The 1,153,433-nt window shown below is 39.9% G+C and overlaps 4 protein-coding genes, 6 long non-coding RNA genes, 1 other non-coding gene and 3 pseudogenes across 24 annotated transcripts in view; 6 read left to right on the forward strand and 8 right to left on the reverse strand.

Moving 5' to 3' along the window:
- TYR (tyrosinase) overlaps positions 1-70,436 on the reverse strand; it is a 163,154-nt gene extending 92,718 nt beyond the window's left edge. Inside the window, exons 1-3 of one of the 2 annotated variants that reach the window (XM_070457145.1) lie at positions 69,552-70,436; positions 59,838-60,054; positions 24,393-24,540 (exon numbers count right to left, since the gene is read on the reverse strand). In XM_070457145.1, the coding sequence (XP_070313246.1) occupies positions 24,393-24,540; positions 59,838-60,054; positions 69,552-70,370 (1,184 nt within the window). In that variant the 5' untranslated portion in view covers positions 70,371-70,436. The remainder of the gene's footprint in view (positions 1-24,392; positions 24,541-59,837; positions 60,055-69,551) is intronic. The other variant, XM_020883023.2, reaches the window with a different exon arrangement.
- LOC110130802 (uncharacterized) lies at positions 41,392-96,514 on the forward strand. Of its 3 annotated transcripts, none has more exons than XR_002311973.2 (5): positions 41,392-42,035; positions 59,174-59,254; positions 64,973-65,061; positions 92,840-93,020; positions 94,164-96,514. It is a non-coding gene; the product is annotated as an uncharacterized lncRNA (long non-coding RNA). The 3 variants fall into 3 exon arrangements; XR_002311975.2 differs by having other exon boundaries at positions 92,880-93,020; XR_011484270.1 differs by lacking the exon at positions 41,392-42,035 and adding an exon at positions 43,098-43,167.
- Positions 96,515-100,559: 4,045 nt separating this feature from the next.
- Positions 100,560-100,666, reverse strand: LOC139031938 (U6 spliceosomal RNA). The gene has a single exon (XR_011484488.1). It is a non-coding gene; the product is annotated as a U6 spliceosomal RNA (small nuclear RNA).
- Positions 100,667-163,586: 62,920 nt separating this feature from the next.
- On the forward strand, positions 163,587-759,746 carry GRM5 (glutamate metabotropic receptor 5). Of its 4 annotated transcripts, none has more exons than XM_070457147.1 (10): positions 163,587-164,015; positions 181,666-182,527; positions 394,962-395,211; positions 590,752-590,987; positions 652,067-652,313; positions 656,593-656,761; positions 661,207-661,333; positions 689,486-690,425; positions 740,860-740,955; positions 758,837-759,746. In XM_070457147.1, exons 2-10 carry the CDS (start codon positions 181,867-181,869, stop codon positions 759,654-759,656), a joined length of 3,546 nt encoding a protein of 1,181 aa, XP_070313248.1. In that variant the 5' UTR covers positions 163,587-164,015; positions 181,666-181,866; the 3' UTR covers positions 759,657-759,746. The 4 variants fall into 4 exon arrangements, with proteins under 4 accessions (XP_070313248.1, XP_070313247.1, XP_070313250.1 ...); XM_070457146.1 differs by lacking the exon at positions 163,587-164,015 and adding an exon at positions 165,884-166,099; XM_070457148.1 differs by lacking the exon at positions 163,587-164,015 and adding an exon at positions 166,113-166,161.
- On the reverse strand, positions 329,730-330,861 carry LOC110130806 (BAG family molecular chaperone regulator 1 pseudogene; annotated as a pseudogene).
- Positions 563,658-564,962, reverse strand: LOC110129015 (polyglutamylase complex subunit TTLL1-like; annotated as a pseudogene).
- Positions 601,607-661,245, reverse strand: LOC139031771 (uncharacterized). 2 transcript variants are annotated; one of them, XR_011484272.1, is made up of 5 exons: positions 661,161-661,245; positions 659,961-660,021; positions 633,637-633,733; positions 609,566-609,681; positions 601,607-608,169 (listed from the first exon to the last, which is right to left on the reverse strand). It is a non-coding gene; the product is annotated as an uncharacterized lncRNA (long non-coding RNA). The 2 variants fall into 2 exon arrangements; XR_011484271.1 differs by lacking the exons at positions 601,607-608,169; positions 609,566-609,681 and adding an exon at positions 623,858-624,389.
- A 97,952-nt stretch (positions 759,747-857,698) lies between the features above and the next one.
- On the reverse strand, positions 857,699-870,656 carry LOC139031773 (uncharacterized). 4 transcript variants are annotated; one of them, XR_011484275.1, is made up of 6 exons: positions 870,272-870,656; positions 862,120-867,664; positions 861,188-861,278; positions 859,785-860,585; positions 858,932-859,033; positions 857,699-858,488 (listed from the first exon to the last, which is right to left on the reverse strand). It is a non-coding gene; the product is annotated as an uncharacterized lncRNA (long non-coding RNA). The 4 variants fall into 4 exon arrangements; XR_011484276.1 differs by lacking the exon at positions 870,272-870,656 and having other exon boundaries at positions 859,785-860,303; positions 862,120-870,261; XR_011484274.1 differs by lacking the exon at positions 870,272-870,656 and having other exon boundaries at positions 859,785-860,552; positions 862,120-870,261.
- Positions 870,657-883,013: 12,357 nt separating this feature from the next.
- LOC110129022 (uncharacterized) lies at positions 883,014-890,658 on the reverse strand. Its single transcript, XR_011484280.1, has 5 exons — positions 890,576-890,658; positions 886,834-886,987; positions 886,532-886,653; positions 885,425-885,514; positions 883,014-884,637 (listed from the first exon to the last, which is right to left on the reverse strand). It is a non-coding gene; the product is annotated as an uncharacterized lncRNA (long non-coding RNA).
- LOC110129021 (uncharacterized) lies at positions 890,655-901,256 on the forward strand. The gene is made up of 2 exons (XR_002311357.2): positions 890,655-890,896; positions 900,423-901,256. It is a non-coding gene; the product is annotated as an uncharacterized lncRNA (long non-coding RNA).
- Positions 901,257-917,954: 16,698 nt separating this feature from the next.
- On the forward strand, positions 917,955-918,410 carry LOC110136864 (large ribosomal subunit protein eL33 pseudogene; annotated as a pseudogene).
- A 1,206-nt stretch (positions 918,411-919,616) lies between these two features.
- Positions 919,617-945,036, reverse strand: LOC110129019 (uncharacterized). 3 transcript variants are annotated; one of them, XR_011484278.1, is made up of 5 exons: positions 944,952-945,036; positions 932,745-932,856; positions 927,073-927,200; positions 925,825-926,718; positions 919,617-921,289 (listed from the first exon to the last, which is right to left on the reverse strand). It is a non-coding gene; the product is annotated as an uncharacterized lncRNA (long non-coding RNA). The 3 variants fall into 3 exon arrangements; XR_011484279.1 differs by lacking the exon at positions 919,617-921,289 and having other exon boundaries at positions 923,468-926,543; XR_011484277.1 differs by lacking the exon at positions 919,617-921,289 and having other exon boundaries at positions 923,468-926,718.
- Positions 945,037-945,127: 91 nt separating this feature from the next.
- Positions 945,128-985,768, forward strand: CTSC (cathepsin C). 2 transcript variants are annotated; one of them, XM_070457150.1, is made up of 7 exons: positions 945,197-945,419; positions 947,523-947,668; positions 967,410-967,576; positions 972,491-972,646; positions 976,222-976,337; positions 982,766-982,897; positions 984,870-985,768. In XM_070457150.1, exons 1-7 carry the CDS (start codon positions 945,251-945,253, stop codon positions 985,370-985,372), a joined length of 1,389 nt encoding a protein of 462 aa, XP_070313251.1. In that variant the 5' UTR covers positions 945,197-945,250; the 3' UTR covers positions 985,373-985,768. The 2 variants fall into 2 exon arrangements, with proteins under 2 accessions (XP_070313252.1, XP_070313251.1); XM_070457151.1 differs by lacking the exons at positions 967,410-967,576; positions 972,491-972,646; positions 976,222-976,337; positions 982,766-982,897; positions 984,870-985,768 and adding exons at positions 952,552-952,636; positions 954,290-956,774 and having other exon boundaries at positions 945,128-945,419.
- Positions 985,769-1,011,854: 26,086 nt separating this feature from the next.
- On the forward strand, positions 1,011,855-1,122,879 carry RAB38 (RAB38, member RAS oncogene family). Its single transcript, XM_020880142.2, has 6 exons — positions 1,011,855-1,012,541; positions 1,013,201-1,013,297; positions 1,017,232-1,017,373; positions 1,061,686-1,062,284; positions 1,086,886-1,087,166; positions 1,121,991-1,122,879. Exons 4-6 carry the CDS (start codon positions 1,062,083-1,062,085, stop codon positions 1,122,141-1,122,143), a joined length of 636 nt encoding a protein of 211 aa, XP_020735801.2. The 5' UTR covers positions 1,011,855-1,012,541; positions 1,013,201-1,013,297; positions 1,017,232-1,017,373; positions 1,061,686-1,062,082; the 3' UTR covers positions 1,122,144-1,122,879.
- Positions 1,122,880-1,153,433: the final 30,554 nt, after the last annotated feature.

The following is a 1,153,433-nucleotide window of genomic DNA, read 5'->3' on the forward strand; positions in this document are numbered from 1 at the left end:
AAGGTATCTACATTGCAGAGGCTGGTCTTGGGGGCTTCCAGGAGGCTCAGCATTAAAGAATCCGCCTGCATTGCAACACCTCAGGAGACTCGGTTTGATCCCTGAGTCAGGAAGATCCCCTGGAGGAGGGTATAGCAACCCACACCAGTATTCCTGTCTGCAGAATCCCATGGACAGAGGATCCTGGCAGGCTACAGTCCATAGCATAGCAAAGAGTCAGATAAGACTGAAGCAGATTAGCACGCATGCATGCAGTCTTCTCTTGGGTAGCTGCAAGATGAGTACATCTCTGCATCTGCTCAGCAGAATCTTAAAAGTTTACAGAGAGGCATTTAAAAAATTATTTTTATTGGCATATAGTTAATTTACAATGTAGTGTTAGTTTCTGGTGTATAGCAAAGTAAATCAGTGATATCTGTTATATACTATATAAATATAGTAGTAGTTTAGTCTCTAAGTCTTGTCCAACTCTTGCGACCCCATAGACTGTAGCCTGTCAGGCTCCTCTGTCCATTGGTTTCTCCAGGCAAGAATACTGGAGTAGGTTGCCATTTCCTTCTCCTGGGGATCTTTCCAACCCAGGAATAGAACCTGGGCCTCCTGCATTGCAGGCAGATTCTTTACCGACTGAGCTACAAGGGAAGATCAAAAAATACAATATTTCCAACCACTATACATACTGTATGAGAAAGTCACTCAGTTGTGTCCAACTCTTTGCAACCCCATGGACTATATAATCCATGGAATTCTCCAGGCCAGAATACTGGAGTGGGTAACCTTTTCCTTCTCCAGGGTTTCTTCCAAACTCAGGGATCAAACCCAGGTCTCTAGCATTGCAGGTGGATTCTTTATCAGCTGAGACACAAGGGAATCCCCTGTGTGTGTGTGTGTGTGTGTGTGTGTGTGTGTATACACACACACACACATACATGTATAAACACATAGTAAAATAGTGAAATACTCTTCTATAGATTCTTTTCCTATATAGGTCATTACAGAGTATTCAGCAGAGCTCCCTGTGCTATACAGGAGGTCCTTATTGGTTATCTATGTTATATATGGTAGTGTAACTGGACAACTGAATTCAGTCACGTATGTTGTTCAGATGTCCTCAGTAGCACCTCACTATCTCAACCTTTATGCATTTCTTTTTCTTGGGGTTGGTCTTGATCAATGCCTCCTGTACAATGTCATGAACCTCCATCCATAGCTCATCAGGTACTCTGTCTATCAGATCTAATCCCTTGAATCTATTTCTCACTCCCACTGTATAATTGTAAGGGACTAGACTATATCGAACGGTATAGTGGTTTTCCCCCACTTTCTTCAATTTAAGTCTGAATTTTGGCAATAAGAAGTTCATGATCTGAGCCACAGTCAGTTCCCGGTCTTGTTTTTGCTGACTGTATAGAACTTCTCCATCTTTGGCTGCAAAGAATATAATCAATCTGATTTCGGTGTTGACCATCTGGTGATGTCCATGTGTAGAGTCTTCTCTTGTGTTGTAGGAAGAGGGTATTTGCTATGATCAGTGCAATCTCTAGGCAAAACTCTATTAGCCTTTGCCCTGCTTTATTCTGTACTCCAAGGGAAAATTTGCCTGTTACTCCAGGTGTTTCTTGACTTCCTACTTTTGCATTCCAGTCTCCTATGATGAAAAGGACATCTTTTTTGGGTGTTAGTTCTAGAAGGTCTTGTAGGTCTTCATAGAACCATTCAATTTCAGCTTCTTCAGCATTAGTGGTTGGGGCATAGACTTGGATTAATATGATATTGAATGGTTTGCCTTGGAAACTAACAGAGATCATTCTGTTGTTTTTGAGATTGCATTCAATTACTGCATTTCAGACTTTTTTTTTTTTACTATAATGGCTACTTGATTTCTTCTAAGGGATTCTTAGCCACAGTAGTAGATATAATGGTCATCTGAGTTAAATTCACCCATTCCAGTACATTTTAGTTCACTGATTCCTAAAATGTCAATGTTGACTCTTGCCGTCTCCTGTTTGACCACTTCCAATTTGCCTTGATTCATGGAGCTAACATTCCAGGTTCCTATGCAATATTGCTCTTTACAGCATCAGACTTTACTTCCATCACCCGTCACATCCACAGCTGGGTGTTGTTTCTGCTTTGGCTCCGTCTCCTCATTCTTTCTAGAGCTATTTCTCCACTCTTCTCCACTAGCACATTGGGCACCTATTGACCTGCGGAGTTCATCATTCAGTGTCATACCTTTTTTCCTTTTCATACTGTTCATGGGGTTCTCAAGGCAAGAATACTAAAGTGGTTTGCCATTCCCTTCTCCAGTGGACCATGTTTTGTCAGAACTCTCTGCCATGATCCGTCCATCTTGGGTGGCCCTACAAGGCATGGCTCATAGTTTCATTGAATTAGACAAGGCCGTAGTCCACGTGATTAGATTGGTTAGTTTTCTGTGATTGTGGTTTTCAGTCTGTCTACCCTCTGATGGAAAAGGATAAGAGGCTAACTGAAGCTTCCTGACTGGAGAGACTGAGGGGGGAAAATGGGTCTTGTTCTGATGGGCGGGGCCATGCTCAGTAAATTTTTAATACAATTTTCTGTTGAAGGGTGGGGCTGTGTTTCCTCCCTGTGACTTGACCTGAGGCCAAACTCTGGTGGAGATAATGAAGAGCCTGATAGCTCTCCTTTGTATTTGCTCAATCCTTTGTTCTGTGAGCAGGCCAGGCTGTGCATTAGGTTATTAGGTTAGAGTCTTTCACTGCAAAGTTCTTTTTTCTGCAGTTGCGGTTAGGCCTGAGTGCTGTAGGTTTTTTCTTTTTTTTCTCTCCTGGTTATGTTGCCCTCTGAGATTCCAAAACTCTCCACAGACTCGCCTGTGAGAGGGTTTCCTACTGTGTGGAAATTTCTCTTCCCTCACAACTCCCTCCCCGTGACATGTCTCTATCCCTAACTCTTTTGTCTTTCTTTTTGTCTTCTATATTTTGTCCTACCTCCTTTCGAAGAGAATGGGCTGCCTTTCTGGATGCTTGGTGTCCTCTGCCAGCATTCAGAAGTTGTTTTGTGGAAGTTGCTCAGCATTGAAATGAGCATTACAAATAGCTGAGAAAAGAAGAGAAGCAAAAGGCAAAGGAGAAAAGAAAAGATATACTCATTTGAAAGCAGCGTTCCAGAGAATAGCAAGGAGAGATAAGAAATCCTCCCTCAGTGATCAATGCAAGGAAAAAAAGGAAAGGAATAGAACGGGAAAGACTAGAGATCTTTTCAAGAAAATTAGAGATAACAAGGGAATATTTCATGCAAAGATGAGCACAATAAAGGACGGAAATGGTATGGACCTAACAGAAGCAGAAGATATTAAGAAGACGTGGCAAGAATACAGAGAAGAACTATGAAAAAGATCTTCAGGACCCAGATAACCATGATAGTGTGATCATTCACCTAAAGCCAGACATCTTGGAATGCAAAGTCAAGTGGGTCTTAGGAATCATCACTTCAAACAAAGCTACTGGAGGTGATGGAATTCCAGTTGAACTATTTCAAATCCTAAAAGATGATGCTGTGAAAGTGCTGCACTCAATATGCCAGAAAATCTGGAAAAGTCAGCAGTGGCCACAGGACTGGAAAAGATTGGTTTTCATTCCAATCCCAAAGAAAGGCAATGCCAAAGAATGTTCAAACTACCACACAATTGCACTCATCTCACACACTAGCAAAGTAATGCTCAAAATTCTCCAAGCCAGGCTTCAACAGTACCTGAACCGTGAACTTCCAGATGTTCAAGCTAGATTTAGAAAAGTTAGAGGAACCAGAGATCAAATTGCCAACATCCATTGATCATCGAAAAAGCAAGAGAGTTCCAGGAAAACATCTACTTCTGCTTTATTGACTATGCCAAATCTTTTGACTGTGTGGATCACAACAAACTGTGGAAAATTCTTAAAGAGATGAGAATACCTCACCACCTGACCTGCCTCTTGAGAAACCTGTTATCAGGTATCTCAGGAAGCAAGTTAGAACTGGACATGGAACAGACTAGTTCCAAATAGGGAAAGGAGTACGTCAAGACTATATATTGTCACCTTGCTTATTTAACTTATATGCAGAATACCTCATGAGAAATGCCAGACTGGATGAAGCACAAGCTGGAATCAAGATTGCAGGAGAAATATCAATAATCTCAGATATGCAGATGACACCACCCTTATGGCAGAAAGCAAAGAAGAACTAAAGAGCCTCTTTATGAAAGAGGAGAGTGAAAAAGTTGACTTAAAATTCAATTTTCAGAAAGCTAAGATCAATCATGGCATCCTGTCCCATCATTTCATGGCAAATAGGTGAGGAAACAATGGAAACAGTGAAAGGCTTTATTTTTTGGAGCTCCAAAATCACTGCAGATGGTGAGTGCAGCCATGAAATTTATCTTGCTCCTTGGAAGAAAAGCTATGACCAACCTAGACAGCATTTTCAGAAGCAGAGACATTGCATTACCAGCAAAGACCATCTAGTCAAAGCTATGGTTTTTCCAGTAGTCATGTATGGATGGGAGAGTTGGGTTATAAAGAAAGCTGAGCAATGAAGAATTGATGCTTTTGAACTGTGGTGCTGGAGAAGACTCTTGAGAGTCCATTGGACTGCAAGGAGATCCAACCAGTCCATCCTAAAGGAAATCAGTCGTGAATATACACTGGAAGGACTGATGCTGAAGCTGAAACTGCAATACTTTGGCCACCTGATGTGAAGGACTAACTCATTTGAAAAGACCCTGATGCTGGGAAAGATTGAAGGCAGGAGGAGAAGGGGCTGACTGAGGATGATGGTTAGATGGCATCACCGACTCAATGGACATGCATTTGAGTAAACTCTGGGAGCTGGCGATGGACAGGGAGGCCTGGTGTACTGTAGTCCTTGGGGTCACAAAGACTCAGACAAGACTGAGCGACTGAAGTATCTCAAGCCTAGGTCTTCGGCATAGCTCCCACTGTCAATGAATGGTAGGCAGACTGTCCATTCCTAATATGGGCAAGTAGATTAGGAGCCTCTGATTGCCCAGTTTCAGCTCTAAAGAAGACCACAATAGTCACATCTTCTTGATGACCTCCTTCAGCAGGGGGAAGCATTTCACCTCCACTACTGTCATCAGACAAAAATTAGCTGTCTGTGGGAGAGGGCTAAGAATTCTGCCACCAGACTTCATGCTGTAACTGACACCAGCACACTCCCACAACACAAATCTGGTAACTTGTTCCGATTTCTCTTTCCCCCTGAAATTAAAGGGGCTCTGCTGCTCCCATTTTTGAGGAAAGGAGCCTTTTTTTTAAGAAATGATTTTTCTTTCGGTAAATATTTCTCTTTCTCCAGATAAATTCCTCTGTTTAAGGATACAGCTACTCTTTTCTTTACTGCCATTTTTGACACTGTGAGTCTAGTAACATGTCTTTCCTGAGATTCCAACAGATTCTCATCCTCACTGCTATTTCTAGACTATTGTGACATTTTGTGCTTGACAATAGTTATCTTGGGCCTTGTTGACTTCAGGATGGAAATAACATTTGTATCGTATATCCTTGGTTTTTTCTGTTCTCTGCATTGCCAATCCTACATGCAAAAACTTTGCTCTGATATTTCCAGAAATCTTCATATCATCTAAATTTCCTTAATAAAACAAATGCATATGGTAAAAAGACATTTTATGAATAATTTGACAAATGAGGTTCTGAATATAGCATTTCTTATGGATTGTTTGCATATTAGTTATCATTCTTTGATTAATTTTTTCTTTGGGAAAAACATGGCATAATCTCCCCTAGATGATTATCTTTTAGAACTGAAACCATCTATCTTTCTTCCTTGTTTATTTTTTAAAGCATTTCAATGTGCTTCATTTCATTGTTTTTTTTTCCTTATTTCCTTAGCAATATTTCCCTTAAATTATAAATTCAGGCATGTATCTCTTACTGTTTATTAAAGGAAAGAAAAGCCATTTCAAAAAGATCTTTTTCTTAATTCTTCTCCTCAAAAAATTTGTTGTCCTTTCTGTTTTAGTTTGTTACCACATTTAAAAAACTTTGACCCAATTTGACATTTTCAATTCCTTTTCTGTTTTCATTCTACTTTCAGCCTCACCACTTGTTATGATTCAAATTTATGCTCCCCAATCCAAATTCATATGTGAAAGTTCACATCTACAGAACCTTCAGTTTAGTTCAGTCAAGTTGCTCAGTTGTGTCCAACTCTTTGCGACCCCATGGACTGCAGCACGCCAGGCTTTCCTGTCCATCACCAACTCCCAGAGCTTACCCAAACTCATGTCCATCGAGTCAGTGATGCCATCCTGCATCTCATCCTCTGTTGTCCCCTTCTCCTCCTGCCTTCAGTCTTCCCCAGTATCAGGGTCTTTTCAAATGTGTCATTTCTTCACATCAGGTGGTCAAAGTACTGGAACTTCAGCTTCAGCATCAGTCCTTGCAAGGAATATTCAGTGTTGATTTCCTTTAGGATGGACTGGTTGGATCACATTGCAGTCCAAGGGACTCTCAAGTGTCTTCTCCAACACCATAGTTTGAAAGCATCAGTTCTTTGGCACTCAGCTTTCTTTATAGTCCAACTCTCACATCCATACATGACTACTGGAGAGAACCATAGCTTTCACTAGATGGACCTTTGTTGGTAAAGCAATGTCTCTGCTTTTTAAAATGCTGTCTAGGTTGTCTTCCAAGGAGCAAGTGTCTTTTTATTTCATGGCTGCACTCACCATCTGCAGTGATTTTGGAACCCTAAAAATAGCCTTTCACTGTTTCCATTGTTTCCTCATCTATTTGCCATGAAGTGATGGGAGCAGATGCCATAATCTTAGTTTCCTGAATGTTGAGCCTTAAGCCAACTTTTTCACTCTCCTCTTTCACTTTCATAAAGAGGCTCTTTAGTTCTTCTTCACTTTCTGCCATAAGGGTGGTGTCATCTGCATATCTGAGGTTATTGATATTTCTCCCAGCAATCTTGATTCCAGCTTGTGCTTCATCCAGTCTGGCATTTCTCATGATGTACTCTGCATATAAGCTAAATAAGCAGGGTGACAACATACAGCCATGACATACTCCTTTCCTACTTAGAACCAGTCTGTTGTTCCATGTCCAGTTCTAACTCTTGCTTCTCAATCTGCATACAGATTTCTCAAGAGGCAGGTCAGGTGGTCTGGTGTTCCCATCTCTTTATGAATTTTCCAGTTTATTGTTATCTACACAGTTAAAGGCTTTGGAATAGTCAGTGAAACAGAAGTAGATGTTCTTGAACTCTCTTGCTTTTTCAATGATCCTACGGATGTTGGCAATTTGATCTCTGGTTCCTCTGCCTTTTCTAAATCCAGCTTGGACATCTGGAAGTTCATGGTTCAGATACTGTTGAAGCCTCGGTTGGAGAATTTTGAGTATTACTTTGCTAGCGTGTGAGATGACTGCAATTGTGTGGTAGTTTGAGCATTCTTTGGCAGAACCATAGAATGTAACTATGTAGAGATAGGGTCTTTGGAGAAGTAATTAAGTTAAAATGAGGCCATTAGAGTGGTCCTCTACCCAATCTGACTTACTTCCTTGTAAGAAGAAGAAATTAGGACATGGACATGGACAGAGAGAAGACCCTGTGGAAATATTGAGAGAAAACAGACATATACAAGCCAAGGAGAAAGAAACTAAATCTGCCAGTAAGGTGATCTCAAACTTCTAGCCTCCAGAATTGTGAGAAAATTAAAATTTAAGCATTTTAGTGTCAAAGACCTTGTCTATTTTGTAATTGTGTGCTAGCAACTTGAATATGCATTTATAAAAAATATAATATTAACTATTAAAGCTACAACTTCAGATTGCTACCAATATTAGCAGAATTTAATGACTGAGGAAAGTAAGACTTAGAGGAGAATAAATAGCTTGTCAGAGATCACATAGCTAGATGTAGCAGCCTTGGGATTCAAAATGACACATATCTGATGCTAAAATCTGTGACCTTAATCACATGATTTCCTGCCTCTGAGTCTCCTGATTTCTGACCTTTTGATAAATTTTACAGTCTTGTTCATCCCTTAAATCTGATATTTGGTGCTATTTTAGCAGGCCTAAGGTTTGGATCTCTATATGATTATGGTGAGGACCTTCCTATAGTCACTACTTCTGCCTTCTTTAATCTCTGTCATGTTAGATATTCCATTCTTACTCTGCCCCACAAGATCTTGAAATACTCTTCTCTCTACTTTGCAAAAAAGTGTGTCCTTGGGTAAATTACACTCTCTGGGTCTCAATTTCTTAAAACTCTCTTTCAGATTTAAAAGTTCAGCAATAATAGTCACAACTCATGTTTCTTTATTGTCTTTCATTTGGGACTTTTGAGTTATCATGATTTTAACCTCAACAGTTTAATGTCCCTACTACTAAGACATACTAATCTTGCAAAGAGTTGGGAGATTCCCCACATTGTAGGAGGGCCATTCTTTATGGATTTAGTTATAGCCCATGGCCTCTTCATCAATTAATCAAGTACAACAATGCTTTAATAAGTATTTCATGAATGTCTCCTATGTGCTAGGGTCTTTGCTAGGTGTTTGGTATGTGCTGAGATGCTACAAATGATCAATACATAGATGTGGCCATGTGTGTGTGTGCTCAGGCACTTCATTCATGTCCAAGTCTTTGTGACTCCATGGACTGTAGCCTGCCAGGCTTCTCTGTCCATGAGATTCTCCAGGCAAGAACACTGAAGTCGCTTGCCACGCCCTCCTCCAGGGGATCTTCCTGAACCAGGAATTGAACCCACATCTCCTGCATTGCAGGTGGATTCTTTACCACTGAGCCAGTGGGGAAGCCCAGATGTGGCCTTAAAGGAGTTCAAAATTGAGTGGGAGATACAGACAAACCTATGCTATGTCCAGTCAAAGCAACTGATACCAGAGTTAAATCCAATGATACTGACAACAACAAAATCAGTTGTGGAAATATGGATAAGCATGACTAGAATGGTATAACTGCTATTTGTTCTAGGGATTTAAGTCCAGGGAGCATCTTTAAAGCTGGTAGAATCTAAAGTATGAAAAGAAACCAAGAAACAGGGAGGTCCTCCTCTACCATCTGATCTGATTCCTAGAGCAGAATTTCAGACACTCCTCTGGTTTCTGAGTTCACCTCCTTCACGAACCCTGGGATTTCGGTCTTTCTAAGCAAGCTTCAGGCTTGCAATCACCACCAGGCAGGCAATCTGCTGTTCATTCCTGAAGCTCCAGGGGCCTGCCTTCTGCCTGGACTATTTCTGAGCTGCCAAGTTGGCAAGGCATTTGGTTTGCAGGCATGTGGGTCGGGGCAGCCTTCTTAGCAAGATGACCCAGGGGAGGCTTGAGGAATAGAATGTAAAGGAAGCCTCATCAGCAATCACAGCCAAGAAGTCACTCCAAAAGACATAGTTAATCTGTAGATGAGGAGTGAGGCAGGCTTGGCATCCCTGGAATGTTTTATTTCAGGTTAGTACCTAGCTGGGATTCCCATGCCCTCAGAGACAGACTACAGGAGAACTGAGGAAGTGTTGTTGATCCTAGAGAGCACTTGAAAATAAAGAACAAAAGTATTACATATGCTTCATAAAAGTGCCTTATACTCTTCTCTCTTTACAAGAACTAGTTGTCATATGTGTGTGCTCAGTCGCTTCAGTTGTATCTGACTCTCTGTGACCCCATGGACTTTAGCCCACCAGGCTCTGTCCATGAGATTCTCCAGGCAAGAATACTGGAGCGAGTTGCTATGCCCTCCCTTCAGAGGATCTTCCCAACCCAGGGATTGAACCTGAGTCTCCTGTGTCTCTTGCATTGCAGGCAGATTCTTCACCGCTGAGCCACCGGGGAAGCCCTAGTTCTCGTATAATGCATTATAAACTGTAAAGTCACTTTCCTGTGAGAAAAGTAGTAATATCACCACACCGTGAGTGAGGAAACGGAGGTGGGGAGAGGTTCAGCAACCTACCCAGGGTCGTACATGTATCTCAAAGCAGAGCCAGGATGCGCTCACAGGCCTTCTGCTCCCAGGTCCTATGGTTCTTCCTCTAGAGGACTTCTCATCCACGCTTAGAGTCTGTGCTGTGAGACTGTAGAGGTTGGACGTCCCTTTTTGCCTTCTCTAACTTTGCCACACTTAATTCCTGAGTAAGTGCCTGCTCAGCAAAGAGGAGCCCTACCCACATGGAGGAGGGTTTAAGATAAATGTGTAAAGAAGATGCATTAACATATATATATATATATATATATATATGTATGAATATATATATATATACATGACATATGACATATAAAATGACATCTTAGATGCATGGAATATCATCAAACTATATTACATGATATGCCACAGGGTATGTTCAAAGGATGTTTGAATAATTTGGAGTCTACATTGGAAACCTTTGCAAAGTTAATGATGTTATTCTATTTCGGGCAAAAACTAATGTGGTTGCAGACTTCTGTACTATACATCCGTGTGTGTGTGTGTGTGTGTGTGTGTGTGTGTGTGTGTGTGTGTAGTATGGGCTTTCCTGGTGGCTCAGTGGTAAAGAATCATCTGCCGTTGCAGGAGACCTGGGTTCAATCCCTGGGTTGGGAACATCCCCTGGAGAAGGAAATGCAACCCACTCCAGTGTGCTGGCCTGAGATCCCATGAACAGAGGGGCCTAGCAGGCTACAGTCCATGGAGTCACAAAAGAGTTGGATACACTTAGCAACTGAACAAAATGTGTAGTATACACACAATGGAATATTACTCAGCCATAAAAGAATGAGATAATGTCATTTGCAGCAACATGGATGGAACAAGAGATTCTCATACTACACGAACTAAGTGATAAATATATGATATAGCTTACATGTGGAATCTAAAAAAAAAGATACAAATGAATTTATTTACAAAATAAACTCACAGACATAAAAAATGAACTTATGATTATCTAAGGACAAAGGAGATGAGGAATAAATTAGGAGTTGGATTTAAAATATACATACTACCATATATAAAATAAACAAGAATCTATTGTATAGCACAAGGAACTACACTCCACATCTTGTAATAACTATAATGAAGAAGAATGTAAAGATAATATATACATATATTTTTCAGTTATATATATATATGTATAAAACTAAATCACTTTGCTGTGCATCTAAACTTAACATTGTAAATCAATTATATTTCAATACAATTTTTAAAAAGAGAGAATCAGTTAAAACTGCAGGCTTAAACTTCTGGGCACTCTAAACTGCAACCTTTATTCCAAATATTTGGCCTGGTTTTTGTTACCCTTCACATCTCCCATTCCTCACTGTCTAGCCTTCACTTGCCCTGCATCCTTCCCCCACCCTCACACTCCCCCTGTTACCCCACACCCTGTCCAGTTTGAGGTTGCTAAATTTTTCACCATCTAATTCTGCTTAGTTGACTGGCCTCCTGCTGCAGTAACCATGCTGCTTGACTAGGCTCAAGATAACCACCTGTGCTGTTAGCTCCTGTTCTTATGTTGGGGTAAGATTAGATTCTTTCTATATATCGACATATACTTCTGTTCTCCAAACACTGTATGAAGCAGTAAATAGCACAGGATGAGAACATGGGTTCATATCCTGACAGGTTACTTAACCTTTCTGTACTTCAGTCCCATCGTCCCTAAGATGGGGAGGATAATGGCACTTAACTGGTAGGATTGCTGTAACTATTAAATGGGTCAGGCCATGGATGCCCTGAGCATTTGGTGCACAGTATGCACTCACATCCTAAATCCTAAAAGATGATGCTGTTAAAGTGCTGCACTCAATATGCAGCAAATTAAACTGGAAAAGCTCAGTTTTCTTTCTAATTCCTAAGAAACGCAATGCCAAAGATTTTTTAAACTACCACACAATTGAGATCATCTAACACACTAGCAAGGTAATGCTCAAAATTCTCCAAGTCAGTCTTCAACAGCATGTGAACCATGAACGTTCAGATGTTCAAGCTGGATTTTAAAAAGGCAGAGGAACCAGAGATCAAACTGCCAAAATCTGTTGGATCATCGAAAAAGCAAGAGAGTGCCAGAAAAACATCTACTTCTGCTTTACTGACTACACCAAAGCTTTGACTGTGTGGATCAAAATAAACTGTGGAAAATTCTGAAAGAGATGGGAATACCAGACCACCTGACCTGCCTCCTGACAAATCTGTATGCAGGTCAAGAGGCAACAGTTAGAACTGGACATGGAACAAAAGACTGGTTCCAAACAGGAAAAGGAGTACATCAAGGCTGTATATTGTCACCCTGATTATTTAACTTATATGCAGAGTACATCATGCAATATGTTGGACTGGATGAAGCACAAGCTGGAATCAAGATTGCTGGGAGAAATATCAATAACTTCAGATATGCAGATGATACCACCCTTATGGCAGAAAGCAAAGAAGAGCTAAAGAGCCTTCTGATGAAAGTGAAAGAGGAGAGTGAAAAAGTTGGCTTAAAACTCAACACTCAGAAAACTAAGATTATGGCATCTGGTCCCATCTCTTCATGGCAAATAGATAGGGAAACAGTGGAAAGAAACAGTGACAGACTTTATGTTTTTGGGCTCATAAATCACTGCAGATAGTGAGTGTAGCCATGAAAAAAGACGCTTGCTCCTTGGAAGAAAAGCTATGACCAACCTAGACAGCATATTAAAAAGCAGAGACATTACTTTGCCAACAAAGGTCCATCTAGTCAAGGCTATGGTTTTTCCAGCAGTCATGTACAGATGTGAGAGTCGGACTATAAATAATGCTGAGTGCTGAAGAATTGATGCTTTTGAACTGTGGTGTTGGAGAAGACTCTTGAGAGTCTCTTGGACTGCTAGGAGATCCAACCAGTCCATCCTAAAGGAAATCTCCTTGGAAGGACTGACGCTGAAGCTGAAACTCCAATGCTTTGGCCACCTGGTGAGAAGAGACTCATTGGAAAAGACTGGGAATGATTGAAGGCGGGAAGAGAAGAGGACGGCAGAGAATGAGATGGTTGGATGGCATCATCAACTCGATGGACAACAAGTTTAAGCATGGAGTTTAAGCAAGCTCCGTGAGTTGGTGATGAACAGGAAAGCCTGGAGTGCTGCAGTCCATGGGGTCACAGAGTTGGACACGACTGAGCAACTGAGGAGAACTGAACTGAAGCACTCACATTGCGCTTTCCTAGTGTCTCAAATGGTAAAGAGATAGCCTGCGATGCAGAAGACTCGAGTTCAGCTGTGGTTTCAGTACTTTATTTGGGTTTTAACAATGACCTATTTTCTGAAGTTTCTGAGTTTTTGTAGTTTTGTTTCTCATGAATTGAAATGTTTCACTACCAAACTTCACAAGTCAAAATCTTACCCATTCTTCATAAAGTCACCAGTCATAAGAGAATTCCAAACAGTAGAATCTAACAACCACTCATTGACTCTCCGCTCTGTGCCTGGTAGGCTGCTAGGCTCTGCAGACGAGGGGTTGAGGAGGACCATCTTGTGGCCCCTACTTCCTTGATGCTCTTCTTTTTGCTCTCATGTACTCTGGCCTATTAAACCATGACCCCTGCAGAACTTACATTTTCTTTTATGTTACTCAGTTTTTACATATCTGGATCCGTGGCATTAGGTGGGGAGGAATAGTATTAGTGACTGCTGCGTCCCACTGGCCTAATATATAATACAGCACACAATGCAGAGAGAGGACTTATTGTTTGCTGAATTAACAGCTGAATGAATGCATGCATGCAGAGATATGCCTGCTTTTGTCCACTTGAGCCCTCCTGAGCAATGAGGTATTAAGGAAAAGGAAGTATTTCTAAAGCTCTCCCTCTGTTTCTCTGACAGTTATCCATAGAGTACCCTCAGGCACCAATGTTCATCTTCCTTCCAGAGGAATTTTTGAGCATTGATGTTCCAGATTCCATAGCTAAAATATCAGCTTGGCTTGATGGGTGCTATAGTCTCAGGTTGCTTTAAAGTTTCGAGTCTTTGTCTTTAGCCTACCCAAAATCTGATCTTAGAGAAAAAGAATAAACAACATTCCAAACTATTCACTTTTTTTAGGGAATCACTCTTCAATCCTTTCTTCTTTTGAGAAAGTTTTTTACAGATCTGAGATAGCATAGAGTTCCTTGTCAGACCTTAATCTTTACAGCAGAGAAAAATAATTTATACTATAAATTGGACTTATCTATTTGCCAGTTACCTATTAATCATAACTAAAAGCATGATTACAATGTCACTAAGAAAACCGCTAAAGCTCTGTAATTGTTCTAATGCATTCTACTATCATCTCATCAAAAGCACATTATCCAGAGGACTGTAAAGTCCACAAAGAACGAAGGAGTTTTAGAACAGTCTGTTCTTTTGACAAAGAAGAAAACTGAAGAACAAAGAGTTTAAGACTCTGAAGCTGTAAACAATGAATATGAAAAACTATATAAAAGGTCATATATTAACTTCTGAATACCAAGAAACATACCATTAATATTTAAATGACAATTAACAACTGCAGAAAATATCCATAAGGTTAATGACAAAAAAGATCACCTAAGAAATTATGAGGAGCCTGTACAATTCAATAATAAAATGACAAGTTAACCTAATATAACATAGCAAAGAATGTAAATAGACACGCATAGGAAACAGAAAATACAGATAAATATTTTTCCACTTTTTGGAGTCAAAAGATTAATAAGTTTGAGAGCAGCTAGTGCAAATGAGAGTACAGATTGGCCAACACACTTTCTGTTTGTGAAAATGTGTAAATCATTTGCACAACCAGTTTTGGATGGCAATTTGAAAATATTGACAAATTTTAAATGTATTTAACCTCTTACCTTTCAATTCCAATATGCAAAATCTATTCTTTAGCTATACTCACAAATGTCCAAAATCATACATATATATGATTTAAATTTTTATAAATATATATTAAACAATATATGTATATTATTTTACCAGAAAAAGATAGAAAAAAAGAAACAATCAAAATGCCTGTTAATAAGTGATTGTTGTTGTGTTTAGTTACTAAGTCATGTCTGACTTATTTGCAACCTCATGGGCTGTAGCCCGCCAGGATTCTCTGTCCAGATTTCCCAGGAGTTCCCAGGCAAGAACACTGGAGTGGGTTGTCATTTCCTTCTCCAGGGGATCTTCCTGACCCCGGGATTGAATCTGATTACTAAAGAATGTTGCATCCAATACAATGGAATTCTATTTTTTTTTTAATATTTTATTGAATCACTTAAAGATAAACAGTGACTAGATTAACACTGCATGTTAATAACATCTTTTTAGAAATTAATTTATTTATTTTAATTGGAGGCTAATTACTTTACAATATTATAGTGGTTTTTGCCATACATTGACATGAATCAGCCATGACTTCTTAATATCATAATGAAATTAGTGCTGACCTTGTGGTCCCTAGAATCTGTCTTAAAGTGCCATTGTGTTCCAGGATATGAAGGATTTAATGAAGGATAAAATTTGGAAAGTGAATTTTATTTATAATGCCTAAGTTTAAAAAATAACTTATAAAATTTTTTAAAACCTTAAAATGGTCTCAATTTTGACAGACTTATTTACTTATTTATTTATTTACTCACTGGTTTATTGCTTACAATCTTTGCCTACAATATAAAGGATTATTTATTTATTTTATATCAGATTTTTAAAAAAAACTTTCTAGATAGCAGATATTTTGTGTCTAACTAGAAGAATTTCCTGAGATTTATGTAGCCTTTACTATAATCTTGACTGTTTAAGAGAGAAAAAAAGCAAAGGTTTCTTGTTCCTCACTTATAAAAGAATGAAGATTCTTTACAATCCTGCTACCTTATTTTTAAAATTTTAAAATGTTTTATTGACACTCTGATTAAAAATATAATGAAATGTTATTTCTCAGCCATTCATAATCCTACTTACTCGTGCCCTGCCTTGCTCAAATCAGATCCTGCATATAGAAAATGTGAAATAAATCTTGTAGAATATCTTTTGAATTACCTTCGTGATTTCTTAGAGGGTTCTCAGAAAATAACAAAGTTTTGTTGCTTCACCTTACAAGAAGAGAGACGCTAGAAATACTTAGGCTCGTTCATTAGTTATGTTTGATGAGTTACAGGAGAAACATTCTCAAATAAGGAGCTGAGTAGGCGGCTGCTGCTGCTGCCGCTAAGTCACTTCAGTCGTGTCCGACTCTGTGCGACCCCATAGGCGGCAGCCCAGCAGGCTCCTCCGTTCCTGGGATTCTCCAGGCAAGAACACTGGAGTGGGTTGTCATTTCCTTCTCTGACTCAGGCTACCTAGGTTAAATTGGTCTAAGTCAATGCCATTCACTTTTGCGAACTTCTGGGCTTTATGACAGTTCCCTAGAGATTCATCAATGCCTCACTGTCCATGTCACATTTCTGATTATCAGAGTCTTGATGGTGTATTGCTTGATATTAGGCAACAACAGTATATTGTGACCAGTCATAATTTCAGTTATTTAAAGTGTTAGGAAGGCTACAACCATATTTACCTCTTTTTAAAAACTTTTTTGAAAGAGAAGTTTTAGGTTTACAATAAAATTAAAGGGAGACAGATTTCCTGATACCCCTCCCTCCACCACAGACATATAACCTCTCCCTCATCAACATCCCCCACCGAAGCGGTGCATTTGTATAACTGATGAACCTACAATGTCATGCCGCAGTCAAGGAAAGTCCGTAGGTGTCCTTAGGGGTCACTCTTGGCCTCGGACGTTCTACGGGTTTGGACAAACGTATAATGACATAAGCATCATTATGCTATCATGCACCATTTTCACCGCTCTAAAAATCCTGTGTGCTACTTGTGTTCATTCCAGCTGCTCTCAGCCCTGACAACAACTGATCATTTCATAATCTCCATTGTATTGCTTTTTTGGGAATATTCTATAGTTGGAATCATACAATACATAGCCTTTGCAGGTTGGCTTCTTTTGCTTAGCAATATGCATTTAGGTTTCTTCATTTCTTTTCATACCTTGATAGCTCATTTCTTTTTAACACTGAATAATATATTATTGTCTGCATTTATTTATCCATTCACCTATTGAAAGCCTCCAAATTTGGAAGTTGGAAGTTGCTATACACATCTATGTTCAGGATTTTATATGCACATAGGTATTCAACTCCTTCATGTAAATACCAAGAAGTGTGTTTATTAGATCCTATGGTAAGAGTATTTTTAATTTATTAGAAGCTGCCAAACTGTCTTCCAAAGTGGCTTGCATAATTTTGCATTTCCACCAGCAATGACTGAGAGTTCTCACAGCTCCATATCCTAACCAGCATTTGATGTTGTCAGATGCTCCCAGTTCTTATAAGCGTATAGCAGTATCTCTGTGTTATAATTTGCATTTCTCCAATGACATATGACATGGAACATTTTTTTATGTGTTTGTGTGCCATTGTATATCTTCTTTGGTGAAGTGTCTGCTAAGACTTTGACCCATTTTTTACTTGGGATCATTTTCTTATTGTTGAGGTCTAAGAATTCTTTGTGCATTTTAGATAACTGTATTTTACCATATGTGTGTTTTACAAATATTTTCTTCCAATCTGTGGCTTACAATGAAATTCTATGAAGCCTTTAAAAGGAAAGAGATAGATCTGTATGTACTGATATAGAAATATACCTATTACAGATTATTAAATAGAGGGAAAAGTACAGAATCAAGACAACTTTGTGCATATAAGACAAACATTTTTCTTTCTGGAAATACCAAAGAAAAATGGTGATGTGAAACTTCTCTTACTTTGCTAATTTGTTCCTTTCTCTACTTTTTAAAATTTTCTAAACATTTAAAATTTATTTATTCTACTTAGATGGTAGTATAGACTTTAGGCAATTTTCCTCAATTTGCTTATTCCTCAGGTTGTGAGTGTGGTTTAATTTAAAATTAAAGAAAAACTAACATATTTTAATAGAGTTTTAAAGGAAGTCCTTCAAGGAAATCAAGAACATGCCAGTTTCCCCAAATTTGACCCTAGCTTTCTCAATTTTTGCTTATGGAAAACTATTCTTCAGCCAGCCAGGCCAAATACCTGTTTGCTTTCCTCTATCTTACAATTTATCTATTTTGTTTCCTTAATATGACATACATTTCCTTACCTTTCTGTCATGTCTGTAATTTCTCCTTATCTTTAAGAATCAATCTAAGCATAGTTTTATTTAGAAAGCATTTAATTTTTAGGACAAAGTTAAGTTCTTCCTTCTCTGGATTCACATACCTCTTACATTTCTTTCATGGGCTTCCTGGGCAGTTCAACCAAAAAGAATTTGCCTGCAATGAAGGAGATTCAGGTGATAGTGTTATATTGCTATGTGTTTTTGTCTCCTGTCTTTTTGAAGGATTATAAAGAAGGTTGAGAGCCAAAGAACTGATGCTTTCAAACTGTGGTACTGAAGAAGAGTCTTGAGAGTCTCTTGGTCTGCAAGGAGATCAAACCAGTCAATCTTAAAAAAATCAACCCTGAGTATTCATTGAAAGGACTTATGGTGAAGCTGAAGCTCCAATATTTTGGCCACCTGATGCAAAGAGCCAATTCACTGGAAAAGATCTGATGATGGGAATGATTGAGGGAAGAAGGAGAAGGGGGCGACAGAGGATGAGATAGTTGGATAGCATCACTGACATGAGTTCGAGTAAACTCCAGGAGACAGTGAAGGACAAGGAAGCCTGGTGTGCTGCAGTCCATGGGGTTGCAAGGAGTTGGAACAACTTGGCTACTAAACAACAACAAAGTATCTGGAGGTCAGGCCTTTTTATCTGTACCAATAGATAAAAAGGAACAGTTACTGGCATAGTATCTAGAATATAGTAAAAACTTAAAATGCTTGATGAATGAGTGAATTTTTAATGAAAATGATTTATCCTCAATCTAAGAGTAGTCAAGTCAAGTCAAGTCTAGTCAAGGCTATGGCTTTTCCAATACTTATATATGGATGTGAGAGTTGGACTATAAAGAAAGCTGAGCACTGAAGAATTGATGCTTTTGAACTGTGGTGTTGGAGAAGACTCTTGAGAGTCCCCTGGACTGCAAGGAGATCCAACCAGTTTATCCTAAAGGAAATCAATTCTGAATATTCATTGGAAGGACTGATGCTGAAGCTGAAACTCCAATACTTTGGCCACCTGATGCAAAGAACTGAGTCATTGGAAAAGACCCTGATGCTGGGAAAGATTGAATGCAGGAGTAGAAGGGGATGACAGAGGATCAGATTGTTGGATAGCATCACTGACTCAATGGACATGAGTCTGAATAAACTCTGGGAGTTGGTGATGGATAGAGAGGCCTGGCGTGCTGCAGTCCATGGGGTCGCAAAGAGTCAGACAGGACTGAGCGATTGAAGTGAACTGAACTGAACTGATATCTTTATTTGCCCAATAATGGTACATTTTGGTGGTAAGCTAATTGGTCACTGGAATCTTCTCACTTTCTCTACACATGTGCCTTGAGGCATATTTCCTTGTTTTTGGCCCCTAAGTTTCCATTTTTTTCTTCAGTTCCTATTTCAAACTTGTGCCTGGTTTTAGTGAGTAAGAGTTATTCTCCCAATCCTGAATACCCTTCTTGTCTTGTAGGCCTCCTGCTCTTCAGAGCGCCATTCATATATCATCCTGTAATGAATTATAAAATACTATAGTTGTTTACTTGCTTGTATTCCCCACTAGACTAAGCTTTTTTAAGCCAGTGATCTTGTCTCATTATCCTATTTAGCCAATGTCAAGAACAAGGTCTAATGGTCTAGAAACATGCTAAATCTTGAAGCAAGTTTATAGCTTTGAATGATTTGTGCTTTACCAGACTTGACTTCTCTGTAGTTTCCTTTGTAGCTATGATGAAAGTAACTTGCTAAGATTTTTTTCATTTATTTATTTATTTGATACAGATTTATTACAGATCTTCTAATTACAAAGTAGACAAAATGTTGTGGGGAATAAAAACAGATATAATTCAAGATGTGGGTCCTGCCATAGTAGCTCAGAGATTAGTGGTAGAGACAAAGCACGATCAATAAGAAAAGCACACAATCAATAAGAATGATATAAATGATGTGTTCAAAATAAGAAGTAGAGAAAGTGATGTGAGTTAACAGATAGGAGCAGGATTATGCTGGCCATTATTTTAACAACCAGCTCTCTCAGAGTGAAAGTCTTGATTTGTAGCATTTGCCAGTTTCTTGATGTAAATACTCCTACCAATACTGGTTTCTAGCTACGCTTGAGATCACCGAATGCAAAGTTGTGAAAATATGTACATAATTCAACCTTGCTAGTGATTTGGGGCTGGCTCCAACATGCTTTTGGATGGGAGAAATGGTTTTAGACAGTCATGGTCTGGTCATTCATCATGGAAGAGCTAAAAATTGAAAATGGTCTTGAAGATTGTGTAGAAATTAGATTAGTCATGGAAAATACATTCCTGATTTGAAAACTGGTAAAAGCAATGCATAGCAGCAGTAATGAGTGTGGAACACTCAGGCAAATGTACTCAGCACACAGTAGGTATTAAACAAATATGTTTGTGAATAATTGAACAGTAGTAAATAGACCATCTGATTGGAAAACACATCTCTGTACTCCGAGAACTAAGAGGACGGCTCAGATGTTGCAGCAATCCACAGGTCTCTGTCTGTCTTCATAAAGATGCTTTTCAGAGGAGATGATTGGATGACATCACTGATTCAATGGACATGAGTTTGAGCAAATTGTAGGAGATGGGGAAGGACAAGGAAGCCTGGCATGCTGCAGTCCATGGGGTCATAAAGAGTTGGATACAACTGAGCAGCCATAAGATAGGATTAACAAATAATTCTAAGAAAGAAGAAAATTTTAATTTTCAAAGGTGGGAGAGGCTTATAAACATTGTATATCTTCATAATAGCTTTACCTCCATTAAAAATGCCTCCAAACATTGAATTAAATTATAACATTTTCTATAAATACAGATCAAGGTGAACTAGATAAAGATCAACCATTTTATCTCAACTGGCTTATAAATATGGAATTTGGTGGTTGGCAGGAGTCAAGAAATGTTTTTTATAAAGGAACAGAAACTAGATTTTTTCTATTTTGTGGGCCATATGGTCTTGTTTCAACTCTGCCATTTTAGCATGAAAACAGCCATAGACAACATGTAGATGAATGACTGTGGTTGTGTTCCAATTACATCTTATTTACAAATAAGATAAGGGACAGATATGGCCTAAATGCCATAGTTTGCGTATTTCTTGCCTGGGGCATCAAGAGATCTAGGAAATTTAGGTTTCTTTAAAGTTCACGGGATGGCACAAAAGATCAAAAAAATGCCCAAGATTCACAAAGATAATATGACATAAAAATGACTCAGTAAACAGGATGAGATGGGGGGGAAGCATCACTGACTCAATGGACATGAGTTTGAGCAAACTCCTGGAGACAGTGAAGGAGAAGAAAGCCTGGCATGCTGCAGTCCATGGGGTCGCAGAGTCAGACAAGACTGAGCGACTGAACAGCAACAGCAAAGAGTCCAATCTGTGCTGGTAGGGTATTTTCCCCAACATTCTTCCTTCTGCCTTGATGTCTAGGTTTGCTGGTTTTGATGTTATCTGCTATCATACTTTTGGTGCTTATACACTTTCTTGAAAACTGATTTCTGAATAAAACTTGATATGGGTTATTACTTAATTCTTATAACATTAAAGTTGCCAAGAAAGCAATAAAATCTGCTTCATAATCTTCCAGGCAAATATTCACTTACTTATTTGATACTGTATCCATGTTCTTGGGAACGTGAGTGAGGTGGAGATGGTGACAGCTTCTTCAACCACTCATCCACTGATGGACCCTTATGTTGTTTCCACATCCTGGTTATTGTAAATAATGCTGCTATGAATGTAGGGGTGCCCTATTCAAGTTAAGTGTTTTGTTTTCTTTGGATACATTCCCAGAGTTGGGACTGCTGGATCATATGGTGGTTGCATTTTTAATTTTTTGAGGCTCTTCCATAGCATTTTCCATAATGGCTATATCAGTTTACAAATTTCACCAACACTGCACAAGGATTCCCCTTTCTCCACATCCAGCCCAGCATTTATCTCTCGTCTTTTTGGTGATGGCCATTCTAACAAGCAAGAAGTACTATTTCATTTTGGTTTTAATTTGCATTTCTCTAACAACTAGTGATGCTGAGCATCTTTTTATGGACTTGTTGGCTTTTTGTACATCTTCTTGACATCCACTACATTTATTTTTTTTTCTTTTTTTTTTTCCATTTATTTTTATTAGTTGGAGGCTAATTACTTTACAACATTGCAGTGGTTTTTGTCATACATTGAAATGAATTAGCCATGGATTTACATGTATTCCCCATCCTGGTCCCCCCTCCCACCTCCCTCTCCACCCCATCCCTCTGGGTCTTCCCTGTGCACCAGGCCTGAGCACTTGTCTCATGCATCCAACCTGGGCTGGTGATCTGTTTCACCCTAGATGTACATGTTTCGATGCTGTTCTCTTGAAACATCCCACCCTCGCCTTCTCCCACAGAGTCCACAAGTCTGTTCTATACATCTGAGTCTCTTTTTCTTTTTTTGCATATAGGGTTATCGTAACCATCTTTCTAAATTCCATATATATGTGTTAGTATACTGTAATGGTCTTTATCTTTCTGGCTTACTTCGCTCTGTATAATGGGCTCCAGTTTCACCCATCTCATTAGAACTGATTCAAATGAATTCTTTTTAATGGCTGAGTAATATTCCATGGTGTATATGTACCACAGCTTCCTCATCCATTCGTCTGCTGAAGGGCATCTAGGTTGCTTCCATGTCCTGGCTATTATAAACAGTGCTGCGATGAACATTGGGGTGCACGTCTCTTTCGGATCTGGTTTCCTCAGTGTGTATGCCTAGAAGTGGTATTGCTGGGTCATATGGCAGTTCTATTTCCAGTTTTTTAAGAAATCTCCACACTGTTTTCCATAGCGGCTGTACTAATTTGCATTCCCACCAACAGTGTAAGAGGGTTCCCTTTTCTCCACACCCTCTCCAGCATTTATTTCTTGTAGACTTTTGGATAGCAGCCATCCTGACTGGCGTGTAATGGTACCTCATTGTGGTTTTGATTTGCATTTCTCTGATAATGAGTGATGTTGAGCATCTTTTCATGTGTTTTTTTGCCATCCGTATGTCTTCCTTGGAGAAATGTCTGTTTAGTTCTTTGGCCCATTTTTTGATTGGATCATTTATTTTTCTGGAGTTGAGCTGGAGGAGTTGCTTGTATATTTTTGAGATTAATCCTTTGTCTGTTGCTTCGTTTGCTATTATTTTCTCCCAATCTGAGGGCTGTCTTTTCACCTTGCTTATAGTTTCCTTTGTTGTGCAAAAGCTTTTAAGTTTCATTAGGTCCCATTTGTTTATTTTTGCTTTTATTTCTAAAATTCTGGGATGTGGGTCATAGAGGATCCTGCTGTGATTTATGTCGGAGAGTGTTTTGCCTATGTTCTCCTCTAGGAGTTTTATAGTTTCTGGTCTTACATTTAGATCTTTAATCCATTTTGAGTTTATTTTTGTGTATGGTGTTAGAAAGTGTTCTAGTTTCATTCTTTTACAGGTGGTTGACCAGTTTTCCCAGCACCACTTGTTAAAGAGGTTGTCTTTTTTCCATTGTATATCCTTGCCTCCTTTGTCGAAGATAAGGTGACCATAGGTTTGTGGATTTATCTCTGGGCTTTCTATTCTGTTCCATTGATCTATATTTCTGTCTTTGTGCCAGTACCATACTGTCTTGATGACTGTGGCTTTGTAGTATAGCCTGAAGTCAGGCAGGTTGATTCCTCCAGTTCCATTCTTCTTTCTCAAGGTTACTTTGGCTATTCGAGGTTTTTTGTATTTCTATACAAATTGTGAAATTATTTGTTCTAGTTCTGTGAAAAATACCGTTGGTAGTTTGATAGGGATTGCATTGAATCTATAGACTGCTTTGGGTAGTATAGCCATTTTGACAATATTGATTCTTCCAATCCATGAACACGGTATATTTCTCCATCTGTTTGTGTCCTCTTTGATTTCTTTCATCAGTGTTTTATAGTTTTCTATGTATAGGTCTTTTGTTTCTTTAGGTAGATATACTCCTAAGTATTTTATTCTTTTTGTTGCAATGGTGAATGGTATCACGTCCAACCCCACCCACTGGGTGAAACCTCCACAATAAAAAGGAACCACAGACCACAAGAATATAGAAAGCCCACTCCAGACAGAGCAATCTAAACAAGATGAAAAAGCAGAGAAATACCCAACAGGTAAAGGAACATGGAAAAAGCCCACCAAGTCATCCACTACATTTAAAACCAATAATCACATAATTTATGAAGTGCCAACCAACCTGTCAACAAACGCATGATGAAGAAGGAAGATGGGATCATTGGCAGATCCTGGTACCTGGGACATCGTTCCGTTCATGTAGATGTGCAAGGCATTGTGCATACTGCTTTGAGAGGCATCTGCTATCCCAGTGAGTGGATTAGCAAATCCTGTTGGCAAAAAGAAAATTGGGGAAAAAAAAAAGTTTGTTTTAATGATTGAAAATCTAAGTGAGTTTCTCATTTGGATTACAACTGCACTTGAAAAATAATTGTCTGATTCAAAACAATAAAGTCAATCATAAAATGCATTCTACATTGGGGTTGTTCATATTCCAGACACCCAGTGAGCATTTAATAAATCTTTGTAGAGTTGAATGGTGCTAATCTGCTCACAATGGACTGATTAGCCAGATGGAATTGGCTAAGCCAATCTGTGGTCCATCCCGTTGCTTCTGCCTAGGATTCCTCCTTTAGATCCTAAAAAGTAATAAGACCTTTTTGCGATAATCAGCACAGTCACTCTCACTTCAGTCAGCACTTAAAAACATCTTTCCAGCTGTGACATGTCCTCTTGCTTTCCAGTTCCGGTGGATACTTTCAATTTTTATTTCTGATTCCAGAGGAAAATTAAAACCTGTGACCACTGACATTACAATTCATCTTTGACAGTCTGGAGGACTTCGGGTAATGTGTTTCATTTTGCAAAATATTTAAAAGTTAATCAGGACTCTATTAAATGGCTCTATTCATTGCACCAGGAATAATAATTATGATAAGAGTTATTTTTTTCTGTATGTTAATTGAGTTAAATGCTTTCTGTGACATAAGTCCTTCAGTCTTTGCAGCAGCTCTGCTGATTAGAAATTATCCCCACTGGAAAGAAGAGAAAAATGAAGCTCAGAAAAGTCCTGAGTTTCCCAAGCTTGCACAGGTAGTAGCCGAGTCGGTATTTTAACCCATATCAGTTAGACGGCAACATCTGAGCTCTTGATATTGTATTCTCTCCCATACATTACCAGGGAATAGGTGAAGTATGATATCATTTCAGTGTCCATTCAGGGAAACCACACACAAAAAAGTAGAACTCAGATATAAAATCAAACAAAGTGGGAGGAACACAGTTAAACTGTAAATCAGAACCAAGCTGAAGGAAAATGCCAAGGACTTATTGAATTTCAAAATTTAGCATTATCAGGAAAACAGAAACTGTGAGGTTATAATTTTATTTTAAAAGGTAGGATAGAAACAGTGCAGACAATAGGAGGCAGAGGGAAACTAGCTTCCTTTCAAACAGTTAGGATATTTTGTTGTCAGCTTCATTTTTAAAGTGCAGCTCTTGACTTCTGAGTTCAGTGGTTTGTCTTCTCCTACCGTTGTGGCTGACAGCATCTCTGCCCCCTCAGCTGATGTTTTCGTCTCCTCCTTTTGAGCTTTTATACTCATTCTCAGATACAATATCAAGCCCAGCTACCTCCAGAAGCTTAGCCCAAGACCACACACTTCTCTCTCCCCTCTGACATTGCTTGTGTATGACAACTTTTATGATTGTGTCTGTGTGTGTGAGTTCAGTTGCTCAGTCATGTCTGACTCTTTGCAACCCATGGACTATAGCCCACCAGGCTCCTCTGTCCATGGGATTTTCCAGGAAAGAATACTGGAGTGGGTTGCCGTTTCTTCTCCAGGGGATCTTCCTGACCCAGGGATCAAATCCACATTTCTTGCTTCTCCTGCATTGGCAGGTGGATTCTTTACCACGAGCACCACCCGAGAAGCCCAAGATTGTATATACATGGTTCTTAATATGTACAGGGATTTTCCTAAAAGCTTAACATGATTATTTTCATGTAACCTTCAGAATGGTTCTACAAATTAGATATCTTCATAATCTCTGTTATGTAAATTTGGATAAAGCAGTTTAGAGAGTTTAAGCAAATTGTCTAAGATTAAAAAGCAAATAAGAGAAGCTAAGGTTGGAACACAAACCTGTTTTATTCCAGAACTTAAGCTGTTAAATGCATTGGTTAATTGCTTTTCCTATTAGTAATAAGTCATATATCATGGGGGAACTTCTGCAGCGCAATAGTCTTTAAGCTTCTATCTTTGAGTAGAACAAAATGAAAGCTTTAAAACCATCTTTTAGGTATGCTCTCACATATTTTAAGTACTTTCTAAATTTCTTTACTTATAATTGCAAATAGTTTTAGAGGAAAAAATTCAGGGGTAGATATTGCAAATAGTATAAATTTTAAAATAAAAATTTTATAAAAGTGTATCCAGTGTAATGGTTTGATATTTGCCATCATCCATAATCAAAGTTCCCAAACTCTTCTATTATAGTCTGAAATTTTATAGGATTTCCTTTTTTTCCCACTAGATCTCATGTTCTTATTCTGTTTTCCCACAGGAGTATGCAAAAATGTTATATATTATGCTTAAAATTTTTTTAAAAAATTCATCAGCCTGTCATACTTTTCTGCAACAAAACTAGGTATAGATGTTAAAATTACCTTTTAAAAACTTCATGTGACAATATAATCTAGATTGTCACTAAAAATTTTAGTAATACATATTTTATTAGAATGATGTAACACTAAATATTTTACAAAAGAAGTTATTAAATATAAAAAGTAAAGTTTTATTGAAAATTCATTTCTTAACAATATGTATGAAAGATTGTTATTTAAAAGGGCTTCCTGGTGGCTCGGACAGTAAAGAATCTGCCCGCAATGCAGGAGACCAGGCTCGACTCCTGGGTAGGGAAGATCCTCTGGAGAAGGGATGGCTACCCACTCCAGTATACTTGCCTGGACAATCCCATGGACAGAGGAGCCTGGTGGGGTGCAGTCCATGGGGTCATAAAGAGTAAGACACGACTGAGTGACTAACATCTGTTAGTTAAAAATTATTGCAGATATCTATAATACCCTGCAATAGTTGTTGCTAGAAAGAATAAGGCTCACCATATTTTCAATTCTAAATTAAAAAAAAATCATTAGTCTTGCAAACTTTATTCTCATAAAAAACTAGATGGTAATAAAAAGATTTTTATAGGAGTTTCACTTAATTACTTAAAGTCTTTTTTTAGTATATGCCAAAAATGACATAGCTGATTCAGCATCAAAATAATCTAATCCATCAGTGACAACTCAAACAAAAATTCTTTGATGAAAGTAGCTATAAGTGCTTTTATTTACAAAGCACTTAACTTTCAAGATACTCGCTACTTTTCGTTGGAGCCATTCATTCCAGCAACACTGGCACCAATATTCTGAGTTCTCTGCTGGTTTAGTACCTCGTATGATTTTACCTCTTCTGGGAGTGTACTGTGATTAAGTATGGATATAGGCTGGAGGTACACCTTTCTTCTGAAAAGTTGAAGGGAGATTAAGCAAGGGTAGGCGGTAAAGAAGAATCTCAGGAGATTTCTCATTCAGAATGATTTTAATAAAATATATTTGGGAGAAAGATCAAAATAAATTTTCTTAAAACTCTCTGTGCCATGTACCTTTTAAAGTGTCTTAGTGAACCTGTAGTGGTGTTGTTTTTTTTTTTTTAGCAATTTGAAGATACTGTTTGTAAAGAAAAAAATTTTAGAGAAGAGCAAACTGGGTTTAAATTCTACATTTTTTATTTTTAAAAAAGTATTATTTTTCTCAAGTTATGTTTTGTGAGCCTTGTTTTCTTCATTGGTAAAAGAGGGAATAATTAATACCCCTCTTTCATATCTTCAGTCAGGCAGTTCAGTTACTAAGTCGTGTCTGATTCTTTGCGACCCCATGGACTGCAAGCATGCCAGGCCTCCCTGTCCATCAGCAACTCCCGGAGTTTACTCGAACTCATGTCCATTGAGTCAGTGATGCCATCCAACCATCTCATCCCCTGTCATCCCCTTCTCCTCCTGCCTTCAATCTTTCCCAGCATCAGGGTCTTTTCCAATCAGTCAGTTCTTTGCATCAGGTGGCCAAAGTATTGGAGTTTCAGCTTCAACATCAGTCCTTCCAATGAATATTCAGGACTGATTTCTTTTAGGACAGACTGGTTGGATCTCCTTGCAGTCCAAGGGACTCTCAATAGTCTTCAATACCACAGTTCAAAAGCATCAGTTGTTTGGTGCTCAGCTTTCTTTATATTCCAAATCACACAGTCATACATGACTACTGGAAAAGCCATAGCTTTGCCTAGATGGACCTTTGTCGGCAAAGTAATATCTCTGCTTTTGAATATGCTGTCTGGGTTGATCATAGCTTTTCTTCCAAGGAGCAAGCGTTTTTTAATTTCATGGCTGCAGTCACCATCTGCAGTGATTTTGGAGCCCCCCAAAGAAAGTCTCTCACTGTTTCCATTGTTTCCCCATCTATTTGTCTATTTATCAAACAATTTCTCTCACTTTTACAGCAAGTGTAATGCAATTAGTATAGAATCTAGCACAAGACAAATGCTTCCTGAATAGTACCTATCATTTCTGTAAATTTGTTGCATCTGATAAATTGGTGCCTATTCAGAGAGCTGCTAACCAAGAATATGGGCCACTCCAACCACAGAAAAACTGCTTTTGCCACAAATTTCCACCTTAAGGATCCATCCCAGCACCAGACACTTCTTGACTCATGACTCCATGCACTGTAGCCCGCCACGCTCCTCTGTCCCTGGGATTTACCAGGCAAGAGGACTGGAGTGGCTTGCCATTTCCTTCTCCAGAGGATCGTCCAGACCCAGGGATGAGACCCATGTCTCTTCTGCCTCCTGCATCGGCCACAGATTCTTTACCACTAGCACCACTCAGGAAACTCCTCCTAAATTCCATTTCTCTACAAAAGCCTGCCTGCTTGCCCTTAGCCAACAATAGATGCGTCAGGGTGATCCTGAAAACTAGATTGCTATTCTAAGCATGTTTTCAGACAGGCTAGAGCTTCTTTACTCATTTTTTTGCTAACTTGCCATATGATGCATCTAGGAAAGTCTCCAATGTTCTTATGAAGGGTATTTGAATGAGAAGCACATGGGGTTTGTCAGAATACATTGTGTTATGTGCTCAGAAATAGTTCAAAGGTACAGGTTGGACAAACACCCAACATCTTTGTGATAAGTACCAAATTGTTAATACAGACAATCTGATTATAGTAACAATTTTAAATGGACTGTGTGTATCTAATCTCTTAAAATAGGACTGGAGAGTCCTCAGAAACAGAGACCAAAGACTTTGCTTTGATTTTCCATAGTCAGAAGCAGAACCTTGCACATCTTTGTATTTAAAAGAAAATATAAAATATTTCTCAACAGAGTGTATATATATATATATATATACATATGCAGATATGTACAATGTATATATGTGTGTGTTTACATATACACAATGGAATACTATTCCAGCCCTAAAAATGAGAGAACTTTTGCCATTTGCAGCAACATGCGTGGACTTGGAGAGCATTACGCTAAGTGAAAAAGTCAGATAGAGACAGCCAAATACTGTATAATATCACCTATATGTGGAATCTAAAAAATATACCAAACTAGTGAATATAACAAAAAAGGAACAGACTCACATATATTTGAAGAATTTAAAAACTGTCAGTGAGGAGAGGAGGAGGCAGGGCCAGTATAGGGATAGGTCAATAAGTGTGAACTATTAGGTGTAAAATAAGCTATAAGGATATATTGTACAAGACACAGAATATAGCCCATATTTTATAATAACTATAAATGAAAGATAACCTCTGAAAATCGTGAATCAGTATGTTGTACACCCATAACTTATACAATATTATACAGTAACTATACATCAATATTTTTAAAGGCCTTAAAAAATACTCCTCAATTCCTCACTGATACCATCCTGTAAAGATTGGGAGGAAGAAAAATAACATTTCTCTCCATAAAATCTACAAGTGACCTTTAAAGAGCTCTATGCTCCTACTTGTTAAGTCACCAAATTAAGAGAATGTCATGGACGTAAATAATATAAAATGTGAATAAACTATTTTCTATTTTACTTCTTCACATAATTCATTTTTTGGCTGGTGAATCACCTTGAAAAAATAGAAAAGATAATACCAACATCAGTAGTTTCTCATGCCAAGATTTTATTCCCTTGTGGAAGAGTGAGTCCAAGAGGAATTCTAAGCACAAATAATAATAATTTATAGATCAAATTTTTCAAATGTCTTTCATGTACATGATCTCATTTGAATCCCAGGGTTGAATATTATCACTGTCCCAAGTTTTCAGATGAGAAGACTTAAGAGAAGTTAAAAAACACATTTAAATTCAAGCTAGAAACCGAGGCAATCAAGGAATTGACTATGGCTCTGACTGACTTCAAATCCCGTGCTCTTTTCTGCACACTAAAGTGTGGTAGTGTCATACTGACTTGCTGACACACCTTGAAAACGTTTTATCATGCACTAAGAGATGAATTTAGTGACTTGCTATTTTCACCCATTGACCATCATCAGCAAGGTGCAGAATGCATTATTGCCTCTCTCTTGTCCAAGGGGTCCCCACGGATGGAAAGTCTAACAAGCCAGCAGGGACCTTGTTAGCAGTCACAAATGCCAAAACGGCTCAAAGTTCTTTGTGAAGGGCAGTGACAGTTGTCCAAATTACTCTGTGTTATGCCTTCAAGTCTGCGTGCTACATTCCTATGGGAAATTAATAAACACAGTTTCAGGCTGATGATAACAATAGGAAATTTCAGCTTGTCACTCCATCTATCTTTCTCTTTCGTTTCTTCCCCAATAGCACTCTGGAGAGTTTTTGTGTTTGTTCGCTTGTTTTTTTTAATATTGATGCCTATCTCTGAGCCCTGGAGATTCAGATTTAATTGGTACGAGTGGGACTCAGGCACTTGGAGTTTTAAAAACACCCCAGGTGGTTCTAATGTGCAAACAGGGTCGAAATTCAATGATTTAGGCAAAATTGCTTTCTAACCTCTAAACCTGAACTCGCACTTCAAAGACTTTACCTATGAATGTATTATTTCCTTCACCTAAAATATTTTCCTCCTATATTGTGACAGTCTAAAAATGCTTCTGCCTTTAAAATTCCACATCAGGAACTTCTACCTTGAAATTTTTTCATATTGATAACTGCTCCAATGTGTACCCATGAAAACGATGTTTTAAAAAATTGAGCAACTACTACAAGCAGGCACTAGGTAAGCGCTTTCACATATATTATCTAATTCAGGATACTCCTTTCTAGGAAGCTGGGCTATAAATGTTACATTTTATCATGCCTGTTGGAGTCTAAAATGTGAAAAAATACACAGTTAAATTTTTGGAACAGAGTACATTGAATTTATTTTATTTAATTTTAAATGCTTCTCTAACCTATTTTAACATTTCATAGAGTTTCAGGGATATAACTGGAGGAAAAAAAAACAGAAGATAGAAAAATATACATTGATGCATGTAAAGATCAAAGAGAAGGGACAGTTGACAGCATCTCTCCCCCCTCCCCCACCCCCCGCCCCAGCTATATTCCAATTCACTCTCCTGGTGCAGCTGTCTTCTGGAACTATGAAGTACATAGCTTCACAGGGTTACACACAATGATTTTATGAGGTTGTATTTCATGGTTGAGTACTTTTTAAAAGTTTATAATTTAGATGACTTGCAGCAGAAATATAATACTGTAGATCAAAAGGATCCTTGGATCTATGCAAGTCCCTAGTTACAACGAAGCATTAACTTTCATTCCAACTTCAAGGTTTCTTACACAAAGTACTAGCTCTACAGTCATAGATAAAATTAATTAGCATTTATGTTTATTAGAAAATATTTTTAATTTGATTCAGGAAGTCTCTTCAACTATGGGAACAAAGCAATCAAGCAAACATGGTTGTGGGTGATTGTTTACCGTATAATTATTAGATGGCAGTTAAAAGGTCACAGTTCAGATGGTGAAGAATCCGCCTGCAATGCGGGAGAGCCTGGTTTATTTCCTGGGTCAGAAAGTTCCCCTGGAGAAAGGTGAGGCTACCCACTCCAGTATTCTTGGGTTTCCCTGGTGGCTCAATCACTATAGAATCCGCCTGCAGTGGGGAGCCCCGGATTCGATCGGTGCATTGGGAAGATCACCCAGAGGAGGGCATGGCAACCCACTCCAGTATTCTTGCCTGGAGAATGCCCGTGGACAGAGGAGCCTGGAGGGCTACATACAGTCCATGGGGTCTCAGAGAGTTGGAGACAACTGAACGACACAGCGCGCACAGTACAGAAGGTCTCAAATGATCCACAAATTATGTAAATTCCTTAGAAACGCAAACACTCAAACCCTACCAAAAACTGTGAATCGGAAAGTCACTGGGGTTCACCATTTGTGCTTAAAAGTCTTTCTGGTGATTCTAATGTACACCAATGTCTGCATTAGAGAAGCGCTGCTCTAATTTTCATTATTTGCCCAAAGACAATGGTGAAACCAGTCAAAATTATAGTCATCTCCATGAACTCAGTAAAGAAAGTAGAATTATTTCCTGTATTATCACTTGAAATTGTTTATTGTTTTAAACATCAGACTAATTGCTCCTCTTGGCAACACCAGTGTTCATGTGTGTATATGTATACTTGTGTGTGTGTGTGTATGTAAAGAAAATGACATGTAATCCTTTTCTTTATATACATATTTACACAGTATACATGTGATTTACATTATCCAGTGATTTTTTCAACATTTTTTAGATCTTATCTCCAGTTTATAAACATATCTATAAAGTTTTCTTACACATTAATCATAATAGCTCATTATTCATTTACAATTTGTCTGAAATTTGTTTTAAGGTAAAATTTTAAATGGCATTCCATATTCTTAGACTTGTGCATTCAGGAAAACTCGGGAGTCACAGTAGAATCATTTAGTTCACTAAATGGCACAGACTGAATCAAGCAAAGGTCTTATAGGTAAAGTGTTATTCAAGCTGCCTTCTCTTCCTTGTTCTTACTTATGACTGAATTGATAGTACCACCTATAGTTGGTGTATTTCATTATGTGTGATAAGTCTTTGATAATACATTAATATTAATTCTAACTATTTTTAAAGCAAAGGTAGAGTCACAACCATCTTAGTCTCTGTTTGCCCCAGTCTATTTTGATTTTAGCTCTGAAAGTCCTGGGTCCTAGGTATAGCCAGCTTTATAGGCATGCAACTGAGTGTTCCTCACCCAAAGCTATCCATACTTGGTTTAATGCTTTGCCATTCCTGTCTTGAAATTTTTAATAATTTTTGAATGAACTGCTTCATGTTTTCATTTTGTGATATATTCTGGAAATTATATAGTTCATCTTAATTCTGGAAAACCCCATAGTCCTGGGCAAACAAGGATGGTTAGTCACACTGCAAAATTTCTATATATAATATTCCTTCATCAGCTTGATTTGATAGAGCATTTCTATCATACACAAGTCTATTAAATCATTTAAATGTATCCTACAAGCTCATTTATGTCTTTGCTTTTTAATCAGAGAAGATCATTTAATGATCTTTCATATGCAAGTCACAGATTGTCTCCATATTTATAATTTTCTGTAATGGATATTATAACATATTTTGCATAACATGTTAGAGTCCATAAACCATATTTTTTTCTTTCATTTGACATTCCGAATAATGTACTAGATAAATATTAACCAGATCTCAGAGGGAAAATGAGGGTGGTAGTGGAGAATACGTCAACTTGTACTGTCTGTCAATTTCCATAATGTAAATAATCTCATGATTGTTTCTTTCAAAGTACCAAATGGCTCTCATTGAGTAAAGGGTTGGGAAAAGATATTGTCAACTCTCAAAGCAGGTATGAATTAGCACACCCTTGTACGTTCCTCACATAAAGCAGATAGAGTAAAGCTCAGCATGCTTATGCTACAAATAAACTTAGTGAGATTGAAAATCTAGATGACACATTAAAAGTCACATGTCTTCTGAATGGCTAATTCCAAAATTGTATCAATCATCTCATTTCAAATCCCGTATTTCCCCCTTATATCATTCTATTTTTCTTCTCTTTCATATCTATAAACTTGTATAAAAGAGTTATTGCTATGAATGTGTAAGAACATACATATGCATGGATAAAAAAATTAACATCAAATAAAGTTAGGTGGTGCTAGTGGTAAAGAACCCACCTGCCAATGGAGACATAAGAGGCAGGACGTGGGTTCAATTTCTAGGTTGGAAAATACCCTGGAGAAGGAAATGGCAACCCACTCCAGTATTCTTGCCTGGAGAATCCCATGGACAGAAGAGCCTGCCCATGAGGTTGTGCAAGAGTCAGACATGACTGAAGCAACTTAGCACACAAAGTTAGCCACAGGGAAGTATAATTAGTAAAGATTATATTTATATTAAGGGTAATTATTTTTAAGATGTTTGATTAAAATCACTTGAAAATACATTTGAATTTTTTCATAGGTGTGCTTGCATTCATCAACCTTCAATTTAAAATAGTCTTCCCTATGCTAACAAATTACAAAGCCTCATCTTCATAGTTTAACTATAAATGGAAATATAATTCATATCTTTGTTATGTCTTAATTACCACTTGGCAACAGAGATTACTGCTTTTACTATGCTCTCAACTCCTCTGTAGTAGGCTGTTTTATTATATACTTATGAAACAATCCTCACAGTAACTCTGTAAAGAGGATACAGTTGGAGCAACTTTCAGGTGGTGAAACTGAAAGGTTTCTGAATGCTTAGAAAGGTTCAATGGTTTATCCAAGGTCATTCAACTGGTAAGTGGTGGAGCCAGAATTTGGGCTAGTTGTCTATCAGATTTCTGGTCTCAATCATTGTTACACTCCCTTACTTGGTGTAGAACTATTAATTATACTGAAATATAAATACATTAGGATGACAACAGATTTTCTTTTCTAGTTATAACAATACCCGTAATTCTTTATAAGGAATTCCCTTACTTCTTTTTGTGAAAAAAACAAAACAAAACAACCAAACCTAAAGCATCAAGGACTTCCCTGGTGGTCCAGTGGCTTTGGATATCACCTTCCAATGCAGGTGTTGCGTGTTCGATCCCTCGTCAGGGAGCTAAGACCCCACAAGCCTTGCAGCCAAAAAACCAAAACATAAAACAGAAGAAGTATTGTAACAAGTTCAATAAAGACTTTAAAAATGGTCCACTTTAAAAAAAATCTTAAAAAACAAATAAACAAAAACAAACAAACAAGCAAGCACAAGGCATTGCATCCAGCCCAGTTTTCTATAATACACTTCTTCAGCATAGAGAAGGCCCTTGATATTATGGACACTCCCATCCTCTTCTTTAAGATGAGTACCTTAAAACCTTCCTGTCATAGGACTTCAAAGGCATGTAGTCAGTTGAATCAACCAGATTCTTATCACAAAACACCAAGAAGTTTGGAATTGTTTGGTAATGCCACCAATATACAAGGTCAGATGTTTATACAGTGTTTGTCTCTGTCAAATGCAACTCCCTTACTGAATGTCAATGTTTGTAGACTATATTTTTCTTCCTTTTCCCTTGATATTCATTGTCACTTGCTGCTGTTGTCAATTCCTCTTCCATCACCACCACCCCATCCATCAGCTTCCTAGGCATTTACTCTTTTCCATTCTGCTTTTTTTTTTTTAGCCACAGAGGATCCTAGTTCCTATTTTAGAGGACTATTTACTAGCACCAATACCATGCAAAGCCATATCAGAGTGCAAGGTGAAAAGAAAAATCAGTAACACTGACTCTGTCTTTATTGAAGTTTTTGATATTTCATTTTTTAAAAGTTTCTAGAATAGAGATATAACTCCATCTCAAAGATTGCTTTTATGAGTCTTTCTAAGTAGAAAGTACTATCATTTCGCTACAATTTGGATATCAACTCAACTTAGAAATAATGTTTTTCTGAAACATTTTTTGTCCACTGGAGGTCTCAAATACTGATCAATTCCATTGTTTAGAATTTACTTTCTAAATGAAGTTAGAAAATAGACTCTGCATCAACATACAAGACAGTGACTTTATCACTTAATGAAATTTTTCCATTAATAGATAAGCATTTACAGGTATCTGTAAAGATGATGTAAATTTTACAATGATGTCTGAGGCAGGTATTGTGCTTTTCCTTATTTTATAAATGAAGGAATTCAAGTCAAGACAGTGACCAAAGGTCAACTAATTAGTAAGTAACAGTATCAGGATTTTAACCCGGGTAATCTGTTAACCGGGCTTCCCCAGTGGTTCAGCGGTAAAGAATTTGCCTGCCAATGCAGGAAATGGCAACCCACTCCAGTATTCTTGCCTGGGATATCCCATGGACAGAGGAGCCTGGTCCTCTAAATGTTGGACACAACTTGGTGACTAGACAACAACAACAAATCTGTTAACCACAACTTTATGTTTCCTATAAAACTCTATTTGGAAGACTTAGGGATATGACCTACCCTGGTGATGGTCTAACTTTACTACCTATTAGCTGGGTAACCTTGTCAAGTTAAATTCTCTGAATCTCAGTCCTTCATCTATGAGTGTAATATGGTATTAGTCATTTGAAATGAGTAATTAAGATAACGGATGTGAAAGGCTGTTAGGAACTGAAAATGTAGGGTTATATTGATGTCAGCAGTGGCTTTTAGCTACAAGGGACTCTGGGTATTCACAAGACTATTTTTTAGCAGACTGAAAAAATTTGTTTTTTCCTTTTTTTTCTATGGACCTTACCTGACATATTCCAGCTCATCTTTGAGGATATCAGATCCTCAGAGTTTCTCTGACAATAAACAATTGTTTAGGTCCCCTCCATTTAATAGCACTTAATTATAGCATAGCATTAATTATATTCCTCCCTTTTAGTCATTTATTTCCTTTAGATTACAGTTATTCATGGCCTAGTTCTTAATTAGACTGTAAATTCCAAGACAGAAACATCTGCATCATATTTGCTAGTTATTCCTAGTGTCATATCCTTTTGCCTTTTCATCTTGTTCATGAGGTTCTCAAGGCAAGACTGCTGAAGTTGTTTGCCATTCCCTTCTCCAGTGGACCATGTTTTGTCAGAACTCTCCACAATAAACCATCTGTTTTGGGTGCCCCTACATGGGCCATAGTTTCATTGAGTTAGACAAGGCTGTGATCCCTGTGGTCAGTTTGATTAGTTTTCTGTGCTTGTGGTTTTCATTCTGTTTGCCCTCTGATGGATGAGGTCAAAGCTGTGGTTTTTCCAGTAATCATGTATGGATGTGAGAGTTGGACCATAAAGAAGGCTGAGTGCTGAAGAATTGATGCTTTTGAACTATGCTGTTGGAGAAGACTCTTGAGAGTCCCTTGGACTGCGAGATTAAACCAGTCCATCCTAAAAGAAATCAACCTTGACCATTCATTGGAAGGACTGATGCTGAAGCTGAAGCTCCAATACTTTGGCCACCTGATGCAAAGAGCCAGCTCATTAGAAAATACCCTGATGCTGGGACAGATTGAAGGCAGGAGAAGCGGCAACAGAGGATGAGATGGTTGGATGGCATCCTTGACTCAATGGACATGAGTTTGAACAAGCTCCAGGAGATGGTAAAGGACAGGGAAGCCTTGCATGCTGTAGTCCATGAGGTCACAGAGTCAGACACGACTGAGCAACCAAATGACAATAATTCCTAGTGTATAGCAAAGTGCCCGCACAGAGTGGATACTCTATAAAAGTTTGTTGAATAAATAAATATGGAATATTTATTTTTCTTTCCAAAACCATGTAACTCCAGTTGCTGGCATAATTTTATTTGACCTTATTTTATTTTAAAGTTCTTTATTTATTTTTAAGAACAATTTTCAAGTACAATAGCATAATTATAAAATGACTTAAGCTGCAAGTTTTGGTATATGCCCTTAATATTCCAAGGTTTATGATTGAGTAAAATGGATCTTGGCCCTGAATTGGCTCTTATGCTTTTATTTAATAGGTGATCGTATCAATATTCTCCTGATGGAATAATTAATTATATATAGAGAACACCCTGAGCTGGTGTGAAAAATAGGTACGGTGTTGCTCAGCATGTAGATGATAATAGATGTTAGGAGAGAAAAGATAGGCAATTCTTTTTTCAAACAAACCATATTAATAGAAATAATTATTCATCCATAAATAATCAAATATATTTTGGGAAGTTCCATTGGAAAAAAGGACATGGAATGGCTAAGGAAAACAGAATTTCATGGCCTTTTTATACTTGTTGAAAAATGAGCTTAAGTGTGAAAATTTTATAGAAAATGGAGAAAAGTAAATAATGACATGTGAGAGAAAATCATTTACTTTTTTTCTCAGCCAAGAATTGAGGCTTCAACATAAGTGAGGCATCCTAGACCAAAACTAAAATTCTGAGCAATTACTAGATCCTAAAGGGTAAAAAGTTATGACCAACCTAGATAGCATATTAAAAAGCAGAGACATTACTTTGCCAACAAAGGTCCATCTAGTCAAGGCTGTGGTTTTCTCAGTGGTCATGTATGGATGTGAGATTTGGACCATAAAGAAAGCTGAGCACTGAAGAATTGATGCTTTTGAACTGTGGTGTTGGAGAAGACTCTTGAGAGTCCCTTGGACTACAAGGAGATCCAAACAGTCCATCCTAGAGGAGATCAGTCCTGGGTGTTCACTGGAAGAACTAATGCTGAAGCTGAAACTCCAATACTTTGGCCACCTCATGTGAAGAGTTGACTCATTGGAAAAGACCCCGATCCTGGGAGGGATTGGGGGCAGGAGAAGGGGACGATGGGGGATGAGATGGCTGGATGCATCACCGACTCGATGGACATGAGTTTGAGTAAACTCTGGGAGTTGGTGATGGACAGGAGGCCTGGCGTGCTGTGATTCATGGGGTCACAAAGAGTCGGACACAACTGAGTGACTGAACTGAACTGAACTGAAAGGGTAAAAAATTGAAAAGGCTCAAACTGAAAGACCTAACACACATCTGTTAATATGTTCACTAAACCCATTTCCTCAAACTCCTGTATGCACAACCAAACTCATACTCAGTTGTGGCCTTATCAATGAACTGTGGACAGCAGAATGTAGGACTTGGTGGGTAGATCACTTCTAGGATTGGCCCACATATTCCTCCTCTAGGACCTCCAAACACGCTCTTCCCTTATCTCCCAGAAGATGCAGAAGATCATCAGGGAGATGGGGTTTAGAGAAGCCATTAAAATGGTCATGTGAAAGACTGTTTACCAACCATTAACATCCAAACTGGACTTGGCGTGAGCAAGAAATCAACCAATTTTTATTAGGTTAGGCCACTGGGTTTGTTTGTTACAGCTTCTACGACTTGTCAGTTTGGACTACCATAACAAAGTACTGAGTGTTATAAATAACAGAAATTTACTTCTCAGAGTTCTGGAGGCTGAGAGTCTGAGATTAGGGTGCTGGCATGATCAAGTTTTGATGAGAGCACTCTTCCAGGTTGCAAACTGCTATGTTCTGGTATACCCTCACATGGTAGAGAGCAGAAAGGGGAAGCAAACTGTGTTGTCACTTACAGTGGCACTAATCCTATTCATGAACGTTCCACCCACATGACCTCAACTAATCCCAATTAAATCCCAAAGGTCCAACTTCTAATACCATTACATTGGGGAGGAGATAGAGTTTCAAACACAAGAATTTGGAGAGAACACAAACATTCAGTCTGTAATATCCTGGCATGTTTCTCTTATACATTCTAATTTCCTGTTGTAAAACAAATGCTCTTAAGTTTAATAACTTGAAAAGTCTGGAGTAAAAGAATATTTTGACACATCATTTACCACTAGAGAATTAGTGCTGTTTTAAATGAAACCCAGACATAATACTGTGGTAAAGGTATATGATTTTAATTTTATGCACTTCAATGAACACTAGGAAAACGCACTGTGACAGAAGCTGCTACTTTTTTTTTTTTTTAAACAATACTAATTCCTTTCTTTTCCAAATAATGACTATACTAAATGTGGGGCACATGGCTACTGGCTGGAGGTTTTATTTTCCAGTTTTCCTTTAGAGTTAAGTGTGGCCCTGTTTGTGTGACCATAGGTATAAAATAGAATTGATAAGAAACTCTTCAACGTAGGTCTTTAAAGAGGAATGGACATGCACTCCTTCCCCCATTTTGTGTGCTTCCTACTGATTAGGGTGAAGGCATTAGAATGCCTTCTAGAGGTGGAAATTGGGAATCAAGGACCATAGAATTGTACTACCAGCTCTGGATCATCTACCTCCACATTGTTTCATCAGCGCAAAATAAACAACCACTTTTTCAGAGTCACATTATTTTGTTTTTTTTTTTTCTTACAATACTTTAACTGAGGAAAAATAGACTAATTCAGCAACATCCTATTAAACTCATGGCATATGGAAGGAATCTCAGGAGGGATACTTAAAATCACAGCTGCTTTTGGTATATATACAAGTGGAGCTTCTTATCTTGATTAATTACCATACTTCAAGTATTTATTACAACTGATTCTTTTTATCAGCACATTCTTTTCTACCTTTTTAAACACCAAAGTTATAATTTCAAGTTCACAAGCTTTCAAAGCCTTTATTGTCAAGTTACCTACTGTGAAGTCACTGTCACAAGATTCTGAATTTATTCTAGTATGGAAAAGAAAAATACAGTTAGGGTTAAAATTAATGACCAAAAGTAACAGAATTCTAATACTGTGAATAAATCCTAAACAGTGCTTTCTTCATTGTAATATTTAACATTTAACAAACATTATCTTATTTGATTGGAGGAAGAAATGGCAACCCACTCCAGTATTCTTGACTGGGAAATCCCATGGACAGAAGAGCCTGTCAAGCAACAGTCCAAGGGGGTCACAAAAGAATTGTACACAACTTACTGACTAAATAGAAATAATCTTATTTGATATATGGACATTCAGAGATAATACAGAAAGATTATCTCCATTGTATAAATGAAAAAGAGGTGCGCTGTGAATTTCAGTGACTTACACAAGGTCTCAAGTCTTGAGCTCAAGAGAGCATGTAACAGGAGCAGCGGTTAGCATGAGACTGTTATCGCGAGACTGGCCGTTAGCGCGCTGTCGTTAGGCGTCCTCTCCACCAACGGTTAGAATCACGGTGGTCCCCACGGCAGCAGTCTCCCAGGGTGGCAGTCTGTGGGACCTGGCCCATTTGCTTGCCGGCGCGGACACCGGGCAGGGCAGGGGCCCTTTGTTTGGCTTGTAAAAGCTCCGAAACAGCGGCGCCCTCAGTGACTGCCAGGCAGCCCCAAGCGGAAGTGGAGACCTGTGGGCTACTGTGAGGAGCGTCGATGGCGGAGGTGACCTGCCTGAGGAGCCTGTTCTGACATCTGAGGGAGGCTCCGTGAGCCCCTTCTCTGGTTGTTAAACTTGAAGAGTATTATACTTTCAGATAAAATTTTGCAGAACAGATAATAGTATTGGTTGTTTGGAGGTTACAGGAACATCGTGACCTGACCCACATGGTCAGCTGCAAGAACAAGAAGTATGCAACAATTAACCACATCCCTCCATCACCTTGCCTTTAAAAGGATTTTGCTGCAAGGCTTCTGGGAGTTTGGTGTGTTCTGTTCTTTTTTTTTTTTTAAGGCGCGAACCACCCCTCTTCTGCAATAAACCTCTGTCTGCCCCCAAAATGTTTTGGTATCATTTGGCCTCACTGTGCATTGGGCACAGGGACTTGAGGTGATTAACAGTCATTCTTCAAGGATCATAGTATCCTTATGATATTTCTGAACATTTCCCAATGAGATTATGAGCTCAGAATTCGGTATTTGTATTCAAGGTTTTATGATCTACGTTTGGATTTCAGCTCTTATGATTTATGTGCTGCAAGCCGAGGGCTTCCAACATACTTTTTTTAATCTATGAAATGGGGATAATAAATAGAAATCAAGGCTGATACCAGGCAGATAAATTGTATACTAAAATACCTTACGTAGTAGTAACCTCTCAAAACTTTTTGAGTTTTAATTTTTGAGACAATAGATTTATAGTACAATAAAAATACACAACCCTAGGGAGTACCATTTATGTTGTATTTTATGATAATTTCATTCCCTAGCACAATACACTAAAATTTGGATGTTGCCCCTAGAGTTGTACAATGTAGTAACCTTAATGAATTTTTTAAAAAACAATTGAATAGCTTTTATCTTGAGGAAAGTGGTATCCCATCACACACTCAGCATTGAAGATAAGCTGCTGTTTCACATGTATTCTCTTGGATCCAGCTAAAGCTGTAATATAAATTTCTGTTGAAATTGACCTAGATAAATAATCACTTTCATCCTCTTAAATTTCATTTTTAAACAGAAAGGATAATTATTCATAGTCTCTGGCATTAAATTGATTGGCTCTAAAAAGATGGAGACTAAAGTTAACCCTTGGCTTTTGTAGCTGTGATATTTTAAAAGACCAGATTTTCCTAAGTAAGTTTCTTGAGATTTAAAAGTCAAAAGTTTATTTTTAAAATATTTTTGAAGTAACACTGGTTTGTGATGTTATATGTTTCATGTGTTCAACATTATATTCAACTTCTGTACACACTATAGCAAAAGTTTAGTTCCATCTGTCATCATACAGTTGACTCCATTTACCCTTTCTGCTCTCTCTCAACCCCTTCCCTTCTGGTAACCATTTTTCTGTTCACTGTATCTATTTATTTTCCTTTTGTTTTGTTTATTTATTTGGTTTTTGTTTGCTTTTTTAGTAAAATAATAGGATATCTTTCTTTGTCTGACTTATTTCATGTAGCATAATACCCTCAAGGTCCATCCGTGTTTTTGTAAATGGCAAAATTTTCTATGTTTTAAGGGTAAGTTATATACCATTGTGTGTGTGTGTTTATCTGATCTTTACTTCTCATCCACTGATGGTCATTTAGGCTGTTTTCATATCTTATAAATAATGCTGTAATGAATATATGAACAGAAGTAGTGTTAGTTGCTCAGTCACGTCTGACTCTGCAACCCCATGGACTGTAGCCTGTCAGGCTCCTCTGTCCATAGAATTCTCCAGGCCAGAATACTGGAGTGGGTTGCCATTTCCTTCTCCAGGGGATCTTCCCAACCCAGCAATTGAACCTGGGTCCCCAACACTGAAGGCAGATTCAGGGAATATATTTTTTCAAATTGATATTTTCTTTTGATAAAAGCCATTCTAACAGGTATTAGGTGATATCTCATTTTGGTTTTGATTTGCATTTCCCTAATAATTACTGATGTTGAACATCTTTTCTTCTGCCTGTTGACCATCTTTGAAAAAATGTCTATCCAACTCCTCAGTCCATTTATAAATTAGGTTCTGTCTTTTTTGTTTTCTTTTTGCTGTTGAGTTGTATGAATTTTGTATAATTTGGATATTAACCCCTTATCAGATATGTGATTTGCAAGTATCTTCTTCCATTCAGTAGGTTGTCATTTCATTTTGTCACTTTTATTAACCGTGAAGAAGATTTTTAGCTTGAGATAGTTTCATTTTTTATTTCTGCTTTTCTTTCCTTTAACTGAGGAGACACATTCAGAAATATATTGCTAAGACTCATGTCAAAGAACAAAGAGGAATAGGGAAAAGTATATCTAATCTACTTTCTCAGAAGTGGAAATCTGTGTACTTTTATTAGTGTATTGACTATGATTCTTCTATATTTTGACCATCTAAAATGTCCACAGTTTTCACAAAAGAATTTCTTCTAAGATTCCCACACAGAGTAGAGTGATTAGTGCTCGACCATAAAAACAGATGCAGGTTAGAAGTGTATCAGAGCTCTAAGTTCTGCTCTGGCAACTTAGGGAAGCCAGAATGGGATACACATGTAATATTTTATATATGTAATATTTCTGCTACATTTTGAAATATGATGGTTATCTAGAGAAAAAGCACTTGTGCTTCTGCTGAGAACTGAAGTAACCATATACAGTACTTTCCAAGGGATGCCATTTTTACCTGAAGGCCCAATTGAGAAATTAACTATGATTATTCAGAATTAGGCAGTTTGGTAGACAATTTATTCAAAGTAAGTATGTCACTTAACACAACTGATGATATTTTCTGCCAATGAGAAAATTTTAGCTTTAAGCAAAAATTAGAATTTTGGAATGTTTTATTCCATCACTATAATTTTGCCAGATTCTCAGTATTTAAAGACATTCCTCATGAGATTGTTGGTGATATTAATAAATTTGACATTTAGTATTGTACAATGAGAAATGTCAGCATCTGAAAGATCTACATATTGCAGTGAACCTGTATTTTGCAAATGATCCATGTGTGATATTACAAACTAATTATGATAAAAATCATAATATAAGATAGATCAACAAATTTTAATGTAACAAACACAAAAAGCTTGTTGATCTGCTTTCAGCTTTGACAGTACAACTGAATATTTAAGAAATTACACTAAAGTTTTGGTAGAGAAAGATAAAGAAGATCCAGAATTATCAAAAAATATTTTTAAAACACTGTTCCTATTCCAATTTTATATGTGTGAAGATGGATTTTCTTCAAGGTCTTCAATTAAATATCTTGTCATAATATGTTGAGTATGGAAGCAGACATAGAATCCAGATGTCTTTTTTTTGGCAAATATATAAATCAGTGTCTTGCCACTGACTACTTTTTTGAAAATACATTGCAATTATGTTATTTGTACTCACATGGAATGACTAATATTATTATATAAATATTTTCAAATCTTATATTTTAGTTTAAAAATGGCAAGTAGCTATCAACATAACCCACATTTTAAAAAAAGCTTTTTGGAGTTCTCCATACATTATAAAATTTGTAAGTAGGTACTTAAACCAAAATACAGTATTTTAGATCAATTGCTGTAGAAGATTATAAAGCAGTCGTACAAATACATGAGGCATAGCCAAATTGTATTTGGTTCCTCAAGTCTCCTAACTCATAATTTTTAAGTGAACAAATGCGTAAAATAGAATTCTGGTTTTTCTTTGCAGTGTTTTTATTGCTAATGAGTGGTGGCATTTTCCTCAAAATTTATCCCAAGGAAGTGAAATCTCCACAGACCAAATGCCTGACTCTACATTTAGAAAAGATACATTGTTAACTTTCTCCTTAAAGATCTTCTAGGCCCTTAAGTTGAGATATTTATTGGAAAAAAAATATTATCCTGTGGAAAATGGCTGTTTGCTATTTTTTACCTTCAAAAGGTAAAAAAAAACTAAATGAAAACTGTCTATTATTAGTGACTATATATCATTAAACTAGTAACCTATGCCTAATTATAAGGGAAGTTGGGATGTCTAATGAGATTGTAAAGAAGACAGGTGTAGGGGGAAAAGGAAACATTTCTTGCATACACAGTCAGAGGTACTGATGTGTACATCCTTGCAATAGCCTCGATATGTAATTATTAAATACATTTTTAAATGAGGGAGAAAATGCTCATAATGTTAGAATTGATGCTCAAGTATATTGCTACATGCCTTCAAAATGAGTATTTCAATCCCTTTTATTTTTTAAGATCACCTGGTTTATTGAGAAAAGTTCATAATAAAACTGCAACTGCTATTTTTACAACTTACGAAATAATTTGTTATATAAAATGAATTGGTTTTCATTATGTAAGTACAAATAGTAAAAAAATAATAATATTCCATGTGATATTTTTGCAAGTCAGAGAAATCCCACATTCCTGACTTCTGTTAAACATTTTACATCAGATATTTTTAATCTGTTTACCAAGGGAAACCAGGTTTTTAACCATATTTAAGTTTTTGCTTACAGTTGCAATCTATCAGAAGCTATGTCTACATGATTAGACCCGATCAAGCCAAAGATGAAAAATTCAAGCCATGTCTTCTCTTTAGGCTATTTAATGTTACTTTTGTGATGGCAATGGCCCTCCTAATGCTTTACTGAGCAACCTAATACTACTTAAAGGTCATAATGAATTAGACCAGTCCATTTTTTAATCCAGTCTACTCTGGTCTAGAGCATATAGACACCAAAGAGCACAGAATTACTAGTAGCTTTCTACTACACCCCCACCCTATAAACCACTTTAAAAGAGAAAATTTCATCTTAAGATTTCACTGCTTAAGGAGGCCTTACAGGTTTTGGCAATGAAAGAATACTTTCCTAGATGTCATATTAAGTTAATGGAAAGCTTAGCCCCAAATCAATTATTCATGATATTCATTAGAAATTCTCAAAAAAAAAAGAAATTCTCACAAATGACATGCATTTAGGAACCAATTTTGCTTCTTTGAATAGCCAAAGGCTTTTAAATTGTTTTGCATTTCTTTTAGAATATTTATTCACTGACAATTTTTACCAGTATCATCGTCTTCTCCTTAGTCCTTAATAGACCCAACCCATTCCATCTGGGAAATACAGAAATCTAACCAGACTACTCAAATCTTTGAAGCCTTCTCATTTTTACCTTATAAGTTATGAGGTTACTTTTATACTCATATTCTTTTACAAATGCAATATCAATGGTATTGTTAGATATAAGGAAACATTGGCATATTAGTATTGAGTTGGCCAAAAAGTGAGTTCAGGTTTTCCCATCAATCTTATGGACAAGCCTGAATGAACTTTTTAGCCAACTTAATAATTAAGTAATTAATTAAAAGAAGTAAGTCTTACTTAACACTACAAAACATATATAAAAGATGAATATGAAACTATAACACCATTTAAGAAACACTTTCCCCAGATTATTTTAGCATTTTGACCATAGTTTAATGATATGAACACTGCCCCCAAAACAGGTTCAAAGTGTTCTGGTGAAAACAGTTTCTTTCTCAGGAATCTATCTCAGCAGCAGTGATGTTCTGCTCATTCCCCACCTTAGGCAGATGTGTAGAAGTACCTGGGCTTGGCATTGCCCAGCAGGTCATCTTCATAGTTGGGGAGGCAACAGAAGAAGGCACAGTCAATCAGGATAATAGTGCCCACCCAAAGCCATAGGCCCACTTATAGATGTCAGTGACAGCAGGGTTGAGGTGAAGGTTAAATGGCCCTGTCCCAATACGAGATATTTTTCTCTCTGGACTTCCCAGGTGGCGCTAGTGGTAAAGAACTCACCTACCAATGCAGGAGACATGGATTCGATCCCTGGGTCAGGGAGACCCCCTGGAGAAAGACATGGCAACTCACTCCAGTATTCTTGCCTGGAGAATCCCATGAACAGAGGTGCCTGGTAGGCTGCAGTCCATGGGGTTGCAAACAGTTGGACACAACTGAAGTGACTTAGTACTTTCTCGAATGTAGTTTTCTAAAATGGTGTTTGCCAGTATATGATACCAGAACCTCTTAATTCATAGCACAGATTACATGTGTCTTAAATAAATTACTTTTTCAACATTAATATTTGGCAAGAATAATTTACATGCCTGGACAACCAGTAGAAGAGGAAAGAATCAGAAGTCATTTAAAAATATATAAATACATAGGGACTGACATTCCATTTTTTTTTTCTTTTTTATAATGAGAGCTCCAGGCTGTATCATTACCACATTTGTTGCTAAAAGTTTCCTGAGTATCAAGCAATAATATCCCCAGACTTTAAACTGCTTGTTCTGCTTTTAAGAGTTTTGTTTTGTTTTTTTCTGAGAAAAATATAAAACTGTTATTTTTCTACCTTCTAGATATCTGAACAGCATCACAGGTCTAGAAAAAAAATTCTCTCTGCAAAAATTCAAATGCTCCCTAATGCTCTAACAACCATAGTTTCAGCAGGCTCTCACTGCACCCTGACTAGACAGCTTCTAATGACCAGATAAAATGAACATAGCCTGGTCTTGCCACCCTTCAGCCTTGGGGAGCAAAGCACTAATCAAGAATTTAAAAGACAGATACATATACATACACACATATACATACATATGAATTATGTTTGATTTGTTTTTCTGTGAATGTAATACATAAGTATTAACTCTTTCCATGAGCAGCTTCTGCCCTAGAAATCTTAAAAACATGCTTGCATATCCACAAAACCTTCTCCATAATATAGCACTCCATATTATTTCAGGCTTTTTAAAAATGTAACATTATCTCCTAATAAAAGAATCCCAGTTCAAAGCAAACTCACTCAGACAATAATATCCAGGATACTTATTTAAATTTCTTACATATAATAGAAAGGATCCTATGTGCACTGAGAGTTTGAAGGAAAGAGAAAAAAGAATATTCTTCGAGTCAAAGTAGTTGAATCAGCTCATTCAACTAGAAGGAGACAGGATCTAAACTCATTGGAATAACTACTTCACTGAAGATGGTGCTTCAGCTTAATTTGTGAATATTAAATATTGCAATCGTGTTGCAAGGATTAAGTGATAGAGCATGTGGGAAAAGAGAAGTCTGGCACAAAGGGGATTTTATTATTATTAGGATCATTGCCTATTCAGAATATCAACAAGGTTGGCAAGGTGATAATTCTGGGGAGTTAAGTAATCCAGGCAAAGAAAGATTTTTCTGGTCTGCATGAACTCTTTCTCAGAAACTTCCACCTTATTCTAAGTCAGAGTACACCAATCTATACCAACCTACTTAGTTTTCTGATTTTCTCAGCACTGGTAAAGAAGATGGGTAAGGAAGAGCTTGAGCCTTCCCATCACTAGAATGTCTTATTGCACGTAAACAGTCTCCTTAGCATTCTGGTTTACACAGTAGTTCTCAGTTTAATTTATATTTTGAGGTTGTGTGACCATTTCTGGATATACTAAGAAAGTCCATTTCTCAGTCAGGGAGACTGGAAACTAGAACATCTTTTGAGACGTCATTGTGGCCTGTCACTGACCTTTCTCTTCTGGTGTGAACACTGTTACCTTAAGACTTTATTCAAAATTTAAAAATTCCCATTATCTTTCCTGAAAACCCAGAACTGACTTACCATTTCCTAGACTGGCTTCCCTGGTGGCTCAGTGGTAGAGAATCCACCTGTAATGCAGGAGGCCGCTTGCAACACAGGAGACTCAGGTTTGATCCCTGGCTCAAGAAGATCCTCTGGAGAAGGAAATGGCAACCCACTCTAGTATGCTTGCTTGGGAAATCCCATGGACAGAGGAGCCTGGTGAACTACAGTCCCTGGGGTCACAAGAGTTGGACATGACTGAGCAACTAAACTACCACCAGACTGCTCCTCAAAAAATTCTGGCAAATGAAAAGGTAAGATACTTTCCAGGGTGTCACAATAAAATAGAAAGAGTGGATAGACTGCATGAAGAAAAGATTCCAGAGAAGCATAATAGAAGGAATTTTTTTAGAAGAGCTGCTACATAAACTAGATGTTTTAGTGTTATACAGCTTAAGAGGACAAAACAAGGACCAATTATTAGAAGTCAATGGCTTTTAAGTTTCATTAGGTCCCATTTGTTTATTTTTGCTTTTGTTTCTAAAATTCTGGGATGTGGGTCATAGAGGATCCTGCTGTGATTTATGTCAGAGAGTGTTTTGCCTCTGTTCTCCTCTAGGAGTTTTATAGTTTCTGGTCTTACATTTAGATCTTTAATCCATTTTGAGTTTATTTTTGTGTATGGTGTTAGAAAGTGTTCTAGTTTCATTCTTTTACAGGTGGTTGACCAGTTTTCCCAGTACCACTTGTTAAAGAGGTTGTCTTTTTTCCATTGTATATCCTTGCCTCCTTTGTCGAAGATAAGGTGACCATAGGTTCGTGGATTTATCTCTGGGCTTTCTATTCTGTTCCATTGATCTATATTTCTGTCTTTGTGCCAGTACCATACTGTCTTGATGACTGTGGCTTTGTAGTATAACCTGAAGTCAGGCAGGTTGATTCCGCCAGTTCCATTCTTCTTTCTCAAGGTTACTTTGGCTATTCGAGGTTTTTTTGTATTTCCATACAAATTGTGAAATTATTTGTTCTAGTTCTGTGAAAAATACCATTGGTAGTTTGATAGGGATTGCATTGAATCTATAGATTGCTTTGGGTAGTATAGCCATTTTGACAATATTGATTCTTCCAATCCATGAACACGGTATATTTCTCCATCTGTTTGTGTCCTCTTTGATTTCTTTCATCAGTGTTTTATAGTTTTCTATATATAGGTCTTTTGTTTCATTAGGTAGATATACTCCTAAGTATAAGCAAGGTGAAAAGACAGCCCTCAGATTGGGAGAAAATAATAGCAAATGAAGCAACAGACAAAGGATTAATCTCAAAAATATACAAGCAACTCCTCCAGAAAAATAAATGACCCAATCAAAAAATGGGCCAAAGAACTAAACAGACATTTCTCCAAGGAAGACGTACGGATCGCTAACAAACACATGAAAAGATGCTCAACATCTCTCATTATCAGAGAAATGCAAATCAAAACCACAATGAGGTACCATTACACGCCAGTCAGGATGGCTGCTATCCAAAAGTCTACAAGCAATAAATGCTGGAAAGGGTGTGGAGAAAAGGGAACCCTCTTACACTGTTGGTGGGAATGCAAATTAGTACAGCCACTATGGAAAACAGTGTGGAGATTCCTTAAAAAGCTGGAAATAGATCTGCCATATGACCCAGCAATACTACTTCTAGGCATACACACTGAGGAAACCAGATCTGAAAGAGATACGTGCACCCCAATGTTCATCGCAACACTGTTTATAATAGCCAGGACATGGAAGCAACCTAGATGCCCATCAGCAGACGAATGGATGAGGAAGCTGTGGTACATATTCACCATGGAATATTACTCAGCCATTAAAAAGAATTCATTTGAATCAGTTCTAATGAGATGGATGAAACTGGAGCCCATTATACAGAGCAAAGTAAGCCAGAAAGATAAAGACCATTACAGTATACTAGCACATATATATGGAATTTAGAAAGATGGTAACGATAACCCTATATGCAAAAAAAGAAAAAGAGACTCAGATGTATAGAACAGACTTGTGGACTCTGTGGGAGAAGGAGAGGGTGGGATGTTTCAAGAGAACAGCATCGAACCATGTATATCTAGGGTGAAACAGATCACCAGCCCAGGTTGGATGCATGAGACAAGTGCTCGGGCCTGGTGCACTGGGAAGACCCAGAGGGATGGGGTGGAGTTGGAGGTGGGAGGGGGGACCGGGATGGGGAATACATGTAAATCCATGGCTAGTTCATTTCAATGTATGACAAAAACCACTGCAATGTTGTAAAGTAATTAGCCTCCAACTAATAAAAATAAATGGGGGAAAAAAAATAGAAGTCAATGGCAGAAGCTTCATAATTCTCAATCTGATGTTTACCTTTCTGCCTCCTAAATGGTCACCAATTGTTTATGATACTCTGTACTTAGAGTCTACAAGAGTTTCTATACTCCAACCAACTCATCTTCATCTCCTTCATCCTACCTTGGATAAAGTCCTCACCATTCATCATCCTCCCACAGCTTATTGATTAGTATATTCTACACCTTCTATTGTTGTTTTTGTTCAGTCGCTAAGTCGTGTCCAATGCTTTGCTACCCCATGGACTGCAGCACATCAGGCTTCTCTGTCCTTCACTATCTCCCTGAGTTTGCTCAAACTCATGTCCATTGAGTTAGTGATGCCATTCAAACATTCATCCTCTATCACCCCTTTCTCCTCTTGCCCTCAGTCTTTCCCAGCATTAGGGTCTTTTCAAATGAGTCAACTCTTCACATTAGGTGGCCAGAGTATTGGAGCTTCAACTTCAACATTAGTCCTTTCAATGAATATTCAAGGTTGATTTTCTTTAGGATTGACTGATCTGATCTCCTTGCTGTCCAAGGGACTCTCAAGAGTCTTCTCCAACACCACAGTTCGAAAGCATCAATTCTTCAGTGCTCAGCTTTCTTTATGGTCCAAATCTCACATCCATCCATGACTACTGGAAAAACCATAGCTTTGACTATATGGGCCTTTGCCAGCAAAGCGATATCTCTGCTTTTTAATACACTGTCGAGGTTTGTCATAGCTTTTCTTCAAAGGAGCAAGCATCTTTTAATTTCATGGCTGCAGTCACCATCTGCAGTGATTTTGGAGCCCAAGAAAATGAATCTGACACTGTTTCCATATTTTTCCTGTCAATTTGCCATGAAGTGATAGGACTGGATGCCATGATTCTTAGTTTTTTGAATGCTGAGTTTTAAGCCAGCTTTTTCACTCTCCTCTTTCACATTCATCTAGAGGCTCTTTAGTTCTCATCACTTTTTGCCAATAAAATGGTGTTATCTGCATATCTGAGGTTGATATTTCTTCCAGCAATCTTGATTCCAACTTGTGCTTCATTCAGCCTAGCATTTTGCATGATGTTCTCTGCATATAAGTTAAATAAGCAGGGTGACAATATATAGCCTTGATGTACTCCCTTCCTAATTTTGAACCAGTCCTGTATTCCATGTCCAGTTGTAACTGTTGCTTCTTGTCCTGCATACAGGTTTCTCAGGAGGCAGGTAATGTGGTCTGGTATTCTCATCTCATTAAGAATATTCCATAGTTTTTTTGTGATCCACACAGTCAAGGGCTTTAGCATAGTCAATGAAGCAGATTTTTTTGGAATTCCCTTGCTTTTTCTGTGATCCACCTTCTATACATCTTTGCTATTTCTCACTATAAACATGGGCTTCCATCATAGCTCAGTTGATAAAGAATCCATCCACAATGCAGGAGACTCCAGTTCGATTCCTGGTTTGGGAAGATCCACTGGAGAAGAGAAGATAAGATACCAGCTGCAGTATCCTTCGGCTTCCGTTATGGCTCATCTGGTAAAGAATTCACCTGCAATGTGGGATATCTGGGTTCAGTCTCTGGATTGGGAAGATCCCCTGGAGAAGGGAAAGGCTACCACACTCCAGTATTCTGGCCTGGAGAATTCCAGGGACTGTATAGTCCATGGTGTTGCAAAGAACTGGACACGACTGAGTGAATTTCACTTTCACTATAAACAATATTCTAGCCATATATATTTTCTCCTTTTGTTCTATCTACAGTTATGTTTTCATACTTCTATTCCAATGCATAAGTTGTTTCCTGTACTAGAAATGCTTTTCCTTCCCTTCTTTTCTTGGTGAGAAGTTACTGATATTTCAACTTTCAGTTCCAGTTTCACCAGCTTGGGCGATAGTTCTGGTTTAGCTCTGGGTTCCTATCTCATTTTATATTGACCATCATATTGTGTTTTCCTTGTGGATTTGTGTGATGTTTTCTCACTAGATGGTGAGCTTCTCAAGGTCACAAAGTGTGTAAGAGTCGTCTTTGTATGTCTTTGAACTTTCATAATTTCCCATAGTACTAGGATCATGCAATTTACATTTCATCCTAACCTAAAGAACTTCCTTTTTTTTCCTAATGAGATAGGTTGATCTGTATCCTTAAATGGCCTCATAGACATACCATTTTGCTGACATACCATGTCATGTCAGCAAAATGCGAGACGTTGAAATGAATACATTGGGAAGAGTCTTCCAACTATAAGTCCCATGGTTCTATGTTGCAATGTGCTTGAGGCTGAAACATACCATTCAGTTAAAGTTGTTCCTTGTTCCTGCACCTTCTACTGTTTTAGGTAATGGAAGCTGCTTTTGCTCTTTTCTCCTTGATTCTGGGAATTCACCCTGAAAAGCAATAGCTTTTATCTCCAGAAATGGTCCTTCCCTGAGTCTATCTCAAGAAATTTTTTTTCTATCTTTGCTCCTCCCTATGTTTTTCTCTATACCTAGCACATCATAATCTGTTTTCTCAGGACTCAGTCTATACTTTGCTTCTAAGCTAATTGTCAAAAAAATTAATGACTGATAACCAAGTTGTCAAAAACTAATTCCAGTTTAACATAATAATAGCTTCCATTTATTGAAGAAATCTTGTATGTTCCTTACATGTATTATATTGTTAAATCCTTACATGAACACTGTAAATTATTATCCTTATCTACATTTTCCAGATGATGACATTAAGGCCCTGAGAAGTTAAATAGCTTACTCAAGGTAACAGATGTAGGAAGTGGTAGAATTTAAATCAAATCCCAGTTACCTTGATTGCCTTTAACTACTTTGCTAAACTGCCAACCCATACCCATCTTCCAATATACACTCCAGTATGAATTTTGCATTAACATTATAAAGTGTGCAACGCAACACACCATGGGTATCACAGATTTGCACATGAGAAGATTCTTCTTTGAATCCATAGTCCATACTCCACAGGGACCACCTAATCAGAAGGCTACCTTTTATAATGCATGTTAATTTTTCTTTGCTTTCTGGGGATCTTTTATGCCATTCATAAATCGCACATCTTCAATCTCTACTTCAGCATTTAAATCTAAGAGGAAAGCTGCAGTTCCTCCATCCCAGGATTAACTGTGAGAATCTGTTTTATGGGGAGTATATTATATACCTCTAACAAGACCCAAAAGAAAAGAAAAAGGCAGCAATAACTGTGAGGCTCAATCAAAACCCACAGTTCAGCTCCACCTGCATTAACCGAGGGAGCACAGAGCAAGGTCTGGCTGTGCTCCCGCTTCTCCAGTCTTGTCCTCCCGGCAGCTGTACCCACTTGAGCACTCCCTGAAGCCCAAGACACCCTGCATCCTTAGCTCCTATCCTGGTTTTGAGATGAACTGTGTCTCTCCAGTGAGCAAACTATTCTCTCGATCTAGATCTTTGTCTTTGTCCTTCCCCACTGAAAGGAACCAATGTTTCTTGGAGATATGGCTGATTCCAGGCTTTGGGCAGTGTAGGCACAAGAAGAATCTAGACTACTTTTTTGCACCAGAAAAAAAAGAAAGAAATGCTAAAAATGACAGGGTCATGAAACAGAGACACAGAGTCACAAGAATCAGCTTAAAGGTGTGCTCAGTGTAACATCGCCAAAGTGAGACAGATGTTCACCATGTGCCTTCAGATGTTATACTCTCTTAGAAAGACACAAAACACTTCTATAAAATTCTGGCTAAGAATACACTATCTGGATTCATTCTATTAAAAATTCTATTTAAAATGTGTTGTGTGCATGCTCGGTCATGTCCAACTCTTTGCAACTTCATGGACTACAACCCACCAGGCTCCTCTGTCCATGGAGTTTTTCAGGCAAGAATACTGGAGTGGTTGCCACTTCCTACTCCAGGGGATCTTCCCAATCCAGGAACTGAACCCGCATCTCCAGGGTCTCCTGCATTGGCAGGTAGGCTTTTTACCACTGAGTCACCTGGGAGGCCCACCCACCAAAAGTAGGAACATTTTATTTAAAATTGGGAGACTATATTCTCTAAAAATTGTGAATGTCATTTAAGAATAGGTTGTGGAAATATTTCAGATTAAAAGAAGCTCAAAGAGACAGAACAACTAAATGCCACCTTACCCTAAACTAGACCCTGTTACAGAGAAGAAAAAATGATATAAAGGATTTTATTAGTGAATTAAAAATATTGCAATATAAACAGCAGATTAGATTAAAGCATTACACCTATATAGAATTTACTGAAGTTGTTAACTGTCTCTGTGTAAGATACACTGAAATATCCAAGGGTAAAGTATTCTTTACCCTGGCAATTTATCTATGCAATTTATTCTCAGATGGTTCAGAATAAGAGAGAAAGGAAGAAAAAATATATAGAATGTAAACAGTAAGCAAATCTGAGTAGAAAGTATATGTATGAATGAAAGAAAAAAATTTTAAATGTAAACAGTAAGTGAATCTGAATATAAAGCATATGTATGGCTTTTTATAGATTTTATTGTTGTAATTTTTCTGTAAGCTTAACATTATTTCTTAGTAAAAGTTTAAAGATAAGAATAAAGAAATGTGTCCCTTATAAGGAAAAGCTCTTGCTGGTGACTGAGATCAATGTTTTTTGACATCTTGCTACCAGCAAATAGGCTTCATACAATCGGTATAGATAAACTAAGTGTTGGGTTAGGTGCAATTGGAAGAGTTTTAGATAATATTTATGTTTTCATCATCAAACACACATTGAATACTATTAATATTATGTTCTATAATGTCTTTTCTCTCCTTCTCAAGAAAAAATACTAGATTGTGTGTACATAAGAGTGCTTTATATGAAAAAAAAATTATTTACAAACATAACTTATTAGTATTAACAAATTATTTACAATAAGCATGATATCCTCTACTAATTCTGTATATTAGAAACTTATTTGAAAGCCACTGGCTCTGTTGACATTACTCAAGCCAGTTTTCCTTTTTGACTTGAGAGCCGGAGAAATGAGGCTCCCTATGTTATTTTTAAGATCAGCCTAATTTCCCAGATAACAAAGTTCATGCTTTCTCACTGTTATAAAATATGTCTGAATAACCTGTAATGGTCTTTATCCCTGCCTCCTGTACAATGTCGCGGACCTCCATCCATAGTTCTTCAGGCACTCTGTCTAGCAGATCTAATCCCTTGAATCTATTTGTCACTTGCACTGTATAATTGTAAAGGATTTGATTTAGGTCATACCTGAATGGGCTAGTGGTTTTCCCGACTTTCTTCAATTTAAGTCTGAATTTGGCAATAAGGAGTTCATGGTCTGTGCCACAGTCAGCTCCCAGTCTTGTTCTTGCTGACTGTATAGAACTTCTCCATTTTTGGCTGCAAAGAATATAATCAATCTGATTTCAGTATTGACCATCTGGTGATGTCCATGTGTAGAGTCTTCTCTTGTGTTGTTGGAAGAGGGTGTTTGCTATGACCAGTGCGTTCTCTTGGCAAAACTCTGTTAGCCTTTGCCCTGCTTCATTCCATACTCCAAGGCCAAATTTGCCTGTTACTCTAGGTATTTCTTGACTTCCTACTTTTGCAGTCCACTCCCGTATAGTGAAAAGGACATCTTTTTGGGGTGTTAGTTCTAGAAGGTCTTGTAGGTCTTCATAGAACCATTCAAGTTCAGCTTCTTCAGCATTACTGGTTGGGGCATAGATTTCGATTACTGTGATGTTGAATGGTTTGCCTTGGAAATGAAGAGAGATCATTCTGTTGTTTTTGAGATTGCATCCAAGTACTGCATTTTAGACTGGACATGGAACAACAGACTGGTTCCAAATAGGCAAAGGAGTACATCAAGGCTGTATATTGTCACCCTGCTTATATAACTTATATGCAGAGTACATCATGAGAGACGCTGGGCTGGAGGAAGCACAAGCTGGAATCAAGATTGCTGGGAGAAATATCAATAACCTCAGATATGCAGATGACACCACCCGTATGGCAGAAAGCAAAGAAGAGCTAAAGAGCCTCTTGAAGAACATGAAAGAGGAGAGTGAAAAAGTTGGATTAAAACTCAACATTCAGAAAACTAAGATCATGGCATTTGGTCCCATCACTTCATGGCAAATAGATGGGGAAACAGTAACAGACTGTTTTTCTGGGCTCCAAAATCACTGCAGATGGTGAGTGCAGCCATGAAATTAAAAGACGCTTGCTCCTTGGAAGGGAGGTTATGACCAACCTAGACAGCATGTTAAAAAGCAGAGACATTACTTTGCCAACAAAAGTCCGTCTAGTCGAGGCTATGGTTTTCCTAGTAGTCATGTATGGACGTGAGAGTTGAACTATAAGAAAGCTGAGCACTGAAGAATTGATGCTTTGGAACTGTGGTGTTGGAGAAGACTCTTGAGAGTCCCTTGGACTACAAGGAGACCCAACCAGTCCATTGTAAAGGAAATCAGTCCTGAATATTCATTGGAAGGACTGATGCTGAAGCTGAAACTCCAATACTTCGGCCACCTGATGCAAAGAACTGACTCATTTGAAAAGACTCTTATGCTGGGAAAGATTGAAGGCAGGAGAAGGGGACGACAGGATGAGATAGCTGGACTCATCACCATCAACTGACTCAATGGACTCGAGTTTGGGTAAACTCTGGGTGTTGGCGATGGACAGGGAGGCCTAGCGTGCTGCAGTCCATGGGGTCGCAGAGAGTTGGACACAACTGAGCGACTGGACTGACTGAACCTGTAATGGATTATAATTACCTTAAGAATCGAGCCCTGCTTTATAATGTCTTTAATTCCACATCTGGAATCTAGCTATTAACCGCTGCAAAATCCAACAGTGTGCCCAGTCCTCCCATGCGGTGACCACCAACTTGTCTGTGTGCCTTTCTCTTAGCTTGTAGGTTCAGACTCTTGGACACCATTCATTCCCTTCTCATGTTATATTATTGTAGGACCAGCTTGATATTCAACCTTCAAAAAATGTTCAACTCATTCAGGGTCATCAGAATATAATAAAAAGGACTCTTGGATTTTGGCACTTGGCAAATCTAGGAACATATTTAGCTCTGCCACTTACCAAATGGATGGTAGCCAAATTACTTAATATCTCTGATCTTGTTTCCTCTCTTTAAATTGGAAATAACAATGCAACTTCCTCAGAGAATGGTTGTAAGAACCGAGACAGTGCTACACAGTATCTTTGGCATGGTGCCTTGCATATGCTGACTATTAGAAAACATTAATTACTAATACTATTTAAGGAAAATAAACAAAATTCTTATTTTAATAGCTGCACCATGTTTCCTCTTTAGGGTAATACTCTCCTTATTTAAATTTTTCTGGGAAAAAGCAAGGCTCTAAGGTGTTCGGGATTAGAAGAATACAGGAAAATGAAAGAGACAATGAAACTATTCTGCATACTCAGCAACGGAAGTTAGAGGACACAGCAGCAACCACTATAACGAGAATCAAGCAAAAAGTTAAGGAGGTTAGGGGAAGGAAATAGGAAAAGAGAAACTTTCATCCCCATGGTAAGATGCCAAAGAGATAAAATATCTAGTGGTAAATTTTAAGTATCTGCCTTACCACAAATTGGCAGCCTCTGTTTTCCTGGAACTCAAATTAACTTGTAACTTGAGTGAATGTTCCTGTTTTCTCTTTGTTTGTAGGTTTGTTTCCACAATGAAAATTGAGGTTGCGGAGTTGGGTTCTCATGATTGAGATGGTGTTGAGCAGAGAAGGATGAACAGGTACTTAAGGGAAGGTGCAAGCAAGGTTGAGAGCTTTGCAGGAGAAATAAGTAGGCCTTAGAAGAGGCTGTGAGAGGGAATCTCTGATAAAGCGCAGAAAACTTGAGGGATAACAGGATGGGACCTTAACCTGACCTGTGGATTTTATCCTTATTATGGTTAAGAACATGGACTTGTCTCAAAGAATCTTGTGTTCAGAATATTTTAAACTAGAGAAAAATACTAAAAGTTAGAAAAATATGATAGGTCCACAGTCCTATATCTATGATTCCAAAATACAAAAATTCTAAAAATGTGTTATTTTGTTTGGCACCCATATATTTTAGTGGCAAAACCAGACTTTATTCTCCATTAGGTCACCTATTATTTCTATTTATTGCCACAGTAGGTATAGTCATACATTTTCCTGAAGAGTTATTCATGTTTTGGAATATGTGTGCCACCCACATTCTGCTAGAGTGATTGGTTATATTTATATTATCATATTCACAAACACTTCTAGGCCCAGGGTTTGGATAAGAGTTTGTAAACATAAATTTAGAAAAAAAGGAAATTTAAATGAGTGAGGGGAAAAAGCATTTACCTTCCAGTGTATTTCTAAAGCTGAAGTTGGCAGCTTTATCCATGGAACCTGATTCATACTGGGTCAAACTCAAGCAAAACTCCACATCAGCCGAGGAGGGGAGCCTCGGGGTCCTGGCTTTGTCGTGGTTTCCAGGATTGCGCAGTAATGGTCCCTCAGACGTCCCGTTGCATAAAGCCTGGCGACTGTTGTACTCCTCCAGTCTGCTGCAGACGATCTGCACAGAACGCCTTTGTGTTAAATGAGTGTTGTAAAAGGGGGAAGGTAGAGAGGTTGGGATTCTTTATTTGGATTTTGGATATTTGGATGTCTAATCATGAGATTCATGTCTTAAATTGTTGAAGGAAGCAGCTTTCTGAGGGTTGTAGAGTAACTGTAACCCATGAAAGTTACAGTTCAGACCACAGTTCTAGTCTTGCATCTACCACTTAAGAAAATAAATTCCATAGGTCTCATCTAGCAAATGAGGATAATAATAATTACTTCATATAATTGTTGTCAAATATTTGTTAGGAAAATTAATTTGACAAACATTTGCTAAACATCCATTGTGTGACTTCATTGGGCATATGCTTGTGAAGCTAGCCATGGCCCAGAGTTTAGGTCTATACCCTTTTTTTAAATTCTTTCTCTATCTGCCTCCTTGGCTATAATAACCAGTTTCATGGCATACATGCCACTGCATGATAAGAACTTTCTAATTCCTATCTCAAGTTCAAAAGCTCTCCTCTGAGCTCTAACCCTGTATATCCATCTCTGACTTCATATTTCAGTGTTATCTCACAGGCATCTCAAATGTAGTATTTAAAAATAAAAAAAAATTGTTCCTTTGTAATAGCTAATAAGGGGAAAAATCTGAAAAAAGATATATATGCATGTATAACTGAATCACTTTGGGGTACACCTGAAACTAGCACAGCATTTAAATCAACTATGTTGTTATTATTGTTTAGTTACTAAGTTGTGTTTGAATCTTATGACCCCATGGACTTTAGCCCACCAGGCTCCTCTGTCCATGGGATTTCCCACCAAAGGATACTGGAGTGGGTTGTCATTTCCTTCTTTCAGGCGATCTTCCTGACCTAGGGATCAAACCTGTATCTCCTGCACTGGCAAGTGTGTTCTTTACCACCGAGCCACTTTACTATAAAAATTATTTAAAAAGAAGTTTAAAAATGGAAAAAACTTGAAATTAAAATAAGGTTAAAAAATTGTATTCCTCTCCCTATACGTCCAGTTAAATCAACTGTCCTGAAACTTAAACCATAAGTCCATAAATCTTCATTTTATAGCCAAAGACTGTTATCATTTGTATTTTGTTCCCCTTTACTTTTCACATTGAAATCATCAGCCAAACTTGTCAATTCTATCTCCAGAATACATCTTGAATCTCTGTTTACAAACTCTGTGATCCAGCTGCGGAAGTCGGACTGGCTACTCTTCTCTGTGCATCACCTGTGCAGCTACATCCCAGGCCTTTGTTTCTGCCTAAGCACATCCATTCCTTACCATTTATCTGATATTCTACTTAGTCTTCAAGGTTAAACCAGTATTTTGAAAAAAAAGTCAACTGTGACTTAAAAAGTAATTCAAAATTGTCCGACTCTAAAATCTGAAGAAGTTTGAGATCCTTCGCCAAATTATTTTGCTTACAATTTCGCTTACATGTGAAAGTCACTCAGTTGTCTCTGACTCTTTGTGACCCCATGGGCTGTAGCCTGCCAGGCTCCTCTGTCCATGGAATTCTCCAGGCCAGAGTACTGGAGTGGGTAGCTGTTCCTTTCTCCAGGGGATCTTCCCAACCCGGGGACTGAACCCAGGCTCCAACATTGCAGGAAGATTCTTTACTCTCTGAGCCACCAAGGAAGCCCCAAAATACTGGAGCGGGTAGCCTATCCCTTCTCCAGGGTATCTTCCTGACCCGGGAATTGAACTGAGGTCTTCTGCATTGCAGGTGGATTCTTTACCAGCTGAGCTACCAGGGAAGCCCTCACTTATATGCTGGCAGAAGAATAAACTATGATCAAAAAATTTGACAAGTCAAAAGGAGTTCTTTCAATAAATACAAAATAAAAATGCTAAGTGATTAAAAATATCACATTATAATGTAATTAGCATATATTTTTTTCTCAGTGGTATGTAAGTTAATTCCTCAACTTAAAATCATTGATGCCTTAAATTCCATGAGGGCAATTAAACAGGTAGCAAGATAAGAAGCTTAAACCGAAGCATAAAGTACAGGAGAGCTCACCTTGCGATTTGTGGCTATTCACAACGGCACTTAATCCATAAGAGGCCTGTGCCCACTGAGTAGATAATAGGGTTGTTTGTCAAACTCAGACTTGGCTCATTTTAATCTCCCTTGATAGTCAGTAGCACCTCCTTTTAAAAAAAACTAATATCTCCATGAAGATAACTTTCTTTTTTTTTTTTCATTTTTGTTCATCCCCAGAATTTCGAGTAGAGACTCTATAAATATTTGATGGAATAATAAAAAAAAATATCAATGGAAGAATCAGTGACTCTTCAACTACCAACATGTGTTGAACACCATTTTTTCCTAGTTCTGTTACTGGTAACAACATCGGCCCTAAAAGATATTTTCAAAATGTATCATTTGTATTAAACATATATTGAGTCCCCAATCTCAACAGGAAAGCCATCTCTGTGTACACTTTCTAAAATTCACAAATGACCTTGTAGGTTTATATCATTTTATTCCTATTTTAATGATAAGGAAACTGAGTGTGGAAGAGTATATAAAGCTGGTAGGATCTAAAGCCCTGTGTCATGATTAATAATTTTATGGGCAACAGGCAAGGTACATGGAACAATATTTTTAAAGTGAGTCTTCTTGCTTAACTGTTTATGTCACTGTTAAGAATAATCGAGGCAATCCTATCAGTGTCCGACTCCAGTGAGTTGGCAATCTATGAGAATGTAAAATCAAGTTATGGTGTTGTGCTCAGTCACTTCAGGCATGTCCAACTCTGCGATCTCATGGACTGCAGCTCCTCTGTCCATGGGATTCTCCAGGCAAGAATATAGGAGTGGGTTGCCATGCCCTCCTCCAGGGACTCTTCCTGACCTAGGGATCATACCTGCATCTTATGTCTCCTGCATTGGCAGGCAGGTTCTTCACCACAAATGCCACCAAGTTAAATCACTATCAAATAGAACTGAATGAGCCTTGTTCCCCGGGAATAGCTGCTACTGTGTTACACGACAGACACTTGGAGAAGCTTTTAATTTCCAGTCACAAAGATATCACTTATTAATTCAAGGGTTGTGTGTTAGAAAAAAATTAGGTTCCAGATTCACATTGGTGTGGGCTTCAATTCTGGTTCAGCTACTTACTAGCAATGTGTCAATGAATATATTATTTAGGCTTGCTGAATCTCAATTTCTTCAACTGTAATATGAAATAATATAATGTTAATATATATCATATTTACATGTGTTTATTTTTAAATTATGCTTAAACACATTATTTATATATAAATATACATTAAATATATATAACAGACTGGTTCAAAATTGGGAAAGGAGTGCATCAAGGCTATATATTGTCATCTTGCTTATTTAACTTATATCAGAGTACATCATGCGAAACATCAATAACCTCAGATATGCAAATGATACCACCATTATGGCAGAAAGTGAACTAAAGAGCTTCTTGATGAAGGTGAAAGAAGAGAGTGAAAAAGCTTACTTAAGAGTCAACATTCAGAAAACCAAGATCATGGCATCCAGTCCCATCACTTCATGGCAAAACAGTGGAAACAGTGACAGACTTTATTTTCTTGGGCTCTAAAATCATTGCAGACAGTGACTGCAGCCATGAAGTTAAAAGACACTTGCTCCTTGGAAGAAAAGCTATGACAAACCTAGACAGCATATTGAAAAGCAGAAACATTTCTTTGCTTTGGGGGATACTGAAGGACAGGGAAGCCTGGTGTATGCAGTCCATGGGGTAGCAAATAGTCAGACACAGCTTAAGGATGGAACAACAACAACAATTTTTACATTAAAGTAATATATTGGATCCCTTAATACTGTTAATTAACTACCCATCACAGCATGTATATAGATGGAAGCATTTTCATTCTTGTTTGAATAATAAATCATATCCAGATATTTTCAAAAGATCTAAAAATTCCTTCTGCTTAGAAGACTCCTGCAGTAGACTCAGTTAACTCAGAGCGGTCTGAATGAAACTATTTTGCTTAAGTTACAACTGCCAAGTGACTAAACGTTCAGATGGCTAAAGGTATTAGTAACAAGGAGGAAATCTGCCCCAGTTCCAGAAATAATTTGAAATAAATCTCAAATTATTGTTCTTATATCTGATACAGACAGGGAGGCAGGGTAGGAGAAAGTATTAGCACTAGCTATCATCATGGAGATTGCAATCAGACATGGTTTCCAAACTGAGCAAATTACATAATCTCTTAATATCAAGGTTTTTCACCTGTAAATGGGGACTATAACAACTTTTTATGAAGGATCAAATAATTTTACCTATGAAAAGCACTTAGTATATAATGCCAAGTAGAGAGTGTTTAATAATGACAGCTATTATATTATTACTGCATACAAGACTATTGGGCAGGCCACCAAATTGTTAACCCTGACTCTATTACACATGATGAATAATAATTATAATAGCTATCATCAATATATCATATGATGAGGATATATTGTGATAATCCCATACTTAAAATTCAAAAAATATGTCAGATACTAAACTAGTCATTTTACATTAACAGTTTTCATTGAATCCCTTCAGAATAATGCTTTAAAATATATTATTCTAATTTTTCAGGGGAAAAAGATCTCAGATAATTAAGTGACTTCTCCAGGATCTTGTAACTAAGTGAGTTACAAAAGTCATGTTTTTATGGCTCAAAAGACTATCCCCTTCCACTTCATTAATCTGCTTTCCATTCAGCTTAGTATTTTCATTAGCACAGAAAGCACACATATATCTTAATTGCACCCCATTTTTTCTGTTGAGAAAAGAAGCCAAAGGTCAAAGATTACAAATGACTTGTCCAGTATCATCTGTGACAGAGGTAGAATGTGGTAAGTGACAAAAGTCTTCTGATGAGGAATTTGTTCTTTTTCTGTTTCAGCAAAGGTGACTTATATAATGTGGGGAAAAATCAAGTGTCCCAAATCAAATGAAAAAGAGAAAGAAGAAACAGATGTATTAATGGAGAAGGTGAGCTTAGTATTCTCTTAAATATAAAGAAACAGCAAGAAAAAAAGCCCAGTTATTAAAAGCTTTAGGAGCAAAAATTTTATTATGGCATTAGAGGTTTGTCTAAAAGAATGTAAAACATATGACATTCCACAGAATCTTTTTCATAAAGAAAAAAAGAGAAGCTGTTATTTCACCGAGCTGTTGCCATGGTTACCTAAAACCCATGACTCTCTGCTGAAATGTAACTTTTTTTCTTCCTACTGTTTGCTTCCATGTGATGTGCTTTTCACCTGATGAGTGAATTCCCTGGCCATACTTCACTCATGTCCATCATCTTGGAAATGTTTTTTTTCTCTTTATTTTGATCCATCATAACAGCTATTCTTGAAATACCTTTTCTTCTTACAGCTAGCTCATCTGCTGCTTGCATAATATTGGATCTAACTGTGTTGAGCATAGTTCGCCACCCCCCACCTCCAAAATCAGTGAACTGCTTTAATTCAGGAGCACTTTAATGCTTCTAGTTTAAAAGCTCTTGGAATTAAACAAACCAAAAAAATAAATGAACAAATATACAAAAGAGATATGAATACTGAAAATACGCTTTCTATAAAAAGTAACATTTATTAATTAAGTAATGCTTTTTAACATATTACTTTATTTAGTAATAAACCTTGTCAGTAAATATTATTAGTCTCACTTAAAACTCAGATTGGGTTATAACATGCTTGATCTTCTCTATGTGTGCTTTCTTTTTTTGCACACACACACCTAGAGAAAGCTACCAAAAATGTTTTATTCCAGATTATAAATTGCTGCTTATTTTGGCATCATTGTTTTCTTGGCCTTGGTTATCCAGTGCTATAAAGTATGGTTTAAGGTTCTAGAAATCTAGCTATGTGTATACAGAGTTTAGTTTTTCATGTGTGTTAGCAATGGGGCTAATGTTTCTGTGATTTTCAATTTTGTTCAATATAGCATATACTGATAAAGCCCATTCTATGTGTATATTATGTTCCTGGGTTCTGTGGATATAAAGATAAATTAGAAATGGTTTCCACATTGGAACAGCTGGCAGTCTGTTAGATAAAGACAGGTCTGAAAACCTGAAGAATTATAGGTACCATGTTATAAAATCTGTACAAAGTGTAATGATAGTACACAAGGGTGAAGGTCAATTCTACCTGAATAAGGGTTGTGAATAAACACCTAATGGAATATTTTCACTATAATGTGAATGAAAAGGACTACTTCAGAATATCTGCCGCAGTTGTCTGTACAACTGAACTTTAAGGGAGTTAAAGTGACTACAAGACAGAATTTACAGAATTAGTGGCTTGTTTGATGCTTTCTCAGCCTAAATGGCCCTTTATAAATAGGAAACTGCATGGTTGACTTGAAATAGCACTGGAGTCAGAGGCACTGGGTTTTTTTGTCCTCAGCTGTGTTACCTTAGACAAATTATTGTACCTTTGGGGCCCTCACTATCTTTTACAAAATGTAGGTACAACACTACACACCAATGGTGGTCTCTTAGCTAAGAGTTAATAAATTCTATGAATTTCTGAAAACTCCATTTTTGTGTGTGTGAAATAAGAGATGTCTGAAAATAAGAAAAAGCAGGAGGCTTTTTTTTTTTTTTAACCAAAGGGGCTGAGTATAGCTACTTAGGAAGATATTAATGAACTCACCAAGTGTGGAAGCTATTTAGTCTCACCATCTCACACAGTCTAGTTTTTTATTTGAGTGTTTGATTCAGGCAAAAGCATTGAAATTAGTGATATGTTTATTATAGAACCTAAGTTTGTAAAGTGAAAGAGATACCAAAACAATTTCCATATTAATTAAATCAGTCATTCTTAGGGGCTGGCTCTGCATTAGAATTACAGTAGAAGATTTTATAAATATAGATGCTTGAACTTCACAGTGGACCTCCTGAGCATTTTTTCTGGCAGAAGGTAGATGGTGCAGCACATGCAAATCTTTAAGTTCTTAGTTGGGTGATTTAGAAGATACCGAGAACCGCTGCATTGCTCTTGTTCAGTTGCAGAGTCATGCCCCACTCTTTGCGACCCCGTGGGCTGTAGCATGCCAGGCTTCCCTATCTCTCGGAGTTAGGTCAGTTGCATTGATTTAATTGCATTAAATCAATATAAATAACTGACCTTCATTTTTAAAGGACTTTAACCAGAAATGTGGAAGGAATGGAAATAGCCAGCTAGAACTGAGTTTGACTGTAAGCACACACAGCGACACTGCTCACAACAGGTGGACATAAATGTTCACTCATTTCACCTTCCTTACTTAAATTATTGTTTGCTCACTTTTCTTCAGTGGTCTTTGTCCCCTGTATTTCCTATTATTTTTAACACCAGTTATTACACAGTGGTTTAATCATAGAATGATATTAAATCTACTGCTGCAACTATTTTAACCTAGTGTTTACATACTAGACACAAAAAAACTATTTAGAAGTAAAATTGGATACAATCATAAAGAAAAAAGAGAAACATTCCACTCAATAATCAATAAATGAATAGAAAAAGTTAACATAATTTGGTACTTCTCATGTAATTAAGTGGCTTCCCAGGTGGCTCAGTGGTAAAGAATCTGCCAGCCAACACAGGAGATGCAGGAGACATGGGTTCAATCCCTGGGTCAGGAAGATCTCCTGAAGGAGGCAATGACAACCCACTCCAGTATTTTTGCCTCAAAAATTCCATGGACAGAGGATACTGGCAAGCTACAGTCCGTGGAGTCACAAAGAGGTGTACACAACTGAGCGCGCGCACGCGCATTCACGCGCGCGCGCACACACACACACACACACACACACACACACACACGTAATTAAATATCAATTAGTATTTGCCTATGAAGCTTCAGTGGATGTTTTAACTTTGGTAATTTAGATAATCCACTGGTTTTTCTAGGTCAAGAAAACCTATACAGTTAAGGAAAGCATTATAGCTAACTGAAAAATCCCATGTTAAAGCTTAACAGTATTTTAAGCAGTAACAGAGGATGTGAGAGTTAGATGAGTTTTGCACTATATAGATTAAGGTAGGAGGTCTGAAGGCTTATTGAAATAGATTTTTTTGAAGCACATTTTCCGAGCCTTTCCTGCACAAATACACTCCTTACTCTTGGTAAATAGCTGACATTAGTGACACCAGATATTACAGTGACCATTTTCAATGAGTTTCAATAGGTCCATTTGGAAGTCCTAGGAACTTAGTGTGGGGGAGGGGGAGTATTTGGGAAGCAGTTCACATTTCAAAATTGCAGAGTTCCAGGAGAGAAAGCAAGATTCTTCCCATCTTATTTAAATATTGAGCTTATTTCCATAAAGCACAGCTAGTCAAAACTGCTGTGTTAGAAATGGTTGAAACACAGGCAGACAAGCATTCCTTCTACCTTATAGTTTTAAAATAATGAATAATTAAAAGCATATTTCTTTGGCTACCTTTTGCCCCAATCCAAAGTGAAAAAATAGGAAAAATAGATATTAAATTTCAAAATAGCGATCTCTTATCCTATACCTCAAAAGTTTACACATGTTTAGGAAAAGTGCTCATTTCTTCTGCATCCTATTGAAAAAAGTAAGTCAGGATGGGCCAGATCCTTTGGCTAAAGACATCATCCCAGATATGTCCTTGGAAATATTATAGGGTGGTCATGCAACCAGGCTACCTGGGAACAAATTTGGTCTCTGCTGCTTACTAGCTTTGATATCCTGTACAAGTTACATAATATCTCTATGCCTCAGGTTTTCTAAAAAAGAAATCTTTAACATGGGGAAGGTTAGTAAGATTATTAAATGAATTAATGCACAAAACCACTCAGAACAGGGCCTCACACTTGCTGATCGATCAGTGAATATTAGCTATTTTCATTATTTATCTGTTAAGCCTGAGTGTTCATATTTTTTTAAAGAAGATTTAATCTAAGTAATATTCCCCTAAACTCCTAATGGTAATAATCACTATAGACATTTAATAAATGGTATCTTCCCAGGACCCTCCTTTGAATATTCTCATCAATGGGATTCCTGGGATATGGCCAGAGATTTGTATTTTCAATTTATGCACTGAATTTTATTGGGAATAAAATTTCAGAAATATTGACCTAAATCATTTTTTTTTACTTAATCATCTAAATACTCATTCATCCACTGGTTCAACAAATACTTCATGAGCTCTTACGATTTGCCTGGCATCTTATTATGTGCTAGGAGATAGAGTGATGAACCAAGTACTTTTTATTCATTAGATTTTAGGACCTAAGTACAGGATATTGGACACAGAACCACACAAATCTCTACGGAACTGCAATTGTGAAGTGTGCTATAAAGGAAAATTATGAAGTATGCTGAGAGCTCTTGACAGAGGACATTTTCTAGGCTTGGCAGGAGAAGAACAGATGGGAAAGGAGGTTTATGAAGACCTGCCAGAAGTGATGGCTAAGGTTCTTTTAAGCGTTGATATGGTATGTCCTGCACACCTTACCTGCCAAGAGGAGAAGAAGGATGCTGGGCTGAGTAGATTAGGGTTTGCAGGGTTGCGCCCTCCCATGTACTCATCTGTGCAAACGTCACAGTTTTCTGCATCTCTCCAGTCCCAGTATGGAATGGTGAAGTTCTCATCTCCGGTCAGCTTCTGGATTTCCTGTTCCCACAGCAGCAGAAAGAGTCTATGCCAAGGCAGAAAACCCGGGGCTTCATGAGCAAAGTCAATGTCTCTCCAGACTTCAGAGTCCCCAAGCAGTGTGTCCCTTGACACATAATAATGCATCCAGACAAAGAGGTCATAAACACTGACGTCATTAAACAGGGGTGTTGCTCCATGATTCATTTGGGCAGAGGTGCCCGTGGGGATGACGTAGTCTGGGCTGGTGGTATGTTTTGCCAAAGTGAGATAGGCAAGAAATTTGTTCTTCTCCGGTACACTCAAATCAAAGATGTTTCTTCTCACCAAAAGTCGCCGTTCTGTGCAGTCGGGTCCCCGAAATCCAAACTTACAACTTCCACAATTGAATCCCATGAAGTTGCCAAAGCACTGGCAGGTTCTGTTATAAAAGATGGAAGGCCAAGACTCGCGGTCGTCCACCCCCGTGAAGGGAAACTGAGGTCCGAGTGGCGCCGTGGACAGAACGACGTCCTGGCAGGAGCCCCTGCCCGAGAGCCGGCCGCAGGGGCTCCCGTCGCCCGCCCAGGGCGGGCAGCACTCCTTCTCCATCAGGCTCTTGGAGGAGGCACAGGCTCGAGGGAAGTGGCCGGCGGAGCTCCGGAAACTCCACAGCAGGCAGGACAGGGCAGCCAGGAGCATTCTTCCTCCGGTCCTCACACGGTCTGCCTGAGCTGGCTAATGGAGCCACACTCCCCTTTCCAGCTACCGAGTCAGTGACTATCACATGTTTTGGCTAAGATCTATATAATACCACTCCCACCTCCAGCATTAAACCCTCTCAGCCTTTATCTAAGCTTTCATCTTCTGAAAACCACATGACTAACTTTTCTCTGGAGTTGGCATTTATCCCATCAGTGGGATAAGCCTATGTTAAAGTGAGAAACACTATTCACCATTAATAGTTTAAATCTTATGGTTAGAATAATACTAATAAGACCATCTGAAGTACGTAAACCCAGTTAACTGACTATATAATCAGTGAAGTCATGTCAGGAATAGAGCTTCTTTATTAAGACAAGTCAGGATTTTGGACATAAGATGGTTTGTTTCTCAAAAACCATAAATAATAAATAAGCCAAGGCATTGGTAGGATTTGGCTTTGCAGGAAGAGACATTTTTCAGAGCCTGGAGATTGTTTCTTATATCTGAAGCTTATTTATTTTATACAAAGTATCAGAAGATTAAAACTTTTTTCTTCCTGATTATCTTGATGCCAGCTGCTGCCTGCTGTCTAATTGCTCATTTTCTGAATATTGCTAAGGATAGGTCACTTTGATAGCTGGGTCGTCAGCTTTACTTTGGAAATGTTTTCTGATGAATATTTGAAAGAAATCTTCCCAGGTGGCTCAGTGGTAAAGAATCTATCTGCCAATGCAGGAGAATCAAGAGACACAGGTTCAATCCTTGGGTTGGGAAGATCCTCTGGAGGAGGAAATGGCAACCCATTCCATTATTCTTGCCTGGAAAATCCTATGGGCAGAGGAGCTGGTGGGCTATAGTCCACGGGGTCACAAAGAGTCAGACATGACTGAGCAATTGAGAACCCAGCACACATTCAAAAGGAAACTTTTTTATTGAAGTGTAGGTGGTTGTCAATATTTTATTAGTTTCAGGTATACAACGTAGTGATTCAATATTTTAGTGTTATACTAGAGTTATTATAAAATATTGGCTATATTACCTGTGCTGCACAATGTGTATTTCTGCTTATTTATATATAGTATTATATACATAATAGCTTGTACTTTTCTTATTTTAATGCTTTCACCACCTAGTTTCACCCAGAAGTTCTAGAAATCAGTAATTCATCTGAAGTTTTGTTTGCAATTTGGTCTTACAAAGGAGTTCTCATTGTACTGAGTGAGTAAATAAGGTCTGATACATTTATTCAACAAATTTTTATTGATCATGCAAATTCTTTCAAGATTTTTTTTTTTTGGTCTCTGTGTGTATAGTGAGCTAGATAAACTGAAATGCATGGATAGAAATATCATTTTACCACTACACTAGTTTTTAAATGAGTAGTATAGAAAATAAGAGCATCAGACTTTTAATGGAGAGACATCTCTGAGAACTGAGGATATAGAAAAGATTAAATCATTTGAAATAATAATGCATGAGTTTTTAATAGGAGTATCCTCTGAGTCAAGTTTTGAAGGATGGGCATAAGTTGGAAAGACAAATGAGAACGGACACAATACTTCAGGCAGGGGAAACTGTAGAGAGATGAGAGCTGTGTTTTTCATCTCTGAGCTGCAGCATGATCTTCACACGTGGACCCAGGCCATAAGGAATTAAACCTGGGCCCCGTCCATGTGCTGTGCTATGATTAGTCGCTTGGTCCTGTCCGAGACTCTTTGTGACCCCAGGCTCCTCTGTCCATGGGGAGTCTCCAAGCAAGAATACTGGAGTGGGTTGCCATGCCCTCCTCCAGGGGATCTTCCCAACCCAGGAATCAAACCCAGGTCTCCTGCATTGCAGGTGGATTCTTTACCATCTGAGGCACCAGGGACCTAATCCATGGAGGGGCTTAAAAACTAAGTGGTTTGAACTAAAGTGAGTAGAAGAGCTAGAAGATAAGAGCAGTCAAGTCAAAGTTGTCCCTGTGAGGGCTTTTTTCCTTATCCTGTTCCATACTTAAAGCTAGTAGCCACTTGAACTTGCAGAATAAGGCAAGAAGGTGAAAACTGGAAAAGCAGCAGGAATGCAATCACTACATGTGATGCCAGAATGTCAGCCTTTCTGTTCTCTTCCCATTCTACTTGAGTTTGTTTTGCTATTTAGAAAAACTATTGAGGCCGCCCTACAGCTCTCTTGAGACGCTAGCGGTTCTAGGTGGAAGGAAGCAGTGTGTGCATAAGAGGAAGATAAGAGAAGTTTCCATGGAAATGCTGCCTCTGGCTGGATCAGGAAGTCATCACATGATCTCCACAAGGAGGCTTAATCTTTTTTCTTCTTGCTTTCCAAGCCACAGAGACTAACACAAGGCTTCTTGTCCCTGGAAGTCTTGGTTCTATGTTACTATAAGCATATGTGACCTTTTGTAATTCTGTTGAATCTACTTACAGACAGAGCTTAGCTTCTCATGTTCAATTTAATTAGAAATTTTGCTTTATATCCCCTACCCCTCACCGCCCCTGCATCAGGCTTCCCAGTGAGTAACTGAGAATGCCTCCATCACACCACTGGGCATCTGTGTCTATTCTCCCGAGTCTCTTTTTCAGAGCATGCTCAGAGGAACTCCTGATGTACTCAGTCCTCTTTATTTCATTTGCAAAACTGATAACCTTAAATCAGTAGACTTCTTTATTAGTTTCAAATATAGGACATTATCTCCTCTGGCCTATCTGTAAAACAGTCTTATTGCTATTACAAAATTCTTTAGAGAAATGTCTATTGGTACAGCCACTATGGAGAACAGCATGTAGGTTGCTTAAAAAACTGAAAATAGATCTACCATATGACTTAGCAAGTCCACTCCTGGGCATATATTAACAGAAAATCATAATTCGAAAAGATGCATGCATCCCCATGTTCACTGCAGCACAATTCACTATAGCCAAGACATGGGAGCAATATAAAAATCTGTCATAAATGGATAAGGAAGAAGTGCTTCATACGTACAATGGACTAGTATTCAGTCATAAAAGAGAATGAAATAATGCCTTTTGCAGCAACGTGGATGGACCTAGAGACTGTCATACTAAGACAGAGAAAGACAAATACTTGATATCATTTGTATGTAGAATCTAAAATTTAAAAAATGATACAAATGAACTTACATTTAAAAAAAAGAAATAAACTCACAGACATAGAAAACAAAGAGGTGATTACCAAAGGGGAAAAGAGGTGGAGGGATAAATTAGGAGCTCAGGATTAACATATACACATTACTATACATGAAATAGACAACAAAGGATCTGCTGTATAGTACAGAGAAAATAATATTTTGTTATAACTTATAAGGGAAAAGAATCTGAAGATTATACATATATGTATATATACATATCTGAATCACTTTGCTATGTGCCTGAAACTAACACAACGTCACTAATCAACTATATTTCAATTTTTAAAAAGTACGAACTTTTTGTCAAACCCCTTCTAGATTGGTTCCTCCTTGAACTCTAGATATACATTTACTAACTGTCTCCAGTTTACAGAATTTGAAAGTGTTCTGTCCTATCCTGGGAGATTATTGTATGAGTTAACACCTTAGCTAATGTGAGACTGTATTAGTCAGAATTAGGGCCTCTAAATATTCTGTAATTACTTATGAAGCATCAATTACCAAGCATACTATGAGAGGAAGGGATACTATGGGAAGCACAGTGAAAGGTTTGGTTTCTCATATGAGAGGTTTATACCCTCATGTAACATATACCCTATTAAAATAATGTCTTAATTTTAGCAAATTTAATAATATTTATTGGAGAAGGGAATGGCAACCCACTCCAACATTCTTGCCTGGAGAATCCCAAGGATGGAGGAGCCTGGAGGGCTGCAGTCCATAGGGTTGCAAAGAGTCAGACTCTTTGCATGACTGAGAGACCAAGAACAGCACAGCACAGCATATTTCAAGAGACATCAAAAGATTAGTAGAAGTCTGTTTGGTGAAGAGAATAATAGGAGTGTAAGCTTTCTAGACCAAGGAAACACAATATGCGGAAGTTCCAACTTGGAAACGGCATGACATGTTCAAGGATCCTAAGCAGTTAAAGTGGCTATAACCCCCAAATAGATGGGATATATGTATAGAAGGTATGTGTGGCTGGGGTCATAGTACTTGAAGGATTTGAAACAGAGGTTTGATGTAATCATGTGCACGTTTAAAACATTTCACTCAAACTGTTGACATGACAACAGATGTAGGGTGGAAGCAAGAGTAAATGTAGAAATGATTCTTAGGAGATTATTGGAGTAACCCAGACAATAGATTTTGTGGCTTGGACCGGAGTGGTGGTCCCTATGATAAAGAGAAGTGAAGGAATTTAAGACACACACAAGTGATGAATTCGAGAGGTGCGAGAGGTGACGAGAAAGAGGTTCTGGAGTTGACTTCTAGGTTTCTGGTTTGTAGAGGGTAAAATGTTTGTGGGAATTGAGGATGGTTTCAATTTTAGACATTGAATTGGAGTGTTTAAGTTTAGTCTAGCCACAAACAACTGTCCTCTCTTTTCTGCTGTTTGCACTGGTAATTCAGCTACTCACAGGTTGTGACCTAGCCAATGTTGATCTTTTCCTTCAACTTTGACCACTTACTTGCCTTTGCTTCTTTATTTGATGATGACCTGCACCTTCTTCTCCAGCATTTTTAGACCCCTCCTTGAAATTTTAAAAATAGCTACCATTTATTGAATATAAGTAGCATAATTAGTTCAGTTTGAGTAACCATTTTTAAAATAAATGTAACTGTGCATATTAAAAAGCAGAGACATTACTTTGCCAACAAAGGTCCGTCTAGTCAAGGCTATGATTTTTCCAGTGATCATATATGGATGTGAGAGTTGGACTATAAAGACAGCTGAGCACTGAAGAATTGATGCTTTTGAACTGTGGTGTTGGAGAAGACTCTTGAGAGTCCCTTGGACTGCAAGGAGATCCAATCAGTCCATCCTAAAGGAGATCAGTCCTGAGTGTTCATTGGAAGGACTGATGCCGAACCTGAAACTCCAATACTTTGGCCACCTGATGTGAAGAACTGACTCATTTGAAAAGGCCCTGATGTTGGGAAGGATTGAGGGCAGGAGGAGAAGGGGACGACTGGATGAGATGGCTGGATGGCATCACCAACTCAATGGACATGAGTTTGAGTAAGCTCCAGGAGTTGGTGATGGACAGGGAGGCCTGGCGTGCTGCAATCCATGGGGTTGCAGAGTTGGCCGCGATTGAGCAACTGAACTGAACTGAACTGAACTGATGCAAATAGTTAAATAAACTCAAGTTAGGAAAAATAATGTAACAAATTAGCATGTACCCATCATCAAGCTTCTTCAACCATCATCTTTCTCTAGGTACTGTTTCTTGAGTCCTACCCACAAAAAAAGCAAAAAATTCTTTACTATTTTAAAACAACTCTCAGATAGCATATCTTGCCTGTAATATCTCAGTGAAGATAGTTGGCAATTAAGGACTTGAAAACACAAACAGAGAAGCAGTACAACATCTCAGACAAAAAGACAGCACAATAACTCCTTAGTATCATCTGATTTTAAGTTTATGCTCAACTTAATTATCTTAAAAGTATTTTTTCCCAAGATCCAAATAAGGCCTATACATTGCTTTTGGTTGATATATTTCTTAGGTTTTCTTTTAAATCAAAGCTTCTCTTCTTTTTTTCTTCCAAATAAAATACTTAAGAAAGAAATTAGATTCTCTTCTATAGAATTCTCCACATTTTGAGGTTGACTAATTTTATCCTTGTGGCTTCATTTAATGTTTCTTTATCCCATATTTCCTATCACTTCATGAATATTCACTGATAATATATTTTCTATAATTAGAGAATTAGAAACAGATTTTATTAGATTCAAATGCAATTTTGCTTTTATTTTATTTAGAATGACTTCATATGTGTTTCTGCGTACTGTTTATTTAAAAACATCAGAAGAAACTGTTGTCTTATTTTTGCGCTGTTAGTTTTTAAATTGATCCATGGTTTGAGGTGATGTCAGATGGTCTTCTCTATTATATAGTTTTTAAAAGCAAAGACATTACTTTGCCAATGAAGATCCATCTGATCAAAGCTATGGTTTTTCCAGTAGTCATGTATGGGCATGAGAGTTGGACTATAAAGAAAGCTGAGTGCTGAAGAATGGATGCTTTTGAACTGTGGTGTTGGAGAAGACTCTTGAGTGTCCCTTGGACTGCAAGGAGATCCAACCAGTCCATCCTAAAGGAAATAAGTCCTGAGTATTCATTGGAAGGACTGATGCTGAAGCTGAAACTCCAATACTTTGGCCACTTGATGTGAAGAGCTGACTCATTTGAAAAGATCCTGATGCTGGGAAAGATTGAAGGCAGGAGGAGAAGGGGACGACAGAGGGTGAGATGGTTGGATGGCATCATTGACTCAATGGACATGAGTTTGAGTAAGCTCCAGGAGTTGGTGATGGACAGGGAAGCCTGGCGTGCTGCAGTTATTGGGGTTGCAAAGAGTCAGACATGGCTGGGGGACTGAACTGAACTAACAAACTTTTACCTCATGGCTTCATCATTCACTAATTGTTTCTTAAATCCAGAATTTCAACTAAAGATTACAAGGATAGATAATTTTGCAATTCTACTTCTCCACTTGTATTTAATAAATGTGATTCTTTTGTAAAATACAACTTTTCCTCACCAACTATCTGGCTACTCTGAAATATGCTCAGTACAAGAAAGGGGGGGATCAGTTCTTACCCCCGAATTTACTGATTTTTAGAATAATGATTTGATGCCCTAACAACCTCTAAACAGAACCTATATTTTTGTTTTAACCCTCATGAAGACTTCTGGAGTTTTATGTATTTGATGTGTTTCCTTTAGATGTAAGCCTACTTCTTGTGACTCGGATGGTAAAGTGTCTGTCTGCAAAGCAGGAGACCCGGGTTAGATCCCTGGGTTGGGAAGATTCCCTGGAGAAGGAAATGGCAGCCTACTCCAGTATTGATGCAAATTTGATCCAAAATTGATGCATCTTTGCTCAATACTCAGTTTATTAGTGGCCACTAGCCAAACAACATTATGATATGTTAGACATTGATTATTATGATTGTGTTTAGGTCTATGCTAGTGTAGAACTGAAGGGGGAAAATTGTAACCACTAACCTTCTACATTCTAAGTTTAAACTCTTTACATTTATTCAGTAAATATTGAGCATCTACCATGCCTGAGACCCTGTACTAAATACTGAAGAAATGCAAAGCTGTATAAGTCACAGGCCTCAGCTGCCCCTGGATTTGATGCCCTGAAGTCAGACTTTTTTTTTAATCTAAGGTCTATCAATTATCAATTCATGGGCCCCATGGAAAGAGAAAAAGGGAGGAGGGAATAAGCATATACTTACATCTTGTTCAGTAATATCATTTGTTGCAGCTTCAGGGTATTCAGCCATACCAAATAGGGCTCTCTTGAGTCTTAAATGGTATAATACATGTTAAACACTCAACACAAGGTCTGACACCTATTAAGGACTCAATAAATGTTGAAACTGTTATTATTAAAGACCACAAATTGGGTATGGATTGTGTTCATCGGTACAGGGTTCTCATTAGTAAGGAGCTAGGAAATAGCCATTTTATTAGACATAATTAAATACCATTATTATAAATTGGCCCCCTTTCCTCTTTCCAGCAACCTCACTTGCCCTTTCCCTCCAATTAAATCCTTATTTTCTAAGATACAAAACTTTTATCATTATACTGAGAAATCATGCTTCCTCAGGACTCTGAGCTTAGCACAGGCTCCTTCCCCAATAAGAATCCTTCCTTTTTTATTTCACTTCCACAGTTTGTTACAATGAAAGATTCAGCTCGGATATTAAGGAAGACTGCTAACATACAAACCTCCTTCAAGGATGCATTGTGGGACTTTCCTCTATTCTCTCACTGAACCATGGGATCACCTTTGTCATTGCACTCATTCAGCAATGGATTAGAAGAGTCATCGTGATAAGGTAGAAAGCAATGGGACTCAGAATAGTTCAAATTAACTTTGGTGCTGCCATGTTCTGTGTGACTTTGGGCAAAGCACCTAAACTCTCTGATTTTAAACTTCTTCAGTTAAAAGTCATAGTGCCTGCCTTTGTTGTTGTTCAGTTGCTAGTCATGTAAGACTCTTTGCGGTGCCATGGACTGCAGCACACCAGGCTTCCCTGTCCTTCACTATCTCCCAGAATTTGCTTAAACTCGTGTCCTTTGAGTTAGTGATGCCATTCAACCATCTCCTCCTCTGTTGATCCCTTCTCCTCCTGCCCTCAATCTTTCCCAGCATCAGGGTCTTTTCCAAGAGGACAGATCTTCATATCAGGTGGCCAAAGTATTGACGTTTCAGCTTCAGCATCAGTTCTTCAGGGTTGATTTCTTTTAGGATTGAATGGTTTGATCTCCTTGCTGTCCAAGGGACTCTCAGGAGTCTTTTCCAGCACCAAAGTTCAAAAGTATCAATTCTTCAGCGCTCAGTCTTCTTTATGATCCAACTCTCACATCCGTGTGTGAGTACTGGAAAAGCCATAGCTTTGACTATATGGACCTCTGTTGACAAAGTGATGCCAACAAAGTTTACTTTTTAATATGCTCGTTAGGTTTGTCATAGCTTTTCTTCCAAGGAGCAAATGTCTTTTAATTTCATGGCTGCAGTCACCATCTGAAGAGATTATGGAGCCCAAGAAAATGAGACCTTCTACTGTTTCCATTTTTTCTCCATCTATTTGCCATGAAATGATGGGACTAGATGCCATGATTTAGTTTTTTTCAGTGCTGAGTTTTAGGCCAGCTTTTCCACCCTCCTCTTCACCTTCATCAGGAGGCTCTTTAGTTCCTCTTTACTTTCTGCTATTAGGGTGGTATCATCTGCATGTCTGAGATTATTTCTCCCAGCAATCTTGATTCCAGCTTGAGCTTCATCCAGCCCGGAATTTCGCATGATGTACTCTGCATATAAATTAAATAAGCAGAGTGACAATATACAGCCTTGATGTACTCATTTCTGAATTTTGAACCAGTCTGTTTTTAACTGTTGCTTCTTGACCTGCATACAAATTTCTCAGGAGGCAGGTCAGGTGGTCTGGAATTCCCATCTCTTTAAGAATTTTCCATAGTATGTTGTGATCCACAGAGACAAAGGCTTTAGCATAGTCAATGAAGCAGAAGTAGATATTTTTCTGGAATTCCCTTGCTTTGGGAATCACAGGATCCAACGGACTTGACAATTTAATCTCTGGTTCCTCTCTATACCTTTTCTAAATCCAGCTTGTACTCTGAAAGTTCCTGGTTTACATACTAGCATAGTACTAGCATAGGTTCAAGCATAGCTTGAAGGATTTTGAGCATTACCATGCTAGTTTATGAAATGAGTGCAATTGTGCAGTAGTTTGAACATTCATTGGCATTGCCCTCCTTTGAGATTAGGATGAAAACTGACATTTTCCAATCCTGTGACCACTGCTAAATTTTCCAAATTTTGTGGTATATTGAGTGTAGTACTTTCACAGCATCATCTTTTAGGATTTGAAATAGCTCAACTGGAGTTCCATCACCTCCACTAGCTTTGTTCATAACATTGCTTCCTATGGTCCACTAGACCTCATACTCCAGGATATCTGACTCCAGGTGAGTGGTCACAGCATTGTGGTTATCTAGGTCATTAAGACCTTTTTCTGTATAGCTCTTCTGTGTTTTCTTTATACCTCTTCTCAATCTCTTCTGCTTCTGTTGGGTCCTTGCAGTTTCTGTCCTTTATTGTATCCATGTTTGCATGAAATATTCCTTGGTATCTCCAATTGTCTTAAAGATATCTTTAGTCTTTCCCATTCTATTGTTTTCCTCTATTTCTTTGCACTGTTCACTTAAGAAGGCTTTCTTGTCTCTTCTTGCTATTCTTTGAATCTCTATATTCAGTTGGGAATATCTTTTCTCTTTCTCCTTTGCTTTTTGCTTCTTTTCTTTTTTTCCAGCTATTTGTTAGGCCTTCTCAGAAAACCATTTTTTCTTCTTGCCTTTCTTTTTCTTTGGAATGGTTTTGGTTACCACCTCCTGTACAAAGTTATGAATCTCTGTCCATAGTTTTTCCAGCACTCTGTTTATCTGTTCTAATCCCTTGACTCTATTTGCCATTTCTACTGTGTAATCATAGGGCATTTGATTTAGGTCATACCTGAATGGCCTAGTGGTTTTCCCTACTTTGTCCAATTTAAGTCTGAATTTGACAATAAGGAGTTCATGATCTGAGCCACAGTCAATTCCAGATCTTGTTTTTTCTGACTGTATAGAGCTGTGGCAGGAGGAGAAGGGGACAACAGAGGACAAGATGGTTGGGTAGCATCACTGATTCGATGGACTTGAGTTTGAGCAGGCGCTGGGAGTTGGTGATGGGCAGGAAAGCCTGGCGTGCTGCAGTCCATGGAGTCGCAAAGAATCAGACATGACTGAGCAATTAAACTGAACAGAGCTTCTCCATCTTCAACTGCAAAGAATATAATCAGTCTGATTTTAGTGTTAACCATCTGGTGATATCTATGTGTAGAGTCATCTCTTGTGTTGTTGCTAGAGGGTGTTTGCCATTACCAATGTGTTCTCTTGGCAAAATTCTGTTAGCCTTTGACCTGTTTCATTTTGTACTCCAAGGCCAAACTTGCCCATTATTCCAGGTATCTCTTGACTTTCTACTTTTGTATTCCAATCCCCTATGATGAAAAGGACATCTGGGTTTTTTTGGGGGATGGGTTTGGCATTAGTTCTGGAAGATCTTATAGGTCTTCATAGAAGAACCATTCAACTTCATCTTCTTCAGCATTAGTAGTTGGGGCATAGACTTGGATTACTGTGATGTTGAATGTTTTGCTTTGGAAATGAACTGAGATCATTCTGTCATTTTTGAGATTGCCCCCAACTACTGCATTTTGGATTCTTTTGTTGAATATAAGCACCACTGCATTTCTTCTAAGGGATTCTTGCCCACAGTAGTAGATATAATGGTCGTCTGAATTAAATTTGCCTATTTCCGTCCATTTTAGTTTACTGATTCCTAAAATGTCGCTATCACTCTTGTCATCTGTTTGACCACATCCAATTTACCTTGATTCATGGACCTAACATTCCAGGTTCCTATGCAATACTGCATTGGACTTTACTTTCACCAACAGACACATCCACAATGGGGTGTTGTTTCTGCTTTGCCTCTTCATTCTTTCTGGAGCTATATTTTCACTCTTCCTCAATAGTCTATTTGACACCTTCTGACCTGTGTTGGGGGGGGCTCATCTTCCAGTGTCATATCTTTTTACCTTTTCCTACTTTTCATGGGGTTCTCAAGCCAAGAATATTAAATAAGTGGTTTGCCATTCCCTTCTCCAGTGGGCCACATTTTGTCAGAATTCTCTACCATGACCCATCAGTCTCGCGTGGCACTGTATGGCATGGCTCATAGCTTCACTGAGTTACACAAGACTGTGATCGATGTGATAATTTTGGTTCATTTTCTGTGATTGTGTTTTTCATTCTGGAGGCCATGGGATTGTAGTTTTTTCTTTCTTCTTCTGTCTGCCCTCTATGGATGAGGCTGAGACTTCTGCCTTGATGGGAGGGAATTGCTGTGGGGAAAACTGAGTCCTGCTCTGGTGGGCAGGGTCATGCTCAATAAATCTTTAATCCAATTTTCTGCTAATGGGTGATACTGTGCTCCCTCTCTGTTAGTTGTTTGGCCTAATGCAGCCCTGTCCTGGAGTCTGCAGTCTCTATTGTACGGCTATAGGCTCTATGGTAAGGTAAACGGTGTCCTCCTTCAAGAGGACTTATGCCAACACACAATGCCTTCCAGGACTGCTGCTACCAATGCCCCTGACCCCACCTCAGGCCACTGTAGACCCATGCCTCTGCAGAAGACCCCCCAGACACTCACATGAAGGTCTGGCTCAGTCTCTTGTGGGGTCACTGTTCATTTCCCCTGGGACCTGGTGCACCCAAGGTTTTGTTTGTGCCTGCCAGGTTTCTCTGCTTCCCCCAGTCCTGTGGAAGTTCTGTCCTTCAATGTCAGATTCCCTGGGGATTCCAATATTTGTCGAGGTGCCTATTTAGGGTAAACCCCTTGATTATTGTAGTTTTGTAGTCAGTTTTGAAATCAGGAGGAATGATTGCTTCAACTCTTTTTTTCCCCAGGATTCTTGTGGCTATTCTGAGTCCCTTGCCCTGCTGTATGAATTTTAAGGTCTGCTTGTCAATTTATACTGCCTCACATTAATGGTAGACACCTCTAACTAGGAAACCTGCCTGCCCTTTGACACCACAAACTGGGGCACCCAGTGCAAGCCTGCCTGCTGCCTATGAGGACTGGGACGGCCATCGAGACGAACCGCAGACAGACCCGGGGTGGGGGGGTTCTCCGGGCCATGCAGGCATCCCAGGGCCCTCGGCAGGAAGTCCACTGGCCCAGGTGCACATGACTGGCTAGCTAAGGCAGTGGTGGGGACCTGTCTTATGTGCTTCCAAAGGTTGCTAATGTGCTGCTGCTTTTTCTTCTTCTTTTTTTATATATAGCTTTAGATAACAAAAACTCAGTTTCTTGTCTCTTAAAGTTTAAACTGTTTCATCCAAAACCTGAGCCCTCATTACAACTCACAATTTCTGATTGGCCATTTTAAATCAATTGTGTTTTCCTGAGCGGCTCCTCTTGCTCCTGAGTATCCTGTAATCCGTTCGATAAATAAAAAATGTAGTTCCCAGCATAGGTCTTACCAAGCCAAGGTAACATCATTAGCATATCTTTTATGGTGAATGGAAAAAATTAACCTAGTGATTATCCTTGAGGTGATATCTTTCCAAATGGATGCAGCAGAATAATATTCTATGCAAGATGACAGTTGAAAAAATGTTACCTAAATAATGTACAGAAGTTTTTCTTTCCCACTTCACTTTTCTCCAAATAGCTGCATAAATTACTAAAGTGTGGGTTTATGAACATATTCACCTAATCTCAACTTTTCTGCCCTCTCTATAGCATTTAGTGAGTCCTGACTATCCTTTTAAGCTAATTTTTTATGACACTTAACCTGATAGCCTTTTGACTGTTCCCAAGATCAATTTGCCTAGAAACATTCCTTTTAATCATATTATGCTCTTATTTCTGGGCAAATTCACACTGCAGCAAATATTTATTTATATTATTCACTGTGAAGTTTATACTCAGAAGAATAAAGGGCAGTGCCATATTTTTTTTCATTTAATCAACCAACATACATTTATTAAGGCTTGTATTTTGCCCAGCAATATATGCGACAATGGAAGATAACAGTGACTAATGAGCCATGGTCCCTGCTCTGAAGTAGTTCACAGTTTGGCAAGGGATTTAGAGAAATCAAGAGACAATTATGGAACAGTTTGTTAAATGCATATTGTTAATAATAGTGAATGTGGTATCTGTCAGGGCCCTTGCAGGAAACAGCTGACACACTCAAGTTGACTTTTTGAGGAGAGTTTAATAAAGGAACTATTTACAATTTTGGCAGCAGGGTTAAAGGAAAGGAACATGGGATAATGCTGTACCCTGGGCATGAAGGGCAAGGGGAGGGAACAATTACTGGAAGACAGAGAAGGTTACTGTATTGACTGAACCAGCTGGCAGGAGCTGTGGCCTTGTAGAAAGATGTAGGCAACCCCTTGCTACATGGCAAAGAAGGATTGTGAGATTAAATACACTGACCCCTCTCTCCACTTGCTTTCTGCTTTCTGATTTTTCTGTCTGTACACCTCTATGGATGAAGCCAAGCTTAAGCCAGAGGAGCAAGGAGCCCGTTAATCCAGATCTTATAAGTCGGTTACGTATTACTTGGGGCCCAGAACAGGGTGGAGAAGGCAAAAAATGGGCCTGGGAGACCAAAGGAATGATATTCAGCACAAATGCTGGTTCTGTGCTTTTCACATAGTGTAATGCATCGTTCCAAAAAACCTGAATGAAGTGGTTATTCTAATTCTGCAGATTAAAAAATGAGGTTCAGAAATTATAGATGACTTATCTGAGAGTATGCAACTAATAACTGGTGAATCCAGGGCTTAATACACTGTCTGTGTCCTTTTCCCCAAGTCTGTCTGTTGGGATTTATGTGCAGGGACTCATGAGACCACAATGGAGACACATAACCCATACTGTCCTGTGATAAGGCCTGCAGAGACAAGATTGTCAGGATTGGCTTCCTGGGGAACGATGATGCCTGAACTGAACTTTGAAGGAAGACTGGTCTCAGTGAACAGATGAAGGGAAGAAAGTGCATTGTAGATAGAGGGAGCAGCAAAATTCAGAGGTCACAGATGTATTTAATTGATTATGGTTGAAACAGACAAAGCAGAAACAAAAATATGATTTCTATTCAATCAGTGTGAAAAACTGATAGGATGTAGTATTTAGGGCATTTTAGGTGAGTTAAGCTCTGGATGCTTTAATATATGTGGGAAAATGGTGCAGATGAACCTATTTGCAGACCACAAATAGGGACGCAAAAGGAGAGAATGGATGGATGCATGGACATGGCTGAGGGTAGGGCGAATTGGTAGTTTAGGATTGACATATGTACACTACCGTGTTTTAAACAGATAGCCAGTGGGAACCGGCTGTAGCGCTCAGGGAGCCCAGCTTGGTGTCTTTGGTGACCTAGAAGGGTAGGATGAGGGAGGGGCTCCAGGAGGGAGGGTAGATAAGCAGGTGTGTGGCTCATTCATTTTGTTGTGCAGTGGAAGCTAACACAACATTGTGGAGCAACTATACTCCAATAAATTAAAGAAAAAAAGTGAACACTATCACTTCATGGCATATAGACATTGGAGTTCATCTCGACAAATGCGTAGGATTATTTTCAATGGAAATAAGAGCAAAGGAGATGTATAAAAAGTTCAGCATCAGAACCAATGACACAACATGCTTCCTCATTACTGAAACCCAACTCTCTGACCATTCCTCAATTCATCACCCTCAAGGATAAGGCCATCATTTTCTAGAAGTCTCATCGATAAAATTTATAATTTTTACTACTTCCCAGAGTATAATAATTTGTGCTAAAAAAAAAATTGTGCTATTAATGTGACTGACAGACCTAATCCCATTAAAATATTACATATGTGAAAAAATCAATCAATAATGCTAGGTCTGTGAGGAGATTAATGAAACTTTTGGTTCCAAAGTTCTATAATAGCACATTTGTTATAGATTGGTGCCCACACCACTTAGATATAAACTGTATTATTTTTGTCAAACATTGCCCTTTTATCCAGTGGCTAATGATATAGCCTTCTATGTAGAGTCAATCATGATATATATTAGTATCCAACATGTAAACAAAAATACACTTTGAAACAAGTGAGTCCATCACACAAGACCAAAGTTTTGTCTCATACAATATTTGCCTCATTTTGAGCCCTGGTTTATTTGTTTATGGTAAAATAAGGGTAATAAAATCAGTTCACAAGATTACTGTGAGAACTAAATTAGACAGTGTTTTTAAAACAGAAGACTTCAATCCCTCAGCCCTAAAACATTCCATAACTTTTCCTCTTATATTCTATACATTTCTTTTCTGGAGCACATGCCATTGTTTGACTTTTAAAAAGACAGGTACTGTTTTAAAATGTAGAAACCATGTACATTCAGTTTGTTCCTTTAATTAAGCAATTCTAAAAGATTGTTAGGCAATGAACATGAAAGAATTATACAGAATTTTAAATTATCAACTTCTCTTTCATCTCACATTATCTGAATTTATTAATAACTGAGCTTAATGATAAATATATCTTTATATTACTAAGATTGTACCTCACACCATTCATATTTTATAAGCTAGAGAATCAGACAGCCTAAGATATCAAGAAACTTTTCTCTGATCCTCTGCATATTTCATAGTTGTAACTAAATTCCCAGGCATAGAATTCCTCATTCTTTCTGATCACTTTACTCCTCAAGGATCTGATATTTTTAAATCCCTTTGATAGCATCATATGAAAATCACTACTGTACACAAAGGCATATTTACATCATATGATCAAAGGAGTGAAATAGAAAGCATTCTTTATGCTACAGGCAAGCAATTCTGATGCAGCCTCAACTTTTTTGGCTTTAACTTAGCCTGGAATAAACTGGAAATGAGGCAAATGCCTCACACTCAGTTCATGTTATAAACTATTTCTGAGGAAAGAGAAACTCCAGGAAAATCTGTAAGCTTTCCATAAAAATCAGGAACTTTCACCTACACTTCAATTCAAGTGTGTCTTCCCACTGGCTTGACTGTAAAACCAGCCTACTTCCTTTCACCCTGTAGAGATGATAGTTTATTATCAATTAGGAACATACAGAGCACTGACAGCTTTCAGACAAACTTTCAGGCCAACTATATGACACAGTTTCACTTCACTGAGGAATAATGGTTAAATGCAGAGCCCAAAGGCCACACTCTACAAAGGCCAAGTGAGAGACATCCAAACTGTGCAGAATGACTGAAGAAAAGGTGATTTTCCTTTGATCTGACAGCCTAGGCCCTACCTCAGACTCAGTTACCTTGTCCACAGTGCTATTTAGTGGCTTAGAATCTTTCCAGCCAAGAGATGGCCTAATAGACTTATCTCCCTGATGAAAGTCACATGATTTTCAGTATATCAGGTAAAGAAATAAGAGACTATGTCAGACATAGGCTTTTTGTTATTAAAATCCTTGGGATACATGTGATTATTTATTTCATTTTTTTCCAGCTTATACATATATTTTTATAGAAACATGAAGTAAAATACTGATGCACTCAGCTGCTTTAAAAGAAATGTCAATTTTGAAAAAAAAAATTGAAAAATATATTACATGAGCGTTAGTCACTCATGTGTGTCCGAATCTTTGCAACCCCATTGCCACTCTTTGCAACCCCTTTGCAACTCTTTGCCAGGCTTGTCTGTCCATGATATATCCCAGGCAAGAATACTGGAGTGGGTTGCCATTCTCTTCTCTAGGGGATCTTCTTGACTCAGGGATTGAACCTGGGTCTCCTGCATTGCAGGCAGATTCTTTACCATCTGAGCCACCAGGGAAGCCCTACAAGGTTGAAGTCAAAAAAGAAAGAAACAAAAAGAACAAAAGAAGATGGAAAGAGGGAGGAAGGAAAAAGGAAGGATGGAAGGGAAGGAGGGTGGGGGAAAGAAAGAAATGTAGGATAGGAAAACATTTCCCATCTTTCTTTCTAGTTTCTTCAGTTCAGTTCAGTTCAGTTCAGTCACTCAGTTGTGTCAGACTATTTGTGACCCCATGGACTGCAGCACGCCGGGCCTCCCTGTCCATCACCTACTCCCAGAGTTTGCTCAAGCTCATGTCCATCGAGTCAGTGATGCCATCCAACCATGTCATCTTCTGTCCCCTTTCCTTCTTGCCCTCAATCTTTCTCAGCATCAGGGTCTTTTCCCGGGAGTCTAGTTTCTTAGGCTGGTCTAATAAACTGAGACAGATTAACAGGAGAAAAACAAGTTCACTGTTGTAAATACAGAAGGTAATAAAAATATGAGCCTCAAAGAAGTGACCAAAGCAGGCAGCTTTCATGCATTTTAGAAAAAGAATCAATTATTTGTGAAGATTTGACAAAAGGATTGAGGCTTGGAGTAGCAAATTAATGAAGTAACAAAGTTCTTTTGTACAGTGTTCTTGTCCTTGGATTTCCTGTCTCTGGTGATAAGCTGTAGACAGAATACCTTCACATGGGAGATTTATTTCATGCTTTCAAAGGATAAAGGAAGGTTGGAATGTCCTTCCTGCATTGGCTATTTCTTAAGCAACTTTAATTCAAAATAGTCAACATGCCAAAGTGGCATATTTGGGGGTAGTGCATTTTGCTCCCCCTCAGAAAGAAAGAAAGGCAAAGAGGAAGGAAGGATGGATGGAGAGAATGCAGAAAGGGAAATACTTGGTTAATAATATAGATATGGACTTAATGGTAGGAGGTAGGGTTTCAACACCCAAGTAGGACATGAAATTTGGTCTCTGACCTATAAAAGAGGAGAAATGAAATGAAAATCCTTGCACAAAGTTGGCAGTGGGAAAAGGTAAGTGTGGACAGGACATCACACTTACCAGCACACGGAAATTGCAAAGATGACTAACAATTACAAATGACTGAAACTTTTACAGAATTGTAGAATGTGAGTCCTCAACTTAAAGAAGCACATTGAACTGAAAACTGAATAAATAAAATAGACTTCAATAAATGTTATAATAAAGTAAAAGAAAATCAAAGCAAAACAAATTCTGGAAAAAAAATTTATAAAAAGACATTACTTTTAACAAAAGAATACTGAGACAATTATAAAGTACAGAAAATAATAAAAAAGATATATCCAAAGTACTAAGAGAAAATAGTCTCACAACATAGAATTTCAGAGTTTAACTTACTATAAGAAGAAAATCAAATAAAGCCATTTGGGGGGAAATTCTGAGAATATTTGCCATCCCAGCTTTTCAGTGAAAGAATGAGTAGAAAAATGAATGGATGTCACTTGAAGGGAAAATTACAGAAAGATGCAATGGTTTCTACCTGGGTGAAATATGTGGGAAGTTATAAATACACTGACCATGAAATCAATCACAATAATAAATAATATGAGTGATTTAAAAATGAGGTAGAACTCTAAGATTAAATAACAAACAATACAGACTTTAAGCAAAAAGCTTTATTAAGGATAAATAGTCATTTTTTAAAATGCCAGAATCAATATATTTACCAGAAAAGTAAAAATTTTCTCAATTTGAATATACCTGTTTATTGCTGAAACCCAAATCCCAAAAGTGTAGTTACCAAAAGGTTGAAATATAGAGAAAAGAAGAAGAAACTATGAAATTATTAACCAAAATAAATCTGTGGTAGTTTTATCAGATAATATAGATAAAAGATTTATTAAGGATAAAGAAAGCTATTGTTGACAATAAAAGAAACAATTTCTTACCATATAGATTCAAAATTATTAATTTACATTTAATAGTATCTACTGTGTATAATAAACATTTAATTCTATTTTTTTGTATAATTTAAAATATTTTATAGTTTTGCATCAGCAATACACAAATTCTCTGTAGTTTTATATTTCCCCAGATTTATAGAGTGAACACTGACCAAATTGAACATTGATATTGAAATGTTTAAAATCATAGCAGAGATCTATCAGAAACTATTACACCAAAGTTCATTATTTTAGTAAAATATTAAACATTTCAATAATTGACCATCAACCAGGCCAAAAATTAAATCTCAAAAATACTGAGTAAATAAAATCACAGAGATGACTTTTCTGACCATATTACAATAGAAGTAATTAGATACAAAAAAGGCAAAGCTATAGAACATATATTTATAAATGTGCAAATTATAGAAGAAATTAAAATAGATGTTAACATATATTTAGGAGTTAACACAAGTCTTGTGTAACAAAACCTGGGGGATGCAGGAAAAAAATGTTTCTTAGAAAGAAATTTATAGTTCAAAATGCATATATTTCAATACAGGTCCCACTGAGAATTAGTGATTTAAGTGTTCAGTTGAAGAAATTAAAGGAAAAAAGAAAGAAATCAAAGAAAGTAGAACAAAATAAATACAATTAAATTAGTGATTTTTAAGACAATGGAAAAAATTGTTTTTCTTGAGAACTAGTAATATAGTTAAATTTCTAAGACCAATAAGAAACTCCAGTGAAATCATAAGTTAACCCTATTAAATTGTAAAGAAAGCATAACTATAAATCCAGAGAGCATTAAACAAAATCATAAGAATTTTATAAGCATTTATGATCAAAATTCTTAAGTTTAAATGTTTATGATCAAAATGGAGTGTGTACATCTAGGGGAAAATACAATAAACAAAACTGACTTGATAAGAAATAGAAAATATAAATATACTCTAAGACCATTAAATAAATGTAGCCAGTAATAATATATCTATGTATTTTCAAAAAAAGCAACTTTTTTTTCCAGTTGGTCTTATAATTGTTCAATTAAAACATCCAGAACACATACCCCTATATTATATTACAAATAATAAAAATGGGAAATGATGCTATAACTTTATGAGTCTAGTTCAGTTTATTTCAAAACTAAACCAAGATAATATGAGACAGGAAGACAGTAGGGGATTAGCATTTATGGATTTCATGAAAAAAGTTCAATTTTAGCAAAGAAAATTAGCAAAGTAATCAAAAAGCAATATGTTATGACAAACTAGGACTTAGTAATTAGAAGATAATTTCAAACTATAAATTCATTACTAGGTTTGAGTAAAGCATACTTAATTTCACTTACTGCTAACATTAAACACAAAGACATGATAAAAGGGATTCTTAAATGAAGAAATTCACAAGGACATGACTCAAAGGAGAGACAGTGACACATCATGGACAGGAGAGCTGTGAAGGATGAACACAGATGTCTACGAAACTGAACCCGAGCCAGAAGAAAGGAAATCAACAAAGCTACGGAATATGGACTGTAGAAATTCCGGAGTCACTCCCTGTCTGACTCTTTGCGACCCCACGGACTACACAGTCCATGGAATTCTCCAGGCCAGAATACTGGAGTGGGTAGCCTTTCCCTTCTCAGGGGATCTTCCCCAGCCGGGGATGGAACCCAGGTCTCCTGCATTGCAGGCGGATTCTTCACCAGCTGAGACACCAGGGAAGCCCGTAGAAATTCCAAAGGGCTCAGCAAGGACAGCACAGTGCAGGCCTGGAAGTGGGTTTGGAGGGTAACCGGGAAACAGCTTGATTATTGGAAAGTCTTCTGAAGATGCAGTTAAATTCTAAGATCTTTAACCCCAATTCTGAGAAACGGTCTCCTGTACTCTGCTGTCTTGCCAGCAGAAGTCAGAAGATTCTTCTCTGAGAAGGGCAGGAAGTGCCCAGTTGAGGGTGGAGTATTGTGTTAAAAACAGAGGAAATGGGAAAAAGCCCATCCAGTTTTTGAAAAGGAGCCCCCAAACGTCAATCCTCATCCTCTCCTTGGCTTGTAGATTTTGAACGGTATTTTTTTTTTTTAAACTTCTAGAGCAGAGATTGGAAATATTATTTGAAAAACCTTACCAGCCCTAGAACTCAGTGTTTCTGAAAAGCTTTCTGAAAAGCTACTTCAGACTCCCTGTGATTAATCTTACAGGCTACAAGCCCCTCCTCCCAGTGGCTCATGTTTTCCAATTAGCTTTTTTTTTTTTTAATTCAAGTTGAAGTGTGAGCAAAGATCACACAATAACCAAAGAAATCTTTAATGTGAAAGAGACAAAAGCAAAGAGGTGACAGTAACTGTGACCCTAAACTAACTGATACAAGATTTTATTTTGTCCTCCAGAAGCACCTAATGTCAGATTTCTCCATCAGAATATAAAGATGAATAACCATGAACTTCAGACATTAGCTTTTACAGAGAAGTATGAGGCCAACCTCATTTTTATTTCTTTACAGATAACTTGTTTTAACTGTTTGGTTTCTTATAAAAGTCTTTTCATCTTCATAGAAAAGATCAGAATTTTGTAAAGATTTTATAGAGAGGAAAAGAAGAAATATCTCTGGGTACCTGCTAAAAGGTCTTCAGGAAATTTTTGGTAAAGAAGGTTATTATGAAGTCTTGATATGTAATTTCCCTTTTGTTGCCTCTTTAAAATACTTCACTAAATATGCATGATTTTTTGACAGTTTGACATCAATGTTTAGTTCTTTTTAATGGCATACCATGTCTCTAAGACTGTCCACAAACTGTCCCAGTTATATTTGGGTAACAGGGTAAGTGCCAACCATTTCTTTAATGTTTCCTTAGAATTGTTAAATCTTTATGGATATTTTCACATCTGGGGGCATGGGGAGAAGAATGACAATCTTGCATATCAGACATAGCATTTAGTAAGAGATAGCTGCTCATTGTCCTCTGACAAAAACCTGGGGTTCTAAATGGGAGAATTTTAAATCAACAGGAGTGAGACAGAAATTACCTACCTAACTTCTTCAGATGTGTAGGATTGTCCTTCAAGAGATGATTCAGGAATAGGACCCAATGATATTTGTTTGTGAATTGGTTTATCTTACCCAGTTATATCAATTTTATAAATACTGGAAATTCTTAACCTTTAAGCTAAAAGCGTCCATTAAATGATGGTATGCATATTTTTCTTTGTCTGTGTCCCTAAAAGTGCTTTGATGTAAGTTTAAGAGGCTGCATGTGGAGTTTGCTAGTTAAGTATCACTTTAAAGAAGTCAAAGTCGTCATTTAAATGAATAGGCAGTTCCGTATTAAACATTCTAAGTTAAACATCTAGCTTCTTTACTAAAACTCTCTGACTCTCCAGTGAGAAAAAAATGATTTGCAGTATTCATCCATTGAAGATGTTTATTTTTTATCACTATGTACTGAACTCTGTGTTTGATCCTAGGGAAGTGATTACTAATACGGTATTACTTCACCTCCCAAAGTGATAACAATCTAATGTGAAGACAGCCATGAAACCATGAAATTCAGTGCAAGTGGAAAGAGCTATGATAACTGTCAGCACAGAGGAGCGTCATGCACACCAACCTAGGCAATCAGGGAGGATTCTTGGAAGAAATAACCAGGTAGAGGGTTCTGAACCAATGGAGGGTTCCCAAAAGGCTCCCACATAATTTTTTTTAGTTTGATGAAAATATGCTTTCCCATTAATTTTTAATATCTTTATTGAGATATAATTCATATACCATAAATTCACTTAGAGTATACAATGTGTTGGTTTTGGGTTTTTTTTGTTGTTGTTGTTGTTTGTATTTAGTTTCTTTTATGATTGATGTTTCCTTTTTTAATTGGAATATAATTGCTTTTCAATGTTGTGTTAATTTCTGCTGTACAATGAAGGGAATCAATCATACCTATGCATGTATTCCCCTCCCTCTTGGGTGTCCCTCCCACCCCAACCCCATCCAGCCCCTTTAGGTCATCACAGAGCCCTGAGCTGAGCTTCTTATGTTATACAGCAGGTTCCCAATAGCTATCTAGTTTACATGGGTATTGATTTTTAATATATTCAAAGACATGTGTAGCCATTAGCACAGTCAGTTTTAGAACGTTTTCATCACTTCAGCAAGAAACCCCACACTCTTTAGCCTTTATCCCCTATATTCTCCTCTCTACTTTCAGCCTTATGCCATCATTACTATACTTTCTGTCTAAAGATTTCTTTATTTTGTACTTTCGAATGAGTGAAATCATATAGTATGTAGTCTTTGTTACTGGCTGCTTCCACTTTGCATAATGTTTTCACTAAACATGAAGTTACCATATGACCCAGCAATTTTAATCCTAGGTTTATATGCCAGAGAAATGAAAACATATGTTCACATAGAAATGTGTATATGAATGTTTATGGTAGCATTATCCAAAACAGCCAGAATAGTGGAAACATACCGAGTGTCTATTAATGAATGAATGAATGGGTAAACAAAATGCAGTGCACATTTATAGTGGAATGTTACCCAGTCATAAAAAGGAATAACCCACGTCCATGCTTCTATACCTGTGTTCTGAGACAGCAAGGATGACGGGTCTAAAACAAATTAGAACTGCAAGCATCACCAATTCCTATTAACCTGAATTGCATTGTCCACAAGGCGTATTCTCTCTCAGTCTCTGTCTAAAATCTTCATCCAGGTCTCTAAGATCATAGGCTTTCTGAGAAAATTGAAGACTATGCAACTGGATTTGACTCAGATTATTTTGTCATTCAGAAATTTACCAGATTGAAGAGAAATATGAGGAAAAACTAAAAAAAAAGAAAGGTTAAAGGAAAGAAATAAGCAGCTCTAAAAAGACAGCAACATTTGATGTAATAGAGGAAAAGAAGAAGTCTCTTTGTTTGAACTTGCTGAACACCAATCCTGCCCCCCCAGATTGTGAGAGCCACTATGAGGATCGCTGGAGGAGGTCATGGAGAGGGCAAGACCGTTGATTGACCCTTGAGCCAGCCCCAGGCAATCAGAGGGTCCTCACCCCTCCCCTGTCCTTGGAATGCACATCTGCCCACCGTTCCCACAATAGGAGCCATTTTCAAGGCTCTGAGAGAACAATGTGTTTTTGAGACCTTCTGGATGATATATATGATTAATTATTCACGTTAAGGCCTCTATATAAACTTATGTGTGTATATGAGACTCTGTCAGGTAGGTATGGAAAAATGTACTTATCTCAAACTCACCAAGGCAAGCTTCATATGTAAGTTTCCTTGCTTATTAAATCAGCCTCCTACCAGTCTGGAGTGGTCTGCCTCTTTCTTTGATATCTCTTTGACCTCCGGGTACAGGTCCCAATATGCAAGCTAAAAGAGATACGGAAAAGGGAATAAATACATCAGTCAGTGCAGCGTGAACAGCAATAAATTCCTCCTTCTTGTTCAACTGTCTGCCTCAGTTTTCAAGCTTCTCAAAGTTTACCTTATACTATGTCTTTCTTGGTGCCACAGTACAGATTATCGCTACCATGATGCCATCAGTGTTATGGTAGATCGTTTTTGGCACACGATCCAGAGTTGAATTTTGTCTCCCTTGGCCTCTTTCTCTCCGGGGCTCTGTCCTCTCTCTTGCCTTCTCCCTTCACCCCTTTTGTGCCCTTCTGTGTCTTGCTGTGTATTCTCTCTATTTCTCTCTCTCTCTCCTTCCCTCCCTCTCAGTAACGTTTATACTTATTGAAGTTAAAAGAATTCCTTAAGGATTTGGTGTCCATTTTCTAAAGCTCAGTGACAAATTTCTTATTCACCTGAATCTGTTTCATGTACCACGCATTCAGTATGAATACCAAAATTTTTTGAAGCATAGGTTTTTTTTGCGTGTGGGGGGGGCGCGAAATAAAGGAACTTAAAGATGATATGTTAATAATTCCATTCATTCTCTGGAGCAGGAAAATAAGGGGAAAAGCGATAAAATCAAATAGTCAAAATTAGATAGCAGCAGAACAAGGAAGAGAGGCAAGTTTTCTTGACCCTTTTTTAATGCCCTTTAAACCCTTCATCCCTACCTGTTGTGAGAAACTTGAAAGAATTCAAGATATGAAGCATTTGAAAATTGCCCATCAACTGAAAGCAGATTGCCCATGTGTGTTTTCTTATGAGGCCCCTTCAGAGCCCATTCCATTGTGAATTCCATTTTCTCCCACTCCCATTTATTCTTCCCTCAAACCATTAATGATGATTAACTCGGTGAGACTGCTATGCATGCAGTCTTTTACCTCTTCCCAGACACCTCTCTACTCATCACCAGAGGCTGGGCTGGTAACAGTCTGATTCTATGCACAGTAGCTTTCACGTTGCCACTCCCAACAAGTTTGTGAGACTCGGATTCCAAAGTATAATTTTAGCATGATAAAAAGTAGAGCACTATTGAAAACCAAGATCTTCCAAATACCTTCTTAGTTCCTACCCTTTCACTGGTTCTTACTGTGAAAACATTCTATTCAAATCAATATTTATTTATTGGATAAAGGTATCTGCTAGATGCTTTGGAGAATAAGAAGCATATTGAAAAGGTACTTCATGGGAAGAAAGAGGAAGTAAAAGCCTCTTTCAAACTAGTAGAAAAAATAACTTCACTTTAGTTTAGAAATGTACCTGAATGCAGTACCTGAATACAGACCTGAATACAGGAGAATCACCTGCAAACTCTGGCAAAATGAGGATTCCCAGGCTCCATTGTTAAAGATTTTCATTTAAGAAAACCAGGCAAAAGTCAGGAAACTTTAATTTTGAAGTTAAGATTAAAGTTTTAACATCCCCAGAAGATGCTAATATGAAGCCAGATTAAGCTCAACAATATTTTGCAGTTTGAGGCATACAAATTTTACACATTGTCACACATATTCTATTGGGTTTATCCATGAGAATTTTATATATTTTGATACAATTGTAAATGGCACTATTTATCTAATTTCATTTTTTTTCAAATAGTCATTGCTACTATATAAATATTCAACAAATATCTTGCTTTTATCATATGTGTGCACTTTAATATTTCTCTCATAAACATTATTTCATAAGAGTTTCAAAATAACCCTGTGGAGGAGTATTTTTTCATTTTTCAGATAAAGTAGCTGAAATTTGAGAAAAGGTGATATAAACTCAATTGCTTACAATTTATTAATTTCATTAGTAATTAGGGGACTGCACTCTAATATAGCTAGTATTTGGAATATAGCATTTCTAAATTTGAATCAGTGTTAGCATTCTCCCTACGTTCTTACTAACACTTTGGCTAGTTAATTGTGATTGCTGCCGGCTATAAAGTATTGGAAGTTCTTAATATCATTATAGAACTAAAATTTAAATGTTGCAGTCATAATAGATTTTAACCTTTTGTGTTTTCTCCATGTTTTCCAAATACATTTTAAAGAATATTAAAGAAACACAAGATCAGTCCTGAGTGTTCATTGGAAGGACTGATGTTGAAGCTGAAACTCCATCTTTGGCCACCTGATGTGAAGAACTGACTCATTTGAAAAGACCCTGATGCTGGGAGAGATTGAAGGTGGGAGGAGAAGGGGACAACAGAGGATGAGATGGCTGGATGGCATCACCGACTCAATGGACATGAGTTTGAGTAAACTCTAGGCATTGGTGATGGACCGGGAGGCCTGGCGAACTGCAGTCCATGGGGTTGCAAACAGTCAAACATGACTGAGCGACTGAATTGAACTGAGTTGGAGTAAGTCTTGGAAAGATGAGAGGAGGCCATTGGAAAAGTTAAGATTGCAAATCTTTGCTCATAATCCTTTGCATTATATGGATTTCCATAATAATGAGACGACGAAAGAATTGGAGAGGGGGATTCTGGTGGTATTCTTTAGCTATTTTAACATACAAAATCTTTGTACCTGAATCTCCTGGATTGCAGACAGATTCTTTACCTGAGCCACCAGGGAAGCCCTTGTAAAATCCCCTCTTTCTCAATTAGGCTTAGCCTAATTAAGCAAGGCCACATATCAGGAAAAATCCCTAAGATCTGCCAGGCAAATGACTTTCATTTCTTTCTAGATTATTTTCCCATTTTAGAATGTCACCTTCCCCTCAAAAGGGCTATATCTACTAAAAAAGGGAACAGATGGAGTGGATACTTGTAACAGAACACTCTTGGTTCCTAGTTAGTGGAAAAAACAGGTGATTATTTCTGTAACCACTCTAAGGTCACTATAGGCATCAATATTCTTATGAAAGCAACTTTAATTCTTCTTCTTATTTTTAGTAAAGCCTCATCGGGTGAAAGAGGTAAGCATTGGAATGGAAGCTTCTGAAGATTTCAGAATGAAATCTCTGAGAGTTTAAAGACTGATGTGCCCCAAATCTGTCAGAGAGGACCCTGTGTATGTTTTTTTTTCTCATTTACTGTGATGCTCTTAGTGACACTACTTTTTGAACTTCTATTCAAGCATGCTATAGCAGTAGGCCCTGGAGCAATGAGAAATAAATTTTGCCATATTTGTAGTTAACTCCCCCCTTCCTGATTTTCTCTCTCCCTGACCATGAAACCTCAAGAGCCCCGCTTATCTTCTACAGATCAGATTGACATTGAGTAAGGTGTATCCAGAGTTTGAGCCTGAATCTGTTATGACAGATAATAAATCACTTGGAATACTTACTGTATTTGAGGAGGTGTCAAAATTACTTTTATAGAAAGTTGATGACAGGGATTATTTCTCCCCTGAGATGAGAACTTTCACACTCACACCAATTTTAGAATGGTTACTGAACTAATGATCCAATTCCAATCAAGTGCTTATGATTATTTCTTGCCATCTGATTTGTGATCATGAAGAAGGTGGAATGCTGAAAGCACTGATGTTGTGATTTTTTTTCATATCTTTTAACACATAGAGAAAGCATTCTTATTAATCTCCTAAGTACTTCCTCCCTATCTTTTTCTACTCAAAATCCAGTAAGTTTCATTAATAATGTTTTCTCCTAGATTCTGAGAGTGACATCACTAGGGAAAAAAATCACAGTTCTGTGACTCTCTAGTCAAATACAAATTAAATTTATTTAACTTCAACTGGACCTTGAGTGCACCTTTTCATCTTTCCTACAAACACTCCAAACTTTAAACACACACACACACACACACACACACACACACACACACACACACTTCTTGGCAGAGGACCTGATCTTTTATCTTAGCTAGAAAATCTCTCCCTTTTTCAGAGGAAGAAGCGTCTGTACACTTCATTCCTTTATTTTATTTCTTCTTTTTTTCTTTTTTCAATGTTTATTTGGTTGTGTTGAGTCTTGGTTGTGGCATGCATGATTATTGTGTCATGTGGGATCTTTCCTGCGGTGCAGACTCTCTGGTTGTGGGCTCAGTAGTTATGGCATGAGAGCTTAGTTGTTCCACAACATGTAGGACATGTAGGATCTTAATTCACTGACTTGGGATCAAACCTGCATCCCCCACATTGCAAGGCAGATTCTTAACCACTGGACCACCAAGGAAGTCCCATCCCATCCTTTCATTTCTCTTGCACCATGTGCTTTTGCTCTTTTGTACCTCTTCTCAAGTCCTGCCCCCATGCCCATATTGTACGCTGTGACAGTCTTTGATTTCTGCCCTGAAATTCATCAAATCTTTCTTCCTTCAGTTGTAGAAGAAGAAGCTTGATGAGTTTCAAAGAAAAACTTTCTCTTGACTCTCTCAGGATGGCTTTTCCCTGCCTTCATTTCACTGCCCACTTCCCTTCATCTTCTAATCTGACTATAATTTCCTTCTAGGTACTAAACACCTCTTTCCCAGGTCAGTGGCAGATCCCTAGAGCTGCAGCGATGAGTTGCCCTTAGTTCTTATTCTTTGATGTCTCTCTGCACACTGATTCTGTTATCTTCCTCCTCTCTACTGAAAATCTCTCCACTTTGGTTATCCATTGTTTCTTCCTTCCCTGATCATTCTACCTTCTCCTTCACTTGCATTTCTTCCTATTATTGTCACTTATGAATAGATTTCTCAAGGTTCTATTCTCAATCTCTTCCTTTAATATACTTATTTTCTTTCCCTGAGAGGATATCTAAACTTGAATAGTTTTAAATATTCCTTAAAAAGTATTTCCAAATCTATAACTCCTAAATTGTTTCTCTTGAATTTTAACTTCCTAAGCAGAAAAATCTAGGAGCTATTTGTAGAATTTTTTGATATTTCCAGTTAGACCAATAAGCCATGAAGGGGAGCAGAACTTGTGACCCCCAAAATATGCCTCTCTTCATAAAGATTGTCAAGCTGGTTATTATTTTTTTTTGCAATAGCAGACACAGAAAAGCTCTGAAAACCAAGTAGAAGTTATCCTTTTGTAAAAGACACATATTATAAGGGAAATCTCCATCTTAAGGATGACTGTCTCTGGAGGGAGGAGGCTGACAAATTATCTAAAAGCTCTTATCAATGGTGATGGGGAAGGGAGGAATTAAACCTACATTAACAACCGTACCCTTGTTAACTGGATTTTCCTGACAGCCCTCCATAACTCACTCTTCCCAACCCCTCAAAATCCCTTTTTGTATTTAACTGGAGATTGTGTTTAAGGTGGTGACTTGGGCCATTTCATACTGTTCATGGGGTTCTCAAGGCAAGAATACTGAAGTGGTTTGCCATTCCCTTCTGCAGTGGACCACGTTTTATCAGAACCCTCCACCATGACCCATCTGTCTTAGGTGGCCCTACATGGCATGGCTCATAGTTTCATTGAGTTAGACAAGGCTGTGATCCATGTGATCAGATTGGTTAGTTTTCTGTGATTGTGGTTTTCAGTCTGTCTGCCCTCTGATGGAAAAGGGATAAGAGGCTCATGCAAACTTTCTGATGGGAGAGCATTTGGCCACCTGATGCAAAGAACTGACTCATTGGAAAAGATCCTGATGCTGGGAAAGATTGAAGGCAGAAGGAGAAGGGGATGACAGAGGATGAGATGGCTGGATGGCATCACCAACTCAATGGACATGAGTTGTTGTTGTTGTTTTTTTCCATTTATTTTTATTAGTTGGAGGCTAATTACTTTACAAAATTGTAGTGGTTTTTGCCACACATTGACACGAATCAGCCCTGGATTTATATATATTCCCCATCCTAATCCCCCCTCCCACCTCCCTCTCCACCCGATCCAAAAATATGGAATGCTTCACGAATTTACATGTCATCCTTGCGCAGGGGCCATGCTAATCTTCTCTGTATCATTCCAATTTTAGTATATGTGCTGCCGAAGTGAGCACTGGACATGAGTTTGAGTAAACTCCAGGAGCTGGTGATGGACAGGGAAGCCTGGCGCACTGCAGTCCATGGGGTCACAGAGTCGGACACGACTGAGTGACTGAACTGAACAGAATTGAACTGGGCCATTTCAGATACTCAATTTTCCTGGGTATCTCTCACGCATACAGGAGACATTCATGTTATGAAACTGCTACTCATTTTTATTTTCTTGTTAATTTTTTTATCAAGGGGAGTGGAGGAAGAAATGTTCTTATTCAAGAACTAGAAGGGAAGGCTACTTTTCCTCCCTTACAACATCTAATCAAGACGCTACCTCAAAAATACTATTCCCTGACTCATTTCCTTCATCCTGAGTGCACTGCTTCCTCTTTAAAAAGTCATCATCTCTTGTCTGGACATGTGAAACCATCACTCAACTCTTCTCCACGTCTCTACTCTCTGATCCTGCATCTGTTTCTCTAACCGATACTTTGCTAGAGTATTCTCTCTAAAAATATGCCTAAACCTGTCTTTCTTTTACTTGTAGAGTTTTGGCAGTGGCTCTTCAAAGTATGCTCCAGCAAACAAATGTAAGGTTTATTTCTCTTTCCATTATTTTCATAATGTAATAAATCAGTGCCTGCTTATTTTGTCATTTCTCCAATGGGAAAAATGAAAATCAACAGATACAAGCCTGAGGTTGCTCTGAGATCTGAAATAGATCAGAAAATATAATTGATCTTGAATGGCCTCAACCTGAAATCAGTTGGAGTGCGGGTTGTGTTCCCAGCCGGAGATTGAGATTGGATCTCGGCAGTGAGAACACCAGATCTTAAACACTAGACCAGTGGTCAATGACAAGTGCCCTGGCTCTTTGGCTTTGCAGAAAAGAATTCCCACAAAGACAGAAGGTAGTACACAAGCAAGGTATTTTTTAAGAGGAAAAAAGTACAATGCGTGTGGATAGACACTTGGGCAGACTCAGGGAGAGAGAGGGTCACTGAGTCATGCCCTCATGGTAGTTTGAATTACTTTTGTGGGGTATTTGTTCCAGGTTTCCTTTGGCCAGTCATTTTGATTTGCCTGGTTCACAGTCCATATTTAGTGTACCTCAGTACCGCCCATGTGTGCACACACACCTCTTAGCCAAGAAGGATTTTACCAAAAAGGCATATGGATAGAGAAAATCCCTTGACATAGCTTGCTCTTTGACCTCCAAGGAGCCTTTTCAGCACATGTGTGGTCAGGGAGGTCTCCTGACTTCGAGAACAAGAAATATGTGGTCTGCACAGGGCCCAGGCTTCTCTCTTAATTGTCCTGCTATTCTTGTCTTAGAATTTTGGTCCATAGGGAATGAATCTCCAGTTGCTTTACCCTGGGGGGCCCACCTACTTCCTGCCTCATGATTATAATACAAATTTCAATTTTTTAGTCTAACATGCTGATCAGTTATACTTATTCAAACTCAGACAGCTTCTAAATAAATAAACATATGCAAAAAAATGCATAAATCCCATTGGCATTTGTCATGATATTATAAGTGGGCTACTCATTAAATAAGAAGCAGTAATCATTTAAAAAAATGGACATCCATCTGGCTGGATATTAAAATCACCTAGGAAGTTTGTTTGTTTTCTTACTGTTGATTCATAAGCCTCACCAGAATCTTCAGAGGTGGGGAGTGTACGTGTGCTCACACACACACACACATGTATTTCAAGACTCCCAGTTGATTCTAATAACAGACAAGGTTGAGAATCAGCAGTATCCTTTGCTAGATAAAGTGATTCTTCCACCAGTAGTAATGTTACCAAATGCAAGTTCCTTTGTCCAATGCCCAGTGAGGCCAAGCAAACCAAAATGTTGGAATTTAGAGCAAAGAAAGATTTATTAGAGGGTCAAGCAAAGAGAATGGGTGGCTCAAACTTCCAATAGTTGGGGAGAGAAGTTTTTAGAGGCAAAATTTGGGATAAGGGCTTCAGGATGTGTAACTTTCTTTGGATAGATTAGTGGTGGGATAAGGAGACTGCTCCAGAAATCTTGTGCTCAACTTGAAGTTACCATCCTCCACCTGGGTGGGGGCCTTAGTTCTGCAGAAGAACTCACAAGGTTTTGAATGCATATTTTGTCAGAAGGAACCAGGACTTTGCACCATTGTTGCACTATTGTTTACCGACTGCTCCTCTTTTGTGTCTTCATTCCCTCACTCCCTTGGTTAGCACCTGTTTGAATCTGCCCTTTGGAGCTCAGGGAAGGTCTAGGAGGCTGAGCCAAGACTGTGCATGCATGCTAAGTCACTCAGTCTTGTCCACCTCTTTGCAATCCCATGGATTGGAACCCACCAGAGGACTTAACCCACCAAACTCCCCTATCCATGGAATTTTCCAGGCAGGAATACTGGAGTGGTTTGCCATTTCTTACTCAAGGGGACTTTCCTGACCCAGAGATTGTACCTGTGGCTCCTGAGTCTCCTGAATTGAAAGGCAGAGTCTTTACCACCATGTCACTTTATCCTACAAATAAAAAATGGGGACATGGATAGAATTTGTAGGAGGCCCCCACAGGGTCCTGCTTGGTTTCAGTTACCCTCAGAGCTAGTTAGGGATGCAAAATATGGACTATGGTCTGTGACTGAAGCAATTTCTGAAAGTAGTCAGGGGATGTTACAGAGAAATATATTTGAATATTGAATTATACAAAGTTAAACACAAGAATTGATGCTTTTGAACTGTGGTGTTGGAGAAGACTCTTGAGAGTTCCTTGGACTGCAGGGAGATCCAACCAGTCCATCCTAAAGGAGATCAGTCCTGAGTGTTCATTGGAAGGACTGATGCTGAAACTGAAACTCCAATACTTTGGCCAACTCATGCGAGGAGCTGACTCATTGGAAAAGACCCTGATGCTGGGAGGGATTGGGGGCAGGAGGAGAAGGGGACAACAGAGGATAAGATGGCTGGATGGCATCACCAACTCGATGAACATGAGTTTGAGTAAACTCCGGGAGTTGGTGATGGATAGGGAGGCCTGGCATGCTGCGATTCCTGGGGTCAAAAGGAGTCGGACATGAATGAGCAACTGAGCTGATCTGAACTGAAACAGAACCGTTTAGTACTCTTAATAGGCAAATATAAGAAATGCGTCTTTAAGAAATGGTATGTTATTTAGAACTAAACAAACTCACTTATTACAGAGCACTATTATTTTGTTTTTTGCTTTGTTGGTTTGTTTTTCATAGAGTTTCCTCAGACCAAAAGGTTCCAAAGAAGACACTTTGTTGTTGTTGTTGTTGTTGTTTACTTGCTAAGTCATGTACGACTCTTTGTGACCCGGTGAACTGCAGCAGGCCAGGCGTCCTTGTCCTTCACCATCTTCCAAAGTTTGCTCAGACACATGTCCATTGAGTTGGTGATGCCATCCAACCATCTCAAACCATCTCATCCTCTGTCTTCCCCTTTTCCTTCTGCCCTCAATCTTTCCCAGCCTCAAAGTCTTTTTTAAAGAGTCGGTTCTTTGTATCAGGGGGTCAAAGTTTTGGAGTTTCAGCTTCGGCATCAGTCCTTCCAATGAATATTCAGGGTTGATTTCCTTTAGGATTGACAGGTTTGATCCATTTGCTGTCCCAGGGACTCTCAAGAGTCTTCTCCAGCACCACAATTATAAAGCATCAGTTCGTTGGCACTCAGCCTTCTTTATGGTCCAACTCTCACATCCATACATGACTACTGGAAAAACCATAGCTCTGACTATAGGAACCTTTGTTGGCAAAGTGATATCTGTTTTTTTAGTAGGCTGCCTAGATTTATCATAGCTTTTCTTCCAAGGAGCAAGCATCTTTTAATTTCATGGGTGCAGTTACATCTGTGGTGATTTTGGAGCCCAAGACACTTTAGCAAATATTGGTATAGCAATGCTTCTGATGGAGAACTAGGTGGTATAGTTACAATGGCAATTATTATTAAAGGCCTGTCCCACATATTCAGGAAATTTGCCTCCCTGAGCCCCGTTTCCCCCCATACCCTCTGCTTTAGCTCCTCTCTGAAGTACATAGATAATAGGATTTGATCCACATTTCCTGAATTGTTTGGCAGATATGAAGACCTCAATCCCCCACCAAATGAAAGTGTTAATTACTTGATGACCCTCAACACATAGCCCCAGGCCTCTTGGAGCCTAAGGACTGATAAAGTTACCCCCTATGACACCACCCTGTTCCCTCATCATCAGTCAGAGAACTGTACATATTCTATAAGGGCAACGGCCCATATAGTCAAAGCTATGGTTTTTCCATTAGTCACGTATGGTTGTGAGAGTTGGACCTTAAGAAGGCTGAGTGATGAAGAATTGATGCTTTTGAACTATGGTATTGGAGAAGACTCTTGAGAGTCCCTTAGACTGGAAGGAGATCAAATCAGTCAATTCTAAAGGAAATCAACCCTGAATATTTACTGGAAAGACTGATGCTGAAGCTGAAACTCCAATACTTTGGCCACCTGATGTGAAGAACGGACTCATTGGAAGAGACTCTGATGCAGGGAAAGATTGAGGGCAGGAGGAGAAGCGGACGACAGAGGATGAGATGGTTGGATGGCATCACCGACTCCATGGATATGGGTTTGAGCAAGCTCCAGGAGATATGAAGGACAAAGAAGCCTGGTGTGCTTCTATTCAGTGGTCCCAGAGTTAAGCGGGACTTAGAGACTGAACAACAACAATATGATCTGATCACATACCCTCTGACACCCTCTCCCTTATCTGGCTTTTGAAAATGCTTTGCTGAAACCCATCAGGGAACTTGAGGATTTGAGAGATGTGTGCCACCTCATCAACTTGCATGATCCTTTCTCTGCTCCAAACTTCTGTGTTTCAGATTGTTTGGCCTCACTGTGCATAGGGCACATGAGCTTGCATTAACATGTTCACTAACAACAGCATGCCCTAGTGATTTTGGTAATTTAAAATATCTCAAAAAATTGCCACTCACTATCAGGGAGGTGGTGTTACCCCAAGTTTAGAGCTATCATATAGCTAGTTGGTCATTAGTCCCAAAGAATAGGGGAGATTAAGTCTACCAGTCGGGAGTAATTCTCACTGCAAATCTCTGAATCTTATTAGCATTGGTTTATATCTTTCTTGTTGTCTTTGCTTTGACTCATTATGTAAACTACTGATCCCTGCTAGCACCATATGTAGATTTATTGAGTCCTTCAGAGTATTCCCAAAAGCTATCGAGGCTCAAATTTCTCAGAGAGGTTTTGCCCTATGAAAAGATCACAAAACTTCATAGCCGAAGGGGAACATTACAACAACAATACCAGTGGGATTACCTGGGCCTGATCAGAGTTATGCTGTGATCACATCATCTTTAGCCATCCACCCTTAACTTCCAAATGTCTACCAGAGATATATTTTTTCCCCTAAATCACTAATCAGATTATGTCATTCCTCTACTAAAAGATACTTTATTGGTTTCCCTTTGCTAAAGATTAAAATCTAGATCTTTAGTGTGACATTTAAGAAAGAGCCATAATATAGAATAAGTTGCCTTTTTCACACATATTCATACACACTCATACACCCACACACTCTCTCTCTCCACTTTTCTGTCAATTCCAGTGTGCTCATGCTCATTCGCTAAGTTGCATCTGACTCTGCAAATCCATGGATGGTAGCCCCCCAGTCCCCTCTGTCTGTGGGATTTTCCAGGCAAGAATACTGGAGTGGGTTGCCATTTCCTATTACAAAGGATCTTCCTGACCCATGTATTGAAACTGTATCTCCCATGGCTCCTGCACTGGGCCAATTCCAGTAACTTGAGCCTTTTCTGACTGAATTTTAACTATTTGCCAAATGACATATACTCCACATCTCTAAGTTTTTGCTCCTGTGACTTGGAATGCCTTTTTCAACTTGACGGTCTAATAAAAATCTTATGTAACTTTCAAAGCATCTTTGAAATGTCAAATGTCAGATTGCACCTCCTCAGCAAAAAAAATCTCCGACATTGATATATGCCAGTCACTTCTTTCTGCTCATGGCTTCAGACTCATACCACTCATGGCAGCGATCCACATGAAATTATAATACATGGTGGATATTGCAGTGTTGCCAGAAGGCGGACCCATTTCAGGGCCCAAGAGTGAGGTCTTGTCTAACACTCAGAAAAGAAATTTCCTGAGGAGACACAGGCACTGACAAAGCAAAGGACTTCATTGGGAAGGGGCACTCTAGCAGAGTGCAGCAGCCTAAGGGAACCCCGAAGAACATCTTTGCCATGTGACTCATGGCCAGGTTTTATGGCAATGAGGTTAGTTTTCCAGGTTGGCTCTGTCCCTTCAACTTGCTTGCGCCCATCTCTGGTCTGACTCAGAGTCCTTCCTAATGGTATGTGCATCCCCCAGCCAAGATGGATTCCAGCCTGAATATTTCTGAGAGGTTGGCAGGGCATATTATGGGCTGGTGGCCCCTCGTTGCTTGTGGCCCCTCCTGAATTCTCCACGTTAGTTTTCCACAGCAGCGCAGGGTTTCTTATCGCAACTTCCTGTTGTGAGACAACTCAAGCAAGCCCTTATTATCATGCATGGCAGAAGTGGGCAGGTGGTTTAGGTCAGCAGTTCCCCAAAAGTAGGAAATATCTTTTTTTCCTTCCCCTTATTCCAGTCTGGGCTGTTAGAGGAGGGCACTCCTGTGTGTCCTCTGACATCACGCTGAGATGGCAGCCTCCATCATCTGTGAATGGACCTACTCATCCCGCTGAGAAGAGGAAGAGTAGTTAACCTACTATGTGAGACTCTGGCATGTAATGAGCAATGCTGTTCTACTAGCTGTTAGGAGTCCTTTGCCTAAATATTAGGAAAGACCATTTGCTTTCCCTTGCACTGCCTGTCTCTAGATGAGAAGGAAGGTCTGTGGAAGAAGTTTCCTCCATGTGGTAACAATCTAGGGTCAGAGTCTTAAAACTGCCTTCTAAAGGAGTAGCCTTAGTCTCTCTTTGTCTCTGTCTCTCTTCATCTGTGTGTGTGTGTGTGTGTGTTTGTGTGTGTGTGTGTGATTCTCATTACCTCCTCTTTCTCCTTGCCTGTTTTTGTATATTCTCTGTCTCTATGTCTTCCTCCCTCTTTTCCCTGACTCTTAATTGTGAAAGGCCTGAATTATTTGAAGCTGGTAAAGTGAAATCCTTGCCATAGTTGTGTGTGTGTGTGTGTGTGTGTGTGTGCGCGCTTGTGTGTGAATGTACCTCCACAGTCGTGTCTGACTGCAACTCCCCTAGACTGTAGCCGGCCAGGTTCATCTGTCCATGGAATTCTTCAGGCAAGAACACTGGAGTGGGTTGCCATTTCCCTCTCCAGGAGATCTTCCCAACCCAGAGATCAAATCAGCATCTCTTGCATCTCCTGCTTTGGCAGGTGGATTCTTTACCACTGAGACACCTGGGAAGCCCATAACACAGGTGGGTGTTCCAGGCTATTAATATGGGTAGATTAGAAAAGGCCCAATTTGATTTATACCTAAGCCACTTTCTTTAGTATACTTTTGAGAGACTTGTTCTCTGGAGCTATCAGAGACATTGCTTGATTGATTAAAAGGTTTTCACTTGGTATGATTTTCTTGAGTCTTGTTTCAATTTTCCTGATAGAACTTGTGGAGAACCCCCAACCCCACTTGATCTCCAGCATGTTGGTGTATTGGTCAGAGGGAGCACTGGGGAAGAGGGTGGCAGTTGCTCTATTATGGCTAAATTGATCCTGATTCTTTGAAATTGCATAATAAATAAGAAAAGTTGGGTTTTCAGAAGGTAACTATTATAAAGGAAACCATGTTTAAATAAGACCTGCCTCAGATAAGACTAGAAAAACCAAGATATTGATGCTGGAAGACATTTGGACTTGATGTAGGAAGACACCATAGGGTTGATTCAGTAAGATGATGTCTAAATATGACACTATTGCAACATTTTCTAAGTTTTGAAAGAGTGCAAGAGCATTAAGATTCCTCAAATGGTTTTTCTTTCAAATTTGCAGCTCCCCAAATATCATCTATATATCTTTGTTATTTTTTTTTTTTGTAATGACAGTCTAAACTGTTCTTAGTCATAGTTGCTAGAAGCAAAATTTTGCTCAGCACAAGTACTATATTGTTTTTGCAATGTTTTAGAGAGAAAATGCATGTCTAGTTGTAGAGCTGATTATGTGATATTCTTTGAGTCCTATTGACTTTTTTCAAGTTTTTAGAAAAGTGGAACTTACAAGAGACTTAGAGTAGGATTAATATAATTCCAAAGGTGCTAGAGGAGTTACAGCTATGCTGAGGAGCCCAGATATTATTTGAGAGAAATTCTTTGAATTGAGACTGAATGTATTAAGATATCAGGTTGTTGAAAAGTTCTAATTTGAATTTCTTTAAGCCAGAAAGCGTGGGTAGTTTCATTTTTGGGACTTAAGTTTTCTTACTAAAAGGAAAGAATTAATAATCTTTAGACATGAATTTTTTAAATGGCAACAACTCTATTATTTCAAATATGCTGGCTCACAGCACTCACTGTTCTACATGTCCTGTGAGACCCCACTTGACTACATGACAAGGAAAACTTAAGATCGAAATTAGATTGGAATAAAATGTAATTAATATACATTTTTTCATCCATTTCAGATTCGTCTGAATATGTAAACACTGAATCACAGGCAACTTGATCCAGGAGAGCAGAGATTAGAGAGCAACATGAGGAAGGTGAGTGTGGACCAAGTGTGATTTATCACTGGGCTTTATTCTTGATGGCTTACAAATACTACTGGTTGACCATAGATATCACTATTGACTATCTGGATAAAAGAACAAAATCTGAAGAATGTGAAGGGAAACCTTCTTTCTTTCTATGATATTCTACTTCAGCCTCACTGGAGAAGTGCTGTAGGGAAATTTCTGTTTTATATCCCCACCTCCTTTCTTTCACACTCATTCTTACCTGTATCAATAAGAAAAAATAAATGGACTAGTGAGAATTTTTCCTTCCATAAGCTATATTCTCCTCTATAAGTTGGTGCTCTGCATTCAAATTCACTTCTCGTGTAAGCAATGGTCTGTTATTTGGTGGGCACTTGTATTTATTCTCTTTTCTTCTCAAATAAACACTGTTTCCACTCAATAAACACACCATCAGACAAAGGCAGATCAATCTCCTGATTTTAATATTTGTCCCTTAGAATTGGCCAGCCATTCTTTCGCTTTCTGTTTTTGCAGGAAATTTGATACAAGAGCAAATGCCACACAAAGTGGATAAAGCTTGCGCTACAAATCTGATTCCCTTCAATGTGCCCCAAGGTTTAATTTTCAGGAGGCAGTGAGCTGCCCCTTTATAATACCAATTTAAATCTATACACTCTGACCCAGTATTCCAGAAATCCTACATTTGAGAATAATTGAACATTAACATCTCTGCTGGGAATCAAGATTGACGGAAGAAATATCAATAACCTCAGATATGAAGATGACACCACCCTTATGGCAGAAAGTGAAGAGGAACTAAAGAGCCTCTTGATGAAAGTGCAAGAGGAGAGTGAAAATGCTGGCTTAAAGCTCAACATTCAAAAACAGACCATGGGCTCCAGTACCATCACTTCATGGCAAATAGATGAGGAAACAATGGAAACACTGACACATTTTATTTTCTTGAGCTCCAAAATCACTGCAGATGGTGACTGCAGCCATGAGGTTAAAAGACACTTGCTCCTTGGGAAAAAAGTTATGACAAACCTAGACAGCATATTAAAAAGCAGAGACTACTTTGCCAACAAAGGTCTGTATGGTCAGAGTTATGGTTTTTCCAGTAGTCATGTATGGATGTGAGAGTTGTACCAAAAAGAAAGCTGAGCACCGAAGAATTGATGCTTTTGAACTGTGGTATTGGAGATGATTCTTGAGTGTCTCTTGGACTGCAATGAGATCTAACCAGTCTATCCTAAAGGAAATCAGTCCTGAATATTCATTGGAAGGACTGATGCTGAAGCTGAAACTCCAACACTTTGGCCACCTGATGTGAGGAACTGACTCTTTGGAAAAGACCCTGATGCTAAGAAAGATTGAAGGCAAGAGGAAAAGGGGACAACAGAGGATGAGATGGTTGGATGGCATCACCGACTCAATGGACATGACTTTGAGCAAGGTCTAAGAGTTGGTGACAGACAAGGAAGCCTGGCGTGCTGCAGTCCATGGGGTCACAAGGGTTGGATACACTGAGCGACTGAACTGAACTGACTGAACTCTGTTAATAAATGTGTTCTTTGATTTTCATTTAGACTGCCTCTGTGTTTATTATTTCTATCATTCCTCTATTACTTGAAATTTGGATAAAAGGAGGACTGAAGACAGGCTCTTGTTCCCTCTCTCTGAAATGCTTGTGTCCTACTCAACTTACTCAATTTTTTCATTCTGTTCTCTGTTCAAAGGTCCCCTTTTCAGAATACCTTCATCTGACAATCCTTTCTCAATTCATGTTTGTCTTGCTTTGGCCTCTTCTTTTGTTCTAACTTTCTAACTGATTAATTAGTCAATTTTGTATAGCCATGTTGTGACATTTTCCTGAATTTTTGTTGCACATTTAACTCTATAAAACATTGTATAAGTAAACTTATACAAAAGGTATATAATTATGTAATATGTAATACCTGAAAAGAAATTATCATATACATACATTGTTGTTGTTTAGTCACTAAGTAGTATCCTACTCTCTGTGACCCCATGGACCGCATACGCCAGTCCTCCTGTCCTTCCACTATGTCCCGGAGTTTGCTCAAACTCATGTGCATTGAGTTGGTGATGCCATCCAACCATCTCATCCCCTCGTTCCCTTCTTCTCCTGCTCTCAGTCTTTACCAGCAGCAGGGTCTTTCCCAGTGAACTAGTTCTTCACATCAGGCTGCCAAAGTATTGGAGCTTCAGCTTCAGCATTAGTATTTTCAATGAATACTCAGGGTTGATTTCCTTTACATACACATGTATAAACACAAATGCACGCATGCACATGTAATCAATCAGGTTTGAATTGAGAATATGTACAAAGGCCTTAAATAGAAAATGCTGAGTTTGAATTGCTAGTAATTACTGACAGCAGTATCTCTAACTTTCATGAGATTTTATAATGTGTGTGTGCATATATATATATGTGTGTATATATATATATATATATATATATATATATATAAAATCAGATTATAGTTTGGGAGGTGGCTCACAGTATAAGTCATATGCTATTTAGAGACTTTGTGCATTGTTTTCAAATCAAACATAATTGATAGAGTACTTATCTGTATGTGTATGTGCAGTGAGTGTTTCTATGTGTTTAAGTGTACATATATATATACATTTTTATTTTCAGGTATTGTATATAGATAATATATTATACTATATATACTATATACATCTCATCTTGTTATAGGATGATTTATTATGAAACATATGTAATCTAAATTATACTTTAAATCAACCTTCATCATAAGAGCACTTTAAAAAAATAGTATCGAGTATTTTAAAACTTTGTTATTTGGTGTGTATGGATTGCTGGGTCATATGGCAGTTCTATTTCCTGTTTTTTAAGAAATCTCACTGTTCTCCATAGCAGCTGTACTAGTTTGCCACCAAGGAAACCAGGTCTGAAAGAGACACGTGCACCCCAATGTTCATTGCAGCACTGTTTATAATAGCCAGGACATGGAAGCAACCCAGATGTCCATCAGCAGATGAATGGATAAGGAAGCTGTGGTACATATACACCATGGAATATTACTCAGCCATTAAAAAGAATTCATTTGAATCAGTTCTAATGAGATGGATGAAACTGGAGCCCATTATACAGAGTGAAGTAAGCCAGAAAGATAAAGACCAATACAGTAAACTAACCCTCATATATGGAATTTAAAAAGATGTAATGATAACCCTATATGCAAAACAGAAAAAGAGACACAGATGTATAGAACAGACTTTTGCACTCTGTGGGAGAAGGCGAGGGTGGGATGTTTTGAGAGAACAGCATTGAAATATGTATATTATCAAGGGTGAAACAGATCACCAGCCCAGGTTGGATGCATGAGACAAGTACTCGGGGCTGGTGCACTGGGAAGACCCAGAGGGATGGGGTGGGGAGAGAGGTGAGAAGGGGATCGGGATGGGGAACACATGTAACTCCATGGCTGATTAACGTGAATGTATGACAAAAACTACTATAATGTTGTAAAGTAATTAGCCTCCAACTAATAAAAATAAATGGGAAAAGAAAAAAAAATTAAAAAAAAAAAAAACTTTGTTATTCTCATGGATTTTCACTTTTTATTTCTCATTTTACTCTGAGTCTTCGATTGGAATCTTTTTGATTGGTTTGACTTTAACCTTTGGTTTTATGAAAGAATTATAGAATTTCAGAGCTGAAAGCCTTGCTGAACATCAAAGGGCCAGAGCATCTTATCTTTGAAGCAGTCAGATATTCTCTGACTTGGCCACAGGCTCTGTCCACCCACCCTGAGTTGTCTGGCCTGACAGGGAAGGTTTTAATTCACTTTTCTGCCCCACTGCCCTCAGAGAACTGTTACTTTTTCTATATTCTGCATTAAGAAAACAGACGGAAAAGGAAGGGAAGTAGAATTCAGACTTCCACTATGCCAAGAATTCATATTACTCCTACCAACTTGTCTTTGCTTTGATAAATTTTACCAGGCCGTCCCTAGCAGCAGCTCAAAATTCCCACACAGTTTGGTTTTTGGACCAGTAATACAGGGGAAGCGTGGACCAAGGTGGTCTTAAATCTCCATGTACATGGAATGCACAAAGTTTTATTTACAAATATTATTTGTATAAATATTGTATTCAGTTCAGTTCAGTCGCTCAGTCGTGTCCGCCTCTTTGTGACCCCATGAACCACAGCACACCAGGCCTCCCTGTCCATCACCAACTCCTGGAGTCCATCCAAACCCATGTCCATTGAGTTGGTATGCCATCCAACCATCTCATGCTCTGTCGTCCCCTTTTCCTCCTGCCCTCAATCTTTCCCAGCATCAGGGTCTTTTCAAATGAGTCAGATCTTCGCATCAGGTGGCCAGAATATATATACAAATAAACAAAAAGGGCACATATACTTTCTAAAAATGATGTTTTTCAGTTTTACATAAAGTGAGGAAGTATCCACTGTCTTTATAAATTAGTTTTTGGTGTTGTGATTTGGGTGTTCCTGGAGATTATTTAGGTGTGAATACTAAAGCCCTCCAAAAAATATTTTTGGCACCATCACTCACAAAGCAATTTAATTAATTTATTTGAAAACGGTTTGTTTTAATGACCTACTTCTTGCAGTATCAACTATCAAGTCTTGAAAGCTAAGGGTAGTCAGGATTATTTTTTTCAGGAAATATTTGGTTAATAGGAAATTCATCCATCATCCCAATAATCCATAACCTGAGATCCAAGTGCAGATGGACAGACTTCAGCTTATCCAAGAATACCTAAAATCTGAGCAAAATTCACATGGATATGCACTTTTCTGTAGAGATAGTCTATAGTTCCATAGAAGCATGCTAGATTATACTGGTTCATAGGATGTTTGTAAGGCTGAATATGAGAAAAAAAGAATGTTTTGAAATCTTAACATGACAGAAATGTATTTCTTCCTCACTTAAAATTCCAGGCTGATAAGGTGACATTAAATTCTGAAATGGTCAAAAACGCAGAATAATTTCATCCTTTGTTCCACCATTCTGTGATATTTATTTCCAGATGGATCATACATAGATCAGAGTTTGAGCCAATAAAGAGACCTCTTCCCTTTAAAAGTAAACCTGAAAATTGTACCATGTTTTCAATAAATACCTTATTAATTAAAACTTAAAGTCCTCATTTTGGGTTGCATGTATCTAGGCAAATATCAAACGTTCTGTTACCTTAAAGGAGGAAGAGGAGTGGATACTAGGTAGAATCAATGGTCTCTGACATAAACCTACACTGTTAGTGCTTAGAACGATACTTGGTACATAACAAATGTGTAATAAATAAATATAGCTCTTTTAACCATGGATTCTTTTAAAGAGCTCTATCTTATCCGGGGTGGAAAGAAAGTAGACACAGAAGAGTCAAGATAATATGATTTCTAAATTATTCCACATAGTATTGCCTTTTTCATCTTATACATAATTTATTGAATTCTGCCTTAGTGAGAACGATCTACTACAGTGGGATCCAAAACTGTTCCTGCCACAGTGCTAGGGATGCACTAAACAACTTAATAGCTGACACAATTCCAGAGTGCTAACTTCAGTTTGTGGTGATTGAAAAGCATTCTGTTGGGTGTGAGGCTTCAGCTCTAGATATTCTTTATCTTCTGCTACATGGGAATAGATATTCTAGACTTGCACTAAAGAAATAATGGCTCTACAGGATTATTTTATGCCAACCACATTGTTCTTTTTGATGCAAAACGTAGGGTTAATATTTTTTTAAAATTTCTCCAGACCAAAAAAATACCACTTTGTATATCTCAAAGAAGAGATATGGCATATATATGTCAATATTTCTAAACTATCTTAGAAAATTATTATGTAAGTATTATTACCATCATCATTATTGATATTAAAATTATTTCTCCATGAGGAGCTTGATGATTATCTAATCAAGAAGATGGCACATCTTTGGAGATTCTGAATGTCATAAAATCTAAGTCCCATAACTAATCAGATCCATTACTTTATAAACTATAATACCATATGTTTGACAAAAATAACATTACTATTTCCCTTATTTAGTATTTGTTGTTGTTGTCCAGTTGCTCAGTTGTGTCCGACTCTTTGTGACCCCATGGCCTGCAACACACCAGGCTTCCCTGTCCATCACCAACTCTCAGAGCTTGCTCAAACTCATGTCCATTGAGTCAGTGATGCCATCCAACCATCTCATCCTCTGTTGTCCCCTTCTCCTCCTGCCTTCAATCTTTCCGAGTATCATGGTCTTTTCTAATGAGTTGGCTCTTCACATCAAGTGGCCAAAGTATTGGAGCTTCAATTTCAGCATCAGTCCTTCCAATGAATGTTCAGGGTTGATTTCCTTTAGGGTTGACTGGTTTGATCTCCTTGCTGTCCATGGGACTTGCAAGAGTCTTCTCCAAAACCACATTTCAAAAGCATCAATTTTTTGGCATTCAGCCTTATTTATGGTCCAACTCTCACATACATATATGACTACTGAAAAAACCATAGCTTTGAATAGACAGTCCTTTGTTGGCAAAGTAATGTCTCTGCTTTTTAATACACTGTCTAGGTTTATCCTAGCTTTTCTTCCAAGGAGCAAGCGTCTTTTAATTTCATGGCTGAAGTCACCATCTGCAGTGATTTTGGAGCCCAAGAAAATAAAGTCTGTCACTGTTTCCATTGTTTCCCCATCTCTTTACCATGAAGTGGTGGGATTGGATGCCATGATCTTAGTTTTTTGGATGTTGAATTATTTAGTATACTGAGAATTAAATATGATTTATTATTCTCAATAATTATGAAAAACAATTCACAATGACTATAATTTGATATTTGTTAGGGATTTTATCAAAGGCATTCAAGTATTACATTGGGAATTAGAATAGGTGAATTTTACTGCTCTTTTCAGCTCCAAAAGCTCATTGTTATTTTATCAATTATGAGACCTAGATTTCAATTCCTCTCCTAACTGTGCAATTATAGGTAAGTCATCCAGATTTCCAATTCCATAAGGCCAAATGATCCACTTCAAAAAATCTAAGATGTATAATCTAAATTTAGCCATTAAGAGTATTAATTTGGGGGAAAAATCTTTAAAAGAACATACTGATGGAAACTTTGTAATTTTTGTTGCAAATAAAGAAATATATTTTAAAATAAATTAATAAAATAGGTGGCAGGAAGATTTCTTAGGAAGCAATGGAAGTATTTATCTTTGAAAATATTTCATGACCAGGTTCAGGGGATAATATAACTGGTAACCCTTGGCATATGTCCACCTTTGTGCTTGCAATAGAGTTGCTGTTCTATAACCAGAGAAGAAGAGAGAGTATTAGATGCTTTGGCCTGTAGGTGGCCTTCATATTCACATGGAATTCTCTCTATATACATGTTTATGTCCCAATATTTCCTTTTTATAACACCAGTTATATTGGATTAAGCTTCAACCAAATGACCTAACTTCATCATCTCTTTAAAGATCCTATCTCCAAATTATTATCCTATCTCCAAAAAAAAAAAAAAATCCTATCTCCAAATTATTGGGGGTTAAGTCTTCAACAAAAGACTTTCTGAGAGTTATGATTCAACACATAACTAGAATAGGTCCATATTTAGAACTTTATTTAAAGATACATAAAGATCACATCTCTTCAGTAATTCATTTTGCTTTTACCTTCCCTATGTTAGTAGAAAATATACGATCTCTTTTAATGTAGCTTCCTCCCTTGAGTTACATTGTTTAATAATCCCACAATTTATTCAGTCATGGGAGCCAGTCTGCTGGAAAATATTCAGTGCAAGGAACTTAAAGGTTTTGATCAGTGTAGCAGCACTTTTTGCCCTGCTGCCTTTGTTCTTTCACTGACAGCTGATGTCACTGTTGTAAGACCCCAGATGGTAAGGATGTTCTCAGTCACCCACTGCTCCAGGGGCTCCTCCACTGGTCAGACAGGAGTGTCTAAAGTTATAAGATGGGAAAGAAAGGGTTTCTACAACATATTATGCTTGGCAGTCATGGCCGTATGGACAGCTGGGGCTGTCAAGCTGACTGTACTTGAACAACCCAGGCGGATGTAGATCCCTTCACAGTCTGTAGTGACTCTTGGTTGGAGAACAGCCAGAATCAGTCTGCCTTGTGGCCTCCAGAATTGCTGGTTTTTATTTGACCTGCTATGCTGAGTGACCATTCCCAGAGTACTCCCTCTGGACCAAAGTAGTTGGGATGTCAGGGGTGGGAGTAGAAGGTTTTCAGCCTTATGCACACATTGTTTTCTTTCTGACACCCCTTTTTCTCCATAGACACTCAGTCTTGGAAGTGAGCCTGATTCACTTGCCTGGACAATTTCCGAGTGAGTAGCCCTTGGATGACCTTGATTTCCTTTCCGCCAGCATGCCCAACGTGGCTGATTTCAAGCCATGAGACTAGAGAAATTTTAATAAAACTGAGCCTAAGAAGCAGAGGGATTGAGTATAAGCTCTAGCTTATGTTTTTCTCTCTGAGGCTCCCTGCCTCTATGTAGATATATTTTGACCCATTTACCAGTGATATGAAGTAGATGTTATCAGGTAAACCACAACTTACCAGGAATGGTTTAGTCCACCTTTTTTAGCTAGAGTGATTTTCCCTTTTGTGATCTTAGCTAGAAGAGAAATTTTAAGCAATTATTCCTATAGCAACAATGACATCAGAAAGGTCCACTCTGTCAAAATAAATTTTTTTAAGTTAAAAAATAGTGATTCTTTTACAAGTATCTATCTATCTCTATATATATATCAAAATATATATCATTGCACATATAACATGTACTTTATATGTATACATATATGTTCATTTTATGTATAATGCAAAAATAATCATGATTAGAAGTCAAGTGGTGGCTATTATTTTGTATGTAAACTGTTTGTAGGGGCTTCTCCGATGATTGCCGCAGTCTGCATCCTGATTTGAGTGCTGGTTACGTTGGGTGAGTTCAATTTTTGAAAATTAATTGAACTGACACTTATTCTTAACATCCCTCCCCCCCAAAAAAAACAAAGAAAATTTGTGGGACACATTTATTTATTAAGCTATAAGATAAATGTGTGAATGCATTTGCTAAGTTAGATTAAAAAAAACTGGCTGATATCCTACATGTAAATAATACTATAATGTTTAGGGTCATCTTTTCTATTGGACAACAGTTATTTTATATTTACACGGACTAAAATGTTTTCAATTTAGGAAATTTCTGAAGGTTAAAAAGTTTGCAACTCTATTTTACAGTATTTTACAGAATCTATGAACAGATCCCTGGGTGCCCAGTCACCCAGTCATGTCCTTTGTACTTTGCGATCCTTTGTACTATAGCCCTCCAGGCTCCTCTGTCCATGGGATTTCCCAGGCAAGCCTGGGAAAGTAGAATACTTGCCAAGGAAATGGAGTGGATTGCCATTTCATTTTCCATAACAGTTCCCTAATCAATAGTAAATAGTAAGTCAAATATACATTCACTTAGGAAATAAGATAATCATGGGTTTTGTGTCTAATTTAGCAAACTTATTTCTGCATTCTTTTCCTTACTGACTATACATCTTTACTTCTCAAATACTCTTTGAATTCTTGGCTCTGTCTGTTAGACAATGTGACATTTAAAAATATGAAATAATATTTTTGTGCTATTTCCATATTTTGAATAATTTTATCTTAATTACTCTAAAGTTTTATTCTGCATAAATAATAGCTTTTGGAAGGAAATTGATGTTTAAAATGGCAAATTCTCTCACTTAAATATAATTTTAAAAATTTTATATTACCAGTCACCCAGATATATGTTAATTATTATTAATAAAATAAATCAAGGCCTTAAACTTTCTCAGTATCTACAAGTTTAATGAACAACAAAAAATTAACAGATTCCTTGAAAACATTTGTTGAACATAAAAAATATGCCTATTTATCATGAGAGGAGATTAATCCTCAAAACAGTTTGGCAAGGTTGGTATTAATTTGTCACTAATTCACCAAAATATGTAAGTAATTGGTCCAAGATCACTTGACTTATAAGTAGTGGATTGAAATCATAAGCCCTCAATCTTTTTCCAATATCATCTCAGAGATGACTTCTCAACAATTTGCAAGGGGCTTGTTGGAAGAGTGAAATTTAATGAGGTGATTATCAAGAGTTTAGCCTAAAAGCTCTAATAGGATAAAAGCAATTTTGTTTGAAATGGCTAAGTGAGCATTAAAGAATGTCAACTATTCTAATTCCACATAATGAAAAACCAATGTCAACTTCTTTTCTGTCTCACACTGGATGTCAGATATGATAAATGTGGAAAAAGGAGGGCAGAAGGTGATGTCGTTAGCGTTAGAACTAAACTCATTGCTACTGGCTTGAACTGATGATTTTTAAAAACCCAGGAAAGAGACTGTTAGCAAGAGGAATACAACATGAAAGTGTAGACTGAGTCTGGAGTTCTAGATTCTAATTGTACCCTACCACCAAATCTCTGTGGCCTGATGAGCTTGATGGTCCTCTCTGAGTTCAGTTCCTTTCTGTGTAAATTAAAATAGTTGAGCTAGGTGGTCTCCAAGGCCCATTTTCACTTTAATATCCCTTGAACCCATTAAGGAGTCAATAATAGAAGACAAACAATATTTACATAGAAGCATCATTTTCTTGCTTAAAAGTTTTCAATGACTCCCCATTACAATATAGCATTGTAGTTTAAAAATTCTTTAATTTGTTTCTATCCCAATTTTCTTACTTGGGTTGTTGTGAGGATTTAACTAAGATTCAATTCGGTTCAGTTCAGTCATATCCAACTCTTTGCAACCCCATGGACTGCAGCATGCCAGGCTTCCCTGTCTATCACCAACCCCCAGAGTTTGCTCAAACTCATATCCATTGAGTTGGTGATGCCATCCAGCCATCTTATCTTCTGTCGTCCCCTTCTCCTCCTGCCTTCAATCTTTCCCAGCATCAGGGTCTTTTCCAGTGGGTCAGTTCTTTGCATCAGGTGGCCAAAGTATTGGAGCTTCAGCTTCAGCATCAGTCCTTCCAATCAATATTGAGGGTTGATCTCCTTTAGGATTGATTAGTTTGATCTCCTTGCTGTCTGAGGGACTCTCAAGAGGTTTCTCCAATACCACATTTCAAAAGCATCAATTTGTTGGCGCTCAGCTTTCTTTATGGTCCAACTCTCACATCCATAAATGACTACTCTAGAAAACATAGCTCTGACTGCACAGACCTTTGTTGGCAAAGTAATGTCTTTACTTTTTAACATGTTGTGTCAATTTGTCATAGCTTTTCTTCCAAGGAGCAAGTGTCTTTTAATCTCATGGCTGCAGTTCCCATCTGCAGTGATTTTGGAGCCCACGAAAATAAAATCTGTCACTGTTTCCACTGTTTCCCCAACTATTTGCCATGAAGGATGGGGCTGGATGCTATGATCATAGTTTTTTGAAAGTTGAGTTTTAAGTCATCTGCATATCTGAGGTTATTTATATTTCTCCTGGAAATCTTGATTCCAACTTGTGTTTCATCCAACCCAGTATTTTGCATTATGTACTCTGCATATAAGTTAAATAAGCAAGGTGACAATATACAGCCTTGACGTACTCCTTTCCCAATTTGGAAACAGTCCATTGTTCCATGTCTGGTTCTAAACTTGCTTCTTGACTTGTGTACAGGTTTCTCAGGAGGCAGGTAAGGTGGTGTGGTATTCCCATCTCTTTAAGAATTTTTCAGTTTGTTGTGATCCACACAGTGAAAGGCTTTAGCATAGTCAATTAAGTATGTTAAAAATACCACAGTGTTCAGAAAATGGTAAACATTCAATAAATACTGGCTACTACTCTTGACTATAGGCTTAATTAATTTTTTCACCTGACTCACCTAACAGCCTTTAATCTGCATTTTATCCACCTCATTAGCATTGTCTCTCACCATTCTCTGTCTTACTCATCATGCTGAAAGAAGGAAGAGTCTATTTTTCAAGGATCATTTGCAGGATAAAGAGTTCTAAATGAGTAATTTTTGTCCCTCAACACTTTATTCACTCTATTTTCTTCTTGCTTGCTTAGTTTCTGAGAAGTTGGATATAATTGTCTTTTTTTTCTGGCTTCTTTAGGGATTTCTTTTCATCTGTGATTTTTCTGCAATTTAAATATGACATGTAGAGATGAATTTTTTCAGCATTTATCCTACTTTATGTTCTCTGAGTTCCTGGATCTGTGATTTGATGTCTGATATTAGACTGGGGAAATTCTCAGTCATTATTGCCTCAAATATTTTTAATATTCCTCTTTAGCTTTCTTCTCTTTCTGATATTCCCCATTACAGGTATGTTGCACCTTTATTTATTTGGCTGAGCTGGATCTTAACTGTAAGACGTGGGATCTAGTTCCATTAGGAGTTGAACCTGGGTCCCCTGCATTGGGGGCACAGAGTCTTAGCCCCTGGACCACCAGCGAGGTCTCTGTTGCATCTTTTATAAATGCCCCACATTTCTGGTTATTCTGGGTTTGTTTCTTTTTTCAGCCTTCTTTTCTCTTTGCTTTTCAGTTTGGGCAATTTCTGTTTAGATGTCCTCAGACTCAGAGATTCTTTCTTCAGGGGTCCACTGTGTTAGTCCGCCCATTAAAGACGTTATTCCGTCCATTTCCATCTCTAGCATGTCTTTTTTATTATTACTTAGAATTTCCATCTCTCTGCTTACATTACCCCACCTATTCTTTTCTTTAAAATTTAATTGGAGGATAACTGCTTCGCAGTGTCATGTTGGTTTCTGCCTTCAACAACATGAATCAGCCATAAGGATACATATGTTCTCTCCCTCTGAAACCTCCCTCCCACTTCCCACCCCATCCCACCCCTCTAGGTTATCACAGAGGACCAGGTTGAGCTCCCTGTGAAATATAGCAATTTCCCATTAGCTATCTATTTCACAAACCCCATCTCTTCTTGTACACTGTCTACTTTATTGGAGTTCTTATATTAATCATAGTTGTTTTGAGTTTTCACAGTCTGATAATTCTAACATACCAGCTGTATCAGAATCTGGCTGTGTTGCTTACTTGGTCTCTTAAAATTAAAACTGTATTTTCCACCCTTTTGTATGTTTTCTAATTTTTTCTGCGTACCTGGATGCAATGTATTGGGCTGCTGCTGCTGCTGCTGCTGAGTCACTTCAGTCGTGTCTGACTCTGTGCGACCCCATAGACGACAGCCCACCAGGCTCCCCCGTCCCTGGGATTCTCCAGGCAAGAACACTGGAGTGGGTTGCCATTTCCTTCTCCAATGCATGAAAGTGAAAAGTGAAAGTGAAGTCGCTCAGTCGTCTCCGACTCGTAGCGGCCCCATGGACTGCAGCCCACCAGGCTCCTCCGTCCATGGGATTTTCCAGGCAAGAGTACTGGCGTGGGGTGCCGTTGCCTTCTCCCGTGTAGTGATGTGGTGATAGACTGAATGGACATGAATTTGAGCAAACTCTGCTAGGTAGTGAAGGACAGAGGAGCTTGGCGTGCTTCAGTCCATGGGGTCCCAAAGAATCGGACATGACTTAGTGCCTGAACAACAACAATGTGGGGATGAGGTGTCAGGGATGGGAGTCATTCTAGGGCCCTATGACCAGATCTTGATCTTTTCATGAGTCTGGGCCTCTGGAGTGTTGACTTTACAAGCGCTTCTGAGTTCCCCCTGCCCTCAGGTGGAAAAAGATTGCCAAAGTGGGTCGAAAGTGGGTATTTCCTGTCTCCCACATGGAAGACTAGAATGTCCTTCCTGTGGAAGCTAGAACTGGCTGGAGTTGGATATTTCTTTTTTTTCCAGGTCTGTTAGGCTCGGCTCTGGGGAAAACCCCAGCATGTTAGTCTTTAGTTAAATAGGTTCTCTTAGGGGAGAAGGGGACGACAGAGGATGAGATGGTTGGATGGCATCACTGACTCAATGGACATGAGTTTGGGTGAACTCCAGGAGTTGGTGATGGACAGGGAGGTCTGGTGTGCTGCAGTCCATGGGGTCGCAAAGAGTCAGACACAACTGAGCAACTGAACTGAACTGAACTGAGAGCAGAATATGTTAAGAAAAAGAGTAGTGCTCTTTGATCTTTTAAAATGGCACTTGTTCCCCTTCCTCTCCAGAAAGGGGGAGGGGATTTTTCTCCCATATTTACTGTGAAAACCTGGTTGAGCTCCTGAGTTTATAAAAGAGTAGCCCCCCACCCACCTTTCTCCATGGCTGGAGCTCCTGGAGTTTTCAGCCCTCAAATTCACTCACACTGAGACTCTGATAATTCACCAATGACAGTAGGTTTTCCTACCCCAGGGCTTGTTCCCTCAGAGGTTCCTGCTCTTAGGTTTCTGCTCTGGTAAGTTGTGATTGTCTGTATCTGCCTGTCTGTCTCTCCAGGTTTGGGGACAGCAGTTTTCCCTATGACCTCACTTTTCTTATGGATGTAAAAGGAGTTATAGGTTTTCAGTTTGTTCAGCTTTTTATATGTTGTTATGATGAAGTGACGACTTCCAAGCTCCTTATACGCCAGACCAGAAACTGGAAGTTGCCTTAGTGAAATTTGATGGCTTTGCTTTGTATGCAAGTGAAGCTATCCATCAGACAACTAAAAGTTGGTATTGATAGTTCACAAAAATGTGAAGGCTAAAGATATCTATTTGGAAGATAAGATAAACATAATATTAAGTGTATGAGCTTTCCCAAGTAAAGGGCATAGAGAAAAAGATATGTGATGCTAGAATCTTGGAGTTTTTCCCCCCTGTTTTTGACAGGGTAGTGTAACATTTCTTAAAGTGATCATCTTCTCTGTTTTAAACTTTTAATCCTGAAGTCATCTAGCATACTGAGAATGTAAACATGAATGTGGTTATATGTGGCAATTACATATGTCATTTTTAAGACACCATTTACATGGAAAATCAACTCTCAGGTAATAATTTCATCACATGAGAGTTTGAAATCTCAATTTCATTGACATTTTAATTATCAAGTGACATATCTAGTCCTAAAGTAGCAAGTCTATATAATCACTCACTTGAGTTCATGTGCTTTTAATAATCTTCATACAGTATGCAACAATCTAAAAAATCTGTCCTCTGCTATGTGGGGAGCACAGACAAAAAATTTAATATACTTCTCATTTAATATTTTGACTAATTCTTTTCCAGTGTATTCAAAACCTAGAGCAAGTTTGTTTAATGAGAAAACTTTTCTTACACAGTGATGTTGGCTTTTAGATATGTTTGACTTTTGTCTTATCTGAATAATCAATTTGTTTAATTTTACCTTTCATGATCTCTTTAATTTTCTCTTGGAAGATATCTGTCCTTAATCTGCTACCATTCTACTCCCCTCAGTGATTATTGTTAAATAAGGAAGTACTTTCCTATTTCCATATAGCATATGAATATGTATTTATCTATTTGGTTTGTTGTTTTATATGGCATACTCCCTGCTCCCCACCCCTCCAAAAACTTTTGATATAGCCTGTGAAGTAATCTCTTTATATATAATGCATCTAGTCTTGGAAAGAACAAATATTTTTCCTGACATTGAATTAATGTGTGGGTTCTTAGACACTGAATAACGAAATAAAAAATACTTAGCACCTTATCTAAACAACCTATATATCTTCCATGGCACTTATGAGGCCAACCAAGAATGCAGAAGGGAATGCACATCTAGATTTTCTCTGTTGCTTTAATGTCTTGCTAAACTGGCTACTCCCTTTTTGCTTGCTAACAACTGAAGAAGCAGTTGCATCACCTATCAAAGAATAAGTGAAAAAAAGTCATTTTGAGTTATGCGTCCAGGTTTTCAGACCTTTTACATTTGTATAACTCAAAAGAGAAAATTGATGAGGTCACCACTCCAAATTTCATTTCAGCATCAAACCACTAGCCCTGAATATCATGTGTTAGAAATTCTTGCTGGATAAAGGATGAACCACCGAGAGCTATGCAATGATGCTGAGAAGAGAACAGTATCCAGGAGACACTTAAATAATAACAAGACCACCTCACCTGAGAAAAGAATTCCTCTGTGTTAAGTGGTTTTACTGTAAAGTAGTGAAATTATTGGATTGCTATTTTTTTTTAGTATTTCAGTGACTCACTTGGAAAAGAAAGGGAACAAGTGAAATGTTAAATTTGGGATTTAATTTTATAGCAGTAAACTCAGGAAAGACATTTTCATAGATCAGGGGGAAAAAGGTCAATTTGTTCATATATGAGGCATAAAATCATGTGTTAATGTGAACTGACAGAATGTATGGCATTGGAACAAGATTAGAGAGGACTGTGAAATATAACAAAAGGAAAAGTTGAGCCTGAATAACATGGAATGATAAAAGTGGCATCTCAAATTACTGTGTCACAGATAAGCTTATTAATAAATGAGTAAATGGTGTTGGAGCAACTGGTTAACCATTTGAAAAAAATTATACACTTTGACCAATCCTTTACCCTACACACAAAAATGTCTGAATGAGTTAAACAGTGTTATAGCAAACATCAAACCAAGCTAGTACTAGAAGAATAAATCTTTTTACCTCTTGTAAAAAATTAACTCAAAATGGATTACAGGCCTGAAATTTAAGAGCTAAAAACCAATATCTAAAAGAAAACATAGAAGGTCTTGAATTCAGCAAAGATACTTTAATAGTACAAAAGGAAATGAGATATCAAAGGATGAATTCAGCTTTATCAAAATTTAGAAGTTTTACTCTTTAGAAGACTCATTAACAAATAGTGAAAAAAATTAAGCTATGGCTGGGAGAAAATATTTTCAAAACATGGATTTGACAAAAGAAATATATATCTAGAAAATGTAAAGCACATTTCAAGTCAATAATAAACAAACCAATTTAAAAATAGGCAAAAGATTTGAATAGACACTTCATAAAAGATGGAAAATAGAAAAATGGTCCTGAAGAACCTACTGGCAGGGCAGCAGTGGAGATGCAGATGGAGAGAACAGACTTTTGGACACAGTGGCGGAAGGAGAGGGTGGGACGAGCTGAGAGAATAGCATGGAAACGTGTGAATTACCACGTGTAAAACAGATAGCAAGTGGGAATTTGCTGTTTGACACGGGAAGCTCAACCTAGTGCCCTGTGACCCCCTAGAGGGGTGGGATGGGGGGGAGATGAGCGGGGAGGTTCACGAAGGAGGGGGCGTGTGTAAACTTGGGGCTGAACCGTGTTGATATATGGCAGAGAGCAGCACAGTATTATAAAGCAATTACCTTCCAACTAAAAAATTTAAAACAAGATCCTTAATATCAGTCGTAAGGAAAATGCAAATTTAAACCACAATGAGTCAACACTACAGAACCGCTGCAATGCTTACAGCTTTAAAGACGAACAGGCCAAGTGTAGGTGGGCAACCGGAACTCCAAGATTCTGCTGATGGAAATGTAAAATGGTCCAATCAATTACTGTCTATTTCCTTTCCTCTGTTTATCTTGGATTTGATTTGCTCGACCTTTCCAAGCGTCTTAAAGTGAAAGTTAAAGTCGTTATCTGAGACCTTCCTTCTTATCTAACATGGGATTTTATGCTCTAATTTTACTCTGATTACTGCGTTAGGTGCATCCAGAAATTATAATATACCATGTTGTCACTTCCATTCAGTTTAAAATGTTTTCTATTTTGATGTCTTCTTTGAACCATTTTCAGTGTGATATTTAGTTTCCAAATATTTGGTGATTTTCTAGATATCTTTCCACTATTGATTCTATTAAAATTTAGTTGTGATCAAACACTATTTATAAGACTTGTTTTAAGAACCAGAAGATAGTCTATCTTAGTAATATTTCATGTGCACTTATAAAATATATATTTTTGGATGGGATGTTATGTAAATCTCAAACAGGTCATGTTAGTTGATAATGAAGTGAAAATCTCCTATATCTCTACTTACTTTCTGGCTCCTTGTTCTATAAAATATTGAGACATCCTCAACTATATTTGTGGACTTCTTTATTTGTATAAGTCTATGCTTCGTGTGTTTTGAAGTTTTATTATTCAGTGCAGAAGTATTTAAAACTGTTATGTCTTCTTGATGATTTAACCCCTTTATTATTATAAAATGACTATTTTATTCATGGTTATAATCTTTACTCTGAAATACACATTTTCTGATATTAAATTTGCCATTCTACCTTCCTTTTGATAATGTTAACCTGACCTGTCTTTTTTCATCCTTTCATCTGATGTATATTCTTACAATTAAAGTGAATTTCTTTTAGTCAGCATATAGCTGGACCTTTCTATAAAATTCAGTATGCCTTTTATACTTTGTGAATGCTTGTTTACATAATTTACGTTCAGCATAATTATTGATATGGTTTGGAGTAAATCTCCCATCTTGTTATTTTTCAATTGATCCTCTTTGTGGTTATCACAATTTCCCTTAATTTCTTTATTTTGGATTAACTGAATATTTTTAGTCATTATTCCATTTTATCTTCTTTGCTAACTTACTAGTTTTACCTATTTATTTGAATATTCAGTGGTTCTTTTAGTGTTGATATTATGTATCTTTATCTTCCTTGAACCGCTTTAGTCTTGTAAGTATGTAAAGTGAGAAGGCCAAAGCACTTGGCTTCACCTTTTGGTTAAATTTTGGATTGTTTCCTCACTGTGCCTCAAGTCACTAATATTCTGCCCCACCCCAACTGTGTATTCTTCTCTTAAGCAAATATAATGTAGCATAGTTTTCACTTCAGACAACACTTATTTTTTTATCTCTAGAAATTCAGTTTTGTGTATTTCTGTTTTTAATGTCTCTCCTTAACATGGTCATGGATTTCCCTACTGTCTTGAACATATGAGATATACTCTCTGTTATGTCCTTATTTACTTATGCTGTTATCCGTGCCTTTTTCATTTCCATTACTCAATTTTTCTTCTTCTTAAAGGTTATATTTTCCTGCTTCTTGTATACTTGCTAAATTTTTTATTAAGTGGCAGACATGGTGGATTTTACCTTGTTGAGTACTGAATAATAGATTCTTTAAATATTCCTGACTTTTTATCTGTGGTGCAGTTTATTTTCTTAAGATCAGTTTCACCCTCTGAGGCTTGCTTTTTAGCTTTGTGAAGTTGGTCTAGAGCAAGGTCAGGTTTTTCCATAATATTCAGGTAACATTAATTACCTGAGTCCTCGACCTGATGCTTCTTAACACACAATGTTTTCCACTCTGGCTAGTGGGAAGGAAAACTGTTCCTGGCCAGAGGCTTCTGTGTACCCCCGTATGGCGGTCCTTGCCATGGCCCTGAGTAATATCTCACACTCAAGCACAGTTTTGTACTCAGCGGAAGATTCGGAGGAAGGCCTCTGCAAAGGGTTTTTTTTTTTTTTTTGCTCTCTATGTAGTTTCTTTCACTCTGGGCAGCTTTCTTTGTTCTGGTAGCTGCCTCCAAAATTGCAGCTGCAGGTATAAAATGATGGATGTTATCATTACCTGACTGGGTTTTTGTGATGATCAAATTAGATTGACCATGATATAGATAAGGTATAATATCCCTACCCATCAAGGGGTTACCAAATGTTACTTCCTGTCCTCTATTCTTTCTCCTTACTCAAGAATAAATGAGGCTAGTTTGAGTTTGCACTTTAGTCAATGGGGTAACAGTATTTTTAGAAGGAAGGACTAGAAGACAATTCACTTGCTTACAAGCTTTTTCTTAAAAGTACAGCAGTAAGACATACTTTTCACTGTGCTTTGCTGGATTCGACTCACAGCTTCCACCCTTCTCCGCAAGCTGCACAGAGATTAAACAGAATGAAAGTGGCTAATTGCTTATCTATGCTCTATACATCAGAAGTAAGTGGGCTCCCTTCACATAGGCAGCTTTGAAAATAGACTGTGACTATGTAGTATGTGTGTGTGCCCAGTTGTGTCTGACTCTTTGTGACCCCGTGGATTGTAGCCTGCCAGGCTCCTCTGTCCATGGGATTTCCCAGGCACGAATGCTGGAGCGGGTTGCCTTTTCCTACTCCAAGGGATCTCTCCAACCCAGGGATGGAACCCGTGTCTACTGCATCTCCTGCATGGCAGGCAGGTTCTTTACCACTGAGCCACCTGGGAAGCCTTGACCGTGTAGCAGCCAGTCTCTAAGATGGACCCCAAGGATCCTCCCTCCCGATGCTGAAAACCTTGCTTACTCGCCTCCAGCAATGTATCAGGTACAGTCTGCATGCCCGATAGAATACAACAGAAATAAAGAAATGACAGCTTCTGACTCTGAAGACCATGGATCATAAAAGACACTGAGGTTTCCCACTTGCTTGCCCACTCTCTCCTTCTCAAATTATTCACTCTGGGGGAAAGTCAGCTACAATTGTTTGAGAAGTCTTGTGGAGAGGTCCCTGTCACAGGGAACTGAGGGCTCCTGCCAACAGCTGTACCAGTGACTTGGACGTGAAGCCTTCTGCCCCAGTCAGGTTTCCAAACGACTGCAGCTCCAGCAAAAACGTGATTGAAACCTCACAAGTGCTCCTAAACTAGAAGCACCCAGCTAGCCGGCTCCTGGAGTCCTCATCTTCAGAAACTGTGCTAGATATTTAATGTTTAGTGTTTTAAATGGCCAAGTTTTGGAGTAATTTTTTCTACAGACTGGATAACTAATATTGATGTTGGTATTTGGATGTGGGAATGCTATAACAAATACCTAAAAAATTGGTAGTGGCTTTGGAACCAGGAAGTGTTAGACGCTGGAATGATATGAAGAGTTGTAGTGAGGAAAATGTCTGCCACACATCATGGATTCTGAGAAGGCTTCCTGTGATGGGATAAAGGGGCACGAAGATAATACTGGAAAACAGGAAGGAAGATCCTAGTTATGTGGTAGCTAAAAGTTTAGCAAAATTTTCATTTACAATAATGTCGTGAATATTCATTGGAAGGACTGATGCTGAAGCTGAAACTCCAATACTTTGGCCACCTAATGCAAAGAACTGACTCATTGGAAAAGACCCTGATGCTCGGAAAGATTGAAGGCAAGAAGAGAAGCGGATGACAGAGGATGAGATGGTTGGATGGCATCACCGACTCAATGGACATGGGTTCGAGTAAGCTCCAGGAGTTGGTGATAGACAGGGAAGCCTGGCATGCTGCAGTCCACGGGGTCGCAAGGAGTCACACATGACTGAGTGACTGAACTGAACCAAACTGAAAGTTACAAGTAGGAAACATGCTTTTTGAACTAAATGACTCAGTAGGCAGATTCTTGGACAGAATGTTTTTCTCCTTGTTGCTTATAGTAAATGAAAAAGAAAAGTGGTAAACAAAAGCAAAAGCTGTTATATGTGAAAAGGCTAGGATTTGATTGTTTTAAAATTATTAAGCTTCTGAAGATAGCAAAGGATTTTAAAATTAAGAAGTTATTTCTAAATTAAAAAATTAAACATTCCTTGGGATTTCCCTTGGGGTCCATTGGTTGGGACTTCACCTTCCAATGCAGGGGGTACAGGGTCCATCTTTGGTCAAAGAGCTGAGATCCCACATGCCTGGCAGCCAACAAACCAAAACATAAAACAAAAACACATTCAATAATAAAGACTTTAAAAATGGTCCACATGAAAAAAAAATCTTTAAAAAATATTGAGCAATCCAGGCTACTTCCAGGAACACTAAAGATGTAACAAACACTGTAACTGAAAAATATTTTGATAAGATTCCAGATAGATTGAAGGTGATGCCTCCCTGTACCTCCGGAGGCAGAAAACCCCCCACAGAGATGGGGTTTCTGGGATAATTAAGGGTGCTGTACATAAGCATCACCCAGCATTGGACAGAGACCCACAGAAGAGAAAGGCTTATTACAAAGGCATTTGTTAGTGTAGATTTTGTCTAATGAACTCCAAGAAGATTCACAGGGGACCCAGAACATTTTTAAGAGGATTATATCAGTAGAAACAATGTCAGCTTGGAGCAAAAGGGACAGAAAGAAGACAAAGTGAAAGACCTTCGTACAACTAGGAGGAAATAGGCTGATAAGACAGCTTACCTGTAAATACTCACTGTTTCTCATGGAAAAGGAAGAGTGGCTTTGTATAGCCAAGAGCCTAGAAGGCAAACTCAAAAGCTATGGAACATCACTCCTGAAGAGGAGTAGGACTGACAGATTTAGAATAATAATTTAAAAAAAAACTTTCAACATTTTCTTAGCAGGATCCGAGAGCTTCCAGGAACTGTGATACCTATGCGCCTCTCACGTCTTCCATTTTGAAAAAGGATGTAAGTATACGTAGATATTCTTGTATGTTTATGTTGGATGTATGAGGGCAGGTAACTAGTTTCATTAGTTTATGACTCCAAATTGAAAGGAGCTTAACTTCAGGATTTCAACATGAAATTATATCCAAGGATCCTATTGACAACTGGACTTTAGTTAGGTGACCAGATTATGTACTTCAAGCAGACACTATAATGGAATGAAGCTTTGAGGGGCCTTGAATGTGTTTTGTTGTTTTTGATACAGGAGTGATATGAATCACTGGATCCAGACAGAAACATATTGATAACATAGGCTTTACTGATCCTCACCTCCTAGTATTCATGTCCTTGTATATTCCCTGCCTACTTTATGTTGTGGATACTCTGTGTGTACAATAGAATACAACAGAAGAGGCATTGTGAAACTTTGGACACTGTAGGTCAGAAAAATTGAATATATATTCTCTCTCTTCCTTCTCTCTCTTTCTCTTTTTCCACTATGGGAAACCACCTACAATGTTATGAGCAGAGCTATGGAATCGACATTTGAATGAGATTCTCTAGTCCATGTCAAGCCTCTACATGATAGCAGTCCTACCTGATAGCTTGACTGAAATCTCATGACACATCATGGATCAAAAATATTCACTTAACCTGCTCCAGGATCTGTGCTCCTCAGAAACTGTGGGTAAAAAAATGTTGATTTAGGTGGATAAGTTGGGAGTAATAATTAATACATCACTTATGCAAAGCAGTGATGTGCAGGACAGCTGGTCTGAGCATCAGGTTGTCTTATTATCTCACCAGATAAAAAAATAAAGCAGAAGATGGTAGGTTCCATGATAACCACTGAGCAACAGTAGCATCTAAACGTGGCTTTTCTGATGGTTTGTACTCAGTTATTCCTGATAGCATTGCAGGAACCTTAACAGGGTAAGTGAGATGTACTGTGATTTATTGCCCACTTGCTAAGTCAGCTCTGTCTCCATCACTCTTGTATTATAGCCCATACTTCACCCACATAGAATTACTTATATTTCCCCAGTGGGTCATATTTTTTATATGCTTGTATCAGATTTTCCCTTTGTCCTATTGTCTTCTTGTCCAGCTAACAAACTCCTTCTCATCCTTCCTCAAATATTTCCTCTTCTGTAATGCCTTCCATAATGCTTTCAAGAAAATTGGCTTATTCTTTTGCCTGCTAATGCACCTTGAATATAATTCTTCCTGATGTCTATAATACTACAATATCTCTTTATTCCCAATGATTCCTAGAGTGCCATACATAGAATAGGTGTTATTAATAAATATTCTCTGGCTTAAGGAAAGAATGAAAAGATGAGAAAGCACTCTCAGGAGACCTGTTGAATAGGGAATACAAAATAAAAAATAAACTTAAGTTCTAGAATAAAGAGATGTAATATGCAATTAAAAAGTGACAATTTTATTGTAGTGTTCCTAAATGTATTGTTACTTTAAAATAGAAATAGCTAACATATCACCAAGACAGATTCCTTGATTTAATATAAAAGCGAATTTTAATTTTTGTAGGGAAGAAAGCTGTGTTTTCTACTTTGGAGATGAATGACTGGACTAGTTGAATGTGATAGTTATAAAACTCTATGTGTGTGCACACAGGCTTATAGTCATGTCCTACTCTTTGCAACCCCATGGACTATAGCCCATCAAGCTCCTCTGTTCATGGAATTTTCCAGGTGCAAATACTGGAATGGGTTGCCATTTCCTTCTCCAAGGGGATCTTCCCAACCCAGGGATCCAACCCGAGTCTCTTGTGTCTCCTGTATTGGCAGGCAGGAGATTCTTTACCACTGAACCAGCTGGGAAGCCCATAAAACTGCTATATCCCACTTATATTCCCAGAGATCATAAATTATGTTTCAAGACTGGTACATCTAGCAATGGTAAAAGAGATCCCAACCAGCTGGATTCGGCCAAACTGAACCTCAGATTCCATCACCCTTTATAAAACATCAGGCCGCAGGGTCTTAGAGTTTCCATTGACTTAGGGACACGTTTCTAAACACCTAGCACATGCTTGAGCTTAACAGTGGGCATGAACCCTGCCCATTAACTTCTTACAACAGAATACAAAAAATAAGGAAATGTGGCAAATGACTCATAGAATGATGGATAAGACACCATAAGAGATGTAACAAACAGAAATTGAAAAGAGGGAGCTAGGAAAGTTGAAAGAATGAAAGAATGGTGGATCTTAAAGGGCATGATGGAGAATGTGGATCTGAAAGAGGTTTTGAAGTATAGTTATACACCAGTATATTCGATCAGTTATTCAGTGATTCTAAGAAACAGTACAACAAAAGACTGAGAGCATCACAGTGAGAGCCAGAGAGAGCAGATCTGAAATTGTGCTTTTCCTTCTTGCTAATTATATGACCTTGGATATATGAAGTTACCTTTCTGGGTCTCAACTTCACTGTATGTAAAATGAGGGTACAAATAACTGTACCTGGAAGAGTCAGAAAGAGTATGTAAGACAATCTATAGAAAAAAATATTATACAACCTAGCATATGTGCAGTTACAGTCGCACTGAAATAATTATTACTGCTCTTATTATAGCTATTAATATTAATTTTATTAGTTTTGTAGCTACCTGGAGAACCACAGAGGTGAACTTGTCCTTTTCTCCTACATACTGCTGTGATGGATGCCGATATGATGCTTGAAGTTGGAGCAGTCTCCATGTGATGATGAGAAAAGTCAAGAGCATAATACAGCGGTAGAGATGTTGAGACTGTTTTCATTGGGCCTGGGATTACGCCATCAGTATCTTCATTTTATTTATTTATTTCTGGCCATGCTGGGCCTTGGTTGTTGCACGAGCTTTCCTCTGGTTGTGGAGAGCGGGGCTGCTCTCTAGCTGCGGGGTGTCTGCTTCTCACTGCGGTGGCCTCTCTCATCGTGCAGCAGGGCTCCAGGCACGCGGGCTTCAGTCCTCGTGGCTCCTGGGCTCCAGAGCACAGGCTCAGAAGCTGTGGCACACAGGCTTAGCTCCTCTGCGGCGTATGGGATCCTCCCAACCAGGGGATCGAACCCGTATCTTCTACACTGGCAGATGGATTCTTTACCACCAAGCCAGCAGAGAAGCCCCGACATCAGCATCTTATTGTAAGATGCTTGTTATAGGAGAGTCATAATTTAGGTATTTTAAGTCACTAGTAAACAAATTTTATTTGTATCCCCAAACACTGCTGGCTAATCTATTAACCATCCAGCAAAGAAAGCCCTTCTAGAATGATTAAGATATTGGAGACACTACATGGCATGATGATGTTGGTAGGTTAAAGTAGACCCCTTTGTTCTAGAAGGTAATACTATCATACAAAGTCTCACCAGATTCCAGTTTGGGAGTAACAAGGACCACTTCCTCCCGGAATCAGACTGCAAGCCCTTCCTTCCCCTTCCCATTATCTCCGTGCCCATGTCAGAATCTGAGTTTCCTCATTGGCAGAATGGAAACAAATAATGAAGACTTTATAAAGCTGTCATGAGGAATAGATACAATAAAATATGAAAATTTTCTTCCATAGTGCCTGGTAATAGAAATCATCATCAATTTGTAGTTATTTATGTTTTTATAGCATCATATTATAATTTCCTAATGGATTTTCTTGAAAAATTCCCCAAGTATGTAATATGTAAGCAACTAGGCTCCTAATTTGAAGTATCATTATAAATTCCTCCTGGTCCAAGACCCAAGTATTCTTATTTTTGATCTGTTTCTCTTATCCTCAATCCTACCTGCCAACCAGTCAGAGCCCAGTTTAAAGGCCAGTTTATTGAATTGAACATTTCTAAAGTACCTTTAGGTATATGGTAAAGAATCTGTCTGCAGTGCAGGAGACCCAGGTTCAATCCCTAGGTTGAGGAGATGCCTGTAGAAGGAAAGGCTACCCGCTCCACTCTTCTTGCTTGGATAATTTCATGGATGGAGTGGCCTAGTAGGCTACAGTCCATGGGGTCACAAAGAGACATGACTATCGCTTTTTCTTTCATAAAAGCATCACTATTCCTTTACATATTTGAGGCTGCTCTGATGATATAAATGCAAGACTCCTGAGAGTTTTTGTTAAATGATTATATCATACTAATTATCCTTGGAGGTTAAAATTTCTAAAAGTTAAATAGGAACTTAAGATTTTCCTTGAAATATACATTTACTTCCTGGGCATAATAAAGAGAAGTTTGCAAACTGTGTGAGAGTTTCATTAGAATAGCTCATTTTGATTATGTTTTAAATGGTGATAATAAGGAAGCATCCTAACTAATGGCTCTATTAGCATATTTCTTGGAAGTCATGTTAGCGCTATGTGACAGGGTTGAATCTAAATTAGTGAATAATTTAGAGATAAAAAGTTTCTTCTCTAACTACAATTATATTTGCAAGTTCTTGAAATTACGGAATAGAATAGTTTTTAAGGTCACAGACACCTTAAAAACTTCAGGTGACCCATCTGATCCTATACTGATTCTATTTCCCATGGGATTTTTGAGAAAAATTAAGTAGTATCTCCAAGCCCCACTGTTCATTTGTAAAATGCTAATGATCATTATATTCACTGAATAGAGTTGTTTCCAAACTATGTATGGAAAAATGCACTGAAAGTCATCCATGGGTTACAGGCATAATCTAGACATCAGATTCTCCTTTCTTCTCGATACCTGGGTTGGATCAGCTTGAGTCCCCCTGTTGCATACCATATTTTCTCTCCAGTATTTCTGAAATCCCAAGGGAGGTCAGTTCTCACAGTCACATTTCATCTTGGCCTTCATTGCTGTTCAATACTGTTTTCTGTGTGAATTTCAGGATTTTTCTCTTTGTTGCTGTTCCGTGTCAATTCAAACAAAGCAAAGCACATCCTCCTGACTTTCTTCTCTAAAAATACAGTTCTTATGAGACCCCACTGCCACACTCTGCTCTGCATTTCGGGTTTGTATGATCACGTCATTAAAGACCCACTGATGCACTCCGCCACACCGCTGCACCGCCTCACCCCTTGGTTTCCGATTCCCACTTTCCCATCTGAGAGCATGTATGTCCCTGCCACTTACCTCCCCATCCTCTCCACACACGGCACGGCTTTGTATTTGTTTTTATGTCTTTCCAGCATTTTGAGTAAAGGAAATGTAGTTCTGTATGTTTTTAATTACCTAATGAATGGGCAAGTTGAGTTGCTTTTAAGAATCCATCTAAGACTGAAAGGACACATCTTATCTTGACTGCCTGGTTGATCTTAGTTATAAGCTGAACAGCCTGACCTACTTTACAAGGGCAGGTCATTTGTTTAAGGAAGATAAGATTTTCAAAATGTATATGCTCTCATTCTGGCCTTAATATCCTCATCTGTTTTAAGAGAGAACTAGTATTTTATCTGTCCAATATGGTGCTTGTGATGAGTAAATTGGAAAATCAGTATTGATATATTTTGCAAAATTTAAAATCTAATACATGGGCAAAATTGAATTGAAACATGGCACAAGAAACAAAACATGGATTAACATTAATAAGCCTGTAAACTGACCTTAAATGAGTCTTTTCACCTGCCTTTATTTCACTGACTCTTAAAAACATTGTTGTTGTTTAGTTGCTAAGTCCTGTATGACTCTTTGGGACCCCATAGACTATAGCATGCCAGGCTCCTCTGTCCTCCCCTATCTCCCTGAGTCTGCTCAGATTCATGTCCATTGAGTTGGTGATGACATCCAACCATCTCCTCTTCTGTCGTTCCCTTCTCCTCCTGCCCTCAATCTTTCCCAGCGTCAGGATCTTTCCCAATGAGTCAGCTCTTCATATCAGGTGGCCAAAGTACTGGAACTTCAGCTTCAGCAACAGTCCTTCCAATGAATATCCAGGGTTGATTTCCTTTAGGATTGACTGGTTTGACCTCCTTGCAGTCCAAGGGACTCTCAAGAGTTTTCTCCAACAGCACAGTTCGAAAGCATCAATTCTTCGGTGCTCAGCCTTCTTTATGGTCCAATTCCCACATCCATACATGACTACTGGAAAAACCATGGCTTTGACTGTACAGATCTTTGTCTGTAAAGTGATGTCTCTGCTTTTTGATACACATCTAGGTTTTTCATTTTTCCTGAAAAAGAAGAAAATAATAATGCTTTTCTACAGATCTGTTATAAAAATTAAGAGAAACAATGCTTTGAATTAGTTTTTTGTTTTTTTTACAGCATGAAAAGAATAGACTCAATGAATTCTATTCATATTCCTTTCTCATATATTTGGCTCTGGGAGTCAAGAATATTATCTTTCTTCTTGCCCAGAATTCTGTTAGCTCTGGTTGTGGCAGCCAGGATGGTAAATGTGCTGTAGCTGACAGGCAGCAGGATCCTGTCCATGAGAAGCACAGAAAAGGATACAGATCTTAGGCCTTGTTTGGACCACGGGTCGGGGGATGATCATTTTAAGGACATTCTGCTTTCCTTTAATGTAGTTTAGCTTCATTGATTCAGTGTCACTGTCAGCTTGCTGCCCTAAGAGATAAGGAGGTGAGAGGCTTCTTTCTTGGTGCTGCTGACAAAGGAAGAGTTATGTCTGGTTCCTGCTGAGCATAAGATAGAAATGAAATTCGTCACACCACTGCCCCTTTCTAGGAAGACAAACTTGAAAAATTACCATCTGGGTTAATTGCTTTTTGTAATAATATGAAGTCTTACAATAAATAGCAATGAGTATCTATAAGGTACCAGGCACCAGGCTAGTTGCTGGGATTGCAGAGAAAAATCCCACATGGTGATCTTGTTCCTGCCTTCATGTAGTTCTCAAATTAGGGGAGGCTCTGAGACTCAAGTTTTAATTCTATATAGGCTCAGCTTAAGCTGGGGACTCAAGATGAACAAATGTTTACCAGAGAAGAAAAAAAAAAAAAAAGGTTTGGGTCTTAAGGTCTCTCAGAACACTCAGAAGCCATCCTGTTGCTAATGGAGTGGAATTTAACAGGGATAGAGTAAAGAGGGGCCACGTGGGGATACGGTAATGTTATTTGGCAAGAAATGGAATGCTTGTTAACAGGTAAGGGAGCTTCTTGGGGCTTCTCAGGTGCTCAGTGGTGAAGGATCCATTTGCAGTGGAGGAGAGAGGGTTCAATCCCCGAGTAAGGAGGATCCCCTAGAGAAGCAATGGCAACCGATGACAGTGTTCTTGACTGGGACATCCCATGGACAGAGGAGTCTGGCTGGCTCTAGTCCATGGGTTCGCAAAAGAGACAGACATGACTTAGCAACTAAACAACCAGAGTTTATTAGTGCTCTAATTGTCACTTCAATATGCTACACTCTCCCTTCCTTCCAGCGCATGCCAATTCCATACGAGTCCCAGCTCTTATAAAAGATGTTGCCGAGGCCAGCGCTTTCCCCAGTGGACTCACCTCTTGGACTTCCTTAATGCTCTGTTTGAACTGATCTCCTTGGGGGAAGACCTACGCCCGCAGCGGCTTTTACTCTGCAACCCTCTGCTACCCTCTTCTGGTGAGAGTCTATCACTGCAACTAGCCCTCAAATCCGGGCCAATCTGTCACCTCTAGGTATGGTTGGTAAAGGCCAAATTGGGAAAAATGACAAAGGGCAGGACTTCACAGCCAGATCCAGCTCCTGGGTTTAGGAAAACAAGCCCAACTCAAGAATTTGACATCTGAAGGCGATGGTGAGAGACTTCAGATGGTGGGCTCAGACAATCATATCAGGCAGTGACCAATTCAGTTACTGGCATGCTCCCCTGAGAAGGGTAGACAGTACATGAGTAACAGAAAGATCATTTTCCATTAGATCATGTTAGGCAGCAGGTAGATCAGCATCTTCCATGATACCTTTCCTGGTCATCTAGTTTAAAGTGATAATCTTCCCACTTCTATTTCTTTTCGTGTTTCATTTTTCTCTATAACATTTAGTTATCTAACAGACTATATTTAATTGCTTAATATTATTGTCTGTATATGCTGCTAGAAAAGGAGATCATGGTGTTTTTTTTTTTTGTCACAGTTCTAAAACTTAGATTGGGGCCCAACCCCTATTATTTGCTCCATAAACACTTTCAGAATAAAGAAATAACCACTAGGAATCAGAATCTTATCACTAGATTATAGGTTGGGACCAGAATCTTCCATTACAAATGCAATGAAATCCTTCATTCCTGCTACTTAGAAGTGCGAACCAGGTATAGGACTGTAGATATGAATTGAATTATCAAAATTAGGCCCAAGATTGGTCTCACTTTTAGTTAGTTTGATTGCTGGGTTTGGCTATCATTTGCAAAGTTTATAAGAATTACCCAGGAGGCTTGTTTAAATGCAGATTCCTGAATCCCAACCCTAGAAATTATAATTCAGAGGGAAAGGATTGTGGTTCAAGCATCTGGATTTTAAACAAGCACCCACAAAATATTTTAATGCAGGAAGTCCATTCATGACATAAAAATGGGGGGGGGACCATAAAAGCTAGTCATTCATGATTCAAGATTAAAATCATTCTTAGAGATTGAGGTGGAGAAGGCAATGGCAGCCCACTCCAGTACTCTTGCCTGGAAAATCCCATGGACGAAGGAGCCTGGTAGGCTGCAGTCCATCCGGTCGCGAGGAGTCAGACAGGACTGAGCGACTTCACTTTCACTTTTTACTTTCACGCATTGGAGAAGGAAATGGCAACCCACTCCAGTGTTCTTGCCTGGAGAATCCCAGGGATGGGGGAGCCTGGTGGGCTGCCGTCTATGGGGTCGCACAGAGTCAGACACGACTGAAGCGACTTAGCAGCAGCAGCAGTAGACATTGAGGAAGACCATTCAAGTGGGCATTTTGCTGATGGAATAAAATGGTGGTGGAGACTGGGGACCAGTGAAGCCTGAGTGTATCAGAGCATCACTGCAAGCTTGATTTTAGCACTTGCCAAAATGTACTTTCTGCAATCTTATTCTCAAGAGTTGCATTTTAATATTCAACCGTGATTTTGATGCTAGGAGTCTGAAAGTCATACTTCGAAAAACACTGGCATGAAAGGAATAGAAGGGAAATTTGGGAAAAAAAAATGTGCTGATGTCAAGTACTGTTCCAAAAGAGCTTTACACAGTGGAAAATATTACGACCATTCTTTTACAGGTGAGAAAAATTAGAACGACACATGATATAAGACCCTGTGGTCACATTGATAGGAAAGAGGTGAGCTCAGACTTGGATAAAAGAATTCTTAAATTCACCAGATATGGCCCTTTTGCTACGGTTAGATTTATCTAGTATTCACAGTGATCATCTTGTAACACTTATATAGTTTGGCCAACTGTATACAGTCATGTAGGCTTCCCAGGTGGTGCTAGTGGTAAAGTGCTCACCTACCAATGCAGGAAATGTCAGAGATGCAGGTTTGATCCCTGGGTCAGGAAGATCCCCTAGAGAAGGGCATGGCAACCCACTCCAGTATCCTCGCCTGGAGACTCCCATGGACATAGGAGCCTGGCAGGCTACACACGGTCCATAGGGTCCCACAGAGGAGGACATGGTTGAAGCAACTTAGCACACAAGCACACATGTAGTTGTGTAAACCCGGCTACAATCAAAATATAGAATCTTACCACCACCCCAAAGATTCCTGGAACATTTTGCAATTATTCCCCTTCTCCCATCACTGGCAACCACCCTTCTATTTTCTCTTCTGAGTTTGACTAATTTAGATACCTCATATAATGGAATCATGAAATTTTTGTCTTTTAGCCATGGGATTATGTAACTCACCATAATGTCCTTAAGGTTCATCTGTGTTGTGCTATATGACAGGATTTCCTTTTTGAAAGTTGAATAGGATTCCATTGTGTCTGTGTGTGTGCATAGATATATATGTATGTGTATATATACATATATATATTTATTACATCATATTTTCTTTATCCATTCATCCATTGATAGACACTTAGGCTGTTTCCATGTCTTGGCTATTTTAAATAATGCTGCAACAAACATGGATATGCAAATATCTGTTTGAGAATTTGTTTTATTCTTATTCTTCTGGATAAATGCCCAGAAGTGGGATTGCTGAATTATATGGTTATTTTTAATTTTTAAAGAACTGTATATAGTGGTTTCTAGACCATCTGCACCGTTTTACACTCCCATCAACAGCGCACAAGGGTTCTGATTCCTCCATATCTTTACCAACATTTGTTATTTTATGTTTTTGTTTTTGCTTTTTTTTGTAGTGGCTAACCAAATTGTCGTTAGGTGATATTTAATTATGGTTTTGATTTGCATTTCTCTGATGATTAGTGATATTGAGCGTTTAAAAATGCTTGCAATGTCTTTCAGCCTACTGGGGGTCCACCACTCAGTTGGAACCACAGACTGAATCCTGACTCTGGTGCTGCTTCTGTGACTGCCTTCACCCCAGCTCCTCTTGGTCTCTTTAATATATTTAATGGCCATTTTTATATCTTCTTTAAAGAAATAGCCACTTCAGTCTTTCTTACCTTCTCCTGGTAACTTGAAGGGATGTTCTTGTCCAGTCGATCACTCAAAAAATTCTTAGACAAAATTTCTTCTTTGGAGACCGCAAGGTAGCAACGCCCTTATTGTCTTGCTGGCTTCATGAATATCAGCGTTCGTGCTGTGTGCAGACTGATTCAGAGCTTTTAGACACCTACAGTTCTATGCCAAAAATAAGATGAAATCAGTTTCCTAGGCAACACTTTCATGGAAAATACATAGTTTTCCTCCAAAAGTGTCTTAAATGGTAAAATTTACTATTTACTATTCTAATGTGTTCACTTTTTAAAGGAACAATTGACAACCAAATGCTTTAGTAGGCATGGATTATTAAGTTAGGCAGCTAAACTCTGATCAAGTTGTAACTCGCGCACAAAGGCTGGATGTCCTTTTCTGTGTGAACACTGCATGGCAGATACCAATGGCGCAGAGTGTAAGGATAGAAGGAAGAACAGGGAAAAGGAGAGAGGAGGACAAGGAGTGGGGGAGGGACGAAGAATTCACTAGTGCATAACTATGGGATTGTTCTGAAGATTAAAGCAAAAGGCTCTTCATGGGACTAGGTGCTTACTATATGCTCAGTAAATGGTGACATTGTTATTTTTTATCTTGTTAAACTCCAAGCCAAAAACTTAGGCAAGCACTCAAGTATTAAAAGTATCCAGAAACATGGTCTGCATTGTATCTGAGATGCTGTGGTATGTTTGGGTCTAGGCATTGATAGACTGGCACAAACAAATCTGTCCTTTTTGGCTTAAATTGACATTAAGATATAAAGATGTGGAGTCTGGATGAATTTCATCCCAATTCTTCCAACTATTTAGACCTCCTATCTAGAAGGCTTTACAAGAAATATTTTATATGCATTAACTCTTTAAACTCTGACACTCCTAGAGAAGAAACATATCATTGTTAATACTTTAAAGGCATGAAAGAGATGCTTAGAGATTTTAAGTGATCAGATCAAGCTTGCAAGATCTGTTTAAGTCTAGTTTCTAGATTTCCACCTCAGGTCAGCTCCTTGATGTCCAGCTGCACACTAACCTACAGGTTCTTTCTTTTGTCCTTTTTCTAGGGAAATTGATAAGGCATTTTCATAAATCAGATCTAGCTAAATAATATTTAACAAAATGGTCCTAGACAAATCATGTACGCCTCATCTAGTAGAGTAATGAGTCAGTACACACTACCTAATACTCCAGGCTATGAGTAGGACACAAATCAAAATTATAGATTATTTTGGTAGTGCTTTCCCACCAGAGAACTTCTTTAGAACTAGGTTAATTGCACAATAGTAAGTATATTTCCTAGTAACTCACAGTGTTATTATATCAAAACTGAAACCTCTCTGGGTTCATACAGATGCCTCAGAAACACAACTGCTATAGAATAGGTTAATGGCAAACTCTGGAATAGACACACATCCTGTCCCTTTTTATTCCCTCATCTTAAGTCACTTCAAAAATAAACCTCAGAAAAGAGTGCATTGAAATAAGACACAAATGAACCCATTCAATGAACTGGCACTCAACTTTCAGCTAGTTTTATAAACTACAAAACAATTATTTCATTTAGTTTGTATTCAGTTCGGTTCAGTCGCTCAGTCGTGTCCAACTCTTTGCAACTCCATGGACTGCAGCATGCCAGGTTTCCCTGTTTATCACCAACTTCTGGAACTTGCTCAAACTCATGTCCATTGAGTTGGTGATGCCATCCAACCACCTCATTCTCTGTCATAGATTTTCTTATTTTGACACACATTTTAGAGGCAATAGCTTACAACAAATTTCAGGGAAGTCTTCTTGGTATATTTTTCAAACAAACAAAACATAAATGTTCTCATCAGTTAAAAACATATTTTCCTCTGTCTTTTCCAGAGTTGAGTGCAATCCTCCTGTAGGCTGATGACATTGCATTTGTTTTCATTTAAGGGCTGGCTTGGATGGAGACGTTCAGCTGGTTCCATGTTTCCAGCTCCCTCCCTTGGCTCACAGATGAGGATGTTTTTGTTTCCTTTGTCAGTTTGGATCCAGACTATTAGCTCAATATTGACAATACGATGCTCTGAGAGGTATCAGCTGATTAGGCTCTGAAACAGAATATGCTTTTGTTGAAAATGGATCAAACATTTATATACCCTTTTAACAGTGTTTTAACCACATTACTGTGGGCGAGGTATAGGGAGGTCAGCCACCAATCAAGAGAGAGAAACCAGAACGTGGTTTACAATTCCGTCACTCGCAGTCCCCTAGGAGGAACACAGTGCCGTTCAGAGGAAGCCGCTGGGTCGGTCGTGAGGCAGGAGAGCGGGGAGCTGTGCTTGCTGTCTTGGCTGTGGTTTCCATGGGTAAGCAAGTTTAGGATTAGCTACTTCGAATAATTTCAGCTGACTTTCAGACACAGGCGCTGCCCCTGGTTGTCTGATATCTGGCCTTGGGACAATCAGGGCAGGTACACAGTGACCCGGGGCTCCCCCGGTGGCTCAGCGGTAAAGAGCCCATCTGCAATGCGGGGACGCGGGGTCAGTCCCTGGGTCAGGAAGATCCCCTGGAGAAGGAAATGCAACCCACTCCAGGATATCTTGCCTGGGAAATCCCGCAGACAGAGGAGCCTGCTGGGCTGCAGTCCACGGGGTCGCAAAGAATCAAACACGACTTAGCGACTAAACAATAACAACAAACAGTGGCCCAGAGTGTGAGAACCTGATATGGTAGCTGGTTCGGAGTGTGAACTTAATGGTCCATTGAAAGGAAACTGACTGGCCTCTCATCGGGGCTTCAAAATGAGATCAAGTCAGTATTTATTTATTTATTTATTTATTCATTCATTCATTCATTCAAGACAGCATTAAAAAAAAAATCGGAGACAAAGGAAAAAATGTAAGCTGTATACCTTGTTTCTATGTTTTGTTATTGCCTCTCAGAAACTTTGGACTTTCCTAGTGGCTCAGTGGTAAAGAATTTGCCTGACAGTGCAGGAGATGCAGGTTCAGTCCTTGGGTGGGGAAGATCCCCTGGGGAAGGAAATGGTAACACACCCTGGGAAATCCCATGGGCAGAGGAGCCCGGGGTCGCTAAGAGTCGGACATGACTTAGTGACTGAGCATGCATGCCCACTCAGATCCTTCACTTTTCTTAAGGGTTAGATAGAGATTCCCTGCCAGATGTTCAACCATTCATTTCATTGTCCTCCTGGGTATAAAGGAGGAAACTCCAAATTGCCTTATAATTAATTCAGTCCATTTGACTTAATTCTGGTGAACAAAATGAAGGTTATTTGTGAGTATTGGATAATGCAATTGGACAAAGAATGGAAAAAGAGTTATACACATTAGGAACTATATAGAATTATTCATTCTTTGTACTTCATGTAATTATTTACTATAAACAGTAATCACTTTTCCAGAAATTTTTAAAGTCAAATAAAGGTACTCACAAGGGTTCTATCCCTGGGTTGGGAATATCCCCTGGAAGAGGAAATGGTAACCCACTGCAGTATTCTTGCCTGGAAAATCCCATAGACAGAGGAGCCCGGCAGGCACAACTGAGTACATTAAACTCTAATGCTGTCTAAAAAGGTACTTACAAAGGATAAGTGAATGTATTAAGTTGAAAGTTAATTTGCCAAAACCAATTAGTTTAAAACAAAGTACACAAAGAAAATATAACGAAATATCCCCATTTCACATAAAAATCAAAAGAAAGTAAATTTTATATTTTATTTACTTATTGAAGAATAGTTGATTTACAATATTGTCCTAGTTTCAGGTGTATAGTAAATATATATATATATATATATATATACACACATAAATATCTATATATACACATATGTATTTATGTATAAATACTTTTTAGTTGTTTCCATTATAGATTACTACAACATATTGAATATAGTTCCCTGTGCTATAACAGTTCAGTTCAGTTCAGTTGCTCAGTCAAGTCTGACACTTTGAGATCCCATGAATTGCAGCATGCCAGGCTTCCCTGTCCATTGGCAGCTCCCAGAGTTTACTCAAACTCATGTCCATTAAGTCGGTCATGCCATCCAACCATCTCATCCTCTGTTGTTCCCTTCTCCTGCCTTCAATCTTTCCCAGCATCAGGGTCTTTTCCAATGAGTCAGTTCTTTGCATCAGGTGGTCAAAGTATTGGAGTTTCAGCTTCAACATCAGTCCTTCCAAGGAATATTCAGGACTGATTTCCTTTAGGTTGGACTGGTTGGAACCCCTTTCAGTCTAAGGGACTCTCAAGAGTCTTCTCCAACACCACAGTTCAAAAGCATCAATTCTTCGGCACTCAGGTTTCTTTATAGTCCAACTCTCACATCCATACATGACTACTGGAAAAACCATAACCTTGACTAGATGGACCTTTGTTGGCAAAGTAATGTCTCTGCTTTTTAATATGCTGTCTAGGTTGGTCATAACTTTCCTTCCAAGGAGCAATCTTTTTTTTTTTAATTTCAAGGCTGCAGTCACCATCTGCAGTGATTTTGGAGCCAAAAATAAATAAATAAAATCTGTCACTGTTTCCACTGTTTACCCATCTATTTGCCATGAAGTGATGGGACCAGATGCCATGATCTTAGTTTTCTGAATGTTGAGCTTTAAGCCAACTATTTCACTCTACTCTTTCACTTTCATCAAGAGGTTCTTTAGTTCTTCTTCACTTTCTATAAGGGTGGTGCCATCTGCATTTCTGAGGTTACTGATATTTCTCCCCGCAATCTTGATTCCAGCTTGTGCTATACAGTAAATAGGAAGTCCTTGGTTTTCTAATCTATTTTGTATATGGTAGTATGTATCTGTTAGTCCCATACTCCTAATTAATCCCTCCCCTGCCCTTCCATTTGATAACCAGAAATTTTCATTCTGTGTCTGTGAGTTTCTTTCTCCTTTATAAATAAATTCATTTGTACTATTTTTTAGATCTACATAGAAATGATATCATATAATCTTTGTCTTTGTCTGACTTACTTCATTTAGTATGGTATTCTTTAGGTCCATCCATGTTGCTACAAATAGCAATATTTCATTCTTTTATGAATAATATTCCATTGTATATATATATTCCACATCATATTGTGCATATTTTCTCCTAGTTCGTAGGTTGTCTTTTTGTTTTGTTTGTGGTTTCCTTTGCTGAACAGAAGCTTGTAAGTTTGATTAGGTTCCATTTGTTTATTTTTTCTTTTCTTTCTTTCATCTTGAGAGACTGACTTAAGAAAATATTGCTACAATTTATGTCAGAGAGTGTTTTGCCTATGTTGTCTTCTAGCAGTTTTATGGTGTTGTATCTTACATCTAAGCCTTTAAGCCATTTTGTGTTGATTTTTGTATATGGTGTGAGGGAGTGTTCTAAATTAATTTGACTTACATGCAGCTGTCCAGCTTTTCCAACACCACTTGCTGAAGAGATTATCTCTATTATATATTCTTGCCTCCTTTGTTGAAGACTATTTGACTACAGGTGTGTGCTTTTATCTCTGGGCTTTCTCTTCTGTTCCTTTGATCTGTATGTCTGTTTTTGTACCAATACCACACTGTTTTGATTGCTCTAGCCTTGTGGTATAAAATGATTTTATATTTTATACTTGCTATTTAAAATAAATATTGAGGCAGACATCACGGGGATATATAAGAACTATGTAGGACTTTTTGAACTGTTTTAGCAGATATTTACAAGTTTTGAGTTTTATATGAGTGTGTTCCTTAATAATTTGATTCTTTCAGTTTCAGTTCAGTTCAGTCACTCAGTCATGTCTGACTCTTTGTGACCCCATGAACCGCAGCATGCCAGGCCTCCCTGTCCATCACCAACTCCCAGAGTTTACTCAGACTCATGTCCATTGAGTCGGTGATGCCATCCAGCCATCGCATCCTCTGTCGTCCCCTTCTCCTCCTGCCCCCCATCCCTCCCAGCATCAGGGTCTTTTCCAATGAGTCAACTCTTCGCATCAGGTGGCCAAAGTATTGGAGTTTCAGCTTTAGCATCAGTCCTACCAATGAACACCCAGGGCTGATCTCCTTTAGGATGGACTGATTGGATCTCCTTGCAGTCCAAGGGACTCTCAAGAGTCTTCTCCAACACCACAGTTCAAAAGAATCAATTTTTCGGCACTCAGCCTTCTTCACAGTCCAACTCTCACATCCATACATGACCAGTGGGAAAACCATAGCCTTGACCAGACGGACCTTTGTTGACAAATGTCTCTGCTTTTTAATATGCTATCTAGGTTGGGTACAACTTTCCTTCCAAGGAGAAAGCGTCTTTTAATTTCATGGCTACAATCACCATCTGCAGTGATTTGATTATTTAGAGGACTCTTAATTCATCCTGGAATAAATCTGCGTCTAATACCTCTGAATGACACTCTTTCCCTCTACCTTTATGTTGTATTAGCCACATGGTATCCACATTGAAGTATCTTCCTAGGGTTGGATCTAAAGAAACCCAGCACATCTATCTTAAAATGAAAACTATATGACCTTAACCTGACCATTTCCACTGGAGGCGTACAGGATATTTCCTTCTCTTGGAGCCCCAGCAGATCAACGGGAACTAGCTGCCTCTGTCTACCTGACTCAAGGGTCATCAGGCACTTCAGCACCTCTGTGCATATACTTCTGTACATATATCAGACTGCTTCCTCCCGATGGTAAAGCACACTCAAACCCAGAGCAACTTTCCCACCCTCTTTGGTCATTGTAGACAGAGATTCTAGTCATAAGTACTTCTTGAGGAAAATTTTACAACACGGCCATTTTCCATAGAATCTGTGAGTTTGCTTCCTGGCTGAGAATCCCAGTTAATGTGAAAAAAGAACCAAGAAATAGACAAAGCAGAGAGGATATACAGAATCTACAGGAGGCATTCATTCATTTATCCTAAAAATTTTTTTTTGATTGTTCAATGTAAGGCAGTGTGCTATGTCAGAAACACTGAGAGGAGGAAAGCCTGGTTGCTGTTCTCTAGAATTCAGTTATTATTAAAGGACCTTTCATCAAAATTATTTCCAAATTTTCATAGAAAGTGCCACAGGCTTCATAACTGATGCTTTCATGCATTTTAAAAAGCTTATCAATGGCTATGTTGTATTAGTCTGGGTGCTGCTCTTTGATGATACCTCTTTGATATCAACTTTGATACAATGTACTGCAGGTCTGTGAGGCAGCTTATAAAAGAGAAAGGGTCATTTCAAAATTCCTGAAAGCATTTGGTTATGACCCTCTCCTGTGATACTGCTTTTGCTTTCCACTTTTATGTATTTAAATTTTAGTATAAGTAATTATGTGTAACCACAGCTTTCTGACATTTGATCACAAGATCTTAAATTTGTTTCTTCTGGATGCTTTCAAAGTGTAACCTGCCTGTGGGCGGCTACTTTGCTCTATCCTGGCACTCGTCTCACCATATTGTCACAGTTTTCTCCTCATTTGCCTTCTAGACTGTGAGGTTCCCAGAACAAAAGGTAGTTTGAATATACAGATTAAAATTGCCAGATTTATTAAGTAAAAATATAGGACACCCAGTTAAACTTGAATTTCAGAAAAAAAAAATATAGTTTAAGTACGTACCATGACATGTTTGGGACATACTTAGATTAGAAAAATGACTCATTAATCTGAAATTGAAATTTAGCTCAGCTTTCACTGTTTTTTTCTGGAAACTCTAAAAAATGTCTTAAAACCTGAAGACCCTGTAATTCTGTTTTTAAATATTATTTAATGATAAAGGACATGATATAATCAGTAGCAATGGAAAGTTTAAAAATTATGTCAGTCCTTTTATCAAATACTGTATTATGGGTTATGTGTGCATGCTCAGTTGTTCAGTCATGTCCAACTTTTTTGCAGCCCCATGACACTGTAGCCTGCCAGGCTCCTCAGTTCTTGGGATTTTCTAGGCAAAAATACTAAAGTGGGTTGCCATTCCCTTCTCTAGGGAATATTGCCAACCCAGAGATCAAACCTGTGTCTCCTGTGTCTCCTGCAGGGGTAGGCAGATTTTTTACCACTGAGCCACTTGGGAAGCCCCATTAAGGGACACACACACACACACACACACACACACACGTATAAAACATGGGAATAAGTCTTTACGTGTAGATGGGTAGGCTTTCACATCTGGGCTTACTGCAGCATAAAGTAAACTGCAGTACTGGTCTTATTGCAGCATGAAGTAAACAGTAGAAACCCTAACGTTATAGGTCTGTTAAACAATTCAAAATGTATCACACCTTGGGTATAAGTCCATTCACTGAAAGAGCACTGTGACCAAATTTTATTTCATATATCTATAGATTTTATAAGATCTGTTTTTTTTTAACCATAGTCTTAATAAGTATTAATTTCAGTTTTTTCATGAATTTGTGGTTTATCAAAGAAAATGAAAATTAGTGCATGCATTCATTCAGTAAAGATTTGTTTAGATCCTAAAATGTGCCAGTCCTAACCTAAGCAAAAACCTAAACAAAGATGGTGACGTAACAGTGAGAAGAAAATGAGCATTCATAGAAATAAAATTGGCACTATGTTCTTAGAAATGACATCGGATGATCCAAACAATAAGCAGTTAGTGCCTATATTGTGGAGGTCTGTGATTATAAAAATTTGCAGAACTTTGGGAACAAAATAGGAGATCTGCTAAATACTTCAAAGTAGCAAAGTAGTCAAGTAATATGAGTGAGGTAGAGATATCAAGGTTACACAAGAAAAGTCTTTAGTTTTTCCTGTTACTTATAGCTAGATTTAGTGTATTATTTACCTGATTTCAGTTGGTAATTGATTATTTATAATAAAATATATAGAATTATCAAATAGAAAAGAATTGGAGCCAACAATTATGGATCCAAAAAGATTAAGGGCTTAAGTTTAGATAGGACATGTTTATACGAGAGAATGCCAAGGTATCTAGGAAACTTTCTTAATTGTATTTTGAGTATTATTTGATGTAGGAGAGCCATCTTCAGCATGTTTTAAATTTTAAAAAAGTCTAAAAAGTTGGTTATAGGTTATTAACTTTATCCCCCTAAAGCACAGCTTATTCCCTCAAAACAGTTCTGTTTCCTTACTGACTCTTTACTGGTTATAGTTCCTATGTTTCCATGGAAAAAGGAAATCTAAGCTTATATGCATTTCGTCAGAGAATTAATTACAAGGCTATTTTCCTCCATCTAACTATCATATATTTATCTAGAATTTTAACTTGTCAAGCTCCATACCTCTTTACTTCTCTTTCTCACACGTTTTTATTGAGATGATAATTTATTACCTAAGCTAAGGGCATTTAAGTCAAACACAACCTTCCTTGGGATGCCAGGAAGGCAGGAAGGGTTCCTCCTAAGATTCTGATAATAAATGATAAGATAGATTTTTCTTATTGTTTAAAAGACTCATGAAAGTGCTCACCATGGAAACCAGACATGAGTCTCTGGAACATCAAGAAATCAGAAGACAGGTCTTGAGCTGAGACTTTGAGTCTTAATTTTGGAACGCTGACATAGATTTTAACCCTCATCTGAGGATAACTTCTTTATAAATTGGATGATTTATTTTAGATTACAGTCTTGGGATCTGATTCTTTTTTTTTTTTTGTAAAATTCTACTCTGAGCTATTTTCTTTCTCTTTTAGTTCTCCTCCCCCTTCTCTTCCTCCCTTCTTCTGTTTCTCTTTATCTCAAATTTTCCTTTTCCTTTCTTTCTTCTTTCATTCTTTTTTCTGCTCGTTCCCCTCCTCCTCCTCCCGTTTCTTCTTTTCTTCATTTTTTGATGAACGATTGATGGTGGCACGTGTGAGAAGAAAGAAGACAGGAGAAGCCTCCCTTGGCTTTTCTATACCTGGGCTATTGCTAAGAGGGCTTCCCTGGTGGTGCAGTGGGTGAAAACCCGCCTGCCAGTGCAGGGGACCCAGGTTCAGATCCTAGTCCGGGAGGATTCCACATGCTGTGCGGCAGCGAAGCCCGTGAGCCACAACTGCTGAGCCTGCACGCTAGAGCCCGCGAGCCGCAGCTAGGGAGCCCGCGAGCCGCAGCTACCGAAGCCTGTGGGCCCAGAGCCCGTGCTCCGCAACGAGGGACACGCCGTGGCGAGAAACCGGTGACAGGGAGGACGAAGAGTGCCTCTTCCCCAGCTAGAGGAAACCTGCGAGCAGCAGCGCAGACCCAGCACAGCCAAGCATTAATAGAGAATATTGCCAAGAACTGTGGAAAAGAGTACAGCATATTAAAATCTAAAGTGAAAGCAACGCTTGGAAAACATATCACTTAAATATTCTGACCGAGGGAATATTCTAGCTAGATCAGACTTAACTCATAATTGTTAAAAATGATGATTTTTTCCCCCCCAGGATCTCCTTGTATAATTATATATGATTTAAGTAGAATGATATGTAGTAAAAGTAATCAATCATATATATAAATGTATTTATAACATATAAATACATTTATATAACAACATATAATATAACATATACATAACTTATATAAATATATATAACTATATAAATACATTTATAAATATAGGAAATCATTTAGAAAACAATTTCAAGTAAAACAATTAAAATACAATTCATATTCATGTACAATATAAAGGTAACTAGACTTTGAGGATGTGAGGTTATCGCACTTTGTAACCTTAGCTCAAGGGCTGCTCAATTAATATTTGCTTAAGAAGTCTACAGATCCATCAGAATACACACATATGTGCACACAAACACACACACATATAATTTTAAGGAATTGAAAATGAAATGCCAGTCACTTTCTTTCAAAGTTTCTGAATAACAAATATTTTTTCTTCATTTCTTTGCTTTCACTTAGGACATTGAATCAAAGCTCTTGCAATATTTTGAACCATTATTCCTGAATATATTTTCATAAAATGAATTGCTTATATGATTTTATTTCACTTTCCTAGAAATAAAATAATATTTATTTAGTAAAGTTTATAATAAAAATATTTTATTCCTGATTATGTGAATATAGTATGTTAATATTTAAAATTTATACAACTTATGTGTCAAAATGTAGGGATGTTTACAGGAAAAAGAGGTGGCATAAAATATTAGAAATAACATGTTTTGGGTTTCTGGATATTATTTTACTTCTTGGAGTTACTATTTCAAACTTGTGAGATAGGGCAAACTACTTTACTATTACAAACTTTAAGTAGTTTTACCATCTACTTCTGATAATTGATATGAAGAATATTTGGAGTTGATATGTGTCCTTCTGACTTAAAGTGCCCCTTAAAGTGTTTATAAATGTGAAATGTGGGAGTTCATTTTAAAAGATTCCTGTACTCAGAAGATGCTAAAAGGACATTGATCTCATAAAAGTTATCTTATTTTCTTGTGGTCAAATTATGCTTTGCCTAATAACATGGTACCTATACTCTTATTTGATATAATTTATGTCAAGTAAGTTAAAAAGAAATACAGAGGGTTTTAATGGACTGGCAGTTGTTCTGAATATTGACTGCATGTTAGAATCATCTGTGAAGCTCTCTAAAAATCGAATTCCGTGGCTCTCACTCTCCACCTGATACCAACTAAGTCAGTGATTTTTTTTTTTAAGCTACAGATGATTCTAATGTGTTTCCAAAGTTCAGGACCCCAAAACTAGAAAGTCCACAGATCTGACCTCATTTTAGGTTGCTCGGGAATCTAGTTTATGAGAATCTGTATTGATCAATAAAATGTATTCATAGAATGTATTCATTAATTTGGGCTTCTCTGGTGTCTCTGCAGTAAAGAATCTGCCTGCCAATGCAGGAGATATAAGAAATGGAGGTTCTATCCCTGGGTTGGGAAGATCTCCTGGAGTAGGAAATGGCAACCTACTCCAGTATTCTTTCCTGAAGAATCCCATGGACAGAGGAGCCTGGTGGGCTACAGTCCGTGGGGTCGCAGAGTCAGGCACGACTAAGCATGCACATGCATGCACACCTGCTAAGCAGCACAGTCAGGCATCAGTCCCTGCAGACTGACTTCAGAGAGTGTGCTCTTAGGTGGTACACAGCATCTCATCTACAGTAACTGTAACTAGCAAGGTTTCAAATGCTTACCATGTACCAGGTTCTGTGTTTTACAAGTATAACTTGTTTAATCTTCACAATTAACTTACGGAACTGGATTTCACCCATTTTATAGATAAAGAGAGTAAGGAACAGAATTAAATGCTTTATATTACTTCAACTAGCACGTGGGCTCTCAGTCTATCAGAGTTCTTGATGGATCCATATGTCTGTGTTTATCTAGAACAGCTCGACATCCCTACTAAATCTTAAAGAAGTGGAAAAAACAAGTATTTAGTACCATAAAAGAAGGTATCAGTTCATCAGTCTCCAAGTTTCTGGCACTGTTCTGATTACTACATAACTTTAAATCATTTAGCTCAATAAGCTACTTCTAAGAAAATGAAACATTGAAAACAATAGACATCTCCTAAATTACTGCAATGAATTAGATACAATGTTAAATTTCAGGTGGTTAAGACTCTTTATAATTAAACACATTATAATAGTTGCAACAGCTGTATGTATACCATTGCCAGCATAATTGTCTCTTATGCATACAATACAAAGTTTCCAGGAATTCTATTAAGCAATGATTCCAAGGCTCTGTTTTGAAGAAAAAAAAAACCCTCTGTATAACTTTACTTGGTCATTTAAATGCAAAACAGAATGCTGCTGCCATAAAGTTTAATCTTTGATAGTAGACGAAAAAAATCACTGTCTTTGCCAAAAGTACTAACTGAGAATACCACAAGACTTTACCCAATTTAAATGCATTAACAGAGATGAACTAGTTGACTGGAAGGTGTTTTTCAAATTCCCAAGTGTCTCAAAGAGTAGACCTCAAGTTCCAAGCTACATGTCTAGCACCATGTCCATTCTATGTATAGATGTAACTAACTGAAAATTAAAATAAACTAGTCCTCATTCCCATCATTATCATCACCAAATATCATTTACTTACCACATTCAGGGACTGTACAATTGCTTCACACCCATTGTTGCATATCTACAGCAACCTCACTATTACTTATGTTTTAGAGAAGGAAAATAAGACATCTCTGACCAATTTGAAAACAAAATTGAGAGGAATTTTCTTTTGTTATTTACGATCCTAATAATCCAACAGTATTATCAAAATTCTTGCCTCCACACAGTATTGTACTGGAACAATGGAGCCAGATTGTGAGAGATTGTGAGAAAAAACCACCATGATGTGCCCGAGATCACTATAATAATTCTTAGTTTATAAAATGACTTTATATGTAACCAAGAGAATTAGTTTCTAAATTATATTTTCCACTTTCCCCATTTCCAGATAAGGAAATGAGGTTCTGAAATTCAATAGCTTGTCTGAGTTCCCTTGTCAAGTAAGAGCCAGATAAACCATTTGGATTGGGACTCAAAATCTGAGTGGATCTGGGTATTCATTCTGGGCTATCACAGAAGCACATTGCCTATAGTAACGACAGTTTACATAGGGCCGGCCAAGGATTGTAGAGTGAAGATAAGGGTCTGTGTTTGCCACATGTGTGTCAAGAGCACTGCCTGGACACGGGCTTTATCCTAGAGAACACTGACTGAAGAACTTCTGGTTTCCCATGTACTGAGGGAAAAAAAGCTCTTTTATTATTGTATTTTTACCTAGTATCAAGACAAATTTAAAAATTCCCAGGGTGATATTCTCCATTTGTCCTGCTTCAGTTCAGTTTGGTTCAGTCTCTCAGTCATATCTGACTCTTTGCGACCCCATGAATTGCAGCATGCCAGGCCTCCCTGTCCATCACCAACTCCTGGAGTTTACTCAAACTCGTGTCCATTGAGTCGGTGATGCCATCTAGCCTTCTCATCCTCGGTCGTCCCCTTCTCCTCCTGCCCCCCATCCCTCCCAGCATCAGGGTCTTTTCCAATGAGTCAACTCTTTGCATGAGTTGGCCAAAGTATTGGAGTTTCAGCTTCAGCATCAGTCCTTCCAATGAACACCCAGGACTGATCTCCTTTAGGATGGACTGATTGGATCTCATTGCAGTCCAAGGGACTCTCAAGAGTCTTCTCCAACACCATGGTTCAAAAGCATCAATTTTTCAGCACTCAGCTTTCTTCACAGTCCAAATTTCACATCCATACATGACCACTGGAAAAACCATAGCCTTGACTAGATGGACCTTTGTTGGCAAAGTAATGCCTCTGCTTTTTAATATGCTATCTAGGTTGGTCATAACTTTCCTTCCAAGGAGAAAGTGTCTTTTAATTTCATGGCTGCAATCACCATCTGCAGTGATCTTGGAGCCCAAAAAAATGAAGTCTGACACTGCTTCCACTGTTTCCCCATCTATTTCCCATGAAGCGATGAGACCAGATGCCATGATCTTAGTTTTCTGAATGTTGAGCTTTAAGCCAAATTTTTCACTCTCCTCCTTCACTTTCGTCAAGAGGCTATTTAGTTCCTCTTCACTGTCTGCCATAAGGGTGGTGTCATCTGCATATCTGAGGTTATGGATATTTCTCCCGGCAATCTTGATTCCAGCTTGTGCTTCTTCCAGCCCAGCATTTCTCATGATGTACTCTGCATATAAGTTAAATAAGCAGGTGACAACATACAGCCTTGACATACTCCTTTTCCAATTTGGAACCAGTCTGTTGCTCCATGTCCAGTTCTGCTTAGACTTGACTAAGTGTCACATAAGTGACACTTGACTCATAAGTAACAATTTCTTTGAGTTAAATTTCCAAGTTATGCCTAGAACTTAGATTGGAATTATAAACAACAATGTAAAGTGAAAAAGGTGACTATTTTCACTGTAAAAATCCCCATTGAAAGCATCAAATTTTTAAGGGTATTTAAATAACGGTCTATGTAATAATAATAGCATTCAGAAATAGCAAGAACAACAAAACTCTTTTTCTAAGAACAGACTACTTTTCTTATGCTAATTATAAGAAGTTTATAAGAAATTTATTATAAGAAATTTTAAGAAATTTTCAAGAAATCTTATACTAATTATAAGAAATATACAATTTATATCCTTAAATACTTATTCGTTAAGACATTTTCCCTTTTCTCTTTCTTTTGCTAGTGAACTCATCACTAAACATTTTTCATAAACCACTGATACAACATTAATAGAAAACTACTTGGGTGTTTGTCACCTCCTCTTTCTACACAGTTTTCGTTTTATGTTTCTTTCTTATTTTTTTCATCTATTTTTATTAGTTGGAGGCTAGTTACTTTACAATATTGTAGTGGGTTTTGCCATACATTGACATGAATCAGCCATGGATTTACATGTGTTCCCCATCCCAATCCCCCCTCCCGCATCCCTCTCCATCCCATCCCTCTGGGTCTTCCCAGTGCACCAGCCCTGAGCACCTGTCTCATGCATCCAACCTGGGCTGGCAATCTGTTTCACACTTGATAGTATACTTGTTTCAATGCTATTCTCTCAGATCATCCCACCCACACCTTCTCCCACAGAGTCCAAAAGTCTGTTCTATACATCTGTCTCTCTTTTTCTGTTTTGCATATAGGGTTATTGTTACCATCTTTTAAAAATTCCATATATATACATTAGTATACTGTATTGGTGTATATCTTTCTGGTTTACTTCACTCTGTATAATGTGCTCCAGTTTCATACATCTTATTAGAACTGATTCAAATGAATTCTTTTTAATGACTGAGTAATATTCCATGGTGTATATGTACCACAGCTTCCTTATCCATTTGTCTGCTGATGGGCATCTAGGTTGCTTCCATCCTGGCTATTATAAACAGTGCTGTGATGAACATTGGGGTACATGTGTCTCTTTCAGATCTGGTTTCCTTGGTGTGTATGCCCAGGAGTGGGATTGCTGGGTCATATGGCAGTTCTATTTCCACTTTTTTAAGGAATCTCTACACTGTTCCCATAGTGGCTGTACTAGTTTGCATTCCCACCAACAGTGTAAGAGGGTTCCCTTTTCTCCACACTCTCTCCAGCATTTATTGCTTGTAGACTTTTGGATAGCAGCCATCCTAACTGGCATGTAATGTTACCTCATTGTGGTTTTGATTTGCATTTCTCTGATAATGAGTGATATTGAGCATCTTTTCATGTGTTTGTTAGCCATCTGTATGTCTTCCTTGGAGAAATGTCTGTTTAGTTCTTTGGCCCATTTTTTGATTGGGTCATTTATTTTTCTGGAGTTGAGCTGGAGGAGTTGCTTGTATATTTTTGAGATTAATCCTTTGTCTGTTGCTTCGTTTGCTATTATTTTCTCCCATTCTGAGGGCTGTCTTTTCACCTTGCTTATAGTTTCCTTTGTTGTGCAAAAGTTTTTAATTTTAGTTAGGTTCCATTTGTTTATTTTTGCTTTTATTTCCAGTATTCTGGGAGGTGGGTCATAGAGGATCCTGCTGTGATTTATGTTGGAGAGTGTTTCGCCTATGTTCTCCTCTAGGAGTTTTATAGTTTCTGGTGTTATGTTTAGATCTTTAATCCATTTTGAGTTTATTTTTGTGTATGGTGTTAGAAAGTGTTCTAGTTTCATTATTTTACTAGTGGTTGGCCAGTTTTCCCTCACCACTTGTTTAAAGAGGTTGTCTTTTCTCCATTGCATATCCTTCCCTCCTTTGTTGAAGATAAGGTGTCCATAGGTACATGGATTTATCTCTAGGCTTTCTATTCTGTTCCATTGATCTACATTTCTGTCTTTGTGCCAGTATACTATCTTGATGACTGTGGCTTTGTAGTATAGTCTGAAGTCAGGCAGGTTGATTCTTCCAGTTCCATTCTTCTTTCTCAAGATTGCTTTGGCTATTCGAGGTTTTTTGTATTTCCATACAAATTGTGAAACTATTTGTTCTAGTTCTGTGAAAAAGAATGTTGGTAGCTTGATAGGGATTGCATTGAATCTATCGATTGCTTTCGGTAGTATACTCATTTTCACAATATTGATTCTTCCAATTCATGAACACTGTATATTTCTCCATCTATTTGTGTCCTCTTTGATTTCTTTCATCAGTGTTTTATAGTTTTCTATATATAGGTCTTTTGTTTCTTTAGGTAGATATGCTCCTAAGTATTTTATTCTTTTTGTTGCAATGGTGAATGGTATTGTTTCCTTAATTTCTCTTTCTGTTTTCTCATTGTTAGTGTATAGGAATGCAAGGGATTTCTGTGTGTTAATTTTATATCCTGCAACTTTACTATATTCATTGATTAGCTCTAGTAATTTTCTGGTATAGTCTTTAGGGTTTTCTATGTATAGGATCATGTCGTCTGCAAATAGTGAGAGTTTCACTTCTTCTTTTCCTATCTGGATTCCTTTTATTTCTTTTTCTACTCTGATTGCTGTGGCCAACATTTCCTTCATTTTATATTTCTAGTGACTTTTATATATCACTCACAGTTAGAAACTTGGCAGACTAAATGCATTGAATAAAATCATATAAAATAACAAACTCTGTTTTGCAATAAAGCAAACTGAGATATGCTGAAAGATTTTCCAAGCTCTACTTCACTGACACCAATGTCTTTTTGGTTCTCAAAATATAGCAAGTATTCTATTACTTCAGTGGTTATATTTGTTGTTCCCTATGCCTGTAAAAACCCTTCCTTTCTTCCTTCTCTCTGGTAAACCATACCTCACCACCACCAACACACAAACACAAGCACACAGAGAACCTTTTCTGCATAGTTGATTGGAATGGATCCTTACCTGTTAGTAATGCCTCAGAGATAATTTATTTTTTTAATGTTCTATACAAACAAGACACCAAGATCCCTCCTCATGCCATGCTATTCTTTATAACTTACCTTGTCCAATTCTTCTTTGCCTCCAATCTACAAGTTGAGAGACAAATTAGTTAAGTTTATGTGTTCCTTAGTTGACTGTAAGCTCCATGAGGACAGGGACTAATTCTACTTCATTCATCACTGAACCCCAATATCGAGCTATGATTGACACACAGTAGTTTAAAAATACCTAATCAATGGCATGAACAAATCAATAAACATATAAACATTCATATATTCATACCTAATAGCTATTGGCTCTTTAAAGCTAAGCCAGTATTTACTTTTCTTTTTTTTATCATTCTTCTTGCTGTCCCTCATATAGTAACTGACAAAAAGAAAAGAAAAAGCCTTGATAAGTTTTCATTAAATGAATGAAAATAAAATTTCCTGAAATAAATTATTTTGTAAAGCCACTTATAATCTGTTAACTGGTGGGCTCAAAGAAACATAGTTGCAAAACCTTTAGAATTGCAATAACCCCTTTGGAGTCTAGAAGTGAGCAGGTAAAGTCTATGAAGCACAGATGTAAAAACAGAATGAAAAAGGTGGGTACGAGTGCCCAGGTTGGAAAAAGCCGCTGTCGGTAAGCTTGCATATCTCTTACAAACCTAACTGTCAGTGATGTTAGCTGAGAAAATGAGTGGCATGTACCGTGTATACCTTTATTTTCATAAATATTCATTTAAACATTCAAACATATTTATTGAGTTGCTTTTAGGCTCTAGAATTGTTTTCTAAGAATCTGAATACATCAAACAAACAAAGATTCCTTCCTTGAGGAGCCCGCATTCTAATGGAAGGGAAGGGAAGACACACACAATAAACAATAATCACAACAAACAAATGGGTACCTTATATGGTACCTGGGACAGTATTAGATACAGGGGAAAACAGATTTGGGAGGAGGGGATCAAGAGTACTGAGACTGTAAGGGAGAAGAGGTTACAGTATCAAATATGCTAGTCTGGGAAGGCTTCACTAAGGAGACATAGGGAAAGAGCAAATTAGCCAAGATGGTGTGGGGAGGCTCTCTCGCCCCTCATCCTCTCAGCCCTCCCCCCACGTTCTGTGAATAAAGATTATGTTAACAACTGAGACCACGTCTAGTACTGCGAAGCGCGGCATGAAGTTTGCTCTTGGCCACAGACTAGTTTTGTTCTGCAAACACATACAAGCTCCACCCGATACGCCCTTGGTGAAGGAGTCGTGTCTGCGGCTGCGGCTCTTGCACTGGCCAGGAGAGACCAGGTCTGCAGTTCCTAGGCTCCCTGAATTTTCTTTCAGCCTCTTGGCTCATGCCTTGCCTACTCTGGGTTCATGGAATGGTGAGATACAGCAAGGCCGGAGGTAAGATTTTAGCAAAGATTTGAAGGAGAAGAGAGGGCCCAATGATGACTTGAGAAAGAGCATTTCATGAGGAAGAAACAGCTAATGCAGAGGCCATCAGTGTTGGAGCATGCCAGACTTGTTTTAAGAAACATCAGAGGGGTCCTGATGGCTGCGGTAGAGTGAGTAAAGAGGAGGAATACTAGGAAACGAAGTCAGAAAGGTAATGAAGTGGGAACAGACTCTATAGAGATTCCATCTGACTCTGTTTCAAATGGAAAATTACTGGAGAATTTTTGAGTCAAGCTATCTTCTTAAAAAGAAAAGTCTGGCTGCTTTGTTGAATATTAGATTGTAGTGAAAAAGTGAAGAAGCTGAAAGACCAGTTTGGATGCTACTGCTGCACCCAGATAAAAGATGATGGTGGCTTGAATCAACGTGGTATCTGTGAAGGCGGTTAGAAGTGGTAGGATTCTGGATAGATTTTGAAGGTAGAGCCAAAAGGATTTCCTGCCATGGTCATGTGTGAGAGAAAGAAAAGAACCAAGGGAAATTTCAAGTTTTAAACCTAGTATACCTTTATACTTTTTCACTCTTTTTCACTATTCTACATAAGAATTCCAATATTTTGATTATTAATAGCTCATGCATGGATGCTACGTCACTTCCGTGTGTCTGACTCTTTGTGACCCTATGGACTGCAGCCGGAGAAGCGCCTCTGTCCATGGGGTTCTCTAGGAAAGAATACTGGAGCGGGTTGCCATGCCCTCCTCCAGGGGATCTTCCAGACCCAGGGACCGAACCCAAATCTCACTGTGTTTCCTGCATTGGCAGGAGGGTTCTTTACCAGTAGTGCCACCTGAGAAGCCCTATTAATTGCTAATCCTAAGGTAAAAGTCTTACCCTTGAGCAATTTGCAATGTGAATTTGCTTTGGGGACTTAAAACAACGCTCCTTATTTTAACTTTTACCTAATTCATCACTTTACAACTGTGAGGTTAAAGCTGCATTGTAAAATATCACTGAGCAATTTAAGATTATATAATACTCTTCTCCTTTCTCAACTGAAAGTATCACTGTTGCTCAACATGAGGAATGTCTTTTAGTTCTAGCTTTTACAGCATGGAAGTCGCTATGTCCTGATAAACTATATGATGCATTTATGGAGTGCTTTATCATTTCTGACATGCTTTGAGATGTCCTGTTGTGTCCCATCCTCTCCATAACCCTGGGAGACAGCAAGAAAGATGTGCAGGAAATTGAAGAATTTAAGTGACTGAGTAGTCACTGAGAGCCCCTTCTTACACAGGTTCAGGCCACTTGTGTGCTAGTTCCCCACAATGAAAATAGACGGAACCTGTTGTGTTCCATGCTCATTCAAAGCTAAGTGCCCCACACAAGGATCAAATCTATGACCATGTCTTCATCACCAATGCCTCAGTCAACTGGGCTTGCAAATCATTTTCTTCATCAGACGTAATCACACTTCCAGAATCATCTAGTCATTAGTTTCCCTTTATTTTCCTCACTATTTTTGTATTGTCTCATCTATACTACCTTATCTTTTTTATTCAGGAAGGTCCACCAGAGCTTTGCTGGCCTCTCTACAAAGTACTAAAGCTTGCTTTGCAGATTTAATCAAAGAATTTCAAAAACAAAGAATGCCACCATCAGTACACAGGAAAAATGGGAGAAGAAAGATGCCATTGTAAAGACCAACAGGGTGTGAGATACATATCTTTTTTTCTTGTTGAATCCGGAAGGGAAGCTATGAAAGAACAACTTGCCAAAAGAGTCTTGTGTGAAACCTGCATTAGTAGTGTCTACCTTATAACCAACTGCCTGACTTCAGGGTCCTCATCTTTTAACCTTTCACCCAATTGCTGCAAGCACATGACTAGGGAAACATAAGGGGACACAATAATCATAAAATTGTAATGTCTTTCTTTTAAGCCGTGCAATTAATTTATACTAATTTCTTTTTCTCAGAAGCAGAAATGAAGTCTGATTTGGGAATTTAAAGATAACCTCAGTATTTCTTTACAATATTGGTCAGTTAAGGGTAGTCAAGGGAAAAGGAAGTTAAGTCATTTAAGGAAGTAAAAGATACTTAATTGCTACAGAGGAAGAAATTTTAATGGACATAGAATCCTTTGCAAGAAGTGCAGGCAAATACAAAATGCAAAATGGTATTATTAAGTAATGCTATTAAAGAGCCCATTCTTTCTAATCATTCGCACCTCTGAATCCTCTTGGGGTTCCCCGAATTCCCGGTCCTCTGCACCCTCCCGCAGTGACACCCCTTCTCCCAATCCCGGTCGGGGTTTGAAGTGCCATCGTCAGGGAGAAGCTTATGATCTACCTGCTCCCCCAGCCTCTCTCTGAATGACGAGCCACCCACGCCTCCCCGCACAGCTCTGCTCCTCCCGCGGCTCCGGAGGGAAGCCGAGGCGCCGCAGAGGGAGCCCGAGGCGACCCTGGATCGAACCCCAAGCCTCCGAGGCTCCAAGACCCCGGTCCCCCGGCGTCTGCGCGCCCGCTCGCTCCCCCGGCCCCGCCGCGCGCCACAGGAGCCGGGCCGGCTGGCGCTGTGCTTCCAGCCGCGTCTGCCCGAGCGCGGCACGTGCTCCCGGCGCGGGCCCGAGAGCGCGAGCGCCCAGGCCGCCGCGCCGCCTGCCGCCGCCGCCTCCCGCACCGCCTCCGCTAGCGCCCCAGCCGCAGCCCAGGCCGCTCGGCGAGCGCGGGCCGCCGGCCAGGAGCGGCCGGCCGGGGGACGCCGGGCTCCGGGCGCGCACCCGGTAAGCGCAGCGCGTTTCTCCTTCTTTGGGCTCGGGGGTCGCGGTGGTGGTGGCGGTGGGAGCCCGCCGGGCCCCCTCCCCCAGCGCAGGGACGGAGGGCCGCCCGGCAAGGGGTGGGAGCCGGGGCGATGGACCCGGGAGGGCGGGCGGTGGGCAGGTGGAGAGCCGGGGGAGCCAGGGACGCTGCGAGGTCCTGCAAGTTTGGAGAAGTCACCCGCCAAGGACATGTGCTGGGTGAATCAGACAGGAATCTCGAGTCCGGAGCCCAGGCTACCGCGGCGTCTCTCCAATGAGAGCTTTATGAAGATCGCTTTGCTCGTATTTGCATAAGTGAGGAATTTAAGTGGGCTCGTTTCCATAGAAAATGAACTAAAAAAAAATCAGAGGAGAAAAAAAAAAAAAAGAGGTCTGAGCCAAAGGGAGGGTTTGGACATCTCTCTTTCTGTCTCTTCATGCATACCGATACATGTGCACAAAGGGGCGCATTTAGCAAAGGACGGGATTCTCTATTTTTGAAGCCATTAGGTGTTGGGAGCTCAGCTGGTGCTTCACCCTGAAAAAGAGATAGCAAAAGAGGAATCTCGTTGAGTGTAAATGCCAGTGTTCCATTTCTAAAATGACACTTCCATGACTACATATCCGAGAAGGAGCGGTTTTCTAGAACAGGGGCCATTTTAAGGGGGTACACCTGCAACTCTGGACCTTTAAGCTCAAGTTTATGTACTCCCCCTGGGGTCAGGAAAACATCCTTACTCCAAGTTCCTTTATGGGACTTTGCAAAAGATGGGGTCAGAAAGAGGGTGATGGAGAGAGAGGAAAGAGAGGAGAGCTAAACATGACTGAATGGGCTGTGTACGGTGCCAGAAGGAGCAGGAGCCTGGGAGTCAGGTTTACCATCACTGTGTTTCTTTGGTATCACCCTGGGTCAGTAGTCTCTGGGCTGGTCTAGGAAAATGTGTGACCTTGAACATGTAGAAATGTAGAGGCTCTTCTGTGTTTTGGGTCACTAAGGTCCCATGTAACAGCAGTGTCTGCCTAGGATCAACTGGGTTTGAGGATCTGGACTCAAGGAAGGAAGACCACCCAGAAAATCTGGATCAAGGGAGCTTCAGGGTAAAGGATCAAAGGCATTTGCAAGCTCTTGGCTGTGCTATTGGTGTAATGCATACAGAGAGGTCTGTAGAAATGGCTGAGAAGGACAATCAGACACGTTGCCTATAGCCAAGAGAATCTGGAGTTCTGAATGTGATTTGGAGAGGTTCAGATCCACAGAGTCTAAAGTCACATGCTTTCTTAAAGGGAGCAGTTAAAGAAGAAAGTTGGGTGGCAACCTGTGATGTTCTTTGAATGAGGGTTGGGAAATACTCTGGAATTGATTCTAGTGCAAAGAAAATGAATGGCATCCTACTTTAAAGGCTGGGCACTCAGGTGATGGCAGAACAGTTTTAGAGTGATATTTGAGAATACAGTAATCTGGGCAGAAGGGTTGGCAGAGAGAAGGGTTCCTAGACTCCTAGGAGGCTACTGGCACCTGCCTGGTGTCCTTGACACCTCTGCCACTTGTGTGCAGAGGGCACAGGTGCCCGTTCCCCCTCAACACAAGCTCATCCTTAGAATTTAAGGATCTGAGTCCCAGGCATTGAGATGAGAAAGTGCACATGGGGAAACTCAAGTCCTCGGGGTGTGCCCCAGCCCTCCGACCCTGGGAGCATCTGGCTGTGGAGCTGGCTTACCCATCCAGATTCGATCCGAAGTCTGCGTTCCTAAAGGAACTCACTGTGCCACTTGGTGGCACCAAAAAGTTGCGCTGAGAACTCTCTCTCTCTAAACACAAACTACCACCCCTCCCTCCTCCGCGCTTCCCCCTTCCCCCCTTTCTCAGTAGCAGGGAGAATCGCTGCACACGCCGCCCTCAGCTCTGCTGTTCTGCGCGCACCGAGCGCAGGAGATGAGCTTAAGATCATCTTGGGGCGGGGGGAGCCCGGGACCGGAGAGGCTGACTCTGCCCCGCTGATCCGCGCGGCCCAACTTTCCGGGGGGCTGGCTAGACCGCGACTCCCTGCTTGCTGCGCCGCCAACAGGGGGTAAGCTTGCTAAGTGTCTGCGTGCCTAGAGGGTCCCCGGGCCCGCCGAGGACGCAGGAGCTGTAAGCTTGCGGGGCGCTACCAGTTGGGTTTGGGGGAGGGGGTCGCGGGTGGAGCGGCGGGGGTGGCCAGAACCTCGAGGTCGAAGCCCGCTCCATTCGCGGATGGCTTCGGTTAAACCTGTTGGCGAGACAGGGCGAGAGCAACGGGGGAAAGGAGGGAATGGCCGCAGGGGCTGGCGAGGAATTCTGCATGCCTTCGGGGGCGAGGTCCCGCGCCCCAAGGCCAGGGGCGGGCGTTCAGAATTCGGACTGGGCTCCACCGACCCACCCGAGGTCTCAGAATTCAGAGATGCGGAGGCGGCGGGGAAGAGCGGGGAGAACCACTGCCCGGTGGATCGCTTGGCGGAGGTGACCGCGGCTCCTGCGGCGGGAGCTCGGAGGACAGCGGGTGGTGCTGAAAGCTCTCTCTCCGCTCCCGGTCCCGGCCCTCCGGCTCGTGGCTCTCCCCTGGAGGTAGCTTGCCCTTCGGACACAGAGCCCGCTAGTTACCCCCAAGCGGCATTGCCTCGGCTCCAGCCACTTGGGAAAGAACCCGGGGCAGGCCGACGAGCCAGCCAGGTGCCCAGAGCCTCGGCTGCACCTGGGACCTCACAGAGGGAAGGGAGGAGTCCACCTGCAGGGCTCAGGTGCTGGTGCTAGGTCTCCCTCCGGAGCAGGTGCTGTGGGGAAGGGAAATTGAGGAGCGGGTAACAAGTGCCCGTGCTCACTCAGGCACCATCTCGGTGCTGCCTAAGCGGAAGCGAAAGCTCTCGAGTGAGCAGGCGGATAGACTCTCCCACAGTTTACTCTCCGCCGAGAAGCTGACACAGGCCGGTCGGAAGGCAGTGGCTTCTTGCCGCCGTCTTGATACCCTACATGTTTCATTGTTCTGAGTCCCGTGAGGCTGAGGTAGAGCTCATCTGTATCCTTGATGCTCACTGCTGGCCTTTTGAGACAGCCGAGAAATGATTGTCGTGGGTTCTGTGCAGCCCCCCACCACACCCCGTGGGGCTCAGCTTAGGTATTCTGCAGAATCCTCTTGGCGCTGCAACATTCTAGACAGTCTTGAGTTTCGGAATGTTCAGGCATGCCGCCTCTTGTTAGATGTGCTTCGTGTGCCTCGTTCCTCTCGTGGAGCACAGGGCGTCTCCTCCTTCAATTTCTCTCATATCCATGCAGTTACACGTTTGAAATTTAGTTGTGACTGTTTTTGTCCTTTATGGACGTCAGTTTCTGTTTAAAAGGATCTTTGGTTGGGACTTGAAAATCCTGCTTGGTGAACTCATCAGTTACTTGGTCTCCCAGACTCCAGCCTTCTCCAGCGGAAACCTTTTCAGCACTCCGGACAGATCCTACAAGGTTCGGGGGTATTTTGGTTTGTTTTTGAAGAGTGTGAATAGAACGTAGTACTTCCTACATAACTGCTGGACTGCTTCTTTAAGAGAAAAGCTTTCCCTGATCATTTAAACTCCAAATATATTATTTAGGTAGTTTCATTACACTCCCAAGACTGTTGCTATCCCAAGGAAACGTTTTGGCTGTAGGTTACGCTCAAAAAGAAACCAAAGTCTTTAATGTTAATTTATTAAAGGGCATATTGAGATTCTTTGGAGGAGAAGGATGGTATTTGAATATTCAAGTATTTGCCCAGTTCTTCACTTTCCTTTCATAGGGAGACCAGCCTTTGCCATCACATCATGGTACACAGTTTTTTATGGACATGATGACAAATGTCAAGTTGAAAACTGAAAAATTTACTCATAGGTGAATTTTTGATATGTCCAACCAGTACAGAATATGCAAACTTTGAGAATATTGAAGTAACTACATAATATTTTCAGTTTTTACTCTGCTCGTTGGCCTTGTTATATTACCTATTCAATGATTTATCTCATTAAACATGTTTACTTTCATGTCTAAAGGATTTTAGTAATTCTAATTTTTTTTTACATTTCTTCAAAACATGTTGATGGTTTTATGAGTTGTATTATATTGTCTCTTATGGGATTTTTCAGAGCATTTTATAGAGAAAAACTAAATTAAATGCCAATGAAAGTAGAAAAATATGAAATAAAGTTAATGGTGAAAAATGTTACACTTATTTGTGTACCATTTTTTCCCAGGATTTCTGTCCTCATGAGATGAAGAGACACACTTATTCCTCCTTATACTTTTTGCTGTGTTATTTTAGTAGATAGCTTAAACTAACTTCATAAAACAGTGAAGACTGTTCTTTGATATATGATGACATATGCTGAAGTTGATCAGTTTGGAGTTTGGATCAATTGAAGATGTATTAATACAAAGCAGAAACCTTACAATTTAGAAATATGTGTCACTTTTAATATTCACAGAAATGTTGATACTAGTACCAATGTATCATTTAGTTATCATTTTCATTGAGTAGAGTTTGGAGAATATAAGAATATAGGAACATCAAAAGAAATATTTTTAGCATATGATATGATTGTATAATGTAAGAAAATTTAAATTTGATTTTGCATTTTCACTATTTGAAACTAAGAAAATATTTTCTTGATATTTCTTTCTCTCAGTTAAAATGTAATTCTATAACACAGTTCTAAAAAACATTACATCTTAAGCTTACGTTCATTTCCTTTAAATTCTCAAACAGGAGGAAAAATATTTAGATTTTACCAACTTTAATCTCATTTGAATTGTATGTACCTTTAGTCAGAAGGGAAACCAAGCAAAGGTCTTGATGCACGCTTATCTCTGCTCTTATAACTATCATTTATTGAGCATAAAAACCATGCCAAGTACTAAATATGTTAGTTAATACATATAATAATCATACAAGGCAGTGATTTTTCTGTATTTAAAACTGAGGGTTTTTTCCCTCCATTGTCATGTAGTGGAGAAGTGGAAAAAATAAAATTATACATTTATATAATTTTATACACATACATTCATACATAACTCTCTCTCCACGCATACACACTTACACATTTACATACATATGTCTGATTTGTTTGAAACTCAGACTTATCCTTTTTCCATTATATTGTTTTTGTTGTTTTGTTGCAAAGTCGTGTCCGACTCTCTGAGACCCCTTGGACTGTAGCCCACCAGGCTCCTCTGTCCATGGGATTTCCAGGCAGAAATACTGGAGTGGATTGCCATTTCCTTCTACAGGGATCTTCCTGACCCAGGGATCGAACCTGGGTCTCCTGCATTGGCAGGTGGATTCCTTACTGCTGAGCCATTAGGTAACTTTTTCTGTGGCGTGGCTAAACACCATGGAATGATTTCATTGTTGTTTCCAGTGACTTCTGATATAATTGGGAGTACTGCTGCGGCTTCTGCTGCTAAGTCGTTTCAGTCGTGTCCGACTCTGTGCGACCCCTTAGACGGCAGCCCACGAGGCTCCACCGTCCCTGGGATTCTCCAGGCAAGAGTACTGGAGTGGGTTGACATTGCCTTCTCCAAATTGGGAGTACAGACCCTTGCGAAAGATTGCTTGAGTTTGAATCCCAGCTTTGTGGCTTATCAGCTATGTGACCTTGGGCAAGTTACTTAGCTCTGCCCCTCCTTCATTTTTGAAATGAGGAACAGGTTGTAACACTATTAACCTCATTGAGTAATTATGGTGAATTGATTACACAAATAGGCTTCTCTGATGACCCAGCGGTAAAGGATCCACCTGCCAGTGCAGGATACAAGGGATTGATCCCTGGGCCAGGAGAATCTCCTGGAGAAGGAAGTGGCAACCCACGCCTGTATTCTTGCCTGGAGAATCCCACGGACAGAGGAGTCTGGCGGGCTACAGTCCATGGGGTCATAAGAATCAGACACGACTGAGCGACTAAACCACCACCACCAATGCCATCTTTGACAGTTCACTCTGTATTTCTCAGATTGATATTCCAAGTTTCAAAACAAGAAATGTAGCCAGAAACAAGTTACAGTGTAAAGAAGGAGAAAGGCAAGTCTATTCCAAACTACTCTCCTTAGAGTTATTAGAACATTTCAGAAAAAGGCTTTGTGGGACTGACACATCCAGATGGCTCTTACTTGTCTTCTTTTTTTTGATTATGTAGACCTTGACAGGATGAGTTTCAAGTAAATCAGCAGTTTTCAGTTGAGAATGGCTTTGACCTGCAAGGCACATTTGACAGCATCTAGAGACATTTTTATTCATCACAAGGATGAGGAGGTGTGTGCTGTTGGCATCTTTAGATCAGGGATGCTCTAAACATCCTGCAATGTGTAGGATGGCAGCCTGCCAAAACCCCCAAAATTACCTAGTCCAAAATGGCAACAGGTGTAAGGTCAAGAAACCCTAATCTAAATGATTCTATGCAACAGAGTTAGCTATATTTATTAGGTTTGTTTGTATGGCTTCTGAATGTAGCTGATTCACATTACATAAGAATTTAGTGGAAAGTCGAATTTCCAAAATGTTTTGTAGCCAATGCGTAAGGTTTAACTAACCATCCCATTTGGTCAGATGGGAAGCAGTAGCATCTGATTATGTTGAGTGTGGGTTTTGGAGCCAGAGAGAATTGGATTCATGTCCTGACTCTGCCGTTCATTATATGTGTGAGACCTCTGGCAAGACTTTTCATCTCTAAACCTCAATTTCAAGAGAGATTTAATGTAGGTAGTAATCATACCTACCCTACAAGGTCATCGTGAGGCTTACATTAAATTATGCTTATATATTATTTAGCACAAAGTAGGCACTCAATAAATATTAGCTATTAATAAGTAACTAGAGATTGAGTTAGAAATGCAAAACCACATTTTCAAGCACCTGATGCTAGGTGATATAATATGCAAAATAATGCTTTACAGTCTTTCGAGGTATGCCATAAATAACAAGAAAGCAGCTAAAGGCTGCAAAATGGGAAGAAGTTTAGAATCCCTGCTTGATAATTAAGTTGAGACTAGTTAACAGTCGATCACATCATTTTTATTGCTTTGCTGTAGAAGGCTGTTTTAGGTCTTCATGGACTACTAAACCAGTTGTGTAATGATTTAAGATGATTTAGTGAGCTTTATTCACTGCCAGCACCTTTTAATTAACACGTAAAATTACAGACTTCACTTTTGCACAATGTTATTTTATGCCCCCTTTTTGCTTTAAGGGGATTTCAGTTTAACTATGGCATATTTTTCGTCCTGGGCTAAATGGAGGGGGTGCTGGACTCTCCTATTTACAAGGTCACAGATGTGTGCTTGAGATAGCTACAACAATGGAGATTTCCCCAGACTGCGGTGCTCTCAGTATCGTTATACCCCAGAGTCTCTTATCTATGGGATGCACTTGTTTTCAGGAAAATGTATCCGAGGCATCCATGACATATGCAGTATTGACACCCCTGTCTGTGAGGAGGCTGTTGCTCAGGCAGAAGGAATCATTTTAGTGCTGATGTCTTGAGCTGTGTGATTTGCTTGTGTGGGGATTAAGTTATATAAGAGACATCTGTGCCAGAAAGATGGTCAGCATTTGAGAAAATTGTTGAGAATAAGACAATGCGACTGTGAATCTGATTACTATCTAAGTTGCCATTTATACTAAATTCTAGTCACCAATAATTTCTTCTCCATCCTCACTTAGGATACAATATGAGACTGTATGGTTCCCTGAGGCACAGTACTTTTATGCATATTAAATATATGTCTATTTTCTATAATGGGATAGTGATTGATCTTATTATGGTATGAACCTAGAATACTGAATAAAGCAGCCTAGTACTTCTGAAAATAGGACCCTGAATCAAAATATCATGTAAATTATAGTATTTATGTAAACTCTTATCATTTACTACTTTTGATTAAATTATAAAGTACTCCATATTTTTAGATCACAGGTTTATAATATCTTGAAAGCTTTTAAAATTACTGTGTTAATTAATTTCTTCCCATTATCTATAGCAAGAAAATACATATAGAATATACATTCACACATGTATGAATTTAAAAATATATATCTACCCCTACCACATCAGAGTTATAATTTAAAGCAAATAATTTGTTCTCTTGGGGATTCTGTTTTCTGATATATGAAATGGCAATAATCAGACCTTCTTAGTGTTAATTTTGTTTAGTCTAAAATGGGATTAAAAGGGAAAAGGCTCTGTATGTTGAAAATAAAATAATATGATTTTACTATTTTTTTTTTCCCTATAAGACCCTTGCTAAATGAATGAGTGGACCTCCTGATGCAATAGCTAGGGAGAAAGGGCCTCACTCATTAACTGGTATAGAAGCAAGGGAGAGCAGGTTCTAATGGGAAGAACACTGTGTGGTACACAGAATTAATAAGCTTAAGGAGAAAGGACTGAGAGTGACACTAATGCCTCCTTTTACAGTCTAAGTTCATAGATTGTAAACCGTGGAAAGATTTATGCCAGCAACATCATGCCCTTGTCCTACAGAAATACATTGAAAAGTAATTAAAGTGCAACACTGTTTAGGATAGTAGTAAAATCTATGAGGAATCTAAATATTCAAAAATAGGGAGTAATTAAATTTTTGGACATTCATATAATTGAATATGATGCAGCTGTTTGAAAGAAATAGGAGTTCTAAGTGTGGATCTTGACTCTGCTATTCACTTGCCTTAGAATCTTAACCAAACCATCCTCTCTCTCTGAGTCCTAGATATGTCAAGTGAAAATATGCATAAAATGATCTATCTTGCAGTTTTTTTTAATGATATTTAAATGACATTTCATGTGAAGTGCTAAGCATAGTACCTAGAACATAGTAAGCTGTTGTGGATTATAATCTTATCATTATCCCCATCTTCAAAATGAACTAATCTCAAAAGATACTTATAATACATTATATAGAGAAGAATAAAATATATTGCATTGTAGATTTCATACTGATATTACATTTAAATAAAAAAAATCTGTGTGTTAAAGATTATATGCCTAGAGAATTATATAGGTGCAGAACCAAGTTTCAGGACATGATTAAATATCAGTTTTGAGATGATATTTTGCTGGGTTCTAGTCCCAGTCAATGGACATGAGTTTGAGTAAGCTCTGAGAGTTGGTGTTGGACAGAGAGGCCTGGCGCACTGCAGTCCATGGAGTCGCAAAGAGTTGGACAGGACTGAGCGGCTGAACTGAGTCCTAGTTCTGCTAAAAAGCATTATGCTTCATGAGTCTCAGTTAAACTATATCATATAAGACTCTTCCTAGTTCAGTGTTGCTGTTTTTCTTCATGTATCTAGAAGCCATGTGGAGCACCAGAGGTTTCTCCCTCCTACTTTGGTTAGACTGTACTTCTCTTTTTGATGTTTTCTGTTGCCTGGACCCATTGGACAGGAGGATTTTCATGATCTATTTTTTAATTTTCCATAGTGGGATGGGGTCACTTCCTTAAATCTCAGTCAAGTAGCTGACCAAAAAGCCTGGTGGAGGCAGTTCCCTTTATTCGTTCATTTAGCAGAATTTATTGAATATCCATTTGGTGTAAGGATTATATCAGCTGTTGTGTATGGCACAAATTTAACCTTTAAAGGGTCTGAAGTCTGTTTGAAGACAAAACTTTTATATAAATAGTGATAGTGTTGTTGCGGTTTAGTCACTCAGTTGTGTCCAACTCTTTGTGACCCTCAGGACTGTAGCCCACCAGGCTTCTCTGTCCATGGGATTCTCCAGGCAAGAATGCAGGAGTGGGTAGCCGTTCCGTTCTCTAGGAGATCTTCCCAATCTGGGGATCGAACCTGGGTCTCCTACATTGCAGGCAGATTCTTTCCCATCTGAGCTACTAGGGAAGCCTATAAATAGCCATACTATTAGCTGCTTAATAAATCATATGAAAAAGTATGGATGAAAATGCCTCTTGAATGGAGTGAATAAAGTACATCCTGCAAGGTGAGAGACCTGGGGAGATTTTACAAAGAGACTGTTTACAAATATTACTTCATTCAGTCCTCATTAACGCTCTTTTTTTTTTTTTTTTAAAGATACCAACCAGTTCTTTTTATTTTTTTTTCCATTATTCTTTTTTTTTTAATTTTTTTTTCCATTTATTTTTATTAGTTGGAGGCTAACTACTCCACATCATTACAGTAGTTTTTGTCACACATTGAAATGAACCCGCCATGGATCCACATGTATTCCCCATCCCGGTCCCCCCTCCCACCTCCCTCCCTACCCGATCCCTCCGGGTCTTCTCAGTGCACCAGGTAGGTACTGTTCTCATTCCAGTTAGGCTCAGAGAGACTAAGTAATCAAGGGTGCACAGCAGCCCATGGCAGAACCAGGATTCAAACCCAGGTCTGCTTGACTCCAAGCTGATGCTCTTAAAAAACTCCACCTTAAAGGCCATGAAACAAGAGTATGTCAGGGCTAAGAACCAGTGTGAACAGAACCACTGGGGCAAAGGGATATACACCCAGAAGAGAAAAAAATTTAACTTGACCAGCAGATGCCCTGGGCTTCCCTCAGCTCAGTTGGTAAAGAATCCACCTGCAATGCAGGAGACCCTGGTTCAATTCCTGGGTTGAGAAGATCCCCTGGAGAAGGGAAAGGCTACCCATTCCAGTATTCTGGCCTGGAGAATTCCATGGACTGGATAGCCCACGTGGTTGCAAAGGGTTGGACACGACTGAGCGACTTTCACTTTCAGCAGACACCCAATTGGGGGGCAGTTTTAGGAGTGATCAGGGCACAAGGTAGACCGGGACGGAAATTTGGAAAGCAGATCGCTCAGCCCAGGACTTAAAAAATACTACAAATAATGGGTAGTCTTAATAGCAGAAATTCAGAAAATTACAAAGCAAAGGGAAAAAGCAAAGAAGAAATTAAAAATTATTCATATTCCCACCACCCAGTGGACTCATTATAACAGTTCAAACTGCAAGGAGATCAAACCAGTCCATCCTAAAGTAAATCAACCCTGAGTATTGATTGGAAGGACTGATGCTGAAGCTACAACACTTTAACCACCTGATGTGAGGAGCTGACTCATTGGAAAAGACCCTGATGATGGGAAAGATTGAAGACAGGAGGAGAAGGGGCCAATAGAGAACAAGATGATTGGATGGTATCACTGACTCAATGGACATGAGTTTGGGCAAACTCGGGGAGATAGTAAAGGTCAGGGAAGCCTGGCGTGCTGCAGTTCATGGGTTCACAAAGAGTTGGACACAACTTAGCGACCAAACAGCAACATTTCCAGACCATGTGTGCATACACCCACACTCATAATATTTCTTGTGAAAACACAGCCATATCTGTTTTTTAATTTTTCTCAATATAATGTGTGTAGTTCACATTTCATCTCCCCTTCCTGCCCACCACACATACACTTTACAAGATAAGCTTTCTATTCAATTTTTTTTTTTCAGTCTCTTTTACTAATTTCTCCTTGTCTCTGTTTCTTCTGGAGTTTAAACATTGGAATTCCTTGGGGGCTTAGTCTCAGAACTAGTTTCCTTTCTCTAATTCCTAGGTCATTTCATCCAGTTTTGTGGTCTACCAAAAAAAAAAAAAAATCATACTGATGCCCCCTCCGTTTATATCTCCTATGAAGACCTCTCTATAGAACTTCAATATCAGATGCTTATTAAATATCTCTTTTTGAATTTCTACCAAGTATTAAGGTGGCGCTGGTGGTAAAGAACAGGCCTGCTGATTCAGGTAGATGAAAAGATGTAGGCTTGATCCCTAGGTAGATAAGATCCTTTGGAGAAGGAAATGGCAACCCACTCCAGTATTCTTGCCTGGAGAATCTCATGGACAGAGGAACCTGGTGGGCTACAGTCCACGGGGTCACAAGCAGTCACATGCATTAAAAATTGATGTAGTAAAAAACTGAATTTTGGTTATCTCCACCCAAGTCTGTTCTTCAACAGTTTTCTGTCAACATGACACCATGAACCTGAAACCTTAGTGTCTTCATTGATTCTTCTATTTCCTTTGTAGCCCCAGTCAGATCTGAGAGCAAACACTTCCACTCTATGGTTGAGTTAGAGTCAGAATCCTATCAGTTCTCAACCATCCATACTACCATCTCCCTGAGCCACTGTCATCTTTCCCGCCTGAATCACTGCAGCAGTTTCCTGAGTGCTTTCTTGGTTCTGCCTCTGTGCCCGTATTCTTGTTGAAGGCTTGGTCATCTGTGTCCCTCCTCTGTTAAAAACTCCTTGAACAGTTGGTCATGGTCTGTCCCTCCTCCATTGAAAATTCTTCCAGAAAGTCACTCTCACACAGTTTTACAGCCAACGTCTTTTAAAGTCCAAGAAGGCTTTGATCATCACTCTAGCTCCCAGACATCCCTTCTTCCTCTCTCCCCAGTTTCACTTCACTTCAGTCACCCTGGCCTTCTTGCTGTCTCTCAGCACACTAAGTATAAACCTGCCTCAGGGGCTTAGCCTTTACTTTTTTTTTTTTAAACCTGGAATTTTTGTTCCCTCGATATTTGCATGACTCATTCTCTTTCACAAGTTTTACAGTTTAAACTTCTTTGGCTACACTAAAAAATTTTCTTTTTCATAACTCTTGACCCTTTCTATCTTCCTTTCCTGCCTACTGTTTCTCTGTAATCTTCATTACTGTGTAGCATACAATATTTTACCTCCTTACCTGGTTACAGGCTCCAGTGAGGGTGTGAATTTGTGTCTTCTTTGTCTACAATTGAATCCTCTGCAACTAGAAGAGTGCTTATTACAGAACAGTTACTTAATAAAGACTTACTAGACAAATGAGTGATGCTGTCAGAGTTAGGATATAATCTACTGATCTATTTGGAATTTATGCTCTATTAATTTCTTGTATTTTGGAGGCACATGGGATGACTTGTTGCCTAACTATATAATATACTGAGTCATAGCACAGTTCTGTCAAATTTCTAAGTCATAATTTATTTCAAAGTATATTGCATGGGCCAAAAAGTTTGTTTGGATTTTTCCATAAGGTGTAATAGAAGAACCTGAACGAACTTTTTCCCAACCCAATACTTTCCAGGTATCTGAGGTTCATAGCTAGTATCAGTAACATACAGTCCCTGTGTGTCTTCAAGGCAGATGATGAAGCAATCATCGATTTATCATCTGGCAAGTCACAATCTAGTAGTTGATGCCAGGTCAATAAAAATACATTTGTGCTAGATAGTCATACACTTCTGTACCTTCTATGAGCTGAGTGGAATATGGAATATTTTCATCACTCTCTAGTTTTTAAGCAAACTCATGTTAGATTCTATGTCCCTTGAAAGTTCAAACTGTGTTGGGTGGCCCCTCTTTATTTTCATGGACTTTGGAAATAACCTGTTTTGAAAGAAGGGTCAGTAATGTGACCAGGGATGATACAGAGAGTGTGTTATAGAGTTACTAGGTGTAGACATGAATTCTCGCTCCACCATTGTTTAAGTGATTCGCTTGCTTTTAAGTTACCAAAACCCATTATGTCATTAGGAAGATAGAGATAATTAAAATAATACCTATGTCTCTGGGTTGTTCTAAGGATTTTTGATATACACACAACACATACAAAGGCATACCCACATACAGATCTAGATATATAGTGCACATATTACATAATCTGTGGGAATGAGAAAAAGAGAGCCTTGTATATGTCTGCCCTTATAAAGTGCTCAGGACAGTGTCTTTTGTCTTCTCTGGCATCATATGTTCTTACTTCTCTCCTTACTTCCTGAGCTGCCTGTTTTACCACAGCCTTGCCTCTTTGTGGGACTGACTTTTCAGCTGCACTTTTTCTTTATTTATACTTGGTGTTCCCTGATAGCTCAGATGGTAAAGTGTCTGCTTACAATGCGGGAGACCTGGGTTCAATCCCTGGGTTGGGAAGATCCCCTGGAGAAGGAAATGGCAACCCTCTCCAGTACTCTTACCTGGGAAATCCCATGGATGGGGGAGCCTGGTGGGCTACAGTCCATGGGGTCACAAAAAGTCGGACAAGACTGAGTGACTTCACTTTCAGTTTCACACTTGCTCTTCAGGTAATATTATTCATTCCAAAGGATTTATATATTGGCCACCCTCAATTTACATCTCTAACCCAAGATACTTCTCTCGGTCCAGCCTTACATATCTACGTTCTTCTTTGACAGCTATACCTGGGTGCTTCTGAAGCATCTCAAATTTAACATGTTCAAAAGAAAAATCATTGTTTTCCTTGGCTTTCATCTGTTTCTGTTCCATTCAATCCTATCTTTCTTAATAGTATCCCAAATATACCAGTTTTATAGACTCAAAACCTGGGAGTAGACCCTAATTCCCCTCTACCTTACCCAGATCCAATCCATCTGCAAATCCAGTTAATTCTACTTGCAAAAGATATCTGATTGTGTCCACTTTTCTCCATATCCATTGTCACCAGTCACAGCCAAAGCATTATCATCTTTTACCTAGAGTATCATGTCTCCTTATCAAGCCCACTATCCAGAACAATGTGGAGAACGAAATGGCATCCCACTCCAGCAGTCTTGCCTGGAAAATCCTGTCTGGATGGAGGAGCCTGGTAGGCTGCAGTCCATGGGGTCACTAAGAGTCGGACATGACTGAGCGACTTTACTTTCACTTTTCACTTTCATGCATTGGAGAAGGAAATGGCAGCCCACTCCAGTGTTCTTGCCTGGAGAACCCCAGGGACGGGGGAGCCTGGTGGGCTGCCGTCTTTGGGGTTGCACAGTTGGAGATGACTGAAGTGACTTAGCAGCAGCAGCATCCAGAACAATGAGCAGCTCCGACAGTCTTTTCTAAGACTTCATTGTGCCAGTCCATTCGTGGACACCTCCTCAATGGCTTTCTGCTACACTTATGCTCCAAATTCCTTTTAAGAGCCTACCAGACCCTACATGGTCTGGCCCCTTCTTATCTTTCCAATCTCATCTTGTACCACAGTTGTACTCACGCTTTACGTTCTAGCCACGGTTTTCACCTGACTGACTTAGTTTCATTCTTCATTTTATTGTTTGCATTCATCAGGTTCCAGCTAAAGTCAGGTTTTAGTATCCTCATCTATAATCTCCATGTGTGGTAAGCATGTACTCCCTTGAATATCTACACCTTGAATATGTACACACCTTGAATATGTACACCTAAGAATATCTCTCTTGAATATTTGATTCCCAGGAGAGAGTCATATCATGGGCCATAAATATATGTTCACTGAGTTAATGAATAAATGCCTGGTGTAGGATGAGTGCTCGAAGAAAGATGATAAGGGTAATCATCAGTGTACTTCACTGTACTTTGTTATATTAGTCTCTCCCATGCCATAGTTAATAGATATTCATTGAATGAGTTAAATAATTCAGCCTATCATAAGAAGATTTTATATATATACATGTATATTCTCAGTACCTGGGGCTGGCTGGAAATAACTAATGAATACATGAGACTGGTATTTTAAATTCGTCAGTTTGATGGGCCTCTTCCAGTCTCACATCACTTTGATGTTCTTACATAATAAAAATGAGTCTTGTTTCCTTACTAGATTTGCTAACATTCTGGATTTAATGAGAGATTGTGATTGCTTTTACTTCAGATTTTTTCTGTCTGCAGTAGAATTCACATGACCAGGAGAATAAGCATTGGTCCCCAAGTCTTTGCTAAGTAAAGTGAAGGGAAAGCTTGAGAATATTCAGATAATTTCCCAGTGACAAAATGTCTTTGCTTCCTTCTCCCTTGCCAACTTCCATACCAAAGCTGATTTTTCCCCTAAATATTGCTAAAAATCTAGTTGTTCTGGAACATCTAGCTATTTTGATGAGAGGTTTGTGTGTGTGTTTGGCAATATACAGAGGAAGCTTTCTCTGTTGCCATAGGAGCCAGTGGAAGGAAATGGTGAAAATGAAGGTGAGAGTGATTAGAAATATGATTCAGGTTATATTCATTTTGTGTCTGGATTAGAATTTTTGCAGATCTGATGACTTTTGAAAACCATTAGTATTCTTGAAGAAGCATCATAATTACATAAATTCCTGAAGCAACATCACCTGTCTTTGAAAAGTGATGATTGGGAGTTAGTCACTTTAAAACAATTTGAGATGCTTGGCTGGAGGAGTGGATATCTTACAGAATAAGTCTCTTAAACAATCCTTTAAATAAACCAAATCACCAATCTGTCCATTCTTTTTTTTACAAATCATGCTAGAATTTGCTGTAGGCAACTTGGGACAATTTTTTCTTCTTCCCAGGAGTTTAAACTGAATTAGATGACTATATTCATAGCTGTCTTAAGTTTTGACTTGGAAGTGTAGTTCTATGTACTCCTCCTTTCAGCCCTTTGACTCTTCATGATGTGGAAATTTTTCCTGAATCAGGAGTAAAGAATTGATTACTGTCAATTTTATTACAAGACTTTGTAATTACTTTGAAGACTCTGGAGAACTGAGTGGGTTGCCAGAGAATTTTCTGTCCTCACCACCTAGCCACTGAATGCCCTTGGAAATTTAATAATAGAAAAAAAAATCTCTTGAATTTATATAGCCTTTTTCAATATATAAAACATTTGCATAGCTGGTATCTTATATCAGTTCCCTTAAGGGCAGCATACCACATATTATCCCCCTTTTTCAGATGACAAAATTCTTATGCTGAGAGGTTAAAACAATTTAGTAACAGTTCTTAGTAGCAGAACTGGAATTTGAATATTATTTTCTGCCAAAGTTGGTACCCATTTCACTATGCTTATGTACTTGGGGTTGATTTACTTTATAAATCTTCCAAACCTTTTCCTTCTATCCTACAGTTCATTTAACATGCAAATATCAATCTGGCCTCATTTGTTATTTTCTGTATTATATGGAAACTAAACTTAATACTTTCTTGTTGGGAACATTATTCAACTTGCTTTATATTGCATTTGAAAGGGAGGATGTAGGCTTTTTTTGAAGTAACTGTTTTTAACTTGCATACTCAATACGTGTTCAATGCTGGAAATTTGGAAGGAAACAACATTTCTAAAATGCAAAAAAAACCCCATCATTTTTAATTGAATATCACCAGTGTCTAACATTTTGGGAATTTTTGGGGGGAAGATTTTTGTTCATGACATACTTCTTATTTTAGGATGCATTCTGTTGCCTCTGTGTCATAATATAGGTTGACCTCCCACACATAATTTTTGGTTTTGTGTCCTCCATATAGGGATTCTGTGGTGGTTCAGATGGTAAAGAACTTGCTTGTAATGAAGGTGACTCAGGTTTGATCCTTGGGTCGCGCAGATCCCCTGGAGAAGGAAATGGCAACCCACTCCAGAATTCTTGCCTGGAGAATTCCATGGACACAAGAGCCTGGCGGGTTACAGTCCATGGGGTCGAAGAGAGTTGAATACAACTGAGCAACTTATTCCATACAAACAAACAAACAAAAATTAACCTAAGCAATGTAGGATCAAGATACTTAAAGAAGCTGCTTTTATTGAATCATGAAATCATAAAGGAGACAAGAAAAAGATTTGGGGATTCTTTTTTTCAAGTTACATCATAAGTACTCTCTCCGCGACCATAAACAGAACTTCCCAAACTGGTTATACTTCTGTTGTTGAGTCCCCTTTCTGTTTACTTTTCCAGGTGTTGAAGATCATGATCACCTGGATGCGTCTAACCACATGGTCCCTGGAGACATGATGGTCTTTTAGCTAGCGCATCTAAAGTACTGGCTGACGTTTGGGGTTGCCACTCACCATCCGACATCGTTGGATTCCATCTGTCAGAACCCTCCTAGATTTTCCCCACCATGCTGTCTTTATTAGCTTGAACCCCTTCCCTAAAATGGTCCTTCTGTTGATCCTGTCAGTCCTGCTTTTGAAAGAAAATGTCCGTGGGAGCGCACAGTCCAGCGAGCGGAGGGTGGTGGCGCACATGCCGGGCGACATCATCATCGGGGCTCTGTTTTCCGTCCACCACCAGCCCACGGTGGACAAGGTTCACGAGCGCAAGTGTGGGGCGGTGCGGGAGCAGTACGGCATCCAGCGGGTGGAGGCCATGCTGCACACCCTGGAGCGGATCAACTCGGACCCCACGCTGCTGCCCAACATCACGCTGGGCTGCGAGATCCGGGACTCCTGCTGGCACTCGGCCGTGGCCCTGGAGCAGAGCATCGAGTTCATAAGGGACTCGCTCATCTCCTCGGAGGAGGAGGAAGGCCTGGTGCGCTGCGTGGACGGCGCCTCGTCGTCCTTCCGCTCCAAGAAGCCCATCGTGGGCGTCATCGGGCCCGGCTCCAGTTCGGTGGCCATTCAGGTCCAGAACCTGCTCCAGCTTTTCAACATACCTCAAATCGCCTACTCGGCCACAAGCATGGATCTGAGCGACAAAACTCTGTTCAAGTACTTCATGAGGGTCGTGCCTTCCGATGCCCAGCAGGCACGCGCCATGGTGGACATCGTGAAGAGGTACAACTGGACCTACGTGTCTGCTGTGCACACAGAAGGTGAGTCTCTGTCACGCTGACATGTCTCTGCCCTCTAGCTTCCTAGTTAACATTTCGAGGTTCGGAGGGCTGAAACTGTCCTAATCATTTGAGATTCTTTGGGTGTCTCGGTTATACCAGTTATATAAGAAGGGACAGGATAGCAGATGTCTGGCGCAACATAGATTTAAGCTAAGGCGATTGGATATGTGGCCATTAGTTGGCAAAATGTATATATATATACACATATATATATGTATATACATATATATACACACACATATATGTATATACATATATATATACATGTATAGTATACACATATAGGTATATATATATATATATTTGGCTTACTATTGCATTATTTGTACCTCTTCTATAATGATGCTAGGAACTTTTAAGTTCTAAATCTGCTCTGAACTCCTGACATTTCTAACAGTTGCTCTGAGTACCCTCTGAGAGGCTCTGAGTTAAAGGGAGGTACACTTAAGTACACATCAGGCCTCAAGGCAGCCAGATCTGGCCCAGGTATGTTGTAAGAGAAAATGACCGAACAGTTTACTCTAACAACTATCTTTCAATAGTGTGTCTGGTTAAATCTGAAATGGAAAGGTGTATGAGTGAGTTCTATCCTTGTATGAGACGTTCTCTGGAAGTGCAAGTTTTAATAATTTAATGTTAGTTGGCTTTGAAATTTATTGCTGCTTTATGCTGAAAGCATCATGACGGAGGAAAATATGACTGAGGTAATATTAGCCAGATAATTTTATTTTATTAACCAGATAATTTTAGCCTTATTTATTGTTGATAGTCCTTTTAAAGTTCTTTTGTATAATTTATTAATTCTCACCAAGACTGTTTGAACAATAGGTTTGATTGGACCTACAGAGGTTAAGACACCCAAATAGTGAAGTTTGCTCATTATGTAACACTCTTTCTAAGAAAGCATGCTGCCTATGCTAAACCCTGAGGTATACCAAAGAAGATGCACAATACTTTGTTAGGATTAGCTGAGATTTAAAAATTCTGCAATAACACTGTCAGTATGTTCCAAACAATCTCGTCTTGTAAACTGTGAGATTAAGTTATTAGGAAATTAATGAAATGGCCAGAATAAGACTACTTCATAGGTTGGGAGCCAGTCATCAGTTAGATTTAGCAAACCTTTCAAGTGGCATAATATGGATTGCACTGTGTGGCCACTCGATAATGTTCAGAGTTGCACAAACATAAAACAATAAGCTTCTGCACTGGATTAAGACTTATATGCCTCTGGAAATTTTCATACATAATTTTATGGATTACTTACAGAGATGTTGATGTATAGAAGTTTTGCACAACGGCTAGGTGATTGGATTAGGAGACCTTTGAAATTTCTTTCCCATAATGCTGAGATTTTTCCTACATAAACACTATTTCATTTGATTCTCACAACAAGCAGTGATACAGACAATCAAGATATTTTGTTTCTACTTTAAAATACAAGTGTTTCAAGAATTTAAATAATTCATCCAGCAAATATGTGATAGCAACTTCAGAGGCAGAAGGGGGCTCATAGCTACAAATTTCTAACTCAGTAACCTGTTAGAATTTAGTAGAATCCAATAGAAATACACCCACAGGATATATTTATGCAGCACATATTTATTAAGTCCCAATATGCAAACAATGCACTAATATTCTGTGAAGGATGGCAGTGTGTTTCATGCATTACTGCCCTCAGTGGGCATGCAATCTGGCAAAGGAGGTGGAGCTTGCACTAATACTTACATAACCATAATCCAGGATGACCAGAGTTACAAATGTTTCTGAAGTAAATTGAAATAGAAAAAAAAATCACATGTTGTTCCATGGTGATCAAGGCCAGGGTGGAGATCTTAGAGAAGACAATGAATTTGATAGTGAAATTTTAACTGGATGAATACTGACAGTTGGTGAAAATTAAGAAGGCATGGGTTTTCAGTAAAGGACATGAGAAAATATAAGAAGATGAGACAGTATCTTCTGTCTAGCTTCAGAAGAGTTGGTTGGTCTGTGGGAGATACTAATCCAAGATTATATTCAAACAGAAACGAGTTATCATGGATTCTTACTAATTTAACTTTTTTTTTTAACCTAAGTGTACACCGGTAGTGAATGATATAATAAATTATAATATGTCCACATAATATATTATTACATGGCTATTAAAATACGTGAGGCACTTTATAGATAATGAGGTCATAATGATCTCCACAATCATTTTAAATGAAAAAAACATGGCATAGTTGTATATAAACGATGGGTTATTTGTATAAAATGGAGTTTATAAATGCCATATGATTGAATATTCATAGAATTCTTCTCAAGAGAAGAGCAAAACTGAAAACAGTTGTTCCTTCTGGGGAGAGATTCTAAGGAGTTAAGGAATAGGGTGGAAGGGAAGACTTTCTTTTCTTATGTAATATCTATATGCAAACATTTGAACTTGTGTGTTACAAGCATAGGCTACCTATTGCGACTTAATAATAGAAAATATTCTCTTTGTGGGCAAAAAAAGGAATAAAAATTTGATTGCCAAATTTAGGCAAATTTAATTATTTTTTTAAAAAATAGGCCAATAAAAATTTTGTTGACAAATTTGGACAAAATACTTGGAAGATACCACTGGGATACAAACATTAAAGATTGGAAGAAATGCTCTTTGGTTTGTTGTTTTATGTGGTTAATCAAGAGGTATTTATATTGCTTGGCTCCTCAGCAAGTAAGTGGCTAGTGACGTTGCATGTCTTAAATGTATTAAAATGTATTAGCATAGGGGCAGTATAGTAGGAAGTTTTATAAAGTAAAACTTACCTCCAGGGTCAGAAAAGTGCTTGAGTATAACAAAATACAACTCTGTTGGGTACCCTGGAAGTCCTCAAAGGGATGCCTGGCTTTCTGTTGCCTGGCACTTCAGGAAGCCCCTGGGGGATTTTCCATGAAATGACAACACCAGGTCTTACTTGAACCTTTTTCTTGGCTGGTTTAGGGCAGTTTTCTCTAGCTGTAGGTCTTCCTACCCCAGTATCTCAAACTTATTCCCATGTCCAAATAATTATCTTCTTTCACTCAGTAGATACTCCTCCTTCTTGAAGAGTATGGAAATTTCCAAATGCTTTTACACATAAGACATTGAGGTCTTTAACAGATGTCTTATTTTTGAAACATCCTTTGTCCCCCCATGTTGCCTGTTCACTTTATACTTAAATGTGGCAATACTTGGTCACTCAGTCCTCTGGGCGGCTATCACAAGATCTTCCTTGGAGAATGCATGTGGTATCGCTGAATTTCAGAGGAGAGCACAGGAGACTTGGATTTCAGCTTCAAGGTTAATCTCCTACACTTGCATTTCATTGATTTACGGTTTTTGTAGGTTGTGCTAAGTCGCTTCAGTCATGTCCGACTCTGCGACCCCACGGACCATAACCTGTCAGGCTCCTCTGTCCGTGGGATTCTCCAGGCAAGCCTGCTGGAGTGGGTTGCCATTTCCTTCTCCATTTGTAGGTTACAGGATGGTATATTTACTGTGATTTGTTATATTATGCAGAAATACTGCCTAGGCCTTCACGGCAAAGAGATTAAATGTATGTAAAAAAAAAAAAAAAGGAAAAAATATTTTTAAAGACAGACCACTCTAGCGCTTCAGCTGTGTGGAGGAAAGGAATGTGCAGTGACTAAGAAGAAAAAAATTGTATTGCTTGTACAGGAGTCAGTCCAGTAGCCACTGTCTCTGCTCTAAGAAGGTTTAAAGGGCCCTTTGCTGCCATACATTTAGAAACCTTTGTACATGAGTCCACTGACAGAATGAGTGGGGCTTCCTGTGCAGAAGTGGGGCAGGTCAATTGTTTTGGCTCTGATGACCTCCACTGATGACTTCTTTGCTTTGTAATTTGAGAGTTCCCTTCCACTCTCTTTGGACACTAGCCATGTGACTGCTTTGGTCAATAGAACGTGGTGGGAATGAGTCCTTTCTTTCTAGTCTGTCTGTCCTGGAACCCTGTCTTCAGCTTGTAAAGGATGAGAGCTGCTCGGTTTTCCAGATGAGGCCACCTTAGATCACTTGACCTCAACCTTGTGAGAGCACCCAGTCAAGGGTCACACAGTTGCTCTCCTGACCCACAGTCAATTTCAACCACCTAGTAGATCCTAACCGAAACTATAAACATTACCTACCTAACCATAAATTCTTTATTTGTTGTTCAGTCACTGAATCATGTCCAACTCTTTGAGACCCTATGAACTGCAGCATGACAGGCTTCCCTGTCCTTTACTGTCTCCTGGAGTTTGCTCAAATTCATGTCCATTGAGTCAGTGATGCTATCTAACCATCTCATCCTCTGTTGTCCCCTTCTCCTCTTGCCCTCAGTCTTTCCTAGCATCAGGGTCTTTTCAAATGAGCTGGCTCTTTGCATCAGGTGGCCACAGTATAGAGGCTTTAGCATCAGTCCTTCCAATGAACATTCAGGCTTGATTTCTTTTAGGATTGACTGGTTGGATCTCCTTGCAGTCCAAGGGAATTTCAAGAGTCTTCTCCAATACCACAGTTTGAAAGCATTCATTTTTCAGCACTCAGCTTTCTTTATAGTCCAGCTCTCACATCTGTGAGTGACTGCTGGAAAAACCATAGCTTTGACTATACAAACCTTTGTCAACAAAGTGATGTCTCTGCTTTTCAATATGCTGTCTAGGTTTGTCATAAATTTTCTTTCAAGAAGCAAGCTTCTTTTAATTTTTGTAGCTGCAGTCACCATCGACAGTGATTTTTGGAGCCCAAGAAAATAAAGTCTGTCACTGTTTCCACTCCCTGCCCCCATCTATTTGCCATGAAGTGATGGGATCAGATGCCATGACCTTGGTTTTTTGAATGTTGAGTTTTAAGCTGGGTATTTCACTCTCCTTTTTCACCTTCATCAAGAGGCTCTTTAGATTCCTCTTCACTTTCTGCCATTAGGGTGATGGTATCTGCATATCTGAGGTTGTTGATATTTCTCCCAGCAATCTTAATTCCAGTTTGTGAGTCATCCAGCCTGGTATTTCACATGATGTACTCTGTATATAAGTTAAATTCTTATACAGTAATAGATGCCTTCAAGATGGATTCCAGTGTAAGTATTTTCATTCCACTGACTTTAAACTTGAACCCTGCTGCCGAATAGGATACTAATATAATGTTTAAACTTCAAAATCAAAACAAAAATACATATATTAATATGCATTAACATTCTTGAGCTTTCAATGGAATAAATGCCATGGGCAAGAAAGAACGTTAAAATGCTTCACCTATACTTCTGGTTCAAAGCTAGAGACTTGATCGTTTCCTTAAAGTACAAATGCTTTAAATAATCAGACATTTGCATATATTCCATTATTATATGCTTCCTTTGATATAGCTCAGTTTCATTAAGAAAAGTAATTATAAATTGGCTTTTATGCAGATAGCATGTATATTGTACTTTATGGTTGACTTACAGCATTTTCATACTTCACAGTTTTGCTGACTTTAGTTGAAACTCTACTGTACATTAGCAGCCCCTGTCAGAGTGCCTAGCATATAATAGATGCTCAAAGACTATTTGGTGAATGAATGTATTTGTGTTAAAATAGAATCCAGCACACTATTAATGAACATATAGCATGTGGATAAATAGCAGTCACTTGTAATTTTTCACAGTTTTGCCTCTGTATAAAAATGAGGTGACCAAATGCCTCCCTTGATTAATTGTAAAATCATGTTCACACCCAACTCCGCTTTTTGTTTATGCTGGTTCTTGAATTTGTTACTTCCACCTAATGATAAAGGAATGCTAATTTGTTTTAACCAAACAAAACAAAATATTTGAGTGATGCTCTAGGGGAAACAGTGTACCAGTAAGTTGCACTGGTAATGTGACATCATTAAAGCATTGTCCTCAGGCTAACTTTCAGGTAATGATATGGTTCTTCCAACAGTTATTTAAAAATTTGATAACAATCAAGCTTTGGTTGAAGGACCTTCAATGTGATTGATATTCTGTGTTTAGCAACTTCTGAGAAGTGGAAACAATCATTTCCCATCACATCTTTTCCACTGCTGTACCTGGGAAGGGTTAATTTTGACTCCACATTCAATCTTTCTGTGACTTTAATCCTCGTGTTTCACTGCTTTCCTTATTGCAGCATACATAATGCCCTGCCTTCGGGAGTCCTGTCACCTCCCTGACCCTTAAACTAAAGTACGTTTGTTTAGCTCACTGCCCACCTGTGAAGGACTGTGACTTTCTTAAGCTCCTTGTGTGAGAATGGAGGCCCTCATCTGCTGCTCGCAGACGTGGCTCAAACCTTCACTTTGTGGGGCCAGAAGCACAGACAGCTGTGGCTTCCCTGTTCATTGATGTGGCAGGGGACACTCGATTTCATAGCACCTGTGAAATGGTGGTGAGGAAGTGAAACTAGCACATCCCCCTGCCTGAGGCTTGCCATTCTAGGAGATACATACAAGAAAAGATCTTTTTGCTTTGTTTCCTCACCTCCACCATTTCTGATCCATAATGGACCTGGCATTGACGCCCCAACAAGGTGGTTATTTTGAGAAGTTAGTCTGCCATCTTCTCAGTCAGTCAGCTTTCCTAATAAAATTATACTCCTTGCCGCAACATCTTGTTTCTCGGATTTATTGGGCAAGCAGGGTGAGCTTGGACTTTGTGACACTAACTGTGATTCTGTGAAGACAACAATTTAGTTTGGAAAGATGAGAAAGATCAGCATGGGCCCTACTGAGTACTTTTTTATTTTCATTTATTTTTATTAGTTGGAGGCTAGCTACTTTATAATATTGTAGTGGTTTTTGCCATACATTGACATGAATCAGCCATGGATTTATATGTGTTCCCCATCCCGATCCCCCCTCCCACCTCCCTCCCCACCCCATCCCTCTGGGTCTTCGCAGTGTACCAGCCCTGAGCACCCATCTCATGCATCCAACCTGGGCTGGTGATCTGTTTCACCCTAGATAATATACATGTTTCAATGCTATTCTCTCAAAACATCCCACCCTCGCCTTCTCCCACAGAGTCCAAAAGTCTGTTCTGTACATCTGTGTCTCTTTTTCTGTTTTGCATATAGAGTTATCGTTACCATCTTTTTAAATTCCATATATATGTGTTAGTATACTGTATTGGTCTTTGTCTTTCTGGCTTACTTCACTCTGTATAATGGGCTCCAGTTTCATCCATCTCATTAGAACTGGTTCAAATGAATTCTTTTTAATGGCTGAGTAATATTCCATTGTGTATATATACCACAGCTTCCTTATCCATTCGTCTGCTGATGGGCTTCTAGGCTGCTTCCATGTCCTGGCTATTATAAACAGTGCTGCGATGAACATTGGGGTGCACGTGTCTCTTTCAGATCTGGTTTCCTTGGTGTGTATGCCCAGAAGTGGTATTGCTGGGTCATATGGCAGTTCTATTTCCAGTTTTTTAAAGAATCTCCACACTGTTCTCCACAGTGGCTGTACTAGTTTGCATTCCCACCAACAGTGTAAGAGGGTTCCCTTTTCTCCACACCCTCTCCAGCATTTATTGCTTGTAGACTTTTGGATAGCAGCCATCCTGACTGGCGTGTAATGGTACCTCATTGTGGTTTTGATTTGCATTTCTCTGATAATGAGTGATGTTGAGCATCTTTTCATGTGTTTGTTAGCCATCTGTATGTCTTCTTTGGAGAAATGTCTGTTTAGTTCTTTGGCCCATTTTTTGATTGGGTCATTTATTTTTCTGGAATTGAGCTGCAGGAGTTGCTTATGTATTTTTGAGATTAATCCTTTGTTGCTTCATTTGCTATTTTCTCCCATTCTGAGGGCTGTCTTTTCACCTTGCTTATATAGAAAATTATAAAACACTGATGAAAGAAATCAAAGAGGACACAAATAGATGGAGAAATAAATATACCATGGTCATGGATTGGAAGAATCAATATTGTGAAAATGAATACTTTTTAAGGGGATTTCATTTTGCTGCTTTCAGGAGTTGTATAGTATTGAGAGTTGAGATCAATCTTCAGATAGTCATGATGTTAATTCAGACAGAAACACTACTGTTAACTTTATACAATTTATAACATTGGAAGCATCTTAGACAAGCATTTAATAACCCCTTTGTCTTACATTTGAGGAAACAAACAGTGAGGACAAATAATTTGGGCTTATTTTATGTGATCATTAACAAAGTTGAGTCTCACAACTCAAGATTCCTATCCAAAATTTTGTTTTCATATTCAGTGAAAGAATTATGTCTCTAAGAGGTAGTGGGTAAGTTCTTGTTAAGTCCTATGTACAAGGCTGGAATAAATAACCTCATGGGTGGGCTCTGGAAAGATGAACTTAAACCTCAGTTGGACGATGAGGAAGTTGGATTATATGTCCTTTTTGACAACTACCTTTCTTGACAGCCAAATGTTTAATTGAGATTCTATTATTCTGTGAGTTAAAGCATGGTCATTTATACTATATTGTGTCATTAGTTTTCTAGTTGATTCATTTATCCCATCACATAGTATGATAAAGTTACCACTTTTTTTTTTTTTAGGTTAGAGAATAGGTATGGAAAGAGAAAGTGGTTTTTCCCATAATACTCGAGCTATTTAGTGACAGAGCAAGGATTTGGACCCAAGGCCAACGCTTTGGTGTCTCAGATGGTAAAGAATCTGCCTGCAATGCAGGAGGTCTGGGTTTGATCCCTGGGTTGGGAAGATCCCCTGGAGAAGGGAATGGCTACCCATTCCAGTATTCTTGCCCAGAGGATTCCATGGGCGGAGGAGTCTGGTGAGCCACAGTCCATAGTGTTTCAGAGTTGGACACAACTGAGTGACTTAACACACAACTCTTTTTAATTAAGCCCAGCCTCCCTCCCTGTATATTGGGATAGGTGTGGCTTCAAGGAAAAGTAGAATACACATCTATGATTCTCTTCCCTTCACAGGAAACAAGACACTATTCATTCCCCTTTTGAGAAAATCTTTTGAGCATATTTCCTGTGTCTTTTTATCTGGCTTTGAAAGCAGCACCTTTCCTTGTTCCCATGGAAGGATTTAATTATAGTAAAAAGAAAATAAATTAAGAAGGAGGCATGTGGCAACAAGTTGACCTCAGAGAAGACCTTTGTGTGAGTCTGATGATAAGTACAGATTGTACCTGGTTGTTTCTATTCTCATCTCCACTGCAGACGCCATAATGCGTCCTTCAGATGCCAGTTACGGGAGGAAGCCGTATGGTACAAATTTTTTCAGTACAGGAAGACATATTGTTAAATGTTGTAGCCTTATGTATGAAAAACTTCTTTGGAACTCATCAGAACTAGGAGTTATAAAACCTCATCTTGGCACAGTTGCAAATATTCCAGAGAGACTTCTCAATTTAACCAAATGTTGAATTGAGGATGTATCTTGGCAAGAAATGTAATAGTCAGATGTGTTCATCTTAGAGGACTTTGAAACCAGAGATCATGCCCCAGTGATGCTTTTTATGCATCATTTTTTACATATTCAAAAAGGGTTTTTAAAAAGAGAAAAATACCTAGTCAGTGTTGGGTTTTTTTTTTTTTTTCCCCACAAAAAATACATCATGGGCATGAATTCATTGTAAAACCAACTTAGTTGCTTGAGACCGGCAGTTAGCATAGGGTAGAATATAAATATGGAGAAGGCAATGGCAACCCACTCCAGTACTGTTGCTTGGAAAATCCCATGGATGGAGGAGACTGGTATGCTGCAGTCCATGGGGTTACTAAGAGTCAGACACAACTGAGCGACTTCATTTTCACTTTTCATTTTCATGCATTGGAGAAGGAGATGGCATCCCACTCCAGTGTTCTTGCCTGAAGAATCCCAGGGACAGGGGAGCCTGGTGGGCTGCTGTCTATGGGGTTGCACAGAGTTGGACATAACTGAAGTGACTTAGCAGCAGCAGCAGAATATAAATATCAATATATTACAGGATAGAGTAGATACTGCTTTGTAAATCTTTATCTTTAGTTGCATATAGCTATGTGTGTATATGGTTACCATTCACAGTGTTTTCCTTACTGTGTCTTACTGCTAAAAAAAAAAAAAGCTTACAAACAACTAATTCTGCTTTTCTCTTTAGAGAAATGTAATTCAGACACAGATGTTTATTCGTCTGTGACAATGTCATTTGATTTGTCTCTCCTGCATAGGTGGGTTTAAGCCTTACTAGAAACAAGCAAGAATTCCAAAGTTCCCAGGGTGGGAAATGGTAGAAACTTTGAGCAAAATAAAAATAAGTCATATATGGTTAGTGATAAATGGCATATGGGGCAATGTCAAGGACACTAGCTGAGGATATTAGAGGCAAGTTTTCAGTACTCGTTTTCGCCAGAGATCAAAGTACACTTGGAAGTGCCAGTCACTTGGTCATGTCCGACTCTATGTGACCCCATGGACCATACAGTCCATGGAGTTCTCCAGGCCAGAGTGCTGGAGTGGGAAGCCGTTCCCTTCTCCAGGGGATCTTCCCAACCCAGGGATCGAACCCAGGTCTCCTGCATTGCAGGCGGATTCTTTACCAGCTAAGCCACCAGGGAAACCCAATGAACATTTTATTTTTTGAATATTTCAGTCCAATATAATAAGAAATAAGTGTCAAAGGTATTATTTAATTTTGGTATTAAAAGTTTACGCAAAACACATTAACATGTGTAGCTCCCTCACACTCACACACACACACACACACACACACGCACACACACACACCACACATAAAATACAATGTGAAGTATTTATACTGTTTATAAGGTGATCCCTTGGTTATATGAAATCATGATGCACCATTAGATCAGGTGTGTAATAAGGCACAGCTTTAAACATATAAAGTGACAGTCTTCTTTCAGTTTTCTCTGAGTTTCCAATGATTAGGTGTTTAATTTCATTTAATAATATAGTCAGGTCCAAATTTAAGGTCTCTTTAGAATGTGAGGATCAGGCCATATACCATTCCTAAAAAATGTTAGATAAAACATGAGAGTAATTTTAGAAGTAAAAGTTGTTCCATGAAATAGGCAAGCTGCAGTGGAGTCATAACCTTAAATCCAGTGGGTTGCAAAGACATCTCAACAATTTACATTTCTTGACCTTTTAGATCACTCTAAGTAGTAGTAGGAACACAGGCAGGTTTGAAAGAAAATCCTGATTAATATTCTTGCTAGGTGCAGGGATTTTGGACAAGTAAGTTATTTAGTTTCCTCATTATTAAACTGAGATAATAATTCCTGCCCCATAAGACTGTTCTGAAAAGTAAACATAAAGCAGTTCATGTTTGGCACAAAGCGAGTGCTCAATAAGTGCCTTCTAAATTTGCCTGCCAGGGTCTTGCCTTGCCTTATCTTGGGCATGAAGAAAAATGCATCAGTAAGGTTTCAGTTTGGCTTTGCTTGGTTAAAATTGATTATTGGATGAGATGGAAAATTATCCAGGAAAGTGAAAAGTAAATATAGTGAGTTTTAGATTCTTCCTGACTTTCCTTCTAGAAGTTGGGTCTGTAATCATGTATTATGGCATAGGGTGCTTCGTGCTTTGGAACAATTGTAACTGGATCCCACAACCTCTCCTCCAGTAGCTGAGCTGCATTGTGGTGTAGTATAATTAACAAGGTCTGAAGAGTCCTTGCTAGACCGCTTGTACCATTATCTCCAGTGTGGGCGTGCGGGTGGAGGGCCAAGAGGGAATCAGGGTGTGTAAACATGAGGTTAAAGGCGCAGAGTTGATGCTGTGCTGTAAGCACTTCTGAATTGTCACTTTTATTAAGAGCATCAATATCTTTTGTAGTAAAAAAGAAAAAAAAAGCACAATGGTTCCATAACTTCTTTATAAATTTCAAATTGGACTTGCTCCATCACCTTCGCTGGTCAGTAACTGCAACTTTGTTAATGAAAGCTAAGCTGTGGCACATTGAGGCATGCCATAGGCTTGAGTTTAAAGCTGAAAGGATATAACATGGACTTCAGGAAATAAAACAGATGATATCTAATAATAAATAATAATATATTAATATAAGTTAAATTTAATTATATTATAATTAATATAAATACATACCATACTATAATATGAATATACAAATATTAATATAAATAATTATATAGTTTATTATAATATAATAAATAAATTAATAATATTTAATAATAAAGAATAAACATACTATATTTAATAGCTATTCTAGTTTATAAACAAAACAGATGCTGTCTTACACATCATTAAAGCTCAGATGTAACAATGACATTAATAACTTATTTATCAAGTATTTAATGTGTTAATCAGCAATTACCTGTTTTTTTATAATCTGTGAAGTGGTATCAAAATACAAATGTTTATGCTATTATTAGTGCATTATTACTAATATTGTTTGAAAGTCAGTCTTACCCATAGCTACAATCAGAAGCAGATAGCAAATAAGCAGGCAAAAAGGCTGTGTCTATGTTCCTTTTCTTAAGGACTCTTAAAAACAAAAAATTTGTATCTGTGAGAATTCCTTCATCATATTTTTTTTTTTTTGGTTGTGTAACTTTTTTCAGAAGTTTTACATCTGCTTTTCACCAGGTTTTGGTTCAGAATTCAATCTGATTCTCCTTAATGAGAGTAGAGGCCCATTAATATTAAGGAAAGCTGTATTCTTGCATTGCCCTACGATGGCTTTATACCCTTTAAAGAAGCTGGAGAAATATAAAAGTAAGACATATAGAAGTATTATGTTAGCTTAATGTCAATTTTATGGAATTTGAAAAAAAAATTAAAAATAAAGCTCATAATAGGTTTTATTGTAGTAAATTGAGAAAAGAGAAAAACTTTATTAAGACACTGAAAAAGTTAAGCTATCTGGCTATATGATTTATGATCAAATTTAATTTGATTGTTTTCAGTTCCCACGTTAGTACTCTCATCCTTTATCAGCTCAGCTCAGTCACTCAGTCCTGTCTGACTCTTTGTGATCCCATGAGCTGCAGCATGCCAGGCCTCCCTGTCCATCACCAACTCCAGAGTCCACCCAAACCTATGTCCATTGAGTTGGTGATGCCATCCCACCATCTCATCCTCTGTCGTCCCCTTCTCCTCCTGCCCTCAATCTTTCCCAGCATCAGGGTCTTTTCAAATGAGTCATCTCTTCGCATCAGGTGGCCAAAGTATTGGAGTTTCAGCTTCGGCATCAGTCCTTCCAATGAACACCCAGGACTGATCTCCTTTAGGATGGACTGGTTGGATCTTCTTGCAGTCCAAGGGACTCTCAAAAGTCTTCTCCAACATCACAGTTCAAAAGCATCAATTCTTCAGTGCTCAGCCTTTATAGTCCAACTCTCACATCCATACATGACCACTGGAAAAACCATAGTCTTGACTAGACAGATCTTTGTGGACAAAGTAATGTCTCCACCTTTTAATATGCTGTCTAGGTTGGTCATAACTTTCCTTCCAAGGAGTAAGCATCTTTTAATTTCATGGCTGCAATCACCATCTGCAGTGATTTTGGAGCCCCCCAAAATAAAGCCAGCCACTGTTTCCACTGTTTCCACATCTATTTCCCATGAAGTGATGGGACCAGACGCCATGATCTTAGTTTACTGATGTTGAGCTTTAAGCCAACTTTTTCACTCTCCTCTTTCACTTTCATCAAGAGGTTCTTTAGTTCTTCTTCACTTTCTGCCATAAGGGTGGTGTCATCTGCATATCTGAGGTTATTGATATTTCTCCCAGCAATCTTGATTCCAGCTTGTGCTTCCTCCAGCCCAGCATTTCTCATGATGTACTCTGCATATAAGTTAAATAAGCAGGGTGACAATATACAGCCTTGACGTACTCCTTTTCCTATTTGGCAATTTGTAGGTACTTTCATTTACTGAATTGTACAAAATTATGAAAATAATTAAAAACTTGGAGCAAAATTTTTGATTTGAGAGAAAATTTTACATAAAATGTATTATATATTTTTGACAAAGTGCAATATATTTCAATACAACTATATAGTATAGAAAAGCATAGTTAATAGAGCTTGAGGGCTATGTGATGCTATAATGAATGAATGAATTTGCTCATTAAACATTTATTGGGACTATACTATGTGCTAGACTCTGTCATACACAATATGAAAAGGTAAGATGGAAACACTTGTCAGCATTCTACTTTTCTCAGATATATACCAAACCCTGATCTCATACTAAGGTAAAATATATACCTATAGAAAGACTAGGGTATGTGTAAGCAGGAACTCATAAAGTGCACCTGTCTGGCAAGAGATTAATGTATTAAGCAAATTGATTGAAAGAAGTCTTTATTAAGTGTATATAATTTAGAAAATTATAGAGAATATAAAGATTTTTTTTTTCCTCAAAGCAATCTCCACTTACCAGTCCTTACCAAGTAATACCAGTGAGATATGTCATCCCAGAAGCAGGATATTTACATGACTAAGGTGAATAGGGATGGATATCTCTGTTGGAAGAAAAAAAAGAAGGAATAAGCAGTGTGTCCCATCATTTTGTTTAACACAATAGGGTTATATACTTGCCTTGTGCTTAGTATTCTGGAATTGAAGGGAGCCGTGTGATGTGATAGTGGTGACCCAGCTTTGGTTTTGTTAATATTGTTTAATGCCCCTGGTCTATTATGAAGTTTTTGTTCCATTCAAGATAGGAGATCTGATCTCAGTGCCAGCAAAATACTTTTTTTATTTAATAAAAAGGAAAGATTTTAATCTCCCTCACTGACGGATATAGCAGATAACTGTAAGCTGTGAACTACATTATCATACATTATCACTAGTAATTAAGATATTCTCTGGCTTAACAAAATTGAAATAATTTATTTTCTGAACTTCAGGCTTCTGATAATTACCTAGTTATGGGGAACCCTCAGAAAACTTAAATAAAGAAACCTTTTCTCCCTTTTAATCATACTACATTTTTCTTGGTACAAACTTAGCATTCTTTGAGCAGAGTTATTCATTATCTCAAAACTGTCTCTAATTTTGATGTTATATGGTATCTGGATTTTTCCTTAAATTTTCAAACCTCCCCCTCATCTCTGAGTGTTTTCTGAATCTTAAACTCTCTAAAAAGCATCAAGTTCTTTTGATTAATCATTGGAATTAATGGTTGTACTGAATTGGTTTCACTTACTTGAAAAATGCCTTTTTTCAGGAGTCTGTGCTGCTTTGTGACTTTAGGGAATAGTGATTTGGATTTGTCAGGAACCTAGCCTCAAAGCCTATTATATGCTTTTGTTTTCCCTTCACTTTGTCAGAAGATGGCAAATTATTGTATATGGTTAGAAGGTTTCTTTATTGTATATGGTTACTTGTTTTTCAGTAGTCATGTATGGATGTAAGAGTTAGACTATATAGAAAACTGAGTGCCAAAGAATTGATATTTTTGAACTGTGGTGTTGGAGAAGACTCTTAAGAGTCCCGTGGACTGCAAGGAGATCCAACCAGTCCATCCTAAAGAAAATCAGTCCTGAATATTCTTTAGAAAGACTGATGCTGAAGCTGAAACTCCAATACTTTGGCCACCTGATGTGAAGAGCTGACTCATTTGAAAAGACCCTGATGCTGGGAAAGATTGAGGGCAGGAGGAGAAGGGGATGACAGAGGATGAGGTGGTTGGATTGCATCACCGATTCGATGCACATAAGTTTGAGTAAACTCCGGGAGTTGGTGATGGACAGGGAGGCCTGGCGTCATACAGTCCATGGGGTCTCAAAGAGTCAGACACGACTGAGCGACTGAACTGAACTGAGAAGGTTTAAAGAGATTGAGAAGAATATAATACTTGTGCCATCAATTGAAAGAAAGAATATCATCTGTAAACATGAAGAAGGAAAATAAGCTCTCAAGCTCATTATATACAATATACTAAAGTGGTCATTATTGGACTTTCAGAAATTGTACACAATTTCTGAAATGTCTTAACCATTCCTGAAGAAAAGCAGAAATGCTGAAGTGATTGAATTTGAATATGGAAAGCTTGACTTTTGATCCAGGTACCACATCAAAGAATTTGGTTTTGAGATCAGTGGAAAGAGCATTAATCTTGGAATTATTCTGGAGACCATATTTGATTTCCCATTTTGGGATGACCTTGGGCAGTTCATTGAACCTTTCTGAATACATGAATTCTCATTTGCAAGATGACAGAAGACTACATCTGCACTTTCTGTACTCATGTTTTGTTATGATGGTCAATTGAATAATCAGTTAATGCACTTTGTAAATCTAAAGCTGCCTGATATCTTAATTAAATATTAAATGAACGCTTTCTGTGTGCCAAGATCTATATGCTTGCACTTTTACAAAATATTTTGCTTTTACAAAATATTAAGTACAGTACTGTGAAAATTAGATGCTAGTCAAATACTTCATTAATAACATTTTCACTGCTGTAAGAATAGTAACGATAGCTGTAACAGTAAGAGTTCAAAAAATCTTAGCTGTTATTTTGTATTCTTTTTTCAACCTCAATTTTAGGAAAGAGGAACTCAGGGTTTAGAAATTTAAACAACTTGTCTATAAAGTAGCAGACTTCCTGGTGCCAGGATACCAGTTGGAAAGGAAATTTAATGTTCAGAGAACATTTATTTTAAGGACATTCAGTTTTACAAGCAATTGTGTTTTTGTTATATTGAAAGATTTAATTTTTTTTACTGTTTTTATCATTGAGTCTAAGGGCTTAGATTCTATGGTTAAGTAGGCCAAAATTTGAACAAGTTACATCATAACCTCTGTAAAGCTCAGCCTAGTTGTTCAGTGATTGATGATGTTGATGATGATGATAGAGGGTCATTGCAAGGTGTTTCCCAGATGTCCAGGCACTTTGCTGAGTTCTTGTCCATACATGGTTCTTATACATACCTGGATTCATCCAATACATCGATCATATGAGATGGTACTATTATTATCTTAGTTTTATAGATGTGGAAACTGAGTCACAGAAAATAAGAATACTGGTTGACCTACATCAACTGCTTATTGTGCAAATTAAATGAGCCTTTTAAATATATAAAACATTTATGGTGTGCAGTTCATAGCAAGCAGTCAATAAATATCATCCATTACTACTAATTTAATTATTAGAATTATTTTTTTCTTGGCCTAATAATGGATTCAGATATAACTTCTTGGCCTGTGTTTGCACTTTGAAGCATTCCTATCCTATCATTCTGGTGGCTGAAAACAACTTAAATGATACTAAGTGAAAACAAGACAGGCACAAATGATATATTTAAAAACATATATTGTTTCCAGATACAAAAGTAATATATAGATATTATTTAACATTTGGAAAAGAATAAAGTAAAAAAGAATTTTAAGTCATTAATATAACAGAAATAAAACATTTTGATATCTTTTCTTTTTACCTATCTTATGCATGATAACTAGTTATAACTAATTTTAAATGTTGCAATTTTTGCTCACATTTTTAAACTTAGCATTGTAAAGAGAACAATTTCCTTATTTTCCATACCCTTTATGCACATTATCAGCCATGGTTATCTATAATCTTTTCTCCACAACATTACAGATTTGAGGGCCATTAGATTATTTTTGTTTTTTTACAATTATGAAAAGTGTGTAAATGAACATATTTTATGTGGTGTTTACCTTTGTATTTAGAAAATTTTTCTTAGATAAATTAATAACAGCAACTATTACAAATGCCACAGGTAAGAAAAAAGATTAAATTCCTGTATTTACTTTAAAAGGTTATGAAAAACTTTTAAGACTCAGTATTTGACTGTTTATAATATAGCAAGATTGTGAATTTTAAATAATTGCTGGCATAAAAAGTTCAGGTAATGTAAGTATATTTAACTAAATACTAGCTTTCTTAGGAAGCAAAACATTGCATTTCTCCCTGCCCATATATGACCCCTGGCTTCCTTGATGACTCAGTGGGTAAAGAATCTGACTGCAATGTAGGAAACACAGGAGACACAGATTTGATACCTGGATTGGGAAGATCCCCTGGAGGAGGAAATGACAACCTATTCCAGGATTCTTGCCTGAAAAATCCCATGGTCAGATGAGCCAGGTGGACTACAGTCCAAAGGATGGAAAAGAGTCAGACATTACTGAGTGACTAAGCATGCATGTAATATATGGCTCTATTGAAGTTGTAGTCAATTAACGCTTCTGTAATATAAAATAAATTTTGAAGATTTAAATATATAAAGTGTGCACCAGTTATGAAAGTTGTTATTAAGCTACCGTAGAGACCTTCATCTCTATGGTGAAGCATCCTCCTTCATAAGCCCTACTCTTAACCGTACACAGACATTTTATTGCCACTGTTGTCTTACTCCTTCTTTATTAAGAATAGTCATAGTGAGGTATAACTGATATACACCAACCTGTACACATTTGATATTTACAGCTCAGTGAGTTTGAGCCATGCATGCACCCGTGGGACCATGTTTTAAATCCCCCTGCACTGAATGACCTTCTTCTAATCACGTTTCCTCCATCTTTGAAGCCATGTTTGGTCCTGTCTCCTCTATGGGCTCCTTAAGCCCATGTATATCATTCTTTTCCATTTTCTATCTCAAACTCTGCAGTGTTTGTCCCCATCATTATAGTACTTTATGACACTTTGCAATTTTGTGTGTGTCCTATTGTCTTAATGAAACATAAAAGGGGGTGAAAGCATAGAATTTGGAGTCAGAATATCTCCATCTGAGATTCTCAATTTTAAACTATCTTGGAAACATGATATAGCACATCTTAAGGTCTTTGTTTATGTATTTTCAAAGAGTTGTTCTTTAAGATTACTGTAGATTGACTGAGAAGGGGCATGAGCAGCTTTTTGCTGGTAACCTGGCTCTCAGGGGGATATGGTTTGTAATATTTGCTGATTTCCCATCATGGCCAACTTTAAGCTAACAACAGGTTGAGGGGATATTTGTTGTTCAGTCACTAAGTCATATCTGACTCTTTGCCATACATGGACTGCAGCACGCCAGGCTTCCCTATCTTTCACCATCTGCAGGAATTTGCTCAAACTCATGTCCATTGAGTCAGTGATGTCATCCAGCCATCTCACCCTCTGTTGCCCCCTTCTCCTCTTGTCATCAATCTTTCCCAGCACCAGGGTCTTTCCACTGAGTCAGTCTTTTGCAGCAGGTGGCCAAATGTATTGGAGCTTCAGCTTCATCATCAGTCCCTCCAATGAACATTCAGGTTTAATTTCCTTTAGGATTCACTGGTTTGATTTCCTTGCAGTCCAAGGAACTCTCAAGAGTCTTCTGCAACATCACAGTTCAAAAGCATCAATTCTTTGGTGCCTGTCTTTCTTTATGGTCCAACTATCACATCCATACATGATTACTGGAAAAAGATCTTTGACTATATGGAGCTTTGTCAGCAAAGTAATGTCTCAGCTTTATAATACACTATTTAGGTTTGTCATAGCTTTTCTTCCAAGGAGCAGGTGTCTTTTGATTTCATGGCTGTAGTCACCATCTGAAGTGATTTTGGAGCCCAAGAAAATAAAGTCTGCCACTGTTTCCCCATCTATTTGCCATGAAGTGATGGGACTGGATGCCATGATCTTAGTTTTCTGAATGGTGAGTTTTAAGCCAGCTTTTTCACTCTCCTCTTTCAGCCTCATAAAAAAACCCTTCAGTTCCTCTTTGCTTTTTGTCGTTAGAGCAAAGAGGAACTAAAGAGCCTAATTTGATGAGATGTCTGGAATTATCTGAATGGGAGCTACCTCCTACATACTACTGGCCCCAGGGGACTTTTCTGGGGTGATGAAAATGCTCTGTACTTTGGGGTAGTAGTTATTTTGGTGTACATGGTTGTCCAAATTCACTGCCATATATAATAAAGATCTGCATATTTCACTCTAAAGAAAAAGACTCCTGGGATGGTCGTTGCTGTTATCTCATTACTGTAGCTAAAACTGAGTATTTATTATGTTCTAGGAATTGTGGTTCTATTTTGTTTAATCCGTACAATGATGCTCTGAGTTAGGTAAAATTACCATTACCACTTAACAGATGAGGAAATGGAGGCAAAAAGGGACTAAATAAAAGAATATATTTATCAGAATGCTCCCTGAAATAGTCTGCATTGTCATGTGATTATTGCTGCCTTACTTTTTCTCCTTTTGCTTGACAAAACGTCCCCTATATGGATGTGTGTTGAGACTTTGGAATTGCCACAAAGCTTTGTAGTCACTGATAGAGCTAATGAGACAATTATAATTTATTTTAAAAAAGTCCATTTGGGTACTCTTATGAAGCGTAACTATTCTGAAGACAATTTTATTGAAAAAGTAATAGATTAGAATAATTAGGATTAAGCCCAAATATCCAAACTCTGCCATTCAGACAATGTGTTAAGGTCAGATGATTAAAACTGGTATGAAGTCCCATGCTGGCACCCACTGTAGTAGAAGTATTTGGAAAAAGGGTGAATTCTGGTTGCTAGGTTTTGTTATAAATGACATGTCATTACTCATGTCTGTTTTATTTTATTTTATTTTTTTCATTTTTTTTTATTAGTTGGAGGCTAATTACTTTACAATATTGTAGTGGGTTTTGTCATACATTGACATGAATCAGCCATGGATCTACATGTGTTCCCCATCCCGATGCCCCCTCCCACCTCCCTCTCCACCCCATCCCTCTGGGTCTTCCCAGTGCACCAGGCCCGAGCACTTGTCTCATGCATCCAACCTGGGCTGGTGATCTGTTTCACCCTAGACAACATACATGTTTCGATGCTGTTCCCTTGAAACATCCCACCCTCGCCTTCTCCCACAGAGTCCAAAAGTCTGTTCTGTACATCTGTGTCTCTTTTTCTGTTTTGCATATAGGGTTATCGTTACCATCTTTCTAAAGTCCATATATATGTGTTAGTATACTGTAATGGTCTATCTTTCTGGCTTACTTCACTCTGTATAATGGGCTCCAGTTTCATCCATCTCATTAGAACTGATACAAATGAATTCTTTTTAATGGCTGAGTAATATTCCATGGTGTATATGTACCACAGCTTCCTCATGCACTCGTCTGCTGATGGGCATCTAGGTTGCTTCCATGTCCTGGCTATTATAAACAGTGCTGTGATGAACATTGGGGTGCACGTGTCTCTTTCAGATCTGGTTTCCTCAATGTGTATGCCCAGGAGTGGTATTGCTGGGTTATATGGCAGTTCTATTTCCAGTTTTTTAAGGAATCTCCACACTGTTCTCCATAGTGGCTGTACTAGTTTGCATTCCCACCAACAGTGTAAGAGGGTTCCCTTTTCTCCACACCCTCTCCAGCATTTATTGCTTGTAGACTTTTGGATAGCAGCCATCCTGACTGGCGTGTAATGGTACCTCATTGTGGTTTTGATTTGCACTTCTCTGATAATGAGTGATGTTGAGTATCTTTCCATGTGTTTGTTAGCCATCTGTATGTCTTCCTTGGAGAAATGTCTGTTTAGTTCTTTGGCCCATTTTTTGATTGGGTCATTTATTTTTCTGGAGTTGAGCTGGAGGAGTTGCTTGTATATTTTTGAGATTAATTCTTTGTTGCTTCGTTTGCTATTATTTTCTCCCAATCTGAGGGCTGTCTTTTCACCTTGCTTATAGTTTCCTTTGTTGTGCAAAAGCTTTTAAGTTTCATTAGGTCCCGTTTGTTTATTTTTGCTTTTGTTTCTAAAATTCTGGGATGTGGGTCATAGAGGATCCTGCTGTGATTTATGTCGGAGAGTGTTTTGCCTATGTTCTCCTCTCATGTCTGTTTTAGAATTTTTAAAGGAGACTGTGTCTCTTTAAGAATAAATTAGAGCAATAAGCTATAAATAGTGGGCATAAAAATTTTTATATAACATAATATATATGGCTTCTGTTGTCTTCTTTGTTTTTGTCTCCTTACCCCCCTTTTTACACTCTTCAGATAGGCAAGCACTCATTATTGTCTATACCCAGCTTACCACCTTACTTTCAATCTGCAGTAAACAAATTTTGTGGTAAATTCTGTAGGAACTTTTGACTCTGATGTAAAAATGCAAGGCATTTAAGAAACAAAAAGTTTTTGCATACATCATCGTCACTGTGAGTTCAGCAAAATCTGATTAGGGTTGCATCTAGAATAACCAAGAACACATGGTAACAACACTTAAAAACTCAAAGAACTAAATATTTAAATATTAACAGGTATTCTTTTAATGTCAGTGTTTATGATAGAAGACTAGGGATTTATTCTATAAATTTATTGAAGTTTTTACTTTTAAATATGTATGTCCAAGGAAAAAGCACTTACCAGTTGAAATGAATATAACCTCTGCTGCAGAAACAGACACGTAGATCAATACAGTAGAACAGAATAGAGAGCCTAGAAATAAACCCACACACCTGTGGTCAATTAACCTATGACAAAGGGGCAAAAATTTATAATGGACTGAAGATGGTCCGCTCAGTAAGTGGTGCTGGGAAAACTGGATAGCTACGTGTAAAACAAGATATTAGAACATTTTCTCATGCCATATGCAAAAAATAAATCCCAAATTAATTAAAGACTTAGATGTAAGACCTGAAACCTTAACATTCCTAGAAGAAAATTCAGGCAAAACACTCTTTGACATAAATCGTAGCAATGTTTGTTTTGGTTCTGTCTCCTATGGCAAAAGAAATAAAAGCAAAAATAAACAGAAGGGACCTGATTAAAGTTAAAAGCTTTTGCACAGCTGAAAGAATCACTGACAAAATGAAAAGACAACTTACTGAGCTGGAGAAAGTATTTGCAAATTATATGGTCAGCCACAGATTAATATTCAAAATGTATGAACTGCTATACAACTCAATATCAAATGGACAAGCAACTCATTTTGAAAAATGGGCCGAAGACCTAAATAGACATTTTTCCAAAGGAGACATTCAGCTGACCAGCAGACTCAAAACTTGCTAATCATCAGAGAAATGCAAATTGAAACCATGACTAGATATTTCCTCACACCTATCAGAATGGCTATCATTAAAGTGAACATATGTAAGAATTGTTGGTGGGGATATGGGGAAAAGGCAACCCTTGTATACTGATGGTGAAAATGTAAACTCTCCAGCCACTGTTGAAAAAAATATGGCGGTTCTTCAAAAAAGTAAATGTAGTCCTACCATGAAATGAAATGAAGTCGCCCAGTTGTGTCTTGCCACCCCATGGACTGTAACCTAACAGGATCTTCCATCCATGGGATTTTCCAGGCAAGAATGCTGGAGTGGGTTGCCATTTCCTTCTCCAGGGGATCTTCCCGACCCAGGGCTTGTACCCGGGTCTCCCGCATTGTAGGCAGACACTTTACCGTCTGAGCCCCCAGGGAAGTCCAGTCCTACCATACGATCTGGTAATTCCACTCCTGGGGAGATAGCCAAAGAGAAGGGAGACACTCACTGGAAAAGCTACATATGCCCCAGTGCTCACAGCAGCATTGTTGACAGTAGCCAAGATAATGGAGGCAGTGTGCGTGTCCATCAGCAGATGGATGGCTGAAGAAGGTGCGGTCTGTGCATGCACACACTCACAGAGGAGTATTGTTTAGCCGCAGAAGGAGTGGAGTTCTGCCATTTGCAACAACGTGGATGAACCTGGAGAGTACCCCACTCAGTGAAATCAGTCACACAGGGGAAGACAAATACTGTACGCTATCACTTATGTGTGGAATCTAAAAGATAAATGATTGTAAATAACAAAATAGACCCACAAATATAGGGAACAAACTAGTGGTTACCAGTGGGGAGGGGGAAAGGGAAGAGGCGAGACAAGGATATGGGATTGAGAGAGACAAGCTTATATATATATATATATATATATATATATATATATATATACCCACACACATATGTACGCAAAGTGGATGTACTATATAGCACAAGGAAAATATAATCGCTGTTTTATAATTACTCTTAATGGAGTATACTCTATAAAAATATTGAATTACTATGTTATACACCTGAAAAAAATCTTTATAAAGTTAGGACTTGAATTCATCTTCAGAAAAAGGAATCCAGAGCTTCATGCATGTATGCGGCACATTTATTATTGAAAAATCAATTTCCATATTTGCATATAATATTCTAAATAAAAACCATCTGCTCTAAGAAAGCTAAGACCAGGCAAATTATTAGCTCATATAAAACAGAACATCCCTTTTTTAAAAACTGCGTGAAAAAATGAATGTTACCTGTGATCAAATGGTATCAGAATCTTAGGAAAAAAACACTGATTATTAAGGAAACCTGTTTTGTATTAATGTTCCCATTTATAGGTGGGTTAATATACAATATCTAACTTTCTTACATGTCACTGATTCTTTTTACATTGTTTGCTTCTTGTTGTATTGAATTATTCCTCAAAAAATACTATACTGACAGAATAATCCAAAAATGTATTAATAGTACATTTACCAAATAATTTTAGCTTTATTTTCCTAATTAACTTCTTAGGTTTATTTGTATTATAAATTTTGTAATGCTCTGATCAGAAAAACTCCATTTGAGATGTATCAGGGCACTTATTCTCTTTAACTAACTTTATGTTGTGTGTTTATTTAATGTCACTAAATACTTTGGTCATTAACATATAAGCTAAGAAGTACCAGTTGAGTTGAAAGTACAAGTTTAGTTTTGGTATTTGAATTGTTAAAAATTAAGTAATAAAATTTCTCTTGGAGTAAGGTGTTAAATAGATGTTAATTATAATTCATGAGTGTGGAAGCTTCTTTCAGTAAAGGAAGAAAAATTCCTTAGATGTCTTTCATAACATTTGTCATAGTTTTTTTTTTTTCAATTGGCGGATAATTGCTTTACAATGTTGTGTTGGCTTCTGTCGTACAATAGCATGAATCATCCATAAATATACATACATCCCCTCCTTCTTGGGCCTGCCCTCTTCCCCCGCCATCCCGCCCCTCCAGCTTGTCACACTGCACTGGTTTGAGCTCCCTGTGTTATGTAACCTCCCACTAGTTCTCTGTTTTACAGAGGGTAGCACGTATGTTTTAATGCTACACTCTCAATTCATCCCCCATTCTCCTTCACCCACTGTGTCTACAAGTCTCTTCTCTATGTCTGCATCTCTATTCCTGCCCTGCCCATATGCTCATCAGTCCCATTTTCCTAGATTCCATGTATATGCATTGATATATAATATTTGTTTTCCTCTTTCTGACTTCCTTCACTCTGTATAACAAACTCAGGGTTCATCCACTTCAGTTCAACTGATTCTTTGCTGTAGTTTTGAGTACATGATGAATTACATGTTGAGTTACATTTATTCCAAGTTGAATTTAAATACCACCCTATATTCTAATAAGTACATAAATATGCTAAATTATATAGAAATTTTCCTTTTAGGTCCTAGAAATCACAGTGTATTTTGTGGGCTAGTCTTGGCAATTGATTTGCTGAGCTTGCTCTTTATTACAGCCTTAGGGTGTTTGGTTTCCCACCAGTATGAAAATCTGAAACCCTGTCATAAACGAACTTTATCTAATAAACCAACTATTCTTGGATTCCCTGTTTCAGTAGCCTGTTGAGCACTATACTTAGTTATCAGTTGCTACCAGACTTTAAGATGTTGAGTGAGTAGCCAGATATGGTATAGAACAATTACGTGTTGCTGGGCATGGTTAGTGAGCAATCGCCCATTATGAAAGAGAAAGTGGAGGGTGAGGAGTGTCCCTGCTCCTTCAAACAGTATGGTGAAAGCCTTTCTTTTATCCCATACACAATCCCTTGGCCGTTCTTTACCTGAAGACTTCCACCTTGTCCTGTGGGTTACTGCTGCATATGGATTCAGTAGTATGTGAGGTATTGTAAGACTGTTTACAACATTTACATAGTCATAAAAACTGTTTGGTCCAGATAACTTTCCATGCTACATTATGGGTCCTGTTTTCTTACATTGTATTTGATTCATAGAGGAAAATAAAAGAATGATTAATCTACTGTATTCATCTTCCTTTCTTCCAACAAGGACTGAGAATATGACACAGTAGCAGATCTCACACACCGAATGACAATTCTGTATAGTATTTCATGCGTATGATCTCATTTGATCTTCCTCTTGACTGGTAATGCCCATTCAATGATTGTCATTTAACAGGCATCAAGGAAACTGAAGCATAAGGAAAACAAATAATTTTATAATGTTACCTTATGACTGAGACAAAATTTATTTTTGCCAATTTATGATTCTAAAGACTCTTTTCGTTATATCATGCTATATTTAATGTTTCAAAGTCAAATGCTGCAGAAGTAATAAAGGGTACCTGTGAAATCCCAAACCTCTAATTCCACTCACGAAGGTACTTTCTAGTGACTGTTTTCTGTGTAACTTTCACCTTTTCTTTGTATTTTTTCAAAATCAGTTTCTTTTTCTCCTTCCTTCTTTTCCTCCATACTTTGTTAACTGATATTTTTAACAAAAATTCAGTTATGTTTACCTTCTTTTGTAGCTTAATTTTTAAAGCAACAATATGTTATGGACTCTTTCACATCAGTGTGTTGCGTCTGGTGAGTGTAAATCAATTCCAGGTCATTGTCCAGGTGCTTTGCTCTTTATGTCTGTGTAATTCTATTGGCCACGTTCTTTCTGTCTGTGTTACCCATTTCAGATTTCTGCTGTTGATGATATCATCAGCGTTGGACCTATACTTTTCCTTTCTACCGTGTTCCTTATTGCCATCCTCGGCTCATTTCTAAACATGTTTGTTTTTCTGTCCTGCATATAGGGTTATCATTACCATCTTTTAAAATTCCATATATATGCATTAGTATGCTGTATTGGTGTATATCTTTCTGGCTTACTTCACTCTGTATAATGGGCTCCAGTTTCATCCATCTCATTAGAACTGATTCAAATGTATTCTTTTTAATGGCTGAGTAGTATTCCATTGTGTATATGTACCATAGCTTTCTTATCCATTCGTCTGTTGATGGGCATCTAGGTTGCTTCCATGTCCTGGCTATTATAAACAGTGCTGTGATGAACATTGGGGTACACTACAATATTGTAAAGTATTTAGCCTCCAACTAATAAAAATAAATGAAAAAAAAAAAAAAAACATAAGTTTGTGTCCTTCTCAGGTACTGAGCTCACAATTTATCTTCAGCCAGAATTACAGATACAAAGTATTATCACTTGAATGACTACATTTTTACCCTGGCAGTCAGGAATGCAAACACAAGTTTACCCTCAGAAAGGAAAAGCATTGTTCGTGTTCTTTTTTTTCTCATAGCCCACTGCTCTCACATCCTCATGTCATAGGATGTAGAGGGAAAATGGAAGCCTGTGTAACATAAATAAGACTTTCTAGATATAGTCTCACTATACTTCGATTTCAGTGTTCACTGTCTCCTGCTAATGTCTTAAAGATTCCTGGCTAAAGAAAGACGTCAAGAGGAGAGAAATTAATCTTTCTTGGTGGAAGACTTGCCTAATCATGTTGTAGAATTGATTTGATTGCTTGTCGTTTGAGATAGTCATCCATAGGACAGCCAGTTCTGGTTATTTAGGGAATCTGCCATAAAACAGGACTGGGCCAAGGTATAGAAGATAAATTAGTGAGTGTTAGAACCCAATATCAGGTTATAAGCCGTGATTCATAAATTTCAAGCTTATAGACCAGGCTGTCAGAGAAGGCAGTGGCACTGCACTCCAGTACTCTTGCCTGGAGAATCCCATGGACGGAGGAGCCTGGGAGGCTGAGTCCATGGGGTCGCTGAGAGTCAGACACGACTGAGCAACTTCACTTTCACTTTTCACTTTCATGCATTGGAGAAGGAAATGGCAACCCACTCCAGTGTTCTTGCTGGGATGATCCCAGGGACGGGGGAGCCTGGTGGGCTGCCGTCTATGGGGTCGCACAGAGTCGGACACAACTGATGCGACTTAGCAGCAGCAGCAGACCAGGCTGTTTGATGTGTTCTTTCCAGTTATACAAACAGCAATTGAAAATGTGTCATTAGAAAGCTGAACAAAGTCGAGCGCGTTGTTCTCCAGCACTGTGGGCCATAGTGTGTTGGTGCGTGTGTGTGTTTAGTCGCCCACTCCTGTCTGACTCTGTGACCCCATGGACTGTAGCCGGCTAGGCTCTTCTGTCTGTGGAATTTTCCAGGCGAGAATACTGAAGTGGGTTGCCATTTCTTACTTCAGGGGATCTTCCCAAACCCAGGGATTGAACCAGTGTCTCCTTCATTTCCCACATTGGCAGGTGGGTTCTTTACCACTGCACCACCTGGGAAGTCTCATAGTATATTGGAGTGGAGTACAAATATTTTCTGTTATTTTGACTTTGAGATCTTGAGATCTTTGAGCTAAAAAAAGTAATACAGTGGTGGGAGTGAACATGTCTGCTGGTATTTTGGGTTTAGCAAGGTCTATATCAATTGAAAAAAAATTCTATTGTTGGAAGAGTTAAGTCAAATACTAATTTAATGCTGAAGCAAGCTGCTTCTTTAACTGGTGGAATATCATAATTATTTGTGACATATGGATTCTGAAATCAGATTCATGCTGGGGGATATTTTAAATCAGTGATAATACAGCAGGGACCCATTCAGCATATCTCTCCGTCGGAATCTCGAGCATGGCAGGGCTAGCTCCCTGAGTCTTTATGTGTATAATGTTTCAGTGAGTATCATTGGTATAAGAGGAAAGACTTTTTTTTTTTATAAGAGGGGCAACCTCAAGAGTAAGATGAATATTTTAATATTTATTAAGGAACCCACTCTAGGGAAAAAGAGCATCAAGGAACTGATGGGACACATAAGGCAGATCAAGGAAAGCCCTTGGTGTGTCTGGGCCTGGAGCTCCAACCAGCCTGTGTTACTTTGAGACTAGAGTGTTTCTGATGACTTCATTGACTGCTGATCTCAGTTTAAGAGCAAATTCTATTTATGGTAGGTGGGATGAGTCTGGGAAGTGGCAGGAAAGGCAGAAGAAGAGTTGATAGGTCCATCTTGTATAAAATGGAAAACAGTGAGTTCCCAAAGGGATAACATTTGTGCCTAGTATTATATTATGGACCATTCTCCAATTTTATTCCAATATTTTTCATCTACCCATTTAATGAAAGCACACACAAATACACACACGTGATCCCACATATCCCTGACATGCGTTGTAATAGAGCCGGGGATGCCGTGACATCACCCCGCACTAACATTCATCACTGGGAGAAATACATGCAGGCTTTAATGAGGATCACCTGGTAGCCTGTCAGAATTACACATTCTTGCCCTGTTCCCCCCCCCCCCCAGACTTAGTGAATCAGAGACTTTGGGGGTGGGGCCCAGCGATCTGTGTTTTAAGCATTCTGATGAAGGCTAATGTTTGAGAAGTACTGAATTGAGTCCCTGGGGATTTCATTTTACATAATTCTTGAGAAGCATCTGCTCCTACATTCTCATTTTTAAATCCTTCCAAACCCAATTCAAAACCCACTTCCCCCTTCAACTTTCCTGGAACCCAAGTGGACTCTTCTTCCTCTTGACATATGGAAAGCATTTCATACCATATTAAGGACTAAGGGACCTTGTAAGGCACTGTATTTTGTTACACCTTTGTTGGTACACATTTCAAGTCCCTAGCCAGACTAATAAGGAACTCAACTTTGTCTTACTGTGTTTTTTAAAATCTTGTATAACTCCTAGCTTGCAGTGTATCATATTCAGTAGTTGGTGATTATGGATTTAAGGTCCTGTCATACATGCTGGAGACACAGGAGATGTCGGTTTGACCCCTCAGTTGGGAAGGTCCCCTCAAGTAGGAAATGGCAACTCACTCGAGTATCCTTGCCTGAAAAACTCTGTAGACAGAGGAGCCTGGTAAGCGATGGTCCATGGGGTCGCAAAGAGTCAGACATGACTGAGCAACTGAGGGTGCCTGCGTGTGCGCGCACGCGCGCGCACACACACACACACACACACACACACAGTACCAGAATGCTTGAATATTCAGTTACCCTGTATAGTGTACATTGAATGCTTTAGGCCATAGAAACCAACTTTCACAGAACATTCATGAAGTGAGTTCCTATTGGGGGCCAGGCATTAATTCATTTAAAATTTATGTTGAATAATTACTGCAAACCAGGCTTCATGTGATACACTGAGGAAAATTATGAAAACAGCATCTGCGCCTAAGAAACATACAGGCTGTGTTTACTTACAGCTCTCATGAAGCCTTCTCCATACCACTCCATCCTTGCCAGGTCACATCTAATCTAACCAAACCCTCAAGACACTCTACCCACCTACTCTTGTTTTATTTTCTTAAGACCATTTGTCATTATCTCAAAATGTCATGTGGTTTTTATTGTCGTTGGTTTTTTTTGTCTAGCCTTCTCCCAACTCCTTCAGAGTAGGAACGTTGCCCAGTACATTCACAGTTGTATCCCCAGTGCTTAAAAGAGGACTTGGTACATAATACCCACTCATTAAATATTTTTGAATGGGTGAATGACTTCCAGGGTGAACAACATTGTGGGGAATTCACATTTTAACTCCCTTGATAAGTAAGGAAACTGAGGCTTCAAGAATTTAAATGATAGCCTAGAATTCAAGTTAAAAATCTTTCTAATTCCAAAGCTTGTATTCCTTGCTAGCACCATCTGTCTCCATGTGATTTTTTTCCCCATTAGTGTCTCTATCTCTCTTTTTCCAAGGGCACACAGGAATTTGAGCTGCAGTCCTCATTACAGATTGCCTATCCTTGAAAACTCTCTGCTCAGAATGTTAGGAAACTTTGCAATTAAGCATTTCTATGCATTAAAGTACCTAGGACTGCCAGGACCTTGCATAGTGTCAATTCTTCCAATAGTCTTGGTTATCTGCAGGCCTAGGTTGTGGAAGTTTCCTTGAACTGAATCAAGGAAGCAGAAAGATGGGATTAAGGAAGCAGCTAGCCAGTGCATTGCCAGTCCAGTAAACTGACAGCAGGAGCCTTGGCCATGAGGTTGGTTTTAAAGAGGCCTGTGCAGGTAATGGGGTGACCTTCTTGGCAGCAATAATTTTCCCCCTTTGTGAATAGCTTGCTTTCTGCTCATGATATTGAGAGAAGCAGGCTTATGAAGAACTTTAGAAAGCTTTTCTTTTTTTTGAACAGGACTTCAAATATCCATTCAATCAGTAGAATGGACCACCCACCATGAGTGGTCCAGCAGGCTCCTCTGTCCAAGGGATTCTCCAGGCAAGAGTACTGGAGTGGGCTGCCATTTCCTTCTCCAGTTATTTTAACATAGAATAGTATATAATGAATGAGGTCCCAGGTATAACAGATTGGAAATCCTTCAAACCTAGACTGGGCCCGGAGCTGGAATTGTTGCTGCTGGCAGTTCTGTGTCAAGGTCATGCTGGCCAAGTTAGCCTGAGGTCCTTAAAAAGGCTACTTGCTAGACTAATTGAATGAGGGTCATCTTGGCCATAATTTGGCTTGGTTTTGTTCTTCTTGATAATAGTATTATAGTTAGATTTTTTTCTGTTAACACCCACCAATCTTTCATAATTCCAAGAGACTGTCACTAAACTCTGCCCTGGTTCACATTCTCAATGAACCTCTTTTACTTTTCTTCACTCACAGGAAAGATGAAGGCTTAGCTTAAGAATGATTTCTACAAATGAGCACACTATATGCTTTCTGTGGTGATACAAAGAATGGGATATGTGTTAAAGTTGGGTCTTTGCTTAAAAGTAGTCTTCCCTGTGGCTCAGATGGTAAAGAATCTGCCTGCGGTGCAAGAGACCTAGGTTTGATCCCTGGGTTGGGAAGATCCCCTGAAGAAGGGAGTGGCAACTGATTCCATTATTCTTGCCTGGAGAATCCCCATGGACAGAGGAGCCAGGATGGCTGCAGTCCATAGGGTCACAAAGAGTTGGCCACGACCAAGCGTCTAAACACATTTCACTTTCCAGGCCACATGTCAGTGCTTTAATTCAGAGGGTTTTCATCTAGAGCTTGGCTAATCTCTTCCTCTTCAGTCCCGAAAAATGGTAGGGAGTGCAGTTCTTCCCTCTGGAAGATTTGAGCTCCAGGAATCCTCAAAATCTGACAAACATATTTGCTTAAAATATGTTTTGGTACTATAAACATGAGACTCCAAACACCTGAGTTCTGCTGCTTGCCATCTGGTGTGATCTAACTTGCACTCCTCTGCTATAAAATAAGGCCAGCAATGCCGATCTCACAAGGTTATTCAGTAGGTTAAATTAAATAAGATAATGGATATTTGTCACCTTGAAAGGAAGAAATTAACAACTGTTAATGTGCTTGCTTATCTCCTTCCTCAAACCTCCGTTAGCTGCATGCCACCCCTCTCTCTGCCCAGATTTTGCCATGATAAGATTAGGAGGCACATCCTAAGGATGCTGTAGCCACAGCCCATAAAACAGAGCTCTGTGTCTTTGTGAAGAAAATGATAATGAGAGTGCCTTCCCAAGTCACATCACTTTTTTTAGGCAATGCACCATCTTCCATTTAAATCATGTGAACAGTGAAACCAAAGGTCACCAACTCATCACCCTGTTTTATGGCAGACACATTTCTGCATCAGATATAATTCTCCCACTCAGAAATTCGGGAAGTACTTGGGAATGTTTTTCAGATGGCATTTTTCTCTGCTCTAGAAGTCCACATAGTGTGGGTCGAAAAGAGTAACTTTCCAGTGGGGGAATCTAACAAACGCTACCGCAGCCAGGTGACCAAGTTTGCCATAAAAGTCATAAATCATACTGATAATATGTTCCCTTGATATGATGTGATGAGAATTGTGCTTTCTTCTGTGGTCTTCTCAAAACACATGCTGTTGTTGTTCAGATGCAAAGTTGTATCTGAGTCCCTGATGCAGGGACTCTAGCCCACCAAGCTTCTCTGTCTGTGGGATTTCCCAAGCAAGAATACTAGAATGGGTTTCTAGTTCCTTCTCCAGGGAATCTTCCCTGCCCATTGGTAGGCAGATTCTTTACTACTGAGCTACCAGGGAAGTCCAAAACACATAACCCCCATCTAATCATGAGAGGAACAGTAGAAGAATCTGGACTTTGAAAGTGAAAGTGAAGGTCGCTCTGTCATGTCCAACTCTTTGCGACCCCGTGGGCTATACAGTCCAAGCCAGAATACTGGAGTGGGTAGCCTTTCCCTTCTCCAGGGGATATTCCCAACCCAGGAATCAAACCAAGGTCTCCTGTATTGCAGGCGGATTCTTTACCAACTGAGCTATGATGGAAGCCCAATTTTGAAGGGCATGTACAAAATACCTGATTAGTACCCCCTCAAAAATGCCAAAGTAATAAAAGAAAACAAGAAAAATCTGAGAATCAATCAGTCATGAGGAACCTAAGAAGACATGGCAACTAAATATAATGTGAGATCCTGGGTGGGATCTTAGAAAACAAAAAGGAAATTAGGTAGAAAAACAAACAAACCAAAACAACAAAAACAACAACAAAAAAACCCCAGGGAATGTGAATACAGTATGGACTTTAATTAATAGTAATGTATCACTGAAGATGTTAGCAATAGGAGAAACTGGGTATGGGACATATGGGGAATCTCTGTACAATCTTCACAATAATTCTATAAATCTAAAACTAAAATAGTTTTAAATCATCATTATTCTAACTTATCCATTACAATTCAGGTCACTTCTTTAGGAAACCTTCCTTTTATGTAATCCTGAAATCTCACAACTTCCTCTCACCTACCACCATGGTTTTATAAGCCGCTTCAGTCTATTCCATATTACATTGTGCTACAATTATTTCACAAGACTAAATGCTTCTTAAGGACAGGAATGTGGTTTTTTTATCTTTATATTCTAGTGCCATCCAGAGTGTACGGGAGACCTTAGAGATAAATGTTCAGTAAGTGGTAGGATAGACCAAAATGTTAGACAAATCAAAGTTAAAATAATTAGATGTTTTTAAAATGAATGAAAAGCTAAAGGGGCAGGGATGGCTGGCCGATAGATGCCATGAGATGCTGAGATGCTGTTGGAGAAGGGCAGTGACTGACCATCCTGCTCACAGTACATTTCACGAGTTGTTACATCACTGAAGCCATCATCATTAGCAAGTGGTTCATTTCTGAAGGGCAAGGCTCCACTCTAGGGATTGAAAATGGTGCACAGGGACCTGTGGGTATTTTTTTTTTTTTTGGACCTGTGGGTATTAAGCACAGATGTTCCATCTATAGTTACACCATGTGTCCTGCCCATGGGTTTATTCATTAATTCACACGTTTGTTCAGCAAATGTGTCATGACAAAGAGAACACTACTAACTTGCGTTGATTGCATACTCACTATGTAAATATATATAGCCTTATATTGTGCTCGTTGCTGTAGTGTACTAGCTGATTTTATCCATGCAACAACTTTGGGATATATATTAATGCTATTGCATGCATGCTCAGTTGCTTCAGTCATGTCAGACTATGAGACTCCATGGACTGTAGCCCACCAGGCTTCTGTGACCATGGAATTCTCCAGGCAAGAATACTGGAGTGTGTTGCTATTTCTTTCTCCAGGGGATCTTCCAGACCCAGAAATTGAACTTGCATCTCCTGCATTGCAGGCAGATTCTTTACCATCTGAGCCCCCAGGGAAGCCTATATTAATGCTTTTAGTCCTGTTTTATAGATGAGGGAATTGAGGCAGAGAAGTTAGGTAACTGTGTCTGAGGTTATGTAAGAAGAGTTTGCCATGTTGCGAGCACTGGATATACAACTGGCAGAGTCGGGGGAGAAAATGGAGAGGGGGTGGTAAGCAGCAGAGATGATGTGCTTACACCCTTTCTTTGAAGGAACTGAGAAACCAAAACTTCTGTAGATTTTCTTCTCAAGCTTTTCTTTTCCTTCTTCAATAGAAATTCAGTACTAAGTACTCAACAAATACCAAGTAACAACTATGCACCTGACTGTGCTGAGGAGAGAAGATCCTCTGTTATTTTAAAGCTCTCAAGCTAGACTCAGAGAGATCATCACCCTGCTATCCTGGGTCTGCAATTAGTAACATTTTCACTTTGGCCAGTCAGATTCCAGCTTCCTCTTTGTAAGCGGAAATTCTCATTCTTCTCTTGCAGGGTTATTGGGAGGATTAGAGATATATGTCAAGCAGTGGGTGTATGGTATTTATGTGATTAGTGGTAAACAGCATTTTTCTTACCCATGGGAAGATAAAAGCGTGGGGCTGGTGGGAGGAGGAATCGGGCTGAAAGCCGGCTTTCAATTTTCATATATTTTCCTGGGCCTCATTTGAATTTTAATTTTATTGAATGCGCTTACCCCATGAAGAACATTCTCAATAGGGTTTATTTTGTAGGGAGAAAATAGTATTAACAGATGTGTCAACTTATCTTTTATTCATTGTGCATTATTTGCAGATGGGAACCCTGTTCATGCTCAGAAGTCCAATTGTTTGGCATGGACGGTCTGAGGTTCATACTAGAACCAGAGCGTACTGATGAATTCTTCACTGTCACTGTAGTCAAACACAGGTTACTGTTATGTTTAGTCTATTCTCTAGTGGCTGAATCTTACAGTGGGAAGGGATCTGACTGCTCATCAAGTTCATTCTCCCTATATCCACCACTGTGTAGTCATCCATATGAAAATATGAATGACTTCTTTGTGTTAATATATTGATATGCCAGTCTTGCTGCCTATATCTATAGTAAAAATAGGTAGCCTTACTTTCTACCAGCTATTTAAAATACACCCATTTTATAATCTCTTCAGAAAGTTTGTCTGCAGATGGCTATTATTCAGTTCCATTTGCCTGTGAAAAACTGAGTGGAAGAAATACTTTAGGATGGCATGTTCAAGACTATGTTCAAGTATTTTATCCTTCTGCCTTTGTAGAGGTAGAAATTGGCATCCGTGTTTCACATCTCTTTATGTTCCTCATTGAGTTGGCCTCTCAAAAGAAGCATGTCTGCTGATTATGCCCAGTTATATGGAAACAGCCACGTGATGATGGCTGTGTTCTCCCAGCCCATGGATTGTAATCTAAGTGCTGATTTCTTCCTTTCTAGAAATGGAGAGGACAGTATCTACTTTTCAGAGCTATTTAAATGACTATAGAATATATGTAAAGAACTTCACATTGGCCAGCAAATATCACACCCTCAAAGTATTGGAAAATTAGAGAGTATCTTTAAAGACAATATAACTCTTGCTCACAGTTTTGTATAAAGGAAAATCAGGAGGAAAGAAATTTTGACTGGAACACATTTTTATGAAAATATATGGAAAAAATATTATCTTTCCAAGCATATATATGTAAATATATATATAGTATGTATAATGAATATAACATATCATTATGTTATATAACATGGTTTATGTTATGTATAAGTAAGTATATAAATATATAATATAAAAATAATGGTGATAAAAAGAGAGAGAAAGATTTTTTCTTTTTACCTAAACTTCCAGGGAACTCAGTGCTAAAATAAATTTTTAGATATACTGTTATTTTCCCTTAGATGATTGATACCTTTAGTTCTTTTTCCTTGTAACTGAGTTTTGATTGTTCAATTTCACCAATCTGCTCCTTTTATTATGAGCCTCATTAGATCACTTTTAGATGACCTCAGTTACAAACATGTCATGCCTTTTGTTTCAAGAGAAAAATGAAGGCAGTGAGATTAAATGACATGCTCCTTAAATCACACTGTTAGTATTGGCAGATTCAAGGTGAGAACGACCAGATGCTGCCTGTGTTCTTCCAAGCTAGTCTGTGGAGTCACACTCCAAGTTTTAATGCGAGCTTATGATGCTATTTTCAGTCAAATAACTTTTATCCAGTCAGGAAGCTTTTTTAATGGGAAGTTCAATGAATACCTTCCAAAGTACTTAATATTTTATACTTAGGAAATGGCCATTAGTGCTATCTTTGCTCTTAAAAAAAATACACAGAGAAAGTATTTGCCTACCGTCTACTTAATATTTTCAAGGGATGAAAATGAACTGACAGTTGCCTGATGCAGAATTAAGCTAAACTATCCACATGAGGGCAGACTCATATTCAGAAACAACTTCTGTTTGCCCACGAATAACTACCTCTACATGTTACCTACGAAATGTACCTTCTAAATCCTGGCAGTGGGAGGGCCCCCACTGATTTCTTTTCAGCGGAGAGTACTGAGCGGCAGGAAGCTGGCACCAACGTGATGTCATGAGTTACGTCACAGTGAAGGGAGACAGTATAATGCGCTAGCTGCCTGCATGTTTTATCTTGTACTTTTCATTCTGAACGAGTCTCCCAGGCTTATCACCAGGGTTATTATCTTGGTGTTTCGAAGTACATATATTCTTTTAAATAAACTTACTGAAGTATAGTTGATTTACAACTTTGTGTTAATTTCTGCCATACAGTAAAGTGCCTCAGTTATACATGTATACGTTTTTATATCCTTTTCCGCTATGGTTTAACACAGAATGTTGAAGAGAGTTCCCTGTGCTCCACAGTAAGACCTTGCTGTTCATCGTCCTGTCTTTAATAGTTTGCCTCTGCTAACCCCAAACTCCCATTCTTTCCCTCACCTACCACCTCTTCCTCTTGGCGACCACAAGTCTGTTCTCTATATCTGTGTGTCTGTTTTTGTTGCAGAGATATGTTGATTTTTTATCATATTTTAGATTCCACATGTAAGTGGTATATGGCAATTTGTCTTTTGTCATACATTTTAAATTATGTGATCTGATATCACTGATTTTATATAATGAAGTTTACAAAATTATATAGTATAGCAATCTCATGAAGTAAATTTATGGAACTTTAGAATGGTGCTGATTTAACCAATAAGGAATTTGAAGTTTAGACAAGCTGAGTGGCCCATCCAAGTTCAAATAATTATTAAGTTATGGAATGTTATTAAAAACCCAGATCTTTGACAGCTAGTTCTGTGATTCATTTGCCATTATCTCATTTTACTTTTCAAAAAAATCTGTAGCAATATTTATTTTTTTCTTTACAATTTTAAGGCTATACTGTCTCAGTGGTAAAGAATCTGCCTGCCAGTGCAGGAGATGCAGGTTTGATACCTGGGTTGGGAAGATCCCCTGGAGAAGGAAATGGCAATCCACTCCAGTATGCTTGCTTGGAGAATCCTATGGACAGGGGAGCCTGGTTGACTACAGTCTATGGGTTTGCAAAAGAGTTGGGCATGACTTAGTAACTAAACAAAAACGACACACTCCACTTACAGTTATTACAGACTGTTTGATATATTCCCCATGTTGTAGCCTATCTTACACCCATAGTTTCTCCCCCTCCCCTACTCCTGTATTGTCCCTCCTTCCCTCACTGTAACTACTGATTTGTTCTCTGTACCTGTGAGTTTCCTTTTTTGTTATATTGGCTAGTTTGTTGTATTTTTTAGATTCCACTTGTAAGTGATATGACACAGTATTTGTCTGTCTGACTTATTTCACATAGCATAATGCCCTCCAAGTCCATCCATGTTGCAAAATTTCATTCCTTTTTATGGCTTAATAGCATTCCATACACATACATCTTTATAGGGTTATCATTACCATCATACACATACATCTTTATCCATTCATCTGCCTATAGACACTTAGGTTGATTCTACATCTTGGCAATTCTAAATAAAGCTGCTGTGAACATTGAGGTTCATATATCTTTTCAAATTAGTGTTTTGTTTTTTTTTTCAGTGTATACCTGGGAGTGGGATTGCTGGGTCATACAATAGTTTTTTTGAGAAACCTCAATACTGTTTTCAACCGTGGCTATACCAGTTTATATTCCCACCAATAGTGTAAGGCTTCCCTTTTTTCCATGTTCTCGCTGAACCATGTTATACTGTGTTTTGTGTGATTTGCCTGATTGACATGAGCAACAGGAAACAGTCCTTCACAAGGCACTGGCCACAATGAGTCAGCCTCGGTGGAAGGTGAAGGGGCACAGGTCTCCTGAGAGAGCGCCTGCGGTGGGCCCTCTGCTCACAGAAAGTTGGCGGAACCAGGACCAGGTATTCAAGAGTAATTAAAGCAAAGAAGCAGCTGCAGCCCCATTTGCAGGAGAAATGAATGTAGGCAATCGCTTCTAAGACAGGTTTACATCAGCTTAGAAAACTTTTCCTGGTGCTCTTATCATATGACCGCATTGTTGACCAGGGGTACAAATCGTTTTTTCTACCATGTGTTGTGAAACTGTATCACAGAAATGGTCCATGACCTTTGCAATTTTCTCTCCTGAAGCAGGCTAAATTTTTGATTAGGAAATAGAGGCTGAGTTGCTAGCAAATACTATGAGATGCTAAGGAAAGATGTCTGTAGCGCTCTCTGTGGGTGTGTGTTGGAGTGTTTGTGTTTCTACAGTAGAGGCATGCAAGCACTCCTATGTGGGTAGGTGGTTGTGGTCAGGAATGTTATGAGTGACTATGCTAATGACTGTGTTCTGAAGAAGACCTGATTTACTAAAAGTTGGCCACTGTGTCTTTCCTGACCTAGGATAAAAATGTACTTAGCCTGACAAATTGAAATCAGTCCATACCTTTCACATATAATATACTTTGTAAGGACTGTGAGCAATTATACAAGCTTGTCATATCACCTCTACTCACTAGACATACTCATTCTAGACCAAAGCACATACTCAGATAATCTCAATAGTCATCTGGCAGGTTGTGATAAGTTCTGTGAAAGTGTTACAATTGCTGAAGAATTACAGAAGAAGGACATTAGATTTAGAGTTGTGTGTAAAAACCATATATCAGTAGAAATGACATTGGGCTCAACTCTTAATTGTGAAAAAGATTCTGACGTGGTATGATGAGAAATTCTCAGTTTACAGCTATTGCTGCAACCGGAAGCTGAAGGAATCCTGTTTGAAAGTAGTGTGTGGGTAATTCTGCCCTCGTGGGTAAAGATTTACAAACACTTCAGAATATTTTGTGTTGCAGGACTACTGAGTCGGGGTTTTGCTGCCTGATTTTTATTATTTACTCTCTTCTTCTCTAGTATCTTGATCAAAATATGATGCCTATAAAGTCAATGCAGGGACCCATAAATTAGCTTTATTCAAGTGTCACGTGCAGGGTTCTACCCTCTCTCTCTCTCTGCTGCTATTTTTTAAAAATAAAAGAAGTTAGAGACACAGATATTTCCTTCTACTATCCCCAGAAGATGGAAGTGTTTGTGGACATTTGTTCCCCTTGGGCCACGGCAGGAACATAGATGAGAGCCTAAATATTTTCCCCTATAATAGCTATTGACAAATATAGAGATATAACAAGTGGCTGTTTTACTTTTTATGTTTTTCATTTATCTTACCACATTTACAAAACTCTCACATAAGGTGAGCACACATGTCATCCTAAAGACTGATGTGATCTGAATTGAAAAGGGAGATAAAACTGCATGTAGCAACTTGGTCCATAGGGACTTAAATTCACTGGAATATGGAGAATGGATCATATTACATTTGTAATGATGCAGCTAATGAATAATGAATATTCTGATGCTATCTTTGGGTAATCATCTGCAAGCATATGTTTTTTTTTTTTTTTCCCCAAGTCTTCATGGGATGTTGATTTTTATGCAAACTAGAAATTCTCCACCATCTGTAATAGCAAACAAGTTCTCAGTGCTTTGGCGAATAATAGAACACCAAATGAATTTGTGAAATTATTCAAGCAGTGTGGAATGATTTCTTAAAGTTGTTCTTGAGCACCGCTCTCTAGCTCTTTGACCGCTTGGGCTGGCTGGCTTGCTGATGCACTGAAAGCTTTTTAAAATTTTAATGTTTTGTCTACGTAGGGTCTTCGGTTCAGGTTTGTGTAGGCTTTGAGTGCTTGTCTCCTGTGCACTTCTTTGTTCTCAATATTAGGTTGTGGGTTGTCAGAAGCTTCTTTGCAGTAGCAACTTTTGCTTCTTAGTAGACCTGGCCCTGGAGATAGGATTCTGTATGTACTCAAGGTGGAATTATAAGGCACTTAGAGCTTTCCAGTTACCATGGTTGTGGTGGATTAGTCACTAAGTCATGTCTGACTTGTGACCCCATGGACTGTAGCCCACTAGGTTCCTTTGTCATTAGTTCAATTCAGTTGCTCAGTCGTGTCCGACTCTTTGCAACCCCATGAATCACAGCACACCAGGCTTTCCTGTCCATCACCAACTCCCGGAGTTTACTCAAACTCATGCCCATCGAGTCGGCGATGCCATCCAGCCATCTCATCCTCTGTCGTCTCCTTCTCCTTCTGCCCCCAATCCCTCCCAGCATCAGGGTCTTTTCCAATGAGTCAGCTCTTCACATGAGGTGGCCAAAGTATCTTTTGTCATAGATTGTACCAAATAGGTCCCAATTTGCAATGAGCAGAATAACCAAATAAATTCTCTTAGTATGCTAGGTTAAATGGTCCAGACTTTGCATATGGTAATTTGATGCCAGAGCTCTTTGGTTGGATCTGAATTCTCTGACCTAAAGAATGTGAGCCAGTTTATTAGATTCTTGCTACCGCTACATATATTCAATTGCAAGTATTATTTGCAGGCATATTTGCCTTCTTTTGCCCCAAATTCCATTGCAATAAAAATCTATTCTTACTCTGCTCTTTGTTTCATCTGCAGCTCCTTCTCCTTTGATCATAGATGTCCCGTCTTACTTACTTAAAATTTATGATAATCTGTCTTCCTTCCTCCCTCCCTTTTGTCTTTTCTAATCAATATGAAAATTACATTCATTAACCTGTGCATTATTGCTATCATATATGGAATGTGGAAGAAAACAATAATTTGGTGATTAACAGAGCTAACTTTGGAATCAAAGTAATTTGAAATCAAATCCAGACTCTGTTCCTTACTAGTTATGTGAAAAGGGACTAATCATTTAATCTCAGTAAATGCAAGTTTCCTCATCTATCTGGAGAAGGAAAAGGCAGCCCAGTCCAATATTCTTGCCTGGAGAATCCCATGGACGGAGGAGCCTGGCAGGCTACAGTCCATGGGGTCACAGAGAGCCAGACATGACAGCGTGACTAACACTTTCCTTATCTATGAAAATATCTATGAAATGGCAGTGTTGTTATATCCATATTAGTAGGAGTGATAGTGTCTATGTGATAGCAGTGTCATGAATGTGACACAGAATGATGTATGCAATGCATTTAGCAGACTGGGGGACAGTCAGATGCTGGGCCTGCTGTTGCTGCTCTGGTAGTAGTGTTGGTGGTGGGAGCAACAGTGGAAAATCGTGCTTTTTCAAGAGCTTTCTAGTGCTTTCTAGTACCCTTTGAAAGTGTGTTGCAAAGTTCAAGTCATCAGCATCGGGGCGCCATCATGACTGAAGAGTGGTGTGTAAAGTTTTAGTTTTCACTAATGACTTAGGATTAATTTTTACACGTGAACAAATTGAGCAGCTCCTGCCAATTTCTTTGCAGTTCAGCAATACGCAACACCGCTGAACTGATAATGGAGATGTCATCTCTCCTATTAGTTAGTCCTATAAAGTCTATGACTATGTTAGCCTGAAGACCTTCATGACTATATGTCTTTTAAAATTGCTTTTTTCATCCCTCTATCCTCAAAAACAAACATCCAGAATAACATTGCACTATAACGTTACAATAAGATAAGAAACCTGAGTGTAAACTACTGAAAATAAAGCTAATGAAGGATTACAAGAACTTTAAAATGAGGAAAAAGACTAATAGATTAGGAAAATTAAGCAGAGGCACCATGAACATTAATTACAGCACACTGAGGTTTTGTTTACTGAGGTTAGCAGATTCTAAGTCATTGAGTTTTCTTAGAAAATGGCCATAGTTAGCCTTGCACCCTGATTTATAAAGCAGAAGAGATTGTTTCTCTCTACACATTGAACAATGTGAAACTGAACACAAATTTTGTTATTAACCTCTTGATAAGCAAAGAAAGGAGGGACAAAGAAAGGATCAGTCTAGGAATCCTTAACACCACTGAGTCTCCTCACTCGCTCATATTTATGTGCCATCTTCTGCAGATACCAGCTTCGAGTTTTGGGGTATTACATGTGACCCTATAATGTGGGAAAGGGTATTGGAATTAGAAGGAAGAGACCTGTGCCCTAATACTGTTCTTCCATTGTCCAGCTCTTCCGTCACCAGAAGCCACTTTAGCTCTCACTGCCTCCACTTCATCCTTAAAAATTTGTTTGTTTTACATGCTGCTGCTGTTTTATATGACTGGTTCTTAAATGTCTTCAATCAAAACCCCCTTTGATAATACCATGGAATCCATGAGTTTTCATGCCAGAGGTGTACAAATCTTATGAAATATATCCATGCAGAGTTTCAATAATTTCATACTTTCCTAAAGCTCATACATCTGTATTGACTTTAGGCTAAGAACTGTTACTCTAGGTGATTGCTGTTGGTCATCATAACTTCTTAATTCTGTGATCCTTGGGCATTTAAAATTTAAAATTTTTCTGTCAAATAACTTAGCTTTTCAGGGTCTAGTGGAAAAATGTTTGTAAAAATGCTCTAGTAAAGAATTTTGAGATTCAGGTATGTCTATTTTGTACTTCCTCTCGCTTTGGACTTACTGTGAGATTTGGGCAAGTTTCAGAGTTTCTCTGGGTTGTCTTCCTAGGGTAATGTACTTGTAGAAAAATCTTGGACTTCAGAATCAGATCTGTCCAAATTCTGGTTCCTTCACATAGTCACTTTGCAAGTTTAAGGGAAAGTACACTGTGAGCCTATTTTCACTGTAAAAAATCTAATGGTTTGTGATCTTGAGGTGTAAAAAATTTTAAAACTATTTGCCCAGTACTGACCTCAATCCCTAACAACTGATCCCCTCTCAAATCTAAGAATGTGCTTACTTTGGTTAGCCTTGCATTTTCTTTCCTTCTCTCTCTTCCCGTCTTTAACCTTAGTCCTCTTTTCAGCTCATTCCAAGTTGTCCTCAAGTCCTCACTTTCTGTTTTGGATCATGGTGTGAACTATGATATGGTGTGCTCCCAGTAGCTCTGAATTTTTAAACAGGAGTAATAATACATGTCAGAGCCATCTTAAGACATTTGTAAGCCCTGGACATCCTTACCCATAGCACTGCTTTTCACAAAATAACATTCATAGTTTAATACAGTTACATTCCATATTTTAAGTTTTCTGTTGCTAAAGATGTGAAAACATTTTTGTATTTTATAATTCTGAGATTTGAGTTTTAAAAAGAAATTTGTTGTTGCCTTAATATATGCATGCATATAAGTGTACAGATATATGCGATATTTCTTGTGTTTGTATATATAGAGAGTTATAACTTGAGTTTGTATATATAGAGGGTTATTACTTGGTGTGTGTTTTAGTTTGCAGATTTTCATGGCTTAAAAGTAAAAGTCTCTCAGTCGTATTCGACTCTTTGTGATCCCATGGTCTGTAGTCTGCCAGACTCCTCTGTCCATGGAATTCTACAGTCAAGAGTACCGAGTGGGTTGCCATTTTCTACTCCAGGGGATCTTCCCTACCCAGGGATTGAACCCGGGTGTCCTGCATTGCAGTCAGATTCTTTGTCAACTGAGCCACCAGGAAAGCCTGCATGGCTTACAGAGGATAATTGTTTTTGTTTAGGTCTTTTGCACTTTTGGTAGTCTCTACAATTTTATATCTGTCTTATTATTACCAATGGATACAATGGCTATGTTTTTTCCCAGCTTTGTTAAAGTATTGACAATTAAAATTATAAGAGAGTTGAAGTGTATATCATGATGATTTGATATACGTATACATTGTGAAAAGATTCCTTTGATCTAGTTAATTAACACACTCATCACTTCACACACAATGGCTGTGGTTTGAGTCCTAGTTTTGTTACCTATTAAGTTACATGAATTTGGGTAAATTCTTGAATTTCTCCAAGCTTTAGTTTTCTTAATGGACTGCTTTTTCTCATTCAAGGAAACTTAGGTTCATTCAGGTTTAAAAGTCAAACATAAAAGAAGGAAAAGTGTTAAGAGTAAAGACTGTTAATTATTTGATTTGCAATTTAGTGTCTTTCATCTTATTGATGAATTAGTTTGATTTCAAGTTTATCAAATGAGTTATTAATACTGAGATTATCCTCTAAATTTTAGCTTTTGTTTGTAATTTGCTTTTGGTTGAGGGCTGCAAAGAAGAAAAGATGCATAAGGGAGATTAGTCATTGACAGTCTCTTTTATATGGTGTTTTAAATGATAGGGCTAAAGACAGTTTAGGCTGTTCATTACTGATAAGTACAGAGGTATCCTTTGCCATTTACTTAAAAATATATGCCAGTGTCTTTAATTGGGAAACAAAGAAATACCAGAAGCAAATGAAAGTGCAGCAGTTTTAACCTGTGTACATTTATTCCTTCCATCCTCTAAGTGTACTTTCTCTTGATTGCTTTTACTGAAACCCTTATATGTGAGCAGCTGCAAATCATAACTCACTGTATAATGTGGAGAAACAAAATATGTCTTGAGTTTAAATCAAAAATAAAATGAGACATTTTTAAACTTAAACTAGGAAATACAAGAGAATGGAATAGGTCAAACTATGTTCTCCAGCATCAGATGTTATAATGAAATTTTTACTGTGTGAAACTAGAGAATTTAAGTTTAGAATTAAAACAATAATAACAAAACTATTATGTGTTTTGAGTTCAGTTACCACTGAAAAGTCTAGCTATTTATGAATTATCATGTCTACTCTAGCCTTAGTTCAAAGTATATGCTATTATCAGAAATAAATCTTTTGAAGTCTTGATGTCTATACAACCATAGCCTTGAGGAATAACATTTAGATGTTTGCATATAGACTGTGTAGTAGATCAGTTTTACCAGAAAATAGTTCTTGTTTATTCACATATAATGGAGAAAAATAAGGGAAAATGTGTTACTTATGAACTTAAGATAGAAATCTCAGCATAGTCAAATTTAAATTTACTTGGAACATTTGTGTAATTATCCAGCTGACCATTAGCTCTTATTTTAGTAAAATCAACAGCTTAAGTAGTAAATATTTGTTTACTTATCAGCATTATGTAAGACTTTTTTGCAACATAGAATATCAAAGAATAAATTTTGATCCAAAGAGAATTCTTCTTCTCTTAGTACTTCTATACAGTACTGTTTTCCTATAGATTCCTTTTTAACCAAGACTCAACAAAAAGAAAAACATAATTTTATTCTGTATCTAATAGCAAAGATAAGTATTTTCTGAGTATGTACTGATCATACTAAAGTTTGGAATTCTGTTTTCTGAGTGGTCTTGGGACTGCTTTTGTTTATTTGAAGTTATAGATCCTTTACTATTGTAGGTAATGGTGTAATTAACTAGAGATTGCCACTTCAGCCATCCAAGCGCAGTTATTAATGACACAGCCAAGAATTAAGAAGCTCAGGACCCACAGCCCTTGTTCAGCAGTTTCTTCTACTTTCACTTTGATGACATAGGAGACTTCTAAATCACTCCCCTGCCTTCCCTGTGTCCTTCCACGCAGTTTTGTACTCTGAGCCTAGAAAGTTCTTAAACTGATCTACTCACGACAGTCTTCTTTATCCCCTTACCTGCTTCCTCTTATACGCCTGGATAAAACCCGTTACTTAGCAAGGCATACAAGATTCTCCATTGTCTATTCCTGTCCTACTTCCCCAGGCATCATTTTCCTCCTTCATTGCCTCACATCTTTGTTTTTCATAAAAACCTAAACATGAAATAACAGCAGAACAATAATAGTAACAAAACCCCGCCCATTGATTCATTACCAGCTGTGTGATCCATCACTGGATTTGGAGTTTTCATTATTGATCTAATCAGAAATCATTTCCTGAATGCCTACTGTATACTTGACATTATACTTAGCAGAGGTACCCATGGTCAAGCAAAGAATACTAGTCATACAGGTCAAGCAACAGCAAGTACATTCCCTTCCCTCTTAGAGTTGCAGTCTTGGGAATTGGGGGGTGGCGAGATAATGTTATCATTCAAGCAAATGAAAAGTTTCATTTCTTTTGGGTGCAAGTCCTAGGAGACTCTCTGATGGGGCATGTGACTAATCTGAGAGGATGAGGAAGGTACATTTAATACAAGAGTTGAAGAATGATTAGAAATTGTGTAAGCAGAGTGGGAGATATAAGAGTGCAATGTAGAAGTAATATGCAAAGTACAGAGTTGGAAGGGGAATAGATATGTGTGAACTCAAAGAAGGCTGGAGTAGCTAGAACACAGAGAATGGGGAAAGGGAGTTCATGAAAGGGACTTCAGCATGACAGGGAACAAAGCATGCAGAACCAGTGAAATTATCATTAAAAATTTGCTTTGAGGGGCAATAGGACATCCTGGGTGTTCATTGGGAGGACTGATACTGAAGCTGAAACTCCAATACTTTGGCCACCTGATGAGAAGAGTTGACTCATTGGAAAAGACCCTGATGCTGGGAGGGATTGGGGGCAGGAGGAGAAAGGGACGACAGAGGATGAGATGGCTGGATGGCATCACCGACTCAATGGGCATGAGTTTGAGTAAACTCCGGGAGTTGATGATGGACAGGGAGGCCTGGCGTGCTGCAATTCATGGGGTCACGAAGAATCAGACACGACTGAGCGACTGAACTGAACTGAACTGAACAGGGCGTCATTACATTCCTGGTGGCTCAGACAGTAAGGAGTCTGCCCGTAATGCAGGAGATCTGGGTTTGATCCCTGGGTTAGGAAGCTCCTCTGCAGAAGGAAATGGCAACCCACTCCAGTATTCTTGCTTGGAAAATCCCACGGATGGAAGAGCTTGGCAGGCTACAGTCCATGGTGTCGCAGAGTCAGACATAACTGAGCAACTTCACTAGGAAGTCATTTGGGGTTTTTTAATGAATACTTCGGCCACCTAATGTGAAGAACCAGCTCATTAGAAAAGACCCTGATCCTGGGGAAGACTGAAGGCAGGAGGAGCAGGGGACGACAGAGGATGAGATGGTTGGATGCTGCCACCGACTCAATGGACTTGAGTTTGAGCAAGCTCCAGGAGTTGGTGAAGGACAGGGAAGCCTGACGTGCTGCAGTCCATGGGGTCACAAAGAGTCGGACACAGGTGGGTGACTGAACAACAATGAAAGTGTAACTTTGATATTTGTTTTGAAATATTTTTCTTCCTGCATGATAGGGAATTAGTTAGAAGCAAGGGTCCAGTTGGATGCACAGGAGAGTTAGAGTTAATGGCTAGAGTCCAACAAAGATGATATCAGTTTATACTTATGCTAGTTTGCAAATAGTGAGTATGAAAAGAGATATATTTCTGGAGTAAAATGTATGATCTCATTTAAGCCTTACAAGCATACTGGGAAGTTGATCTTATAAAGCCCATTATACAGGTCAGTCAATTGAGGTTTCAAAGAGTTACGTAAATTTACTTAGTCCCACAAGGATGTTGGCATAGTCAAGCCACAGAAACCAGGTCCCTTTATTCTAAATCATATTCTTTGTCAGCCATGCTGCTGTTTTTCCGTATTCTGCTGTGCTGGGTTTCTCACATTGCTATAACTTTTCATTTACTGTTTTCTCACATTACAATGCTGTTCCATGCAGTGAAATCCTGAAAGTCTTCTCCAACCATTTGCTGCTTCATGTTCCTAGTCTTTGGTAATATCTGTGCTTTATGATTTCGTAGCATGTTTTGCTTCCCTGCTGTCTCCTTGTTTCTCTCTTTAGTAGTTTATAAGTTTTTAAAGACAGGCAGTAGAGCTTTTACTTTAAAGCCCCAGTGCCTAGCAAGATGCTAGGTGTACAGGATGAGCAAAAGCATTTAAATTAAGGGAATGTTCATGATAACCATCTAGGTCAAGCACTCAAACACCTGGTAGATTATCTGTACAGCATTTCTGCCAAATGATCACTGCATACATCTGCCGTTACCCTTGAAAATACTTTATTGACCACTTTCTAAGTCTCAAGCACATAACTTAGATACTTACTACATTATCATATTTATTAATCATAAGGTATTTATGAAATACTTGCTATGATTATATCCATGTTGCAGATAAGGGAACTGAGTAACTTACCTAAGGTTATCAACTCCAGAATTCAAATTTAAATGGTTCTGAATTCAAAGATCCTTGGTCTCAATTACAATGCATCCATTCATGTTATACTTGTTTGATATTCTTTTTTTTTTTTTTTGGCTATCCAGTGCTAGTTGGTATATAACACCTTGACTTCCCTGACCCTAGTCTCACAAACCACGTCTTCTACATGCCAAACAAATCTGATAGAAACAAGTGGTTCTTTCTGACCCCTGCCATTTCTGCTCTAACTCCTTCCACTAACGGAATGGAGAGCCTGCTTTTGGTGTACAATGACATATATTCAACTTCTGCTGAAATGATGACAAATCTTTCAACAAGCTGTGGCATCAATTGATAGGGATCTATTCCTTTTATAAATGCATTTAAAAATATAAGACATTAGTAAAGTATTTAAAAAGCCAGTTGCCAGAATCTTACTTGTCAGCGTAAATCTAAAGGTTGGTTTCACCTATGTGAAAGTTTTGCTGAATGTTGGCCCTGCTGTCAGCACATGAAATCCTGTAGTCTGGGAAGGATTAGTGTCCTAATCCCAGAAGCAGTCTAGTCTGCCAGAGTGTGTTCCAGTTTTGGAGGTGGTGGAATCATTGGGTTCTCAATTGCGTGTAACCCATATATTCTCTATCTAGGATCAATAGCTTTCTGATTGGGCCAAGGAACCAGGCAGAGGTCTGTTTGAAAGATATCTCTCTGTGAAAGGAAACAGGCTTTAGTCTCAAAACATAAATTTTGTACCCAGTGTATCAAAGCATTGTGGATTTGAAGTGGATCTTAATGTTCGCATAATCAAATAACAATTCTCAGCAACCTTATAAATGGCTTCCTTGGCCATGCTTTATAAAGGAAGAAGATGATTGTTAGAAAGGTAACTTGCCTAAGTTGCAAAGCTGGATTTCAAATGTAGGTCTGAATGATTCCAGAGCCTAAGCTTTTAAACATTAATCCCTTGTCCTATACGAGCTTTCCTTTAGTATCTTAGCACTGTTGTATTTTCCCGTTTGGTTTCAGGTTAAATATCCCCATAGCCTATAATTTTCTTTACATGATGTGTCTTTGTACCATCCTCACCAGTAGTCCCAGTCTTGGTTGACTAAGGGGGGAAAGAACTATAGCCCCCCAATCCAAATACAATAGATTCTTTAGAGAGATAATCAAAAGTAGAAATGTAAAATAATGTGAGAAATTCAATTTTATTTAAATTGCAGAATGTAAATGTGAATATTAGAGACTTTTTCAGGCTTCTTTGCATTTAATAATCTACCCCTGATAAAATCGTATATCCAAATATTATAAAACATATTTTCTTCCTGAGTGAAATGAGAAACCTACCTTAGAAATCTTTCTTGCAATTTAGCATAAAGGGTAATAGATCATTTGGTCTAACCTCTGGCATTTAGGAGAAAATAATGGTGAATTCATTCATAAAATATAGCATTTAGCACCTACTAATTTGCCAGGACCTTTGATACCTCCTGGACTTCCCTGGAGGCTCACTGGTAAAGAATCCAGCTGCCAATGCAGGAGACACAGGTCCAGTCGCTAGGTCAGGAAGATCCCCTGGAGAAGGAAATGGTACTCTACTCTAGTATTCTTGCCTGGAAAATCCCATGGACAGAGGAGCCTGGCAGGCTCCAGTCTGCAGGGTTGCAAAGAGTCGGACACAGCTTAGCAACTAAACAACTATTGATATCTTCTGTCTTTTTAGCTGTGTCCCTTTAGGATGCCCAGCTCTAATTATTCTTTGATTCTGTGAGGACCTACAACTCATGAGCTTACCTACCTTTTAATGTCCATTATCCTTCTCAAGTCTTCGTTTCTTTTATTTAACCTATATTTCGAGTTCAACTTTATAATCACTCATTGGCAGATCTTAATTTTCCTCTGTACATCATTCCTGCCACCGTAACTTCCCGGACATGACTCCAGCTTTGTTAATCCCCATTTCTCCCATTTAACACATACCCCTGAACCGCTGAACAGGGCTGGGGTAAACATACAGTGATACTGGTTGGTTTTACTTTAATTTATGATCATAAACCTTATGTGGTTTCCATTTACTGCCTGTCAGTCCTGCAGGTACATTTGGTTAGTCAATTCACTCTCCCACCATCCTGGTTTACTATTTCACACCTGTTTCTCTTTTCTGGAACATGTACTGTTTCTCTTTCTGTTTATGCTGAATAATGTCCTTGATTCTTATTTCACTGAGAAAGTGGAGAAAATCAGGAGAAATCTTAATTCACTCAGCAACACATCCGTCAAACCTTCTGGTTTTCTACTCGTGGATTCTGCTTTCCCTTCTGTTTTAATGGATGAACAGAGCACAGGGTCTTGAGGATTATGGGTCTAGGCATATGGGTCCTCTCCTCGTGAAATGTATCAGCTATTGAGAATGGTAGGTATTAAAAAGACGACTTTGTGTGACTTGATGTCACAAAAGTTGGGCCCAGGTTCTCCATCTGTCATCAGCTAGCTCTGTAACTTTGGACGTTGCTGTTGTTCAGTCGTGTCTGACTCTTTGCAACCCCGTGGACTGCAGCATGCCAGGCTTCCCTATCCTTTACTATCTCCTGGAGTTTGCTCAAACTCATGTCCATTGAGTCTTGATGCCATCTAGCCATCTCATCCTCTGTCGTCCCCTTCTTCTCCTGCTCTCAATCTTTCCCAACATCAGAGTCTGTTCCAATGAGCTGGCTCTTCACATCAGGCGGCCAAAGTATTGGAGCTTCAACTTCAGCATTAGTCCTTCCAGTGAATATTCAGGGCTGATTTCCTTTAGGACTGACTGGTTTGATCTCTTTGCAGCCTCTCAAGACTCTTCTCCAACACCACAGTTCAAAAGTGTCTATTCTTCGACCCTCAACCTTCTTTATGGTCCAACTCTCACATTCATACATGGCTACTGGGAAAACCATAGCTTTCACTATAAATTTTGGAAGTAGGTAAAAGTAAATATTTTAAACCTCACTTCCTTATCTTTTAAGAAAGGAGGCGGCAATATCTATTGCCCAGATTGTAAGATTTACTGAAATAACAGATGTTAATGTGCTTTGTAAATTATGAAACAAATAAGCATGAAGATTAGCCTGCTCTGTCGGATCCGGGGCTCCGGGTGGGCTGCGTGGACCGTGCTCTGCACTAATTGGGTGGAGGGCGCAGACAGAAGCATTCACTTAGGTTCACCGTGGTGTTACCACGCAGGCGTGCTGCGTGGCTGCCCTGACTGATCCATTCCAATAACAGGTTGTTTAAATGTTCAAGAGAGTGTCTCAGCAGCTTCGCTTGGCAGCTCATGCTAGCTTTACAGTTGTACAGCACTAGTGAAAATGTGGGCTTCCCTTGTAGCTCAGTTGATACAGAATCTGCCTGCAGTGCAGGAGACCCAGGTTCAATCCCTGGGTTGGGAAGATCCCCTGGAGAAGGAAATGGCAACCCACTCTAGTTTCCTTGCCTGGAAAATCTCATGGACAGAGGAGCCTGGTGGGCTACAGTCCATGGGGTCGCAAAGAGTTGAGCACGACTGAGTGACTAACACACACAGTAAAAATGTATCATTAGTGCTTCAAGGCCCAATTCAAGAGTTACTCTTAGAGTTGCCCATGCCATCTCAACAGGCCTTCCTCTGAGCTCCAAGAATCCCGCGTATGCATTCATATTCATGCACATGGTGGTGTTTCTTCTTTTGTTTTCTCTTCCTCCCTCTCTCTCTCTTTACGCCAGGACACAGCAGACACTTTGATCCCTAAGGGTAAGGATGTTGAGGGCCGTGTTGTGCTCTGCCTGTCTTTATATCCCAGGATTTAAGAAGAGGGAGAAGCCTGGCGCTATGGCGAATGCTGAGCTGAAGCGCTGCAGCTGTCTGTTTTCAGCACCTGCTCCTTCCCAGTTCCAACTTATTCTTCTGTAGTATGAACCCTGAGGGCAAAGGCTGTGTCAAGCACATAGTTGCTTCCAATGCAACTATGATGCTGGGAATGTAATAAATACTAAGCAAATGGTGGAAATACAGCAAGGCCAGGGAACCTAAATTCTTCCATTTATTTGACACATTTTTTCAAGGATGTGATCTGTTCCTAGTTATGAGAAAAAGTACTGAAAATAGAGCAGTGAACAAAAGCAAAAAAAAAAATATGCCTGCCTTTTGGAGCTTATATTTTAGTGGGTGAAGATGGACAATAAAGGTAATAAATGAATGCTGATGAACGTTAGCGTGGGATTGGCCAGATCAAATGTCAGATGAGGTTCCCAGAGCAAGCCTTACTGGGAAGAGGGCTTTCAACTCTTGAGTTCAAGGAGGTGTGGGCTTGTGGCTCTCTAGGGAGAATTCTGAAAAGTGGGGAAAAGTGCAGGATCCTTGGTAGTTATGGGAAGCCTTTAGAGGATTTCAAACAGAAGATTGAGATGATCTGATTTATGCTAAAATATGTATTTATACATATATAAATATGTACATATATATATATACATTTATATAAATGAAAATACAGTATTGTATTTACTGATTGTAAAAATGCCCGATAGTTTGTTTTATTAAATACCAATTTCTGTTGCTTCTTTGTATTTTACTGATGCTGGACACATGCAAAACAAGGTTGCATGTTACATTCACAAGGTTGCAGGTTACATTCACCAAATACACTCATCACATACTTGATGAATAAAGGAGCTAATGAACTTGAATGAGAGGTTGCCAAGGAGCCCATCCACCAGGATTCACTGAAAAAGTGTTCTGGGTATATGTAAGAATTAGAGGCAACAAATCTAGTTATTAGCATTTGCAGCTTCTCATTTTTCAGTGTTTTTTTAGGAAGTAAGGATTCCAAGACAGGATTTTCTGCCTGCTTTACCTAATGTTCTTAAATGGCAAGATCAATGCACATCCGGCTGTCTAAATATATCCATCAGCTCTTTCCTTGATGCAAATAACACGCATTTTTATAAACTCCTTCAGTTCCTTATTATGACTTTATATAAAATATAATCTTTTGGAATTCTTAATGGTCCCTACTTTAGCATCTTATGTTTTTCTTAACCTAAATCCAGTTTTAAAAAATAACAAGCCAAAAATAGATACACTTGAAATAGAAGTCAATGCATGGAAGCCAAGAAGTTTAGAAGAGGACATGCATACCATGCACTTGTTTTATGTCACATGTCTTTTAAAATGTTATCACCACATTTCCAGAACTCTTCTGGGGGCAAAGATAGCTTGAGTTTCAGGAAATATAGGTGCTTCTTGTTTTAGCATAAGTAAGAGTTACACTGAAGTGAGAACATGAAGAATGAATAGAGGTGGCATTTTTGTTTCAATACTGATAATCTGCCTAAAAAAAAATATATATATATATATATATATATAGTTGATATTATTATGAGTAATGTTGTGTTATTTGTAGTCTTTGCATGATTTTTTTAAAAATAAAGTCATATGGTGATGTTAGGGGCTTTGTTATAATTTGGGGATAATCACTGACTCCCATGCAGTTGTGAGAAATATAAATATACAGGGAGATCTCCTGTGGTCTTTATGCAGTTTGCTCCACTGGTGATGTTTTGCAGACATCACCAGAATAGTGATTTTCTTGCAGTCAAGGGAATGCCCTGGCAGTCCAGGGGTTAGGACTCGATGCTTCCACTGCAGGGGACACAAGTTCGATCCCTGGTCAGGAAATTAAGTTCCTACATGCTGTGCAGAATGGCATAGTGGTACTAATAATGATGGTGATGCAGTCAAGATACAGTGAAGCTCCACCACCACAAAATTCTCTCATGCCTTTTTTTTTTTCCTCCTAGCCACATCTGCCTGCCTCCCCACTTCCACCACGTGGCCCCTGGCAACCACTAAGCTGTTCCCTATTTCTGTAATTTTGTCATTTTAAGAACATTATAAACATAGAACCATACAGTGTGTGATCCTTTGGGACTGGCTTTTTTTTTTTTAATTTAGCATAATTCTCTGGAGATTTATGTAGATTGTTGAATGTGTCAGCAGGGTGTTCCTTTTTACTGATGGCCGTATTCCATGGTATAGGTACATCAAGTTCATTTAACCATTCACCCATTGAAGGACATCTGATCTGATTCCAGATTTTGGCCGTGATTAATAAAACTGCCACAAACATTCCAGTACAGGTTTGGTGTCAACATAAGTTTTTATTTCTCTAGGATAATGCCCAGAGATGCAATTGCTCGGTTGTAAGATAGTGGAAAGTTTGGTCTTTTTGTTTTTCCCCCAAGAAACCTCCAAACTGACTTCCCAGGTGGCTGTACCCATTTTACATTCCCACTAGTAGCATATAAATAATTGATTGTGTCATTATTCAGGTTTTTCGATTTAAGCCACTCTGAAGTGTGTAGTGATGTTTTAATGTTTAATAAGCCTTTCCCTGATGGCTGTTGATGTTGAACATTTTTTTATATGCTTGTTGTCAGCATATCCTCTCAGTGAAATACCTCAGCAGGACTTTTACCCATATTCTAATTGGAATATTTTATTTGACTGTTGAGTTTCAATAGTTGTTTATATATTCTAGATAGTATTCCTTTGTTGACTGTGTGGTTTACAAATGCTTTCTCCAGGTAGACTGACTTTATTCTTCCTCTCCAAAAAATGTTTTACAAATACTTTCTTATGCTGTCCTTTTAACAAACCCTTTTAATGTGGTCTCGGCAGAGCACAGTTTTGAGTTTGATGAAGTCCCATTTATCAATTTCCTTGAATGCTTTCTATTTCAAATTTAAGCACTTTTTGCCTAACACTAAGGTATGAAAACTTTTTCTTAGTTTTTAAAAAATTTGCAGTTTCAGGTTTTTCTGTAACTTCATGGTCTATCTTGAATTATTTTTTGTAAGAGATGTAAGTTTAGGTGGGTGCTCTTCTTCTTCTCCACACCCCCTCCTTTTTCTTGCCTATGGGTGATGACTTATCCATCATCATTTGTTGAAAAAGCTCTATTTCATCCATTGAATTACTTTACTCCTTTCTCACAGATCAGTTGGCATATTTGTGTTTGTGTGGGTTCATTTCTGAGTTCTCTGATCGTGAATCCAGGTAGACTGAATTTATTCTTCCTCTCCAAAATTGTTTTAGCTATTCTAGTTTCTTTATTTCTCAATATAAATTTTACAGTTATCTTGCCTGTGTCTACAAAAATTTGTACATGTTTTGTTAGATCTATACCCAAGTACTTCATTTTTTGATTGGTTATGTTTGATATTTTTCCTTTTTTTGGTATTTGGTATTTTTCCTTTTTGTATCCTCATGTTTATTGCTAGTGTAAAAAACACATTTGATTTTTATGTTTGTCTTAACATCCTGTAGCATTTGCTGAACTCACTTAATAGTTTAGGCATATGTTTGTAGATTCTTTGGGATTTTGTATTTAGACAATAATGTCATCTTCAAATAGGAATAATTTTATTTATTCCTTTAAAGTCTTTATATCTTTTATTTACTTTTATTACCTATTGCATTGGTTAGAACACCTCAGTGTTGAATAAAAATGGGAAGATTGGGCATTTTGCTTTATGACCAATCTTACAGAAAAGCATTCAGTCTTTCCCCATTAATATAACAGTAGGTGTTGTTTTTCCATAGCTGTTCTTTATCAAGATGAGGAAATTCCCCTGTATTCCTGTATTCCAGAGTTTTTTTAAATTAATTTTTGTTGAATTTTGCCAGATGATCTTTCTGTACTGATTGGCATGATCATATCATGTGGTGTATTACTTTGATTTTCAAGTATTCTACTAGCTTTGCATCCATGAATAAACACCATTTGGTCATGGTGCTTGATCCCTTTTATATATTGCTGAATTCCATATGCTAAAGTTTTGTGTAAATATTTTGTGTGTATATTCATTAGGGATATTTGTCTTCAGTAGCTTGTTTCCTTTTTTTTTTTTAATTTTGGCACTGGTTTTGGTGTCAGAGGACTACTTTCTCTAGCTTGGGTATCATAGATTACTGAATTTCTAAATTAAATTGGGAAAGGAATCTTCCTCTTCTTTTTTCTGGAGGAAATCATATAGACCATGTTTTAATTTTTCCTTAAATTTTTGGTGGAATTCTGTAATGAAACCCTCGGAACCTGGAGATTTCTTTATTTTGAATTCTAAATTATGACTTTAATGTCTTTGATAAATATAGAATATTCAAATTATCTATTTACATTTGGGGGAGTTGTGGTTTTTTGAGGAATTGCTCCATTTCATCTAAGCTGTTACATTTTTGTTTATAAAGTTGTTCATAGTATTCCATTATGACCCTTTGGATATTTTCAGGTTTTGTGTTGAGATCTAATATTTCACTTAGGGTATTGATAATTTGCATCATCTCATGTCAGCCTTCTTAGAGATCTGTCAATTTTATTGATCTTTTTTTAAAAGAGCTAATTCTTTGCTGCATTGATTTTCTTGATTTCTATTTTCAGTTTCATTGATTTCTGCTATTATTTTATTATTTTCTTCCTTTAGCTTGCTTTGGATTTCCTCTACACTTCTTTTTCAAGGTGGGGGTTTAAATGATTTATTTGAGACTTCTGCTATTCTAATGTAAGCTTTTAAGTGCTGTACATGTCTCAGAATTCCATTAACTGTGCCCCACAAATGTTGATCTGTTATATTCCCTATTTTATTTTCAGTATATTTTTAAATTTTTCTTCAGACTCCTTTTTGGCCCTTAGATTATTTAAAAATTTGTTACTCAGTTTCTAAGTGTTTGGAGATTTTCCTGTTATCTTTCTATTGTTGATTATAGCTTGATTTCTTTATAATAAAACAATAAACTGTGCATGACTTCAAGTCCTTTATGTTGAGGTTTATTTTATGGACCAGATTAAGGTCTACTCTGATGTATGTTCCAAGGGCACATGAAAAGAAGTTTATTTCTGCTGTTTTTGGGCGGAATGGTCTGTAAATGTTCATTAGATTCTTGTTATGCTCATCTATGGTATTGTTCATTTGTTTTATATCCTTACTGCTTTTCTGTCTGGTTATTCTATCAAAATTGTTGAGGGCGGAGTGTTGAAGTTTCCTACTAAAACTGTGGATTTGTCAAATGCTCCTTTCAATTCTGCAGTTTTTGCTTCACATAAATGTCAGTCAACTCCAGTATCCTTGCCTGGAGGACCCCATGGACAGAGGGGCTTGGCGGGCTACGGTTCCTGGGAACTCAGGAGTCGGACAGGACTGAGTGACTTAGTGTCAGTGCTAATCAGTAGGTTTATTGTTTGTTGCATATTTAGATTAGATTACCCTCTTTATTGTTACATAATGTCCTGCCCTATCACTAATTTTTTCATTTTGTTTTGGATTCAGAATTCTTTTCTTTCAGCCCTTGAAAAATACTTTGTTAATTCTTTCTGGTCTCCTTAGTTCCCAGTGAGAAATCTACTGTCAATCAGATTATTTTTCCTCTTAGGTAAGGAGGCCTTTCAGTCTGACTGTTTTAAGGGTTTCTATCTCTGTGTTACAGGTTTTCATTTAAATGGATTTCACTGGGTTTGTAATGTTTAGGGTCTGCTCCAGGGAGGTACCCTATTAGAGACGATCACAATTCTCTTATTGAAATGTGGGCTTCTTGAATCTGTAGGCTGTTTCTTGCCATATTTGGGAAGTTTCAAGCCATTATTTATTTCAGTACTTTCTCTGATGCACCCTCTTTCTTTCCAGGACTCCACTGACGTGAATGACAGGGAAATTTGGTCCCTCCTTACTCCTTGGCGAGGTTGGAAGCGTAGTCTCTGCGTAGACTTTGCTAGCATAAATGGAGGATAGGGGAGCAGTTTTGCTGTAGATTTTTAGGTTGAGTAGAGGGATTATTATCGAAAAGTTTCCTTTTTTGTCAGGCTACTCCTTTTCTGATCCAGTGGCTAGAGGGAGCAGGCTTTTGTTAAGGCTATTTTGCCTGTGCACCCTGGCATTTCTAGATTGCCACCTTCTTTAGATCCAAATCTGGGATACATGAGGCGAAAGTAAACTCAGGAAGCTCAGCGTCATGTTCTTCTTTAAGTCTTGATCTTCATAGGCACACTTTCTCCCTCTCTCTACTCTTAAGATGTTTTAGTACTTGTTTTTTATGTAATACATAAGGTTTTCATTTTACCTAGTGAGGTGAGTAAGAAAAAGTACATTTATTCCATCTTTCCAGAAATAAAAGTTGGGACTTGGTTTTGAAAATTTTGACAGTTTTGAAAATATTGACAGTTGAATCATTCAGGAAGATATAAATCTGTGTAATCTTATACATTAACTATGTATGTAGAGTGGAGAATTTCATTTAACTGGGAAGATGAAAGTGGGTGAATTAAGAATTGAGAGTTGTGTTCTCATAACTGGTAAGGCAATAGATTATATGATCTATGGGAAGACACCATTTGGAAACTTTTTTATTTTATTTATTTTTTTGAGGGGGATACTTTTAAATTTGCATACCAATTTTCTTCTCAAAGCACTTCCTTTATGAAACATTATCCTGTTGTATCTGATGGTGGTGGTGGTTTAGTTGCTAACTTGTGTCCAACTCTTGTAACACCATGGATTCCTCTGTCCGTGGAATTCCCCAGGCAAGATACTGGAGTGGGTTGCCATTCCCTTCTCCAGGGGATCTTCCCAACCCGGGGCTGGAACCTGGGTCTCCTCCATTGCAGGTGGAGACTTTACCAACTGAGGCTCAAGGGAAGCTCTACTCTGCTCTTATCTTTCACTATGTTTTGATCCTAGTTATCTAATATAATCTCTTGATTATACTAGCTGCTCAAAAATAAAGTAATTAAATAATAATAAGCTTCTTTTCTGATTATTTAGGCCCTGCCTTTGACCTCTGCTTGCAGGTATTTGCCCTGGTTGAGTTGGTGTGTTGGATTTCTTCTAAAACATTTGCTTTCAGAGAGATCTTATTCATTTTGATGCCTCTTGAGTGTTCAAACCCATTCCAGCTTTTCTTCTATTCCTAGGCTTTCACTTATAAGACATGTATTATGAAAATATGGATGAACCTGGAGGACATGATCTAAGTCATAGAACGACAGATATGACATAATTCTACTTATATATCTAAAATAGTCAAACTCCCAGAAGCAAAGAATCTAATAGTGGTTTCAAGGGGCTGAGGGTTGGGAGAAATGGGGAGTTGTTGTTCAGTGGGTTTAAGGTTTCAGTTATCCAAGATGAATAAATTCTAGAGTTCTGCCGTACAACATGGTCCTGTAGTTAATATTGTGTACTTTAGTTTTGTTAAGAGGGTACATCTCATGTTAAGTGCTCTTATTGTAATAACCAAACAAACAAAACAAAAGAGACATTGGAAAACTCTGGGAAGTTTTGGGAATGTCCTTTACTTTGCAGCAGTGTTATCATAGGTTTTGCATGTGTCCAAATTCATCAAGTCTTGCAGTTATTTTTCTATTAACTGTACCTCAAGAAAGCTGTTAAAAGGGCATACATTAGATATCTGTCATCACCCCTAAATCTACACATAATGATGCTCAATCAGCCATCTCTTTTTTTTTTAAGTATTTTTTTTTCCCATTTATTTTTATTAGTTGGAGGCTAATTACTTTACATCATTATAGTAGTTTTTGTTATACATTGAAATGAATTAGCCATGGATTTACATGTATTCCCCATCCCAGTCCCCCCTCCCACCTCCCTCTCCACCCGATCCCTCTGGGTCTTCCCAGTTCACCAGGCCCGAGCACTTGTCTCATGTACCCAACCTGGGCTGGTTATCTGTTTCACCCTAGATAATATACATGTTTCAATGCTGTTCTCTTGAAACATCCCACCCTCGCCTTCTCCCAGAGTCCACAAGTCTGTTCTATACATCTGAGTCTCTTTTTCTGTTTTGCATATAGGGTTATCGTTACCATCTTTCTAAAGTCCATATATATGTGTTAGTATACTGTAATGGTCTTTATCTTTCTGGCTTACTTCACTCTGTATAATGGGCTCCAGTTTCATCCATCTCATTAGAACTGATTCGAATGAATTCTTTTTAATGGCTGAGTAATATTCCATGGTGTATATGTACCACAGCTTCCTCATCCATTCGTCTGCTGATGGGCATCTGGGTTGCTTCCATGTCCTGAATCAGCCATCTCTTTATTAAAAGCCACACATTTCTTTTCCTGATTCCAACTTCAGTGTCACAGATACCACTTTACCACTCCCATCAAGACTTAATATCAATCGAACCTAATTCAACTCTCTCTCTCACCCTTTGTACCTCATTATGGAGCAAGTTTTGCCAGTTCTTTCTTCATGATGCTCTGTCATCTTTGTTTTCCTTTGCTATTCTACTTTTGTCACTGTAACCCAGGTCCCTAATCTCTTGTTCTTGGAATACTGTAATTGCCTAATTGGTCTTTCTGTCTTGTTGCTCTGTCAATCTACGCATGTGAAATTGCACATGCACCTTATAAACACATTTTCCTTATAGTTTCCCTGATAATAACTTTAATGACTTGCCATTACCCACAAGATTGAGTTCAGCATGTTTTAACCTAGAGTTCTGTGACCTTTTAAATATAATTCCAATGCATCCTTCCTTGCTTCTCTATAAAGCTTCTTAGAAAAATGTACATATATACCTAAAATAGAAAGAGTTCCAGAAGACGGTCAATTTGAGTTTTACATACAGCTCTCCCTTGACAGCTCAGTTGGTAAAGAATCCGGTGGAAATGGCGGAGACGTGAGTTCAATCCCTGGGTTGGGAAGATCCCCTGGAGAAAGGAAAGGCTACCCAGACTGAGAGATTTTCACTTTCATTGCCATTAGCTGTGAGAACTTGCACAAGTGACTTAATTTGGTGATTTTTTTTGTCTGTCAAACTAAGGCTATAATTAGATCATTCCTAAGGCCAATTATAGATTTCACAATCTTAAAAAAATACAAACAATATACCCTTTATCTACTCTATTTCCTCTTTTTCCTCTAGAAAACCACATTTATTTCTTACATTTGGATATTCAGTTTGCTCTTATTTTTTTTAGCCAGTAGGTATGCTAGGTGAGGCCCATTAGTGGGTTTGGAAACAATTTTGTGAGCAAAACCATAATTTTTTTAATGAGCTACAAAACCATAGGACAGAACAACATAAAAGTATCAGAGTACATTCAATGTAGTAAAAATAAATATATTTCATAATTTTTGTTACATGTAACATGTAACATGTAAATACACACATGATGGGTATGTTTTAAAATGTGTTTCTTACCAACTGTCAGTGAAGTTGCAAGTCTCAGCTTTAAGCTGAGCATTCATGAACGTGTGTGTACACCACAGCGACTCCGCCGGACGGCTCTCTTAGATGAACGTGTGTGTACACCGCAGCGACTCCGCCGGACGGCTCTCTTAGATGAACGTGTGTGTACACCACAGCGACTCTGCCGGACGGTTCTCTTAGATGAACGTGTGTGTACACCGCAGCGACTCTGCCGGACGGTTCTCTTAGATGGACGCCGTGTGTACACCGCAGCGACTCTGCCGGACGGTTCTCTTAGATGAACGTGTGTGTACCCCACAGCGACTCTGCCGGACGGCTCTCTTAGATGGACGCCGCGTGTACACCGCAGCGACTCCGCCGGACGGTTCTCTTAGATGAACGTGTGTGTACACCGCAGCGACTCTGCCGGACGGTTCTCTTAGATGAACGTGTGTGTACACCGCAGCGACTCTGCCGGACGGTTCTCTTAGATGAACGTGTGTGTACACCACAGCGACTCTGCCGGACGGTTCTCTCAGATGAACGCTGTGTTTAAACCACAGTGACTCTGCCGGACGGCTCTCTTAGATGAACGCCGTGTGTGTACACCACAGCGACTCTGCCGGATGGTTCTCTTAGATGAACGCTGTGTTTAAACCACAGCGACTCTGCCGGACGGTTCTCTTAGATGGACGCCGTGTGTACCCCGCAGCGACTCTGCCGGACGGTTCTCTCAGATGAACGCTGTGTTTAAACCACAGCGACTCTGCCGGACGGTTCTCTTAGATGGACGCCGTGTGTACCCCGCAGCGACTCTGCCGGACGGCTCTCTCAGATGCCACACGGACCTTTGCTGCATTTGTCGGTGCTTCCATCCCAATAGCATTTTGTTTCTTTCAGCCTGGTCCTGAATCTTGCTTCAGACCCAGGCTTTTTTTTTTTTTTTAATGTTTAATAGGTGCTAGGTGAATTATTTTTTAAGTTTATTTGGGGGAGATATAATTTTTTATTGGAGTGTAATTGCTTTGCAATGTTGTGTGGTTAATAGCTCTAGTTTTTGTTTCACAATGAGTGAATCAGCTGTAAGTCTACATATACCCCTCCCTCCCGAGCCTCCCTCCTGCCCTCCCAACCCCACCCCCTCTAGGTCATCCCAGAGCACCGAGCTGACCCCCTGTGCTATATAGCAGCTTCCCAGCAGCTGTTTATTTTACTCATGGTCGTGTATAAATGTTAGTCCTGATCTCACTGCTGGCCGTATACTCAGACCCCAGCTTTAATATCTGTCTCTGGCACCTGCTGATTTGATACCATATGGAATCTATCCTGGCTTCTAGGATCTTTACTTTCTTGTGTGATCTGTGATATGTTCTTGGTTTTTGACATTCCACATATCTCAATGGAGCCCCTGTCCTGAATTAGCTTCTGTTATGTATCTGACACTCCCCAGGTAACTTGAAATAAACAAAATAGAGCAATTGAGGAGGGGTAAGGGGGAAAGATTCCTGTTTTTTTTAAAAGTAGGAGCTTCCATTTATTATTTTTGTCTTTAATTGCAAAGGTAAATAGAGAGCATCTATTTATGGCATTTGGGAACTATTATTACCATGCACATTTGTTCAGAAATTAGTTCTGGTCACGCATAGTGTTTGTATGTATGTGTGTATGTGTGCATGTGCTTAGGTGTGTTAAGTGTGTGTTGTTTCAACTTGAACTATCCTGCATGGTTTATAAAGCCCCGCTGTGCCAAAAACCATCATTTCTTCTCTTCAGAGACATTCAAAGGAGTCCTTGAGAAGTTCATCAGCATTTTTCCTTTTGGTTTTGAAGATGGAGTATGTCTTTCCAAATGCAGATTGCTTTTCTCATGGACTTCAGAGACAGGACATAGTTGTAATCAAATTTTGTGCATAGAAAATATGCCATTTTGTAGTGAAACTCTCCCACGGGGTTTTTCATGCTGAATTGAACTGTGAAGTTAATAAATTGAATGATAATTAAAATTTCCCTGAGAAATATGAGGCTGTAAGCTCTCACACAAGTGTATATTTTTTCTAACAAATATGTGTGATTGTCCCTCTGATCTATGACGTTTGTTCTTACTTTTTTTTTTTGTCCCTGGTTTTAAAGATCATGTCTGAGGTAGCTGTGAATTTCTGGAAAATCTCTGGATGAAGAATTCAGGTGAAGAAAGCAATCACATGATTCCTCCCTATTCCATGCCCAAGGCTTCAGTTTATGACGACTCCTTATCCACTTGTGGGCTTCCCTCGTAGCTCAGTCAGTAAAGAATCTGCCTGCAATGCAAGAGACCACGGTTTGATTCCTGAGTTGGAAAGATCCTCTGGAGAAAGAAATGGCAACAACCTCCAGTATTCTTGCCTGGAGAATCCCATGGACAGAGGAACCTGGCAGGCTGCAGTCTATGGGATCACAAGAGTCAGGCACGACTCAGCTACTAAAATACTACTACTATGCACTTGTACATGTTTTATCACTTGGAACTTCAAGATCTAGAACTTGATGGGCACCCTTCCCAGTTTGATACACCTTATAAATTATTTTTCAATCATATTATTAGAAATGAGAACTGTGTTTAGAAATATGTCAAATGATTTGCACCCTGTTTATATTGGTATTTCAGTAGCCATCATAGTTTTTAACCAAGCCAGAAAAATGAAAGTGTTAGTTGCTCAGTCATGTCAGACCCTGTGACCCCATGTACTATAGCCTGCCAGGCTACTATGTCCATAGGATTTCCCAGGAAAGAATACTTGAGTGGGTTGTCATTTCTTTCTCCAGGGGATCTTCCCAACCCAGGGATCAAACCCGGGTCTTCTGCATTGCAGGCAGATTCTTTACTCTCTGAGCCAGTAGGGAAGCCGAAACCCATCTTCAGGTTAAATTGTTCCTGCCTGAATTATGTCCCACAGCGTTAATGCATTATAACATCTTCTACAACATGTAGCATATACACCCCTTCCATACTTTGCACTGTGTACTTGCCTGCCCTTATTTAAGTCACGTGTTTGCACATAGCCTTTGCCTGTCCAGCCATTTCTCAGTTCTCCCATTTTAGGTCCTTTCCTGTGTAAGTGCCAATTATTTCCTGTTCTCTCTGCTTAAAGACCGGCTGTTCCACTCTGACTCCCAAATCTCTCCAAGTTTTAAAAATCTTGATTGTAGTTTTCTCATCTTCTGAGAAATTTTGCTTATCCTCAGACTCTCAGTTCTCAAAGTTTAGGTAGCCTATAGCTAGACAGGATTAGTTTTGTTCATTTCTGTATTTCCGTAGTCTGGCAAATTATGGGTACATAGTATCCTTTAAATGATTTAATATTAATATTAACAACGGTTATGGGAATACATGAAAAAGTAGGTCAAGGTTCTAAGTATAATTAAGAGGCAAGTTATTGGTGAAGTATTTCCCAGGATAATTAAGGTAACTTAAGTCATAGCTCACTGCAGCTGGGGAGCTTTGTGGCTCTTAGCTTAATACTGCCTTGCCAGCAATGTAAATAGAAATCTTAGTGTTAATTGAATCCTAATCATACCAAGAACATCAACAGAGTGTTTCCTTGTTTTATATAAATTCCTTTTTGATCTCATGACCATGGACACCTGAAGGGATCTTAAAGACCCTTTCAGAGGATGTATAATGTCAAAGTTATTTTCTTAGCAATGTTGTTGTTTTTCAGTTGCTAAGTTGTGTCTGATCTTTGGGGCTCCATGGACTGCAGCACACCAGACTCTGTCCTCCACTGTCTCCTGTAGTATGCTCAAACTCATGTCTCCTGAGTCGGTGATGCTATCCAACCACTTCATCCTCTGCCACCCCCTTCTCCTGTTGCTTTCAATCTTTCCCAGCCTCAGGGGTCTTTTCTGTTGAGTCATCTCTTCATGTCATGCGGCCCAAGTACTAGAGTTTCAGCTTCAGCAGCAGCCCTTCCAGTGAATATTCAGGGTTGATTTCCTTTAGGATGGACTGGTTGGATCTCCTTGCAGTCCAAGGGACTCTCAAGAGTCGTCTCCAACGACACAGTTCAAAAGCATCAGTTCTTTGGCACTTAGCCTTCTTTATGGTCCAACTCTCACATCTGTAAATGACTGCTGGAGAAACCATGGCTTTGACTATATGGACCTTTGTTAACAAAGTGATGTCTCTGCTTTTTAATATGCTTGCTATGTTTGTCATAGCTTTTCTTCCAAGGAGCAAGTGTCTCTTAATTTCATGGCTGTAGTCATCATTCCCAGTGATTTTGGAGTCTGAGAAGATAAAATCTTTTACTTTCCACTTTTTCCCCTTCTATTTGCCATAAAGTGATGGGACCAGATTCCATGATCTTACTTTTTTGAATGACAGTTTTAAGCCAGCTTTTTCAGTTTTTCTTTCAGACCAATACTTAAACATTATTGAAATATGTAATAGTGACAATAATTTAAAAGTAACAATAAAAATTAATAATAGCAGAATTGAGTTTTTGTGTTAGGCATCTTACCAGATGCTTGAGGTAGTTCCTCTCATTTAATTTAACAGAAAATCTCTAAAGTAAGAATAGTCCTTTTTTTTTTTTGTCTCTCTAATAGAAGACAACATCAAGGCTCAGAGTTAAGTGTCATACCTCTGGTTACAAAGTTAAAAATATGTGTAGGAGAAACTCAAATCCAGGTGTATTTTAATCTAAAACCTATGCTTCCTCCTGGGATTCCCAGGTGGCACTAGTGGTAAAGAACCCGCCGGCCAATGCAGGAGACCTGAGAGACACAGGTTTGATCCCTGGGTTGGGAAGATCCCCTGGAGGAGGATAGAGAAACCCACTCTAGTATTCTCGCTTAGAGAATCCCATGGATAGAAGAGCCTGGTGGGCTACAGTCCTTAGAGTCGCAAAGAATCTAACGTGATTGTGGTGACTTCGCATGCATGTGCATATATTATGCTAAGTACTACACTACTCTACTGCTTCATCAGAGTTTCATGGAGAGGAAAACCATGGTACCAAATCATTAGTCATGTAAGAGTATATCATTTGTTTCTGTGTAAGCTGAAGAAGCTAAAGAGCCATTCACACCGCCTTCAACAAGGTCAAGGAATAATTTATGAAAAAGATTTTGTCTGAGCTGGGTATTTAAAAGATGACTAGATTTTATTCTGTGTGAAAAACAGGAAGAACACAAAATCACAATTGACAGAGTGACTAGTCTTTATAATGGCATAAAAGTGTTGACCTAGCAAAACACATCTGATGAACTGCAAGGCATTCCTTTCAGAAATTTCCAGTTTATTGTGATCCACACAGTCAAAGGCCTTGGAACAGTCGATAAAGCAGAATAGATGTTTTTCTGGAACTCTCTTGTGTTTTCGATGATCTAGCAGATGTTGGCAATTTGATCTCTGGTTCCTCTGCCTTTTCTAAAACCAGCTTGAACATCTGGAAGTTCATGGTTCACGGATTGCTGAAGTCTGGCTTGGAGAATTTTGAGCATTACTTTACTAGCGTGTGAGATGAGTACAATCGTGCGATAGTTTGAGCATTCTTTGGGATTGCCTTTCTTTGGGACTGGAATGAAAACGGACCTTTTCCAGTCCTGTGGCCATTGCTGAGTTTTCCAAATTTGCTGACATATTGAGTGCAGCACTTTCACAGCATCATCTTTCAGGATTTGAAATAGCTCAACTGGAATTCTATCACCTCCACTAGCTTTGTTCGTAGTGATGCTTTCTAAGGCCCACTTGATTTCACATTCCAGGACGTCTGACTCTAGGTGAGTGATCACACCATTGTGATTATCTGGGTCATGAAGATCTTTTTTGTACAGCTCTTCTGTGTATTCTTGACACCTCTTCTTAATATCTTCTGCTTCTGTTAGGTCCATACCATTTCTGTCCTTTATCAAGCCCCTGTTTGCATGAAATGTTCCCTTGGTATTTCTAATTTTCTTGAAGAGATCTTTCGTCTTCCCCATTCTGTTGTTTTCCTCTGTTTCTTTGCACTGATCACTGAGGAAGGCTTTCTCATCTCTCCTTGCTATTCTTTGGAACTCTGCATTCAAATGGGAATATTTTTCCTTTTCTCCTTTGCTTTTCGCTTCTCTTCTTTTCACCGCTATTTGTAAGGCCTCCTCAGACAACCATTTTGCTTTTTGCATTTCTTTTCCATGGGGATGGTCTTGATCCCTGTCCCCTGTACAATGTCACGAACCTCCTTCCATAGTTCATCAGACACTCTGTTGGATCTAGTCCCTTAAATCTATTACTCACTTCCACTGTATAATCATAAGGGATTTGATTTAGATCATACCTGAATGGTCTAGTGGTTTTCCCTACTTTCTTCAGTTTAAGTCTGAATTTGGCAATAAGGTGTTCATGATCTGAGGCACAGTCAGCTCCTGTCTTGGGAGGTCTTGGGCCTTGTTTTTGCTGACTGTATAGAGCTTCTCCATCTTTGGCTGCAAAGAATATAATCAATCTGATTTTGGTGTTGACCATCTGGTGATGTCCATGTGTAGAGTTTTCTCTTGTGTTGTTGGAAGATCACAATAAACTGTGGAAAATTCTGAAAGAGGTGGAAATACCAGACCACTTGACCTGACTCTTGAGAAACCTATATGCAGATCAGGAAGCAACAGTTAGAACTGGACGTGGAAAAACAGACTGGTTCCAAATAGCAAAAGGAGTATGTCAAGGTTGTATATTGTCACCCTGCTTATTTAACTTATATGCAGAGTACATCATGAGAAAAACTGGGCTGGAAGAAGCACAAGCTGGAATCAAGATTGCTGGGAGAAATATCAATAGCCTCAGATATGCAGATGACACCACTCTTATGGAAGAAAGTGAAGAGGAACTAAAAAGTCTCTTGATGAAAGTGAAAGAGGAGAGTGAAAAAGTTGGCTTAAAGCTCAACATTCAGAAAACTAAGATCATAGCATCTGATCCCATCACTTCATGAGAAATAGATGGGGAAACAATGGAAACAGTGTCAGACTTTATTTTTTTTGGGCTCCAAAATCACTGCAGATGGTGATTGCAGCCATGAAATTAAAGGACACTTACTCCTTGGAAGGAAAGTTATGACCAACCTAGACAGTGTATTAAAAAGCAGAGACATTACTTTGTCAACAGATGTCCATCTAGTCAAGGCTATGGTTTTCCCAGTGGTCATGTATGGATGTGAGGTTGGACTGTGAAGAAAGCTGAATGCCGAAAAATTGATGCTTTTGAGCTGTGGTGTTGGAGAAGACTCTTGAAAGTCCCTTGGACTGCAAGGAGATCCAACCAGTCCATCCTAAAGGACATCAGTCCTGGGTGTTCATTGGAAAGACTGATGCTGAAGCTGAAAACCCTGTACTTTGGCCACCTCATGCAAAGAGTTGACTCATTGGAAAAGTCCCTGATGATGGGAGGGATTGGGAGCAGGAGGAGAAGGGGACGGCAGAGGATGAGATGGCTGGATGGCATCACTGACTCAATGGACATGGGTTTGAGTAAACTCTGGGAGTTGGTGATGGACAGGGAGGCCTGGAATCCTGCAGTTCATGGGGTCGCAAAGAGTCAGACATGAGTGAGCGACTGAACTGAAGACATTCCTTATTAATAAAGATTCAAGTACAGCAGGCCAACTGCTGGAGAGAGTTTGGAAGAGTGCTATGTTTAGTCGCTAAGTCATGTCTGACTCTGTGTGACCCCAGGGACTGTAGTCTGTCAGGCTCCTCTGTCCATGGGATTCTCCAGGCCAGAATACTGGAGTGGGTAGCCATGCCCTCCTCCAGGGGATCTTCCCAACCCAGGGACTGAACTCAGGTCTCCCACATTGCAGGCAGATTCCTTACTGTCTGAGTCCCCAGGGGAGGGTCACAGGAGCTCAGTCACCTTGTGAGCCAAGAGAAAGTGCTGAGTCTTTTACTAAAAACAATGGGGAGGGCACAACTCTTAGCCATAGTGTTTATTAAAATCTTTTGGAGCAGGGGGTAATTTTAAATTTGTAGAACAGCTGCAGAGATGGTTCCCACATGCCCTTAGCCCAGTCTCCCCTAATGTACGGTTTATTTACTCCTGATACATTTGTTAAAAGTAAGAAATCAGCTTTGAAATGACAGTCTTTATTTGGATCCTAACAGTTTATCCACATATCCCCCTTTTTATCCATTTCAAGGATCCAATTCAGGATTTTATGTTGTCTTTGGAAGGGTTTACTACTTTTGGTACCACCATTGTTTAAGTTTCTCAGGACAGAGGAGCCTGGTGGGCTGCTGTCCATAGGCTTGCACAGAGTCGGACACGACTGAAGCGACTTAGCAGCCGCAGCAGCAGCAGTATTCATTTGTTCTTTGTGATCTTGCCACACTTTTGAATTGTATGATTTCCTCATAGATTTTAAAAGTTAAATTCTTTGTGATAAATATAAACTCATATGCAGTTGTAAAAAACAATATAAGAAAAAAAAAAACTACATTCTTTACCCAGTTTCCACCAGTGGTAACATCTTGCAAAACTATAGTTTCAAATTCCTATTGGAATAAGTGAATGATTGGTGTTGCCTTTTTTTTTTTTTTTGAGTCCACCGTGGGTCTTGTGGGATTTTATTTCCCCTACTAGGGATAGAGCTGGGACCCTAAGCAATGAGACCGCAGACTCTTAACCAGAGGGGAATTCCCTTTTTTGGAGGGGAGGTGTTGTCCTTTTTTATTTTAGCCTTCCGTGATGGCTCAGATGGTGAATAATCTGCCTGCAGTGAGGGAGACTTGGGTTCAATCTCTGAGTCAGGAAGATCCCCTGGAGAAGAGAATGGGCTACCCACTCCTGTCTTCTTGCCTGGAGAATTCCATGGACAGAAGAGCCTGATGGGCTATAGCCCATGGTTCATGGGGTTGCAAAGAGTCAGACAACTGACACTTCCACTACACACTTTCAGTAGTTGTGTAGTAATAACTCATTATGGTTTGAATTTCCAGTTCCCTGTTAATTACTGATATTGAATACCTTTCCATCTGCATGTGCTCTTCAGTGAATTACCTGTTCATATATATTTGCCCATTTTCTAATTGGATTGTTATTTTTTAACATTCAGTTTTGAAAGTTCTATATGTATTGTAGATACTAGTCCTTCATCAGGTTTGGTTTGCAAATATTTTCTTTCAGTCTGTAGAATACCCCCTCATTTCCTTCACGAGGGCTTTCGGAAAGCAAAAGCTTTTCATTTTGGTGAAGTACTATTTCAGTTCAGTCCAGTCGCTCAGTTGTGTCTGACTTTTTGGGACCCCATGGACCACAGCACGCCAGGCTTCCCTGCCCATCACCAACTCCCGAAGCTTGCTCAAACTCATGTCCATCGAGTCGGTGATGCCATCCTACCATCTCATCCACTGTCATCCCCTTCTCCTCCCACCTTCAATCTTTCCCAGCATCAGGGGCTTTTCAAGTGAGTCAGCTCTTCGCATCAGGTGGCCAAAGTATTGGAGTTTCAGCTTCAGCATCAGTCCTTCCAGTGAACACCCAGGACTGATCTCCTTTAGGATGGACCGGTTGGATCTCCTTGCAGTCCAAGGGACTCTCAAGAGTCTTCTCCAACACCACAGTTCAAAAGCATCAATTCCTCGGCACTCAGCTTTCTTTATAGTCAAACTCTCACATCCATACATGACTACTGGAAAAACCATAGCCTTGACTAGACGGACCTTTGTTGGCAAAGCAATGTCTCTGCTTTTTACTATGTTCTCTAGGTTGGTCATGACTTTCCTTCCAAGGAGTAAGTGTCTTTTTAATTTCATGGCTGCAATCACCATCTGCAGTGATTTTGGAGCCCAAAAATATAAAGTCAGCCACTGCTTCCGCTGCACTGCTTATCAGTTTTCATTTTATGGATGATCCTTTTGGTATCAAGTCTAATCTAACTCTTTGCCTAGGCCTCTTATCTGTTGAATTCATTTCTGTTTAAGGAAACGGTTTAGGTTGAGGTCCATTTTTCTGCTTATGAATGTCTGTTTACTCCAGCATCATTTGTCAAAAGGCCATCCTTTCTGTACTGAATTGCTTTTGCATTTCTGTCAAAAATTTATTGGACATATTTGTGTGGTTCTATTTCTGAATATTCTATTTTAAAGATGTGTGCATGTCTCCTTCCATCAATACCACTTTGTCTTGATTACTGTACTTAAACAGTAGATATGAATATCATTACGCATAGATTTTTAAAGAGATAAAGCAAAAACCATCTTTATTTTCTTCTTGTGCCTTGTATTATGAATTCACACCAAAGGCAAATGATTTTTACTAACTCTCAAACTCCAGATTGAATTCTGCTTCCTTACTTTCTGGCTGTATGATTTTTATCGTTTCACTTAAGCTTTGTAAATCTGTTTCCTTAACAGTATATTATCACTGGGGGACTAAAATAAAGTAAGATAAATTGATAAAGCAGTTTATCACATTTTTCTACTTCCATGCCTCCTTATAGTCTTAAAAAATAACATGCCTCCAAAAAGCTTTTATATAGCTTTTATTTATTGATATTCACCATATTAAAATTAATATGGAAAAATGTTTTAAGTATTCATAGGTTAATTTTAGAACAATGTAACAATTATGTTACATCAATAACAAGTTTTAAAATAATTTTAATTTACAAAACAAAATAATTGTTGAAAACAGTGATACTTGTTAACATATTTGCAAACCTTTCAAATATCTGACTTAAGAGAAGACATCTCATTTCTCATAACTACTTCAGAATTGTCTTTTTAATATATTGTTTTGATATAAGTATTTGAAGAAATTCTAGCATCATGCAGGTATATAAATGGAAAAGAGGAATATTTCATAGTCTTTGAAATAATTGTAGATATTCCTTATTGCTTCTGCAATGAAAGGATGCAAGTAGCAGCTTCTAAAAGGTTAGTTGTTATGTAGCATCTGATGGATTTAGCAATGAAAATTTTATGCTCTTTGACATTAAATCTATTGGCCAGTTTTGGACTTTGAATGAATTTTTACCCTTGCATACTTTTGTAACTCCATCCATTCATCATTTGGAAAATTTTTGTTCACTGAGTTGTGGACATTTTCCAAATATTTACAAATATTTTGTTATATACATTCAAATAGCTCATTTGTTAATATTACTATTGATCATATTAGAATAGTATTTAAGTATTGAGAAATTAACTTCATAGTAGTGGGTAAAAGTTTTCCAAAATTATTTTTTCCTTGTAACCTCAAATTTTATTACTGGCATAGAATATAGTTAGCTGTTTTCTTTGAAATGATAAAGTTACTTCGTAAAGCTTGGATAAAATACCCGCTAAATATCTTAATCTAAAAACCATCATTTGTATGTTGGTCATTGTTTCAAAGAAAGTTGTGCTTCCATGAAAAATGTGGCTAGTTCATTTCCCAATTCAGTCTCACAGGGGCTGTTCCTGTAGATAACCACCCTGCTTTGATATGCAGTAATGTGCCTTATTAATACCTGTCACTTTATTATACAGAATATTTTTTCTTTTTTTAATTAAAGTGTAGTTGATTTACAATGTTGTGCCAATCTCTGCTGTACGCAAAGTAACTCGGTTATACTCATCATGCAGAATATTTCAAAGATGTGTATTGAAAGGAAAAGTTGATGTGAGTAAAACTGTAATTTTCTTTTAATTTTTTATTTAAGTGTGTGATGGTGAAAAAACAAACTTTTCCAGTTTCATACTACTGTCTTGATTCATATTAATGCCCCAGTAGTTTTACCAACCACTGCTTTTATACCATCAGTGCAAGTATGCATACAGTGGAAAAACACAAACAGCACCTTAGTAATATTATGAAAATAATTTCAGTATTGTGAATCCTCTGAAAGATTCTTCAGGACCCCCAGGGTGCATGGCCATTCTTTGAAAACTGTTGAATTAAAGCATGATATAAAATAGGAGAACACGCTGTTGGTGTTCTTAGTATGATTAGAATTTGATTAAGATTAGAATTTGAATTTATTTTGTATCAGAAAACTTTTGTTTATTGAAAAGTTGTCCTACGTGTGCATTGCTGGGGGTGGGGTTTTATTAAGATCCATGAAACTCCCCTGTTCAAATGAGTTATAGCTTTAATTTTCTTAATTGTCTTAAAGAACTGCCTCCGTTTATGTTTGGATAGTCACCTACTGCTAACATTTTATCTAGCCCCATAATCATTATTAAGATGAAATAATTTAAAAGATGTTTATTACATACTTAGAATTTGCCAGACTCTGGGGACACATGAACAAGTAAAATGAGTCTTGTCTTGCTGTGGTGGCATGAGATGGGGCACTTAACTTTTGGAAACTGTGAGCATGTGGGTAGTCAGAAAATAATTCCCAGAAGAATGATAACACTGTAGCCACATCTGAAAATAACACGTGCGGCTAAGAGAACTGAGGCTGAGAGCTGAGATAGAAGACCTTCTTCCTGGAGAGCAGCGTTCGTGACTCTCTGTGCTTCATCCTCAGGGTGTAATGTCAAAAGCATGCAGTAATTAAGTTGAATTGAGTCAAATTGAATACCAATTTTTTAAGTTGCAAATAATCATACATTCAGAAAGAAAATGATTCAAATTGTTCAAGTGGCAGTTTAACAGAAAATCTTAGATAAAAATAAAAGATTTTCTTTTCATGATACCATCAGGCAAGTTCTTAGATTTAAAGAAATGAAATGGGACGTTTCCTTGAGCTGCTATGCCTGGCAAGGAAAAGTCCCTCAAGGCTGCCTTTAGGTTTTCCCAGTAACACTGCAATTCAAATCTTAGCTTTCCTTTCTCTTGGTGCTTTTAATAAACTGTCTAGGCATTACATAGATTTTAAACCCTTTAGATTAAAAAATATATACCTTACAAGTGTGAAGTGAACTTCATTTAGCTGGGTTTTATGATCTTTATTTAAGTTTAGAGAAGTAACTTTCTTAAAGAGAATAAAGATATTGCTAACTAGTTGCATAATATACATAATGTTGCTTTACACATGGAAGCTTTAGTTGCTAATTAAAATCCATTGGGAAAACAACCAAGGAGGAAATAGTTTTATTCATGTGTCTGTTTAAAGTAGGCAGAGAATTGCTAGGGAGAAGTTTCTAATGGATTGATGCAAAAGTTATTGTGCTCACATTGCAAAGACCAGCCTGTTACAGTCAGTCAGTTCAGTCGCTCAGTCGTGTCCGACTCTTTGTGACCCCATGGACTGCAGTACGTCAGGCCTCCCTGTCCATCACCAACTCCTGGAGTTTACTCAAACTCATGTCCCTCACGTTGCTGATGCCATCCAACCATCTCATCCTCTGTCGCCCCCTTTTCCTCCTGACTTCAGTCATTCCTAGCATCAGGGTCTTTTCCAATGAGTCTGCTCTTCTCATGAGGTGGCCAAAGTATTGGAGCTTCAGCTTCAGCATCAGTCCTTTCAGTGAATATTCAGGACAGATTTCCTTTAGGATGGACTGGTTGGATCTCCTTGCAGTCCAGAGGACTCTCAAGAGTGTTCTCCAACACCACAGTTCAAAAGCATCAATTCTTTGGCTCTCAGCTTTCTTCACAGTCCAGCTCTCACGCCCACACATGACTACTAGAAAAACCATAGCCTTGACTAGACGGACCTTTGTTGGCAAAGTAATGTCTCTGCTTTTTAATATGCTGTTTAGGTTGGTCATAGCTTTCCTTCCGAGGAGCTAGTGTCTTAATTTCATGGCTTCACTCACCATCTGCAGTGATTTTGGAGCCCAAAAATATAAAGTCTGACACTGTTTCCATTGTTTCCCCGTCTATTTGCCATGAAGTGATGGGATTGGATGCCATGATCTTAGTTTTTTGAATGTTGAGTTTCAAGCCAGCTTTTTCACTCTCCTCTTTCACCTTCATCAAGAGACTCTACTTCTTTCCTTTCTGCCATAAGGGTGGTGTCATATCTGAAGTTATTGATTTTTCTCCTGGCAATCATGATTCCAGCTTGTGCTTCATCCAGCCCAACATTTTGCATGAGTACTCTGCACATAAGTTAAATAAACAAGGTGACAATATACAGCCTTGATGTACTCCTTTCCCAATTTGGAACAAGTCTGTTGTTCCATGTCTGGTTCTAACTGTTGCTTCTTGAGTTGTGTACAGATTTCTTAGGAGGCAGGTCAGGTAGTCTGGTATTCCCATCTCTTGAAGAATTTCCCACAGTTTGTTGTGATCAACACAAAGGCTTTGGTGTAGTCAATAAAGCAAAAGTAGATGTTTCTCTGTAACTGAGATAGTCCACTCCTAGGCAGGCTGATTAGAACTCCTGGGTCCCCAAGGAGGAGAGAGGGGTTGGGGTTCTCGAGGAGGAGGAAAGGACAAACATTTTTTCCTCTACATTCCTTAGTCTTAGTCACATAAAAGGTTGTTTTTCTTGAAGCTTGGAACTGATGATTACACAACGAACAACTCAGTTTAAACTCTGTACTGGGGATTATATAACAACAGTGTATCCTGCTTGAGGACAGCTTCTGCTTCCTGAAAACCTGACTAATCCTGATGTTTTAGAATGTATGTTATGGGAGTGGGTCTGGTAGGATCTTTCTAATGTTACATTCTAATCCTATTATCCTAAAATGTAAATTGTGGGAGTGGGTCTGGTAAAATTTTTACAACCTTGATACATTCTTTTGATTAATTGTGATAGCCAATTAAAGCAGTATATAACTCCCTTGCTAACACCAGTAAGGGCAGCACTCTCTGTCCCCCTTCTGATGTCTGTGCCATAAGCTTTCTCTGGCCCTTTTCTTATTTTAATAAAACTCTGCTACACAGAAGCTCTTGAGTGATGAAGCCTGGTCCCTGGACCCGAAGCTAAATCTTCTTCCTCGGAGATCACGAATCCAACATCGTTCACTGTAAGCTATCAGAGCTCTCTTGCTTTTTCGATGATCCAGCGGATGTTGGCAGTATGATCCCTGGTTCCTCTGCCTTTTCTGAATCCAGAATCCATGTCTAACTACAACTGCAGAAAAGAGAACCTTCCCTTGAAAGGCTCTAACCTAACAACCTAAAACACAGCTTGGCTTGCTCACAGAACAAAGGATTGAGCAAATACCAAAGGAGAGCTAGCAGGCTGTGTACAGGTCCCTCCCTGCCCAGAGGCAGAGAAGCAGGCTTGAGACAGCCAGAGCCTGCAGGCCAGGGGCTGCTGCAATCTAGGCCCCAGAGATGACATCCTCCACCAAACTGAGCAGGCCCCCAGCTGCTCACCAGGTCTTCCTGAGATCCTGGATGGTTGATCATCCTGATGATCACAGCCTGAGATCATCCCCCCAGAGGAGACACACACATACTTGTGATGGTTCTCCCGTGGGGCACCCGGGACATGGAGCCGCAAGACCAGGGAGGTGATTAAGATGCATAGACCACCTGGGGCAGTGTGCTCGCCAAGCAGCTGGTCACAGGAGATGCTCAAACCTGGGAAGGACACAAAACATGTGCCCAACCGACAGGGACTCAGCCAGAACTGCGTCTGAGTGTTTCCTGCAGAGGTGTGGGTCAGCAGTGGACTGGGTGTGGTGTAAGCCCTCTTGGAGGAGGTCACCATTAACCCCATCATAGAACCACCAGAACTCACACAGACTGGGAAATAGACTCTGGGAGGGCACAGACAGAACCTTGTGCACCAGGACCCTGGAGAAAGGAGCAGTGACCCCACAAGAGACTGACCCAGACTTGCCCATGAGTGTCCAGAAGTCTCCGGTGGTGGCATGGGTCAGCGGTGGCCTGCTGCAGGATCAGGGGCAATGAGTGCGCCATTGGGACCTTTTGAAGGAGGTCACCATTACCTTCATTACCTCCACCATAGTTTGGCCTCGGGTCAAGCAACAGGAGAGAACACAGCTCCACCCATCAACAGAAAACTGGATTAAAGATTTACTGAGCCTGGCCCAGCCCATCAGAACAAGACTCAGTTTCCCCCTCGGTCAGTCTCTCCCATCAGAAGCATCCATAAGCCTCTTATCCTTCTCCATCAGAGGGCAGACAGACTGAAAACCATAATCTCAGAAAACTAACCAATTTAATCACATGGACCACAGCCTTGTCTAACAATGAAATATATATGGACTTTAGAAAGATGGTAATGATAACCCTATATGCAAAACAGAAAAAGAGACTCAGATGTATAGAACAGACTTGTGGACTCTGGGAGAAGGCGAGGATGGGATGTTTCAAGAGAACAGCATTGAAACATGTATATTATCTAGGGTGAAACAGATAACCAGCCCAGGTTGGGTACATGAGACAAGTGCTCGGGCCTGGTGTACTGGGAAGACCCAGAGGGATCGGGTGGAGAGGGAGGTGGGAGGGGGGACTGGGATGGGGAATACATGTAAATCCATGGCTAATTCATTTCAATGTATAACAAAAACTACTGTAATGATGTAAAGTAATTAGCCTCCAACTAATAAAAAATAAAAAATAAAAAAAAGACAAGTTAAATTAAAAAAAAAAAAAGAAAAAAAGAAAAAGAAACTACGAGCCGTGCCACGTAGGTCCACCCAAGACAGATGGGTCATGGTGGAGAGTTCTGACAAAATGTGGTCCACTGGAGAAGGGAATGGCAAACCACTTCAGTGTTCTTTCCTTGAGAACCCGATGAACAGTATGAAAAGGCAAAATGATAAGACACTGAAAGAGGAACTCCCCAGGTCGGTAGGTGCCCAATATGCTACTGGAGATCAGGGGAGAAATAACTCCAGAAAGAATGAAGGGACAGAGCCAAAGCAGAGACAATACCCCGGTTGTGGATGGGACTGGTGATGGAAGCAGAGTTCGATGTAGTAACGAGCAATATTGCATAGGAACCTGAAATGTTAGGTTCATGAATCAAGGCAAATTGGAAGTGGTCAAACAGGAGATGGCAAGAGTGAACATCGGCATTTTAGGAATGAGCGAACTAAAATGGACTGGAATGGGTGTGAATTTAACTCAGATGACCATTATATCTACTACTGTGGGCAGGAATCCCTTAGAAGAAATGGAGTAGTCATCATAGTCAAAAAAAGAGTCCAAAATGCAGTACTTGGATGCAATTTAAAATATAAAATGATCTCTGTTCATTTCCAAGGCAAACCATTCAATATCACAGTAATCCAAGTCTATGCCCCGACCAGTCATGCTGAGGAAGCTCAAGTTGAATGGTTCTGTAAAGACCTACAAGACCTTCTAGAACTAACACCCAAAAAAGATGTCCTTTTCACTATAGGGGACTGGAATGCAAAAGTAGGAAGTCAAGACATACCTGGAGTAACAGGTAAATTGGCCTTGGAGTACGGAATGAAGCAGGGCAAAAGCTAACAGTTTTGCCAAGAGAATGCATTGGTCATATCACAGCAAACACCCTCTTCCAACAACACAAGAGAAGACTCTACACATGGACATCACCAGATGGTTAATACTGAAATCAGATTGATTATATTCTTTGTAGCCTAAGATGGAGAAGCTGTATTCAGTCAGCAAAAACAAGACTGGGAGCTGACTGTGGCTCAGATCATGAACTCCTCATTACCAAATCAGCCTTAAATTGAAGAAAGTGAGGAAAACCACTAGGCCATTCAGGTATGACCTAAATCAAATCCCTTATGACTATACAGTGGAAGTGACAAATAGATTCAAGGGATTAGATCTGATAGACACAGTGCCTGAAGAACTATGGATGGAGGTTCTTGACATTGTACAGGAAGTAGGGATCAAGATCATCCCTGAGAAAAAAAAAGTGCAAAAATGCAAAATGATTGTCTGAAGATGTCTTACAAATCACTGAGAAAAGAAGAGAAGCTAAAGGCAAAGGAGAAAAGGAAAGATACACCCATTTGAATGCAGAGTTACTGTTAACAGCATACCCTTAAAAATGTAAATATGGATGCCTTGCAAAAGAATTGAAAAAGCAGGATAACCATGTAGCTAACTGCAGGTTAGCTACAGTTTTACTTCTCTGGAAGAAGAAAATCAGCAGAGAAAGATATTGAAGAACTATGTCCTAAAGCAGTGTGGATTAACATGAACTCCATAATAAATTATTCATTCATTCTAAAGTGATTTATTGAGTACCTACTGTGTCCTAGGCATTTTTCAACGGCTAGAACAGCAAGTAAGATGGATTTAGTTTCTATCTCCAGAGTTCTTCCCCTGTAGGCTCATGAGTCTTTACTCTTCCAAATTGCCCCAGAACTAGTTGCTCAAAACCAGAATATTGTACCAGTTGAGTGCTGTCTCATTTGTTTTCAAACTCTTGCTCACATAGACCCTAAAAGAATTACACACACACACAATATATATGTATATGTATATATATACACGTATACATGAACTTTTAAACATGTTTATGTTCTCTGAAATGTTTAATTATAAACTTTAAGAGTTGCAAAGGATGCAATTGCTGCTATATTGTATTTACATTTTTAAATAAACCATAACAATGCGGCAGTCTGAATAGGAGGGGAGTTTGGGGAGAATGGATACATGTATATGTATATGGCTGAGTCCTTTCATTGCTCACCTGAAACTATTACATTGCTAATAGGCTATACCCCAATATAAAATAAAAAAGTTAAAAAAGAAATAAACTTATCTATGATGATAAAAAAATATACTGTAATGTCCTTGATTTAAATGTAATCAGTGAAATCTAAAAACATATAGTGATTTAATATACAGCATTGAGCCATTTAAAAATACAAGTATGTATTTTTATTAATGTCCATAAAATTAATTTGCTCTTAGTTCCTCTTGAATTTGTATTTCCTTTCTATTTCCTTCACAAAATTTTGTCTTAATGTATTTTTAGTTTTATCTTAATATATTTTTATTTCTATTGTATGTTCTTAAAACAACAACAGGAAATGCAGACAAATTATGTGTTTCCTGTGATTAAAATTGTCCAGGTTTAAGTTATTCTCATAAATATTTTAGTATTCAATTTATCAAAATGTTTTAAAACATTATAAATATGTAAATTATGAAATATAATTATTACACATATAAAAGAGTTATTTATTGGAAATGTTAATTTTTTATCAGATGGATGAAGCTTTTCCCCCTTACAAACCCAGGGCTAAATATTACTTAATCATAGGATTGAGACTTAGGGTAGCAAAAGATTTATGTCACTTTTTTCTTATTTTTTAATTTTATAAATATATGGACTATGAAATACTGTTTACATAAATAAAGAGATGGGCTCAGAGAAGTTCTGTTATTCAAATGACAGTAAATTCTTTGAACTCCTTCTGAATTATTTGCCAAAACCACATGATGAACATAAGGAAGTATTTAATAACCAACTGACCTGATAAATCCTCCTTCAGTTTTGATAAAAGCAGAGAATTATAATCCATTTGATTTGCCAAAGTACTGGTTCCCCAGTAGCAATGCCACAATTTTGAAATGCTATTTTACTTGCTTTCCCCAAAGTTTTACATCTTGGGCCAATATATCATGGTAAATTTAGGAGAGAAAATGCTATGTGTCTTGCATTTTAAGTGTACTAAGGGGAAGAAGAAGCCAGCATGGCTGATCAGTAGTAGAATGTGGCTTGTTTTTAGGCTTAATTTGACCTTCCAGATGCCAGTCGTCAGTCGTGTCTGACTCTTTACAGCCCCATGGACTGTAGCCCACCAGGCTCCTCTGTTCATGGAATTCTCCAGGCAAGAATACTGGAGTGGTTGCCATTCCCTGTCAGGGGATCTTTCTGACCCAGGGATCGAACTCATGTCTCTTGTGTCTCCTGCATAGGCAGGCCAGATTCTTTACCACAACACTGCCTGGAAAGCCCTTCAGGTACCAGTTTCTCTCTAAATATTTCACCTGCTTTATCTCATTTAACGTTCATATCCACTTAGGAAATAAGAACTTCTCTTAATTTTTCTTTCTGTAATCTTAAAATAACCTGGTGTGCGTGTGGTGGCACAGTGACTTGAGAAAGTTGTTAGTTCTACATACTGTTTGAGAATAATAAATGTCTAATCATTCAGAACAAAGGACTATCTTGGTTCATCATTTGGAAAGCAATCCTTTGATAATGTATTCCAGCGTTTTCTCTGTAAATGGTAAAAGATCGTTATTAACTGGAATAATCTTTCATATGAAATATATGCCATTTTTAAAGTTCACCTTTAAGATATGCTGGTTCATTACCATTTCAAGATGGACAGTTTCGAATCTAGGATTTTAACTCATATAGACTTACACATATTAATGCTTTACTGAATATATCTGTAAAATACAGCTAGTAATAAGGTTCTTATAGATTTTTAATGAGATGATGTATCTAAAATGTTAATGAAGTGAAGGGCATAGAATCCACACTTGCATCACATTGACTAGGAACAAAAGCGTGCAGCCACTGACGCGAGATGGAGCTGAAAAGAAAGTAGAAGCTGGATCTCGAGGTGTGTGTGTGTGTGTGTGTGTGTGTGTGTGTGTGTGTGTGAGTTGCTCAGTCCTGTCCAACTCTGTGACCTCATGGACTGTAGCTCACCAGTCTCCCCTGTCCATGGAATTCTCCAGCCAACAATACTGGAGTGGGTAGCCATTCCCTTCTCCAAGGGATCTTCCCAACCCAGGGATTGAACCCAGGTCTCTGACACTGTGGTCAGATTCTTTATCTTCTGAGCCACCAGGGAAGCCCAGATTACTTTGTATTCCTAAACAAAAAGCTTAATTTTTGATGAAAGAATGGGGGTAAGGGATAGTTACTACTCATAGAATAAAACTCATTTATTTGGGAATAGTTTTAGATTTACAAAAAGAGTTGCAAAGATGGTACATAAAATTCTGATATACTTTTCAACCAGTTTCCCCTAATATTGGCATCTTACTTTTGTCAAAACAATAAAAGAGCATTGTACAGGATTTTTAACTAAACTACTACTGTTCATATCATTTTTATAATGTAGGAACTACCAGGAAAGGCAAGACCACTTTACTTTTATCAACATAACTCTTTGGGGATGTGTTTTATAGACTTTCATTTTTCATCCACATCCAGCAGCCATTTCAGTTTAGTCAAGACTTTTCTGCCCCGCTCAATGCTCAGAAAACAAATTCAGTAAGAATCCTCTCAATTACATCACTTATCTAAATATAATTAAGATCTAGCTAGTTAACCAGACAATATTTACCTAAATTTAAATTCTTGCTCTTAACTATTCCAGTTGAGAGGGCAACTGAGATATTTTATTTGTCATTAATGTTTCCAATGTTTTTTAGGTTTTTTTAAAGATATAAGGAAGGAGTTAATTATCACAATGTGCACAGAAGCTTTAGTCAGTGGATAGAATAACAGGTCTGTAGGACTCACCTCTATACAGGGGGAGCACCTCTCTATGCTGTAACTCATACAATAGAATGCCTTTGATTTTTGAGCTTTTTGCCGTGGATGAGCTGACGTGGGCTCCACAGTAAGAGGTTAGATTGGAAAATACATTCATATTTGTTATAAACCTCCATGTGTCTGCTTGGCTACCCATTAGTTTCACCCCAGACTCCTATCAGGAAGTGTGTTTTCCCACAGAAGGAGTTTAAAATGACTCCTCTATACTGTCGTGCACAAGAGCAACAGATAGGAATACACAGAAGCATCAGAGTTGAAAACAAAGACGGGCAGAGCCAGAGTGTTTAGCAGATGAACCAGAAGACAACTCCTAGCAAACCGAAAGGCCTTTCTGCAATAGTGGGAAAGTCCTTCAGACAGTGTAAATGGCACGGGGACCTCAAGAGATCACTGGCAATGATCAGACATGTATAAACATGAAGGTCAACCCAATAAAAATATATCCTAACAAAGGTTATCACTTTTCATATATCTGTAAGGAAATGGTTTGGAAATTTATATCAGACTCACAGAACATTTGTGTTTGATGTGTATATTCATAATGAAGTTAAAGGATAAGTGTTTAGCTCCTTATTCCAGCAAATGGTTGGTCCCTGTATCTCAAGAAATTATTTAGTTTATTTGTTGGAATCAAGAGTTAGATCCTCCAGGTGCCGTGCCAGCACAGTGGTGAGATGTTTGACTCTCCGTGACGCTGGCGGCTTCTGTCGCTTTAGCAGTCTGTTTGCTCTCAGGGTTAGCTGAGCATTCATCACAGAACCCCAGGGCCTTCCTGTTGTCACCCGCCTATGATTCCTGCCACCTTCGGAAAGTCATTCATTAGGTTCAGATTATGTGAGAGTTACTAGCTGCATCACGGATGAAATTGCATTGCTGAGCAAGAAAATGAATTTCTTTTGGGTCTTTGCAAAATGGATTTTTCTTAGAACTGGGACTCTTTTAGAGTAAGCAGGAGGTGCATGAAGGACCTTGAGACACCCTATTAAGGTTCTGTCTTCTTTAAAGCAGTAAAGGTCTTGCAGTTTTAAAGGCCTGTAAATTGAAGTTAGGAAACACACACTGAATCTCAACTTCCACTTGCTGGGTTGGCAGCTTTCGACAAGTTGTTTACTCATTCTGTGCCTCAGTTTTCTCAGCAGTAAAATGGAGATATATACTCCTAATAGAGGATGAGAGAATTCCAGGATGAAACAGCTCTGCAGTTCCTCGTGTGGCGACTGACACATACGAGACACTCACAGTATTAGCTCTTCATTCTCTCCATCATCAGGCTTTTAGGGCAGACTGTGAAGAAGATTGGTCTGCTATAAATGAAGGAACTTAACTGAGGAGAGTAAGAGGGGAGATGTGTTTCATTTAACTGATTCACTTTGCCGTACCGTGGAAGCCAACACAACATTGTAAAGCTGCCATGCTCAGATAAAAATGATTTTTACAAAAGATAAATGCACCGCAGTGTTCATTGCTGTCCTGTTTACAATAGCCAGGACATGTAGGGAACCTGAATGCCCACCACCAGAGGAGTGGCTAAAGAATATATGGTCCATGTATGCAATGAACTATTACTCAGCTGTTAAAAGAATGAAATAATGTCATTGCAGTAACATGGATGTATCTCGAGATTGCCATACGGAGTGAAGTAAGACAGAGAAAGACAGATATCACATGGTAGTGCTTATATGTAGGAGCTAACAAAAGGATAACAATGAACCTATTTACAAAACAGAATCACAGATGTAGAAAACACACTGATGGTTGCAGGAGGAAGACAGGCAGGGAGGGATAAACTGTGAACTTGGGATTGACACGCACACTACTCTGTGTAAAAGAAGCGAATGAGGACCTGCTGTATTCCATGAGGAACTCTGCTCAATACTCTAATGGCCTATGTGGGAAAAGGAATCTAAAAAAGGGTGGATATATGCACATGTTTAACTGATTCACTTTGCTGTGTACCCGAAACTAGCACAGCATTATGAATTAACTATACTCCAATAAAAGTTTAAAACAAACAAAAAAGAAGCTATCTGAAACTTTCATATAAACTCTAATAATAATATGCAACTGTGTTTGTTAGTCACTCAGTCTTGTCAGACTCTTTGTGACCCCACTGGCAATAGCCCACCAGATTCCTCTGTGGGATTCTCTAGGCAAGAATACTGGAGTGGGTTGCCATTCCTTTCTCCAGGGGATCTTCCCAACCCAGGGATCAAACCTGGGTCTTCCACATTGCAGGAGGCTTCTTTACCATCTGAGCCAACAGGGAAGCCCCCGTAATGTGCAAACAAATTTATGCAATTGTGTACAAATAAAAAGAGCTGCTCCAAATGAAAATGTGCAGAATTTTCTGTATGGTGATAGATAAAGCAGATCTGAATTGTTTTAACTCTAAGGATTTATAAGTAGAAATGATAAATGTCAGGGGAAGTTAAAAATTCTTTGCAAGATTTCTGTGAGATTGAATGCCTTGGCAGTAGAGATATGTCGATGGGCAAGAGAAAGCAAGCCTTCTCTCTGTCTGTCATTACCTGGATATTCTGAAGTCAAATAACACTCCTATCATATGCTGATATAGAACCTAAGAGTTGAGGGAATTCTGTGCATATTAAATGTCTTCCTGTTCAATATTTTTCTCCATAACAAATGGCCTGTCCTTAAACTCTGAAGGTGACAGTGTGATAGCTTAAATTAATATCTCCATCTTGCACCTGTGGAAAGTGCCCTTCTTACCTGCTGTGGTCATTTACTAGAGCTAGTACCAACCTCCAGCACTACTTCATATCTGATAGCAAGGAGATAATACCCTTGAAATTGAAACTTGTACATTCTGGGTTGAATGTATTAAAATAAAAAAAGGCCAGTTTTTTTTTTGTTGTTGTTTTAAAGACTTAAGCTATCATTAATTATCAGATATTTAAGGGTGTCTTACACTGAAAGCATCTGGGATGAATTTCTCTAGCTCATTTATTTTTTTTTAAATGTTCCTTCACTTGGCAAAGAAAGTGAAAGTGTTAATCGCTCAGTCGTGTCTGACTCTCTGTGACCCCGTGGACTGTAGCCCACCAGGCTCCTCTGTCCATGAGATTCTCCAGGCAAGGATACTGGAGTGGGTAGCCTTTCTCTTCTCAAGAGGATCTTCCTGACCCAGAGATAGAATTCATGTCTCCTGAACTGCAGGCAGATTCTTTACCATCTAAACTACCAGGGAGTTTTTAACATTTTCAGATGGATCTGCTGTTTGAAAATGCAGTTTTGCTGGGCTCTCCTTCACGGGACCCCAGAAATAATGTGTCATTCAATCTCTGAGAAAATTAAACTAAGAGAACTCCAACAGTGACTGCTTTACTGGAGATGCAATTATACATTTACTCTTCTAAGCAGGATGATTCAAGGAAAATATGCTAAGCCTCGAGGAAAACTTAGAATACCTAAATGTTTTAGATGTATTTGTAGGAAAACTTCAGTGATAGGAAGTCTTCACTTGCAGTTCACTAAAGGAACTTCCATTTTTATGTCTGAATAAAGGGAAATTTATGTTTTTCAATTTACTGCTAGATTGCACTGGTACAATATAAAAACTTACTCTGAATTAAGAGTCAGCAAACAATTGTTGGGTTGCTTCTATGTATAATAGAGTGCTACTAATCTTAAAGAATGTAGTGTTGAAAACTTAGCATCCTCAACTTCCTCACAGATCTATTATGGGTAAGATTTATATAATAACAGTTATTATTGATTCCTTTTGTGCCAAACCTGGTATTCAGCCCTTGGATTTTTAAGTGTACTTCTTATAATAACCTAATTTATTAGATGTTATTATCCCCATTTATGAGATAAAGAAACCAAGTCTTTGAAAAATAAGATTCAGGTTAGCCAAGTCCTATTTTTTTTTTAAATAGAGTTTAAGAAAAGAGAGGTAATAGTAGATTCATAAGACTCATAAGACTGAATTACATTTCAACAGGGATTTAGAGCTTATTATTCAAGACATTCTGAGAACTCTGAAAGGGTAACAGTAATGAAACAATAATAAAGTTTCAATAAAGCTCATATCCTTTTTTAATGGAAAGTTTAGAAATACAAAGTTATGAGAATCTATAGGCACATTATATCTGGAGTTTGGCAAGGAATTTAATAAGATAAAGTAGTCTGACATCTAATGTGAGATGGAGGGTTCCGGTGGATTTATGACTTGTTTGCTGATGCTAATAAATGTGTAGATTCTGTGGTGGTTCAGAGTTTGGGTTCTAGATTCATATCTGCCCTCCTTACTGTGCCTCAGTTTCTCTGTACAGTCATTATGGTACCTCCCTTATTGAGCAGCTGTCACACATTTGTCCTGGATTTTGCTGTGATAGATTAAATAATCTAGGACAACCTGGAAGTTATCAAATTCTATATCATCAACTCTAATCTCACTCTTGGCCTGCTAGACATATGCGTTATTGGTTTGAATATTGGCAGAGATAGAGTACTGATGAAACTTGAAATCATTCCAACCTTTGAGATATTGTCACTGACATTTTAGACACAATGCTAGCAATAAAAATGAAAGTATAATATCATTTGCTGAGCCCCATTATATGTCAGATGCTTCTTATGCATTACCTGTAATCATCACAGTAACCTCGAAGAGTATGCATTATTTTCCTCCTTTTAATCATGAAGGATTTAAGGCCCTGAGAGGTCCGTGGCTTCCCAGGTGGCGTTGTTGTTTAGTGCTCAATTGTGTCTGACTCTTTGCGACACTAGAGACTGCAGCACGCCAGGCTTCCCTGTTCACCATCTCCAGGAGTTTGCTCGAACTCATGTCCATTGAATCAGTGATGCCATCTCACCCTCCGTCATCCCCTTCTCCTCCTTCAGTCTTTCCCAGGTGGGTCTAGTGATAAAGAGCCCGCCTGTAGGTGCAGGAGACGTGAGAGACTCGGGATCCGTCAATCCCTGATTGGGAAGATCCCCTGGAGGCGGGCACAGCAACCTACTTCAACATTCCTGCCTCGAGAATCCCTTGGACAGAGGAGCCTGGTGGGGTCATAGGGTCACCAAAAGTTGGACACAACTGAAGTGACTTAGCAAGTACACACACAGGGTCAAGAAAATGACCTTCAGTCAAACAGCCAGGTCATAGCAGTCCTGGGGAACAAAGGCCCAGATCTGCTTCATCTTCTTCACACCAAAACTCAGGTCTTTCTGTTACATTTTACTGTCCCTAATGAGATGGAATTTTACAAGTTTAAATAATTTATTTTTAATTTTAGGTTAAAACATACTATGCTTGAATAAGAACAGAATAAGGTATCTGTGACTTCCTAAAGTTCTCATTAAAACAATCATAAAGACCTTAATTTATTGGAAATTAAACATGAATCAATAATATGGTGGTCATTTCATGATAACCACAGAAGGCTCTAGGAGTGATAATATAATGGATGTACTCTGTAAAGGATCTGTCCACCTTACGCCTGGGTTCATGGGAGACAATTAATAAATGGTAGTGATGATGATAATGATGATGATCTTTGCCCTGAGTAGCCAGTGTAATTGTATTTCATTTTGAGTTCAGGGACTCTTATTTAAGAAGGACTCAAACAAGCTGATAATGTGTTACAAAAGAGCAACTTGACAGGTTTCGATACTATGCCACTTAGGTGAAATTGAAGAAATTAGAGATATTTGGCTTAAAGAAGACTTGATTAATGGGTATCATAAGATTCGTACAGAGCTGTAAGAGAGACTCACAAACATTAGTAAGTTAATTCAGTTTAAGATTAGAAAGAATGTCTGGAGAATTGGAATAAACTGTCTCAGGAGGTACTGAGCTTCTCATTACTTGGAAACATCAGGCAGATAGCAGATGACTGTCAAAAATACAGGAAAAGTTTGAGGGTAAATAAGCATTGGCAAGATAGCCTTACTTCCTATTACTTTCCCTCTGAAAATTTATACACATTTACATACGGTATTTACATGACCACACATATATACTCACATGTGCACACAAATACACATACTAGGAGCATGTCTAGAATAAGATTGTAGACCAGCTTGAGATTATGGGAGATAGCATGAATTATTAAAATACGAATTTTACACAGCAGTCCCTTCTATATTTTAAAACTAAAATAGATTCATTTCAAAATCCTGGTAAAACTCATTTCAAAACCTCAACTGAGGCATAAGGGTAATCTAATATTGTAAATTTTATATACAGGTCATTACAGGACATATTTATCCTTGAAACAGAAAAGCCAATGCATACTCTAAGTAATGGCTGTGACTGAATTTCATAAAACAAACAAATTTAGGAAACTTCCTAGATTACATTTGATGAGTGTGACACCCTTGGGTCCAGCAGTGTTGACTCAATAACTTGTCCTTCAAAGACGTCATTAGTAATCTTGTCATCGTCAGTGATCATTAATACTGGTAATCTTGTAGTCACTAGTAAGCCTTAAGGCCCCTGCCTTAAGGAATGGCAGACTTCACCCATCAGAGCTTTGAGCATTTGTCTACTATTAGCTTTGTCCTCAGTTTCTTCAGGGGGCTTCCCTGATGGCTCAGTGGTAGACTCCGCCTGCAGTGTAGGAGATGCGGGAGGCGTGAGTTCGATCCCTGGGTCAGGAAGGTTCCCTGAAGAAGGAAATGGAAACCCACTCCAGTGTTCTTGCCTGGGAAATCCTGTGGACAGCGGAACCTGGCGGGCTACAGTCCATAGGATCGCAGAGAGTCAGACACGACTTAGTGACTAAACCAGAACAGCAGTAGTTCCCTCAAGCAATATAAAAGTTGAGGAGGCAAGTGAAGGCAGACAGCTACTGAGTTACGGTCAGCTTTGCTTAACACTTCTTCCAGCATGTTTACTAACTCCCTTTCCTCATGAGACCCTGAAACTTGTCCGTCCACTAGATGTAGACTGAGCCAGCTCGCCCAGTTCTCGAGAACTTTTTCTGATGTGACCCGTGGCAGGTGTCCACTTGTGATCTTCACCAGACCTGTGTTCCTTAGCTGGCCTCCGCTCTTGGCTCCGGCTACACAGCCTTCCAGATGCCTAGAGCAAAGCCTCTCCTAGACACTATCCTTTTACTATCATTAGTAAAGATGCCTGCGCATCTTTTGTGTGTTTTACCTGATGGTGGGAACCTTCAGAGAAGCTGTGTTTAGATGTAAACTGTTGCGATCTTTGAGAGTTAAAAATGACAAAACATGGAATGAGAGGCCTTAGGGTAACAGCACTTGAAGTATTTACACAGAATCTGATCATCTGACAAAAATAAAGTAGAAAGTGAGACAACATAGACATTCACTTTCAACTTTGTAAGAGCAAAATAGCGTGATGTTTCCAGTGGTAGCATCCTTTATGACTCAGTCCAAGCATATCCGTCTCTGACTCTTCCTTGCTGGACAACGGGAAGTCAAGGTGGGTGACGCTCACCATTGCCCCGGGAGTGAGCCGATGTATCCTGTAACGTATTCAGTGCCATAAGTCTGTTAATTAGTGTGGCAGAGACTTGTTAACTTCTCAGGGGTGTTTTGCATGGTATGTTTTGCTTTGATACTAGTAGTAGGCAAAAGGCTTGTAACCTTATTTGACTAATTCCTCAGGGTTAACAGATTCAGAATACAACTTTTTGATTCACTCTTAAAATATGGTCATTTTTTGAGGCAACTGATGTAAAAAGTGATGACTAAAAGCACGAGGGGAAAAGTCCTATGGATTATTTCTTCAAGAAATGCTCAAAATATAGAAAGTTTTAAGAGTTACCTGTTATCATGATCCCTTCAAAGAAAACCAACTGCTGAGTTGTCTGTATTAGTTTTCTATTGCTCTATAGTGAATTTCCTCTGATTTTGCAACTTAAAATAAAAAATATATATTTCCTCTGAGTTTCTCTAGATAGATCAGGAATCTGAGAGAAGCTCAGCTGCGTGATTCGGGCCCAAGGGTCTCTCATGAGTCTCATGGGAAGGCTTGGCACAGGGAGCGGTCTCTCCCAGGCCCACCCGTGTTTCTTGAAAGCTGTTTCTTTTTTTTCTGTGCAGTAGCTTCCAACTAGATATGTATTTTACACACGACTGAAGTGACTTAGCACGCGCGCACAGTATACATGGGGGCCTCCTTGTGGCTCAGCAGTAACGAACCTGCCCACTAATGCAGGAGATGTAAGAGACGCAGGGTCAATCCCTTGGTTGGGAAGATTCCCTGGAGAAGTAAATGGCAACCCACTGCAGTATTATTTCCTAGGAAATTCCATGGACAGAGGAGTCTGGCGGGCTCCAATTAGACTTGACTGAGTGGCTAAACAAGAAGTATATATATATATGTCAACCCAAGTCCTGGTTCATCTCATACCTCTTCCCCCACCGTGTCCACATATCTGTTCTCTGTGTCTGCATCTCAGACTCCTGCCCTGCAAATAGGTTCATCTGTACCATTTTCTAGATTCCATATGTATGTGTTAGTATACAATATTTGGTTTTGTTTTCCTGTTTTTTAATGACTGGTGCCTGGAGATCCCAGTTTCCTACAACATGAGCCTCTCCACGGGCTACCTGAATGCCCTCAGAACATGTCAGCTAGTTTTCCAGAGACACGGTGCCCAAGTTGGGAGCTTTAATCTTTTTTATATCTTAATCACGGAAATGATAAATCATCACTTCTGCTGCATTCTACTTGTTAGTCAGTCATCCCAGCCGCCCAGTCAGCATTCAAGCAGAGGGTGTGTGCCCGTGCATGCTAAGTCACTTCAGTCTCTGCAGCCCCACGGACTGTAGCCTGCCAAGCTCCTCTGTCCATGGAATTTTCCAGGCAAGAATACTGGAGTGGGTTGCCATGCCCTCCTCCAGGGGATCTTCCTGACCCAGAGAATGAACCTATGTCTCTTATGTCTCTTGCATTGGCTGGAGGGTTCTTTTACCACTACCACCTGGGAAGCCCATCAAAGAATTTGTTGACCTAATTCTAAAACCATCACATGGTCAACTTTAGGGGGAAACATTTGTAGACCAAGATGGCTTGATTAGTGCAGCTAATTCCAGCTTTGGGAAGAAGAGTCTGGTAGATAGTAAAAAGCACTGCTCAGAAGAGTGAGGTGACAACGTTTCTTGTTCTGATACTATTCAACGTGCAAAGTTAATGCTTCTCGAGTTTTAGTGTGAACATGAATTACCTTGAAGTACTGGGAGAGCATGGTTTCCAGGTCCCATGCCCAGATATTCTAATTCAGTGGGTCAGAGAGCTTGAATTTCTAAGAAAGTCTCAGAGATCACTCTGATCCACCTTCTGAAACCAGCTTTATATCTCAAGACTCTAATTGGATTAGCTTCCTCAAAATGTGGCCCGAGGTCCAGTAACCTCCTCCCCTGGTAGCTAGTTAGAAATGTGAAACCTTAGGCTCCAGCCCAGGTCTACTGAGTCAGAAACAACAGTTTCACATTATCCCCAGGTGATTCATAAGGGCATTAAAGTTTGACAAGCACTGCAATCTAGACGGTATTGCTCAACTCAATAGGACCTCAGTTTTATCATCTGTTGAAATGGCAGTATTGAACTTATTTTAAATCCAGCTTACTGTGGGGTGAAAAATTAGGATTTGAAGTCAAATATGCAGGAGTGAACTGAGCTTCTACTAGCTGTAGTTTCTGCGTGGAAAAAATGGGGACTTTTCATAGCATCCTCTTTTGGTTATTCTAAAAATGAAGTAATACTATGACTGTAATGTGCCTAGCTCCCATTTGAACAGTCTGACATTCATTTTTACATGAATATTCAAGATGCAGCTACTGCAGAACTGCTTGTGAAATTGCTTATTTGTTATGTTGGTTCCACCTATTTGATTAGTTAATTTGGTAAATTTAATGATGCTGTAAGTGAAATGATTCCAGCTAATGATTATTGATTTGAACCTCAAGAAGAGGGAAATAAATTGATTCCTAGGTAATTACAACTTAAAATACATACATTGAGTGTGTGCAGATGCTGGCTGATTAAAGATAATGAATATTTAAAAACTGATATAAAACTGGGGCCAAGTTGGAGGGAGATAAATTGTGGTTCAGAGAGTAATTAAAACAAAAATGAGGGATGACTGACCAAAAATTAAATGGTCTTGCCTGTTAAGTGTGGTATTCTTCAAGCTGAGGTTAGATGCTCTGAGAATGTATATCATTGAGGGGATCTTGCTTCAAAAGAAAGCTTAAAATAGATGATTTCCAATGTCCCTGAAATTCTAAGTTCTGTTTTATAGTATCTGAATTTCTTTTTCCTGCTTATGCTCTTTCCCCTCATCTTCAGGAAAGTGCGTACTTTGATCTATGATTATTATTTCCTGAGAGATGTTGATGAGGTCCCAATACAAACAGCAGGTTGTATTGCTGAGTAGTTAAGAATATGTTATGAAGAGCCAGTCAGGCCAGAGTTAGAATCAAAGTTCTGCTACCTACAAGCTATGTAACATGGGCAAGTTATTATATACCTGTCAGCATCAATTTCTTCATCTGTTCATAGGCTTGAGAAGAGTAATCAGTCAAAGGATGCTCTGAAGGCCATAGAAAATGAGCCATAGGAAGGGTTTAACAAAGTGTGGCACATGGTAAACTTTCAGAAAGTGCTAGCTCTTCTTATCTGAAATATTTATCTAGGATATAAATCTCTTATCATTTCAAAACCCTCACTTCTCTTACCGATCACAAGGACAACATAGGTATTACAAGCTGATTCTCTTCCTGTATTACATTCTGACCCTGTAAATTTCACCATGACATTATTTCGCTGTATCCTCATTTTTAATATAGCCAGGTACCCAGAAAGAAAAATTCACATTCACCAGAACCTACATACTTATTTCCAATGATGGGCTTTATTTGATTTGGAGATATTTTAGTTAGTGTGCAATAGGATTTTCTTGAACAAACATGCTGAACTGAATTTTGGCACATGCCTTTTCTCTTCCTAAGGCATCTCCTTACTCCTTATTTCCACTCCCACAAAACATCTCCCTGTCTTCATTTTTCTCATATCTCATGTATCATTGTTCTAGCTAATGTATTTCACAATCAAAGCTGTGACCATACATTACATCTTCTCTTCCCATTCAGAACTGAAATCATTTAAATTCCTTTTAGAGTTTATAAAAACCCTTCTTCACATATTTTCAGCTGACATTTCATGGGCAAATATCACCAATGATTTCCAAATTTCAGATCCAAGGTCTCTTTTTCATCCTTAACCTATGAAACATCCTCACACCATTTGATTGGCTAAGAACTCCTAAGCTCTTTTTTGTTGTGACATTCATGCCTTTCTGTGTTTTAGCGTTCCTTCCTTTGTTCAAGTAACAATGGCTGGCAGACTCTCAACTTTATTTCTAACCAGGGACAAATGACTTACACTTTCTGGCTTCTGTTTCCTTACTTGTAAAACTGAGACGATGACAATAATCTTGTACGTTATATAAAGATATAAAGAATCTATACCTATATAAAGGATCTGTATCTGGCATCATGGTGCTTTGCATGTAGTGGTAAATGGTGGCTCTCGTTATAATAATAATTCCTTATAATTTTTCTTTCTATTCTCTAGCTGCCATAGGGTTTGTGAATCTTCAGGGTTTTATTCATAGTTTTTTTTTCACACTTTACATGGTTTCCTTTTTTAATTTTATATTTTTAGCTTTTTTTTTGTATTAGAGTATAGCTGATTAACTGTTGTGATAATTTCAGGTGGATAGCAATTGACTGAGCCATACATATGTATTTTACATGGTTTCTTGACCTTCTCTGTTCATAAGCTTCAGCTATCACTTTCATGCAGAAAAATGCCAAATTTTTATCTCATGTTCTAACTTCTCTTAGTTTAAGGTTCAAATGTCTAATTCTTAACTATTCATTTGCAGAAGGATGTCCCACAAGCAAATCATACTTTATGCCTCAACATCATTCATCAATTTTACATAATGTGTTTCTTATCAATTAATCTCTTTTCCTGTGTTTGATATTCCCATCCACTTAGTTATCAAGGACAGGATCTTCAGAATATTTGTTGAGTCCCTTATTAACCACACCTTATACTCCTTTCCCATTTTCCCCTCTTCTTTATGTGCCTCGTTATTGCCTCATTTAATGGGGTAAGAGACAAGACATTGAGAAAGTAAAAGCTAAGAGACTATTTCAACAATTCAGACAAGAACTTAGTACAGTTTTAATCTATACCATTATACTGGGCACAAAAAGTGAATCTATAGACAAATTGTCATGATGCAATATAAAACTTACATAATAAAAGGCAAATGACAACATAGGTGTTCAAGTACTTTACAATACTGATGCTTTTTACATGATTCTGCATTGGGGTCTGTGTTCTAATAAAGCTGATATTTATTCACATTGTTAACATTATTAACATTAACATGTTAACACTATTAACATTAATTCACATTGTTAACATTCTTGGAGTATTAGATTCATTAATCTGTTCATTCACATATTTCATTCATACATGCACACATTAATTCTATAATCAATTAATGAACACATATTTAAACCATCGTGGCAGGATCTTTAACCACAGATCTTTCAAGGAGCTGACAGTCTAGAAGGGGAGATAAGCAATCCATGTAAGATACATGGTTTATTAGCCAACTCAACTGATCATTTCAATCTTTCCTCCATTGTGATATCCACTCAGGAAACTGGGAAAGTCAGTGCTCACATCCACAGACTCTCTTCAGCTGGATACAGTTCTAGCTATTGAGATTGAAACATAAATTTTCTATGGATAGCTCAAAAAGTTCTGCTTTTTGATAAAAAGAATAGATTCAAAAAAAAAAAAAAGAATAGATTCAACTGGGATGATCCCTTTTCCTCTTTTATGTCACTGCTGATCTTGAAGGCAAATGTGATGTTTGTGAGTATTACAACTACCTTATAAAGAGAAAGTAAAGAGTTAAGGATACAGGTCAAGATTCTGAGGATGAAATGGTAGAAATTTAGGAGTCTGGGTGTCTCTAGAATTTTTATCTTCCTCAATTTTATGTTACTTGAGTCATAGCTCTTAACCTATACCAAATTAGTCATCTAATTTTTAAAGTGTTTTTTTTAAATTTTAAAACAACTTCAAATTTATTAAAAAATTGGAAAGGTATACAGAGCTCCTACATATTTCTTAACCTAGATTTTTCATTAGCATTTCTCTTACTCTGAAAAACTTGAGAACAAGTGTTAGATATGATACCCTCTTATCCCTTGTGGGGTGGCCGTCTGTGGGCCCATAACTAATCACCACAAACTTGGTAGCTTAACACAGCAGAAGTTTATTCTTTCACATTTCTAGAGGCCAGAAGTCCAAAGTTAGTACTACTGTGCCAGCATCAAGATGATGGTGGAACAGTGCCCCTCCAGAAGCTCTAGGGGAGATCAGTTCCTCGCCTGTTCCAGCAGCTGTGGGGCCAGCTTCCTTTGGCTTGTGTCTGCATTGCTGCAGTAAATGCCTCTATCTTCACAGTCCTTTCTATGTCAGATTTCCCGTCTCCGCTCTCTTATAAGAGCATCTGTAATGTCATTTCAGGGGCCACCTGTATAATACAAAATAGTCTCCCCATCTCAATATAATTAATTTAGTCACATCTGCCAAGAACCCTTTTATAAGGTGATACTTATATGTTGTAGGTACCAGGCCCTTGACTCCTATAGATCATTATTCTGTTTACCGTGAACTTCCCTCGTGGCTTAGCCAGTAAGGAGTCTGCCTTCAATGCAAGAGATCTGGGTTTGATCTCTGGGGTGGGAAGATCTCCTGGAGAAGGAAATGGCAACCTACTCCAGTGTTCTTGCCTGGAGAATCCCATGGACAGAGCAGCCTGGTGGGCTACAGTTCATGGGGTCGCAAAGAGTCAGACACGACTGAGTGTCTTCACTTCTTCTCTGTGTTTGCCATAGCCCTTGATTCTCTAATATATGTTTCCTATTTATAAGAACATTTTGTCACATAGGCATAATATATCCATCAAAATGAAGAAGTAAACATTGATTCAGTAATATTACTTAGATCACAGACCCTGTTCAGATTTTTATAATGATACCAAATACATCCTTTTTAAAGTCTGTCAGCAAATCCAGGATCAAGTTTTCTTCATTATCATATCTCTTTAATGCCCTTCAATTTGAAATAGTTCCTTGGTCCTTTCTTACCTTTCATGGTCTTACTGTTTTTAAAGTATGTAGTCCAGTTACTGTGTAGGATGTCCTGCTGTTTGGGCTTGTCTGATATTTGTTGTGATGAAAGGATTTGTATATTCTGTGTGAGATTACTACAAAAGTGATGCTGGGCTCAGGGGTTCATATCAGAAGGCACACAATGTTGATTTGTGTCATTATCAGTGACGTTAACATTTATCATTGGGTTAGTGAGATCTGTCAAATTTTCTCACTAGGAAATTCATTAGTAACCATGTGATGTTAATTAATGAATAAACAACCAAAATGTATCTTCTGAGAAGTTACTTTGAAAGCAGGCCAGTATCCTCTCTCATCAGTCTAAATCTCACACCCCAGATTTAGCATCCTCTGATGATACTTGCCCAAATCAGTTATCACTATGATGACTGTCAAATGATATTCAAACCTTCTAATTACATAATTCATTTTAGATTTATTAGTTGGCCTGGGAGAATTCTGTGCTCTCCCATTTATATGTGTACCCATTTATGTTTTTATATCAATACAGTCTCGTGGGTTCTTATTTAACTTAAAAGATTACAGCCTGTCATCATCAGTATTTATTTGATGTTCAAATTGTCCCAGGCTTGGCTAGTGGGAGTCACTGGTCCCTGTGTCCTTGTGAATATTTTTGTCCATTGAGTATTTTTGGCACAAAACGATGTTCTCAGATTATGTTGTATTTTTCCTGCTTCAGCCCTGGAGTCAATTATATGTCTTTAGGAAACTCTTCATCCTTGGCATTTATAAACAAATACTTGGACACTCTATATTCTATTTGTGACTTGAATGTCATTGTGTCTGTATCTTTGCAACAGACTGAGATAAGAAAAATCTGTAAATTATATGTGTGTTTGTACATATCTATATATTTCTATATCTTACCTTAAGTTTGGCTGGGGCTATGCCATATTAGAACATATTTCACATTGATGCTTCCAATTGCTTTCCAACATCATCTCTTTTCCCTATTCAGAAATCTGATTTTCAGTAGTGAGAAATTGGTCTTCCATTATCCTTAATGAATTGACTCATTTCATCAGTCTTGTTTCTGTGTTATCAAACTCCTCACTGTGACCGCAGAAAGCTTGGTCTTGAGTTCATTGTCTTCCCATTGCATATACTGGCTACCCTAATTTAGGTACTCATTTTTCCCACTTGGGCTAACCAACTACCTTGCCTCTTAGATTGTCTTATGCTTTCCACATAGATGCTAGAGTTTTCTTTTTAAATATCTGATCTGACTGTTACTACCTCTAAAAACCCCTGCAAAGGCTAATCATACCCGATAGAAGAAATTTAATATTTATTGGCATAGTACAAAAGCCCTTTGATTACATGCCTCTTGCCTACTTGTTTTTCAGTTTATTTTAAAGTTTTAATGTATAATTTAATGAGCTTTGATATATTCACAAAGTTGTACAATCATTACATGCTAATGCCAGAACATTTCTATCACTGAAACCTTGAACCTATTAGCAGTCAGTCCTCCTGGTCTCTGGAAGCCACTGATCTACTTCCTTTCTCTGGAGATTTACTAATTCTGGTCATTGCATAGGATTCCAGACAATATGTCCCTGTCTGCTTTTAAACTCCCTTTTTTTCATACTCCATCTCTCAAACCCTTCTTTCCATCTATGCAGTTCTGATTGTAACACAATACCTTGTTAATATAGATTGAATATTGAATGAGGCATTCAAAATTAACCATGGCTTAATAAGACATATATGTATTTCCTTTTCTTATAAAAACCTGGACTTCTTAATTTTATTTTTATTTTTTTTACATAAAAGCCTTGATTAAGCTTTCACTAGCTCAGGCTCTTTCTATCTTCCTGTTCCACCATCAACAGATAACTTCCTATCACAACCAGATTCCAACCCAAAGGAAGGGCTAGACCAGCTATCCTTTTAAGGTATATTTGTTGGTCATTCATTTAATGCTGTGGACTTCTCTGGTGACTCAGAAGGTAAAGCATCTGCCTGCAATATGGGAGACCTGGGTTCGATCCCTGGGTCAGGAAGACTCCCTGGAGAAGGAAATGGCAACCCATATTCTTGCCTGGAAAACTCCATGGATGGAGGAGCCTGGTACGCTACAGTCCATGGGGTTGCAAAGAGTCAGACAAAACTGAGCAACTTCACTTTCTTTTCTCTTTCTTTCATTTAATGCCGTAAGATGCATGTCTTACTTTTCCTGTTCTGCCTGTAACCCGGGTGATGACCTTGCAGGCAGGGCAGCCCCCCTTCCTGTCTGCCGTGAGTGGCATCCACAGCAGCTGTTCTTCCTCTTGCTCCGGTTTTAGGGTTTTAGATGACCCGGACACCATAACTCAGGGCTCACTACCATTTCTCCCATTTCTCTCGGTTCCTACGCAGCTGTCAATAGGAAGCTCTGGCTTCTGATATCTTCCTGTTACCCTTTTATCCTCCTGAGTTGTGGTGGTGTCTTTCTACCACTAATCTTTGACAGTAGTATGACTATTCATCTTGTATCTCCTTTAGTGAGCTTGGATAGTTTGTGATTTTTAAGGAAATCACTTGTGTTTGGCGTCCCAGATATTTAACCATTACGCAATGAATTTATTCTGCAAAACACTTCTGATTAAAACAGATAGACTGGTCTCTGTTTTAACAGCTGACCTATGCCTGATAGAGAACATGATACTGAACTCCGCACATCATTTTTTCACTTCTGTTGGCCTAACTTCATGGGCACAGTTAGCTTTAAAAGATGGTGGGGCATACAGTTATTATCTTGGTTAGCCATGCACACAACTAAAAATCATGGATCTTATTCTATGAAAGAAGAGGACACTGCAAATTAAAGGACAGCCAGCGTTATTTGCCACAGAGTGCAGCTGGGACACCCATGTGTATTTGTGCACACTGCCTCCTACATTATCCATCTTACAGCCAAGAAAGACAGCTTCGAAACCTCATCCAGTTATTATACCTGACTAGAAGTTCAGGATCTCGAAGTTATGAGTACTCGACTATAGCAGCTCTAGCCGTGGACCTCTGTGAGCCAGTGACCCCTCATGTACCCAGAATGCAGCACTGGACTCGGGGCCAGGACAGCTGCAGCGACACTGCTGTCTCACTTTTCAAATTTATGGACGCTGATTTGCTCAGTTTTCCCTTACTATACTTATAATGTCTGAGGGCATGTAGTGATATTTCTTATTCTATTTCTGATATGCAGCTTTACTCTTTTTTGGTTACCAGTTGACTAGAGTTTTATCAATTAAAAAATTTTTTTTTCAAATATACTGCTTCTGTTTAAATTTTTTTTCATTGCTTGTCTGTTTTCAGTTTCAGTGATTTCTACTTATAACTTTATTATTTCCTTATTTCTGCCTATCCTGAGTTTAATTCTCTCTTCATACTCGAAATTGTCAAGTTGCAAGTTAGATTACTGATCTAAGATCTTTATTATTTTATAAGGTATGCATTTAATGTGATCACTCTAAAGTTTGTCTAACTTCATCTTACAAATTGTGATATATCTTATTTACATATTCATTCAGTTAATTTTTTCCCTGGAGACTTTCTCTTTGGCCTTTGTCAAAGTGTGTTATTTAGAAGTACGCTGTTTACTTTCAAACATTTGAACATTCCCCAGATATCTTCCTGCTATTTATTTCTAATTGGATTCTATTAGGGTTCAATAATACAATTATATGATTTTTACTTTTGTAAATGTAAGGTTTCTTGAATTTCTCAGTTTGTGGTCTATATTGGTGAAGGCTCCATATGTGTATTGGAACAATGTGTATTCGCCTGTTTGAGGTTAGAGCACTCTATGATGTGTAAATTAGGTCAAGTAGGTTATAGTGATTTTGAGATCTTTTATGAGTGTCCTGATTTTTTGCCTACTTGTTCTTTAATTATTGAAAAGAATATGAAAGTCTCTAACCACTGTTGCAGATTTATCTATTTCTCCTGTCTTTAATAGCATTTTTATTCTTATATTTTGGGCTGTCATATATACTTTGCCATATAGAAAGCTTTATATTTAACGTGAGCTTCTTATAGATAGTAGTGATATGCCTTAGAATTTTTATTTAATCTGACAATCTTTAACTGGCATTTTCTTCCCACTTAATATTATCTTTATTAATATGGTTGAATTAAAATCTACAAATCTGCTAGTTGTTTTCTAATTGTTCCATCTGTTCTTTGTTTGATTTTTCTTCTTTTTCCAACTCCTCTTGGGTTAACTTCACTTTTTTTAAAGAGAATTTTCAGTTTTCTTTCAGCAGTTTGAAGATGTCACTTCATCATCTTCCAGCTTACCTGGTTTCTGATGATATGCCTATAATTCTTATTCTTATTCCACTGAATATAATTTGACTTTGTTCTTTGCCTATCTCGAAGAAAGTGTCCACGATTTTCCGAAGCTTGAATATCATGTGCCTAAATGTGATCTTTCTGGTAGTTATCCTGCTTATTCTGAGCTCTCTGAATTCGTGACTTGTCTTCTGTCAATAATTTTGGACAATTATAATGTTTCACTTATCCCTGCAGGTATCTCTCTGTTTGTAGTTGTTGGGACAGTTGGTTCCTTGTAGCACTTTGATGAGTTCAACAGGATTTGTGACCTTGCTGTTTGCCTGGCTTTTTCTTGTTGTTTGTGAGTCACACACATTCTGGCCCTCGACATCCTTGAGCAAAATATGGAACTTACTGTAGTTGTAAATCTGGAAGATTTGGCACATTTAAAATCCTCTCTAAGTTCTATCTATCGTACTCTCTCTGAAAATGGTGCAGCTACCCCAGAGTCATCTGGAGTAACAGAATTGGATGGAAAACAAATCCCTTAGTTTGACTTTTACTACTGTGTGTCACACTTTTAATTAAAAAGATCTGGTGCCACATTCTTTTCTCCACTAAGGTGCTTTTTTAAACCTTCCTAATGTGACTGTTTAAGATAAAATATCAGTTCACCTTTCCAACCCCTTAGGCCACAAGTTATCAGATTTTCTATCAAATCAGATTGTAAGCTGCAACAACAGAATGCCTCACTTGGCATATCTGTATAGTCATCAGTCTGGGCTGTTTAGCTCCAGCCTAGTGTCATCCATCTATCTTGGGCCTTTACTAAAATATTAAATCAGAGCCCAATAAATACCAGTATTTAAATACTTCCAGTCATTTCCTCTTCAGCATAGACTTGCAGAAAGTGGTCTTCCTTCTAGGTATTGGGACAAGTTTCACGAAATACTTGTCACAACATAACTGAGAGTTATCAAGTTTCCAGAATGTATTACCTGTGCGCTCACAGCCTGTTCAACTACCTCAAAGACAATACCACATATTTTATATTCTGTTAGAGAACGTTTCATAATATGGTACCAAAATATAAACTGTTTAGAATACAGTTTAACATACCTTTAAAAAGTCTGAATTAATAGATTGCATGTGGTGTGAGATAAAAGGTAAAGGCCCAAGATAAGGGATGTTCAAAAGCACAAAGTCATCAGAGGCCCTGGATTTTCCTCTCCTATTACTCTGCCATCTCTAGCAGATTGCCTTTATCTGCTTGATTCAAGATAGTTCAATAGTACCATGGCATTCCAGCCAAAAGGAAGACAAAGAGAAAGATATGATTCTTTCCATTTAAAACATAATATAGATATTATACACATCACTCCCGCTCACATTCCATGGTCAAATGTATATAAGTGGCAATATTTAACTGCCCAAAAGAGGTTGGAAAATTTAAATTTGATTTCGCATAACTATTTACCTGGCCTTCGTATTTCCCATTGCCTGAAATGATTGTTTCCCTTGTTTTCCAACTTGTCAACTCCTATTTCTTTTGAAACTGCATTTGTATGTCACCTAGTTTGAGAATATGTTTTTTATTAAGCTACCTTGTCTCTCCTTGCATAGTTTTCTCCTCTGCCACCTCGTACTTTTTCCTAGATTCTTTAAATTAGAGCAGAGACTGTGTCTTACTCATTTTGGTATTCTATGTGTCTAGCAAAGGTATGCTATAAATGCGTTTAATAATGGTAGTGCATGAATGTATTTTTAATTAGTAGATGAAGATGTAAGTGAGTGAATGAATGAATAGATTAGAAATAAGTAACTTAATACATGAATGGGTGACTGAATAAATGGACAGATTTTCAAGAGCTTTGATATAAAGATGAGTGGTGAAATTAATGAGTGAGTTCGGGAATAATTGGATGGGTGAGAAGATTGATGAATTAATTATTTAGTGTGTGCATAAATGGTTAGATGAATGGATGGGTTAGATGATTGGTTGGTACAAGAATGAATGAATGAATGACAGAGTGAGTGGGTGTATGAATAGATGAGTGGATGAATGGATAGACGGAAAAGTGGCTGAATGGATGAATCATTAAATTGATGCATAAATGGATACATATACATATATGTATTGGTGAGTGAATGGTGAGTGAATCATAGATATGGCTATATATACACATCTATATACATCTTTCTCTGTATATATACATATATATATGTATATAGATATACACACACATGCACATATACACATATGTAAGGGCTTCCCTGGTGGCTCAGATGGGAAAGAATCCACCTGCAATTTAGGAGACCTGGGTTTCATCCCTGGGTTGAGAAGATCTCCTGGAGGAGAGCATGGCCACCCACCCCAGTATTCTTGCCGGGAGAATCCCCATGAACAGAAGAGCCTGGCAGACTACAGTCCATGGGGTCGCAAATAGTTGGACATGACTGAGTGACTAAGCACAATAATTCACAATACACATCTAAATTGACCCTTCTGCCATATTGGATCATTTTGGGAGATAGAAAAGTCAGCCTGGATTTTGATCACACCTCTGCCACTTTCTCTCTGATTCTTCTGTTACTTAAACTTTCTGCATCTCAATTTCTTCCTCTCTGAAATCAAATTATATTAGGTCCCTTGAAAGTTTTTTTTTGTGAAGGGGAAATAAGGCACTGTGTCATGTGATTGGTGCAAAGCATATGTTCCATAAGCAGCAGTTGCTATTACAGTCATCATCATCATCATCAAATACTTAGTCAGCGCTTGTTTCACACACAGCTTTTGACTGATGCCTGCACGTATGTGGACACGTATATACAATTTTGGCTCTGCCTTCTAGGATCTCCCAGTTCCTCTGAGTAGACAGGACATATGTATTAAAGGATAACCACCATTAACATGAAGGGAACACTCAGTGCCATATGACAAATTAATGAGGAAATGAAAAAAGAGAAAGATCATTAAAAGTCAAGCAAGTCTTGAAATGTCATGTTGGAGTTTAGGAGGTAATGAGAAGGAGGATTAAATTAGCAGAGAGCAGATGATAACATCTTGCCCAAACTTCTCGTTATATTGCCACTTATCTCAAGAATCTAATAGTAAAAATGAGTAAGTAGCAGGAGTTTCATTTAACTTAAAAAAAAATAGGGTCTCAATAGTTGAATGAATAGCCCAAGGACGAACAGTGACTTTGACCCTGGCGCAGTTGCAAATGGCAACCTCAGTTCTTGGCTGCTGCATCTCATTGGACTTGCCAGTTTTCTCAAAAATAAGCAAACTATTTTTTTTAATGCTGTAACATTTCTCAGAGGACAACTTGACTGAATTGTTGTGACTTTAAAAAGTTAATCACTGAGAACAGCTGAGCTGCTTATCCGTTGTACTCATTCATTTACTTACTTGTCAAGATATTCTAAGAGTGATATTCTAAATATTGAATACAAAGGATATTCTAACACAGTAAATTCAGGCATGTTGCCTAGTCTCAGTGTTCTTTTATACCTCCTGTCTCTGGTCAAGGCTTCTAGTGCATTTATTTACTTAGGTTATTTACTTAGGTTATTCCTGAAAAAGTTCTCACCCAGAGATTCAGAGGCGCCTGCAACTATAAATAAAGGGGTTAGTGATCTAATATAACAGTAATTTTATGCCCTGAAGTCTAACCCAAAGGGATTCAAATCAAAATTTTATAAGTTGTTTGATATGTGTCCTTTAGTATATACTGCCTAATCTCTCTCAGCCTTATCACTATCTTTTTCAATATCACAGAAATGCCTGTACCTGTTGACTCACTTACTCTGATGGGTCTAGAATATTTGTTTTCCATATACCAGTGGAATCATAAATAAAAGGTAATTTTACCTCCATCCACTCTGGGCATACCATTTATACTAACTACAACCTGTAGGATTGGTTGTAGATCTGGGGTTCTAGATTGGTTTTAGATTGGGTTTTGGATCTGGGTACTCAGATTTAGATCTTTAGATCTCTAGATCTCCTGGATTCAATTACTGCTGTATTTGTCCTGTGCTATCAAATGCAGCTAACTCTATTAGATCTCCAGCAGTGATGAAGAATCTAGGATAAATCAACCAGAACATTTTTATCTCTCAGTTTCCTGATTATCCCCAAATTCTTGAATATTATTTACCAAATTTTGTTCCTGCTTCCACATTTTTTCTGTCATTGTTTATACTCAACATGCAGTCTGGTTCTTTTACATTAGAAATTAGTTCTGTTGCCCTGAAGCATTAACCAAAATTCAACTTCAGTTAGCAGTGGACGTTCCTTCCTAGAAAACTTTCTCGGTCTACAGATAGTTTAGAAAGCACTTTTAAGAACTGCCATATGACCCAGCAATCCCACTTCTGGGCATACACACCAAGGAAACCAGATCTGAAAGAGACACGTGCACCCCAATGTTCATCGCAGCACTGTTTATAATAGCCAGGACATGGAAGCAACCTAGATGCCCATCAGTAGACGAATGGATGAGGAAGCTGTGGTACATATACACCATGGAATATTACTCAGCCATTAAAAAGAATTCATTTGAATCAGTTCTAATGAGATGGATGAAGCTGGAGCCCATTATACAGAGCGAAGTAAGCCAGAAAGATAAAGACCATTACAGTATACTAACACATATATATGGAATTTAGAAAGATGGTAACGATAACCCTATATGCAAAACAGAAAAAGAGACTCAGATGTATAGAACAGACTTGTGGACTCTGGGAGAAGGCGAGGGTGGGATGTTTCAAGAGAACGGCATCGAAACATGTATATTATCTAGGGTGAAACAGATCACCAGCCCAGGTTGGGTGCATGAGACAAGTGCTCGGGCCTGGTGCACTGGGAAGACCCAGAGGGATTGGGTGGAGAGGGAGGTGGGAGGGGGGACCGGAATGGGGAATACATGTAAATCCATGGCTGATTCATTTCAATGTATGACAAAAACCACTGCAATGATGTAAAGTAATTAGCCTCCAACTAATAAAAATAAATGGAAAAAAAAAAGAACCCTATAAAGTCCTTTTGGTATTTAGCAATATTGTTTTGTAATAAAAGTTGTACATACTTAAGAGGTACAAGATGACTTTTATATATATATAATATATGTACAAGATGTACAATACACATGTACAAAATGATTATATATATATATATGATAACTAAAGTTCAGATAATTAATAAATCTCCTCACATAATTACCTCTTTTATGATGATAGGAGCATCTGAATTCTACTCTCTTAGAAAACGAAGTGCAGTAATTTATCAATATTGTTATTGTACCTCCTTCTTAGGGTTGTTGTGAGAATTAGATAAGCTGACATAAAGTACTTAGAATAGTGCCCAGCACGTGTGTGTATGTGTGCACACACGCGTGATTAGGAGCGTCCGACTCTTTGTGACCCTGTGGACTGTAGCCCGCCAGGGTCCTCTGTCCATGGGATTTCCCAGGCCAGAACACTGGAGTGGGTCTTCATTTCCTCCTCCCAGGGGATCTTCCTGACCCAGGGATCGAACCCACGTCTCATGCGTCTCTTGCATTGGCAGGGAGATTCTTTACCACTGTCACCTCCTGGGAAGCCCTACCTAACACATAGTAATCGTTGTATGTTAATTATTGGATACTATCTCTGCTCTGTTTACAGTCTCTCAGCATTTCCCACACCCAATCACAGCAAGTGTAAATCCACTCACACATTCTGATCCTTTGTACTTCTCTGACCTAATGCCCTTACTGGGCTCATTCACCCAGTTAGGTAGATTAGTCTACTTGGTCTTCCTCAAAAACTCCAAGCACACGCCTGCCTCAAATCCTTCGCAAATGAAGTCTCCTCTGCCCACAGCAGACTTTGTCTCAGTCTGCTTGGCCTCCTCTCTCGCCTCCTTCATATGTTTACTCAAATAACAGTAAAGAAAGCCTTTGTTGATCACTATTTTGAGTTGAACATGTTCTATATAAAATAAGAGAAGACGATCTTTCCAAGTTCCAACTGTAGTTTCTTCCTATCAAGAAGACTTCACTGGCTTTCATGATTTATTCCACCACATCTCGTCTAAGCTTAGAGGTCAGTGTTATGATAAATAGCAGTACACTGACCTCTTATCACATTTCCTCCTTCTTGGCTGGGCAGTGGTGCTGACCCAGGGCTCTGTGTCTCTGGCTGACTCAACCATAGTCAGTACCTCAACACTCTCCCAAATAAGAGGCAAACCTTGTGTGTGTTTCTGTGTTTCTATGTGTGCGTGTTGGGGGGCGGGGTTTAGACTTTTGATCCATTCCCGAAATAAGAATTTCTCAAAACTGCTGTAAGAAACTACAGTTTTGAAATGAGTATCTGTATGGTAATTCATAGCTGTAAAACTGTATTTTCTCTGGGACTTAACATTTTAAAATTAAAATTTCAAATGCATATGCAATGTAAAATTATTTCTAAAAATGGCTCAGCTGGTAAAGAATCTGCCTGCAATGCAGGAGACACAGGAGACGCAGGTTGGATCCCTGGGTCAGGAAGATGCCCTAGAGGAGGGGATGGCAACCCACTCCAGTATTCTTGACTGGATAATCCCATAGACAGAGGAGCCTGGAGGGTTACAGACCATAGGGTCTCAAGGAGTCAGACATGACTGAAGTGACTTAGCAATAGCAGATGTACATTAAAGCTAATTTTAAAAACTGTTTATATTGAGTACTTGAATGTTAAAAATTATATAAATTGAATAATTATTAGTGGTAGCATTTTATGTAATTTTATCAGCCTCAGTTATATCTGTCTTTAATAGAGTCACTGATATTTTTCTGAGTATATTTATTTCAATCCAATGTCAGTGTTTAACTTTTCTGTAAAATTGCTACAATCATCTCAAAACTGCATTTCAGGTTACTAATGTTTAAATTGTTGATACCTTCAATTGACTTTTCCATGAAGACCAGAAATTACAAAAAAATATGGTCCAAAAACTTCAGAGAAGTCTCAAAAATCTTCTCATGGAGTCCATGAGATCAAAATCATACATATATACATATCAATAGATATGTATCATTACCTTTTTGGTTTTTATTTCCTCATGAATACATGGTAGAGTTTTCTATAGGCCTCTTGATATGGTATCACAATAGACTGAATCAGAAGCAAATATGAGAATCCAGCTGTCTTCTGTAAATCAGATACTTTATAAAAGAAAAATGTAAAAAAGGAAGGCACTCTTTGAATCAGAATTTTCTATAGAAATATGTCAATCTTTGTCAAAATATTTATGGTAACATGTATAGTTTTATTATTATTTTAAGTAAATTAATAAGTAAACATTTTGTTTAAATTTCTAATTTTGTAAATGTCAATATATCACCCACATAAACAAGAGCCATTCTTGTTACTCAATAATATACCCAGTAGACATCAGGATAAATTCTACCAAGTGAAGGACATGTTCAGTTATATTATATTGAGGTGCATACATATTTAAGTTGAAATAATCTTATAGGCATGATCTTTAAAAAATTTTTTGTAAAACAAATTCATCAAACAGATTGTTTCTATGATTTTTTAAATTATTTTAACTATTTTAGATTCTGAAAAATTCTATATCTTGTCAAATTCAATCAATCCTTTGAGTTATAAAATATAAATTTCCAAAATTAAAATAGGGGTCTTTAAAAGTATTCTCTTCACTCTCAGCTGCATTACAAATATTTCAGAGTTCAGTCACCCTTCAGATATGTAGTTGTGCTTATGACAACTATAGATAAGCACTCGAATTTGTAGAATATAGCAGCTTGTTTTCATGCTTTTATAATTGATGTTTATATAACAACAACTTGCAAGTAGATTTCTGGTCCTTTTTTTATATAGTAAGAGTACTATTTTTCCATGGCACTGTGCTCCATCAAAATTAGAACTTCATTTGTGTTACAGAAACAAACTATTTTATCTTCAAATGCTTATCTTTTAAACTGAACTTATTATCTCATTCACTGTACTGCCATGTATTTTACCTTCAGTGGAAAGAACTTCAAAAAGTTTATTCCATGAAGTGGAAGAAAAAATTAAGTTGCCTCTAATGATTCTGTTGTCAACTGCATCATTAAACTATTGTAGTTAACCTGTTTACCATGATATTTTATTTTTCTTATCTACATAAGACAGCTTGAAATGAAAATGGGCAATATTACTACAGAACACAGTTATTTGATCTAAATGAAAATTCACGCACCTTCTGTTTCTATATATGGGCTGCATGACTGTCTTGGACATAGTGTTCTAAAATGAATGACTAACGGAAAGCAGATGCTGACTTCTTAGAAGGTTTCTGTCATGAAGTCTTCATCTGGTCAGTGATTTGACTGTCATGCTGGATGGTAAACATCCAAACAAAAGTTTGTTTATATTATACATCAATTTCTATAGAAATGGGAATGGTAACTTTTAATTAAACATGCACTACTCTTTTTTTTAAGGCATTGCTAGTGAAACAGTTTATTTATGAGATAAAAAAGCATTACAGTATAATCAAATGTGTGCATAGTTGCAGATTGAGCCCATCCTCAGGTGACCAAATCACTGCAGTAAAAGAGTTCAAATTACTCTCTCATACTCATTGACTGCTTGACCTCTGTTTACTGAACATATTCCACATCACATACACTTAACTTACTCATTTTCCACTTTCCTTGATGCAGCTGACTGTATGGCACAACACATACTAGATAGCATCAAACATATCTGCTACAAACACCTCAGACTGGAAAAAGTTACCTGTCCTAGCTACTCGTGTCAAAAAATGCTGTGTGTTGTCAGCAGGGCGTCTGTGTGCTACCCTTGAAAGAAAATTAGTTATATGGTATCTGAAAAGTCATCAGAGGAGAAAATAACTCACTTCCTTCCTATTTAACTGTCTGTTGAAGTGGAAACTGTTAATTGCATGTTTTTTTAAACACTTTACTAGATGAGATTATGGACAAAGGTAGAAGTACAAAATAGGGAGCTGTCAAAACCATCCCAGAAAAAGAGAAATACCATTTGATACCACTTATATGCGGAAGCTAAAAAGAAATGATACAGATGAACTTACAAAATAGAAAGAGACTTCCAGGCTTAGAGAACAAACTTCCGGTTACCAGGGGGAAAGAGTAGGGGGCAGGAATAGTTAGGGTGTTTGGGACTGACATGTACACACTGCCGTATTTAAAATGGATAACCAACAAGGTCCTACCATATAGCAGAGGGAACTCTGCTCAATATTATGTGTCAACCTAAATGGGAAAAGAATTTGAAAAAGTTTATATGTACATCTGAGAATATCACAACATTGTTAATCAACTATCCTCCAATATAAAATAAAAAAGTTAGTAAATAATCTCAACTCCTTTACTGTAGGCTCTTTTCCCAAATGAGAAGGATGTTCAGAGGTGGATAGGCAGTCTAGAGCAAGCAAGGGGCTCTGCCCTGTGAGATTACTGAGGGCCATAGGTTGTGCCCTCCAGTCTCTTAGGGTATTGCCTTCATCTCATGCTTGAAGCTAGCTGACGATGACCATTCACATTTGAGCAGGACAAGCAGTTTCCTCTGAAGGAGGTAATACTGAAGCTCTGTACCTCTTTTCTGCTTGTATTCCATTTGAAAGACTGTGGTCATGGATACCCATAACTGCAAGTAAGATTAAGAAATATAGGCTAGGAAATATAATGGGGAAGATACCACAAACTCACTACTTGAAACCAAGATTGTGCTAGTGATATGAATTACATTGTCAAAGGAAAGAAGAATTCTCACCAGCCAGGTCTCAGAACCATATTAAATTAAATATCTTACTTTATGCATAACTGTGCCCCAAAACCTCTACAATGTTTTCCTTGAGGTTTTAATGAAATCATTAAAATAATACTTTATTTAAAAGCAAAAAATCCAAGAGGAATAACTAAACCAAGGACACCGGGATAACATGGATAAAACGGGACAATTTTGGGGACACTGATATACATATTATCTCTATAATGGATGGTAGTAGGAAACAGCCTTACCTTTATTTATCATCTAATACATAGCCAGACTATGCCAGTTACTGTAAATTTGCAGGTTATTTTGGCCTCTTAACCATCTAAGCATGTCAGTATTATTATCCTCAGTTTCTGTATGAATGAACAAAAAGGGTAGGTGGCATCCCCAAAGGCCTCGTAATCACTGACATATTCAAGCCTCCAAATCATGCACTTTCCACTACACCAAATTCTGTCAGTTCGTAAATAGATTCTTAAATAAATGCTTATCAGAAAATAGAAGAGTATTACAGGATTAGATAATGCTTTAACAGATTTCCCCCCATGGGGATGGTAATACTTTTTATTTTTATTTTGAGTAATCTTAGTTAATGTTTTGTTACTTTTAGTATGTGAGTCCTGGTAACCCAGAAATATGTCCTACGTTTGGATATAATACTTGAGAAAATTCTCACGTAGCAGCATACATAGTAGTCTGATCAGAATAGCACACATCTTGTTGGATTAAATTGTCCCCACCGTTTCTAATATGATCCAGACAGGTCCCAAGAGGCTTCCCCGGGTGGTGCAGTGGTAAACAGTCTACCTGCCAGTGCTGGAGATGCGGGTTCGATCCCTGGATTGGAAGATCCCCTGAAGAAGGAAACAGCAACCCACTCCAGTATTGTTCCCTGGAGAATTCCATGGACAGAGGAGCGGGGCGGCTACCGTCCATGGGATCACAAAGAATCAGGCAGGACTGAGTGATCAGACAGCGGTTAGGTCCCAAGCGATGATTGAATTATACTACTTACTATTGGAAATTACCATTCAGGATTTGTGTGTGCCTTTTCATTATAGCAAATGGGTGAAAAATAGTCCATTTAAAGAATATACTTTCCTCCAGTGTGGCCTGTTACCATCATTTGACTCTTCCCCATCTCTCCCTTACCTCTAACTATGTAGCCTGTGACGAAATTTGAAGCTTTGTCATAGGTGGCTTGGTTATCATTGAAGTAACCTGCCAATGTATTTTCTAATTTAAAGCATCAGCCCCCTAAAGTGTGTGAGGTGTGGCCATACCGATCCTTGTAAAACGGAAGCTCGTTACCAGCCCTGAGCTTCTGAGTGTTTCTTGGCTCCCTTTGCCATGGTCCAGGGTCCCTTCTCCACATGGCTTCCGTTTCAGCTCCCCCCTGCTGCTTACAGATCTCTGAATATAGTCTCCTGTGTATGTTTCCTTAAAGGAGAACAGCCATCTCTTTCCCAGTGATGTCACCTGGAAAATTCCTACTCATCTTTCCAGTCTTCACTTTCAACATCGCTCCCTCTGAGAAGGCTTCTTCCACTCAGCTCTGACAGAATGAGGTCCTTCTGTTTTCACATTTGCATAGCAGACTCTGTATTCCTTGGTCACAGCACTTTTTGCCTTGAATTACAATTATTATTACTAATTGCATTTATTAAATTCCAAACATTGGAGGAAGTATTCTATATATTTATATACTTTGGCTTATTTCAGATAACAACCCAATGAGGGTTGTTCTTTTAGTATAAAGAGGGCTCAGGAAGAGCAAAGAGAATTTCCCGAAATTAAATGATTAGTTGATCAAGCCAGGAAATAAATGGAAGTCAGTGTACTTAAGGTTATGTTTTGAACTTTTATGTGATTTTGTTCCCCTACCAGACTTTGAGTTCTTAAAAATAGGGACAATGTAATATTTATAATCAATCTCTAGCCTAGTAGAGTGCCTACCATATAAATGCATGCTTAATGAATATTTGTGGAATAAATGAAGAAAGTGTTTAAAAAAGAAATGAAGAAAGTCCTGCTAAATAATGTTTGTTTTTTGTTTTTTTTTTTAGGATAGTAACTGGGCAACCAAGAAACTCACTTAATTAGAATAAGTTTTATGATACATGTCACCTCTCACTAAGATTTATTTTATTCTTTGCTTTACTTAAGAATTCTGTTAAGAGAGTTGCATTCTGAATACTCTGGTTTTTATGTGCAAGGCTTGTTAAGGCAAAGTGTTAGGTGATTATTTATTCTGACAGATTTAACAAACTGAGGGGATCCTGTGTCAACTTGCTACGCTAAGCTTTGCACTTCTGCATTCTCACTTATGAGTAGTATCAAGAATGCTTGAGTGGAGGTTTTGAATCTCCTTTGGTGCTGTTTTGTGAAACTGATGGTCTAGAATCAGTAAGACAAAAACAAGCGAATCTCAAGTACTGTTTTCACATCTTGATTTTTAAAAGATTCCTTACAACTGCTGTTATGTAAGAATCAATTTTATAGGCAGGCATTGAAACAGTCTTCACCTCAAGGTGCTTTTCAACTACTAACTAGTAGCAGAGGCATTCAGACATTTATTTATTATGCAAAAGATGATGTCGAGGTCAGAATTGCTAAGGAAACACTGAGGAGGGAGTGATGAATTCTGATGAAGGAAAAGACTTTCTGTTGGTGGGAGGCATCTGATGTAGGTGCTGAGAAATGTAAGATTTTGTAGGTGGATGACAGGTGGGAAGGGAACTCCATATATAATGGCAGAAAAGCAAGAAAAGTTCAGAGTAAATTTGGAACATGGAGAGGAACAAGGTGTGATTAGAGAGTAGGTAGGCTTTTAAACTAATGAAGTTGTGGGGAGAGGAAGAGGAGTGGCAGATAATTTCTTATGTGCTCAGAAAATGCAGATATTTTAAAATTTTATAATTGCATATTATATATATATAGTTTTAGTTATCAAGAGGCAATATATGTGGCATACAAAATTTACTGGCTTACAGGATAGAATAATTAAACATACATACTGTTCTTACGAAACTTGAATACTTGGAGTGAAATTTCTCAGTATCATCATTTATGCACAGTAATGATCAATGTATTGGGGTGGCCAAAAAATTCGTTCAGGTTTTTCCAGTAAGATGTTACAGCAACCCAAATGGGTTGTATTGGCCAACGCAATACAACTGTAAAACATATGCTGCATTGTCCAAAACTTTTGTAGAGCTATTTTTTAAAGACTCTTCACCATCCTTCTTATTCTTGAAGACTCATGATAGTGTACGCCTCGTGGTTACATCCCTGAACAAGGGCCCTTAGCTTAGCTTTAGTTTGCATGTGTATGAAGGCAATATTACATTACTTTCTGGTAGACTTATTACTGTTGTTGTCAATGTGCAGTTAAAGTGTGGTTGTTGTTCAGTCACTAAGTCATGTCTGACTCTTTTCGACACCATGAACTGCAGCACGCCAGGCTTCCCTGTCTTCACCAGGGCTCAAACTCATGTCCACTGAGTTGGTGTTGCCATCCAACCATCTCATCTTCTGTCTTCTACCCTTCTTCTCCTACCCTCAATCTTTCCCAGCATCAGGGTCTTTTCACATCAGGTGGCCAGAATATTGGAGCTTCAACTTCAGCATCAGTCCTTCCAGTGAATATTTGGGGTGGATTTCCTTTAGCACTGACTGGTTTGATGCCCAGTGCAGAAGGTCATAAATCATTATAAAATGTGTCCACATCCTTTTTCAGAAGCTTGGTGAATGGAAAAGGCATACAGTTTTGGAAGGGATAATGGACTCAAGGATCCTTACTCTTTACCCTGTTAAATTTTGATACCTCGGATTTGCTATCCCAAACTTCCTCCACCACCAGAGCCTTTTCCCCCAAACACACTATGAGGTGGTGAGGGTGAAGAACCATCATTGCCAGCAAGTGGAGCTCCCAGCAGTGGTAACAGAACCAACTGGCTGATAATGGGACTGATCAAAGAGGGATTGGACAGTTGCTGTGAGTCACATGTGGCTGTTTAAACTTAAATTAATTAAAACTGAATAAATAAAAAATCTGATTCTTTAGTTGGTACTCGCCACATTTTGATATAGAACATTTTCATCTTTGCAGAAAGTCGTGTTGGGCAGTGTTAGACTCTAACCTTAGGCCTGCCTGGGGTACTGAGCCCTTAAATAATTACTCATCAATTATCTTTTATCTCTGAGCATCACTTCTCTTTATGTAACATTATGATAAAATGATAACACTGGCTTTAATAACCTGTGGGATAATACAAAGAAATATTAGCTAACGCCCCTTTCAATGTTGTATTAAACGCCACTCTAAAGTGTCAGGTTTCACTGTATCATGTGGGGGGACTCGTGGGTTTGATGGCAGGTTTTTGAGTCTAGCACTCATTTCTTTTTAGTGCATTTTTTTTAGTACATCATTACATCTTACATGGAACATTTTTGGTAAAGTTAATATGAAAGGGAAAACACAGGTTGGCTATTGTGTTTTATTTTGGCTTCAGCTGGGAAGGGAAAGCATTTTAGCTAAACTACAGATTCATACTTTGAAATTCGAACTGCTGAAAAATGGCTGAAATGTGAGCCTACCCTAACAAAGTCAAACAGCATGTTGATAACTATGTTATTTGAATACTAACTTTGTCTACACCATTTGTGACCCTAAAGACCGAGTTAACATGAAGAAAAGTGTGTTTCTTTCAGTGGTGTTTACATAAGCCTCTGCTCTGTGACACACACATTTAGGGGAAACACTCTTGAAACCTTGCAAGGCAGGAAGCCACATCACAAAGGTCATATGCAAATCACTGCTGAAATATCTTTAGTAGCATGAAACGTTCAATTATGTAATTTTCTGCCTCACTCTGAATTCATACCTTTTTCTTTCTCCATAAAATGACATTTTTTGTATTTTTTTTCCTATAACTTATAATACTAAGCAGCAAAGATTTGGGATCAAGTTGCCACGTTAGGTAGTGTTGATGCTGTGGATACTGAGGTTTCTGAGTATTGTGCTTGCCTGATGGAGACTGACTGACAACATTTATTCAGGGACCAGGACATCCCATGGAACCCTGTAATAATACCCATTAACAATGGGACAGGGAAGCAAATGAAAGGGGCAGGCTCATATAGTCTAATGGCTTATGAGGGAGCAGAACATGTGACTTTAAGGAACCATCAGAATATATACATACAGGTTATATCTCTGCTTAACACTCTTGTACTTCTTTGAAGATACTCTATTAATGAAGAAAAACATGATACAATAGGCTTTTGCCATATAAAAAAAACAGGTTAGTTTCTTCTTGTCGTTTGAGAACTTGTTCCCTGCCCAGTTTTAAGCGAGGAACTTTTAATCTACTTGCAGTGATGTGTGTGTGTGTGTGTGTGTGTGTGTGTACATCACAGTGAATGAATAAAATCAGTTTGGAAACTGGTACGTTGCTCTTCGTGTCTTGATCCTTCCTCTTTTCTCATAATGTTCAATCACTAAACAAGAGACTTCTACCAACTGCAAGGTGGTCTAATGGTCTGCAACGAATTTTATCTATAACATCCAGGGGTTTTATTTTATTTCTAACAGGGGAAATGACAATTCGGAAACCTGGGGGTTTTCTGTGTTTTCTATCCATTTTATCTATAACCATAATGTGGGAGACCTGGGTTTGATCCCTGGATTGGGAAGATCTCCGGAAAAGGGAAATGCTACTCACTCCAGTATTCTGGCCTGGAAAATTCCATGGATTGTATGGTCCATGGGGTCGCAAAGAGTCGGTCGTACACGACTGAGCAACTTTCACTTTCAGTTTTCACCATAACCATAAAGACAGTTTAAGATTATAGGAACTTTAGAAAACAGAAGAAAAAAAAGGTCATCCATAGTCCTAACAGTCAAATTCAGTGACCCCCTACAATTTTATTTTCTTTCCATTTTCTCTCTATTCATATTAAGAGATGTTTTACAGATAAAAACAGTCATGGGGTAACGGATAGAAGTAGATACCTGTTCCTCTGTTTTGTTACTCTCATGTAAGACATGGAAACAGATGCCCAAGACTGGAGAAAAATTGTTCTGGTGAGATGTATAGGAGTAACATGGAAACTTACATTACCATATGTAAAATAGATACCCAATGGGAATTTGCTGTATGACTCCAGAAACTCAAACAGGGGCTCTGTGTCAGCCTGGAGGGGTGGGGTGGGGAGGGAGATCGGAGGGAGGTTCAAAAGGGAGGGGACATATGTATACCCATGGCTGATTACATTATCCTTCAATTGAAAAATAAATTTAAAAATAGTAGTAAATTTAAAAATAGTGCTGGGAAGAGCCAAAGGGATTGGGTCGAGAGGGAGGTGGGAGGGGGGATCGGGATGGGGAATACATGTAAATCCATGGCTAATTCATGTCAATGTATGACAAAAACCACTACAATATTGTAAAGTAATTAGCTTCCAACTAATAAAAATAAATGAAAAAAAAGTACATATGTACATATGTAAAAAATAGTACATATGTAATAAATTAAAAAATAGTAGAGTAAATAGACAATGAAAAAAAAAGAAATTGTTCAGATTTATTTTTTGGAAATATACTCATGTCTGTTTTTCCTCTAGCCATATGCAGCCATAGGGCAGTAGACATTCTGACGGCACCTGCGCCCCTGTTCCTTCTCAGACTAGAATTGCTGGTCAGAAGAGCTCTCTATCCCCAGTGGTCCTTTTCCCACTTAGCATGAAATTTAGAGGAGGTCGTTGACTGAGAAGTTGACGGTAGAAGTTTTTACTGCATTTTGGAATATAAATTGTGTATAGAGTATTTGTTCAACCATTCAACCGGGATTCATTGAGTGTGTGCCAAATGCCATTCTGTGTACAGTCTGTTGCCCTTGTTCAGTCGCTAAGTAGTGTCCAACTCTTTGCGACTTCATGGACTGTAGCAAGCAGGCTCCTCTGTCTTCTCAATCTATACGATGTAGACAATATGCTCTTTGCCTCCTTTCCTCATTTCCTATCAATATGTGTTTTAAATTATTGTTCATTTCTGACTCTTGGCGACCCCATGGACTGCAGCATGCCAGGCTTTCCTGTGCTTCACTATCTCCTAGAATTTGCTCAAATTCATGTCCATTGAGTCAGTGATGCTGTCTATCTCATCCTCTGCTGCCCCTTCCCCTTCTATCTTCAGTATTTCTCAGCAGAAGTAGATGTTTTTCTGGAACTTCCTTGCTTTCTTTCTGATCCAGCAAATGTTGGCAGTTTGATCTCTGGCTTCTCTGCCTCTTTGAAACCCAGCTTGTACATCTGAAAGTCCTTGAATCACATACTGCTGAAGATTAGCTGGAAGGATTTTGAGCATGAACTTGTTAGCATGTGAAATGAGCACAATTGTACAGTAGTTTGAACATTCTTTGGCACTGCCCTTCTTTGGCATTGGAATGAAAACTGACCTTTTCCAGTCCTGTGGCCACTGCTGAGATTTCCAAATTTGCTGATGTATTGAGTGCAGCACTTTAACAGCATCGTCTTTTAGGATTTGAAATAGTTCAGCTGGAACTCCATCACCTTCAATAGCTTTGTTCATAGTAATGCTTCCTAAGACCCACTTGACTTCAAACTCCAGGATATCTGACTCTAGGTGAGTGATCACACCATCGTGGTTATCCAAATCATTGAGACCTTTCTTGTACAGTTCTTCTGTGTGTTTTTGCCACCTGTTCTTAATATCTTCTGTTTCTGTTAGGTCTTTATCATTTTCTGTTCTTTATTGTGCTCACCTAATGTGAAATATTCCCTTGATAGCTCCAGTTTTCTTGAAGAGATCTCTAGTCTTTCCCATTTTATTGTTTTCTTCTATTTCTTTGCTTTGTTTACTCTCCTTGTTATTCTCCGGAATTCTGCTATCAGTTGGGTATATCTTTCCCTTCCTCCCTTGCCTTTTGCTTATTTGCAAAGTATACTCAAATAAACACTTTGCTTTCCTGCGTTTCTTTTTCTTTGGGATGGTATTGGATATGGGGTTTGTCCATGAGGCTCTCCTGGCAAAAATACTGGAGTGGGTTGCCATTTATTACCTTCCCCAATGCACCACAATTTTTCAGAACTCACCAATATGACCCGTTTGTTCTGGGTGGCCCTGTATAGCATGACTCATATCTTCATTGAGTTATTCAAGCCCCTGCGCCATGACAAGGCTCCTGAAGGAGACTGTATAATTCACTGGCAGTTAAATGGTGGGTGAGGGAGAAAAATCTCTGCTCTTGTCCAGGTTAAAGGCTTTGTGTATGAGATGTGTAGTTAAACATGCAGTTATAATCCAGTACACCCAATGATACTTCAGAGACAACAGATGTCCAGGAGCTGTCTAGGCCCTTAAAGAATCTAGAAGGTCAGAAAAGCCTTCAGTGAAGAAATTTGAAAAATGAACAGGAGATTTTTTTCAGAGAAGGAGCAGAAATTGGTGTTCCAGGAAGAGAAGATAGTGTGAGTGAGCTCAAAGGAAAAACAAAGAATGTGGTACATTCCACATGTGTGTGAGTTGTGTGTGAGTGTGTGTGTGTGTGTGAGTGTGTGTGTGTGTGTGTGTGTGTGTGTGGTGGTGGTGGTGGTGGAAGACTAGTGGACTTTGCTGAGAGCTTATACTGAAGATACTGGCAAGGTGTAACTGAAAGGCCCTTCCATGAAAGCTAAATCACCTTATTGTAAAGGCATCAAAGACAGTTGGGAGAATTTTGTGAGTTCTAATGAGGGGAGTGGCAGGAAGAGAATTGTGTTTTAGAAAGACCGTTTTGCCAGAAGTGTCTTCTGTTATTCCTTGGCTGAACACTGATAGGAAGAGTCTGTACAGAGCAATCACATTTGAATAGATTGAATGAACCCACCACGTTTGGAAGATGAGGTAACACAGAGTCTGTTTAATGATGAGTAAATACACACATACGGGCATAGATCTAGGTCAGAATTTGTCATCAGTAATCATAACAGCACTTAGTTATTGAGCATTTAATATGTATACTAGCAATTGCATATAGAATATCTTTAGCCTCTCCAAATTCCCGCAGTGTAGATATCCCTGTTTGTAGTCCAGAGAGTTGTGAAGCTCAAAGTACATCTTTCCCAGGCCTCTCTATTCAGTGAGGGATACAGGCCTCTCTTCACTAAAAGCCCCCCATACTGCGTCAGCCGTACCCCCACAGTCCTTCTCTATTTAAGGGTTGACCCAGGAGAACCGATATGAACCACTATTGAGGTTTGCTAGATTGGAAAGGCAAACACAGCATGAGTCAGTTTTGATCTCCCAACACACGGAAGAGAGGGATCAGCCTGCTAAGGGGCAGAGACAGGCAGTTTAATCCAGGGAGACCTGAATTTCTGAGCAAGGTGAAAGCTCTTTCCCTTTAACTTTTCATGCTTCTCAAAATCTGATTTTTCAATACCCCAATTAGTCCAGAGATAGTTTTCTTACATTCAAACCTTAGCTCTTACCTCATCATTCTTCAATAAAATATTTGAAAGCTGAAGCAGTTCTGGAAATGGAATTGATGGTTTGGATGCAACCCAGTTTACCTGCAAAGGAGAAAAGAGAGAGATACGAATCTATTCACTGGTTTAAAAAATGAGATAAACTTGTTCTGTGTCTGTCTTATTCTCACACACATGGGCGCAAACGTGTCTGCCATTTGAGGAGGAGAAATTGTGAAGCAGACATTCCTAGACCAATTTTCTGTAGTAAAGAAATTCATTTTCTGGTTTCAGCCCTGTCTCTTTGCCAGCAGTGATGGGCAAATAGCTGGAATGTTATTCATGGGTGCATTTGTACACTTAGATATTTCCAGCTTCTTTCACAAGTAGCATTTCCTTTGATCTTAACAATAGACCTGTGAATTGAATGTGAGTTAGACTTGAGAGGTGAAAATTCTCTTCAATGATCACAATAGAACGGGGTTTGCTACAAAGTAGCTTTTTAGCTAGGTACTCTGAAGATCAAAGAGAATAATGCCAAAAGAAGAATTTTCTTGTAATAGGACAGGATGGTATTTTTGACTATATGGTAGAATCCCCAATACCTTTTCTTAGTATTTTTCTGATTTCTTAGTCTTGTACTTCTATTTGCCATTCTAGCAAAAAGATTGTCCTGTGTCAAAGCATATCACCTTATAAACACTAATACTGGTTTCAAGGTTTGTGTTTAATTTTTTTCCTAAAATTAACATATTCATTGCAGGAAATTTAGAAGGTATTTCTGATTAAAATAATAAAATAAAGTTTCTCCAGGGACAACCGTGCTATTGACTCTTTCATTTTACTTTGTCTCCCCTTCTCTGTTCCTCTGTCTCCCTGTATCTGTGCATATTACACACACACGCAGACTTACACAGTGTACATACATAGCACTCTATGTACACCCATCATTTATCACATACTCTCTTAATAGGTTCTTTTTGTAAATAATTTCTGTTATTTATTTTTTCAATTGATAGTACTACATAGATTCAAGTGAGTTATTACTGGGTACCAGGAGTTTTGCTGAAGAGTTACAGTTGTAAATGAGAAAGAGTAGTTATTCTAACAGAGTCCAGTTGATAACAAACAGAAGAAATACTTAATCATAAGTAATACAATCATCAATTTAGGTTTCTAAAATATTGCTTCCGATGGTTACATACTATTGTTGTATGGGTATATGTATTAGATATATATTTACATATATATATACACACACATACACACATATATACATTGCTATTTTTTAAATGTTGCAATGAATATCCTTATAGATAAGGATATAACACATTTATATCTTTCATAACGCATCCACAGTTATTTTTAAAGTACTATGTTTCAAAAGTTTCCTTAAGGTTAGCCTTGTGTTTCTTAAAAGTAAAAGTGTAAGTCTTATTATTTATAATATCTAACTGGCACTTTATGAATTGTCCATGTTACAGTGCCTCAGGCTCAACCATTGATCTCATCAGTTGCTTGAAATTTTTCTTCAATTAGAATAATATTTCATGATTATACTTTCTATGGTAAAATTTGCTCATCTAACAAATATTTAGCTAGCATATTACCTAATACAGTTCAAAAGTTGGGGTACACACTGGGGATGTAATTAAAATTAACTAGAATCTAATATTTTCCTCATTGTGTTTATGGTAATGGAAGAGACATAGTAAGCCACCAGTTACAATAGTGTGATGATTTACTGATGGAAGAAACTCAGAGCTAAAGGAGCACAAAGACAGAAAAGGGCGACGGGAAGGGAAAACAATTAGAAGAATGTGAGCTCATGCATGAGAGAAGGTGAGTTCCCTCTGGACATCACTCAGATTTAAATTGAGGTCTGTTGGTTGCTCCATGTTATTTTTATTATAAAAATCCATAATTATAGTAGCCTGAGATTGCTTGTACATCCTAGGAGGGATAGCTTCAAAGGACAGCCAGGAAATCAGTCATCATCCAAACAGTAATGAAGGAGCAAAGAAAACTCATTCTGGTCTTGATGTTTAGTTTGGGAGCAAAAGTAATGTCATTCCAGGTATACAAATGGGAAGGTGGCCGCGTTTCATTTCGCATCACTTGCCCCAGTTGAAAGCAGTTGTTCTTTTTACTCACTTTTCATTTTATTTGTACTTTGCTTTTATTACTCTTTTTTCTCTTTTGTATTATATTAAGTTCAAATCTTATTTCCCCTTTAATTCTGCTCTTTGGATGGTTTACATGATTAACTCTTATCTCTTCAAGATCTGTTATTGTGCATATGTTATAATAGGAGACCAATAAGTATTTCTTGAATTCATCCTGTCTTTTGGAAATTAGTCTATTCCTAATAATTATAATGAAGAGTGTGTGTGCATATTAGTGCCGGAGCCTGCCGGCAAACAAACCGGACACGGGCGCAACCGCTGAAATACCTAAGAAATAAAGACTCGGAAAGATGGGGTTGAGAGGGACGGAGTCAGCTCTCGACTGAAACCGACAACTTTATTGAGGAGTAACATGCTTATATATGCTAACAGGACTTGCTAAATTTAGATCAAGGACATGTATACGTGCAGAATCGCAGGCATTAGTCTTCGCTCAGGAATTTTATCTCAACTCTTTAAGACTATCAGAGCAAGGGAGTGGCGTCTTAGTATGATTACAATCAGTTAAAAGATTATCATGATTACAATCAATTAAAGATTATCTAAAGATTACCTAGACATAAACCATACACAGGAGCCTGACAATCTCGTCAGGAAAATGGGTAAAAGGTCGCTACAGCAATTTCCTTGAGGGAGGTGAGAAAGGTCAACCTGCACTTTAATAAATCAGGGGTGGCGGGACAGAGAGGGACCTCTTGATCTCTCTCAGGGCCAAGAAGGAGCCTGAGCAGTCAGGCTGGCTCCCCGCATATTAGTATTTGAACAACAAACATACTCAAAGATTTCTATCAATTTTAATAGGCAAGAGCAACAAAGGGTTTAGGGGTGAATCATAGGTTTGAAAAAATATCTGCTCCATGTAATAGAGACTCAAAACTTCTAAGAACTTTATATGAGATCTTCGAGACTTGAATCTGTGTCCAGCCAGATTAAAGCTAATTTAACCAAGAAATATGATGCTTTCTGCCTTGACAGGTGAATTTCATTAATGTGTAAAAGAAGGAAAGAATAACTAAGGTTTCATTTTTGTACTGTCATGGGTAACATTTCGTTTCTGGTCATTGGAGAGTTGTGTAAACTGGAAGCACTGTGTCATCTTTAACGAAAGCACTGAGACTGTCGCCATCTGGCTTTTGTGAACCACACTGGGAGCTTAATTAGAGAAACTGGCCCCTGACTCAGACTACTTTGAATACCAATACCTGATTCATTAATTGGGGAATAAAGTTCCTCCTGCTTTGAACCACTAATACTGGATGGCAGAATGTTAATACCAGTGATTTTCAAAATTAGAGAAAAATCAGCAGTTTTCTCCTTTTCTTTCATTTTAGAAAGGGAATCTTAACAGCTCTGGGTGAGATGGAATCGAGTTGCCACAGGCCCCCTCCTGCCTCCTCCTCCCAGTCTCCCAGTCACATCCGAGCTTTTGCAGGGAATCAAGGTTTCTTCTGATCACATTTGAAAGCCAAGGGCTGCACAGTCTAATTTTTTGGTTTTGGCTCCAGAGGTTAGCCCTTAACATTACAGTCATTTCCAAGGGACATCTTGACCCTCATGCAAATTATTGATATTGTTATTGGTAGTTTTTGGATAGGAGTGAGGTTTATAGTAGACTGTTCATTTGCTGCTCTTTCCTCAGCTCTGAACAAGGTTGTTCAGAAAGTAGGTGATGAATCCTGGTGTCCCATCCTCACTATCCAGCAAAAAGCAAGTCTTTTTCTGCATTACTGATGGTTGATATTAATGTGTCTGTTCACCAGATCCACACAAGACAGCAGGATGGGTAGCTAACTTGAAAACAAGAGATGGTGTTTTTAAAGTTAAAGCAGAGACTTGAAAGGTGAGTTCACCCAGGGAAGAGTGTGGAAGAGGTACTAGGAGAAGGGAATCACCATTCCAAGGGCACAGGGGTAAAAATAACCCATTATACCTGGCTGAAGCTCCTTGGCGTGATGTGCATTGATCAGTACAGGAGTTCAGTTAGGAGGAAAGACCTGTGAGTGACTTCACTGTCCTAAGGAGGAGTTTACATTCATCTCTGTATGGGAGGCTCTGGCATGTGAGTACATACTGTTGTTTTTTTTTTTTGAGAAAGTTTTTTAACCAATATTCACTCAGCAAACATTTTCAACAGAAAGAACAAGCATACTCAAAATAGAGCTTTCTATCAAGTTTAATAGGCAAGAACATAAAAATATTAATGCAGGATGTTGGGTGGTTGTTTAGTTGCCCAGTCGTGTGTGACTCTTTGCGACCCCGTGGACTGTAGCCCACCAGGCTCCTCTGTCCAATGAGACTTCCCCGGCAAGAACACTGGAGTGGGTTGCCATTTCCTTCTCCAGGGGAAAGTGCTGATCCAGGGATTGAACCTGCGTCTCCTGCCTCGCCAGTGGATTCTCTACCACTGAGCCATCAGGGAAGCCATTAATGCAGGAGATGGGATAATAAATGCTGTATATTTAAGTCATACATGAGGCTTCACAAGTGATACAATCACAGGGAATCACTTTTCAGAATTCTAGTTAAAACCTCTCATTTAGTTATCCTATTAAAAGTCTTATCAGTAATGTGTTTCCCATTTATTTGCATAAAAATTTCAGTATGTTCAACCTGCTTTTAAAGCCAAAGAGCATTTTATTGATGGAGTTGTAAGATTTTTCAGTGAGTCTACCTGTGTAGAGACTTTTCCCATTGGTAAACATTCTCACTTCTATTAAAACACAAGAAGTAATAAAGTAGTTAGATTAAGAATGCTCCAGGTGATAATATTTCATTGATTGGCAGTCCATCAGCAGTTTGAATGCCATCCTGCTCTCATCTGCTCCCAGAGCCCTGTAGAGGAGCCAGGTTGAATAACTAACCTAAAACTATCATAATGATATTTTTTGAAAAGTTCATGACAGTTTGGTGCCTCAGATAATTGATTACTTTGTTTGCATGGACAAAACCAGAATAGATGATGTGGAAGACTTAAGGAAACCATCACACATCCACTTGGTGTTTGTATTTGGTTGACTGATAATCTATAAATTCTAAGCATCCTTGTGAATTGCAGTCCTTGTTTTTAGCTCTTTATGATCCAGCACATTTTCTGCCTGGTAATTGGGTCAAAATAGCTAATAAGAATTATAAAATTGCTAGAATAGAAATGTAGCTACAAGCAACACAGAGCTGTCTTCTTTTAAACCATAAAGGAATGATTACACAATTTATTCTCCCCCTGTGGCCCAAGACACACATGCACACACACAGATGTACCCAACTTGATTGTGTTTCTTCCCCTTATAAAACTTCACTGGTTCTTGATCATCCAAAATCCTGAGTTTGTCATAGTTCCTTTATAATGTGGCCTCTCCCTGTCTTTCCAGCTTCAGCTTCACCTCTGTGTCCTTCCACATTTTGCACCTATCAAAGCAAACTTCTTGCTCATCCTGTCAGAAGATAAACCTGTAAGGGTGAAACAGTACCCCTCTCCAAGAAAAAAAAAAAAAAAAAGCCTTTTCAAGAGGTCACAGCAATGATCAGTTTAACCTTCACATGTGTCTTGCTTTAGGTCACACAACTTTAGGAACATTTGTTCTCTGGCCAACACTCTCAAAGTGTCAAGCATTTGACACTGATTGTTTAGAGTTATTATTCACAACTTCTTGAATAAAGTTTGTCATGTCCCTTTTAGAAAAGAGGAATCTGAGGCCCAAAACAAGTGAGGATGTGGGCTCAGTTCAAGATGCAACAAAAGTTGAATGCATAGTTGTTGACATGATTCCAGATTTATCAATATCTATTATTTTGCTCTTTCCTCTACACTCATAATGGGCGAAAGAGAGGCAGAGGGCATCAAGAATTCTCACTTGGAAGGCCGGTGAAACATCATTCATTGATGAAAATATCACAAAACATAGAATATTTGCATGGGAAGAAAATGCAGAAAATGCCAATGCAGGAGACACAAAGAGAGGCAGATTTGATCCCTGGGTCGGGAAGCTCCCCTGAAGGAGGAAATGGCAATCCACTCTAGTATTCTTGCCTGGAAAATTCCATGGACAGAGGAGCCTGACAGGGCTACAGTCCATGGGGTTGCAAAGAGTTGGCCATGACTGAGCCTGCACCTGACAATAGCAATATTGCATATTATCATTGAGATGGATAGAGACAATAGGAAATTGGCCATACTCAGAACTCAGAATTAGCAGCATTTATCCATTTAGCGCTTCCCTGATGGTGCTACCTGTAAAGAACCCAGCTGCCAATGAGGAGACGTGGGTTCGATCCCTGGGTCAGGAAGATCTCCTGGAGAAGGGAAGGACAACCCACTCCAGTATTCTTGCCTGGACAATTCCATGGAGAGAGGAGCCTGGCAGGCTACAGTCCATGGGGTCACACGGAGTTGGACATGACTAATATCACTCAGCATGCACACACACATTCTGATATATTCACAGAGTTGTGTTAACTGTCTCCACCACCATCATGCGTTTATGTGCTAGAAGAAATGGATGAGATTATCCAATTGCTGCTAATTCTGAAGGTAATATAGAAAAGAGAGACCCAGATCCATTTTGTGATGATATCTAGTTGTCCAGATAAATTTTCACATCATGTAATTTTCACAAATGAAAGTTAGGTTGTATCAAATGACTACTATAAATTTTAAAGCTGTATAGAATCATTGTGATTACCTAATATATGAGAGGAGGGATAATATTGATCATAGAGTTTGAATTCTTTACTAATGACTCCTATGGGAAGACATATCAGAATACTTAATCCCTCTAAATGTCAAGGTAATAGCAGTTATTAGTAACAACAGTGCTAATGTGCTCATATGAAACCACTTGCTCCTTGCTTCCTAGGGGGTTGTAAGGATTCACGAACTGGTGCCATTTGAGTAGCACAGTTGGAGTTACTTGCCTGATACATGCATCAATCTAAAACTTTTGGAAAAAAAATAAAATAAAACTTTTGACTTAGGTTTCTACTTTGCATCCTGAAATTTTTTTTTCCATTTATTTTTATTAGTTGGAGGCTAATTACTTTACATCATTGCAGTGGTTTTTGTCATACATTGAAATGAATTAGCCATGGATTTACATGCATCCTGAAATTTATTAGACCAAAAAAAATAAGAGGCCTGAGATGACAATGATATTGAAACCCATTTGTTGAGATATTAAAAGAGGAAATGACATATTATAAAAGTCAAACTCAGAACATCAAAGTAATTTCAACGTTCAGCAGTGTCACGTTATATTTTTGAATTTCAGTACTGTCCTTTTAAAGTAAAAATGAGATATCTAGGTCATCAGATCTTCAAATGGAAGCTCTTGTATGCTGTGCTAAGCTTAAAAGTTGTCCGGTAGGGCAACGGAAGTCCTTCAAGTGTTTTCAATAGTTCAGAGATGTGTTCAGATTTAATTTGTGAATGTGTACTCCTGAGAGAACCTTTGAGGGGTGTTAGAAGCTGCTTGTGGGGGAGAGGAGCAGCCCACGTCTAGTGCAGGTAGCATTTGAGAAGGAAGTAGATAATGAGTATATACTCTGGGATTAGTATGAACTGAATGTTCAAATAGTGTCTTTAACTTATCTTTTCACTTAAAAATATAGCTAAAAAAATGTTGAAAGTTGGTACTGTATATGCTCATATATCTCTCACCAAATTCATCAACTGTTAACATCTTGCCTTGCACTTCTCTTTTGTCAAACCACTTGAAAATGTCGACAGATGTCATAACATTTCACCTGTAAGGACTTCCACATGCATATTTCAAGAATGAGCAACTTCAGCCAACAGCACCTTGAAACAACTAAGGAAATCAACCTTAATTCAATAACATCACCAATACACAGTCTATACAAATTTCCCCATCTAAGAACTCTTCTTTATGGCTATAGTTTTTGCTTTTATAAACTTGTGTGTTTTTTTTTTCTTTTTGTTTTCATGTATAGTATCCCATTGAGTTTCATATATTCACATCATTTCTCATCACTTTGCTGTTCAGTCTATGATATTTTTTATTTTATTGACGTGTCATTGACTTACAATGTTTTGTTAATCTCTGCAAAACAGCAAAATGATGCAATTATACATACATATTCTTTTAATATTCTTTTCCATTATGGTTTATTACAGGACACTGAATATACTTCCCTGAGCTATACAGTAGGCGCTTGTAGTCATCCATCCTGCATATACTGATTTGCATCTGAAAACCTTAAACTCCCCATCCATCCCTCCTCCACCCTGCTTCCCCTTGGCAACCACAGTTCCCTCTGTCTCTCATCAGTCTCTCTTGATCAAGCAACAGTCTCTTTCAGTTGCATCATTTCTCCATGTCATTGAATTGCTAAAGAACTCCAGGCCAGTTGTCCTTCAAATACCTTATACTCCAGGTCCACTGATTATTTTTCTTCATGAGTAAACTTATGGCAAACATTTCAAGCAAGAACACTATTGGTGACATTGTGTCTTTCACAGCATGGAGCAGGCACAAGATGTACCTCTACTTGGGTAAGATGAGGATCGATAGATGCCTTCATTGCAGAGATAGTTTTTCCATTTTGTGTTGATAAAATGAATATTGATATTTTGTTCCCTAGCAGCAGTTCAATCTATGGTTTAGTGATCTTGTCTAAAGTCATTATTACTATTACATTGTTTTTACACTTGTAATATTGGCATTTTTCTATATAAGAACTTCAGTCTCTTCCCTTCTCATCTCTTTTTTCTTTTCTCTCTCTCTCTCTCTCTGCCTGTCTCTCACTCAATGCTGTGTACACGTGGTTTCTTCCTGTTTTCAATTAGAATATGGTATATTCCATTATCATCATTATTCTTTTTGCCGTTCAGTTTGTCCCAGTTTTCATGGTGGGATCTCCTTTAAACTGACGTCCTTGTCCTTTTGTTGTTTCTCCATTAGACATGAGCATCTCCTAATTTCCTGGCACAACAAGATGTTCCAGGCTCATATTGTCCTTTTTCTGCCCCAGAGTGGAATCAGCCATTTCTCCAAGAAGCTCTGGTTTTATTATTAGAAAATGATGATTAAAGAAACAAAGATCTAAGTTCTGGATGTTTATTTACTTTGGTGTGTTATAGCTTTTGAATGCTTTCAAGGGTTCAGTTGGGGACAAACATGTGCACACACATGTATGCACATGAGCACAAGCATTAATGTGTTTTTACTGATAGTTCACACTGAAATTCAGCACCACAGAGTTTTTTCTCCCCTTCCTCCTTTAGATGTTTATGTTTCTCTCCTACACTAATAGTCTTGCTTCCCAAAATATCCATGTTTACTCATATTTCTAATCTCACAATGTTCCCAAAAAGTTTCAGATTAGACCGCCAACTCCACTACAATTTAAATCATCCAAACAAACTTTAAGATTGTTTTCCAGTTCTTTTTATCCTTGTGTTACATTTCACATATGTTTTATAGCCATTGTTTCCTTAATATATGTACTTTATTTTTGAACAATTAGATTCTTTCCATTATTCTAAAGTTATAACTACATAAACTTATAAACTCAGGGAACTGTTTTTTATTCCTACCCTTATTCCAATCAAAAAATTCTCATTTTTCCCAAGCGAATGAAGCAAAAAATAATTTCCGACTCTCCCTGGAGTTTGAAATGCTTTTAAAGTTCATCCAAAAAGATAGAAACCTGGGACAAGGTCACAGTGCGTGGGGAGGTGTCAGATCAGGAAAAATAGGGCACTCAAATAATGTTGCAGGTTGAAGCTAAAACAAAGGAGAAAGAAAATCACCATTGGTTTATTCTGGAGAATTTTGGAGTGTATCAGCTAAGGCTTGAGCCACTAATAGGGCCTGTTCTGATGTGTCCAGACAGGCTTATTTAACTTTGTGTTAAGAAGTTCCAAGTTTAAAACTAGGGCACCCAGATCTGGGAGAAATTACTAAACCCCACTGAATGGTATTTGACCAAGTCAATCTGACTGTCAAAATATCCCAGACCTTCTACAATCTGGCTCCTTCTATTTCTGCATTTTGACTCTTCATGTTATCTTATTTGTTCTTTCCATTAAGCCACTCCGACATATGTCCTGGTCCTTGCATACACCCTTTTATTTCTCATTTCTCTGCTTTTGTCCATTGCTTAGAATATGTATACTATTTTCAACTGGGGAGCTACTAAGTTAAATACAAGACAGCAGATGTTGTCTTTCCTTCCTGTCTCTCAGCATGTGTTTACCCATGCCTACTAATGCCAGGTGTGCCCTTTTTATTTCACCAAAGACAGACTCACAATTGTTTTAAGTTTGTTTAGTGTTTGTTTATTTGTCCTAAACTGTGAGATCCTTGAGGACTGGCCTTAATGGTCTTGCGTAATGCTGACACTTGGGGGTGTCCAATAATTTTTTGTTAAATAACCAAGTATAAGTTACCAAAGAGGAATGATCATGGTTTCTTCCTTTGTAGCTTGCATGTTGAGATAAAATGCACAAATCACAAGTTTCAAACGCCCTTAGCTTCAGTTGTTGTTTGATACATTTTTGGCCTTTTTTTCTCTAGACCTATCCCCATGAGCCATGATAGCATAATATAGGTCCATCTTACTTATTTGAGCTTCATGAAAATACAACTAATATGGGTAACCTTGGCTTTTTTGCTGTGAAAATTAGTTGTTTTGTATTCTAAAGAGATGATTTTAAAGTAGGTAGACCTGGTGGCAAGGTTCTGGGTGATTAAAAACAATGCAAAATAAAATTGGATAAACAGTTCAGATCTTAGCAGTGGCATTGGGTACCACTTAGTTGGAATTGGGATACATGTTGTAGTGATCTCAAGAGGAGAGAAATTATGTCAGATGTGCCAGAATAAAAAGGAATTCTTGAGTCATCCACAGATGAATTAGTCATCAACTAAAAATATAGAATATGCAAGGAAAATTATTGCAGGAGATGAAAAATAGAGCAATTGTGAATTTATAATATAGTGCAATCACGCATTTTTAGGCAAGTATCAGTAGGGTAGCAAACACAGCACAAATTCAGAGTTATGAGGATAAAAGTGAATATGGACTAGAATCTGTGTTGGAATGTGTTGATGGGGATGGTTTGTTTTTAAGATGAAAAGCCAGTATACCTTAGGAAATCTAAAATTAACTTAAACTATCTATTTGATACCAACACACACGTGTAAAGATATAAGCAAAGTTTAAAGTTGGCTAATAAATCTCATTCAGATGGCCACACTGTTTTGCTTCAGGTGGGATTGTTGTTGTTCAGTCACTCAGAAATGTCTGACTCTGCAACCCCATGGACTGCAGCATACCAGGCTTCCCTGTCCATCACCGTCTCCTGAAGCTTGCTCAAACTCATGTCCACAGAGTTGGTGATGCCATCCAACCATCTCATCCTCTGTCATCCCCTTCTCCTCCCAACTTCAATCTTTCCCAGCATCACTGTCTTTTCTAATGAGTCAGCTCTTCCATCAGGTGACCAAAATATTGGAGCTTCAGCATCAGTCCCTCAAATGAATATTCAGGGTTGATTTCCTTTAGGATTAACTAGTTTGATCTCCATGCAGTCCAAGAGACTCTCAAGAGTCTCCAACACCAGAGTTTGAAAGCATCAATTCTTTGGTGCTCGGCTTTCTTTATGGTCCAACTCTCACATCCATACATGACTACTGGAAAAACCATACCTTTGACTAGACTGACCTTTGTTGGCAAAGTAATCTCTCTGCTTTTTAATATGCTGTCTAGGTTGGTCAAAGCTTTGTTTCCAAGGAACAAGCATCTTTTAATTTCATGGCTTTAGTCACCATCTGCAGTGATTTTGGAGCCCAAGGAAATAGTCTATCACTGTTTCCATTGTTTTCCCATCTATATGCCATTAAGTGATGGGACCAGCTGCCATGATCTTAGTTTTTTCAATGTTGAATTTTTAGCGAGCTTTTTCACTCTCCTCTTTCACTTTCATCAAGAATCTCTTTAGTTCTTCTTCACTTTCTGCTACAAGGGTGGTGTCATCTGCATTTCTGAGGTTATTGATGTTTCTCCCAGCAATCTTGATTCCAGCTTGTGCTTCGTCCAGCCAGGCATTTCACATGTGTACTCTGCATAGAAGTTAAATAAGCAGGGTGACAATATACAGCCTTGATGCACTGCTTTCCCAATTTTGCACCATTCTGTTGGTCCATATGGGTTGTAACTGTTGCTTTTTGTCCTGTATACAGATTTCTCAAGAGGCAGGTCAGGTGGTCTGGTATATATCTTTAAGAATGGGTGGGATAAGAAACAGTAAGTGTAAGTTTTATATAGGAGTACTTGAGAGTCAGAAAGACTGGATTTGGTTCTACCACTTCGTGAATTAAGGGCTTCCCTGGTGGCTCAGCAGTGAAGAATCCGCCTGCCAATGAAGGAGATGCAGGTTCATTCGCTGGGTTGGGAAGATCCCTGGAGAAGGAAATGGTAACCCACTCCAGTATTCTTGCCTGGGCTATCCAGTGAACAGAGGAGCCTGGTGGGCTGCAGTCCATGGGGTCACAAAAGAGTTGGACATGCCTTACTGACTGAACCACAAACTTACTGAATTAGACAAATTACTTGACTTCAGTGAGGCATAATTTTTTTCTTTTAAAAAAAGGAATAACAAAAATTTTCTCACAATAACATTGTATGAATTATATCTGAAATTTTGTGAAAAGCATTTGTGTAAGACCTGTAATATAATACATGCCTAGTGATGATCATTTTTCTTGTTGAAGATAAGGCTCTTTTAGGTAAATTTTCTAAATAAAGGATGTTCAAAGATTAAAAGTATAAGAATGTGTTTTCGCCATTTAAATAACAGTCTATTTTTAGAAAACAAAAGAACATATTTGAAACTTGCCTATCTTCCTAAAATGAATAACAAGAGTAAAGACTAAAATCTTATTCATAAAGCTCATTGTTATGATTATTTGTAACTGCATTTTTGTTTTATTACAGCCATGATGTGTAATTTTTTTGAATCATTGCAACTGTTTGTCCCTATTTTAAATGACATTGATTGTGTGTCATAGAGTTTTATTCATTACTTTCCATTTTTTCCCCACATATTCATTTACTTTGCTTATTGGTTTAATGTATGGCTCTAGCAACCATCTCTTCTAATTTTTTGCTTCTATTCCACAGTAGTCTTAGACTAGGTTTGCTTTAAGATCTGCTTATAAAATATGAGGACATATACTTAGAGTGAGTCCTGGACATTCTCTTGAAAAAGATGTACAGAGTTGAAGGATTTTGTGGCACAGAATTTGTTTAGAAATCATTTTTTTTTCTAGTTACTGAGTGTATTTCCTTTATTTTACAGTTTGAGACATAGGAATGCTAGATAAAAGAAGCATTACTATAATTATTTTCATTTGGTAAATTTCTTATCCTACTGTTCATTTATTATATACTGATAAATTGTGATATTTGAATTGATATCAGAAATAAAGAAGGCCCTGTTGTCCCTGTCCATGTCAAACATGAGCAGTCTATCGGATTTCCAAGTCACTATAAATGATGAAAGGAGAGAACTGTTAAGAACAGCAAGTGTATGACCTAGAGGAGTGGAATGAGGGTGTGGGAAGAAGCCTCATGAGGGAGAGGATATAGGTATACTTATAGCTGATTCACATCGATATATGGCAGAGACCAGCACAGCACTGTAAAGCAATTATCCTCCATTTAAAAATAAATTTAAAAGAAAGAACAGCAAATGTAAATATTGCTTTATCAGATCCTCAGATTACTTTCGTGTTTCATTTGTTCTACTCAGAGAATATTATGATAATGTCATTTACTCTTTGATATTAAGCACCTTAAAGGCAAGTCTATATGAGCAGTAACATCTTTAGTACAAGAAATCCTGATGACATCTCCATGCATGAAGGTCAAGACAACTTGGTTCCTCTGTGCTCAAATTAAGCTGAGTACTTATCTTCTTTTTTACAGATTCCAGATCCAAATAACCATTCTTCTCTTTAGACTGACTTTGAGTGATGCACTGCGTGTGTGTGTGTGTGAATGTGTTTAACCACTCACAACAGTGTCATTTATATATTATCTTCTGTAATAAATTATAAATCATAGTATGACCCACTCTTTTTTTTCCCATTCATTTTTATTAGTTGGAGGCTAATTACTTTACAATATTGTAGTGGTTCACCCTTTCTTTGGTAGTATTCCGGATTCTAACTTTTCCAACTCCCTCCACCTATACTTCAAATACTACAAGAGTTACGTGTACCATAATGATCAAACTGGCTAACGCTTAATAAATTGTATCTGAGCTACCTCCTTCTCTCAATGGTAGGTTTAAATTTTAAAAGTCTAGTTGGTTCAAATAAAACTGACTGAAGGAAGTGATTGAGCTGTTTAAGTGCCTTGTGCCTTGTTAATTGTGAACAAATGGATTAATGATATTTCTATACCATTCATAACTATGGTTTAAAATTAGCAAATTAAAATAATACATATGGGATCTTTAATTCTAGTTTTAATATCCATAAAGGCCAAAAATCCACATTTTCATCCTTTGTATAAAGTACTTGTTCTTACCTCGTGTCTTATCTACCACATGTATAAAGTTCTTGTTCTTTTTTTTTTTTAAGTTCTTGTTCTTACCATGTCTTATCTAGTTAATCTGTCAGCTTTCCTTGGTTGTATGTTAAATATTGCTTTATTTCACATTGTTTTTCATATTTTCCCAACTTTCATTTCTTCCTTTGACAAGAGAATAAACAGAAGAAAGTGTGAGCAACAATAGAGAGAAAGAGTTGGGTGACTCAGATGTGCCTTATTGCTGCTGTCTGTGATAGCCAAGCCTCCGCTACCTTCCACAAGGGCTTCCATCATTAAGTTTTGAGTTATGCTTAAAATAATGGTCTCCTGACCAATAAAAGTAGTCACTATGTGTTGACTTTTTGCCAATTCCAGTCACTTGGATAAGTACTTTACACATTTGAATCTCTGCAATCACCCTGCAAGGGTGACTTGGATGAGGAAATTAGACCCTACGGAGTTTAAATAAAGTAATCAAGTCACAGAGCTACTAGGTAGTTGAGATACGACTTGAACACTGGTCTTTCATCTTTCTTATAACTCTTTGTATAGCTGCCGGCACTCTTTCTGTTCATATCCATTAATAATCAGCAGTTCCTCCCAACTGCCAATAGTCAGAAAAAGGAAATATAGGGTACACTTTAAGGAGGAAGATGTAACAAAACCTTAAAATAGATGTAATCTTTGGGTCAGCTAAATATTGTCAAAAGAGATCAGGATTTGTTGGAGTTTATTTTTGTTTTTAATTATCTCTATCCCAAAATATACTAAACTAATCAGCCAATCATATCTTTGCAGGAGTCATAGAATGTATGTTTTTTTAAACTTGTTAGGAAAAGTACAATTTAAAGATTTTTTAGAAGAAGTATAATGAACAGAAAATAGCATATGAAAAACATGAAACTTATAGTTTACTTGTAAAGGTTGTTCATTCTATAAAGTTTCTATTTCTTTGAATGTTTTTGAATAGAGCATCTTCCCTGCCATTGATCCAGTGAAGGAGAGAGGCTTGAGACCCATCTACTCTTTGCTCTTGGGGAGGGTCATCTGCCCTTCACACCTTAGTAATGGGTGAACTTAATGCCTAAACCCCATTGACAGTTGGCAGAATTCCTTCCTGTTTATTTGGAAGCATATGCTTCCCTGGTAGCTCAGATGGTAAAGAATCTGCATGCAATGCAGGAGACCCAGGTTTGATCCCTGGGTCAGGAAGATCCCCTGGAGAGGGGTATGGCAACCCACTCCAGTATTCTTGCCTAGAGAATTCCATGGACAGAGGAGCCTGGCTGGCTATAGTCCATGGGGTTGCAGAGTTGGACAAGGATTGAGCAACTATCACTTTCACTTGCTCATAATAACTAGAGTGCCACTTTAGATCTAGATAAATGTGATTAATAATTATGACTCCAAGTCTTATAACCATGTAGCTTTTTCAGCCTTGTTTCCTTATTTGCGAAATGGGAAGTCATTACAAGGATCGAATGAATGACAATTTATGTATATATAAATGTATATATAATTTCTTATCATGTATGTCATCATCTCTCTCCACTTTTCTATTCACACCTGTCATCATATACATTTGTTTTATTTTTGACATCATCTAATCTGAAAATTGACAGCCATCACAGTTTTTTAAAAATAAAATATGGGGTTGTAAAAAATAATATCAAAATCTGAATCTTAGCTCTGTCATCTCCTAAGTTGGGACCTTGGTGAAGTCACTTAGTCTTTCTATACTCCAAATTTCTCTTTTGTCATATGGGGATATTAATAGTTGCAGTTGTACATTGTTGATGTGAACATTAAATGCAGTTGATATTTACAGTAGAAATTAGCACTGTGCTGGGCATAGAGTAGGCCTACAATCGACAATTGAAATAGGTTAGTTTGCCACTCCACTTTCCTTCCTCAGAGCTTTAAATTGTACAGTTTGGCAAAGTATCTTGCACATTGATGTCTGTTATTATAGCCCAGTGTTTTTCATACTTAAGTTTCAGCTCCTTTAAGAGGGAAAGCATTAAAAAGAAAAGTGGAACCTTGCCACTGACTTCAGTTCAGTTCAGTTGCTCAGTCATGTCTGACTCTTTGCGACCCCATGGGCTGCAGCACGCCAGGCTTCCCTGTCCATCACCAACTCCCGGAGTTTACTCAAACTCATGTCCATTGAGTCAGTGATGCCATCCAACCATCTCATCCTCTGTTGTCCCTTTCTCCTTCTGCCTTCAGTCATTCACAGCATCAGGGTCTTTTCCAAGGAGTCAGCTCTTCACATCAGGTAGCCAAAGTATTGGAGTTTCAGCTTCAACATCAGTCCTTCCAATGAATATTCAGGACTGATTTCCTTTAGGATGGACTGGTTGGATCTCCTTGCAGTCCAAGGGACTCTCAAGCGTCTTCTCCAACACCACAGTTCAAAAGCATCAATTCTTCGGCATTCTGCTTTCTTTATAGTCCAACTCTCACATCTATACATAACTGCTGGAAAAACCATCACCTTGACTAGATAGACCTTTGTTGGCAAAGTGATGTCTCTGCTTTCTAATATGCTCTCTAGGTTGGTCATAACTTTCCTTCCAAGGAGTAAATGTCTTTTAATTTCATGGCTGCAATCACCATCTGCAGTGATTTTGGAGCCCAAAAACTAAAGTTTCCCGTCTATTTGCCAGAAGTGATGGGACCAGATGCCATGATCTTAGTTTTCTGAATGTTGAGCTTTAAGTCAACTTTTTAACTCTCCTCTTTCACTTCATCAAGAGGTTCTTTAGTTCTTCTTTGCTTTTTGCCATAATGGTGGTGTCATCTGCATATCTGAGGTTATTGATATTTCTCCTGGCAATCTTGATTCCAGCTTGTGCTTCATCCAGCCCAACATTTCTCATGATGTACTCTGCATATAAGTTAAATAAGCAGGGTGACAACATACAGCCTTAATGTACTCCTTTTGCTATTTGGAACCAGTCTGTTGCTTCCTGACCTGCATACAGATTTTTCAAGAGGCTGGTCAGGTGGTCTGGTGTTCTCATCTCTTGAAGAATTTTCCACAATTTGTGGTGATCTACACAGTCAAAGGCTTTGGCATGGTCAATAAAGGAGAAATAGATGTTTTTCTGGAACTCTCTTGCTTTTTCAATGATCCATCAGATGTTGCCAATTTGATCTCTGGTTCCTCTGCCTTTTCTAAAACCAGCTTGAACATCTGGAAGTTCACAGTTCATGTTCTGTTGAAGCCTGGTTTGGAGAATTTTGAGTATTACTTTACTCACATGTGAGATGAGTACAATTGAGCAGTAGTTTGAACATTCTTTGACATTGCCTTTCTTTAGGATTGGAATCAAAACTGACTTACATTTTTAAAAATTGTATTAGCAATATTTAAAATATAAAAGCAGTACATTATGAATTAAATGCTCATGTTTATAATGCCTATCCAATTATAAGTGGAACAGACTTCCAAATAAAGCTTACATGAGTTAACAGCCAATAAAATTCAAATAAAGTCATTCATTTATTGTGGTTGATGATGCTATTTTTCTGAAATTAAATCATAGTGTGCTACATGAGTTTAACATTGAATATGATTTTGCACTTAGCATGATTCTATCTCATTGTTGTATATTATAACTCAAGTCTCCTGTTACCGTTCTTTAATTATCCAAACCCTTTGTTTGTGCATTTGGTCAAAGTTTGATCCAACATGAATTTTTACAAATGCATTATCCACGTACTGTGTGTCACCTTTTTCCCTCAAAAAAGAAAAAAACCCACAGTAAATAATTAGATGTGGCTTGACCACTGAAATGCACGATAGTATTTGGCTATTAATTATCCAGAAAATAAGAGCTATTGATTTCTTTGGGTTATCTTTGAAATCAGTTGACAACGTTTGACAAAATTTGACAAAGTTTGACTTCATTATGAGCCCTGTTATCAAAGAATAGCAGATCAGTGTTTGAAAATCCTTCCTTATTCAAAGACCAGTACAAGAATAAAAAATAAAGCCTTTCGTAGTTGTTTTGATGATGTTATTAAAATAGGAAAAAATAGACAAGAAGCAAGCTGCAAGGCAGTGTAAAGGGTTGTGGTTTTCTTTTGGTTTGTTTTTTTTTAGTCATGCTGAAAGAAACAAAACTTTTATCATGTTAAGCCCCCTCTTGAAAGAAGAAAAAGAAAATTATCAGTAAGATAAAAATCAATCTTATTACCCTAGATCTGAAAAACCCTTTCCTTTTTTTTGTATCTCAGGGTACATTTTTATTTTCATAGGTCCAGGTCTGGTTCATTTTTATATTCCGTTTAACGCCTAGCATATGTAAGAGATGTTCCAAGTCATTTACTGAAGGAAGTAGTGATTTAAATCTGAAGAATATTTTCAAAGCTGCTTCACTCTTATCTCCCAGGAGCAGTTTAGGCAGCCTATGTATAAGGAAATGAATGAATTAAATACTATTTTTAAGCATATATGATTTCTAGGTTCTCATGATTTGAATCTAATGCAAGAGTAAGTAATGAATGGGATTAGGAAAAAAGTCAGATTTGATGTAGGCGATTGTGTGGTGTTGGATTGATTTTTAAGACCCAAGATTCCACAAGTAAGAATGAATTGACTATATGACATGGGATGATAAATGAGAATATTAATGAAAGTATTTACAATTTTAAAAGTGAAGGAAAATGTCCAAAGAATAGCATGTTCATGGATTTTGAGAAATGAGAAAGTATGAACAGTTGAAAAAGAAGTTTGGCAATGAACAGTGAGATGGGAAAGTGACAGAGAAGGTAGCAAAGACATTTCACAAATAGAAAAACACCAGCTTGTGGACTTTTATTTCAGCATTCATTGCTGTTATTTAATTTTTTATTCTTTTTAGTTAGATGTTAGTTGAGGGAAAAGAAGACACATTTCTTTTCAACTGGCAAACCAAAGCATATGCTTAGCAAAAAGAATGGCCAAAAACATTTAAGAGTTGAGATATTTTCTGAAAATCTCGCAAGTTTTCTAGTTTATTTAAAGATAAGAAGTAATATGTAAAGTTTAAATGTTAATTACCTATGAATGACCTTTCTGAATTGCCTGTTTGGAAGGCTTGTCTCTGAGACAACTTAAAGGAATTTCAAAGAGTATGTTTTTCCAAATAAAATTGATTTATAAAAAGGTCATCTACATGACTTAGAGATACATGGGTCAGGCAAGTAGATAAGTAATTGCAAATTCAATGTTAACAGTTTAGGAGGTGTTTAAGAAAAGCCTACCTGGCATTTTGGTAACATCAGCTTTTAAAGGAATCAACAAGGCACTGAAACTTCCATGAAACAATTTTTTCTAGAGTGGATTCAGTCAGAAGTCAGCCAATGTGATTTAAATATATTGGTAACCTTAGAAAAATAGAGTACCAGCTATTTGTGAAACAAAGAATGATTATTACATCCTTGTAATATCATGACCTAAATATAACAACACCTAACATGTTGTTATTTATATGACTATTTATCCTTCTGTGATCATTCTGTATATACAGACATAAAGCTTGCTTCTTGCTGTTTATATATTTTACATTTTGTTGCTAATAGAGAAGTAACAATAGCTCAGCAGGCTCAAATGCTCACTGTATGCAAATGCTAAGCACCACTTACACATATCATGAAAATTTCCATATCATTTATTATAGGTATATACATTGTAAATTAATATCTGTAGTAGGAATATGTCAGCATGGTACAGATGACTGTCACAGCTGTCTCTAGGCATTTATTTTATTTCTAAACTTACTGTGATATACATGTATCATTTATAGATGTATATCCAGCATATACATAAGATGACTTTTTGTAGTCAGATCTTTCATGCATCTTAAATCATTACTTTGGGATAAGTTGTTAGAAGCAGAACTGAGTCAAAACACATATTCCATTGAAACATCATTATTTTATTGTATCAGAAAGAGATAGTGAGGTTTTGATAGGATTGATAAATTATCATCCAGTAATCTCATGCCAGTTTACACCCCCATTAGTAGTTCATGACACATATTTCCCTACATCCTTACTGACACTGGAAGTAGAATCTATCTTATTCACATTTGAAATATATCCAGAACTTTGCCTGACAAAGCACATGCTTAAAAATATTTGTCGAATAATGAACTTATCTACAAAATAGTAATAAACTCACAGACATAGAAAACCTTTCTGCTTGCCAAGGGGGAGATGTTGGGGAAGGGATGGATTGGGAGTTTGGGATTAGCAGATGCGAACTTTTGTAAGTAGATTGGACAAACAACATGTAGCACAGTTATAAATCATAATGGGAAATAATGTGAAAAAGAATAAGCATATATGTATAACTGAATCACTTTCCTGTATAGCAGAAATTAACACAACACTGTAAATCAACCATAAAATAATTTAATAAAATAAATTGTGGAAAATTAAATTTATAAATTTATTAAATGAATGAGCATTTATTTATAATGCTTATTTTTGTAGCCTGTAATATTTTAAAGTTTCTTATTTTTCTTAACTGAATTGTTTTCGGGAAAAGTTTTCAATTTTTTCTTTGACTATTTTAAGAAAAGCATCTCTGTATTATGACAGCACATCTACACATCTGTAGCATATTTAATAGCATTTTTTCATTCTGTCATTAGAATATTGTTCTGTACTTTTATTAATATGTACTTGACCTAAATTTTCACAGCTGGAAATAATTAAATCAGAAACCACACCCCTTCACCATTTCTTTTAGCAAAAACTACCACTATTTTATCTATAATTGAAGTAGTTCTTATGTCTACCTGTCTACTTCCTTCTGTTCTCTGCCTTCAAGGAGTAGGAATATGACATGAAACCATATTTGAAGGTCATATAATCCAAGTAATGTTTCTTTTCCTTTGTGTAATGCGCCAGATTATCATTTAATCATCATTTCTCTTTTCCTAAATTAACATAGACAAGCTTTCTTTGGCATGTCTTATTTTGAGGTGGGGACGGGTTGATAAACACGGATGGCAGTAAAATTTGGAGATCACAGTTTCTTCTTTGTATTCTAACAACTTCACTCAGCTATTTATATATTAATTTATGTCTTTGTAATACAAGTCTGACCCAGTGATATTTTTAGGAAAACTCAGGTAATAAAGAAAACTAAGATCCTGGGTGTATTTAAGCACAACAGAAGTGGATGAAAATAGTGCATATATCACTTATATACATAGTGATTCAGCCCAGATGAACTGGGGAAATCTGTTCTCAATTTAATTCTTTTTTATACTTTTGATCAGATTATGTATTTAGAAGACATTTATAGAACTAGCAAATGATAAATACGTTTAATTTGTTACCAGTTGACCCTATTTTTTCACACAGAACTGTGAAGTCTCATTGATAAATATAGGTCAATTTTATCATAAAATGCTTACTGATAAGTGGTTATCTGGACTAGCCCTTTCAGTATGTCTTGACATAGCCCACACTTAACTGTCATTTTTTTTTCAGTGGTATTGGTTGATCAAAAACTATAGTGAATTGAGGGATGCTTTTAAGTGTTTCTGTATGTTATTAATCACCACACTGTTCTCCTTAGTTGCTGTACTAGTTTGCATTCCCACCAACAGTGTTAAGAGGGTTCCCTTTTCCCCATACCCTCTCCAGCATTTATTGTTTTTAATGATAGCCATTCTGACTGGCCAAATAATTGATGCTTAAACTGTGGTGTTGGAGAAGACTCTTGAGAGTCCCTTGGACTACATGGAGATCCAACCAGTCCATCCTAAAGGAAATCAGTCCTGAATGTTCATTGGAAGGACTGATGCTGAAGCTGAAACTCCAATACTTTGGCCACCTGATGTGAAGAACTGATGCATTGGAAAAGACCCTGATGCTGGGAAAGATTGAAGGTGGGAGGAGAAGGGGACGACAGAGGATGAGATGGTTGGATGACATCACTGACGCGATAGACATGAGTTTGAGTAAGCTCCGGGAGTTGGTGATAGACAGAGAGGCCTGGTGTGCTGCTGTCCATGGGGTCGCAAAGAGTCAGACACGACTGAGCGATTGAACTGAACTGATTCTGATTGGCATGAGATGATATCTCATTGTGGTTTTGATTTGTACTTTAATAATGAGTGATGCTGAGCATCTTTTCATGTGTTTATTAGCCATCTGTATGTCTTCTTTGGAGAAATGTCTGATTAGTTCTTTTGCCCACTTTTTGATTGGCCTGTTCATTTTTCTGGTATTGAGATGCTTATATATTTTGGAGATTAATTTTTTCTCAGTTTCACTCGCTATTATTTTCTCCCATTCTGAAGGCTGCAGGACTATATTTTTAAAGTATATTTTCCCTTGATTTTTAAAAGGAAGCACTTAATATAATATGCATTTATTAGAGGCTTCATTTGAGCTGTAAATAGTGTCCTGGAGAATGTCTTTAAGGAATTTAAATCTCACTCTTATTTCACTAAAATTAATTGAGCACACACACAAACAAAATAAGCAAGAAAACAAGAGAAAACAGAGAGAGAAAATCCTTCCTGACTACATTGGTGGCTTGACTTTGTGGTGTTTCAATAGTAACGACAGCCTTTAGTTTGAGAAAAGATGGGGGAGCTACTACTGTAGCTCATAAATATTGAGGAGCATGATCTTCCTCCAGAGCCAGTGCCTACCAATTCATGTGGATTCTGGTTGCCAAGAGACAAAGTTTGGCCCATTTAAATTATGCTCGGTGGTCTGACAAATGCCAGATTTATGATAAAATGCTAAGTCTTTTGTGGCAGAAAAATTCTACTTAAAACATTTAGTCCTTTTAAAATTTAATTATCTTTCTAAATGATGACGAATATGGGCAGCTTTCAAATTAAGGGCTTTTTTCCCTTTTATCTGTTTTTTTTGTTTTTTGGGTCAACATCCACATTGAAAATTCTAAATAATGCTTTCTTCCAGATAGTCAAAACAAGCTAACACTGAAGTCTTACTTCTAGAATACATTCATGCTGCCAAAAATTCTGAAGGCTTGAATTTTCAATCCTGGGGTATTTGGCTTTGTGCAAAGAGCTAGTCAAACTGGGGGAGGGCCAAGAGGGGGCCAGAGCTTCCTGAACCACTATACTGACTTCCTTCCTTCTGGTACATCCTCTGTCCTGGTGGACTCCGCTAAGCTCTTCCAAACCAGTGAGTGATAAAGAGGGCTTTCTTTATTCAAGACATCGTGAGCCTGAAAATCAATTAGTATGGTATGCTTTAAGGTTCTAGCCTTCCGAAAAGAAAGGCTGAAAAAGCTGCATGAAATAGGAAAGCAGTAGTTCGTACCATTTTAGTGTAAATGGTTTCAATATGTTGATAGCCACCTCATTATACTTAATTGTTAATTAAATATTAAGTAGTTGAAATGTAAGTGCTAAGCAGTTATTTCAAACAGAGGGGATAGATGCTCTTATTCATTGTATATATAGTATTTGCAGAGGTTAAAATCCATTCTTGAGTTGGAATCAACAGTGAACAGAGCATGGAGCTATCCTCATGGAACTTCTGTTTTTGTGCACTCAAGATTGAGGTCCCTTAAGGAGTGGATTCCTCTGTGATTTATGTGTGAAGTCGCAACCTGAGGTTACTTTAGAAAAGCTTTACAAGGCAGTTTGGAGAACTGCTTCAAAGAAGATCAATTGATATTTCTTTTCCTACTCTTCCTTCCCCTCCCTCTTCTTCTTCTACATTTCTTTTGCTTGCAACATAATTCAAGATTAAATTTTTTATTTTATAAAGAGTAGGTGGTACTATTTGTACCCAATGTTCTATGTATTATGATTATCAATTATTCTATCCCCTGAAAAATATGGGCACTCTCTTTTTCTTAAAAGCTGGTTTTTGAAAAGCTATTATAAATCTTATTGAAGAAACTTTATCTGAATATTTTCTTTGTCTTATCTGACCATTGAGACCAATTAAAGATGATAAGCTTCTTTTTATTTCATTTTAGACAACATTCAATGACTAATTCAATAAAAGGTCTTTCATTTGCCTTTTATTTTTAATTTTGTCATGGCCCTTAGGCAGCTAGTTATAATTTCATTTTCTTATGTTTAAGAAGTGACAAAGTCATAAATATTGCTAAGAAAAAGGAAAATTACTTTCCTTGTCTTTCTGAAGTGTGCATTATCGACCTTTAATCCATTATGCAGTTATTCATACCTTGTTCTGTGGTGGCTCAGACAGTAAAGGATCTGCCTGCCGTGTAGGAGACCCAGGTTTGATCCCCGGATCAGGAATATCTTTTGGAGAAGGGAATGGCAATCCAGTCCAGTGTTCTTGCCTGGAGAATCCCATGGACAGAGGAGCCTGGCGGGCTATAGTCCATGGGGTCACAAAGAGTCAGACACGACTGAGCGACTAACACTTTCACTTTTCATACCTTGTGTGAAGTGAATAAGTGATGTGCAGATGGGATATGGATCCTGCCTTAGGATTCAGTGGAACAAAGCAATAGAGGCAGGAAGAGGGGTGCTGAGGTCTAGGATTAGCTTTTTTTTTTTTTTTTTTTTGTATATAAACTGCTTTATTTTTTAAGTAACAAATGAAGGGGGAAAGGACCACAAAACAGACAGAAACAACCTCAAAGTAACTTGAAGAAAATGTAGATCTCAGAAGGGGATGGCTCACAACACCACCTCTGAAGGAACTCCTGAGAGGTTTATGGCTGCCCTTACTACCTGCCTGATGTATTCACTCTGGCCCTCCTCACTGCCCCTCATAAGCCAGGGTTCTGACCTGGTTTCAAGCGGAGACTTAGTCAACTCTGGGTTCTAACCTTCTAGAGATTTGCTTGGGAGCAAGGCAGTCCATATATCAACCACAGGCCCAACTCCAGGAATGAACCAGAGATCTCATGACCTATGGCTGATCAGGGTCACTGGGAGCTGAGGACAGGGTCATGAACCCACAACAGGCCGGCTGTTTCAGAATCAGGTCACATGAGAGACACTTGGGCTACCTGTTCTGACCCATTCCCGACTGTCCTCACCAGACAAGGGCTCCTGGTGATTCTGGTTTACACAGACAGGTTTATGGGATCATAAGCACAAAAAGGCCTCATGGATCTGAAGACCAAAATGGCCGATAAACTCAGAACTACCTCAGGATACATAAGAGCTCTCACCAGCCCAAAGAAAGCACCCAAAGGTCCAAACAGCTGGGAAGACTTGGTAAGGGGGCACTCTCCAGACAAGGTGGGCTGCTGGACAGCACAGATCCACAGAGACAGAACAAGAAGCTGACAGGAGGCTAAAGACTGTATGTACGATACTTGTTCATTGAGAGCAGGTGTGACAGAAGGAAAAGGCAATGGGCCAGTTGCCCCCAGCAGCTCTGGGGAAGGCGGGGGACTTCTGCTCCAGAGATGGCAGAGCTGGTGGGGCTGTTCTTCACTGCAGCACGGCCTTCTCTGCCTCACCTCAGTCAGCGAGGGCCACGTTCGTGGACTGCAGTCACTCTGTCTCCTGGCAGATGTTCTGCTCCACTGTGTCACACTCAGCTAGGAAGGCCTGAATCCTTTTCACCAAACCTTTCCTTTTCATTCTACTGTCTTTGAAATTTTCTGGCAGAATTAGCATGTCAGCCTCCTCCAAGATCTTCATAAACTGCTCGATTGTGGCTTTTACTCTCCTATCAAGTTTGCAGAGAGCTTCAGCTTGCAAATCCTTGGCCAGAAAACCCTGCTGGATTCCAGCAAGGTCTTATTTCAGTTCTTCCAGCTGGTCAGCTATCTTCTCCACAGATTTTTCCAAATCTTTCAGCTTCTTTAGCTTAGCTTCTTCCTCCGGACCATTCTTTTTCCCAATTAACATAACCCGGCAACCATTTTGTATTCCAAGTGCTGACAATGGCATCTCCATTTCCTTCCGAGATTTTCCCTTAAATATGAGTTTCTGAAAAGGCAGCGGAATCCCTGTAGCCTCTTCAACAACCTGGGCCAGGTCTTGGACAATTGGCTCACTATTGCCTTCTTGTGGGGTAACTTGAAGATGGTGCTTCTCATTGCTGTGGGTGATGGTCACGCTGAGCCTGGCTGCCGCCATTTCTTCGCTCCGGGCCACCTCTTCGCTCCGGGCCGAGCGAGGCCGTGCTTTCTTTTTCACCCGCGGCCTGCGAGCGCAGGCGGCTGCGCCTCTGGTGGATCCGGCATGCCCTCTGGTCACGCTCCGAATGGCTGATTTCTGGGAGGGAGGCGGACCACGCTCGGCTGGGTGCACCGACTGGCGAGGCTCCCCGCCCGACCGAGGGGCGCGCCACCGGGGACCCAGCCGCTCCTGGTCGCCTCGCGGGCTTCGCGCGCTAGGATTAGCATTAGTGATCCTGCTGCCCTTACCTTGGTTTGAGCTGCCTGACCTTTCACCCGGGGTTTTTCTAACTGTCTGTCCTGCTTCTGCCCCTGGCTTTGGCAGTGTGTTCTCAATACAGCCGCCCGAATGGTTCTAAATTGTGTCAGTCATATCATTTAGCCTCTCAGGGTCCTCTGGTTTACTGTCTGTCACTCCTTGGAAGAATATAAGCTCCATTAGGATGAGTGTATTTTATGTGCTTCGTCCATCATTACTATGTCCCCAGCTTTGGAAGAATCCTTAACATAGGGTAACTGTTTCTTCACATTTGTTTAAATGAATGAATTCTGGAAGCAGTTTGTTCTAAGGCTAGAGGTTTGAGTATTATCAACCTGCAGACAGTGACTGAAAACATGGAAGAAGACAGATCAGTTATTGGGTGAATCAAAGAAAGTCAACTTCAGTCTTCCAGAGAAATTTTCCAAAAAAAAAAAAAAAAAATGCGAACTGGTTGCATTAATTGATGCCTGGTCTCCTCTCACTGTAAGTTTTGTCATTTAGGGTCTTGGAAGAATTTACCCCATAAGGTTCAAGAGAAAGTACTTTAATGAAAGGACTCCATACTGATGTGTGATTAAGGCTGGGGACCAGCAGCAACAGGAGACCACTACTACCCACTAGAGCTGTGATCAAGGAGAGAGAACTAGGAATATGAGTCCAGGGAGGTAGGAAGCTGTAGAAGGCGGCCCACCAATGGGAAGTCTACTCAGGAAGGAATGCCACTTCTCTCAGAGATGTGATTCTGAAATGCGAAGGGAGGAGAGAAAAATATGCTAAACTCTTTTCTACGCCCCCTCCCCTATTGCCTCCCTTTAGCCAAACCCAACTAAAAGCTGGGCAAAAGGGACACCTATCACTGCCCTCTTTAGGGGTCAGCCTTCTGGGGCCTAGACCATAGAGCAGGGCAGAGAAGTGTAGAGACTGGACCTTGCACTCCAGTGAAGGGAAACAGGGAGACCCAGTGGATATTCAACATAAAACAGAATTATACTTCTAATTTTCTCAGTGATCAGACCACACCTGGGACCCTGTGCTTTTTCTGGGCACTACTACTTTATATGCTCATAGACAGACAAACACAAGCTATTTCATGTCCATCAGCAGACGAATGGATAAGGAAGCTGTGGTACACATACACCATGGAATATTACTCAGCCATTAAAAAGAATTCATTTGAATCAGTTCTAATGAGATGGATGAAACTGGAGCCCATTATACAGAGTGAAGTGAGCCAGAAAGATAAAGACCAATACAGTATACTAATGCATGTATATGGAATTTAAAAAATGGTAATGATAACCCTATATGCAAAACAAAAAGAGACACAGATGTATAGAACAGACTTTTGGACTTTGTGGGAGAAGGCGAGGGTGGGATGTTTCGAGAGAACAGCATTGAAACATGTATATTATCAAGGGTGAAACAGATCACCAGCCCAGGTTGGATGCATGAGACAAGTGCTTGGGGCTGGTGCACTGGGAAGACCCAGAGGGATGGGGTGGGGAGGGAGGTGGGAGGGGGGATTAGGATAGGGAATACATGTAAATCCATGGCTGATTCATGTCAATATATAGCAAAAACCACTACAATATTGTAAAGTAATTAGCCTCCAACCAATAAAAAAAAAAGCTATTTCATGTAAGTCATTGTGAATACAGGAACTGGGGTTATTGAGTTTCAGAATACATGATTTGAGAAAACATACAGAATTGGCTATATAATTTGCAAGACCCACTGGAAAATAAAGTTGTAGGATCAGTGTTCAAAAATCATTAAGCCTGTGGACAGGCTTAATGTCCTCATTATAGGACAGTGACATCATAGGATTAAACCAAGCTTGTTACCATTCTAAGCCATGCTCCATGTAGGCAACCTTGGGAACATGTTAACTCCATCAAACATTTGAAGGACTGGCATGTGGATGATGGGGTCAACAGATGAAGCTTAGTATGTATCTTAAGACGGTACAACCCAGAACCGAGGTAGAGCATTTTATCAAATATTCTCTGTTTGGTGGTCTTGTTTTTTCTTTAAGTTGATCTGTTTAACACCAAAAGATCCTCCTATAAGCTGGGATTGCCTGTGCTGAGTTTAGCTACAATCTGTCAGAGATGTTATGGAAAGGATTAAGTAAAATGTTGACTATGAATGTTTCCAACACTAAGGATTATAGATTAACATTTTTTGGTGAAAATTTTATCAGAAAATTATGTATTATTCTATTTAGAGAAGACTAATTTGAGGTTGATATAGGTAGGTAGATAGATATTAGCAATGAGATATGCCTTTAGCAGGAGAGATCTTGTAGGTCTTTTTTATATATAATCATGATGCCAATACTTTAGACATTTGCTTTCACATTATTATAGTTGTTCTAATTTATCATATTTATATTGTTTCATCAGTTTTATCACTCAGTCCTGTCTGACTCTTTGTGACCCCATGGACTGCAGCATGCCAGTGTTCCCTGTCCATCACCAACTCCAGAAGCTTGCTCAAACTCACATCCATCGATTCGGTGAAGTCATCCAACCGTCTGATCCTCTCTCATCCCATTTTCCTGCCTTCCATCTTTCTCAGCATCAGGGTCTTTTCCAAGGAGTCCATTCTTCGCATCAGGTGGCCAAAGTATTATAGTTTCAGCTTCAACATCAATCCTTCCAATGAGTATTTGGGACTGGTTTCCTTTAGGATGGACTGGTTGGATCTCCTTGCAGTCCAAAGGACTCTCAAGAATCTTCTCCAACACCATAGTTCAAAAGCATGAATTCCTCAGCACTCAGCTTTCTTTATAGTCCAACAATCACATCCATATGACTACTGGAAAAAACATAACCTTGACTAAACGGACATTTGTTGGCAAAGTAATGTCTCTGCTTTTTAATGTGCTATTTAGGTTGGTCATAGCTTTTCTTTCAAGAAACAAGCATCTTTTTATTTCATGGCTGCAGTCACAGTCTGCAATGAATTTGGAGCCCAAGAAAATAAAGTCTCTCACCGTTTCCATTGTTTCCCTATCTTATTTGGCATGAAGTGATGGAACTAGCTGCAATCATCTTAGTTTTCTGAATGTTGAGTTTCAAGTAACTTTTTCACTCTCCTCTTTCACTTTCATCAAGAGGCTCTTTAGTTCTTTGCTTTCTGCCATAAGGGTGGTGTCATCTGCATATCTGAGGTTATTTATATTTCTCCAGGCAGTCTTGATTCCAGCTTGTGCTTCATCCAGCCTGGTATTTCGCATGATGTACTCTGCATATAAGTTAAATAAACAGGATGACAACATACAACCTTGACTTACTTCTGTCCCTATTTGGAACCAGTCTGTTGTTTGATGTCTTGTTCTAACTGTTGCTTCTTGACCTGCATACAGATTTCTCAGGAGGCAGGTCAGGTGGTCTGGTATTCCCATCTCTAAGAATTTTTCATAGTTTCTTGTGATCTATACAGTCAAAGGCTTTGGCATAGTCAGTAAAACAGAAGTAGGTGTTTTTCTGGAACTCTTGCTTTTTCGATGATCCAGCAGATATTGGCAGTTTGATTTCTGGCTCCTCTGCCTTTTCTAAATCCAGCTTGAACATATGGAAGTTCTTGGTTCATGCACTATTGAAGCCTCACTTGGAGAATTTTGAGCATTACTTTGCTAGCATGTGAGATGAGTGCAATTGTGCAGTAGTTTGAATATTCTTTGGCATTGCTCTTCTTTGGGATTGGAATGAAAACTAACCTTTTCCAGTCCTGTGGCCACTGCTGAGTTTTCCAAATTTGCTGGCATATTGAGTGCAGCACTTTACAGCATCATCTTTCAGGATTTGAAATAGCTCAGCTGGATTTCCATCACCTCCACTAGCTTTGTTCATAGTGATGCTTTCTAAGGCCCACTTGACTTCACATTCCAAGATGTCTGGCTCTAGGTGAGTGATCACACCATCATTGTTATCTGGGTCATTAAGATCTTTAATGTATAGTTCCTCTGTGTATTCTTGCCATTTCTTCCTAATATCTCCTGCTTCTGTTAGGTCCGTACCATTTCTGTCCTTTATTGAGCCCGTCTTTGCATGAAATGTTCCCTTGGTATCTCTAATTTTCTTGAAGAGATCTCTAGTCTTTCCCCTTCTGCTGTTTTCCTCTCTATCTTTGCATTGATTGCTGAGGAAGGCTTTCTTATCTCTCCTTGCTATTCTTTGGAACTCTGTATTCAAATGGGAATATCTTTCCTTTTCTCCTTTGCTTTTCGCTTCTCTTCTTTTCTCAGCTATTTGTAAGGCCTCCTCAGACAACCATTTTTCCATTTGCATTTCTTTTTCTTGGGGATGGTCTTGATCCCTGCCTCCTGTACAATGTCACGAACCTCTGTCCATAGTTCTTCAGGCACTCTGTCTCTCAGATCTAATCCCTTGAATCTATTTGTCACTTCTACTGTATAATCGTAAGGGATTTGATTTAGGTCATACCTGAATGGTCTAGTGGTTTTCCTTACTTTCTTCCATTTAAGTCTGAATTTGGCAATATGGAGTTCATGATCTGAGCCACAGTCAGCTCCCAGTCTTGTTTTTGCTGACTGTATAGAGCTTCTCCATTTTTGGCTGCAAAGAATATAATCAATCTGATTTCGGTGTTGACCATCTGGTGATGTCCATGTTAGAGTCTTCTCTTGGTTGTTGGAAGAGGATGTTTGCTATGACCAGTGCATTCTCTTGGCAAAACTCTGTTAGCCTTTGTCCTGCTTCATTTTGTACTCCAAGGCCAAATTTGCCTGTTAATCCAGGTATCTCTTGACTTCCTACTTTTGCATTCCAGGTCCCTTTAGTGAAAAGGACATATTTTTTGGCTGTTAGTTCTAGAAGGTCTCTTAGGTCTTCATAGAACTGTTGAACTTCTGCTTCCTCAGCATTACTGGTTAGGGCATACACTTGAATTAATGTGATATTGAATCGTTTGCCTTTGAAACGAAGAGAGATCATTCTATTGTTTTTGAAATTGCACTCAAGTACTGCATCTTGGACTCTTTTATTGACTGTAATGGCCATTCCATTTCTTCTGAGGGATTCTTGCCCACAGTAGTAGGTATAATGGTCATCTGAGTTACATTCACCTATTCTAGTCCATTTTAGTTCACTGATTTCTAAAATATCAATGTTCACTCTTGCCATCTCCTCTTTGACCACTTCCAATTTACCTTCATTCATGGACCTAACATTTCAATTTCCTATGCGATATTGTTCTTTACAGCATCAGACTTTACTGCCATCATCAGTCACATCCACAACTGGGTCTTGTGTTTGCTTTGGGTCCATCTCTTCATTTATATTGTTTATATTGTTACACTGTGACAAAAAAGTGACAATATACAGAAAAATTGCTTGGAGGGTTAATGCCAGCGTTTGACTGTATGTTTAGTTCAGGGACCCAAATTCAGAATCATAGCAGCTTGATTCCCAGCCTACAGTTATTCCCACAAAATATGAGGAACAAAGATGTTCCTCCAGATAAGGGAGACCCTTTTTAAAAATAATAAACATGGATTTGTTTGATGACAGTTAATTGTCAGTATAACATTATCATTTAGTTATACTAAAGTAAATGTAAAATGTGTTACCTTGATATAGTAAAGACCCCAAACTATTGAAGATTAGAAGTGTAACCTATATTCTACAATCTTAAATTTTGAGCAGTCTGCAACTCATTTTGGCTCTTTAAGGAAGTTATGTAGAAACATGTTTCTGTGAACCTAACTTTGCATACTTACAGCATAGCTTAAAACTTACTGCTCATCAGCACCCCCAAATGGTTGATGCTGTCATTTTATCTGGTTTGTATTTATTAAGTTTTTATTAACATAGTAAACTAAATTAAATTAAACTTAATAAGGACTTCCTTGGTGGCTCAAATGGAAAGAACTTGCCTGCCATACAAGAGATGGGGGTTTGATCCCTAGGTTGGGAAGATCCCCTGTAGAAGAGAATGGCAACCCCCCTTCCGGTATTCCTGCCTGGAGAGTTCCATGGAAAGAGGACCACAGGGGGCTGCAGTCCATGGTGTCACAAAGAGTCGGACACGACTGAGTGACTAACACTTACTTAAACTTAATAAACAGAAATAAACTTATTTATTAAAAGAAATCCATATTTAGATAACAGATAGCTTATTATTTCTGACTAATTCATATTTGTAGGTTCCCCATTACTGCCTCCAATAAGAGAACTTTTTCTTCTTTTCAAACAAAATTGTCCCAGACTCTAGAAGTATGAGACAAATAAAAGTAAAACCACTATGTTTGAAGTGAAGATAAAGAGTCCAGGGCCTCACCAGTTTACCAACACTTTACATCTAATTTTAACTTCTGAGATAACCCAACATTTAAACCAACAGTCTGGTTCAACCTCCTTAGCTTACAAATAAAGAACATAGCTCAGAGAGATTTGGTGGCTCACTCAATATCACACAGCTCATTAGAAACACAACCAGCATAAAAACCAAGGCTGTGAACCTCAGTGCTTTTTTGAGTATAGTATGCTGCTGGGGCAAAACTTTTGTTGGTACATGGAGAAGTACTCTGACTGCCAATCATACAGATGGAAGAGTCTGGAGTGTTTTAACAGAGAGGAAAAGCTTCACCTTTGAGTACTCGTATCTACATGTCTTCTGATTTGCTTGTGTTAATTTTATCTGGCTTATGCCATCATTCTTTTTTCTTTCAGTAGGAAATGAGCAGGAAACAGGATAGATAAATAAATAGATACAGACACCTACACAAGCTACGCAATTACAGTACTGAGTAGGCGAATGACTTGTTAAAAAGGAATCTTTTTTTTATTTTTATGAGTCTCCAGAGAGTTCAGCCCAGTTATCCCTGAACCTGGAATTGAGCTGTGCACAAAACGACCAGTCACCTTTTATATTAGGTTCTGTATTGGGGATTTTAATCTTTTTCATCTCTTTGGGAGTAGGTGTGTCACATGGAAAAATCATGAAGTGGCTAGGGAAAAAAAATAATGTTCCTATTTATAAAGAAACCATTTTGTTTCCAATATAACATCAGATGCTTACTTGTTAGTTTTGGGTGTATATTCATACCAATAGAAGATTTAATACTTCAAAGTGTGCAAGAAATTTGAATTTCCTTTCCCTCTTCATTTCCTAGCCATCAAAAAGGACAGAAACCAGGAATTTCTAAGCATTTGTTAGATTTCAAGTGGCATGGAATTTTAGAACTTTTATTTGAAACTGAAATAAAATGTTCTGCTGTGTATATATATATATATGTATGTGTGTGTGTACATATATATATATATACACACAAAAACATACACATGTGTGTGTGTGTTGTATATATATATATATATATAGATATATATATATATATATATATATATATATATATGCTTCCCCAGATAGCACTAGTGGTAAAGTACCCACCTGCCAACTAATACAAGAGACATAAGAGATGTGGGTTCGATCCCTGGGTCGGGAAGATCCCCTGGAAGAGGGAATGTCTGCCTACTCCAGTATTCTTGCCTGGAGAATTCCATGGACAGAGGAGCCTGATGGGCTACAGTCCATGGGGTCAGAGTTGGACATGACTGAAGCACCCTAGCACACAGGCATATATATGTATATATATATATATATATGTGTGTGTGTGTGAATGGATATTTCAGCTACTGAGTTCCTGCCTAAAATAGATTTTAAATACCTCTGCTGTTTTTCATAGTTTTGCTTGTAACTACCACTGATTGAAATGCCCTAAGTGGCAATATTTCTTTGTCTAACTGCTTGACAATTTTAGACATATATACGAGAAAATGTATTAAGCTTTTGTCTAATCCATCCCCTCCTCACAATCTCAGTTAAAGGAAAAAACAATTGAAATTACACCCACCAGAATGTAAAATGGTGCAACAGCCATGGAAAACAGTTTGGTGGAACCTCAAAAGGTTAAATGCAGAGTTTCCATATGACCCAAATATTCCATTTTTAGGTATGTACCTGAAGTAATGAATACAGGAACTCACAAAGATACTTGCACACCAACATTTGTAAAATCATTATCTTATAATAGCCAAAAGGTGTAAACAACTCAAGTGTCCATGGACAAGTGAACAGATAAATAAATGTTTATATATCCAGCCAATGTAATGTTACTCAGCCATAAAAATGAAGCTTTGATTCATGCTACAACATGGATGAACCTTGAAAACATTAACAGAAATAAACTATACACAAAAAATCAAATGTTGTGTGATTCTACTTATATGAAAAATCTAGAGTAGGCCTATTGATAGAGACAGAAAGTAGATTAGTGGTTACCAAGGACAGGGAAGGGGGAATGGGAAATTGCTGTTTAATAGTTAAGAGTTTCTGTTTGGGGTCAAAAGATTTTGGAGATGGTGAGGATGACTATACAACACTGTACCTGTAATTCATGAAAAATATCACAGTTTAGAAAAGAATGAAGCATATCCAACATCTCTAGAGGAATAAGAAAGCAAACACCAGGGAAAATCTTATTTGCCCGCAAGATGACTGTGAGTGAGATATCTGTGGCTGCCCACTGCAGGGCTCTGGATGTCAGACACCAGGTGAAAATGGATTGATCATTATCGTGCTCCTTATCTATGTGAGGCATTGCTATGGAGGCTCTGGTTGTAGAGGTGATAAGACAAGACTCGCCTTCTGCCCTCTTGGAGCTTATGTACCAGTGGGGAAGGCTCAGAAACAAGCAAACAGACACAAAAAGAGAAAAATGTAAGTTGCAGTAATTGCCATGAAGGAAAGAAAGCAGGGGACTGAAATAGGGCGTGTTTGTGTTGTCCATGTGTGTACTGGGGGGGTGAAGGTGGAGCAAGTTTCTCTTTCTAAAAAATGTATAGTTCAGAGTAAAAGGAAATGTCATAGAAAATTCAGAGTCAGAGGAAATAAGAATGGCAAGGTACTCTAGCCATTCAGCCATATGGTAGTGGCAGGTAATAAAGAAAGAATAATATTAATAGGAGTGGACCTTGAGACTCAGTGTACCTCACACACCATCCATACTGAGAGAGCAGGCAGGTGAGGAAGAGCAAGATGCCAGCTGCAGTGATATGTTAAGTGTAAGATGAGTTTTAGATTTCTATTAAATTGTATTTGGCCAGAAGAGCTCAGGATTGCTCGAACCATGTCTTATAAATAATCTATTCCCCTTGAGGCTTCCAAGGTAATTATATCCTCAATGAACAATGAATAATGAGAAATCAAAGTTCCACTTTAATTTTACTTAAGCTAGTGCCTATAACTGCCAATGAAACTTGTTGAAAAAGCTGGATTGGAGCATGTGAATTGCTCTCAATACTCCCAAGCTAAGCTTCCTACATCAAAGTCCAGGTCGTATCAAACCAAATCTGGCTGCCAAGTTTATAATGATGGGAATTCCTGAGCACCAAGGGAGTAAGAAAAGGCAAAGAAAAGTAGGCTGATAGGATTCTGTGAGGAGTGGAGAGAATGGACAACTGCATGCTTTGGGGTGACTTTACTCTTTTCTAATGCAACCTGTGCAGTGGGTGTCCTGAAATCTGACCTACATCTAAATCAGTTTAGAATCTACTCTGTGGGAGCATGTTAGATTAATCTGAGATATGGAAACGATTTTCACAGGCAAATAACAGGAGAATAATGTGTACCAGTCAGAGGGAGAAGATGACCATAGGTTTATGTATACATACCTAGAAAATAGAATATGGTCATAGAAGAAAGTATAGTAAGATAAGCTGAAAATGGAATTTAAGTAATGTTACTTTTGAAAAATAGACCCCAGAATTAGCCTTCTTAGCTTTTATGCTTGGGGCTATCATTTTCAAATTCAGAGGAAAATAATTGCCTGATCTGGGGGTTATATGTGAAAGATGAAAGAGGAACGAGACTATGGCAGGAAGGATAGCAAGAATGCAGTCACTACTGAAGTGAAAAAATGGAAAGTGAAAGTTGCTCAGTTGTGTGTGACTATTTTCAACTCCATGGACTCTACAGTCCATGGAATTCTTACAGGTCACAATACTAGAGTGGGTAGCCTTTCCTTCCTCCCGGGGATCTTCCCAACCCAGCGATCGAACCCAAGTCTCTTGCATTGCAGGTGGATTCTTTACTAGCTGAGCCACCAGGGAAGCCCAGGAATACTGGAGTGGGTAGTCTATCCCTTCCCCAGTGGATCTTCCTGACCCAGGAATCGAACCAGGGTCTCCTGCATTGCAGGCAGATTCTTTACCAACTGAGCTATCAGGGAAGCCTAGTCGCTACTGACCAGACCCGAAATGATCATTGTTATTCATGTTACTGGGAAAGAATCTAATAATTGGCTTTTTATTTCATCATGTAAGGAGAGATGATGAATCACGACTATTACTTTCAAACCCTATCATGCCATCTTAGGCATTTCAGGTGAAACCCCTCCTATTGCAGCTACCAGGCAGAAGGCAGGGAACAGCAAGTTTACTTGACTCTGAACAGCACTGAAAAATGGGCAGTGTTCACATGGGACTCTGTTCACAGTTATCTGTATTGCACATGCATTTGCTCAAATACTGAAAATAGAGTATTCAAAGAAAGATGACAAAATATGTAAAAAGTATAAATAAGAAACATTGCCCCCAAGTTTTAATCTCATGTTGATAGCTATGGTTAGTATTTTAGGACATATTCTATTTTGTGTATATGTGTGGTATTGTTATATAATACACTTTGATCAATAGTGTCTTACTTTGCTTTTAGCTCAGATAATAGTGATTCTAGTAATAGCGGGATCCCATGAGGATGGTACAGGTCACAACAGACAGTGTGTGTCAAATGCTTTGGAAGCTGTGAAGACCACCACTGCCAAATTTTCCGCTACTAGATTCTGTAACTAGGTATATGTCATGTACAGGTTTCTTTATATTTTGACTAATTCCATGAGGAACAGTTCATAATTACTACTCTCCAAATGAAGACACTGGGGCATAGAGAACTTAAGTGAATCTCCCAGATTATACAGGGAGTAGACAGCAGAACTGGGATTTAATCCATGTCTGTTTGATTCCAAGGCTCTAGTAAAACCTACATGGTAAAACCTAATGGTAAAACCTACAAACACTCCATGTAATTAGAATACCTTCAGATATACGGGTGAATGAGAACAGTTGCAGGGAACTTGGACGTTTTCAAGTCATGCGTGTATTTAGCGGTAAAATGGAGCACTAGGGGCCGGGTCTGGAGCTGTGGCCCAGTGCTCTGCCTTCTATTGTAGTGAAATGGCATTGTTTCTCTTTCCACCATTCTCTCCTGGTCTTCCCTCGCCCGGCGGCTCTCAGTGTCCATGCGTGGCAGGAGCAGCAGGCCCTGGGTGGACTCGGAGCCCAGAAGGCGGATGAGTTACCTGTGGAGCTTTTGTGGAATGCTGCCCCATGACCCCCGTGACCTCCCAGTGGTTAGCACGGTTTTAGTTTAATTCTCCCATGACTACTAGATTTCCCAGGTGGCTCAGTGATAGAAGAATCCGCCTGCCAAGAGGAGATGCAGGTTCAACCCCTGGGTCAGGAAGATCCTCTGGAGAAGGAAATGGAAACCCACTCCAGTATTCTTGCCTGGAAAATCCCATGGACGGAGGAGCGTGGCGGGCAGCAGTCAGTGGGGTCACTGAAGAGTCGGACATGACTTAGCGACTAAGCAACTATAGGCCAGCCAAGCCTGTGGGCACTATAAGTGTAGTTACTTAATTCTCATAAGCATCCCCATTATACAGCTGAGGTCACTATAGTCCAGAAGAACTGAATAACCTGTGCAAAGTCTCATAACTGGAAAAATGGAACAGCTAGAACTTGAACTCTGACATCTGCTTCCAATCCAGCATTCTCCTCACATTAGCCAAAGTAGAGCAACTCCTCAAAGTAACTCTTAAATTACTAGAACAGACAGACAAAATAAAGGTAGTTCCTGGCAGTTATAAGTGTTCAAAATAGTAATGAGAAGAATTCCTTACTGCTTCTTTTCAAGAAGAATAGTAACTGATCATCTCCTAAACCTTAACCGGATCTGGTGCAGATTCCTTTCCACGTGCAAAAGTGGCAGTGTGTTGTAATCCATCTAGCTGTGCCCTGATGATGCACTCAGTTTTGAGCAGCGGAAGAAGGTGTTTAAGTAGGATTAAGTGATTTGCACAAGGTCACAGCACTAATATGTGACTAATAAGTGCAAAATTTATGCCCCATTTCCCAACTCTAAGTCAGATGCTATAGTCATTATACCCTGATTTTGGTCATTTTTAACCAAGGTAATTTTCAGTATTTTGGCATGTATTAATTTCTTGAAAACTTACTGACATCTGCTCTTCATAGGAATGTAAGTTCACCTCTGCATAGAAAGTAAAATGAAAACAGATAGAAAAAGCTTTTCTGAAGGTTCTCCCAAATGAAAAGCGTTATTTCATGGTGCTGCCTGTACCCCAGCATGATACCTAGTGAGATCATCTCTTGAAGATAACTCTTGGATTTATGTATAAATATCCTCAAAACTTGGGACTAGCAAATAAAGTAATGAAATATGTCTCACTTGCTAGAAAAATGACTTGAGAGACCCTGTTGTTGCACTGCCCTGATTTTTTTCATCAAAATGGCCCAGTATTAATGCTGGAAATTTGAATGTCAGAGGCAAGAGTACCTGAAATTAGCAAACTAGTAATCTTAAATATCTTTGATTTATTGTGAATAAATATCAGTTATTTTACCTGCCTTACAGAGATGCTTTCAAATTAATTCATGTTTAGCAAACATGGAAGGCCAGTATAATTCAATTTCTACTCTTTTGTATATTAAGTAGATTTAAGGGTTCTTCAGAATTTTGGATGTATTTTTATTTTTATTTTTTTAAGAATTTTAATAGAAATATGCATACAGTATGCAGTTACTAATGCTGGATAATTATAAGCCTGTTATCTGAATAAGGATATGAGACAATGCCTTAAAGTAGGAAAACAAACTAGAGGGAAATGAGGAGAGTCTCAATATTTAAGAGAGCCTTTTGATGATTGCATGATTTTAAGAAGATATATCTCTTAATATAGCTGGGTGAAATTATATATGATTTTATTGTCAAGGGACAGTGGGCAACTGTAACCAGTGAACACCAGTTGAGGATGTATTTTTAAATTTCTTAGCAGTCTTTAGATAACATTCTTTGTTTCTACCTTCCCTTCTTTTTCTTCTTGATATGCTGAAAAAATTAAAGGATGCTAAGATTATATATCTTGTTAAATCATATGTATGTATATCATACACTGTATTTCTTGAATGCAGTCAATGTGTGTGCATCTCCCCAAGGCCCCACCATCCCCTACAGCCCTGCCTACTCCAGGCTTTATGTTACCCTAGAGTTTCCCAGGGGGCGCTCATGGGAAAGAACCTGCTTACCAATGCAGGAGACGTTAGGAGACACAGGTTTAATTCCTGCGTCAGGAAGATCCCCTGGAGGAGGGCATGGCAACCCGCTCTAGTATTGTTGCCTGGAGAATCCCATGGACAGAGGATCCTGGCAGGTTACAGTCCCTAGAGTCTCAAAGAATTGGACACGACTGAAGCAACTTAGCATGCATGCAGAGCAAGGGACTTTGTTGCGTTCATTTGCTCATCTCAGTATCTGGAATTTACTAGGTTTCTAATAAATGCTTCTTAGAATGAGCTTTTGAGAGATAGTTAAGGAGCCCAGCACTCAAAGACAGACAATACTGACAGGCTTCCGAGAGAACCAATCTAATGAGACCCGAACCTCTCTAATACATTGTCTTCTTGGTTCTTGCAGTCTGTCTTTTGCTTCCTGACATGGTCTGCTTTCAGGTCCCTTATTAATAAATATTGTCCTGTCTTTGGGAATATATACCCAGACATATTTTTCCCGCTGTTTTCTACCTTCTAATCATTCTCCAACTGAAAATTGTTTATCTGCAGTGGTAACATTTTTCTTCCCCCACAGAGTTTTTGTAAGATCAATGGATAAAAGTGTATAAACACAACAGGCCTGCATCTTCTGATTGGATGCAGATGTGTGTACGATACATTCACGGTCCCTGTGGAACCTGTGATTAAGTCAAATAAACACATACCAGTAAAAGTGACATTGTTAACATAATAGCTCTAGACACTTAACAGTTAATGCAGCTTGATAGCTCTCCTTTCCAATCCATTTTCCAGTGTCTACATCTGTCTGTCTGTCTACCTACTGGAAGTTTTATATATATATCTGTAGGAGTTGAGAAGTGGTCCCCAAAAGATATATCCACATCCTAACCCCCAGGATCTGTGAATGTTAGTTACCTTTTTTGGAAGCATTGTATACATAATATGTACATATGCTTTAGAAATACAGTGTATTATATACACACATATGATTAATTAAGATATATAATTCCTTATGCAAGACAGAAATTTATATATGTTTATATAAATATATGTATACACATATATATATATATATATATATATGTGGGTTTACATGAGTATTTACTCTCTATGGTTCATAGATTCCTAGGATTCCACCAAAGAAATAAATGGTGTATAAAGTTATTTTCAATAGTTAAAAGAACCTAAGAGATAGCATATAATGCTTGCAATAAAGTAACACAGGTTGATGAAAATAGGAGATTCATTTGCTCTTGCTTGGATTTGCTTTTGGCTAGAATGGTGATTCTGGGAGGGGATGATATTGGTTTCCTCCCAAGAGTCAGAAGTTTAAATTGATGGTTACTTATGGCTTTGGTGAATAACGTATGGTAGGATGAATTAATTATAAGTTCTTTTTGGTGAATAGAGTGTTTTAGAGTATGGGCTCCTAGAGCAAAATAAAATAAATGGTCAAAGGTTCTTGAGACTTGATAACTAAACCCAGGCATGCATACATACACTCAGTCTTACACTGATCACAGTGTCTTTGTCTTAATTTTCCTTCACACAGGTTCAGTCTACTTTTACTGTTAATATCTCATTCATCAATTTATCACCATTTCCTAAACTTCATCTCTTTTAGTGCATCCTTTTTATTTATCACCTGGCTACTAGACACTTTGTTGTCCATCTGAAACTGCCCTTCTTCCCAGTTATTTATTTTATTCTCAATTGAAGCATTGTTAGTTCATGTCATAATCTCTCTCCAAACTCTGAAATGCCTCTCCATCTCACTCAGAATGAAATCCACAGTTCTTACCTGGCCGACAAGCCTGAAATGTCTATCATACTCTCATGCCCACCCTCTCCCCCTAATATTCCCCACCTATATTCCCCACCATCATTCAGCTTCTACCAGGTGCAGGAGCCAAACTGTTTTTATTTAATAAAAATGCTTCTCTGCTTTTAGGCAGCAGATAGCTTTATGAGAGAAGGAGAAAGCAGCATGTAATACAATAGGATAAGGATTAAAACAGAGTTAAAATGGGGATCCTCTGGGAGCCTCTCAGAGGATCATCGAAACCACACAGAATAAAGAGAATAAGCTATGTAAAAAAATGAGCAAAAGGATAAGACCACTCCCAGAAGTGGACAAAGCCTGCATAATTCCAGAGTTGTGGGAAAACATGGCTCATTTGCAGAATTCATTTTGGCTGTTTGCATAGAAAATGGGGAAACAAATTGAAGCATTTGGCTTGTTTAGCCCCAGGTTTGAGATGCATTCAGAAAAGGAGGTTTCAAAAATGTTAAGTAATTAAAAATAAACAACCCAGAAGAGATGAAAAGAAAATATCAGAAGCAATGGGAAGATCTCTGATGAAAGCAATCAAGCGGATGATCACTTCTTCAAAGGCCAAGGAGAAGACAGACCTCCCTCCTAATTAGTAAACTGGGGAATATTGCTGAAAAGTTAATGTGAAGACTTGATGGCAAAATTCCCTGCCATCAAGCTTATTCACAAAGATGCATATACCTGGCGGAACACATCCTGGCTCCCTAGTTACCCCCGGCTTTGCTGTATTGCCAGTACAGCAATTAAGAGAACGTTCAGGGCGGCTCTGAGATTAAAAAAAAAAAAAAATTAACCCTAGGAACTACCTCAGCAGATGTCTGACAGATTTGAGTCAGGAAGAACTAGATTGGAATTCTACTTCCATCCATTTTTAATTTGGATTTTATGTACCTTACAATGATCTCAAATTTCTTGAATATAAAAAGGGAAATAAAGATATCCACTTATGGGTCTGTGGAGAGAATTAATGTATGTGATGGACTTAACACCATTGAAATCACACAGTAAAAACAGCTGTTATTTTGTTATTATCCAGCCCAAACTATTTATTTCACTGATAAGGAAACAGGTAAGGGAAAAATGACTAAGCCGACACGGAATTCATTAACTTCCTGGTCTACCAACCTACCAGCAGGTCTCTCCATCTCACCATCACCCCTTACGGCTTTAGGATCATTAAGGATCTATAAATCACCTAAATTTCTGTTCGGTTTTCAGCTTCTGTTTATCATCCTCACAAAATCATGGACTTGCTTCATCTTCAAGGAAGTCTTCAGAGATCACTTCAAATATGAGGGCCGGGTGTGGGTGGCAATACTAGAATGATTCTAAAATAAAAATCTGTTTCATAATGTGGCTCTGGCAGCACTGTTTTCCCAGAAAGCCATCCTGAACCAGACCAGGCTAAATACCCGTCTCTGCCCCGCAGAACTGGTGCTCACCTCCTTGTTACTACTGGTTCCATGACCTACTCGGACTACTTGTCTCACCGGTGGCTCTCTCTGGGATGTCAGGGCAGATGCAATGCCCAGCTCGTCTCTGAATCATTTCTTCGTGGTATGGTGTCAGAAACATAGGATGTATTCTATATAATTGAAATTAACCTAAAATGTTCCATAGAGGATGTCATTACTGTGTTTTATTCAATAACATCAGTTAAAAGGATGACTGTTCCCATGTGGCTCAGTGGTAAAGATCTGCCTGCTAGTGTGGGAGACGCAGGAGACGTGGGTTCAATCCCTGGGTAGGGAAGATCACCTGAAGAAGGAAATGGCAATCCACTTCAGTATTCTTGCCTGAGAAATCCCATGGACAGAGGAGCCTGGCGGGCTATAGTCCATGGGGTCGCAAAGAGTTGGACATGACTGAGCACGCATGCATGCACATGCAAGTGTATATATTCAAAATTATGATTTTGACCACCCTTCTTTTGGATGCATAGAGTTTACTGTCTTAGTTGAAGTTCACATAGATTCTTTAATATTGTATCTAGCAAAATAATCATCCGCTCCACACATTTATGTCTAAGCAGCAGTGCATTGCAGTTTGTTCACCTCAACTCACAAGGTTCAGCTTTGTGCTTCTCTTCCCAACTCAGTGTTCAGCAGCTTCATGTTGACAGCTTGAAATTGGCAATGGTGGGAATATTTTATGCCATGGAAATCAGCAAGTGCTATATATCAGGGCTTTTTATTTTCCAGAGAGTGGGTTGTTGTACCTTTATCGGAATATCACTGCATATAGGATTCTAAATCCACTATGATTTGTGTAGTTTTGCATTCAGTGTTTTATCTATCTAAAGTGAAAGCTGTGTCTAATTTTCTGGGTCTACTTCATTCTTTATACCACCTAGATGCCTGTAAATAATTCCCAGCAGAGTTATTTGCATTTATAACAGACACCCATAAAATAAATAGTGAATTAATATGGAAACAGGCTATATATCTAACTTGCTCTTTTCCTAATTTACTTTTTAAAGTTGCTTAGGTTTATTAAATAGTAGTTGTGAGGATTAACTTTGTGAGTGAATCAAAGTTTAGTGAACTGGGAAAAAAAAAAAACTTTGTGAAACTAGAAAATAGTGATATTGCTAAAAGTAGAGATGAATTTAATTAGCCTGACGAAACCTTTTCTTGGTCTTGTTCATTTGGACCAAAAAATGTGGAATTAAGGTGTTTCTTTGGATTTTTTTTGAAAAGTATAAGGCTCTGATTGTTTTATACCCTTTTACAGAGGAAAGGGGTGGATTTTTCCCCCTTAATTTCTGATTTGTATGCAGCCAGATTATTTCAGGCTATTCCAGTATTAAGAATAATTTGTTCATGTCCCTTAATGAAGCCTGGGTTTTGAACTGCAGGTCTTTATTATAAATCTGTCTTTAGTGATAAATCAGTCCATTTCCTCTGTCGTTACTTCAAGAATATGGGTGTGTTTTAAAATTCTATTACAATACTGTTCTCAGTCCTTTTACTCATAAATAATCAGTGAAGCTAATAGATTTTTCTTCCAAATATAGTAAATGGGAAAGAAATAATTTTTATTGCAAAATGTAAATTGATTCCGTATCTCCGCCTTCTCCGAGTGTGTGAGATAACATTTAACTGTGATAGATGTCTGATTATATCCAGGAACATTACTTATGAGATTTCTCCCCATATACACTCCTGCACAGGGTGTTGATGTATTTGAAGATGGAATAACCTGAGAGAACAATTAATTATTTGGGCAGATATTCTAGAAGGAAACTCCCAGGAAACTGCAGTGGATATCATTAGGATTTTAAAAATCTAAGCTCCTGGAGTAGTGAAAAAAATCTAAAGATCTCAGTTAGCTAACTAGGAAACTAACAGGAGATGAGAGAACAAGGAAAGCAGTAACAACGCAAAATATGTATATTCCTAAGATTACTTTGAAACTACCTAAACTCTGACCCACTAAGAGAAATTAAGACTGAAAGGAAATAATTTTGGTCAAATCTAGGCATGTTTCATCTATCCATCTATTTGTTCATTTCTCCTTCTAGTTAATCTATGAGTCCTTAATCAGTAGACTAAGTTGTATATTAAGTATCTAAAAATTACTGTGACAGTCTCTAAGCTCAAAAATAGTACCAAGTTAGACAAATAGATATGCAGTTTCAATAGAATGTAATACTTGGATATAAAATTGCATCATGCATTGTGTGAATGCTTAGGAGATATAAATATCTGGGAGAAATGCAAATGAAAAGGGAAAATTCTATGTATTTGAGCACCTGTGATACACCAGCTGCTATGCTAGTTGGTTTCCTCTAGCTTATTTCTTCCACTCTTCTCAGTAATACTGCAGACAGTATTATCTCCATTTTACAGACAAAGAAACTGAAGCTAAGGAAAATAGCTAAGTTGATGTTTGGGTCAAAGTTGTCCTTTCCACAGGGTATGTTGACATCCTAAAGCCAAGCGTCTCAGAATGTGACCATATGGAAATAGTCTTTACAGAAGCAATCAAGTTAAACCTAGGCTATTAGGGTGAGCCCTGATTCAGTATGACTGATACTCTTATAAATGGAAGAAATTTGAATACAGAGGCAAGTATGCACAGAAGGAAGATAATGAGAAGACAGACATGCCAGATAGGGGACTGGAGTAATGCATTTATAAGAAAGGGAAAGGCCAAAGTTTGCTGTCAAAGCATTGGAAGCTGGAAATAGGCCTGGATTTCATACTGAAATTGCAGATTTCAGCAGATCAGGGCCCCGAAGTTTTGGGCTACTGGCCTGCTGTGAGTGCAGTGTGTGATACTTTGTTACGGCAACCTAGGGAACTAATAGAGTTGGGCAAAAACATAAGGCTAGTAAGCAGTGACTCACAATCATCCTTTTCTGGCTCCAAAGCCCACGTTTCCTCCTACACAGAGGAAGTGATTTCTACCCACATCTTTAAGGATGAGTTCAAGGTGGGAAAGTAAAGAAGGTGCTTTCCTGTATTAGAAAACTCTGTGAGTTCAGGCTAAATCTAAAGGCTTTGAAAAATGATTCCAACTATGAAACCAGCTCTGTCTTGAAGATCTCTGTTTAATTTGAGCAGGTAGGTAACATGGCTGTTAGCCCCTGGAGTTATCGTTTTGTTTGTTTTTAAATTCATGAAGGTGGGGATCTCAGTTGCCTGGTATGCAAGATGGTAGAGCTTAAAAACAAGATATTTTCTGGTTGTTCCAGGCAGTCATAGCTCCCTGACATGCAGCACTCAAGTACTTACTGCCTGAGGCTGTAACTTTGACAACTTCATCCTGGCTTGTAAGGGGACATCTGGTTTCCTATCTGTGTTTTACTGAACACTTCTCAAATGTTTCAGACTCTACCTATATATTTCATTTTCCTATTCAGAGTCTAACATAGTCAAATTTAAAATCCATGTTGATTGTGGGGCAACTAGTCTAGAAAATTTTTATCATTGGTGTACTTGTGTTCAATGTCCTGAAATAGGTATAGGATTTATTGTTCTGAGAAAGGGAAGAATTTCTTCTCCTTTATTATTGTTGATAATTAGATAAAGCCAAATGCTCCTACTCAGTTTCATTTCCCAAAACAGAAGAAATTTTAAAATCATATATGGGGACTTTAAAAAAATCTTCTATGGGACCAGGCAAAAGAAATATATAATAATTATGTATAGAAATGCATACGCACAATTTTAGGATTCCCAAACATTGTACTAATACTATGCCTTACATAAAAAACAAAATATATATGCTTATGTTTTTATATTTTGATTTATTTTTTGTTTTTCTTTAAAATACAAATATTTAGCAATATTCATGCTTAATTAAAATATAAATAAATTTATAGATGAAAAAATGATCACAAACTCTATTCTTAATTATTACCCTAGTGGGTATTATTCTTTTAACAATGTGAAATATATCTTAATATATAAGCTACAGAAGAAAAAAGGCATCTTAATTATATTGCGTTTTCATCAATATTTGAAGAATAAAGTTTTATTTCTATATTTGTCTTCTATTCTATAGGAAAAATTACAGTTTCTAAAACGTTAATCTTTATTACATTTTTGAGCATTTGATAAGATATATAGCTTGTTCTGGGCCTTGTGATAGCAGTATGAACAATTAGAAATTATATTTCTTTCTTTTTTTGGTTATCTGTTTGCTTGTTTGTAAACATGGGAAAGGTTCTCCACTTTTAAGGGCTCATGTGATTTGCCTGAGACATCTGAATAGTCCAGAATAAGTCCCCCCTTTCAAGGTGTTTAGCCTTAATCACAGCAGCAAAGTCTCTTTCCCCAAGTAAGGTAACATTTCTTGGATACGAGGATTATAGCATGAACATATTTGAGGACCATTATTCTCCCTTTCACAGGCAGGATATAAGTTTATGTGCCAACTCAAATACACAGGTGAAAGAAGTGTTTTCTAATTTCTCCAGATTTGACTTGTGAAACTTCAAACCAAAGTTGAAGTGAAATAATATTTATTTGAAAGCCAATAAATGTGGACAATAATGTTACCTTGGGAGAAAAGTTTCTATGTCTTATGGAAGTCGTTAATATAAATTTGAATTTGATTTTGATGAGTTAAGGTGTATATTGCAAGCCTTACAGGAGCCACTAAAAAAAAACTCACAAAAATATTTAAAAGAAAAACTGAGTTGATTTATTCTTTGCAGATGCCAGTGATTTTAGATTGGGGAAATTTATACTGCAGAATTATCAAATAAACTCTGTGATGTATTTTAATCTTCTATAAAGTGCGGGTTTCCCGAACACTACTTCTCAGTTAAGTTGTAGGAGTGATGAACTTGAATGAGTTTTGGCAATAGGCAGACTGGAATTTTGAATCACAACCTGCAATGTTGTGACCTTGAGCATATTATTTAATTCAGTATGGCTGTTTCTTTCATTATGAAATGGGACAATCAGTTCAATTCAGTTCAGTCACTCAGTCATGTCTGACTCTTTGCAACCCCATGGACTGCAGTGTGCCAGGCTTCCCTGTCCTTCACCATCTCCCAGAGTTTGCTCAAACTCATATCCATTGAGTCGGTGATGACATCCATCTATCTCATCCTCTATTGTCCCCTTCTTCTCCTGCCTTCAATCTTTTCCGGCATCAGGGTCTTTTCCAATGAGTTAGTTCTTTGCACCAGGTGGCCAAAGTATTGGAGTTTCAGCTTCAGCATCAGTCCTTCCAATGAATATTCAGGACTGATCTCCTCTAGGATGGACTGGTTGGATTTCCTTATAGTCCAAGGGACTCTCAAGAGTCTTCTCCAACATCACCGTTCAAAAGCATCAATTCTTCGGCACTCAGCTTTCTTTATAGTCCAGCTCTAACATTCATACATGACTAATGGAAAAACCATAGCTTTGACTAGACAGACTTTTGTCGGCAAACGGGATGATAATTGTACCCATCTCTTAGTTTTACCAGGAGGATCAAATAAAAATAATACATTATAGAATTTTGGACAGGTAACAGTGTATTTTGACTATTATAATTGGATTTTAGAAGCATTTTTGAGTTATAAAGGATATAAAATATTACTATTCATCATTATTACTTTAATGCAAGCTACTCTGCCTATTACCCAGGGCAGCAATAGACAGAGACAAGTCTGAGGAAAAAATGTATGGTTTTTACTTGCTTTCTTGGCATCTGTGCTAACCTTTAATTAATAACATTGTCAACATTCTGAACTATTATAAATTGCCTCTGCTGTGAAAATATTTGCTGCTCAATGGCATGTACTAAAAGTAATGTATCTCTCACATCTGTTATAGAAAGCATGTGTAGGAGGTCTGCATGATCAAATATAATTCAGCAATATTTACTGCATCTGTCAGGCACTATGCTAGATTCAGGGGATGTAGAGGTTAAAATGGTATGCCTCTATGCTAGATTCAGGGGATGTAGAGGTTAAAATGGTATGCCTCTATCCATAGACTTGTGAAGGAAATAGAACTAAAATTGAGAAATATTAGGATAATGTTAAAATTTGACTTCAAGGGTGAATTGGAATTCTCTAGGCAAAAAAAGTAGCAAAGATATCTTAAAATATATTACCAACTGCTTGTTAGAGTGTCTACAATGTACAGGGAGTTTTACATATAAAGCATTGCTTAGACAATGACTACTCCAAATTCGTAGATAAGAAATACGAATTCAGAGAGTTTAAGGAATTTGAGTAAGTAACTACAGCTAGTAGATGGTGAGCCAAGGTTAAAATCTAAGCTTGTCTGACTCCAGAATGTGTACCTTGAACCGCTGGTGTATCCAAAGGAATAAGGCGATACCCAAAGAAGTGTTTTAAACCCCCCTGAGCATTCTAAAAGGAAAAAGCATTGAATCACAGAGAATCTGAGCTCCAGTAAACCATGCTCTAATCAACTGAACTAGCAAATTTGGAAAACTCAACAGTGGTCACAGGACTGGAAAAGGTCCATTTTCATTCCAATCCCAAAGAAAGGCAATGATAAAGAATGTTCAAACTATCGCACAATTGCACTCATCTCACACGCTAGCAAAATAATGCTCAAAGTTCTCCAAGCCAGGCTTCAACAATACATGAACCGTGAACTTCCAGATGTTCGGCCTGGATTTAGAAAAGGCAGAGGAACCAGAGATCAAATTGCCAACATCCGTTGGATCATCAAAAAAGTGAGAGAGTTTAAGAAAAACATCTACTTCTGCTTTATTGGCTATGCCAAAGCCTTTGATTGTGTGGGCCACAGCAGACTGTGGAAAATTCTTCAAGAGATGGAAATACCAGACCCTCTGACCTGCCTCCTGAGAAATCTGTCTGCAGGTCAGGAAGCAACAGTTAGAACATGGAACAACAGACTGGTTCCAAATTGGGCAAGGAGTACATCAAGGATGTATATTGTCACCCTGCTTATTTTAATTATATGCAGGATGTATTTTATTTAAATATAATACAGGGTGTATATATATTTAAATTGTATAAATTTAAGTTATATTTAAATTAAATGCTGGACTGGATGAAGCACAAGCTGAAATCAAGATTGCTGGGAGAAATATCAAAAACCTCAGATACGCAGATGACACCACCCTTATGGCAGAAAGTGAGAAGAAATAAAGAGCCTCTTGATGAAAGTGAAAGAGGAGAGTGAAAAAGTTGGCTTAAAATTCAACATTCAGAAAACTAAGATCATGGCATTTGGTCTCATCACTTCATGGCAAATTGATGGGGAAACAACAGAAACGGTGACAGAATATTTTTTGGGGCCCCCAAATCACTGCAGATGGTGACTGCAGCCATGAAATTAAAAGATGCTTGCTCCTTGGAAGAAAAGTGATGACCAAACTAGACAGCATATTAAAAAGCAGATACATTACTTTGCCAACAAAGTTCTGTCTAGTCAAGGCTATGGTTTTTCCAATGGTCATATATGGATGTGAAAGTTGGACTATAAAGAAAGCTGAGCACCAAAGAATTGATGCTTTTGAACTGTGGTGTTGGAGAAGACTCTTGAGAGTCCCTTGGACTGCAAGGAGATCCAACCAGTCCATCCTAAAGGAAATCAGTCCTGAATATTCACTGGAAGTACCGATGCTGAAGCTGAAACTCCAATACTTTGGCCACCCGATGTGAAGGACTGACTCATTTGAAAAGTCCCTGATGCTGGGAAAGATTGAAGTTGGGAGGAGAAGGGGATGACAGAGTTTAAGATGCTTGGATGGCATCACCGACTCAATGGACATGAGCTTGAGTAAACTCGGAATTGGTGATGGACAGGGAAGCCTGGTGTGCTGCAGTCCATGGGGTCACAAAGAATCAGACATGACTGAGTGACTAAACTGAACTGAACCAGCTAGTGCAGTTGAAATTGTTGAAATTGAAATTGTTGAAATGTTGAATTGATGCGACATCAATTCAATCATGATGACTAAAGCGAAACAATCTTTCCTTAATGATTACTTACATCTGCCAATTATCTGAAATCTTTTTTCAAAATAAATTTTTTATCAAAATACTGACTTTATATACTTAATCCCAAGGGACTACCTCAACTTTCTTTATGTCAAATTTCTCCAATAAAAGCTAATTCTTCACCATTACCAACATCCAGAAATTCTAACATTTTGGTGCATCCAGATTTATATGAAATGTTTATTTTGAGCATCCCATTTTTACCATATATTAGAATAATTGTCTGACATAAAAGTGATAATGTAATTTAAATATAAAGAATTTACTTTTTATCCAAGAAATATTTGGAAGAATGTCATTTGAATTTTGTTAACATGCAGATGTTTACTTCATTGTAATATTTTAGTTTTAAGTGTTCCCAGCATTTGTTCTCAAAGAACTTAAAATTCTCTGACAACACAGAAGTCTTTAATGATCATTTGTACTTTTTAAAAATACTGAAGTTTTATTTTTGAATACTTAAGCCCCTGTTCAGTCATATATATTTTACTGAATAACATTATATGCAAGGTACTTTGCAAGTTCTGTGTATATATACAGATGAAAAAATATAAGATTAGATCCATTCCTTAACAAAGTGTGTTCTACTTGAGATAACAAGGTATAACAAGTGTTGGCAAAAAAGTAGAGAAAAGGGAACCCTCGTGCACTGTTGCTGGGAAGGTATTGGGCATAGCCACTATGAAAAACAGTATGGAGGTTTCTCAAAAAATTAAAATATGACCCAACAGTTTCATATCTGGGTATGTACCAAAAGGAAATGAAAACAGGATATCAAAGAGATGTGTGCAGCCCTATGTTTAGTGCAGTGTTGTTGACAATCAGAATATTTGCATGTGCATGCATGTGTGCTCAGTTGTGTCTGATTCTTTGCAACCCCATAGACTGTAGCACTCTAGGCTCCTCTGTCCATGGAATTCTCCGGGCAAGAATACTGAAGTGGGTTGCCATTCCCTTCTCCAGGGGCTCTTCCTGACCCAGGGATTGAACCCACCCTTGAGCCAGCTGGGAGTTGTTGACAATAGCCAAGTTACAGAAACAAGCTAAGTGCTCTTCAGTGGGTAAATGGATAAAGATGTGATACACACACACAAAATATTATCCAGCCATGAGAAAGAAGTCCCTGACATGCCTATAAATACAGAAAAAGCTAGCAGCAATTTTTGAAGTGGGGTTACTAATAACAAAAAAAAGATATAAAATATTAAAAATCTTGAAAAATAATTTCAAATTTATTAAAGAAAAGTCTTGATCAGTTTACAAAGAAAAGAATATGTCTGGGTTGCTTTACTTTTATATTGTTAGACATTCAATAAAACTGCAGTGTGGTTTTTTTTTTACATTTATTTATTACTCTCAATTTATCTTTTGTAATTTGTTATTGGGCTTCCCTGGTGTCTCCGTGGTAAAGAACCAGACTGCCAAAGCAGAAGACACAGATTGATCCCTGGGTCAGGAAGCGCCCCTGGAGTAGGAAATGGCAGCCCACTCCAGTATTCTCGCCTGGGAAAGTCCCATGGACAGAAGAGCCTGGCGGTTTAGAGTCCATGGGATCTCAAAAGAATCGAACACAACTTAGCGACTAAATGACACATTTGTCGTTTTTCATTTCTACTTTTCTACTGTCATGGACATTTTTTCTTATGAATTGACACACATTTTTAAGTTAAAGATTTAAACTTTTTGGCGTATATATTCAAAAATGTTGCCAATTATAAAATTGACTTGTTTTCTTATTGGTGGTTTTGAGAGTCCTTTCTGTATTCTGGATACAAGTCTTTTGTCATATTTATAGTTTCTCAGATACTTTATTAAAGTCTATGTTATTTTTAACATAGGAACTGTTTACACATTCATCCATCTACTCTACTTTATTCACTGCCCTTTTTATTAGGCTTATACTTAGAACATCCTTCTCAGTTAAATATTTAGGGAAAAAATTCCCTCACTTTTCATATTTGTATTTCTATTTTACATTATACTCTTTATCCTATACTGTCTTCTAAATTTATATCCAGTAAATATATTCATTTTTATAAAAATCAACCTATGAATTTTGAAAAATACCCAGACTTTCATAATGAAAATCAAAACAGAAAAGTTTCTTCACTCCCTAAAATTTGCCTTATTGGCTTGTGACCAAGCATTCCCTTGTCCCTCACAAACACTGATCTGATTTCCATCCTCACAGCTTTATCTTTCTCAGGAAGTCTTAAATGAATTGTATAAGGTGAAACATTTTGAATTTGTTTTCTTGCTTAATATATTCGAGGTCCATCTAAGTCATTGCATGTATTCATTCTTGGATCTATTTTATCAATGATTGGCCTTCCACTATTTAGATGCATGGCCTAGTTTGTGAACTATTCACATGTTGAAGAATATTTGTGTTATTTCCAAATTTAGCATTTATATATGCTCAGTGAGAGCAAAAACATTATGTAAATTTTGTGTGAATATGAATTATCATTTATGTTGGGTAAAGAGAGTAGGATTGCTGGGTTACATGATGTGTTTCTTGATAATAAACTGACAGACCTCTTTTCACAGTGGTTATGCCATTTTGTATTCCCATCAGCAGTGTGTGAGAATTCTTCTTGCTTCACATTTTTGCTAGCACTTATTGTTTTTTGTTTTATTTCAGCCTTTCTAATATTTGTGTGAAATTCTCTTTGTTTTTAATTTAATTCCTCTAATGACTAATGATGTTGAACATCTTTTCATGTGCTAATTTACTATTCACATATCTTCTTTGGTAAGTTGCAAATTAAATTATTTTGTCTATTTTTAAAAATGGTGTTATTTGTTTTCCTGTTGTTGAGGTTTTAAAGTATTCTCCATATTTAAATACAAATTCTTTGTCAGACTTCTGGTTAGCAAATACTTTATTCCTGTTGATGGCTCTTCTTTAAGTCCTGAGAATATTTTTTACAGTTCAAAGATATTTCATTTTGCTGAGATCCAGTATATCAATGTTGCTTTAATTTTTTTCAATCACACTCAGATAAGGCACATAAGAATTATTTATATACTCATAATCACAAAGATGCTCACTTCTTTCTTTAAGAAGATTTACAGATTTAAGTTGTGTGTTTAATGACCCATTTGAGTTATTTTTTTAATAAGGTATGAGTTTTGGTTAGAGGTGCATTTCCCTACATATTGATGCCCAATTGATTCAGCAATGTTTGTTAAATACTGTCCTTTCTCCTTTAAATTGCATTTGCAATGAAGTCAAACATCAGTTTACCATATATCTTTGGGTCTGTTTCTAGTCTCTTCTGATTTCAGTCTGTTCAGCCACTCAGTCATGTCCAACTCTTTGCAACCCCGTGGACTTCAGCACACCAGGCCTCCCTGTCCACCACCAAATCCTAGAGCTTACTCAAACTCATGTCCATGGCGTCGGTGATGCCATCCAACCACCTCATCCTCTGTCATCTCGTTCTCCTCCAGCCTTTAATCTTTCCTAGCATCAGGGTCTTTTCCTATGAGTTGGTTCTTCACATCAGGTGGCCAAAGTATTGGACTTTCAGCTTCAGCATCAGTTCTTCCAATGAATATTCAGGACTGATTTCCTTTAGAATGGACTGGATGGATCTCCTTGCCTTCCAAGGATCTCTCAAGAGTCTTCTCCAAAACTGCAGTTCAAAAGCATCATTTCTTCTTCGGCACTCAGCTTTGTTTATAGTTCAGCTCTCACATCCATACATGATTAATGGAAAAACCATAGCCTTGACTAGACGGATCTTTGTTGGTAGAATAATGTCTATGCTTTTCAACACATTGTCCAGGCTGGTCATAATCTTTCTTCCAAGGAGCAAGCGTCTTTAAATTTCATGGCTGCAGTCACCATCTGCAGGGATTTTGAAGCCCAAAAGAATAAAGCGTCTCACTGTTTCCATTGTTTCCCCATCTATTTGCCATGAAGTGATGGGACAAAATGCCATGGTCTTAGTTTTCTGAATGTTGAGTTTCAAGCCAACTTTTTCACTCTCCTCTTTCACTTTTATCAAGCGGCTCTTTAGCTCTTCTTTGCTTTCTGCCATAAGGGTGGTGTCATCTGCATATCTGAGGTTATTGATATTTTTCCTGGCAATCTTGATTTCAGCTTGTGCTTCATCCAGTCCAGCATTTCACGTGATGTACTCTGCATATAAGTTAAATAAGCAGGGTGACAATATACAGCCTTGACATGTTCCTTTCCTGATTTGGAACCAGTCTGTTTTTCCATATCCAGTTCTAACTGTTGCTTCCTGACCTGCATACAGATTTCTCAGGAGGCAGGTCAAGTGGTCTTGTATTCTCATCTCTTTAAGAATTTTCCAGTTTGTTGTGATCCATACAAAGGCTTTGGCATAGTCAATAAAGCAGAAGTAGATGTTTTTCTGGAACTCTCTTGCTTTTTCGATGATCTATCAGATGTTGGCAATTTGATCTCTGGTTCCTCTGCCTTTTCTAAATCCAGCTTGAACACCTGGAAGTTCACATAATGTTGAAGCCTGGCTTGGAAAATTTTGAGCATTACTTTGCTAGCATGTGAGATGAGTGCAATTGTGTGGTAGTTTGAACATTCTTTGGCATTGCCTTTCTTTGGGATTGGAATAAAAACTGACTTTTTCCAGTCCTGTATCCACTGCCAAGTTTTCCAAATTTGCTGGCATATTGAATGCAGCACGTTCACAGCATCATCTTTCAGGATTTGAAATAGCTCAACTGAAATTCCATCACCTCCACTAGCTTTGTTTGTAGAGATGCTTCCTAAGGCCCACTTGACTTCACATTCTAGGATGTCTGGCTCTAGGTGAATGATCACACCATCGTGGTTATCTGGGTCATGAAGATCTTTTTTGTATACTTCTTCTGTGTATTCTTGCCACCCCTTCTTAACAGCTTGTGCTTCTGTTAGGTCCATACCATTTTCTGTCCTTATTGAGCCCATCTTTGCATGAAATGTTCCCTTGGTATCTATAATTTTCTTGAAGAGATCTCTAGTCTTTTCCATTCTATTGTTTTCCTCTATTTCTTTGCATTGATCACTGAGGCAGGTTTTCTTATCTCTCCTTGCTATTCTTTGGAACTCTGCATGCAGATGTGTGTATCTTCCTTTTCTCCTTTGCCTTTAGCTTCTCTTTTTTCCTCAGCTATTTGTAAGGCCTCCTCTGACAACCATTTTGCCTTTTTGCATTTCTTTTTCTTGGGGATGGTCTTGATCACTGCCTCCTGTACAGTGTCATGAACCTCCATCCATAGTTCTTCAAGCTCTCTGTTGATCAGGTATGATCCCTTGAATCTACTTGTCACTTCCACTGTATAAGGGATTTGATTTAGGTCATACCTGAATGGTCTAGGAGTTTTCCCTACTTTTTTCAGTTTCAGTCTGAATTTGGCAGTGTGGAGTTCATGGTTTGAGCCACAGTCTACTCCTTGCCTTGTTTTTGCTGACTTATAGAGCTTCTCCATTTTTGGCTGTAAAGAATGTAATCAATCTGATTTCGGTGTTGACCATCTGATGATGTCCATGTGTAGAGTCTTCTCTTGTGCTGTTGGAAGGGGGTGTTTGCTATGACCAGTATGTTCTTTTCTGGTTTATTGATTTGTATATCTGTACTTTGACCAGTACACTTGATCAGTGTGGTTTTATAGTAAGCCTTGATATCAGGCAGTATGAGTACTCCATTTTTAAAAAAAGAAAAACATTTTGACTATTCCCTGGTAACTCAGTTGGTAAGGAATCTTCCTACATACAGGAGACCTGGGTTCAGTCCCTGGGTCAGGAAGATCTGCTGGAGAAGGGAATGGCAAATTACTCCAGTATCCTTGCCTGGAAAATCCCATGGACAGAGCAGCCTGTGGGGTGCAGTCCATGGGCGTGTAAAGAGTGGAGCACGAGTGAGCCACTAACACTTCCGCTTTCACGTTCACCTTTCTGTATAAATCTTAAAGTGAACTTGTCACCATCTACAAAAAAATCTGGAATTCTGATGGGGATTTTGCTGAATCTCTGGATAAAGTTGGGGGAAGCTGGCATATTAATAATATTGAGTTTTCAAATTCATAAACATAGTAGTAGTGAAAGTCACTCAGTCGTGTCTGACTTTGCAACCCCATGGACTGTAGCCCGTTAGACTCCTTCCTCCGTAGTGTTTTCCAGGCAAGAACACTGGAGTGGTTTGCAGTTTCCTTCTCCAGGGTATCTCTCCAATCCTGGCAATGGACCGTGTGTCTCTTGCACTGAAGGCAGACTCTTGATCTTCTGAGCCACAGGGAAGTTTTCCAATTCATAAACATTTTTCTACATATTTATCTTTAATTGTTTAAATATTTTTCCATGTTCATTTTTTTTAAACTTATGTTTTTATTTTTAATTGGCGGATGATTGCTTTAAAATATCATGTTGGCTTCTGCCATGTATCAACATGAATCAGTCATCAGTATACAGATGTACCCTCACTCTTGATCCGTCCTCCCATGATTTCTTTCATCCATTTTTCATAGTTTTCAGTATACAAATCCAACACTGTTTTGCTCAGGTGTAATTTGTATCTAAGTATTTAATTTGTGTGGGGTGCTATTATAAATGTCATTGTTTTTTAAACTGCATTCTAGTTATTCATTGCTAATACTTAATATGATTTCTTATGTAAAATGATCCTGTATTTTGTGATCTTGCTAGATTTTTAATCTAGAGGGTATCTTTGTAGACTCCAAAGGATATTTTGCCTAGACTATTAATTTGAAACAATGCCTGTGAGATGAAATAGTTTTATTTTTGATTTCCAATCTAAATTTATTTTATTTACCTTCCTGTCTTATTGCACTGGTTAGTATGATGTTGAATCATAATGATAAGAAAGGACACACTTTCACTGTTTTTGATTTAGAGGGAGTGTTTTCAGTCTTTTACAGGAAACATTGTGTTATCTGTATATTTTTAGTAAATGTCCTTTATCATGATTAAATTTCATTCTATTTATAATATGCTGAGAGGTTTTATTATGAGTGGATATTGAATCTTACCTAAAGTTTTTCTGCAAATATTGTGAGGACCATGTTATATTTCTTCTTTAGTCTGTTAATTCGGTGGTTTATATTACTTGGTTTTTGAATATTGAACTAGTCTTGCATTCCTTGAGTAAGAAGTCATACTCTGTGGTGTTTTTCTATATATTGATGGAATTTATTAACATTTTATTCAGGGTTTCTCTTGTCTATGCTCATTAGGAGTATAGGTCTGTAGTTTTCTTGTAATATCTTTTCACACTTTGGTTTAGGACATTTCTGGCTTTATAAAATGAATTGGGAATTGCTTTCTCTTATCCTATTTTCTGAAAGAGACTGTATGGAAATGGTATTATATCCAACTTAAATGTTTGGAAGAATTCAGTAGTAAAATGATCTGAGCCTGGAACTTTATTTTTGGAGGAATTTTAAATATTGACTTACTATTTTACCAATAATAAAGCTATAGGAATTGTCCATTTTTTTCTTGAGAGAGTTTTCATAGGTGTGACTTTGAAAGAATTATTCCATTTAGTCAAAGTTGTCAAATTTTTGTTCAGAGCTGTTAGTATACTTTTAATACCTGTGGAGTATTTACTGATCTCCTTGTTTCATCCCTGGTTATTTGTGATTTGCCTCACCCCCCTTTTAATCATGGTCAGTATGGCTAGGTGGTTCAACTTTCAATTTCATTTATTTTGTCAGTGGTTTTTCTGTTTTAGATTTTATCAATATCTGTTCTTATGCATGTTATTTCCTTCCATCTGTCTGCTTTGCGATTAACTTGTTCACTCTTTCTCTAGCTTATTAAGTTTGGAGCATAGCTTATTTTTTTAAGGTTGAAGGTTTAATTATTGATTTAAGACTTTCTTCATTTCAAGTTTAAGGATTTATTGCTATCAGTTTCCTTCTAATGATATGATAATTCTGCATTGATATGCTGCATTCTACAGTTTTGGTATGTTTCATAAAATTTTTGCCTGACCAAATTCATGAACGTGATGAATTCTACCTGTAGACTCTTTGAGGCTATGGAGACCAGGTAAGAAACCCTGTAAAGGTAGAGTAGACAGAACACATATCTTTACTTCTCAATGGTCCATGTGCATATAAGTGACACCTGGCCATTAGGGAAAAAGATTCTCAGACCAGTTGGTTTGGGGCTAATTTACTCAACATATACTCAACATCCTCTGTAATTTGCCTTTAAGTTGTATTTTCAGTCTAATAACCTTCTCTTGTGTTACGGCATAATTTCACATTAAGCCCAACTAGATAATGTGTTATTGACTCAAAATGAGCTCATACCCCTTCATCTTTGTGTCTCTCTCCCTTCATTTGCAGTGCCTTCTTTCTTGAACTTCCAAGTTTTATGAATTAGTATCCAAATCTCCAGCCTGCTCCTTTTATCATATATTGTATTGAATTGTTATTTCTACTTTTAAGTGAGCTTTTTTTTTTTAACTGTAATGTAGGCTTCTCAAAGTCACGGCCTACCTCAGCATTCTGTGACCCATCTCAGTGCCCAGGGCCTTCCAGTGTCAATGCTCAATAAATACTTACGGTTTAGTTTTTGATCATTTCATCTTTCAGTTTATTGTCATTTAATGGATGTCTTTAAAGCACTCTAATTGCATGCCTTGCCCTATAAAGGTAGATTTGATTACCATAGAACGTTTTATATGGTCTATTTTGCTTTCATTAATTCTCAGAATATAATTACTATATGAAATTATTTTATGTATTCTAAAAGCTCCCTCATTTAACATATAGAGGTTTTTTATTTCATTTAAATTGAAGTATAGTTGATATAAAATACCACTGGGGATAATATGTTGACAACATTACAGACTGATCACCACAATACATCTACTGACCATCTGTCACCATAAAAAGTTAGTACAATATTACTGACTATTCTCTATACTATACATTATATCCACATGACTTATTTAGTTTTTAACTAGAAGTTTCTACCTTTTAATCCCCTTCACCTATTTCACCCAACATCCCACTGCCTCCCCTCTGGCAACCATTAGGTTTTCTCTGTATCTATGAATCTATTTCTCTTTTGTTTTGTTTTTTCATTTACTTTGCTTCTTAAATTCCACATGTAAGTGACATCATATGGTTTTGTCTTTCTCTGATTTATTTTACTTAGCATAATACCCTCTAGATCTGTCCATGTTCTCACAAATGGCGATTTTTCGTTCTTCTTTATGGCTGGGTAGTATTTCAGCAAGAGTGCGTGCATATGCCTTGTGCCTTCTTTATCCATTCATCTAGAGATGGACACTTAGAATGCTTCCATGTCTTGGCTATTGTAAATAATGATGCAGCAAACATAGAGGCACATATATCTTTCTGAATTATTTTTTGTGGTTGTTATCTTCAGATAAATACCCAGAATAAGAATTGCTAGATCATTTGGTTATTCTATTTTTAATTTTTTGAGGAACCCCCATACTGTTTTCCCTAGTGACTGTACTAATTTATAATCCCACCAATAGCACATGAGCATACCCTTGCCTCCATGGACTACCAAGTGCTTATTATTTCTTGTCTTTTTGATAGCAGCCATCCTGACAGGTGTGAGATGATATTCCATTGTGGTTTTATCTGCATTGCCCTGATGATGAGTGATGTTGACCATCTTTCCTTGTATCTGTTGGCTATCTGTATATCTTCCTTAGAAAAACATCTGTTCTGGTCCTTTGCCCATTTTTTAAATCAGATTGTTCACTTTTTGAGGTTGACTTGTGTGAGTTGAGTTCTTTATATAATTTAGATATCAACTCTTTGTAGGATGTTTCTTTTGCAAATAAGTCTTCCTATTCTACAGGCAGCCTTTCTGTTCTGTTGATAGTTTCCTTCACTGGGCACAAGCTCCTTAGTTTGATGAGGTCTCATTTGTTTATTTTTTCTTTTATTTCCCTTTTGTGAGGAGACATTTAAAAAAAAATGCTAAGACTAAGGTCCAAGAGTATACTGCTTATGTTTTTTCCTAGGACTTTTATGATTTCTGGTTTTATAAAATATAGAGATTTTGAAGGAGAAAAGACTTGCAGCTTTACATTAGATTATCAATAGTTTACTATTTAGAACTCTTATTTTGAAAAGGTATCAGTTCAGTTCAGTCGCTCAGTCGTGTCTGACTCTTTGCGACCCCATGCCCTGCAGCACAGCATGCCAGGCCTCCCTGTCCATCACCAACTCCTGGAGCTTTCTCAAACTCATGTCCATTGAGTCGGTGATGCCATCCAACCATCTCATCCTCTGTCATCCCCTTTCCTCTCACCTTCAATCTTTTCCAGCATCAGGGTCTTTTCCAATGAGTCAGTTCTTTGCATCAGGTGGCCAAAGTAGTGGAGTTTCAGCTTCAGCATCATTCCTTCCCATGAATATTCAGGACTGATTTCCTTTAGGATGGACTGTGGATCTCTTTGCAGTCCAAGGGACTCTCAAGAGTCTTCTCCAACACCACAGGTCAAAAACATCAATTCTTTGGTGCTCAGCTTTCTTTATAGTCCAACTCTCACATCCAAACATGACTACTGGAAAAACCATAGCTTTGACTAGATGGACCTCAGTTGGCAAAGTAATGTCTCTGCTTTTTAATATGCTGTCTAGGTTGGTCATAACTTTTCTTTGAATGAGCAAGTATCTTTTAATTTCATAGCTGCACTCACCATCTGCAGTGATTTTGGAGCCCCCAAAAATGAAGTCTGTCACTGTTTCCACTGTTTCCCCATCTGTTTGCCATGAAATGATGGGAACAGAGGCCATGATCTTAGTTTTCTGAATGTTGAACTTTAAGCCAACTTTTTCACTCTCCTCTTTCACTTTCATCAAGAGACTCTTTAGTTCTTCTTCACTTTCTGCCATAAGGGTCATGCCATCTGTGTATCAGAGGTTACTGATATTTCTCCCAGCAAATTTGATTCCAGCTTGTGCTTCATCCAGTCCAGCATTTCCTATGATATACTCTGCATGTAAGTTAAACAAGCAGGGTGACAATATACTGCCTTGACGTTCTCCTTTCCAGATTTGGAACCAGTCTGTTGTTCCATGTCCAGTTCTAACTATTGCTTCCTGACCTGCATACAGATTTCTCAAGAAGCAGATCAGGTGGTGTGGTGTTCCCATCTCTTGAAGAATTTTCCAGAGATTGTGATGATCCACACAAAGACTTTGGCATAGTCAGCAAAGCAGAAGTAGTTGGTTTTTTTGTTTTTGTTTTTGTTTTTTTTGCATTTCTCTTGCTTTTTTGATGATCCAGCAGATGTTGGCAAATTGATCTCTGGTTCTTCTGCCTTTTCTAAATCCAGCTTCAACATCTGGAAATTCACAGTTCACATACTGTTGAAGACTGGCTTGGAGAGTTTTGAGCATTACTTACTAGCGTGTGAGATGAGTGCAATTGTGTGGTAGTTTGAAAATTCTTTGGCATTGCCTTTCTTTTGGATTGGAATAAAAACTGACCTTTTCCAGTCCTGTGGCCACTGCCGAGTTTTCCAAATTTGCTGGCATATTTAGTGTAGCATTTTCACAGCATCATCTTTTAAGATTTGACATAGTTCATCTGAAATCCCATCAACTCCACTAGCTTTGTTCATAGTGATGCTTCCTAAGGCCCACTTGACTTCACATTCCACCATGTGTGGCTCTAGGTGAGTGATCACACTACTGTGGTTATCTGGTTCATGAAGATCTTAATGTATAGTTCTTCTGTGTATTCTTGCCACCTCTTTTTAACTTCTTCTGCTTCTGTTAGGTCCATACCATTTCTGTCCTTTAGTGTGCTCATCTTTTCATGAAATGTTCCCTTGGTATCTCTAATTTTCTTGAAGAGATCTCTAGTCTTTCCCATTCTGTTGTTTTCCTCTATTTCTTTGCATTGATCACTGAGGAAGGCTTTCATATTTCTCCTTGCTATTCTTTGGAAATCTGCATTCAAATGGGTATATCTTTCTTTTTCTCCTTTGCCTTTCGCTTCTCTTCTTTTCTCAGCTATTTGTAAGGCCTCCTCAGACAACCATCTGGCCTTTTTGCATTACTTTTCCTTGGGGATGGTCTTGATCCCTGCCTCCTGTACAATGTCATAAACCTCTGTCCATAGTTCTTCATGCACTCTGTCTCTCTGATCTAATCCCTTGAATCTATTTGTCACTTCCATTGTAGAATCATAAGGGATTTGATTTAGATCATACCTGAATGGTCTAGTGGTTTTCCCCACTTTCTTCAATTTAAGTCAGAATTTGGCAATAAGGAGTTCATGATCTGAGCCACAGTCCGTTCCCAGTCTTGTTTCTGCTGACTGTATAGAGCTTTTCCATCTTTGGTTGCAAAGAATATAATCAATTTGATTTTAGTGTTGCCCATCTGGTGGTATCCATGTGTAGGGTCTTGTCTTGTGATGTTGCAAGTGGGTGTTTGCTATGACCAGTGCATTCTCTTAGCAAAACTGTGTTAGCCTTTGACCTGCTTCATTCTGTACTCGTAGGCCAAATTTGCCTGTTACTCCACGTATTTCTTGACTTCCTACTTTTGCATTCTAGTTCCCTATAATGGAAAGGACTTATTTTTGGGGGGTGTTAGTTCTAGAAGGTCTTGTAGTTCTTCATAGAACCGTTCAACTTCAGCTTCAGCTTCTTCAGAATTACTGGTTGGGTCATAGACTTGGATTACTGTGATATTGAATGGTTTGCCTTGGAAACAATCAGAAACCATTCTGTCATTTTTGAGATTGCATCCAAGTACTGCATTTCATAATCTTTTGTTGACTATGATGCCTACTCCATTTCTCCTAAGGGATTCTTGCCCACAGTAGTAGATATAATGGTCATCTGAGTTAAATTCGCCCATTCCAGTCCATTTTAGTTCACTGAATCCTAATATGTCGACGTTCACCATTGCCATCTCCTCTTTGACCGCTTCCAATTTGCCTTGATTCATGGACCTAACCTTCCAGGTTCCTGTGCAGTATTGTTGTTACAGCATCATACTTTACTTCCATCACCAGTCAGATCCACCACTGGGTGTTGTTTTTGCTTTGGCTCTGTCTCATCATTCTTCCTGGAGTTATTTCTCCACTGATCTCCAGTAACATGTTGGGCATCTATTGACCTGGGGAGTTCATCTTTCAGTGTCCTACCTTTTTGCCTTTTCATACTGTTCATGGGGTTCTCAAGATATGAATACTGAAGTGGTTTGCCATTCCTTTCTCCAGTGAACCACGTTTTGTCAGAACTCTCCACCATGACCTGTCCATCTTGGGTGGCCCTTCATGGTATGGCTCGTAGTTTCATTGAGTTAGACAAGTCTGTAGTCCATGTGATTAAATTGGTTAGTTTCCTGTGATTGTGGTTTTCAGTCTGTCTGCCCTCTGATGGAGAAGGATAAGAGGCTTATGGAAGTTTCCTGATGAGAGAGGCTGACTGAGGCGGAAGTTGGGTCTTCTTCTGATGGGCCATGCTCAGTAAATCTTTAATGGAATTTTCTGTTGATGGGTGGGGCTGTGTTCCCTCCCTGCTATTTACCTGGGGCCAAACTCTGGTGGAGGTAATGAAGATAATGGTGACTTCCTTCCAAAGGTCCCTTGCATGTACTACTACATTCAGTGCCCCTGACCACGCAGCAGCCCACCGCCCACCCACGCCTCCACTGGAGTCTCCCGGACACTCTCAGGCAAGTCTGGCTCAGTCTCTTGTGGGAGCACTGCTCCTTTCTCCTGGGTCCTGGTGCACAGAAGGTTCTGTTTGGGCCCTCCAAGGGTCTATTTCCCAGTCCTGTGTAAGTTTGGGCCACTCTATGGTGGGGTTAATGGCGACCTCCTCCAAGAGGGTATGTCATACCGAGGGCTGCTGCACCAGTCCACTGCTGACCCTGTACCTCCACAGGAGACACTCAGGCACAGTTCTGCCTCAGTCTCTGTGGGGTCTCTGGGTCCTGATGCAAACAAACCTCATGCAAGCTTTGTTTGAGACCCCTGAGCATCTCTGGCGGGAATGGGGTTTGGTTCTAAACCTGATCTTGCCCCTTTTACCATCTTGCTGGGGCTTCTCCTTTGCTCTTGGACGCAAGGTATCTCCTCACAGTCACTCCCACACCACGCAGTATAGATTTTAAATTATCCCTGCTTTCTATCATTTCACTGTATTATAATTCTTGAATGACTGAATTGTCTTATCACACTGTGTTTGTGCATTGATTCCTGTATCTTGACCTGCCAGCAGAATGCAGGTGAAGTCATTTAGTTTAAAATTTTAGCCCTTGGTTTAATCTCTGTTAAGTCTTTTTTTGGTAAATAGCATTTTATATTACTCTGAAGAATGAAAATATCACAGGGATGAAAGCTTCCCTAATACACTAGTACCTTTCTTGATAGTGTTGATTTACCTAATGTAGGTTGGTTACCTCCTTTCCTTCATCCCCATGTACATACTAGAATTTTCAGTCCATAGAGGGGTGGTATGGGGGGAGGAGAGGGAGTCCAGGGAGGGAATGATGACTGATTCGCATTGTTGTATGGCAGAAACCAATGCAGAGTTGTAAAGCAATTTTCCACCAATTGAAAAATTAATAAATTTTAAAAAGACTCTCTGTACCTCCTATTTCTCTTGTTACCTGTGTACTCTGAAGTCTTTTCTGTTTTCCACCACTCTTTATAATGCCAAACACCATTTTCTTCTTACAGGTGCCTCATTCTTCTCCATTTCTGTGGCCTGTGTCCTGTTTCAGGTTCTTGTCATCTTATGGTTAATTCCTTCAGTAACTTCTCATGTGATCTCTCACTGTTCTTTCCTCCAATCATTGCTACAAACATCTTCCCCCCAAAATTAATACAGTGTTTATTCTGGAAATTTCCTGCTTGATGTATAAATGGTTTTGTCATCCACTACATTAGGTTGAAGCTCTCTATCTGGCTTTGATACCCCTCTGCATTTTAGGGCTTTCTGCCATTGTTAACTCACATAGACTCTGTGATTCAGAAAAGCCTGATGACAACTACAAATATCATTCATGTCTGTTATCCCCCCCCCTCAACTTCATATAAGGTTTCTGTTTCATATGCGGAATTCTCTGAAACTGACTCTTTACTTTCTCTACTGCCCTTTCTCTGTGGCTTAAGTTCTAACACCTCTATGAAATCATTCATTCCTTTATCTTATTCTTGTTTCTGACTTTGACTGGAACACCAGTCAGGAAACTGTCATTGTAAATGGAGAGAAATTGAATTCAAGTTAGCTTAACCAATAAAGGGAATTTATTTATTTATTTGCATAATTATGAAAGCCAGGAACACAGTAGAGGAAACTGACATAAAAGTAGGGCCTGTATTGACAGATCTTCTCCCTTCACCTCTTAATTTCTCTTTTTTTCAGTGGGGCATTGTTTTTCTTTTAATTTATTTCATGAGTCTAAAACCATGGTTGCTGACTACTCTTGGCTTACATTATTGCAGAGAATGAAGAGATTTGCTATGTTAGCTTGAGTTAAAAAAAATACAACCAAAAAGAACCTCAAGTAACATTTCACCTCTTTAGGCTAATCACTGAGGCCAGGAGGCTAAAGAGCTGTGAATGTAAATTAGACCGTAGACTCAACTCATGTCAAACAGAGAGATGGGGGACTCTATTGCTAGGAAAAGGGACTATGCCCATACATGGCCCTTCTTGGAAGCAGGACCAATATCATGATGGTATCAACAAGAATGAGTTCTTATTAAACTTAAAACATGACCACAGTCATTTCCTTTTCTCCATAGGTGGCCTACAATGCTGCAAGTTCATGACCCAACATAGTCTTGAATCCTAGGATTGTTTCTAAAACTGACGCCTTTTTAGTACAACATTAAGAGTAGAAAGGACTCCCATATCAGGGACTTTTCTCAGCCAGAAGTGCCCCCTGCAGACCTGGGAAGAATCACAGATATCCTGAGGGATAGGGAGTAAATAAACCACATGTACAGCCTCCATATGCTTCAGAGGAGAATTTGCAATTTTTATGTTAGGTAATCCCAAATAGTTTACTCCACTGTAGTATCCCAAAGGTATGATTAAAGAATTAGAGTGTGGGGAAAAGAGCAGACATTAGTGCAACAGAGTGAAAAAAGCCAACACTTCGGTACTATCCTGGGATTTCATTAGCTGCAAAATGAGGACAAGAGAATTGGACCATGAGTGATTATGAAAACACTGGGTGAATCCAATCTAGATGAGTTAGCTATTAAGTTCCCTGTTGACAGAAGTTATGTCTGTTCTAATTTGCTTTTTGAGGTACCTACCTAAGTAATAAGGGGAGTGATCATGTTTTTAAGAAACATTAAAATGTTATTACTTTTTAACAACATTACCCTCAGTGTACTACCCTATCTAATGAGCAGCTTTAGTTTTCCATTTTTTGGAAGAATGTTTGGCAGTAGTTGAATGAACATATTCCAGATATCTACCTGGAGTTATAAATTGAGAGCTGCAGGTATTAGCCGGAGAGTTGAGAATAGAAACAACAACACAGGGAGAGTTTCTGCTAAGAGTTGGCCATAGACAGTGATGGCAAATAGAATGAGCAAAAAGAACTTACAAAAATATGTGTATGATTAATAATAGATATACTTGTTGATACTTTTTTATGTATTTATTGTTCTAAGCATTTCACATGCAAGATCACATTTAACCCTTGTAACCACTTTATGAGAATTTTCTAGATAAGGAAACAAAGCTTAGAAAGTCTAACCAACATGCCCAAATGCTGAAATGAGTGATGCAGCCAGGTTTGATGAATTCAAATGAAATTTAAACTTAATCTAACTTTAGAGTCATTTTTTTAGGCCAGTTTTGTGGCTGCCTCTTTGGAATAGAAAAACTAAGGAACTAACCTTCGTTGAGCATGTATTTTGTGCCAGGTATTGGGCTGGTGGTCGTCCTACCGTATCAGATGTGATTTTGAAAACTGAAGCTCAGAGACATTTAAATAAGTTATTTAGGCTCATCTATCTATTTGCAGATTTAAGATTCAGACTCTGTCTGTATATTGCAAAAGCCAGTGTCCTTTCCAAATATCATGAGGCCTGTGACAACAAAATTGTATTCATTTTTATCTTGCCTAAGAATTTGGGTACCTTTGATCACTGAAAAGTTTGGTAAACTGCAGAGGACTGTATTAATTTGCTTGGACAGCAGTAACAAAGAACCATAAACTGGGTGGCTGAAAAAACAGAAATTTATTTCCTCACAGCTCTGCAGACCAAAAGTCTAAGGTCAGTGTGTTAGCAGTGTTGGTTCTTTCTTAGGGCCTTACTCCTTGACTTGTGGATGGTCATCTTCTCCCTGGGTCCTCTTATAGTTTTTCCTCTGTGCATGTCTATGTCCTGATCACCTCGTCTTAAAATAATACTGATCATAGTGAATTTGGGGGTCAGCCATATGACCTCATGTTACCTTAAGTACCTCTTTAAAGGTCCTATATCCATATACATTAACATTCTGAGGTGCTAGAGGTTAGAATCGCAACATATCAGCTTGAAGAACATACAATTCAACCTGTAACTTGGGCAAACAGTGCTCTGGGATCAAGACCAAAACTGAACAGCCCGTGTAGGGTGTAATGTCCACTGCCACCACTTTCGAGGTACCATCATCTCTCACCTGATGGCTGCATTAACCTCCAAACTAAGCTTCCTGCTTTCTCTCTCGTCTAATCTCACATGACGTACTAGCATGTCTGTTTTTTCTTAAACGATCACCAAGCGTAATTCCCGAGATCATCCTTCACTCTGTGTTCTGTGTGAACGTCAGCACCCTCTGAGCAGTGTTACCAAGTGGCCCCGCAGACTGCCTTGTCTTTCTTACCATTGTCCCCATCCTAGTTCAGCCCCTCATTCCTTCTAAGGTTTGTAATTATGAACCCCTTTTGCTTCTCTCTGGACCATCGCTCTCCTCTCTTGTCTCATCACTAGTGTTCTCTTTCTTAAGCGCACTTCACATCATGTCACCTGCTCTCTCAAACCCCTTCTTGCACCTCTTTGTCTAAGAAGTTAGGGTCTCCGCGTAGTGATCCTAGCCTACTTCCGGTCCTCCCATCTTGTAACCTCTGCGGTGGGAAAACCGGATCTTCACCGCACACTTGCCCACCCCAGCCTGCCTGTGCCATTCCGTATGCTTCTTCTGGAATGCCATCTCCTTTTCTTTTTAAAATATATTTTCAAATATTTATTCATTTATTTGCCGTGCTGGGTCTCACTGTGGCGTGCGGGATCTTGGATCCTTGCTGTGGCATGTGGGATCTTAAGCTGCGGCTTGGGGAACTTTTAGTTGCAGAGTGCAAACTCTGAGTTATCGCATGTGGGGTCTGGGTCCCTGACCAGGGATCAAACCCCAGCACCCTGCACAGCGTCTTAGCCACTGGACCAGCAGGACGTCCAAAAAACCTGGACTTTTTTTCTTGGTGGTACCATGTAGCTTGCAGATCTCAGTTCCTCAACCAAGTGGTTGAGGACCTGAGGAACACACCAGTGAAAACGCTGAGTCCTAACCACTGGACTGCCAGGGATGTCCCTAGAATACCGTCTCCTTATTGTCAAAACCCACTCCTTCTGCAAGGCCCAACTAAAATTCTGTTTATGGGAAGACATTTTCCTTACATATTCAAACAGAAGTTATATAATCTTCCTTTCTCCACCACCAAGATTTCACCTTTATTGTATTGGATCTTCTTACAAAGGAAGTCTCTATTGTAATCACTGTAAGCAAAATTGTTCTTCCGAAGTCCTGGAGTAACTGAAAATATGACAGATATTGGTGAGAAGAATCTTAGAAGATTCTATTGCCATAGTCCAGTGTTGGTGCTGGCAATAGCTCATAGAAATATGCATAGAGAACTGTTAAATTTTCAAGTCTTTTGTTAAGCATGATTATTAAACACTAAATTTTATTAAATTATTTTAAAGAAGTAAAATATCAGGAAATTGTAATTAAAAACAAATTACTGCTAATCAGTTGATGACATTTTATTGTTTTCTATACTCTTTAAGCTGTTTACAGCCATAGTATTTATATGGTCAATATACTATATATTGGTATGCCACTATGCATCCATTTCCAACACCGTATTCAATCACATAATATTGGTAACTTGAAATTAGTCATAGTGAGAATATTGCTAAAAATTTGAGCCTTGATTTTTATTGTCTACACTTAAGAAAGTGATGAAGAAATTGTTAACAATTCAGATTAAATGTGAAGTGTGTCATGTCTATAACCATCGTATTGGGAATAGCACAATATAAGAATGTAAAAGAATATTATACTTTTTGAAACTGCTTTCCAATTTAGCACAGGAGTTACTTGTGCCATGGATTGGTGAGCAAAGATCTGATACACAACTTATTTCGTTTCACTTTCATCAAACATCTTAGCATAAAACTTTCAGTCACCATCCATGTCACAAATACACTGATTAGTCCATTGTAACCATACATTGATTGCTGACACAAGATTTTCTCAAAATTCAGTGAAGATATTTTATAAAAAGAGGATTGTGTATTTTATTATTATTTCTAAATTATGTGCTACATTTATTTCATAATTAGTAAAATTAATGTCACATACATACACCCCTGTAGAGAAATTGTTGTTAAACATTTACCACCAGATGTCCCTCATATTCTGATAGTCAAGGAAACTCCATCAAAAGCTATGAAACAGAGATATTTGCAAATAGTGTAAATAATTCCAGTGTTTTCCCCTCACCTGCACAGATATTATTTAACATACCACTTCAGATCTTGACTTTACTTATTTATAGATCTTTGTTCTTTATTTTACCCCCAGCCAATGTAGATACTAAGGGAACATTGCATGCACAGATAGGCACAGTAAAGGACAGAAACAGAATGGACCTAACAGAATCAGAAGTGTTGAGAATACACAGAAGAACTATACAAAAAAAGATCTTCATGACCCAGATAACAACAATGGTGTGATCACTCACTTAGAGCAGGCATCCTGGAGTGTGACTTCAAGTGCGTCTTAGAAAGCATCACTATGAACAAAGATAGTGGAGGTGATGAAATTCCAGCTGAGCTATTTCAAATCCTAAAAGATGATGCTGTTAAAGTGCTGCATGCAACATGCCAGCAAATTTGGAAAACTCAGCAGTGGCCACAGGACTGGAAAAGGTCAATTTTCATTCCAATCCCAAAGAAAGGCAATGTCAAAGAATGTTCGAACTACCACACCTTTGTGCTTATTTCATATGCTAGCAAAGTTATGCTCAAAATTCTCCAAGCTAGGCTTCAGCATACTTCCATATCATCAAGCTGGGTTTAGAAAAGGAAAAGGAACAAAAAATCAAAATGCCACATTCTGTTGGATCATAGAAAAAGCAAGAGAGTTCCAGAAAAACTTCTGCTTCATTGACTACGCTGAAGCCTTTGACTGTGTAGATCACAACAAAATATGGAAAATTCTTGAAGAGACAGGAATACCAAAACACCTTACCTGCCTCCTGCAAAACCTGTATGCAGGTCAAGAAGCAACAGTTAGAACCAGACATGGAACAACAAACTGGTTCCAAATTGGGAAAGGAGTACTTCAAGTTTGTATATTGTCACCCTGTTTATTTAACTTATATGCAGAGTGCATCATGTGAAATGCCAGGCTGGTTGAAGCACAAGCTGGAATCAAGATTGCCAGGAGAAATGTTAGTAACCTCAGACATGCAGATTACACCACTCTTATGGCAGAAAGCAGAGAGGAATTAAAGAGCCTCCTGATGAAGATGAAAGAGGAGAGTGAAAAAGCTAGCTTAGCACTCAACATTCAAAAAACAAAAATCATGGTATCCAGTCCCATCACTTCATGGCAAATAGATGGGGAAACAGTGGAAAGAGTGACAGGCTTTATTTTCTTGGGCTCCAAAATCACTGTGGGTGGTGACTTCAGCCATGAAATTAAAAGATGCTTGCTCCTTGGAAGAAAAGCTATGACAAACCTAGACAGTATATTAAAAAGTAGAGACATTACTTTGCTGACAAATGTTCCTATAGTCTAAGCTATGGTTTTTCCAGTAGTCATGTATGGATGTGAGAGCTGGACAATAAAAAATGCTGAGTGTCAAAGAATTCATGCCTTCAAGACTCTTAAGAGTCCCTTGGACAGCAAGGAAATCAAACCAGTCAATCCTAAAGGAAATCAACTGTGAATATTCATTGGAAGTACTGATGCTGAAGCTCCAATACTTTGGCCACCTGATGCGAAGATCCGACTCTTTGGTAAAGACCCTGATACTAGGAAAGATTGAAAGCAGTAGGAGAAGAAGGCCCAGAATGAAATGCTGGATGGCATCACCAACTCAATGGACATAAACTTGAGCAAGCTCTGGAAGATGGTGAAGGACAGGGAAGCCTGGCGTGATGCAGTCCCTGGGGTCACAAAGAATCAGACACAGTTGATTGACTGAACAGCAATATTGCAGTGACCAGCTTTGCATGGGCTCGATATTACTGTACATGGGTACAACTCAGTAATGTCGTGCTTCTTCGCTCTCTACTTAGGAGTTGCCTATATGTGTGATGTGTGAGCTTAGTTGCTCAGTCATGTCTGACTCTTTGCGACCCCATGGACTGTAACCTGCCAGGATCCTCTGTCCATGGGATTCTTCAGACAGATACTGGAGTGGGTTGCCATTCCCTTCTCCAGGGGATCTTGCTGACCCAGACATTGAACCTGGGTCTCTTGCATTGCTGGTGGATTCTTTACCATCTGAGCTACCAGGGAAGTCCAGGAGTTACCTTAATATCTTGCCAAGACAGCTGGAAGCCAATTAATGATAAGAAGGAAGAACAGGGGAATCCATATTCTGTGGAGGCAGTCTGTAACCATTGGCAGTTAAGAGACTGAGGACATGCTCTTCTCTCTTCCTCCTCAACACAGCCTTCAGTTGCAGTCTTAATGGCCTCTTGAAAGATGTTCGCATGAAATGAACAATCTAGCAACCTCAGTAATCCACTCTTGTTTTGATTTCCTTCGCTTCCCTGTGTCTCTTGATTTCCCTTAGCCTTGTGTTATGGAGGACCAAGGCTATGGTACTCTTCATAATCGTGTGGGACAGATGGAGAAAAGCTTGATAACATCTCCTTCACTTGAATGAACTAATCCTTTGAAATAGGGTGTAACTAAGCGATTTGCCATGTCAAATATAAAAATTAAAATTACCCAGACATCATTGGAGAGGGAAACAGAAGATGCAGAAGGGATATAGTATAGGTCTCATCACCTGAGGTGTCCAGTTAGAAGTAATCTTTCCTTCCTTTGAATTCTAACACATATATCCACCCAGTATTTGGAACCTTTATAATGGTATAAGCATATATATGTATACATATGTACATATGTGTATATCATATTTAAATATGAATATCTTTCATATGTATGCAAAATATATAAAATGCCTATCATTATAATGTATATAGACATTCTTATACCAACCCCCTTTATATGCTTATTAATATTATATGAACAAAGACTTAGGTACCCACCCCCCAGCCTCATATGGTTTTTATTGTTTTATTCATTTCAATAAGTGCTTGGGTATTGACTGAGATTCCTCTTAAAGGTGTTGAATCTGAGGTCAATGGAAACTACCTAAGATCAGGAAACTAGTAAACTGATCAATCTTCCTCCATCTATTCCACTTTTCCCCTCGATTAAGCAAGAACTTTAGTGGTATTTTTAAGTATATAAAACCCTGGCGTCAACATACGAATGCTTGAAATTGGGCTTCTTTCTAGAAGAGAGTGAAAATCACAACCTTTCTGGACCCAGGCTGGGAGATATTCCCCTTGCTTTAGAACAGATGAAAGTGTTAGTCACTCAGCCCTGTCCAACTCTTTGCAACCCCATGGACTGTAACCTGCCAGACTCCTCTGTCCTTGGACTTCTCCAGGCAAGAATATTGGAGTGGGTTGCCATTTCATTCTCCAGGGGATCTTCCTGACCCAGGTATTGAATCCAGGTCTCCTGCATTGCAGGCAGATTCTTTATTATCTGAGCTATTGGTATGAAAAAGCAAAACAAACAAACAAACAAAAAAACAAAAAACAAACAACAGCAGCAAAAGCAAACAAACAATAGCTGGTGAATCTGATTTACAAGTAAATGTACGTTTCTTCCTAACAAGTTTCCAATTATCATCAGCAAAAGTTATAATTCTTTTAGAAATGTATATACTGAGTTTTCTTTTCTTTGGCCTTATATATATGGGGAAAATACATGTCACGTGTCTGGTGAAAAATTATTGCCGTTGTTGGACTCACTGAACAAATTGACATGAGTCCATCGAGTAGGAAAATAAAATCTTTATCATACTAAGTGGATCTTATAAAGGGTAGGATATCTCAAAAGACGAACAAACACTTTATTCAGTGTCTGAGAAATTAGGTAGAACAAATAATTGAATGAAGAGTAGTTATATAAGTTACAAAATTTCCCACTTCAATGAATGGTAGTTTTCTTAATGTTACTAGACACCTTTCTAGTGACTCTGGTTTAGGTAGAATTTTTAACTCTGGAAACATTTAATTTTACAAAGCAAACTTAGCTTGGGAATTACCCACAAGGCTCAAAATATATATTGAGCAATGGAAAATGAAATGCAGAATGGAATGTATATTGAAAATTGGAAATGGAATTTGAAATGGAGTAGATTTTGAGAAATGGAAAATTGAAGTTTGAGCAAGTAAGTGTAAGAAAAATGTGAAGAAAGTGTAAGAAAAAGTGAAATTCTCTATAATCATTGCAACTTAATAAAACAATGTAGGAGTAAAATCCCACTCTGTGGACCTTATACATATCATATTATACAGAGACCATGCGGGTGATATATTGCAGAACAAGATTTCAGACACTGTCTCCTCACTCAGTCCAAGGTACAGGTTACTGCATGGTGCTGCCCTTCCTCATAGATCTAAGTAGCCCTTTTGGATCACAATGAATGCATATTAGCTTCAATACCAGAGATGATTTTCACAGCTATTCATAGTCAATGCTCAATAATAATTTATGGATGGAAAGTCTATGAACCTCGAGGGCATTACACTAAGTGAAATAAATCAAGCAGAGAAAAACACAAATACTGTGTGATCTCACTTATTTGTGGAAAAAAACAAAACAAAACAAAACATAGACACAAAGAGTAAACTGGGGGTTGCCCATGGCAGGGTGAGGAGGGGAAATGGGGAGATGTTGGTCAAGATACAAACTTTATCTTATAAGATGAATAAGTTCTCAGAATATAATATACAATATAGTTACTGTAGTTATCAATGCTGTATTGTACACATGAAAGTTGCCAAGAGACTAGATCTTTTGGTGAGATAAATATTCTCACCAAAAAAAAAAAAATGTGAAGTGACAGATATGTTAACTAACCTTATTGTGTAGTCATTTTGCATTAAATATGTATAAAGAATCATCATGTTCACACTTTTAAGATTTAGACAGTGTTATATGTCAATTATATCTCTATAAAGCTGGTGGAAAACTTAATACTCATTTTCCAAAATGCACTTATTCAGTACATACTTAAGGCTGCCAAGGCTCTGGAGAAAAATGGGTAATTAAGATGTAATCCTTTTTGTTGAATAACTTACAGCATCTTAGAAAGTCAAACAAAAACATAATTTCAATAAAACGTGAAAAATCTTGTGACATTGCAGTGGGGGTCAGCAATGACGACATAGCGAAAGGGAAAGTGCTAGTTGCTCAGTCGTGTCCTACTCTTTGCGACCCCATTGAGGCATCAGTTCAGTTCAGTTGCTCAGTCATGTCCAACTCTGCGATCCCATGGGCTGCAGCGCGCCAGGCTTCCTTGTCCATCACCAACTCCTGGAGCCTACTCAAACTCATGTCCATCATGTCTGTGATACCATCCAACCATCCCATCCTCTGTCGTCCCCTTCTCCTCCCGCCTTCAGTCTTTCCCAGCATCAGGGTCTTTAGTGGAGGTTATTTATTTTGAATTGAAGCGCTTGAGAATTCTGTCCCTTTCAGCTGAGTTTTGAAGTATGAGCAGGAATTCAACAGAGGAATATTGCAATAACAGGGAGTGTTGTGAAATTAGAGATGGGAGAGAGCGTGGTGTATTCAGTGGTCTATATATTCTTTGGTATGGCTGAAGTATGTGTGTATACATAAAGAAAAGAAAAGCAATAAAACTGGAGAAAAAGGCCAGATGCTAGATAATAAAAACTCCTGGATGTCACAGAGTATCCTAAGAAATTTAGATTCTACACTGAAATGTATAGGATATAAATCTCTTTATATACATAATTCATTACTCTCTAATAAAGATAATAATGCTAGCCATGTGTATGGTTTTAAGAAAAGGTAAAAAGAAGTGAAATTAATGTCTAAACCATATTTTATTTAACTGAATACATCCAAAAATTTATCATTTCAACATGTAATCAATATTGTATTTTACACTGTCTTTTTTTTTTAATACTGTCTGTGAAATATATTTTGTTTTATGCAGACAGTGTCTCAGTGTGAATTAGCTACTTGTCAAATGCTTATTTGCCGCATGTGGCCAGTGGCTATGATATTGGACAGCAAAGATGTCAACTTGAGATGACAGGCACCAGGGCCATAATCCCGGAATCCAGCAAGGCTGACCCCTCCTGATTGGAGCTTAGAATTTAGCCACGGCAACAAGAGCAGCAGCGCAGCCAGTACACAACATTTCAGTTCTTTCTACTCATTTCTGAATCCTGCCGTGAATGGTGGGACAGACAGACATTTCCAAACTGAGCTCCTCCTCTCAGTACCGTGGGAGTCGCTGAGTCCTTCCAGAGGGGAACTGGCAGCCACAGAGCCCACACGGTACAGATCTGCACTGGAGAAGGTGGTAGCAGGCCGGGGAGCTGCTGTCAAAGACGTTTCTTCTTTTCAGCAAAGGCCGTCAAGCTTGAACGGTTTTGGCTGTGCTGCAGAGGATTTTCTGTCTTCATCTGGCGATGGGAGATTTTCTGGGTTGCCATTAGATCCAGTTAGAACCGAGGATCAGAGGTGACTAGTGAGCTAAGACAGAGGCACAGTGAATAGCTCACCAATCCACCCAACCCACTGACACACGGTTCCGTATAGAGATGTGTCCTTTCTGTGGAAATGGAATCACCCTTAATGAGACATGCACTGCAGGTTTCAGCTGGGAAGTTGACAGCTTACAAGGAAAGCAGAAGGCTGTTGAGTTCTGCAGGGTTACAGTGGGAATCTGGGTCATAGCTTCTGTCTCAACTTTTCATTTTCCTCTGGGAAGAATAGCCAGAAAAAGAACTAAGGCAAAAACACTGTTATTTTTTCAGAAGGTTAATAAATTAATATGTTTTCACTTTCAAATCTCAGTTTAAGTTATACTAACAAGATAATTGGGGCTTCCCTGGTGGCTTAGTGGAAAAGATCCGCCTGCTAATGCAGGAGACTTGGGTTCAATCCCTGCAGAAGGAAATGGCAATCCACTCTGGTATTCTTGCCTGGAGAACCGCATGAACAGAGGAGCCTGGTGGGCTACAGTCTGTGGGGTTGCAGAGAGTCAGATAAGACAGTGACTAAAACAACAGCAGGAGCAGCACAGTAACCATTAAAATACCATATCCCTTTTAACGTCAGAACCAGATTTTTCTGTTCCCACTGTGCCGCTGAAGTCATTCCTTCCTCTGCAACGAAGATTTAGTTAAGTATTTAATAAGTGTGATGACGTGTCTATTTCCAGAAGCCTCTTATTTTCCAGGCCTTTTCTATAGAAAAGCTATAGCTAAGCATTGTATATTTTGTAGGAAGACTCTGATATTTAAACACCAATTCTCTGTAATGATGTGAAGTGGGTCATTTAGTACTAAATAATACATGTCTATAATATTACTAGAAATTGGGCAAAAGAGCTCTGTTTGTTAAATAACATGTTTGCTGAGATGAATTCTGTTTGGTAGTATCTGGAATTGGATTCAGATGAAACAGCTCGTGGTGGGTGAGTGAATGCCTTTGGAAGGGCCACAGAACTGAATTGAGTGATTCTCTCTCAGTGCTTTAAGGGCAATAATGTACTAAAGGAAAGGAGCATGACTTTGAAATTTAACAGATGAATGGTGAAATTCGAGCTCTTCTACTCACTAGATATCAATTATTTGGGAAATTATTTCAGCATAAATGCTCTGTAATGTACATGTGGGAAATAATAGCTCCCTCATAGGATTGGTTGGTTTAAATAATAGCAGTAAGAGTTATTATTACTAGTTTAATTTGACATGACTAATGCAGTATTTGGCACATACTATTAACCTTTTTCTCTTGTGTTGTTGGAAGAGGGTGTTTGCTATGACCAGTGCTTTCTCTTGGCAAAACTCTGTTAACCTTTGCTTCATTCTGTACTCCAAGGCCAAATTTGCCTGTTATTCTAGGTGTTTCTTGACTTCCTACTTTTGCATTCCAGTCCCCTATGATGAAAAGGACATCTTTTTTTGGGTGTTCATTCGAAAAGGTCTTCTAGGTCTTCATAGAACCGTTCAAATTCAGCTTCTTCAGCATTACTGGTTGGGGCATAGGCTTGGATTACCATGATACTGAATGGTTTGCCTTGGAAACGAACAGAGATCATTCTGTTGTTTTTGAGATCGCATCTAAGTACTGCATCCAAGTACATTCAGGCTCTTTTGTTGACTATGATGGCTACTCCATTTCTTCTAAGGGATTCCTGCCCACAGTGGTAGATATAATGGTCATCTGAGTTAAATTCACCCATTCCAGTCCATTTTAGTTTGCTGGTTCCTAGAATGTCGACATTCACTCTTGCCACCTGCTGTTTGATCACTTCCAGTTTGCCTTGATTCATGGACCTAACATTCTAGGTTCCTATGCAATATTGCTCTTTACTGCATCAGACCTTGCTTCTATCACCAGTCACATCCACAACTGGGTATTGTTTTCGCTTTGGCTCCATCCCTTCATTCCTTCTGGAGTTATTTCTCCACTGATATCCAGTAGCATATTTGGCACCTACCGACCTGGGGAGTTCCTCTTTCAGTATGTGGAAAATTCTGAAAGAGATGGGAATACCACACCACCTGACCTTCCTCTTGAGAAACCTATATGCAGGTCAGGAAGCAACAGTTAGAACTGGACATGGAAAAAGAGACTGGTTCCAAATATGAAAAGGAGTATGTCAAGGCTATATATTGTCACCCTGCTTATTTAACTTACTTGCAGAGTACATCATGAGAAATGCTGGGCTGGAAGAAGCACAAGCTGGAGTCAAGATTGCTGGGAGAAATATCAATAACTTCAGATATGCAGATGACACCACCCTTATGGCAGAGAGTGAAGAGGAACTAAAAGCCTCTTGATGAAAGTGAAAGAGGAGAGTGCAAAAGTTGGCTTAAAGCTCAACATTCAGAAAACTAAGATCATGGCATCTGGTCCCATCACTTCATGGGAAATAAATGGGGAAACAGTGGTAACAGTGTCAGACTTTATTTTTGGGGGGCTCCAAAATCACTGCAGATGGTGATTGCAGCCATGAAATTAAAAGGTGCTTACTCCTTGGAAGGAAAGTTATGACCAACCTAGACAGCATATTAAAAAGCAGAGACATTACTTTGACAACAAAGGTCTGTCTAGTCAAGGCTATGGTTTTTCCAGTGGTCATGTATGGATGTGAGAGTTGAACTGTGAAGAAAGCTGAGTGCTGAAGAATTGATGTTTTTGAACTGTGGTGTTGGAGAAGACTCTTGAGAGTCCCTTGAACTGCAAGGAGATCCAACCAGTCCATCCTAAAGGAGATCAGTCCTGGGTGTTCATTGGAAGGACTGATGCTGAAGCTGAAACTCCAATACTTTGACCACCTCATGCGAAGAGTTGACTCATTGGAAAAGACCCTGATGCTGGGAAGGATTGGGGGCAGGAGGAGAAGGGGATGACAGAGGATGAGATGGCTGGATGGTATCACCGACTCAATGGACATGAGTTTGAGTAAAGTCCGGGAGTTTGTGATGGACAGGGAGGCCTGGTGTGCTGCGATTCATGGGGTCGCAAAGAGTCAGACACAACTGAGTGACTGAAGTGAACTGATGAAGCTTTTACCAGCTAATTCCACAGGCTTTAGGTAAATGTTGTTGATAATGGTGATTAAAACTGTCATGTACTGTGAGTGCTTACTTTGCCCCATGTTCTGGTCTAATAACTTTCCCTAAGGTACCCTGTGGGCTTCCCAGGTGATGCTAGTGGTAAAGAATCCGCCTGCCAAGGCAGGAGATGCAGGAGACACGGGTTCAATCCCTGGGTCAGGAAGATCCCCTGAAGTAGGAAATGGCAACCCACTCCAGTATCCTTGCCTGGAAAATTCCATGGGTGGAGAAGCCTGGTGGTCTGCAATCCGTGGAGCTGCAAAGAGTCGGACATGACAGAACCTAGCACACACATATCTAGAAATAGAACCCCTCCTTGGGCTTCCACACTCTCTTCCAATTATCATCATACTTCTTAGCTCTTCTTCACTGCCAAGCATCTCTCAAAAAAGTTGTATAAATATACTGTCTTCACTCTCTGACTCCCATTTACTCACAGTCTACTCCTTTATAGCTTTGACTGTGTTGCCAAAATCAGTGGATTTTTTCCACTATGCATCTCATTTTAGCAGTCACACTGTTAATGTCCAGAAGAAAGTAAAACATGCTGGTATCTTCATTCCCAAAGCTGTGCATTCTCTTGGTTTCTTCTCCTTTGTCTTTGATAGCTTTGTCTTTTCAGTTAATGCATAAATATTTGAATTCTTTAGGGTGTAATCAGAGCTCTCTTTCTTTTGCATCCTACATGTTCATCTATTACTGTTGCTGTCCATATTCTGATGATCTCAAATACTTCCAGTTTTAACTTCTCTTTCCTGAGCCAGAATGTCATTCAATTTCCAATTTGGCATTTCTACTTGGCAGAAATTTAAAAATAAATTTAAAATAAATTCTAAAACTTGATACTTTTTCTAACTTTGCTTCTCTTTCAGTTTTGTCTATCTCAATTCAACCCAGTTGTATGAACTAGAGTTACTGGAAGGGCTAGTTATCTCAATTTTTTATTCCAACCCCCAGCAACCCACATTACAGAACCAAAGATGGCACTCACACTGGCTATAATTGACTTGTGTGATTTTTATACAAGTCAATTCCCATATATTTTTATTTCATTTATTTGATTTCATGACATCTGCCATGTAGGGATTTGTGTGGTCAACTTGTACCTTTGTTCTGAAGATCAAATTTTCTTTTTCTAGCACCATCCCTGGTAGCCAAAAAAACAAAGCAAGTTCAGCAGCACATTATACCACTCAGCAATGCACTTGGCACATACTTTTCTGACAAATTGTAATATCCCTGGTTAGGATTTCATAATTATTATTTCTGTGTATATTTCAAAATCCAAATTACTGTTATGCTATGCTAGCTTTATTTTTCTGAATTATCTATTGGAGTATTGCTCAAATGTTGCTTATATACTCCATGTCTAGTATAATGTCTCCAGTGAACTTGCTGAATGAAATCCTTCTAGTATTTCCAATAATAAAGCATCTTGGATGAGATTCAATATGTCCTGCCTCACAGTGAATAATCTGCTCTGTGGGTCATGTCATTGAAAGACTCCATGGTAAGATTTGAAATAAGTGGCCCATACTTGGAAATCTGTTAGCAAAGGTTTTCATAGCAAAGGCATTTTCCATAATTTGTGGAGTCTTGATGAGAGTATATGTTTACATTGTTTAGTTCTGAGGAGAAAAACATCTACCTTGAAGAACTTGATTGTCTTGTGCCAGGAAGTAAACAGAAGCAAATGAGTGCAATAGAGAGTTTGAAATTGCTCTCCTCTTTGTGTATGTGGCTATAATGTGAAAAGACATATATTTTTGAAAAGGGGAACAACTTCAAAAAGAGATGGTAATGAAATAAGAAGAGGTGTTTATCTCTCTGGCTTTTCTCGCTCCCGGTTGTTTAATTAACCACGAGCTTAACCAAGACACAGCCCACTCAATATGGGCAGTTTTGTCTAAGATCGCTTGATGAATGCTTATGGCCCCATGAATGGACGGGAAGTGTTGATTAGGCGCTCACTGATTAATCCTGCCCACACATATTTTGGGGGATGGTATCGTGCCAGGCAGTAACTCCCATGAAAAATGGCAGCATTTTCCTTCACCAGTAGTTGCCAACAAAATATACTGTTTATAATAGCAACAGGAAATTAGGAGTAAAAACCACTTGGAATGTATTTATAAATTATTATTTATATTGAGAATCTTAATTTCCTTTTTGAAAAAAAGATAATTTGGGTCAAATAAAAGGGGAAAAAATCTCTTAATGTGGAAGGCCAAGCTCAGTATTTTTTTTAAGTGAATTACATTTCGTAAAGTGAATACTTTCTGAAAGAATAGATTTACATTTTTTTAAGATAAAATTATTTATCTTTGGCAGCACTGGGTCTTTGTGGGCTTTCTCTAATTGCGGGGAGCAGAGGTTACTCTCTAGTTGCGATGAATTACTAGTTACTCTGGAGCTTGCAGGTTTCAATAGTTGTGGTGCCTAGGCCTTGCTGTTCCACCACATGTGGGATCTTACCTGACCAGGGATTGAACCCACATCCCCTGCATTGGCAGTCAGATTCTTAACCACTGGACCACCAGGTAAGTCCAGTTTTTAAATTTTTTAGCATCCACTTGATGATTATATTTGAACAAATAAATTTACTCTTCCAAAATTTTATCTTTGTGTTCAAAATATCCCTGAGTGGGACTTACCTGGCAGTCCGGTAATTAAGACTCTGTGCTTCTAATGCAGGGGGCATATATTTCATCCCTGGTTGGAAACTAAGATCCTCCATGGGGAAGTGAGATCCCACATGCTGCATGGTGCAGCCACCCCGACCCCCCCACCCCAACTGAAAAAAGTAAAGGAAATGCAATTATAAACTTTTCTAGCAATCACAAATAGCAAAAATTATGCACTTCCGTGTTATAAAATAGATCAACAGGCTCCAATGTGTTAATATCTAGAGTCTACCATGTGCCTAGTATTATACCTGTATGTAATTAATTAATTAATATTTGTCAAATGAATATCTAGGCTATACTGTCCCTCTAGGGAGATCCTTGAAAAACATGATGGAGCAGGTCAGTTTTGTCCCACAAGCATTTGCTGGATGGCACTAGGAAGATATGGTCTATATCCTAAGTTACACCCTGGGCAGTTGAGTTGGAACAGAAAGAATTCAACATAGAGAAATGGTAAGATTTCAACATAGCGAAATGGGAAATAGGTATTCCAAGTAGAAAAAGCATCATGAATAAAACTAAGTAAGTGGGAAGATGTGGGGTATGTTCCATGTGAAGGACCATAATAAGTAAGATCCCCAAAATGAAAGACAGGAGATGATAAGAAGTTATGCTCCCAAGTAAGTAATAATGAGGGTCTGATTATGGTGGGAGAAGTAAAAGTACAATGGAAAAAAGGGAAACAACTGTCAGAGAAAATTATTTATATCTCTTTAGTATGATTCTATTAGTTTCACTTTTATTCTTATAATCAGTTTCTGTAATACATACGGACTTATGATTTGAATCATACCTCCAATGGACATTTTGCCAGAAAAAACCTCATTTACCAGATATAGCTTATCAACGTCACCATACTTTATTATCTCTTCTGAAGTATGTTTGAGCCACAGTACCACCATCTTTACTAACAGTGAATTAGTGCCTCCTGAACTAGTAGTTGTCTGTGGTTTTGCATTGTATACTAAAAAATTGTTCCATGCCTATGCTTTTAAACACAAATTTCAAATAAATAATCTCTCTTAGGTTAAAGGAAAGATTTCAAGTCATTCTTTAGCAAGTCTTGTTTTCACTGTGTACTTTATAGGCACAAATGGAGGCAGATGCTTCCAGATCCTACCTGAAACACCACGGGTCAAACAGTACTTGTGAAAGCATCTAGCTTTAAATGACATTCAAATGTGAAATATTAGAATCTCTTATTATCTGAATATCGAAGCTATCGGAAAATAATCTAGATGTTTTGACTGTGGTACAATTCTGTCCTTCAGGCTTTTAGTGGAATAATATATTCATTATATTCAACAGTGTGATACATTCTAGACACAACCGTTGCAATTCTGATTTTAGGTAGGATAATTAATTTTACAAATATTTTCATCTGGCAGATTTCCTCTTGATGTTGATAACTTTGTACCTGCTCATTCATTCGCTTTTTTTTTGTTTCCACTTTTTTTTTTTTTATTCTGCTGTGCTAGCTATCTTCCAGGCCCCTTTAATGACTTAAGAATACAAAAGAGAATAATATTCATGGCCTGAAGGTATATAGTCTTATTGGAGCAAAGACAAGTAAAACCAATTCTCTATTGGAAGACTGAATGAAGAATGTATGTAGGGATACATAGGTTGGGAAGAATGTGCAGAAGAATTCCTTGAGCTTAATATTAAAGTAAGCAGATATCAACAGTAAGTAGAGGTCATTTGACAGGAGAGAGACAAATTAACTGGGCTTTTCTATTTTAATTTAGATGTATAACATCTTGTGGAAACCATCTCAATTGTAAAATTTTTCTGGCATACTAGAAATGAAATGACTTATTTGATTTTAAGTAGAGCATCTGCTCTTAGAATAAATGTGAATTAAGCATTCTGCCATGGCTTCAGGATTGGTATCTTTCTTGATATAAGAAAAAGAATAACCTTGATCCTATTTTACAGTTTCATTCATTAGGTTCTCATTCTGTGGTTGACATGGAAAAAATGCATACGAATTAAAGTTTTGAAAAATAATGTAGCAAAATCTAACTGATGTGATAGAAACATGGAACCCAAACAAAATGATATCTAAGCAGTTGTTTGAGATAATGGTTGATTTGGATCAATTTTGCTCTATAATAATACTGTTTACAAAATTAGCTTCCCCCAGATTCTCAAGTTATTTTTATTACTGAGATTGTTTTGTAATAATTTCATATGAGTGTCTCTTATCAGAAATACACCAGGATATCTAAAGTTGTAATTAATCTTTACTATTTTATGTTTGATTCAAGAAAATTATAGGAAAATTTTATCCTATCAGCAGGCTGATTTTCTTTATTCAGTGATATTCACTTGGCATTCCATTTAAAATTGTCCATATCTACTCTCCAATTTCAGTAACTTTCTAAGTATGTTATTTAACTTTTTTCATCAAACTTGTACTTTAATATTTTTCAAAATCACATTAAAGTAAGAAAGAAAATTTTAGGTTTTATTTTCTGTTTTTTCACCTTCATATTTCTAAGCAGTATGAATATATGCTTGCTTTTTTAAAGCCTGCTTTTTAATTTATGGAAAATACACATCTCTTGTTGTTGTTGTTCAGTCGCTAAGTCATGTCTGACTCTTTGCGACCCCATGAAAAGGAGCATGCCAGGCTTCCCTGTCCGTCACTATCTCCTGGAAATTGCTCAGACTCATGTCCATTGTGTCAGTGATGCCATCCAACCATCTCATCCTCTGTCACCCCCTTCTCCTGCCCTCAGTCTTTCCCAGAATCAGGGTCTTTTCCAATGAGTCTATTCTTTGCATCAGGTGGCCAAGGTATTCTAGCTTTAGCATAAGACATCTCTTACTTCACATATATTATTTCATCTTAGTATAATTGTATTATTAATCTCATTTATTAAGATTCAGATAATTTTGTTAATCACCTCTTTTGTTTTCTGTGTATCTTGACTTCCAAATAATGAGTGGAATATTTTCATACCCTTCCCTTTCCGGTCAGTTCTCTCTGCTTCCACAGCTCAACCTATAATCTTTCTCCATAATTTTTAATGGAAAGATTGCTCACATAGTATTTTCTATTACATAGTAAGTTTTCTACCTTGTGTAGTGTTGAAGGTGAAACTCCAATATTTTGGCCACCTGATGTGAAGAACTGACTCATTTGAAAAGACCCTGATGCCGGGAAAGATTGAAGGTGGGAGGAGAAGGGGATGATGGAGGCTGAGATGGTTGGATATTATCAGTGACTCGATGGACATGAGCTTGAACAAGCTCCGGGAGTTGGTGATGGACAGGAAGGCCTGATGTGCTGCGGTCCATGGGGTCACAAAGAGTCAGACACGACTGAGCAACTGAACTGAATTGAACTGAACTTTGTGTATGTGTGGATTTATACAGTTGGAAAATCAATAACTGATATTTGCATCATTACAACTATAACTAATGTGGACTGAGAGTAAACTGGCCTACAATTACATTTTCTTCTCATAATTCCAAGCCACAGGGCCTCTGCTACTTGAAAAAGAATGTCAAAAGAATTCATTCTTCCTTTAACCAGTGGCTTGAAATGAAGCCACAGACTAGTGTCTTATTTTACACCACATCTTTCTTTCTCCGTCACCTTTGTTTCCTTTTTGGAAAAATAAATCTTTGCTTCCTCACATTTTTGTCATTGTGTACCCTGCTTGAAATCAATTTCATTTTCTTCAAGAAGCCTATGAAATGTTTTTGTTTCTCCTTTATTTTTAAATATACAATTCTAAAATATAGTCATTGTATCAACTGCTGAAAAATCTAAATACTTCAAGCTTTCCAATTTTATTGGAGCACATACTCCCATTTTTTTTTAATTCCCAGCTTATAGTAGGTTTCTTTTTTGAACGTAAAATTAGTATTCTGCAGAATTTTTTTGTTAAACATACATTACAGCTCTTTTCTATTTTAATTTTAAAGAATACTGCTTGGACTTTGCTCCAAGAAAATCATATTTCCCTCACTAGTTTAAGCTTATTTTTTAGTTTAATATTCAGGATTAATGCGATTTGCTCCATGATTTATTTTCATTGCTCCAAGAGACAGCATCTTAACTATACTAGAATATTCTTTATAACCCCAATGTATGCGGTTACTGGGGCTTCCCCGGTGCTTCAGGGTAAAGAATCTGCCTGCAGTGGAGGAGCCACAAGAGACACGGGTTTGATCTCTGAGTCAGGAAGATCCCCTGGAGGAAGAAATGGCAATCCACTCCAGCATCCTTGCCTGGAGAATCCCCATGGACAGGGGAGCCCGGCAGGATGCAGTCCATAGGGTCTGAAAGAGTCAGACACGACTGAAGCGACTCAGCACACATGAGGTCCAGGCTGCCTATAAGATATTTTGTTGTTGTTTAGTCGTTAAGTCATGTCCTGCTCTTTTGTAACCCTCTGGACTGTGGCCTGCTGGTCTCCTCTGTCCATGGGATTTCCCGAGAAAGAATACTAGAGTGGGTTGCCATTTCCTTCTCCAGGGGATATTTCCAATCCAGGGATAGAACCAGCATCTCCTGTATGGCAGGTGGATTCTTTACCACTGAGCCACCAAAGAAGCCCATAAGATATTTCACATTCATAAATTATGATATACAAAAACGCATATATTAGGCAGTATTATCTATGATTTTCAGGTGATAAAACTGAGACTTAGAGACAATAAAAGCTAAACTAGAACCCAGACCTAATAACAAAGTTCTCTATTACAAGCTGCTTCTATATAACTTACTGTATAAACACACAATGTTTAAACAAGGCTGTTAGAAGGAGTGCTAAAGATTATTACTTTGTAAAGGTATTTTTTCTATTTAACTATGAATATATTGAGAATTTTCATTATTGCCATCACAATCATTATGCACTAATATCAAATTATTTTTGCAAATGTTCCAGCATTAATATAACCATTCAAGTGCAAGACAGTCAATTGAAAAGTAGAGTTGGCTAAAAATGATCAGAGGAAAACAGATTACTCAGGTTAGTGTAAGACTAAGAATGTAGCCCCCTTGGCACATTTTTCAGGAAGAGCCCTTTAAACATTGTTAATTGAAAAATGACTAAATTGGCCTACCTGCCATCATCAGCGAGGCTCCTTCTTGCTTTAATTCTGAAGGAAACATGCAGATGGCCGGCTGGTGTTTCTTGGCTGGGGCTCAAGCTGCTATAAAGGGACTAGTTCTGCTTTTCCTTTACAGTTGGTTCATGAGGATGAAGCTACACAAAAACCTACCCTCAATGTCTGAGGCTCTTATTTGCAGCAATGCACCCATGCTATGATAGAGCATACATAGGGCTAGGCGGGAGATGATAGGTGTTCAAACCCAGACTTGGCCATCTACCTGCTAATTGCAAACTTCAGTTGCATCAGCTGCAAAAGGAAGATAATAGTGAAGAAGGAATTCATAGGGCCTGGACTCCATCTCAGGCCTGTCCATGCTGCTCGTGTGTGGTCACCTCTCCAGTGGACTCTGAACTCTGTGCTGAGCGCCTATGGGAACGACAATGGAAGGATAAGACCCCCTCTGGGCAGGGGACTCTTGAAGATCACATCCAGGTTACTCATTGCCTAAGAGGAAACATGCCCTAATCACTCCCTGCCTCCGGACAGGTCATAAATTTTCTCCATATCTATCGGAATGTAATCACAGGTTTATTGACTATTAACTGGTTGGAATGTGACCACGGGCTTACTGATTACTTGACTGTTTGGAATGTAACTGTGGGCTTATTGATTATTAACTGTTTGAACACATAACACATGAATGATGGGGTTATTGTAGTTGTATTTACCCTTCCTTTGTTTATGTAAGTCTCAAGGAATTTGGGGTGGTGGGTTTGGACACGTACACATGGGGTATAAAAGATTTTCACAAATGCTGGTCGGGGTCCTTGGCTAAGAGGAGACTCTGCCTTGGGCCTGCCAGTGTAATAAACTGCACTCCGCTATCTGCATTGTCCTTCTGAGTGAGTTTGTTTCCTGGAACACGTGGCTATAACATTAGTACCTTTATCACAGAGTTCATGTAAGGAGCATTGAGCTCAAATGTATGAACTAACTTTCTATACATCAAAATGTTACAGAGCATAGTTATTTATGAGTTATCTCTCTTATCATTTTATAGTGAAATGTATGCAGTTGAATGACTTGTACTCATTTATTCCTTTGAGATCAACCCCTCCTGGTGAAATTCTATCTCCTGATTGCTAGGCCCTTTCCATCCCACAGCTTGGTCCCACAGCTTGGTTGTCTTGTAACTGTCTCCTGTATTTTTCAAATTAATCACCCTTCCCCACCTTACCTTTTGAAAACTCAAAAAATGAACCTGTCATGATTTATAGGGCCTCAAAAGGCTCCAAAAATATCTAAAATTGAAGCATCACGACCTTTAAATTGGAAAGAGAAATGCAGATATAATTGGGCTTCTGAGTCTCCTAAAAGTCAATGGTAGAAGAGTGGAGGGGATAGAATCTTCAGTCTTAGATCTATGAATGGAATGCAGCTTTCCACCTCCTGGGGATAGTAACTCTGGGCAACTGTAAACCTAACTGCCTCATCTGTTTTCTTATCTGTGGAAGGAGGTCATAATATATGTCTAAATATATTATTCTGAAAGTTAAAGGAAGTCACATATATCTTCATACACTTCCTGGCTGATAAGTGGTCATCAATATTGATCCCCATGTTATGTAATTTTAAAAGATCACCATCAGTCCTTAACCCCAGCACTTTGCTAAAATACTTTGGAATTATTCCCCCCATATCAGTAACTTTCCAGTGGTGTATAAAACTTCAAATGTTTTAAATGCACTTATATTTTTATCTATGACAAGACTAAAATCTCAATCAAGAATCTGGAATTTTCACTTGCGATAAAACCATAAACTATTATGATTAGTAATAAAATATATGGATAATAGTCTGTATAATAATAGTAAGCTATTTGTACATCTGTTCTACATAAAGTATATGTTTTGCATCTGTATGTTATGGCTTTAAACACAAAAATCTGAATCAGTGGGGTGAGAGGATCATCTAATGAGAAACAGATGAGAAAGTGAGACAGAATGAAAAAACAGCAGGTAAATATTCTCTATCATCTCACACTAGAATATAAACTTCTTGGAATCAAAGGAGGAGCCAGATTGCAGGTATTGTCTGTGATATTCTCTCAGCGGAAAAGTTTTTAAAGATCAATGTGTGTATGCCTACTGTAGTTTGACTGTATATTGTCCAAATAAGCAAATCAGTGAAAAAACAGAATCTCATGCATGTCTTCAAGTTCCAAATCCAGCCCTCCCAGGCCACCTGCACACTCCCAACCCCACTGCACTCCAGCTCTGCCCAGTGACTATAACATTCTCCCCTCTGCTTCTGTCTCCCTGCAGGCAACTATGGAGAAAGTGGGATGGAAGCTTTCAAAGATATGTCCGCCAAGGAAGGGATTTGCATCGCTCATTCTTACAAAATCTATAGCAATGCAGGGGAGCAGAGCTTCGATAAACTGCTCAAGAAGCTCACGAGCCACTTGCCCAAGGCGCGGGTGGTGGCCTGTTTCTGTGAGGGCATGACCGTGAGAGGGCTGCTGATGGCCATGCGGCGCCTGGGGCTGGCCGGAGAGTTCCTGCTTCTGGGCAGGTAAGTGCCGGGAGACAGTCCACCTGCAGGTGACAATCTCAGGGCCTTGGCAGCTTCAGAGGGTATCTTTTGCTTTGGAAGCTTAATCTGTTGTAGTACAAGTACAGCTTAAAAAAAAATCATAAACAGCAGAGCCCGGAAATAATCATGGAAAATAAGTAGATAAGCCATGTACTGATGACTGATGACAGCAGAAATCAACATATGGAAATGAGGAATCCTTAAGTTCTCAAAAAAGAATTGTAAGGAAATGAGAAGGCTTTTAAAATAACTTGCATAATCCCCCTTGGTAAGTAAACACATGTCAAACTTTATGCAGTCTCTTCTGAAATTGATTCTAAGAATGGCTGTGTAAGCTTGTTTTATAACGCAGCATTTTAGAATTTGGGGCTGGAATGGGCGGAATTGCTTTTAGAACTAATTTTAAGGCGTTGGTAATTTGGCCCATTATTTTATTTTGCAAGTGTTATCACATTGCCTGATCACTCACATTGTTACCAGATGAGTTTCTAAAAGATGAACTTCTACAGAGACTGACTTTAATTATCTGGATGATATGCTTGATTGGCACAACTCATCTCGTTTCCTCCTGATCTTGTTGAATCAGTATATTAGTGTTCTGCAAAGAAACCAAAACAACAATGTATATCTGTGAAAAGAGATACCCAGGGGAATCAAAGTCACGGCTCTGGTCCAAAACCTGGCAGGTGTGATTCTCAAGAAAATCAAATGCTTCAGTTTCAGTCTGAAGTCCAGAAAAGACTAATATCCCAACTCAAGCAGTCTTGGAGGAGGAGTTCCCTCTGACTCAACCTTTTTCACGTTTTCCATTGATTGGCTGAGGCCCACCCACCTTAGAGAAGAAGCTTTGTTACTCAGTCTACCCATACAAGTGTTAATCTCATCCAGAAAGATCCTTGTAGACAGAATGTTTGGCCAAATGTTTCAGCACCCTATGGCCCAATCAAGATGTCACATAAAGTTAGCCATCACAGTCCAAGTCAACAACATAGTTTGAAAAGGTGAACACAGTTCACCATTTCATACCTTTAAGAAGTCATAAATTTTTCTCGCTAGGTAGCCAATTTAAAGAAGAGAGACAACCTTCAGGACCACTCCATCTTTCTTAGTGTCACTGTTCAAATTAAAAGCCGGCGAACTTGTTATTAGCTTTTGATGGCTCATTAAAGAAAACATGCTTCCTTTGTTTTCCGAATGCTTAACTGACCTTCTGTGATGAGACTTAGCTCCGGCTTGGCTACATTTTATGACAGCCAGTTTATGTACCTAATTCTTTTCTGTCCAAGCTGATGGCAGTAGATTGATGGGACTGTTTTATATGAGGCCAACCATCCTTCATAAAAATGATGTGAGTGAGATTCCTTTCTCATCGGTGTCATACGTTTTGTTTAAAATCATCCCTTGTTGGAAAGAGTGATGCATCAGTTAGTTTCACACAATCCAGGAACGTCCTCACTGCCAATATTCTGATGTTCCAAAGTACAGAGTTACCAGTGGAATGAAAAGAACAAGAAAGAAGCTGGCTTTAAACAGTCCTGTTTTTCTTTATGGGAGGGAGACAGACAAGGGATTCTGCAGCTCCTGTCTGCTGCTTTGCCAACATAAATAAGTCAAATCCGAAGCACTTGCTTATCAGCCATATGTTATGTCAGCAAACAAATGTATTTTGATCACATGTACCCAAGAAAAATAGGTTGGTAAGTACTATATTTGCCCTTTTCCATCTATTTTTTTTGCCAATAGTATCACAAGGCCAAAATTCAATATTTTGTATATTTTAAAATTTATTCATATGTGCTGTTGATAAGTTTTTTCAAATCATTTCATACATGAAATAATAAATTCATAGCCTTAACTATATTTCTTAGTTCTCTCATTGATTGGCTAATAATAATACAACATTTACTTGAGCACCAGTTCATCTTTGAGTGATTCTGTTAGAAAAGTCTGAATTTCTCTGAATTTTAGATGTATCTCTCTATAATTTCTACATCTTGGATCGTGTTCTTCTCTTTGAAAGTAATATGCTGTATATACTCTTTCATATATCTGGAAACCACAGTCTGGTCCTTAGGCCCCTTCATCTTCCCTTGGAAATCCCTACTTCTTCCATTCCTATTTCTTCATAGTGAAAAGGACTTTGGGTCCTGACCATTTATCAGGACCATTTATAGGATCATTTATCAACTGCTGTATGCCAGTTTCTTCACTAACCATTTAAATGCATTGTTTCATTTAATTATTAATTTGACAAATATTAAGTTGCTAGGGACTTCCGTATAGCTCAGATGGTAAAGAATCTGCATGCATTACAGGAGACCCAAGTTCGATCCCTGGGTCTGGAAGATCCCCTGGAGAAGGAAATGGCAACCCACTCCACTATTCTTGCCTGGAGAATCCCATGGACAGAGGAGCCTGGCAGGCTACAGTCCACAGGTTTGCAAGGAGTTAGACATGATGAAAGCACTAAGACATAGTATCTGTTAAGATACTTGGACTATATTAGTGAACAAAATAGACAATAATCACTACCCTTGTGGACCTTCAAGATGATGAGTAAGATAGAAGTTAATAAGTGCTGTGAAAAAAATCTAAGAACAACTTGCATGATGAATACCATTCTCATCTCCATTTTATAGAAAGGACTTTAAGACTCAATAAATACGAAGTTATAGTAATAATAAGGCAGAATTTCAAATGCCTGTGTAACTATAGAGACTGAGCAGTTAGCACTGTGTTCTACTGCTTCCAACAACAGACAACAACAAAGGGAATTTAGATCATCTATTCACTCTCACTTTATAAATGAGGAAACGAATAACCCAAGTGTTCGAATGACATGGTCAAAGTCCCACAGGAACCCAATTATCTTGACTTAAAATCTTGTACTTTTTTCTCCTGTCACCTATAGAATAGGAAAGGGGAAAAGTTATAAATTAATAGCAGATTCCTGGTTCTTCATAGATTCTTGGTGTAGGGGAAAAAAAAAAAAAAACAACTACCCTAGATGATTCCAATGGAAGTTAGCATTTTTATATTAATGTTCCCTCCTAAAAACTCCCATCCATCTCACCCTGTAACTCCTGGTATTTTAAAGTAATTTTGTTCATATGTACTTCCCTGGTCTCTCTGTATGCTCCTTCCTTCCCTTACTCCCAACTCAAACTTAAATGGATCTTAGATACAAGAAGTCAAAATTAAGAGAAAAGACTATATTCAGAACTGCCTACAGGGCTCCACATTTAACCACTATAGTTACTTAAAAATCTATCCAGCTGCCTTGGGACAGGCCTTTTAATAGGTCATTCAACTAAAATGTTAGGCATGTCTGAGATAACTCTGCCTCCAAGACAACCTCATCAATCAATATATCTCACCATCTGTGCTGCTCATCTGTAGAATGTTAGAGTGATATGGACCTGGCCACTGGGTCTTCTCGTTTGAGCTCTGGGTAATCTGTTGTCTCATTGCCAAGAAAAATGTCCTGTCCGGGTCCCAGAAATAGTCTCACTAAACACCTTAGCCTTGACAGCAAGATGAGATCAGTAATCTGAACTGAAACAAAGGGGCTTATTTTTCTAGAATGGATACAGTGTTTTAGATCTTGACTTGGGAAAATATTGTTTGAGATGTATTATTTACAACCTGTAAAACCTAAATATTAACTTGGAAATAAGGACCAATTTTCAACAAATTAACAATTTAAAGATTGTTTTACCTTGTCTATGATTAGCTAAAACTATTTAGCTATTTGAATTAAGAATTTGATTATTACCAGGACACAAGAGGAAATGTACTTAAGTTTCAAGACTCATTGGAATTATTACCAGTGTTTTTTTCCCCCAGAGGTTATCGATTTCAAGCTACTGTTTTTAGCTTTTATTTTTTTTTAATTGAAGTATAGTTGATTTACAGTGTTGTGTTAATTTCTGCTGTAGAGCAAAATTATTCAGTTATATATATATACTTTTTCCATATTTTTTTCCATTTTGGTTTATCTCAGGATTTGAATATAGTCATTTATTCATCCTCTGTGTACTAGTTTGCATCTGCTAACCCCAGACTCCCACTTTATCCTTCCCCTCTTCTCCTGCCTCTTGGAAATCAGGTATCTGTTCTCTGTGTCTGTGAGTCTGTCTCACAGATGAGTTTATTTGTGTCTTATTTTTGATTGAACATATGTGCAATATCATATGGTGTTTGTCTTCCTTTTTCTAACTTACCTCACTTAGTGTGATAATCTGTAGGTCCATCTATGTTGCTGCCAGTGGCATCATTACATTCTTTTTTATGTGTGAATAGTACTGTGTGTGTGTGTGTGTGTGTACCACATCTTCTTAAACCATTCATCTGTTGACTGACAGTTAAGTTGTTTCCATGTTTTGTCCATTGTGAATAGTTCTGCTGTGGACATAGGGGTGCATGTATCTCTATGAATTTCAGTTTTATCCAGATATATACCCAGGAGTTGGATTGCTGGATTATATGGCAACTCTAATTTCAATTTTCTGAGGAAGCTCCAAACAGCTTTCCATAATTGCTGCACCAACTACATTCCCACCAACAGTGTACGAGGGTTCACTTTTCTCTACACTTTCTCCAGTATTTGCTACTTGTAGACTTTGCTTAAATAATCTCTAGATCCATCTATATTGCTGCCAATGGCATTATTTCATTTTTTTATGTATAATATTTCATTGTGTATGTGTGTGTTTAAATCTTCTCTAAACATTCATCTGTTGATGGACAATTGATTACTCACTGTAGTTAAATGACTGGACAAGATCACACTAGTTTATCCTAGTGGCTGTTCTAAGTATCACAAAGAGAGAAGTCTTTTAGCAGCAGAAGTGTTTATATATTTATGATAACTTCCCTGGTTATAGGTGGCTCAGACAGTAAAGAATCCTCCTGCAATGCTGGAGACCTGGGCTTGATCCCTGGGTTGGAAAGATCCCCTGGAGAAGGGCATGGCCACCCACTTCAGTATTCTTGCCTGGAGACTCCCCATGGACAGAGGAGCCTGGAGCATTACAGTCCATGGGATCACAAAGAATCAAACACGACTGAGTGACTAAACACAGCACATGATAACTTCAATCTAATTTGATTCAGCTTTGTTTTTGTTGTTTTAGGTTATCCTCTTAAAATTAAATAAGCCTAGTAAATTTAAATGCCTTAAAACTTGTTGTAAATTTTGTGATGAAATTGTAATGCAAGTAAAGTCAGCCAAACTAGGTCCTGCTTTGCCTGGTACTCCTTATCTTCATTTGAGTTGGAAAGACCAGACGAATTACATTATGTTCGGTCTATAAACAGCCCGTTGTTTGCATGCACATGCCTCAGATCATATGAAAAACTCTCTGAACCATATGGGTTGAGCACTGGGTGTGTGTGAAGAAATTTGGAGAGCGACCTAGGAGACAGTATTTTCAGCCTTGTAATATTTTGATATTTATTCCATCATTGGAAAAGGCTTTTTTTTTTAGGAGTGTGAGAATATGATAGGTGTTGTTTTCCTAAAGATAATCCCAGGATATGGCTTATGAATTAGATGAAGTCAGATGCATATAGATGAACAGTATCTCTAATGAAAATTACACTATTGAGGACTATGGCAGTGTGGGTGATGAAAAAGCAATAGACCATGCCCTTCTTACTAATTAAAATGTGCATATTACCTTGTTTGTGATGATAGCATCAGGAATATATGTCTGTGTCCAAGCTCACCAAGATGTATACATCCAATATGTGCAACTTTTTGTATATCATGCACAACTCAATGAAGTTGAAAAATATGTAGGAGCTGCTAAAGTGTTGGATAATAAGGAGTGTAGGGAGATGTCAAGGGTGTTTTCTATGTTCAGTTCAGTTGCTTAGTCATGTCTGACTCTTTGTGACCCCATGGACTGCAGCACGCCAGGCTTCCCTGTCCATCACCAACTCCCGGAGCTTGCTCAAACTCATGTTCATCGAGTCAGTGATACCATCCAACCATCTCATTCTCTGTTGTCCCCTTCTCCTCCTGCCTTCAATCTTTCCCAGCATCAGGGTCTTTTCAAATGAGTCAGTGTTTCACATCAGGTGGCCAAAGTACTGGAGTTTCAGCTTCAGCACCTGTCCTTCTAATGAATATTCAGGACTGATTTCCTTTAGGTTGGACTGGTTGGATCTCCTTGCAGTCTAAGGACTCTCAAGAGTCTTCTCCAACATCACAGTTCAAAAGCATCAATTCTTTAGTGCTCAGCTTTCTTTATAGTCCAACTTTCACATCCATACATGACTAATGGAAAAACCATAGCCTTGACTAGACGGACCTTGGTTGGCAAAGTAATGTCTCTGCTTTTTAATATGCTGTCTAGGTTGGTCATAACTTTTCTTCCAAGGAGCAAGCATCTTTTAATTTCATGGCTGCAGTCACCATCTGCAATGATTTTGGAGCCCAAGAAAATAAACTCTCACTGTTTCCATTGTTTCCCCATCTATTTGCCATGAAGAGATGGGACCAAATGCCATGATCTTACTTTTCTAAATGTTGAGTTTTAAGCCAGCTTTTGCACTCTCCTCTTTAACTTTCACCAAGAGGCTCTTTAGTTCTTCTCTTGCTGATTTCTAGATTATTAAGTGTATAACAGGATAGATGATGTTACCTTTATTGAGATGAAAACAATTGGATAAGAACCAGGTATGAGGTAGAGAGCAGATCATGAGTTCAGTTTGGATAAGTTGACCTAATGTGCATTTCAAACATAGAAATAGCCAAGAAAGCAAAATAATTTGTAAATCTGGAGCTCAAAAGAGAAATATGTCTTTACCACTGGCACTACCTGGGAAACCCCAAAAGAGATATATAGGCTGTAAATAAAAATAAGCAATACATCTGAAAAATTTAGCTTTATTAATGGAAGATGTGGATATGTAGAATTAAAACAGAAAATATAAGAAATTGTCTTTGAGGGATCTCAACATTGAATGATTGCAAGAAAAATGAACTCAATAAAGGAGATAGAGAAAAAGCAAACTCACGTTTTGGGGAGGAAAACCCAGACAGTGCTGTGACCCATGGAAGAGCATGTTCAAAGCAGAGGCCACCAGTGCCAAATGATTCTAGGAGACAAGTGCAAATAATTTTGAGAGGACCTTTTCTGAAGTGGGAGTAATTGAGGGTTTAGCAAGCGTTGAGTGAATGGAGAAATAAAAACAATCAGAATGAAGTAGCTAAGAAGTGAGTAGGAGGTGAGAAAACAAACCCAGGGCATACAAGCCTCTGCTCTAGAAAGTGAAACTAAGGAATGAAAAATGATGGAACTGTATATTGAGACAAAATGAGGTCAAGAGAGAGGTTTTTAACATAATATTTTACTTTTTCTCCAAAACTGTAGTTTATGATCCTGAAAAGTATTTTAAACAGTGAACTAGCTATACAATTAAAAGCATTTATTTTCACATCAGTAGCAACACAGGGTATTATTAAATGTTTTGGTGTTTACTAATGTTATAGGTGAAACTTAGCATCATAATGTTTTAATTCTTAATTCCTTAATTATGAATGAGATTGTACATCTTTCATATTTTAGTCAATAGGTAATATATATTTATATTTTCTACAAGCTACCTGATCATGCACCGAGTCCATTTTTTTGTTTATTTTTTCTTATTGGTTTATATAAAAGTTCTTTATAGATTAACAAAAGTAGATTATTGACATATGTAGCAGATATTTTCCCTCTTGTAATTAATTTGACTTTACTTACAGCATTTCGAACAATACCAAACTTTATACTTTAGCTATTTTTTTTCACATTTTTCTTCTATGACTCTTGCAGTTTGTATATTGCATACAGAGGCCTGTCACAGAGATTTTTCTTAATGGGTTGTTTAACTTTAGGATCCAGGTAGAATAGGATGATATAATAAATGGGGGGACAGTTTATAGTATCAAGTCCCTAAAAATGTGGAAATGAGTGACATTTACAGTGTAGGTGGAGGGCGGAAGCTGAGGAGGTCAGCTCCAGATTTGGAACAGAAAGAATTTATGTCAGGGGAAAGGTAGGTATGTTTAAAAGTTTGAAAATAGGAAACTCGTTTAGTAACCCCTCTTTCCTTTGTAAATTCAGAGACAAGGAGAGGGAGAAAAAGAGTGTGTGTTAGGAGGGTTTTGTGCCAGTGATCTGAGGAGTTGTCACTAGAGATTGGAGAAAAAGGAAAACTGTACTTTTGATAAGTGGTTTTATATATTATCTTTACATTTTCTTACTCCATTTGTTATAAATAATAGAAGAAGATTGGTTATACTGTAATGAAGACATGTTCTGAAAAGAACCACAGATTTAACATTTGTACGTGTATGGTCACACCAAGTATTGTAATGAGTTCTCTCTGTTAGGGTTTTAAAGCTTGATTGAACACCAGCCTTGATCTCAAATTAAAAACCAAGAGGAGCAAGTGGAGGAGATTCGTGTATCTTAGCTAACTAGAGACCAAGTCTCAGGTCTGTGGCGGAACAGACCTCCCTCCTAGGTAGCGAAGGACAGGGAAGCTTGGTGAGCTGCAGGCCACGGGGTCGCAGAGTCGGACATGACTGAGTGACTGGACAACAAAGAAACGCCGCCCTGAGGCCTGGCTCGGCAGGACCACGCAGACCTTCCCCCCTTCAGAAGCGGCCTTAAGGATGACAGTAGGAAAACGCTCAGATTCAGAGGGATCATTTGCTTCCACAGCGAAGAGACTGAGTGGTCAGCACTTGGTCCAGTCTCTCCAAACAGATGTCAGACATTCTCTTGAGCAGAAGAGAGTGTGATAGAGGAGAAAATCTGCGTGTCTTCATTCCATGTGTGTTTTTTTTTAACCCCTGCCGAGTGGGGAGGTCCTCTGAAATACTCCTTTTTGAAGTGTAAAGAATGAGATTTATTCTCCTTCTGAAGCAGATAGATAATATTAACCTTGCTTTCAAATGAAGACTATGATGCTCAGAGACATCCCTTGTCTCATCAATGTCACCATCTGAAATTTAAATGAAACCAATTGTTTTGTAAGGTGCTATCGATCTGACAAGTGGAAATGCCCAGAAGGAGAACAGAAGGTCTTTGTATTATTCCACAGAGGAGAATTCTTCTGTGAGAGAAGAAACTAACTGATGTCTTCAAAGGCTTTCAGTGCTTTTGGGCTTGTGCTCTGGAAGCACCTGCATCCTAAAGGGGTCTGGTAGCTTTAAGGCTGATTGCTCTTCTAAAATTTTGTTTAGATGAATTTTTAAAATAATTGGATGGTAATAATAGCTCTTTATGGGATGTTCTTTGTGTAGCAAACACTGTTCTAAGCGGTTGGTTTTCATGTGTTTATTGACTTTTCATAACATTCCAATTTAAAAGTTATTGTTATTAACATCAGTTTATTGCTGAAGAAACTGCAACACAGACAATGAATTTTCTCAAAATCACAAGGCATGAAGTGACAGAGAGGGCACTGTTTGCTTAATCACTGTGCTAAACTATCTAGATCTTTGCTAATCATTAATGTCAGTATATATTTGACCCATATGGTATAAAATAGTTTTCTCCATCTTTAATAAAAAAAATAATAGCAATTAAAGATGATTCTAAAAGAAAGATTTCTTTTTTTAAGTAAGATAAACAAAGCCTGGAGAAATCCAACCTTCTGTAAATGAGAAAAATTCATTTGATTATGATCAATGATTAGATTCAATGATTGATTAGATTGATTCATTGATTAGATGGGTTGTTCCCTTGGACTCCAAGGAGATCCAACCAGTCCATCCTAAATGAGATCAGTCCTAGGTTTTCATTGGAAGGACTGATGTTAAAGCTGAAACTCCAATACTTTGGCCACCTGATGCGAAGAGCTGACTCGTTTGAAAAGACTCTGGTGCTGGGAAAGATTGATGGCAGGAGGAGAAGGGGACGACAGAGGATGAGATGGTTGGATAGCATCACTGACTCGATGGACATGAGCTTGAACAAGCTGCAGGAGTTGGTGATGGACAGGGAGGCCTGATGTGCTGTGGTCCATGGGGTCACAAAGAGTCAGACACGACTGAGCAACTGAACTGAACTGAGATGGGCTGTTCAATCTGCATGACTATTTTCCCATGCACAACTTATTAGGAAAACACACTCTAGTAAAATTTAGCTTTCAAGAAAGAGAAAAGTTTAAAGTTGTTTATAAGAATGATCAAACATCTGTGCAGAAATGAAGGCAAACATAAAATGTTATTCTGTGGTGAAACCAGGTAGAAATTCATTTGCTCTTCCAGTGTTTTCCAGAAGATTAAAATGCTTTGGTAGAGTGACCATCTTGTGTACATGTTTCTATTAATTGGAGGACACTGTGATAAATCATTCTAAACCAGTGGCTGGCAAGCTAAGGGCCATAGGCTAAATCCAGCTGTCCTCCTATTTTTGTAAATAAAGTTTTATTGAAAAACTGCCACACTCATTTATACAATGTCTATGACTATTTTAGAGCTACAATAATACAGTTGAGTAATTGCAACAGAGACTGTATGTGTCATAAAGCTTAAAATATTTACTGTCTGGCCCTTTGCAAAAAATTTCATTGACCCCTGATCTACAGGGTTTCTTTTCTTTTCTTTTCTTTTTTTTGTGAATCTGGCTTTCCTTACTTACACAGCTTGTTAGGACTTAGGCTTTGGATATTTATTCAGCAGCACTCATGATTTCTACATACATTCCACTTCCTTTTCAATTCTCCTTGAGGTTTAATGGCAGCTGCTGGGTCATGGGGGGGAATCAGAAAATTCTAGAACTGTTCATTGAGTCAAGATATTGCTTATTCACTTCACTGTCTAGCAAAAACTAACACAACGTTGCAAAGCAATCATAACTCCAATTAAAAACAAACAAACAAAAACAAACAGTGGAGAGGAGACCAAGAACAAAGGAGCTTTCCTGATTGTCTTGAAACACAATGTCCAAAGCAATTGGAACATACAGTGCATTGGAAATACCTCCTTTGAATACCCACTCGGTTTTGAATTATTTAACTTTATCTAAAATAAATTTAACAAGGAATGTACTGTTTGGGTATAAATGTTAGTCTTTCTAGTCTAGTTATGTTTGCTCCTTTCATTTGCTGTCATAGACTGATAACATGGATTAAAAATTCACCCTTTCTGAATATTTTCTGAAATCCAGTCTCAAAACCAAATATCTGTTTTTGTTTCATTTACTTTTTCAAATTTGAGGCTTTAAAATGCAGCCATTGATCTTAACGTGTAGTAGTAAGTAGACTTGTAAGTAGACATTACACTAGTACTTATTTCCCTGTTTTTCCAGTATTTCTTTTTTTTCCCTTACATCTTCCTTCTCACCCTACCTCACTCCCTTCTTTCCTCCACCCCAGCCCCACCCTGTAACCAACATGAATAATTTGGCTGTTTTCCTCTCACATTTCTTCTTGGTCTTATAATCATTGACATACATATTTCCCTCCAATATAAGGGGATTTTGACTCTGATTATGTTAAATTTTGCAATTTGTTTTTGTATCCATAATTAAATATGGTTTATTTATAGCTTCTGGAATTCTTCTCTTGATCTCTGAAACCAGGAGAATATTGTTTCTTTTTTACCTTTATTCATCTAATCCAACCAGAAGTTTTTAAATTAAATTCATAAAGGGGAAAGCCAAAATTATTTTCTGTAAGATAGATGTGCCTGCATCAACCATCATGCATGCATGCATAGTTGGTCATGTTCAACTGTTTGTGACCCCATGGACTTTAGCCCACCGGGCTCCTCTGTCTATGGGCTTTTTCTGACATGAATACTGGAGTGGATAATTTATTACATAAATAGTCCTTTCACATTGAAATAACAATATTTCATATATTAAATTTTACATTTTAAAAACTATCTATTCTGTATACCAGCATGTAATTTTAGAGTCTTTTTTTGATGCCATTGTTTTATTTGTTTTTTCTAATGGTAGAAGCATAGTGTTTTAATTACACTATCTCTCTAGAATACTTTAATAACTGGCAAGGTATGTCACCCTAATTATTCTTATATCTATAATTTTATTATTTTATTAAAATATTTTTGTCTATGAAGACAATATTATTTTCTAATTATAAAATTAGTTTTCTAAGTACTAATTTTAGAAAATTGAAATTTAATGATATTAAATGTTCAATCCAAAAACTGGAAATGTATTTTACTCACATATTTGCATCTTTCCATAAAGATAGATTGCTTTATAAAGACTGTGTGTTTTTTCAATTATTACTCTGCTTTGTAATTTTTCTTAGCATATTTTTAAATTTCTAGCTAGTATAGAGAACAGCGTATTTTAAAATTTCTAGCTAGTATAGAGAACAGCAACTTAGCATTTTTATCATTCAAGTTCCTTTTTAATTATTTATAGCTTTTTCCAGAAGTTTTGGATTTTGTAGATATGCAATAATTTTATCAAGGCAAATTAGCTGAGTCACTTCCTCTCCTTTACTTATACTAATTATGCCATTTCTTGAATCTGTGACATTGACTAAAATCTCTAAGACATTGTTTTGTAATTACAGTGATAATAAGTATCCCTTCTGTACTTGATTTTAATGAGATTAGTTCATTATTTTACTACTTAGAATGAAATATTCTATTTTTGTCCTTAGCATATTTGCTTATTTTGTTTTCTTCTTACATTGTTATTTCAGTCATGCTGGGTGTTCACATCTTCAGATCTAAATACACACATACACACATACAAACTCAAACAAGAATAAATAAAATTGGATATGAAGTTAAAAGCTTCAGTGGTGTGTTTATAATTTGCTCTATCTCCAGGAATTCTTTTAAAAATTAATTTGATTCTGGCTTAAGGTGGCAATCTAAACATGCACGTTTACCCCTGCTCCTGCTTCAGAAATCCATTAACCTGACCTGCCATTTCATTTAAAGTAAAAGCCAATCTTTACAATATTTTGCTGGACTCCCAAGTATATTACTTCCCCCTCCCACCCATGTCCTATTTCCCCTCTCCTCTCTCACTACCGTCCAGTCACAATGGTCTTCTCAAAAAATCGTAGTCCCATTTCCACCTAAGGGCTGGTGCGTTTATTATTTCCATAGCCTGAAACAATCTTCCTGCAGGTACCTCCTCACTGGATTCTTTATCATGAAGTCTTCACTCACACATCACCTTCTCAGTGACACTTCTTGAAACACTGCCTTTAAACGTGAAACATGCACTCCCACCCACACTTCTTACTCCCTACCCACTTTTTATTTGTCAGCAATACACATTACCTTCTAATGCACTATGTAATTCTCTTATTCACTCAATTTATTGTCACTGTAGTCTGTGCTAGAAGATAAACTCCAGGAAGTTTTATCTGTTTTTTGCTCTCTCGTCTGTCCCTGGAAAAATACTTGGTACATAACAAGCGCTTAATAAAATTATCTTAAGCAGCTGGAAAATCTTTAACCCCTATGTTGGCAGGCAAGATTTAAAAAAAAAAAAAACAACGTTTTCCAAGCTAAAATCCTGAATGAGCTGAAATCAGAGATAGTGGAGCTGGGAGAAGAAGCAAGTTTCACATCCCCAGACAAGTGTGTAGTTTTATGGTCTCAGAAAAGTTCAGCTAGTTCTCTTGTTTTCACCATCCTCATCTTGTCCAAACTCTCTTTGACCATCTGACTCTTCCTTTGTCCCCAAACAAGCCTTAGCTAGGGAGAGGGGGCTGATACATTTAAGAGAAAGTTAAAAATTAAGAGTTCTAGAGATCTCCATGAAATATGAGGACGTGTGTGGAAATGAATCGTGTGAGTCTTTGAAAATTAGGGTATGAAAATGTAACAATGCTGATGTGGAGCAATGTCCAGGTCATGGCCCAAGAGGTGGCCCTAGGAAAGAGTGACTGAAGTAATGTAGAAATGAATGATGTTGCTAATAGGTCACTGATTAAGTTACCTGCATAAAATGTTGAATTTGCTGTTTCTGTGTTTTTGGTCTTCCCTGGCGGCTCAGATGGCAAAGAATCTGCCTGTAATGCAGCAGACCTGGCTTCAATCCCTAGGAGAAGCGAATGCGTACCCATTCCTGCATTCTTGCCGGGAAAATCCCATGGACATAGCAGACTAGCAGGCTACAGTCAGTCCATGGGGTCACAAAAGAGTCAGATGTGACTGAACGACTGACACTGTGTTTTTAGTGTTAAGAATTTTCATATTCCAAACAAATAATTAAAAATAAGAGACAGTTGACAATTGTACAAATCACTCAGCCTGAGAAAAAGAGCATTATTATTATTTTTTTAATTCATTACAGAAAAGCATTTTGTTCCCTGTAACAGGATCTTAGTTTACATGATAAGTCCCAAAACTTTTAAAGATGTATCTACGTTTACTGTGGTAATCTCAAGAGATGGTTATAGCTTGACAATTCCATTTTTATATTTTTGCAGTTTCTATAGTAAGCTAGGTTATGTGGCAAAACAATTGAAAAAAGACAGTGGTGGAAACTCCTGTGGGAAAATTTCAATTCTAAAAATGCTACATAATCTTGATTTCTAAGTACACAGGATGTTTCTTTTCTTTTTTTTAGCTTAGACTTTACTACTGTGCATTTTGAGGCAATATCATACCACAGCAATGCTAATATCTTATATTTCTGTGGTGCCCTACAGATTAAAAATGCTTTTATATGCATTATTCCATTTAATCCTCCTTGTTCAGTAAATGCATGATAGTCATCAGTATAAATATGTCCAGATGGCCAAATTGGACATCAGCCACCCAAATAAACACTAGAATAGTGGCTACCAAATGCAGGCTTATAGGCCCTTAGAAAGCTTTAATGAAAGTTTCAAAGGTCCAAAATGAAATTAAATAAATGGATAAGTAAATATATAAACAGACAATTACCTGTACATATACCCATGAATGTGCAGAGTTACTGGCTGCCCTTATTTTTAGAAAAAATATTTTCATTTATTTCTTCAACAACTATTTATTTAGTAATACATTACAGGTGTGAATGCATATGCTCCATTGTGTCCAACTCTTTGCAACCCCATGGGCTGTAGCCCTCCAGGCTCCCCCGTCCTTGGAGTTTTCCAGGCAAGAATACTGGATCAGGTTGCCATTTCCTCCTGCAGGGAATCTTCCCCACCACTATACACTAAATATAATGTAGCAGAAATGACCAATATAATCCTGTGCTTCTGCAGCTTAAGGTTTAAGTAAGCAAAAAATTATTTAATTCTATGATTTTTAGCTTTATCGAGGGATCTATGAAAAATTGCTCACATTCAGTATGTATATCTTAATGAGTTTGGACATATACCTGTGATACCATCACCACACCAAAGTGCTAAACATCTATCACCTGCAAAAATTTCCTTGTGTTCTTATGTGTGTGTGTGTGTGATTTGGTAAGAAAATTACCTTTTAACATATTTCACAGTGCGCAATATTATATTGTTAACAATATATACTGCAAATCTCTAGACCTGTTCATCTTGTATAACTAAAATTTTATACCCATTGGAAAAAACATACTCTGTTTCTCCATCTCCTAGACCCTGGCAACCAGTATTTCATTCTCTCTTTTTATGACTTTGAATGGAATTATGCAGTGGTTGGCTTATTTCACTCAGCATAAAATTCTCTAGGTTCATCCATGTTGTCATAAATGGCAGAATTTCCTTTTTTAAGACTGAATAATACTGCATTAAATTAAATTTGAGGTTTTCCATCTCTTGATTGGGCTGCCTGGGTGGCTCAGATGGTAAAGAGTCCGCCTGCAATGCAGGAGACCCAGGTTCGATCCCTGGGTTGGGAAGATTCCCTGGAGAAAGGGAATGGCTACCCACTCTACTATTCTGGCCTGGAGAATGCCATGGTCAGAGGAGCCTGGCACGTACAGTCCATGGGATCACAAAGAGTTGGACATGACCGAGCAACTTTCACTCATTCATTCATGTCTTAATTATTGTCAATAGTGCTTCAGTGGGCATGAGGGCACAGAGACCTCTTCAAGATCCTGATTTCAGTAAACTTGGGTATACACTCAGAGGTGGGGCTGCTGAGTCACATGGTGCTTCTGATTTTATCTCTTAGAGAAACCTCCATACTGTTTCCCCTTGGGGCTGCATCAATTTACATTCCTATCAGCAATATATAGGGTTCCAATTCCTCCACATCCTCTCCAGTATTTATTATCCTTTGTTTTTTGATAATAGCCATTCTAACAGGTATTAGGTGATATCTACTTTTGATTTTGATGTGGATTTTCTTAATGATTAGTAATGCTGGGCACCTTTTCTTATAACTGTTGTCCATTTGTGTTTTCTTTGGTGAAATGTCTGTTTGACATTAACCCCTTAGCAGAGAGATGACATCCAGATATTTTCTCTCATTTCATATGATGCCTTTTCAATATGTTGATTTTTTTTTTTTTTTTGCTGTGCAGAAACAAAGTTTAATAAGTACAGTGAGTAAATCTTTTTTTAAATTTTTTGGAAATAGAATATTCATTTTTATATTAAGTTGATGATTACCATTAAGTAATGGTAATTTGCTGAAAGGTTTCCAAATGGAAAATTAAATTGCCAGTGTTCTGTTGGCTCTAAAATAATTTGTAACCACAATGGTGTTTGTGAACCACCATTTAAGGCTGACACTGATGTGCATATACCGCTAAAGATATTATTCCAGAGGCAGTAGTGATGAGTTGAGATCCAGCTTGGCAACTTCCGTGTGACTTGTTCTTTTATTTTACATGAATGTAATTGCTACTTATTAAGTATAATCCAGTAACTATCTACAAAATACAACATATTTGTGTTCTAAATTAAAGTACAGGGTATGGTTAGCATTTATAATACTGTTTCAGTCATTCAGTGTTAAAGGTGAAATAACATTAGGATGAATGAAAATACCAAAGAAAGCATATAGTGTCATTCACACGAAAACCCAAGCTGCGTTAATTTCTTTCCGTGTCCCTTCAGATATATATTTGTTGTTGTTGTTCAGTCGTCAATTGTCCAACTCTTTGCGACCCCATGAACCACAGCATGCCAGCTCTCCCTCTCCCTCACTATCTCCTGGAGCTTGCCCAAGTTCATGTCCATTGAATTGGTGATGACATCCAACCATCTCATCCTCTGTCATCCCCTTCTTTTGCCTTCAGTTTTTCCCAGCATCAGGATGTTTTCCAATGAGTCAGCTGTTTGTATCAGGTGGCCAAAGTATTGAAGCTTCAGCATCAGTCCTTCCAATGAATATTCAGGGTTGATTTCCTTTAGGATTGACTGGTTTGATCTCCTTGCTATCCAAGAGACTCTCAACAGTCCTCAGCACCACAATTCAAAAGCATCAAATTCTACAGCTCTCAGATGTATAAAAATCATAATAATCTTTCTATTGGCTAGAGCTAGCATTTGCCCTAATTAATCTTAATTCCAAAAGCTGTCTTCATTCCAGTCCAGCTTGTCTTTCTACATTCACATTTTGAGTGATTTATTCTTATTTAAAACACAAAGCAGCTTTTTCAGATGTCTCACATTCATTGCACCCTGCTTATGATTTATGTTGTCAGTCTCATTTAATAAAGATCATTAAGGTATTGTGAGAGATACCTATGGCTCTATGTCAAATAATATCCAGCCCTTCATCTTGAAAGAAGCCACAGGAAAGGTTGATTTGCTGATTTAAGACATAACTCATTTCTGAATTGATATAATTATGATGACAGAGTGGTAAATAAAGCAAATAAGGCTGCTTCTAATATTCTTAAACTGGTTGGGCTAGTGCTAATATAATACCTCTGGATGGAAAAACTAAAGACAACTGATAACATACTTAACAAAAACCTCTCAACCTCGTTTGGGTGGCATTTACGTTGTTATCACTGGTACAAACAAAGTAAGTAAAGAAAGAAGAAACTCAGCAATAATTAAGAAAAGAACATACCTTAACTCAAACAAAGGATTAAAAATCCAGCTTCATTGATCTTTATCCTGTTAGTTGAAAGTATGCAAATATCCTGAAGGTGAATTGAATAACTAACAGAAAGGTAATAAAAATAAAAAGTTGCAGATGAAAATATAAGGAAAAATAAACACTTCAGACTAAGGCAGTAAGAATTGTGTAGGGTACAAAATTTCTGACTGCGTTCATAGTCAGAAATGGTAGTTTTCACATGAACTTATTAATCCAAGTATTTATATATCAAAGATTAAAACATATATAGTTTTTACACATATGGTTATGCATGTAAGAGCTATAACTGAAAATGAGACACAATAAAAATGTATGACTCCTGAAAGATAAGGGTAACTAAGGATATCCAGTTTAACATGTGAACGTGTGTACCCAACCAAACAGACATGCTGAAGCTGGTTAACGATTTAGAGCTTTCTAAATAAACCATTGGGCTTCCCAGGTGACTTAGTGGTAAGGAATCCATCTGCAATGCAGGAGAGGTGAATTTGATCCCTGGGTCAGGAAGATCCCCAAGAGAGAAGGAAATGGCAACCCACTCCAGCATTCTCGCCTGGGAAATCCCATGGACAGAGGAGCCTGGTGGGCTACAGTCCATGGTGTCGCAAAAGAGTTGGAAGTGACTAATGATTAAACAACAACAAAATAAGCCATCTCTGACTAAAAGGACATGAGTTTGACCTTCACAAATTCTGGGAGATAGTGAAGGACAGGGAAACCTGAGGTGCTGCAGTTCATGGGATTGCAAAGAATTGGACATGACTTAGTGACTAAGCAACAAATGGATTGGCGCAGGGAAGGGCAGGCCATGTAGAGGTTCAAAGAGCTGAAAAGACCCATCATATAATCTAGCCCTTTAGTTCCTGATGTTCTTGATAAGTATTATATCAGTATGTTGTACATCTGAAACGAAAATATTATTGTTTGTCAATTAGAATTCAGTTGTTAAAAAAACCCAACTATTATCTGCAGTCTTTCTAGACGGACTCAGACACAGAGTCTCCAACCTTTTTTTTTTTTTTGGTATCCCACTGTTAAATATGAAAAGACCATTGTACACTCCTGAACATCTGAGAAAAGCCTCTAACAAGGAAGACAGAGCACAGACCCAGTCAACATAAAAGGTTGTTTAGAGGAAATAGGGACTTTTCAGGGAGATGACAAGTTCAGATAAAGAACCATAGTATCTTCAAAGACATGGTAAAATATTGCATCCTTGAAAATAAAAGAAAATACTGCACAAAGGAATAGAATAAGAGACTCAGAAGCAAAAAAGCATATGCAATAATTGAAATAAAACAATAAAAATTTTTGAATAAACAAATTGAGGAAATATATGCAAATGTAAAACAAAAAGGCAAAAAGAATGATGATATAGGCAAGAACATACAAGAAGACAATATGACTGATCCTGGATGCCCCAACATTTAAATAAGAAAAGTTTGAGAAAGAATAGACAAAATAAAGGGATTACCAGTAAAGCGTCAGCCTGCAATGTGGGAGACCTGGGTTCAATCCCTGGGTCAGGAAGATCCCCTGGAGAAGAAAATGGCAACCCTACTCCAGTACTCTTGCCTAGAAAATTCCATGGATGGAGGAGCCTGGTGGGCTACAGTCCATGGGGTCAACAAGAGTCAGACATGACTGAGGACCTTCACTTTCTTTCTTTCAAGAAAATTTCCCAGGACTAAAAGAACATGAATTTCAGGATTGAAATGCCTTCTAAATAGCACAATCAGAGATCCCTGATTTCTCCCTTCTCTTCTGATATTGAGGTATGTTTTTGTCAAATTTCTGCTAAGTGAGGAAAGAAAATGAGAAAATATATCATTTCCAAAGGGAGATGAAAAAGTGGAGGAAAGTGGGGGAGGAAAGATAAATCTAAGAATTAGGAATTAGGAATCACTGAGAAACATTTAAAAATAAAGAAATGAGAGGATATGCCACATTCAGGAATTGGAAGAGTCAATATTTTTAAGATGGTAATTCTACTCCAACTCTGTCTGCTACCTTGCTTTTTAACCATGTACTAGCTGAGCTATAATTGCTTGAGTTCTTAAAATATAACAAGCCTCAGAATGCTGGCATATGCTGTTCTTTCAATCTGAATGTTCTTCTCATAGTTTTCATCACAGCTAGCTCCTACACATCCATCACATGTCAGTACAGATGCCACTTCATCAATGAATTTTTACCTTATTACCTAAAATAACTCCATCCTTGTTGCTTGATCTTATTAATATAAGATCCTGTAGTTTTTAATCATTGCATTTGTATAATTTGTCATTATATATTAATTGGCATTTTTATCTTCAGGTTTATTCACAAGATTATCTCCACTAAACCTAGTATTCTGGCTAGGACCACCTATCAAATTATGGTTCCCTATCAAATCATGAATCGTCCTTGCTGAAATTACCTATTTTTGTAATCCTCCTTCCAAGCAAGACATAAAATCCATGGGGCATGTATTAGGTCTGTATGGTTTACCATGCATTTTCAGTGCCTGGCATTTAGTAGTTAATCAAAGAATATATGTTATACGAAGTCACTTAAATACTTGATCCAAAAACAGTCTGAGAAGAATTATCAAAAGATACTTGAATAACAACTTCCTCTGAAATTGTTGCCCATGAGAAAAGGCATCAAAAAGGCAAGCTTCTCTGTAAAGCATTAGGTACAAGCTGCTTCATAATAAAATTTGTGTATCAAATAAGGGGAAATCTATTGTTCAGTAACTCATTCTTCACCAAGTATTTCTTTTTTAAACTGAAGTAAAGTTGATTTGCAATGCTGTGTTAGTTTCAGGTTACAGCACAATGAATATATATATATATAAATATTCTCTTTTCAGAATCTTTTCCCTTTTAGGGTATTACAAAATGTTGAGTGTATTTCCCTGTGCTATGCAATAGGTGTTTATTGGTTATCTACTTTATATAGTGTGTGTATGTTAATCCCATCCTCCTAATTTATCTCTCTCCCCTCCTCCTTCCCGTTTGGTAACCATAAGTTTGTTTTCTACATCTGTGATTCTACTTCTGATTTGTAAATAAGTTTATTTATATCTTTTTAGAAAGATTCTACATATTAAACAATATCATGTGATATTTGTTTTCCTCCATCTGGTTTACTTCACTTAGTATGATAATCTCTAGGCCCATCCATGTTGCTGCAGATGACATTATTTTATTTTTTATGGCTGAGTAAAACTCCATTGTGTGTATGTAAATATAACACATCTTCTTTATCCATTCATCTTTTGATGGCCAAGTATTTCTTATAGACTTATCATGTCCAAGAAGGACAAGTGATTTCCTGGTGGGAAAGAGGTGAAGTATGTGAGTAAATGCTATGGTCATTTCATGCAGAGTCTACCTCTGTCTACTTCCTTCAGAATCATACCTGAATGTCCTTCATGCCTTGGGACTTTCTCACCATTCGTCTTATTTAATTTAGTTTCTCTATCCTTTATAGTCACCCTGAGAGTCTAAATCGCATCAAGCCCACTCGTTCTCTTGAGACGGGTTTCTGTTGCTCATTTTTGCTCCCCTTACTGGTTTTTTTTTTTTTTTTTTACTGAGGACACTGTTTTGTTGCTGTTCTTCAGGTGCTAAGTCATATCCAACTCTTTGCAATCCCATGACTATAGCCCACCAGGCTTCTCTGTCCATTGGGTTCTTCAGGCAAGAATGCTGAGTGGGCTCCCATTTCCTTCTCCAGGGGATCTTGCCAGACAGGGATCAAGCCCACATCTCCTGCATCAGCAGGTGGATTCTTTACCACTGAGCCACCTGGGAAACTCCCGCTCCATAATACTACCAGTTTTTTTCTTTTGGTTTTTATTTATTTATTTATTTTTATTTATTTATATTTTTTCCATTTATTTTTATTAGTTGGAGGCTAATTACTTTACAATATTGTAGTGGTGTTTGCCATACATTGACATGAATCAGCCATGGATTTACATGTGTTCCCCATCCTGAACCCCCCTCCCACCTCCCTCCCCATCCCATCCCTCTGGGTCTTCCCAGTGCACCAGCCCCGAGCACTTGTCTCATGCATCCAGCCTGGGCTGGTGATCTGTTTCACCCTTGATAGTAAGGGCCTACCTTTTCAAGTCCAAGTTTCCCTGTGGCTGCAGAAGATTCTGGTAAGATATACTAAGTTGAAATTAGAGTTCTATTCCCCCCCCCCCCCAGGTTAAACTTCATCCTGAGGGCAGTGGACTTGTGGGACATGTTAAGCAGGGGAAATACAGAAGCAGTTTTGGTATGTTAGGGATCATTCCGGCAGTGAAATGGAAGGGAGTCAGACTGGGAGCCAGACTCCACGGAGGGGGGTAATCATTGGGAATGCCACTGCAGTAATTCAGGCTCTGCAGAGGGCCTGAGGTATGGTGGTACTGAGCGGGGAGCAGAGAAGCTCTGGGTCACAGCCGGGCAGCATGAGGGAGGGAGCAGTGAAAACAGCTTTTTCCGGGCGGGGCTGATCCTGGAGCAGAGGGCTACCTGCTCGGGTGGTTACCAGCTCAGCCCTGTGCCTGATGGCCCCTTGCTTTATTCTTCCCTTTCTTTCTGTCTCCTCAGGAAAATTCCCAAAGATGCAATCAACTCAAAAGCCTTACGAGCATCTTTTAAAATAGGTAACAGGAAGCCAGGAAATTTAGGGAGCCCAAACTCGGTGCTTTCACTTCTTTCCTTTTGATGACTTACTCTCCGAAGCTTAGAACAGCCCTTTTCAAATGGATTTTCAGGACAGATGCTTAATTATCTTGTTATTTATGGCCATTTTAGCACTGATGTAGAGACCTTTTGGGAACTCAGCTGAGGCCATTGGATCATTACCTTTGCTGACAAACTTCCTGACTTCAGTGATGCATGTCTGCAGGCAGTGCCCTCTATTTGTATATATTTCTCAAATGAGATCCTACATGTCTGAACAGAGAATTTTGCCTTTCCTGTATGAGGCTTAACTGTCTGGTGCCCCAAGGAAAAAGGCTGTTGACAATACCAATTTTGGTGCTTTTGTTGGCTTTTGCAAATTTTAGAAAAGTCATTCCCTTAGTGTTCACTGTATTTCCTAGTTAGAATATATATTTAGGAAACCATGCCTCCAAACGATATACCCAGAAATATCTCATTTCTTTCAGAGAAGGGAGGAGGGGGAGGAGGAGGGAATGTAAGGTGGGTAACATTTGGTGTGGCTCAGATATTAAATACAACTGAATGCACATTTATTTAATTTTCATACAGAACAATGAAATTTAAAATGCTATGCATTTGTATGGATGAAGAAGCCAATTCGCAGAAAAGCCAGGCTACTTGCATGGATAATAAATGGCAGAGTTAGGTTTAAATCATAGTTTTTCAGACTCCAAACTTCTTTCCCTACTAACTAACTGCAAATGAGTCAAGAGATGAGTGAATGCCTCATTTTTGAAAGGAAGATGGTTGAGAAGAATGGAAATTATAGGAACTTTAATTCTGTTGATTATGTTTATTTTGGCTTATTTTCAAATACTTGACTTTGGGTCTGTGTGATGCACAGGATTCACATATAATCACTAAGAATGATTTAAACAAAAGTAATCATTTTTTAAATTACATTTTTAATGATTTTGCCATTAATAACATACATTATTTCAATCATTCTTTCAAAAAAGGGCAATTGACATACTGAATTTAGCAAGATATCTGGTAAATATCTGTACAAATAATATTAATAATGATATAAAAATATGGATTTAGATGAGTTGATAAGTATGAATTTAGATGAATTCATTTTTTAAATAATGTTTATAGATTATTATCAGTTTAAGAGATGTCTTCAGTGATATACCTACTGTATGATATGAACACCATCTGTACATTTATATAGTCATTTGCAGTTGATGAGGTATTTTCATATTTTTTTCACATTATCTCTATTTCAGAGAAAAAGGCTATGACTCACAATGTTATACATTTTATCCAAGGTCACAAGCTCAGAAACTATGGCATCAAGCCTCAAACCTAGTTATTTTGACTCCAAGATCTATGTTCTTTTCTGTCTACATAGACTGCCTCTCTTTCTCTGAAAACATTTGTATTCATGATTTGTATGAAGTCATGGAAGTGTTGTTTATCAAATTTGTTGTTCACACAGAGTGGCAAGTTTCAACTAATGTGACTAATGACAGAATCCACATCTGAAGGAAAAAAACTTCCTGACTGAGAAGTTGAACTTAGACAGATGATATTTAGTAGAGGTAAATATAAACTCTAGCAATTAGGTTCAATTAATGGATTCAGTGACCTTGAAGTTCTATGCACAACTGTAAGAATTTTTGTCAATATAATTAATGCTTTATCTTTATTACCTTTCCTACTTTATAGAATTGAAATCTTTATTTGTTTAATACTTTTGATATCTACTTTGCTGCTTTTATTGAATATTTGTATAGGAAACCATGATTTAGAGAGAAATGATTATTAGTCAGCTTTGTTCTTCAAATGATTGATTATAGCTACTTTGAGGAGAGAAATTTGAGAACTCGATGTAGAACAATTTAGGGTTGAATAACGCCTACTGCCTACATACAGATTGAATATTTCGTTCTGTTACAATTCGTGAAACAATAATTCCTGTGTAATGAATGTTTAACAGCAATGAGAAAATTGTATGAATATCAAAGTAGCCATACATTTATGTCTAATCCTGTTATCACAAAGAACATGACTTAATCACATTTGAAAGATAAAGATACATTCATCATTCATGAACATACTTTCAAAATATAGGTATGCCATATTTCTGCAGAGTAGAGGCATTTACAGAATGTCAAAGGCCAATTTGTGTTTCCCTGTCAATATCTCAAATACAACCTATTGCTGAATAAAGCTAGAGATAATGATGGCAGGTTAATGAAATATGCTCTTCCAACTTAGATGTGTAGGATTCTATCTGTCTTCTAAGGCATCATCAAGACAGGACTATCACAGATTCTTTAGACTAGCGGTCCCCAATCTTTTTGGTATCAGGGACCAGTTTTTCCCATGGACCATGTTGGGAGGTGGTGGTTAGGGATGGTTTAAGTGCATTACATTTAGTATGCACTTTATTTCTACTCAGATGCTGCTGCTGATCTGATATGAGTAGTGGTCTGTGGCCCAGAGGTTGGGGACCCATGTTGTAGGCTGTATGTTTGTGTTTCAGAAGTGATCTCCCTTTGCAAAATAAAGAGGAATTGAGGTTTTTATCTGTTTAAATAGTGGAAATGTAAGTGAACCACTTGCTCCATTGTGCTCACAGATGCTTATTATGATAACATCAATAATGTAATTAGAATCCAATGTAAAATTTTTAATATGGTAAAATATTCATACTCTCGAGTTGATATAATGACACCAATTAATTCTTCAGGGTTTGGGAATTGTTTTTAAGTACAGCTGGAAGCTGGGTAGGTCACAAGTTTAAGACCATCTAGCAAGAAAAAAACATGGGTAAAAAGGGGAGAAAAATTACTTAATATACTTAATAATATTAAACTTTCTTAAATCAAGAGGACTTGTACACTGATTACACCTCAGTGGCAGAACTAAGCAAATATATTCAAAATTATTTGTGGTAAATTCCAATCTGTCTTCCTACTATACACTTCCAATCCTTAGGACCAATCTTTGTGAACCACAGCTACAGAACATTACAGAGATATATTTTATCTTGATAATTTGGTTGTTTAGTTTGTTCTTTTATTTCATAGGCATTAATTTATTTTGTATACACACATGTATGTGTTTCCTGGTAATATTTGTTAATGGCTTTACTGAAGTATAATTGACATACAATTAACTGGACGTTTTAAAATATACAAATGAGCATATCTAATCCAATCTCAGTTCAGTTCAGTTCAGTCTCTCAGTCGTAGTCTGACTCTTTGTGACCCCATGAATCACAGCATGCTAGGCCTCCCTGTCCATCACCAACTCCCGAGATTAATCCAATCTACATGCCCTTAATTTCTTTTCTGATTTTATTGGCTAGAACCTCTACTATAATGCTGAATAGGTATGTGGACAGAAGGCATCCTTTTCTTCATCCTCATCTAGGAGGAAAGCATTCAGTCTTTCACTAATAAATATGATACTGGCTTTAATTTTCTTGCAAATGCCCTTTATCAGGTTGAATAAGATCCCTTCTATTCCTAATTTACAGAGATAATTTATCAGGAATGGATGCTAGAGTCTGCCAAATACCTTTATTGTGTCTATTTAAATAGTCATATTTTTTCACTGTGTTAATATATACTATTAAATGTGTTGATTTTTGTATGTTAAACTAATCTCAAGTTACTGTAATAAGCTCCAGCAGTGAAGCAATGAGCTGTTTTTTTTTTTTTGTTTACTGAAAAAGTCTTAAATTACAAATGCATTTTTAAACCTCTACATCTGCTTGAGTTAATCTATTTCTTCTTGAATGAGATATGAAGGAATTTTTCCATCTCATCTATTTTGTCAACATCATTAGAATAGAATTATTAATAATGCCTCCTTATTACCTTTTAATGTCTGTAGAATCCATAATTATGTAACCTGTTATAACTCAAATTGGTAGTTTGTATCTTTTCTTGCTATTGTTTTTCCTTGATCAGTCTGGACAAAGATTTATTAATTTTATTGACCTCTAATAAAAAGGTTTTGTTTCACTGATTTTCTCAGGCATTTTTCTGCCTTCTATTCTGCCTTCTGCCTTCTATTGATTTCTGCTTTCTTATTACTTTTTCCTGTTTACTTTTAGTTTCATTTGTTTTTCTAACTTTTTAAGATGGAAGATAAGGTCTTAGAGTGTGATCTCTTTTCTAATACAGCATGTAATGCCCTAAATTTCCCCTTATGTAATAGTTATCTACAGATATCCATAAATTTCTCATGCTGTATTCTTATATTTATCTATTTCAAAATATTTTCTAATTTCTATTATTTCTTCTTTGATGCATTATTTTAAGTGTGTTACTTGGTTTTCAAATAAAGAAGAATTGTCTCAATATCCTTCTATATTCATTTCTAAATTAATTCAGTTTTGGACAAAAGTATACTTCCCTGGTGGCTCAGATGGTAAAGCGTCCCGGGTTCAATCCCTGGGTTGGGAAGATCCCCTGGAGAAGGAAATGGCAACCCACTCCAGTACTCTTGACTGGAAAATTCCATGGACTAAGTAGCCTGGTAGGCTACAGTCCGTGGGGTTGCAAAGAATCGGACGTGACTGAGCAACTTCACTTATACTTGCATGGCTTAAATTATTTAAAATAAATTTGTTGAGTTTTAAAATTTTTATACAATTTTAAAGGCTGCACTCTATTTATAGTTATTATAGAATATTGGCTGTATTCCTTATGTTGTGTAGTCCTTGTAGTCCATCCCACACCCAAGAGTTTATACTTCCCACTTTACCATCCCTATGTTGCCCTGCCCCCTCAAGGTTTGTTTTATGGCCAAGTATATGGTCTGTTTTTGTAAATGTTCCATCCATACTTTAAAATAATGCTGATTCTATTAATTCTATTTTTGGGTAGAATGTTCTGTAAGTTTCAACTAGTTCCTGTTGGTTAACTCGGCTCAGGTCTTCTCTCCCTTTAGTATTTTCTTTTCTTTTTTCTTTTTTTTTTTTTTTTTTTAGTATTTTCAACCAACTTACTCTTTCAGTTATTGAGAAAGGGGTTTTGAAATTTTCACTTGACTATAGTTATAAATTCTTCTGTGTCTTTTCTTCAGCTCCATCGATTTTCACTTCATGTATTTTGAAGTCCTCTTATTTGGTGCTTAGATGTTTAGTCCACTTGTCCAATTGACACTTTGATACAGTATAATACTTTCTCAATTCTGGGTCTGATTTTATTGGTTAATCTTTTTATTGTCATATGGATTGCATTTTCCTACTATCATGCATATCTGGTAACTCTTTATTGGAATATAGGTAATGTAAATTTTATTTTTGTGTTGGCTGCCTGTTTTTCTATCTGTCCTCCATAGGTATTTTTTTGTGTGTGTGTGATATTCATTATTATTTGGGGATAAAGTTCAGTTAGTTGAAAGAAGCTTGATGCTTACTGGTCTTGGTTTGTAAATTTGTTAGGCAGGGATATACACCAGAAGTGAAAAATAGATTCAAGGGATTATATTTGATAGACAGAGTGCTTGAAGAACTATGGGCGGAGGTTCGTGACATTGTACACGAGGCAGTGATCAAGATGATCCCCAAGAAAAAGAAATGTGAAAAGCGAAAATAGCTGTTTGAGGAAGCCTTATAAGTATCTGTGAATAGAAGAGAAGCTAAAGGCAAAGGAGAAAAGGAAAGATATACCCATCTGAATCCAGAGTTCCAAAGAATAGCAAGGAGAGATAAGAAAGGCTTCTTCAGCGATCAGTGCAAAAATATAGAGGAAAACACTAGAATGGGAAAGACTAGAGATCTCTTCAAGAAAATTAGAGATACCAAGGGAACATTTCATGGCAAGATGGGCACAATGAAGGACAGAAATGATAGGGACCTAACAGGAGCAGAAGATATTAAAAAGAAGTGGCAAGAATACACAGAAGAACTGTACAAAAAAAGATCTTTATGACCCAGATAACCATGATAGTGTGATCACTCACCTAGAGCCAGAAATCCTAAATGAGAAGTTAAGTGGGCCTTAGGAAGCATCACAATGAACAAAGCTAGTGGGCGTGATGGAATTTCAGTTGAGTTCTTTCAAATCCTACAAGATGATTCTGTGAAAGTGCTACACTCACTATGCCAGCAAATTTGGAAAACTCAGCAGTGGTCACAGGACTGGAAAAGGTCAGCTTTCATTCCAATCCCAAAGAAAGGCAATGCCAAAGAATGTTCAAACTACCACACAATTGCACTCATCTCACATTAGCAAAGTAATGCTCAAAATTCTCCAAGCCAGGCTTAAACAGTATGTGAACTGTGAACTTCCAGTTGTAAAAGCTGGATTTAGAAAAGACATAGGAACCAGAGATCAAATTACCAATATCTGTTGGATCATCGAAAAAGCAAGAGAGTTTGAGAAAAACATCTACTTTTGCATTATTGAGTATGCCAAAGCCTTTGACTGTGTGAATCACAACAAACTGTGGAAAGTTCTGAAGGAGATGGGAATATAAGACCACCTGACCTATTCCTGAGAAATCTGTATGCAGGTCAGGAAGCAACAGTTAGAACTGGACATGGAACAACAGACTGGTTCCAAATCGAGAAAGGAGTATATCAAGGCTGTATATTGTCACCCTGCTTATTTACCTTATACGCAGAGTACATCATGCAAAATGCCAGACTGGAAGAAGGACAAGCTAGAATCAAGATTGCTGGGAGAAATATCAATAACCTCAGATATGCAGATAACACCACACTTATGGCAGAAAGCAAAGAACTAAAGAGCCTCTTGATGAAAGAGAGGAGAGTGAAAAAGTTGGTTTAAAATTCAACATTCAGAAAACTAAGATCATGGCATTCAGTCCCATCACTTCATGGCAAATAGATGGGGAAACAGTGGAAACAGTGAGAGACTTTATTTTGGGGGCTGCAAAATCACTGCAGATGGTGATTACAGCTATGAAATTAAAAGATGCTTGCTCCTTGGAAGAAAAGCTATGACCAACCTATATAGTATATTAAAAAGCAGAGACATTACTTTGCTGACAAAGGTCCGTCTAGTCAAAGCTATGGTTTTTCCAGTAGTCATGTATGGATGTGAGAGTTGGACTATAAAGAAAGCTGAGCACCAAAGAATTGATGCTTTTGAACTGTAGTGTTGGAGAAAGCTTTTGAGAGTCCCTTGGACTGCGAGGAGATCCAACCAGTCCATCCTAAAGGAAATCAGTCCTGAATATTCACTGGAAGGTTGAAGCCGAAACTCCAATACTTTGGCTACCTGATGCAAAGAACTGACTCATTGGAAAAGTCCCTGATGCTGGGAAAGATTGAAGGCAGGAGGAGAAGGGGACGACAGAGGATGAGATGGTTGGATGGTATCACTGACTCAATGGACATGAGTTTGAGTAAGCTCCGGGAGTTGGTGATGGACAGGGAGGCATGGCATGCTGCAGTCCTTGGGGTCACAACGAGTCGGACACAACTGAGCAACTGAAGTCAACTGAACTGAGAATGCTAATGCAATGTACTGAATCAAGGAAAAAAAAAATGACATATCAATGTGAGTTAAACATAAAGTCTTACACTGTGGTTAAAACAAAATGTTGAATATAAATATATTAAATTGTGGATGAGGATAATAAAGAGGTAGGACAGGAAAGTAGGACTTTTCCAGCATCTAGGTAAGTAAGAATATAAATGATGACTATAAAATGCAGAGACTGAAATTCAGAAACCCTGAATTCAAGTCGTCTCTAGATGTGAAAATATGTCCGAAACATTTAAAATTTCATGTTTCCATTTCTCTCTATGAAAAAGTGGATGTATATTTTTCTATTCTAACTTCAAAAGGAATATTTTACTTCCTAGAATTGAAAGCTTTCTGTGTTAAAATGTAGGTTTGAGGGAGAATGTAATTTTGGCTTTTATTATTGAAAGGATTTAGTAGGGTTTTTTGTTTCATCTTCTTATAATTAACTTCAAAGTAGAGACAAAGCATCATATGTATTTGTATTATCAATAATAGTTTATTGCTGGAAAGAATGGGGCTTCCCTAGTGGCTCAAGAATATAAGTCAAGAGCTAGTTCAGGACCATCTCTTCCACTTACAGGACAACCCTAAGCAAACAATCTCCAGGTAGCAATTGTCTTATCTCTCCAAAGAATGCATTAGGAATGATCCTCTTCAACTAGAGCATTCAAAAATTCTGAAATTCTTATTCATACATAATTGAGCAGCTCTCACCAATGTGCTTTTGGAGGTTGATGTATCACGTGTAATTATCTCAAGTTTGTGGGGACACTTCAGAGCCTCATCACTGAAATGACTCTTCCTGCTGAGCCAACTGCAGTATGTATGAATATCGGGACTATTTCTCTTGGGTATTTATGGAAATACTATTAAAACATAGAGTTTCTTTTGGCAGAAAATGGTTAAGATTGTATGTAGGTTAACATTATAGTATTGCAGTCTTCAGGCTTACAAAACATATAACTTCTGAAGCAAGGGAAATTAACTTTCCTCTTATGACCACATAGCTGTATCACCTAGATATTTCCTAAAAGTGGCTTAGAGTCTGCACATTTAATGTTGAGTCTTATATAACTAACCTAATTCTCCCTCTAAAGTCTGGAAAAAAGACTTTCTTCAGAAACGAATCATGTGATTCCTAACCAGTATCTCTGAAAATGTTGTAAATTTGTACCACTGGGTACTGGGTTTTTTTTGTTGTTGTTTGTTTGCATGTTGTACCCCTGGAAGGGCACAGACATTGGGCCTTGAAGGACAGATTTGATTGGAAGAGGAAGGAAATCACCATTTATTGTATGCCTGTGGTATGCTTTGTTTAAGATAACTCACTCAATAATATGAAAGTAAATATATTTTGTGAGCTTTCCTGGTGGCTCAGATGGTAGAGTACGCCTGCAATGCAGGAGACCCAGGTTCGATACCTGGGTTGGGAAGATCAGTGCAGAAGGGAATGGCTACTCACTCCAGTATTCTTGCCTGGAGAACTCCATGGACAGAGGAATCTGGTGGGCTACAATCCATGGAGTTGCATAGTGTCGAACACAACTCATCTACTAACATGAATATACATACACACACACACATATATTTTGTATTGTTACTACCCCAACTTCTCAAGCCTGTATTTTGTTAGAGATGTAAATCTAACTCTGAAAAACCCATTCTACTTTCACTTTTCAAGGCAGAGTAGGCCCATTTGATCTTCAGAACTGCACCATAGCTGATGTCAGACAAAACCATTTTCTTCTGCATCTCTCAGAGAGCCCTCCAGGAATCCTGTCTTCCATCTATGTTTGGAAGGACGAGAAGTCAGAATTTTCTACATGTAATGAAGAGGAACTAAAGAGCCTCTTGATGAAGGTGAAAGAGGAGAGGGGAAAAAACTGGCTTAAAACTCAACATTCAGAAAATAAAGATCTTGACATCCAGTCCCATGACTTCATGGCAAATAGATGGGGAAAAAGTGGAAACAGTGTCATATTTCATTTTCTTGAGCTCCAAAATCACTATGGATGGTGACTTCAGCCACAAAATTAAAAGGCACTTGCTTCTTGGAAGAAAAGCTGTGACAAACCTAGTCAGTGTATTAAAAAGCAGAAATATCACTTTGCCGACAAAGGTCTGTATAGTCAAAGCTATGGTTTTTCCAGTAGTCGTGTATGAATGTGATAGTTGGATCATAAAGAAGGCTGAGTGCCAAAGAATTGGTGCTTTCAGACTGTGGTGTTGGAGAAGACTCTTGAGAGTCCTTGGACCACAAGGAGATCAAACCAGACAATCCTAAAGGAAACTGACTCTGAATATTCATTGAAAGGACTGATGCTGAAGCTGAAACTCCACTACTCTGGCCATCTGATGCAAAGAGTGAAAAAAACCCTGATCCTGGGAAAGATTGAGGGTAGGAGGAGAAGGGGGCAACAGAGAATGAGATGGTTGGATGGCATTACTGATTCGGTGGATAGGAGTTTGAGCAAACTCTGGGAGATAGTGAAGGTCAGGGAAGCCTGGCATGCTGCAGTTCATGGGGTCACAAAGAGTTGGACATGACTTAGTGACTGAACAAAAACAACTGAATACTAGAAAATACTGCAGGTTCCATAAAAGATCTTGTTTTCTTATAAAATATTCAAAATTGAATTTATGATTCCCTATTCAGTTTATCAATGTCCTTGTTTCTTTAATTTTCTACATTTCATATTAAGCCTTTTATTTTATCTAACTTCTTTCTTTAGTCTGTCATAAAATCAACTAAAACTTATTTGGAATATTTTTTGGAAAAAATGTTTCATTATTTGTCCTTAAGACACCAGCTTAGTCTTTGTCCTGCTGGAGACACGTTTGGATAATTGAATTGTTATCCTTCTAGGTGTTCTTACTTTTAAATTGCCCTAATTGCTCAGAGAATCATTGTTTGGAAAGAACAGTAAAATCATTTCTAGATCAATGGTTTTTCAAAGGGGAAAACCCGGAATTTTAGAGCTCAGGTACTTTTTGCTCAAACCACATCTAATTTAATCTTCATGATCTTTCTTGAAGTAATTTTATTCACATTTTATAGGGAAAAAATAACTGTTAATATGTTAGTTGCAGAGTCAAGTTTTCAGACTCTCATTCTGATTCTCCTAAATACTGAGATAATTTTGTAAACTCTTCAAGGACAAGGAGAGCATCTGTCAGTATAGACTTCCTTCTTGAACGTGGTTGGCTGCTTGGTGACAAATGGATTAGGAAAACTCATATATAGCGATCCTGGTCACACTGATTATGTTTTATAAGGACCTTCATTATGACAACATCTAAAAGTATGACACACACATCAGTGGTCAGTAAAAGTTGTTTGTTTTCTTCCTGTTCAGTCTCTTTGTTGGAGAAATGAGGAAGATTCATTTTGTCAGTGATGCCTTCTGCAGTATGCTTACTCGTGAAAGTGAAAGTCACTCAGACGTGTCTGACTCTTGGTGACCCCATGGACTTGTCCATGGAATTCTCCAGGCCAGAATACTGGAGTGCATAGCCTTTCCCTTCTCCAGGGGATCTCCCCAACCCAGGGATCGAACCCAGGTCTCCCGCATTGCAGGTGAATTCTTTACCAGCTGAGCCACAAGGGAACAGACCCCTAATTAATCTTTTGAGTCATCTTTCCTGATTCAATGCCTGTTTTCCAAAAGACCTGCTCTAGCTTGTTTATTGTTTATGGGCGTTTCCTCTCAGCTGTTTCTTCCTACAGAGCTACTGAGGTATTAAGTACAGCATCAGTGTTTAATACTCAGTCTCATATTTTGATTTTTGCTAATACTTCAGGGAGAGCCTGATCCTGCTTTATATCTCTTCAGATTCCTAAATCCTACTCATCATTCAAGATTCTGCCCACAGCCTTTCTCAACTACCCTCACCTCATAATTACTGACTTTCCTGGATCCCAGTGAGACCACCACACACAGTATTCGTCCATTAACTCAGACACGCTGATCCAAAGTGCAGTTTTATCCACATGGTTTTATCCAACTGATTTGCTCTGGAATGTTCTTCATACTTAGGGCCTCTTTTCTAAGATTGATGGTCATCATATCAGAGGTCTAACTCAAACACAGAAATCATATAAGCTCCTCCACTGGTTTCTATCCTCACTAGCAAAGTTCTTGTTAACCTTTATTTCTTGTAGGTGAGTAGGGCTGGTGAATATAATATGATACTCACTTTAATTTGAATGTCAGATTAAATTAAAAAAAGAAAAAGAAACATTTGCTTAGTATCAACTATGTGCTGCTGGAGAACTCTTGACAGTCCCTTGGACAGCAAGATCGAACCAGTCAATCCTAATGGAAATCAATCCCGAATATTTATTGGAAAGACTGAAGCTGAAGCTCCAATACTTTGGCCACCTGATGCGAAGAGTTGACTCATTGGGAAAGACCCTGATGCTGGGAAAGACTGAGGGCAAAAGGAGAAGAGGGAAGTTGGATAGTATCACCGATTAAATGGACATGGATTTGGGGAAACTCTGTGAGATAGTGAGGGACAGGGAGGGTTGACATGCTGCCATCCATGGGGTCACAAAGAGTCGGACACAACTTAGCAACTCAACAACAACAAAATGCCAGATAGTTCCTGGGAAATACTTACACTTAAAAAAAAATGGTCATTTTAATGCCATTCAGATTTAAGCCCCTATAATTTTATTTCCTAAATCTGGCAATTGTATCGCTCCCAAAGTATTTGACATGTTAACTGAATGATACCTGGTCTCAATCAATCTTGATTCAGGGACCTCATCTGATGTAGTACCTTACACATCAGTAATGTTGCATTGTTTTCAAATCATGCTTATTCCCGTATTGGTTCCTCAGAGCTGTCCAGGTGTATGGTTACTATCTTTACCACTTATTAACTTGTTTATTATCTCCTGGTTTCAATTTTGTAGTTTAAACAGAGTTAATTACACCTACTTTCATGAATATGCAGTTTCAGTTCTGTTTTAGGGAGTTTGTGCTATAAAATCAGTTGCAGACATAAGCTTAATTTATTTTCCCCATTCCCACTCAATCACTGTATTCTTTTTCCTCAGAAAGTTCCTTTTAAAAATTGTTTGTTCAGTTTACCCTTATGACTGGGAAAAAGAATATTTTAAGCAGAAAATAACATTTGTTTACTTTCATGAGTGATATTTTCTATAATATTTAGAGCAATAAACATTCGTGGGAGGCACTAAACCTGAGGGGTTAGAGAAACACTGGACTTTCCTGGTAGTTCAGCGGGTAAAAATCTGTCTTCAGTGCAGAAGACCCCGGTTCGATTCCTGGGTCGGGAAGATCCCCTGGAGAAAGGATAGGCTACCCACTCTAGTATTCTTGGGCCTTCCTGGTGGCTCAGATGGTGAAGAATCCGCCTATGATGAGGGAGACCTGGGTTCATGCCCTGGGTTGGGAGGATCCCCTGGAGGAGGGCATGGCAACCCTCTCCAGTATTCTTGCCTGACAAGGCCACGGACTGAGGAGCCTGGCGGGCTGTGGTCCAGGGGCTTGCAAAGAGTCGGACATGACTGAGAAACAGCGCAGCAGTTTGACGAGGTTTCAAAGATTAAATGGGACGAACTACATAAAACTCCCTGACAGAGAAGGGTAAACAAGCGATGAAATGAAACTTGTCTGCACCTCTCTGCCCTCACCCCCATTAGCTTGCTTAAGATCACAGAACCAACGCATGGGGAAACTGGGAACTTAAACTGGTTATAAAGACTTTTTGTAACGTGCCCTGCAGTGAGAGAGTCCGACGGAAAGAAAATATATATACTCATCACCTTCTTTCCTTCTGTTGGATATTCCACTATCTTCATGGTGAGACTATTTTACATGTAGTTCCCCAGTTATAAGAAACATATGAAATAATGTTCTTAATTTGAGAGTTTCTTTTCAGTGACTTGAGAATTTTAAAAACAATGTTTTTAGGGAGTTTGGGGTTAAACTAATTAACAGTCTTTACGCAGGAACAAACAGGCTATTCAGAGATAAAGGAAGTATATTGTAAGTCTGTGTACATTCTCCTCCATGGATACACAAGAACCTTACTTAGTAAAACACTGATGCCAATAAATGCCTAAGCACTGTTTCTCATAAATCTTTGTGAAATGTGAAAAAACTGTGTCCTGGCTAGTAGAATGAATTCATGTTCAGGATCATGTTTCAAGGAACTTCATTAGTATTCGTGAACAGGGCTAGAATAGAATTCAGTGATTTCTGCCAAGCCAGTGGTTCATCCAGGAAGATTCAGAGATTAAGAAAAGGAGATGTTAAAATACTTAATTTTGATTCCGTTACTATTAGTAGTATTTCTGCAGTCATGTTTTAGATTCCAGCATATCATGCTGACACCTAGGAGTGTCATTTTTCCACATTCATTGTGTTCAAATGTGTTTTCAGAACTCAGTCACCTCTTAACAAAGTGTAGGAAAACTTACTTTTTCTTTATAAAAGCTATTTTTCACAATTCCAGCTATTGGACTTTAAAAATTCATGCCGTTTTGTTTTTCTCTCCCTTTTAGAGAAAGTAAAATACTGCAAATACAGCATATAATTTTAGTATGTTTTCCATTCAATTCTTTGTGTGTCTGTATGTTCTTTCAAAAAGCTGTTTGCCCATAGTAAATACTCACTTTATGTAGCACATCTAAAATTATATGACCATAAAGAATTGAGATATATAGATATATCTCAGAGAACATAGACAGTGTCTAAGGACAGATTTTCTCATATGTTGCTAATTTTTAGTGTTATAATTAGAAATTAGAAAATAGTATCATGCCAAAATTTATTTTCCAGTAGAAAATTCAAATATCAGATATTAGATAGCAGGGCTAATATATATTTCCAAGTGCATTCCATATTTATATATGAAAAATGTGAAAATTAGTCACTCAGTCGTGCCCGGCTCTTTGCAACCCCATGGACTGTAGCCCCCCCAGCTCCTGTGTCCATAGAATTCTCCAGGCAAGAATACTGGAGTGGGTTGCCATTTCTTTTTCTAGTGGATCTTCCCTACCCAGGGATCAAACCCGGGTCTCCTGCATCACAGGCAGATTCTTTACTAACTGAGCCTATATATATATGTATATATATTGTGTAAATATGTCTATGCAATATAAATGACAGTATATAGTGTATATACTGTAACAACCAATATAAATAAATAATATATATATATATGGCAATGATATGCACATTATAGAATAAATAACCCAGATCTAGAAATTTATAATTGAATATTTTACCAAAATATATGACACAAAATGTCCAATATGCCTTTTTTGGACTAATGTCAGCACTCAACAAATGATAACAAATACTGAGAAATAAGTGTTCTAACCTGTTGTAAGAACTGCATGGCAGGTGCTGCCGCTGCTGTCACCTCAGTCGTGTCTGACTCTGTGCGACCCCATGACGGCAGCCCACCAGGCTCCTCTGTCCCTGGGATTCTCTAGGCAAGAACACTGGAGTGGGTTGCCATTTCCTTCTCCAATGCATGAAAGTGAAAAGTGAAAGTGAAGTCGCTCAGTCACATCTGCCTCTTTGCGACCCCATGGACTGCAGCCCACCAGGCTCCCCTGTCCATGGGATTTTCCAGGCAAGAGTACTGGAGTGGGTTGCCATTGCCTTCTCCGCATGGCAAGTGAGACATGGCTTTTAACTTCTTAGCTCAAGTATATGCATTTCCTAACTTTTGAATTAAAAATTAGAAACTTTCTGCTTACTCTGTATTTTGGGACACACTACATAGAATTTACATATCAGATCTCTCTCTTAGCAACACAATGCTTAACAGCCTGATGGCCAATAATTACCTGCAGTTTGCAGGTTTCTCAAAAGGGTGTCAGGCATCAACCAGTCCTGGCTCAGGAGCCTGGCAGTGAGTGCTCACCAGAGTGGTGGTATTCTCTGGTCGTGGGTGATTAATGGTAAGTGTCACATTAGCCCTTTGCAGAGCAGGGAAGTGTTCACATGACAATAGCAGACCAGCGCCGTAATTGTCTTCCCAGGTATTAAGTACTGGGGGTACCTGTGTCCTTGTCTTGCTCCCTTAGAGCACTAGCCTAGCCTTAATTGGCTTCTGTTTGAGCAAAAGTCCTCTAAACAGTCTCCTTTTCCTGTCCCTTCATATTTCACAATCGCATCCACACTGTAAACAGGACAATCTTTCTAAAATAAAATACACTGACAAGATTTTATTGAGTGAATATTAGAAGCTAAGCACAGTGTTCTGTGCTTTAAAGGGATCATTTCTTTTTTTAATTAATTTATTTATTTAATTGGAGGCTAATTACTTCAAATATTGTAGTGTTTTTTTTGCCATATACTGACGTGAATCATCTGTGGGTGTACATGTGTTCCCCATCCTGGGAACCCTTCTTCAATCCTTACGGTAACTAACAAAGCAGGTTATGAGCTGGCTCTCAGAGTGCTTAGGTAACATGCTTGTGCAGATGACTCTAAAAAATGGCAGATCTGATCATTGAATTTAGGTTTGTCTTATGTGATAGGTTTTTCTCTTTCTGATAATGTCATTTCTCCTGATGAGAAGTCCAGTGGTTTCCCGCTGATGCAGGAAGACAGAATTCAAACTCAGTTGCACACCCTCAGAGCTATACACGATGTGCCTCCATTCTACACCTTTTTGAATCTTTCTCCACCACTGGAAATATGTGTGAACCCCATACATGTTTTACTTCCCTCCTTGCTTTTGTATATGTATTCTCTCAGCTTGGAATAACCTTGCCAATTCTCTGTTTATTCAAATGCTACATTATTTCAGGATCCAAGTTCATTTTTCCTTCAATCCCTTTGTTAATCACTTTCTCCAAATCATTGTAAGACGTGCTCTGTACCTGAATTACAACTTTATATTGCCATTATTCATTTATGTGTTTTATTCTTCCCACTAGACCATAAATTACTTGAAAGGAGAATTTACTTCAGACTTGTCTCTGCATCTAACAGTGCCTATCTTGAATGGGATTGCAGATGCAGTTGGCCTGAACAAAAAAAGGCATGAATGAATGGATGCTGTGTCTTTACCTAAACAATCCAGTCATTTGATGATATAATTTCTTTCTTTCAGAAAATGTAGAGTACAAATTTACCAATATGCTCCATTGTGAGGGGATTTTTAAAGTTCCCTTTTAAAGGGTGCCTGGAGTTTTAGGAAAGTTCATAAAAGCTGTCTGCAAGTCTCGTTTTATCCATTCACTTATTTGTTAAACTGGCAATTTTTGAATGCTGACTCTGTTCTGAAATTATGATTGGCAATGCAGGGATGTGAAAATGAAAGTGTTACTTGCTTAGTTGTGTCCAGATCTTTGTGACCCCCTGGACTGTAGCTCGCCAGGCTCCTCTGTCCATAGGATTCACCAGGTAAGAGTACTGGAGTGGGTTGCCATGCCCTCCTCCAGGGGATCTTCCCCACCCAGGGATGGAACCCAAATCTCCCATGTCTTCTGCATTGGCAGGCAGATTCTTTACTCTCTGAGCCACCAGGGAAGCCCATACAGATACAGAGATAAAAAGGCAATGCCTTTAACACTGAGAGACTTACAGTCAAGGGAGAAATCAATGTCAACAGATAATTAGTAAAACATATAAAATGCAGAGATGGCTCAGAGGAAACAGAACTTTGGTTTGGTAAGCCAAGTCAGGGAAGACTTCACTGAAGTAATATTTGAAGAAAGTCTTGATGTATTGAAGTTCTTTTACGATTCAGTCAGGGTACACGCATGCGTGTTTAGTCACTCAGTCATGCCCAACTCTTTGTGACCTCATGGACTATAGCCCACCAGGCTCCTGTGTCCATAAGATTTTTCAGGCAAGCATACTGGAGTGGGTTGCCATTGCCTTCTCCAGGGGATCTTCCTGACCCAGGGATCAAACCCATGTTTCCTGTGTCTCCTGCATTGCAAGTGGATTCTTTATCTGCTGAGTCATTGGGTTTAGAGTTTAGAGTAGGAAAAGGACAGGGAACAGAACTAGCCATTCATGGCCCTGCAGAACAGTTGATATATTAAGACCATGACATATTAAATCGATACAGGTCTAAGAATTCGGATTGAGTGTCATAGGACACCAGACAGGTAGCCTGCGACACTTTATTTCCTTGGGAAAACTCAGGACAAGAGTGTTGAAGGTAACAGAGGGTACCAGAGTGGATGGATTTGACCCACATCATATATTCAACTCCATCTAAAGGAACCTGAGTACTAACCACAGAGCTGCATTCTCTCCATCAGTTGATTCCCAGGAGCTAGTTAGTGTTCACAGTGGAAGCCAACTGAAATGAGACTGTACTTTGCATATTGCCTCCTTGGCTCCAGAACTTAATTAGCTCGAGGCAGAGACCAAATAAATTATAACTCATCTGTTAATAATTAAATTGACCATTAAAATTAATGATTAATAGGATAATTAAAATTAATGGTTAGATTAATGTTGAAACAGCCAATGCATTCCCTCCAGAAAATTTAGAATAATATAGAGAACACTATTCCTGTTTCATAAATTCTTGTTGAATACATGATTGAGAATTCTGGAAGTCCTGGGACTTCAAACTTATATTGGAAAGAAGTTTGCGGATCATCTTAGAAATACAGTTATTTATATTAATCTTGTTGGACACACAATTGAAAAATGTGAAAATTCTAGGACTTCAAACTTACTTTTCAAAGAACTTTGTGAATCATCTTAGAAATGCCCTCTCCTTAAACCTACAGATTCAGAATCCCTGTGGAAGTACCTGGCCTTGTGTATGTTAACAGAGTCCCACAGGTGATTTCTTTGTGCCTTCTTGGTTAAGAACCACCATCAAAATTCATTCACTATATTGCACAGATGAAGCAACTGAGGTCCAGAGGGATTAAGTACATTGTTCAAGGCCATCTAGTAAATGACAGAGCTGGGATATGAATTGTTATTTTTCTTTCCAGTGCTCTTGGCAGTACTTAATAGCTGCCTCTGAAGGGCTGCCTCTAGAGACAGGGGGAAGAACTAGCAAATCAAAACTAATAACAGAATAAAAACTCTGATCAGAAATTTAAAATGGCAGTGGCAATAATGCAGGAAAGCAAAGAGAAGAGACTACTCCCAACACTTCAAAGATTCCTTGACTAGGACAAAGCAAGGTAGAGAGATGGATTCCCTCATGCAATACACATTTTGTTGTCGCTGTTGTTTAGTTATTAAGTCATGTCTGACTCTTTTCTGACCCCGTGGACTGTAGCCCACCAGGCTGCTCTGTCCATGGGATTTCCCAGGCAAGAATATGGAGTGGGTTGCCATTTCCTTCTGCAGGGGATCTTCCTGACCGAGGGGTTGAACTTGCATCTCCTGCATTGGCAGACAGATTCTTTACCACTGAGTCATGAGAGAAGTCTGTAATAAACATTGAGCATTTATTATGTGTTGATTCCTGAGAACAAGAGAAAGGAGATGCCAAGTGATGAAGCCTACCTAGGCTTTCCTCTCTGGGGTTTTAGAGTTGTTTTTTTTTTTTTTTCTTTTTTTAATAAAAATATTTTTTACTGGAAGTGTAAAGATTGATAGATCAATAATGCTTGATTTCCCTTGAAGTCTGTCTTTTGCATAAATCAAGCTGTGCAGGTGGTTAACCTGCCCAGTTTTTCTGGAAATTAACACTGAGTGTATTAAACTGCAGCAGAATTTTCTCTTTTCTATCAGTATAGAGAGAAATGCCAGCACTTATGAGCTGATACATTCAAAAGCTTGTGAAATAAAAAGAGAGCTTCAGGCTCCAGCTTCTTAATAAGCCACCTACCAACAGTTGCAATGGTCCCCATTAGGCTTCCGCTGCATGCATTTACAGGGAAGACACTGGACTAAAAAAAAAAATAAATACTGAATTTATTGCACTTGAGCTTTCAGCATCAGCTTCAGTTTGGAGTGTCTATTTTTTTAATGAGCTGAGTTGGATGTCACAGAGCCTTAAAGCCTAGACTAAATGCAGAAGAAATGTTATTCTTGGTCAGTTTTCTATCTCTGTATTCTTAAGACTTGATCCATGATCTCATCACTCTCATTGCAAAAGTTGAAAAAAAAAATTCAAGGAAACCAAGGAAAAGAGAGAGAATTTGTCTCCCTGAAGCTTAGAAGAATTATCCCCAGTCATCCTCCACTTTTCCTTTCCTCACAATTGTCCCTGCTTGGCCAACCAAGAGAAGGGGTTTTCTGCAGCCTGAGAATGTCCCTGGAGCTTACTGCATCATGCACATGGAAGCAACCAGGGAAGGATTTAACCTCTGCTCAGATACCAAAATCCCTGGCTCCTTTTGGCATGGCCTATGTGAGCTTTTCTCTTTATGCAGTTTACAAAATTCAGCTGGACTGTATATCTAGTTGAGTTTTATAACCTGAATGGACTGTATATCTAGTGGCCTTCTCAGGTGGTGATAGTGGTGAAGAACCTGCCTGCCAGTGCAGGAGGCAAAAGGGGCACAAGTTTGATCCCTGGGTTGGGAAGAGCCCCTGGAGAAGAACAACCCACTGCAGTATTCTTGCCTAGAGAATCCCATGGACTGAGGAGCCTGGCAGCTATGGTTTGTAGGGTTGCAAAGAGTCAGACTCAACTGAAGTGACTTAGCACACATACACATATATCTAGTAAGTGGCAGGACTGGAACTTAAGTCCAGAGCTAGGAAGCTCTGTCTCCATAGCCAGTGTGCATTTTATTTCACTACACTTACTCTTTGTGTGAAAGAAATCTAATTCTCCTATTTTTGATATATGGGTTTTTGGCCTACACCTTACTCTTCCCCCCATTATCTGCTTGCTACCCACCTTTGGTATTTAAGAAAAATTAATGAGGCTTTAGAGATCAATTCACAGAATTTAGGTTGGTTGGTATACTTAGCCCTAATTTTACTTCCAATAGGACTTGGATGAATGATGGTTTAAAATGGGTTTCTTTGCTCCAAAGAACTACATTGGTGTCTGTCTTTACCATGTGATGTTGATGTTCTTGAATTTAATGTGTGAAATGTCCCCTATGAAAAAGGGGACCCAGCAGTCTGCAGTATGGAGTAGTTTACTGCTGTATCGAGATACAAGTAGGAGTCCTCAACCCAAAGTTACAGAGGAAAAAGTCCTTTTGCCAGTTGCCAGCTATCTGCATAACAACATTCTTTCTTATCTTCCACTTGTAAATATTATGTGTTTTAGGAAAAAAATAGAATTTAAAGTCTTTCAAGTTTCTGGGAAACCCAAAATCTGTGGACGTATCACTCTCAACTGTCAGAGTTGACGGATAGGCCTTGAGCTGCCATTCTCACAGGATGTAAAACGAGTACCTTTGGATTTCTCAGCAAGGCATTGGTTCAGTTCAGTCGCTCAGTCGTGTCCAACTCTTTCCAACCCCACGGACTGTAGCACGCCAGGCTTCCCTGTCCATCACCAAATCCCGGAGCTTTTTCGAACTCATGTCCATTGAGTCAGTGATACCATCCAACCATCTCATCCTCTGTCTTCCCCTTCTCCTCCCAACTTCAATCTTTTCCAGCATCAGGGTCTTTTCCAATGAGTCAGTTCTTCCCATCAGGTGGCCAAAGTACTGGAGTTTCAGCTTCAACATCAGTCCTTCCAGTGAATACTCAGGACCGATTTCCTTTAGGATAGACTGGTTGGATCTCCTTTCAGTCCAAGGGACTCTCAGGAGTCTTCTCCAACACCACAGTTCAAAAGCATCAGTTCTTCAGCACTCAGCTTTTTTTATAGTCCAACTCTCATATCCATAAATGAATACTGGAAAAACCATAGCTTTGACTAGATGGACCTTTGTTGGCAAAGTAATGTCTCTGCTTTTTTTTTTTTTTTGAAACAGCTTTTTATTAAACAGCAAAGTATAACTGCAACACAATTTTAAATGTTTGAAAATTAGATCATAAAGAGAGGCAAAATGTTTGCAGTATGACTATTATATATTCAAACAGCTAAAGTCATCAAATCTTACACCAATACAAACATAAGATTATTCCATGATTAGCCTAAATTTAATAACTATAAGCTATATTAATGGATTTCATTTCCTATTTAACATTTTAATTAATACTACTGATTTCCTTACCAAATGGAACCTACTAAACTAAATTTAAAAAAACAGTTAAATGACTAAAATTCTGCAAACCAGTAGTTGGGTTTGCAGATGTCTGGGAGAAGTAGATAAAATACTGAGAAATCATTAATTAGTTTACATGTAAAACTCTGCCATCTTATTCATGACTCTGATACTAATCCACTTTTAATGGACTTTACAAAGATGATCTGCTGGGTACTACAAATCAATCTGAGACCAAACTCTGTTCTCTTCCAGGTGTGGTTTACATAAGGTTGCTGCTGCTGCTGCTAAGTCACGTCAGTCGTGTCCAACTCTGTGTGACCCCATAGATGGGAGCCCACCAGGCTCCCGTCCCTGGGATTCTCCAGGCGAGAATACTGGAGTGGGCTGGCATTTCCTTCTCCAGTGCATGAAAGTGAAAAGTGAAAGTGAAGTCGCTCAGTTGTGTCCGACTCTTCCCGACCCCATCGACTGTAGCCTACCAGCTCCTCCGTCCATGGGAGTTTCCAGGCAAGAGTACTGGAATGGGGTGCCATTGCCTTCTCCATGCCTCTGCTTTTTAATATGCTGTCTAGGTTGGTCATAGTTTTTCTTCCAAGGAGCAAGCATCTTTTAATTTCATGGCTTCAGTCACCATCTGCAGTGATTTTGGAGCCCAAGAAAATAAAGTCTCTCACTGCTTCCATTGTTTCCCCATCTATTTACCATGAAGTGATGAGACCGGATGCCAGGGTCTTAGTTTTCTGAATGTTGAGCTTTAACCAACTTTTTCACTCTCCTCTTTCACTTTGATCAAGAGGCTTTTTAGTTCTTCCTCACTTTCTGCCATAAAGGTAGTGTCATCTGCATATCTGAGGTTATTGATATTTCTCCTGGCAACCTTGATTCCAGCTTGTGTTTCATCCAGCCCGGCATTTCACATGGTATACTCTGCATATAAGTTAAATAAGCAGGGTGATAATATACAGCCTTGACACACTCCTTTCCCGATTTGGAACCAGTCTGTTCTTCCATGTCCAGTTGTAACTGTTGCTTCTTGACCTGCATACAGATTTCTCAGGAGGCAGGTCAGGTGGTGGTATTCTCATCTCTTTAAGAGTTTTCCAGTTTGTTGTGATCCACACAGTCAAAGGCTTTGGCATAGTTATAAAGCAGAAGTATATATATTTTCTCTTGCTTTTTCAGTGATCCAAGGAATGTTGGTAATTTGATCTCTGGTTCCTCTGCCTTTTTAAAATCAAGCTTGGACATCTGGAAGTTAATGGTTCATTTGCTGTTGAAGCCTGGCTTGGAGAATTTTGAGCATTACTTTGCTAGCGTGTGAGATGAGTGCAGTTGTGCAGTACTTTGAACATTCTTTGGCATTGCCTTCCTTTGGGATCGGAATGAAAACGGACCTTTTCCAGTCCTGTGGCCACTGCTGGGTTTTCCAAATTTGTGGGCATATTGAGTGTAGCACTTTCACAGCATCATCTTTTAGGATTTGAAAGAGCTCAACTGGGATTCTATCACCTCCACTAGGTTTGTTCATAGAGATGCTTTCTAAGGCCCCCTTCACCTCAGACTCCAGGATGTCTGGCTCTAGATGACTGATCACACCATTGTGATTATCTGGGTCATGAAGATATTTTTTTGTATGGTTCTTCTGTGTATCCCTGCCACCCCTTCTTAATCTCTTCTACTTCTGTTAGGGTCCCTACCATTTTTGTCCTTTACTGAACCCATCTTTGCATGAAATGTTCCCTTGGTATCTCTAACTTTCTTGAAGAGATCTCTAGTCTTTCCCATTCTATTATTTTCCTCTATTTCTTTGCATTGATCATTGAGGAAGGCTTTCTTATTTCTCCTTGCTACTTTGGAACTCTGCATTCTAATGGGTATATCTTTCCTTTTCTCCTTTGCCTTTCACTTCTCTTTTCTTATCTATTTGTAAGGCCTCCTCAGACAACCATTTTCCCTTTTTGCATTTCTTTTTCTTGGAGATTTAATTTCTTTTTCTTTTTTCTTGGGGATCATCTTGATCACTGCCTCTTGTACAATGTCATGAACCTTGTACAGCAGAGTATACTCAGACATGTCATATACCAGTAGAAGCAGTCTTAAATATTGAATTTTATATACAGTGGGTATCATATCTGCATGACATGTCCTTTAAAAGCTAGACCGTGGTTAAAAGCCCCCTGCCAATACCCACATCTCTTCCATTCATGTAACAATTTGCTCTTAATAAAAGTATTTTTAATTCTAGCCTTCCCTGATGATTCAGATGGTAAAGAATCCACCTGCAATATGGGAGACCTGGCTTTGATTCCTGGGTTGGGAAGATCCCCTGGAGAAGGGCGTGGCAACTCACTTCAGTGTTCTTGCCTAGAGGATCCCCATGGACAGAGGAGCCTGGTGGGCTACAGTCCGTGGGGCTGCAAAGACTCCGACCTGACTGAGCAACTAGGCACAGCACAGCACAGCATGTTTAGTTTCAGATGTTTCACACTCGATCCTTGTGGCTAGATGGGGAAGCAGCATTGTTGTTCAGTCCTAAGTCATGTCCAGATCTTTGTGACCCTATGGACTGCAGTGCACCAGGTCCCCCTGTTCTTCAGTATCTCCCAGAGTTTGCTCAAATTCAAGTCCACTGAGATGGTGATGCCATCCAACCATCTCATCCTCTGTCGCTGACTTCTTCTCATGCCCTCAATATTTCCTGGCATCAGGGTCTTTTCCAATGAGTTGGCTCTTCACATCAGGTGGCCAGCAGGTATCATTTCTTCAATTTTATAGGTGAGGAATATGTTGCTCAGGGTATTTAAGAGTCTTGCCTAAAATCTTGCACTCAGGGGGTGGTACAGATGAGACTTAAATCCAGGGCTCTGAACTATGAGAGTTGACTCCATCATATCATGATATCCCTTGGTTAATCCATTGAACATTCCTCTCATCACCAGGTATAGTAGAGAAAAAGCATTCATTCATTTCTGAACTATTTACCGAGTGCCTGCTATATTCTGGACAGTGTTATTGGTACTGGGGATTCAAGGTGAATAAAATATGATCCTTATCCTCAAGGAACACCTACTTTTCAATCATAGTTAAATAAATAAGTGATTGTGTTTTGCAAGTAATGTAACAAAAGTTTTTAAAAAGAGGACATTATAACCACAAAATATATAACTCTGCCTGGGATGATCTGAAAAGGATTTGATGTGACATAATCTCCTTTTGTCCAGATAATTACATGACCCACAGAACCAGTAGTGCTTTAGTTTAGGAGTCCTATTAGATAAGAACTGTACTAATTTGGGGATTGGGAGATTTGATTTTAAAGAACTAATTTACAGAGTGACTTTGTCAACTTTTTCCTCTTTGGGGACTCAATTTCTTCATCTGTGAAATGAAAGAATTAAGCTAAATGATAGGTAAGTTCCTTTCCTGCCCCCAAGGTTTTATTTTATTTTATCTATTTTGCTTTTCTCACAGATGTGCATAAACTCTCTGTAGGGCTGTTTCAGAAATTGCTTCTTAGGTTTTTTTCAAGTAGGAACTCATTCATGGTGTCAGTGTCTCTTTTCACTGGGAGGTTGGCTCTGATTCCCATTGTCTCTCGACCCACAGGGTCTGTTGTTTGCCAGGAGGTCTGGGACCAAAGCCCAGGCGGTTTCAGTTGGGGTTACTGATATGGACTTCACTGCATTATCCAGGATTTGGTTTGAGCTGGGCACTTTCTAAACAATTCCTTGCCATTCTCATTTCTCTAGGTAAAGGATAAGAAAATGTGGATTGAGAGATCTTTTGACTTCTATTATCCTAAAACTATTGTGATTATAGGTTTTAAACAAGAGAGCCAACATTGCTCCTGGGAAACCCAGAGCAGGTGGCCATGTATGTCCAAATGCAAACTGAGAATGAAATCATATCTGTTTTCCATTAAAGGTGCTGAGTGTTGTATTTTATGTTTGGAATGTCTTTATGGTATGCACTTCTAATTATTTATTTCACTTTCTGTTTATCCATATTATCCATAACCTCACTCCCTCAAAAAAAGGAAAAAATAGGACTAGGGACTTCCCAAGCAGTCCAGTGGTTAAGACTCTGTGCTTCAACTGCTGGAGACGGGGGTTGGATCCCTGGGCAGGGTACTAAGATCCTACATGGCCAAAAAGAAAAAAAAAACAAAAAATAAATTGGGCTAATAATTTGGAGCTTATACTTAAGAATTTCCTGTGTACATACATATGAATACAATTGTTTATCATATATGTAATATATGTAATTCTCTTGAAATATAAATTCACATAAACTTTTATGAAAAAGAGATAGCACTAAAATACACTGCTCTGTAGTTCCTAATTACTGCTGAAGAGCTTCCATGGTAAAGGGTTATTTTTAAATGTTCACTTTAAATCTTCACAAAGAATTTAGAATGTCAATATGAAAATTTAGGTTGCATCAAATTACAAACATAAATGTATAAACATAAATGCAATGAATACTCTCATATAAAAAGATGCAGACAGTTTGAACACCAGTTTCCAACAGCATACTGAATTAAAGACTACTTACTTTTTAGAACTCATATGCACATTACCAATTTGCCCTAAAAAAAGGACATTTAGGTCTCTGTTTTCACATCTTTGTTTACACTGGATACTGAACAGCAATTAATTTTAGGGAAAAATAAAATAAATAAATAAATAAATAAAGTCTCCTTTTTCTTTTTAACATGATATCTTTCTCATTTACTATATATGCAGAGCTATCGTAGAACAAGTGTCAAGACTGTACCTTTGATTCCTCTTGAGTCTTCTTGAGTTTTTCATACAGGATAGGTTCCACATTGTATTTTTTCATGGTTTTATAAGATTAAGAAAGAGCACTGAATCACAACTTTGACTGAAAAGCCAGGATTTTAAATCCCAGCTCTTTTGTAAACATCCTTATCTATAAAACAATTGTTGTTCTGTTGCTTCCCTGTCCTTCACTATCTCCTGGATTTTGCTCAGATGGCATAAATAGTCAATGATGCATTCAACCATCTCATCCTCTGTCCCCTTCTTCTCCTGCCCTCAATCTTTCCCAGCATCAGTGTCTTTTCCAGTGAGTCGGCTCTTCACATCAGGTGGCCAAAGTATTGGAGCTTCAGCTTCAGCATCAGTCCTTCCAATGAATATTCAGGACTGATTTCCTTTAGGATTGACTGGTTTTTATCTCCTTGCAGTCCAAGGGACTCTCCAGAGTCTTCTCCAACACCACAGTTCAAAAGCATTAATTCTTCAGCGCTCAGCTTTCTTTATAGTCCAAGTCTCACATCCATATATGACTACTGGAAAAATTATAACTTTGATTATGTGGACCTTTGTTGGCAAAATGATGTCTATGCTTTTTAATATGCTGTCTAGGTTTGTCATAGCTTCTCTTCTAAGGAGCAAGCATCTTTTAATTTCACGGCTGAAGTCACCATCTGCAGTGATTTTGGAACCCAAGAAAAGAAAGTCTGTCACCGTTTTCATTTTTCCCTGTCTATTTGCCATGAAATGATGGGACCATGTTAATACTTTAAAATGCTGTATGCTTTAAAAAAACTTGCACATTTATTTTTTCATTTATTTCTGTACCATTGTTGTTAAAACTGCAGGAAAGGTGTGACATTTAAAGATAAAAAGTTGACTTCTGTTGAACAGAGAATGGATTCAATGATGTAAGATGAAGAGTGCTGTTTTCTGTCCTTCCTACCTGGACAGTCACCCCATAATGACTGACTTTCCATTTAAGTTTTTATTTAAAGTGAGCTGCATTTTAAAATGTTCTTGATTTACTACAAGTTCCTGCCCATTCACTCCAGAGAACTATGTTCTGTGTAGCATACTAAACTTAAGGTCAAGAATTTCTAGCTCCATATACAGTACCCTGTACATAATAAATATTCAGTAAAAGTCTTTGGAATGAGTGGATGGAAAATAGTAAGACATAGTACCTACCTCAAATGATTTTTCAGACAGTTGATGAGAACTGGAGGAACAAAAGTTAATTAAATGTTGTCATAGTCAATGATAAGCTTGAGAGCAAAGTTGAAAGCCACCTGACACTAATTTAGTGGAAAGAGAGCATTTAAGTGGCAGAAAAAATTTCCATCAGAAATTGATATGGACCTGGGATGTAAGGCCTGAATAAGAGTTTGTGATTTGCTAAGTGAGAGAGGAAAGAGCAGGCAAGAAAGGAAATGGGATTTCAGTGCGTGAGAGAAGCACAGGATAAAAAGTTATGAAAAAACCCTAATGCACTTTTTGGCCAACTCCATATTATAAAATGCGCAGAAGGAAAGAACAGCATGGTATCTTATGATACACCATGATATTTTAGGTTTATTATTTTCTATAGTTATGTCATATCACCAATTAAATTTAAAGGTAAGTAGGGCCATGGGCAAGGGGACGAAGAGAGCATGCCTGTATGTTTATGTTAACAACAGCAATCCATGAAGCTATTCATTTAGGTATATGCTGTAAATTATACTTTCAAAATCAATAGGAAAATAGGTATCCTGACACGTGGCTCAAATGTCTTATGCCATACTAGGCTTCTACACTGTAGCAAGCAGGAGAATCAAGAACATGTAAAACCTACTTTAAAAACCAGAAGGAAGAGTCTCTTATCAGTGTTGTGAAATTAGTGTTGCTTGATTTATTAAGTTTTAGATTTGGTGGGTCACAGTGTTTTGGATATGGTCTCAAAAAAATCTTGAATTCAATGATAAGACCCTCTGGAATATTGCTTAGATCACTTAAGACACACTTGTTATATTTGGCTTTTCTCGGGAATTAGTTCTTTGATTTTTTTTTTTAATTTTTTTTTAATTTTTTAAAATTTTATTTATTTATTTATTTATTTTTTAATTAGTTGGAGGCTAATTACTTTACATCATTACAGTAGTTTTTGTTATACATTGAAATGAATTAGCCATGGATTTACATGTATTCCCCATCCCAGTCCCCCCTCCCACCTCCCTCTCCACCCGATCCCTCTGGGTCTTCCCAGTGCACCAGGCCCGATTTTTTTTAACTGACGTGATAATGAAAACTTCCCTCTTCTCATGTTGAACACCTAAATTTTGCAGAAATGATGTTCATGCCACTGGAATTAATTTGGCATTCATTAACTCAATAGAAAACATTTTTTGGTTGCCTACTCTGTACCAAGAAGTAATCAAGATTCTAAGAGTGTAATAAAATTATGCCCCTTTCCTGAATGTATAGGTATACTCTCTTTCCACCTAAGTCATCAGGAAAAGAGATGCAGGCATCTGTTATATTCTGTATCTTTTCCATGTTTCATGGGCCTTCACAGGAGATAACATGTGATAAAGGAGAAACTTGTATGACCATAACTAAAAGCTCAAGGATATTATTTTCTATCTACCAAGTTCAATTTTTTTAGGCTATGAATCAGGCAGATGCTTCCCAGGTGACACTAGTGGTAAAGAATCTGCTGGCCAATGCAGGAGACACAGGAGACCTGGTTTCCATCCCTGTGTCAGGAAGAGCCCCTGGAGTAGGAAATGGCAACCCACTCCAGTATACTTGCCTGGAGAATCCCGTGGATGGAGGGGCCTGATGAGATACAGGCCATGAGGTTGTGCAGCCTTAGACATGACTGAGCTTGCACACAGAGACACAGAATCAGGCATGTATGATGGAGGACCCATGGCCAACACGATTGATCTCTCTTTAGTGATCACGTATGCACAATGGAAATCAGTCATGGAAAACATCTGGGTGCTTAAAAAATTAGTTGCATTCCTTACTATTAGTTACCTGACTTCTTTTTTTTATCACCATGCATTTCTATAGAAGTGACAATGTTGAATTGAAGCCATATATGATTTTCTGATCCAGTTCTTTATCATTAGCATGAAGCAACTTAAATTCACTAATGAATATGGCAAGAGTCATATATGTATTTTAAATTGTGTATTCCATAAAATTTGGAAGAAAATAGTTCTTTTAAAAATCAAATTTCTTTATTTAAATATGTTTATTAAACAACTTTGATTCCAACAATATCTTCAAAAAGATGGTAACCCTCATAAGGAAAAAAATCCTTAGAGTTTGATGATTATTTTAAATGGATGATTCCTAAGAGCTAAAATATATAGCAGGAAACCCAACTGCTGGAAACAATTCAAATAATGACCTTGCTTTGCTTTCATTAGCTAACCACAGGACTGATTCCTTGAACCACATTTTGCTCATGGATCTTGTCTTTCCCACCACTTATTTTTAATTATGCTGGAAATGCATGCAGTCCTGAAGATCAGTAACAGTGTTTATGTTAGCAGTAATAGTACACTAGGCAATTTAATTATATCCTTGAGATGATTTTCTGGACCAATTAGTTGAACCCATTTTCTCTGAGTAATTCATTGTAGTCCATTTCAAATTACTAATACATTTCATTAAATAAGTAACAATTCTGAAGACTGGCTAATTGTTTTTGTTTTTTACTAAGGAAGCTTTTGAAATGGCTCTCTAGGGCCCTTCTCTGCAGTAGGGACATGCAAGAGTACAAGATATTTTTTCTCAGGCTAGGAGACCCACCACGGTAAGCACACTGGCAGTATCGCAAAATGGCTAAAACATGGACTGAGTTCCAAGTCTCAGTTCCTGCACTTACTAGAGAAATTATTTTGAGCAAGTCACATAGTCTCTTTAAGCCTTTGTTTACTCATTTATAAAACAAGGAGTAATAAAATATGTAACTGATAAGATTGCTGTAAAGATAGAATAATATCCAGGCTAAGAACGTATCAGAGTGCCTTGAACAAAATAAATGTATAATACTATAGATACTATCATTATTATATTGTTATTATTACCAGTAATTAGTTATTTCTAATGACTTCACAGATTTCTTGATAGTAATACCATGAAAAATTTTATTTACCTTTCTCTATTATATATTCCGGGGAGTCCCAGGTGGTACAGCAGTAAAGAACTCACCTGCCAATTCAGGAGACGCAAGAGACACGGGTTCAATCCCTGGGTTAGGAAGATCCCCTGGAGTAGAAAATGGCAACCCACTGCAGTATTCTTGCCTGGGAAGCCCCATGGACAGAGAAGCGAGGTGGGCTACAGTCCATGAGGTTGCAAAGAGTCGGGCACGGCTGAGTGGGTGAGCACACACATGGCGTATTCCATCTGTGTTCATGGTCTTAACAGACTATCTGTGTTCATGGTCAGGTTACTTCCCCTTCTTGTCCAGCTGCATTGTCCCGCTCGAGCCTCCCCTCTGCATTCTCCGTGGGAATCACAGCACTGCTGCTTGAACTTAAGCACCTGCTGTTATGCTGTATGGAGGGCGTGGGGTGTGCATCTCACTGGATTTGCTACAGTCAGCAGCCGTATGACCCTGGCCGAGTCACGTCTCCTCTGGGATGCTGCTTTCTCCCGTGAAGTAAAGGCCCCTTCAGCTCCAACCTGCTGCCTCTCTTGTGACATTCTACAGTTGGGGTTCCCCATCCCTTCCCTTCTCATATTCCTCTAACAGGGGATGAGGGGACCCTGCCCTCTTTCCACATGCTCTGGCTCTGAGGATTACAATGCTCTTGCTTATTCTGACCTGAAACTTCTATAAATTCTGCTCATGGCAGCTTGGTCTTTGGTCATTGTTTTCATCACGAGAGCCACATAACCGAAGTGATTTCTCAGGTCGTGCACATTGTGGGTGGTGATCAGGCCCTATCTGAGCTCTCTGGGCTTTACACCCACAGTGGTCCTAGCTGTCTTACCAGCGGGGCTTGGGACTTACGGTGAATGTGAACTCTTCATGTAGCCCCTGCAGACAGCAGGCCCATGAGGATAAGAATGTATTTTCTGGCCCATTTATTTGTGTAAATAGACAAGGCACAATGACACTACAGTGACAGGATGTGACTCCTCATCTTAATACTCTCCCTTCATAGCACCAGCATCCTCTTCAGTGTTCGGGCTTGAATCTCCTGGAATATCCATACATTTTGTTTTCAAGTCTGACTGCGTTTACCTACCTGATGCTTCTCACATCCATTCCCACTACTTCCCTTTGCTTCAGGTTCTTAACATCTCATTGTAATCCATTTTTCACTCCTAATTTCAGCTCAGAGGGTCTTCACCTTGATTCATCTTCTAAAGTTCTAACAGAATATTCCTCACAAAATATCATTCATCCAAAAGTCTTTCATCTGGCCCCAACCTGATGCCCCAGACTCACCACACTATCCCAGATTTGCCCAGGAATTTTAAACCATGGTAAACAACTTTGACTTAAAATGAGAGAAAAAAAAAGTATGAACAGAAGAGATATTTTACCCCTTTTACAGAGAGGGATAAAATAGCTTCATTAGAAAGGTGGTTTTAATTTCAGTGCAAAGAATAGACTGAATACAGAAAAGAGAAAGACTGAATAATATGAGAGGCAGATAAGCCATTTGAGAGGTTGTTACATTAATCTAAGTGAAAGATGCTTGTTCCCCAAAGGAGGCTAGTACAGATATGAACACATAAAAATGGACATGCTGCAGACACAGTGAAAATTCCAGGGTTAGTTATTCTTCCTTCTCTGTCCTTTCTCCACCTGCTCCTGGTGAGTTCGGTTCCTTCCCTTTGGCCTCACTGCCTGAATGCATCTCTGTGCGAGTGAGTGAACATGGTTAACCCTCCTTGTTTTGTCTCAACTCTGGTCCTGAAATATTAGACAATGATTATATGATAAAGTAGAGATTCTAGGCCTTACTCCGAAATATATGCTAATTTTTATCTCCATACCATGATTGACACTTTGAAGTTTTTAAGGATTAAAAAAAAAAATTCATCCATATATTCTTAGAGTTTTCCCAGGTGGCGCTAGTGATAAAGAATCCACCTGCCAAAGTAGGAGATGTAAGAGACTGGGCTTCAATCCATGGGTCAAGACAATCCCCTGAAGTAGGAAGTGGCTACCCACTCCAGTATTCATGCCTGGAAAATTCAATGGACAGAAAAGCCTGGTGGGCTGCTGTCCATGGGGTTGCAAAGAGATGCAACTGAGCACATATATTAAGTTTATGAGAAATTTTTTTAGTTCTCATACAAGGTGGTATGATTTCCTATGAGCCCACTAAAAAACTGTTTTTCAAGAAAATACTATTAGATGGCAGTAGTTTATGATCAAAACCACATCTTAGAAGTTTGTTACCTTTTCTAAAGTATCAGAATATATCAGGTAGGACAGGCCAAATATTAGTTACCAGCTAAGTAGTGATTGAGTTCTTGATAGAAATTCTTGACTTTAAAATTTCCTTCTTACAACAGAGATGTGAGTTGGAGCTTTATCAGTCTGATATCTAAAAATTCCTCTTTCAATGTCACTCTCATCTGCTCAGTACCAGAAATTATAGACGTCCTGTCATAGGAATGTTTTGCTTTTTTTTGCATACAGTATGTTAATGGAAAGTCATAAAAAGAATAGTTTCCCTGACCTCCACATTTCTTTTATTTCTTTTTTTCTTTGAGATGTGGCACCAATTATGGTAATTCTGGCTCATAAATAGCTCAAATTAGAATAATGAAACAATTGTCTCAATTTCCCATGACTGATTGTGCCCAGGTAAGATTCATACATGCAGACTCATCTAACCATGAGATAGACTATTTCTAGTACATAAATATCTGTGAGATTTATCAGGCTCCCACTAAGTAAATAGTGCTATTGGTTTGATTGCAGGAATCAACCCTCTAATGCCTCCACAAGAATAAGAAAAAGATCAGGTTTTTGGTAATGAAATTGGGTGCTGAGATGAAGCAGCCTAAATGTCAGCTTGTTCCTGGGATTCTCCATTCTACCCGACTTATTCTCCCAACTTCCTTTGATTTCCACAGATGTCCTTCTGCCTGGTTTGCAAATGATCAGATAGTATCCTGATTAATGCCTTCTAATCCACTTTACTGTCCTTCCAGCGAAGCTAAAATGGGTTGTTATAAAGAATTTAATAGGAAACAACTGACAGAAAAGCCCAGAGAAAAACAAATGCGTTTACAAGGGCATGAAGTAAACATGAATTAATTGAAGGAATACAAATTTCTGTCCTTAGACTAAACGTGAATTAGTGTCAATTCCATTTCTGACCATCCCACACAATTGTCAGCTTTTTAAAGTTTGTTTTCTTTTTCTTATTACTATTTTATCTTTGGCTGTGCTGGATCTTCATTGCTGCACTCTGGCTTTCTGTGGTTGTGGTGCACGGACTTCTCATTGTGGCGGCTTCTCTTGTTGCAGAGCAGGGGTAGTAAGGCTTGCAGGCTCAGTAATTGCGGCACATGGGCTTAGTTGGCCCCTAGTATGTGGAATCGATCCTCCACCAGGGATCGAGCCTGTGTCTTCTGCATTGGCAGGTGGATTCTTAGCCACTGGACCACCAGTGAACTACCCTAAATTATAAGCTTTTAAATAATTGATATAAAGAAAAGAACGTAAAGTCACGCAGTCCAACTCTTTGCGACCCCACAGACTGTAGCCCACCAGGCTCCTCCGTCCATGGGATTTTCCAGGCAAGAATATTGGAGTGGGTTGCCATTTCCTTCTCCAGGAGATCATCCCAACCCAGGGATTGGACCCGGGTCTCCCACATTGTAGGCAGACGCTTCACCGTCTGAGCCACCAGGGAAGTTACATATAAGGACTGATACAAGGCCTGAAATTGATATAAGGCCTGAAAATAATTTCTTGTTTAGTCACTAGTTCATGTCCAACTCTTTAGAGACCCCATGAACTGTAACCCACTAGGCTCCTCTATCCATGGGATTTTCCAGGCAAGAATACTGAAGTGGGTTGCCATTTCCTTGTCCAGATTTAAATTTAAATGTAAAATAATTTAACTCTTCTTTATTTATTAGTATTATTCCCCTATATACTTCAGTGTATATTGTGAGGATATCCATTTATTATATTGATATTTCATAAATTGAGATAATAGGAAAAAACTCAGCTGTCCAAGTTATCTATGATTATAGCCATTTCTTGAGCTTCTACTTTGTAACAGGAGATTTGCATCTATTACCTAGCTAATCAAGAGAACTTGGAGTTCGGTGATGGTCTTAGCTCAACATTAACGAAAGCAGCTTAGCATTTGTTGAAGGTTCTAGGCTTTAGATGTTAAATTAAGAATACAGAGAAAATAAGGCAAAATTGCTTTTATGAAGCATCTTATTATGTTTTCCCACATCTGTGTTTTCAACCCACAATTCTCTTCTACATCTTCACCCACATGCAATTTTCAATTCACTTTTCTCAGGGACCTCAAATTCAGCTAGAGTAGGGCAAAGTTATTAACATCTAAAGTTCCACCTGCCTTCTTTGGAAGTTTCGGTCTTGAAAAGTGAGAGTCATTGTAGAAACTTTTTTAAAGAAACCTTAACCCTATTGTCTAATTCATTCCTATATGTTCATTCTTCTGCTTTTACACTCCTGCTGCTTTCAGACCTTGATCACCTCTGGCCATTGTTGTTGTTTCGAATTTAGTCTTCCTGCATTCCATCCACCACCCTTGCAATTCATCTTCTTTATTGCTGCCAGAGTGATCTTTCTAAAATTTAATTCTGCTGCTCAATTTCCAGAGGCTCCCCCTTTGCCAAAGTTCAAATTATCTATCACGGCATTTAGAGGTCTGCACAGTCTAGCCCTTGCCACCCTCTCTAACCCGTTGTTTGCTATGTTTACCCTTGCTGTCACATACTCCAGCTTCACTTTTTCAGAGTATATCAGATTATCCCCTACATCTGGATCATTACCACTGTTACCTAAAATGACCTTTCCCTTTATCTTTATTCTTCATTTTTACTTGATGATTTTTCTCTCTATTCCGTCTTAGGTATCCCGTCTTCTCATTCTATCCTAAAAGTCTATTTCCATGCCATAGATATTTCACCCCATATATATGTTTTGAAAATGATTTATCTCATAGACACAGGAGCCTGATGTGCTACAGCTCATAGGGTTTCGAGGAGTCGGACACGACTGAGTGACTAACACACACATACAAGTGTGTTTTGAAAATGACTTATTTACACCTTATCTCCCATTGATTTTTTAAAATATTTTAAAAGAGAAAGTTTAATGCTTCATCTGAAGTTATAAATCTCATAGGGTAAGGTTTTTAGTGGAGCAAATATTGCTGATCATTGTGGCTGTTACAGAATAATAATATTTAAAATTATTTCATGTGGACTTCCCTGGTAGTCCAGTGGTTAAGACTCTGAGTTTCCACTGCAGAGGCCTCACATTTGATCTCTGGTCAGGGAAGTTCTGCATGCCACAGGATGTAGTCAAAAAAGAGTTATTTCACGTATAGGTTTATTGTTTATTTGCTTATTCAATAAAGATGTGTAAGACAGAATCTAAGTAGTCAACAAATTTAGAGTTTGATGGTGAAAACGGTCACATAAATTGGTAAGTACACTGCAGTGTGCTGTTTGTCCCATGTGTGCAAATAATATGAATCATATGTTATGAGTGAACTAATGAGTATATGGGTGCTGGATGAAGCACAAGCTGGAATCAAGACTGCTGGGAGAAATATCAATAGCCTCAGATATGCAGATGATACCACCCTTATGGCAGAAAATGAAGAGAAAACTAAAGAATCTCTTGATGAAAGTGAAAGAGGAGAGTGGAAAGGCTGGCTTAAAACTCAACGTTCAAAAAACTTTGATCATGGTATCTGGTCCCAACACTTCATGCAAATAGATGGGGAAACAATGGAAACAGAGACTTTATTTTCTTGGGTTCCAAAATCACTGCACATGGTGACTGCAGCCATGAAATTAAAAGATACTTGCTCCTTGGAAGAAAAACTATGACCAACTTAGACAGCACATTAAAAAGCAGAGATATTACTTTGCCAACAAAGGTCCATCTAGTCAAATTATGATTCTTCCAATAGTCATGTATGGATGTGAGAGTTGGACTATAAATAAAACTGAGCACTGAAGAATTGATGCTTTTGAACTGTGGTATTGGAGAAGACTCTTGAGAGTCCCTTGGACTGCAAGGAGATTCAACCAATCAATCCTAAAGGAAATCAGTCCTGACTATTCATTGGAAGAACTGATGCTGAAGCTGAAACTCCAATACTTTGGCCACCTGATGCAAAAAACTGACTCATTGGAAAAGACTCTGATGCCGGGAAAGACTGAAGTTGGGAGGAGAAGGGGATGACAGAGGATGAGATGGTTGGATTTTATCAGTGATTCAATGGACATGAGTTAGAGCAGGTTCCAGGAGTTGGTGATAGATAGGGAGGCCTGGCGTCCTGCAGTCCATGGGGTCACAAAGAGTTGGACACAACTGAGCAAGTGAACTGAACTGAATATGTATATAGATGGGAAAATAAAATGCAGTGAAAAAAGCACATAGCAGGTCTACAAGAACACGTAGAAGTTACCTGGCACATACTAAATGGTCAGAAATAATTGTGAGCTGAATTGGTTTAATTTCAGTTGATTGGTGAGTGATTTTTAATAGGATCAAGAAAGATTTTATTTGATATGTGATAACAACTAAACTTTGAAGAATATGTACAGTTTGGGTGGAAATACAAGGAAAGAAATTGTAGGCCAGAGCAATTGTATGTGCAAAACTATAAGGGAATTAAAAACAAAAAAAGTATTGTTTATTTGGGAAGCAGTAAGTACTTCAACATCACTCCAGCATAGTACTTACTATAAGGAGAAGTGGAATAAAGATCTCTGGATCTGGTGAACTTTTAATTTTGTCTAATAGCTATTCTGTAGACTAGGGAACACCACAGGTGTGTGGTTTGAAGACTGAAAATTTCCGTTGTGTTTTTTATTTTGTACAGAAGGAGGTAGTTAAGAGTTTTCTATCACCCCACAAGATAGAACTTATGACAATATTTTAGAAATGTTTATAAATTATCTTGTTCATTTAAAAAGTCTTTTAAAATGGCTAAATATAGTAAACTTGGTGTTTCAATTTATGACACAAAATGAAAAGTATTATACTTGGCAGATATCTTAACTGACAGATAAGCTTTTCCTAAATAACTCATTCTTAAATTTTTACTTACAGATATTTTTTGGCTACTGTGCTACTTAAATTGAACTTACCTCTAAATTCTGACAGTTTATTTACTACCCACAATTTCCTTCTTATTAAGGATACTATCCTTCTTTACTTTTTAGGGTGACGTTCATCTGTCAATCATACATTATTATAGCTAGAAGGAACTTTGGCAGTTGTTTGTCCTGTATTCATTATTATCCAGATGTTGTAATTGAAGACCAAAGAGGATAACTAACTTTACTAATTTCACATCTGGGCCTGGTTTGTAGCATGGTTCAGGCCAATTATCTTTCCTCTAGTAGTACTGTTAATCCAAGAAGATCCTGGCTTTTCTTCTAAGTTAATCACCCTCCCCAAGAGGCCAATAAGAAGACAGATGCCCACAAAAATACTGATAGTTTATGGTAAATGTGCCAAAGAATTTCCATCAGAATATCAATTTTGATATACAGCAAATTAAAAAGTTCCTGCACAGCAAAGAAAATGATCAATAGTATGAAAAAACAGCGTAATGAATGGGAGGAGAGATCTGCAAACCATGGATCTCATAAGGCATTAATACCCCAAACACAGAAAGAACTCCACAAACAACCTAATCAAAAGATGGGCAGAGTATCAGGATAAATGCTTTTCCAAAAACGGAAGATTGCCAACAGGCACATGAAAAAATGTTCAACACCATTGACTATTAGGGAAACAGTCAAAAACACCGAGATGTTACTTCACACCTGTTAGATGGCTATTATCAGAAAGACAACACATATCAAGTATTGCAAAGGATATGGAGAAAAGGGTAAACCCTTTGCACTGTTGGTAGGAATGTAAATTGGCACAGCCACTATGGAAAACAATATGGATGTTCCTCAAAAACTTAAGAATAGAACAACCAGACACTGCCGCTACTCCATTACTAGGTAGGTATTTATCTGAAGGATACAAAACACTAAGGCAAAAAATGTACGTGCCTCTACGTTCATGATGGCATTATTTACAATGAGCAAGATAAGGAAACGACATAAGTGTCCATTGCAGGATGAATGAGTAAAGATCTGGTGTGTGTGTATATACACAGTAAGTCCCCTACATACAAGCTGGCAGGTTGCCAATGTTCATAGACACGAACGTGCATTCACATGCCCCGTCATGGAAGTTTGCTCATATGTCCGGCGTACATCGTCACAAGTGTGCATCCTCTATAAGTAGTTGTGCTTCTGTGTCCTTTATGGCACATTATGATATACAGTAGTACAGTATCTTTATTTCCAGCCCAGGATGTCTGGAAGCAAGCATAAAAGCTGTGGTGATGTAGCTGGTATTGCTAAGTGTCAAACAATAACAATGGAAACAAAAGGGAAAATAATTCAGAATGGAGCTCATTCTTATAACATGAATCATTCAACTATCAGTATGATTCTAAAGAAAAGGACAGGATCAAGGAACATGTGAAGGCTGCTGTGTGAATGACATTGACAATAACATCAAAGAAGCATGGAAAAGCGACAGAGGAGATGGAGAAACTTCTCAGTCAGACAGAAGTCAACATAAAATATTGTGTGTATGAAACTCACATAACATTATAAGCCAGTGTATCTTGATTGTACAGGAGCTTTCATCATTCCTTTAGGCTATTATGCATTTTATTGATTCTAAAAAGTTATATCTAGCTGCTTACATCTCCACTTATATTTTGCAATCATATAGCTTTCCATTTACAATTTAGTAGCCCCCTTTCCAGTTTCCCTAGCAACTGACTGAATTTGAAACTACACAGTTTCTTTAAACAGAACTGGAAATTAAGAAAAAAATTTTACCTCTCCCTATCATAGACACATTTTATGAGATCTCAAATAATGTAAAGTTATTTTTAATAATTTACTCTCACTGCTTTTACAGACAAGTTCAACCATGTCTCTCTTGTTCACAGTTAGAAAAGATGTCCTGTGAAACACAGCTCCCATGGAACACAATATAAAATTGTCATTTCAGTATTTTTTGTGATAGAATTATTACATAAATATGACTTCCTTATTGATAACTGTCCTTTCCACCACCCCAACATTTTAAATATACTTTACGATCTCACGTTGTCTCTGGTCTCTCTCCTCTTTATTCTTACCCTTTTTTGTTCAGTCTTAGATCCTCTCATCCAAAATGCTTCATTTTCTCATGCATACAGTTATACTCCTATGTTTGATCTGATTTGTTGCTTCTAAAAATTTATCATCAGGTTTATTTGGCATTACCAAAGGCCCATTAGGGTTAGTTTACAAAACAAAGAAAATATTTTTTAAATTTATTCTGGTCTAAGGAGTAAAGTAGAGTAAGGGGGTGTTTCTTTTTTTATTTTCAGATAGATATTATACCTTTATTGTGTTAAAAAAGTTCTCATTAATATATTAATTTAGAAATCAAGAATTGTTGGATTTTATTGAGTGCTTGTCCTGCATGTATCAAGATGAAGTTTCTTTATTTCTTATTTCCTCATTTGCATACTTTATACTCATTCTGGGGATATTTTATTAGATGGAATTTGAATCTCATGCACTATACCTTTATGTCTCTTAGCACAATATTTTACTTTATTTTGCATCTTTTTTTCTCATGGTGTTCTGGAAGATTTTCCCAAAAATTTTCCTAGGCTGTCCATTAAATAAAAAATTTTAGGCAGAAACCTGGGAAGGTGGCAGGGAAGAAAAAGAGTCGGTGCCATGGCTGGAGCAGCATGCTGTAATCCCTTTTACATCCGAGAGAGCCTGAATTCAGTGATCTAACCAGTAGTATTGCAGGGTTTAAATGAAGGAAGATCAGCAATTGCAGAAACACACTAAGGGCATGGATGTACAAGGAGTTCTGTAAAGCTAGGGGAAGTGGGACTTCTAATATTACTGGACATTCCTAAATACAAAAAGTTCAAACTAAGATAAGACTAATAAAATAGCTGGATTTATTGAGAGGATGGAACATGAGTCTAGTGCTATCAGCAGCCTTCTGTCCACCTAACTGGAGAACCTACCATAAGTGGAAACAACACAGAGAGAAGCTAGAACTAAGAGATGGAAAGACTCTTGAGAAGGCTCAAGAACAGAATTTAAACCACAGAGTGGAACTTTTCAGAGATTAAGCCCTGAGCTGTTGGACTGGGAGCATTGACTCCAAGACCCTAGACTACCAGAGAACTAACCCTAGGGAGTGTCAAATAGTGAGAACTCACACAAAGGAAACCACTTAAATGCAAGACCACTAACCAACCACCAGTAGCACCCTGCAGGATGACTCATCCAGACAACAAAGAAACAAACAATACAAACCCAATCGTCAGCAGACAGGATTACCACCTCACTCAGCCTTGCCCATCAGAGGAAAAACAAACAAATGAACAAGAACTCAACAAATATCTCACCCTATACAAGCTTACAAAAACAACTGAACCAGCCATAGAAGGGCAGAAACCAAAAGGAAGAAAGAACTCAATCTTGAGACTGTGAAAAGGAGACCTCAATCACAATATGTTTAAAAAAAATGAAAAGACAGAGAAATACTACACAAATGAAGGAACAAACTAGAAACACAGAAGTCCAAATACATGAAGAGGAAATAGGCAAACTACCTGAAAAAGAATTCATAGTAATGATAGTAAAGATGATGAAAAAACATTGAAAATAGAATGGAGAAAATGCAAGAATCAATTAACAAAGACCTAGAATAATTAAAGAATAAACACACAGAGACAAACAACACAATCGTGCCAGAAGGGATCAATAGCAGAGTATATGAAGCAGAAGAATGAATCAGTGAACTGGAAGATAAAATGGTGGAAATAACTTCTGAAGAGCAGAATAAAGTAAAACGAATGAAAAGAACTGAGGATAGTCTCAGAGACCTCTGGGGCAATGTAAAATGCACTAACATTCAAATTATAGGGGTCCCAGAAGACGAAGAGAAAAAGAAAGGGTATAAGAAAATTTTTGAAGAGATTATAGTTGAAAATTTCCCCAACATGGAATAGGAAATAGTCAATCAAGTTCAAGAGATGCAGAATCCCATACAGAATAAACCCAAGGAGAAACACAGCAAGACTCATACTAATCAAACTAACAAAGACTAAACACAAAGAAAGAATATTAAAAGCAACAAGGGAGCATCAACAAGTAACATACCAGGGAAACCCCATACGCCTAACAGCTGATCTTTCAGCAGAAACTCTGCAGGCCAGAAGGGAATGGCAGGATATATTTAAAGCACTGAAAGGGAAAAATTGACAACCAAGATCACTGTACCCGGAAAGGATCTCATTCAAAATTGACGGAGAAATGAAAAGCTTTTCAGACAAGCAAAAGTTAAGAGAATTCAGTACCACCAAACCAGCTTTACAACAAATGTTAAAGGGATTTATATAGTCAAGAAATACATGAGAAGATAAATGATCAACCCCAAACAATTAAGAAAATGGCAATAGGAAAAACATATATATCAATAATTACTTTGAACGGATTAAATGCTCTAACCAAAGGACACAGACTGACTGAATGGATACAAAAACAAGACCCATATATATGCTGTCTACAGGAAACCCACTTCAGACCTAGAGACACATACAGACTGAAAGTGAGAAGATGAAAAAATAATTCCATTTCAATGGAAAGCAAAAGAAAGCTGGAGCAGCAATCCTCATATCAGACAAAATAGACCTTGTAATAAAGAATATTACAAGAGATAAGGAAGGACACTGCATAATGATCAAGAGATCAATCCAAGAGGAAAAGAGCACAATTGTAAATATCTCTGCACTCAACATAGGAGCAACTCAATACATAAGACAAACACTAACAGACATAAAAGGAGAAATGGACAGTAAAACAATAATAGTAGGAGACTTTAACACCCCACTCACACCAATGGACAGATCATCAAAACAAAATATGGAAACACAAGTCTTAAATGATACATTAGATGAGATGGATCTCATTGATATCTTCAGGCATTCCATCCAAATGCAGAAGAATACACCTTCTTTTCAAGTGCAAATGGAACATTCTCCAGGATAGACCATATATTGGCTCACAAATCAAACCTCAGTAAATTTAAGAACATTGAAATTGTATCAGTTATCTTCTGTGACCACAACATTATGAGACTTGATATCAATTACAAGAAAAAAACTGTAAAAAAGACAAACACATGGAGATGAAACAATACCTTTCTAAATATCCAACAGCTTACTGAAGAAATCAAAGGGGAAATTAAAAAATTTCTAGAAACAAACGACAAAACATGACAAGTTAAAACCTATGGGATGCAGCAAAAGCAGTTCTAAGAGGGAAGTTGATAGCAATACAACCCTACCTCAAGAAACAAGAAAAACATTGAATAGACAATTTTACACCTAAAGCAACTAGATAAAGAAAAATTAAAAAAAAAACAAGATTAGTAGAAAGAAAGAAATCATAATGATCTGAGCAGAAATAAACAAAAAAGAAATGAAAGAAGCAGTAGGAAAGATTATAAAAAATAAATGCTGGTTCTTTGAGAAGATAAACAAAATTGATAAACCTTTAGCCAGACTCATGGAGAAAAAAAGAGGGAAGAATCAAATCAACACAATTCAAAATGAAAAAGGAGAGGTTACAACAGACAATGCCAAAATACAAAGGATTATAAGAGACTATTATGAACAACTATATGGCAATAAGATGGATAGCCTGGAAGAAATGGAAAGATTCTTAGAAAAGTTTGACTTTCCAAGACCTAACCAGGAAGAAATAGAAATTATGAACAACTCAATTGCAAGCACTGGAATTGAAGCTGTAATCAAAATTCTCCCAAAAAACAAAAGCCCAGGACCAGATGGCTTCACAGGAGAATTCTATCAAACATTTAGAGAAGGGCTACTGCCTATTCTTCTAAAACACTTTCAAAAAATTGCAGAGGAAAGAACACTTCCAAACTCATTCTACAAGGCCACCATCACCTTGATACCAACACCAGACAAAGACAGCACATAAAAAAGAAAACTACAGGCCAATATCACTGATGAGCATAGACTGTACTGAGGAGCAAAACTCCTCAGCAAAATTTTAGCAAACAGAATTCAGCAACACATCAAAAATCTCATACACCATGATCAAGTTGGATTAATCTGGGGATGCAAGGATTCTTAAATATATGCAAATCAATCAGTGTAATGCACCATATTAACAAATTAAAAGATAAAAACCATATGATCATCTCAATAGATGCAGAAAAACTCTTTGACAAAATTCAGCAGCCATTTATGATTAAAACTCCTCAACAAATGGGCATAGAAGGAACCTATCTCAGCATAGTAAAGGCCATATATGATAAGCCTACAGCAAACATTATTCTCAATGGTGAAGAACTTAAAGTATTCCCCCTAAGATCAGGAACAAGACAAGGGTGTCCACTTTAACCACTATTATTCAACATAGTTCTGGAAGTCCTAGCTACAGCAATCGGAGAAGAAGAAGAAATAAAAAGAATCCAGATCAGAAAAGAAGAAGTAAAGCTCTCACTGTTTGCAGATGACATGACAGTGTATATAGAAAACCCTAAAGATAGTGTCAGAAAATTACTAGAGCTAATCAGTGAATATAGCAAAGTTGCAGGATACAAAATCAATACACAGAAATCACTTGCATTTCTGTATACTACCAATGAAAAATCAGAGAAATTAAGGAACCAATCCCATTCACCATGGCAATATAAAGAACTAAATGTTTAGGAATAAACTTATCTAAGGAGACAAAAGAATTGCACACAGGAAATTATAAGACACTAATGAAAGAAATCAAAGATAACATAAAGAGATGGAGAGATGTTCCATGTTCCTGGGTAGGAAGAATCAATGTTGTAAAATGGCTATACTACCAAATGAAATCTACAGATTCAGTTCAATCCCTATCAAATTACCACATTTTTCACAGAACTAGAACAAAATATTTCACAGTTCATATGGAAACACAAGAGACCCCAAAATAGCCAATAGCAGTCTTGAGAAAGAAGAATGGAGCTGGAGGAATCATCCTTCCTGACTTCAGCTTGTACTACAAAGCTACAGTCATCAAGACAGTATGGTGCTGGCACAAAAACAGAAATATAGACCAATGGAACAAGACGGAAAACCCAGAATTAAACCCACGCACCTATTGTTACCTTATTTTTTGACAAAGGAGGCAAGAACATATGAGGCAAAGACAGCCTCTGCAATAAATGGCGCTGGGAAAACTAGACAGCTACATGTAAAAGAATGAAACACTTCCTAACACCATACACAAAGATAAACTCAAAATAGATTAAAGACCTAAATCTAAGGTCTTTATTAAAGACCTAAATCGATGACCCACCTCCTAGAGTAAGGGAAATAAGAACAAAAGAAAGCAAGTATGACCTGATTAAACTTAAAAGCTTTTGCACAGCAAAGGAAACCATAAGCAAGGGTGAAAGGACAGCTCTCATAATGGGAGAAAATAATAGCAAATGAAACAACTGACAAAGGATTAATTTCCAAAATATAGAAGCAGCTCATACAACTCAATGCCAGAAAAACAAGCAACCCAATCAAAAAGTGGGAAAAAGACCTAAACAGACATTTCTCCAAAGAAGACATACTGATGGCAAACAAACACATGAAAAGATGCTCAACATTGCTCATTATTAGAGAAATGGAAATTAAAACTACAATGAGATATCACCTCACACCAGTCAGAATGGCCATCATCAAAAAGTCTACAAACAGTGCTGGAGAGGGTGTGTCAAAAAGGGAACACTCTTGCACTGTTGGTGGGAATGTAAATTGATACAGCCACTATGGAAGATGGTATGGAGATTCCTTTAAAAAAAGCTAGGAATAAAACCACCTTGTGACCCAGCAATCCCACTCCTAGGCATATACCCTGAGGAAAACAAAGTTGAAAAAGACACATGTATCCCATTGTTCATTGCAGGACAATTTACAGTAGCTTGTACATGGAAGCAACCTAGATGTCCATCGACAAATGAATGGATAAAGTTGAGGTACATATACACAATGGAATGTTTTTCAGCCATAAAAAGGAAGGCATTTGAGTCAGTTCTAATGAGTTGGATGAATCTAGAACCTATTATACAGAGTGAAGTCAGTCAGTAAGAGAAAAATAAATACCATATTCTGATGCATATATACAGAATCTTGAAAAATGGTACTAAGAATTTATTTACAGGGCAGCAGTGGAGGAACAGACATAGAGAATAGACTTATGGAATGGGGAGAGGGGAGGAGAGGGTGAGATGTATGGAGAGAGTAACATGGAAACTTACATTACCGTATGTAAAATAGAGAGCCAACGGGAATTTGCTGCATGGCTCAGGAAACTCAAACAGGGGCTCTGTATCAACCTAGAGGGGTGGGGTGGGGAAGGAGGTTCAACAGGGAGAGAATATATGTATACCTATGGCTGATTCATGTTGAGGTTTGACAAAAACAAAATTCTGTAAAGCAGTTATCCTTCAATTAAAAAATAAATTAATTAAAAAACACAAAAAACAATTGAGGTAATAACATTTTTAATTTCTAAAGTCTCCTTCTTATTTAATGATGTCTTCAGCAGTATTGGAGTAACATTTATTATTACTAATATTATTATTTATAAATGAATATCTTCTTGAATCTCTCAAAGATACTGAGTATAATTTTAAGGATTTTTTTATACTTTCTTTTCATCATAGGTCAGTTGTGCCATTGTGCTATTTTCATCTTTGTTCTCATGTCTGGAGAGCTTTGATTGTAGATTCATATTTATAATGAAATGGTTCTTTCAGACCTAATATTCAGCAGCCTGAGCTGCTAAGAGCAGGATATAAAGAGGATAGTTTTTGCAGCAACATACAAAACACCCACTTTGCCACAGAGATAAATAAAGTAACCTGTCTTCCTTGAAAAATTCACAGCTTAATGGTGAAGACAGGCATAGCTGGAACCTACATATCCACCCATCTACTTGACATCTCCACTTGGACATTACACAGGCCTTTCAAACTTAAAATGTCAAAACAACAAATCAACAAACAAACAAACAAAACAACTAGATTTCCATTCCTTGCCTCCTAATCAGGTCAGAGTTCCCATTTTACTAAATAATATTATTTCATGACCAAAGCCAGAAAATGGAAGGTCATCTCTTTTTTTCGACTCTCAAATTCAATGCACCTGAAACACCTGTTAATTTATCATTAAAGTAGGTCTTAAATATACGTAACTTATCACCATTGTTTCTGTTCTCCTTCGAACCCAAACAGTTGGATCCACCTGAACTGTAGGGGCCTTCTAGCTCCATCCTTGCAGCAGTCCCATTTACTCACCACAAAGAATCCAGAAGACTTATTTTAAAACTACTTAGAGATCATACCGTCTTAACTGAAACCATTTGACACCTTTTAAAAAATCCCAGTGCATTATCATGTCTCCTAAAGCCCTGCCTGATGTGGCCTCCACCAATAGCCTTACTCATCCTCCTGTCATCCACCCTCGTCTTTTCAGCTGTCCTGACATTTAAAATTTTTTTCCAGCTCTTTGCTCCCTGGACATTTATATTTGTTTCATCCCTTATTTTGATTGCCACTGATCCCTGTTCACCAGCTCTATGTTCCATCTTAGACAGCAGATCTCAGCTAAAATATCATCTCCTCCAAGAATGTTACTGCCCCAATCAAAACACACACATGCACTGTATTTTTATGTAAATAAATCTTTATTTTCTTTATTGTATCAATTCCAATGTATATTTTTATACATCCACCTGTATATTGTCAGTCTTTTCCATCTAAAGGTCATGTCTAATGGGCATATGAAATATTGTAAGGACTTAATATGTATTTTCAATAAATAGGTGCATGATTTTCATTTTAATTTATCCTATAAACATTTGTAGAGTGTGTCCCATGTGTCTGAAACTCTTCATGGCCCATGGGGACCCAGCAATGAGCAAAACAAAAATCCCTGACTTCATGGAAATCACATCCTAATTTATAGTAAATGGAATTATTGAATAAAAATTTGATTTGCTCATCCATAAACATCCTTTTCACTGCTCCAACTAACAGTAGGGAGGGGAGATAGATGATAAACACAAAAAGCAAAGTATGTGAGACGACTAATTCAAAGCAGGAAAAGGACTTTTGGAGACTGCGTGTGAAGGCGGTATTTTTAACAAGGCAGTCAGGAATGACTCCTGAGAGGGTGATATTTGAGGAGACTTAAAGGATGGGTGGGGGGAGTCATGCTGGTACCCGTAGGGAGAGCTGTCTCTGCTGAGGGCACAAAAAGAGGGGCCCAGAAGTAGAGATGCTCCTCATATGTCAGTAACAGCGAGAAGCCCCGGATGGCTGACATGGCATGGATGATCCAAAGAGCTGAAAGGGGAAAGTACAGAAACCTAAAGCTGGTGGACTGAATACTGAAAGAACTGTGAGCACTTTGGCTTTTACTTTTAAAACCATAGGAGGCCCCGAGAGAATTTTGTGGTGGTACCTAATTATAACAAATCATGGCAACACAATACATTAGTCATTCTGGGAGCCCAGGGGTATCATCTCAAATCATTCTGGATGGTGCCAGGAGGCCAGAGGCAGCAGAAAGTTCTTGGAGGAGATGGTGGCTGAGATGATGTTCATTTATCTATCAAGCTCCTACCCATCCTTCCAATCACACCCCAAGTGTGGCCTCCTCATGCCGCCACTATATCTTATATATACTCCCATTTCATTATGCCCTATGTTTATAATCTCCTTCTGGCTACCAGCTTCTTGGTGCTGGAGACCAAGTCACATTCATGTCTATATATTAAAAACCTGGTGTAGTGTATGGCAAATATTTGATGTCTCTTGGACAGATAGACATGAGTGGAGATTAGGAAATGAATGCTTGCTCTTGATGCTTCTGAACTAGCAGATTTTCAAACTAAGGGATCAGGCATCTCATCTAACATATCAATATAGGATTAGATGATACTGCATTATTATTGAACCTGAGAAGAGCACCAGGTGCTGCCAATAAAAGCACGATATTCACTTTTCTTTCCAGTAGTTACCTTTCACCATGCCTTCAGCCAAATGGTTCACAGTCACTATCACTGTTGCTAGCCATGTCAAAAAAAAAAAAAGACAAAAATACAGATACTCTTTTCTTGTTAATTTCCTTACTGCTAAAATTGTCAATAAAAATTTGAAGCTTCGGGACTTCTCTGGTGGTCCAATGGCTTAGACTCCAAACTTCCAAATCAGGGGGCTCCCAGGGAACTGGATCCTACATGCCTCAGCTATGACCTGGTGCAGCCAAATAAATAAATGAAGACCAAACAAAAAAAACCGACTTGACGCTTCACTTCATCAGTTATAGCAAGCCCTTCCTAGACATGTATTATTTGCAAATATCATTAGTAAAAGTGACTAATTCGGTCAAGCAGCTGAATGCCTTGACTGCATAATGTCATGTGTATGAGGATTATATATCATTTGCCAAACTGTTTTTCATCATAACTACACACGATATTCTTATACATGATTGTCCAGCTGCCTTAAGTGCTTAACTCTTTTTCTTAAAGTGTAGGTGTTTTGAAGTCACAGGGAATCCTACAGTGTAAATCTTCATTGCATCCTTCTCAATTCATTTTTTAAAATTTAGTCTGTTTCCCCTCACTCTGTTCATCTCTACATCGAGCTTTAGTATAAGCTAACCTTTCTTCTTCAGAATGGAGAAAAACCTTTAGAGAAGATCATGCTCTCTACATTTAGCAATTGAGTGAAATAGCTACCCAACACAGAAAGAATAAAATTCTGGTGAAGTGTGTAATTTGTTCACAAAACTATTTATTTGAAGGTCGTTAATTATAAGGGAACATAATTGCAATTTTAATGTTACTAAGTAACCACATGCTAACCATGGAATCATTTCAGTTGAGATAGAATGATAATCCCATACACTCCACCTCACTGACAACCCTCTGCAGAATGCATTTGGGATCTTTTAAGAGCTCTGTTTAATGCCAGTAATCAAAATGTTCTGCTTTTTCAGTGTGTTAGTTACCACAGTGTGATAAATTGAATATAGAATTTTACATCTGAAGATCTCTTGAGAATGGTTTCAACGTGTTAGCTTAGGCTGGGTCTTTTCTTGTAAATTATGTGTCACAGAGGGAGCTGTAAAAATGTTTGAGGATAAAATTGCCAAAAGGGATTATGTGATGGAGATAACAGTTAAATATTTTCAGCATGTGACCAGGGATTAACATTCCCCAAGATGGACAGCCCTTTATCTGCTAATCGGGTTTATGGACTTGTATTTTGGATAATTCTGAAAGGACAAATGGCATTCTGCATTTACGGGATCATTTTTTAAAAAACTCTCATTTCCTAATGCCTCTGTTATCTTCACTCATATGATGAATAACATCTACCCATGTCAACAGAGTTGTGATTCAGCAGGATGGGAGAGGGTATAATAACAGTGATAAAAAGTACCAGCTCTGGAGTCTGATGACCTGTGTTCTAGCCAGTCAAGTTCTGTGACATTGAGTTATTCCCTCGGTCTCTCTGAACCCAATTTTCCTCCTCTGCATTTAGTGGAGGGTAATCTCTATGGCACAAAAATCACTGTCGTAATTAAAGGTGATTTACATTCACAAAATCTGGCACCTAAGTAAGAGTGGGCTTAGTGGAAAGAGCCGTCCAGGGGGCATGAGAGTGGAGAGTAGACATGTGCCCCCATGGGGGTTCTGAATGAGCAGACTTTTACACTGAGTGCCCGGGCATCCTGTCTAATGGATTGGTATATGATTCGGTGACACTGCATTATCTTTGACACCTAAGCAAAGCATGAGGTTGTTGTGAATCCAAACAGGATATCTGCTTACTTGCTTCCTAGTCGTTGCTTTCTACCCTGCCTGCTGCTATATGATTTCCTAGATAGAACAACGTGGAAGGTAAATTGTGTGTTGTACTGGTGAATGTGTAACAAATGGATTTCTGGGAGAAAAAAAAAAAAAACTTGCAGAGGCAAGTCAGTTTGTAACATTGTAAGAACTTGAGAAGAAATGTGCACCAAAATGGGCTCCTGTAAATTGGCATGAGGCTAGCATAGCACTTCACCGATTATGGGGAATTACTTTTTCCTTTGTGTATGGAAGGCTTCACTGCTACCAGATTTACGGGATGAAAAGATAGAATGTAAAAGGAATCACATAGTGTTTCCTACATGCCCCGCATGTAAGGTGTTTTGCAAGCACTAGTCCATCTAATCCTCCCCAAACCCTGTAAAGTGGGCGTTTTTATACATTTTAGAGATAAGAGAACAAAGGTTAAGATATATTCTGAGTGCAAATGAAAAAATATGACCTAGAAGTGCTCCTTCGATTCTGCCATATTACATCAACTGCTGCCTCAGTCATAAGTGTGTTCTAGTATTCAAGATGAATATGGGTAGAATTGTCCTCCTTACTCAGAGAGAGGAAAAGGAAAAAAAAATAGAATTAGAAGTCAGGTTTCTGGAAAGTCATGGTTACTGTGTAGTAGACCTAATTCTGGGTGGGTTTCTCTAGTGGCTCAGCTGGTAAAGATTCTGCCTGCAACGTGGGAGATCTGGGTTCAGTCCCTGGGTTGGGAAGATCCCCTGGAGGAGGGCATGGCAACCCACTCCAGTATTCTGGCCTGGAGAATTCCATGGAAAAAGGAGCCTGGTGAACTACAGTCCATGGGGTCACAAAGAGTCAGACATGACTGTGCTACTTTCACTTTCACTTCAGACCTAATTCTGGGATAGACACACTGCTTAAACTACTATCCTGCTTCATCACTTTCTTCATCTTTGGTTTTTACTCTGATTTCTGCTGAGATCCACCTACCTACATGCATTCTTATTTCCTTCTTATTGTGGTGTTCTAGAGCCTGGAGAATTTTAAATAGTCAACTTTTACTGATATACAGATATCATCTGGGGTAACAGACTACTGTTATATAATAGAAGCTCAGTCATAATGTATATGGACAATGAGGAAGTGACCCAATATTTAATGCTGGGTTGTGTGTGAATTGTGTGTGTGTGTACGCATGTGTGCACTAAGTCACTTCAGTCGTGTCCGACTTTGTGACCTTATAGACTGTAGCCCACCAGGCTCCTCTGATGATGAGACTCTCCAGGCAAGAATACTGGAATGGGTTGCCATGCCCTCCTCCAGGGGATCTTTCTGACTCAGGGATCAAACCAACATCTCTTAATCTCCTACATCTCCTGCAGTGGCAAGTGGGTTCTTTACCACTAGTGCCATTTGGGAAGCCCCACTGTTTACAGGATCCTAAAGACTCAAGGATGATTCTAATGAGCAAATCATTTGAACTAACTCTTATTTTGGTTCATTTCAGTTGCTCAGTCATGTCTGACTCTTTCAACCCCATGGACTGCAACACGCCAGGCCTCCCTGTCCATCTCCAGCTCCCAGAGTCCACCCAAACCCATATCCATTGAGTCGATGATGTCATCCAACCATCTCATCCTCTGTTGTCCCCTTCTCCTCCTGCCCTCAATCTTTCCCAACATTAGGGTCTTTTCCAATGAGTCATCTCTTCTCATCAGGTGGCCAAAGTGTTGGAGTTTCAGCTTCAGCATCGGTCCCTCCAATGAACACCCAGGACTGATTTTCTTTAGGATGGACTGGTTGGATCTCCTTGCAGTCCAAGGGATTCTCAAGAGTCTTCTCCAATACCACAGTTCAAAAGCATCAATTCTTTGGCGCTCAGCCTTCTTTATAGTCCAACTCTCACATCCATACATGACCACTGGAAAAACCATAGCCTTGACTAGACAGGCCTTTGTTGGCAAAGTAATGTCTCTGCTTTTTAATATGCTATTTAGGTTGGTCATAATTTTCCTTTCAAGGAGCAAGTGTCTTTTAATTTCATGGCTGCAATCACCATATGTAGTGATTTTGGAGCCCAGAAAAATAAAGTCAGCCACTGTGTCCACTGTTTCCCCATCTATTTGCCATGAAGTGATGGGACCAGATGCCATGATCTTAGTTTTCTGAATGTTGGACTTTAAGCCAACTTTTTCACTGTCCTTTTTCACTTTCATCAAGAGTCTCTTTAGTTCTTCCTCACTTTCTGCCACAAGGGTGGCATCATCTGCATATCTGAGGTTATTAATATTTCTCCCGGCAATCTTGATTCCAGCTTGTGCTTCCTCCAGCCCAGCGTGTCTCATGATATACTCTGTATATTAGTTAAATAAGCAGGGTGACAATATACAACCTTGATGGACTCCTTTTCCTATTTGGAACCAGTCTGTTGTTCCATGTCCAGTTCTGACTGTTGCTTCCTGACCTGCATATATTAGTATTACCTGCATACATAAATAGACATAAGTCTATTACATTGAGTTTAATTTGAAGATAGCTTCAAATTATTACAAAAGGATGGTTAAACTTCATTAAATCTAACAGGCAGCATCCATATCTCAACTATATGTAAAGATGCCCTCACTGTAATGTGGAAAGTGTGCAAACAGACATAATATTTAGAAAATAATTTGTGTATGAGTCAGCATCATGATTTAGCACCAGTCTTTGGAGGCAGAAAGACTTTAGTTTCAGTCTCTGCTCTGCCACAGTCAAGCATGGTGATCCCATGCAAATATCTTCAAACCTCAGTTGTCATCTGCAAAATGAAAACAATATTAATTTTTAACTAATAAATTTGTTTCAAAGATAAAAACCAACAAGGCCTGTCAAAGGCTCAGCACTTGGCCTGGCCTACTTAGTGAGTGGTCCATGAGTGTGTGCTGCTGGTATCACTACTGATGTTTCCTTGGAAGCTCTTGGCACCAAAATTGGTCAGTCTTGAATCATCTGAATTGACATTGTAATTATTTGGGCATTATGGTAATAAGAACAATTTCTCCCCCATAACGTAGTGAAACCTAACATTTTCCAGTACCCAGAGCATAGTGAGGTACAGCCGCATTTATCATAAAAACAATCTTAAGTGAGCCAATGCATTAAAAACTGACAGGGCAGTGTCTGGCACAGAATGTGCATCATTACTATTACGTGGCTGTTACTGCTGCTAGCACTGTTACCAACACTCCTGCAAATATCGGGCTTCCCAAGTGACTCAGTGGTAGAGTCTCCCTGTTAGTGCAAGAGACACAGTAGATGTGGGTTCGATCCTTGGCTCGGGAACATCCCCTGGAGGAGGAAATGGCACTCCACTCCAGTATTCTTGCCTGGAGAATCTTGTGGACAGAGGAGCCTGCTGGGCTACAGTCCATCATGTTGCAAAGTGAGACACAACTGAGTACACATGTACTGCAAGTATTATTGATGTTTTCTTATTAAAAATACCAGTTTCTTGGTTTGGGGGGGAAATTAGACCTACTAATGCATTTAATAAATATCATGTGATATAAGGAGAAAATATGTAAAACATCTAAGCAAATAAAATTATAATTTTGTGGATCATGAGAGTTTGTCAGGGCATAAAAGCAAAATTTTTATCTAAGAGAGATAACATATGAAGACGACTTAGAAATGACATCTGTAAATCCAGTACTATGTTAATGTGATTCTCAGGCTTCTGCTGTCTTAGAGCAATGTCGTTGACAGCTGGGAGTGTCCCTAATTCCTCCACACAGCATGGGATCTCAGCTCTGTCGACCTGTCAGTTTCAACAGGTGTCAGTGAGCAGAGGCGATTAGCCCCAGGATGCTGGTTCCCCTGGGGGGGGGGGGGGCAGAATGCCATGCCTGGGTTGTGGTATGCTCAGCACCTTGAAGGCTCCTTTCTGTGTTCGCACTTAGCAGGAATCCAGGGACCCTTCTGGAAGTCACTGGGCAGCAGAACATGCTCACTATTTGCCTGACAAATGGGCCTGGATGGAGGCAACCAGGGGACCATCCGTGAGAATCAGTGTAGTTACGACGGCTGGAATCACAGCCAGGAAAACCCAACCTGCTTGGAAATTCCAAGGGATCTATATCTTTACTTCACTTAACTGTCCGAGCAGCATACTAGTGTGTGTAGAAGGACGAATAGAGTGGTTTGAGTTCTGCGTGCATCTGTGAACAAATGACCTGCGAGCCTGTACCGTGCTGGGTGCCCAGTTGTGTCCAGTTCTTGGTGACCCCATTGACTGCAGCCCCTCAAGGCTCCTCTGTCCATGGGACTTCCCAGGCACGAGTACTGGACCAGAATGCCATTTCCTACTCCAGATCTTCCCAACCCAGGGATCAAAGCCGCGTCTCTTGTGTCTTTGCCATTGGCAGGAGGATTATTTACCCCTGCGCCACTTGGGAAGCCCTGCCTACAGTGAGTACTCACATATATCTTGTGAAGTTCATCTCTGTTTACGTAATGTTTTCAGTTTTCTGCTGCCAGTGTTCAGAATCCGTTCGGGGATTCTCTGGCACCAGATGCAAATAGTACTGATAATCAGAGAGACAGATCTTAAAAATGTTGAATCTTTTCTTCCCCTCATGCTTCCTTTCTTAGCCACCCCTATCCCCTACGTACTCTTCAAAATAAGCCTTGCACAAAAGGCTTAGAAATCAGAACACAATAGCTTGATTGCTTCTCTACTATCCCATTAATTTGTTTTTTCAGATCTTCATGCCATACACAACTCCTTAGAAATAACAGGATTAGCCTAAAGTGATTTTTCAAGAAGTTTTAAGATTTCCTAGTGAAAAACAAAAAACTCCAGGTTTTAATGACTGCAGAAATGAGATGTGTGAATAGCTCAAAGAATGATGTAAATGTTTCTCACTCTTGAGATTTGCTCCCAGCAGTAATGGCAGTTTATTTCTGAGAGCTTGCCAGGTTTTCTGTGTCTCTAAGAACTGATCTGGGGTATATTTATACCTCCTAAATATATAGATATTCTGAAAATTCAGACATATTGAGTATTGGATAGCACTGATGGACATTATGTGTTTCATGAATATATTAGCTGAATTCACTCTAAAACAGATTCAGTGCCATTAGTGTCCCCATGTTCCAGATGAGCAAACTGAAACACAAAGAAGTTAAGACAACTTCCAAGTGTGATATGGCTGATTTGGTCAGTGCTATCTAGATAGACTAGGAAAAGGACTCTAAAGTCATAATTAGTCTAAACCATGCTAACAGCCATCTGTAGTGGTAGTTTAAGAATTCTAAAACACTTAGTACTTTTACTAGTGTTTTGGAAATTTTCAAAGATGGAAATAGTAGAGGAAGCCCTTTATTAGTAAAAGCCACATACTAGCATGGAGAAACAGCCTAGCATGATATTTAACGATAACCCTATATGTGAGACAGCAAAAGAGACACAGATGTATAGAACAGTCTTTTGGACTCTGTGGGAGAGGGCGAGGGTGGGATGATTTGGGAGAATGGCATTGAAACATGTATATTGTCATATGTGAAATGAATCGCCAGTCCAGGTTCGATGCATGAGAAAGGGTGCTCAGGGCTGGTGCACTGGGATGACCCAGAGGGATGGGATGGGGTGGGAGGTGGGAGGGGGGTTCAGGATGAGGACACATGTACACCTGTGACAGATTCATGTCAATGTATGGCAAAACCACTACAATATTGTAAAGTAATTAGCCTCCAATTAAAATAAATAAATTTATATTTAAAAATAAAAATTAAAAAAAAAAACAAAAAGAACATTCTAGCAAGCAAGACAAGTGCTAAAATATAACTACATGATTAATTGTCATAAATGCTATGAAGAAAACACACAGGATGACATGAGAGTCTATTCAAATAAGACTTTCCTAATCTCCCTTATTTCTGCAGGAAAGGATTCTGCAGAAAAATTGAAACCTGGAGAAAGGGTGAGACTTTGGTAGAGAAAGAAGGAGTAGGGAGGACATTCCAGGCATAGAGAGCAGGAGCTCACTTTCTAGGAAATGAAAACCCCGGGGTAACTAGAAATGGAGAGCAAGAGGCGGAAGCACTGAAGCACTAGTCTAGAAAGAGCTGATGAGGGCCATGACTAGGGCGGTCCTGATGCCCAAGAAGAGAGAGGAGAGGAAAAGAGATGTCGTGGAGTTGGTACTTCTGGACAGTGTTGACCTGTAGAGTGAAGGAGGTAGATGCGAAGCCGTGGAAGATGAGTTGTGGCAAATGAGATGTGGCTTTTGCTTTTGGTTGACTAAGCACCAGATAAAGAAAATTTGTAACTGCAATATACAAGTTAGGAGGAGGAGCAGTTTCATGGGTGAAGAACCTTTTCCAGAGCTGTATGTGTGGGTGGGCAAGAAGGTGGCTTGTGAGGATATTAATTTCTCTAATTCTGAAATTAGAAAGCTCTGATGTCATTTCCTCTTTCTTCTGAAAGAGCACAGAACAAAGTGCTGTTATTGAAACCTTCAGATAATTGGGGGTTTTCTAAATAGCACGAGAGTTGAACAACAGTCCAACTCGGAGCTGTTCTCTATTTCCTTAGCCCCTGTGGCAGTGTGAACCTTTATCCCCAGCACACTCTGACAAATTTAAGACACCAGAGAACAAAACACGGTACACTTGTTTTCTTCAGAGTAGATGCCACCGTGGCTAGATTCAGCCAGATGAGGTTGAAGGAATCTCAAACTTGTCTTCTACCCCCAAATATCCGTGAAAGGCTAAAATATCCTTGTAGGGCTTGTTTTCAGCTCCAACATCTTAGATAAACACTTCTCCTTGTCTCTAGGATGAAGTTGAAAACAGTGGATGGTACACAACTGGAAATTGAACACCTCCATTTGAATACCCTGTTCACCGCTTTCTGACTAGGATGGTTCCTTCACTGGCTCTCTGAGCATTAAATTCTTTACCCATCAAGGATTCTGGCAAGAATTAAACTCCATAAATTCTGCAAGTTATTTATTATACAAAACACAGTCCTGGTCTAGATAGAGTAGGCTTTCAGTAAATGGTAGCTCACTTTATTTAACCCAGAAGAGCAGCAGGCAAGATCTTGTCTCAGTAGAGAGCAGTGAATGTGTTATATAAAATATATTTAAGCTTCATGAAAGCTAAGTGAAAATATCCTAAATGACACATGATTTGAAACAAATCCTTTCCCCATTTTAACAGAGAAACATCTCTGTTTAAAAATATCCAGTTGACTAAGAACAGGACCTTGAATTGATCATAGTTAGGTTCTGTGGGTCATAGTCTCTTCCCTTATACAAAAAACAAGATGTCCAGCAGAACCTCATGTATAATTTTACACTTTCTAAGGAAAACATTATAAAAGTGAAAAGGAAAATTTTAATATTGTATTTAGTATAACTAAAATATTATCATTTCAACATGTAATCAGTATAAAAATTATCAAGTTATTTTGCTTTCTCTTTCTTGGTACTAAGTCTCCAAAACCATGAGTGTGTTTTACACTTTCAACACATCTTAATTCAAACCACCAGGGACATGTCATATGTCTAGTGGCTACTATTCTGAACAGCTCAGGGCTAGATTATCTCTAAAAATTGCTCATTCAGTGGTATTAACTATATAGGTAGACATTTAAAAAAATTATTATTACTGAATATTATTTTTAATGAGCACATGGGTTTACCATGGTGCAAGGGATGAAATTCTGATTTCACTGAGTTAAAAATGAGAAAAGGACATTTAAATTGCTTAATAACTGCTGAGTGGCAATATGGTCATATCTGTCCAGGAATCCATTCTGAGGCTAAGTGACAAACGTCCCTCTGTTATTCTTTTTAGAACTGAATACATTATAAAATGATCATATTTAAATTAACACTCTGCCAGATTCTACTAATACATATGTTGTAAATGATTTAAATCATTAGATGCCCCAGAACTGTAACCCTTATCAATTTCTGTCAAGAATACATTCTTTGCTGGAAGCATATTCTTGTTACTCTTTCATGTGATAAAATTCTGTTCAGCTTTAGTGACACAAACTATCAATCACCAAGTAATAAAACAAATCCATAACCAAGCCTACACAATCTCTGATGTCCATGTTAACACAGAAACTATTTGGAATTTTCACCCATTAGTTAAAAGCAAGGACTTTTTTTCAATAGATTTTCTTATGAATAGCCTATGTTTCAGTTTTTATATTTATAGAAAAAAGTGAGTTAATGGTAAAATTCCTTATTACCATCTAAATACACAATTTCCCCTCCTTACATCTTTAAATAATACATTAATTTTAAATTAATATGGTATATTTGTTTAATTAAAACATAGATACATCATTATTAAGTAAAGTCCATATATTAAGATTTCCTTGGTTTTTGCCTGATGTCCTTTTACTGTTCTCAGATTCCATCCAGGATACCACATTACATTTAGTCATCATGCCTTCTTAGGCTCTTCATGGCTGTGGTGGTTTCTCAGAACTTTCCTTGTTTTTGATGACTTTGAGAATTTCAATGAGTATTGGTCAGGTCTTTTGTAAAATATTCCCAAATTGAGATTTGACTGATGTTTTTCTCATGATTAATTGCTGTTATAGATGTTTGAAAAGTAGAACATAGAGGCAAAGTGCCATTTTAATCACATCACATGAAGGATGCAAACTGTCAACACGATTCAATTTATGACTCTTGATCTGGACCTTGATCACCTGGCTGAAGGAGTGTTTATCAGGTCTCCCTGTTGTAAAGTTACTGTCCCCTCCCTGACTTCCACACTTTACTCTTTGGGGAAAAAAGTCACTATGCATACTCTTACTTTAAGATTGTAGAGATTTCCTCCCCCACCTTTATGATGGAATTCTTTAATTTATTTGGAATTATTCTGTAGAGGAGATTTGTTGGTAATTATTATTCAGTTATTACACTGTATCATTATGAACTTGTGGCTGTTTATTCTATACTTTAGGTTATAATCTAATAATACTTTTTTTTTAAAATTCAGATTGTCTTGCTTTGTCCATTGGGAGTCCTTTCAGTTGGAAGCCAACTGAAACTGCCCCTTTGATATATCCCCATCAATTTATGTCTATGTATGTGTCTGTCAGCAGTTCCTTACTTTATGATAATACTATAGGATGTTCCAGGCTGACCTTTAAATATTTTCTGCACCTAGAATCAGCCATGTTTCCAAGCAGCCCTTGTTATTTTTGATGGAGAATGGTAATCACCTTGCTCACTATATAATCTCAGCCCAACAGTAAGAAATCTGGCTTCCATGATCTGCTATCCATTTACTTTATTCTTCAGTGAAGGAATACTTCTATATCAGTGTCATCACACTAGTCGTATCCCCAAGTAAAGAAGTGCAGACAGCACTTCTGTGTCGTTCCTTTAGCCTTCTTCAGTTCAATCCAGTCACTCAGTCATGTCCAACTCTTTGTGACCCCATGGACTGCAGCATGCCAGGCTTCCCTGTCCATCACCAACTCCTGGAGCTTGCTCAGACTCATGTCAATCAAGTCGGTGATGCCATCCAACCATCTCATCCTTTGTCATCCCTTTCTCCTCCTGCCCTCAATCTTTCCCAGCATCACGGTCTTTTCCAATGAGTCAGTTCTTCACATAAGGTGAAGTATTGGAGTTTCAGCTTCAGCATCAGTCCTTCCAATGAATATTCAGGACTGACTTCCTTTAGGATGGACTGGCTGGCTCTCCTTGCAGTCCAAGGGACTCTCAGGAGTCTTCTCCAACACCACAGTTCAAAAGAATCAATTCTTCGGCACTCAGCTTTCTTTATAGTATCACATTCATACATGACTACTGGAAAAACCATAGTTTTGACTAGATGGACCTTTGTTGGCAAAGTAATGTCTCTGCTTTTTAATATGCTGTCAAGATTGGTCATAGCTTTCCTTCCAAGGAGCAAGCATCTTTTTTATTTCATGGCTGCAGTCACCATCAGCAGTGATTTTGGTGCCCCCCAAAATAAAGTCTGTCACTGTTTCCATTGTTTCCCTATATATTTGCCATGAAGTGATGGTCAATAAAGCAGAAGTAGATGTTTCTCTGAAACTCTTTTGGTTTTTCAGTGATCCAGTGGATGTTGGCAATTGGATCTCTGGTTCCTCTGCCTTTTCTAAATCCAGCTTGAACATCTGGAAGTTCATAGTTCATGTTCTGTTGAAGCCTGGCTTGGAGAATTTTGAGCATTACTTTGCAAGTGTGTGAGATGAGTGCAATTGTGCAGTAGTTTGAACATTGTTTGGCATTGCCTTTCTTTGGGATTGGAATGAAAACTGGCCTTTTCCAGTCCTGTGACCACTGCTGAGTTTTCGAAATTTGCTGGCATATTGAGTGCAACACTTTCACAGCATCATCTTTTAGGATTTGGAATAGCTCAAATGGAATTCCATTGCCTCCACTAGGTTTGTTCATAGTGATGCTTCCTAAGGCCCACTTGACTTTGCATTCCAGCATGTCTGGCTCTAGGTGTGATCACACCACTGTAGTTATCTGGGTCATGATCTTTCATACAGAGGCTAAAATCAAAGGGACACAAAAATATTCCATGCATATGGTAAGAAAAATTGAGCAGAATTGGCTATACTTACATCAGATATATTAGGCTTTAAGTGAAAAGCTATCACAAGAGACAGAGAAGAGTATGTAATAACAAAATTTTTCTTTATTCTTAAATAACAAAATTAACAATAACAAAATTGCAAAACAAATAAATTTTAAATAAAATATAAATTTATAAATAAAAACAAGTAAATAACAAATTTGCAATAACAAAAGGGTCAATTAATCAGGAAAACATAACAGCTATACTTTATAACAGCTATTATAAGTTTTCTTCTGCATCAGTTGATGTGATGACATGATTTTTCTTCCTTAGCCTATTGATGTGATGAATTATAGCAGCCTTGTATACATGAAAATCATCTGGCTGGGTAACTTCTTTTCTAGGGGGAATGTTATTAATTATTGATTCAATTTCCAAAGTAGTCATAAACCTATTCAGAAGTACACCGCCTTCTATAAACTTCCATGAATTTTGGTTGTTTGTATTTTTCAAGGAATTGGTTCTGTTCCCTTTGGTATCAGATTTGTGGGCACACAGCTGTTCATAATATTCCTTTATTACCTTTTAATATCTGTGGTATCAGCAGTTATCATTCCTGTTTCATTTCTGATGTTAGTAAGATGTGTCTTTATCTTTTATTGGTTAGCTTGAATACTTGTTTATAATTTTTATAGTCTTTTCTAAGAATCAGCTTTTTGGTTTCATTAGTTTTCTCTAGTGAGTCTTGCTTTCAATTTCACTGAAATGTGCAAAACTTTTATTACCTCTTTTCTTCTCCTTTCTTTAGATTGAAATTCTCTTCTTTCTTTGATATCTGAAGGGAAAAGTTTAGACTATTGATTTTAAATAGTTCTTCTTTTCTAGTATGTGCATTCAATGCTATCCACGCCACTCTAAGGTCTGCTTTTGCTGCCTACTACAAATTTTACTGTTTCATTTTTATTTAAAAAAGTTACTTCCCTAAGACTTCTTCTTGGACATGAGTATGGGAAACATTTGATGCTATAATCTACAATGTACCTATTCTCTTGGAAAGAGTTTTGATGTCTTACCTTTTCACTGTTAAGAAATGGGAAACCAGTTTAGGGTGGTTTCAATGAGAAATAGAAAGTGAATACAAATGGGATTTTCTCATTAAAAATATTAAAGAGGGTATTGTGCTTATGGAATCACAGAGTTATACTGATTGTACATTTACTCTTAAAAAAACTTTAATTTCTAAATTTCAAAAAATATATAGCATTTACAAAAATAAGTTTGATAATCTCTGTACCTGAAAATTCCAGGGAAAATATAGGTGCTAACACATATGATTAGCAAAGTTTGCATTTTTCTGGCTAGGTTTCTTGACTTAATTATCAGTTAAAATTTTTTTTATTATGGCAAAATCAATAATCATTCTTCATTCTTAAATGCTGACATGCTAAATAGATTTTTCTGCTTGAAATTAGCATTGATATGTGAATGTATATAAAATGGTTATTTTAGCCATAATAGAAACTCTCTTTGGCTATAACAAGAAATCTGGAATTTTGAAAACTTATTTTAAAATGCATATAATAAAAACTCTTATCTCAAAGAGTTTTTTGAGAATTAGAGAAAAAACAGGTGTCTGTTGGGACATACTGAAGAGGCCAAAGAGGAGAGGATGGAATCTGAAGATTAACAAATTCACAGCAAAGTCTGGAAGCAAAGGAGGCCATAGTGGTCAACATTTATTGAGTGATTACTGTATACCAGGCTCTCAGCAATGGGTTATTTCCTATTCTCGAGCAAGTCTTTGAGATAAATAGTATTATTATATTCATTTTACAGATGAAGGAACTAAGACACAGAGAGGCTAAAAAAATTTCCCAAAGTCACATAGGTAGTAAAGGGAGAAACTGAAATTTGTTTAACCTAAACTAATGCCAGAGACTGAGCATTTGATCATTTGTCTCCACAGAAAACAGGATCCAAGGTTAACTGAAGTGCCAGAACCAAGACAGCAGTCTAGAACAAGTGTTCATATAGGAGTGTATGTCAGAAATGAGAAAGTCAAATGTCAGTGGTTAATTAGAACTTAGGAACACATTAACTCAGAAAACAGAGAATAAAGCAAGGTGGAAACACAGTCAGAAAGCTATTTTCTGTCCCAGACAGAAGCAGCTAAAGATGCTTCGCAGTCAGGGTCTGGCTATCTCTGACCACATTAATGCTAATTCCTTGTCTTACCACACCAGAGATGTCCCAGCTACATGTCACAGTGAAAACCAGTTTTACCAACTTTTGAGTATCAAATAAGTATTAAATAATATTAATACATGATTATTAATACTTTATTAGATATAATTATGATATTGTGAAATATAAATTTTAAAAATATTTTTTTGAAAGAAATACTAATGTGTTTGCAGGTCAAATGCCTTGATGTCAAGGATTCACTTTAAAATTCTAGAAAATGAGAGATAGTTTAGGCGGGACAAGATGATTGGCAAATTTCTGAAGAGTAATGAAGCCAGTGGTGGATAAATGGGGATTCATTATGTGATCCTGTCTCTTGGAACATGTCTGAAACTTTCTACAAGTAAAAAGTTAAAAAGAAAAGTGATTTCATGTCAAATTTTATGCTTACTGGTGATGGAGTTGGGTAATTTTATCTCAAACAGTAGGTGTCTGTTCAACAGATTTCAATTCACCTAGGTAACTTGAAGTCTTATTTAACATATATTAAAACCCATTAAGCATATCAAATATTAGAGCTAAGAATACCCATTTTTGATCAAGGCTAGAAAAATACAACTACTTTTATGATATTTGAATATTTCAAGGTCAAATTATCCAAAATTTTTATATGCAAGACTAAAGAGGAAAAGGAAAATTTTTGAAAAGTGTCATTTCCTTCAAATATTCTGCTTCTAATCGTAGTGGAAAACCAAAGTAAGGAGAATATAATCTTTCAAAGCACTTAATTCAAGGAAGTTTCTCTTCAAGCTTGTTTCTCAGAATGAACTTCTGAATTTAAATCTATTCCTAAATGTTATTGTTCCTTGCTCTCAGACCACTGATTTGGTGTCATGAGGTACTTACCTACTCACAGTTTTCCATTTTGGTCTCATTAGCAGAGGAAGATCTCTCTGCTGCTTCTCCATTTGGAAGTGTTTTCTTAAGTTCTGTTGCCTTCCCCAGGGACCAGAGCTCATTGTCACTGAGGTTTCCTCTAGACTGGATTCTGGGCTGTGAAGTATCTGCAAAGGAAAAAAGAACTTGAGAGAAATGTGATATGATTATGAGAAAGGAGAGGAAAGGAAATAAATAAAGGTTACAAGTCTTTTTAAAACAGGATCATTTGGAAGATTCAGTCAGTTGAAGTCGCTTGGCTCCTCTTGCCATCTTTCCCACAAAGGTTGGGGTGTTTATAGGCAAAGGCAGGTCCTGGGTCAACTGGATATTATCAGACCCTATGGTTTACCCATCAGCCACTTCCTCTAGATTTGTTAAGAGTGATTTCCTCTTGAATGCTTCAGACAGTTCTCAGCATGGGAGGAAATCAGCTAAATATAAAACCCAGGGTTGAGGGTAGATGCTAGGAACTCTGCCCAGAGCTTGACTATAGCAAGTCCTTTGCCACTGGTATCACTGCCAATGCATGAGATGCAGGTTCAATCCCTGGGTCAGGAAGAGACTCTGGAGTAGGAAATGGCAACCCAGTCTAGTATTCTTGCCTGGGGAATCCCACTGACAGAGGAGCCTGGCAGGCTACAGTCCACAGGGTTGCAAGAGTTGGACTGAACAATGGAGCACATCACTGCTAAGAGGGCTGTGTCAGAAGTATGTGAGGTGCCTTCCTTGGTGTTGGCAATATAAAGAGGTGTCTGAGTTTGCCATCTTGAGAACACAGGGCTGCCACAGAGAAAAACCTTGGAAAGGTTTATATAACAGGATATATAACATGGTCAAGATCCAATTGAATCATTCAGACTGAGAATACTATGGGAATTCAGTGGAGATTTAGGGAATTTCAAGAGATCTGAGTGGTTAGAGAAGCAAAATCAGGGCTTTGGGGCCTATAGCGGCTGCTGCTGCTGCAAAGTCACTTCAGTTGTGTCCGACTCTGTGTGACCCCATAGACGGCAGCCCACCAGGCTCCTCCGTCCCTGAGATTCTCCAGGCAAGAACACTGGAGTGGGTTAGGCAGGGTATAAAACCTGGCTTTGCCACTTCTTGACCATGTGACCTTGTACAAATCACTTAAATATTCGTGATACATTGATTTTTTTTTTTAATCAGCAAAAAGGCCTAAGAATACTTATACTATCAGGTATTAGTAAAAGTAAACTGCTGTTATAGAGCCAAGCTTATAATTGGTATTCAGTCCATAGGAGCCAGCATTGTTAATCAAGGTACTTTCGTGGGCTTGCTTATTCTAAATTGGCCATAGACACGAGACTATTCTGAAGTAGTAAGAAGTTACCCTGTCCTAACAACTAAGATCATGGCCTCTGGTCCCACCACTTCATGCCAAACAGATGGGGAGACAATGGAAACAGTAGCAGATTTTAATTTCTTGGGCTCCAAAATCCCTACAGATGGTGAATGCAGTCATGAAATGAAAAGACACTTGCTCCTTGGAAGAAAAACTATGAGAAACCTAGACAGCATATTAAAAAGCAGAGATATTGCTTTTCTGACAAAGGTCCATCTAGTCAAAACTATACTTTTTCCAGTAGTCATGTACGGATGTGAGAGTTGGACCATAAAGAAGGCTGAGCACCGAAGCATTGATGCTTTCAAACGGTGGTGCTGGAGAAGACTCTTGAGAGTCCCTTTGACTGCAAGGACATCCAACCAGTCACTCCTAAAGGAAATCAACCCTGAATATTCATTGGAAGGACTGATGCTGAAGCTCCAATACTTGGGTCCACCTGATGTGAAGAGCTGACTCCCTGGAAAAGACCCTGATGCTGGGAAAGATTGAAGGCAGGAGAAGAGGGCAACAGAGGATGAGATGGTTGGATGGTATCCCCAACCCAGTGGATGTGAGTTTGAGCAAACTCCGGGAGATGGTGAAGGATAAGGAAGCCTGGTATGCTGCAGTCTGTGGGGTCTCAGGGAATCAGACATGACTTAGCGACTGAACAACAACCTTGACCTAAAACCCAATGGCTGGATGCTCACACTTCTAAGATTTTCCCAGACACTATTTTTGAAATTCTAGGAAGTGTCTCTGATAGAATTTTTACAGGCTGATTCCTGGGTGAAGAATGAACACACTCCTGAGGCCAGAGCTCAGGCCAAGCAGTGGCACTGGTTCAGCGAATGGGCCAGCCTGTGACCGCATCCTGAAGGGCAGAGTGGAGTGCCTGGAGGAGCTCCGCCACTTTTCTGAAGCCTTGGTTTCCTCTTTTATGCCCTGGGACAGGGACACGTGCCTTTCAAGGCTTATATAGGGATCGAATGAGTGAGGTCTGGAGAAAGCATAGAAATGCGCACTTTTCCATGATAGATACTTAATAATTGTTAGTTTCTTCCTTTCTCTTCCATTCCTTATTCCTGGGTTCCAACTGCAGAAGCTGGAAAATGAAGGGGATGGATTTTGTTATTTTTCAGGTCTCTACTGGCCTATAACTCAATGGTTGCTGAATATCTACTTATAGCCAAGGTGACCTTGTCATAAATAATGGTTTGCTGCCCAGAATGTCTGGCTGTTAATGTCTCTCTGTCTGTTTGTAATGCATTGCTATTAAGTCTCAGTATCATTTTTTCTTGTCCTTTTTTCCCCCCTCTGGCCTTTCATTAATATTATTCAGTTGGGAATATTTAATGTAAATCAAATTGCTCTCATTTGGCTTTCTGCTAGACTGAGGTGCAAATTTATTTATCTAACTCTGGTCCTAGATTTATAAATTCAGACCTTTGTAAATGGAGGGTGCATGCTTATTATCCTTTTGTAATTACGATATAGAAGAGAATTTACTAGCATGTTTCTCATATTAATGTTCATTTGACAGATCTGCAAGCAGCTGTCTTGTTCACCAGTCTGCAGTATCATTTCAATCTTTTCTTGAAGCACCTTGAATTTTGCTTCTGATATTTGCCCAGCTAGTCAATATAAGCTCTATTACCACTGGCAATTAATGGCAGTTCCTTCCAGCATGTACGCTCAAATCAGTGTGTGTGGTCAATCATCTAGAACTAATTAGAAGTCTCTGCTGCGTCTGGGGCTACAATCTGCCATTTTTGGTTAGTGATTAGTTGTGCAAAGTTGTTATTAGGTTTCTGATATGATGCAACGTGATTTTCCTTGCCTCGCGCCTCTTCCAGACAGGTTGTTGTGTTCACTGATAATTTGCATCCTGGCAGAATGGCCCACAGCCTTACCAAGGCTTTGTAATCATCTCTCTTTCACCATCACCTGTGAGCCTGCCCAGACCGGGGGATCCCGCAAAATGAAAATGACAATGTACTCGCAGAGGTCGCCATTGAGGGTCAAAATTCTGGGGATGACCCAGGCTTTGGTATTTCCAGTGAGAGTATCCAGCAGTCATGAAGCAAACTGTTTTCCATGGGAGATAAAGTGCTCATGTCCCAGATACTTGAAAGCTGAAGTGGGGTAATGTCTAACAAACTCAGGTTATCAAATTATCATCTGCCCACTACTCTTTTCTCCCCCAGAATCTTTTGTGTGTGCCACTAAATCCGTTGTGTTACCCAGATTCTGAGCCAAACAGTGGAGGCTTGGGTGACTGTTTTCTTTTGGGGGATTCCTCAGAGCTTTGCATATTTCCTTACTATCAGAGTCCTGTGGGGAAGGTGAGATGGTTCCTCACCCTCTTCCCTGCAAAGCTTGGGTCTGATGTCATAGCCCATGCAGGAGCAAATATGGAATTTATGGAAAAGTAGAGTTTAATGGGTGGCAGTCTCATTAGAAGGAGAGCCTAGGAGACCTTTCTTAAAACAGTGTTGCAGAGCAAGCATCATGTTTTCATATGTCCCTTCGGGAGCTAAGAACAGAGCATCTGAGAGATATCTGCATCCCCATGCCTATCGCAGCTTTACTCACAACAGCCAAGCTTTGGGAGCCACCTAAGTGTTGGTTAACAGGTGAATGGATAAAAAACATGTGGTGTATATATATATATATATATATATATATATATATATATATATGATGAACCATTATTCAGCCATGAGAAAGAAGGAAATCCTGCCATTTGCAACAACGTGGATGAACCTTGAGGGCACTGTGCTAAGTGAGATCAGCCAGAAAAACAGATATTATATGATGGCACTTATGTGGAATCAAAAAAGCTGAACCCTTAGAAATAGAGTAGAATAGTGGTTACTGGGGGCTAGGGGATGAGGAAATTGGGGAGATGATGGTCAGACAGTACAGACTTAGAGTCAGAAGAAAAATAAGATCCCAGATGCAGAGCATTGTGATTATAGGTGATAATAATGAGTTATGTCCTTCATTAAAGGTTCTCATTACAAAACATAATTATGTGACTTGATGGAGGTGTTAGCTAATGCTGTGATGGTAATCCTATCGCCATATGTAAATGCATCAAATTAAAATGTTGTACATCTTAAACATACACAGTGTTGCATGCCAGTTACATCACAAATTTTTTTAATTTTTATGTATTTTTTATTTCACTGTGCTGGTCTTTGTTGCTACATGCAGGCTTCTCATGGAAGCAGCTAGCCTTGTTGCCGAGCACAGGCTCTAGAGCACGTGGGCTCAGTAGCTGTGGCCTGTGGGCGTTGCTGCTCTGAGGTGCGTGGGGTCTTCCCGGGCCAGGGGTCGAACCTGTGTCCCCTGCATAACAATGAGAATTCTTCACCACTGGACCACCAGGGAAGCCCTCAATTTTTTTTTAAGAGACAAAACAAAAGGGTCGATAGAATTTGTGAAGGAGCCAAGGCCCCTCCGATAGAAGCTGAGTGCCGCCTCCCCACCTTTCTCCTGTCATCTATTCTGATGGGGGGGAGGAGATTTCTGAAGACAGATCTTCCAAATCTCTGTAGAAGCAGTTCTCAAATTTCAGTGTGCATCAAAATTCCCAGATGAGCTTGTTGAAAATCCATTCCTCACACCCCCAGAGTCTCAAAGTCCAGGATGAAGTCAGGATAAGAATATACCTATTCCATAAATTCTTGAAGAGAATCTCAGATAGGTGTTCCAGAGGGCTCACCCTTTGAAAGACTTTCTCTGTATGATGCTATTACTCCCCCTTCTCACAACCCTCCACAGAGCGGAGATGGTAGACAGATGGGGAGTTGCTGAAAGGGATCATCAGACTCCATTTCAAAGCATGAGCTGCCCCGTGATTAACTGGCAAATTGGAGGAGTTGATTTTACGGAGAAGTTACTGCATGAGACATTAGAAACCTTCATGGCGCCTTGGCTCTCCTTCCTGACTTTTCCTTCTGCAGCCGCTGAATTTTCTAGTTCCTTTAATTTCATCTTCTGGGAGAGGAGGATTTCAATAAGAGTGTTTCTGCTTATCTCACAAAATTCTTGTAAAGATCAAATGAGATAAATGGTTATGAAACTGCTTTATAAAGTATTATGCAAATGTAAATAATTATTATACTACCTTGTCTAGAAGTAGAAATGATCAGAGATGGAACTCCGTGACTGCCTAGATCTTTTGCAGCTCTGATCCCTGTAATTAGGAAAGGGCTTACACAAACGTCATTTGGTGCCATGCCTTATTCTATAAATACTTCTGTCACAGCCTAACCTCCCTTCCATTTCCCACGCTCCTCGGTCGTGGGGGTGGTCTGCTGATGTTCCTTTACTGAGGTAGTCATCTTGGGCACTTCATATTGTTTTAATGTATGTGCTTCTGTGGGTGCCTGTCTCAGCTTCTCTGCCTTGATTATCGTCAGAGCCGAATCAGTTTCCTTTGTGAAATCTTCTGTTAACCCTCCTACCCAGACACACCAGCAGCACTCCGTGTTTATTCCTGGAGCACCCCCTCACTAGAATATCAGTGTTCTGAGGATGTAGATCATGTCTTGATCGTGGTCTATTCCCTGCATTTATTCACAGCTCTTTGTAGGCACTTGACGTGGACTGAATGCGTGGATGTAAGATTAAATAAATGAGAGAGCCCCATCAATAGGTCCAACCATGTCCGGTTCTTGAGACACTTTCCTGGCAGATGAAGTCAGCACGTCAGCAGTCTCAGCCCCACCGAAAGAAGTTCAGTGTGAAGTCCAGTCACCACAGGCTGAGCCCTGGCTGTGAAACTGCTGCGACACCTCCCAGAAACAGGTGCCTGGAAGGCTGTGAGGCTTCCGAGTTGCAATGCTCCTTTTCTTTTCCTGGGCCGGCCCGGGTGAGGGCCTGAACTTTTGCTTTCATTCTCTACTTTCTAGTGTTCCTGATTGCTTGCCTGAAATCCCAGACCACTGATCTCACCTGGTTTTGACCAACCCTATTTCTAGATTTGGATCTTAATTCTTCTCATCATAAATATCCTTTAGTTGTTTACCACTGAACTCCTCCTAAGTGTAAGTGGCTGTTGCCAAGTTTCCCAGCTGTTGGTCTGTCCTCTAGATCTGACTCAGTAACTGCCATAGGGGTGGCCATTCATCCATCCTGCACCCAGGTACACACTTCTGACCAGTTACGGCAAGGAGCATGATTAAGACAGCGCAGCAGGAAGATGCTACCAACAGACAATGTTTGGGACACAATGAGCCCACTCTCTGTTCTGTCTCTGTTGCTTTACCATCCTTGCGAGGACAGCTAGATTTTCCCTTCTAACTTCCAAGTCCTTCATCCCTGTGAGCAAATTCTGTCTCTTGGTCCCATGAGTCTCAGCAGGACTTTTGTACTCACTGATCATGGCTATAGACATGTGAATGACAAGAGAGAGAAAAAGAAAATGCCTGTGATTCTCACCAAGCCTTATTAGAGGAAATGTATCTATTTTGGTTTAAACTACAGGCTCTGGAGCCAGTCTGCTGAGGTTCTAATCCTAACTCTGAATGACTTGGGCAAGATAGATAAGTTTTCTGTGTCTCAGTTTCCTCATCCTTAAAGTGAATGTGGTACACTACCTACCTCTTGAGATTACTTTGAAGATTACTGAATCGAAATATAGGAACATTAAGAACAGTACCCAACTGAATCCTAACCATATATTTTCTAAAATATGTGTGTGTGTGTGTGTGTGTCCTGTTCCAAAATATATTTAATTCTATAAAAATATTAAGTGGGCAATATTCATGAGAGAATAATAGAATTACATGATTAAATATGAGTAAATGAGGGATGAGGTGGAAAGATATTCCTGATGGTAGAATTTGAATTAGTGGTGTTGAAAGTGATGAAAATAGAAAAAAAATCATCATCTGATAAACATCATAGTATTATTGTTTCAGGCATGTATGATCAGTAGATGCTAAAATTTATGTTATGAGAAATAGGATATTTTCATATTCTGAAAGTATCTCTCTACAATATACTTAGCTATTACCCAGGAGAAAAGAGTAACTTGATATTGGAGAGACTAGACAAAAATCATCTTAACCAAGTGATCAAAATGAACATCATTAATAATGAGACATATCAATATCATATGCCTCTTGATAAAGTCCCCTCAGAGGGCTCAAAATAACCTCTGTGGCATTTTTACCAAAAATACACAATCTAAATTTAATCAGGAAGAAATGCAGACCAACCCAGATTGAGCAATATTCTACAAAATGACTGGCCAGTATTCTTCAAAAGTGACAGACATCAAAAATAAAAGACTGAACGAAATAAATAAAAGACTGAAGATCTGCCTTAAAGGAAAGTTGGGTGATGTTTAAACGCTGTATATGATCCTAAGACTGGATCCTTGTCCACAGAAAGGTCTTTAGTGGGGAAATTTAAAAACATTGAAAAAAAACTCAGTAGACCAGTTATCAGTTTAGAATTGAAGTCAGTTCCCGGTCTTGAAAATTATACTTGCTTATGTTGCCTGTTAGCACTTGGGGAATCTGGTTGATGGCTGCATGAGAACCATTTGTACTACTAGTGGGATTTTTATAAATCTGCACTTACTTACCATATGCTGAGAAAGGTACTAGTTCCAATTCTGTGATGGTTACATAAAGCAAACATAGGGGTTTATACTCCAGGAACTAATAGTCTAGTAAAAGATATAAAATAACAATGTAAAAAGTGCTAAGTACTATGAAATATTTAACTCCAATTCCATGTAAAGGTTAGAAATTGAGAACTTTCTTTTAATGGCAATAAAAATACTTCATGAACAAGAGAGCATTTTAGCTGCACTTTGAGTAACATCTGGAATCAAAACATGCAGACTTAGTGGGAGAGTGAGGTCTGGGTGTAGCAATGGCATCACCAAAGAGCCAACAGGAGGCCGTTTCACTGGGAGGGTCAGTGTGGGGCATGAGGCTGTTTTGTTTTTTTTCTTTTTTCTTTTTCTTTTTCTTAATTTTTATTTTATATTGGACCATAATTGATTAACAATGTTGTTTTAGTTTCAGGCGTACAACAGAGTGATTCGATTTTATATATACATGTATTAATTCTTTTTCAAATTATTTTCCCAGTTAGGTTATTACAGAATATTGAACAGGGTTCCCTGTGCTATATAGTAGGTTGTAGTTGGTTATCTATTTTAAAGCTTCTTAAGGTCAGTATGACACATATTTTGGGAAAAATATGAAGTTGATTGTGCAGGAAGATGCCTTAGATCCATGATCCTCTATGTGGGAGAGAAGGGTGGGGATAAATGTGGTAGTAATACCACTTGCCTCCCCATCTCTGAATCATAGCCACGGTTACTGATGTTTGTCGTTTGGGGGCTGTTTGTAGGAGATAAGGGGACATAGGTATTAGAGTTTCACTGAAAAGGGCCTTGAATACAGTGACAAAATGTCGTGATTTCTTCCAGTTATTGACAAGGAGCCATGGAAGGATTTTGGACAAATGATGTCAAGATCATCAGGTACAGAGGAACATGGGTGACTGTGTTCTGAGGTGGACGTGAAGATCATGGTGTAAACCACTGACTACTTCGTTATTTATTTTGCATTAAAATTTTTTCATTGAAATACATTTGATTTACAATATGGTGTTTCAGGTGTATAGCAAAGTGATTCAGTTTTATACACACGTGTGTGTGTGTGCGCTCACTCACTCAGTCATGTCCAATTCTTTGTGACCCCATGCACTGCAGCCCTCCAGGCTCATCTGTCCACGGGGATTCTCCAGGCAAGTATACTGGAGTGGGTTGCCATGCCCTCCTCCAGGGGATCTTCCCAACCCAGGAATCGAACCCAGGTCTCCCACACCGCAGGCAGATTCTTTACCTTCTGAGCCACCAGGGAAGATACACACACACACACACACACACACACACACACACACACACACACACACATAAATCATATGATGTTTGCTTTTCTCTGTCTGGCTTACTTCACTTAGTATGATAATTTCTAAATCCATTCATATTGCCACAAATGGCACTGTTTCATTCTTTATATAACTGAGTAGTATTCCATCACACACACACACACACACACACACACACACACATCACATTCTTACCCATTCATCTTTCGATGGTCACTTGGTTTGCTTCCATGACTTGTCCACTGTAGTGCTATAGTGAAAGTTGCTGCGCATGTTATCTTTCCAAATTATGGTTTTACCAGATACAGGCCCAGGAGTAGAATTGCAGAATCAGATGGTGTAGTATTCAGAGAAAAAAGATCGTCTGCAAGTATGAGCATTGCTGTCTTAACTGTGAAACAGTTGTTCATGTTCAAATTGACCAATCAAAAACTGTAAACTCGGAGATCTTCACATTTACGGAGGCAGATGCTGGAACTGAAGAGAGTCGTCTGTCACTAACACATTTGCTGCTCAGTTATCCCAAACAATAGATAGGGCAGTTTGAAGTAAAGGCTTGGAAGTAGATGAAAATAAAATAAAAAAATAATAAATAAAATAATATTATCTTATTATGATGCAAATTTAGGAAAGGAAGCATGTGAAATGCAATTCAGGAACCTGAGGACACCATTTTACTGAGGTTTTGACCATTGATTTTTCTATAACATTTTCTAAATACCCATTTATTGCACAAATGTTGGAACATAATACTTAGGTTACCAGCTGTTCATTATATAATAAATCTTTTTATAATCTATTCTTATGTTTTCTCTTCAGAACAGATTTTAAAACTATGTTAAAATACAAATAATAGAGTGATAACACTGTAAAAATCCAGAAACATGAGTTTAAACATGCCTTGCGATTTCAAATGTTAGTAACAGCTAACAGTGTTTTGCTTCTAAACTACTCTCTGAATAACTGAATTTTTAAAACCTATTTTCTCTTTCCAACTGTATTCTAGTTTATTCATTCTCATATGTATATTTCAAAAAAAAATATTGTAATTATGAATTTGACATTCTACTTTTTACCACTTTAACATTTTTAATACTTTGTGTATTATGTAATTTTCTTATTCGTTGATTTCAATGACTGCAAAATATTACATCATGTCACTAAACATATTTACCCTAACCATTCTATTACCCCTGGAGATACAGGTTATTTTTACTGTTACAAGCAATGCTAGGACAAATACCCATTTACATATAGATTTTTTTTCTAAATAAAAAATAGTATGTATCTAGAAACATCCACAGAGAAGGCAATGGCACCCCACTCCAGTACTCTTGCCTGGAAAATCCCATGGATGGAGGAGCCTGGTAGGCTGCGGTCCATGGGGTCGCTAAGAGTCGGACACGACTAAGCGACTTCACTTTCACTTTTCACTTTCACACATTGGAGAAGGAAATGGCACCCCACTCCAATGTTCTTGCCTGGAGAATCCCAGGGACGGGGGAGCCTGGTGGGCTGCCATCTATGGGATCACAACAGAGTTGGACACGAATGAATTGACCCAGCAGCAGCAGAAACACCTACTTCTAAAGTGATGTATGTTCTAGTTCCTAAAAGTAAATTTGGTTTATTTCACTGATCAAAAAATATATATGGCACTTTTGTAATTGAATTTTCATTACTGATAATTAATATTGTTCAGTGTGATAGAAATTATTAAAATAATGAATACATTTGTTTTGAAACCCAGAGAAGGAAATCTTCCAGATATGCAGCAAATTCATACAAAAGATAGGAAAGTAACCTAAGGTCCCTACATTTTGTTTAACCTTTCTTTCAAAACATGTTTAATTGTACACCATGAATCAAAATCATCATTGCTGTCTCTTGGGTACTAAGATGAGTAAAACCATCTTTGCCCTCAAGAAAGGTATAGCCTATAGGGGAAATGGGCAAAAACATTCATTTTTTAGTGTAGTAAGTTCTATTAGAAGAACATACCCAGGTATCGTTTGATAATAATTATTAATATTAATTCAGTATTAGATTTTTGATGAGTGATTTTAATCTCCATAATAGTCCTTTGAGATACAAGTAAAATCAGGCCCATCTAAAGGGCTTTCCAGGTGGCACAGTGGTAAAGAATCCACTTGTTAATGCAGGAGATGTGGGTTCAATCCCTGGGTCGGGAAGATCCCCTGGAAAAAGAAATGGTGACCCACTCCAGGATTCTTGCCTGGAAAATCCCATGGACAGAGGAGCCTGGCAGGCTACAGATCATGGGCTCGCCAAGAGTCAGACACAACTTAGCAACTGAACAACAATGATACTGTAGAATCGCTTGATGATAAAAGTTAGAGACTAAAATCATGACAAGATGCCCCATCCACACCTTGTTTCCCATAGACCTGGAATAAAATACCATAAGAGCGTCTGTACAAGTCTCTGATGTAGCCCTCTTCTTGCTGACATGCTCGTATGATGTGCCTCAGTACTGGCATATTGGTCTGGAGGGCAGATAACTACACATGCAATTTACAAACAGTAATGCTTGCTCTAGCACATACAGGCATTATGAAATATCCAAGGCTCAGCTTTTTTGTGAAAAAAGAAAAGATGTGAGAGAACTTAACATATAAGGGAGGTTTAATATATATTACGTGTCTCTAAATTTCATTAATTTTCATCAACATGTAAGTGTTGAATACCTTCTGGGTATAAGACACTGGGCTTCCTGAGAAAGATACCATTCCTGACTTCAACTTAGTTCTAGAGATTGGTCATGCAGATCTAATCAACTCTTAACTCTGTCTGTGAAAAGGCTGAGACCTAGATGTGAGTGCTAATGACTGCACTGTTAGAAAGAGCTATCAACATTGAACTTTGTATCTGAACATGGGAAGCAACACTTTCTGGACACTGATTATTCTCTTAGTAGACATTAATTTTTTTTTTTCAAAACTTGAGCTTCAAGATGCAGGATCCTATTTAAACATAATATCTGTGATTCAAATTATCTGTTTCTCTATTGGCGTCTTCTTAAAATCCTTGAATTCACAATTTATTTATTTAAGTAGCTTAATAACTCAGAATTTAGTTTGATCTATCCAGTGCATCTATTAATACTTCCCAGATGAAAAGACAGATTTGGAGGCTACACAAGGCTGCACAGTCTTATCATGGGAGCCTTGGGACAGGGGCCAGGAGTTGTCCAGTACTCTTGCTAAACTGGGATACCTCATTCTTGGTATACTGATGATAAATGATTTTGTACACCTGATGGAATGGCTACTGACACTATGAAATGACTATTCTAATCTTGTCATGGTTCTTTCCATGAAAGGGGATTTAATGAAAGAGAATTAGACAATTTATAGTTTCTCCACCCATGAACAACCTGTAGAGAGACATGCCTGAGTGGGTCAAATGGAAGGCACCATGGAAAATGCTAGCAAAGTGGGACCCTGCTTTCTTCACACTCACATATTTGTAAGAAAGCTAGAAAGGAAGACAGGGAACCCCAACTCCACTATGTAGTAACAAGTGTCTTAGTTGAGGAAATAGCCTTGTTGGATAGGGACCTCCAGAGTGAAGCTGCAGGAATCAGCCTGTTCTGTCTTTGAACTGACTCAGACACATTCAGCTAGCTTCTTGCAAAGTGATGCCAAGAAAGAGACAGACTGAAAATAAGCCTCCCAGGGCCATCAGAACTTATCTTTCTTCACCTCTGTAAGCTTGGGTAGATATAAGATCATTTTGCACATGAAAACACAAAATCCCTGGAGAAGTTAGTCTATGAATCCAAAATTTAAGCAAATTTCATATTATTACTCAGAGTAGTAGATTTCAGGAAAGTTTTGTTTTGATTTTGGTTTCTAAAATTGTTTATTTTTCTGCATGCTTAAGGTGGGCCTTATTTCTTGTAGGAAGTTAAAACTGGAAGGATCTTCAGAAACCATAGTGCTGAGTTCCTTTGGTTGTGACTAAGAGAAATGAAGAGGTTTTTTGTAAGGACATAAATAGAGTGACCACAATGGATGTCTAAATCAGTACAATTTTGGGTGCACCTCCAATGCACTATTACTCTGGGAGAACAGGCATAAAAGGAAATACCACAGGAAAACTAGCCTTTATGGTTCCTTTAGGCATAAAAGTAAATAATGATGGTCTCTTTTGAATTTGGCTGTCAAATCTTCTGGATTGCAAGGCAGAGCCCAAGTCTGTGGGTGTCGGGTGTCAGAAGGATGGAGAATGGCATTTCCCCAGGCTGTGTCACCTGCCCAGCCTGACATCTGGACACCATGACTTTGCAGATTTGAGAATAGGGTGAAAAAGTGATGAACTGCATTCCAGTTGTATAGTAGGGGAAAGACAGAAGCACACAGAGATGGCTGTGCATGCACGTGGGAAGGTGCGGCTCAGTATACACCCGGGGCTGTCTTCATACCCAGAATATTGGGCGTGGGGACAGCAGATACATTTTAGACCCTGCTTACCTGTTAAAGGGAAGGGAAACCCAACCTCCTTCCAGATTCTTCTTGGCTCAGCGTCTGGGGAACGAGACTGCTGTGTGCAAACAGCTGACAGGCATGAATAGAAACAGGTGCGAGGTGACATGGAACACAGTTTTACTCAGGTGAAATTAAACAAGTTAACAGCCATGGAAAATGTGTGTCCTGAGAACTTGTTTTTATTTCATTTTCCAGCAAAATGGAATGCCAGCAAAACTACATTTTCAGGCTAAGTTTCCTGGCCATAGAGTGCCAGGGAAGCTGAGAGATTTCATTTCACTGTTAAAGTAACAGTTATCTTTGGGAGAATGGAGGGAAAGCCCATGAGGCAGGGGTGAGAATGTGGTGAACATCAACGTTTTAAAAAACTAGCACTAAATTTAATGTATTGCTTAGAGTTACATAATGAGATGATTTCATTAGAGTGAATAACTCATGTTACAAAAGCAGTGATAATTTAAAACCGGTTTATTTTGAATGAGCACATTAAATGCAGAATCTCAATAATAGACTAGTTTAAGAGTAGATTACAGAGTTTACTTTCATATATTGTTACCCCATGTGTGCACACTCAGTCACTCACTCATGTCCGACACTTTGCAACCCTGGGGACTGTAGCCTGCCAGGATCCATGGGATTTTCCCATCAAGCACACTGCAGTGGGCTGCCATGCACTCCTCCAGGGCATCTCCCTGACCCAGGGATTGAACCTGTGTCTCATGCATCTCCTGCACTGGCAGGCAGATCCTTTACCACTTGGCCACCTGTGGAGCCCATGTTGTTATTTTATTACATGTTTAATTTAGTGAACCTAAACTCCATCTATGATGTCTCTCCCTGGTCACACAGCACAGCCATCTGGTTTCCACAGCCTATCAATGACAACTCTGGAATCTGTTTTCAATTTTCTGTATAAATCATCAGACACAGGCTCTTTAAAAATGCATAATTGGCTGCTTTTATTTAGCTCCTACTCTACCAAGTTTTGTGGGGTTTTTAGAAAAATAACTCACAAAACTTTTGTTTTAGGTTTCTAGCATTTGTGCCACTAAACCTGATTCAAATAGTCTCAAATTTAAATCAGGTTTGCAGGTTGAGGAAACACAACTGAGAGGGCCTTTTATTTTGCAAAAGAAGTTGAATCTTCCCAGTGCACCAGCCCTGAGCACTTGTCTCTTGCATCCAACCCCAGAGGGATGGGATGGGGAGGGAGGCGGGAGGGGGGATCAGGATGGGGAACACATGTAAATCCATGGCTGATTCATGTCAATGTATGGCAAAAACCACTACAATATTGTAAAGTAATTAGCCTCCAACTAATAAAAATAAATGAAAAAATTAAAAAATAAAAAAAAGAAGTTGGAAGATAAGACTACTTTGGTCAACTTATTCTGTAACCTAGTGTTTCTTAAAATGTCAGTCACAATGCTTTCATTTATCAGAAATAATTTATCTGCTGTTTCTGAATCAAACCACTTCTATATTGAAATAAGGATTTTAGAAGGAGAATTTGCTTTACTTCTATAAATGGAAGAATGCAGTCATTTTAATAAACACAGTTCAGTTCAGTTCAGGCACTCAGTCATGTCCAACTCTTTGCGACCCCATGGACTGCAGCACACCAGGCCTCCCTGTCCATCACCAACTCCCGGAGCCTACTCAAACTCAAGTCCATAAAGTCAGTGATGTCATTCAATATTCACAAGTTAACCATAAAAAAATTAATGATTGTTGAAATAAAAGTATTCGTCAGTAAGTACCTAAAAATTATCTTGTATATTCCCAGTGGCCTTCACACTGCACTTTGCTAAATGTTATTCACCCAATGTCTTAGAAATACAGAGCACAGGGGCATCAGGAGACGGCTGATTTAGCATTTGGGGAAACATCTAAGGCAGGGGTTGGTAGGATTGGTTAGAGGCACTCTTATTTTCTGCACTTTTCTTTCACTACTGCATTTTGTTCTTAGAGAAGCCAGTTGCCTTCTGTAAAGTGTATTAATTCCCCTGAGCTTCCCCAGAACCATAAACATTTGCAATAATAACATTTATTCTGGTTCCTGAGAGGCTCCTCTGCTATTATGTAACACAGACAAGCAGGGAAAAAAAAAAAAATCTGCAGTCCTGTGGGGTCAACTCCCAGAAACCTTAATATCTATCCACAAAAACTTGGCTATTTCCAGCTTTTTTAATTTTCACTTGTTATTGTGTCTAAGAGTACCATGTATATATAGATGGCAGCATTTCTCATCTTCTCTGAAAAGAGAAAAATCTCATAGAATTTGCTGGGCTCTCAAGGTATATCCCTGGTGGCTCAGAGGGTAAAGCGTTTGCCTGCAATGCGGGAGACCAGGGTTTGATCCCTGGGTTGGGAAGATTCCCTGGAAAAGGAAATGGCAACCCACTCCAGTATTCTTGCCTGGCAAATCCCATGGAATTTTCTCGTGGCGCTAGTGGTAAAAAAAAAAAACACACACACACACACAACCGTCTGCCGATGCACGAGACATAAAAGACATGGGTTCTATCCTTGGGTGGGGAAGATCCCCTGGAGAAGGAAATGCAACCCACTCCAGTATTCTTGTCTGGGAAATCCCATGGTCAGAGGAGCCTGGCAGGCTACAGTCTGCAATGGCAAAGAGTCAGACATGACTGAGCATCTTAGCATGCATGCATTATATATATTATTGCTAAATAGTTTTATTGGCCAATGAAATCTATTTGGCAAGATCAATAAATTGTACTAAAATTAAAATGTTCAAGAAATTCAGGAAAAAAAAATGCTGTTAAGTAATCACAACTTTGGAAGGATTATTTGACAGGGATCCTAGGTTAAGGCATCTCTGATGTCACACAGTCCTGGGAAAACCCTGCCAGGACAGGCCTTCCAGGGTTGGTAGGGTGGTGTGAGTTCTCTTTGCTTAGATACAGAGAGGCTTGTCAGGGACCAGGAAGGGGATGGAATGAGACTTTGTGTTCTGAGATCAATAAAGTTCTGCACGGGGAGGGTTACTTTTGACTCTTAATCAGAGACTCCTTCATCTTCTTTCTCCATGGATTCTCCCATTCTGAATATTTTTCTCTACAAATAATAGTCTTTCAGTGCAGGAAAGGCAACGTTAGTATCAGATGTTTCTTAAATGTATAACCCCATCCTCTGAATTCATGTTTCTTCAATCTGAAAAATAAGGTGATTGTGTCTACTTTGACAGGCTATTATAAAGATGAAACAAGGTAATATTGACAGAACCCAGCATGATACATAGTAGACATTCAAATAAATGTCAATTCTTCCCCAGAGCTAGTGTTGGACATTATATGGTATTTTTAAAATAGTGTGGATTTCTTCGTTGTTGTTTTTCAGTCACCAATTCATGTCCAACTCTGCGATGCCATGGACTGCAGCCCGCCAGGTTTTCCTGTCCTTCACTATCTTCCGGAGTTTGTGCAAACTCATGTCCATTGAGTTGATGATGCCATCAAACCATCTCATCCTCTGTCACCTCCTTCTCCCCCTGCCCTCAACCTTTTCCAGTGGATTTCCTGCTTTTTATATATGTATAATACCTATTCACAACACTACACTCTACTTATTGTACATATGGTCATTGTACATTACTGGTTCATTCATTTGAAAAATATGGATTGCTATGTCCATGGAACAGACGCTTGGAATTTAGAGGCTAATGGAACAAGATCCTGCCCTCAATGAGCTTGCACTCAAACATGAGAGACATACATTTCAACAAACGATTTTAATACAACTTGGTAAGTGCTGTGACGGCGGCATGCACAGTGTGTGGTGGAGCTCAGAAGGAGTGCTCAAATTTGGTGGTAGACAGGGACATTTCAAAATGGAAAAGGATGAATATTGACTGTGTCACCACTGAAGGAAGAATTAGGATGCAGTCTGAGAGAACCTGGACAGATCTTACTTTTGGTTTCATTTTTGTGGGGTGTCTAGCAACAGGAGCCTTGATCCGAGGTCAGTTTAGACTGAAGCTGGGACATAAAGGGGCTCTGTTAGCCTAGAAGATATACATGCTATCAGCTGTTGGGGAAGTCAGCAAATTTATACACACAAACATGTAAACACAGACATACACACATTATTTATACTGAAGTATAGCTGATTTACAATGTCTTAGTTTCAGGTATAATATGTGTATATATATGTGTGTGTGTTCTTTACATATTCTTTCCAATTATATTTGATTACAAGACATTGAATATAGCTCCCTGTGCTATACAGTAGGTCTTTATTGTTATTTTATACATAGTAGTGTGTATATGCAGCTATGTGTGACTGATACCAACTTTGTGGAGTCATTTAAAAGAGGGCAATCGTTCTGGATAATATATGTTTCTGTTTGAAGTAGTGCACTGATAAAGATTTTGTTTGTAATTTATGGTTACTATCTAGAAGTATAATATTTATTTGTTTGTTATCTATTCATTTAATCAATAAATACTTACTGATTTCCTGCAATGCCCAATCACTGTGATGGGCTCTAAGAATAAAGCAGTGAGTAAAATACATACAAAATCTGACTCTCATGAGACATACTGTCTAGAGAATGGGATAAATTCAAATCGATTACCATGAAATAATAATTACGAGACATAGCGTGAAGAGAAACTCTGGAGTATTAGGAAGCCGGTAGCTTTAGAGCCCAGTGTGAGCAGAGTGCCAGGGACGGTGTCCTGGGAAAAGGTGGGTTTGGTGCAGACCTGAGGAATGCAGATGCTTTTAGTAGGTGAAGATAGAGTGAAGGAGCAGAGAGGTGAATAGACTTTGGAGGATGTTTAGGGCAATAAACTGTCCTGTAAGATACTGTAATAGTGGACACATGTCATTATACACTTGTCAGAACCCACGGAATGTACAGTAAAGTGAAGTCTAATGTAAACTTCAGTGGACTTTAGCCAGTAAGAATCTATCAGTGCTGGCTTATCAGTTGTAAGAAGTATACTATGCAAATGCAGTACATTAATAGTAAAGGAAACTGGGGGTGCAGAGAGAGGATATATGGGAAATCTATACTTTCTGATAAATTTCTCCATAAATCTGAAACTGCTCTAAAAAATAAAGTCTATTAATTTAAAAATATAAATAAATCATGGCATCGCCATGAATTGCTAGAAAGCCCAAACTGAACAGAGAATTCTGTCATATGGCAAACAATGGGAAATTTCTGGCTTTTTGCCCAGGGCTCCTTTGTCTCAGGGCAGAGAGATTTACTGTGCCGGTATCTCCTGGACAAATGTGAGAGATTGAGGTAGTAAGAAGCAACTGTACCTGGAGTTGTGCATGTTATAGTCTCTGAAAAATATGAAAGCTGCCATGATTCCTTAGGCTTCTGGGTTTTCTTTCTGCTCAGCGCATAGCGACGTGTCTGAGAGAGGGTCACAGCAAGAGCTCTGGGGCAGGATGGAGCAATGTCAAAAAGCCCAGCAGATTCCCCAGGAAGCTATAAATGTTAGAGGGAGATGTTACTTCAGGTCATCAGAGCCCTCGGCGGTAGCACCAACTCAAATTATCACACAGTTTTACAGAAGCGGCTTATTAATATCATTCTACAATTCCACACCCTGCCCCCACCCCCAGAAAAAAAGGCCAAAACCAGAGAAAGGTACAAACACAGCGTCAAATATGTTTACAAGCTAAATGCACAGGCGCTAACTGCTAGTGATTCTCACCATGCCATATACTCTTCACTAAATGTGGACCCAGAGAATATTCAGTTATTTGATGCTTTCTTCTCATTGCTTTGCTAATTGATTTAGAAATGAGAATTGACCCAATACTCAGTGACGGGCCATGTGTTCAGCTTGTGATAATTAGATATCACCAGTCATGCCATCACACCTTACATTCCCAGGCTGTTTTTCTGGGAAGAAATTAGAAAGCAATGAGGTGTGTCTTCATAAAAGTGAGCAGTCTCTCAAATTTGCATATGCTATTGTGAAGAACAAGAGCTGTCTTTTCCTTTGTCAATTTCTTTTAACATATTTGATAATCTTGGTACAATAGGACATTCTCATCTACATTAACCTCAGAAGCATACAGTTTTCATTACAAAGAGAGACTTCATATATGCTCCGCATTCATTTCCAACAAACTGTCAATGGCTGGGTGTCAGTAACTAACTGTCAGTTACTGAGATGGACCACGATAAAACTAAGTGTGCATTTGTAACAGTGTGATTCTGGGGAGGTTTATTCTTGTTTGGAATAATTGCTGATATTTATCTTAAAAGTATAAGTATACATGATCAATGCCAATACAATGAAAGACAGTGCCACACCTATGTTAAATTATGTTCTTGTAGTTGCTAATTTGCACTAAACATATTTTTCTAAATTAGGAAGACAGCTCCCACTTTTGAACAGTTCCTAGTTCTCTACTCCTCAGTTAATAAGATCAAGAAAATACGAAACACAGGATTTTTATGTTCAGATTCCCAAATGTTGGCGAGGTAGCTATAATGAACAGATGCTATAATGACTACAAAGGTCTATGGACCTTTCTCAACCCCATGTTCACAACAAAATAAGGCTCAATTTCTAGAAAGAAGGAAAGTTAGTTGTTCTTTCCATGACAGAAATACCATTATAGTGAACCATTACTGAGTATGCTTCTGTGTTACAGGCATGATGCTAAACATCTAACGTGTATTCTCTCATTTAACCTTCCAACAATCCTACACTGAATTTCTTTTATTATTGAATTTATAGCTAAGCAGAAAAAGTGTCAAAAAGTTTCAATTATGTACTTAAGGTCACACTGAAGGTAAAATGGCAATGCCAGGATTTGAACCCACATACTAAACTGCCACTCCAGTACTCTTGCCTGGAAAATCCCACGGATGGAGGAGCCTGGTAGGCTGCAGTCCATGGGGTCGCGAAGAGTCGGACATGACTGAGCGACTTCACTTTCACTAAAATGCTACATCATGGCTAACCTATATTAACCACTATATATTTGTTTTACCTTATGGAAAAAAACACCTGAGGTTTTTCAGACATTACTGAACATTTGTTGCTCTCCACAGGGACTGGTTTTGAGCCAAGAATGATTTTAAGCTCAACATGAACAACCCACCACACACACAGGCGTGCATGCATGCACACACACAAACACACACACACTCTCTCTCTCTCTCCTAGAAATGATTGTCCTACAGAAACTGCATGAGTAAGTCCATAAAATGGTCTTAAGATAGGGCACATGACGATTTTCAGAGAGGTTGAACAGAAATGCTCCCAACGTTCTTTTCAGCTTTTCTAAGATGTATCGGCTTCATTTTTAGTAAACTGGCTCGTCTCCCCACTACAGAGAAGAGAGTGCACAGTGGCCTTTCACAGCAGACAGTCTGGTTTTAGTAACTAGAAATGGGAACGGTCCGAGCAAGCAACAGGTCCCATTAGCTTCATATTGCCAAAAGGAACAGAGGGGGTGAGCGAATGGTCTAAACAAATGCATCTTTTCTTGTTGCTCCCCGGCTGTTGCCCAGGTACTCAGCTACTGAAGTCTGTCGGTGTCTCGTCCCATTTATCCTGGGGGACTGCAGGGAGGAAGCCACGTGCTCTGAAAGGGCTTCGTGGAGATTGTGCCCTGTCTAGAATGGGTATCTGGTAATATCTGCATGAAGTATATGTCAAGCTAATATACTTTTGGCTTTGATTTGTGGGGTACAATTTTAAAGCCTTCTTCAACCATCTGATTGTGAGAGAGGCAGGGTCTAAGCAGTTTTTTTAAGGTGAACAGCAGGTTATCATGCAGATATTCCTGCAAGTACCTTTTATGAGAGGCTGGGTGTGGTCTCTTAGGTCATTTTTCTAATTAGTTAATTTTTACTTGAAGGGTAATTGCTTTACACTGTTGTGTCGGTTTCTACCAAACATCAACATGTATCAACCATTTAATGAAAAGGTGCTCACCCTTCCCTTCACTTAACTGTCTGTGAGGGACAAGTAAGGTTCTGATGAGATCTGCAGTCAGCAGTCCCTATAGAAGACTCCTGCTCCTAGCTCTTGCAGAGTATTATCTTGAGTTCACGGCTGCTCCTTGGTTGTCAAGACTATACTCAAGAAAACGTCTTCAATTTTGTATAGCAGAGCCATGTTGCTCTTCCCTTCTCCTGTGCGTCTCGCCATAATTTTGTACATGGCATTCATTTATTCTACAGATATCAACTGGATGTCTCCTGTATACCAGGGCCTGTTTCAGGCTCTGGGGATAAAGCAGTGGACAAAACAGACATGTATCCCAGTCTTCATGTGGCGGATATCCTAGTAAGGAGAGACAGCAACAAGGGGATGAGTTAGTAATCGTGTACCATGTTAGCGAGCTTCCCAGGTAGCTCAGTGGTAAAGAACCTGCCTGCCAGTTCAGGAGACTTGGGTTCAATCCCTGGGTTGTGAAGATCCCCTGGAGAAGGAATGGCAACCCACTCCACTATTCTTGCCTGGGAAATCCCATGGACAGCAGATCCTGGTGGGTTACAGTCCATGGGGTTGCTAAAGAGTTGCTACGGCTTACTGACTAAACCCTGGTGGCTCAGAGGGTAAAGCGTCTGTCTACATTGTGGGAGACCTGGGTTCGATCCCTGGGTTGGGAAGATCCCCTGGAGAAGGAAAAGGCAATCCACTCCAGTACTATTGCCTGGAAAATCCCATGGACAGAGGAGCCTGGTAGGCTACAGTCCATGGGGTTGCAAAGAGTCGGACATGACTGAGCGACTTCACTCACTTTAGTGACTAAACAACAGCAACAACACCATGTTAGATGGCAAAAATACTAAGGAGAAAAAAATATAACAGGGGAGGGAAAGACAGTGATGGACAAGGGAAGCAGGGAATGATGCCATTCCAACAGGATGGCCAGGCATGCTTTGCTGTGCCTGTGCCTTGGAGTAACAACAAGCAGATAAGGATTTACTTCAATGTCACCTTCTGCTGCTGCCGCTAAGTCACTTCAGTCGTGACCGACTCTGTGCGATCCCATAGACGTCAGCCCACCATGCTCCTCTGTCCCTGGGATTCTCCAGGCAAGAACACTGGAGTGGGTTGCCATTTCCTTCTCCAATGTGTGAAAGTGAAAAGAAGAAAGTGAAGTCACTCAGTCCTGTCCGACTCTTAGCGACCCCATGGACTGCAGCCTACCAGGCTCCTCCATCCATGGGATTTTCCAGGCAAGAGTACTGGAGTGGGGTGCCATTGCCTTCTCTGATGTCACCTTCTGGGTGAGGTCTTTTCCAGAGTCTGTGAGTTATCTGGGAAAGGAGTCCTGTGTCTGCTCAGTCATTATGGAATGTACACTATGAGTTAAGTCTTTAGAGTAAAAAGTGAATTAGACTTTGTGCTCTCCCTCCTGTAAGAGTAGGAGAAATGGTCATGAATAAATAACTGCAATGCAGTGAAATATGTAGGGACAGAGACAAAAAAAAGTTAAGTGGAAAACAGGAAGATAGGCAAACTGGGCCCAAGGGAAGTACTAGCAGGCTCAGGCTTCTTCTCAATATTTTGATAAATTTCCTTATAATCTTTCTAATACATTAATAGGTTTTATTTTAATTGGTAACATATCATTATCCTTCTGACTATAAATAGTTATTATAGAAATTATGGAAAAACACCAAAGTATTGGGCAGAATACAAATACATCTGTAGTTTGCCTGCACAGACAAAAAATGCTAACATTTTGATGTATTTCTCAGATACGCATTTTCCTAGATGTATACATTTTTAGTGTACATCATATGAATGTACCATGGACATTTCCTCATATCTTTAAATATTGTTCAAGAACACAGTGACTAGAGAATATTCTGTTGTATGGGAAGATCTGATTTATTTACTTGGAAATAATTTAGGTTGGAGCTTAAAAAAATGGGCTGGGGAGTCAAATACAAGTGTACTTTAGTCCTTCCTGTGAATCTGCCTGCTGGCTGTCTCGGGGAACTCAGTTTCTATAAACCTCCATTTCCTCATCATTAAAATGAGATCACAAAGGGATCTAGTTCATAGGTTTCTTAGGAAGATTAGATAAATTGTGGAAAGTGGTTTCAAAGCATAGTGATTGGAGTCAGTAAACGTTCAATAAATATAAGTTAACTACTATCGCTAACAGTATCAACAAATCTGATAAGTATATGGAATAAAACATTAACATCTCTTTCTTAATGTTTCAGTATCTATAAAGTAATCTTAATATACACAAAGATTAACATGTGTTTTCATTAGTATGTAAAAATACTCAGTAGCCATTATTGGCTATATTGGCTTTCTGTGGTAGAGGACTGATTCCTATTTAAGTGGCTTAGTTTATGGAACAGAAGTTTGTTTTTGTACTGCGTGCTTTTTCTCTGAAGAAAGGAAGCTGTTGCATTGTGTCGTTTGGCTAGTAAGACACAGACCTACATGATGGTCTGCTGCTTTTCTAAATTAGAAGCAGAAATACAAGCAACTGGTTGGCTTAGCCTTCATAAGGTCAGAGTCACTCCAAGTTAGCCCAGTCCTGAGCAGTCTAGGGAATCGACCTCTGGCCTGAGCCACTCAGCATCAGAGCTGGCGCTTGCCCAAGCCGCCCATGACTTTCCAAACCAAACTCTGCTCCTTATACCATCAACTCTCATCTTATTCTCCCCCTAGTGTTCCTTCTTAGAGCAATGCTCTCCTGGCAGAAACATGCACTTTTTATCACTATTTTTGTAAGAAACTTTTAGAATGATAGAAAATCATAGACTTATAAAACTGGCAAGAGATTTTAATGTGCATCTAATTCAGTGCTTCCTAAATTTGGCTGTGAATCAGTATGATCTAGGGCTATGATCAAAACAGAAATTCTCAGGCCCAATCCCAGAGAGCTGCATTCTGTATGTTTAATATGCTCTAAGAGTTATTCTTATATACAACCAGGTTTAGGAAACACTGATTTGCTCTAATCTTCCCACCTAAAATAAAGCTGTGAGCTAATTCAGGCAGGAATTGTATCTTTCCTCCATTATGTCTTTGATCCCTAATAGCACATATCCAGTGCAGAAATCCATACTTGGCACTTAATAAATACCTGTTAAAATGAGTTTGAAACCTCAGTATATCCTTGGAATTACTTATTTGTGTATTGTGCTTACTCATCCTTGTTTCAAAAAAGATTTAAGGTATCTTACAAATATTATGTAAAATCTCTCTCCATTCTGAATCCGGAAAGGATTCAATTGTACAATAATCCAAGAAGGATTAGCAGCTCTGACTGCTTCCTAGATAAAGTCTAATTCTCAATTAGTAACATTTATTTTACTGAGAATCATATGTATTTTTTCTTCCATGTAAAATGTTATCATGGAAAGGTATTGGACATAGTTGAAAAATCATGTGTCATGCGGTCAGATAAACCTACATTCAAATCTTCCTCTTTGCATCCACACTTAGCTCATGGTAGCTCTGAAGTCCTGGGAAATGCATTTAACCGTTCTTTACACTATTTCTTCAATGACAAGATTCAACTCAATTCATTTTTATCTGACAGGCAGTTTTTTCAGCATCTATTATGTAAGGTGCTATTTTAAGCACTTGGGGAATAAAACAGACAAGAATCACCACCCTCATGATGCTTTTATTCTATAAGGCATAATTATGCCTATTGCAGAGGATCAATATGAGGGTGAAATGTACATAAAGGATGCATATACTCATAAACATTTCATAAATGTTAATTTTCTTCCCCACCTTTGATTTTCTTCTGATCATATAGGACAACCCAAAATGTCATTGAGAAAATAATTCTCCCTATTGTCCCTTTGCCAAAAGACTTTGAATTTTGAAGATAAATCAGGCAGACGCTAACACACACCCCCCCCCAAAAAAGTCCCTTGATCTGTATTTAGGCTCTTTCTTCCATAGAGGATTACTGGAATTTACAGACACCTTTGGAATTTTTCTATTTGACTGGTCCCAGGGGAAGAGCCAGCAAGCATTCATGTCTTCACAGAGTTCTCAAGGCAGCTACATGTAGATGCATTCAGTATAGAGCAACAGGAAACGCTCATCCATTCTCATTCCCATGCTCATCAGACTCCAGTTCACATGGAAATTTATGCAGTGGCACTTGCAAGCAGCAGAGGGAAACTGATGACCATCTAGGTGATGATCAGGCTGCAGCTGCATCTCGAAGAAGGCACCACAGTGATTTATAAAACTGTCTGGCTCCTCAGCGCTATGTGGCCTTGTCTGTGAGCCGTAAGACATGCTCTAGATGTTCATCACTGTTTCCCAGAGTGTCTGTGTCAATATAATTTCCCTCCAGTTTCACCCTGGATGAATACAGTGCTTCCAAAGTCAGTGATGTTGATGCCACGTTGCGAGCTGACTTGCTAGCTGACAGTACCGCCCCAGCATCTCCATGCATGCCTGACGTCAGGCATGCCTTTCCTGTTCTTTGAGAAATCTTCCAGTGCCTTTCCCTACCCACCACTGGTCTAATTGTTCCTCAAAACCCAGTTCATAACCTACATCTTTTAGAAAACCTCCCACAGTTCCCTGCAGCCCACGATGGCTCCTCCACCTGCTAAACTTCTCCAAAGTTGATTCTCTGTGCTACTCTTTCACAAGTTAATTGAAGCTATAAAACAAAACCCTTAGATCTATATCAAAGTAGGAACCATGACTGAAAAAAAAAACTAAAATCCATGTTCTTTGCACAAAAATATCTACCTATTTGAAATCTAAAAATAAAAAATCTTTGATAAGTTAATTATAACCCTAAAGATTCATAAATCTTAGAATTTCACAGTGTCAATCTTATTCCTGTATTGTCTTAAAAAATGCACTGCTTTCAACTGAAAGGAAAAAAGGTAACTTTTTAAAAGTTTTATAGAGACTCAGCAACTTGGAAGATTTTTAGAAATAAGGGGAAGTGTTTGTCTCCTGTAGCATTTTAAACATTTAGTCCCCTGGATCAATCAAAGTCTCCAAAGATGGCCCTGAGTGCCTGAGCCAAGCTGCACATGCCTGCACAGGCAAAGCTGCATCCTTCCTACTGGAGAAAGGGACTACTCTTCTTCCCTCCATGGGACGTACACAACCTCACATCCATGGCTCTGGCACTGTGATTGTTAGTATAGAGCAAAATGGGTGTGTACCCTAGGACAGAAAAAGAAGGTGGGCGAAAGATTTTCTACTGGACTTCTCCAGTGGCTCAGTAGTAAAGAATGCACATGCAATGCACAAGACGTGGGAAACAGGGGTTCAATCCCTGGATCGGGAAGACCCCCAGAGGAGGACATGGCAACCCGCTCCAATGTTCTTGCCTGAAAAGTCCCATGGACAGAGAAGCCTGGCGGGCTACAGTTCATGGGGTCACAAAGAGCCAGATGCAACTGAGCATGTACATACAAAGATTCTCTAGATCAGTGGTCCCCAACATTTATGGCACTAGGGACCAGTTTCATGGAAGATAGTTTTTCCAAAGATTGGGGGTGGGGGGCATGGTAATGCAAGTAGTGGGAGCAGCTATCAATGCAGGTGAAATGTTGCTCTCCTGTCACTCACATCCTGCCCTGCAGCCTGGTTCCTAACAGGTAACACACAGACTGGTATTGGTCCATGGCCCAGGTTGGGGACCCCCGCTCTAGATGACCACACCACCTCTGTTTGGTCACTGTGTAGCACATGTCATGGTAAGATCTGTTTCTCTATGTGCCTTTCCTAATAAAAATTTTAAAAGCCATCATTACTTGAGCACTAATGTGACAGACACTGTGCCCAAGCTTCATAATTAGCAACCTCTTTCATCTTCACAGCAACCTGAAGGGATAGATATAATTATTATCTCATGACATGGGATATGACACAACAAAAATGGAAGCATGCAGAGAAAGGATCAAGTTACTTACCCGAAGCTCTTGCTCTTAACTGCTGCACTGGACTGTAATAAACCATGACTTCCCTTGGGAAAGAGGACATTTGTTAATATTTATTTAGAGCCCACTTGGCTAACAGCAAGTGGCTCTTAATACATGCTCAGTAAATATTTGCTATGTTGAGTAAATGTTCAGAGTGAATGAGAGGTACAGTGTGGCACTGTGCTTTCTGCAAAGTAATGGTGAACTCTGGTTGTTCCCCAATTTTGCCGCTGTCTCCTAAGATTTGCCCAAATCACCATGTAATTGTAAAGTTTTTACAAAAAGGTTTGCCTTGGTTTTTCTATCATTCACAGCATGTTCACAGATTCTGCATCTGATTCCAATGCCATCACTGAGATGGTAGCAAGATATTTTCATTTTATAATTTAGTGAAATTTCCCTGTCCAACAGTCAATGATATAACAAGTCTTCTGACTCCTAGTCTGTTTTTCCTTATGTATTTATTGACATCAAACTATGAATAGGATTCCTTCTAAGAGCATTCTAAGACTTCAGATCACTAAGTGATCTCTGTTATCATTTAAGATGACTATGTTACTCCCAAACAACTAAGACTTTAAATCACAACTCTAAGGTTCTACTCTTAAAGCCTTCATTTCCCCAGGGAAGCTCCAGGTTGTCTCCACCCTCAAAGCCAGATGAAATGAATAAAACTCCAATGAGACCACTGAAAATGTCTCATTGAAAACCATCAATATTGTACAGTAATTATCCACCAATGAAATAAATTTTAAAAAAGAAAATGTCTCATTGAATGATACATCAAATAATGCATTATTCCTCCACCAAACCATAACAGAAGTCCTGGACTACAGAGAATGCTGGCTCTGGTGGGTTCCTACAATCACAGAGCATCTCTACTTCCTGTTGATACATGGGATGGGGGAGGGGAAGGACTTTGGAAATGGTGACTCAAATATTTCAACCAAAGCAGTGGACTTCAGAGCAGGCATACAATATGTCAGTTGTTTATAATTTATGACTAAAGCTCAGTACCTTCTTGAAGAAGCCAAGTTACATTTTGTTTTTTATAGCATTATTTATATAGGACAAGAGGAAAAGACTTTAGGCTTGCAAGGGAGGCTCTCCTTTCTCCTCCAGTAATTACTTCTGTACCTTCTGTCACAGTGCTTTATGTACTCATTCATCAGACATTTATTGAGCAAAAATTATGTACTATGATGGGCTTTTAAATGCAAAATAATCCTTGCCCTCAGGAATTTACAGTCTTGTGGGGAGGGAGGGTGAAAAGCAAAAGTCTAGATCGTCATTTTTAGAGTTGCTGTGTTGTCGTGGAGTCTCTGCCCCCTGGTTCTGTCACCGACTAGTAGTTGTGCAATTTTTGAAAAAGTCTCTGAACTTCGATTCTTTATTCTTTGAAATATCAATAATATAAATCAGGAGAGTAAGCATTTTGTAATGCCTACTATTTGCCAGATATTGCTCTACACACTTTACATGTATTAATTGTATTTAATCCTTTCAATAGTTATAATCAAAAATTACTATTATTAGTACCAGGGGAAGGGTGCTTCCCAGGTGGTTCAGCAGTAAAGAATCTGCCTGCCCATGCAAGAGATGCAAAACATGGGGGTTCGATCCCTGGGTTCAAAAGATCCCCTGGAGTAGGAAATGGCAACCCGCTTCAGTATTCTTGCTTGGGAGACTCCATGGACAGAGGAGCCTGGTGGGCTACAGTCCATGGCATTGCAAACAGTCAAACATAATTGAGTGCATACGCATGCACGCGCACACACACACGAGGAAACTGAGAGATTAAATGATTTGCCCATGGTCTGACAGGTGGTAGGTCCAGGCAATCATAATCCCCCTCTATAGTGGAGGAGTGCACACCAAAATGAGGACCCTTGGGAGATGTAAGGCAAAGGTTTCTCAGCCCAGAAGAGGAGAGTTAAAAAGTTGGCTTAAAACTCAACATTCAAAAACTAGGATCATGGCATCCTGTGCTATCAGTTCATGGCAAATAGATGGGGAAACAATGGAAACAGTGACAGACTTTATTTTCTTGGGCCACAAAATCACTGCAGATGGTGATTGCAGCCATGAAATTAAAAGACGCTTGCTCCTTGGAAGAAAAGTTATAATCATTCTAAACAGAATATTAAAAAGCAGAGATATTACTTTGCTGACAAAGGGCCATCTAGTTAAAGCTATGGTTTTTCCAGTAGTCATGTATGGATGTGAGAGTTGGACTATAAAAAAGGCTGAGTGCCAAAGAATTGATGCTTTTGAACTGTGGTGTTGGAGAAGACTCTTGAGAGTCCCTTGAACTGCAGGATGATCCAACTAGTCCATCTTAAAGGAAATCAGTCCTGAATATTCATTAGAAGGACTGATGCTGAAGCTGAAACTCCAATACTTTGGCCCCCTGATGTGAAGGACTGACTCACTTGAAAAGACCCTGATGCTGGGAAAGATTGAGGGTGGGAGGAGAAGGGGATGACAGAGGATGAGATGGGTGGGTGGCATCACCGACTCAATGGATGTGAGCCTCAGCAAGCTCCGGGAGTTGGTGATGGACAGGGAGGCCTGGCGTGCTGCAGTCCATGGGGTCACAAAGAGTCGGACATGGCTGAGCGACTGAACTCAACTTCTAAGCCCAGAAGCTTGCATTGCTGTTAAAGACACATTCCTCTGTAGGGAACACCCCTTCCATTATCACTCCGGATTTACACCTGCCTCTTCTTAGCCCCACCTGATGCCCTGAGAGCTGATGCACATGACTGCGTCCTGGGCTCTTTTGCCTCTCGCTTCAGAAAGATTCAGCCAGTGAGAGGCACCAGCCAAAAGTTGATGGAAAGAAGGAGAAAGATTTCAGGTTGTTTATGCCCCTGGCCAATGCCTTTTCAGTGGGTTTATCGGCTACATCCTTTCCCGGCATCGCCTGCCTTGGCCATCTTGGCTCAGGCCTGTTTATCCCTGGATCTCTGTAAAGTCACAACTCTCTCCTTGTGCTCCTTTGCTTAGGGTCGGTAACTGGGCCCCACTATTACTAGAATCCGGTACTGCAGTGTCGCTGATTTCAGCAAACCCTGCCTACATCTTCATGAACAGCCCCTTTATTAATCTTCCTCAAATTTTCCTAATTATCCTAATCTAAATGTGCCATCTGTTCACTTCTGAGATGCAGACGAATACACTGGGTTTATAAGGTACAAAAAGACCAATATCTCTGACCCCAACTCACCCTGAATAGTGTTATTTTTTCCTATCTCAATTTTCAGTGCTCCTGTAATATGGGCCTTTTCAAATCTTCAGACTTCCCTGGGTGTTTTTTTTGCACGGATATTCCATACCCTGTTCCCCCTACCTGGAATATTGCCTTTTTAATACTACCCCCTCTCTTTCCCTGCATCATACATTTATACCTAATTATATAAATCTACCTGCTACATATAATTTATGTTCTTCATACAAATTGTAGTTAAGAAGTGTTACATCTTTAAAAATATTTCATTCAATGTTAGAACATATCTGATTAACAGTGTCATTTTAGTTTTACGTGTATAGCAAGGTGATTCAGTTACACATACATGTGTATCTATATTTTTCAAGTTCTTTTCCCATTGGTATTACAGAATCCTGGGCAAAGTTCCCTGTGTTAGATCCGAGTTCCTTGATGGTTATCCATTTTAAATGCAGCACTGTGTACCTGTCAATCACAAGCTTCCAATCTATCCCTCACCACCCCCCCAACCCTTCTCTCCTGGCAAGCATAAATTCATTCTCTCAGGCTGTGAGTCTATTTCTGTTTTGTAGATAAGTTCATTTATATCATTTTTTAGATTCTGCATATAAGCAATGTCCTATGATATTTGTCTTTCTGTGACTTACTTCACTCAATGATGGTCTCTAGGTCCATCCATATTGCTGCAAATGGCATTATTTCATTCTTTTTAATAACTGAGTACTATTCCACTGTATATATGTACCACATCCTCTTTATCCACCCACCTGTTGATGGACATTTAGGTTGTCCCCATGTCTTGGCTATTATAGACAGTGCTGCAATGAACATTGGGGTGCATGTATCCTTTTGAAACATCTCTTACTCCGGGTATATGCCCAAGAGTGGGATTTAATATCATATGGTAGCTCTATTTTTAATTTTTTAGGAACCTCCATGCTCTTCTCCATAGTGGCTGTACCAATTTACTTTATGACCAACAATGTAAGAAGGTTTTCTTCTCCACACCCTCTCCAGCATTTTTTTGTTTTTAAAATTTTTGAGGCTGGCCATTCTGACTGTTGTGAGGTGATATCTCATTGTAGTTTTGATTTGCATTTGTCTAATAATTAATGATTTGAGCATATTTTATGTGTCTCGTGACCATGTGGATATCTTCTTTGTACAAATGTCCATTTAGGTCTTCTGCCCATTTTTTGATTGGAATGTTTGTTTCTTTGATATTGAGCTTAGCTGTTTGTAAATTTTGGAGTTTAATTCCTTGTTGGTCACATTGTTTGCAAATATTTTCTCCTATTCTGTGGGCTGTATTTTTTTGTTTTGTTTATGATTTCCTTTACTGTGAAAAACATTTGATTCTAATTAGGTTTTATTTGTTTATTTTTGTTTTTATTTCCATTATTCTAGGGGACATTGAAAAATATACTCTTGCAGTTTATGTCAGAGTGTTCTCCCTATGTTTTCCTCTAAGAGTTTTATAATATCCAAACTTACATTTACTTCTTTAATCCATTTTAAGTTTATTTTGTGAATGGTGTCAAAGAATGTTCTAATAACATTTATATGTAGCTGTCCAGTTTCCAGCTTCATTTGGATGAAGTTTCCATTCATTCCATTCATTCCAGTTTCCATTTATTAAAGAGGCTATCTTGCCTCCATTGCTGAGTCATGTCTCCTTTATCATAGATAAACTGAGCATAGGTGCATCGGTTTATTTATGGGCTTTCTATCCTGTTCTGTGGATCTATATTTCTGTTTTTGTGCCAATACCATATTCTTTTGATATCTGATTCTATAGATTGCCTTGGGCAGTAGATTCATATTAATAATACTGATTATTCCAATCCAAGAACATGGTATATCTTTCCAGCTGTTTCTGTCATCTTCAATTTCTTTCATCAGCATCTTAGAGTTTTTGGAGTATTCTTTGTTTATGCAGTGGTAAATTGGGTTGTTAAATTTCTCTTTCTGATCTTTAGTTGTTGGCATGTAGAAATGCATCAGATTTCTGTGTATTAATTTTGTATTCTGCAACTTTACTGAGTTCATTGATGAGCTCTAGTAGTTTTCTTGTAGCATATTTAAGATTTTCTGTGTATAACATCATGTCATTTGTAAACAGTGATAGTTTTACTTCTTATTTTCCAGTTTAAATTCCTTTCACTTCTTTTTCTTCTCTGATTGCCATGACTAGGACTTCCAGAACTCTGTTGAATTAAAGTGGTAGGAGTGAGCATCCCAAGGTTCTTCCTGATCTTAGAGGAAATGCTATCTGCTTTTCCCAATGAAATGATGCTAGCTGTGGGTCTGTCATATATGTCCTTTATTATGTTGAAGTATGCTCCCTCTATGCCCTCTTTCTGGAGAGTTTTTATCATCAATGGGTGCTGAAGATCAATGGGTGTCAAAAGATTTTTCTTCCTTTGAGATGATCATATGGTTTTTATTGTCTAATGTGTTAACGTGGTGTATCACAGTGATTGATTTATGGATACTGAAATATCCTTCCATCTCTGGGAAGAAGCTCAGTGATCATGGTATATGATCATTTTAATGTATTGTTGGAATTAGTTTGATAGCATTTTTTGGCAGTTTTTGTGTGCGTGTTCATCAGTGATACTGGCTTATAATTTCTGTGTGTGTACTCTTTGATCAGTTTGGGTATCAGGGTGATGGTGGCCTCATAGAAGGAAATTGGGAGTGTTCTTTCTGCAATTTTTTGTAACAGTTTCAGAAGGATAGGTGTTGTCTCTTATCCAAATATTTGATGGAATTCCTGTGAAGCCACCTGGTCCTGGACTTTTGTTTGATTTGGAAGATTTTTGTTGTTGGAATATTTTTAATCATAGTTTCAATTTCAGAACTTTGTGATTGTCTTCATATTTTCTATTTCTTCCTGGTTTAGTCTTGGAAGGTTGTATTTTTGTAAGCATTTATCCATGTCTTCTAGGTTATCCATTTTATTGGCATATAGTTGCTTGTAGTAGTCTCTTATGATCTTTTGTATTTCTATGGTGTCAGTTTGACATTTGTAATTTTATTAATTTGAGGCATCTCTCTTTTTTTCTTGATGAGTTTCCCTAAAGGCTTATCAGTTTTGTAAAGAACCCACTTTTAGTGTCATTGATCTTTGCTCTTTTACTCTTTGTCTCTATTTCATTTGTTTCTGCTTTGATTTTTGTATTTTCTTTCCTTCTACTAACTTTGGATTTTGTTTGTTCTTTCTGTAGGTGTAGAGGTGCAAGTCTTGGTTCTCTGAGATTTTTCTTGTTTCTTGATGTAAAATTGACTGGTATAAACTTTCTTCCTAGAGCTGCTTTTGCTGTATCCCATAGGTTTTGGATTGCTGTGCTTTCATTTTCTTTGTCTTTAAGTATTTTTTGATTCCTCTTTTATTTCTTCAGTGATCCATTGATTATTTAGTAGCTTATTGTTTAGCCTCCACACTTTTGTGTCTTTTACAGTTTCCTTCTCTGCAGTTGATTTCTAAAGCCTTGTGGTTGGAAAGGATGCTTCATATGATTTCAGTTTTCTTAAATTTACTCAGGTTTGCATTATGGCCAACCATGTGACCAATCCTGGAGAATTTTTCATGGGCATGTGAGAAAAATGTTTATTCTGCTGCTTTGGGATGGAATTCAATTTTTTGCTGATGGGTGGGGCTGTGTTCCCTCCCTGTAGTTTGGCCTGTAGGTGCAATGGAGTAGTGGCAACCTCCCTCCAGAGGACTTAGGCCAGCACACCACAGTCCCCAGGACCGCTGTAGTCAGTGCCCCTGACCCCGCAGCAGGCCACTGTTGACCCAAACCTCTGCCAGAGATGCCCAGACACTCACAGGTAAGCCTGGCTCAGTCACTTGCAGAGTCACTGCTGCTTCCTCCTGGGTGCTGGTTTGCACAAAAGGTTTTGTTGTGGCCTCCAAGAGTCTGTTTCCCTGGTGGTGCTCCATCCTTTTGCCGAATCCCCAGGTTGGGAAATCTGTTGTGGGCCCTAGAACTTTTGCAACAATGCGAGAACTTCTTTGGTATAATCGTTCTCCAGTTTATGGGTCGTCTGCTCGGTGGCTGTATGGTGGGGCTAATGGTGACCTCCTGCAAGAGGACTTACGCCAGCTGCCAGGCCGCCCAGGTCTGCTGCAGCCAGAGCCCCTGTCCCCACAGAGGTCACTGCTGGCCCGTGCCTCTGCAGGAGACACTCAAACTCTCAAATGCAGTCTAGCTCAGTCTCCTGTGGGGGGTCACTGCTCCCTTCCCTCAGTCCTGGTGTGTGTAGGGTTTTGTTTGCACCCTCTGAGCATCCCTTGTGGGTCTGAGATTTGATTTTAAACACCATTGTGCCCCTGCTACTGTCTTGTTGGGGCTTCTCCTTTGCCCTTGGATGCAGGATATCTTTTTTATCCAACATTCTCCTGTCAATGGTTGTTCAGCAGCTAGTTGTGATTTTGGTGTTTACATAGGAGAAGATGAGTGCACCTCCTTCTACTCCACCGTCTTGATTGGAATGGAATGCTCTATAATATCACTTAAGTTCATGTCATCTACTATGTCTTCCTTGTTGATTTTCTATCTGTATGATCTCTCTACTGATGAAAGTGGGGTGTTAAAGTACCCTACTCTTATTGTGTTACTGTTGACTTCCTCCTTTTATGACTGTTCGTTTTTGCCTTATACATTAAGGTGCTCCTAAGTTGCGTGCTAAGTTGCTTCAGTCGTGTCCAACGCTATGCGACCCCATGGACTGTAGCCTGCCAGGGTCCTCTGTCCATGAGGTTCTCCAGGCAAGAATACTGGAGTGGGTTGCCATTCCCTGCTCCAGGGGATCTTCCTGACCCAGGGATCGAACCTGCATCTCCTACCAAGATGCATCTGTTCCCAGTGGATTCTTTACTGCTAAGCACACGTGCATATATATTCACAATTGTTATATCTCCTTGGTTTGATCCCTTGATTAGTATATAGTATCTTTGTCTCCCATAACAGTCTTTATTTTAAAATATTTTTTTTCTTATATGAGTATTGCTATTCTAGCTTTCTTTTGATTTCCATTTACATGGAATAACGTTTTCCATTCTCTCACTTTCATTCTGTATGTGTCCCTAGATCTGAAGTGGGTCTCTTGTAGACAGTATTTATATCGGCCTTGTTTTCGTATCCATTCAGCAGTCTGTCTTTTTCCTCTTTGGTTTGGGGCATTTAATCTGTTTACATTTGAGGAAATTATCAATATATATGTGCCTGTTGCCTTATTGTGAGTTGCTCTGGATTTGCTTTGGTAGGCCTGTTTTCTTCCCTTCCTGTTTTATTTTCTATTCTTGTTATTTGATGACTAATTTTAGTGTTGTGTTTGGATTTCTTTCTCTTTTTTGTGTATCTACTGTAGATATATTTTTACCATTACCATGAGATTTTTATAAAACAGTCTATAAATAAACAAGATCATTTTTAAGTTGCTGGTCTTTTAACACATTATTGACCAGAGACGTATTAATAAAAGACACATTAATATGTCTTTTGTTGCTCATGCTCAGTCGCTTCAGTCATGTCCGACTCTTTGTGACCCCATGGACTGTAGCCCACTAGGCTCCTCTGTCCTTAGGATTTCCCAGGCAAGAGTACTAGAGTGGGTTGCCATTTCCTCCTCCAGGGGATCTTGCCAACCCAGGGATCAAACCTGCATCTCCTGGCTCCTCTCAGAGAAGCATTTAAATACATTAAAAAAAAAAAATCAGTTTCTAAAGCTACTGCCTTCCTTCTGACCAGTTCTTTTCTTGTCTTTGAAATTCTCTCCTTCCTTGACTTTTAAAACTCCAAGACTTATTTCTTCTCCAACCTCTTTGCCAGTCTTCTTCTCATTTACTTCACCTGCTTCCAAATATCCTTGTTCCTCTAAGCACAACTCCTCAGGACTCTTCCCACTTGCTCATGTCTTTTGTTACCTTAACATTATTGACTAAAGATATATCGGTACATTTTTAAAGAGTGACACTATTAACATCACCATCACTGTGCTAAGTTGTTACAGCTTAAAACTGATCAAGGGCTAATTATACAACTTGTGATTGTCATTATCATTCACATTTTGCTCTGTTAGGTTCCAACCTTGTGTATATTATAAATGCAAAATTTTCAAAAATGACACATTATGAAATTTTGAGTGAAGAATTTTTTGGTGAATTTTATGATGATACTTTCTTCAATGGTCCACGTAGCATATATACTAGTGTCTCAGAAGATGACAGTTCTTCAGAATATAGTTCTGATTCAGACAATTCGAATATTAGACCAACAAAAAGATAAAAATTCTTAGTGACTGGTTCTGATACGGAAAGTGAAAATGAAACTCACAGTGCTGGAGAACGTTCCTGAGCTTCTGCAGAAGAGTGGATTGAAGACAATGTTTCATGGAAATTAGAAGACTTTATACATGTGTGAGGTGTAACTATTAAATGTTACAAAGTGTTTGTGAAATAAAATAATTCTTGGCCTGCCAGAAGAAAAATTGCTGGCCACAGGAGTTTGTTTCTGCAAAAAATCCCCTCTGGTCAATAATGAGTTAATTTCAAATGCATTTCCAATATCCTGCATTTATCTCTCCTCTTCTCACAGTTGCTGGTTTTGATCTCATATTTGTGTGTGGATGATTTTCTACCTTTAGTGTATGTCTGCCTTACCTGGTGAACTTTTCCATTTTTTAATTTTCTTGTTTCTGTGAAAGTGACAATCGCTCAGTCGTGTCCAATTCTTTTGCGACCCCATGGACTGTAGCTTTTGCGACCCCATGGACTGTAGCTGCCAGGCTCCTCTGTCCATGGAATTCTCCAGGCAAGAATACTGGAGTGGGTTGCCATTTCCTTCTCCAGGGGATCTTCCTGACCCAGGGATCAAACCTGAGTCTCCTGCATTGCAAGCAGATTCTGTACAGTCTGAGACACCAGGGAAGCCTAGTTGTGGTCTTTTCTCTTCCGCCTAGAAGTTCCTTTAGCATTTGTTGCAAAGTTTGTCTGGTGGTGCTGTATTCTCTTAGCTTTTGCTTATTTGTAAAGCTTTTGATCTGTTGAATCTGAATGAGTGCCTTGCTGGGTAAAGTATTCTTGGTTGTAGCTTCCTTCCTCACTTTAAATACATTGTGACACTCCCTTCTGGTCTGGAGAATTTCTGCAAAGACTTCACTGGATAACCTTATGAGAATTCCCCTTATGTAATTTGCTGCTTTTCTCTTGTTATTTTCAATACTTCGTATTTAATTTTTTTCCATTTAATTACTGTTTGTCTCAGCAGGGTTCATCCTGCATGGGACTCTTTGTGCTTTCTGGGCTTAGATAACTTTCTTTTCCCACCTTAGAGAAGTTTTCAGCTACTATCTCCTCAAATATATTTTCTCGGGTCCTTTCTTTTCTCTCTTCTTCTTGTGGAACACCTATAATGTGAATGTTGGTGTGTTTCATGTTGTCCCAGAGGTCTCTGGGTCCTCAAGTCTTTTCATTTTTTCTTCTTTATTCTGTTCCATGGCAGTGATTTCCATCATTCTGTCTTCCATATCACTTACTGTTCTTCTGCTTCAGTTATTCTAGTATTGATTCTTTCCAGCGTATTTTTCTTTTCCAGTATTGCAGTGTTCATATCTGTTTGTTTTTTTAGTTCATTTAGGTCTTTGTTAAACATTTCTTGTATCTTCTTGATCTCTGCCTTGTCAAACATTTCTTGTATCTTCTTGATCTCTGCCTCCATTCTTTTTCCTGAGATATCGGATCATCTTTATTATCATTACTCTGAAGTATTTTTCATGTAGATTGCATACCTCAGCTTCACTTAGTTGTTCTTTTGGGGTTTTCTCTTGTTCGCTCACCTAGGACATGCTCCTTTGCAGTCTCATTTGGTCTGATTTTCTGTGATCGTGGTTTCTGCTCTACAGGCTGCAGGGTTATAGTTCTTGCTTCTGCTATCTGCCCCCAGGTGGATGAGGCTGATCTAGAGTCTTGTGCAGGCTTCCTGGTGCAAGTGGCTGGTTCCTGCCCACTGGTGGGTGGAGGGGTGTTGTCCCTCAGGTAGGCAGGGCCATGTCAAGAGCTGTGTTTACCAAGCAGCTGTGTGGTCAGGAAAACTTTAAGTGGTCTGTCTGCTGATGGCAGGGCTGTGTTTCTCCCCTGGTGGTTGTTTGGTCTGATACCAGCATTGGAGTCTACAGGCTGCTGGGTGGTGCCAGGTCTTGGTGAGAAAGTGGCAGCGTCCTGGAGGGCTCAGCCGATAAGTTCTCCCCAGAACTAGTGATGCCAGTATCTCAGTCCCAGCAGGGAGCTACTGCTGCACCCTGCCCCCACAGAAGACTCTCTAATACTAGCAGGCCTGGCCTCTCACGAGATAACTGCTTTTAACCCTGGGTCCTGGTATGCTCAAGACCTTGTGTGTGATCTCCAAATGTGGGGTTTCTGTTTCCCCCAGTCCTGTGGGATTCCTGAGTTCAGACCCCCTACCCTTCAAAGCCAGACTTTCTGGGGGATCCTTCTCCTATTGCCAGACTCCCAGGCTTGGGAGCCTGATGGTGGGGTTTGAAATTTTCCATGTTGTGGGAGAACTTCTGTAGTATAATTATTCTCCAGTTTGTAGCTTGCGTGGGATTTGATTTTACTGTGATTGTGCCCCTCCTACTGGCCTGTTGTGGCTTCTTCTTTGTCTTTGGATGTAGGACTTTTTTGGTAGGTTCCAGCATTTTTTGTTGTTGTTGATGGCTGTTCTGGAATTAGTTGTGGTTTTAGTGTTTTTGCAAGAGGTGGGTGAGGCTTATGACCTTCTATTCTGCCATCTCGTCTCCATCCAGCACGTAAAATTTCAATGATTTTTTTAAATTAATTAATGGTCTAGGGATCAAAAAAGACTGCTTTCTTCAAGTATTTAGCAAATAATTTTGATCCTTTAGAGTCAAATAATAGCTCATTATATTTTGCAAAGTGATTTATAATAACATGCTATATTTTCATCCACACTTATTCTGCAAGGGTGAAGAAAATGAGTTCTGAGGGTCTTAAGCGACTAGAATACTACAAGCAGTACGTGACAGAGCCATAATAAGCCCACGTTGCTGGGAATTCATGTCCTGATATTACTGCTTCCTTGGGCTCTCGAGCAAGCCCGTCCTGCTCACCTGCTCAGCAAAAGTTTCTCTCAGATCCTAAAAATAAAAGGGTTTCAATAAACCTTTCTTAGGGATGTGCTGAAAGCTATTCTTTTCCAGACCTTTTCTTTCTTTCTTTCTTTTTTTTTTTTGCCAATATGTTCTTCCCACCCACCATTTTTATGAAACCAAACAACACTTTCTGTGGTGAACACAGTTGTAACTTTGCAGTGCTTTATTTTTGAGCAGATGAAGGAACAATGACTGTCTTCAGGGAATCTTGTTTGAAACCTCTTGATTGCAGAGTGCCACATTTCTGGGAAACAGCAGCTAAGGCAATTCAACTCCTGGGGCAGTTTAATTTGAAATGTTTAGATTGATGAATGCGAGTACACAGCACTCTCCCCCTGGTTGGTGGGGGAGAGAGAACGGAAGGGGCCTTTAGCAAGAAGCTGGAAGAGGCAGCTTGGTAGGCAACAGAGCTGTTACTTGCTTTCTTTCCAGCTTTGTCCTGCCAGCTCCAGTGCACGGTTGTTTCCTATTGAGAGCAGATGCCTTTTGTACAGTTCGTGTTTGTGGAAAGAGATTTTCAGACACTCAGATATAATGGGGCATTCACACATTCAAAGACCATTTAAATTTGTCCCCAGAGCATGTGGTGATGGTGCCAGGAGCACACACGTGCCTAGAAATGGTCATGGAAGTACAGCCTCTGTTGACGAAGGGTTGCTTGGGCAAATCAACCTGCCCATGTGGGTTTCTGCACTGACCAGTCAGGATGGCGTTTAGCTAGCTTCTTTTCCAGAGCCCTTCTCTGGTTACCTCACTACAGACACCTGGATTTAAATTCCATTTCCAAGAACGCCCTTCCTCATTCTGGTCCTTAGGTCATTGCCTACTTTCTTTATGCCAGCAGTCCTGAAAATCTATCAATATTGCAAACCCAAGCTTGTGGGACCCTGTTTAAAAGATGCCTTATTGCTCCTCAGATAAAATCCAGATCAGTTAATCTTGCTGTATGTGACCTGACCTAGAACTAACCATTGCCTCATGATCAATTAGTTCTTCATTTAGTTCTTTATTCCCCCTCATGCTGTTGACATATACAATGCTTGGCAGGGCCCTGCACATAATTAATAACCTGGCTGTGTCTTTGCACATGCCACTCTCTTTCTCACCAGTCTCCTTCCTCAGTCCACTTATCCTTCCCCATAACTCAGTATCTTCTCCTTTGGAAGCTTTCTCTGATCTCTGAACTTGCCTGCCCTTCCCAGAGTACTCTATACTTCTTTCCAAAACAGTACTTACCATGTTCATCATGTACAAGGTATAACTGAAAGTCACAATTCACAAAAATGTTAAAAAAATATTGTGGAAACTAGAATTGTTAAAATATGATATCAATTTTCTTGCCTCTCCCATTAGATATTTTGAGGGTAACTAGTCTATCATTCCTTTGCATAAATTAGCTCCTACCATTATATCTGGTTCATTCTGGGGTCTTGATAAATGTTTGCTGTTCTTTAATAAGCATGTGAAATTTTATGGGTAGTTAACCAGGTGATATTTCTAATGTGTCCAGATGTGATACACAGTAGAGCTAAGAAAGCTGGTTTTTATCACTACTAAAAATTGGGGGTTAAGTCAATTTTCCCATAAAAGTTTTTATATAACTCTAGAAAGAATAAGTCATTTCCTCAACCCTGAACATCCTCAGTGTTCAAGGCTATGTGTGGGAGGATCTTTCACATACATAGTCTAGTGTGATGGTCACTAATCTTTATGAAAGAGAAGTGGTCTTAAAAATTTACAGATGAAAAGAAGCTCAGAAAAGGAATACACTTTGAAAGGTGCCATGTTAAGTAGCAGAGACATATTTCAAATCCAGTACTCACATTCAAAGTCATTAGCTTTTATATCATTTTAGCCTCCTTCCCCCATCCAGTGGATCCCAAAATGTGAGCTGTCTACAAGAGACTGATACAAAGGAAAACCATTAAATAGGTCTGAATCTCATCCTACTCCATTTCTCGTTCAGTCCTTTTGTTGTTCAGTTGCTAAGTCATGTCTGACTCTGTGACTCCATGAACTGCAGCAAGTCAGGCTTCCCTGTCTTTCACCATCTCTTGGAGCTTGCTCAAACTCATGTTCATGGCGTCGGTGATGCCATCCAATCATCTTATCCTCTGTATGTATTCTGGTATTCCCATCTCTTGAAGAATCTTGCACAGTTTTTTGTGATCCAGTCAAAAACTTTAGCACTGTCAATGAAACAGAAATAGATATTTTTCTGGAATTCTCTTGCTTTTTCTATGATCCAGTGGATGTTAGCAATTGAGTCTCTGGTTTCTCTGCCTTTTCTAAATCCAGCTTGAAGACGTGGGAGTTCTTGGTTCACATGCTACTGAAGCCTCTCTTGGAGAATTTTAAGCATTAGTTTTCTAGCATGTGAAATGAGTGCAATTGTGCAGTAGTTTGAACATTCTTTGGCATTCCCCTTCTTTGGGATTGGAACGAAAACTGACCTTTTCCAGTCCTATGGCCACTGCTGAGTTTTCCAAATTTTCTGACATTGAGTGCAGCACTTTCACAGCATCATCTTTCAGGATTTGAAACAGCTCAGCTGGAATTCCATCATCTCCACTAGCTTTGTTCATAATGATGCTTCCTCAGGCCCACTTGACATCACACTCTGAGATGCCTGGCTCTAGGTGAGTGATCACACCATCATGGTTATCTGGTAATGTCTCTGTTTTTTAATATGTGGTCTAGGTTTTCATAGATTTTCTTCAAAGGAGCAAGCATCTGTTATTTCATGGCTGCAGTCACCATCTGCAGTGATTTGGAGCCTAAGAAAGTAAAGTCTGTCACTGTTTGCATTGTTTCCCCATCTATTTGCCACGAAGTGATGGGACCAGATGCCATGATCTTACTTTTTTGAATGTTGAGTTTTAAGCCAGCTTTTTCACTCTCCTCTTTCACTTTTATCAAGAGGCTCTTTAGTTCTTCTTTGCTTTCTGCCATTAGGGTGGTGTCATCTCCATATCTGAGGTTATTGCTATTTCTTCCAGCAATCTTGATTCTAGCTTGTGCTTCATCCAGCCTAGCATTTCACATGATGTTTTCTGCATATAAGTTAAATAAGTAGAGTGACAAATATACAGCCTTGACATACTCCTTTTCCAATTTGGAACCAGTCCATTGTTCCATGTCCAGTTCTGACTGTTGCTTCTTGACCTGCATATAGGTCTTTTTTGTATAGTTCTGTGTATTCTTGCCACCTTTTCTTAATATCTTCTGCTTCTGTTAGGTCCATGCCATTTCTGTCCTTTATTGTGCCCATCTTTGCATGAAACATTCCCTTAGAATCTTCAACTTTCTTGAAGAGCTCTCTCGTCTCCCATTCTATTTTTCTCCTCCATTTCTTTGAATGTTCACTTAGGAAGGCTTTCTTATCTCTCTTTTCTGTTCTTTGGAACTCTCCATTCAGATAGGTATATCTTTCCTTTTCTCCTTTGCCTTTTGCTTCTCTTCTTCCCTGAGCTATGTCTAAGGCCTCCTCAGACAGCCATTTTGCCTTTTCGCATTTCATTTTCTTGATCAGTCCTTTTAGATCATATAAAATAGATACTCTCACTTTGCTCACATGTGGGCAGGCAATTGCGCCCAGTTAGGCTACTTTCTCTGCGTTGATGGATGTCCCCAATGACTGGGTGGGTAAAGAATCTGCCTGCAATGCAAAAGACACAGGAGACACAGGAGATGCAGGTTGGATCATTGGGTTGGGAAGATCCCCTGGAGAAGGAAATTTCAACCCACTCCTGTATTCTTGCCTGAAAAGTTTCATGGACAGAGGAGCCTTGCAGGCTACTCTGCAAGAGGTGCAGAGTCAGACATGACTGAGTGACTAAACATAAACACAGACACACACCATAACTTCATGCTCTTCAGCCTCCTCTTAAAAACTCAGTAAAGGAGTACATTTTCAGAGATATATGGAGGTTTTTTGAAGCCACAAAGAATGTTCAAATCCCCTACTAACAAATGTTCTTCCTTTCCAAAGACTCCTGAAGAATTTACACATGAAGAAAAATACCATGATTTATTAACTAGGTCATGATCCATAGCACCACTGATGTACAGCTAGAGTTTGTGACCTAAATGTCCTCCTTATTCCTCAGCTAGAATCAGAGCCTCATGATTGCATCACCTACTGGAGGCCCCATAGCACAGAAATTTGAAGTAATAGCCAGCATTCTCAGCAAGATGCAGAGGGAAATATATGGGTAGGTGTCATATATGCACGAAGTAGAGTAGTTGGCGATGCACAGGCTGGTTGGGTTAGCCAAGTAGTACCCTCATGTGCATGGCTTTTATACTCACAATGACAATGCTCTTTTATCTACCACATACTTTTATATAATGTACCAAATGGCAGGCACTGATCTGAGTACATGTGCATGCTAAGTCACTTCAGCCGTCCAACTCTTTGTGACCGTATGAACCACAGCCTGCCAGACTCCTCTGTCCATGGAATTTTTCAGGCAAGAATATTGCAGTGGGTTGCCTGCCCTTCTCCAGGGGATTTTCCTGACCCAGGGATGGAATCTGAGTCTCTTAAGTCCCCTGCATTGAAAGGAAGGTTCTTTACCACTAGCGCGACCTGGGAAGCCCCATTGATATGAGTATTTTGAGATAGTAACATGATAACTATATGTGGTAGGTACTACTAAAATTTTATAAATGAGGAAACTCAGGCACATTAATTTTCCCAATATTACACAGCTAACAGCAGAACTAGGAGTCACCGTCAGACATTCAGGCACCAGTGATCATCTTGTGACTGACTGAGCTAGGATCAGTCAGACCATCCACTGGTGTTCCCCTTGAGGGACTCGGAAAGGAGTAACACAGCAAGATGCAGAAGTGTTCTTTGGACCTCATCTAATGGGAATAAGAGAAAGAGAGAGAAGGTTCCACTTCATTCATCCTCAAACACCGCAATCCGTATACCAGGTCAGTCAGCATTTCTCCAACTGTAAGATCCCCAGTTTCATGAACTTTTAACACCAGTGATTTGTGACCACGAACTAAATACCATGCCCATTAATGAGATACCAATTATACACACAGCTACTAATTTTTTATTTAAATTTAGCTATGAAAAAAAGTATAGACGTTGTAGAATTAAAAGCACTTGTACCTTGGAGAATTTGTACAAGCTTTCTTGCAAAATAAAAGGATTTACTTGAAGGCAGATCAATTTATCTATTCTGTCTAAGAATTTGCTATTAACACATGGGGGAAATCACTGTAGGAAGCAGTTTTTAAAATGAGGAAATTATACATCCAGGTTTATACCCATTACTCCCTGGACAGTTATTAACATTGCCCCTTTTCACCATCAAAAATGTCCTGGGTTGGATGATAAGTGGCATAGCTACTCTGTCTCCAAAAACACCCCTGTCCAGGACTTTACTCTCAACTGTGACGAGTGACAGCAATACACAGACGGCAGACTGGAATACACGCCGCCCCCGCCCCCGCCCCCCGCAAAGATTTCACAAAGTGTATCTCACTCCACTTTGAGGGAGACACACGAAAATTATAATATAGGACAACAAATGCCAGGATAGAGATGCTGAGACATGGTGCCTAGAGAGTAGAGAAGAGGTACTGAAGGTCGCAGGAAATGTGAGGGCTCAGAGACTGTTTCTCAAGAGAAAACCCTTTAGCTGCATATTAAGGTTTCGAAAATTTTAATCAGTATCTGAGGACCTGTTGAATGATGAACTCTCAAAATAGAGAAGCACCAAATGAAGTTTGATAAGATTGACAGAGATAACACATAGTGGTCAAGAAGCACAGAATTTGGAATCAAAGTATCAGATTTTAAATCCCAGGTCTGTGAAATTCAAGCCGTGTGATTTTAGGTTATTGAACCTCTCCAAGTCTTGGTGTCTTCATGGATAAAATGGACATCAGTGGTTTCTAGGGTTGTTGTGAGTCTTTAATAATTTAATGCATATAAAAACCTCTAGATACATAAAAAGTTCTATAAAAGATTGGTTATTACTGGTTTAATAAGACTGAAATATGTAGAGTGTATGCATGTGAATATAAGTTGGGAGAGGAGAGCCATTTCTTGTGTGACATACCCAAAGAGTTTGCATTTGATCCTGAGGAAAACAGCAATTATTGAAGGGAGTGACATACAGAGGAGTGATATGATCAGACTGGATTTTTAAAGATTAATATTTCTTGGCAATCTTTCCTTTGTTGAGGATGAATTGGAGTTGAGATTAGCAGGAGGCAGAGGGAAAAGTTCTATCACAGTAGATTACAAGTGGCAGCAAGAAGGAGAAGAACACCCCTGTTCTATTTAGGAAACATTTAGGAAGCATCATCTAACTCCATGTCAAAACCTTCACTACAATGGAGGCAGATCCTTACCACGAAATCTTCTTAACTAAATTAGGGGTGTAGAGATGAAATTCGAGCCAGTAATACTTTGATGCAAAGCAATACTTTAGTGTCTATTTTTATAAAGGTTTCACTGAGGGGTGACTGAATGTTAAAACTGCAAAGAACCTTCAGTCCAGTGGTTGTCTACACTGACTACTATTAACATCCTGCACAATACCAATCCCCTGGTCCCACACTTGAGCAATTAAGGAAGGGGCTCTGGAAGTGGGACTCGAGCTCTGATGTGTCATCAAAGCTCTCCAGGTGACTGTAATGGGCAGCCTCGGCAGAGAGCAACCACTGATCTCAGCCAGCCTCCTCCTCTGAACACGTGGGTAAGGTGAGTCCCCAACTTCTTTCAGAATGTGGGTGGCACTCATATTACCAGTCTTACCTATAATATGTGAGTACTGTTTCTAAGGAATTTATAGGGCTTCCCAAGTGGTGCTAGTGGTAAAGAATAATGCCAATGGAAATTCACCCCCAAGGCAAGAAAATAGGAGACTAGGAGACATGGGTTTGATCCCTGGGTCAGGAAGATCCCCGGGAGGAGGGCATGGCAACCCACTCCAGTATCCTTGCCTGGAGAATCCCATGGACAGAGGAGTCTGGAGGCCTATAGTCTGTGGGATTGCAGAGTTGGACATGACTAAGCATATGAGTGCACACACACACACACACACACGAATTTATAACTAGATTAGAACTTCTTGGACACTGAATATAAAATCATATTTTGTAATAAATGTATGTCGATGCTAGAAACTTGGAGAATACATAAGACATGAAAAGAAAAATTTAAAACAAGAAAACCAAAAGAGGAAGAGATTTATGCAAACAGAAGGAAATGAGACCACATATGCATTCCCCTGACATAGGGTGGACAGGATTTACTAAGCTATGCATACCGGTATCTTCCTCTGGGAGGCAGAGAAAAAGTAGTCAGCAAAGAACAGAAAAGACTAGAGATAAGAAAGAATGTCCTGTGAAAGCAAGGGGTTGTGTCTGTCTTGTTCACTCTTGCACCCCCAGCATGGAGAGCAGCACTTTGCAAATAAACCAGTTCCATGCCTTTGCTAAGGAATACATAAGAGGAAGAAAGGAATGAATGGAAGGAGAGCAAAAGAGTCGGGCAGTCACACATTCACTTTTTCTTGAAGGCCTGTTACATCTTTCTGAATGGCCTCAGGGATGAGAAAATACTTTTCAAAATGTTCAGTTCCTCTGATATCCCAGCCTTTCTCTTTCTGCCAGAAGCAGCTCTCTTTAGGAGAGGGATCAGTGGTGGTCCCTGTCCTGGGTCTGATGCTCTGTGTAGGGAAGATATTTACTGATGCTCCATGTATAAAAGTGGGGCCTATCTAGAGAATAAGTTCTAGATTTAAAATCAGGCCCTATTGAAATGAATCTCATGTGACCTGAGGCCAAGTCCTTAACTGCTTTTATCAACAGATTCCTTACAGTGGATATCTCTATGGACTCAACGCTTGTGTGACCTGTCCTGCACTCCCTCCAAACCCTACTGACACGTTGAGGCCCTAGTACAGTAGTATTTGGAGGTGGAGCCTCTGGAAAGTAATTCAGATTAGATTATAGCATGAAGGTATTAATAGATTCCTCATCATGGAATTAGTGAAAGTCACTCAATCATGTCTGACTCTTTGTGACTCCATGGACTATACAGTCCATGGAACTCTCCAGGCCAGAATACTGGAGTGGGTAGCCTTTCCCTTCTCCAGGGGATCTTCCCAACTCAGGGCTCGAACCCAGGTCTCCCACATTGAAGGCGGATTCTTTACCAGCTGAGCCACCAGGGAAGCTATCATGGGATTAGTGCCCTTGTAAAAAGAGAAAGAGACCGAAGCATTCTCCCTTCCCTTGACCTCCCCTTTCTCTCTGTGCCTGCGCTAAGGAAAAGCTATGGAAGCGCATGAGAAGACAGTTGTCTGTAAACCAGGAAATAGCCCCCCACTAGAGGGAATCTGCTGGCACCTTGATCTTGGACTTCCCGGGATCCAGACCCTGCCCTATAGGCCTGTCTGTGGTCCCACCGTGGTCAAAGACTGGGTGGGAATCAGGCATTTTAAGGTAATGTTGTTTTTCAGTCATGCCCAACTCTTTGCAACCCCATGGACTGCAGCACGCCAGGCTTCCCAGTCCTTCACTATCTCTTGGAGTTTGCTCAAACTCATGTCCATTTAGTCAGTGATGCCACCCAACCATCTCATCCTGTGTAGCCCCCTTTTCTTCCTGCCCTCAATCTTTCCCGGCATCAGGGTCTTTTCCAGTGAGTCGACTCTTGGCATAAGATGGCCACAGTATTGGAATTTCAGCTTCAGCATCAGTCCTTCCAATGAATATTTAAGGTTGATTTCCTTTAGGATTGACTGGTTTGATCTCGCTGCTGTCCAAGGGACTCTCAAGAGTCTTCAACACCACAGTTCACAAGCATCAATTCTTGGACTCTCAGCCTTCTTTATGGTCCAGCTCTTACATCCACATGACTACTGGAAAAACCATAGGTTTGACTAGATGAACGTTTGTCAGCAAAGTGATATCTCTGCTTTATAATACTCTGTTTAGGTTTGTCATATTAAGGTAATACAAGGTGTTCCTATCCCATTCATCAGGCGTCCAGGCCTGTATACAAAATGATACATTTCTTAGAAAGAGATTGCCATTCTTACTTAGAGTATAGTCAGATAAGTAGGAAATATTATGACTGAAAAGAGGCTTCTTTCTTTCTTTAAATATTTGCTTTAGGGATCTTGACTGTTCCGTGAGAGGTTACAACATGTGGCAGGGAATGGTTATCAGTGGGGGACTCAGATCTTTCTCCTGAATACAGACATGTGCTAATGATTTAGAGTTTATATACAGCAAGATTTTAGGCTGAATTCTCCATTTTAAGTTGACGCAACTTGAGAAAATGTATGCTGATTAAATCAAATAGGATCTGCAGTCCTCTCATTGAACACATCCCTGTATATGTTAGTTCGCTAGAGTGGCCATAACAAAAGAACACACAATGGCCCATTTAAACAAAGGGTCACTCTGGAGGCTGGAATCCCAAGAGCAGGATGCTACAGGGTTGGTTTCTTCCAAAGCCTCCCTCGCTGGGTGGCAGATGGCTACACACTGTTGCCTCTGCACATGGTTGTCCGTCTGGGCATGCACACTCCAGGTGTCACTGTGTCCTAACCTCTTCTTCTTATAAGGACACCAGCCCATTGGATTAAGCAGCACCTAAGACCTCATTGCAGGCTTCCCTGGTGGTTCAGACGGTAAAGCATCTGCCTACAATGCGGGAGACCCGGGTTCAAACCCTGGGTCGGGAAGATCTCCTGGAGAAGGAAATGGTAACCCACTCCAGTATTCTTGCCTGGAAAATTCCACGGATGGCAGAGCCTGGTAGGCTACAGTCCATGGGGTGGCAGAGAGTCAGACACGACTGAGCGACTTCACTTCAAGACCTCATTGCAGGCCTCCCTGGGGGCTCGCTGTAGCTAAGCTAATACCTCAGTTGTGCCTTCAAGATGCCCCCCCCCCCCACCCATGACTCTGTGAGGTGGGCAGAGTCTGGGAGGGGCAGTATGTGATGGGACCCGTGAATCCAGTGGATGTGTGTGACTGCCCATAGCTCTCTGCTGCTCAGCGAATCCCTTGTTCTGGTGCAGAATTATGCAGGACCCTATGTTGGTGGATCAGACAGTTTTGTGAAATCATCATTTAGTGAGGTCAGCCCTGTGGGCAGGAAAGGTAAATCCATAAATGGATTATGTGCTGATATCAGAGAAAACTGATCATTTCAAGATGGGAGAAGGACAACACAGATGACATGCCACCCAGTGTCTTGTGGGTCTTGTAGGGTGCCGTACTGGGGACTTGGACATGGTCTCTGTTGCTTACAGGTTAAACCTGAGACCCTGTCAGTAATGGGACCATTCTTAGAGAATGAGAGCCCATGCTGTTAGCCACAGGGCTGATAAGTAGCTGCCCTCTCTGTGAGCCTCTCTGTCAGCAGACGGGTGGCCAGGGGCAGAGAACGGTTGGGATCATGCGGTTGTTCAGTGCCTCCTCTGTAGTGGATGCTCTGTGATGAGCTCTAACGTGCAACACACAGTTCTTCACACTGCGGCCACTCTCACAGGTCCATAATGTGTCTTTTCCACAGACCTCTTTGTTGCTGATTAACCAGCCATTCAACACCGTCCGATAATCCAGATATATTCTACTTTAGGCCCCTTTTCCTTGCACATACATGGATATCCACCAAACTTTGGCCCACTAGGAGGAGTTTCTCACATGAGTACTTTTCAGGGCTACCCTGAAGAGATCTGTGGTGTAGCAACAGCCCAGTTTTGCCTTTGACCCATTCACTAGCTCAGCCATTAAACAAGCTCAGGTTTTTTTCTCTTCTATTATTGGGCCAAGAGAGACTCTCCATGCAGCCATAGGTGTTAGCTTCAGCAGAATTTCTGATTTATTATTATGGTGGATGACATGGAGTCTGGGCTAGCTACACATCTGGCACACAAGTGCTTGCTGGCCTTGCTCGTGCCTGATCCAAAATGTACCCCTTGCTCATCTTGCACTAGAATGCTACTTCACCCATGAGAATTGTCTCCATTTGGAATAACAGGGTCTGCCTTTGTACCTCCACATCACCAGTCACTGGAAGGTGGCAACACCCATGGATGCTGGGTGCCTGGGTGAGGCAGCTCCCCAGCCCCTTAGGCTGAGGCAACTGCCTGGAGGGAGGGGGCTTCCCTAGGGTCCCAGCGGTAAAGAATCTACTTGTAATGCAGGAGACATGAGTTCAATCCCCGAATCAGGAAGATCCCCTGGAGAAGGGAATGGCAACCCACTCCAGTATTCTTGCCTGGAAAATTCCATGGACAGAGGAGCTGGTGGATACAGTCCAAGGGGTCACAGAGAGTCAGACACAATTTAATGACTACCCACCCACACCCACCCACCCACCCACCTACCTGCTGGAAAAGGGCTCAGCTGTGAGTCATTGGCAGTCAACACTCCCGGCAGCTGAGAATGAATGCCTTGTTCCTGGAGAGAGACCTTCCTGGCACCTCACTGCAACCACTATCCATGTGTTAAAAGATAATATTGACAGAGATAAAGCCAAGGAAATGAGGGAAGTTTGGTAACTCTGAATCTTGCCTGGGGTCTGATTTCACTATGAGTTTTTTATTTATATGCTTGAAGAAGCTTCAGTATAAAGTCAGATTCAGAACTTCTATTTGTATCTACAGGTTGAAGTCTGTCTCTCCAAGGTGCCTTACTGAATGTTGATAATAGACTATCTCAAGCTGCAAAAACTTTCATCCCCAAAGCTTTTAGACGTCATAATCAAGAATGATCCTTAGAGATTAACTAAGCCAGCTCTTTTACTTGTAACATTAAGATACTAACACATACAAGGAACGGTTTATCTGCTGTTACTAAGCCTCGGTTTTCTGCATCTGTGAAATTGAAATAGCAGTAGTTCCTTACTCATAGGTTGTAACTACTTGTAGAACAGAGAGGCTCAAAGGGACCCAAGACCACATAGCTAGAAAGTAAAGGAAGAGGGCATGTGATCTTAGGGCAGATGCTTAGAAATCCTTCAATTTGTTCAATCCACTATACAGTGATAATTTCTACTTCTAAAAACCTTAGAGTTCAATAGAAGAGACCATCCACTCATTCACTCAGTAAAAACTCTGTACCAGGCAGAATGCCAAGCCATGGAAATCCAACAATAAAGAGTGCTTTCTTGAGACTTCCCTGGTGGTCCAGTGGCTAACACACTGTGCTCCCAATTCCAGGGGCCTGAGTTTGACCCCTGGTCAGGGAACTAGACTCCGCATGCCACAACTAAAGATCCTGCATGCTGCAGTTAAGACCCAGAATAGCCAAATAAATTTAAAAAAAAAAAAAAAAAAACAGGACTTGCTTTCAAGAAGCCTAGAATCTAATTGGAAGGATTCACATTTATTAAATAACCACAAATTAAATAAAACTTATAATTTACTGTCTGAGTTGCCAGGGAAGACCCTCTAATTGTGATAATTGCTCTTAAATAGAGGAAGGTGGGTCCCATGAAGGTGCATAGAGTGAAACTGACCTAACCGTGGAGGACACAGAAAATTTTGCTAAATATCTACTGCATGGAGAAGTGGAGTGTTAATAGAGGTGACTGGATAAAGAAAATAGAAAGCAATATTCAAGGCGGAGGGAAAAATTTGTGCTGAGACCCTTTGACAGACAAGGACATGGCACATACAGAGGATTAAAGAAGGTTATTCTGGCTGGAGTGTTTAGCAGAGAGGGACTGCAAAGGCCAGACCATACAGGGTCATGTTCAGGACTTTGGTCTTTAACTTGCGAGAACTTACGAAGTCATCTTCAACAAGGAAGGATGTAATCAGGTTTGCACCTTTAAAAGGTCCCCTAACTTCCCTGTGGAGACTGGATAGGCAGAGGACAAGACTGGATGATGACAGAGTTTATGGGGCTATTGCAGCTGGTCAGATGGGAGATGATGAGAGTGTAGATGGGACTTAGTAGAACTGGAGAAAGTGAATGGATTTGAAAAGTATGTAATCAGTAAACTTGACAGCACTTGATGCTAGATTACATCTGGGAGAAATAATGTCTACAAATGACCTTCTAGGCTTTTGGTTATTATAACTGAATGGAAGTAGTGCCAAGATATACACATAGAAACATTTCCAGGCAAAATGTGGTTAAATATTTGATAAGTTGAATTCTATGAATTTAGAGCTTTGGTTTTGAATATGGTCCTTAATTTTTGAATTGTGGATTCTATAAGAAATTGATGAAAGTTATGAAACCTCTGTTCAGACAAAAGCACTTTCCTATCAACTCACAATTTTGCATGTAGTCTCTGGATCAGCTTAATCCATGTAGAGTTAAATGCACATGACATTTATGCAGCCCATGGATCTAAGGTCAAAAATACTAAATCTTATGTGTGTTCCGTGTGTCAATTACACACTGCACCATCCAAAGTCGAAAGATAGGGAACACGGCTTTGCACAGCTGCTACAGTTACCCATTTATTTTATTTTTACTTGATTAATAAGGCTATGGTTTTTCCAGTGGTCATGTATGGATGTGACAGTTGGTCTATAAAGAAAGCTGAGCACCGAAGAATTGATGCTTTTGAACTGTGGTGTTGGAGAAGACTCTTGAGAGTCCCTTGGACTGAAAGGAGATCCAACCAGTCCATCCTAAAGGAGATCAGTCCTGAGTGTTCATTGGAAGGACTGATGCTGAAGCTGAAACTCCAATACTTTGGCCACCTGATGGGAAGAGCTGACCCATTTGAAAATATCCTGATGCTGGGAAAGATTGAGGGCAGGAGGAGAAGGGGACGACAGAGGACAAGATGGTTGGATGGCATCCCTGACTCAATGGACATGGGTTTGGGTGGACTTGGGAGTTGGAGATGGACAGGGAGGCCTGGTGTGCTGTTCATGGGGTCACAAACAGTCGGACATGACTGAGCGACTGAACTGAACTGAACTTGATTAACAAATGAATGTTGAGTGTGTGGGCCTCAGCTCCTCCCTGGTAGCTCAGTGATAAAGAATCTGCCTGCCATTGCAGGAGATCCAGGTTCCATCTCTGGGTCGGGAAGCTCCCCTGGAGGGGGAAACAGCAACGCTCCCCAGTATTCTTGCCCAGAAAATCTCACGGACAGAAGAGCCTGGAGGGCAGGCTATAGCCCACGGGGTCACAAGAGTCAGACAAGACTTAGTGACTAAACAACAATAACAACAATTGAGTGGGCACTTGCAAAGTATTATTCTAATTCTCACAGGGAATCACAAAGCGTAAATGCTCCTCCCTCTGGGAATCCATACAAAGGTACATCAGTCCTAACAGAACCAACCACAAAGGATGCTTCAGCCCTACTGTCAGGGAAAAGGCAGCTCTCCCTGAGAGAAAAACTGCCTTCTCTCAGCTCCTCTTCATGTCCCTGTCTTTGTGTGGCCTTGGAGGGAAAATAAAATATTTCCTTCTCTAGGGAAAGAGTCATTTGGATGCAGCTGCACGTGAAAGAGAATTGCTGATTTAGGATCTGACTCCATGATGAGCATTTTATAAACATACTATATATAGCAGTGATATACACTACCTACTGTATACACATGAGACACCAATTATATGCTAAATCAGCTCCTGTGCCAATCCGGAAATAATGGGGAAAAAATAAGCGCTTAAATTGCAGCTGGCAGGCTTGGAAGGAAAGATATTTTAAAGGAAAAGTCACATACAAGGAGATGCGGTATCACCTTCTCCAGAGAGTCTTTTCTTTTTTTTTCTTCTTCTTCTTTCTTATTTTTTAAAATGTATTTATTTTTAATTGGAAGATAATTGCTGTACAATATTATGTTTGTTTCTGCCATAAATCAACATGAATCAGTCACTGTTTATGTGCTAAATCATGTCCAACTCTGTGACACCATGGACTGCATCACACCAGGCTTTCCTGTCCTTCACTATCCCCCCGAGTTGGCTCAAACTCATGTCCATTGAGTCACTGACACCATCCAACCATAACATCCTCTGTCACCCCCTTCTCCTGCCTTCAGTCTTTCCCAGCATCAGAGTCTTTTCCAGTGAGTTGGCACTTCGTATCAGGTGGCCAAACTATAGGAGCTTCAGTACCAGTCCTTCCATTCATATTCAGGGTTGATTTCCTTTAGGATTGACTGGTTTCATCTCCTTGCAGGCCAAGGGACTCTCAAGAGTCTTCTCCAGCACCACCATTTGAAAGCATCAATGCTTCGGTGCTCAGCCTTCTTTGTGGTCCAACTCTTACATCTGTACATGACTACCAGAAAACCATAGCTTTGATTATGAGAACTTTTGTTAGCAAAGTGCTGTCTCAGCTTCTTAACATGCTGTCTTTTTCTGTGTTAGTCACTCAGTCGTGTCTAGCTCTTTGTGACCCCATGGACTACAGCCCGCCAGGGTCCTCTGTCCATGGAATTCTCCAGGCAAGAAAACTGGAGTGGGTAGCCTTTCCCTTTCCAGGGGATCTTTCCAACTCAGGTCTCCCGCATTGTGAGCAGATTCTTTATAGTCTCAGCCACCAGGGAGACCCAATAGGTGGTCTAGGTTTGTAATAGCTTTTCTTCTAAGGAGTAAACATCTTTTAATTTCATGGCTGCAGTTTCAGTCTGCAGTGATTTTGGAGGACAAGAAAATAAAATCTGCCACTGTTTACACTTTTTCCCCTTCTATTTGCCATGAAGTCATGAGACTGGATGTCATGATCTTAGTTTTTTGAATGCTGAGTATTAAGCCAGCTTTTTCTCTGTTCTTTTTCACCTTCATCAAGAGTGTCTTTAATTCTTCTTCACTTTCTGCCATTAGAGTGGTGTCATCTCATATCTGAGGTTGTTGATAATCCTGGAAGTCTTGATTCCAGCTTGTGCTTCCTCCAGCCCAGCATTTCTCATGATGTACTCTGCATAGAAGTTAAATAAGCACGATGACAGTATACAGCCCTGACATACTCCTTTTCCTATTTGGAACCAGTCTGTTGTTCCATGTCCAGTTCTAACTGTTGCTTCCTGACCTGCATACCAGTTTCTCAAGAGGCAGATCAGGTGGTCTGGTATTCCCATCTCTAAAGAATTTGCCACAGTTTGTTGTGATTTACACAAAGGCTTTGGCATAGTCAATAAACTGAAGTAGATGTTTTTCTGGAACCTTCTTGCTTTTTTAGTGATCCACTGGATGTTGGCAATTTGATCTCTGGTTCCTCTGCCTTGTCTAAATCCAGAATTAACATCTGGAAGTTCATAATTCACGTACTGTTGAAGCCTGATTTGGAGAATTTAGAGCATTGCTTTGCTAGCGTGTGAGATGAGTGCAATTGTGCGGTAGTTTGAGCATTCTTTGGCATTGCCTTTCTTTGGGATTGGGATGAAAACTGACCTTTTCCAGTCCTGTGGCCACTGCTGAGTTTTCCAAATTTGCTGGCATATTGAGTTCAGCACTTTCACAGCATCATCTTTTAGGATTTGAAATAGCTCAACTGGAATTCCATCACCTCCACTAGCTTTGTTCGTAGTGATGCTTCCTACATAAGGCTCACCTGACTTCACATTCCAGGATGTCTGGCTCTAGGTTCCTTCCTCAGAGGGAGCTTGATTAGTGTGGTTCTGGGCTTCTCTCTGAGGATGTAGAGTGACTTCTCCGACTGGTAAGTTTTTGAGGAATAACGAGGATCAGCTCGTCTTTACCTTTCTTCTGCAGGGAGTGACCTGTCTCATTAGGGTGAGAGCTGTCGTGAGTTCCCAAATCTTACCTGGCAGCCTGTTCCCCATGGAGGTGGGACAGCTCTCTATTATACTCATCTTCCAGCTCAGGGTCTTCAGTCATCATGGTGACACTTTGCTGTACACTGTTAATAGTCATTTCTCAGTTTTTCTTTTTTTTTCAGAATGAGGTAGTGATGAAGGCTTCAGCTTGGAAGCCTGCCCAGACCACTAGATTCTACACTCTCTGCAAAGCTTTCCCTACATCTCAAGTCAGAAATCACTTTGCTCTTTGTTCTTCCTACAATACTTTGTATTTCCATATAGCCATTAAAACGGGTTCATTTATGTTAGTGACACATTCTACCTCTACTTATGTGAAACTGCAGAGGCTTGGAGCTATTTTTCATTCATTCATCAGTGGTCCTCCCATGGCACTGAATGTAGACAGTAGGACCTCGAAAACAGGCTTGTTGGATTGGTTTGAACTGAAGTGTAATACCATGTCATTTCTATATGTAGCTTTCAGCTTTTTTTAAAAAATGTACACTTTCCTCAATTCCCTAGTTGGTTAAAGGCTGTAGGAAGTACACTCCATTTTCTTTCCTCTGCATGGGAGAGGAATCATCAGTGCAATGATTCAGGTCCAGCAGAGAAACTGTAAAACTGCCGGCTTTCTGACTACCAGCCCCTTGACTATTTCCATTAGGAGAGCTGCCTGTTTGCCCCCCTTCATTCACTCTGATTACTTAGCCTGCACCCGCCCCCAGGTGCAGGCATCATGAAAGCTTGCTGTGGAATTAAAGGCCTTTGTGTCTCTGATGTAGTAATATTCCCATGTTTGAAGCTGAGGCAGCTTCAGGAACAGCTGGGAGACAGCTGCCATTAAATCTATTTCAGGGAAGAGGGAATCTAGCATTTTTAATTGAAAATGGAGTATAGTTGCCCATCTAATAGTTTTATTCCAAATGACTATGAGCGTGATGGTGTTTCCGAAGCAATGAATTGAACACCTAGCATTTTATGGGCTTGCACTTATTGCTGAAGCACTAATTAAGCTTTACAGATGAGAGATTAAGTGACTCATTAGCGGTCACAGGGAACATCAGTAACGGAGCCTTTAGGATGTCATCAGGAGCTTGTGTGAAGGTTGAATTCTGTGTATTCAGCATTATTTTTTACTTGGAGTTCATCCTACAGCTAATCATAATCCAGTTCTTTCATTTACTCATTCATCCATCCACTCATGCATCTGTGCCTTAACATAAAGAGCTCTTACTGAGCACCTGTCCTGTGCAAAACCCAACATGCAGGTGTGCAAAGTCGCTTCAGTCGTGTCCAACTCTGTGCAACTCCATGGACTACAGCACACCAGGTTCCTCTCTCCATGGGTTTCTCCAGTTAAGAATACCAGAGTGCATTGCCATTCCCCTCTCCAGGGTATCTTCCCAACCCAGGGATCGAACCTGCATCTCTTACATTTCCTGCATTGGCAGGCGGATTCTTTACCACTCACACCACCTAGGAGGTGCTAAAGACAGATAAAAACAAATCATCACTCGTGCCATTAAGGATCCCATAGGAAAGGGCAGGTGAGAAAAGGAAGTATGGGAACACACTGGCTAAGAGAGTAGGGTGTTAAAGGAGGACGAAAGAGGGTGTCTAATCAGCCTGGGGTCCAGGAAAATTTCCTAAAGAGATCAGGTCTGAGCTAACATTAAGGGCTTTTAAGGGAGTAATCAGAGATAAGAAAACATGGTGCAGAGCTTCCAGTGTTTCCAGAGCAGACTTTCCCTCTGGGAAGGGGGGGAGCAGATAAGGACTAAGAGCTGGGACCAGGTTAGGAAGAGCAGCACAGAACATTTTCAGTAAGTAAGTAATTTTGGGACTTTGTCCTGTAGCTCACAGGAAGCTGCCTTAAGCAGGAGGATGATGTCACTGATTACACCATAAAAGTTTAATTGTGGAACCAGGGAACTAGATTATAGGCTTGAAGTATTCCTGTCTAATCAGAATCAATAGGATGAAGAGACTTGTCTGAGAGACATTTATGATGGAAAGACAGGCCTTGGCTCTGATTCAATGCCTATTTTGTTAGGAGTTAATAGGGAAGGTCATGGGAGAGGCAGTGGAAGAGAAGGTGGGAACTCCTAAAGTTCTGGCTCAAGGACCTCGGTGGGTGGTAGCATCAACAATATTATGAAACATAGGATGACAAGGAAGTTTGGGGCAATGAGCTGTAAGTGCAGATGTTGAGACTGCTGTGTCTGAAATATCCAAGTTGTGGTGGGCAGACACGGTAGCAAGTAGCTGAGGAGTATAACATAGCCCCGTACATAGGGACCGCAGTGACTAGCAGATGGATGTAGGTGGGATCTATTCTACATGCAGCCCTATTTCTAATTGCTTTGACTGCACAGATGTTGCTTCTTACTTATAATTAAAAGTATAATAAGCAGGTCACTCTTGAGTCTTCCTTCCTGTATGGCTGAGCAAAGACTGTTATTCTTTTGAAATACCAAACACTAGAATTATTACACATCTACACATTATTCTCAGGAATGTAGGAAAATGACTACAAGAATAAGGACAGTAGTTAAGATATGTTAATATTAAATGTGATCCTTTCTCTGGTAATAGGAAAAAGAAAAACTATGCTTAGAGGAGAGGAAGGGTTTGGTCAGGCCCCTTCTGTCTCAGCTTCACTGGAGATAGAATATCCTCTCCTGGTTCCATCCTATCACCTCTGCCATCTGCAGAACGGCATTGCGCTTGTAGCCTTCTCTTTAAGAATTAGTGGCACCTTATTTAAAGAAGAACCAAAGGGGCAGAGTCCGCTTTGTGTTCCACAACCTTCACCCATCAGAGTAGGTGAACGTGTCCATACCCTGGTTTCAAACTGATTCACTTCCAAACTCCACATATGCCAGTCCCCTAAAGCTGCCCCAAACCACTGAACGAGGAGATGAATAAAAATATGAGGTCAACATTGAAGGTGGGTTCAGTAACGGCAGAATTTGTTTCCAAAGCTCGATTCAGGTTACTCCTCTGGCCCCTAAAACCTTCCAGAGCTCCTCTCCCTGCCGGCCCCAGCCTGACTTAGAGGAGCCCTTTGCCGCACTGCACCAGAACAACCTGGGTCTCTGTGACCAGACTGACAGCCCCTTGAGGACCGGGCCCTGCCATCCATTTCATTCCACCAGCACCTCAGGTGGCATCAAACACAAGACAGGAACTTAGCTACTCATCCACCAGCGCCAAATGGTGACAAGTCATGGGAATTAGGAACTATTTCTTCTAAATAAATTATAATTCATGCCAGAAGTAATTTTTTTTACAAAGATAAATCAGTGTGAACGAAAATGTCATTGGCAAATTGCATACAATATCCTATTTTAAGGAATGGATTTATGTCAGATTTTAAGTGAATCCATTTAATGAATGGATTTATGTCAGTTTTTTGTTCAAGTTTTATCATATGCATTCCCACAAGGATGGAGTTTCTCTTCTCTGCCACTCACCCCCACCCCCCCAAAAAAAATCAACACATTGAGTTCTGTTCAAAAAATAAAATGTGAGTTATTAAGTTAGAATCAAATATTCTGAATCATTTATCTGAAATTCAGAGTCAAGAAAGCTGCTTACATGCCAAAACTGATTCTGCAATATAAAAGGGTTGATTTAGCTATAAATAAACAAAAAACAACACCACCGTGATGCCTGATGCAGGCATTTGTGGTATAGATGCTCAACTGCACCCTCTTTGTTTGCATTAGTAAACTGACTGTTTGATAAGCCTTGTCTCTGTGTTTTTAGACCTTTGCACAGATCTCCATCAGTGCCTCTCCTGCTGTGCTATTCGCTTGTTCTCATGTCATTTACCTAGCTGGGTAATGAGATCCTGAAGGACAGGTTGTTTTGATGCCCCAGTATCTATGATGGTGTCTGGCATAAAAAAAGGAACTTCAAACATATCTCCTCAATTAATAAAAAACCAAAAAGGCTCCAAGGTTAAGGGCATCAGGACCATTTTTACCCCCGAAGCTTAGGCTGGGATGGTGTCTGAAGATCAAGTGTATCACCAGCCTGCACGGGCAAATCGTTGTCTTCATGCCAAGAGCAGTGCATAGGAAGGGAGCCAGAGAAGGGTCAGGAATTAATGTCAGACAACAGCAGGAATAGTCCTTGTTATTCAGTCGCTAAGTCATGTCTGACTCTTTGTGACCCCATGGACTATAGCACGCCAGGCTTCACTGTCCTTCACCATCTCCCGGAATTTGCGCAAACTCATATCTGTTGAGTTGGTGATGCCATCCAACCATCTCATCCTCTGTTATCCCTTTCTCCTGCCCTCAGTCTTTCCCAGCATCAGGGTCTTGTCCAATGAGTTGGCTCTTCACATCAGGTGGCCAAAGTATTGGAGCTTCAGCATCAGCCTTTCCAATGAATATTCAGGGTTGATTTCCTGTAGGATGGACTGGATTGACCTCCTTGCAGGAACAGGCACAACCTCAAAGCTGAGCAGGTAGAAGACAGATAGAGCTGGTGATCTGCTAACGGTCAGTCTGGATGCAAGTGAAAGCAATAGTGGCTGAGGGATCCAGAGAGTGACACAAACTGATGGAAATGAGCGTGTTTTAACAGAGTATAATTTCCTCACTGTAGCTCTACAGGCCCATAATGAGCAGGTTTTCTCTAGCGTTTACATGTTCCCTCCACCTATAATATGCTTTCATCACCCCAGTTCTTCTGCCACTTTTGTACAGGCTCATCCATCTCAGTCATTCTTGGAGAAGACTTAACAAATTCCTCAAAACGAGTTGGGAGCTTCCTAGAAGTTCATATTATTCTTGTGCTTACTGAATTCATCACAGTGTATGGAAATTGCCTATTCAGGGATCTCTTTTACTAACTTGTTTGAAAGTTACACATATCTACTGTACCCACACAGTGCCTAAGACAGCGCATGCATTTGATACACACAGTTCTTGAATGAAATGGGATGGATGTTTTGTTCATGTGAAGAGCTGTTGAAACACTGGGTTGTCTTTTCAGGATGGCAGTTAGCAGTTTCTAGTACTCACTCATTCAACAAATACCTGTTGTTATTGTTCAGTCCCTAAGGTGGTGTCTTTTCCAATGAGTCAGCTCTTGGCATTAGGTGGCCAAAGTACTGGAGCTTCAGCATCAGTCCTTCCAGTGAATATTCAGGGCTGACTTCCTTTAGCATTGACTGGATTGATCTCCTTGCAGTCCAGGACTCTGAAGAGCCTTCTCCAACACCGCAGTTGGAAAGCATCAATTCTTTGTGCTCAGCTTTCTTTACATTCCAACTCTCACATCTACAAATGACTTCCGGAAGAACCATGGCTTAGACTATACAGACTTTTGTGGGCAAAGTGATGTCTCTGCTTTTTAATATGCTGTCTAGGTTTCTCATAGCTTTCCTACCAAGGAGCAATTGTTTTTTAATTTCATGGCTGCAGTCACAGTCCACGGTGATTATGGAGTTCAAGAAAATAAAACCTGTCACTGCTTATACATTTTCCCATTCTATTTGCCATGAAGTGATGGGACCAGAGATCAAATTGCAAACATCTGTTGGATCATCAAAAAAGCAAGAGAGTTCCAGAAAAACATCTACTTCTACTTTATTGACTATGCCAAAGCCTTTGACTGTGTGGATCACAACAAACTGGAAAATTCTGAAAGAGATGAGAATACCAGACCACCTGACCTGCCTCCTGAGAAAGCTGTATGAAGGTCAAGAAACAACCGTTAGAAATGGACATGGAAAAACAGACTGGTTCCAAATCAGGAAAGGAATATGTCAAGGCTGTATATTCTCACCCTGCTTATTTAATTTAAATGCAGAGTACATCATGAGAAATGCTGGACTGGATGAAGCACAAGCTAAAATCAAGATTGCTGGGAGAAATATCAATAATCTCAGATATGCAGATGACACAACACTTATAGAAAGTGAATAAGAACTAAAGCGCCTCTTGATGAAAGTGAAAGAGGAGAGTGAAAAAATTAGTTTAAAACTCAACATTCAGAAAACTGAGATCATGGCATTTGGTCCCAACACTCCATGGCAAATAGATGGGGAAACAATGGAAACAGTAAGGGACTTTACTTTTGGGGGCTCCAAAATCACTGCAGATGGTGACTGCAGCCATGAAGTAAAAAGATGTTTGCTCCTTGGAAGAAAAGCTATGACCAACCTATATAGCATATTAAAAAGCAGAGACATTACTTTGCCAACAAAGGTCATCTAGTCAAAGCTTTGGTTTTTCCAGTAGTCATGTATGGATGTGAGAGTTGGACTATAAAGAACACTGAGCATGGAAGAATTGCTGCTTTTGAACTGTGGTGTTGGAGAAGACTCTTGAGAGTCCCTTGTACTGCAAGGAGTTCCAACCAGTCCATCCTAAAGCAAATCAGTCCTGAATATTCATTGGAAGGACTGATGCTAAAATTGAAACTCCAATACTTTGGCCACCTGATGTGAAGAACTGACTTATTGGAAAAGACCCAGACACTGGGATTGATTGAAGGTTAGAGGAGAAGGGGACAATAGAGGATGAGATAGTTGGATGGCATCACCACCTCTGTGGACACAAGTTTGAGAAAGCTCCGGGAGTTGATGATGGACAGGGAAGCCTGGCGTGTTGCAGTCCATGGGGTGGCAAAGAGTCAAGACATGAATGATTGACTGAATTGACTGAACTCATTTGAATTGACTGATGGGACCAGATGCCATTAGTTTTTTGAATGTTGCATTTTAAGCCAGCTTTTTCAGTCTCCTCTTTCACTCTCATCAAGAGGCTCTTTAATTCTCTTTACTTTCTGCCATTAGAATGGTATTATATGCATATCTGAAGTTGTTGGTATTTCTCCCAGCAATCTTGATTCCAGCTTGGCATTCATGCAGCCTGGTTGGATTCATCCAGACTTTTCATGATGTATTCTGCATAGAAGTTAAATAAACAGAATGATAATATATAACCTTGTCATTCTCCTTTCCAATTTTGAACCAGTTCATTGTTCCATGTAAGGTTCTAACTGTTGCTTCTTCATCCACATACAGATTTCTCACAAGGAGGGTAAGGTGGTCTGATATTCCCATCTCTTTTAAGAATTTTCCATGGTTTGTTGTGATCAACACAGTCAAAGGCTTTTGTGTAGTCATTGAAACAAAAGTAAATATTTTTATGGAATTCACTTGCTTTCTCTGTGATCCAATGGATGTTGGCAATTTTCTCTCTGTATCATCTGCCTTTTGTAAACCCAGCTTGTACATATTAAAAAGCAGAGACATTACTTTGTCAACAAAAGCCCATCTAGTCAAGGCTATGGTTTTCCCAGTAGTCATGTGTGGATGTGAGAGTTGGACTATAAAGAAAGCTGAGTGCCGAAGAATTGACACTTTTGAACTGTGTTGTTGGAGAAGACTCTTGAGAGTCCCTTGGACTGCAAGGAGATCCAACCAGTCCTTCCTAAAGGAGACCAGTCCTGGGTGTTCATAGGAAGGACTGATGCTGAAGCTGAAACTCCAATACTTTGGCCACCTAATGCGAAGAACTGACTCACTGGAAAAGACCCTGATGCTGGGAAAGATTGAAGGCAGGAGGAGAAGGGGACGATAGAGGATGAGATGGTTGGATGGCATCACCGCCTCAATGGACATGAGTTTGGGTAAACTCTGGGAGTTGGTGATGGACAGGGAGGCCTGGCGTGCTGTGGTTCATGGGGTCGCAAAGAGTTGGACATGACTGAGTGACTGACCTAACTGTACATCTGGAAGTTTTTGGTTCTAATACTGCTGAAGCCTAGCTTGAAGGATTTTGAACATGACCTTCCTAGCATGTGAAATGAGCACAACTGTCTGATAGTTTGAACATTCTTTGGCATTGCCCTTCTTTGGGATTGGAATGAAAATTGACCTTTTCCAATCTTGTGGCCACTGCTGAGTTTTGCAAATCTGCTGACATATTGAATGAAGCACTTTAACAGCATCATGTTTTAGGATTAAAATAGCTCAGCTGGGATTCCATCACCTCCACTAGCTTTGTTTGCAGTAATGTTTCCTAAGGCCCACTTGACTTCACACTCCAGGATGTCTGGCTCTAGGTGAGTGACCACACCATTGTGGTTATCCCTTTCACTGAGCTCTTTTTTATATAGTTCTTTTGTGAATTCTTGCCACCTCTTCTTAATCTCTTCTACCTTTGTTAGGTCCTTACAGTTTCTGTCCTTTATCATGCCTCCTGTATCATGCCCATCTTTGTATGAAATGTTCTCTTGATAGCTCTCATTTTCTTGAAGACATCGCTAGTCTTCCCCACTCTATTTTTTTCCTCTATTTCTTTCCATTTTTCACTTAAGGCTTTCTTACGTCTTCTTGCTCTTCTCTGAAACTGCATTCAGTTGGGTATTATCTTTCCCTTTCTACCTTGCCTTTTGCTTCTCTTATTTTCTTAGCCATTTTTAAGGCCTCCTTAGACAACCAGTTTGCCTTCTTCAACAAATATTTATCAAGGGCTTATTAGGGGCCAGGTAAAATACTAGATATTGTGAGCATTATATTGTGAATGTTAATCTTATCTACACAATGAGCCTTTCCTATAGTGTCTTGTTTTGTATGGTTCATTTTGTATCTTAACATTAATTATAGCAGTAACTACGTAGAAGTGGTGCTTTTGTCTCCTTTTGCAAATTATGAAAGTGAGTTACATGGAAATTAACTACTCAAAAGCTAATCTAATAAGTTGAGGGGGCAGATCAAATCAACCTCAGCTCTGTCTGATTCAAAGTCAATCCTTTTTCTACTAGACATCTATGAATATTTGTTATAATTAATATAATTCCCTTACTTGGTAACAGATAAATTATAGAGATCGTGTCCCTTTTTGATGACTTTGGGACTAGTGAATAAAATATCTCGGTAAAATTTTTCCCTTTAGAATTTATCTAGTAAACAAAAAGTAGTCTCAGGATAACTGAAAAGTTTTCTATCTGGGTATTTCTATGTGCCTTAAAAACTGACTTTCACTAGGCAATATTTAATTTGAAATAAAATAAAATTTGTTAAAATATAAGACATCCCACTCTTGATCAATATTTTAAGAATGCTCTTAAGATTTGTACTGAATGTGGAGAATATAATTCTGAGTTATTTTCTAGGTCTCCTATAACCTGAGCATCAGAAAATAACTTGTTTGTTGTCTACTTGTACCTTAATTATACCTACTGGGAATACAATGATTAAAATTAAATGCAATTAAAGAAACTTGAAAGAGATTATGTAACAATGAGGTGTTAAGATGTAAACTTTATTTTACCCACTATGTAGTACCTTTAGGACATTTATTTAAATACCCAGTGATCTTAATCCCATGTGGCATTAGTGGTAAAGAACATGCCTTCCAAAGCAGGAGACAAAAGATCCAAGTTCAGTTCCTGGGTTGGGAAGATTCCCTGGAGGAGGGCATGGCAACCCACTCCAGTATTCTTGCTGGAGAATCCCATGGACAGAGGTGCCTGGAGGGCTACAGGTCCTGGGGCTGCAAAGAGGTGGACACAACTGCAGTGACTTAGCTTGTACAATCTTATTCCCAGAATTTAAGTCTTTTATATCCAAGTACAGTACCTCAGGTAGATCTTTACAGAGCTTTACTTTATAGGTCATACTGCCCTTCTCACTTCTCATCCACAACTTTTCTAAATGGTCTAGTCTGTTTGACCACTGAATGTAATGAGTGAAAGTGAAAGTTGCTCAGTTGTGTTTGACTCTTTGTGACCCCCTGGACTATACAGTCCCTGGAATTCTCCAGGCCAGAATACTGTAGCTGTTCCCTTGAGTATGTATATGCAAACACCTGTGAAGGTGTGAATGCAAATACATGTGGTGAAAGGAAGGAAGATTAAAAAGTAAATCAAGGCTAAAGTGAAAATCTGAGACTTCTGAACAAGTTGTTAGCATGGAAGGAAAATTGCATTTGTAGAAGAGTTCTGGATCTGGCTCTCAATACTGCTACTATCTTATAAGTTAGATAGAAATTTTAAAGCCTACTAACGTTTACTTTTCTCACATATAGTATAATGGTTGTTGTTGTTTTAGTTGCTGAGTCATATCTAACCCTTTTGCAACCCCCTGGACTGCAGCCCAGCAGGCTACTCCGTCCATGGGATTTCTCAGGCAAGCATACCGGAGAGGGGTGCTGTTTCCTTCTTCAGGGCATCTTTCAGACTCAGGGATCAAACCTGTGTCATTGCAGGTGGATTCCTTACCTCTGAGCCACCAGGGAAGCCCCATAGTATAACCATACTAACAGTTAATTGTATAGAAAGCAGTGATCAAAACAATCCCCAAGAGAAAGAAATGCAGAAAGGCAAAATGATTGCCTGAGAAGGCCTTACAAATTGCTGAGAAAAGAAGAGAAGCTAAAGGCAAAGGAGAAAAGAAAAGATATACCCATTTGAATGCAGCGTTCCAAAGAGTAGCAAGGAGAGATAAGAAAGCCTTCCTCAGTGATCAGTGCAAAGAAATAGAAGAAAACAATAGAATGGGAAAGACTAGAGATCTCTTCAGGAAAATTATAGATGCCAAGGGAACATTTCATGCAGAGATCGGCACAATAAAGGACAGAAATGGTATGGACCTAACAGATGCAGAAGATATTAAGAAGAGGTGGCAACAATACACAGAAGAACTATACAAAAAAGATCTTTATGACCCAGATGACCACGATGGTGTGATCACTCCCCTAAAGCCAGACATCCTGGAATGCAAAGTCAAGTGGGCCTTAGGAAGCATCACTATGAACAAAGCTAATGGAGGTGATGGAATGCCAGTTGAGCTATTTCAAATCCTGAAAGATGATGCTGTGAAAGTGCTGACACTCAATATGCCAGCAAATTTGGAAAACTCAGCAGTGGCCACAGGACTGGAAAAGGTCAGTTTTCATTCCAATCCCAAAGAAAGGCAATGCCAAAGAATGCTCAAACTACCGCACAATTGCACTCATCTCACACGCTAGCAAAGTAATGCTCTAAATTCTCCAAATCAGGCTTCAATAGTATGTGAACTATGAACTTCCGGATATTCAAGCTAGATTTAGAAAAGTCAGAGGAACCAGAGATCCAACTGCCAGCATCCAATGGATCATAGAAAAAGCAAAAGAGTTCCAGAAAAACATCTACTTCTGCTTTATTGACTATGTCAAAGCCTTTGACTGTGTAAGTCACCAAACTGTGGAAAATTCTTCAAGAGATGGGACTACCAAACCATCTTACCTGCAACTTGAGAAACCTGTATGCAGGTCAGGAAGCAACAGTTAGAACTGGACAGGGAACAACAGACTGGTTCCAAATCGGGAAAGGAGTATGTCAAGACTGTATATTGTCACCCTGCTTATTTAACTTATATGCAGAGTATGTCACATGAAATGCCGGGCTAGATGAAGCTCAAGCTGGAACCAAGATTGCCAGGAGAAATATCAATAACCTCAGATAAGCAGATGACACCACCCTTATGGCAGAAACTGAAGAGGAACTAAAGAGCCTCTTGATGAAAGTGAAAGAGGAGAGTGAAAAAGTTGGCTTAAAACTCAACATTCAGAAAACTAAGATCATGGCATCTGGTCCCATCACTTCATGGCAAATAGACGGGGAAACAATAGAAACAGTAACAGACTTTATTTTGGGGGGCTCCAAAATCACTGCAGATGGTGACTGCAGCCGTGAAATTAAAAGACACTTGCTCCTTGGACAAAAAGCTATCACCAACCTAGACCACATGTTAAAAAGCAGAGACATTACTTTGCCGACAAATGTCCGTCTAATGAAAGCTATTGTTTTCCAGTAGTCATGTATAGATATGAGAGTTGGACTACAAAAAATGCTGAGGGTGAAAGAATTGATGCTTTTGAACTGTGGTGTTGGAGAAGACTCTTGAAAGTCCCTTGGACTACAAGGAGATCCAACCAGTCCATCCTAAAGGAAATCAGTCCTGAATATTCATTGGAAGGACTGATGCTGAAGCTGAAACTCAAATAGTTTCACCACCTGATGCAGAGAACTGACTCACTGGAAAAGACCCTGATGCTGGGAAAGATTGAAGTTGGGAGGAGAAGGGGATGGACAGAGGATGAGATGGTTGGATGGCATCACTGACTCGATGGACATGAGTTTGAGCAAGCTCCAGGAATTGGTGATGGACAGGGAGACTTGGCGTGCAGCAGTCCATGGGGTCACAAAGAGTCGGACATGACTGAGTGATTGAACTGAACAGTTAACTGGTATGAGAAGTTTAATAAGTTAATTAAATAATGTTTGTGAAGGGACTCTTCTAAATATAAAACACCATACAGATACACATATTGAATCAAAAATCCCCATTTTTCTTAGTGAAACTATATAGGAATACATTTAGATGCACAGTGTGTTCTGATATAATTCATTTCCCACCATCATGCGTAGACAGGTGTGAAATGCATATTTTTTTTAGTGATGGATATCTGATCTGGCTTTCATTTTGTGGGAAACTCTGAGTCAGGAGTTGTGCCAGAGGCTCATTTAGATTGGGAGGTTAGGGAAAGTTTGGGGAAGGAAGGGCCCTGCCCAAAGAATAAGTGTAGGCTAGATAAAAATGCTTGGGCAAGAGCAGGGCTGGAGAAAGGAAGTACCATTTCCAGCATACTGAACAGAAAACCAGAAGCTTCCATGTGGGACTCCTGACTGAGGGTCTCATAAAGGAGATAAAGATAAAACATAGCCATGACGTGTTAGTCCTTCCATCATGCCCGACTCTTTGCGACCCCATGGACTGTAGCCGGCCAGGCTCCCCCGTCCATGGAATTCTCCAGGAGAGAATACTGGGGTGCATTGCCCATTAACTGAAAGCAAAATCGTGTCAGTGCGGTGAGAGTGCCACGACATGGGAAAGGGACGAACTGAAGGGAGTTTGGAGAAGGATCACTTCTAGCTGAGCAATCCTGAGGGGTGTGGGGGTCTGGGACGGTGGAAGGAAGGGAGGGAGGAAGGCTTCGTGCAAAGAAGAGTGCAGCTCTCCTGTGCTCCCTGCATCATAGTCACATTTTTCCTGTGCATCTGAAGGCCATATATTGCTGACTCTCAAATTCTCCAGGCTGGAACTCTCCCTTTGAGCTCCAGATTCATCTGTTGAGCTGTTTTCTCGTCATGAATGTCTAATAGGTATTTTATATTTAGCATATTAATATAGGTAACTGGATCTGTGCCTCTAAACCTTGCTCTGCCTCCACTTTAATTCTGTTTCTACCAGGCATTCCTCAAGTCAAAAGCTCTGGGCTCACCCTTCATTCCTATTTATAATGCCTCCTATCCAGTCCAAGAGCAAGTTACACTGTGTTTAAGCTTCAAATATATGTGTGTGTTTGTGTGTGTGTGTGTGTGTGTGTGTGCATGCAGTTATTGGTATTACTAACATTTCTACCTCTCTGTCACAAGCCATCATCATCTCTTACCTGAATCACTATATTAACTTTCCAACTGAGCTCTCTAATTCCACTCTTGATTCCCTGTAATGCATTCTCCTCACAATAGCTGGAATCATCTTTAAACATAAATCAGTCATGTAATTCCTCTGCTTAAAACAGCCAAAAGGTTTCACATCACATTTAGAACAAAATGGCCCCCAAGTTCAATGTGATTGGATCCCTCTCTGCATCTTCAAAGGAATCTCTAACCCAGTCTCCCTTTTTCATTATGCTTCAGCTACATTGTTCTTCATTCTATTCTTGGAACAAAAATGCTTATTTCGAGCCCTTGAGTTTTCTCTGCCCAAAATATTCTTTTCCCAGACTTCTGTATGACTGCTTCCTTCTCATTATTCAGGTCTGAGTTCAAATACCGTCAACTCTTTCCTGATCACTCTAGTGGAAGTACCACAATTCCTTCCACCATATTATTTAATCCAGTGCACTCTACACTTTTATTACAGCAAACATTGCTATGTAAAGTTATTATATATATATATATCTGTGTGTGTCTGAATTTTTTTTCTGCCAGTCCCTCTGAAAGGCACTCCATAAGAGAAGTCACCCTTCTTATTTCTTTTCTCCCCTGATTTGCCAGTGCCTAAGTCAATGCTTTGTATGTAAGAGGTCTCATTAAATATTTTTTAGCTGTTGAATGATTTTGTCCTATGTAATCAGTTTTCACTTATCCAACGTAGTTATTGAATCTTGCCTGAAAGAACAAACTCTTCTGTTTACACTGCTGCTGCTACCAATTATAAATTAACATATAGAAAACTAATTTGCAAATAATAAAGCTTATTAAAGATATTTTGAATGGGTATTAATGAGTTTGAGGGCAGTGTCAACTGACAGACTCATTCTGATAATTCCATGCATAACTTACCACATTATAACTAGAAAATCATTAAGATGTTTTAGTCCAGCAGAAGAAAAATAAATAAGTAAAATTAACAGGTACAGTATAAAATGCTAAGGTAATAGAAGATGATTGTGTGCATAGCTACATGCCATGCCATTAGGCACTGTTTTTCCTGTTGACAACTTAGTGGGAAGAAATTCTTGGTAAAGGAACAGAATGCAAGCCAAGTAATCAGGAAACCTCAGGGATTCACAAACACCCATACCTCATGGGGGTATTGCCAATACCATTAATAAACCACAGTGTGACGTTAATGTATCGCCTTGTGGTGACAACGACCCCCGAGACCTGCCTGTGGTAGCACTGCTGCTATGATTCACTGTCAGAAGCTGCTGGGAGGAAAAGAACCTTGAACACAGGATTAAAACTTTATGAAAAATCTAATGTTTACATGAGTTGGGAGGGAAGTATTTTGCTTTTGTTTCAGAGTTGAGAAATTAAGTTAGTTATGAAATTGACATCATGGAGAATATTGATACAAAATGGTTGCCTAGCATGTCAGTGAATAAATAAGACTGCTCAATTTAAACACAAGTAAGCTATTGAGCAGCTAGAATGAAGCAGACGTGGGGAAAATACAAACAAAGATTGAAAGAGAGAAAGGGAGGAAGGAGGAAAAGTAGGAAAGATGGGGGAAGAAAGGCTCCTTGAACTCACAAAGATCACAAATTATTGAGTATATACAAGTAAACATCGGACTGTTGCTCTGTCCAACTCTAATGAGAAATAACTGCATTAATAGGCATACAAACCAAACATCACAAGCAGGTGTATGAAAAAGCCAATTCATTATCAAGACAGAAGGGAGGATTGTATAAAGTGTCAGGAAGTAATTAATACCAGAATGTGTCCTTAAAGGACAAATAACTCTTTGCATCCCCATGGACGGTAGCCTGTCAGGCTCCTCTGTCCATAAAATTCTCCAGACAGGAATACTGGAGTGGGCAACCATTCCCTTCTCCAGGGGATCTTCCCAACCCAGGGATCAAACCCAGGTCTCCTGCATTGCAGGCAGATTCTTCACCATCTAAGCCACACCAGGGAAGCCCTACATACAAAAGAGAGATGGTACACACACAATCGTTTTTAGTTTTTGAAAAACTAATAGATATTATGGGGGCAGCTTCCATGGAGCTAAATAGTAGGTAGTCCACAGTCATATATATTATTGTGGCATATGATTATATATAACACCAGACCTGATTACAATCAATGTTTACTTTTATTGATTTGAATTGTAAGCTCAGTATTTTTATTAAAATAATTATTCTCCAAAAATAGATTTTTTGCTAAATTTTTATATTATATTCACAAGAAACTTGTAAGATATTGCTTGCATCTTTCAGGTTCTGCCCCTTCTGCTAACTTTCCAGTAGCCCTGTAGACATGTACTGATGTATCGGGATATAACTTATCTATTTTGGGCCCTGACTCCTGGTTCAAATCAGTTTATTGGATAGAAATCATACGGTAACCATCGATTTTAAATTGCACCCACAATATTGGTAATCTAGTGAACACTAGATTTTTCATAGATAAATATTTGACAAGCGCTTGGGGCTACAATTTGGATAATTCAGTGAGTAGCACAAACAATTTTCATGAGAACAGTAATATTTCTCAAGAGAAAGAACATGTGACATGATTAACAAAGAGAGAGGTACTCAACCTCTAGTTTGCAAGCAAGAGAGGAAATACAGGGGACAAATGAAAAGGAAGATGAGGAGTCAGGGAAAGTAGTTCTAGGTTAAATAGCTCTGGGTCACAAAACTACAGAGAAGAAGGGAGTTTCAAGAAGAAAGGACTCCAGAGAAACACAAGGGAAAAAGGACAAAAACTGCAAAGAAAAAAGTCAACATTTATTTACAAAACAATTTTTCGAGGAAGAGTTGAAGATGACTTTAAAAAGTAGTGTATTTCAAATAGATATTTGAAAGTGAATATAAAGTTATAATATGTTGTAACTGGCAGGGATGGAACAAATTAAGAGCTATACTTTTTTAAGATGTTGAGACCTCTGCAAATTTGAAGATCTTAGGAAAGAAGAGAAAAACTAAAATGCTGACAAGGATTCTGAGAGCAAGTCCACTCGAGCGTCTTGAAGTGGGGGTTCTAAGATGTAGAGGCAATGAAGGACACTGAATTTGAGACTCAGAATTAGCCATGATGACATTTTAGAGAAGCTACAGAATCTTGCAAAATTCCTGCTGTAATCTCATCTGTAATTCTCAGCTACCTTTATCACATAATATTTGACACCATGATGGGTTTCTGATTTCCAAATTTGTTTCAACATACTCTCTTTCTTTTTGTTAATGATCTAGGCCTCTTCATTCAAGGGATCTCTTGGTCTAACTCTAGATTAGGAAAAAACCTTACGTGTAAAGAAGTAGCCTCTTCGAGGACCTCCTGAGAGTTGAGTGGGACATTTATCTCATGAAGCCCTCTAGATGGAGTGGGACCCATGTCATCATTCCACCTTCACTTCCTCATACACTTCTTTCCCCATGCTTTTCAGGAAGGCTCAAGAAGGAAAATGGTAAGGGTGATATGATAGAAGTGAAATGCAAACACGACGAAAGATCAAGAAGCTGTGAATTTTTTATTTAATGCTAAGAATGTCCCTGAAATGACTGTTCATAGAAAGAATATCCACAGGGAAGCCAGGAGAAAGGTAATAGGCAAGGTTTGCGTAAGTAGGCGAAAGTGTTAGTCACTCAGTCGTGTCCGACTCTTTGTGACCCCGTGGACTATAGCCCACCAGGCCCCTCTGTCCATGGGATTCTCCAGGCAAGAATACTGGAGTGGGTTGCCATGGCCTTCTCCAGGGGATCTCCTCAACCCGGGGATCGAACCCAGGTCTCCTGCATTGCAGGCAGATTCAGGGAATCCCTGTTTTTTTTTTTTTTTTTTCTTTCATTTATTTTTATGGAATCCCTGTTTAAGTAAAGTATTAACCATTGAAATTGTAGCAATTATCAGGTCTTTGGGGGGTTTATTTCTTATTAAATGATCAAGGAAAAAGTAAAGAGTAAGAAGAGTGCCATGAAATACAGAGGAGAGGTGAGGGAGTGAGTTCCAAGTTTAAGAACTCAGAAGTAAAAAATTACCTTACTTAAAATGGATCTGTGGTCAAGCTTCTGTTTTACTGAATTTAATTAGTGCAAATCAAGTATGGTGAAGTTAAGTGGCATCAATAGACATGTTCATCAGCATAATGTCACTTGTTCTTCCATTTATTCCCCGTCCACATAGCTTTCAAGCCAATTTAATCCAGCTTCCCTCCCAACTTCTAAATTAAAGGAGTTAATAAAGTAATTTGACTTCCAGTTTATAGTGATAATATGAAGCTAACTCTGTAAGTGGACTTCTCAATAACATAAGGCAACAGACATACATGTCCTTACATAGTTAATCAGTATTTTATTTTTTAGTAACCTTAAAGTCGAGACTCCTCACTCTCAGATTCATGTCTCTAATGCACAATCTCTGGCATCCCAAACTAGCATCTCTAACATCTCCACTTGTATATTAGAAATTCACCATATTTAAAATAGAATTTATAGTCTTCTCTCCCAAACTGATTATTTTCTGTGAACCTTTTCTCAAGGAATGCTACAAATAGCCCTCCAGTTGTTTAAGCAGAAGATCTGAAAATCATAGAATCCTCTGTTTCTCTTCTTATAGCCAATGAGTCTGAAAATGCCATGATTCCATTCTTCATTGTCCCTCAAATTCCTTCACGCTTCTCTCTCTGCATCTCCACTACTATCATCCACGCTATGGTGACCTCTCACTGCATCATTTGCAACTGCGTCTTCTACTTTTACCTCTCATCACTAATGTTTTTTCATATTTTAACTAGTATGTAGAGTGATGTAAATCTAACATGCAAGTCTGACAGTGTCATTCCCTATTTACAAGACTTTTCATTGTCTTTAGGACAAAGACTAAAATCTTTAAACTGGCCTGTGAGGGACCTAGGATGTGGTGTTTGGCATCTTGTGCCATTGTCTGCTTCTGCCACAGCCATCCTTCATTTCTGTGAATGAGTCCTGTTCCTTCCTATCTTAAGCACTTCAAATAATGACTTCAAATGGGATACTTCTTCCTAGGATATGGCTTTACTTGGCTAATTATTACTGGCATATTTCATTACTTGGTTAATTATCACTCATCTTTTGAGCTCAGATTAAACACTGGCTTCATGGAAGTCTTCCTGTTCCCGAGACAGGGTCAAGTCAGCTTCTCATATTTCTTCATTGTACTTCTTTCCCTTCTTGCAATCAATTTGTAATTAGAAATTATTATGTGATCTTGATGTTAATATTTGTATTCACTGTTATGGCCTCAAATATATCTTTTCTGTTATATTGGGTGTTTTGTATGTAAGTTCATTGCATAGCATTTAGGAGCTGCTAAATGTGTTGAATGAAGGAATTTATAGATAAAGGAGAAAATTATAGAGAGCTATAAAGAATTTGCCAATTGCTGAAATGTATTTAAAAAGCTGGAAAATGAGTGCTGATGGCCAGCAGACGGAGGCAGCAGCCATTTGGATGGTGTGGCTATGATACTGGAAAAGCAAGGGGAGGTTTAGGAAGGGCTGCTAGACCGATTACAAACCATCATGTTTGTACTTGTAAGTCCACAATCTTCTGTGGGTTGTACTTTTAGTACAGATCACAAGTTCATTATCAATGCTATTTGTTAATTCTAATAGCTTGAAACATATACAGCATAATTGTCAGTAGCTGATTATCTGGTAGCAGTAATAACATTCATCTAACATGATAATATGCACCACTAATCTAAAAATTTGCCAACTTTTAGTGTTCAGTAAAATTAAATTCTCTTTCTTCCAATTAAACATTTAACATGTAAATCAAGCACAAAGACACAGTCTTATGATCAGTGAAGAATTAACAGCCACATTTCAATTTAACACCTACTTGTAGCATTTAATGTTTTTGTTTTTGATACAAATAGCACATAATTCAACATAGACTGACTTCAGCATTAAAGGGGATTGATTATTTTGTGTAATTAAGAAGTCCAAGGTGGTCAGGATTTTGTATGGTGTGACCAGGACTCTGATTCTCTTTCTTAGGGACCCTTCATATTTTAGTTCCACTCTCAGGCTTGTTTCTCATGGTGGAAGAATAACATTTAGCAGCTTTACAATCTCATGTGACATTGTCCATATGGACAAAGAGAATGTGTGCATCCCACAATTCCCAGCAAAGGAGAAAAATAAAGTTTAATTATATTAACTTAGGTTACCTCAATCAATAACTGTGGCAACAAGGGAAACCAACAGGCACATAACCTTGGAGTTGTGTTTGCTACAGGGGAGGACAGGAGTGATAGTGACAAGAAAACTGCCCATTATAAGTTAGGGCTTTTGGATAATGCTGCAAACGTACAACTAAAAAGAGAGGACAATGTGTGTGTGTGTGTGTGTGTGTGTGTGTGTGTGTGCGTGCGTGCGTGCACACACACACACCTCTAGTCACATAAATGCATATAGTAAAATTAACTTTATTGGACATTAGTGTAAATAAAAATGTAACTATGGGTTGTCCACCAAAAAAATTTTTTAAGTTATTAATTAATTTATATAGCAAATTGTTATCTCAATTATTATAACTGCCTTTCCACAGATTTCAAGTATGTTTTAAAGCAATTTGGTAATGAGAAGAGATTATTTTCATTTCTCAAATACACGTTGCTTTTATATAATTTCAGATGAATAACCACTGAGTTCTTTCAATAAAAATGACCATGTCTTGGTCACCATTTGACCACACACATTAAGTGCTTTGCCTAGCAAAGCACTAAAAAATATAAATTGGTGTTGATTAAATTAATGAATTTCCACTTTAATCACATTTATTATCTAGCAGCTTGATAGTAATGGAGTATTTTAGTTTAGGATTTCACTGTGTTTCATTCACTTACTCATCTAAAAAAAATACCAATTAAATTGAAAATCTGCTCTCTGAAATACACTATTCTAGGTAATAAGTAAAAATAAGTAATAAAAAAGTCATTATTCTTATACTTCCTATTGCATCCTGTGCATATATAAATCATAGCATTTATAATGCTTAATTTGTCATCTGTTAAGTCAATATATATTTATTCATTGTTTACTATTTGTCAAATACTGGGATATAAATATAAAAAAGATATAATACCTGTCCCCAAGGAACTTAAGTGTGGGTGGGGTGGGAATGAAGGAGGATAACGAATGTGTTATTAGTCATTGTAATTCAAATGATAGCATAGATATATAGTAAGTGCCTAATAAAGATTTGTTAAGTTTACATATAATCATTGAAGAATGAATTAATAATGTCCTTTGGAGAATTTTACAGCTCACTCAATTCTGCTGGAGGGGATTAGAGTAGAACTCCAGTCAATCATGGTTATAAAACCAATCAATTAGGGGAATAAAACACTGAATTAGATAGACTGAATTTTATGAGAGTGTTATGATAAAATTCAAGACATTAAATTAAGTTTTATGGAATGCTGGTAAATTCCCTAAAGGATAAAATACTTTGACTTTCCTAATGAGCCCAGTTGCCAAGTTCTTCGTTATAATTAACCTCAGGGCTTTTATCCAAGGGTTCTTGAAAACAGAGCTGCAGTTCCCAGAACCTGATGTTTCTCTGTCCAAACACTGTTTGATTCTCTTGCACGTGAGGATGTCCAGACCCTCAGTTATGACCAGCTGTTCCTTCTGCATTTCCAAACTCAATCCATCATCCCTGTGTTTAAACTTCACATGGCCACACTAGACTCCCAATTCTTTTGTTGATTCAATAAGCATTTATAGAATGCCCGTTATGCGCCCAAACCATTACTTGACTTTGTCAGGGATGTGTGAGAATGGGTCCATGTTCTGAAGTCTGGGTGACTCAAAAGTCGAGACAGAGAAACTGACTAGGGAAGAAAGAAGATGAGTTTCAGTCTAGAGTTTCAGACAAGGATGGGACACACCTAGATAGAACCATCAGGAAAATAGTTATAGTTGTGGGACAGAATCTTTGGAGAGAATCTGGATCCTCATAAATGCAATAGTTAAAATGGAATTCTTAGCACTACTCGCACATGCCATAAAAATCTCCTTCCTTGTACCTGATGACCTCTTTGCCTGAAAAAAATTTTTTTTTCTCATCCTATGCAAAACCTATGGGTGTGTCAAGACTCAGTTCAAGTCCTTTCTTTTCTTTAGAGCCTTCCTCACCTATCCTTATTCCTGTAAATATTCCCTGTTGCCAAACTTCTCTTTTAATGTGTATCATAGCAGTTGTCATTTGCTTACAGATAGCCTTGTGTGTGTTAATTGCTCAGTCATGTCCAATTCTTTGCAGTCTCATGGACTGTAGCCCATCAGGTTCCTCTGTCCATGGAATTCTCCTGGCAAGAATACTGGAGTGGTTGCCATTCCCTTCAGGGGATCTTCCTGACCCAGGGATTGAACCCGGGTCTCCTGCACTGTGGGCAGATTCTTTACCATCTGAATCACCAGGGAAGCACAACAGATAGCCTTAGGTTGTTCTAAATTAGTTTGTGAACCAAAAGTGTATCAACCAAGAAGACTCATTTTCTTAAAGACAGAAAATATGATTTCCTCTCTTAATCACCCAAAGGCCTTAAACCTCAATCTATTTTCCAAAATCATTATCCATTTAAATTGCTAGCATATCTCTCTTTTCCGTCTGACAACAATGTCCTTCTTCAACAACTGCCACTCTCCTTCCTGTACTATGGGTCCCTGTTTAGTGACAAGCAATGGGTTATGTGCTGGACTTATGGAGCTAAAACACCATCTTCAGAATTTCACTATTTCTTGAAGAAAAGCATATAAAAATGCAATGCAATGCATGTTAAATCAGAATTAGACACTGAGAGTGTAAGGTACAAAGGTATATTTCTTTCAGACTAGATGAGTCACAAAATGCTTAGAAGAGAAGGCTCTGACACGAGGTTAGAAAAGCAGGTAGAAGTTAATAAAATGAAGAAAGAAGAATGTGACTAAGCAACCATGAATGATTATTAAAACTAGCTGTTGGGAGAATTAGTAAGAAACCATGATGTTTTCTGAGACCTTAATCAAGGCATATAAAAAGAACAGGAGAATGATGAGAGACTAAGGAAGGACAATATAACGAAAGATCTTATGTGATTGGTGATTGTCAAGGAGTCTGCACTTCATTTAAAGGCAAAGAGAGCCAAAGAAAATGCTTATATAGAGGTGTAGTATTATTAAGTGTGTGTTTTATCAATCTCACTGATAACAGCAAAGGAAGACATGCAGCACCTATTCCATGAGAGAGGATGGATTCCTAAATAAACTCATCTCTGGGATGATCATAGGAAAAGGAGTAGATTCTCAAGACAGTGAGGGCATGGAGTCACCATGACTGTCTCTTGAAGGAGAAGATCCTTGGTAAGGAACAGTGACACTACCCACACCCTAAGGCTCTGGTTTAAACAACTCACCCTAAGGCTCTGGTTTAAACAACTGAAGGAATAATGGTAGAACCCATCTAGAGACACACAGCAGAAAAGGCAACCACTTTCTGTAGGGGGAAATGATGAGGATTGTAGTTTGGGTCAAGCTGTACTGGGGGAAGCTTGGGTTCAACTATCTCATAGGTGTGAAATCCTCTGATTTAGAGTGGGAAGAATAATAAAGTTGGACTCAGAGATTTAGAAGTAACTAGAAAAAAAGCAGAAGTTGAAGTTACAACATGAAATGTAAATGAGAGACTATCTGAAAGTAGAGATAATGCTTCCCCTGGTGGCTCAGTGGTAAATAAGCCACCCACCAGTGCAGGAGATACGGGTTCGATCCCTGATCCGGGAAGTTACCACATGCAGCAGAGCGACTAAGCTCCTGGACCACAAGTACTGAGCCGCTGCTCTAAACCCCAGGAGCCCCAACTACTGAGCCCATGTGCTGCAACTACTGAAGCCGGCACATCCCAGAGCCTGTGCTCTGCAACAGGAGAAGCCATTGCAATGAGAAGCCCATGCCCGCAACTAGAGACTGGTCCCTGCTCGCCACAACTAGAGAAAAGCCCACGCAGCAACGAAGACCCAACAGAACCAAAAATAAATAATTATGAAAAAAAAGCACAGGTAAAAAATACCAAAGACAAAAGACATTGTGGCATATATATATATATATATATGCATATATATATATATATATATGCATATACACACATACATACACACATACACACACAATGGAATATTAAGCTATAAAAAAGAGTGAGATTTGCTGTTTTCATCAACATGGATGAACCGTGGAGGCATTAGGCTAAATGAAATAATTCAAACAGAGAAAAACATACACTATATGATCTCACTTAAATGTGGAATCTAAAAAGAAAGTCATAGATACAAAGAACAGACTGGTGGTCACCAGAGGTGGGGGTGGGTTGGGTGGGTGAAATGGGTGAAGGGAGTCAAATGGTACAAATTTCCAGTTATAAAGTCAGTCAGTCATGGGGGTATAATGCATAATGTATAGCATTTTGACTATAGTTATAATACTGTTTTGCATATTTGAAAGTTGCTAAGAGAATAGATCTTGAAAGTTTCCATTACATACACTAAGTTCTGTAACTATGTGCGGTGATGGACACAACTAGACTTACTGTGATCATTTCACAGTGTATTCAAGTATCGAATCATTATGTTGTACACCTGAAACTCATATAATGTCAATTATATCTATATTTAAAAAGGATAAAACCCCAGTGAGCACTAATATGTAAGGTGGAGGTGTAAGCAGAAAGGCTTGCTCAGAGGATCAAGAAGGCAGGGGGCAGTGAGGAGCGGGTCATGAAGAGAATGTTCGCACAGGATAAGAGGTGTTCAAGGAGAAAGTGGTCAGCTGTCTACAGTGCAGCAGAGATCAGTGACCCTCAGCACCCCTTCCCCATCCCTACGTGGCACAGAACGAGTCTCCATTGCACTGATATTTCTTAGATCCACCATATGAATGACACGCTTTCCCCGTACTTCTCTGAATCTTCTCAGGGCTTCTCTCTCTCTCTCTTCTCTCTCTTTTTTTTAACCTTTCAAAGAAGTGCCTTTATTTATTTACAGGGTTTAGGAAAGGAAAAAAAAAAGCTCTAGAAAAAGGAAATTCCAAAATTCTTGTCTTCGGCAAGAGTCCAGCGTGGTGACAGGTTCTGACCGGTCCGGGCTGTAAGTCTTGCTCTTGCCGGTGGTCACTTCCAGGTGGTGAGGACGGTCCTCCCGGCATCTCTCAGTCGGCTCCCTCTGGGCCCCAGCGACTGGCCCGGCCGACTTCTCAGCTCTCGGTCAGCCCCGTCGCCCTCGCCAGCTCCTCGTCCTACAGGATTTCATAATCGCCGAGGACTTCCTTTGGGGGTGCCTTGTTCCATTTACAGCCTGGAATTTCACCGTTAGGGCCCGCGATGTTGAGGGTGTCATTGATCAGGCTGTACTTAAGGATTCGGTCGTTGGCAGTGCTGGAGGTGAGGGACGGGGACGCGTTTACCTCCATCAGCCAGGGCTTCAGCTTGTCGTCGATGATGATGTCGTATCCGCAGCACTCAAAGCAGTGCTTGTCGCTGTTCCTCACGGGCGCCACGGCCTTCGGGGACTGCACGATGATACAGTGGATCTCCTCGAAGAGGTTGCTGGTCACCTCTTTGCCTCGGGTGCTCTCCAGGTAGAGCCGTGGGTTGTGCACGGTCCACTCGCCCCCCGATGTGGTTGTAGTCCTCCCCGTGTTTCTGAATGGCGACACTGGTGAGGTGGACAAACATGCTGTCCAGCTCACTGGTGCTCGGGGTGCATTTCACCGCGCAGAAGCGGCCAAGTCTAAGCTTATACCTGGAGCAGCGCAGCCGGCGGTACACAGACACCAGACGTACAGGCGCAGGCCGAACTTCCTGCAGCCGATCAGGAACGCGTGGTTAATGTACAGAGATCACGTAGGCTTCCTTGGTGGGCCTGAGTCGCGAACGAAGATGTTTTGCTGGCCCGGGACTACTTTTTGATCTGCGAGAGCTTGTTGACCAGGAAGATGCCCTTTCCCTGGACTTTGCCACAGGGTTTCATAATCCCGGTACTCGAGGGGCTTTCCCGGAACTCCTCCACGAACAGGTTGTAGTCAGTGGCCAGCATGTAGGTGACGGGGACACAGTCCAGGTAGAGGTACGTCCCGCTTTCGTCCTTCTCCGCCAGCGGGCTCCCTTCCTTCTCCAGCTCTTTCCTGTATCTCTTGATGTTCTTCACCATCAGGTCCTCGCGCGTCAGCTCATAGTGGTTCGGGAAATCGTTGACTATTTGATCATCTGAGAGCCAGTGGCCAGTTTCAACACTAAAGACATTGTGGATGGTCTGCACGCTCATCCTTGTACAAGTCTTCCTGAAGCCCGACGACAGACACTTCGGGAGAAATTCCAGTCCTCGTTTTCTGTCACTTGGACCCATCCTCTCTTCTCAGAGTTATTTATCAGCACCGACTTCTCGATGTCAGTGACACAGTTCACTTTTCCTGCCATAATCCATCGGTATTTATGGAGCCAACAGGAATGTCTGATTTCTCTGCAGTCTCCCCGACTTTCGCCTCGGGTGGGCAGAGCGCTGTGAAGTCCGGAAGCGCGGAGCACGCAGTCCAGCCCCGCCTCGAGCCCCAGCCCCACTCAGCCATCGCTGGAGGACACGGCCCTCGCCCACCGCACTCCAGTGCTTATCTCTAGATGATCCTGGCCTCACATCTGCTTATTACAAACGCTGCAACACAGTCCCACATAGGTGCTTGACAATTACACTCCTTGTCTTAATAGTGTGGTATTTCTTGGTCTGAAATTACAGATATTAAATTATGAACCATTTGGCCCTGTCCACCTCTTCTCTGTTCTTGTTGTCTGATTCCTATTTTCTACTAAACATAAAATAACATTTCCCTGAATGCTTTTCCCCCTCCCTTTCTACCTCTGAAACATGACTTTTGCTCTAACTGGATATTCAGGCATGCACAGCTAGTACATTTAAACCATTTAGGGGCAATAGCAAACTAGAAAAATGATTTCATTAACCTAAAAGACATCTGTAATAAATGAATTTGGTAAGATGAGGAAGAAATGAGTCTATTTCTCAGAAATAAATTACTTTTAAGTTGCCAGGCTTCTCTAGGGCGACTTTAATGAGAGACACAGGTCCAGAGCAAAATGAGTAAACTGCCTCAATTCACAATGTTGATTACATGGTTGTTGTTGTTGACCCTTCTGTATTGAATTGTGACTAAAATCTTGTACTCCTCATTGCCAGTAATTTCACAACTGCAGATCATCATGTTGTCGCAGCTCTTTGGAACAATGATTTTCTGTTTGCCCATTTCAAAAGTATCCTATGAGGAATAGTATCTCAAATGAGGTGAAAATATCAGGTTTTGTTTCCTTATGAAAGTGTATGTGACATCATCCATCTGTGCATGTGCAAGTATATAAGTGTGTGTGCATGTGTTAGTATGTGTATCGATGTGTGTGCTTGTTTGTGCAAAATCCCAAGTGCTCTGCTAAACAGATACCATCAATGCTTTTCTGGTTAGCAGAGAAGACCAGAGGGTCATATACCAGGTTAGATAAAAATATTCTGTCCATCAAATGAGCATCAGATTGGGTTAAAACAACTCAACAAATGAACAAGTATGAGTAATAACAAAATTTTTCCTTGTTATTAAAATCTTGCTTACTGATGCCTGTTCAAGTAAAATTTGTTAATCTAACATAATCTATAGGTGCTTAAGAGAATTTGTTGAAGTGAAATTTTATTGAAAAGAATAGTGTTGCATGATGGGTAAGGAAATAAGTGTCCAATCTATGTTGCCCCATGAGGAATGGCACATCTTCAATTCTTGCATCACCTAAAAATCATAATTCCAGTATACTGCTCTCTGAATAGGGGCTTCCAGGTGACTCAGTGATAAAGAACTGCCTGCCAATGTAGGAGACATCAGTTTGATCCCTGCATCGGAAAGATCCCCTGGAGAAGGAAATTACTGGAGGAAAGTCCACTCTGGTATCCTTGCCTGGAAAATACCATGGACAGGGGAGCCTGGCAAGCTACAATCCATGGGGTCACACAAAAAGTCAAACACAACTTAGCAACTAGACAACAACTCTCTGATTAAGCACCCTTTTATCAACTCTTGATTTTGCTTTTACCATCTCTTATTTTCTTTGCCTTTTTATATGCCCTTGCTCTCAGAGAATGCCCTTGTTTTACAATTTCTCCATTTTCCCCAGTATCTCAGCTCTTCCCAGGCCAGTCAGACTTTAAGGATCCTATGCCACAGTTAATTATTCAAACCACCTTCTCAGCCAGATCATCAAATCTCTCACAAACCTGGTCATTTAGCAAAATCTGTTCTGTAATTCACCTCTGCAGCCCTATTTCTAAACTGTGTAGTATTACTAGATAAAAACATACAGCTCTGTTCAGTCATGATCTGCATCAGCTCTGTCTTCTTTCTCACTTCTTCCAATGCCTCCTCCAGTAAAATCTGGCTTCTGTCTTTACCTCTCCACCAAAACTCCTCAATTGTGTTGCCAGGTTCTAAAAGCAGTTTTAAACCCTGTGTCCTCTGCTAGATCTGACATCGCCAGTGGTCTTGTCCCTTGTAAAGCTCTTGCCTTTCTTGGCTTTGTGGTAGCACTCTGCTCCCCCTCACTACTCTCCATATGTATTCTCTCCCCTCTACACCTTTCCTTTATCAGGTTCCTAAAACAGTATCTTCTTTTCTACATATTCCTTAAGTATTTGTATTATCTGGACTTCTACACTTACGACTTAACTCATATCATGCAGAACACTCTCACTGGGTGATCACATTTCTTCTGTTAGTTCTACAAAGTATCAATTTGTTGACATTTAAATGAAATATCTTAGGCCAGATTTCTCTTTAAGTTTCAGATTATATGTGTAACTGTATTCTTGACATAATCCACTTAGTCTCACAAATTATTCAAAGTCAACATATGTAAAACTGAACTACCCTAACACACATTTCTCACTAGTAAATGGTACTGATCACTCAAGTAAGAAGATCTGGTCATTCTAGACTCCTTTTCCTGCCTTACACTCCAAAGAATATTAATAACACTGTCTCTTTAAACCTCTAAAATAGTATTTCTTACTTTAGTCCATTACTTTCTTTTTTAAAAAAAATATATTTACCTCCATTTATTCCATTGCAACTTTTATTTCTTTGTTTATATATATCTTGCCAAAGTTTTTAAAAATGTATTGAACTTGTTCTGACCTGTTAGCATTTACAACACCAGTTCCTGGCTCTTGCTGGCTCCGTTGTGCACAGGCAGCTAGAAATATGTTTGATTTTTTAAATTATTTTGTTCTTACATAGAGTTTCTGAACCACTGAGCTAAATGTATTCAAAAGTATGTAATCTTCAACATCTGTCAGATTTATTTCAACTGATCTTAAGACTTACTTAAAGTTCTCTTTCTGTGGTTATATATAAACCTGCTTGGTCTCTTTCTGTCTCAGTCTCATTCCCTTGTTCTTATGGCTGAAGAGGGAGCATCGGGACCTCAATGTCCTGCTTTAAAAAAACAACACTGAAGTAGAGTTACTTTACAACGTTGTGTTAGTTTCTGCTGCACGGCAAAGTGAACCAGCTGTGTGTACACATGTGTCCACTCTTCTTTGGGTTTCCTTCCCATTCAGGTCACACCACGCACTGAGAGTCCCCGGGGCTGTACTGTATGTTCCTATTCGCCATGTATTTTATATACAGCTGTGCACGCATGTCAGTCCCGTTCTTCCATCTCATTCCACCCCTCTCACCCCCTCCGGTATCCGTACATCCGTTCTCTACATCTGTGTTTCTATGTCTGCTTTGCAAATAAGTTCATCTGTGTCATTTTTCTAGATTCCACATATAAGTGATATTATACAATATTTGTTCTTCTCTTTCTGACTCACTTCACTCTGTATGATAGCCTCTAGGTCCATCCACATCACTGCAAATTGCCGTTTCATTCCTTTCTATGGCTGAGTAATATAATTGTATATTATTAATACATACCACATCTTCTTTATCCATTCTTCTGTTGATGGATATTTAGATTGCTCCCATGCCTGGCAATTGTAAATAGTGCTGCAATGAACTACTGGGGTGAATTGAAATGCTCAAATCAGTATGAGACTCACACAAAAACAGAAATACAGATCAGTGGAGAAGGATTGAAAGCCCAGAGATAAACCCATGGACCTAAGGTCACCATCTATGACAAAGGGGGTAAGAATATACAAAGGAGAAAAGATAGTCTCTTCAATAAGTAATGCTGGGAAAACTGGACAGCTACATGTGAAAGAATGAAATTATAACATTCCCTAACATCATGCACAAAAATAAACTTAAAATGAATTAAGAGACCTAAATGTAAGGCCGATATTATAAAACTCTTAGAGGAAAACATAGGCAGAACTCTCTTGGACATAAATCACAGCAAGATCCTTTTTGACCTACCTCCTAGAGTAACGGAAAACAAACAAACAAACAAAAAAATGGGACCTAATTTAACTTAAAAGCTTTTGCACAGCAAAGGAATCCATAAACAAGATGAAAAGACAACCCTTAGAATGGGACAAAATATGTGCAAATGAAGCAACTGACAAGGGATTAATCTCCAAAATATACAAACAGTTCATGCAGTTCAATAACAAAAAAAGAACCCAATCAAAAAATGGGCAGAAGACCTAAATGGACATTTCTCCAAAGAAGACATATAAATGGGCAACAAGAACATGAGAAAATGCTCAACATCACTAATTATTAGAGAAATACAAATCAAAACTATAAAGAGTATCACCTCACACCAGTCAGCATGGCCATCATCAAAAGAATCTTCAAACAGTAAATGCTCTTTTGTGGAGAAAAGTGAACCCTCTTTCAATGTTGGTGAGAATGTAAATTGATACAACCACTATGGAGAACAGCGTGGGGGTTCATTAATAAACTAAAAATAGAACTACACTATGACCCAGCAATCCCACTCCTGGGCATCTAACTGGAGAAAATCATAGTCCCATTACTTTTTACCCTAAGATCACTTCTTTTTTTAAAACCCTCTTTACCACTGAGCCACCTAGGAAGCCCTCATGGCAACCACAAAGGAAAAATCAGTAGTAGATACACAAAAAAGTCTGGTAAAAGGGTCGAAGAGTGTGACTACAAAAGTTGACCAAATCATATGGGAAGATAGCAAGAGAGGAATCAAGGAACAAAGTCTACAAAACAGCCAGAAAACAACAAAACTACAGTGTTAAATCCTTACTATTTACTTATTAATTACTATTTAATTAATTAAATTATTTAAATAATTTAATTATTAAATTAAATTATTTAAATAAATTAAATTATTTAATTATAAAATTAGATAAATTAAAAGATCAATTACTATTTAAACAAAAATGGCTTAAATTATCCAATATAAAGGACTTCCTAGGTGGTGCTAGCCTTAAAGAACCTGCCTGCCAATGCAGGAGACATAAGAGATGGTGGTTTTATCTCTGGGTTGGGAAGATTCCCTGGAGGAGGGCATGGCAAGCCACTCCAGTGTTCTTGCCAAGAGAATCCCATGGACACACAGGAGCCTGGCAGGCTACAGCCATAGGGTCACAGAGTCAGATACAACTGAAGAGAACTGTCATCCAATAAAAAAAGACATAGAATGGTTGAATGAATAGAAAATACAAAATCCAAGGATATATGCTCCCTACAAAGGACTCAGTTTTGCTTTAAAGGCATGTATCAATTGAGGGTGAAGTCATAGAAAAACTATTTCAAGTAAATGATAACCAAAAGAAAGCAGGGGTAGCTGTACTTATATCAGACAAAATAGATTCTAAGTTAAAAATGATCAAAAAGGACAAAGAATTTCCATGTAAAATAATTAAAGGCTCAATCTCAGAAGAAATAACAATTTTAAATATTTATGAACCTGTCATGTATTATGCACCTAAATACATAAAGCAAATACCAACAGAACTCAAAAGAAAACTAAACATCAAAACATTAGTAGTTGGGGACATTAATACCTGACTCAATGGATAGATCATCTAGATAGAAAAATCAATAAGGAAACAGAAGATCTGAACAACACTATGGATCAAAGGGTCCTAACAGCCACATACACAACATTCCTTCTAACACCAGCATATTATACATTTTCCTCGTGTGCACAGAAATTCTCTAGGATAGGTCATATGTTAGGCCATAAAAAGTCTTAATGAATTCAAAACAATAGAAATGCAACAGTGGAATGAAACAAGAAATCCATAAGAGTGGGAAACCTGGAACATACTCATCAAAAGGAACCAATATTTTAACTGTTAACAGTGTAACTCACTTGATGAAAATAAGTTATCAATCTTATTGTAAATACATTTAAAGATCTTAACTTTATGATTAATCTTTTATGTGATGTGCTAGAGAAACCTTTATTATCAATGTATTTTCCCCCAAATATAAATTTGAAAGTAAAAGTGTTACTCAGTCATGTCCAACTCTTTTTGACCCCATGGACTGTGGCTCCGCCAGGCTCCTCTGTCCATGGAACTCTCAAGGCAAGAATACTGGAGTGGGTAGCCATTCCCTTCTCCAGGGGATCTTCCCAACCCAGGGACCAAACCCTGGTCTCCTGCATTGCAGACAGATTCGTTAACTCCTGAGCCATCAGGGAAGCCCAAATGTAAATTTACCCAGAATCATTAACTTAATAGAATGTTTTTCCTACTTCTTTGTAGTGTTGCCTTTGTCAAAAATCAATTCTCTAAGTACCTGTGAATTCTGTTCCATTAGTCTGTTTATCCCTACAAATTGTATATCATTGAAAATATACAAATTGTGTATCTTCATGTCTTACTACCTAATAGTTAACTTCCCCAACTTTGTTCTTTATCAGTATTATCTTGACTATACTTGGTCTTTTAAAATTGCACAAAAATTTTAGAATTTCTTTATAAATATCCTCCACATGTCTCCGCCAATGCTCCCTCCCCTCAAAAAAATCTGCTGGAATTTTGATTAGGATAATATAGAATCTATAGATCAATTTCAGGAAAATGTACTTTATTGACTCCTCTAATTTATGAATGTAGCATTTCCTTTATTAATTTAAGTCTTCCATAATTGCTCTTACATGCATGGAGAAATATTATTTATCTTCCTTAGATTTTTTTATAACTATGTGGTGGCTTTTAAGTAGTATTCTGAAAACAGTTTTCTAATTGTATATTCCAGATATATAGACATTAGCTGATTTATGTAGGCTGCACTAATGTTCACCAAACTTTCTAAATTCATTTACTACTTGTTGTAATAGCTTATCCATACAATTTCAAATTTTCTATGTAAATAATCAACTTATCTTGAATAATAATTTACTCCTTTTATTTCCTTACTTAATTGCCTAGAAGATTCAATAAAATATTGAAGAAAAGTACGAGAAGATATCCTTCACTTGTTCTACATATCAGGAAGAAATCTTTAAACAATTTTGTGTATGATGTTTATTGTAAAAACTCATTCACAGATTTAGGGAGTTCTCTTTTTTAGCTAGTTTGCTGAGGACTTTTTATCAGAATGATGTTGAATTTGTCAGATATTTTCCTCCATTATTTTGTTAACATGATAAGTTAAACTGGTTGATTTTAAACTATTAAACCTCAAATTTCCTTTCTCCATTTTCTTTATCCATTCATCTACTGATAGACATTAATGGATATTTTCATATTGTGGCTTAAAACATATGGCAGGTGCATATATCTCACTAAGATCCTGATTTTAATTATTTTGGATAAATACCCACAAAAGGGATTGCTGAATCATACATTAATATATTTTAATTGCTTTAGGAAATGCCAAACTCTATTCAATGATAGTTGCACCTTATTGCCATATGTGATGACATGGATGAACTTTGAAGACATTATCCTAAGTGAAATAAACCAATCACAGGGATAAATGTCCCATGACTTTTCTTATGTGCATGCTAAGTTGCTTCAGGCATGTCCAGATCTTTGGGACACTCTGGACTGTAGGCCGCCAAGCTCCGCTGTCCATGGGATTCTCCAGGCAAGAATACTGGAGTGGGTTGCCATGCCCTCCTCCAGGGGATCTTACCAACGGAGGGATTGAACCTGCATCTCTAATGTCTTCTGCATTGGTAGGCGGGCTCTTTACCACTAGCGCCACCTGGGAAGCCCAATTTCATTTACATGAAGTACCTTAAACAGTCAAGTTCCTAGAAGTAGAAAGTAAGACGGCACTTGCCAGGTGCAGAGGAAAGGGAAAAATGGGCAGTTACTGCTCCATGGGTACCGAGTTTCAGTTATGAGAGAATAATTTCCTGAGCCTCACCTACTGCTTTTGGTCCAACTTCTTCACCTGCCATCCTTGTCTTTCAGTAAATGTGTCACATACCTCAAGGGAATGTCTTACCTCAGTACATCATTTTTTTCCTCCCCAGGATTTTGGTCACTTGAGTTCTATCTAAATAGCTTTCTGATAGTTTAACTACATTTAAGTTTACCCAGCCTTTGTAGTTGTCTTCAGAGGAAGGTTTGTCTAATCTATCATAGCTAGAAATGTAAGTACTTCAGTTTCTAATATGTGATTTACCATTTCAGTCTATTTGGATTAATTATTGGGTGTGTGGCATCTACATTTTCCAGGCTTTCAGGCTGTGACTTTTACGTGGATTCTTACATAATGACTACTTCTAAACCTTAATGTCACACCCTGAACAATCTTTGATTATTTACTGGTCTTCTATAGCTTGTGTTCATTTGTAAACCAGATCTGATAGGTGTGAGAAGTTAACAGTGGACTTGGTTTCAGTGCTTGTCATGGGGATAACTGGTCAGTGAAGAACATGTTGCCTCCAAGTAAAATGGGAACCAAAGAGAGTTCATTCTGTTTATGTACAGATATCAGTCTCCTGAGCATCTGCTAATAGCCCTTTACCTTGTCAGTTGAGAGATTCTTAATACCTCTGCCAGTATATTTTAACACTACAAAGATGGGCATTTTATCAGAAGATGAATGCAGTGATTTAGGTAATTCTTTATTTATAGGCTCAGAAAGGAAAAAAAGAAGTGAATTCCAAGGTGCGTGTGTGTGTGTAACAAATTAAAATATGTCCCCCTCTACATTTTCATGGACAAAATCAGAAAAGTTTGGATACTGGTTTTGATCAAAGAATACAATGATACATTGTACTGGTTCTGTTTTGTTTTCTAGATTTAGGTAGGCTGAATTTACTGAATCCTCTTTAACTCAGGGTTACCGCCTACTTTTCAAGCTGGAGTTGCCTCAAGTGAAATGTGAAGATGTAAAAATATTTACCTCACAAGGCCACACTAGTTATCACTCTGTAAATATTCGTTTGCCTGAATCTAATGTTCAAGAGTGGGTAGGGAACGCCAGCTTTTCTTTTCTTTATCCCTCCTAAGCAGTACTCTGCAGGAAAATTGGCATGTACGGTGTTGGTCACAAGATTCAGCTAAATGAAAAAACAGTATCCAATACTGGGGGAAGTTGAAGAAAGTAAGAGAAAAACATCTTAGATCTGAAATTATGAACTCCTTTGTGACCTGTTATAGGGAGTAAGCAGAAGAAAACAAATTGGACACTGGGAATTATAATCACCAACATAAAGTCTGCCTTACTGCTTGGAATTGAATGATGTTCAATAATTGACTACCCAGCTGGACATTGTGCTCATTTAACAGAGTAACAGAAGAAATTAGCTCAATTCAGTGGGAAGGGGTTTGAAGACTGAAAACTGGAAGGTTACCCTAAATAAGGAAGCTTTCAGGAAAAAAGAAGGTTATGTAAAGTGATGGATACAATAGCTTATTTATAACATGCTTTCTCTATTTAACTGAATCATTTTGCTCACTATATTGCACATTTTACACAATTGCTGCAATTTCTGCAATTCTCCAAATGGCTCTAATATGACAAGAGAAACAATAGATTGTGTAATTCTCAATCTATTTACAATGATTTTTCTCAGCTTCTCTGTGAAGGATGTGTATTGTAAGGAAGCATCCATGGAGGGATACAATTTTTAACCAGAGAGGGAAATACCTACCTCAATTTAAATCCTAAGTGGAGGCAGGCTGGATGTTCCAAGGACTCTGTATGTAATACCTTCCATCATTTTCTGTGATCCCTAAGTCTCTGGAAGTTGGTCTGCTCTGATCAAACCCAGAATTAGGACAGATTATAGCACTTCTGATATTAACATACTTTAGCCTTCCAAGGAGATCAACGCAGTCAATCCTAAAGGAAATTAACCCTGAATGTTCTTTGGAAGGACTCAACTGAAGCTCCAATACTTTGGCCAAAGAGCCAACTCATTGGAAAAGACCCTGATGCTGGGAAAAACTGAAGGCAGGAGGAGAAGGGCAGCAGAGGTTGAAATGGTTGGATGGCATCACCGACTCAATGGACATGAATTTGAGCAAACTCCAGGAGATGATGAAGGACAGAGGAGCCTGGCGTGCTGCAGCCCATGGGGTCACAAAGAGTTGGGCAGGACTTAGTGACTGAACAAACAACAAACCCTTCCAAGTGAGGAAACATAGACAAAAGGTGGAGAGTGAGTAATAACTCTCTATTGCTGTGTGACAAATTACCACATATTCAGCTACTTAGAACAATTTTTCAATATTCTATTGAACATTCTGGAGATCAGGAGTCTATGTAGAGCATATTTGGGTTCTCCAATCAGGGGAAAACAGGCTGAAACCAGGGTGCATTCCTTTCTGGAGGCTTTGTGGAAGAATTTGCTACCAAGCTCATTCAAATTTTGGTGGAACCCAGCTCCTTTGAGATGCAGCTTGAGTCTCCATTTCTTTGCTGGCCTGACCCGGGGGGCACGCGGAGCTCCTCGCGTCCACCTGCACTCCATCCTGGGCAGCTCCCTCCCTCTTCAGAGCCAGTACTGGGGTGTCTTCTGCAGCTAGGTGCTGTGCTTAGTCGCTCAGTCCCATTCCACTCTGTGCAACCCCACGGACTGTAGCCCATCAATCTCCTCTGTCCGTGAGAATTCTCCAAGCAAGAATACTGGAGTGAGTGGCCTATTCCTTCTCCAGGGCATCTTCCCAACCCAGGAATCCAACTGGGGTCTCCTGCATTACAGGCAGATTCTTTACCAGCTGAACTACCAGGGAAGTCCTTCTCCTGCCAAATCCTACTCATGTTTCAGTCTCTTTTGTGAGGAAAAGCCATTCACTTTTCAGGGGCTTTCCTGATTATGTGAGACCTACTAAGACTTACCTCCCTATTTCAGGGCTACTTTTCTTGGGATCTTGTCTGCATGCTAAGTCACTTTAGCCATGTCTGACTCTCTGTGACCCCATGGACTGTAGCCCACTGGCCTCCTCTGTCCATGGGATTCTCCAGCAAGAATACTGGAGTGAGTGGCCTATTCCTTCTCCAGGGCATCTTCCCAACCCAGGAATCCAACTGGGGTCTCCTGCATTACAGGCAGATTCTTTACCAGCTGAACTACCAGGGAAGTCCTTCTCCTGCCAAATCCTACTCATGTTTCAGTCTCTTTTGTGAGGAAAAGCCATTCACTTTTCAGGGGCTTTCCTGATTATGTGAGACCTACTAAGACTTACCTCCCTATTTCAGGGCTACTTTTCTTGGGATCTTGTCTGCATGCTAAGTCACTTTAGCCATGTCTGACTCTCTGTGACCCCATGGACTGTAGCCCACTGGCCTCCTCTGTCCATGGGATTCTCCAGGCAAGAATACTGGAGTGGGTTGCCATTTCCTACTCCAGGGGATCTTTCTAACCCAGGGATTGAACCCATGTCTCTTATGTCTCCTGCACTGGCAAGTGGGTTCTTTACCAGAAGCACCGCCTGGGAAGCCCCCTTGGGATCTTAATTATATTTTAAGGATCTCTTCCCAGCAGCACCAGTCTAGATTAGTCTTTGACTGAAGCAGCAGAAGACGTGACTGCACCAGTGTGAGAATCTTACTCATGTATCCCTGGCTCTGCCCTCTGCTTGCTGTCCTCTGCCATGCCTCTTAAATATGATCCCCTTAATAAACATTTCTCAGAGCAACTGTCACTGTATGTCATCACTTCGGAGGCTCTAGGCAGTATGGAAAATGCTAGAGTGTTGGAATGAGAAAGATCTGTAGGATTTTGAGTGGGTTATTTAATTCCTCAGAGCCTCAATTTGGCTCAGAGGGTAAATCACCTGTCTGCAGTGCAGGAGAGCCAGATGTGATTCTTGGGTCAGGAAGATCCCCTGGAGAAAGAAATGGCTACCCACTCCAGTACTCTTGCCTGGAAAATGCCATGGATTTTCCTGTAGCCTGGTGGGCTACAGTCCATGGAGTCGCAAAGAGTCGGACACAACTGAGTGACTTCACTTTCACTTTCAATGTACTCAATGGTAAAAACTAGAGCTAACTATTACCTCTAAGGCCTGCAGAAAATTAGGAATCAGTTTAATGAAATTCGGGCTTCCCTAGTGGCTTGGGTGGTAAAAAATCTGCTGGTAGTGCAAGAAACCCAGGTTTGATCCCTGGGTCAAGAAGACCCTCTGGAGAAAGAAATGGCAACCCACTCCATTATTCTTCCCTGGAAAATCCCATGGACAGAGGAGCCTGGCGGGCTACAGTCCATGGGGTCGCAAAGAGTGGGACACATCTGAGTGACTAACACAAATGTAATGGAAATCACTTGACTTACACAAGTCCACAAACTAGATTCCTGACATTTCTTCCTTCTTTTGAATGTTCCGATACAACTCCTCCAATTCCCATCTACTTATCCTTGGAAATGGGAAAAAACTAAGATTTACAAGCCCTGGAGAAAAGGTGATTTTCAGTCAGTAACCTAACCATTTTCTCAAGAAGTCTACATTGCAGTTCATTTTGGAATTAGTTCGTTAGTGTTAACTGGTGTACATTCATAAGAACTTTCATTTAAAAGCTCAGTATCTTTCTTTGTTTTCACTGTTTTTTAGGGATCCTAATCTCTTACTCCCCCAGGAGAGGAAGGCAAAGAATATTATATAAAGACAGACAACCAGTCAGTAGACTCCTAGTATTAGAAAAAAAAAAAAAAGTCTCCAAATATCTGTTAAAATGCTATTGGTAAGAGATTTGGCAAGGTGATGATTACACATGAGTAGAACAGCAGTTTCCATAATAATTTTGTGGGCTGTGAACAGATTTTGAAAAAAAAAATGCTTAGATGCAGCCTAATGAATGTACTCATTAACCTTAATAGCATCAGGTAGAGGAGAGGACGAGTTTGGAGGGGGCATGGATTCAGCCCTTCAGAGTCATTTTATAAGGCACATCCAACAGTGTTGTTTTCTCAGTTACAAATGAATATAGGCAGTTATCTGCAAAGAATTCTCTATAAACTGAAATTTGCTTTTTAAAGTCTAATTTTCTAATGTTATGTTAAACATATGTTAAGTATTCAGCATGTTCAAGGCATTATAATAAACATAAGGATAAGATGTCCAAAACATGAAATTTATAGTCAATTTAGACAAAACATAAATAAGGGTACTGAATTTTAATATGATGACAAATGCAAAATGAAAAGCATCAACATGTTACCTCTATGAGAGCAGAAATCTTGTCGTCTGGTTGACCTCTGTATTCCCACAAATCTAACAGGTTATTAGTCACCCAATACTTGTTCAGTGAATAAGAAATAAATGTCACAGAATTTTGTAAGCAAGAGAGGAACTATTAAACCAACGGGAGCTTGAGAAAGGTTTTAATAAGCTGCATTCAAGTTCAGTCTGTCTGCTTGATAGATGAATTGGACTTTATCAAATCAGGAAAAATGTGACAGGTTGAAGTGGTGACTCTCCATGAAGAGGGAACAGCATACTCAAAGGCTTGGAGGTGTTAAAGTCTGATGTACTGGAGGAATAAGAGTCAAGTACAGTGTCTCCAATACACAGAATGCATGTGACAACTTCAGCAGTACCAATATCATCATGCTAAGTAGGACTAAAGAGTTCAGTGATCAAGAATAACTGTATGTGCCTGGCATACCAAACACTACCCCCACCTTCCTAATACACACACGCACACCTGACACAAATTTAATGACTACTAACTTCTCAGAGTGGGCTTCCCTGATAGCTCAGCTGATAAAGAATCCACCTGCAATGTAGGAGACCCTGGTTCGACTCCTGGGTTGGGGAGATCCCCTGGAGAAGGGATAGGCTACCCATGCCAGTATTCTTGGGCTTAGATGTTAAAGAATCCACCTGCAATGCAGAAGACCAGGTGGGTTGGGAGATCCCCTGGAGGAGGGCATGGCAATCCGCTGCAGTATTCTTGCCTGGAGAATCCCCAAGGACAGAGGAGTCTGGCAGGCTAACGTCCATGGGGTCGCAGAGAGTCGGACACGACTGAATGACTAAGCACAGCACAACTTCTAGGAATAGTCATTCTGATGCCTACATTTTTGGTCTAGTGTTGCTCCTTCTGACACTTTGAGAGGATTTGTTTATGTTGTTTGCCCATGGCAGATGTCTCCCCAAGAACTCTGCAGAGTTATACTAAATAATCATGCTGCCATTTGAGAGTTCAGCTAATGAAATCCTTACCCATTGTATGTGATTAGCCTTCCATGTAAATAAATCAAGAGACAATAAATGTAAGAACTAAGTTTGGGAACACCCAGAATACTAATTGAGGTGATGGGAGAATAAATCTCTGGAAGGCAGGACTGGAATGCAATTTTCAGTAAGTGATGATTCAGTGACTGGGAACCTAATGAATTGTACTGTTAATAGGAAGATTGAGTAAAAAGAGAAGAGGATGTTCAGTCTGAAGGATAAATGAAGAAACTTTCAGTGGGCTAGAAATCAGCATCGCCCATTCAAGCAGGCCATGTCTAATGGACTACCAGCTCCTTGAGGGCATGTATTGGAAGCTACCACAGTATGCATGCATTCACATGCTTATTAGATTAATTAATTGGAATAAAAAGGACATGGAGACTGTTACTGGAGGATCACTTGGCTCAACTTTCTGTGTTACACAATTTGTTGTTTTCCACGGCAATAACTTAAGACATATATTGAGGATCTTCCCTGGTGGTCCAGTAGTTAAGAATCCCCCTGCCAATGCAGGACACATGGATTTGATACCTGGGCTGGGAATATTCCACATGCCATGGGGTAGCTAAGCCCGTCAGCCATAGCTACTGAGCACATACTCCAGAGCCTGCATGCCGCAACTAGAAGGCGGCCCCTGCTCGGTGCAGCTAGAGAAATACCCAGACAAGCAAAAACAGAAATAAAGTAATTAACTGATTAAACAAAGAGAAGCCGGGGGACCTCCCTTGTGGTCCAGTAGTTTTTAAAAAAAGAAATATTAATATGAAATGAGGAAAGAAAAGAAAGAATATATTGTCTATTGTCTGCAATGTAAAGATTTATATTTTGATAAGAGAGACAAATTTTTAAATTATTGAGTAACTCTGTTTAACATTCAATAATTAGTAAACCTTTCTCCTTCATAATTTTCCAATAATATTTTATTACCATGGATCTTTAGGGGATTCCACATTCCAGAATTATATTTTGCAATTAAATCTACTGATTGTAAACCTTGCAGTAATTATATTACAGCTATGATCATTGGCCTGCTTTAAGTATCTATTAGTTAATACAAAAATAATTAAGATAACAATTCTAAAGTTAAAATGTTTATAAGGGTATAACTGTACAGAACATCAGATCTTTAGAGTGCTATGATTTTCATTAGTTTTAACCTTTTTTTTGAGTGCAAACAGCTATTTCTCAGCATACAAAATGCTAAATACAATAGTAGAAGGTGGACTAAAATGGTACTGGACCACAGCAAAGGAAATTTTTAACCTGCACTTTTTTACACTCATTAATTTTATATGCAGAGAACAGAAATCCAGGAGAAACAAAGTGCTAGAGAGCATATAAAAGGAAATTGGATCATTGCAGACCCCCTACTGTATTCATTTTCCTCCTTTTTCAAACTCAAACCTATTTTCTATATTTTAACCTAGGATATGGAGTGACAATGTCACTTCAGTATCATTAATGTTTCCCATAAACCATAAACATCTTCCTCTACTCACTATTCTCCACATAATTAGTCCTTGGATTTCTGAGAATTCCTTAGAATAACCTTTTCATTCCCACTACTACTCCTTTAGTACAACCGTCTGTTAGTCTCCTTAACCACTGTCACATATTTTCTAACTTGATTCTCTAACACTCACCTACAACCTCTCCTACCAGGAGAGGCTTTTCTGTCTCTCCTTACTATTCTTTGGAACTCTGCATTCAGATGGGTATATCTTTCTTTTTCTCCTTTGCCTTTCACTTCTCTTCTTTTCACAGCTATTTGTAAGGCCTCCTTAGACAACTGTTTTCCTTTTTGCATTTCTTTTTCTTGGAGAGGGTCTTGAACACTGCCTCCTGTACAATGTCACGAACCTCCATCCATAGTTCATCAGGCACTATCATATCTAACCCCTTGAATCTATTCATCACTTCCACTGTATAATCATAAGGGATTTGATTTAGGTCATACCTGAATAGTCTAGTGGTGTTCCCTACTTTCTTCAATTTAAGTCTGAATTTGGCAATAAGGAGTTCATGATCTGAGCCATAGTCAGCTCCTGGTCTTGTTTTTGCTGACTGTATAGAGCTTCTTCATCTGGGGCTGCAAATAATCAATCTGATTTTGGTATTGACCATCTGGTGATGTCCATGTGTAGACTATCGTCTCTTGTGCTGTTGGAAGAGGGTGTTTGCTATGACCATTAAATTCTGTTAGCAAAACTGTTAGCCTTATGCCCTGCTTCATTTTGTACTCCAAGGCCAAATTTTCCTGCTACTCCAGGTGTTTCTAGACTTCCTACTTTTGCATTCCAGTCCCCTATGATGAAAAGAACATCTTTGGGGGGTGTTAGTTCTAGAAGGTCTTGTAGGTCTTCATACAACTGTTCAACTTCAGCTTCTTCAGCTTTACTGGCCAGGGCATAAACTTGGATTACTGTGATATTGAACTGTTTGCCTTGGAAACGAACAGAGATCATTCTGTCGTTTTTGAGATTGCATTCAAGTACTACATTTTGAACTCTTTTGTTGACTGTGATGGCTACTCCATTTCTTCTAAGGGATTCTTGCCCACAGTAGTAGATATGATGGTCATCTGAGTTAAATTCACCCAGTCCAGTTCATTTTGGTTCACTGATTCCTAAAATGTCAATGTTTACTCTTGCCATCTCCTGTTTGACCACTTCCAATTTACCTTGATTCATGGACCTAATATTCCAGTTTCCTATGCAATATTGCTCTTTACAGCATCAGACTTTACTTCCATCACCAGTCACATCCACCACTGGGTGTTGTTTTTGCTTTGGCTCTGTCTCTTCATTCTTTGTGAAGTTATCTCTCTACTTTTCTCCAGTAGCATATTGGGCACCTACCGACCTGGGGAGTTTATCTTTCAGTGTCCCATCTTTTTTGCCTTTTCATACTGTTCATGGGGTTCTCAAGGCAAGAATAATGAAGTGGTTTGCCATTCCCTTCTCCTGTGGACCATGTTTTGTCAGAACTCTTCACCATAACAGGTCCGTCTTTGATGGCCCTATATGACATGGCTCATAGTTTCATTGAGTTAGACAAGGCTGTGGTCCATGTGATCAGTTTGATTCGTTTTCTGTGATTGTGCTTTTCATTCTGTCTGCATTCTGAAGGATAAGGATAAGAAGCTACGGAAGAGAAAAGGAAAGATAGATATACCATCTGAATGCTGAGTTCCAAAGAATAGCAAGGACAGATAGGAATGTCTTCCTAAGTGATTAATGGAAAGAAATAGAGGAAGACAATGGAATGGGAAAGACTAGAGATCTCTTTAAGAAAATTAGAGATGCCAAGGGAACATTTCATGCAAAGATGGGCACAAGAAAGGACAGAAACACTATGGAACTAGCAGAAAGAGAAGATATTAAGAAGAGGTGGCAAGAATACACAGAAGAACTACCAAAAAAAAAAAGATCATAATGACTCAAATAACCACAGTGGTGTGAACACTCACCCAGAGCCAGATATCCTGGAATGTGAAGTGGGCCTTAGGAAGCATCACTACGAACAAAGCTAGGGGTGGTGATGGAATTCCAGTTGAGCTATTTCAGATCCTAAAAAACGATGCTCTGAAACTGATGCACTCAATATGCTAATAAATTTGGAAAACTCAGCAGTGGCCACAGGACTGGAAAAGGTCAGTTTTCATTCCAATCCCAAAGAAAGGCAATCCCAAAGAATGTTCAAAGTACTGCACAATTGCACTTATCTCACACACTAGCAAAGTAATGCTCAAAATTCTCTAAGCTTGGCTTCAACAGTATATGAACAGAGAACTTCCAGATGTTCAAGCTGGATTTAGAAAAGGCAGAGGAACCAGAGATTAAATTTCCAACATTCATTGGATCATAGAAAAAACAAGAGAATTCCAGAAAAATGTCTACTCCCACTTCATTGGCTACACTAAAACCTTTGACTGTGTGGATCACAACAAACTGTGGAAAATTCTTACAGAGATGGGAATACCAGACCACCTGACCTGTCTCTTGAGAAATCTGTATGCAGGTCAAGAAGCAACAGTTAGAACCAGACATGAAACAATGGACTGCTTCCAAACTGAGAAAGGAGTGCATCAGGCTGTATATTGTCACCCTGCTTATTTAACTTCTATGCAGAGGACATCATGAGAAATGCTGGGCTGGAAGAAGCACAAGCTGGAATCAAGATTGCAGGAGAAATATCAGTAACCTCAGAAATGCAAATGATGCCAGCTTTTTGGCAGAAAGCAAAGAGGACTAAAGAGCCTCTTGATGAAAGTGAAAGAGGAGAGTGAAAAAGCTGATTTAAAACTCAACACTCAAAAAACAAAGATCACGGCATCCAGCCCCATCACTTCATGGCAAATGAATGGGGAAACAATGGAAACAATGACAGACTTTATTTTTGAGGGGCTCCAAAACTACTGCAGATGGTAACTGCAGCCATGAATTTAAAAGTTGCTTGCTCCCTGAAAGAAAAGCTCTGACCATTCTAGACAGCATATTAAAAAGCAGAGACATTACTTTGCCAACAAAGGTCCGAACAGTCACAGCTATGGTTTTGCTAGTAGTCATGTATGGATGTGAGAATTGGACTGTAAAGAAAGCTGAGCACTGAAGAATTGATGCTTTTGAACTGTGGTGTTGAAGAAGACTCTTGAGAGTCCCTTGGACTGCAAGGAGATCCAACCAGTCAATCCTAAAGGAAATCAGTTCTGAATATTCATTGGAAGGACTGATGCTGAAACTGAAGCTCCGTGATACTTTGACCACCTGAGGCAAGAACAAACTCATTGGAAAAGACCCTACTGCTGGGGAAGATTGAGGGCAGGAGGAGAAGGGGACAACAGAGGATGAGATGGTTGGATGGCATCACCGACTCGATGGACGTGAGTTTGAGCAAGTTCTGGGAGCTTGTCATGGACAGGCAAGCCTGGTGTGCTGCAGTCCATGGGGTTGCAAAGAGTCAGACACGATTGAGTGACTGAACTGGACTGAGTCAATAGATAACCTTGTTTTATGGATATTCCAATATAAAAACACTTTATACACACACACACACACACACACATAATTGATGAATTCATATTCAATTCAAAGAAAAACATACCTGTATTCATGCCTGAATGCATCTGACTTTGTATGTAAGACATATCACAGATTTCTTGCCATTGGGAACTCTAGATAACATATCAGTATTATATACTTAGGGGTATTTTAAACAGCAAAACCATTTTTAAAATTCAGTTTAATTGGAGGATAATTTTTTAATTATATTTTAATTTTATATTAATTTAATATATTTTATTATATATTATTATATTAATATTAATAATATTATTTATTAAAGCAAAAAATTAAATCACTTTACAGTACTGCAGTGGGTTTTGCCAGACATCAGCATGAGTCAGCCCTAGCACACATGTGTCCCCCAGCTCCTGAACACCCCTCTCAGCCCCCGGCCCACTCCATCTCTCCAGGTTGTCCCAGAGCACTGGCTGTGGGTGCCGGGCATCACACATCCAACTCCCACTGGCTGTCTGTTTTATATGTGGTAATGTATATGTTCCTTGCCTGGAGAATCCCAGGGATGGGGGAGCCTGGTGGGATGCCGTCTATGGGGTCGCACAGAGTCAGATATGACTGAAGCGACGCAGCAGCAGCAGTATATGTTTCAATGCTAAAAACACAAAATACAAAAATTTGGCACCTTAATAGACAATGAAGAAAACTTCTTTATGGTAGCAAAACTGAAGCAAGAAAGCAGAGGTTCACCTGGTCCAGCTTGCGCTGTCAAGATGCACATCAGGAGACTCAAATTTTTGCCACCCTGTGTATGTCTGAGAGTGACCATAAAGGTGGTATGAGTATTGAAATGGGGGTTGCAAATAAATTTTAGGAAACCCATGAATTTGCAAATTCAGAATCTTCAAATAGTGAAGAATGGCTGTATATCAAAGAATTGGAAAGAAAGTAATGAAATGGATTATAAGGAGATGCGTAAAATGCCCACCAATTAGAAGCAAGAGAAACTGTCCAGATGGATGGAGAGATAGACAGATAGACAGAAAGGAAGAAAGAATAGATACTAAATCTATAAAACCGTTTAAATGTGGTACTTTCAGTTTCTTTCCTTATCACCCCCCACATTTTCTATCTAATTTGGTAAAATTTCTGTCACCCAAGTGATCAGTTCAGTTCAGTCGCTCAGTAGTGTCGGACTCTTTGCAACCCCATGAACTGCAGCACCCCAGGCCTCCCTGTCCATCACTGACTCCCGGAGTCCACCCAAACCCATGTCCATTGAGTCAGTGATGCCACCCAACCATCTCATCCTCTGTCGTGCCCTTCTCCTCCTGCCCTCAATATTTCCCAGCATCAGGGTCTTTTCAAATGAGTCAGCACTTCGCATCAGGTGGCCAAAGTATTGGAGTTTCAGCTTCAACATCAGTCCTACCAATGAACACCCAGGACTGACCTCCTTTAGGATGGACTGGTTGCATCTCCTTGCAGTCCAAGGGACTCTCAAGAGTCTTTCCCAACACCACAGTTCAAAAGCATCAATTCTTCGGTGCTCAGCTTTCTTCATAGTCCAGCTATCACATCCATACATGACTATTGGGAAAACCATAGCCTTGACTAGTTGAGTCTCTGTTGACTCTGCTTTTTAATATGCTATCTAGGTTGGTCATAACTTTCCTTCCAAGGAGTAAGCGGCTTTTAATTTCATGGCTGCAGTCACCATCTGCAGTGATTTGGAGCCCAGAAAAATAAAGTCAGCCACTGTGTCCTCTCTTTCCCTATCTATTTGGCATGAAGTGATGGGACCAGATGCCATGATCTTAGTTTTCTGAAAGTTAAGCTTTAAGTCAACTTTTTCACTCTCCTCTTTTACTTTCATCAAGAGGCTCTTTAGTTCTTCTTTACTTTCTTCCATAAGGGTGGTGTCATCTGCATATCTGAGGTTATTGATATTTCTCCCGGCAATCTTGATTCCAGCTTGTGCTTCATCCAGTCCAGCATTTCTCATGGTGTATGCTGCATATAAGTTAAATAAGCAGGGTGACAATATACAGTCTTGATATACTCCTTTCCCGATTTAGAACCAGTCTGTTGTTCCATGTCTGGTTCTAACTGTTGCTTCCTGACCTGCATACAGGTTTCTCAAGAGGCAGGTCAGGTGATCTGGTATTCCCATCTTTGTAAGAATTTTCCACAGTTTATTGTGATCCACACAGTCAAAGGCTTTGCCATAGTCAATAAACAGAAATAGATGTTTTTCTGGAACTCTCTTGCTTTTTTCGATGATCCAGTGGATGTTGGCAATTTGATCTCTGGTTCCTCTGCCTCTTCTAAAATCAGCTTGAACATCTGGAAGTTCACGGTTCATGTATTGCTGAAGAATGTATTGCTTGGAGAATTTTAAGCATTTACTAGCATGTGTAAGATGAGTGCAATTGTGTGGTAGTTTGAGCATTCTTTGGGATTGCCTTTCTTTGGGATTGGAATGAAAACTGACCTTTTCCAGTCCTGTGGCCACTGCTGAGTTTTCCAAATTTGCTGACATTGAGTGCAGCACTTTCACAGCATTATCTTTCAGGATTTGAAATAGCTCAACTGGAATTCCATCACTTCCACTAGCTTTGTTCATAGTGATGCTTCCTAAGGCCCACTTTACTTCACATTCCAAGATGTCTGGCTCTAGGTGAGTGATCACACCCATCATGATTATCTGGGTTGTGAAGATCTTTTTTGTACAGTTCTTCTGTGTATTCTTGCCACCTCTTCTTAATATCTTCTGCATCTGTTAGGTCCCTATCATTTCTGTCCTTTATTGAGCCCATTCTTGCATGAAATGTTCCCTTGGCGTCTCTAATTTTCTTGAGATCTCTAGTCTTTCCCATTCTGTTGTTTTCCTCTAGTTCTTTGCATTGATCACATGAGGAAGGCTTTCTTATCTCTCCTTGCTATTCACCCAAGTGGCACAGTGGTAAAAAATTTGCCTGCCAGTGCAGGAGATGCAAGAGACACAGGTTCCATCCCTGGGTCAGGAACATCCTCTGGAGGAGGAAATGGCAACCCACTCGAGTATTCTTGAGAATCCCATGGACAGAGGAGCCTGCCAGGCTATAGTCCACAGGGTCACAAAGAGGCAGTCATGACTAAGCATGCACACACACACACACACACACAGGTCACCCAGAAGCATTACAGTAATGCCAGAATCTTGAGTCCACTCTAACAATGCAATGGAAAGCATTAGATAGTAGAAAGGTAAGCTCAAGTTTTTCTTGTCTATTCATTTTTGGATTTATTATTCCTTACTTAGAGATACCCTATCATCTTAAAGCAAACCTTAAAAGCACATTTTTATGAAAATGTTAATATTTAATAATCTAAAGTCAATAGAGCACCATCTAACTTAGCTAATATGGATTGAACTTTTTTGAGACTTACATGGCAAATACTCCCCGATAAGCTTAAACAAAATAACCCTTTTCTGTCCACAGATACTGGAATTTTCTGTTTACACACAAACTATGTTACAGTTTTTATTTTGCTGTTGAATGGAAACCCCTAGAACAAACCTGTTTTTAAAATCACCTTACTTATATACTACTGAAAAAAAGATCATCTTTTGCTAAATTAAATGTAGAAATTAATTCCTGAAAAAAAAAAAAAAAAAAAGCTGAAGAATGTTATGAGAGAGGAGTAAATTCACAAACTGGTCCTGACTTTTTAATGGAAACATTACCTCCAGAAAAGTTTATCAAGGCAGGCTTTTTACAATCCCCATTAAATTCAGTGAATGAATTCTGAAGGGTAAATTGGACCCATTATAATCTTAACATTTCTTATGTAATACTCATAATCACAGCATTACATAAGAGCAAGCTAGCACTAACAAAAGGAGCAATTTAAATTTCCCCTTCTTGGAGAACGCTGCTCCGCCTGACAAACAGGGCTTCCTGTCCCATTTGCAGCACGCCCATGCATCTCCTCGAGTGCCAGTGAGACCCACACTCTCCTATCAGTGATATAATAAACCCTCCAAAACAGAGCGAGAAAATGAAGCAAACAAGCCCACTTCATTTCAACTTGTCAGCTTTAAATAAAATCTCTGCAGCTGAAATGAGAAACTTGAGGGAAGACAATGTGTGAAGTAACCACATTCAACATGGGGACAAAACATATTCCATTACTTTTTTTTCCCCCTGATCTGCCATGAAAGTTTTTGAAATTTCAACACAGATCATTTTTAATAAAATCTTTTCTTGTCAAGGAGGACTTAGAGGAAGAAATTGCTTATTTTTTCTGTTTATTTTTCCTCCTTTTCCTTCATCCACTGATGCCTTCGGAAAAATCTCAAGTTATCCTAAGGCCCTATGATATCTTAATGAGTAATCTATGACCTTTGGAACAACTCTTATTATCAATTTTTAAGTCAGAGTTAGTATACCAGAACACATCGAAAAAAGTACATGCTTCTTTTTTTTACTTATTCTAATTTATTACTTACATATTACTTACATAATACCTTACATAACACACAGATTTTATATCCAAAATATTGGAGCATGCCCTCTGCTTACCAAAATAAAAAAGTATAAAAAACAAAAATGCATTGGAAGATAGAAAGAAATGAACATTCCAATAAATAGGAATACCTGAATATTGACGAAATAAATAATGATTGTTAATGTAAACCCTTTCACTCAACTTTTCCCAGTACCTACTCCCCCTCACCCAGCTTATCTCCAAACCCGTTCCTGCCCTGCATTCAGGAGGCTCCATTCTGCTCTTCCCCTCAACTCTCTCCATATCATCTCTTCTTTCTTGGTTGTTACCCTTTTTTTATCGTTAAATTCCCCTTGACTTTATTTACTTCTCCTGAAAGGGCACGTGTGCCTCTTTAAAGGATGGCTACTACCGCTGGGTCCCAGCAGACACACAGCATAAGCTGTGCATATTCCAAATGACAGGGAGGATGGGAGAAGTCAGACACTTTTTTCCTGAATGTCCCAAGAGGTGTGTCCAGATTTCATAGAAACACATTTTCATGTTTTTTATTTCCAAAGTTTTATCTCATGTATTTTCCAAATAAGCTTAGAATACTCTTCCTTATTCTTACACTGCTATAATAGAAACTCTCCAATTTCAAACTCTTGTTTTGAAATTTCTAGGTTACTTTGAGTGATCAGTTCATAGAATGATATTAATGTTGAGGAGTATGATTCCTGTCACCATCGTTGATAGCCTATTGTTAAGAAGTTCTTTCAGTGACTCTAGTGTAAAAAGACGCTTGCTCCTTGGAAGAAAAGCTATGACCAACCTAGACAGCATATTAAAAAGCAGAAACATTACTTTACCAACAAAGGTCCATCTAGCCAAAGCTATGGTTTTTCCAGTAGTCATGTATGATATGAGAGTTGGACCATAAAGAAAGCTGAGTGCCGAAGAATTGATGCTTTTGAACTGTGATGTTGGAGAAGACTCTTGAGAGTCCCTTGGACTGCAAGGAGATCCAACCAGTTCATCCTAAAGGAAATCAGTCCTGAATATTCATTGGAAGGACTGATGCTGAAGCTGAAACTCCAATACTTTGGCCACCTGATGTGAAGAACAGACTCACTAGGAAAGACCCTAATGTTGGGAAAGACTGAAGGCAGGAGAAGAGGATGACAGAGAATGAGATGGTTGGATGGCACCACCAAAGTGATGGACATGAGTTTGAGTAAGCTCTGGGAGTTGGTAATGGACAGGGAGGCCTGGCATGCTGCAGTCCATGGTGTCACAAAGAGTCAGACATGACTGAGTGACTGAACTGATACTGATAATAGAAAACATGATTTCATATGTGTATTTTACATGCATCCTTAGTAGAGAAGTGCCATGGGATAGGAAAGAGGATATGGACTATAAAGCCTTCAGTTTGGGCTCTGATGAATCAATATTTAATAGAATGACCATAATCAGAGAGTTTCTCTTGTTTAACCACTCAGGAAAATCTCCTGAAGTAGGAAATGGCAACCCTCCCCAGTATTCTTGCCTGGAAAATCCCATGGACAGAGGAGCCTGGCGGTCTACAGTCCATGGGGTCAGAGAGGGTCATGCACGAGTGATCACACACACAGTCACACATCATTACATGTAAAATGTAGGTAAACATGAATATCATAGGATGGTTAAATTAACATTAGGTATATGTTAGAAATATTTTTCAGTTTTACTTTATGATCCTTATCATGATTTATTATAAAGTATAGGAAAAGAAATATACTTAAAATTAATTTAACCTCGCTATTAAACATTCAGTAATTAGTGTGAATGGTGACATACAACTTTCATGCTTATACTATGTTTTACAACCAGTGAAATTCTGCCAAAACCATAAGGTTATTCTCTGCAGTTCAAGGTAAGTGAGACTGATATCTTCTTGCATTCTTAGATGCAAAGTTTCCACTGTATTTTGTACTTTATATCCTACCAAGCTGCTATCTCAATAATCACGTAGTATAATGTAAGACCACAGTGTGGCCTGAGTGCCATTTACTGGTGCATGTTTTCAAAACGATAGCAAACAGCATCGTTTTCTCAGACAAGACCTGTTCTGAGCGGAGGGGTTTTTGTTTCTCCACAGTGACGGCTGGGCGGACAGGTACGATGTGACAGATGGCTATCAGCGAGAAGCTGTTGGTGGAATCACAATCAAGCTCCAGTCTCCCGACGTCAAGTGGTTTGATGATTATTATCTGAAGCTCCGGCCAGAAACAAACCTCCGAAACCCTTGGTTTCAAGAATTTTGGCAGCATCGCTTTCAGTGCCGGCTGGAAGGGTTTGCACAAGAGAACAGCAAATACAACAAGACTTGCAATAGTAAGCAGATTTATTCTTTCATTTAAAGCGGGTAAGGCTCAGGCTCCAATTTAAGTAAACTGTATTATGAGGATAGCGGCTGTCATCTGTTAGAAAGGAGGGCTGTTACATAGAGTGGGTGCTGCTGCTTGGAGAGATAAGAACACATAAGAGAGTAAATGTTCACTCTATTAAGATTTCAAACTGTTTCTATCATTCAGGATATTGGCAGTCTGCCACAAAGCTAATGTGAGCTCCAGAAAGGAACTCTTCTTGACATATTTGAAGGCAAGAACTACATTCTGGTTATTTTGATTATCTTTAGTAATTAGCACAGTGGAAGGCACATAGCAAGGGTTTCATGTGTGTCTGAAGAATGAATGAGTGAATGTCGAAGGATGGAGCCAATTCCACTTCCATCAATAAAGTATAAAACAGCAGCAAGGATTTGCTATGTATAATGATGATGTTCCAGGAGACATATGTTTATGTTTACATTTATGATGTTCCAGGAGACATAAACTAAGCTGAGCCATTGAAATTCTTTATGAGGATTCACAATGTACCCAACATTGCTTTAGTTGTAAGGGTAACAAGATAAGGAAAACTAGATCCTGCCCTCAAGGGATTTATTGTCTAGTTAGGGAGATCACAATGCCAACAAAAATTGCAATTCGGTGTTGTAAGTGACATAACAGGAATTTTAAACAAAGCACTTGGTCAGTTTTATTTGTAGCAAATCCAAAGGGAATCTTGACTCGTAATAACCAGAGAGGGTCAATATTGATCTGTAAGTCAAAGTGCAAAGGTTAACATTTGTTAAAACCAATACAGGGTTTGCTAAGATGGATTTATCCCACATTGTGTAACAAGGACTTCATATGCATTTGCAAAAGAATGAAATGTTGTAGTTGGTGGGATAATGCCTGTATATGATGCTGGAACAGAAGACTGGACTGGATCAATGAGGTTGAGGTTGAAATTCTAACCCACGAACTAATTCCAGTCTACAGAGAAGCTGTTACCAGCACCAAAATGAGGAAAATAGGAACAATGTAGGGACTTTTTATAATTCATCTCCTGAGTTCACGTCCATACTATGTTTTTTCTATCAGTCCCTTCTTTTGTGAAATGAATGAAGTAGTAAGTCCTGATCTGTGATTATTTTTAAATGTCAGTATTTGGAAAAATGAGAACATAGCAGCCTCATGTAAGTTCCTAATCTAGCAATGGTGGAGAGGAGTGCTGGGGTGTGGGATGGTACTGCCCAATGAAATCGAGAAATCACAGAAGCCTGGTGTGAAACTACATTTGCTTCTCTCCTGCTTTAACTACTGCTAACTCTTGTCCAGAATCTTCAGATGCTTATTCATGTCCTTTGTTTTTATGTTTTATTTTCATGAAAAAAAATATGATTACATAGGACTGTGATTTCTGTTTCACAATTTTTTTTTCATTTATTTTTATTAGTTGGAGGCTAATTACTTTACAATATTGTAGTGGTTTTTGTCATACATTGACATGATTCAGTCATGGATTTACATGTGTTCCCCATCCCGATCCCCCCTCCCACCTCCCTCTCCACCCGATTCCTCTGGGTCTTCCCAGTACATCAGACCCAAGCACTTGTCTCATGCATCCAGCCTGGGCTGGTGATCTGTTTCACCCTAGATAATATACATGTTTTGATGCTGTTCTCTCGAAACATCCCACCCTCGCCTTCTCCCACAGAGTCCAAAAGTCTGTTCTGTACATCTGTGTCTCTTTTTCTGTTTTGCATATAGGGTTATCATTACCATCTTTCTAAATTCCATATATATGTGTTAGTATACTGTATTGGTTTTTATCTTTCTGGCTTACTTCACTCTGTATAATGGCCTCCAGTTTGGTCCATCTCATTAGAACTGATTCAAATGAACTCTTTTTAATGGCTGAGTAATATTCCATGGTGTATATGTACCATAGCTTCCTTATCCATTCGTCTGCTAATGGGCATCTAGGTTGTCCCAAGTTTATATTTTTCACAGTTCTATCCAGTTTCTTTTTTAATTTATTTTTTTAAACTTTATTTTACTTTTATTTGGAGGATAATTACTTTGCAATATTGTAATGGTTTCCACCATACATCAACAGGAATCTGCCATAGGTATACATACATCCCCTTCCTCCTGAGCTCCCTCCTGTCCCCACCCCATCCCACCCCTCCCTCTAGGCTGTCAGAGCACCGGCTTTGGGTTCTGTGTGATACAGCAAATTCTCACTGTGTGCACTAGTCGCTCAGTCACATCTGACTCTTTGTGGCCCCATGGACTGTAGTCCGCCAGGCTCCTCTGTCCATGGAATTCTCCAGGCGAGAATACTAGAGTGGGTTGCCATGCCCTTCTCCGGGGATTCTTCCCCACCCAGGGATCAAACCCAGGTCCGCCGCATTGCAGGCAGACTCCTTGCCATTTGAGCCATCAGGGAAGCCCAAATGTCCCCTTGGCCAGCTACCTTACATATGGCAATATATATGTGTCATGCTACTCTCGAATCATCCCACCTTCTCTCCCCCACTGTGTCCAAAAGCGTGTTCTCCGTCTGCATCTTCACTGCTGCCCTGCAGATAGGTGCATCAGTACCATCTGTCTAGACTCCATATATATGCGTTAAAATACAACATTCGTCTTTTTCTTTCTGACTTCACTTTGTATAATAGGCTCTAGGTTTGTCCACCACATTTGAACCAACCTAAATGCAAAAAGTGGTGCTGGAAACAGAGGGCAGCTACATGTAAAATCATAAAATTAGAACACCTCCTAACACCATACACAAAAATAAACTCAACATGGATTAAAGAAACACCTATATGTAAGACTAAAAACTGTAAAACTCTTAGAGGAAAACATAGGCAGAACACTCTTTGACATAAACCACAGCAAGATCCTCTATGACCCACCTCCTAGAGTAATGGAAATAAAAACAGAAATAAACAACTGTGACCTAATTAAACTTAAAAGCTTTTGCAAGGAAAGCTTATGAAGGAAACTAAAAGCAAGGTAAAAAGGAAAACCCTCAGACTGAGAGAAAATAACAGCAAATGAATCAACAGACAAAGAACTAATTTCCAAAATATTCAAGCAGTTCATGAAGCTCAATACCAGAAAAATAATCTAATCAAAGACTAGGCAGAAGACTTAAACAGGCATTTCTCCAAAGAAGACATACGGATGGCTAACAAACACATGAAAAGATGCTCAGCATCATTATTAGAGAAATGCAAACCAAAGCTACAACAAGGTATCATCTCACAACAGTCAGAATGGCCATCATCAAAAAGTCTGTCCAGTTTCTGAAGGACACAAACTTCTGTCTTCCCTTGAGATTTGGGGAGCATACAGCCCCTATGCACTGATGCCATTATTGTATACAGATAACTCCATGTAGCTGCATTGGATGCATTTTGGAGGGTCAGCTGCAGATCCAATATTGTTTCCAGTTCCTCTTTAGTAAGGAGTTAGTGACAACCCCTAACCAGTGTGGCTAAGTAAATTTTTCCCATTGGTCTTCGCCCTCTTTTGTACTAATATTCTTCCTCCCCCACTCTTTTTTGTCTGAAATGTCCTCTCAGGAAATAATTCTTTGTTTCTCTTAAATTTTTTTTCCCCTATTGGAGGCCTTTTGACATACAGTCTTGAAAAACTCTTTGATTTCCATGGAAACATTATTTCTATGGAAATTATTCTGTAAAATTCTCCATTTGAAATTGTTGCTACAGCTCTGCCTTTCTCATGAACACCCTGATGTGATTTCTCTGCTCAGGGGCTGATCCTCACTCTAGTTATGGAAAAGCATTCTTTTGGTCCCACCCCTGTGGAATCTTATCTGTCAACAGGTGTCATTTTGTATATAAAGATGAACACGGATAGGTAATACCTCTGTTATTCTTCTCAATGAGAGAAGAACTGTCACGATCATTAAAGATAATAAAACCAAGAATTAGAAAAAAACAACTTGCTCTGGAAAACACTAGAACTGAGAGTCAAACTCAGATTTGTCTAAATATTTGTCTTATATTTAGCCTATATGCTACACTAAGCAAAAGACACTCAGTTGTGTCTGACTCTTTGCGATCCCATGGACTATACAGTCCATGGAATTCTCCAGGCCAGAATACTGAAGTGGGTAGTCTTGCCCTTCTTCAGGAGATCTTCCCAACCCAGGGATTGAACCCAGGTCTCCCACATTGAAGGTAGATTCTTTACCAGCTGAGCCACAAGGGAAGTTCATGCTACATTAAAGAGAGAGAATATTTTAGTTTCAAAAATCACGGTCAAATTTGCATTCTATAATAGTTAACATATAGGTCAAAAATACAAAAAAAAAAAGAAATAAATATTAAGATTATTTGTATATAACTATGTAATGCAGTAATAGATACCTCAATATTCAGTAATCTCTACTTTTGACCATATTTCCTTATTTACTCAAATGTCCTTTCAGTATACCAATCTACATTGTCAGAAAGACCCCAGGTAGTTTATTCTATAACACTACTGAATATGAGTAGTGTGTTCCAAAATATACTTTCATCAAGCAGTGTGCATAAGACAACCATTTTTGAGTTGGAGAGGTAAGTTCCAGTTTACAATTCATGCCAGGCAAGAAATCTTCACCGTATTCACTCTCTATAGTATCAAAATCTCATAGATACTTCAAAAAGCAAAATGACTTCATACGAAGAGTGGAAATACTCAGAGCTGAATAACTGCCATTTTTTTTAAAAGAAACTTCCTGAAAGGCAAAATATAAGTGCTAGAAGTAGATGAATCTGAATCTAAAATTAGCAGTAGCATTATACAGAATGAGCTAAAGAAAAGCTCTGAGTAACCAGAAAGTTTAAGGAAAACACTTAACACTGAACAAGTAGCAGAGCCATCTTAGAGACCAACTCCTAGAAATTAATTCCCAATAGACTACAGCTAAGTGATTTTTAAAGAAATCTGGATGGAAAACCATTGTGACTAATATTAACAGCACAATGTTCATGGCAAAACCACTAACATTACCTTAGTACAATTTTCCAAGGACAGTTTATTTTTCTTGAAACTAATGATTTATAGTAACACCTGGATAGCAGTCTTTCATATAGCCTCTTTCGGTTTCCCACTAAAGTATTGATGACTGTATCAATAACAAAAGTGAAACAATAGAAAACTCATGTAACAACAATCTTTGAGAAAGGCAGCCATCACAATGGCAGGGCCTGGAGGACTTCCACTAAATAGCCATAATGCCTATGAAATCAGATATTGGTACAACTGGCTAACTATAGAGGGAATTGGTATAGCCTCAAACCACAATGTACACACACACACATACTTGTATATGTATACACGTACACACCCAGATGAGCAAAATAGTTAAGTGTGAAAAAGAAAACAATGGAGACAAAAGAAATCACTGTAGAGGGATTCAATTCAGATAAGTCACTCAGCCATATCTGACTTCCCGCAACCCCATGGACTGCAGCACGCCAGGATTCCCTGTCCATCACCAACTCACAGAGCCAACTCAGACTCATACCCATCACGTCGGTGACACCATCCAACCATCTCAATCGTCCCCTTCTCCTCCCACCTTCAATCTTTCCCAGCATCAGGGTCTTTTCCAATGAGTCAGTTCTTTGCATCAGGTGGCCAAAGTATTGGAGTTTCAGCTTCAGCATCAGTCCTTCCAATGAATATTCAGAACTGATTTGCTTTAGGATTGACTGGTTGGATCTCCTTGCAGTCCAAGGGACTCTCAAGAGTCTTCTCCAGCACCACAGTTCAAAAGCATCAATTCTTCAGTGCTTAGATTTTCTTAATAGTCCAACTCTCACATCCATACATGACTACTGGAAAAACCATAGCTTTGACTAGATGGACCTTTGTTGGCAAAGTAATGTCTCTGATTTTTAATATGCTGTCTAGCTTGGTCATAACTTTTCTTCTAAGGAGCAAATGTTTTTTAATTTCATGGCTCTGATCACCATCTGCAGTGATTTGGAGCCCATGAAAATAGTTTGTTACTGTTTCCATTGTTTCACTATTTTCCATGAACTGATGGGGCCAGATACCATGATCTTTGTTTTCTAAATGTTGAGTTTTAAGCCAACTTTTTCACTCTCCTCTTTCTCATCAAGAGGCTCTTGAGTTCATCTTCGCTTTCTGCCATAAGGGTGGTGTCATCTGCATGTCTGAGGTTATTGGCATTTCTCCCGGCAATCTTGATTCCAGCTTGTGCTTCATCCAGCCCAGCATTTCACATGACGTACTCTGGATATAAGTTAAATAAGTAGGGTGACAATATATAGGGTTGATGTACTCCTTTCCCGATTTGGAACCAGTCTGTTATTCTGTGTCCAGATCTAACTGTTGCTTCTTGACTTGCATACAGATTAGGAAGGTTTTACTCAGAAAAAGAATGATAGAGTATATGAGACTGAGAATATTTCATGTTTTTTTTTTTTCCATGTTGCTGTTGTTTAGTCACTAAGTTAGTGTTCAACGCTTTTGTGACCCCATGGTCTGTAACCTGCCAGGCTCCTCTGTCCATAGGATTTCCCAGGCAAGAATACTGGAGTGGGTTGCCCTTTCCTTCTCCATGGTGGTTTTAATTAAATAAAAATTCTTAAATTCCATGTGTTAAAAACATAATAAAGTTAAAAGGGAAAAAAGGCCAATCTGTCAGTCTAAATATTTATTTTCTTACAAGAATAACCCATCCAACTTTAAAACATAAAAATAAAAAAAACAGACAAATGTACAGTGGATATATTAGTAAATGCTTCACAGAACAATTAGAAATCATTAATAAACATTAGAAAAATTCACTCATTATTGAGAAAAGTGCACTCTCATTATTAATTGTAAAAATACAAATGTTCTTTCTTTTATCTTTCTGTATTTTCCAAACATTCCAGAACAATAAGTTATTTCTTATCCAAAAAAAAAGAAGAAAAAAATAATGTTTTCAAATTATTATTTAAGGACACTTCACCCCCAACACACATTTTTGAGGCATTTTCATTTTAATGTGTGTGGTGTGTGTATGTCATAGAATAATGTATACATATTTATAGTAATTATATAAAATATACAACTCAAGTGAATTTATGTTTTATGAATTTTTATATCTATATATACATATCTCTGTAAATACCATCCAAAGCAACAATATCAAAAAGTTCTCTCATACCCAATCCCAATCAATAACATGCTCCATTAATATAAAATTTTTTAAATTATTTTTTTAATTGAAGGATAATTGCTTTACAGAATTTTGATTCCTGTCAAACCTCAACATGAATCAGCCATAGGCATACATATATCCCCTCCCATCGCCCTCCCCATCCCACCCCATAGGTTGATACAGAGCCCCTGTTTGAGTTTCCTGAGACACACAGCAAATTCCCATTGGCTATCTATTTTACATATGGTAATGTAAGTTTCCATGTTACTCACAACATACATCTCACCCTCTCTTCCCCTCTCCCCATGTCTGTAAGTCTATTCTCTATGTCTGTTTCCCATTGCTGCCCTGTAAATAAATTCTTCAGTACCAATTTTCTAGATTCTGTATATATGCGTTAGTATACGATATTTATCTTTCTCTTTCTGACATACTTCACTCTGTAAAATAGGCTCTAGGTTCATCCACCTCATTAGAACTGACTCAAATGTGTTCCGTGTTATGGCTGAATAACATTCCATTATATATATGTACCCAACTTCTTTATCCATTCAACTGTTGATGGACATCTAGGTTGCTTCCATGTTCTAGCTACTGTAAACAGTGCTGCAATGAACCATGGAATGCACGTGTCTTTTTCAATTTTGGTTTCCTCAGGGTATATGCCTAAGAGTGGGATTGCTGTATCAAATGGTGGTTTTATTCCTAGTTTTTTTAAGGGATCTCCATACTGTCATCCATAGTGACTGTATCAATTTACATTTCCACCAACAGTGCAAGAGCATTCCCTTTGCTCCACACCCTCTCCACCATTTATTGTTTGTAGATTTTTTTGATGATGGCCATTCTGACTCGTATGAGCTGATACCTCATTGTAGTTTTGATTTGTATTTCTCTAATAATGAGTGATATTCAGCATCTTTTCATGTGTTTGTTAGCCATCTGTATGTCTTCTTTGGAGAAATGTCTGTTTAGGTCTTTTTCCCACTTTTTTTTATTGGATTGTTTTTTTCTAGTATTGAGTTATATGAGCTACTTGTATATTTTGGAAATTACTCCTTTGCCAGTTGTTTCATTTGTTATTATTTTCTCCCATTCTGAGGGCTGTCTTTTCACCTTGCTTATAGTTTCCTTTGCTGTGGAAAAGCTTTTAAGTTTAATCAGGTCCCACTTGTTTACTTTTATTTTTATTTCTATTACTCTAGGAGGTGGGTCATAGAGAATCTTGCTTTGATTTATGTCATCGAATGTTCTGCCTATGTTTTCCTCTAAGAGTTTCATAGTCTCTGGTCTTACATTTAGGTCTTTAATCCATTTTGAGTTTATCTTTGTATACAGTGTTAAGAAGTGTTCTAATTTCATTCTTTTACATGTAGCTGTCCAGTTTTCCCAGCACCATTTATTGAAGAGTCTGTCTCTGCCCCATTGTATATTCTTGCTTCCTTTGTCAAAAATAAGGTATGCATAGGTGCATGGGTTTATCTCTGGGCTCTCTATCTTGTTTCATTGGTCTATGTTTCTGTTTCTGTGCCAGAACCACACTATCTAGATGACTGTAGCTTTGTAGTGTAACCTGAGGTCAGGAAGGCTGATTCCTCCAGCTCCAGTCTTCTTTCTCAAGACTGCTTTAGCTACTCAGGTACTTTGGGGATTCCATATGAATTGTGAAATTTTTGTTCTAGTTCTGTGAAAAATGCCTTTGGTAATTTGATAGGGACCACATTGAATCTGTAGATTACATTTGTTAGTATAGTCATTTTCACAATATTGATTCTTCCTACCCAGGAACATGGAACGTCTCTCCATCTGTTTATGTCGTCTTTGATTTCTCTCATCAGTGTCTTATAATTTTCTGTGTACAGTTCTTTTGTCTCCTTATGTAAGTTTATTCCTAGATATTTAATTATTTTTGTTGCAATGGTGAGTGGGATTGATTCCTTAATTTCTCTTTCTGATTTTTCATTGTTTGTATATAGAAATGCAAGAGATTACTGTATATTGATTTTGTATCCTGCAACTTTGCTAAATTCATTGATTAGTTCTAGTAATTTTCTGATACTATCTTTAAGGTTTTCTATGTACACTATCATATTATCTGAAAACAGTGAGAGCTTTATTTCTTCTCTTCTGACATGGATTCCTTTTATTTCTTTTTCTACTCTGATTGCAGAAAAACTATAGATTCAACCAAAACTATGCTGAATAATAGGGGTGAAAGTGGACACCCTTGTTTTGTTCCTGATGTTGGGGGAATGCTCTCAGTCTTTCACCATTGAGAATAATGCTTGCTGTAGACTTAATTATATATGGCCTTTAATTTAAATTTAAAATCATATATGGCCTTTTTTTATGGCATATTTTAGAAAAAAAAGTTGAGGTAGGTTCTTTCTATACACATTTGTTGAAGAGTTTTAATCATAAATGGGTGCTGAATTTTGTCAAGGGCTTTTTCTGCATCTATTGAGATTAATATATGCTTTTCCATGTTTCAGTTTGTTAATATGGTGTATCATATTGATTGATTTGTGTATATAGAAGAATCCTTGCATCCCTGGAATAAACCCAACTTGATCATGGTGTATGAGCTTTTTGATATATTGCTGAATTCTCTTTGTTAAATTTTGTTGAAGAGTTTTGCATCTATGTTGGTCAGTGATACTGGTCTCTAGTTTTCTTTTTTTGTGTTGTCTTTGTCTGATTTTGGTATCAGGGTGATGGGATGGTGGCCTCATAGAATGAGTTTGGAAGTGTTCCTTCCTCTGCAATTTTCTGAAAGAGTTTTAGAAGGATAGGCATTAGCTCTTCTCTAGTTACTGATAGAATTCTACTGTGAAACCATCTGGTCCTGGGCTTTTGTTTTTTGGGAGATTTTTTATCACAACTTCAACTTCAGTGCTTATAACTGGGTTGTTCCTACTTTCTGTTTCTTCCTGGTTTAGTCTTGGAAGATGGAACTTTTCTAAGAATCTGTCCATTTCTTTCAGGTTATCCATTTTATTGACATAAATTTGTTCAAAATAGTCTCTTATAATCCTTTGTATTTTGGCATTGTCTGTTGAAACCTCTCCTTTTTCATTTCCAATTTTGTTGATTTGATTCTTCTTCTTTTTATTTTATTTTTAAAAAATTATTTCATTTATTTTTATTAATTGGAGGCTAATTACTTTACAATATTGTAGTGGTTTTTGTCATACATTGACATGAGTCAGCCATGGATTTACATGTATTCCCCATCCTGATCCCCCCTCCCACCTCCCTCTCTACCCGATCCCTCTGGGTCTTCCCAGTGCACCAGGCCCGAGCACTGTCTCATGCAGCCAACCTGGGCTGGTGATCGGTTTCACCCTAGATAATATACATATTCAATGCTGTTCTCTTGAAACATCCCACCCTCGCCTTCTCCCACAGAGTCCAAAAGTCTGTTCTATACATCTGTGTCTCCTTTTCTGTTTTGCATATAGGGTTATCGTTACCATCTTTCTAAATTCCATATATATGCGTTAGTATACTGTAATGGTCTTTATCTTTCTGGCTTACTTCACTCTGTATAATGGGCTCCAGTTTCATCCATCTCATTAGAACTGATTCAAATGAATTCTTTTAAATGGCTGAGTAATATTCCATGGTGTATATGTACCACAGCTTCCTTATCCATTCATCTGCTGATGGGCATCTAGGGTGCTTCCATGTCCTGGCTATTATAAACAGTGCTGCAATGAACATTGGGGTGCACGTGTCTCTTTCAGATCTGGTTTCCTCGGTGTGTATGCCCAGAAGTGGGATTGCTGGGTCATATGGCAGTTCTATTTCCAATTTTTTAAGAAATCTCCACACTGTTCTCCATAGCAGCTGTACTAGTTTGCATTCCCACCAACAGTGTAAGAGGGTTGCCTTTTCTCCACATCCTCTCCAGCATTTATTGCTTGTAGACTTTTGGATAGCAGCCATCCTGACTGGCATGTAATGGTATCTCATTGTGGTTTTGATTTGCATTTCTCTGATAATGAGTGATGTTGAGCATCTTTTCATGTGTTTGTTAGCCATCTATATGTCTTCTTTGTAGAAGTGTCTGTTTAGTTCTTTGGCCCATTTTTTTTTATTGGTTCAAGCAACAGACAAAGGATTAATCTCAAAAATATACAAGTAACTCCTGCAGCTCAATTCTCCTTTGCTTTTCTGGCCCATTTTTTGATTGGTTCAAGCAACAGACAAAGGATTAATCTCAAAAATATACAAGCAACTCCTGAAGCTCAATTCTCCTTTGCTTTTCACTTCTCTTCTTTTAACAGCTATTTGTAAGTCCTCCTCAGACAGTCATTTTGCTTTTTTGCATTTCTTTTTCTTGGGGATGGTCTTGATCCCTGTCTCCTGTACAATGTCATGAACCTCTGTCCATAGTTCATCAAGCACTCTGTCTATCAGATCTAGTCCCTTAAATCTATTTCTCACTTCTGCTGTATAATCATAAGGGATTTGATTTAGGTCATACCTGAATGGTCTAGTGGTTTCCCCCACTTTCTTCAATTTAAGTCTGAATTTGGCAATAAAGAGTTCATGATCTGAGCCACAGTCAGCTCCTGATCTTGTTTTTGCTGACTGTATAGAGCTTCTCCATCTTTGGCTGCAAAGAATATAATCAATCTGATTTTGGTGTTGGCCACCTGGTGACGTCCATGCATAGAGTCTTCTCTTGTGTTGCTGGAAGAAGGTATTTGCTGTGACCAGTGTGTTCCCTTGGCAAACTCTATTGGCCTTTGCCCTGCTTCATTCCATACTCCAAGGCCAAATTTGCCTGTTACATCCCTATACTCATTTATTTTGTAACTTTAAGTTTGTACCTTTTGACTGCCATCATCCAAACCCCTCTACTCCCCCATGGTAGCCACAAATATGATCTCTCTATTTGATTTGATATTTGATACTTCTGTACATTTCAAAATGTATTATTTTTGAAGGATATATTTACTAAGTATAACATTCTATATTGGTAGGTTTTCTCATTTATGTTTTTCTCAATTTTATTTTTCCTTTAAAAACAGCTTTCCTTTTTTCCCTTAAGTTCATGATTTCATTGAGAAATTAGCTGCCATTCTTTGTGTTGTTCCACTAATGCAAATATCTTTTTCTCTAGGGTTTTAAGACGGCTTTTTAAAAATGTTTTGGTTGACTATAATGAAGGTAGTTGTGATTTCCATTACGTATTTATTTTTTGGATTTCTAGAACTTCTTAAACCTGTGAATTAAAGACTTGCATCTGTTTTGAGAATTCACCAGATATTGTTCCCTGGAACATTTTCCTTCTGCCACATTTCTCTCTCTGCTCTTTACAGAACCCAGTTACACCTGCATTAGACCATTTGACTGGCTCACGTGTAACATTTTCTCTGGGCTCGCTTTCTTTCTCTCTGTTTCAGTTTGCCGTTTTTCTGCTTTTCTTTCTTTGATTTCACTGATCATGTCTTCTCCTATGACCAGTCTGCTGTTAACCATAATAAAAACTTCTTAATTTCAGATATGGCATTTTACAATCCAAGAATGCCTACTTAATTCTTTCTATAATTTCAAATTTTCTGTTGAAGTTCTCATTCATTTTTCAATCCTTTACTCAGTTTGCTTGAACATATTGATTATACTTTAAGGTCCTTTTCTTCAAACTATGACATCCAAGATCTTCTGTCAGTCTACTTCTACTGACTTATTTTTCTCAGTTACTGGTCACCTTTTATGCTTCTTGACACATCACAGTATTTTTTTTTAAATGCCAGATATTGAATATAAAGTAACCATATGGACTGGATTTTACTTTTCCCCCAGTGACGGTTTGCTTTTTCCAGATTCAAAGTAACTGAGATACAGTAGGTTGCAGCAGAAGACAGAAGCAATCAACTTCTTATTAAGAACATCTTTACAGGACAGCTGGCATGGAATTTTAATTGAGAGTCTGGCTAGCATGAGGGCTTCCCTGGTGGCTCAGTGGTAAAGAATCTACCTGCCAATGCAGGAGACACAGGTTCAATCCCTGAGTCAGGAAGATCCCCCGGAAGAGGGCATGGCAACCCACTCATTTATTCTTGCCTGAAGCATCCCTTGGACAGAGGAGCCTGGTGGGCTACAGTCCAAGGGGTCACAAGAACCAGACACAACTTGGCAACTGAGCAACAACTAGCTAACATATCCCCTAACCTGGATGGCTTAGATTTTTATATTTTTGAGTTTTGTCCTCTAACCTCCTACACCATAATGTTTCTAAATAGAGCTTGAGTAAAAACCTAATGGAAGTTTGAGCAGTTTTCATTCCTTAAGTGGTGCTTTTTTTCCAAATATTACAAAACAGTGTAAGATTTCATTCTTCTCTTTCAAAGTCATGAGCCTCTCATGCAGCTTCCAGAATCAGCAAGTGAAGCATGAGGTCAAATGACTATCGTGCATTTAGGTCTCCTGGAGTTTACAAATTCACACATCAGATCATTTCAATATCCAAACATTTTTTGTTTCTTTCTTCCAGCAGTGTCATATACTAGGTACAGTTATACCTCCCCCTCTCTCGGCCCCAATTCAAAACCTTTCCCAGAATCTCAGAATGTGACTTCATTAGAAATAGTGTTACTGTAGGTGTAATTAGTTAAAATGAGGTCAGACTAAAGGAGGCTGGGCTTGTAATTCAACATGACAAAAAGAAGAGAAGGGACAGGGACGTCCCTGGTAGTCCAGTGGTTAGGAATCTGCCTGCCAATGCAAGGGTTAGTGGTTCAATCCCTGGTCTAGGAACTAAGATCTTATATGCCATGGGGCAACTAAACCCCTGTGCCACAACTTCTGAGCCTGCATTCTAGAGCCTGGGAGACAAACTGCTGAGCCAGCACACTGCAGCTACAGAAGGTTGCTCATCATAGAGCCCATGCTCCCAACAAGAGAAACCACTGCAATGAGAAGCCCTCACAGTGAAACTTGAGAGTAGCCCCCACTCGCCACAATCAAAGAAAGCCCACATGCAGCCAATAAATAAATCCTTAGAGAGACAGAGAAAGAGAGAAGGGACACAGAGATAAGAGATACAGAGGTACAGTGGCATGGGAAGACACAGCAGGAGCTTGAGTGATGCAGCCAGAAGCTCAGGAATGCCAAGGATTAACAGCCACCACCAGAAGCTAGGAGAGGCAAGGGAGAGTCTACGCAGAGTCTCAGAGGAGTAAGGCCCTGCTCCCCTTGTGATGTCAGACTTCTAGCATCTAGAACTGGGAGAGAATAAATTTCTGTTGCTTTAAGCTACCTATTTTGTGGCACTTTGTATGGAAAACTTAGGAAACTAATGACCCTTCACTTAAACCAAGCTGCATCATCAGCCTGGGTTCAGAATCTGCAGATACCCTCCAACAGTAAAGAGGCTTCCTGGGTGAAGCTAGTGTTACAGAACCCACCTGCCAATGCAGGAGACATAGGAGACGTGCTTAGATCCCTGGGTCGGGAAGAGACCCTGGAGGAGGAAATGGCAACCCGCTCCAGCATTCTTGCCTGGAAAAATCCCACAGACAGAGAAGCCTTGTGGGCTACAGTCCGTGGGGTCACAAAGAGTAGGACACAACTGAAGCGACTTAATACACTCAGACAGTAAAGCAACTGGTGACCCCTGTCCAGGTTTCCTGTTACAGGTTTCCTCTCTGTTAGTTCATTTTAACTTTGTTGCTTCTACACATCCTCCTTGCCTTTTTTTGGTTTTCGCATTTTTTGACCTTTTAAATTACTGCATAGTAACTGTATTGTACTGCATAACAGTGAAAGAATGTTCATTTGCTTTCTTCTCCATTCGACCTAACACCACAAGTTCCTCCTCTACTCTTTATTAATTGCTACCACCCCTCCCAATTTTGATGTCTAAATAAAACTTGTAGCTTATAATGTCTATAAGGCTTATACTTTTGTCAACTTTGTTTTATTTTTAAGCATTCAGAAACTTAAACTATATGGTATTGTTAAAACACAGCTTTATCTACTGGTAATAGTGAGCCTGATTTCAGTAAACTTGAAATGCATAATTATGTCAGTTAAATTATAAATTAAATCAATATTAATAAAAGCATTAAGAATATAATTTAATTCTCCTAGTTGTTCAATTAAGTAACCCAGTAAGAAGAGCTAGAGAATTAAAATAAAACTGTTTTCTAGTAACAGTATGCTGTTCTATTTTGGGACCAATTTAAAGACTATTTCCTTTACAGTTATACTCTGTCACCCACTCACATTCATTTACGGTCTCCTTGCTATGATTTCTCCCTGTCACCTCCAGTAACTTCCAGTGGTGTTATTTATGACATTAACACACAAACATTTTCACCTCCATATCCTGAGAGCATCTCGAACTTACGTATCCAAAAGTAATCTCATAATTTTTCCAACCACGGCCCCAAAGTTTGAGCTCCTTCTCTTCGCCTCTCCAATTTAAGTAGACGATACATTCATCCACTCTGTCTCCCAAGATGTGGGACTAAGGGATCCTCCTGTATCCCCTCTGTCATCTTCACTGACAACTGGTGACCAAATACTACAAATTCTTCTGTCTGAACACCTTCCACATCTGCTCCCTCCTTTACATTGCTGCCTGAATTCAAATCTTTATACTATTGCTGTGGTTTAGATTTTCATCATCTCTCACCTCAGGAATTAGAATAAGCTCCCTATTGAGTCTTCTCTCTTTAAAAAAAAAACTAAGTTTATTTCTTTTTAATTGGAGAATAACTGCTTTACAATACTGTGCTGGTTTTTTGCCATACATCAACATGAATCAGCCATAGGTATAATATATCCCTTCCATCATGAACCTCCCTGCCACCTCCCACACCATCCCACTCCTCTAGATTGATACTGGCTTTTTCCTCCTGCCTTTTATGCTGAAAACTAGTCCTTAAACTGCCCATTTAAGAACACATTTTATCACATTACTTCCATTTTTAAAGATCTTTGGTTCTACATTGACTACAAAAAGGAATCCCAGCTCCTCTGCTCCAGTCAAAATTCTTCAAATTCATCATTTACATTTTTCATGTCTCCTCTTTAATTCCTTAGACACATAAAATCTATGCTCCAGCCTCTTCACTGATTGTGCTCTTGCCTTTTAAAGTGGCATGCCCACCTACGTCCCTGAGCTTCCGCACATGCTAAGTCTTGCTCATGAAAAGCCTACCTCGAGTTATCGGTCAGTTCCACTGAGCCCACATTCTCCTGGTTTCTAATAACTCGAGTGGTCCAGTCTCAAAGAAACTATTTCCCTCACATTTCACTTCCTGTGCATGTGTGTCTTCTTTTTGTCATGTACAATCCAGATACAGAACACAGATTCTCCGCTTCCTTAGCTTTATGCCACCAAGTAACCATGCACACGGGCTTCCCAGGTGGTTCAAGTGGTAAAGAACCCCCTGCCAATGCAGGAGACGCAGGAGACATGAGTTCAATCCCTGGCAACCCACTCCAGTATTCTTGCCTGGAGAATCCCATGGACAGAGGAGCCTGGCGGGCTGTGTCCATAGGGTCCCAAAGAGTTGGACATGACTGAAGCGACTTAGCTCAGCATAGCACATCCCCTCACACAGGCATCTGTGTGTGTGCCAAACTACTATCAACAGAACGAGGATGAGATAAATAGGTTGGGAACAATAAAAAAAAAAAAGTACTTTGGCCCTTAGGGCATTTCTGGGGTTCTAATAATGCTCTATTTCTTGAGTCAGGATGTGTGTGTTCTGAGAAAAGCTAATGCATGGTTATGATTTTTACACTTTCCTGTGTTAATGTTTTCATGAGTTCACCCTAACCCACTATCCAGATAAAAGTCCTGTGACCACAATACCCAGTCTCACATTTCTTCCAGTCCGTGTTTTTTTTCACAGCACTCACCCCTGCACACTCCTGTGCCTCCAACCAGATTTCTGCCACCATGATGATTGATTCTTCTCTTTTGCTTTCTCTGTAATCCTCACTTCCTTTCTTCTCAGTATTTCTACACACGAAAATAAATAAGTCACTCTGTCACGCAGAAGCCCATTTACTCCAGAGGAAAAAAATGATGCCCTCCCCACAGGGGATAGTGCAACAGCAGCAATGTAATTCTTTCCACTGAATTACACCAACATACAAATGGAAATCTCATATTGTTACACCAGCCTATAAACATGTTCCTTTTTCTCCATTAGACTATAGATTTCTGGAGAAAACAATGTCTTACTTATCTCTGCTTTCCAAATTCCTAGCACAATGCCTTGTATGTGGCAAGTATTTGAAAGATACTGCTAAATAAACATGACTTTATTTCCCTCAGACCCAGGTGGGGTTACAATGGCTAGAAGACCTAAAACAGTGCTTCCCAGTCTGTGGGCTGCAGGTTCCAGGGGTCACCGCTGACTTGTTGACTGGGTCTAAAATTCTTATATGGTTGAGCACTGTCAGTATACTGAATTATACCTTGCATCTCCTTGTATAAACATGTATGTGTTTATATATACATGTGCCTTATTTTTAATGCACAAGCTGCTACAGTTAACAAATTAGAAGTTAATTGTTAAGTGACTGAAATCAGTAATTTATGGTTACTATGTGTTTTCTGTAAGAAAAAAATACTAAAAGTACAAATAACATTTATGAAGTGCATGAAATTTTTTGGCATTAAAACAATTTTCTTTATTTAAAAAGGCTGGTTCCACTAGTGTGGCAGAGTTTCTTTTCCCTTTCTGTTACAGTATGTTTCCAGCTGGAGCTGTCCACATCTTCTCTGATAAAAATGTCTCATGAGGATTTGAGGTGGTTAGCTGGGATACTTCCTCATGCCTCAGAATTTCTTTCCTACCACCTTGTTTGCTTTAAAAAAAGGTTATTAATGGTTTAGCCATTGCTCAAAACACTTCAGCATCTCGCAGTCTGAAAGCATGACTGGAGAAGCCAAAACAGTGTGTTGAGAGGAAACAACTGTCTGGTAAGAGTAGCTGGACTAAAGGAAAACTATCACGAGGGCCAAACAAAATAAACTAAGTGTCACAGCTACCCCTGAATTAGAGATTTCTCGTCATAAAATACACCAACACATTGAAAAAGGTCAAATTTTGTAGAAACAAAAAAAAAATTATCTTTCTTTAATCCAGCACTCGCTTTTTCTTTGTCTTCCTATGTATGAACTCATCTTCTTATGTAATACTGATTAGCACATACTTCAGGAAAGACTACCCCGGAACAGTATTAGTAGCCATACATTGATGAAGAAATTCCATCACGTTATACTAGTGTTGTTATTGTTGCTGCTGTTGTTCAGTTGCTAATCTGTGTGCAACTCTTTGCAGTCCCATGGACTGCATATGCCAGGCTTCCCTGACCTTCACCATCTCCTGGAGTTTGCTCAAACTCACGTCCGTTGATCCAGTGATGCCATCCAACCATCTCATCCTCTGTCGCCCCCTCCTCCTTCTGTACTGTCTTTCCCAGAATCGGGGTCTGTGCTGAACAGAAGTCCATGTTTGTCTTTCTGTTAGCCAAAGATTTAAGTTAATTAAAATCTGACATGACAGTTTTGGCTTAATATACTTCATGGATTTTTTACACTTTGACACTACTTCTCATTGCCAGGGTAAATAAAAATTTCTGTCTTGGAGTCTACTTTAAGGAAATGGAACATAGAGCCAGATCAAGACCTCAGATACTAACACATCAAAGTTTTGAGAAACATTAGCTGTCACATTTTTTAATTTCAATTCTAGAGTTTAAGAAATGAGAGTAGTTATCCACCCAAGTGTTAGTGCATGTAGTTTTCCATGATGAGTACCCACCATCAAAAGTACTCTAAGAGACCCTCTGAAGAAAGCTCTTGCATTAGAAAACTGCAAAATCTTATAAACTCCTAATACACTGGGACTGAAATCCATGATGTATTAAATACGTTCAAAATAAACCAACCAGTTTGCTCAGTCACCTGAGGCACTGGATTTAGATTCCAAAGATCTATAAAGAAAACTTAACCAGTAGCTGATGCTATATCTCCCCAAGTCTCAGTTTCTCATATGCAAGATGGGGATGATTATTAAAAACAACAGGACTCAAGAGAGGACTGAATAGGATGGTGTGTGGGAAGAAAATGCCTGCTTCCAATAAAAACAAAATAATTGACACTGAATTTACTTTCCTGCTTGAAATAACAACAACAAATAAGATAAAGCACTAAAAATAATAGTTTTCAAGATATTGGACATCAAGAGGTGGAGGACAGTTTATTCTTAAGAGACAGGAAATAAATGAGGTGAGCCCTCTAAGTTGAGAAGGTGGAACTGTGAGTTCAGAGAGACCATGAAAGCTAGAGGTCACAGAGCACAGAACAAAGAGGGCCATGTAACAAGAACTCGGATCTGTGCAGGCTCCCTTTTGAATATTCTGCTGAGTACTGATCACTATGTGCATGTGAAGATAACACTTGAGACCCGAGAAAGAACCACCCCAAAGGAATAGAGAGATCAGGGCTCCTGGCACCCATATGGGACAAGAACAGTGTCTGTCCCCAGCAGTCAGAATGGAAAAACTGGGCATTTCACTGGGCAGAAACAATACTTAAGAGAAACTATATAGCATTAAGGGCTTCCCAGGTGGCGCGAGAGGTAAAGAATTCACCTGCAAATGCAGGAGATGCAAGGGATGACAGTTCAATCCCTGGGTTAGAGGGATCCCCTGGAGAAAGAAATGGCAACCACTCCAATATTCTTGCCTGGAAAGTCCCATGGACAGAGGAGCCTGGTGGGCTACAGTCCATGGGGTTGCAAAGAGTCAAACACAACTGAGCGATTAAGTATACACAGCACATGTATTAAGTATACACATGAACAGGATATATTAGAGAAGAAAAATATCTCAACTCAGTGACCACAGGTCCAGCTTAAGGGGAAAAAAAATTTGGAAAAGAAGAGAAAATTAAACCCAAAGTAAATGGAAGAAATGAAGTAATAGATCAGAGTGAAAAGTCAATGAAATAAAACAGAAACACAATAGAGCAAATCAGTGAACCTAAAGCTTGGTTGTTTGAAAAGATCAACAAAACTGAAGATGCAGACTGATCAAGAAGAGGCAGGAAACACAAATTACCACTGTCAGGAGTGAGAGCGGTACATCACTACAGTGCCTACAGATATGAAAAGGAAAATAAGGAAATGTTTTTTTAAAACATCTAATAAATGTTAACTTAAAACAGAGAAGTTCCTTGAAATTCAAAAACTATAGGGCTTCACAGAAGAACAGACAGCCTAAATAGTCCTATATCTCTTAAAGAAATCAAATTTAAATTTAATTTAGTTAAAACTTTATCATAGTAGGAGTATGATAAAGTAGTAGTAGTTAAAAACTTTATCTCACACACACACACACACTAATCCCTCTAAGCTTTATGTTTCAACTGGTGAAATGCCACCAAATATTTAAGGAAGAACTGATATAAATTCTACATAAACTCTACCAGAAAATTAGAGAGGCAAGAATACTTCCCAGTTCAATCAATGAAGCTGGCATTGCCTTGTACAAAAATCAGACCAAGATGATCACAAGAAAACTACAAACCAATATGCTTCATAAGCATTGGTATAAATATTCCAAACAAAATTTTAGCAAATCATATCCAACAAATGTAAAAAGTATATTATGTTATGAACAAGTATGATTTATCCCCACATGTAAGAGTGATTAAATAGTCAAAGATTCATCAAAGTAATTTTATGAGTAAAGTCGTTCACTTGTGTCCGACTCTTTGCGACCCCATAGGCTCTACAGTCCATGGAATTTTCCAGGCCAGAATACCAGACAGGGTGGCCTTTCCCTGCTCCAGAGGATCTTCCCAACCCAGGGACAGAACCCAGATCTCCCACATTGCAGGCAGACTCTTTACCAACTGTGCCACAAAACCTATGAAACTGTTAAATGTGTTGAAACCTAATATTTATTTCTGAAAAAAATTCTCAGTAAATTAGAATTAGATATAAATCTCAAGCTAATAAGATATCCCCTTATGATTCGGCAAAGAGATTAGCTCTTACTACAAGAAGGTCTAGTCAGTGAAATATACATCAAGAAAGGAAATTAAATGCACCCAGATTTGAAACAATAAAACTGTCTTTATTAACAAATTACATGATTTCTTGCCTAAAAAAATCCAGTGGTATCTACAAAAAGTTCTAGGGAGTATATTAAGTCTGCAAGATTAACATACAAAAATCTACCGTATTTCTCTACAGTAACAGTGAACAGAAAGTAAAATTAAAAATTAGTACTGTTTAAAATAATATTAAAACTTTGAAATAATACAGGGTGTATCTAGCAATAGATATGCAACTCTTTATGATAAAAGCTACAAATCATTGCTCAGAAAATTAAAGATGACTTAAATAACTTTTTTGTTGTTTAAGATACACTGTGCACATATCATGAGACTTGATAGCATTAAGATGTCAATTCTCCCAAAATTGATCTATGGATTTGAAGAATTTTAATCAAAATCCTAGTAATCTTTTTGAAATATAAATTGAAAAACTGATTAAATATATTTTATGGAAATGCAGAGGATCTAGAATATTCAAAAAAGAACTCAATATTCAAATATTGGGCTTCCCAGGTGGCACAAGTGGTAAAGAATCCTCCTGGCAATGCAGGAGATGCAAGGGATGATGGTTCAATCCCATCCCTTGGGATTCTTCCGTTGGGAAGAATATACTTCCCAAGAATATACTTCCATTGGGAAGATCCCCTGGAGAAGGAAATGCCAACACACTCCAGTATTTCTTTTAATATTTCTGGAAAATTCCATGGACAGAGGGGCCTGGTGAGCTACAGTCCATGGGGTTGAAAAGAGTTGAAAATGATTGAGCATGCACCTGCCATATGCAAAGATAGGCTTTTTAACAAATGACACTGGAAAATCTGGATAGCTATTAGTTCACTGGAAACTCATCAACAGAAAGCAATACACTATTGATATACCTATGGAGCAGATCTCAAAATAATTATGCTGAATGAAAGAAACCAGGAAAAGGAAGATAAACACTGCGTGATTCAATTTCTATGAAACTTTAGAAAAATACAAAGTAATCTCCAGGCACAGAACACAGATTAGTAGTTGCATCAGATCCATCAGGGGATGGGAAAAGAAAGTCCATGAGGAAACTCTTGGAGGTGATGGATATATTCGTTATCTTGTTTGTTGAAATGATTTCACAAAAGAAAACATAAATAAAAATTTATGTTTACCAAATTGCTCAATTTCAAATGTGCAGTGCATTGTATGTCAATTTTATCTTAATAAAGGTCTTTAGAGGTGTTTAAGTACATATATATTGATATTGTTGTTCAGTCACTAAGTTGTATCCGACTCTTTTGCAACCCCGTGGACTGTAGCCCACCAGGCTCCTCTGCCCACAGGATTTCCCAGGCAAGAATACTGGAGTGGCTTGCCATCTGCTTCTCCAGGGGATCTTCCCGACCCAGGGATCAAACCTGTGGTCTCCTGCATTGGCAGGCGGATTATTTATCAATGACCACCTGGAAAGCCCCTGTTCAGAGAGTAGGATACTGGAATTATGATTTCTAGGTGATGGAAGAATAGAGGATATGCCATTATGCATGTGGCAGCATAAATTGTATGTTTATTTGCCTTCCCCATCATGCAACACTATTCTTTTCAATAAAGGATACCACTAAGCCACCTGGGAAGTGTTACATAAAAATTATATAACAATTAAAAAATTATGTAACAATATATCTTATACAAATTATATTAGTATATCATATTAGGATAGGTATAAAATATATATTATATAAAAATGTATCATTTTTTCCGAGACCTTGTCTCAGGCTTTAGAGAAGTTTAGCAAATAACTAAGTTCTCTATCTCTTATATCTCTTGTGATTTTGATGCCCAGAGTCAAATAGAAGTTGATTTTATAGAAGGATTTTTTTCCCTCTTGCTTTTCATCCCTAAGCTCATCCCTTTTGGGCTGCCCAGTGAGTGGAGCTGACTCAGGAGGCTGTGCTGAGTGATGGACAGAAGGCTACTGAGTGAGGAGCTGTGTTAAATTCAGCTCCACCACTCACTCGCTCTGTAATCTTGGACCAGTCACTTAGCCTTGCCTTCTTTAATGATACAATGTAAATAATACTTATATTTCAGAGTCATCATGAAGGTAAAACAAGATGGTATAGGTAAAGATTCTAACAAAAGGATCTCTAGAAATGTTCTATTGTACTTTATGCTTATAAATTATCACAATAGATTGTACTTTAAAAAACACTTATGCTTACATTATTGTGAAGAAGAAATGTACCAGGTGGTATGGTTGAATATGTTTTCTAATAATCTCATGGCTACAGGTGATGATTGTGTGTGTGCTCAGTCACTTCAGCCTGTCTGAGTCTTTGCGACCCTGTGGACTGTAGACCGCCATGCTCCTCTGTCCATGGGGATTCTCCAGGCAAGAACACTGCAGTGGGTTTCTGTGCCTGCCTCCACGGGATCCTTGCAACCCAGGGATTCAACCTGCGTCTCTTCTATCTCCTGCATTGGAAGGTGGCCTCTTTCCCACTATCGCCACCTGGGAAGCCCGCATATTATTAGAATACAATATAAAAAAAACAGATGGGTTCCTCTGCCTGCTGGTGGCCCTAGTGTTCATACTAACGTGGGTGTTTTAGTCTAGTATACTTGCCTTATAACAAGTGCCATTCCCTGAAGACACTATAGACAGCAAATCTCAATTGTAATCGGATTGCTCAGTGTCGGATGCTATATATGAGTTTATCCACATCACCATGGCAACTGTGTGGGATAACTGTTGCCTCAGCCCACGTGCTTGGCCTGGAGTTTTGACATTTCAGTAATTGCCAGTGTCGCAACCTTTAAAAATTGTCAAGAACTGGCACCCAGGCCATATGGCTACTAAATAAAGAAGCTACTGTCCCCTACAGCTGTGATGGGCATTGAGGTGACAGGAGAGCTTCTATCAAAGATGCAGTCACCAAGAAAATGATGCGAAAGAACATGACCATTAAAAGATGATGTGAATTAGCAAATTGTGGTTGCATCCTGACAACATGCTGGGGTAGAATCCAGGGAAAACACATGCTCTGGTACTTGACTTCAGGGTATCCATATAAATGAGTAAAAAGATGTACTATTAAAACTAGCAACTTGTTTATCTCTTCAGCAAATACTTACTTAATGCCTATTATGTGCCCCTCATTTATTTTTAGGTTCTAGGGCTATAGCAGGAAACAAAACAGACAAAAATTTCAATATCTTCCTGAATGGAGCTTAACATTCCTGTTAGAGGAAGACAGGAAAAAATTAAGTACTTAAGTAAGTTATACTATGTTAGATGATGATAATTGCTAAGAGGAAGATAAACTAGGGAAATAGGATTTAGAATGTGAGAGAGAGCACAATTAAACAGGGTGGTCAGGGACAATCTTACTGAGGATGTGACTTGGTAAATCCCAGGAGGAGATGAGGGAGTAACATGGGGGAAACAGGTGGACATGGAGGAAGATGATTCCAGGAGGGGAACCACAGGGACAAAGTCCGGAGAAGGGCATGAGCTGCCGTATTTGAGGAAGCAGTTGGAAGGCCGCGCGGCCGGAGCAGAGTTCAGGGAACCCGGCAGATGATGGCAAAGAGGTCACAGCGGGGAGGTCTTGTAGGGTCGCCTGGCACTGCTTTGACCTTGGCTTTTATTCAAATGAAATGTGAAACCTTTAGAGGACTGGGCAAAGGAACGGGCTGCACTGACTTTTTTATTAAAGATCACTTTATGTTAAGAACAGATGGTAGACATACAGCACATGAACTCCGCTCAATGTTATGTGGCAGCCTGGATGGGAGGGGAGTTTAGGGGAGAATGAATTTATGTGTATGTGTGGCTAAGTCCCTTTCTTGTTCATCTGAAATGATCGCAGCATTGTTAACTGACAACACCCCAATACACAATAAAAAGTTTAAACAAAAATGAACAGATAGTAGGCGTGGGCATAAAAGAAAGCACAGAGATAATTAGAAGACTGATGAGATATCAGGATGAGATATCATGCCTTGGATCCACACAGTAGCAGTTGGAAGCAATGGGCATTTTTGATTAGTGAAAGTCAAACCCAGGGAACCTCCATTTGCTGAGTTCTTCTCTACACCAGGCACGTGAAACGAGGTTCATGTACAGTTGTATCATTTGTTCTCCATGTAGTTCTCCTGGACAGTGCGTGCTAAGTCGCTTCTGTCATGTCTGACTCTGCAACCCCGTGAACTGCAGCCCATCAGACTTTGTCCATGGGATTCTCCTCCTGGCCACCCAGGGAAGATGCCCTGGAGGAGCGCCTGGCAAACCACTCCAGTATTCTTGCCTGGAGACAAGTAGTATAACTATCTCGTTCAACAGGAAACTGAAGCTTGGGCAGGTTCACTAGCTTTTCTAAGATAAGCTGCACCACACACATTGAATTCAGCCTGACTCCAGAGTCCACACTCTGCCACAAGAGCTCTCAGCTTCAAAGCACTGCAGGGATATGTGACTCCATCAGTGAGACTCACAGAAGTCTACGGGTAGGAGAAATCAGTACGGATCCGCGGGTCAGGGTATCCAAGGAGACTTGGAAGGGACAGCTTGGATGGGATGTGGGTGCGTGGAGAGGAGGGCTCAGGCCAAAGTAGCCCATGCAAAGAGAAAAACAGTGCTGGAGGAGAAGAGTCCCTTACAAAGGGGGGCTTCCACTTGTTTAGGGACAATCATGACAGGATCGCAACCCACAAGTCCTGTGATAGAATGCTTCACCATCTACATCAGACTGTTGTGTGAGCAAGAAATAAACTTTTATGAAGCTGGCAGAAATCTGAGGGTTGTCACAGACGGTATATTTACTACTCTGACTTTATACATTAATACCTTCCCACGACTGCTAAGGGGCAGCAGCTCCCAGGCTTTCATCGAGATGTGCAAATGCTCCACCACTCCAAAGTGACTACAGAAATCAGAGGATGCATCCGTTTCCATGGCAACTCCCACCGAGCTGCTGCTTCCAAAATATTTACTGATTAATTCAAAGCTTCATGACTATCAGAGCAGATATTAAATATGACCGAAGTGGCATGTGCTTTCTTTTCCAAGAAATAAAGTATTAATCCAAGTTCAGGGCATTTATTAAACTTCTTCTATAGCTTCTTTACCCAATTACCAGTTTTTGAACTTCCATTAAACATGCTCATGACTTTGTTCAAGAGTTGTTAAGAGAAGATGCAAAGATTAGCTAGCAATTGATCTCTTTCTTCTTTCCAGGTATGTTATAATTTACCTGGAGATACCTTTAAAAGAAGGTTACACAGGACTTCCCTGGTGGTCCTGGTGGAGAGTCTACCTGCCCATGCAGGGGACATGGGTTCAATCCCTAACGCAGGAAGACTGCACATGCCACAGGGCAGCTAAGGGCGTGCCCCGCAACTACTGAAGCTGGCGTCTAGAGCTGGTACTCTGCAATAAGATAAGTCAGCGCAGTGAGAAGCCCGCACACCGCAACGGGAGGGTAACCCCCCTTCACAGCAACCAGAGAAAGCCCGCAGCACAGCCAGCAATTAGTTAATTAAAAAATGATTAATCTATACATGTTAAGTAGAAACTAAGTGAAATGGTCCTTAAGAGCTCTAGGCATTAGCAAAGGTAGAAAACGCTTGTGTCTGGGGACGTTAGGACTTCACGATATGGTTAGCATGTGAGTCCTGAAGTTTGGTTGGGCTGCAAGAGGGAGAGTTTGAGGCAGAGTGTTCCAGGCTTGGAAGACTACAAAAATGGAAGACTGGGACTGAGAAAATATAAGGCCAGTGCAGATAACGGAGGGTAAACTTTTTTCAACCAGAGTGGAAGTGTCACATGGAACAACAGACAAGGCTGGGCCGTGACAGTGGGAAAAGATCTCCTAAGGACCAAGTATGCTAGGCCGTGACAGGGGGAATTTTCTTCTACATATTAAGTAATTGACAGAAACACTTGAGCAAGAAAACTATGATAAAAATCACACTTAAAAACATTAATCCGACAGTATCACTTGAAGCTCATCAGATGAAATAGAGGTCAGTACTAGATGTGAGCAAGAAATGACCTTTTATTGCATGAAGCTGCTGGGAATCGGAGGCTGTAACAGCATGTGCTGTTGAATGACATGAGAGTGGTGTGACTTTGGTGATGTTCGCAGGGCTGAGGGGAGAGGAGGAGTCAGAGGTGACGTCAAGATTTCAACTGTGGGCTCTCGAGAAAATTTTGTTAACAGGGAAAAGGGAGACAGGGTGGGTAAGGAAGATGAGTTTGGCGCAAAATGTTTCAAGTGTGAAGCTACACAGGCAGACGTGTGAAGCGAATGAGGGACATGGAGTCGGTACCGCAGCGGCCTGCAGCGCTAATGGAGAGCCCCCGGGGCAAAGCGACTGGCAGTCAGCGGAAGACTGGAAGCCTGGAAGCAGGAAGAACTCAAAGCTCGAGGCAAATGAGTACTGTCCTTAGTATCTGTGTTTCAGACAGTAACTGCAGGAAGATCAGGGACCCTTAGAGACCTGAAAATGTTTCACAAAGAACTGAGATTGATATATTGTAAACTGATATATTGTGACAAATACATTGTGTATGACAAATGTGACTGATTCTTGAGTGGTGAATTTGCACAAGTGGAAAGTTAAGGCATCATCATAGGGATGCAACTGTTGGCATTGGACTAGCCTGTCAAATGCCAAAGTCATTTATATCCTGAATTTTCTGCTTCGTACTTTGCTACTCTGGACAAAGGGCTCCCCAGGCAGAGCACTGGTAAAGAATCCAGCTGCCTGTGCAGGAGATGCAAGAGACTTGGGTTTGACCCCTGGATCGAGAAGATCCCTGAAGAATGAAAGTACTGAAGCACTGGGAACCTGCTCCAGTACTCTTGCCTGGAAAATCCCATGGACAGAGGAGTCTGGTGGGGCTACAGTCCCTGGGGCTGCAGAAGAGTCAGACACGACTTCATGATGAGACAACAACACTGGACAAGTGACTGAAATGCTCTTTCCACACTTTCTTCTCTTATAAGTTTGGGATGACATTAAATGCCTACTTGATAGCAGTCTTACGAGAAGAACATAGACTAGTACCTATGGAGCATTTAACAGTGTCTCAGTTCAGCCTACCAAAACAAAATACTGTAGGCTAGGATGTTTAAGTCTGACCAAGATCACGCTGCCAGTATGGTTGGGCTGTGGTGAGGACCTCTTCCTGGCTTGCAGACAGCCACCTCCTCACTGGGCAGAGAAAAACAGAGCAAGCTCTCTGGTGTCTCTGCTTATAAGGACCCTAATCCCATGATGAGGGCCCCACCCTCAGATCTCACAGGCCCCATCTCAAATACCCCTCAGAGGTCCTGTCAACACACTGGCAGTTAGGACCGCAACGTGCAGATTTTGAGGGGACACAAGTCGGTCCATGGCACGTAGTCTCTAGCATTTAGTAAAATTCAAAATACCATATCACTAGTAGCATTTTTCTTCTGCACAGTGTTTTTCTCTAGAAATTTCACAGAGCTTCTTATGAATCCCAGCATTTCAGAATAAATACAAGAATGTGATTCTAAGAACAACAACAAAAAAAGAATGCAATTCTAGGAATTCAGCCAAAATTTACAATGCATGATAAATGCAACTCAAACAAGTTTAAGTCACAGACCTCTACCGGGTACAGTAGAAACACAAGAGGTCTGTGCATTTGTGAACCATGTGCAAACCCTTGCTTCTACAAACATTCCAGGTCAAAATGTTTTCCAGATTCTGCTTGGATTGGTGTATGTTGCATCTGAGAAATTCTAGCAAAATATAAAAACCTTATTCAAGGGTATTTAATGGTTCTAAAACACTTTATTTGGCATTTAGTAAATTCCTTCAAAGCGGATATTTCTGTAAATTTCTGGATAACTAAGGGTAATTGGACATCATGTGGGAGATTTGGGACAACAAAATTGGTATTTGAACTGACTGCCTCAAAAGCACATGGCAAATTTTGTTTCGTGGGAGTTCCCTTGATGCCTGAAATTTTAAGCCTCTGATCCCACTTTATCTGATGTTATTTTTTCTTCCTTCCATGTCTCTTAGTTTCTTTGGAGGAGGTGAAGAAGTAGGCATGGACCAGGGTTTCCTTTTACGTTCTCAGGCAATATTTAATTAAACCTCAATTAGTGATGAGAGAGAAGAAAAGTCATCTGCTGATTCTTTCTAAACTGAATTATCTGGTTCAAATAGTAACAGGTAACAGAAGAATGTTCTCCATCATGAGGTCAGCTTCCAGGGTACAAGGCATCTGCTATCCCAGATGAGGAATTATGAGTAAATTTTATGTCTGTATTCTCTTTGTCAAATAATTCAGTTCCAGAAATCTTTTGGTCCATGGTTCTACTTCAATATAAAATTAAATAATTTGCCTCTTTTGGACTGTAGGCACCCATATAAATACCTATGAAATACTAAATAGAGTAAAACCAGTAATTATTACAAAAAATTAATAGTAGAATTAGAATTCAAATAATTAGTCATTAGTTGTCCAGCTGATAACAGGTTGCTTTTCCAAACAAGAATCTGACTCATGTCAGGATTTGGGTTGTAATCACTGGAAACCAATTTTAGCTTGGCTCTCTTAAGTAAAATAAATACATATAAAAATAAATAAATGCTATTATTTGGAAGAATATTGTGGCCTCCCAGGATCTACTGTAGCTAGAGGACTAAGTTGGTAAACTTGGACCAGTTCCCAAAGGCCATGAAACAGGAAGCTCAGCTTTCAGCAGTTTGGCCAGAGTATCACTGTACTTGGACCCTATCCACTCACTTTATTTTTAATAAATAGCAGCTATGCTTTGATTTACTTCACTTTCTCCACATTCCTGGGAAAAAGCTTCCAATTCCTTGAGCCTGAGTTATATTCCTGTTACCTGACAACCAGGGCATGGAAAATGCAGGAGGAAACAGCTACTTCAGCTTCCCTAATGAAAGGAATATATGGTCTTCTAGAATCTAAGTACAATGAGGAGTTCATCAGTATTAGGAAGGGATTTGGATTCTAGGCAACCAAATAGTGAAGTTTACTATTGCTTAATTCAGTAATTGGAAATGATATAAGTGCTTTCATTACCAACATCATTATCATAATTAACATTTAATAAGCAGTTATTTGCTTGCTAGGCTCTGTCTCATTTTAAGCTCCCAACAATCTTATGAGAGATAGCTACCTTTAGCATTCTTTTATGGAAAAAAATGGAAGAAAAAATACTTAGGTTAAATGACTTGCCCAAGATTACACAGCTAGTAAGTAGCAAAGCAAGCTCAAACTTCAGGCTGTGTAACTCCAAATAAGCTAAAGCATGTGCACACACAGGGAGTTGACTTCTCGGCTGCTACTAGGCAATTTTATAGATTATTAAATACACCTGGTGCTTAACAAGTACCTGCTGAAAACACGGCTTGAACAGCTGGAGTATACAGTTGGTGCTCAATACTTGTTGAATGAATAAAGAAATGTATATTACATCATGCAAAATGCTGGGCTGAATGACTCACAAGCTGGAATTAAGACTGCCAGAAGAAATAAAATATCAACCACCTCAGATATGCTGACGATATCACTCCAATGGCAGAAAGTGAAGAGGAATCAAAGAGCCTCTTGATGAGGGTGAAAGAGGAGAGTGAAAAAGCTGGCCTAAACTCAACAGTCACAACATCCAGTCTCATCCCTACTTGGCAAATAGAAGGGAAGGAAGTGGAAACAGTGACATATTTTATTTTCTTGGGCTCCAAAATCACTATGGACAGTGACTGAAGCCATGAAATTAAAGACACTTCCTCCTTGAAAGAAAAGCTATGACAAAACTCTGTTCAATTTAGTTGTGCAGTCATGTCTGACTCTTTGTGACCCCATGGACTGCAGCACGCCAGGCCTCCCTGTCCATCACAAACTCCCAGAGCTTGTTCAAGTTCATGTCCATTGAGTCGGTGGTGCCATCCAGCCATTTCATCCTGTCATCCCTGTCTCCTCCTGCCTTCAATCTTTCCCAGCATCACGGTCTTTTCCAATGAGTCAATTCTTCACATCAGGTGGTCAAAGTATCAGAGTTTCAGCTTCAGCATCAGTCCTTCCAATGAATATTCAGGACTGATTTCCTTTAGGATTGACTGGTTTGATCTCCTTGCATACCGAGGGACTCTCAAGAGTCTTCTCCAGCACCACAGTTCAAAAGCATCAATTTTTCGGCACTCAGCTTTCTTTATGATCCAACTGTCACATCCATACATGACTACTAAAAAACCATAGCTCTGACTAGACGGATCTTTGTCAGCAAAGTAATGTCTCTGCTTTTTAATATGCTGTCTAGGTTGGTGATAGCTTTTCTTCTAAGGAGAAGAAAAGCTTTAATTTTAATTTCATGGCTGCAGTCACCATCTGCAGTGAGTTTGGAGCCCTAGACAGCATATTAAAAAGCAGAGATATCATTTTGCTGACAAAAGTCTGTCTAGTCGAAGCTATGGTTTTTCCAGTAGTCGTGTACAGATGTGAAAGTTGGACCATAAAAGAGGCTGAGTGTCAAAGAATTGATGGTTTTGAATTGTGGTGCTGGAGAAGACTCTTGAGAGTCCTTTGGACTGCAGGGAGATCAAACCAGTCAATTCTAAAGGAAATAAACCCTGAATATTCATTGGAAGGACTGATGCTGAAGCTCCAATAATTTTGCCACATTTGATGTGAAGAGCTGACTCATTGGGAAAGACCCTAATGCTAGGAAAGACTGAGGGCAGGAGGAGAAGGGGACGACAGAGGATGAGATGATTGGATGGCATCACCAACTTGATGGACATGAGTTTGCGCAAACTCCAGGAGATGGTGAAGGACAGGAAGCCTGGCATGCTGCAGTCCATGGGGCCACAAAGAGTCAGACACAATTTAGCTACTGAACAACAACAGTATTACATATTTACTAAAACACCTATCAAGAGACAGGTGTCCCCTCCCCTTCATTGTTCCCCTCAGAATGAAGTCTGAACCCTGTGCTGAGTTGGTGATCCCAAGAAACAAAAGGATTGAAGTCCAAGTTATAATGAAATGAATGTATATTCATAATGATACCATAAACTGTGTATTTAAGCAATATTTGCTTACTTCTTATACATGATAATATTTTTTAAAATGGCTTTTTTAGATAAAAGATTGTATACAGTTGGAATATCTTTGTGAATATTTAATGCTTCAACTCCATGGTTTTCCACTCCACTTTTTAAAAAATGGATCGATCCTAGAGACTAAGAAATGAAGAATATTTTAGACACTGGACAGACATCTATGGATGAGCCACAGTTAACATACCCAAAGACAGGTTCCACCTTAACTTCCAGCAATAATTAGATTTAAGAGACTTAAATTTTGCTTAAGACTTAAGCAAAAACTAGACTTAAAAAGTCAGAAATTCTTTTCAAAGTACAATAAGGTCTCAGTGAACTGCTTCATTGTAGATAGTAATCAGACCAGAATGAGACAGGCCAAATATTTCTTTGGAGATCTTATTCTCAGATCTATAGATTAGAAAACAATAACACTAATTTGTTAGAATTGCAAAATGGTTCACTGTTTCCTCTTGCTCTTTGATTCACTGGCCCTCTCTTGATCCTTAGATATTATTGTTGTTATTTTACAGATGAGCAAACTCAAAGAGGTTTCCTGGCTTGCCCAGGAAAGGGCATATAATGGACAAATAAAGAACTAAAATCTGAATCTATGTTATTTTAATTACATTCTTTTAATTATATTGTGTTGCCTTCAGTAAATGCAAAACAAACCCATGGGACACTGGATAGAACCAAAATTGTAACTATTGTAAAAATGAATAGTTGAATTGGAACTCAAGTACAATAATTAGCAAGTGGTTGTCCAGGCTAATATCAGGACAGTACTGAATCCAACATGGAATTGCAAAATGATGGAAAGCAAGGAAAATCAGTCTCTCACTGAGTACTCTCAAGGAGATTGAGTCTAGTGCTCCCCATGTTATGGGGTTTTGACTTCAATACAATGTATTAGATACCAATCCACTGGGAAGGACCCGGGCTGTGTCGCGTCTGTCTGGCACTCCGATGGCTGTCTGGTGACATGATGGCATGGAGTTAAGCTGGGACTGAGTCTAGGAGATAAAAACGTTAGTATTTCAAAGAATGGTTTCTTATAGCCCCTCAATGCTTCTCTATGTTAATACAGTGCTGAGTGTTTGAAAAATGCTCAGTCAAGATACAAGTAATTTGATGTGTTTTCAACCTGTGGAGAAGGAAATGGCAACCCACTCCAGTGTTCTTGCCTGGAGAATCCCAGGGACGGGGGAACCTGGTGGGCTTCCATCTATGGGGTTGCACAGAGTCAGACACGACTGAAGGGACTTAGCAGCAGCAGCAGCCTGTAGTAGTAGTGTTAGTTGCTCAGTCCTGTCTGACTCTTTGTGACCCCGTGGACTGTAGCCCACCAGTCTCCTCTGTCCACAGAATTCTCCAGGCAAGAATACTGAAGTGATTAGCCATTCCTTTCTCCAGGGGATCGTCCTAACCCAGGGGATCGAACCTGGTCTCCTGCATTGCAGGTGGACTCTTTACCATCTGAGCCACCAGGAAGCCCTTTTGATCTGTGAGTTCTTAGAAAAAGTGAATAAATGTCTGCAAAACTCAGTCTCCTTGTTAAAAAAAAAATACAGTGAGACTAATGGTAGTAACTACTTACAGGGCTTTTGAAATGGCTAAATTAGAATAATAGTCATTTCTCAATAAATAAATGCATTACTATTAATCAGAATCTTTTACATATAACCTCTCATTTATTTGCTCAAGTGCTGTCCTCAGAAGTTAGTAGGGATGATTATTCTTGTTTTCCAGTGAAAGAAAATGATAGTCACAAAAGTAAGCTTGTTACATTTATAAAAAGGGGAGACACTGAGTTTGAAATTCTACTCTAAGTTTTAGTTTTGTGTTACTGGGCATTTTATCTTAACTCTCTGAGTCCAAATTTTCTCATCTAAACCAAGGCAGAGGACAATGCTTATCGAGCTTTTATGTTTGCTGTGAGGGTTAAATAAGGTAATGAATGTCAAGCACATAGCATCTAGCATTTGTGGGATACTTTCTTCTCCCATCTCTTCTCCTTTAATGACTGCCTTTGAACTTGTCAAAATAAAATCATCTATAGAAAATAATTATTGTCATTGTTGAAAGTGACATTATCGTCATTTTAAAGTAACCTCTATAATAAAGAAGCTGGTACAAGTGGCGTTGGAGAAGGCAACAGCACCCCACTCCAGTGCTCTTGCCTGGAGAATCCCTTGGACAGAGGAGCCTGGTAGGCTGCGGTCCATGGTGTCGCTAAGAGTCGCACACAACTGGGCGACTTCACTTTCACTTTCACGAATTGGAGAAGGAAATGGCAACCCACTCCAGTGTTCTTGCCTGGAGAACCCCAGGGACGGTGGAGCCTGGTGGGCTGCCGTCTATGGGGTCGCACAGAGTCGGGCACAAGTGAAGTGACTTGGCAGCACAAGTGGCGTAGTAGCCACTCATAAGTAGCATACTCATAAAAAGGTGCTTCATGAAAACATTTTGATAAAAATGATTCAATGTCTATCATTTTATACAAATCCTTCTACCCTAATCAAGTTTCTTATATTAGACATGATAATTAATCTTCCACGTGTACAATTTGTGAACTCTGCATTTGTGTTTGGACTATTTACAGGTTTATACACTACAGTGTAGTTTTTTTATTTTAATTTTCTACTTCACTTCTAGTGCTTATTATATGAGATGGCGTTTTCATTTAGCATGCTTGTTATTTTTAATTAGAAGTAAAAGTCTTAATGGAACTTAAATTTTTAGCATCACTTATTTTCAGGAGCTTAAACTCTGGAACATTTTGTGAATAAAAAATATAGTAATTCTGAAATTTTCAAAGGTGGGAGTGCTAATTTTACAAATATCTTACACTACTCTAGTGACTTCTTGTATTAAATTGTACTAGATATAAAACAACAGCAAGTACCCGTTATGGGGTCTTAACTTCTAAATATATTGTCTTTAACTGTCACAACTCTAAAAGAAGGTATTATTTTCTTTATTTTCCAAATGAGGAAGCCCTGGAAAAAGAATTCTACCTGAATAACTCTAGCAAAGCTGCACACTAAAGTGATGGTTAAACCATGTTTTAAAATAATGATAGGAAGCTCATCAAATAGAAATGGGAAAATCAAGTCTTCAGGAAATATTATGAAACACATTTAAAATGAAAAAGAATAGTGGTGATGAAAATGGACTAAGTAGGATGTACAGCCAAGTAGGCAAGGTCTGGCCTAGGAATTTGGTCTTGGTATAGTAAGGAGAATGGAATGCTAGGACTTTTTACAACACAGTCTTTTAAATAATATCATAACCACCAGCTTTCATATCCCTGTGAAATTCTTCCTTCATTTACACACCATATGGAAGTTCCTCAAAAATCTGTAATGTGAATAAAAGGGATATGCTATCTGAAATAACATATCCATCAGAGGGCTGCCAACCTGCATTTCATGGTGAATCATTTAAATTTAAAACTTGGTGTTTTGCACACAGAAGTGTACAATCCCTGTTGAGTTTCTGTAGCTCCCTGAAGACAGGTCTTCTCTCTGCAGATGCTGCCTTCATTTGCATTTCAATATGCGCATTTTAGGGGTCATCTGCCTGTATTTCAGGCATAGTTTAAATTGGAGTAGCTACAGATATTACAAACCAGTGCCTCTCTAGGCTTATGGTTACAGCTCTGGGTTCCCAATGTTGCCATGCTTCCTGACACAGAAGAGGCACACATAGTGTTAAGAATAAGGGCTGAATGATTTATATGATGTCATCAGTTTCTCTCAACCCTTTTGTAGATTGTGCCTTCCAGCTTGACATCAAGAGTCCCTGTTCAAGCCCTACATCACCTAACTGGTCCTAACCAGTTCTTTATTTTACTAATCTTTTTTTTTTTCATTTATTTTTATTAGTTGGAGGCTAATTACCTTACAATATTGTAGTGGTTTTTGTCATACATTGACATGAATTAGCCATGGATTTACATGTATTCCCCATCCCGATCCCCTCTCCCACCTCCCTCTCGACCCGATCCCTTTGGCTCTTCCCAGTTATTTTACTAATCTTAACCCACACTCCCAAGAAGCTACCTGCATCTTCATTATAACACTCATTTCTCTGTCTGAATCACTGTACAGTAAGTCTGTTCATATTCATTCATCATTTACATGCACAGTAAGTCACTTCAGTTGTGTCCCACTCTGCACCCCCACGGACTGTAGCCCGCCAGGCTCCTGTGTCCATGTGATCCTCCAGGCGAGAGTACTGGAGTGGGTTGCCACGTCCTCCTCCAGGGGATCTTCCCGACTCAGGGACTGGACCAATGTCTCTTATGTCTGCTGCACTGGCAGGCAGTTTCTTTACTACTGCGCCACCAGTGAATGATGAAAGTCCATCGTTCATATAACCAACCATTACTATGACCATTGATCTGGGTACAAGAAATGCAATATATGCAGAATCAGTGTGGGCCCAATATGCTTAAAGCTGAACTATTCTGAACTAATCTAAGTCTATTCTGAATTAATCCCTGAATCCCATGGTATGTTTATAGAGGCTTTTGCACCAAAGAGATGCTTAGTAAATGTTAAGTGAAAGAATGGATTGTTCACTCGATGCCACTGTGTTAGGAACTGTGGAGGATACAGCATAAACAAGACAAGTTTTAAGTCTTCACAATGCTCACACTCTGTGGTGGGCACAGACAAGCACATAGATAACCCTAATGCATGGCAGAAAGCATTTCGTGTCGTAATCGAGGTATAAACACATTTCTGTGGGAGCGTGTAATGGCAAAAGATTAATTCTGGCTAGGGGGATGCACTGCCCTTCTGTCACGGCAGGAAACAAATTATTGTCTCATCCACTGAGTATAAATGGAATCCATTCGCCAGATGCGTAAGGAATGAGTAGAAAATAAATGAGGGCTGGGAGAATTTGTTTCACTGCAATGTTACAATGCTACCCAACGGACTCTTGTAGATTTATGACATCCTTCCCTTGAACCCCTGGTGGCTCAGATGGTAAAGCATCTGTCTGCAATGCTAGAGACCCAGGTTAGATCCCTGGGTCAGGAAGATCTCCTGGAGAAGGAAATGGCCACCCACTCCAGTACATTTGCCTGGAAAATCCCATGGACAGAGGAGCCTGGTAGGCTACAGTTCATGGGGTTGCAAAGAGTCTGGACACAACTGAGCAACTAACACTTTCACTTCCCGCTCCCCCCCCACCCCCGAACCCCTTCCCTTATATCCTCCTTCCCTTTACTATCTTTCCCCTATGCGTGAGTAGAAAGGAAATAATGAAGATGATCCCAGAGTATTTCAGTATCTAGTATAAGGGCTAACACAAAGAACAACTGTGGGATTTTTTAAAAATAAATTGTTGCTGGCTTCATTACTCTGTGGTCATAAATTTATTTGCTGAAAAGAGTGTTAAATCATGGTCTCCTTTGCCTCCTGTATGAAAACAGCTTCAGTCCAAGAGGCTGGACACAAAAGGTCTGGGGCCAGCTGCCACTAACCACAGGTATGACTTTAGGGATGTACTTTTCCCTCTCTTGGCCTTATTTTCCTCCAGTGAGTTTGCTGGACCAGATTATGAGGTGCCAATCTCCAGTGAGTACAGGGTCAAAGAGACGATGTAAGAGATAGAAACAGGTCAGCATTTGCCATTTCACAATCTGATGCCAGTATTGTAATAACTTCTGATTTTTCCCAGAGAGTGTACAAAGCTCGATTTTTATGTGAAATTTCCACACAATAGCATGTAGGCCCAACGAAACATAACTAAAGACCAGATTCAGCCCAAGGGCTTGCTTTCTGCAGCTTTGGAACTAGACACTCTCTAGTCGATGTCCCTTGGATCTCAGACCTTCTCTGATTCTGCATTAAGAGTCTGATTTCCCTTTGTTTAACAGCAACTTCAAAGTTCCAGTTCCCCAGATGAATTAAAGAACAGGCTTTGAGTGCTGTAAAATTAAATTGTGATCACAGATTGAAGGATTTCAGTTTCTGCTTATCCCTTTGGGGCCTTCTGATTTGATTAAACAATAGTAAAATTAGGATGGAATGTGAAGTGTTCTAAATCAGAGAACCCAGCTCTGAAGGAAGAAACACAGCGGGAACAGCCCTGCCACCCACTTCCTCTTCCCCTCCCAGACGCTGACGCTCAGACCCAGCCTGGGGGCGCTGCTGGCAAGGTCAGGTTTGCACAAATGCTCATGCTGACCCTGGGCCTGGCCTCCAGGAGACCCTAAAACCTCATCCTTGAGCAAAGCAAATACGGCTGAATGAAGTCTAGTTGTTTGGTGCATTAACATGCCAACTAATCAACATGCCTTTCTTCCCTACCACCTAGTGGATAAGGAAAGAAGCCTGGAAAAAATGAGCTCTCAGGGATTTTTGCTGTTGTTCAGTCGCTCACTCGTGTCCCACTCTTTGTGACCCCATGGACTGCAGCACACCAGGCTTCCCCGTCCTTCACTATCTCCCGGAGTTTACTCAAACTCATGTCCATTGAGTGAGTGATGCCATCCAGCCATCTCATCCTCTGTCGTCCCCTTCTCCGGCCCTGTTTTTCCCAGCATCATGGTCTTTTTCAGTGAGTCAGCTCTTCCCATCAGGTGGCCAAAGTATTGGAGCTTCAGCGTCAGTCCTTCCAATGAATATTCAGGGTTGATTTCTTTAGAATTGACTTTAAACCTTGGCTGATAAGGTGAAACTCCTTGGGCCCACCACATACTTCTATCCCTGAGCCAGCCCCTTACAGGCTGAGTGTTTCTGAGGAGATACTATGTCACTCATGCTGGGATCACCAGCATCCAGAAAAACAGTGGTCCCCAACCTTTTTGGAACCAGGGACCAGTTTCATGGAAGACAGTTTTTTCACAGACAGGGGTGGTAGGAATGGTTTCAAGATGGTTCAAGTGCATTAACATTTATTGTGCACTTTATTTCTATTATTATTATATTGCAATATATGATGAAAAATTATACAACTCATCATAACGTAGGATCAGTGGGAGCCCTGAGCTTCTTGCAACTAGATGGTTCCATCTGTGGATGAAGGGAGAATGATGGGAAGCAGCTGTAAATATAGGTGAAATTTTGCTCACTTGCCCGTCACTCACCTTCTGCGGTGTGGCCTGGTTCCTAACAGGCCACTGACCAGTACCAGTCCATTGCCCAGGGGTTGGGACCCCTGCAGCATAATATGTGACCTATAGTAAGGGCTTAATAAATGTTTAATCAATAACTCAATCTCTGAGTCAACAAATAAATTACTTAAGAAGCCAGGATTTCTTTTTAGGGCCTAAGCAGCAAGATAAAAAACAGTGGAATATAATTCTAAGTTTCTATTAAGACAGCTAAAGAAAGGCTAGGTTAACCGAAGTAGAGCGTTTGGGAATACAGACAGAAGGTCACTGAAGGGTGATGGGACTCTGACAGCACCCCCAGTGATCACAGATGGCCCCTGTGCTCCAAGTGTCATCTCATGGTTCTGGATATTTCAGGTATAACGTTATCTTACGGAGAACACTGATTTTTAAAAAATTAGAAATCAGCCTGGTTTGCTTTAGGCTGTCAGTTCATACCTGCCTTCTGTGGGCTGTGGCCCCACTGTTTTCAGAGCCTTTGTAGTTCGATCAGAGTTTACTGAAGGTGTGCCTCATTGAGTGAGTCCACGATTTAGGCAGAGTTCTATCCTGTAGTTCACGTCTCAGAACTCTGGTGTGCTGAACAGGGTCAAACCCATCCCTGCACAACTCAGAAGGGAGCCCAGGAATTCATATTCAATTTCATGCGATCATTTTCTTAAGATCTGCCCTGTCTCCCTGAAACACCCCAGCTCCCAGTCTCTTCTATCCTGTTCTTGGGCCTCTGGGCAAAAGTCAAAGGCTTTGGTTTCTACCTCTGCCTCACACATCCTGTTCCCCAGCTGGACTGCCATGGGAGCCAAGTGGGGACAGGCCCGAGAAAGGAAAAAAGCAACAGGGAGTTTCCCCGAACTTTTGGGGACAGTTCTTCAGGTCATGGAGAAGGGTTTCCTTCCTGAGTTATAGGTGCCGACCCAGCCACCGTGGCCTTCACCACCACCTTCACCACCAGGGCTGCTCTAGGACTTACACAGGAAAACAAACAAAAAACAAAAACGGAATTTCACCCACTCTCCTTGACTTCTAGGGTGCCCCTTTCCACAGACCACAAAGGAGGACCTCTCACAGAGCTCTTTTTGTCGGTACACAGTTTCACGTTTGGGGCTGTCTGCTGGCTCAGACAGTAAAGAATCTGCCTGCAATGCAGGAGACCTGGGCTCAATCCCTGGGTCAGGAAGATACTCTGGAGAAGGAAATGGCAACCTGCTCCAGTATTCTTGCCTGGAGATGTCCATGGACAAAGAAGACTGGCTGGCTACAGTCCATGGGGTCGCAAAGAGTCGGACATGAGTGAGCAACGACCACTTTGACTTTCTTTACTTGACTCTAGCTCTGGAGACTCTGAGGGAAAAGATCCAAAAATCTCATGCATGACTAAGTAGTGTTCTCAATTCTGGTTTATTCCCCAATCCACTCATTATCATCTACTTTTCAGAATGCTCAGAAAGCTGCCCCAGTCATTCCATTCAGGATTTTCAACTGCACTTCACAGGAGAAACATGTGGTGAGGAAGGGGATCTATTCCACCTTGATTAGACCAGAATTTTCCCCATGAAATGTTATCAGATGGTGAAAGCACTAAAGATTGCTTACTAGGATTGTATGGATCATCTGGCAGATTCTGTTGTAAACTAACATTGATATTTAGTTTTGTTTGGTGCCATTCTGCAAAGCAATGATAACTCTAATAAACTGACTTGACAATCTGAAAACCAGACCTGGTATTTGGTGACTTGCTTTGAGACATCTGGTCAAGCATCAGACCTCATTCATATTCCTAACGTTATTTTAATAGTGACAATTATGTGTCAGATGTTATGGTAAGCACAAGGGCTACCTCTGTGAAAGGCATAGGACCCTTGTCCTCAGGGAGCCCACAGTGTACTAAAAACCAGCCACAGGTCATCACCAGTGCTACGAGATGACGAAGCAGAACCTTCAGTCTATGTTAGAGACAGATATGTAGGCAGGAAATTTCCTTAGAGGATGTTTATCAGATGTTTACCAAGCACCAGGGCTAGAGGAGAATGGAGAAAAACCTTAATTCCAAACTGGAGGAGGGCCCTAAACAACTTCTAAGTGGAGGTGACTCCTAGACACACACAAATTAATAAGTAGAAAATCTACCACAAAGTATGTTCCAGATGTATGGAGTGAGAGAGGCCCAGATTCATAAGAGAAGCGTTTGTTATGCGGATGCAAGAAGTTCCAAACAGCTGATGCACAGTGTATGATGGATCAGAGCCGAGAGGCGAATAGAGGGCAGAAGAAAGGTCTTGAAGGTCAGGACAAAGTATTTAGGGTATAATTTGTTTATCAACTGAACGGTTCCAAGAGAAGACTAACAAAATCACTTTTGTGCTTAAGAAAGACCGCTCACTATATATCTATATTGGAAATACACAGATTTGAGCAGGGCAAGATTAGAGGCAGTGATGTCAGTTAGGAGGCTATTGTAGTCACCCAAGCAAGGAGTTTTTAAGACATGCTGAAACCAGTAGAAATATATCCATGCAAGAGAACACTATACAGCCAGTAAAATTAATCTAGCATTTCTGCTGGTTTCAGAGTGATCAGGAACTCAAAAAGAAGTCTGGTGTCTAAGATAGATCCAGTCACTCATGTCAGTTCTATTTTCCAAATATGTCCTTAATCTGAACACTTCTCACCATCTGAACCACCATCACCCTAATCTAAGCCACCAATACCCCTTGTCTGCTCAGTCCCTTTAGACACTGACCTCGCTGTTTAACAGCTTAAACAGCACTTTTGATCCTACATCCCCACCAACCTATTTCTCACATTCAATGTCCTTCTAATCCATAGCTTAGAAAGGAAGACCTGGACCAACTCTTCATTCTTCTTTTTCCTTTACAACTCATATCCAGTCCACCTACAGTCCTATTCTCCTTGCTTTCAATATATAATTAGAATCCTACCCTGGATTAAGCTACCATCTCCTCTTAGCATCCTATTTCATTATTCCCTAGTTTTTTCCACTCTCATTCTATTTTCTATCCTCAATGAAAAAAAAATGTTTAAATGAAAATGAGATCATGATCTTTCTCTGATTAAAAAAAAAAAAAATCCCCAAACCTATACCATACAGCCCTGCCAGGCTGCCATACCTCAAATCCTGCTTTTCTTCCCGTTCCTCACTGTTTCAGCCTTTCTTCTCTTCTTCAAAGAATGCAATAGCTAATGTCTCTTCTCGGCAACATACTTCTTCCAGATGTTTGTATTTTGAACAGAAGGAAACAAACGATCATTAGTAACAGAACTTGGGTAACATTGATCAAGAACCAAGTAACATTGATCAATTTATCAAATGCTTTATAAGTATAAATTCTTTTATTCCTTGTATAAATCTGTTAGTTAGAAACTATCATTCAGCTCATTTTTTGGGGGGCACAGAGAGGCTAATGACTTTGGCCATAGTCACACAGCCATGAATAGTAAGTAGCAGAGCCGTAATTCTAACCTGCTGCCTTGTCTCAGAATCTGTACTCTCGTCCTGTTTACTCTGCTCCTCTTAGTAGCTGACCTGCACCCTTTAACACAAAGACAACTTCATGCAGATTCATCCCCTTCAGATATGTGGCATTAGGGAGGGGTGGAGATAGACAGAGATCGAAGCCTAAAGAGATAAGAGGCATAAGAATCCCCTAAGAAGCCAATATCTCCCCAATAGCTAGAAATATTGAGTCTACTGCATAAAGTACTTTTAAATGTGGGTACCAGACGCCCTCCTACATCCAAAGAAAGACAAGCTTGTTGACTACTGTCAGTCATCTTGATTCCCTTAGTTTCTTCATCTATAGTGGAAATAGTTCCTAGCTTCCTGAGTCTTATGATATTTAAGTGCTTTTAAAGCACTTATTTGTTAGCTCACATTTCAACAGAGCTTTCTTAGCAACCTGAAGTTCATAGCCCATCTATGGCTGCTTCTTATCATGGAGGGATAAGACTACAAAGGAGATGATATGGTGCAAGCAGAATTCAAACTTGAATTGCACTGAATTGACCCCCTGTTGCATCCTGAATGCTGAAACAGATTAAGATATCTTTCTTTAAAACACACACACAAAAATACTGAGTCACTATGCTTCACATCTGAAACTAATATAATATTGTAAATTAACTATACTTCATTAAAAATAGACAAAATCAGGGAAGGAGGGTGGGAAACCACATGCATCAAAATGACTTAAGGAGAAATTACAAAGGTTACACTTCTATTGGTTTTCTTCTGGCATATTTTTTTCCTTTTTTTCTTTTTTTTTTTTTTTAATTTGTAATCATTTGGAATGTTTGGGTGACAAGGGAAGATAGTCGCCAGGACATCCTACAAGACCCTAATGTTGCCCAAAGAGGCCAGATGTTCGCAGATGCCTAACAAAACCAAAGGACTTGGCAGACTGTGGATGAACACTGTACTGCTTGCGTTTCAACTTGCTCTCAGTCAGCTCCTTCTGCAGAGTCCAGGCCCAGGTCTTAGGCAGCACTAATGGGCATTATTTGAGGGAACAGAAACACAGCACTTTGCAGGAAAGACCTGATCTTGTTATCAGTTTGTTTTCCCTAACTTTATATCTTAATCAGAGTATTTTTAAAAGGTGATACAATAATACTGTTCAGGGAGCGCATATTTCCAATGCAAAGAAAGAGAGTATATCAAAAAGGACACTGATCTTGGCATTAGAAATCCTTGTCTACTTCTGATTATTATTATCTGTGTGACCTTGGGAAACCTACTTGACCTGTCTGCACCTTTGCTTCTTTATCTCTACAGGATGGAAACAGTATTGATACACCTGGCTAATGAAGGCAAAAATTATTTTTTAAAGTATCATAAAAATGCAGATTTTCATATTTGCCTTCATTCAATTCAACAAAAAGTACAGTAACCAGTAACCGGGTCCTGAGCACTGGGGTTTGATTTACAAATGAATAAGGCTCCAACTGGCCTTTATGCCAATTGCTGCCTGTTGTCCAGGAGGCACAAAGAAAAATCAGGAAGGGAAGCTGAAAGATGACTGCTGGAGAGCTCTCCTGGGCATCACACCAGGAGAGACCTTTGGCTTGCTTTTATTCTCCAGAGTCTTAACCACAAAACACAGTGGCTAAACGTTGTTATGATTTACATCTTGGCACAGCTAATCTTGATAAAGTATCGACCCTGTGCCAGGCTGTGCGCAAGGTAACATTTCATTCTCACATCCCCTTTTCAAGCTAAAGGTCACCATATTTAACAGATGGTTAAGCTGAATCTTAAGAGAATCCAAGTAACTTCTCCAAGTCACAGAGCTACGAAGACATCAAGCAGGAATTTGAACCTAGATCCCTTTCTTCTGCTCATGAGAGGAAAAACAAAAGAATGAGAATCAAAGTCCCTACCTACCACCTTTTACTAGCCATAAAAGCACCTACTGCTAAACCCTGATAGTGGGTTAGGCGGCTGAGTTGTAGTGCCTGGCTTAGGCTCAATATGAAGCCCTTAAGGCAAGGCCTCAAAGGCTACCTGGAAAGAGAACCAGTCCGGTGAGGAACTACCTCCATTTAGGGAGCTACATGGAGGAAGGGAGCTGGACTGACTTGGGAACTGGATATTTCAAATCCTCCTCCCCCTAAGTATGCCCACATTTCTAAAACATGCCGGGAAGGGTGCCTGACAGAGGTATAGGCCGACCTAGCAGAGGCTGCAAATTTGGTTCCAGATGACCACAATAAAGTGACTGCTACAGTAAAGCAAGTCTCACAAACTTGTAGGTTTCCGAGTGTATATAACAATTATGTTTGGATACTGAACGGTAGCCTACAGTACATACATACATAGTACAGTAACATTATGTCTAAAAAAAGATGTCCATACCTTCATTCAAAAATCCCGTGCTGCTAAAACATGAAAACCATCATCTGCTCTTTCAGTAAGTCATAGCAGTAGCAGCAAAGAACACTGATCACAGATCACCATCAGTTCAGTTCAGTTCATTTCAGTCACTCAGTCACGTCCAACTCTTTGCAACCCCATGAACCGCAGCACGTCAGGCCTCCCTGTCCATCACCAACTCCTGGAGCTTACTCAAACTCATGTCCATCAGGTCGGTGATGCCATCTAACCATCTCATCCTCTGTTGTCCCCTTCTTCTTCTGCCCTCAATCTTTCCCAACATCAGGGTTTTTTCAAATGAGTCAGCTCTTCACATCACGTGGCCAAAATATTGGAGTTTCAGCATCAGTCCTTATAATGAACACCCAGTTCTGATTTCCTTCAGGATGGACTGGTTGGAACTCCTTGCAATCCAAGGGACTCTCAAGAGTCCTCTCCAACGCCACAATTCAAAAGCATCAATTCTTTGGCATTCAGCTTTCTTTATAGTCCAACTCTCACATTCATACATGACTACTGGAAAAACCATAGCCTTGACTAGACGGACCTTTGTTGACAAAGTAGTGTATCTGCCTTCTAATATGCTGTCTAGATTGGTCATAACTTTCCTTCCAAGGAGTAAGCATCTTTTAATTTCATGGCTGCAATCACCATCCGCAGTGATCACCATAACAAGCATGATAATAATAAAAGTGTGAAATTAGGATTACCAAATGTGACACAGAGACATGAAGTGAGCATACTGTTGGGAAAAACGGTGTCCATAGAGTTGCTCAACACAGGGTTGTGACAGTCTTTCAAGTTATGAAAAACATGATAACCACAAAGAGAAATAAAACAAGGTATGCATGTATAGAGAAAATGATAGAGAGATCAGAAGAGCAGGATTAATTTTATTATCTGAAACCGTGGTGGCTTCAGGAAGGAAGTGCTCTTGGAGTCTTAAAACACTGATTAGCGTTAGTAGGGTTAGGGAGGAAAAGAAAACAGAAGGCATAGTCCAAGTTGGTTCTTTAATTCATTTAACAAATATTTATCAAGGGCCTACTATGTGCCAGGAATTATTCTGGGAACTGTTCTAAGAAGTGGTAAGGAGAAAAATAATGTTGAAAAAGGAGATAGGGGGAGTGTGTGTGTGTATGTGTGTGTGTGTGTGTGTGTGTGTGTGTGGTGGGGGGCGGAACAGAGATGAGATTTAGACAGGATATCAGAGAAATCTCAGAGAGGAGATGATATTTCAGGAAAGACCTGAACTGGGGAGGGAATAGCTCTGCACATCTGTGGGGCAGATATTCCCCAGGTAGAAGGAACAGCAAGTATCGTGCTGGCCAAAAAGTTCATCCAGATTTTTCCCAAAACACTAATAACCCAAATGAACTTTTTGGCCAACCTAATTCAAGGGCCCAGAGGCAGAAGCATGCCTGGAATGCTTGAGGATCAGGGAGGAGGATGGTGCAGCTGCAGAGGACTGACTGAGTGACTTAACTATTTTAATACACAATATTATGTTAGTTTCAGGTGTTCCACATAGTGATCAACATTCATGTAAATCATTTATCGGGAAATGGTCACCACAATAAGTCCAGTGACCATCTACTCTCATACAAAGTTAATACAGTATTTTTGACCACATCTCGTATGCTGTATATTATATCCTCATGACCTGTTTATTTTAGAACTGGAGGTTTATACCTCCTATCTCCTCTACCTATTTCATCCAACACACCACCACCACCCTGCCCTTGGGCAACCACCCACTTGTTCTCCATATGTATGCGCCTATTTTTGTTCTGTTTTGCTTCTTTGTTTTTTAAGATACCACATGTAAGTGAGATCATGTGGCATTTGTCTTTTTATTTCACTTAGCATGATGCCCTCTACATCCATCCATGTTGTCACAAATGGCAAGATTCCTTTTTTATGGCTGGATAACATTCCATTTTCTGTGTGTGTGTGTGTGTGTGTGTGTGTGTATACCACATCTTCTCTATCCATTTATCTACTTATGGAATTTAGCTTACTTCCACATCTTGGTTATTAAACAATGCTGTAATGAACATTGGGGTGCATATATCTTTTCATGTTAGTGTTTTTGTTTTCTTTGACTGAACACCCAGACGTAAACTGCTGAAGCACTAGACTTTTATTTTTTTTGAGGACCCTCCATAGTCTTTTTCCATAGTGACTGCACCAGTTTACGACCCCACCAACAAGGCTCAAGAGCTCCCTTTTCTCCATATCCTTTCCACCAGTTGATACTACTTGATGACACTCATTCTGACAGGTGTGAGGTAGTAACTCGTTGTGGGTTGTATTTGCATTTCCCTGATGATGAGTGATGTTGATTATTTTTCCATGTGTCTGTTGGCACTCTACGTGTATTCTTTGGAAGAATGTCCATTGAGGTTCTCATACCACTTTCCAATTTGATTGTTTCCCTGATGTTGTTACATCAATTCTTTATATATTTTGGATATTAACTTCTCATCAGATACATTGCTTACAAATATCTTCCCCCATTCAATAGATTGCCTTTTCATTTTGTTACTGTTTTCCTTTTCTACACAAGAGCTTTTTAGTTTGATATAGTACCATTTGTTTACTTTTGCTTTAGTTTCTCTTGCCTGAGGCAACAGATACAAAAAGTATTGCTAAGACTATCAAAGAGTATACTGCCTGTATACTCTTTAGGGGTTTTATATTTTTAGGTCTAATATGTAAGTCTTTCATCCACATTTTCAGCTTATGTTTGCATACGGTGTACAAAAGAGATCCAGTTAAAATTTTTCAAAGTAGCTGTCCAGTTTTTCCCAACACTGTTCATTGAAGAAAATGTTTTTGTACATCCTTGACTCTGCTGTCATAGATTATTAATTGCCCATATAAGAGTAGGTTTATTTCTGAGCTCTCTATTCTATACCATCGATCCATGTGTCTGTTTTTGTGCCAGTACCATACTGTTTTGATTACTGTAGCTTTGTATTATCATTTGAACTCAGGGAGTTCTTCCAGCTTTGTTCTTTCTTGAGATTTCCTTAGCTATTTGGGATCTTCTGTGGTTCTACACAAACTTTAGGATTATTTTTTCCAGTTGTATGAAAAATAGCATTGGAATTTTAATAGAGATTACATTGAAGCTGTACATTTCCTTCAGGAATATGGTCATTTTAACAATGATAACTTTTCCAATTCATGAGGAAGGTGGATCTTTCCATTTCTTTGTGTCATCTTCAATTCATCAATATCTTACAGTTTTCTGAGTACAAATATTTACTACTTTGGTTAGATATACTCCTACTGTTTTATTGTTTCTGATGTGATTATAAATGGGATTGCTTTCTTAATTTCTATTTCTAATCATATCTTGTTAGTATATAGAAACACAACAGATTCCAGAAAAATTGTATCCTGCAAACTTAATGAACACTTTTAATACTTCTAATAGTTTCTTTGATGGAGTCTTTAGGGTTTTCTATATATAGTATCATGTCATCTGCAAACAGTGAAAGTTCTACTTCTTCTTTCCCACTTTGTGACTCAGCTGGGAAAGAATCCACCTGCAGTGGGGGAGATGGTTCAATCCCTGGGTTGGGAAGATCCCCCAGAGAAGGGAAAGGCCACCCACTCCAGTATTCTGATTTGGAGAATGCCACAGACTGTATAGTCCATGGGATTGCAAAGAGTAGGACATAACTGAGTGACTTTCACATTCATTTTCCTTTTTGCATTACTTTTCTTTTTTTTATCTGACTGCTGTGGCTATGATTTTCAATATGATGTTGAATAAAAGTGGAAAGAGTGGGCATCCTTGTTTTTTCCTGATCTTAGAAGAAATACTTTCTGTTTTTCACTGATGAGCATGAGGTTGGCTATCAGTTTAGTCACTCAGTCATGTCCGACTCTTGGCAACCCATTGGACTGCAGCACACCAGGCCTCCCTGTCCATCACCAACTCCCAGAGCTTACACAAACTCATGTCCATCGAGCCAGTGATGCCATCCAACTATCTCATCCTCTGTCATCCCCTTCTCCTCCCACCTTCAATCTTAACTAGCATCAGGGTCTTTTCCAATGAGTCAGTTCTTCAAATCAGGTAGCCAAAGTATTGGAGTTTCAGCTTCAGCATCAGTCCTTCCAATGAATATTCAGGACTGATTTCCTTTAGGATGGACTTATTTGATTTCCTTGCAGTCCAAGGGACTCTCAAAGAGTCTTCTTCAACACAACAGCTCAAAAGCATCAATTCTTTGGCACTCAGCTTTCTTTATAGTCCAACTCTCACATCAATACATGACTACTGGAAAAACAATAGCTTTGACTAGATGGACCTTTGCTGACAAAGTAATGTCTCTGCTTTTTAATATGCTGTCTAGGTTGGTCATAGCTTTTCTTCTAAGGAGCAAGTGTCTTTTAATTTCATGGCTGCAGTCACCATCTGCAGTGATTTTGGAGCCCCCCCCCCCAAAAAAGTCTCTTATTGTTTCCCCATCTATTTGCCAAGAAGTGATAGGACCAGATGCCATGATCTTAGTTTTTTAATGTTGAGTTTTAAGCCAACTCTTTCACTCTCCTCTTTCACTTTCATCAGGAGGCTCTTGAGTTCTTCTTCGCTTCCTGCCATAAGGGTGGTGTCATTTGTGTATCTGAGGTTATTGATATTTCTCCAAGCAATGTTGATTCCAGCTTGTGCTTCTTCCAGCCTAGCATTTCGCATGATGTATTTTGCATATAAGTTAAATAAGCAGGGTGACAATATACAGCCTTTACATACTCCTTTCCTGATTTGAAAGCAGTCTGTTGTTCAATGTCCAGTTCTAACTGTTGCTTCTTGACCTGCATTCAGATTTCTCAGGAGGCAGGTAAGGTGGTCTGGTATTCCTATCTCTTGAAGAATTTTCCACAGTTTTTTGTGATCCACATGGTCAAAGGCTTTGGCATAGTCAATAAGGCAGAAATAGATGTCTTTCTGGAACTCTCTTGCTTTTTTGATGATCCAGCAGATGTTGGCAATTTGATCTCTGGTTCCTCTGCCTTTTCTAAAACCAGCTTGAACACCTGGAAGTTCACGGTTCACATATTGCTGAAGCCTGGCTTGGAGAATTTTGAACATTACTAGCGTGTGAGATGAGTGCAATTGTGCAGTAGTTCTGAGCATTCTTTGGGATTGGAATGAAAACTGACCTTTTTCAGTTCTGTGTCCACTGCTGAGTTTCCAAATTTGCTGGCATGTTGAGTGCAGCACTTTCACAGCATCATCTTTTAGAATTTGAAATAGCTCAACTGGAATTCCATCACCTCCATGAGCTTTGTTCGTAGTGATGCTTCCTAGGGCCTACCTGACTTCACATTCCAGGATGTCTGGCTCTAGGTGAGTGATCACACCGTCATGATTATCTGGGTCATGAAGATCTTTTTTGTATAGTTCTTCTGTGTATTCTTGCCATTTCTTAATATCTTCTGCTTCTCTTAGGTCCATACCATTTATGTCCTTTATTGTGTCCATCTTCACATGAAATGTTCCCTTGGCATCTCTGATTTTCTTGAAGAGATCTCTAGTCTTTCCCATTCTATTGTTTTCCTCTATTTCTTTACACAGATCACTGAGGAAGGCTTTCTTATCTCTCCTTGCTATTCTTTGGAATGCTGCATTCAAATGGGTATATCTTTCCTTTTCTCCTTTGCCTTTCACTTCTCTTCTTTTCTAAGCTATTTGTAAGGCCTCCTCAGACAACCATTTTGCCTTTCTGCATTTCTTTTTCTTGGGGATGGTCTCTATCACTGCCCTCTGTACAATGTCACGAACCTCCACCCATAGTTCATCAGGCACTCTATCAGATCTAATCCATTGAATCTATTTGCCACTTCCACTGTATAATTGTAAGGGATTTGATTTAGATCATACCTGAATGGTCTAGTGGTTTTTCCTAGTTTCTTCAATTTAAGTCTGAATTTGGCAATAAGGAGTTCATGATCTGAGCCACAGTCAGCTCCCAGTCTTGTTGTTGCTGACTGTATAGAGCTTCTCCATCTTTGGCTGCAAAGGATATAATCAGTCTGATTTCGGTATTGACCATCTGGTGATGTCCATGTGTAGAGTCTTCTCTTCTGTTTTTGGAAGAGGGTGTTTGCTTTGACCAGGTGCATTCTCTTGGCAAAACTCTATTAGTCTTTGCCCTGCCTCATTTTGTACTCCAAGGTCAAATTTGCCTGTTGCTTCAGGTATCTCTTGACTTCCTACTTTTGCATTCCAGTCCCCTATAATGAAAAAGACATCTTTTTTGGGTGTTAATTCTAGAAGGTCTTGTAGGTCTTCATAGAAGCATTCAACTTCAGCTTCTTCAACACTACTGGTCAGGGCATAGACTTGGATTACTATGATATTGAATGGTTTTCCTTGGAAATGAACAGACATCCTTCTGTCGTTTTTGAGATTGCATCCAAGTACTGCATTTTGGGCTCTCTTGTTGACTATGAGGGCTACTCCATTGCATCTAAGGGATTCTTGCCCACAGTAGTAGATAAAATGGTCAATGGAGGTTGGCTATGGGTTTGTCCAATATGACCCTTATGTTGAGGTACATTCCCTCTACACCACTTTTTGGAGTTTAATGGATGTTGAATTTTGTCAAGTTTTTTCTGCATCTATAAAGACAATCATATTACTTTAATTTGTTAATGTGGTGTTGTCACATTGATTATGAATATTGAAACATCCTTGCATCCCTAGAATAAATCCAACTTGATCATGATATCCCTTTAACCCCTTTAATGTACTTTTGAATTCTACATTCTAGTATTTTATTGAGGATTTTTGCATTATGTTTATTAGCAATACTGGTCTGTAATTTTCTTTTGTGTATATGTGGTGTCTTTAGCTTTGGTATCAGGGTGAAACTAGCCTCATAGAATGAGTTCAGAAGTGTTCCTTTCTCTTAAATTTTTTGAAATAGTTTGAGAAGGATAGGTTTTTAATTCTTCTTTTAAACGTTTTATAAAATTCACCTGGCAAGCCATTTGGTCCTAGACTTTTGTTGCTTAAGAGTTTCTTATTTGGTGACTGATTCAGTTTCATTACCTGTAACTGGTCTGTTCATATTTTCTATTTCATCTTTATTAAATCTCAGGAGATTGCTCATTTCTAGAAATTTATCCATTTCTTCTAGTTCGTCCATTTTATTGCCATATACTTATTCACAGTAATCTCTTGTGATCCTTTCTATTTCTGTGGTTTTAACTGTAACTTATTCATATTTTATTTATTTAGGCCACTTCTCTTTCCTTTGCTTGATTAATCTGAAAAAACTTTTATGAATTTTGCTTATTTTTTTTAATTTTTTATTAGTTGGAGGCTAATTACTTTACAATATTGTAGTGGTTTTTGTCAAACATTGACATGAATCAGCCATGGATTTACATGTGTTCCCCATCCCGATGCCCCCTCCCACCTCCCTCTCTACCCAATCCCTTTGGCTCTTCCCAGTGCACCAGGTTCGAGCACTTGTCTCATGCATCCAGCCTGGGCTGGTGATCTGTTTCACCCTAGATAATATACATGTTTCGATGCTGTTCTCTTGAAACATCCCACCCTCGCCTTCTCCCACAGAGTCCAAAAGTCTGTTCTATACATCTGTGTCTCTTTTTCTGTTTTGCATATAGGGTTATCGTTACCATCTTTCTAAATTCCATATATATGTGTTAGTATACTGTAATGGTCTTTATCTTTCTGGCTTACTTCACTCTGTATAATGGGCTCCAGTTTCATCCATCTCATTAGAACTGATTCAAATGAATTCTTTTTAATGGCTGAGTAATATTCCATGGTGTATATGTACCACAGCTTCCTTATCCATTCGTCTGCTGATGGGCATCTAGGGTGCTTCCATGTCCTGGCTATTATAAACAGTGCTGCGATGAACATTGGGGTGCACGTGTCTCTTTCAGATCTGGTTTTCTCGGTGTGTATGCCCAGAAGTGGGATTGCTGGGTCATATGGCAGTTCTATTTCCAGTTTTTTAAGAAATCTCCACACTGTTCTCCATAGCGGCTGTACTAGTTTGCATTCCCACCAACAGTGTAAGAGGGTTCCCTTTTCTCCACACCCTCTCCAGCATTTATTGCTTGTAGACTTTTGGATAGCAGCCATCCTGACTGGCGTGTAATCGTACCTCATTGTGGTTTTGATTTGCATTTCTCTGATAATGAGGGATGTGGAGCATCTTTTCATGTGTTTTTTAGCCATCTGTGTGTCTTCCTTGGAGAAATGTCTGTTTAGTTCTTTGGTCCATTTTTTGATTGGGTTATTTATTTTTCTGGAATTGAGCTAGAGGAGTTGCTTGTATATTTTTGAGATTAATCCTTTGTCTGTTGCTTCATTTGCTTTTATTTTCTCCCAATCTGAGGGCTGTCTTTTCACCTTGCTTATAGTTTCCTTTGTTGTGCAGAAGCTTTTAAGTTTCATTAGGTCCCATTTGTTTATTTTTGCTTTTGTTTCTAGTATTCTGGGATGTGGGTCATAGAGGATCCTGCTGTGATTTATGTCGGAGAATGTTTTGCCTATGTTCTCCTCTAGGAGTTTGATAGTTTCTGGTCTTACATTTAGATCTTTAATCCATTTTGAGTTTATTTTTGTGTATGGTGTTAGAAAGTGTTCTAGTTTCATTCTTTTACAAGTGGTTGACCAGTTTTCCCAGCACAACTTGTTAAAGAGGTTGTCTTTTTTCCATTGTATATCCTTGCCTCCTTTGTCGAAGATAAGGTGACCATAGGTTCGTGGATTTATCTCTGGGCTTTCTATTCTGTTCCATTGATCTATATTTCTGTCTTTGTGCCAATACCATACTGTCTTGATGACTGTGGCTTTGTAGTATAGTCTGAAGTCAGGCAGGTTGATTCCTCCAGTTCCATTCTTCTTTCTCAAGATTGCTTTGGCTATTCAAGGTTTTTTGTATTTCCATACAAATTGTGAAATTATTTGTTCTAGTTCTGTGAAAAATACCATTGGTAGCTTGATAGGGATTGCATTGAATCTATAGATTGCTTTGGGTAGTATAGCCATTTTGACAATATTGATTCTTCCAATCCATGAACACGGTATATTTCTCCATCTGTCTGTGTCCTCTTTGATTTCTTTCATCAGTGATTTATAGTTTTCTATATATAAGTCTTTTGTTTCTTTAGGTAGATATACTCCTAAGTATTTTATTCTTTTTGTTGCAATGGTGAATGGTATTGTTTCCTTAATTTCTCTTTCTGTTTTCTCTTTCTCTTTCTGTTTAGTGTATGGGAATGCAAGAGATTTCTGTGTGTTAATTTTATATCCTGCAACTTTACTGTATTCGTTGATTAGCTCTAGTAGTTTTCTGGTAGAGTCTTTAGGGTTTTCTATGTAGAGGATCATGTCATCTGCAAACAGAGAGAGTTTCACTTCTTCTTTTCCTATCTGGATTCCTTTTACTTCTTTTTCTGCCCTGATTGCTGTGGCCAGCACTTCCAAAACTATGTTGAATAGGAGTGGTGAGAGTGGCCACCCTTGTCTTATTCCTGATTTCAGGGGAAATGCTTTCAATTTTTCACCATCGAGGGTAATGCTTGCTGTGGGTTTGTCATATATAGCTTTTATTATGTTGAGGTATGTTCCTTCTATTCCTGCTTTCTGGAGAGTTTTAATCATAAATAGATGTTGAATTTTGTCAAAGGCTTTTTCTGCGTCTATTGAGATAATCACATGGTTTTTATCTTTCAATTTGTTAATGTGCTGTATCACATTGATTGATTTGTGGATATTAAAGAATCCTTGCATTCCTGGGATAAAGCCCACTTGGTCATGGTGTATGATTTTTTTAATATGTTGTTGGATTCTGTTTGCTAGAATTTGGTTAAGGATTTTGCATCTATGTTCATCAGTGATACTGGCCTGTAGTTTTCTTTTTTTGTGGCATCTTTGTCTGGTTTTGGAATTAGGGTGATGGTGGCCTCATAGAATGAGTTTGGAAGTTTACCTTCTTCTGCAATTTTCTGGAAGAGTTTGAGTAAGATAGGTGTTAGCTCTTCTCTAAATTTTTGGTAGAATTCAGCTGTGAAGCCATCTGGTCCTGGGCTTTTGTTTGCTGGAAGATTTCTGATTACAGTTTTGATTTCCTTGCTTGTGATAGGTTTGTTAAGATCTTCTATTTCTTCCTGGTTCAGTTTTGGAAAGTTATACTTCTCTAAGAACTTGTCCATTTCTTCCAAGTTGTCCATTTTATTGGCATAGAGCTGCTGGTAGTAGTCTCTTATGATCCTTTGTATTTCAGTGTTGTCTGTTGTGATCTCTCCATTTTCATTTCTAATTTTGTTAATTTGGTTCTTCTCCCTTTGTTTCTTAATGAGTCTTGCTAATGGTTTGTCAATTTTGTTTATTTTTTTCAAAAAACCAGCTTTTAGCTTTGTTGATTTTTGCTATGGTCTCTTTAGTTTCTTTTGCATTTATTTCTGCCCTAATTTTTAAGATTTCTTTCCTTCTACTAACCCTGGGGTTCTTTATTTCTTCCTTCTCTAGTTGCTTTAGGTGTAGAGCTCGGTTATTTATTTGACTTTTTTCTTGTTTCTTGAGGTAGGCCTGTAATGCTATGAATCTTCCCCTTAGCACTGCTTTTACAGTGTCCCATAGGTTTTGGGTTGTTGTGTTTTCATTTTCATTCATTTCTATGCATATTTTGATTTCTTTTTTGATTTCTTCTATGATTTGTTGGTTATTCAGAAGTGTGTTGTTTAGCCTCCATATGTTTGAATTTTTAATAATTTTTTTTCCTGTAATTGAGATCTAATCTTACTGCACTGTGGTCAGAAAAGGTGACTGGAATGATTTCAATTTTTTTGAATTTACCAAGACTAGATTTATGGCCCAGGATGTGATCTATTCTGGAGAAGGTTCCGTGTGCACTTGAGAAAAAGGTGAAATTGATTGTTTTGGGGTGAAACGTCCTATAGATGTCAATTAGGTGTAGCTGGTCCATTGTGTCCTTTAAAGTTTGTGTTTCCTTGTTCATTTTCTGTTTAGTTGATCTATCCATAGTTGTGAGTGGGGTATTAAAGTCTCCCACTATTATTGTGTTACTATTAATTTCCTCTTTCATACTCGTTAGTATTTGCCTTACATATTGCAGTGCTCCTATGTTGAGTGCATATATAATTGTTATATCTTCTTCTTGGATTGATCCTTTGATCATTATATAGTGTCCTTCTTTGTCTCTTTTCACAGCCTTTATTTGAAAGTCTATTTTATCTGATATGAGTATTACGACTCCTGCTTTCTTTTGGTCTCCATTTGCGTGGAATATTTTTTTCCAGCCCTTCACTTTTAGTCTGTATGTGTCCCTTGTTTTGAGGTGGGTCTCTTATAGACAGCATATATAGGGGTCTTGTTTTTGTATCCATTCAGCCAGTCTTTATCTTTTGGTTGGGGCATTCAACCCATTTACATTTAAGGTAATTATTGATAGGTATGGTCCCATTGCCATTTACTTTGTTGTTTGGGGTTCGAGTTTATACAACCTTTCTGTGTTTCCTGTCTAGAGAAGATCCTTTAAAAACCACCTCTTAATTCATTAACCTTTCCTATTTTTCTTAGTCTCTAATTTATTTTCATCCTGATCTTATGTATCTTCTACTAATTCTGGGTTTTGTTTGACCATTTCCTCTAGTTACTTTAGGTGTAAATTTAAGTTGTTAACTTGGCCTTTTCTTGTTTCCTATTGTAGGCCTGTATCATCATCAACTTTCCTCTTAGAACTGCTTTTGCTGTGTTCCTTAGAACTGAATCATTATTTTCCATTTTTCACTTATTTCTAAGTATAATTTCCTCTGACTTATTCATTGACTGTTGTTTATTTTCATATTCTTTAGATTCCAGCTGTTTGTATTTTTTTGTATTTTTTTCTTGTAGTCAATTTCTAGTCTCATACTGTTATGGTCAGAATTTTATTTATTTCTCTAATAAATATTAAATTTATTAAGGCTTGTTTTCTGGCCTAGTGTGCATTCTATCCTAAGTAATGTTCTCTGTGCACTTGAAAAGAATGTTGCTTTTGGATGGAATGTTCCATATGTAGCTATTAAATCCTTCTGGTCTAATATATCATCTAAGGCCAATAATTACTGACTTTCTGTCTGGATAATCTGTCCACTGATTTAAGTGAAGTCTTAAAGCATTTTCCTGCTATTGAATTACTGTCAGCTTCTCTTTTTATGTGTGTCAGTTATTTGCTTTATATGTTGAGATGCTTCTATTTTAAGTATATATATATATTTATAATTGTTATATCTTCACCTTGGATTGATCCCTTTATCATTAAGTAATGTCCTTCCTTGTCTAGTGTTACAGCCTTTGTTTTAAAGTCCATTTTGTCTGATTCAAGTATTGCTACCTCGGCTTTCTTTTCATTTTCATTTGCATGGAATATCTTTTTCCATCCCCTCACTTTCACTCCAGGTGTCTTTAGACTGAAGTGAATCTCTTATAGACAATGTATACATGGGTCTTGTATTTCTATCCACTCATTCTCTGTGTTTTGATTGGAACATATATGGACTAAAGTCCCTTTACATTTAAAGAATTATTGATAAGTATTCACTTATCGCGTTTCCCTGGTGGTTCAATGGTAGAGAATCTGCCTGCCAATGGAGGAGACATGGGTTTGATCCCTGGGTCAGGAAGATCCCCTGGAGAAGAAAATGGCAACCCATTCCAGTATTCCTGCCTGGGAAATCCCAAGGACAGATAAGCCATGTGGGCTACAGTTCATAGGGTCACAAAAGAGTCTGACACAACTTAGCAATAAAACCACAACAGCAATTAGCTTATTGCCTTTTGGTTCATTGTTTTGGGGTTGTTCCATAGTTCTTTTTTGTTCCTTTTTCCTTTCTCTCTTCTGATTTTATAACTGCTATGTTATGTTCAGAATCCTTTCTCTTTTTGGTGTGTATCTATTATATAGGTTTTTGGTTTGTGGTTATCATGAGGTTCCTATATAACAATCTATACTTATAGATGACTATTTTAAGTTAGTGATATCATAAGTTCAAATGCATTCTAACAAGCTTACGCTTTTACCACCACCAGCCCCCACTATTTTAGGGTTCTGATGTCATATTTTACAGTTTTAAATTTTGTGTATCCCTCAAATCCTTATTGTATTAATAGGTACAGATTATTTTAATATTTGGCTTTTAACATTCTTAATTGTATGTAATTAGTTGCCCTTTCTTGCTAACTATTCAGGGAGGAATAATTTAAATAAAGAGTATTAGGAGTCAGACGAATAAGGGGTGAACTATCATGAGTCAAAATCCTGTTTGTCTTTGGAAGTCATGGCTTGGACATTGGCTTTTTCTTTTGGTAATAATGGAGCCACTAGAAAGTCTGATCAGAGGAGTATCATAATCTGACTCTTATTTTAAGAATATTTTTGTAACTATTGCATTAGAAACTTACTGGAGTGGGTATCAGTTCAGTTCAGTTGCTCAGTCATGTCCAACTTTGCGACCCCATGAACTGCAGCACACCAGGCCTCCCTGTCCATCACCAACTCCTGGAGTTCACCCAAACCCACGTCCATTGAGTTGGTGATGCCATCCAACCATCTCATCCTCTGCTGTCCCCTTCTCCTCAGAATAGTTTAAGGTGGAAAGAAAGTATCTGGTTAAAAGACTATTGCTGTAATCCAGACAGGATATATATCTTGAACCTGACAGAAGTAGATTTGCATCAAATAATTTAATTCTGGATATATTTTGAAGATATATCAAATAAAAGTAGACAGTGAATGAAGGAAAGAAAAAAAGTCAAAAGTGACTCCCAAGTACTGACTTAGCACCTAGAACAATGGCATTTCCAGCGGTATGAGGTGAGATGTCAAAGTGTGAATCAAGTCTGTGTAAAAAAGGAAATTGTAAGATTTGGTTGGAAAGTAGCCTAAGGCCAATGTCTTGTCCTGAGATGGAAACAAGATTACCCATCTTACACTTATGTCAGGATGAACCATGCTGGCTTCCCCAGGAGCCTGAGTACCATTTGACAGTCATAAAAAATCATGTCATCTTTGGAGAGTTCCTATATCTCTCTCTCAAATAAAAACTCCTCCCCATAAGAAATGTTCTGTCTTTATCTCATCTGTTACTTTTATGTTATACCCATGTTCTTCCTACATGTTTCACTCCTCTCCATTCCTCCATCACCAGGCCTGGTAGTAGATTCCATCTCCTAGATACTTCTGTCCATAATCATGACCTCTGCCCTCAGCAGGGGCATTTTCACCTGTCCCTGGGATCACTGCATTACCACTTAATGGGTCTTCCTGACTCCACTCCTGTAGCCCTTTAAATGTTTCTCCAATGTAGTCAGATTGATCTTTCTAAATTAGAAATCTGATCACATTTCTTCCTGTTTTAAACACAACAAAAGATCCTAGGGCTCTTAATCTGGCTTAACCAATCCTGCCTTCCTCTACTCTTTCAGTTCTCCTCATTCTCCTACCTCCTACCCTACATTCCAAACATTCCAACCTTTTTAAAGTTTCCCAAACATAGTGTGTTTGATCTCATCTGTGAACCTTCAAACTTGCTTTCCCCCACTCTTCATCCAGCAGACACTCAGCCACAGTGCTCAGCATCAGTGAGCTTCTTGGTCTAGCACTCCTCCCTATTCAGTCCTGCCCTAGCACTCAGCTGCTTAGATGCTCACTGCCTGCTAGATTCTAAGTAAACAAGAATAATCATGTCTATTTTACTCTACATTATGTTCCCCACTTTCAGCAAGTTCTGAGCAGTCAGAACTAACAGGCACTCATTCCATATTTGTTTAACCAGTAATTCATCCCAAATGTTAGTTCTTTAATGAAATATTCCCATGGGCCCTCCATTGGAAGTGACTGTCCCCACTTTGGACCTCAATGGACTTTAACTCCACATCTGTTATAGATTTATTACCTTCTGCTTTTCAGTCTTACATAATTTGTCTCTATTACTGAACAAGTCTCCTCTTAAGTGCAGAATCCATCTCCATTCATTTTTATATTTTCCTTAGATTACTATATACAGAGCTTTATGTATACTCAGGCTCCAGTAAATATTTAATTAATGGATGAATTAATGAGGCTTAAATATTGTATTTCAGAATTTCCAAGTAGGTCAATTTATGGAGCACATATACTTTGAGGTTGAAAACAGTAGGTGATAAATCCAACTGGGTAAGTTGAGGCAAGATAATAGGGTATCTACTTTGCTCAGCTGAGACAATAATTTGGAAACTGGAGATTTGTTGAGGATATCTAAACAAAGAAAGCATACTATCACAGCTAAGTACTTGGTAGATTAATGTGCCCTTAAGATAAATTTTGTGGAATTTGATGGAGTGCTATACTCCATCCATCCCCAGAATTTGGTAACAGAGGAAATGAATCTTGGTACTGGAGGGGATTCAGGTCCTTAAGGTCTTAGGGGAAAATGTGAATACAGAAGAGAATTAGGAACACTAGTAGTATTAGGAATACTATTTTAGCACCTGTTCTTGGTATTTCCTCTGGTTCTAATTCTTATAAATTGTTCTAATGCATTGTCAAATTATTCAGAATCCATAAAGAGCTGTAGTAGGATTAAATCTCAAAGTTAATCCCTAATTTGTTTTCCCATAGGTTCTCTGACTCTGAGAACACATCATGTGCAAGACTCCAAAATGGGATTTGTGATCAATGCAATCTATTCCATGGCCTATGGGCTCCACAACATGCAGATGTCCCTCTGTCCAGGCTACGCGGGCCTCTGTGACGCCATGAAGCCAATTGATGGACGAAAACTTTTGGACTCTCTGATGAAAACCAATTTTACTGGGGTTTCTGGAGACATGATCCTATTCGATGAGAATGGAGACTCTCCAGGAAGGTACTGTTACAGTTCTCCTCTAGACAATAGAGGCTGATCGATCTGTCTCTTGATCCTGTGGGGCCTGTTTCTCTCCTCTGTGGTTTATCTATGCTTCCCGGACATGTTTGCTTAGTTCTGACATCACAGAGTGAGTAAAGATGGAGAGAGGAAGCCCCATTTCCAGTGGCCAGGAAAAAGAGTGAACGCTGATGTCTAAAACCTGCTCTTGGAACCATCACCACACTTCAGAGACCCAAACTTAAAGGCAGGAACCTCACAGTATAGATGGATAATTAAAAGCCAGTTCATGGTTTCTCTGTACATACTTGCCCTGTTATTCTACGTATTCTGATCTCTTCTTGGGTCACAGAACTATTATGAAACTGGAAGAATTCCATTTCTGGTAATCCAGAAACAGGATTGAGGTGTTATTCTATGGTTTGTTGTAGGTACAGTAAGTTACAAGTCATATTTTATTTTAGAATCCTCCAGCTGGAACACTTTCTCCCTTCTTGAGGACTAAATGGCCTTTTTCTCTAAAATTTTACATTTCACTTACAGAGAGGAGCCTGAGAAATATGAACTCACCCATAATTATAGGCCAACCTCCAGGGAAGTCATTAAATACCTAGAACTTACCATCTTTCCCATCTTTCACATCTAAGACTCTAAATTCTTAAGTGACTCTTCACATGAGACTTTTAATGCATGAGGGACAATGTCACTGAAGTGACATTCTGATTTATAGCAGGGCTGAGTCTTCCATCTGCCCTGCATTAGGACAGTCAGGGTCCTTGGGTTGGCCACTGTAAAACCCCTGCTATTTTTCTAGCCACAGCTTTTGCTTGACAGGTATGCCTGGAGAGGGTGTATTCACACTCTGCTTGCAGCTGATCCTGCCCAGAGAAAGTCCCTGAGTGCCTCCATGACTCACACGCCATGTGCCCACACATGGTACCAGCCACCTTGGTCTAGCTTGTTTCATATGCCTGATGCGAGACGGAGTTTGTCCCTGATGCAGCTCTTAGTATCTCACAAGCTGAACTTCTACGTGACAGCAGTTCCAAGTCACGCAGCCAAGAGGAAAGCTGCATGCTTTCTCTGTTCTAGCGAGTTGATCAGTACTGCTCCATGCAAGCTGTTTGCCAAGATAAGACTTTTCATATATTGTTTTCTACTTGGCAGAAATGTAAGCATTTACTCGGGGCCAAAGAGAGCTTTGCATTCGTTGTAAGACATCTTGGTGTTTGGTGTTTAGTTGTTAAGTCATGTCATTTGTGACCTCATGAACAAGTAGCCTGCCAGGCTCTTCTGTCCATGGGATTTCCCAAGCGAAAATACTGGAATGGGTTGCCATTTCCTTCTCCAGAACTTCTTAGGGCAGGTCAATGGATGAGCTCAGGCTGTAGGGTCAGGTCAAGGCTGGGCTCTGACATCTCCCCGTGGATTTATGATTCGTGTGTACCTCCCTGGAGCACTGACGTCAGCTTGGGGTTTGTTCATAGCCTTTGTGGACTGCAGCTCCATCCCTTCAAATGGCTTTCATGACATGTACCTAAGTCAGTTCCAGAAACCAGACAATGAAGAAATAGCTCAGATGGCTCAGCTCCATTCTAGTGGGAAAGCTTAACAGATGTGAACATTACTGTCTCATTCACAATCATTTGCAGAACAGGAATCTCTTTAAGACTCAGATGAGATTTATAAGTATTCTCTCATGGACAATATCCATAATATTTTCCAAACAATTTCTGGGAATTCACAGTTCTTTAGAGACTTCTCATTCATTACTAAGGTTGGATATTACAGTAATCTACTAATAAATGAGCAGAATTGGCCCCTGAGCATACAAGCCAAACTCAGAAAAAAGTGGTTTGCAAATTTTCTGTTTTTTTTTCCAATGAATCCAGGGATAGTTACAAGATAATTACAACTTATATTTACTGAGTGTGTGTTCTGAGGCAAACACTTAGCTAAATCCTCTACATTTTAATCCTATGAGGTAGGTAATATTATCATACTCTTTTCTAGCTGAAGGCTCACAAACTGAGGCTTACAGAGATTAAATGACTTGCCCAAAGATACAGCCTAATACACAATAGAGTCAAGATTCTAACTCATCTTCTGGACTTCAACTCCTAACCTGATATAACAGCCTGCCAATTACAGTATCAAAATAAAAAAGCCCTTATTCTCCTGGAAATGTATTGTAGGCACTGCGTTGTTATTTCTCTGGAGTAAAAGTTGCAGCTGGATCAAAGGCATTTCAACCTGGGCCATAAACCAGAGGAGACTACGGTGATTAGGGGTTCCCCTAAAATGCTGGGGTTGTGAGAGGAAGATCCTAAACAGGGGAAGCTAGGAGAGGGGACAGCTTAGTCTGGCACACATAATTACAGATTGTTAGAGACTCAAATTCAATCATTGTTTTTAAGTCTCACATAACCAGACTATTATCAGTATACAGTTCTTCAACGAAACCCTTGGGCCAAGTGTGTTACAGAATTCTGAATTTTTGATTTACAAGTTTACAGTCATATAATGCCTCCAGCATACTGTGAAGCAGCACTCCTTAAACAATGCATTAATATTTCTACTGCAAAACATATGCATATTCACAGTTAAGTGTGATAAATGACGTATAAATAGTCTCATGACACTGTGGGTCAAGTTCTGTCACTAGATAAGTTCAGAACGGGTCATGATTTGCTGCCATGTGCATTATGAAAAAACTTATGGTTTTTAAGAGCTCTAAGGATTTTAAAATTATAGACAAGAAATATGGACCTTTACTATTTACCACCAACGGGATAGATCACAGTTTGGCAAACTGTGCTCCACAGACCAAATCAGGTCTGCTGTTTTTGTAAATAAGGTTTTATTGGAACACAGTTTAATTTATTTTGGACTTTCCTGGTGACTCAGTGGTAAAGAATCTGCCTGCTGGTGTAGAGGATGCAGGTTTGATCCCTGGGTTGGGAAGATCCCCTAGAGTAGGAAAAGGGCAACCCACACCAGTATTCCTGCCTGGAAAATTCCATGGAGAGAGGAGCCTAATGGGGTCGCAAACAATCGGACACAACTTAGCAACTAAATAACTGCAAAAAGTCTCATTTGCTTAGATATTGTCTATGACTCTTTCACACTGCTCTAACAGTGTTGTGTAGTTTCAGCAGAAGCCATCTCACAAAGTCTAAAATACTTACTATCTGTCCCTTTATAGCCAAAGTTTTCCGACCCCAATAGATAAATAGGGAGTCCACTGGAAAATAAGGTTTAAGAGGCCCTGTTGCACCCGGGGCTTCCCAGGTGGCTCAAGTGGTAAGGAATCTGCCTAATAACGCAGGAGATGCAGGCAGTAGACTTGGGTTCAGTCCTTCAGTTGGGAAGATCCCCTGGAGGAGGAAATGGCAACTCGCTCCAGTATTCTTGCCTGAAGAATCCCATGGACAGAGGAGCCTACAGGGATACAATCCATGGGGTCGCAAAGAGTCAGACACACGCATGTACATACACGCATGTTGATGCTTGTGAATAACCATAACTGAGCAGAGAACATGGAGAATCAACATCAGACTAAGTACAACTCACTATTTAAAGCAAAAATATAAACATTATATTGTAGGGGTTTGTAAGTATGAGTATATAAAACAGACAACATGGCCTAAGAACAATAGATGATAAAGGCTGAGAATTCACAAGGTACCAGTACCTTCCAGCATTTCTACATTGCATAAGGTACTTTAGAAGCTATTAATTTTCAGAACTATTTTAAACATCATTCCTTAAAGTGTCTTTATACAATGAGTTTAGCCATTGATAAAGGATAAAATAAGAAAGGATCAGGTCCTATCCAAATTACCTCCACATGCTCTAAACCTGAAGCTAAGATTAAAGATTTACCAAATTTCTCACTTAGTTAACAAAGGAAATTTATCATTTTATTTCAGAGGAGATGAAAACCTTGCTGTCTTTTTAAGAAGCCTAAAGAAGTACTTCTTTAAACTTCTTGAAGTTATTCCAAAACTGTCTTTCATCATGCTGAGGTCAAGTCACCTTCTCACATGGGATTATTTTCTATTTCAGGTGTAAGCTTGAAAGTTTAAAAAAAAAAAAAAGGGTCTCTGAAGAGAAAGTGAAACAGACAGGCTTTTTGTTATTCTAAGTGTACTGTCATGGAAAATTCCAGTGTCACTAATATGACAATAGGTACATTTTGGAGGACAGAAATCTATTGCTTTTTCATAGCTGAATGTTTATATTTTAGCTGAATAATTACTATATTCTTGTTTCTAAGGTATGAAATAATGAACTTCAAAGAAATGGGAAAAGATTATTTTGATTATATCAATGTTGGAAGCTGGGACAATGGAGAATTAAAAATGGATGATGATGAAGTATGGGCCAAGAAAAGCCACATCATCAGATCTGTGTGCAGCGAACCATGTGAAAAAGGCCAGATAAAGGTAAAATAGAGCCTGTGTTTCTTTCATTTTTGTTGTAAGTTCAAAAGTATTCATTATCACTGAATGTTTTTAACAAGTTGAGACATTTGTTTTGCCTTTTCCACAGTAAGCTTCTAATGTCAAAAACATTTAATTCTTTTATTAAGTCCTTTTAATACTTAGTAAAACCCAGAACAGTCTTAGTAGTTGGACTGACTGAACCAGCTGGTGAGTCATGCTTACACCCTGTCTACTCATGTAAGCCTTTAGAAGACATGCTTCCTGGGAATAAAGAGTTCACAGCTGGAACTGACATCAATTTCTAATTAACAACAAATATTTATCAAACTCCTCTAATGTAATAGTTTACATCTGTGGGGCAAAAATAAGTAAGACACATTTACTCTCACAAGATTAATAGTCTCAATGAGGAAAAACAGTGTGGGCACAGAGAAGTAATGTTATATAAAATTTGATGACTTCATTAAAAGAAAGAAAATAAAAGGGAGCTTAAATAAGTTCTTACAGAAGAAAGGAACAAATGTCTTCTCAGTAAAATGTCAGACATTGAACCATGAAAAGTGGATATGATATCAGAGAGGGATGCAGGGAAGTCATCAATTGCATAAAGAGAAGAACAACAGGAAAAGTGCAGAAGTGGTCAGATTGTTCTGGAATAACAGTGAATTAAGCTAGGGTGCAGTGCTCTAAATGGTTACTGTGAAAGAGAAAGCTGCAATGATAGATTGAAGCCATATTTGTGGAGAGTTCTAGATACCATACTAAACAGGTTGAACTTCCTTTTAACCAGGAGTCTAAAAAAATTTTGTCCAAGATGCTGACATATGAAGGCCAAAGTGTTAAGTCAGTCATGTCCAACTCTTTGCAAAACTGTGGACTGTGACCCACCAGGCCCCTTTGTCCATGGGATTCTCCAGGCAAGAATACTGGAGATCCAGGGGATCTTCCTGACCCAGGGATCAAACCCGGGTCTGCTGAATTGCAGGCAGATTCTTTACCGTCTGAGTAGTGAAGATTCATGAGAAGAGTTATGAGAAATGAATAAAGAAAGAAGAGACAAGTTAAAAGAACACTGCAACCGTGGTGACAAGGGCCCTGAATTATGGAAGAAACAGAGAATGGAAAGTGGGTGGGTAGGTATTTGAAAGAAACATTGTAGAGGTAGCCTTGATCAGTCCTGGCTATCAACCATAAGCCAAAAATTTTTACTATCTGGTCTTTTGTAGAAAAAGGTTGCCAACTCCTAATATTCAGTGACCATCTGCATCTTGGCCAACCAGTCATCTTGCAATTAAACTCTTCATGTGAAACTCTTTTTAGACTCACTTAAAATATCAACTGTCCATAATTTCCAGTCCTTCCCATGTAAAGATTAGCTTGTAAATATTATCACATGGAAGTGGTCTGTTTTGACCCTTCACAGCAATACAGTTTGAACCTGTAACTTCAAAATGTTAAATCTTGTTTCAAGAGATTTCTTTGTATATGCTTTTCTACTCCTTTCTCCTGGGAATAACTTACCCAGTGGAAGAACTTAACTCCCTGTTACCATATTTTCAATACTAGTTAATTTCTTGTAATGTTTATGTAGTCTTTTTTAATCCCAAATTCTATTTTCCTAACCAGATCTCATTTTCACTCCATTAAATATATAACTGACTACACTTTCTTGATATGGCTTAACATGGTCATTGAACAGCTTCCCTAATGATCTCAACACCTCACAGCATTGATCAAATTTGTTAATTTAGGGTCCATGAAAGGATACTTAGTCTGGCAAAGGGTCAAATATTTTATATATTGTTAATCATAAGGAAAGCACACTACTTCCAAGGTGTTCAAAATGATTGGAAATTGGCCTGAAAGAGAATTGTCACCACCTCTTGTATTCAAAATGAGTATGAAACAGAACATATATAACAAGTGAAAAAAGGTAAAACAAACCAGTTCTTAATGATCAGAAGAAGACATTACATTGTCACTATTAATTCAAAAAGATGGCAATAATTTGAATTAATCTTGGAAAAGGTCATGAGCTTATTCTGGTAAAAAACTGAAATTTATAAAGCCATGCGAGTTGAATCACAGAAAGTCAGCATATTTCTAAGAGGAAAAATGCAAGTGCTTTTGTTTGCCAGGCTGCTAAGAAAGAATCCTTAAAATAAAAAAAAGAAAGAATCCTTCAGCATTTGAAATGTGCCTCCTTGCATTACAAAATCTACTAACTGTCTTAATGATAGTTTTTTACTAAGTGTGGTTGAAAATACCCTGAAAATGAAATCCGTATCTCTATGTGGGTATTTACATGTATATTACTAATAAAATAGTTAATATTTAAAAGTATTCGACAGTTTACAAGGGCTTCCCTGGTGTCTCAGATGGTAAAGAATCTGCCTGCAGTGCAGGAGACCTGGGTTTCATTCCTGGGTTGGGAAGGTCCCCTGGAGAAGGGAGTGGCTCCCCACTCCAGTGTTCTTGCCTGGAGAATCCCATGGACAGAGGAGCCTGGCAGGCTACAGTCCATGGCGTCGCAAGAGTCAGACGCAACTGAGTGACTAACACACACACAGTTTACAAATCATCGTGATACTCGATTCGCTCAGCTGTGCTTGACTCTTTGCAGCCCCATGGACTATAGACCATCAGGCTTCTCTGTCCTCAGAATTTTCCAGGCAAGAATGCCATTCCCTTCTCTACAGATTTAATCCTCAGGGGACTCTAAACAGGTTTTATTTCAAAAGCATTAGTCTTGGTTGGAAGAAAGAGAATCAGCTGGGAGACTGCTCCAGGCTACACAATTCTTTAGTGGCTCTAAGCAAGATGGCTTCCCTGGTGGCTCAGTGGTAAAGAATGTGCCTGCCAAAGCGAGAGACCTGGATTCAAACTCTGGGTTGGCAGGATCCCCTGCAGGAGGCAATGGCAGCCCTGTATTCCTGTCTAGAGAATCACAAGGACAGAGGAGACTGGTGAACTACCGTTCCATGGGGTCACAAAGAGTCGGACACAGATGAGTGACTGAACAACACCATAAGTAAGACTGGAACTCTATATAAACCAATAAGGCTCAATATTTATGAGCATGACCTCAAAGTCCAACAGACATTATTTGATCTCTCATTTACCCACATGTTGTGCGAACTCTCTAAGCTTTAGTTTTCTCCTCCCCCCACAAAAAAATGAATAAAATAAAACTAAGTACCTTATGCAGAGCTATTCCAAAGTTCCAATGAGATGACACCATATGGTATGCACCAAATTACCTGTAAACAGTCAATATTCTTATGAAGGAAGCTTTAGATAAATGAAGCAGGTCTGATTAGCAATTTTGCCTCATTTATCTGGTTATTTTAGGGAAAGGATGTCTCAGGTCCTTTTATCATCATTTCCTACTTATTTTGCTGGAGTGCCAAAAGTCAGCATGAGGGACAGCACAGAATAGAAGAAAGGCGTGCCAGTTTACAACTGTGTTTGGCTACAGAAATCCAGACATTATCATCAAAGGTTGTTAACAGAATCAGCGTCTCAGACGAGGAATCTGAAGTGTAATCACTTCTGTGTCTAGTCATTAATCACAGATTTAATTATTTATAGGAATGTTTAATGAATGCTGTCTCTATTCCACAGAGGCTATTCATGTACCAGTTGGTGGGGCGGGGGGAAAAGAGTCACATTTCTAAAGAATAACATCTGGGACTCTTTCAGCTATTAAATTATTTCAATTATTTTCCATTGCCTTAAAAAAAAATCAAACAGATGAAGAGGAATATAATAGTCTCAGTGACCTTACCCCTCTTCATCCCAAGCAAATCAAAACTACTAGAATAGGAAGGAATGGGATGAACTGGTGAGCCAGATTTTTAGTAGAAACAGTCTAAGAAGTGATCTCCAGAAAAAGCATCTTCTGCCTCTGAATTCAAAACAAATTCTTAATTGCTTTGTCAATATAGATAGATTTTTTTAAACTTTAATAGACATACCATGAGGGTTGTTTTTTTTTCCCTAACAATTATTCAACTAGTGGCGGGAAGCCAAGGGAAGTCCAGAAAGCAAAAATTCATAACTTGAAGCAAAGAAAGGCACAAACTCTGGGGGAAATTCAGTTATATATACACATATCAAAATGTATACATATTTACTTGTGAGCACAAATACAGTCACTTCATTAATACAGGTAGCTAAAGCTAGTTATCCAGAGATTTACACTTAATTTCATTCTTGACCCTGTCTCCAACCAGTTTTATGATGTTGGATTGGTTGCTTAAACTCAGCCTGTTTCTTTATAAAATGAGAATATCCATATTCATACTGCCTAACCAAAAACATTTGAAATAATTTATGTGAAAGCCCCTTTCTGCTTTGTAAAGCAGTACATTTGAATAAAAAATTGCTGTATTTTTACCGATGTGAGAAAAAAAAATAATCAAAAATGTCGATATTTGCCGTAGGTGATCCGAAAGGGAGAAGTGAGCTGCTGCTGGACCTGCACACCCTGCAAGGAGAACGAGTACGTCTTTGATGAGTACACCTGCAAGGCGTGCCAGCTGGGGTCCTGGCCCACTGACGACCTCACAGGTACACGCATCACAATGTCAGCACAGGCACCTCCCTCAAAACTCGGAGAGGACACAGATGTGGGAGGGGGGCACGTCTCCCAGCAGTCCTCATCGTGGTGGAACTGTTAATGCAACAAAGAGTTCCCTTGGAAACAGAAGTCTTCCCAACACCAGGGCTAATCATGAAAATCCTGTATCTCAGAGAGAAATCAGCCTACATTCCTGCCTTCACCGCTAAACTGGATCAGAATCCTTAGGTTGTCTACTGGGCATTTTCAGCCCATCTTTAGTATATTCCCAGAATTTGCTAGGAAGGACCCCAGTTAACTGTGATTTGAGGCATAGAGAGAGAAACATTGGCCAGGAAGAGACTAAAAGATATCATGGCATGTCCAAGGACCAAAGGATAGCACAGAATTAGGTAGAATTTGGTCTAAAACCCTGTGTTTCTCTTAGTGCTTATCCTTAACCTAAACCAGAAACCTCTAACTAATGAGTTTTCAAATAATGTCAACACAGGGTAAGATTCATCTCTCCCTGGTCTGGGGGGTACTTTGGGAGGGTTGTTTTTTGTTGTTGTTTTCGTGATGTTTTGGTTTAGGAGTTTTTTCCTCCAAAAATGTTAGGAAATTATTGTCATTGTCTTCTCAAAATGATATTTTATAGCTGTTTCTAATCTTTACAATATGAAAACAGAATGATATCTTCCATCTTTCCTTCCAATTTATTCAATAAACCTTTAGTAAATGCATATTATGCACTGATTTGCCTACCACTGAAATATATAAAAATAAAGACATGCCACTCTATTGTCAAGAAATTAATGAGAGGCAAAAAGTAAAAGTATGATTACAATAAAACAAAGGATGCAGATTTGTGAACACAAAGAATGAGAAGAGGACCTGTGAAACTAAGTTTTCCAGGAAAATAAGAGAAAAAGACATTCCAGGCAGAGGGCCCACCTAGTAGGTCAGGTCATCTAGTCATTTTACAATTAAGATGGGTTTAACACAAACTCCTAGAGGCTAGATTATAACGTCACTGGTGTTCAACTGGATTCCTCACAGGACAAGAGATTATCCATGGTAGCTGTATTAGCTTATTGCAAAAGCCTGGTTCTAAAAATCCTGTGATTCTGGGCCCTCTGAGACCAGCTCACATTAGACTTAGTTTTCCGTAAGTGGTATTTATGCAGAAAACTTCCCTTTTCTTAAAAAAAAAAAATTAAAAATTCTGATTTAATAAAACACCCAAGTAGCATGTGACAGCACATGAGTCCGATTTTCACCACAGATGATAAGCTTTCTGATACTCATAAATCCTGGTGTACCCAGAGCCACATCAGGGCGGGACACAGAGTGTTTATTAAACTTGGCTAAACAGATGAAATAATGCACACACACACATACAGTAAAAATGTAAGAAAAACAAAAAAAAAAAACATGATTGGTTCTCTTGTGAGGGAAATAAAAATCAGTACTGGTGATCTGTTCCTTTATACTATTTCTTTACTTTTTTTCTATTCATAATTCCTAATTTCAATATGGATTATCATTAAATTGAACAACTATTTCACAGATTCAACTATCTACATGGCTAAGCCCCTTGAACATGAATATACCGGTGTAAACTTTTATCCTATGTTTTGTAAAACTATCACAATGAAACATGGTCTTCTTTTTCATTGATTCAGTAGAAAAGTATTTTATTATTACTATTTGCACTAGAATAATGTGCTGGATACAACTAGGGTTAAAAAATAGACATGGTTCTTACATAATTTACCATCTTGTTGGGAGAGAGAGAGGACTCTCCCTGTCCCTCCCTCCCCTGTCCCACATACACAGGCACAGACAACTTGTGTTAAGGAGTATGAAGCAAAAGAATACATTTTTTAGAAAATGAATATAGCAGGGGAGACATAATTTAAATTTGTGATCATAAAAGATCTCTCTAAAGAAGTGAAAATTAGCAGAAACCTAAGTGATAAATACAGATATAGCTATCAAAAAATGATGAGAAGGGCATTTCTGGCTAAGAAAAGAGGTCTATTTATGGATAAGCCAATGAGAAAACGATGTGATAAGAGATCATAAAGATAGCAGAGCCTAGTTCAGATACAGCCTCATAGAACAGGTTCAGGATTTCTGTGGTTAACACTAATTGCAATGAGAAACCTTTGCAGGGAGTATAGTAGAAGAAGAAAACATGATTGGATGCATACTTCTAAAATATTATTCTGTTTGCTGTGGGAGAGGATAATTTGGAGACAAATGGAAAGGGGAACCAGGGAGATGGATGGGATGGTTAATACTGGTTGCCACTGCAGGCACCAAAAGCTCTTGGTGTCTTGGGCTGAATAGTGCATTGGAAGATTTCAAATATACTTCGGAGTAGAATCAACAGGACATACAGATGATTGGTTGCAATGGATATTAAGTAAGGCTGCCCAATTTTCTGCCTTGAGGACTGAAGAAATAAATGCTTTTTTTTTATAAAGATCAGTAGCTTGGTTTTAGACAAGATCAGCCAGAGATGTCTTTGAGATTTTCAAGTATGAATTAATTTAACAAATTAAGGCCTGAGTGTGTGTCAGAAAATGTAATAGAAAAACTGGAAATATAAAATTAAGTTTCCAAGAAACTTTATAATCTAGTGGGAGAAAAACATGTAAACAATAACCACCTCTCCTGGGAAAGAGAAAGAGTCTTATCTCTTTCCCAACAAGATGGTAAATTATATAAGAACTATGTCTGTTTTTTAACTCCAGTTTTCCCAGCACATTATTACAGTCCAAATAGTAATAATAAAATTCTTTTCTGTTGAATGAAAAAGTAGACCATGTTCATTGTGATAGTTTTATGAAACATAGGACAAAAAAATTACAACTGTATATTCACTACCAAGTGCTACAGGGGAGGAATGAGCAGAGTATTACGGAAAAATAGAGAAGGGGCACACCTAACCCTGGAGAAATTTTAAAGGTTTAGTCTTGAGGCATAGTCTTTAAGTTCACTTTTAAACCAGTGAAGACAAGGACCTCCCTGGTAGTCCAGGGGTTAAGACTTCAGGCTTCAAATGCAGGGGGCACGGGTTCAATTCCTGCTCAATTCCCCCTTAATTCAGGGAACTAAGATCCTACCTGCTGCATGGTGTGGCCACAAAAGAAAAAAATAAATCAAAATTTTTTTAAGTGAAGAAGATCATATTGGAAAGAGTATGCAGCACGGAGGCTCTGAATGGCACCATCATTCTCCTCATTTCTCCAAACAAAAAGAAGTGAGTCATATAAACACTTCCCTCTTCCTGGCCACCCATATCCAGTCACTCAGCAAGTTCTCCTATTGGCACTGCTAGATATTTTTATCCCTCCTCTCCTCTCATTTGTAAAACTTTTCCCTTGGCTAAGTTAGCATCTCATATTTGACTATTGAAGTAATCTCCCAGTTTATTTCTCTACTCCCAAATTTATGCTACATGCCTCTAAGTCTGTTTTTTCACCTTCCTACTAGATAATGTATCCAGAATACAAATCTGTCCATTGTATTTAATTGCTCAATACTTACCAGTGTTTTCATAGCTCTGTGGGATATAACCAAGTATTTCAACCTAGCATACAGAGTTCCCTCACCCTCCTACGACCTCTCTAATTTCATTCACCACCACGTCACGATTCTCAATTTACATTCTAGTATCAAGGGCTGCTTGTAACTCTCATCTACACACAACACTATTTTATTCCTCCCTGTCTGTACATGTGTTACCTTCCCTGCCTTATTTACTAGAATAATTCCTGCTCACCTCTGCCTAGATGTCACCTTCTCTCTGATACTTTCTTTGCTGTACTTAAGACTCTGATAAGTCCCCTATTCTTTATTTCTAAAGCAAATTCTGCTTCCCTCTTTACATCACTTTCAAACTGGATTTTAAGGTCCTGTATCCTTATCTCCACCCCCCGCCCACCACCGCTGAATCATTTAGTTTCTCAAGGACATAACTGTATCTCACTCATCTTTGCATCCCTAGCATCTAACACCATGCCTGACAGAGAGGAGGCCCTCAATAAGTGTGTGTCAATCTGCACTAAATGATGGGGAGTGTTAAAAAAAAAGAAGATGAAAGTATTAGGGCCATCCTCTGAAGACAGCTTTAACTAAGGAGTGTGGACCTTATCCTATAGACTGTGTGGGGCCAGGGAAGTTTCTCAAGCAGAAGCATGAAATAAATGACCTTCCTCTTGCTACATGCATATGTGTGAGTGTGTGTGTATATGCAGGGATGGGGGGAGAAAGTGGGAGGGGAGAAGAGAGAATAAGTGCTAAACCTGGAAAGGTCTCCACACGGACAGTACGTGAAGTTTAACTTTTAATTAAGATCTACAGCACTTTTCCAAAGAGCTTATAGCTGTTTGCAGCTATCTCACAGACTGATTTAAAGTCACTTGGCACCGGGCACTGCCAGCTAAGCCAGAAGACTGCTCTGATGGCTTCAGGTATTCCAGAGCTTGCTACAGAGATGCCTGGGTCTTTCTCTGCCTACTTGGCTTACCGTTGCCCCACTGCAGCCTGTAACATGACCGCTCAGGTCACTCTGGGTCAGTGCCCTCACTGTGATGATGGCAACTAACACACACATGATGTTCCCTGTGTGCCAGGAACTGGCTGAAGCCTCATACAAATGTTAATTTGTTTAATTCCGGTACAACTCTGTAAGATTGTTAGCACAGTTAGAGATCTTAGAATTAAATAACTGTCTACAAAAACAACTAGGAGAGGCAGTCAACTGACATTAATATCTATATAGCCATTTCTATATCTATATAGCCATTTCCCTGTATATATTCACAGAAAGATGTTTGAAATGAATGTTACCTATTGTTAAGAAAAAATGTTTATGAGAGGTAGGACTGTGGGTTACTTGTTTTGCACATACTCATACAGATGCATATAATATTGTATTATGAGGATGTATTTTCATCAATAACTCCATTAAAATAAATGTGTATGTGTGTGCATGCACCCTCAGTCGTGTCTGACTCTTTGCAACCCCATGGACTGTAGCCCACCAGGCCTTTCTGTCCATGGAATTTTCCAGGTAAGAATACTGGAGTGGGTTGCCATTCACTACTCTAGGGGATCCTCCTGATGCAGGGATCGAACCCGCATCTCTTGGTCCAGGCGGATTCTTTACCGGTAGCGCCACTGAGGAAGCCCCAGTATCAGGCTAGCAGTATTTTTAATAGCCATCATAAACTGAAAGAAACCAGGAACCAAGAATTAGAAAGAAAGGAAACCTGGCAGAAAAACAAGAAAGAAAAGAAAGAAAGAAAGATTTTAAATGGAGGATGAGGGCGGAACATAGACAATATTTCTAATTCAAGTCACTTTCACTAAGGACAGCAAGTAGCTTGTCTAACAATCTTCAGGTATCCATTGGCAGTGAATAGGATAAACAAGATCGCTGCCTTCATAGTGATTATCATCCTAAATACTGACAAGTAAAAAGATGCTGAGTGTCAACAGAAGACTAGAATAGTGTAGGAGCCTGTATCACTGGAAGCTACTGGGATGAGGTTTAAAGTTGCCTCCTCAATGAACTGCATATCCATGTAAGAATTAAAGATGGAAGTTGGCCAAATTCAAATGAAAGAGAAGAGTGTCTGGGGCCTAGAATACAAAAACTGAGGAGGAACTGAGAACATGGGGGAATGAGACAGGTAAGCCAAGCAAAGGCCATCTCTTGCAGGGCTTCATAAGGCATGTAACTATTTTAAAGTTTATTCTACAGGAAATTAAGAGAAATCATATATATTCATTCAGTCACGTAGTCATTCATTCAACAGTTACATAACTAGCACTTCCTTTATCCCAGGCAATGTTCTAAGTACTGCAAATGTCAACATTTCTCTGACCAAAACATAAAATTCTCTGACCTTATGTCTACATTAGAGCAGAGAGAATAGTTTTAAACAGAGCAAGTATTATTTCCAGGAATATTCAAAAATTGAATAAGAAAAGGAAGTGCAATCATGATAGTTGTTACTGTTGTTGTTTAGTCGTTAAGTCTTGTCTGACTCTTTTGCAGCCCTATGGATTGTAGCCCACCAGGCTCCTCTGTCTGTGGGATTTACCACGTAAGAATACTGGAGTGGGTTGTCATTTCCTTCTCCAGAGGTTCTTCTGACCCAGGGATTGAACCCAAGTCTCCTGCATTGGCAGGCAGATTCTTTACCACTGAGCCACCAGAGAAACCTGCAATCATGATGGACTACTTTATAAATATCATTCATATAGTCAATGTAAAGCGTTAGTATTGTTTAACATGAGTAGAAAGGATATTGATTTCAGAATAGTGGTTTCATCTGGAAACAGATGGGAGGGAGTCTGGTAGGATTTACAAGAGAGGTTTTAATTATATCTGTAAGTTGTATGTATATGTAATTTGAAACAAATGACAAAATATCAATATCTGTTGAATCCAGATGCTCATGTTTGTTCTACACTTCCATGCGTGTTTAAAATTTGTTTAAAATACTTTATACTATTTGAGCTATTTAAATAATTGAATGTTAAAAGATAAAATTTTAAAATAAAGACTGCACTTGGGGACTTTGAAAGGAGAAGGAGAGAAAAGCACGGGAATGAGATGCTGCAAGTCACAGCGTAAACCTGTTGGTGGTTTGGACTGTGACGATGCAGTGGGAATAAAGGGCAATGAAGAGATCAGAAATTACAGTCAATAGGAGGAGGTCACTGTTGCCCTGAGACAAGAATGTAACTTCAGTGAGGTCTTGTTTGAAAGAGGAAGGAGGAAGAAATAGTGGAAGGCAACAATTGGGCTAGGCACTCAGAAAATTCCCTTCGGTTTTCTGCCAAGACAACTTTTTCACTGAATACAGCTCCCCACCAGATATATGCAAATATTGTACTAGAAAGCATCTTTGTTTTTCTTCAACGAATTTAGGATGGGTTATAAGTAGCAGATCATGAGCTGCCCAGGCCAAAGCCAGGGAAACCCTTTCAGGTGGGTATGCCAACTCTGGCAACCTTCCAACAAACCCAAGTAAAAGGAGAAAGCATAAAAAACAACAATAACATGACTTTCAAGCAGTAAGTTGTGGGAAGCTTTATGACAGGAAGAATGCTCTCCTGCTTTTCACTCATAAAGAAATAGAACTTCAGGTGCAAAGTTGTAAAATGGGAAGGAGCACAGTGCCTAGCTACATTTTAATGTCAGTAGGAACATTCTCTAGGAAGTCCTGTGGTTCCCTAAGTTACCTAATTGCTTTGGAACCTTTGTTTCTTCACTGAAGGGGAGAAAAGAGAACAGAGTCAAACAAAGGGGAGTTAGTGGGAAGCCTGGCAGGTTGGAGGGGGGTGCGCTCCAAGGAGGCAGAACTGCTGACAAGCTGTAAGCTCTGGCATTTGAGCTGCTCTCTTCGTACAAACGTGGCCTTCATCTAGGTTCCTCACTGTGCCCTGCTTTTCCTGGAGCTTTTTTTTTTTTTACTTTTTAACAAGTAAATAAAAACATGGGAAGAACTTCTTTTCATCACCAATATGTTTAACTCTCTTAAGCATTATCCTTTTGAATCCTATGAGGTAGATATTATTATTTTACAACTGAATTAATTAAGACCCAGGAAGATTCTATAAATTGCTCAAGGTCACAAAGCTAGTGGAAAATCAAGCCCAGGCACTATGACTCCACCATTTTATGCTACACCACGTCTCTCTTCACAATTACACTTTGGAGCCCCGTACTTTTCAGGAAATTATAGAAAGAGACAAAAAAAAATCAGCTTTCAAACTGGTTACATGTTAATTATCTCCAGGTTGCTCTGATATTTTTTATTTGAAATGTTTGTAAAAAGTGCAGCCTATTTGATTATTATAATTCACTTTGGATGAGGGAAGTGGTAAAAAAACCCTCTTTCCATTTATTATGTGTTTCCAATTCTTTAGAGGAAATTTGTTACAAGTTTAGATAATAAATATGCTAATTTTTTTAGAATTCAGTCCAGTTCAGTCACTCAGTCATGTCCTACTCTTTGCAACCCCATGAACCGCAGCACGCCAGGCCTCCCTGTCCATCACCAGCTCCTGGAGTTTACTCAAACTCATGTCCATCGAGTCGGTGATGCCATCCAGCCATCTCACCCTCTGTAGGCCCCTTCTCCTCCTGCCCCCAACCCCTCCCAGCATCAGGGTCTTTTCCAGTGAGTCAGCTCTTCGCATGAGGTGGCCAAAGTATTGGAGTTTCAGCTTCAGCATCAGTCCTTCCAATGAACACCCAGGACTGATCTCCTTTAGGATGGACTGGTTAGATCTCCTTGCAGTCCAAGGGACTCTCAAGAGTCTTCTCCAACACCACAGTTAAAAGCATCAATTCTTCGGCACTCAGCTTTCTTCACAGTCCAACTCTCACATCCATACAAGACCCCTGGAAAAACCATAGCCTTGACTAGACGGACCTTTGTTGGCAAAGTAATGTCTCTGCTTTTTAATATACTATCTAGGTTGGTCATAACTTTTCTTCCAAGGAGTAAGCATCTTTTAATTTCATGGCTGCAATCACCATCTGCAGTGATTTTGGAGCCCCCCAAAATAAAATCAGCCACTGTTTCCACTGTTTCCCCATCTATTTCTCGTTATAATTACAATGGTAATAAATAGCTCCTGTTAGTATCTTAAATGGAATAGTTTTTCATAATGCGACCTCTAATTTCTTGGCTTCTAAGTTAGGTTATAATCTAAATAGAAACATGCTATACAAGCTGGCTATCCTATCACTCATTCATTCAGCAAAAGTTCTTTTTGTTAATCAACTTTCTACACTGTTTTCAACACTGTGCTAGGTTCTTTTGATTAAATATGCAAAGTGTCTGACCTTCCATTTCTATGCATCAAATATCCACAGTAGAAGAAGGCTGACTTAAATAACTGCACTAAGAGTACAACATATAATACATACAATAATTAAATTTGCATTGGTGGCACAAAGGACAGAAATACTCATTAGCAAATAGCTCCAGTGTGGCTCAAACAAAGCACTGGACACTGGACACACAGTGATCAGAGAGTCACAATTCCTGCCCTCGAGTGATCCGGGGCCTGGGCAGACACACACAGATAAAGAGCAGTTTCAATACATTGAGTATGCCATGCACATATGGAAACTAATCTAATGTTTGTCTAATAACAAAAGAGGAGGAGGAGCAAGGGAAAGAATGAATGAGTGACCAGAACTACAAAGGGAAGGAAGGAAGGTGGAAGAAAGGAAAAAAAAAAACTGCTTGCATGAGAGTAAGCACTGATCACATTGATGAGAAAAAAATTAACCAGGTCATGGAATGGAATCAAATTTCATGTCCAAATCAAAGTTCATGTCAAAACAAGAAGTTAACCAGGTAAAAGGGAGAAGAATTTTTATGAAGAAAGCAAAACTCTAAGGAATATTTCTAAGGAATGTGTATTCAAAAATATTTTTTCTAATATAACCAAGCTATTTTGAAGCAAGTGAATCACCATTTCACATTTAGTTTCCTATCAAAGCCTATTTATGGAAAATATCCTTTTCTAAATATCAGACATCATAATGGTGACCAGCTGTAAAAAAATACTTTAACAATAGAATTCCTGGATCCCTTGGCACTTTCTATTAATAGATTTCCCTTACATTTGTTACATAGACTCACTAGTGCTATCTAAGAAAGGCAAAATTTATAAAATAAAAAAAAAAGAAAAAAATTTATGACAAATGTAGTGTAAAAAAATATAGCTGAGACCTCTGACTGCGTGTGAAACATGTCTTGAAAAATTCATCTTTATTATCTTTCAATAACAGTGGTTTAAATCAAAAGGCTTGGATCAGACACAACCCTGTCTGATCCCCACACAGCATCAATGACTCACTGTGTGACTTTAAGAAAATGTAAATTTCCCTTCCCTGAGCTTCAGCTTCCTCTTACCTAAAAAATATAGGTAACAGTAGTAATTAGTTCATAGAATTACTGGAGAGATTAAATAGCACACAAATAGTTTGGTACCTATTAACGATTCCATTATATTAATGATTATCACTCCTGTTGTTTAGTTGCTGAATTACTGGAGAGATTAAATAGCACACAAACAGTTTGGTACCTATTAACAACTCAATTATGTTAATGATTATCACTCTTTTGTGGTGGTTGTTGTTTAGTCGCTAAGTCGGGTCCAACTCTTTGTGACCATGTGGTCTGTAGCCTGCCACGCTTCTCTGTCCATGGAATTTTCCAGGCAAGAATACTGGAGTGGGTTGTCCTTTCCTTCTCCAGGGGATCTTCCCGACCCAGGGACTGAACCTGCCTCTCTTGCCTCACCTGCACTGGCAGATGCATTATTTACCACTAGCATCTCTTAATTGACTAGTGTTAATTAAGTTTAAAAACATAGTGATGAGAAATGAATATAGAGATAGACTGATTTAAAAATAAATGAGAAAATCTGGGAAAAGTTCCAACCTCTATTGAATGTCTTTCACATTTAAAGTAATATCCTCTAAGTCAGTGATTGTCTAGCCCAGCAAATGGCACAGGACAGGCAATGAATTTGCATTTGTTGAACTATTATAAACTTCTCTTTTAACCGCACTTAGATTATCTTCTTAGATAAGAAGATTCCAAATGATTTCTGATTCCAAATGAATGGATTACACAAGGTTAATGTAATTTGGAAGCTCCAAAAAGATATAGTCATGAGCTATCACAAATCTAAACAGCATATGCCATCTTTCTATTTTTAATTTCTTGTTGTTTCCTATTTATTTCTTTTAGATTCTGGAGTGCTGATAAACTCAGCTACAGTGCCCAGTCTCTACTGTTTTTTTTTTTTTTTAATTAATATATTTTGCTGCTATTTCATTATCAATGCATGAATGACAAGGAATACTGCCTGTAAATTAACAACTGGACACATAAACCACATTTATTATTTTGTGTTAATGTTGGTTGTTTCCAGTTTGCCAAAGTTCATTACAAATATATTATGTCAACACTAAAATTAACATATTTTCATACACGTGCCTATTTTTGCCTTCCATTCTAGATTGAAATCTATTCCCAAGACTGATGTTTGGATTCCTCTTATGCTTGAAACTAGATTTTTGTTTTTCCCCTGCTATCTATTTTTTTAATCACTCTCCCCGAACAAAAGTATTTCTGGTTTCAGTGAATAATAATGGAATGATTATTCGCTTTTTCTGTTTTCCCAATGGCAAAAAAAATTTAACCTTCTCAGGGGAGATCTAGCATCTACTGCTTTCAGTATTTTTACATTTACATCTACTGTGTGGTGGAAATAGAACTAAGGATAGACTTTTGGAGTGTCCCGGGGTTCAGTCTTCATCCTCTTCTACCTACATTTGCTTCACTGGTGATCTTACTCAGTCTCATTCTTGGTTATATGCTGTAAATTTCTGAATTTAAATATATAGCCCAGACTTCTCATAAACCTCCAGACTTGAATATTCAACTGCCTACTTGACATATTTATTTGAATGTGCAATAGATATTTCATTTTACATTTCCAAAACTGAAATCCAGGTCTTTACTTTCTGATTCCCCAAGGCTGCTCTACCCTTAACATTCTGTATTTCATGGGATGGCAAATCCATTCTTTCAGTAGCTCAGGCCAGTAACTTTGGAATCATCTTTCGAATTTTCTCTTATCCTTTGGTCAACTGGTCAGGAAGTTCCATTGACTCCTTCTTCAAATATAGAAATCCACCACGTCTCACTACCTCCCCCAGGAGAAATAGATCCAGGCCCTAGTAATCATGATTAATCACCTTTGCTAGTGAAATAAACTTCTAACTAATCATCCTGATTCTACCCTTGCCCTGACCTAAAGCTGCTTTCTCAATAACCTGGGCAAAGATACCTTTTTAAAAAGTAAGCCAGATCATGTCAGTTCATGGTCCAAGAATACACAATAGTTCCCCCTCATTCAAAGCCACATTTATGTTCTATAAGGCCTGGCCCTTTGTTTTGAATCTGGATACTTTTCCTTTCACTTCATCTCTCTCTGTCCCCCGATACACTGGTCCTTTTGTTCTTCTGTTAAATATCTGGAAGCTTTTATCCCGGGGTCTCTGCCTAGAATGCTCCACCCTAGACACCCATCCTGCTATTACACTTGCCTCCTTCAAGTCCTTGCTCACATGTCTACCTCGACCAACTTGCTTAGGACTACCAGTTGTCCCTCTTTAGCCTCTTCCACCTCTTATTTTCCCCACTTCACATATAACCTTTTATTCTATTCTGTTGCTAATGTGCTCATTTATTTTTGCTGATCACATATTGTCAGTCTCCCCAGTTAGAATACAAGCTAAAGAGGGGGTGGGGGTTGCATGTTTTGTCCACTTGGGAAAAACAGACTTCTGGAACACAGCAGACACTCAATAAATGTTTGCTAAGAAATAAATTATAGAATAGAAGAAAGAAATCTCCAGGTATTGAGTGCCTGTGACCCGCTATAATAGGAACTTCATGTTCTGCCACCAATCCCCCTTATACTGAAAGGTCTCATCCAGAAAAGTTGGAATCATTCTCTCCATCTTACAGAAAACTGAGGTTGAAAATGTAAAACCCATCCTTGTGATCACACAGTAAGTAGCAGGAGTAAGGCTCAAGCCTTAGCGTGAAAGTGTTCCTTGAAAACGCATGCTTTTTATCCGTGATAATCAGAAGCTGCAGGCAACAACAAAATGGCCATTAACTGCTGGATTCTCTCTAAAGGAATCTCTAAAAACGCTGTGAAAAATTTTGTCCAGTGGTCTTTTTCAAATAAGTGTATTTGATGAAGTTGTTTCAGTCACAGCTGAAAAGAACATTTTTTCAGTGAGGTACCAGGGCTCGTATATTGATAAATTATAAAATGGCTCCTTACTAATCTCATTCCTCAGTAACTTATAAATTTATGTATCCCACAAGATCAGTCAAAAAGATGGTATCCTTATAAATGTAAACACCGTTTCCTTCAGGAAAAATAAATGCTAAAATGCCCTCTCTCAATGGACCTGCTCAAAACAGGTCCTCAAAGAGAACATAAACCACTTTGCATCTTGCCAGAAATGGAGCAATGAAAAATGTGCATTAACGTTCCTCTTCACAATGATAAATTTGTGGTCTGGCTAAAAACAATGTCATCATGGTCAAAAACCACTCTGATAGAACCAGACTGAAGGAAATACTGTGGTTTCATTGATTTCAGCTTTTGATAAATATAGCTTAGGCAAAATAAATTATCACATCCCCCCCTCCCCAAGAACGTAAAACATTATAACACGGTGCCTACCACTACATTATCTAACCCACTTGGAAAATGCTTCATAAAGCACTGGTGTATTACGTGAGTAATATGAAGTAGATAAATGTTTCCTATCTTGCCACCTCTTAAAAAATCACTTTGAGTGAAAAATTCAGAGAGCATATGTGCTGCCTTGTACTTACAAGCAACTTAAGACAATACAACACCATTAACTTGGGTTATGTATTTATAAACAGGATAGAAAGATAAGACAGGCCTGGCTTTTCCCCAGAAAAACATAGCACAATCCAATAAAACACACAGGCAATTTAGCAGATGTTGACTCAGTATTGTTTTATGTATATACATCTCTTTCCCCCCTTTTTCACACTTCATAATTATTACACCACTGTTCAAGTCATGGGTTGTTTTATATGGTCCTTACTCTAATCCTTGAGATGTAGGCAGGAAGGCATTATTATCTCCCCTCCTAAAGCTTTTACTGTTTCCCACCTGAACTCTCAATAGTAATTTCCCAGAAATATTATAATTCTCTCATGACAGTCTATCACTGTGCTGGTCAGGACTTCCTCTGTACATCTGACTTGTAATTTGGGCTGTTTCCTTTACATTTCTTTTTTTTCTCTCCCCTCCTTGTCTCTTTTTCTCCTCCTATGGTTCCTTTTCAAATGCTCCTCAATTCCAATCCTACTACCTCGGTTTCCTTGATTGAAAATGCATGAAACAAGGGGCCCGCTTCATAGAAGGATGTGGATTGTAGAGAAGAAATGAGTGGACGGTGCTCAGGGTGGCGCAGAGCCCGAGCACGGCGCCAGCAGACCATTTTAAAGGAGTAAACAACTGCTTCTGTATAGACACAGTGCAGACTCAGGCCCTCAATAACGTGAACTGAAATACGTGGGGAGTGGAACACACTAGATTTGCTCAGCGAACAATTTTCAGTGCACCTTCACATGGAGGCTTTGTTTCTCATGTTTTCACGTTATAATAAACGTGAGCATTGTTGCTACTTAAATATATACCAGTAGCTCACCTGAGGAATCCTTACAATATGATAATACTTAAAATTCAGAAACTGTAGTCTGAGGAGGAGAAACAGGAGGTAAAAATCCATGGCAGGGTACGCACTGAATTTGTGCAGCCAGTCTGAGGAAAGGTAATGTAAACCCAAGCCCTAGAGCAGTCTGGTATATCTCAAAGCAGGGGGGAAAAAATCAAGACTGTGTAACGGGGTCTATGAAAATACAGGAGTACCGTCAAACCTAGAGAGTGGCAGCAAGAATTCTGAGTCACAAAATCTGAAACCCTTTGAACATTTGGGTGGAAGAACAAGCACAAGAGGGGAAGGCTTTTTACTGTCTATGCAGATTATTTGTAAAAAGTTAAGAAAAAAAAAAAATGACTGACTGAAAGCGGAAAAAAGGGAGCCTGAAAAGTCTGGCAAGCCTGAAAAGTAACAGAAATAAATAGAAATTAATTGTAAAACACTCATTATAGCTCAAATCATGTCTGTAAAATTCCATTCATTGTCTATTGGTTTAACATTGATGACTTCAGTGTTTTATTCTAGCAAAATACAAAAACAACCTTAAGTATTTTATTTTCCCAGTCCTGAGTAATTGCTTCACTGGGCTTTTCAGGCAATCAGTCTTAAATTTCTCATATGCAGATTTTTCTACAAGGGTTTCTCTATATTCAAATCTTCATTAGGGAAGAGAGGTTTGCGTTATTTCCATTTTTTTGTATAGAAAAATGGAGACGCAGATGAGCAGAGGAAGACCCCCGTAATCACAGGAAGTGTTTGCGTGCGAGCCGGAAGTGAAGTGTGTCTCTCGAGTCTTCAGCGGGTCCGCCTGCCACTGGCAGAATCCTTCATTTGTTCAAACCTGTTTAGGCCAGTTGTGTGCCGGCCACAGTGCCTGGCACAGCGGAGCAAAAGGCAGTCTCCTGCGGCTCAGCCTCTGCGCCTACCGCGTGAAAGACTGACGAGCTCACTATGAGCATCGTCGCTGTGCTATCTGTGCGGAAAACGTGTGCAAGAGGCAGGACAGGCAGCAGGTGGAGAGGAGCCTGTTGCTCCAGGAATCAGCAAAGCCGTGCTCAAAGAGGAGCTGGAAAATGAGAGTAATGAGTCAGCTAGTGAGGGAGAGAGGGAAGGTAAAGATGGAGCGAAGTGTCCCAGCCAGCACATTTTATTCTTACTTAAATTCATATGCTGTGTTTTCCCTCTCTTATTCATCTGCAGTATGACCTGAAGCCATATCTTGCAAAGCTGTTCCCTACCAATGTGCATCTGTGATAATCCCCCCTCTCAGCACTATTAATGATTCTTTATTGTCTTAATTGTGAAATATATCTTTGCATACAATCTCAAATTCCCCTATAAAATAAACCAGCAAAAAATAAATAAATAAAAACTATAGCCCTGAGTTGCTGTTTCTCTGAGGGAATTTTATTTAAGGGAATCTAAAACAAAAAATATGTACTAAACCTTGAAGGGTGTGAAATAGGCTGGATCCAATGACAAATGGGTGGCTGGGAGTCCCCTATCTGGCAATGTTAGCTGTGTCCTACCAACAGTTCTTGTCCCCATGTGCTATGGGTACTGGATGCGCATTTAGAAAAAAATGTCCACGCTAGAAAACTTTAGGGACACAAAAGGACTAACTTATTAATCTGTGTCTAGCTCGCAACCCTCAAGACAACATATAAGCCAGGACGAGAACCTTGCTGAAGACTCTGAACCAATGAGATTTCTCAGATGGGAACATGGATATCAGGATAACAAATATCAATGTCTCAGATGGTAAAGAAACCTCCTGCAATGCAGGAGACCTGGGCTCGATCCCAGGGTCAGGAAGATCGCTTGGAGAAGGGAATGGCAACCCACTCCAATATCCTTGCCTGGAGAAGTCCATGGACAGAGGAGCCTGACAGGCTGCAGACCATGGGGTTGCAAAGAACTGAACACTACTACTAACAAACATCAAATACCTATGTCACCACTAACCCCTCCCTGCCCACAGCAGACACTGCCGATAATTCATGATTCTCCCTCCTACTATTAACCTCATCAGTCTGGCTCCCCTGATGTAACACAAGCTTTCCTGGTGGCTCTGATGGTAAAGAATCTGTCTGCAGTGCAGGAGACCTGGGTTTGATCCCTGGGTTGGAAGATTCCCCTGGAGAAGGGAATAGCTAAGTCAATCAGTTAATCAGTCAATAAAAACTTTCACACGGTTTTAATCTCAGCACCAAGTCAGATTAAACCTCATTTCGTCTCTCTGTAAAATAGAGTTAATGATGCTTACCTCACTTGTTTATTATGAAAATTACCTAACATATCTAGGATAACACCTGACATTTAGTAGGCATTCAATAAATGTTAGTTTCTCCTTTTTTTAATGCTGGCAGAAACAAGAATAAAGTGGCTTCCCACTGAGTGAGTGTCCCTAAAACCTACCTAACATTTTGAATAGAGACTAATTATTATTTGAGGGAGTGTTCATGGTATGTTCTGTTTCATGCTAAAGGAAAGGGAAAATCAATGAACTCTAGAAATATGCCTTTCCTGAAGAGGACCTGGAGACTTTTGTTCTGGCCTAGAGTAAAACATGTTGCAATTAACAGCCTTTTGGGGAACAGTGTATCTGAACCTTATAGTAAATGATACTTGTTAAAGAATGACTTCTGTGACTGCCACCCTCTTACTTCTACTCATAATTCCCAGATCCAGTGAATTAACTCAGAATTAATCAGTCAAGCACAAATATTGATCACTGCCAAGTCAGTACCGGGAACATTTCTACTGTGACACGTCATGCCACTGGGCAGAAGGAAGCCTCTTAGGTGCTTACTTAGTTTTGCCCTCTCTGGTTTAGAATCCTGACTCTAAGATTCAGGTGTAAAACACTGAATTTAAATTTCTATCTACAACAGTACATAACAGTCCTGTAACTTGGGATTTCCTAAAGTCAACAAAAAGGTTTGCTGAGAATGACTTGATCTATATACCACAATGATAATTACATACTTTGATTATACAGTAGGTATTGCATATTAATTTGTATATTCTATGCTAACGATATGAGTGAGGTACTGTGCTCAGTACAGGGTTCCATTTGTGTGCAAGAAGCGAAGTTGTCTCTGACATCAGGGTGCTTATCGTAAAGAACAGCGGATAGACCCAAACAATAAGACCTCTCTCTCACCGCCCCCCCACATATGCACATATATACACACAAAACAGATTGTATTTATAGTAATAGAAAGAAAAATAAGGCATCTAAATAGAACATGGGCTTCCCAGGTGGCTCAGTGGTACAGAATCTGCCTGCCAATGCAGGAGACATGGGTTTGATCCTTGGGTCAAGATCCCCTGGAGAAGAAAATGGCAACCTTCTCCAGTATTCTGGCCTAGGAATTCCCATGGACAGAGGAGCCTGGCAGGCTACAGTCCATGGGTTGCAAAGACCTGGACACAACTTAGCAACTAAACAACAATAAATATAACACACACACACACACACACACACACATACCCCTTCCAATTCTTCTCAAATATCAAAGCAGAAAAACTCCAGCTTAGGCTAAATGATGAGAAAATATTAAATGATCAGGATTATGAACGATGCAGAAAGAACTCTGAGTCTGCATCATGCTGTGATCTCAAGCCAGCACCTGAGAGATCCAAATCCAGACACATAAAGAAAGAGGAAAAGGTTGTGGTCTGCTGGTGGAACTGGCTGAAAGCAGGCCTGACGGTGTTAGTCCCAGGCAGCTCCTCGCTGCCCAAGGAGAGTCCCATAAGAGCCCCGCATGAGTTTTGTACACCTGAAAGGCCCTCCCTGACAGGAAAAGATGCACAATCTGACTCTCAGATATTCTCAGCAGCATCTTCCTTTCCTCCAAAATCATACAGGAAGCATGGAGCTCAGTAAGGACTCCCTGCCAAGTCAACATACAGACCATCAGGCCCATGTCCTAGGATCTCTGACTCCTCATTCATTCTGCCTGAACAAAAACTTGGAAGAGGGTTTGAAAGCTCAACAGTCCAGAAACTATGAACTACAGGAATATTTATCCTGTAAGACTAATACCCAAACAGTAAGCATGAGTACATCATTGCTAAGCAGTCATAGTTTTTAGGTGTCCAGGAAATCAGTGAGCCATCCATCTCTCATCAGATGCATGGGCAGCACACAAGTGGAATCACAGGATAATGTGCATAATAATGTTTTGGCACCTCACTATCCCTTAAAAAAAAAAAACAACTTGTACTTTCTGCTGGAGAAGGTATAGAGAAAAGGGAACTCTCCTACATTGTTGGTGGGAATGTAAACTGGTACAGCCACTATGGAGAACAGTATGGAGGTTCCTTATAAAACCAAAAATAGACTTACCAAATGATCCCTATAATCCCACTCCTCAGTATCTATCTGGGGAAAACTCTAATTCAAAAAGATGCATGAACCCATGTTCTCAGCAGCAGTATTCACAATAGCCAAGATACGGAAGTAACCTAAATGTCCACTGACAGATGAATGGATAAAAGAAGATGTGACACAGATGTATACATATATATTCCATAGTTGAATATATATTGAAATGTATAATGGAATATTATTCAGCCATAAAAAATAAAATAATGTCATTTGCTGCAACATGGATGGACCTAGAGATTATCATGCTGAGTGAAGTATGTCAGAGGAAAGCAAATATCATATGATACAACTTATATTTGGAATCTTAAAAAATGATACAAATGCATTTATTTTCAAAACAGAGACAGACTCACTGACAGAAAACAAACTTATAGTCACCAAAGGGGCAAGGGGGCAGAGGAGGGGTACGCTAGGACGTAGGGGGCAGGGGAGGGGTATGCTAGGGCATAGGGGAGCAGGGGAGGGGTACGCTAGGACGTAGGGGGCAGGGGAGGGGTACGCTAGGGCGTAGGGGGCAGGGGAGGGGTACGCTAGGGCATAGGGGGCAGGGGAGGGGTACGCTAGGGCGTAGGGGGCAGGGGAGGGGTACGCTAGGACATAGGGGAGCAGGGGAGGGGTACGCTAGGGCGTAGGGGGCAGGGGAGGGGTACGCTAGGGCGTAGGGGGGCAGGGGAGGGGTACGCTAGGGCGTAGGGGGCAGGGGAGGGGTACGCTAGGGCGTAGGGGGGCAGGGGAGGGGTACGCTAGGGCATAGGGGGCAGGGGAGGGGTACGCTAGGGCATAGGGGGCAGGGGAGGGGTACGCTAGGGCGTAGGGGGCAGGGGAGGGGTACGCTAGGACATAGGGGAGCAGGGGAGGGGTACGCTAGGGCGTAGGGGGCAGGGGAGGGGTACGCTAGGGCGTAGGGGGCAGGGGAGGGGTACGCTAGGACATAGGGGGCAGGGGAGGGGTACGCTAGGGCGTAGGGGGCAGGGGAGGGGTACGCTAGGGCGTAGGGGGCAGGGGAGGGGTACGCTAGGGCGTAGGGGGCAGGGGAGGGGTACGCTAGGACATAGGGGGCAGGGGAGGGGTACGCTAGGGCGTAGGGGGCAGGGGAGGGGTAAGCTAGGACATAGGGGAGCAGGGGAGGGGTACGCTAGGGCGTAGGGGGCAGGGGAGGGGTACGCTAGGGCGTAGGGGGCAGGGGAGGGGTACGCTAGGGCATAGGGGGCAGGGGAGGGGTACGCTAGGACATAGGGGGCAGGGGAGGGGTACGCTAGGGCGTAGGGGGCAGGGGAGGGGTACGCTAGGGCGTAGGGGGCAGGGGAGGGGTACGCTAGGGCGTAGGGGGCAGGGGAGGGGTACGCTAGGGCGTAGGGGGCAGGGGAGGGGTACGCTAGGGCGTAGGGGGCAGGGGAGGGGTACGCTAGGGCGTAGGGGGCAGGGGAGGGGTACGCTAGGACATAGGGGAGCAGGGGAGGGGTATGCTAGGACATAGGGGGCAGGGGAGGGGTACGCTAGGACATAGGGGGCAGGGGAGGGGTATGCTAGGACATAGGGGGCAGGGGAGGGGTACGCTAGGGCGTAGGGGGCAGGGGAGGGGTACGCTAGGGCGTAGGGGGCAGGGGAGGGGTACGCTAGGGCGTAGGGGGCAGGGGAGGGGTATGCTAGGACATAGGGGGCAGGGGAGGGGTACGCTAGGGCATAGGGGGCAGGGGAGGGGTACGCTAGGGCGTAGGGGGCAGGGGAGGGGTACGCTAGGACATAGGGGAGCAGGGGAGGGGTACGCTAGGGCGTAGGGGGCAGGGGAGGGGTACGCTAGGGCGTAGGGGGCAGGGGAGGGGTACGCTAGGGCGTAGGGGGCAGGGGAGGGGTACGCTAGGGCGTAGGGGGCAGGGGAGGGGTACGCTAGGACATAGGGGAGCAGGGGAGGGGTACGCTAGTGCTTAGGGGGCAGGGGAGGGGTACGCTAGGGCGTAGGGGGCAGGGGAGGGGTACGCTAGGGCATAGGGGGCAGGGGAGGGGTACGCTAGGGCGTAGGGGGGCAGGGGAGGGGTACGCTAGGGCGTAGGGGGCAGGGGAGGGGTACGCTAGGGCGTAGGGGGCAGGGGAGGGGTACGCTAGGGCGTAGGGGGCAGGGGAGGGGTACGCTAGGGCGTAGGGGGCAGGGGAGGGGTACGCTAGGGCGTAGGGGGCCGGGGAGGGGTACGCTAGGACATAGGGGAGCAGGGGAGGGGTATGCTAGGACATAGGGGGCAGGGGAGGGGTACGCTAGGACATAGGGGGCAGGGGAGGGGTATGCTAGGACATAGGGGGCAGGGGAGGGGTACGCTAGGGCATAGGGGGCAGGGGAGGGGTACGCTAGGGCGTAGGGGGCAGGGGAGGGGTACGCTAGGACATAGGGGAGCAGGGGAGGGGTACGCTAGGGCGTAGGGGGCAGGGGAGGGGTACGCTAGGGCGTAGGGGGCAGGGGAGGGGTACGCTAGGGCGTAGGGGGCAGGGGAGGGGTACGCTAGGGCGTAGGGGGCAGGGGAGGGGTACGCTAGGGCGTAGGGGGCAGGGGAGGGGTACGCTAGGGCGTAGGGGGCAGCAGACACTACTATACATGGAACAGGTCAACAAGGTGCTGTGTGCGGCACAAGGAACTATATTCAGTATCTTGTAGTAAACTGTAATGGAAAAGAAAAAACTCTTGTTACCTCCAATATATGTCACTGTAAGCTATGAAAGGATGGATTATACTAGAGAATCACAGACTACAGATCAGGCGTGAAAGCGGAGGCAGTGGGGGCGGGTGAGAAATGGAGACCTATCTAAATAAATTTCATCAGAAAACAGGCCTTGATTCTGTAATTTATGCCTCCTGTGCTTTTCAGAAAGGAAATACTTGTGCATCTTGAGAAACTCTAATATGCTTGTTACGAGGGAACATCACTGATATGATCAAGATTCTTTCATCTAAAATATGAAAGCATATGCTAAATTGATTAAATTTATAATAAAATATAAAGCATATATTCCATACATTCTTAGTTAACTTCTACATACCCTTCTGGTCGTGACTTTCCAGTACACTGAGCACTGCCAATAATTTACCATTATACTAAGAATGAAACAGGGATTAAAAAAAGAAAAGAAAACCATTAATGGAGAAAGGCCCAGTAATTCACAGAAGAATGTAAGGAAGAGACTTCGGAAGAATAACAGGGCATTCGAATGTTTGTAAACAAAGTGGGGACAGTAATCATTGAAAATCTAAACATATAATAAGGTTAACAGTATCTCAAGATTCTGAGACTTGATAGAACATGTCCTATGACAGGAATAGAGCAATGGAAGGATACCACCCCTTGCTCAAAGGAATTAGATGTAATAGTAGGAAAAGCAGGGTGCTTCCCAGGTGGCACTCATGGTCAAGAACCCACCTGCCAATGAAGGACACATAAGAGATGAAGGTTCGATCCCTGGGTCGGGAAGATCCCCTGGAGGAGGGCATGGCAACCCACTCCAGTTTCCCTGCCTGGGAAATCCCATGGACAGAGGAGCCTGGCGGGCTGCGGTCCATGGGTTACAAAGAGTCGGACACGACTGAAGCGACTGAGCAGGAGCATGCGTAGGAAAGGGGGTAAATATGAGAGTGATATGCCGCTAGGAAAGAGATCTGGAAAATGAAGCCCAAAGATCTGTGCAAGTTCTCTGGGTGAGGATTTAAGAAAAAAAGAAAAGAAAAATAAAACTGTTATTTTTAGAGGAGGGGTGTGGTGGGTCATCCAGGAAACCACTTTTCTTTGGCCTCTGACATCCTTCCTTCCTTCTAGCTGATCTAGCTTATGTCTTCCCTGGCATGCCATTGCTTGAGGTCAGTGTCACATCAGACTTGCAGGCTCTCTAGAATTCTAAATCTATTATCCATGAATTTCCTTGTTGATTACATTCATTTCCATGTCTCTAATTTCTACTCACAGATGATGCCTAAAGCTATAACTTCCACCCTGATATCTCTCCTAAGCTTCTGCTTCTGTCTGCTCCACTGGTCATAAACATTTCAAATACAACACGTCCAAACTGGGACTAGATGTCATTCCTATAAACTGTGATCCTTTTCTTCCAACAGCCCTCTTCTCAGTTAATAGACTGCCATTGGCTTGGTTATAAGTCTCTATCCTGACTCTGCTATCTACCTCATCATTTCCTTCAGTACTAGCCCTGAAATATCTTTACCAGCTGAATGTTCTCAGGACAGTGGCTTTTAGTTACCGCCCTATCACCCCTTGACGGTCCTATTGTGATAGCTTTCTAAACATTTGACCTCTAGTCTCTATCCGCCATCCAGACCTCCTAAATTTCCAATCTATCTTACCCTTCCTACTAGTCCTGGCCTTGAGACACTATAGTTCACGGAAAGCCTTAGGCAGGGTTAGGGAATTATCATATAAGACATTCACATGCTGGATGAGAAGTCAGCTTGATCTCCACGGCTGGGCTGCCAACCCAGGGCTGGTTGTACAGTCGCTGAACTTTGCCGTTGTTCAGTTGCTCAGCTGTGTCTGACTCTTTGTGATCCATGGACGCAGCACACCAGGCTGCCCTGTCCTTCTCTGTCTCCGAGAGTTTGCTCAGTTTCATGTCCACTGAGTCGGTGCTGCCATCCAACCATCTCATTCTCTCTTGCCCCCTTCTCCTCCTGCCTCCAATCTTTCCCAGCATGAGGATCTTTTCCATTGACAGCTCTTCACATCAGGTGGCCAAAGAATTGGAGCTTCAGGTTCAGAATCAGTCCTTCCAGTGAATATTCAGGGTTGATTTCCTTTAGGACTGACTGGTTTGATCTCCTTGCAGTCCAAGGGACTCTCAAGAGTCTTGTCCAACACCAGAGTCTGAAAGCATCAATTATTCAGCGCTCAGCCTTCTTTATGATCCAACTCTCACATCCGTTATTGAGCCTTCTTATTCAAGAAAAATTCCTTTTTCCCACCCCCTATGTACTGATTCGAAATCTCCTGAGTTTAGACTCTTGAGTTGTATTTTTCTAGACTCTCCAAGTGACTGTGATGCACATTCATTTTTGGAAACTCTAAGATCTTATCCAATTATAAGATTCAGCGATTATAACACTCTAATCAGAATCCCATTTGCTATTCCAAGAGAATAGTTTCAAAAGTATTTTGTGCAATGGCAGCATCATTAAACTCAACATAAAGTCTTTGGAGTGGTTCATGTCAAATGGAAAAAAAAACTCATTTGAATGTATAAATTCTGACAAGTTTGTGAAAATAGTCACAACACATTAGAGGCATCCCTTATACACATTTCTTCCAACACATATCTAGTGGGGTTTTCTTTAGGTTCACACATGATGTTAACAGGTTGCACATGAAGAGTTTAAGAATATATTTGACATAAAAATAGTGGTGAATCTTATATAGAAAGCATTTAGTAATTAGTGTCCGAATTACATTTATACAAAAACAGTTAAGATTCCACAAAACAGTATGGGGTGACAAAAAGAAGGGAGTCCAGTGAAAGCCCTCGCTGTTGTTTAGTCGCTAAGTCGCAGCCAGCTCTTTGCGAGTCCATGGACTATAGCCTGCTAGGTCCTCCGTCCATGGGGTTTCTGAGGCAAGAATATCGGAGTGTGTTGCTGTCCCCTTCTCCGGGAGATCATCCCAGCCCAAGGACTGAACCTGCATCTCCCTCATTGGCAGGTAGAGTCTACCACTGAGTCATCAGGGAAATATATATGTATAGAGATTCTCTTCAGCTAATGAAGGGATTCCTGCCTCCTGTACCACATAATATCTTTCCTCTATAAGTAAATTACTATGGTCATTTAGTAGCTCAGGACCTAGCAGGGGAAATAGACTCCTAGAGAATTAACTACAGTACACCATAAATTTCACTGCCATATCACTATTATAAACTGTTATGGAAGAATAATGATAGGAATGTCTGGTCCCTATTTTCTTGTTGTAAAATAGTTTCTATGAGGAGCAAATTTGTAAATATGAACCTAAACCCTATGGTATACTACAGTCTCAGAAGCTGAATTCCTACACATAAGCAGCATATGTGAACATGGGTGCCTAGACTGTGGATATAGGTATATTCATTAGCGGGCATCCCCGCTGGCTCAGGTGGTAAAGAATCTGCCTTCAGTGCAAAAGACCCAGGTTTGATCTCTGGGTCGGAAGATCCTCTGGAGAGGGGAATGGCAACCCACTCCAGTATTCTTGCCTGGAGAATCCCATGGACAGAGGAGCTTGGTGGGCTGTGTCCATGGGGTCATAAAGAGTCAGACATGACTGAGCAACTAACACACACATTCATCAGCAATGTTATATGCATTTATTTATAATTCTATACACTATATAAAATAATTGTCATATTTGCTCTGGGCTATCCACATACACACTTTTTAAAGTTAAAAGCACAGGTGTTTTAAATAAGCATATATTTACCCACAGAAACTACTTTGTAAAGTGTTCCGGGGATCCTAAGCTAACTCACAAATCTTATTAAGCCCATAATGGATCTTATTATAAACTAATAATACCATTTGAAACCTAAGATCTTGAAGAAAGAGACTGGCAAGTCAGAAATAAGGGAAAGGAAAAAGAATGTTTCCATTCCTTTTTACAACAGAGCTGCCCTTTAACATATTTTGAAAGAACCACACACTTCTTTGTCACTATCAGGGAGAAAGAAATTTTCCTCTGCCCTTCTACGTTCTTCTGGCTGGTCTAGGAATTAAATTGACACGAGACATTAAGAAGAGAAATCGAAGAGCTTAATAACCTGTAGACAGGGGAGAGACTGAGGAAAAATGAGGAACTCACCAAAATGGCCAAAGCCCTTACCTTAAATACCATCCTCAGCTAAAGACAAAAGAAGATGTTATGGGTGGCAACAGTCAGCTAGCAGAGAAAAAGCACAGTAATAAGGGGAACAAATGTCATTATGCATATTTAAGTCTTTGCCTTCTCCACCAATCAGAATTACTAGCAATTTGTTCATCCTCCTCTCCTATAGAGTGAGGGAGATCCCCTTACAAAGAGAGCTTTCCGTTATGAATGCAAACATTTCTGACAAAAAGGCATCTCCTCCTATTTGGTTTTCAGAGTTTTTCCTTTGTCTGCTGTTTCTTAGAAAATAACCAGCTTAAAGTAATTAACATGTCAAAGAGACATATTTTCGGGGTAGCAAATTCTGCTCCCCTATAGCCATCATTACATACTATTATTGCTGCCTCCCTTAGCTCCCATTAACCATTGACATTCAAAGTCACTTAATACAACACCCTTGACTACAAAATATAGGAAGTTACACTTATATCAGTTAGGATTTGGTCTGGCTGCATTGTTGCTGTTGTCTAGTCACTCAGTCGTGTCTGACTCTTTTATGACCCCATGGACTGTAGCCCGCCAGGCTCGTCTGGCCATGGGATTTCCCAGGCAAGAATACTGGTATAGGTTGCCATGTCCTTCTCCATTGGCTGCATATATCAGGGAAATAAAAGTAATTTACATAAGATAAATATGACATACATCGTCCAGAGCTAGCCAGTGGTCTCATGGTTAACAGGGACTCAGACTCCCTGTATTTTTCTCTTCCAAATCCCAAAACATGTTTTCTGACTTTAATGTTACCTCAGAGTCTAAGATAACTGCTGGAGCTCTAGCCATCACATGTATAGTCCAGTCAACAGAAGGAGAAAGCAGGGAAGGGCACAAAAAGGTACTTCCAATATGAATCACTTTCCTTTAAGGAGTTCTCTACTTATATTTTTCTGGCTAAAACTTAGTCATATGGCACATCTGACTGCAAAGGCTGCTGGTAAATGTGGCATTTTAGTTGCATCCTTTACCCCCTCAAATGAAACTGGAGATAGTTGCTGAGGAAGAAGGGGAGAATGGATATCTGCAGGCAGTTAGTAATCTCTGCTGGAGAAGGAAATGGCAGCCCACTCCAGTGTTCATGCCTGGAGAATCCCCGGGACAGAGGAGCCTGGTGGGCTGCCGTCTGTGGGGTCGCATGGACATGACTGAAGTGATTTAGCAGCAGCAGTAATCTCCGCTACATTGCTGAACTGTCTAACGCTCCAGATTATTTAACTCCTCTCTTGCTGCTGCTTAGCCACTTCAATCATCTCCAGCTCTCTGCAACCCCATGGACTGTAGCCGTGCATACTCCTCTGTCCACGGGACTCTCCATGCAAGAATACTGGAGGGGGTTGCCATGCTCTCCTCCAGGGGATCTTCCCAAACCAGGGATCAAACCCTGTCTCCTGAACTGAAGACAGATTCTTTACCACTGAGCCACCAGGGAAAACCAACTCCTCTCCTACTCACTCAATAAATATATCTCAGTTCTGTTTTAAAAATCTAATTGACAGGAATGATTCTTCTAGAGCAATGGTTCTCAACTCTGGCTGCACACTTAGAAGCCCTTGGAGTGCCTTTTAAAAATCTTGATGCCCAGGCCAGTGACAGCAGAAACTCTGGCAGTGAAACCTAAGCCACAGTATTCTTAAAAAATACCTAAGTGATTACAGTGTGTAGTCAAGTTTGAGAATTACGGTCGTAAAGACATTTTAAAAGAAGGCACATAACCCAAATGTTGCCAAATTGTTGTGCTTTTTTGCAGCAGAGTCAAAGACAGCATAAATGGTTCCAATGTTGGTCATCCTCAATGCCTTTACCTTTCACATACCCTCTCATCCATGTAAACAGTCTGTGTCATTTCAAATAACTCAAATCCCTCTACACCTTTATCTCATCCAAAGTCCACACAGCAATCCAAAGAATGTTTAAAACACACACACAGAAATCTGACCACCTCATTCCTCTACTCTGCACAGATCCCTCCAATGACTTCCCATCGATCTAAGACTCTTTGCCCTCCAAGATCCCCTCCTGCCTACGTCCCAGGCTTATCTTAGGCCACTCATCACATTACTGTGTGTGACCTCCTCCCGTGATCCCAAGCTCTTTCCATACAGTTGATTTGTGTTTGCCAAACCAACCAAATCCACAAAGGAAGCCAAACCGCAAAGCTTGCATTCGCTCATTCCTGTTGAAGGAGGCTTTACTACCCACAGGTGGAGTCAAGAGCCTTGCTGTGTGTCAACATAGCCCTTATCCCACCTGTGAGTCTTTAAAAGTGCCCCCCTTCCCCACCATGTTTGTTTAAGTGTAGGGAATACATTGTCATTTTGTTTTCAGAACCCAGAACAGCTCCTGTCACAGAGTATGCATTTCGTAATCCAAAGATAAATATTTGATGACTAACTATCTGAGGAAAGGAGCAGTATGGGATACTGAAGTTAAAAGGGTCGACTGGAGACCAGCCGAAAGAGCCACAAGCACCTGCTTGTACCTTAGGCAGAGTGACCCACATCCACATTTCTTCCCTCTTCTTCAATGTGTGTCTGTGTCTCTGCAGGTTGTGACTTGATCCCAGTGCAGTATCTCCGCTGGGGTGACCCCGAGCCCATCGCAGCCGTGGTGTTTGCCTGCCTGGGCCTGCTGGCCACCCTGTTTGTCACCGCGATCTTCATCATCTACCGAGATACGCCGGTAGTCAAGTCCTCCAGCAGGGAACTCTGCTATATCATCCTCGCTGGCATCTGCCTGGGCTACTTGTGTACCTTCTGCCTCATTGCGAAGCCCAAACAGATTTACTGCTACCTGCAAAGAATAGGTATTGGTCTCTCCCCAGCCATGAGCTACTCAGCTCTGGTCACCAAGACCAATCGGATTGCGAGGATCCTGGCAGGCAGCAAGAAGAAGATCTGCACCAAAAAGCCCCGATTCATGAGTGCCTGTGCCCAGCTGGTGATTGCGTTCATCCTCATATGCATTCAGCTGGGCATCATCGTCGCCCTATTTATCATGGAGCCTCCGGATATAATGCACGACTACCCGAGCATCCGAGAGGTCTACCTGATCTGTAACACCACCAACCTGGGGGTCGTCACCCCTCTCGGATACAACGGACTGCTGATTCTGAGCTGCACCTTCTACGCCTTCAAGACCAGAAACGTCCCGGCGAACTTCAACGAGGCCAAGTACATCGCCTTCACGATGTACACCACCTGCATCATTTGGCTGGCCTTTGTGCCCATCTACTTCGGCAGCAACTACAAGATCATCACCATGTGCTTCTCCGTCAGCCTCAGCGCCACGGTGGCACTTGGCTGCATGTTCGTGCCCAAGGTCTACATCATCCTGGCCAAGCCCGAGAGGAACGTGCGCAGCGCCTTCACCACGTCCACTGTGGTGCGCATGCACGTGGGCGACGGCAAGTCCTCTTCGGCCGCCAGCAGGTCCAGCAGCCTGGTCAACCTGTGGAAGAGGAGGGGCTCCTCTGGGGAAACCCTAAGGTAAAACCCGTGGGGGGTGGGGGGAGCCTGGCCCCTGTGGCCGAAGCAGTGGCCTTTGCTTCCTGGGGCTTTTACATGGGAAATAGCTGAGGAACTAAAACTAGGGGAGGCGGGGTGCTGGTTAAGGGTTTTGGACATCTGCCTTGAATGGTTTTCCTGGAAGGAATTGGATACGGACCTATAAATGGATATGGGGCCTGGTGACTTAGCCTAAGCCTAGAATCTTAAAAGTTGAGATAAAGAAAAAAAAGCAAAGACTTAGGGCAAAGGGAAGTGAGGTCAGAAGGACTGGGAGGGCACAGCTAAGTCAGTAAGGCAAGGCAAGGTGTCTGGGTCCTGAGAGGGACAGAGATCCACTGTGGACCAAATTCTGATTCACTGGAATGGAGCAGAAAAGAGTGTGTAGAGAGCAGAACACCAAGAGCTTTACACGTCTGCACTTAAATGGGTCTCACTCTTTCTTGAGCCCAGATGAACCCTTCACTGCCTGTCCCGTGAGATGCCAGAATGTAGAACTCATCTTTTTATTCTTAAGGGGAAACTTGAACTCCTGGGACATGTCTAAGGAGCTGAAAGGGGCAGAAGAACAGAGTAGCTTTGCATATAATCAGCCTTAACAAGCAGCCAGTTCCCCACGCTCCCTGCTGTCCCACCCCACCTGCCAAGGTCAGTGTCCCACGTAACAGTTATCGGCCAACTGCCATTAGAAACGAATCTGAAGCCAACAGCCAAGGCTGCCCACCCCATCCCCCCAATATGAGGGACTAAAGCACTTCAAAAGGCAATGAGATCATCTTAGTGGCTTGAGAACTATTTTAGAGGTGTCAAAAAGGCTACATAGACGGTTACTGGGAATAACATTTAACATCTCAAAAGAACCAGTCAGAAAATCATCTGCTAACTCTTACAGAGATTTGAGAATTTTCCAAAAATCTAGATAGACAAGTGGGAGAGAAATACTTTTCAAACGGAAGATAAATAGCTAAACATGAATCCTTGAACAATTCTCTTACCCCATCATTTAGCCAGCATGAAAAGTCCTACTTTCCAGTCAGCCCTAATTCATCAAAGCCTGAATGACGGGTGATGGTAAAGGTACTGTGTCTGCTGAGGACTAAAACAGATTTCACAAAATGCTTGGAGTTTATCCACACGGCCCAACTCATTTGCATTGTTAGCTTGCCTCCTTGCCTCTTTCAGTTCTCTTATGATTCCTGTATGCCTCTCATCTCTTTCCATGTATACCATGAAAGGTATTCAACTAACTTGTAAGCCTTGGTAAAAAATAACCTCTTCTACTTCAATAAATCCTGGAAATGCCATGGTCTAAACACAGAAGACCTTCCATATATCTAACTGCAGGCATACATTCCGTCTACCTTCCTGATTCCTCTCAAACATTCCTGTTCTGCAGCTCTGCATGATAAGCCTTTTATTTTGTCTAAGAAAATTTATTTTTCCAAGGTTTCATTTTATCAGCCTTTCTTTAAACTCTCTCTTCAAATATAATCTCCCAGGGCATGCTGATAGATGAAAGAAACGGGTTGCTGGAGGGACAGCTGTGAGTCTGTACCTAAGGACCCCCAAACTCACCAGGGCAGGCTCCTTAGAGAGAGGGTGCGGCAATGGTGAAGAGCACTGACCTTGAAGCCAGCTTGTCCTGAGTTTGAACACTGGCACTGCCATTTCTTCTCTCTGAGCCTTAGTTTCTTGCTCTGCCATATTGAGATCCTATCACTGACCTCACAGGATTGTCAAGAGTGAAAGAAATAGCGTGTGCAAAGGCCAGGCAGGCAGTGGACATGCTACCAGGGGTAGCGTTGGGCAGCACGGAACTGAAGGGCAGTGGCATCGCTGACCAGCCATGTGACCACCCGCAGGTGAGTCACGTGAGCTCGCGGTGCCTTGACTTCGGCCTCTGATGAATGAGACACATATGACATATCGTGGTTGTAAGACTAAATGAGTGAATATACATAAGTGCTGGCCACACAGTAAGTACCAGGGACAGAGGAGCCTGCTGTGCTACAGTCCATGAAGTCACAAAGAGTCGGACACGACTTAGTGACTAAATGACAATAGCAAGTACTACTGAAGTGTTTGCTATTATTATTCAATTCAGTCGCTCAGTCGTGTCTCTTTGTGACCCCAATGGACTGCAGCACGCCAGGCTTCCCTGTCCATCACCAACTCCCAGACCTTACTCAAACTCATGTCCATCAAGTTGGTGATGTCATCCAACCATCTCATCCTCTGTTGTCGCCTTCTCCTCCCACCTTCAATCTTTTCCAGCATCAGGGTCTTTTCCAATGAGTCAGTTCTTCCCCTCAGGTAGCCAAAGTATTAGAGTTTCAGCTTCAGCATCAGTCCTTCCAATGACTTCCTAAAGGACTGATCTCCTATAGGATGAACTGGTTGGATCTCCTTGCAGTCCAAGGGACTCTCAAGAGTCTTCTCCAACACCACAGTTCAAAAGCATCAATTCTTTGGTGCTCAGCTTTCTTTATGGCCCAACTCTCACATCCATACATGACTACTAGAAAAACCATAGCTTTGACTAGACAGACCTTTGTTGGCAAAGTAATGTCTCTGCTTTTTAAAATGCTGTCTAGGTTGGTTATAGCTTTTCTTCCAAGGAGCAACCGTTTTTTAATTTCATGGGTGCAATCACCATCTGCAGTGATTTTGGAGCGCCCAAAAATAAAGTCCCTCACTGTTTCAATTGTTTCCCCATCTATTTGCCATGAAGTGATGGGACCAGATGCAATGATCTTAGTTTTCTGAATGTTGAGTTTTAAGCTAGCTTTTTCACTCTCCTCTTTCACTTTCATCCAGAGGCTCTTGAGTTCTTCTTTGTTTTCTGCCATAAGGGTGCTGTCATATATGTATCTGAGGTTATTGATATTTCTCCCAGCAATCTCTATTCCAGCTTGTGCTTCATCCAGCCCAGCATTTCGCAGGATGTATTTTGCATATAAGTTAAATAAGCAGCATGACAAAATACAGCCTTGACGTACTCCTTTCCCAATTTGGAACCAGTCTGTTGATCCATGTATAACTGTTACTTCTTGACCTGCATACAGATTTCTCAGGAGGCAGGTCACGTGGTCTGGTATTCCCATCTCTTGGAGCATTTTCCACAGTCTGTTGTGATCCACACAGTCAAAGGCTTTGGCATAATCAGTAAAGCAGAAGTAGATGTTTTTTTGGAACTCACTTGCTTTTTCTATGAATCCAACGGATGTTGGCAGTTTGTTCTCTGGTTCCTTTTCTAAATCCAGCTTGAACATCTGGAAGTTCTTGGTTCATGTACTGTTGAAGACTGGTTTGGAGAATTTTGAACATTACTTTGCTGGCGTATACTAACTTAACAACTGTCCATCTTTTTCCACACCTGAAAGTGTCTGTGTCGGGTATGCAATAAGGACGATCTTAATAACAAAGAGAGCATCATAAAAGGCAGGAAAGACCTATAGATATATTGATTATATAGCCTGGGCCTGCTCGAGTATCTCTGTTTTCACCTTGTCCGGCTGCATGCCCGACTAAAGAGCACAACCTTTGCAGGGTAAGCTTGGGAGTGGAGGCCTTGTCTACCTTGTTCATCACTGTGCCTCCAGTGCCTAGAAGTACTGAGAAGGGTGCTTGACACATAGAAGACACTCAGTAATCATTCCTTGGTATGTCTGTTGAATGAATGGATTGGAGAAGGCAGTAACGTGGTAGCTATTTTTGGCTTGTCTTCAAGTGTGCACACTACTGCGCCCTAGTGGATCTAACTTTCATAAGCTCAAGCCTGCAGTGATCTGTATTACAAATAACCTCTGCGCTCACTTCTAGGGTCATCAGTTTCTGCTCAAGACTGGGATCATTAATCCCATCCACAGATATCATGTTTTGCTATATTTCTAACATTCCTCTAGTAACATTAGATTACTGTTTTCAACTATCTCATTTCTAATGGCAAATAAGCAACAAAATTTACTGATAATGCTAATACATGCATGCATGCTAAATTGCTTCAGTCGTATCTGACTCTTGCGACCCCATGGGTTGTAGCCCGCCCGGCTCCTCTGTCCATGGGATTTTGCACACAAGAATACTGGAGTGGGCTGCCATGCCCTCCTCGAGGGGATCTTCCCCACCCAAGGATCAAACTCCCGTCTCTTTCTTCTCCTGCACTGGCAGGCAGGTTCTTTACCATGGCGCCACCTGAGAAGTCCATACAAAATAGGAGTTCTCAAGATTTGGGGCAGTATTTTAACTTGTTTCCCCTATGGAGTCATATAGTTATTAATGATTAGATTTTGCAGTCAGTACGTCTGGGTATTAGTATATCAAAGAAGTTACAGAGGGAACTTTGGCTAGTGTTGACTTTTCTGTATGCAGTCTTGGCAAATGCTGGTCTGTCTATGTGATTATAGCTGAGATAGGCTACACTCTGATTATACAGAAACTTCTTTCTGTCACTAACCAAGATATTCAGGCTGGAACCTGCTTTTGACATAAAGAAGAAGAAAGGTCAGAGAAGGCTGGCATACCCTTGCATCACATATATTCCACAGCAGCTCCCCATTTTGAAGCTATAATTCTAAGAAATAAATTAGAACCAAATTAAAATTCTTCTTATAAGGCTTCCCTGGTGGCTCAGTGGTAAAGCATCCACCTACTAATGCAGGGACAAGGGTTCCATCCCTGGGTTGGGAAGATCCCCTGGAGAAGGGAATGGCTACCCACTCCAGTATTCTTGCCTGGGAAATCCCATGGACAGAGGAGCCTGGTGGGCTACAGTCCATGGGGTCACAAAGAGTTGGACACAACTTAGCAACTAAACAACAACAAAAATTCCTCTGTACCTCCTATGAGCCCTCGAACTAAGTATTCCTTCTCTGTGGTCCAAAATCAATAGTTCAGAACACTGTAGACATAACTGCTTATGTATGGATTTCTATCTCCTTTTATAGTTTTCTAGAGGCCAGTGTTTATCACCTTACCTGTCACACTGGGGCTTAATTATAGGCTAACAAGTGGACTTGGGTGCTCCAAATATTTTCACATTTTAGTCTGAATTACCTTCATTAGTTGTGCTTCTCAGGTTTGCATCCTGTAATATGCCAATGAGCCCACTACAGGGATCTAGAGTGAGTTTAACAGTGTAACCTAAGTCTGTGGATGTCAGTGCCTGGGGAGAAGCTGCCATGATAGGCCTGCCTGGCTCTGCTCCCCTCCATCCGGTGTGTGGAGAGGCAGGCTGCCGTAAACTTGCACTGGCTGCCGTAAACTCGCACTGGCTGCCGTAAACCCACACTGGCTGCCGTAAACTCGCACTGGTTGTTGTAAATCTGAACTGGGTGCGGGCCCTGTCTCTGAAAAGGCTTATACATGTCTCCTCCACATCTAATGGCAGACGGTAAGGGCTCCGTTTTATTTTTTTTTTTTTTAATTTTTTTTAAGGGCTCTGTTTTAAAAGAGGACACTAACTGCTTAATTTTCCAGGCAAGAGTACTGGACTGGGTTGCCATTTCCTTCTCTAGGGGATCTTCCCAACCCAGGGATCAAACCCGGGTCTCCCGCACTGCAGGCAGACGCTTTACCGTCTGACCTACCAGGGAAGCTCAACTTAAAAGTGAGAAAACATTAATAACTTTTGAGGTTATAGTGACTACATTTCCAAAGGTTAGTCCAGCGTCTGTGTGAATTTGAACAAGGTACTTGAGTCTGCTTCCTCACCTGTGAGATGGTATTACAGTGTTGTGAGGAGTGGCCGAATTCATACGTATTAAATGCTTCCTAGGAACAAAAGGAAAGCACTCAATAGATGGTAGATAAATCTTTTAGAAGAGTGTTCACCTGTAAGTAAACTTGCTTTTCAGAGACTTATATGGCTTGTTTGCTTTTCATTTCCACGTGTTACAAAAAGTATGCAGCTAGACTATTCCTGGCATTCCTCCAGCATTCACCTATGCTGGAGCCAACTTCTTAAGGCCTCTTACTGATGTACGTGCAAGAACTCCATGCATGGCACCCCCTTATGAGGGAAGGCAGTATTCTTCTCAGAGTCCCCTAAGAATTGCCTTTAGGTCTTATTGGCCTAGACGATCTCATATAATAGCTACCCCGAGCTGCAAGAGCAGAGAAGGCAATGGCACCCCACTCCAGTACTCTTGCCTGGAAAATCCCATGGATGGAGGAGCCTGGTAGGCTGCAGTCCATGGGGTCGCTAAGAGTCAGACACGACTGAGTGACTTCACTTTCACTTTTCACTTTCATGTATTGGAGAAGGAAAATGGCAACCCACTCCAGTGTTCTTGCCTGGAGAATCCCAGGGACGGAGGAGCCTGGTGGGCTGCCGTCTATGGGGTCGCACAGAGTCAGACACAACTGAAGCGACTTAGCAGCAGCAGCTGCAAAAGAGTGTAAGAAAGCATGCATTTCATTTCGTTTTCACATCTTCTATTATGAAAACTGAAAGGGAATGAGGAGGTGTTAGGTGCTTGTTGGATACAGAGTAGTGTCTACCATGGATAGTGGCAGCACTTAGTAACTTAGCAGTAGTAGTAATACTCATGGGCTTCCCAGGTGGCTTAGTAGTAAAGAATCAACCTGCTAATGCAGGAGATGCAGGTTCAATCCCTGGGTGAGGGAGATTCCCCCCTGCAGAAGAAAATGGCAACCCACTCCAGTATTTTTGCTAGGGAAATCCCATTGACAGAGGAGCCTGGCTGACTACATCCATGGGGTCACAAAATTCAGACATGACTGAGCGTGTGCGTGCACACACACACACACACACACACAGTAATACTAATAGAACTGTCTAGCGTTCACATAATACTTTGGCCACCTAATGCAAAGAGCTGACTCACCGGAAAAGACCCTGATGCTGGGAAAGATTTGAGGGCAGGAGGAGAAGGGGGCAAAGGAGAAGAGGATGAGATGGTTGGATGGCATCATTGACCCAATGGACATGAGTTTCAGCAAACTCCAGGAGACAGTGAAGGGTGGGGAAGCCTGGCGTGATGCAATCTATGGGGTCACGAAGAGTCAGACACAACTGAGTGATTGAGCAACAACACAAAATATTTAAAGTAGAAGCAATAATTATTCTCATTTTTCAAATGAAGGGTTTGAGGTCCAGAGTGGGTAGAACAGTTGCCCATAGTCTCATGACTAGTAAGTTATGGAGCAGCTTATAACTCAGGCCTTAGCTTTTTGGCTTCAGAGCAGAGAATTTCCCAGAATATATTCTTTGGTAAGCTAGTGTCACAAACCATTCCTTGAACAAAAGTTATTTGGTCAAACAAGCTTGAAAAAACTCTATTACTGGAGATAAACACCGAGAAGCCTTGCAGTGTTTACACCAGTCATTCATTTGTTAATTCTTTTCCATTTCTTCCCAAGCTTACTGAGCATAACACTACTTTTTCAAGTAACTCTCTTAACGTTCTGGAGAGTTGATACTACAAGCAGGATCCTCTTTGGAAACCATCACCATAGCCAAAAAAGAAGAAATGGTTCGGGGGCCTGAAGAATAGTTCCTATCTTCAGTGAGAAGGAGCTAGAAAGATCCAATTCCACCTCTGATCATGGAGAGAATCACTTTTGTTCTCTGAGCACTGAAGGGAAGAAGAGAGCCTAATTCTAACAGATCGAGAAGTTTCCTGAGAAGTTAAATAGGCTCATCCTAGAGCACAAAAAACAGAAGTGCCTGGAGTCAGTCATTCAGTTCACTGAAATAGCAAGGGGAGATTTTTATTTAAAAGAGAGTGAGTCACTACAGATTTTTTCTATATATAGAAATGTATTATTTGTGCCATCAATGTATAGAGGTCCCTGTGATTAACATTTTGGTTCTAGACCCTAATTTTCCAGCACGACATGGTGAGCGTCAAATCACTGTCAGGAAGATAATGCCATGCTTCTGTTTAGGGCCTTCACTTCAGCTGCAAATTGACAAATGAACACAAAGCCAGTTCTGACCTAAATAAAGCATTGAATTTGATGAGTCTAAAGTTCTGGCCCTTCAACAGTCAGAAATGCCAGGGTCATAGGGCTGAGGCTGTGAGAAGCAGTGGGCCTTTCCTGGCTAAGTGAATGACAGAGGCCTACATCCCTAAATGATACATTTTCTCTGAAGGTAAAACCCTCCCCAGGGATTCTGGTCAGGTGGCAGAGACATTAGCATTGTCTCCACCTTAATTTTAGAAACTATCATTTGCCACTTCTGTTTTAATTAACTAATTAACTTTGGTCTAATTAACATTGTCGTGAAGGCCCACTTTAGGCTATTTTCCAAAGCAACCGGCTAAGCCCTTTCACATTCATCGCCCGAATTACAATCTGCCCAGAAAATTGGCTCTCTTGTGTGAATTCCAATATATCCAACTATCAAAGCTTTGAAGATTTCCAATTGCTTAGATTTCATTAAGTGGTGATTCATCTTGATGAAGTGATTTGCATGCTGATTCTCCCTCTCTAGAATTGTCTGCCTCTTCCTTCTCTCTCTCCAGATCTTTTTTATCTTCCAAGGCCCAGGTTCCGCAATGAAACCCTGTGAGATTAAACTACCTCATAGAGTTTCCCTCATCTGGACTCAGAACATTTAGCATGCATTCCTCACGCCTTCTTCATTTATTATTTATTCACAAGCAATTACTGAGAACTGAGGATTGCCAGGCACTGTGCTAGGTCCTGGGGATATGAGGGTTGTTTTGTGTATGTACACAACAGTCTCACAACCTAGCTCATGAGATATTAAAAGTATCCGGATTAACATATACACACTATATAAAACAGATAAGCAACAAGTAGCTTCTGTATAGCACAGGGAACTCTACTCACTGTTTTGTAATAACCTACAACAGAAAAGAATCTGAAAAGGAACATACACATGCATACACATATATATTTTTAAGAGGTACATGCATGTATACTAAGTTGCTCAGTTGGACTCTTCGTGATCCCATGGGCTGTAGACCACCAGGCTTCTCTGTTCATGGTATTTCCCAGGCAAAGATACTAGAGTGAGTTGCCATTTCCTCCTCCTGGGGATCTTCCCAACTCAGGGGTCAAACCCGAATCTGTTATGTCTCCTGCATTGGCAGGGAGATTCTTTACCACTAGCGTCACCTGAGAGCCCTGGGTGAATGTAACTCAGATGGCCATTATATCTACTACTGTGGGCAAGAATCCCTTAGAAGAAATGGAGTAGCCCTCATAGTCAACAGAAGAGTCTGAAATGCAGTACTTGGGGGCAATCTCAAAAATGACAGATCAAGTTGGTGCATTTCTAAGGCAAATTATTCAACATCACAGTAATCCAAGTCTATGCCCCAACCACTAATACTGAAGAAGCTGAAGTTGAACAGTTCTCTGAAGACCTACAAGACCTTCTAGAACTGACACCAAAAAAGACATCCTTTCCATCTTAGGGGACTGGAATGTGAAAGTAAGAAGTCAAGAGAAACTGGAGTAGCCGGCAAGTTTTGCCTTGGAGCACAAAATGAAGCAGACAAAGGCAAGAGAATACTCTGGTCCTAGCAAATACCCTCTTCCAACAACCCAAGAGACAGCTCTACACATGGACATCATGAGACAGTCAACACCGAGATCAGACTGATTATACTCTTTGCAGCCGAAGATTGAGAAGCTCTATACAGTCAGCAAAAACAAGACTAGGAGCTTACTGTTGCTCAGATCATGAGCTCCATATTGCAAAATTCAGACTTAAATTGAAGAAAATAGGGAAAACTACTAAGGCATTCCTGTATCATATAAATAAAATCTACTATGATTGTACAGTTGAAGTAACAAATAGTTTCAAGGGGTTAGATCTGATAGACAAATTGCCTGAAGAACTATGGGTGGAGGTTCATAACATTGTACAGAAGGTGGTGACCAGAATCATTTAAAAGAAAAAGAAATGCAAGAAGGCAAAATGGTTGTCAGAGGAGACCTTACAAATAGCTGAGAAAAGAAGAGATGCAAAAGGCAAAGAAGAAAGGGAAAGATATATCCAACTGAATGTAGAGTTCCAAAGAATAGCAAGGAGAGATAAGAAAGCCTTCTTAAAGGAATGATGCAATAGAGGAAAACAATAAAATGGGAAAGACTAGAGATACAAAGGAAATATTTCATGCAAAGATGGGGACAATGAAGGACAGAAAGCAAGGACCTAATGGAAGAAGAGATTAAGAAGAGGTGGCAAGAATACACAGAACTGTTTTTTAAAAAAAAGTTCTTAATGACATGGATAACCACAATGGTGTAGTCACTCACCTAGAGTCAACATCCTGGAGTGTGAAGTGAAGTGGGGCTTAGGAAGCATTATTAAAAGCAAAGCTAGTGGAAGTGATGGAATTCCAGCTGAGCTATTTTAAATCCTAAAAAAAAAAAAAAAAAAAAAAAGATGCTGTTAAAATGTTGCACTCAATATGCCCTCAAATATGGAAAACTCAGCAGTGGCCACTAGACTGGAAAAGGTCAGTTTTTCATTCCAATTACAAATAAGGGCAATGCCAAAGAATGTTCTCGCTACCAGAGAATTGCACTCATTTCACATGCTAGCAAGGTAATGCTCAAAACCCTTCAAGCTACGCTTCAATTGTGTGTGAACCAAGAACTTTCAGATGTATGAGCTGGACTTTAGAAAAGGCAGAGAAACAAGAGATCAAATTACCAACATCCCCTGGATCATATAAAAAGCAAGGGAATTCCAGAATAATATCTACATCTGCTTCACTGACTACATTAAAGCCTTTGATTCTGTGGATCACAGCAAACTGTGGAAAATTCTTCAAGAGATGGGAATACCAGACCACCTTAACTGCCTCCTGAGAAACCTGTTTGTAGGTCAAGAAGCAACAGTTAGAACCAGACATGGAACAACAGACAGGTTCAAAATTGGGAAAGGAGTATGCCAAGGCTATATATTGTCACCATGCTTATTTAACTTCTATGCAGAGTACATCATGCAAAATGCCAGGCTAGATGAATCCCAAGCTGGAATCAAGACTGCTGGGAGAAATATCAATAACCTCAGAAATGCAGATGATACTACCCTAATGGCAAAAAAATGAAGAGAAACAGAGACTCTTGATGAGGGTGAGGAGAGTGAAAAAACTGGCTTAAAACTCAACATTCAACAAACTAAGACCATGACATCCTGCCCCATCACTTCATGAAAACAGAAGGGGAAAAAAGGGTAACAATGGCAGATTTTATTTTCTTTGGCTTCAAAATCACTGTGGATGATGACTGGCAGCTATGAAATTAAAAGAAAAGCTATGACAAACCTAGACAGCATATTAAAAACCAGAGATCACTTTGCTGACAAAGGCCTGTCTAGTCAAAGCTATGGTTTTTCCAGTAGTCATGTATGGATGTGAGAGTTGAACTATAAAGAAAACTGAGTGCTGAAGAATTGATGATTTCGAATCTGCAGTGTTAGAGAAGACTTCTAGAAATCCCTTTGACTTCAAGGAGATCAAACCGGTCAAATCCTAAAGGAAATCAATACTTCCTGAATATTCATTGGAAGGACTGATGCTGAAGCTGAAACTCTAATACTTTGGCTACCTCATGCAAACAGCCGACTCATTGGAAAAGACCCTGATCCTGGGAAATACTGAAGGCTCAGAGAAGGGGACGAGAGAGGATGAGATGGTTGGATGGCATCACCGACTCGATGGACATGAGTTTGAGTAAACTCTGGGAGCTGGTGATGGACAGGGAGGCCTGGTGTGCTGCCATCCATAGGGTCACAAAGAGTCGGACACGACTGAGCGACTGAACTGAATAGACTGAAGTTCAGTAAAGGGATACAGGATACTTATTAAGAGTCTACAGGGGAAGAGAGGGGCCCAAAGGTAGAAGCAGTAAACTGTACATGTTAAGAATCAGCAAAGCTTTCCAAAGGAACCAATTCAACTGATAAAAATTATTTAAACATTTCGATCTCTACTTAGATGTCCTCAGGACTTCTTTACTGGCTAAGGTAGGAGAGAGAAGGGCTCTCTCTTCCTGGCAGGGAAGGCCCCTGCTAACATGACAACCCCTTCCCTGGCCGGCCTTGCATCTCATCCCTCCCTGCTTGACTTTCCATACTGACCTGCCCACAAGTTTCCAGCTTTGAGGCCTCTATCCAGGTGGCTCCAGTGGTATTAAGTATACCTGGCCCCACTCACCTTCAGCTCTCACTTGGCCAACTCAGACCCGTTTTTTTTTTTTTTAAAAAAGCAACAACAACTTTATTTTTATATTTTTACTATTTTTTTTAATTGAAATACAGTTGATTTATTATGTGTTAGTTTCAGGTGTATAGCAACAGGAATCAGATATATATATTCTTTCTCAGATTCATTTCCACTGTAGGTTGTTACAAGTTATCAAATATAGTTCCCTGTGCTATATCTGTATTTTATATATAGTAGTATGTATCTATTAATTCCAAACTCCTAATTTATCCCTCCCCCTTTTTTCCTTTGGTAACCATAAGCTTTTTTCTTTTTTTTCTAAATTATCTTTCTTTTTTTTTTTTTTCCCTTTATTTTTATTAGTTGGAGGCTAATTACTTTACATCATTACAGTAGTTTTTGTCATACATTGAAATGAATTAGCCATGGATTTACATGTATTCCCCATCCCAGTCCCCCCTCCCACCTCCCTCTCCACCCGATCCCTCTGGGTCTTCCCAGTGCACCAGGCCCGAGCACTTGTCTCATGTACCCAACCTGGGCTGGTTATCTGTTTCACCCAAGATAATATACATGTTTCAATGCTGTTCTCTTGAAACATCCCACCCTCGCCTTCTCCCAGAGTCCACAAGTCTGTTCTATACATCTGAGTCTCTTTTTCTGTTTTGCATATAGGGTTATCGTTACCATTTTTCTAAAGTCCATATATATGTGTTAGTATACTGTAATGGTCTTTATCTTTCTGGCTTACTTCGCTCTGTATAATGGGCTCCAGTTTCATCCATCTCATTAGAACTGATTCAAATGAATTCTTTTTAATGGCTGAGTAATATTCCATGGTGTATATGTACCACAGCTTCCTCATCCATTCATCTGCTGATGGGCATCTGGGTTGCTTCCATGTCCTGGCTATTATAAACAGTGCTGCGATGAACATTGGGGTGCACGTGTCTCTTTCAGATCTGGTTTCCTTGGTGTGTATGCCCAGAAGTGGGATTGCTGGGTCATATGGCAGTTCTATTTCCAGCTTTTTAAGAAACCTCCACACTGTTCTCCATAGTGGCTGTACTAATTTGCATTCCCACCAACAGTGTAAGAGGGTTCCCTTTTCTCCACACCCTCTCCAGCATTTATTGCTTGTAGACTTTTGGATAGCAGCCATCCTGACTGGCGTATAATGGTACCTCATTGTGGTTTTGATTTGCATTTCTCTGATAATGAGTGATGTTGAGCATCTTTTCATGTGTTTGTTAGCCATCTGTATGTCTTCCTTGGAGAAATGTCAGACCCATTTTTAATATCATTTCTACTGGAAATTCTGCCCTGACCATCTGGGACATTACAGGGGCATTAGGTCTCTCTCTTCACAATCCAAATGAGCTTCTCCCTACACAGAATTTATCATCTTTGTTATTATTACCTGCTAACTGTGACCCCCTTACCCACATGCATGTGTGCACATGTACACACAATATCATGAATTTACTAATAAGCACATGAGCCATGTCTTACTCATTTTCTGTGTAGTTGGCACCCAACACAATACCAGACACATAGTCAGTGCACAAACATACTTGTTAAATCAATGAATGAATGGCTGGATGGATGGACAGATAACAAAAAATGATGTCTGAGATACACTGGCATTTGACAATGAAAAAAGAAGGACTAAAGATAGTGGATAATTGCATTTACTGAGCACTTGCTATGGGCCAGGTATTGCTCTAAGCCTCTTACAAGTAGTAACTCTTTTCATCCTTACCAATAAGGAAACTGAGGCAAGTAGAGGTGAATTTATCTGCTCATATCCACACAGACTAAATAGAAAAGGCAGGATTAGGAGAAAAGCAGGCTAGTTTCAGAGTCTATGCATGTTAACTACTAAACGGATATTCCCCATTCCAGTTCTTATACACTGTGGCCTGAACTTAGGAAAAACAAGACCACATGGGCGTGGAGAAGGACTCTCCTCCAAGGAGCTTCCCTGAGAACTGCTCCCTGGTTCTTTTCTGCACTGTATTTTCTGGGTATGGTCATACCTTCAGCTGAGCCTGACATGATTTACTTTTATGCTGCATATGAATAATGTACACAGAGGCCTGTGAGATAAAATCTGAACTTTAAGGGCTGCCTGAAATCTTCTCGATGAGTGGTGATATTGAAATATCTGCATAGATTCTGCTTTTGAGGGAAAAAAAAATCTGGCTGACCCATTTTTACTACTTATTATGCTTATTAATAATATCATTTTATTATAACTAGGAATTACAAGGATTTATACTACTTTCATGTATAATAATAGTTCTCCTTCCTCTCCTCCTTTCTCCCCCCCACCCTCCTTTTGCTCTGTCTAATCTCATATAAGGGCTTCCTGGGTGGCTCAGTGTAAAGCATCCACCTCCCAATGCAGGAAACGCAGGAGATGTGGGTTCAATCCCTGGGTCGGGAAGATCCCCTGGAGAAGGGGATAGCAACCCACTCCAGAATTCTTGCCTGGGAAATCCCGTGGACAGAGGAGCCTGGAGGGCTACAGGCCCTGGGGTTGCAAAGAGTCAGCCACGACTGAGCATGCACACATGCAATCTCATATAAAATCTCATGAAACAGGCAAGGAATCCTGATGTTTCCTAGCTTGGTCCAGTTTAGTTTAACTTCAACCAGTGTTTTTAAAGTAATCCCTTAATACCAGGCACATTGCTGAGTTCTAACTAGGAGTATAAAGATAAATAAGACACAAACTCTGACCTTAGGAGCAGCTCACAGAGTAGTGGGGAAGACCAACCCATACACAAATCATTAATTTTTATAGTATATGAATAAGGGGCCTCCCTGCTGACTCAGATGGTAAAGCCTCTGTCTGCAGTGCAGGAAACTGGGTTCGATCTCTGGGTTGGGAAGATCCCCTGGAGAAGGAAGTGGCTACCCACTCCAGTATTCTTGCCTGGGAAACCCCTTGGACAGAGGAGCCCGGTGGGCTACACTCCATGGGGTTGCAAGAGTCAGACACTACTTCACTTTCACTTTCATGAAGGAATGAAGGAAAGAATGCACACAGAAGCGGAGGCCACTCAGGGCACTTTGCCTGACCTGAAGGTCTCGGGGAGGCTTCCTAGGATGGTGATACCTGGGTTGAATCCCGACAGATGGAAGATGACACAAGTCAGGTGAAAACCAAGGGGTACGCTGTTCTGAGCGAGAGTATGATTGAGAGCCCAGAGGTTTGAGCTGAGCGGTGAGTGCAGGGACTCGGAGGCTGTGAAACGTGGGCCAGCACATACTGTGCAACTACTTTGCTACAGACACTGTGCCAGGTACTTCGACATACATTGTCTCATTGGGTCTTCACACAATATTATATAATAGAAAGCATTATCCCCATCCACGGGTAAGAAAACATTGTAAACTGAGATGTATACAGATGAAGTTACTTTAATTTAGTGCATATTTAATAAGTAGTAAGTTTTGGATTCAAACCCAAGTCCATAGATTTTTTTTTCATTCTAATATGAATTAAACATTCATTTTCTCAACCATGTAGCCCATGTTATTGTTGTTGTTCATAAATAAGGGCACCGTGAACAATTCTGTAACATACAATATTCATATTTTGACTCTGATTTTACACCCAGGAAAATGACCCCAAAGGTGACCTGTTTTGATACAGAGACAGATCAGTTGAGGTGACGTCATGCAACGAGGTAGCCTTTGGTGCCACTTACGTTCCGACTCGGCAGAAGCAGTAGGGGTGGGGAAGTGAGTCTGGTCGGCAAGGACGTGGATTCCAGTCCTGGCGGCTCTGCCGTGTCCGAGCTGGGGTCTTAGCCGGAGCCTCTGGCCAGTGAAGACAATAACACACACCACTCTCTGCATTAAGCTCACAGGGTCATTGAGAGCATGACACGGAGCGTGTCCAGGTTCATGAGATGTGACCCCTCATCATGGGGCCCTCTCAGCTCCTGTCGACCCCATACACAGCTCTGGGGACATAATATGAGGAGGCTCCATAACATCACTCTTTGGGAAGGTGACTGAAATAGAAATATTTGACCATGTAAATCTGGCCTGTAAGTGTGTGCTCAGTCGCTCAGTTGTGTCCGACTCTTTGCGACTCCGTGGACTGTAGCCCACCAGGCTCCTCTGTCCATGGAATTCTCCAGGCAAGAATACTGAAGTGGGTTGCCATTTCCTTCTCCAGGGGATCTTCCCAATCCCTGGACTGAACCCAAGTCTCTTAGGTCCCCTGCACTGGCAGGCTGGTTCTTCACCACTAGCACCACCTAGGAGGCCCAAATCTGGCCTGAATTACTGGACAATCACTGCTATATCCTGGGGGCTCCTGCCCGACCCCCCCCCCCTACACTTCCATCATATTCTTAAATGGTGCATTAAGAAATTTCCATTAAACTACTTTTTTAGCAGTCAGGTCTTCCTCAGAGTTTCAAGGTGACTTGTAGGAAATTAGCCATTTTTGTCATTCTCTTTGTGGTTTTGGTAATGCATTTATACTTCTTCATGAAAAAAAAAAACAAAAAATGGACTTTTAACTTGGCCTAGAACATGCAGTTCCACTTCACCTAATGTATAGAAACGAAAAGACGAACCCCTGTGGTGAATTTTATACACAACGTAATATGAAGCTCTGTTTGGTGAGGCAAGTACATGCTCACATTATTCACTTATGTTTAACCAAAAAAGAAAAAGCAGTAGTAGGAAAGAGTTACCACGTCCCTGATGGGCACACAACGGATACCCCAGGTGGTGGGAGCTGCCAGAGAACTCTCTCTGCTGAGTTAAAATGGGGAGCCCCAAATGCAAACTAATCACTCTGTTTTCTCTGATCTGTTATTCACATGGCTGTTTAAACTGGACAGAAAAAGAGAGACCACGAGTTGGGAGACAAACAGATGGGGCACTGACCTTCCTCTTCCAAAAAACAGACAATAACTGAAAACAAAGTGTGGTAAACCCAACAAAGCTCCCAGGGAAGATAAGGGAAGGGACGATCGACGTCTGTTAGGCAAGTCCCAACCACCATTAAGAGATAATAGTGGTCGATATCGATTAACATGCTGCCGACACAGGCCTCATGCTTTGAGAAGCACCAACTTCCATATGCCAAGTTCACAGCAACCACATGAAGTATATAGTATTATTATTATTATTATTCTTTGTTTTAAAAGTGAGAGAACTCAAGTGTAAAGAGGTTGTTTTGTCCAAGATGGCACAGCTGCTAAGGGAAACGGATGGTATTCAAACAGGGTCCTCTGAATCTAAACACCATGTTTTTTCTGCAAGAGCATCACTGATAAGTCCTGAAGAGGATATATCAAGTGGGTAACTGTCCCCCCTTCCTGTCTGCCCCCCGTGAGGGCTTTTGCTCTGCGGACTCGTTAAACTCTAGGGCGTTGTCTGCTGTTACGAGAGGCTGGCTGTTGGCTGGCTTCTGCAGCATACTCTCTGCTCGCCTAGTAAAGGCCACAGCAGCCTCAGAAATGACCCGAACGTGTTCTTCCTCCTCTGCCCACTTTTGACGGTGGGGCCTGCCCACGTGCCCCCCGGTGCAGGTCCAAGATCAGGAGCCGCTCCTCTACACGCAGGTCTAGATATGCAGCGCCTCAGTGCCGGCTGGGGGCTATGGCTAGCTAGCGGGAATGTGAAAAGGCCGTGGGGCACACACTGGCCAGAATCCCAGTATGCGGTCACCACATAATACTGCCAGAGCAACAGGAGTAAAAGCCGACAAGCAAAGATACTTTCTCCAGGCTCAGACGGCACGGGTAGAACAATGAAATACAGAGTAGAGCAGTATCAGCGTGAATGCCCACTGTGATGGGCAGAATAATGATTCCCAAATGTGGCAACGCCCCGCACCCTGGAACCCGTGAGTATGCTGCCTCCCATAGCAAAGGGACTTTGAGGATGTGGCTATGTTCAGGATCCTGAGAAGAGATTATCCTGGATTATCCAAGTGGGCCCAGTGTAATCACTAGGGTCCTTATTGGAACTGGTGGTAAAGAATCTGCCTGCCAATGCAGGAGACACAAGAGACACTGGTTCGATCCCTGGGTTGGGAAGATCCCCTGGAGGAGGGCACGGCAACCCACTCCAGTATTCTTGCCTGGAGAATCCCATGGACAGAGCAGCCTGGCGGGCTACAGTCCACGGGGTCGTAAAGAGTCAGACATGACCGAGTACGCACGCTTACAAGAGGAAGGCAGGGATATCAGAGTCGGAGAGAACTGAAGATTCTGACCTAGAAGATGGAGGAAGGGTCTAGAGGAGAAGGCAGCCTCTAGAAGCTGGAAAGGCAAGGAAATGGATCATCCTCTAGAGGTTCAGGAGGAATGAGGCCCTCTTAACACCATGATTTTAACTTAATGGAAGCCCTATTGGACTCCTGATCTATAGAACTGGAAGATAATAAATTTAAGTCATTAAGTTTGTGGTCATTCATTATAGAAGCAGTAGGAAACACACACCTTCTGTAATATCTGGAGCACCAACACTCCTGAAAAGATACCTTGATTCAAGCAGACAGAGAAGAGGTTTTCATCTTCTTTACACAGAAATCCTGTACGGTTCCATGACATTCTCCAAGGTTTTATTCTGGTTCAGTGTGAGACACACACATGCAACTAGAGATCACTCAGACAAGACCATCTTGTTATTCATCCCTAGGTTGAATTATTCAGTCCCCAGGTTTCTCATCACCCCTAGCAGAAACTGGGTAAACTGTCATTGTGGTCCCAAGAGGAAATAAATGGAAATCAAGCCCTACTGAGCCCCGACTTTGCTGCTCTGTATCCATGGGCCCCACTGTGCTACCCGTTCCATCTCAGCCTCTCCCAAGGTTATGTCCTGTCCATGGTACTCCAGATCCCAGCAGAGTTCTGGGCATCAGCTGAGGGGAGCAGGGTGCACTTGACTCACTGGGGAGAGCCTGGCACCACGGACAGTGTGCTCCGACCCAGACAGACACACGGTGACAATGTGGGGGCATCTGAGGGAAATGAGGGGGGACCCGAGTCCAGAGTGACCGCAGACACGTCTCGCAGGGACTCTCCCGCCACCAGGCACAGCCCGGAGTGCAGCCCCTCACCGGAAGGATGCACCCAGGCGAAGCAGGCTCTGCTCCTCCAGGCACAGAGCTGGCGGCCGCCAGGGCAGCAAACAGAACCCAGTGTTCCAGCCCGCAAGCAAACTAGCAAGCGCCTTTCCCTTTCGATAGTTCACTAATGAAAACCTAAGGAAAAATCGATTCCAACCTCCCCTCACAACCGGAGTCTAACTCCAGGATTTGTTTTCATCCAAAGGATGTCTGCAATATCTGATGATACTTGAGGAAAACCAGGCACACCGACTTCAGTGGAGAGTGTGCAAAGACACCGTGGCAGGATGCTAATGTGCCGAACGGGGGCTGGGCGGGCACGGACCTCGGGCGTCTGGCCTGTCTCTTTCACCTTCAAACTCCAGATCCCTGCATCAAGGCACAGGTTATCTAATTTCCCCTCGGACATTTCCAGAGGCTTTTGTTTAATTGCATTCACTGTGCAGACACTGCTTTGTGACTGCTTCTTCAGGGAAAACCGTGCAGGCAGAGCGTGAGCTGTGGGCTGAAAGGAGCAGACAGCCTCTAAACTCCAGGGCATCTCTACCTGTCCTGAGAGATGGTGAGAGGCCAGACTCTAGGTGTCAGCTGCTCCCAGATGCCCCGCCTTCTTTCCTTCTTTCTCGCCCTGCAACTTTCGTCCCCACCCCCCGCAGTCAGCGGACCAGGTCCCTCGCCTCCACTGAGTGCCAGGGGGGAGTCTGGGCATCTAAGAATGGACAGCGTGTTTCTGGCATAGGAGTTCTCACCTTGCGCACCAGGGATAAGTAACCACCACCATGGGCTCATGCAAAGAGCCTGATGCCCAGAGCCAGATGCTAACTCCTGTGGAAGCACTGCTAACAGCAGATGTTCTGACTCCTGGCTGTACCAACTGAAGGAGATTTCTCATGCCAATGTGCTCGTTTCCTCATTGTTGCTATCATATTTCTATACCCACAAAAACAATATAGCATATAAAACCTGGGAAAAAAATCAACGTTACTTCCTAGCACATGAATGCCAGATTTTTATAACATGCCTATTATTCTCACATATCACAGAGGAGCCTTGCCTAAATATTCTCCTGCCGCTCACTTTTCCACCAGAAATGCCTTTCAAATCCCATAGATCATGTTACCAGTGTTGAGTCTTCAGGAATCAAACTGACTCCCATCAAAAGCTTCCATTTACTGAGGATACACCAAGTGCCCAAGAGTAAGATTTATTTCATCCAGTGTGTTTCTTACAGCAGCCCTGCTCAGGAGGGTCAGTATGCCCACTATGCCGATGAGGCTTAGAGAGATAAAGACAATTGCTCACCAGGGTGAGCGCCTACCTCAGGGTATGAACTCAGTTGCTGCAGTTAAGAACCTCAGCCCTAAGACACCCCAAAATGTAAAGCTTCCTCTAAAGCCTGAGAAGCCAGTCTGCTGGGTCACATGCTTAGTCCCACTGTTTCTGGAGGAGGAGCAAGGCAGGGTGAAGAGACAGGTCCCAGCCCTCGACTTGAGTGAAAATTAATGAGTCAGATTCTGCATGCAGCACTTCATATCTGGGGCTCAGTGCAAGTGAGATGGGGATGGGGTCTGGGGTGGGAGGCGGTGAGAAAGGACGCTGCAGGCGGGGTCAGGCAGTCACTGCTGCTCGATGTGAAATCAAGCCGGAGGCACTCCAGCTCAAGGTTTAAACAGGCAGGGCCTAGAGAAGGGAAGGTGCCGTGTAGGATGTGAAAAAAGGATAATCACGGAGATGACACTGATGACGACAGCTTACTTTCATGAACACTCAGCACATGGCAGGTACTATTATCAGCTCCTCACATTCATTGAATCCTTGAAACAGCCCCGTGAAGGAGGCAATGTGAGCAGCCTCATTTTATCAATGAGTGAACTGGGAGACAGAGCCGGAAAGCCCACCGCCCAAGGACAGATATCTGGAAAGGATCTGAACCTTGAATTCTGATCCAAGCAGCCCGTGGCCTTCACTGGCGGAAATTATAAACGTGAAGGCTGTATTTGAAAGGGTAGTAAAGAATTAGTAGGAACCGACAAAACGTCAGGATTGAGAAAGACATTTGAGAGTGCGTCACTGTCGCCATAATTTGATTTTTTTAATTTATTTTTAATTTTTTAGCTGGAGGATAATTGCTTTACAGTATGTTGGTTTCTGCTGTACAACAATGCAAATCAGTCCTATATATATATGTATAATACATATATATACATATTCTCTCTCTGTTGAGCCTCTCTCCCACCCACCCTCTTTCTGGAAGTCTTAAAGCCTCTGTCGAGAGCACCAGTCCCCAAGCTTTCTGGCACCAGGGACCAGTTCTGAGGAAGGCAGTTTTCCCACAGACGGGGTGGGGAAATGCTTTCGGGATGGCTCTCATAGGAGCACTCGACCTAGCCCCCTCGCATGGGGTCTGAGCTGCTGTGAGAATCTAAAGCAGCCACGGTTCTGACAGGAGGTGGCGCTCAGGAGGGGACGCCATAAACACAGGTGGGGGGGGCCGCAAACACGAGCAAGGCTCCCTGGCTCACCTCCTGCCCTGGGCCTGGCTCCTGACAGACCACCCCCAGGTCCCAGTCTGAGGACCGGGGTCTGGGGACCCCTGGTCTAGAGCACTCTATGAGCTTCAGTCCAGTTAGGGCCCAGAGCCAATCCGGCTCGGTCATTAAAGCAAACACACAAGAGAAGGACATTTCAGTGTCTTGGCGGAAATGTCTGCAAAAGGCAGACAGCACCGACTTGAACTAAATTGCTACAAGGACAGGGCTATATCTTCTAAAGGCAGATTCAGATTAAGTACATGGTTTCATTTTTCTTAGTTATGATTCATTTTTTAAATATAAAAATGTATATTTATAAAAATACATAGAAATATATTATAAATATTTATAAACATAAATGATTTATTTTTATGATTTCTTTGTCTTCCCATTCTTCAAATGAAGACTATTTCTAAAGTCCATTTAAAAATGTTTGAGATGGTGAAGGTTTCTTTTACAAATGGCTAGATATAGTTGAAATTCATCAGAGATTTCTTTAGCACCTACTTGATGCAAATATTTCAAATTTTTAGAATTAAGTGTATTTGACATCCTGGATAATTATAACATGTAAGACAGGTAATCAGAGGAAAGTATTATTTTGACCAAGAAATTAATGATTTCATTGTTAGTTGTGAAAGTGCTAAATGAAAGAACTTGTCAGAAACTATGTGCAATAATTGCCTTGAAAATGGCTCTTTTCACTATTGTTTCTGCAACTTGAGACTGGGTGCTAGTTTCAGTTTGCTGTTCAGTCATTAAGTCATGTCCAATTCTTCGCGACACCATGGACTCCAGCACACCAAGCTTCTCTGCCCTTCACTATCTCCTGGAGTTTACTCAAACTCATGTCCACTGATCAGTGATACCATCCAACCATCTCACCCTCTGTCACCCCCTTCTCTCCCTGCCCTCAATCTTTCCCAGCATCAGGGGCTTTTTCAGTGAATCAGCTCTTCACATTAAGTGGCCACTACTAGAGCTTCTAGCTACTAGGCTTAACACTTAACTCTTAGTGCCCCAAAGGGAGGTTTGGGATTATCTTGCATATTAAAAAAAAAAAAAAAAAACTTGACATTGAATAAAATGAACACTTCTCAAAAAGGAAAAGGAATTATCACTGAAGGTTCTTCTTCCTCTTATACCTCCACTCTAGATAAAAGCTATACCTTCAACCTAGTTGCCCAAAACAGTGTCATTTTTGACTCTTCCCGCAACCAATTTTTTTTGACTTGTTTTACTTCATCTTTTGCATTCTTAATGATACTACTGTAGATCAGGACACCACCAACTACTGTCTGAACCACTGACAAAATGTCCTAAATCTCTATGATCGATGTATACCCATCCCAACAACCTTCCCTGGTGGCTCAGTGGTAAAGAATCAGCCTGCCAATGCGGGAGACACAGGTTCTATCCCTGGGTCGGGAAGATCCCCTGCAGGAAGAAATGGCAACCCACTGTGGTATTCTTGCCTGGAGAATCCCAGAAACAGAGGAGGCTGGCAGGCTACAGTCCATGAGGTTGCAAAGAGTTGGACAATTAGTGACGGAGCACGCATGCAGCACACTGTCTCAACAGCTGCCCTCCTAAAGTACTAATCTGATCACATCACCCAGCCTTTAAATTGACGGGTATACATGTCTTAAAGTATAAACATCAAAAACTCTTGCCCATGGCTCACAAAACCCTTTAAGACCTGGCCCTTGAAGACTTGACCTTCTCAACCTGAGGCCCAGTCCCCAGTCTGTTCCACCAATTCCCCCAACATTTCCGCCACCCCAGCATTGCTCCTCCCAACACACACTGCATGTCCCAGCAAGGCCAGACTGCACATAATTCCCCAGTACCCCCACGCTTTAGTCCTTCCTCTGTTTGGCGTACTCCTGCTGGGTATATTCTATTCTTTCTGCCTCTACTAAGTTCTGCATTCACCTCTCTTCCTTTTACCTAGAAAACACCTTCTCACCCTCCAGTGTCTCGCCCAAATGTAACACCTCCTTAAAAACTGTGTTTCCCCTGGGCTTTCTGGATCTCCTCATAAGGAACTCTTCAAGTTGTATGATAGTGTTGTTTGTGTCTCCTTCCTACTAGACTAAGTTTCTTGTAGGCACTGACTTCTGTGTCACCAGTAACTAACACAATGCCTTTTAAACAGATTCTCCAGTAAAAATGTGAGGAATAGGCAGCAAAAATTCACTTCTGTAGTCTCTGGTGAAGACCCAGTTCCTTCCCTAATAGTGAATAAACACTCAATGGTAGTTTATTTTCCAAAAGAATAAAAAAGTGAAAGTGAAGTAGCTCAGTCATGTCTGACTCTTTGTGACCCCATGGACTATAGCCTACCAGGCTCCTCCATCCATGGGATTTTCCAGGCAAGAGTACTGGAGTGGGGTGCCATTTCCTTCTCCAGGGCATCTTCCCGACCCAGGGATTGAACCCAGGTCTCCTGCATTGCGGGCAGACACTTTACCATCTGAGCCGCCAGGGAAGTTAATAAGTCAGCTTTTTAAGTCTCACTCTACCATTGTCTGAGATACCATTTAAATGTACTTGTCTTTCACTGGGCATGTAGAAAGCAAATACTAAGAAGATTTAGATCTGGTGGGTTATAGTGTTATGAATAATGTGTTTCAGGTGTTTAACTCGGGGGAAGAGAAATGCTTTGAAATGATTTATTAAATGGTTTGGCTCTGCAATAATTGAAGTATATCTGTGGAGCTATAAAAGACTATGTCTGGATGATTTTGATGAATTGCATCTAAAACACTCCCTTTGTATAATCAATTGATATTTTTGAATGCTGTGATTACAGTGAAGTTTAATTTGCATGTGATGTTAGTAGTCTCATTTGCTACTACTTGAATTTGATTAAAATGTTTTTGACTAACTGATATAAATTGTTAGATGATGGGGTAAACTAAGCATTTTTGACAAAATTCTGTATCCAGAAATGTTCCTTTTATCTGCATTAGCCCTGTGTAGCTTAGCTACATCATATATATGTGGGCATGCAAGTCATATCTCTTGTAGAACATACCAGAAAAAGAGTATGTCTCAGGCATACATCTGTGAGTTAACAGTTCCTCTCCTCCCTCAAATCTATCCCCTTGGTAAAGATGGAATGTCCTTTTCTCTAACTTCTTGGCGAAAATAAGTTCTCTACCTTTGGTAGAGTCGTTTGGTCCCCCCTTCCGTCCCCCCCCAATTTGTCTAGCATTCCTCCCATTATATATATGTGTGTGTGTGTGTGTGTGTGTGTGTGTGTGTGTGTGTATGAAATGCCTTACTATATCCTCCATTACTCAAAGCCAGAAAAAGATTCCTGTGGGTCTGCAAAGGGAGAATCAGTCATAGCTTTCAGCGCTCAGTAACATGCTAAAGAGACTCAAGAAGGAGGTAACACTGAAAAGAAAGGCAAGTAGGAGTGTCTGAGTTGCTTCGGTGGGGACAGAAGTTCGCACAGGAGATAGCGGCAGACACAGAGGCTCCGAGGTCAGGGCTGTTTGGGGCCACCTCCTGTATCCCAGCCCCCTGTGTCACTAAGGTTAATCCACGGCCCCTGGCTCCTTTGCCCCAGTGTTCTCTTCAGAGAATCCAGCTATCATCGGGCCTTCACATCTCAAGGTCAAGTAGTGAGTAGCCAGATGGCAGCTGGATAGCTCCATCTTCATACCCAGCATCATCTCAACACATACCAAACTCACTCTTTTATATCAGATAAGTTCTTTAATGATTTCTTTTTTCTGTGTTTCTGTTAAATGTAACCGGTACTACTTCCCACCATCAAAATGTTAGCCATGCTTAACTTCTCTTTGTCCTCAACTGAAACATATTTAATTAGAGAGTAGATGCTAGTGAGATATTACATGTTATTTAAAATGTTTTTTCAAACATTTTTTATCTTCATTTGTATTTTCATAACTGCTACACAAATCCATTACTCTATCTCTGCACATCTGATTTACTGCAATGGTGATAAATCCAATACATTTGACCTTCTCAAAAACTGTCAATGTTTCCTCAGTTCCTAATTTCCTATATGTTGAAAAATATTCCAGGGACAACTCAAGGCTCTTCAGAACGTCTTCAGGTTATCTTTTTACCTTTCCAACCTTCCTTCCTGCTCTGCCTGAGCTTTGGTCTTCTGCATAAATCAAGTTGCCTCACCTATGGACCCCAAACACTTCTTTTACATCGCTGCTTCTATACATTATTTACTGACCATGAAATTAATTCGCCCTCACTCATACTTACTGATCCAGCTTATGCCATTTATAAAGCCATTATTCACCATCTAGTCTACAAAAGTTCTAAACACATATACCCCATTATTAATGATTTCACCATTCATTTAGATGGAGATATATATATAGTAGAGATCATTTAAGCTATTATAATGTGTGTGATATCTTATCTCTGTAGTAAAAATTTTAGATTTCTTCCATACCTTTAATTTTTATGAATTCTTCATAGTACATAGAAAAAATTCTTAGTTTTGAATGCTATAGTTTTTATACAAACATCTTTCTGAAAGGAATAAAATGAAGTTTGGTTATAGTTTGTCTAAAAATTTTCTTCCTTTTAGAAAGATGTTTGTATAAAAGCTATAAAATTCAACTACTACAATAAAAGTATCATACTAATACATAATATATTAGATATATATATATTGTGTGTATATATATATATATATATGTATAGTCCTCATTGAAGATAAAGCAGAAGTTATGTGACAGAAAACTTGGCATACATTTCAGTACCCTGACTTGCTCACCACTACATCCAGCAATGACTCACTGAGAAGTTGCTGTGTATGTACCAGGAATCGTCCTCTCTTTGAGGATCAAGTGGTAAAGAAAACAAAATCTCAACCTTCACAGAACTTCAACTGCAGTCACAGAGAATAACAATAAAAAGTAAACAAAACAATTCTATATAGGTATAATTGCTATTAAAAATAATGAAGAAAAGTCAAGAACTAGAGTGTGCTGGATAGAGTGACTTTAGACATTTTAAATTATGGTATCATGAATAGCCTCTGAGTAAGTTGAACAGAGAGCAAAATGAAGTGAGAAAACAGGATACATAAAGATTGGAGAGGTGGAGAGAACGGCAAGTGAGAAGATTTTGAGGCAGGAGCTAGATTATCATTCTGGGGGACAAGCAAGATCCATTATGGGTGGAGCAGACTCAGAAGGGCCGATGACGGTCAGAGGAAAATGTGGACCGGCACTTGGAGATCAGACGGCACGAGATACAGATTTTGTACTTTGTCCTGAGTATAATGGGACGCTTTGGCAGGTTTGAGAAGTAACATGATGAGATTGATATGTTAAAGTGATCCTTCTGGTTTCTATAGATAGAACAGAATGTAGAGTGGAAAGAAGAGAAGTGAGAAATCAGCTACATGTCCACTGTGACTGGCTAGGCTTAGAGATTATGATGGTTTCAAATAGAAAGTACAACAATAGGATTTAATCATTGTTATGTGTATGTGAAGGAAAGAGAAAAAGATGAGTCCTAGGTTTTTGACCTGTATCAAAATTGGGGGATTTGGACCTATATAATTCAGACTTGGAGAGGAGACTCTTGAAGGATAAAAAGAAGCATAAAGTTTTGGAAATATTAATGTCTTATGAGCTAAGAAAAGTCCAGGATGGACGTTAAAATAAAGGGGTTGGGGGAATCATTTGTACTGGATGATAATCAGACTAAATGAGCAGAAATTTGGGAGCAAGGATGGTAAAACAAAGGTGGAAGGAAAATGAGCTTCATTTTGGAACTGTTAAATTTGAGAATCCTAAGAGACATCAAAGTGAACACATCCAAGAAGCTGCTGGAAAAACTGGCCTGCAGAACTAGAGAGTTCAGTGTCTGAACCCTCAGTTTGGAAAAGCAAAGGGTAGGGTCCTCTAGATAAACAGCCCAGACTGGATAAAAGAAAAGCTCATAAGCAGGCAAAAAATTCCTGAATATTAGTATTAAGTACATCTGAGACCTAGACACAACTGATAAACAAAAGTAGGAAGAATGATCCGACCGGGGTGATCAACGGTTCCAGTGTTACAAAGAAGTCAAATTAGATAGAGTTACGAGTCATCACCATTGGATATGGTAACCAGATGTTGGTTTGGTTTAACCAAAAAAGACCACTGAGGCCCCAGTTCTTTAAGAAAGTTCTTTATATCACAGAGGCCCAAGCAAAGATGGAAATCATCATTCATTTACCAGGTAGAAACACTCTCTCTCATTAGTTGGATACTGGATTCAAGAGAATAAACTTTGACACAGTATGCAGACTACCAAGATGCTTTGCTCATGGCTCAGCCAGTAAGGAGTTTGCCTGCAATGCAGGAGACCCAGGTTCAATCCATGGGTTGGGAGGATCCCCTGGAGAAGGAAATGGCAAACCACTCCAGTATTCTTGCCTGGAAAATCCCATGGACAGAGGAGTCTGACAGGTGTCGCATGAACACCTGTTCATGGTGTCGCAAAGAGTCGGACACGACTAAATGACTTCACTTCACTTCACTTCAAGATACAGGTGGGATACTCACAGCTGAGGATCCTGTTGATACCAAGAGCAGCAGGACCCAGTGGCTGCCACCTCACAAGCTCCTCTTGGGATGGGATTCAATTTTTGACAGCTTCCTTGCTTGCTTATGCCCTAGGCTCATATTCCTAAGCCCATTACACTGCACAGCCACAGGTTTATAAACTGGGAGCTGCAGGAGCAGGTAAGGAGCCTCGGAGTCCGGCTGCCCTGCCATGAGCAGAGCAATCCCAACCAAGGACTGGACGGTCAAGCTCAGAGCAAACGGGGTCGGGAGATGTGGTGAGCAAGGCCCCCTAGAGGGCAGCAGAGTCCTGCAATAGGGGGCAGAAACGCCTAGAAGGGGACGCTTGTGGGCAGTTCCACTGAAAGAGACACAAGGGGGCAATACACACTTTTATGGAGAATGGATTCAAAATAAAAATGTAGTGAACTAAAGGGAGTCAGTCATCCAAGAGGTGGAAGAATGTAAGCTGTGTAGCAGGCAACAAAAACAAGTCAGCAGGAGGAGACTGGGGCAGGAGTCAATCACAGCAAAGTAACGCTCTCCACTCAGCGCTGTTTATTACCCAAACAGCAATTATAAACGGGAATTCTTTGCTGAGAATGTATTATTCATCATGTTGTCTGCTGAGCTAGATGGCGTTTTAGGCACTAGAGATATAAAGATGAATACGATACCTTCCTCCCTCTAGATGACTCCCCTCCTCAGTAGAGCCAGAGATGTAAGCCTGCAGTGTCAGCAGAGGGTTGGAGGTTTAAGTCTTTGTAGGAAGACTGCAGGAACACAGAAAAGGAAATAATTACGTGAGAGGGGAAGGGAGAAACCTCAAAGAAAGGATAACATGATGGTATGGATCCTGGCTGTGATTTTTTTCTTTCCCTCCCCCTCTGATTTCTGTAGGTCTTCCCTGAAATAATCCATCTTTTTCTTTTTTTGGTCTCATTCATTTATTCGTTCATCCAGCACACTTCTTCATGGAGCCCTACAGGCTCTAGTCACTGTGGAGGGCACTGATACAGATGTGGTCTCTGACCTGGCATTAATTGGCAAGGCAGCGAGCATGCCTCTGCAGGATCCCCCCTCCTACCCTCTCTCTAGAGTTGAAGGGGAAAGCTAATAGGTCCTGTGTGAGGAGGAAAGGCAATAGGAAAAGAATTATGTCTTTTCTCTTAACTCTCCTGATCACTTAGGCATTCGACAAACAGTGACTATGCACGATGTGCCACGCTTCAGCCTCTCAGTCCAGGGGAAGTTCATGGTTCACCATGACATTTTCCATTTGCGTTCTAGGATCTTCCCCATCCTAGCCACCCACACAATGGGTGTTGTTATCTTCACCATGAATGTTGTGCTTCCTTGCTTGTGGCACCCATGTCTGTCATCCCCATTAGACTCTAAGCTCCTTGGGCTCAGAGCCTGTGAAACGTATTTTCCTAAAGCCAACTACAGAACTACGCTATGTATCTAGATGCACAAGATGTAGCTCAGTATATCATTTATAATCAGAAGGACCTAGGTTGAATTCCAGTATCAGCTTTCATCAGCTGTAGTTGTGAACTGTAGTTCTCTTTTTTTAAAGGACATCACGACCCGGTCCCAGGGTTGTAAGGATGTTTGAGACAATGTCTAAAAACTCCTAACAGTGCCTTGCACATACGTTTCCTCTTATTCTTTGGCTTCTTCTTGATTCTTTTAATTGAGTTTTATTTTCTCTTGTAGTCATCCCTTTGGAAATTTCAGTTATTTTCTTTAATCTAATGCCCCAGAGTAAAAGCATGATAGTTCAACAGCCCAGATATGTGTCTGACTTCGCCCCTGCTGACCTCTGAGCAAGTCATTTAACTACTTTGTGACTCAGTTTCTTTATCTGTAAAATGGGGATGACAACAGTACCAACTTTATAGTGTCTCTGTGAAAATAAATCCTAAAATCCAATGTAAAACATCAACGTTGTGAGTTAAGAAACACTGCTCTCACTATTCAAAGATGAAATTTAAGAAAAGCTATATAAGTCACCCAAAATCATATAGCAAGTAACTGGTATTGCTAGGAACCAAACCCATGCTGATTCACTCCAAAGTCAACACATTCAATTGCCAGTCCTTGGGGTCACAAAGAATTGGACATGACTGAGCACACATACTCATATGTACATACATACATTCATAGCCTATCTCAAGCAAACAAGCCCAGTACATTTAGAAAAATTTGGAGAAATATTGTATATCTATCTATACATGTGTATTTTTATATGATTATATAGAGATTTGTGTATTTGTATGCATATATGTGCAGTGTGTGTATATATGTTATACATGTAGTATAATGATGCTGCATAATAGCATAAATTATTTTATTACATTCTATCTGAATTTCTAGATCACCATGCGACTCCTAGTTCAGTATCTGGTACATAAGTCCTTAAGAAACACAAGAGACTAAACTCTAAAGATAAGCCTTATTGCATCATTTTTATGTAATGTTTCTTTATCTACCAGTATGAAATTAAAACAATCTCAATTAGAGTTTTTGTGATATTAGGCACTGAACAATGAGGACCCTGCTTAGAAAGGGCAAAATTAGTAAATACTTCTGTTGTAATTACATGTGATTGTAATAAACCATAACACATTATCCTAAAACCAGAAGAAACATAATTCCCTTTATTAAAATGATACTATTAACAATGGGATGAAGAATGGAAGTGGACAGTCCCTGGCCATAAAACTGTGATTAGTATCTTGTGCCCGGTAACATGGAACAGAGATGGTTCTCTGGAAGCTCACGTAAGAGCACCCTCAGCCGACCGAGGACTTGCAGAGAGACCACCTCCCTCTCTGTGGGTGCTGTCCGCACTCTGCCGCCGTAACTGTACGTAAGGATGCCTCTCCCATCCTCACGCCCCACATTGCTACAGGGGCTGGGAACTCCCCAGCCTCCCTTGACCGCCACTACTTCATCTTGGTCTTGTCAAAAACCAAGTAATCCCTAAACCCGGGTGAAATGGAACCTAAGTTTTTTTGGGTTTTTTTTTTTTTTTTTTTTTTGCAATATTTGGAAATATTTTGTGTGTTCCTCCATAGAAGACAGAGGAAGAGAAAAAGAAGGACATTTTGTGTGCAGATGTGAGATGGGAACAATCACGGTGAAGGCAGAGGACTAGAGGGAGAGAGGAGGGTGACAGACAGAACAACTCTGCTGAGACAGAAGAACTGGTGAACGTCTGTGTACGACGGAAGCGGGGAGCCCGAGCAGATGGAGCCACGTTTGGATAAATCGCAGAGTCACCTCTGATAAATGTTCTTGCCTTTACCATCTTCATGGCAAGAAGATGCCAACTACAGAGAAAAGCATTTGTTGAGTTGCTACTCTATGTCTGTGAAAAGAACAGATGCGTTGGTTCCATGAAGTTTACAGGCTATGAGCAAACTAATATCTATTTATAACTTGAAATGAGGGTATGAAGGAGGAGAATAGGGTTCTAATACAGATTAACAGGGGTGATAGGCTGAGATACAATAAAGAGACCATCATCTGTCTCCAGATCATTTTCAAGTCCAGCCTAAATCACAGCTGCCTAAGTTAGGGCATGCAGGAGCATGTGAACCAGGTCTAGATGGTGTTAAAAATCAAAGATTTATTAAACCACAAGATTTAATGGAGATGATACACGTTATACCCTGTAGAAGGGTCAATGGTTTCATAAGCATTAGGGGAACATGTAGAGAAAACAAGACAAAGTATTCTATATCAGAATTGTCTGGGAAAATCTGCCTAGACACAGAAGTTACTAGAATGACAGATAGAGTAACATTAATATGCACCTAAGATCAAGAATTTTACATGAATTACCTCACCTGACCCCACCATTTCCATTTTTCAAACACGGAAATTATAACTCAGAAAGCATCAGCAAGTCTCCTAACATAACATAGCATCTTTTAGGGGTGGGAGGGAGGAGTTTGTTTTTTAGTTAAAATGTTGTATTCATTTCTACTGTATAGCAAAGTGAATCAGCTATAGGAATACATATCAGTTCAGTTCAGTGACTCAGTCGTGTCTGATTCTTTGTGAGCCCATGGACTGAAGCACACCAGGCGTCCCTGTCCATCACCAACTCCTGGAGCTTGCTCAAACTCATGTCAGTCAAGTCAGTGATGCCATCCAACCAGCTCATCCTCTTATTGTCTCCTCCTCCTGTCTTCAATCTTTCCCAGCATCAGAGCCTTTTCAAATGAATCAGTTCTTTGCACCAGGTGGCCAAAGTACTGGAGTTTCAGCTTCAGCATCAGTCCTTCCAATGAATATTCAGGACTGATTTCCTTTAGGATGGACTGGCTGGATCTCCTTGCAGTCCAAAAGACTCTCAAGAGTCTTTTCCAACACCATAGTTCAAAAGCATCAATTCTATGGCGCTCAACTTTTCTTTATGGTACAACTCTCACATCCGTACATGACTACTGGAAAACCCATAGCTTTGACTAGACAGACCTTTGTCAGCAAAGTAATGTCTCTGCTTTTTAATATGCTGTCTAGAATGGTTCAGAACTTTTCTTCCAAGGAGCAAGCATCTTTTAATTTCATGGCTGCAGTCACCATCTGCAGTGATTTTGGAGCCCCCCCCCCCCCACCAAATAAAGTCTCTCACTGTTTCTATTGTTTCCCCACCTATTCGCCATGAAGTGATGGGACTGAATGCCATGATCTTACTTTTCTGAATGTTGAGTTTTAAGCCAACTTTTTCACTCTCCTCTTTCATTTTCATCAAGAAACCCTTTAGTTTCTCTTCACTTTCTGCCATAAAGGTGGTGTCATCTGTGTATCTGAGGTTATTGATATTTCTCCCAGCAATCTTGATTCCAGCTTGTGCTTCATCCAGCCTGGCATTTTGCATAAAGTACTCTGTCTATGAGATATAATCCCTTGAATATATTTTTCACTTCCACTGTATTTGTGAGACAAATACATGCAATCCTGGGGTTGGTGGCAGGGGGCCTCTATTTAAGAAGTTTGAAAAATATGAATACACAAGTAGGAACAGGACCTTGCAAGGGACTGCTATAAGTGAGGGGCCCTGATCCTTCATCAGTTTCATAGCAATCTGCTTCCATGGAGACGCCCTGAGGTGTGGGCTCCTACAGACCGCAGATGGAGAAAACCAAGTTGCTAAGGGCAAACTGCAACTGAGATCAGTGCTGAAAAGGGATCAGGCTTCCAACCATCTAGGGTTCATGTGTGTATGCTAAGCTGCTTCAGTCATGCCCAACTCTTTGCCATCCTATGGACTGTAGCCCGCCAGGGTCCTCTGTCCATGGGATTTTCCAAGCAGAATACTGGAGTGGGTTGCCATACCCTCCTCCAGGGTATCTTTCCAACCCAGGGATCGAACCTGTGACTCCTATCTCCTGCATTGGCAGGCGGATTCTTTACCACTAGTGCCACCTGGGAAGCCCCTCTTTTAGGGTAGTAATGGTCAAAAAAGTGCAAGGCTGTGACTCAAGCCAGGAGATCAGGAGAAAGGTGAAAGGGTTTGAAGCACAGCACAGTTACCTGTGTACCTTAAGCCACTTAAAATGTAAAGACAGAATAGCCCAACAAATGGCCCAGTTAGTGTCTATAACCAGCATTTAAGTGATAATATGCATCATGGTTAACCAATCCAGTAACCTGGGACAAGTTACTTAATCTCCCTGTGTTCTAGTCTTTCTCATTTGTAAAATAAGGATAATAGAAGTATCTAGTTCAAAGGACTGTTGCAATGATTAAATAAGTAAAAATTTGGGTGTGGACTGTGTCTGATCTATTCCAAGTGCTCAGTAAATATTGGCTCTCACTGTCATTATTACCCAGCTTGGTCTGACTCCAAGGCCTTTCCAATTTCCATGCACAAAAATGTTAGGAAAAATTCCTCCTTGAAAGTTACTCATCTGTCTTTAGAAAGAATAAATAATTTAGTCTAAAAATGTCTCAACCCGAAGATGTACTCAGTCACTAATTCACGTCCAACTCTTTGTGACCCCATGGACTGTAACCCACCAGGCTCCTCTGTCCACGGAATTTTCCAGGCAAGAATACTAGAATGGGATGCCATTTCCTACTGCAGGGGATCTTCCTGGCCCAGGGATTAAACCTGTGTCTCGTCTCCTGCATTGGCAGGTGGGTTCTTTACCACTAACATCACCTGAGAAGCCCAACCTGAAGATCACAGCCAGCAATATTAAATTAATGCTACTGCGAGTTTCTTCTGACTGACCCCGTTCTCCTAAGGAGACCCTCCTTCTGGTCAACATTGTGCCCCTCCTTGCAAAGTCCTCCCTCTCGAAGATGTTGCGTAAGCTTGTAAAGCACATTAGAATTAGTTTTACAGTCTATATCTTCCCGAGTTTCTACTGATTGTGAAACAAATAGCAACATCGAAGGAAAGTACACAATGGAAAGGCAATGACTTAAGATGATTCATATCTGAAAACAAGTTCTCATGGTAAGTGGGATTAAAATACATCCTCTGGGAACTCTCTGGAAGCTCAATGAAAGGCTTTACCCAATACAAAATCTAACGCATTTCCATACTGTTGCTGTAATTTATTAAACTGCTCTCCAGAGGTTTGTTTGTTCTTGTTTTGTATTGTTTTTGCCATTTTCTATATCACTGTAGTGAGAAGTCTTTGCAAGAAGCCTTCGAGCTTCTGTTGAGTTATTTCTTTAGAATGAATTCCTCTGAATATAATTACTGGGTCACGATGGCTGATTCTTTACATTTTAAGCGCTTATTTGCCTTGCTTCCCCACCTGTCAACTTCTACTTCCTTTTCTTTAATAGAGGATAGAGCCATATGCTCCCTGGCAGCCTCTCAAATACTTTCGCAACGCATATTCAATTCTGACATTCTTTTCTGGGCCTATTAATCATGCTCAATTTTTGTTTTTAATCTGAAATCTCTGAGTGGACCAAGCTGACATTTCAAGTCTGGGCAAACACTGCTTTTCTGCAGCTGGAGACCACAGGATCTGCCGGGACACGCAGTAAAGCGCTCCAAAGTATTTACTCCTGCAGCAGCTCACAGAGGGTGGAAGGATGAGATTGAAGTAGTGAATTACTCTGCAGGATGACTCGGTGATAATGAGCCAGATTTGGCTTTACCCTTCCCCTCTGAAGATTCACTCATAAGAACTCTCCTTCCACTTACGTCTAGAATTCTCCTTTGATCAATGCGATCTGAAAGGACGGCTCGGGCTTTTGCTTCAGCTCTCTCCAGTATCCCCCACCCCCCCTGCCTGTCTCGCGGTCACACAGCATCCCACGCAGCAACACTGGTCCTCTTCTCAGGGAAGCTCTGTCACAGGTTTGAGACTTCTGCGCAGTCCTGGGTCTGCAGACTCCTGTCAGAGGGATGACCGGGGCCCTGGAGGGTGATTTACGCCACCTGGCCACCATGGAGTCGAATTTGACCTTTGGAAAAATAAGTTTATATTGTGCTCAAAACCTCCCTCTACTAAGTACACACTGTTGCTGTCATATGTGACCTTTTCAGTCCTTCAAATGGGTTATCAAATTATTTAGATAAGGGCATTTTTTCCAGCATAAAATGAAGGAAGTGAGGTGTTAATAAGGAGCATGCTATTTGGAGGTAAGACATCTGATTTCTAGCCCCATTTCTCTGCCTTACCACTTATGGGGCCATGGCCAGACTGGAGAAGCTTTCTGAGCCACAGATTCCTTATCTGAAGGAGGAGGATAATGATTACTTTAATTAGTTTATTGAGAGAATTAGATGGAAGAGGAGAAGCTTTCTGCAATATTTTAATTGCCATTCAAACATATATCATAGTTTCTCTCCTCACTTTATCACTGTCAGGATCCAAAATTAGGATGATCCTAAAGGTTACATGGCAATAAATCTGAAAAATAAAATGCAGTTTTACACTCTGCCTCATTCATTTTAAAATTAGAAACTGTGAGAAAGTCTAAAAGAGAGGGGATATATGTATAACTGATTCACTATGCTTACAGCAGAATGTAACATGACATTGTAAAGTAACTACACGCCAACAGAAATTTTAAAATAAATCAATCAATTTTTAAAAAATAAAATAGAAGTAGAAACTGTGTTTCTGGGTGATCACTACAGATATCACCTAGCATATATCTGTACGATCGATCCAAACTTTGCCTGGAGTCTAAAAGCTGAGGTCTAGCCTGGTGTTTGAGGAGACAACGTAGGAAGAAGGTTGAATGTGCCCAGAGCTGTTATAAAGGCTGTAGACAGAAGTGGGGACGATGACTGGACCACAGTTAAAATTGAAAACTGAAGGCAGAAACATCCTGTCCAAAGGCAGAGTGGCAAAGTGAAAGAACTGAGAAATAAAACTGGCTCCTAAACTTACTATAATCAGGCTCAAACAAGATGGTACCTGGAAAGGGCTTCCCCGGTGGCTCAGCTGGTAAGGAATCTGCCTGCAATGCAGGAGCCCTAGGTTCAGTCCCTGGGGTGGGAAGATCTCCTAGAAAAGGGGACGGCTACCCCCCTCAGTATTCTGGCCTGGAGAATTCATGGACTGTTCTTTGGGGTTGCAAAGAGCTGGACATGACTGAGCAACTTTCACACTTAGGAAAGAGCTCCAAAGTCATCACTGAGGAAAGTCAAGCCCTCTTTTACATGAATGTGTAACTGGCTAGGTAAGGGATAAGCACACAGACACGCTAAGCTTCGTTTTCTTCATTTTGTGTTTGTTGATACTTTCCTAGTCTGGTCACTTGAAAGGTAACTGAGGGAAATATTTGAAAAAGACCTGCCGGCCAATGCCAATTCTGCAAACATATGTGACCAAAAACTTTATCTAAGTATAAGTTCTTGGATTTGTGATAGTTTCACTAGTTAAAACAGTTTGAGAATGCAGCAATGAATGCATAGTTAGTGATGGTTATTTTGGGTTTCTGGACTCAGTTCCAATTATGGGGTGGTCCCCCCATACAAACTAGCAATTCTTTGACCACCAACTGGGTGTCCAACAATTCATCTCAACTCTGACTCTACCTACCTGAAGATAACATCAGATCCCACAGGCTAAGGGTTCAGTCCCACAAGTCTGCCCTCCCCCCACAGCTATCATCAACCAAACACAGACAGACTGCAGGTTCCCACAACCCCTTCCTTGGATTTCAGGGCCAGTCTCAAGTCCAAGCTGTTATCTGTATTTCTCACTGACTGCCTATAAATCAGAGGTTCACATGATCCCCTCCTTGGCTGAATAAGTTTGCTAGAGTGGTTCACAGGACTCAGAGAAACACTGTACTTACTAGATCACTAATTTACTGTACAAGGACAGAACTCAGGACAGCCAGACAGAAGAGATGCAAAGAGCAAGGTATGTGGTCAGGGACATAGAGATTCCATTCCCTCTCCAGGCTCTGCATTCTCCCATCATCTCTACAAGACACCAAAGTTTCCCCACCCATCCTCTGGATTTTTATGGAGGCTTCATCACGTAGGCCTGGTTGATTAAATCACTAACCACTGGCAATCAAAATCCATCTCCTCCAGCCCCCTTTCCCCTCCCTGGAGGTCAAAAGGGTGGGACCGGAAGTTCTAACCCTCTAATTACATGGTTGGGTCTACTGGCAACCAAGCCCCATCCTTAGCTGAGTTTCAAAAGTCACCTCATTAACATCACGGAAGACACATTTATCACTCTCAGTACTTAGGAAATTCCAAGAGGTTTTAGAGCTGTGAGCCAGGAATAGTGGAGGAAGACCAAATGTATTTGAAACACATATTTTGGTAATCTGAAATCTTATAAATCACGATATTGTACTGGTTATAACTGTAATTAGCATAGCTTCTTTTTTTTTTTTTCCATTTATTTTTATTAGTTGGAGGCTAATCACTTCACATCATTACAGTAGTTTTTGTCATACATTGAAATGAACCAGCCATGGATTCACATGTATTCCCCATCCCGGTCCTCCCTCCCACCTCCCTCTCCACCCGATCCCTCTGGGTCTGATAAGTGAACAGCGGTGTTTGTACCATGGTTACGAGCACCAACTGATTAGGCATTTTCCAAATCTGGATTACGGAGATCACAATACACCTTTTTACTCAGTCTATCTCCCACTCTTGTTTCCTGTACAAATGTACCTCTATGAAGACTCTCATGCTTTTTATATACAACAGTATGTATAAAAAGGAACAATATTTAAAAGACTACAAATGATTAGGTAAGACTCAAGTATTTGGTAGTAACTTGCTTCTTAAGGATTTTCATAAATATATATAAACACACTCCTCAATAAATACCTAAACATAAGCAAATGCCATAAACCACCTTAGAAATTTTGAACTGAACCTTGGTAGAGAAAGTAATGAAACAAGGTAAGTGGTAGGAGGGTGCTGGCATCAGAGTATCTAAAACATAATTCACAATGACTTACATCATAAGGAAACTAACCTCACATAAAGAAAGTTCTGAGTTTCAAGAGGCTAATTCAGTGGCTCAGAGACACTGTCTAGGACCTACGTTCATTTAATCTTCCATGCCACCATTTTTTGGAAAGTCGGCTTCACTTGTTTCATCCTCCAGCATATTGTAACATTGTCAGATATAACATCCAAACAACCGTCCACAGCAAAAGGGGCCATGTTTTCCAGTATCTTCTTGAGAAGACTAAAAAAAAATCATCATAAATCTCCAGAATACCCCCTTTCATGACCACTGGCTGACAATGATGAGTAACATTGGTTACCATTATCATCTCAGTCTAACCCGAATGTAAGAATGGGACAGCTTGATGTGAAGAATGGGATTATGTGAAAGAGAGGCTAAAACATTTTTTAAAATACGGATCTTTTACACAATCTTCCGTGTTTTACCTACCAATCATTCTCCCTACATTTTTGCTTACTCCATAAGTTTCCTGCCCAAAGTGGCTCTTTCACTTTTCCACCCATACTTTCACAACCCTCCAATTTCAACCACTCTACTCTTATTGTCACTCCAACTCTGAGAGACCTAATGTCATTTTTTATGAACTTGCTACTCTTTCCTCCTCCCCACCTGAACATTTTCCCTAACATGCTTCTCGTTTTGTTTATTCATTCATGTATGCATGCATTCATTGAACAAATTAATCACCTGGAATAAGCTCAGCAATGTCACAGCACTGGAAGGATGGCAGTGAAGAAAACAGTCTAAGATTCATGACTTCACAGAGTTCACATTCTTTTGACGATTCTGCTGGGAAAAATAGAGAGTAAATAAAACAAATAAGTAAAAATATAAATTATGTTGGATAAGAGAAAAGCAGGAAATGGCAGGAAGAGTGATGTCACAACTGCATTCTTAAACTGAGTAGTCATGGCAGGGCTATATTGAAAAAGCAACATTTGAGAAAAGATTTAAGAGAGATCCTCTCTCAGGATATTTGGGAAAAAAAGCCCTGGAGGCAGAGGAAATGGCCACAGCAAAAGCACTTTGGTGGGAGGATGCCTAGGGTCTTCAAGGAGAACAAAGTGAGCAAGAAGGGAAAAAAGAGTAAGTTATGCGATCAGAGAGATAATAGAGGATGGAGAAGAACTGTATAGAACTTTGTAAACCATTATAATAAATTTAGATTTTACTCAGGGAGATGGGTAACTAGTTGAGAGCTTTCAACAGAGAAGTAATATAAAAGTATTTTTGCTTTGAAAGGATTATGCTGGTTGCTGTGTAGAGATTGGGTTGGGTTGGGCTGAGTTGGGTTGGGTTGAATAAGAGGAGGGGGTTAGCAAGGACAGAAGCAGGACCAGTTTGGGAAGCTATTATAATTTTCATAATAAAAGTGATGGTGGCTTGGACCAGAGTAGTAAATAGAGGAGCTGGTTAAAAATGGCCAGATTCTGGGTATGTTTTGAAAATGAAGCCTGTGGAATATGCCAACTGGTTAATGATGAATTATAAGTGAAAACAGTGTGTTCTTTCCTCCTTTTTTTCTGTAATTATCTCAAAACACTCTATTGTTTTCTTTTCCCAAACATCTTTCATTTGTTCTCTCTTTCTTGGTCTCTTGACATAAGTCTACAAAGTTGCTTCAGTTTCCATTTATTGAAAACAAAACGAAGCAAAACGAACAACAACAAAGCCCTTTGAAGATCTGATAACCCCTCAAGTTACCTTTCCATTTTATTCACTTATTCATCCACATATTCATTCACAAGTTTTATTCACTCTGATCACTTTTTTAAAGTCTCCAGTTTTCAAGATTTATACTTAATCTTAGCCTCAAAACTCTGCCTTCTTGACAGCAATTTTAGTGTGAAAATCATTTATTGGGTTTTCTGACATTCGAAGTGATTTGTTCTATAACTACTTCAATAATTCTTATTTTTTCTGTATTTTATTGGCCAAAAAGACTCTTTTCTCTCATATCATTTTGCACAGCTCATACATGTCTATCCTGAATAAGAGAAAATAGATGAAGAAAAATAAGATTTAAATTTACTTTGTAAATGGGATGCATTTATGATCATTTAAATGAGAGATTTCCTTAAAGAACACCCTCCTACACACTAACTGTACAGTGCTTCTCTCCTGCTCCACTGATGTCCATTTCATATTGAATTTACACAGAAAGCATATGTGAAATTTCCAACATTTTTCATGATCCTTTCACTGACTTATTAATTTTATTAATGCCTTCAGTTTGTGCATCATTTAAAATAAGATACGTGCTTCAAAAAGCAATCTTAGGGACTGGGATGGGGAATACATGTAAATCCATGGCTAATTCATATCAATGTATAACAAAAACTACTGTAATGATGTAAAGTAATTAGCCTCCAACTAATAAAAATTTTAAAAAAAAAAAGCAATCTTATACATAAATAGACCAAGGGATGGTTAAGCAGTTTATCCCTAAAACATGCACATCCTGTTTTTCAGGTGTGTATAAGACAGGGAAATAAGCTTTAAGTCTTTTCTTTGGATTAAAGACATTTGGAAATTGTTATTAAGGAAGTGGTTAAATGCAAGTGGTCGAATAGGAGATGGCAAGAGTGAACATAGACATTTTAGAAAGCAGTGAAATAAAATGGATGGGAATGGGGAAATTTAATTCAGACAGCCATTATATCTACTAGTGTGGGCAAGAATTCCTTAGAAGAAACAGAATAGCCTCATAGTCAATACAAGTCTGAAATGCAGTACTTGGGTGCAATCTCAAAAACAACAGAATGATCTTGGTTTGTTTCCAAAGCAAACCACTCAACATTAAGGGCTAGAGCTCAGCTGACTGTGGCTCAAATAATTATCTATTTATTGCAAAACTCAGATTTAAGTTGAAGAAAGTAGAGTAAACCACTAGGCAATTCAGGTATGACCTAAATCAAATGTCATCTGCTTATCCAATGGAAATAGATTCAAGGGATTAGATCTGATAGAGTGCCTAAAGAACTATGGATGGAAGTTCATAACATTGTACAGGAGGCAGTTGTCAAAAGTATCCCCCCCAAAAAGAAATGCAACAAGGCAAAATGGTTGTCTGAGGAGGCCTTACAAAGAGCTGAGAAAAGAAGAGAAGCTAAAGGCAAAGCAGAAAGGAACAGATATACCCAACTGAATGTAGAGTTCCAGAGAATAGCAAGGAGAGATAAAGAAAGCCTTCCTAAGTGATCAATGCAAAGAAATAAAGAAAAACAGTAGAATGAAAAAGACTAGAGATCTATTCAAGAAAATCAGAGATATGAAGGGAACATTTTATGCACAATAAAGGACAGAAATGGTATGGACCTAAGAGAAGCAGAAGATATTAAGAAGAGGTGGCAAGAATACACAGAAGAACTATACAAAAAAGATTTTCATGACCCAGATAATCATGATGGTGTGATCACTCACCTAGAGCCAGACATCCTGGAATGCAAAGTCAAGTGGGCCTTAGGAAGCATTATTATTAACAAAGCTAGTGGATGAGATGGAATTCCCCAGGTGAGTTATTTCAGATCCTAAAAGATGATGCTACTAAAGTGCTGCACTCAATATGCCAGCAAATTTGGAAAACTCAGCAGTGGCCACAGGACTGGAAAAGGTCAGTTTTCATTCCAATCCCAAAGAAAGGCAATGCCAAAGAATAGTCAAACTACCATACATGCTAGCAAGGTCACGCTCAAAATCCTGCAAGCTAGGCATCAACCAGTGTGTGAACTGGGAAATTCCAGATGTACAAACTGGATTTAAAAAAGGCAGAGGAACCAGAGATCCAACTGCCAACATCCACTGGATCATCAAAAAAGCAAGAGAATTCCAGAAAAACATCTACTTCTGCTTCATTGACTACGCTAAAGCCTTTGACTGTGTGGATCACAACAAACTGCAGAAAATTCTTCAGGAGATGGGAATACCTGAACACCTTATCTGTCTCCTGAGAAACCTGTATGCAGGTCAAGAAGCAACAATTAGAATAGAACATGAAACAATGGGCTGGATCAAAATTGGGAAAGGAATACATCAAGGCTGTATATTGTCACCCTGCTTATGTAACTTCTATGCATAGTACATCATGAGAAATGCCAGGCTGGATGAAGCACAAGCTGGAATCAAGACTGCTGGAAGGACTATCAATAACCTCAGATATACAAATGAAACCACCCTAATGGCAGAAAGTGAAAAGGGAATTAAAGAGCCTCTTTTTTTTTTTTCATTCAACAAATGTTTATTGATTGCCTTTACTATTTTTTTCTTTTTTTTTTTTCATTTATTTTTATTAGTTGGAGGCTAATTACCTTACAACATTGTTGTGGTTTTTGCCATACAATGACATGAATCAGCTATGGATTTACATGTGTTCCCCATCCCGATCCCCCCTCCCACCTCCCTCCCCATCCCATCCCTCTGGGTCTTCGCAGTGCACCAGCCTGGAGCACTCATCTCATGCATCCAACCTGGGCTGGTGATCTGTTTCACCCTTGATAGTATACTTGTTTCAATGCTATTCTCTCAGAACATCCCACCCTCACCTTCTCCCACAGAGTCCAAAAGTCTGTTTTGTACATCTGTGTCTCTTTTTCTGTTTTGCATATAGGGTTATCGTTACCATCTTTTAAAATTCCATATATATATGTGTTAGTATACTGTATTGGTCTTAAAGAGCCTCTTGATGAAAGTGAAAGAAGGCAGTGACAAAGCTGGCTTAAAACTCAACATTCAGAAAACTAAGATCATGGCATCTGGTCCCATCACTTCCTGGCAAATAGATAGGGAAACAGTGGAAACAGTGAGAGACTTTACTTTCTTGGGCTCCAAAATCACTGTGGAAGGCGACTGCAGCCATGAAAGTAAAAGATACTTGTTCCTTGGAAGAAAAGCTATAGAAATCCTAGACAGTGTATTGAAAAGCAGAGCCATCACTTTTCTGACAATTGTCCATATAGTCAAAGTTACGGTTTTTCCAGTAGTCATGTATGGATGTGAGAGTTGACCATAAAGAAGGCTGAGCACCAAAGAATTGATGCTTTCAAATTATGGTGCTGGAGAAGGCTCTTGAGAGTCCCTTGAACTGGAAGGAGATCAAACCAGTCAATCCTAAAGGAAATCAGTCCTGAATAGTCATTGGAAGGACTGATACTGAAGCCCTAATGCTCTGGTCACCTGATACAAAGAGCCAACTCATTGGAAAAGACCCTGATGCTGAGGAAGACTGCAGGCAGGAGGAGAAGGGGGCGACAGAGGATGAGATGGTTGGATGGCATCACCGACTCAACGGACATGAGTTTGAGCAATCTCTGGGACATGGTGAAGCACAGGGATGCCTGGCGTGCTGCATCCATGGGGTCGCAAAGAATCAGATACCACTGAGCAACTGAACAACAACTTAATTAAGGGATGCCAAATGTTTTCATGGAACAAATGCTTTCCAGTAGAAAATGCTAATGTAATTAAAAGGCATTAGTGTTGATGAAGAGGACTCAACAAACATTTCTACTACACAAGATCAGCAGGAAAAGAGCTCCAGTGGGTGGGTTGAAAATACACATCAAATAAGTGAGTTATTAATAGCTTGAATCCTTTCACTGACTTCTAAGATAGACTATATTGGATTCTTTTCCTCTAAATATTTTAAAGGATGATAGAATAAAGTAAAATATGTGTACAATGGTTTCTACACATAGTATAAACTATCTCCCTATGGATTTCACTAAACTGAATGATACCTAGTATGGTTTGAGAGTTAAAGAAAATAGAGTAAATGGTGTGTTTTATGAAGAGGCTGAAGATGAAGGTGGATCTAAGGACATGCCTCCCCCATAGGCCTTTCATAGAAGGTTACTTATCCTTCAGCATCACACATTCCTTAGGGCACACAACTGGGAGTCAGCAACTCCATACTGCCTCCACATTCCACACGCCGTGTAGAAACGTAACAGTGAAAAACCTCCTTCTCTGAGGCTCCTGACATCTAGTTATCCCTCTGTCCTTCAACTTTGTTTAAAAGTACCATCTACTGCCAACTTCTGGGTAAAGACTTTCTGTCTACTCCAAGCTCTGCTGCCATTCTGAGTTACTTTAAAGGCTATATAAAGGGCAAACTAGGGCTTCCCAGGTGACTCAGTGGTGAAGAATCCATCTGCCAATGCAGGAGACACAGGTTCAATCCCTGGGTTGGGAAGATCCCCTGGAGAAGGAAGTGGCAACCCACTCCAGTATTCCTGCCTAGAGAATTCCAAGGACAGAGGAGCCTGGAGGGCTGCCATCCATGAGGTCACAAACAGTCAGGCATGACTTTTCAGCAACAAAACAACAACAAAGGGCAAACTATCATCATAGGCTCATGTCTCAGTTGTAATGATTAACTCCTAATACAATTAGTATCATTTTAGTCATTCTACTTCTGATAAATTTATTACCTGAATCTCCCTCACATAAGTAATAGTCACTTCTAATATCAAACTTTCTCTTTTCCTTCTAGCTTTAGGCATCATCCCCACAATATCTGCTATTTCACCTAATATACACATTTTTGTTTGAATATATTCAGTTTATTCTAATCTTTTGTCTCATTCTGCATTCATTTACCCATTTTGAACCACACGGCCTGTAGAGAAATTTCAGTAATCCAATGTCTAGTAGACAGTGATAGAAATGGGGGAAAGGAAATAAAGAAATGGAATTTTTAGTCAAATCATTATGGGCAAATTACATTTACTATCCATTCATGAGGGACTACCCCCATATTTTTAAATTTTATCTTTTGCTCTAATTTTTATTTTTTAATTTTATCACCAGATAAACATGGTCTCTTGTAGATCTAAGAGGAACTAGAGCTTCCTGAACAAAGGAGATACAAAAAGAACAACAACAAAAAATCTTTACAGAAGGTAACTAAAGCTAATTTCAGAACAATTCATTCTTAAATATTTAAAAACTACTAAGACAGTTTTTCATACCAGACTTATGGCATAGAAACCAGAGTGTCAAAACTATAGTGAGCACAGATCTACAAGTCTAAAGAGTATGAAGAAAAAAAAATAGCAGATTGAAGAACCCTGAATTCAGCATCTAACATATAGTAGGTACTCAAAAAGTTTTTATCAGGAATGCTTACATAAACAGTGTTATAGAAGTTTTTGAACAGGTAGACTGAGTGAGTATATAATTCCCTTCCTGTGACCATCCCATAGTTTATCTGTTTTTTGTGGGTACTTTCAACCATCCTCATGGTATCTGCAATCATCTGTATGCTGATGACTCCCAACTATGTAAGAGTCCCCTAACTTCTGGATTCTTAAATCCATGTGCCTACTAAATGTGTCCAATTGTATGTTCCACCAGCCTCATATTCCACAATGGAGCTTTTTATTTCTTCCTCCAAATATATACCCTCTCCTATATTTTCTTAACTTAGTTAAGTGCACCACCCAAGGCAGTAACTTAGGTAGCATTCTACACTTCTCTCTTTATCAATGAAAAGTGAAACTGAAAGTTGCTCAGTCATGTCCAACTCTTTGTGACCCCATGGACTATACAGTCCATGGAATTCTCCAGGCCAGAATACTGGGGTGGGTAGCCTTTCCCTTCTCTAAGGGATCTTCCCAACCCAAGGATTGAACACATGTCTCTTGCATTGCAGGTGAATTCTTTACCAGCTAAGCCACAAGGAAAGCCCAAATTCATCAATAATCCTACTCATTTTACTTCCCATATATTCTTGAAACAGTTATCTACTCTTTCTCCATATCATCACTACCTCAAGGAATTATCTCATCATCTCTCACATGACTATTGCAGTAGAATGAGTCTATCTCAAGTAGTCTATCTCAAGTCTACCTCAAGTCCACAGTATTTTATCTAAATGTCAACTCTATGTTTGTTTGTTTTCCCTTAGCCTTAAGATCTCACAGTGGAATCTCACAACATACAGTATAAATTCATCCATAAGCTATGTTTTATATCCCTATCCATCTACACCCTGCATTTTACCTTGTCTTATTTTACATGGAGCTGCAGGTTTGATCCCTGGGTTGGGAACATCCCCAGAGAAGGAGATGGCAATCCACTCCAGGATTCTTGCTTGGGAAATCCCATGGACAGAGGAGCCTGGCAGACTGCAGCCCAAAGGGTCACAAATAATTTGGGCAGGTCTTGGCAACTAAACCACCATCGCAGTGGGAAAAAAAAATAAAAAGCACTGTCTTCCCCATCTACACCATGCTGCTAAGCCTCTCACATGTTTGTGCTGGATTTTTTTTTCCTGCCTGCCTACCTGTCTCTTCATACTGCATTCCTTCTCATCTTTGATGATTTACCGTAGGATCATATCTTGCTGAAGTTTTTCCAGTCCTCCTAGTATGGGTTAAGAGTCCTTCTTGAATGTTTCTACAATAAAACTTCTCACTTTCTTTAAAAATTATCTGTTTACAATTCATCATCCCACTCCAGATTTTGAACATGTCAATGAGTTACCCACATGCTCCTTATCACAGTACCTTGCACATAGAGTATTCAGTAAATAGGAATGCTGTAAATTAAACCCAAACAAGGGAACACAATGTAAAGTAAATAAGTCATAGTCTTGTTTCTAAAATTATTGACATTGTTACTTAAAAGGAAGTTGAATGGAAATAAGATGAGCTTAGGAATCAGAGGCACAAACTCTCATCCTGAGTTCCCTACTCATAAACCATGTGGGCCTGGGTTTACTCATGTTCATCCTCAATGCCTCCCTCTTTAGGATGATAATAACACCTACTCTTTAGGGTAGTTTTAAGAACTGAGGATAATATAGCAAAAAGAACCTGGTACACTCAATATTCTGTTATCATTATTTCTTTTTTAGAACTTTTTAAAATGGAAGTATAGTTGATTCACAATGTTGTGTCAGTCTCTTGTGTATAACAAAGCGATTAAGGTATTTACATATATATATAGTTCTTATTATTTTTATTGTGACCTTGAAAATAATTACAAAGCAGTTTATTTGAAAAGTGAGTCAATATTTGTAAAGCACTTAAAACAGTCCTCACAAGTATGCGCATGTGTGTGGATACATGTGGACGTGTGCATGTGCACCTAGGTTTAAGTAGGTGCCTAAAAGACATATGAACTTATTACATAAGAGAAATAAATTTCACTGACATTTTATTAATTATACATTCTGAACAGCTTCGACTATTTTTAGCTGATTTTTTTATCTTTTAAATAAGCCCAAATAGAAAGAATTATGCAGCTGCAGCAGAGACTATAAAAGCATTATTATCCACTTTAAACTGTACATTATTGTTGAGTGGAGTAATGCATAAGTGAATGAATGAAAATGTGGCCTATTTAGGCATCTGGTAAACATACTTAAGCTGTAATTATAGTTATAGACAGGAAGAGGGAGGGTCCCATCTGATAGCAAAGATGAGCTTCCCAGTCTCTAAGTGACAGTCTGTAAATTCACCTTACTCTGAAAACAAGAACTATTTGGAAGTTCCAAGTAAGTCTAATGTATCCCTTGCTTTACTTGACTTAAGTTGGGACTTCTATTTTTATATTATTTATAATTTTTTTTACCAAAACAGAATGGGTTAGGAGAGAATAGAATGTTTAGGATCTGTTTCATAAGCAGGGGCACTTGGCAGTGTGTGTGTGTGTGTGTACATAAGTGAGACAGACAGAGACAGAGAGAAGAGTTTTGAACAGGAAGTGTAGATGTCCTAAGTTATCTATTAAAAGATTTAAATTAACTGGAAATTAGCCTAACAGAAGATGTTAAAAAATACTTCAAGGACCCCTTTGTAACGAATCATAAATAATTCTACTATTCTATTAATATTCTCTTAAATTAATCTCCAAAGCAGTTTTCTGGCTGTGTAACTCAACTCACAAATAAATACAAAAAGCTTTCCACTGCGGTGTGAATGTCCTTCGATGATAGGTACTTCACAGGGGATCCTCGTCTAAGGTGTCTTTTTTGGTGCAGTAAAGGCTGCTCAATCTGGTCTTTAAGTTCTTTTCCTCTCTTCTTTATGGCCTAGACCTAAAGTTACTGAGTACATACTGCCTTCTCTCCTTCCTTCTCCCAAGAGACAGTGAGCTCTACGAGGCAACACCTGTGGGTTAATTATCTCTCTATTCCCAGGACAAAGCCCAATTTCTAGAATTTAATAGATGCTCAACTAACATCTACCAAAGAAGGTGATCTATTTTGCTTCATTTAATAAGCCATTTCACTTTCACTCAGATGCTAAACACTTTTAACATCTTAGAAGAAATCAACGTTATGAGGAATGCCTTTATCCCAGGACAAATAATGATTATAATTCTACTGCTTATTGTTTTACTAAATATTAATAGTGAAACAGAAGGATAAGAAACTTTTCTAAAATGTAACTATATCAAGGGCAAACAAGTCTTCTGAAAGTAAGACACTCTATCACTACCTCCTGAATACCAGGAACATGGATGACATGGCACCAGATTAGGCTCCTGATTTAGGAGGGAAAATGTAATAAACACAACAAATCTTAAGAGTCTTGGACCCTTACAAGCTCTACAGACGATTCCTCTCAACTAGGTAGGCTTGTGATTCTGGTCAAGTTAGTTAAGTAAGTCTGTTTCCTCATTTGGCAAATGAAGATAACAGTGCCTCTTTAATTACCCCCACAGGCTTAAACTGATGAATAAAAGAGAGATTATTTCTGTGAAAGCATGTAGGCTCTGAAAACTGGCATACAAATACAAGGGCTCATCTTGATGCACCACGTAGCTGACAAATGTTGGAAATCACAAATTTTAGTTGAAACTTCCAGTACCTCCCAGGTACGCTGAATCGCCAACTCTGATGTAAAAGCTGTTTGAACCACCCTCCACAATGCAGGCAGCGTAGTACTGAGTCACACGTCAGTTTAAAGGTTGTATAAACCTCCTACATCAAAGGAACATCTCTTCTCTCTTGGCATCACCAGTTTCCAATATAACACACAGACATAGTTGTACTCAGTGAAGGTTCATTAATGACACGGATGACTTTTTAAACTAGGAGGCAACACATTATAATAGCTAAAAGTGCAGGCTCTGAATTTAGCTTCCTGTGTTCAAATCCTTGATCAGTCTGCTCAATCCTTATAATCTTAGGTTTCTGCTTCGGTAAAATGGATATAATTAAAAAAAAAAAAAACAAAAAAACAGAGGCTCTGCCACGAGTTGTTGCCAGGACTGCATTTAGGTCAGATTCCAGCATCATGGCTGACACATGGTAAACATTAAGTAAATTCTGATTTACTGACATTCATCTTTTCGTTAGATGCTATGAATTATGTTCCTTTTACCATAGATTATTAAATATGATCAATAGGCAATTTAAAAGGGTAGACCACATGTGGTTCAACCAAAAAGTAACAAAATGGCCCCGCAGTGTGATCCGCATACCATCACGACCATCTACAGCGTCACCGGTCAGCCACCACGGTGAAAGCGGGGGCCCTGTTCAGCTGCGAGGCCACCCTCCAGAGCCCAGCTCTCCCTCAGCCCGGCCAGTGAAGCCCACAATCACATCTTTCTGTTTGCTCCTGTCCTTGTTCATGCTCACCAGGTACAAAGACAGGAGACTGGCCCAGCACAAGTCGGAAATAGAGTGTTTCACCCCCAAAGGGAGTATGGGGAATGGTGGGAGAGCAACCATGAGCAGGTAAGCAAAACGTGAGTGGCCTGAGGTGGTGTGAACTACGTGTCTGCAAGCTGCAGGAACAGGTGGCTCCCTGGCCCAGGTCCTCACCCGACCCTGCCTCCCAGGCAGTGTGTCCAACCTGGGCCTCCACTGGGTTTCTGTGTGTGTTTGATTTGCAAAACCCACACCGTCCTCACAAGAAGTGATGGGAGCCTCCTGTCCCAGACGCTGCTGTTCCCCAGGGCTGTGCGCTTTGCATGTCTGAAGCCTTAGCTCACAGTGAGTGGCCCTGTGGATCCTAACGTACTGGTCAAACGCTTCTGTGGAGTTTGCAAAGTGGAAGAGATGGGAGGAAACAGAACCATCCAGTCGCTTGACAAAAATTAAATGGCAAAAGCCTAGGACTGGTTTTGAGGGAAGGACTGCAATGGAGGGAAAGATTCAGCCCTGATCTCACAAGCCTGGGAATTAATCTGACTTGCACTGAGTCAAAAGTCAACTCCTAGCCAAGGGCAAACGCCAGGCCAAACAAGTGAACCGCAGAGGCCAGCGGCTCTTTGTGAACGGACACCAGGAAAGCTGGTCCTCCTCTAGCTACTGTAGCTTTGCAGCTCCCTTCCTCTGTGTTTGGTGGTGAACGCCCCGTGTCGCTGCGCTCTGCATGTTCCTTCCTACCAGGCCTTCCCAATTGGGCTGTGCCCAGGAAACAGGGGTACTTGGAACTATGAGCATCGACTGAGCTGTGTTGCATGAAATAATCGTGCTTTATTGCATGGGACTGGGTTTCGAAGAAGAGGGCTCTGGAGATAAAGACTGTCACGGCCGGCATTAAATGGTTCCAGGAGGCTGGAGGGGCCCTGAGTGGGGAAACTGATCATCATGAACTAGCTCCCCACCCCTAATTTACTGTAGCATTTCCCAGTCCATCTGTCTGTTGTGTGGAAGGGAAGCTCTCGCAAATCAGCCTGGGTTAAAGGAAAGGGGATGTGCAGAGAGTGCAGTGTGCACACACGTGTGCATGTGCTGAGCGCAGAGCCTGCCATCCTGCCGCAGAGCAACGAGAGAATCCAGTCCCACTGAACTTTCACTCCCCAACACTGTTTGATTCCGCGGCAGTGGGTCTTTTGGTTTCCAAAACAATGCCTAAGTTTCTACAAGGACACTGGCACAACTTTTGGAAGGCCATTCACATTGCAGCCTGTGAAAATGGTGTCCTGACCTGTGCGGCGTATAGCCTGAGTCATTGTTCCTGGCAGCCTGGTCAAGAGCTTGACTGACTTCAATCCACTGCTCCCAGACACAAGACAGTGAGAGCATGTGTATGTGTAGGCACGTACGTGTGCACACGGGTTTATCTGATGGCCTTATGCCCCTGTATACGGCCGTCTTTAGATCCCAGTGTATCTGGAAGATAACCACCAATGGATCATTTTGTGGGGGTCACTCAACAGACTGGTACTGGGGCTCCTGGTGTCCTTCCATTCAGATGTGAGAAAGTGGCATAATTCCTGTACTTGAAAACCATTCAAACAGGGTCAGGGTTGGCAGGACAAGGGGAAAACACTGTCCCAGATGAGCACAGGGGCTCTGTCCAAAGTGCCTTCTGATTTGAAGCACTGTCTCGGACTGGACGTCCCAAACTAGCAAACCTGACTGCCTGTCAAATACACTGAGGCAAAAATGGATAACACGGATCTAGAGTATATAGCACAGGGCACTCTGCTCCATGTCATGTGGCAGCCTGGACGGGAGGGGAGTTTGGGGGCGAGTGGATACATGTATATGTATGGCTGAGTCCCTTTGCTGTTTCCCTGAAACTATCACCACGTTGTTAATCGGCTTTACCACAATACAAAATAAAAAGTTTAAAATATATATATATATATATATATATACTGAAGCAAAACCTAGGAATCTGTAGTGTAACAAGTTTCCAAGGTCATTCTGATTTAGTCAGTCCATAAACATGTGTTTTGAAATAATCCATTTGTGTAGGAGATGACGTGGAGCTATTCATGGCAAACATCAGGTTTCAATTCTGTCATGCAGTATTCTCAAGAGTGTTTGGTCAGCGCCTCGAACTCTCAAGTCTGATCAGACTAGTGATTAATTTGTTCAAGGCTGTCTTGATTGAAAACAGGTGAGGAGGAGACAGAGCGTGAGTAAGGGGCCGCCAGCTTCCTTGGTTCAGGTCCAGATCTACAAAGGCAGCCACACAGGGTGTCTACACCAGAATGGTCTGTTTCCCTATAATAGGAAGACATCATTTAGCATTTGTTTGTATAAAGCCAAGGTAATGGCGAGGCTTATTACACTGATATGTCCTGGCAGGCAGAGGGGAACAGTGTACACTGCGCCAAAGACAGTTCCGTTGGAGCAAACACCTTAGCCCCACAGATTAAGAGCAGTTAAGAAGAACCAAATGACCTTCCCTTCCTACTTTTTCTTCTCATTTCTTTAGCATCAAGTAAAAACTGACAGAGAGAAAGAGTCTATGGAAGGAGTCCTTATAGTTGTTCATATCAATATGCACACCAATATATTTATCCAGAAGAAATAAGCTTAACATGAATATTAAGAGAAAGATATTAAGATATCAGAGGGGAGACCACTGCAGTGTAAACTATTTCTAAATAAGGGGTTAGAGTAGTTAATCTCAAGTTGCTTGTTCAGAAATAGAATGGAAGGGCTGGAAACAGAATACCTACACAAGACTTTGGTAGATACTTTTTGTATCCACTGATAAGGCCTCTTTCTTATCCACTCCCACTCCATCCCCCAGTTGCTTCCCAGAGTCACAGGCACGCCTCATGTTTACTCTGCAAACATCAGGGGTGATTCTGTGGCCACCATCAAGTCCAGCCAGTCCCAGGGAGGGGCTAAGGGAAGCTCAAACCACCACAGAAAACCAGGAATATCAACCTGCATCTCACAAACTACAGAGTGGACTGTATCCTATGAATTTACGCCTGGGGAGGTCCTTGTGAGCCACACTGCTTAGCAGGAGAGGAGCAGTTGTACAAGGCATGCAGTCACAGCCCAGCAGAACAGCGTGACCTTGTCAGCAGCGCTGGCAGGGCCTGGAGACAACGCCTCCCCTCTCCCTCCTCCTCCTACCCCCTCCCACACTTGGAAAGGAATCAGATCAGTCTAGCTTCCCAAAACACTATGTCGCTGTTTTCCCTTTGGGTGAACTTTCTTTTTCCGTCTGACTGTCGCATAATTTGTCATTTGTTCATACTTTCACAGTGGACAGTCTGTGTTTCAGAGTAGTCTGATTGCAGGAGGAGTGAAAGAAAGTCCTAAACAAGGAGATGCTCTAAGAAATGGGAATTGTCCAAACCCTGTAACGTGGGAGTTCATACAGTGATGATCCAACCCCAGGAATGGCTAGAACCTTAACAATGAATGTCATGACTGCCCGTCTCAGCAGGGGGATTCCACCTCTGTGCTTCTTAAGTCTGCATTCCGATGTGCTCATGTTAGACTCCGTGATGGAGAGGCACAGCCCCTCTGAGTCTCCCAGTCTCTGAGAAAGGGCCCTCCTTCAACAAATGAAATAGATCTAAAGCCCATTCAGTGCTTGAGGGAAGGAGTGTGGTAAGGGGTGATTTTTACTGTTGGTATGTCATGATATCAATGATGTGAAAGAAAGATCAATCCCCAATCAGTTGATTAACTGATTTTCACCTAGTAGATGCAGCATCTAATATTAGTGGGTATAAATATTTAATAATTCCTTGGAGAATCCAGTAACAATGACATCATAAGAGTCATTATTAAATGAATAAGGAGCTCAGATTTGAAAGTAACCCCAAAACATGATATCTGTGCTAGGATTCTTTTGCCTTTCATTCATTCAATTATTTCTTCCTCCATATAATGCTCATTATTAAGTTTCTACTATGAGTCAAGCACTGACAAGACTCAAGGTGAATGGATGACCAAGTCAAGACTAATGCCTTTGAAAATTCACTGTCCACTGAGGAACAGAGTCAGAAAAACAGATCACTGCAAAGCAATGTGGACCTCTTCCCCCCAAAGAATAATTATTTATCAGATTAACTCCTCGTTTAATATAAATAGTAACCTATGCCAGTGCAAACAGAATTAAGAGTAATAGAAACTAAATAATAATAAATGTTCAGAAATGGCTAGACACATAGTTATACAAAATTCAGAGTCCATAAAATGCTCCAATCCAAAGACATAGAGTGGCAGATTGTTTAAAAAAGAAAAGCCTACAACATGTGGCCTATAAGAGACCCACTTTGGGGCAAAGCACACAAACAGACTGAAAGTGAGGGGTTAGAAAAAATATTTCATGCAAACGGAAATGACAAAAAAGCAGGGGTCCCAATACTCATATCAGACAAAGCAGACGTTACAACAAAGGCCATAAGGAAAAACTTCAGGGCCCATAGAAGAGAGCGAGTCCGGCTTTGCAGCATAGCAGAGGCCAGCTGGTCGCTGAGCAATCGGTGAGGATGGCTGCAATAGTCTTGTCTTCATTCCTCCGCAACATCAACTGCAAATTAACGTTCTAACACATTCAGAGATGTTCTAAAACAAATAAAACTAAGAACAATTGCTGCCATTATTGTAATTACTATGCATCAGACACTAGTAGTCCCTTCACAAATGTTATACATCAAGTTCTCACAAAAACATTATAAGCAAGATATTTTTCCTTTCCATGGGACATCATAACAGTATTTGTCTTTCTCTAGCTTATTTCACTTAATATAATGCCCTCGTATTTCATCCATGTTGTCATAAATGGCAGGATTTCCTTGTATTTCTAAATAGAATAAGCTGAATATTTTTTAACCACATTTTCTTTATACATTTGTCCACCAATGGACTCAGTGCTAGTGCTAAGTCGCTTCAGTCATGTCTGACTCTGTGACTCCATGGATTGTAGCCCACCAGGCGTCTCTGTCCTTGGGGTTCTCCAGGCAAGAATACTGGCATGGTTGCCGGTTCCTCCTCCAGGGAAGCTTCCTGACCCAGGGACTGAACCCACATCTCTTACACCTCCTGCTTCCCCAGGTGGGTTCTTTGCCACTAGCGCCACCTGGGGAGCCCATGGACTCTTCATTGCTTCCATATTTTGGCCATTGTAAATACTGCTACAACAGACACAGGAGTACAGATATCTTTTCAAGATACTGATTTCATTTCTTTGGGATTAATACCCAGTAGTGGAATTGCTGGATTCACATGGTAGTGTGATTTTTTAATTTTTTGAGGAGCCTCCAAACTGTTTTCCACAGTGGCTGCATCCATTCGTATTCCCACCAAAGTGTACAAGGGTTCCCTTTGCTCCCTTCGCTTTATCCTCGTCAAGGCTCGTCATTTCTTCTCTTTTGTGATAGTGGCCATTCTAGCAGGCATGGTGTGATTGTGGCTTTGATCTGCATTTCCCTGATAATTAATGATAAGCACCTTTTCATGTACCTGTTGGCCATTTTTATGTCTTCTTTGCAAAAATGACTCTTCAGAAAGGACACATTTTCTTTATCCATTTATCCATCAATGGACATTTAGGTTGTTAGGCTACTGTGAATAATGCTTCAGTGAACACAAAGGTACTAATACTTCTTTGAGATGCTAATTCCAATTTTTTCTTTAATGTATACCCAGATGTAGGATTGCTGGATCAGGTTGCAGTGCGTTTTCAATTCTTTAAGGAACTTCCATACTGTTTTCCACAGATGTTTTGCATTCCCACCAACACTGTGCAAGGATTCCAATATCCCCACATCCTTAGAAACATTTATTATCCCTTATTTTTTTTGTTGTTGTTTAATAGTTATCCTAACAGGTATGATGTGATAATACTAAGTTGTCCACTAAAAATTTAAGAGGGTAGGTCTCATTTTAAGTGTCCTTACGATAATACAAGGAAGGAAGGAAGGGAGAGAGGAAGGAGAGAGGGAGGGAGGGAGGAAGGAAAGGTTGCAGAGATACATCACGAAGCATGTGAAGCATCCCAAAGGGAATGGAACTGGAACTGTGCCTCCCACCTGTGGCATGTGTCTATTTCATGTGAAAAGAAAAAATAATCCAAAAAACTGCTTTCTTAAATGAGGAGCTCTTTCATAGATGTTAACAATCAGCAGGTCAGTGGTAGACGTCCAAGAGGGATTCAAGCCGCGAGCTTCAAGTACTCTTCATGCATCAGATCTAAGCTACACGCATTACTTGAAGTGCTTCAACTAAGGTCAAAAGGAATCTTTTGTCTAAATGGAAACCATCTGGGCGACTTCCCTGGCAGTCCAGTGGTTAGGACTCCGTGCTTCCAATGCAGGCAGCATGGGTTTGATCCCTGGTCAGGGAATTAAGATCTTACATGCCACAATGAGTGGCCAAAAAAAAAAAAAAGAAGGAATTAGTTCTTCAGCAACCGCTGTAAAATTCCAGGGAAGTTCTCTTATCCTGCAGTCCCTCAGGTCAATGTCGACACAGAGCTTTGGAATTTATCAGCAGGTCATTTTATGGACAGATTTTGGCGCTGCCATTGCCCTTGCTGCTCCACAAAGTATGTCTTGTCAGCCCCCCAGTTCAGCGTGCATCTTGGCCCTTCACAGAGACAATACTGCGTGGTGGCTGTGATCTTCATTTAGGGTCATGTTTGAGGCCCTGTTCTGCCTTTTGAGTTAGACAATTTAGTTACGTTCCATAAACCTCAGTTTTTGCACCTATAACACAAGTTAGTAAAACCTGTCTATACCAAGCATTCAAGGTGAAAGAACTGACTTCATCTTCTTAAAGTGAAAGGGAGGAGGAAATGGCAACCCACTCCAGTCTTCTTGCCTGGAGAATCCCACGGAAGAAGGAACCTGGTAGGTTACAGTCTATGTGGTCGCAAAGCGTCGGACACGGCTGAGCAACTTCACTTTCACTTCCACTTTGTCTTGAGACTCCCGGCCCCCTGCTCTGTACCAGGCACCATCCTAAGCACAGGAGACACATGCAATCGCTGCCCAGGAGGGTTCCGGGTTGAGTGCAGGAACAGACCTATCATGAAAAATGCTATGTCACTAAGTGCATGTCAAACAGCTGTTGAGAAGGTCAAATATAACAATATAGGGGAAAACACCTTGTGAAGTAGAAAGTTCTATTCAAATGGGAGCTGTTGTCATTCCAGGACTCTCCTTTGCCACCAGTCCCAATCCCATGTTTTATTCGAGGCTTAAATCAAGCTGGATTCTTCCGCAAAGTCTTCCTGGCTGCACGGCGCAGCAGAGGCACAGACAGCTGTGTCTTCTTTTGTTCTCTGCTCAGCTGCAATCTGGGCACTACAGTGATTACTCGGAGGAAAAAAAAAATCATTTCCTATCTCGGAAAAAACTTCTCAGCTGAAGCACCTCAGCTAAGCCTAGAACCCATATCTCAGTATGAGGAGGAGTTTAGAGTCCAGGTTACTGAATTATGGATTGAAAGAAACAGCTTAACTTGAGAAAGAAAACTCTGTGATCATTCAACAAACTGCCTCTGCTTGGCACACACTTCTGCCTGCCCTTCACTGGATGCTTCCTCTTTATAAAATTTTGTGGTTAAGCCAAAACAATACTATAAACTACTATGTATAAAATAAATAAGCTGGGGGGAGAGGGAAAATAAATAAGCTATAAGGCTATATTGTACAGGAAAAGATAGCCATTATTTTGTAGTGACTTTAAATGAAATATAATCTATAAAAATTTTGACTCACTTTGGTATTCACCTGAAACTCATAAAATATTGCAAGTCAACTATTTATACTTCAATAAAAAGTAATTTAAAAGATTTTAAAAAAAGCAGCAGCAATACTAGACCATCAGGCACTTTAATAGACCACCTGAATGGACCTGGGATGTACTAAAAAGGCCTCCTGTTGCTATTCGACCAAAGACCTTTAAAATAGGGCTGACAGCTTCTCCTCCCACCAGGGTTTTATTAGGGACTAAATGCTTACTAAGAGATGTCCTCAGAGAGAACCATGTTAGAAGGATGCAGCCACTGCTCTCGCTCCAGCTACTTTAAAAGAAAGGCAGAAGTCCACCACGGGGTTCTTGGAAGGGCTGCCTAGGCTTAAACACATGGAATTATTTTCTTTGCCATATATGCATGATGCATATTAATTGGATTTTGTTTATCCATGTTATTTCAACATTCCCTAGGCTTTCAGGCCTCGGTAAGCTCCACTTTATTTGCAAATCCTTCTTTGAGCTTCTTCCCCCGTGAACAAACTTTTCTCTGAATTCCTCTAATACCAACAAGAAAAACTCAATACACAAGGACAAATGTCTTTTTTTTTTTTTTCCCACAATAGTTTTCACATCCATATGTTCCTTTCTATCCTCATTTTGGCCACACCTGTTAGCATCTTCACACTGTATCCTACCCTCCTAAAACAAGCTCTTCAATCTACCCTGGCTACCACTATTTTTTATATCAATCTTCTTCTCACTGCCTGAAGGACTAAGTTAAATACTAATTAGGCTTGAGTATTTTCCTGAAGTAGGACCAGGACTAGGGACCAGATGAGGAGTAAGGTCAATGGATGAAGCTGTGGTGAAGGTTAAAGATGATTATGGCATGCATGGTTCCTTTGTTCAACTGTTTTAGTTGAGCTCAAGAAAGAAGATCAAATGCAGGAAATATTAAAGAACAGAAGGGAATTCTTACACTTGACGTTTAACACAGAAAAGCCATGTGTATTTCTTTATATAATCATTTACTGATTGATCAATCCTGTAGATTACATGGGCATCTAATAATGAGGGGCTTCCCAGGGGGCTCACTGGTAAAGAATCCACCTGCCAATGCAGGAGACTCGGATTCAACCCCTGGGTCAGGAAGACCCCCTAAAGGAGGAAACAGCCCACTCCAGTATTCTTGCCAGGCGAATCCCATGGACAGAGGAGCCTGGTGGGCTACAGTCCAGGGGGTCACAGAGAGCCAGACATGAGTTGTTGACAGAACAACAGCAACAGCATCATAAAAACCCAGCATTATAACTAGTGCTCATAGAAGCTAAGACCTTTTCTACTTCCCTTTCCCAACATATCATCTTCTTGGAGACTAGACACAGCTGGAGAGACTGAGCATGCACACCCTAACAATGAGAGCACCTCTCTGGCCTAATATAGCAGATCACCCATCTATCCCAGATACTATTAGTAATAAGCCCAAGGCTGATTACTACTGAGTTATTAAAAGAGCAAAAGAAAGTAGAAGAAAGAAGATTCTTGTAGGTCTGGGATGGCCAAGACTTTTTACAGCAGACAAAAAAGTCTAAACACTACCTTCTGATTCCTTAACTTCTTAACTCTACCCCACTCAATCCAACTGGACTACTGGTTATCTCTTGGAAAGCTCTTTGTGGATTCCTGGACTTCGGTCATTGCGAACCTTTCTGGAGAGCAACTCCTGACATTCTCTCTTTGGATCTTGTCATAACCTACTAATTATTCAAAACCTAGATGCACTCTGTCTCATGTACGCTGGCAGCATTCCCTGGCCAACCCCCTCCCATGGGAAATGGTTTCTTCCTCCCGTGAGGTGTACCCTCTAGCAGCTCAGTAAACTGACCGTTTGTCCCCACATTCCACCATCCCGCACTCAGCGCATGCTTAGCATCCTTCCTTCTGTCCATCTGCTTCCTCATCTCAAGGTCCTAGGGAAAAGAAAAACAACCTCTATCAGAGAATCCTGTAACTCATAGTGCTAGCGTTCTTCCATTAAGTGTGCTCTCTCTTGAATTCAGTTATACCCTTTTTGAGGGAAGTCTCATATCAAGAACCCTCAACCACAATATAAAAAGCTCAGGTGAATCAAAATCATTGGCAAATGTATCACAAAGATCTTATTACCAATATTGGTTGAAATATCAAAGTTTTCAAAACAGTGCAGATTTAAGATTATCCTTGACATTACACCCCTCTCATTTACTGGTATTTCAAAATAAGTCAGAGAGAAAATAGTGTATTATAGAGAGGACACCTGGAGGAGGGAATGGCTACCCACTCCAGTATTCTTGCCTGGAGAATCCCATGGACAGAGGAGCCTGGCAGGCTATAGGCCATAGAGTCACACAGAGTCGGACACGACTGAAGTGACTTAGCATGTATCTATGCATGCAAAGAACAATATCTTTTGTTGAATTACAGGATAGAAAAAAAAGTCTGATAATATTAACTTATATGGTTTCAAGCTTCAAATGCCTTCATCATTATCCTTGACCAATACAGATGCTCAATCAACCTGTGCTATTTGAGTTAGCAACCAAAGAGATATGCAGGGTGTTTTCTTGAAACTGGAAAATATGTGAAAAGTAAAGAGATATGGGGTAAATAAAAGAGAATATAAATCAATAACTTATCTCCTTAAAAACACATATCATCACAAGATAACATCTGAGGCCGGTCTTCCTTGGAATAAGGAAAGGTCCCTTCAGAGAGCAAATCTGGCAATGTACTGTCACGGAAAATGGAATTGAAAAATCATGACATATTAGTCCACACTTTGCCACTTTCTGTGTAACCTTGGGTAAATCACCTAATCTCACTGAGCCTTGATTTTCTTATTTTTGGAAGGAGGATAAAGACTTTGATCCTATCAACTTCTGACAGTCAGTGTTTCTAAAAGTGCTTTATAAAGCACTATGAAAATAGATGTTATTGCTTTGATTATTATGTCTCTATCAGGTAATTTAGTCCTTGACTTCATTTCCATTTACTCAAATGTTTTTCTCTATACATGCATCTCTAATGCATACATCATCCTGGTCATTTAAATTGTTCTTGACAGCAAGCCAGCTATTTACATCCATTTACGCCATAACTGGGTAATTTATATAGATGATTCTGCCATTTTCTTATATATTATAGTGTGTTTCTCAGTGTAACTGTCAAAATCAAGATGTCAGGTTTTAGGCAAAGCTCAGAAATTCTTCCATATAATTTAGAATGTCTGAATATAAACAATATCAGATTCCTCAGTATTTTTAAAAAAACTGTATTTCCATACTTTGTAATTCAAAACTATTGAAAGCAAAATACTTATTTTTAAGTTTAAGAAAATGCTCAGAAAATGGAACTGCAATTACAAATTTTCTGCTTATAATATTAATGAAATTATTTTATTGATCTAATGTTGTCTAATGTAACTCTAAAGACATATTTGCTAATGACGTTATAAGGTTTTTGTATTTTTTGAATACACTTTTATATTAGGAAGTTCTTTTTTATATATGGTAAGTATAACCTTACTATACCTCTCTCTCAGCTACCCCTGAATTCAAAATCACAAACAAGAGAGGTTAGTAACGATTGGCTTTTCATAACAAGAATTTTTGGATTTTCAGAGGATATATTCAATATTTAATTTTTCTTACGCCCTACAACTGTGCAACTCGGGAAAGTGTTAATAAACCACATAACAAAGGAGAGGATAAAGGCCTAGTTTTTTTAGTTTAGTAAAACAGTCCGAGAATTTTAATTGCTTACATGCCATTAATAAAACTAAATGAATTCTGAAGGGGGAAAAAAATCAGACTATTCAACAGCCATTTAAAATGAACCCAAAAATTATAAATTTCATGGCCTTTATTGACAGTCAAACTCTCTCTTTAACTTTTGCTTCCTAACGATGGCATGCCATGGCAGTGTGCTCTAATTCCTGCAGGTTTTGGCAGATGAACCGAGGAATCGCGAGAGGTCACTGAGCTGACATTCAGAGCCGGCCTGAAATGAATAAATTACTCAAGGGTCCCACATGGAAGAGATGAGGCTGGGAGAACAAACTTGGAGAATAAAAGTAGAAAGGGTCATTTTGGCAGGCCCAGAATGTAAACAAAAAGAAAGCAAACGAAAAACCCAACCCTCTAATAGCATTTTTGAAATGTTGAATTTTGCTGTTTTTCTTTTTCCAGAGATAAAGACCAAATCATCATATAAAAGAGAACATCAGCAGACTAGACAGTATTACATATGGCAATAGGGCTAACTCGGGCCTGCGAAGAGCAAGGTCCTTGCTTTCTCTTCTTTTTTGTGGCCAGTGTGTTCTCCTTCCCAGATGCAGCAAAACACTCATTCTCTCTCTCCCTCCAATCCTCCTTCCTCTTCCTCCTTTGCTAATGCCCAAAATATTACCTGAGAAAGTGAAGTGCCATAGACAAGTAAAGAAACCTCAGTCCTTTCTCTTACCTCATGTGCTAGGACAAACGTATAATCCTAATACTTTATATGTACACACACACACACACACACATATAGTTGTAGTTCAGTCTTCAAGTCATGTCCGACTCTCTGACCCCATGAACTGCAACAATATACATACACACATGTAAAATACATCAGTCTAAATACTATTAATGATAAACAACATTTTACCTCCATTGAGCGGAAGGTTTGATGGTGCTAATCCCTTGCAGAGGTGCTCTGCCTCATAAAGCACCCTAATATATAGTTACACTTTTGGTTCCTCCCAGAAATCACGTGAGATGAGGAAGAGTGGTTCTTCTATTTTTTACCACTAAGCAGAGAGGCTCAAAGGTATTAAGTGATTTGCCCAACATCAATCGGGGCCAGCTCTTGTAGCCACATTTTGGGTCCCCTACTCAAACTGCCTCAATAAGCTTTCATCACTGAGAAGTTTCTCTCAAACAGATACAAGAAGGACAAAAAAGAAATCAACATTTCCTTTGTGTATTTCAAGATAGATATCAAGATCTGTGTTTTTTAGTTCATTTGTGAAATAATCTTTTCTCTGTATACACTGAGTACTAATGATTACAGTGAGTTATATAAAAAGATGAATCCATATGACAAAAATAAAATTTCATTAAGTTTTTAAAACTTAATTCTAACAAAAATAATTATGAATGTATGACTTTTTAAGAATGGAAAGGATTTATCTACTCAATTATGAGCCAAAAAATATTACTGAGCAGGCAATGGCGCTTCCCCGATGGCTCCATGGTAAAGAATCTGCCTGCTAAGCAGGAGGCATGGGTTTACTCCCTGGGTCAGGAAGATCCGCTGGAGAAGGAAATGGTAACCCACTGAAGTATTCCTGCCTGGAGAATTTCATGGACAGAGGAGTCTGGTGGGCTACCATCCATGGGGTTGCAAAGAGTTGACACAACTTAGCGACTGAACAACAACAAGGAACTGGGTATTATATAACAGGAAACAAAGAACCCTCTGTCTTCAAAACACTCCATCCCGCAGATGAGATGGACGCACCACAGAGTTACTCAGTGCCTAAGGCAGGGACTCTAGGAATCTAACCTGGTCAGGGATGGCATCAGGCAATCTTCCTTCAAGAAGCAGCAATGAAGGTAAAGTTCAAAAAAAAAAAAAAAGGAACTGTTTAGGCAAAAAGGAAGAAAAAGGCAGAGGCGGGAGTGCAAATGAAAGAGCAGGAAGAAGCAAACTTTGAAAGTGGAATGATGTTGAATCGAGTGGAGTAGAGGTGGTCCCCCAAGGAGACAGCTAGGATGAGGAAAGGCATGCCACAGATAAAGCCCTAAGTAACTCCACAGCTGGGTACAGTCGCTCAGGTTAAGGAGGAACATCCAGAAATGTGTTACGGCATCACCATAAATACTGACTTTGCACTGAATTCTCGCTTCCTCAAGCAGAGCTCGAGACAGCACAGGGAAGTGGGCCCTCCACATCCCCTGGTCATTGATTCTAGGAGTCCCCATGGAGACCAAAGGCCCAGATGCTCACACTCCTGACACAAATGGCACCATGAAATGAATGCAGTTGGCACTCAGTATCCTCAGGTTTCGCATCCACAGATTCAACCAACAGCAGACCCGACTGCTTTGGGTTGAAGCCAGGGACGGGAAACTGCAGATACAGAGGGCCAACTGTACATACTATTTTTGTTTCTTGAAACTTAGCATTCACATAGAATGCAAAAAATAACTTCTTAGAGACCTTACTTTCGTTGTTTCCTTTAATCCTTAGAACTGTCTTCACCAAATGAAGTCTACACCACCTGCTTTTTTATTGAGACTTAAGGAGATTATTATTTTGTAAGCATCCAGAATGACAGATCCAGAATTAGAACACTGATTTTAGAATGCTTTGTCCACTGTACTTTCCAGGACACCACACAATGGCCCTGTTGGCTTAAAAATCCTAATCTTCCATCAAACCGTTAAGATCTTGCTGTGTGCCAAAGAACAAGGCAGATAAGGTCATGGAAACCACATTCTACTAGTAAACTGATTAATGTCATAGGGTCGGCTTCCTCTTAATTCCTATGTGCTTTGCAGGAAAAAAAAATACCCCATGACCCAAGAAAGGCAATGAAGTGTCCAGTCAGTGACTCTGTGTCTCCGGCGTCTCCTGTGTCCATTTCCACTGTTATTCAGATTGCCTGCTGCGCTCTCTCCTGTGTGACCACAGGCCCCCACTCTGGGAGTAGAGACACAGCCAGGAAAGGCGGCGGTCCCCTGCGCAGGTGGCCTGGTGTCTGGCCGATCCTGCCGGCCATGCCAGCCGTCTCGCTGATCACACTCTTTGCACTGTTCACTGAATCCGTGGTGAGCAAGGCGCGAGCTAAGAGGCTGGAAGAAAATGCGAGGAGCCAGAGGAACTGCAGACACGTTTATTCTCTGGGTGCAGGCACTGCGGCTGTAGCAGCAGCAAACACGCTGTATTCTCTCCTGGTTGACCCAGCGGACACAGCCCTTCCGCGGCCTCACCAGCCTAACATAGCCATAGCGCAGCCCTAACACGGCCCCAAGGGCTTCTTAAGGTGGAGCTTATATATACCTTGGGGCTTCCCTGGCGGCTCAGGCGGTAAAGCATCTACCTACAATGTGGGAGACCAGGGTTCCATCCCTGGATCAGGACGATCCCCTGGAGAAGGGCATGGCAACCCACTCCAGTACCCTTGCCTGGAAAATCCCATGGACGGAGGAGCTTGGTGGGCTACCATGCTCCCATGGGGAGCAAAGAGTCTGACACGACTTCCCTTTCACTTTCTATATACCTACACAAAAAGGCAGCCTGCGGGCAAGTGACTGCCTCCTGAGGCACACGCACAGTGCCCTAAGTGAGCGCAGCTGATACATAACCATTACTTACCAAACGTGCAGTGGGGCGAGAGAGCCTGACCATCCCATCTTGGCTAATCTGCTCTTTCCCTACACTTGGTTGGGACTGTTTCCTTCCCACACATTCACCCCAAGGTTTTTCACCTGCTCTGGTGTCTTGGAGCCTGACTACCTGGGATTCTAGTGACTGCCACTGTTAGGGTTCAGTTCAGTCGCTCAGTTGTGTCCGACTCTTTGTGACCCCATGAATTGCAGCACGCCAGGCCTCCCTGTCCATCACCAACTCCCAGAGTTTACTCAGACTCATGTCCATTGAGTCGGTGATGCCATCTAGCCATCTCATCCTCTGTCGTCCCCTTCTCCTCCTGCCCCCAATCCCTCCCAGCATCAGGGTCTTTTCCAATGAGTCAACTCTTCGCATGAGGTGGCCAAAGGATTGGAGTTTCAGCTTCAGCATCGGTCCTTCCAACGAACACCCAGGACTGTTAGGGTAACGTTCCATCAAAACCTCTGTGGTCTGGGGGCAAGAGCTTCCCCAGTGTAAAGCTTGGTAGAGTGAATCCAGTTACACTTCTAGCTTCTAACCTGAGCTTTGTAGCAAAAGCGGCCTCAGCTACCCGAAAGACTCACTGTCCCTCCAGACTTGTCTATTTCATATCCTGCCAGCAGGAGAGAAACGGGGTTGCTGGCAACCGTGTTCCCAATCAAATCCCATGCATCGTTTGGCCCATTTCTCCTGTGCCATGTTCTAGAAGTTAGTGAACACTTGGGAAGAAGAAAAGTGAGGCACTGAAAACATAAAGGGTGGCAGTTCAGGTTAATGAAAAAAAAAGAAAACCGGAAAAAAAAAAAAAAAAGAAAACCTGAAAGTCTCTGGAAAGTTTACAGGTTAGCAGGGTCCCTTCTATACCTGGAAATAATGTCCATTGGGGCAGGGTGGGGAGGATATCTCATATTCCGGAATTTTGAAGGACACCGGGTGGCAAAATACAGGCTAGATTAAATGGACTGGGATTTCAGTAGAAAGAGAAAAAAAAGGAAGACCACAGAGTGGAAAGGGACAGATGAAGACATGGGAAGCAGTGTGGCAAAGAGGCAGGAAGTATGCTTGTCATAGGGGCTGTAAAAACAGTGGTCTGTTATCAACGGAGTGGACGTCTCAAGCAAGAGAGGCTCTCAAAGTTGCAGTCGGCAGTCCCAAGGCAGCTGGGCTCCAAACACAATTCGGTGGCAAAGGCCGGCCAGCCCTTCAGCCAAGAGGCCAATGGAAAAACAGGAACTCAGAGAAAAAGAATAACTTCTTGTTAGAGTTTCTTAGTCTGAGAAACACCAGCTGAAGAATCACTTTAGGGAAGCAGAGTGCTTGTCAAATGCATGGATTCATGGAACCCAATCTAGACAATCAGAATCTCTGGGGTCCCGCCTGGGTATATGACAAATACCACAGGTGAGTCCTATATGCTATTAAGTTTAATACCACCAGCTGAGATAATCAAATCCGGTGGCTAAAGCCTTTGTTTAGAGACTGCCTGGGGCTATCTGTTAGGTCCACAGCACCTAGAACAGAGCTGTCTGGACATAACAGACCCCCTAGTTACAGAGCGCTCACATTCCTTCCTGGGGGTAAATCACACCAGGATCTCTCCATATCACCTCCCTGAAGGTCAGGCCACATCCTCTGAACATAGGTGAACTTCTTGATAGAAAGTCTGTGTTCGGAGAGGCAGTTGTCTCATTTTTTTTTTTTTTTTTTTTTTTTTTCAGAGGGAAGGAGGGTACAAGCTGTCTGTCTGTAAGGCTGAAGCATCAACTCATTAGAGGCTTTTTTCAGCAGAGCAGATTTCAGTTCCCAGAGGGGAGACCAGAAACGACTACTTGGGAAAGAGAGGCAGGAGAAAGGCTCTAAGAAACCATGTCAGTCAGGCAATACTCATCAGGACCCTAATTTGAACACAGTATGCCAGCTGCCAAGGGCAATAATACTGCATGCTCCCTGGCAGAATTGTTATTCAACTTTTAGGCCTAAAAATACATGTGTGAGGAAAGTTTCTAGGAGGTAAAAAAAAAGTTCTAATTATAAATCAGTGTACCTGCTCACTGAATTTGTATTTTCCACCCCATAAGTCAGACTAAGTAAAACTGTGTTCCCAGTCAGGAGTTCTTACAGTAAACCCTAGTTAAATGCACCAACCACTGGCCTGCAGAATAAAAACTGAATTGAAAGCACTATCTCCTTCCTGGTGACCCCCGACTCCTACCTCTACGGTCCCCTCTGATGATCAGGTTGAGGGGTGCTCCCGGTTCTAACGTTTCCTTTCAGAGGCTCCCCACTTGAGGACGCCCGGGCTGTGTACCGGGCACGTCTACAAACAAGCACAATACTGCAAGCCCTTGCTTCCAGGTTTGCAGCTAAACCAACTGCTACACTCCCGGCTAGGCTAGAACTACGGCGGGACTGACAATATTGTTCAGTCGCCAAGTCCTCTTGGATGGTTTTCCGAGCCGGTGGTCTGCGGCCCGCCAGGCTCCTCGGTCCATGGGATTTCCCGGGCAAGAAAACTGGAGTGGGTTGCCATTTCCTCCTCCAGGGTTCCCATGAAGAACCCCTTTAACCTTCCTAGTATCCCCTTCGACATCCTTTCGCGGTAATGATGAACGGAAGGCCAGAGACAAGAAAGCAGCCTTGAACTCAAAGGCAGCAAAAGCCCCTTCCCAGATCTCTTCCCCTGGTGTCCTCGGATGCCTCCTGTCCCCAGTCCGAGTCCCACAGGCCCCCAGCCCCACCACCACCACGGGGGAGCGCGCAGTCACCTCTGCTCTGCCTTCTCTCCGCAGCTCCAACGGCAAGTCGGTCACTTGGGCGCAGAACGAGAAGAGCAGCCGCGGGCAGCACCTGTGGCAGAGGCTGTCGGTGCACATCAACAAGAAGGAGAACCCCAACCAGACGGCCGTCATCAAGCCCTTCCCCAAGAGCACGGAGGGCCGCGGCGTGGGGGGCGCGGGCGGCGGCGGGCCCGAGCCCCCGGACGCCGGCCCCAAGGCGCGCCCCGCCGCGGCCGAGGCCGAGGAGCGCAGCGCCGCGCCGCGCGCGCCGTCGCCCATCAGCACGCTGAGCCGGCGCGCGGGCGGCTGCCCCGACGACGAGGACGCGCGCTCGCTGCGCTCGGAGCCCGCGGCGCGCAGCAGCTCGTCGCAGGGCTCGCTGCTGGAGCAGATCAGCAGCGTGGTGACCCGCTTCACGGCCAACATCAGCGAGCTCAACTCCATGATGCTGGCCGCCCCGGGGGCGCCCGGCGCGGGCGCCGCGCTCTGCTCGGCCTACCTGATCCCCACGGAGATGCAGCTGCCCGCCGCCGTGATGACCACGTTCGCCGAGATCCAGCCGCCCCCCGCCGCCGAGGCCCCGCCGGCGGAGGGCGCCGCCCGGGAGCCTTCCCCCTCGGCGGCGGCGGCCGGGCCCGAGGCTGCGGCCGGCAAGGCGGACCTGGAGGAGCTGGTGGCGCTCACGCCGCCGTCCCCCTTCAGGGACTCGGTGGATTCTGGGAGCACCACCCCCAACTCGCCGGTGTCCGAGTCGGCCCTGTGTATCCCGTCGTCTCCCAAGTACGACACGCTTATCATCAGAGATTACACCCAGAGCTCCTCGTCCTTGTGAATGTCCTGGGAAACCACGTTGGGGTCCCCCCGCCGCCCCCAGGAGCCGAGACCCTTCGGTGTCCCCACAGACAGCAAGGACAGGCCTGGGCGCCTGCTTAAGACCCCGAGGTGGAAGACATCGCGTACACCCACAGTGGAAACGAGATCAAGAGTGCTATCTACCATCCACCGACGAAGACACCAACCACGAATCTTTCGGCAGATTTTCTTCTAGTGGCCTTAGAAAACATGGGCTTTTAAGAAACACCGCTTCTACTTTTGAGGGCTCACGAGGAGTCTCTTGAACCAGTTACATCCCAAGTGCTTTGCTCTAGGGAAGCAAGGAGTGTGAAACAGCAAAACGGAGGGTTGAAAAGGCATAGTTAATAAGCAACTGTAAAAAAAAAATTTTTTTTTGTTTGTTTACTTTAATTCTTTTCCCAGAAGATTCTTTGATTCACCAAACATGAATGTACATTTTCTAACAAACTCAAAATCTGGGACCAAAACGTCAACCTTTCTCTACTTTTTTTTTTTTCCTTTTTCTTTCCTTTAAGACCTTGGAAAGCAGACTTGGGCCCAGTATTTGCTGAGGCGTTGATATGAGTGTGTCCCATGGGCAACATGCAACTGTGTGATGAGGGCCACGCTGATGTATGTAGGGCTTTTACCAGACACTTTCCAATTTGGTTGTGACCTCCTCTTCCGAAAGCCTGCATCCTGGATTCCACCTAGTTATTTCAGTTCACCTCCATTAACCAAGAAAACCAGTGGAAGATTTCTTGACTATTTCACCATGTTGCCAATCAATACTGGAGTAGCAAAAAATATTTTCTGGAATACTGTTTTGTAATTCCCTCACTGGGGTGCGTTGTGTAGCTGGAAATTCTCTTTCTAATAATAATTCTTGAGCTCCAGCTTGGCTATCTCTTTCATGAAATGTGGCCACTCATTATGAATGCATTGCCAGCTAAAATATTTAAAATATGCATTTGGGCTTCTTCATTCCTTTCTTTTGAGAACCTGATGCACAAAGAGCTCCTCTGTTCTTTTTAAGTCCCACCACTGGAAGAGTGGTCCGTAGACCCGATGAAGACACTGTCGTGATTGGAGGGACTGTTCAGAAAATTAACACAATCTTAATACACTGGAGACTTTCAACTGTCAAGTCGGCTTAGCAGAGATTTAGCTATGCCAGTGAGCAGTGATTTTAACTTTTCTTGGCTGCTTAAACAGGGCAGCTATGAACTATGACACATGTAGATTTTTCAAAGCAATACAGAAAACTAAAACAGAGGAACCTTAACAGATACAAACCACACAATCTTTCTTAGCCATTCCAAAAAGAGGCAAAGCAATTATTAATATTTTCCTTTTTAAAATAATTATGAATATAATTTTGTGCACTTCATACTTACTGTCACTTTTTAAAAACTGCAGAAAAGAGGTTTAAAGTTATAGTAGACATATCTGTGCTCTGATAGGCTCCTGTAGATAGAATTCAGCTCAAGGCCTGCATCCACCGTCATCTCTTTCTTCCTCCCATTACAGCTATCCTCAGGTGCCAAATGTTTCTGATTTTTAAATAAGGATAGTAATAAAAGGAGGATGTATCCTATAAATTTAAAGTCCAGTTGACCCAGCCTTATACTAAAGATAGCCTTATGAGAAAGATTTGCTGTGAGGCAGAAGTATATTTTTAGCAGAGAGAAAAATAAATAAAAACCTTTTTCCTTTTGCTCAATATCCTTATTTGGTATTTTTTATTTCACATCTACTTAAAAGACGGAATTGAGAAATGAAAATATATCTATTAGCATAATTTATCATTCTCTACTTTTAAACCCTATGATACACTGTTTTACCTTTCCTGATAACTATTCTCGTATTAAATTATATTAAATCAAATCTCCCAATATAAAACATTAAAAGCTAACGTTAATTTACTAAAATATAATTTTTTAAAAAATCAAACCTCCCTTGCAAGTTTGAAAATAGCATCGTTGGAGCCCCTTGTTCCCACATATTATGAGACTCTTGAAACAGTCAATCTAGCTAAGTTTTGTGGTTTCATTGAAAGCAAATGTCTGCCTCTACTTGAAAAACAAATGTAAATATTTTGAAGTAAATATTAATATCCCTGGATTCTCATCAAAAGGGTGGCATTCACCTGGGGGTTACTGTCTTGATTTCTTAGGCATTGAAACCTTCCTAAGTATGCTCTATCTAAATTTTTAAATTTGTTTCAAAGAACCCTTATATTGGTTTCCACTGTTTTCTCAATACAAGTTTCACTGTGTTGACCAACAGGAAAACATTTTTAAAACTTTCTCCATGATCAAATTCATTTTCTATTTTTTTAGTAACATATTTCCTTTAAAAGTATACTACCATATGAGAAAATTCATTAGAAATTAAAATTTAATGTGAATAAATTGCCATCATATAATTCTATATGAATTAATAGTTAACAAAAGAAAAATAATTTATCTAATTAGAGAAGAACCAGAGGTATTTTTCTGTGTATTTATATAACCCTTTGCCACTTCATTCAATACATTGTATAATATATAATATTATTGGTAATGCATTCTTGGGATCTTTTATTTTGGAATGATACTAACTCTGTCTCTTTGCCAATTCTAATACCAGGTTCCAAGTTAAATCTACAGTACAAAAGAGAACTGAATATTCATTCTAGGGCTAGGATATGAACTTCACAATTCATTTGAGTACCTATTTTCATTGAATTTCCTAGAAAACAATCTGTTCCTGGTGCCCAGTGGTAATTCAGGTGGGACCAGCATGACTCAAGGGAAGGGGAAAGTACAGTGAAATGCTGAGTTTCAGAAAAGCTTCCATAAGGACAGTTTGGTCCCAGGATTAAAAAGAGAAGACCTGGTTCAATCAAGTTGAACAGACTATCTGAGCAGTCCACGCATTCTCTATTGTGGGAAGCAGTGGGGACCGCCCGAGAAGACCGTGTCTGCCCTGCGAAGAAGCAGAACCACCTCTCTGGGTTAGGGGTGGGGAACAGAGAGGGTGTGTGGAAAGAAAAACCATGTGAGATTTGACTGAAGCAAAGAGAAAAAAGCAGACCCCTGAATGTGCTAATCCTTGTCAGTAACAGTCTTTCCCAAGTTTCTGCTGTTACCAGCATGTGATCAGAAAGACTAGGAACTATCTCTGACTCTCAATGAATTGTATAATGGCTCTGCTGCAATTCTGTGACTTCCAAACCAGGAATAAAACTCTTAAAAAAAAAAAATTTCCTGTGCTACTCTCCCAGCAAAATGTACGTGTTTCGGAGACTTCAAAGGTTATTACCTGAGTTCACATTTAGCCACAGCTTATTAATAACCCTCAAGCTGTCTGAATCTCAATAGTTACCATTTACAATTTTATACTGTGAAAAATATACAGATCAGTGAAAACTATAAAGATAAGTTGGAATTCACTTTAAAGAGGGTCTGAAGCCTGAGAGATGCTCTGCTATCTGTTGAAGAATGAGGCATGTATAATATAGTTGGCTGAATTCACTGATCTTCCCAATGTGAACAAATATACTATGTATATTGTGTGTATTTCTAGAATTCAATGGCAGCTGCTGGTGGTGTTGTAATTAGAAATCTATATAGAATATAGATGTTTTAGAGAGATGGTGCCAATCCTAAAAGATTTGTGTGGGCTACAAGTGCTGTACTTACTTTTTTCTGCACTTTAACTGGTTTGGTTTTAAGATGGTGTGCGTGTATGTTTTTCTTTTTCTTTTTTTTTTTTTTCTGTTGTTGCAGCTTGTGCTATTAAAACGATAGAGAATGTTAAATTATTTTGATGTGAATTGCAAATGATTTTTTCATAAAGTTTAACATTTCTATCAGCATTGCTTTGCTTTGTACTTGTATAAATGTGTTTTATTTTAGTACTTTAAGATACACTTGCCTGTTCTCAGTTGTCTAAATCATGTTAGCGCTGGTATTTGTGAAGTCAGTTACTTTTTGAAAAATATTAAAAAAGAAACTATGATATGACTTTAAGATTCTTCCCCTTAAATGTTTAGATTGTTGTCGTAATAGTGTTTTCTGTGACCCAAAGAGCCATACTATTAATTCACCTTAAATTCTGAATGATCTACACATTTGAGTTATGGGGTTTACAAAGAAGCCTGCAGACAGTAGATTAAAATGTAAATGTAGACTAAGCACAAAACCACCAGAGACGCTGTCCCCAAAGGCGCCTGCAAATACCTTCAAGACATAAATAAATACTTATGTTTAAACAAGGAAGCATGTAGGGAATAAAAGTCTCGTGTGTGTCTGAAAATACCAATACAAATTATAGGTGTAGTTCCACAGTTAGCTGTGTTGACAGAAGTAATATCACAAACATAATATAATCACAGTAACATAATATAGATTATGTGTGTGTATATATATACATATATGTGTCTGCGTATGTACACAGACTTAGACACATCAACATAGATATTTTATTTTCGAATCTATATAGTTTTCTATGTGTATGTTTATGTTTATGTGTGTATGTATGGGCATATCTATATAATTTTTCTGGAAAAAATTACTTATTAAATCACTTTTTATTTTGATAGATTCTTAAGCAAATTTACACTCCCTGAACACAAATTAGCTAAAACCTAAAACCATAATGTAGACTAGATGAATGATGTATGGAAAAGAAAGACAATGTAAATTTTAAAAATATATCTTCTTTCTACTCCCCTGTATTATTTGTACACATTTAATATGTATATACACATTTATTCTTATACATGTATAAGTTGATACAAACTATGTTTGAACTTAACAAAAGAAAATCTTTTTTTTTGTCAGACTCTCTAATTCAGTCTCTTCTAAGCAATCCAAATGGGCATATGTTTATGTGAACTTAAGGTTGATATGAAATACCTGGACTCCATACAGAAAATTATCTCCTAAAGATCAAAAGAGTTTTGTAAGACTCCATAGAATCACGGGAGGTCAGATAAAACCAGATGATGCAGTAGAAATAGCATTAAATAGGATTAAAAGTCACTTTCTACTGCCCTGTCCTATATGATCTTGGATGAATAACCTTGACATCTCTATAACTCAGCTCATTATTTAAATGCAGACATGAGTAACAATAACCTGTGAGGTTTATTTCATTTCCAGCATTCCTGGAATGTGGTAAATGCTTAATAGGTGATAGCTATCAATGGCAACATAGTGTTTTTTATACAGTTAATATCCAGCAGGAAGCTTAGATATGTTAAGTCCAATATTACTGGTGGAGCAGTAACAAATTCTTGTCCAACGTAAGGCATATATCGTTGCATGGGAAAGCCTATGGAGGTTGGAACTGTCCATCTAGGATGACTTAGTAAATTGATCTTAAGCACCACAGAAAGAACATTTTCTTCTATTATAGTCTATGCTGAATGCTAGCCAGTTTTGGGGTATAGTATGTAAATGATCAGTTTGTAAAAATTAACAGTTCCCAAACATTTACTTTTTTATGGTAGCTAGCTAGATAGATAGGTGCGTGCTAAGTCACTTCATTTGTGTCCAGCTCTTTGTCATGCTATGAACCTTAGTCTGCCAGGCTCTTCTTGCCTTGGGATTCTCCAGGCAAGAACACTGAAGTGAGTTGCCATGCCCTCCTCCAGGGGATCTTCTTGATCAAGGGTTCGAACTGGTGTCTCCCACGGCTCCTTCACTGCAGTTGGATTCTTTACTGCTGAGTCACTATGGAAGCCCCAGATAGGTAGGTAAATAGGATTATATTAATGAAATTATCCCCTTAAAAACACAGTAACTTCATTTTTTTCCTCAAAGTATTTTGAAATATGAAATCAGTTACTACACTATTTTTTAAGAATAATTTCAATAGTAAGTTTTAAGAAGAAAACTTTAGACTCAGGTTTCCTGACCATGTTTAGACACATGTTTAGACAAACAAAAAGTATTACAGGAAAACTTAGCTGAACCTCCACAAGAATAAATAATTTAAGTTAGCTTTAACTCCAGACCAAACACACTCATTTTTGTCATGACATGTCAGTCTTTTTGTATGAACATTTATACAAATATATGGTATATAGACCAGACACATTTGGCTTATTTATATATAACTTGTATTTTGTCTCATTGACATAAAGTGAAGCTTTATGTAACTAGCATGTTTCTGTAACAGGACAGATGTTATATATGAATTATATGTCCATGAAAATTATAATTTAACATATAAATTGGCTTTTCTGAACTTCTAAGTAGTAATAGTTTTTAGAGTTTTAAATGTTTGGAAATCATAATAACTCCAAGTTTAATGGCTGAATTTACCTCAGAATTTGCCACTCTTCTTTAAATATGCTAATACGCATTAACCTTGAAAGTATTTTTACTTTTATTTTTTTATGAGTAGTCTCCTCATAGTAGAACTTCATAGAATGAATGTCAAAAATGCTATGATATACAATTTATAATTTGTAGACAACTTTTTCTTTCAATCTTGAAAATTAATTGCTATTTCCATGATGATCTCTTAAGGATTTCAGAGAAGAAAACACATAGATTCTATCATCACGTTCAGATCCATTCTACTGAATCATGGAATGCCTTTCTTCATTTTATTATACACTTTCCTCCTGTCTTCTGATTTCTCAGAGCTCTACCAGCACTTTAACTTACTCCTAGCCGTCAAGCAGAAGATTTTCTTTTTCTTTTTCAATCAACATGTTGGATGGTCTCCTTAACTCTACCAGCCTCAGATGAAGCCATACATGAAATAGTAGCAGTTCCAAGAGCAGTAAAAGGCTATGGGAGTATTATCCAGAACTTATTTTGGAAACTCTTATCACATGTTTTCTAATTTACCCAAGTAGTCAAAATTACATGGCCACATCTAACACACGTACCATACTAATGTGCTTCTACTCCGGCATGTTCATGATTTCCTCCTCTTACTTCCCTGTATGCTGGGGTACTCTCTGTCACATGCTTTCTCTCTCTAAAGAGCTCAAGTCATATCACTAGTCCTACTACATTCACCCTGCTCTTCAAGAAGGCATGGGACACTCTAAATTATACAGAGAGAAAAGGTCTTATTCTGGGATTGCAAATACCCACTCTAATAATAAAAGCACGGGGACTATCCTGACTAGTTCTATTCAGTCAGTATGAGAGCAAGAATATTTTCTTATTCTTTGCATAGTAACAAAAACCACCAAATTTAATTTTAAGAAATAAGAGAAGGCTAAGATATAACCATTTCTAGCCGATAAAGTGGTGGTCAGGAACCCTAGGAAAATGCTAGTAAGAATGACTAGGCTAATAAATAGACTAAAAGTCTGAATAAATTAAAGGAACCTGAGAGGCCCTAAAAAAGAATAATGCAGTTGTGTTACTCAGCAATGTTACTTGCTGAAGCAACACTATCAGTTAATCTAGCCCTGGTATATGCAAAACACAGAGAGCCAAGTGCAAAATACACAAAAGTAGGTGTAGGAATATTGATGCCTGGTAAGAAGTAATACAAGTTAAAATTTATTAAAATGGCCAATTTTAAATTGGTGAACATATACTCAGAGTATAGAATAAGCATGGACCAATATGTGCTTTAAAATATGGTTTTAAAACATACAAAGTAAAGACTAATAGAAACATACACACACACACAAATTCCACAATCAAAAAGGACCTCTTTAATATACTTAAAACACAAATACATCAAGAAGTCAAAAAAATAAAACAAAATTTAAAGGAATCAAGTAACAAAACAATGAATAATCAAATTTATTCAGCACTTTATACCTATTTAACAGAGAATAGATATTGTTTTCATGAATGTTTCATGAAACATTCATAAACATTAACCGTAAATTTGATCACAAAAAAGACCTTAACACATTCCAAAAGGCAAAAATCACATAGACTATATTCACCAACTAAAAGTCATAAAATTGTGACTTAAAAAAAAGGTGATACCCAAAAAAATTACTTGGGGTCTCTCTTCTAAAAGCAATTTTGGTTGAAGAGGAAAACTTAACTAAAAGCGTATCTTACATAGAAATGAAGTTATTGAAAACCCTGCACACAGTACTCTAAAGAAAATGTTTTACTCTAAATGTAGACATTAAAAGATTAACTAAAAGTAAATTAACTAGACATTCAGTTGAAGAAGTTGAAAAATAAACAATAAAAAAACAAAGAAAATATAAAAAACATTGAATAAATTGAAATTAATACAAGAAAACAAACATCTAACAAAAAATTTAAGTGATCATTAGAACCAAAGTCTTTTAACTTGTAAAGACCAACACTGACAAACATCTGTCAAGCTTAATCAAGTAAAAAAGAAACCACAATTACTATTGTGAGAAAAGAAACACAGCTAAACATATAGATGATATGCAAAAGAAAGCACTAAGTAAAACTTTGTTTTCAATTAATAAATTTGAAAATATAGATGAAATAATATTCTATAAAAATATAAATTATCAAATTGAAACAAAAACAAGTAAAAATGCAGATAAACCAATAATAATAGAGCCTCATGAAAAGGAATTTAAAAATATTTAACTCTTGTGGGAGAAAGCGAGGGTGGGATGTTTCGAGAGAACAGCATCGAAACATGTATATTATCTAGGGTGAAACAGATCACCAGCCCAGGCTGGATGCATGAGACAAGTGCTCGGGCCTGGTGCACTGGGAAGACCCAGAGGAATCCGGTGGAGAGGGAGGTGGGAGGGGGGATCGGGATGGGGAATACATGTAAATCCATGGCTGATTCATGTCAATGTATGACAAAAACCACTACAATATTGTAAAGTAATTAGCCTCCAACTAATAAAAATAAATGGAAAAAAAGTAATATTTAACTCTAAGTGTAATATGCTTAAACATTTTAGTTTCATCATGATATAGAATATGGATATACATGGAAATATATATAGCTCATTTTATGAGGCTTTTATAACTTTGGTACACAAATCAGACAAGCAAGGACATGAAGAAAGTTATAAACTATTCCCATAAACATCAGTCTTAAAATCCCATATAAACTATTCATACATCAAATTTTGAAATTTAATAAACTAATAATACTTCATGACTAAGTACAGTTTAGGATTTTAAATGCTCAGTGTTAGGAAATCAATTAATATAGCTTGCTACATTAAAATGTAATTAGTAGATAAGATAGAAACATTTGATCAAGTAAACAATTTCTGATTAAAATAAAACAACTAAAAATAAAAGGAAAATTTTGTAAGATGAAAAATTTGTATTATAAACCTATGACAAACATACTAACAGAAAAATGTCAGAATTCCCATTAAATCAGAAATGAAAGATGTACTCCATAAATCCACAATTCTAAACTGATAATGAAATTTTTCATTTTCAGTTTTTCTCAGCACATTTTCTGAGAATTAAATAAAGTACAAGAATTCATTGTACTGAGACAGTGGCTTTTCTTGGGACAACCATTTATACCTGCACTGTTCTGGCAAAGCAAAACACAGACCCATTCTAAATTACTACTATTTAATATGGGACTTGATGTTATAGATAAAACTCTAAGTCAAGAGAAAGAAAGTAGATATTACTGGGCTTCCCTGGTGGCTCAGCAGTAAAGAATCTGCCTGCAATGCAGGAGACCCAGGTTCGATCCCTGGGTTGAGAGGATCCCCTGGAGGAGGAAATGGCAACCCCCTCTAGTAGCCTTGCCTGGAGAATCCCAAGGAGAGAGGAGCCTGGCAGGCTGCAGTCCATGGGGTCACACAGAGTCAGACACGACTGAAGTGATGCAGCAGCAGAAGCAGATATTAATACTTCGAAGAAAGAAAGAAATCTACTATCAGCAGATCCATTAACCTATAGAATCTAAAATAATCAAAAGATAAAAGATTAAAATATTAAGATTAAGAAAATTATTAGAGCTTCCCTGGTGGCCCACTGGTAAAGAATCTGCTTGCCAATGCAGGAGACCTGGGTTCAATCCCTGATCTGGGAAGTTTCCACGTGCAGTGGAGCAACCAAGCTTGTTCGCCACAACTACTGAGCCTGTGCCCAAAAGCCTGGGAGCCGCAGCTGCGGAGCCCACGTGCCGCAACTGCTGAAGCCTGAGTGCCCAGAGCTCATGCTCTGCAAAGAAAGGCGCCATCACAATGAGAAACCTGTGCACCGCACCTGCAGAGTTACTCCTGCTTGCAGACACTTAGAGAAAAGGGTGCAGCAATGAAGGCCCAGAGCAACCAAAAATAAGTAAATAAATGAAATCATACAAAATAGAATAAAAATAAAATCGTCAACGTAATGCTATGTAACGGCAAAAGGAAAAGTAACCAGATGAGCTAAATGACTTTGAGCAAGCATTTTCTTGTCATGGGTTGTTCATGAGCATTATAAGATCTGCTAAAGTAGTAGGAAAACTTAAATAATGATTTTTAATTGTCAAAAATACAGTAAAGTGTGCTTGATGAAAAAGAAGCAAAGGGGAAGAATGCAGGTGAAAGCAGTATCTCAGAACACTTCCCTAAGAGATTTCCAAATTTTAAAGGATCAGTAGGTGCTGACCAGATAGATACAAGCGAGGTAAACAGTCAGGCACAGGAAACAGCCTGTCCACGGACACAAGAAAGTGCACAGAGTGTTCAGGGAAGTAGTATTAGTTTAATAACTAGAACTCCTTGGGAGGATTAAATGAGATAAGTCACATGAAGTATGCAGTGTTGGACACACGGAATATGTTCCTTCAATGCTATAGCAGTAGAACTAGTCATTGTAGTAGTGGCAGTGCTAGATATTTAGATATCACAGAATACTACATAAAATCTGAAAAACATGTAATCATTCAGTTCAGTTCAGTTGCTCAGTCATGTCCGACTCTTTGCAACCACATGGACTGCAGCACGCCAGGCCTCCCTGTCCATCACCAACTCCCAGAGTTTACGCAAACTCATGCCCATTGAGTCTATTGAGTAATCATGCATCTTTGTAAAACTGGCTATTCTACTTTTATTCCTGAACATATATGCATCTTTTTCTAACAACACAACTAAATTCAACCATTCAGAACTCAGAAGGATCCTAATCACCCATGATCACGTGTGAACACAATTGTTTGCTGTAGCAAATACCAGAACTATAATAAATTCAAGAAAGAAATTGATATTGATATTTATAATCAAATTTGATGAAATGGAAGAGTAAATTAGTAAATCACCTATGTTAGTAATAAAAAATAAATAATAATAATAACAAAAATGCAGAGAATATAACAAAGGCATGAAATATTTAAAACTGGGGAGAAAAAAAAAGGATTTAGAAATACACAAAGTACATTGTGTATAACTTTGGTCAAGCACCTGCTTCAGTTCTGAAGCCTCCTCCAGTCACTTACGCCTCTTTTTATAGATCTTTGTTCTATAAGCTGCAACAGCCATCTTAGATCAACATTTCCAAGATTTTCAAAGTTACTCTACAGACTTTATGCCAGTATACACATCCATTTTTAATTTCTCTGTCTCCTTTTTTTATTGTGGTGATAACACTTAGCATGAAACCTACCCTCTTAAAAGCATTTTAAGTGTTCATTACAGTATTGTTAATTGTAGGCAACGTTTTTGTGGAGCAGATCTCTAGAATTTATTCATCATGCATAACTGAAGCTTTTTCGCAGGAAACCACCAATGCAGAGGACACTAACTCTCTGGATTTCACCCAAAGGGAGGCCAGGTAGAGAGTCACAGAATTCAAACAAAAGCACTGGCAGCCTCGCCATGACATAGTCTAACTAAAACGGCTAACAGGAGACAGAGTACGCCTACTGGGGCCTTACAGAGCATCTCATGAACCTGAATCAAACCCAGAGTAACAGTCACCAAGAGTGACACCTACGAAGGCGGGAAGGACCAGGGAGGCAATTTTCTTGTGAGAAGTTTCACAATTCTCCCATGATGGGATGAGGGCAAGTCCAGAGGGTGCCAAGAGCCATACTCATTTTGGGAGAAAGTCTTACTCTAGTGTTGGAAGGTCACAAAAATGGTATGAACCCTGAGCAAGGCTAGGGAGGATTTGCAGCTAAGAAGGAGACTCGTGTGGCTTCAGTGTACCTCATTTAGGCTACTAAACACTATTAGGCAGCGGGTTGCTTTTGGTTATTTTTCAACTTAACATTGGTTTAAACATGTCTGGCTTAATTTAGAAACAAATCGTGAACATTTTCAGTTTAGTTCAGTCGTGTCCAACTCTTTGCGATCTCATGGACTACAGCACGCCAGGCTTCCCTGTCCATCATCAACTCCCAGAGTTTACTCAAACTCATGTCCATTGACTCTGTGATGCCATCCAGCCATCTCATCCTCTGTTGTCCCCTTTGCCTCCTGCCTTCAATCTTTCCCAGCATCAGAGTCTTTTCAAGTGAGTCAGCTCTTCGCATCAGGTTGCCAAAGTATTAGAGTTTCAGCTTCAGCATCAGTCCTTCCAATGAACATTCAGGACTGATTTCCTTTAGGATGGATTGGTTGGATCTTCTTACAGTCCAAGGAACTCTCAAGAGTCTTCTCCAATACCACAGTTCAAAAGCATCAATTCTTTGGGGCTCAGCTTTCTTTATAGTCCAACTCTCACATCTGTACATGACTACTGGAGAAACCATAGCCTTGACTAGACGGACCTTTGTTGGCAAAGTATTGTCTCTGCTTTTTAATATGCTGTCTAGGTTGGTCATAACTTTTCTTCCAAGGGGTAAGCGTCTTTTAATTTCATGGCTGCAGTCATCATCTGCAGTGATTTTGGAGCCCAAAAAACCAAAGTCTGCCACTGTTGCCACTGTTCCTCCATTTGCCATGAAGTGATGCGATCGGATGCCATGATCTTAGTTTTCTGAATGTTGACCTTTAAGCCAACTTTTTCACTCTCCTCTTTCACTTATGATTTTTTTTAAACTCCAGATGTATTCTGTAACATTAGATCATGAAAGCAAGGTGTTTCTGCCAAACTGTACAGGGTCAACTCTTTGCGACTCCATGGACCAGAGACCAACAGGCTCCTCTGTCCATGGGATTCTCCAGGCAAGAATACTGGAGGGGGTTGCCACTTTCTTCTCCAGAGGATCTTCTCAGCCCCGGGGTCTAACCCATGTCTCCCATGTTACCACTGAGCCGCCTGGGAAGCTCCAATGTCATCAGCCCACCCTTAAATGATATTCAGTATTTAAACCACATGTGGAGTGGTCCAAAGCATTCTTTTGTCACCAAAACAGGATTTTTGCCTCTGAATGTAATTTAGAGTAATTTTCAAGGAGCTTTATGATAAATAGAAAAAAATTGAAATCTACCTTTGTATTATTTATTCAAATAACAAATACTTCCTGGGTGTCTGCTATATATGTGCCAGGGCAATTTTCTAGATTTGAGGGAGTCCAGCAATGAATGAAACTAAAATTATGAGGAAAGTCTAGTATACATTATGAAGTGATAAGTGCTGATAAGAGAAAAATAAAGTGGGTAAAGGAGACATAAATTCTGGAAAGGGGAGTAATTTTAAATACGTTTATCAAGAAAGATTTTACTTTTAGATGATATCTGAGCAAAGACTTGAAGGAAATACAGAAACAAACCATGAACATATCTGGAGACAGAATATGGCAGGCATAGAAAATAATTAAAGCAAAGATCCTGAGGAAGGGCTAAATCTGGAAAAGTTAGGAACTACAACAAGTCTAGTGTGGCTGAAAGGGACTGAGCCTTAAGTAGGGCAGTCAGAGCTGATCTCAGTAAGCCCAGCATCAACTCATGAAAGTCTTGGAATTCGGTATAAGGAAGTTGGCTTTTATACTGAAGATTTTGAGGAAAAGAGAAACATCTGGTTTATTTTAAGAGAAGCAATCTGGAAGCCCTGGAATAAATTGTTAGGTAGCAAAGTTAGAAGCAGGGAGGTTAGTAAGAAACTATTGCAATAAACAGACAAATTAATAGTGACCTTGAGGCCACGGTGGTGGTAATGGAGGTCATGAGAAGCAGTCATAATTTGTGTGTGTGTATAGACTCATGAAGCTTTGCTGATGGATAGGTGCTGGACCTTAAAGAAAGAGGAGTACAGAACAGCTCCAAGGTTTTGAATCAGGATGAAGCAACACTTAACTGAATTGGGCAACAATTTGGTCAGAGATGCGCGTTCCATCCCTGGGTTGGGAAGACCCCCTGGAGGAGGGCATGGCAACCCACTCCAGTATTCTTGTCTGGAGAATCCCATGGACAGAGGAGTCTAGCAGGCTACAGTGCACAGGGTCACAAAGAGTCGGATATGACTGAAGCGACTTGGCATGCACACACCTAGAAGTTATGATTTTTTTAATTCTAAGGGGTGTTGTGAGATTACATATCACTATGAAAGTGAAGGTATTTCCTCCAGAACAGAGCACCTTGCCCTGGCACATGCCATCACCTGAGGGACAGAGGCCAATGGAACCCTTGAGATGCTCCCAAACAAGTTACAGGGGTTGTGGTTATCTAGGCAGGTTTCCTAGGGAGGGTTATGCTAGAGGTAGGACTTGAAGGACTACGATGCAGAGACCACCTTGGCAAAGGCAAAAGATGAATGAGTGTGAATTTCAACCATCTGTGATAAACATGGAAGGATTTGGTGGCACTCCATATAGAGTACTTATGAGGAAGTTCCAGGAAAAATGTTAAGAAGTTTTAAAAAAGGAAGGAAAAGGAGGGAAGGAAGGCAATCTCCTTGGTGGCCCTGTGGAGAAGCATCTGCCTTGCAATGCAGGGGATGTGGGTTCGATTCCTGGTCGGGGAACTAGGACCCCACATGACACAGGGCAGCTAGGCCTGGGGGCCGCAGCTCCTGACCTCACAAGCCACAACCAGAGAAACCACACGCTGTAACACAAAAGCCTTCGTGAGGAACCAAGGTCCCTGCCGCCACAACTGACACAACACAGCCAAAGAAATATTTTTTTTTTTAAAGGAAGGAAGGAAGAAAAACAAACTTACATGCTTTGTTAAGAAGTTTAGACTTCATCTTTAAGGTGACAATAAGCCATTAGAGGTTTTATAGAGTACTTGGTAGAGACAGTTTTTGTCTTTGTAAAGTATGATTCTGAGAAGATGAAACAATGGAAAATAAATGGGGAAGGAGAGTTGGGGGCAAATGGACCCGTTCAAAGGCAATGCTCTTGACAAATAATGGGAACAGAACTGTAAAGATGGTGAAGAAGTGGTAAATTTGGGAAACCTTAGGAAGGAGAGTTGATATAAGCTAGTGATGGTCAGGATGATGTGAGATGGAGATAAATGGGTGATATCTTGGTGTCTGGGGTGGTACCTAATTAAAGGAGCATCTCTGTTGAGTCAGGTAATGCATCCAAAAGGGGCAGGTTTGTGATGAGTTCTGTTTGGGAGTTGAGACTACTGCGAAGTGACAGTCAACACATTCAGATAGTAGTGGACCATGAGGTAGAGCTCAGGAAAGAGAATAATTTAGGATTACAGCAAAGAACAGGTGAGTGATGCAAAAGGGAATTGAAAAGGTGTTACCAAAGGAAATATCTATCAAGGTACGAGCAGGGTTAGGCAACTAACTAGGAATTTGTAGGGACTAGTAACAGTGGGAAGGGGCCATAACTCCTAGGATGGAAGGGTAAGAAGAAAAAGGGTTTCCTGAATGGTAAGACCTGCAGCTATGCAAGAGGGTCACCTGAAGGGCACTGTGGTCTTTTGGAGCTGGGCAATGCCATGTTCCCCCTAATCAAAGCTGTCCACACATCTCATCTGGGCTGCCTAGAACTGTTTGATAGGTGACTACTTGAAATACACATACTCAGGAGAAGCTGGTCAATCAATCCTAACAGCTGGTCCCTTACAACAGCTGAGGGAGACTGCCCCATGAACAACACTTGAACCAATTATCCTTGCATTAAGATGGCATTACTTTTCCAAGTAACACTGACAACTGTTCACCTCTACAATGCTAAGTGCCTGATAACTGGTGAAATTAGTAAAGCCCTAAATCATTAAAATCAGAAGGGAACCATAGAGACCACTTGCTAAAGTTTATTATTATGACATCTCTGTGCACATTGTCTAGGAGCTAACACATAAAGGGGATACACAGAAGCAGAAATTAAACACAACTATAAGGTAGTCGAACTTCCACATGTTCAAGCTGGATTTAGAAAAGGCAGGGGAACCAGAGATCAGATTGCCAACATCTGCTGGATCATCAAAAAAGCAAGAGAGTTCCAGAAAACCATCTATTTCTGCTGTATTGACTAAGCCAGAGCCTATGACTGTGTGGATCACAATAAACTGTGGAAAATTCTGAAAGAGATGGGCATACCAGACCACCTGACCTGCCTCTTGAGAAACCTATATGCAGATCAGGAAGCAACAGTTAGAACCACACATGAACAACAGAATGGTTCCAAATAGGAAAAGGAGTATTTCAAGGCTGTATATTGTCACCCTGCTTATTTAACTTATATGCAGCATACATCATGAGAAATGCTGGGCTGGAAGAAGCACAAGCTGGAATCAAGATTGCCAGGAGAAATATCAATAACCTCAGATATGCAGATGACACCACCGTTATGGCAGAAACTGAAGAGGAACTAAAAAGCCTCTTGATGAAAGTGAAAGAGGAGAGTGAAAAAGTTGGCTGAAAGCTCAACATTCAGAAAACTAAGATCATGGCATCTGGTCCCATCACTTCATGGGAAATAGATGGGGAAACAGTGGAAGCAGTGTCACACTTTATTTTGGGGGGCTCCAAAATAACTGCGGATGGTGATCACAGCCATGAAATTAAAAGCCACTTACTCCTTGGAAGGAAAGTTATGACCAACCTAGATAGCATATTAAAAAGCAGAGATGGAGGAGGAGCTAAGATGGCAGAGGAACAGGATGGGGAGACCACTTCCTCCCCTACAAACTCATCGAAAGAACAATTGAATGCTGAGCAAACTCCACAAAACAACTTCTGATGACTAGCAGAGGACATCAGGTGCCCAGAAAAGCAGCCCGTTGTCTTCAAAAGGAGGTAGGATAAAATATAAAAGATAAAAAGAGAGGCAAAAGAGCTAGGGACAGAGACCTGTCCTAGGAAGGGAGTCATAATAGAGGACATTTCCAAACACCAGGAAACCCTCTCACTGGCAGGTCTGGGGGAAGTTTTAAAATCTCAGAGGGCAACCTAACCTGGAGAAAAAATAAATAAAACCCACAGAATACATGTCTAAAAGCAACTCCCAGCAGAAAAGTACCCCAGATGCTCGCATCCGCCACGAACAAGTGGGGGCTGAACGGAGAGGAGCAGGCAGCAATGCTTAGGGTAAGGACCGGGGCTGAATGCCCTGAGGGCAATCAGAGGGAGCTAACGTGAGATAGCAACTTAAACTGTGGGATAGCAAGAGAGAGAGAGAATTAACCTGTGAAAAGCTCTAACTGAAGGCCCTACAGGGCATTTGCAAAACAAAGGAAGGACTGAGCAATCCCAGAGAAGAGCTAGCTGGCCATGGACCAGCCCATCCCCCTCAGGAGACAGGAGGCAGGGGGGAGGGGAAAGGGGCAAACTCGGCCCCAGAGACCGGCATCCCATACCAAACTGCAAACAGGCTTCCATCTCTAACCAAACACTTCTTGAGATTCTGGATGATTGACATCCGCAGGGAGGGTCGCAGCCAGAGATCAGCTCCCCAGAAGAGACACAAGGTGCACCTGACCGGCGCGCGGAAACTGAGGCTGGGCCCGCGGAGGGGAGAAGGCGCACTGCACCCGGGGAGAGTGCGCTCATCAAGCTCCTGGCTGCCTGAGCTGCTTGGGCAGGGAAGGCACAAAACGCAGGCCCAACCGAGTCTGCGCTTTTGTGGAGTACCCGAAAACTGGAACCGCACGCCACGCAGGGCCCGCTCCCTGGAGAGCAGCCTGGGGCCTGAGCAGTGTAGACGGGGGAAGCACACACACCGTGAGCGGGGGCAAACCCAGTGTGGCCGGAACACTGCGAGTGCTCCCCACACACGCCAGCGATATTTGTCTGCAGCGCCCCTCCCTCCCCGCAGCACGACTGAACAGGCTAACCTAAACAAGAGACCACCTCCGCCCATTTGTGTCAGGGCAGAAATTAGACACTGAAGAGACCTGCAAACAGAAGCCAAATAAACAAAGGGAACCACTTCAGAAGTGACAGGTGCAACAGGATAAAATCCCTGTAGGTAACACCGACTACACTGGAAGGGGCCTATAGATACCGAGAAGTATAAGCTGTAACGAGGAGCTATCTGAAACTGAACCAAACCCACACTGCCCGCAACAGCTACAGAGAAATTCCTAGATATATTTTTACTATTATTATTTTTTTTAAGTAAAAAAATTTTTTTTTCTTTTTTAAAATTTTTTCTTTCTTTTATTTTTTAAAGTCCTCTATTACTCCTTAATTTTCATTTTCACAACCCACTCTAACCTTGCAAAAAAAAAAAAAAACCCTATTTTTAAAGCAAATGTCACATATATTTCTTAAATTTTTTGTTTTTTTGTTTTTAATATTGTATTTTTAAGAGTCTAACCTCTACTCTAGATTTTTAATCTTTGTTTTTCAGTATTTGATATCAATTTTGGACATTTAAGAATCCAATATTCAGTACCCATTTTTACTCAGGAGTGTGATAATTATTCTCTCCCACTTTTGACTCTCTGTTTTCTCCCCCAGATCACCTTTATTTCCTCCCTCCCCCTTCTCTTCTCAATCCAATTCTGTGAATCTCTGTGGGTGTCCTGGGCTGCGGAGAACACATAGAGAACAGAGTACTGCCTAGATCTGTCTCTCTCCTCTTGAGTCCCCCTTTTCTCCTCCTGATCACCTCTGTCTCTTTCCTCCCTCTCCTCTTCTTCATGTAACTCTGTGAACCTCTCTGGGTGTCCTTCATTGTAGAGAATTTTTTCACCATTAACCTAGAAGTTTTATTATCAGTGCTGTATGGATGGAGAAGTCTTGAGGCTACTGGAAGAATAAGATTGAAATCCAGAGGCAGGAGACTTAAGCCCCAAACCTGAGAACACCAGATAACTCCTGACTACAGGGAGCATTAATTAATAAAAGATTATCCAAAAACCTCCATACCTACACTGAAACCAACCACCACCCAAGAGCCAATAAGTTCCAGAGCAAGACGTACCACGCAAAATTTCCAGCAACACAGGAACATAGCCCTGAGCATCAACATACAGGCTGCCCAAAGTCACACCAAACCATAGACCCATCTCAAAACTCACTACTGGACACTCCATTGCTCTCCAGAGAGGAGAAATCCAGCTCCTCTCACCAGAACACCGACGCAAGCTTCCCTAACCAGGAAACCTTGACAAGCCAATTGTCGAACCCCACCCACTGGGAGAAATTTCCACAATAAAAAGGAACCACAGACCACCAGAATACAGAAAGAACACCCCAAACACAGCAATCTAAACAAGATGAAAAGGCAGAGAAATACCTGGCAAGTAAAATGTGAATGTGAAAAATGCCCACCAAGCCAAACAAAAGAGGAGGAGATAGGGAATCTACCTGAAAAAGAATTTAGAATAATGATAATAAAAATGATCCAAAACCTTGAAAACAAAATGGAGTTACAGATAAATAGCCTTGAGACAAGGATTGTGAAGATGCAAGAAATGTTTAACAAGGACCTAGAAGAAATAAAAAAGAGTCAATTAAAAATGAATAATGCAATAAATGAGATCAAAAACACTCTGGAGGGAACCAACAGTAGAATAACGGAGGCAGAAGATAGGATAAGTGAGGTAGAAGATAGAATGGTGGAAATAAGTGAAGCAGAGAGGAAAAAAGAAAAAAGAATCAAAAGAAATGAGGACAACCTCAGGGACCTCTGGGACAATGTGAAACACCCCCAACATTAGAATCATAGGCGTTCCAGAAGAAGAAGACAAAAAGAAAGGCCATGAGAAAATACTCGAGGAGATACTAGCTGAAAACTTCCCCAAAATGGGGAAGGAAATAGTCACACAAGTCCAAGAAACCCAGAGAGTCCAAACAGGATAAACCCAAGGCAAAACACCCCAAGACACATATTAATCAAATTAACAAAGACAAAACACAAAGAACACATATTAAAAGCAGCAAGGGAGAAACACACAAGGTGATTGCCATAAGGATAACAGTTGATCTACCAATAGAAACTCTTCAGGCCAGAAGGGAATGGCAGGACATACTTAAAGTAATGAAAGAGAATAACCTACAACCCAGATTACTGTACCCAGCAAGGATCTCATTCAGATATGAAGGGGAATTCAAAAGCTTTACAGACAAGCAAAAGTTGAGAAAATTCAGCACCACCAAACCAGCTCTTCAACAAATGCTAAAGGATATTCTCTAGACAGGAAACACAGAAAGGCTGTATGAACACAAAGCCAAAACAACAAAGTAAATGGCAATGGTACCATACCTATCAATAATTACCTTAAATGTAAAGGGGTTGAATGCCCCAACCAAAAGACAAAGACTGGCTGAATGGATAAAAAAACGAGACCGCTATATATGCTGTCTACAAGAGATCCACCTCATAACAAGGGACACATACAGATTGAAAGTGAAGAGCTGGAAAAAAATATTTCACGCAAATGGAGACCAAAAGAAAACAGGAGTCGCAATACTCATATCAGATAAAATAGACTTTAAAATAAAGGCTATGAAAAGAGATAAAGAAGGACACTACATAATGATTAAAGGATCAATCCAAGAAGAAGATATAAGAGTTATAAATACATATGCACCCAACATAGGAGCACCGCAATATGTAAGGCAAATGCTAATGAATATGAAAGGGGAAATTAACAATAACACAATAATAATGGGAGACATTAATACCCCACTCACGCCTATGGATAGATCAACTAAACAGAAAATTAACAAGGAAACACAAACTTTAGATGACACAATGGACCAGCTAGACCTAATTGATATCTATAGGACATTTCACCCCAAAGCAATCAATTTCAGCTTTTTCTCAAGTGCACACGGAACCTTCTCCAGAATAGATCACATACTAGGCCATAAATCTAGCCTTGGTAAATTAAAAAAAATTGAAATCATTCCAGTCATCTTTTCTGACCACAATGCAGTAAGATTAGATCTCAATTACAGGAAAAAAAAAAATCCAAACATGGAGACTAAAAAAAATACGCTTCTGAATAACCAATAAATCATAGAAGAAATCAAAAAAGAAATAAAAATAAGCATAGAAACGAATGAAAACACAACAACCCAAAACCTATGGGACACTGTAAAAGCAGTGCTAAGGGGAAGGTTCATAGCAAGACAGCCTTACCTCAAGAAACAAGAAAAAAGTCAAATAAATAATCTACCTCTACATCTAAAGCAACTAGAGAAGGAAGAAATGAAGAACCCCAGGGTTAGTAGAAGGAAAGAAATCTTAATAATTAGGGCAGAAATGAATGCAAAAGAAACAAAAGAGACCATAGCAAAAATCAACAAAGTTAAAAGCTGGTTTTTTGAAAAGATAAACAAAATTGACAAACCGTTAGCCAGACTCATCAAGAAACAAAGGGAGAAGAACCAAATAAACAAAATTAGAAATGAAAATGGAGATATCACAACAGACAACACTGAAATACAAAGGATCATAAGAGACTACTACCAACAGCTATATGCCAATAAAATGGACAACTTGGAAGTAATGGACAAATTCTTAGAAAGGTATAACTTTCCAAAACTGAACCAGGAAGAAATATAAGATATTAACAGACCCATCACAAGCATGGAAATCGAAACTGTAATCAGAAATCTTCCAACAAACAAAAGCCCAGGACCAGATGGCTTCACAGCTGAATTCTACCAAAAATTTAGAGAAGAGCTAACACCCATCTTACTCAAACTCTTCCAGGAAATTGCAGAAGAAGGTAAACTTCCAAACTCATTCTATGAGGCCACCATCACCCTAATACCAAAACCTGACAAAGATGCCACAAAAAAAGGAAACTACAGACCAATATCACTGATGAACATAGATGCAAAAATCCTTAACAAAATTCTAGCAAACAGAATCCAACAACATTTCAAAAAGATCATACATCATGACCTAGTGGGCTTTATCCCAGGAATGCAAGGATCCTTTAATATCCACAAATCAATCAATGTAATACACCACATTAACAAATTGAAAGATAAAAACCATTTGATTATCTCAATAGATGCAGAAAAAGCCTTTGATAAAATTCAACATCCATTTATGATTAAAAACTCTCCAGAAAGCAGGAATAGAAGGAACATACCTCAACACAACAAAAGCTATATATGATAAACCCACAGCAAACATTATCCTCTATGGTGAAAAATTGAAGGCATTTCCCCTGAAATCAGGAACAAGATAAGGGTGCCCACTCTCACCACTACTATTCAACATAGTTTTGGAAGTTTCGGCCACAGCAATCAGAGCAGAAAAAGAAATAAAAGGAATCCAGGTAGGAAAAGAAGAAGTGAAACTCTCACTGTTTGCAGATGACATGATCCTCTACATAGAAAACCCTAAAGACTCTACCAGAAAATTACTAGAGCTAATCAATGAATATAGTAAAGTTGCAGGATATAAAATTAACACACAGAAATCCCTTGCATTCCTATACACTAACAATGAGAAAACAGAAAGATAAATTAAGGAAACAATACCATGCACCATTGCAACAAAAAGAATAAAATACTTAGGAGTATATATACCTAAAGAAACAAAAGACCTATACATAGAAAACTATAAAACACTCATGAAAGAAATCAAAGAGGACACAAACAGATGGAGAAACATACCGTGTTCATGGATTGGCAGAATCAATAGTGTGAAAATGAGTATACTACCCAAAGCAATCTATAGATTCAATGCAATCCCTTCAAGCTACCAATGGTACTCTTCACATAAATAGAACAAATAATTTCACAATTTGTATGGAAATACAAAAAACCTCAAATAGACAAAGCAATCTTGAGAAAAAAGAATGGAACTGGAGGAATCAACCTGCCTGACGTTAGGCTCTACTACAAAGCCACAGTCATCAAGACAGTATGGTACTGTCTTGAAATATAGATCAATGGAACAAAATAGAAAGCCCAGAGATAAATCCACGTACCTGTGGACACCTTATCTTCGACAAAGGAGGCAAGAATATACAATGGAAAAAAGACAGCCAATTTAACAAGTGGTGCTGGTCAACCACTTGTAAAAGAATGAAACTAGAACACTTTCTAACAGCATACACAAAAATAAACTCAAAATGGATTAAAGATCTAAATGTAAGACCAGAAACTATAAAACTCCTAGAGGAGAACATAGGCAAAACACTCTCTGACATAAATCACAGCAAGATCCTCTATGACCCACCTCTCAGAATATTGGAAATTAAAGCAAAAATAAAGAAATGGGACCTAATGAAACTCAAAAGCTTTTGCACAGCAAAGGAAACTATAAGCAAGGTGAAAAGACAGCCTTCAGAATGGGAGAAAATAATAGCAAACGAATCAACAGACAAAGGATTAATCTCAAAAATATACAAGCATCTCCTGCAGCTCAATTCCAGAAAAATAAATGACCCCTCAAAAAATAGGCCAAAGATCTAAACAGACATTTCTCCAAAGAAGACATACAGATGGCTAACAAATATGAAAAGATGCTCAACATCACTCATTATCAGAGAAATGCAAATCAAAACCACAATGAGGTACCATTACACGCCAGTCAGGATGGCTGCTATCCAAAGGTCTACAAGCAATAAATGCTGGAGAGGGTGTGGAGAAAAGGGAACCCTCTTACACTGTTGGTGGGAATGCAAACTAGTACAGCCACTATGGAGAACAGTGTGGAGATTCCTTAAAAGACTGGAAATAGAACTGCCATATGACCCAGCAATCCCACTGCTGGGCATACACACCGAGGAAACCAGAATTGAAAGAGACACGTGCACCCCAGTGTTCATCACAGCACTGTTTATAATAGCCAGGACATGGAAGCAACCTAGATGCCCATCAGCAGACAAATGGATAAGGAAGCTGTGGTACATATACACCATGGAATATTATTCAGCCATTAAAAAGAATTCATTTGAATCAGTTCTAATGAGATGGATGAAACTGGAGCCCATTACACAGAGTGAAGTAAGCCAGAAAGATAAACACCAATACAGTATACTAATGCATGTATATGGAATTTAGAAAGATGGTAATGATAACCCCATATGCAAGACAGAAAAAGAGACACAGATGTATAGAACAGACTTTTGGACTCTATGGGAGAAGGCGAGGGTGGGATGACCTGAGAGAATAGCATGGAAACATGTCTATTATCAAGTGTGAAACAGATCGCCAGTCCCAGTTGGATGCATGAGACAAGTGCTTGGGGCTGGTGCACTGGGATGACTCAGAGGGAGGGGATGGGGAGGGAGGTGGGAGGGGGGTTCAGGATGGGGAACACATGTAAAAATAAAAAAAGCAGTGACATTACTTTGCCAACAAAGGTCCGTCTAGTCAAGGCTATGGTTTTTCCAGTGGTCATGTATGGATGTGACAGTTGGACTGTGAAGAAAGCTGAGCACTGAAAAATTGATGCTTTTGAACTGTGGTGTTGGAGAAGACTATTGAGAGTCCCTTGGACTGCAAGGAGATCCAACCAGTCCATCCTAGAGGAGATCAGTCCTGGGTGTTCTTTGGAAGGACTGATGCTGAAGCTGAAACTCCAATACTTTGGTCACCTCATGCAAAGAGTTGACTCATTGGAAAAGACCCTGATGCTGGGAGGTTTTGGGGGCAGGAGGAGAAGGGGACGACAGAGGATGAGATGGCTGGATGGCATCACTGACTCAATAGACATAATTTTGAATAAACTCCAGAGTTGGTGATGGACAGGGAGGCCTGGCATGCTGTGATTTATGGGGTCGCAAAGAGTCGGACATGACTGAGCGACTGAACTGAACTGAAATGAATAAGGTAGTCATTTTACAATCAAACAATCACACATACATTGTGGGGTAGAATGCAAATAAGTCCATATAGATTTTAAAGAAAAAACAGAAAATGTAAAGTGACTTCATGTGTTCATGTTTCTCTTTTGTGAGGAAAAATTTGAGAAATGTTATTTCCACTTCTCTCACTGACCTTGATATTGGAGCCCACAATATCAATTGGAGTCCAACTCTGTCAATTCAAATTTTGCATGACCTTGGACAATTATTTAAAATTCTCATAGCCTTGGATGTCTCCTTTGTCTTTCATGATGATAATGCCTAAACATAAAAGTTTAGAGGATGAAATGAAAGCATTTGTGTTAAAACACCCCTCATAGTGCTTGCAACATAGTGTCTAAATGGAGATGTGGTTACACAGAGTTGCTGATGTGCTTAACGTCACAATTAATTCATGAACAAGGACCAGGAAAGGGAAAGATTGAGCATCTGCTCTGTGACTGTAACTGGACATGGAACAAACGTAGTAGCATTTAATCCACACAAAAGCCCTGGTGAGTTAAACTGGAACCTACTTCTTAGCTCCCTTTCCAGAGGCTTCCTGCTCCAGCACTCTGATTCTCTTTGGTTTGGATATTCTATTTACTCAACATGTACTTGCATCACCTTCCAATGACAGAGACATTCACATCTAATTTGCCCCCTCGCTGCAGCCTCGCTCCTGTTTACCATGGTGACAGGTGGCTTGAAAGTCATAAATGGATGGGATTCTGGAGGAGCTGAACAGAGCAGCTGGTGGGCCAAGGTCATAAAGGCAGTCTGATTCAACAATTTTAGGATATTGGGATCAGACTTGAAAATCTTTCTTCCATCCAGTTCTTTCCTAAAGAGAGTAATTTAGGATGGTCCTAGATGACTTCTTATTTTTCTTAACTAGAGAATATCATATGCTCATGCAATCACTAACTAGAATCAAAGAGGTGAGACATGGTATACAGCTGCGTTTCCGTTAGCATTCTCCAGAGATGAGGCTCACACACTTCTGGCTCAGAACTCCTGGCCAAGGGATTGTAGCCACTGCTAACATCATCCATCTGTAGACAATATGCTAAAAATTTGTTCTGCCAACAGACAGGCAAGCTGCCTGGAATAGCATCTGGGAATGGGGAAAATGGTCCTCTTTCAAGATTATGCTTTATACCCCATCTTGGCCTCCCAGGACCACAGTGATTAATTTTTTAAGCCAGTTTTGCCTTCACTGCTGTTCAGGGAGGACACGCCAAGCATCCAGAGAGACATCAAGAGTGCTGAGAAACAGGCGACTGTTTGAACCAGGTGAACATCTCAGTACCCATACACTCGGTCCTGACTGAAGTCACAAACTGCGTCTGGATAAAGGATGGCAAGAGACGAAGAAGAGGGAAAGGACAAAGCTTAGCAAGTTTTTTGCTAACATTTTGATTTTAGAATGTTCAGTAGATCAAGAGTTCATGAATTATAGCCAAAATTCTTGAAGATGAAAGAAATAAAATGGAAGGTTGGCCCAAGGTTTTCAGAAGACTAAGTATGTGTGGCAAGTTTTCTGCAAAAAGCAATGGACTTAACATGTCCTCAGTTTTGTTCACTGTTTACTAACAGTCTCAGAATTCTCATCAGTAAGACATCCTCCTTTGCAGGATTAGTGGAGGCTGAAGCAAAATAATATTTGTGATCAATGTCAGTCGTGAGTTGTTAGTTACTATTATTAATTTTAATGAGATAAACCCCCATTCTAAATAAGCTCTGTATCAGCTTTTTGAAAGGAACATGATCAGACAGCTAAAATGCTAAAACTTGAACTAGGTCTTCTAACTTTGGGGCTTGATGTCAGGTCTGCCTCTGTGACATCCCAATGCCTCCTCCTTTTAACTGAACTCTTGTTGTATTTTGGCAATTTGGAAAAGAATTTGCACTTCCAGGTCACAAGTGTGCATGGCTAAGTGTGTCGATTTCCTCAAGAAGTAAGGTCATGCAGTTATGCATTCCTCTCTCTCACCTTTCCCCTTGTGTCTGCATCTCCCCAGAAACGCATTAGCTGTCAGTTGCTTTGGTCCCATAAGTTGGAGTATGAGAAAACAATATGCAAGCAAAGTACATTTAGTTTGAATAAACACTGGATAAACAGCAAATTGAAAGGCAAACAGACAGACTGTGACCTGGATTTGGGTCCAACAGATCTGGACAAAAAAAAAAATTCAAGTCTCATCACCAACTAGCTGTGAGATCTTAGGCCAAGTAATTTACTTTCCCTGAGCCATGGTTTCATTTTCTGTAAAATAGGGATAATGATGATGCCAAGCCTATCTCAAGGTTGCTTGGATGAGAAAATAATGTAATAATATATACAAATGCCCTTGTCATTATAAAGAATTATAAAATGATTAGCCATTAGCTATTATCGCAGGCACCAAAATGCTAAAATGTTTCTCCTCAATCTGCTGTCTACTCCATTCTTCTAATTGATCAGAAAAAACTGCACCCTTGACTCTTCTCTTTTATTCCTCCTCCCTCTTTCATACCTTCATAGAAGTCATTTGATCTACATTCAGAATACATATAGAATCAGAACACTTCACACCATTCTGTATGTGTGTATGTTAGTCGCTCAGTCATGCCCGACTCTTGGTACCCCGTACAATGTGGCCCACCAGGCTCTTCTGTCCATGGGATTCTCCAGGCAAGAATACTGGAGTGGGTTGCCTTTCCCTTCTCCAGGGGATTTTCCTGACCCAGGAATCAAACCCAGGTCTCCAGCATTGCAGGCAGATTCTTTACCATCTGAGCTACCAGGGAAACCAGTCTATTTCCACCCCGTTCAAAAGCTCACCATCTCTTGCCAGAGTCTCAGGAAGAGCCTTCAACACATCTCTGCTTTCACCTTAGCTTCTTTCCCACCTCCTTCCCCTCCCAGCTCCCCTCCCCCCAATTTTTTCAGCACAATAGCCAAACCAATTTCTTCCAAAATAAGTATGACACTCTTCTACTCAAAACCTTCTGGGACTTCTGATTTTACTGAAAATAGAAGCTGAAACACTTACAATAGCCTTCATAGTCTTTTTATTCCTTTAAGGCTGTCCTTCTAATAAATCACAACATATATGTCAAAACAATTTGCAGTCTCTGAAGACTAGCTAAGAGGCAATGAAACCATTCACTTCCAACTTTAACCTCCCATGGAGTTTGGACAAATTTCAAGTCAGTTTCCTATCTGTTGGGCTTCCCTGGTGGCTCAGATGGTAAAGAATCTGTCTGCAATGCAGGAGACCTGGTCCAATCCCTAGGTCAGGGAAGATCCCCTGGAGAAGGGAATGGCCACCTCCTCCTGTATTCTTGCCTGGAGAATTCCATGGACAGAGAAAGGCTACAAACCAGGGGACTTATCTGTTGTTGTTTCTGTGTTAGATTACAAGACGTGACTTTGGACCAGGCTCTCAAAGCTCTAGAAACCAACCTTTGAACACAGGTGATATCATGCACCCACATGGAATACCTCCAAAGCTCAGGGGTATCACCTTACAGTCAAGTCAAGGGAAAGAACAGAGCTGACCTGTGGTCTGAGCTCCAAAGAGACCACACTACAGTGTCAGGCCCCTGTGTCTATGTACTGTTGCTTTTCATTTGTCACTTGTCAAAATCCCACCCACTAGCCGTGGCTGACCTTGTATAACACTGCCTTCCTGGCTCCTTACCTAACCTATCCAGTCAAGAGTGGTTATTCCTTCCCTTGCCCCACCCCCACCCCCACCAAATTTCTCCTTCTCAGTTTTCCTCTTCTAAAACTACTGAGTAAGTCTGCTAAATACTGATAGATTGTCTTTTCCTTGAAGACAAATTTAGTAACATTGGCTCATTGTAACATTAATTCTCAAGGCAAGTAGGGAAAAGATCCTTCAGAATTTCATAGTGGGGATTCAAGGCTGATGAAACTTCTGAAATGGGCCACACTCCACAGAGTGTGGAGTGTGTTTCTCAATAAATCTACTTCTTACCTAACTGCATGCGTCCACCGCTCCCACCTCCCCCAAAATAAAGTGTGATGAGAGAAGACCACACTCTCCTGTGGGGTAAAATACCTTTTCAGAGAGAGATTTGTTGTCCCTTCCTCCCCCCGAGCCCTCACCCCAGCCCTGCCTCCTCCCGTCTCACTTCAGGGCATCGACTCTATTAGGGTGTTAAAAACTGTAGATCAGACCAGCAGTTCCTCAAAGCAGGTCAGGGAGAGTCATCCAGCAGGATCATCTGGGTAAATTTTGAATACCTGGACTCCTAAGCTACTTCTCTAGAAGTCCCTACAAATTCAGATTAAGTACAAATTAAGATTAAGGCCCTGAGCCAGGACCTAGGTATAAGATTCAGCTTCAAATGACCAGCAAAGTTTGGAAGTAACTAACTTAGGGGTGAATTTTAATAGATTTTTAAGGAGGAAAAAAAGGACTATAAATGCCAGCATGGCACAAGAGAGAAGTGATCTAGGTAGATGATGCAATTTTCCAATTGAAGCTCATTTCATTTTTTAAATTAATTTATTTAGATATGTCTTGGAGTTGGGGAAAAGTTTTGGTTTGGGCTTAGGTCACCACAGGGAATGAATGTGTGGGCCAAATATTACAATATTCTTTCCTTTGAAAGTTATATTTCTCAGGAAACATTAATAATTTGACATCCTAGTAACTATATGGCTTCCCAGGTGGTGCTAGTGGTAAAGGATCCACCTGCCAATGCAGGAGATGCAAGAGATGCAGATTCAATCCCTGGGTTGGGAAAATCCCCTGGAGTAGGACGTGGCAACCCACTCCAGTATTCTTGCCTGCAAAATTCAATGGACAGAGAAGCCTGGCAGGCTACAGTCCATGGGGTAGCAAAGAGTCAGACACAACTGAGCAACTGAGCACTCAGCAACTATACATTTGCCTCTGTGGGCTTGTTTACTATGAGTCTGTTTTAAGAGACACATCTGTTATCATTATGTTAACAAAATTAGGTTTCTGAACCTGAAAATCTCCAGGCTTTGAGAGGACCTGGGAGAGCTTCCGGAGAAGGCAACGGCACCCCACTCCGGTACTCTTGCCTGGAAAATCCCATGGATGGAGGAACCTGGTAGGCTGCAGTCCATGGGGTTGCTAAGAGTCGGACACGACTGAGCGACTTCACTTTCACTTTTCACTTTCCGGCATTGGAGAAGGAAATGGCAGCTCACTCCAGTGTTCTTGCCTGGAGAATCCCAGGGACGGGGGAGCCTGGTGGGCTGCCGTCTATGGGGTCGCACAGAGTCGGACACGACTGAAGCGACTTACCAGCAGCAGCAGCAGCAGGGAGAGATTCACCTCATTCAAAACCCATGTATTAGTAGCTGGTGGAAACCCCTAAGTACCCTAACACCTTTTACCCATTCATATATAATTAATACATGAGAAATGATCAATAGGGAAGATCTGGAAACTTAGATACAGGTCTTGAATTTGACCAGCTTGCTTTGTAATACTGGTCACTCACAAGGACCACTTGTATGCTCAACTCCTAGTCCCAGGTATTGTGCTTGGCATCTTACATATGTTATCCTCTTCAATTATCCCACTAACCCTGCAAAAGAGTTATTACGTAGCAGATACCACCGGATTTCTACACCTTAACTGTTCTCTCCTTTGTCCTTAGAAAGAGAGCCCCACCTTGATGTTAGGTTCTTGATACCTAGAGTGTATATAAAATGACTGGAACTCTAGCAGCTGTCTTGGACTCTAAAAGGACTTTAAGGAAAGAAGCCACTTGCCAAGGAGGCAACATAGAAATAACCTGAGTTCCTGACACTAGAAGACACTATACATCCCCTGGATGGTCTCCTTATGTAATTCTTTTACAAAAGAAAGAAATAAACCACTATAATTTTGGATTCTATTTTTATGTTGCCAAACATAATCAGAAGTGCCACAGAACTGGATTCTCATTTTAGATTTAGGAACCCAAGTACACAGAGGTTATATAATTTATCTGATATTACACAGGTAGGGAGTATTGAGCAGAAATTATCCACTTGGCAGTATGATTCTAAGGCCAATGTTCTTGAATATATGTTATAGGCTCTCCAAAAAAGAAAATTTTGCTTTTGTATTTGGTATAGAAGAAGCAAACTAGTTATCCATTGATGCTTTTTATATGCCAGGCATTGTTCTAGGTATTATCAGATATATTATCATGTTTTTTCTTTAAACTTGGGTTTCTCTGAATCTAAAAATTAGGTGATTAAATTATTATTATTGTTTTTTGTCATCTCTGTAAACCAAAACCAAAGATCTTTCCTACAGTTTGGCAGGGAGCACTTGCTAATCTACAGCCAATCTTTTCCCCAAGTCAGGCAGCTCCACGGGAGAAAGTGATCTCTTCATTTTTGATGAACACTCAGACATGAGATTCAAACAAGCCAAACGTGGTCTTGTCCTTGGCTTTCTTTTCAAAGTCACGCTCCTGCTGTGGAAGCTGTATTAGAACCTTAAGACCCATTGCAAACAGGATAAAGGATAATAGAAATAAATAGCTCTCCTGCCACAGGAAAGAAATGAAAAGTGGAAGAGAAAGGCTCTTTTCCCAAGCAGCAGCTTCATATCACAAGGTTAAAAAAGAAAAAATGCCCATACAACACAAACATATACATGCCCCATAAAAATACAGCAAGTGAAAACTGAAACTAGACAATTATGAAACACCAAACACCATGTTATACTTAAAGTACAAATGAAATGTTTAACGTGAATGTAATTAATTAAGTAGTTGAAGTTTTAAAAAAGAAAAAAATGGTATTTAAGCTTGAGATTAAAAACAGGACTTTCTTAGCTTAGAAGCAAGGAAAATATCACAAAGAAGGGGAAAAAATCAACATATTTGATTATTTTAAAAAAATTAAAAGAAATACAAATGACAAATAGGAAAGATTTGGGTTTTATGAGAAATGAAAGAATTATACATTACAATGATAAATAATCATTTCTAACACATCAAGCAAACATATTTAAATGATAAATCTTAATGTTAAGCAAAAGATAATTAAACAAGTCCTACTGAGGGCAGGGAAATAAAATGCATAGCATCTCTAGCAAGAATTTTGGCAATGACTGACTATTTACCCAAGAACTCAGACCAAACTGTCTATGTAAATATTTTTATTTTTTCAAATATTTTATCAGCCATGACCTTTGACTCTTTCTTTAAATAAAAACCACTCTTAAATTATAAATATTTGCTTTCACTGAAGATATTTATCTAATGAAATGCACAGCAGGCTCTGTAGATTTCCAGACATGATTTAGTAATGCTAGATTTATCATAAGAAGCATGAAGTTTCCCAAGGGAGCTAATGAAAGTGCTTTGAAACCCTCGATAAGGTGAATGTTTTAGGATGATGGCTAGGGCAAGAGTCTCACAAATTCACTCACTCATCATTCAGCCAATGGTTTTGATTGTCTACTATGTGTAAGGTATAAAGGCAGACCCTGTGTATATGATGGTGAACAGGAAACTTGTCAGTTGTCACCCTCAAGGATCATCTAGTACAGTGATACAAATAGTAATCAATTTAGTACACAAAATAATGGGGACATTGCAATTGTAGAAATATTCATGTCTTGAATGAGGTTGCATGGTACCCTGAGAGCAGATACTAGAGAAATGAGGCAATGACAAACCCTTTCATTTTGTTGTCAGTGTAATGGAAACTTTTATCCACAGATTTGACTCTTGATTTCAACTATTCCCCAACACACTTGATGGTCTCTGTAGTTTAGCTAATGAATGAGCCTTCCTCCCTGTGGCTTTGCTGTTCTCTCTTCAAGGCTTTGGAAATTTGTGAAAATCTCTGAATTCATCCCTTATGAGTAGCAGGGGTCTATCCTACAACTAGTATTTCTATCCTTAGCGTTAGAACTCTCTAGAAATTATGGTGTTTAAAGAAACCCCTGTCGTTAGTTGCCGTGAAATCAGTATCTGTCTTATCCACAGCTTTATCCTCTCTCTACAACTTGTGCCCACCATATGCATTATACATAGTTCTTTGTTGATTAGTTACTGGGATGGCTTATTTAGAAGAGCTATAAGAAGGTTCTGAAAAAATGACTTGCAGCTCTGTTAGTCAGAATTAGCTGGTGGGCTTAAGAAAGAGAGAAATAAAGAAAGAGAAAGAAAAAAGAAGCCAAGTCCACATGTACTAACTCCAAAAAATATGGAACCAGAATCTCTAGGGATGGAACTCAAAAAACTCATATTTTTTTAATCAAATCCAGGTGATTCTGATGGAATCTCTTGGAAGTCCGTATGAAGGAACATTTGAGGTGGTTAAAGGATCAATGGAGGCTTCCCTGGTGGCACAGTGGTAAAGAGTCGCCTGCAATGCAGGACACCTGGGTTTGATCCCTGCATTGGGAAGACTCCAAGGAGGAGGGAATGGCTACCCACTCCAGTATTCTTGCCTGGAGAATTCCATGGACAGAGGAGCCTGGCGGGCTACAGCCCACGGGATTGCAAAGAGTCAGACATGACTGAAGCAGCTAAGCAGCCTCAGCAGCAAGGATCGCTGAGTATTACTCTCCTTTTATTTTATTATTTTACTGACCATGGCACTGTGATGAAATTGATGGGATACCATTGACACTAATGAGGTAACAAGGTAGAGGAGTGATCCATATGAATGACCAGAAATGTATAGAAAAAGAAATAGAAAGGAATCTATTTGTATACAAGAAAGGCTAGACATAAATCATTTTTCAAAAATAGATAGTTATTGTCAAACTTTACATACCATCTATTTCCTCAATAATCGAATCATAAAATATATACTGCATGCCAATAAAGTTTCCTACCTATGCTGTGAGTGGCAAATCTGATTTTGTACTTCGCATCCTCAGAGTATTTAAATAGCGATATGGATACTTATGCAAATGTATGACTGAGGAAAAAATACATGATGGGAAAGGAGGAAAGTAGAAAAGGTCTTAGTTTCCTTGAGCACTAGCTATAATGCTGGGTTTTTATGATGCTGCTCTTGTTGTTTAATCAACAACTCATGTCCAACTTCCTGTGACCCCATGGAGTGTAGCCCACCAGGCTCCTCTGTCCATAGGATTTCCCAGGCAACAATACTAGAGCAGGTTGCCATTTCCTTCTCCAGGGGATCTTCCCGACCCAAGGATCGAACATGCACCTTCTGCATTGGCAGACTGATTCTTTACCACTGAGCCACCAGGGAAGCCCTTTTATGATATGGGTGATCTACAAATATCTCATTTAAGAATTTGATTATAATCACTTTAGACACGAGGAAATCAAGGTTTTAAAAATGAATTGAATTCTGAGATTGCTTCATTGCTGAGTCTATGCTCCTGCCTCCAGTAGACACATAACTAGGATGACACAGCCTGATTTTCCTCAGGACAGTCCCGATTTATTCCTGTTGACTCAGCATAATCTTTGACAGCATCCACTTTCACCCACAGAAATATCCCAATTTAGGTATTAATTATGTGGCCTCTAAGTATGGAACCCAAATATTAGATGTAAGTAGACTATAGATGTCAAAGGTGGACCTCTGTGAGACATACTTTGGAGTCAGACACATCTACATTCTAATCCCTCCTCTTCCACTTAGTATTGTTGACATTGTTTAGATGCTAAGTTATGTCCGACTCTTTTGTGACATCATGGACTGTAGCCCACCAGGCTCCTCTGTCTGGGATTTCCCAGGCAAGAATATTTGAGCAGGTTGTCATTTCTTTCTCCAGGGATTCTTCCCAAGCCGGAGACTGAACCCACATATCCTGTGTTGGCAGGCAGATTCTTTACCACTGAGCCACCAGGGAAGCCCTTCACTTAGTTCGGGCTTGGCCAAAAAGCTTGTTTGGGTTTTTCTGTAACATTTTACAGACAAAAAAACCCCAAAGAATGTTTTGGCCAACTCAATAGTATTGTGTGTTGGTTACTGAAACTGGAATCTTGGGCCAATTACCTTATCTGCCTAATACTCAGTTTCATCAGCTACAAAATGGAAATAATAATGCCATCTTCCTCCTAGGACTGGTTGAAAATTGAAATTTCAGGAACAATATTTACATGACACAACATAAAGGATAAAGAAAATAGTTCCTCTCCAAGATGTAACAAGGACAGTTTGCAACTGTCTGTTGACCTTAAGTAATGGAATGAGACCCACACTTTTGAAATCAGACGGGGACAATCATTCAATCATGACATACTTAATGCCTTGTGGGAAGCATTTTCACTTCACATCACTGTTTTGTGCAACATGTCTGAGTTACGGTTTCTTTCTGGAGAACCAGCATTTGACCGGGAGATGACAAGATGCACAAAGCCTTGTCTTTCTATCCAGTAGAAAATTACATGGTTTCAACTGTCTGGTGTTCATCTCTTTGCAGCTTCCTTTTGTAATTTGTTTCCGGGTTGAAACAATATCGAATCTCTCAGTTTGGAGCCTTTCAGCAACATGTCATGGACACGGGTAGGGAGATGAATTGGAGACTGGGATTGATGCATACGCACTACCACGTGTGAAATAGTCAGAGGTTGGAAGGTGTAATAGAGCACTGGGAGCTCAGCTCGGGGCTCTATAGCCACCTGGAAGGGGGGCTCCGAGGGAAGGGATATATAAATACATGTATAGCTGGTTCACTTAACTATACTGCAGAAAGTAACACAACACTGCAAAGCAATTTTATTCCAGTTAACTAAAATAATAAGAGGCATGTTATCTGAGAGATGAAGTCTACCCATTTAACGTCTGAAAGTTTTACAGTCTACCACTGAGCATATAGAAGCCAGCAAAAGAAAGGCAAGCATTAGGCGCCATTTTATTCTCTCCAAATGATTGTCGGTTTAGTTTATGTGTTGCCTAAACGAGCACTGATTGTCAGTTTCAGTTCAGTGCAGTCGCTCAGTTGTGTCCGAATCTTTGCAACCCCATGAACCACAGCACGCCAGGCCTCCCTGTCCATCACCAACTCCCAGAGTCCACCCAAACCCATGTCCATTGAGTCAGTGATGCCATCCAACCATCTCATCCTCTGTCGTCCCCTTTTCCTCCTGCCCTCAATCTTTCCCAGCATCAGGGTCTTTTCAAATGAGTCAGCTCTTCGCATCAGGTGGCCAAAGTATTGGAGTTTCAGCTTCAACATCGGTCCTTCTGATGAACACCCAGGACTGATCTCCTTCAGGATGGACTGGTTGAATTTCCTTGCAGTCCAAGGGACTCCCAAGAGTCTTCTCCATCACCACAGTTTAGGTATTACTAAATTTAGCATATGAGAAATATCAACGTAGGTCTCAGCCTTCCTCACTTTTTACCTCTCACAACTGGCCTTTTTGTTGATCTGAGCTCAACTTCATTTTACCCTATGTGCTTAGTTTCAAGGCAACAATCAAAATGACTGTGATCCCATTCCCAGACAAGTCAAGGCTTGAGGACGAGCTGTAGGACATCAATCAGGCCAATGAGACCCTTAAACATCTTTCCATGTAATATCCTCACTAAGGAAATGGCAACCCACTCCAGGATTCTTGCCTGGAGAATCCCATGGACAGAGGAGCCTGGCGGGCTACAGTCCATTGGGTCGCGAGAGTTGAACAGGACCGACCCACTGCACCGTCACCACCACCCCACCATAGCTGTCCAGCCCTTGGCCCATTAGCATAGTGCCAAAGGCAAATACTGGCAGGTGTCAGCTCCACACGGCTTACACTAGAAGGAAATGCACGGTCCTCCCCAGCAAGACATCCAGAGGACATGAGCTTCTCTGAGGAGCCGTCTTCCTCCCTGAGAATTTTCTCCTTGCGTAATTATCAATAGCAAGATGACTTTAGCCAAGTTGCCATCTAGATACACCAGTGCCCGGAAGAAGAAAGGGGATGTGTCTTCCTGGAGCACCTTCTTTCTGCAGATAACCCTTTCCCAGAGCCCGTAGATGACTTCCCTTAGAGCTGGTGGGTTTGAATTGTTCTCACACGGGCTCCTCAAACCTTAACTGGCATGGAAATGGGATTATGGTTATTTCCATTATTGCCTCAAGACAAAGTGTTTAGGGTAGAATGGAGTGAAAAAGTAACCACAGGACTGCTACCATCCTCTTCACTTTCATTCTTCAACACTATCGAAATTTGTTGTTTGTGTGCTGTGTCTACCTATCAACTTATCACTGTGATTTTAGACTCTTCCACAGAGCTGTGTGTTAATTTGTGTTAAGTCACTTCAGTTGTTTCTGACTCTCTATGACCCTATGGACTGTAGCCTGCCAGGCTTCTCTGTCCAAGGGATTCTCCAGGTAAGAACACAGGAGTGGGTTGCCATTCCCTCCTCCAGGGGATCTTCCTGACCCAGGGATCGAGCCCGTGTCTCTTGCATCTCTGCACTGGCAGGGGGTTCTTTACCACTAACACCACCTGGGAAGCCCCAGAGTTATCACAAAATAAATATTTGTTGAGTGATTATTTTGATGTTATCTGCAATAAAGGCCACTTCCTAACTGAAAGAATTTTTATGACATTTGACATTCAGATGAGTACCATTACTCTTAGCTGGTAGCAAGCCAAGAAAATGAGGCCACAAATGCATTAAAAAAAAGAAAAAGGAAACAATGGGATAACAGGTAATCAACCCCCTGCTGAGGGACGTAATGCAGACTGCCCACAGAGGAGTCTTCCGAGATAGCAGCTCTCTCTAAGGACGAGGATGCTGTTTTTTCCTGCAGGTCATTCAGTTTGAGTCTGTATTTATTTATTGGCAAATGAAGCTACAGGACAGAATGGAAACCACCTGGGTCTCACAGTGAGGCTTGGCCTGCAGGTCTGCTGAGCGCCTGTCTCAGACATTTTGGTAGTTACTCTAGCATTCACTCTGAACCTCAGTTTACTTATCTATAAAGTGGGAAAATCATAATTATACAAACACTGCACACCTAATGGTGGATCTATCCACAACCAATTGCGATTAACCAGGGTCATGTTAAAAAGCATTTTTTCCTGTGAGTTACGTAGGTTCTAGATAATTCACTTTACTCACTCCCAACTTTTCCTCCATGCTTGCTTCTGAGTCTTCTGATTTTGCATCCATTTAATTCTTTTTAATTCAATATTTAATTTTTCTAGCCTTTGACTGAAAGCGTCCTTGGGGATTCTACTTTGACTCCCCCTTCTTAGGATTGATGATGAGATAAATTACCTTCTGGAAAACACTACCTGAATCAAAACATCCCTGACACTGGTTTTCGGTGCCCCGCCCTCCTGGGTAAGTTAGTTTAAGCTGATATGGGGGCTAGACTCAGGCAAAGTCAGGTATGGAATTAATGTTTGTGGCAGCTGTTGTAAACAGGATAGCAGTAGCTCTTATGCCCCAGTGGGCATCAGAATCACCCAGAGGGCTTGCTAAAACTTTCATTGCTGTGGCTCATCCCCAGAAGTTCTGATTCAGCCAGTCTGGAGGGAGGCTTGAAAATTTACATCTCTACTGAGTCCTGTATCAGGTGATACTGATCCTGCTTCCTGGGAAACTTTGGGAACTGCTGTTCTAAGGACTCTACAGATGTTCATTGTAGCTGAATAAGGAGCAGCCAAGGTGGTCTAGAGAGGCCCTCTCCTCTCAGTTCAGTTCAATCACAGTCGCACCAGACTCTTTGCGACCCCATGGACTGCAGCACACCAGGCTTCCCTGTCCATCACCAACTCCCGGAATTACACAAACTCATGTCCATTGAGTCTGTGATGCCATCCAGCCATCTCATCCTCCGTCGTCCCCTTCTCCTCCCGCCTTCAATCTTTCCCAGCATCAGGGTATGTTCAAATGAGTCAGCTCTTCACATCAGGTGGCCAAAGTATTGGAGCTTCAGCTTCAGCATCAGTCCTTCCAATGAATATTCAGGACTGATCTTTAGGATGGACTGTTTGGATCTCCTTGCAGTCCAAGGGACTCTCAAGAGTCTTCTCCAACACCATAGTTCAAAAGCATCAATCTCTCCCCTCAAGTTTAGTTAAATCAGCAAACAGGTAAGTATGTGCCATGCATAAGTTTAAAAATGTGAAACAATATTCCCTGCCCTCAGGGAGCTTACAGTTTAGAGAAGTGAACGTGTGAACAGATGTTGTCCAGCACACAAAAAAAGTCTGTGCTATAAGTATTCACAGGGTACTGTGGGAGAGTGGATGAGGGGAGAAAACCTAGAAATCAGGGGTGGGGGTGGTCAGGAAAGGCTTCCTGGAGGAGAGATGGCTTAGTTGCCTCATTAAGCTTACGGTATAGCTTAGTTGTGGGAGGTATATGAAAGTAGCCCCTTTACCAAGAGAATTAAGAACGGACGTGGTGAGGGTGTATGAGAGGTGGGTGCACGGCAGAAGGATCACCAGTCAGCCTGGGACACTCTGAAAGGCTTCTTGGAACATAAAGTTTGTGATTCTGGCTTCAGGAATAAATAGGATTATCTCAGGCAGAAAAGATTCCGGAGGGAACAAGTTATCAAGATAAGGAAGAGCCACATGACTTTAAGGAAAGTAAATAATCAGTCTAGGGAAGGTAGAGTGTACATGATGTCAAGCATACATTGGAAAATGAGAACTGAATGCTGTGTATGGGGCAGATCATGAAGGGTTTCAGGTTCTAGATTAGCAAGCTTGGATACCGTTCTCTATGTAGAGTGTGGGGAACAGGACAGCTTATTCCCTACTTATAACTATCACTTGTTACTCAGATATGGCAGGTCAGGCCCGTTCTACAGTGCTGTTCTGGGCCTACAGTTACCTGCCCCGGAAGCAGTGTGGAAGACAGACACATCTGTGTTCTCACGAGCCTTGTGACAGAATGAGGGAGCGTGGAGGGCAGTAGTTGAGCGTCACAGCACTAGAAACAGTAGGACTCAGTAACTGAAAGTCAGAGAAAAAGAGAAGGGAGAGGACTCTGATTTTCAAGTTGGATTGTTTGGAAAATGATGATGTCCTAAACCACTTAAACAATGCTAGAATCGGTAGGACTGAGTAACTGATTGGATTTGGAAAATTAAAGAAAAAGGGAAGGCAGATGACTCTAATATTCAAGTTAGATTGTTTGGAGAAACTCTAATATTCAAGTTAGATTGTTTGGAGAAATGGCGATGTCCTAAACCACTTTAGTTGCTGGCCATTTTGACCTGGCATAAGCTCCCAAGGGAGCTTATTATAAGTAGAATAACAGCTAACAGTTATTGAGCATCCGTAGTGCCAGGCGCTAGTTATCTCACTTCCTATCCGTAATAGTATTGATGAGCTGGGGACTATTTTCATCCCCACTTTACAGAAGAGGAAAGTGACACCAGAGCTTTTAACTAAGGTCACATAGCCAGTAAGTGGTAGAGGTAAAATTTGAATTCAAACAGCCTAGACCAAACTCTTTGCTCTAGCCAGCATTTCTTTGCCACAGCTAATTCTTGTCTTACAGAATACTCCCCTTTGCCGAAGGAATACAGCCAGCTCTCGGGAAGGGCTGAAAATTGGGAAGGGAAACAGATGGCAAAAAAAAGTGGTCTTCATCTTTTCCCTGGTGGCTCAGCTGGTAAAGAATCCTCCTGCGATGTGGGAGACATGGGTTCGATCCCTGGGTGGGGAAGATCCGCTGGAGAAGGGAAAGGCTACCCCCTCCAATATTCTGGCCTGGAGAATCCCAAGGACTGTGTATAGTCCATGGGGTTGCAGAGAAGACACCACTAAGCGGCTGTCAACAACAACATCTTTTATAGCCACCTGGTGGAGTAAGGGGATACTGCAGGAACCTGTCTACTCAGTTCCCAAAGTTATGACTGAGTTCTAGGGTCTCTGGCTCTTTCTCTCTTAATTTTATTCCTATTTTTACTCTTATTCTCTTTCTAGACGCCAAATGCCTGGCAAAAGAGCTCTGACTGGGGACTTCCCTGTTGGTTCTGTGGTTAAGACATCGCCTTCCAATGCAGGGGTGTCAGTTTGATCCATGACTGGGAGAGCAAAGATCCCATATGCCTCGTGGCCAAAAACTGAAACAGAGCAGAAACAACAAATTCAATACAGACTTTCAAAAATAGTCCACATTAAAAAAAAACTTAACAAAAATAAAATTTTTAAAAAAGAGAATTCTAACCAAACTATGAATTCAGTAAATGACTAACCCAATTGTGGTTTAATCACTGGGGTCTGGGAGGGCGTGAGGGACCATCTCTGTATACAAGAGGCATTTTATCCCTTAACAATCACTGTAAATTGTAAAGAGAATTCCAAAATTTTCTATCATCAAATATCCCTGGACTTCAAATGTAATAGACCTGATTTTAGATCTGCTTTATACAAATGTCATTAAACAAGTGGTTTGTTCTCTCTGGGTTTTGATTTCCTCAAAATTAAAGTCTCCATAAATATCCTTGCCCAACCCAACTCACAGGTTGATTGTGATGGGCTGAACAGAACAACTTCTCCTCTTCCTAGGGTCAGGCAAGTTAAGTTCTTATCACACGTAAGCACTATTTTAAGCCTTTTACGTATTATTGACGTCACTCTCTCATTAACCCTATGAGATGGAGGCTGATTTATTCTCATTTCAAAAATGGAGAAATTGAGAAACAGAGAAGAAAAACTTGCTCAAGTATACAGATGTAAGCAATGGAATACAGCTTTTGAGGCCACGTTCTCAACAAGTCCTAACATGGATGTGACAACACTTAGAAATCAATAAAGCACGACTCAGACATAAGAGACTCTCATTACTCTCAACCACTGGATCTGAGTGCCGGAAAACAGTGCTATGGTCAGAGGATCAAACAATTGAAATATAACTGAGCATTTGGATCTTGGTTTATACAAGTTTTTCATACTCTGGTATTGTCCTATTTTGGTAGTTTCAGGAAAGAAATGTTTTCAATTTTGGCTCAAATTATTCCAAGGGAGTCTTTTGGGAAGCACTGTGTTTGGCATTTGTGATAAATATTTTGATGCCTCTCTCAGAAATTTTGGTTTTGCTCAGTATCATAGTTCATAAAATTTATGCGATTTATTGCTGCCTTGGGACCTCGGCCTCACTCAGTTCTAGTTCCAGAGTAAAGTCCCATGACCAAAGGAAAGGAGAGCGTGAGAAAAATGGAAAGACTGGCTGAGTCAAGGAGCGAAGAGCCAAAAGACCGTGGCAGGGAGCCAGGGAGGGGAGGGGATCGTCATCATTTCCCAAAGGAACATGCTTTCTCGAAAAAGAGTAATCAAGATGCTTTTATTTATAGGAGAGCTGCCAAATGAAGAGCAAAGGGTGAGGGTGTTGTCAGGATACAGTGGGGCTCAAAGGCTGGTGGAGAGGCCCCCTGGATGCCGGGCTGGAGCTCTGAGAAAAAGGCAAGAGTGTTGACCAGAAGCCCACCACTAATGTGATCATAGGCACAGTCTGCCTCTTTCTTTTCTGCATTTAACTAATTCCATGTAGGAAAGAGTGGGAAATGGGAGGTTTCTTTGATTCGTAGATTCATTTATGCAACAGGTATTAATTGAACCTCTCTTATGTGGCAGATCTTGTGCTGGGATGTGCAGACCTGAATGGAGGGATGGAGAATCTGCATACGTAGGAGGAGAGACATGATAGACAAGGTAGAAGACGCAAAACTGAGATGAGGCCAGGAGATATGGAGAGGCCTGAAAGTCAAGCAATAAACTTCATCAATAAGGATGAAATGAATTTTTTAAAACAAAGCCTTTAACTTTTTATTTTGTATTGAGAGTCCCTTGGACTGCAAGGAGATCCAACCAGTTAATCGTAAAGGAAATCAGTCCTGAATATTCATTGGAAGGACTCATGTTGAAGCTGAAACTTCAATACTTTGGCCACCTGATGCAAAGAACTAATTCATTGGAAAAGACCCTGATGCTGGCAAGGATTGAAGGTGGGAGGAGAAGGGGACGACAGAGGATGAGATGGCTGGATGGCATCACCGACTCAATGGACATGAGTTTGGGAAAACTCCAGGAGTTGCTGATGGAGAGGGAGGCCTGGAGGTCTCCAGTCCATGGAGGAGGAACTGCAGTCCATGGGGTCTCAAAGAGTCATACATGACTGAGCGACTGAACTGGTTGGGGTATAGCCAATTCCCTTCACAATCACTGCATTGTCATGGTGAAGAGGCTCACATAACTCAATAAAGCTATCAGCCACGCTGTGTAGGGCCACCCATGATGGATGGGACATAGTGGAGAGGTCTGACAAAACACAATCCACTGGAGGAGGGAATTGCAAACCACCCCAGTATACTTGCCATGAGAACCTCATGAACTGCATAAAAGGACAAAAAGATATGACACATCCCCCAGAATTGCCAGAAGGTGTCCAATATGCTACCAGGGAAGAACAGAGGAAAACTACTAACAGCCCCAGAAAGAATGAAGTAGCTGGCCCAAAACCGAAATGATGATCAGTTGCGGATGTGTCTGGTGATGAAAGTAAAATGTGATGCTGCAAAGAACAGTATTGCATAGGAACTTGGAATGTTAGGTCCATGAACCAAGGTAAATTGGATGCAGTCATCAGGTCAATCAGGACTTTCTCCTGAAAGTCCCTTGGACAAAAAAGAGATCAAACCAGTCAATCTTCAGGGAAATCAACCCTGAACACTCTTGAAAGGACTGATGCTGAGCTCAAGCTCCAAAGCTCACAAAGCTCAAGCTCCAATATTTTGGTCTCCTGATGCAAACTGACGACTCATTGGGAAAGTCCCTGATTGAGGGCAGAAGGAGAAGAGGGCATCAGAGGATGAGATGGCTGGATGGCATCACCAATGCAATGGACATGAACTTAGATAAACTTCAGGAGATGGTGAGGGGCAGGGAAGCCTGGCATGCTGCAGTCCAGGGGGTCACAAAGAGTCTGACATGACCCGGTGACTTCACAACAACATAGCCAACTAAAAACATTGTGACAATTTCAGGTGAGCAGCAAAAGGGACCCAGCCATACATATCCATGTATCCATTCTCCCCAAACTCCCCTCTCATCTAGGCTGCCACATAACTTTGAGCAGAGTTCCCTGTGCTATACAGTAGGGTCTATTTGTTTATCCATTTTAAATATAGCAGTGGGTACATGTCCATCCCAAACTCCCTAACTATCCCTTCTGCCTGGCAACCATATGTTGGTTCTCTAAGTCTGTGAGTCTCTTTCTGTTTTGCAAGTAAGTTCATTTGTATCATTTCTTTTTAAGTTCCACATATAAGGGATGTCATGTGATATTTCTCCTTATCTGTCTGACTTACTTCATTTAGTATGACAATCTCTAGGTCCAGGATAAACCAAATTTCAACTATAGCTTATCTTTTGCAGCAGATTGAAGGGTCAAACTTTGATACAGGGGTAAACCTTGACCTAGACAGCTGTTTGCCTAGAGGATATTTAAGTGTTTGCTCAGCCAAAACTGTGGACAAACATATTCTAGTAGAAAAGGTTGTGGCTGAGTAGACACAATACACTATTCAATACCATTCCCTAACCATGAATAATTGTGCATTTATGTAAAGGTGGCAAAGTAGCACAAGGCAAATTATTTTCCTGCACAAAATTTGAGCTTTGTTTTGAATGATCAGAGTATCATAAAACAGAGTTAAAGGAGAAATTGGTTGACTAACAAAACAGTTTATGATGCCGTGAAGACAGCAGATAGCATAAGAACTTGGAGAAAATGAAGTCAAATGACCAAATTAGAATAAGAGGTTTCCCCACGGGAGTCTGACCAGGCTCTAGACCTGGAAGGATTGCTGTGTTTGGAATGGGATACAACAAGGCCATTCCATGTGGGAAAAGAGTGGGAAAGGGGAGGTTTCTGTGATTTGTAGATTCATTTGTGCAACAGGTTATTATTAATTGGACTTCTCTTACGTGGCAGATCCTGTGCTGGGAAATGCAGATATGAAGGGGTGTGCCATCCATTCTTTATCAGTGGGTGGGTGGAGAATCTGCACATAGGAGAGAGGTGCTAGAAAAAAAGAAGATGCAAAATTGAGATGAGGGCGGGTGTCACAGAGAATTTGAAAGCCAAGCCACAGACTTGTAGGAAACAGACAATTATCAGAGGCACTTAAATCAAGAAATGTCAATGATGAAATTGGCAATTAAAGAACATGAATTGAGCTGAGACATAAGACCAGGAGAAGCCAGCCAGAAGAATATGGCCACAGACGAGGCATGAATTACTGAGACCTGGTCCAGGCTGCTGGCACAGCACAGAGAGGAAAAGACCAGCGTGGATGATATTCTAAAGGAAGAAGACAGGATAGGGTATGTCTGTGATGCTTCTGAGCGCTTCCTGCTGTGACTGGAGGTGGTGACTGGTCAGAGACTGAGGAATTGGATGGAAGAGTGTGTTTGGGCAGGCTCCTAAATGTGATGTGTTGCTAACAGAAACTAGTAAGCCCTTAAAGCCCCAGTTACACCTCCATTAATGACATGGGTCAGGGCATTGCTTTTCTTGTGCCTTTCTATTTTTTCTCCTAACTCATTTTTGGTACAGGATTTCCAGTGGATGCAGAGAAAAGAACCAGACCTAATGTCAGGCTTCGTCACATCTTTGGGGGAATGACAAGACGACCCTTAGAAGTCCTTGTTAAGAGGAAGGCTGCCCCACGTTGAAGTGTCCCTACATGGAACAGCTGGCTGTTTCCTCTGGAACACACGATCCTTTCTCTGGCACGTTGATTCCTGCCCCAGGCTCCTTTCAGCAGAGGCCATCACACTGAGCTAATGACTCTGGCAGAGCAGGTGAGAGGGGTGGGGAACAATGCCCAGTTACCTAGGATGAGTGCCAGCCTCATTTTACTCCACCCCCCGCCATGAAATTAAAAGACGCTTACTCCTTGGAAGGAAAGTTATGACCAACCAGATAGCATATTAAAAAGCAGAGACATTTCTTTGCCAACAAAATCCATCTAGCAAAGGCTATGATTTTTCCAGTGGTCATGTATGGATGTGAAAGTTGGACTGTGAAGAAAGCTGAGCACCGAAGAATTGATGCTTTTGAACTGTGGTGCTGGAGAAGACTCTTGAGAGTCCCTTGGACTGCAAGGAGATCCAACCAGTCCATCCTAAAGGAGATCAGTCCTGGGTGTTCATTGGAAGGACTGATGCTGAAGCTGAAACTCCAGTACTTTGGTCACCTCATGCGAAGAACTGACTCATTGAAAAAGACCCTCATGCTGGGAGGGATTGGGGGCAGGAGGAGAAGGGGACGACAGAGGATGAGATGGCTGGATGGCATCACTGACTCGATGGACGTGAGTTTGAGTAAACTCAGGGAGTTGGTGAGGACAGGGAGACCTGGTGTGCTGTGATTCTTGGGGTCGCAAAGAGTCGGACATGACTGAGCGACTGAACTGAAACTGAAAGGAAACATTTGTTTGCCGCTCACCCGCAGGGTAAGGCGTGCTTCAGAGTACAGCATCAAGGACATATATCCAGACTAGAGCAGAAAAGTTTGTTTCTGCTAACTAGGAAAAATTAAATCAGAAGTGTCTTACTTACTAGAAAAAAATAAAAATTGAAAGTGTACTGTGCGTGTCTGCTTAGTTGCTGTCATGTCAGATTCGTTGTGACCCCTGTGACTGTAGCCCACCGGTTTCTTCTGTCCGTGGGCATTCTCCAGGCAAGAATACTGGAGCGGGGTTGCCATGCCCTCCTCCAGGGGATCGTCTCCACCCCGGGATCACCCCCAAGTCTCCTGCATTCCAGGCAGATTCTTTACCATCTGAGCTTACTCACTGCCAAAATGCTACCTTTCTTGTGCCCAAATGTTTCCAATTTTTAAGCCTCTTTCTTTGGCCAAAAGAGAAGACTGTAATGCCATGTCCCTTCTGATCTCTATTGTAAAAACCCTGCTTTCCACCAGAAAGGGAGTTGAGTATCTTCCCAGAGAGCCTAACCCAGAAAATCTGTCCCAGAGGCAGTGTCTGGGACAACCAGGGCTGTGTGTATGCAACCCCCAGGAGTTCACTGTCAGTGGAATTACACTTTTTGAACAGAATAATTTTAACAGAACTGGGAAACATGACAGGCTGTGACTGGCACCAAATAAATCTTGTTGAAAGAGGGGAAATTCAATCCTGTTGATGTCAAATTTTTGGATGACATATCTCAAGTGGGATCTTGAGTCCGTAAAGAAGTTTATGGAGTTTAGGGAGTGATTATGTTTCACTTTACAGTAAGCCCTCCCTCTTATACCATCTCATTCTTAGAGTGAAGTAAGTAATCTATTCAAGGTGGTCTCTCCATCATCAGGGGTTTTCCAACGTTAATCCATCTTGAGTGTATCCATTAACTGCAACTTTGTTAACACCTTACCAAGCTCACTGAAATGAAAAGTATGAACTTTACTACTTGAGACTCTCTGTAGCCCAACCCCACAATCATTATTCCTCATCTGTATTCTGTACACAGGCCGTGTCTTACCATCTTTCCATATTTGTTCATGTTCTTCCTGCTGCCCGGAAAACACTCACCTCTTGATTTCAAATATAAACAAGCAATCTTTATTTTAAAATTGGAAGTGTGAACATGGGGGAAAGGGGGAGAATTGCCATTTACCACCTTCCAGACATAATGCTGTATATTTTGTGTAATTAAAACAGAAGAGAAGAGGGCAGGGCACAACCTTTAAAGAATGATATAGCCGTGCGTGTGTACATGCTAAGTCACTTCAGTTGTGTACAACTCTGTGCGACCGTATGGGCTGTAGCCTGCCAGGCTCCTCTGTCCAAGGGATTCTCCAGGCAAAATACTGGAGTGGGTTTCCATGCCCTCCTCCATCGGATCTTCCCAATCCAGGGGTCTAACCAGTACCTCTTAAGTCTCCTGCATTGGCAGGTGGGTTTTTTTTAACCACTATTGCTACCTGGGAAGCCCAATATAACCGTAGGACATAAAAATTGATTAGAACCAACTAGGTCCAAAATGGTGGAAGATTTGACTTCCAGTAGACCTTGGGCCTTGTCATATGCTCATCATGATACATTAGCATGCTAAATGACACACCACTAGTGCCATGACAGTTCCGAGAGGAAAGTGACGTCACTCAGTTGTGTCCGACTCTTTCCGACCCCATGGACCGTAACCTACCAGGCTCCTCTGTCCATGGGATTTTCCACGCAAGAGTACTGGAATGGGCTGCCACTGACAGTTCTGAAGCTAACCGTAAATGGTCAAAAGGTGAGTAGTGGCCCAATTCCTGGAAATTCCCACCCCATCCCCCCAAATAATTGGAATAATACCCCCACTTATTAACCTATGAAATTACCCACCCCATAAAAACAAACCACTCCATACTTCAGGGGTCTCTCTCTTTCACCTTCTGAGACAGCCCACACTCTGTCTATGGAGTGTGTTTCTCTCCAAATAAATCTGCTTTTTACCCATCACTTCATCTCAGAATTCTTTTGCAATGAAGCAAGAACCTTAAATTCACCAGCAACATATTTATCTCACATAATCCCACCAATACCACCGTGCTAATATCCCCATTTTAGAAAGGAAGAGGATGAGGCTTGTTGAGCTAGGGTAGCTTTTCCTGATGTAGCAGCTGAGAATCAAAACCAATGTGTCCAAAGCTTGAACCCTCAATCTCTTTGAGGCTGTTTCCTGACATTTATTAGCCTGTGCCTGGAAGCAGCTGAATCTGCTTCCTGACCTGGCTCTGTTGGAAGTCACTGATTGCATCCTTGCTTTCCTCCTCATCACCGAATTCCCTTCCCCACCACCATCTCCTTGAATACAGAGCCTCTGCAGAAGCCACCTTTATGCTCGGATTCCTCTCTCTCTCTCTCTCTTTTTCTTCATCACTATCCCCAGATACTCATGAGTCCATCCTTACTTGATTCCTAGGGTTGTGCTGTTTCAAAGGCCTACCCAAGGGAGGCCCCAGACTAAAACCCATCTGACTACATTTGAAAAAATTAATAGCTAGTGAGTGTCAGCTTTATGGTTTCAAGAACAGGAGTCCCTAGAAGTTTTTTTATTTTATTTTTTATTTTACATATTTACATGTTCATGTATTTATAGTAAATACATAAGAAAGTGCATATCAGTAGTGCAGGCTGAACACACAGATGTGTAACCAACAACCTCGAAGCCACCCTCATGCTTCCTTTTAGCCTCTGCCTCCCAGAAAGAGGGACACTCAGCTTCTCAGGTTCTAGATCTCTCTTTCTATGACTGTGTAAGCTGGATGATAACAATGAATACTCTTTGTGTCTGCCTTCCATCAGTTAACACTGTCTGTGACATTCATCCATGCGGCTGGAGCATACGCAGGTCATTCTTATTGCTGTTTAGTTTAGCACTCTTTTGCTTAGCTTTCTGCTCTCAGAAATGATGAAAACACTTACAAAGGTTAGAAGAATCCCATCTATCAAATGTGCAATATTTAATATATAATTAGATTTTCTAAATTTTTAAATTATACTTTTTCCTGGTCCAGCTTTATTGAGGTATACTTGACACAAAAGAATGTCATATATTTAAGGTATAAAATGTGGTATTTTGATGTATATAAAACATTGTGAAATGATTACCACAGTCAAGCTAATGAACATATCCACCACCTCACAAAGTTATGATTTTTGTGTGTGGGAGTGTGTGTGTGTGTGTTTATGGTGAAAACACTTAAGATCAAATCTCTCAACAAATTTCAGGTATACAATACAGTATTAACTATAGCCACCAAGCTGGACATTAGATCTCCACAATGTATATTCAAAAAGAACCTTTGTGCACTTTGATCAATATCTCCTAACTTCTCTCCACCCCTACCTCAAGTCCTGGCAACCACCATTCTACTTTCTACTTTTAAGAGTTCAACTCTTTTAGATTCCACATATAGGTGAGATCATGCCATATTTATTTTTCTGTGTCTGACTTATTTCACTTAGCATAATGTCCTCCAGGTTTATCCATGTTGTCCCAAATGCTGTTGCATGCTTTCTTTCTTTTTGAAGGCTGAATACTATTTCATTGTATACACAAACATGTATTTTCAGTTAGTGGATTATACAGTGGTTAGAAATTAATTAAATCATACTGTTAAAATATTCATTTACTTGTTCAAAGATCATTAATTAGAAGTTTCCTCTGTGCTGGAGAAATAGCACATATTTCATCCCACTATTATAATCTTTCTTTTTTGCCCTCACTGTTATGACCCTCAGAGCACTTTGCTTCCCTCATAGCTCAGTTGGTAAAGAATCCATCTGCAATGCAGGAGACCCCCATTTGATCCCTGGGTCAGGAAGACCCCCTGGAGAAGGGATAGGCTACCTGCTCCAGTATTCTCGGGTTTCCCTTGCGGCTCAGCTGGTAAAGAATCGCCTGCAATGTGGGAGACCTGGGCTCAGTTCCTGGGTTGGGGAGATCTCCTGGAGAAGGGAAAGGCTACCCAATCCAGTATTCTGGCCTGGAGATTTCCATGGACTATACAGTTCATGGGGTCATAAAGAGTCGGACACAGCTGAGTGACTTTCACTTTCAGAGCACTTTGGTTCTATATTAATGAGAACAAACATTTAAATGAGAATTATGCAAGTACCAGCAAATCCTTGATAAGAAATTACTTTAATAATTCCATTTGTTGTTGTTCAGTCACCGAGTCACGTCTGACTGTAACTCCATGGACTGTAGCACACCAGGCTTCCTTGTCCTTCACTATCTCCTGGAGTTTGCTCAAACTTAGGTCCATTGAGTAACTGATGCTATTTAACCATTTCATCGTCTGCTGCCCCCTTCTCCTTTTGCCTTCAGTCTTTCCCAGCATCAGGGTCTTTTCCAATGAGTTGGCTCTTTGCAGTAGATGACCCAAGTATTGGAGCTTCAGCTTCAGCATCAGTCTATCCAGTGAATATTCAGGGTTGATTTCCTTTAGGATTGACTGGTTTGAGCTCCTTGCAGTCCAAGGGACTCAGGAGTCTCAAGCACCACAATTTGAAAGCATCAGTTTTTTTGTACTCAGCCTTCTTTACAGTCCAACTCTCATATCTGTACCTGATTACTGGAAAAACCTTAACTTTGACTATAGGGACCTTTGTCAGCAAAGTGATGTCTCTATTTTTAATATGCTATCTAGGTTTGTCAAAGCTTTCCTTCCAAGGAGCAAGCATGTTTTAATATCATGGTTGCAGTCACCATGCACAGTGATTTTGGAGCCCAAGAAAATTAAATCTGCCACTGATTCTACTTTTCCCCTTCTATTTGCATGAAGTGACAGGACCAGATGCCATGATCTTAGTTTTGTAATATTGTTTTAAGCCAGTTTTTAACTAATTAATTAACCCAAACTAATTTCTTGATCAGTTTTCTCTAGTACACTTACTATATTTCTAATTTTTTCATGTGAATAAAATATTGAAATTGAAAAAAGTTTACAAGAATCTCACATGAATATTGTCTTAAGGGAAAAGAAGCTTAAAGTTTAGAGCTTCATAGGACTTCTGGACCATTTGGCCCAAGATTTTTCGAACACTTTTGCATCCAACTAACACTTAGTGATGGTGTGCCCATGGGCAAGTCAACTGACCTTATCTGTAAAGTGGAGATGATTCCTAGTCCAGAGAGTTGCAACCCAGATTACAAATCATGATATTTGTGCAAATTCCAAGTAGTATGCTGGACATAAAGTAGAGACTCAAATTTATATATATTTCAAATATAAAAGTAGGTAACTGTGTTTGTATGACCAATCTCACTCCAGACTTGTGACCATCACTGTAAATTACCAGTTAAAGCAGAGAAGTAATATGAATGTGCTATAAAGAAAATTTGTCTTCATTTCTTAATACTTGAGGTTTATTACTAACCTCCCCTCTTCCTACCCTGATACTGGGAAAGATTGAGGGTAGGAGGAGAAGGAGGTGACAGAGGATGAGTTGGTTGAATGGCATCATTGACTCTATGGACATGAGTTTGAGCAAACTCCAGGAGATAGTGGAGTACAGGGAAGCCTGATGTGCTGCAGTCCATGGGGTTACAAAGAGTCAGACATGACTGAGCAACTGAAAAACAACAGAACTTCCTACCTAAGGCTTAACATTTCCAGCCTTAATACTATTATCTGTTAAATGGGGGTATTTTACATATATACCACATAGACTTTTGGTAGTAACATTATGCATGCAGAAGTTCTTTGTAAAATAAAATGCTTTAAAATTTCAAATGATTCATTTTACTATAGAAAAGACTACAGAGAAACACTATGGCATCACTTAGGGGAGAAGCCAGAGGGTTTTCTTTTTTTGCTATTTATTTTTGGCTATATGGGTCTTCGTTGCTGTGCAGGGCCTTTCTCTAGTTACGGTGAGTGGAGGCTGCTCTCTAGGCGTGGGGCACAGGCTTCTCCTTGGGAGGCTTCTCCTGTCACAAAGCTTGGGCTCCGCAGTGCAGGCTCCGTGGTCGTGGCCCATGGGCTTAGCTGCGAGAGAGGCAATTCCTAGGCAGGTTGATAGGAAGTCCGGGGTCCGCGAGGAGAGGGGGGGTCTGCGGCTCATGAAGAGGAGTTAGGGGTCTGAAATTCTCAAGGAGGAGGAGGACAAATGCCTTTCATTTCTCTATATTCCTTAGTCTCAGTCACCTAAAATGTTTTATTTTTCTTTAAGCATGGAACTGATGATCACACAACAAACTACTCTGTTTAAACTCTGTACTAGGGATTCAGTTCGGTTCAATTCAGTCGCTCAGTTGTGTCCAACTTTGTGACCCCATGGCCTGCAGCACGCCAGACCTCCCAGTCCATCACCAACTCCCAGAGCTTACTCAAACTCATGTCCATATACTCAAACTCATGTACTAAGGATTATATAACAGCAATGTATCCTGCTTGAGAGCAGTTTCTCCTTCCTGAAAACCTTCTGACTAATCCGGATATCTTAGAATGTACATTATGGGAGTGGGTCTGGTAAAATGTTTACAACCTTGGGACATTCATTTGATGTATTGTAATGACTAATTTAAAAAGTGTATAACTCCCTTGCTAACACCAGCGAGGGGGCACTCTCCATCCTCTACTCTGATGTCTGTGTCAGCTTTCTCTGTCTCTTTTCATACTTTAATCAAACTCTGCTACACAAAAGCTCTTGAGAGATCAAGCCTGGTCCCTGGGCCCGAAGCTAAATCTTCTTCTTTGGAGACTATGATTCCGACACCGTTCACCGTAAGCTACCAGTTATCCCGCAGCATACAGAATCCTCCCGGACCAGACATCGAACCCGTGTCCCCAGAATCGGCAGGCAGATTCTCAACCATTGAACCATCAGGGAAGTTCCAGAGGGATTTTAGTTCAATTTTTTATAGAGACACATTATAGTGTATCTATAGGATGCCAGTCACTGCTAAGAACTTTATAAACACATTCACTGACTCACCAAATTCTCACAACAAGCAGGATTTAGCATTCCTCCCACTTTCACATGAAGACATTGAGGTTCAGAAGAAGTTAAACATCTTAGCCAAGGCTACTTGGCAGTGAGTAGGACCAAAGCACAGTTCCAGGTCTCTTTGGCTCCAAGGCCCATGCTCTCCGCACCACCTGGCACTGCTACAGCAGTGTGAAATAACAGATGTTGCCCAAATTAAAATTGCATGGAACTGTGACTGGTGTGAGCTGTGCAAAGTGGGTGGGAGAGATGTTGGGGCTAGGCAGAAGTGTGTACTCTCTGGAGAAACCAGGACAAACCATCAAAGGATGGGCTTAAGAAAAAAAAAAAAAACTGTTGCTCTTAAAATGTTAAAACATTTTGTTTCGGTAGAATCCTCATTTCCCTGTAATGATAAGCAGTCAGAGACTCAGTGAAATATGGGTAGTGAGGCAATCAAGAATGCTGCTCAAAGTTACAGTGTGCTGAAGGTCTCAGGAAGATCACCCTCAGTAGAGAGTGGCATTTGAAAGGGGCCTCACTTAAATGTGACCCTTCAGTCTGTTAGTGCCTCTTTTGTGAGTATTTTTAAATTACTTATAAAAAGCATCACACAGCAATTTAAATGAAAGACGGAGGAGATTTTCAACCCTCTTGGCTAATATGGTCCTAGAATTAGTTCAGTTCAGTTTGGTCACTCAGTCGTGTCCAACTCTTTGCAACCCCATGGACTGCAGCACGCCAGGCCTCCCTGTCCATCACCAACTCCTGGAGTTTACTCAAACTCATGCCTATTGAGTCGGTGATGTCATCCAACCATCTCATCCTCTGTCATCCCCTTCTCCTCCTGCCCTCAATCTTTCCTAGAATCAGGGTCTTTTGAAATGAGTCAGCTCTTCGAATCAGGTGGCCAAAATATTGGAGCTTCAGCTTCAACATCAGTCCTTCCAACGAACACCCAGGACTGATCTCCTTTAGGATGGTCTGGTTGGATCTCTTTGCAGTCCAAGGGACTCTCAAGAGTCTTTTCCAACACCACAGTTCAAAAGAATCAATTCTTCACTGCTCAGCTTTCTTTATAGTTCAACTCTCACATCCATACATGAGTACTGGAAAAACCATAGCTTTGCTAATAAAAGATGTTTTATTAGAAATAGCACTCTTTCTTTTCTAATTGTGAAAAAAGCTACTAACCGGATCTCTTAGTAAAGAACCCGCCTACCAATACAGGAGAAGTGGGTTCAGTCTCTGGATTGGGAAGATCATCTGGAGAAGGGAATGGCAATTCACTCCTGTATCCTTGCCTGGGAAGTTCCATGGACAGAGGAGCCTGGAGGGCTACAGTCCATGGGGTTGCGAAAGAGTCTCACGCACAACTTAGTGACTAAACAATAACAACAAAAAAGCCACTAAAGCAACTTCATCATCTTAAGTTAAATTTAAAGGAGCAGAGAAACTGCTCAGTTCTATCTATACTACCTGGCTATACAGTTCTTCCTAAAAATACCATAAAGTGGAAACTAAGAAGGAAATAAAATGATAGAGACTCTCTAGTAAAATCTTTGTTGTATCTCCAAGCAAACTTTACAGGAAGTAATTTCCTTTTACACTGTAAACATCAATTCAGCCTTTTTGTGTTTTTTACTGATCACAAGCAACAATGCATTCTTGACACAATTATTTTAAGGGATATCAAGATTATATAGAAACAATAATCTAAACATAAAACATTATTAGCAATTTTGATAACCAGTCCTCTGTACACATGTACCTTCTCTCTCTTACGCATGTGCTCACACACATGAACACACACACACACACATGTACACATGTACATATGTACATAATCCTTCATACACATGCAATGTACATTTTATTAATCTTCTTTGCAAGTTTCCATGGATATCTTTTCAAGTTTTTATTATCATGCTAAATGTCTAACTTCAGTGTAGTACAGTTTAGTCACTCAGTTGTGTCTGACTCTTTGTGAGCCCATGAACTGCAGCAAACCAAGCCTCCCTGTCCATCACCAACTCAGAGCTTGCTCAAACTCATGTCCATCATGTCGGTGATGCCAACCAACCATCTCATCCTCTGTCGTCCCCTCCTCCTCCTGCCTTCAGTCTTTCCCAGCATCAGGGTCTTTTCCAATCAGTCAGTTCTTCACATCAGGTGGCCAAAGTATTGGAGCTTCAACTTCAGCATCAGTCCTTCCAATGAATATTCAGGACTGATTTCCTTTAGGATGGACTGGTTGGATCTCCTTGCTGTCCAAGGGACTCTCAAGAGTCTTCTACAACACCACAGTTCAAAACCATCAATTCTTCAGCACTCAGCTTTCTTTGTAGTCCAACTGTCACATCCATACATGACCACTGGAAAAACCATAGCCTTGACTAGATGGACCTTTGTTGGCAAAGTGCTTTTTAATATGCTATCTAGGTTGGTCATAACTTTCCTTCCAAGGAGTAAGTGTCTTTTAATTTCATGGCTGCAATCACCATCTGCAGTGATTTGGGAGCCCCCCAAAAATAAAGTCTCTCACTGTTTCCATTGTTTCCCCATCTATTTGCCATGAAGTGATGGGACTAGAAGCCATGATCTTAGTTTTCTGAATGTTGAGCTTTAAGTCAACTTTTTCACTCTCCTCTTTCACTTTCATCAAGAGGCTTTTTAGTTCCTCTTCACTTTCTGCCATAGGGTGGTGTCATCTGCATATCTGAGGTTATTGATATTTCTCCCAGCAATCTTGATTCCAGCTTGTGCTTCATCAAGCCCAGCATTTCTCATGATGTACTCTACACATAAGTTAAATAAGCAGGGTGACAATATACAGCCTTTTCCTGATTTGGAACTAGTCTGTTGTTCCATGTCCAGTTCTAACTGTTGTTTCTTGACCTGCATACAGATTTCTCAGGAGACAGGTCAGGTGGTCTGGTATTCCCATATCTTGAAGAATTTTCTAGTTTGTTGTGATCTACACAGTTAAAGGCTTTGGTGTAATCAATAAAGCAGACGTAGATGTTTTTCAGAAATTCTCTTGCTTTTTTGATGATCCACTGGATGTTGGCAATTGGATCTCTGGTTCCTCTACCTTTTCTAAATCCAGCTTGAAGCTCTGGAAGTTCTTGGTTCATGTATTTACTGTTGAAGCCTGGCTTGGAGAATTTGGGGCATTATTTTGCTAGCATGTGAGATGAGTAAAATTGTGTGATAGTCAGAACATTCTTTGGCTTTGCCTTTTTTGGGGATTGGAATGAAAACTAACCTTTTCCAGTCCTGTGGCCACTGTCCAAGTTTGCTTGCATATTGAATGCAGCACTTTAACAGCATCGTCTTTTAAGACTTGAAATAACTCATCTTGAATTCCATCATCTCCACTAGCTTTGTTCATGGTGATGCTTCCTAAGGCCCACTTGACTTTGCATTCCAGGATGTCTAGCTCTAGGTGAGCGATCACACGATCATCATTATCTGTGTCATGAAGATCTTTTTTGTACAGTTCTTTTGTGTATTCTTGCCACCTCTTCTTAATATCTTCTGCTTCTGTTAGGTCCACACCATTTCTGTCCTTTATCGAACCCATCTTTGCATGAAATGTTCCCTTAATATCTCTAACTTTCTTGAAGAGATCTCAAGTCTTTTGCATTCTATTGTTTTCCTCTATTTCTTTGCATTGATCACTGAGGAAGTCTTTCTGATCTTTCCTTGCTATTCTTTGGAACTCTGCATTCAAATGAGTAAATCTTTCCTTTTCTCCTTTGCCTTTCACTTCTCTTCTTTTCTCAGCTTTTTGTAAGGCCTCCTCAGACAACCATTTTGCCTTTTTGCATTTATTTTTCTGGAGGATGGTTTTGATCACTGTCTCCTACGCAATGCCTTGAACCTCTGTCCATAGTTCTTCAGGCACTCTGTCCATCAGATTTAATCCCTTGAATCTATTTGTGACTTCCACTGTATAATTGTAAGGGATTTGATTTAGGTCATACCTGAATGGTCTAGTGGTTTTCCCTACTTTCTTTGATTCAAGCCTGAATTTTGCAATAATGAAATGCCTGTTTAGCATTTCATTATATGTATAGATGAGGCTTGTTAATAGTAGTGACTAAATATGCTGGAATCAGAGTCAGTAGTTTCTATCCACTCATAATAAGTCCCTTTCTCTCATATATTTTAAAAGTTTGTACCCATAAAATAAGGAGTTTGAAGTAGGTAACATCCCTAAAGTTGATATTCCAAACTTCAGGACATAATGCCTCAAAATCTTCTTTCTAAATTTATGTTCCCTATCTTCATTCACCTCCCAGAATGAAGTAGAGACACAGAGACAGAGAGACAAAGAGAGAAGGTGGGGAAGTAACTTCATTTGGGAATCAAGAGATTGCCAAGGAAAGCTTTCAACGATACCGTGGTTTTGGAGACCTCATAGGACCAAGCATGCTGGCAGGATGTGGATCAAGGCATCCAGGCAGCAAGCACCAGTACTAACATAGGCTCTGAGGCAGGACAGAGCACCCTGGCCTAACTGGCAGATTCCCTAGAAGAAAGTGACCACGAGGAGGCTGGGACCATCCTGTGGAGGAAATTTGTAAATGGGGGGAATTGTGAGAGTGGGTGGAGAGGCATAGGTGACAAAAGTTTTTAAAGATTTTAAGAGAGAGGAAGATTAAATAATGTCAGAAGAATTTCTCTTGTCCTCATCTTCTCACCTTTCCTGAGTGGTTCAGAAGAGGGGAGTTGCTAGATGCAGAAAGACTGGTTTGGAGACTGCACACCTTGGGGGATTAGCAGCACTGGGACGGGCAGGCAACAGAGCTGCCCAAGGGGCAGCCAGTCTTTAAGGGCACGGCGTCCAGGACCAGGCTGCCTGGATTTGGATTTTTAAAAATTTATTTATTTTCAGTTGAAGGATAATTGCTTCACAATATTGTGTTGGTTTCTGCAATATATCAACATAAATCAGCCATAGGGGATTTGTTTCTTTTTAATTAATTAGCTTATTTATTTTACTTTACAATATTGTATTGGTTTTGCCATACGTTGACTTGAATCTGCCATGAGTGTGCATGTGTTCCCCATCCTGAACCCCCTCCCACCTCCCTCCCCATCCCATCCCTCTGGGTCATCCCATTGCACCAGCCCTGAGCACCCTGTCTCATGCATCCAACCTGGGCTGGTGATTCATTTCACGTATGATAATATACATGTGTCAATGCCATTCTCCCAAACCATCCCACCCTCGCCCTCTCCCACAGAGTCCAAAAGACTGTTCTGTACATCTGTGTCTCTTTTGCTGTCTCGCACACAGGGTTATCATTACCTTCTTTCTAAATTTCATATATATGCATTAGTATACTGTATTGGTGTTTTTCTTTCTGGCTTACTTCACTCTGTATAATGGGCTCCAGTTTCATCCACCTCATTAGATCGGATTCAAATGTATTCTTTTTAATGGCTGAGTAATATTCCATGGTGTATATGTACCACAGCTTCCTTATCCATTCGTCTGCTGATGGGCATCTAGGTTGCTTCCATGTCCTGGCTATTATAAACAGTGCTGCGATGAACACTGGGGTGCACGTGTCTCTTTCAGATCTGGTTTCCTCTGTGTGTATGCCTAGAAGTGGGATTGCTGGGTCATATGGCAGTTCTATTTCCAGTTTTTTAAGGAATCGCCACACTGTTCTCCATAGTGGCTGTACTAGTTTGCATTCCCACCAACAGTGTAAGAGAGTTCCCTTTTCTCCACACCCTCTCCAGTATTTATTGCTTGTAGACTTTTAGGTAGCAGCTATACTGACTGGCGTGAAATGGTACCTCATTGTGGTTTTGATTTGCATTTCTCTGATAATGAGTGATGTTGAGCATCTTTTCATGTGTTTGTTAGCCATCTATATGTCTTCTTTGGAGAAATATCTGTTTAGTCCCTTGGCCCATTTTTTGATTGGGTTGTTTATTTTTCTGGAATTGAACTGCAGGAGTTGCTTGTATATTTTTGAGATTAATCCTTTGTCTGTTGCTTCGTTTGCTATTATTTTCTCCCATTCTGAAGGCTGTCTTTTCACCTTGCTTATAGTTTCCTTTGTTGTGCAAAAGCTTTTAATTTTAATTAGGTCCCATTTGTTTATTTTTGCTTTCATTTCCAGTATTCTGAGAGGTGGGTCATAGAGGATCCTGCTGTGATTTATGTCAGAGAGTGTTTTGTGTATGTTCTCCTCTAAGAGTTCAATAGTTTCTGGTCTTATGTTTAGATCTTTAATCCATTCTGAGTTTATTTTTGTGTATTTGAATCTTCTCCTGGGTCTCAAAGAGTCAGAAATGACTGAGCACACACACACACACAGTCCTGCGTTTGATAGCTGGGTGATCCCAGGGAGTTACTTAAGCTCAGCTTCAATTTCTTCATTTGTAAAACAAGGATAAGACTATCAACTCTCTTCCTTGGGGTCTCTTGAGGGTTAAATGTGTGAATATCTGTGTATAGTAAGCACTATATGTTTGGAAAAGCGATATAAAGGTGTGACGAATGAAAGAGACATTTCAGAGGTAAAGTTGGTGGGGCATTTAGGGGACAACTTTGATGCCTTTAGAATAGGAAAGTAAAGATGACCCTGACATTTCTACTCGGGTCACAGAGAAGATACTAGAATGAAAGCTAGGAACAAGGGAAGCAGGTTTGTAGAGGGACACCATGAAACATGTCTGATTCATGCTAGGTGGATTTTAAGATATAGAACAGATATTCACATGAAATAGGCAGCTGGAAACCTGAAACAGAATATGGGACTCAGGAATTCAAGAAGGGGTGTAGATTTTGGAGTCAGGAATCTCATATGTCATTGGGCATGATTTTCAGCTTGGGATGTGATCGGTAGAAAATTCTATGTATAAGGAGATGGAGTGCATGCATCCATCAATAAATGTATATTAGAGATATCTAATATGTGTGTGGCAGGAATATAATTTTAACATTGGTCCTGGAAAACAAGGATCTATTTAACCCCCAAGTTAAAACAATCTGTTATTGTAAGAAAACATGAATGACACTGTGTTTGTGACACTTGACTAGCCTGTAGTGTAATTCCCAAATGATTATTTTCCAACCGGGTGGCATAAGACAATGACAAATTCTCCACTTAATGAACTTCAACACACTCAAACCACAGACACATCAGAGAATTCTACTGCATTGACGTCAGAGAAATAATAAACAACATTGCACTGTGATGATTAAATGAGCTTGATAAATCAGTTAAAAGTTAATTTTCAGAGCAGATTTCGAAGTCTACAGAACTCTGGTTTCACAGGGCTGTAGGTTGTTGTTCAATCCTGACAGAATGAGAAGGAAATAATGGGAAAAGAACTTAGCTAGGATTAGAAAAACTGGGTGTTTGCTTATGCTTATGAAATTATCCAAATAACTTTCATGACTTGGGTCAAATCTTTATATTTCTCTGAACTTTAGATTTCCTTATATCAAATTACACTAAAATATCTTTGTGATTCTGTAATGGAAATCAGTGAGCTATTGCAGGAAGAAATTATTTCATAGCCTGCCGATCAGTCTTGCTAACACACGAGGGACCAGGTTGGGTAGGTCATTGGTTTCTCGGCAAAGAGGGTAGGCCTGGGTGCCAGGAAACCTCCTTATGGTTTCACTGTCCCTTTGTGTGTTTCACTTATTGTGCCTCAAGGTCTGACCTCAGCCTTGCAGGCTCAGCAGAGGGGTGGCTGCGGCTGCTGCTAAGTCACTTCAGTCGTGTCTGACACTGTGCGACCCCATAGACAGCAGCCCACCAGGCTCCCCCATCCCTGGTAGAGGGGAAACAGACCCATTTCCCAGGGGCAGACTCATGTGCACAAGTGAATAAAACAGGAAAAAGGACAGAATTCCAATGTTCTAATTTATAACAAGACATGACAATCAATGAGAATTAAATACTTGAAGTAGGAATTCCATCATATTTTCTCTTTTGGCAGACTTTCACAAGAAGACATATTAATGATGTCAGATATTGATCATTTTAACATGTGGAATTAAAATATGAGGACTTACATAGAATGCAAAGTATAAAACTATAGCTGTGTGACATTATATTGTAAGCTATTGTAGGAGTACCATGATGAAAAGGGTCTTGGTAAAGTACCTTGGGTGGTACTTAGATGGTCATGGTCCAAAGTGTACCTCTGTGATTCTCCTTTCCTAATCTTTAGTGAGTGATCTAATGCTACTCTAAAAGTCCATCATTCAGTTCAGTTCAGTTGCTCAGTTGAGTCTGACTCTTTGTGACCCCATGGACTGCAGCACGCCAGGCCTCCCTGTCTATCACCAACTCCCAGAGTCCACCCAAACCCATGTCCATCGAGTTGGCAATGCCATCCAACCATCTCATCCTCTGTCGTCCCCTTCTCCTCCTGCCCTCAATCTTTCCCACCATCAGGGTCTTTCCATTAGTGCTATTATAATCAAGGATCTAATTGTTAAGTCCAATGGCTGGGGAGCTGCTGCCCCTAGACCTTTCACTTCTGTGAAATGACCTTGTTTCTACAGGTTTCTTCTCAGAGGAACATCTTACCTCCAAGTTCTCCAGGACTAACTCATAGTGCTTCTCCCACACCCTGCATAAATTTTCGGTAGCAAAAATTCTTCCTGTGTATGCAGTTACGCTGACTATTCCAAAGAGAAGGGTGAGACAGAAAATCAGCGCTGTGTCCAATCCAATCGGACTTTGGTGGTGATGGGAATATTCTGCAATCTGGGTGGTAGGACATAGGAAGCCCTGGTTGTATGTAGCTACTGAGCACTTCAAATGGAGCCAGTGTGACTGAGGCACTGAATTTAAATTTGATTTGGTTCTAATTCAAATGTAAGTAGCCACAGGTGACTAGTGAGCAGGCTCCTGGTCAGTAAAGGTATTGCAGTGGCTCCTAAAGCCCCTGAATTGGAAAACTTTGTAAGTGGGCCTCAGGCGTCTCTGCTTTGTGTCTCGAAGGCTTCCTGGAACTTTCCCGGTGGTTTATTGGTGAAGAATCGGCCTGGGGGCACCCTGGGAATGACAATACAGTGGACGTGGGTTTGATCCCTGGTCCTGGAACATCCCAAATGCCACAGGCAACTAAGCCTGGACACCACAGCTACTCAGCCTGGGCCCTGCCCCGAGAACCTGTTCTCAGCAACGAGAGGCGCCCCTGCAACGAGCATCCCCCCGACCACAGCAAGAGAAAGCCGAGAACCCGTGCTCGGCAACGAAGGAGCCGCTGCAACGAGCAGCCCCCTGACCACAGCGAGAGAAGGCCAAGAACCCATGCTCTGCAATGAGGGGGAGACACTGCAATGAGCAGCCCCCAACCACAGAGAGAGAAAGTCAAAGCACCGCAGTGATGACCCAGCACAGCCACAAGTAAACAGATTTTTTTTAAAAAGATATTTAAAGAAAAAGTTTCTCAGGGAATTCTGATATACAATTGCCTTTGGAAACTTCTTGAGAAAAAGTAGTGTACATAGAATAGAGAAGCGTAATCCTACCTTTGAACTTTTAGTTTGGGGTTAGTAATTTAGCTTATCTGATTTTCACCTTCTTTTTATATAGAAAGAAAATTGCCTTAGGGTCACTGTATGTATTATTTAAATCAATACTTGTGATAACTGTTAGGTCCACAGTTAGTGGGTCCCAGAGTTTCTAGCACAGCAGAAGATGCTGAATAAATGACTGAATGGCTTAAACTGTGCTGTGAGAAAATCCCTAACAAGATACTTGGTTGCTCATAAGCATCATCTAGTCATAATATTTATAGCTAAAATGTATTAACCAGTTACTATGTGCCAACCAATATTCTGAATACTTGTATTGCTCTGTGTGGGAGACATTTTGCAGGGGTGGTGTCTAAGATTCAGGGACGTTAAATTTTTTACCAAAGACCACACTGTTAACAGTTCACTGGGGAGGGGGTCAAATCCATATCCATTTGAATCCAGTATCGATGTACATAATCAGTAAACTCCAATTTCATCATCAGCTCTTCTTCCATCGGGATCTAAATTAGAGCTATAGAAGAAGCAGCGCTCGGGGGCTTCAACTGCTCACATCCTGTCTGGTTTGAAGCCATCATCAAAATGAAGAGACTGGATGTATTCTAGAGCAGAGAGACTTGGCAGGAACCTCATATGAATTGAGAGAGCTGGCAGCAGGGCAGAGCAAGCTCTGGAGTGGTGTCAGGCTTGGGAGCCTCCACACATCTGTGCAGTTCAGCCCACAGTAACTCCCAGCCCAATTCTCAGTTTTAATTAAGATATCTGAACGTCCTAAAGGAAATCAGTCCTGAATATTCATTGGAAGGACTGATACTGAAGCTGAAACTCCAGTGCTTTAGCTACCTGATGTGAAGAGCTGACTCATTAGAAAAGATCCTGATGCCGGGAAAGATGGAGCGCAGGAGAAGAAGAGGATGACAGAGGATGAGATGGTTGGATGGCATCACCGACTTGATGGACATGGGTTTAAGTAAACTCCAGGAGTTGGCGATGGACAGGGAGGCCGGGCGTGCTGTAGTCCATGGGGTTAAAAAGAGTCAGACATGACTGAGTGACTGAACTGAACTGAACTCTGTGGCAGATTTTTATGAACATATTACAGTCAGGAACCAAATCTTTCCAAAGATCTCTCAATTTTGACATTAGGTTATTTTACATAATTTGGCTTTGTCCCTTTTCATCGAAACATGTATATTATCAAGTGTGAAACAGATCGCCAGTCCAGGTTGGATGTGAGACAAGTGATTGGGGCTGGTGCACTGGGATGACCCAGAGGGATGGGATGAGGAGGGAGGCGGGAGGGGGGATCAGGATGGGGAACACATGTAAATCCATGGCTGATTCATGTCAATGTATGGTAAAAGCCACTACAATATTGTAAAGTAATTAGCCTCCAACTAATAAAAATAATTGGGAAAAAAATAAAAGTGTACAATTTTCCCCAACAGAATTCTCTTCTGTCAAAGCCACTCTGCCCTACATTGTAAAATCTCAAGCAGTTTCTCTACTTATGCTTATAATAGCAATTACAAGAGACTGACTCATCTGATTTTAATTTGCCACCTATTTCTACTCTGGAGGCTGTAAAACTACCTACCTCAATCCCCCACTCCTTGTGAGGAGCATTGGTATCACACTGGTCCAGGAGACAGAAGCAGAAGGCTAGTTGAGATGCACTCTTGCCCCTTTTAACTGTCATCATGCTTTAACCCTTGGGGGCTGGAGGTGCAGAAACCATCCTGAAAGAAAAGCTATGAAACAGGAGAGTTGCTGGTTTAAACTTTCTAACCTATGGAACTAAAGCCAGCAACCCCCTTGCCTTGGACATGCTTGTTTTGAGGCTGACATTGCATTTATTTTTATCCATTATAGTGGGGTTTTCTAATATGTGCAGTTCAAAGGATCCCTAACTGATATGACCAACCTAGACAACGCATTAAAAAGCAGAGACATTACTTTGCCAACAAAGATCCGTCTAGTCAAGGCTATGGTTTTTCCAATGGTCATGTATGGATGTGAGAGTTGGACTATAAAGAAGGCTGAGCACCGAAGAATTGATGCTTTTGAACTGTGGTGCTGGAGAAGACTCTTGAGAGTCCCTTGGACTGCAAGGAGATTCAACCAGTCCATCCTAAGGGAAATCGGTCCTGGGTGTTCATTGGAAGGACTGATGTTGAAGCTGAAACTCCAATACTTTGGCCACCTGATACTAAGAGTTGACTCATTGGAAAAGATCCTGATGCTGGGAGGGATTGGGGGCAGGAGAAGGGGACAACAGAAGATGAGATGGTTGGATGGCATCACCAACTCAATGGATGTGGGCTTGGGTGGACTCTGGGTGTTGGTGATGGACAGGGAGGCCTGGGGTGCTGCGGGCCATAGGGTCACAAAGAGTGGGACATGACTGAGTGACTGAACTGAACTGAAGTGATGAAGATTATTTATTAGAATATCATATTTAATCTGTTGCCTTCATTTAATTAAACTATATTTTACTACTCAGAGCTTTACAGATATCATTAAGCCAACTTTCAGAACTCAATAAATTATAAGAAATACAAAACTTATTTGTCATCTTCTAAGCATATTTTCCTATAACTTGTTATGCAATCTAATCCCCTAGGAATTGTTACTTTGTTTTGTTTCAAATGGTATGTTATCTTTCTTCATTTCTAGAATTTCACTTCTCTTTCATGGATTCTTTGTTTTGACTTCTACATTCAGTCACTTTAACTGTTTATTAAATTAATCTATGAGGCTTATTACAGATATGTCTCTTTTTGTCAAACGATCTTGGTGAAAAGAAAAAAATAGCATATTTGTTAAAATAGCATTTAGGAAAGCCAAATTTAGCTTAAAATTTATTCTTCAAATTTTTAATGACTTCCATTTCACAATTTTCAGCAAATTGAATATGCAAGGGCTGATAACACTTCCAAACCACTTCACTAGCTAGAACAGAACTGGCCAATTTGGCTTATATTCTTCCAATTTCCAGTTTCTAGCTCCTCATATTATTTAATCCTCCTGATGTTTGTATGTTGACTAGGAGTAAGTGTAACATTTATTGAAAAAAGAAGATTGAAATGATTTTCTTAATTATTGCAAGATCAAGAGATACTTTTATCTGGAGACAGTGCCAACTAAAACATCTGGAAACTTTCAGAATCTTGGCTGAAACTCCCATCTCTCTCTCTAGTATTATACTCTACCATCTGCAGAAAGGTTCTCAAAGTTTTTAACAACCCCATTCTTCTGTCACAAATAATAAAGCTAGACATATCAGTTCAGATAATGTCCTTTTCAGTTCACATGATCAACATAAGCCATAAAAATAACTTCAAAGTTATGAATTTTATGTTTTAAGTACATTTCTAAAACAAGTGAAACAGATGAAACTTCTGAAGCACAACGAACACAAGTAGGAAAGTGTGCACGCTGTGAGTTTACAGCTCTCTAAATGATCACAATTCCATGGACAGAGGAGCCTGGTGGGCTACAGCCCATGGTGTGGCAAAGAGTCAGACATGACCAAGTGTGTGCAGGCGCGCGCACACACATGAATTATCACAAAAGAATGACTGCTACTGACTATCCCTTCCCATATGAAACGGAAACTCCAAACTCCATGTCTCCCATCAGTCCCGCTTCCTTTTTTTCACTGTAACATGTATTGTCGTATCATATAGAATAAATTTCCTGTCTTATTTGCTTGGACTCTTAAAATAGCCACCCAAGTCTACTTGCTTCCACCTTTATATGATCTTGGTTTTTAAGTTCTCAAAAATTTATTTTACCATTTCAGTATTGAAATGGCCATTCTTGTTTTTTTAATTGAAATTTGTTCATACCACTTGGTAACTGATGTAATAATACTTGTGGTACACAGAAAGCTTAATTAATGATCAACGCTATGATTTCATTGGTTTATGGTGATTGTTTTAGGATGCTTGGGGATAGGACTCCCACCGTGGTGGCATGGGTGAAATACTCACACTGCCTTCCACTTGGCCTAAATCATGATTAGTTGCAAGGCTCCTTCAAAGATCGTTTATGAAACACTTTGTGCTTAAAATGAAGTACCAATTCATCATTATCCTTGAGTTATGCTATGACTAATACTTCTGTGTTTAGATGAGTACTCCGAATGTATAGGAGAAAAAAATGACATTAACAATGAACTGCGGTCTAGACATTTTTCTGATACTGTGCAAAATTTAGAAAAGCCTGGACTATTTTTTGATGATGTGAAAGTTAGTTTAAAAAAAAAAGTAAAAACAAATTAATTTGTATGTTGAGTAAGAAAAACTAATTTATTATTTTAATCAGGAGTATGAGCGACTTCTTGATGCTAGTAACGTAAAGGCTGGATGCAAGTGCTCTCTCAAAAATTTCATCATTAATAACTGAAAGTGTTAGGCAACTTCCAGTGCAGACAATCACTGATCTGTTTTCTATCACTAGTTTTTCCAATTATAAGATTTCATATAAATGCAAGCAGACAGTATTTATTCTTTTGAGTTTCACCTCTTTCACTTAGGATAATTTTTTGTTCCGTGAAAAGTCAACATGTATCTAGAAATGGTATATGATGCTTGCTCTTCTCTTCCTGACTAGGTTCACTCTGTGTGACAATCTCTAGGTCCTTAAGGTTACCAAAGGTGATGAGGGGTGGGATAAACTGGGGGATTGGGACTGGCATGTATATAGTACTATCTATGAAGAGCTAACTAAGGAGAACCTCATGTGCCGCACAAGGACCTCCACTCAGAGCTCTGTCATGACCTGAATGGGGAGGAAATCCAAAACACAGAGTGGGTACATGTATACAGACAGCTGATTCACCTTGTCGTGCAGCAAGAAATCAACACACCTTTGTGAAAGCAACCATACTCAATACAAATTCATTTAAAACAAGTTTTTTTTTTTTTAAAGTTAAAAAATAATTGAAAGTGTTAAGCATTTACTGTTTCTCTCAGGATGGCACACATGTTCTATTTAAAATTTAGTTTCAGAGAAGGAAGATGTACAGTCATCAGTGAGGAGAATTTCTTTTAAAGAACATAAATCAGTTTCACATAATAAAGCAGTGAAAAAAACAAACACTTGGGGAAAATTCTTAGCCACAGTGAGTCTACAAGCCCTCTTGGAGATGATCTCCAAAGCACCTTCTTTCAGATGCTTTTGTCTGTCTGCAACCTTCTATGAAACTTTTGTCTTGCCTGTTTTTGGTGTCTTAACAAAGGATCTCACAGCCATATCCTAATTCTGATCTTTGGCACTCATTTCATAAATTCAGAATTTTTCAACATCTGGAGAAGGTAGGAATGAGATACAGTTGCATTTTTGAATCCAGCAAGTCCTGGATCCTTCATATGTAACTTTTTTTTCACCCCTTTAGCTCATCAGTCTCCTCTCATATTTATTATGGCAGCAAGAGAAAGTCAGATGACACTTTTGTCCTCCTGGAAACCTCCATGACTACATCACAGAGTTGATCAGATATGTGTCTTATTTTCCACATTGCTGGATGTGACAGTGTTGCCAAACTCTCTGTACAAAGTAACAAGGGTCCCCTTTCCTCCCATTACCAATAAATGTTACTCACTTTCCTACAAGCCTTCACTGATGGCCCTTCTCAAAACTGTTGGCTTCACTGATAAATCTTTTATGAGGTCCTCTGACCCTCACTCACTGCATAATTCCAAAGTTAATGATCATTATTTTAGGCTTTTGTGATAGCAGTACACAACTTCTGGTACCCAAATATCTTCTAGTTACTCTGGCTGCATAACTGCAAACCTAGTGACATAAAACAGCTATCATCTTATTATAGTCCTTAATCTGTGGGTCAGGGGTACAGAAATGTTACTGTGGGAACAGGTTGCCTCCACTCTACATGTCTGGGGCATAGGATAGCAAGGTTCAATGACTAGGGTTGACTCCACAAGTAAGATCTGAAGTCATCTGAATGACTGTTTACTCACGTGGGTGGTGGGTTTTGCTGGTTATCAGCTGGGACCTCATACCTACATTGTTGTTGGTATTCAGTCACCCAGTCATGTCTGACTCTTTGAAACCCCATGGACTGCAGCACGCTAGGCCTCCCTGTCCCTCACCATCTCCCGAAGTTTGCCCAAGTTCATGTCCATTGCATCAGTGATGCCGTCCAGTCATCTCATCCTCTGTTGCCCTCTTCTCCTTCTGCCCTCAATCTTCCCCAGCAACAGGGACTTTTCCAATGAGTCACATGCTCACATCAGATGACCAAAATACTGGAGCTTCAGCTTCAGCATCAGTCCCTCCAATGAGTATTCAGCATTGATTTCCCTTAAGACTGACTGATTTGATCTCCTTGCTGTCCAAGGGACTTCCAGGAATCTTCTCCAGCACCACAGTTTGAAGGCATCAATTCTTTGGCATTCTGCCTTCTTTACAGTCCAGCGCTCACAACCATATGTGACCACTAGGAAGACCATACATAGCCTTACCTACACCTGCATACAAACACCTAAAATTACCGCTCTGTATGGATGATTAGGCTTTATCATGCATAGTGACTGGGTTCCAGGAGGGAAAGTCCCAAGAGAATAAGGAGGAAGCTGTATCACCTTTGCAGGTGGCACTAGTGGTAAAGAACCTGCCTGCCAATTCAGGAGAGGTAAGAGATGCAGGTTTGATCCCTGGGTCAGGAAGATCCCCTGGAGGAGGGCATGGCAACCCACTCCAGTATTCTTGCCTGGAGAATCCCTTGGACAGAAGAGCCTGGCGGGCTACAGTCCATAGGATCACAAAGAGCTGGACACGACTAAAGTGACTTAGCATGCATTCATGTGTCACCTTTTCTGACCTAACTTCAGAGGTCACATAGCATCACTCAGCTGTCTCAAACCCAGGCAGTTTAAAAGGAGAGGACATAAACCTCACCTGCCTATGGAAGGAATGTCATTGTAGGAAGAGCATGTATGATGGGAAGACTTTTGTGGCTGATTTTGGAAAATACAGTCAGCAACAATAGTATTTCCAAACTAAATACACCATAATTTCAAGAGTTGAATCAGAGAGGAATATAGCAGAGATGGTATACATAAATTTTGAGAAGAGTTTGTAGGAGACTATTTGCAAATGTGGAATTAAGGTGTATTAAAATTGTGAGGGATAATCTACTATCCAAGGCAGGGCAATGTTACCACTCTTAAGTTGCAAACAGCAAACCTAGTTTTGAATTATGCTATATGTATTATTTCACAATTTTCTCCTTTTTTTTTTTTACCCAGCAGTATATTTATAAGATTCATTCATTTTCTTGAACATAGGTCATTTATTTTCATAATTGCATAGAATTCTCTTTTATGAATATACTGCAACTTATCCATTCTCCTGTTGATGGCCTTTTTGTGTTTTTTCTAGTCTTGGCCATTGTGAACAAGGCTGGTGCACACATGCCCATTTTCTTGTGTAACTGAGTCAATTTGCAATACCACCAACAGTGACTAAGAGCATCTTTTGGTTGATATCCTTAATAACATTTAGTATTCTTAAACTCTTCTATTTTTGTTTACCATTCTGCTATAGTGGTTTCACTTAATTTTTCTTTTCTGAGTACTGATACAATTGTCTTTTTTTTTTTTTTTCATGTTTAGTGACCATTTGCCTTTCCTATTTACAGAAGGAAATAATTTTCAAGTCTTCTGCTTAATAATCTGTTGAGTTTCCTGTCTTATTGTTTTTACAGATATTTTAAAGTACTCTCAGACAAGCCCTTTGCCAGGTATATATATTACACATATCTTTTGTCTCATTTCACTTTGCTTACGAAGACAATCTTTCATCATACAGCTTTTCTTCCTTTTTGTTTCACTTTAGCAAGTTTTCCGTAATACTAGGTGGTGATATTTTCTCATGTAATCTTTTGGAAGCATTATAGCTTTTTCCATTTTTATTTAGGTCTACAAACTCTCTGAAGTAAATGCTTTTGTTTCATGTGTGGGAAGCATCCACTTTTATTTATTTACCTACAAATACTCAATTGTCTAAAACATTTATTGAAAGAGATGTCTTTCCCCCATTGCTCTGTATTTCAATAAGGGCAGAGCAGCTTACATTTGCTGTAGCAAGTGATATGATTGGTTTTATCCTCCGCATTTTACTTTGTATTGACTATATAAGTTTCCCCTTTTATTCATTAAAAAGTTTATTTTGGTTTTGTTAAATATTTACTCAATATTTCTCCCTTTTCTTATGAAAGATGTGTATTCTTCCAAACCACTGTGTCTACCCTCCATTTCCTCAACCTCAAATCTACATATCCATCTATAAGTCTATACATTTAACATTATATGATACCAACTTTTTTCCATATCTATAATTCCCTGTTTAACTTGCTTTATTTCCACTGTGATAAGATAAATATGTTAGTGTACTTTGCTTCCCTAGTTCATGGCTTACTCCAGGATAAGAAATTTAGAGTTTCAAGATTTCTCTCCTGGCACCTACTTCCCGAACACCTTCAGATAAATTAGAGATTTTTAAACACAGATGATTATCAAATTTTCCCTTGCTTGCAGTATAACTATAATAAAGAGTCCCTGTTTAGAATTTTTATTCTACATTTATAGACAATCACTATACATTTACAGACACATACACAGAGGTTAAGAATGAGAGAGAGATTGAGTCATTTCTAACCACCTCACTTTCTCCCATCTTGATTTTCTGGTTTGGGGCATCCCTGGAGGTGCAGTGGGTGAGGCTTGGTACCCCCAGGACAGAAGGCACGGGTTCAGTCCCTGGTGGAGAAACTACGATCCCACATGCTACAGAGTGGCCACAAAAAAAAAAAAACAAACCCTAAAATAAAAAAGATTGATTCTCTGGTTCATTTCTTGGTTTGTTAGAATCCTTGCAGGAGTATTTTTATCAAATAGATATATTCTCTAAATATTTCAATATCTATAAAATTATTTTCATTTCCTGACACATAAATGATCTACTGATTGGTTATAACAGTCTAGTGTAGTAGTTCTTTTCTCTATCATCTGTAGACAATATTCTTCATCTTCTAGATCTACTATTTCAGATGAAATATCTGATAACACGCAAATTTCTTTATAAGTAACTTGTTTTTCTGCAGAAAAATTTAACATTTTGTGTAAGACCAGAAACTATGGGAAACTATAGTTTCCTAGAGGAAAACATAGGCAAAACCCTCTCTGACATAAATTACAGCAAGATCCTCTATGATCCACCTCCCAGAGTAATGGGAAAAAAGGCAAAAATAAACAAATGGGACCTAATTAACTTAAAAGCTTTTGAACAACAAAGGAAACTATAAGCAAGGTGAAAAGACAGCCTTCAGAATGGGATAAAAATAATAGCAAATGAAGCAACGGACAAAGAATTAATCTCCAAAATATACAAGCATCTCATGCAGCTCAATACCAGAGAAATAAGTGACCCAATCAAAAAATGGGCCAAAGAACTAAACAGACATTTCTCCAAAGAAGACATACAGATGGCTAACAAACACATGAAAAGATGCTCAACATCACTCATTATTAGAGAAATGCAAATCAAAACCACAATGAGGTACCATTTCACGCCAGTCAGAATAACATCTACCTAAAAGTCTACAAGCAATAAATGCTGGAGAGGGTATGCAGAAAAAAGAACCTTCTTACACTGTTGGTGGGAACACAAACTAATACAGCCGTTATGAAGAACAGTGTGGAGATTCCTTAAAAATCTGGAAATAGAACTGCCATATGACCCAGCAATCCCACTTCTGGGCATACACACTGAGAAAACCAGAATTGAAAGAGACACATGCACCCCAATGTTCATCACAGCACTGTTTACAATAGCCAGGACATGGAAGCAACCTAGATGCCCATCAGCAGACGAATGGATAAGGAAGCTGTGGTACACCATGAAATATTACTCAGCCATTAAAAAGAATGCATTTGAGCTAGTTCTGATGAGGTAGATGAAACTAGAGCCCATTGTAGAGAATGAAGTAAGTCAGAAAAAAAAAATCACCAATACAGTATATTAACACATATATATGGAATTTAGAAAGATGGTAACGATGACCCTATATGCGAGACAGCAAAAGATACACAGACATAAAGAACAGACTTTTGGACTCTGTGGGAGAAGGTGAAGGGGGATGATTTGAGAGAATAGCTTTGAAACATGCATGTTACCATATGTGAACTAGATCATCAGTCCAGGTTTGATGCGTGAAACAGGGCAGTCAAAGTCGGTGCACTGGAACAACCCAGAGGGATGGGATAAAGAGGGTGGTGGGAGAGGGGTTCAGGATGAGGACACATGTACACCCATGGCTGATTCATGTCAGTGTATGGCAAAACCCACCACAATATTGTAGAGTAATTAGCCTCCAAATAAAATAAATAATTTTTTAAATTAAAAAAAAATCTTCCCCAGGCCCCCCAAAATTAATACTTTAATCTTTCTTTTAATATTTAAACAAATCTTTACCTTTAGGATGTAGGTGTTTTACCAGGGTATTTGTGTATACATACCTTTGTGTTAAAAGATGATGCTGTGAAAGTGCTGCACTCAATATGTCAGCAAATCTGGAAAACTCAGCAGTGGCCACATGACTGGAAAAGGTCAGTTTTCATTCCAATCCCAAAGAATGTTCAAACTACCACACAATTGCACTCATTTCACATGCTAGCAAAGTAATGCTCAAAATTCTCCAAGCCAGGCTTCAGCAATATGTGAACCGTGGACTTCCAGATGTTCAAGCTGGTTTTAGAAAAGGCAGAGGAACCAGAGATCAAATTGCCAGCATCTGCTGGATCATCAAAGAAGCAAGAGAGGTCCAGAAAAACATCTATTTCTGCTTTATTGACTATGCCAAAGCCTTTGACTGTGTGGATAACAATAAACTGTGGAAATTTCTGAAAGAGATGAGCATACCAGACCACCTGACCCACCTCTTGAGAAACCTGTATGCAGGTCAGGAAGCAATTGTTAGAACCGGACATGGACCAACAGACTGGATCCAAATAGGAAAAGGAGTACATCAAGGCTGTATATTGTCACCCTGCTTATTTAACTTCTATGCAGAGTACATCGTGAAAAACACTGGGCTGGAAGAAGCACAAGCTGGAATCAAGATTGTTGGGAGAAATATCAATAACCTCAGATATGCAGATGCCACCACCCCTATGGCAGAAAGTGAAGAGGAACTAAAAAGCCTCTTGATGAAAGTGAAAGAGGAGAGTGAAAAAAGTTGGCTTAAAACTCAACATTCAGGAAACTAAGATCATGGCATCCGGTCCCATCACTTCATGGGAAATAGATGGGGAAACAGTGGAAACAGTGGCTGACTTTATTTTGGGGGGCTCCAAAATCATTGCAGATGGTGATCACACCCATGAAATTAAAAGACACTCACTCCTTGAAAGGAAAGTTATGACCAACCTAGATAGCATAGTAAAAAGCAGAGACATTACTTTGCCAACAAAGGTCCATCTAGTCAAGGCTATGGTTTTTCCAGTGGTCATGTATGGATATGACAGTTGTACTATAAAGAAAGCTGAGCACTGAAGAATTGATGCTTTTGAACTGTGGTGTTGGAGAAGACTCTTGAGAGTCACTTGGACTGCAAGGAGATCAGTCCTATGTGTTCATTGGAAGGACTGATTTTGAAGCTGAAACTCCTGTATTTTGGCCACCTGATGCGAAGAGCTGACTCATTGGAAAAGACCCCAATGCTGGGAAAGATTGAGGGCAGGAGGAGAAGAGGACGACAGAGGATGAGATGATTGGATGGCATCACTGACTCAATGGACATGGATTTGGGTGAACTCTGGGAGTTAGTGATGGACAGGGAGGCCTGGCGTGCTGCGGTTCATGGGGTTGTAAAGAGTCAGACACGACTGAGTGACTGAACTGAACTGACCTTTGCCCTCCCAATCTTGCCTGGAATATGATGAGGACTTTACATAAGATGATTAAATGTTCTTAAATTCAGTGAGATTTTCTTCTATCATTTAACCGTTTCCTCTCTTATTTCAGTTCCTTTACCTTCAGAGGGCTTTCCTGGTAGCTCAGCTGGTAAAGAGCCTGCCTGCAATGCAGGAGACCCCAGTTTGATCCCTGGGTCAGGCAGATCCTCTGGAGAAGGAATAGGCTACCTACTCCAGTATTCTTGGGCTTCTCTGGTGGCTCAGATGGTAAAGAATTCACTTGCAATGTGGGAGACCTGGGTTCAATCCCTGGATTGGGAAGATTCCCTGGAGGAGGGAATAGCTACGCACTCCAGTATTTTCGCTTGAGAATTCCGTGGACCGAGACCGGTAGTCCATGGGGTCGCAGAGAGTCAGACACGACTGAGTGACCTTCACTTTACCTTCTAAAAGTCCCATTGTGAGCAAGTTAAATCCTCTGGGTTTTCCTTTTAAGTCCTTTTTCCCAGTGCCACCATTTCCTTATATTTTATTATATGTTTGGTCATTTCTCCTTTTTCTTCCAAAATACTAATAACTGTTTCAAAGGTGTCTACCTTCTCTTTTTTAATTCCTCTTTGGACACATTTTAAAGTTTGAAAATTACATATATTTTTTCACCTCACACATTTAGCTACATTTTTTGGGTGCAAACCTTTAAATTTTTACTCTTCGCAAATTCCAATTTATCTGTTTTCTCTTACAGAATTTTGTGAATCTAAAAGTCTTCCTTTATTTTGTCTTTACACTTTCCTTTTTCAGTCCATGCTGTGTTTCTGATGGTATAATATTTTCAAGAATTTGGGGGAAGACCATGTATGTTTCAAGAATTCACTCCATTAAACAAGAAGTTCTTCCACAAGTCTTTCTCATGTAACCTCGTCTCTATTTCTGGCTTCTATTTAGATAGCTAAAGGGAATCACAGGACCAATCTCTTCAAAGAGCCTTCTGTATGACTCAATACACTGACTTTCTAAAAAAAATATTTATAAGCCACTCACAAAAAGCTCTTGAACTATATTCTTAGCTTTCTGTCCAGGGCACAGATTCCTAACAGTGAATCTTCCAATCATTGCATCCTTTGCAATCTGGATAGGTTGAGAACATTGCAAAATCATGAAGTAACAATTCTTTTATGCTTCAAAGTTCTTCCCTCAATCTATTTTTTATTTTACTAAGCAGCAAGAACGATTGAAGTTACGCCATCAATCGTCTGCTTAGAAAGGTATCTGGGTAAATACCCAGCTTCACTGTTTACAGGTTCTGCCTTCCACAGAGCTGTAGGAAACAGTTCAGCTAGGTCTTCTGCCACTATACAGCAAGGCTCTCCTTTCCTCCAGTTTCCAATAACATAATTCTCATTTTGTTTTGATCCCTCATCAGCAATATCTTTAGTGCTCGTATTTCCACCAGCAATCTGTTGTTTATAATGATTTATATGTTCACTAAGACAATACAGGTTTTCTTTACCATGATTTTCACTTTCTTGTGAATCCTCACTAGAAGAGTGTTTAATGCCCACTTTTAAAGTAACAGTCTGTTCAAGGCAATCTAGTCTTTTTCTATCTTGTGCCTAAAAATTCTTTCATCTTCTGCCTACTGCCCAATTCTAAAACTAGTTCCGTATTTTAGGCATTTAGCCAGCAGTTTCATTGAGTTAGACAAGGCCGCGGTCCTGTGATCAGATTGGCCAGTTTTCTGTGATCATGGTTTTAGTGTGTCTGCCCTCTGATGCTCTCTCGCAACACCTACCATCTTACTTGGGTTTCTCTTCCCTTGGACGTGGGGTATCTCTTCACAGCTGCTCCAGCAAAGTGCAGCTGCTGCCCCTTACCTTGGACGAGGGGTATCTCCTTACGGAGCCCCTCCTGACCTTGAACGCGGAGTAGCTCCTCTCGGCCCTCCTGCACCCACGCAACTGCCACTCCTTGGATGTGGGGTCTGATTACATGGACCACAGCTTCTCTAACTCAATGAAACTAAGCCATGCTGTGTGGGGCCACCCAAGATGGACGGGTCATGGTGGAGAGGTCAGACAGAATGTGGTCCACTGGAGAAGGGAATGGCAAAACACTTTAGTACTCTTGCCTTGAGAACCCCACGAACAGTATGAAAAGGCAAAATGATAGGACAACTGAAAGAAGAACTCCCCAGGTCAGTAGGTGCCCAGTATGCTACTGGAGATCAGTGGAGAAATAACTCCAGAAAGAATGAAGGGATGGAGCCAAAGAAAAAACAATACCCAGTTGTGGATGGGACTGGTGATAGAAGCAAGGTCCAATGCTGTAAAGAGCAATATTCCATAGGAACCTGGAATGTTAGGTCCATGAATCAAGGCAAATTGGAAGTGGTCAAACAGGAGATGGCAAGAGTGAATGTCGACACTGTAGGAATCAGCGAACTAAAATGGACTGGAATGGGTGAATTTAACTCAGATGACCATTATATCTACTACTGTGGGTAGGGATTCCTTAGAAGAAATGGAGTAGCCATCATGGTCAACAAAAGAGTCCAAAAAGCAGTGCTTGGATGCAATCTCAAAAACGACAGGATTTTTGTTCTGTTCATTTCCAAGGTAAATCATTCAATATCACAGTAATCCAAGCCTATGCCCCAACCAGTAACGCTGAAGAAGCTGAAGTTGAACGGTTCTATGAAGACCTACAAGACCTTTTAGAACTAACACCCAAAAAAAGATGTCCTTTTCATTATAGGGACTGGAATGCAAAAGTATGAAGTCAAGAAACACCTGGAGTAACAGGCAAATTTGGCCTTGAAGTACAGAATGAAGCAGGGCAAAGGCTAATAGAGCTTTGCCAAGAGAACACACTGGTCATAGAAAACACCCTCTTCCAACAACACAAGAGAAGACTCTACACATGGACATCACCAGATGGTCAACATTGAAATCAGATTGATTATATTCTGTGCAGACAAAGATGGAGAAGCTCTATACAGTCAGCAAAAACAAGACTGGGAGCTGACTGTGGCTCAGATCATTAACTCCTTGTCAAATTCAGACTTAAACTGAAGAAAGTAGGGAAAACCACTAGACCATTCAGGTATGACCTAAATCAAATCTCTTATGATTGTACAGTGGAAGTGAGAAATAGATTTAAGGGACTAGATCTGATAGACAGAGTGCCCGATGAACTATGGATGGAGGTTTCAGACATTGTACAGGAGACAGGGATCAAGACCATCCACCTGGAAAAGAAATGCAAAAAAAAGCAAAATGGCTGTCTGAGGAGGCCTTACAAATAGCTGTGAAAAGAAGAAAGGTGAAAAGGAAAGATATTCCCATTTGAATGCAGAGTTCCAAAGAATAGCAAGGAGAGATAAGAAAGCCTTCCTCAGTGATCAATGCAAAGAAACAGAGGAAAACAACAGAATGGGAAAGACTAGAGATCTCTTCAAGAAAATTAGAGATACCAAGGGAACATTTCATGCAAAGATGGGTTCAATAAAGGACAGAAATGTTATGGACCTAACAGAAGCAGAAGATATTAAGAAGAGGTGGCAAGAATACACAGAAGAACTGTATAAAAAAGATCTTCATGACCCAGATAATCATGATGGTGTGATCACTCAGCTAGAGCCAGACATCCTGGAATCTGAAGTCAAGTGGGCCTTAGAAAGCAACACTATGAAAAAGCTATTTGAGATGATGGAATTCCAGTTGAGCTATTTCAAATCCTGAAAGATGATGTTGTGAAAGTGCTGCACTCAATATGTCAACAAATCTGGAAAACTCAGCAGTGGCCACAGGACTGGAAAAGGTCAGTTTTCATTCCAATCCCAAAGAAAAGCAATGCCAAAGAGTGCTCAAACTACTGCACAATTACACTCATCACACACTAGTAAAGTAATGCTCAAAATTCTCCAAGCCAGGCTTCAGCAATACGTGAACCGTGGACTTCCAGATGTTCAAGCTTGTTTTAGAAAAGGCAGAGGAACCAGAGATTAAATTGCCAGCATCTGCTGGATCATCGAAAAAGCAAGAAAGTTCCAGAAAAACTATCTATTTCTGCTTTATTGACTATGCCAAAGCTTTTGACTGTGTGGATAACAATAAACTGTGGAAATTTCTGAAAGAGATGGGAATACGAGACCACCTGACCTGCCTCTTGAGAAACCTGTATGCAGGTCAGGAAGCAACAGTTAGAACTGGACATGGACCAACAGACTGGTTCCAAATAGGAAAAAGAGTACATCAAGACTGTATATTGTCACCCTGCTTATTTAACTTCTATGCAGAGTACATCGTGAGAAACGCTGGGCTGGAAGAAGCACAAGCTGGAATCAAGATTGCCAGGAGAAATATCAATAACCTCAGATATGCAGATGACACCACCCTTATGGCAGAAAGTGGCAGGAATTAAAAAGCCTCTTGATGAAAGTGAAAGAGGAGAGTGAAAAAAGTCGGCTTAAAACTCAACATTCAGGAAACTAAGATCATGGCATCTGGTCTCATCACTTCATGGGAAATAGATGGGGAAACAGTGGAAACAGTGGCAGAGTTTATTTTTTTGGGCTCCTAAATCACTGCAGATGGTGATTGCAGCCACGAAATTAAAAGACTCTTCCTCCTTGGAAGGAAAGTTATGACCAACCTAGATAGCATATTAAAAAGCAGAGACATTACCTTGCCAACAAAGGTCCATCTGGTCAAGGCTATGGTTTTTCCAGCAGTCATGTATAGATGTGAGAGTTGGACTATAAAGAAAGCTGAGCGCTGAAGAACTGATGCTTTTGAACTGTGGTGTTGGAGAAGACTCTTGAGAGTCTCTTGGACTGCAAGAAGATCTAACTGTCCATCCTAAAAGAGATCAGTCCTGGGTGTTCATTGGAAGGAGTGATATTGAAGCTGAAACTCCAATACTTTGGCCAATTCATGAGAAGAGTTGACTCACTGGAAAAGACCCTGATGCTGGGAGGGATTGGGGGCAGGAGGAGAAGGGGACGACAGAGGATGAGATGGTTGGAAGGTATCACCGACTCCGTGGACATGAGTATGAGTAAACTCTGGGAGTTGGTGATGGACAGGGAGGCCTGGCGTGCTGCGATTCATGGGGGTCGCAAACAGTCGGACATGACTGAGCAACTGTACTGGACTGACCCAGCAGTGCCCCACTTCCACGAGCCAAAATATATATTAGCTTCTTATTCCTTCTACAAGAAAATGCCACAAACAGTGGCTTAACACAAATTTATTATCTTATAGTTTTGAATGTGATAAATCTAAAATAGATTTAATTTGATTAAAATCATGGTGTCAGCAGGGCTGAATTCCCCTGGACGCTCTAGGGGAAAATCTGTGTCTTTTTCTATCACAGCTTCTAGAGGCCTCTTTTAGTTCCTCCCTCCATTTCCAAAGTCAGTCAGGTAGCACCTTCACCTTCACCTTCTCTTTAACTCTGCTGCTCCTGCCTTCCTTGTGATTATGCTAGATATTCTAGATGATCCAAGGTAATCTTTCCATCACAAGATTCCTAACTTAATCACCAAGCTCCTTTTGCTTTGTCAGCTCATGTAACATAGTGTATTTATTATTCAGGGTTCTCCGAAGAGGCAGAAAGAACCAATTATATGTACATTGTGCTAAGTTGCTTCAGTCGCGTCCAACTCTGCAACCCTATGGACTATAGCCCACCAGGCTCCTCTGTCCATGGGATTCTCCAAGTCAGAACACTGGAGTGGGCTGCCATGCCCTCCTCCAGGGGATCTTCCCAACCAGGAATCAAACTCATGTCTCTTAAGTCTCCTGCAGTGTCAGATGAGCCCTTTACCACGAGCACCACCTGGGAAGTTTTTTATATATATATATATATATACATATATACACACACATACACACACATACATATATATACATGTAAATAAATACACAAATCTGTGTATTATCTATGACATGTATGTACATACATATATATACATATATACAAATATTTTTCTTTCTTCATTAGTGGAGGTTAGTTTTCGTGTTTTTTTTTTTCTATTAAGGTCTACTCACATTATAGAGGATAATAAAAATCTACTGATTTAAGTGTCAATCTCATGTAAAAATTACTTTTACAATATATAAAATAATACTTGACCAAATACCTGGCCTAGTTGACACAGAAAATTAACCATCACATGTACAGGCAAACTTCATATTATTGTACTTTAGATTATTGTGCTTCGCAGATACTGTGTTTTTTACAAAATGAAAAAGCACCTGTGGTAACCGTGCATTTCTCAGATGATAGCATTTTTTAGCAATAAGTAATGCTTTTTAACTTTATTTATCTACTTTTGGTTATGCTGAGTCTTCGTTGCTGGGCAGACATTTCTCTGGTTGTGGCAAGCAGGGGCTGCTCTCTAGGTGTAGCGTGCAAGCTTCTCACTGCAGTGGTTTCTCCTATTGCAGAGCACGGCTTCTAGGGCACATGGGCTTCGGTAGTTGTGGGTCCTGACTCTAGAGCACAGGCTCAATAGTTGTGATGCACGCGCTTAGTTACTCCTTGGCATGTGGGATCTTCCTGCACCAAGGATTGAAACTGTGACTCCTGCATTGGCAGGTGGATTCTTTACCACTGGGCCACCAGGGAAGTTCCACAATAAAGGATTTTTAAGTCAGGTATATATCTTTATTAAATATAATGCTGTAACACATTTAATAGACTCCTGTATAGAATAAGCATAACTTTTATATGCACAAGGAAACCAAAAATTTGTATGACTCAGGTTATTGAGATATTCACTTTATTGCAGCGGTCTGGAGCAGAATCTACCATATTTCCAGGGTATGCCTGTGGCAATAAGTTTCAAGGATTAATAGTTGAACATCTTTGAAGGGCCAATATTTCTGCCTACCACAGTGATGATTTTAAAATGTGAAGAAGGAAAGAAGTGAAAGGCGACAAAAGTGACACAGAGGGGAGCACAGATATAAGCAGAGCCGTAAAAGAGCATTTCAAACAGCGAAAATGTAATTGGTATCAGTGCGGAGGCATGGGGGAACAGACGGGAAGGGAGCTGTCAGAAAAGGGGAAAGGAAAGAAGGCTGTTTGCAGAGGTGGCCGTGGGCTGGCTTACAGACGGAAGGGGTTTGTCTTGGCACAGGGGTAGATCTTTACCCTTCAGTGAATCATGCAGTGTGGACAATAAGACGATCTATCCTATGCCTTCTGAAGAGTTTGAGGTAGGAAATGATGAGACCACCACTGTGCTTCACAAAGGCCACTCTGGTACCAGTGTGAAGAAGGCCTGACCTCCAGGGAGAACCCCTGGAGATAAAGGGAACAGTGGCTGAAACAACACTCTAACAAGGGCTCTGAAGGAACGGAGCTCAAGGCTTAATCAACAAGACTTGGTGACACATGAGTTCAAGATGACACATTGGTAAAAATTTGCCTGCCAAGCATTGTAAATATTCTGTTCATATTTAAGACAGAAATGTGATTATAAAGACAATTGATCATATTATTAGAAGATGGTGTAGGCATCTGGCAATGTTTTGTCAGAGTGGTGATATCTGATTACATTCTAGGAAAATGTCACAGCTGATGGATAGGAAACGGTGGGGGCTTCTCATTACCAGAGACCCTCAAGGGAATAAGACTGCTTTTTTGGTAGTCCCAAGGCGAGAGTAGACAGGGGAATATTTGTTGAGGATCCTAAGGGAAGTCTTCCACCTTATAAGACAGATAAAATGGAGAGGACTCACAGGCTTTTAGTCCCCATTTGCTGCACACTTTCACAGGCAAATTACACATCGTAATAATAGTGACAATTTTTGTCGAGCATGATGTTGTTGGAGGAAACACACTGGGTCAGCCCTCGAGGCAGGCACCACAGTAACTGTTTGCCTGAGTCACTTTACGACAGGAGGGCCTGGTAAGGAACATGGAGCTAACAAGCCATCACCAGCCGGAAGAGCTCAAGAAAAGTCAAGAGGAAGCAACAGCGTCCCTGCTGCCTCCCAGGACCCTCCCTGGAATCCAAGGCTGAGTGACGCATGCGCCACCAGGAAGGACCCTGAGACAGAGTGATTGGCCAGAGACAACCTGGGAGCTCATCCCATCAGCATAAAACCCCGGCAGGCACTGGCAGAGCGGTCCTCCTGGGTCCCCTCAGCCTGCTGCTCTCCACCCGGCCGCCCCTTCCCAGTAAAGCCTCTTGCTTTGTCGGCGCGTGTGTCTCCTCAAGTAATTCATTTCTGAGTGTTAGACAAAAGCCCGCTCAAGAGCCCTACAAGGGGTCCCTCTTTCTGCAACAGTGTCAGGCTTCAACGAAAACATTTGCATGCACTTATCATTTAATATTTACGTAAACCTGGTATGGTACATATGTACTGTTAGTATTACCGTTGAAGCTTCGAAAGCTATTATAGCATATTACCCTGAGTTACATAGTGGAGAAGAAAGAATTCAAACTTAGACCTCTCAGACTCTCATAGATGTTTGTTTGGTGTTTAAGGAAAGAAAGGTACTTCCGTCTTTTTTTACTGGCAAAGTCTCACTTGATCTAAATAATGGACTGAGTAGCAGCTATGATGTAAAATACGAAGAGCATAACCAATAGCCTCAAGGCTGCATCTTCAGACAGCCAATGGCCAGCTGTGTGACCTTGAGCAAGTCTTTACTCTCTTTATCTCATTTTACTCTCTGCAAATTAGATCTGTTTTCCATTCTACTGATCCACTCACCAAAACAGCCAATTGTTTACATCTTAGTGACTATTTCTTTCACCAATCATCTCTGTGGGAGTATAAGGTTCAGATTTCCCTTCTTCCTGACACATATTCTATATTTTATCTGGTGGATGATGACCACTGAGTCTGCAGTATGATTTGGTTTGCAAAATATCAGATGTGGAAATGTAAAAGTCCCTTCCAGATCATAAAGCCTGGAAATGCACTATAGCTGACAATGTTTGCCTGTTTAAGAAGGCTGCAAATGTATTCAGCTGTGAAAGAGAAATACTATTTACTGAGACCCTTTTGAAGGTCCATTTCATCTTGTACAAAGGAGAAAGCCCACAGGAAGAGAAAAATAATAAGGCTGGGGATTTTTTTTTCTCTATGGGAGAGATTACAGGAATGCTGAAGTGCATCAAGGACAATGGAATGTAGACAATATAGATTCATCCCAAAACTTTGAAACATCTTCATACCCTGGAATTAGTTATAGAGAATGGATAAAAAGAAGTGAAGCCTTCCTGGAGTGAACCCAGAAAAGGTAATTTGACATTTGCAAAACTCTTTAGGCCTGAATCCCCCAAAGATGAATTGTTTATTTTCCTTAGAAATTTAATTGAACAACAGCTGCTAGTGATATGAGAGGAGCAGGCAGGCTTTTAAAGATTAACACTGGAGTACAGAGAGCTATTATACCCAGGGAATCACATTCCGTAACAAGCTGAAAAGCAGTATCTTCCTTCAGTAGACGTGTTTGAGAGGGTTTGGGGCTGTTAAACCATTAGAATGCCTTATAATTGGGAGATCGCCTCTTTCGCACAGGCCATCAGGCGCGCACTTGGCTGTACCAATGGGAGACGCTGACTGAAAGTCACAAAGGCGGCATTGGGGTGACATTCCATTTACTGCCATCCCCAGACAGGCAGCCGTGTGAGCTTTCCACGGGGATGCATAACCAGACAGCAGGGTGAGCTTTCCACGGGGAGGCATTCCCACTGGGCTGGAAGCAGGATTATCGTGCAGAACCGAACAACTCAAGAGAGGGTTCTGCAGCCCGGTGACTTAGGATGAGGCTCAGTGGGTAAGCAGGGCCATTGCTGCTTGTGGATGGATTTCCTGTCCCTCTCTCAACATCTCCCCAACCCTACCCACCCCCTGGGGAAAGAGTGCGGATTGTGGAAGCAGTGCATGCTTCTGTTTGAGAATTTATTTAAGTGAAAATAAGGAGTGGAAAGAACAACCAAAGCCCCTGTGTAATGGCATGAAAAGGGGACAGAGGGCAGGGGAACAGCTCTTCGTGTGGCCTTGCAAAATGTGACCTCATTTTGACCAAAATTGTTCAGTCATCAATGTGAGAACTGCCTTAGATGATGTCAAAGTCAGGCCTAAAAGTTTATTTCTGGGGATTAATAATTGCTTGCTTATTTTAATTGGGGAGAGGAATTTAAGGGATAAAATAAGAGTAGCTGTATAGGAATTGGGAGTTCCTTTTAAGAAATAAAAGAGAAAACTAACATAAATCCATCACGGTGAGTGGTGGTAACATGACACTGAACCTATTGACTGACTCTAGCATCACCTCCCTGTCCCCTTTGATCAGCTCCCCGTCACTAGTCGTGGTCTCAGCCATCTTGAACTTGTCCATGAACTTTCCTGCTTCCATTCTTATTATCGTCTAATTTGTTTCTCCACTGCAGTTGCTATCATGTCAGTCCAAGCTCAGACTACTCCCAGTGTGACAGGCCAACAAACTGAGAGATGAGGTTGCTGGGGCAAGGGATAGTGACTTTATCTGGAAGGCCAGCAGACCAAGAAGGTGGGGGGCTAGTGTTCCAAAAAACCATCTTACCCGAGTTAGAATTCAGGCTTCTTTTGTAAGTGTTTAAAGGGGAGGAGAGAGTAGCCGCCTGTTGTAAACATCTTGATAAAGGAATCCTTTGTTCTAATACCCATCCACCAGGGCTCTGGTCAAAAAGCTACTATAAACCTCCAACAAGACAAAAGTTGGCAACCCACTCCAGTACTCTTGCCTGAGAATCCCATGGACAGACAACCCTGACAGGCTGCAGTCCATGGGGTTGCAAAGAGTTGGACACAACTGAAGCAACTTTGCTTTCTTTCTTTCTTTCTTCTTTCTGTCCTGCAACTATTCATCTCTGTATGAATGGAAAAGTGTTATACCTTTAAAAGTCAGAGCCTGGAGAATGGACTAGCATACACATTTCAGGCCACAGGCAACATCTTTTAGTCATTCTTAGAACAAGCAACAGAGCACAAAGGTTAGAGCTAAAAGAATAGATCCAGTATGGTGTCAGGCTTGTTCTTCCCTATTACATAACTGGAGAGATAGTTCCCAGAACACAATCTGCTCCTGTCACTCCTTTGTTCACAGATGATAAAATGTTCACCACCGGCCTCAAATTAAAATCCAGACTCCTTAGCATGTTGCACAAAGCGTCTGTAATATGGCCTCCAGGAACGGTCACCAGTGGCAAGGCTAAGGAGGAAGACTGCAGGGACTGTGAATTGTGCTTACCTGAAGGATGCTCAGCAATGTTCCTGGGAGAGACAACAGGAGTCACGTACAAACGGAGGTGTGCAGAAACTAGCAAAAATGCCTTGAGCTGAATTTGAAGGGTTGAGGGGGAAAAGCCTGAGTCCCAGCTAAAAAGCTCTGAAGCAGAACAGACGGCAGTGGTGCAAAGAACGGTAGCTGCAGGAGACTGGGTGAGGTGAGGGCAGGGCTCTTCGTTCACCGGCCGCCATCTGTCTGCCCTGGCAGAGAGAGTGAGGAGGCAGGGAACACCCCCCACGGCCCCTTCCAGCCTCAAACTCCTGCTGGCTTCAACCATGCTCTCCTCCCTGGTGACAGAGCATGCTGAAGAATGAAGAACGCTGTCTCTCACACGCCTCTGTTCACACTTGCCCCGCTCTGCAATGCACTGGGCTTTTTCTTTCTTTTCTTTCTTCTGCCTAACAAACTATTTCTCAACCTTCAAGACCTGGCAGAGATTTCAAAAACTGAGTGAACCTTCCTACAGGCTCTAACTATTCAGTGTTCCTTCTCTGTGTCTTTTTAGGAACTTGCACATCATACCTAGGAGGTATCACTTGTCACATGCTATAAATATTTGTTAAAGTGCCTGTGTCCACACTAGAGTGCAAGTTTCGAGTAAGGATATGTCTTATTCAACCCACTAAATGTGTGAGAGAGAGCCAGGACTCATTAAAGACACTCTTCTTTCTTTCTCACTGATTGAACCCATAGAACTAAAATGGAATTCTATATTAAATACTTTTATTTTTCTGACTTCAGAACCTCAGGGAATGTCTTCTTCTGATTTAAAAGCTATGCCAAAAATGTTCTTTGCCTCTACCTATAAGAGGGAGACCTGCGTAGAAGAAAAGGAAGAGGAAGCTAACAGACTTCAGATCAAAATTCTAAAGATATGGGGTAGATTCCAACTTGTCTCTGGCACCATATTGACGTGAAGAAAAGGTTTTAAGCTGCCTCCAGAGAACGGTGACTTAGCCTGCTTTGGGTGAGGCTGAGTAAATAGTAAAGGGAGCTGGAGTTGGATCTAGTATTGCTTATATAACAATAATATTTCCCTTGGGATGTGAGGCTACATATCTAGAAAGATGGATTTGGGAAGAGAAAGCGCCTTGAAAGACATGAATATCAAAAATCTTAGGTTGATAGTTTTTCCATTGCTTTATTATCTTTCTGGGATGAGGAGAACATTTCACTGTTAAGAAGGATTCATTTTAAGTAAATTCAGTTCTGCATTGCCATTAGGTTTCTACTGAGATAAAAGTTACTATTCTAAGTTGAAATTATAAAGGATGGATGCAGTCATGTTTGAATGAATGAATAAGGCAATATAGAAGAATGAGTAAATGCTTTAGCTTTGGAGCCAGATAGATCTGGGCTCACAACTCAAATCTTCCATTATTCTGTGTAATATATTTTGGTGCTATAATAAAAATTTCAAAACTAAGGTACATGGATCAGGGAAGGTAATTCCAGCTGAAAGTAACAGACTACCCATCTAAAGTGGCTTAAACCATATGGTAACAAAATGTCTCACACAAGAGAGAAAGTCACGAAAAGAGGTGGTACTAGGATTAGTGCTGTGACTCACTGATATTGACAAGGACCATGTCTTTCTACTCTGTTGTGGGTTAAATTGTATCCTCGAAAAATGATATGCTGAAGATGTAACCCCCAGTGCCTAAGAATGTGATTTCATTTGGAAATAAGGTCTTAACAGAGGGAATCAAGATAAAGTGAATGGGCTCCAATACAAGATGATTAGAGTCCTCATAAAAAAAGGGAAATTTGGACACAGAAGTGGATATTCACAGAGGGAAAATGTCATAAACAAACATAGAGAAAACACATATTGTAAACAAACACCTATCAAGACAGAGGACTAGAATAATGTATCTAAAAGGCAAGGAAAGCCAAAGGTTGCCAAGAAATCACCAGAAGTTAGGAGCAGGCAAGGAAAGATTCCTGTACAGTTTTCAGAGGCAGCATGGCCCTGCTGAGACCTTGATTTCAGACTACTAACCTCTAGAATTGTGAGGAAATCAATTTTTGTTTATTGTTTAATTTTACAATGTTGTGTTGGTTTCTCTCATACAACAACCTGAATCAGCCATAATTATACACATATACCCTCACTCCACCGCTCTAGAGCATCACGGAGTGCCAGACTGGGTCCCTGTGATACCCAGCAACTTTCCACCAGCTTACACACCACAGTGGAGGCGTTGGAGAAGAGAATAAGATTAGGATGTATATTAATTTCCTAGTCTTGAGCAGCCACAACTAAGTACTGTAAACTGTGGGACTTAAACACTCAAATGCATTCTTTTATGTTTCGAGTTTCTGTTGTTTTAAGTCCCACGGTTTATGGTACTTAGTTGTAGCAGCTCATAACTAGGAAATTAATATACATTGTTGAAGCTCTGCCATCCTTGACCTTATTCTTTTTGCCAATCCCTCCACTAATCACAAAACAACTGCTACGGTTTCAGGCACTATATTCTGCCACATACAAAAAAGGAAAATTTCTCCTAGAGTGCTAATTTTCTTTTAGGAAAAAAAAAATAACTTTTCTTTCCCAGGAGAAAACTTAGCTTTAGGTCTCCAAGAAGACTTACTTTAGGTCCCATCCATTAGGAATGGTGATGTCCCACACTCTACATCCATGAGTGGCTGAACATGACTGTCCAGAATGTCAAGTATCTATCATGAGAGGCAGACACTGCTTTCAAAGCAAAACAGAGAGGAAAACAGTTTCTAGATGGGCTTGGGCAGCCAATGCCATTTGCCATAGGACAGAAGAATCAGATGTGTGAAAACAGCTATCAAAGTCCCAACTTTATTTGATTTTTACACCTTCTGTATTTATGTAGACTCCATTATGAAATTTTATGTTAAAGTAACAGCTAGCAGGACTTCCCTGGTGGTCCAGTGGTCAAGAATCACCTTCTAATGCAGGGGACATGGGTTTGATCCCTGGTCTGGGAACTAAGATCCTACATGCCAAAAAACACAACAGCTAGCAAAGGTCTATCCAACCATCTACTGTGTTCCAGGGCTTTACAATGGATTTTGCATGTATTTCCTAACTTTATTTTAACAAACACCTACAAAGTCAGTACAGTTAATGTTCCCATTTAACAGATGAGAAATCTGAGACAGAGTACATAAGGAAATTGTTCAGTGTCACACAACTAGTAAATGAACTTAGGCAATCTGATTGGAAAAATCAATTGATAAAACATCTAAACATCTATCCCATGAGATAGAAAAATACATCCCTCACTAACCAACTTCTCTTTGAAAGCTTTATGACAAAGTTGAAATTTCATCAAATGAAACAAATTCCTTTGGAGATTCTCACAAACAGCCTCTAATACAGTTCTATAAATTCCTTTCTTACATATATAAAAGTCTATATTCCTCAGAGGAAAACATTTTCAGCAAAACTCAAAAATAGAATATTTAAAAACCAAACGCAAGTTGTTTTCTTATCAGAGAGGTTTGGTAGTGTGGGAGACGCCCTAATTTCAGAGTCTTTGAATCCCAGCATAGTCACTCAGAAAACATATAAATCTGGATCAGTTACAAAACTTCTTCAAACCTAATTTTCCTCATCTGTGAAAGGAGTAGTATAAAGACTAATTTGCACGGCTGTTTTAAGGAAGAAATGAGACAAAGTATGTAAGATATCTGGCACTGTTGTGTGTTGGAGAGTAGTCACTCAATAATTAGTAGCTCCTTTTATTAGTCTGGCTTCCCAGGTAGCTCAGTAGTAAATAATCCACCTGCTAATGCAGAAGACGTGGGTTTGATCCCTGGGTTGGGAAGATCCCTTGGAGAAAGAAATGGCAACCCTCTCCAGTAGTCTTGCTTGGGCAATCCCATGGAAGGAGCCTGGCATGCTACAGTCTATGGGGTTGCAGAGTCAGACATGACTTAGTTAACCAAACAAGAAATGATTAGTCCACATTAGAAAAGACTGTTTCAGTCATCAGGCATGGGTACTGTCTTTGAAATTAGCATCAACTGAAGAATTTTTTTTTAATCTACATAATTTAAGCATCAGTGAATCAAACTGGAAAAAAAAATCCAAGGACTTACCTGGTGATTCAGTGGTTAAGACTCCATGTTTTTATTGCAGGAGGCACGCATTCCATCCTTGGTCTGGGAAAGAAGATATCACATGCTGCACGGCACAATCAAAGACAAACAAAAATCCAAAAACTGCATTTGCCTTTGCACTGGAACAGCCCCAGGGAAGTATCATCAGGGCTAAGTACCATATTTCAAGGTAACCAAAGTTAGTGCTTTCTGATACAGCTTTACAGTAATTAATGTTGTCATATGGCAATAGCCTATTAAAAGTGGCAAGAACTGATCAATTTAGATTGTATTCTGCAATATAAAAACATTGGGAGGTATGAAATACTATTGGAGTTCCTGTTAAAAGTCCCCCTATGGCTTTGGTCATTTGGTCACTTGAATTTCTGAATGTGTCTTAGAAGTATGGTTCTTTTTTGAATTCAAATTTAATTCTTCTAAATGCTTTTAGCATCGACTTCTGTGCAAGATTAATATTTGACCTGGCAACCATAGTTTGTTCACTTGGGAGTTGAGTAGTGCCTAATTCAGAGGATTTTTGTGAGGATTAAATGAATTTATATACACAAATTGCTTAAAATAGTGTCTGACACACAGTGACCATTCCATTCATCTCAGTTCAGTCGCTCAGTCATGTCCAACTCTTTGAGACCCTATGGCCCACAGCACCCCAGGCCTCCCTGTCTATCACCAACACCCAGAGTCTACCCAAACCTATGTCCATTGAGACAGTGATGTCATCCAACCATCTCATTCTCTGTCATCCCCTTCTCCTCACAACTTCAGTCTTTCCCAGGATCAGGGTCTTTTCCAATGAGTCAGTTCTTCGCATCAGGTGGCCAAAGTATTGGAGTTTCAGCTTCAGTATCCGTCCTTCCAATGAATATTCAAGGCTGATTTCCTTTAGGAGGGACTGGTTGGATCTCCTTGCTGTCAAAGGGACTCTCAAGAGTCTTCTCCAACACCACAGTTCAAAAGCATCAATTCCTTGGCGCTCAGCTTTCTTTACAGTCCAGCTCTCACATCCATACATGACTACTGGAAAAACCATAGCTTTGACTAGATCATTCCATAAGAATTTGTTATTATCATTGTTACTAGTATCTTTGTCATCATTATTAATATTCTACTGAGAAATGAAATTATTTTCATTAGAAAATGATTAGAAATAAGAAGCCCATAGTGTTTTTCTTTAGAGTGGTCTATGTGAATTACTTCATTATAATTGAAGTAATTATAATGATTATAATTTAGATTTAAATGAGGAATTATTATCAGCACACATTAACAAAGGCCTAAAACATGAAAAATATCTGGATTATTTTGCCCAAGATAGGCGGGCAGGATAAAAGAAAAGACATATTGCTTTTTTTCTTTCATTCCATTTTTTAAAATTTATTATTATATCCCAAATCTTCTTGAGGCAAAAAAAAAAAAAAGTATTACATTAGGGAGAAGGGAGGAGAGGGTGAGATGTATGGAAAGAGTAACATGGAAACCTACATTACCATATGTAAAATAGAGAGCCAGTGGGAATTTGCTGTGTGGCTCAGGAAACTCAGACAGGGGCTCCGTATCATCATAGAGGGGTGGGGTGGGGAGGGAGATGGGAGGGAGGGATATATGTATACCTGTGGCTGAGTCATGGTGAGGTTTGACAGAAAACAACAAAACTCCGTAAAGCAATTATCCTTCAATAAAAGAATAAATTTAAAAAAAAAAAACAAAAAAAGTATTACATGCTAAAATGCTAGGGATATTTGGATAACTTAGAGACATGAAACATGTCTCATATTTAGATATATATTCTTTACTATTCTCTCTGTGGTCAGGGGAACTTCCTAGAGGGTTGTAATTAGTTGGACATGAGACTATGGACCATGAGACCAATTTAGAAAAATTGTTTTCTGTCTGCCAATTTAGAAAAATTCATGAGGAAATGAATCATCCTGACTTTTTTTTTGAAATGGGAAGTGGAAAAATAAGTGAACAAATTAATAGTTTGATAAATTATTCTGCCACACACATGCTCCTTAGGAAAAAAAAAAATCTGGTCACTTCAACACTGTATATAATGCCCCTGATTTTTAAAATCATGTCCTGTTGTTTTTCATTGAGGCTACTTGCAACCGTACAAAGAAAATTGCTTTTCTTTTTTTAAAACTTAGCAACCTTTCTAGTAGACTTCCCTTCCAGATGTTTCAGATGCTGTGTCACGACTGTTTTTCTCTCTGAACTTCTCGAAATTTGCTTCTTGAAGCAAACCTCAGACTGTGCTCGGCCTTTCTTTCTCTGGCTATGAGATCAGCTAGCAAACACGACAGCTTCTACCCCAAGGCCAATCTCTTTCCTTTCCCTTCATGGTGAGGCCCCAAATATCAGTTCCCTGAGATATTTTATCTTCTTTTCCAGATAAGATTATCTAAAATACAGTACAGAATTTGTCAGAAACTCTTCTTTGAGCCAAAGGAGCGTTTTGACAAATGTTACGTGCTGGCTCTGTGTGTTTTCTTGGTTAGGACCTGTTGCTCTTTTCTGTAGCTGGTTCCTCATGTATAGTGGGCACCCACTGTGATACCACCTTTGTTTCTCTCCTTCCATCCTCATGAAAATACACTCTAAAATCTAATGTGCAGATTTCCACATTGTATACACTCTTGATATACAGACCTCCAAATTCCACGTTAAAAGAAACATTTAAAAAAATCAGACTCACACATAAATCACCATATTCCAATCTTGAGCTTTAACTCAGCAAGTCTCAATAATCCTTATAAGATTAGTATTTACTATCTGAGGTAATAATCTTAATTTCATAATTTAATATATACATATACATGGTCTTATCTTGCTTACTACTTTTTTTTTTTTAAGAATTGACAGATACTTGATATTTTTTCCTTTCTTCACTTTATCTCAATGTATTTTCACTCATTGAATCCCTGGTTTGGTGCTATTTAATTGACAAATAAACTATCAATAGACCATGAATACTCAAAGCCCACAGTATATAACAAGCAATTGTAGGGTGAATTTAGAGTTGCAGATTCAATGATATCAAATCCCCCTTTCACAATGGAATCCATAGGTTTACAGTAGGGCCCACGAATTGGTATTCCAGGCAATAATTTTGACACAGACTACCCTTTGAGAAGTACTATTCCACACCAAAAAAAAAAAAAAAAGTTCCTTCTTTACTGAGACAGGCTACATTATCCAAGAGCCCATTATTCCAACATCTTCAGCTATTGTCCAGAAATTCCAGTGATTGCCAATACCATCTGTGTAGCCAAATGTTTGACTTCAAGACAGTTTTTCTCTTCTAAAATCTTATGGATAGAAAAATATGTTGAAAATACCACTTAGCATCCCTAGCCCCTTTGCTTCCATTGACTTCCTACCCAACATTTCAAAAAGATTCCCATTTTCAAATGTCTTTAATCCTGAGATGAGTCAGCAAGAGTGAGAAATAGTTAGCCATCTTGCTAAAGTTATTCTTCCCTTATAGGACACATGCTTTGGGAAAACAACACATCTCCTAAATTTTGAGGATATTTACATTCATCTGCATCTAAATGAATCAGTAGAAAGTTACCAACAGCCATGCCAACTTTTCCATGCCTCCTGTGATCAATGTCAAGTTTTCCCTTTCCCAACAGTGCTTGAAAATCATACTTACTGGATCATATCTTTTACAAAAGATCTGAAATCTCTAAGTCAGTGGTACCAAACCAAGTGCAATTTTTACCAAGGGTACACTGGCAATGTCTGGAGACATCGGTAATTGTTATGAATGGAGCTGGGAGTACTACTAGCACCTGTTATGTGGAGGCCAGGATGTTGCTAAATACTTTACTATGCACAGAGAGTAAATATAAGTTGTGCTGATACTGAGAAACTCTACTGTATAAAACAAGCCTCACACTTGCCATGAATACACAGTAACTATCATACGCTCTTTAAAAATTTTTGTTATTAAGTATATATATCCCATTAGATCAGTATTATAGCTTCTCAAATTTTGTTCTTACATCGACTGAAAAAAAAAATTCACAACCTAATTATGTTTTACTCCATGGACTCACTGAGGACGAAAACCCAGAAGACAGCCTCTCAGATGCCTTTGAGGGGCTGCTCCCGAGAGGTAAGGGAGGAGGCAGGACATACAGGAGTTCAAACAAACAAACAAAAAGTCAGGCAGCTGAATATCAAAGATTGCTGCTAATTAAAGAAAACCAAACATCTCAAATTCATGAATTTAGTACTTTTCTTTATACAGGAAGGTGCAAGAGTCTGGGCTCCTTGAAATCATTTCTTCAATTTGCACCCTAACTTTCTGGGGCCAGGATCCTGGTTCCTTCCTCCTGAATCCCTGGGCTGCACAGCTCAGGGCTGGCCTCAGGGACCGATGTCTTGATGGCCTCCACATCCTTTGTTTACTGATGTGGCAGGCCGCATTTTTTTAACTACGCTCTTAACTCAGCTTTTGGCTTTCTGATAGCATCTTTAATTCCACACATGCTTCTTTTTCTTTGTTTTTCTGTATTGGAAACATTATCGTGGACATTTGTGTTTCTGTGGTTTGGCAACTCCTCCTTTGGAAGAACAGTATCTCAGCTGCCCTATTGATGTGATTTTTAGTGAATCTGCTCTTCACGAGTTCCCTTCTCTCCTGAACACATGGTGACCAGGGGGCCCAAAGCTTGGCCAGTCTGTCTTCTCTATTGGGAATGATGCACAAGAGCAAGAGACAGTCGTAAGGGCTTCAGCCAGCGGCAACACTCAACAGTCACACGTTGTTGATACTACAAGCTGCACTGATTCCTCTTTGTGAACTCTGCAGAATCTGTCCACTAACTATTCTCCTGATTTAAAATCTTTAGAGACCTATATTGCAAATAGCCAAGGAACCTACGGTGAAATGGAACCAGACCCTGTGGTTCTTCCCCCACATGTCCTTCCCCCATGTCCTCAGTCTGTCTTTTGTCTGTAGAAAAACACGAGCCAGAGAATAAGTTTAATCAGAGAAGCGAGAACATGCAGAAGCCAAGGGAAGCAGTCAAGAAAAAAAAATAATAACAGTTTTGTCACTAAGAAAAGTCAAGGGCTTTCAGCACCCCTTCCAGGACCATAGATAACATTCTGGGCCATGTTTCTGAGCTGCTTTGTAGATACTGAAACCCTCACCAAGTGGAAGAAATTAACTACATGGTGACCAGACTGTAGCCATAATAAGCTGCAGCAATTCCGAGAACAGGCCTCAAAGAAAAGGAAACAAACCAGACCCGACCTTGAAGATTAACTGTACTAGAAACAACTAAGGTGATGCTGGTCAGACCGCCGCATAAGCAATTTCAAGTCACTATCTGAGCTGACTGTGTTCTTTCTGCATGTAGTCCCCTTCCTCCACCTATACACCCCTAAAATCCCATGTAAAAGCTCTTGCCCACTGCTTGTTGGGAGGAGGAACACTGCCTTTGCCCCTTTATTGATTTTAGAGCTGGGAGCAGCCAGACCCCACTTTTGGCAACAAGAGGATATACTTTTCTTTATCACTGAAATGCTGATACAAAGAAATATTCTCCCAGTTGCTTCACCTCCTCTTTTGGAAAGAAATCAGCTTGAATTACTTCACAGTGAGTTAGAGCTTACCTCTGGTAAGGAGAAAAACTTAGTATTCATCCCTCAAAGTTCTGAAGCCTTAGCCTCATCGTCCACCTAGGGGAGTATTTCAGAGGAGCTACTCAAAGGCGGGTCTGCCTTCCAAGGGCATCAGCCACACCTGTGGCTTGTTGGAAATGCAAATCAGGCGCCCCTGCGGACTGCAGTGGTTTGGATTTAGTAGGTCTGGGATGGGGCCCAAGAATTTGCTTCTCTAACAAGTTCCAAGGTGATGCTACCATTCTTTAGACCACATTAGAGCAGAACAGGGAGACCTTGTCACTTTTTTCCACTTTTAACCTTTATCTTATCTGACATAAAGCTCAGCTGCTTTCAGTTGCAAACAACAGATACTGGCTTAAATAACAAAGAGAATTTATTTCCTCATACAGATTGAGTTTAGAGGTTTGAGGGCTTCAGCTGTAGCCCAATTATGTTGCCAGCTATCTGCTTCTTTCCAAGTAAATGACCTCTTTTTGAATATAACTGAAAACTGCAAAGCTGCCAGGTGTGGACATACTTACCAACTAATCGCCACTCCTCAGATTTGTCTTTAATCTGCATTTTTAGCACATTTTAGGGCCTTAATAAAAAGTAAATGTTAATCTCTGTCATTCTTCCTCCTTTGAGGATGTCTGTTAACAGTTTCTGGGCTTTCCTGGGGGTTCAGGGGTAAAGAAACCTCCTGCCAATGTAGGAGAGACAGGTTCAATCCCTGAGTCAAGAAGATGTCCTGGAGAAGTAAATGGATACCCACTCCAGTATTCTTGCCTGGAGACCCCCACGGACAGAGGAACCTCTTAGTCTACAGTCCACGGGGTCGCAAAAGAATCAGACGCAACTTAGAGGCATGATAACAACAACGTCTATTATTTCTACCCAGAGCAATTTCTTTTTTCCATTTCCACATGCTTTTCCATACCAGAGGAGCTCCCGTGTGCTAGGCAGAGAGTGGAGAACAGACAGACATGGTCGCTCTTTAAAGCACATAACAGTCCAGCTTGGAGGACTCTAAATTTTCTTTGTGTGTGTGTGTTAGTCGCTCAGTCGTGTCCATCTCTGCAACCTCATGGACTGTAGCCCACCAGGGCTCCTCTGTCCATGGAATTCTCCAGGCAAGAATACTGGAGTGGGTTGCCATTCCCTTCTCTAGGGGATCTTCCCATCCCAGGGATTGAACCCTGGTCTCCTGAAATCAGGCAGATTCTTCACCATCTGTGCTATCAGGGAAGACCAAGTTTGCTTTACCCACTCCCCAATCCAGCTTAGGAATCCTTGCTACTCCAATCTTTCCTCTTACACACTGTATCACATTATACTGGGTATATATAATAAATGCTGTGTATATAGAAAAATATGAATAAGTATAAAAAGGCTCAATCATGTAGAATTGTTACCTGAACATTGGGTTTGCCTTTTGGTGGTATTGCCAAAAGACAGAAAAGCCAAATTGCAGACGGTCTTATTACTCACTGCAAGTGAGGAGAACACCAGGGATCTTTCCCAAAGCAGTGTTTTCTCTGAACAGCAAAATTGGGGAAGTTTAAGCTATTGGTAAATGTATATTCATGAAGGGGCCTGGGTGGCAGGCAGAGTCCAAGTTTCAGTTGATTGAAGTCAAGAGGGTCAGTAAAGGTCAACACCGCTATCCTTTAGATTCCAGTTGATCTAGTTGCTGGCATTTAAATTCTGCAAAATGGCTTAAGACCTTGCTTTAGGCTAGTCTTTACCATCAAAAGAGAACTGAGAGTCTTTGCAACAGATCCAATATTTTTGCTCTTGCTATTTCTTTTGCCCGTTAACAGTCGTTGTTTATGCATTATTTGTTCCCTTAAGACCATTTATCACTGAGACCTGTTCACGATCAAGCATTATGGCCAGGCTGAGATCACCAAGGGCTTGGGCCAAAAACGGCTTCTCTTATTTCAAAAAAGCCAGGTCTGGTTCTCTTTCTCCAGGGACGACCCCCACCCCACAAATCTGCTTACAGAAAGAGGTAAGTGGAAGAAAATGACAATGTGGCCATAAAGATTTTTGTAACTTGGATTAGGATTTGTTCAGCTGATCTTAGTAGATACTCTCATTTTGAACTAAGAAATACACAAGGGTGATAAAGATTGGGAAAACATAAAAATCCCGTAAAAAAAATCATATTATGGTTTATTAAATCCAAATCTTAAAATATCTGACAGTGTCTTGAGAAATCAGTAATGTTGCAAAGTATTCTTTTTCAATAATACTCTTCTGCCTTGGGATAGTTGACTATATTAACTGTTATTTTTCCATGTAAGCAGAAAGAAAACAGAGAGCCATAAGGTCCTGCATTGGACACGTCTTCAGTTGAATATAAATCCTCGGAGGAGCTCAGAGCTGACTTATAACTCCCGCTGAGCCCCGCATTTTCCGGGTGGACTTCTCTTCTCCCACCCAGCCTGGTGAAGCCCATCAGAGAAAACCAGTGACCTGGCTTTATCCGCAGGCCTTCACGTTCTTCTCCTGGGCATGTCCAACACTCAGCCCTCGAGGTAAAGGAGAGTGTGAGAACATGGGCTGAGCAAATGGGGAATAAAACTAGGGAAGGTTTTGGAGAAAGGGCGGAACAGGAGACACTGTCTCCCACCCCCACCTCACCTTGCCCTTAGATTTCTCCTGTTTGTCCTCTTCTCCTCTCAACTCAGCAACTCAGGCGCTGGCGTAGATGGTTTGTAATGGTTGCATTTTAACCCGCTGCTGTTAATGGTCATGATGGAGATTGTGTCTGGTAAGACCACACAGTGAGAAGCAAGGCCCATCCTTCTGTTGTCTGGGTCGTTCACACTGGACAGACAGGCAGACCGCAAGTAATCAAAGTAGTAAGACCCCTGCTGGGCTGTTTATAAGGAGAGGCCCAAAGTTCTGTGGGACCAAAAGTTCTCCTAGTGTGGGGTTCCTAAGAAAATAGGACAGAGTATAACAAATTACAATCGTGTAACCAAGTGTTTAGAAAATGGCAAAAGAAATGGGGAAAATGACAAATGTAAAAGCAATGACAGATACTACAGCCATCACAAAACCTAGAAAAATAGCAGAATATTTTTATTAAATAGACTGTCTCTTCCACCACAATAATGCTTTTTTCCCTCCGTACATATGTCCAGTTACTGGTGCCTTATATGGAGCACTTTTATATAGCAAATAACTCTGGTCCTGTAGGTTCTGGAGCTTAAAAAGGCAATAAGAAACTCATGTGGTTAAAATGTATTAGTACTGTGAGTTTTACAAGGCATATCAACATGTTAATAGTGCGCCTAGACAACTCCCCTAGCGGTTCAGTGGTTGCAATGCAGGGGACTTGGGTTCAATCCCAGGTGGGGGAAGTAAGGTCCCACATACCTCAGAGAAACTAAGCCTATGTATTGCAGCTACTGAGTCCACGGGCCACAACTAGAGAGTCCACACACCACAATGAAAGATCCTGCCTGCTGCAACGAGGACCTGAGGCAGTCAAATAAATAATAAAAAATAAATAAAAATTTAAAAATAAAATTCATTACCGAAGAAGAAAAATAATGTTCCTAGAAGATGACCTGGAAGTGGCCTGCTATAGACTGAAGGTTTATGTCTCCCCAAGTTCATATGTTAAATTCTAGCTCCCAATATAATGGAGTTAGGATATGGCGCCTTTGGAAGATCATTGGGTCATCAGAGTGGAGCCTGCGTGAATGGGATCCGTAACATTATAAAAGAGACCCCAGAGAGTTTCCTTCCCCTGCTGCAGGTAAGAATGCTGAAAAGACAACTATGAACCAGGAGGCAGGATTTAGCATACATCAAACCTGCTGGCACCTTAGGCCCAGTTTTTTTAGCATCCAGAACTAGGAGAAATTTCTATTGTTTATAAGTCACCCAGTCTCAGATAGTATGTTACAGCAGCCTGAACAGGCTAAGACAGGACCCAAGCAAGGGAGGGTTCCTGATACTTAGCACAGTAAATCCATCTCCTGTGATAAGTGTACTTGACTAGGAATTGACAGTTAAAATTCAGTGACAATTTTGAGATCCTACATTAGTAAAACTGGAGAGATTTATGAGGAACATGACAATGTGGAAGAGTTTCTTGATATTTATCTACTTTCATCTTAGAATTCTGATCTTTGTGAATGAATTGCATATTCAAAAAGAAAAGTAAATCATTTTTAAGTGAAAATTATAAAAAGAAACCTATAAGACATAGTTCTGCTCTTACCTTTGATTTTTGTTGTTGTTCAGTTGCTCAGTCATGTCCAATTCTTGGTGACCCCATGAACCGCAGTATGCCAGGCTTCCCTGTCCTTCACTATCTCCTGGAGTTTCCTCAAACTCATGTCCACTGTGTTGATGATGCCATCCAACCATCTTATCCTCTGTCACCCCCTTCTCCTCCTGCCTTCAACCTTTCCCAGCATCAGGGTCTTTCCAATGAGTCAACTCTTTGCATCAGGTGGCCAAAGTGCTGGAGCTTCAGCTTCAGCATCAGTCCTTCTGATGAATATTCAGGGTTGATTCCCCCCGTTGCCCCCCCTCCAGTTCTGTTCTCAACAGGAGATAGCCTTCGGACATAGATGTGTGACAAACTTCCTCAACACTCGTGTATAAGCTCCTGACCCACATAAACAAAACAACTGTCCTTTTAAGCCACTACCTTTAGAACAGTTTCTTACACAGCATGGTAACCAGAACACTCTTCTCCATTGATTTATTTCTGAAGTGAGGCAGTAGGTAGACACTTTGAACATATGAACATAAGTGATTTTTAACATATTGTTAGGTGAGAGCATTGAGAAACAGTATAACTCTCAAAGGCCAGCAGTTGCTCTATCTTCAGAAAGGAGACTGCATCCCAGAGGTGGCGCTAGTGGTAAAGAACCTGCCTGCCAGTGCAGGAGATGCAAGAGGTGCGGGTTCCATCCCTGGGTCAGGAAGATCCCTGGAGGAGGGCATGGCAACCCATTCCAGTATTCTTGCCTGGAGAATCCTATGGAAGGAGGAGCCTGGTGGGCTGCAGCCCCTAATGTCACACAGTCAGACCTGCTGCATACCAGCGCATTCCAAGAATGCCAAACTCCCACCACCACCTCTCCAGCCTAGCTGTGTTCTACTTTCTCTTTCTTTCTTTCTTTTGTACACACTCTTCCTTCCTCCAGGAGTATCTCTCCTGAATCTCAATCCTTCCATCATATCCCTCCCCTCCATCATCACCTTCTTTCTTATCCAACTCCCTACAGTATAAATGATCCTCTTCTGATTGCACAGACCCCTGCATCTGTCACTGTGAGTGACCATCACATTGCACAGTAACTGCCTTTTTGCATGTTTCTCTCATATAATTATGAAATCATGAAAGAATTACAATTCAGAATGAAACCAGATGATACGAAATGGAAAATCTTATACATGTGCCCTCAGAAGAATGGAACTTAAGAATTGAGACTGATTTCTGTACATGCCTGCTTTACTAAAAACTAAGACTTACCTCCTGACCAATGAATATTTGTTAAGAATGTCTCCCATCCTAAAACTGGTGAACTTCCTGCCTGGACTCTCGCTGGACTTCTCCCTCTTCACACTTTCGCCCATACATTCAGCCTTCCCAGATCCCCATGGACTCACCTGTAACTTGCTACAGCACATGTTTTCTGTTTTTGTTTTTTAACTTTTTCTTCCTTATTGCGAGCAGATTCAGGTCTCCTGCCTAGATATTCTGCAGAAAAGTCCAATCATAATTAGTACATGTTTTCTGAATTGCAGTTCATCTGCTATTTCCAAATAAACTCAATTTCTGGTAATTGGAGCTTGTTCTAGTTTACTTCTTTATTTAGACTGACAAAATCCCAAAGGTGTGGAAAAATTCTTGGTCAATTGTACTTCTAAAGCTCTAATATGCACATATATTTTGGTATATAGTAAGTGCTCATTATTTTCTCATTAAAAGGATAAATGAACGGTAACACACCCTTTATACAGGAATTCAGTTAAGGCACTCTTTAACTCAATTTAGTTTTTCTTAATATGTGCTGGCCAAATGGACCTGAATCTTCATTCTATTCTCAGAGAAGAGCAGGACCCATTCTATAAAACATTATGAAGATTTCAGCTGATAAGAGTAACCGGGTATATTGATCTTGTCCTACAGAGCCACTGGTCATATTGATCTGGCCCCTTATATCCAATAATTCTCCTATAATAGTCCAATATAAAGGGAAACTCTACAGTTCTATTGGAGCTCACCCTTCATTATCCCTGGGAGGGACTGGTTCCAGGACCTCTACTGATAGCAAAATTCATGGACACTTAAGGCCCTTATATAAAATAGCATAGTACTGTGAAGACAGCTCTCCAAATCTGTGGATGCAAAACTTGCAGATACAGACGACCACCTGGACACCCTGAGAAAGATCTGAGCGCAGTCTCCTTTGTGTAGGTCTTAGATTAAGCCTGGGCCACTATGGGCCATGCTCCTGCCCTGGTACCATAACTTAGATCTTTTGGTCGCTGTGGTGAAGGGAAAGTTCTAGCCCTATAAAGGCAATGAATATACCAACCTGGCCTTGCAGGAGGCCAGGCAGGGGAGTTCAGTGGCCTGAGTTACGGTGAAATATCACCTGGCCGAATACTGTTTCTGCCACATACCTCCTGTGAAACATGGGGAAGATAGCAATAACAACATTGCAAAAGTATTTTTGACATTAATGAGCTGATGAATAGTAAAATGTTAATCCCCTTACAAATGTCAATTATTCTTGCAAGCAAAATGTAGGTAAAACATAAGAAAATCTTAGCAAAAGATGGAGTACTATATTAATACAGGAAAGAAATGACTCTACTGTTTCCCAGTGGCCATGGGCAAGTCACATGATCTCTTTGTTCACATATGAGATGGAGTCAAAAGTCACATTTACCTACAACGTTAATACATGTAAAATGCTTAACCTAGCACCTGATATAGACTAAATTCTCATCATAGACTAACAAAACATGACTATGTACCCTTAAATGCACTTGGAAGTATAAGAGAGGGAAACCTTTTATATATATATAGTTGTTGCTGTTTTTATTTATTTGCTAAGTCATGTCCAATTCTTTTGTGCCCTTTGGACTGTAGCCTGCCAGGCTCTTCTGTCCATGAAATTTCCCAGGCAAGAATACTGGAGTCGGTTGCCATTTTCTTCTCCAAGGGATTTTTCCAACCCAACCCAGGGATCAAACCCTGTCTCCTGGGATCAAACCCTTTACCACTGAGCCGCCATGGAAGCCATATATATACATAAAGTTTGTTTCATTTAGTTTTGGGTCGGGAAGAATTAGAGGAGGCTTCACAATGTACATTGTCTGTGTTTTGAAATATAGGTATCATTTTGACATAGAGAAGGATCTCAGAATCTGTCTCTAACCCAGAGAAGGAAAGAGGCATATTTTGCCAGCTAGCCATCTTTCTCAAAAATTTAGATGACATTCTTTCACTGTACAATATGATAGGGAGATGATAATGCAGGGAGGTGGAGGAGTGGAAGTAATCTGAGGATTTCAAGTCTGTCCAGCCCTTAGCATTTCACAAAAGGGGACCCTCAGAGGCAATGTAGAAACCAGACCTAGAGCTATTGTTCCAGGGAAATTTCAAACAGAGGATCAAAGTGCAATGTTAAGATTGTTCCCTGTATCATCCATTCTGCTTTGAGTACTTGGAAATATGATAATTAACTTTTTCTAAGGGTTAGACAGACAGACAGACACACACACATCCAGAAATTTTACCTGCTCATCAATGCAGGAATCCTACTCAGATTTTATTACTCTACCCACACATCCTCCCTCAGGCAATTTCAGCCACTCCCAGAACAAGACCTAGCTCATAGAAGTGCAGTCCAAAGAAATACTTTAAAAAAAAGAAAAGGCAAGAGAAATGTTATTGTATGTCCCTGTGGGTCTAACCAGAATTAAAACTATAAAGTAACCGTGATTCTATTTCACAGGCGATAATTCTATTGCCTGTGAAGTAGAATGCAATAGGAAAAGGTAAAAGAATGCCAGAAAAGGAAACTGCTGGCTTCTCTGAGCCATTTTGGAGGGCGGGACTCCAGGGCAGGTAGATGCTCTTGCATTGCTAACCCATGAGCTTTAGGACTTACTGGCTAGAGGAGGCTGTGGTGAGGCGTTTACTAGACAAGTCTTCCCAGAAAAGTGATTCCTCAAGCCTTCAGGTTCTTGGAGGTCATGTGACAGGTTGTTTCCTGGTATCCAATCTGAGAATAGCTGCCACTCCAGCCCCACCGCCCACTGCCACCTCACTATATTTCCTGTGCTCTGGGCCTTTTTTGCCTAAGAAAGAATTTTCACTATCATTAAAAGAAAGCAGCACACAAAGACAGCACCCTCCCAGACCCCAAGTATACGGTAATATGGGGCTAGAGGGGGACATAGCCCTTTGAAAGTCAGAACAGACCTCACTGGGAAAGAGCATTCCTCTGAGCTCCACCTCTGGCTCTGTGTGCTGGCTCAGCCTAAAGCCTCTTATCCTGTTGTAGAAAGCTCACTCGTACAGGTTTCTCTCATTTTCTGCAAAGCTGTAAATAATTGTTATTTTAAGTCCTCCTGGTCCAGACTCTCTAAATACACAAATGAAAAGACCTTAGGGATTCCCTGAGGTTGTCTAACCCCTTCTGACCTGACCAGAGGCCTGACTTGCCCACGCAGCCGAGCTCAGAGAAAAGATGCTGCGACCCTCTCTGGGCATGAGGTCAGGGCTCCAGACCTCCAAATCCAGCTCTTTGTGCTCTACCGTGAAGCCTCCTTGTGTTCCTGACTCCGTGTATTAAGGCTTCTCTTGTGCCCTCCTACATCCAGCCAGAGGGCTGAGAGCACCTAAAACTTGTCTTGGATTTCAATAACAATATTCAGTTTGTTCACGAAAGAAGATTTGTCCCTTACTTGGAGGATTTTAGACACTTCCCATGAATGTGATTAGAAAGAGGGGTTTAAGAAAAAGCCTCAAATTTTCATCAGGAAAGCATTCACTCACTTGGTGCAAACATAAAGCAGAACTTGGATGAGATTGAGAAATGGAGTATTTCTTACCAGATCAGTAAGCAAGGAGCTCACAGTCATCAGGGATTCCCACCCCCGAGGGCACTCAGGAAGAAGAATACCTGCACAGATCTGGCAGCTGTAAGCCTGCAGCCACTCCCTGTGGGGCGTCCTGAAGAACTCAGGATGTGAAAAATAGCTGGATACTCACCCCAGCCGAGATGATGAAAGCAATGATTTCAGTGAGCAGACTGCTGCATCTTCTCACACATAAAAAGGTGCTAAACCCCTTAACTTGAGAGACCTAGTCTTCTTTAATTCACAACAAACTCTTGATATTCAGGCTACCAGCCCTCTGTTACAAACTTCTGGCTCAGATGGTAAAGCGTCTGCCTACAACGCAGGAGACCCGGGTTTGATCCCTGGGTCGGGAAGATCCCCTGAAGGAAACGGCAACCCACTCCAGTAGTCTTGCCTGGAAAATCTCATGGACAGAGGATCCTGTTAGGCCACAGTCCATGGGGTCGCAAAGAGTCAGACACGACTGAGCGTCTTCACTTCACTTATTCTATAGGACCTGACCCCTTAGTTCCTGCCCACCCCTCCTCAGAGCAATTCTCTCAGGATTCCTTGAGATGCTGTCTGTTGGGATTGAAGTCCTAAAAATTCCTACCAAATAAAACATAACTCTCAGTCTTTAGGTTGTGATTATTTTTTAAGTCAACAAAGTAAAAACACAGACCAAAGAAGAGCTGGGGAACTTATCCCTCCCTGTGCCCATGTCCTCCTCAGCATGGACAGGCAAGGTGCTTCTGACTGCCAGCAAACTTGGGTTGGCATCCTGCTGTCATGATGCACTTGGGCGCTTTGCTTTCTCTCCTAACTCTTGACTGTCATTATGCCAGTTGGAAAGTCTGCTGTTATAAAAACTAAACGTGACTCAGAAAAGGCCAGACACACACACACAGAGACACACACAAAACCCTCCTCTCTCCTTTCCAAGTCACATCCTGCACAGCCTGCTCTCCAACTGCCCACGAGACCACAGCTGCTCCTCTGGTCTCGCCTGCCGTTAACGTTGTGGGTCCTCCTCCAGAGTCTCTCAGGCCCTCTGCTCTTTCCCGTCTCCCCACAGCTTAGTTTCGGGCCAGAGGGAAGCATTTTCTGACTGTCTCCTCTGGTCTTGCAGAAGTGAGACCCAAGCCAAATTATGAAATCTTCCAAGGTCTTTGGGTCTTAGCCTTCCCATGCCCTTCGATACTTTTCTTCCAGTTGGAAAATTATGCAGGCATATTACATAGACACCTAAGTATACTCTCTTATATAAGTGGTAGTGTTGCTAATTTAACAATATAGCTTAACATAGGCAGAAAGGGAAGTAAGCCTTAAACAATTCTTAATTATCCCTAAAATATTTCTCTCCATTCTCACTACATTGTTCTGGTCCAGACCTTTATTGTCTTTTACTTGGACACTAGTGTCCTGACAAATTTCCGTGTTTCCTGCCTGCTTCTAACCTCTTTATACTATGCATTTCACACTGCCACCCACTGTAATCTATAGAAATGAAGGTCTGACTATACGAATTCTCTGCTTAAATGCCTCTGTACTTAAAGGATAAAAGCTAAGATTCATAGCAAGGCATCTAATTCCCATCTCCTAGTGCAACCCAGGACACACTTCAGGTGACAGGAACTGCACACATAACATTGTCTCCTGACTACTCCAGGGTCCTTCTCCTGAATACCATTCACTAAGGTCTTTCCTAAAGACCTTTTTATCCTTTAAAGCTAAGCATCGAGATTCTACCCAGCCAACATTTAATTCAGACACATCCATTCCCATAACATCCTATGTATAACTTATTCATAGCATTTGATATCTTATATTTTTCTTAAAACATGTTGGGCTGCTTTACTATTTATAAAATGTATTTCTTGCAGAAAACTTGGAAAACACAGGAAAATGGGAAAGCATCTAGAGGTACTCTACTGTTTTGAGGTATATTTTCCAGTCTTTGGCTCTATGCACATATTTGTATTTTTTGTCTCTTGCCCCCTTTCACACAGCACACACATATTCACCAAAACACCTGCTTGTCGATCTAACATATTTTGCAATCACTTTTATTTTCCACTTAAAAGTACATTATGAGCTTTGTTATATATCCTCAAGTGTTCATAGAGTAAGCTCCATGATGGGAACGTGTGTGTGTAAGGCAACCATGGACAGACATTTAGATGAATGAATAGCACAGGCTCACAAGAAATATTTATGGAGCTAATTTAATAAAGAAAACAATGAAAGGAGAGAGAGCAAAAAAAAAAAAAAAGAATATGACAAGAACTAGAGGACATGGATGGTAGAGAGACAAAGAGAGGAAAGTGGATCATCTGAACAGGGCTTTCATGATGTTTAAAATTTTTATAATATACTTTATCTTTGATTCCTGCAACAGCCTTCTGAAGTAGCTATAATAGTTATTTACAAATCAGGAAAGGGAAACTCAGAAAGGTTAAGTGACTTGCCCTGGCTTGTTCACGCAATAAGTGGCAGAACTAGTTGTGGGAATCCATAAACTATATTTATCTTACTCCACATGACTTCTGGAAAAACAAGCGCAATAACAAAGGCCCTGCTGAGGTCCGGGAGCTCGGAGCAGTGGGTGTCCCTGCCTCCTGGCGTGGTGCCCTGCGAGTAGCTGTGCTCAGTGGGTTACCGAGGAGCGGGGATGAGAAAGAAGGAACAGCAGATGTTGGTCAGCGTTTGGGGTTCGGTGCCCTCAAGCCACGCTTCCTGCTCCTCACCGGCTTCCCTGACTGACGAAGCAGGGGCTCCTAAATGCCTGCTCCCAGTCTGTGCCACGTTCCTGATGCTCCAGAAACGCAAGCGCTGTTAAACAGCTCACTGGCTCCCTTTGCTCTTGGAAAATATTCTCCTGGCTTCAAAGGCTCTTCACGATCAGACTCACCTCATCTCATCTTCACGTCTCTTCTCTCTTCTTCTCACACATTCCATTTCCTTCTCCAGGGGATCTTCCGGACCCAGGGATGGAGCCCCAGTCTCCTGCAGTGCAGGCGAATTCTTTACAGACTGAGCCGCCAGGGAAGCTCCCTTGTAAATTCCACACACCTCTAAATCCCTGAAAGTGTTGGCATATTCTTCCCCGCCCTGCTCTTCTTTAGTAACTATTACTTTGATCCTTTCTTTACTGACTGTATTACTTTTTCATTGATGTGTAATAAATTATCACACATATGTAGCAGTTTTACACAAGCCTCGCTGTTTCTCTAGGTCAGATGTCTGGAATGGTGTGGCTTGGTTCTCTTCTTAAGGTCTCACTGGGTTAAAATCAAAGTATTGGCCGGGACTGGGTTCTCACTGGCAGCTGAGGTTCCTCTTTCAGACTTACTGGTTATTGACAGAATTCAGTTTCTGGTGGTTAGAGGACAGTGGTTGCCATTTCCCTGTGACATGATTCTCTTCCTCCTCAAACAAACAACAGGGCATCAAACCTTTCCTGTGCTTTGAACCTCTGTGGTTTTGGCTTCTGCCTCCCTCTTCTGTTTTAAGGGTTCATGTGATTACATTACACACACTTGGATAACCAAGGATAACCTCTCTGTCTAAAGGTCATCTAATTAAAAATTAAATAAAAATTTTTCTGGCCTCGCCATGACTTGCAGGATCTTATTCCCCCAATCAGGGATTGAACCTGAGCCCCTGACAGTAAAAGTGTAAAGTCCTAACCATTCGACCACCAGGGAATTCTGGGTCTTCTACTTTATAAAACCAATGAGGTCTACGAAGTCCCTTCACCATGTACCATTTTCATCACGTAACACCCAGAGGGTGAAGGTTATGGGGGTCAAACTGCTGCCTGCCCACCCCATTGGCCACTCTGTTAGCTTAGTGTCCTCACGGGAACCAGGCCCATTCACTTCTGGACTATACGCTTCATGAAGGCAGTGACTGCATCTATTTCATAAGTCAGCGATGTGCTGGAGCCAGCCTATATCAACTAACAAGGGCCTATCATTAAACACTCAGACATTTTGTCATCTGGAGGCTAACCATACATGTTATTTAAAAAATGAAAGTATATAGTCAAATAAATTCTATTTATAAGAGGTAATAAATAATCATACTCACCATTCCTATTTACCATTTACCTATTCACTCTTATCTTTTCTCTTGAGGTTGCTTTCATTGATTGTATCTCTGTGGTGGAAACTCTGTTTATGGATGGGCACATTTCTTCCTAACTCCTTATTCACTGATGTCATATTGCTAGCTTGAAATTGGCCATAGTGGATATATTTATACCACAGAAATCAGAAAAAAAGCTAGCTGCTGGCTTGCTTTATTGTTTATTTCTCTCTCTTTCTCTTTCTCTCTTTCTGGCCATATAACATGGCTTGTAGCATCTTAGTTCCCCAACCAGGGATTGAACCTTGGTCCTTGGTAAGAGTGCAGAGTCCTAACCCCTGGATCACTAAGGCATTCCCCAATGCAGGGGTCCCCAGCCTCTGGGATCTAATAATGCTGGAGAGCTGAGGTGGAGCTGATGTAATAATTATAGAAATGGAGTGCTCAATAAATGTGACAAGTTTAAACCATTCCAAAACAATCCCGTCCTCAAGTCTGTGGAAAAACTGTTCTCCACAAAACTGGTCCCTGGTGCCAACAGTGTTGGGGACCACTGCCCTAGCGTTGATTTCTCTTGTCAGAGGTGAAGAAACTAGGTAATAACATGTCCAGACTCAACAGCAGATACAAAATAGAAGCCAGTGTGGTCTGAGCTTACAGCCTGGACTCTGAAAAATGACACCAAAATTGAACCAAGAACCAGGCCATGGGTAGGTGGAGGGTAAGCCCTTGCTCCTCTGTGTCTTCAGAAGGGGGACCCTCTTAGAATGTTGACATTGGAGGTCAACACTCCAGATTCACAAAGTCAAAATCTGCCTTTGAAAAATTCTTTTACAAGGTACCCTTGAAATTCCTAAGCACCTTAAAATAGAAAGCCACTGTCTGGGGAGGCAGAGGTAGCAGCAGGTGACTACACCACAGCTTGTCATTAGAGCTGAAGAGTCAGAGAAATACTGTCGGGGGTTTTCCAAGGCGGAGTGGGTGCTTCTGCTATGGTGCAGCACAGTAAAGTCGGCTAGAGGACTTTATACACTGTCAGGGCACTGGCCCTGTGTTACGCATAAACATGGGAGCTACAAAAATGCTGTTCATGACTCAATCTGCAGGGCAGGAAGAGAGACGCATGCAGACACAGAGAACGGACTTGTGGGCAGAACTGGGGAAGGAGAGGGTGGGACGAATTGACCGAGCAGCCCTGAAATATGCTATGTGTAAGACAGATAGCTAATGGGAAGCTGCTCTACAGGGAACCAGGCCCGATGCTCAGCGGCAACCTAGAGGGGCTGGAGGGTGGGGGGTGTTGGGAGGGAAACTGAAGAGGAAGAAGATATGTGTATATATATGTGTATACATATGTGTATATACATACATATATAGATATATATACATATATCATGTTGTTGCATGGCAGAAACTAACACAACATTGGAAAGCAAGTATCCTCCAACTAAAAATAAAATTTAATAATAATAATTCTGATATAAACCAGGGAGGGGAACTTGTCAGAAACAGGATGTTACTCACAGCATCCTTAGATGGGCACAGCCGTGCACCAGCTATTCAAACAATGAAAGCGGCGTCTCCGTGGCTCTAAGCTCAGGTTTCGTAGGCTGCAGCAGTCCCCTGCCCAGAGCTGTAATTGCCCCCTTCCCCACAGTGGTTTCCTGGCCCTGCTCTCTACACAAAGAGCTTTCCCCTCTCTCCCCAAGCATATATCCTATCTCCTAAATCTCACATGTCACACGGCCCTCCCCTAACACATCCTCTTCTCTCCTCGCCACTAAGCCACATCCTCTCCTTCTTCCTCCCTCCATTTCTTTTTCAGTCTTAAAATGATGTCTTAATATAAGCCTTTTTCAGCTCACATGACATCACTTCCCCCACTGGGATCAAATTTTTACCACAGGTCCTTGGAAACCAACTGTACAAAATAGGCAGAAGGATTTAAGGGAGGCTACAGAGCTGCTTGTTCAAATCAAGCATGCTCCTTTTAAAAAAAAAAAGGCAGCTGAATCTAGCTAGTCTCCTTTTGTCAAGGTCTTCTGTTGTGCAGCAACAATCTAGGGCCCACAAAAGAGTACCCTCCCACAGGTACCATTTGTGCTCCAGTAATTGACTGTGTTCTGGTCAACTGCAAGGCAACAATAGTTGACCCCTGCTGGCCAGCTTTCAAAACAGGTCTCAGAAGAAGCCGGGAACAGGACAAGTTGTTACTTCTAGTTTTCTCCCAACACATGGATGCCTGTTATCAACTTTGATCTCTTTATAGAGGTCCCTTGTCTTTGTTTGAGTGATATGGAACCTCTGTGAGACTAGTAATAAGAAAGCTTATGATCTTCCCCTCACATGATCAACAGACTGACTATATCTTCTGGTTTAGCAACTTCCTCTTTATTCTCACAAGCTGCTGAACAAGTTGCCAGTAACCCTGATTGGGGATGTAACTGGTTCTTTGGATTTTGTTCCATTCCTAACCATATTTCAAACTTGTAATTAGGTAGTGGGTCATTTCCTCATAGTTCAGTTGGTAAAGAATCCGCCTGCAATGAAGGAGACCCCGGTTTAATTTCTGGGTGGGGAAGATCTGCTGGAGAAGGGATAGACTACCCACTCCAGTATTCTTGGGCTTCCCTTGTGGCTCAGCTGGTAAAGAACCCACCTGCAATGTGGGTAGACCTGGGTTTGATCCCTGGGTTGGGAAGATCCCCTGGAGAAGGGAAAGGCTGCCCACTCCAGTATTCTGGCCTGGAGAATTCCATGGACTGTACAGTACATGGGGTTGCAGAGAGTCAGACATGACTGAGTGACTTTCACATGTAGATGGAAAAATAGTTCAGCTGAGTGCAAGAGAAAGTGCTTCCAGGTTACTCTTTCATGCTAAAAATTCATCAAGACATGCAAACTGACTTCACTTATTTCCTCTTTTGTTTCTCAGAGAAAAGTTTTTTTTGTTTGTCTCTTGGGGTTTTGGGGGGATGGGAGTTAATAGTGTTGGTGATGGCTTACAGAAATTTTAGGAACAAGACATGGAAATGAATTCTATTTAAAATAAGTCTCTAAAAGGGAAGTCCACCAAAACTGCTTTAGACAATTGAAAGATTTCAGTTTGATTTGACCCCTCATTTGAACTTTGTTATTTAAAATTTCCTATGTTTAGATTATAAATTCTGTGAACATAGATACTTATGTCATTTATTTACTTATTACTATGAATATATATGTTTAATCACTAATTCATCCTTCTATTCAACAGATATTCACTGAATGTTTGATATGAACAATAGATTCAGAGTAAACAGGTATAAATAAGATACATTCCTTGCTCTCAAGTAGCTCATAGCCTACAGGGATAGAAAAGTGTATGTAACGATATAAACTGTCTAAAATTTTGCATGTGCTAAAATGGACATTTCTAGAGAATACAATGGGATCGGAACAATCAGCAGACGTTGTGATCCACTTTGCAATGATGGCAGTAGCTGGGTGGGAAATTTTCTTAATAAAGCAGAAGGAAGAAAGAAGAGGAGGAAGTTTCCGGGGGAAAAACACTTTAAGCTCACCTTTCTATAATCAAAACCGAGGTGCTCAGATTTTAAGTTGAGCTTGTCCCATGTTTTCTGCAAATGACATCACATCCTCTACCAGGATCAATTTATACCACAGATCCTCGGAAACAAATTGTACAAAATGAACAGGAGGATTAAAAGGACAGAAAATATTTCTGTTTGTTCAAATCAAGTATTCTTAAAAAAAAAAAAAGCCCATTTACATAAAAGCCCATTGACATAATACCCGTAAGTCAACTGGGGTAACGCTATGCCTTGAACTAAGATTACTCAGAACTCCACTGCTACAATCAGAGCTGTTTCTAAGAGTTCCGTGAATCCCCAGCAGACTTAGGAGTCCGATGTCATGTCTAGCTCTGAGTTCCTACTCCCACAAATCAGCTCTATTGAAGGATTATTTCATTTTCCTTGCATAATGCCTCCAATTTATACTTTGTCTCAGGTATAGGATTTCAGATCTTTTCCTTGACCTTAATAAAATCTTTTCCTTGACCTTTTATGCCCCAAAATCACTGCAGATGGTGATCGTAGCCATGAAATTAAAAGATGCTTGCTCCTTGGGAGAAAAGTTGTGGCCAACCCAGACAGCATATTATAAAGCAGAAACATTACTTTGCCAACAAAGGTCTGTCTAGTTAAGGCTATGGTTTTTCTAGTGGTCAAGTATGGATGAGAGAGTTGGACCGTAAAGAAGGCTGAGCACTGAAGAATTGATGCATTTGAACTGTGGTGTTGGAGAAGACTCGAGAGTCCCTTGACAGCAAGGAGATCCAACCAGTCCATCCTAAAGGAGATCAGTTCTGGGTGTTCATTGGAAGGACTGATGCTGAAGCTGAAACTCCAATACTTTGGCCACCTCATGCGAAAAACTGATTCATTGGAAAAGACCCTGATGCTGGGAAAGATTGAGGGAAGGAGGAGAAGGGGGTGACAGAGGATTAGATGGTGGGATGGCATAACTGACTGGATGGACATGAGTTTGAGCAAGCTCTGGGATTTGGTGATGAACAGGGAGGCCTGGTGTGCTGCAGTCCATGGGGTTGCAGAGTTGGACATGACTGAGCGACTGAACTGAATAAATATCATCAACAAAGTCATGCTGGTATCATTCTCATACTTGTAACAACTGTAAGGAGCAAAGAACGAAAATCCTGTGTGAAACCATGATCCATTTGAACCAGGACACCTCTGTTCTTTGGCCACAGGACACAGTCGTGTCATTTGCTCTTTCTTCGTCTTGGTGGCATCCCCTCCTCTTCCCCACTTACTTCTTCCAGGCGGGCCCTAGGAACTCCACAACCTTTGGAGAATAATGTAGTGATATCAAGTCCCACTCCCCAAATTCAGTTCTAGATTACTTTTGCTTATTCAAGAGCCTACAGGGTCTGAGCAGAGACATTACTTTGCCAACAAAGGGCCATCTAGTCAAGGCTATGGTTTTTCCAGTGGTCATGTATGGATGTGAGAGTTGGACTATAAAGAAAGCTGAGCGCTGAACAATTGATGCTTTTGAACTGTGGTCCTGGAGAAGACTCTTGAGAGTTCCTTGACAGCAAGGAGATAAAACCAGTCCATCCTAAAGGAAATTAACCCTGAATGTTCATTGGAAGGACTGATGCTGAAACTGAAGCTCCAGTACTTTGGCCACCTGATGCAAAGAGCTGACTCATTTGAAAAGACCCTGATGCTGGGAAAGATTGAAGGTAGGAGGAGAAGGGGACAACAAAGGATGAGATGGTTGGATGGCATCATCAACTTGATGGATATGGGTTTGGGTGGACTCTGGGAGTTGGTGATGGACAGGGAGGCCTGGGGTGCTGTAGTTCATGGGGTTGCAAAGAGTCGGACACGACTGAGTGACTGAACTGAACTGAACAGGGTCTGAGTAACACTGGGATGGTGTTTTTGTTCCCACGATAAATTATACCTCTAAAACAGTCTGCTTTTCTGAGATAGTCCTCATGGTTGTATACAGTACTCTCCTCCTACATTACACCCAGTGCTCTTCACATTTGAGGATGACATTACTATTCATCAAACTCTGCTTTTTTTTCCTTCTTACTTTCATTCTGGTTTTCTTTGGAGCTGGTTTGCAATAAATCCAGTTCTGTTACTACACAGACATGCTTCACCATGAACTCCAAACATAGACCATGATTTTGTTGCATGTGGTTGTCTTAAATCTCTAGACACCCAAAACACCCAGGAACAAGTATTCTCCACCAGTCAAGGTATTTCAAATGTTCCCGTGTCTCTGGATTAATTTACTTGTTCTATAAACCTTAATCACGCATCATATGTTCTTTGTTGTGGTCTAGGCAAGTTCACAGTCTGACCGAATATAAATTCCAAAATGCTTTAATGAAAGGCAGCATCTTTGGAATTAGTGCAAAGCCTCTCAGCGGTGACTTTAAAGAGGCAATCTTGTTTTGTAGCATATTTCCCAGTTCATTAGTTAGAACATTAGTTCCAGGCTTTGCAGCTGTGCCTCGTACTACATACTCCATCTCCCCCCAGGATAGAATGGTGGAATACCCTTGGAAAAGCAAGAATTGTAGAAATTTAAGGTTTAAGATTCTTCCCCCACTCCAAATGTAACTTAGAAAATCCTTTCCCATGCTTTTACAGAGTCTACAGCATCATACATACTATGTTATACAACAATCATGCAATTACTTGTCTGTCTGCTGTCCTAGACATGATCAGGGCAGGGTTACGGTTTACCAAAATTCAGTTCCTAGCATAGGAAACAGAAACTGGCAGGGTACTCACAGGAGTTTTATGGAAGAAGAGGAAAGGGAGGAGAGGGAAGGAGAGAGAGAAAAGAACCTATTATGACTATAATTCATGAGAGTGAGATTATTCTGCACAATGGCTTTGATTTGGCAGCTGGGAGAATCTCCCTTCAGAGGTGTGGTCAAATGAATAGTTTGTGGATGGCTTAGCACAAGGCAGGAGGAGAAGGGGACAACAGAGGATGAGATGGCTCGATGGCATCACCAACGCAATGGACATGAGTTTGAGTAAACTCCGGGAGTTGGTGATGGACAGGGAAGACTGGCATGCTGCAGTCCATGGGGTCACAAAGAGTCGGACATGACTGAGCAACTGAACTGAACTGAACTAGCACAAGGATCTCAGCTGTCAGCTGTACCAAGCTGGGTATGGTCTAGGTGCTGGGATTAAATGTATTTGGTAAGATGGACAAATAATAAGAAAGTCTAGTAGATATTTATGCCAAACTCTACCAACCTCATACTCCATGAACACCACTGCTACTGAAGACCATGATGGGGATCTAATCATGTTTTCTTTTATTTTGTTTTAATGTAAAGTGCTTTAAATTTGCCATATCTTTGTGTTATTGGTTGAACTGTGTCTTGCCTCCCGAATGATGTGTTCAAACTGTTACCCTGAGTATATCAAAATGTGACTGTATTTGGGGACAGGACTTTTAAAGAACTGATTAAGGTAGGTGGCTCAGTGGTAAAGAGTCTGCCGGCAATGTAGGAGATGTGGGTTCGATCCTTGGGTCTGGGAAGACCCCCTGGAGACGGGAATCCAACCCACTCCAGTATTCTTGCCTGGAGAATCCCATGGATAGAGGAGCCTGGTGGGTTACAAAGAATCAGACATAACTATGTACGCACATATGCTCACACACACAACATTGATTTTTATGGAGTTATTGATGAAAATAATCCTCATAATATAGTTCAATATTACATTCACCTGTATGTGTGTGCAAACATGTAACCCATAATCCAGACACAAAGGTAAGAAGAGGCTCTGAGGGTGGGTCATAATCCAATCCGACTGACATCCTCATAAGAAAAGAAAACTTGGACACACACAGAGACACCAGGGAAGCGTGTGCACAGGGGAAAGACCGTGTGAGGACACACACGAACATGACCATCTGCAGGCCAGGGAGAGGGGCTTCAGAAGAAACCAGCACTGCTGACAGCTTGAGAACTTTCAGCCTCCAAAACTATGAGAGTGGATTTCTGTTTAAGTCATGCAGCCTGTGGTATTTTGCTATGGCAGCCCTAGCAAACGAACACATGTAGAAACAGCACTGATCTTTAGTAAAAAATCATTAAGACTAACCAGCAAATGTTCACTTGTTGAATTTTAACCTAAAAAATTGAGTGAATAAATGAATGGAATAGGTTACAAAGTACAAAGACCTAGGAAAATATTACAGGTTAAAATTTAAAAGAAAACCACCTGGATGTTCCCAGATAAATTTCTTATCGTCAAAAATCTGGTTTCTCCTTTCTGAAATAAGACTGTTAGATACCTTATTTTATCCTTTAAGGGTCTCTAATTTACTGTTCAGTACATGATTGGTAATACTGATGAAAAAAGTAAATGGATTCAAGTCAGGATTTCACTAGCCAAGAGTATGAGAAGATTTTATCATGAATTTATGGCATGTGTTTGCATTGACTTGAAGAGTATCTTTAGAAACTAACTTTTCAGTCTGAGAAGACTAAAAATCTATAACGTGGTTGCATTTTATTGCAGTAGGCTAGATTATGCTGCAAAAACAACCAACTTCTGACTCTCTATGTCTTAACTGCTGACTTATTCCTCTCTTCATTGTACATTTCCACTGCAGGTCATCACTGCTCATACTAGGCCCTCAGGGGCCCATTCTGATAGGGGTTTAATCTTCAATTACTTTAATAGGAGAAAAGATGAGGCAAATAGAGTAGGCTCTTAAAATTTCTGCTCAGAAGTTGGCATATGCCACTTTTATTCAAATTTCACTGGGAAGAGTCAATCATATGACTGTCCCCAATATTGGGCTTCCCAGGTGGCACTAGTATTAAAGAACCTGCCTGCCAATGCAGGAGACATAAGAGATGCTGGTTTGATCCCTGAGTTTGGAAGATCCCCTGAAGAAGTAAGTGGCAACCCACTCCAGTATTCTTATCTGGAGAATCCCATGGACAGAGGAACCTGGCGGGCTACAGTCTACAAGATTGCAAAGAGTCAGACATGACCAAGAACTTAGCACACATACATGCTCAATATTAAAGTAGGTGGGGAGTAAAATTTCTCTACATAACAGAAAGGATAAAAAATGTGATATTTGTGAACAGCCTGTAGATGATGACAACCAAAATGCTTAAAAATACTCCCCAAATCTGATCATATTAATAGGTGAACATAATTCAGAAATTTCAATCTATCAGTTCTAGGAAATGCTAACTTAAGCTTGACAGTTAATTTTACTATATAAAGAAGAAAATAAAGGAGGAGGAGGAAAGAGAAAAGGAAGAAGAGGGGGAGGAAAAAGAAGAGAAGACCTAGTCCACACACCAAGAAGCAAGTCAGTACCTCAACAAGTGGGACAGACTAAAAAATGGCTTCAGATAAAGTCTAAACTGAGACATGGAACTGACTCCATGCCAAGTGGTAACGAAAAAAAAAAAGCATGATATCTAATGTCTCCAGTCATCCAATCACACAGTTTTATTTGTTTTATTTTAAACAGGTAAGCTGGATATTAATACATTAATATCCAATGTACTGATAATTCAGTAGTAACAACAGTTCTGGGTGCCCATAGAAACAAATATAATGTGTCCTGAAATTTGATTTTCCTGTCAGTTCATCTTTTATTTATTCAGTGATTGAAGAAGGGCAACCAATTTTGCAACATAAAATACAGTGGTCTCCCCAAACCTAGGAAAGCACCTCTTAAAATTGTTTAGTATGTAGGTTGTTATGAACACACATGAATGTTGTCTCTCTGCTAGGCACTGTACATACAGTATAATGTCTACTTTTCTCATCCACCTATAGATGTGATGTGCATGACCCTGAGCTGTTTCAAAAGGCTTGTAGGGCCAAGACTGATGAACATTTGACATGAAACCACTCTCCCTTTGCAGGAAAAATTTGGGTTTTTTTCAACTGTTACTAGGGGAGCAATCTGGAGTACAATATCTAAAAAGACTTTGCCCCCAAATTACTTAAATAACAAGGAAAGAACAAAAGCATAAAATCTTGTCTTTTCAAATGACTAATCAAATCATGTCCATGAACTATAAACTTGGGCCAACTTCAGTCAGTCCTTAATCAAAGAGGATATGAGTATCCTTTCAATATACATTTTAAAAAAGTAAAGAATTCTTACCAGGGGGAGCCAAGAAACAAATACAGGAGATATTGGAAAAGATTATTTTGATGATATATCTCTTGAGATTCTGAATTTTACAGTTTTGTATAAAGAACAAATTAATTAATAATCTTACAAAGGAAAGAGAGTCTCCCCTGATCATTGACCAAGAATCTCCAAAAAAAAGGTTATTGGCTCCATTTTACAGATGAAAAAACTGAGGCTTAAAAAGGTCAAATCATCAGTTCAAAACCCCGAATTGACCTTCTCTACTCATCTTATCTCCTTCCCTTTCTGAGCCCTTATCTTTCTTTTTAATTCTTCCTATCTACCTCAAAGGGCTCCCCAGGTGGCCCTGGTGGTAAAGAACCCACCTGCCAAGGCAGGAGACAATAGATCTGAGTTCCATCCCTGGGTCAGGAAGATCCCTTGGAGGAGGGCATGGCAACCCACTCCAGTATTCTTACCTGGAGAATCCCGTGGACAGAGCAGTCTGCTGGGTTACAGTCCACAGGGTTGCAAAGAGTCAGATACGACTGAAGCAACTTAGCACATATGCACACATCTACCTCAAAAGCCTTTCTTTTTCTGCTTGTTGCTAGAACTTCCAAATCTGGGATCAGGGAAGTCTCTGATGGGCTGCATTCCCAGGAATCAGTGACACATGTCATTACAGCTTTTTCTCAGGCCCTGAGAGATTCAGACAGAATTTTATCTTTTAATAAAAATCCTTTTACCAGGATGTGCATTTTAAAACCCAGTTTGAGATGCTGATTGATTTTGGTGAAAGAAGGAACGCTTCATGGCCAGATTACAAACTTGATGGAGAAAGAAATGTCAGTGAAGTCTTTTCTGGTGGCCTTGAAATCACACCACCATGGCATCAGCCTACATAGAGGTATGGCCTTGCTCTCGTTCTTCCAACCCAGGTACTAGAAACCTGCTAGGCAAGGCAGTGATCCTTGAGTAGGACTCACGAATCCCCTCCCCCCAGAGGAAAAAAAAAAAAAAGGTTTTAAAAATATATAGGGCATGAAGGAGTTGATTTCAAATACCTAATCCAACCACAGTGTTTAAAACAAGGGAAAATCCATGAGCATTCATGTTCTCATCTCCTCAGAGATGAGTCATCTAATCCTTTATCTCTTTCTGTTGTTCACTCAGCCTGTGATTCTCTTCTAATTGAAATATCTGCTAACTCCTGCAGATGCTTCCTGACTGACTGGTGCGCCCTGCCTTCATGGCTTGCTGGACCCCCATCTTATAAAACAATCTGATCTCTTTCAGTTGGTGCTCAGTAGCATTTTAGCACAGTACTGGCAGAAGGATCATTGGAAATGATCAGAGGCATATCTAAGCTAAACCCAAGGGTCTGCAAAAGAAAAAGCCATGTACCAAGATCTGTGCTATAATCCAGTGAAAGAAAGATGGAACTGAATAAAGGGGCTACTTGCCAGAAAACTGATCCTGCCCTGATTTTTCCCACAACGATCTGGCCAACCAGCAAGCACTTGAGTCAAACTCTTTGTTGGTGCTTCTCTCCATTTCATCCCTAGTGATGCAACTGGCTTACCTAACTCTCAACACCCCACTTAAGCAAGCACAAATGGGGATTTCCATGGAACATATTTCTAGAGAACCTTTGATGTTGGCCATTGAATTGGAAGCAGCTGTGTTAGCTAATGCACACAAAATGCTAATTAACCCCTTTTGCTACCATCACTCTTCCACTCCAATATTTTAATGTTCAACCAGAGAGACTAAATTTAGAATATGCCTCTTTCCTGAGAGCTCTAAGTACACCTAAAGAGCTCAATCTGAGAAATAAACTCAGAAACTGAGATGTGACCTGGAAACTGGATTTTTCTGGGACTCCTCATTAGACAGATGTTTGGGCTCTGGCGTTGTTCAGTTGATTCACTGAAACTCCTCAACAAACTCCTACAGAAACCTATGAGCCATTGGAATAATATAACACGAATGCAAGGAGAAAAAGACCCTCCCTGACTAATGCCTGTCACAATCTGATGGAGAAGATAAGTAAGGTAATTCCTATCTGTACTACAGATGATTTTAGAGGGCAGGTACTACCAACTGGTATTACAAATAATCTTTAGAGAGGAGCTCTCAGCTCCTCATTCTGTGATGCTGATGATGTGTTTCTTAAGGTCGGCATGTTAAGTTTGTACTTTTATGTGTATTTTTAATGTACTTCTGTATTCTATATCTACTATTTTGATTCAAAAATGTTTAAAACCCCCTTCAACTAATTCCATACTGTTGTTATTGTTGTTGAGTCATTAAGTTGTGTCCTACTCTTTGCGACCCCATGGACTGCAGCACACCAGGCTTCCCTGTCCTTCACTATCTCCTGGAGCTTGCTCAAACTCATGACCATTGAGTTAGTGATGGCATCCAACCATTTCATACTATATTCGGCTCTAAATCCAGCATTGTTTCTAATAATCATCCTAATAATATTTAGCATCTGACCAACTTAAATACCTTTGTCTAACAAGGGGGGATAAAAACAAATAAGCAATAACAACAAAAATAGCTTCTTTGGTTAAATACGACTGTGCCAGGCACTGGAGATCAAAAGTCACAATTTTGGGGTTAAGCTTGTGTTTCTGGTTAATTGCTAACCACACCACTGGCCAGTGCCATGTGCCCACCTGCTTCACACACTGATGCCCACTTGCAGGGCCCCAATCAGAGCTAGGCTCTTCTCTTCTCAGGACTGCCATCTGCAATTTGAATCTCTATGTCAGCATCAAGGACCATGAGGAATCACTGAGCAACCTTCAATATCCCCAAGCAGTCAACTGTGCAGTTAACACAAACATATAGGCTTGGTAGTGGCCACATCAATAATACAAAAACCAACCATCTCCTTCACAGGAGGTGTGGAAAGTCCAGTGAATCCCTCACTAACCTTCTAAGAAGCCACGGTCATAGAGTAGACACTAACCATCCTCATAAAATGAAGGAGTCAAAGTAAAAATCATAACCATCTTTTACTGTCTTTTTTAAAAGTGGTGGCCCCATCTGTATCTCAGGAAATTGTAAAATGCTCTCCCTTGCCCTTGTCCTTTCCATTTTATCTCCATCCCTGCCTCCCTCCCCCAGCCCTCACTTCTGCTCCAGTGGCCTTGTTGCTGTTTAGAAAGCTGTGGCCGCCCAGCCTGTGAGGTTGTAGATGGCAGTGATGATATCTTCCCCATCTTGTATGCCCACTGCCTAAAACACTGGTCAAATACCAGGCAGCCACTCAATAAGCATGGATTAAATAAGGAAGAAAATACAAAGAGCAATCAAAAATTGTCTCAGACTAAATATACATATGGGACTTGATACAAGAATCCATTTAGGACTTCCCTGTGGCTCAGTGGATAAGAATCCGCCTGCCAATGCAGGGGACACAAGTTCAATCCCTGGTCTGGGAAGATTCCACATGGTGAGGAGGAAGTGGGGAGCAACTAAGCCAGTGTTTCCCAGCTACTGGGCTCACATGCTGCAGCTACTGGAGCCGATGTGCCTAGAGCCTGTGCTCTGCATCAAGAGAAGCTACCGCAATAAGCCCATGCAGAACAACTAGAGAGGCGCTCCTGCTCTCCACGGCTAGAGAAAACCCACAAACGGCAACAAAAGACCCAGCGCAACAACAACGACAAAGAACCCATTTAACCTGCTAGAAAATTCTAGTCCTCTATAAAATGTTAGAATTGGAAAGGATCCTATGTATCATTTGGTCTAATATCCTTATTTTAAAAATGAGGGTCATATGCACAGAAAAGTCACAGAGTCAGCCAGGGGAAAGCCAGGCATAGACCTCCCTCCAAGAGTCCTGCAAATTTCTTCACCTCATAGTCTTTTTTTTTTTTTAATATATTTTATTCTATCTTTATTTTAGTTTAATTTCTATTCATTTTCTTTTTTTTTCCATTTATTTTTATTAGTTGGAGGCTAATTACTTTACATCATTACAGTAGTTTTTGTTATACATTGAAATGAATTAGCCATGGATTTACCTCATAGTCTTTTCTGACTGACTTTCCCACTCTCATCACTTGCAGCTCTGGTATTGTCTCAATCAGCCACCCAAAAGGTTCTCCTGATTTTTCTTCCGGTTTGCTCTTTGTCAGTTAACGTGGTTTTTTGTTTTTAGTGAGTCACACCCTTCTCGCTAACTGTAGTGACCTTTCCTTAATCTTCCTGTTACTTCTCTTTTGTTTTAAATATTCTCTACGTTGCCTAAATTTTCACCAGCCTGTTCAACTTTAGGAGGGGGAAACCATGCATAGTAGAAGGTGGTTTGGAAACTCCATCCTCAAAGACGATGTGAACTGATTTGGGGGAGGGGTGGCGCAGGGGGAGGGGCAGGGTCCGCCCAGACTGTTGGGGAGACACCAAGCCGGACAGGCTAGGGCTCCCAGGAAAGATCTGGCAGAGACGTCCCAAGGGGTACTCTTTGCAAAGGAATAAAAATGAATGGATGAGAAAACTCAATTGAGTATCTTTCCAAAAAAAGGAAGCAGGGTAAAAATGAAACGAAGTCCATAGTTGGTGAATTTATTCAAATATTCATTTATTCAGCTGACATTTAGAAAGCACATTCTTTTGTACCCAACCTCCTGCCAGGTGACTGGGCTGCAGTGTAAAGAAACAAACCCTTTCTCAATGAGTCCAGGCTCAAGAAACAAAGGGATGTTAAAGGAAAGTTCTCGGATGCATTGGTTCTGAGCAAAGGTCTAGGTTTACTTCAAACTTGCCACCCCATCCAAATCTTACTTCCACAAAGAGAAGCAAACCAAAACAAAACCCTGTCTTAATAAGTTTGTAAGTTGAGGTGCTGGAAGGAAATACCTGTTAAAATTTATTGATCTAGTCCCAAGATTTCTTAAAGGGTTTAAACTTGTAAAACTATCATATGTACATCCATTTTGCAGGATAAATTCTAATTTCACTGACCTGAAAGTTAATCAGATATACCACCAATTTAGTAAAGAAAGATTGCTAAAGTATGTCATCAAAAAGTAATCACGCTTTTTCCTCAGATTTGGGACATTTCATTTCTTTTTCAATTCCTAAAATTTATCCTCAGAGAAAGGTGAGACAATATAGACTGAAAATTATAATGCATACTCTCTATCATGAAAAAAAGATAGTGATGAGTTTTTGTGACTAATAAGAATTATTAGTGAGAATGAAAAATAATAGTATTAGATATTCAATGTCTGTTGCATCATGGCATGAAGCGACATGATCAGTCCCTCCTAGGAGAACTTCAGTGGTTTTCTATCCTCTACCACACCCTTGATGAAATATTCTGTCAATTAACAAATTCTCTCCATTCTGATTTTTATTCATCAGATAGTCTTAACATTGCCTGGCAGTAAAAAGTACTTTGCGGGCAGAAAGACATGGTTTGAATATCTGCCCCATCACTTAACCAGGGCAAGAAAGTTATTTAAACTTTTTGAGCATCTGTTTCCTCATTGTTCACTGGAAATAGTTTCTCACTTAACAGAGTTGTTAAGGTTATGTAAGATAATGCATGTCAAAGTATTTAAGGTAATGACAACCCACTCCAGTATTCTTGCCTGGAGAATTCCAAGGACAGAGGAGGCTGGCCAGCTACAGTCCAAAGGGTCACAAAGAGTCGGACATGACTGAAGAGACTTGGCAAGCATGCATGCATACAGAAAATATCCAGTAAATTATAATTACATTAATTAAATAATTATCATTATCATTTTTTTTTTTCAGCCAGTGTGGGTGCACTCAGCTCATTGCATGGGGTAGAAATCAAAGCACTTGAATCTTAGCTCCAAAACTTATAGGCTATGGGATCAAAGTAGATCTTTTAATGTTTCTCACTAAGTTTCTCATATATAAAATTGGGACAAAATAAGAACTATATCACAGAGCTGTGGTGACAAGTGATTGAAATAATACAAGGAAGTGTCCACTATAACACGGAGTAGTTCTTCACTAAATCATATTCTCCTTACTCAGCATGTCCAGATCTGGAATTCTGGATAATGGAGAGTCATCCCTGTGTTATAAATGAATAAGTCGCCATTTAATTTGTCAGTTCAGTAGTTAGGTATTTTTAGTATGAGATGGTCCTCTAGGGCCTCTAAGGCCTGCTCATCCCTGGAGGAGGTGATCAGGTCACATTAAAGAACCTGCAAAACTGTGGATGAAATCAGGTTATTTTACCAATCTTTGTCCACATAAGAAGCCTGCCCCATTAAATCACTTGTTCTCTCATTTAAAATGAGTATAAGCATACTAAAAAAGAAATGAAAATCAAAGTCCTGAGTTCCATATTATACATCTAAGAGGGGGGAAAAATGGTTGGAAAATGCCTGTGGGTAGAGTCCAGGAGATTGAGTCCAATTAGGGGCTCAGTGGATTGCCAGGCCTGAGAGCAGTTTCTCAGGAGCTTGCGTTGCAGATTGCATCGCCTGTTGTTTGCCCCCAGGCTCATCCTGGGGCCCCATGCATTGACCTGCAGCAGGCTGTGGCCATTCCGGACCATCTGCTGCTCTCTGCTGATTCTGGGGTTCCTCACTGTAATGCCCTAGTACCAGCCAGTCCCTCCCCCTTCAGCGGCTTGGTGCCCCTTTCCCCTACCTCTCTTCTGCTTCTGCATATCTTTAAGACTCAGCTAAGGGTCACTTCCTCTGAAAAGACTGGCATCTCTCACACCATCAAGACCCTGCCTCTGGGTTTCTTTGGCCTCTGTCTTGACTTTCACTGTAGACATCTAGGGAATATCTTGTTAGTCTCCATCTTCTTTCAAACACTGAAGGTAGGGACCACTTCTTATTCTGCTCCCTCCCCCCCCCCTTTTTTTCTTTTAATCTCAAGCCCAGTGCCCAATAGGTTCTCACTAATACTTACCTGGAGACTGATCAAAAATAGGAATACGATAAAAATTCCAAGCAGAGGTAAAATAAGCAGATTTACCAGTTTGTTACTGTTGTTGCTCTGTTGGTCGTTTTTTGCCACACCATGCGGAATCTTAGTTTCCCCAGCCAGGCATTGAATCCATGGCCCCTGTATCGACAGCATGGAGTCTTAACCACCAGACTGCCAGGGAAGTCTATAAGCAGCTTTATCTTTGCATTTATTTTACTTATCTATTTTACCTTTTATTTATTTTACTCATTTATCCGGCTGCGCCAGGTCTCACTTGCAGCATGTAGGACCTTTAGTTGGGACATGTGGGGTCCAGCTCCCTGACCAGAGATTGAATTCAGGCCCCATGAGTGGACAGCAAGCAGTCTTAGCCACTGGAGCACCAGGGAAGTCCCAGCTTTATCTTTCATCGGAATGTAGAGGGCAAATGTTGGGACCTTCCAGTATGTTATTCTTAGCAAGTTTTCTGTTGCTATCTGTTTCATTTGAGGTTTAGTACGGGGCATATGTTTTTCAATCTCTAAAAGGGTAATAATAATTACTGCTCAAAATTCCTGTAAGATTTGAAATAGATAACACATGTGACTGTGCATAATAAAATACCTGAACAAAGTTAAAGGGTCAACACATGTTGCTATTCTAACCAAATCATCAGCAGTCTTTTCATAAAAAAAAAAAAAAAAACAACTGACACAATAACCAGTGACTTACATAGACCTTACTGAAGATTTCAAGGGAAAAACAGAGAAAGGTGCTTACATGTCACTCCAACCACAAACCACAGAAAATCCTCAGTGGGAGACCTCTTCTTGGCCATATACTACTGGGGATTTCCTCTCTGATCTTTGAATAACTACCCAGGAGTAGAATGACTGGATTATATGATAGACAAAAATTTTTTTAAAATTGCCAAAAATTTTACAAAGTGATTGTACCATTTTACATTCCTTTCTAGAGTACATGCGAGTTTTGCTTTTTCCACATCTTTTTCAACTTTTGGTATAGTCAGTCTTTTAAAATGGTAGCCATTTTATATATTATATCTATAATGATCTTATATCTCTAGTACATAAAGAATTACTTAATAAGAAAAAAACCAAAGATGGTCATGATTCTTGAATAAGCACTTAACTAAAAGCAAAACAGCCAACTCACCTGCTGGAAGTAGGAGCAGGAAGATCCTAAGGAGAAAGATGAACCTTCAAATTAGGCCATGAAAGGAACGAGAACAGTTTGTAACCAGTAGAATGCAGGGTTCCATGGCAATACTGTGAGTCCTGTTGAGGCAGTATTCAACAGTGTTGAAACAATTTTTCCCACACTGTTCAGTCTCTTGGGAATAGCAGTGGCCAATCAGAGTCCAAGTCAGGGATAATGATTCTTGCAAATTATTCAGGAAGGGGTATCAGGGTAGAATAACTGCTGAAAGAAATAGTCCCCAAATTCTAGCGACTTACCTCAAAATAGAACTTGTTTCTCACTTGACATGGAAGTGTAGGTCCGTGGATGGTCTCTGCTCCATAAAGTCACTTGGGCACCCAGATCCTTTCATCTTATCTCTCATGCAAGTCTTTCAGTTCTCTTTATTTATCCAGTGAGGCAGTAAAGATGCTAGGATTAGACATGGGGGGCTTTGATGAGCTATGCTTGGATGTACTTACTACTTATCTCTTCCACTGAAACTTCACTGGCCAGAACTTTATCACTGGTTTTATCTAAGTGCCAGGGGAAATGAACAAAGAAACCATACGTCCTGGAGATGAGGATAATAAAGCTACTGGTGACCATTTTAAGTCTCTGACACACAAGGCATAAGTGAGATACCAGAATGCTTTTCAGTATAAGATAAAAATAGCGACATGGGAATTTTTCAAGCTCAGTTCATATAGTGACATGATGTATTTTTACATCTTAATCTCTCATTTCTCCTCCTAAAAGCTGATTCATGCCTCCACCTTCTTAACGTCCTTCTCACTTAATGCCCAGTCTTCCCTTTTATCTTATTCCTGGCCTCAGTCTCAGTTGTACATTAGCGTTCATGTTCCTCCATCAATTCTCAGCTCTGAGCCAAGAACTCACTTTTGTGCTTGAGTTCACTCCCTTCACAGAGATCCATTCCACACCTGTGCTCAGGTAGCTGGTTTCCTTTGCTGTTTTCTTTGCCTTTTCAAAATTCTATTCACTCTTCCTTCAAGGCTCAGTTTAGTTCAAAGGACAATCCTCTAGGAAGCTTTTCCGTAAACAAGTACCTGGGCTAGAGACATGCTTTTTGATTCTAAATCATCCCTTTATTTATTTTATTCTTGGTTTGTGAACTCAAGAACTTTAAGGATCTTTTTTCATTCATTCATAGAAAATGAGTTGTTTTACATAAATATGGTTAACTTTTCAAACCTGGTATATAAAATTACAAAATATCTAGTGTATAATAGATACTCAAATATCCTAAATGATAGTTTTTCTGTTCAGAACTTTTTGGCATTTTTATCAATCCTTTCACATATTACCACATTTCTCTTGTGTTATTGGTGTCTAGGTACTTGTCCTTGCTTTGTATTGGATTCTGGATCATGAACACATGTTTTTTCTTGTGTGTATGTGTGTGTGTGTGTGTGTGAATTCTTAAATGTACTGAGCACATGTATTCATGGCACAGATCCAATAAATGTGTTTTCATCAAAAAATTTCTGGGATTCTCATCCTAAAAGGAGATGATGAAAAGACTTAAGCTAACATGTTAAGTGTAAGAAACACACAAAATTTCTTTAACAAGGAAGTATAAACAAGCACAAAATATATTTCAGTAAACATGGAAATACTATAAAAACCCTATAATCTTACACAAATTACAAAGGATTACTATTACAAAGTAGAATAAAATTGAAGTTAAAAATTTGTATTTTCCAGCTGCCATTAAGAGTCTGGCTTATAACTGCTATTTTATTGCTTTCCATCCCAGGAAGTAAGGCAGAATGATTCCCTCTTGGGAGAAATTGAACTTGTTGGTTATTTTCCACCAAAAAATTGCTTGATAGAGGCAAATAAAATTCTGCAACTACTCTTCTTTCCTAAATACATGCATATCTGATTTAAGCAAATAGAAAAACTTCAGCATGAGACAGATTATGCCTGTAAACAGAAGAGAAATTTGACAAAACATTCAGAAATTGAGGGTCCACAGCAAATTAAGTGGCCTTTAACATATGCTGTATATTTCAACTACATAGATTTTTTTCCACCATATATGAAGCTGAAAAAAATAAATATAGCAAACCCTTGCATTGTATGTAATGTTCATCTTTGTATAGATCTTGTTTCCAAATTTGCTTTTCAGGAAGTTGATTTATAACTGTGAAATTGCTGTTCCTTGTATATTTCTAAGAAACTAAAAGTTATCAAGTTAGCCCATGGAATTAAAAACTGGGCCTCAAATAAAGAATAACGACAACTAAAAATATTTCATGCCCTCATTTTTTGAAGCCTTGAAGCATTTTATTTTAAAGAGTTCAAGTTATGGCCCTAGTTGAAAATACTTCTTTTATTGCCATTTTATTCCATAGAGCATTAAACTAACATGGAATCTAGGTTGCTTCTGGTTAGTAAAGATTGGAGGAAACAGAGAGGCATTTCAGATTTAGAGATCTCCTGCCAATGCTAGGGACTTCTGTAGTTAAACAAAATGCAAGAGTATCAGAAATGTTTATATAATCTAGCTAAAGTAGGGTATGATAATTGGCAGTAACACATTTAGGGCAAAACATGTCTGCAGAGTGCTCCCTCTTTTATATGCATGCACTGGCAATCCTTCAATAACAACAATGACATATTAAGCTCCCACTCTGAGTGAAACCTAATGCTAAGAGTTGCTTTACAAATTGAGCCTGTTGACCACAGTGCAATCCCCCAGCCCCTCCACCACTCACCAGATACAGACAATTTTATAACAAACATTCTGGAACCAGTCATTTTGGGAAATGATATGGCCAGCTAAATCTACCAACCTACTCATCTGGCCTTTTAGATACTAAGTCACTCTCATCCATCCATCCACTTGTTCAAAACTGTTCAAAGTATGCATTGACTTACTCTAAGTTAGGCATTTCTTTCTTAAGGGAGGCAAAATAGATATGATTTCTATTCTCATAGTACTTCAGTAGAAGAGATAGGAAGTAAATAGTTGCCTAAATACCCAAAGAGTTGTTGACTGAAATAAGAAGTATGGTAGAAAGGTATCATATCCTATGAGAGAGACTAACAGTGAGGTTTAATTTAGTTTGGGAACTTAGGGGGAAAAAGAACTTTAAGAAAATAGCATTTCAATTGGGTATTTAAGAATGATTAGGAGTTAGTCAAATAACAAATGGGAGTAGAGAGTACAGTATCCTGGGAGGAAGCTCTCGAGTTGAATGTGTCTAGGCACTGAGAAAGCGAAAGAGGACTAGTGAGGAGATAGTTCAGCAAACAGAGGAAGAGCCGGATCATGAAAGACTCAATACATCTTTCAGGGAGGTTTTAGACATTTTCTTAAAACTACTGGAGACTAAAAAGTTCAGGTTTATCTTTTTAAAAAAATCACTCTGGATGCGGTGAGATGAAAGTAGTTGAGGGGGTCCAGAGAGGCATTGCATATTAAACAAGAGATAATGATGGTCTCTTGAACCACAGTGGTGGCAGAGTTGAGAGATATTTCTCACCGAAAATAGAGAACAATTGATCTATGTATAATGTTGCTTAATACACTATTGTATAAAACAGAAAGTAATCTGGAAATTACTTAAAGGACCATCTATTGTGTTAAATTTGGTAATTCTTACAGTAGATTACTAGGAAGTGATTACAAATAATAATATAAATCTATATTTATTAACTGGACATATGTCTATAACATGTTGAGTGCAAACAAGACAGGTATGCACTATGAGCCTGTGTGTATTATTAAGGTCAAACTAAGAGGGTTTGCATAAAGAGATATTTAAAAAATTGACCATAACCTATAGAAGATGAAATTTCCAATGATTTGTAATTACTTCTTTAAATGTTTTTGTATTGTTTGAATCTTTTACCATCAGAATATATAACATTTATAATCAGAATAATCAATAAGGCTTTCTGTATTTTTATTTTAATAACAACAAATGAAGCTACAGGAGGTTTAATGATTTTGGAGTCACCTCCAAAATGATTCCCAATGAACCTCACCTCCTGATAGTCACGCTCTTCTATAAGCTACTTCCACATTGAGTCAAATTGGCCAGCATGACCAATGGAATGTTAGAAAAGTGACCATGTATGACTACTGAGGTTAGATCATAAAAGGCATTGTGACTTCTGCCTTGGTGCCTTAGATCACTCTTCCTGGGGAAAGTTGGCAACTGTGCCATGAGTGCACTCAAGCAGCCCTTTGAAGAAGCCCATGTGGAGAAGAATTGGGCTTCACATCAACAGCTAGGACCAACTTGCAAACCATGTTGGTTTGAACCAACTTCAAAGTGGATTTTTCTGCCCCAGTCAAGCTTTCAGGTCAGTGCAGTCTCAGCTGACGTCTGACTATGTACTTACGAGAATTCCCAAGCCAGAATTGCCCAGCCAAGCTACATCTGAATTATTGAATGACAGAAATTGTGAGATAACATATGGTTATTGTTGTTTTAAACTACTAACTTGCTACACTGCAATAGATAATTAATAGGGTGACAGATTAAATATTGTAACTGAGAAAGATGGAGCTATCAAGGATAATTCCTAGATTTCTGGCTTGCACAGCTGGTTTAGCATGCTTTTATAGATAATAGAGGGAATGACCTATTTTTGAAGGTAGAACAAATTTTGCTTTATTTTTTATGGATCTTGGGTACCTTTGGGACATCTAGTAATTATAAATATCAGGCTTCTTAGTTGAAAGCAAAGTAAGCAAGCTTTGTCTGGTTTATGCAGAAAATAACTTGCTGGGGAAAAAAATCTTTGGAAGAAAATATGGAAAAACATCTACATGAACTCAATTGTTTCTTAATTAGGACAAAAAAAGCACTGAACATACAGAATAACTTGAAAATTCTCTTCTTTAAAAAAAATTTTTTTATAAAATGACATCATTAAGAGAATGAAAAGATAAAAGCAATCCCCAGATTGAGACAAGATATTATATATCTCAAAGGAATCATATCCAGAAAGCATTAAAAAACCTACTAATAGTTACATATGTATGCTAACAAAGCAATAAGTGCAGAATATACAAGAAAACCTATGAATTAATGGGAAAGGCAAAGCTCTCAAGAGAGACAGGATCACAGGCTATCCAAATGGAAAAATATACAACTGAAGAGACGCTCAATTTCACTGTTGCTAAAAAATTGAATGTTTATATCTCCCCTCCAAATTCATTTATTGAAACTCTAATCCTCAACCTGCTGGTATTTGGAGATGTGGCCTTTGGGAGGTGATTGGGTCATTAGGGTGGAGCCCTCATTGTGGCATTAGCATCCTCATAAAGAGACAGAGATCTTGTTTCCTCTCTCTCAATCATGTGAGAATAGAGGGAGAAAGTGGCTGTCTATAAGCCAGGAAGTGGTCTCTCCCCAAACACTGGATCTGCAAAAACCATAATCTTAGACTTACCCTCCAAAACTATGAGAAATAAATGATTTTCATTTAAGCCATCCACCTGGTATATGGTGATTTTGTTATAGCAGTTGGAGCAAAGACAATTGCTTATAAAGGAAATCTGAAATAAGTTCATTCAACAAAACTACCTAGTCACCAAAGTGGCAAAAATGTAAATGTTGATCTAAAATGTTGATGACAGTACACAGGAACTGGGGTGCTTATACACTTTAACAAAAGAGTGAATTGGAATAATCACTTTAGAGAACTGTTTGGAAATGTCTAACTGAACATTCAAAAACCCTATGACTCAGCAATTCCACTCATAAATATGTATCCAATTGAATCACATACGTATTTTCACCAAAAGATAAATACAGGCAAGTTCAAAACAATACTGTTGGAAATAATGGTGGACATAGTCCCTCTCTATGAGAAATATCAATAACCTCAGATATGCAGATGACACCACCCTTATGGTAGAAAGTGAAGAAGAACTAAAGAGCCCTCTTGATGAAAGTGGAAGAGGAGAGTGAAAAAGTTGGCTTAAAGCTCAATATTCAGAAAACTAAGATCATGACATCCAGTCCCATCACTTCATGGCAAATAGATGGGGAAACAGTGGAAACAGTGGCTGACTTTATTTTTGGGGCTCCAAAATCACTGCAGACGGTGATTGCAGCCATGAAATTAGAAGACGCTTGCTCCTTGAAGGAAAGTTATGACAAACCTAGACAGCATATTAAAAAGCAGAGATATCACTTTGCCAACAAAGGTCCATCTAGTCAAGGCTATGGTTTTTCCAGTAGTCATGTATGGATGTGAGAGTTGGACTATAAAGAAAGCTGAGCACCAAAGAATTGATACTTTTGAACCGTGGTGCTGGAGAAGACTCTTGAGAGTCCCTTGGACAGCAAGGAAATCCAACCAGTCCATTCTAAAGGAGATCAGTCCTGGGCGTTCATTGGAGGGCCTGATGTTGAAGCTGAAACTCCAGTACTTTGGCCACCTGATGTGAAGAGCTGACTCATTTGAAAAGACCCTGATGCTGGGAAAGATTGAGGGCAAGAGGAGAAGGGGACGACAGAGGATGAGATGGTTGGATGGCATCACCGACACAATGGACAGGGGTTTGGGTGGACTCCAGGAGTTGGTGATGGACAGGGAAGACTGGCATGTTGCGGTTTATGGGATCGCAAAGAGTCGGACACGACTGAGCGACTGAACCGAACTGAACCAAACTAGTCCCTCTCTGGCAACTATTCAGATGTATACAGGAAAATGGATTAATAAACTGTGTATTCTCAACTCATGGTAAATATAAACCAATAAGAATGAATGAATCAACAACCACCTGCAAAAATGTGGGTGAATCCCAAGTATATAATGTTATGTGAAAGAAGTCAGACGCCAAGGACATATATTGTATGGAACTATTCATATAGAGTTCAAATCTGTGGTTTCACAAGTCATGGTTACATTTACCTTTGTAAGAGAGGCTGTGAAAGGAAGTAGGCACAAAGGATGCTTCCAGGAGTGTCGATTACATATTCATCATTTTTTAGTTTGTAGTCATTTCATTAAGTGTTGGTCCTTTATTGGACTGGAACCTGGTTGTCAGGAGTCGATGATGAGATAGTGAAAGAAGGAAAGAGGCTAATATTCCCTGGGTTATGCAGCCGGCTTTTGCGCTCCAGGGAATCAGCTAGAAAGAGAGAGAGAGAGAGAAAGAAAGAAAGAAAAGAAAGAAAAAAAAGACAGACAGACAGACAGACAGACATGGGGACCCAAGCTCTGATGGAGCAAAGGTGTTTTAATCAGCATGGTGTGGGCATATATACTGTCTTACAAAGGAATTATTCTCAGCAAAGATGAAGATTAAAATTCCAGACTTACAAAACATAAGGCGATCCATATTAAAGAGAGAGAGTTGTAAACAATCACTTTTACCGTATGGTTCCTAAGAAGGAAGAGGGTACTTATCACCATATTGAAAAACCAATGAAGGAAATGCCTGGATCCCTCAGCCCTGGGAGAGGCTTGCCCCTCCTCTTAATTCCTGAATATTCAGGAATTAATAAGGAACAGAGGATTTATGACAGATCCAAAACAGCACACAGGAAGCCTCCTGTTAAATGCTTCCTGACAATTCCCCCTATCTTATTATATCTGTAAAAAAAAGGTACTGACCAAATGAGTTTGGTTAGTATTAACCAACCTTATAGAAAGGTGACAATAAACAACAAATATAATTATCAAGACAATCACCAAAGTTACAGTTCCAGACCCGATGCTGTGAGTAATACTTTGAAACCATCCTTGTGGGTCTAGCCCAATCAATCAGCGAGCTGTTTAGCTAAAGTTAGTGGAAGAGGGCAGACATTTAGAAAAAGTTTCAAGGATTTCATTTTGCAGTAATTGTACATTCAGAGAGGCATTATCATGTAAATGAAATTGGATTTGTTCCCAATTGTAGGCACTATGATTGAATTGAACAGGAGTAACACAAAATTGGAGAAGGTACTGGCCTCCCACTCCAGTACTCTTGCCTGGGAAATGCCATGGACGGAGGAGCCTGGTAGGCTGCAGTCCATGGGGTCGCTAAGAGTCAGACACGATTGCTTTCACTTTTCACTTTCATGCACTGGAGAAGGAAATGGCAACCCACTCCTGTGTTCTTGCCTGGAGAATCCCAGGGATGGCGGAGCCTGGTGGGCTGCCGTCTATGGGGTCGCACAGTTGGACACGACTGAAGCGACTTAGCAGCAGCAGCAGCAGCATAAAATTTGCAATGAATACAAGTTACAAAACGTAAAGTCTTATTAAATTGTAAATTTTCTATGGCCATAACAAAAGGAAGTGGGACATAGGCCTGTATAAAATATGACTGATTACAGCGAAAGAAATAGATACTATGACCAAGACTGGTCTCTGTGAAATGTCCGGTCTAAGTCCCAAGTTCTTCGGTGCTGGCAGCAAGTTTCCATATGTCCCACTGTTCAGGTCCAATTTGTTCACTGAGGAAGATTCGAGGAGGAGGAGGGGGAGGGGTGCCATTCCACTGTCAAGCCAGCCAAGAAGCCCTTTGTCATGGTAATGTTTTATTAGTAACCTTTTACATAGTGTTTTTGTTCTTTCCCTAAACTTTCAGTAGTGTAAACATGGTTCACAGACAAAGGGCAGCAATGTCCCAAAGTCTTTTTTTTGGAGGCAGGATGAAAGCCCAAGTTTGTCAGCTAATGTTTATGCACAATTTTCCTGGGCCCAGGCAACGGAAGGACTTCATAGCCTAAAGAAATGTTAATCAGTTTTCCCTCCTCCCCAGGGTGTGAGGGTTCCAGGGAGGGGGCATATGGGTGGAGTCATTGTTTGATATGATCCATCTTTTCTCCATCCATTTTATGACCTATAATAAGGGGGGTTGGGTAAGTAGCCCATTTAAGTTTGGGAGGCACAGACTAGCAGGCTGAGCATTACCGGGAAAATGTATTCAGGACTTGGAGGCATTCCCTGCTGAGAGACCAAATCTTCAGCCCAATTAGTAAGGGTTTTTATTTGTCCCCAAGTGGGGAGATCATAGGGTTGCTGCCACCAAAGGTGGCACTTTCTGAAGATCTTTAGAGCCGCCATGGCCCGTGCTGGAATTTCTTCTTCCTGGGGTTCTCGTTGTTTCATCTCCATTTTGAATGCCGGGGGCCCCCTTGGGTTGAATTTTCCAAGGAAAAAGTTTGTTGGATCCATCTGGGGAAATACAAGCATATCCCTTTCCCTGTAAGATTAATTTCCCAGATTTCCGTTGTTTATTGAACCCGTCTTGATACCAAATGGGCAGAGGAAGAGAAGTGTCCTTCAATTTCTTTGAAAGGTCTTTCTGCCCTTGTTAAAATATTTCCCTGTGGTAGGTTTAAAAAATTTAAAACAAATAGAGCTGTATTAACAATAGTTATAGGTTTAAAAAATATCTTATGTTGGAATCTAGTAAAGTCTGCTTTAGATAAGGAAGACAGTAGTGTTCCTGTGTATTCCCCCTTTTTAAATTTTTTTATTTGTAACTTTAGTTTGTGATGTGCTCGTATATGTGTAATATGAATGGGAGAAGTGCAGTTTTTAATAACAAATTGTGGTTCAAAAAGAGTTGTTGAATAATAGTTGATTGGAGTTTATGGTGGAGGTTTTTATATTTTTTAATATAAAAACTGAATATATAGAATCAGAGACTATACTAAAGATGTAGGCAAATAACTTGAATAAGAACACATAATTTATTTTGTTGAGCAGAATGAAATTTAGTATAAAAGACTTTATATTTTTTAAGAGACCAGAATGAAGCTTTGGCATTTTTAGTCTTATCTATATAAAAATTTTCAGCTTGTGGTATAGGCTGTGAGCTGATAATGTGGAAAATAATACATTTAGTATTTTTGAAGAAATTTTACAGCTTACCAGAAGGATAATGAAATGAAACTTCTACAAAATATTTTAGAAAAGTTATTTGGAAATCAGTAGAAGTTTATAATGTGTTTTTAAATTGAGATTTATTTGTAATAAAGTTTTATTAAAGTATAAAGGAGATAGAGACAGCTTCTGACAGACATCAGTAAGAAGGGAAAGAGTGTCCCCCTGTGAGTCTTTAGCCAGATGTCATAAAACTACCAGCAGTCTGCTAATTAGAGAAAGGAAATGTCTCAAAACTCAGAGACTAGCACCAGGCCCCTCACCCACAACATGTATTTTGAGATAACCTTGGCACCAGGTGAGTTGTTCTGGGCCATAAAATGATTGACATGAATCTTGAAGAAAGGCAGATTATCATATAAATAGTTTTCTTTACATAGATTAAGGGAACAATATCTGAGTATAACATACTAGTTTGTCAAGTAGGTTCTGAGCCATTAGGAGGAACTGACTTGAAGACAGAGTCTGGGGTAAATGTATAGCACATTAACATAGCTTAAGACAAACATTTTTATAAGAAAAATGCATTGGTTAACTCAGGGTTTGAGAATAGTTAACTTCAAGTGAAACCAGGTGTCATTATGGCAACACAGTATTTTAAGAGATAGCTCTTTTTAAATTTGTATAGAGAAGGAAAAAAATATACCGCTAGGTTTTTTTTTTTTTTTTTTTTGGCCGATTAAGAGAGATAAAAATGTCTGACACTTGCCGCCTATTTTCTCCATTTGGAGACCCCTGGCCTTTTTGCCTGTTAAGTCAAACTAGATTGGCCAAGTAAAAGACCAAAGGTTTGTGGGGGGTAGGGGCCAAAAAAATCTGGTAGGTATTCTAAAGGGGACTTCTTGAGGGTAAAGTAGAAAGTCATTTAGGGCTGGTATATCGACGGCAGCACTGCCGGATGTTTAGGGTTTGAGGGAAAAGATGGAATTTGCCCCTGGTTTTTGTTGAAGGGGACCTGGGGGGTTTCTTGCTTTGAGTTTTCCAGAATAGGTTTTCCTTCAATGTCAAATTTAGATTTACTCTCTTTGGCCCAATGTATTTTTTTTTATTGCAGTGGGGGCAGACTTTTGGGGGTTTTTTTTTTTTTAGCTTTCTTAGGGCAATCTCTTTTTAAATGGTTTTTATCTCTACATGTAAGTCATCCTTCATTTCCCTTTTTTAAGGCAGCAGCCATTCTTTCAGCTAGTATTTACATCTTTTGAGTTTTTTTATCCTATATTGCCACAAGCCTTCAAATAATAAAAAATAGTCCCTGTCTCACGGATTGGGGCTATAGCCCTTTGACATTTCTGATTTGCATTTTCATAAACAAGTAATTTTTTTTAGTTGTCTTTTAGCTTTTTTCTTTCTTTCTTTCTTTTTTTTGATTACAGTACGGGCTTAAGGGAGTTGTTGCCAGAAACATTAGGTTCTATCAAGGGAGAGACTTTGGGATTTGTGCCCGCTGGCAGGGGAGGAGTGCTTGGAACAATGGGGGCAGGGTTAGTAGGAAAATTTTGAAATAACTTATGTTGTTTTAATTGGGCCTTTTAAGGCTTCATCATCTGATTCATATTCATGTAATAAGTGTTCTGCTTGTTGCCGAATATCAGGAGGGCTAGAATTACCTTGGAATGGTAGAATCACAGCTTCAATGAGAGCCCATAAAGGCCAGAAATCTATTGGAATATTTTTTTCCCTGTCTGATGGCTCATTCAACATTTTCTTTTACCCAATGCCAAAATTTTAAATCAAAACTACCATCATCAGGGGACCAAGGGTCACATTTAACCACTGTCTGAAGGCAAGCCTCTATTCACTGGTGTGAAACAGAAAACCCCTGAACTTTAAATAAGCGATGAAGTAAAGTAGAAAAGTGAGGGGGCTTTCCAGCCGAGTGACCTATGTCTTAGTGCTTACCGGCCTCAATAGGCCCTCTGGGCTCACTCTGTCTGGATCTGCCCTGCGTACAAGAGTCCCTGTTCGGGCGCCACGTGTTGGTCCATTATTGGACCGGAACCTGGTGGTCCGGAGTCAACGATGAGATAGTGAAAGAAGGAAAGAGGCTAATATTCCCTGGGTTATGCAGCCGGCTTTCACGCTTTAGGGAATCAGCCAGAAACAGAGAGAGAGAGATAAAGAAAGACAGACACAGACACCCAAGCTCTGATGGAGCAAAGGTGTTTTAATCAACATGGTGTGGGCATGTGTACTGTCTTACAAGGTAATTATTCTCAGCAAAGATGAAGATTAAAATTCCAGATTCACAAAACATAAGGCGATCCATATTAGAGAGTTGTAAACAATCACTTTTACCGTATGGTTCATAAGAAGGAAGACGGTACTTATCACCGTATTGAAAAACTAATGAAGGAAATGCCTGGATTCCTCAGCACCAGGAGAGGCTTGCCCCTCCTTTTAACAGAGGGTTTATGACAGATCCAAAACAGCACACAGAAAGCCTCCTGTTAAATGCTTCCTGACAATTAAGCCTATACACTTAGAATTTGGTTACTTGTCTGTATCAGTGTTATGTTTCAGTAAAGAGTTTACAAGCAAAAAAAAAAATGTTATCTAGTGGCTCACAGAATCACCACTCTGGTACCGAGCCAGGTCCATGAATGCAGATTCAGGAACAATGGCCAAAACTATGCCATAGAACTGGTCCACGAGAAGCCAGTTATGGACAATGTAGAGTGCACCCCTGACCTTATGAACTCTGAACACCTTATGAAGTCCTGTCACCAACTCCACCATAGCTGGTAGATCATTTTTCCCCTTGACACCACGGCCAGAGAAATGTCTCACAAATTTTAATTCCTTATGTCACCAGTTCTCCATTCAAAGTCTGTGACAGATATATCAGGTTGATGGATCCTATGACATGTCCCTATTTTGTCACTACCAAGAAATATGGAAAAACAAGGATTTGGAACTTTAAACTCTTATTGCAGGACAAGGGCTATCTTAATTTTCTCAAGTAAGAAAAGAGGGTTCCCATACTGGGAAGTTAAAAGCGAGTTAAGATTTTAACTATAATTTGTCATGTGGTAGCAGGGATTTGTCAGGATTTGAGTCTGTGACTTGAAGGAGAAATCTTGGCTGGAGATAAAAATTTGGAATTACTGACACATAACTATTATTGACCCCAAGGGATGAATCATATCATTAAGAATATAGAAAGATAAGAGGAAGAAATTTCAGGTCTGGCTCTGAGGAATTTCAGCATGTGATAGAAAGTAAACACGGATGAGCTGGCAGGCTGACAGGGAGGTCAGGAGGAAAAATAGAGGGAGGGCGGGCCGGTTGTCACAGAAGAGAAGGAGGTTCTTCAAGAAAGAGGGAGAATTTAATTGGGTCAGATGATGTCAAAAAGGTAATTAAAACCAGGTGCCAAAAAATGTACATTCATTACAGAGACATGGAAGTTACTGGTGAGTATAACAGTGCTGTTTTCAGGCAATGACAACGTAGAAATGGGAAAGACAGATTAGAATAGACGGGAAAGTGACTGGGGGAGGCAGCAAAGAATGAAGACAAGTATAAATAACTATTTTGAAAAGTTTAATGATAACGGAAAGTAGCAAAACTTTCTTGACTGCCTCTTCTGTCTCCAATAATAACATACTGCCAGCCATACCTTATACTTCATAATAATTTATAACCCAGGACAATGCTCTCCTTTTAAGGTTCTGACTTCCCTCCCTAAAAACTCTATAGGGTGCATTCCCGTGTTAATTTTGCTTTTCATACTTTTACAATCTAAGGGGTTGAAACAATAAATATTTTTAAATAAATGTATCAGTGTCTTACGGTATTGATAAAATTTTCACAGGGATCTTGAAAAGTACATGGTGAAAAAATTGAGACTCATAAAGTTTACATAACACTTTCACATAGCTGTGAGTGGAAACCAAGATTCAAATTATGCTACACTAACTCCTGAAAAATTTCACATGTAATTGTGAAATTACATTACATCATCCTCATGGTCATGATTCTTCATTTCCAGGTATTGCCCCTTCATGCCTAGGTGCAAGGAAGGAAACAGAAGAAGATGCCAAGAACCAAAGATGTATGCTAGATAAGCGTGCTATATTATACTAAGGACACACTGCTTTCTGGGAAGATCCTCCCTGTAGCCTCCTAATAACATCTTCTTGGCCAGGTTACCAGCATTAAAACGGAGATTGTGACATCAAATTTTCTGAGGACATGGTCATCCTGAATAAAACTGAGGTTGTGCTGGTAATGAAGAAGGGAAGGACCAGTATTGGGCTCACACCTAGAAGCAACAATCTCAGCACATAATCAGAAAATCAAATTGTGAAAATGATCACTGAGAACATTCTTTGTCAGATGTATGAATACAACAGAACAAACTTTTCTACACCAGTAGAATAGAGAACCCTTTTCTCTGTCAGTTGAACACCTGTTGAAGTGTGGTTGAAGTATTATAATACTGACAATTTCATTCACTGCCTTGACGTGGCTCAGAGGGTCCCCGGGGTCTAGCAGTTCCTCACTTACCCGATATGCCTCCCGCTGAGCAGGAAACTCTCCTCACTCAGCTGGTTTCCCTGGCAGCTGGAGCAGCTACAGGCTACCTCAACCTTGCTGCTCTGCTTCCTGTAATCTGGGAAATTATTCAACCTAGTCAGTTATATTCTCCTGCAGGAACCAAGGGCATCTATCTTCATCCTCTAGAGCCTGCCTCCCACCACCCCTACGTATTCACTCTCCTCCCAAGTGAGACCCTTGTGGCCCTACACGGCCAGTAATGTCCTCCTCGCCTTGCTGTGGGTGCATGTGACTAATAAACAGCTGTCAATCTTATTTGTCCAGAGTTGGGTGTCCTGTGTCTGATTACCTTGCATTACTTAGGGTAGGGGAATCTCTCCTTCACCAACAGAATGAGTCAGAGGTGATCTAGACAGTGGAACAATAGAAAATTGCTAAAATTTGACAGTTTTGACCTGCAAAAATGAAAAGTTTATATGATTCAGCCTAATAATTGGCTTACATTAGTGACCATGCCGTATCAAAGCAAGACAATTCTTAAATCTTGAAATAATTCCAGTTCAATAAGATGATCATCCTGGGCATGTGGAAAGAGACTATATGAAGGAGTCAACACTCCTCTTGCTCTCTCAGTAAGTAGAACATATGGATTCTTAAATTTCTCTTTCTCTCACTCTTGATCTCACTCCATTTCTGTATATATATGTTTATATTTAGGTATGTGTGTATAGGGCCTGCCAGGTGGCACTAGTGGTAAAGAACCCACCTGCAATGCAGGAGACATAGAGAGGCAGGTTCAATCCCTGGGTCAGGAAGATCCCCTGGAGGAGGGCATGGCAACCCACCTCAGTGTTCTTGCCTGGAGAATCCCAGGGACAGAGGAGCCTGGTGGGCTACAGTCCATGGGGTCACAAAGAGTCAGACACGACTGAAGCAACTTGGCACACATACACATGTGTGTGTATATGTATGTATCTTGCTAACTATTTCTCTGTATCTCTCTTCCCAGTGCATTTGATTAATGTCAGGTAACTGCAATTCCTTGAGAAACCATGAATATCATACCCACCACTGTAAAGGTTGACTCATGCTTTATGGGAAATTGAAGAGTCTTGTGAAGGTACATGATTGTTGTAAAGTTGTTATTCTAGTACTACAAGTGTGAACATCTGTTTAGAGGAATTTAGGGAGATTCGGGGAATTAAATTATTCTCTTGTCCTGGAAAATCATTGAGAGAGCTGTGTCTGTCTCAGGAAATGGCAAAAGGAAGCAACTAGAGGTCTATGATAGAGTGGACATGATGAACACCTTTCACTTTATGGGCATGAAGATTACCCCCATCTTAAACACTCTACATGAAACAAGATAGATAGACAGGGATAGAGACATTTCAAAAACTCTGAGGGAAATTCTTCTTGTCTAAAACTTGTCTTTAGTTGCTTTTGAATGATTCCTTCAGGGAATATAGATACCATCCCAAATGAACAAACAGAGTTTGAATGTAAATATTTCTGCCTTTCTTGTTCAGTCACTCAGTGGTGTCTGACTCTTAGCAACTCCATGGACTGCAGCAGCCAGGCCTCCCTGTCCATCACCATCTCCCAGAGCTTGCTCAAACCCATGTCCATTGAGTCGGGGATGCCATCCAGCCATCTTATCCTCTGTCGTCCCCTTCTCATGCCTTCAATCTTTCCCAGCATCAGGGTCTTTTCCAATGAGCCGGCTCTTTGCATCAGGTGGCCAAAGTACTAGAACTTCAGCTTCAGCATCAGTCCTTCCAATGAATATTCAGGGTTGATCTCCTTTAGGATTGACTGGTTTGCTGTCAAGGGACTCTCAAGAGTCTTCTCCAACACCACAGCTCAACGGCATCAATTCTTTGACACGCAGCCTTTAGGAGAGGTGATCAAAAGTGATCTGATTACCGTTGTCCATTGATATCCATGGGGAATTAGTTTCAGGACATGCTCCCATCCTCCCTGTGGATATCAAAATCTGGATTCTCAAGTCCTTTATATATAATGGCATAGTACACTTGGCCCTCAATATCTGTTTGTTTGACCGCCTGGATTCAACCAACCACATCTGTTGGTTCTGTTGGTTGAACTGGTAGAGGTGGGACCCGTGGATGCAGAAGATCAAGTGTACTTAACTTTGAGCGTCCTGTAGTCTTGCCTGTGGACTTTGACTTTTGGGCAAATTTAACTTCTGCTTCCCTTTCCAAAGGAGACATGCCAGTTCAAGTGTCTAGATGCCTCAAGTGTGCAAAATAAACCTAGCTTCAGCAGAGAACTGCAAGCAGTGTACATGATATTTAAACATTAATAAGTATGTTCTCAGTGAGGCCTTTAAATGAAAAAAAAATTTGACTTGTTTTTGTATTTTGATATTTTTGTTGCATTTTATTTAAAAGAATTTAAAAAAAAGCCTCATTTCTTGAGGAACACATTTATAAAAGAGCTCTGCTTCTTGCTATTTTTCAAGGTGCTTTTTGTTTAATTAATTTAAAAAAACATGTATTGAGCACCCTGCTAGTTACTGGGCTAAGGATAGGGGATGCAAAAAAAGTGATAAGACATTCAGTTGTGTTTAGAAAAAGTGCTCATTTCTTTTTCATCTTTATAATCCACCAGAGTGCCTTATTTATAATAGACATTCAGAAGCTTGTTTGATTGAATTTACTGGGATTGAATTACATTACCACCAGTATTCTATTAAATGCTGTTACTATTCCTACCAGTTGAGCTCTGAGTGGATGATCCTAGAAAACCAGGATCTACTAAGGAAACAGAGAAAGCAGGAAGCTGCTATGAGAGTTATAGCCCAGCCTGAGTAGTAGATATCACTTGAGAATAATAAGTAACAAGTCTGACCTGGGATACATTATTTGTTGTGCTGAGCTGTGTGTTCAGTCGCTCAGTCATATATAACTCTTTTTGATCCCATGGACTGTAGCTCACCAGGCTCCTCTGTCCATGGGCTTTTCAAAGGCAAGAATACTGGAATGGGTTGCCATTTCCTTTTCCAGGGGATGGTCCCAACCCAGGGATGGGACCAGCCTCTCCTGCATTGGCAGGTGGATTCTTGACCACTAGTGTCACCTGGGAAGCCCCAATGTTATTTGTTAGGAATCTTCAATCTTCTCTGCTAGCCCAGCACAATTCACTCAGTTTTGAGAAGGAACATAGCGATAGTGGTCCTTGAGTAGCACCTCATGAGATATAAAAATAATGGTTTACTACCAGGAATACCAGTGGAATAGAGACACAGAAACTTTGTTTATGGGTTTAAGTCATTTGTTAAGTTCCTAGATGGTAATCCAACCCACAGGTCCTCAGTGAAGGGGATGACCTGAGAAAAGAGAGCTGTGTTGATGCATATACACCTCTGCTTTGACCTCACTTGACTTAATGGCCTCCAACTCAACAATACCTGTTTCCCAAGACAAACGGTTTACAGATAAGGCATACTGATGATTCAGATTTTACATAGGAAAAAAATAATTGTAGAACAGAAAATCGGCATTAAACTGACCAAAATTGAAGGAATGAATGTTTATACCATGAAATATCTAAATACAGTGGAAGCTTTTAAGAAGAAATAAAACACATGGAAAGAACTTGGCAAAGCATTAGCAATTCTATATTTTACAAAACAGTAAAATAAAACAATATGCACTAAAAGGAAATCTTTCACAATCAATTAACATTTACTGTACCCATTGACGGAACGCCTCTTGGAAAAGACATCTCAGAAATTAAGGCTTTAGTCAGGTAAGTGGATCACCAAAAAGAGGGGAAGAAAAAAACATAACTATCAGGGTTTACACTACACTCATAGGTTCCTACTTCATTCAATGGGTTTTCATCCATTACTATTATTTTTTTTTATTCTGATGCTCACACTGTCCCACCTTTGACCTGTGGGAGCCCATTTTAGCTAGCTTTTGCATCATTTTGACATGTCTTCATCACTCCTTCAGTGTTTTTTTCTTTCTATCAGATCAGGATATTTGTTCCAGCATCATTCTGTACTTTCCCGTCCTCAGACCTGGAACCACTATTTCTCCAAGGAGTCCTCATTCCATATGGACCACATACCTTGTATGGAATTAAGCACCTACTTGGCAAGGAAGGGTGTGCAGGAGGCTGGGGTTCCCAGTCTGACCTGAGAGCTGTTGATTCCAGTCCCCAGCATGCAGATGCCCTCTTCACCCTGCTCTGGCTTCAGCACCTTGTGCGGGGCCGTGTCCCCCTACTCCTCTGTTCTGGTATCATCACTGTAGCATGCCCACATATAGATGCCCTCCTGACCCCCACCCTGACCCTGAGTTCTGTATCCCCGCTCTATGCCACAGTGGCCTTCTTCCTACTATTGGCTCCACCTCATGGCTTCTGGCCTAAATTATTTGGGAAGGCAAAGGAAGAAAAAGGAAAGAGAAGAAAAGAGAAAAGAAAAAAAGTGGGGAGAAGAGTAAGAAAGAAGCTAAAAAGGAAGAAAAAAGAAAAATGAAAGATTTGGAGAAAAAATAATAGAGCCATACAATTTAAGGAGATCTTAAGAGTATATATCCAGTGATCCTCAGTTCAGTTCAGTTCAGTCCAGTCACTCAGTCATGTTTGACTCTTTGCCACCCCATGGACTGCAGCATGCCAGGCCTCCCTGTCCATCACCAACTCCTGGAGTTTACTCAAACCCACGTCCATCGAGTCGGTGATGCCATCCAACCATCTCATCCTCTGTCGTCCCCTTCTCCTCCTGCCCTCAATCTTTCCCAGCATCAGGGTCTTTTCCAATGAGTCAGTTCTTCACATCAGGTGGCCAAAGTATTGGAGTTTCAGCTTCAACATCAGTCCTTCCAATGAATATTCAGTACTGATTTCCTTTAGGATGAACTGGTTGGATCTCCTTGCAGTCCAAGGTACTCTCAAGAGTCTTCTCCAACACCACAGTTCAAAAGCATCAATTCTTCAGCGCTCAGCTTTCTTTATAGTCCAACTCTCACATCCATACATGACTACTGGAAAAACCATAGCCTTGATTAGATAGACCTTTGTTGGCAAAGTAATATCTCTGCTTTTTAATATGCTATCTAGGTTGGTCATAACTTTCCTTCCAAGGAGTGTCTTTTTATTTCATGGCTACAGTCACCATCCACAGTGATTTTTGAGCCCCCCAAAATAAATAAATTAATAAAAATAAATAAATAAAAAAAAATAAATTCAGCCACTGTTTCCACTGTCATCTATTTGCCATGAAATGATGGGACCGGATGCCATGATCTTAGTTTTCTGAATGTTGAGCTTTAAGCCAACTTTTTCACTCTCCTCTTTCACTTTCATCTAGAGGCCAGTGATCCTAAGTCTAGCTAAATGTTGGAATCACTTGGAGAAAAATTAAGATCATCAATGTCCTGGTAAAAAGACTGTTATTTATCTAGGTACCCTGATGCCCTGTTCATGGTTCCTTCTAGTGCAGGGATGTTTTCAATCTGTCTCACACGGGGCACTGCAGTTTCCTTGAGCTTCAGGGGAATGTGTGTAAATGCAAAGGAGGTGGAAGGGGATCCTCTTAAGGAAACTTTCTGCACTTCCCATTCAACCTGGGAAGAATGGAGCTATAAATATATTCTCTGGGTTTGGTCTTTATCCAGTATTCCTTTAAAAGGCTTTTTTTGGCTTTAAAATGATGATAAAGCATTGTGTTACAATATTTGCCTTCTTTTAATCATTGCATTTCACCTTTATTATAATCAAGACAAATTCTGGAAATACTCAAGGATTCTTTTAGAGATGAAAGCATTCTTCTGACAAAAATTACTTGAATTGCCAATCTCATTTAATATTTTATCTAGTAATACATAACTTTTCATAATATTTTGTACATAGTTTAACGGGCTTCATCCTTTCATACAAAGGGTACATTTTTACAAACACATTCTTTCTAAAACAAATGTAATATTTTGGAAACAATGATGCTTAGAAAACTATGTGCTACTTAAATCATGGCAGACATTATAGCTATGGCTATTTTATTAGGCAGGTGAAGTACAGTGATGTATACATGCTGATGTGTGTGTGTGTATATATATATATATACACACATGTGTGACTGTGTATGTATATGTGTGTGTGTGTGTGTGTGTGTGTGTGTGTGTATACAACTCATATATATATATATGAGTTGTCTGACTCTTTGTGACACTGTGGACCATAGCCCACCAGGTTCCTGTGTCCATGGAATTCTCCAGCAAGAATACTGGAGTGGGTTGCCATGTCCTTCTCCAGACAAATCTATTTAGTAGGCTTCTGAGATAAAATGATCGTGAGGGATGAGACAATTCAGATAAATCAATCAGAATTCGATGAATCTGAAAAAAGTATAAATCACTTGAAGCGAGGGAAATCAGGGAAAGCTTCATGAATGAGTAACATTTGTTTGACAGGGTAGGTAAGTTTTCAAGCATTGGTATGGTATATGAAAGAAAGAGAGACAGAGAAACACATCTTTGGTTGTTGGAAAATTTTCACTGGAACATGATTAACAGAGGAAATAGATGCATGGATGCTTACACATGACCTAGGGTCTCAGGCCTTATCATCAGAACAAGAGGTTTGGAATAAATATGGGAGACAGTGTATTTGAATAGATGAGTGATAGATCTAGATATAACATTCAGTTATAAAAAACAGATATAAAATTCAGATCAGATATAAAATTCAATAGTTGCAAAATGACTTAAGGAGAGCAGAAATAATGGATGAAATTGTCAAACTTAAATTACTTATTAAAATCTACTTTTAAAATTGTTGTCTTATTCATTCAATAGATTTTTATTGAGGACCTGTGATGCTCCAGGAACAATGTAATATCAATTTGTTTTCATGTCATCTGCTAGTTTATAGGTATTATTTTTAAGATTAAAAACAATAGCCTATCTCTTGGTCTCCAAACACCATACTTCACTAAATGGCACAAGTGCTCAAGGGAGAAATAACTAGCTGTAGAATCAGACAAGGGAAAAGAAAAGATGTTCCTAGAACATCTAGTGGTAACAGAAAGTAAGGTTACTAAAGAATGATGTGTGTGTGTGTGTGTGTGTTTGTGTGCATGCTCTGTCATGAAGTCAGGTCAGCTCTTTGCAACCCCATGGACTAGTCCACCAGGCTTCTCTATGGGATTTTCCAAGCAAGAATATTGGAGGGGGTTGCTATTTTTCTCCTCCAAAGGATTTTCCTAACCCAGGGATCGAACCCACATCTCCTGTGTCTCATGCACTGACTATGGATTCTTTACCGCTGAGCCACCAATGATCGGTCATGTCAAAGGGCACAGGGGTCAGCTTTAAGTGGTTCCTCCTGGCCAAATCAGGAAAAGCTGAAACATCAAAACAATGATAGCAAAGGATTATAATGCTTGAATAAAGAATATATGAGTCTTCCCTGATATAAATAAAATAGGTAACTATATAAGGGGATAATGAAAGTTCTTCCTTACAGTAGAAAGCCACCAAACGAATATACAAGGAATGATGGAATTAAAAACTACAACTTATCAAGCATCATCATCATAATTGATTTGGGCAAAGTGTATCACTAGATCCTAAAGCTAGCAGGTACAGTTTGAGGAAAAATATGATATTTACATAGACACGCAGTATTTCTGCATGGTAAATTACGTACAAAGGGCAAGGGTATAATTTTCAGCAGAGAAATGCAGCAGACAATCAAGGAACTAGAGACTGGTATTAATAGTAGTTCCTTCTTTTGTAAAATTAACTCTTAAAATTTTTAAATTATTATTTCATCTCATAGCATCATCAGAAATCTCATTACTTTGCAATGTCATGTGGGCAGGGAGAAAATAGCAACGGTGTGTAGGATACTGTGGGTTGACAGTATCCTGTGGATTGACAATCTCTATATCTACTTCAATCACTTTCTAATATTGTTGAGGCTGGAAAACTGAAAAATCACTTTTTCCATATTCCCTTGACACTAAGATGCTGCACATGTTTATGTTTATGTTTTACCAACCAGATGCACAAGCTTGAAACCTGAATTTAAACTGGGTTAATATAATGGAGGGCTTCCCTAGTAACTCAGATGGTAAAGCATCTGACTGTAATGCAGGAGACCCGGGTTCAATCCCTGGGTTGGGAAGATCCCCTGGAGAAGGAAATGGCAACCCAGTCCAGTATCCTTGCCTGGAAAATTCCACGGACAGAAGAGCCTGGCAGGCTGTACAGTCCATGGAATCACAAAGAGTCAGACATGCCTGAGTGACTAACACAATACAATGGAGGGGCTTCCATGGTGGCTCAGTGGTAAAGAATCTGCCTGCCAATGCAGGAGATGCAAGGAACACAGGTTCAGTCTGAGTCTGGAAGATCCCCTGGAGAAGGAAGCAGCAACCCACTCCAGTATTCTTGCCTAGAGAATCCCATAAACAGAGGAGCCTGGTAGACTACAGTCCATAGGGTCACAAAAAGTCGGACCTGACTGAGCAACTGAACACACCCACACACACACACGCACACATGCAATAAAATAGAGAGAAGGGCCAGGTGTGATGGATGTGTTCTGCTGATGTGACTTACAGCAGAATAGAGAGTTCATAGATCTGACTCTAGCAGCATCTTCTTGATTTAACAGGAAGATTCCTGACTACAATGGGAAAAGCAGCACCTGTAGATGTACGGTTCTTTTTTTTTTTTAATTTTTTGGATGCACCTTGGTGGTGTGTGGGATCTTAGCTCCCTGACCAGGGATTGAACCATCACCCCCTTCAGTGGAAGGAAAGAGTCCTGATAACTGGACCACGAGGGAAGTCCTGAAGTACAGTTCTATGCTGAAGCTTTGGGGGTCACCGATGAAAGTTCAGCCTCAAGTCTGTTACATTAGTTATCCCCAGATTTTTTCTAGGTCATTTAACACAGATTAGTAAATTTCTTTCTCCTTGCATTAGCTGCAGTGGATTCAGTACTATGCAATCAAACAGACACAGTGAATAATAAAAGGAAGATGTGCCTCGAAAGCATTGTGATAATAGTCAAAGTAAAATCCCCCAAAGTGATCTGAAAATGTTAGTGATCTGAGAGATATCTAAATAGGTGTTTAAGTATAATAGATTTCTTTTCCGTAGGATTTCTCAAAAACTTTAAGTTCTCCATTTGTGTTGTAAATCACACTGTGCCTCATTTCCCCAGTCTATTTCACCAGGAAATTATTCATTTCAGGGGAACCTTATCATCAGCTTGAGAAACACAGACAGAGTTTGTGAAACATTGGTCTAAGTAAAATACCCAGCACTCTGAGCCAAAAAGCTTTGCTTTTGTTCCAAGTCTATTCGTTCTAAGCAATCTGTTATTAGACTTTTTGTTTCCATATGTCTTGTTGTCATGCTGCAGTAGGCAGTTTTCTGGCTAGGGCTATCAATGTCCAACCAGTATAAAAAATATATACTCTTATTTTATAAGTTAACAGCATTATTTATTTGGACAAAGTAATTTCAGTTTGTCTAGAATAGCAAAAACCAGACACAAAAGGATGCCCAGCTTACTGTATGATCCCAAAGAAATCAAAGTGAAAACACTAGGAAGATAAATATATCTTGCCTTTATTTCTTAGCTTATGTGTGGTTCCAAATAAGTTCAATGGGGATGAGAATTCTACAAGAGTCAGGTAAGTGTTTTTGTGGTGGGGTAGTATTTGAATACTAAAGCTTATAAATGTATAGGCTTGGGATTAGCATTAACTTTGCAAAATTAATGACATTTTTGTGAACTGTGATAAACAGTCTTATTTTCTAGAATAGATGGAAAAATTAACTCAGTCTAGAGTGCTAGGAAAGACTTCTTCACAGAAGATGTGATGTTTGATGTCTAGAAGGCTTATTAGAACTTGTGTTATGTAGTGTAGGGCAAGCATGTGTGCTAAGTCACTTCAGTCATGTCCAATTCTTTGCAACTCTATGGACTGTAGACCACCAGGCTTCTCTGTCCATGGGATTCTCCAGGCAAGAATACTGGAGTGGGTTGCCATGCCCTCCTCCAGGGGATCTTCCCAACCCAGGTATCGTCTCCTGCCTTGCAGGAGGATTCTTTTCCACTGAGCCACCAGGAGGAAGCCCATACAGAGTAGGTGGCGGGTTAGTCACTCAGTGATGTCCGATTGTGACCATGGGACACGTGGCCCTCTGTCCATGGGATTCTCCAGGCTAGAATACTGGAGTGGGTTGTCACTTCCTTCTCCACATGTAGGGTAGAATGGAATGTAAATAAGATGATTGAGGGTGGGTCAGTGTGATTACAGATGCTGGATGTAATTTCTGCATGTCTAATGGATTCTAAAAATCACAATCAAGGCTTTCAACTTGGCAATTTGGACATCATGTGAATTAAGTGATTATAAAAGAATCATAACATGGAATGTCATTACTATAGTTAATTATCATAAATAAAATTCATGCCTCCATCTTAGGCAGGCCCTATATGTCTGGCCTTGGAGTCATAATTTTTCTGCATTCCTGCTCCTTTCCAAGATGTTTTGTTTTGTTTTTCCTATCAGTGTCAGGTCTTAGGCAGGAAAGAGTTTCCTAACCATCTCCCAGCAGTAACTGAACTCTGCTGTGTCAGTCCAGCAACCAGGGTCCAGGAGATTTTCTTTTACCTTTTCCAGAGGCAGAGGGCTTTTAATGCAACACTTCTCCCAGGAGAAGAGGATTTTTCCCCCCTGGGTCCCAGGACTGGGAGAGTTTCCTATTCTTCCTTGGGAATGGAGAGTTTTCACATCATCACTTTCACATAAACAGAGGACCTTTCTCTGGGCCTTACATGTTGGAGACGGTACCACCCCTCCCCCAGCTGGCTTAAGAATTGTGTTTTACGTGAGACACGTTTCCAGGCAGATGAGAGGTAATTTGCAACTTTGTCCCAGCGACAACCAATCACTAACTAATCACCTGCACACTGGTTTCACTGAGGGGGAGTCTCTGTGCTATCTTCAGCCCTGCACCCAGCCTTACACGGAAACACTTCTGGTGGCCTGGACACAAGGGGAGTTCATGCTAACACACAGGTCCCATTCCACAGGCCAGGTTCTTGCAGTCATTCTAAACTGATAAGCTATCCTACACACTGATTTTCAGCATTTGGGAGCTGACTTCCTCTTTAACTGCTTTGATGACAGCAAAACTTTTCTCTACTATTCTGTCAAAGATCAAATAGTTCCTTTGTCTCATCTCTTCTCAGAGATATTTGCCATTCATTGAAATTCAATTGCTTTGCCTTGAAGTCTCAACTCTCCTATGGCTTTGTCGGGGGAGTTTGTAATTTCCTTGGTTCTGTCTCATCTCAACAAAAATTTGAAGGGATGGCTGGAGCAGTGTTACAGCCCTGGGTAACTTCCTCGTGTTACAGCTCAGTTTTATTTAGAAAACAAAGGAAAATACATCCTCGAGGTGTTAGGGAATGTCGACCCAAAAGATGTGAAGACAAGAGAAGCCTCCAGCTCAATTTTGGCCCTTCTCTTTATTATATTTTTTCTCCTCCCCCCCCAGCCTGTCCTATGTAAACTGGGCTAGCCAAGAGGGCTGTTTGTTCTACCTGAGGTTCTCACTCCGGTCCTTGGACCTTCCTGTGTTCTATTTTCACGGGTTTAGCCACAGCCATTTTGGACTCCTTTTTCCTATTCTAACTACCTAACAGTTTCAAGAAAATTTATGACTTTGTAAATTGCCTAAGTTTCTCTCATTGCTGAGACAGCACTGACATTTGCTTGCCACTTCCTACATCCTAAGCAGAAATGGAAATGCTTGTCCACGAGTGTTAGCATCATTTGATGACTCTTGTCTGAAATTGTTACTCCTACTGTAAATTTTTCTAAGTTCATCATCCCTTTCACATTTATTAAATGACATTTGAGAGCTTGTGTTTTGGGGAAAAAACAAGTGGAAAATGGTTGTTGAATATCAGTGAGTAACAAGGAGGGCACCCCACATTAAGTTTCCTGAGATACATGAACTATGAAGGAAAAATAGGTACAGTAAGGTTTAGGGACCTTGGAAACACCACTGACTCCTGGTTAGGTTCTGTTCATCTCTCTTTAGTTTTTCATCTGAAAAATAGGCAAATAGTACCTATACAATTAAGAGATTAAAACAAAGTTCAGGGCTTCCCTGGTGGCTCAGTGGTAAAGAATCTGCCTGCCAATGCAGGAGTCACAGGTTTGATCCCTTGCCCAGAACCACCCCACATGCCGCAGAGCAATGTATGGCCATGTGCCAGAACTAGGGAGCCTCTGCTCTAGAGCTTGAGAGTCACAACTACTTAGCCCACAGGCCACCACTGCTGAAGTCTGCACACCCCGGAGCCCATGCTCCACAAGAGCAGCCCCCGCAACGAGAGGCCCATGCACTGCCACTAGAGAGGAGCCCCCTCTCTGCAACTAGAGAAAAGCCTGCGTGGCAGCTGTGACCCAGCATGGCCAAAAATAAATACATAAATAAAACAGAACTATTAAAAAATGAGGCACAGAATATTTAAAAAATCTAGTATTGTATCTGACGGAATAATGACTCAATTAACCCTTAGATTCCTTTCCATTTCCCTTTCCATCAAGGATCTTGATTTATTGTAAGTGAAATGTGTTTAAGAGTAGCAGGGCTAAGAGATCTATGAAGTGCTATCCTAACACAGAGGAGTTATTTCATCCCAACTGGGAAGAAGGCTGGAGAAATCTACACAGAACAAATGAGCCTGCAGTACTAGAAAAGCATGACCTAATCTGTCTACTTGAAACGAGGGATAAAAATACCTTCTCACACTGGCATCCTCTTCATTCACATTCGCAGATGTAGCTGCTATTTAAGCCTTGATGATAGTTTAAAAAGCATTAGACCCTTGAAAAAAATCTTTCTTCATGAACAAATTCTTATTGGTCCTGACTTTGGGCTCCGCTGTTATGGTTAACACAGAGAAGACCACTCCCAGGTCCACTCCCAATGTCCACTCTTAAGAAACCAATAGGTGGGATTCATGACCCCTTTAGGTATTTTATGTTCTGCAAAACATCTCAAAGTCTATCACTTATCTTCCTCTTCTGTACAGTTTATTTTTTTTAGTAACATTCACTGGTATACCAGACACTAAGAAAGACGCTGGGAATACAGCGGCAAGTGGGAATATATATCCTGCTCTGGGGGAAGAGTACAGATTGGGGAGAAGTCAGACAAATGAACTGGCCTTCCCCTGTGGCTCAGTGCTAAAGACTCTGCCTGCAATGCAGGAGAAGCCTCTTGCTCAGGAGACTTGGGTTTGATCCCTGGGTCGGGATGATTCCCTAGAGAAGGAAGCGGCAACCCACTCCAGTTTTCTCTCCTGGAAAATCCCATGGAGAGAGGAACCTGGCAGACTACAGTCCATGGGAGCACAAGAGTTGGACGTGACTTAGTGACTAAACAACAACAGGCAAATGAATAGATCTTGCACCGTGCTATGGATTCCAGGCCCTTCTTCCTCCATGCTTCCACCTCTGAGCAAACACCACCAGTAAAACATGAGCAAACCTCACATTTCAGTCACGTTTGATATGTATGAAATTCCTAGAAATTAAAAAAAAAAAAGGACAACATTACAGTGAAATTATCTCTTTCTTATCTGGCAGTAAGAAATTCCTGGTTTTGATTCAAGAAAAAAACTGCAGAACCGGAAAAGTCAACGTAACTAATCCTGCAGAGAAAGAGACAGAACTTGGAGGCAGGAGAGCGAAATGCTGACTGGTGCAGAATCAGTTAGATGGCACTCTAAACCAGTGGATATAATGTGGACCTCAGGCCAACATAGTTTCCATTCTCATGATTATATGAAGTGTCCTCCCTGGTGTAGATGAGATGATTGCTTTGTTTTGTTTTCTGAGGCATTCCCACAACTCTGCTGACTGAATCCCTAAGGAATCACATGCATCAGCTAGACTTCTTAAGTAGTGGCTGTTTCACAAATTCAATGGAGCTATTAATACTTCGGTCGAGCTTGACTCAAGCATGCTCTTTTCATTCTTCATTTGTTGACTGCCCTGTACTCAGAGAGAAGTGGAGATATCTTGGCACTTTGCTGTCAGTGAGAAATAAAGTTGGGGAGGAAGGCTCTTCCTAACTTGAAATAGTCTTCATCACTCCCTCATGAAAGTAAAACTACTGATCCATGATCAATGGTTTTCCTATTTTGCAGTCTGGTGATTAAATACATTCACAAGGTGGCCAGCCAAATGGAGCAGTTCATTCTATGACCACAGATTAGTTTTTCTTTCTATGCATCACAATGGGACTTCTGCAGACACCAAATCTTGAAAGCATCATGGACTTACTGGACAGGATCATAATTTACTATCCAGGGCCCTGAACTACATACTTTATCTCCACAGCTTTGAAATCAGGAACTTTGTAAGCCCTCCAAATTTGTCAAAAGAAAAATTAAGTTTTAAAAAAATAAAGTTTTGTGTCAGAAGGAAGGTACTGACACTGTAAGGAGAAGACCATGATTGAATCAGTTCTTTCAAGACTTCTTTTCAAGGGGATGCAGAAAAAAACAGGTAGGTTTCATAACCCACGCCTCCTTGGACCGCAGAGCCAAATTTTATTTAAAATTATTTGAAGCTGGTACAGGGAGAGAGCAGAGTTACAGTTTCAACAAAACAGACTTCTCAAGACACCAAGGTGGAGAAAACAAAAAAGTTAATTATAGGATTTTAATTTAAAAAAATAATGGAAATAGATGACATTGTCATGATGTACGTGTAGTGGTAAGGAAGGACTGAAGTACTACCCTATGAGGTTTATTCTCTTCATCTCCAAGAGTGGTTATAGGAGGTCTATTGATTTCTTGCTAGGAGAGATTGCAAGTAAACAAAATATACATGATGAAAGTACATCGAACCTCTGACTAAACTAATGTTTTACTAAAGAGTTTTGCTTTGGGACTCTATGGACCTTTGAGCCCCATCCTAATTATTTCATCAGTCTCAAGCATGACTCAGTAAAAGTCACATTAAAAGTTATTTTATTCAAGAAAAATATATGAAATCTGGACCTTGTACAAGGCATTATATTAGACTTCATTTGAGAGAGATATAGAGATTAAATATATTTCTATACAACAGGTACAGATAAAGGAAGTGATGGAGAGGAAGAAATTCATAAAAATGATGGAGAAAAAGAAATCTGATCATTGCTGCCAGTGGAGCTGGATAAGGAAGAACCTCAGAATGTGAATTGGCTCTTGAAGGATGGGTAGGATTTGAACTTGAAGAGAGAGAGCAGAACATTCTGAATATAGGGAAGAATATGAGTCAGAGCATGCCTCAGGTGCTGAGGCATATTTGAAAGAAAATATTCATCGGCATGTTTGGAAAGGAGGATTGGGGTCCAAGAATCCTGAGCAAAGGCCAGGAATTTCACCACCAATGAGAATTGGAGTTATGCTCATTATAAAACAATTTGGCTCTATAAAACAGGATATACTTCTTTGAGTTTCTTCTTGATGAAATAAAAATTCGTATTCTAAGGTAAGATAAGAAAAAATTAAACATGAAATTTCCTCTGCCTGTCTGAAACTCCTCCCTCCCCACCACTGTATATTGTCCATCTGCATGAAGCATTAACAGGCTTCCTCAATGGCAGAAATACTTGCTCAATCATAAAGATCAATTTTTCCTCTCTGACACCGGCCATGCAACTCCTTAAAAGATAACACTACTTTCTCAGTCCTGTAAGTAGTCACAGCGATCCATCACTCATCTGGTACATGCAGACATCTCTGGTAAGCTTTATGTACAATGCCAACAGATCATTTCCCCTGAAGACAGCAATCGGGGTTGAACAGACTGGTCAGACAACTCAAGAAGATCCAGGCTGCGTCTAATGAAAGTTCTTAGTTTAAATATTTACATGTGGTCTTTTGTTGCTAGCTCTATTACTTGTATTCTGCCTATTTTATTTTACTTTTTAAATTAACTAATTTATTTTAATCGAAAGATAATTACTTTACAGTATTGTGATGGTTTTTGCCATACATCAGCATGAAGCGGCTATAGGTATACATGTGTCCCCTCCATCCTGAAACCCACTTCCTGATCCCTCCCCATCCTACCCATCTAGGTTGTCCCAGAGCACCAGCTTTGGCTGCCTGGCTTCATGCACTGAACTTGCACTGGGCATCTACTTTACATATGGTCCTGTATATGTTTCAATGCTATTCTGCCTATTTTATAAGATTATTTTTGCCTGCATTACCAAATGCGTGCCTGAACCTCAGAAAAAATTAATGATGGTTGGATACTTTAAATGATTGAACAAATACATAGTTCTATAAGATCAATAACTATAATAGTGTAACTCTTAAGATGATGGAAAAAAGAATAAGATGGAATCACTTTCTGGACTATTAACAGCCCAATGAGACAGGTGATCCAGAAGCTTTTTAGTTACTGTTCACAGGACCTCATCTAATAATAGTAAATTGAGTAACATATTAATGAAATTGTCTCTCGATCTAGGAATGAGCGTTCTTAAGGAGAAACTGGTCTTGAAATGCCTGCCAAATCTGGGTCAAAATTAAGACCGAAAGGGAGAGAATTATAAAATAATGAATGCTGACACCATCCGGTTCTATAAGGACCAAGCCACTAGCCACTGCCATCAATGACACTACAATCTGAAAGGATCCAGAGCAAAATCAAGATGAGCCTCCTGTGCTCTGAGAAACTGAAAGATTTGGCTCTCGAGAGTTGGATGTTTTCAGGGGAAAATTTTATGAGCCCAATTTCTTGCATCTTTCCACATTCAGAAAAATAACTAAGATATCTGTTCCTCCTGAAAGTTCTACTGGATAGTGCCGCTCAAAACAGCTAACACTGGATATTACAAACCTTTTATATTTTGAGCAATAAAATAAACTTAATAAGGCCTCATCTTAAATTTTATGTTTTAATTCAAGTTGTAACCATTTAAAAATTCTTATTGAGCTCTTTCAGCCATCTTGGACCCTGTGGAGGCCTGCTGGGAACGGGACTTCTAAAACGACAAATATGTCTGGAAGGCTGTGGTCCAAGGCCATTTTTGCTGGCTATAAACGGGGTCTATGGAACCAAAGGGAACACACTGCTCTTCTGAAACTTGAAGGTGTATATGCTCGAGATGAAACTGAATTCTATCTAGGCAAGAGATGTGCTTATGTGTACAAAGCAAAGAACAACACAGTAACTCCTGGTGGAAAACCTAACAAAACCAGAGTGATCTGGGGAAAGATAACTCGAGCTCATGGAAACAGTGGCATGGTTCGTGCCAAATTCCGAAGTAACCTTCCTGCTAAGGCCATTGGACACAGAATCCGTGTGATGCTGTACCCTTCGAGGATTTAAACTTCATGAAAATAAATAAAAGTGTGGATTTGTCCTGTTGTGCTTTTGTTAAAAAAAAAAAAAATTCTTATTGATTGTATTTCTTTTAGTAAATGGCTATTCACAGTCATTCTCCATTTTTCTATAGGATTGTCTTTTATCATTAATATGCAAGATAGTTATTGAACGACAATATATCAGAGCAAGAGTGATTTAAATAATATTATAGTGACATTATTTGTCCCATAAAAGGGTTTTGCTTCATAAGTTGAAAATATATATATATATATATATATATATATATATATATATTCATCAGAGTAATTTTCTAAAGATCTTAGATCAAGACTTGATTAATAGACTTATGATTATGAATAGAAACTAATTAAACTGTTTTTCTTAAATAATTAATACATCTTAAATAAGCTTAACTTTATTCCCAGTTTTCCATAACTATGGAGGCTTTATTGAATTGAAAGACTGAGAAGTTATGTAAGTTCTCAAATATCTGGAAAAGTATTCTACAAACAAAAAAATGATGCTGTGAAACCTTCTCCCTCAGAATATAAGTAAATGTGTAACTTTGTTGTGGATGTAGAAGTACAAACAAGATGAAAATGTGGATAAGATTTTTGATGCTTTAGTTTCATTTTGGGCGGTTTGTAGTTTTCCTTTTGGCTGCATAGCATGTGGGACTCTTACTTCTCCAACCAGGTATTGAACCCACACCCCCTACGTTGGAAGCATAGGCTTAACTACTGGACAGCCAGGGAAGTCCCAGGGTTTTAGGTACAATAATAAGAATTTTGTGATAAGAGTTACTAACAGCTAAGTGGAAGAAAAAACAAAAACAATTTCAACATTTCTACAGCACTTTGTAACTTTCAAAGAATTTCACATAAATCACTTTTAAGTCAGATTAGACTAAGGACAACAATTAAAGTTTCGGGAAAGCTTGAAAGTGCAGTGAGTCACAGAAAATACAAAAGCCTTTCTTGGAATCTTATCTTAGCCAACCTGCAAGAAACAGAGGCCTGTTCTGATGGGTCCTGACCAGTGCTCAACAGGGGAACTGTCATCCAGGATGTCAAAAAGCAACAGACCGTCTATGAGCTGGCCAAAAAGTTCCTTTAGTTTTAAAAGTAAAAATAAAAGATACATTTTTCATTTTCTGCAAGAACTTTGTTGAACATCTTCAACATTTTGTTCCTCTACCTTCTGCCATTTTTCAGCAACTTCATAATTCCATCTTCCCAAAACTTTTCATCTTTTTGAGCAAAGAACTATTCAAGGTGCTTTTTTAAAAGACTTCCAAGGAAATGAAATTTTTTCATGAAGAGAATTTTGTAAACCTAAATAAGTGGACATCCGAAGGTGCAATGTCTAGTGAACACAGCAGATGAATCAGAACTTCCCAGCCAAGCTATAACAGCTTTCGCCTGGTTATCAAAGAAACATGTGGTCTTGTGTTATCCTGTTGGAAGATGATGTATTTCCTGTTGATTAATTCTAGACACTTTTCCTCAAGCAGTATCTTCAGTTGGCCCAATTAGGAACTGAACTTGTTGGAATTAATCATTTGGCTTCCTGGGAGGAGCTCATAATAGAGGATTCCCTCCTAACTCCACCAACACACATCACCTTTGAATGAAGATAGTCTTTGGTGTAGTTGGTTGTGGTTAATTTCACTTGCCCCACAATCTCTTTCATTCCACACTGTGTATCATGTGTTCATTCATGTCTGACTCTTTGAGACCTGTCAGGTTCCTCTGTCCATGGGATTTTCCAGGCAGGAATACTAGAGTGGGTTGCCATTTCCTACTCCTGGGGATTTTCTCGATCCAGGGATTGAACCTGCATTTCCTACGTCTACTGCACTGTGGGTGGATTCTTTATCCACTGTGCTATTGAAAGAAAGGGAAAGTGAAATGTCTGATGCACTGCAGGTGGATTCTTTACCCACTGCGCCATTGAGGAAGCCCAAATCAAAGTGTTAGCCATTCAGTCGTGTCTGACTCTTTGTGATCCCATGGACTGTAGCCTGTCAGGCTCTCTGTCCATGGAATTCTCCAGGCAAGAACATGGGAGTGGGTAGCCCTTTACTCCTCCAGGGGATCCTCCCAATCCAGGAGCTGAACCTGGGTTTTCTGCACTACAGGTAGACTCTTCACTGTCTGAGCCACCAGGAAGTCCAATCAACATTACTGTACAATATTCACGTTTCATTGCTTGTCACAATTTGTTTTAAAATGAAATGCTTTCTTTATATTTAAGTGGAGAATCACATATGGAAATAGGTCCAAAAGGATTTTTTTCCCTAACTTCTATGGAACCCAAACATAAAGTGATTAACATAACCAAGCTGGTGCAATGATTTTCAAAGCTTGATTTGGATATTTTGAGTATTTCAGCTATCTCCCATGTGGTATAACATTTATTGTTCTCAATTAATGTCTTGATTTGATCACCATCAACTTCAACTAGTGTATCTGATTGTGGGGCATTGTCCAACCTCCAGGCAAAACTTCACAAACCACTTTTGACACATTCAGTCAGTTATAGCACTTTCTCCATACAAGGCTCTTTGCATTTCAGCTTCATTTTTACCTTTCGTGAAATAATATAATATGATAAAAGTGTTGCTTTTTTCTTCCACCCTCAATCTTAAATTGGCCACACAAAACTTTACCAATTTTGGTAAGTTTTTTAATTAAATGCACATTGATATGACAGCTGGTGACTAAAATAACATGATAGCTGTCACAATACAATCTAACAAAAATGTTTCAAATGGAATTAAAGGCAGCTAAGCGCTACTAGAGCTATTGTGCAGGGAAAAAATGAACAAACTTTTTGGCCATCCTAATAGTTCCAAAGGCTAGACAAGCATCAGGTGAACTGAGAACGCTCCCAGGGAAGACAGGGGAGAGGAGAAATGAGTCACAGTTGAAGAAAAGTTCAAGCCTAGGGTCAGAAAGAATGGACAGTATAAAATTATTATGATTTTTAGACTTATAAAATATTAATGACAGTAATGATGATGACAGTGAGAGTTTCCTATGCTGGCCAGCCACACTTAATATTCACAATTTTATGAAAAATATAATAACAGTTTTGTCATTTTATAAAAGCTAGCTTGCTATTGTTGTTGTTCAGTTGACAAGTTGTGTTCAACTCTTTGCAACCCCATGAACGCCAGGCCTCTCTGTCCCTCACCACCTCTGGGAATTTGCCCAAGTTCATGTCTGTTAATTGGTGATGCCATCCAACCACCCAGCTGGAGGAGGGAATGGCAAACCACTCCAGTATTCTTGCTGAGAACCCCATGAACTGTAGGGGTGGCTGAGAGCTAGCCAAAATTTAATCAGGAGACTGGTGATTGTAATGAAATCCTTTTACCTTGAAGTTCTATGCCCATAACCACTACTCTCCTGCCTCTGGAGGAGTAAAGTAGGTTGGCATAACTTAATACTAATATCCTTAGGCACAACTGAAATGCATGACAAGTCTGTCCTTTAATAAGTAAACATGCAGAGTTTCACTCCAAGATTCCAGATGGTGTGGGGAAGCAGCTTTGAACCCTCTTCGGTAGACTGAAAAACACACCGTGGGCTCTGCAGAAGAGAAGGGGAAAGACCATGCATTCCCGGCTATGACCTCTGGAGAGGGGGACACCTCCTTCAATCAGGAGTCCTGCAGAGGCAGAAGGTGTGGTGCTTTGTGTAAGAATGGAAGCTTCTGTCTAGAGGTGATCTCCCCAGCGCGAAGTGTTAAAGCTTATTCGCAGCCTCTCCATTAAACTCATGCCTCCTCTTTGCCTTTGCTCCCCTCACATCAAGTACCTCAGCAGTGCCTGGTCCTGCACTTAAAAAAAAAAAAAAAAAAATCCATGTATTTATTTATGGTTGCGCTGAGCCCTGCTTTGTTGCTCACGGCTCTGTAGTTGCGGCGAGTGGGGCGTGCTCTTCACCGCGGTCATGGCTTCTCACTGCGGTGCTCCTCTCGCCGTGGAGCGCGGACTCTAGGCACACGGGCTTCAGTAGCTGCAGCGTGCGGGCTCAGTCCTCGGGGCTTGCGGGCTCGGCTGCTCCCCTGCAGGGGGAATCTTCCCAGACCAGCGATCAATCCCGGGTCACCTGCTGCGGCGGGCAGGTTCTCATCCACTACCCCACCAGCGGAGTCCGGTCCTGTGTTTTCATTCTGGTTTCCGCCAAAATGTCAAGGGGAATTTGAGGACATGTGAAGGAGGAAGAATAACTTAATTCCACCCAAGGAGCACTAGCTGAGGATGTCCAGTGTGGTGGTAATAACAGCAAGGAAGATTTGAAACGGAGACTTCCTCCTCCCCGGACTCCTGCACTCAGGTGGGGCGAGTCCGTTCTCACGGGGAGAGGGATCACTCAACTAGTGTTGCTTGACACCCTTGCTAACAGCCTGGTAGGTTAGTTCCGGATGTGAACTAAGACTTTATTTTCTCTGAATTTCCTCAGATATAAATTTGAGATATGTATCCAGTTGCAGCTTTTCATGGATTAAACATAATAATTATGTAACCATTAATCAAGCTCCTGAACTGAAATAGGCAATTTAGAAGGAGCTTTTTTTTTTTTCCTTTAGAGTGTTAGTGAATCATATACTCCTTACAAAATTTCTCTGAACTTCTCATTGGTAAAATCAGGACACTAATACTATATTGCTATGGTGAGGATGAAAGTAGGTATATATATATATAAGGTGCTTGGATAGTAGAGATACAGAAGAAATGAAGGTATTAATGTAACTGTTTTCCTTCTGGGGTCCCCTGTGTTAGGCCACTGACCGAGACAGGATATACGTAATCTTCAATGCTCATCTATAGGGCAATAATTACGTCCATTTTGGGACTTCTCTTTGATGGAATATTCAAAATAATAATTATGTAATAGAATAGGAAAAATAATAGCAGGTATGAGTTCTAAGAAAGAGTAAAGAAAAGAATGTATACACACAGTCTGTTAGCTCTATGAGAGCAGAGGTGTGTGTGTGTGTGTGTGTGTGTGTGCAATGTGCATTTGCATATATATTATAGTTGTTTGGAAAAATTCATGGCATAGATACAATATTCAAATAATATATGTGCGAGGAATAAAGAAATAGAGAAAATTTTCATGTTACCTTAAATGTATTAAGGTTGAAATGTTGCTTTAAACATTTTCCTTGAGGTTACAACATAAAAACTGGGGTGATGAACACCACTGCCACGCAGAATATTAGGGTGAGCGCTCATTTAGAAGACTGCAGTGCCTGTGTCCCACTGCTCCCCTTACCCCTCCACCACAAAGCATCCATTGTTCAGACTGCTCTGATTATCTCAGACAGTTTCTTTCTTGTATATACAAACATGAAATTACACATATTCTCTTATCAGGTAATTTGTTTTCATATCATGCATTATGTCTACCTTTCCATGTCTATATGTAAAGTTCTACCTTATTCTTTGTTTGAACATCTCCAAAAATGTCATAGTATGCATTTTCCTTAATTTACTTTACCTCTCTTTGATTACTCATCATTTCACTACTGTAAGCAATCCTATAATGAACCCATAACCCATGGAACTGCAGAGTCAAAGAACTACATGTACTTAAACTTTTTATCAATATTGTCAATTGCTCTTCAGAAAGGCTATTTCCATTATTGTGCTCATCAATAATGCAGCAAGGTACCTATTTTCCCACATCTTCAGCTAAAGTGGATATGATCAGTCTATTTATTACATTTTTATCACTGTAATATGCAAAAATTAATATCATACTTTAATACACATTTTGAATTAATTGGAAAAAATTAAAATATTTTTATTTCACTTAAACTGCTAACTCATATTTCTGGCCCATTTTTCTATTGAATTTTCTTTCATTATTAATGAAGAACGTGTATCTGTTCAAAAGGAAGATTGAAATGAAATCACTAAAGAGCCTTGCTAAATGTAAGTCTTTTACCCGGGAGAAATAAATCATTTACAGCCGGGGAGTAAAGAAAAGTCCGAAGGGAAGCAGAAAAGATTCAATTTGGCAATTACAGCAAGAGCTAGCTTTGCTCTTATTCCCTCCCCAGCAGCAAAGAAAATCCTTTGTGCTTGAAAACAAGTATCTAAGCCCCCAAAGCAGAAGGTTAGGAGTCAGACTGGGCCCTCAGTTTTCTACTGGGGAGGGAAGCGCCTATCAGTGTTTCAGATACTTCTTCACCTCTTCAGGTTGAAGAGGTGTCAGTTCATCTACTCATAGGTGATTGCTGGTTAACAGGGTCACTGTAAGATAAAGCAGTTGGGACTTAATTCCCACATGCTGGGGAGAGAGACAACTAGAATTCTTTTCCCTTGTCCTCTACTTCAGTAGAGGCAGGGGCATAAGGCAGGTGGATGAATGACAGACTGATAAATTGTGAAAACCTTGGCAGAATGCGGAGACAAGGTGCCAAGCTGGTGAACATGTTTGGGTTATTAACAAACATAAGGATGGTAAAAATAGTCCCTAAACTATAATTATTTTATCTAGTTATCTTTTATTAATATCTAGCAAAGTTAGTAGAAAACACTTCATGCATTGCTTTTCTCTTTTCTGGTTATGTTTTCTTTGGGTTAAACCTTCCTGTTTCCCTCACTCCATTCCAGAGATGCTGGTTTGCATTCAAGAAGTTGACTACTGTTAAAACAGTATCGATGTATGTGGGTACATTTTGTCATAAATACACAATAAATGCTTGGTCCTTTCTATATTTGGAAGAAATAAGCCTATTTCTGCCTATTCCTAAAAATTTTTAATGTTTTATAAGTTGCTAACTAAAATAAGTTTCTAAATGTAAAACTGTGATTTCAGCATACCAAAACTAAAAGAATAAACTTAGTCCAATCTTCTACTTTTAGCGATAAGAAAGTAAGACAAAAAATTTAAAATCTTTTCCCATATAAAAACATCCTACTTCTTTCTTTCAAACCCTTCCTTTGTATAAGAAAAGATGAAGCAAAAGAGAAAAATAAAGGGAAATTCATCCAGGTTTGGGTGGCATACATATTCCAGCTGGACATGAGAGAGCTTCGTCAGCATCTATAGAAACCATTTCCTCTTTTCTTAAAGCCACTGCGGTGTCAGTGTACTCCTCCTGTGGATAATCACACACCTTCCAGGGCTGCTCAGCGCCTCTCACGGCCACAGCACACCCCTGCGAGCCACAGGGTCTCTTAGGGTGGTGACGGTTTCAGTTACCAAGTCACGTCCAACTCTTTGCAGCCTCATGGCCTGTAGCCTGCCAGGTTCCTCTGTCCATGGAATTTCCCAGGCAAGAATACTAGAGTAGGCTGCTATTTCCTCCTCCAGGGGATCTTCCTGACAAACTTATGTCTCCTTCATCTCCTGCATTGGCAGGCAGATTATTTATCTGTAAGCCACCTGGGAAACCCCATTAGGGTGGTAGTTGCTCTCATTTCGAAACAAAGGAAGTTAAAAATGACTCTAACTCACCCAAAAGTGAGAGATCTTGTGGTTTGGGGAGCTCTGCCAGACTGATTTTGAAGTTTTCTCTCTGAAAGAGATACTTGTTAAACAATAGAAATGTTTCTTAAACTGTTAACAGTTTCTCAAGGGATAATACACAGAGGGAAATAGAAGCTCACAATAATGTTAGACAATGTTTGATTTTTTGGGTTTTGGAGGATAGGAAAGTTTACTTTTATTTTTATACAATAAAAATTTGGGTGCATAAGGCATGTAGTACAACAAGAGAGCATGGGGATTAGACATTGACCTGGGTTGAATGTTTACCATGATTTATAAGCTGGGGGCTGTCTGCAAGGTGGTCACCTGTACAATGTTACACTTATTTCATATTTTTATGAGGGTTGCATCTGTTAAAAATTGAAGCAAAATATCAGAATTAGCAGGTACTATCCTATTTGTGCTGACATTCAAGTAACCAAATTTCAAATGACTAGAATTTTGATAAGTCTTTACCCAGGGAGCTATCACTCCTAAATCTAATTCAGGAACTTTCATGATTACAAAATACTCTCCTGATTGTTGTTGTTGTTATTTAGTTGCTCAGTCATGTCTGACTCTCTGTGACCCCATAGACTGTGTAGCCCCCCAAGCTCCTCCGTCCATGGGATTCTCCAGGCGAGAATACTGGCGTGGGTCTCCATTTCCTTCTCCAACTCTCCCAATTATCCGTAAGACATATCTGACTAACACAGAACAGAGAAGTCAAGGCAGACCCATTGAGGCAGAGTGACTTGTCCAGGATCACCAGCTAGATAGTATTCAATGATTCAGTTTGGTCTGAAATCCAGTTTTCCTGACACTTGGGCAGAGAATACCAAAAGCTGCTCCTCAAAGATGGTATGTGGTAGTCCCTTCCACCTTTTCAAATACAAATAATTTTTAAATTTAAATAATTTAAAATTTTAAATTAATTTTTAATTAATTTAAATTTAATTTATTTAATTTTTAATTAATTTATTTAATTTAAATTTAATTAATTAATTTTTAATTAAGAATTTTAAATAATTTTTAAAACATCACTATCTCCATTTCACTACTCTCTTATGGATCTCCCTTTAAAGTTAGTTCCTAAAGGATACACATTTTAACTAAATATTTCTATGGACTGCCTTACATAAAATTGTATCTTCTTAATCCAACAAGACCTACTAATACATATCTATGAAAAAGAGCCATGCAGATGAATATGAGACATATGACCTATTTACATACATATTGATGCATTTTGCTCCTTACATCCTACAAAATAACTTCATAGGATCCATGTTTGGAAATTGTGGAAGTACAGTTCTTCTTCTTTTTTAAGAACATGAGTTTGCTGAAGGCAGGGAGGGTCAATTCTAGGAAGAAATATGAGGAAGGTCAGTGTTCTTTCTATTGCTGTGTTTCCCCTTTCCTCCCTCCAGCTCTCAGGAAACCTCTGACACTTGCAGGCCCCCTGCTGTGATGCTCTCTGAGCTTTACTGTACTCTGAATCCACCCCTCTTTCTAGTATCACTAACGAGTTGTGTAGGAAACAGGGTCTTAGTCAACAGTGAAATTACAAGCGGCTTTTACAAGCGGCTTTTCAGTTTTTAGGCACATTTTGCCATAGTGCTCCAAAGGGCTTGCATGTTAACTGGGGACAATTCAATCCAACAACCCTTCATTAAAGCCGAGTCCAAGCCTGTATAGTACTAGTTGCAGCCCCTCCTCCACCCCAGGCCCACCCCTAGGAGCATGCTGAGAAACACAGACAAATACATGAATTAAACGAATACTGTGGGGCTTCCCAGGTGACTCAGAGGTAAGAATCCTCCTGCCAATGAAGGGAATGTGAGTTCAGTCTCTGAGTTGGGAAGATCCAGTCTCTGAGTTGGAGAAGGAAATGGCAACCCACTCCAGTATTCTTGCCAGGAAAATTCCATGGACGGAGGAGCCTGGTGGGCTACAGTTGATGGGGTTGCAAAAAGTCGGACATGACTGAGCAAGTATGCACACAATGAAACTGCTGGTGGAAGCAGGTACGTTACAAAGCAGTTTTACAGAAGAAGGAATGGTTAAGCATAGTTGGTATAACAGGAAGGGCTTGGAATCAATCATACAAGTGAAATAAAAGTGAACTTTCAGACATCAGTGATAAACTAGTAGTGAAATTGCTACCAAGAAGCTAAGCTCTGTTTTCTTGTCACATCGAAACTTTTTACAAACAAAATAGAAACTTTCATACCTCTTTGCCTATTTTTTCCCCTCTGCACAAGGTGCACTCCTTAGGTCAGTCACCCTCTCTCCATGCCACAGATCCCTTACCAGATAATTCTCTGTATTATCACCATCACCACCTAATTTAATAGAAATAAACCTTTACATTCCTATTGTAGATGTTACAGTTTACAAAGCACTTTCACCTGTATCAACACGTGATCCTAATAGCAGCTCTTTATGGTAAAACCTGTTTCTGTTTTATATTAAGAATATCTAAACCTCAGAGCAATTCCCCAAGATAATACACCTAGTAAGTGGACGCCAAAATTGTCTTCTGATGCTAGTGTTCTTTCCACAACAAAACAATGAGACAAAATGCTTTATATAACACCTTACAAATTGAGAACATCATGCTTGGGTGTGAATGGAGAAAATAATAAGCAGCATATGTTTCAGCTTTCTAGTTTCCTTGCTTCTCCTTGTATGTTTAAGTTTACAGTAGTCTTTATCACATCTTGTTAATATATATCTCTAAAATCACACTCTGTTTTTGCTATAGAAATAGCCTGTGGAATTAATATGTGCATTGAAAACTACTTGAATTTGATTTTAAATCTATATAATTCTATATATTTATATTTCTGCACACAGAAGATGTACTAGATCTTTGATTGGATTAATTTAACTATATACTATTGAGATTACAACTGGACAAATTCCTTCAAATAAAGTGATTTAAGTCTGTTTGTATTCACTAAGTTATACGTGTCCCCCTCCTCCACATATGGAATAATAAAAAGACAGAATTTAAAGTAGACTAGAGATTAGACAGCCAACAAGTCCTGAAATGTCATTTAATAGAAACTGGAGCCCAGAGAAGTGTTACAGCTAGTTAGTGGCAAAAACTTTCCTAGATTGGCTAACACTTCTGGGGAGGGAAACCTGAGTCATATGTAGGCAACTTTCCATTTTTCACAGAACTATGAATATTATATGCTTGTTATAATAATCCTGGCTAAAACAACATTAAGAATTATCATCAGTTAAAATGATAAAAATAAAAATAAGGGCTTTAAGGAGCCAATTTTCCATGGCATTTCTACACATCTTGTAAGAGATTATCTTTTCAAGATTGTTCTCTTAGCAGAAGGCCTTGGAAGCTAGAAATGGTGTCTCTCTAGAGGTCAAAGAGGGGGCTTCCCAGGTGGCAAAAGTGGTAAAGAATCTGCCTGCCAGTACAGGAGATGCAAGAGACATGGGTTCAATCCCTGGGTTGGGAAGATCCGCTGGAGAAAAAATTGTCATCCGGCAACCCATTTCCATATTCTTGCCTGGAAAATTCCATGGACAGAAGAGCCTGGTGGGCTACAGTCCATGGGATTGCAAACAGCTGGACATGACTGAGCGTGCACACGCCATGCCAGAGGTCAAAGAACAGACTTGTTTGGTGACCAGGACAGTAAACACGAGATGATTCCCCCTTCTTCCTGGAGACAGTCCAGACAACCAAGATAGTATCTCTCTGCAGATGAGAGGTGAGACCAATTTGCCAGTAACTCCTACAGAGATCAGGATATCCTCATCTGAGAATTCCTCAATTGTGATCCAGACCACGGTGTGAGCATTGTTTACCTGGACCCATGCCTGTACTATGCCTGTTTCTTTCTTTAAGTATTATAAAATAATTTATAATATAATTTTTAATATTATTACAAACTCTTCATAAACAGACTTTTGTTAGCTGTATGTATTTCTTGATTTTTACACGCTATATTTTTGCTCATCGCTGTGTAGTCATTCATTTTCCTGATTTCCCTGTTACAAATGCACTGTAAAATCTTTGTTCTTAAAATTTTTTCTGTATTTCATATGATTTTTAGCAGAATAGACATCCAGATATCAAATTGTTGAATCAAAGACTAGAACTACTTTTTGAGATTTTTTTATGTTACCAAAGTACTTTCCAAAATGTTCAAACCAATTTACATTCTCACTAGCCACATCACAATGTGTTTTCATAACTACCTTCCACTTCTCCCCCATCACTTATCATGATAGCTCTTCTGAACTTTTCATACATCCTCAGATACTTCCAGCCTTTCTATGTGTTTTTCCTTCTACATAGAACGGTGTTGACATGTACAGTTCTCACCCTGCAGATCTCAGCTTACACGTTATCTTCTCAAAGAATTCTTTCCCAACTCCCAAACTAACACACACTACCCTTACCTCTAATACTTTCCTTTGTGTTATTTATGCACATGTAACTGTTAAATAATTTTATTCTTGGCTTGAATTTAGGCCCAGGAAAGCAGCAATCTCATTTGGCATGTTCTTCACTGAATCCCTGGTGCTAAAACAGATTTTGACATTCGGTAATTACTTAATACACATTTCTTGAATCAATTAATCTTTTTCAAATTTTATAACAATCCAGTGAAGTTTCAAGGAAGAATCACAGGCGTAGTTTGAACTGATCCCTCAAGATCACCTTGTGAGTTAGTGGCACAGACATTATCTCAACCCAGCTTTCCTGACTTCTGGCAGAGATTTTAGAAAAAGTTCAATCAATGCTTCAAGAAATATTTGAATATTTTTATCATTAAAAATAACATATCTCAGGCAAATTGAGATCTCAGTTAGAGATATCATAGAGATTCTCTAAATACATTACTACCTCTGCAGAGATATATCATAATGTCTCTGATTTAATTATTCCCCAATTAATGGATTCAGTTGAACCAAATCAGGTGAAGAATTGTTTTCCCGGTCTTCTAGGGAGCCAGAATGTTGAACTTAACATTGTACGGGAAATGAAATTACACTTTCTTTTTGACTTTGAGACATGTCATGTGAATCATGTGCAAATGAGCTTTTTTCATTAGCTCTTGCAATTATGCAACAAGTCTGTTGTCTACAGGCAAAGTTTTTCAAAGACAAATTAATAAAGAAATTCCACAAGGCACAATAATCCCTGTTTGTTCCTATTTTATTCAGGTTCTAAGTGACTAGAATTATGAAAGTTCAAATTATGGTAATGTGTCTGCATCCTTTCATAAAGATATACAAATGATGGCTTGATATGAAAACTTTATTTTTTAAAGCAACTCTAAGCATGGCCACATTGTAGTAAAATGGTATAATGGAACAGGACAGGTTCAAGATACTATTCAGTCTACATCTTCTTGTTGTTCAGTCGCTCATTCATATCCATGGACCTCAGCACGCCAGGCTTCCTTGTCCTTCACCATCTCCTGGAGCTTGCTCAAACTCAGGTCCATTGAGTCGGTGATGCCATCCAACCATCCTGAGTCACAGAATGTGAGTCAGTGCTTGTAGTCATGTCCATCAGGAATGGCCCTGCTGCAGTTTCAGGTAGCTGTCAGTTCTCTAGAAGATTTCAGGACTATCAACTCCAGCTTTCTGAATCAGTTTCACAAAGAACAGGGATCTCTGCCCTCAACCAAAGAAACAGGACAATTTGGTATGTGGTTCTAGAAGCAGAAGCTAGAATTGGTCCTGACTTAGTGACCGTTGAAGCAAAAACTCACACATTAAATTTTAGACTCAATATTTCCTCTTCCTTGTTTCAGTGTATCATTAACTTTCTGGGTCCTCCTTCTGATTCTCTCAATCTTTCCTTCATGAGTTCCTGTTCTCTAGCTTAGCCCTTACACTTTGGTAATTGTCAAGCTGTCTTCAGTCTCTTCCCTCTACTTCCTCTATGTTCTACAGGCTTGCTCTGGGTGACCTCTAGCGCTACGTCAGCTCTTACTTATTTGGTGAGAATTAATAAAAAAACTGCATTCAATCAATACCTAAAGTAGTCTGAATACCCTGCAGATATTCTCATTGCCTGTCTATACCTGAGTAGAGAAGCCCGATAAATATCTGTATTGACCTGAATGACTGAACGGCCCCTTCCTTGAGCCCTACAGCAATATATCCAGTTTATCATTAGATATTCATTCTGCTATCACACAGGAACTTGACGTAGATGTCCCCATTTGTTTTTTTGTTGCTGTTGTTGTTTAGTCGCTAGGTTGCGTCCAACTCTTTTTTCGACCCCATGGACTCTAGTGCGCTGGGCTCCTCTGTCTTTGGAATTTCCCAGGCAAGAATACTGGAGTGGGTTGCCTTTTCCTTCTCCAAGGGATCTTCCCAACCCAGGACTGAGCCCTCGTCTCCTGCATTGGTAGGTAGATTCTCTACTGCTGACCGACCAGGGAAGCTTCCATTTGTCTTTACTTTCTTCCAGAAACACCTACTCTACCATCACTTCCTCTTAGTGGCCACAACACTATACCATGTTGAATAAATATGTATTAATTAAATACAGTTTTGTGGCTAAAGAAAACTTTTGTTTTTGTGCTTTTTATTTATGGACAACTATTTATTCAGAATATCTCCTTAAGTCTGCATACAAGTAAGGGAGTGTGGTACATTGGAAAGATGGCGGCACTGGAACTCAGACATACTTTGGGAATCAACCAAATTCTCTAGCTCAGTCACTCAAGTTGTATGACACTCAGCATGATACTTTATCTCTCTGTTCTAAATACTTTTTCATTTCTAAACTAAAGTGAGTAATACCAACCTTATAGTGTAGCTGTAGGGAATAGAGAGTGAGCAGATGTACAGTGTCTACACATAGAAGACATTCAATAAGTGATAACTGTTATCACGAAAAGCAATTATACCTGTGCATTTTGACTCTCTCCATTTTCTCACTTTTAATTCAATTTCTCTGTTCTTCTTAGTTTACTGCTAATACTCTTGTCAGTATTCTGTATTCTACATTGTTGAGGAGACCTGTTAAAATCATAAAAATCAGGAAGAAAAAATATATTAGACATTAAAAGCCTAAAGCACCTAATAGCAGTGTGAATTTGCATTTCAGTCATTCTTTCCCTCTAAACCCAACCTTAACTAGGTCTTGGAACAAGACAACACCCAGGAGAGGCAAGTCTTAGAACTACTTTTGAGATTGCAGGTTTAGGTAGAAATTCTAGAGGAGAGGATTATTGTGGGAAATCTATGAATAGGCAAAAAGTGTATGTTTTTCAAAGTATACATAATATGGTTACATGCAAATGTACTAAATAAGAAAGCAATTAAAATATTAAGAACAAATGATGAGATAACTAAGAAATGTATTAGAATGAAGTTACTTTGAGATACTTCAATCTTTTACAACTGAAAGAAGAAACAGACAAAAAATTAAGCATGGTCATAAGACGTAATCACTTTGAGTGTATATCAAAGTTCTTTTGAGCAGAGAAAACATAATTTTTACTGTTTAATCTTATAAAAATTACACCATAAAGAAATGATTGCTAAAAAAAAAAAAAGAAATGATTGCTAAAATTTTAAATGCTAATATAACATATGCTATATTCTTAGAACATAATCTAATTATTAAAAAAGAAATCAAATATAACTAGTTAAAATAAGAAATGGAATCCTAAATAACCAATTGAATCAACTGGGAATTAAACCTTAGTTATAAACTTTTAAAATTACACAGAAAAATAAGTATGCCATGTTATATCTTGTGGGATACAGTTAAAACTTGTTTCAAAAACAAAAAAACTCTGAGCCTAATACACCTTTATTATCACAAGAAAAGACTAAAAATAATGTGCTAAGTACTCATATTAACAACTTAATAAAAGGCAAACAAACCAAATAAAGTAGGAACAAAAAATTATTCCAAAAAAAAGATGAAATTGGTTAAAAAATAAACAAAAAATACCCAAAACTGGTTGCTTGAAAGTAATATCCCAAATTTAATTTCACTGAATACTCCACTGAGTTAAAAAAATAGTAGTGGGGGTAGCAAAAGTGTTCGATTTTGAAAGTGATAGAAAGTTTTAAAACAAATAGAGCAATCATAACACTTATACAGACCGGGAGCTGAAAAAAATATGAAAAAGAAGAACAGGAAGCAAACCAGCTTTAAAATCAATCAGTGAAACAAAATGAAATGTTCTAGTATCTAAAGAACTGATAGATTCATATCTGGTGTTTAATTTAGAGGGAAAATAAGGTTTATTTTATAAATAGCACTGTCATCATTGCCTTAAATAAAAATATGATACCGTATACAAAAGCAGACTTTAGGTGCTTCCAAAATACATATTTAAAATTAAATGGCAATAATCTAAAAAATGTCAATTTAAAACAACTTAAAATATTGAAATTTACAACAACTTAAAACGCTTAAAACAACTCAGGAAAGATTGTTGGTAAGGAAGGGATATGGTTGTCACTTTCCTATGGAAATAAAAGGAGCTATAGAAAGGATGTGTATTCAAAACTTCTTATTGCGATATTGTTTGCACTGGCAAAAAATAACGCTAAATACCTAGAAACAGCTCAAATGACCATTTAACAATAGTTAAATAGATTCGTTACATGGCTTAGTATTTAATGCCTTAAGCATTGAACATTATTTGGCATTGCCTTTCTTTGGCATTGGAATGAAAAGTGACCTTTTCCATTCCTGTGGCCACTGCTGAGTTTCTGAATTTGCTGGCATATTGAGTGTAGCATTTCAACAGCATCATCTTTTAGGATTTGAAATAGCTCAACTGGAATTCCATCACCTCCACTAGCATCACCAACTGGATGCACATGAGTTTGAGTGAACTCTGGAAATTGGTGATGGGCAGGGAAGCCTGGTGTGCTGCAGTCATGGCGTTGCAAAGAGTCAGACATGACTGAGCGACTAAACTGAAGTATTGGTTAAAAACAAAATTCAGTTGAGTAAATTTGAAGATATGATTGGTGTTATTCAAGGATGTGTGTGTGTGCTTAGTCACTCAGTCGTGTCTGACTCTTTGTGACCCCAAGGACTGTAGCCCGCCAGGTTCCTCTGTATGTGAAATTCTCCAGGTAAGAACACTGGAGTGGGTTGCCATGCCCTCTTCCAGGGGATCTTCACAACCCAGGGACCGAACCCAGGTTTTCTGCAATGTAGGCAGATTCTTTCCCCTCTGAGTCACCAGGGAAGCCCATGAATCTAATAAATAGAAGACAGCTCTGATAAGTGCCACAAAATGGAAGGCTTTTATAGAAAAGAGGGTGGGGGCAAGGAGTTCAGATCAGTTGCTCAGTCGTGTCTGACTCTTTGTGACCCCATGGACTGCAGCACACCAGGCTTCCCTGTCCATTACCAACTCCCAGATGCTCAAACTCATGTCCATCAATTCTGTGATACCATTCAACCATCTCACCCTCTGTCGTTCCCTTCTCCTCCTGCCTTCAATCTTTCCCACCATTACAGTCTTTTCAAATGATTCAGTTCTTCACATTAAGTGGCTAAAGTATTGTAGTTTCAGCTTCAACATCAGTCCTTCCAATGAACACCCAGGACTGATTTCCTTTAGGGTGGACTGGTTGGATCTCCTTGCAGTCCAAGGGACTCTCAAGAGTCTTCTCCAACACCACAGTCCAAAAGCATCAATTCTTTGGCACTCAGCTTTCTTTATAGTCCAATTCTCACACCCATAAGCGACTACTGGAAAAACCATAGTTTTGACTAGATGGACCTTTGTTGGCAAAGTAATGTCTCTGCTTTTTAATATGCTGTCTAGGTTGGTCAAAGCTTTTCTTCCAAGGAGCAAGTGTCTGTGTTTTAATTTCATGGCTGAAGTCACCATCTGCAGTGATTTTGCACCCCCCCACACACACAAATAAGTCATCAGCAATAAATAATATATAAATAAATAAAAGTTTGCCTCTTGTTCCTCTGAGAAGTAGACTGGAGAAGACCCAGAATAACTCATTGGTTCTAACCAGAAATTTCCAAACTGGTAGATTAAGGTTTTATTTGGGAGTAAGGTCAAAACTGCAGTTAAGTTAGGTATTAAATCTAGGTTTGGTACCGTGGGTTTTGAACACATGTGATGCCGTTTTGGATCTGTGGACCATGTTTAGCAGTGCGTGTGTGTGTGTGCTCGGTCATGTCCGACTCTTAGCAACCCCGCAAACTGTAGCCTGCCAACCTCCTATGTCCACGAAATTTTCCAGGCAAGAACACTGGAGGGGGCTGCCATTTTCTTCTCCAGGGGATCTTACTGACCCAGGGATCAAATCCACATCTCTTGCATCTCCTGCACTGGCAGGCAGATTCTTTACCATTGTGCCACCTGGGAAGTACCATGCAGCTATTTTCCTTAAAATGAATTCAATTTCTTGCTGTGAAGAGATCTCTCTGATGTATTTTTAAGAATGAAAGAATTTCATTAAGAACGAAATGAGGTTGATGAAAACAAAAGAAAGAATGAAAGCTAGTTGACAGCATTGTTCTAAGCATTTCACATATTAACTCAGTCAAAATGTCACTACATCCCTAGGAGGTAGGGCCTATTATTATCCCAGTTTTGCTAACAAGGAAACTGAGTCAGAGAATATAAACAGCTTTTCTAAACACAGTAAGCAGTGATATTAAGATTCAAATCATGGCATTCTGTATCTAGAATCTGTATCCTTGAACATATGTGCCCTGCTTCTTATGCATATTTGTAAGCGACTGGGTAATTTTAGTAGAAAATTTGGAAGTATTCACACCAGAGAGGGAACAAAAGCTGCCTTTCTTGGCAGAGTATAGATGGAAAGAAAATGGGGAAGTAGGGGAAAAATCTGTAGCAAATGGCAAAATATATTTAATGTAATTTATTGAGTTTTACTATCTCATATAACAAAAACACAAATATGATTAAGAAGAAAGGATTTTAAAAAAAGGAGTAGGAACAAATGAAAATGATGATAAATTTGAGATCTTTTTGGCTCAAGTTTTTACATTAACTGAATCTGAACTTGTTGTTTATTTAAATATTTAACTATTTTTAAATTCTAAGAAGTACTAAGTATTATTTTAAAAAATGAGAGAAATGTATAAATCAGTTTGATCTTGTCAATTAAATAAGTAAAAAGTAATAATAATGTCAGCTTATTTTCAATTTATTAAAATGAAATATTTTAAACATTCCCGTATCATTACCTGTAAGTAATGTGATTCTTGGTAAAGGAATGCACCTTTTTTCTTCTCAACTTGAATAAACTGATAGTCTGACCTTTAAATCAGCCACCCTCTGCTGGTTTTGCTGTCTTCATGCCAAGACTCTCTACAGTTTGCTATTTTAGAATTTACCTTGACTTCGTGTTTCCCTTTTAGCAATAACCTAGAGAAAAAAGGGGAGTCAAACTGAACTGTAAAACTCTGGAAATAAAGTGCCGGGGGGGGGGGGGGTGACAGAGGATGAGATAGTTGGATGGCATCACTGACTCAAAGAACATGAGTTTGAGCAAACTCAGGGAGACAGTGATGGACAGGGAGGCCTGGCATGCTGCAGGCCATGGGGTCGCTGAGGTCGGACGCAACTGAGTGACTGAACAGCAGGATATGGTCCTCTTGTCCTACATGTGCTTACACCTTGACTTGCTGAGAGCATATGAAATAGTTCTAGGTCAGCATCTACAGCTTTGAAGCTAATCCACACAGGTATATAAACTTAAAATTTCAGATATTGCTGGGGCTGCAAAGTTGGTCCCTTACAAGCTGAATACCTCTGAAAGTGAACAGTATGAGATGAGAAATGTAAAAATTTATCAAGTGACATAATATTTGCCCCATGAAAATTTGAGACTGATCTAAAGGTCAAGACTATCAGTTTCTCCAAGCTGAGAAACTGCATTCATTTCCCAAGAATTACATTACTAACCCTGGTAATGATATGGGGATGTTTAAAGTACTTCATTTTAATAAGCTGAAAGGGCTTCCCTGATAGTTCAGCTGGTAAAGAATCCACCTGTAATGTGGGAGACCTGGGTTCAATCCCTGGATTGGGAAGATCCCCTGAAGAAGGGAAAGGCTACCCAGTCCAGTATTCTGGCCTTGAGAATTCCATGGAATGTATAGTCCATGGGCCCGCAAAGAGTCAAACACGACTGAGCGACTTACACCAAAATGAGCTGAAAATAAGTTGACATCATAAACCTGATCCTTAAAGTTGTAGAGTGATTTCAATCAACATTTAATAAATATTTATTGATCATCTATTATGTCCTGGTGACACGGTGGTGAACAAGACAGACACGGCCCAAACCTCATGGAGCTTCTGTTCCAGTGGGGCAGATACATAATAAATAAAAAGTATAACAACTATAGGCATTTATCATTTTTACATAGAAACAGAGCAATAAAACAAAGAGCCCAAAGGCCACTTCAGATAGCATGATTACAGGATACCTTCCTGCGGGGATAAAGTATTTATCAGTGAGAATTTCATACAGTGAGAATGACAGGTCATAGGGAAAGCTAAGTAAATTATTTCAGGCAGAGGGACGATAAAGCACAAAGGTAATGGAGACAGAAAATCTAGGTTTGAGGATTAACAGAAGGCAGAGTTTCCTGACACTTTTAGGGGGATGAAGGAATAAGTTGGGCATATTGTACAGGGTCTTATAGAATTTTTTTTTTTTTTGTACAGGGTCTCATAGAATTTTATTCGAAGATGACAAAAGTAACCTATTGTGAAGTATTCTACTTGTCAATATTCGGAGTACCTTGATATGGTTTACATTTCAACAAAAAATAATGGTGCAAGTAAAACAAACTTAGTATGATAAATTGGCAGATCAGCTTGGGTGGGGACCCTGGGGGGAAAGCTGAGTCAAGGATCACACTTAAGTTCCTGGCTTTCATAAATTCAAGAAATAGGGGATGAAACTAGAAGGTAAATTTGATCGACCAGGAAGAAATGATAGACTATTGGGCCAGAGTGGTGTTGGCGGAAAAGGAGCAAAGTGGAGACATTCAGTAAGTTGACCGGGTCGTTAGGGTTGCTCTTCCTCTGTGTGACCTATAGCAGCCATCCCCAGGGGCGAGTTTCGTGGAAGACAATCTTTCCATGTAGAGGGCGTGGTGTGGGTACGTATGTGCCGGTGTGAGGGGTGGTTTTGGGATGATTCAAGCACATTACATGTATTGTGCACTTTATTTCTATTATTATTACATTGTGATGGATGATGAAATAATTATACAGCTCACCATAGTGCAGAATTAGTGGGAGCCCCGAGCTTGATTTTTTGAGCTCAGGTGGTTATGTGGGCTATGGGGCGCGCAGTTGTAAATACAGATGAAGTGCAGCTTGTTCATCTGCCATTCACTTCCTGCTGTGTGTACGGGTCTGTGGCCTGTGGGTTGTGGACCCCTGACCTATAGGATAATCCTGGTGTATCAGTAAAAAGTAAAGCTTCTCAAAATTTTCATTTCAAAAACATGGTTCATTTAACAGAAGGGAATAGTGAACTGGGAACAGGATCAACAGTAGAGACTAGCTCAGCAATTCTTAGTTTCACAGCTGCATCAGCATGCATCTGCTGTAGAACTTTTCTTTCTCTTAATTTTGTATCTGACTATCATCAAAGCAGACAAAGCTTCACGTGCTTAATTTCATTATAACACTCTTACTTAAAAATGGAGGCTTTTTGTTGGTTATCAGATCTATACTCACTGGCAGTTTGACCGCAGAAAAGTCACTTATCCTTTCTAAATCCCAGTTTTCTTATCAGTAAAATGGGAGTAATACTGTCTGGGAGATTACCATCATACTGACACAATATGTGAACATACTTGCAAATAATGATGCACTATTCAAAGAGAAAGCATAATCGTTATTTTTCTATCTTCACCAGCTCACATTGCATCAAATTCAAGGTAGCCTCCTTCTATTTCTGTATCTTAACTACGTAAACCTAGAATATTCCTACTCCAGGAAAATGACACTGGAATGTGCTTGAGTGGATTTTCTCCATGGTCGGAATTGTGTTTGTGGTGACATAACCACATCTCTGCTTGTCCCTATTCCCCTCATGACCAAGGGCACACACTTTTTAATAGTTGACAGTGAGAGAATCTCCAAATGTAAAATTATTCTGGTGAAGAAGTTCTCAGAATGTGGTCCAAGGAGCTAGGGGATTCATGAGATTCCTTCATGAGTTGACAGGTTATTCCTTTTTCAAGTATTAAGTCTGTATAACACTGTATTTTCTTCACATACTCCAACCGAAACAGTGTATCATAACGAATGAAGTACAGGAACAGATAATGCAGCATTCATCAATTAAGCCAGGCATTAGAGTTTGCAAAACTGTAAAACAATGTAACTCTTCTAATTTTTTTCTTGCTATATTTTAAAGTGCTGCTTTCACTTTATTATTATTGAGTAAGTCAGTTGTTAATTTTGTTTTTTTTTTTCTTTCTTTCATCCTAATGGAGTAAACACTGCCAGATATAATCCATATAAAGCTCTTTGGAGTCCTCATAATCTTTAAGAATGCAAAGGGATGCCAAGAACAAAAAGTCTGTGAAATATTGGCAGAGTGCAATCAACCAGCCTAGGCAGCATTATTAAGCAACCCTGTGATCTTTCCCGAATAAGCTTTCATCAGTTGAGTTTTCATGCACAGAAAGCTAATCCTTCTGCCTTCTGTAAAGGTGTAAAACCTTCTGTAAAGGTACAAAACCTTCTGCCTTTCTTCTTGCTTATCTTCCTCCCTTCCTTTCTTTCATGAATTTTATTGAGAGGATGAATGAGTTGGCCAACTGACAAAACTCTTGAGATACAAAAATAATATAGTCCATAGAGTCCCTATAGAGGATGGACTCTAGTGGAAAAGGCAGTCAATCAAATGATGATAGTGAACTGTGAACACAGGAATAGAAGAGAGAGTTTTGACATCTGCCTAGGAGATCAGAAGGAGAAACGCAGAGTATGGCACTTGGGGACCACAAGATCTGAACAAATAGTTCAGCTCTCTTTTTACTCTTGTGGCTCAAGCGCTTATTTTAAATAGAAGTGGCCCACTGTAGTCACCAAGGTGGTACTTTACTCCTACTTCTCTTCGAGAGAGGACGTGTCACAGGAGTGCAGCTTGCTGACAGACTCCAGCTGCAGTGACTTCAGGAACCACCTCAGTTTTCCAGTCCAGGACAATGGCTAAGTGCACCATGAACTGACCCCTGGGCCTGGGCATTTTCCCCAGCAAGCTCCTGAATGGGCGTCATTGCACCAGAGTTCCCCGCTGGACCGGACCGGCTGACACCATCTCAGAGTAGTATCCCCGAGTCTCTTTCCCTCAGATTGATCCTCCTTCATTTTCACAGAGGTCAGAACTACACTGGAGTCTGAGACTTTCCCTTCCTATTCCTCTTCCCTCTCTAAGTCCTCTTTCACAGGCATTACCCCCTAAGAGATTCTCTGAACCTCAGTTCTGTCTCCAGTGAAATAGAAATCAGGTAGTATCTTGCCCACACAATTGTGTAATAGTTAAATGACATGTGAATTACCTTGATAAAATGTCAAGTCCTAAATGGGCTTCCCTGGTGGCTCAGAGAGTAAAGAACCTGCCTGAAATGGCGGAGACCCAGTTCGATTCCTGGGTCGGGAAGATCCCCTGGAGAAGGAAATGGCAACCCACTCCAGTATTCTTGCCTGGAGAATTCCATGGATACAGAGGAGCCTGGTGGGCTACAGCCCATGGGGTCGCAATGAGTCAGACACGACTGAATGACTAACACACTAAAGTCCTAAATAAATGAAATTATTATGGTTGTTACTGACTTCCAATACCAGATATGTAAAATGCCAAATGGTATTCTACATTGATATGTCAACTTTTTCCTCTCTTTCTTTGATCCTTCTTTGTTTCGATATGCATTCCTGAACAGTGACTTTCAAACTTATATACAAGGCCAGGGATATGAGAATCAAGATACTTTTTGCCAAATACATGAAATACAGCTATATTTATGTCCACGATACTATTCATTCATTCAAAAAATGTGAGTACTGTGTGCCAGAATTATTCAGGGTGCTAGGATTATAGCAGAGAAACAGGATTTGGAGTCTGCTGTCTAATAAAGATAGTTTTCTAGTAGTAATATATACAGTAATAAACACAGTCAGTTCTCTGTAGAATCTGTGTGAACTCATTCAGTCTTCTCAAAACTAAATGAGGTAGTCATAGGTCTTTACCAATTATGCACAAGTTATAGATGAGAAAACTAAGGCACAAAAAGAAGTCAAATGACTTCCTCAAGATTCTAAATATTAATAGTTGGTGAGCAGCAGAACCATGCTTCAAACTTAGGCAGTGTGATACAAGTCCTTGGTCATCTCTAAGCCATCTCTGATAGTCTAAGTGATTCTCAAGTTTCGAGGATCCTCTGAAAGGGTTAAAACAAAACAGAGTGGGGAACTGATACAGTAGGCATGGGTGGGGGCCAAGAATTTACATTTCTAGCAAATTCCAAAGAGATGCATATGCACCTGATCATTTTTATCCAGCAGTTTGAGAATTACTGCTAAGTAATGCTGTGCTGTGCTGAGTCGCTTAGCTGTGTCCCACTCTTTGTGACCCCATGGACTGTAGCCTGCCAAGCTTCTCTGTCCATGAGGATTCTCCAGGACAGAATACTGGAGTAGACTGCCATGCCTTCCTCCAGGGGATCCTCCCAACCCAGGGATCCAACCCAAGTCTCCTGCTTTACAGGTGGATTCTTTACAATCTGACTCACCAGGGAAGTCTGATAAGCAGTACTACTTCTTTATAAACCTAGTTAAAATGATCTGAGCCTAGTACCAAACTGTGGTTTGCACATAAATTGACTTTTACTTCATATCATTTGAAATATACTAAATTTTCAGGAATGCAACTTTTAGATAAATCAATAGGACTTTGTTCTGCTGGGAACTTGACCAAGAGTTTTCCAGCATTACATCTGATAAGGAAACTGTGACATTCATTCAAGATACTATCATCTCTGGATCATATCCCAATCGTAAAATACATCCACTAGACTAAGGGGTATTTGAGCTATAAACTCACTGAAATAATTTATATTCTTAGAAAAACAGTACCTGTCAATTTTACTGTGGTTTTACAATTCTACATAGAGACATAAAATGCAAGTATCTGAATATCTCATTCTATTCTCTAGTACATTCATACACGAGCATTTTAGGTAATGAAATACTGGTGTTTGTATTAAACTTTATCTAAAATATCTTTTCCTCAATATTCACACCTTTTCCCCTTACTTTCTGAGGTCAAATCAATGAGATTTTTCCCCTCTGTTTTCATTTAATTTTTTAAAATATGTTTTTGTCTTTTGTATTATCGGTACTTTTCAAGTAAGCTTATATATGAATTTCATTTCAAATTAGCAAAAGGTCTCTATAAAATGTTATAAAAGTAAAACTTTGCATCTGATCAATTTGAGAATCACGTTTTTCTCCCTGTGAATGGAGAGAGAACTAGTTTGAGAATTATTAGATTAGTGGAAATAAACTAAATTGAAAGTCAAAGTACCTGAGGTTTATTCCTAACTCTAAGTAACTGGAAATGTGACATTCATCAAGTTATCTCTGGATCTTCACTTCCAAATGGCAAAACAAATCCATTAGGTTAAGAAGTCTTCAAGATTCTTTCCTATTTATTCATTGGCTAGAGATGTGTTTTCAACTATTTTCACAATTGTTTGTTCTGCTTTGATTACACAGTCAAAGAAATTTTCAACTTGATTATTCAGCTCATCATAATTGATGATTTAGTAAAAGTTTTAGTATTTTAACAACCAATGGCACATTTTCTCAGAGTTTAGGAATGCTGTTTCTCTGTCATCGAGTTATCTCTGAACAGTAAATGGGCTAGTTTAATTCATGCTGTCAGCTTTTCACCCTAAGTAAAGGGTAATAAAACCTACAAGGGTGTTAGCCCCACCCATGCCTTTGCGGGTCTGTGACTCTATTAGAATTTTCATTTCTGAGCTTTCAAGGGCAACGCCTTCTGCCAAACGGAAATTGGCTTTCAGGCCTAGAAACCAAGATAAGGTTATTAAGTGAATTTATTTTAACACCTCAGGACACTTAGTTTTTTCAAGCCATTATCTAGGGAGACAAAGGTGAATAATCTGGACATGCTTCCTTCAATCTGGTGAAAAAAGTGGACATACAAATATTTATTTGAAACCAGTGTAATGCGGGCAAAATGAACGTGCCCTAGCAGGAACACAGAAAAGTCTGTCTTCTTCATCACTTGTCCTTAATGATGCTCGAAGCCTGACGCCTAGAACACTCTGCAGGAAAGGAGCCCCGACTTCCAACAACAGACAGGAAAGACAGCAGTTCCCACAGAAAAGGGTGATAATTAAACTGAACAAGGAAGCATCTGCAAGTCGTGCTACTTAATAATTACCAGCGATCAGACTGGCACTCTGAAACCTGATCACAAGACCGGCTTTCTCCCACCAGCTACCTTCCCCATCCAAGGCAAGTTACTTCCTCTCTCAGGGCCTGCAGCTTTTCAGTTGTAAAACAAGGGTTTCAGTGCCTGTACGCGTCTAAATCCTATAAAATTAGCAGGACAAAAAACACAACAAAACACTAATACACAAAAAACTGCAAGTTTGCACTACAACTGAATTCTCCTGTAGACAACAGGCTAAGAACATTAACAGGAAACCGACAAACTCCAGCAAAAAAAAAAAAAGGCAGTGAAAAGTTTTGGGAAAAGGAAGAGCAGTTTTCAAACAGCTGGGGGCGTGGGGGGGGGGGGGGGGAGTGTGCCGGTGGTCGCTTGTAAAGTAGTTCTGAGGGGAAAAAAGTTAGCAGAGTGAGGACTAAGTGGGGACGACGAGCAAGTGAGGAAAGCTGCCCCAGTTAGACCGCGCGCTCTGGACCTCTTTCCCAGCCCGGACGCCGCCAGCCCCTCACCGCCCCAGGCTGCCACCTCGCTCTGACCTTCGGTCTCCCCTCGCCCGCAGGCCTGCCTCTGTAGGCTCCCCCCTCCCCGCCTTTTTTATCCTTTTTTATTCTCAGTCTCCCTCCCTCCGTTACCCCTCCAGGAGCGAAGGAGCGCGTCCGGGGCGCGCACGGAGCGGCGGTGGCTCTCCCGCCCCTGGAGAGCTGTCCTCGGGCGACCGAACCCGAGGGCCGGCGGCCGCCGGGTGACCCGTGCGCCCCGAGCCCCATCGGCGGGGCGGAGCGACCCCCGGCCCCGCCCGAGACCCCGCCCCCGCCGGGCCGCGTTTCCGGCCCCTCGGCCGACTTTAAGGCGCGCGCGGCCGCGGTGGCTGCAGTCCCGCCCGGCGCGCCGCGGCTCCTTCCCTCCCCCGCTTCCTCCCAGCCCTGCCGGCATGGGTCCCCGGCCCGGCTCGCGACTCGCCGCGCTCCTGCTGCTCGTCTGCGGCGCTGGCTCCGTGCGCGGGGACACGCCTGCCAACTGCACCTACCCCGACCTGCTGGGCACCTGGGTCTTCCAGGTGGGCCCCAGCGGCCAGCGCGATGTCAACTGCTCGGTGATGGGTAAGCCGCTGGCGCCGGGGCACCCGCTTCCTCCCTGGGTCTGCCCGGGGCTCCTGCGCTTCGATCCCTGTGCCCTTGTCCCCGCAGCGAACCCCCCCGTTGGCGGGAGGCCGGGATGTCCTGGCTGGACTTGGCGTCCCCCCGGGCGCCCCTTCTCGCTCCAGGGCGGCGATGTCAGAGTGGAGAGGCTGAGCGCTTCTAACTTCACGTGGTCTTCATTATTTCCTGGGCCCTCAACACTTTCTACAAGAACTTTTTTTTTTTTCTCCCTTGAGTTTTTGTTTCTTGGTTGGTTTTTTGTTTGTTTGTTTTTTTTTTTTCGGTTTGGAAGAGAGGTGAAACTGGGCAATCTTATCTCCCCATCCAATCCTCAGCATTTCATTGTGCCGGTGGAAAATGAGCTCAAAGACTCTTGAGAATGTAGCTGTTAACTTTTTCTCCTTTTATTTCATTGTGGTAAAGAGCCCTTATGCCCAGCGGTTTTGACTTGGACTTGTGTTGATGCTGTTAGTCTGAGAAGGCTTCTGGGATGTTACCCCTCCACAGTTTCATGTATTGCAGGGCAGGTAGCATATAAAAGTTTTTTTTTTAATACCTCTTTATCCAGTAATTTGAAATGCCGGGAGCCAAGCACAGTGTGTAGCTCACAGAAGGCTCTCAGTGGGTATCTAGTATTTGAGCAAACTCAGGGAGATAGGGAAGGGCCGGGAAGTCTGGCTTGCTGCAGTCGGCAGGGTCACAAAGGGTCGGACAGAACTGAGCCACTGAACAACAACATTTGAAGACACTGGAACATTTCATATGCTCTCAGATAACACTGCTATCCCTCGGACAAAGTTCAGTGAAGGGAGAGGAAACACACAGTCTTGGATCAGGAGAGGCACCCGTGTTCTACTCAGACCCTAACCTCTCTGTGGCTTCTGCAGAATGAGCGGAGCTCTTGGCCGCAATTTCCTTGTTAACAGAACAAAGCTTGCCAGGTCATTTGTCACTAAACAGACTTACTCAGCTGTGCAACTCCCAGTGACTGTGTGGCACTTCATAAAATGGGGCACTGCAGTCATTTTCCCTTTGAAAAGTTGAACTTGGAGGTCCCAAGCTGGAGATGAGGATTTGCCTCTTTCTGTCACGTGGAATCTCCTGTGTGTGTGCTCACTCAGTCCTGTCTGACTCTTTGCGGCCCCTGTGGACTGTAGCCTGCCAGACTCCTCTGTCCTTGGAATTTTCCAGGCAAGAATACTGGAGTGGGTTGCCATTCATATTCCAGGGGGTCTTCCCCTCCCAGGGATGGAACCTGGTTCTCTTGTGTCTCCTGCCTTGGCCTTTACCAATAGTGCCACCTGAGAAGCCCTTGAAATCTCCTATTTCAGAGCATCAATAGGAAACATGGAAAATTTGTGCAGTCTGGAAACTTCCAGAGTGGACAAGCAGAATCCTTTTCAGGCAGCCTCTGCCCATGTACTATACCTTGACCTTAACCTAATCATTAAAGACAAATCTGAGTCTCCATTTTCTGAAGGTTAAAAGTTTAGTTCCTACCACTATAAATTAACTATGTAGGATAAAAACCTTGAGTTTGCTGAAGACTGGAAGGATTTAGATTCTGAGATTCTGAGCTTTGTAGCCATTTAGGAGAAAGATATCCCATTTTTTCTTTGAAGAGATCATTGTCCTTTGTTCTTATGACCTGACACCAGATGTTTTTATGTTTTTATATTTCCACTTTTTGACTACCATTTTGTCTTCTCCCCGTTTCTGTTTGTCATTTTCAGCGTTCCCTATTTCTCCTTTTCTTCAGGGAAAAACTTCTTCAGTGTCTGGATCCTCTGGGAAGGTACTGGCTATACTTTTAGGGGTCTCTACCTGATGGGTTACTTAATATATCTTTTGAGCCTTCACTTCACAGGCTTACCTGAGACCCCTCCCTGGGATTATTCAGAAAGAGGCCGCAACACAGGGACTCTGATATCTTCATAAGCTAGATCCACTCAAATTCAATAGCAAAAAAGGAAAGCTGCTTAAAAATAACCGAACTTATAGATGAGACTACCTCCCATTGAAGTCCAAATAACTTTACTTTGTTGTGTATTTTCTTTTTTTTAGGACCACCAGAAAAAAAAGTAGTGGTACACCTCAAGAAGTTGGATACAGCTTATGATGACTTTGGCAATTCCGGCCATTTCACCATCATTTACAATCAAGGCTTTGAGATTGTGTTGAATGACTACAAGTGGTTTGCCTTTTTTAAGGTAAGTTTTGTTGGAATATGCATTCATTATTTCCAATATCTGATATCTCTTCTAATGAGGATAGATATCAATGAAGCCTCTTCTAATGAGGAGACCCTCAGTATTTTAACTTTAGATTATGAAGATAACCATAATTGTACCAGGTTTCCCAAGAGAAATTAGATGATGTGATTTTTCCACTTTATTTAAAGTTATGACTTTGGTTAAAAAAAAACACACACCAAATCTATATTTGAATGTGTGCAATCCATCTGTATTTAAATTTACATTTTGGTAAGTATGACTGAATTCTTAATTTATTTTGTTTATTACTACACTTTTATTTCTAAATGTTGCTTTAGTTACTTGGCTTCATGCTGAATCTGTAGGAAAGATAGGAATTTTATAAATTTTTCTTGAGGTTATTATACTGTCCCTCTTATCATTGTTTGTTAGCTCTAGAAATTGACCTGAATGACTCATTGAAATAATGTCATGGACTAAACATATTAATGTGAATAACTTATTTGACTAAGCTCAGACAAAGAGATGGAGAGCCTCCGAGTTACCCCTTGGGCTAAAGTAAAAGGTAGCCCCGCCAGCCCAGATGGTTTTCTTCTCTCACTGGGGAAGAACTGATGTCCATTCCTATAGTCTTACACACTGCTTCTAATTGCAGACACACTCTAGGGTAAAACAGTTGAGCACAAGCTGCAAGCCATCCCAGATATCCTTCCTGTTTGCAGAGTATTAAATGGTTTAACTAAGTTGAATCCACAAGCCTGAGACTAGCTGCTTCTTATTATAAATAAAGGTTAATAAATAGAGACTCTTTCAAGGGATAGTGTCGATAGTCTTTAAAACATATGGTAAGAGTTAACCAAGTAAATGGTAAGAGTTAACTAGTTACAGATTTTGTGGGAACATGAGGGAATGAGTCTGTTAAAGATGAGGAAAGACAAAGAACCAGCAAAAGACAAGTTTCTGATTTTATTGTGATTCCTCATGTGGGTTGTGATGTAATCTGAGTCAAATTTCTTAGAATCATAATGCCCAATAATTTTTTTTTTTTAAACTATGAGGACCCCTTCTTAATACGAAAAAAGAAAAGAGAGACAGGAGAAATTGTCTCCTCTCCCCTAGATTGTCTATCTGCTTTTCAGTTGGTGGGAACCAGTCCAGCTGTGCTGGCCATTGGCAGGCCAGCAGTCTGCTTTATTAGTTGAAGCCCATGCTTGACCATTTATTAAATATTTTTTATTATCACCCCTAGATACTATCCCCCTTATAGATACTGTGTATTTTTAAAAATTGTTAAGAGTATCTGTATGAGCTCTTAAAGTGGTAGTGTGTAAATGTGATTCCATCTGAACATAATTCTTGATCTACCTTTTGATAGGCCTAGGGCTCTGTAGACCTCTTAATAGGTACTCTGTTACAGTGCTTTAAGAGTTCATTGCTTTTAGGTTGGGAGTCAATTGCCTGTGGAATTGATGCACAATGAAAGAGAGACTCAAATCAATTGTTACTGTGTACCCTCTTGCCCCGCCTTTTCCTCCTTTCTCCCTTTCCTTTTTTCTTCTGTGGACACAGATTAGGTACTCGATATTTGTTTAAAACATGAAAGTGAAGTAGAATTCAGCTGAGAAATAGGTTGCCTGAATTATTTAAGTGTAAGATAGGATGTAGTATATAAACAGATGAATAAATAGTTTTACCCATTTAGCTTGGAAGACTTTTCATTCTTCACTTCTGTAGACTTGGAGAAATTGGTAGTGAAATGTCTGATGACACCGCCAGTTACCCGAGATGTAATCAGAAATAGGCAAGGGCCGTTCCCCTCCACTGATATTTTCCTATCGGTTTGTCTGCTCTCAGTTTGAATAGGAGTCCGGAGGTGGTGGGGACAGAGGGTATGGCTGGTAGCTGAGGAATCAGAACACTTCTCTGTGCAGTTGACCCTTGAACAATAACAGGTTTGAACTTCAGGGGTCCACTTACACAGAGATTTTTCTTTTTTCCATAGTAAAGACTGCAGTACTATACGATCCGAGGTTAGTTGAATCTGCAGATGAGAATCCAAGGTTGGTTGATACCTTAGATGTGGAACCCTGTTTGTGGAGGGCTGACTGTTAATTATTGGTGGATTTTCAGCTACTTGCAGGATTGGTGCCCCAAACCCTGTGTTGTTCCTTTGTTCAAGGGTCAACTCTATTTCTTTTTAGATCAAAGGTGTAAGCAGATCTCGCACTTTTCTGTAGCCTCAAAACTGTTTTTTACAGGTAAATAAAGGCTTTTTAAAGCCAAATAAGATTATAAGTGTTCTCAACCATAAATGGTAAGTCACTGTATGCTGTGTTGTAGGGTAGAATCCTACCTGATCATGTGTTTCTGAATGGCATTCTCTCATTAGGAATAAAAATAACAGGACTGTTCTTCCTGCTACTGGTTTCAGTGTATTTTTTAAAGTGTCCATTTGACCAGAACCATTATCAGGACTGTGTTTTCTTTTCCTGCTGAAAAATCAGACACTCTAGTCTGTGGTTAGGTCATGTGATAAGTATCATAATTTCAGTAAGCAGAGCAGAACATTAACAAGATATGTGGTTTTAAATTTTCTCTCAGAATAATCAAGTAGATCCAGAGAAACATGCTTTCTGGAGTGATAAAATGCCATGTTCTCTTAGCAAATCCAACTGGAAAAGTATTGGAGAGCAGCAAAGCTTAACAAATTTAGGAAAAAATCATAAAGTGGAGATGACTTTACATAATAGGACAAATACTTTTGGGGGGACACTTTTTAACATAAAAGTCTTGCTGGACTTTACCCAAAGCCTTAGGGTATTTCCTGCAGTGGTGCTGGGGAAACGATGCTGGGTGTGTGACTCAACACAGGCCACCTATTTATAAATAGGCATGTGAGTTTTTTTTTCCTACTGATTTTAGAAGTAACTTTTAAATGCAAATTATTTTTTAAAAAGAATAATTATCAAAATATAAGCAGTATTTTACTATTCAAGTTCAACTATCCTATATAAGCTAACTGCTACTGTAATCCATTCAACTAACTGCTGTTGCAGGAACATCTGACAAACGTTTGTCCTTTATGCCTTCCGTTGTTAGTCTACGAATCGGCTGGATTTCAGGTCTCTCTACGGACTCAAAACAGACTCTCCCACTTGTTTCCTTTTGCCCTGCTTCAGATAGGCTTTCATGAAATTGTTTCTTAGGGTTGTTCCTGCTTGAGTTTGTTGAACAGGTGTTGCAGGCAAGGTATCCTGTTAGGTTCCTACTCCTCAACCCCCAGATTTAGCCTGCAGTTCAGAGCAGACAGCTTCTACATCGTTCTCCCTACATTCCAACTTTGGAGCCGTGTGGTACCACTTTTATTGCCAGGAACTTGCTGTATTAAGTTCTCCTTATTCAGGCCTCATCTGGAGAATAAGCAGAATTTTTCATGATTTGTTCTTAGGCCCTTTTTCCCTTGGTTTTTAACTGCTTAAGAAATTTGCAGTGGAGTAGGATGATCTTTTTTTTTTTTTTTTTAATGTATGATCTCAGGCTCGAAAAAAGTTTGGAAGGAAATCTTGACGCTGAAAGTTTATGCACTGTGTGAGTCAGGCAGGAAGCACTAGTTTTATATTTTTGAAAGACACTTTTTCCTACTCAACTTTCACTGCAGATTCAGTTATCAGAACACTCGGGGGGGGGGGGGTGTTACAAACTCAAATGAATTTAGGGCTCACCTAGGCAGATACCTGAGCATCTGAAACAACTTTATGTGAAGCAGTAAGGAGTAATTTGATTTATGGCCTATGAAATGAAAACTTTCCTAGAGACACTTGAATTCAGTTTTCCCTTAAAATAATGTGCTGGCCACAGGCCAGTTTCTAAGACTATTAACTTTTAATAGCATTGCCGTTTGATTGTAAGTCCAACACATCTGCAAATGAAAAGTTCTTGCAGGTGACAAACAGCCAACTTCTTTTATGAAAACACACAATGGAACAAAACAATATAAAGGATGTTTAATTGTGACTGACTTTGTGATGGGTAGGTAACTGATTATTTTTTCTGCTTTATGCTTTTGTGTACTTTGTTCATTTTTTACCATGAGCATGTGTAACGCTCCTCTCCGCTGTCCTCTACCTGATTGCCAAGGAAGGAAGCGGTGTGAAACAGACTCAGCTCCAAAGAATACCCTTCAGTTGAATAGGCTTTCTAACCTTTTGCCGTTCCCCCTTTTACTTTCTGAGGCTGTAAAAGGGAGCAGTAGAGAATGAACTCAGTTTATATTTTGAAGATTAAACTATTCAAGGGCTGAAAAAAGTACATAGAAGAGAAGCTAGACTCAGAATGCCTGAAAAGCTTATTTGGTGATCGTTAAAACAAAGTTCACTGATTTCTAATTGAGTTTTTTGTCTGGGACCTACCAGTCTTAGTAGAACTGTAAGCTAAATACTCTACCGTGAGTATTTCTAAAGCAGCTTGGTACTCAAAACAAAGGTAGTATGTTGGGAAATCCATACCAAAGGATTTATTTGCCCATTTTATGTGCTAGTGACTTGTAAGTTTCAAGCTTGTTACAACAGCCAGAAATCATGTGTTTTCTACAGCAAAGGATTTGGGAGTCTTGTGTGGTCTTTTCCATTGTGCCTTCTGGGTTTATTTTTAAGATGTAACAATTCAACTTTCAGAGTGTTATTGGGATAGATTTACCTGCTTTAATATAGAGTGAATACACCAAAATGAGGTGTTTGTCTTTCTTGTAAATAATTTGATGTTTACTTTTAAAAATGTTTCAGTTGAGGAAAAGAATCAGAAGACGCCTAGCCATTTGTTCTTTCATAATGATGCTTTATCTCAACTTAATGACTGAGTTTTCCATTGTAAACCTTTCATAGGATGTCACTGATCTTATCAGTCAGTTTTTCATGCAACTGGGAACTGTGGGGATGTATGATATTCCACATCTGAGGAACAAGCTGGGTGAGCTCCATTGAAATGCTTCTAACTTTCTCATTAAGTGCAAGCTTCCCTCCTCCCCGGTGGGTTATGCAAGTTAATGTTTGTTTCTTCACCAGGGAGAGGGAGCTGGAGAACAGAGAGATTATGGTTTTCTTACAGATCTCTTGCTTGAGCCTGCTTATTTGCCGCTTCTTAGCTGCCTGCAGTGTTTTCACTTTAGCATGCTCTGTTTACACACATCAAATTAGCTTTCTCAAGCATGATGCTCGTAAGTGGACATGAAACCAAAAAGGTGAAGACCCAGTGACGGAGAGGATGGCCCAGATTCAGTTCACGTCCTTAAAGTAGCTGTGCTGCCTGAGATTGCTCATTCTTTTCCTAAAATGACTCAAGAGGGACCTGTGTGAGACCATGGCATTTTAGATGTGTCTTCCTGGTAGAAAAGGTGGCTCTTCCCAAGAAATTAACATACCTGTCACTCATCCCTATGAGACATCACCTGTGTCTTTTTAAACTGGCTCCTTCTCAGAACAGACTATTGGCTGGGGAGAAGAGGACCTTTTTTTACTGTGTAAATTCTCCTCATGCTTTCAGAATAGATGTTTAAATCACTGCTCTCCCTGGATCTATAAATTTCAATGGCTAAAATTTTAATGGAAAAGTAGGCGGTGAGAGAGAAAAGCTAATGGGGACTTGCCCTCCCTAGCATTTTATGTAACAGTCTTTCCCCTTTCCCTTCCTCTTTTACTTAGCTCCTAAGTAAGGAAATAAGATATGAAAAAGGGAACTGGGGCAGGTGTTGAAAGCACCATAACCTTATCCTGTGTCAGCGTTTTTCAGGCTGTTTAATGGGCCAGCAGTGGGCCACACATCTGCCAGGAAAAAATTGTTCCTAAGTTGTGTCACTTCATTTTGTTAAGCTCTAAAGGTTCCAGGCAGCCACTAGTAACAGATCAAAGTGAAAATTAGAGCTGGAACCAATAAGCTCTTTCTTCTGAATTTATTTCTAGTAGTTGAGTAAGTGTAGACTGTGTTAAATAGCTTCCTTTCAGAACTTCTCAGAATCTTTATTATGCTACAGCTGAGGAGGGAGATATAATAGAAAATTTTTTCAAAGTTTACCATATTTTCCTCAAAAAAAATAAGATATTTTCAGAATGCAGTTTATAAAATTCTGTCTTAAAGCTCTCCTTCTTTCTCCTAACTGGGGAGGTGCTTCTACCGGTAGGAAAGATAGATCCTAGTATTTACTTTGTAAATGGGCTAAGTAGCCTTGTACCTAGAAATATTGATCAAAACAGCATTAAGCCTACATTTAGAATTTGTAAGATATACATGTTATTATGTCTAGGTTGCTAGATTAGGCTGTTTCTTATCTATGTTCAAAAGCCATATTAGGCTTATTTGGTAGCATTTAATTTGAAATGCATCTGCATGCGCTTCTTGAGCATGTTGGCTGACGCACAGTATGTGTTGCTTAAGCATTCAACTTTTGAGAACAGTGGCTTTTTTGTGAATGTCTTAAATAACATTAAAAAAAAATACCAGCATTTGAGATACTAAGTACTGGTATTTTTTTTTTTTTTCACTTAAAGAAACGAGTATGTTTAAGTATTTTTTAAGAGACAGTATGATCCTTGTTGGCTTGTAACTCTAGTTTTCATTGTCTTTTAGTTATTAAATAGAGCGTCTGTTGAGCGGCTCTTTTAAAACCACAGCCAAAAACAGACTTTGGGGCTAAGAGGCAGAACAGCACCGACAGTGGACCTGCCTCTCTGACAGCTAGCAGAGGCCTCTGGCAGCTGCAGTCCCGCTGGAGTCTCTCAGGGCACGTAACATGCAGAGGAGTCCCGGTACTACCTCCGAGGCAGCTGCCGTCCCAACCTTTCCTTGGAAAGCAGCCACCGCCATTATGGAATGTGAGCAACCAAAGACCAAGCAGGAAACAGGAAAGTTCTGCAAGTCTTAGGTGGTTTTATCCTCCAGCCTTGGAATGAAAGCCATGATATGCAACACCAGGGTTTTGGTTCTTTTGTATTTTTTTCTCTTTTGAATGTTCTTTTGTTGAAGTGATTTTTTTTTTTCTCCCAAACTGCTTAGGACTTGAATTATTTGTTGTATTTTGTGCAGATTTTACTCACAGTTAAAATGGTCTTTCCACGTGCCTTCTCTAATGACCTTGAGGAACCCCAATACATGTTATAAGAAGAAAATCAAGCTTCAGAGTATCTTGAGATGCACAGATGCATTATAGGATGGTCCCAGGGAAGACATGTTTGGGGAGGGGGCTTTCTGAGATAAGCCGAACTGCCGAAGGGTCTCTTTTTGCAGATCATAGATCTACAGTGCCCCTGTCCAGAAAGATGGTATGATTAATATATTTGGGGTGGGGGGCGGGCTGTATTTTTTTTTTTATTTAGATGGCAGTCTTGTGCTAAGAGCTTAACATGCTTTACAAATATCCTGTGAAGTAGATATTACTAGCTTCCGTTTTCAGATAGGGAAAATTACTCTCATAGAGTGCTTAAGCTCACACAGCTTCTATTTGTTTTTTGGGTTTTTTTTTTTGTTATTTTTTAAAATTTATTTGGCCATGCATGTGGCATCTTAATTTCTCAACCGGGAATCGAACCCACACTCCCTGCACTGAAGTGTGGAGTCCTCATCACCAGACCACCAGGGAAGTCCCACACAGTCTCTAATCGTAAAATGATATGGGCTATTTGTCAAGTTTGTTTCAGAAAAAAATATTGGTACTTCAAGTCACATTTGGGCAGATTTTCTGGTGAATCCCAAATGTTAGTTCAATGCACTGCATTGCTCTTGTTAAAATTTTAGGAGAAGAACTGGCCTGAAGCTTAGATTTCCTTACCACATGAGGCTGCTCATTTTCTTTCCTAAGCCTAGGTCCCTTTATGCAAGACAAAAGTTTACTTTCTCCTCCCTTTTATAATTCTCCAAATTGAAGGAGAGTTTTACAAGCTTCAAATTAAGTACCCTTGCCAAGCTTACTTCTCGTAATTAAGCCGTTGTCCAGAGCCTTTGCCGCCTGTATTTCTTTCCTGCTGCACAATGGACTGGTTTCCTCCTCAGCCGTTTAGAATTGATTCAACATCAGCCTTGGCAAACCAAAAGCCTGGGGCTCCACCCAGTTCATATTTCCCGGGAGGACTTTTCTGCATCCCTTGAATTACTCCTTGGGTGGAGAAATCTTTCTCTAGATGGTAGGTTGTCATCATTACTTTATTGGTTCAGATAATTATGCCGTGCCTCTCAAACGTGGTCTCCTGTTCTGGGAAGGTTGTGTCTTATAAAACCTAAGGAACAGTACATCCAACTGCTACCTGTATACTTTCTTCCATCCTGAAAATTCTTTATCACTCAGGTTCTTGGCCCCACATCTGTGCAGTTCCCCAGCTGTCCATTACTGGGACAGATGCCATTATGTTGGTCCCAGTTTTACTTGGCAGGGATCTCTGACCTGGTAGTACTCACTCTGCTGTGAAAGGAGTGACTTGACCTTGTCATCATCTTCCAGACTGAAAGCCTGTATGTCTTCAGATTCTAATGTATGTAGAACTTTATCTGGGAACTTTGGAAAATTATCCACATTTTTCTAGTCTTTTCAACAACTTCAGAAGTAATACCAGCTTTCAAAACATTAATTCTGTAGGGTTCTAGAAGCACAAATCAGGAATGGTGCTATGTTTATATTTTTGGTTCTCTGTTCTAAAAAATATATTATGTTACATGCCTCCAGTGTTCTTTAAGAGTTGTGTATTTTCAAACTGACTCGATGTAAATACTGAGAAAGGAACAAATGTGTATATATTTAGTAAGGCATTTAAAATCACCCCTACCAAAGTGTTTTTTTTCCCAAAGTGGTTTCTTTGAGTAACTTGGCATCTAATGTTTATTTTGATTATAGAAGACCTGGGTACAAAATTGCAGGTATCTGTGTTAGAAGTACCCATAATAGATTACTGCTTAGCATTCTCTGTTTTAATTGCCTGTTTGTCCTTTCCTCTGATTTTTAAACTCCTTGAGGGCAGTGATCAACTCTGTATTACTGACCTTTTTATTCCGTATGTATAGCACACTATGTGTTAAATAATATACCTTCAATAAATATTTGTAAAAGAAAGAAAGTTGAATAATATATCATTGTGTTCTCCTGTTTCATTGTTGCATTTCTGAAAGTATTTTTGCCTTTGTGTCCGTTAGAAGCTCTGGTGGACCCTGAAGCCATATTTGTTAAATGACTTTGTAGAAAAGGGATGAGACTCTTAAAATTTTATTCTGCTTATTTGTCATTTTTTATTTTTTGTGTGAGACTATAGAGGCTAAGATGAAACCCAGAGTTAAAGATAATAAACTTATAATTTTCTGAGTTATAAAAACTAAATTAGCTGTTGGGCTTCCCAGGTGGTTCAGTGGTAAAGAATCTGATGCAGGAGATGCAGGTTTGATCCCTGTGTCAGGAAGATTGCCTAGAGAAGGAAATGGCAACCCACTCCAGGGTTCCTGCCTGGAGAATCCCATGGACAGAGGGGCCTGGCGGGCTCCAGTACATGGGATCTCAGAGAGCTGGACACAGCTGAGTGACTGAGCATGCATGCATATTAGCTGTCAGGAAGTACTGAGCTTTATTTGTGTCTACAGTGGTTCCTCAACGCCTAGATTACCAGGGACTCATATTTGCTTAGGATGCTGTGGGTTATCTGTGCCCCAGCCCTTGAGAAGCACCAGCTGAAGGTTGTTATTATTGTCCAGTAGCTCAGTTGTGTCTGACTCTTTGCGACTTCCTGAACGGCAGCACGCCAGGCTTCCTTGGCCTTCACTGTCTCCTGGGGTTTGCTCAAACTCACGTCCATTGAGTCGGTGATGCCATCCAACCACCTCATCCTCTGTTGCCCGCTTCTTCTCCTGCCCTCAATCTTTCCCAGCATCAGGGTCTTTTCCAGTGGGTTGGCTCTTTGCATCAGGTGGCCAGAGTATTGGAACTTCAGCATCAGTGCTAGTCAATGAATTCTGAGATTTCTTTCAACCTTACATCTTAAGAGTTTATGAGCAAGTAAGTGAGGAATGAGCCAAGGGACTTTGGTTACCTTGCTGAGGATCAAATTGCTGTTTTCTTAACTATTCTGGAACCTACATTTTGGTTTAAAGGGGCATCTTCTCAGCTCTGGAAATAAATCTGTGACCCTCCATTTTCACATTAAATCTAATTGCCAATTCCTTAAGTAAAATGCTAGAAATTATTTGGTTGCAACCACTGCCATAATTTCCTATCAGTTTCACAATTCATTAAAATTCAAGTTTTAAAATAAATGGTCAAGCTGGAATAGTGGGCAGAAAACTAGAAGGAATCCTTGAAATGACATAGGGAAGTTTGTTGATGAAAGATGTGACCGTCCTGGATGGTTGGCAAAATACCTGTCTAGGAAGGTGTGCCTTGCTCTCTCTGTTGGCATCTAAAGGCTGTATTCGCATTCCAGACCAACAGCCTCTGCAGACAGTTAATCTGCACTCGTGGAGGCAGACACCGTACATGAAGGGCAGAAAATGGAGTGAACACAGTTCTTCCGTACTGGTGGAAGGAAATCTCTCTACATGTACAGTGTATCATCAAATCATTTAACGTCATACCAAGTATTCTTTTCTGAAATGGTGCTTGATGGATTAGACCTACATGTCCAGATTTTTTTTTCTTATATATTCCACAGTATGTCTTGTTGTTTAGTCCACAGTATGTATTGTTGTTTAGTCACTAAGATGTGTCTGACTCTTTTTTGTGACCCCACGGACTAGAGCCTGCCAGGCGCCTCTGTCCATGGAATTTTCCAGGCAAGAATACTGTCGTGGGTTGCCATTTCCTTCTCCAGGGGATCTTCCCGACTCAGGGCTTGAACCCATGTCTCCTGCGTTGGCAGGGGGATTCTTTATTACTGAGTCACTGGGGAAGCCCCCACAGTATGAATACATACACCTGCACTACCATACTAATATGTTTGCTATCAAACATATGAAGTAATATTAAATGATGAAATAATATTTGATTTATTTATTGTTGTAAAAACCTGTCCTGCCAAAATATACTTAACGATACTATTCTCTGGAAACAATGTAAAAGTATGTTTCATTATCATGAGTTTGTTGTCAAAAGCAATGTAAGGATTTCTGTTACCAGTTATTTTTATTACTGCCAGTTTTCAACATTTGGAAACAATTTTCTAATTAAAGTCTTTTAAGTAAAGAATTTCAGCTTTGACACATTGTTAAAAGTATGAAAATGTCACAGGTAGAGTTTAGAAGAATTACTGTGTGGTGTTTAAATGATGTTTAGTGTTAAATGATAGCAATTTAATGGGCATGTTAAAACTGAGATATTTGATTTATTGACAAACAGATTAAAAAGTTAATATTGGAGTGGTGTAACCATTTCGAAACATCTGTTTTCAAAAACTTAATTTTTAATGTGGCTGGCAAAACTCATTCCAGAATCAGGGCAAATGTAAGCATTGTTATTGTTTTCTTATGTTTACATCATTGAGTGAGTGAAAGTCGCTCAGTCGTGTCCGACTCTTTGCGACCCCATGGACTGTACAGTCCCTGGAATTCTCCAGGCTAGAATACTGGAGTGGGTAGCCTTTCCCTTCTCCAGGGGATCTTCCCAACCCAGGGATCGAACCCAGCTCTCCTGCATTGCAAGCGGATTCTTTATCAACTGAGCTATGAGGGAAGCCCAATTACGTCATTAGTATTTGCAAATCCTGTTTTCCTTGTGTTATTTGAAGCCACTTGTTCATTTTGTGTGAGTTAATTTAATTACATCAGATGTGCGTGAATTTCAGCAGGCACACATGAACGGGAATATGCCATGTTCTAGCCATCTTACAGGCAGCACTCTGCGTTTAGCAGGTGAACGTCTGACACTGGAACTGTGTGGGCATATCAGTGTTACTTTGTATATAAAATAATAGTAGAAGTTGGTTTTCAGTTTTATTTCTATATTACAAGTATAAATAGAAATTATAAAATTTTCTAATATTTTAGTGGATTATCTTCTCATTTTGGAAAACCACTTGTTGACAAAGTAAAACTTTTATCAGCTGCTCAATTGAGAGTTGGGTTTGAGAGTATAGGTTCTTTGATGACATGAATGAAGCCTTAACAGCTTCGTATCCCCCATGGTAACAGATGGTAGTGTTTATATTGTTACTTGTTTAGTGTTTTGTAAGTTTTTAAACTCTTGATGTCAGTGTCATCTTTATCCTTGATAGGAATCCAATGAAGTAGCTATCATACCTGTTACCAGCTGGCGAAATTGAGGCTCCTTAGTTGTGACTTGTCCAATGTTACATAAATGATAAGTGGAAGAACAGGAATTTAAAGGGCAAAATCCTTTTTACTAAAGAGTGTTTTTTCTTATAGCCAGTGTGTTACATAAAGGAAGTTTTCAAATATTTGCGAATGTAATCAGGAAGACAGTGGAAAAAAAGGTATAAGTGATTTTCTCAACCTTAGTGTCAAAAAGCAGTTGAGAAAGAGATCCAGGATAAAGAACTTAAGTTCTAAAATATCCCAGCCTTTTCTTTTTCAGTTGGTTAACATTGCTGGGTAATTGGATGGAGTTGAATAATTGATAAAATGAACAGGAAACTGAAGAAGGGCGGCTTTCAGGATGGCAGCTCCACGATAATTCTGAAGAAGCAAATGGATAGTTATGTAATGCTACTAGTTTTCTAGACTTAAGTGCTAGGATTTGTGATTTCTTCAGATTCTGTGTGATTATCTATGTGTTGAAATGGAAACTGGCATCGATGAATAGAAACTTAAATTATCTCATTTGTTCAAGTCAGTATTCAGAGACTGTTTATATAAACAAAATAAATGAAAATGGTTAGAAAAAATTTTGACTACATTTCAAGCTGGATAGTGTGGCCAAAACTTCAATTTCCTACTCGGTAATGTTTTCAGAAATCACATAAGATGTATTTTACAGGAGCAGAAAAAAATGATAGCAATACTGAGAATATTCAAGAAAATAATGGGGGCACAGTTCATGGTCCTCTCAAGGTACTGAGTACTTGGCTTCTGGGGTGGGTTAAATATCTCTTTTCTGCTAAGATACAGCTGTCCTGCATAGTGGTATTACAGCCCTCTCCCACCCTACATAAGGCAATTTCAGGTTCTAAAAGAAAACCATATTATTTTAGATTGGGAAAACTGCAGAATAATATAAAATAAAAATTTTAAATAGAAAATAATTCCATCAAATTAATGTATTAAAAATTGTATGTAAATGGATATAGCATCTCTTGGTAATTTTCTTGAGTGAAAGCAGTTATAGTTTTTTAGGATTATTTTGGATCACTTAGAATGTTGAGATGGGGCTTCCTTGGTGGCTCAGATGGTAAAGAATCTGCCTGCAATGCAGGTGACTCGGGTTTGATCCTTGGGTCAGGATTATGCCCTGGAGAAGGGAGTGGCTACCTACTCCAGTATTCTTGCCTGGAGAATCCCATAGACAGAGGAGCCTGGAGGGATACAGTTCATGGGGTTGCAAAGAGTCAGACACAACTGAGCGACTCACAAGCACGTTCAGAGAATGTATGGATTCTCTATGTAAGTGGGGAGTCTAACTTATTTACCTACTTTGTGAATAATAAGAAAACCATAGATGTAAAGACTGTGCAGTTAGGGAACTTGAAGGGATATTTTAGAACTTTCAGGTCAGCTTAAGTTTACAGGTAAGGAAGCAGGTTTGGAGAAGAAAAATTGACATTCCTGTCGTCATACAAAGAGTCAGAACTTGAGGCTCTGTGACCCCTCTGTAATTATAAAAGTATCACACTTTTAATTATAAACTTTTCTGAGTTTCTCGTGTTACTGTTTAAGTGGAATTTGGCATTTCTTGTTCTTTCTGTTATTTTATTTATTCACTCATCCAGTAACTAATTGCTTTCTACTGCTAGTGTCCAAAGAAGCAAGAAATCCTGTTCACTGTGAGAACAGTGCTTATGTGGAAAGAATAGCTCTCATGGGCTACTGTGAAATTAAATGGGCTAGTGTTTATAAAATAGAGCCTGTGAGGCTGAGTCTGTTATACCGTCCTGATTTTGCAGGTGAGGACACTGAAAGTGGCGAGAGGGTAAGTAACTTGCTCAGGGTCACACAGCCTGTGAGAGGCAGAACTGGATGCCATTTAGGAGTCAGGCCTGCAGACTGTGTCCTCTACCTGTGCCCTGAATCAAATATCAAAAATTCAGGTGAAATTAGATGACCTTTAGATGTGTGGGTCTTAGATGAAATTAAATGAAACATTTAGGTGAAACAAAAATTTAAAAATTAGGTAAAAATTTAGGTGAAATTAGATGTGACCCCCTTTTGCCATGTGGATCTCTCCTTGGATGGAGAATTTAGGTGACCCTTAAGATGTGTGGGGCAACAATTTGAATCTGACTCATGAGAGCCAGTTAATTTCCGACTTTTTTTTTTAAAGGAAATAATGAATAAAGCAATGATTCTTACAACATTTGAACTCATACTTTAATTATATCTTCTCTATTTAACTTTGCAAAGTCTCCTTTTTCTTTTTTTCTCCCTATGAGAACAGTATCCCAAAGAATCATTTTGAAACACATACTATAGATGAAAACCCTTTGCAGATTGCTTGAGCCTTTCCTGTATGGTTTCTAGGTATCGCCTCGCAGTGTTCTTGGCCATTGACTTGTATGTTTATTTCTCTGGCACTCTGTGAGAAGACAGAGTGTATAAAGAAATGGTGCATGGTATTTGGGAAGAACACTTGGTTCTAGAGTCCTTGGTTCTAAATTCTAGTTCAGCCACCTTTTTTAGGTCTCTTTTCTGTCCCCCGAGTCTATACCTTTATGTTCTGTTGAACCTCTAAGATTTTATGAGTGATCTGTAAAATGTATATAAAGTATGACGTGATAAATAAATGTTAAGATCCTGTAGTTCCATAATATTGATGATGAAGGGTATAGAGTCATTGATCAATATGAACTGTAAAGATCTTTAGCACAGTTGGTCATGTTTCAAGGATTTTTTTTTTCTTCTTCTTCTCCAGTCAAAGTAACAACTCAGCCTTCCCCTCAAAGGGAAATTCATTTTGTACTAGCAATCATGTTTATAACTGTGACTAACTGTGCCAACTAGGCAAACAAAGCCACACTGATGAAATACATGGAGTGCATTTCTTCTAACTTGAATGACTTGAACTTTTGGTATGTTGGGAAAGTCATTTCATCTATGATCTAAATTGCTGGGGAAGTTTCCCAGGCTTTTCCAAGCATGGTTAACTTGCTGAACCACATGGTTTTGCTTCAGACAAATAACCCCATTAATTACATGCTTGCATATTTCATGGAGTTCCCATTGTCTTAAGGTCTGGAGCTACATCAGTATACAGTGTGGGCATGGCTAGCACTGAGCGTGATGCCTGGGAAATCTCATGGGACCAAGAAGCATTTGACATATAAGTGAAAGGGCTTGTTGTTCAACCACTGAGTCACTTTCGTCTCTTTGCGATCCCATGAACTATAGCATGCCAAGCTTTCCTGTCTTCTACTCTCTCCTGGAGTTTGTTCAAATTCATGTCCCTTGAGTTGGAGATACCCTCTTCTCCTGCCTTCAGTCTTTCCCAGCATCAGGGTCTTTTCCAGTGAATCAACTCCCTGCATCAGGTAGCCAAAATGTTGGAGCTTCAGCTTCAGCATCAGTCCTTCCAATGAATATTCAGGGTTGATTTCCTTTATGATTGATTGGTTTGATCTCCTTGCAGTCCAATAGGATATATAAATAATGTTTGTTTGTTTGTTTTTTGCAAGAAACTTAACCATAATCCCAGCCAGAGCGAAGTTATTCTAGCAACATCTGGACCATCCCTCATAGATGTTCTTTTCTAGGACTTTATTGGCATGTTTCTCATTCTTAGGAAATAGAATTTTTTTTAAGCGATGAGCTTTACAAAATTTATCTTTTTATAAATATATAACTTTATAAAGTTAAAAGTTTTTATATAACTTTTTAATATAACTTTTTTATAAATAACCAAGAAAAATAAAAAAAATAACCAAGAAAATCCCACCCAAAGGCTGTTTTCACCTTTCATTTTTTAAAAACCATATTTCATATTAATACAAATTTTGGATATTTACATTCCACTTAAGTACCATCTTGTCATTTTTTTTCTGTTACTAGGTCTTGGGTTGTTTTGTTTTTTCTCTGGACACACTGCGAAGTTGTAGGATTTTATTTCCCTGTTGTTGTTGTCCAGGCACCCAGTCGTGTCTGACTCCTTGTAACCCCGTGAACCGCAGCAGGACTCAACCCTGGGCGCCCGGTGGTGGGTGTGTGGAGTCCTAACCGCTGAACTGCCAGGGAGTTCCCAGGTTCTCTCTCTCTCTCTTTTTAAATTGTCCTAAACAGAGAGGTCAGCACACTTTCTTGCAGGGTAGACAGTCTTTATGAGCCTTTCAGCCCCTGTTGCAGCTCCTCACTCCTGCTGCTGTTGCACCAAAGCAGCCAGAGTCAGGATACGGTAAACACGGAGGCCGGCTGAGTGCCAGCAGCGCTGTTTATGAAAGCGAGCAGCCTGCTCCAGCCCCTTCCACTGTGATGGACATCCTCCTGTTTAGTGTTTTGTTTTTTTTTCATTCATGTGTATATGATACTTTCAACAAGGTTATCTGGAAAACTCTTAAAGCCTTGTCAGATTACTTTTTTTTTTCTAATTGGAGGAAAATTGCTTTACAATGTTATTGGTTTCTGCTTTGCAGCAATGCAAATCGTCATAATTTTATACATAAAACCCTTCCCCACGTGGGACTTCCCAGGTGGCACTAGTGGTGAAGAACCTGCCTGCCAATGTAGGACCTGTAAGAGACGTGGGATCAACCCCTGGGTGGGGAGGATCCCCTGGAGAAGAGCATGGCAACCCTCTCCAGTGTTCTTGCCTGGAGAATCCCATGAACAGAGGAGCCTGGCGGGCTATAGTCCATGGGGTTGCACAGAGCCAGACACAACTGAAGCGACTTAGCGCACAAGCTCTCCCACATGAGCCTCCCTTCTCTCACCCATCCAACCCCTGTAGGTCATCACAGAATGCCAGGCTGGGCTCCCTGTGTTATATAGCAACTTCCCATCAGCTGTCTATTTTATGTTCAATGATGGGTATATATATATATGTCAATGTTACATTCTCAATTCATTCCACCCTCTCCTTCCCCTGATGTATCCACAGATCTGTTCTCTATGTCTGTGTCTCCATTTCCTTCCCCGCAAATAGGTTCACCAGTATTATTTTTCTAGTTTCCATACATATGCGTTAATGTATGGTATTTGTTTTTTTTCTGACTTAACTTCACTCTGTATAACACGCTCTGAGTTCATCCACCTCACTAGAACTGACTGTTCCTTTTTATGGCTGAGTAATATTCCTTTATATATATGTACCACATCTTCTTTATTCATCTGTCAATGGACATTTAGGTTGCTTCCATGTCCTGGCTGTTGTGAATAGTGTTGCAGTGAAGATTTCGGTGCATGTCTTTTTGAATTCTACAGCAGTGGTGGGGGGAGTAGTGGCCTAACCCTGCCTGGCCTGTCCGCATCATATGAGGTTACCAATGTTAAATGGTTTTGATCAATGAAAATAGTTTCAGGTACTTCACCATAATAAATATGAACTTTATGAACTTTTTCACGTGACATACCCTCCAGAGTTGCAGCCCGATCATATCCTAGACCTTTATTTCAGTGTTCCTTTGTCCTAAGTTGGGGCTTTAGCAGGGACATGAGGAATGGTGAGTCAAACCTATGCTCAGGGTAGGGACAGATATTCTTAGCTCAGGGTAGGGACGCGAGCTTCACAGTATCACGAAGCACCAAGACAGAGCAAAATGTACATGTGAGTATCCCGCAGTCACTCACCCAGTGCAACCTACTGGGTGGTGAATCCCAGGATCCAGACCTAGCTCTTGTGGATTCTAAGATCATGCATTTTAAATTTCATGTTGTTATACAGTCACTAAGTCATATCTGACTTCACAGTCCCATGGACTGTAGCCCAGCAGGTCTCTCTGTCCCTGGGGTTCTCCAGGCAAGAATCCTGGAGTGGGTTTCCATTTTCTCCTTCCCACACCAGGGATCAAACCCACGTCTCCTCCACTGGCAGGCAGACTCCTTACTACTGAGCCACCAGGGAAGCCTTTCTTACTCTACGCCTAAATATAATTTGAATTCAGAGACTCAGATGCAGTAAGGTAGTTTTACCTTTAAGTGTAGTTCAGCTTATACATTCCTTTAAACTTGGGATTTGCAAATCATGGGTCTTTTTGTAAATGAAGTTTAGTTGGAACAGACTGTGGTTCATTCCTTTATGTATTTCTGGTGTACCTCTCACACTGCAAGGGCAGGGTTGAGTGATACTGACAGAAGCCTTATAACCTGCAAACGTTAAAATATTTACTGTTTGGCCCTTACTCAAACCACCTAGCACAGGTAAAGTGTATCCATTATGTTAGATTAAGAGTCCACAAGCTACATCCTGTGGGCCGAAACCAACTTACTGTGTGCCTTTGTAAAGAAAAAGCATTGAAACACAGTTGCCTGTGCTCATGTTTGTGTTGCCTTTGACTGCTTTTGTCCTTCTATTCCATGAAGTCAGTGCCTGAAACTGTCTGTATTCAAGTCCCTTCTTAAAAAAATTCACCATGCTTTTTTTTTTCCTCCTCCCATGTGTTCTACTTTCATGCAGGATTATATATCCTTCCTCCATAAGGATATATTAAAACATGAGGGTTTTTTTAAGTAAGCTCTGGAGCCAAAGTATCTGAGTTATTGATCTATCACTTTATACAGTTGATCCTTGAATGACATAGGTTTGAACTGCACAGGTCCACTTATATTCATATTTTTTAAAAATAAATACACACTACAGTACTACATGAGCCAAGGTTGGTTGATTTCTTGAACACAGCACCCAGGATACAGATGGATGACTGAAAAATTATAGATGGATGAGTGAAAAATGATATGTGGATTTTTGCCCGTGGTGTATTGGTGCCCCTGCACTCTTCAAGGAACAGCTGTAGTTATTTTTCAGTATCAACACTGGTATAAAACAACAGGCTGTGTTAGTGAAATAAAGTGGAGAGAATATTTAATAATTAGGATATTTTAACTCCCTCATGATTAGAATTTGCTAAGAAGTTGGGAGGTTGACAGAAGAAAAAATTTGAATTCTTCAGAAGGTTTTTGTATTTTGCTGGCGTGCTTCTTCTCTGAGTGGACTAGTCTGAGAAAGTGAGCAGGATTTTGTTGTTTCTGCCCCATCACAGCTCTGTTAGCGTAGGTAGGGACTGCTTGCTGTCTCTGAGATGAGCCTCCGCTTACTCACTGGTCAATTGGGGTTATTAGTGCTGATCTCAGAGGCTTGCCAAGAAGATTAAATGAGGTAACTTTGGTTAAGTGCCTTGGAATGCAGCTACTTTAAAAATATTTTCTTTACCTGCCTTTCATTCTGTTGAAGTGTTGGTTGTGCAAATTTTTCTCAGTGGTCAGTGATGCTAATCCTAGAAGTGTTTCTTTCTCTTCCTCTTCTAGAATAGTTCTCAGACTGAAACCTTTCAGTTTTTGTTTTGGCTGACAGAGGCTGGCCCTTCAGGTGAAACGAAAAAGAGGCATTGTTACTGTGAATGAGAGACCAGGAAACGGACCTGAGAGAGAACAGGCTCATGGGGCTTTTCCTTCTCTTGTTTGACTGCAGTATAAAGAAGAGGGCGGCAAGGTAACCAGTTACTGCCACGAGACCATGACTGGCTGGGTCCATGACGTGCTGGGCCGGAACTGGGCCTGTTTCACCGGAAGGAAGACAGGAAATAACTCTGAGAACATGAACATGAACACAGCACGCCTTGCGGGTCTTGAGGAAACGTGAGTTGTCGTCAATGAAAGATCCATTTAGTTTTTTATGGTGTTTATAAAGATGTGTCTATATTAATACTTGGAAATTTTAATTTGATTATATTAACTTTATTTGACTTAGAAACACAAGCCATGTTATGTAAAATGGAAAAATATGTTGTGATTTAACTGAGAGAAGAAAGTATTTTTTCAAAATACTTCAAAAGTAATGGACCAATGAGGGCTTTAAAGAATATTTATATAAAGGACCATAGAATTGCAGTGACTTATACAGGGAAATGGAACAACAGATGGGTTCCAAATCAGGAAAGGAGTACGTCAAGGCTATACATTGTCACCCTGCTTATTTAACTTATATGCAGAGTACATCATGCAAAATGCCGGGCTGGATGAAGCACAACCTAAAATCAAGATTGCTAGGAGAAATATCAGTAACCTCAGATATGCAGATGACACCACCCTTATGACAGAAAGAGAAGAACTAAAGAGCCTCTTGATGAAAGTGGAAGAGGAGAGTGAAAAAGCTGACTTAAAACTACCAACTAAGATCATGGCATCTGGTCCTATCACTTCATGGCAAATAGATGGGGAAACAATGGAAACAGTGACAGACTTTATTTTGGGGGGCTTCAAAATCACTGCAGATGGTGACTGCAGCCATGAAATTAAAAGATGCTTGCTCCTTGGAAGGAAAGTTATGACCAACCTAGACAGCATATTAAAAGCAGAGACATTACTTTGCCAACAAAGGTCCATCTAGTCAAAGCTATGGTTTTTCCATGAGTCATGTATGGATATGAGAATTGGACTGTAAAGAAAACTGAGTGCCGAAGAATTGATGCTTTGGAACTGTGGTGTTGGAGGAGACTCTTGAGAGTCCATTGGATTGCAAGGAGATCCAACCAGTCCATCCTAAAGGAGATCAGTCCTGGGTGTTCATTGGAAGGACTAATGCTGAAGCTGAAACTCCAATACTTTGGCCACCTGATTCGAAGAGCTGACTCATTAGAAAAGATACTGATGCTGGGAAAGATTGAAGGCAGGAGAAGAAGGGGACGACAGAGGATGAGATGGTTGGATGGCATCACTGACTCGATGGACATGAGTTTGAGTAAACTCCAGGGGTTGGTGATGGACAGGGAAGCCTGGCGTGCTGCAGTCCATGGAGTCACAAGGAGTCAGACACGACTGAGTGACTGAACTAATCCTAATACAGAAAAATCATTTTATTATTGCCACGTAATAAGATGTTGCAGGCTTCCCAGATGGCCCTAGTGGTAAAGAACCTGCCTGCCATTGAGGGAGACATAGGGACAGGGATTTGATCCCTTGGAGCATGGAATGGCAGCCCACTCCAGTTTTCTTTCCTGGAAAATCCTATGGACAGATTGCAGGCTACAGTCCCTGGGATTGCAAAGAGTTGGACAAGACTGAAGTGACTTAGCACAGCACAGCACAATAAGATGTTGCAGAATCCTTGCAGATACATATGTTTATTTTGCATCAAATATAGGCGATACTAATCGAACATAAATCTTAAACAAGGCAATAAATAACTGAGTTTAGAGTTCTTATTATTTATGTAATGTTTTAGTTTGCTGAGGCTAATATAACAGATCACACAGACTGGTTTAAGCAACAGAGATTTGTTTTCTCATAGTTCTGGAGGCTGTAAGTCCAAGGTCACGGTGTCAGCAGCTTTGGTTTCTTCTGAGGGTTCTGTCCCTGGCTTGCAGATGGCTGCTAACCATTGTCCCTACGCACTCAGCCTGTGTTCTAATCTCCGTTTCTTACTAGTATACCAGTCATGTGAGCTTCCCAGGTGGCCCAGTGGTAAAGAATCCACCTGGTAATGCAGGAGATGCAAGAGACTTGGCTTTGATCCTGGGTCGGGAAAATCCCTTGGAGAAGGAAATGACAACCTGCTCCAGTATTCTTGCCTGGGAAATCCCAGGGACAGAGGAGCCTGGCAGTCTTTAGTCCATGGGGTCACAAAGAGTCGGACACAACTGAGCAAACACACACACACACACACACCAGTCATACTGGAATAGAGCCCAGCCATGTGACCTCATTTAACCTTGATGTCCCCTTTAAAGGCCATGTCTCTCAATGTAGTCACATTCTGATATACTGAAGTTTAGGACGTGAACACATGAATTTAGCTTATAACAGTTAATATTTTTCCTAACTCAGGTCCAGTGTAAGTCACTGTGAACCACACAAGAGATTTCAGACTTTATTAATTTGGAAGGAAAAGATAAATATTATTGGTAGCATATTTTCTGTTTTATTTGACTGTGAAATCCCCTGAAAGTGTATATGAGCAGATCACCCAAAGCCAGGCCACACAGGGAGTGAAGGACTCTGCAGCAGAAAAGTGGGGTGTGAGTTCAAAGAGGACAGATTGCTCTTGTATGGGGAGGCACCCCCCCCACGATTTAGACCAATTCATCCCCTCCATTTGAACATAGATTTTAAGTTGCTTTGCTTGGCTTGACCCTTGAGTGACATTTCCTATGAAGCTGCTCACTTTTCACTCTACCATTTAGGATATACTATGTACTATGTACTTTTCTGATATTTCAAGCATTGCCTCATTTAGTGAAGAAGCTACAACCAGAGTGCTCAGAATCTATGTTGCCTCACTTGTAAAATAAACATTTAGGACTATGTTACCGTCAAGGTCTCTTTCAGCTCTTAATGGTCAGATCTCAAGATAGATATTTACAATTTAAAACATGTTTCTTTTGGTGTTGGAGAAGACTCTTGAGAGTCCCTTGGACTGCAAGGAGATCCAACCAGTCCATCCTAAAGGAAATCAGTCCTGAATATTCATTGGAAGGGTTGATGCTGAAGCTGAAACTCCGATACTTTGGCCACCTGATGCGAAGAACTGCCTCATTTGAAAAGACCCTGATGCTGAGAAAGATTGAAGGTGTGAGGAGAAAGGGACGACAGAGGATAAGATGGTTGGATGGCATCACCGACTCGACAGACATGAGTTTGAGTAAACTCAGGGAGCTGGTGATGGACAGGGAGGCCTGGCATGCCTGAACCCCCTGGTTCATGGGGTCGCAAAGAGTGGGACACCACTGATCAACTGAACTGAACCTGTGTTTTAAGAAAAAACAGTGGTAACTGGGTTTTGCTGTTTGTTAGTTTGTCGAAAATAGAGTACAGAGAGTTTTATGTTTAGTAAATGTACCTCTCTGATTTCTCACTTTGAAAAAAGTGGGAAAGTACTTTGATAAAAACATTAAAACATTATCAATGTAATTGCACATTTTTGTTATTATTTCCAGTGCATCCAGGTTGTTTGGTTATATCTCAATACTCTGTGAACATCTGAATTAAAAGAGAAAGAAAAGTTGACAGTATACCTAAAGTTACTCAGGTTAGGTATACCTTGCTTTGTATAACTGAATGTTAATGGAAGTTATACATTCACTATATGTATAACTTAGAGTGAATATAACTTATATAATAAGTTATATAATATATAACAACTTACATAATATAACATATAATAAGTATAACTTATTCACTATATGTATAACTTATATGTATGTATAGTGTATGAAGTTATCCATACACTATATGGATAGTGAGTCATACTTAAGTCATAGAACTTTTTTTTAGTAGAAATAACATGGTGAATTCTGTAATTCCTGGCACTTGGCACATAGGTGTAATACATGTTTGAGTTAAATGAATGATCAACTCCCTCAATCTTTTGCCTTTGTAAACATGCTCTTTGTGTATTAGATTTGTTTACATTTCTGTCCAAGCATTTGGCATCAGTTAAACCAGTGCCTCTCAGTCTTTAATGTTGCTGTGAATCATCTGGGAATCCTGTTAAAATGTAGATTCTGATTCAGGTGGCCTGGATTGACATTTAGATTCTGCGTTTCTAGCAAGCTTCCAGGTGCTTCTGCTGATACTGGCTCGAGAACCAAATCTCAGTGACAAGGATATAAACCTTGTCCATATGGAACAACCTTTTTTTCATCAAGTGGTTCTAATACTTGCCTTGCTGTATATACATTGAATACACTTTTGCTGTACTTCACCTCACCCCCTTTTTATTATTGCAAAATTTAAAAGGTGATGTGTGTGTGCTCAATTGTGTCCAACTCTGTGCAGCCCCATGAACTGTATCCCTCCAGGCTCTTCTGTCCATGGAATTTTCCAGGCAAGAATACTAGAGTGGGTTGCCATTTCCCCCTCCAGGGGATTTTCCTGACCCGGGGACCAAACCTGAGTTTCTTTTGCCTCCTGCATTAGCAGGCAGGTTCTTTTCCACTGTGCCACATATACACATTGAATACAGTTTTGCTGTCTTCCCCAAGTTTTTTTTATCATTGCCAAGGTTAAAAGGTACATTGTAGAAATTGTATTAATAGGGGTGTGATTCTGTGTTACCACTCAGAGATAACCTTGGTTGTATGTACTTTATAGTATCAATATAAATGTACACTTTCACAAAAATTGATCCATGCTGGGTCAACTTCTTTGATAGTCTGCTTTTTTGTCTAATATAGTGTGACCATTCTCCCATATCACTAAATAATCTTCCAGACATTTTTACTGAATAAACTGTATAGCAAATGAAGTGCCATTATTTATTTAACCCATTCTTTCTTTTAGAATTTATGTTTATAATCTGTTACTAGTATAAAAGTGTTTCACTGAACATCCTTATACAGTTATCTTAGTTCACTTAAATTTTATTTTCATAGGACACATTCCAGTTCTAGGCTGCAGATATAAATGTAGAGATATAGAGACTGATATACCCAGTTGCCTTCCTGAAAGATTAGATCACTTTATACTCAGGCCTGGAGTATGAGTGCCTCTTTTAATGGGATCTGTTTACCTCGGTGAAGAGTGTATCTGAAGCCATCTTACTTTTGTTGGCAGGTATTCTAATAGGCTCTACAGATATAACCATGACTTCGTGAAAGCTATCAACGCCATTCAAAAGTCTTGGACTGCAGCCCCATACGTGGAATATGAGAGTCTTACCCTCAAAGAGATGATCAGGAGAGGTGGTGGCCACAGCCGGAGAATTCCAAGGTAATAAAGCACCTCTGTCACGGATAAAGATCTGTGTTGATTGATGCCCTCCCTTCTAACCAGCCCTCCTTGGGTTGCTCACTGCTTTATTGGTCATCCCAGCTGCGCTGTTTATATCATCTTTTCTCTGACGGTGCCCCTCTCCTGTTCACACATGTTCTGATGCTCTCCAGGTCCTGTTTATGGGCTTTGCTCTCTTCTTGTTTCTCCACTTTGGCTGGAGGGCCTTGTCTCTTGCTTGTATGATGGATCAGCTTCCTGCCTTCTGTCCTTTTGATCTCTGTCCCTCCCTGTCCCCATTCTTAGCCACTCTATGAAATACTGCCAGGTATATCTTACTATCTTCAGCTGTGATCAGGTTACTACCTGTTGTCTCAGGAGTAAATTTAGCCTAGTAATCAAAACCATCTAAATTTGACCACAACTCTGTTTACCACCTTGACCTGCTTTCAAACAATACGACAAAAAATTACTGAAAACTTTTATCTACCACCATTCATGAAACTCTCTTTGCCTCACATACCCCTGAACTTGCCTATAAAAAACATCAAATTTGCCACCTGTAAAAATCTCCAAAATCCTTTCTCAGTTTTGAGGTCCAGCCAAAAAAAAAAAAGTTACATATTTATCAATATACTTCTCCTGCCTTCAGACAGAAGTGGCATTTCCCATCTTAGTTTACATACCCCATGATATGCATCTGATGGGAAATTATATCATTCTTTGAATTTATATAGTCAGGAGTTTTCGTAGATTTCTTTAACTCCCTGAAAACTATAGCTGAATTGAGCATACGTAGTCCCTTAACATTTATTAAATGACCAGCGACATTCTTGTAATGCCGTACCTTGCTGCAGGAGAAATTGATGTAACTGGAGGGTAGGAAAACCAACTGGAAAAACTAATGGGGCTCAATAAATTGTGTAGCTAGGTTATTTTCTTTTAGTATATCAAAGCATTTTCTAATATTCAGAGACTATAATGATTATTTTCTTAGTAGCTATAGAGTCCTTTGTTCAAGTTTTCTTGCTTAAACAGACCACTGATAGATTAATGGTTAACTAAAATACATTGCTGGACAAATGCCAGACTGGATGAATCACAAGCTGGAATCAAGATTGCTGGGAGAAATATCAACAACTATTTACCACTCTAATAGCAGAAAGTAAAGAGGAGCTAGAGAGCCTCTTGATGAAGGTGAAAGAGGAGAGTGAAAAGGCTGGCTTAAAACTCAACGTTTAGAAAACTAAGATCATGTCATATGGTCCTACCATTTCATGACAAATAGAAGGGTTAATTTTCTTGGGCTGCAGAATCACTGAGGATGGTGACTGTAGCCATGAAATTAAAAGATGCTTGTTCCTTGGAAGGAAAGTTATGACAAATCTAGACAGTGTATTGAAAAGCAGAGATATCAGTTTGCCAACAAAGTCCATATAGTCAAAGGTATGGTTTTTCCAGTAGTCATGTACAGATGTGAGAGTTGGATGATAAAGAAATCTGAATGCCAAAGAATTGGTGCTTTTGAATCGAAGTGCTAGGGAAGACTCTTGAGAGTCCCTTGGACTGTAAGGAGATCACTCCTAAAGGAAATCAGTCCTGAATATTCATTGGAAAGACTGTCGCTGAAGCTAAAGCTCCAATACTTTGGCCACGTGATGCAAAGAGCCAACTCATTGGAAAAGACCCTGATGCTGGGAAGGATTGAGGGCGGGAGGAGAAGGGGGCATCAGAGGATTATATGGTTAAATAGCATTACCTACTCAGTGGACATGAATTTGAGCAAACTCCAGGAGATAGTGGAGGACAGAGGAGCCTGGCGTACTGCAGTCCATTGGGTCACAAAGTAGGACACAACTTGGCAAATGAACAACAGCAATAAAATTCATTGCTAAATTTTTCTTCTGCAGACTAATAATCATAATTGAGATTTTTCTACTCTGAGACTGTATGGAGTTTTTTTTCCTGTCCGACTGATAGCATTCTCTCGTAATTCTACCCATCTCAAAAAAAAAAAAAAAAAATCTTGTATAATGTTTCTCATAGCATATTCTAAGGAGTGACTAGTCTACGAGACGTTCTGGTTAGTCAAAATTCAGAAAGGGAGTATATTGTATCTCTTCTCGGATTCACTAAAGGGAAAGAGCCATCCTGTGTGTGTGAGACCGAAAGTTGAGAGCTGTTCATAGCCATCCGGAGGAGGTGCAATCAGTGCTGGAGCTTTAGGGAGGAGACCAGCTGCATTGCCGCGGGGCAGGTGCCACGTTTCTGAAGAACTCCTGTACTAGAATTTGTTCTCTTTCCACCCAACCACCTTGGTTTTAGAGAAGAGAGAGATTTATGAAGCCCTGTTTTCAAGGCTAATAAGTCTCCATAGAAGGTTTAAGATAAGGAGATAGAAGTGGGAAATGTTGAAGCGAAACATTGTGACCCCATGACTTGCAGCACGCCAGGCCTCCCTGTCCATCACCAGCTCCCGGAGTTTACTCAAACTCATGTCCATTGAGTCGGTGATGCCATCCAGCCATCTCAGTCTCTGCCGTCCCCTTCTCCTCCTGCCCCCAATCCCTCCCAGCATCAGGGTCTTTTCCAATGAGTCAACTCTTCGTATCAGGTGGCCAAAGTATTGGAGTTTCAGCTTCAGCGTCAGTCCTTCCAATGAACACCCAGGATGGATCTCCTTTAGATCTGTTGAAAGAATCCAATGACATAATAGAAACTCTCAGAGATTCTTAACGTGAATCTCTGAAACTGAACCTGCTGAAATTGTAGAAAAACATACTGTTTATGATATTAAGTTCTTTGACCAGTGTCACACAGCTAGGAAGTGGTGAAGCCATTGTAGGTGTCTTTGTGTCTGACTTTTATCTGTTTATTGACCTGGTCTGCCTTCTTCTACTTACATCCTGTATTTCTTTGCCTTTCTCTTCTTTTGTGACTACCATCACCACCCTCTGTAGAGTCAAACCTCAGTAATTCCTCTGTTTTCTCTAAATCCTTTGTAGGGCATCTTCAATTTCCCATATCTACTTTTTTGGGTCAAAATCTATGAAAAGTAAGAGAATGCTGTTATTTAGGCATATTAAAACTAGCAATGGCAATATATAAGACCAATATTGTTTCACAGGGGAAAATTACTAGATCCGGAAAAATAGACGGGTAATTTTGAGACTTCCCCAGTAGCCAGTGGCTGAGACACTGTGATCCCAATGCAGGAGGCCTGGGTTCAATCCCTGGTCAAGGAACTAGACCCTACATGTTGCAACTAAAGATCCCGCATGCCAGGACTAAGACCGGTCATAGCCAAATAAATAAATTGAAAAATAAATAATTGTAACAGTTAAAAAAAAAAAAGAAATGGGCAATGTATATAACTTAGTTGTATAATGGACACCGTGTATAATAGACACATTTTTGTATAATAGACACATTGAAACACTGATGGACAAGTGTTCTTTGGATCTGAATCTACATCCTAGCCAGCCAGGTGGTTGAAATTATGGGATTAAAGGTAAGGAAATCATCCTCAAAGGAAAGACTTATGTATTGATGTCAAGTGTCTATTTCCATCCTAGGCCCAAACCTGCGCCAATAACTGCTGAAATACAGGAAAAGATTTTGCATTTGCCAAAATCCTGGGATTGGAGAAATGTTCATGGTATCAATTTTGTTACTCCTGTTCGAAACCAAGGTAAAAAATGTCTGATTTTTTTTCTTTTTTATTCATTCTGAAATATTTATTGAACATTTACTGTGTACCAGGCTGTCACATTCTGTGGATACAGAGATGAAACTGGTATGATCTACTTTAGTAAAGAAATAGAAAATCTATAGCTAATGAATACTCACTTCTTGTTTTTGTATCCTTGACAGACACTGGTAACACATAATCTCTCCAGCTTTGCCCAGCATTTCCTCGGTGTCCTTCTCAAAGTATGTGTTCCAGATAGCTAGTGAAATTCATTAGAGTGGTATATAAGCCAAACTCATTTGCCCTCTGAGTCACAGAGGCTTCTATAGAAACAAATAATTGTAGCTCAGATTAGTCTTTCTTGTCTTCCTTCTGCAGATGGTTTGCTGGAATCTTTCATTTTTTTAACTGAAATATAATTGACTTAGAATGTGTATTAGTTTCGGGTGTATAGCAAAGTGATTCAGTTTATATATACTTTTTCAGATTCTTTTCCATTATAGTTTAAGATATTGAATATGTGATATGAATAAGTGATATCATATGTTATTTGTAGACCCTGGTTCAATTCCTGGGCTGGGAAGATCCCCTGGAGAAGGGATAGGCTACCTGCTCAGTATTCTGGGCTTCCCTGGTGGCTTAGTCTGTAAAGAATGCCTGCAGTATGGGAGACCTGGGTTTGATCCCTGGTTTGGGAAGATTCCCTGGAGGAGGGCATGACAACCCACTCTAGTATTCATGCCTGGAGAATCCCCATGAAAGAGGAGCCTGGATGGCTGATTTACTTAGTATGATAATCTCTAGGTTCATCCATGTTGCTCCAAATTGCATTATTTCATTCTTTTCTATGGCTGAGTAACATTCCAGTGTGTGTGTGTGTGTGTGTGTGTGTGTGTGTATGCACACACCGTATCTTCTTTATTCTGGAATCCTTCTTTTAAGTGTCCACCCACTCTCCCCCCACCCCTCTCCCACCATTAGTCTAATTATCAGTTCAGTCGCTCAGTCGTGTCCGACTCTTTGTGACCCCATGAACTGCAGCACGCCAGGGCTCCCTGTCCATCACCAATTCCCAGAGTCTACTCAAACTCATGCCGATCAAGTCGGTGATGCCATCCAACCATCTCATCCTTTGTCATCCCCTTCTCCTCCTGCCCCCAATCCCTCCCAGCCTCAGGGTCTTTTCCAACGAGTCAACTCTTCGCATCAGGTGGCCAAAGTATTGGAGTTTCAGCTTCAGCATCAGTCCTTCCAATGAACACCCAGGACTGATCTCCTTTAGGATGGACTGGTTGGATCTCCTTGCAGTCTAATTTTGTAGGAGCCCAAAAAACAAATCCTTAATGTTTTTTTTTGCTGATGAAGTAGATTTTTTGAATTGTGTAAGGATCTTTCAATTAACTTTACATCAGGATATGACATGTAATGGTAAGTATTAACTCAGCTTCCTGGTAGAATGTTTACCAGCGTTATCACTATAATTGCGTTTCGTCAATTGTTTCTGAAAATTAGATAAAGTATGAGTAGATTTAATAACATTGCCTGTAATAGCACTTGAGAGCAAATTACCTTATCCTAAATTTTAGCCAACAGTGATTGGAGGATCATTTATACAGTGCTCCGGTTTATTACTTCTAAGCTCATTTGGAAGACAGTTGTAGTACACAGGACTGATTTGTTACTATCAAGTGGGTGTAGTATTTGCTGTCTGGAAACATTCTGATTGGTGTCTCCTGAAAGGATTAAAAATTAATAGCACCCAAAGATAAATTTTCCTTCCCCTTTCCTATAAATTCAGTAATCAGCCTCTCCCCGTTCTCAGTATTCACCGCCACCCCTTCAATCCATCCCCACTGCATTGTTGGAGAGTGTTCTGAATGTATGGGGCTTTGGGCAAGTCTTGCAGCGGCAGGGTTCCTGTCCTTTTTCTGACCCTGGAGGTAAAAGAGACATCTCAGCTCTTTGTCTTTCCTTTGTGCCAGTTATTCTTGGGCTCTTTGGCTCCAGAGAAAGTGTGGGTCCTGAAATCCATCCCTACCTTTCCTGGGGACAGCTTCTTTGAAAAGCAGGGATTAGAAATGAGAGAAATTTAAAGGTAAATGAGAAATGAATGGAAAATAAGTTAAAAAGATTTGATGTTAAGAGAGGATTAAAATTTATTCTATCATTAAATAGGTTTCCTGTCCTTACTAGAGAGGATTAAGTAGATACTACATGTTGACTGTTGAGGGCTTAGCACACACAGTTGTCTCCACTGTGTATTTATAGAGTATCTAACATGTCAGGAAGTTTTGTTTAAAGGCTGAGGATGTGAAGACTAATATGATACAATCCTTTGTCCTAGAGACTACAGCTTAGCAAGACTTACAAAGCATTAAGATACAATATAACTGCTTTAAGTAGGGTGTTTAAAAAATTCATTAAGAGAAGGTTGGAAGAAAAATTTAGTTCAGCTCACTTCCCAAAAAGGTTTGATTGGCTAGTGATGAGATAATAATTCAAAGGAAATCAGACTTTCTAACCCCAGATTCTTTGACAGTATCTCTCTTGTAGCTCAGTAAAAGCTGTTGTTGTCTGTAATATTCCACATTCTTTGAGTGTTATAAATATGGTTTGTATAGACATGGACAGTTTAAAAGCAGAGGGCTTTGAGTGATTCATTCTTTTTAAATTGATCCCTCATCTGCTATCTTGTCAGGTATCTGAGAAAATAATGTACTCGTGGTTCCTCTTTTGACTTCTATGTGGTGTTCTGTACTTTAGGTTATGAAAAAAAAATTATTTTCTCTTCCTACTAACCGGGCTACTTGGAAGTTTCCACTAACTTAAATACACCAGTGTCCTCTAGAATTCAAAATTACCCGCAGTTCAGGGAATTCACAACTTTTCTCTACTCAGAGAGCAAACTAAGAGTAATGAAAACACACACACACACACAAAAAGTCCTGGGTGGGGGGATAAACGTTTACCCTGAACTTGTTAGGGTAGGTTTAAGCACCAGCCTTATAACTCAGGTTTACTTTGCGTGTGAGAGGGAGGAGAGCTCGGAAATTGGAAGAGACGACTTTCCTTGTTGATCTCCCAGTTATGCTGTCTTTATTATTGTGTCGTCAAGAGAGAAGGGGAGTGTCTTTCAGGTCAAGAGAGAGGGGGAGTGTCTTTCAGGTCACATTAATTAGGAAATGCAGAGTGGTTTCCTGACTTTAAAAATCGAGTTCATTTTAGTCTTGTTCTAACTACTGTTTATACTAAAGCTGGGAGTCACGGGCCTTAAACTGATCCACCCCATTCCTTTTACACCCAAGATGAAGTGTCGGAAAGGTCACGTGAGCCCAGCCACAGATGGGGTGAGTGATGGGGTGAGGGGGAAAGGCAAAAAGGAATCCTGACTCCTTATTACCGGTTCGGCGTGCTCGCCGCTGCTAGAGGGTGAAGGCTGAGTGCTGTTGAGCCGTGTGGCCATCACAGTAGCTATTTGAGAGTGTGGAAACTTGATTACTGCAGAACTCTGCCTGGGCCAGCTCCCCTCCTCACCCGTTTCTTTCTGTTGTTGTTGTTCAGTTGCCAAGTCCTGTCCGACTCTTGTGACCCCATGTACTGTAGCCTGCCAGGCTCCTCTGTCCATGGGATTTCCCAGGCAAGAATACTGGAGTGGGTTGCCATTTCCTCCTCCAGGGGTTCTTCCCAGCTCAAGAACTGAACTCTTATCTCCTGCATTGGCGAGCTGATTCTTAACCACTGATCCACCAGGAAAGCCCTCCCATTCTTTGTTGCCCTATAATCTTCTTAAGAGAAAACGGTCCTTTTGGAAGCTAGACTCTGGCCTTGACTTTTGAAGACATGTTAATTACTTCGGCAGCTGACCTTCTGGGAACATCAGAGGCTTGAGGAAGGTTATTTCCTTCCCTCCTCCTTGTAATTTCTCTGGTGATAGCACATTCTGAGTCCTGGAATGGACATGTGGCCTGTCCCTCCCACGATGCTGGATGGGCTGATAATGAAGGTTAAATACTTAAAACCGAAAGAGTTATTTCTGCGGCTCCCATGGGCCAAGACTGCTAAATGGCCAAATTGGCATTGTTTCTAGACTCTCTTGTGATTTACTGATGTCTCATGAAAGGAACATTGGCTTTGCCATTTATTGTCACTCATCTAGTTCTCTGACATTATGTCATGTGAAAGAGGAATCCTAGGGTAGTGTTTAGATGGCTTCCAAAACAAAATGGACAAGTTAATTTTGGTCTACCTAGTAACTGGAAGATGGGGAAAGGAAATTTGAGAATTCTTTAAAGTAGATATGGACCTGTAAATGGAAGAAGACGGTGTTTCTGTGTTAGCAGGCAGCTAGGTGCTGGCATCTGCCATCCTTTAGTTTGGTGACTTTGGCCAGGTCATTGCCTCTTTCTAAGTCTCAGTGCACGCATTGTCAAGTGAGTAGATTGAACACTAGATGAATTCCAAGGCCCCCTTCCAAACGTTTCTCTTCTAATTGTCACAATTTAGGTGATGCCTCAGTAGCAAAAGCAATATGGATAAATCTAAGATGTTTATGGGGAGAATTTTGGGAACCCTCAGAAATGGTAGCAGTTAAAGGGTGACGGGGCACTAACAGACTCAAAGGAAATATTGACTGTTTCCGTTGAAATAATTTTCTTTCCTGGCTATAAATACGTGTCTGCTTGTTCATAACTTGACTTCTTTCTACAGAGATGCACTGAGTTCCTTCATTGCCGTCAAGGTGAAGAAGACAGATTTCCTGTAAACACTCAAGGAAATTCCTAGTTTAGTTTGAGGAAAACAGTATTAAGTAATTCAAGTAGAGTTTAGAATGTTCCCTGGTGGCTCAGATAGTAATGAATCCGCCTGCAATGCGGGAGACCTGGGTTCAATCCCTGGGTTGGCAAGCTCCCCCAGAGAACGCCAGAGAACAGAATGGTTACCCCCTTCAGTATTCTTGCCTGGGGAAATCCATGGACAGAGGAGCCTGGTGGGCTACAGTCCACAGGGCCACAAAGAGTCAGACACAACTGAGCGACTAACACTCTGACTTTCTTTCGTAGCAGGCTGGAGACTGAGCATAGAATATCCTGGCTCTCCTTTATTCTCAAGGAAGGACATGAATGAACATTTACTTGGAGAAGAGAAAAATGATGCCCCTCATATTTTTAAAGCATAATGTTATGAATATTTTTCTGAGGAAGGCAGTCACTAAATTACTAAATTCAGATTTATTAAAGAGAGCAAAGGCAGCATTCTCTTTATGTAGAATGAGTTTTGTTAGTTTTTTGGGGTTTTTAAAGTTATTAGTAAATTGAATAATATATCAACTTCATTTAATCTCCAATGTCTTGGGTGCAGGAGACCTTGGATGCAGGATACTTGGGTTCAATCCCTGGGTCGACTGAGTGACTAGCTTTCACTTTTGGGGGGTTTGGTACAAGTATATCTCCATGTAGAATTTACATCAGTGGCAGAGATAAAAGAGGCTCTGTTATACTAGAGATATTAAAATTATGTTCATTTCTTTCTGGAATAGTAATAAGTGGAAATCTAGTTTTGTTACATACATGCTATATTTTATTCTGTGTATATATCTCTTCTCACATATTGAAGAAGCAGATAAAAAATATCTTTATATAAATTACCTCATAATACATTGTTTTTTCTTCTCTTAAAGTAGCAAATATATTCCTAGCATATACTTCTTAATAAATTTATTTTGTCTTTGCCAGAGCATTCAGGTATTAAATTAAGCTGTTTTCTTTTCCCTTTTCCCCTGCTTCCATCCAACTACTTTTCAATTTATTTTCAATTTCACTACCTCCATCTGGTTTAATATCTTTACTTCTTTACTGAATATCTTAAATACCATATTGGTCATTATATAATAATTATTCTTTTTATTATATTTTCACTGGTTGTATCCAGTTCTCTATAATAATACACCTATACTTGAGCCATTCTTAGAGTTAATTCCACCCAACAAGTTCCTTTAGAAAATACCTCTCTGGAGACATTTAGAAGCTCAGTTCATATGTTTTCCTCCCTAATGTTCAACTTCATGGATCAGAACATTGCAGACATGTCAGTACATCATTTCTTCATTATTAAGAATATTGTCGAGTACTTTGCAGAAGCTAGGAGGTTTTTTCCCTCCCAAAGCAGTCTCAAGGAAAGTCCCATGTAGTAATGTTTGCCTTTCGGTGAAAAAGCTGAAATCTTAATATTTGCCTGTAAGGTCAATAGCGTTTGTTGACTAAATCTCCTTTATTGTGCTAATCCTTATGAACAAAAAGCAGCGACACTCAATAAAGCTATATTAATGTATGTCATCCACTCAGGTTTTCTTTGGCTTTTTTTTTTCCCTTTGGCTTTTCTTGAGGGCGTCAAAGTCTCTTAGGTTATATGTCTTCCTTTTCCATCACCAGGGTCTTGTGGAAGCTGCTACTCATTTGCTTCTATGGGGATGATGGAAGCAAGAATCCGCATACTAACCAACAATACTCAGACCCCAATCTTGAGTCCTCAGGAGGTTGTGTCTTGCAGTCAGTATGCTCAAGGTAAGTGTTGTGTTTCAGGCACTGTTGAGCTGTGTGTAGTTTGCCATTGTTGGCAAAACCATAAGGATGGGGGACAGAGAGAGCATAGTGTCTGCTCTCAGAAAACCTGGGTGCAAGTTCTGGCCCTGCCACTTACTACTTAGTGCTTTCTCATGGAATTCACTGTAGCATCCAGCACAGTATCAGTAATTGCTATAATGTGAGTAAGGACAGGCTCTTTGGAGCCTCTTACATACGTTACCCGGCAGTGCTCAGAACCCTGAAGGAGCAGCTGTTACGCTGCATGGAGACAAGGAACAGATGTGAAGCTGTTCTATAGGATTTCGAAGACCTCCCAGCTTCTAACTGCAAGTTTCAGTTCCAAATAAGGTGTCTCTCTGAAACCTAATTCTTACTGAAAGCGTATGAACACTGGTTTCTCTCTAGAAGGAGGTAAAAGTTTTGTACATAGGCTTTCAGAACAGGGCATATCTAAGGTATGTAGAAAGAGGGTGGATTCAGGGAGGAATCGTCTCGTTTTGAAGTTTGCTGCTGTCGTCCCCAGATTTGGCTGCTTGAAAGTTTCTCAGTTCACCGGTGCAACTGCTGGTGTATAGTTATTTGTCAGTGAGCCTTTTATTCTTCCTGAAATACTTATTAAACACCCACATTGTGACTTCTGTGCCTTGAAGACTCTGCAGTATCCAGAGAGTAACCTCATGAAGCTTACAGTGAAGTAAGGAAAATGGGAATTTAGTAAGTAGGAGAACAATGAAGAGAAAGTGCAGGGTTACGGATGTGTATGCAGGCATAGTTTGGGCTGCTCTTCTCAGACGCAGTGTGTTTTTACGAATTGAAGGTTTGTGGTGACCTGCGCTGGGCCAGGCTGTCAGTGCTGTTTTCCTGACAGTGTTTGCTCACTTCGTGTCTCTTTGTCACATTTTGGTAGTTCTCGAAATACTTCCAGCCCTCCCCCCAGCAAAACGATTATGACTCACTGAATGCCCTGGTGATGGTTAGTGGGTTTTGTTTTTTTGCAATAGAGCATTTTAAAATTATGGTGTGTGTATTGTTTCTTTTGGAAAATATGCTAAATATAACTTTTAGATACCCTGGGAAAACAAAGCATTTGTGTGACTTTCTTCATTATGATATTTGGTTTATTATTGTGATCTGGAATTGAACCTGCAGTGTCTCTGAGGTATAATAGGGCCAGGACTGGAGGGAAGGGTATGGGGACCTGATTCAGACTTTTCTGCAGGAGATGGTCACAGAAACCTTCCTTGAAGAAGTGTCTGCCTATTTAATAATGACAGTAATCATAAGGTTTTATTGCTTTTATGGATTATATGACTTAATCCTACAAGGAAGGTGCTATTGCTATCTATATTTTACAGATAAGTAAACAGAGGTACAGAGAAATTAAATTCTCAACTCAGTATTGGATTCAAATCTACATAGGCTTCAGAGCCTCCCACTTAACCATGAAGCTACCTTCCACATCAGGGGCCAAATAAACGTCTGTCAGATAGATGGGGATGAGAGGATAGTTAGCTAGATGGCTGACGGAAGGGCGAATGGAGCAGTATTTAAGCAAAGAGCAACTTCCAGGGGTGACGTAAGAATAATCAGTGGGCTTCCTTGGTGGCTCAGTGATAAAGAAGCCACCTGCCAATGCAGGGGACACGGGTTCTATCCCTGGTCCGGGAAGATCCCACGCGCCACAGGACAACTAAGACCAGGATCCACAACTAAGGGAAGTCCACAACCCGAGCGGCCGCTGCCGTGAGAATCCGGCTCATCGCAGCTGGAGAGGAGCCCCCGCTCGCCACGGCTGCAGAAGGCCTGCACGCCGTAACGAAGACCCATCACAGCCACATATCAAATAAATCTTTAAAAAGAGTTAATGGGGTAGAAAGCAGGAGAAATGGGACAGTTCCTCCGTAGCCCTGTCTACCAGACGGCGGTAACCCTGTGTGCTATCCACCCGCAGGCTGTGAAGGCGGCTTCCCGTACCTCATCGCCGGGAAGTACGCCCAGGACTTCGGGCTGGTGGAAGAGGACTGCTTCCCCTACACGGGCACGGATTCGCCCTGCAGACCGAAAGACGGCTGCTTCCGCTACTACTCTTCCGAGTACCACTACGTGGGCGGCTTCTACGGGGGCTGCAACGAAGCCCTGATGAAGCTCGAGCTGGTCCATCACGGGCCCATGGCCGTCGCCTTTGAAGTCTACAACGACTTCCTCCACTACCGCCAGGGCGTCTACCAGCACACGGGGCTGCGAGACCCTTTCAACCCCTTCGAGCTGACCAACCACGCCGTGCTGCTCGTGGGCTACGGCACCGACGCGGCCTCTGGGCTGGATTACTGGACTGTGAAAAACAGCTGGGGCACCAACTGGGGTGAGGACGGTTACTTCCGCATCCGCCGGGGAACCGATGAGTGTGCGATTGAAAGCATAGCGCTGGCGGCCACCCCGATTCCGAAACTGTAGGGTGTCCCTCCCAGGGTTTCATGCTGACCACAGTCAGCCAGGAAGGGAAGATGCCTTATTCACAGACTGGAGACGTTTACAGTATTGCTCCTGCGGTTGCAAAAGATTATAGATACCTTCCTGTGAAGATGTGTGCCTTTACAATTAAAAGTGCCCTTGATTTTAAATATACTTTCCCGTTGAACAGCAGTCTGCTTTTTCCTCAGTACTCTGTTCAATAAGGTTTTTATGGAGGATGGTGAATGATGAAGTAATGGATTTTGCTAATCATTTTGTGATTCAAACACATGATGTATTTTAAAAAAATCTACGTGAATTCACAGGCTTATTTTTAAATTGTATAAATTGTGAGAAAATACGACAATGGTTATTAAACTTAAAAAATTTTTAAAAATATTCAAGTGATATGTATTATTGAATTTATGTATGTGCTTAAGAGAAGTTTTACTCTTGACTCCTTCTGTTATATTTCTTTGTTTCATGTATGTAAATACTTGAAAACTCATTTCAGGGCATTTCAACTAAAAACAACAAAATTATGAAATTTACAGTAGGGGGTATATGCAATTAAAATCTGGTGAACTGTTCCCTGGTGGCTCAGTGGTAAAAAATCTACAAGCAATACAGGAGACTTAGGAGATGCAGTTTCTATGCCTGGATCAGGAAGATCCCCTGGAGGAGGAAATGGCAACTCATTCCAGTATCACTGCCTGGGAAATGCCATGGAGAGAGGAGCCTGGCGGGCTACAGTCCATGGGGTCTCAAAGAGTTGGACATGACTTAGTGAATGAGCATGAACGCTGAAAAATTACCTCCTGGATATTTGAGGAACCAGGGATTATAGAGAAAAGAAACTCGAGTTTTGATGAGTCTGGATATTGGTTAACATGTTTTATGGTGTATCTTGCTCTTGAAGGTATTGGTTAGCCTTCATTGCCTGAGCAGTAATATGCTAATAAGTGGAATTTTAACAGTTTAGATTTGGTCAGGTCTTTGGGATCTCCAGGGGATATTTCAGAGATGTGAAACCTCCACACTGAGTAAACAGGTAGGATCCAGTAGAAATGATAGATTAGGCAAAATTAGGCAAATTAGTCAAAGCTCTAAACCATAAATAAGAACCACAAGCCTTCTAGAACTGACAGGCACTCTAGAGATCATGCAGTCTCCCTTTCTGTTAATCAGAAAAAGAAACAGGCTCATTCAGTGGGCAAGTGACTCATCCAAGGTCAAATGATGAGTCTTGTCTAGAACCTAAATTTTTCGAAGTCTGGCTCTCCTTGAGTGCCTTAGACACTGAATCTCTGCACTTTCCACCGGAGGATCCAAAATCACCAAGGATACCTGGTGCGTACTTGGAAACTTCACATTGACATGTTAAGTCTCAGAGCTTTGTCTTAAACCTCATGTCCTTTTTGCATTGCAATTCACTACAATGACATTTTTCCTCTTCTTAAACTGAAGCATATTCCAGGAGTTTGCCTTGTGTTTAAAGGGTGGCTCCTGGCACATGGCCATATACCTTTGACCATTTTACCACATGATGACAAAGAGGCAGACACTTGGAATGCCAAGTGTAAACAGAGTCCTTATTATCTGGAAGACCTCCAAGGAGATATATTTTCTTTGTTACTGATTGAATGTAATTATAATCCTACTTTATGCCTAGCCCTGTTGCTACATGAATGTGTAAATAGATTTCACAATGAAGCAGGAGTTCATTTTTCACTAAAATTTATAAAGACACTATCAACTTACTACCTAAGATTTTCTTTAACCTGTAAACATGAGCCCACCCTTTGGTTTTCATCTGGACGTCAGTCAGCTGACACATGGGAGAGCATGTCCAAGCTTTAGCACAATCTCATGAGGGCCCTGGCTGAGGTCTGAAGGAAAATTGTTGCCCATATCATTGATTAAATACTTGAGGAAATATTAAAGGACTAAATACAGCCATGGTCTGGTCTCACAAGCATGGTTAGCTGAGGACAAACAATGGTTTGAAGAGGCCCCAAGTTTTCAGAGATTGCAAGCAGGATCTCCCAGATAGCTCCAATTACACTGCCCTCCAACTTGCATTTTTCTGCTGTGGGACGTCTGCTTTTCCTGTGACTCTACAGGAGAAATATCACCATTTCATGTGCAATGGTGGAATTAATTCAAGATGTTGACTAAATGGAACATCATGGTTCTTCAAGCCATGTCATTAAACTATTAAACTACAAAAAGTAGCTAGTTGCATTATCTAAAACTTCTTTATATTGGTGCTAACAGAACATATCATCAAAGTCTGTTGAGAAAGTTTGGGAATTTTGGTAAGCCTCTTCAAACACATTCCCGGAAAAGCTCCAGTGGTAATGTGCATTGATGATACCACTGGCCACAAAGAAAAAAATAGCTTTAGCTGGGCAGTCTAGCACAAACTTGATACTGACCCTCGTGCTTTAGTGCCTAGGAAAGATTTCTGGCTCTGCCACATGAGTCGTGAAACCTTGGGCAGCTTACTCAACCTGCCTGTGCATTCGTTTCCTCATCTGTAAAATGGGGATGATGGGATAAATATCTATCCCTGTATGAGTGCTTCCTAAACCCTTGCTATTACAATAAAGGAACCAGATGGGTTTGCACTTTTGAATGACATTATTTGCTTTATTTAAGGTCAGGCCTTACCCTATCCCAAGCGGGTAAACGAAGATAAATTCAGATAATGAAGTTTCTCTGACCTTTAAGACTTACTGAACTCTGATTTCTAACCTGATCTCAGGAACTGAGTAGATTTGGATAGTAAAGGATGTATGTATCTACTCAGAGCTCCGAGGGTTAAATGCCTTCATGAACGGAAAGTATGTATGACAGTGCTTGGAACCCAGTAAGGAGTATGTGATTATTAGTTACTGCTCAAGTCATCTTTTTCCCAATTCAGATTGTAAAATAATCTTTTGCTTTGGGGAAGCAACTGAGGTGTATTTCTTTTTTCTTTTTTTTTTTGAGATGTATTTCTGTTAAACAAGCTCAACTCTACTGAGAGGGTAGAGGAGAGGTTTTAGAGATAGTTTTTTTAAAGGGAGTTAAGAACAAACAGAGGAACATGGCACAGAGAAACCTACAGAGAAAAATCTTCAAAAACTTTGTGAATTAGGGAGACGATTTTGATTTTCTGGTACCGAGGGTTTACATTTCCCACCACGCATGTCCCTGCCTCGCCAGCTGCCTTTGTGAAAAGAAGTGTGACAGGTGATCAGGTGTAGATGGCTACAGCAGAGATGAAAATCAGGCCCCTGCTGAGAGCAAGCAACTTTGAAGCAAGAAAGTCTAAAGGTTAAGCTAAGGTTGTAACAATTTGATTTTTCTAATTGGGATTTTCCTGTTAGAATAAGCAACAGGTTCACATAACAATAGAGCTGGTATGCCATCTATTCCACCTCTGTCATTAACATAAAAATGGATTTAGTGAGCTGGACATGCCTAGCTAATAAAGATAAATTTAGACCCCCGTGTGTCACAGACTTTCTACTGTACCCGCTGCCTCCCAATTGAGAAAAATGGAGAAAGAGATATAAATGTTATGAGACAACCTGACCTTGTTCTGTAAAATCATTTCTAAGACCCTTTCCAGTTCTCAGAAATCCTATTCTGAACCCTTGGCGGCAAGTGCTCTAAACTTTAATCCATGTGTGGTGGTGGCTTGGGAAGTTTAATCTTAACAGTTCTCCTCTAAATACAGTGATGTTAATATTTATATTTATTAACTGTAATAAAGATTTATTTTTGGACTACAGTTAAGTAGAAACTTCCTGACCAAGACGGGCAAGCTTAAGACATAGATTCTTCAGCTTGATGGCAAATGCATGGACTTGAATTTGTATGTTGGTCATGGGTTAGCTAGCGATTGGGCCTTAGTTTCATCAGCTGTAAAATACGGACCTCATTGATTTTTAGTATATGTGCTGCCGAAGCAAGCACTACTGACCTCATTGAACTGTAGTTCTGCTTAAAAGTGGATTTGCCTAAAATCGCCTAGACTGTGAAATAATTGAATCCTCAGCCCACATTATGGCTGCTCTGTACAATGTCCTCTTGATGACAGCAAACCAAAGTTGCAGGGGGTAAAACTCCTTGGACAGAACGTGCAACGCATGCCTTTGTTGGTTTCTTCTTTTTCCTTTCAGAAGATCGTTTATTAAGATCCCTTTTTCCTACATGAAGAGAAAGCAGAAGTAAAAAATTAAACTTCTCCTTTCCCAATTTTGAGGATGTGAAGCTGATATGTTTTGATTTTGAACTTTCTATCCTAAAAGGCAATTTGTTTTTTGAAATTCAAATTCTTTAGGTGGTTAAACAAGGAAAGACTATGATGAACTCCGAACTCCCCAAGCTGAGGGGGAAAAAGCAGATGTGTTTCTTCCTCTAATGCAAAAGGTCTAAAGAAATTGAAATCCTAGCAATCACTGGAAAGAAATAAGTTGGAGAAATAACCTTCCCCTGAGGAAATGAAGGAAGTGCCAGGAAGCTAAGGTTGTGCATTAAAGTAATCATTGAGATGATTTTTTTTTTTTCCTGTAAGGTATTTCTTGCAGCTTCCAAAGTATTGAATAGCTTCAAGTGAAGTATAAGATAAATGATAGAAAATGAATGCTTTTAGTATCAGATTTTTCTACCCCCCATTCTCTCATTTGAGGGGTTTCTGGACAGTTAAGAGAAAAGCTTGTTTTCCCTGTAGATAACTGTTCTTATGCCACCATAAGAAATGCACAGTATTCCCAAGAGATAGTAGACACAATCCCAGTTCTGCAGACTAAAATTCAGCAGAGCAATAAGGACAGGTCTATGAAGAGAAAGCAAAATAACACTGTGCCCTGAAAATATCATGTACTCTGAAATCAGACAGCCTGTGCTCCTCCAGTGATGATTACTTAGACCTTAGTCCAGTCACTGAACAGAGATCTCTAGTCTTCAGTGTTCACTTCTTAAAAGGTGATACCAGGGAATTTCCTGGTGGTCCAATAGTTAGGACTCAGAACTTTCACTGCCGTGGCCTAGGCTTCATCCCTACTTGGGGAACTAAGATCCCACAAGCCATGAGGTATGGCCTAAACAAAGAAATAAATCAAAATAAACAAAAGGTGATGCCAATATCTACATTCAACGGTTGTGGCAAGGTTTCAGAGAAGCTGTGAGTATTTACATATTACCTGCCTGTGTAAAGAAAAAAAAAAAGTGTTAAGGTTTCAGGTGTTTTACAAAGGAAAAGATGCAGTATAAAATAAGTTAAAAATAAGAAAGCAACCTGAAGCCACAGGAAGTTTTAGGTAGAAAAGTAGAATGTGGCTATGAATAAAGTCTGTACAGAGTCCAGCACATTACCTGTGAGAAGTGGAATATTTCCTGCCATGTCAGTAAACAAAGGACATCGCAGGCATCAGCATTGCTGCCACCAGCAGTGGGGGGCTGGGGAGCCCTGCAGGAGCTCAGGAAGGACAGAACGCCTGCCCTCTACTAGCCATCAAGCTGCAGCCACTCTCTAGGGTGAGCCCCGAGGAAACTCGAGTCGCAAAAACACAGGAGACTGGCCCTAGATAGCTGAGGTACATAGCAAAGGGACAATTTCAGTGGGCCCAGACACTTGAACCTTCCCATAAACAGAAAAGTGCTAAACTCCTTAACTTGGGCTGTTTGGCTTTTCTCTAACAATAATCTTTTGATGTACTGACTACCTGCCCTTTGTTGCAAAGCTGCTATAGAAGCTGGTTCCTCCCCTCACCTCCCCAGAGCATCTCTCACGGTTACTCGTGATGCCCTCTTAGGCTTGAAGTCCTAAAAATTCCCACTGAATAAAACAAAGCTCTCAATTTCTAGGTTGTGAATCTAAGTCCACACTTGATACATGGGGGTCCCACTCCAACACTGGTTCTCAACCAGAAGTGATTTTTGTTCCTCGGGGGACATCTGGCAACATTTGTAGACATTTGGGTTGTCACACTGGGGAAGGAGATTCAGTCTCCAGTGAAGAATTATCAAGCCCCAGATGTCAACAGTGCCAGACTGAGAAAGTCCAGGCTACAACATGCCAACTCCTTTACGCTTTCTTCCCTGCCACCAAACCAATGTTAATGACTCTGGAGGATGGAGAGAATTCTGAGCACTAACGTTATCCCAGAAGCTTCCAGAACTCGAGCTAAACTTTGAAGAATCAAGAGGGGTAGTATTCTGTAGGACCTTACACCTGATAGGAACCCATTGAAACCATAAGTTCCACTGGGAACTTAACTGATGGAGAAGAACTTGGATGAATCCTTATTCTAAAAAAGGAAGAGGGGAGCAAGTGAGAACATAGAATGCTAATTGGAGGTCATTGTGTGTGAGAAAATTCTGCTGTAGAAGATGAACACACCATTTCAACCCACCAGAACTTTGAGCAAGATAAGGACAAGAGAGGTTGTAGTATTTTTGCTTACAAAGAGCCTTTAGTTGCTGTTTGAACCCAGCTCTCTGTGAGGTAGGACCACAGCAACTACTCTATACTTCCTCCCTCAAGATATCTTTCCTGTGTTTTTCCTTGTGGTGTGTTGATTTTTCAGGCCCTGGTCTGTTCTATTCTCCTTTTTTTTTTTTTGTCATTTCAGACCCTGAGAGATTAAAAATATATGCCTTCAGCATCTTAAAGCAGGATGAAAAAAAGAAGGGTGATCTCAGAGAGAGACATGAAGTCAGGAGAGTAACGGTGGGAAAGGGATGACACGCTCTGTCTTAGACACGTTGCATTTCAGCTGACCACTGCACAGGCAGGGAAAGCTTCTCCTTCAACACATGTCTCAGCAGAAATGTGATAGCTAGTCTCTGGCAGGATTTGGCAAACCTCATGTTTAGCAGATTTGCAAGAATAGCTCTAAGCTCAAATGGAAGATATTTTCTGGCAGTGCATCTGGCCCTCCAAGGGAGAGTGGATTCTATTACTTGGCGTCATATGGCAAGGAAGGTATTAACAGTAACAATGTCTTTCCAATGTAAAATTAATTAATTAATTATAGACAAAAAATGACTGAGGCCTTCTCTGCTGTATTCCATGTACCTTGGAATGTTGGTCGAAAACATATCACTGCAGAATGGGTTCACAGAACACATTTGTGTGTTCTGTGCAAGTTTAAAGCCAGTCTGGGACTCTTTCTGTATGCTTGAGCTGCCTAGCTGTTGGGCTTTTGAAGTTGGAGATAATAAAAAGAGAAGAAAAAATGGTTCCTGCGATTTTTGCATAAGTTTTTATTGAATTCAGCTCAGAGCCCTTTTGCATGAAGAGTACTGGCTTTGGCAAGGGTCCAGAAAAACATCTCTTAGGGGAAGCCTCTCTGTTTTTGTTTTGGAGCAGCTTTGCAAAATTAATCACAGCATTATTTACAGTTGTAAGAATTTGGAAACAACCTAGAGGTCCAGAAGATAGGAAATAGATCATTTATAGTACACAAGCTTGATGATATATTATACAGTATCAAAAATAACTATGCTACCAGTGTAATAACTGTAAGGAATGTCTATGCTGCAATATGTAGAAAAAATGATACTGTGTTTTGTTACACAAAATGCAAGTGGGCATATAAGCACCTTCAAAAGGGCAGAAGGATTATGAATGGCTAAAGTTGTTTCCTTTGTTGGTTATAACAGCTATGTTATAAATAGCAGATAACGTAATCAAAATTTGCATGGCCAAGAAGCCCTCATCACATAAATACGCTCAAGTCTTTTTTTACTCACAAAAAAGCCACCAATTTTTCATCCTACAAAAAATATCACATTATTCTTTTCCTTCTCTCAACACCTAAGCTTCCTCAAAGAAACTTCTTTTACCTTCTTGTTATGTGTTTTCTCCTTAATCTAATGGCATCTGCCTTCCACCAGGCCACTTCTTTGAAATTGTTCACATTAAGGTAAGCAAAAAACACCTTGCGTTACTAAAAGCGGTTTTCAGTATTTATAGCAGCATTCGATATTTGGCCATGCCTTCCTTGACTTTGCACCTCTCAGCTTTCAGATCTCTATTTCTTTGCAGTTTCTTTTCAGGCTCCTAGTCTTCTACCCAGTCCTTGATTTTACTATTCCTCCAGCTTCTGTACAATCCTCTTCTCCACATCACTATATCTTATCTTAAGTTGAGCTTTTTTACAGTTAGTATATATTATCTATGTGCTGGCAGAACCCCAATGTAGCCTCCATCTCCAGAGCTCATGTATTAGCTATCTACTGTGGTTTAACATACTACCGAAAGACTTAGTGATTTAAACCAACACAGGTTTATTATCTTGCATTTGCGGTGGGTCTGGAATGTGGGTGCAGTCACTGGATTCTGTGCCTCATGGACTCTCACAAGGCTGCAATCAAGGTGTCAGCCTATGTTCTGCTGTCTCATCTGAAAGATCACCTGGGGAAAGCTCACTCGGAGACTGTAGGCAGTATTCAGTTCCTTGCACATTCCTGGATGAAAGGCATTAGATCCTTGCTGTCTTGCTGTATGGGCTTCTCTAATGTGATGGAGCGCATCGAAGTGTGCAAGTTATGATAGCGCTAGAGAAAGTGTATTAGCAAGGTAGGAGTCACGATCTTTGTAATCTAATCATGGAAGAAATACCTTCTCAGTGGTCCCATATTCTACTGGTCAGAAGCAAATTCCTCCAGGAGAGAGTATTTCAGAAAGCCTGACTACCAGAAGACAGAGATCACTGGGTCTGTCATAATGATGCCTACCATAGCTTTAAACCAGATATCTCCCTTCCAACTTGTACCGAGATGTACAAACCCCATTAGCCAGTGAAAAATGCAAAAATCTGAATATATATCTTTTTCCCACCCCCAAAGCAAGCTCATATTCATCCTTCTGGTTATTGGCACCCTCATCCACCCAGTTTCCAAAATCAGAAACCTCGGAATTTCATTGATTTATTCCTCTTCCTCACCCACAACATTCAGTTAGTTGTACATGCTCAGTTGTGTCTCTTTGTAACCTCATGGACAGTAGCCCACCAGGCTCTGGTTGTGATCTCCCACCAATCCCAGTTTCTAAATACCTATTAAATCTGTCTCTCCACACGCCTGCCTTGAAACATCATGATCTGTAACTTATGTCACTAGTTACCTAGTATACTAGTTACCACAACTAGTATACCTTTCTACTTCCAGCCTTGCCCTTCCCACAGCAGTGTTGACAATGTCACACCTCTGTTTAAAATCTTTAATGGCTTCTCAGTTCAGGCATATTTCAAGGTAGACAGGCTCGTAGTATAAAAATGCACATTTAGTAAACCTGTAATTTTCATAATGCAGACTACAGAAATTTAAACTCATCAAAATCTTCTTGGCTGGTAGAGATACACAGCATTTGAGGGACAAATATTATGAGGAAAATAGCTTTCTATTTGAAACTATTAAATAGAATTCTAGTGGTTTAGTGTGGTGTCTCAAATACGGCAGATGTAAAGTCAAAACAGTTATGTCTGTCTGTGGTAACTGCCATCAATTTTTCTTTAAAACATTACTTTTTTTGGAAGCCTGAATTCCTCAAAGGTATTTTTTATCAATTGACAAAGTCCAATCATATAACTTTCTGGGCATTTTTGTCTACTAAAACTTTCATAACAGTTCTCAGAAACTCAACCCTAACTATCGCAACGACTGAATCTTTCAGAGCCTCTGCCAGTCCACAGGGTGATAGTATAAGGACAGGAAAATGTTCCTGTGTGGTCAAAGGCAAGGACCTGCACATAACAGATCAAACTCTAATTCCTCCCCACACCATATTCGATTATAGTTGCTCGGCATTCAGCGATGTTGTCTGCTTTTAAATCTCCCTCTTGTCCTACTCTGGCCCCATGGGATTGGATGGCTGACAGTGAACATGGCACTTCCTAATCAGTTATAGATGCTGCAGCCGCCGCTGAGTCGCTTCGGTCGTGTCCGACTCTGTGCGACCCCGTGGACGGCAGCCCACCAGGCTCCTCTGTCCACGGGATTCTCTAGGCAAGAACACTGGAGTGGGCTGCCATTTCCTTCTCCAGGAGTTACAACATGATTGGTTTTGAAATATTTTCCTAATTGTTGTCCCCAGAAGGCGCTGGTACCAGTTCTGGAATGTCTGTCTGAGAGCTGTCTATGAAGTTGTCTATCAGAAGCAGACCCAGTAAGCCAACTATAAACTGGAGGCCAAACACCTGAGCTTATTTTAATGTGTCATCCTTATCCTTGAGCCATAACTCACAGGATTCTCTAAAATACTCGTCCTCCTTAAATTCAGTTTAGCTAGATCAATTTGCCAGGCCTGGAAAACAGTTGACACTTGTTATCCTGACAGCCCCATTCAAAAATGAGATATGAAAAATAACGTTTTCATTGGGACATATGGGGAAGAACTATAAAAACCCCTAAGACTTGGTTTGGCAGAAATATTTTCCCATGCAAAAATGAAGAGTGTTTCTGGCACTTGACTGTAGCTGGCAGCTGAATTATCTTGGTCTCTGCCCAAAACTCTGGCCTCAAAAGCTGATCTTCAAATCTCCTGTGTTACAAAAGGATTTAAAAAACTTAATGACCATTTATATGTCAAAAATGAATCATTATGTTAACCTGATTATGAGTCACTGTGCCTGTCCAAGTGGTTATAATAATGAAATAACTACCTTTTGAATGGAAGTATACTGTTCATATGTGTGTGTGCTAAGTCGTTTCAGTTGTGTCCGACTCTTTGTGACCCTGTGGACTGTAGCCCACCAGGCTCCTCTGTCCATGGAACTCTCCAGGCCAGAATACTGGAGTGGGTAGCCTTTTCCTCCTCCAGGGGATCTTCTCAACCCAGGGATCAATCCCAGGTCTCCTGCATTGCAGGCGGATTCTTTCCCACCAGAGCCACCAGGCAAAGCAAATAAATAAATAAGTAATCTCTCAGATAGATAAGATGGGTTTTAGCAGTCTATTTTATAGATATAATAACAGGTTCTGTGACATCAAAAGCCTGGCTCACAGTACTTGTAAGAACCAATACTTGAGCCCACAAATTTAGACATAAGCCTGTTCTCTATTTTGCCGCATTCTTATCAATGCTTATTTTCTGAAATGCAATGTATCAGGCACTAAGATAATAATTCTTCCTTTAACTGTACCTACCTGACTAAAATTACACACCCCTCTTAGCCAAATAATGACTTGGAGAACTATTTGTGCTTTTCTTACCATTAGTACTTTTACACTAGTTTTGAAGGTAATTATCCTACCCACGATGGATCTATTACTATAAAACAGGTATGGCCTTGGTTGTCTACAAACATGCCCATAAGTGAATATGTCCTGGTCCATAAATTAGGATCAGCTATGTTCTTTTTTTCCTAGAAAATTTATTTTGCCAGGATTCCCTGTAATTCGCCATCCTCTAACCTATATCCACATGTCATTTAATCTTTGGGACTTCCAAATGGGGTCTTTGTTATGAGACAGGAACATAGCCTGTCTTTTCTGTGTCAAAACCCAATAGCTTTAATTCACTGTCTTTCAGTTAATCAGATAATTGAAATTCTGTGTTATTTCAATCTTGTGCATATTGTTTCCTAACACCCTATGCCCTTTTTCTTAAAGAAGGGAGATCAGGAGTTGATGAGGGAGGAGTCAAAAGGGCAGCCTTATAAACCAATGCTTGTCCAATAACCTAGGGCCTCTAGAGGTGGGTTGGTGTGAAATAAAAGGAAGCAACAGTCCAATATATAAATTTCAATGAAACATGATGATATGATCTAGGTGTTGCCAGTAAATTTAAGGTTCGTTCGTCGTTGTGAAAGAATTTGGAGAGAAGCAGAAAGGTTAAGAAAGCAAAGTGAAAATTTATTTAAACAAAGGATAATGCTCTCGGAGAGAGAGCGCAGGGAGACAGGCGACCATCTACTGCTCTGGGTTGCTTTGGCAAGCACTTATGAGGGGCACAGAAATGAAGGGGCAGGATATTCACTGGGGGAGGAGTAGTTTGGGGGTAGTATTCCTTGATTTTCATGCCAACTCCATTTTCCCTAGGGGTTGTTATTGTTCATTAGTTGCTGAGTAGTGTCCAATTCTTAGCGACACCAGGGACCGTAGTTGGCTGGGCTCCTCTGTCCAGGGGATTTCCCAGGTGGGAATATCATAGTGGGTTACCACTTCCTTCTCCAGGGGAACTTCCCAACCCAGGGATCAAACCAATGTCTCCTGCATTGGCAGACAGATTCTTTACCACTGAGACATCAGGGAAGCCCCAGTGGGAGTTGTAACATGATCTAAATTTTGGCAACTAAACCCATGCACCGCATCAGGGAGCCTGGGCACCTCAATGAAGACACAGTGCAGTCAAAATTTGTTTTTCTTTTTCTTTTTTTAAGGAAGGAATTAGATGGAATTTTGATTAATCTTTAAATGCTGTGGCACAAAGATCTCCATATCCACCCCCTCACACCCCTGCTGTTTCTCTCATGTATTTACTGAGAGCTCACAAGTTCCTTTGTTGTGGGTAATAAACCTCTCCACCTTGCTTCACACACATTCTCCCCAACTTTCTACATCCTAAGAAAGTGTCAGACTCAGATGATACATTTTCTATATTTAACACAATTGTTGGTGCAAAATTGATGTTCACAAAATATTTGCTGGTTTTGTAATATGAATAGTCCTACCTGGTAATTATAAATCTTCAAATTATTGTTTAAGTTCATCTGTGCTTAAATCCAAATATTGTTTTGGAGAGAAAAAAGTGAAATAAATTCTAAAAAATCATGCTGTTATAGCATGTCCTTTAATATGAAGGGAAAATAGAATTTTTGTTTTGCTGAAAGTGAAAGTTGCTCAGTCGTGTCCAACTCCTAGTGACTCCATGGACTATACAGTCCATGGAATTCTCTAGGCCAGAATACTGGAGTGGGTAGCCATTCACTTCTATGGGGATCTTTCAAACCCAGGCATTGGACCCAGGTCTCCCGCATTGCAGGCAGATTCTTTACCAGCCGACCCACCAGGACAGCCCAGGAGATCTTCCTGACCCAGGAGTCTAACCAGGGTCCCCTGAATTGCAGGCGAATTCTTTACCAGCTGAGCTACTCACTGGACATCAGTGAATAAGGGCAAAGAAGGAGAAGAGCTTCTATAAGGCAGGTCTTTATGATCATCAGAGATACTCCGGGATGACTTGTTCCAAATATGACTGCAAAATCTAACAAAGTGCAAATAAGCTAGTATTTCCATATTTCCTTTGCCATGGCTAATAAACCTTTCCACCTTGCCTCACCACAGTGCCTCAGTCGCGCTTTATTTCTGGGTCTTGGTAGTGACTCTCTGGGGAATAATTGCCATGTAACCTTATGTTGAGCTCTGATAACTACACAGATATTCTGAAGTGTGAAGGTTTGGGATATATTTGGAGGTCATCTAGAGATTATGTTAATAACATAATAACATCTGGAAGTAGTCAGGGGAAGTGATCTGATCACAGTCCACCTCTAAAATATAGGCTTATTGCCAAGGAGGGAGAAGATGGACTTCTTTTTCTTGTGACCAGAACAGCAGTGTCTTCATATCCTATAAAAGCAGCCTAAATATTATGAAACATACCTGGGTTACTAGAAACAAAGAGGCCATTATTTCTTACTCTGAATCTACCATTTATTAAGTTAGATTCTGAGCAGACTTACATAGTGTATCAAAGGAAAATTAATCACTAAAATATGCATGTATGTGTACATATATATATATATATACACACACACACACACATACACACACACACACACATGTGTACATGTACATGTTCCCAGGTTCCTCAGTGGTAAAGACTCTACCTGCCAATGCAGGAACTGCACATTCAATCCCTGGGTCAGGAAGATCCCCTGAAGAAGGAAATGGCAACTCACTCTAGTATTCTTGCCTGGGAAATCCCACGGACAGAGGAGTCTGGTGGGCTACAGTCTATGGGGTCGCAAAGAGTTGGACATGACTTAGCAACTAAACAACAAGAATGGATACATACATTAATGTATATGTGGGGGTGCACATGTGTGTGTGACAGAGAGAAGAGAAATTGAGAAGTAAAGGCCAATTGCCAAGAGAAATTTGAAGTTTTTATCATCAACTTACAAATGGAAACTGGGGCTGTGCCTGAGAGGAGGATGAAACATTTTGAGTTGATGAGGCATTCCTCCAGTTACAATTGTTCGGGTGTAGAATTTGCACCATGTGGATATTTCCTTTACACGCCTGTGATTTGGAGATTATTTAAATCAGTCCTGATGCTTCCTGCTAGCACTCTCTTGCAATCTGATCCTGGAAATGCTGGATACCTGAATGATCTCTTCATGAATCTGAAGTTGTTTTATCCCAAGGCTTGGCATGCCATCTGTAACTCGAAAGTTCTTAGTCCTGCCATGAAGCTAGATTTTGCCTCACAAGAGAAAAAAGAGAGAGAACTAGACTTTTTGAAAAATCAGCATGTAGGTTGACCTTGGTCTAAACTCTAAAATCATCAAATGATTTCAGGGCTGTTATATATTCATCTGGGTTATTTTGAGCCACATCTATGTCCTTTTTCTTTTTTTTGCACAGTAAATTTATTTTTTACTAGCAATACTAAGCTAAACTTTGTGTCATGAACTACTTTTCTATTTCATAATCTGAATGATTCTTATAAAAACCAAATATGTCTCAAATTGTTTCTAAACCTGCATTGGTTAGAACCTTCACAAGATTACCACTCTCTTTGGGTTAAAATTCAAGCAAGAGTCAGTGTAACTGAGGTTAAAACCACAAACCCTCAAGTCAGACTGGCTAGCTTCAATTCTAGATTCTACATGCTTACTCACCTGTCTGTATTTCTGTTTCCTCATCTGGAAAATGAGTATAAAGATAGCATCCATCTCATACATTTGTCAAGAGTATTAAAGAAGCTAATTTACCTAAATCTGTTCAAAAAGTGCCTGGCACACAATAAATGTTTAATGAATGGTATCTGACTTTAACATTGAACCAGGAAACAGGGTAGGTGGTGGTTGGATCCTTCAATTCAGTTCAGTTCAGTTGCTCAGGCATGTCTGACTCTATACAACCCCATGGACTGCAGCACACCAGGCTTCCTTGTACATCACTAACTCCTGGAGCTTACTCAAAGTCATGTCCATTGAGTCTGTAATGCCATCCAACCACCTCATCATCTGTCATCCCTTTCTCCTCCTGCTTTCAATCTTTCCCAGCATCAGAGTCTTTCCCAATGAGTCAGGTCTTCACATCAGGTGGCCAAAGTATTGCAGTTTCAGGTTCCAATGAATATTAAGGACTGATTTCCTTTAGGATGGACTGTTTGGATCTCCTTGAAGCCCAAGGGACTCTCAAGAGTCTTTTCCAACACCACACTTCAAAAGCATCAATTCTTTGACATTCAGCTTTCTTTATAGTCCAACTCTCACATCCGTACATGACTACTGGAAAAACTATAGCTTTGACTATACGGACCTTTGTCAGCAAAGTAATGTCTCTGCTTTTTAGTATGCTGTCTAGGTTGGTCATAGTTTTTCTTTCAAGGAGCAAGCATCTTTTAATTTCATGGCTGCCGTCACCATCTGCAGTGATTTTGGAGCCCAAGAAAATAAAGTCTGTCATCGTTTCCCTTGTTTCCCCATCTATTTGGCATGAAGTGGTGGGACTGGATGCCATGATCTTAGTTTTCTGATGTTGAGTTTTAAGCCAGCTTTTTCACTCTCCTCTTTCACTTTCATCAAGAGACTCTTTAGTTCCTCTTCATTTTCTGCCATAAGGGTGGTGTCATCTGTGTATCTGAGGTTATTGATATTTAGCTAGCCATCTTGACTCCAGCTTGTGATTCATCCAGCCTGGATTTCACATGATGTACTCTGCATATGAGTTAAATAAGCAGGGTGACAACATACAGCCTTGATGTACTCCTTTCCCGATTTGGAACCAGTCTGTTGTTCCATGTCCAGTTCTCACTGTTGCTTCCTGACCTGCATACAGATTACTCAAGAGGCAGGTCAGGTGGTCTGGTATTCCCATCTCTTGAAGAATTTTCCAGAGTTTGTTGTGGTCCACACAGTCAAAGGCTTTGGCATAGTCAATAAAGCAGAAATAGATGTTTTTCTGGAACTCTCTTGCTTTTTTGATGATCAGCAGATGTTGCATTTTGATCCCTGGTTTTTCCGTCTTTTCTAAATCCAGCTTGAACATCTGGAAATTCATGATTCACCTACTGTTGAAGCCTGGCTTGAAGAATTTTGAGAATTACTTTGCTAGCTTGTGAGTTGAGTGCAATTGTGTTGTAGTTTGAACATTCTTTGGCATTGCCCTTCTTTGGTATTGGAATGAAAACTGACCTTTTTCAGTCCTGTGGCCACTGCTGAGTTTCCCAAATTTATTGGCATATTGAGTGCAGCACTTTAACAGTATCATTTTTTAGGATTTGAAATAGCCCAGCTGGAATTCCATCACCTCCACTAGCTTTGTTCATAGTGATGCTTCCTAAGGCCCACTTTACTTCACATTCCAGGATGTCTGGCTCTAGGTGAGTGATCACACCATCATGATTATCTGGGTCATGAAGATCTTTTTTGTACAGTTCTTCTGTGTATTCTTGCCACCTCTTCTTAATACCTTCTGCTTCTGTTAGGTCGATACCATTTCTGTCCTTTATTGTGCCCATCTTTGCATGAAATATTCCCTTGAAAGTGAAAGTGAAAAGTGAAAGTGAAGTCACTCAGTTGTATCCAACTCTTTGCGACCCCATGGACTGTAGCCTACCAGGGTACTCTGTTCATGGAATTCTCCAGGCAAGAATACTGGAGTGGGTTGCCATTTCCTTCTCCAGGGGATCTTCCCAATCCAGGGATCGAACCTGAGTCTCCTGCACTGTGGGCAGATGCTTTACCATCTGAGCCACCAGGTAAGCTATTTTCTTGAAGAGATCTCTAGTCTTTCCCATTCTGTTGTTTTCCTCTATTTCTTTGCACTGATCACTGAGGAAGGCTTTCTTATCTCTCCTTGCTATTCTTTGGTACTCTACATTCAAGTAGGTACATCTTTCCTTTTCTCCTTTGCCTTTAGCTTCTCTTCTTCTGCTCAGCTATTTTTAATGCCTCCTCAGACAACCATTTTGCCTTTTAGCATTTTTTTTTTCTTGGGGATCGTCTTGATCACTGTCTCCTGTACAATGTCACAAATCTCTGTCCATAGTTCTTCAGGCACTGTGTCTATCACATCTAATCCCCTGAGTCTGTTTGTCATTTCTACTGTATAACTATAAGGGATTTGATTTAGCTCATACCTGAATGGTCTAGTGATTTTCCCTACTTTCTTCAATTTAAGTCTGAATTTGGAAATAAGGATTTCATGATCTGAGCCACAGTCTGAGCCCAGTCTTGTTTTTCTTGAATGTATAGAGCTTCTCCATCTTTGGCTGCGAAGAATCCTTGGCTGTAAAAATATGGCTGCCAAAGATGCTTGGATCCTTACCTGACTTTTATTAACAATTTAGTATGTCTCAGGGTTTTTTCTGGATTTCTCCACATGTAATTTTGTCTAGTATTCCTAACAATCCTATGGATATATATTATCCTGATTTTCAGACATTAAAAAGTAGATTCATCTTCATTATCATCCTTCTCCATCATATATTTTCCCAATTCTATTCAGCAAGTAATTCCTTCATATGAACTTGATGATATAAACACAGGACATTAAGCTAGAGAGAGAGAGAGAGAGTGAAAACAAGAATGAGAATATCTGTTAACAGGAGCTGAGATGACAGGCCATCTAGTTTTCGATCTTGGCTCCAACATCTTCTAGAGACAGAGGAGCACTAAAATTTCTCTTAATTTACCCCGTGTCCTCATAGCACATTCCCACTTTGTCTAAAGTGATGTTTTTCGTGTAAAGGACAAAGTCCTAACTTAACTGTGTGGGAGAATTCAGAGGATTAAAGTCTCAGAGTTGATGTGATGGATGGTCTTTGAACAAGGAATTCGCTTTGTAATGGAGAGGACAAGAGACAGATGTCAGCTCTGTATACCAAAGGGTACTTAAAGGAACAGCCTATTCTGAACCTCAGAGACCCTATTCATCTTTCACCACTTACTTCAATGGATGATAGAAGTCCGATCACTTTATATTTACACATAGAGCAGCTTCTACTGAAAAAATTTCTGTCCATAATACTGAAAACTTACTCGAAGTGGGCTTGCAGCCTCCAATTCTAGACGTGAGTTTTTATTTCTATCTCCCTGGAATATTGTGCTCCATGACTAATTCATATGCCTAATAGGTGGGCCACATACTACTGATGAGATAAATGCTGGGATGAGTATACAGATTTGATAACGTCTCGGAGAGAAGCGTAATAATGCTAGAACAAGCCAGGGTCCCGGGGCACTGAGGCTGTTCTCCATGTTGGCAGGGATAATGCCATCATAACTGTAAATGTTCTATCAGTATTCATCTACCAGTTCCCATTAGAAACCTTTGTTCTGCTTTGTCCCTTACAACGTGTTCTCAAATTTGATGTCAGGAAGACAATTTCTAGACTTCCATATGGAAAGTCATATTTTAAACTGAATACTAGTCTCTTTGATAATTCTTGGTGACTTTAAAAAGTCATGCTCTTTTGAGTTTTTCACTTCCCCTCATATCACCTATTTTATTTTATCTCTTCCCTTATTCTAGCTTTCTTGTCTTTGTATATATATATAAAACTCCAAATAAATTGATTCAATAGGATTTTTGAATTCTGAATGTAAAAAGTCTTACCCTTAAACTCTGTGATACTGCAAAAGGTGAGGTTATTTAGCTACATATATACAAATAGACTAGCAGAGTCAGTTAAGAAAAGAATGTAAGCTTATTTTTTAATGCAACACACACATATATGGTTTGCATTAAAAATATATAGATAAAAGCATTGATAAAAAGTGCAACACAATTTCATCCCTAGGTATAATTTCATGATACATAAAACTACCCAGAGATATTTTTAAGCATCCCAGATCTCAGGAAATATGAAATCTATGAGTTATTATTGTAAAACAAGCAAAAAAAAAAAAAAACAACTTGAAAATGAGATCTAGAGTATGTACAGATGTATTTAAAATAAAAAATATCAAAAATGAAAAAAATAATAAGTGCTACACTGAATTATTTAAATACAGAATTATAGTCAAACATCTGTAGAGGCTATTGTTACAGGACAGAATTTATATACTATAAACATAAAATATTTTACTTTTTTTAATATAATTTATTTATTTGGCTGTCCTTCACAGCTTGTGGGATCTTGGCTCCCCAACCAGGGAGTGAACCTGGACCCTTGGCAGTGAAGGTTGTAGTCTGAGCCAGTGGACCACCAGGGAATTCCCAAAATACTTTAAGTGTAATAATATAAACATTTTTTTAAAAAAATGGGTTTGAAGAAAGGAAGAAGGAATAATACACAATTGTACTAATTTTTCACCTATTACAGATGGCAGTTAATAGAGATCCTGAAGTTGAAAAAAAAACTTTAAAAAATATGACTCTAACATCTCAACATTAAGTGTACATGTAATAAATAGAAATATGTTTTAGGAAATATCTCTTGGGATATAAAAACACTTCAAAAATACAATAATACCCTTGATGCACTTGGCTTTTAAAACGAATCTTTTTCCCTTTAGAATAGTTACCGATTTACATAAAAATCATGAAGATAATACAGAGAGTTCTCATCTACCCCCACAGCCAGTTTCCCCTATTATTATCATGTTGGTATGGTACATTTATCAATATTGATCATTACTATTAACTAAAGTTCATACTTTAATTCCTCAGTTAAGGTTCCTTCATATTTACCCAGTGTCTTTTCCTGTTACATGAGGTGATCATGTCTCCTTAGGCCCTCGTTGTCTCTGACAGTTTCTCAGCCTTCCCTAGTTTTGATGACCTTGACCGTTTTGATGAGTATAGGTAGGTATTCCATAGAAGGTCCCTCAGCCGAGATTTATTTGATATATTTTCCTGGCTAAACTGGGGTTATGGGTTTGGGGGAGGAAGATCCCAAGGGTAAATTGCCATTTTCATGATATTATACAGAGGGTCCCCAGTCAACACGACTGATCACTGGTAACTGTGGCCGCCTGGCTGAGGTCGTGGTGGTCAGGTCTCTCCACAGTGGAGGTCTTCTTTTCATCACTTGTCACACTTCACTCTTCAGAGAGAAGTAAATACACATGACCCACACGTAAGAGCTGGGAGTTACGTTTCACTTTTTTGAGGGTGAAGTATGTACATAAATTATTTAGAATTCTTCTGCAGAGGAGATTTGTTTGTTCTCCTTATCTAACTATCACAGCCCCCAGGTGACACTAGCAATAAAGACTCTTCCTGCCAAAGCAGGAGACGCAAGAGACGTGGGTTCAGTTCTTGCGTCAGGAAGATCCCCGGGGGAGTAAATGGCAACCCATTCCAGTATTCTTGCCTGGAAGATTCCATGGACAGAGGAGTCTGGTGGATTACAGTTCATGGGGCTGCAAAGAGATGGACATGACTGACTACACACACACATTAGCAACAATTGGGTTCCAAATTTAAAAGTTGAAATGTAGTCCATGAGTGGAAGTAACGAAACTTAAATAAGTGTCAGATGAAAAGTTATCTCCTGTCACACACATACACACACAGAGCTATATTTGTGCACCTAAAAATAATGTGCTCAGTCACTCATTCGTGTCTGACTCTTTTCCACTCCTTGGACTGTGACCTGCCAGGCTCCTCTGTCTATGGGATTTTCCAGGCAAGAATACTGGAGTGAGTTGCCATTTCCTGCTCCTGGAGATTTTCCTGACCCAAGGATCAAACCTGCGTCTCTTGTCTCCTGCCTTGGCAGGTGGATTCTTTACCACAAGCGTCACCTGGGAAGGCCTGTAGATAATGACAGCTAGGTTACAATCTAGGCTTAGCCCTTTTGGATTTGATTTTGAGAAGTGTCTGATTTCAGAAACATTAAAATGTGGAGAAGGAATAAGGTCTTAGCATCAAGACACTGTGGTATTTATTGTTTTTAGCCAAATATGGAATGGAATAATGAGGTAGGGACAGCTGTATAGATGGGAGATTTCTACCTGTGCTGCAAAAAACATTTTTCCCCTAGTATAGGGTTCTGTTTCTATTTGTTCATTCCCTATATCTACATTTCATTGATAATCTACATTCTTCATAGTGAATTGAAAGCAGCTTGATAAAAACCTTAGACTATATTGTGACAGCACGATTTACCAATTTATTGTTAATATAAGTTTTTGTACTTTGATTACTTAAAAACTGACAATCTGTATGAGCCACATTTGGAAAAATCCCCTCAAAGAAAGTGTAACAAAGAAATGGAAGCAAGGAAGTCTTGACAATCAAGTAAATTAAAGTCCTCCCCAAATAGCCATACTTCTATTTCTCAAGATAAAGCAACTAATATTTCAAGAATAATTTTCTACGTTCAAGGCCAAGTCAGGACCGAAATCCACATTTCCTGTCTCTCCTAATCTCCAATGTCACACTTCCTGTGTCCTTCTAGCACAGTGCACCTTATTCCTTGACCTACAACAGATGACGAAAAATCTACAGTAAACAGCTCAGCCTGTATATTGTATATTGTATATGTATATTGTTGGTCAAGGCCAGCTTATCATCCACAGGGTGATATACAAGACGTTCAGAGTGCCAACAGGCCCCATGACCCCTGCCCCAATCCTTCCTGGCTTGTCTCTGAACTCATTCCCCACTTAGAGCTTATTGGCTGGACCTACTTCTATGTAAACATGCACATTGAGAAATGGAATAAATTATCGAGTTTAATTAAAACAACAGCATGATATGCATTATCAAGAAAAAATATTACTTTGACTTAAAAGTTTCCTTCTCGGAGCCCAGGAGAGACTGTTATGGAATGTTCAGCACTCTAAAGGCTATGTTTGTTTTCAGTACATTTTAAGTGGAATATTTTTCACCCTTCCGAGGAGGGCATACAAAGGCTTTAATTAAACAATGTCACATGGGAACTCTTGCCCCCAAAGCCTTTACTGGCCCTAATTAGCAGATGCAGCTGTAGATGCTATCAATATTAGATGGTCTGTTTATTGTGTCCATTTATATCACACTCATCAGGGAGCATGTGGAAGGCACCCCAGAATTATCAGCTTTAATTAAAACTGGTTCAATTGGTAGAGAAAATATCCCATGCAAAAATGGGTCAGGTGAAAAAGAAAGATTTAAAAAAAAAAAAAGGAAGAAACAGCAACATCATACTGGACTATTATTACCGAGTCTTCTTTAGGAAAAATAAAGGAGGATACTTGATGAACTATTTCTCACCAACTGCTTGAGAGAAGCGTAGGCATTTCAGGGCAGGTTCAATTACATGGACACGGGGTCTCTCAGTCAGAATGTTCCCCTCCCCTGCCCAGGGTCCCCAGGTGACTGCCAAGGCTCCAGTAGGTTTCTTTCTAAGTAGAGTGGTAAGGAGGAGTAGCACATTCATTTAGACACATTCACTGAATTCATCATTCAAAGAATTATATAAAACTACATGTGGAATCTCCTAGAAGATTGTTTTAGGTATCTCAAATATAATATATATATTTTTATATATAATTACTCTTTGTATATAATTAATATATATAATAATATATATTATAAAATATAATATATAATTACTATTACTTACTTGATTTCTGCTGTGTGCTTATATATATCACTCTAATCCTAACAACTCAACTGCTATTTTGCATTTTCTAGATAAAAAATCTGATGCTCAAAAATATTAAGTCCTTTCCAAATGTCACAGAGTTAGTACACAATAGACCCAGGATCTAAACATCTGTCAAATCCCAGAGCCCAGACAACTTTCCCTACCTCTCCTGTGTTAGTCAAAAGACTTTAACTTTTTTGCCAACAGCTTGCTTACAGGGATTCATGAGCTGAAGACAAGCAAAGTTGCTTTGAAAACAAGCAAAGTTATGTTTAAACTCTTTTCCATTTTCTTAACTTCTCTAAGCCTCAGTTTCTTCCTCAGATCATCAGTTTCATTCATCAGATCAGGGTCAGAAATATTTCTTGAAAATTGGATGACAGGGGATAACTTCTGTGAAAAAATTTTTAGCTTGTGGAAAATGCTTGACAAATACTATTTCATATCTTATTCTCACTTACATTCCACAGTGATCCTATTTTGGAAGACACTTTGAGATGGAGAGTTCTTCCTATCTCTTTGGAGTGTTGCTGGGTTTGCTAACAGAAAGCCCCTTTGAAGGATACAGTATGTCATTCACCTTTAGTGCTCTACGGAAATAACAAGCCTCCTTTATTTGTTCTATTTACAAGGAAAGAATTGCTGGCGACATGTCTCTTCAGGATAAAAACTGTGAACTTTGAAAGCATGATCAGCCAATAATGGGAAAACAGTAAATAAAGGTTTAGAGTCGGCTTCTCAAGCTTTTCCAGTGACATCACCTTAAAGGTGTGGCAGAATGAACTTATGTATCTATGTGGTTTGAATGCTCTAGTATAAACACTCCTTTACATCTTATTTAAAGAATATTATTTTATCTTTAAGATGTGCAGTTTTGTAACCCTTAGTATACATGCTGTTTTATTTGAAAAAGTGTTAAATTATTAAGTCTACTCCCCTACCTATCACCTTTTCAAGTCATCCAGCCATGTCCATGCTCCAAAAGGTGTATCATATTTATCTTATGTCTATGCTTCATGGAAACATCTCTAAGAAGTTTTGGGGGAAATCTGATATTCAGTCTAGGAAGTACAAGTTTGAAAAGTATTTAAGCCAAGATAGAAATAGATCAGGTAAGAATTTTTGCCTTCTATGAGCTGTTTCTGAGGTGACTGTCATGAGAATAAGCTCCTTTCTGACATTAGACCTAACATTCTGATGTTAGGTGGGATGGTCGCTGGGAGGCCAATTATTCCTGGATGAGGACAACAGAAAGGCAAGAGAAAAATGATTCAGGTTCTATACCAATGACATATTTTTCTATAAAGTTCATTGTTTATATATTAGAATACTAAACATTAAAAACCTCACCTAACTCACTATTCAAATGAAAGCACAATTTAATGAGAAATAATAAGTCATAGTTGGGGGTCTTCTGGTTTTATCACCTGTTCCATTTCCAGGCTGGTGTTTAAAGGTCGATCCCACGGCATGTTACTTAGGGCCCTCGATTCAGGCCTGAAGCCCTGAGTTCTCCAGTTTCCCCAGCTGCTGTGAGCATCCCCTGTGAGGGCTCTTACTTAAGCCCTCTCCAGAAACGTCCCTCTGAGGGCCCACCTGGGCCAAAGTCAGGCCTGGCTCCCTTGCCACGATCCAGAAGGCCTCTGAAGGACCATCTCAACTCCCCAGCTGCTGGGCAGACACTCCGTAATTCCTGCATCACAGGTCAGCCTTCCTCTTACCCAGCCCAACTTCTCTCACCCCTTTCCGGGTGCCATTCCTACAAACAAGTCTTCACCCCGGACTCTGTGTGCTGAGGAACCCAGCCAAGGATAGCTTCTCCCACTAGCAAGTTAACTGCCTTCAATTCTCCCTATGCAGCAATTTCCCAAGTTTCATTAGACACCATCTCTGAATTTAAACATGCAAATAAAGTAACAACTCTGAATCACAAACATCACTGGTATGTGGATATGTAACCGTAGGCAGAAAAGTGATCTTTTCTAATTTAATTAGTTTTAGTGAGTGAGTGAGTGAAAGTCACTTAGTCGTGTCTGCCTCTTTGTGACCCCACGGACTACACAGTCCATGGAATTCTCCAGGCCAGAATACTGGAGTGGGTCGCCTTTCCCTTCTCCAGGGGGTCTTCCCAACCCAGGGATCAAACCCAGGTCTCCCGCATTACAGGCAGATTCTTACCAGCTGAGCCACAAGGAAGCTCTGATAGCTCAGTTGTTTTAATGAAAGCATTATTTATTACGGTTCAGGCACTAAATTGTTTGAATGTACATATTTAGTTTGATTCTCACAACCACCACAGGGTGTAAGTATTATTCTAAGTATTATTCTACCTGTTTAAGAAATGGAGAACTGAAATCTACTCACTTGGTTAAAGTCATAGTGTTAGTAAATCATGAGGTCACAATTTGAACTCAGTTCTTTCTCCAAGTCTGGTAGTTTCCAGTCCATCTGTGATGCTTTGTGCTGTTTACACGTGTTTCCAGCTCTCTGCCTTCTGAACACAAAGCAGAAAGACTTTCCTACCCACCGAATGTTAAGCATGGCCATGTCACTTGCTTTGGCTAATGGAATGGATTCAGAAGAGCTGGCTCCTTCCTGCCTTCCTGCCCCCTCCTGCCATGGGGAGCAGTGACCTTCCAGATGTTCGTGGCTCTGCCACCTCGTGCCCCTGTGTAAGGACAACATGGAAAAGAGCCCCCAGCACAACTCAAGATGAGCGTGGATTGTAAGTGAAAAGGAATCTGCATTAGGTCATTGTTCTCCAGGGGTTGTTGTTATCATGGCCTAACCTTATGTGGGGCTTTCCAGATGGTGCTAGTGGTAAAGAACCTGCCTGCCAATGCAGGAGACGTAAGAGATGAGAATTCTGTCCCTGGGTTGGAAAGATCCTCTGCAGGAGGGAATGGCAAGCCACTCCAGTATTCTTGCCTGGAGAATCCCAAGGACAGAGGAGCCTGGCGGGCTACAGTCCATGGGGTGGCAAAGAGTCAGACACGACTGGAGCGACTTAGCATGCATGCATGCAACCTTACTTGATTAATTCATAAATTATGGCTAAGGAACAGATTAATTTTTAACTTAAGTATTAGTAGGAGGAATCCCCTGGTGGTCTAGTGGTTAGGACTCAGTACTTTCACTGCTATGGGTCCGAGTCCGATCCCTGGTTGGAGAACTAAAAGGTCCCAAACTGTATAGCGGGCTCCCCCTCCCCCCAAAAAAGTATTAGATTAGTAGGGAACTGCCATTTTTGCTAGAATTGAAATATCCTTTTAACACTAGAATTTACTTTATAATATAATATAATTGAAAGAGTTTCGGTTTTGTAACCATGTAGATGTATAATTTAATTTCAATCTCTGATCTAACCGATCCTTGTTTAATAAACTTGAGCTTCAATTTCTCTTTTTCAGCCCCTGTGTACTCATCTATAAAATGAGACTAGTAATATATTTTGTCACAGCATTGATGTAATGGTTTGACAAAATAAGGCTAGTAAAGCTTTTAGCAAATTGTCTGACACATAGATGGTATCAAATAAGTGTTTTACAGGAAGTATATCTTTTTATAACTCTCTGCATCTGAAAGTCATTTTTACAAATATAGATTCCTGAGGCCCATACCAGACCTACTGAATTAGAATCTTAGGTTGTGATTTTTAACACACTCTTCTAGCAATTCTTCCCTGAGATTTGAAAATAATTGTACTAGACAAATGTTAAATATTGCTGACATATATATACATATATATTATCTCAGAGAACCAGAAAAGCCTCCAGTGAGAATCTTCAAATGATCTTAGAACCAACAGAAGTATCACTCTCTGCACTGTAGATAAATCAAAATGAGCTCAACTGTATATAAACCAAAATGAGTGGATTTGGGGGAATACAATACACACTTCAAAGCCGTGACATCTAAAAGAAAAATCCCTGTGAATTCTTTGTGTCTTTAAGTATCACATGAATGGTATAGTCTGACTAAAGTAATCTTTGCTGATGAGAATCAGGGTTGGGGGGCAGTCTGGGACTTAAAGACTGACTGAAATCAGAGGCCTATGAAATGAGACTGACAGCCAAGGAGATCAAGGCAAGGACGATTTTCTCGGAGGCCCCTATGCATACACAGAAAAAACTCCTGAAGCTTTCTGGTGGGATTCTGGGCTGGGAATTTTATTTCTGTTGCTTTTAATAATTCAGATACCTTTGAAACCTGCTGTGCTTTTTAGTTGTGGTGAGTAACTTTGGAAATGTGTGACCCTTCCAACCACCTAATCACCAAGTCACTTTCTCTACTTCTCCTCTCGTCCTGAGTTTATGTTTATATATATGCATATTTACAGGCCAAAAAAAAAAGAGAGAAGGTAGAAATAACCAAAGAAGAGGCTAACAAGTCTTAATGATGCCTTGTCCAAAACAGGTGAGTGAAGAGAAGTCGTGACTTTGAGTCTGAGGGTGGGGTGGGGGTGGGAAACCCATAGCCAGCAGGATCTGGGAGAAAAGCCTGGAGGGAAAGCAGGGCAGGGCTGGGCATTGTGACCTGAGACCACTGTGTGAAGCATCGGGGCTCGGTTTAGCTTTGAGGTCCTGGAGTCCCCGGAGAGCTGCCCTCCTGGGCCCAGAGCTGGACAAGGACACTCCGCTATCGTTTGGGTCAGAATTGGAAGGTGCCCCTCTACTCCTTCAAGGCGTCACACAGCTGAAGGAGCAAGGACAGCCGAGACGGGGCCACAACGCTCTTGCTTTCCCCGGCTCAAGACTGACATCTGGTAGACACGGTTTCAGATCTCCGTGAGCCTGGCCTCCCTCCCTCCTGCCCTGTGGGTGTTCTGTATCACACACGAGAAGAGAGACAGGGACCCACATCAACAAATAACTGGCATTGGATTTCTTATGACTTGGGGTAGGTGGGGAAGTCTTTAGTGGATCTTAAATAAAACAGAAACATTTTAAAAAACGTGATGTTACTTGCCCTTTGAATACTGAGAAGTTTGGATGTGCGTGCTAAACCCATCAACTTGCCTGTGTGGTACTGGGGTCAGCTGGCAGACCCTGATGCTTTGATTTCTGCCACCACAGAAACGGGATGCTAATGGAACACGAGGCTGTACTATGGCGATTCAGCATTGCTTGGGGGAGTAACTTGCTACAGTCATCGTTTCACTCATCACTTCAGGTGAGACGTGCTTGAGGCAGCTCTTCCTCAGTATTTGATTTTTCCAGTCTTTGTTTTCTTTTGTTTGTTTGTTACAGTTAGGTGCTGTGTTTATATCTGCTGGTTTAAATTCTGTCGTACTTCACCTTTAGCATTTTAGTGTGGCAAACCACATTTTACTCTCAATTAGGTACTGCTAATGGAGTACCTGGTAAAGACTTAGGGAATAAGTCTGCAGCTAATTTTTGTACTCATTGCATACAGATCATTCCTCATGTATAATGTGCCCCAAATGCAGCTTCACTTTCTGGATACCTTGAAGGAGATAGAATAGCTTTTCATCATTAGGTGCAAAGAAACAAATCACAGAGAATTCGGAGAAATGGAAATCAGTAGCAGATTTGCTCTTCCTTCCTTCCTTCCTTCTGGTGTCTTTTGGGAAGCCAGATCCTAATCAACAGAGAAGAGTCTTGCGTGACTTTTACCGCTCTGAGTGGACTGGATTATCATTTAGAATGACATCTAGTCATTATTGTAATCCCCTGGGGGCTTCATGGTAACGCATCCGCCTACTAATGCAGGAGATGTGGGTTCCATTCATGGGTCAGGAAGACACCCTGGAGAAGGAAATGGCAACCCACTCCAGTATTACTGCCTGGAAAAATCCCAGGGACAGAGAAGCCTGGCAGGCTTCAGCCCTTGGGGTGGCAAAGTCTGAGATATGACTGAGCACGCAAGCTTGTACTACTAGTCAGCATCAGCATGTGCGAGTTATCAGTTGTGCTTTATTCTTCCATGGCCTACCTCCGGTAGCAGATGCCAGTTGTTGCCCTATCCATCACCCTCACTTCTTTGGGTGCTCTGCCCTCTAGCACATGCCTACACAGTTCTACTGGAAACCTTTGTGATTCTCACTTGAAAGCACTCTCTAGGTTCCAGCCCTAACAACCAGAAGTGCCATGGGCTGATGCACCAGGAAACAACGTTAGGCAAAGAGAGAGGGGAATGAAAAAAAGTCACCTCTCCCGTGTCCCTGGGAACCAGGGGGTGAGGAACCTTGTTCCACACCCTCCACTGACTCCCTGAGTTCCCAGTGGGACTGAGAGTCCCAGCTGCCCTCAACATTGATCTGCTTATTATCGTAAACTTCACTGGATTTCTTCCATTTCCTGTCTCCTGCCCCCACTTTGCTATTGGGATTTCCTGGAACCACCTCGCAAATATATTATTTGCACACAAGTATTTGTCTCAGAGACTACTTCAGGGAGTATCCAACCACAGAAAACTCCTTGGGATAGAAAAGGGAGGTAATGAACACTTCATGAGTGACTAATACGGAAACTATTAATAAAACTGAAGAACATTTAATGTAGCCACACAGTGATGTTGAGTTGTCCCATCAAAGAAGGCTGTCAGCTAGGCTCTAAGGTCCCTCTCATTAGAGGCCACTTACTGCCCTGGTGCATTTCCCCAATCTAAGACCTTGGTGATCTTATCAGCAAAAAGAGCAGATTCATCTCTTGGGCAGGGTCATATCTAGTACGTTCATAGAACAGATGGATAAAACTTAAATACCAACTCATGAATTTACCGTTGAAATAATGGCCACAGGGACTGGAATACTCAACCTCCAAGTGACCGCTGCACACTGTTGCCAGAGGCTGACCCACATGCAACCTCCAAGTGACCGCTGCACACTGTTGCCAGAGGCTGACCCACACGAGATTCCAAGTAAGCAGCAGACGTTGCACGAATGGCATGGAATCAGGACAAAGGGAGCCGGAGGCACCCAAGGTCTAAAGGCATTAGCCTCAGATACCCTGATACCCACATCTGCAAGTAAGGGTGACAGTGCCTGTGAAAACAGGATCTCAAACTTCTTGGCAGAAAACCCCTCCAAACTTTCCACACTGGGGAACTCCTTATGTGTAGGACACAGAGTTGTGCGTTATTCAGTCACTAACTCGTGTCTGACTCTTTGCAATCTCATGAACCGCAGCACGCCAGGCTTCCCTGTCCTTCACTATCTCCCAGAGTTTGCTCAAGCTCATGTCCATTGAGTCCGTGATGCCATCCAACCATCTCATCCTCTGCCACTGTCTTTTCCTCTTGCCCTCAACCTTTCCCAGCATCGCGGTCTTTTCCAAAGAGGAGATTATTGGCTAAATGCAAAGTTCCTCTGAAAAATGTTTACAAGTGGAATGCCTCTAAGATACTCAACACCTCCTTCTGAGCTTCACATTCTTCCTTTAAATGTTAATAAATTCAATCAGACAGGAAAAGTTCTGCTGGACTGTAAATTATTCAGACTTGTTCAGTGATTTTGCATATGTCAGCCCCAATGTTAATTTCCAAGGGGCAAATTCATTTCCATAGTATTTGGTTTTGAGAGGACTAACAAACTACACCACCTCCCCCCTTGCTAATACCACCTGCCATATCGAGGCTGTGATTTCATTTGTTCTCACAACCAGTCTTTGAAGTCAGTATTAATCATCCTTATTTTATTCATAAGCAAGCAGATGTTCAGGTCAAGTTACTCGTCCCAGTGATGGAACTGGAATTCAAGCCCAGGTTTGTTTTCTAACTCCTACTTTTTCTGCATACTACTCAAAGGTTACGGCATTGAGCTTTTATTTAAGAGTTGACTTAAGAAAAGCTTTCAGTGCTAGAGCAAAGTCTGACAACTCCTAAGGGTCCATCTGGGTTTCCGTGGTGGCTCAGTGATAAACAATCTGCCTGCAATGCAGAATATGAGGGTTTGATCCCTGGGTTGGAAGATCCCCTGGAGAAAGAAATGGCAACCCAGTAATCTTGCCTGGGAAATCCCATGGATAGAGGAGCCTGATGGGCTATAGTCCATGGGATTGCAAAAGAGTCTCGGACGTAGCAAGTAAACAACACCAACAAGGGTCCATCTAGCTCTAAGAGTGTATGATTCTTTACTGCACCTGGCTTTGTTAGACCTCAGAATTGAGACTTTTTTCTAAATAATTCTTGAAAAGTTATTGTTCCTGGTTATTCAGGGATGATAAACTGTGACTGAGTTATCTTTCTAAGTGCCTAAGTCACTCATTCCACTGACCTTGGGATCACGTTATTCACCCACATTACTCATCGTGTTTCCTTCTTGATGAACATTTGCATCTGACATCCATGTTTCATGAGGAATGAGAATAACTTTCTAAAGATTGTAAAAGATCTAATTACCCATATTGACCCTGCCCAGAAGCAACCACAAACAATGCTGTAATTAACTTAGTTTGGCTATAAATGGGAGACATATGGGTGACTTTTATTAAACAAGAAAAAAGGCAAGCTCAGTAAACTGATGGATAATTTACTTAGCATTCTGAAATGTGTGCAGTGCTGCGATATCTGCCTTTTTCTACTTCCTTGCTTCCTCTCTCTCTATCCCATTTTTCCTTCTTTTAAAAAACATTTATTTTCCTATTATGAAACTAAATAGATGATAGTCAAAGAACATTTTTGAAGTTATAGAAATATGGGAAGTAAAAAATATCCATTTTTACTATTTAGAAATGACTACAGCTAACCATATAATGTGTTTTTCCCTTTTGAGTGTGTGTGTTTCTATGTAATATAAAATATTTTGGTTTGTTTGTTTTAAAGAATATCAGTGTATGCTATATTTAAAATGGATAACCAACTAGGACCTACTGTATAGCACAGGGAACTCTGCTCAATGTTATGTGGCAGCCTGGATGGGAGGGGAGTTTGAGGGAGAATGGATACATGTATATGTATAGTTGAGTCCCTAAGCTGTTCATCTGAAACTATCATAACACTGTTAACCTACAAACTAAAAGGTTTTTTTTTTTTTTCTTTTAAGAAGAATATCAGTGTAGATGCTGTGTATCAGCCTCTTTGAGCTAGAGGATCTTTGCCTTGATGTGCCTCTGTGTTTGTTTCAAAACCACCTGTTATTTGACAGATATGTTTTGCAGCTGTTCTTAAAAGAGACATGCAGTGATCCGTGACCCAGCTCTGACTTGACCACAGAACTGTCTGCACATGTAAGGCCTGGAGGTGTCTGCAAGTTACTTCTGCTGACTACCATGCTAGGATCTCCCAAGGTGGGATTTTGTATTCTTTTAGGCACAATCCGCGCTGTGTGCAAAGAAGCCTGGAAGACTGTGCGTGCCCCAGCTGCCCCTGAAAGTCTCTGTCCCTTTGCTTAAGCCCTGCCTCCTACACCTTGAATATTCCCTTTCTCCCCTCCCTTTGGGAACAAGGTGTTTTTAGGGCAGAGCTCTCCCTTCTCCCATCCTAGTTCAATGATGACGTTTCTGCTCTGCCATATGGAGCCCGGTTTTGTTTGATTGGCATTTGCAACTTCCGGCAAAGGACCCACTGAGGGATCACATCCCTTTGCTCTTGGTTGTTCCGTCACCAAGTCGGGTCTGACTCTTCGCAACCCCATGAACTGCAGCACTCCAGGCTTCCCTGTCCATCACCATCTCCTGGAGTTTGATCAAACTCATGTCCCTTGAGTTGGTGATCCTATCCAATCATCTCATCCTCTGTCGCCCCCTTCTCCTCCTGACCTGAGTCTTTCCCAGCATCAGAGTCTTTTCCAGTGAGTCAGCTCTTCGCATCAGGTGGTCAAAATACTGGAGCTTCAGCTTCAGCATCAATCCTTCCAATGAATCTTCAGGGTTGATTTCCTTTAGGATGGATGGAGTAGTTTCATCTTGCTAGCCAAGGGACTCTTATGTATCCCTTGGGGATCAATAATAATGCCCTCTGGGGGAGACACAAGTGGCCACTGGGAGCCCAGTGGGAGGCCGCTGCAGTCTTCAGGCCAGGACTCGCCAGCAGTGTGATCCCTGTCTGTCCTCTGCCCCGTCCCCACTGTCCAGCACCCCCTAGGAGCAGCCTGGTGCCTCAGGCCACTGGAGCAAGGCCCAGAGGACAGTCGGGAGGACAGAGCTCTAGAGAGCAGTGTTCCCCTGCCTCTTGCTGGTTTCTATTCACGTCTCCCCTTGACTTAAGGTCAGAATCTGAGGCTTGGTCTCAGATCAGACCCAGCAGATTTCTCTCCAGTGGCAGCAAGAATTGCTAAGAAAAAAAACAAGAAAGTAGGGGCTTCAGCCCTTCCTCTAGCCCCCCAGGTCTCAGGAAAGGGACTATTCTCCATGCTGAACGGCATGGTATCTTACTATACTGGAAACCAGGGCAGCTCTCTTGCCTACTAAAAAGCTTTGCCTGCTCCCTGCTGCTCCTTTTTCAGGCTTGCAAACCGTGTGCCAGGTATTGCTGCATCAAGGATTTCCTGTTTATCACCCCCTTGAAGCTTTCAGCAATCCTGTGACAAACTCAGGTTGACTCACGGCCTGCCAGACCCTGAGGAGGTCTCCATCTGGAGTCCAGGCCTCGGTTGAGCTCTCCAGCTTCAAGGCTTGCACTTCTAAGACCCCTGGCCCTTTGATTTTCTGGTGATACAGAATCCTCTGTGGTTCCTGGAAAATAAGCGGTCTCATATATGGGTCTCTTTTCCTGGAGTCACTCTCTCCTTCCTATCTCTGGGCTCAATTCCTACCCATCCTTCAAAACTCAGCCCAGACTCAGGCCCTGTGTCCCTGGGGAGCCTGCTCAGTCCCTCAGTTGTGTCCAGCTCTTTACAGCTCCATGGACTGAACCCCGCCAGGCTCCCCTGTCCAAGGAATTTTCCAGGCAAGAATGCAGGAGAGGGTTGCCGTGTCCTCCTCCACGGGTATCTCCCTGACCCAGGGATTGAATCCGTGTCTCCTGCGTGGACATGGGGAGTTTTGACCACTGAGCCACCCTACAGTCTCAATTTGCTTTCACTGGCGGTCTGTGTTTTGACCCCAGTTTTCAGCTGAGTCACACCTAGGTGACTTGAAATGGTAATTCTGTTCTCTTTGTGTAGGAGAATATATTTTTAACTCTGGGAAGGTATGTAACAATTATTACAGTACAGACTGTGGCAACACATTTTGGGATATTGTTTTGTATACATTCTAGAAATGCACTGTTCAAAAGGGCAGCCATTAGCCGTAAGTGGATATTTAAATATAAATTAATTAAATAAAAATTCCATTTCTCAGTTGTTCTAGTCATATTTCAAATGCTCCACAGCCACATGTGACCAGTGGCAACCTTCTTGGACACCACACGTATTAAACATTACTATCATGACAGAAAGTTCTCTTGGATGACACTGTTTTCAGATTGTCCAGAGGGCAAGCTAAATCCTCATCTCATAGACAAGCTAAAGGAGTATATCTCAAAGTCAGGTCCAAAAGGACAAAGTGAGGAAAAATTATTCACCACTTATTACTAAGGGTTAATCTCCTTAATATATAAGGAACTTTCAAAAATAAAGTCTTCCCGGGTGGCGCTAGTGGTAAAGAACCTCATTGCCAGTGCAGGAGATGTAAGAGACGCAGGTTCTGTCCCTGCAGGAGGAAATGGTAACCCACTCCAGTATTCTTGCCTAGAGAACCCCATGGACAGAGGGCTACAGTCCATAGGGTTGCAAAGAGTTGGAGATGATTAAAGCAACTTAGCATGCAGCATGCATGCAAAAATTAAGAAGACCAACTATCCAATAGAAAGATAGACAAAGGATATGAACAGACAATATAGAAACTGACACGGCCTTTAAATATATGAAAGGACACTCAAATTCACCCAAAGAAAGAGAAAGTCAGCTGAAACTTCCCTGTGGTCCTATTTTCCACAGATAAAAAAAAAAAAAAAAAACAAAAAAAAAAAACCAACATTTGAAAACAAGTCTGTAAGAATGCTCTTGTGCACGTGTGCCCAGTCATTCAGTTATGTCCAACTCTTTGCGACCTCGTGGGCTGTAGCTTGCCAGACAGACCCCATGGAATTTTCCAGGCAAATACAGGAGAGGGTTGCTATGTCCTCCTCCAGGGTATCCTCCCAACCCAGGATCAAACCTGCAATTCCTGCCTGTCCTACATTGGTAGGTGGCTTCTTTACCACTGAGCTACCTGGGAAGCCCGAGAATGCTCTTAGACATGGCCTAATAGAAACATTTCTCAAAATGACAAGGGCATGTTCTGTGTGACCCAGAAATCCTATCTCTAAGAATTCATCTTACAGATTTAACTGCACATATGTGAAATGAGAGAGGCACATTGTGGTATTGTTTGGAAACAACTCCCCACCCATCACCATTAATAAAGAACTGCTAAACGTAAGTTAGTGACATATATGTGTAGCTATTTAAAAATATGCTGCACAGTTCTGTATATATTGAAGCAGAAAGATTCCCTTAGATAAATGAAAAAAGCAAATTCAGAACAGTTTGCATACAATGCCACCTTTTCTGCAAAAAAAAAAAGGAAAAACAAGGAGATTAGAGCCCAAAAGGTTCTGAATGAGCTTGTCCACCACGCGCGAAGAAAGCTCATAAGAATGGCACTTAACTTGGTGCCGGGAGCAGAATGAGAGCGAAGCTTTCACCAGACACCAACTTGGACTGTTTAGTTTTTGAACTGGGTGATTCTGTATCATCTCTTATGATTACTACATTGATTTAAAACAAACAAACAAACTGGTTCTGCTTTGGTGATTGGGCCTCCAGATCCATGAGGATGCCCATCAAGGAAGGTCCGCGGACCCTCTGTAGAGTTCCCGTGGAGCAGAGGCCTCGCCCCTCCACGCTGTGGCCGAGCTCCGCCCAGGGTTCCCACGCATCCTGCATCCTCGGGTCTGCGCACACAGCTGGATCCAGCGGCCCTGGAGTGCTGCCCTTCTCCGCTCGTAGAAGGGGAATGTGTCCATCTGCACCCCTTCTCACGCTGCGCCTGGCAGCCCTCAGAGCGCAGCCCCACGGAGGCCCAGACTCACCTTCCCACGCAGAGGCCGCGTGGCAGGTCCACGCGGTGCCTGCTGTTCGCGGCAGGCAGCTGTGGCACAGGAGTTGGGCGCCGTCTCCCGGTCCTCATCAGGGATGTTCTTCGATGGAGAAGTTGTTGAGAGGAGACGGGGTCCAGCGGGGCCCCAGGCGCTCCTTCCATCTAGTGAGGAGCCCTCGCTCTTACGCAGGATGTCCGGCGCCTACGGGTCTTGGTGGATTCACCGCGCTCCTGGAAGCAGCCTTCTTTCTCGACAGACGCCTGCTGATGGTGGCAGCGGGACCCACTGTCAGCTCGCGTGGGGCAGCCCAGGACCGCAGGGCCTGCAGGAGGGGCTCAGGAGAGGGACGGCCTGTCCCTGAGGCGCCCACGTCCCCGCATCCCGGGCCGGGCTCTGCATCCCTCCACGGCCGCCCCCCTCGCCGGCTCCCGCCCCCTGTGTTTCCAGTTAGGGCAGCACCAGCCCAGCGTCGGGGCTCCAGCAGCTTCTTAACCACATCACTTGGAAATAAATACAGGCCGGCCTTAACTATTCTCCTTGTAGATGAAGACACAGAATTTTCTCAGGAAAATTACAGACTTGCTCAAGATCACAGGCTAATTTAAGACAGAATCTTGCTTAAGAATTTAAGGCAGGGTTCTTCGGAGAAGCAGAAACCAAGATTGCTGGTTTCTGACACTGCGTGGCTTTCCTGTGCCTGGGGCAGCCTCTGGTCTTCCCGTCCCTCTGTGTGGTCCGGCCGCGGACCCCATCGGAGCAGCCCGGTACGCACGGATTCACAGCCAAGGAGAGCAGGACCGGGGGTTTGCACATGCGCCATGCCGGGCTCCAGAGTAGATTTCTGGTTGGTGACATTTCGAACGTCTTAGCTGTTGTCGATGCATGCCCTTTCTGTTCTCCATCCATGCATCCATCCAGCGTCATCGCTGTCGTTATCATCGTGGCTACTGATATTGAACATCTATTTTGTGTGCTGGGATATAAAGCTATAAAGTCAAACAAGACTCTCTGCTTTTAAGGAGCTCACAGTCCAAGGGAAGAGATGGGTATATGAACAAATAACTGCATTATAAAATGGGGTTTTACACTGGGATTCTGAGAGTATCTTACGGATGGAACAGGCAACTAGTGTTACCCAACTGAGCAGAGTTTGGTTGCTCCCCCCCCACCCCACCGCACCCCACAACTGGAGATATCTGTCTTTTGTAGGGAGAGAAAGGTTTTATTACAGGGGGGGTCAAGCAAGGAGACAGGAAGCAAGAACTCCCAAATCTGCCTCCCAGATGGCAAGATGAGGTGAGTATTTAAGGGCTGTGAAGAAAAAGGGAGGGAGTGGTGGTTATAAAGGTTAAGGAAGTGGTAAGTTTTTCTTTTGTTGTTATTGTTTAACTTTTTATTTTATATTGGAGTATTGTTCATTAACAATGTTGCGTTAGTTTCAGTAAACGGTAAAGTGATTCAGTTATAAATACACACGTATCTATTGTTTTTCAAATTCTTTTCTCACTTAAGTTGTTACACAATACTGAGTTTGCTGAGCTACTCAGTAGGTCCTTATTGGTCATTCATTTCAAACAGAAGTGTGCACCCGTCCATCCCAGGCTCCCTAACTATCCCTTCCCCCCTCATCTCTGTTCTCTAAGTCTGAGTCTGTTTCTATTTTGTACATAAGTTCATTTCTATCATTTTTTAAAAGATTCTACATGTAAGTGATATCAGAATATTTTTCTTTGTCTGACTTACTGCACTCAATATGATAATCCCTAGGTCCATCCATGTTGCTGAAAATGGCATTAATTCAACAGTGGCTCTGTCAGCCTCTGATCAATTTCACTATGTTCTGAAATACTCTGTGTCTGGAAATGATTTTCCATCCTGTGCATGGACCACAAGACTTACCTGGGGTTAGGGGAGGGGTGTGTCCAGGAGTGGGCCAGAAGGACGTCCTGGGTGATTTGCACTCCCCTTAGGTGGCGGAGGTGCAGGGGGCACATTCAGTACCCCGCTTTAGATCCCAGATGTTCAGGAGTGGGAGCTGGGCCTTTTGGTCTCTTTGCATCTTGTCTGTAATTTGCCCCAACTGCCCATACAGATGGTTATTTTTAGTCCCTTATAGTTTGTATTTTGTTACTTGAGGAGACATTTGCCCAGGTGCGGGCGCTGTGGCAAAGCATCCCAGGCTCCAGGTCCCATCCTGTCTCAGTTTCAACAGGTCACCCATTGGACAAGCAGGTTTATTCTGCCCAAATTTTAACCAGTTAGTTATCTTGGCTCCACCTGGATGAGAGCATGACAACCCACTCTAGTATTCTTGCCCGGAGAATCCCACGGGCATAGGAGCCTGGTGGGCTACAGCCCGTGGGCTTGCAAAGAGTTGGACACGGCAGAGCGGCTGACCACAGCACCGCGCACTGTACTCCATCTGGTTTCAGCCAGTTTTATTGTTAGAAGCAGAGTGGATTTCAGCAAGATGTTTCTTTCTCTGCCCTCCTCTAAGACAAGCTCAAGAATTTGTGTTCAGTACTAGGTTGGACTTTTTTTCCTTCTTTTTTTTAGCCCTATGGGGCAGGCTCCCTCTAGTAGGGAGGGAGTGTGTGATGTAGGGCAGGCCTTAATGGGGAGAGGTCCCCTGAAGAATATGTAGTTTGAGATGAGGAAGAAGAAGGGGTTTTTAGAGGTGAGGCTTGCAGGGAGGCAGAGTTACTGAATGTTCTGGTGTATTTGGAAAAATGCATGTGCTTTCAAATTACTGGAGTATAAAGTATGAGGAAAGAAGTGTAGAAGTCAGGAGGGGAGGGGTCGGGGAGAGATGGTTCACTGCCAGGATAGATATCATAGCAAGAGGGAGAGAACTGATTTTACAACGTAGGAACTGTGGGAATATTTCTCTCTGTGTGTATATGTATGTGTGTGTGTGTGTGTGTGTGTGTGTGTGTGTGGTGTCAGAGCCCTAGACTCTGAGAATGGAAGTGAAGAGAAGATAAAGGGGTCTCATTCTTATCTAGAGTAGAAAGATACGTTGTTTGCTTCTTCAAGGTTCTTAGATCCTTCTACATTAACTGTTCTCCAATCTAGTTAATGTTCTTGCTTTTAACTTTCACTGTTATAAATAAACCTTTACATGCAAGTAGCTTTTTCCATAGTCAATTTTCTTAGCTTTGAGTCTAAGGAAACAAATAATGAGCCTAAATATGTAGTAGTTAGGAGCACAGGCCTGGAAGCCAAACAGACGAAATATCAAATTCCAACTCTGACATTTACCGGTGACACAATTTATTTTTGTTGTTGTCGTCTTGGCATTTTCTTTTGAAATATTGGGGTAATTCTACCTAACTAACAAATTTAGTTGTAATGGATAGGTAAAATAATCCTTCTATATCGCAATTGAAACAGGGCCTGGAATAAGTTAAGTGCTTTGTTATTTCAGTTTTACTAGATTACTAGATTTACATTTTAATTTTACTAGACTATAAAAATGTTTCTTAACTGTTCTTTGTAATATGGAATGACACAAAGTATGAGTGCGCCAACCTGCTTTGCACATTATCCTCTGTGAATGTTACAGGAAGTTTCTAATTTACTTTTTACTTGCAATTTACAAATTTTAAAAATGAAGATGCCTGTGTCTAATTAATCCTTATGCGTGGAGGTATGGAACATCTCTAATTAGAGTAGTTATTACATGCTATGTACAAATATTTAGCTTACACAAAAGTTCTCTGTCAGAAGACAGATCTCTTCTGTTACAGAGATAAAAAGATAGTCTCACTTTAGTTTTTCTTTAAATGTAAGCACGTCTGAGAGGAATGAGGCAACATAAAAGAGCAGCTGGTTTTCTTTTAACACTTCTGTGTCTGCCAGAGATTTTGCTAGACGTTTGAATCACATTTTTCCCTAATGTCACGATCAACCCTATCTGTCGTATTATTTCCATTCCTCAGATCGCTGTGAGTAACTGTGGCTTGTCTGTCATGTTCTTTTCTCGGACAGAGGCGTGGTGGAATGATGACAGCCATGGGGAAGGGGAGCTGACGGGACTGGAAGGGCAGAGAAGCTACTGGTGATAACCCCCAATGATCAGTTTGGTCCTGTAATCTTCTTATCCCAAATCCCCATACCTTCTTGTCTGGATTGTGACCATTAGGCAAAGCAGTCTGCGCCATCTTCCCCCATGGAAGCAGGGGGCAGGAACCTTGTCTCTGAGAACACACATGTTTGTCAGTGGAAGGGCTCCAGGCAGTCCCTTCCACACACGGCCCAAACCCCTTTCCACAGCTGAAGCAGAATGATGAAATCAGGTCCCATTGATTATCCAGTGGAGAGACGCCTAGATGCCTTCATTCTAATGCACACTATTGCAGGCACTGACCATGAAGCCTTCTTCCTTTGGCTAAAAGAATATGACTGCAGAACACAAGCTAATTAATGTTATGCCAATACTGTTTTGCTTTGCCACTGAGGAGACTGATTGTGTGTATCATGTTTTTATTTAAGCTGTAAAAAGCAGAGACATCACCTTGCCAACAAAGATCCATATAGTCAAAGCTTTGGTTCTTCCAGTAGTCATGTATGGATGTGACAGTTAGATCATAAAGAAGGCTGAGCACTGGAAAATTGATGCTTTTGAACTGTGGTGCTGGAGAAGACCAGTCAATCATAAGGGAAGTCACCCCTGAATACTCATTGGAAGGACTGATACTGAAGCTGAAGCGCCAATACTTTGGCCACTGATGAGAACAGCTGACACTGGGAAATATTTTGATGCCGGGAAAGATTGAGGGCAGGAGGAGAAGGAGGCAACAGAGGATAAGATAGTAGGATAGCATCACTGATTCTATGGACATGAGTTTGATCAAACTCCAGGAGATAGAGAAGAACAGGGAAGCCTGGCATGATGCAGTCCACGGGGTCACAAAGAGCCAGACATTACTTAGCGACTGAATAACAGCAGCATCTTTTCCATCCATAACTCTCGTGACAAGACGATTACTGCGGCAAATGCAAAGACCCACAGCAATGCAGACTCAGGGTGCTGATTTGGGGTTTCTGCTGCTGTTACCAGCCAGAGTCAGAACCCAGCTCATCACTCAAAAGTCAGCGTTTGAGAGACAAGGGTTGATGGAAAAAGCAAGATGCATTATTCGGGAAGCTGGCAACCTGGGATAATGGTGGACTATTGTCCTCCAGAGTAGCTCCCTCTTACCAGTTAGAGGGAAGCGGGTTTCATAGGCAAAAGCCGGGAAGTCCCAGGGCTGTGCAGGCAGGGGCCATGGGCAGAACAGCAGTCAGCTCCAATAACCATCTCAAAACGGGTTGTGCTGTGGTCGGGTCAGCATCATCTTGACTGTTTTAAGCACAATTAGCCTTCAACTCTGTGTACTCCCTACATGGTGCTAGTGGTAAAGAACCTGCCTGCCAATGCAGGAGTCTCAGGAGGCGCTGGTTTAGTCCCTGGGTTGGGAAGATCCCCTGGAGGAGCGCATGGCAACCCCCTCCAGTACTGTTGCCTGGAGAATCCCCTGGGCAGAGGAGCCTGGTGGGCTACAGTCCACGGGGTCACAAAGAGTCGGACACGACTGAAGCGACTTAGTTTGCACACGCAGCCTTCAACTCTAGGGTCTGTTTGTTCGCTTTTCCTTCAGGCCGGTTCCTGGGATTGTGCAAGCCGTAGATCCAGCACTGCTCAAGATGGAGAAGCTGATGTCACGTTCACAGTCTAGTGACCGTGCAGTTAGTGGTTTCCCTCTGGTGGTGCCTGGGGTATCTGCACAGCAACTCAGGGGTGTGCCTCGGACACTGTTATCTGTGTCCTTCAGTGAGAACTAGAGACTCTGAGACTCTGCTGTCCTAGTCATTAGCTGCTGGAGCCTCCTCTTTTGTGATTCAGGGGAGGTCTGGAGGCTACGGCTTTCCTACAGACGAGCCAGGGCATGTGGAAGGGCCTCTGTATCTGGCGGGGCCTCACAGGGTTCTGCCTGGTTTCACTAAGGTGAATGTGTGACCTAGTTTAGTTCTTTTCCTGATTGGCCCGCAGATGCCCCTCTGGGAAAATGAAGAGGTTGGCTTGTCACTTTCCTTGGTCTTTTCCTGCATGAGCATGCGATAAAGTGATTAATGGGGGCCCGAGATGACCAGCTCCGGGGGTTGGTGATGGACAGGGAGGCCTGGCTGCTGCAGTCCATGGGGTTGCAAAGAGCTGGATAGACTGAGCGACTGAACTGAACCGAGACGACCATGCGTTTTATGGGGCTCCACCTAGTGGCTTTGCCCCTTATTTCAGTTCTAAGTTCTGTCCGCTTTTCTTAGGCCTTTGGTGAGACTTGTCAGATAGCTTTGGGTTGCCCATCACACAGTAGGTTTGTAATTAGTAAAACTGGGGAGAATGGGCAGGAGTGGTAGGAAGGAGGGGAGAAGGAGAATACTTTGAGAAAGAATCTACCTGCAATGCAGGAGACCCGGGTTCAATCCCTGGGTTGGGAAGATCCCTTGGACGAGGCCTTGGCAACGCCCTCCAGTGTTCTTGCCTGGAGAAGTCCACGGACAGAGGACCCTGGTGGGCGACAGTCCAGACGGAGGCAAAGAGTCGGACGTGGCTAAGCACAGCACAGCTCAGCCATCTATTGAGTCTGTGAGTGTCTGCGTTCACACATTAGTTAATTAAATGTAAAGACTTAAAATGGGTTTACCTAAACTGTGATTCAGTTTTTGTACCCATGCTCCCCAGGTGGCGCAGGTGGGAAAGAACCCACCTGCAATGCAGGAAACATAAGAGATGAGGGTTCGATCCCTGGGTTGGGAAGATCCCCTGGGAGAGGGTATGACAACCCACTCCTGTATTCTCGCCTGGAGAACCCCATGGACAGAGGAGCCTGGCAGGCTACACCCTACAGGGTGACAAAGTCAGGCACGACTGAAGTGACTTGCACACAGCACGCACATCAGTATCAGAACTGCAGCCTCAAATGATGGGAGTAAACTATTCTTACTTTGGAGATATTTCATACATAGAGACCACAGTTAGTACATTCCAAGCAGAGTTCTACTGTGGTAGAATCCTTGAGAGAAAAGTTCGTAGGGGAGGTAAGAGAAGCATGTCAAAATACTTAGTCCTATAAAATAATGCAGATGTTTCCACCATGTACCTCCTTTGTTGACCAAGGGACATAGAAAGATCCAGGAGACACGGTTCTTATTACCCTCAAGAGACTGGTAAGTCAGGAGGAGAGGCAGGTGTTTATAAACATATTCATGATATTATATATAAATATAAAATTTATAATAGAGGTGTTTTTTTTTTTCCCCAGTAACTACAGTTGTAATATAACAGAGACATATATTTTATTGGGAGAGTTAAGGAATCCTTCATGGAAGCAAAAACAGAATCCTGTAGGAGAATACAGTAGGAAAAAATCCTTCACAGAATAGAGGCTGGTGCTTAAAGGGTAATTCAGCGTTTTCTAACAGGATGGGAGGAGCTCTTCAGAGAAATGGAAGAGCATGTAACAGCACATGTTAAGTGGAAAGTGATTCACGGCACTGATGTCAAATGTTTGAGTGTTCAGAGACGGAGGAAAGTAAATTTATCTTGTTCCTGTTTCATTTGCTTCACCAAAAGCCCTGCCCTTATATGCCTTTTCATTTTCTAAAAGGACTGAAGTCGGTATAACCGTGACTACCATGTATGTTTGAAGGGGTTATAATGTGTTTGTAAAGAATATGGGCTTTTGAGGCTGCAGATCTTGCTTTGAGATCCAGCTCTGTGCTTTCCAGGTAACTAAACACTGACAGTGTTTTAGGTCTTCAGGATTCTGTTACTGCTACTCCTTTGTAAAAGTGAGAAATAATAATACTCATTACCTAGCATTGTTATGAAGATTAAATGTGAGCACAAATATCAGAAACAAAATTGCTGACATCTTTATTTGCTATGAGAGATTAAAATGATAAAAATAATGGAAGTTGTTTGCTAAATAATAGTGAAATTTTGATAAAATGAGTAAGTTACTTTAAAATTCAATTTATTGTAACATGCACAAATGTATTATAAAAATTGAATAGTCCTATACTAGTAAAGAAATGTGTCTGAATATAAAAATGTTCCCACAAAGGAAACTCCAGGCACAGATATGTTTAGTGGTAAATTATTCCAAACATTTAAGGAAAAAATAACACCAACTTCTGCTAAACTTTATGAGAATAAAAAAAGAGGGAATATTTCCAATGCCAGTATAATCTTGATAACAAAATATGATGCAAACATTATAAGAAAGAAATATTTCAGGTTAATATCTCTCATGAACATAGATTCAAAAATCCTAAACTGTATTAGCTGGTAACTGAATCAAGTGAGATTAAGGTATGTTTGTTTTAGATTATTTCAATATTCAAAAAATATTCACTATAGTTAGAAAATAAAGGAGAAAATCATATGATAATCAATAGTTTCAGAGAAAAGCATTGATACCTCTCCTCACTCATTCATATTATAAACTCTTAGCCTGCTGGAACTAGAAGGAAACTTCTTTAATATGCTAAAGAGCACCTATCAAACATTTACTGTATTCTTTACAATTAACGGTAAAATCTTTGAAGTTTGCACTGTGAGATCAGGAGCAAGATCAAGATGCCCACTGTCATCTCTTCTGTTTAACAATATACTGGAGATCCAGTCTGGACAAGTGGCGTGAGTACTAGAAAGGAAGAAATATGGTCATTATTTGTGGATAACATGATTATAGACGTGGAAAATCCAAAAGGATCTCCAGACCATTTATAAGAATTAGCAAGTGAATTTAGTAAATTCAGCATACAAATATCAATTTGCACTTTAAATACCAGCAAAAAAGTGATTAGAAAAACAATTAAAACTACATAACTAACTAATGAATTATGTACAAGGCCTGCCTATACACAGAACACTTTGAAATATTATTGAGAGATTCTAAATATACTAGATAGATCCAGATCGAAAGCAAAAACATTAAAAAATGCTCATGAAATATTAGTCCTAATTGCATGCAAGCCCCAATCAGGAGACAACCTATTAATTGCTTATCAGAGGATGGTTTTCCAAAAAGCTTTGTGAAAAAATGGTCATTGATTTCAAGGCTTTGTTCGTGTCTGGCAGGAAAGGTTGTGATGTGTCTTATGAGTGTCTAGAACATCAGAGGAGCTAAGGAAGATAATGTTGATAGTGATCTTCAAAGTGCAGCTGATGGGGGGTGAAGAAAATGGAGAGGGCAGGTAGAACAGATGAATTTATGCCTGTGTAGCTGCCCTGGGGGTCCAAAGGCGAGGTCCAAAAGCAGGTCACCTGACTTAGGTTTCAACTATAACCAAGGCACGGTATTAGCAGCAATTTCCATCTTTTGATTCAACATTAATGTGCACACAAATCTAACTTTTAGTGTACTAAAAATCATTTATAGTCTGTCCTCTGTGAAACTAAGCCCTCATGGTGAGGAATATAAGGACAGTGTTATTCATAGCGTGGTTAAATTTTGTGTGTCTACGGTTAGGCTTGTAAACTTATTGACTATGTGTTAAGTGCTCTAGAAGAGATTTTACACATATAATACCTGTCATATATTTTGGTACTTTTCTTAGAGATAAGGGACTGAGAATCATACAGTATATGCAACTTGCTCAATGCATCCAGATAGTTGAGTCAAAAATCAGTTTTGAACTCAGACTTACCTGACCCTAATCCTACAACTTGAGCTCTTTTCATTACACCATGATGCCTACAAACTTGAGGTGTGTGATAAACCCTTTAGTTCAGTATCTGATACATCATTAGAATTCAGTAAGTTCTATTCTTATTTCATTGTTATTAAAATATGACCGAGTCTCCTAAGGAGTCTTTTTTTTTTTTTTAATGAATTAGAGTCTGAATCTCTTATCCAATAATTGATAGCTTCTCGGTGGTATGCATTGTGAAAAATTATAGGAATGATAATACAAAACATGACAGAGATTTCTCTAAGCTATTCTCTCAAGAATTGACAGTAAATGAAGACAGCTGGGATTCAACAAAACCTGTATTGTGGGCTGGACTTCCCAGGTGGTGCTAGTGGTAAAGAACCTACCTGCCAAGGCAGGAAACATAATGAGATGTGGGTTCAATTCCTGAGTCAGGAAGATCCCCTGGAGGAGGGCATGACAACCCACTCCAGTATTCTTGCCTGGAGAATCCCATGGACAGAGGAGCCTGGTGGGCTACAGTCCACAGGGCTGCAAAGAATCAGACACGACTGAAGCGACTTAATATGCACACACATACTTTCCCTCTACTGTATTCCCTTGGTAATAGACTCTTAAAAATCTGTGATAATCCTCAAAGAGAAGAAAGATTTGCTCCAAACACCAAGTATCAGTTTATCCCTGTGCTGTATTAATCATTGGATAAAACCTGAATTTATTTCATAAATACCAATTTGGAAAGTCTTATAAATAAACAGCTAGGAACTGAGTTAGTTCTTCCATCCTGAATGAGTTAGATTCTTGTGGCCATTGGGTTTGCAGTAAGGAATCTCTTCCTGCCTTTTGAGTAGGTTGTTGCTGAGTCACTAGGTCATGTTTGACTCTGTGACCCCAGGGACTGTAGCCCACCAGTCTTCTCTGTCCATGGGATTTTCCAGGCAAGAATTCTGAGTCGGTTGCCTTCTCCAGAGGATCTTTGCGATCCAGGGTTTGAACCTGTGTGTCCTGAATTGGCAAGTGGATTCTTTACCACTGTGCCACCTGGGAAGCTAAATTCTTCATGAAAAGAATTATTTTTCATTTTGCTATTCTGAAGAAAAGTCCAATAGAAACACAAGAAGCTCTTTAAAGTGTTTGCATGATAACAAGTAGGAATGAATAACCACATTTCTAATTTACCAGTTATTTTCAAGGAAAGAGAAAGACAACTTTTTATTTAAAAATACCATTAAAAAATATTACCCACATGTGAACTCACATGGTGCATTGTGTGTGATAAATATTTCATCTTCAGCAGTCTTTTTATATTGACACTTGGTATTCCACAAGAGGGAATCCTTGTTAGAGCCCATTTCTCTTTAGGAAGTTCAAACACTTTAATTTATTTAAGTGTAACAAAACACAGTTACTATTTCTCTAATCATTGTTTCCTAGATTCATTTCATCTCTCACAACCTAACAGCCATTAGTGTTCTCACTTTACACCTCTTTCTCACAAAGCTCATCCACTGTTAAGAAACTCAGTTAGCACATTATATGAGTGGCTGTTGGTTCAACACCTGCCTTTATCCCAAGCTCCAGTCATTTTTCTGTAAATGTCATCAGGCAGTGCCCCTTGAATGCCCTACTAGTACCCCAAATCAGATTCAGATGGTACTGGCTTTTTTAAATTTTTTAAAGCTTTACTGAAGTGTATTTGATTTACAATATTGTGTTAATTTCTACTTTACAGCAGTGATTCCCTTGCACACAAATATATTATTTTTCATACTCTTTCCCATTATGGTTTATCACAGGATATTAAATATAGTTCCCTGTGCAATACACTAGGGCCTTGTTATTTATTAAACTGACTTTAAATACCAAGTATCTGTTGGGCAGTTTCTAGGCATGCTTATCTCTGTTCTCTAACTGCAAAATAAAAAGTATCTTGAATTTAAATACATAGGCTTCTTTCCACCTTATACGACATTGCATTATTATGAGAGCTACTATCTAATTGTGCTCTATGTACTGTACATATTACCCGATATACAGAAGATCTCTTTAATTAAAAAATAAAGGTAAATGATATTATCTTGATTAAAAAACATTTAGACTCAGAACATTTTATGTGCCCAAGATTTCATATAACAGAGAAAAGATTTGAGTCACAATTTTTATGATTTCAAAGTTAGTTCTTTCTACTACTCACTGCCTCTAACATTTTCTCTCATTTAAAAAAAAATATAGCATAGTGGTTAAGTGCATTTACAAGAGTCAGCCTACTTGAGTCTGAATACTTACGGGATGTTATATTTACTATGCTTATGATTTGAGGTCAGATTACTTTGTTTTCCTCCGCCTCAGTTTTCTCATCTATAAAATGGAACTAATAAAAGGCCATACCTCACTGGATTATAAGAATTAGATGAAATATAAACCTAATACAGTAACTGGCACAGAGTAAGCTCTCAATATACTTTCCTGGGAATCATCCAATAGTTATGCTATCTTATTAATCCACTATTAAAAATTCTCCTGTATACCTTTTCATCTTTTTTCGATCTTAATATTCATGGTCCAAATATAAGAATCTATCCTGTTAAATGACTAGTCCATTTTCTATCCTAGCAGCACACTCATCCTGTGTCTGCAGTCATTTTTTGGGCTGCACTTCTTTCCAGGAATACACTCTCTATTCTTCTTTGTGTCATCAGATCCTACTCACCTCTCCAGGCCCAGCTGAAATTTGTGCTTAACCAAATTTTTCTCAATTACTACTTTCTTCTTTCCACTGAGAAACCAGGAGTTAATCTTGTTTTATGATTGCGTGTGAGTGATAGTCCCTCAGTTGTGTCTGACTCTGCGAGCCCATGGACTGTAGCCTACCAGGCTCCTCTGTCTATGGAATTTTCTAGGCAAGAATCCTGGAGTGGGTTGCCATTTCTTTCTCCAGGGGGTCTTCCCGACCCAGGGATCAAACACAGATCTCTTGCATTGCAGGTAGATTCCCCCATCTGAGCCACCAGGGAAGCCTACCATTAAGAGACATTTCTGAGTATAAAAACAGGTCAGCTTGAAAAGTATCAGCAGATACATGCTTGACTCTATCTTATAATCTATAGACAATACATTAGAATATGTAATGAATCCATACAGCTTTTCCAAAGGAATACCCGAGACAGAAGTAGCAATAAAGTTATAAATGACAATCATCCATCCAATGAAATAATTTAGATAAAGCTTATCTGTCTCGAAGAGGTGGGGACTGGGAAAGTGGTCAGGAAGGAAGTACAATGTGGTTTTAACTTTGGATGAAAAATAATGTTCAGTTCCGTGTTGCTGAACATAGTTGTGTTTTTTCCAAATATATCCTCTACTTCAAATTACTGTGCGAATGCTTAATTAAAACGCCGCTTCTGGCGTTTTGGAATCTGTTACTTTTATTGCCTCCTCCTGATCGCTGTCCTTGGAAGCTCCCAATTCTTTCCCGCGTCCCTGCAGCCTCGCTTTCCCTCCCGCTGCCCTGGGAACCTGCGACATCCTTCCGGCTCTGGTTGCTCCGCGGCCACCGAGAGCTGCCAGCGCCGGGAGTCGCGCCCTTTCCCGGTGCTTCCGTTCATGCTGCAGCGGGGCTAGCCAGGCAAGCAACCTGCTTTCCTGTGAGAAGGGCCGTTCCCCTCACTTTGGAATCAGTATCCTCACCCAGCTGCTCTTTAAGTTCTTTCCAAGCATAACTGAGCTTTGGCATTAGAGTTTAACTTTCTCAGGTCTTACCTACTCCTGTGGACCTCAGATTGGTACACACTACTCCTCTCTCCGGGGCTTCCCAGGTGGCCGGTGGTGAAGAACCCATCTGCCAGTGCAGGAGACAGAAGAGACCTGGGCTCCATCCTTGGGTCGGGCAGACCCTCGGAGGAGGGCACGGTTACCGCTCCAGTGTTCTTGCCTGGAGAATCCCACGGACAGAGGAGCCTGGTGGGCTACATACAGTTCAGGGGGTCACAAAGAGTCAGACTCGACAGAACAGACTTAGCACGCACACACTCCTCTCTGCACACGACAGCCTGGTGCCACAGTCCTAGCCTTGTCCACCAAAGCACAGATTTTGTGAGTCGCATCTGGCTTTAGGGAAAGAGACTCTTGGATCCTTGGTTCTCCGAGGAAATACCGTTTTCTCCTTACTGTTACCATCCACTGATTAATCACGATCTGTTGTGAATACACTGCATGTAATTACTGACATTATCAAAATTTTGTGGAAAGATAGTTGTGCTGTGTATTCATCAGGGTAATTAATTCTAGCTGCTGAGGAAAACAAACTCAAATCACAGTGGTTTAAAAAAAAAAAATAAGGTTTGTTTTTTGCTCATGTTGCCGTCTGCCTAGGGTCAGGTGATCTGCTGGGGATCTTGAGGAAGTGCTGGCTTCCAAGCAGTGACTCAGGGATAATTGGTTTCCCGTCATGCAGCATGATTCCCCGCCTGGCACACGGTCATGGGTACATTAGACCGGGAATCAATCATTGGAGTGGTTTACAGCCAGGGTTACATAATAGTGGACAGTGACTGCAGGGTCTTCCCAGGTGGCTCAGTGGGTAAAGAATCCACCTGCATGCAACACAAAAGATGCAGGAGACATGGGTTCAACCCCTGGGTAAGGAAGATCCCCTACAGGAGGGCACGGCGACCCACTCCAGTATCTTGCCTGGAGAATCCCTTGGACAGAGGATGCTGGCGGGCTACAGTCCATGAGGTCGCAAAGAATCAGACATGACTGAGGCTGAGCACACATGCAAGGTAACTGCAGCCCTGGAGTAGGGAGACGCTTGCTCCTTGGAAGGAGAGCTATGGCAAACCTGGACAGTGTAGTAAAAAGCAGAGACAGCACGTTGCAAAGACCCCTCTAGTCAAAGCTATGTAGTCATGTATGGATGTGAGAATTGGACCACAAGAAGGCTTGAACGAGCACTGAAAAATCAATGCTTTTGAACTGCGGCACCGGAGAAGACTCTTGAGAGTCCCTTGGACTGCTAGGTGATCAAACTAATCAGTCCTAAAGGAAATCAACTCTGAATATTCACTGGAAGGACTGATGCTGAAGCTGAAGCTCTAATACTCTAGCCACCTGATGCGAAGAGCTGACTCATTTCAAATGACCTTGATGCTGGGAAAGACGGAGGTCAAGAGGAGAGGGGGTGACAAAGGATGGTGAGTGGATAGCATCACTGACTCGATGGATCTGCATTTGAGCAAACTCCAGGAGACAGTGAAGGACAAGGAAGCTAGCATATTGCAGTCCATGGGGTTGCCAAGAGCTGGACACCACTTAGCAACTAAACCTGGTGGCTCAGATGGTAAAGAGTCTTCCTGCCATGCAGGAGACCCGAGTTTGACCCCTGGGTTAGGAAGATGACGTGGAGAAGGAAACAGCTACCCACTCCAGTATTCTTGCATGGGAAATCCCGTGGACAGAGGAGCCTGGTGGGCTCTAGTGCATGGGGTCACAAAAGAATCGGGCACAACAGAGTGACAAATACGCTTAGGGAGTAAATAACAACAATGACTTAATATCTCCATTCACATTTTTATTGGCCAGATCCCAGTCACATGACCTCAATTCAACAACAGAAGCTGGGGATTACTTTTCTTGTGTTCCCTGGAAGAGGAAATGGAGTTGATCAGCCTCTAGCTTGTCTGTGACCAGTCAACAGTCTCCCCTTGACTAGTATCGATCCATTAGACTTCTATGAAGCTATTTCTTACCTGCTCCACCTGAAAACTAGATCATGTCTTGACTATTCCAGTCACTCCCAGATGATAAAGCATCGCTTTAGTTCCAAGAACAATCTCAGTCTAGTAGTTGACATGTCCAGCCTGACTCTGAAATCCATTTGAAACTACAGTATTCCTCTTTCCATCCTGCATCTCCATCACGGTGAGGAGCCAGGTATGGGGCAGGAAACACGATGGGCTTCTCTTCACTAGTGGTGATTCCCGAGACGAGGATCGGCACAGAGAGAGAACCAAGAGGATACACTCAGGGAATATCAGGTTTTAACTGTATGCTCGTAGTCTGGAGCTAGTGCTCTCTGGGCAAGGTAGATGTTAATAATCTTTTTCCCCCTTTATGTAGTACATTCATGAGTTCCTTGGAGATTTCCCAGTTAAGGACATTTGATATACACACCCTTGATATTGGTAACATCTTCATCTTGGCTGTCTGAATGATCCCTATCTCTCTGTTTTGTTTTGCTTTTAACTTTATTTACTCATTTTTGGCTGCGCTGGGCCTCCCTTGCTACACACAGGCCTTCTCTAGTTGCAGCGGTCAGTGTGTGGGCTTCTCGTTGTGGCGGCATCTCTGGTTGCAGACCACAGGCTCTAGGGTGCTTGGGGTTAGTAGCTGTGATGCACGGACTTGGTTGCTCCCTGGCATACAGAATCCTCCTGGACCAGGGATGGAACCTGTGTGCCCTGCACTGGCAAGGAGATTCTTAAACTCTGGACCCCCAGGGAGATCTGACCTTACCCTTATGTTTCTGCCTCTAATAAACATGTTCATAACGAGGCTGACTCTTGGACAGTTTATTTTTTTAAAAGAATCCTTCAGACTGGCTCCCTATTTTCCAGTCTTCCTTGGGTTCTTGACAAATCTTCTGACACCAGTGGACACTAGGCTTCTTCCCACTCTAAATAGCACATTTCATTCTGACACTAGGACAATAGCCACAGCCTGTTCATTTTAGATTTCTCAGGCATTTCTTTGCAAACTCCAAGGTGTAACACAAAGTGGGATCCGGCTGCTTGCCGCTCAAGAATGAGGCAAAACTGGTAGAAAGGAAAGTTGGCTTTATTTTGGATGCTGGCAGCCTGAGTAAGGGTGGACTCCTGTCCAAAGTCTGACCCCCTCCACTGACCATCAGTGGGCAAGAACTTTTATAGAGGGAGGGGGCTCCGTGCAATAACAGCACAGGCAGCTCTGATAGTCATCCTGAAATTAGTCATGCCGTTGTCTGATCAACATTATCTTGATTAGGTACAGTTAATCTTCAGGTCCAAGATCAGTTTGTTTCCTTTTCTTGAGGCCATTTCTCAAAATTGTGGCAGCGTATGTCATGGCTATAGCCTGGTCATCATATAGTTAGCTTTTTTGCCTGATGGATGTTCCAGTATCTACAAGAAAGCTCACAGGACATGGCTCAGAATAGTATCTATAGCCTCTGAGAAGGAACTAGAGGTTCTTGACTTTGCTTGATGACTAAACTAATATTATTTGGTCTCCTTTGACTGTTTTCTTTTGTTTCTGAATGTTCTCACTTCTCTGATTCAACTTATTCTTTGATTAACATTTTTCCACAGACAAAGGCAGGCAGAGAACATGAAGGACAGGGAGGATAGGGTCTTATTCCTATTCAAAGTGATGCATGAACATAAAAGTGAAAGTCACTCAGTCATCTCTGACTCTTTGCGACCCCATGAACTATACAGTCCATGGAATTCTCCAGGCCAGAATACTGGAGTGGGTAGCCTTTCCTTTCTCCAGATCTTCCCAATCCAGGGATCGAACCCAGGTCTCCTGCCTTGCAGGTGGATTCTTTACCAGCTGAGCCCCCAGGGAAGGCCAAGAACACTGGAGTGAGTAGCCTATCCCTTCTCCAGGGGATCTTCCTCATCCAGGGATCAAACCCAGGTCTCCCACATTGCAGGCAGATTCTTTACCAGCTGAGCCACAAGGGAAGCCCACAGGGATGCAGACCAAGCTGTGTAAGTGTTTTTGTTTTTTTAATTATTTCTTTGACTGCGTTGGGTCTTGGTCGCGGCTATTCCTTGCATCGTGCGGGATGACCGCGGCACGTGGACACTCTGGTTATGGGCTCAGCAGTCATGGCTCTGCAGCATGTGGGATCTTAGTTCCTCAACCAGGGATAGAACTTGCGTCCCCTGCATTGCAAGAAGAATTCCTAACCACTGGACCACCAGGGAAGTCCCTTTAAATGGTTTCTTGAAACCTTTCACAACCTGCCTGAAATAAAGAGAAGCACATCTTTTCCCTTATATAAGAGCAAGTGGTGAGGAAAAAATATTATAACATTCTCAACTGTTTTCCTTCAATATTGCTCTCATCCTTCAACCTCATCTCAGGAGGTCGTGGCTTTTTAGTCACATTGTTTGCAAGATCTGCATACGTAGTTTGAATTCCTTTGAAATTTTAGGGGAGTGAATGTTGAAAAAACATTGCTGAGAAAATTATCAGTTTAACATATTGTTGGCTTAATAATAAGCAAAATATCTGAGGAATGATTTTCTTTTAAGAAATAAATCAGAGTGGATTGTCTGAAAGTCATGGCTCACTCAAAGAAAGAGGAAGAATTAGACCTTAGTGCATTAGGCATCATCTTCAGATTTTTTACAACGCTATTTATTAATAAACCTATGTTTCCCATTTTTAATTGATTTATAATTAACATACCATATTATATTAGTTTCCAGTGTACAGAATAGTGTTTCAATATTTTTAAACCTTATGAAATGATCATCTCAGTAAGACCAGTTGCCATCTGTCACCATACACAATTCAGACAATATTATTGACTGTATTCCCTATGTAGTCAATTATAATATGTGTGTGTGTGTGTGTGTGTGTGTGTATCCCCATGGCTTACTTATTTTACAGCTTTAAGTTTGTACCGCTTCATCCTCTTCACCTATTTCTTCCAGCTCCCCAGCCCCCTTCCCTCTGGCAACCATTAGCTTGTTCTCTAGGCGTCTGTTCCTATTTGTTTTGTGTGTTTGTGTTGTTTTTTAGATTCCCTTGTAAGTGCGATCATACTCTATTTCCTCTTTCTGATTTAGTTCACTTAGCACAGTACCTCCAGGTCCATTCCTGTTGCTGCAAATGGCAAGATGTCATTCTTTTTTATGGTTGAGTAATAGTCTGTTGTATGTATATACAGCACATCTTCTTTACCCGTGTTCTATGGACAGACACTTAGGTTGTTCCATCTTGGTTATTGTAAATAGTGCTGCGCTGAATAGGGGTATATACATCTTCTTAAATTGATGTTTCATTTTCTTCAGGTAAATACCCAGAAGTGGAATTCCTGGATCATAAGGTAGTTCTGGTTTTAGTTTTTTTAAGGAAATGCCATACTCTTTTCCATAGCGATTGTACCAATATAATAACCAACAGTGTATGAGTGTTCTCTTTTCCTCACATCCTCATCAATGCTTGTTGTTTCTTGTCTTTTTGATAATAGCCATTCTGATAGGGGTCAGATGATAATGAACTGTGATTTTGATTTGCATGTCCCTGATGATTAATGATGTTAAGCATTTTTCCATCTGCCTGTTGACTATCTATATGTCTTCTCTGGAAATGTCTATCCAGGCCCTCTGACTCTTTGTTTTAATCAGGTCATTTGTTTGATATTAAGGTGGTTGGGGATTGAGTCCTTAACCTGTGGAATCCGATGCTATCTCCCAGTAGACAGGGTCAGGACTGAGTTGAACTATAGGACTCCCTGAGAAGAGCATGGCAACCCACTGCAGTATTCTTGCGTGGAGAATCCCACGGACAGAGGGGCTTGGCGGGCTGCAGTCCATGGGGTCGCAAAGAGTCAGACAGGACTGAAGTGACTTAGCAAGCAAGCAATAGGGCACCCAGCTGGTGTCAGAGGATTGGTGCCATGTGCAATTCTCCCAGCACACTGGAGATGGAGGGCAAGATCCCTGCAGCCTCTGAGGGCCCTCACATCCCCAGTTTGCTTTACACCAGCCCTGCGTGATTGCTGAAAGCTTTCTGATTTCTTTCCCCGGCAGAGGCATAGGTTTGGGCTAACCCCAGGCCTCAGCTTGCTGTCACAGCACACAGATGCCCCTAGCAGGGAAAATGAATGGAGATCATCAGCTTGTTTTTCCAGGGTGCTCCTTTCCTTGAAATTCTAACCTAGGTCCTGTTGTTCTCACACACTCTTGCTACTATTCTGAAGTTAAGCTTTCTGTCCCCTGATGTATGTGTGTGTGTGTGTACATCTAAAACACATACATGTATGTGAAAGTCTTAGTCAGTCATGTCTGACTCTGTGACCCCAGGGACTGTAGCCCACCAGGCTCCTCCGTCCATGGGATTCTCCAGGCAAGAGCACCAGAGTGGGTTGCCATGCCCTTCTCCAGGGGGTCTTCCTGACCCAGGGATCGAACCCAGGTCTCCTGCATTGCAAGTGGATTCTTTACCCTCTGAGCCACCGGGGAATCCCATATACATGTATACATACGTATTTAAATTTTTCATGCTATTTTACTATTTATTTATGTCTATTTCCATTAGTGATTATTTATTCATGAGGATTTATTATTTCGTTTTCACGACACCTAGCGTTGTAACTGCTCTTGGTACACAATTAAGAAACTTTGTTAAACTGAAATATGTTTGGTGTAGAAACTAATCTGCCACTTCCTTAATTTTGACTAATTTTGGAATTTACTTAAATTAGCACATATTTTTGAAATAGAAGAGAATACACGATAGTGAAGAATCAGATATGAAAGCTTCCTTAAAGCACCTAAAGTCTAGGATAGAAGGAAAGTCATAATGACGCCTCCGAGTTGTCTTCATTAACAGAGGGTTTCTTATTAATTGCCTGAGGGGTGAGGAATTTCTGGGTGGTATATTTCCATTTCATAACTCTCTTCTACCTCTTTCTCCTGAATTCCATTCTTCTGGTACTTTTCCCAGCAGGCTTGAGAATTTCAGAAATGTAAAGCAAGCCCTCTAGCAATGTGTTTACTTAAGGAAAAATTCTATGTAAGCTTGCTTCTCAAACTCGACTAAAATGTGTCATACATGCTAAGTTGCTTCAGTTGTGTCCAACTCTTCATGACCCCGTGGACTGTAACCCACCAAGCTCCTCCGTCCATGCAATTCTCCAGGCAAGAATACTGGAGTGGGTTGAGTAAACTATAAACCTCCCTTAAAAGGAAAATATTTTCATGGATTTCTAGTGTTGTCTTAAATTATTTTTATTATAGCATTATTAAAATATGCTTAAGAACAGGTATAAACTCACTAGCTCTTTTAGAACTAAAATATCAAAAACACATTTATAGATTAGTTATGTATGTATGGGCTTCCCAGGTGGCTCAGTGGTAAAGAATCCACCTGCAATGCAAGAGACGCAAGAGATATAGGTTTGATCCCTGGGTTGGGAAGATCCCCTGGAGGAGGAAATGGTAGCCTGCTCTAGTACTCTTGCCTGGAGAATCCCATGGACAGAAGAGCTTGTCAAACTACAGTCCATAGGGTCACAAAGAATGGAGCAAGGTTGAGCAACAGAGCACATATAAATATAACATTTTATTAAAATTAAAATATTAATTGAATGGGAGACATGATGTCATCTTTTAAATTTAAAGGCCAATATTTAATTTAATAGTACAAATATGCACTTTCTCATTTGCTGTTTTACTTTCTGTGTTTTTTTCTATTTACTTTTTCTTGAAGTATAGTTGATTTACAATGTCATGTTAGTTTCAGGGGTACAGCACATGATTCAGTTTTATATATCTATTCATTTTCATATTTTCCCCTTATAGGTTATTACATAATATTGAGTATAGTTTGCTGTTCTATAGAGTAGGTCCTTATTGGTTGTCTGTCTGTTTAACTTTCTGTGTATTTAATTTTGTTCTTTTGAACTGCTCAGATTATTTTTTGATTGTTATTCACTATCACATTCATTTTAATTTAATTTTATAGAACATTTTTGTAACTACCAAAACATGATTTTGGTGGGCCAATTAAATTAATGTTGCATTATATAATACAACACTGGAAAATTTTAAGGACCATTTTAAATATTTCTTCATTTTATATTTACAACTATACATACTGCCAATGAACTTGTATAAATTGGTAGGTTGACACAAATGACCTGCCCAATGTATTTGCTTGCAACTTGGACTGACTGTTCAGGCACAGAACAATGTGAGTTCAACATGACCTGTTAGCATGATACTATGACAATGTTCAGCTGTCACAGCACCAAACTGATTATACATCCAAGAACAAACCAGGGCACAGAATTAATTTTTAATTTGGCTCTCTTCAGGGGTCCCCAACCCCTGGGATCTAAGGTCTGATGATGTGAGGTGGGGCTGATATAATAATAACAGAAATAAAGTGCATCATAAATGTCATGCACTTGAATCATTCCGAAAACATCCCCCACCCCCACCCCATCCATGGAAAAATTGTCTTGCATGGTAGCACAGTCCCTCGTGCCAAAAAAGGTGATGACAGCTGCTAGATGATCTATTTTATTCTGTGTTTGGTCTCCCAGATGTAATGAAACCTCACTGCTGTGTCTATGAAGCCTGCTTGGGTACTGCATCCATCAAGGCACTTTCTCAGTCTTGGTCATTGTTGGGTACAACACACTGTATGCTGAAGAAATCACTTTTATTTCTTGTCTCAAGAGAAGGAAAGATGGCATAGTAGCATTTGACACCTAAGTATTTCCCACTCAAAATATAACATTTGCTCAAACTCTTTCTCCTTATACCAGCTTTTCCTGTGTTGGCCAAAAGAATTCTTTGTCTCCTTTGGTCCTACAAGAGGTTTGACACAGAGTCCTCCAGTCCTTGGCTCTCTTTGTTCTGTCCACGGCTTGGTATATGTGTGCATGCGTGCGTGTTCAGTCGCTTCAGTTGTGTCCAACTCTTTGTGACCATATGGGCTTTCCTTTGTCCAGGGATTCTCCAGGCAAGAATACTGGTGTGGGTTGCCATGCCCTCCTCCAGGGGATCTTGCAGACCCAGGGATCAAACTCACATCTCCTGCATCTCCTGCATTGCAGGTGGATTCTTTACCCACTGAGTCACCTGGGAAGCCCCACATGTGTGCAATTAACTATAATTAAAGGTAGAAAGTCTTGAACATTCCAAGAGAGCTTTATAAGACAAAATTGTAAAAGCTTTCAGAGAAGTGAGATTCCTTTCATTTAGGATATTTGGAAAGATATATTGAAATATAGCAAATGAATGATAGTCATACTAACAACCATGTCTCGTGTTCTGGTTCCCCTGATCCCTAGGTAGCATGCAGCTTTCTTCCCTCTTCCTCCTAGAGTCTCTCTGCTTGATCGCCAGGATCAGGGTCTACACAAGGCTGTGTAGTAGCTTTGTGTGAACGAGAGAAAGGTGGCCCCTTCTCTAGGTGAATGCAGCCCAGCACCAGATTGCCTGGTCTGGTAAACAGCACAAGCTGGTTTCAACCCGCATTTTTTCCATTGGTTGAGTATCCCCATTCAAGGTGTAACATGCACAGTTGTCTATGGTGCCATCGACCATCATTCACTTAGATATTGTACCATGAGTCAACTTAGACTAATAACATGTGATCATTAATGGAGGATTTGGGAAATAAAATTCTCTTTCTATGGAAGCTACTGACAAAGACACTTGGTCTTATTGGACATAAATAAGAAAGAGATACCCTTAGTTAATGCAGGTTGCTGTCATAGGATCATGAGATCTTGCAACCAGGCCCAATAGGAAGCTATATTAGGTATAACATACAAACACACAGAAATGGCTCAAATACAATACAGGTTTGTTCCTAACTTACATCGTTTAAGTTTTTTATTGCTGACATCTAATCAAAAATGGCCAGCATGCAACAAGGTTTTTGTGTTCTTATAAACATTGTTGGGGCTTCCCAGGTGGTAAAGAATCCACCTGCCAATGCAGGAAACGCAAGAGAGGCAGATTCAATCCCTGGGTCACAAAGATCCCTTGAAGTCGGAAATGGCCACCTGCTCCAGTATTCTTGCCTGGAAAATTCCAAGGACACAGGTGCCTGGTGGGCTAAAGTCCATGGGGTCGCAAAGAGTCAGACATGACTGAGCATGCAGGCACATAAACATTGTTGGGCTTTGTTTTGGAATGGTCTTATGTTAGTTAGAAACAGTTTTATTCTTTCAGGTTTTACTTTTCATATTTGTTAGGAACAATGAGACAGCATGTAGTTTCTGGCTAATTTAGTCCCACTGCTAAGACAAGACTCCTCTGAAAACTCTACTTAATACTCGTAAGAATTATGAGCGTTTTCAGCCTAGCTGCTGAGTGTATGTGTTAGTCGCTTGGTTGTGTCTGACTCTTTGCAACCCCATGGACTGTAGCTCACCAGGCTCTTCTGCCAATGGAGTTTTCCAGACAGGAATACTGGACTGGGTTGCTGTTTTCCTCTCCAGGGGATCTTCCCAACCCAGGGAGTGAGTCCAGGTCTCCTGCATTGTGGGCAGATTCTTTAACCTCTGAGCCACCAGGGAAGCCCTTGCTGGTGAGAAGAGACACCAATTTCAGCCCTGTGTGAGTTCCAGGTAGTGTTCCTTCTAGAACATTCTTTTTCCAGGTTCAAATAGTGTCCTCACACTTGCTGATCAGTACTGTGCTGAACACTCAAGGGGTACGCTCTGCACACTTCCCAAGGGCTCTCCGTCTGTGCCGTTCTACTCTTTATGAAGCTTTATCTTGTGAACTCTAGCTGCCTAGGTACCCCCAGAGTCCCGTCTCTGACTCCTCCTCCTCCAGGCAGTGTTCTGGGCCCTGCCTGAAATCTCACTCTGAGCTGTGTCCCAGCACCTCTCTCTCCAGGGTTGAAAGGATGGGGCTGATCTTGCTTAGTTTCTCAATGACCACTGTTCTTCACTACCTAACATCTATGACCAATGCCTTGAAAACCATTGTTTCAAATATCTTGTCCTGTTCATTGACTGCTTTGGGAAGGAGGGTAAATCTAGTCTCTTAACTCCATCTCAGTTAGAAGTGGAAGTGCCCCAGCTCCTTACAGCCCCTGGCTCCTTGGATCTCAACACAAAGCTTGCAGGATCTCTGTGCTCTTTTCCGTCAAGCCGCAGAAAGAGAAAACGCACGAAGCATCACATGTGGGTAATTTTTATGAGTCATGTCTGACGGGGGGTTGCTCGTGTCTGTGATGTCTCCCTGGCCAGATACGGATCACATGGCCACATCTGACCGAAAGGCTAATGGGACATTATAGTCAAACAGAAAAAGGAAATGGGTTTTGGTGAGTGTCTAGCCAGTTTCTGTCACATTGCATTTTTATGGACACCAAATGCCTATTTTACTCTTCCTTCCACACAATAGAAGACATTTATTCTGTGTCAAGGAAGACAGTCACCCACGTATTTATGATCTTCAAGTGATGCTTGCTCTTCTCCATTCAGTCTGAATAGCACCTCTCATTATCTTGCAGCATATGAAACAAACAAACAAACAAACAAATACATTATTTGCCTCTCATGCCCACCCAATATAAAGTATTAGAGCAGAGTCTGTTCAGACAAAGGAAAAGAGTGGGATTCTACTGTGGCCCACAGCGTGGATAAATGCTCTGCCCGCAGGCACGGGGAGGCCCCTCTCCCCTAACAAATAGGGCAGGTCCTTTGACTAGACTTTTATTCTAGTTTCTGGAAAGAATATTCTCATCTTTTGCTTTCCGGAGGCCCTGGCTCCTTCCTCTGGGAGGTGCTTCCTTGTTAATTATTGTCCCTGATATTTTTTAAAATTTATTTATTTATTTTAATTGGAGGCTAATTACTTTACAATACTGTAGTGGGTTTTGCCATACACTGACATGAATCAGCCATGGGTATACATGTGTCCCCATCCTGAACCCCCGTCCCCACTCCCTCACCATCCCATCCCTCAGGGTCGTCCCAGTGCACGAACCCTGAGCACTTGTCTCATGCATCGAACCTAGACTGGCAGTCTATTTCACTTATGGTAATATACATGTTCCAGGGCTATTCTCTCTTACAGTATGGTGACAGCTGAAATTCTGTCCTGAGGAACAGTCCTTTCTCAGGGGGAACATAGATTTCATACTTCTTTTCTGTTCATGAAATTTTGGAGCCTGTCTGTGTCTGAGGCATGTGTGGTCAAGATATCTTTAATATCGGTTCATGACCATGCATAGCCCGTGCACGCTTCTGCATGCTTTCTCCTTCCATAAGCTATTAGATTTATGCCACTTCTTGGCCACAACACAGTCACATGACCAAACCTAACTGTAAGGAAGGCTAGGAAATCATACAGTCCACTTGCCTCATCAGGAGAAAGAGCTAAAAACTTTGGTGAGCAGCTAACCAGTTTCTGCACGTAAACCAAAACTGTGGAAGGTAGAGTAGGAAGATCAGAAAAGTGAAATCCTTCTTGACATCCTTGAGCTACTCAATCAAGTTAATTGTATTAATAGCACTGGATTTTTCAATGATGTTAGCTAACATTCTTTTTACTGCTGAAGAGTTGTAGTGGGCTTTTCAACGACTTGCTATGCCAAGTATTATAATTAATACAGTTTCCAGAAGAATTTTCCATTAACATCAACTAACAAACCAAACACCCTGTGATACCTCCCTGTTATCTATTTGTGTAAAGCACAGTTAGAATATCTAATGTTTGGGTTCCCACTGAAGCATCTGATGTATAAGGCTTGCATCCTGGGAGATTCAACATGGTCCGTGGGATGAGGCTTCAAAATACATAACACGAGAGTTTGGAGGCTAGCTAATTCCAGGTTTGAAGAAATGCTTGGGATTCATATTTATCTGAGAGTTGATCTCATTTTAGAAGTGTGATGTGTGATGCTCCATGGGTGGTGGTTTAATGGCTAAGTCATGTCCAACTCGTTTGTGACCCCATGGACTAAAGCCCAGCAGGCTTCCCTGTCCATGGAATTTCTCATGCAAAAATACTTGAGTGAACTGCCATTTCCAGGAGAAGGAAATAGCAACCCCTGACCTCAATTCCCAACTCAGAAATTGAACCTGCATCTCCTGCTTGCCAGGCAGATTCTTTACCACGCAGCCACCTGGAAGTCCATACAACGTCTCAAGGGCTCAGAATCTACAAGCACATCTTTGAACTTCTCAAGAGCAGAAGAAAAACCACAGCTTAGTCACTGGTTCAAACTTGACTTCAGGTTTTTGTTTGTTTGCTTTTTTCGGCTGAGAGATCAGTTGAGTCTTAGCCACACTTCTTGGTAATAACCCAATCTGAACTCAGGTCTTAAACTAAATTCAAACAATCCTACTTCTCAAGGCCAAAATAAAACTGAGCATAGTTCTCTCTTTGTGGTGTCTGCTTCCTTTTGTTTCCTTTGTCAGCAGAGAAGCTCACTGATGTCTGCCTCCCTTTATTTCCTTATTAAGAAGAGAAACTCATTTTCCCATTTCCTTTTTCTGCTTTTGGGAATCATTCATTCATTCATTAATTCAGTCAACAAATATTTACTGAATGTCCACTGAGTATCAGTCAGTCTGCACTGTGCTAGATAAAAAGCTAGACTGAGTAACTTCCACAGATCAGAAAGGAGAAAAGCTCACAGATCATTTAGGCAATTTCTAGAATGGTGCTGTGATATTACGGGGAGAAAATAAGGTGTTGAAGTTAGATACTATTGAGTTTAACCTCCAACTTAATTACTTACAAATTGCGTTAATTATGAAATTAAGCTCTCCTATCTGTGCTTCAATTTCTTTGTTGTAAAAGTGTGGATAATACCATTATTTCAAGGTTAGATTAATAGCTAAATGATACAGCGTTAGTGAAAGTGCTTGGCACGGAGTAGGGGCATGATAAATGCTCCCTCTTTCTTCTTTCTTTTTTCTCTCTCACCTTCCCTCTACTTTCTTTCACCTTCTCTTCTTCTCTTTCTCATTTTCTGTTTTCCTTCCTTCTTTTCCAACACCTTAATTTTCTAACTGTCTTTTTTCAGTTAAACATGCTAATGGCTAAATTTCCATCCTCTGAGTTTAAACTGAAATTCCAACAAATACTCATCAGCACGAACAGCACAGATTATATGCCCTTTAAGTATCTAATCAAGACTATAAATAAAAATATCACTTATGACATATGTACTTTCTTTCCTTCCTAGATACTGCATAGGTTTTTTTTTTTTTTATTCTGACTCCAAAAGTAACACATCACTATCCAACTGGGTTGATATCTAGTGCTACTTCCCAGACATGTCACAGAGGTGTTACTGTAGACAGCAACTCGACATCCAAAATAATAATCAAAAGTTAAAATACTGACAGAGCAAAATATTTTAATGGAAGGCAGAAAAGCATGAGAATTTAGTAGAGTTTTTAAAGCTACTTATTTATCTAATTGACCATACTTGATAAAAAATTATTATTTGGATCATAAATAATTATAATAGGTGAACAATAAAAATAAATAGGCTTGTTTGATTCCATTTGCTATATCTTCATCTTGAAATAGAGTATTCATTGTAGTGCTCTAGAATTTCAGTATATCATATATTATCACATATTACAGGTAGCATCTTAAAAAGGATATTTTTGTAGAATTTATTTGTTGACTATCACCCCAAATTAAATCTTTAATTTAAAAAAACTTTGTCTTTATTAAAATGTGTGAAATGCTTTGATGCGCTCAAGAGTGCCAAGTACTAAGTATAATTAGATGTAGAAAATTTGCATGTGCTAACAATTATGTTCAAAGGCCTCACTGATTTTTTTTGTGAAATTCACATTTTGAATGAATTCTCAAAATATATGAAAGATAATTTTATAAAGCCCAAGAAGACTATTTTTATTACTCCTTATTTAATTTTTTTAAAAAGCCAGATGTTTTATCATCTCTTGAAAAGGAAATGATATTTTCCTAACATGCCATTTCCTGTGATATATCACTTCCTACACAATATGATAAAAGTCAAGAAAAAACTCATTAAGACTCTAGTGATGTTATACTTAACAAGCTCTATTTGGGTTGAAAAGTGATAATTTGCTAAGCCTCATCTTAGATACACTTTTAAAGGGCAACAATCTATGATTGGGAAAAAAAATTTATTTCCGTAATTAAATGAGGGAAATCCTCATTATGTAAACAAGTAGAATTAAGAAATCAAGGTACATATATAGTTTGTTATAACTATATTTATATACCTACATGTTAAATATACATTTTAAGAATACCAATAAATAATAAAATGACACACAATATAATGTTGGCAGTAATTGTGTTAGATGATGAAATTATGGCTGGTTTATTTTTTATACTTTTGATACTTGCCAAACTTCCTGAAAATGAACCTTTAGGAATGTAACTACTATTTGTCTCAGAGTGGTGAATGAAAATTCAACGTTCAATATATGTATTAGCAGAAGCATTTATGACTTACTAGTAACTCTTCAAAAATAAATTTTCTTCTTGGTAATTATATTATGTTCCTTCATAAAATGGACAGTAGTATGTTACAGATTGGTGAAGGGAAGTTCAGAAAACTATTGCTTGTTAAGGAATAATAGTTTAGATTTTTGAGCACCTACTCTACATACTTTACATTCTCCTACTTAGTACTCAGAACAACCCTACTAGGGAGTGCTAGTTTTATGTCCATTTTGCAGGAAATACACCGAAGGACAGAGAGGCTGAGTATCTGGCCCGCGGTCACACAGCTAACAAACGACAACAGCAGAATGAACGCAGGCAGTTTGGTTCCAGTGATTCCCCGTGATTATCAGGTGGAGAGTGATAGAGCCACAGTTCAAACTCAGGTCTTGGTGATGCAAAAGCAGCATGTGTTTTAGACTTTCAGAGGGGCTGGGGGATCAGTTTTAGTTGGCAGGGCTCTGTGATGCTTTCTTGGGGGAAGTTGAGTTCTTTTTGTCTTTTAGATTTATACATGAGCTCTAGAGTTCTTTTAGCCCTACAGGATAAACCTCATAGCTAGTCTTACAGTACTTAGTCTTATAGCAGAGCTCTTTTCCTCTTATAGTATGGGCAATAGGAAAAAGTCATAACTGACTTTTGTATGGTGATCTCTTCAATTTCCTAAACAGTTGCTTAGTCATTTATCTGATTCAATTTTTACAACCAGGGAGGGTGATAATATTCATCACATTTTACTGCTAAAGAATCTGAGGCTCAGGGAGATTCAATGACAGTTCAAGGTCATACTCCAAGTGAGTTTTAGAGCTGAGACTTGACCCAGGAATTTATCCTTTTGGTGGAATTTGAAGAATCATGTATGCAAAATTAAGAGTTATTGTTGGCCTCCAGATTTAGCATGCCCCAAGGATCAGTCCGTGGGGTTGCAAAGAGTCAGACATGACTTAGTGACTGAACAACAATAGCAAGGATCTCTTATGTATGTCTCCTTCTCTCAGCTGAAATGACTACTCCTTCCTTTGCTCGGACCTGTAATTATAACCGTTTTAATAATGCTTGTCAGCCCAGTGTTGCAAATCTTGTTTTTCCTAGTTCTGCTAACTTCTTGTATAATAAATACCAGGCAGCACTAGATAATTAGCAAACAGCAGACAATGCACACTGATGCATAACTCTTACTCTTCCAAGGCCCCTATTTGCTGCCAGTGACTTGTGACCTCACCGTGAACCCAGATGCAATAAAGCCACCACTGTGATTAGGGTTAGAATACATGTAATCTTCTTAGCCTTAGTTGAAACTGTGAAAATCCCTTTCATCTTCAATTATTATTTATTTGGCCCTTTTCTCCAGAGGGCAAGGGGCTGTCTAATCTCCCAGGCTGAGCCTCAGGAGTCTGTTTTAGCAGGAAAGAATGCCAGCTTTGCATACCAGGAGCTGGAAGACTGGGCCATGGGGCAGAGAGGCCATGACCCCCAGTGGGGCTGGAGATGGGGAAGCTTCAGGACCTTGCTTGTCTGATAGGTATTTTCCAAGGGAGCTGCTTGAAAAATGACGCATGAAAAGTTCCTGGCTATGTAAAATTCTCCTATCTGGAAGAAAATTAACAAACTGTAAAACAACAACAATGATCCCTAAACTGAGGTGCTAACAGTGACTCATGAGTCACTGGGTCAGAGGATTCAGCTGATTGAATTATTGCATTCCCAAAGGACCTCAAGTCAGCAAAGCCAAGGTGTGCTCACTGAAGACGCACAAATTTTATTCCAGAACATCTGAGCATGTTGGAAGATGTGTTCATCAAGACCATATGCCCAGATTGAATCACCTTGGAGGAACTCGGCTTTAATGAGACAGCGGTAAAGGCTTGGCTGAAGAATTGTTTCATCAGACGGAGGAAGTAGCAGCGAGACAGCTGCCACTGCCGTAAACATTTGTCTATCGGGGCCTGCAGCTTTAGATTCACAGGATCCTGATCTTCCTGAGACTTCTGGAGGTCCTGGTACCATTTCTTTGGGAATTTATTATGGGATTATCAGCTTCAGGAAGTCTAATGGACAAGTGCGGGGGGTATCCGACCCTCCTTGTGTCTCTGTTCCCTGTAGCACAGGCCGCTTTGTGCAATAGTACGCCTTCCCTGGGGAGGACGATCCCAGCTGTCAGGAGGAGCATCTCTTCTCCGAGGAGCACTGACTTGGAGGCGCGCACCACTCAGCGTGGGCTCAGGAACTCTGCTGCTGACACAGGTCTGGGATTGAAACCCTGATCGACAGAAAGGTATTCCAACACCTTCAGTGGGTGGACTTTGTCTATACAGACCAGAGCTAATAATTTGGCTTTGTTTTTTCCTTTGGAAAGAACAATGACAAAAGTAAACCCCCCTCTCTCCTCACTGAGACACTGTCTGTCTTTCCTTTGGTTCTACCTAAACCAATTTTCTGAAATAAAGATGGTCATTAGATGCAGAGGGGGTGTGGGGGCAGGGATTATTGGGGGACAACAGAAACAAGTCATTTTATCCTGTCTCCCACTTTGCCCCTAGTTGAGTTCAGCTCAGTGAAAGGGTCTCCATTCAGTAATGCAATTTAAGAATGCCTGTTTCCCACGACCATCTATTATCTGTTTCACAAAACACCTGGGTTACGGTTAAGGCTTGGGCACGTTAGGACTTGCAAATCTATAGGCAACTTACAATTCCAGTGGTATTTAAACACTTCCTGTGTGGTACACTAGGGGTTGAGAGGTGCTGGGCAGGAAGTAAATTTTCCAATAATTTTTAGGAAGCTGCTATGAGGTTGTTATTAAAAAAAATCAACTTAATTGATAAAGTTGTATAGTTATGTTTTAGGAAGCTGTTACATTTCTTTAAAAAGTAGATAAATAGATCTAAACATTTCTTGGAAATCAAGTAACTGCTAAGAAAATAATCAACTAATAAAACACTCTCAGTGGAAGACTTGGAAAAGTAAGCGGAGGAAATCTTCCAGAAAGTAGAATAATGAGACAAAAAGAACAAAACAGTAATTTTAAAAAGTCTTAATAATTCTGGTCTAGAGTTAGTTTAGTTAGAAAAAGGTAGAAAAAATTGTCTAAGAAATAATGCAACAATGCTTCTGGAAAATCAAGTACATGAGTATCTGGGTGTCAGAAATTACTTAGGGACTTAAAAAAAGGTATATTATGTAAAATCTCAAAATGCCAGAAGTAAATAAAAATAAATAGTAAATCCTAAGAGTGTTCCAAGATAATCATACATTCATTTTCACCAATTTTAAAGTCAATATATGTATATTATAGAAAGTTTAGAAAAGCACAAAGATGAAAAATCACCAATAAGTCTATCATTCATATTTTAAGTTTCCTTCCAGCTATATGTGTAATCACACACATATATTTGCAAAATAGGGTTGAGTATACTTATGTATATATGTATGTGTACACATTTATGTTTCATATGTAATTTTATATCTTGCTTTTTCCAGAATAATATTGTATCCTAAACATTGCATGGCTCTAAATAGTCTTCATAAACATGATGCTTATTGGCTGTAAATATTAAATTTTATGGATATGACATTGTCTTTTTAACCAATTTACTATTGATTGGTACTCAGATGGCTGCTAAAAATAGTGCTGCATTAAATAGCTAGTGCATAAAATCTTTGAAAGACTGTCTGATTGTTTCCTTAGGATGGATTCTTACAAGTGGAATAAATGTTTAAATGGCATTTACTCTTTGTTGGATAATTATGCCTATATTTAAGACTCTTAACGGACATGGCCAGAAAGTTATTGTTGAGAAAGTCTGAACGATTTGGTGAAGCCGTTCAAAGCAGGTTCCAGGGGTATGAGATAAAGCGACCAGACTAACTTGGGAGTTAATAGCAGAGTAATGAATGGAACATAGTTCTTAAAAATTGCAGAGCAGCAGTCTTTGGACACCCTGCCCCTGTCCCTTTTGCATTGCTTTCTGCAGAAGCTGGTAGCAATGTTTAAGTTCCTTGTAGAAAACAACGGAGTGTATAGCACCCAGGACTCTAAGTGATTCAGTTCAGTTCAGTCACTCACTCGTGTCCGACTCTTTGCAGCCCTGTGGAATGCAGCATGCCAGGCCTCCCTGTCCATCACCAACTCCCGGATCTTACTCAAACTCATGTCCATTGAGTCAGTGATGCCATCCAACCATCTCATCCTCTGTCATCCCCTTCTTCCACCTTCAATCTTTCCCAGCATCAGGGTCTTTTCCAGTGAATCAGTTCTTCACATCAGGTGGCCAAAGTGGCCAAAGTGATTGGCAGTAACACAAGACATGGTTTCACATCCTTCATGTTTTCCATCATCATTAAAACATTTACTGTCTGAGCCAATCAGGACATTTAATGTCCTACCATAGCCCGAATGACAGCATGTCTTGAGCCCACAGTTGGAGCGAGGCAGGGGCTGTGCCAGGTGCTGGTAGGGTATAGAACTGGTAGGCTATAGAGTGGGAAGAAATCTACAAAAAGAATGCCGATAGGACATGCTGAGACGGCATATACATAAACTGCTGTTTTATAAGCGTGCTTGGGAGGGAGACGACCTTGTCCTGTCTTACTGGAGGAGGCTTATCATTTGCAAATTCTTTGACTGCGTAGGACAGAAAACACAACTCAACAAAGGGTTAAATAAGATAGAATGCTTGCCTCTCACACATAAGATAAGTTCAGAGATTGTGAGTGGAAGAATGCCCCACTGAAGGAATCTATTTGTTTACTTACATATGTATTTTTTCTGGCGTATAATTGCCTAACAGTGTTGTTCATTTCTGCTCTCCCGCAAAGTGCATCAGCTCTGGGTACACATATACCCCCTCCCTCTAGGCGCTCTCTCACCCCTCCAGGTCATCACAGAGCACCAGGTTGAGCTTCTTGGGCTTTACGGCAGGTTCCCCCTATCTATTTTTAAAGAGGATTGATCTGGGTATAGTGGCAGGTCCAAGCAGGGAAAATGCAATCAGGAAGACAGCCTTAGGATCCCGCTCCTTGATGAGACGTCAAGAAGGGCTGAAGAGCAGGGTGAATGGGAGCGAGTCTGGAGGGGAGCATCAGAGAATCGGCGTCAGAGCGGAAAAGAGAAGTCGCTCAGTTGTGTCTGACTCTCTGTGATTCTCCAGGTCAGAATACTGGAGTGGGTCGCCGTTCCCAGGGGATCTCCCCCACCCAGGGATCGAATCCAGGTCTCCCGCACTGCAGATTCTTGACCAGCTGAGCCACCAGGGGAGCCCCAGAGTGGAAAAGCGGGGGCACAAACAGGAAGGTGGCAGAAAGACGACAAGCTTTGGGAGGCCGCCCCTCGGGGGAGACTCAGTTTCCTTCCGCGCTAGGCACCTTGCGGGGAGGCTCCTGACGCCGTCTGGCCTCCAGCCCGGCTGCCGCGGGCAGTCACTCCAGGGCGCGTGGGGACCTCGCTGCCCCGGAAATGGAGCTTTGGTTCTCTGGGGAAGGCACGCCTCTCAGCACAGATAAGTGGAATCAAGATGAGAAAAGGTTGGCTGGAAAATTACCTAAACCGCTGATACTCTGTACTTCCTGGAGAGACCTAGAAAAAGTCATTGTGATGATTGCTGGGAATCCTCCTCTAAGATCCATTCAGGGTACATTCATTTCTTTTTCTTAATTTTGTTTTCTTCTTTTGAAAACAATAATGATTCCTGTAAAAATAGAAATATAGAAAAGTAGAAAAATACATAATAAAGCAAAGCGGTAATTTTGTCATCTAGACGTCATTTCTGATAACATATCAGTGTATGATTTTCTATATCTTTATTGTGTGTGTGTATGTATAATGGAAATTATGTATTTTATGCCAAACTGGGTTTAGTACAAATATAGTACAAATATAGAGATTATCAGCAGACACTTGATAGTTGAACAAACTGGGTATATATTTTGTAATTTTCTTCCAATTTTAAAATGCTGTGAAAAATATTGTGAATATCTTTCCAGATAATGCAGTATTTTCCTTAAACATCATTTACAAATGTTGTATGTTATTAAATATTTATAACATTGTAATATTTCACCTGATGCACATTTAGAGAATGCCAGTTGTTTTCTATGATAAACAACATTGTAATATGTATCCAACGGAGTTAAATTTTTATAAACTTCTCTAATGATAAATTTTCATAAATTCTTATAAATAGAATTTTTAGGTAAAGATGCATTTTTAATGTTTTGATACATATAACCCAATTTTCTCTAACAGCTTTTTCTTAAATTATAATCCCACCAGGATCATGCTAATGTCCATTCTTTGCATCCTCACTGATATTAGATATTTTTAGTATTAAAACATATATGTCAGTGTGAAAAGTGAAAAATGGTTTCTTGTCATTGTTTTTCTATTCCCTGTGAAAATAATTTTTTACATTATTATTTACATTATTATTGACTTTTTGTGTGGTCAGTTGTCTTCAGTTGTTTGTTTGTATTCCTGTTCTTTATCTATTTGGCTATTTTAAAACAATTTACAAGAGCTCTTTATATATAAAGTATCAAGTGTATTCTCTTTTTGCCTGCCTTAAATGTCAGACATTTAAGGCAGGCAAAAATCTTCCCTATTTTGCATTTGCAAAATATTTTTCCTCTTATGATTTCTTCCTTTTGCATAATCCTTTGACAGCAATAATATTGAATAGGTCTTCACCTCTATGTTCCAACAGCACCTGTATGGACCTGAGATAGAATCAGAGGACTCGGGCTGCTGGGATGTGTGGCAATAAAGAGGGAGGAGCCGAGTGTGGCTGTGTCCAGGCTTGGTAGGCTTTGGGGAGGGTGGAACCAATGACTAAAACCAGGAATACAGGAAAAGGAACAAGTCTGTTGGGGTAGATAATGACTGCAGCTCTGCATATGTTGCATTTGAGATGTCTTCAGAACATGTCTTCCAGAAAGCCTGGCAGAAACGCCCAAAAGGCAGTTGGAACAAGGGTGCAGAAGGCAGGAGTGGGTTTGGGGGTTTTAGCACAAACACAGAGATCATCAGCAGGCACTTGATAGTTGAACAGCATTTTCAGCACATCTCCTGGGTCAAACGATGTGCTGAGCATTTTACTGTATTATTTGCTTTAGGCTTCTTCCTATAGGAGGGAGAAATTACTATCCTCATTTTATTTAATTAATTTATTTCTTAAGTAAACATTTATTTAATTTTTAACTGTTATACACGAGGGGACAAGCCTATAGAAGTTAGATGCCTTTACTAAGGTACTGCACCTGGTTAGTACTAGACCTTGGCTGGAAAAATGAAAGAAGACAGTCTGATGGCTGAGTTTAATCTCTAGCTGGTTTTGCTGTTTTATCATGGGAGTGTCCTCAAGCAAGCAAAGTCTGGGTCCTGAGGGTGGAGAATTGCCCTCTGGAGTGGTGGGCAGCAGAGAAGGGGGAGAAGCCAGCGAAGGGGGTCTGAGAAGGAAGCCGAGGGCCGTGTGCGCATGCCGACTGACACTGCAACCAGGATGCTCACAGTTTGATGACAGGGGCTTATGTTCTAAATATTCTCATAGATATGTGAGACCCGACTCCTCAACCTGACTCTCAAAAATTCTGTCACAGTGTTTTACACAAAAATATATCTTGATTTGACCCTGATGTTGTGTCAGCAACTTTCTTGAGCTACCCTCTGAGTCAGACCATCCCAGTCGCTGGGTCCCCACTTGTTATTTACGAGGGGCTCATTCACAGGAGGATGAGCTCTTCACGTCTCTAAGAGGAACAAAGGTCTACTGCTAGGTTTATCCTCGCTACACGTGCTGGGTAGGATCGCTCCCACAAACACATAGCATGCCGTTTTCACTTGTGTTGCCTCTTTGCTCGAGTTGTTGAATGAGTATGAGATAATATCCTTTTACCTTTGAAGCAGGCATTTTCCCCCTCTTTTATTAGATATTTCCCTGCATACTTAGGACTTTGTAAATATACAGTCAACCCCCTTTCTTTGCAATCTGAATATCTAGGGTGTGCGTGCATAGTTGTATCTGACTCTTTATAGCCTGCAAGATTCCTCTGTCCATGGATCTTTTCAGGAAGAAATACTGGAGTGGGTTGTCATTTCCTTCTCCATGGAATCTTTCCCACCCAGAGATCGAACCCATGTCTCTTGTGTCTCCTACTTTGCAGGTGGATTCTTTACCACTAGTGTCACCTCAGAAGCCCAAATAGTGTTGCATCTTCTAGACAACTGCTGCACCCCTGAACCAATACGGGACATAACTCCCATTGCAAGTTAACACAGGTTTTAGACCAGCCTAGTAGATTAAAAGCAAATTCTTTGAAGACAATAGAGAATTGAACTGCAGCTTTAACTTGGCAAAACTATTTATTAAAATAGTGATTTAGGGAATTTTTTTCAAATGCCACTCTCAGTTGTATATCTCATTTGAGAACTCTAACCCTCTGCTTCAGGAATGGACTTTCTTTAGGACAGCCCTGGCTTGTTCCTGTGGTTTGGTGTAATTTTTAACAGTGACCCCTTTCACTCTCAAGAGTCCTAGTTTGGATGATAAAAATTTATGGTCTCCTTTAACAGGCCTTTTGGAATAAAGTCCATGTCTTTGAAGATTCTGTTAATCTAAGAAAAATCACTTTATCTGTCCTACAACAGAATATTTGGCATCCTACCTTACAGTCATTTACATATTTCTTCAGAGCAGCAATTAAAAACCACATAAGCTAATGAATAACTCCTATGGCTCTCTTACTGTTCAAAGCAAATAAAGTAACTTCACAGGGGCTCACCTAATACGGCAGGCCTGGGAGGGAAGCATGAGGGTTTCAAGTTTGTGTTTGCAAAGCCATTTCCGATTGGTTAAATTAGTTTTTCCAATTAATATGTGCAATAATTTGTTCCCACACTGGACAGCAAGGGAGCAGCGTCTTAGAGAAATCTGACTCTGTGCCGTGTTCGACACCATTCATCCTTGAATTCCAAGCCCACTGTGGTTTCCTACATCTTTTACAGGCTTGAGTCACCTGATTTTCTGTTTTTCAGGAGAGGGTATGCTGTGGTTTAGCAATGGCACACGTGGCACAGTGGCAGAGCCAGGGTAAAAGTGGGCACCTTGTGGACAGTCTGAGGCAGACGGGGTCTCAGGACATCTGGTGGTCTGCGGGGAGACGGAGGATGGGAGACAAGGGTGGTCTGCCTGATTGCTGAGGCCCTTGTAATCTAAAGAAGCTCTAGCCTGACTTTAGTTTGTATTCTATCTGCACTTACTTGGGTCCCTGTTTGCAACCTACTTTTGAGCATAGGAAATAAGTTCAAAGGAAAGCAAGCGAGCACAGACACATTTGCCCTCCAAAAAATGTGCTTGGAGAGTGCTTGCCTTGGGGGAGAAATATACAGCAGCTGAGCAGCTTACAGAGCCACAGCCACGAAACTAGGAGAGAACTACGGCACAAGGTTTGGTTTGAAAAGGCCTTTGCACAGCCTTTCTCCACCTCTCGGGTGCTGTGGTGGGGGTGGTGAGAAGGCTGGGCTGTCACTTGCCGGAATACATCCAGAAGACCCAGAATACTATTTTAGAGTCAGAGGTACTCTGCAGAGATCTTGCAACCCAACTCTGTCATTTGACACAGGGTCTTTCAGAATTCTAGGCTGTGAACTGCTAAACTGTAGTGCTCATCAAGCCACCGTGAAAGGGAAAAGTGAAAGTCGCTCAGTCGTGTCTGACTCTCTGCGACCCCCATGGACTATACAGTCCAGGGAATTCTCCAGGCCAGAATACTGGAGTGGGTAGCCTTTCCCATCTCCAGGGGATCTTCCCAACCCAGGGATCGAACCCAGGTCTCCTGCATCACAGGTGGATTCTTTACCAACTGAGCTATCAGGGAAGCCCTTCAAGCCACTAAAACCTAAAAGATTTAATAATTGTAAACTGAGAGTCATTTCTTCCTGCTGTGAAGATCTGTCATGAGACCTAACTGAGTGACTCTGGAAACAAACTGCAATACTTCCTGCCTAGCCATGGAGCTTGCTCACCGTGACTGGCCACTGTCCTCAGAGAGGCAGCGAAGGAAAGTCGAAACCTCAGGACCTAGGCCTCAATTTTGCATTCTCTGATGTAAACAGCCCTCTTCCCCTTAAGTGTATAAACTCCAGAACCTGAATCTTGGTCAGCCTGCTACACACAGTAAATCTGATGCTCCGACAGGCCCGGGTGAGCAAAGGAGACCAGGTGAGGATGATTCAGCCAGACCCGGCTGGGAGAACACGCTGGGGCCTGTGATGCTGGATCAGGCTGGCTCACGTGATGGCTCAGACTGCCACCCCCTCCTTGCTTCTACCGCCATTAGCTCCTACTTCTTTTGTTAAAGTTTAACATATGAAAACTTTACTGTTTTAAATTAATTTTTAAATGCAGACCCAATCTCTAATCCACATAGAGTGAATGATTTAGCTTTTCCTTTTTTTTGGGGGGGGGCGTCAATTTTGTTAATTGTGTTTTTCAAGGAATTTGCCCATGTTGCTTAAATTTTTAAATTTATTCACATAGATCTGTTCACGATATATATTCATTCACTTTTTTTTTTTAATGCCTATTCTCAAATTAGTACTGGAAGACTTAAGTTTGAATTTGGCTTTTTCATCACAAGCTGTTTGCCCCTACGTATGTTACTTAAAATGTCTAGGCCCTTTACTGGATTAGAAATATATATATTAGAGGTTAGGGTATTATAATATGTTCTTTATTATTTAGTTAACGTGCCATGAGATAAGAAAAAATAAGAGTGATCACTGTTGCTGATATTATTTTTGGAAGGTATCACAAGACACTGAGACTGGACCTGAACATTTCAGGATATGTGAGCTGGTCTATAGGACTGTGAGTACACACCCAAAATGTCTAGGTCTTGTTTTCCTCATTTGTAAAATGGGAAGAATAATCATATCTATTTTTAGGACTGCTGGGATGATTAGGTGACATGTGTATAAAACCTGGCACATACCAAGTGCCGGATCGATGCTTGCTCTTATTATCATGTAACATAATCTGACCAGTTGTCTAAATTGTCTTTCAGTGCTGCTCAGAGCTTTTAGTAGAGGAGAGGAGGAAACGAAGCCATGGATGCCCTCAGCACTTACAGCGCAACTGTTCTCCTGGTTAGACCATTCATTGGGCTTCCCCTGTGGCTCAGCTAGTGAAGAATCTGCCTGCAATGTGGGTAGACCTGGGTTCGATCCCTGGGTTGGGAAGATCCCCTGCAGAAGGGAAAGGCTACCCACTCCAGTACTCTGGCCATGGGGTCGCACAGAGTTGGACACGACTAAGCGACTTTCACTTCATTTCAGAATTAATAGTTGAATAGGTGTGAAGGCGCTCAGCATTCACACTCCCAGGCTGGTGCATCAAAGGATTACCATTACCAGGTCACGGAGGAAGAGGCTGGGGCAGCTCAGATGACTAGTGTGAGGTCGTGCCGGACCCAAACCCAGCTGGTGGGCCTCCTGAAACTGTTTTACGAGCTGCCTCGCCTCCAAACTCTCTCTACCCTGAGGGACGGTGGCGCAGCCCACGACCTCAAGAGTCCTGTGTTCAGCCAGACCGGTTACCGACCGTCTCCCTGCAATTCACTTAATTTTTTAGACACTCTCACTTGCCAAACCTGAAAACTGAAACCCACACCTCCAGCTTTTGTGGCCAAGATCACAGGCGAGAAAGTACTTCGGAAACTGTCAGGGGCTGTAACGAATAACCTCTGCAAAAGGGCATCTGCGCGTAAGCCTCCCCAGTCTCCCTGGCCCAGGAATCGCTCGGGTCTCCCCCCGAGCCGCGCGGGCGGGGTGGGCAGGGGGGTCAGCCCGCGGGGCTCGCGTCTGGGCGTTTCTGCAGCGGCCGGGGAGGAGTTCCGCCCTCGCCCGCGTCCCGCCCCGCCGCCGCCTCGCGCCCGCACTCGCGCTCCGGGAGTCTCTCCGGCCCGGCCCCCGGCGGCGCTTCCCGGGTCCGCAGCAGGCACCGCGCGGCGGGCGGGCGGGCCGCCACCATGCAGGTCCCGCACAAGGAGCACCTCTACAAGCTGCTGGTGATCGGCGACCTGGGCGTGGGCAAGACCAGCATCATCAAGCGCTACGTGCACCAGAACTTCTCCTCGCATTACCGGGCCACCATCGGCGTGGACTTCGCGCTCAAGGTGCTCCACTGGGACCCGGAGACCGTGGTGCGCCTGCAGCTCTGGGACATCGCCGGTGAGCCCCGGGACCGGGAACTGGGGCGGGGGACACCTCGCAGACCATCTCCCGGGCCAGGGCAGCGGCTCGCGGCCCCGCGGAGACCCGGGTCTACCTCCCCGGCTCTGCGCCGCGAGAAACTTTTCGGGGTGGACTGCAAACTTGCGTTTCAAAAGAAACAAAAAAAGTTTCTTTCTAGCGCGCGGCAACTTCAAGTGCGTTCCGTGGCGCTTTGCGGCGGCTGCTTTCTGTCCCTCCCACAGCCTCCCCTGGGATCTCTGGGCTCAGCGCGGGCCTCCCCGAGACCCAGAGGGAGACCCTCCGGAATTGCACTCGGTTCTGGGTCCCCAGCTCACTTCCCGGGCACTGGCAGTCCTGCGGGTGATGCCGCCCGGAGCGTCCCCCCCGCCCTTCCCAGCCCGGTGCTGGGACCCCCGAGGGGAAGCCCCTAGACCGGTTCACAGCGGGAACCCGGAGAGTTCCGGACTAGAGCCGTTTCCCAATTCCTGTTCCTAACTGCTCCCTTTATTCCAACTTTCCACACCCCCTTTTCTGCCGTTCAGTCAAGAAAGCTGGAGGTTCTCTACTTTGAGAAAGCCAACGACCTTTCTGTGTCTGCATTGCGGGTGAATCTCACTGTTTCTGCTTGTCCTTCTGTCTCTCTCGTCTATGAAAAGGAGATGCAGTATATATATTCCTGTTAGGGTTACTTTTGTCTAAGGGTCTATTCTTTGCGACCCCATGGACTTTAGCCTGCCAGGCTCTTCTGTCCATGGAATTCTCCAGGCAAGAATACAGGGGCGGGTAACGATTCCCTTCTCCAGGGGATCTTCCCAACACAGGGATGGAAGGCAGGTCTCTTGCATTGCGGGCGGATTTCTTACCTTGTGAGCCACTGGGGAGCCCCTTTCTATGACATTCGCCCGAGTTCTTGATTTGTTCCTAATGTTTTCACTGAGAGATCTGGAAAACGAGGAGCCTCTTACAATGTTTGAAATCAGAATTTGATTCCCAGGGTTTGTACCAGGAGTTGGGGCGTCAGTCTAAGGTGGAGGTGCAAAGAGTCCCTGGACCCAGACTGTGGCATGTTCAACCCCTCACTGCGGATCCCGGCTCGCTGCTCACCAACCTGCTCCCCACAAGCCCCTTCAGCTCATCTGCTTCCCCATTAAGTTGGCAAGCAGTCAGACCATGACAACTTGGGGACCCTCCTGCTCAGAAATTTTCAGGCCCCTGGGATTCCTTGTGAACCCCTTCAAACAATCAATGCACTTCACCTCGGTCTATTTCATAGTCTGTGGCACTAGGAACCTTTGCAAGTGCTGGACCCAAACTGGCCACTTCTCTTCCAGAAAATAGGTTCATTTTAGCAGGTGCTTTTGACTGGAAGCTTTATCATGGCTTGAAGCGAGAACACGTGGGAAGTTTTGCGAAGGGCATTTCTCATTCTGGGGACTCCAGTGCCTCTTTAATCAGGAGCTGTCAGGCCTGATGATAAAAGTCTTCGAAGGTGAACAGCTTCATGCATTTAGTGTCATCGTTAACTGCTCTGGTAGCTCAGGGATTAGCAGAGACCAGAAGATGCCATTGGCCGCCATCTGATTGGGCTCTATACCTAGAAAATCATCTGAGTCTGGGCACTTTGCTCTGCTGCGTTCAGTGTCCAAGAGCTCTGGTGTTGCATTGACATCCCTAGGACCCAGGTTTAGAATTAGCTTACTCTTTGAACAGGGGTGTAGCTGTAATTTAGTTTTTAATGTGAAAAGCAAATAAGGATATGACCTCAGACATGTTACATAATGTCTGTGGGTCTCAGTGTCCTGAGTATGCTAGGGTATAGAGATGAAGAGCCTAAATTCCAGTCCAAATGCTTCCATCTGAATTCTTGTTTTACCCTGTATGTCTTGAGCAATTTTAAGTAAGTTTCCTAACTTCCTAGTCTCCGTTCCTTATCTGTAAATAGAACGCTGTCTCCCAACAAAGGAGAAAACAAGATGAAAACTGACAAATGCTGACTGAACCCATTAGTACTTACTCCCTAGGAGAACTGCAGGAATTGTTGCTATAGTAGCTACTTTTTGTTTTTTTGAATATGTGTAAATGCTAGGCAAGAAGGACATGATAGAAATGTGCTAATTAGATCTTATTAAATGATAATTCCTGATGAACGAATATAACCTGTTCTAAAACACCCAGCACCATTTCCCAGCTTTATCCATATTACAACATGCTGTCTTGAGCAATTCCATTCCCAAGCTTAGAAATACCTCCTTCAGTTTTGAAGTTGCCATGGAGGCTATAGTCACAGAAGTCTGTGTATATAAGAAATCCAAGGAGCCTCAGAAAGTCAGTTCTATAGATATGGTGGTGTGCACCATCTCTGTAGGGAAGTTTATTTTTCCCAGAGCTTTGATGTTTCATGCTAACCTGTCATTGTCAGCCTCCAGCCCAAAGAGCCCTGTGGGCTGGGTTTGAAGTTCTTGGTGGAGGTGGTTTAGCCACTCAGTCGTGTCCGACTCTGCAATGCCATGGACCACAGCCCAGCAGCTCATCTGTCCATGGGACCAGGCAAGGATACTGGAGTAGGTAGCCATTTCCTTCTGCATGGGATTTTCCTGACCCAAGGATCAAACTGGGGCCCCCTACATTGCAGGCAGACTCTTTAATGAACTGAGCTACCCAGGAAGCCGGCTTAGAAGTTGGGCAGCAGGCAAAGCTGGTTGAGGGGGAGCTGGGCCCTTGTGGGGAAGGATGATTGGAGTGTAGAATGGACATGTTTCAAGCTCCATAGCTAGTCCTGTGAAGAGTGAGTGCGTATGTGGAAGCCAGCCGCAGCGGCCCAGTCAGACCCCATCAGCTAAGTGTTTCTTAGAGCGTCTTTAGATCTTCCTGTCGGTCCAACCATGGGGAATGCTGTCTCCTTGCTGCTCACTTCTGGCGTGTGTCTTACAGGCACGGGTGGTGACACTCACTCTGAGCTTACTAGGGGTGTTGATGAAGTAGTGGAAACATGTCCTGTCCTGACAGGATATCACATCCATCTGCTATCAAAGGAATCTTTTGCTCAATTAGACTTTTAACATCCATTTGGTTCGGGGCCAAGTCAGGTCCTATTTGTTCAACTAATTCCCGTGATCTTTGTCTTGTGGTCACTTAGACTGGCCAGTCTGCTTCTGAAAAAGACTGCAGAAAGTACCTTTCAAGAATTTGTGAAGTAGACCTTGAAATCACTGAGATGAATCCCACAAACCCCATAGAGGACTCTGAATCCCAGTGATTCCACCATAGAAGAGCATCTGAGTTAGCTCTGGGTTTGGAAACTCTTGATAGAGTCAGGGAAATTAAGTAATTGTGCCCAAGGCCACCCAGCTAGTAAGTGGAGAACTGAATTTGACTCAGGTCTGTTTGATTTGGAATCAAGCCACGCTCTTCATAACCATAGCCCTGTGAGGGCCTGGCGCACAGTTGACCCACTGGGGTTATACCCAATCCCTCTTTAAGGGCATGGCTTATTTAGTAGATAGATTATCCTTGCCTTCTTTCCCGTATTGCTAATATGTTTTTGGATGGTACCACAGTGCAGAGAATGGAAAGAAATGGAACAGAAATCTATTTCTGGGCTTCCCTGATGGCTCAGTGGTAAAGAATCAGCCTGTAATCCTCCCGAGACATGGATTTGATTCCTGATCTGAGAAGATCCCACATACAGTGGAGCTCAAGCCTGTGTGCTGGACTACTGAGCCTGTGCTCTGGAGCCTGGAGCCCGGAGCTGCTGAGGCCTCGTGCTCCAGATACTGAAGCCCATGCGCCCTGGAGCCCAGGCTCTGCAACAAAGAGAAGGCACCACAGTAAGAAGCCCTCCCATTGCAGCTAGAGAGGAGCCCCCACTTACAAAAGCTAGAGGGAAGCCCGAGCGGAAACAAAGAGCACAGTCATAAATAAATAGGTACAAATTAATAAACACACACACACTCTCAGAGTCAGAATTTCTACCCGGTTACAAAAGCACTCGTTTCAAAAAATGAAAGAAAATCTATTTCTGAAAATTTGATTCTTAGTTATAGGGTTTTTTCATTTTATAGAATAATCAAAAAAAAAAAAAAGAAAATGTTCACCCTTGAGACTCTCCTTTGCTACTCCTCTCCGAAACCTGATGCTTTGACTGTTCCATTAAGTACCTTGCACAAGTCTCAAAGGTAGTAAGCAGAGTGGGAATAAGCTGCTCAGTGGGCACAGAGAGACCGTGTTAGAGCAGATAGAGGTCGCAAGAGGCAGCATCGTGTGAACATGTGGTATCACAGGAAAAGAAAACAATTGCCAGTGGAAAGACGGGCAACTGAGATCCAGCAAAGCTTCACAGTTTGCCCAATGTCCAGAATTACAGCTTTAGAATATCCATAATTTACAGTCCATAATTAATGATATGTTTGTTAGAACATATCTGAAGTATTGATCACTTTGATGACTCCATTAGCACTTTCAACGAGAACAACACAATTTTGTCTACAAGTCTTGCTGTGCTTTGGGAACCAGGTACTGGACTTAGTGATAGTAATAGTAGCTAACATCTTTTAGACACTTATTCTTACAATTATCTGTGCATCCATAATTTTTAATTTCCCAGTAAAATAGCTGGTTAAGTGGTAGTGCTGGAACTTAAAACTTGGTCATTGAATCTAGCACCTAGGTTCCTAATAGTTTTGCTCTACTTCCCGCAGTTCAGAAATAGAATACTTCAGATGTAGTCTAATAAATATAAATTATGGATATTCTAAAATGGTAATACATGACATTGGGCAAATCATGAAACCTTGCTGGACCTCAGTTCCCATCTTTAAAATGACAACTGTTTTCCTGTGATATCTCCTGCATGTGGCATCTCTTGCAGTCTCTTTCAGCTCTAATATGGTCTCACTGTGCCCAGCTGCTTCCCTGGTAGCTCAGCTGGTAAAGAATCTGCCTGCAATGCAGGAGACCCTGGTTCAATTCCTGAGTCAGGAAGATCCCCCGGAGCAGGGATAGGCGATCTACTCCAGTATTCATGGGATTTCATGGTGGCTCAGATGGTAAAGAATCCATCTGCAATGCGTGAGACCTGGGTTTGATCCCTGGGTTGGGAAGCTTTCTCGGAGGAGGGCATGGCAACCCACTCCAGTATTAACATGCCCAGTTAGTATGTAACAGCTTATTCCAACTTTACTTACTAGCTTTGTGACTTGTGCAAGTTACTTAATTTCTGTGCCTTGGTTTCCTGTCTAAAACTTGGGGAAAACGGCAGACCCTACATCTTAGAATTAAAAGAATGAGATGGGTTAATTCATATAAAGCTGTGCCTGACGCGTTCTGAATGTTAGCTATTACTCTCGTTTTTTAAACTGTTATTGCAGACTTCTTTCACATATATTTTCCTGCTTGATCTCAGAGTTGCTGAGGGTATAGACAGAGCAGGTGATATCAAACCTATTTTATATTAGATCAAGAGTCAGAGACCCAAGATCAAAAGAGCTCTCATATAGCAGAGGAGAGCAGGAACAGCAGATCTGTTTAACTCCATCTTTGATGCATATATTTGAGAAAAATGACCAGATCTGTGGGTCACCAGAAAACTCTATTCCAGATTTAACAAATACAGTAGAAAATAAAGTTGGCAGGTGATGGAGAGAATCCTTTTCTCCTACGTGAAAGTTTCACGGCAAGACTCTCCTAAGTAATACATTCCCCTAAATAGTTAAAATCCAACACGTAGGAAAAATATTTCCCCGCGGGGCACATCTGTCCACCTAAGCCATGTGACGGAGCCCTGGAGGACATGAGCTCTCCAATAGGCAGAGGGGCAGCGGGAGGCAGCCCCGGTCTAGAGGCGGAGCCCAGAGCGCCGGTGGCTCTGAGAGTCCTCTGGGTCACCGTGCTCTCTCGTTTTAGTGTCTGCGAAGTGCTTCCACATTGTAAAATTCAACTGAGGGAAGGGTTTGGGATTTGACCTCTCTCCAATAGAGACTTCAACTGAGACTCCCCTGGTGGCTCAGACGGTAAAGCGTCTGCCTGCAATGCGGGAGATCCGGGTTCAATCCCTGGGTCGGGAAGATCTCCTGGAGAAGGAAATGGCAACCCACTCCAGTATTCTTGCCTGGAAAATCCCATGGACAGAGGAGCCTGGTGGGCTACAGTCCACGGGGTCACAAAGAGTTAGACGCGACTGAGCGACTTCACTCTCTTCAATATTTTTTTAAATTATTTATCGGCTGCGGTGCGGGCTCTTCGCTCGCTGTGGTGAGCAGAGGCTACGCTCTGCTTGCGGGGCGGGGGCCGCCGTGGTGGCCTCTCTTGTGGGGCCAGGCTCCAGGGCACAGGGCTTTAGTGGTTGTGGCCCCCTGGGCCTGGAGCCCAGCCTCGATAGCTGTGGCCCCCGGGCCTAGTGGTCCCGCGGCATGTGGGATCTTCCCGGAGCAGGGATTGAACCCGTGGCTCCTACATTGGCAAGTGGATTCTTTACCACTGAGCCACCAGGGAAGCCCTTTTGTATCTCTTTCTAAAGGACAAATTCTCCAGGAAGTTTTAGAAGAAGTGTCTTAAATATTAATGCGATGGATCTGAAAATGTAGAGAGTGCTAAATTTGGCAACCACCGTGTCAGGCAAAAAAAAAAAAAAATGCATGGCAAGTCTGGGCCATATTCTAGTGGGCAGTTATTGTCTTGTTTCTAGCCTGGCTAATTACCGAGTTTCTAAATACCATGTGGGTTAATGTGCTATGTGCTTACAAGTAAATAATATGTACACTGAACAGAACAGTGAACTTTTGACGTGAGGTGAGGGCGGGGTGGGGAACTCACCTCAGGGCTTCTTACAAGGAGGTTGTCAGACTCTCTGGGCATCACAGACACGTGGGCGTTAGGCCTGTGGGACACATTCTCTAATCTAGGCTTTAGAAGACTGGTTCTGACAGGTGGGCACAGAGCAGCCTGACTGAGGATAGCTAAAATGCTTGAGAGGAGGGAATGTGGGGAGCAGCTCCTGTGTGTGTTTGATTTCTTCAGCAAATGTGTCTACTAAATGCCTGGTGCTTCCTGGTGGCACAGACAGTGAAGAATCTGCCTGCAGTGCAGGAGATCCGAGTTCCATCCCTGGGTCAGGAAGATCCCCTGGAGGAGGGCATGGCAACCCACTCCAGTATTCTTGCCTGGAGAATCCCATGGACAGAGGAGCCTGGCGGGCTATAGTGCATGGGTCACAAAGAGTCAGACTAATATACACACACACGCACACACACACCCACGTGTGTGTTAGGCACTGTGCTGGGTAGGGAAACAAGAATAAACATTTGAGCAAGACCTTAACAAGTTCGTGGTTTAGTGGGCATAATAGCGTGAGAGCAAATACACTGTAATGGTGGGTAAATTGTGTTGGTAAACATGACTCCAAGTCTCTGGTGATACAGAAGGGGTCCTGTCCTCCCCACTTCCTTCCTTTCTCTGAGATTAAGCCTGATCAGACTAAACAAAGCCTCTGGCGAGGGTGATTTCCTGAGCTCTTTCCAAGCACCAGTGACTCCCTGGGAGGGACTTCAGGGCCACACACCTTGAGACAAAAGTTCATCCTCTGGCCCTTTTTCATTCTGTCTCCTGAGGAGCTCATGCATTCCTGTGGCTTTAAACTCTGTGCTGATGACTCCCAAACTGTGCTTATAACCTTGCCTTCTCATGCGCTTCAGACCTACAGTTACATCTTCCCACTGGACATTGCCTTTATGACATCTCATATATATTGCAAGATCACTATGTCATAGCCAAGTTGCATAAAAAGGCAAGATGGCTTGTTTTCTCTAGTCATAAAGTAATATATGCTCAGTGTAGCAAATATGGAAAGTACAAAAGAAAAAACAACAATACAACAGCAAAGAATATAGATGTCACCCCTCTTAATGAAAGTAGTAAATGATGTCTTTGTAAATCTTAACCAGATATTATCTCTCCACATACTGATCTTCTTAGTGTAGTGAACTATACTGCTTTTCACCCAGTCACTAAGACCTGAGGCCCCTGCCATCTCTTCTCCTTTTCTGAGCTTCACATGCTCTCCCTCTCCAGGTCAGATGGTGATTATGCTTCTCCAGGGCCGGCGCTGTTACCGCCTGTCCTGCTATCATAACCGCCTGGCTGGTTCTAGCCTCCCCCTCCTCTGGCTCTTGTGTGGACTAAGGTCAACTTTACCTTCCCAGAATATCGCTTTGTGGGTCTTCATTGCCTGCAGATTATAAACATCATGGTGAAAGGAACTAAAGTCCTTGGGATGAGATGATTGGAGAGAGGATGACTAGAAAGAGGACAGATTCTAAATTTAGAGCTGCTGAGGGAGCAGTTCATGGGGTCCTGGGTGGTCGGAAGCGAGTGGAGCCCGGAGTCCTGGGTGGTCGGAAGCGAGTGGAGCCCGGGGTCCTGGGTGGCCGGAAGCGAGTGGAGCCCGGGGTCCTGGGTGGCCGGAAGCGAGTGGAGCCCGGGGTCCTGGGTGGCCGGAAGCGAGTGGAGCCCGGGGTCCTGGGTGGCCGGAAGCGAGTGGAGCCCGGGGTCCTGGGTGGCCGGAAGCGAGTGGAGCCCGGGGTCCTGGGTGGCCGGAAGCGAGTGGAGCCCGGGGTCCTGGGTGGCCGGAAGCGAGTGGAGTCCGGGGTCCTGGGTGGCCGGAAGCGAGTGGAGTCCGGGGTCCTGGGTGGTCAGAAGTGAGTGGAGTCCTTGAGGCCTGACCTGGTCAAAAGGAAACCCAGGATCTGTCTCACTGTGGACTTGTCAGAACACAATTACTCTGAGGGTCAAAATGATACTTAAATATTTTATTTTAATGTGTTTACTTTAAAAGTCATTTTACAATATGAGAATTTGAGAAGTATAAGATCCTGCCTGGGAAAATTTGTTCATTTATTTGATAAGCACAGGGTTTTCAGGAGGGAATGAAATAGGCATTGGTATGAAAGCTGATATTCCACAGGGGACATAAAGTTACTTAAATATAATCATGGAGATGGTTACTGACTGTTCTGATAAGTCTCTAAAGGAGAAATGTCAGGTGCTAAAGAAAGTCAAGTCATGGCCCTGCCATTGCATGGTGTGGAGGAGGGGGCTGTGGGTAGGAGGGAGGTGGTGAGAGGCAACAGCAGACAAATTATGAAAGCGTGCATTTGCTCTGCCAGTGGTTAAGAGTGATCATTCTGTACATTTATCAAGTTATCAGAGTAAATCTTTGCAGTTTAAACGGCACCATGATTCTGGCAAATAGGTCATTGAGATGCTTTTTCTTCCCAATTGTAACCCTAGAGCTTGGTTCTAGTCTGTGTTTAGTGAGTTTTATTCAATAAAAAGTTTCAGTCAACTATTTCATCATTGCTCTAAACATTTCTTCAATTAAAAAAGAGAAACTTTTTGTTTACAAACAAAAGATTTTCATGCTTCAAAGACGGTAATATTCTGAACACTAACAGAAAAATGCTTGCCTTCTAGAATTGATAAATACAGCAATCATTTTTCTTAAGGTGGTATTCCATTTTATTTTTCACCATAAAAACTAGGGAGAGACCTTAAAGAGCTTTCCTAAGAACTGTGCTTCTTCATTCAACAAAACCTTCCTAACTCAAAGTGAAATGTCATTCATTTGGAGGTCAAATGACAAAGCTGTATTTTCCCTTTATGATTTTTGGATCGATTAGATGAAGTAATAAAGGTAATTTTCACAGAGTTAAAACCTGTGGGTCATCAAAACAAATCCTGCATTTTACAGTTGAGGAAGCTGTGCTCTGAAAGGGGGTTCATATTGATTTCTCAGGCTCAGAGAGCTAGCCAGAGGTAGAACTGGAACAAGAATGCTGGCTTCTCTGGTTTATTAGGGATGAGATGTGAGGAATTAAAAAAAATTTTTAAACAGCAGATATTTTGGTGTTGTCTTAGTCCTGGGGCACATGAATAAATGAATTTAGTAGGTGTTCAGCTTTGAGAGTTCACAATAAAGCGATAAAGAAGAGAAGATGGTGGTATGGCATTGAGATAAACCAAAGGCACCCACAGTTTGGATTCGAAAGACATGCCTGATTTAATTTCCCCAGTGCTCCATTATAGGCTCAATATGTTTATGAACTCCTTCCTCTTCCTTATCACACTCGGTATTTATCACCTCCGCACCTCTCCTCCTGTTCTTCTTACTAATTCATGTACCCTTCCCTTTATCTCCACATACCCAAACCCTATCTGATGTTTAAGACCCGCCTGAAAGGGACCTCATGCAAAGACTTCCCTAATTCTCCTTCCAGAGGTCACTCGTCCTCCCTTGAATCAGCACAGCTCCACTCCCTCCTGTCTTGTCTCCTTTTAGCAACTTATTAGAGTTCTACTGTGCCTTTTCAGATATCCTTTCTGGTTTTTAGCAGAGCTTGCTGCAATGATTTGTCTCATGATTTAATGAAATGACTGTGGAGTTAGCCAAGATGTGGAGAAAGAGAAAGTACCGTGGAGGAGAATGAAGCAGAAGCAGGTTTTGGATGCAAAGGCAAGTGAGTTCAGGAAGAGGATAGTCAATCGTTTCAAATATCCGGCAGAAATCGGAATTATTACTTTTTTGCTCTGAACCATAATGTTTTGTAGTCTGTGTTATCCTGATTAATTATTTAATCTCTCTTCTCATCAGCCTTGTGAAAATGTGCTCTCAGGAAGGACAATGGACAACTTAGCTTCTTGTATACTACAAGAGATCAAGAAATTATCTATTGTGTGAGGGATTCAAACACATTTCAACCTAATTTATAGGGTGAAGTTTGACAACAAATGATTTAAATTACTTGTTGACAGGACTGTTTTCCCCCTGTAATATAACATATTATTAATACCACCATTTATTGGGTGTCAGGCATGGTGCTGTGCATTTTTTATGCATCATTTTATTTACTGCTCACAAGGAACTGATCTTATAGGTTCTGTTACTAACCTAATCATAGAGATCTAGGCTTACAAGGGCTAAAAAACAGAAAAACACACAAAACTCTTCAAAAGGTGCATAGAAGCTAAGAGGTAGTGCTGGGATATGAACTGAGATTTTCCTGGTTATGAAGTAGCAACTGTTTCCTAACTGCTCTGCTCTACTATTTCCTGTGGGGTACTATGATAGTTTTCACATATCAAGGATTAAGTTGCATTTTGAAAATGCATAGTATTTATTTTAAAGGAATATTTATTATTATTTTTAATCTTTCTACTTTGGATAGAGCTAAGAATTGAATGAGCTGAATTCTTTGCATACATCATTGCTTAGATCATGTGGTTGGTTTGACTTAATAAGAAATATCTAAGTATGCTATATTTAGACAGGAAAACCACAGTGCTTAAGGGACATAGACTCTAGTTTGAAAATTAAAGATAAGAGTAACTATGATGCTTGATGGTATTGGAACAAAAATTAAGTCTTGATGGTGGTAGAAGGGTGTGTGAATTTTAAACTTAATAAAAGAATCCTCTAGACTAGACTCAAGAAGCTACATCAGAGTTTCTCGAACACTCAGCTCATAGAACCTTTAGTATCAAAGTACAAATAATTTTTTCATGATGTTTTTAGGCCAACAGAAATACTTAAAAGCTCTGTTTTTTTTTTTAAAGATTTTTTATATATATTCATCAATTTTTATTTTTTATTATTTTTGTAATATATATTTTATTGAAGTCTAGTTGACTTACAATGTTTCAGGTGCACAGCAAAGTGACTCAATTATACATATAAACATATATTATTTTTGAAATTATTTTCCATTAAACTTATAAGATATTGACTATAGTTTGTTAAGTAATTAGCACCAAACAATTTAATACGTATTATAGCCTAATAATTTAATAGTCCTTTGGGAAAAATGGAGAACACAGTGAAAAGAAAATGATTTTTATTTCACTTTTAGTAGCTATAATTATTTACCATAGGGACATCTGTTGCTTTGGGCCATAGAAGAGCATCTCAAAACTGAGTCAGAGTGGTCACCACCACCCTTATTTCCTGCTTCTTATTGATTTTCACATGATCTTGCCTTTTATCACACAAACTGCAAAAACGCCCGCTTCAAAAAGATATGAGCACATCAAAGGGAATGTAGCACAATCTAATGTTGAAATTGTGAACCGCCTCTAGCTAGTAGTTCCCAAGGTCTCTGATTGATCTTGAGCACCACTGCTTACCTTGAAATTTAAAATTATCCAGTTGCACCCCTGTGAGTTCCCTTAGGCCCCCCAGAGCACCTTGGCACACATTTTGGGAATTTTACCTAGGAAGGAATCTGTGAATTATTTAAGAGTGAAACCCTTAGAGTCCAGGGTCCCTTGTGAGTTATTTATAAAAGTATCCTTAAAGAAACTGTGGAGAGGAGGTTCTGAATTGGGGACAGATTTTTTTCAGAGTGGATTTTGAGAGTGAGCAGGAGTTTAGTAGTCATGGAAAGTCAATGAATTGGATTAGAGATCTTGCTTTATTTAGCCCACTCCTCTCCCTGATGGGGCTTCCTCTCTCAAGAAATCGTTATTAATCCTTACTTTATTGTGTAAAGAATATTTGTGTTACCAACTCCATTCTGTTTCACAAGTCCATTGTGAACACAGACCAAGAGTTTCTCAGAGTACATGTGCGAGGGAGAGATGGTTGTCGTTAAGTTGCCATGTCCAACTCTGCAACCCCATGGATTGCAGCATGCCAGGCTTGCATGGCCTTCACTATATCCCAGAGTTGGCTCAAACTCGTGTCCATTGAGCCAGTGATGCCATCCAACCATCTCATCCTCGGTCATCCCCTTCTCCTCCTGCCCTCAATCTTTCCCAGCATCAGAGTCTTTTCCAGTAAGTTAGCTTGTCACATCAGGTGGCCAAAATATTGGAGTTTCAGCTTCAGCCTCAGTTCTTCCAATTAATATTTAGGGTTGATTTCCTTTAAGATTGACTGGTTTGATCTCCTTGCTGTCCAAGGGACTCTCAGGAGTCTTCTCCAGCACCATGATTCTAAAGCATCAGTAGGGATCAGTATTAGAGGAATTCTACAGCGGGCTTGAGGAGACTACAGTGTAACTGGGGACACAGTCTGCAGAGTTTGTGGCACGCCTGGTTGGACGGGCGAGCCAGTGGTGCATTGTCAGCGCTGTCTGATATCGCAGAGTAAAGAGCTGAGCCTGGAGCCATGTAGTCAGAAAAAGCTCCAAGGAGGTAGGATTTGGTACAACCTTGAAGAACAGGTAGGATTTATTTAGGCAGAGAGTCAGAGATGGTGTATGTTCCAGTGAGGATGGGAAGGCCGTGGAATGGTGAATGAAAGGAAGAGGCAGAACTTAGTGAGCCCAGCAAGACATAGTTTGGGGCAGGACCCTGGCCTTGGTCTGAGGATTAGCCATTGACTTGTAGATCAAGCTGTGCAACCTTAAAAATCCCACAGGAGCCCAAGGGGGAAAGTAAATGGACTCTTTTCTCTGCCTGGCAATCACTTGTTCATCTTTCCTAAGGTCATCTCTGAAAAACTTGGTTCTCACTTCTAGACCACTCATGCTTCTGCTCCCTGTTTCCCTAGGAAATGGGCATAAAAATTCCCCTGAATCCTGGCTCCCATTTTGTTTTTCTGCAAAATTTCATGTACAGCTGGATGGTTGTATAGAAATGAGGCTGTGTGTTAAAGAGTATTTTGAGGCAAAGAAACAATCATGGGATCCTACGTAAGCATGTATAAGAGACTTAAAATGAAAAAAGTGGATCAATAGCAATGATTTACTTTAAAATCAAATTATATAAATTTCATTGAATTCCAAATAGTTTGTTATAATTATTTGAATAAAATGGATATAGATACATACATTTAAATTTAAGGCAGTGTTATCTAACAATGTGAAAGGAATAGTATCTTAGCCACCTTTTTTTTTTTTAACTTTAAGATTGAGTGCTTGGCTATGGAAGACAGTTTGGCAGTTACTTACAAAACTAAATATATGCTAACCATATAATCCAGCAATTGTGCTCCTTGGTATTTACCCAAAGGAGTTGAAAAATTATGTCCACACAAAAACTACACACAAATAGCAGCTGTATTCCTAACTGCCAAAAGGTGGGAGCCACAGGGATGTCCTTCAGTAGGTGAATGGTCAGGGCTCCCCCAGTGGCTGAGCTGTAAAGAATCTGCCAGCCAATTCAGGAGAGTCGGGTTCGGTCCCTGGGTCGGGAAGATCCCCTGGAGAAGGAAATGGCAACTCACTCCAGTATTCTTGCCTGGTAAATCCCATGGACAGAGGAGCCTGGTGGGCTACAGTCCACAGGGTCACAGAAGAGTCAGAGGCGACTGAACGCACACACAGGTGAATGGTTCAACTGATGCATCCAGATAATGGAATGTGATTCAGCACTAAAAAGAAGTGAGCTGTGAAGCCATGAGAAGACCTGGAGGGAACCAGAATGTATACTACTAAGTGAAAGAAGCCAATTTGAAAAGGCCGTACAGTATGTGATTCCAACTCCCATCACATTCTGAGAAAGGCAACGCTATGGAGACAGTAAAAAGAATAGTGGTCGCCAGAGTTGGGGCGGGGAGAGGGGTGAAATAATGGAGCACAGAGGATGTTCAGGGTGATGAAAGTACGCTGGATGGTACCGTAATGATGAATACATGTCATTAAACATTTGTCCAATGACATAGAATATACAACACTAAAAATTCACCCTAAAGCAAACCATTGAATTTGAGGGATTATGATATGTCTGTTTAGCTTCACCAATTATAACTGTTAGTGTTTTGCTCTGGTGGGTGATATTGATAACAAGGGAAGCTATACATATATCAGGGCAGAGAGTATATGGGAAATCTCTATACTTTTCACTCAATTTTGCTCTGACCCTAAAACTGTTTTCAAAAATTTAAGTCTCAGTAATGATAAAAAATAAACAGATAAAAAAGACTGAGTGCTTGGTACTGATCAGTTCAAATGAACTCGACATAGTAATTCATAAAATATTGACCACAGATTTCTGCATATTCTGAGTTTTCAAGACATTCCAATATTTGTATTTATCTTCCAATTTGTAACTGTTGGGAAATTGTTCAAATTGCTTTAAATCTTGTGTGGGTCACATAACATGTGAGCAGCCCAATCTCCCATTTTGGCACCTGTTTTGGGTAACAGTAGATTTAATTAAGCAAATTATAGAGTGACAACAGGGCTTTGGATGGTAACTCTGGCAGAGGTGTACAGAAATTAAAATACGAGTAAATATCCAGTCCTGACCACCTCGGCCCTGCAACTTCAGACTCATGTATCCAGCTGCCTACTCACCACATCTGCATAGCAGACATCTCAAACCTAACATGTCAAAGTCCCAGTCAACTTCCATAAAACCTGTGGCTCCCAAAACCTGCTCCATTTCAGCTAATGGCAGCTCCACACTTTCAGTAATTCAGGTCAAAAGCTTGGTAGTCCTGCCTGGGTCATCTCATAAGTTATAGTTCGCCTATCTTCTCTACCTCCAAACTTATCTGGAAAACGGCCAGTCTAGACCATCTTCACCGCTGCCCCTGTGGTCAGCAGCATTATCTCTTGCCTGGACTGTGGTTTCCCCACTTCCAGCCTTGACTCCTGTGTGTCATCCCTCAATGCAGCATCCACAGGTATCCGTTTACTTCTATTGGTTCACGTTTCCCATCTGTGCAGTCTGTCAGTACTTTCCTCTTTCATCCAGAAGAGCAGGTAACCTCAGGATAATGGCCTGAAACTGTCAACAGTCTGGAGCCTGTGATCCGCCTGCCTCGTCACACATTCTTCTTCTCCTTTCTCAGCTCTCTCCAGCCAACAGTCTCCTCATGTTCTCCGCACGCTTGCCAGACCCTCCTGAGCCTCAGCATTGCACTCGCCGCCCCTCCTGTCTGAAGCCCTCTTCTCCTCAACATCCTACCGGCTTGCTCCTTTACCTTTTTTTGGTCTTTATTCAAATGACACCTTCTCACCGAGGCTTCCTTTTCCATCTTGCTTTACTTGACCCTGGCCTCATGCGGCTCAGCTGGTAAAGAATCCGCCTGCAATGCGGGAGACCTGGGTTCAATCCCTGAGTTGGGAAGATCCCCTGGAGAAGGGAAAGGCGACCCACTCCAGTGTTCTGGCCTGGAGAATTCCATGGACAGTATAGTCCGTGGGGTTGCAAAGAGTTGGATACGGTGGAGCAACTTTCACTAGCATACTCAATTCTCCTTTGCTGCTTTATTTATTATTTATTTGACTGCACTGGGTCTTAGCTTCAGAGTGCAGGCTCAGTAGTTGGGGCGCAGGGGCTGAGGTGACCTGCGGCATGTGGGATCTTAGTTCCCTGACCAGGGATGGAACCCACACATGTCCTCTGCATTGCAAGGTGGATTCTTAACCACAGACCACCAGGAAGTCCCTGCTTTTCTCCACAGCACTTTTCACCAGATAATGTAATATTATGTGTATCTTACTGTTTTTGTTTACTGTGGATCTCTTTTTACTAGAATGTAAACTTCATAAGGGCTTCCCTGGTGGTTCAGTGGTAAAGAACCCACCTGCCAGTAAGGCAACAAGTTTTAATGGTTTTTTCCCCCTTAGTTGCTGACTTTTTTCATTGCATATTTCTAGTGCCTGGAAATTCATTGGCAGTCAGAAATTTTTGTTAGATGAATGAAAATAGTAAAGTGGTAGGATACAACTTAAATAAAGTGATTTCAGTGGGAGTGGAAAGAAAGTGATAATTGCCAGTGACATGACAGAGGATGATTGTTAAAGACTTGGTAAGCCTGAAAGTAATCACTGGGAGGGAGTGAAGAGTCAGGGGTTATTTCTTCACTCAGCAAGGAGATCTTGCTGACCACCTACTAGGTGCACAGGTCAGTGTGTGTCATGGGGCTGCAGAAACTTGGCTCTGGCCAGGGAAAGAGGTTGGCACTTTTGTAGGGGATAATTATCCAAGGTTAATTCTAGAATAGAAGCCTAAGTGACTTGGAAAAATGGTGGTTGATTGACACTTTTCTGTCACTGGTTTGGTGGAGCAAAGAAGTGAGGAGAGATGATGAAAAAGTTTCAGAACCGCTGCCAGGGGGTCAGATGGGCTCTTGAAAAATGATGAAACCATGCTCTCCAGCAATAGTCTGACTCTGGTCCTTGTTGGCCAGGCTTCCCTGCGCCTTCAAAACCTGCTTATACCACAGTCAATTCAGTGGCCATTTAATCTGCGTAGCAACTGGATAGTTTTTTTTTTTCCCCTTTCTCCAGATCCTTCTTCAAAGTTCATGTTTACTTTTGGTTTTATCTACCTGCTTTTCATACCATTTCTCTCTAGAAATAAAGAGTGTACCTTGGTATGGTATACTTTTAACCCTTCTGATTTTGCCATGAACCCCAAAATATATATTTGGAATAAATTGATTCCAAGGGATTATTTCTTAAGATGAGATTATTTCTTAAGATGAGATTATGTCTTAAGATGAGAATTACTGTGAAAGCACAACATTCCAGTCTGAAATTCATTGCAAAGATATGCACATAACCCAGTTGGAATAATGTTAATTTTCTCCATCGATGAACATCTATTGATTATTTACTGAAAACAAGAGTAGAATATAGAGTAAGTATATTAGTAGGTGGCACTGGCTCATGAATATGAGATAATGCTGTATTTCAGAGGCAGGAAGAATTTTAATTTCAGTTTATTTCTACCACCATACTTGGAGCTCTTACTGTATCCAAACAGTGGAGAAATAAACTTCAAATTTACAGCATAAAATGTGACCAGCCTGCTTTCCAGGTTTTTGAAATGCCAAGTTGGAGACAGAAGCATGAAGACACATCATGGTAAGTGTGAATGGACCAGGATAAAGAAAATGCCGTGGGGTCGTGAAAAAGGGAGCCAGGGTTCCAGCCGGCGGGTTGTGTGAGGTTTCAGGGCACAGCGATAGGACACACAGGATGGGATTGAAGGTGAGAGGGGAGATGTGGAAGGAATTCAGACTTTGGGAACAGAGCTGCAATGAAAAAAGGCCAGGAAAGCCAGAGAGTAGTGAAGGATGTGTTCTGGGAAGGACAGGTCATCCGGCATGGCTTGGCTTTGGAGCTTGGAAGGAAGGGACAGGAGAAGAGCTTGGAATGGTGGTTGGAGACAGTCTCCAAATGTGTAGGCTTCATTTGAGTGTCTTTTTTAAAGCATGGAAGAGTCATTGAAGGGCTGCAATGGCAGAGAATAATGGCAATATTTGTATTTTGAAAATGATTCTGATAGAAATAGAAGTTTTAAGACTTAAGCTGCTGCTGCTGCTAAGTCGCTTCAGTCGTGTCTGACTCTGTGCGACCCCATGGACGGCAGCCCACCAGGCTCCCCCATCCCTGGGATTCTCCAGGCAAGAACACTGGAGTGGGTTGCCATTTCCTTCTCCAATGCATGAAAGTGAAAAGTGAAAGTGAAGTCGTTCAGTCGTGCCCGACTCCTAGCAACCCCATGGACCACAGCCTACTAGGCTCCTCCGTCCCTGGGATTTTCCAGGCAAGAGTACTGGAGTGGGTTGCCATTGCCTTCTCCCAAGACTGTAGCTAGGGAGGGCTTAAAGAAAAAGCAAACAAACAGTTTCCTAGGCCCCACACAAAAGCAATTCAATAAGAATCTCTGAGGAGGATGCCCTGGGAACAGGTGTCCTGCAAATACTTTGGGTGATTTCTTTTGTCCCCCCAGCCCTAATGAGATATGTGTTAGCTGCCCAGTCGTGTCCGACTCTTTGTGACCCTATGGACTGTAACCCTCCAGGCTCCTCTGTCCATGGAATTTTCCAGGCAAGAATACTGGAGTGGGTAGTTATTGCCTTCTCCAGGGGATCTTCCCTACCTAGGGATCAAATCAAGTCCCTTGCACTGCAGGCAGATTCTCTACCGTCTGAGCCGCCAGGGAAGCGTCTATTGAGATATAAGCTTATTCAGTTTGTGTAAGTTTAAGGTGTATGACATGATGACTTCATATATGTGTACACTGTGAAATCATTACCACAGTGAGATGGATAACATCTCTATCACTTCACATAGGGCCTCCTAGCTGGCTCGCTGGGTAAAGAATCTGCCTGCAATGCAGGAGATGCTGGAGTTCGGTTCCTGGTTTGAGAAGATCCCCTAGAGGAGAGCCCAACAACCTACTCCAGTGTTCTTGCCTGCAGAATCTGATGGACAGAGGATTCCATCAGAATCCTATGGACTGCCGGCTACAGTCCACAGGTCGCAGAGTCGGACACTACTGAAGCGACAGAACACGCACACCTCACCAAATGACCTTGTGTTTGCTGAGAACATTTGAGACTTACTCTTTTAGCAACTTTCCATTAAGTAATACAGTATTGTTGACTATAGTCACCGTGCTGTACCTGAGATCTCCAGAATTTATTCATCTTATTACTGGAAATGTGTACCTTTAACCAACATCTCCTCAATTCTCCCACCCCCTAGCCCCTGACAACCACCATTTTATTCTGTTTTTATGAAGTTTTGGCTGTTATGGAGTTTTTAGTTTCTTCATATAAGTGAGATCAAATGGTATTTTTCTCCCTCTGTCTGACTTATTTCTCTAACATAATACTGATGTTATTGCAAAAGACAGGATTTCCTTCTCTTGTATGACTAATATTCTATTGTACATGTATATAGTTGGTCCTCTGTATCTGCAAATTCCACATCCACAGATTATAAAGGACAGAGTGCATTTTATAAGGGACCTGAGCACCTGCGGATTTTCATATGTTTAGTAGGTCCTGGAACCAATGTTCTGTGTGTACTGAGGGATGACCACACCACATTTTCTTTGTCCATTGTTCTGTCAATGGACATGAGTGTGCCTGTTCAAGGTAGTGATTTCATCTCCATACCCATCAGGTGATTTCTTGTGCTGCCAGAACAGCAACTGTCTGAAGACCTGTGTTAGTGATATTTATACTTATTTTAAGGGGAAATGGGGGTGATAATGAGATGCTGAGAACCTCAGGAGCTTTCAGGGGTCCAGATGAGGGCTTGAACTGGAGCAGTGAGAGTGCTGATGGAGCAGAGGGGCAAAGCCAAGAGCCCCTTTTGAACCTAGAAGTGTGGGTGGGATGTGGGCTTGAGGAAGCAGCTGGAAGGTGACTTTGGGGACCGCTCTGGTGCGGTGTGGATGGTGTTTCTGGGAACCAGCACAGAGAACAGGGAAAGTGGGAGGCACGTAACTGGATGTCTTCATATCGGGGAGGCTGATCAAACGGGGTTGGCCAGAGGCGATAATGAACTTAATTTGGGTGTTTAATTCAGTTCCTTGTTTTACCAATGAGGTAACTGAGATTCTGAATGATGAAGTGACTAATTTGAGGTCACACAGCTAGTTGGTTATTAGAAAATCCTCTGGTTATTTTTATACCTGTCTAGAAGATTCACTGCTTGGTTATGCTGAGAGCATCTAGATACTACTATTAAATAGTTACCAGGTGAAAAATGTTATTAAATACACACGATAGCAGTGTTGCTGGTGTATGTTTTTATCTGGATCCATGACAGCAAACGGGCCATTGCAGGCCATTGGAAGAGAGAACCAGGCCTTGATTTCATGGTGTTATCATGGGGCTCTGTGCACGTGTGCTAAGCCTCTTCAGTCGTGTCTGACTCTGTGACCGCATGGACTGTAGCTGCCAGGCTCCTCTGTCCATGGGAGTCTCCAGGCAAGAACACTGGAGTGAATTGCCATGCCCTCCTCCAGGAGGTCTTCCCGACCCCGGGATCGAACGCGCATCTCTTACGTCTCCTGCATTGGCAGGTGGGCTCTTTACCACTAGCACCACCTGGGAAGCCCAACATAGGGCTAGCAGGCATGAAAACAGCAAGCAGACTTAGAGATTGGCCAGAACAACTTCATTTTACAGATGAGGAAACTGAGTCTCGGAGAGAAATAGAGTTGTATACGGCTGCACAGGTAACGGGGATTAAAATGAAGCCTCCCCCTGCCCCACTCCCCCCTGCCGTCTTCTGACCCTTCGGCTTAGTGATTTATGTGGGAGGGTATCCAGTCTCTTACCACAGCCATTGTACTAACCTTTGTGATTCAGCTGATTGCTTTATCATTTAATATCCCTTTCAGCTGAAAACTGAATCATGAGCCACGCCTACATGGCTATGGAGTGTGTGTTTATGTTCGACAAGAAATGGGGACCTACGTGGAGAACCAACTCATTTTCAATCTGGGCCTCCAGTATGACACTTCTTGGCTTAGAAGTTCCTTGAGGACAAAAATTCTGTATCTGCAGCACAAATCACAGAACCTGGACCATATCATCTATTCAGTAAATATGTGTCAAATGAGTGATTTGACCCCAGTGGCATTTTTTTTTTGAACTATATTCTTTGTTTAAAAAGTAAATCACCTGTGATGGATTCATCAGGTCTCTACTTGGTCCACATGTAGGCACTCACTAAGCATCACATGGTTCTCATTCTTTTCTTAAGAAACAGCGGAGAGGGCTGTCAGCTGACAAAGGCACGATAAAATGAGTGCTGGAAAGCCCTTAGTCTGAATGTGACCTCTTGCTGGAATGCCAAAAATACAAACTTGCCAAGTCTCCTGGCCCAGTGACCTCCATGTACAAAGGTCTTTTCTTTCTAGAAACAAGCCTTTTTCTTCTGGTTTCTGATCTGACACACATACCCTCACAAACTCAAACATACACACACACACACAATCCCTACGCAGGTGTAAGTCTATATAGTGTGTGCTTTCTTTTCTTTTCCTTTTTTTTTTTTTTTTGTATGGACCCTTTGCCATATATTTGAAATGTAAAATCTTTCTTCTTAAAGGCTGCCTTACTGTACTATGAAAACCCTGGACAAGCAGATTATTGAATAACCCATGACTTTGCCCTTCATCTGATTATTTCTCTGAAAGGGATCATAAGACATCCTGAAAAAGCCCAGAGGCCTTCAGAGTTCCAAGTGATCACAGAGGGCCTTTTTCCCCTGTCTTCCTGAAATGTCATGGCCTCCCTGATCAGTATCAAAGGAAATGCTGTATGCATGAGGATCTAAAACAACAGAAAAAGGAAATAAAAGAAATTTAGAACTCATTTGGGGAAAATGAAAGTTCATCTGTGGGCCTTGGGTCATATGAGGAGTATTATACCACTTTGTTTCATTGACTAGATGATTGTGGGGAATTTTTTAGAGTACTGGTATAACCCAAGTAAGGAATATTTTAGGACGGTCATGTGGTGGCCCTGGCGAAGTGCTTTTCTTTCCAGTGATATGTGCTTGAGGACACAGGCTCACACGCTAGGTGAGGAAGTCTTGACCTTCATGCGTTTTCATTAAGTGCTTATGGGTCAGTTCCTCTTACAATATGCAGTGCTAATGCCAGTGTGAACATGACCTATGAAAGAATTTGGTAGCTTGAATTAAAACTCACTGTCACAAAGCCTTGAACTCAAATGTTAAGTGTCCTTAGAGGTAGGTTGACCTCCAGATACATGCCAGTTTCAGCATTTTTTTAAAGAGAAGTTGGCTTATTCTATACACACTTGACTTTGTTTTAATTTCTGAAACTTCATAAAACTCTAAACATGAACAGATTCCCAAATCACAATAAAATAACTCTGCCTGGTCATACACTTCTGGAATTTGGGGTTCAGAAAACAGAAACCCAGTCTTCAGTATCTCCCATCTTCAGCAATTACCTGTGGACAGAGTTACAAGCAATAGGATTTTTTTCATATTTGTTGATCAGCTCAAATTCCTGTAATAGGCTTTCACAAACTCTGGTCTAGAACTCTGATTTCACTACCTTTGTCATGTTGTCTGTTATAATTTTTAACATTCTGGAGAAAGGGAGGAAAAACTCAAGTACCAGCTAGTTGCAAGGGACAGTACTGGGTGCTTTACATACATCAATTCATTTCATCCACATAACAGCCCTGTGAAGTGCATATTATTACTTCTGTTTTGCAGATGAGAAAAGCTAAACTTATTGTGTTTAAGAAACTTGCTAATATTCATTTAGAAAATTAAGAATCAGAGCAAAACTGATTCTAGCTGATTGGTCTAAATAAGACCAATCCATTTATTTATTTACACATTTATATGTCAGAAGGCTTTCCTTATCCAATAGATTGCAGACTAGTTAAGGGTATAGGTCATCTAGTTCACTGTCATATTCCTAGCAGGTAGCTCAGAAACTGGCATCAATGGATAAACATGTGTTCTGTTCAGCTGAGTGGAATGGGACACTCCTGGTACATAAACCCAGGGGAGAGATAGTACAAGACCATGGTTTAGTAACTGAGGGTATTCATTGTTGGTAAGTAACTATGAGCTTTGGATTAAAAAAGCTCAACTTTGGATTGTAACTTCTTAAGCTTGCATCTGTATAATCTGAAGAAGTTACTTAGCCTCTCTTGGTCTCACTTTAAAATGGGAATAATAATTGTACCTTCATGATTATTTATGAAAATCACATTTCTGATGGTTAGTGAATGTACAATAAATGCTAGCTATTACTATTATCCTTAACAGGAGTTAACTGCAGATGCCTCTGTAACATACTAATCTAATTAGTACTAATTGTCCCACTAAAATGTAAACTGCATGATGGGAGGTATTTTCATGTTTTTTTTTTTTTTTTTTTTTTAAATTTTTATTAGTTGGAGGCTAATTACTTTACATCATTACAGTAGTTTTTGTTATACATTGATATGAATTAGCCATGGATTTACATGTACTCCCCATCCCAGTCCCCCCTCCCACCTCCCTCTCCACCCGATCCCTCTGGGTCTTCCCAGTGCACCAGGCCCGAGCACTTGTCTCATGAACCCAACCTGGGCTGGTGATCTGTTTCACCCTAGATAATATACATGTTTCAATGCTGTTCTCCTGAAACATCCCACCCTCGCCTTCTCCCAGAGTCCACAAGTCTGTTCCATACATCTGAGTCTCTTTTTCTGTTTTGCATATAGGGTTATTGTTACCATCTTTCTAAAGTCCATATATATGTGTTAGTATACTGTAATGGTCTTTATCTTTCTGGCTTACTTCGCTCTGTATAATGGGCTCCAGTTTCATCCATCTCAATAGAACTGATTCAAATGAATTCTTTTTAATGGCTGAGTAATATTCCATGGTGTATATTATCATGTTTTAATCATTGTATTCCAAATATTTAGAACAGTACTGTCCAGTAGAACATTCTATGATAATGAAAATGTTCTCTATTGGGGTGTCTAATACTGTAGCCACAACCACATGTGGTTATCAAACACTTGAAATGTGACTGAGGAACTGAATTTTAAATTTTGTTTCATTTTAATTAAACCAAAGTAGGCATATGTGCTAGGGGTATATTGTATTAGCACAGTTCTGGAATGTTGCATGGTTCAAGGATATTTTAATAATTACTTATTACATCAATGAATCCCCTTGGGATTAAAAAAAAAAAACCCCAAAACAGGAGCTTTCTGGTTGTATATTTAGCGCATTTTTTATAGATAAGCAATGAAACACTTTACAGAGTGATCTGCTCATTCTGGAAGCCTTATTAGGGTCCAATATATGATTCAGTTTACAACAGAAATGAATTTCTGATTTCTATTTCTTTTTGGTGATAGGTCAAGAAAGATTTGGAAACATGACACGGGTCTATTACCGAGAAGCTATGGGTGCATTTATTGTCTTCGATGTCACCAGACCAGCTACATTTGAAGCAGTGACAAAGTGGAAGAATGACTTGGACTCAAAGTTAAGTCTCCCTAATGGCAAACCAGTTTCAGTGGTTTTGTTGGCCAACAAATGTGACCAGGGGAAGGATGTGCTACTGAACAATGGCCTCAAGATGGACCAGTTCTGCAAGGAGCATGGTTTTGTGGGATGGTTTGAAACATCAGCAAAGGTAATGTGACCTTAAAGGATAAACTTATTGTAGGCAGGATTCACAAAGAAAATGGCATATAATCATCATCATTATTATCATAATAATAGTGTATGTTTGTTTAGCGATTCGTAGTTCTCAAACTGCTTTAAGCTCTTTCTCATTTCAAGGGGATGGGTACAACTGTGACCCACAATTTAAGGTGTTTGTGGTTAAGCCAGCAAAGCAACCTGTGTATGTCACACTGACAGTATTCAGTAACTGTGTTCATGTATGGAGTGCATATGATATGTCAGTGGGATTTTTGTGTGTTTTCTCATTTAGGCCTCACAGCAGCCCTGGTGGGTAAGAATGATTTTAGTCAATGAAAGAAACAGGCTTCACCTTCAGTGTCAGTGCTTTATTCAACTATTAGTTGACTCCATCAACACTTAATATGTTTTACTGTGTATCAGAAACTGTGCTTTGCCCTAGAAATGAAAAGATGGCCAAAACACAGAACTAGCACATTGGGAATATTGGAATAGTGGGGTGAGAGAGTGGGTGGCAAATACGCCTGTAAGGAACATATTGTGGCTTGGCACTGCTCACCCTCCTGGTGGCAGCGAGCAGCAGGAAGTGTGGGCCAAGTCAGGGCCGGAAGACGCAGAATCCAGTGTGAGCGGGTGAGAGGCTGACCCTCCCCTCTGCACCCCACGCTGTTATCTGACATGTCAGGGGCACAACTTTTACTCTGCTCCCTTTGTCTCTGCGTCTCAGTATCAGAGAGATAAATAGTTTCATCATACATTTTGGAAAAAATTTAAAAAATCATAAATTAAAAGTAAATGGTTCAATATATTTTTCTGATATGTCCTATGTGCATATATATAAATGTGTGTGTATATATATATATATATATATATGTTTTACATTACTAAGGTTGCATTCTGCATAGTTGGAAATCACAATTTTTCCACTTATTTATTTGTGGAATACACATATTGTATACTTGTGGAGTACAGGCACTTTGCTAATTGTTTGGGATTCATCTTTCAGTAAGATAGGCATCGTCTCTGCACTGAGGGAAATTAACACTTAGGCTTTGCTGTGAACCTTTGAGTGCATGGTTTGGAAATAGAGCTTGAATGGACATCATTTAAATAGGCTGAAAGAAAGAAAGTGAAGTCGCTCAGTCGTGTCCGACTCTTTGCGACCCCATGGACTGTAGCCTACCAGGTTCCTCCGTCCATGGGATTTTCCACACAAGAATACTGGAGTGGGTTGCCATTTCCTTCTCCAGGAGATCTTCCTGACCCAGGGTTTGAACCCAGGTCTCCCGCATGGTAGGCGACGCTTTACCGTCTGAGCCGCCAGGAAATAGGCTGAGGAGGAGCCTCTGCAGGATTTTACACCAAAGGGTAGAGTGGTCAGGTTTGCCCTTGGGGACTCGGAAAGACAGATTGACATGGTAGTTATTGCATTCTTATGGGAAAACGACAAAGCCTGGAGCTAAGGTCATGGCTCTAGAGATTACTCTAGAGAAAAACCTGATGTGAGACTATCACTACAGTGAAAACATGAGCAGGAAGACTAAACAACTGCTTGGGGTGGGAGGCGCTGGAGCGGGAGGACGAGGCGGTGATGCCTCTTGTCTGACCTCTGGTTTCAGTCTTTGGTGGAGGGTCTCAGTGCCCGCCTTCTCCCAGTGCTGTCTCTAACTTGGCCTTATGAAGCATGCTTGTATGTGCTTCCCCTTCTTTCCTTTTAAAACCCTTTGCTTTCCTTGTTTTTTTTAGGATTTTTTCCTTAGATTTGGGACACAGTACCTGTTTTCTATTTCCTGGCTCTTATTGAACCTTGTTGGTTTGTTTGTTTCAAGAATTTATTGTTGTAAAGAGAGGTCAGCCAAGTAATACTCATGGATATGATTAAGTGATGGACATTTAAGAAACACTATCTTCCGCCCCGCCCCCCCATCCTCCACACCAAGTGGCACGTGGAATCTCAGTTCCCTGACCAGGGATTGAACCTGTGCCACCTGCATTGGAAGCAGAGTCTTAAAAGCAGAGTTTTAACTGCTGGACCTCCAGGCAAGTCCCAGAAATAGGACATTTTTAATAGCCTGGTTATTGGTGTTAGTCTGGCTTTTTAAAAAATTCCAAAATGTGGGTGAATGCATCCATTTACCCATTCCTTAGCCCCATACTCAACTTCATTCCATAGATCATTGAATACTCCTTCAAATTCCTTTCTTTCCTAAGAGTCTCCAGCCCAGAAGCCTCCAGGCACAGGGGTAAAAGACCAGAATTTTGGAGAACCCGTTTTCTCAATTAATTACCTTACACCTGGAGGGCAATCTATATTGAATGACTCATATTATATAAGGATATATTTAGATCCATCATTCTTTCATTCAGCAAATGTTATGGAACACCCATCATATACCAGACACTGGGAACAGAGAAATTTATGAAACAGGATCCTGACTTCATGTATAACAATAACAACAAAACCTAAGTAAAAATATATGGATATATCCAATATATATTGGGTAGCCAATGAGTACCAACAGAAAAATAAGAGAAAAAGAAGGAAGAGGCCTATGAATTTGGGGGGAGGGCTGAAATGTCTTGTGGGACAAGGACTTTCTTTCACTTCACGCTGACATTCCTTGCACAATGATTGCAGTGTCAAACTCTACTTAAGGGCATGATGTTAATTAACTTAAGGCCTGGCTGACCCACCATGCACTTCAATGCTGTATTTCTAATCCTCCAAATCCCCGAAAGTGTAAACTTTGAAGAGAAGCTTTGTGCAGAGAGAGGGCGGAGGGAGTTTCCCAAGGCTAAAGGGCACTAAACTGCTAATATGACCAAGAGGATACAAGGCCTCACTGTAGAAGGTGAAGCCTACACTTCTCTCCCCTCCAAGCATACTGCTGCTGAAATTGTCCTTCCGAATGTCTTAATAATGACAGTGGCTTTCCAGAGCCAGGCTAGTTTTCAGAGTTGACACCGAGGTGTGCAGGAACATTCCTGCCGCAGGAACAGTACTGCAGCCTTGCTTAGTCAAATTGCTCCCCAAAGTCTTTTTATTTTTAAGTTCTCTAATAAAGCTCTGCTTCCTTTCTGAGGATAGTATTTCAGCAGTTACAAAACAGAGGCCCAGCTCAGACCGTCTGCCTGAAGCTAAGATGGCAGCATTTGGAGGCAGCCACCAACCCATTCTTTGATTACCTTTGGGATCCGGGAACATTTCCCATAAAGATCTTTGTCTTAGAAAAGTGTCTCTCCTAACAACGTGAGTCCTCTTGGGTGACATCATTATCAGTCTGGTGATAAACATCTGATTTTCTTTTTTTTAATGTTTCCAAAACTTCTAATGAGCTAACGTCCACAGCCTCTGGCTTTGTTCTCCTGGCCGCCTCTTGCACAAATCCTGTGGGCATCACCAGCAGTTTGGTCATGCCCGAAGTGGAAACTGGCAGGATGTTAGAGGAGCTTGTTCTTTAGATAAGCCTGCTTTCTGCTGCTGACCCCACTGCCAAAGTAAATTTGCCCTCTTGCTCTTCAATCTTCTCAAGAAACTTTCTTCAAGAATTTTCATGTCGTGTGCTGTTGCTGGAATAAGCATGGTACCCTCTGGCTGTGAATTAAGACAGGGAAAAAAAATTAAAAATAAATGTATGAGCATCAGGTATTCAAATGAATACTCACTGGAAGGACTGATGCTGAAGCTGGAACTCCAATACTCTGGCCACCTGATGCAGAGAGCCAACTTATTGGAAAAGACCCTGATACCAGGAAAGATTGAAGGCAGGAGGAGAAGGGGATGACAGAGGATGAGATGGTTGGATGGCATCACAAACCAAACAGACATGAGTTTGAACAAACTTTGGGTAATGGTGAAGGACAGGGAAGCCTGGCATGCTGCGGTTCATGGGGTCACAAAGAGTCAGACACAATTTAGCAACTGAACAACAACAAATAGCAGTTTCATGGTGCAGCAAAACACCCATTTTCCCTGTGTTTTGGAAACTGCTGCATTTCCTGCATTTTCCAGTAACTGCTGAAAACACATTTGTTATCCTTGGGGAGTTTCTCACTAGGGAAGGCTCACCTCCCCAGAGAGAGCCCATAAAACTTTCTTCTTCTGCTTTCTTTGCAGCTAGAAAACAGACATTTGACCTAGATTTCATCTACAGACTGATTCATGAGTGACCAACTAGAGGATGGAGGTGCAATGCGGAACCCATTTTTCCCCACTCTGGGGAGGGTGGTGGCAGAACAGACTTTCATTCTTGGGACAGAGTGTGGTTTGCTGAGGCCTATGCTGGATGCAGAATCAAGATCTGGTCCCGCGAGCAATTGCATTCAAGTTGAGTTCCTCAGAGCTTTGCGATTACAGGACCTGGTGTTCAGTGGTGGCTGGTAGCAGTGCTCTCATCACCCTTGTTCTGAGTGGGATCTGAGTTTCTGGAAGTTTAGGCTCGATCTGGTTTTCCTAGACTACTGTTTCTATAGCATATGGAATAATTCTGCAAGCAACCCAACAAGCCTTGAATAAATGATTTCATATTTAGCTAGCATTGACTTCTGAGTCTTGAAAATTCAAATTAATAAACATGATCAGATGGATTTGAGAAAACCAACTTCACTGTCCCCTTTGCTGTTGGATTTCTCAGGCCTTTGATATCTTATGTGCATTCTGAATCTCTAGAAATAGCAATGTCTAGGTTCTTCCTGTCTGCTGTGTGTTAACTTTGTGTAGAATTTTTTATGTGTATGGACTCATTCAATCCTGGCATGATCCTATAGAGTAAGTATTAATGTTATTACAATTATAAAAAAAAAAAACATTGAGATGAGACCTAGGCGATTTCTCTAAAGTTATATAGTTATTACCTTATTCTTTGATTCTAACAGACAGTTTTTGTTCCTCCGTATATTAAGATTTCAAAACCAAGATATGTCTCTAGTCAGTGTGGATTTCTAGAATGATGGTGTGTCACACGTGTAATGGCATTTTTTTTTTTTTTTGTATTATCTCCTCCAAAAGGGGACTGTCTCAGGCATCAGTCTGTGAATGATTTTTGGTCATATAAAACACTTCACAAACTAATAGAACATGTTAAGGAAATGCTGTGAAGGGGAAAGACTGAAGGCAAAACGAAAAGAGGGCAGCAGAGAATGAGGTGGTTGGATAGCATCACCGACTCAACGGACATGGATTTGAGCAGACTCCATGGAGATAGTGGAGGGTGGAGGAGCCTAATGTGGTATATTCCGTGTGGTCGCAGAGTCAGACACAACTGAACAACAACAGTAAGGAAATGCTGGCCTAGAATTCTCTTGTAAAGGGAAAGTTTTCTGTATTTCATTGTTGTATTTTTTAAAAACTTTTTTGAATTTGTTGCAATATTGCTTCTGTTTTACCTTTTGGTTTTTTGGCCTTGAGTCATGTGGAATCTTAGCTCCCTGACCAGGGATCAAAACCTCACCTCCTGCATTGGAAGGTCAAGTCATAACCACTGAACTGCCAGGGACATCCCTGTATTTCATTGTTTAGTAAGCTTTTATTCATTATTATTATTGTTTAATTGCTCTGAAAGCTGAAATAAGCAGCAGTTAAGTGGCTCATTTTCTAGAAACTGCTTAAAGAGTAGAATCACACATCATTTATTTTTATAGGCTTTTAGAAAATATGTAATTAGAAATACAATGCATTTATACAAACCGGAAATGCATCGTTGAGCTTGGGTATGGGTAGATGGTTAGTCTAATTCATTTTTTAATGAATTGAGTATAGGACATTATTTTTTAAAAATCCTTTTATTTTTCAATCAAGTAGTAAGCAAGCCATCTCTGGCTTAGTCCCAATTTTTAAATGTCAATCCACGAAAAAATTCTTGATAGTCACTGGTGCGTTCATTGATTCAACACAATTTATATCGAATGACTGTTCAAGTCTGTGCTGTGAACACTGTGTATTAAACCTTTTCTGGGCTCAGAGCATGCTTTTAGGTGCCTGTTCTTAAAATGTCAGAATTTCCTGTCGGAAGTAGATACTCCACATTTTAGGCATCAGTCTCCAGAGACTGTATTTGGAATTGTAGGCTATGCCTCCCCTGACTTGGTTGGGGTACAGCATGTTTAACCCGGCATTTTTAGCCAATCTGCTTAAAGCTGGTTGTACTTACGAGCATAAAAGGAAGGGCCCAATCTGAAAATCCAAAACCAGAGCAAAGTTAGAAGGTATCATTTACAGGAAATGATGACAATGGTTAAGAGTCATGATCATTTCATACAGTGACCACTAGTCTGTAGTACAACTGTTTGAATCATCATTTCTGACAGATTCTTAATGCCCTGCATGAAAAATGGAATCATTGCTTGAAACTGAGAGTAGCTTAAGTATGAGTCTCAAATTCAAGCAACTCGTCTGTTTAGAAGTCATTATAAATTAAGAATAACATTTTAATTTTTAACTGTAGCTAATTAGTTCTCCTGAGGTTTTCTAAGTCTATGCTAACCATTTGCTAGGTAATGTGAAATCCAACTAAGACTAAGACACTGTAGGAAAATAAACACAGACCCTCAGAGCTTATGACCACAGCTGGGTGTGCAGGAGGCAAGGAGTTCTATCTGTCACCCTCTCCTGCAGGGTTCCCATTTGTATTACCTACAGTACAGGTCCTGCCTGCCTCATGCTTAGACAAGTGTTATAGACTCCAGACCTCGCTTGAGGTAGGCTATACAGCATGATGCTAAAAATTCAACCTATCCAAGGAACCACTTTGGTTTTTTCATAGTCCAGTTCAAGAATCTTCTGTAGGCTGTACTTCTTGATTCAAACTTGGACACCTGAAAGCCGGGGTCAGCCAGCGATGACCTGCGGGCCAGATGTGGCTGCCCCTCCATAGTAAGTGGAGGGGTATCAGAGCCCAGCCTTGCTCACCGGTGCCCTTGTCATCTGTGGCTGCCTTCCTGCTACACCTGCAGACTTGGTAGTTGCAACAGCAGCCTGTGGCTTTCAAAGCCTGAACTATTTATCATCTGATCTGACCCTCCACTCCTCATGTCTCACAACGGCAGCTGCTTCTCTTTGTGCTTGTGGCTTTACATGCAATAGCTCATCCTTGAAAGAGTCTTGTAAGTCCTTTTATTATTCTTGTTTTATGGATGAAGGGATTATAGTTTAGATTGGAGAACATAAATGACTTGCTAAAGATCTCACAGTTGGTAGGTTGTAAAGTTGGGATTTCCAACCAGATCTGCTCATTGTACAGCCAGCCACCACCCTGCACTATCTTATAGTCTTTTCCAATCTAGCCTTATTATATAATAACTGTTTATGGAGCAACTGATACATGGTTGACTAGAGACTGGGACACATAGATAAGTATTGGATTGGCCCAAAAGTGCATTCGGGCTTTTCCATAATGTCTTACAGACATCATACAGTGCACAGTTCACACCCTCAAACACACTCCCCAAAAGAATGATTTGGCCCCAAATTTCAGTAGTCCTGAGCCTGAGAAACCCCACATCCCATGCTTCATATTAGAATTTTCTAAATCCTCTAAGAAAAAGGCACTAATTGAATACGAGTTACTGTTGGTTGGCAGTTTTCTCTTAAGGAAAATCAAGTAGGGTGGACTTTTGAGTTTTGTGTGTTTACCAGGTAGGCAGTTGTATGAAAAAAGTTAGGAGATAATTCTTTCCAAATGATAACAGTTGTTGGATTGTGGGATGATGGGTGATCTTGTTTTCGTGTTTCTGGTGTTCATCTTTTAGTGTGATTATGTTGCTTTTATAATGACAAAGATAAATTTACAAATAACGATATAATAAAATTTAAAAAAAAGAAACTGTTGAGGCTTCTGTACCTTTTAAGGATTCTCTGCCTGAGGGGTTGATGCTAAGGGACATGGTCTGACACATGGTGGAGTTTTGCCTTCTCTGTTTCCCACCCACCTACTACTTTAATATCTGAATTTTAGTGTTCCCAGTATGCATGCTTTTTCATGCAGTTCCTTCTGCTTCAGATGTCCTCCTCTGGTCTTTGTCTTAGGTAGTTCCAGACATTCCACGTCTTTGTTCTCTTCCTACCCACCCCGTACAGCCTCTCCGATGTTTCCTTAAGGGACTCCATCTCTGCCACCTGCGCGTCTGCCGCCGGGAGGTGGCCTTTTGCTGGGCCAGCTCACACCATGTGGCTCAGCCCTCCTTCCGGATGACGGGTGTCGCCTACAGAGCTGAGGCAGGCTACGAGTCTCTGAGAGACCGTGTCTCTCTGAGCCCAGAAAAACCACCTTTTCCTCAGCTGGATCCAGGCTGTAGGATCACCGTGGATTTCTGAACCTGAGAAAAGACTCTGAGAAGCACAGAGGGTCACTTGGGCAGAGTACGGTGAGTGTGGGCGTGGATGCCGTGTAGGTAGGGGTCAGGCTCTCGCCTTGGACCCAGAGGTGTGTGGTTTGGGGCCAAACACTTAATCACGCTGAGCCTCTCTTTCTCATGTGAAAAATGGAGTTGTCAATCAATGATAGTAAGTGCAAAATGCCTGGAAGATTACTATGCAACAAATGGCTGGTCTCTCTCTTAAAAAAATACACATGTGTGCAAAAATTGCTCCCAGTTTCAGAGGCTTCCCTGGCAATCCTGCCCATTGGTCATGGATGCTTGTTCTAGAAGCAGCCTGTGGCACCTTCAATTGATTAACTCCTCTCTGATGATACCTTTAGAAAAATGTGTTAGGATTAGAGGACTTCTGGAGAAAAAGTTCTATTCAGCTGGGGCAGGAATTTTATGTTGGGATAGAGTATCAGACCCAGAAAGGGAACAGGGAGCTTTGTCAAATGAAACTCTCCCCTCAGATTTTTGCACAACCCCTCTGTCGATGCTACGTTACTGTCCACCCACCCCTTTGAGGATCTCTGCTTGTATTGAGAGGTGTTGCCCCTGGGAGTGTGTTGTGCTTCTTCATGGTGTGGAAGCAGGACCTGGAAGCTGGCAAATGATGCGCTTGATTCTAGGAAGAGTGAAGGGTGAAGGAAGGACGACGTTTCAGCTCTGTTCTAAAGGACAGTAGAAGAGTTCAGAAGGACTTGATGGGTTTCCTGGTGCCAGGACAGGGCGCCAAAATTCAAGGCAGGGAGAATCTGAAATCTTTGTCAGATTTCCACGTTTTCACCTTTAAAAGCCCTATCCTATCTGTCCATCATAATGATTTCTGTAAAAATCTTTTAAAGGAAAAAGGTCTGTCTTTCGGGATTTCCAAGAGGAAGGATATTCCTAAGGTTCTATCCACTCTGGAGCTTAATCTGCAGCACAGGTGAGAGGTATGGAAAAGTGTAGGTGAAGCAGGATGGGAAAAGCAAGTAGAATCCAATACCTTTGGGGTTGAAAATATTGCCTGGGTGCAGACCACGACAGATATGTCCTATTTGGTCTCTGATTTTCACTAGTAAACCATGGCTGCCATTCCCTGACTCAAAGAATGATTAAATACAACCAGACTCTACTTCTGAAATCAGCTTTCTTCCTGGATGTCTACCTCCAACGTGGCTTCTTTCCAAACCTCAGACTTCCAGGTCCCTCTGGATCTCTGCTTGGATCTTACCTCGACGACTCTTCAAATCCAACGTGTTGGAAACAAAATTTATTAGCTCTTCTGCAAATTAGATCATCTTCATGGGAGACCTCACATTCACCCAGATATTTGATCCATACACCCATAGAACCAGGTTACTTATCCTTCAGAAAGCCCAAATTCCTGAGCAAAAAAAACCCCCCAAAACCCATAGTGATGCTCTTCTCTGCCTCTCTGAGTCTTTACCTGGCTACTTCCTACCTCTGTTTATCCCCCAGTGATACTGAGCTGCATCAAGTCCCCTGTTCATATTTTGGAATTCCTTCTTCCTGGAACATGCTTCCTACAGTTAATTGACCTGTCCTCCACTCTTGCTGCAGGACTCAGCTCAAGCATCATCTGCTACTGACTCTCAGATAGTCTCTCCTATCTCTTACCATTATGTTGAACTTCTTTCTCTATGGACCTGTCTCCCACGCTGCACTGTGAAATCCTCCTGGTTACCCATCCAAGTGAACACTGATCACTTGGTCAGTGTTTATTGGCTGGAACAGAATTTTTTTTTTGCTGCAGTGCTTTTCAAGCACTTATTCAGAAGATTCTTTTTTTTTTTTTTTTCCTGTATTTCTTTCTCCAGCCTGTTGTAGGGGTATTTCTGTCTGTAGAAAACTGTGAACAAGAAGCAGAAAAATTAATTTACTGCTATATTTCCCAGGAGCATACCACATTATGTAACTCCTTTCATCCAGAAAGTTCCCTAGACACTTTGTACGGCAGGGAGATTGCAGGGTCCCACAGCATGAGGGGGGGATAGAGGCGGAAACCGAAGTCGAGGGAGGCTGAACCCCCAGTGCCTTGGGCCCAAACTAGCAACAGCAGAGTTTTTAGCTTGGTGATTCCACTAGCGTTGCCCAAGAATCTACCATCAGCCTGTGGATTTTATTAGCCAGCATATTCCTCCTTCATACCCCAGAACCAGCATCAGGAAGTTTCGTCCTCATTGAAATTCTCATGTACCTCTCACTGGTTTCAGCTATTGTCATTTGAGCCACAAACACTATTGTATTTGTCTTTTGTTTTTTAACTAATAAACAGAGTTGCAGAGAGGATTTTTAGCAATTTTCATTGAAGAAACGAGGCCTAGACTTCAGATCTAGGCTGGAACTCTCTCCAGTGATGTGATTCCTGAAGAGAGTCGTACATTAGGAGCACCCGAGGAGCTTGTTGAAATTCACTGCAGGTGCCTTGGCCCTAATCTCAGAAATACCCGGAGGGCAGAGGATGTGTGTTTTTGGAAAACAGTCCTTTGGTGATTTTGATATGCACATGCTGTTTTATACTTGCCCACACACTCCTTCATTCATTCCTGATATATTCCTTGAACACCTGTTGTATATCAGGCTAAACACTGAGGCCCTGGTGATGAAGGGCACAGTTTCTTCCCCTTAAGACATTCTCAGTCTCCTGGAAGAAAACTCATGAATAATTACAATATAGTAGGAGGTTCCAGAAATACCAGTGGACTCTGCAGGGCTGTGAGAGCACTTGAAGGAGAAGGTGTTACCGGTGCCTGCGAATGAGGCAGCTTACTTGGTATTTGTTCTGAGTTAGCAAGGATAAAGGAGAAGGCAATGGCACCCCACCCTGACTGAGCGACTTCATGTTCACTTTTCACTTTCATGCACTGGAGAAGGAAATGGCAGCCCACTCCAGTGTTCTTGCCTGGAGAATCCCAGGGACGGGGGAGCCTGGTGGGCTGCCGTCTATGGGGTCGCACAGAGTCGGACACGACTGAAGTGACTCAGCAGCAGCAGCAGCAAGGATAAGAGAGTCCTCAAAGGAAGACCCAAGGAGAGTGCTGGGAGGAGTGTCTTTTTAACAGGTCTGTGCAGAGGGGCATAAGGAAACCACTTTTAGGAATCCCTGGGTGTTTTAAAAAGCAAGGAGAGTTTCTCATCTTTAAAAAACAATTTTGCTGTTGAAATATACTTGATTTACGATGTTGCACTATTTACAATAGCCAAGACATGGAAGCAACCTAAAGTGTCCATTGACAGATGAATGGGTAAAGAAGATGTGGTGTTTATATACACAATGGAATATTAGCCATAAAAATAATGAAACAATGCCATTTGCAGCAACATAGATAGACCTAGACATCATCGTGCTAAGTAAGTCAAGACAAAGACAAATATTATCTTTACCCTCAAATATCTAAGTTAGAATGTGTCACTACTGCAGTTACCTAGCTTTATCAGCCATCAGAAAATTTTCAGTACAAGACCATGGAGACTTACTATTAAAAATAGTAGTATGACATCCCCTATATGAAGAATCTAAAAAGAAATGATACCAATGAATTTATTTACAAAATGGACTCATAGACTTAGAGAATGAACTTATGATTGCCAGAGAAGCAGGGCAGGGGAGGGGTGGCTAGGGAGTTTGGGGTTGACATGTGCACACTGCTATATCCTCAATATATTGTCAAGTAAAAAAAAAAAGGAGTTTCAAAATTAGTATGTTCCCTATGTAAAAATAGAAATCTATATATACTAAAAAAATCTAGAAAGTTATACTGCATATTAAACTGTTACAAATGGCAGGCTTTGGGAAGGATTCAAAACTTCCTATTTCTACTCTTCCGGATTAAAAATAAACTTTTATAATATAAAATGGATAACCAACAAGATCTTACTGTATAGCTCAGGGAACTCTGCTTGATACTATGTAACAAGCTAAGTGGGTGAAGAATTTAAGAAAGAGTAGATGCATGTATACATGTATAACTGAATCACTGCTGCACACTCCAAACTGTCACAACGTTATTAATCAGCTACACTCTGGTAGAAAATAGAAAGTTAAAGAATCATAGAAACATGTGGAAACTAAAGTCCAGCAGGATTTAAGACTCTCACCCAAAGGAGCACCAGAGCTAGGATTTAAACTCGGTCTGATAGATTCTGGATCTACCTGATGCTTTCCTTCCCACCTTTCTGCTCTTAAAAGCGTGGGCAAGGCTCTGTCTCCTCTCTCCAAACCATTGTCAGAAACCTCTGGAAGGGGTTGCTTCCTTGTTTCACGGGGGGGTTTGTGGCGGAGACATGTCTGCTTTCTTCCTCTGTGTGTTCCCTGCTTTTTTCAGTGTTGATTTGGTCTGTTCCCGTTTTGTGGTCCTTTGCCATCCTTGAAGGACCCTTAGATTGGTGAGCGGCAGCATTGCCCTCCCACGGCCTTGTTCCATCTCTGCTTCGCTGACTAGTGAGGTATTGATTTCTTGGGAGAACCTGCTGGGACAGGGGATGGAGGGGGAGATCAATAGTCCATTAGACAGAAGCGGGAAGCAACAGCGCCTGCTTCTCAGCCTGCTCACTGACCTAACGTGCAGAGTGCTGTTCAAAGATGAGGTTAGCCTGGGGTGTCCAAGGGTGATCTCAAGGGATGAGATTGTTCCTGGAATAATGTAGCAAAGCCACGGACAGAAAGATCAAGAGCTGTAAATCCACGTCCTTGAACTAAATGAAGTGGAGCCATCTTTTGAGAATAAATTTGCCTGTCACAGGTTGCTTCAAGGAAAGGAAATTCTGTTGAGACCTTTTCTAATTCTTGGGTCACTTTGAATTCTCTAATGTAAGCATGATCTTTGTGAATCGTGAGGCAAGTCATTTAGCTTTCATGTTCTCTCCCGAAATGAAGGAGAGGGGTGGCCACAGTGGGTGCCTAGCAGCGCTTGCACAGTATGTTTCTGAAACATTGTATAAAATCCCGGTTTTACGTGCTGCCTCAGTGGGCTCACGTGGCACATCTCCCTGGTGAGTCCTTTTGGAAAGGAAGGGTTTCTTGGGAAAGAAGTATCATTGCTTCCTGTGGTTATAAGTATAGTTCCATGTTTCAGATTTTTGTAAAGAAGGCCAGACATGGGCAGTAAATTTAAATTATCAAAGTCTCAAGGGGTCTTGTGTTACCACGGTAATAGAAACCCATACTCAGACCCCCATTATCACATCATTGTGTCTTCTACCATTGCATGGAAACCCAGGAAAAATTAGATTTGGAGAATACTTCAAAATCATCTTGTCATCTAACTCCTTGTTTTATAGTTTCCTTTATTCATTCTTTAGAGAATCTGAGTACCTCTCCTCCACGTGATGGACACTGTTTTAGGCTGTAGGATTATGCCTGGGCAAAACAGATCAAGTCTTTGTCTTCTGAGAGCCTGCATTGCAGTATAATTAAAAGATAAATAAATTTGTCTGGTAGAGCTAAGTGCTAGGGGGTTCCTTTGTACAGAAAAGGAGCCTAGAGCTTGAGTCACATGTATGCATGGGGATTCAGAGAGGAGAGCAGTTTTAGACAGGTGACTAGGGAAGGTTTCACTAGATATTTTTTTAAAATTAAAGGTTTGGAAGAGGGCCAGCATTGAGTTGTTTAGATTCCCAGGAGGGGAATGGTCATGGAAGAGGGTTTAGCATGGGCAGAGGCACTATGGAAGGACCCAGTAGCTGGGCTTTGCTAGGCTGACAGAAATGAGGTAAGAGGTGATGTGTCCAGTCTTTAAAGCATGGTGACAACTTTGGGTTTTGCTCTGAGTGAGATGAGAAGACATCTGCTTTGATCAGTGCTATGATTTGATTTAGACCATTGTTTTGGTGGTTACGTTGAGCTTGGATTATAGTAGGAAAGGTTGGAAGCAGGAAGTCAGCTAGGACTCTATTGCGTATCTAGGGGAGAAAAATTCTGAAAAATAATCAAACTCTACATGCTTTAAAAAACATATTTTATTTTTAACTTTTTGGCCACATGTGCAGGAACTTAGTTCCCTAACCAGGGATCAAACCCACGCGCCCTGCAGTGGAGCTTTGAAGTCTTAACCACCAGATCACCAAGCAAGGGCCTACATGCATTTCTGAACATACAGCAGACAGGATTAACTGATGAATTGGATGAAGGCTATGAGAGAAAGAGGACATTTGGGGGTGGCTCCCCAGTTTTTGTTCTGAGCAGCTAGAGAAGTCTAGCTGCCACTGTCTGAGCCGGGGCTCCTGAGGTGTGGATGGGCCGTAGGGAGACCTATACGGACTCGGTTTGTGTGTGTGAAAATCTAGGAGACATCTAAGAGCACCTGTCAAGTAGGTAGTTGTGTATGATTCTGGAGTTTAAGAGGAACATCTAGGCTGCAGATAAGAGCACCAAGGACTGATCTCTGGGTACTCCCAACATTTTGGCAAGAAAATGAGGCCGCAGAGAGAAGAAGGAGTAGAGGAACTGTGTATTTCACAGAAGAGCTAATATTGGAAAACAGTGGACTTTCTCAGGGCACAGTTCTAATAAGACTACATTTAGGTAGCCTGGGCTTTCATCTTCTTTTCTGTGCTGCTCCTCTCAGTAGTGCAGTGGGAAGATGTTGGACGAGAGAAAAACAAAATACAAAGCAGATTGCACAGCATTGGTGCTCTCCCTTTCTCTTCCTAAATCACCAAAAATTAGACTTATTCACTGCGTCTCTGCTAGGTAGTGGGTCTGAAAATCAAAGCAGACAAGTAAGATGATTAAGTGATGGTCTCCCTCTATGCCAACAGCCGTGCACTTTCTTTTAAGTTGCCAGTAGTTCTAACATAGGTCAGAGGTGTCTAGGATATGATTGAAGCATGTCTTCTGCTAGGTTTTTGGCTGGCTGGAGATATTTAAATCTAACTTTAAGAGTACTTATTCAAATTTGTTTCAGGTCTTGAAAGGGCCAAAATATTCAGAAACCTTGTAAATTACTTTCATTATGTAGATCAAAAGTCTGCTTTTGTTATTTGCCAAGAAAGTTCAAAATAATGATATTTAACATTTGTATAGTACTTTAAAATTTAGAATGCTTCCAGCATCTATTTATGTATTTGGCTGGCTACAAATCCCCAGCACAAAAAGATTTTTTCACTCTTTGTAAGACTTCTCTTTGTTAAACTCCTGCCTGTAGTCCATGTGAAATGGCTTTAAGAACCCTCACCATTCTGATTTCCCTACCTGGATATTCTCTAATCTGTCCATATGCCTTTTTCCTTTTATTAATATAGTCACCAGATCTGTTATCAACATATCAGATGTAGAAGCATAGGATAATGAAACTTTAACTTACCTTGCCTAAGTCACATTTCTATTTTAGATAGTATCTTCCTGTGCTAATTTCTTTTAACAGCTGGATCAAACTGTCAACACATGTTGCACTCATGGTCATCTAAACGTCCCCGCCCTTTTTTTCTGCAAATAATAGACTGTCAAATAAGGTCTCATGCATTTAAGCTATTGATAATTTTAACCAAAGTGTAGCATTTTAGCCATAGGACTTCCCTTTAGCTCAGATGGTAAAGAATCTGCCTGTAATGCAGGAGACCCAGGTTCAATACCTGGGTAAGGAAGATGCCCTGGAGAAGGAAATGGCAATCCAGTCCTGGAGAATCCCATGGACAGAGGAGTCTGGCCAGCTACAGTCCTCGGGGTCACAAAGCATCGGACTTGACTAAGTGACTGACACACACACCTGGTAGTATTTTATATTAATGTCTACTAGATCTTATTCTGAGGCTTCAATCTATGATACCAGTTTCATTTTTAATCTACTACTTTGCTTATCAAAGTCAAATGTCAGTTTCCCTTAGGGTCATGTCCTTCTACCTTTGAAAGAGACTCTAAAATCAGTGACAGCTGGCAGTTGGCTGTGGTTGCTCTTAGCTTCTAGAGGCTGACTGGGGTTCCTAGCCACAGACTTCTCACAACACGGCAGAAGAAGAATCTATTTCCAGTTGGCTATGACAGAGGCTTAGATAAAGCAACGTAACCTGGGGCTGACTATTCCACCATGTTTGCAGGTCCAGTCTACACTCAGTGGTCTTATGTCCCAGGAGGTAGAACTCTCATGATTCCCTTTGATTTTCTGCCTGTCATAGTGGTTTCCAGGCAGACACAATTTTTCTGGAAAGTTTAAGAGCAAATGGCACATAACAACTGAGTGCCCTCTCCATCTTTTTTGATGTTAAAAAAAGTTTTACTGGAAGCTCCACCCAGTTGACTTCTGCTTATATGTCATTACCCACAGCTACCCTTAGCACAAGGAAACCAGGGAAATCAAGTTTTTGCTATCTACTTGTAATTAGAATTCTATCAGAAAGGAAGAGGAGATGTTGCATATTGCATAAATACAATAGCCAGGGCATGAATGGAAATGCCAAATGGAGAAAACAAATCTTGTCTAGTTTAGGAAGAATGGAAGCTAATAATGGAAAAAACCTCACAAACAAGCTCCCACACAGGATTAATAACTGTTAACATTATCATATTTCTTAACTACATTGTATTATATGCAACTTAAATTATGAACATCTTTTGTGATAAACTCTTTGCAAATATAATTTAATAACTGAATAATGTTCCATCATAAGGATACACTGTAATAGTTCATAATTAATCCTCATCAGTTCTTTGATGCTCAGCTTTCTTTACATTATAAATATTACATCTGTACATGACTACTGGAAAAACCCTACATTTGGGTAGCTTTCACTATTATAAATAATGTCATGATCAGTACTTTTTATGTAAAATATTTTATACATTTAAGATTATTTTATTAGACTTTTAGTCTTGTTCAGTCACTAAGTCATGTACAACTCTTTGTGACCCATGAACTGCAGCATGCCAGGCCTCCCTGTCCATCACCATCTCCTGGAGCCTACTCATTCAAGTCCATTGTGTCGGTGATGTCATCCAACCATCTCACCCTCTGTTGTCCCCTTCTCCTCCTGCCCTCAATCTTTCCCAGCATCTGGATCTTTTCTAATGAGTCAGCTGTTTGCATTAGATGGGCACAATATTGGAGCTCCAGCTTCAGCCTCAGTCCTTCCAATGAGTATTCAGGACTGATCTCCTTTAGGATGGACTGGGTGGATCTCCTTGCAGTCCAAGGGACTCTCAAGAGTCTTCTCCAGCACCACAGTTCAAGAGCATCAATTCTTCGGTGCTCATCTTTCTTTATGGTACAACTCTCACATCTGTACATGAGTACGGGAAAAACCATAACTTTTGACTATATGGACCTTTGTCAGCAAAGTAGAATTTAGTAGAATTATTGAGTCAAAGGGAATGGACATTTTATGGATCTTATTACATGATTTCATACCCACTTTCCAAAATGTTAAGCTAACTTATACTTGCCAACAATGGATAAACGTTTTCGTATTTCTGTGAGAACACTCTAAAATCCCAATTTCATCATGTCAGTATGCTTTTTACCTTTGTATCTAAAAAAAAAATTTGCCAAGTATGCCTTTTATGACTTCTTCAAAACTTCTAATAAAAAAAATGAGGTCAATTCTTTATGAGATCAGAGGTTTGAGCTTTGTGTCATTACCTAAAAAACTGTTCTTATTAATGTAATTAAATAATTAGTAGTCCTCAGGCACCATTTGAGACAATTAAATTTACCCAGTTCACTTTGCCTCCAACCTACGGCCACCTCGTCCATAGGACATTATGGTGGGTGTTATACTAAACATAATGCAGAAGGCAGTCTTCTGATCATTCAATTTGAAATCTTTATTACAGAAAAAAACAAAATTAAATTTTTTTGTGTGTTAGCTCTGCCTTCTCTGTGTCATCTATTTGCCTCATGCCATATTCTTCAAGCCTTAGCCTTCCCCTTTGTGATACTACTTTGCTCTGAATAAACCCCAATACTGTCTTTTTCTGCCTTTAGCACTTCCTCCAGGTGTGTTCTTAGTCTCAGTTTGAGCTTCCTGACCCAGTTTGGATGAGTTCAGACCACCCTTGAATCTGTTCTGTGTTCACTTCCCTTCTATCTTTCCTAGGTGGTATTTTTAAACCTGATCTTCCCTGAGATATTCCTGCAGTCAGCTGGTCCTTTTAGAGACCTCACTTCTTTCTCTTCTTCACTGGGTCACCTGTGATCATATACTTGGAATTCCTGTTTCTGAGCGTCCTGATCTTATTTTTTTCTAGACTCAATCCTATGGATAGTTTTCCATCTGTGAGGAAAACCTACATAATTTTCTGTTCATTCTCATCTTTTTCTATTTTAAAGTTCATGAAATATTTATAGATGTACTCTTTCCTCCCTGCTGTATGGGATTCAGGGGTAAAATAAAGATATTAGGCCTTCCTACACTATTCATGGTTCAAAATTAATCACTCTTATTTTCTTTGTGCTACACCTTTGGATGTGAGTATTCAAAAATATATCCTCTTTATGAAGAACTTAGAAAACAGCTAGAGTTATAAAATAGAAGATTAAAATGATTTGTAATCAAACTACCAATAGATTTCAGTGTTAAGATTTGGTCTGTCTCCTTTCTAGTCAGAAATTTGTATATATTAAAAAGAATTCCATCCTATCTCTTTTAAGTAATATTTATCCATAAAGTTTCAATCCATAGAATTGGCTGATTAGCTGCAAACTTATAGTTACATATATACAATACCAGCAGGAGGAGGAAGAAAAAAAGAAGGTACCCAGGATCAGCAAAAAAAAGTTAAATTGTTTTCTGAACAATATTTTATGATGCAAGAAAGCATGTAATACATCTTAAGTGGTTCTCAGGGAAAAAGTCAATAATTTAAAGTTTAAATTTGAAGCAGGAGCATCCTGTATATGGAAAAGTTATTGTCCTTTTGAATCTATTTAATTAAGTAGATTTCTATTAAAAAAAGAGACAGAAAATCAGAACTGAGGTTGTTTTAAGCTCCAAGTAGCCTCCTTTGTTCTCTTTCTCTTTTTTTTTTTGGTTCCAGAAAAAATTACTCAGTAACTACTTATGCCTTTCTGAAGAGGTTCCTCTTGTCAGGTCATTTATGCTTCAACTTTGTTTTTCTTTTTGTATGTCCAATATGGGAGCCTCAACTTCCCACTTGTTCTGCATATGTTGAAGTTATCAGATGCCACTAAATATGTATCTGACAATGGACAACTTTGTGGAAAAATAATTTTCTATTTCTTTTACAAATTATACATTGCTTGTATCTGTTTAAAAAATCCATGCATATATCTGCATTGCTATAGATGATTGCAAATGTCCATAAGACAATATAGTATTAATAAATACCACTGAAGGTTTCCTGACTTTTGCAGTGATTCTTTTGTGGCCAGTTTTGTGCTTTTTAAAAAAAAAAATTATTTACTTTTTATTAAAGGATAATTGCTTTACAGAATTTTGTTGTTTTTGTTAAACCTCAACATAAATCAGCCATGGGTATACATATATCTCCTCCCTTTTGAACCTCCCTCCCCATCCTATCCCTCTAGGTTTATACAGAGCCCCTGTTTGAGTTTCCTGAGCCACACAGCAAATTCCAACTAGCTCTCTATTTTACATATGGTGATGTAAGTTTCCATGTTACTCTTTCCATACCTCTCACCCTCTCCCCATGTCCATAAGTCTATTCTCTAGGTCTGTTTCTCCATTTCTTCCCTGTAAATAAATACTTCTGGCTTCCCTGGTGACTCAGAGGTTAAAGCGTCTGCCTCCAATGCAAGAGACCCGGGTTCGATTCCTGAGTCAGGAAGATCCCTTGGAGAAGGAAATGGTAACCACTCCAGTATTCTTGCCTGGAGAATCCCATGGTAACCACTCCAGTATTCTTGCCTGGAGAATCCCATGGACAGAGGAGCCTGGTAGGCTACAGTCCATGGGGTCGCAAAGAGTTGGACACGACTGAGTAACTTTACTTTCTTCTTTCTTAAATAAATACTTCAGTACCATTTTTCTAGATTCTATACATATGCATTAGACTACTATAATTATCTTTCTCTTTCTGACTTACTTCACTATGTATAATAGGTTCTAGGTTCATCCACTTCATCAGAACTGACTCAAATGTCTTCCTTTTTATGGCTGAGTAATATTCCATTGTCTATGCTGCTGCTGCTAAGTCACTTCAGTCGTGTCTGACTCTGTGTGACCCCATAGATGGCAGGCCACCAGGCTCCTCCATCCCTGGGATTCTCCAAGCAAGAACACTGGAGCGGGTCGCCATGTCCTTCTCCAATGCTTACATGCATGCTAAGTCACTTCAGTCGTGTTTTGTGCTTTTACCCCGGGCGTTCCCTTTCAGCTCTCCCTACAGGTTGTCCACATGTGAGTTTCCATTTCTTATGTATTCTGTCTCTAAAATCACAGTCAAAAAAAATAAATAAATAAAAAATAAAATCACAGTCATTAGCCCGAAGTGTCCACATGACCTAAATCGGGGTCACTCCTAGGACCCCTTCTCTCCTGGACTCAGAGTTGCTTTAGTCTCAAGTGTGAACACGAGACTGAAGCCAAACTCATCAGCGTTCTCCCCCAAGATTCCTCCAACTGAATTTGAGGGAAGGAGGCTCTTTCTCTTTAGTGGCAAAGCTACAAGGATATGAGCCCAGAGGCTGCTGGCAGCTGTCTCCCTCTTCCTCTTTTTATTTTTTATTTTTGGTGGCGGTGCTGGGTCTTTGTTAAGGTATGCAGGCTTCTCTGGAAGGGTTCTGGGAAGGGTTGGAGGGAGGTTAATTCCACTAAGGCTTGTGGGCTGTGATTCCTGACCAGGGATCATACCCTTTCCCCTGTATCTGCATTGAAGACAGGTTCTTAATCACAGGACCTCCAGGGAACTCCCATCTCTCTCCCTCTTTATATGGAAAAAAAAACCCAGCTGGACAGAGAAAAAGAAGCCGGCCTGACAGTGTTTGAGAGCATAAGGTTTTCTAAGGGTCTTGGCGTGGGCCGAATCTTTTAGCATTCTGTTTCCCCTGGGAGCTAGTCTCCAGAGGACCTACGCAATTCAGTGACTTTCTGCTTTTGCAACCAAAAACTTCTGGCTAATCATGTAAATGGAGCACACTCATGCTAGTAATGACTGGGTAAATGAATGTCTCAGAGTTTCAATTTGAGAAATCTTTCCCATTAAGGGAACATTATTCTTAGGACTCACATGAGTTTAACTATACCAGTCAAGCGCTGGAGATGGTCTCAAGAGTCATCTTCAGTCCTTTTGGAAAAAAGAAAAGAAAAGGAAAGTGAAGTTGCTCAGTCATGTCCGACTCTTGGCGACACCATGGACTGTAGCCTACCAGGCTCCTCCGCCCATGGGATTTTCCAGGCATGGAGTGGGTTGCCATAAAAAGGGCAGAGTATAAATACCCTCCTCCTGTGCCTGATGAAACTAACATCAGAGAGGAGGCTTGATCTGTTTATAATGACAGAGCTAATTTGTAGCAGCATCAAGGCTAGGACCCTGGGCCCTTAATTCTCTTGTCTAAACCTATCCTGAGTTTAAGGGGAACTTTACTATAATAGATTTCAACATAGAGCAGCTCACAGTATTTTTTGTGATTTTTAATTGGTATCAGTCCATTTTTCTTTCCCTTTCCCTGGCCAGTCCATTCTTAAGATACTTGTTGAGCACGTACGTGCCAACAGGCCCTCTGTTAGGTGCTGGTAACACTCCCAAGTGCATAAAGGGCCACTTTCTCTCTTAGGAATTTTACTATCTGGTGAGAAGGTAAATTTCTAGAAGTCAGTGCAATTGTGCATGATTAGAATTGCAATAGGGAGCTGCTATGGATGCACCTAAGAGAACTACCCAGCCCTACCTTGCTCAGGGTGGGGTGAGGTGTTGGTCAGAGAAGACTTACCAGAGGGAATAATCTGAGGACTTTGTCATTCCAAACCAGGCCCATGGCTTACAATTTTTTACACGTGTGAAGTCACCCTCCTCTGTTAAAGTCATGTTAAAACAAAAAGCAAAAAACAAAAGAAAACACATCAGAATTTCCATAGTGGTCCATTGGCTAAGACTCCACACTCCAATGCACAGGGCCTGAGTTCAATTCTCAGTCAGGGAACTAGATTCTGCTTGCTGCAGCTAACAGTCTGTGTGCCACATTTAAAGATACTGGAGTGTTGCAACTAAGAACTGGCCCAGTCAAATAAAAACAAATAACAAACAAACAAAAGCATGTACTTCTTTTCAGGTGAGGCTCAGAAAAATGGAAAAAGGCAAAAATGGAGGTAACACTACCTAGGAAAGGGTTTAAAAAAGCCACCAGTATAATACAAAATCGGTTAATAAGTGTCTCTATCCACCCAGCCCTACAGCAGCCATCCACAGCCACTCCCATTTATTCTATCACTGCTCTCAATCAAAAGTTGCCAAATTGTGCAAAGAGGAACACCAGCCCTGTGAGACAGAGCTTGAGATCAGTGTTCTGTGATCATATAAGTTCACAAAATCCTGCACACTCATTCTCTGCTTGGAGATGGGAGGAGGGAAGAGGAGCAGCTTGCTTCTTTCCAAGCCTCCCCTCCCAACCTGAATCTGCCTGAGGAATCCTGTGATAAATATTTTGAATTATTTTTAACTTAACATGTCTAAAATTATGTAACCATAGATGCTTTTTTCTGCCTGTACCACCTTACAAAACTGCAGAACCTGCTTTAAGATATCTTTCTCTGACAAAGAAGTATGTTTTTCCCTTCAAACATTCTCATATAAAACTTACCTATGCAATGTTGGATTGTTTCCAAAGTCTTGTATTTTCTTCTCAGGGGCTCTTGCATGCCTAAACTATTCCTGAGTTCTTTCAAACATCTCATCTCATCTTATACATAGTCACAACAACCTTGCAAAATTGGCATTATTTTGATCACAGATTATAGGTAAAGTAATTGAGGCTTAGAGTGAGGTTATGGTGATTTCTCTGAGGTTATCCAGCTAGCATTGACACAACTAGTATAGCCTGAGTCTTTCTACCACACTGTCCCTCTTCAATAAATACATACACAAGTAATAAACATTGAAAATAACTAAAAGATTCTAAAACTGGGTAGCGTACTTGAATTTCATCCAAAAATTCAAAGCAGAACCCAATGGAATCCTTGTGAATCAAGTAGACAGCAACAGCTATATTCTTCCAAATGAATTGTGTTTGGCAGATAGAGATGGAGTAAGAATAATCCAAGCAAAACACACGGAGTGAATGGCCTATGGCTTAGCTCAGCTGGAACTTAGCCAAGTGAGGAGAACCAGAGGCGAGGAGATAGCAGTCGAGTGGTGGCCGAGCTGGCTGGCTCTCACTGTCAAGGTCTGCGCTGACTCTGAGCAGGCGATGGGAGCCAATCCAGAGTTTTTGAGCTGGGAGTGGGATTGAGGCATGACCATCACTGCACTTTAATGAGAGTGGTCAGGAGACAATCTGCCAGGAACATGGAGGACGCTTGCCTTGGGAAGAAAATGAAGGCTTGTGATCAGAGAAGAGAGGCGATTACACAGGGCTGACTCAGGCCGAAATGTCAGAGTCTGAGGGTGAGAAAGGAGCATATCACCATCCTCATCTCAAAGCAGGGCCGGAAGAGGCCTGCGCTAATGAGACAGTCACAGCCTGGCTGACTGCGTAGTGTAAGAAAGCACAGAGTGTAAAGACTTTGATGAATAGTGCCCGGTCCCTGGAGAGTGCTCAATGATTATTTGCTGGAAAATGAGTTATTTCATTTAGTTACGTGATCTTTCAATATTACATGGTAGGAACTTCAAATTGATATATCACCTCTCCCCACCCCCCCATTACAAGTGTGTAGAAGGAAGAAAAGGATAATGTTATTCCACATCAGGAAGAGAAAAAATTATATAGCACATGCAAAGTACTGCCTCAGCGAGCTTGCCAGGCTTGCCCGGCTTGCCCAGATATCACGAATGACTTGATACCTGACTGAGGAATTTAGGAGTTAGACATCAGGGGTTAGTGGCAAAGAGCAGACATAGATTCTAGGGTTGGGGCCACAGTTCTGGTAGCTAGCTAGTATCATGACTTTCCTGGTATAAAAAGGTGATGGGTAGATGGATTCACTTTTTACTCATTCGCTTTTACTCATAGTTCTTTTCTCTGTATGTTTTCTCCCAGGAGAGTATTATTCTAAACAGAGGATGTTTAAAAGCTCCTCTGTGCCCTCCTGGAGGAAGGCATGGCAACCCACTCCTGTATTCTTGCCAGGAGAATCTCATGGACAAAGAACCCTGGCGGGCTACAGTCCATAGGGTCACAAAGAGTCGGACGTGACTGAAGCGACTTAGCATGCACACACTTGTTTCTGTATGTTTTCACTTGTTTCTTTATGTTTTCTATAAGAGAACATTTTTTTAAACAAAGGATGTTGCAGCCATCAAACCGCCACATTACAGCCACCTGCTCAGTGAGTCCTGAGGATATCAGGGTAGAAACAAGGTGCCCTCCATTTAGCAGTCAGCTGCTGTAGCCATCCTTGAGGAGACTCAGAATGAAAAAGCCCAGGATATTGGCCCCAGACAGCTGATGTGCATATCAAAGGAATAATTTCATTGAGCCCAGACCCTTGCATTTTCCCATACATAGAAAAACGCTAAATTCCTTCACTTGAGATATCTGGTTTTCCTTAGTTAACAGTCATTTTTTGATGTTCTGACTACCTGATTATTGTTGCAAAACCTCCTATATATCCAGGCTCCTCCCTTTCGTCTTCGGAGCTATCAGAGCTGTCAAGAGCTTAAATCCAGCTATGTCCTGGGTTTAAGTCCTCAGTTTGGCCTGCAAACACAACATAATTCTCAACTTTACAATTTTTCAGTTTTCTCAACTCTGAACTTTTCATTCTAACAATACTTTATGAAAAATCAAGGATTTCAAACTCTCTAATAAAAAGTGAGTTAAGGGCTGGACAAAAGGAGCATATGTAAAGAAAGATAAACTAAATAAATTTTTAAGCTAGAATTGGCCTTCCATTCAGTTTCATAAAAGTTCTTAAGAGGAGAAGATAATAGTAAAATAATTGTGTATAATATAGAGTCATTAAAATACATAATGTTACCCACCTTCTACTTTTGCCCCAGATAAGATATTTCTAATCATGCTAATTCTGTCAAGTGGGTGTTATCCTCTCTAAATTGTAGGTAAGGTCCAGAAAAATTAAGTATTTGTCTAAGTTCACCTACTTATTAAATAGCATAGGTCACCTGAAACAGTTTTTGAAGCAACGAGATATGAAGAGTTATTATTAAGAGAGAAAAGTCAGTACTCTGACATAGGTCCACTCTACTGCAAAGCCTTTAGCAGTTCAGCTCAATTTTTATAAACTGGTTCAGTCAGTCTTCCTTCATTTTACCTAAAAAGAATTGTGTCAAATCGTAGCTGGAACGCAAGGTAAGAACAGGCAGCTTGACTGGTGAAGTAAGCTCTGTTGTGCATGTTTTCCTTTTTACCCCCTGCAGAAATAACTCACATCTGAAATTATTTTCAGGTTGAAACCTGAACTTGGTGCCCTTCTGAGGGCCCCCTTGATTGGTCCATGCATTCATTCGTTCATTCACTTACCCGATATCCTCCAGGTGTCCACTACTTGTAGGCACACTAGGCTACAGCGGTAAGCCCCCAGGAGCCTCCTGTGTGATGAAAATACAGACAAACCAGCCATCATAGTGACTCGCGATAGGTGCCCAAAGAGAGGGGTACTGTCTCAACCTGGGGGAGTTAGAGGCAACTTCTTATGAAAGGTGATCACTGGAGAATGACTTAAAGGGGGAAGGTGAAGAGAGGCAGATACAAAAACGGACCATGTATTCATCCGAGGGCATATATGTGGTGTCTGGGTGCTTCATCTGTGTGTGTATCATTTAATCCTGCTGCTGCTGCTGCTAAGTCACTTCAGTCATGTCTGACTCTTAGCGACCCCATGGACTGCAGCCTGCCAGGCTCCTCTGTCCATGGATTTTCCAGGCAAGAGTACGGGAGTCGGTGGCCATTGCCTTTTCCATCATTTAATCCTAACAGTACCTTATGAACTACAGTTGTCATTAGCCACATTTGTCACACTAAGCAAGGGAGGATCAGGGTTTGGACTTTCCCTGGCCCTGCAGTAAATGGCAACCAAGTTGCCAAGTTTGACTCCAAGCCTCATTCTCTTTCCATTACTTCCTGGGACAACAATGTTCTAGTCTCAGTTCTCTGACTTGGCACATAGAGATGTCAGGATGGAAAACTTTAATCATGGTAGAAATGTCTGACTCTCTGTGAGCCCATGGACTGTAGCCTGCCAGGCTCCTCTGTCCATGGGATTCTCCAGGCAAGAATACTGGAGTGGGTTGTCATTTCCTTCTCCAGGGCATCTTCCTGCCCTAGGGATTGAACGCGTGTTTCCTGCGTGGCAGGCAAATTCTTTACTATTGTGCAAGCTAAGAGCTTGGTCGCTCAGTCCTGTCCGACTCTTTGCAACCCAATGGACTGTAGCCGGCCCACCAGGCTCCTCTGCCCAGGGAATTTTCCAGATAAGAGTACAGGAGTGGGGTGCCATTTCCAGGAAATCTTCCCAATGCAGGGATCAAACCTGTGTCTCTTAAGTCTCTTGCATTGGCAGGTGGGTTTTCTACCAGTGGCACTGCTTGGAGAACTAAGAGGGAGCCTGTGTGATGCCAGGCAGTCACTCCCCTCCTCTGTTGCCTTAATTTCCTAATGCATCAAAGCCAGGCTGAATTAGTGATGTCTAATTTCCCTCTCTCTTTAACACTGGGTGTTTCTCTATAAGCTTGGAGATGTTCCATGGCTGGAGTGGGGCTCTAGATGCTGGGAGAGGGATGGGAGGGAGATAAGGAGAAAGGGCTATAAGGTAGGAGGCCCTGGGACTGTAGGAAAGTGGGGAGAAAGGGTGTGTGAGATGGACTTTGACATCTCGTGCGTGAAGGACAGGGGCTGAACTTGGGTGACAGTGGGGATAGGAGAGTTATTGTCAGAGGGACACGGTCCTTGGAGCTGATCTTATCTGTGAACTTTCTCTTCCTCCCCCACATGTCCCTGCTGACAATGGGACTCTGTCCTGTGTTGAAATCAGTGACAATGTGTCTCCACCCACCCTTCCCAATGTCCATTAGGTAGACTGAAGTCTGGTGACTTTAGATCTGTCTTCCTTTCATGGAGAACATGTGGCAAAATGCAAAACCATGGGCTCTGGATTGAGGTAGACCCTCGCTTGGGCCCTTAAAACTGTTGGCCAGGAACTATAAGACATCAACGAGGAGAAGAAGAGATGATGTAGAACCTTCGAGGATTGGATTGGAAGCCAGAGTGTACCCCTTACTGTCTCTGAGACCTTGACAATGTCATTTTAGCCACTCTGAACTTCACTTTCCTGTTCTATCAAGTAAGATCAATACCCCCCATCTCGGCTTTGTTGTGAAGATTACATGAAATTTCAGCTTCTGAGAACAAGGTCTGAGATGTAGGGCTTGGTTTAGAGGAGTCTCAGGAGAAGCTCATGATTGCCAGTGGGAGGAAGTCGTTGCCCAAAGGGGGAGTGATCTGGGGGGTGAGGGAAGAAAACGCGCTGTACAGACAGAAATAGAGGTGTCCACTGTGCTTGCCCCACATTAGACTGGATCTACAGTCAGTGGGAGCTCCAGAAGGTTTGGCACTTATGCGCTCCATAAACAAGCGCATCTCCTTAGAGAAAGTATTTTCAAAGCACTTGTTCCGCATAAGACTTCTTGCACTGGCATTATTATCTGGTGGGCCATCTGCCCTAATTAAAATTTCACGGAGCTGAAGAATTTAGTACCCTAACCTCAGAGGGCCTGGTACACTTGGTGTTTTGTTGGAGGGTGATGTATTTGAAAAGATTAGAGGAGGATGAATTCTCTGCCAGCTTCTAACGAGGCAGAAGTGAAGGCTTTCTGCTAGGATGTTTTTGCTCTCTGGCACCAGGGGGTCAGAGATTAAATAATTTGCCACCAGACAGATGTTCTAAAGAGCTAATTAAAAAAACTGACACGTACCCAAGACCTCAGATAGTTAGATTTATATGCCTTTCTCTCTGGGAAGATCAAAATCACTGCAGCTTAAAATCACTGCACTAAATGTTATTTCCAGAGAGTTCATGATTGAAATGAAAGGAGCATCTTTAAAGATATTCTTAATGATATGATATGTGTCTCTTAATGATGTGAGTGTGTCTCAAATCTGAAGGCAATTGCAAAGAAGTGGAAAATCTTAAAAACAAAAAAAATACCCATGCTGGGCCTCATCCCAGACCAATGTCTGGAAGGAGGGTCCTGGCAACAAATTTCCTTGAACTCGCTGAGTGAATATGCAGCCAGGCTTATGTACTGCTGCTTTAGGAATAAAACTACTATCTGTTCAAATCTTGGAGATATGGTCATGTCATATATGGGAGCATGATAGAAAGTGGAATTAGGCCTATTGGCTTGGAATGACAGATTGGCCAAGCTCTTACTCTGTTCTAGTTAAGTTACTTAACCTTGGTAAAGGTTAAGGTTTCCTTACCTTTAAAATATGGCTACTAGTTCTTTAATAGATTTTTGTGAGGATTGGATGTGAACAATGTGTCCATGAGTAAAGCATCTGCTATATGCCCAGCATGGAGTAGACATTCAATAATACTATGGTAGTTACTACCATTTATTTTTACTAAAATGCTTTGTTGGACATTTTAAGCCTACTTCTCGGGGCATGCTTATTGGTATAAATGAAAAGATGCTGAGCAGAGATGTGAAGATGAGCACACGTCAGCCTAAAGTAGTCAGCATGATAGACCTCCTTGTCATACTGCAAACATGTAAGGAAACCACAGCCAGATTCACTCTAAGGGTATGTGTCTTGGAAGTCATAGGATGGATAAGTTACCTTTACTGCAAAAGATGCTCCAGGAAGTATTGTTAAAACTCTTAGGAATACATGTCAATAAAAATTCCCAGGTAGTATTTTGCACTTAAACCAACAGTTGCTTCTTAACAACCACCTAAAAAATGTGGGCCTGGCTGTGTCTACTTGGCTGCCAAGAAGCACAATCAGTTATATCACAATATAATTGCCCCAAAGGTCCAAACCTATAGTTTTATCAGGCAGGGTTTGATTATTCACACTCATGTTTCACAGAAAAGGGAGAGGGAGGTTAGTTCTGTATTGCTCTCCCTTCTGCTAGTCTAGACTTTGGCTGTGACTTTTAGAGTGTTCAGAAAGACAGAAGGACAACCAGCGCAGAGCAGACTTTCCTGAGGCCTGACTACAACTTCTTACCCTTTTAAGGCTGGAAATGCATGCCCTGTTTATACTGCACTCCTTTATTTGTTTGGGGAAAATACTTAGGGGGACTTGAGATAAGGCTGTACCCTAAATCCTATACATCTTGCCTTTTTGCAGTTAGTATATTGTAAATATCATGGCAAATATTAGTCTTTACTATTCTCCTTAGACTGACATCTGGCTCTGGGCCAGCCACCTACCCCTTCTTAATCATAGTTTCCTCAGCTACAAAGTAAAGGAATAGAACATACACATTATCATGCTCTCCTGATGATTAAATGAGGTGAATATGTAGATAAATAGCTGAGAAAAGAAGAGAAGCTAAAGGCAAAGGAGAAAAGGAAAGATATACCCTTGTGAATTTGCCTGCAATGTGGGAGACCTGGGTTCGATCCCTGGGTTGGGAAGATCCCCTGGAGAAGGGAAAGACTACCCACTCCAGTATCCTGGCCTATCCAGAATTCCGTGGACTGTATAGTTTATGGGGTTGCAAAGAGTTGGACATGACTGAGCAATTTTACTTTCACCCATTTGAATGCAGAGTTCCAAAGAATAGCAAGGAGAAATAAGGAAGGCTTCCTCAGTGATCAATGCCAAGAAATAGAGGTAAACAATAGAACAGGAAAGACTAGAGATCTCATCAAAAAATCCGAGATACCAAGGGAACATTTCATACAAAGATGGGCTCAATAAAGGACAGAAATGGGATGGACCTAACAGAAGCAGAAGATATTATGAGGAGGTGGCAAGAATACACAGAACTATACAAAAAAGATCTCCATGACCCAGATAACCACAATGGTGTGATCACCCACCTAAAGCCAGACATACTGCAAAGAGAAGTCAAGTGAGCCTTAGGAAGCATCACTACAAATAAAGCCAGTGGAGGTGATGGAATTCCAGTTGAACTATTTCAAATCCTAAAAGTTGATGCTGTGAAAGTGCTGCATTTAATATGCCAGCAAATTTTGAAAACTCAGCAGTGGCCACAGGAGTGAAAAAGGTCAGTTTTCATTCTAATCCCAGAGAAGGGCAATGCCAAAGAATGTTCAAACTACCACACAATTGAACTCATCTCACATGTTAGCAAAGTAATGCTCAAAAGTCTCCAAGCCAGGCTTCAACAGTATGTGAACCATGAACTTCAGATGTTCAAGCTGGTTTTAGAAAAGGCAGAGGAACCAGAGATCAAATTGTCAACATCCACTGGATCATCAAAAAAGCGAGAGAATTCCAGAAAAATATCTACTTCTGCTTTATCAATTATGCCAAAGCCTTTGACTGTGTGGACCACAACAAACTGTGGAAAATTCTTCAAGAGATGGGAATACCAGTCCAACTTATCTGCCTCCTGAGAAATTTGTATGCAGGTCAAGAAGCAACAGTTAGAACTAGACGTGGAACAACAGACTAGTTCCACATTGGGAAAGGAGTATGTCAAGACTGTATATTGTCACCCTGCCTGTTTAACTTATATGCAGAGTACATCATGAGAAATGCTGGGCTGGATGAAGCACAAGCTGGAATCAAGATTTCTGGGAGAAATATCAGTCCTCAGATATGCAGATGACATCACCCTTATGGCAGAAAGTCAAGAGGAACTAAAGAGCCTCTTAATGAAAGTGAAAGAGGACAGTGAAAAAGTTGGTTTAAAACTCAACATTCAGAAAACTAAGATGATGGTATCCGGTCCCATCACTTCATGGCAAATAGATGGGGAAACAATGGAAACAGTAAAAGACTTTATCTTTTTTGGTACCACAATCATTGCAGATGGTGACTGCAGCCATGAATTTAAAAGATGCTTGCTCCTTGGAAGAAAAGTTGTGACTAACCAAGATAACATATTGAAAAGCAGAAACATTACTTTGCCAACAAAGGTCCATCTACTCAAAGCTATGGTTTTTCCAGTAGTCATGTATGGATGTGAGATTTGGACTATAAAGAAAGCTGGGTGCCGAAGAATTGATCCTTTTGAACTGTGGTGTTGGAGAAGACTCTTGAGAGTCCCTTGGACTGCAAGGAGATCCAACCAGTCAATCCTAAATGAAATCAGTCCTGAATATTCATTGGAAGGACAGATGCTGAAGCTAAAGCTCCAATACTTTGGCCACCTGATGTGAAGAACCGACTCATTGGAAAAGACACTGATGCTGGGAAAAATTGAAGTCAGGAAGAGAAGGGAGCGACAGAGAATGAGATGTTTGGATGGCATCACTGACCTGATGGACATGAGTTTGAGTAGGCTCTGGGAGCTGGTGATGGACAGGGAAGCCTGGCATCCTGCAGCCCATGGCATCACAAAGAGTCAGACACAACTGAGCAACTGAACTGAACTGCTTCTTAGAAGAAAACCTATGACCAACTTAGACAGCATATGTTGTAAAGTAATTAGCCTCCAACTAATAAAAATAAATGAAAAAAAAAAAAAGCAGAGACATTACTTTGCCAACAGAGGTCTGACTCGTCAAAGCCAGTAGTCAAGTATGGATGTGAGAGCTGGACTATGAAGAAAGCTGAGAGCCAAAGAATCAATGCTTTTGAACTGTGGTGTTGGAGAAGACTCTTGAGAGTCCCTTGGACTGCTGGGAGATCATACTAGTCAATTCTAAAGGAAATCAGTCCTGAATATTCATTGGAAGGACTGGTGCCAAACTGAAGTCCATCACTGACTCAATGGACATGAGTCTGAGTAAGCTCTGGGAGTTGGTGATGGACAGGGAAGCCTGGTGTGCTGCAGTCCATGAGGTTGTAAAGAGTTGGACATGACTGAGTGACTGAGCTGAGATGTAGATAACATTTATTAAACGTATGCTATATCCTCTTCTCTGTTCTAAGTGTCTTGCATGTTGTAAGTATTAGCATGTATTAACCTACTATCATCTGTAAAGTAGATTCCCTTTACAGATGAGGAAACTAAGGTGAGGAGCGGTGACCAGTTTTCCCAAGGTCACACCACCAGAAAGTGGGAGCTGAGATAAGAGGTGGGCTTCAGGCTTGTGCTCTGAGTACTATATACTGTGCTTGTTTGCAGAATGCATGTGGTCAGTATAGTGCTTCCTGGCTTCCACTGATAGGTGCCAATCTGCAATAGACGTGCCATGGCAACCATAGTACACATAATAAGTATTTTCCAAGTGCTCGCTGATAAATTAAGGAATTAAAAAGAGCACTAAGGGTCCAGGGCTTCCCTGTTCACTTAGTGGTAAAGAATCCACCTGTCAATTCAGGAGACTCGGGTTCGCTCTCTTGGTCGGGAAGATACTCTGGAGAAGGAAATGGCAACCCACTTTGTTATTCTTGCCTGGAGAATTCCATGGACACAGAAGCCCGGATTGCTACAGTTAATAGGGCTGCAAGAGTTGTACATGACTTGATGACTCACCACCACCACCCATGGGTCTATATAGTTTTGTCTAGTAATGGATTTGTATTGGATTGTGTTTTTCAACACTTCACTTGAAAAGTAATCCCAGTGGCTCTGTCTGGCCAAGTTCTCATTCAAGGCTCATAGTAGTCTGGTCCCAGATGCCCTTTTCAACCTTATTATACCTCTGCTATTTACCTTGCTACTGTAAGTTCTTACAAGGACAGACTTTACTGTTGTCTTTTTATGCCTCGTACTTAGGAGGAATCTAAAGAATATAGATTGAATGACCATGAGTCATCATGAACTGCTACCCTGTTCCTATGTACAATCTAAAAGTAGGTGCAGTCACTCCTTGGGTCTGAATGATTTCCTTAGTTGACAGCCCCGTCTTCCATAATCTCACATCCTAGTCCTGACACCAGCTAATGTGTTAAAGGTCACAATTTCACTGGCATCATCTTGTCTTTTTCTACTAGGCTGCCACTAATTGGGCTTAAGTTTTAGTTGTTTTTCTCATGAGGATGATGGATTTTCATTCATTTGTCCACACTTCATTCTCTTCATTAGTAGATTTTGCCAATTTACACATTAAAATGAAAGAACCCTATTTTACTGGCACGGTAATATAGGAGTGGAGGTTTAAAAAATACTACTGTCAAATCTAACTTATATTGCTTATCCAGGAGGGCCCTTTTTAATGCTTAAAACTTGCTTTATGAAAGAAAGGATCTAAGATTTATTTTGCACCCACTGGTCCTAGCATTGTAGTAAGAACTTGTTATTGCTCTTGATTTTGAAAACTTGAAAAGGAATAACACTTGGTAAGAGCCAGGCTTTGATGTCAGCAACATCTGGTTGTGAATTCTAGCCCTCAAACCCTTCTGCTGTCTGATCTTGGCTCTGGGAGGAGTCTCTTAATCTCTCTAAATTTAAGTTGTCTTACCTGTGAACAGATATGATATCCCACATTTGATATTTGTGACTAAGCACACAGCACGTGCTTTATCATCAAGACTGTCACATAGATGAGGAAAGGGAAGCCCAGAGACATGAATTCTGGCTCTCCGCCTTCCAGTCCGATGGCAGGACTGCAATGCTCTGGCCACTCTGAAGTTAGGCATGATCACATGACTTTCATGGGACAATGAAATGGGAGGATAAACGCTGTGTCTCCCTGTCACTTTTCTCCAGAAGCAATAAGAGCTAATGCGCGATTCACCATGTTCTTTTCTCCCTGCTTCTGCAAGCATGACAAACACAGAGATAGAACTTCTCTTGGCCTAGGCTGATGGCTGAAAAGCCAGGTATCCTGTGATGCACATAGGATGAGTGACAGTTATGACTTTGTTGCTTTAAGCCACTGATTTGGGGGTGTGAATGAATTCTGGTATAAAAACCAGTAACAACAACATCACAAACAAACAAAAAAACAACCAGAACTTCACCTTGTTTGAGATTTAGAAACCCTCAGAGGAATTTTTATTAAGGCTCTATTAAATGGAAGAGTTTTGTTGTTTGTGGAACTCGAAAAGTTACTGTAGGCTTTCATAGCAAGGGAACTCAGGGTTGAACTTGAATGATCGAAAACGTGCTAATGAATATTTATAGAACAAATCCATATACTTACTTTTATGAAAGACTAAAGTGTAAAGTTCTTAGAAGGAATAAACAAGAGCGAGGGGAATAGAAAGAGGATGCATGGGATAGGGTTTAGAAAGAGATATTGAAATACTGCCCTTTGTCTCATATAAATCTCTGCTCTAGCGTTATTCTGAAATACTGAATACTAAAAGCTGTTTTCTCCCCTTAGGAAAATATCAACATCGATGAAGCCTCCAGATGCCTGGTGAAACACATACTTGCCAATGAGTGTGACCTGATGGAGTCCATTCAGCCTGACATCGTGAAGCCGCATCTCACATCCACCAGGGTTGTCAGCTGCTCCAGCTGCTCCAAAGCCTAGTGGGCCCCTGTGCTGGAATATGGTGGGAGGAATCCAGTCATCTCATGAATTGCATCTCAAATCCTACCATCTTAGATAAATGTCAGGATGGGGATACAGCTGGGGCAAGCCAAAGACCTAAGCCTGTATCTTTCTTTCCTCCAAGAGAAATAGCAATTGTTCCTTTTTATGTCCCCCCCCCCCCACAGCATCAGCACAGTGTTTACAAGCTTTTAAAATATTTAGTCTGTTACAGCATTCTGTCTTGTAGCTGACTGTAATTCTGCACAAACAGAGTTGACCCTATTATTTGCATCTTTGGGTCAGCCAGGGCCTCAGGTCTGAAAGAGAAAGGGGACAAGAACAGACTAGCTGTCACGTTAAGCGCTGGCTTTCACTTTGCCCCTGGAGTCTTTGTCCAGACGACAGTACATCCTCTGTTGCTCTGACAGGCCTATTAAGTAGAAGCTGTCCTTTCTCCAGAGATGACCTCCATTCTCAACAGACCTGGAGTTGTCTCTGATTTAGCTCTTCAGAGTCATGGACACAGGCTTCCTGTGCTTTTGTTGCTTTTATTGTCAATTGCCTTGCCCTGAATGTTGGTTTCACTGAAAACTTTATGAAAAGACCTCCGCTGGTATGTGCCTTTCTGTTAGCTTTCTCTAACCCGAGCTGTGGGACTCTTCTGTATGTGTAATATATATTATATATATTTTCACAAGTGAAAAATAAAACATGAAAAGATGCTGTTTCCTTATTTCTGCAAGTGCTTCAAGTTTCTTAGTATTCTGAACTTTACTTTTTTTTTTGGACCAGGTGTCCATTGTTCTCTCGACCCATTTCTAAAATTTGATTTCAAAAAAGAGATGTGAGAGACGCACTTAAAGGAAGGATACTGTTAAAACTGAGATGAGTCATGCATCTCATCTGTACCTACAGTTCATATTGGCATGTAGGCCGGGAGTGTAAGCAGTGTATCTATACAATTTCTGGTTAAGCAGAGGAATGTATTTTCATATATTCTGGTCAGGAAAGCTGCCAAACCAACCAACACACAGAGAAACAACTAAAACATGCATGTTGATATCTTGCTTTACACGATGGCTGTGGTGCAGGCATGCTGCAGGTAGCTACTGCTTTTGAAGGGCATTAGTTTTCACTGATGTTGATAATAGATTGGAACTTGGTAACATTTTTTTTGGGTGTCCTACCCATGTTATCTTGGCATTCATTGTCTCCATAAATATCAACCACACCGCTTCCTATTATTCGTGTTTGTGATCCTTTCCCTAAGGGCATTCTCTGGCCCCTGGAACTCTTGACCCATGAGGCAGGCAGGCCAGTGAGTTAGTATCTCCAGAGCATCCCTCAACCAATGACAGCAGAGATTGGGGGATAAATACCTTAGGTTCTTTTTCTTTCAGGAAGACCAGTTCTGAGCATGCTGTCTGCAGTCTCTTAGACACCCCCAGTGGGGTTAATAGCCCTTGGTTCCCATAGGGGAGACCTTCCCACCTGCATTATCCTTTATGGTCTTCATTTCATGCTTACTGGCTTTCATCCTTATGAGCTTCATTTTCTCCTTTCCTCACTGCCTCACTCTTCTACAAAGGCTTCCTGGGTCACTTTCTAGATAAGCTACTTTCACTCAAATCCTTGTGTCAGGGTCTTATGGTAGAAAACAACACCTGCCCAAGTTACTTGGGACAGAAGTGATTTAGGAAGCTGGGGCTTAACACCAGCTTTTGAATTGAATGACTCACTACCTAGGTGGTAGCAAGGACCCCCTTACTGGTGGATAATATAGGGGAGCCGATCCCTGGCCAGCTATAGTACCATAATTACTAAGACTCTCATCAGGTGGATTGAGATAGAATACAGTCAGAAGTAAAATCTTACACTGCTCTTGTGTTGGAAAGACATGCAATAGCAGAGTTCATTAACTTCCATGAAACTCTTTAGGGAAAAAAAAAATTACAGGCTTGTGTTAGTCAACACTCGACTCGAGATTTGGTGTAAAAGTTTAAAGACTTCCAACCAGCAATCAAAGTGACCCTCACTTCCTTCAGCTACAGGATAGACTGTGCTGAAAATCAGGCCTAAGATGTGATTTTAGGAGAAGGAAAAACATGAAGGAGGCCAAGTTCACAGGGCTAGAAGGCTTTTCCACTAAAATCAGGGTCTTTGTAGGGAAAGAGACACAAAGCATGGGAAGAAATATTCAGGTAGATGCTCTTAAGAGTCTTGAACCCAGAGAGTCTTCTGAAACTCTGCTCCAGATAAAGAGGCCCTTACCCTTTCTTGTGGAGAACGGCCGGTGACCACGTTAAAACCCCACCTCAGCAGGACGTTTTATAAGGTGATGTTTCCCTTCTCAAGCTCTGTTCCCATCTCCCTTTATTGCTTCTAGACAAATAATTAGGGTCAAATCTCAGTATGACTTGAGTGGCAAAGTATGATCCATGTTTCAAGATGAGAAGGATTATTAATGAAATGAACTGTTGAACCTGGCTCATGATTGCTACTAGGAATCAGGAGGATATTCTGAGGAACTGGTCTTGAGACACTGGATCAGAGAGGACAGAACATAAGATCAGATAACAATCTCTTTGTTGGAGAGCACTCTTATGTGAGTTAATTTTTAACACTCTGGCAAGTACACCTGGAGCTGGTCCCGACGTGCTACTGGAATAGCCCTTAAAAGCTTGGAAATGAGGTTGGCCTAAAATAAATGATGTGGTTATGCCAGAACCACCTTGGCAAAGCATTGGAGAAGAGTTCCAAGGTCTCAGAGAGGTGGGCATGTTATAATGTGTTTATTTTGTAATGTCAAAGAAACTACCAGCTGATTATGTTCCCTGGGAGAGCCAAGACAACATTCGCTTCGCTAGAACAATAAGGTTGTTTAGTCACTAAAGTCACACCCAATTCTTTTGTGACCCTATGGACTGCAGCCAGCCAGGCTCCTTTGTCCATAGGATTTCCTAGCAAGATGACTGGAGCGGGTTGCCATTTCCTTCCCCAGGGGATCTCCCCCACCCAGGGATCAAATCCACATCTCCTGCATTGTAGGTGGGTTCTTTACCACTGAGCCACCAGGGAAGTCCCAAAAAACCAATAAGGCATAACCCCTAAAGAGGGATGCCAATTTCAGTGAGAGGGCAGTGGTGCCTGTTCCCCACAGACCAGACTTGAGACTGTAAATCTGCTCTTGTGGTTTGCTAGGAATGATACCCTGCATGGTTCAAAGTGTGGTTGTACTACTAAGTGATACTGTATGTGTAGTGCTGAGTCCTAGATAGCTAGCATCAAAGGGAGCGCAAAGCCTTCCACTATCCCTTTAAATAATCCACTTAAGAAAGTGGGCTTCCTGTCCTACTGTGTAGCCCAGGGAACTATATTCAATATCCTGTGATTAGCCATAATGGAAAAGAATATGAAAAATTTTATATATATATATATATATATATATGTTTATAACTGAATCACAGTGCTGTATAATAGAAATTAACACAACATTGGAAATCAACTATGCTCCAATAAAATAATAAATTGAAAAAGAAAAAGAAAAGTGTCCTTCCCCTTTTTATAACTTCAGGTTCTGCTGGGTTAGAACTCTCGATACTTCTACCAGGGGACACAGTAAATCTACAACTTCAGCTACGGCCTGATCATTCTTGGCTCCTATGCCCCGGGGCCAGCAGTCAGACAAGGCAGATACTGTGTGGACAAGGGTAATTCATCCTGATCGTGATGAGGCCGTAGAGTTGTTGCTAAATAATGGAGCAGGAAGGAGTATGTCTGGAAATCATGGGACTCACTGGCCTGCGTCTTGATGCGTCCCTGGTGAGAAACGAGAGGGCAATTGCAGCTACAACATCCTGATGAGGACAAGCAACCAGGGACTCATCCTCTAAGGGCTCGAAGACTGAGTTACTGCACCACATGATGAACCGAGACGAGAAGCAGCTTGGTCTAGGGCATGGAAGTAATAAAGGAGGGAAATGATGAATATCAGTTATGGCTTCAAGATTAACCACAGCAGGAGACTACAGGCCTCTCGTTTTAAGTTCTCACTTTCTTGGTCTCTCTTTTGGAACTATTAACAAGTGATCTAAAAAAAAAATCAGTGAAAAGACAGAATGAACTTGACCTGCAACATGAGTGAATCTGGGTAATGCATGCAGTGGGCTATGGTAGATCATAGCAGAGGAAAGACTGAGGGCAGGAGATGAAGGGGGCGACAGAGGATGAGATGACTGAATGGCCTCATGGATCCAAAGGACCTGAGTTTGAGCAAACTATGGGAGGTGATGAAGGACAGGGAAACCTGTGTGCTGCAGTCCATGGGGTCGCAGAGAGTCAGACAGGACTGAGCGACTGAATAACAACAACAGCAATAGCAGAGGAAGTGAACAATCCATTGCAATCCCCCGACATCCCCCGTGATTCTACCTCACCATGTTCTTTAGGTGCGTGAAGCATATTTGTCTCACACGCTGGACAGATGCTAGTGCTCTAGAGTTAACGACTTCAGGAACAGCCTCATCTGAGACTAACGTAAACGGGTAGATAAGTACTTCAGCTTCCTCACCTCTCAGGCGGGATACACCTGAGCCTCGCTGTATTCACTTAGAGACCCTCAGCGTAGCTGAGTCAAGTTTTACTCAGGGGCAACCTGCGCATTATCACACCCCTTTTTTTCCTTTCTTTCCCAGTCTCACTGCTCCTCTATCAATGCCCCCAAAGATCACCTCCCAGTTCAGAGATTTTCATGTTTGACTGAGTTACAGTTGCCGGTGGCTCTTAACATGTTTGAGCATCGAGACAATAGCCCTTATTACCATGCAATCTCTAATCCACTGCTTTTGTAGCTAAACATGCACTGAAATGTGATGTCTAAGATATGTACGGTAAGAGCAGAACCAAGTATAACAACCCTCATCCATCACAGAAAATTGTTATGTATACTGTTTGCAAAATGAATATTCATGGATTCCTTCTCTCCCTTGACGAATATTCATTGAACAATGACTGTATTCCCACACTTGGAGGGGCACTGTTCTGGACATGTGAATAACTAAGTCATGGTCTCAGATCTTAAACTGTTAGGATCACCTAGGAGACACAAACATGTGAATAATTCACCATGAGTCAAGAGAGAAGTCAGATGTCCAAACCAAGACATCTCTTCTGAAAACATGATTTGTTTCTAAATGCAGAGGCTGCTGCTCCAAATGTATTTAAGGAAACAGAATATATGTGCCTACATACATTCTTCCTGGGACACTGGAATCTAGACACTTTAGACTGCTTTGTTCAGCTAGCTCTTCCTGCTGCCTGCAATATTCTTTTCCTTTCTTTGCCTGGAAATCCTGCCCATTCCTTAAAGATGAGCACTGTGACACAGCCTTTAGTCTCATCTATTTCTGTGGGTGCATGATAAGTCGAGTCAGTTGTGTCCAACATTTTGTGACCCAATGAACCATAGCCCACCAGGCTCCTCTGTCCAAGCGATTCTCCAGGCGTGAATACTGGAGTGGGTTGCCATGCCCTCCTGTCATTCCCTACCCAAGGATTGAACCTGGGTGTCTTATGTCTCCTGCATTGGCAGGTGGGTTCTTTACCACTAGCGCTACCTGGGAAGCCTGTCTGTCTCTGTAAATGATGCCAATTTTCTTACAGTTTGCACCACTCTTGATTGATTCTATCATCAAACACTCATATACTGCATTATAGTGCTGTATCAACTGTTATTTATAGAACACATAATATAGGACAATCACTGATGTGCAACTTTATTATGTCATTCAATTCCCATAGCAATGCTACAGAAAAGTATTCATCTCCTCATTTTATATATGAAGAAATTGAAGTACACAGATATTGAACAATTTGCCAAAACTCACACAGAAACCAACTGGCAAAGCAAGGACTCCGAACCAGCAGCCTATTTCCAGCATACTTTAAATGGGTGAAACGTGTAGTGTGCAAACACACAGGAATAAAACTGTGACAGGAAAAAAATTAGGACCATGGGAGAAAGCAGTATGAGATTATTGTTTTCCCCACTGCAATATATTAGTGGCACTACAGAGCGTAGTCCTGGTGTTTTCTACAGGAAGAAATCCTAGGAATCCTTTATACCACTATTGTCATCTGCCTATTTTTTCATCACTTCTCCATCCATGACTCACACTCAGATGTTGGAACTAGCATTATACATGGGTTTAAATTTAGATGCCTCTCAGTTTCTTCTGTCTGAAAATATTCTTGGCTTTCTGGGACCCCCAAGCACCACACGACTCCCCAGTACTGCAAGAGAAGAGAGCATGAGAAATCCCGATAAACAGGAGTGAGGTGCTGATGGACTGGTCAGAGGAACTCTCAAAGATCAAGGCAAATGCCTCTGAGGAGCAAATGAGCAGTATTTCACTGCATTGACAAGTGAAATTTTCCATTTCAACAAACCCACTTATTTTATTCAATCTGATAGTTTCTCAAATTAAAAGACGCTTACTCCTTGGAAGAAAAGTTATGACCAACCTAGACAGCATATTAAAAAAACAGAGACATTACTTTGCCAACAAAGGTCTGTCTGGTCAAGGCTATGGTTTTTCCAGTGGTCATGTATGGGTGTGAGAGTTGGACTATAAAGAAAGCTGAGCACCGAAGAATTGATGCTTTTAAACTGTGGTGTTGGAGAAGACTCTTGAGAGTCCCTTGGACTGCAAGGAGATCCAACCAGTCCATCCTAAAGGAAATCAGTCCTGAATATTCATTGGAAAGATTGATGCTGAAGCTGAAGCTCCAATACTTTGGCCACCTGATGTGAAGAACTGACTCATTTGAAAAGACCCTGATGCTGGGAAAAACTGAAGACAGGAGAAGAAGGGGAAGACAGAGGATGAGATGGTTGGATGGCATCACTGACTCAACAGAAGTGAGTTTGAGTAAACTCCGAGCACTGGTGATGGACAGGGAAGCCTGGCGTGCTTTGCCATGGGGTCGCAAAGAGTCAGACATGGCTGAGTGACTGAACTAACTGACTGATAGCTTCTCAGAATGTTAATATTCAGGCATAGGCTTTAGTATATACCTACTTCCCCAATGGCTCAGTGGGTAAAGAATCCACCTGCAATTCAGGAGACATAGGAAATGCTGGTTCGATCCCTGGGCCAGGAAGATCCCCTGGAGGAGAAAATGGCAACCCACTCTAGTATTATTGCCTGGGAAATTCCATGGACAGAGGAGGAGCAAAGAGTCAGACACGAATGAGCACATGGCATGCAAGTGTGATATGCTCACTGAAACTGTAATGGTAGACATAAAATTCTGAAATTCATAACTCCAGCTGGCCCAGATTATGCTTTCTATTAGGACAAAATTTTGTTTCAAAAGAGCTTAGAGAAACCTGATGAAAGTTTTATTTTAATGTGAAATATCAAAGAGTTGCTATTACTTCTAATACAATACAATGTGTATGTTCTGTTTCATCCTCAACTGAACTTTTAAGAAGTTACCTTATGCCAGATGCGTAACATCAATCAATTTGCATTCATTGAACAGTTATATGACTGCTTGAGGAAGTTGCTGTGCATTTAAGTAGATCACATGTTAAGGTCCCTACTAAAATGCAGAGTGCTTAATATATGTTAGTTTCTTTCCTTTCTCTGTGATAGCTGTTGTCATGGAAACATGAAGAATAAAAGTCATGGGTTCCTGCTCTTTAAATTTGCTCTTTCCTTGGGGAGAGTAATGGGACAGGCAAAAGATACCATTACAGATCAAGAAATGAAGATGGTTTCAGTTTCCATTACATAAAGAGTCCTCATTTTTATGTCACTATTATAATAATTATTAATAGTTATTATCTATTGCTCAGTTCTATACTGTAACTTTCAAACATAACGTCATTTCATCATCACTACCACCCTATTGGGGGAGAGTGATTTCACATTTTACGGATAAGAAAAGAGAATGATAAGAAATAATATCCACATATATTACGTGATTCTGGCAGGATTTCTAGTCAACACATCTTCCTTTATGTCCTCCAAAGCAAAGGCCCTCATCCCTCCTGGCTAAAGTGGCAGATCTGGAGATGAGCCTGTGATCCAGCCGACTCGCAGAGTCCTCTCCTGTGCCTCCTGCCACTTCCCATCAGTGCTTTAGGAAAGGGGGCCACAGGAAATTGGCGTCATTTTCTCATGCCATGTGACATGTGACAGATGACAGTTATGAGCCACAGTGGGTCAGATGGGAGAGAATATGCCTGCAGTGCAGGAGACATGGGTTCAATCCCTGTGTTGGGAAGATGCCCTGGAGAAGGGCATGGATGCCCACTCCAGTATTCTAGAGTTCTTGCTTGGAGAATCCCATGGACAGAGGAGCCTGGCGGGCCACAGACCATGCAGCCACAGAGTCAGACACGACTGAGTGACTCACACTTTCTTTCATTCCAACACGCACAGAGATGGGGAGGCCAGCTTGAGAGAGGAGGGCAGGCAGAAGTGCTAGCACTTGGTCCAGCTGTGTATGACCCCTGATTTAAACTTTAACTTGCCACTTCACGTGAAGCAGTAAAATCGTCTTTGGTTTCTTTGTTCATCTGTTTGAGACATTTTGAATTGCTCTTTTGCCACTTGAAACTCAGACTCTGCTGAAAATACAACCACACAATTAAAACTGGTTTTATACTCACTTATTTGTGTACTGGTCCATGTTTTTTTTTTTAAACTAATTTTATTGGTTTACAATATTATATAAGTTTTATGAATATAGTATTATAGTTTTACTTCTACACTATAGCATGCTGCTGCTGCTGCTAAGTCACTTCAGTCGTGTCCAACTCTGTGCGACCCCTTAGACGGCAGCCCACCAGACTCCCCCGTCCCTGGGATTCTCCAGGCAAGAACACTGGAGTGGGTTGCCATTTCCTTCTCCAATGCATGAAAGTGAAAAGTGAAAGTGAAGTCGCTCAGTCATGTCCAACCCCTAGCGACCCCATGGACTGCAACCTACCAGGCTCCTCTGTCCACAGGATTTTCCAGGCAAGAGCACTGGAGTGGGCTGCCATTGCCTTCTCCAACACTATAGCATGTTCATTACCAAAAGTTTAGATTCCATTTGTCATCAAACAGCTGATCCCCTTACCCATGCCATCCCGCTATCCCCCTTCTCCTCTGATAATCACCATTCTGTTCTCTGTATCTATGTGTTTGTTGTGTTTCTTTATTTTAATTATTTTAAATTTCACAAATGAGTGAACTCATACTGTATTCTTATTTCTCCACCTGATTTATTTCACTTAGTGCAATGACCTCAAGATCTATCCATACTGTTGCAAATGGCAAGATTTCTTCTTTTTATGGATGATTCGTATTATATTTTACATATATAATATATATATATATATATATATATATATATATATATATATATATACATGCCACATTTTTATTCATTCACCCATTGATGGACACTTAGGCAGTTTCTATATCTTAATCACAGTAAATAATGCAATGATGAGCAGAGGGGAGAAGATAACTTTTTAAATTAGTGTTCTCACATTCTCTGGATAAATACCCAGAATCACATAGTAGTTCTACTCTCTATTTTTTGAGGAATCTCCTTACTGTTTTCCATACTAGCTGCACCAATTTACATTCCCACCAAAAGTAAATGAGGATTCCTCCAGGTGTCTAAAGTTTTCTTAAAATAATAGCTCTCACTTAAATAGGAGATTTTTATAAGCATTGGAGGCTTTACTTCAAATATTCTACTAGTAGGGAAATAGGTAGAGTCATGACTGATGAAAGAACAATGTTTTATGTTAATAGTAACTAAACTGTCAGTATCCCCAAAGTAAATAGGTAAATAGTGACAAGGGGCTTATAGATTAGATATAAAGCATACAAATGCTTTTTGGGAATAGATGACACTTTGAAATTACTGTAGATGAAGTTCTAATAGGCATAATATACCACTTGTAGTATTTAAATTAATATTTTGAAATAAATATAAAAATGCTTTTTAAAAATATCTAATTTAAATTGGAATTTGGGATTAACAGATACATGCTACTAACAAGGACACTAACAAGGACCTACTGTATAACATAGTGAACTATATTCAATATCTTGAAATAACCTAAGATGGAAAAGAATCTGAAAAAGAATGAATATATATTATATATTTATTATATATGTATATACATAACTGAATCACTTTGCTGTACACCTGAGACATTGTAAATCAACAATGTTCACTTCAATAAAAAATTAAATTAAAAATGCTTTAAAGAGATGGTGTTTGCAAATCAAGAGTCAGGAGACAGTTATTACTGAAATTCCATAAAATAAGTTCTGGGAATCTCTATTTTACAGAGAAAGAGAAAGAGAACATTGAGAGGAGTCCAAAAAACATGGAAAATAAAAATTTTGTGAAAGTGCAAAATAGTGTGGGATCATGGACCCTCCCCAAAGAAGCATGAGAAGGGATTTGATAAATGACTCAAATTCTGGTTAACTTTAATAAAAGTTATATTCAGTTATCCCTTTTAGGAAAGGAAAAAAATGAGAGGAAAAGATTAAGTTACATTCAGAAATGCTTTGTCTGGACATAGCACACAAAGAACCATAGGGAGTTTATGGGGGAACACAATCACTTGACTATGACAAATAAATTAATGCTAAATCACAGGAACTGAAAAGTTACCAACAGTTCAGTTCAGTCGCTCAGTCATGTCTGACTCTTTGCGACCCCATGGGCTGCAGCACTCCGGGCTTCCTGGTCCATCACCAACTCCCAGAGCCTACTCAATCAAATTCATGTCCATTGAGTCAGTGATGCCATCCAACTGTCTCATCCTCTGTCATCCCCTTCTCCTCCCACCTTCAGTCTTTTCCAGCATCAGGGACTTTTGAAATGAGTTGGTTCTTCACATCAGGTGGCCAAAGTATTAGAGTTTCAGCTTCAGCATCAGTCCTTCCAGTGAATAATCAAGACTGATTTCCTTTAGGACTGACTGGTTGGATCTCCTTGCAGTCCAAGGGACTCTCCAGAGTCTTCTCCAACAACACAGTTCAAAAGCATCAATTCTTCGGCGCTCAGCTTTCTTTATAGTCCAACTCTCACATCCATATATGAGTACTGGCAAAACCATAGCTTTGACTAGACAGACCTTTGTTGGTAAAGTAATGTCTCTGCTTTTTAATATGATATCCAGGTTGGTCATAACTTTTCTTCCAAGGAGCAAGCATCTTTCAATTTCATGGCTGCAGTCACCATGTGCAGTGATTTTGGAGCCCCCCAAAAATAAATAAGTAAAAAAGCTACCATAGTAAATTATTATTTAAAATGCTGCTTATTTAGTAACTACATTGTGCCCACTAGTGTATATATGCTACTTTATCTTCATAATAACGCCACAAGATCATCATTATTAATTCAATTTTACAAATGAGAGTCAACCCAACTTTAGAGGTTAGAGATATTTAAAAACTCTCCCCAAGTCACACAGCTAGCAAATGACAGAGCCAACAGTCAAGCTTAAGACTGGCTGATGTGACCATATTTTCATACCACCATAGTTTAGATGGCATCAATTTTTAAGTTGTATATTTGTTTTGTGAATTTATCAGTTAACGTTCAGCAAAGAGATGAGAATTCCATGGACAGAAGCTATAATCCATGAGGTTGAAAAGAGTCAGACACGACTGAGCGACTAATACAGTAACTGAACAAAGAATATCTAATATAAGGAATTATTAGTGAAAGAGATTAATTAAAAAAAATTAAAAAGAACCCACCAGAATACTGAAGTCAAAGGGCAGGGTAAAGCTATCCCTTCTGTGGCTTAGGAAGAGCAGCCAAAGAAGGAAAACACTTGGCCTTCTCCCCACCCCCCGCCTCTTGACTCCGGCTGTGATCCAGACCTTGATGGAGAAGGTACTGCTGAGACCTATAGGATGGTAATGTTCACTGAGGTGCCTCATGCCAGAGCTGGTGGACAAGAATCGGGTCCCCGGGAACTTGTCTGCTGGGGTACCACTGAAATTCACAGAGGGCATCTACTACCTGCTTTCCATCACTGCCAATGCTTTCTGGCAAAAAAACAAACCAACAAAAAAAAAAACACCCCTGTCTGCTTGTAAGGAAGGTGCCCTCTGACGGTGCACCATACAAGCAAGAATAAAAGCACTGATTCCAGGCACAGAATCCCATTCTTCCTCCAGTATTCCTCTAGCACCCTCCACTGACAAAGTCATATACTGTGCTGCCTGTGAAAAGGGGAAGTGTTTACAACATCCAGATCTAGAATCAAAAAACTAGGGAAACAGGGTGGATTTGGAGGACCAAGGCAATACACTGATAATGGGCACAGTGTATTAATTAGGGTCAGTCATGACAACTGTGAGACCAAAGAACTCTAAGAAGTCAATTTCACAATAATAATGATCATGACATTGAGATCATCATCAAGAGACTCTACAAGGTTACTCTTCTATAAGTAGAAATTCAGCTAGTTCAACTTCTTCCCTTCTGGAGCTCCATCTCCTGGACGTCTTTTGTTTCTGCAAATGGGAAGAAGAAAACATAGACTGAGGACCATGCTTTCAAGCCAATCCTGTACATTGTTATATCACATTTGCCTACAGTGGACTGACCGTAACTTAGAAGACGCCATCTATTTGTCAGAGCAGCTGGGAATGAACTAGAGAAAAAAACAATGGAGAGCGAACATTTGGCTTGTCTCTGCCAAATGAGATGACAAATGCTTGCTCTGTCTTATTAGCGGTAACCTTGTGTAAGTTGCTACGCCTCTCAGAGTCTTAATGAACTTATGTATCATATAAGATAATGATATTTATCTGATAATAATGCGATGGGATTTAAAGATATATTATATAAAGCACTAGACATCACGATCAATACAACTTAGATCCTGCTGTTTAGTATTCAGTACATACTTAGATATTCAGTAAATATTAGATTCTCTAAATCAGTCATCATGAAGGGTAGAAGAGAGAATGGGTAAGGCATTAAAACCTCAAAAAGATGGTGATAATGGGGAAAATACTTCATCTAATCGTTATATATTTGGAAAAATAAAATATCTAATATTTTTATGATAGGCATCTCAGAAGATTTAAAAATCCTCATAGACTTGCAATGGTAAGGACTGGAAGATGGGAGTGATACATAGAAGGTAGAGAGGGTACTGGGAGAAGGACGTATCAGAATCTGATGTGTGTTTGTGAGACTAAAAGAAGGAAAGAGAAGAGAGGGGTAATGTAACATGATTGAACAGTCATGAGCTCAGGAAGGTGGAGAAATAGTGCCCTAAATGCTCATCAGGTGCCTACCTAAGGAGCATCATCACACCCATTTGGCTTAACTGGTACACTTGAAGTACAAGAGCATGAAGTTTGAGTGCTTTCGTTCCGAAATGATATTTGTTGTTCGGTCACTCAGTCATGTTTGACTCTTGTGTTTCAATGAATTGCAGCATGCCAGGCTTCCCTGTCCTTCATTATGTCCCAGAGTTTGCTCAAATTCATGTCCATTGAGTAGGTGATGCCTTCCAACCAACTCCTCATCTGTTGTCCCCTTCTCCTTCTTCCCCTTCTCACCGAAATGATATTACCTACATTCAGATTCCAGCCTTATGACTCAATACTCACGTTCCCTTGAAGAATCTACTTAACATCTCTGTGGCAGAGACCGCTAGTTGCCACCTGCTATTGTCTGAGTGTCTGTGTCCATCACCAACTCAACGGACATGAGTCTGGGAGTTGGTGATGGACAGGGAGGCCTGGCGGGCTGCAGTCCATGGGGTCACAAAGAGTTGGATACGACTGAGTGACTGAACTGAACTGAATATTCATATTCAGTTTGCACAAGCTGGAATCAAGATTGCCAGGAGAAATATTAATAACCTCGGATATGAAAGTGACACCACCCTTACGGCAGAAAGTGAAGAGGAACTAAAGAGTCTCTTGATGAAAGTGAAAGAAAAGAGTGAAAAGCCTGGCTTAAAACTCAACATTAAAAAAACTAAAATCACGGCATCTGGTCCATCACTTCATGGCAAATAGATGTGGAAACAATGGAAACAGTGATAGACTTTATTTTCTTGGGCCCTAAAATCACTCCATATGGTGACTGCAGTTGTGAAATTAAAGGTTGCTTGCTCCTTGAAAGAAAAGCTATGACCAACGGAGACAGCACAGTACAAAGCAGAGATATTACTTTGCCAGCAAAGGTCTGTCTAGTCAAAGCTATGGCTTTTCCAGTAGTCATGTATGGATGTGAGAGTGGGACCATAAAGAAAGCTGAGCAGTAAAGAATTGATGCTTTTGAACTGTGGTGTTGGAGAAGACTCTTGAGAGTCCCTCAGACTGCAAGGAGATCCAATAGGTCCATCCTAAAAGAAATCAACCCTGAATATTCATTGAAAGAACTGATGTTGAAGCTGAAGATCCAATACTTTGGCCACCTGGTGCGAAGAACAGACTCATTGAAAAGGACCCTGATGACGGGAAAGATTGAAGGTGGGAGTAGAAGGGGACGACAGAGGATGATATGCTTGGATGACATCACTGGCTAGATGGACATGAGTTTAAGCAAACTCCAGGAGTTGGTGATAGACAGGGAAGCCTGACGTGCTGCAGTCCATGGGGGTCACAAAGAGTTGGACAGGGCTCAGTGACTGAACTGACTGATGCCTTTAAATAGTGCTACAAAGACAAATTTTCATGCAAAGCCATGATCAATTCCTTAGAATAAATTCCTAGTAGTGAAATTGCTGAATCAAAAGTTAAGCAAGATTTTAAAGCAATCTTATAATTGCTTTTGGAAAGTGTGTACCAATTTCTACTCTCATCAGTGATATTTTGAAATATCCAAAGAGCACAATAAGATGTGATTATAGCTCCTATTTATACTCACAAGCACAGCAGATCCCCTGCAGAAGGTCTTCCAATGTGTTTGGGGGAAGGGTAGTAAATATATGAATAGAAGAGAAGGCTTTGCTGACACTAAAAACATGATGTCAGATTACAGCAATGTCACTTTCCATTGGAGATCAGATTAAATTCAAATGTGATTCTCTTCTCTCCCCTTCTCCTACAATACCCTTGAGAAAGATCACTTTGCTCTGTAACAGTCAAAGTATTATGGCAGTAAATAGAAATAAATTTAAGAGAAAACAGGGTTTACCAAGAAGTATTTTGTCTACTTAATAGATGAAACCTGCAGGCTCTTGCAAAACCTGCTTGCCCATAATATTACTAAAATTAATAAGTTGTCATTGTGTTTTATAGTCACTATTATAGCATATCTATGCTACCAAAAGTGCCATTACAATTTGGACTACTGAATTATTTTAGTTTGTTCTAAATCCATGGCAATAGAATATACTTCCCCAAACTAATGGCAGAAAGTGAAGAAGAACTCAAGAGCCTCTTGATGAAAGTGAAAGAGGAGAGTGAAAAAGTTGGCTTAAAGCTCAACATTCAAAAAACTAAGATCATGGCATCCAGTCCCATCACTTCATGGCAAATAGATGGGGAGACAGTGGAAACAGTGGCTGACTTTATTTGGGGGGCTCCAAAATCACTGCAGATGGTGACTGCAGCCATGAAATTAAAAGAAGCTTACTCCTTGAAAGGAAAGTTATGACCATCCTAGACAGCAAGATCACCAGCCCAGGTTGGGTACACGAGACAAGTGCTCGGGCCTGGTGCACTGGGAAGACCCATAGGGATCGGGTAGAGAGGGAGGTGGGAGGGGGGACTGGGATGGGGAATACATGTAAATCCATGGCTAATTCATTTCAATGTATGACAAAAACTACTGTAATGATGTAAAGTAATTAGCCTCCAACTAATAAAAATAAATGGAAAAAAAAAACAAAAAAAAAACCAAAAAAGAAAAAGAAAAGCAGAGACATTACTTTGTCAACAAAGGTCCATCTAGTCAAGGCTATGGTTTTTCCAGTAGTCATGTCATGGATGTAAGAGTTGGACTATAAAGAAAGCTGAGTGCCAACGATGCTTTTGAACTGTGGTGTTGGAGAAGACTCTTGAGAGTCCTTTGGACTGCAAGGAGATCCAACCTGTCCATCCTAAAGAAAATCAGTCCTGAGTGTTCATTGGAAGGGCTGATGTTGAAGCTGAAACTCCAATACTTTGGCTACCTGATGCGAAGAGCTGACTCATTGGAAAAGACCCCGATGCTGGGAAAGATTGAAGGCAGGAGGAGAAGGGGACAACAGAGGATGAGATGGTTGGATGGCATCACCGACCCAATGAACATGAGTTTGGGTAGACTCTGGGAGTTGGTGATAGACAGGGAGGCCTGGTGTACTGTGATCCATGGGGTCTCAAAGAATTGGACACGACTGAGCGACTGAACTGAACTGAACTGAACTGAAACTACTGAGATTGTTCATACATTCACTTGGCATAAACTAGAATTCTAAAAATAGGATATATACAGACATGACAGTTTTCCCCTCAGTATATTCAGTCTTCTATTTTGATTAAAAAGGGAACCAGTTTCTTTGATAGATTAGTGGGACATAAAATATGAAACATCACAGGTTAGTGGGGTATGCATTATAATTTTAACATGACATTTTAAAGTATTTTCTTATGCTATCTCTTGTTTGTTTTTTCCAGGTTATGCATCATCTCACCATCCCCTTTCATTTCTTTTGTTCCCTCAGAAGAATACTTGTGTTGTATTTAGTTGCTAAGTCGTGTCCAACCTTTTTGCAACCCCTTGAAATGTAGCCCGCCAGTCTCCTCTGTCCATGGGATTTCCCAGGCAAGAATACACGAGTGGGTTGCCATTTCCTTTTCCAGGGGATCTTTCCAACTCAAGGACTGAAACTGAGTCTCCTGAATTGGCAGGCAGATTCTTTACTGAGCCACCACAGAAGCCGCAGAAGAACGCTAGCCTCCTAGAAAACAGTCATTCCGCAAATGCTTCTCAATTTACTTTGACCTTAATTCAGAGTTTACGACATCTGTGAGACTATGCTATCCTCATTCTTGAGGATTTGGGATAGAGGATGGGGTGAGTTCTTTTATTTGTGTCTGTGTGTGAGGAGGAGGGGGAGTGTGTGATTTATTGTTAAGGGAGGCCATCAGAAGTTTCCAGGATTAAATACTTTCTAATAAAACAGCAAGAATAAAATTCCTAATCATGGAGTTTGTGACTGGATTAAATGAGAGGATTTACTTGAAGCAGGGGCTTCCCTGGTGGCTCAGAGGGTAAAGAATCTTCCCGCAATGTGGGAGACCTGGGTTCCATCTCTGGGTTGAGAAGATCCCCTGGAGGAGGGCATGGCAACCCCATCCTAGCATTCTTGCTTGGAATATCCTCATGGACAAAGGAGCCTGGAGGGCTTCAGTCCATAGGGTTGCAAAGAGTTGGACATGACTAAGCAACTGAGCATACACACACTTGAAGCAGAGTGTCTGAAATCTTAAACTAAGGACATGTTAGCTATTATTATTCTGATACGAATTAAAATTCAAGTGGTCGTGAGGCAAAAGTCATAACTGGATATTATGTTCAAGGGTCTCTTCTGTGGCAAACATGTATTTAGATTTAGAGAGATTAGAGCCCAACACTCCTATTCTAAGAGGATGTCAAGCACTGCAAATGCTGGGGGAGGCTCACCTGGCATACCTTTACATATGCTCCTGTTGGTTAACCTCCTAGCTGGCAGCTCTGAGTTTGTGAGGGGTGTGTGTGTGTGTGTGTGTGTGTGTGTGTGTGTACACGCCCATGGGCCCCCGGACCGTGTTTTAATTTATCTATGCCTACACTCTGGCTTCATTTCCTCTCCTTAGGCAATTCTCACTGAAGGCAATGGAATGTTAGTGTGATTTAAACAGAATTTCCTGTGTCAATTTGAAGTTCTCTATCTCCTTCCCTTCATGTGATTTCTGAAATGTCACACACACACACACACACACACAACCACTTGAGAGACTCAAGAGGAGGGAATGAATTCGGTGAAAACTGAAAAGCAAAATGATATAACAAAGAAGAGGGTTTCCTTGAACTCGGGAGCATAAAAGTCACTGAATAGTTAATAACAAACCAGATTTTGTTTTAATCCCAGTCTATTTTTCATTTTATAGCATTTTAATATATTACACATAATCAGTTTGCATAGGAGAAAATTACATAGACAAATTTCTTATTCTATGGAGATTGCATTTGATTTTCTAGATCAGCTATAATTCTATTTGGCTTTTAATAATCATTAAAACAAATAAAAATGATTAAAGAGCTTCATTTGAAACAAACAAGTAGGGAGGATTTTAATTTCTATTGTTCCATTCTATGCTCAGTTAAATACAAAAACAATGAAAATATCCAAGATAGAACTAGCTTCTCAACAAAGAATCTATTTTATTACTTTTTTTTTTTTAGTTTCATGCCTGTTAAGAAGACACAAATTGAAGATGGACTGTTTTTACACTATGTAGGGGTCTGTTCTTCTCTTTAGGACATTATGGGGATGTCAGGAATAAATATAATGCATAAGATGTCCTTAGTCATTAACTGTTAAATCAGACTTCTAATAGGAGCAGCCTACTGAGGTCAGCTGAAATATACACTAATAGCACTGGCCTTGGGTTTGACTCTTCCGTTGCATCCCAGAGGTGCTTTTATAAGACATTAGCAAAAGCACAAAGTGTAGCTTTCTTTCTATATCTTCCCTCAAAGCTAAGTTGCTTTAAAAACATAGAGTGGCAATGTCTTTAGGGTTTTACCCAAGCCATTCATTTCACAAATGAAATTGAAGTTCAGGGAGGTCAGAGACACATATGAGGTCATGCAACAAGGTAAGATACAGAATAATGGCTAAAAACTACATCTCCACCATTTCTCTAGTAATATTTCCTGCCACTGAGTGTCTATTGGGTACAGGCCATTCCACTCACATTAGTTTACTTAATTGCCATCACAAATTTGCAATGTAGATTTAAATTTATGTTTGACAAATACAGGAAACAAGGCTTAGAAAGGATGATACATTGCGTAAGGTCACACAAAAGTAAAAATGGGTTCAAATCCAGTTCTGACTCAAGGAGTGTCTTTCTGGTACACTGCCCTATCTCCTTCACAACAGCCTCTCTATTCCATCCTCCTCTCTCTAGCTGCTGAAACATCTTTCATTGTGCTTCTGCTTGGTTTGTACCAAATTTCTGATAAGAAGTCAGGCAGGCACTGCAAATATGAGTATATGTGATAGCTATATATTTTAAAATACATACATAAAAAACATATATTATAGAGTAATGTGCATTGTCTGCATCTCTAACATTGCTGGTCTGTACTGGCTCAGAGCGGGCTCTGGGCAAATGCCAAAGGTGCTTAGCCATTCTCCTTGATACAGCAAAAGAAAGGCAAGTTGATGGCTGTGTAGAAGGGCTGATTTCGCAAAAGAGTCCCGAGCAGTGGAGTATTGATAAAGTGACACTGTGTTTGTTCAATGTTTTTTGGATCTTTACTATATTCAATGTCCACAAACAAATATTTCTTTTTTTATGTAAATAACTCATTATTCTTTTATTTACATAAATAACAACAGAATCAATTTCAGCACAATAGTATTCAAAATACCAGCATGTTAACATCTTAAAGTTAACAATCTTACGTATTATCATTTAGAAGGCTTAATAATGTTTTAACATATTTAAAATATTTTTGCTTGTTTGCTTTTTTGCCAGTCTTATTGAGACATTGACATATATCATTGAATTGACATATATCATTGAATACGTTTAAGGGGTACAGCATAACAGTTTGATTTAATATGTTGTGAAATGATGTACTTGTTTATCTTATTTCTGGAAGTTGGTACTTTGACTACCTTCCTCCTACTTTCCCTTCCCCCAACCCCCAGCTCTGGTAGCCATTAATTTGATCATTAATTTGATCTCTTTTTCTATGAGTTTGGTGGGGTTTTTGTTTTTGTTTTTTGTTTTTTAGATTTCATCTATAAATGAAATTGTGTGGTATTTGTCTTTCCCTGTTTGATATATTTCATTTTGCCTCAAAGGCCCATTCATGTTGTTGTAAATGGTAGGATTAGTATTGCAAATGGTAAGATTCAAGATACATTAAATATATATATAAATATGATGACCACAAGAGTTTAATTAACATCCAGCATCTTATATAGATACAATAAGAGAGAAAAACTTTCCCTGTGATGAGAAAAGTTAGGATCTACCCTCTTAACAGCTTTCCTTTACATCACATTACAGTATTAACTATTGTCATCTACACTGTATTTTGTATCTCTAGTACTTGCTTGTCTTATATCTGAAAGTTTTCACTTTTGACTACCTTCCTTCCAATATCTGGAAGTTTGTGCTTTTGACTTCCTTCCTCCAATAATTATTATTATATAGTAATAATATATATTATATTCACACACACACACATATACATATATGCCACAACTTCTTTATTCATTCATCCATCAGTGGACACTTAGACTGTGTCCATGTCTTGGCTATTATGAACAATGTTGCTATTGAAATGAAAGTGCAGATATCTTTTCCAGTTAGTGTTTCATTTCCTTAGGCTATATTCTAAGAAGTGGAATTGCTGAATCGTATGACAATCACTTATTTTACTGATAAGAAAACTGAGGCGCTGATATTTGAATATAATTAAGATATCAGCTATTCAGAAACATAATCAGAACTTACCCTCCACCTTCAGAAACCTCATGGGTCCTTTTCTAACTACCCAGGCATCTCTTAGTGTAGGGATTTTTTCAGGTTTGGACATGGAGGTTGGCTATGAGAATGCAGAGGCAACAGGGGGATGAAAGCATGATGCCGTGTGCAGAATTTAACACATGCGGTCCTGGTGTGTTCATCACCTCCCCGCCACACCTTTATGAGACAGAGCCGGGGCTGCTGTGCCGTCCGCAGCCCTGCGAGGTCGCAGCAGCCCAGCGCATCCTGGTTGCGCCTGCGGAGGGCTGCCTCTCCACCCCTGGTCACTCGTCTCCCTGTGTTCCTGCAGAAAAAGGCACATACGTTACTCACAATAAAAGATTGCTTTTCTTTGCAAAATTCAGACTCAGTGTTTCCCCCCCCAAAGCTGACAAGCCCTCTGGGGCACAGATGGAGTGGTGTGTTTCTTCCGTTCCCAGCTCACAGCCAGAGAGGCACTGAAGGTGCGCCGTCTGATTGAGTCTGCACAAGCTGTGCGCCCGAACTGGACCCCTCCAGAATGACAGCCCCTTCACGGCGGGTATTGAAGGGCAAACTGGGAGCCCATGGGAAAAGGGATGGAAAGAAAAGTCTGCTTGATGTGTAAAACCAAGTCCATCTTGACTTAGATTGTCTAGGATTTGAGGTTTCTGTGTAGACAATGAATTTCTAAAATATGGGGATCCAAATTTCGTTTCTCTTTCTTGTATTTTATTCTTAAGAATTTTTTCGGTTTAAAAATTTTCACAGGTATAAATTCTGTTTTTTCTTTTAAAAAGACAAAATAACAGACAAAAGAATAGACCCCTCTCCAACAAGCAAAATAAAAAACTGTTTTCACCACATTTATACTACTGAAAGATACACTGGTGATATTTTAGGATATATATATTTCCATACTATTTTCTATGTATACATGTTTTCTTTAAATTTTTTTTTCTTTTATTTTCATTTATTTATATTAGTTGGAGGCTAATTACTTTACAATATTGTAGTGGTTTTTGCCATACATTGATACGAATCAGCCATGGATTTACATGTGTTCCCCATCCTGAACCCCCCTCCCAATTCCCTCCCCATCCCATCCTCTGGGTCATCTCAGTGCACCAGCCCCAAGCACCCATTATCATGCATCGAACCCGGACTGGCGATCTGTTTCACAATTGATAATATACATGTTTCAATGCTATTCTCTCAGATCATCCCACCCTCACCTTTTCCCACAGAGTCCAAAAGTCTGTTCTATACATCTGTGTCTCTTTTTCTGTTTTGCATATAAGGTTATCATTACCATCTTTCTAAATTCCATATATATGCATTAGTATACTGTGTTGGTGTTTTTCTTTCTGGCTTACTTCACTCTGTATAATAGGCTCCTGTTTCATCCACCTCATTAGAACTGATTCAAATGAATTCTTTTTAATGGCCGAGTAATATTCCATTGTGTATATGTACCACAGCTTTCTTATCCATTTGTCTGCTGATGGGCATCTAGGCTGCTTCCATGTCCTGGCTATTATAAACAGTGCTGCGATGAACATTGGGGTGCACGTGTCTCTTTCAGATCTGGTTTCCTCGGTGTGTATGCCCAGAAGTGGGATTGCTGGGTCATATGGCAGTTCTTTTAAAATGTCAATCAAGTTATTTACAGAATGTTACCCTAAATAAGATAATTTATTCTCTGTACAGAACCTATTAAAAAAAAAAAACAGATTTAAAAGAAAATCTTGCTTCCTTCCCTCACTTTATCCTCACTTTCTTTCTTTATTTCATTATTGTTATTGTAATAGAATTCTTTCTTCAAGCACAATTTATTTATTCAACATGTTGCCAGCAGTTTTGAGTTGCTGTGGATCATTTTTTTTCTTTTGTTCTCTAGAGGTTGCACCCTAATGGTTAATAGTGAACAATGGGCAAATAAATATATGAGATACTCAATGTTAATGAGTTTCACAGAGAAAAATAAGGACACATAAAAGGGAGAGAGAATGTTTTCTTGGGGTCCTGTTTGCATAAAATAGTCAAAGAAGTCTTCTATGATGCAGCAACCATCGAGCAGAGACTTGCTTGCAGAGTTTCAAAGCAAAACTAAACCATGAAAATGTCTGAGAGAAGAAAATTCCAGATGGAAAGAATAGGAAATGCAGAAGCACTGAAATTTGCACTTATTTGGAGTGTCTAAAAACAGACCCCTCAAAAAGGCCAGTGTGACTTGAAGATACTGAGCAAAAGGAGAAGAGTAGCATAGGAGATAAGAAAGAACTGGGAAGGGAGAAGATGATACAGTGCTTTTTACCTTGACTTTTGATTGGAATAAGATAGGGAGTGATTAGACAATATTGAGAAGAAGAGTGGCATGATCTAGTTAGGTCTTAAGACCTCTCTGAGGTCTGAATGGAGAAGAGGTTATAGAATCAGAGGCAACAGCAGAGAAACCAGGTAGGAGATCACTGTGGTGATAATCCAAGGGAGGGATGACGCTGGCTTCAATCAGGGTGGCAGTGAAGGAAGGTTTGAGAAGAAATGAAAAGGTGTGAAATAATCAAAGAAGGGAGGAGGATGACTTGATTAAAAAAATATAATAGCCTGCCAGCACAAAGAACTCATTTGGAGCTGATGGTTGTGAATTTAAAATGAGGTCAGCCAGCTCATATTGTTGTGCTTATTTTCCCAGCCGCATATGCCACGCAGGTTCAGTGAGAGTAGGAAGTGACTTAGATTCAACCTGCGTTGTAATTTAATGCAAAAGTACAACTTAGGAAAAGAGGGACAATGGAAACCAGAGTGCATGTGAGAGTTCATACAGTAATTAGCAGTGGCGTTTCAGTGGGTAAGGGGGAAAGGGAAGACATGAGGAGTCGAGGCACAGTAAGAAGCTAGTATTAAAGGTATGCCTGCCTGTGTGCGCACTCCGTCTTGTCCGGCTTTTTGCAACCCCATGGGCTGTAGCCTGCCAGGCTCCTCTGTCCATAGGATTTTCCAGGGAAGAATACTGGAGTGGATTGCGATTTCCTTCTCCAGGGGAACTTCCTGACCAGCGACTGAACCTGCATCTCCTGCAGCTCCTGCATTACAAGCAGATTCTTAACCACTGAGCCCCCGGGGAAAGCCCCTAAAGAAGATGAAGTCTGTGCTATTAGAAAATTTATCCGTGTGTCTATTTAAATCACAAAAAGTATTATCACACAGGTGGAATTAGGAAGTCATTGGGAGCCACAGGATAAAATCTTTAAATACAAAGAAAGAGAGTAGTTTGGAAGTTGGTGTCTCTCCAGGAACGGGGGAGAGTGTTGGATAAACACTCAAGCTGGCTTCATTCATTCTGTCTCAGGGAGTGGAGATGCAAACATATATGAAAGAAAGAGTCTGCTTCCCCAGGCTCCTGACCAGTGGAAGAGACAGAAAACAGACCATTAAGGCTGTGTTCTGTGTGATCAACCAGCCATGGCAACAGTAACGAAAGAGTGCAGGGAGTTGGAGAAACCATCTCAGATGAGGTATCTGGGAGTCCTTTGAAGGATAAATACATCTTTCAAGACAGATAAAGAGGTTAGGGCATCTGGCAGAGACAGAAAGTGTGCAAAAATGAAGTGAGTTGTGAGGGAAGAGTTAACCAGCAGGGCACTTACTTACTGTGTAAATAGTATATTAACAGAAGCCGTTGAGTTGATTCTGAAACACAAGCTGAAGCCATGCTAAGGATGCCTCATGTTGTAAACAGTTGGAGTCACCGTTGGTTTTAAACAAAGGAGTGACCATCAGGTCTAGATTTTGCAAAACTTCTGGCAGTTGTTTGGAGGATGGGTTGAAATCAGCCCTGGAAGTGGAAAAAAAATTAGGATGCTGTCATAATAATCCAAGTAAGAATTGGCAAGGGTCTCAATCAGCAAGAAGAATGGCTGTGAGTGTATAAGGTTGCAGCTGACATTTTTGAAACTGTATCTCTAAATGTTTTTCAGTATATCCACAAAGTCTTTCGACAAAGACTACAATCAGCTTTAAAACATTGTCATTACCCATGAGAGAAACCCATAACCACGAGCAGTTACTCTCAAGTGATACTCCCTCCCCATTCGCTAGCAATCACTAATCTACTGTCTGTCTCCATTGTTGTTGAGTCGCTCGGGTTGTGTCCCAGACTCTTTTGCAATCTCAAGGACTGTGGCCCACCAGGCCCCTGCTCCATGGGATTTCCCAGGCAAGAACACTGGAGTGGGTTGCCATTTTCTTTCTGCAGGGAATCTTCCCAACCGAGGGATTCAGGGAATAATTTACTACCGAGCCACTGGGAAAATCCTATCTCTTGATTTGCCTATTCTAGACATTTATTTTTTAATAAATTGAATCATAGAATATGCAGTCTTTCATGACTGGCTTCTTCACTTTGGGTACAAGTTTTTCTGTGGACATATGTTTCCAGTTCTCTTGGATATATACCCTAGGAGTGGAATTTCTGGCTCATACATTGACTTTATGTTTAACTTTTTGAGGTACTGCCAAATTCTCTTCCAACATGGCTGTATCACTTTACATTCCCACCAGGAATATATGAGACTTCCAATTTCTCAAAATCCTTATCAACAATTATTATTGTCTCCCTTTTTTGATTATAGCTCCCCTAGTGGGTGTGAAGTGGTAACTTGTTGTGGTTTTGGTCTGCATTTAACTGATTTCTAAGGATAAAAAGTATCTTTTCATGTTTTTTATTGGCCATTTGTGTATCTTCCTTAAATAAATATCTATTCGGATCGTCTGCCCATGTTCAGTTGGCCCCTTGTCTTTTTATTGAAAGTGTTGGTCCCTCAGTCGTGTCTGACTCTTCTGGACCCCAGGGACTGTAGCCCACCAGGCTCTTCTGTCCATGAAATTCTCCAGGCAAAAATACTGGAGTGGTGAAAGGTTGTTGCTGAACGATTAGACGCGGGATTCTTGGCCTCCGGAGGAGACGAATTCAATCCGGGGCCAGAGACGAGGCTGGATCGCTCAGAGCTTTTGTGTAATAAAGTTTTATTAAAGTATAAAGGAGATAGAGAAAGCTTCTGACATAGGCATCAGAAGGGGGCAAAAGAGTACCCCCCTCCTAGTCTTTAGCTGTCTGTTATATACTCTCCAATGAATCCAAAGAATGTCTGGAGGTTGCAAAGACCTCACCAGACCCACTCCCATATTTACATTTTAAGATAACAGAGTTGGCTAGAAGGTTTAATCCAAAGATTGTCCTCAGGCAGGATACATCTTTGTAAAGACCAGACCTACTCCCATAATTTATGTTTTAAGATAACAGAATTAGCCAGAGACTGTCCTCAGGCAGGATACAGTATTGTTATATAATCCTAAGGAATGTAGAGGAAAAAAAGTAAAAAAGTTTGTCCTTTCTTCCTCCTTGAATATTCCATACCTCTCTCTCCTTGGGGACCCCTAGACTTCTTATCAACCTGCCTAGGAACTGACTCTCTCAGTGGGTTGCCGTTCCCTTCTCCAGGAGATCTTCCTAACCCAGGAATCAAACGCAGGTCTCCCACATTGCAAGAAGATTCTTTACCATCTGAGCCACCGTCCTTTTCTTATTTAATTGTAAAAGAGTTCTTTATATAATTCTATATAAAAATCTCATATCAGATTTATAAACATTTTCTCCTGTGGGTTATCTGTTTACTTTCTTGATGGCATCCTTTGAAGTATAAAAGGTTTTTCTTTTGATGATATCTGATTTGTTCATTGTTTCTTTTCTCTCCTGTGTGATTAATCTCATAACTAACAAGTCTTTGCCTAATGCAGGGTCCTGACGGTTTATTCCTATATTTTTTCCACAGTGTTTATACTTTTAGTTCTTATGTCTAGATCTATCATATATTTTTAGTTAATTTTTGAGTATGATATGAGGATGCCATCCAGCTTCATTCTATTGCATGTGGATTTCAGTTGTTCAAGCATCAGTTGTTGGAAAGAATATGCCAGCACTTGGATTTAGCCTGAGAGCCTAAGCCCCCACTGAGGACGACCCCTAGGGCTGGTACTCATTGCATAACCAGACTCCATGCCATCAGAGGCCACCTCCCTCTTGTGGCTTAAGGGGATGCTGTTGCAGGGAAATGTTGGAAGAAGAGAAAAAAGGAGTTAATGGATTAGGAAAGGGAGCATTTTGTAAGTACCTCTCCATATTCCCCACCTCCCTGTGGGTTAAGAGGTTGCAGAGAGCACCAGCCCAGGAGACAGCTGAATATGGGAGAAAATGGACCCCAAGGTGCCCATATGCCACTTGAATGCATCAGTGGGATTAATGGAACAAGCTCAAGTTCCAGTGGTTGCTTATCCCTTTCAAAATGGGGATTGGGCCAAGGGTAAGAGACCTCCTGGATTGGGTCCTTGCTGTAACTGTTTCTTTTTACTTCTTTCTCTTGCCAGTCCTAACTTGGCCCAATATTTAATTGTATTCTGACTTTGGAGTCGTAAGAATGCTTGAAATATTCTGAACACAAGTCCTTTATCACTTTTATGAATTGCAAATATTTTCACCTGATACAGAGCTTGCCTTTTCACCTTGTTTTCAGTGTTTGGGGAAGAGTAAAAGTTTTCATTTTATTTGAAGACCAATCTATAATTTTTTCTTTTATGTTTCGTGTGTTTTGTAGCCTAAGTAATGTTTGCATAACCCAGGTTCATAAAGATGCTTTTCTATGTTTACTGAGTTTTAGCTTTTACTTTTAGACCATGTTCTGTTTCAAGGTCATTTTTTGCCAAGGCTGTGAAGCAAGAGTGGAGAAGAAGCAAGGCGGGTTTGTGATTTTTAAAAATGTCTTTGCTACAATAGACAATTAAAAGCAACCATTCCGTAAGATGTGGTGCTGTACACAGATGACAGAAACCCTGCTGATGCTGCCTGTAGGGGTGGAAGGGGCTTCATCAGGCAAGGTCACCTGGTGTCTCCTGATGGGAGAGTGAAGTGGAATTCTTCTCCCTCTGCTCCTAAATACATGAATGTTCACAGCAGCCGTATTTGAAATAGTCAAGATCTAGAATCAAGCCAGATGTCATTTAGGTGAGCGTTTAACCAATCTGTGGGTTAGCCATACTATGGAATACTATTCAGCAACAAAAAAGAGCAAACTATTGAAACAAACAACAGCTTGCATGAATCTTCAGGGAACATGCTAGGTGAAAAAGTCAATGACAAAAGGTTACACACGATTATGATTATATGATTCCAATCATATAACTTTCAGAAAGTTGTTTTAGAAATGGAGGACAGATTAGGCGTTGCCAAGTACAGGCGTGGGAGAGGAGGAGGTGGGAGAGGCAGGCGTGATTATGAAAGGGCATCGGGAGTGATCCTTGTGGTCTTGAAGCTGTTGAGTACCTTAACATGAGTGACAGACACTCAAACCTACACCAGTGGTGTAACTGCATAGAATTTCACACAAATGCACACACACACATACACACTAAAACATGGGAAATCTGGAAAAGATTGGCGGATATATCAATGTCAATATGCTGGTTGTAATATTCACTTTAGCTTTGCAAGTTACTCTTGTACAAGGGATCACTCTACGTGATCTCTTACAGCTCTATGTGAATCTATAAAGATCTCAGTACAAATTTCAATTAAAAATTAGAAAACTGAATGAAAGGATTTTAACGGTCATTTATCTCACCAAAGGTTTCACATGGCATGTAAGGACATGAAAAGATAGTGAGCATCAGTAGCAATTAAGAAAATGCTAATTAAAACCCCATGAACGTGTTGGAGAGGATAGGCAGCTACAGGAACTCTCATTTGGTGCTGCTTGAGACGCAAAATGGTACAGCTACTTTGGAAAGCAGTTTAGTAGATTTTTCATAAAGCAAAAATTACAGCTGTTATGTGAACCAGATATCTTACATTAGGGTGAAGTGAAGTGAAGTTGCTCAGTCATGTCCGACTCTGCGACCCCACGGATTGTAGCCTACCAGGTTCCTCCGTCCATGGGATTTTCCAGGCAAGAATACTGGAGTGTATTTACCCCAACTGAAAACAACATGTCTAGGTAAAAAAATTGTGCACTAATGGCCATAGCCACTTTATGCATGATAACTCCATTGAGGATTGGGAACACAATTATCTGTTTACTGAAAAACTGATAAGCAAAGCATAGTACGTTAATAGAATGAAATACTACTCAGCAATGTACAAAATGAGTGGATTGCTGATGTTGGTCCTTTAATGGACCGGAACCTGGTGGCCCAGAGTCGACGATGAGAGAGTGAAAGAAGGAAAGAGTCGACGATAAGAAAGTAAGAGAGAGAAAGAGGCTGATATCCCCTAGTTTACGCCGAGAGCCAATAAAGCTCTCTTCTTACCACCATAAAGAAAAATGCCTGGATTCCTCAGCCCCAGGGAAGGGAAAGGCATGCCTCTCCTCTTAATTCCTGAATATTCAGGAATTAATAAGGACCAGAGGATTCCTGACAGATCCAAAACAGCACACAGGAAGACTCCTGTTAAATGCTTCCTGACATGTTGATAAATGCATCAACATGAATATATTTGAAAATCATTATGTTGAAGGAAGGGATCCAGGCACAAAGGAGTCCACACTGTAATGATTCCATTTATATGATATTTAAGAAAATGTGAAACCAAACTGACATGAATCAGATCAGTGGTTACCGGAGGCTGGCATTGCCTACAAAGACTTCTGGGGCTGTTGGGAGATGTTCTGTATCTCGACTGCAGTCGCAGTTACATAACTATATGTATATTTGTCAAGAAGTATGAAATCTTACACTTAAAATGGATGAAATGTGTTTTATATAAGTTATACCTCAAGAAACCTGACTTTATAACATCTTTAGGAAAGCTATGAATAGACTCTCCTATGTTTAATCTGGAGGTTTCTGAACGTTGTCTGATTGGCTCAGCTTGCTTTAAATCTCAGAACTGGAAGGAATCTCAGACATAGATATTTGGGCCACTCTACTGAAGTCTAGAGAAAACAGTCTTTCCTAAGGTCTCACAGTGAATAAGAAGCTCGGATGAGAAGCCACTCTCCTGCATTTCTAATGTGTATCCTCAGGTTCTTCATTATACAGCAGTCCCCTCTGAGGGTGCAGACCAGGCCTTAGCAATCTTTCCTCTTGAACTCTCAGCTGCTCTTTCCACCTGCGGTCACCCAGTCTGGGCCTTCTGTATACGGCACAGACTGTCATACTTATTTTTGAATTAATAACAGAGCCTGAGTGGCAGAGTCTGGGAGGAAGGACAGCGACGGGGGAAAAGGTCAGTGCATCATCATTCACTCTACACCCAGCGTCAGGATCTCACTGCATACAAATGAGAGGGAAGAGGTCTTCTTAGGCCTATGTTAAACATTTCAGTCTGGTCCAATCAGTTTAATTTCAGATATTATACTTTTCAATTGCAGAATTTTCATTTGAATATCTTCCATAAGATCAGTTTTTAGCTGAAGTTTTAATCTCTCCATCATTCATTTTCTCTTGCTCAGTCATGTTTATCATTGTGAGTTCTCATTACTACACTCCAGCAGCTTCTACTGATTTAATTATCCCATTGTTTTTAGTTATGCAGACTGTCCTTTGTTGGTCTTATTAATTTTTAAAGAATTTTGATTGCTTATTAAAAATACAGAGACTTCAGTTGATGTTATCTTCCACCCTTTTCTTTCTAGGCAGTTAGGGTGGGGGCCTTAACCCAATAATGGCCCGTTCTTACGAAAGGCTAGATTTCTGCAGTTGCTATAAGGGTGAATAACTCATCCCCACTTCTCCCTACTCCCCTCAGATTTTCAGCTGGGAGCTGATATATTCCTTACCCCCGCTCCTTGTGAGTATAGCAATGCCATCTCTGTGTCTGAGACTACAGAAAGCCCCCGCTCAGCTCTTCAGAATCTTTCTGTGAAGGTCTTGGCTCCAGCCCCGTGTAGCCTGGGATTCAGCACAAGTCTCAAGGGGAAAGCCAAAAATGGGTTTGAAGCCCCTCAAGTCTCCTCAAAATACTTTGCCAGTTTTTCTGTGTCCTGCGCAGACTGAAAGCCTGAATTGTGAGCTTCCAGTCTGTGCCCAGAACCAACGGTGTCCCCCAGGGTGAAGGAAGGGACAGAGATGAGTGGGATTTTTTCCTTCCAGAGTTTCAGTCCCTGCAGTTCCAGTTGCATCAGAAGCTTTCTGCTACCTTCTAACAGCTATTTTCTATATTTTATTGTTTTTCTTTCTAGTTTCTTTTGTCGAGAGTACTGCCCCACCCTTAGCTAGATGATTGCACCTCAAAACGCGAGTCTAGGACTTGCTTGGTGGTCCAGTGGTAAAGAACCTGTGTGCTGATGCAGGGGATATGGATTCGGTCCCTGGTCCAGGAAGACTGCACACACTGCGGGGCAACCCAAGCCTGTGGGCCACCGCTACTGAACCTGCGCTCTGGAGCCTTTGAGCCCCAAGCACTAAAGCCCACGCACCCTAGAGCTGGTACTCTGCAGGGAGAATAGCCTCTGCTGAGCCCACACGTGCCAGTGAATGCCCAGCATAGCCAAAAGTAAAATAAATCAATCAC

The sequence above is a fragment of the Odocoileus virginianus genome, chromosome 28, assembly GCF_023699985.2.
Source record: "Odocoileus virginianus isolate 20LAN1187 ecotype Illinois chromosome 28, Ovbor_1.2, whole genome shotgun sequence".
In the NCBI taxonomy this organism is placed as follows: Eukaryota; Metazoa; Chordata; class Mammalia; order Artiodactyla; family Cervidae; genus Odocoileus; species Odocoileus virginianus.

Coding starts and splice junctions, on each gene's coding strand:
- GRM5 (XM_070457147.1), top strand. CDS start 181,867: ATGGTCCTTCTGTTGATCCTGTCAGTCCTGCTTTTGAAAGAAAATGTC. Junction 395,212..590,751: donor GAGTTCCTGCTTCTGGGCAG/GTAAGTGCCGGG, acceptor GTTTCTCCACAG/TGACGGCTGGGCGGACAGGT. Junction 656,762..661,206: donor GTGAAAAAGGCCAGATAAAG/GTAAAATAGAGC, acceptor TATTTGCCGTAG/GTGATCCGAAAGGGAGAAGT.
- RAB38 (XM_020880142.2), top strand. CDS start 1,062,083: ATGCAGGTCCCGCACAAGGAGCACCTCTACAAGCTGCTGGTGATCGGC. Junction 1,062,285..1,086,885: donor GCAGCTCTGGGACATCGCCG/GTGAGCCCCGGG, acceptor TTTTGGTGATAG/GTCAAGAAAGATTTGGAAAC. Junction 1,087,167..1,121,990: donor GGTTTGAAACATCAGCAAAG/GTAATGTGACCT, acceptor TTCTCCCCTTAG/GAAAATATCAACATCGATGA.
- CTSC (XM_070457150.1), top strand. CDS start 945,251: ATGGGTCCCCGGCCCGGCTCGCGACTCGCCGCGCTCCTGCTGCTCGTC. Junction 967,577..972,490: donor CTTGCGGGTCTTGAGGAAAC/GTGAGTTGTCGT, acceptor TTTTGTTGGCAG/GTATTCTAATAGGCTCTACA. Junction 982,898..984,869: donor TTGCAGTCAGTATGCTCAAG/GTAAGTGTTGTG, acceptor ATCCACCCGCAG/GCTGTGAAGGCGGCTTCCCG.